This window comes from Bos taurus, chromosome 22 (genome assembly GCF_002263795.3).
Source record: "Bos taurus isolate L1 Dominette 01449 registration number 42190680 breed Hereford chromosome 22, ARS-UCD2.0, whole genome shotgun sequence".
NCBI lineage: Eukaryota > Metazoa > Chordata > Mammalia > Artiodactyla > Bovidae > Bos > Bos taurus.
In genome coordinates, this window is record NC_037349.1 from 45,879,903 (window position 1) to 47,024,075 (window position 1,144,173).

Sequence of the window (1,144,173 nt, forward strand, 5' to 3'; positions counted from 1 at the left end):
CCAGTTTCATCCACCTCATTAGAACTGATTCAAATGTATTCTTTTTAATGGCTGAGTAATACTCCATTATGTATATGTACCACAGCTTTCTTATCCATTCATCTGCTGATGGACATCTAGGTTGCTTCCATGTCCTGGCTATTATAAACAGTGCTGCGACGAACATTGGGGTACACGTGTCTCTTTCAATTCTGGTTTCCTCAGTGTGTATGCCCAGCAGTGGGATTGCTGGGTCATAAGGCAGTTCTATTTCCAGTTTTTTAAGGAATCTCCACACTGTTCTCCATAGTGACTGTACTAGTTTGCATTCCCACCAACAGTGTAAGAGGGTTCCCTTTTCTCCACACCCTCTCCAGCATTTATTGCTTGTAGACTTTTGGATCGCAGCCATTCTGACTGGCGTGAAATGGTACCTCATAGTCCAGTTTTAACTGCTACTTCTTGACTCACAAACACAATCATTAGGGAAATGCAGATCAAAACCACATTGAGATACTACTTCAGACATGTCAGAATGACTTTATCACAAAGGCAAGAAATAACAAGTGCTGGCATGGATGTGGAGAAAAGGGAAGACTTATGCACTGCTGGTGGGAATGAAAATTGGTGCAGCCACTAAGGATAACAGTATCAAGTTTCATCAAGAAATTAGAAATAGAACTACCGTACAATCCAGCAATTCCACTTCTGGATGTTTATCCAAAGGAAAGGAAATTACTAACTTGAAAAGATATCCGTAACCCTATGTTCACTGTAGCATTATTTACAATAGCCAAGACATGGAAACAACCTGATTGTCTACTAATGGATGGATGGGTAAAGGAAACATGAAATACACACACACACACAGATACACACATACATATAGAGAATGACATATTATTCAGCCACAAAAAGAAGGAAATTGTGTTATCTGTAACAACAGGGATGGAATTTGAAGGCATTACACTGAGTGAAATAAGTCAGAGAAAGACAAATACTGTATGATATTACTTATATGTGGAATCTAAAAGAAACAAACAAACAAAAAATGAAGATCATAGATACAGAGAATAGATTGATTCCCAGAGGCAGGGGGTTGGGAGTAGGGGAAAATGTGTGAAAGTGGACAAAAGTTACAAACTTCAAACCATAAGATAAATAAATCTTGGGGATATAATACATACAGCATAGTATAACAATACTGTATTGTATATTTAATAAAGTTACTAAGAGGGTAGATCTTAACAGGTTTCATCACAAGGAAAAATGTAACTACGTGTAGTGATGGACATCAATTGAATTTATTTTGATAATAATTTTTCAAGATATACATATACCAAATTATCATGTTGTACACTTCAAACTAATACAATAACATATCAGTAGTAATTCAATTTAAAAAAAAAGTCACCAAAAAAAAAAAAAAAGTCACTCTCTCCAAACACATATTACTCTATTAGTTGAGTCCATTATCTTGATATATTTCCATTCCAGATCTGAGCCATAATTCACTCTTCTGTGCCACACTCTGAGGGCATTTCAGGAAGTAAGTAGGATTCACAGAGCAATTGCAATCAACACAGCATGGGTTGTTGAACAGGTAAAGGACTTCGAAATTTGGTTTTCTGCTTCCCCTCTTCTAGAGTTCTGTGCTACTTAGGAACACCTCCATAGAGTAGGTACAACTCTACTACAGAAAAGTGGCCCCTGGCACCATTTTTCACCCTGAGAAATTAGAGTTAGCTTCTGTAACATTCTCACTTGAGCTAATTCCAAAGGGGACAACTGGGAGACCAGGAGGTTTGCTCGTGCTTGCCTGGTCCTCCTAGAGGCAAGCAATGCTTGAATCCTTGCAGGGAATTCCAGTGCTTGCAATTCCAGCTGTGCAACGGATGTCATTCTCACTTTGTCTTCCATCAGTGTAGGATAGCTGAGGAAATGCTACACTCGTCATCCTTACTTTCAAGGGAAAAAATATGTCTCCGTTACAAGACCATCTATGGTTTTCCAATGTTTTCTCAAAGAAGGTAAAGGGGATGTGCTGAAAGACATGGCTGCCTGTGGACACTGCTGAGTAAATTTTGGCCAGTTTAGCATAGTCACGAGGCTCCAACAATAGTTTTTTTTTTCCTGGTTCAAGAAGAGAAGGAAATAGTTCTCCCACTCTACTAAAGATGTGCTTGACTTGACAAAGGGGAAATCTATTCTTGCCCTTTGCTCTAAAGTGTTTCCATAAGCACAGTTCTGGGTGATTTTTAAGTATTATGCTTCAACTTAATTCCTTACATTCAAATTTACATAAAAAATGCCTGATCTCGGCAATGGAAAATAATTAATGCATCAAACCACTGTTGAATATTCAATAGCAAAGATCCATTAGCTTGAACGTTAATGCTTAATTACAGTATTGTTAGGTCTGCAATAATTTTTTTTTTTTTTAAATTTGGAAGGTCACAAAAGAATGACCGAAATTCTAGGGATGGGATGACCAAATAAGCTCCTGTCCTATTTCACTCTTTAAGCTCCGTGCCTTTATATCCTGCCCTTCATCTTCCCTAGTACTCTTCTATCTTGTGAATGAATTGATTTTGCCAACTTTGAGGATCCTCATTAGTAATCTATTCAATATGTGCATTCCCTTTGAAAGAAAACCAGTAGTCCTGTGTGCATTTCCTATCTGCTCTTAATTTACTATACTGTGAATTATGTCATCTAGTTTTCGTGCTGTTACCTGTGGGAAAAGGCTGTCTACATCAATTTGGTCAGACTGCCTCATACCCCTAGAAACACCAGTTTGATCACCACAACGTTGACTCACACCCAAGAAGACCAACCCCAATTTCCTCTACCGTTTCTCATTGTTTAAACACTTAGCCTTCAGAAGGCTCTTGGATGAGTCATTTGACTCACAATGCTTCATCCAAGATCTAATACCACGGCGAGTCAGATCTGTACATACCTTGCAAAAGCAATGGAAACTGCTGAGATACTAAATCTAGGAGATCTATTGTGGTTATGGAGAGTGGATCTTGACCTAGGTGATATTTTGATCCTCACCCTTCTGAATTTCCTCAGGGCACCTTCAGATGAAGTAGGAAACTTGTGATGTACAGGTTGAAATAATTAGGTAAGAGGTAATATAATGCTCACATTTACAAAGCAGGGAGGAGTAAAAATACTTTCACATTAGATTACCAGGATAATTGCTTCTATTATTTAGTTTGATATCCATGGGCAAAGCACACACTATGAAGATTTTAAGAAGTATTTTAACCAAAATCTTGTACTTTTGGTAGTCTCTAGCTGAGGGGACAAAAGACTGATTTACAAAGCTTCCTCTGAATCGAATTTCCTAAGCAGGCACATTCACAAGCAGTCACACCATCCATGAGAGAAACTCTGACTGCAGGGGTATGAAGAGAGAATGTTCAGACACACTTTGGAGATGAAAAGTATTTCCTTTTCTATGTCTGTCCTACTCTGCATTAGTCATTCAATTGTGGATAGAGGTCCATTAAACACTAGACTCATATTTTTAAGTTTTTGAAGGAGGAGGGGGAGAAACATATTTGGTTGTCCAACAGGAATTCTGGAAGCTGGTAACTGCCACTCCAGTCTGGGGAGGAGAGGCACAGATATGGCCTCTTCGTGTGCAACATGAACAGCCAGCATTCCTTACACCTCTGGTTCCCAGAGATCCAGGGATGAGAATCCTGCAATTCCTGTGCCCAGACACTCATTACAGAAGCTCCTATCAATGTTCTGGTCTCAGAAACCAAATCTAACGCAACGAACAACTATGGTCCCATTAATTTAAGGCTAAAATCTGCTTTCATCTGGAATTACTGGACAATCTTAAGTTGCACCTGTGACAAGAAAAAATAATTTGTTCCTGGACTGTTGCTGAGCTGTGATAAATGAGACCCAATGATTGAGTTATTTTACTTAATTATCCCTAACACCTAGTTCTATATACCTTCTGTTCTTGTTCTCAGAGTCTCTTGGTTACCATCAGGAATAAAGATATTCAGTGGCTAACACAGAGTTAATTCTAGAACCATCAAAGATAACTATCTGCATACACCAGATGCCCCAGTGCACATAAAAGATGTGAGGTGCCCCCATTCAGAACCATCATTGTCATTTTTTCCCCCATTTGCAGGATCATAATGAGTAGTGTAGAATAATAATAATATCAAAACCATTCAATATTAGGAATGAGAAAATCTTGGTCCCTGCCTGTGGTAGGCAGAATAATGCTCCCCTAAAGATGGCCACACCCTCATCCCCAGAACCTGTTAATTTGTTACTTTCACAGCATAAAGGGATTTGAGGATGTGATTAGAGCTTTGGACCTTGAGTTTTGGAAATTATGCTGGATTCTGCAGGTGGGCTTAGTCTAACCACATGAGTCCATAACAGTGCAGAGCCTTTTCCAGCTTCAGACAGAAATGAAACATGAGAAGGACTGGCATTTAGATGGAGGAAGGAGACTACTAGTCAAGAAATTTGGAAGTCTCCAGAAGCTGAGAAGACCACCAATCGAGTGATAGCCACTAGCTGTATGACCTCAGGAAACGGAATTCTGCCAACAACCCACATAAACAAGGAACAGGTTCTTCCCTGGAGCCTCTACAGTAAGGCAGACCTAGCTTAACAGCGTTAGACCAGTGAGACTCTACCAGACATCTGACCTACGAGATGCAAGGTAATGAGATCTGTGCTGTTTTCAGTCACTACGTTTGTGATAATTTGTTACAACAGCAATAGAAAACGAATGCACTGCCCTCCTGCAGTCTAAAGGGGGTGAAGAAAGAAAATTATCAGTGACAGTAGAGCAGGGTATAGCTTATGGGGTACAAATGTTTTGACCCTGGCTCAGCCTCAACTCTAAACTTGGTTTTGTTGCCCAAATGATGATATATGGCCATTGCATTACCAGTATAATTGTGTATATTAAATAAACCAATTTAAGTTTCAATAAATGATTATGTTAACATTTTGAAGCAATCTTTTTTTTTTTTTTCCTTTTTTGACACACTGTAGATCTCAGACAGCATGGTCTGAGACACTCTCTTGATTTCTTGGCATCCATCACGAAGGTGTGGCTCTGAGGCATGGGAAAGGATGCAGGTTTGAAAGGAGCTGTGTGGAGGCATGTTGACAGTATCTTCCACAAGAAAGGAACGCCACATGCTAAGGTCAGTGGTAAAGACAGAAGTTATGGGCACAGAGGGTCTGAGCAGAGACCACAGCGTCTGGGGCAGTAATAGGGCAAGGAGGCCTCAAGGTGCCTGGGGAAGCAGGGAGAGCTTGTTGGTGTGGTCCTTGGGGGCTGTGCTGCGAGTTTGAATTTCACGTTATGAGCATGTTATGGGAAGTTGTGACAGGTTCAAGGAGTGAGGGGAGAGGGAGCTTATGTAACGGACACATTTAACTGTGGCCCTTTTGGCATTACTCCCCAGCTCTAAGATGTGTGTTCCCATTATCTGTCACTTTCCTCTCTGCATCTCAATCCTCTTCTGGAAAATGCTCTTATTTTTTCCAACTGTTTTGACTTTTTAAGACTCAGACAAACAGAAAAGTAGAGCATGAAATAATGAACATCCACAAACCCATTTTCTATATTTAGTAATGTTAACATTTTGTAATTTTAAGTCGTTTTTTTTCCCCTGATGCTAAAGTAAATTATAGACATCAAGATGTTTTATCCTAAAATAGCTCAGTATGAATCCCAAAGAAGACCATTATTTTACACAACCGCAAGTCAGCATCACAACCAACAAGATTAATAATTGCCTGATATCATCCAAACCCAGTCTTTGTTTCCACTTGTCTCATCGTCCCCGAGTATCTTTTAAAATTTTTGGTTCAGTCAAAAATGAAAAACTCATACATTTTATTAGATTATTATTTCTTTTGAGTCTCTTTTCACAGATCAGGCCTTTATCACCATCCTTACTTTATTTCCCTAAGGCAAAGAGGCCAAGTCACTTGTCTTTTGGAATGCCCCACTTCTGGATTTAATTGGCTCCGTAGGCTGTTGATGAACTTGCTCCTCTGTCTCCTCTCCCCGTTTCCTAACCTTTGTGTTAGAATCCCAGTAGGTTTTTTTTTTTTTTTTTGGCATGAATACTTGGTAGTCGAGGCTAGGTACTTCCCACTGCCTTCCATGAGGGACATGTCATGCCTGGTGCCACATATGTCACCACCACATATGTCAAGATCAATGTCTACTTAAGGTCATGACAGTGATAGGTTTTTATTTTATGAGCAATACATATCTGTAGGATCATATATTAGCCTCATTTGTGTATCTAGTACTTCATCAGTAGTCTGCCTAAAGATTTTTGTATTTATTCTTAATTTTTACCCAAATAGGGTTACATAGGCATTGCAAACTGGTCATTTGCTTTTTGATGCATAGAATGGCTAAACCATGAGGGTGATCAAATTATTTCATTTGGATCAACCAACATGGAAAAACTCTAGTGTCCCCTACTTCCCTTTCTGCCTCTCTGGGTGTCATCCGGAAGGGGCATGTTCAAGGCTGTCAGACCCTGTCCCTCCCTGCACCCAATGATCCCACACATATCACATACATACCAAGCCAACAAGTGAGGCTGTCTTTCAATTATTGACAGAATTGCTGTCAGACAGCCAACTTTCAAGAGCAGAAAGCGTCCGAGGTGGCAGGAAGCATGGGGCCCCCAGAGGGCCTCCTTTTGCATGCATGGCCTGCCACGAGGGTAGCCAATTGCCCATCTCCTGTTTGTTTTATGGGAATCAGCCAGCCAAGGAAGAACAGCAGTAAGACATCCATTCAGCCTCAAGGTTACAGCAAGGAAGGAGGTCCTAATTTGAGACTGGGGAGATTTCTCATGACAACTAGAAATATTTCCACTGAAAGGCAAAGAAAACTGAACTGACACTTCTTCTCTTACTGGACTCCTCACCTAGTCAATGTCCTTGCTTCTCCTCCATGACACAGGCTCTTGGCAGAGCTGCTCAGCACTTGTCTTGTGAATGGAAACTGTTAATTAAACACCGCTGTGCTTCTGGGAGACAATTTCTAGGCAATTACTGACCCCCCATTCAACCCGGTGGAAATGTCCCCACGTTCCTGGGAGACCTCCCTGAGATGCCAGCCTTTCCCCCAATCTTTTTTCGCTTTTTTTTTTAACCTTCCTTGTACATTTGGATATTATACAATCCTCTAATAAAACTGAAATGAAAATAATTATGTTCCTTGGTGGTTTCAAGTATTTGTTCATTTCCAAAAGTGGAGACACTTTATAGTATTGGCTGCTTTTATCCTCTCTGTAAATTTAGATGTTGTACCTATTGGCTATTATTTTCTCTAGTCCCCAACCACTAAACAGTTAAAAATACAGGGATGCAGCTCATGGGGCTTTCATGTGGCTCTTTTCTCTGGAAAACCACTGGCTTGGCATCCACTGGCTCAGCATGTTGGTCTAATATTCTGTCTGCTAAGGTAACATTGTGGTTTAGCAAAGGGAAGGAAAAAAAAAAATATGGGCGGAAGTGGAATGCCACACTATGGTGTAAAGACTTGTTTTGAAAATCATTAAAGATACATCAAGGTTCAGGAGGTCTTTGATTTCAGAGCCATGAACGGGGGTCAGATGTCTCACAAACCCCTAGACATCATATACACTGTTTTGTGGGTCTTTGCATTTGTACAATTTCCTGAGAAGAACAGTCATGACTTTCACTGGATCCTTGGAGGGGTTCAGTAGTCAACAAATTAATATGATTTTCAGTGCTCAAAAAGACACAGAGAGTGGGAAGGAATTAAAGAACAAAGTGAGCCCCACCACGTGGCCTTGTCAGACACACTCTACATTTAGCCAGTTGCCCAGGCATCGTGAGTAACACATCCTTTCACTCTCTGCAGAATCCTCCTTGGGGACCTCCCTGGTCCCCATGCTGTTGGCCTAACATTCTCATTCCCCTCTGCAAACCACTGACACCCCCCTTTTCCAAGTACATCTGCTTAATGGGAGTTTTAACTAAACACAGGTCATGTCTTTTTGGCTAAAATTGCCTGTGAAATAGTGATAATGCTACAGATTATCAGATTACGAAACCTGCAGGGTGAGTTGGGCTCAGGACCTGGAGCACAGACAGGATTCTGGGAAGACTGTTGTATAATGCTGTCCTGCCCAGAAACCCTCTAGTGCTGGTGCAGGTCAGGCCTGTCTTGGAGCAAGTGAGAAGCAGGGATAGGTCAGAGGGAAATGAGGACTCTGGACAGGTCTGCTATTGTGCCACATTTAGACCTTTACCACCATTTCCAGGGATAACCTTGGAGGCTAAAAGGGAAATGCAAGGGACTCTATGATTTCCTTTGCTGTGCAAAAGCTTTTAAGTTTAACTAGGTCTCATTTGTCTATTTTTGTTTTCATTACTCTAGGAGGTGGATCAAAAAAGTCTTGCTGAGAATTCCCTGATGGTCCAGTGGTTAGGACTCTCTGCTCTCAATGCTGAGGGCCTGGGTTTGATCCCTGTTCAGGGAACTAAAATTTGACAAGCTGTGTAGTGCAGTCAAAAGAAATAATAATAATAATAATAATTTATGTCAGAGGGTAGTGTGCTCCCTATGTTTTCCTCTAAGAGTTTCATAGTATCTGGTTTTACATTTAGATCTTCAATGAATTTTGAGTTTATTTTTGTGTATGTTGTTTGAAACTGCTATACTTTCATTCTTTAAATGAAAAGACAACCCACAGAATGGGAGAAAATATTTTTAAACAAAGCCACTGATAAGGGATTAATCTCCAAAATATACAAACAGCTCATGCAGCTCAATATCAAAACGACAAACGATCCAATCAAAAAATGAGCAGGAGATCTAAATAGACATTTCTCCAAAGAATATGTACAGATGGGTAAAAAGCACATGAAAAGATGCTCAACATCTTTTGCAACAAAAATGCAAATCAAAGCTACAATGAAGTATCACCTCACACTGGTCAGAATGGCCGTCATCAAAAAACCTACAAGCATAACGGGAAGCTGCTGTATAACACAGGAGCCCAGTCCAGTGCTCTCTCAATGACCTAGAGGGGTGGGATGGGGGTGCGGTGGGAGGGAGGGTCAAGAGGAAGGGGATGCATACGGCAGAAACACAACACTGTGCAGCAGTTATCCTCCAAATAAAAAATAAAGAAATAAACTTGTAAAGAAAAGGGGAAAAAAAACTACAGACAATAAATGCTGAAGAGGGTGTGAAGAAAAGAGAACCCTCCTACCGTGCTGATGGGAGTGTAAACTGGTACAGCCACTATGGAGAACAGTATGGAGTTTCCTTTAAAAACTAAAAATAGAGCTACCATATGATCCAGCAATCCTACTTCTGGGCTAAATCTGGAGAAAAATCATCATTCAAAAAGATACATGCACCCCAAATTTCATCATAGCACTATCTACAATAGCCAGGACATGGAAACAACCAAAATGTCCATCAACAGAGGAATGGATAAGGAAAATATTGCATATATACAATGGAATATTACTCAGCCATAAAAAAGAATGAAACAATGCCATTTGTAGTCACATAGATGGGCCTAGCGTGAAGTATACTGAGTGAAGTAAGTCAGACAGAGAAAGACAAATATCACATCACTTACACGTGGAATCTTAAAAAGTGGTACAAATGACACTTATTTTACAAAACAGAAATAAACTCAGAGATGAAGAAAATGAGCTTCTGGTTACCAAGAGGGATGGAGGGGGAGGGACAAATCGGGAGACTGGGATTGCCACACTACTATATATAAAACAGATAACCAATAATGACTTACTGTATAGCACAGTATCTGTTCAATACTCTATAGTGACCTATATGGGAAAAGAATCTAAAAGAGTAGGTATATGTATAACAGATTCACTTTGCTATACAATAGAAACTAACACAACATAAATCACCTGTTCTCCAATAAAAATAAACTAAAAAAAAAAAGAGAGAGACTATGAAAAGTTCTCAGGTGCCATGACAATCTTTTTACATTTCCAATATAAATGGAATCTGAAAAAAATGAAAACATCCCAGGTAACGCTCAACCTCTGCAAAGCCCAAGACCCAAGGTATTTATTCACTTAGCCACTCAACAAATATTATTAAGCATCTATGATGTGCCAGACACTGGGATTATATTATGAGCAAAACAGATTCTGAGTCCTCAGCCTCCCAGAATTCATGGTTTGTACTAGTATTCTTGCCTGGAAAATCCCATGGGCAGAGGAGCCTGGTAGGCTGCGGTCCATGGGGTCGCTAAGAGTCGGACACAACTGAGCGACTTCACTTTCACTTTCACACACTAGAGAAGGAATGGCAACCCACTCCACTGTTCTTGCCTGGAGAATCCCAGGGATGGGGGGAGCCTGATTGGCTGCTGTCTAAGGGGTCGCACAGAGTCGGACACGACTGAAGTGACTTAGCAGCAGCAGCAGCAGCAGGGTGTAAAGAGGGGCTTTAGAGGTGCCTCCTGAAGCCAAGGTCCCAGAGCATTGTAGGCATTCACTAGATGGTCATTATTGACAATATGTGTTCATGAAGTTAGCACAGACTGACTCATTACTTTGAATAAACAGGCTAGTATTGTTTCTTTTATTTTTATGATCAATAATAACTGATACTTAATTACTGATGTCATACCTTTTAAATGAGAATTAGCATAGAATTACAAAGGATTGTTTTTGCAATTGCTATAATGATATATTTAACAGGCTAATTTCCATCCTTTGACTATTCGAACAAATTAGGCATTAAGAAATTTCCTTTAACATATATAAAAAGTCAACCTCAAACACACACGTACACATGCAAAACAAGAGAAAAGAAGGAAAGTCAGACACCCACAAAACATTGTTGTAATTCTCTTAAAGAACGTTACAGTTACTTAAAAGAACTGACAGCCACTATCATCAAATACAATAATTCAAGGATTTCACCCGATTTTGTTAGAAGTAACTGAGGCTGCTTAATTTACCTTCACCTTTTTAAACCAGAAGTGTCATTTTGAAAAATGGATGGACAAGGTTTTTGAGAGCATTATTCCCTGCAATTTATCTTTCTCTTTGGAAAGAGTCACTTCAATAACAAACCCAATCTGAAACGCGTTGTCTGCACTTGGTGAAAGCACTTTGGGGGGGCCACAGATTTCACAACTCTCTAATCTCCTGGAACTGCAAGATCTTTCCCAGCCCAGTGTGATAAATCAAATTAATGTCTCCAATTACAGCCCAGGAAAACAAGAGACAATTGCTTCAGAATGAGCTGGCCCCTTTGCAAATCACGACCTTTTTATTTATTGTGTATATCATGCTTGCCTTTCAGGCGTTTTTATTTGAGGTGACTGTAATTAATGATATGGTTCATTAGTTGGAGAACAGCTCGGGCAGCTTCACAGCACAGTAGTTCACAGCATTGTGGGATTTAACTGATTCCACATGGCCCCAAATAGCTCCCTAATAGGGCCGTGGTGGGAATAGCTTGATGTGTGCATGGCAAATGACGTATTTCCAACCAGGAGTACACAGCGGAGGCATGGTGTGCTGAACGGTGTTATTTTTGGCTGATACATAATTAATATCACAGGCTCCTTCTGTTCCATAGGCTTCTCCCTGCCTTTGACTTGTATCAAACTCAGTTGATACAGCATTTTAGGTTCTTGATTAGAATGGCTTTGTGCTTGAGTTTCTGAGAGTAAATCTAATACCTGCACCAGTATGAGAGGTTTCAGTTAACTGTTTTCCTTTCTACTAAAATGTCCCCTGACCAGCAGGAGGAAAAAAAGCCCACCCAGGTGTCATGCTGTGAAAGATCCATTTTTCTCAATGAATCCCAGCTCTGCTACACATGAGAATCACCTACAAAGTGCCCCCAAATACACCTCATCACAGAGATCCTGCTTTAACTAGTCTAGGATAGGGCCCAGGCATCGGCATGAACCATCTTTTTAAAACATTAGTTGGATTAAGCCTTGATGGCTTATCACATGCTCCTGAGACTCTGAATAACCCAGTCCCTGACATGTCTTCTAACTTGGCTATATCTTCCATGAAAGAAAACAATTTATTACCCTAGAGCTTTGAAGAAATTCTCGCCCCCATCTCCAGGTACCCCTGCAGTCCTGAGTCTACCTGAACATTATAGTAAAAATAAGAATTATCCTTCCTAAGAATCCATGGTTCTATCAGAAAGGTAATCCATACGCTTGTCAAGGTTTTCAGACGTGTTTGCTGACTTGCATTACCCTCCCTCAGAGCTGGTACAAGCTTCCTAGAGCCCAGTACAAGGCTGACCCTACACTAGAAGTTCACTGTTTCACAGCCTCAACTTAAACAAGTGGTGAGTAGGCTTCGGTCTTCTCCAGCTGGGAAGAAGTAAGCAACCCTAACTCTGGTCAAGTCTCCTACTCAGCTGGCACAACCATTAGCACTCACGTAGTATTTATTTTTTTCAGATTTGAAATCTAGACTGCCTCTGACTCTCGTCCTTAGCACAGTAAATAAGGTTGCTTTATCACATCCTCGAGTTTCTGTGATGTCCCCACACTGGACGTGAATAGTGGTCCTCTGTTTCAAGTTTCCCCCTGGCTTGAGTATTGATAATTGTAGGGCTGCTTCTTTAGGCATTATTAATGGCGATTCGCTGTCATGGTCCCCGGTGTCATTTATGACCCGCTGGCCCTCGATGAGTCTCTCATTAATCCTGGGGCCTTTCTTTTCAGGGAACAGGGTTGCTTCCATTGCCCCTGTAGGCATGGCTTTACACCCTTGTGGGAAAGCTGGTCTTCTCTTTCCCTTTATTTTGGGGTCTTTCTCTTTCGGCGATGGTAATCCTATGATGAATATCTTCCTTTTGCTGAAGAAAACTAGCTTCTGGGCATGTAGCATTTGTCTCTGTTTCAAGGTTCCCCACCCCTTTGCAGTAATCTTTTCCAACTGAATTGGCAATATTCTTATCGTCAATGAAAACAACAAAGATTAATCATTGGTCCCTTCGTGGTCTCTGGTCGATCATTAATCATCTGAGCTTCTGCATTGTGTAGCATCGTTGGATCCAACCTACGTATTTCCATGGGACAGATCAATCACTGCTGCTCAGTGAGAGCGTACTCGATCTTCCACAACAATGTAACTCACATGTAGCCATCTGCTCTAGGTCTGACTCTAATCTGAACAATCTCTTTCATATAAACATTCACTTGCTACCTGATATATCCAATAGAAAGAGCATGCTTTCGGAATGAATGAATGAGACACCTTTAGTAGTGTCTGGCACATGCTGATTTAATTTGGAGTTATGTGTCATCTACGTTAGGCTTTAAGTCTTCTTAACTTTTAGACCAATTCTATTATTTTCAACAACAAGAATAAAAAGAGGTCCTAAGGCAGGGCTTGCAACCTGCCCTTCCTCTACATACACATGTTACATTTGTTTCTGTTTTTCATAGCAGTCCTATGAAATGTGCACCACTGTTGTGTCCAATCCGCCTAGGGGAAGTGAAAGTTATGAAGAGGCAACGTGATTTTCTCCAGATCATGGAATGAGTAGTGTTGTATTTAGTTGTTATTCAAACAACAGTGATTCACAAAGCATTACCACTGAAGTTGGATGTTCCGTGGATTAATCCACATGATTAAGGCAATGCAACCCACTCCAGTACTCTTGCCTGGAGAATCCCATGGATGGAGGAGCCTAGTAGGCTGCAGTCCATGGGGTCGCTAAGAGTCGGACAGGACTGAGTGACTTCACTTTTCACTTTCATGCGTTGGAGAAGGAAATGGCAACCCACTCCAATGTTCTTGCCTGGAGAATCCCAGGGACAGGGGAGCCTGGTGGGCTGCCGTCTATGGGGTCGCACAGGGTCGGGCACGACTGAAGCAACTTAGCAGCAGCAGCAGCAGCAGTGCTCTCATGTATTCCTCACCACTCCTCCCTGCTTCCTTCCTGAAGCTCATAGAAATAGCTCTTGACACTCTCCTTAGTCTTGATGGATATCACTCTTCTCAGCTAAAGATACTGACCTAGCTGATTCTGGGCCATATACTCATGAAATTTTGTCTACTGCATTGGGCAGGGAACTTACACAAAACTGTTTCTCAAGACTTTAAACTTCATAGAATGTAATGAACTTCAAGGCTCATTTAGAGCAGCTTTGATCCAACTGTTCATATACAATTAATGCTGGAAACGGGCACCAGTCCATGAGTGCTGAAAAGCTGAGAAGATGCTTATGTGGCTTTCTTTAACCCTTTTCCACTAATAAAATTTTTCATCTGTGATCAGTTTAATACTGCCATTTTTCCTTCCTTTTTTGCAAAGTAAAGCTGGTAATAAAAAGCTGAAATGTCATCCAGACAATAAACTCTTTGACCAGTCTTCAAAATCACCCAGTAAGTTAAGGAAACAGTTAATGTATTAAACAGAGTGTAGGAAGTGGACATAAATTAACTAAGCTTCTGTACTTTAACTTTAAATGATATTATGAAGGCTGTAAGCACCCAGGAAAGAAAACAGCCTGGTGAGGTCCCTTCCCCTCTATCAGCTCTGAGACCTGGTCCTGGGAGAACTTAATTAAACCCTTTTGTGTGACTCTCGCAGATGCTGCTTCCACCCTGACTCTGTTGAAAGAAGTTCTGCCCCAATGGTGGGTCAAGGCATGAGCAGGCATAAATTAAAGGGTAAGCCAGCCCTGGGCTCCGGAGCCTGCATTCTTATCTCCTCCTCTGAGATCTCTACTGCTTCCCATGAAAGGCCATGGCATTCCAGGTAAAGTCAGCACCTGGAGGGGAAGTATAGAGCTGGGGGACACAAAGTGTGTTTGGAAACTGGGCCTGCAAATCTAGAAAAGAATGGCAAACACCTGATATTAGGCTGCCACACTCCTTCCAGGCCACATGGCACTCTTGCTTCTGAAAAATGCATCAGTCCTAGACACCATCTCAAAACTTCCCTCCAAATAGTGCAAATCAGAAGTTATGTTATCCTAGGACTGACAGAAGTTCTTCACCTGAGTTTCAAAGATTTCCTGGGTCCATGTTTAGAGTTGATGATAAGAATATGCACTTGTACAAATGTGTCATTCTGGGGAGACATTTCATGGCTTTCATCAGACTCTCAGTAAGATCCCTGGTCTAAGGAAGATCAAAACCACTAGTTAGAAACGCTGGAGAAGGTATGGTGGAGAAAAGGGACACTTCCTATACGGTTGGTGGGAATGCAAATTGGTGCAGCCACTATGGAAACCAGTATAGAGGTTCCTCAGAAAACTAAAAATAGAACTACTGTATGATCCAACAATCCTACTCCTGGGCACATATCCAAACAAAGCTATAACTCAAAAAGATACATGCACCCCTATGTTCATAGCATCACTCTTCACAACAGCCAAGACATGGAAACAACCTAAATGCCCACCAATGAATGAATAGACAAAGAAATGGTTTTGTTGCATGGGGTTGTCATGTTGTATGTCATCGTTAGGTGGTATGGTCTGTATCTGTTTTCGTCCCATAGGATGGTGTCAGCAATTGCCCGTTCCCAGAAAGATATCACATAAAATTGCAAGGTGTATGTTTTGGGTTATATCTGGGACAGGGCAATGGTTTCTTCAAATGAAATGGTGGTACCATCCAGCTGGTGAGATAAGGAACCATCTCAGGCTGAACCAAAGTCAGAATTATGGAGGCAGAAAACTCTGTTCCTTCTGAGCCAGAATGATCGCTCATGCCTATCTGCACTGAAGCATGTGAACAGAGGTTCATGCAGGCTTATGAAAGAGACGAGAGGCAATGCTTTCTGAAAATAAGTCAGCTGTTTATAGCACTAATATGAATACATAAGATGGTGGTATACTTATAAAACAGAGGAAAACATAGGAAAAACACTCTGATATAAATCACAGCAAGATCTTTTTGACACACTTCCTAAAATAATGAAAATAAAACAAAAATAAACAATTGGATCTAACTAAACTTAAAAGCTTTTGCACATCAAAAGAAACCATAAACAAGATGAAAAGACAACCCTCAGAACGGGAGAAAGTATTTTCAAATGAAATAACAGACAAAGGATTAATCTCCAAAATATACAAACAGTTCATGGAGCTTAATATCAAAAAATAAACAATCAAATAAAAAAAATCGGCAGAAGACTGAAATAAGACATTTCTCCAAAGAAGACATACAGATGGCCAAGAGGCACATGAAAAGATGCTCAACATAACTAATCATTAGAGAAATGTAAATCAAAACTGTACATTTTAAATCAAAACTGTATATTTTATCAAAGGCTTTATATCCTCACCCTGCTTATTTAACTTAAATGCAGAGTACATCATGCAAAAAGGTGGGCTGGATGAAGCACAAGCTGGAATCAAGATTGACGGGAGAAATATCAATTACCTCAGATATGAAGATGGCACTACCCTTATGGCAGAAAGTGAGGAAGAACTAAAGAGCCTCTTGATGAAAGTGAAAGGGGACAGTGAAAAGTTGGCTTAAAACTAAGATCATGGCACCTGGCCCCATCATTTCATGAAAAATAGATGGGGAAATGATGGAAACAGTGATAGACTTTATTTTCTTGGGCCCCAAAATCACTGCAAATGGTGACTGCAGCCATGAAATTAAAAGACGCTTGCTCCTGGGAAGAAAAGCTATGACAGCATATTAAAAACCAGAAACATTACTTTACTGGCAAAGATCCATAAAGTTAAAACTATGTTTTTTTCAGTAGTCATGCATGGATATGAGAGTTGGACCATAAAGAAAGTTGAGTGCCAAAGAATTGATGCTTTTGAATTGTGGTATTGGAGAAGACTCTTGAGAGTCCCTTGGACAGCAAGGAGATTCAACCAGTCCATCCTAAAGGAGATCAGTCCTGGGTGTTCTTTGGAAGGAATGATGCTGAAGCTGAAACTCCAATACTTTGGCCACCTGAGATGAAGAACTGACTCACTGGAAAAGACCCTGATGCTGGGAAATATTGAAGGTGGGAGGAGAAGGGGATGACAGAGGATGAGATGGTTGGATGGCATCACTGATCAATGGACATGAACTCCCAGCAAGCTCTGGGAGTTGGTGATGGACAGGGAAGCCTGATGTGCTGCAGTCCATGGGGCAGCAAAGAGTCGGACATGAGTGAGCGACTGGACTGATCGAAATAAAAACTACAATGAGGTATCACCTTACACCAGCCAGAACAGCCACCATTAAAAAGTCTATAAACAATAAATGCTGGAGAGGTTGTGGAGAAAAGGAACCCTCTTACACTTTTGGTGGGACTGAAAATTGGTACAGTCACTATGGAAAACAGTATGGAGGTTCCTTAAAAAACTAAACAGAGAGCTACCATATGACCCAGCAATCTCACTACTGGGCATATACTCTGAGAAGACCATAACTCAAAAAGATACTCGTACCCCAATGTTCACTGCAGTAGCACTATTTACAACAGCTGGGGCATGGAAGCAACCCAGATGTCCATTGACATATGAATGGATAAAGAGCATGTGCTACATATACAGAATGAAATATTACTCGGCCAGGAAAAGTGGAAGTCAGTTGAAGTAATGAGTAATGAGTAAATTGAGTCAGTTGAAGTAATGTGGATGAGCTGGTCATATAGACTGAAATAAGTTAGAAAGAGAAAAGCATGTGTATTAACACACACTCACACACACACACACACACACACACACACATATATATATATATACATGGAATCTAGAAGAATAGTACTGATGAACCTATAGGCAAGACAGGAATAGAGGAGCAGATGTAGAGAACAGACTTGTGGACATGGGAGTGGGGGAAATGGGGCTGCAAATTGAGAGAGCGGCACTGCCATATACACACCACCAAGTGTAACACGGGCGGCTAGCAGGCAGCCGCTGTGTAGCACAAGGAGCTCAGCTCAGCGTTCTGGATCCACATGAGTGGAACGGGGGAGTGGGAGGGAGGTTCAAGAGGGAGGTGATGTATGTGTACCTATGGCTGATTCACGATGTCATATAGCAGAAATTAATAACACTGTAAAGCAATTACATTCCAACTAAAAAAAAAACACTTGGCTTAGAGCAATAGTAACGATTTTTGATCAGGGTTGCATCCATTATATAGATCTTTAATATTAACCTCTGTAAATATTGAGCCATCTGATCTATAAAATGTGTATTACTCAAGTTATTTAGACCTCCTTTAACTTACATAACATTTTATGATTTTCCACGTGGATATCTTGCCCGTTGTTTACTTCCCCTGGCGTTGGATGTTTCTTAATGCTACTATAAATGTAAAGTATTAAAAATTCCTGTAAAGATTGTTTTTGTTTGTCTGTTTTGTGGGGGGTTTTTGGCCTCTCCATGAAGCACGCAAGTTCTTAGTTCCCTGACCAGGAACTAAATCCCTGCCCCTGCAATGGAAGCGCAGTCTTAACCACTGGACTGCCAGAGAAGTCGCTATAAAAGTTTTAAATGTTTTTTTGGTAATTTTAAAAATTACTTTGCAAAGTTTTATTTTTTTCAGTATTTCAATAATTTTAGATAGAAAACAATGCATTTCTTTCCTATTTTCCTTGTATCCTGTAATCCTGATAAATTTTTCTAACAGTGTGAACAATAGGTTCTACTGGATTCTATATAAGTACACATATTTCATCCAGAAATAATAAGATTTGTTTCTCCTTTCACTCATTATACATTTTAGTTTTTAACACTGCCATTTTCCACTGACCAGGACACTGTAAAGAACAAGGATACAGATAAAGTACAGTCCATTTACAGTTTGATAGATTAATTCCCAATTACTAAAATGAGTGGGAATTAATCCTGTCTGGCTAAATCCCACTCATATTAGGACTGGTTCATGCTTCTCTACTCTCATCTTGCCAGTTATTCCTCTTTTGTAGCACTTAGCACTATTATAAATTTTAGATATATATGGGGGTTTCATTGATTAATATGCATTTTCAGTGCCACCTTTATGCATTAATACCATTTTAAAATAGGCCACAAGGATCAAGAAGGCAGCAGCTGGACTGTGGAGCCCATACTGTATCCTCTTCTAAATTAGCACATGACTTGCAAAATGTATACTAAATACCAAAGGAGTGAAAAATAAAAATGGACATATGGCCAACCATGTGAGGAAGGTACCATCATGTATTCCCATTTTTCAGATGACAAAACTGAGGCTCAGGGAGTTTATAGAGCTGGTCAATGATAGCTCTGCTATCTGTTGTATTGTAAAACCATTGCTCTTGGCCACAGACTCCTGCTGCCATGAGGGCATTGCAGGGGTTATGTATTTGGTAAGAAGGTCTCACTGTTCAGGGTGGGCACTTTCATATTAGGCTCATTTGTGGATTGAAATTGGATCTTTATGAGAGATAAGATATTTCAACCACTGCTGACCTAACAACCACTACACAAGCCCTTTGAATGCTTCATTTTGTTTTGTGTAGGCAATACCAGCTAACAGATAAACTAGATTTATTACCTTTGTGTCACAGGGGGCAGAAAGTGGCCAATTTGTCATCTCTTTCTTCTTTTTGACTCACGAACGATTGCATGTGGCAGAGGCAGTTTACATTCAGAAATTTCCCTTTCACACCTGTCAGGTCAGTTTCTCAGGGTCATTAATCCCTACCAACCCACGGCAGGCACAGCACTGACTGCTCACTGGCTCTATTCGCAGGATAAAGTTAGTGGGGGACGAGGTGAGGATGGCCACAGTGTGGCCTGGCTGGCCAGTCAAAAGTTGATAGAGCAGCTCCCTGGCCAGGCCTGATCCGAAAGCCGCCCTGACTGAAATATTCTTTCAATGAGGTTTGGCTTTGGAGTCAAAAGACCAAGCATGAGCTGTGGCCGTGCCTTTTACCAGCCAGGAAACCTTGAGGAAAGTTACTTAATCTCTCTGAACCTCCATGTTGTCAACTGTAACACTGGGATGGATGATACCTAATCCATCAACTTCTGAGGGCTAATATACAGAATCATAAAACATTAAAGTTCTGGGTCTGAAGGACTGCTATTTTAGCCTAACAAGCATCAATTCTCTCTTCTTCAGGGAACAGTGTCCCCTATTTCCTTGGGGAGAAACACTATTCCCTGACACTCAGGCTATGGGTTTCAGGTTGGCCTCCTTCCATGGCTCCAAGGTAGAATATGTTTTGGGCCTGGCCAATCAGAAAATCCCATCAGCCTGACCACATGCTAAGGTGATTGCTTCCCAGACAGGCTTGTGACCAAGTATAATCAGAGTGAATCCCGGACTTAAAACTCAAAAGGATGGAAGTGGGGAGCTGCTGTCTGCCATCTTGTGATCATATGGACTCTGGTCATGAAACCAGGGGAGATGACAGAGAACTTGAAAATGGATGGCATCAGGTCCTACTGAACCAATTTAAATCCCCGAATTAACTAACACCTGAAGGCAGTACCTGGACTTTGATTTAAGCCAAAAAATGCTCCTTCTCAACTAAGTAGTGCTAGTTGAAAATTTTCAAGGAAATGAACTGTTTGGTTGGATGTAAAATATCCATTTTAGAAATGACAAAATGAGGTTCAGAGATGAGACATGTATCTAAGCGTGCGGGGAAATGTAAAGTTCCATATAACAGCCGACTGCATAATAAAATTGCCTGCATGTCCAAGTACCTCTGTTCTCTCTGGCACCCTGTCTTGCTTTCCTTTTCTCTTTGTTCCTCCAGTTAAATCCACCCAGTTGTCTAAGTTCAATTCAAGTTCTATTCTCTCAGGATGTCCTCACTGACTTGACTTCATGATGTGTCTCATGCAGATCAGCCTTTTCCACAAATGCACAGCTTTCTCCCTGACCTGTCCCTCTTTTGAAGTCTTGGTGTCTCAAGGGGATGGCCAGTCTTGCTCAGATATATGAAGGAGATATGGACACTATAATTCCTGACTTTTCACGTTCACATCAGGTGCCGTTTCTTGCTGATGGATCAAAATAAATCAGTCACTAATGTTAAAGTGATTCTTCATACGTCCCTGGTGGTCCAGTGGCTAAGATTTTGTGCTCATAATGCAGGCGCCCTGGGTTTGATCTCTGGTCAGGGAAATAAATCCATATGCTGCAACTAAGACCCAACACAGCCAAATAAATAAATACATAGTTTTTAAATACATAGTTTTCTTTTTCTGCTAGAAAAAGAAATGATTGGACACTGTCTTGCCTTTTGGACTTTGAAATTCCACAGAAATTTAAGAATCTTGCCATTTTTGCACTTAAAAAAATATTAATGGCAAAAAAAAAAGACTCAGGTTAATTGAACTATAAAAAGAAAGTTTTTTCAAAGATGGAAGAGATAATGATGAACCTCTGGCCTCAGGACAAAGGAAGTTTTCCTCAGAACAGGGACATATATAGAAACTACAGAGAAATGTTGAATTACAAAGAGGTGTATATGACCTCAGATTTTTAAAAAATGCTATAAGCAGAAGTAAATGACAATTGCAAACATATGTGAAAAGTGAAGAGTATAACTTTCCAACCAATAAGTTCTCTAACAAATAGGTGAGGAAAATAAAAATGAAAACAAAATTTACAATAAAGGGAGGCTATCGATAGCCAACACACAGTCAAAACATGTTCATTTTCATGCGGATGCTGGTGAGGCAATCAGAAAGACAACGTGTAGTCTTTTTTTTTAACCTCTAAAATTGAGAAAAATATACTAAAATGACATCTTATATGAATACCAAGGAATGAACCCACAGATAAGTTCCTGGTACAAACTGTGAAGCGTAAACGTCATGATCAAAAATGTGCATTCCCTTTGATCCTATAATCCTACAGCAATTTATCCTGATAATATAACCAGAAAAGATTACTGCACAGGAATTTTACTTTCCTTACCTCAACCCTCCATAATACCAACACCTGAAAGTAACTTAGAAGTCCACCAGTTGCACAATGCTTAATTAAATCAGGATAAATGGCACGTTCAAATGACAGACACAGTTATCAGAAGTGATGAAACGGACCTATATTAATTGACTTAGAAAGATGTTCACAATACCTTAGTGAATGAAAAAAAAAAATCCCCCAGTAAAACAGATAATGAATGAGAATCTACTGTATAGCACAGGGAACCCTACTCAACACTCTGTGGTGACCTAATGGGAAAGAAATTGAAAAAAAGAGTCTGCATATAGACTGATTCACTTTGCTATACAGTCAGAAACTAACACAGCGTTGTAAAGGAACTATATTCCAAAAAAATCAATTTTAAAAAAAGCCCCCAAATCTGTAGGATCTCAGAGTAAATAAAGAACAAAAAAGCCTTGTGTTAAATATTTGGAGAACAGTGGAAACAGATAACAAGATGATAATAGCATTGATCTCTGGATTGCAAGATCAAGTGGTGATTTTTTTTTTTTTTTGCTTCTGTATTTTCCAAACTTCTGTAATAAATATGTAACACAAAAAATGAGAAATATTTTAAAATTACAAACAGCATGCCTTTATACTTATCTTCACCAATGCATCTGATGCCTGTATCTGATCGACAGCATCCCCAAGAGGATTTATGTGCCATTGGGTTTGAATCATATGCCAGTATATGGACCACTTGGACCTCCTCTTTTTTACCAGGACTGGTATGTTTCGGCACAAAGAGAGATTTGTTTACTACCTACTCCATCCATTCACCAACAGGGTGCAGGCACCATAAACATTGTCATTTCCCAAATGGAAGAAGGTATGGCTTTGAAGAGCGGAGCCTTTAATCAGACAAAACATCTCACTTTGCCCCAGTCATTAAACTGACTTCAGAGACAAAGGCTCAGGGCCTTCCATCTGTTTAGTTTGTATAAAGACAGTCAAGTGATGCTGAGCACTGGGGATACCGTGTGTTTATATTAGGAGTAATGAACTGAAAGCAGGGCATCTAATCCTTTCCCTAGCCAGGAGGTACTTCCAACATTTTAAAAGTCTTTTTTAAAGAGTAATAGAACTTTATAAGCATATTGGTCCTTTCATCTCCAAGAAAGTATACTCAAGGCATAATTCAGACCTTTACATTAGATCATATTAAGCCTAATTTGGTTCTTCAGCTCAACAAAGAGCCTGGGGGTCTTTAGGAAGTCGTAAGAGTCATAGATGTTAAAGAACCTGCCATTTTAAACAAACATACATCTTGCCCATATGATAACGAATGTGTTGAATGTGCTGCCTGGGCGGTCTTGCCAACATACAGAAGGGTGAGTAGTTCCAGCAACAAAGGGGTGGAAGGGGAAGAGCACACCCAACCGATGTCTCCCACTGAATTTCCATTCTTCTAGAAGAGCTCATCTTCCTCCTTTTAAGTTTAGTTTCTAGGCAGTGGTCATGCTGAGGCTGCTTTTGGTGAGCCAGTATAGGGAAACTGATGGCCCCCAAATCCTCAGTTGGCTTGCTCCAGGGACCTGACACTTGACTCTTAAACCAGGATGCTTCCTTTCATAATTTTGGTTTTCAGCCACATCTGGGATCACAGATGATAGTCGGGATTCCATTCTTTAAAATACAAATTTGATGGCACAGACCTCACCAATCGATACATCATGTGTGGTACAGTGGGCTTGTACTCTGTTCACAGGCCTTTGTAAACCCCAGTACTACCATTACTTAGTCTGGGACAAGTTGCTAAGCCTCTCTGAGTCTCAATTTCCTAATCTCTGAGGGGAGATGGGAATACTCACTCAATGAGTCTCACAGAGTGGAGATAAACGAGATTATGAATATGGAAATACCATGTGAACTGTTAAAAGCTATGAATCATGATGAGAGTGCCTGAAAGTGTTAGTTGCTCAGTCGTGTCTGACTTTTTGTGATCCCATGGACTGTAGTCCACCAGGCTCCTCTGTCCATGGAATTCTCCAGGCAAGAATATTAGAGTGGGTTGCCATTTCCTTCTCCAGGGTATCTTCCCGACCCTGGGATCGAACCCAGATCTCCCACATTGCAGGTAGACTCTTTACTGACTGAGCCACCAGGGAAGCCCAGGTTTGTTGTTTTACCAGCTCTTATGCAGTCAGGTAGCTTCAAGTCTCAGAGGCTGGAAAGTAGCCATGAATTTGCCAGAATGATGCTCAGATCTTAAGGCTGGGAGCCCTCAAGAAGTGTCTCAAAGTATACAGTAAACCTAAATCCCACCTGCTGTTTGAAGTTATCAGTCAATTTCCAAAGCAGCAAATTCCTAGGAAAACATGCCCTGTTGCATGACCTAGAGTTTTGCTGCAGTAACTACTGGTCAAGTCCACAAAAGCCAGCTGCTCCTCTAGGACAGGGAAACCTCAGAGATATTCTGCTGGCTAGTGGGACCTTCTCAAGGGGTTTTACCAGCAGTCACCCTCCTCTGCATCCCCTCCCCAGCCTGACATGGCCTCTACCAGCATGAAGAGTGGAGAACTGACTGGGCTCATATCATCCATAAGGTAGCTTAGCTGCCTTGGATCATCTCTCTAGTGCACATATTCACAAACCCAAGGGAGGGAGGGTGGGAGGGTTGCCATTCTCTTTTCCAAGGAGGTCATCTGCCCTGTCTGCAGCTTGGACATCTGGCTGACCAGGTCTCTCACCACAGGCTGCATGGTAGCAGAGAAGATAGCTTTTCATCTAGAAGTGACAGGTCAACTTTGGGCCTTCCTTCCCAACTCTGTGTTCTGTTCTCTTGGGCTATGATCTCTGTTTAAGCTGAACCCTTAACCCCCAAAAGGAGGCACCTTTCTTGGCTCTGAGATGGTCTTCCCCTGTATGGGCCAGCAAATGTGTTTTCCTTTATAGCTCATTTTGAAGCTTTGTTTCACATGCGGTGTGGCTCACAGAAAGCTTTTCTTTCACTGATGGGGCCACCTGTGACTCTCAAATGAAAATGTAGATCTAAATGAATGGGATGGTCAGCTATGGAACCTCTGATGGTGCTACTCAAAAACAATGGGTAGAGCCTCACAGCCCCTACCCTGCATGGCTCACAGACATTGCTGGAATTTTTATTTATTCACTTAACTCACACCCACTGAACACTCTATACCGGCACACTTCCACATCCTGGGATATACAAAGCATTGAACAAAAGACTAAGTTTCAGCAGAAATGAACATGCAATCACACACACACAGAAAATTTCAGGTGCTAATTGGGGCTGTTTGATAGGAAAGAAGGGCAGGGTGGCACAACTCCTTCAGCTAGGGATCAAAGCTGCCTCTGAGAGGGAACAGAGATCCTAGCCCAAAGGTGAGAAGTTAACCATGCCACTGTCTACAGAAAAGCCCAGCAAACACAGAGGCTCCAGGGACTGACAGGAACAGAAAGGAGGTGTGTGGGTATGCGTGGAAGCAGGGCCCAGTGGGGAGAGCTATACTTGGAAAGGTGAGCAGAGGCCCCACCATGTTCCTGCAATCTACAGTCAGGTGCTTGCGTCCACTTCTGAGTGGGAGGGGACAGCATCTCGGGGTTTAGAGTGGACTTATCTCTTGTTCTAAAGAGATCACTCCGACCTCTGCAGGGATCATAGCTTTAGGCAGGCATAAGGGGAACAGGAACTCCAGGAAGGGATTTGGCAAACACTATGACTGAGGATTTTACACCTAATTTATACTAATTTAATTAACTTCATATTGTGAAATGCTTTTCCTTTTCCAGGACTATGTGAGTAGGAGAGATTGATAGTTTAAACCAATCTAGGCTTGCTCCTGGATTTTAGAGTTGAGTCAACTTCCCATAAGCTACTAGGCTGACAATGGGAGAGAAGTGGTTTCTCAAGGAGAAACTGGGATATTGTTTTAACAGTAAAAGGTGAATGAACTTTAGACAAAAAAGATAAAGTAGGGGTATGTTGCTGCTGCTGCTAAGTCGCTTCAGTCGTGTCCAACTCTGTGCGACCCCATGGACTGCAGCCCACCAGGCTTCTCTGTACATGGGATTCTCCAGGCAAGAACACTGGAGTGGGTTGCCATTTCCTTCTCCAATGCATGAAAGTGGAAAGTGAAAGTGAAGTCGCTCAGTCGTGTCTGACTCTTAGTGACCCCATGCACTGCAGCCTACCAGGCTCCTCCATCCATGGGATTTTCCGGGTATGTTACATTAGGATGGATACAGATACTACTTTCAAGGAATTTACTGTATTTTTTTTAAAAAGTGTTGACGCCAGATCATGGACTGTGTCTAGCTTGTTAATGGCTGTACCTCTAGTACCTAGGAGGTATTTAGAAAACATGATGGAAAAACTAAAAGACTAGGAAAATACAAAAAATTAATATCAAAAAGTGTTAACAATCCCACGGTCCAAAGACAATCTTATTACTCTTAAAATGTTGGGATCTTACCTTCTCTTTTCTCTTCCTGTGTAAATATGCCTTCAGTTATCTATACTTGCCAGTACGTTTACTCACACGTTTTACCTTGCTTTCACTTTTCCACTGAACATTGTATCATATGGATATCTCAAGTCATCAATATCATTTGAAAACACAATTTTCAACAACCGTTTAATGTTCAATCCTAAGAATTTCATGTAATTCCTTTAAATAATCCTTGATTAAGAGGCATTTAGTTTGCTCCTAAAGTTTCACTATGATAAATAATGCTGCAAAGAACACTTACTGACTAAATCTAATGTGTGTGTGTGTGTGTGTGTGTGCATGAGTGTTTAAGAAATGATGAGTGATAGGTGTACTTTTTTGTAAGCATTCATAGCCTTGCCTTCACCTTGCATTCTAAGGTGTTCACGGCTTGATTTATTGTTCTTATGAGGATAATAGAGAAAATATTTAGAAGGAGAGAAAACAAATAAACTAATTTTTAAAAAAATTTAACTTCTGTAAAAAATAACTAAAAAAAAGAAAAGTGGCCACTCAAGAGGGAAAGTTGGGAGGAGTTGGCTGAATGGAGACATTGGTTTTTACAGAAGATTTGGGTGTGAGCTGCTAAGATGGATGCCCAAAGGGGATTCATAAGTTTTGATGTGTATTGCATAGTACAATCTCCCCTTTTCCATCTGTCCAAAAGGCTTGAAAATAGCAACACGTTACAATTCAGTGTTTTTAGAGATGAGCTTATTTTTCTTTTGGAAGTCTAAATTTGGCCAGAAATGAGTAAAAGATGAGAAATCACCCTCTCTGGCCCCACCTTTTCTAGTCTGATTTCAGTTTGGTACTGTAGGAAGGGTGTAAAGGGTGTCTCATTAGAAGAAAATAAAAGTGTGTTGTGTGCTCTTTTGATAAAAGCTCTTAACATTTTGGGAAAGCAAATACCCATGTGAATTTCTTTCCAGGCATTCTGGTGTATAGGATGGATTTTACTGATGGATGGTAAACACTACAGTAGGGCAATCACATATTTCTTCTAAGTCTCACTCATCTTGGTTTGGGCCAAGATCAAGAAGGAATGTCGAGAACATATTATGGCTTCCATAGCTGATCTGAACCTGGACTGCACTGCCTTACACACTTGGGTTCAACTACTTTTATTTCTTGGGGACATTCTGGATGCTTTCTCTAAGAAGAACCACGTGAAAGCAGCTTTGGGGAGGTTTTTCCAAGAATACAATATGGATACATTCTACCAGCTGTTCTCACAGTGAGGATGCAGGAGGAGGGCTACGGGGAAAGTCTCTCCACCTGCTCAGGGACATTGTATCATGAGTGTGCTGGAGCTTAAGAGCAAAGTGCATTCTCTGAAACAAAGGCAACCACAGAAACATCCTGAAAGTTTACCTTGACTTATTTTTCTGTCATTTCCATCACCTGCTCTTAAACCCAGCACACTCAAATGGCCTGATGACACCTACATATCCTCCCGTTTTTGGAAAAGGCCGAGCAAAACGATATGTTCCATTTTGCTGCCTAGAACATCTGCATCATTAAATGTTTTTCTAAAGTAAAACCCAACTAGCAATGTATATGGCTTCTAATCTAAAACAGCTTCAACTCAAGGCTTCCATCTTGAAACAAAACACTTTGGTGCTCCTGGAGCTCTTAATCAAGGCTCTTCTTCCTGAGTCTGCTTCTGAGCCTTGCTTACCACTAAACGCTTCTTGTAAAATATGGTAAATGTAGGGCCTCAGAAATGTGTTCCTTGGGGAGGGGAAAAAAAAAGTGTTGTGCAAGATAGACAGCTGAGCACACATAATGATTGCCATATGTCAAAGGATTTCAAACCTTTAAAATGGACTTGGGCAGTACTTTGCTAAGTGTTCCCATAAAACAACTGCTTTTATAGGTTTCTGAGGTCTTAGCAATGGAAAACGGATTCCCGGTCTTTCTGTATCTCGTTTAGTTTTACCATTCTTTTGTTTCAAGGGCTTGGGGACTATCTCCCTTTGGCACCAAGCAGAATCTGATCTGCATCTTCTAGTAATGGCTCCTGAGTTACAAGGAAGCATTTTTCTCATGATATTCTCAATTTTAGTTAGCCTTTAAAATGTAGGGAAAATAGCCCTTTAAGTGAACCTCAGAGCCCTGGGACAAAGTTTGATTAAAGTCATGAGCAAATGAACCATTTATCTGGCTTCCCATGTCTCTCTTCTCCTTTTAGTGGGAAAATGAAGGGATTAATTTGATAATAAGGCAAAAATCCTTAGGTAGGGGGAATGTACATAAATTAGTAACTTCCTCTGTATCTAATTCTTAATCCTAGAAAATTTCCCATGAAGGCCTACCCACAATCTAACTCAGGTGGCTTCTGTATCTTAGAAAGGAGCAAAGATTCTTTCAAAGGCCCCAAGGAAGAGGTTTAAGTTCTTCAAATCAAGGAAACTGGGCACTCGGAGTACCTCCAAGCTCTCTCCACATACCTCTTTGCCCGTGTAAAGTGCAGCTTTCCACGTAACAAAGACTAAGCCAGGTTTTGTGTGTGTAAGAGAATCGACAAAGTCCTTGTTATCCTTATGTCCTGGACTCAGAGATAGAAATCAGAAAGTAGACCAATCAGATTCTTATCTCCTTTACTAAGTGCTATTAAGGAGAAAAACTGGAGGTTGTGTAAAGGGTGATTACAGGATGATGTGGAATGGTCATTGGCAGTCCCTTTCAGAAGCTCATATTAAACTGACATCTGAAACATGAGTTAGCCACAGGAAGAACATTCAAGGCAGAAGGAACACAAGGACTGAAGTTCATAAAGGGCTTGGTGGGTATTAAAGAATGCCAGCTTGGCTATAGCAGAGTGAGCAAGGAGGAAAAGCATAAGATGAGGACAAAGATGCACAACTGTGGGGCTGCTGGTGAGACCCTGATGGACTTGCTGGCCGTAGAAACAAATCTGCATTTCACCAAACTCTAGCTAACATTAAAGGCTTCAAGGCAAACTGAATCCAGTATGGATCTCTGTGTCTGGGATTTAGAAAACCAGATGACAATAATGTAAATTTGCATCACAAGAGGTGTCAAAATTTTGAGTTTGCATAAAGAAGCAAAGGCATAACACAAAAATACCATTTAAAATTCTCCCCTCTTACACAGTCCTCTCTGTTTAACATCAGCTCCTGCCCCAACCCAACCAGTCAACATCTTTGTCGGTCTGTCTCATGTTGATTGTGCAATATAAACATTGGACAACACGAAACATATACAAGGCAAATTGATTAGAAAATGAAATTGCAAATTTGACAAAGGATGCAAAATTTCCTGGAGTCCTGGAAAGTTGAATCAAGTTAGCTCTACTCAAAGCCATGGACAAAGGAGGATTGGGCAGAGTTAAACCAAAAGAGAAAATCACTGAGTATATAATTGGAGCTTTAAGTGAGAATGATTTGAATATCAAAGAGTGAGAGAAACCTTCAGAAAATTTGTAAAATCCTTGAATAATTTTGAGAGAGATAGATACTTTATGACAATATTACAGAAGTTCAAGGAAAGCTGAATTTTGCTATTAAACAATTTTGTCAGAACTGAAAAAACATTCGATTCATATTTATATTTTCTGAGAGAGTAGAGTTTTAATCAAGCCCTCTCTTTTGATCTATTTTGTTAAATATTAAATAAAATAAGCTTGTTTTCATAACTGCTATCTTTGTTTTTAAAGCCTCAATGTTTTTTACAGTTTATTTTGAAAATCTAGTCCCTATTTTTGATGGATTTATGTTAAGTAGTAGTTTTCCAGCACAGCAACAATTATCTTTGGATAATGAAGACCTCCTGTGCACAGTTAGGAATGTGCTGTCTCTGCATATTAAGATGACAGCCCTGAGTCACTCACCAGTGCTTGAGTACCTTGAGTTACTTCTTAAAGAAGGAGATGACTTTCCTAAGTATTCATATTCTCCTCTGATCTTTCACCTTGTGTGAGGAGTTGTCTAGGAAAGGAAGAAGGCTGGGTCTAAGATCCTTTGGCTTCAGCCAAGTGAGTTAATCGACCATAGTCCAACCAGCAAATGAAAGCACTTACCCCCAACGGAGGGATATTTCCGCTAAGCAAGAGCTTTCAGAAGCTACATTAAAAATGTCCTTGTCCTAGGAATTTTCAGATGTCTGGATAACACTGTAAAGACTTCCAGATGGAAGATGTACCCCATTCAAGAATGACAAGTATGATACAAGTACTCAAAATTCTTTCCAACACTGCCTTTGAGAATGTCTGTCTGTGGATACCTCTTCAGAAACTTCCTCAGGCAGAGCCAAGAGCTTGCAACATCATGTCCAAGAGACTTGGAACCATATTCAGGTTTCTCTCCTTCCTATTTGTGTGATCTTGGACAAACAGATTTACCATCTTATTTATCTCAGCTATGAAGCTGGGCATAGCAATACTAACCCCCTGATAAGGCAGATGTAAGAATTAAGGTGGACAGTGCATAGAAAGTACTTAGCATTCTGCCTGGTCAAGAGTAAGCCCACAGCACATGTTCTCCAGTGGTTGCAAAGCAACAATACCTTGAAAGAAGTTAGACCTGACAATTCTAAACTCAGTGTCACATTTTGAAAAGTGAAGGTATAAAACCACATCTAGGATCTTGTGCTCACAGTAGCTTTTTCTCAGCTTATATTGCACATCATAAAGTGCCTTATGTACCAAAGAAATGCATTTCAATTTTATCCAATAGGTGAGAAAAGCCTTGGTAAAGTTTTAATTAATGGTTTCAAAAAAGACTTCAATTGCAATAATAATAGTAGCTGCCACAAATGCTTATTACATTCCAGCAACTGTTTATACCATTTTACAGATAATAATTCATTTAATTCTCACACAACCCTGTGAGGCAGGGACTATTATCATTCCCTATTTTATATATGAGAAATCAAGGAACAGAGGTCAAATGAAGGATCTAGGATTTGAATTAGAAAAGCATGATTTCAGAGACAGTAGTTGTAATCATTAGTGTCTCATTAATCATTGATTTTGGACTTAGAAGGGCCAACCTAGAAGGCCAGGATATGGATCTAGCCATTAGAGGGTCCAGAATAGACTCAATGAAAACAGGATCTAGACTTTGACAGCAGATGACCAGGATTTCAAACACCTGGCTGCAAGCAGAAATGAGACATTACTTAGTTCACAAGAGGACCTGAGGTGGGTAATAGGAAAGAAGATTTAACAGCTTAGTGTCTGCCTTGGTTGACCAATTGGATGAATAGGAAAGATGTTCAAAGAAGTAGATCTGGGATAAGGGAAAAGAAGATATGAAGTTCAGTTATGGACAGGACACAAGAGGTCTGAAATTCTTGGAAACATCCACAGAGAAACAAGGAATCATTTTGTTAGCTGGACAGATGCCAGAAATTTAAGAGAGGAAACAACATAATTTACCATTTAAAAAAATTTAATACAACCCACAGATTGTGAGAAAATATTTGCAAATTATTTCTCTGAGAAAGGATTTGTATCCAGGACATATAAAGTATTACTGCAATTCAACAATGAAAAGACAAATAGTCCAATTTCAAAACTGAGCAAAGGATCTGAATAGACATTGTTTTAAAGAAAATATACAAATGGCCCATAAGCACATGAAAATATGTTCACCGTCATTAGCCATCAGGGAACTGCAAATCAAAACCACTATGAGATACCATTTCACATCTACTAGAATGGCTACAATACTATTTAAAAAAAAGATAATAATAAGCATTGGCAAGGACATGGAAAAACTGGATTACTCATCCACTGGTGAGAAAGTAACATAGTACAACCAATTTGGAAAACAGTACGGCAGTTCCTCACAATGTTAAATGTGGTGTTACTATATGATCTACCAATTTCACTCCTAAGCATCCATCCAAGAAAAACGAAAATATATGTCCACATGAAAACTTGTACACAAATGTTCACAACAGCACTGTTCATAATAGATGAAATGAAGGAAAAAACCAAATGGCCATTAATGGATGAATGAATAAATATGGCCAAGTCACACTGGAATATTATTCACCAAAAAAAAAAAAAAAAAGAAGAAGTACTGCTACATGCTATGACGTTACTGAACCTTAGAAACAATATGCTAAGTGAAAGAAGTCAGACACAAAAGATCATATATGATTCCATTTATATGAGATGATTGGAAGAGACAAATCTAGAGACAGAAAGTAGATTAGTGGGTGCCTAGAAATGGGAGCAGAAACAGGAGAAAAGAGAAGTGACTGCTAATGAATATGGGATTTCCTCTGGGGTGATTAGATGGTAGTGATAATTGTACAATTCTGTGAATATACGAAAATGTACTGAATTGTACACTTTAAATGTGTGAATTGCATAGTATGTGAATTAATATTTCAATGAAGTGTTTAAAAAATATTCATCGGGTCCAAGAGTAGAACTAAAACAGCATCTACATGTCTAACTGAATTACGGTGCTTAGACTTAAGTTTAATCAACACACCAAGGGCTAATTTTATTTCATCTTTTTTCCCTTCTATTATCACCTACAGTCAACTTTTGTTTTCAGCAACGGGTATGTTGAGTTCTACCCTATAGTTTTTCCAAATAAATCCTTTAAAAGATTCATGAATGATATGTATGATTACAGAGAAAGCTCCAACTCTCGTAAGTTGCTGGCAACTAGCAAGCAAATAAGTCAAATTAATTTTTAAACTAGCAACTTCAAATATTTACAAAGTTGGTCTAATTCCCGTCGTGTTTGGAAGTCATGTTACGAAGGACTTACTGAGTCATGATTGCATAATGGACCCAAGTTTTAGGTTACTGGTAACTGGAAAGGATTCAGTTTGAATTAATTCTAAACCCATAATCTTATAAGTTTACAAACAAAAGGTTGCATTTTAATTCTGGCAGGTTTAGGCATTTTCTTCCAAAGGCCTTGTCCTTTCAAGAATAGCAACACCTTTCACCTTCCCCACGCCAGCTGATTTTCTATCATCAGCTCTTACAATAATTTTGTCCTTTCTAAAACCAAAAGCAGTTCTAGTTCCGAACTGCAATTCATCAGGGGAGGGTCCATGGTGCTGGTCAAAGCCTGTTGCACTAGCTTTCACCCAAATGGGTTTCGTACGCTTCCACAGGGCAATGTCTGCATTCACTGAAGATGCCTACCACACGGCTGGGAATTTTTATTTGAGATTTGTGAAGGGAGCAATGTGAGACTCAGACAATCGCTCTCTGCTTGCACTTGTGTCTGCAGGAAGCACGGATGGGTAGCACAAGAGCTGCTTCTAGGGTGAATCCTGGCAGGTTAAGGTGAATGCAAACATAATTACATGCTAAGATTTTTGAGTTTTATTTGGTGAATCCAAGGAAGTCCCTTGATGTTTTCAAACTGAAAAAAAATGGAATGCTCCAAGATAGTTGTTAGTAAAATTCATTTTGATTAAATCAAGTCTACACCATGACTTCGAGTAACTGATGATATTAGTGTATGCTTCCTGTGTGCCAGGAACCACCTTTACACTTGACCTACACAAAGACCTTTACTGCCAACAATCACCCTTTTATTATCCCTGTTTACAGGCGAGAAGATTACATTTCAGACAGGTTAAGAAACTGACCCTTAGCTACTCAGTTGACTCTCTTTCTCTTCACCCATCAAGCCATCTTCTACTTTTATGCATTTTGAAATATGTTAGAGCTATCAGTGCACTTCCAGTGAAAAAAATAAGCTAAGTGACAAAACTTGAAATGGATCCACGGTAGGAGGCGGTGGTGAAGAGCAGCACAGAGACCTCCGAGTAGGCTACTTCAGTTGTTCTGTAAAGAGAGTCTCAAGGTTTGTACTAAGGTTAGTGATAGAGATAAAACACTGTAGGAAGATTTCAAATCTGTTTTGCAGAGCTAGTCTTCCTGGGGGACTGGATGTGGAGTGAGGAAGAGAGGAGTCAAAGTGTCCATATTATTTGGATTACACCACTGGATCATGGTGGTGGGGCTGCTGAAGCTCTTGACCGAGATGAGAAAAGAGGGAGTACAGGTTGGAGGGGAAAATACAGAGATATATTTGGAGTATATCAAGATTGAGATGCATCTAATACATCCAACTGGGATGTGAAATTAAAGTAGAACACTGTAGGTTAAGCTATATAAATACCTTTTTTTGGTTACATTTACAGCAAGCACAAAATGATTCAATCACAGATTATCTGTTATAAGTAGTAATGTCTAAGAATTACCATCATTAAAGGTAACTTAGGATAGAATGGTATAAAGTCATGAGCAAAAGAAAGAGTTAAAATAACCATGTCATTATCGTGTTAGTCACTCAGTCATGTCCGATTCTGAGACCCCATGGACTGTATAGCCCACCAGGCTCCTCTGTCCATGGAATTCTTCAGGCAAGAATATTGGAGTGGGATGCCATTCCCTTCTCCAGGGGATCTTCCCAATTCAAGGTTTGAACCCTGGTCTCTTGCATTGCAGGGAGATTCTTTACCATCTGAGCCACCAGGGAAGCCCCAAGTTACCATAAACAATATTAAAGCAGAAGAAACCAGAAGATATCAATGCAGCATAGGATAAGATGACAACTTGCTTTTATAAAACTGGTTCAAATAGTTGATAGCATATTATATAGTAATATTATTTCTAAGTAGCTTACTAGTAGTAGTATTATCAGAATTAGTATGCAGTATTAACATAATAGTACAAATAATTAAAATAGTAGTAACTAATAATTATCCAAATCACTACATCATGTTTGATTCAAAGTATTCCTCATTTAGATACTGTCTCATTTAAACCTAAAGGCAATACTGTGAGTTGGGTTCTGTGATTAGTTCCTTCATACAGGTGAAAAACTTGAGGCTTACAACTACCAGGTATTTTGAGCAAAATCACATAAGGATTAAGTTGTGAAGCTGTAACTCAACTTTATGTGTGATTCTGACTTCAAACATTGTGCCTTATATAATAGCCACATATTCCTCTTGGTAGTGTCAGACAAATATGCTAAATGTGACCTACTGTAGTTATAGCAACACTAAAACTAATACACTGAAAACTAAAGTAATACTGAATTTTCAGTACTTTAGGGTTATTGTTACAAGTTAAGAAACAGTACAGGTTATATTTTACCAGTAGCAAACTGATGCTACATAATTGCAAAACAGCTGTGACTGTTTCTTTAACTGTTTGTTGATACACATTTTGGAGATAAGAGATTTATTATGGTATCAATGTTGGTTCTAGATCTATGGGAATAAAAGAAAACTTAGTATAGATTATTATTTACCCTGGTATTAGAAAATTATAGAACATTATAACGTACCTGATAATAATGTGAAACAATGTAGTGCTCTTAGCACGGCACAGCATTTATGCATTATTGAGCTGTGGTTACATGCACTATATCTTACATGCACTGCATCTACAATAACAAAGAATAATAATATGGATAGTGTTAAATATTGGCAGCAAAGTATATGATACTTATTTAAAACTACAAATTACAAATATTAGGACTCACACTGTGGTGTTGGAGAAGACTCTTTGAGAGTCCCTTGGACTGCAAGGAGATCCAACCAGTCCATCCTAAAGGAAATCAGTCCTGAATATTCATTGGAAGGACGGATGCTGAAGCTGAAGCTCCAAAACTTTGGCCACCTGATGTGAAGAACTGACTCAGTGGAAAAGACCCTAATACTGGGAAAGATTGAAGGCAGGAGGAGAAGGGGCGGACAGAGGATGAGATGGTTGGATGGCATCACCGACTCAATGGACACAAGTTTGAGCAAACTCTGGGAGTTGGTGATAGACAGGGAAGCCTGGCATGCTGCAGTCCATGGGGTCTCAAAGAGTCAGACACAACTGAGCAACTGAACTGAACTGAACTGAAAATGTATGGTCTTTCAGGATATTGTTTTATTACTGTGCTAAACCAAAAGACATTATGGTACCTCAATTCTATAAATATTTGTGCAGTGTATCTCTTCAGTGAATACTTACTATTTAAGTGCTAGATTGATTGTGTACTTTTGCTAAAATTATAGACATTACACACTAGTTATTGTAGTGGCAGAATTGCTTCCGAGTTGGAAACAAGTGTGACATGGCTTAGCAATAATATCATAACAATGCTAAAATTATAGTTCTACCATGTAGAGTGATGCAGCAAAGAGACTGTTCTCAATATCAGAGCTGGCACAGAACCCAAGTGGTCGCCGAGTGGGTTGGGGAAATCACAAGCTTTTAGTGATGTGAAATGAGGAACTGTGATTTCCCGAGAAGCAGGACGCTTCCTTGACTACTTCTCTGAAACCCTGGCAGTCGCAATGGCGGTTTTCCGGATGTGGGTTATAGTCCTGTATAGACCGGTTTTCCGGATGTGGGTTATAGCCCTGTATAGACCACTGGGCTCCCTATTAGCACTCGTGTTGTTGTTGCAACTACAACTGCAGGCTGCAGCAGCATAGGAGCTGCACCGTCGTCATAACTAGCAGCAAGGCAGGACCATGGACAGGAGAACAGCCTTACTGTTAGAAACATACGTAGCACATAATTGTGTTACTGTGACTGAAATGACAGAAGAGTGTCACTGCTGCACCATATTGTGAAATAGCTATACTGTCAAATTTCCTGTAAAGACAGTATATGGGATGATGCAGGAGTGATGCTGGAGCCAGCATTACCAACAGCATAATGCAATATGGCTGGTGAAACTGTTCTTTTCTGGGTCTCAAGAATAAGCATGTGGCAGGAAAAGAAAGTGACAAGGGGAACGTCAACAAGGTGGCAAAGTGCACGGGGCCTTCCTTCTCCATCACCACCTGTGTGACTTAGCCAAGTCATCTCTGAACCTCACATCTGTTATATACACTGTGCCCCCTCTCACAGCATATTCTGCTTTACTACATATAATTATGGGAACAGAACTGATCATATGCTGTGCTGAACTGCATTATGTCAGCCAATACTCTCCCCTTACAATCTGAGAAGCACTAATGCTCGCACACTATCATGAGTTATGTTCTTTTATGTCTTTAGTTATATACATATAAAGGCATTAGATTATACTCAGGTACTTCCAATGTGTTAAACGGTGCTAGGCTGTGTGACGTGAACAGTCAAAATCACGGGGGCATGTTTGTACTATAGAAGCTCCCATATTGATAGTGCTGACACCTTCTAGCATGCATGCCTGGAAGCTGCAAGGAGATTCCTGATTTATCACATTGTGAGAACCTTAAAAATTGGCAGCAGCAATCTTCTCAATCAAGGGATTGACCAACTATGGTCCATGTGTCAAATCTGGCCCACTGCCTGTTTTGTACAGCTTTCACGCTAAGAGCGATCTTTACATTTTTAGATGCTTGAAACTTCTAAAGAATAATAACATTTTGCGACATGTGACAATATAAGAAATTCAGATTGCAGTGTCCTTTAAAGAAAGTTTTAATGGGACACAAGAGGCTTTTGTGCTATGCTGGCAGAGTTCAATAGTTGCAACAGACACAGACGACATGGCCCACAAAGTCTAAAATATTCACTCTGGTCCTTTACAGAAAAAACTTCCTGACCCCTGGTTTAAATCATCCTGCATCACCTAAAATGTGTGTATGAGTAGGAAGTACTGTATTTTCAATATACTACAGATGTAGCCATAGTGCCATATTACTCTGCTGTTTCTAACCATAGTTAACAAAAAATATCACTATAATCTACTATCATATATTGCCTTTAGTGTGTCCAAATGCTGCTGAATTATAGTATCCCAAACTAGAAAGTACTGCCATCCTGACTTCGTACCTGTCTGAGGGGACCGGGTTCTGCCGCCATGTGGGACTATAATACATTGTACTGATGCATATGGTACATAGTATTGTAATGGTGAAGGCAGAAGGCCCTGCCTCTTAGTGGCTCTAGCAATCTGGGTAACTTGCTTGTTAAGTCCAGTTTCCTCATCAGTGAAATGGGAATAATAACAGGTGTAGGAAATGATGATGGAAATTCTCTGCACAGTAACTTGTAAATAGAAGCTCTCATAAACAGAATCATGGAAATGGTTTATTCATTCTGCAAACACTTGCTGGGTGTCACTGAAATTGAGAAGCAATTAAAAGCATGGGGAATTCAGACAGTTGAGCTCCCTCCTACAAGGTATAGGAGGGGAGACTTGAGAGTGAACAGGGAAAATGCCAGCGCCCTGTGAATACCTTGCTCTGAAAGAAACCGGCAGGTGGAGAGCGAGGATTCCCTGGTGTTCAGTGGAAGACTGCTGAGGCCTGAAGGACAAGAAGGACCCCATCATCTGAGTATTTTAAGATATGATATACAGGGATTGCTACTGAATTGAATCTGTACATTAGTAGCTTACACTATGTAAGGGATTCCTAGCATGGTGGAGCAAAGGTACACAATTTAGATGTCACGTGGGGATCCGGAATGTCTGTGGCATCTATTATTTTGTTTTAAACTTCCTCTTGCCTCAAACTGTGACAACCTAAAAATGTTTCCAGATATTTCCGAACGTTCTCTAGTGGGCAAAGCTGCCCAGGATTTGTAATTACTGGATTAGGAAACATATCCTAATGGAAATGATGCCTGCAAAGTCCCTAGTAGGAATTGCAGCTGCTAAGAGCTAGATATATAAAACAAAGTCACATGAGTAGAAATGCCCCTGACAGGCTCCCCAGCATATGTGTGCTAATTAGAGGCATCTTCACAAAGCTCCCGAATCACACACACTGCAAATGGCCCTCAAGGGTCTTCTAAATTATTATGACCTCTAATATTGAGAGTAATAAAACTGTGCTCTTCTGCCTATTATTTTAATATTTTATTAAACTATACAGACTCTTAAAACAAGAGAAATATTACCCTCTGCAGTGCTATACTTAGAGAATGTGGTCCACTGGAGAAGGGAATGGCAAACCACTTCAGTATTCTTGCCTTGAGAACCCCATGAACAGTATGAAAAGGCAAAATGATAGGATACTGAAAGAGGAACTCCCCAGGTCAGTAGGTGCCTAATATGCTACTGGAGATCAGTGGAGAAATAACTCCAGAAAGAATGAAGGGATGGAGCCAAAGCAAAAAGAATACCCAGCTGTGGATGTGACTGGTGATAGAAGCAAGGTCCGATGCTGTGAAGAGCAATATTGCATAGGGACCTGGAATGTCAGGTCTATGAATCAAGACAAATTGGAAGTGGTCAAACAGGAGATGGCAAGAGTGAATGTCGACATTCTAGGGATCAGCGAACTGAAATGGACTGGAATGGGTGAATTTAACTCAGATGACCATTATATCTACTACTGCGGGCAGGAATCTCTCAGAAGAAATGGAGTAGCCATCATGGTCAACAAAAGAGTCCGAAATGCAGTACTTGGATGCAATCTCAAGAACGACAGAATGATCTCTGTTCGTTTCCAAGGCAAACCATTCAATATCACAGTAATTCCCAACCAGTAACGATGAAGAAGCTGAAGTTGAATGGTTCTATGAAGACCTACAAGACCTTTTAGAACTAACACCCAAAAAAGAAGTCCTTTTCATTATACGGGACTGGAATGCAAAAGTAGGAAGTCAAGAAACACCTGGAGTAACAGGCAAATTTGGCCTTGGAATACGGAATGAAGCAGGGCAAAGACTAATAGAGTTTTGCCAAGAAAACGCACTGGTCATAACAAACACCCTCTTCCAACAACACAAGAGAAGACTACACATGGACATCACCAGATGGTCAACACCAAAATCAGACTGATTATATTCTTTGCAGCCAAAGATGGAGAAGCTCTATACAGTCAGCAAGAACAAGACAGGAGCTGACTGTGGCTCAGACCATGAACTCCTTATTGCCAAATTCAGACTTAAACTGAAGAAAGTAGGGAAAACCACTACACCATTTAGGTATGACCTAAATCAAATCCCTTATGATTATACAGTGGAAGTGAGAAATAGATTTAAGGGCCTAAATCTGATAGACAGAGTGCCTGATGAACTATGGAATGAGGCTCATGACATTGTACAGGAGACAGGGATCAAGACCATCCCCATGGAAAAGAAATGCAAAAAAGCAAAATGGCTGTCTGGGGAGGCCTTACAAATAGCTGTGAAAAGAAGAGAAGTGAAAAGCAAAGGAGAAAAGGAAAGATATAAACATGTGAATGCAGAGTTCCAAAGAATAGCAAGAAGAGATAAGAAAGACTTCTTCAGCGATCAGTGCAAAGAAATAGAGGAAAACAACAGAATGGGAAAGACTAGGGATGTCTTCAAGAAAATCAGAGATACCAAAGGAACATTTCATGCAAAGATGGGCTGGATAAAGGACAGAAATGGTATGGACCTAACAGAAGCAGAAGATATTAAGAAGAGGTGGCAAGAATACACAGAAGAACTGAACAAAAAAGATCTTCATGACCCAGATAATCACGATGGTGTGATCACTGACCTAGAGCCAGACATCCTGGAATGTGAAGTCAAGTGGGCCTTAGAAAGCATCACTACGAACAAAGCTAGTGGAGGTGATGGAATTCCAGTTGAACTATTCCAAATCCTGAAAGATGATGCTGTGAAAGTGCTGCACTCAATATGCCAGCAAATGTGGAAAACTCAGCAGTGACCACAGGACTGGAAAAGGTCAGTTTTCATTCCAATCCCAAAGAAAGCCAATGCCAAAGAATGCTCAAACTACAGCACAATTGCACTCATCTCACACGCTAGTAAAGTCATGCTCAACATTCTCCAGGCCAGGCTTCAGCAATATGTGAACCGTGAACTTCCTGATGTTCACGCTGATTTTAGAAAAGGCAGAGGAACCAGAGATCAAATTGCCAACATCTGCTGGATCATGGAAAAAGCAAGAGAAAACAGAAAAACATCTATTTCTGCTTTATTGACTATGCCAATGCCTTTGACTGTGTGGATCACAATTAAGTGTGGAAAATTCTGAAAGAGATGGGAATACCAGACCACCTGATCTGCCTCTTGAGAAATTTGTATGCAGGTCAGGAAGCAACAGTTAGAACTGGACATGGAACAACAGACTGGTTCCAAATAGGAAAAGGAGTATGTCAAGGCTGTATATTGTCACCCTGTTTATTTAACTTCTATGCAGAGTACATCATGAGTAATGCTGGGCTGGAAGAAACACAAGCTGGAATCAAGATTGCCGGGAGAAATATCAATAACCTCAGATATGCAGATGACACCACTCTTATGGCAGAAAGTGAAGAGGAACTCAAAAGCCTCTTGATGAAGGTGAAAGTGGAGAGTGAAAAAGTTGGCTTAAAGCTGAACATTCAGAAAATGAAGATCATGGCATCCGGCCCCACCACTTCATGGGAAATAGATGGGGAAACAGTGGAAACAGTGTCAGACTTTATTTTTCTGGGCTCCAAAATCACTACAGATGGTGACTGCAGCCATGAAATTAAAAGACGCTTACTCCTTGGAAGGAAAGTTATGACCAACCTAGATAGCATATTCAAAAGCAGAGACATTACTTTGCCAACAAAGGTTCGTCTAGTCAAGGCTATGGTTTTTCCTTGGTCATGCATGGATGTGAGATTTGGACTGTGAAGAAGGGTGAGTGCTGAAGAATTGATGCTTTTGAACTGTGGTGTTGGAGAAGACTCTTGAGAGTCCCTTGGACTGCAAGGAGATCCAACCAGTCCATTCTGAAGGAGATCAGCCCTGGGATTTCTTTGGAAGGAATGATGCTAAAGCTGAAACTGCAGTACTTTGGCCACTTGATGCGAAGAGTTGACTCATTGGAAAAGACTCTGATGCTGGGAGGGATTGGGGGCAAGAGGAGAAGGGGACAACAGAGGATGAGATGGCTGGATGGCATCACTGACTCGATGGACGTGAGTCTGTGTGAACTCTGGGAGTTGGTGATGGACAGGGAAGCCTGGCATGCTGCGATTCATGGGGTCGCAAAAAGTCGGACACGACTGAGCGACTGATCTGATCTGATCTGATCTGCTGCTAAGTCATGTCTGACTCTGTGCGACCCCATATACGGCAGCCCACCAGGTCCCCCGTCCCTGGGATTCTCCAGGGAAGAACACTGGAGTGGGTTGCCATTTCCTTCTCCAATGCATGAAAGTGAAAAGTGAAAGTGAAGTTGCTCAGTCATGTTTGACTCTTAGCGACCCCATGGACTGCAGCCCACCAGGCTCCCCTGTCCCTTGGATTCTCCAGGCAAGAACACTGGAGTGGGTTGCCATTTCCTTCTCCAATGCATGAAAGTGAAAAGTGAAAGTGAAGTCGCTCAGTCGTTTCCGACCCTCAGCGACCCCATGGACTGCAGCCTACCAGGCTCCTCCGTCCATGGGATTTTCCAGGCAAGAGTACTGGAGTGGGGTGCCATTGCCTTCTCCAGAATAATAATGCTACAGTTCCTTATTTTGCAACTGCTTCATATATTGAATAGTACTTTTTACCACTGCCATTACTATCTTATTTTAGTGTCCTATGTCATCTTAGTCTAATGAAGGTATAGCATATGGAGTGGCTCTTTTGTTATTTTAGGACAGATAAAGGCATCACACAAATATTCTCATCTATACTGTGATTTATTAGTCTAACTTCAATAACTACTGCACTTGTTCTACTATATTTTTGTGAATGTTCACGTATATGAAAGCTTTCTACAGTTTAGGAAGAATACTGCTACAGTTTAGGAAGAATACTGCTAGCTCCAGGTGACTTCTGAATCCATTAACTTATTATATGGAATGTCAAAGCTTATAATTTTAGTAACTGTACCATACAGTTAGATTTAACTGTATCACTTTAAAGTTTATCTTAATTATAAGTAGCAAACCAAACATTTTAATAAAACTTTCTGTGATAAGATCCCTTTGGAGACAATTGGCATCAATCATTAGTACTGTCAGTAGAAGTTTTCAAAAACTGGCAATGGCAGGATAACAGAGGATATTCTATTACTCCATGCTCTCTCCGTAACGCTGACCCTCCCACACAGCGCTATAGCATGGGGACAGGTAGACACAACCGCCCTCTATGCTGGAACTGCAACTCTTGCTACTACCGTCACTTGCTTACTTGCTTAAATGTTTACTGAGGGTCTGCTCTGAGCTGGATACTCTACTCTTCTCTCCTTGGAGACGAGAATACAGCAGTGACAAAATAAAAAACAACAAATAAAATCCTTGCCTTCTTGGTGTTTATATTCACCTGGGGAGAGACAAACGCTAAACAAATCCAGTGGTGATAACTGCTATGGCAGAATATCAAGCAGGGAAGAGAGAAGGGGTGAAGGCATGTGCAAGTTACAACTATAAACAAGGAGGTCAGCGTGGACTGCCACAAAAGAAGGACCTGAAGAAGGTAAGGGAGGAAAGCATGTGGGTATCTGGGAGAAAGAGCATCTCATGATGAGGGAATAGCAAGTGCAAAGACCCTGAGGCAGGTGTCCACTTAGCATGCTTGAGGAGTAGGAAGACTTTGTGGGTTGGAGAAATAGTAATTGAAAGAAGCAAAACAATGCAGTACTATTATTCTTATAAATACTAGAATCATTATAGTATAAAGTAGTATGATAACATCAGTTTTTCTAAAATATCAATAGGATAATGCAGCCTTTTTTTTAAGAGTTTGATTTCTCCACGTGACTTTTAGATGTTTGTCCTCTAAAGAAAGGCATTCTCATTTCTACCTAGGCACAGAAATTATTCCACTTGGAATGGTTATTTTGGAATCACAATCCAGTGGAATCTATTTTCTTTGGTTCACGATCCAGTGTTTTAATGCTTACAGGTCTGAGTAGTTTCACATTCTGTAACATATAAGACCGAATTTCATCTCTTGTTTATGAGGAAAGCTAGAAGCCAAATTCTCAAGCAATAAAGTTGAGTCATTTGTAGTCACCATTCTTTCCTCCTTCAAGTCTTCTCAGAACAAATTCCTAGGGTTTATGACTTCTTTATTTCTATTCCCAAATACTTCAACACTTAAATATTATGGAAGCTTGTGTTCTCATCCAAATTATGATTTCTATTGAAGTTTTGTTCAACAAAATTCAGGGTTCTGTGCAATAAATTCTTCTGATGTAGATGATATTTTGATTTACTTCTGTAAATATTTTTAAAACAGAGTAGAGCATCTAAACAATTGTTAAATGTTTGTCTAGAATCTGCTTTAGAGTAAAGTCTCTGCCAACAACCATTATTTTCTTGCCGTCTGGAATGGGTGACTTTTTCATGCACTTTTCAGTCTGTTTTCTCAGCAATAAAATGATAACAAAACCCAAACCAGGAGATTATGATTTTAACATACTTTATTTAAAAAGTACACAGTTTTAAATTGGTTTCAATGGGTTTCAAGCAGAAGGGATGCTGCCCACTTGCAGTCCCGTTTCTGATGAAGGATGATAATAATGTAGCAAACTCACATTTGCATGACTGGCAAAGTAAAAAGATAACTTTTCTGTCAACATATTTTTAAGAGTTTGTATCACGCACAGTTTAAAATCATGAGATGCTGATGGTTGGACTATATTTCATGTCTCCTATGTCGCACCATAGTTTGGTTCACAGTTTATCCATAATTTAGCATGCCAAGAGAACATCTCCATCAGTGTCACCTTGAGAAGAGCATCAAAAGCAGAGGGAACAGGATCAGGACCATCTTGGCCTTGAGATTCGGTGCACCCCCACACTCCCTTGCATTCTCCTACAGGGAAAGGCAGGGTTGGTTAGAGCAGAGACAGATTCCAAGATGCCTTAAACTTCCCAAGGTATGTGGCGTCCCCAGATCTCTCCCTGCTCTTCAGCATATGAACAAAATCATTTGGAATCTAGATAATGTCCAGGAAATGGACTTGTGTACATTTCATCACATTAGTAAAGACAATCTCTGACTTCACTTGTCAATGCATAAAATATGCAAAATGACTTTTTGCATACTACAATGCAGAACACTCAAGAGGTAAAGGACTGTTGGTAGAGATGTCTGTTGTGATTATTTTATAAAAGCAAAATATTGACCTTCTAAGTAAATGATCACATCTCAGATCATTTCAGAGACTTGGCTATGGAAGGTTTTATTAACACGTGTGACTTCTTTTTAATTTCAGGGAAGGGAGGTTCTGTTTTACAAAAATTAAATCATATTATTTACTCCTTTCTGTACCATGATTTTCATCTACTAATTGACAGAAATTTCTCCATGTTCATTATTGTAAATTTCTTTTATTCATTCTTTTTTTTTTTTCCTTACTGATGGTTGTTCATCTTCTCAGGTGTTCTCTACTGTTACAAAGAGTGTTGAATGCAAGTCCTTCGCCAAAATTGGTATTTGTTCCTGCTCTGGCCTAAGGTAAAGATGTCCAGGAATAAGAGTGAAGAGCTAAAGGATATTTTTGCCTTCAATGGCTATTGCCAGATACTTCATTGGTACCTGTATTTTCTGATCATCCAATGACTTGTATCTTTCATGTCCTTGGTTAATTGTTTCTTTTTTTTTTAAGATCTTTTTTTAATATATTATAGTTCATTTTTAAAGTCTTTACTGAACTTGGTACAACATTGCTTCTGTTTCTTAAATTTTGGTTTCTTGGCCATGAGGCATGCAGGACCCCAGTTCCCCAGCCAGGGATTGAACTTGCACCCCCTGCAGTAGAAGGCAAAGTCCCAACCACTGGACCTCTAGGAAAGTCTCAGAGCTTGGTCTATTTTTAAATGCAGTTTTTCTTCATTAATTTAAAGAGCTTTTTATGCTTTCATTTATAAATGTTCTCAGGTTCTATAAATTGGATACTGACTCTCAGTTATCCTTTTTATCAAAGGTTATAATTTTTATATAGTTAAATAAATCTGTTTTTCTTCCATTTTTTCTGGTCTTAGATAGGAAGGTCTCTCCAATACCTAGAATTTTTTTTTTTCTTTTAGAAATGTCATTGGCATATAATTGATCTACAATGTTGTATTAATTTCTGTTGTACAACAAAGTGTACTATATATATATGCATATATATGGTATGCATATTTATGCACATATATGCATAAAATACCCATTTTATTTTCCATTATGGTTTATCACAGAATGAGTAAAGTTCCTTGTGCTATACAGTAGGACCTTGTTGTTTATCCACCCCATTTATAATAGCTTTCACTTGTTAACCCCAAATTTCCAATCCTTTCCCCCCACCTCTATATCTGTCATTTTGTTTCTGTTTTGTAGATATGCTCATTTGTGACATATTTTAGATTCCACATATAAGGGATATCATATGGTATTTGTCTTTCTCTTTCTGATTTAGTTCAGCTAGTATAATAATCTCTAGGTTCCTCCATGTTGCTTGAAATGGCATTATTTCATTCTTTTGTATGGCTGAGTAATATTCCATTATATATATATACACACACTACACATCTTTATAGATTCATCTGTTGGTGGACACTTAGATTGTTTCTATGTTTTGCCTACTGTAAACAGTGCTGTTGTGAAGACAGGGGCGCATATATCTTTTCAAATGATATTTTGGTCTGGATACATGCCCAGCAGTGAGATTGCTGGATCATACGGCAACCCTACTTTTACCTTTATGAGGAACATCCATATTGTTTCCCGTAGCGGCTGCACTAATTTACATTCTGATCACAGTGTAGGAGGGTTCCCTTTTCTCCACATTCCCTTCAGCATTGTTATTTGTACACCTTTTAGTGATGGTCATTCTGACTGGTATAAGGTGGTGTCTCATTGTAGTGGTGATTTGCATTTCTCTAATAATTAGTGAGGAGAAGGCAATGGCACCCCACTCCAGTACTCTTGCCTGGAAAATCCCATGGACGGAGGAGCCTGGTAGGCTGCAGTCCATGGGGTCGCTAGGAGTCTAAGTGATGATGAGTATCTTTTCATGTGCCTGTTGGTCATCTGTATGTCTTCTCTGCAGAAATGTCTATTTAGGTCATCTGCTCATTTTTCAACTGGGCTCCCTGGCTTTGTTTTGTTTTTGAGTTGTATGAGCTGTTGTATATTTTGGAAATTAAGCCCTTTCAGTTGCATCATTTGCAAATATTTTCTTCTACCCCTTAGGTATTCCTTTTGTTTTGTTTATAGTTTTCTTTGCTGTATAAAAGCTTATAAGTTTGACTAGGTCTCATTTGTTTATTTTTACTTTATTTCTATTGCCTTAGGAGAATGACCTAAGAAAACACTGGTACAATTTATACCAGAGAATGTCTTGCCTATGTTTTCTTCTAGGAGTTTTATGGTGCTATGTCTTGTATTTAAACCTCTAAGGCATTGTGAATTTATTTTCGTGTATGGTGTGAGGATGTGTTCTAACTTCACTGATTTACATCTGACTGTCCAGCTTTCCCAACACCACTTGTTGAAGAGGTTATCTTTTTCCCATTGTATATTCTTGCCTCCTTTGTTGAAGATTAATTGACATAGGCGTGTGGGTTTATTTCTCGGCTTTCTATCCTGCTCCATTATCCGTATGTCTGTTTTTGTGGCAACGCTATGCTGTTTTGATTACTATAGCTTTGTAGCACTGTCTTAAGCCTGGGATGGTGATGCCTCCTGCTTTGTTCTTTTTTCTCAGATCAGCTTTGGTGATTCTGGGTCTTTCATGGTAACATATAAACTTTAAGATTATTTGCTCTAGTTCTGTGAAATGTTGTGGGTGTTTTGATAGAGAATCTGTAGACTGCTTTGTGTACTATGTCCATTTTAATAATGCTAATTCTTCCAATCCAGAAGTATGGGTCCAATCCCTAGAATTTCTTATGAGACCATCATTTACCATTCAGGTCCATTCTATGTTCTCCCCTTTGAACTGAACTTCTGTCATATGTAGGAGTATCTATTCTTTTCCACTGACTTCATCCTACTGGGTCTAGAACCTTAAAGAAAAAAACAGTGGTTTTTTTTTTTTTGGTCATTGTTGTTGCTCTCTTGTTTTTTAGTGTTTATCATGTATCTAGTTTCCAAAGCAAGTTGTCTTATTAATTTTAAAAGATTTTTACTCTTGTGAATTTAATGCTAAGTATGCAGTTCCACCAGGGACGGCTGCCGGGAGGAGCAACCCAACGTCCAAGGTGCGGTGGCTGCCCGTGCGCAGGAGGGCCTAGAGGAGCTATCCAACACTGAAGGTCAGGAAGGGCGGAGGTGAGGAGATACCCCTGGCCTGAGGTAAGAAGTGGTGGCTGCGCTTTGCTGCAGCAGCCGTGAAGAGATACCCAACGCCCAAGGTAAGAGAAACCCAAGTAAGATGGTAGGTGTTGCAAGAGGGCATCAGAGGGCAGACACACTGAAACCATACTCACAGGAAACTAGTCAATCTAATCACACTAGGACCACAGCCTTGTCTAACTCAATGAAACTAAGCCATGCCCGTGGGGCAACCCAAGATGGGCAGGTCATGGTGGAGAGATCTGACAGAATGTGGTTCACTGGAGAAGGGAATGGCAAACCCTTCAGTATTCTTGCCTTGAGAACCCCATGAACAGTATGAAAAGGCAAAATTATAGGATACTGAAAGAGAAACTCCCCAGATCAGTAGGTGCCCAATACGCTACTGGAGATCAGTGGAGAAATAACTCCAGAAAGAATGAAGGGATGGAGCCAAAGCAAAAAGAATACCCAGCTGTGGATGTGACTGGTGATAGAAGCAAGGTCCGTTGCTGTAAAGAGCAATATTGCATAGGAACCTGGAATGTCAGGACCATGAATCAAGGGAAATTGGAAGTGGTCAAACAAGAGATGGCAAGAGTGAATGTCGACATTCTAGGGATCAGCGAACTGAAATGGACTGGAATGGGTGAATTTAACTCAGATGACCATTATATCTACTACTGTGGACAGGAATCCCTCAGAAGAAATGAAGTAGCCATCATGGTCAATAAAAGAGTCCGAAATGCAGTACTTGGATGCGATCTCAAAAACAACAGAATGATCTCTGTTTGTTTCCAAGGCAAAACATTCACTATCACAGTAATCTAAGTCTATGCCCCAACCAGTAACGCTGAAGAAGCTGAAGTTGAATGGTTCTATGAAGACTTACAAGACCTTTTAGAACTAACACCCCAAAAAGATGTCCTTTTCATTATAGGGGACTAGAATGCAAAATTAGGAACTCAAGAAACACCTGGAGTAACAGGTAAATTTGGCCTTGGAACACGGAATGAAGCAGGGCAAAGACTAATAGAATTTTGCCAAGAAAATGCACTGGTCATAGCAAACACCCTCTTCCAACAACACAAGAGAAGACTCTATACATGGACATCACCAGATGGTCAACACCGATATCAGATTGATTATATTCTTTGCAGCCAAAGATGGAGAAGCTCTATACAGTCAACAAAACAAGACTAGGAGCTGACTGTGGCTCAGATCATGAACTTCTTATTACAAAATTCAGACTTAAATTTAAGAAAGTAGGGAAAACCACTACACCATTCAAGTATGACCTAAATCAAATCCCTTATGTTATACAGCAGAAGTGAGAAATAGATTTAAGGGCCTAGATTTGATAGATAGAGTGCCTGATGAACCATGGAATGAGGTTTGTGACATTGTACAGGAGACAGGGATCAAGACCATCCTCATGGAAAAGAAATGCAAAAAAGCAAAATGGCTGTCTGGTGAGGCCTTACAAATAGCTGTGAAAGAAGAGAAGTGAAAAGCAAAGGAGAAAAGAAAGATATAAGCATCTGAATGCAGAGTTCCAAAGAATAGCAAGAAGAGATAAGAAAGCCTTCCTCAGCAATCAATGCAAAGAAATAGAGGAAAACAACAGAATGGGAAAGACTAGGGATCTCTTCAAGAAAATTAGAGATACCAAGGCAACATTTCATGCAAAGATGGGCTCGATAAAGGACAGAAATGGTATGGACCTAACAGAAGCAGAAGATATTAAGAAGAGGTAGCAAGAATAAACAGAAGAACTGAACAAAAAAGATCTTCATGACCCAGATAATCACGATGGTGTGATCACTGACCTAGAGCCAGACATCCTGGAATGTGAAGTCAAGTGGGCCTTAGAAAGCATCACTACGAACAAAGCTAGTGGAGGTGATGGAATTCCAGTTGAGCTATTTCAAACCCTGAAAGTTGATGCTGTGAAAATGCTGCACTCAATATGCCAGCAAATGTGGAAAACTCAGCAGTGGCCACAGGACTGGAAAAGGTCAGTTTTAATTCCAGTCCCAAAGAAAGACAATGCCAAAGAATGCTCAAACTACCACACAATTGCACTCATGTCACATGCTAGTAAAGTCACGCTCAAAATTCTCCAGGCCAGGCTTCAGCAATACGTGCACCGTGAACTTCCTGATGTTCAAGCTGGTTTTAGAAAAGGCATAGGAACCAGCAATCAAATTGCCAACATCTGCTGGATCATGGAAAAAGCAAGAGAGTTCCAGAAAAACATCTATTTCTGCTTTATTGACTATGCCAATGCCTTTGACTGTGTGGATCACAATTAAGTGTGGAAAATTCTGAAAGAGATGGGAATACCAGACCACCTGATCTGCCTCTTGAGAAATTTGTATGCAGGTCAGGAAGCAACAGTTAGAACTGGACATGGAACAACAGACTGGTTCCAAATAGGAAAAGGAGTATGTCAAGGCTGTATATTGTCACCCTGTTTATTTAACTTCTATGCAGAGTACATCATGAGAAATGCTGGGCTGGAAGAAACACAAGCTGGAATCAAGATTGCCGGGAGAAATATCAATAACCTCAGATATGCAGATGACACCACCCTTATGGCAGAAGTGAAGAGGAACTAAAAAGCTTCTTGATGTAGTGAAAGTGGAGAGTGAAAAAGTTGGCTTAAAGCTCAACATTCAGAAAACGAAGATCATGGCATCTGATCCCATCACTTCATGGGAAATAGATGGGGAAACAGTGGAAACAGTGTCAGACTTTATTTTTCTGGGCTCCAAAATCACTACAGATGGTGACTGCAGCAATGAAATTAAAAGATGCTTACTCCTTGGAAGGAAAGTTATGACCAACCTAGATAGCATATTCAAAAGCAGAGACATTACTTTGCCAACAAAGGTCCGTCTAGTCAAGCCTATGGGTTTTCCAGTGGTCATATATGGATGTGAGAGTTGGACTATGAAGAAAGCTGAGCACCGAAGAATTGATGCTTTTGAACTGTGGTGTTGGAGAAGACTCTTGAGAGTCCCTTGGACTGCAGGGAGATCCAACCAGTCCATTCTAAAGGAGATCAGCCCTGGGTGTTCTTTGGAAGGAATGATGCTAAAGCTGAAACTCTAGTACTTTGGCCACCTCATGCGAAGAGTTGACTCATTGGAAAAGGCTCTGATGCTGGGAGGGATTGGGGGCAAGAGGAGAAGGGGACGACAGAGGATGAGATGGCTGGATGGCGTCACTGACTCGATGGACGTGAGTTTGAGTGAACTCCGGGAGTGGGTGATGGACAGGGAGGCCTCTCGTGCTGCGATTCATGGGGTCACAAAGAGTCTGACACGACTGAGCTACTGAAGTGAACTGAACTGATGCAGTTCTGGGAAGAAGGAAACAGCAACCCACTCCAGTATTCTTGCCCAGGGAATCCTGTGCACAGAGGAGCCTGGTGGGCTGTGTCTGTGGGGTCGCACAGAGTCGGACATGACTGAAGGGACTTAGAATGCATGCATGCACTGGAGAAGGAAATAGCAACCCACTCCAGTATTCTTGCCTGGAGAATCCTGGGGATGGAGGAGCCTGGTGGGCTGCCGTCTATGGGGTCGCAGAGTCAGACACAACTGAAGCAACTTAGCAGCAGCAGCACCATGCAGTTCTGGTTTCAAATGAAGTGGCTTTATTGTTTTGGGGCAATCGTTCATATTTCTATTTTACATAGACCTTTTACTAGAGGTGATCATTGGATTTTATCAAAAGCCTTTACAGCATATGTTATCGAACTATCCCTTGAACATAGAAACAAACATTCTCAATAAATTCCAAATTCTTCTTAGCAGTACACTGACTTTAAAATATTTTGTAGTATTTGGATAGTTTAAATAACATTAAAATTATTTGGTATTTACAGGTGACATTAACACTCAGTGGGCTACGGTGGCATTTTACAAAAAATAAATATCCTCTCAGTATCCCTATAATAATTGGTCTAGGCCAGTTTTCTATTTTTCAAGATGGAGGTGGAGTGTTTTTAAATTGTAATTTTGTTACTATATTTAAATTTTTTTGCCTACAACTTTGAAGGACATAATTCACCTACGTCTATAAGTTTACTTTTTTACCACAAGCTTAATTTTTTCTCTGATCACCACTTTTGGTATAAATGTAGCGCCTTTATAGTTGTGACCTCATGTGTTACAGGGAGTTTAAAGGCTTATCATCCCACATTTAGATACTGCGACTCTTGATCTGACATTAGTATTGTGACTTTTGCTTTACATGATTTTTTTATAAGTAAAAGGCTGTCTAAAAGTAAGCAAGGGAAAATAACTTTAACTACAATTTGAAATAAGTAAAACAAGATGGTCAGAGCCACTTTATGTGTAATAGTGGAAAGTGGTAAAACTATAGCACATTTGTAAAAGGGAAGATAGTAAAGAGGCTTTTAAAAATATATGTGAATATAATAAGAAAAGACTATTAAGTAAAGACTAAATAAGAAGGCATTGAGAGGCTGAATGTAGAATAGCATTAGCCTTCCAATATATTATTTCTTGGTTTGCCTGAAAGGGATGATTTTCTCAAGAGTAAACTTTTGAGCTATAGTTCTCTGATGGCTGTGAGATCCTCATGGAGAATCTGATGGTAAAAGAGTAGGAGGGGGTATCAGATTACCTCAGGATGGAAGCCATGACAAGATTCCGGACGCCTTCTGATCTTCTGGGCCTTTAAACGTTCACACTTAAGCGATTCATTATGTTGACTGTAGTTAAGGCATATTTCCAAGACGCTCCTTTTCCTTATTCTGCATTTCAGATGTCAAAACTTGGCACTTAGTTCCCTTAACACCTGCTCTCTAACAGTGGAAAGAATATCATCTCTCCCTCTCTGAGATTCCTCCCCTGGGTTTCCTACTGTTGCTCCCCCTTACCAGCTTCATCAGTCATGGCTGGACTGACACACAAAAGGATATACCTGATTTCAATGGGTGCCATGGTGATGGGGGCCACAGACTCACAGAGGCAGCTGCTGTCCACCACCACCATGAACAAATTGCTGCTCGGGATCTGCTGGATGACAAAGGACCTGTTGGAACAAGAGGCAGAGAGAGAGTGAGTGGTCATTTACCATCCCCCAAGTTAATAGCCATGAGGAAAACTTCCTCCAGAGTGGGACAACTGCTATAGTATTTTGGAAAACAAATTTCAGAGACTGGTTTACTACTCAAGTTGCCTCTTTCCATGAAGCTCTTCATTTCAAATCCAAAGCTTCACTAAGAAGACAATAGCTATGTCCATACGTAGCTCACACAACTCATCTTGGAAAGACTAGACTTTATGTGCATGAAACAGGAGAGTCAGAGTTGGCTAAATTACCTCAGTTTCTAAGCTCTAAGAGGTTATGCTTTTCCAAGACTCATTTTCTTCTCTTAGGGCTTAAAAACCATTGCAAGTTGCATCTGATGTTCTTCTGAGTGTATGTTTCTCTCCTCCTCACCTCAAGGATAGACTGAAGCCATGCCATAGTAATTATAAAAGAACATGAACTTCCTAGACCTTTCCCTCAATCACTTTGCACAATGTCTGCCCATAATAGAGGTATATTGCTTAGGATGAAATCAAGGCTAGTTGGTTAAGGAGCTCCAGTCGTCTCAGAGACCAGGTCATGCTGGCACAAAGGCCATGCTACTCATGATTTTGGTGTTCTCGCAGGGGAAGATGAGCACACACATTTCGACTCCGCCATCTTGGGCATTCCGTCCTCACTTTTTTTTTTTTTAATCTTCTGGGCCCATATGTACACTTAGTCCAACATAAGTAAGTTTAATGATACCTCTTTCTCATCTGGCCCACTACATGAAATGACAATCATCATAATAATACTCCTTGAATCAGAAATACCAGCTCTTTGGAGGAACAAGTTGGAGAACAAATCCCATATTCTTCTAGAGCAAATAGATTAACTGAATATTTACCCCCAAGTCCAGAATCCTGTCACATAAACTTTTCATGATATTTTCACCAAATTCAGTTTACTCAGTTGAACTAGACTATAATCTTAAAAAAATGGCCAATTTCTCTATAAGTTATCTTTATTCATCTTCCTCTCAATAAATGTATTCTATTCTTTAGAGTATATGTAGTATAATAAGATATGAGATGAATTTTTATGATCATGATGTACAAGCTGATAGAAATACCAAAAGTATTTGATGGACACATGACTTATTTATTAATAAAATTGACAGCAAAAACTTTACAGACCTAAGTAATCCAGAATATGCTATTTTCAAATGCAGGGAACTGCAACACGTTCCAAAGAGCAGAAAGCATCAATTACATATTCTTTTAAAGTTGGATAAAATTAGAAATTAATAGCAAAAAATATAAACAACGGAAATTAATAGTTAAAAATACATCCAGTTAATCCTTGTGAATTTGAGAACAGCCCAATCTGTGCAGTGTGACCTTAAATATTTTTTATTGGGAAAAAAATCTGCAAATAAATGAACTGTGTTTTTGAAACAAGAAGCTGGAAAAGTGAGAACATAAACCTGTACCTGCATCCTACCCTCAGTCTCCCTTGTGGTATACTGGGACTGAGGACTGATGCCCCTCTCCAGAGTCCAGCCCCCAGGCTCCTGCAAGGATGTGACTGATGGACGAGGAGAGAGGTGATCATTCGTATATAAGTGGTTCCTCCTGTCTTTCTAGCCATTCTCTTCACTTTACACAAACTCCCTTAGCTTACCTTTAGCTACTACCCTGTTTCCCTGTCCTCATTTACGGTACAACTCCTAAGAAGAGGTACTGACAATCGCTCTCTCTCTCTTTCATTTTTTTCTCTTTCCCTCTCTTTCAGGTTCGCTACTTCCTCACTTCTTTCCTTTCACAAATCTACTCCAATAAGGTTGTTGTCCTTACCACACTCTTGAATCGGTTCTTATCAAGGACACCAAATAAACAACCACACTGCCTTTCTTCTCAAATCTCTTTGCCTCCACTTTCTCCTTACCTGCTCACTGTCTGCCCCCTGACAGCAAAGTGTGGTTTCCATGGGAAAAAAGCTGCTTGTGTCTGCCCATGGTGATCTTTTATCCCCAGCACCTAGAGTTATGCCTGGGACAGAGCAGATGCTCAGTAAATATTCACTGAGCCAATGACAGAATGAATTTATAAAGATAAAAGAAGAAGAAAATGCAAGTAAAAATGTGAAGATAACTAGAAGAATCAAACTCAGGCTTAAAAGAACAAGGACATAAGTCTACTTCTGACACTCCTGATCAAGAAAAAGAAGTTACAAAGTTACAGTAAAACCCAAAAGAGACAGAGGCATTGTAAACCTTTGAGTATTATGTATATCATTACAAATAATTTGAAAACTTAGAGCAAACACACGTTGGAGGATAATGTATAAATTATCAACATTTGGTCAGGCTATAAAAACACAAGCAAACCAACTGCATGAAAAAAATCTGAAATGCTCATTGAGAATCTACCCACAAATCAAAACTACCAAATCACCCAAAGAACAGATATCACTGTGTTTGTAGAAAATCCATATGAACCCACTGACCAACTATTAGAACACAGAAAAGAACCAAGCAAGTTAACCAGTTACATAATCAGCATATAAAACCACAGTCTTTCCTTGACACTGGCAATAACCAATGAAAAAATACTTAAGAAATAAAGAACCATTGATAGTATCAATAATTACTGTGAAATGCCCAAGAGTAAATCTAGTAAAAGATGTTTCTCTATGAAGAAAATGATCAAACTTTACTAAACATTAAAAAAACCCTAATTGCACAGCGGTGGTGAAAGAGAACAGTTATATATTAAAGGTGTCATTCTCCTTCAAGTAATCTTTTAATTCAAAGTAATCCCAATAAAATCCCAACAGGAATTTTGATGGAATTTGAGGTGATGATCCTAAGATTTCATATAAATATAGTCTGGACAACTGTATAAAATTGAGTTTATAAGAAAAAAAGAGAGAAGAAGGAAATTGTTTGCCCCTAATTAGTATTAAAACCCATGAGATAATTTACAGAAGAGGAAACACAGATGGACAGCTGATATGTAAAAGGGGTCCAATCTCACTAAAATTAAGTATGTGTAAATTAAAATGAAATTGAAATAATCAAACTCATTTTTTACCATCAGAATGGCAAAACTTTATGGTAATATCAAATGACTGAGAGTTTGAAGAAGTGACTATTATTTTACACTGTTGGTGGGAAAGTAAAATTTTATAGGCAATATATGAATAATTTGTTACTGTTTCAGTGAAAATGATTTAGATCCTACTTTTCCAGTAGTTTTACTTCTCAGTAAGAGAAATTATTGTTCAAGAACCCAAGAGGACATATAAAGATGCTCTTGGTAACCTTGTTCATGGAGAGGAGGAAAAAACAAAAGCCATCTGCAAGTCCATCAGTAGAGGAATGATTAAATAAGCAACAGTGTATCTCTTCCATGGTTTACTTGGCAACACTTGAAAGGGTAAAAGATGTCTATGTAGTGTTATAAAAGATATCCAAAACATAGTAAGTGGGAAAATGATGTTGCAAAACTATACACAAATATTTTTAGGAACATTTCAAAATACTCATCTCTCAGTATTTGATTCTGCTACAGAGAACAGGAAAAATAAATGGGATGGATAAGACTTATCATTTGCGTTAGGAATAACATGAGATAACACAGAAGGAATAAATGTTCAAAGCAAGTGGAACACGTGGGTAGAACACAAAAAAGATCAGAACATATGATGTGTCTTTCTAGTGATAAAAGAAATGTAAGGACCAAGTGAAATTAAATATTTTTTAAGGCACAAATCATGTCATCTCCAAACTGACAGCCATCATCTACGTTCTCCTTCAAGTCAACCCATTGGCAACTCCCTTTCTCTACCTGAGACACATAGATAGAAGTCATGGCTGCTCAACAGATTAGAGGTAGTTTACAAACTTGACCTTTCATCTCTCCAAAAAGCAAGCATGTATCGGGTCCATGCACGTTCTGTCTACTGAACCCCCATCCCTATCCTCAAGTTTGATCCTCCTATCATATCATCAGTGGTAGAGAGAGCAAGGGAGGAGGAGATGGTGGGGAGAGAACAGGATGGCAGTGGTGGAAAAGAGGAGAAGACTGGGAATAATTATCCATGGAAACGAACGTAATCTATAACACTGGAGTTCTCTATAAGGAGAATGTATACAGGTATTCTTCAAACATTTATAAAATGGAATATTGTGCTGGGAGCAAAGAACATTGATTTTCTTATTTCACAAAAGAGAAAACTGGGACTCAGAGAGCATAAGTAAACTTCTATAGAAGCTGTATGAAAAAAGACGTGATTGTGGCCATTTCAAAGATGGGGAAACAATAGATTAAGTGACTTCCCAGAGAAACACAGGCAGAGCTGCACACCTCTGGAGCCCAGGCCTGTTGTGGGACTGCAATCACAGGCAACCAGCTTTCTGTCTTGTACTGGAATTATTAGTGCTCAAGACCCTTGAGGGCAGACCCAGACTCAATATGGATGCTTAATGACGACCAGTATAGGACATTATTCCTTTTAACACATTACCCCGTAAGGTGAAGACTTCCCAAGTGTGCTCATGAAGCTCCACAGTAAGCCCCACTTATACCTCGAGTCCTAGGAGATGAAAATCTTTGCAGGCAGCTATTACTGCAGTGGAGGAAAACAACCCCCTATGAAGGATTTGCCAGCGGAAAGATTAACTGCTTTTCCATATTTTAAAGACTTACTGTCTGCTTATTAACATGGTTCTTTGGCGGGGTCTGGCCAATGTTAGCTGTACATTTATGTGCACAATGTGTATTTATGGCCCAGGGTGCAGGGTTGAACTTCATAAAACACACCTCCATCCAGCTGGGCCCAGCAGCCAGACTGACATCACTGTGGAGAGGACTGTGGCCTGGGGGGTTGGCCTGCGGGCCAGAAAAGGCGGAAGGGAAAGGCCTCAACAGAGAACCACAGCGGTCGTTTCAGCAGAGATAGGTCAAAATGCGTGAAATAAATTAGGTCCTCAAGGGACACAGAGTAGGGAAAAGGGAAGCAGTTTTGATGTGTCCATTGCCGGAACTGAAATAACCCAGTCCTCCCTCTTCCATCCACAGCAGACAGAGAAAGAACTACAGGAAAAACGATGATGCAATTTTAAGACAGCCTTCTTTGACAAGAGGGAGTAACTATCTGCCAAGGGGGCTTTGCTACCCCGATGAGGAAAGTGGTTGCACTGCTCCCCCCCAATGCTGCCTGGACAAGTTCCCAGAGGACCCCAGGATGCACGCTTTGGGAACTTTTAATTGGGTACAAAATAATGGCTTAAAAAATAATTGGGCAGGACAGAATCTTGAAACCTTTTAAACTTTTTTTAGCCTTTATTAATTTTTATCATTTACAAATTTTCCATATTTTATCCAAAGATAAAGGACAATGAGTAAGTCACAGGGAACTGATTTGAATCTGACAATGATCATGTTCTGGGTTGTAGTATTCTCAGAGTGGATCGGGTAGGGATCTCAGAGTGGCTCTCCAAAGGACCCTACTCTCTTTGGAGGTGGGGAGATGCTTGTTTCTCCCAATGTGCCCCTAAATGTCCTACACTGACCCAGGCCCATAAATTGTGGAGAGCAAGCACTGCATGACAAATGGCTTAAATTTAAACTAGAAATTAAATATGGAGGCTGTCTTCCAAATCATAGCCATGGTATCCTGTGGCATGGGAGAAGTAAAAGGGGACACCAGCGCTTACTCATGGTTCAGTTCAAACAAGGTGAAAGAATGAACAGCAGGGCCTCCCCTGCTCACACTCGGAAGTGTCGGGGAAATTTCACAGGTGAATCACATTAGCGTGTCAAGGCACATGTAGTTCTAAAACAGTTAAGCCGCTTCAGAGCACAGAGAAAGAAGAAAATACTTTGAATGCCTTTTATCAAGGGCCTTGATATAAAATCTGACCAGAAAAGAAAGGAAAGCTATAGAATAATCTCTTTTTATGAATACTGATGCAAAGATCTTACATGAAATGCAGCAAACACACTTCGGTAGGATACTCAAATATAGCACAGGGCATGAGGATTAACCCAGGAACGCAAATAAACAAGCTTATTGAGCTGTCTCAGAGTAATAGAGATAGCAACACGAAACAAATTTTTGGGGAGGGGGGGCACATGGCACATCTTGTGAGATCCTAGTTCCCTGATCATGGATCGAAGCTGGCCCTCAATGGCAAAAATGCAGAGTTCTAGCCACTAAACCACCAGGGAATTTCTGAAACAATTTTTTGTCTCTATTTTCAACCCCACTGTATTGAATTCTTATTTTCTCAACTCGAAATGATACTGTGTATAGATTCTCTAACTTTCTGACCACTTGAGGTTAATAAAATTAGTCCAATCTAGTTTACTGCTTTAATGTCGTATCTAGTTTGAAGCTCTACACTTGTCATTCCTTCAAGGTTCTATTTTCTAGCTCCTTCAGTCATTTGTGATGGGGAAATGGAGCAGCAGAGAAGCAAGCTTTTCCTACCCACCAGGCCTTGGTGCAATCTCTCACCACAGCTTTTGTAACAGTTTGGCCTTTGGTGTCCTCCATGTGGCTCAGCACCCCAGTGCTGGCTTTTTTGTGAGGTTGTCGTGGATTCCCCTGAGAACCTAGAGCTCCTCAACACAGCTCCAATACGACCATCCATGCAGTTCTTGCCTTCAGCATTCGCCCCACAGCCTCTTGCCTTTAGTGCGTACCTCACCTGGAGAGCAACCCTTTGTTGAGTTTAAGCAAAATGCCGACAATCTTCCATACTGTCCACCTGGCTCCTGGGAAACAGGTATCTTTGCTGGCCCAGCCGTAGGCCACTTGCTCTTCCCCCAAGCCTAGGGCTCTCTCTCCAGATCTCTTTCTCCTGCTTAGATAGGACACATCATCACACCTGACCCAGCAGACATTTGGCCAGTGCTGGACTTGCTCTCTTTCAGATGCTCCCAAAACACAGAAGACTCTTACAGAATTTCCCACCACCCACCTGGACCCTAGCAGGAAAAAGTATTCCCTGGAGGAAAACACCTCTTTCTATGAACCCCGATCTTGCTAGGCCCCTCACTCGCTTCTTGTGGTAGACTAAAGATGGACCAGTTGTTAACCTTCAAATAAACTTGAGAGTGGGGGTTAGGGGAGGGTTTCCAATTCTAAATTCAGTTCAGTTCAGTCGCTCAGTCGTGTCCGACTCTTTGTGACCCCATGAATCGCAGCACGCCAGGCCTCCCTGTCCATCACCATCTCCTGGAGTTCACTCAAACTCACATCCATCGAGTCGGTGATGCCATCCAGCCATCTCATCCTCTGTCGTCCCCTTTTCCTCCTGCCCCCAATCCCTCCCAGCATCAGAGTCTTTTCCAATGAGTCAACTCTTCGCATGAGGTGGCCAAAGTACTGGAGTTTCAGCTTTAGCATCATTCCTTCCAAAGAACACCTAGGGCTGATCTCCTTTAGAATGGACTGGTTGGATCTCCTAGAGCCAGCTAAATGGTTTTTCCCTTTAGAAACTGTGGTGCTCACATCACTTTGTCCTCAGTCTGGGGCTACAAGAAGGCCCCACTTTACCTTTTCACATCCTTCCAGGAAATGTACTCATGCAAGACATCCTATCCAGAGTTGGAAAAGAGCCAGCACTGTGGGATCTGTCTAATAGATGCCTACAAGACATTTGACAAAAATTCCACCCCTGAAAACAGTCCTCAAGGGAACAGAAATAGGCACTTGATTGTGAACCAAATTTAGCATTGTACTGCAGGATAGAATACTCAGAGCTGTCTAGAATCAGAAGAAGTCATGGAGGTTCATTTCCCCCTTTATTATTTGCCATTGTTTGAAAAACATCAACCTCTGCAATTAAACCAGAGAAATGAGCGATGATTAAATGTTGGAACAAAGGAAGTATTCATAGGTACCTAAAACATGCCCTTATCCCCATTTTCAATAATTATTCCTCCTGGTTTCCTTTATCTCCTACTGGTGCCACCATCTAATGAGTCACACAAATTAGAGATCTTGAAGTTATTCACAGGGCTTTCCTCTTTAACGTCCCATGCCCTGATTTGACCATTTCCTCAATACCTCTCAAACCCACCCTTTCACGTCCCATCCCCAGGGCCAGCTTTATGGGCAAGTGATCAGTACAGTTACACAGGGAGACAGTGACAGAGCAGTTACACTTAGAAGGCCTGCCCACTTCGGGTTTACTGCTCTGCAGGCAGGGCTATCTTGAATTGTTTAATCTTATCTTTGAATTTGTGTTTTATAAGTGAAGTCCAAGGGAGAATGGGGCATGCGTGAGGGGTATGAAAGGTGAGAGGTCCTAGTTGCCTGGCTCCTGCCCTGGACCACCAACCCTATCACCCTCCAGCCCTGGTGAAGTGTTGGGTGCAGGAATGGGGAGCATCAAGGCCTGGAGGGTGTGGAGGGGAGGGGGCTGTACCATAGCATTCATACATAGCACCACTGCATTTTCAACCAGAGGCCTAACAGGAGTAAACCTCTCACTTACCCCCTTCTCCAGGTACTAAGTGTGTCTTGATGCTAAAATGCAAAGCCACTGGGGATTGACCATCCAGTATGAGATGCAGTGGTAGAGCCATGGAGGGGAGACTGAGTCCTCTTCTCTAAGCAGGACATGACAGCTCAGTCCTGTGCTTGTGGAAAGGACTCCCAGCACAAGCTGCACATCCCACTGAGCAAGAGACAGAGTCCAGGATGTCTGTGAGGACCTGCACCTACACAGTGAATGTCCCTGTGCCTGAAGGAGCAGGATATTAAATAGGTGATTAAAAGTGTCATGACAGGTCAAGAAAGACCACAGAAAAAAGGAAATGCTTTTACCTTTCAGAACTTTAGTAACACCATTTTTTTTTTGAACAAGCAGCCCATATTTTCACTTTGTTCTGTGCCCCATAAATTATGCAGCTGGCCCTGCCACCCCGCTTGATTTGTAGCACACCTTCCAAGCAGTTTCCCTGACATAGCCTCTTCTCCACTCTTGAGGTGGTGGAATCCTTCCCCCTCTTCCCACCTACCATGGCCCCTCGCACTGAGTCCATGGTCTACAGTGGAGTGAAACAAAGCCCTGCTTGATCCAGTGCACTCTCTCTCCATCCCCACGTGTTCAACTGCCCTGACATGTAAGCTAGCATGCTCCTTCCCAACGACCAGGCTTGCTGACCTACCATGGGTCCTCGAATGCACTATGCTTCCTTTCCTTCAGTACTGAGACTGAAGCAAAGCTCTGTTAGGCTGGGTGGCTTGCTGGAATTTCCTGGGGGAGCTTTTCACTTCACTTTAAACGCATGCCTAGACTGCACCTAAACCAAATTACATTAGAATCCCTCAATGTAGTACCAAAGCTTCTGTATTTTTTAAGCTACTTGACTGACTCATACTGGCCTAGATAAGCATTCCTCAAACTCACCATGCTACAAATGACTTAAGGGTCTGGTTGAAATGCAGATTCTGTTCAGTAGGACTAGTATGACACCCATGATTCTGCCTTTCTCATCTGCTCCCAGATAATGCTGATGCTGCTTGCTCAGGAATCAAAAGGCTGAGTCTTCCAGTCACTTCTTTCCAAACCCCTGGAGAACCCAGATTTATTTCTAAATGACTGACTTATTTTTCCCATGAAGTGCTCCTTCACACGAAGAAGAAGGTCCTCCTTCGTTCTCCCATGACCTGTTGCAGGTACCTGAATAACCCATACACACACACTTCTATATGTATGTGGAGTGGAATCCCCTTTTCCCCCTCTGGTACTACCACACCCAAAAAGGCTGGAACATCAACATCAACACTCTAGGCTACATTTAGAACCATATGAACACTGTAAGTTATGGAAAATTCTCTTTTGGTAATTCTGGCAAATACATGGAATTGTTATGCTATAGAGTAAGTAAAGATGAGGTTCAACAAGAGGCCCCTCTGGGTGTTGGATAGGAGGCATTCTGGTTAAAAATGCATAACCTGGACCTAAGCATGGATAACATCAGACAAACCCAAACCCAAAAACATTCTACAAAATGCCCAGCCTGCAGATGTTAAGGAAAAGTGAGGCATCTACTCTCGATGGAAGGAGTCTGGAGAGGTGTGACAACTCAACGCAATATGTGGTCCTGAATTGGACCCTCTAGTATGAAAGGCATTCCTGAGACCATTAATGAAACTTGAATGGAGTTTTCACAGAAAGGGTATACTGGAGTTCTTTGTACTGTCCTTAAGATTTTCTGCCTTTTGAAACCATTTCGGAATAACAGTATCTGGGGTTGGCCAAAACTTAACATCTTATAGAAAAATCCAAATGAACATTTTGGCCAACACAAGAGAAAGGAAAAACAATGAAATGTTTAAAAAAAAAAAAAGCCATGAACAAAACAAAGAAGAAAACAAACAATGAATCCCTATTATAAGCTCAAATCAAAAGTCATGACGACAGATGCTTCAAATTAGTTGGCCAACAAGCTGCTGCTCCCCTATGGGCCCCATGATATAGTTTATTCTTTTCTAAGGTTCTCCTGGAGTAGGAAATGGAAACCCATTCCAGTATGCTTGCCTGGGAAATCCCATGGACAGAGGAGCCTTGCGGGCTACAGTCCATGGGGTCTCAGAGCTTCAGACATGATCTGAGCGACAGAGCACACACACAAACACACACAAGGTCGGTGACAGGAGGGGCTGATTTACTTAGCCATACAGTAGGTGAACAAGCCAGCCAGAGTCTTCTCTCCTTCCCTCCCTCCCTCTCCTTCCTTTTTCTCTTCCTTTCTTTCTCCCTCCCTTCCTCATTCCTCCATCTCTGTTCATAACCAAAGGTACCTATTTTTTTTTAATTTAGATAATTTGGTGTCCTAGAGTTCTGAGAGTGAGGCATAGATGTTCATTTTTGTTTTCTATGCATCAGCTCAGTACTAAAGCCTACTGACTAATGATGGAAAAAGAATGAAAGACAAAAATATAATCCAAAATAGTACAGGCTCCGAGACAAGTGAGTTCTGCAGAATAAACTACAAGGTTTAGCAGACCAGAACTGTTGATTTGAACAATTGTTCAAGATCCAAAACCCCTTTACTTCTAGCTGATTTCAGAAAAAAAAAGAGGTCCCCGCCCTACCCGCTAGAGCAGTTTTCTTTGATATTCAATCTCCCTTCTTTGGTACCAATACCCTACTCTTTGTGCAGGAATCCACCCTTCCTCCAGGCAGCCCAGGTGCTTCTGAGGAGCTAACCCTGCCCAGACATGTTACCTGGGCCTGAACTGACTGGGACAACTTCTTCCCCTGAAAAAAGTAACTGGTTCAGAGGTGGGCACTGGACCGAAGGGACTCCAATCAGACTGAAACCCTAAACGCTTTTATTTCTACTCTCAACACATAAGAACAAGGAAACTTTCAGCCTTTGGAGAAATGGGCAGCCTTCTTACGCTCATGGTTGGAAAAAAGGCAAGGAGACAACCTGGGTCTTGGTCCTAACCTGTGGGAAGCTGCAATAAGCCTATATCTTACTTTTCTGTTGAAGCTTGCTTGAGATTAATCTTCTGTTATTTGTAAATGAAAGGATAATAGATAGTACACTCTTAAATTCCTTACGATGGTCATTATGTTGCCTGATCAAATTATAATTGGAAAACTTAGGCGTTAGGGAACCGAGCCTCAGCACACTTGATGGCTTCTGCCAGGTGTTCCTCAGATGGCCTGCCAGGAGCCAGACTGGCTCAGGCCTTTCCTGCATCATTCACTAGAGTGGGAAATGTGCTGTATTTTCATAGTTAAGAGCTGAGATTAAATGGGACAAGCATATTGTCTTTGTTATACTTATTTATTCAAAAATGTATATACAATGGACATATTACGGCATTCCATTTATGAGTCGCTGATGGGAAGTGCACACAAAGAACTCAAATGATGCTTTGTCTGCAAGGCAGTGTCCCACGGTGGTATTTATTATACTGTAGACAGAATGAGTCCAAAAGACCCATAATAATGACTTTAACTCATCCTCAGCCCCACCAAGGATTTGTTGAGATTTATGGTGCCAACTCAGAGCCTGAAAATCACTTGGGCAGGAAGTGATTCTTTGGCATTATCAGCCCAAGGCAGGTGGCAAGGAAAGCTATTTTGTGTTTGAAATATGGGGGAAAGAGCCCCATAGAAAGAAAAGCAAAAAGGACTCAATTTTCTTTTCTCATCTCAGAAGAGGAAAATCTCAAAAGAGCTGACAACAAAAGATATTTTAAAAACTTGGCTATTATTTTAGCTTTTTGGTCTTTTATTTATTTATTTATTTTTTTGGTACTAGCGTCTTCAGTAAATCCTCTTAATTATGACATGAGCCATTCTCTTCTAATCCCTTAAGAAGAGTAAGGAATTTGTTAAATATTTTCACTGGAACTATTAGTGTCTTTTCTTATAAATAATGAGAATAAGGGCTAACATTTATGGAGTATTTATCTAGTGCCAAGCACTTATCTGAGCAGTTCCCTTTTAATCTTCACACTAACTCAAAGAATTATCATCTTAAAGATGAAAATATATATGCTTTGATAAGTTAGACGATTTCTCCAAATCCTAAAACCCATCACATATCCAAGTATCAAAACTCTATACAACCAAACCTATTTGACTCTAAGCCTTGATTTTAATGATTACACTTTAATCACCATCATCATCATCCCTACTGTCGCAGTCATCACCATTTACCATTTGTTGAGCCCTTACCGTAGCAGTCATTGTGTGAGCTTTTTTTTTTTTTTTTTTTTTACCTAAAACTGGTTTATTTCACAACAGCTCTAGGAGGCAGGTCACACCTAAGATTTAGAGAACATGAGTAATCTGGCCCCATCTTGCTTTAAGATAGCATAAATAACAGGTATCAGAGCCCAGTTCTGGATTTAAGCTATCAGACTTTATTCCCACCATGCTGCTAAGTCACTTCAGTCGTGTCCGACTCTCTGCGACCCCATAGACGGCAGCCCAACAGGCTCTCCAGTCCCTGGGGTTCTCCAGGCAAGAACACTGGAGTGGGTTGCCATTTCCTTCTCCAATGCATGAAAGTGAAAAGTGGAAGTGAAGTCACTCAGTTGTGTCCGACTCTTAGTGACTCCATGGACTGCAGCCTACCAGGCTCCTCCATCCATGGGATTTTCCAGGCAAGAGTACTGGAGTGGGGTGCCATTGTCTTCTCCGACTCCCACCATCTTACCCTATAAAAATCAAACATTACATGGAAAAGTATATTGGGCAAATTTCACTGATAAACTGAGAACAGAGAACCTGTCTCTTGATTGAAGGATTCAAATCGACATTACCTTGGATTCATAGTTACAGTCTTCCACTTTCTAGCTTTACACACTATCTTCTACAATCTTCAGGTGAATGGCTGGTTTCATTCAGCAAAATAGAGCAACATCATAATGAACTATGAGGAGGTCTAAATAGACTCAGAAATAAAAAGAATTCATGAGGGAGTTAAACATCTAATTTTAACTGGAAAAGTCATATTTTACCATTAATAATTGCTTTCTAAAATGTTTGACATCTCACATTACATGGATAAAAAGCATCTTGTCTGCCACATTATGTTAAGAGAAAATAAAACAATGAGGCTAAGTATAAGTCTTGCATAGAAAAAAAAAGCCTGGAAGCAAATACCGTCATTGTTATTTAGTTGCTAACTTGTGTCCATCTCTTTTGTAACCCTATGGACTGTAGCCTGCCTGGCTGCTCTGTCCATGGGATTTCCCAGGGAAGAATACTAGAGTGAGTTGCCATTTCCTTCTCCAGGGGATATCCCCAACCCAGGGATCAAACCTGCATCTCCTACTTGGCAGGTAAATTCTTTACCACTGAGTCACCTAGATACTTTTACTTATCAGAGGTTTGCAGATGAAGGAACTAGGTAACTTGTCTGAAGTTACTAAACTGATAGACATGGAGCTGAGATTCAGATCCAGACTCTTTGGCTTTAAAGTGTAAGCACCAACTTCTCTGCCTCAGTTCTCAGTGGTGAAATTGCAAGTGATTTTTACTTCATTCTTTCTGAATTTCTCTACTGTTCAGTTTTCTGCAATGAGTAGAAGTTACATTTAATGGGAACCAGAACCATGGAATAATAGCTTTCTATTTTTTAGACTGCAGACATACATATTTAGAAAACTAAATCTCAGTAATCAGCATCTGCTTTACAATCTCAGTTGCTAACAGAAAAACTAAAATCAGGTGAAATTCCTCCAAAATGATTAACTGAAAGAACACAGAAGTACCTCCTTAGTGGTCTTGCCACTCTCTTCTGTGTGACCAATTTGACTATATATCCTCAAGGTAAGCTCCCATCAAAGAACCCTCTCTGAGCGACACTATAATATCATCTTTAACACTGCCTGATTTACAACTGAAACTCAATATATTTTCACGGACTGAAATAAAGGCTGAACCCATGCTTTCCTCCTCTGATGCTTTCTGAATAATATATTTTGTAGCATTGAATCAGTTTCCCAGGGAGTCAGACAAATCATGTAGTTTGGTATACTTTGAGACCTGACTTCTGGAACCAGTGTTGCCCATCAGTCCCATCACTATTAAATAGTTCCTTATCACAAAACAGCACACTTATTCATTTTGAAGAATGTAAGCACTGAAGGTAGAGCCATCGGAAAATTCCAAGAGAGAAACATGTAATTCAGAAACGTTGTAGCAAATGCAATGGTGTAGGTTTGAAAGATTAGTGTTCACATAGATTTTTGTGACTACTGGTGAGATACTCCAACACAGAAGAAGAAAAAGGTGTCCCAGAATAAAAATGAGAACTATTCTCCCATATCCACATAAAAAATATCAATGTGGAATAGATATGAAGAATAAAATGAAGGAGAAGAGAAGAGCAGAGGGTACTAGAAAGCTGACTGGTTCAAAAATCAGTGGAGTTGAATCAAGCTCCCAGAATGAAATTAATAAGAAAACCACCTTGGGAATTATTCCTTTTCCTCTCTCAGCCTAGTTTTTCTATCTTAAAAGTTATTTCTAAGGTACATTCCCAATCTAACATCTGCTAAAGTATTTGGCTTTCACATCATTGATTCCTCCTTGCAGAGAAACTCTGACATTTCTCTAAGCTGATACAACAGACTTTGATTATTTGTCACTATCATCTTTTCTTTTGTTTAGTTCCCTCCACTGTAAAAACCAAAATGAATTACATCTACATTTCTTTTTTATTAAAAAGATGTTTAGTTAAAATCCAAAAATTCTAAATGCTATATTAACCTAGGGTGACACTTATGATTCTAACTAGTGCAGAGAAATTCTATACATGTTAAAGGTAAAAAATTTTAATGAATAAATACTACATTCCAGGACTAGGGGTAAAGATGAAATAGACTAACCTACTAAAACCTTAAAACCAAACCTCCCAAAGAGCAAAGTGATCCAATGGTAATAATTTACATTATAATGTACAATCAAGTTTTATTCTCCAAAGGAAGATAAGCAAACTCCAGGGCATGTACAATGTACCATCCACAATGCTGTGTGAAAAAATAACTCTCTCTGTGTGTGTGCATGTGTGTGTGTGTGTGTGTGTGTGTTTTAATTGCTCAGTCTGACTCTGCAACTGTAGCCTGACAGGCTCCTCTGTCTATGGAATTTTTCAGGCAAGAATACTGGAGTAGGTAGCCACATGAAGAAATAATAAAACATGACAAAACATTCAGGAGAAAAATCAGTTAATAAAAAGACCAAGATATGACTCAAATGTTAGAATTTATAAATGTGTAGATGCAAAAATATATTTATTTTAATGAACCTAAAACCATAGGTATATTGGGCAAAGGAATGAAGGAATTCCAATGAAATAGGAAAACTGCATAAAATCACCAAATATAAATCCTAAAGCAGAAAGAATACAATACCTGAAATCTAAAATACAGTGAATTTTAGCTGATAAAGATGTGGTTGATATATACACATATATAAAAGAACATTAATCAGCCATAAAAATAATGGAATTTTGCCATTTGCACAACATGGATGGATGATGGACCTGGAGAGTATTACACATAGTTAAAAAAGTCAGACAAAGGCAAATACTATAGGTCATCACTTACATATGGGATCTAAAAATAAAACAAATGAAATGAATAAATATAACCAAACAAAAACAGACTCAGATATAAAGAACAAACTAGTGGTGGTTATCTGTGGCGAGACAGAAGGCAGGAGGGGCAAGATAGGGGTAGGAGACTAAAAAAGTACAAATTACTATACATAAAATAAATAAATAACAAGGTTATATTGTGCAGCACAAGGAATATAGTTGATATTTTGTAACAACTACTGAATCACTGTGTTGCATACCTGAAACTAATATTGTAAATTAATTATAGGTCACCACCTCCCCTTCACTACCATGGTGGTGGTTTAGTCACTAAGTCATGTCTGACTCTTGTGACCCCATGGACTGTAGCCCGCCAGGCTTCTCTGTCCATGGGATTCTGTCTGTCCAGTGGGCTGCCATTTCCTTCTCCAGGGGATCTTCCCAATTCAGGAATCAAATCTGGGTCCCCTGCATTGCAGGCAGACTCTTTACTGGCTGAGCTATGAGGGAAGCCAACTATACTTGAATACAAAAATAACAAAATAAATTAAAAACTGATTAGGCACAATAGAAGAAAAGATAAATAAATGTCAAGCCAAGTTAACAGCAACCACCAAACTAGAAAACAAAAAGGGGGGAAAAAGATGCAGGCAAAAATGAATAGCACCTCAATAAGCAATGACACAATACCAAGCAGTGTAACAGACCAGGATTTGGAATCTCAGCAGAGTAAAGAGAGACTGGGCCAAAAAAATATAGATAAAAATACCAGGTTGCTTAAAATGAGAGAGAAGAATTGGGAGTTCATTTTCATAAGGTATGTACATCACACACGAAACAATATTATTTGAAGATAAACCATGACAAATTAAAGATGTATTAATGTTATAAACCTTACTATATTCATTTAAAAAATCTACTTGAAAACCATGTAATAAACCTGTAGCAGGAAAAAATGGAATCATAAAACATTAAATATAAAACAAGGTAGGAGAAAAAGAGGAGAAAAGAAACAAAGAACAATAAACAGAATACAACTAGAAGGATGGTAGCTTTTAAGCCAAACATACCAACAGCTAAATTAAAAATTAAAGACCTCAACGTTACCAATTAAAAGAAATTGACATACTGGAGAAAAAAGTGAGATACCTCTATACACTGTCTACAAGAAACCTTGTAACTATGAACACATAGATAAGCTCAAAGTAAAAATATTAAAACAGGTATACCATGAAAATACTAATTGAAAAAAGGTACAAAGACTATATTAATATAAAGAAGGATATCACAGAGAAAGTAGAAAGTTAATTCATTAAAATGTGTAATAACATATATACTAAATGCTGTTAGGTATATACACATTTAGGATTATTATGCATGAAGCAAAAACTAATACATCCTGAAAGGAAAAATAGACAAATCCACAATTATGCTTGGAGACGGAAACAGTCCTCTTTTGGTAATCATACAGATAGCAGAATAAGTGGGCAGAAAATTGTTCAGGATATAGAAACAATTTTACCTAACTGACATGTATAGAACACTGCAATTAACAAGAACAAAATATACATTTTGAAAGAATGGAAACCCTCACCAAGTTCAATCATGTTATATAGGTCATAAAGCAAATCTTTGCAAATTTAAAAGAACTGAAATTATACAAAGAATGTTCAAACCATAATGAAATTATACCCAAAATAAATTATAGAAAGATTTCTGGAAGACCCCCCAAATATTCTGAAATTGAACAACATATTTCTAAATAACCTGAGGTCAAAGAGAAAGTTCCAGAGAAAATAAAATCATTATGCTATACACCCAAAACTAATGTAATGTCATATGTCAATTATATCTCCAGTTTTAAAAATTGGCACAACAACTAAATAGACATTTCATTGAATAAAATATATGGAGGGCAAACAGGCATAAGAAAAGAAGTCTAAAATCATTATCCAGTAGAGAAATGCTAAACTATAATGACATGCCAGTGTGCTGTTCTCAGAATGGCTAAAATAAAAATAAATAAATATAAATGACAATATCAAAAGCTGGCAAGGATGAAGGGCAACTGAAACTGTCATACACTGTTGGCAAAAAGGCAAGATCGTACAGCCATTTTAAAATTTAATTTGGCAATTTCTTATACATTTAAACATACAGTCCTGAAATTCAACTCCTAGGTATGCATTCAAGTGAAATGACAACTTAAGTTCATATAAACGACGTGAATGTTTACACTGGTTTTATTCATAATCATTAAAAATCCAAACAACCCAACTGTCTGTCAACTGGAGAATGGATAAACAAACTGTGATACATATGCTGGCCTACTATTCAATAATAAAAAGGAATTAACTGCTGTTGTAAGATGTAACAGGCTTCCCAGGTGGCTCAGTGGTAAAGAACCCACCTGCCAATGCAGAAGACACAAGAAATGTGGGATTGATCCCTGGGTTCAGGAAAATGCACCGGAGGAGGAAAGGGCAACCAACTCCAGTGTTCTTCCTGGGAACACCCCATGGATAGAGGAGCCTGGGGGCTACAGTCCATGGGGTCACAAATAGCTGGACACAACTGAATGACTGAGCACACACATAAGATATAACACGACAAAATCTCAATTGTATTACATCAAGTAAAAGAAGTCAGACTTGAAAGGCTACATTCTACATGATTTAACTTATGTGATACTCTGGAAATGACCAAATCATGGGGACAGAAAACATCACTGTTTGCTAGGAACTGTGCTTTGGGGATGGTGTTGACCACAGTTGGGTATCTCAGGAAGACTTTCTAGGGTAATGGCCGCTACTGCTGCTAAGTCACTTCAGTCGTGTCCGACTCTGTGTGACCCCATAGATAGCAGCCCACCAGGCTCCCCCATCTCTGGGATTCTCCAGGCAAGAACACTGGAGTGGGTTGCCATTTCCTTCTCCAATGCATGAAAGTGAAAAGTGAAAGTGAAGTTGCTCAGTCGTGTCCGACCCTCAGCGACCCCATGGACTGCAGCCTACCAGGCTCCTCCGTCCATGGGATTTTCCAGGCAGGAGTACCAGAGTGGCCTGCCATTGCCTTCTCCGCTAGGGTAATGGAACTGCTATTAATATATCTTAACTGTGATGCTACATATACAACTATAAGTATTAGTCAAAATTGATAAGATTCTATGCCAAAAATAACAAATTTTATCATCAGTTGCAGTCTGTCAGCTTAGTCGCTCAGTCGTATTCAACTCTTTGTGACCCCATGGACTGTAGCACACCAGGCTTCCCTGTCCAATTTTATCATATATAAATTAAAAATATGAACAAATACAATGAATTATATCATAAACTTTTATGCAGAGCACATCATGTGAAATGCCAGGCTAAATGAAGCCCAAGTTGGAATCAAGATTGCTGGGAGAAATATCAATAACCTCAGATATGCAGATGACACCCCCTTACGGCAGAAAGTGAAGAGGAACTAAGAGCCTGTTGATGAAAGTGATAGAGGACAGTGAAAAAGCAGGTTTGAAATCCAACATTGAAAAAACTAAGATCATGACATCCGGTCCCATCACTTCAGGGCAAATAGATGGGGAAACAATGGAAACAGTGACGGATTTTATTTTCTTATTTTCCAAAATCACTGCAGATGGTGACTGCAGTCATGAAATTAAGACACTTGCTCCTTGGAAGAAAAGCTATGACCAACTTAGACAGCATATTAACAAGCAGAGACAATAACTTTGCCAATAAAAGTCCATCTAGTCAAAGCTATGGTTTTTCCAGTAGTCATGTATGGATGTGAGAGTTGGACCATAAAGAAAGTTGAGCACCAAAGAATTAATGCTTTTGAACTGTGGTGTTGGAGGAGACTCTTGAGAGTCCCTCGGACTGCAAGGACATCAAACCAGTCCATCCCAAAGGAAATCAGTCCTGAATATTCATTGGAAGGACTGATGCTGAAGCTGAAGCTCCAATACTTTGGCCACCTGATGTGAAGAACTGACTCACTGCAAAAGACCCTGATGCTGGGAAAGAATGAAGAAACAAGGAGAAGGGAATGACAGAGGATGCAATGGTTGGATGGCATTATCAACTTGATGGACATGAGTTTGAGCAAGCTCTGGGAGGTGGTGATGGACAGGGAAGCCTGGCATCCTGCAGTCCATGGGTCATGAAGAGTCAGACATGACTGAGTGACTGAACTGACTGATACCATAAACAACATCAAGAACAAAAAGAACTAAAAAGACCAAAAATGTATGCTGCTTCCACAAGGTGCACTTAAAAATAAACACACAGATGAGTTGAAAGTAAAAGAATGGTACAAGATACAACATGCAGAAGAAATCTGGTTTGGTACATTAATATCAGTTAAAGACTGGTAATATCACCAGGGATTAAGATAGCCATTTCCTAATAGTAAAAATAAGATAATTAATCAATAGGGCATAAAAATCCTAACTGTGTGCACCTAAAAACAGATCTCAAAATAATGAAACAAATATTTATGGAATAAAGGATTTTTATGGAATATAAACATATAAATCCACAATCATAGTTGGGAGATTTTAGCAACTCTTTCTTAGCACTTGATAAAACAATTAGACCATAAATCAGGTAGGACATAGAAGATTTCAACAACGTTATCAACATCTTGACCTGACTGACATTTATGAAGTACTCCAACCAACAAGTGCCAAATACAAACTCTTTTCAAGTGCATGTGGAATATTCACCAAGATGGCAATATATTGGGATATAAAATGTTTCAGTGCATTTAAAAGGACTTAACTCATACAGAATATGATCTCAAGCTGCAGTAGAATTGAGGTAGAAATAAAATATATTAAGTAAACCATAAGCTTTCCAAATATTTGGAAAATTAAGCCACACGCCTTCAATAACACATAAGTCAAAAAATAAATCACAATTTATATTATAAAATATTTTTAAACCAGAAAACAGTAAAAAGGCAGCATATCAAAGTTTGTGAAATATATACTATTATCATTCTTAGAAGAAAATTTATAGATTTAAATGTTTATAGAGAAGAAAAATTATTCAAAAATAATGATTGAGGCTTTTACCTTAATTAGAAAAAATATAAAACCCAAAATAAACAGAAGAAAATATAAAGTTAAAACAAAAATCTAAGAAATAGAAAATGAACAGTAAAGGAAATCTGTAACAAAAATCAAAGAATAATTCCTTGAAAAGTTAAAAGGCAAACTCCAGAAAATTATTTGCAACATGTTTTATTTAAAAAGACAGTATTTCTAAATACAGGGTTCCCCTGGTGATTCAGTGATAAAGAATGCACCTGCTAATACAGGAGATGCAGGTTAGATCTCTGAGCAATCAAAACACCTATCAGAAGTAGAAAGTCCTGGGGATAAACTCTCATACATCCATGCAGTAGCACACCATGAAGCTGTGATAAAGAACAAAGACAATCTCAGTCCCCACTCTCCGCTGCTTACCACGGTGTCTGCCACCACATGTGTGCAGAGAACAAATAATCTCATAAATAAATGCATTGAATAAACTATACTTACTTTCATTTAAAAATAGCACTGTCATACTCCATAGTTTTTGCTTTAAAATGTATTTAATGCTAGAAGAGGAAAAAAAAGACTGCTTCAAAAGGAAAAAAGTCACATCACAGAAGACAAATTATAAAAAGAAATAGGATATATAATAAAATGAGAAGAAAAATGTATGTCATGACACACGCAACAGTTAGTTTGCCTCATTCTTTAAAAATCACTATGGTAGTAAACTGGAGAACTTCATTTCTGTTTATTTTCTCCCCTTTCTAAACTGATGGCAGTAACTTACTGCATGCATCTTAGCTTCTGTTCATAGTCTGGCACACCTTCTTACAGGGAGGTATTTATTACCTGCTTTCTCCAAAATTCTGTAACACAGGCTCTGAAATCTCTCCTCCCAAGGTACTAGTGATGCCTGGGTGGATTCTGTTCAGGTTTTCCCGAAGCCTGATTCACAGGTCATGATCACTCATCCCTTTTTAACTGTCAGTCATTTTCCATAAACTCAACTTGCAATACTGGGATAGCCATTTTTCTCTGAACCTGGTTGAATTAGAGCCACACCTCCCTGTTACAGCCCTGAATATGCAGTAGGGACACACCGCCGCGAATAACCTCTGAATCTTTGGGAAGGAGAGATGCTCAAGTAACTTCTGGCATTGCCTTAACCTCAGTTTTCTTCTCCTTTTCTTTTCTTCTTAATTATTTCTGATTTCTCCCCCAAGTTTATGCCAGTAAACTTGATGCCGAGTTTATGCTTCTGGCAATGAAGTCCAGGAAAGTCTCTCTCATCTGGAGAATCTGGCCAAAATAAAGATTCCCAGACCCTGTTCCTGGAGCCTGGGAATCAGTAGGTGCAGTGTGAGGCCCAGGAACATACATTTTCACAAGTACCACCAGCTGATTCTGATGAGCCTTGTCCTGTGTTTAAAAACAACTGCTAAATATTCTGACAGAGAAAACAAAGTAGAAAAATGACATCTTTAAAAAAAATCAAATTCCTTTGTTCTCGTTGATTATCTTAAAAATAAATCACAGGATCTTCCTATTGGTCCAGTGGCTAAGACTATATGCTCCCAGTGCAGGGGGCGTGGGTTCAATTCGTGGTCACGGAACTGGATCCCCACATGTTGCAACTAAGAGCTCACATGCCACAACTATATTCCACATGCCACAACTAAGACCTGGCACAGCCAAAAGTAAATAAATAAATCACAAGGGATATTCTAATAATCTAAGATGGGAGGCAACACAATATGGCTAGCTGACTACATGGTTAATAGTCTAAGTCATGGAGAAGGCGATGGCACCCCACTCCAGTACTCTTGCCTGGAAAATCCCATGGATGGAGGAGCCTGATAGGCTGCAGTCCATGGGGTCGCTAAGAGTCAGCCACGACTGAGCGACTTCCCTTTCACTTTTCACTTTCATGCATTGGAGAAGGAAATGGCAACCCACTCCAGTGTTCTTGCCTGGAGAATCCCAGGGACGGGGGAGCCTGGTGGGCTGCCGTCTCTGGGGTCGCACAGAGTCGGACACGACTGAAGTGACTTAGCAGTAGCAGTCTAAGTCAAATGGTTTAATGAAGCTGCCCACAGCACAGGTGGCAAAAGAATAGCCATTAACTTGACCCTAATTAACTTTTTAAACCAACTTGAGATCACAGTTCAGGAAACACCTGATGTGACCGATGCTGTATCTACAGAGCAAGGTTAGGTGCAGAATTTAAGCTGATATGTATTTGAGACCTTTCTTTTGAGTCAGCTCTATCACTGGCACTAACATATTTTAACCTCTACCTAACCCATCTTTAGTAGACAGTTATCTGAATTCACCACTTTACATAACATGTAGAGATCTAGCTTGAAAGTACTGTTAGAATTATCCAAAGTAACTTAACTGTACAACAATTCCTTTTCTAGCCTGCACAGTTTGAAAATATAGAAAACAAGTCTCTGGTTTTTTTCTCCTCTTTCTTAAAAAACAATTCCATTTTCAGAGCTTCAGAGGCATGCATCTGAATGGAGAAGTGGACATAAGAATAGATGAATAGGCCAGTCAGGAAATGTTTGGAATCAATAGTATTAACATAATTAACTTGAGAGATTTACTCTGGACTGAGATCAGCATTCTGGAACACACAGACCTGCTAGAGAACTGTGTGACTTTATACATCCTGAGACTTTATCCTGTTTTAATCAGCAGTCATTAATCTCAACAATTTTTCATATTGTTTTAATTTTCCTGAACAGTTATATCCAAGCTCACACATTCAAAATGTGTTTCTGAAGCTCATTTTTCTGTGACTCTCAACAAGCCCATATGATGTCATTTCAAATGTTGCTTATTATTAAGTTGAAATAATTAACTGAACTTAGGACCCTGCTAGAAACTAGCAATATCTTTTGTTAAAACTGAACTTTCAAAAATAATGTGAGGAGATTTATAAATAACTACTAACAAAAGCACTAAATGTATAAACCTATCACTAATGTATTTTCTATTTTTCTTATGTCTTAGGTTAAATTACAAACAGGCTTATCCTATCACCTGAATATGAGAAATAAAAACTCGTACCACTTAGGTTTCTACCCTCAGTTGGTGTCATATCTTCCTGAAGGAAGATTTTCTTGAAAATAATTTCTACCTATTATCTGTTCTTCATAAAAGTTATAGCTTTTGTCCAAAAATAGTCAAGAGAAAAAGGAATCAAAAGAAAAATAAACATTTTTTACTTACACTATGAAACTGATTCTTATCAAGTTTTATTTTAACAAAGAATGGTTCTGAACTATTTTATTGTACTTGTAGGAATTGATATTAGAATAAATTGTTACATAAATACATAGAGTTTTAGGAATAAAGATATTCATGTATGGTGGCATTTCTTATAAAGCAAATATTACAAACAGCCTAAGTGAGGTTGGTTTAAAAAAATAGTAAATTTATATACTGTGTGGCTATTATAAAAATTGTGTTGCAGAAATATGTAAGGGCAAGGAAATATGTCTATGATATTTCAGGTAAAAAAAAAGCTATGTCATCAGTGTTTAAAGCATAATTATGATTCCAAAAGTGTTTAAAACATAATTATGACTTTTTAATGCAATACATAGGATAAATAGTTACTCTTCTTACTATATAAGCTCAATACAAAAGAAGAGACCAACAACATAGGACTAAAACCTTAAGAGAAAAATAGAAGGGGGTGGAATTGATACATATATATATATATTGGCTGTGCTGCATGGCTTGTGGGGTCTTAGTTCCCCAACTAGGGATTGAACCTGGGTCCTCCACAGTGAGAGCATGAAGTCCAAATCTCTGGACTGGCAGGGAATTTTAAACAGAGGTAAGAATATACTTAGAGTGTATACAGAAAGGGAAATATAAATGGCTTTAAGACATATGGAATGTATTCAACATACATCATTAAAAGAAAACCCACAATGATATTCCATTTTTTGGGTATCAGAATGGCAAGGGGTGAAACATTTTGATAAGACACTATGTTGCTAAGAGTATAATAAACATATATTCTCCTAAACTAGTAGAAATACAAATTGGTTTAACATATCCAGAGTGCATTTTTGCAGGATCTATCAAAATTACATAAACTTTGACCCATTGATTCTTCTAATAATGTACCATACATACAAATAAATTACTTATTACCCAAGAATATTCGTTTCTACACTGTCTCAAGTAGCCAACATTTTGGAACAACCTGAAAGTTCAATGAAAGTTATATGAAAACATCCTCCAAATTGGAATCTTGGGTAACCACTAAAAAAAAAAAAAAAAGGCAAACCTATAAAATGACATGATGATAATTTCCAATCTAGCAAGTGAAAAAGGTGAGGTATTGTATGTGTAGTCAACACTGTCATTCCTGTAAGAAATGAATGGCGAAACATCTAAAGTACCTGTGTTTCTCTATTAGGTTGCTGCAAACGTCATTGCGGTTTTGGACTGTGAATTTTAAATCATTACAAGTAGGCGCAAACACTTCTTTATTACGCAAAACAGGAACCATTACAATCCACACATTTTTACCAACAAGAAATACGTTTGTTTATTTCTTTAGTGTAAAAATTCATCCCTCAGGATTTGAAGAACTCTTGGAAAGCATTTCCTGCCTCCTGTGATTGTGGAAGCATTTTCCCTGCAAAAAGTTGTCAAGATGCTTGAATAAGTGGTAGCTGGTTGGCGAGAGGTCAGGTGAATATGGAGGATGAGGCGAAACTTTGTAGACCAGTTCATTCAACTTTTGAAGTGTTGGCTGTGTGACATGTGGTCGGGTGTTGTCATGGAGAAGAATCGGGCCCTTCCTGTTGACCAATGCTCGCTATCGGCACTGCAGTTTTTGGTGTATCTCATTGATTCGCTGAGCATACTTCTCTGATGTAATGGTTTCACCAGGATTCAGAAAGCTATACTGGATCAGACCAGCAGCAGACCACCAAACAGTGACTATGACCATTTTTTGGTGCAAGTTTGGCTATGGTAAGTGCTTTGAAACTTCTTAGTCCAACCACTGAGCTGGTTGTCACAGGTTGTCTTATAAAAACCCACTTTTCATTGCACGTCACAGTCTGACGTGCGTGTGACATTGCACGTCACAATTCTATGCTTCATTGCTGTTGCATTGTTGCTGTTTTTTGAGGCAGGGCTTCCCTCCTGGCTCAGTGGTAAAGAATCCACCTGCCATGCAGTAGCCACAGGAGACGCAGGTTCTATCTCTGGGTGGGGAAGATCCCTTGGAGGAGAGCATGGCAACCCACTCCAGTATTCTTGACTGGAGGCTCTCTTGGACAGAGGAGCCTGGTGGGGCTACAGTCCATAGGATCATAAAGAGTCAGACACAACTGAAGCAATTTAGCACATGCAGCTCACAAGGCACCCACTTAGTCAAGCTTTTTCACCTTTCCAATTAGCTTCAGATGTCAAATGATGCTGAGTTCATCAGCAACTTCTCCTGTAGTTGTAAGAGGGTCAGCTTCGATGATGGCTCTCAATGGGTCATTGTCAACTTCCGACAGACAGCCACTATGTTCCTCATCTTCAGGGCTCTAGTCTCCTTTGCAAAACTTTCTTGAACCACCACTGCACTGTATTAGCAGTTTCTGGGCCAAATCGTTGTTGATGCTGTGAGTTATCTCTGCTGCTTTATGACCCATTTTGAACTTAAATAAGAAAATCACTCGAATTTGCTTTTTGTCTAACATCATTTCCCTGGTTTAAAATAAATATAAACAGCAAGTAGTAAGTCACTAGCCAAAAATAAATAAATAAAGCAAGAAATGTGCATTAAAATGATGTTCAACATAACCACATTTACTTATGAATATACCACAGTATCAAACAGCAAATTCAACAATGCAAAAATCGCAATTACTTTTGCACCAATCTAATATTTGCATATGATAACCCTGGAGGAATACATTAATCTCTGGAAATGACTGTCCCCTAGAAAGACTGCAAAGGGTCACTGGTGGGAGAAGATTTAATTTTCATTGCATGTCCATATGCACTATTTGATTTATTTACCAAGTTTGTGGGGACTTCCCTAGTGGATCTGTGGTAAAGAATCTGCATGTCAATGCAGGAGACATGGGTTAAATCCCTGGGTTGGGAAGATACACTGGAGAAAGAAACGGCAACCCACTCCAGTGTTCTTGCTGGAAAAATCTCATGGACAGAGGAGCCTGGCGGGCCATAGTTCTAGGGGGCTGCAAAAGAGTTAGACACTACTTAGCGACTAAACAACAACCAAGTTTGTGTATGATACTTTGTATCATTATTTATTTCACTTATGTATGTACTTAGTTAATAGTTATTTTTAAATTATCAGATATGGAGAAGAAACACTGATGGAGAGAAAGATTCCTAAAAGGATCATAGGGCTTTGAATCTGGCATCAGCAGCTCCTTCTCCGTGGGACCTTGGCAAAGGACTCTCCTTACTCTGGACCACCTTCTCTTTCCCTAAAGAGAATCACAGAGTTCACTCTTCACTTGTGGGAATCTGAGTTTCTAGTTGTTTTCAAAACACATACTTGTTTTCAAATATCACACAAAATAACAGGTGTCTCAGCTACCAGAATTACACACATCCTCTCCCCTGTCACTCACACTTTACAAGGCTATTCGCTTGGGAAACTGTCTCAAGCAACAATTTTCTGAGCACTGGTTTAAACACAAGGCTAGGTTAAGTACTAGAAATATAAGAGTATAAGACATCCCAGTTATTGAATGCCAACTAAATGCCAGGTGCTGGATGAGGTGTTTTTTATAATTGTATCTTGCGATGTTCACATCAACCCAGTACCCTGTAGGCATTATCAGTATCTTCATTTTTACAAATGAGCAGGTGACAACTAAGAGGGATAACTTACTTGCTGGCAAAGGTCACCCAATTAAGAAGCGATCCCATTGAGAGCTAAAACCCAGTCTGCGTGACACCAGGCCTGAGCTATTTTTCACCATAATTCCAGCCCATGGCACCTGATTTGCTGGGAGAGGAAGACAAACAGATGCTTGATCAGTAATGGGGTAAGTACTGTGAGAGAACCTCCAAGTAGGTTTAATAGAGATTTGCATGAAGGTGGCACTCAGGAAGCATATTGCTCTTTTCCAGTGGGATGTTTGTAGACTTCTTCCCATAGGTCAAGTGAATGGTGAAACTGCCAGTTTTCAAAGCAAACCTTGACCATGAGATGAACTCAGTCTGAAACGCGGCTACACAAGTGACTTGGTACCATGACAGACAGCCACTCAACTGGATGCCACAGGAATCTTCTCTGAGGTTTCAGAGTCAGGGAGACCTTGACTCAACTCACATTTGGTACTCAGTAGCTTTGTAATACCAGTCTGGAGACTTAACTCCTCTGAGCCTCACGTTCCTACTTGGTGAAATGCATATGAAATGAAAAAATGTAAAGAAAAATAATGTGGAAAAATGAACATGAAGCTCCTGTCATAAAGTAGGCATTCAATAAACAGTCATCATATTCTCATATAGGCTTGGATCTATCAAAATAATCCAAGATTGCACAGGTGAGTACTTCAGTAGAAATGGAATCATTGCGAAATGCATAATTTGTTTCCTGAAAGTCAGTGTATCCGTGTTTTGAGAAACATCTGATATAATGCTTATAGCCTGAGAATTTCTCCCACTTCCTTCAGACTTTGATCATTTACACCTCCAATAATTACGGATCATGAGTGATTCTTAGCCTCATCTTGTACCCTCTCCACCCATTTTTCTTTCAAATGCACAAAGATGCCAGGGGATGCTGTGTTTGCTAAGGTTCTTGGGTGACCTCTTCTTAGGCATGAAAACTATATCGAGGTGAATGCCTTTCATCTTATGTCGCCAAGGGGTCTTGTCAAAATCATAAGCAATCCTAAAATGAGGGGAGTGGAGGTCACCTGAGGAAAAAGAGAAAATCCAAGTCCCAAAGAAAAGCTGATAATTAAAAAATGAATTTCCTTCTTGAGTGTACAATATGTCTCTTGAAAAAGTGATTTGTGTCTAGAAGTTTTATGTCTACATTCAATAAGCTGCATTTCAAGCAGCATTTCTTCTTCGATCCTTTGAGCTCCTTTAATACATCAGATGGGTTTTTAATACCCACAGGAATATATAAACTCTTTCCAAGCTAAACAAATGGAGGGCAAGCTGGAGAGTTAATAAACACACATCTATAGGGGTTTGGCAACTTGCTAAACCACTTCAGGTGCAGCACTGGGAAGCCCAAGGGAGGAACACAGACAGCCCTTTGAGGTAGGGGAGGTGGGCGTCACAGCAGAGACAGCCATCAGGATGGAGACAATGCACCGCAGAAAGGCCGCTTGCAAACGTCAAGTGTGGATACAGCTCTGCACTCCTCCATTCCGCATGCAAATAAACATTCTAAAAATATTCTTTGGCTCTGATGGTCTCCTACCCTCCAGCATGGAAGAGGAAAGCCTCACTGTGCTCTGAGCCCAGACAAACTTACATGTGCTCCCACCCAGCTTTCCCACACATTAAGAAACATACAAATGGGAAATTGTTGTGAGACTAATTCACGTCAGGTAGAGACCTGCCTAGTCATTACAGACATGTGCCCCTCTCATTTTGCATCATGGACTCTTGAGGGAAAACAGTAATTTACAACATTTCCTGTACTAAAACCTCTCCAAACATGGCTTATCAAAGGGCAAGTAAAGATAGTAACATCTACACAACAATGACCGTTCTATCTGGAACCTCAAAAGTTGTAATCATTGTTGCTTTTGGAAATAGGGCACTTTTCCCTCTTTAAGTATTTAAGAAAGAGAATCAGAAGTCCTGTCTCCAGTAAAGTGATTTACTGAACTGAGACTCAGAAGAATTGGTACAAAAATCAATCAGAGGTTTTAATCCCAATTATTCTAATGTTTTGGGACCACATTTTCATCTTCTGGCAATATTTCAGAAATTCAAAATAAAGCTATCAAGATAAGCATTTATTTCTCCCTCCTCCCTTTAAAATTTTAAAGCCAAGATGTTTTTAGCAACCAAAAACATACAGCACTAACTAAGTTGTTCACTCTAAGAGCTAATATTAAATGATTCAAGCCTAGGTCCATACCGTAATATGAAAAGAAGGTAGCGCTTTATTAAAGGATGAGTGGCAGGTCATCAACATTACATGACACACTGGTGAAAACTTAGACATGATAGAGTCCTATTTTAAGTATTTGGTGATGGAAAGAATCACATCCTTTTAGAATCCAGGAGTTATTCCAATATACCACCTTCTGAGATGCATGGACTTGACACTGTAAAACTCAAAGACAGAGGAACGATTTTGATTTTGCTGATATATGTTCTGCACATTGCCAGCCAACATGGTGAGATCTAAGCGAGTAAATGACACCAAGAGAAAACCTGGAGAAAAATAAAGGGCATTACCCTCAGTCTTCAAAGGAAAGAACTTGACCCTTGGTGTTAATTTCACTGTAGAGTAGGAAAGTTGTCTTGTTTGGAACTGAATTAAAGCCTGCTTAAAAGGGTCGATGATTATTTCATGGGAAATTGAATCACATTTATTTACACATTTAAAACAAGATTGAGTACAGTAGTTTGGCAAGAATCTATAGAGCAGGAGATACAAAAATATTTCAACAAATTAGTGTATGCTTACAAATTAAGTGGTTAAAAACTGTTACATTTTAACGCCTACAAATTATATTATTCATGACACTAATGTACTCCCACTGGCAAAATCTGTATCTAATTTGTGTAATGAAGTATCTGATCACTATTGAATATGTGTAGTCCCTAATTCAGAATTCCAAATTTTTTATGAGCCGAGAGCTCAAGTAGATCCAAGAAGTGGCAAAATTCCAAGATCTACTTTATCTAGGACTGTCTCGTTGGAGCAAAAAAAAACCTCACCAACGACTTTTCCTGATTGAAACTATTAGTTTTACCTTCCAGGCTAAGAAATCTGGAAGAGGGGGCTGACTGGAGTTCTGTGGTTTTCCTACAATGCTGTCAACACAGATGGGTGTGCTATAAAAATATCTCCCATTTATGAAGCATTTACTCTGGGCTGGGCACTGTGATAAATATGGGGGCTACAATTTTTTCTTTTTTTATCCCACATACAGGTCCTGTGAGGCAGGTATCATAGCCCTTTCAGAGATGAGTGGACTGAAACCTACAATACTTATTGGTTAAAATCTTTGCATGCTTAAGTGCTGCAGCCCAGATGATATCCCAGTCCCAGAATCTATTCTCTCAGTCTTTACTCCAGGAAGACACCATGCCCCCCTTGTGCAGTGGGTGCATTTTACAGGTTGTTTCCAGAAGACCCACTTGGTAACAACACCTGCAGGGCATTGGCCGAGAACAGTCTGAAGAATTTGCGGTAAATCGCCCACCCAGCCTAAGACCTCAACAGGAAATTGGATTCGTTTGTAGGAAAATGGAATCCCTGAACTATGGTTCTCTGAACTGTAGCCCACGAAACATGTCAACACAGCTTCGAGACCAATTACTTTCTTTCAGTTTAGCGGACAAATGAAAGGCGCATGGGGAGATGTGATGAGAGAAGAAAAGTGTAGCCACAGCTTTTGGGGCTTCCAGGAAGATGAGCAAAACTTGTGTGCAGATCCGAAAGTGAAACTGATGGCAACATAATTCTTATGAAAAGCAGTGAGTAATATTACCGCATAAAAAGGACAGACACACACAGAGACACACAAAACAACAATATAAAAATCTAATTTGCCTTAGAAAGTAATATCTTGCCAGCACTGAAATGTGACAAGGGTTTTAAAGCTCTGGCATTAAATATGTGACACATATTTAATTTCATCCTGATTAATTATTTTTTAAATTGTTAAAATATTTAACTCAGCAATTGATTCCCATTCCAAGGGAACCTTTGTGGATCCCTTTCTCATCAAAGGATGAGGGGGTATCAAGAAAAACAGCAATGTACTGGAAAATAGTTAAAACATCACATTCTTTTCGATATTCAATTTTGTTAAGCTTGTTGACAGTCACAAATGCCCAGAAAATATGGGTTGAGTTGTTTTAGATTGCTGTTTGAATAACAGATTAATTTAATAATCAGTGGGATATTGAATGACGAAAATTATTGGTTAAAGTAGCCAAACCACCAACCCTAATGACATTCTTATGTAAATTCTTATTTTCTTTTAGGCTCCTGCATTCTTAATAAACCCTATATTTTTGAAAATCCTTTTTTAAACATCACATACTGCCCCTCTGTTAAAATATATCTGTCTATGCTATAGACAGATAAATGTCCACTTTTGGAGTTGCCAATGTGATGGTTTCTATTTAGAGCAACTGAGTCACCTCTTGATGGTTTTTCCATATAAAACCAACAAGGGCTTCTGGAAACAGGACACAGAGACTGAGCTGGGAGCAGCCAGTCTTCAAAGACTGTTGGAGACCAAAAAGACTTTTATAATATGGCTAGAAGCACCTGACATGGTTTCCTGAGTTTTATCAAGATGTGTAGACACCAGGGTTATCTGATGCCTATAGTTAACGACAGCCACCAGCAGACTGCCGCATGAAGCACGATCCCGTGGGAAGCGCGCAGTGCTCTGGTTGCTCTATGGTTTGCCATTGCTTGTGGAGGAAAGTAATCGCTGCCTTGAAAATGGTTTGTAATGGACACAGTTTTGTATGTTCCATTGCGGGAGGCGAGATGTTTTTCTTTGAAAAAGATCTTAGTGCGTAATTTTTGAAATACTGTAATTTTCACCAAACTCAGTTTCCAACTCACTCGTCGCCAAATGCTGTAGAATTGTGTTATTTTTGAATGTCACTGGCGCTGACCTGAAGTTACCTACAAAGCTAGTCAAAAATTAGTAACTATTTTAGAGAACTCGTCCTGCAAAAGCTCATTCTTTCCAAGGCAAAAGTTGAGAAATTTCTACACGCATAGAATGTAAAGCAGATGGGCAAATTCAGCTGCCTGTTTGCCACCAAACCTATTGGCCATTGTACTGAAAAGTCTACCTGCTGTCACAAGGGACCGTCACCAAAAGCCAGATAACAGTGTTTCTGTCATTGACATACTGCATTTCAAGAATACAAAGCTCATACAAAATGCAAAATGCTATCTTCATTCTTTAATAAATACATACATCTTCTAATAAATTCCACTTCATAAAATGGAACAAGGAAAGACAGAGAGAATGAGACATGCAAAAACAAGAAAAAAAGAGTTTAATCCTTCAAAAGCTGTCAGTGAGACTATTCTTTATGAGTCTATTTTGATGTGATAAGAGCATTGTATCAAAAATTTGTAACAAAGCCTCACAAAAATTTTTGGATTAGGAAAAAAAAAAAAACAGTCATGAATTGACTTTTCATTCAACTAGTCACCCCAGCCAACTTGTTAATTTCTAATCCCTAAAAAGAGGAAGAGGAGAATGAAGAGGCGGAAACAGCTGAGGCGGCTCGATGAGAACCAGGCTGTGTGTGTATGTGCTGGGGGGCTACATTCAGAGGTGCAGCACACGGCCTGTCTGAATCAGAAGTTTCTGCTTCAAAGGTTGGTCTAGCGTCACCGTTACTGTCATTTCTCCCATCATCTGAAATCTGACCATTTTTCCTCCCTTCCTTAAAGCTTCTGTGTTAGTCCACACTGGTGTCAGGGTAGCAGCTTAAGTCCTTAAAGGACTAGTGCTCTGTGACAGGGTCAAAGGGGCCACGTGACTTGGGCCTTATTTGCCTCCTCTCGTCTCACCTCTACCTCTGTGTCCCAGCTTCCCTTGTAAACATTTGTTGAACAAACCACAGTTTTTCTTGTCTCCATGAGTCTCTTCCATCTGTCTGGATACTCCTACTTGCTAACTTCTCCACACTTGGCGTTCTTACATTAGATGCTACTTTTATCCAGGAAGCCTCTCTCTCTCTTTTTAATTCTATACTTTCTTCAGGTAGCTCTCTTTTAAAAGAAATATGTATGTCTTTGGCTCCGCTGGGGCCTTGGTCGTGGCACATGGGGTCTCTCTGTTGCAGCGCATGGACCCTTTAGTTGTGGCACGTGGGTTTAGTTGTTCTGTGGCATATGGGATCTTACTTCTTTTACCAGGGATCAAACCTGCACCCAATGCACTGCAAGGCAGATTTCTAACCACTGGACCATGGGGGAAGCCCCAGGGAAGCCGCTATTGACCACTCCAAGCCTCCCTTCCATGCTGCTGTGTGAAATTTACTCTCTAATCCTGGCATGAAGCATGGGGGGCTGACACTGCCTAGTTACTTCTTTGTAAACTCCATGAGGAAGGAATCATGTGTGCCTCATTCATTGCTAACTCCCCACAGTGTAGCCCAGTGTCTAGGATATAACACAGAATCAAGAAATGTTCACTGAAGTTCTAAGCTAGTTTTAATTTTTTTCCTAAAGTCCTATTTTTTTCCCCCAGGCAAATTTCTTAGAAACCTCCTTTAAGGTAATTTATGTATCAGCTCTCATATTTTCAAAACTAAATTGTCATTTCACAAATTAAGAGTTTCTTGACAGCAAGATCAAACCAGTCAATCCTACATGAAATCAACCCTGAATATTCACTGGAAGGACTGCTGCTGAAGCTGAAGCTTCAATCCTTTCACCATCTGATGTAAAGAGCTGACTCATTGGAATAGACCCTGATGGTGGGGAAGATTGAAAGCAGGAGGAGAAGGGGAAGACAGAGGATGAGATGGTTGGACGGCATCACCGACTCAATGGACATGAGTTTGACCAAGCTCCAGGAGATGGTGAAGGACAGGGAAGCCTGTGTGCTGCACTCCATGGGGTTACAAAGAGTTGGACATGACTGAGCAACTGAATAATAACAACAAACTAGATATTAGAAACAGGCAAAACCAGTCTATGATGTTAGAAATCTAGAGAGGGGTTATCATATGGTAAGTGGAGGTTGTGCACAGAAAGGGAGAGGTTTAGGACCTCCTGTGAGGCTGGTAATGTTCTTTCACTTCTTAGCCTGAGTGCTGGTTACATACATGTGTCCCCTTTGTGAGAAAACTAATCAGCTGGCAAACTTATGGTTTGTACACTTCTCTGTATTTGTTCTAGTTAATAAAATTTTTAGTTAAAAAGAAAGAAAAGGGACTTCCTTGGTTAGCCAGTGGCTAAGACACCCAATACAGGGTGCCTAGGTTCCATCCCTGGCCGGGAAACTAGATCCCACATGCTGCAACTAAGTCCACATGCCCCAACTATTAATAAAAGATCCCCATGCCACAGTGAATATTGAAGCTCCCGAGTGCTGCAACTAAGAATCCTGCTGCAGTCAAATACATAAAAAAATAATTAATTTAAAAAAGAAAAAGGAAAAGCACAAGTCCCTGTTTCTCTCCTCACTCAGACCCCAGAACCTTTACTGTGTTTTGCCTCCATAGTTTTTGACAGAGCTGCTGGGCAGTAGCCTTGAAATAAAGCTTTGAAAGCAAAATCTTATCTTTTCATTGCTACCAGCAAATTGTACATGACCTTCTCAACTTCCCAACCTCCTGTGAGTTTTCAACCCACACTCCTGCAAGTGTGGAATTTACACTGTGAAACAGACTAGTCATGGGAGGTGTCAATACCTCAGCATCTACTTCATTATCTTATCCGTCCTTGACTTTCCTAAAGCACCCTACACAGATTCCAGGATGTAGCAAGAACACATTTACCTCCCAGTGAACGAAAGGTGGTCTTCTGTTTAGTTTGAAATCTTGATTTTCATCAAGCAGCATTCATCTCCTTGGTTTCTAACTGCAAGTCAACAAGGAAAAATACTGATTGCCCTAGCAGTTGTCCATCTTGGTTCTGTTTGTTTTCTCACTTAGAATGGAAATGAGAAAGTTAACTTACTCCACTGAGTATGATCATCTATCATCTGCTAAGAGATATTGGCCACCTCATGACTGGAGAGAGGATACCGCTCTGCTCAAAAGGTTTCATGAGTATTATAAAACCAAGAGGGTCTCTTGACAGAGCCACAGAGCCATGAATAGTCAACAGTACTTAAGTTATACATGAACTGGTCATCTGAGAGACCTCTTTCTCCAGGGAATTCTATAGAAGTGAACTGATGGTAGACTATGAAAAGGCACATTCACATTTCAACAGAATGGTTTCTGGAGGTTAAACATTGTTTATACTAAGTTGGTATGGTATTATACTTGTGTTAAGTGTGGCCATGGGCTTCTCTGGTAGCTCAGCTGGTAAAGAATCCGCCTGCAATGCAGGAGACTGATTCGATTCCTGGGTTGGGAAGATCTGCTGGAGAAGGGATAGGCTACCCATTTCAGTGTTCTGACCTGGAGAATTCCATGGACTCTATAGACCATGGGGTTGCAAAGGGTCGGACACCACTGAGTGACTTTTACTTTCAGTTAAGTGTGGCCGTATATTGAGTACTTACTCTCTTCCAAGCATTATGTCAATTCACAGCATAAAATTTCCCACTTACATCTTACAAAAAGCCAATGCTATGCTCACTATTATTATCCCCCAAATTACCCAGGAAGAAGCTGAGTGTCAGAGAGTTTCGGTTTTTACTCAAGGTCACACAATTTGCATTTCATGACACTAGGGCTCACACTCTGAACCCTGTGACTCCACAGGCCCTGCACTAACCACTGTGCTTCAGGGCTTTCCTGTGATGGTTCTAAAGTCCTCGGCGGCTACAGTAGACTATAAGATGGTGCACTGGGCAAAGACAGACGCTGTTCTGTTCTAAACACTCAGAGATGCTGGATGAAGTAATAAAACAAAACAAGTGTGTTTAAATGCAAAAGAACTTACAAGAAAAGACACTAAAAGCCCACTTGCACATTTATAGGCTAAGTGTAAAATCCTGGTAATCTGCTGCTGTCCAGGACTCTGAATGGGATAAAGAATATTAGTGTGAGAAAACTTTAAGCCTAAACTACATGCTGCTTAGGAAAAATATTCATTCTAGTTATACAATGCAGGGCCTCCTAAATACAAAAACTTACATAACAATTATTCCCAGGCAGTCAATACCAATAGGACACACAATCGAAGCCCAAGTGTAAGTCTATTATGAGAAGAAACCCAGGTTCTAATCTCTCCCCACAAAAATAATAATTAGCAAAGATCAGTTCACAGTCAAAAATGACAAAACACATGAGAAATGATCAACCAGGAAAGAAAGCAGACACAAGAAACAACAGGATTGGTACCCTCAGAAAGTTAACTATTAAAATAATCTTAAAAGGCCTTTACTATTGTGTGTAGAAACTTGAGATTAAGGCTCTATGTAAAAAAACACAGATTTTAGTAAAAGCAAATAAAACTTCTAGAAACAAACAAAAAACAACCTTATTAAGATTGCAATGGATTCTCTGCACACCTGAAAATAATATAAAATTGTAAATCAACTATACTTGATTTTTTTCAAAAATGCAATACTTAAAAAAAAATCTCAATGGACACTTTAAGCAGCAGACTAGACACAATCAAAAGGAAATTAGTGAACTGTAATATGCTTAAGGAAATTATATAGAATAAAGTACACAAACAGAAATACATTTAAATCTAAATACACTTCAGTGATACATCAGAACATTAAAGAGACACACTTTAAAAACCATCAGAGAGGAATGAAAAGCCAGACTACTTACAAAGATGCAAAACTAAAAGTCATAAGACAATGGAATAGGATTTTTAAAGTATCAATTTAGATAGTATGAAGTTAAACTATCACTGTAGAGTACATATTAAATAAGAATTTAAATAAAGAATGAGATAATTTGTCACTCCCAGATCATTCTTGAAATCAATTTCTAATATACCGTAGAACCAAAAACAATGGTTTTAAAAAAGGCAATGGTAAGTAAACAAAGCAGTAAGCATCTCATTTACTATAGGCAGCAATAATAATAATAATATAGTTGGTAGGTTAAGAACACAGTAGAACTAAAATGTTAGAAAATACTACATGAAAGAGATGAGATATAATCCAAGTCAAAGGTCCTAAGGCCTTGTTTGCTCTGGAGGAACAGATCTTCCTGGAAGGAAGAGATCCTGACCAACTGAAACAGAATGTATACTTTACTGGAATACACTAGTATACTAATAAGGGAAACAAGGGAATGGAGAAAACAGAATGAATATAATAGGCGGCAAAAAAGAAAGAAAAAAGAAAAGAAAAAAACATGGGGAAGAAAAAACATAAAATGATAATAGAAATGCATCCAAACTTGCTGGTAAGCACAATAAATTTTAAGATTAAATCTGTCAATAATAGAGATAATAAGATTTTAAATCCAGCTACATTCTATTTATAATTGTAATGCATAATGACAGAAAAGTCGAAAATGTATGTGTGTGGGGTAAATGTACCTAGGAAATATTATCTAAAGAAGAAGTCCTAATCCTATGCTATTAGCAAACAAAAGAGGCATTAAAGCATAAAGCACTTCCATATAAAGAGAGTTATTACACAAAAGATAAAAGGAATGGTTCATTAGGAAGCTATACCACTCTTGAACAGAAATGTCCATGGTAACATAGCTTCACAATATAGAAAGCAAAACAAAGTGAATGACATGAAAAAATGGAAAAATACATAAGCCTGGTGAGAGCTTGACATCTAAAATAGACCAAGAAAAGAAGTTTGAAACACAATAAACACACCTGATCCAATGGATACATATTAATCTCTACACTCAGCTTTTAGAGAATAAAACTTGCTTTTAAAACCACAGAGACAAATACTAGAATACAAAGCAAATCTCCACACATATTAAAACACATTTGTTATATAGACAACACTGTCATTTAGTTAGATATCAATAATAAAATAAAAGATAGCCTCAAAACCCATAGATTAGGAAATCTTAAAACACTATTTAAAAATTTACAGATCAAAAAAAAAAAAGTGAAGGTTAGAAAACTTAGAGCTGAATAACAATGAAACTATATTAAATTTACAAAGATAAGCTGGAATGTAGAGAGAAATCATATATATATATATATGTATGTTTACATACAAATGAAGCTGAAAAAGTTAAGTATCAAACTCAAAATGGTAGAAGAATTAAAAAAAAAAAAGAGTAAGTCCCCAAAACATAGAAGATAATGATACACTGAAGAAGCAAAATAAATGAAACAGAAAGTCAGAGAAACAGAGAGAATGAAGCGAACTCAATGATGATTCTTTGGAAAGAAAAACAAAATAGACATATCTGTGCCAGTGTGGAGAGGGAGAGAGAGAGGAGAGGAGGAAACACAGGAGGGACCGAGGGAAGGAGACAGGGGAATGAGAGTGATTTAAAAGGGGAAAATCACAAATAAGGTAACATGTGTAATAAAAAGATACTATTTATAAATGCATGCAATAAACTTTAAGAGTAAGATGCAATAGGTGATTTTCTGAGAAATATAATCACCAAAATCATCTAAAAAACAAATGGAAATTCCAGAGAGATATCATGCAACCATTAAAGAAACTAATGAGTGAAAATGTACTCACACAAAAACAAACAAATAAGCAAAAACCCATCAATCACTGATAGTTTTATAGGTTTTACTAAATCTACAACAGGCAGATAATTTAATCTTACACAAAATGTTACAGATATTAGAGGAAGAGGATAGACTCTTCAAGTAAATTTGTGACAATAAAATGACCCTGATAGCAAAGTCAAATGAAAGGAAGGAAAAGTACAGGCCACGCTCCTTTATGAACACAGACGCAAAGGTTCACAGCACAGTATGAGCAAATGAATCTAGTGATATGAATTTTGTCCTCTGTTTTTTGTAATCAAACAATGAAAGTCAATCCTGCAAAAGCAAGTATGTTTCATATTACATAACCCACTACTATTAAAGACATTTATAACATATATGATATAGCTCATGATTTAAATTTTTAAAAAATTATATTGGTGAAACACATATTAAAAATTAAAATTATTTTAGTGATGATGCAAAAAATTTATTTTCATACATTTTATCATCCACTCAAGTTTCATACAGTAACAACCAGAGCAACAAGTACACTCGAAGAGGTTTTCTTTAACCTAATAAACGGTTACCAAAAACTCATAGCAATTTAGAAGATGGATAATAATTAAGGTTGCACAACACTGGGAATGTGCTTGATGCCCTTGAATTATATACTCAAAATAGTTACAATGGTAAATTTTATATTATTTATATTTTCCTACAATTTAAAAGCCCTATAGCAAACATCATACTTAACATGGAATTATCAGAAGTGATTCTTTTAATTAGAAACAATACACAGTTTCCTACTCTCATGGCTTCTATTCAACAAATGAATCGGAAGTCCAGCACAATAAAACAATAATTAAGTGTGGAGATTAGAAAGGAAAAATTTTACAAATGATATTAATATGTATGAGAAAAAGTCCAAAAGAACCCATACACAAACTATTAGATCTAAAAGAGCAGTTAGCAGCTGGGTACAGGATATATAATGTTCAGAAATCAGTGAGATTCTCATATGTTAGCAATTACCAATCAGATAATATCGTATTAAATATATGCCATTTCTGAAAGCAAAATCTCATAAGCTGTTTAGGTATAATTCTAACATAACATTACAAAACTGTATTGAGAAGCATGTAAATAAATAGAGATATTTAGCTTATAAGTGGGAAGGTCTAATATCATAAAAATAGCAGTTATCTACAAATTAATTTATAACTTATAGTAATTGTAATCAAAACCCTAGCATAATTCATCAAAATTAATTAGCTGGCTCTAAAATTAATATAGAAGAGTAAAGAGGCAAAAACAGTTAGGCTGACTTAAAAGAAGAGTAAGAGAAACAGATTTTTTTCCTCCTGGCTATCAAATCACATTACAAAGCTATAATAATTAAACAGATATGGTGTTGACACAAAAACCATAAAACCTAAAAGCAGAGCTGCACATAGATGGGAACCCAGCCTATAACACAGGTGTCATAATAAAGCTATTGGAAAATAAAAAAATACCAAGTAAAAAGTGCTGGTTAACAGGCCAACTATATGGAAAAGGATGAAATTAGACCTCTAAATCATGAAACTCACACAAATAAATTCCAGAGGCATTAAAGTTCTAAGTGTGAAAGGCAACTTTTTAATGTGTTCAGAATAAAAATATATGAGAATATATGTATTACATTAGGGTAGAGACTAGTTTCTGAAACAAGGCACAAAATGCACAAATCAAAGAAAAAAATAATAAATTTGACCACATGAAAATAAAAGCAAGAGAAAACTTACATGCATCTAAAGATGCCTATAAAAAGTGAAAAGACAGACCAAGGAATAAGAAGACACATACAAAGCACAGAACTGCAAAGAAATCATATCTGGAACACAAAAAGAATGTCCAAGTCAGTAAGAATAGACCCACCGCCCAAGAGAGAACTGCTAACAGGAAAGAAGAAGCCAGAGACTCCAAATGATCAATAAAACCAGTGAAAGAGGTCTAACTTCATTAATAATCAGGGACACTCATATTAAGCCACCAAGAAATAATTCCAAATATGTCAGATTTGGGTGAATCCTGAAGGCTTGGAGCCTTCAACAAAAACATCTGAGAAATTTCCCCCAATTGGTGAAATAAATTGCCAACTGTTAATTGGGATAAAAAACCAATTAGGACTTCTTCCAACCATCTACAAACTGGGCTAAAAATCTCTTATATTCTAGGACATATTTTCATACATTTGAATGCATCCCAAACTCTAAACGATCCCTCTAACAAAGCCAAGTGGTGCTCCTTCCAAGCTGATGAAAACAGTTCCTCACACAAGAGGGCAGCCATGTTTCCAGCTCTCATCGTAATCCTGGGCATGGCAGCCGCACTGGCCCATCTGGGAAAGGTCTCTACCAGACAGAAAGAGGCGGGGGGATAGGGGGAGGGGTGCTTACTTGGAGCAGTCTTCACAAGCAATGTTCCCTGAGGTTTCCTTGATGGTGCGCTCAGAGACGAACGCTGGATATTCAGTGTCACAAGGCTCCAGGGTCTGTTTCAATTTCTGGGCTGTAGGGATAAGGGGAAAAAAAAAAAAAAAGATAAAGAATACAAGGCACTGGCTTTGTTGTGACTGGCAGCCCACAGTAACTCAGAACACAGTTCCGCTCCTGCTGCTCTGTGATTTTTCTAGGCACAGCATAATGCATTATTTTCTAATTAGTCAAGTGATTTCATCTGCCAAGCAACTCTATAAGCTATAATTCCTCAAGCAGTTCTGTTGGCGTGATCAACTATCATTTATGCATCTCAAGAATTCTACTTTCTGGTACAACATCACTCACTGGGTCTCTGGCCTCAGACTTACGTGACCTTAGCAACAAAAACACACACACACGTATACATCCGAATAAATGTATAAAATATAAGCTACACTGTATTATTTAGGGTGAGATAAAGGTCATAATACAGTTATACGGTTTTATTACAGAAACAAAATTGAAATACGGAATAGTAAAATACGTAATGTCTATGAAACACAGCCATGAACCTAATCCTACTATTGTGAAGTTCCTTGTGTGTAAAGATAGTACTAAATAACCCTGGTACATGGGTAAATACATAGTAGGTACTTGGTAAGGACTTGGTGGTCTACTAAATAATTTAAACAAGTTATGTCCAGTAGGCAAATTTCAAAACCTGATATTTTAAATTTTTAAATTGGGCATGATATAGTTCTTCTATTAGAGGTTGATTTGAGAACTCATTTAAACAATATATGCTGAGTACTTAGTGCAATACTTTTGTTTAAAAGACAAAAATAAAGCCAGTATTCTCATGAAGCCATTAGTGATGATGACAATGATGATAGATATCATTAGCATAGTAGTTAAAGGTAAAGTCAGAGGAGTTCGGAGTGCAAATTCCTGCTTCACTACTTTTAGCTAATCCTCAGTATTCTCACCTGTAAAATGGAGACACTAGCAGTACAGGTACTCTTCACAAGAGGTTTACTCATGAACATTTTTCCAGTAGAACATTTACTTATAGATTCCCAAAACTCAAACTTCCTATGAAGTTAACGTGGATTCCCAGAACGCAAACTTCCTATGATGTTAATGTGGATATAAACGTATATTTGTAACAATCTCTCCAGGTATATTCCAAATGCAACTGGTTTGGATGTCAGAACCAGCATTAGATGTTTCATAGAATGTCCATCTGGGAGGCTGCCAGCACTAACAGGCATCACAGAGTTACTGAGTGCAAAACAACTGTTTGGTAACAACCAGGTAATTGTTGGGTGATCAGAAAGCTGTGTTTTAAGTGTTTATATCCTTACGTGATTCTTTTATATACAGGCCTTTTTAGTGAGCTTTAATTATTCTGAGGAAATTGATTGGGGGTTTGGAGTTGAAGCATAATACATTGTAGTTTTTCTTATTTAAAACAAAAGGAAGTAGACTCAATCAGCTTTTTGTGCCAATCGTGATTTTAGGAACTGGTCACTGACATTAAGTGGTGATTCACATACTAACTCCCAGGGCTGTTCTGAGGAATGAATAGACTGATGCATGCATAACTCTGAACAGAGTGAACACAAGCGTCTTTTCACATACATTTTTGCCCCTCTCTCCCCGCCTTCATGTTACTACCTACATACCGTCTTCCTGTTACTCTACATGCTAACTGCAGAGTAGCTAACAGCACGAATTCTGGGTGTTGTGAATTCTGCTGCTGCCGTGTGACACTAAGTGGGTTTTTAACTTCTCCACACTGTAATGTTTTCTGCAAAATGGGAAGAACAGAACCAAGTCCAAAGGGTCGTTTGGGGATCAAACAACTTCATCTATTGAAAGTGGCTGGTACACTGCCAGCGCTACTTAAGCGTACGCGCTTACAGCCACCACCACTTCTTCTGGGAATGCTATTTCACTGAATCCTGACTGTCAGCCTTACTGGGCCACCACTGTCTGGCTGGATGCCTCCCTGACCCTGACAGCAGGGAGGGTACCATGCCGGTAGCCATTGCACCTGCAAAGGGCCAAGTTCCAGACACCGCCCATCCCCTGAGCCTGCAGTACTAGCTCTCAGGAAGTGTCCTCACATGCTTGCTGAGCAAATAAGCAATTCTTTTGAATGGTGTTTTTCAGGCAAATAAAACAGACAAAGGAAATGGCAGATTCTCTGCCCCTAACGGCAAATGGCCTGCCTTGAGTGGAAGGCAAGGGGATTTCAGGTGGCGCACATGCATCAGTAACAACACAGAGGTGGTTGGTTGGAACATCATTCTCTTCCCATTTCTTTATCAATGTCCTTGATTCTTGTCAGGAAGATGACTTTGTTTGATGCTAGGCAGTTTTTACCTTTTTTTTTTTCTTTCTTTCATTTGTTCTTTTTCTCCTTTATTCTAGGGAGGCCAAACATGAAGCTCAGAGGAGCTAACTATAATACAGTTTATTTTCAGGGTTATTATTTTTACAATTGATTATACAGCAAACCGGAGAAGGCAATGGCACCCCACTCCAGTACTGTTGCCTGGAAAATCCCATGGACGGAGGAGCCTGGAAGGCTGCAGTCCATGGGGTCACTGAGGGTCGGACATGACTGAGAGACTTCCCTTTCACTTTTCATTTTCATGCATTGGAGAAGGAAATGGCAACCCACTCCAGTGTTCTTGCCTGGAGAATCCCAGGGACAGGGGAGCCTGGTGGGCTGCCGTCTATGGGGTCGCACAGAGTCGGACACGACTGAAGTGACTTAGCAGCAGCATACAGCAAACAGGACTAACTTTTAATTTGGGAAGCTGCATTTTAATATTTAATTTTCAAAAAGTCAGCTTACTGAAATAAAGATTAAATAAAAGCACAGATTATAAATTAATACAGTGCAAGCATGCAGATGGCATATAACGATGGTAACAGCTAAATTTATTAAGAAATTACTATATGCCAGATGTCATTCCACTTTATACATTTTTATCTAGTACTACATTACAAAATTTAAACAAATCAGACTATGAGATAGGAGAAAGTGTTCATTCTGTTTTGTAAATTAGTGAATGGAGGAGAGGATGAAGTGAACTGCCTAAATTCATCCAGTGAGTATGTGGCAGGGCCAAAATTTGAACTTGGACTATCTGGTTCCCACACATATATATTTAACTACTGTATGAAGTTTGGCCAGTGAGAGAAAGGAAGAAAGATCTCTGGGGGGCAGGCTGAGATAGGCAGCACACGTGATTTAAATAACCCTAATAACTGCACCATCTCTAATTGTCTGGGCCCAGTTACAATGGAAAGAGTCCAAATGTCTCAGTGGAGAGACTCATTTGGCTTTGATCCTTTCTGGAGATAAATTCTTATTCCTTTCATAACTCTAGGTCACCCATACTGATGTGGTAATAAGCCCTTGAGTTTATTTGAAGTAAGACTATAGATTGGCTGGAAGTTGCTTGGTGCTTTTGGGAAATACATGAATTATCATATAAAACCATGGCCACATTTAATCTAAATAGTATGGTTTATTATGAAGATGTTTGTTTGTCTGGAGTGCTACAGGAAAACATCACATATATTTGCCAGTTTTTAATGTTTATTTATGGAATTTCAAACCAATAACTAAGGCTGCCAGTCATCTGATGGGTACTGTTTTAACTCTCAGGCATTCAAAACTCATCATCTTACAAAGGTGTTGGAGCTCAGCTAGACTGATTCTTTTTTTTTTTTTCCCAGAAGAGAAAATTGAAGTTCAGGAAGTAGACACAGCCTGCCTTGAGCCCCATAGAAAGTGACTGATCATGATCGTCATTTACCTAAACAGCAAAACCACCTTTGCAGCCAATACTCACTAAACGCCTGCATGCGTGCGTGCGTGGCTGTGTGCTAAGTGGCTTCAGTTGTGTTCAACAACTTTTTGTGACCCCATAGATAGTAGCCCGCCAGGCTCCCCTGTCCAAGGGATTCTCTAGGAAAGAATACTAGAATGGGTTGCCATTTCCTCCTCCAGGGGATCTTCCCAACCCAGGGATCGAACCCATGTCTCTTACATCTCCTGCATCAGCAGGCAGGTTCTTTACCACTAGCGCCACCTGGGAAGTCCCACTAAGTGCCTAGTACAAGCCAAACACCACACTAGATCCTTTGACAGATTGCATTCTCACCCTCTCATGGTGAGCACGGCCCTGCTGCTACCCTGTTTTACAAATGAAGAGACTAAAACTCAGAGAAATGAAGTGAAATGCTTGCCTGTCACACCATTGTATGCTCTGAAGCCCAAATGCATATGCACGTCCTCGTCACATCCTGGAGCCTTCACTCTTGGCCATCACCCTGTCTGCTTCTCACCCCAATTACACTGGACGTCTCAGGCCGAAGCCGCCAGGACCTATCACTCACTTACAACGAGGCACCCAGTGGAGCATCCACACAATTGGATTTCTTTAATTTTCCCTTAGCAACAAATGTCCCTGATGAGAATAACTGACTTGGGTTCACAGTAATTATGTGCAGACAATCAGGAATGAATAGAGTTGCCATTTGAAAAGCTTTCCTCTTCTTTTGTCTCTGCGAATGCACCCTCATTCATAACCGGGTGCCAGCAAGCTCCATTCTCTTTGTGCAACTTCGCCAAAATGATACCTTTGTGATAATCAAGCAGAAATGGCCTTCCACAGTCCCCTTCATTAAGGAAATGAAGCAGATAAACAGTGTAATTATGGATTCCATTTTTAGCTAAACAAAGATGTATGTCTCAGCTCAGGGTCTTTATCCAGTGAGAGAAGGGTAAATTTAGAATGCAGAAACCTCGCAAGGCAATATTGTTATGGTGCTTGGAACTTTTCCCGGCTTATACTGGGTCTGAGATTCACATCCACATCTAACAAAGATTCAGATGATAGCAGCTCTGTGGGTGAAAGCATTCACCATCGGAATCAGTTTCTTTATCTATAAAATGGAAAAAGTCATAGCCATGCCCAGCAGAGGGCTGCAGGTCTGAATGAGACAATCAATCCACGTGAGGCAGCCTGCTCCACACAGGACTCACAGAGGGCCAGCTGCGTCTCCCGCTGCCCTCCAGCGGAGGTGGCCGGTTTTGGTTTACGGTTGAGCTTATTTTCTCCTAGCTGCCTTACTTAGGTACCTGGGAGAGGCTCAACGACACATTCCAGCAGTCCCCACCTCTCAGGTGTGTAAAAGGGATCTGAAGAGAACCCAGTGCTGGCACTCTGGAAGGGAAAAAGTGCTACATACAGGCACAGCACTTGCAGATGACTTAACCATCTGACAAGGCCTTTGTGCAGTCTGTCAGTGGAGTGAGACAGTTTGGAATTACCTATTAAGAGTTGTTTAAAAAGTTTCTAAGACAGAAAACACAGACCTGAAGCATTACATCATTTCTCTTAGCTAAAATTTTAGCTAAGCTGGAGGAGACAGAAGGGAGAAGAAAGGTGAAATTTCACAATGAGAACCTCCACGAGTTTCTGAGTGCAAAGATTGTGCCCCCCTTCATAATTCATCTCTCCTACCCTACACCCCTCAGTCTACATCAGGATTGCTCAATAGTGGCACTATGGACATTCTGAGTCAGATGATTCTTTGTTGTGAGGGGCTGTCCCATGTGTAATAGAGTGTTTTGTGGGCATCTCTGACTTCTATTCACTGGATGCCAGTAGCTCTCTCCCATCCCCAGTTGTGACCAAAAATGTCTTGACATTGCAATGACCCCTGGGAGGCAAAATCACCCCTACGCTGAAAGTTACTGGTCTAAGCAGATATCCTAGTTCACAGAGACTGGCACTCAGAAGTAACTCAACAACGAACTGTCCCTGTCAAGGACCAGCACAGGAGTGAGGGCAGATGCCTGTAGCAGCAGGGAAGGGAAGCCAACCAAGGTAAGACTGCGGTTAGTGGCAAGGAAGGTTGGCACTCACCACAAAAGCCTGGTGGGCAGGGTGGGCAGGCCATGTGGATATGAATAGGAAAGAGAGGAACGCCAGAAAGTGAAGCACTGAAGACCACCAGCCTGCTGCCCCAGCACTGAGCACACTCCTCAGAAGGAGCCAGACATTTAAGCCAAAAGGGACACCAGCTCCCAAAACAGGAGCCCCACCGCCCACGCATGGTGACTTGCCCTGTGCCACACCTTGCGTGTGGGCTTTGCATCATGCATGGTTGAATCCATTGCTCACAGCCGTATCACATCTTATCTCTGTTGACAAGCAAGGAAACCAAAGCTCATAATGACCAAGCAACTTGTCCAGAACTGCACAGCCCGCAAGTGGCAGAGGAAGGCTGCCTGACTCAGAAGTCAGGTGCTTCGTCTCTAGGTGAAACAGGGCTCCAAGCATGACTGGGAAAGACTGAGATCTGTCCCAAGGCACTGGTGCCGCAGGAACAGCAGCCGTCTGACCAACTACCATCCACTCGCTTGGCCTCCACTGATCATTTTCCTTCCTTTTCTCTCATTTAATTTCAGGGACCTTTTTTTCACCCCTAATAGTAAAAATCTGGACATGCTAGCCAAGTAAGAAAAGTGACTAGAAAAGAGATAACAAGTACCCATTAGGTAAGTTCCTTCCCATCTTCCTTTTTCAAACCATCTACAATTTTAAAAAAAGCAGGTTCATGTTATAGGTAAAATTTTCTTTGGGGTATCTGAGGGTCTTCTCTTCCTAATTCATATTCTGGTCCCTGTTTATTGACTCCCCAGTGCCCTGACTGCTGATCCGAGTTAATTCTACATCCTCCTTCTCCCCAGTCATTGGGGGTTTGGGGAGCATATACAATTTTGCATATTGTTTTTCTTGCTAAATATTACTAAGTTTTATAATTATTTCCTATGGCTTTCTGTGAATGGACTGTCATTTTTTGGTAACTGTAACTTTGTTTCCTATTTTCTGTTTCTGTTTTGTATATAGATTCATTTGTATTAATTTTAGATTCCACATATAAGTGATGTCATACAGTATTTGTCTTTCTCTGTCTTACTTTACTAAATATATTCTCTAGTTCCATCCATACTGCTGTAAATGGCAATATTTCATTCTTTATACAAGTCAACATCATCACCATTATCATAAATTAATTACAGCTACCTTTTTGAAGGCTTACTATATTCTAGTCCTACATTCAGTATACACCATGATTTAGCTTACCATTAAATACACACATACACACAAACAATAAAGAAGAGATAAATATTATTTATTTATTATTTTCTTTATTTAGCTTACTGTGGGGAAACTGAGCCTTGAAGAGATCAGCTAACTTGACAAAGGCCAATCTCAGAGCCAGAACTTATATCCATATTAAACTAGCTCTAAACTCAGGCCTCTAATAGTTTCTACTAGTTACTGATCGAATCATTGATGGCTTTTTCAGCAATGAAAATACTATGATCAGATTTATATTTTATGAAAGGTAATAGTAAAAAAGGTAATGATTGTTCATTCATTCAGCCTGAGAAAGGTGATGCGTCTATGACCTTTAGATTTCAGCACTGCCCACTAGCTTCTGAAGAATTCACTTGTGCGGTGTATGACCTCAAAGCCTTAGTTAAGAAAACAGGTCAAAGTGTATATTCAACATGAGCTGTGGACTTTCTGTCAGCCTGAACGGCACTGCCCTCAGCACAAAAGATGCCTTCCGCTAACAGAAAGGAGAAATCACCACTTTGTCCTGGGTAGTCGTATGCGAGCACATTCCCTGGTAAAAAGTAGCTGGTGGATCCCGGGCTCATCACTCTGAGCAAGGAAAACGAAGACAGCTGCTCCTTACCTTTAGCTGTCATATCTGAGTGCCACCAACTGCAAAGGTTAAATTCCACCAGAAACCTAAGCAGGGAATGGAAAAGCCAGGGTTACTTGGTTACCCACACCCTGAATGGAAGAGTGACATTCTGTGTTATTCAACATCACTCACCTCATTTGAAAGAATAACATCATCTGATATCTGGATATATCAACATGGTTCATTCAGTTAACCACTGAATTTTCACTAGGTTTTGTCTTACTTGTAAAAGACTGTTTTATCACCATTGCCAGCCAAACCCTGAAATCAGGTTCACTTAAGACTCAGGGATTCATTTGAGAAATATCATGCTTTATAGGGAAAACTTTTTTTCTTATTATAGTCTGAGTCCACAGTAAAAAGTCCACATTCAAAGGGCTTCTCCTACCTTGGTTCAGAAATACAAACGGAATAGTCTCTACTTAGACTATGATCTGCAGTATAAAGGATACTTTCAAAATTTACACTGTCACACATGTATTTGAGTGTGTGTGTGTGTGTGTAGGGCAAGGTGGTGAGGACAATTGGAATAAACTCCTTTTTAGGAAATTATGTCCCAATGCAACTTCACAAAAATCATAATTTCTCAATTGCTAGTAAAGAATGCCAATGAAAGTGAAAGTTGCTCAGTCGTGTCTGACTCTTTACAATACCATTGTCTACACAGTCCATTGAATTCTTCATGGCAGAATACTGGAGTGGGTTGCCATTTCCTTCTCCAGGGGATCTTCCCAACCCAGGGATCAAACCCAGGTCTCCCACATTGTAGACAGATTCTTTACCAGCTGAGCTACCAGGTAAAACCAAATGGAAGGAAATAGATCAAAATCTAGTCATTTCCTTCTCAGGCTCATGGCTGCTATCACTCGCAGCTCACAATGAAAATCCCACTATTACCTGTATCTTCTGTCTCTTATATACACAAAGAACTTACTCTCCACGTGAAGTTATACTTAATATAGGTTACATTAAAGCAATAAATAAGACATTGTCCGTTCGTGAAATAACAAGAAATCTGCCTTAAACACACAGAACTAGAAATTTAATGGGAAAATAAGAATGAGAGTCTGGTGCAGCTTGAATGAGCTGGTTTCCATGCTGGTCCATGGAATTCCTTCCTTCTGTGTGACACAGGGTTTCTGTAATGTGTCCAATATCTCATCTGGAAGTCAAGCCTTTCATCTTTGTGCCATTTCAAGTTTGACCTAAGTCACAGATGCATCCAGCAGGACTGTAATTTGACAAGGTAAACAATTAAATCACACCTGAGAAAGCCCCTGACCCATGACTGCACAGGCCCCCACGCCTGCACATGCCAAGACATCCAAAGCAGCACGGTGGACAGCCCTGGCAATTTGTTCTTCTGACCACAGCCCACCCAGGCTGCATTAAAAACAGCCAGACGTCGATGTTAAATTTAACAGTAACCACAATAAATAAATTTGGTTTGTGTACTGCAAGCTGTTAGTCTGCTAAACAGTGACATAAGGGCATAAGCAGTGGCCACGATTCACCTATTAAAAGATGATCTTTTGGACTCTACATTCAATATTTCGAGATGTTCAGTGAGTTTATCACAGAGTGTGAGGAATCATCTAATGGTTATTGGAAGCATGAAGCACAATCTCTCAATTCACTTTAGAACACAGAAAAGTAATGCTTTTTTAAAAACGCAGCAAATTGTACTTACAAGACAAGTTCTGTCATTATCCATTTCACTGCAGCAAGGAAGGCATTATAAGGCTGCAGAGAAGAATTCGGTTCATTAAAAACAATGTATCACACACAAAATTTGTAGTTTAACCTAAGGCTTTACATAAAGACAATGTTATTCTTCTAGAGAGATTCATATCATGTCAAAAAACAGTGAAGCTCTCCCTTAAAGACGAAAATGGTTGGATACTATATCCCAAAACTAACATTTTAAAACTTTGAACTCCCCTGTGGTAAGATGTGATTTACAAGTCAAATAAACATGATCTAATACAGGGGTTATCTCTGGGAGGAAAAAGGAAGTTCAGCAAACGATGCTTAAACCTTTACCCTCTGGGGGCTAATATTTCGCAGCCTAATGCTGAGCGGCAGGAATCATATAACTAATTTCAAATGGTAATTCTCAGGGCTGCCTTTTGGAAAGGTGATTCCCTGTTCTCCATCACTGTATGTCATTCATTGAAATAAGCAAAAATTGCACATACTTGATTTTAATGCTGCCCATGAATTATGTAGGATTTAAGCTGCCTTTTCTCACACTCACATATTCGGACTTGAAAAAAAATGATAACCATATAAACATGTGATTTTATCCTTGCAGAAAATCCCCTTCACTCTATAAAAGAAGGCATTGACAGGCTAATCTTTATTTCAGAATATTTTAATTAAAAAAAGCAGTGGGATTATTTACCCTGTGATATTTCCTATGTGGATAATTCAATTTCCTGAATTCTGGAAAATACCAGGTCTCCCCCTCAGTCAGTTCTTTGTACCTAGGTATGCCAGATATGTGAGCGGTGGGTGGACTTGAGAGACAGGCAATGACACTGGCAAAGCCCGGGCCCCAAGCTGCAGGTCCAGAAAAGCCTCAGAACCTTTTGTGGTTCCCTTTAGGTAGCAGGGAAATGAAATACCTAATCCTGGTTTCTGATGTGATGGCTGCTTAATCCTACCTTCAAAGCATTTTGCTGATAAGGACTAGAACTAGGAATGGGAGGATTATCCAGTTTCAAATAAAACAAGAACAAATTTATATACCCCTGAACATTTTTAAAAACATCCCTATTCAAGCCAATAAGCAAATGCACAGAACAACAGTCCGTGGGGGTTACTCCCAGCCCACCCAGATGGCAGACTGAATCTCTGACTCTGACTGAGTGTGTCTTCATCACTCCCTGAACCACAGGGCTTTCAGAATTAGGGTCATCTAAGGATGTGAATTATTAACTATTTCCTAAAACCAAATGCAGCCATGCAGTCCTGTGGTTCTGCCATTACACTTCTTATGGCTTGAAAAATAACCATCTCTCTTTCAGACCATAGGACAGTTCTGGATCTTTGTACCCACTGGGATGGGTAGTGACATTTCAGTGTGGGAGGAGAGAATTAATAGAGGGATTAAGGATGTTTTGGAAGTGAGGAAGGGGAGGCACAGGGGCAGGATACTCAAGGATTCTCTGTCAGATGCTGGCTCAATGCAGGGTAAACAAAGGGATTATATAAATATGGGATTAAAATTTTAAATGCACATTAACATTCAGAAGGGCAAAGCCATTGAGCTTTTAAGCCTAATGATAAAAACATATCTTGGGAACATTTTAAGTCTGGAAATACTTATGCTAAGGTTAGGGAAACTGGGTTAGGAAATATGTGTTGATTCTCATTCTAAAAAGTGGTATTTTTCAAATCGTCCCATTTTTAGTTCCAAGTTGCCTCTCAGAAATGTCCCAGCTCAGAATCATTTCTTGCTCCTTTAGTCTAGGAGAACCGTGTTAAATATTTGGTTTTTAAATAATCCCCTTGCAAGATCTTACATCTGCAAATGAGAAGGTGTGTATTTATATTTTAAAACCAAAATGGTTCTTAAATTTTGTGTTTCAAACCAAATTTTAGGTTGACTTTTGGAATTTACAAAATGATAACATGTAAGGGTTATACTTACACCTATATGCCAGACTATGTAGAAGTATCTATGTCTGCTTTTTCTGTGTTTTCAAGTTATTGGTGGCCAAACTTACATTGCTTGCACATTGCAAATTATATTTTTAAACCAAGGGTAAATTTTAAGTTAATTTCTGGTGATCCGAAAGCCAGTTCCTAATGATACAAAGTTATGTTGATGGATGCTCAACTGTGACACCATGGATGGATCAGCTCCAGGGAAAATAATGTTAAAAGCAGCAACACAATTAGAGTGGAGAATCTGATCAAAATGTGAATTTGTTCACAGGCTAGCAGCTCTATTATAACCAAAAAGAAGGTTTCTATTGAACCAAACCAAAGTCTCTTTTATTTGAGAATAAGGAATAGACAAAACTTCTCCCCTTTTCTACCCATCAAAAGGGGGGTTGCCGCATTAATCCATCAAAGGCTTCAGGTCTGTTTGTCATTCCGGAAATCACCAGATTTGGATTTAACAGAAATAACTTTTTTTAACCGATGAAATCAGGAAGCACATTTAAATATTCATTATTTTGAAACATAAACTTGATGGGTCCAAGGAAAACTATATGCACACACAGAGACAGGAAAAAACACACAGCTGTCTTCTGAGTGACTGTACTGTACTTACATCCAGAAGACCGTGGGCGCCGTCACTGCTCTCCTTGTTGGCCCTGCACATGGCTTGATAGTCATAAAGGGTAATTCTATAGAAGAGAAGGGAAAGGAGCTTCACTAAATGGGAAGACGTGAGAACCACATGGTGCTGCGGACCAACCAGCAGGTGAAGAGTCACTAACCACCAGCCAGGGCAACAGTGAGAAACGCAAATCAAGGCAGGCCTAACAAGGGTGTTGTTTCCCAGACGGCTCAGTGGTAAAGAATCCATCTGCCGATACAGGAGACGTGGGTTTGATCCCTGGGTTGGGAAGATCCCTTGGAGAAGGAAATGACAACCCACTCCAGTATTCTTGCCTGGAGAATCCCACGGAAAGAGGAGCCTGGTGGGCTACAGTCTACGGGGTCACAAAAGAGTTGGACACGACTTAGTGACTACACAACAAGAGTGACAAGCACGGGACACAGCAAAGTCCAGGGCTACAGACACAGTCATGTCACACTTGGAACTTAAAGAACAAGAGAACAAAGGTGATTAGCGGGATGGAAAAGGGGAACAGAACCCTCCTCCCCAAAAAGCATGATAAAACAGTTATTTTGGCTTGAACAAGGATGACTTGCATGGACAAGGATACGCCAAAGGAATACGCTGTTTTAAACTGAATCCTGGGCCTCTGCTGGAACCCACATGGACTGTCTCCAAGGTTGAGAAGAGCTGGGAAGGGTCACTTTGGGTTAAGAAATGGCAGGATCCACTGTCTCGTTTAGGCACTAAGAAATAGGCTCAGACCAAGAGAAGGCCAGCTCCTTGACTGTTTGTTGAAAACCAGCTGACTTCTTGGTTGGAACCCCGCCCCTCCCTTTCATTCCCATAGTAGTGAATATACCCTTACTTTTGAAAACAGTACAGTTTATGAAACAAGAAAATGGATGTTTGTTCCTGCCTTGGTGATAAAAATATAGCTCTTATTCCAGTTATGACCTTTATTGAGTTGCAATGATATTTTACTTTCAATTTTTTTCCAGACATTTTATTTTCTTATTAACACTTTTACAAAGTAAAAAGAATGGCAATTTCCAGTAGCCATTTACGAGCTTTAAGATGGAGCAAATACTTTATCCCACACATGCATTTCATCCCTCCCCCCAGTTCCTCTTCCCACTATTCCTGGCATCCCAAAGGAGACACACTTAAAGTCCAACCTGAGTTATGTAACAGGTGCCAGATGACACGTTAACACTGTAATACATGAACTTCTAAATAACTGGAAGGAATTCTCCCTCCAGGAATCCCTTTCTGAAATCAGGCAGTGCTTAATGTGAAGCATACTTAATGTTGGGCTGGGAATGTATGCTAGAATAAAAGTTCCATACTACAGGACTGGAGTTGGATCTGTTTCACACCTAGCACAGCACCCAGCATGGAGAAGGTATTAATATTCTGACTTAAAAGGTAGAATGCATGAATGATCATCTGATTGCCTGAATCTTGAATAGTTGATGACGCAACTGAAATTGAAGAGATCAACTGCAAAATGTGATGTGAAGGCTTCCTGCTTTAGAAATAAATTAGAGAGATTACACACCCAGATTAACCAAAGAGCACCTATGCGCACCCAGAAAAAAATTGGCCACTCTGACCACAGTGAGATGGAAACCAGTTCCTGACAAGCACCACACAGGCATCCATAGGCGGCAGAGCCAAAGTGGGTACCTGTGCTGCACAATCTCCTGGCAAGTCCTCCAAAGCCCCTTCCTCTTCAGGACATTTTTAGTCTTGCTGACTGTCCCCTGACTTTTTCCCTCTCAGCAGATGCAAGCAGAATCAGTGTATATTGAGAAAGAAATGAAGCCCATGAACCATCCAAGCATCTGGCTTGGGGAACTCCCTGAATAAACTTCTCACAGAAACACTCATCAGCCACAGAATAAACCATAGGCCACAATGCTGCTGCTGCTGCTGTTGCTAAGTCACTTCAGTTGTGTCCAACTCTGTGCGACCGCATAGATGGCAGCCCATAAGGCTCCCCCGACCCTGGGATTCTCCAGGCAAGAACACTGGAGTGGGTTGCCATTTCCTTCTCCAATGCATGAAAATGAAAAGTGAAAGTGAAGTCACTCAGTCGTATCCGACTCTTGGTGACCCCATGGACTGCAGCCTACCGGGCTCCTCCGTCCATGGGATTTTCCAGGCAAGAGTACTGGAGTGGGGTGCCACTGCCTTCTCTGATAGGCCACAATGGACAATGCTAATTGGCCCCTGACTGGCCCACCACACCAGTCTGCATCCTCAACAGGGGATTTCTGCCGGTGACCCTGGAAGGGTTTTCTAGGATTTGACCAGAACTATTATTAGCTTTATCCTTTTCCTACTACCCAACTCTGTCTCTGCAGCTGGAATCTGGATCCGAGCTGGTGAAAGGCAGCATGGGTTGAGTGGAACATGGCTGTGCTTGGTGTCTTACAGACATGGATGAAGTATGGCCTTGGCTTAAAAGGTCGGTTCTGCCGTTTATCCAGGGTGCAGTCATAGCAGGTTGCTCACCTTCTTCTGAGGCTTTATTTTCTCACTTATAAATAAACTTCCAGAGATGCTCTGAGTTTAAATAATCAGGCATGTGGAAGGATACTGAAATACACCATGCATCAATGCTAGTCTCATTATGAGTCTTACAACAGAAGGCCTGATTATGTTTTGCTGGATTTTAGACTCTTCAGTTCAGTTCAGTTCAGTCACTCAGTCGTGTCTGGCTCTTTGCAACCCCATGAATTGCAGCACGCCAGGCCTCCCTGTCCATCACCAACTCCCGGAGTTCACTCAGACTCACGTCCATCGAGTCAGTGATGCCATCCAGCCATCTCATCCTCTATCGTCCCCTTCTTCTCCTGCCCCCAATCCCTCCCAGCATCAGAGTCTTTCCAATGAGTCAACTCTTCGCATGAGGTGGCCAAAGTACTGGAGTTTCAGCTTTAGCATCATTCCTTCCAAAGAAATCCCAGGGCTGATCTCCTTTAAAATGGACTGGTTGGATCTCCTTGCAGTCCAAGGGACTCTCAAGAGTCTTCTCCAACACTACAGTTCAAAAGCATCAATTCTTCGGTGCTCAGTTTTCTTCACAGTCCAACTCTCACATCCATACATGACCACTGGAAAAACCATAGCCTTGACTAGACAGACCTTTGTTGGCAAAGTAATGTCTCTGCTTTTGAATATCCTATCTAGGTTGGTCATAACTTTTCTTCCAAGGAGTAAGCGTCTTTTAATTTCATGGCTGCAGTCACCATCTGCAGTGATTTTGGAGCCCCAAAAAACTTAATGATTAACAATCTACCTTTGAAGACAGTGACCTAAGCTCAAATCATAACTCATCTACATATTACAATGATGTTTTAATTTAACCCTCATTGTGCTTCAGTTTTCTCATCTGTAAAATAGTGAGAGCAATGGCTTCCTTATAGGGCGGTCATGAGGATTAAATGAGGTTATACACACGCACTGCCTTTAGCATAGTGCCTAGTACAGAGGAGGCATTCAGCAGAAGGCAGGGCTGCAGCTGCTGTTGTAATTTATTAGTCTGGTTTTCATTGCCATTATTAATTAATGGGGGTGGTGTTAAACGCATTGGGAATTGACTCAGGCTTTATCCAGCTGGCTGGATAGGCCTCCTGGTTTTCTTAGCTCATTGGCATGTATGATGCAGTGTAAAATTCACACTTGTTACTGCAGTAACAGACACCTTCAGAAGCCATGCAAGGGTTATCAAGGGATCATGTGGCAGCTTCTGTCCATGAGCTTTATAGCTGGAGACCAGGGTAACAATAGCTGATGTTTACTGAAGTCTGTTTAGCAACTATCAGCAAGGTACTCTTCTAAGGATGTCCCTGCGAGAGTCTAATCATCCCCATTTCACAGAGGGGCAAACCAAGTCTCAGCCAGCCTAAAAATGTGTCCAAGGTCACATACCTAACAGGTACAGAGCCAGAATTATATGGGGGCCACACTGAATCCACTTCTCTCTGCCTTCTGCTCAGCAGCAGGTTCTGACAGGTCCTAGGAAATGTTTAGAATTCAGCCCTGTGCCCCACCCCAGAGTCTTACTGGAATGTCACAGGAAAAGCTACCCAAGATAAAGTCTCATAATCAATATCCAGAATCAACTTTCATCCCAAGTTGAGGGGCTGTTATGGGGTCACCAGGCTAGGCTGGACCAACTGCCCGGGCTAGTGAGACCCCTTTTCCCTGGTAACTGCCCTGACAGGCAGATGGTTGGAAACCCAGGACTCTACTGGAATCATTTTCAAAGCCTCCAGTTTACAAGTTGGGGTCAAACTCAACTGCTCTGGGGGCAGCCTCTGGGTCAGGGTCCCTGCCTTTCATTTCATAAGGAAGCTTTCCTCATCTGATTACCATGGAGGAGGTTACAAAATAAACCTGCTCTGTCTTCTCCACACTTAAGACAGCTTTAACTAGATGTTGCAGAGAGACTTCCAGATTGTGTGATTTTGTTACTGTTTTAAATAACTCCATTTTGTGGCTACCTGTATCCTGTTCGGCTGATTATAGTTAAAGAACGTGATAACGGCCTGCTTTCATTTGGCTCTAAAATAAGCCCTGAGCGTCCTGCCCAGCCCAAGATTGGCGCTGCACTGCTGCACTCAGCAGCAGGGGTTTATTCTCATTACAGATAACATGCCTTAATCTCCATGACATCACCACCAGGCCACAGCAACCGCGGGCTGCTGGGGAGACCTTATCATTAACATCTCTGTGCTCCCCAGATGGGTCTCTTTGAAACTTTGCCGGAAGGCAGATACAGTCTCTGAGGAAGAAACTCAAAGCAACGCAAACCAAGCATGGGCAACCCTATGTGTCCTATACTGGGTGCCTGGCTTGCAACATTAGGATTTACTTAAAGCCATTTTCCTGATTCTGCTCTTTTCCAACAAGACAAAAATTATGACCAAGAACACGATTTCTTCTAAAAAAACAAGGCTGAATTTCAAAGACATGAGTGCAGCTAATTTAAGGTCATTACTAATGGTGGACACCAGCATTTATTAAACACATACTATGTGACCGTGAGGCCAGGCACTTTACCTGCAATGACTCTAACTCACTTTGGCTAAAAATCTGCCCCCAACCCAGTCTTGAAACAGCTTAATGTTTGCAAATATGGCCCTAAAACCATAAGGACCCACTGAGGGTCATATTTAAACAATTTTCAATCAAAAAGCAGGAAAAGCCAAGTGACTCACTAGGGCAGCATGTAAAAAATATGTATTCTTTGTTGGGCTATAAAATGTGTTCTCTGGAGCAATTTTCAACTTCCAAGTGTCAGGGGAATAGAGCAGGAACATAGGAAATTCTAAACAAAGGGATTGTCACCAGGAAGCCTTACTCTTTCTTAGACCTGAACAGCCAGGAGAGGGAAAGCCCCATCTGTTGATCTGAATGCTAATATAAGATCCAAAAGGAGCTTTTCCTTCTTTCTTTTCTGCCTAGGTGGCCAACTCATCCCATAGCCTCTTCTTATAGAGACTGTACTATTCTTTAAGATCAACAGAGCACATCTAACACAGCAGAGGTGGTGAGTTGAAGCTGCCTTTGAACCCTCTGATGGAAAATCACTAAAACCTACCTAGTTAATGAGCACGCATCATCAGAAGAGAATAAGTGCCCCAAGGCTGCACCAGCCAGAAGCCCAGTGCACCAGGTATCCGGGCCCCTCGGGGTCGACTACAGAGCCCTGAGGGTGAGCCTCACTCTTTTATAGATTAAGCAGAGGGTTGATCAGCCTCAAGTGATTTTCATCAACTGGTGCTGAGACTACAAAAAGAAACAAAGTCACAGACACTGGTCACATCAGCATCTCACCCAGGTAATAAAAGCAGTAACAATAAGAAATAATAAATTACTTTGTGCCATCCAAGTGTTATCTCGGATGTTGGGGCATGGAGAGGAAACTAACGCTCGAGAGTGAAGTCCCTGTGGCTCTGGGAAGCAGCCACAGCTGCTTCAATCCTGGGCACAGTATTGCCCTGTGCCTAGTAGGTCCACCTAGCCAGTTGCTTGTCTGCTCATTCAACTGGCCCATGAAAATTAGCCTTCCCTGAAACTGAAGGGGGAAAATGCAATCGTGATTAATCCCGTGTAGAAAAGGTAAAATTTCTTTTGTTTCTTTGAGTAAGAAATAGAAGGAAATAGTTGAATTCTGCTTGTGGAATGAGTAAACGCCAAGCCCGTTTGAGGCAGGAAACCTGGATTCTAGAGGAGCACCCTTGGGCCCAGCCAGGTTCCTGGAGCCGTGTGCACATCTCCCAGCAAGGGCACCACGGTACCGCCTGGGCCGTTCTTGGCACGCCACGGGGCACATGACCGAGGCTCAGGATGTCAGAACCTAAGGATACTGGTGTTGCCAGTGTCCTTGATATTAGTCAAACCCAACATGTGTTATTGAATGCTCCTGCTTTCATTGCCTGGGGTCAGACATCATGGACAGATGTGCTACATGGTGGCTATGACCAAGTGTGTTTAGGACTGCACTGGGCATGTGGGATATGGAGAAAACTAGGAGTCAGGAATACAGCTTCATCTCTGGAAGGGCTTCAGAGTGAATATCACAGGAAGTAGGATTCAATATTTAGAGGACTTCCATACTCTTTAACCCTTTGATATTCTGGAACTTACTATTATTTCTAGTACAACCAAATAACTGATATTCTATTCCAACTCTGAAAGACTTCTTTTACTTTCTCTTGAAACAAAACAAGCAGGAAGATGAACAAATATCTTTCCAGAAAATACTTTAGTTTTCTCCAACTATGGGAAAAGATGAGTGATGAATAGGAAAACATGGCCTGGAATTTCAGAGACAAGAGTTCAAATTCCATCTCCCAACTCACAACTTTGAGCTGACTGTGGCTCAGATCATGAACTCCTTATTGCAAAATTCAGACTTAAATTGAGGAAAATATGGAAAATCACTAGACCATTCAGTTATGAATTAAATCAAATCCCTTACAATTATACAGTAGAAGTGACAAATAGATTCAAATGATTAGATCTAACAGACAGAGTGCATGAAGAACTATGGACAAAGATTCACAACACTATAAAGGAGGCAGTGATCAAAACCATCTCCAAGAAGAAGAAATACAAAAAGGCAAAATGGTTGTCTGATGAGGCCTTACAAACAGCTGAGAAGAGAAGTGAAAGGCAAAGGAGAAAAGGAAAGATATATCCATCTGAATTCAGAGTTTCAAAGAATAGCAAGGGGAGATAAGAAAGTCTTCCAGAGTGAATAAAGTGAAGAAATAGAGGAAAACAATAGAATGGGAAAGACTAGCGATATCTTCAAGAAAAGTAGAGATACCAATGGAACATTTCATGCAAAGATGGGCACAGATCAGATCAGATCAGATCAGTCTCTAAGTCATGTCCGACTCTTTGCGACCCCATGAATTGCAGCACGCCAGGCCTCCCTGTCCATCACCAACTCCCAGAGTTCACTCAGAGTCATGTGCATCAAGTCAGTGATGCCATCCAGCCATCTTATCCTCTGTCGTCCCCTTCTCCTCTTGCCCCCAATCCCTCCCAGCGTCAGAGACTTTTCCAATGAGTCAACTCTTCGCACAAGGTGGCCAAAGTACTGGAGTTTCAGCTTTAGCATCATTCCTTCCAAAGAAATCCCAGGGCTGATCTCCTTCAGAATGGACTGGTTGGATCTCCTTGCAGTCCAAGGGACTCTCAAGAGTCTTCTCCAACACCACAGTTCAAAAGCATCAATTCTTCAGTGCTCAGCCTTCTTCACAGTCCAACTCTCACACCCATACATGACCACTGGAAAAACCATAGCCTTGACTAGACGAACCTTTGTTGGCAAAGTAATGTCTCTGCTTTTGAATATGCTATCTAGGTTGGTCATAACTTTCCTTCCAAGGAGTAAGCATCTTTTAATTTCATGGCTGCAGTCACCATCTGCAGTGATTTTGGAGCCCAAAAAATAAAGTCTGACACTGTTTCCCCATCTATTTCCCATGAAGTGATGGGACCGGATGCCATGATCTTCGTTTTCTGAATGTTGAGCTTTAAGCCAACTTTTTCACTCTCCACTTTCACCTTCATCAAGAGGCTTTTGAGTTCCTCTTCACTTTCTGCCATAAGGGTGGTGTCATCTGCATATCTGAGGTTATTGATATTTCTCCCAGCAATCTTGATTCCAGCTTGATTGAAAGATGGGCACAATAAAGGACAAAAATGGCATGGACATAACAGAAGCAGAAGATATTAAGAAGAGGTGGCAAGAATACACAGAAGGACTATACAAAAAAGATCTTCATGACCCAGATAACCACAATGGTGTGATCACTCGCCTAGAGTCAGACATTTTGGAGTGTTGAAGTCAAGTGGGTCTTAGGAAGCATCACTATGAACAAAGCTAGTGGAGGTGATGGAATCCCAGCTGAGCTACTTCAAATGATAAAATATGATGTTGTGAAAGTGCTGCACTCAATATGTCAGCAAACTTGGAAAACTCAGCAGTGGCCACTGGACTGGAAAAGGTCAGTTTTCACCCCAATCCCAAAGAAAAGCAATGCCAAAGAATGTTCAAACTATGGCACAATTGCACTCATCTCACATGCTAGCAAAGTAATACTCAAATTTCTCCAAGTGAGGCTTCAATAGTACATGAACTGAGAACTTTCAGATGTTCAAGCTGGATTTAGGAAAGGCAGAGGAAACAGTGACCGAATTGCTAACATCCACTGGATCATAGAAAAGCAAGAGAATTCCAGGAAAGCATCTACTTCTGCTTCATTAACTACGCTGAAGCCTTTGACTGTGTGGATCACAACAAACTGTGGAAAATTCTTCAAGAGATAGGAATACCAGACCACCTGACCTGCCTCCTGAGAAATCTGCAGACAGGTCAAGAAGCAACAGTTAGAACTGGACATGGAACAACAGACTGGTTCCAAATTGGGAAAGGAGTATGTCAATGCTGTATATTGTCACCCTGCTTATTTATAATTTATATGCAGAGTACATCATGTGAAATGCTGGGCTAGATGAAGTACAGGCTGGAATCAAGATTGCTGGGAGAAATATTAATAACATCAGATACGCAGATGACACCACCCTTATGACAGAAGACGAAGAGGAACTAAAGAGTCTCTTGATGAAGGTGAAAGAGAAGAGTGAAAAAGCTGGCTTAAAACCCAACATTCAAAAAACAAAGATCATGGCATCCAGTCCCTTCACTTCATAGCAAATAGATGGGGAAACGAAACAGTGACAGACTTTATTTTCTTGGGCTCCAAAATTACTGCAGATGGTGACTGCAGCCATGAAATTAAGACCCTTGTCCTTTGGAAGAAAAGCTATGGCCAACCTAGACAGTGTATTAAAAAGCAGAGACATTACTTTGCCAACAAAGGCCCGTACAGTCAAAGCTGTGGTTTTTCCAGCAGTTACATTGGATGTGAGAGTTGGACCGTAAAGAAGGCTGAATACTGAAGAACTGATGCTTTTGAACTGTGGTGTTCGAGAAGACTCTTGAGAGTCTCTTGGATTGCAAGGAAATCAGTCCTGAATATTCATTGGAAGGACTGATACTGAAGTTGAAGCTCCAATCCTTTGGCCACCTGATGCAAAGAGCTGACTCATTAGAAAAGACCCTGATATTAGCTGGGAAAGATTCAAGGCAGGAGGAGAAGGGGATGAAAGAGGACAAGATTGTTGGATGGCATCACTGACTCAATGGACACGAGTCTGAGCAAGCTCCGAGAGATGGTGAAGGCCGGGAAAGCCTGGCATGCTACGGTCCATGGGACCGCCAAGAGTGGGACATGACTGAGTGACTAAACAACGACAACAACTCACTACTGTGGGTGAACTTGAACAAATTACTAAAACACTTAAAGCCTCCACATCCAGTTCGTCTTTTGTCAAATGACAATAGCTATTTCATGAATCTGTCACAAGGCTTAATTAAGGTAATGCATGTAAACTATCTGGAATGCCTTGCCTGTATAGTTGACCCTTGAACCATATAAGGGCTGGAAAGCTGATCCTCTCTGCAGTTGAAAATCTTAGTACAGCTTGCCCTGTGTATACAGTTTCTCCATAACTGCAGTTCCATGTCCATGGATTCAACCAACCACAGACTGTGTAATACTTAATATACTGACTATTAAAAAAAAAAATCCATGTATAAGCAGACCTGCACAGTTCAAACCCGTGTTGTTCAAGGGCCAAATGCAGTTAGTACTCAATAAACAAGACATGCTGCTGTTAGGATGAAGATGAGTGGCTATTGTAATTGTTGTAATTGGGGATCCTCAAGCAGCAGCTTTGGGATTTTCAAGAGCAGTTCATTGGAATCTCCGTGTCTCTGCATTCCAGAAAATTTGGCCCAGAAACACACTTGTCCAAGCCAATGTGACTTCTTGTTCCCTTCAACGCCACCTCTGACAAACCACTTCTGTGGACATGGTCAGGTCAACAGGAAGCCAAGAAGCCATTACATTCCTAACATGAGCTGCTGAGTATCAAGACGTCGGTGGGGCAGTCGGCGCTAGGGAGCAGGCATGCAAACGTAACAGACTTCTCTTCTAACACTCTCTGGATTCTGGGGCCAGGGCATTCGCTGAAATGTAACGCAGTCACCAAAGCCAGGGAAAGTGCCAGTCGCCCACCATGGAGCCGAGAGCAGTTTCATCATATAGAGATGGGGGTAGAAACCGTATAAGTCTTCAATCTACCTGGTGGATCACCTTTTTAGAAAGGCAATTTAGAAAAAGCCACCAGAGTGAATTCTATACAAGTCAACTATGTTAATGAATGTGTGTATGTGGTGGCAGGGGCCGGGGCGAGGGGAGGAGAACATGCACCGGGCTCTACGGGGAAAGTTAAACATGGTCTTGGAGGGGTGAAATCTCGGGCGTGCTGCACTACGCACAGAAAACAAACAAAGAAACAAAACCAGAACAAAACAGAAAAGACACAACCAAGAGACTCTCCGTAGACTCAGTAGCTCCAAGGCAAAAACAAACTACTAGTGCTGTGTGCTAAGTTGCTTCAGTCATGTCCGACTCTTTGCAACCCTATGGACTGTAGCTCACCAGGCTCCTCTGTCCATGGGATTCTCCAGGCAGGAATATTGCAGTGCGTTGCCATGCCCTCCTGCAGGGGATCTTCCCAACCCAGGGAACCTGTGTCTCTTCTGTCTCCTGCATTGGTAGGCAGGTTCTTTACCACTAGAGCCACCTTCATTTCTCTGCAAGCCAAGGGCCAGGAGTGCCTACTGGTCTTCCCTTTCTTGAGCTTCCTCTATACACAGAGAACAAAGGAAGACCCTTAAGGAAGACCCTTTGGCAGAAACCACAGGATCTTTGGTACAAGCATGCATTTATTCCATTTAACTCTCACTGCAGGAATAAAAATCATTCTTTTGATTTCATTTTGCTGTAAAAAAAAAAATAAATAAAGCCAAAATTATGGAGCTAAATTTGCCAAGAGTCAGACAGCTTCAAAGTAGGTAGCACCTAGACTCGAACCCTGGTGCACTAAACTTAGTATTTCTTGATCCTGACAGTACCTGCAAATCACATGGATGCTCCATCCCCAGACTAGTTTAATACGAACCTCGAATCTCGCGGGGGCACAGCTGGAGCAGAGGTGTGTTCTCAAAGCTCTCCAGGGATGGTGGTGGAGTTCATGCCCACAGACCCACCCCAGTGCTGTACTGTGAGGCCACTGATGTGCAGTGACTACTTTGGGGGTAGGGGGTTATTAGTGATTTTAAAATGGAGAGGAGAATATTAGAAGAAAAAAAAATGTCAGACATCTGGAGATCTTATCCAACAGCTGATCTTTTACCTCCTACGTGTAGTAGCTTTGCAGTTTGCAAAGCATTTTTATTTCTCTTATTTTAATTGAGTCTCACAAAAGTCCCATCTCACTGAAATTCTTATTTTGCTGACGAATAAACTGAGGCTCAGAAAGTCTGAGGAATCTGTCCAAGTCCACACAGTGACCATTCTGAGGCTCAAACTGAAGTCTTCATGGTTCAAGCCCCATGTATCAAAGAAACCCTATCAGAAATCTGGACTCTCCTATGATCGGCTATATATATATTTTTCTCACTTTCCCCTAGATATTTGACACTGAGTTTGCATCACTGGGGGCAAGAAGGGGTGGAAATAAATGAATTCTAATAAAAATATTTTGAAAGCAGATATTCTTTTAGTAGTTTTGAAAAGGGCAATGTCACTGCCATGGAGTGTGGCTTCTGAGAAATAGGAATACAAGCTCTTACTGGATACGAACTTGGGTTAAAAGAAAACAGCTAAAACGAAAAGCCCTAAATGAGTCAGGGCTACTTAGGGAGTTCATTTACTCTCCATGATAAGAATAAAGAAATAAACACAAAAAGCTGACCAGGAATATGGTATCTTATGAGAAAATATGTGAAGCCTGGGAACATGACTTGGTTTAATGATTTATCAACTTCAGTTAAAAGAAATCTGGGTGATCTTATCATTCGGCTGGCCTCCCTTCCTGAAAGTTCTGCTCACCCAGATAAGTTACTGCTGAGCCAACATCCTCCTTGGCTATGCTTCACTTTGTCTCAGACAAAACTGAAGGAAGCTCCATGCACTACACAATGCTACTGTATACAGAACCAGGTAAAAAGCAGAGGCTAGAAAATTCTCCTGGTGCTTGCTTAGACTGCAGGATGTTTGAATCCAGTTCTGTTATCACTCTGTTATATGGAGACAAGTTCTTAACCTTTCCAAGCTCCACTTTATATGAAGGGAATGGCAACCCACTCCAGTATTCTTGTCTGGAGAATTCTATGGACAGAGAAGCCTGGTAGACCACAGTCCATGGGGTTGAAAAGAGTGAGACATGACTGAGCAACTCACACACACACACGTATACACATGTAGATCCAGCTTCATGGGCATGTGGCCTGTGTAACTGCACAGAACCCTACCATTTTGAAGGGCTGCATGCTTTGTTTACTGCTCTGCTCTTGCTGTCATGAAATTCTCAGTAATTTTTGAGCAAAGTCCCCCATTTTCATTTTGCACTGGACACGGCAGATTAGGCACTGGTCCTATTTACACCTGTCTCTCGAGTTGCAGGAAAGGACTGCAAGAGTTAAGATCTGTTTGCAGCCTAGGCCTGGTATGTGGTAGGTGCTCCTGGAAGATAGCTACTGCTACCTGCATCATTCTCATATTGCTGAGGCCACGTATGTTATCTGGCCCTGAGCACTATGCTTTCTATAAGCTGAGTGGATAGAGTTGAATCAAAGACTCAGCCTAAGCAACCAAGAGAGACCACCATACCTCTTAGACTGCTTGCACGTGAAACTGAAGAACCTTCTCAAAGCTCCCTCAAGTTGGTAATTTGTTTGCACAGATCAGTGTCTTCTCTTCCTCCCACATGGCACTGCAGACCACAAGCGGATGCTCTTTCCCTCTGATGGCACCACTAAGTAGACTAGCCATCAAGACACCTGGTAAGTGGCCAAGCAACCAAAGAAAGAGTCCGTGCCAAGTAGGCAAGCATCGTTTTGCTTTAGAGAGAGAGGCAGTGACTATGGATCAGTGGGGAGAGATAAAAGGAGGTTGATAAAGGGAGATGGCATTCATTCTTCACTTTGAGCTCTGCTGTTCTGAAGAAGATGGTTTGCAGGCTCTTGGGTATGAAAGGAGTTTCTTTAGGACTGGGTATGAGTAGACCAAACGAAGAAACTTTGTGCCAGGGTGCACTGTCCAAGATGCTGAGATGGCAGGTCAACTAGGTGAATGGACCTTGACCTTTACCATGTCACCAAAGCAACTCAGCCTCCATACACCCTGTATTTGGGAGTGGGGTGCAGTTAAATACGGTGCCTGACATCACACCATTATTTTCAGCTACATCCTTTCAGGGCTTCTGAAATACAGACTTTTTCTGATAAAAAGGACTGTCAACCTTATTCTCTGAGTAAGCATGCTGGAAAAGGCAAGGGCATGAATGTTTGAGTTCCAAAAGGACGGCAGTACCCCAATACTGGATGGAGACCCCATTGCCAGCTGTCATGGGAAGCCTGTTGTGAAATATGTGAATTAAAAAAAAATCATCTGGTGCAAGGTAAAAAGGAAAATCAAAGATCCATAGCAACAAAAATCATAGCAGCAGCTAGCAATTACGGAGCCTTTAATATATGCCAGGCACTGCGTCAGAACTTTATGCTTATTGTTATCTCCTTAACTCTGACAGAAACCTTTGCAAGTAATTATTATTAGCATCTTCATTTTTCATGTAAGGAAACCAAAGCTTGGGGTGGTAACATGACTGACTAACTCTGAGCCATGCAGCTAGAAAATGTCAAGAACCTGGATTTGAACCCAATCCATCTGACTTGAAATCTCACACTCTAATTTCTGTCCTGGCCTCATGAGGGGCCTTTCAAAGAGGGCTAGGAGGTTTGTCAGGTAATTCCTGGATGACAGCACTTGCTGTTAAAATTGAAGAGAGAGTCCCAACTTTCCCCTTTTCTCAGATGTTAGCCACTTTTGTAGAAGAAAGCTCTAAATTCAAGTTGTTCATACTTCACCCACAGTAATGAGAAATCTAGGAACTTAAAATACTGCTTCAACCTTCCCTCTCTCCCACCAAACTGTTTGAAAGGAATATCCAAGAGGGAAGAGGGGGGAAAAAAGTAATTTTGTTAAAAAAAAAAAAAAGTTGAAAAATATGCTTTCAAATGAGAAACACGTGTGTGATTATTCTCCCTCTTTTGTCTCTCCCTACCCCCACCAAGTTGAAAACAAGCTAACACAACACAAATGTACACATCCATGTAAAGACACAAGAAGCCGGGGTGCCTCGGACGGCAGACAACCCAGCACGGCAACCCCAGGGCAGCTCCATGCCCAATTTTCAAGCTTATGCACAATGACTCCTGGCAAAAAATGTACTTGAATTTTAAAGAGGGAATTGAGCAGGGGTGAACACTCAGGCAGGCTGGAAAGCAAGTGTGTCAGAGGTTGCAGAAGTGCTGGAGTTATGCCATTTTAACATATCATTTCTTGTTTCCCTCTTTCTGGCACAAACAAGCTACAGAATCTCAAAAATTGGGTCATCATTTTTGAATTCCCTGCTTTCAGCACAGCGCTCAGTTGGTCTTATTGACTAGCTTAAAAGTCTGATTTCCTGAGCTAAAACTTCCTGTCCATTCAGCTGCAGGGGAGTAATAAACTCGGGGACTGTCTTTCCCACTGGCAACCACTGTGCAATAGCTCTCACAGGCGAGCTGGGTTCCATCCTTGTATTTCCTGATATTATATATTTAACAGCATCAAATATGTCCGCGAAAGTACCACTTCAGAGGCCACCACTCTCCCTGGGAGGCTGAGGCGAGGAAGAATTGACTTCTGGGGGGCATCACTGGCATCCTGGTCGCGCAGGGCAACGTCCCTTCCCATCAGTTCTGGTGTTCCCACAGGTATGGCTGGCCTGCCCAAGAGGGACACGGGGCTGTGCGCTTCACTCAAGAGTCAAAAGGAGCCCTTGCAACTCAACTGAGCAGTCCCTACCATGAATTCTGAAACCTCTCGGCTGTGTTCTAGCAGCAGATTTAAACTTACCTCTATCTGGGAGCATGTTTTGTGAATTTTTACTTGCTTTTCTAAAATTGTATCGAGTCTCTAAACATCACTTTCCATCCCTGAGTTCCAGATTTCTAGCAAGTTTCACCAGTTTGTCAGTGTGAGACAAGACACTCTCTTCCTTTTTTGACCAGATGAAAATGTTTCCTACTTCTCTGCAATCACTTGCTTCAGACCAATATAATCTCCTTCCAGTGCAGGCCCTGACTTCAGGACCGGCCTCTAGTAAATGCTATGTTAGGGGAACAGGGAACGCATTGTGAGCTGAGTTTCTGAGACTCTTAACACTCATGCAAAAGGCATCAAATTTCAGGAGATCTTCTGGAGCATGAACACAGCCATGGGGTCAAGTCTGGGCTTGCTTTATTTGACCTTGGTTTGTTTTATTTTATTTAGGCAACCTTTCTCGGGAGGGAGGGGGCAAGGAACCATAAAATCCTTACCTTTTAAAGGAGCCCATTGTTAACAATTTGTTCATCACAGCTCCCTCCACCTCACCAAAAAAGTCTCCAGTCTGTGGGGAAGAAAAGACGACCCAAGAGGAAGTGTAGATAAATAATGTGCCCAAACACCAGAGAAGAAATAAAAATGGACACAGTTTGTGTCCTGGAGCTGACAAGGGCAAAAGGAGATTTTCAGGACTACTGTTACATAAACATGGAAAAGGTCTTAATAGTCATGAGAAGTTATGGGATTACAGAGTGAACAAATAAGCAGATGCGGATGTTTCAAATACATGGCAGGGGTGGGGGGTGGGGTAAGAGTGGCATTCAATAACACGTGCTAAGTGCTGGAAATAACACACACATGCACACGTGTGCACATATGTGCACATACACGCGCATGTAGGAGCACATGCACACACACTCTTGGAAGGAGGCAGTAGGCATTAATCTGCTCTCAATTCCTTGGGAATAAAACACTACTTCATACAGACAGAAACAGACTGTGAAAGGGCTTCCTAAGCAGTAAGAAAAAGAATTGTTTGTAATTCCTAAATGACCTGTTTAGGGATATACAGAAGGGATATACATCCCTTCTTCATCGGCTCTATAAATTTGCTACAGTGGAGAAAACATCCTTTCTCTAAGTCACTTTCTGAGGAACATCTTCATTTTGTCCATAGGCAGCTAATATGTTGACCAAGAATAAAGCTGTCCAGATCTGGGAAGAGAAGGCTCGGCCAATCAGACCTCCAATGGCTGACTCCAGCTCTGGGACTATCTTCAGGGCACTCCCCCAGTGCTAAACTTCTGCTTCTGCAAGTCTAGTTCTTGGTGTTGGCCAAGATTTGCAAACTCTGAATGGTGGAATGAAGGATTAACATCCTCGGGCATCCCTCCAGACTCCTGGAGCCAAGGGGGAAGATGTATCCAGTATGGCAGAACAGAGCTTGGACCAACAACCTTCCTCTGCCAACAGACTGGAAGGGGCCAGTGCAGACCAGTAGAGAATCCCCATGTCTACTGTGGGTGCTCTCAGAATTTGTATCTTATGTGGCGGAGAGTAGAGAGCATTACACTCAGAGCCCAAATCACATAAATTCCACATGTGTGTATGTGCTCATTCATCTCCAACTCTTTGCAACCTCACAGACTGTCACCTTTCAGGCTCTCTGTCCATGGAATTTTCCCAGCAAGGATACTGGAGTGAGTTGCCATTTCCTTCTCCAGGAGATCTTCCCGACCTAAAGATTGAACCTGTGTCTCCTGCACTGGCAGGCATATTCTTCACTGCTGAGCCACTGGGGAAGCTTCTACATAAAGTCCATAGACTTTGTATTAACTAAATCCTAATTTCCTTGTAATGGTGTGACCTCAAGTAGGCTCTTAGGAGTTTTCAGGCAGAAAAGCACATACAGGCTTTGCCAAAAAGTCAGAAAAGAGGAGGAAAGAAGGAAATGACATTTCACTGATTGAAGATTGAGCATGGCCTTTTTCACTCCAGGGAAACTTGAACTTTTGGCCAACTCTGTGGGTATGTGCTGCTGTTGGGAGCAACAAGGACATGAGCATTTCCTGTGTGTAAATATGCCAGTGTCAGTGGAACTGGTTGTTAGATGAAGAAGAATTAACCTAATTGGGGTACAGAAACCAGACATTAAAGAAGCTGGGGCAGGGCAGGCTCCGTGGGCTATTCCACCCATGAGTAAAGGAGGGAGCAGAGGCCACATGTAGTGGCTATGGCTTAGGAGAGGCCACTATTCCAGTGGCTCATTGTGTTGGCTGGTCCAAGACTCACCACTTAAAGACATCTGCCATGTCGTTCCCCGCCAGGATCAGGTTCTCATCTCAGCCCTCCATGATTATGGCAGGACGACAGAGCTCGTCTTCACAGGGGATTAATTTGGGTTCTCACTCCTCCCAGACACAGGGGCACATTACCATAGGCCTATGGCCATTCCTGCTCCCATGAAACTGACCACATCTCATGTGCTTATCCTTCCTATCTAATGTCCATCAACTGTCCAACATCTAGTGACGTCCAGCATCTGAGGAGACCATTTGTGAGCAGTTTGAGTCTCAACTATGTAATTACCATCGACCAAAGGTACATTTAAAATCCCACAACATTCTCATAGATAAGAGGGAAAACTGAAGCACAATTCCACATGTTACCTGGAGCCCGAGTTCACAGATTAACAAGCCACTGAGCTCAGACCCTAAGGAGCCATACTTAAGGACAATTAACTAATTTATTAGGCATTAATGGGTCTATCACACTGCTGACTATTGAAACATTTTAAATGATGTAAATGAAATCTCATTATAAAATGCTAGCATCCTCAAGTATTAGAGTAGAAGAAGACTTCTGCAGTCAACCATCCTCCGTTCATAGACCCCACCAGGAGTCCCGGCAAGTTAAGGGATGTACCCAATATTCCAAATCGAGTTAAGGAAGAGAGCTCACATCAGAAACCATCTGCCTCCACCTCTGGTGTTTCTTTCCTATACCATATGGCTAAACTGATTTGGATTTGACTTTAACATGCTAATTTCATTAACTGCAGAGAAAGCTTTCAGGCACCAAGTTTTAAAGGAGAAACTCATGTTTCTCTATTACAATGCTATTGATTTTAACTCTTACTTTGATTTCCAAATAAAAGTGGAGCTTTCTTTGCTGAGCACCCTAGCTTGGTTTCTTTCCATCTCTCCCTCCTGCCCCGACACTGCACACGGCTAAATCAAATGAAAAACATTCTTCAACTATATGTGGATTCTTGGCCCTCAGTGTTGAGAACCCAACTTAATCCTTGGACTCAGATAACTGACTTTTAAAAAGGAAAAACCAGAAAGAAAGCCATAAAGAATAATTATGTTGACATACATATATACATATATTTGTGTGGATGTATAAATTATATATAAAGATAAAATATCAAAATATTAAAAGGAGGAAACCTCCTTAAAATTAGCCGAACTCTTTCAGGCACCTCCACACTTGAGGTAAAGAGTTCTATAAATGGAACATTTTATGTGTAAGAGAGCAGAGCCTGGGCTCGGCACCCCTCCTCTCCTCCCTGGAGGTAAAATCTCTTTAGGGCCTGCTGAGAAGTAGGCTGTGACATTCTTAAAGGGGTGGAAATAAGGTTTTATAATCTCCTGCTATTACCTCTCAAATACAGATCATTGTCTCAAAGTTTCAACACCATATTTCACTTCCCTTGACCCAAGCACAGTCTGGGATCCTTACTGTAAGTAGGTAGAAATTCCTCACTCACCTGAGTGTAGTCTTCAGATACCAGAATAAATCCATTATTGTCTATGAGGTAACAATTTACAGTCTAGAAAACAAAAACACCACAGTTTCAACCTTGGGTCCTCAGACTGCTTTTACATGCAATGATGTACTTCCAACCTGAGAGACACCTATTGTAGGCTGTTTTGGGGGAACTGGAAATGCCAGCTGGCTCTTGGAGTTAAGCACAAAGTTAGGCTGACCCCAGCACTTGTTTTGCAAAACTAACAAATAAACTTTAAACACTAAGCAAGCCTTGAACATCCCAGATTGGGATAAAAAGAAAATGCATTTAAAAATTATTTATTACAGTTTGTCTTCCTTTTTAAAAGTTTATATGACCTGAATAATATTTCCCAGGAACAGAGTGTCCAGAGGCCTCTGAACCTGTATTAACAGTGGCTGAAGTGCAGGCTGTTTTGAAAGCAAAACGACAGCACAATGCCATGACTCTAATGATGTATTAATGAAAACACCGTGTCAGCTCAGAAGACCATCAGGGGACCAGGTAATATTTTTTAATTTGTTCATAGACTTAGGCAGGGGGGAAGGGGCAGACTTCTGTTAAAGGGGCCCCTCAGGCCTCCTAAAGGTTTTCAAACTGTGTTTTTAATTGGGAGCTGGATTTGGGGGCAGGGCTGTTAGCTTTTGGTAGCTCAGACTTATAAATTGTAGCAAGGTAAGCCCAAACCTCTGCTTCCCCCACACTACTTTAATCTCAAGTGAATGATTTGCTACAGGCTAAGTTTTAATTACAGTGCTGTGGAGTTTAAATTTAAGGTTTAATTCCGTCCTTGATGTAACTCAGTTTCTATTTATTGCAGCTTTACATACCGACTGCAACATTTAATTTGTAACATATCTTTACCGTGAGCTAAAGTCCCCTAACTCCAGGCCACTGCAGGGCTGCTTTTTTTCTGGGACATTTACTTATCCACAGAGTTGATTCTAGCGAGACACAGAAGTACAGCAGTAAGCTAGTTAGAAAGATGCATCCTTTATTAGTAGGCAATGGTGGAGATTCAGCAGGAAATTAAAAGCCTTGCTAGCACCTTTCAGAAAAGAACTGGCTGCTTTGGTGAGCAAGTTTCTCTCGGTTATTCAAAGGGGCCAGGTGAAGGTCACACTCTTGTTCTTCAGAGAAGCTCTTGGCTGCATGGACGCTATATTGGCCCAGCTGGGAGTCCTGACAGACGTTCCCCTTTTGTAGGAAACAGCACTGTGAAAGCACTCACAGAGCCCGGCTGTCCAATATGGCAGCCACGAGGTATGTGCAGATTTCAATTTAATTTTAAGTTAATTGGATCATATGAGACAAATTGGAGATATAGACCTTGATGCAAAGGGGGCTTAACCTCCATTCAATCAATAAAACTACCTGCTGAGCATAGGAGTGGCCTCCATATACTGACTCTCCAAATCCTTACAATTGTGTAGAGAATCCAAAGTCATCCTAACTTACCCTCCATCCCTAACTATAAAATAAATTCCTACCCAAACATCCCTAGTCAATCGGTATTACTGCTATTAGACCTATAACTTTGTGGTCAGTCTTTCTCTGCAAATATTAGACAATACAAGACAAACACAAGGCAACTGAAAATCTTGGGAAAGAAGCAATATTTCCTGAAGTCCATGAGGGTGATACTGGAGATCAGCTCCAATCACACATGAAACCACTGGCACATCAGTACCCACAAGAGATAAAACACTCAGGAAAAACAAAACATCACCACCAATAACATGAAAGATGCTTCCAGAGAGAATGATTTCAAAAGGAAGAGAATAAGAGAAGCTCCCGGGGAAACTGATTAAAGTCCACTATATGTCACCTCCCTTGTGATCACTTTGAGAAAATCAAATATAAAGTGAAGGATTAAATATTTTGATTTTTATAATTTTATCTGAAATATTATACTCCCCACTCCCAAACCAAACATGTTCTTTGTTAATAGAATCAGGATATGACTACAGTTACAAATTTATTAAGTTTAAATTTGTTAAGTAAAATAAAATATATTTCACCATTTCCACTCTATTTAAAGATGAAGCTTCAATAAAATGTTTCATAATTTGACATAAATATTTGGTTCTTTCCCCACCCTCATTTCTTGGAAATGATGACCTCAGCCCCTTATAACAGACAGCACTGCATGGAATCAACGTTGGCCTGGGCATTAGGAGATTCACTTCACAGTTATCAGCCTCTGTTTCCACTCTCATCTGGTGTGGAAGAAACAGAAGTGACAGTATGCAACAAAGATTGTCAACCTTGCAAGGATGTTGTGTCACTGAGGTAGAACTGGGTCCCTTAATCTGAAAGGTGTCATTTAGTTTTCATTACAGGCAATATTGTTACATTAGGGATATTCAGTCACTGTGATGACTTCATAAACATCTCCCTGGCAACAAGCACTTGGATTAAATTATTGGGAAGTACGGTGGAATGGAGTAAGGCCCCTGAAGTTAAGTGAGCAGAGTGCTGCGTTATGAAAGAATCAGAGTAGAATTAGCCAGATTCTAGTCTGGATAAATTGTTTTCTCTATGTCTCTTTACAGTAGTTAATTGCCTTCTCCATTCTCCCTCCTCCAGTAAAAGGAAATAGAAGAGATATTTTGTCGGCTTTCCCTCACTATGCTACTTCTGCCCCAAATTAAGCTGAACTTCTCAGGAGTCTGTCCATCCCTTTGTGACAAGGGCAGAATGACAGGCTGAAGGGCTTGGGCAAAGCAGGAACTCTAAGTTTGACAGACATGGCAAGCACCCATTCCACAGCCACCTGTGACAAAACATTCAAAGATGAAGTTGTCTGGAAAAGGCAGAAATAAAGAGCTGGTGACGGTTGCCTTAAAAGGCAACTTTCTTCAACTCTTTGTTGCCTCAATATTGTTCAGAAAGTCTGATTTCTGGTCTCAAAAGCAGGTTAGGTAAGATACCTGAGGTTAGAGCCCCAAACCAGGCCATGGTAGTTGGGCTGTCACAGATAGTAAGGAAAACTGGGGAGGAAGAATATGGAAGTGAGAAACATTAGCACTAAGCTGTGTTACCTGGAAGGTGGTATTATCTCTGAGGCTAAGATACTAGCTTGAGAATCAGAGACTTGGACACTTGGAACCAGCATGACTTTGAGAAAAGCCTTTTAACACCCCCAGTCTCAGTTTCCTTATCTGCATGATGGAGACAGCAACAACTATTTCAAAGAGAAGATTAAGTAGGCCAGTGAGTGCAAATTGCTGAGCATGGTGCAAGGTGCGTTATGAGTCCCCAGAGAACCATGTTTGTGTCTCTTCAGCACCTGCTGTGTGCCCTCTTTATGAGTATCTTTTGGAGACAGAAGTTGTCACACAGTTTGTAGCAAGAGGTTGTGGAGGCAAGTCAGCTGATAAGCACATGTGCTCATCTCCCCTTCTAACCAGTTAGCTCCTGGAGGACAGGGTCTACCTCTGACTCTGCATCCCATTGACTCCTGGGGGCTGGAGGTACCAGGGATGTCAGGAGGGCTCAATAAATAGGTCCTGAAGGAAGAAGTCAGTGTGAGACAGGTTGCCTCTCAGGTTCTGAAGTTAACAGTCCCTTGGGTGGAATGAAGCTCCTTAAAGTCCTCAGTTAGGCCCATGGCCAGGCCCTCCATGAAGAGGTATCTATAAGCTTGGAAGACATCTGGCCAGACTGACTCCACCCAGCAGCCCAGGACACTCAAGTCAAGGGCCCAGGGAGGCCACTGCAGGGGGAGACAGAGGGACTGGATCAGATCCGAGGCAAAGTGTGTCTGATAAGTGTGTGGGAGTTGCGCCAGGTCTTCAGTAGAGAAGAGAAGCCAGAAGCACGTGAACTTAATGATCCCCCACAGCTGTTTTTAATGGGGACCTGATCACTTGAGGGCAGTTGGAGGAGTGGAGGGACATGGTCTCAAAGACTTAATTAAAAGCTATGAAAGGGAATGACACATGGAAAGAGTCTGCTGAAAGGATGGAAAGGGGCCTGGCTTTTCTTTTTAAAACTATGTCAACTAGGTGCCTGAAGCCAAAACTTTAGAATCAAAATGGGAAATGGATGATAGCTTTAAAGTGCAAAATGGGGATATCTGAGCATCAGATCAAGTTCAGCGATCCAGCCTATGCCACACTTAATTTTCAAGGTATGAAGCTTCAAAATGATATCTTAATAAGGCTCCATCCCCAAGGCTATTAAAGCAGATATTAGTACTGAGGAAGATATCCTACCTTGTGCTTACTATGCCCAAGGGACTAAAGTTTGTATGTGACTTCCACCTGAGGTTTTAGATTCAGGCGAACCACTACATGTGTCTGCAGACATTTTCATTTGATAGCTAATGTTTATTGAGGGCTTACCACAGGACAGGAGCTGTGCTATAAAGTTTCCATATATTATCTCATTCATCCTCACCATGACTCTGGGGGTGTTTCTATCCCCAGTGTATAGCTGAGGAAACTAAGGCAAGGCTTATTACTTTCAGAGCCACAGTTGGAAGCTACTCTGCCTGCACAGCCTGTACGTTTAACCGCTGTGCTAGACCACCTGTGAAATGAGTCACTGGATAACTAACATACATTGCACTTTTCTAGCTCTAAGTGGGAATCCATTTCTACTTATTTTTATGTATGAGAATGCACAGAGGCAGTATTAGGCTGTGGGAAGATGACCACCTCTGACTTTATTCATTAAATTGTTCAACCAACTGTTTGTCCATCCAATCAATCAACCAGAAACCAGTCAGTCAACCAACCAACTATCCAAAGCACCATCAGTCCCACCAGCCAACCAACCATCCAGCCAGTCACGCAACCAATCAACCAACTGTCCTCCGTGCTTCTAACACAAGTTGGAGTTAGTAGCTTAACACAGGGCCTCGTAACACTGATTAATCAATGCTACTGTTGAGCTGTGCGGTCTTGAACTGAGCATTACAGTAAGACAAGTAATGCCTCAAAAACAGAGGAGAGGTTTGAAGCCACTTGACTAGCCTATGAACGGCATTCCCAAACTTACTGAAAGGGTACTGGTCATAAAACATCACAGGGTACTCTTTCCTTTGGGAAAATTATCTTTGATCTAATGGTCAGGAGAAGTCAGGCTTTTGCTTTTACTCTTTGAATAGTAGTAACTCATACAGCTATTATGATTTTGTTTTAACTGCTGGATATTTAAGGACTGAGCATTTTGTACTTTACCTTCAGCCCATACTCCCTCTTTTATATTTCTTTACTTGCCTTTTGTTTGCCTATTTTTTTTTTTTTGAAATATACTTCTAATCCATATTTTCTGTGTTGGAATTATGTTTGGTTAGGACAGCAGCAGGATTTATTTAATCCCTGTGGTAACTAGAAGGAATGTAAATGAGTGATCATTTATAAGCTCCACTTTATGTATTGACTAATGGTTTGGCTGACTCAGAGAGAGAAGGCTGCCTGAGCCAAGGTGAAATGCTACTTCACATGTGGTTGATCTAAGATGTGGGGCAGAAGGTACATGGGACTGGATGCTATAAAAACTTAAATCTGATGGTCAAACTTGGGACAGTGGTATATCTTTTTTATTCTACTGCTCATGTGTGGAATTCAAATTTGTCCTCCCAAGACTGAGGGAGTGAGATAAGGAAAAAGAAAGAAGGGAGGGAAAGGGAGTTGTAGAAGGGAAGCAGTATGCTAGAATGCAACATGCTGAGTTTTCAACGCTTAGATTTTTAAGCTTCTTTATTACATGAAATTAAGCAAGACATTTAATTTACCTGATGCTCAGTTTCCCCCTTTGCAAAGTGGGACATATATTCCAATCCATTTTACTAGGTGGTTAAGAAGATGAAAAGAGGTACCACATTGGTAGAAAACTCTGAGAATTGTAGTGAGAGTTTCAAATGTCAGTAATTTGTATTGTGTTCTATAAAACGCCAAAATCCCAACAGTGCTGTTCATGGGACATTTAAATTATACTTTCCCAGCTCTCCAAAACTATCTGATTGGGAGAAGAAAGGGAAAGAAACAAAGCAAATGTCCTTGGGTTTTTGGAGACTGGTTCACAGCAACCTCTTAGATCTGGCTCTGTGAGACATTCCCCCTGTGAGAAAGCACCCTCAGTCATTCCGCCACCACCCCACCCCCCGCCCCAACTTGATCAGAGCAGAGACAGGCCCAGGAGACCATCATACCTCGTCGTCACAGCTGATTGAGCATTTGCCATCCAGAGAGGCGCACTGTGAGGTGAGGCGGAAACAAAAGGAAACATGTCATTTGGACACACCAGCATCTGCTAAGGCTGCCATCAGGTTACTGAAGGGCAGCCCATCAGAGTCCTCGCCTGTTTCATCCGAAGGGAATGCTCCAGGATGAATCTGCCCATCCTCTCTAGGATGAGTACCAGCCCCAGACAGTAATATAAAAGCTAATCTGGGGGACTTCCTTGGCAGTCCAGTGGTTAAGACTTTGCCTTCCAATGCAGGGGTTGCGAGTTCAATCCCTAGGTGGGGAGGTAAAACCTCATATGCCTTGCAGCCAAAACACCAAAAACATAAAGCAGAGGAATACTGTAACAAATTCAATAAAGAATTTTTTTTAATTTTTAAATTTTATTTTATTTTTAAACTTTACAATAGTGTATTAGTTTTGCCAAATATCGAAATGAATCCGCCACAGGTATACCTGTGTTCCCCAAAAAGACAACTTAGGAGTAACCTGGTTCTTTTTCATTTTAATTTATGTTGTCCATGTTAATTTATGCTTTATTCAATAGTGATATCTTTTTAAGACCTCAAATCTTTCTGTAACAAGAAATATAATTAAGTATTTATTTAATTTTAAATTATTTCCCACTGACTTTTTAAAAACTTCTGTGTTCTTGATGCATAAATTCCTAAAGTATTTTCATTTGAAAAACTATATACCATCTCAACATATAGACTTGGACAGATGGAAACATCTTATGTGTTGCCATTCCCGCTGAGTTACTGAACAAACACCACTGATATTACTTCGTACAGAATACACAGTGCAAGTAAAGAATGTTCCCAGATTATCCAAGGCAGAGAAGCCCTCGGCCAAAGAAAGCAGATGCATGCTTAGTATAACCCAGCTATGCAGAATCCTTCAAAAACGAAATAAAGAGACTCACAAATAATTGGGCATCATAAGATTTTTAAAAAGTCACTATGCAAATTCGCAAAAGTCCCTGATATTTAGAAGAAAAAGTTCTCTTTACAGTGGTCACTATTTTGATCTCACAATTACAGCTGTTTTCAGGAGCAAACTCTCTGCTTTCTCAGCATGTGGTGTCTCACATGCTGTCAGTCCTTTACTTTGCACTGAAATGAAAGGTAACCTGAGCAGCCCAGCAGTTCATTTTACAAACATTCATCGGAAATCTGGCACTTTTAGGCTCTGGGTACTCAAATGTGAACACCTGTATAATAACAGTGTTGCTAATGCTTCAACATGCTGATTATAACTTACCTGTCTGCTGGCAGTCCAGAACTTCCTTTGGAAAAATTCAAGTTTCATCTGAATGCCTACAGCTGGGACAAATTATAAATGAAACAAGGCATTAGAGATCTCTTTACACAATTATTTAAGATTATCATAGAAAATTATCTGTCAAGGCAAGATGCTGATGTAAGCATATCAGATAAGAACACTTAAAAACTAAATTTACAGTGAAGCATACAACTAAGACATTTTATTGTTCAGGTAAGGAATGCTCAAGGTTACCTACACTCATATAACTTTTGACAGGACAGACTGAGCACAGTGCACATGGCTCTTTGGAGAGATGTTACTTGAGTGTTTCTAAAATTCATACACTTGTGGTCAACACTCTGCCCAGCACAGCTGAAAACAGGAATAGAAGTAAAAAGGATATTCAGAGGATCGTGGTTTTTTCAGAGTTTCTGTTTCTGTCATTAATGCATAAACTTGTGTACCTAAAGGTATATTCTGCAAGTGTTTTGAGATATGAAATTTGAAAAGTTACTTGTCATGGGTTGATGTTTGCAAGTGAGTCCCTTGGTCATGATGTGACTTAGTTTAACTGGTCCCCAGTATCCACACTCAATGATCTTCTCTCCCCAGGAACTCTGTGGAATTATATAGTTCTTTGCTTGTCTGTTAAAAGTTCCCTAAAGCAAGAGTGAAAGCTACTTCCAGTGAGAGAAAGGTACAGAAATGGAGGAGGTTAAGAAAGTGCTTTGAGATTTTGGGAAGAATTCGAGGGAACCTTAGAACTATGCCATGAACAAGCTCACAATATTTCTCTCTATGAAGTCAAGACAAAGCAACTCTTACAACCATTAGGAAAAGTACTCAAGTCAGAGAAAAAAGTTCATCAGATGGCGAGAAAACTCTAGAGGAGATGGAAAGAAAAAATGAGATTGTCCTAGAAACACTATACTCCCCACAAGGGGCACCATTTAGCCCTGGGCAGTTATGCAAACTTCAATCCATGCACATAACCTTCCCAATTTTTGCCATATCTGCACACCACCATGGCTTCCCTGGTGGTTCAGTCAGTAAAGAATCTGCTTGCAACACAGGACACCTGGGTTTGATTCCTGGGTCAGGAAAAACCCCTGGAGAAGGAAATGGCAACCCACTCCAGTACTCTTGCCTGAAAAATCCCCTGGACAGAAAAGCCTAACGGGTCACAGTCCATTGGGTCTCAAGAGTTGGACATGACTTAGCCACTAAACCATCACCATCACAGTATTGTTATTTATCTTTCCACACTTTTTTCTTTTGCTGAAATACCTACAGTAACTTCAATCCACATAATGATATCTAGTAAAAGAAATACATGATTACCAACCCCCCCAAAATTCACTCATATACTTTTACCTTGCCACCGTGTTAGATGCCCCCTGACACCTCCCACCTTGGGAAAACATTGCTGTGCTGGCTTCAGGAACTTGAAGATTCATGAAGACCTTGGGTTGTTACCCTTGTTATTACCAACTGCATTTCTACTTCCTAAACAAATCTTTGAAGCAAGACCTGAGAGTCATATTTAACTATGACATGTACACTTAGACTTATCTATCTTTGCACTCAGAATTTCAAGTTAAGCATAGCTGCAACACACAGAATGGAATTCTCTGAAAGGTACCATGTCAGTACTCTGGGTTCATCCTGCTTTGCCTTAAGTGACTACCTTCTGGACCATAAGCTCCCTAGGGACAGGAACACGTTCTTATTCCCCACTGGATCCCTGCCTCCAGCATGGGGCCAAGCACATAGATGGCCTATTGGTAAATGCTTGCTTTTTTAGAAAAACCATTCAGGTGATAGCATAGTCAGTACCTAGCTAGCTAGCTAGATAGAAGAGTAACATCAGTGTGAATTATAATCATACCCAAATAAAGGTTTTTCCGTGGCAGTTCCCAACACATTAGAACCATATGGGGAACTTAAAGAAAATGTTCTGATGCCTGGTGCCTTCCCCCTCCACAGTGGGGAAAAAAAAAAAAGTGAAAGTGTTAGTCACTCAGTTGTGTCTGACTCTTTGCAACCCTATGGACTGTAGCCCACTAGACTCCTCTGTCCATGGAATCCTCCAGGCAAGAATACAGGAGTGGGTTGCCATTCTCTTCTCTAGGAGATCGCCCCGACCCAGGAATCAAACTCGGTTCTCTTGCATTGCAGGTGGATTCTCTAACATCTGAGCCACCAGGGAAGCAACCCCTGCCCTCTACCCCGCACCGCCCACAGTAAGACCGTTTAAATCAGAATTCCTGGAAGTGGAGTCTAGGCACAGCTATTTTAAAAAAGCACCCCAAGTGATTTGAATGTGCAATCAAATTGAGCACGGTTACTCTACAGGTCTTACTAAAGAGAGTAAGCTGTCCATGGAGGAACTACCACAATATGGGCCATTTGGTCAGACTACAGCAGAAGCTGCTCTTCCTAACTCTGGAGAAAATCTCAGAGAATACCTGTAGGAAGCTGATATTGAAGCCTGAAGATAGTCACTGCAGTTTCAAATGAATCTTGTCTTCCAAAATGCCTGACAAGCCATATCACTACTGGAGACGAGCCAACTGAGGAAGCTGTAAATCAAGGTGCTGGCTGGGTTTCTGGTCAGATCCACCAGCAGGCAGGGGTGAGAGTGTGCCCTGGATTTAAGAAGGGGCTTGGACCAAGTATCTCTGGTTCTACTAAAGATAGGGAGGGATGGCAGAAGGCTGACTTCCATGCAGAAGGCCTCAGGACTGTTGAAACATTCAATGACTGGTACTTAATATTTTCACAGGCCCAGGTCAGCAGTCACAGCAGGCTTCGAGACTCCACAGGATAAAAGCAGAGGCTTCCCTGAAAGAGTCACCCCACGGTGACCTTTCCATGATGTTTCTAGTCCGAGCAACCCAGAGCTGCCCCTGGCCCACCCATCGTCTACTGAGTTCCCCTGTCAGTCACCCGTGCCCTTTCTGAGCACCCTTCCCATTCTCTGAGGGAGGCCCCATTTTCACCTCTCTAATGAAGCGAGCTGCTCCCTCCTGGGTGTTTATCCATCTAACATACTTGCAGCCTGCTATCATCTGCCCCTTTCGGTCTGTACCCCAGCTCCTCAGAGTGCTTTAATCTTGCCTCATGAGTCAGTCCCTCCATCCCATTAATCATGCCTGCTGCTTCTCTCTGATCTCCCTCCAGCAGGCTGCATCCTCTCCCTGGTCCTGATGCCCTAAACTAGACATTGCTTCCCTCACTCCTCATTCACTCCCTGTCTGGGCCATGAGGTCGATGCCAAAGGACTCCCAGACAGTCCTGACTACAATGGATCTGCACTGTTTTGCCCTGGCTGTGTTTTTGTTGCCCCTTCCAGCAACTGTGGCCCATGGTTTCCCCCTTCTGAGTCTGTAGTTTGTTCACCTACAAGTTAATATACTCCAGTACTCTTGCCTGGAAAATCCCATGGATGGAGGAGCCTGGTGGGCTGCAGTCCATGGGGTCGCTACGAGTCTGACTGAGCGACTTCACTTTCACTTTTCACTTTCATGCATTGGAGAAGGAAATGGCAACCCACTCCAGTGTTCTTGCCTGGAGAATCCCAGGGATGGCGGAGCCTCGTGGGCTGCCGTATATGGGGCCGCACGGAGTCGGACACGACTGAAGAGACTTAGCAGCAGCTTGGATTAAGAGATTCACAAGCCCATGGGTGGGCCAACTTCATGACCAATTGTTCAGTGGCCTTTACACCAAGATCTAAGCTGAGTAATAAGGGGAATGAGACCACACACTCCCTCAGAGTCTACCTGGGGAGTAGTCACATGGTAAAAGCAACATCAGAGGCTTACACAGAGGACTGTGGAGCATAAAGAATGGGGCAGACTTGGCCTGGAGGAGCTGACAAGAACTTTGTATCAGATAAAGCATGGAGATCTGACTCATAGGAAAAAAACAGAGGAAAGATGGGACTCAAGTGCAGAAACAGCACAAGCAAAAGGGTAGAGCCTTTTAAAAAACCATACTGTCTTCCGAGGCTTCAAAGAATGGGAGTGGGGAACTTGGTTGTGCAGGCTGAGGTCAAATGGAAAATGTCCTTGAATGTCAGGCCAACAAACCTGAAGAGTACCCTGTAGGTCAGGAGTTGGTCCAAGGGCCAAATTCACCTCTTTTTGTCAATAAAGCTTTATTGGAACACAGACAGCCTTATTTGTTTATACACTGTCTAGTACAATGGCAGCATTGAGTGGTTGCAACAGGGGCTGAATAGCCAACATAGCCTAAAGTGCTTACTATTTGGTTGTTTACAGAAAAAGTTTGCTGGCACCTGCTTTAGGGCTGGAAGAGCCATTAAAGATATTTCAGTAGACAAGTGAAAGGATCTCAGATCCATATTTTAGAAAGTCCACAATGAACGCCTAGAACAAGAAGTACTGGGGAAATGATCTGGACAGTGGGAGATGAGAGCGAGATGAGTTGAGTTATGCAGCCACAGCCACTGGCTGCATCTGGCTAGTTATTTAAGTACAAACTGATTTAAAGCAAAAAACAACAAGCAAACAAACACCAAAAACCCTTTAAAAACCAGAATAAAAATTCCCCATCACAAACAAAAGTGCTTAAGGGCATCCCATGCCAATTGTATTCAGAAAAACAAATATAAGCTTTCACAAACATAAATTTAGCTTCTCACTATTTTCATTTCTTGTTCTTTTTTTTCCTTTTTTCAACTTTTAACTTTTTCAACTTTTACCATGTGACTACTCCCCAGGTTAACTTTTTAAAAAAGAATCATAATTATTTTAGCAAGTCCCCCCCTTCCTCCACCCCCACACATCCTAAATGGAACCTGAGATATTTGTCATGCCCATCTATCCTGTTCTTTCAACATTTCAAACCATAATGGTATATTCTGATTCAAGTCAGTCTTGCTAATTTAATAAGAAAAACAAGGACTGAAACGGTTTTAGCGAAACCCAAGTCCCAAAGAGAATGCAGAAAATTAAAACCCCATTCCTGGAGTTTGAAATCTTTTAGACAGTCCAGAAAACCATCAACATATTTTTCCTGGAATTCATGGTGCTCCTAACTTCCATCTGATTGCAAAGGCTCCATGGTTCCCTATCAGGAACTTTCAACACAAGGATGGAGACAGAGTTCCCTTTCCATAAAAGCATCTGGTGGTTCCTTATTCACCTCCCAGGGGCAGAACACACCTAGAAAAAAAGTGTTCCTTAAGATCCTTCCCAGCACCCTAATATTGTGTAAGTGTCCTAGGTCAATGACCCTAAGATACTGGGATGGTCTTTGGAAATAACAACATAGCAAAGTCATTTTTACGAGAAATGCCACCCCAAAGAGCCCCAGAGCCTTTCACGTGAAATATTCATGCATTGACAGCACTGACATTTCATAATTTGGCTTCAATTAGTCGGTTACTATTCCTTAACACACCTCAATCCTCTAAAGAACACCTGGGTACTCATTTTCAGCTTAGCGATACAGACTACAGAGCTTCCATGTAACCTTTCCATTCAGTCTTCTTTTTTCCTCAACTTTCTAACATCCTTTCTATCTATTTTTCCCCTCCTTCTCTTCCTCCCATGTTTTTCAGAAATCAGGTACAAGCTAGGTGGTCAATGGATTGAAATGAAGACATGAGGGATGCAACAGCCAGGGATGGAGGCCTGGGGAGGGTGGTCAAATCACTGAAGAAAGGTTCACCCTTCAGGATGCTCAGAGCTGACAGACAAGAGCACAGAGCATCACTCAAACACCCGCACATACAGGCACTTCATTTGCAGAATGTCAGTGATTGTTGCTCACTCACTAAGTCACGTGTCTGGCTCTTTGCAACCCCACGGACTGCAGCATGCCAGGCTTCCCTGTCCTTCACGGTCTCTCGAAGTTTGATTAAATTCATGTCCATTGAGTCGGTGAAGCCATCCAACCATCTCATCCTCTGTTGCCTCCTTCTCCTCCTGCCTTCTGTTTCCCAGCATCAGAGTCTTTTCCAATGAGTTGGCTCTTCACATCAGGTGGCCAAGTACTGGAGTTTCAGCTTCAGCATCAGTCCTTCCAATAAATATTCAGGGTTTATTTCCTTTAGGATTGACTGGTTTGATCTCCTTGCAGTCCCAGGGGCTCTCAAGAGTCTTCTCCAACAGCACAGTTCAAAAGCATCAATTCTTCAACGCTCAGCTTTCTTTATGGTCCAACTCTCACATCTGTACATGACTACTGGAAAAACTACAGCTTTGAATATACAGACCTGTGTCAGCAAAAAGATGTCTCTACTTTTTAATATGTTGTCTAGGTTTGTCATAGCTTTCTTTCCAAGGAAAAAGTGTCATTTAAATTCATGGTTGTGGTCACCATCCAGTGGTTTTGGAGCCCAAGAAAATAAAGACTGTTAATGTTTCCACTTATTCCCCATCTACTTGCCATGAAGTGATGGGACTGGATGCCATGATCTTAATTTTTTGAATATTGAGTTTGAAGCCAGCTTTTTCACTCTCCTCTTTTACTCTCATCAAGAGGCTTTTTAGTCAGTGGTTTAGTACACTGGAATTGGGACCAATTGCTGACCTCAAAGGCTCTAGTCCTACATTGTCCAAATTGGTGGCCACTAGCTACATATAGCTATTTAAATAAAAATTAAATAAAATTAATTATTTAGTTCCTAAATTGCATTAGTCACATTTTAAGTGCTAAATAGCCACAGGAGGCTAGTGGCTACTGAGTGTACTGGATCCAACAGACCCAGAACATATTCATCACCTCAGAGAGTTTAACTGGAGAGTCATCACTGATAACAGGAACACAGCAGAGGAACTGAAGACTGGTTTCCCTTGAGAATTAAACATACATTCCCCACAGATCTGTCCAAGCTACCCACTCCCTGGAGGTGGAAGAAATGAGGATGACTTATGTATGAAGGATCTAGAGCAGACAGACCTGCCCATGTGAGAAGACCTGGATTTGCAAGGGGAAGCTGGTAATTAGTTTGAGAGAAGCCCAAAGAAATCAACGCAATACGCTCAGTGTGGCTACCACCCCCAAGATTTATTTATTTTGCTTTATAAAATTTGAGAATACAAATTACATTTCCAGTGCTATTATATTCAAATGCATTCAAGATGAAATCATGCATGCATCTCATATCAGGTTAACAGACATGCATTCAAGTGTAATCCGAGACTCACCAAAGAACAATGTTACATGTAAAATTAGAAATAAAATAACTTTTTCATATTGTATTCATTTAGAAATAATTTTCTGTGGGCTTGGCCTCAACTTGCAACATACTCCTAAGAGCACAAATCTGGTTTGTAAAACAGTGCTCACCATGCTTGGCACGCAAGCTCACATAAACACCCCTACCTCCATTTGCCCAGTTCCCCAGCCATGTGATATATTCACATACAAATCCAGGAGACAGAAAAATAATCCTACTGCCATCAACAAATTATAAACAGGAAAATATTTACCAAGAGCTCTTGTTGTGAACCCTGCTTCTAAGACAGCTAAGTACCCTTGGATACATCACTTCACTTCTGTCTCTACAAAGAAAGTCACATGAACAGGACTTCTGTGGGATGGGGATAAATAATACAAAATAAAATTACCTGTATCAAAACTCTAAAGGTTTGACAGTGTTGTCAACATTCATATGATGATTTAGTCCTAGTTTTAACCCTTTATGTATTTCATCATCAAGTACACTTTTCACCCCAATATATTGATACTCAACAGAAAATCCAACTACAATAAATTCATATTACCCACTACTACCAAGGTCCTTGAGGATGTAATGTTAGGGGGTAAACAGTTTTTCCAGTGGTCATGTATGGATGTGAGAGTTGGACTGTGAAGAAAGCTGAGCGCCAAAGAATTGATGCTTTTGAACTGTGGTGTTGGAGAAGACTCTTGAGAGTTCCTTGCACTGCAAGGAGATCTAACCAGTCTATTCTAAAGAAGATTAGCCCTGGGTATTCTTTGGAAGGAATGATGCTAAAGCTGAAACTCCAGTACTTGGGCCACCTCATGCGAAGAGTTGACTCATTGGAAAAGACTCTGATGCTGGGAGGGATTGGGGGCAGGAGGAGAAGGGGATGACAGAGGATGCGATGGCTGGATGGCATCACCGACTTGATGGATGTGAGTCTGAGTGAACTCCGGGAGTTGGTGATGGACAGGGAGGCCTGGCGTGCTGCGATTCATGGGGTCGCAAAGAGTTGGACACGACTGAGCAACTGAACTGAACTGAAACAGTCTACAAAATTATAATACATTTGTAGGGGGTGAAGGGGAGGGCCATGTGAGCACTGGCAAAAAGAAGCAAAAAACAGAAGGCAAGGATTCTTTTTCAGCTGAGTAAGCCTGAAATGGACTTTCTCCCTTCAGGATTAATGAAAGATGTGGTCCACTCTTCAAATACTATCACTCACCCTTTTTAGAATTGCAATTACTCGTGCATTCTCAGGACAAGGTTAGCTAGATTAGCATACAGAATCCAAAAGAGTTACTGTCCCAACACTGCCACTGTCCGCTCCATGTGCTCCTCAGCCAGGTTACCTGGTCACAAAGTTTCCCAAGCGACTTGCTACTGCTGGCAGCATGCGGCCAGTCATTTCATCCCGGTGCTCAGGCAGAACATCAGGTTCCAGAGCTTTTCTGGGCTGGCTTGGCCCACACACAGGAGTGTTTTCTCCTAACTGATTCCAATCCATGGGTAGGGATATGGTAGAGAACTATATTCTTATTAGAGAAAATAAAACTCGAATAAGTTAATAAATATGTGCTAAGGATTTCCTCTGTATTTCATCACTTGGGAGTGAAACAAGTTTTCTTAAAACCCAAATTCTATAAGTAAATACTGGCCATACATTCTCTCAACCAGAAAAAGAGCTCCTGACTGGTCGTATTCCTCAAGCAGGGTAGTGGCTCTTCTTACACGTTGTCCTCAGCCCTCCTCTGACAAAGTCCCTGATCGCCCCTTCCTTTGTGCCCCACAGCAATGATGACTAGCAGCGACAGTAACAAGGCATGGCACATTTGGATTAAAACTCGCCTTAATTAACGGTCAACTGTCATAGATGTTAGCCAAGCCACATTTGTTTAAATGTTTTCTTCTGTTTGTTTTCAAAATAGTTAATTGCAAGTAGAACTAACAATGAATCTGAATGTCATTTTTTTGGAATATTTCATGATTAAGTGGGGGTTTGGAAAAAGGCCACTGTCCTGCAGTGTTGAGGAAAAGAAGCCTAACCTTGCTTACATCAAATACAAGCCCATTCCAGGGGTCTGCTAATGTCCAGGATAAATGACTTACCACATGAATAACCATTTAAAACTGTAATGTGAATTATGACATAACTCATCTGTTAAATATTTCATGTGAAGATTTTAATGAATTGCATGATGGAATGTTGGACAAAAAAGACAACTGAAATCCTGGGACTAATTTGGGCGAAACTGAGAACAGAGTATTCTCGTGGAAATGAGGGGGAAGAAAAGGCAGCTGCATTTATGTCCCCCTGGGTGTCAGACTGGCAAGCCCAAAGGCTTTCTTATAAGATTATAGGGAACCAAGAACGATCAGCAACAACCTTTTGAAAAATATTTAGATCAAAGCCGTATTTGTTTATTATAATCTTGATAAAGCCCAAACATTAATCTCCAAGGTATGGTATTATTTCAGAAATTAGGGGGGAAAAAAACATTCTCACAGCAGCAGACACACCTCACATTTTAGCCTATGCCAAGTGAAGAAATACAATGATAAAAGGGGAGGAGGTATTTTAAATATAACCCCTAACCGATTGCATATTTCACTTCTGAAGTACACGCTGTGGTGCTGGGGTGGACGGGGGCAATCTTTCTTTTACATGCTTTTAAGTAACAAAGAGCTACATGATGTATGTCTGTGGTGAGAGAGAGGGAGGGGAAACAGGACTCATTATCACTCGATTGACAACGTGATAGCAGAGGACTGTCTTTGAAGACTCATAGCTGCAGAGGCCTATTTTAATCTGGAACCGTCCCCACCCACTGTCCGTGACTGACTTCTGGGAATGTGTGTAGGAAGGCCTGATCCTTTCGCCTACACATTTCTTTCGTAATCACTTTGTTTTTGTCCTGTCAGAGCTTCTTGGGAGCAGTCACCTTCAGTAAAGTATAATAAATGACAATTATGAATGTTTCCTCCATTTAGATTCTAATTACTTGACAGAATCAATGTTGAAAAGAATTAGCAGGGCCGTGGAATGGAATAATAATTTTCTTTTCACCCCTGAGGTAATCTGGAAGCATTTTTCCAGACCTCATCTAAAGAAACTTATATTCCCTCAGCTTTCTAAGGCCACTGGAGCTGGCATCGAATAGTTTTTGTCAGATCATTTTATGCTCACAAAACTCTTTGAATAATATTATTTCAATAAGGTTTTCAAGCCAATACATTTTTAAAGTCAATTCCCATCCTTTCAAACTTTCAGAATAAAACATTTAAGCCTCAGGCTTCATTGTATTTTAATCAGGGTTACACAAATCAATGTCCATTAAGAAAATTATAAGTTTCCAAATTATAGCTCCCTAGTTAATAATTTCTTATTAGGTCACCACCTAATAACAGTTACCAAAGAGATTATAACAAAATCAGGGGTCAGATTTCCAAACATTTCAAAACCCATAATAGAATGGTCACAGATATTTGCCAAACACCTCTGACCTGGATGTTGATGACTGTATTTAATGCAAAGCAGCACTAAAACATCCATATGGGAATGTAAATTGGTGCAGCCACCATGGAGGCTCCTTAAAAAACTAAAAATAGAGCTACCATATAATCCAGAAATTCTACTCCTGGGTACACATATGGACAAAAAAGAAAACACTAATTTGAAAAGATACATGCATGCTAATGTTCATAACAGCACTATTCACAATAGTTAAGATATAGAAACAATCCAGTCCCATCAACAGATGACTGGTTTAAGATGTGGTGTGTGTGTGTATATACACACACACATACATACATGCAATGGACTACTAGTCATAAACAGAATGAAACATTACCATTTGCAGCAACATTGGATGGACCGAGAGAATATCATACTAACTGAAGTATGTCAAACGCAAAAGACAAACATTAAATGATATCACTAATACTAGTTTTCTAGTAGAATCTAAAAGGTAATACAAATCTACATACAAAACAGAAACAGACTCACAGATATAGGAAATAAACTTATGATGACCAAAGAGGACAGGGGAGACAGGGAGGGATAAAATAGGAGCATGAGATTAACAGATACAAACTACTAAACATAGATTAAATAAGCAACAAGGATTTACTGTATACCACAGGAATTACATTCAATATCTTGTAATAAACTACAATGGAAAATAATCTGAAAAGAAATATATATAACTGAATCACTTTGCTATTCACCTGAAATTAACACAATATTATAAATTAGTTAGATGGCAATAAAAAAAAACCCACACGGATGGTTCATGGAGCTGGGTGGGGGGAGGTTTCCAGTTACTCAGATTCTCCAGCTCATGTTTTAGGGCACAGAGAAGGAAAGAGATACGTCCTGGCACACCAAGCTCATCTTAGGAAGTTCAAGTCCATTCCAGACTCCCTAAAACTCAGATCCCTTCAGGAGTGGGTGGAAACTGTGGTGAATGAGAGCCCACACGGTGCTGGTGTCAAGGAAGCAGCTCAATTCAGTTCAGCTGATGCCCTGTGGGAATATCTTCTGGATACTGCTAGTTATTCTAATGCTGCCTGAGAAGCTGAGAATCTAAATATAATACACAGACAATTCACTGAAAAATTCACAGCACTCTGATAGGGTTACCAGATAAAATATTTCTGGTTTGCTAAGTCTGGCAACCCTACACTGAGGATCACATGGCACATCCCAGGCGATGACCTGGGGTGGCCTCTGTTGCATGTTTAGACCTGAGAGCACTGAGATAGCTTGCATTCTGCACAGAAATATCAGGACCGGAAACCAAGGTTGCCTCCATCAATGAGACTTTCATGATTTTACTATTTACTTCAGAAAATTCTTGACCAGAAAGATAAGGCTGGTGCTACTGCTGTTGCTAAGTCGCTTCAGTTGTGTCCGACTCTGTGCAACCCCACAGACGGCAGCCCACCAGGATCCCCCGTCCCTGGGTTTCTCCAGGCAAGAATACTGGAGTGGGTTGCCATTTCCTTCTCCAATGCATGAAAGTGAAAAGTGAAAATGAAGTCGCTCAGTCGTGTCTGACTCTTAGTGACCCTGTGGACTGCAGCCTACCAGGCTCCTCCGTCCATCGGATTCTCCAGGCAAAAGTACTGGAGTGGGGTGCCATTGCCTTCTCTGAAAGATAAGGTTATAAACCAGTAAATGTACTTCATGATTTACTTGAGAACTTCCCCTAAATCAGCGCATCTCAACAACAGACTGATTAAGAACAAGAGAGGGCTCAACTAGGGAAACTGCTCACTTATCAAACAACTTTTTTGATTTATCAAGACTTGAGAGGTACACCATTCTTAAATTAACCCAGTCCCAATCAGATCCCCACACTGAGAGACCCACCCAGACTCCAGAACCCTATCACTTGCCCGACTTCCCTTTCTGGGATACCAGTAAGACCCTGTCAGGAAGGTGATCTTCCTGAGATAGGGAATATGGCTGATGTAGCTTGGTCCATGGACTCTTCTGATGGTCTTCTTGTCAACAGTCAAACTGACTTTATGTTGGTCAAAGCATTAATGTATATTTGGCATTAAATTATACTATGTATTATTTATTGTGTTTTATTCCTAATTGGCTAGTGTTAAGCTACTGGAGGGTAGAGACTGTTTGTTTACATCTTTATTCTTTGTAACTAGAGAAGTACCCAGCCCAGGTAGGCACTTATGATACAAGTCAAAGGTATGAACAGGCAGTTGGGTTGATGCTGTGCTGATGGTGACATCAACTATTTTCAGACACTTTTCTCTCCTAGGAGACCTACCTCTGCCATCCAGGTATCTTTGGCTCTGTTCCGAGGGAAATGAAGACCCATGAACAGCTTCTCATAAAAGCATGGACATGAGATGTGAACAGATCTGTGTGTAGGACATATCTGCAGGTGAGGGAGGTGGGCTCTATAGTTTGTGTAAGGGACTGGTTAGGAGCTGGTAGCATTCATCCAACCAGGTGAGAGATGATGGACTTCCACCCAGAAAGCAGCACCTGGGATCAGATGGTGTGGTGTATTCTTGTTTCTAATCTCTCCCGACTGAGTGAAGCCTGGAACCTTGAGTTTTTGCACTGTCACATAAACTTCATCTGTGTCTTGCCAGATACCATCCAGCTTTTCAATCTCAAGGGTCTATCATTTCAGTATGGTAAATTTCAGCATGTTTTGATTTTGCCTGTAAATGAATCATTTCATGAAACACGTTTCTCTGCTCACTAATTATGTCTTGGAATTACGGAAGACAGTATTAGGTAAGTATTCAATTAAGAGGGAGAACCTATAGGGTGAAAATCTAGTGACCTGGTGAGGGTGGGAAAAGCATTTTAGGCCACATGCAAAGTTCCAAGCTGAGAATAAGCTTGAAGTGTCTGAGATCTGCATGTCCAGTGCAAGTGAAAACAGCACATTTCCTCTATCTTTATCAGATAGCAACCAGGACCAAACAAGGAGGGTCAAACAAAATTCAGTGATCATTCTGGGGACAGCTCCTCAGAAGCAGAATTGCCCTCTTGATGGTGGGTGGGTCAATAAGACCATTATCCCAATCACTGTTCAGTGGCTCCATTTCATTTGACATGGAAAAGACAGCAACAGAAACAGTCAAGGGAAAGACCATGTGCTTATGAGCGTGCTCATGCAGGAAGGCAGCCTGGAAAGGCAAGACCAGCACACCCCTGGGCCTGGTTCCCTCTCTCTATCCAGACACCCATTCCAAAGTCAAATACGTGGGTGGCGATGTGCTCAGCCATGGCCGACCTAGACAAGGTCCTCCCACAATAGCTGCACACAAGGTGACTATGAGCAGGGAGGGAGAAGCGAATGGGAAGTATTAATGAGCAGGTTGGACAGCATTTTGGAGTAATTAAGCATTTTTTCCCCACTTCAACCTCTTGGAATCTCAAGAGCTTGGAATATTTGGGAATTAGACATGGGGTTAAGGATACCAGTTTTGTCCCATAATTTAATCAGGCAGATGTTGAGGATGGAAAAATCATCTTCTGTCATTAAATGATTGCTCTCAAACACATACTTGGCAATACTCGAGTCTCTTCTTTGGGTTCCTGAACTGGCTTTTCAGAACAGACTGCACTGATCATGTTCTGGTGCGGGGGCAGGGTGGACCATGGGGCAGGGCGGGTGCTTCCTTCTCTGACTTGGCAGGAAGTTCAAATCTGTCTCAGCAGGGTAGATACCACTGCAGAGGTCTTAAGGGTGAGCCAAGCTGCCTGACCTCAGTGCCCCTCTACTCAGGGATTTATCCCTTCTCCAAAGGTTCCTTGGCACCCAGTAGCTCTCAGTAAAGGCTGACTGACTGACTGGATGACTGAACAAGCAAATGCACTGTATTCCAGGCACTAGGCAGTTAATCAGTTGCCTCTCGTGCTTTCTTTGAGGGATAACACTTTGAAACACAGTCGTTACCAACATTCCTCCCAGAGTTTCCTGGCACCCCCTGGCTCTTCTCCATTCCCTCAGCTAAAGCATTCCATGCTTAGGGCCTCGGGGAAGGGAGGTACAGAGGAACCCAGAGAACAAAGGAGTCAATTCTGGATTTTTGAGTCCCCAAAGCTGAGGCCTAGAGGAATCTCAGAATTGAAAGGACAATATGGCAACTGCCTGGGCCAGTTCCTCCTCACCACCTGCCTCCAGCCCCTAAACTGACTGCATGGGAAAGACGATCTGACTGGAAAGTGAAGAGACTCCAAGGGAAGCCAGAGTGCTGGGGGCCCAGGGGAAAGGGCTGTGCGGGGATGTCCTCACAGGGGTCAGCCTTTCCCACTAGTACCCCGGGACACTGGAACTCAGTCACCACCACCCCTGCTACTGCCACCAGGGGCCACAGACAGAAAGCCCAGCCCAAGGCTCCCTGATGGCTCGTCAGTAAGGCCCAGAGTGCCGCAGACTGACTCCAGGGCCGCCCCGGGCGGCCATGAGGGGGTCATGCAGGGTGCTGGCCTGCAGCTGAATCTCCAAGACTGATACATTGTTCACCCCTCACCAATCTGTCTGCTAAGGAGCTGCCATCCCTCTATCAGAGGCCCCAGATTAATTTCATTTCCTTGTCTGGACTCCTTATAGAATCCAAGTTACCCGCAAGGACCCTGGGCTTCAAACCACTATAGACTGTTTCATCTTTTTTGATAAAAGTTAAAGAAGCTGGACCTGATGTAATCTTAACTACCCAGAACACTATGAGGATTTGATAAAATCCTCACAGGGAGATATTATCACTATCACCTCTGTTTCAATTCTGAGGACATGAAGGTTTCTGAGTTGTTAACCTAGAGGACATGGTAAAAATATTCTGATTTAGAAGATGGGAGGGACCCTGGGGGAATAAGATCTGAACCCAGATCTTCGTGACTTCAGAGAAGTTAAAAAAAAAAAAAAACCTAAAACAAATGACTAAAGGGAACCCCCAAAATCACTCAAAAAGAGTATGTATTTAATGAGTGTACATGCATGCTAAGTCACTTTAGTCATGTCCGACTCTTTATGACCCTGTGGACTGTAGCCCACCAGGCTCCTCTGTCCATGGGATTCTCCAGTCAAGAACACTGGAGTGGGCTGCCACGCCCTCCTCCAGGGGATCTTCCCAAACCAGGGATCGAACCCGTATCTCTTATGTCTCCTGCACTGGCAGGTCAGTTCTTTACCACTAGCGCCACCTGGGAGACCCTTAATGAGTCTATCCCTGTAGGAAAGATTAACATCTGCTTAATATGAGATTGGTAAAACTATATACTTTCTCATACATTTTACTCTATATTTTGATTTTTCTTTCTGTTTCCTGTGAACTGATCAGTTTCCTGCAGGTCAGAAAAGAGTTTCTCAGGTGCTCCTGGCAACTGTCAACACCTCCAGGTGAAGAAAGAAGACAGCAGAAGTGGCTCCTTGACAACAACTCAGTGGCCAAAGGAAACCTGTACCCACCGCAGCGTGGAGACCACAGCCTTGTTTCTTAGAAGGCTGATGATAGGAGAAATGTCCCAGGACACGCAGGGCTGCAGGAGCTGGTCCCAGTAACAGAGGACACACACTCTGAGCCAGGCACCCGACAAACATTATCCCACTTAACTTTTCAGCAATCTCAAGGAGAAGATTTTTTTTTTTTCTTCCATTTTAAAGACAAGCTGCAGGCGGTTCAGTGACTTAACTAGGGCCACACAACTGCTCGGACTTGATGGAACTGGGATTTGAGCCCACAAGCCTGACTCAGGAGCCTGCTGCCTAGTCTCCTCCAAGGTTCTCCACAGGACTACATCACCCCCTAGGGGACTGTTTTGGAAGTTTGCAGTTTGATTGTCACAATAACTGGAAGGCCTACAATTCTGGAGACAGCCTGCAACAAAAAATGGTTCCAAGCCCCTCAGACTTCAAGTGCTCTGCCTGATAAGGATGTGCTTGGAAAGCACGATCTGCAGCTGGGCCTTGAACTGAATTCTGTTTCACATCTAAACGCAAAGTATGCCTTGCACATGAACATTTTTACAAATGCAACCTCAGTCCTGTGAAAGAGAGAAATGAACACCCTCTGTCTTGCCTGAAACTTGACTATTTCAGAGAATCCCATCACCAAGGAGGCACACTTTGTAGTTAAGAGGGTCATAGAGCAGCCACTGCATTCACAAAGATTCCATGCAAGCTTCCAGCCTCTTCCTTCCATCTCTTCTTATAGTTCTGCCCAAATATTAACACACTAAAATGTATCTTATCCTCTTAGGAACTACTTTTATTTCTTGATATTATAGTGGGAACATTATATAGATTATTTGGTGGGCAGCATGTAGGAAAACAGGTTATATTCTCTATCTATCTCATTTGGGGACAGTAAAGGAATATTCCAAACTATGATAAAGAAGAATCCTTGGGTGAGATAGAACTGATACTATCCTGGCTTCCGTTTCTCCTCTGCTACTGAGTCTGGTGATTATTTCTCCTTTTCTCTGTATACTTCCCCCGCCCCCATCCAGCCACACAAACTGCTTGCTTTTGTCTGTGGCCCCCCTCTCTTGTTTTGCCTTGAAAGCATAGATTTGGCTAGGCCAAACCTCACATATCGCCGTGGCTTCCTCTGTGTTTCCCTTCCCGTTTATTTTGGCCTCGATCAAGGTGCAAGATATTGGTATCTGAGGCTCAGCTCAACGGATGAATTTCCCATCTTGGAGGCGGGCAATAAAGGAACAGTTCCTTCTGTGGGTGAGAGAATTGAGGCCCTAGATAAGGAACTGCTTCTCTTAGGGTTGCTCTGCTTGAGCCTGGAGCTGGGCGAGTGGGCTCTGTTGCTGGTAGGCTTTCTTTTATCAAGCAGAACTGTCTCTGAATTCCAGGCAGGCTGTGCAAGGGAATGAAGCCGTGCAAACTGTTCTTTCTTGCACAAAGCATCTTAATTATAATTATTGTCAGCACTTATGTCATTGCCTTGGGAGATGAAGAGGGAAGGAGGGAATACACTGCAATTTCACAGCATACACCAGTTTTCCCTAGAATGAGGAGGAGGGTTTCAGAGAGTAAAAGAGCAAGGCACAGAGTTCCCAGTAGATTAAAAGAGGCCTTTGTAGTGGCTGCATCTGTACATTAAAATAAATCTCTCCTAGCACTAAAATAACATCTACATTCATTTGGGCCGGTGCCACGTTCAGCATTGAAGAAATTTGACAAAACACTGCTTGAGCATGTTGAAGTTTGCCAGCTCACAACAACACAAGAAAGCTACCTCAGCCTCATGGAAATACTTCTCTCGGTTCCCTACTTTCACTTATGACTCCCATTTTCCGGCTGCACTTAAAAGAGAAAGACTGCCCTTTTTTCAGGTGCCAACCACTTAACGTGGCCCTGAAATGGGCAGCAAATTGCCACTGGAGGTGGTAAACTTCAAGAGGAATCTTTTTTTCTTTTCCCCTAAAGGAAAATACTAGAGAGGCTTCATGCATGATAAAGTCTTTAATAGCTAGAGAAACATTACTTGGGGTAGCCCTCAGGTAGACGAGACATGAATAAAGCCTCGTAAAAACAATTACTTCTACCCAGAGCACAGTACGGCGGATGAGCTTGGCGGGCGCCCTGTTTCCAAGAGAACTGCAGGCAAAAGAAATCTTCTATCTACGAACCATCCAACAGGATGGATTGTCTGGGGCAGAGACCACGGTTGCTTCTGTGGAGGGTGTCCCTTCAAAATCCATTCTGAATTTCTCTGAGACCCCAAACAAAACCACTGGGCCATTTTTTTCAGACTGCTTTTTGATGCTTTACAGCATACGGAGGCCTAAAATAAGGGGCCCATCCATTTGTTGAGAATGTTGCTAACAGATCCTGATCCCAGTGCAGTGGCACAGATGGGAAGATTTGCATAAATTTATAGCTGGAATGGTGGAGTGGACCATTGAACCCAACCTACTTATTACACAAATGAGTAACTGTAAGTCCAAAGAAGCTAGCAACTTGACTGAGATGATTCAGAGATGGCCCACACTGATTCTAACTCCAGCTGGGCTGGAATAACATAAAGCTGCTGCTTTTGCCAGCTGGAGATGTGTGTCCCTTTGGGGGTGAGGGGTTGCAGAGCCCCAATCCACTTACACACACCCACTCCCCTTTCCTTCAGGGACATGTCTTGCCTCCAATTTCAGTCCATATGGTTTACATAGGGATTGCTCCCCACCCCACAGACACAGGAATGCATCCTCCCCCCGACCCCTGCCACAGCGAACAGCATCCACCCAAGCTTTGCCAGTGAGAGCTAGCCCCAAGACTTTAGACTAAAACTTTTGGGAACGAGGGGCTTTTCTCCACTGAGCTTGCCAAGCTGATCAGATGTGTGCTGGAAGCACATGAGGAGGGTCTGCTTGAGAACAATACTGACACAAGGACAAGTGAAACAAGAGACTAAGAACCCTGGTGACTTCATCTGAGCCCTGGATCCAACTCTACCTGAAGCCAAGTATGTTAGTTGCTCAGTCATGTCTGACTCTTTGTGACTCCATGGACTGATGCCCGCCAGGCTCCTCCTCTGTCCATGAGATTTCCCAGACAAGAATGCTGGAGTGGGTTGCCATTGCCTTCTCCAGGGGATGCAGCCAGACACAGCTTTCAATTTTCAGTTAAAAAAACAATGAGTTTCCACCCATCCCAACCAATCAAATAATCAACTTCTTTTAATTTACTAACGTTGCTTAATGTGATACTGAGTGTGATTTTTGCTGCTTGCAATGGATGGCAGTCTGACAAATACAGCTAGAGTCTAGCTTGTTGTGTCCTTCTGATGGGAGATGGGCAACTTATCTTCATGTACAGAGATCTAGCACATAAGCACCTCCATGTAGACAGATAAATACAATCACCAACATAGAGGGCAAATCTGTGACACCTATGCTACCGTTCCTGACTTCATGTCAAGAATAACTAATGAATCCTGCTACTCCTTCCTATGGAACCTCACCGGGCACCCAGTGAAACTCCCCAGGCAACCATGGCCACCATTTGAGTGGTTCCAGGTCAGCATGACCATGCTGGAGCTTGTAGTATAACCCTTACAGGAAAACATGGTCCCTTTTCACCGACCAGTTAAACAGTCAAAGTCCTTTAACTGCTCTCAGTAACCACACTGGATAATGAAGAAGGCAAAAACATGCATGCTCACTAAAGGCCTGGTTGCTAACTTTTCAGGAGTGCCCTTCTTCTCATGGACAAGTATCAGGAATCTTGCAGTTTTAAAACTCTGCCTCAGTTGATACAGTGAGAAAACCACTCAGGTTGTTGGGCACTGAGGAGGTCACCTGGAGTGGACCCTAGGCTCACACCATACCTAAGCTTTCCCAGGTAAAAAATTTCCTATCTTACCCCATCACCAAGACAATCAAAAGAAAAAGAAAAAAGTGGGCATGTGTGTCTGGAGCCGGGGAGGGTGGTGGTACAAACAGAATGGCACTGTAACTTGAGGTCACAGGAAGGTCCAGGGTATTGACGGATGATATTCATCCATCAAGGGATGATACTTCAGTTGGCATCACCATCTCCTGCTTAGGAGGCTTGTCCTGCATTGAAGAAGAAAAGCTAAGTCTGCCTTTCCCAGAATCTCCCCCATGTGTGACTCTGGATTAGTGTTTGTCAACCAGAAAGTGAAAGCTCGGTTTAGAAGGCAGCGGAGAGACAGAGGCCAGGTGGCTTTGGAGGCAGTTGCAGGCAGATGTGCTGGAAGATGTGCAGTTTGAAGCAGCTCCCATGTGAATTCTTAGAGCCATCTGTATGGATGCTTCTTGACCCTTATCTCTCCACCCTTCAGCAATTATAAAAGCTTCTGATTCCCTGTATTCAAGTCCCTTGGACTACCTAGAGAAGCTTCTGATCCTAGGACCAAGTCCTAACTGATAGATGGAAGACTTTGTATTTTCACAGGGTACGTACAGTCAGACCTTGCACACTGCTGGGTCTCCGCCACCTCCACACCGTGAGTAGGGTCCTTCCCCAGGGCACCAGACCATTTGGGGGATACTGAGCACTCAGGACGCTAGGATCCATGCTACTATCCCATAGACACAATATTCTCCTGCATATCTTTGGCAAAAATGTCCCAGTCCTACCCTGCACGGGCAGCCCAGGCTGACTTTGCAACTCCTTTCCTTTATCTCCATCCAGCAAGTCCCAGCTACAGCCTTCGGGGCTCCTTGTCTTCTGTCTCTTAGGTTTGTCTTAGCACTGCTTGGAAGATTAGTCCACCCCTTTCCTGTTCCTTCAGTCGACTGAAAAAATCAAGAGGCAATACAGAATAATGGTGGACTCAGGGTTAGAATTCAGTGTTTAACCTCCCTCGGCTTCATTGCAAAAGCTGGGATGATAAAGTTGGATCAAGCACAGCATCTGGTGCATAGTGAGAACTCAAGAATCGTTAGCTTTGCTGTGATAATAACCCTTAGAATGGAAGATCACTCTCCTTATGGGGCTCCAAAAAGGATTAATGGTGACCTATTTGCCAACCTTTTACTGTCCTCATCCCAGCAACAGGTTCTCAGATCCACAAAGTCCCCTTTGAACTCTCTCTCTGTATCCCTCCCTCTCTCCCTCACTCTCACAGACTGATCCTATAACAAAACACTGAAATCCTGCTTGAATTGTCACTGCTTAGCGCAGGCAACAGCAAAGAGCTGCCTATTCCCTGCCTAAGGCTCTCCAGGTAACTCTAATCATCTTAAATGCTCTACGGTCACAGGCAGATTAATTTTTCACAATGCTTAACTATTTTTATCCATAGAGTATTACAATTACAGCTGAAGATCATTCACCCTAGAGCTCTGTTTCTTAGGAATAATCTCAGCTGGGGACTAAACAGTCCCAGGGAATTTTTTATAAACTGCATCTACTTCCAAAGCTGCATATCTTACCTTTTATCTGTTCCTTTCTTTCAAGTATTTAAGAAAGGATTGGATTCCTTTCATTCATCTGAGAGGACAGCAAAGCAAAGTGTTTTTTCAATGTTGGGCAGAACTCTTGAAGGGAGCCAGTTCCCTTGCAGTCACATAGCTGTTGCCATTACTTTTTTTTTTTGGTATTCTGGAGCAAGGTATCACTGCACGTGAACCTGCTATTCTTCTCTGCTAAATTACACGTTTACTTTCTCTTATCCACTGTATGACTTATGTTCCTGCTGTCAGTTGATCCTCACATTGCTTCTATCCCTTACATTGTCTATACTTTCTTCTCTTCTGTACCCCTCTTCATTCACCAGTGAGCCTTAGAGTTATTAGAATATTCCCATTTCCCAAGTTGGCTGGGTCCCATTGATTCACCCAACAGTAAAGTCCATGGTTGGGGAAATTCTCAATCCTCATTTTAGTGCCTTGCTGCTAAATGAGAATGAAGGCCACACATAATTGTGGGGAGTCTTTAACATGAAAAAAGAAAGACAAAAATTAACAGAAAAAAATGAGTTTGAGTTAATAGCACAAATAGCAGGAAAAAAACAACTTTAGACAATATACTCCAAAAGATCAAAGAAGGCACTGTGCCCTTGGACCAACAACAAAAAAAGGCTGCTGTAAAAGAGGACTCTTGGAAGTTCAAAAGTGTCAAAATAAACATTTAAGAACAAGAAATAAAAAGATGGAAAAAGAAAAATATCTCAGAAAAATAAAGGAAACAAACAGACTTGGAAAAAGAATAAAAGAAGATTTCCTAGAACTGAAGAACATTAATTTCTAAATCTAAAGAGCTTACAAAATGCCCAGCACAATGAATGTGGTGGACCCACAGCATTGAGGTATTTCAGGATACTACAGACCCAGAGGACACTCAGAAAGTTTCTAGGATGAAGGCCGGGCAAACCTGGTCATATTAAAGGAATCAGAAAGGCATCAGGCTTTCTAACAATAACACTGGAAATCAAAAGAAAATGGAGCAATGCCTTCACAATTCTGAAGGAAAATCATCTCCAGTGCAGAATTTTATACCCAGCCACATGATAATTAGGGCTTTCCAGGTGGCTCAGTGGTAAAGAATCTGCCTGCCAACACAGTAGATGAGGGTTCAATCCCAGATGAGGAAGAGCTCCTGGAGCAGGAAATGGCAATCCACTCAGCAGTGGCCACAGGAAAAGGTCAATTTTCATTCCAATCCCAAAGAAGGGCAGTGCCAAAGAATGTTCAAACTACCACACAAATTGCATTCATTTCACATGCTAGCAAAGTAATGTTCAAAATTCTCCAAGCAAGGCTTCAGCACTACATGAACTGAGAACTCCTAGATGTCCAAGCTGGATTTAGAAAAGGCAGAGGAACCAGAGATCAAATTGCCAACATCCGTTACATCATCAGAAAAGCAAGACAATTCCACAAAAGCATCTATTTCTTCTTCACTGACTATGCTAAAGCCTTTGACTATGTGGATCAAAACAAACTGTGGAAAATTCTTTAAAAGGTAGGAATACCAGACCACCTTATCTGCCTCCTGAGAAACCTGTAGGCAGGTAAAGTAGCAACAGTTACATCTGGACATAGAACAATGGACTGGTTCAAAATTGGGAAACGAGTATGTCAAAACTGTATACTGTCACCCTGCTTAAGTAACTTATATGCAGAGTACATCATGAGAAATTCTGAGCTGGATGAAGCTCAAGCTGGAATCAAGATTGCTGGGGGAAATATCAATAATTTCAGATATGCAGATGACACCACCCTTATGGCAGAAAGAGAAGAGTAGTTGAACTAAAGAGTCTCTTGATGAAAGTGAAGAGGAGAGTGAAAAAGCTGGCTTAAAACTCAACATTCAAAAACTAAGATCATGGCATCCAGTCCCATCACTTCATGGCAAACAGATGGGGAAATAATTAAAACAGTGAAAACCTTTATATTCTTAGGCTCCAAAATCATTGCAAACCGTGACTGCAGCCATGAAATTAAAAGACACTTGCTCTTTGGAAGAATAGCTATGACAAACCCAGACAGGGTATTAAAAAGCAGAGACATTACTCTACCAACAAAGGTCTGTATATTCAAAGCTATGGTTTTTCCAGTAGTCATGTATGGATGTGAGAGCTGGACCATACAGAAGGCTGAGCATCAAAGAATTGATGCTTTTGAACTGTGGTGTTGGAGAAGACTCTTGAGAGTCCCTTGGACTGCAAGGAGATCATACCAGTCAATCCTAAAGGAAATCAACCCTGAATATGCACTGAAAGGACTGATGCTGAATCTGAAGCTCTATTATTTTGGCCACCTGATATGAAGAGCTGACTCACTGGAAAAACTCTGATGGGAAAGACAGAAGGCAGGAAGAGAAGGGGACGACAGACGATAAGATGGTTGGATGGCATCACTGACTCAATGGACATGAGTCTGAGCAAGCTCCAGGAGATGGTGAAAGACAGGGAAGTCTGGCATGCTGCAGTCCATGGGGCTGCAAGTCAGACAGGCCTGAGCAACTCAACAAGTACAACAACCAAGTCATAACAGGCATTTGAGAGATCTGATGAAGCACATGGGGGAGGAAGGAATAGGAATGGGTTGAAGGAAAACTAAGCAAATAAAAAGGCACAAGGATTTTTCAAAGCAAAGTATCACACAATAACAAATAAGAAATAGTAAAAAAGAAAATAGTAAAAAAATAGTAAAAAAAGAAAACACACAATAGTAAAAAAGTCCAGAGCAAAGTATCACACAATAGCAAATAAGAAATAGTAAAAAAAGAAAATAGGAAAAAAGAAAACACACAATAGCCTATGATTTAACCTTGTAAGCAACAAACATAGATGGGCCTAATAATATAATCACTAATTAATCTGAAACTCTGAGACAGCTTTGCAGCTGTGTTGGTGGAATAGTGAGAAGGCAAGAAGAGCTGGTGTAAGAAATACAAAGTACCTACTATTAAAGGAAGTAAATGGATCAGTTCAGTTCAGTCGCTCAGTTGTGTCCGACTCTTTGCCACCCCGTGGACTGCAGCACCCCAGGCTTCCCTGTCCATCACCAACTCCCAGAGCTGACTCAAACTCATGTCCATCGAGTCAGTGTTGCCATTCAACCATCTCATCTTCTGTCGTCCCCTTCTCCTCCCACCTTCAGTCTTTCCCAGAATAATATCTGATATTAAATAAAACTCAGTAATCTCAATTTGCCAGTGAGAGCTGCTAAGAGAGGTGGAAGCCATTGTCTCTAGGAAGTGGAACTAGAAGTTGGGACTGGAGGGGGAGTGGTGAGTCAAGGGCCAGCTCTTTCTCTTTATAAGCTTCTTTTCAGTAGTATTTAATTTTTAAAAACTGTGTTCATACATGACTTTGGTATAAAACCAAATTAATTAGAAATTGAAGTGAAATGTTAAGGGGAGTAAATAATCAGCAGATATAAGCTCCTGGCACAAGTCTCAGGTCTGACCTATTTCTATCATTATTTATTCCCCTCTGTGCCCAAATAAAAAGAGGTGTGGGACTTCCATGGTGGCCCAGTGGTTAAGAACCTGCCTGCCATTAGAGAGAACATGGGTTCAGTTCCTGGTCTGAGAAGATTCCGTATAACTTGGGTCAACTACTGAGCCCACACAAGGCAACTACTGAAACTCCAGTGCTCTAGAACCTGTGCTCCACAACAAGAGAAACCACAGCAGAGAGTCCCAAGCGTGGCAACTGGAGAGTAGTCCCAGATCACTGTACCTAGGCAAAGCCTGGGCACAGGAACAAAGACCCAGTGCAGCCAAGATAAATAAATACAAAGGTTTTACTCTTAAAAAAAATAAGAGGTGTGTACATCTGGAAGGCAGAAGTGCTCTGGGAGGTGGATGGGAGAACATAGGGAGCAGTCAGTCCCTGCACCTTAGGTCAGCGTTAGAATCTTGGAGCTCTGTCTGACTCTGCTTAGCACGTCTCTGTCCAGAAAGTAAGCCTCAGACACATTATAACCTCAGAACCCATGCCCCACACATCAGGGGACTACACTGATATTGGATATATAGACATCACATGTTCAGGGGTGCATTTGCAGGTTACTGCCTGGTCACATGAAAAGAGCCTTTCCACAGATGCGCTAGAATGCCAAGCTAAGGTACAAATGATTGCTAGGCTCTTGTTAACAATCAGATGGTAAACCCCATTTGAAGTTCATACATGACCGAGGACATATTTTTTGAGAAGAAAACAGATCCCACCAATGCCACTTGTGATTGTCTCGAGGTGGAACGACTTCCAAATAAATCAAATAGGTTTGCTGAGAGACAGCTGTCTTTGCCATGGCACCAGACTGAAGTTTATCCCATGGTGAGCAGTTTCCATTTTTACTACAGCCCAAACAGGTGCAAACTGAGCTGTGGAAGCCTGTGGTGGGGAGGCCAGGGCATGTCCTTGAAGTTTCTGCCCGGGGTCCCATGGACACTTAACCCTTAGCATGAGGTCCTTCCTTCTAGATATCAAAGCCATTCATTTGAAGCTGAATCATTAAAATTCAGTTAGAACAGATCTTCTACCAAAATGCCATTAGTGGGAAGAAATTACCTTAATAAAATCTAGTCTCCTAAAGGCTCACAAGTGGTTAAACATTATGAGTTATCTCCTTTGTCACAAAACACGATGAAAACAATATGCAGTGTTGTGTGGGGAGCAATGATACATATTAAAAACTCCAAATGTCATCAAGACTTTATTTACTGCTCCCCCACATAATCCCAGCATTAAAAGAGTGATGAACAATGAATGAAGAGGGGAAAAATCCGACAGACAAAAACAGCTCTGAACGCTCTCTATCCCTGCACCAGTAGTAGTCTGAAAATAATGGCCATCAGGATCCGTATGTTTTCTGCATGTGTAAGAACACTCCTGCACAGGGGGCTTACTTCATAACTGAGATTCTTTTTCATTTAATTCAGTCATATTAGATTATGGGGCTGATTATGATCATATCCACAAATCAGTATTTTAACAGAGTTTCCATGGAAACACTATATGCCCCTGTTTTTTAACTTTTTGGACAAGGCTTTGCCTGTTTAACAACTTGAACAAGTTTGACGAGGACAACATGTTTTGTTTAAGTTACATTAACTGGGGCCAATATTTCCTAATTGCATTACCAGGAGAAACATTCACAGCATTACTCGTACCATGGAAAACCTCCCCTAGTCTCAGCGTTCGATTTGCTTTAATCACAGGAGAACAGGAAACATACCAGGATCGCCTTGTCTTATCAAGTTTTAAATGTGTTAACTGGTTTTAAATCTATGAAATAATCTCCCTTATTAAATGACAAAGTTAGTCTTGTTAAGAGGATCGGCATTTATGGCTATATCCATCAATTTTGAAAAATGCAAACATATTAGCTCTCTGCTAGAGAGCTGATCTCATTGTGCATAAATGCATACCCTTATTTGCATATGGTTTCAGAAAAATTTCATTCTCCCAAAAATGCACACCCCCTAAAATGGTGAAAACATAATAATATCAAACAGAATATACGCAAAAGTGATGTGCAGAAAACAAGAACTTTTCACAAAAGCATCTTTTTTGGTCTTTTTAGGTATTTACACTCACACAACCAGAGACGTTTACTTCTAGCAGTCCACAATTTGTGTGTAGCCTGTAGCAAAGTTTTTGAAAATGCTGTGCTATATAAAGATATGGGGGAAGGGAGCTTTACAGACTAAAGTCAGAGTTCACCCTGACAGCATATAAAACATGTGGCCTGAAGCTCTGTGAGATGTCTGCGTCTGAAATGCTGGTGGAGCTTAATAAAATATCAGGGAGGAATAGTTTAATTTTATAGCAATAGGCACCGAAGCAGTAATTTGAGTGGGGCAAACTGTATTTTAATACATCAAAGTATACTATACTACAGGGAAGTCGAATATATTTTTAAAAGACAAATGTTCCCTATTAGAATTACTTGACTTGAAAACTTTTCTTTCTGAAGGAGGGTAAGTAGAAAATAGTCCTAGTCTCCCCCAAGAGCTACCTGTCTTACTTTTTCAACTCTGGACACATCTCAGAAGTTAGCTGATCTGTTTCCAAGTGAACACCTTTTATTCGGGGTGTGGAGTTGCAGATGGACGCTGTAAACCACAGTGCTGAGTGTGTGGTTCCTTCTTGACCCTGGAAAGCCAGCTGTCCAGTGGTACAGTGGTCAGGTCCCCTTCACCCTCTCTGTGCTCTTTCTGATCTGAGTCCCAGTATCCTCTCCTCTGCATGACGACTGAGAATCCCTCAGTGTGAAGGCAGGCTGTGCTCCTCTGTGAGTCTGGATGTTTTAAAGCCAGCATGGCCCAGGAGATTTGTTCATGTGGCTGCCTAAACCATTGCCTGGTGGAGGGGCAGGAATAAGCCCATGAAATGCCATGCTTTTCTTGCTACCGGTCTAGAGATCAAAGACAGTTCTCCCCTTCCTGCCCAGTGATGAAGAGAGGGCGGGACTGTGGGGGCGGCTGCTGAACAGTGGAGCAGCCATGACAAATACGGCTGAGATCTGTCTGATAGCACGGTCCTGGGGATGGACCAGATTAGCACTAGCTCCATGCACAAAGTGCCCTGTTTTCTTCACCTCCGGCCCCAGGATGCTTTCCCAGCCCAAAGCTAGAGCAGACAGACTGGCCTCTTCTCTTGGTGGCCCTTGGCCCCAAGAAGCAATGGGCAGTAGGGAACCACAAGGGCAGAGGTCTTGCTGGGTTGGGGTGAGCAGATTATTTCTACCAAGTCCGTTGTGTCTGAGCTATGACTCTTTTAGGACCCTTCATTTGCTGATGAAGGGTAAGGGGCTGGGAAGAATGCAATTCTTTAAAGGCTTTAAAAAAAAAAAAAAGAATTAAAAGGCTTTAAAATCAGGCAATGCAGGCTCAAGTCCCCACTCGATTACTCACATACTTATCTCTGATGAGTGATTCACCCTTGCTAAGATTTAGGTTTTCATTCAGTAAGATGCAGACGATAATAGTTTCACTCCTGGAATGGAGGAGGAATTCACGATGGTTTCCAGGTAAAGTACCCTGTGCCTGTGACTTTCTGAGTCTTCTATGAGTTTTAGATGTTTCAATTCAGCTCTGAGAATTTAGGGACTTACTGTGTCAGTCAGAGCAACCTCACTTCTAGACAGAGGAAGAACGAAACACAGAAGCAGCTGCTGATTTAAGTGTTCTGTCACCTAACGTGATAGAAAACACTGAGAAATTACAGTCACAGTTTCCTCTTGGTCCGTTTGTTGTCTGACCTTTGTTACCCTTTCAGATGGACTTCTTTAGGACCAGGTACGTCATTTTCTTGGGCACGGGACCTTCTGTGCTGGGAAAGTCTCAGCAAGATAACCCACATGAGCCCAGTCTGACCTGCCACTCCCCCAGACACTTGGCAATCACAGGGAGCTCTACCTTGGGACCACCTACATACTCAAATGGAGAAACAAAAAATGCCTGTGCCATCCCCTGGCTCAGTCATATTTCTGGTGCACACCAGAAGTTTCTGTGCAAATGCACAGAACACAGCCTAACTTTTGTTGAAGTATGCCCTAATATTTTGTCTTGAGAGATAAAATATTTTGAAGTCTCTTTTAAAAAATAAAGAACTTATTTTTATCACTGTAGAAAAATTGTTGTATTCACAAAGTCAAGAAGAAAATGTCAAATTTACAGCAAGATGTAGAAGCTGGGTAGGTGGGCCCAGTTAGTAACTTCCTACGGGGTGATTCAAATTCTCCCCTCAGCAAACTGGCCCTTGACTTTGGATTCCACACTTATCAGTCACTTCTGCACATGCAAGGCTCTGCTTCAGAAACAGTGACTAGGATTATGTTCCCAGGATGCCACTGGTTGTCTGCTGTTTGTTTCGACCACTGGGCTGGAAAGGATTCTGAGGCCACGCTGGGCTCCACGGCTTTGCTGGGTGGGACCCCACCTGGGCCCACAGATGTTAGTTGCCTCAAGTACCTATTTGCCACCCCTGGACTGCTGGCTCTCATGTCCACTTTACTCAGGAGGGAAAGTCCTGTTCCACGAGCGTGGCTTCAGCACCCTAGCAGGGCCAACTCTTCCTCGACTACTTGTGTGTGTAGCTGACGGCTCCATGCTGCAGCCCCTCAGACACGTGTGGGATGGATTCACCCACAACCACAATGTGTAAGTAAAAGATTAGGATTTGATACACATGTGCTGAGATTTCACCGCACTTGTGAAACTGCAGTCCTCTCTACCTCTTCCCAGAAGCACATGAAGGACAGCAGGAGGCATCTCTCCAGTCACAGCGAGAGGTGGATTAGACAAAGCACACAGCCTGTGAAGTGACAGCACCTCCCAACGTATGTTACAGGGCTTAGGGCTCAGTGCACAGCTCAAATCCCAACCCCAACTTCAGAAAGCACCATTCTTGCAAAGGGGTGTGTGGAGGGCAGGGAGAGAGAGCTTCTCAATATCAATACCACAGCTATAATGGGAGATGGGGGCCTGGGGGGCCACCAGCTTCTTCACCTCTTCTCCAGCACTGGCTTGCCTGAGTTTCCCCTCACCCTCTGTGCTGAGCCACACTAGGCCCCCAGTAGCTCCTAGACGGCTCCTTTGGGCTATCTGTCTGACCTGTTCGCTTTACATGTGACTTTACCTTGTCACCCCTTCTCTTTCTTTTTCAGTAAAAGTCTAGCCCACCCTTCAGATCTCAGCTGGTTAAAACATCCATAGGAACGGCTGCCCCAATCTCCAAAGTCAGGTACCCTGATGATATTCCCTTGCAATACCATGTACCTCCTCTTCCTAGCACTTTCATATATTTGAAAATATGTGTATTTCCCTGTGAGACTGTAGGGTCCATCTGGATTGTAGGACTATTTATTTTTCTGTCTTATTTTCATGTCCATAATATCCTCAAACACAGAGATTGACAGGTAATGAACACTCAATAGATGTCTCCTTAATAAATAAATAATATATAATGAAATTTACAGTGGACTTTCAGAGATGAGATACAGGGCACAGTGAGAGTCCCTCTAACATACTCTGTTTTTGTAAAAGGGTGATTTTACCTCAGGAAAATTTGAAGTGCCAAGAAGTAAAGCAAGTCCAGTCTCTAAGAAACAAGCACCTACATTGCCCATTCTCAGTAATGTCCCAGTAGATTTACCCATCTCAGCTCTTCATCACACACAGCAGCAGCATGCAGCTGTATTTCCAAATGCCTTTGTGGTAGGAGCAACTTGGGGCCATGGATAGAAACTTATAAACATCAGCTATAGCAGTGGAGAGCAGTACACTGAGTTTATTTTCTCCTTGGCCCTAATTAGAATCACAAATGAAATGCTGACAACACATGAAGGAGCCTGCTTGTTGAACACAAATGTTTCCACTCCTATCAACCTCGAAACTCTGATAGTCATGCTTCATGATGAAAGCTAAACAGCCCTGGGGAGATGACTGCATGTTTTCTCTAATTACACAAGGATGGGGAAAAGGGCCTCCTGTTGAGGACAGACTGACTAGAGGAAAGATTGGTAGGTATACCTTAAAAAAATAACAACACATAGTAGGTAACCCAATATGGGCTTCCTGGATGAAATGAAAGGATGAGACCACTACTGTGGCACCAGAATGGGAAATTACTATAAAAACTGACTATTATAAACATGGCTGGCTGCTGCATCAAAGTCAACGCAGGCCCTTTATTTTGTTAACAAAAGTCCCACATGAAGGTTGTAGTCACACGACATCAACAACCAACTTTCTTTTGTTTGTTGAACTATTTTGATGACAAGCAGAGATACGCAGAGCACAAATTCACTTAGATTGCAAATGATTCCAGGCAAATACACACACACACATAGATGCATGCTTTATAACCCTAAAAGATGGTGAATGCTGTCACAGAAGCACCTTTGCATTTAACTTGCTTATTTTTGGCCCAAACAGATTAGTGCAAGTAGATACAGCTTACGTGCCTAGTTGATCCATGTCATACAGACACAGTAATAGAAAATGTATTGCTATGTGCAAGGGCAATTTTTATTATGATTCTTGCATAAAAATAATATTTAACCCTCCCTGCAAATCTTCCAGTTGGGTTCCTTTGTACAGATGATGAAATTGAAGATCACAGAAATTAAATAACTCACTCATGGTCACAGAGCCAGTAAATGTAGAAGGTAGTATTTGAATCTAGATGGTTTCACTCCAGATTCCATGCTTTTAACAGGGATGCCAGAATGAAATGGTGGGACAGATGAAGGCTGGAATAATGAAAAAGATTCCTAAAGTTTGGAATCTTTAACTGGTGAGTTACAATCCTGCCTGAAACAACTGTGTTTTCCAGAACATTTTCAAGCCAACATAGAGCAAACTGTTTTAAAGAGAAAACAGCAAGAAACACTGATTCATTATTTCATCATAATATACATACACTAAACACTAACTTGAAAATATGAAGAACGGACTGTCATCTATTTCAGAAACTGGATTATTACGTTATAATAAAAGTACAAGAGCAAATAAAAATTTACCAAGAAGAGCTGCACAAAACACTCATTTTATGTGTAACATAAGTAAACAATCAAACAAGAACATAAATTTGATTCCAATTTATATTCTTGGGGCAGGGACAAAAGTAGCCAGTCAAAAGATTTAAGTAAAACAATGTGTCAGTGTGAGGCCTTGGCCAGGCTTCCCGAGCTGCCATATTTCTTGATCCTTTTGTTTCTTTCACTAGCTTTGTATCAACCAGCATCTGCCTATGTTTATTTCACCAGCTGCATGAGCTCGCTAATTACTTTTAATCATACTTATCTGAAATGCATCTTTATCTTCACATACATCCTGTATGCAGGCAAACCAAGTGCTGGGTGGCTGAGGTTGGGAAGACAGTGGGATGGAGAGTCTGTACTTCCTCTAACCTTGACAGAGCGGATGGACCAAAAAAAAGCAGCATCTAAGTCTGTCTCTGCTATTAGCCGAAGGACTTATAAGACCTGGTTCTAAGACGACTGGGCAGTGTCAGTGTCCAAGCAAGTCATACGCAATCTTTACAAAGGTATAACAGGTGCAAGGTGATGAGATGATCAGCACTGCTTTTGATAGAGTAAGTAAAAATTGCAAAACACCCTCCAAACTGCTAAGTCTTTTGAAGACCAAGAGTCAGACTGCTATGTCTTTTCCAGTTCCCATGGCCCTAGCTCAGACCCAGGCTCACTAGAGAAGTGGATGCGGAGAGGTAGTCTCGTGCATTTTGGCCTCTCTCTGTCTTCCTGAGCTTTAGGGAAGTTGGAGGTACACATTTCATATTCACTACTCCTCTGATTTTATCAATCATCTCAAGGCCAGAAGAAAGGAATTTAAACTCTATACATAGTCATATAAAGTAAACTGAATGCCCCTAGGTAGTCCTTGAACCTGAATTTTTAACTTATCCAAAAGGCAAGAAAGAATGAGGAGGTACACACATCTTTCCCACTTTTGTACTAGAGAAACCATATGGTAGCCTTGATTCTCCACTGAATGGCTCAAATGAAAACCGTATTTTTATCTTCTGAGTTAGTTAGAGCTTCCAGATGATAAAATTTGTAGCTTACCATAAAAAAGAATGGATTACATTTTAAAAAAAGATCTTAAGACATAAAATACATAAAACGATAGGTTCCCTGAATATTTTACTCAATATAGATGCTCACAATCCATGTGTTCACAATAAATACTCTGGAGACTTTGAGCAAGTTGTTTAACTTTTCTGTGCCTTAGTTTTGTCATTCATTCATTTATTCAGTATTAATTTAATATGCATACTACACAGTACTAGAGAAACTAAGGGAAGAAACAAAAGCCATCTTAAGCTTATAGACTAATGAGTTATTGTCACCTGTAGGTGACAGAATACAAATAAAATGTGGAGACTACTTATGCTCTTCAACATCTGTGAGTCCTCTTCTTACAAAACACACAGCTACATTATATTCCTCAACGTCCTTTGCTATTAGATATGATCATGTGATTTTATTCTGCCCATGGAATTCTCTAGGCCAGAATATCGGAGTGGGTAGCCTTTCTCTTCTCCAGGGGAGCTCCCCAAGCCAGGGATTGAACCCAGGTCTCCCACATTGCAGGCGGGTTCTTTACCAGCTGAGCCACAAGGGAAGCCCAAGAATACTGTAGTGGGTAGCTTATCCCTTCTCCAGCAGATCTTCCTCACCCAGGAATTGAACCAGGGTCTCCTGCATTGCAGGTGAATTCTTTACCAACTGAGCTATCAGGGAAGTCCCTTATTCTGCCCAGTGGAGTATAAATGCACTGATAAGTACCATTTCCAGGCCTGGCCAATGTCTGGTCCTCGTCTTCTTCTTTCATCAGTCAGCTGATGGACAGAACTCTGAGAACTAAGAGGAAGGTATAGTGGCAAGATAGAAGGAACCTGAGTCCCTGAGTGGCTGAATGGGTATCTGGCCCCTGTCAACCTGACCTAGACTGTGATAAGAACAACAAATGAGTAGTTGTGTTCAGCCACTGAGATCTGGAGGTTTACTTGTTACAGCACTTATTACATTAACAATTCATAAATTACCTATTATAAATCCTTACCAATATATGGCCCGCTGTAAGCACTAAATAAATGATATGATCATCATTTAAAATGTATATTCCTAATTCTCTTGTTGTATGTTTCATAAGACCAAAAAGAAAAAGAGAAACAAAGAAGGAAGGGTTAGGAAGGGAGGAAGGGAGGAAGCACAAAATAATACTGAGGTCTTTTTAAAAGCTCTGCAAAAATTTTATACCTAGGTGTAATTTGGTCATCCACAACCCTAGGGAAGTATTTTCCAAGTACCAAACCTCTCTTAATTATTAAATGAAATTTCTGCGTGGATCTGTGGTGCCAAGGGCCTCGTCCAGGCTATCCTGAGCTGCAGCTGTCCCTTGGCTTGGCTGCCTCGCCCGCATTGGAGCCCCACAGCACCTGCTTTGGATGGGGCTCACTGACAGGGAATGGGGGGGCACTTTGCCAAGATTTTACCAAAGCAGACATTAAAACTGGGAGAAATGCTCCTATGAGTTATAAGGTCTGGTCACATGTGGTGATCATTTGGCAGAGAAAGACAGGTGTCACTTTGGAGCTAATCTTCCTGGAGTGAGAGGAAGTAAACTCTAAGGATGCTCTGTTTACACACATAATACAGCTAGTTACTGGGGGATAAGCCATCTCAAACATGCCAGTAAACAAAGCGAACCTCTCCTTGCTATTTAACAAAAGTCAGCTTTTTTTTTTTTTTTTTTGACTGCGGTTCTGCATTGCTGGAAGGTCTTTACTTGCTGGGAGTGGGGCCTACCGTCTAGTAGAGGTGTGTGGGCCTTTCACTGTGGTGAAAGCATGGCTCTAGGGCTTTGTGGAGCATGGGCTCTAGGGCACGCGGGCTTCAGTAGCTGCAGTGCTTGGGCTTAGTTGTTGCGGCTCCCGGGCTGTAGAGCACAGGCTCAGTAGTTGTGGCACATGGGCTTAGCTGCTCTGCAGCATGTGGGATATTCCCAGACCCGGGATCGAACTCATGTATCCTGCATTGGCAGGCAGATTCTGTGCCACTGAGCTACCAGGGAAGCCAAAGTCAGCTCTTCTCCTTTGCATTTTGAAAATTACAGCTGTACTACGTGGCTGTTGTAGCAAGTTGAATATGCAGAGGTAAAAAGAGAAAAAAATTTTTCTTCTCTTTCTTCTTGAATCACCCTGTCCCCTAGATAATCAGTATTATCAATATAGTGTCTATCCATCCCCTACTTACTCAATCTTCAGACAAATCAATGCACATTTTTAATCTTCCCACCTCTCACATTTGTTGTTGTTGTTGTCATTTCAACATAAATGGGACTGTACAATGTGCATTCTTATTCAAATTGCTTTATTTAACCTAACAATTTATTATGAACATCCTCCTAGGTGGCTATATTTAGCTCTAACTTATTCTTTTAAAATAGCTGAACAATATCACCTCGGAAAAAGAGCTATTACACATTTGCTGGATTTTAAGACATCATCCATTTTGTGCTATGCTAAGTCTCTTCAACCATGCCTGACTCTTTGTTACCTCAGGGACACTGTAGCCCACCAGGCTCCCCTGTCCCTGGGATTCTCCAGGCAAGAACGCTGGAGTGGGTTTGCATTTCCTTCTCCAGGCGATGGTCCCGACCCAGGTTATCAAACTCGCATCTCTTATGTCTCCTCTTTACCACTAGCTCCATGCCACATCCATTTTAAATGTTAATTTTTTTTGGAGGAAGGTGAAATGTTAAATAGACCAATTTATATGAGGAAATTTTCTCACTTAAAACAAGCAAAAAAATATAGGGAAACATTCTGACTTAAAATGAGCAAAAAAATATAGGGAAGCACTCTCACTCAAAATGGACAAAAGTGTGTAGGAAATATATGTATATAAAAATATACAGAAACTAGGAAGTTCTTGAAATTGCAGTGTGATAGGAGCCACCATATTCCTTTGAGAGTGTGTCCGAAGCAAGTTCTGTGCAGAGAACCGGGCTCTCGACTAGATCCTGGTACCGGGAGCCCCTCAGAGTGCCTGGCCTCACCCGACCTGTGAGTCTTTTGCACACACAGTTGTCTTACCACGTTTCTGGGCTGACTTAGGGAGGGAGGGACAGAAGTCACTGCAGGCACTAGCATGCCTATCACACAGCCTCTCTGTATTCTCTGGGCTGAGGCCAGGTGGCATAAACACTCAGCCTCTGCATCCACAGCCCTTCTAGGTCCAGGAGCCCCTTCCACTCCAAGTGTGCACTGCCATTTTGAATCGCCGTTAAGAGTCAGCAGGAGTAAAACTGAACCAAAGAGCTCCTTTGGGCAATAGGCCACAGCTCCCAGGAACCCATCAGTTGTGGGGGTTTACCGTGTGTTCCCAGGGTATTCACATATATGAGCTGGGAGCAGTGAGTCAAGACCCTTTGAGGTCTGCCAAGACATACTACTTTACAGGAGACACCACTTCTGATTATCTGCTCTACCAGACCTGTGCTGTGAATGCAGCCCTTGATCCTCTCTGCATCCTGTGAGGCTGGCATTCCACAAATGAGGAAGCTGAGGCTCAGAGAAAGTGAACGATTTGCCTAAGATCATACAACCTGAGAGTACAAGCACCATGAAAGTGTGCTTCCTCATTGAGCCACACAGGCTGGCTCTAAGGTACGGTCAACTGCCTACCGTTTTCCTGGAAGTGTCCCGGTCCCTTATACCCAACTACGCCATCAATGGATACATTGTTTTCAGACCTCTGAGTCCATGAGACTTGGACCCTAGCTGGGCTCTGCAGGACACCAAATAGATCTGCTGCAACCCAAAGAGACACCCAAATTCTTTATCTGTCCAAGCTCCCCATAAGTCTGTAAGTACAAAGCCTTTCAACCCCACTCAAGCATTCTACCAGAATGACAAAGTTTTGACATAAGAGGGCGCTAAAGATCCTCCTCCTCAGCCCTCTCATTGTACAGACAAGGAAATGGTGGTGGATATGCCCAGCGGGGTGGTGGCAGTGGGAGTATGTGACAGCTAGCTGTGGTGGAGCAGTGACAGTAGTGGCTAGACAGTGGGACAGAGCAGGGTTTCACCACTATAGCCTGTGGGTCCATCCAGTCCTCCACCTGTTTTGTTTTTGTTAATAGTTTTCCTGGGGCTCGGGCACACCATTTGTTTCCAGATTGTTTGTGGTTGGTTCATGCTATAACCTCAGAGTAGTTGCAACAGACACTGCATGACGATAATGTCTTAAATATTTACCATCAGCGCTTAACAAAAAAGTTTGCTGGCCCCTGGGAAAGACAGAAGCACACAGCTTGTAAGTTATTAGAAGCTGTCCAGTTCTTAGAATGATTGTTAGGTTCACAGGTGTTTGTTGTATTATGACCCACTGGTGACTGACTGCCCCACACAGGCCACTGACAGTCCTGTATCGTACAGGAATATTATTAAATCCTGTGCGCCTGAAAGTAGACAGAGGAAAAGGAGAAAGAAAGGAACCCTTTAGTCCTTATGAAGATTTAAAGGCCTCTTTATTGCCTATGCTTGACTTGACTGCATTGCTTTTCAGATGCTCAAAGACTGTTGGAGAGAAGGACTAAAGATGACAGACTGAATGAAGCAGATTTTCAGGAAGGAGGCAAGATGAGTATCTTAGGCTCCAGGAGGCTGGAAGGAGCTTGTCCAAAGGAGCAATGGGATCCCAAACAGCAGGCCATTAAGGATAGTCTCAATCCAGTTTTTCACTTCATTCCCAAGGGTCCTCTTCCCTCGGTACCACCAGAGTGGCATGAGGGGCCAGGCCTCCGGGACTTTTGTCAGGACCCGCCTCCTGCCTCCTGAGTCAAGGGCGAGTTGAATGCTAGCAGCATAGAAACCTTGGAAAGCACTCTTGGGTAATTGTGACCGTTTATTAAGGTACAATATTAATGCATTGTTTCACGAAATCCTGAGAGCAATCTTATAAAAGAAAAACTACTGTCTTTCTTTTAGAGATGAAGACGAGGGGTTTTCAGTGGGCAAGTTACTTGCCCAGAGACATCAAGCTAGTGAATGGTGAAGCCGAATTCAAATCCAGATCCAGCTGATTTCAAACCCCAAACTCAACTGCTTTATTACACTGCTTTCGGCCAGGGACTCCACTTCATGCTGCCTCAAGAAAAGCATGGCTTTTGCCTTCTTTACATGAGTTGCTGGAGGCACGTGGGACATTTTGGCATGCTGAAGGGCAGCTTTGACACTGAAATCCCACCTCAGCAAATGGCAGGGCATTTACACATTCAAAGAAACATTCCAGTCCCTGGTGGGAAAGCTTCCAGTGGCTTCAATTACAGAACAGTCACAGTTCATTGACGCCTGATGCTCATGAGGGCAGCTTTATTGTTTTATATGTGAAAAATGAGGAAAGGGCCAGAACCTCAGCATTAGGGAAATGATGAAAGATTGAGAAGTATTTCCAAAGGCATGCAAACTGAGAGGTCAATTCAATGGGGGCGGGAGAGGGGGGACGGTGGGAGGAGAACAAGCAAAGAAGCAGCTGAGAAGTATTTGCGGCACCAGGGAGAAGAGGTTGTGATGTCCACGAAAGGAAACCATGGCTATGAATTTCAGGGCATCGAGACCCTGTCAACACAGCTAATCCCTACGGATGTTGGCTGAATAAGCCTTTGGTGACCAAACAGTGCACTGTGGAAACCGTGTCAGCCTCCAGCAGGTCAATTTGTCCTCATATTACACACTCTGCTGGCTCTGTTGCTAGAACCCCAGATCGAGGATCCACGGCGAGCATCTCCCAACTTGACATGGGTTGACACAGCATGGTTAATAAGTCAACAGAATTCAGAAAACAGGACCGGATTAAGAAGGCAGTTTTATTTTGGTGCCCTGGACTTCAAGCAGATTAAATAATCAAAAAGCCGGAGCCATCGGGGTCATGTTTGAATGCTACAGCTGTTCACTGAGGTTTGACAAACATTCTTTCTGTGGCCCCTCGTCTCAATGGGAAAGGCAGCGATGATCCTGGGAAGGGCAAGGCTTTAAGAAAGAAGGAAGGAGCACAATCAAAAGATCCTCTTACGGAAAACAATCCAGATGGAGACAGGGAAAGGGCTGCTTAAATAAGTGGTCTCCCGAAAGCGACAACTGTTCCCTGTGCTGAAGAAAAGCACTGGCAGGATTCAGAAAAAAAGTGAATGAAAACCTGGACTTGGAGTCTGCCATGGCCTCGATGTGTTGATCTGCAGATTAATAAAGGTGGGCTTCGGGTTCAGCGGGTAAGCCGGTGGAGACTCAGTCATGGAAGGTGAGCCATGATTAATCCCCTCACGCCTTAGAAAGCAGGACCCTCCCTGCCCCCCCAACTCAGGAAGGTATCTGTGGGAAGTTGTCTTTCTCAAAAGAACAAAAGATGCTAAAAATGTCTCATGTTTGTGTCATGCTGGGTCAGAGGAAGAGAGAGTGGACAAACGTACCTAGTCATGAATGGATATGCAGTTGGCCTGTTATGGGCCATTTCAGAGAAAATACAGTCCTTCAGGTTGGAGTTCATATATCATCTACTTGCGGGGGGGGGGCGGGGGCGGAGGGTGGGAGTGGCACGATTTTCTGCAGTTAATGAATGCTTGGGTGAGGCACAGCTAAAGTGAGGGGTGGCAACTCTCCTCTGATCAGAAGCTTCTTTGGCACTGAGATGTATATTATTTGCAAAATTATAGAAAAGAAAACAAGGTTTTTCTCTTTTACATGCTGCAAGAGGGAACTGGACTGTAATGCTTTGCATCTCTTGAGCGAAACTAAACTGAGCCTCCTTCAGAAGGCTTTCCAAATATCTTCCCTCTTGCCCTAAAGAACTGTTCACAGCATCAGAGAAAGGCGGATTCATTTTGATATTTGGCAAAACTAATACAATTATGTAAAGTTTAAAAATGAAATAAAATTAAAAAAAAAAAAAAGAAAGAAAGGACAAAGGGGAAAAGGCTCCATGCATTTGACAGCCACATTGTACATTTCCCTAGTTAAGGCCAAAAACAGACAGACAAACCGAAAATCTCCTCTCAAGAACTTTCTTTACAAGTAGATAATCATCTTAAGTTTTAAATATTATTGCCTGGCCCTGTGAATTCCTCTACCAATTTAACAAAATGTCCTTGATGGGTGTTTGCCATTTTGAAATTCAAGTCTCAGGAAAAAAGAAGGGAGTGATCAAGCTCCCCTGGAGATTGACCTAGCAGTGCCTGAGAGAATATCAACTCAGCATCCTCTTCAAACCTGGCAAGGAGGCACCTATTGAATCTAGAGCCCCCGTACACATTTCTACAGAGCCAAGGAGCCCTGTGTAAGGATGCCTTCTGCTGCATCATTGGTCCCGAAAGAAACTGCAACAACTCAAATGCTCGTCAGTACAAGAGTGGCTAAATAATAAATCTGGCAAGGCCTCACCATCAAATACTCCACAGAAGCTAGAAGGAATGAATGAGCTCTCTATGCATCCCTGTGGATGGATCAGTTTTGAGTGACTAAACTGCAAAATGAAACATACCAATGATTATTTAGCTTTTTAAAAAACCACTATGCAAAACATTCTATAGTATGTGTATGTGTGTGTTATGTATGTATGTGTGTTATGTGCGTGTATGTAAAAATATTTACAGGCAGTAAAGCACAGCAAGTAAGAACCCTGATAGACTCTGAAAGCAGACTGCCTGGGTTTAAATCATGATTCTACTACTTCTGTATGACCTTGGACAAGTGATTTAGCTTCTCTGTGCCTCAGTTTTATCACCTTTAATATGTGCATAATAAAAGACCCCGAATTACAAGATTAGGTGGGCTAAATGAATTAATATATATAAAGCACTTCCAGTGGTGCCTGGCTCAAAATATGAGCTATAAGGTTATTTGTGATTTTGTTGTTTTTAAAAGGCCTGGTGGGATGCAATCGTGATGGTAGGGAAGGCGGTGGTGGGGAGCAGTTCCTGCTGGAAAACATGATGTGGGTGCTAATCAAAGGGAGTTTAACTTATCAGCATTGCACTGGTTCTTTGAGTTAAGGGAATAAAAAGAGATGAAGCAAACATGGCAACCTGTGAATAACCGACAGAACTTTGTTACAGGAACATGAGTATTTATTATGTTATTTTAATGCTTTTGTTTTAAAATCTATTGAACAAAAAAGGAGCAGAGACAATCATCACTCATGGAAGTATGACACTTGAAAGACGGACATCAATTTGTAAGAATGCTTCAGACCTGTCCCATCTAATATGCACCACTAGCACCATATGGCTATCTAAATTTTAACTGATTAAAATTAAATGGAAATAAAGATTCAGTTTCTTGACTGCAGTAGTCACATCTCAAGAGCTCTGAAGTCACATGAAGACTATCATATTAGACAGTAGATACAGATCACTCCCATCACCATAGAGTTCTATTGGACAGCATGGTCTGGAGCATACTTTTGAGAAATGTGAATATCTGAACTCCTCTCATGCTCCTGAAGTTCTGGTCCTAGATAATTCTGCTGCTTCATACAAAGGGCACATGCCCCCCCAAATATTTTTTTCACATTTTTACTTGATAACCTATGTCATCTACCTTCTGGTTACCTGTGAACTTAAAGCAGAAACAAAAGCTGATACCACTTACAAACGGGTTCCTATCTCAGGTTCTTTCTGTTTGTTGTAGGTGAACTGTTCCTGCTTTCCAGTATGATTTTCCTGCTCCCGGTGGTGTGTGGCTGCCCAGAGAGATGCCGCTGTCACTCACCTTCAAATTCTGTAGACTGCAGCCGGCAAGGTCTGGCTGAAATCCCTTCCGACTTGCCTCCTCAGACTCTAACGCTGCACTTACAAGATAACCAGATCCACCAGCTTCCGACTTCTGCATTTAAATCAGTGCCACATCTCACAACCTTGAACTTGTACAACAATTCTCTTTCAAATCTGACCCCCGGAGTTTTCCATGGACTTCAGCACTTGCAGGTCTTAAACCTAACTCAGAACTCCCTGCATTCCCTGGAAAGCAGACTATTCCATTCTCTCCCACAGCTGAGGGAGCTCGATTTGTCATCAAACAATATAAGTCACCTTCCTGCATCCCTAGGTGAGTCTTGGGAGAACCTGACCGTTCTTGCGATCCAGCAAAACCGGCTTCGGCAGCTCGATCGAGCCCTCCTAGAATCCATGCCCAGAATGAAGCGGTTATTTCTCAAAGACAACCTCTGGAAATGTAACTGTCACTTGCTCAGTCTTAAACTCTGGCTGGAGACATTTGTCTATAAAGGTCAGTAACTAATGCCTATCCCCCCATCTGTGTATGATCAACTTAGAAGAAACCTCAATGGTTCTCTGCATTAGAAGGGATGCTGAAAAGTGTTTGAGGGATCTGTGTAAGCTTTTGCACACTGATGTCATTTCACGGTATGGTAAAAGAGGCAAGTGAGTCATTAAGGGTGACCTGATTTGAAAATCAGGTATTTAAATTCATCTACAGATACGATTCATGGAAACAACTTTCCACTTTTTTCCCCTCTCCACCCCAACTTTCCACTTTTTGATTAATACCACCATTAAGTTATCTGGAAACTGTAGGCCCTTAAGAAAGAAAGAAATTCAATCCACCTAAATATTGGGTTGGCCAAATTTTCACAAGAAAAGCTTGAACGAACTTTTTGACCAATCCAATAACTACTTAACTCTGAAGTGACAACAAATTCTGATTTTCAAGTGTGATCCAACTGGGGGTATGGTATTTCTCCTTAGGACTGCCCCTCCTTCTTTCTCTGCTTCTGACCATTTGACAGCTATGAAACTTCACTGAGATTACCCATTCTGCTTTAGGAGACACCACTGTTACTAAAACTGAATACAATACGGGTCCCTCTCCAAAGGGAACAAGTATTTCTTTAACCAGATGTCAAAAACAAAGCAAGAGATTCCAGAATATTAAAGATGAGGGGTTCTGGAAATCACTCATGGGTCAGCAAACTATATAGCCTAAGAGCCAGAACTGGCCCACCTATTTTTGTAAATAAAGTTTTGTTGGAACACATTCACATCCATTTATTATTTACTGTCTGGCTGTTTTTGCATTAAAAGGGCGAGGTTGAATAGTTGGGGCAGAGACTATGGCAAGGCTTAAAAAATGAACTAACTGGCTCTTTATAGGAAAGTTTGCCAACCTCTCCTAACTCAAAGCTAGTCTATTATCAATAGGAAATGGACGCCTGAAGACGTTTAGTGACTTGATGAAGATCACAGAGTAGAAGCAAAGACAAGAGTAGAAGGAGCAGCTTTAGGTCTTGGCCCTACATTCCCTCCTCTACATCACAGTGCTTTTTTCCTCCTACCTTTTAAGTGTCATTCATTCATTCATACTAAACTTGAGTGAATTTTACATGCCATGGACATCTCAAGGTGCTGAGAAAAAATCAGTGAATAAGAAAATCCCTATCATCACGGGCATTACATTCTGACAGTAGAAACATGTTAAATAAGACAAATATATGTATCTATGTTCAGAGAGCAGTTAGTGCTAGAGGCAGCATGAAGGGAGAGAGTGATGGAATAAGGGTTACATTTCAGATGTGAAGGACAGGGAAGGCCCCTGCAAGGATGTAATATGGGGGAGCAGAACTGGAATAATGAGGGGAAATGAGCCATGAGATAACTCAGGAAAAGGACAGTAGTTGCAAAGGACCTGAGGTGGAAGTAAGCTTGGCTTCACTGAGGGACAGAAAGAGGGACAAACGAGTGGCTAGAGCAGATGAAGGGAGTGAGAGAGGCTAAGACAGCACAGTAGCCAGGTCATGTTGAAATGTGCAGAGCCGGCTGAGACATTTGGGTTTTATTTTAGGCAAGATGGAAATATCTTGAAGAATTTGTCAGGCAAACAATATGATCTCATTACATTTAAAAAGGTCACTCTGGTGACTCTAGGGAGATCAAACCAAAGGCTGCAGAAGAAGAATCAGGGGGATGAGGGAGAAAGTGATTTCAGTTTTCCAGGGAAGATGACGGTGGCCCAAACTAGGATGATGAGAAATGATCAACTTTGGGAGATATTTAGAATACTGAACTGATAGAAATTACTAATGGGTCGGAACTGGATATAAGGAAAACAGAGTGTATTACAGTAAATACAATTTTGTTTTGTCCTCCAGGAGTAAGCAGATAAACGGTGATGCCAGTAGCTGACAAGGGTCAGGCTGTGGAATGGGGGAAATGGACGAGTATGTGTGGGAGGTGGTATATCAAGAGCTCAGTGTGGGGCATGTCAAGTTTGAGATGCCCATTACATAGTCAAGGAGTGCTGTCGAGTTGATGGATGTATATCTGAGCCCATAATTTTGGAAGATATCAGAGATCCAGACATGGCTTAGTGAATCAAGAGACTCTGGATAGTTGCAGCAGTTATACAGAAGGAAGTGGAGGAGAACACATGGGTTCAAATAAACACTATTGATTTAAGAATCTATTGATTTAAGAATCTCTCTCAACAATATAATAGTCAATAACTTGTCATTAACCAGTTAATTTTCAAGTTGACCTACAACAGAGGTCATATGATCTGACAAAAGTCTTTCTTAAGGAGGCTTAAAATAAAACTGTTAACATCTAGAGGTGAAGTGGCTTTACCTACTGTGTTCTGGATGAGATAGTAAGCATAAGGCAAACCATCATAGAAAGATGCTTTTCATCAAGGGAGAGTATTTCTTGACAAAAATGGTTCTCAGGTCCAGGAAACTAGAAGCAACATAGGGAGGGATATAGCTCCCCCCTACTCTGCCACAAACTCACTGGTGATCTTTGGGCAAATTAATGATCCTCACTAGCCCTCAGTGTCACCAGGTGGAAACTGGCAGTGTTAAGCCAGGGAGTTCCTAAAACTGATTCTGGTCCTCAGGCTCCATAATGCAATTCAATACTCCCTCGTGGCACAGCTGCCCCACCCAGACAACAGCCTTTCTCTGAAAGAAGGCAAAACTGATCTGGGATAACAAGACCTGGGTGTCAAAATGACTAAATAAAACCAGCAAATAAATGCAAATGTAGGAGACAATCTGACTACTGATGCATGGAATAAAGGCAAAATAAGGTAACAGCTATTGATCAAGACCTTACTTCCCTCCGAGGGGGAACAAAATACATGGAGGATGAAGCAGGGGATTTTGTAGCCTGGAAGTGTCATTCACTGGTTCCACTGGCTAGAATTCAGTCAGGTGACTCCAATCTGACCACAAAGGCTGGGGAAATTTCATCTTCCTCTGGACCCGACAATCAAAGGAAAGAAAAAGTGCTTTGATGAGTACTTAATAATGTCTCCTTCAAGAACATGCACATAGAATTTCTAATTAGCATTCCTCTCTCTCCGTTCATAAGTTAACAAATTATCTTTATGCCAATAGTTAACTGTACTAAACATTTATTCTGGGCTAGGAACTGTGCTAAACAGTTGACATACTTTATTCAGCTGAATCCTCAGAGCAATCTTGTGAAGTAAATTTCATTATTACCCTGGTCTCTCACTTTCCAGATGAGCAAGCAGACGCACAGAATGGTCAGGTAACTTGCTTAGGGTTGCAAAGCTAAGTAGTGGTCAGACGCAGGATATGAATCTCGTTTCACCTCAAGACAGGGGTTAAGAGCTGCTAGCTGCCAGATGATGGATAATGAGAGTGTTTGGAAAGCTGAAGCTTCTTGAATTGTCAGCTTCCATGAATCCAGAAGAGATTGAGGCTCTCAAGCTGTCGTTGGCAGATCTGCTTTCTGGAGGGTGGCTGAGGAGATGGTGGAGGAAGGCTGGGAAGTGAGTCCTGGCTGAGGACACAGGACACCATGGAGCTCTTGGTGGCCACAACCCTGGCCTTCAAGCCACATCCCAGGCTCTAGTCTATGTATTCTCTTGGCTCTGGGTCCTGAGGCCATGCCTCCCACCCTAACAGTTAAAACAGGAAGCTGGTAACAGGAGAAACGAACTTAACCCTGGAGTGGCTAGGTGAACCGCCCCAGTTAGGTCTAAGTCAGCTAGTGGAATTGCTGGTTCCCCGGGTTCAGTACTGAAACACTCCCTGAGATGGAGATCTTCAATCATAGCCTGTTGGCACCTTGGGGTCATCCAGAGCAGGCACCCTGCTCCTCTGGCCTGTTGTACCTCAGCTCGAGAAAGGAGAGATTTCTATTATCATTTTGCTTTAGAGTTGAGGTTCTTGCCTCAGAGGATCACTGAAGAAGCCAGATCAGGCCCAGGAGACTCAAGGCATGAGTGTTGAATTTCGTCATGGCCACCAACCCCAGAGTGACCTGGGCCACAGCAACCCTTGAACTGCAAAATGGCCCTGTCTATCAATAGGTTATAAATTCAGTTAGAATGGATGTGAGGACATTCCCCAAGTTGTGAAGTGCTGTTATAAAGGAAGGTTCTAAACACTGAAGTGACAACCTCCTACATGGGAATTTCTGGTATAGTTTCATAACCCACCATGTACAAAGAAATCTCCAGTCTAACTAAGAGTAGTGTCACAATTCATGGAGGTAAGGATCTCCTGAGGGTCACTGTGTTAATTCCATGGATTTCACAACATTCCAGAGAGAGAGAGGATGGGAGTATAGTGGGAAAAACTGGGATCATAGGAGTGGGCCAGGTTTCAGTGTTGATCCATCCACTTTTAACCTGAATGACCCTGGACAAAAATTACCCATTTTAGCAGAGTTGTGAGGACTTGTCTAACAGTACTTTGTAATCAAAACAGATACAAGTAAGGTGTTTTTGTGAAAATTACTCAGAGAAGTTTATCTGTCTGAGGTCAAATAGCAAATTGGTGGTCAAATTTGGCCAGGATAGAATCTGTTCATCCACTGCTCTTTCTAGAAAAGGATTTCTAAAGTTCCTGAAATCCCTCCTGTAGTCCACACACCTGAGGAAATCAATCCCCTTACACAGAATGGAAATTGAGTCTTAGAAAGTTTGGTACTCAAAATACTAAATGTTTCAAGGTCTAAAGGAGGCACGTTAATTGTACTTAATCCCATGAATGTAATACATATTCCTGTCAAACCTTCAGATACACAAAAGACTCGCAGGACCGCCGACTTCCCCATTTGGCATCACTGAGAGTGTTGGTAGAGACATAGGGTCTTTGAAATTAACACATAACATCACAAGAAGAGACATTTGTTTTCATTATTTATTTCTTAGGTCTCCAGTGGTGATTTGGCACAATAGATTTCTTGTGTGGCAGGGCTCATTAGGGCGTGCGACAGTGCCCTCGGCTGGCCTCCAGCGCCCCTTCCTGTCAGCTTTTGCATTGTTTCCCTTTGGCATTTATAAGGTAACGGTGACCTGGCTTCTAATGAATTCTTGCTCATACATAATTGCCCATTTAGTGTGTGGCATTTTTAGCATGTAGCCAATTTAGAAATCTTAAAATCATAAAATATGGCTGTTAAATTCTTTGACTCCAGGGGGGGAAAAAAGGTGTTTTATAAATTCCATCTGCCTAAGTTTTGCAGGCTGAGGATCTGGGAATTTGGTTACATCAGGTTCTGCTATCATTCTTTGTTTTTGTTTCTTAAAGGGGGAATAACAGACAACATCATCTGTGTGTCACCGGACGCCTGGAAGGGAAAGGACCTCCGTGAAATCCCTCACGAGCTGTACCACCCCTGCCCTTTTCCTTCTCTACACCTGCAGTCCTCACAGGTGCCGCAGCTAGGTGCTGCCCGCCGGGCTGTCCCCAGGCTCTCTGACAGCCACAGCACAGGGGAGCGAGACCACCGGGAGTGTGAGATCAAACCCAAGCCAAGGCCGGCCAATCTGCGCCACGCCGTGGCCACCATTGTCATAACAGGGGTGGTGTGTGGGATCGTGTGTCTCATGATGCTGGCGGCCGCCATCTACGGCTGCACCTACGCAGCTATCACAGCCCAGGACCACGGGGGACGCTTGGCTCAAACCAATGAGCCCACGAAGACAGAAGGAAAAGAGCTGTTTGACAGCTCACTGGCCTGAGAACTTTCATCTCAAATAGGAATAATCATTTTAAACCAGAAAACAGTTTCTGAGTAGGGCTGATGGGTCACTGTTACTGCCTCATTTTCTTTTTCCAAAAGGAAAAAAAAGATGTGTCTGTAAAAAAAAATATATATATATATATATATGCATATACATATATATTTAGACTTCCCTTGTGGCTCAGCCAGTGGGCGTCCCTTGTGGCTCAGCTGGTAAAGAATCTGCCTGCAATGCGGGAGACCTGGGTTTGATCCCTGGGTTGGGAAGATCCCCTGGAGAAGGAAATGGCAACCCACTCCAGTATTCTTGCCTGGAAAATCCTCATGGTCAGAGGGTCCTGGCAGACTACAGTTCATGGGGTCACATTTATATGTATGCATATATATATTTGTGGAAAGAAATTTATGTTGAGATTTTTAAAAAATTTATTAATACCATAGTTGAAATAGATATGATAACTTGTGCTCTGTGCCTGAGAAGTTATGACAATTATTCTACGTGGGAAAGGCTGTCCGTGGAGAAAGGGAAGGTACATCTCTTTCAAGGTACTCTTCCCCGCATTAAGTTGCTTTAACAAAGCAGCTGAAATACAAACACACACGGCAGTCAGCATGCCTGGGAGGTTTATGGTCCACTGGAAAACTGCCCAATTCTGAGTGCCTGGGAAGAAGCTGGTGATCTTACCCACGGGGCAGTGAGTGCTTCTATAATCCAAGTTCATGCTAGACCAGTGATACTTTTAGATGTTAGGTATGTTACCCATTTAGCGGGAGTGTCTGTTGGTTGGGAATTTTTGTAGCTTGCCACAAGAGTCAGATTCTATTTAATTTTCTAAATCAGAAAACCATTTGGGGCTCTCTAGGCCACAGAAGAAGAAGAGGGCTCCACGAGTGGGTAATACGACTCAGGCGCAAGGTCTGGGGAAGTTTTCTGATGCAAGGGGAAATAACACATAAACAAACACAAAGAGGACGGGGTGGCGGAATTCAGGGCACGTATCACCGTAAGGCCATATCTACCCCGCGATTGGAACCTTCCTTTTATAACTCTCACAGCAGGAACGAATTTAGGGTGGGCTGAGAGCGAGATAATGGCTTATGTGTATCTGTGTCTACGTACAGAGCGCGCAGAGTGCATAGGCTTGTTCAACCACACCCACACATAAACACAGCAATCAGTTTACCCACTAATGAAATGCAGCCGCAGCAGGGTGGAAGCCAGCAGCTGCTGACCACCACCCAGATTGTCTACTCAACACTCTGGGAGAGGAAGTCAGAGGAAGTCTGAAGAGAGTGGGAATTATCAAGAGACTTGAGATATGTGGCAGCAGCCATCCTGAACATTATTTAGGCCAGGGTTTAAAAAAAATCAGGTGTGGCTTGCTTAACTCCACAGACACGGTCCTGAAGACTTGCATGCAAAGGAAATTTTTGTAAATTGAATCATCATTTTAATGCAGTAGGGGAGCTCGCTATTTAAAGGAACCTTTCATGGAATCTTTCTGTAATGGCAATAATTGATTCCAGATTTATGTATTTTGTAAATTTGCATTTTCTCAGGCTAGGATTTCTTAAAGTAGATTCTACCTGTTCTTTCTCTTATGATGCCCCATCTCATATTTAGAGTCACCTGTTAGTATTAAAATCATTACACAGAGGAGTTAAGGACTCAGCAAAAGAAGAGAACAGGGTGAGTTGTCCCTCCAGAGGCCTTGACAGACATCACTAATCAATCCCAGCATTCCTCCCCCTGAGCCCTGATGCACCACAGATGCCTTCTTAAGACAGCACTGTAGGCAACCAGAACTAATCAACTGGAGTTGGTTCAAAGGATAAAGCATATTTGCCACTCAGGGTACTGGCTCTGCATTCACTTCTTCAGGGCATGTAACAGTGTTTTGGATCTTAAATCAGTAGTCTATTCCCTAACCTGGTACATGAATGGGAGGGCCATACAGGCTGGAATACTCTTTCCCTGTCTGATGCAGCCAAAGCCTTGCCCAGCAGTGTAAAGAGGTCAGGGGAAAGACAGATGGACCTACCCTAGCCTACCCCGTGGGACTCACACATCCCAGAGAATATCTATACCTCCTCACAGTGCTTCACAACCACTGTGCCCCCACCCCACAAGTTAAAGATGGGCCAACTCGCTGGAACAGCAATTTTGCTAAATGATTCTTCTGGGGGAAAACATTTACATTTGATGCTAAATTTTTTTCTGAATATTAAAATAAGTCTGGATATGTTAGAGTAGACTGAAAAATTACCGTGGATTTTTAAGATCAAAAGGAGATCTCAGGGAAAGCTGGCTTCTGGGATCAGCTCCATCCCAAGCCTGGTGCCCCCTTTCTGCTCTCTTCATGCACTACTTTAGTGGTGAGACTAAGCATCCCATCTAAGGATGGAGGGATTACTTTCCAGGTAGAAAAAAATCTTCCTTGCCCTGGACCATGAGTCCTTGGCCAAGAAAGCAATATGAGAAACGAAATTGAGGAGATCTTTTTATACATTGTCCTCATTTCACCAAATGTTTTGAGAGTTCGTGCTACATACCATGCATGGTGAGAGGTGTGCTCATGAACATTCATGTAATCTTGGCAACCAACCCGTGAGATACTTGAACAGATATTACATAACCTGGAAACTACTGAGACCAACATCGCGTGCTTCTTTCACTGCTGTGATTTTTTTTTAAATGTATTGATTTATTTGTTTTCACTGCTGTGATTTAAGACATCCAGTGGACTACGTTCTGCCGGAGGTCTGGTGACTGTGCAAGTCGACCCCATCCCCCTGCCCACAGCGATTACATGTCAGAGCTTCCAATCCACCGCAGAAAACCCCGAATGTGGCTAGAATCCTCACTCCTTGACACCCATGTCCTAAAAGATTTCTAGGCACAGATGATAACTTGGGCAAATAGATTCCTGCTTTACGAGATGTCTTTAAGGAAAATTATTAAAACGATACCTTCTTATATTCAGATGTCTATCTTTTGCCTACAGTTACCACAAAGAGAAGTTGGCGATGAAAATAATTACTTACCCTAAAATGTCAACAAGTCTCTCAGCACAGAAAAATATAAATCAAATTGTTTAGATTAACAAATGCAGAGTTATCATTCGTTAATAGGAGAAATGAAATGTTTTCTCTGTAAAAAACTTGCAGATGAAAGACTCAATTTGCAGGGTATCCTGTGAGAACCACAAATTATCTTTCACAACCACTACAGCTCATGAGGGGTAATTTGCAAACGCCTCATAGATTATTTTCAGCTGTTTATTGCTGCTGTCATATTTATAGATTCTCCTATAAAATGCCCTTCCATCATAGAGCCTTACTGAAGGAATACTGTGAATAAATATCACGTTTATTGTTGATTGCTCTGAGAAAATTTTGTAAAATATAGTTTTTTCATTATATTTAGTGGCACAGTATCACTATTTTTGCTTTGCCAGAGGTCACAAACTCACAATCAGTTCAGTCAGTTCAGTCGCTCAGTCATGTCTGACTCTTTGAGACCCCATAAATCGCAGCATGCCAGGCCTCCCTGTCCATCACCAACTCCCGGAGTTCACTCAGACTCACGTCCATCGAGTCCGTGATGCCATCCAGCCATCTTATCCTCTGTTGTCCCCTTCTCCTCCTGCCCGCAAACCCTCCCAGCCTCAGTCACAATAGCAGGACCCAAAAATGTGAGGCATATAATGAGGCTGTAGAAGGAATCTCTGCCACAGAGATTGTGGAGAAAGAAGACATAGTGTCAAATCTATACCTGGAAAGCTTTTAAAATTAAGGCAAATATCCCTGACCTTGCAGGAATAATCCTGTGCTTCAGATGATAAAACGTCCATGAACAATGGATGTTTCATATTTTTTCTTACAAAAATGGAAGACTTAAAAGTGAATCACAGGATTTCCTCCTGAAGGCTCTGAAATCTCATTATTCAAGTTAACCAAGTTACTCCAGAAATTAGACACTTTTATCTTAGATCTAAAATATAAAAGGAAGCAGATCAATTTCTAAAATAATCTATCTGTAGCATCGATTATCATAATTATACAACTAACTGTTAGAAATCTGTAACTTTCTATTGCAGGTCAGGAAATAACCATTTTCACTTGGGTCAAACCCACCAGTGTATCCAATGATAATGCTACTAGACAGAAACCTACCAGCAAATGATATTCCAACCCCACATGGTGTTACTGGGTGTGGCTTACACACAACTTCAGGGAAATACCCTGTTTTCCCTTATGATGAAAATTATTTATTTATTTATGTTCAAACTTTAATAAGGTCTCAAATAAACCTCCCTCCCATTGGGAGAGGCAGGACTGCAATCCCTCACTTTCCTTTCAGAGTCTTGACTGGAGTATCCACATCTAATTTTCACTCTAATGACACTGAATATTCATTTGGATGGATAGGATGTTACCCAGTTTCAAAGGCTTACCAAGAAGAGAAGATAAAGAACCAGAGGACTGGGAATTGGGAAGGTCCTTTGAGAGCAGTTAGTCTAGGTGTTGCAAATTTCAGAATAGCTGTGACCAGCTTCCCTACCTGCTTCAGACATTACTAACAGATCTCAGCAAACTTATCTATTGACCCCAGTCAAAGCCTCAGAATTCTTTTAAATCTCTTTTCTAAGTACCTACTCCTGATCAACTGGAGTTGACTTATGTTTCATATTCTTGTTTTACAAACAGGAAATAGAAGAGTGGAAAATGAAAGGAATTTTTCCAAAGTCACACAGAAAATTAATTGCAGATCTGATAAATGCAGTTACAGGAGCAAAGGGTTAGCATGTATAATACAACCCAACCTCTGCCATTATTCTCTCATTCTGGGGAACCACATTATAAGAACTACAGCATTGTTATATTAATTATTTGGATAAGAACAATAATAGCACTGCCATCAACTTTTATTAAGCACCAGGTTGTGTGCCAGTTGTTTTTAGTGTAATATTTTCATTTTTGTCTAAGTCTCAAATTAAGCAAAACATGAGAGCATTTTACTGCCATACAACAGATGAAGATAATTCATTGGGTTTGGGTAATTTGTTCAAAGTCATGTCATTAATGATTAGTGGAGAAGGAATCTGAATGAAGGATGCATGGGTTTCCTTGGGTTTCTTCTCATGCTTCTATTTACATTTGATTATATTCAGTATTATCCATAATAAACACTTTTTTTAAAAATGACTCCTAACTTTTTGGACTGAATAACCAGGTAACTACAACAAATTAAGCTTGGAGTCAATTGCATTTGATGGGCTTTTGGGAATGAGATGTTTTTGATGGGAGAGGCAGAGACACTAATCAGACAAGGAAGAGTCAAGGGAAAGAGGTCTGGCTTAGGAATCATCACCTCCTAAATGGTGTTAAAAGCCTTGCAAGTGTACAGGAGCCCTGGGGCCCTCCAACATGCATAATCAAGAGATGAACAAAATCAGCAAAGGAGACCTAGAGGGGAGGCAGTGAGGTAGGCGAAGAAGCAAATAAAGAGGTTTTCAAGGAGAGTGTGGTCAACAAGGTCAAGTGCTGCTGATAGACCAAGGAAAAAGCACATCTGAAGTTCAGTTTTGGATCTGGTAATGTGGGAGCTGCAAACAACCTTGATGAGAAATGATTCACTATGGGTGAAACCTGGCTGGAGGGGTTCCAGAAAGCATCAAAGAGAGAAAGTGAGAAGAGCGCAGAAAAATAAGAAATAACACAAAATAACGTAATAACAGAAATAAGTTTGGCTTAAAAGAATCTTACTATATCAGCAAAAACATGGAAATCGGTCGAAGGAGGCTAGTGAAGTACAAGTATATAAAATGCCATGTGCTGTGTTTTCATTCTGAGCTTTCTCTTTTATGTTTTAAGACAATTGTACACTCTAGTCTGCCTAAGCCTGGTCACATATAATTTGGTCTTGAAGTAGGAATGACATTCAGACACTGATCTTGACCTCATGCAGATCTTTTCACCCAGAATAGAATGTGGGAGTTCTTGGTGAGTGCAAACTGTGGGAGGCCATGGGAATAAAGAGCCTTTGATCAGCACTGTCCCTTTCCCACCACAGACTAGCAAAAGCATTTTCCATGCGCAAGAGTCCGCAGACTGAGCCTCCAATCATGCCCTCTCTTCCCAGAGAGGGGAAATGCATGTCAGCTCATTTATCCTCTTTAGCCCTTCACTTAGCCTGAGTCATATATATACTAGTTTTAACCAAGATCAAAATCCCATTAAGGTCACTAGGAGATTTGCCTGGATAAAGGCAGCTAAATAAATCCCCAAATCTCTCATGAGTTGTGTTGGGTGGGGGGAAATCCCAGAAAGTGTTTTCCACCAAAGCATGTGAGGGCATTTCCAATGTTCTATCAAGCATTACATTGATTACACTGTTCAGAGGTTTATAAACTAAAGTGAAGATTAAGCAAATCACTGTCTTGACTGACAGTGAGAGCATATATTTTTAGAAAGCCCAGGACCTTTGATTGCGATATCTCTATAACCACATATACAAAAATATTAGGCACAATGATGGATACCTTCTGATACAGGAACTTCTGTCTTCAACATCTACTCACACACCTTTGGTTTAAATATTTTCTTCATTTTTATAAGATAAAAATATGGCAAAATAAGTGAGTGAACAAATTAGCATTTTTGGTATTTTTTTTTAAAACAGACCACGACATATTTTTATCTAAAGCAGAAGTTGGCAAATGGTTTCTCTCAAGAGTCAGACAGTAAATATTTTTGGCTTTTTAGTCCATATGGTCTCTACCCAACTACTCAGCTCTGCCATTTGCGCAAGAAGTTGTCCACAGAAAATATGGATAGGGATGTATTTCAATAAAATATTATTTATAAACATAAGTGGTAGGTATCTGACACGGTACTTGCATCCAGTATATATAAAGAACTTATGTCTCAACAATAAAAAGACAAATAGCCTAATTTAAATACAGGCAAAAGATATGAGCAGACATTTCCCCAGTGAAGATATGCAAGGAGCTGGCATATACATGAGAAGATGCTTGGTGTAGTTAGTTATTAGGGAAATGCAAATCACTTCATTCCCACTAGGATAGCTAAATTGAAAAAGACAGAAATAGCAAGCATTCGTAAGTATGAGGAAAAACTGGAAGCCACGTACAATACTGGTGGGATTGTAAAAAGCTGCTGCTGCTTTGGAAAACAGCTTGTCAGTTCTTCAAAATATCAAATCTAGAATTACCTTATGACCCAATAATTCTATTCCACTTTCTACCCAGGAGAAACTATAACATGTACCTGAACAGAAATGTGTACTTAAATGTTCATATCAACATTGGTAATTATTACCAATGTTTTTGTTTTGTTTGATAATTATTACCAATTACCAAAATTATTACCAATGTTAATAATAGTTGAAAAGTGAGAACAACCCAGAAGTATCCACTAACTGATAAATGGATGAATGTTATACATGCACACAATGGGGTATCATTTGACAGTTTAAAATGCTAAGGTATTGATCCTTGCTACAACATGAACCTTGAAAGCATCAAGTTCAGTGAAAGAAGTGAATCACAAAAGGCCATATGTTGTATGATTCCATTTATCTGCAATGTCCAGAGTAAGCAAATCCACAGAGACAGAAAGGAGATTAGTGGGTTTCCTTGGGCTGGAGTAGCGAGTGGGATATAAAGAGTGAGAAGGGTATGTGGGTATGGGGTTTTTTTTTGGGAGAATATAAAATTGTTCTAAAGTTAGACTGTGGTGACAGTTGTACCACCTAAAAAATACCAAAACCCAATAAACTGTAGACTTGAAATGGTGAACTTTATAGTAAATGAAATATACCTCAACAAAACTCTTAGAAAAAAAAAAAGGCAGCATCCTAAATTTCGTTCTGTGGATTAGAGTTTGTCAGTCTCTGTTCTGAGGAATAGGTACAAGAAAGTGTGACTTTCAAAACTTTACTATGAAACATTTAAAGATACTCTAATGATATCCCCTATGCAAGTTTTCACAGGGAACAGCACATGACAAAAAGCACTGGCTAATGAGTGTGGCCGGTGTAGCATGTATCATTCTTAACAACAGCAGTGATAATTTACCAGCTAACCATTATTGAGCACTCAGCTCTAAGTATTCACCAAGCACTTTCTTTATATAAATTATTTTTCTCAAAAGGAACTAGAGGGGTCCCCCAAAGCTAGGCTGAATCTGGGTACAAGAAATAGACCATTATTGGTTAATTCTTTTCCTTTTCTATGATGATGAAACAAATCTCTATATTTAAAAACTAGGCAATGGCACCCCACTCCAACCCTTGCCTAGAAAATCCCATGGACGGAGGAGCCTGGTGGGCTGTAATCCACGGGGTCGCGAAGAGTTGGACACAACTGAGTGACTTCACTTTCACTTTTCACTTTCCTGAATTGGAGAAGGAAATGGCAACCCACTCCAGTGTTCTTGCCTGGAGAATCCCAAGGACGGGGGAGCCTGGTGGGCTGCCATCTATTGGGTCGCACAGAGTCGGACAAGACTGAAGCGACTTAGCAGCAGCAGCAGGCTGCTAGAAATCCAACCAAAGCACCAATCAACCTCGTTTTACAAATGTGAAAATTCAATCCCAGAGCAAGAAGGGGGAAATGGCCCTGTGCTCACTGCTAAATCCTTGGCTTACACTGGCTTTAATGTCCAAATCCCACCATGACCTTGGAAAGCGGAGTTCTGCCAAAACAGAACTCAAAAACTGGGTATAAGGACCCATAACTCCAAAATTCTGCTGCTGATTTGGGGGTGGAGAATGTGTTGGGGCTTTTGGTAAGGTTTATAAAAGGACAGTGGCTCATGGGAGTGAGTGTCCTGGAGAGTGAGCACAGATTCAGTTTCTCAAAACTCTGGGCTATTTTTACTCCTGGAGCAATGATCCTCAGTGTGCCTGTCACTGTCTACTGTGGTATGCAGAGCAGCTGTTCTCTGTGGCCAACTCTAACTCAGATTCTCTTGCAGACTTGAAATAAAGCATAGTTGGTAGCTACATCACTAGTCCACGTCTCTGAAGTTTGTTATTGTCATTCCTACAGCTTAGAGCCCCTTCTGCCCCTGCAGTGCATTTGTAAGTCAACTTAAAAAAAATTAATGTCAAATACATAAAAAGCCCCATCTCATAGCTGACATGTAGACCACAACTTGCCTTGGGTTCCTCACTTCTCCCTGGAGCATCTGCCCATCAGTCATGCTTTTAGATCCTGAGAGACTCATTTGTGTCTCAGAGAAACCATCGAGACACAACATGTGTGAGGGATCTCACTCAAGATTCCTGGAGAAGTTTGTTCCCTCTGCTGGAACGTTCTTCCCACAGATCTTTGCATAATGGCTGTATCTCATCATTCCAATCTCTGATCAGGTCACCTCCTCAGGGAGGCCTTCTCTGAGTCCCCATCCTCCCTCAGTCTGGAGAAGCACTGCCTCTGCCACATGTAAGTATGAACATGAGCATTCTTCCCTGCCTTTGGTACTCCCAACCACACTTCATTTTTCACAGAGCATCAGCCGCGGCCGGAAATCCCCTCTCCCCCTCCTCCCTTCCGCCCTTCTTCCTTTCTTCCTCCCATTCCTGCAAAGCTTGTCTGCTGTCTGTACCTCCCCCACAAGTGCAGGCTCTCCCCCGTTGGCAGCAGTTTGGTCGGAATGATTCTTCACTGGTAGCTGCCACCCCAGCCTCAAGGCAGGAGAGCCAACAGTGCCCTCTCACCGCATCAAACATCATCCCCCAACTCGCTCCACAAGGCCCTCCGGGGTGCTTGTTCTCAGCTGTATCCCCGGCAACAGGAAAATGGTAGGTGCTAGATATATATACTCATTGAATGATTTAATGAAACAAATGAAGATACGAAATAAGTGCTTTTTGTAAATAAGCCTACACGGGAAAACACTGAATTTGAAAGCACCAAGAGTGAAGTTTGCCTGTCAGGGTAATCCATTTCTCCCCCCACCTCTGCTGAATTTCGGACCAGATGACACTGCATTGCTGTGGGCTGTCCCGTGTGATGTCGGACATTCTGGAGTATCCTTGATCTCTGCCTGCTGGATGTCAGCAGGACACCTCCTAACCAGTCACAGCAATCAAAAATATGTCCAGATGTTGTCAAATGTCTCCTGGGGGTCAAAACTGTCCCTGGTTGAGATCAACTAGCGTGATCAGTAAATATTAACTTCTGCTATAATAAAACATTCCCTTTGCTCACCTATAAACTAGAAGTTTATCCATGGAGACTTGACACATAATTTCTAAATACTAGTTAACTCATATATACCACATATATGAAATCCTACCAAAGAAATGTTGATGAGCTGAATATTTGCCTGTAACATTTTGGCACCATTATTTACCCAACTGTAAGGAAAGCTGTATATTAAATAGTACACTCAGTTTAAATAACACGTACCTGACAATAGCTAATGGTCAATGATGTTCAGCAACCTCTTTCTTAATCAACTGGTTAAAATGAGATCTTTTGTCCTAACATCAAGCATCCTCCTTCATTATAAGGCCCAAATTATGCAAATAAGACCACTTAACCTACATTTTCCAATTTTCCCCATGAATGGATCTAACATGATCTGTGTTCCTTGCAAAGGAATAGTCTAGGAGATCAGAATCTCCCAAAATTTACTAGAAATCCTTAAATTTTACACTTAATACAGGTAATTTTAGGTATATAAATCATTCACGTCTCAATAAACCTGTTAAAATATTCATTCCTGTAACCAATGCCTTTCTTTCTGTTGCTGAACACTTTAGCTACCCTAAGCATCAGGTTAGATGCTTGGACCTCGAAAAACTATCTGCTAATGCAGAGACAACTACTGTGCCAACAACAGTTGCCATCAAAATGGGACACCAGACAGTGTTCCTACTCCTTAAAATATCCATATTGGTCTGCATCACTTCACTGTGGTGTGGATTGGAAGTTTAGCTGCTGAGCGCCTCTCTCAGAGTTTTGGTCGAGTTCTGTGTTCCTACTATTTGGTCAGTAAACTTTGCAAGCATGTGTGCCTATAAGCGTTAGTCGCTTAGTTGTGTTCAACTCTTTGCAATCCCATGAACTGTAGCCTGCCAGGCTCTTCTGTCCATGGAATTTTCCAGGCAGGAACACTGGAGTGGGTAGTATAGAGAACAGGTAAAAATGAACCCCACCTTTCTCAAGTCACTTAGTCAATATTCTTGACATATTTACCATATCAATTCTTACCTCGGCACTGGGAATAAAAATATAATTGGGATGGCCCTTGCCTCTGCAGAGAAATTATTTAGGAAATGAAATTAGAATACCTTAGAAGAGATTTTAGATTTTGATATGTTAAAGTTTACATTTTAAAGCAAATAACTCGGAATTTATTATCTATTACTTTCAAAATTCAGAAATAAGAGCTTTTCAAAAATTGAGATTAAGTATTTTATATTTGTCAGAGGGACAGTCTAGAAGCATAGGGAAGTCAGAAAACACTCCATGGAGGGGAAGAAGTTCCTTGCCTCCTTATACCTTCCAATTTTTCTGAGCTCCTCCCATCTATGTATTTATTTTCTTCTCCTGGTCCTGTCCACCCCAGCATGATGGAAACAGTGCCTATGACTCTTGGTTTACTGGGCCTGGTCTCTTCATTGAGAGTGTAGTGTAGAATTAACACCACGATCTACGTAACTTACAGAACTCAAGTCATAACCACTAAGGGCAAAATGGCTTTCTGTAAGTTCAATCCAATTTATAGAATCCTTATTGAGTGTCTACTATACTCCAGGGACTACACTGGGTTATGCTGTGAAGGACAGAAGATGAAAAGTAGGAAGTCTGTGATCTCTAGGAGTTTCTAAATGACTGTTCAGCTTTTCAATTCACTTATCCTGTGCAGACATGGCTTTAAAAATAGCTGCTATTTTAAAGGTCTCGGGTGGGGGGCAGCGAGGATAGGGAGTAAGGGGAGAGACTGTCAATCACAGGGTCTGGTTATTATTCATTTCTATTTAGAGGGCTGGCAAAAGAAAGAGGTCAGGAAATATTTATTGAATAAATGAATGAATGCAGAAGTATATTGCCAATTTGAAGATAAAAATAGGCCACCTCAAATCCTGGTAATTTTTACTTCTTGATATTGATGTTTTTAAAATTTATTTCCTCATTTTATCCCCAAATCAACCCAGAGTAAGGTGAGGGAGATAGTAATCCCAACCTTATTTTAGATAGAACTTCAGGGACCCAAGACCACACATTTAGCAAGTTACAGAGTGACTGACAAGACTATGTGGACCTTACAATCCCAGGTTTACATTTCCAATAACAACAGAAAAATGGATTAGGGGCCTGACACACACAGCAGGTTCTAGCACTCTAGAGAGACTTGTTGGGCCAAAGAGAAAGTCCTACCACTTCTTCCTGTGCAGTGGGAAAGCAATTAAGAAAATTTAGCATGCTAGTGGCAGCTGGAGAGTTGGCAAGTTCCTCAAGAAAAGGACTGTAAGCAACGTCAAAGGCCAAGAAGATGGATGGGGCCCATTTATGCTCTGAGGCTGACGTATATATGGAACCCGGCCCAGTTTGACTGCCCTTTCTTCAAAGATGTCATTGACAGATGAGTATCTAAATGTTTTTGTTTGAAAAAGAAAACAAAAAAAGAGAGAAAGAAGAGAATAACACACACACACACACACATATAAAACCAAAACAAGAAACTCTTTCTATCGCAAACAGACACATGTAGCCGATGAACATGAGAACACCAGACCAGATCTGGGAGCACTGCAGGCTTTTCAAAGTAGTCCTTGATAATAAACTGCAAAGGTGCACACCTTTCTTTTCAGATAAATTTCAATTCAGCACAAGGATTTCACTGAAATCCCAAATTACTGCCAGTTGGCTGTATCCCATGTGCCGTTGGAGGCACACTGGTTGGGGGACAAGCCTGCTCACATATTCCTCTTCATCTGCCAAAACAAGGTTTCTTCCCCAATTAAAATGGGCTTTTTAATTTTAAAGCAGTAAACAATGTCTACTTAATTTGTCGAGAACACACAGAAGAAAGTGGCCGAACCTAATCATCCAGTGACATGACGGGTGAGTCAGAGCCAGTGAAATGTGGGGAAGTGCTGAGGAGGCCTCTCTGCTTTTGGAGACATACAGGTTCTTTTGAGGTCACTGCCTTCATGATGCTGCATCCATGTCAGCCTTCAGATCAAATATGAGCAATTCTGTTTTATCTTATGTCTACTCAATATACTTTAAAAAAGAAGGTTCATAATCACCAGATTTAAAAGGTAATGACTAAATACCATTCTCCGGATAACCTTGTTTTTCGTCTTGCTCTGTAACAGCCTCCTGAAAATGGGCACCGGCTGACACACATTGAATTGTAGTGACCAGGAGGATGTCTCTTCCACCCACTCAGGGTGGGCCAACCATGTCTCATGACTTGCCTGTGGTCTCTGGCCAACATATAAATAAACAGTAGACAAGTACACCATTTGGAAAAGTCACGGTCTTCTCCAGACTGGATACACAGTGCCCAGGCTGAGTCCACGTTTCATCCATACTCAGCCAAATAGACATTTATGAAATGTAAGTCATTTGGAAACATTTGAACATGGTTTGTTAACTTGGACAGATGTGGCTGGGATGGGCACAGCTATCTCAGAGCCAAAACAGAGCATCCTTCATGGTGACTTTATGAGAAATTCAAGGAAAACGTTTTAGAAAGAAATTTCAAACAGACAATTTGATTCAGACCATGTTATCAGCTGGTGCATGTGGCCTCAACTCCAGAGAGATAACATGCCTCCAGCACTAGCTGGCTGGGTCAGGCTGGAGGTGAGTAAGGCTGACCTTCAAACAAAAATAAATCTTACTGAGTTAAATGATCCTGTCTCCTACTTTCCTCAAGGAACATGAGACACTAAGAACAAAATGTGAAGACAGCAGCCCTGAATTTTCACAGTCTTTATCTCCTGGCTGATTAGTTATAGGTCTGCCTAGTTGAAGATGAGCTACCGGTCAGATATATATGACCGTCTTCCTTGTCATATCCAATAACCCAGGAATAACCAGGGCAATGGTCACCAAATATTTCAGTCCTGCTAATATTTAATACAATTATGATGTACAGGCTATGTCAGAAAATAAAGCCAAAGAACAACCACTTCAAACATGTCTGATCCATTTCAATTCCATCCCACAGTGTGTGGAGTCACAGAAGTAGATATTCAAAATCATCCTATGGCACAACTTACCAAAAACAAAATGACCCCCTTTGGTAAATCTAGCCAATTATTAGGATGATACTTAGACAGTCTCACCCACTCATTAACCAAAGGGTCCAATAATTATTTATCAGAAACAAACAATGTGCCAGACATACTCTTAGGCTCCATTTTCTCAGCATCTGTTCCCAAAGGAGGGTTTATGGCAGTTTCTGGCCCTATAGGCAAAATATCACCAATGAAAGCCTCCAGTCAGTCAAAAAAATCTACTGACACCCTTAAAAGTGAGAGGGATGGGGAAAGCCAGATACAGGGTTTCTTTGACAATTTAAAACTCGGTCCTGAAATGGCTTTTCCCCTGGTCCCAAACCCAGCACCTGCAGATACATCTAACTCTAATCCCCAGGGGGATTAGGGTGATTAAAATCCCAAGTTCTCCAGAGAAGGGCACATTTCAGCTTCTTTTTGCCAAAAATAAACCCACAATTTCCTTGCACGGCCCCTGTTATCCCAATGACAGAGAGTGGGAGATCTGAAGCTTACTTTAAATTGGCATGGCATCTACTGTCAAGAAATGATCTTCTGCACATACCAACAATTTCCTACTGGCTCAGATTCTATGGATAAAAGTCCTGGGAAATAGTTCTGCTTTCATGTCAAATTCAACCAGCTGTCAGAACCTTAGGCTGGAGGAGATGATGCCAAGCTGAAGAGTATATAGTTTTTTTTTTTTTTTTCTTTTTTTTTAACCTTTCAAAGCCAACTTTCTGATACATGGAAGTAGCTGATGAATGATGAATGGACATCATGCTCATTTTATATTCATTGATTGAAATACATCATTTACCTGCCACCACGGGAGATTTCCGTTCATCCAGAAGCTGGATGGAGGTACTTGCTGTCACCACATTGCTTTTGTTGACTGTTCCTGTAAGAAAAAAAAAAAAAAAAGATTAGTCACCAATTCTGCACCAGTTCTCACTTCCCAGAACTCAGAGTGGATCCGCCCTGTTAGGCCCAGAGTGTGGGGTAGGCAGTCCTCTCAGCTTAAGAAATCAATGCACCGAGTTATGACACCCGCACTGGGGAACATCTAACCACTTCACATCAAAATTATTAATCACCACAGAGGGACCACATTTTAAAACATTTGTGGTTACTAATATCAGTGTCCCAAAGAAAGGCAACGCCAAAGAATGCTCAAACTACCGCACAATTGCATTCATCTCACACGCTAGTAAAATAATGCTCAAAATTCTCCAAGCCAAGCTTCAGCAATATGTGAACCATGAACTTCCAGATGTTCAGGCTGGTTTTAGAAAAGGCAGAGGAACCAGAGATCAAATTGCCAACATCCGCTGGATCATAGAAAAAGCAAGAGAGTTCCAGAAAAACATCTATTTCTGCTTTATTGACTATGCCAAAGCCTTTGACTGTGTGAATCACAATCAACTGTGGAGAATTCTGAAAGAGATGGGAATACCAGACCACCTGACCTGCCTCTTGAGAAACCCTTATGCAGGTCAGGAAGCAACAGTTAGAACTGGACATGGAACAACAGTCTGGTTCCAAACAGGAAAAGGAGTACGTCAAGGCTGTATATTGTCACCCTGCTCATTTAACTTATATGCAGAGTACATCATGAGAAATGCTGGGCTGGAAGAAGCACAAGCTGGATCAAGATTGCTGGGAGAAATATCAATAACCTCAGATATGCAGATGACACCACCCTTGTGGCAGAAAGTGAAGAGGAACTAAAAAGCCTCTTGATGAAAGTAAAAGAGGAGAGGGAAAACATTGTCTTAAAGCTCAACATTCAGAAAACGAAGATCATGGCATCTGGCCCATCACTTTATGAGAAATAGATGGAGAAACAGCGGAAACAGTGTCAGACTTTATTTTTGGGGGCTCCAAAATCACTGCAGATGGTGACTGCAGCCATGAAATTAAAAGACGCTTACTCCTTGGAAGGAAAGTTATGACCAACCTAGATAGCATATTCAAAAGCAGAGACATTACTTTGCCAACAAAGGTCCGTCTAGTCAAGGCTATGGTTTTTCCAGTGGTCATGTATGGATGTGAGATTTGGACTGTGAAGAAAGCTGAGCGCCAAATAATTGATGCTTTTGAACTGTGGTGTTGGAGAAGACTCTTGAGAGTCCCTTGGACTGCAAGGAGATCCAACCAGTCCATTCTAAAGATCAGTCCTGGATGTTCATTGGAAGGACTGATGCTAAAGCTGAAACTCCAGTACTTTGGCCATCTCATGCGAAGAGTTGACTCATTGGAAAAGACTCTGATGCTGGGAGGGATTGGGGGCAGGAGGAGAAGGGGACGACAGAGGATGAGATGGCTGGATGGCATCACCGACACAATGGACGTGAGTCTGCATGAACTCCGGGAGATGGTGATGGACAGGGAGGCCTGGCGTGCTGCGGTTCATGGGGTCGCAAAGAGTCGGACACGACTGAGCGACTGAATGGAACTGAACTGAATATCAGTGTTCACTGTGTCAGTTATCATACTTACATTGCCTTTCTAAACACAGCCATAGACAGCTGCTTGAGATAAAGTACTGAAACTATTTTACAGTGAGTTGAGAACTTTAGCTGTGATTTGTTGGTTAAAACTTTACTGAGATATAAAATTTTGATTTCAAGCCAAGTTTTTCTGAGCAAAACTATTCTAAATAGGGACAGAGCTGGAATGAAATCCTTACCCCATACTCTTATTAATGTGGTAACAATATGGTATTAGTATAAAGAGATTTTTAATTACTAGTGATGGTTCTAATACTTATGCATTAAAAGACACTGAACACAAATTCCTAATGCCCATAGTTAATAATTGTTACTCCAGTGGCTGCCTTATAAAAGGTTCAGTGAATGTGAGTTGAATGCAATCCAATTGAATTTAGAAGCAGGGAGAAGGCAGATCTGAATTTAAATATACTTATGACCAAAACAATTAAGAATTTTCTGGCCTGAGTTTAAGCCGTAATAAAAACCAGCTTCTTTCCCAGTGTGTATAGGTATTCAATACACAGGAGAAAAACTGAGAGAGCTCCACCATAACACTTGTGTGTGGTGATTTTTAACATTTTCTCCAAATCTAAAGGGGCCACAAAATCTCCTAAGATATTATGTCATCCATAACTTTATCATGAATAAGGTAAATTCCTTTTTATTATGTGATTTCATTCAAAGTTCAGTGAAAACCCCACTTGCCAAAAACCAATTAGACAACAGCCTTAATTAATCAGAATTCTTTTCCAGACATAATTCTTTATAGGAAAAATGGTGAATAACAACAAAGCAAACTGAACAGAGAAGCCATTACACACACACACACACACACACATAGACGCACACACGTGCAACAACTTCTGGGAGACGTTCTCATTACCCACAACTCCTCATCCTTGCCCAGGTTTGGGAAAATCCCCTTCTGGATAACTTAATGGATCCAGTCCAGATCTTGAAAGCTAAGTTTTATTTTTTTACTTCAGAAGACTACAAAAAAGAAAGTATCATGGAACTGCATGAAAAAATAAGACAGTATTATTGATAGGTTTGCAGAATTAGAAAGTCCACTGCTTCTTAGTTGGTATTTTCAACAATAAAATGTGATACAGATAAACATAAAGAAATTCTTAGTACCTGGAAATTTATATTTGAGAACACATACATGTGCGTAGGTGTGAGTTAACACAGACTTGTCAGCAAAGGAGTATAGACAGACCCCAAGAATCTTGCTTCTTAAAGGAATCTAACTGATAATCTCCTCTAAAATCCCACCTAGGGAGGGAATTTCTACAATAACACTCGGTCTTTTTTTTTTTTTAATATCTTCATTAATGAGGGACCCTCTTCCTAATGAGTTCATTCAACTAATTATTAGACAACTCTTATCAACATGTCTACCCAAATTTTTGAAAACTTTATTTTTATAGATGTTTCATTTATGGAAACAAGCAAGTGCCAAAACTCAGGGAGGAGCTCTGCCACTAAAGCATTAGAGAATCCCCATTAGGGGTGACAGGAATGCTTGTAAGAGATTAATACAGAAGCCTCTAATATAAAACATAAGCATATACTGAACTGTCCAGAGCAATCCAAGTTTCTAGTACTACTTTTCATCCCTGAAGCTTTTACAATGCACAATATAGAGCCTTACACAGAATGAGCACTAACAATATCAGACGCATGAAACAAGAGACGGTAGGGTGGCATCACCAACTCAATGGACGAGTCTGAGCAAGCTCCAAGAGATGGCAAAGGACAGGGAAGCCTCGTGTGTTGCAGTCCATGGGGTCGCAAAGAGTCGGACATGACTGAGTGACTGAACAACAACGAGACAAGAAAAAGCCAAGGACAACTGAAAAGCCTTTCCAGTTTCTCTTGCTTCTAAAACTGGTTGAAATAAGGTACTGTTCAGTTCTCCTTTGGAGGGAGGAGACCCTAGCATTTTTTTTAATAATATCATAAAACCTAAAGACTGGAAGGATCATTGGCTACATGCCTCTCATTGGTCACTGCAGCTCCCTGTTAGGAGAGCATGAGGCTACACAAAATCTTAGTCATTACTGTGTGTTGGTTTAAATCAACTCTGATGAGGAATTGTGAGCCTCCAAAGTGATGTGACTTGCTGAAAGTTCTGGCAAAAAATGTTATGGCTGTGTGAATTTTCTCTAAGTAGGACCGTGACCACATTTTAGATTAAAAAAAAAACATCTGCTGAGAAGTTCGTATGCAAATTCTATATGGTATAAAATAACAGCCCTGCTTCCTGGCATGTGTTTTGTAGAGTATGGTCAAGTAAAAATTTCCTCGCACTTGGGGTAGCAACACTTACGGAGCTGGTCACTCACTGGTTCAGGGCTAGACCAATATTCAGTACTGGTTCTCCTGGCTGACTTTGGCTCTCTTTAGCCTCCAGGATGCTCCCTCATACCCTGCATGCAATGCTCAGGCCAGCAGGACCAAAGGGACAGAGCCAGCCTCCAACAAGGGCACCCACCTGTGCTGAATGGGATCGAATAGACGAAGCTCCCTGGAATCTGCTCTGCAGCTCTTCGGTACCAGAGAGGGAAATGGTCTGCATTAAAGATGTTCTCCTTGTCTCCTGCTTTCAGGAAGTCCCTTGAAATAGAATAGAATAAGAGCATGGCACCACTGAACAAGGAAAAGCCAGACACAAGTACATCCCAACAACTTTTGCTGGGTAAAAACAGTGTTGCTTTTAGAACCCTGACCTGATTTTTCTCAGTATAGAGAGGACCTGTGCAACATGCATCCCAGATTACTCAGAAATATTTTGTATAACCCTGCAGTTAGACTCCCAGTAGGTGAAATGATTTTCCTAGTATACCTAGTGAACTAATAGCCTTAGCTTCTGAAGCAAGCAAATAAAGTCTCCAGAAATCCTATCAGAAGACCAAAGGCTCAGAAAGCTTTGTCTTGCCTTAAAATCCAGACACATAGATACATATTTTGAGGGGATCAACATCTTAAATAGATCTCACTCTTCTTAGAAAAAGTGTAAAGAAGGTAAACTGGGTCTATGTGAGGATATTTGCTGCTTCTTTCCTTCCCTCCCTCTGTATTGCGTGTTAATTGCTTGGTCAAGTCCAACTCTTTGCGACCCCATGAACTGTAACCTGCGAGGCTCGTCTGTCCATGGGATTTCGCAGGCAAGAACACTGGAGTGGGTTGCCATTTCCTTCTCCAGGGGATCTTCCCAACCCAGGGATCAAACCCGGGTCTCCTGCATTGCAGGCAGATTCTTTACCACCTGAACCACTGGGGAAGCCCTTCCCTCCCTATTCTCCAGCAAACAGGACTGCACCTACTTCTGGATATGAGGGACTGCTGTGGTGTTGGGTGAGACTCGTCTAAGTTTTAGGCAGAGCTGAATGATCTTGAGCGAGTTACTTGGGTTAGTTACTGAGTCTCTTAGCCCCATTTATTCATCTACAAAGTGGGAATAATAATATTACACTTACTGCAGTACTATCAGGATTATATAACACCATGTGTGAAAGGACTATGTAAGCTGAAACAATATATGGCTAATATTGGGGATGATAGCAGGTTATAGGGGCCATGAACTATAATAGATACACTTCCAAAATCAGGTGGTGGGGATAGGAGATAGAACCTCAGTGTAGGAGCCTGATGACACTACAGGTTAGCTCTAGCATGGGCACTTTATATTATCCAAACTTATTCCCAATACTTTGAACTCTCTTTAACAAAAACATAGAAATTTTAAACTCTTTCTAGCTCTGGCTAATAGTGTATCCAAATAGGGGGGTATCAACAAATACCATTTGATTGGAGGGGGTAGCAGATACAAGATCCCAAGACAATGCAAGCCAAGGTGCCTCTATATGAATCAGTGATACGTGTTTCTTGAAGACAGATATTTCATCCATCCAGATATCCAATGATCATTAACCCATTTTTCAGATGCAATGAGTGAGGTGAGCCAGACCGCAGGTGAGCCAGCAGTCTTGAGTGTGGTCCTGCCATCTTTCAAATCCATCACAATCACCTGACTATGAGATTAGCAAGGTGTTAGGGTATGTCGTTGTTAGTGCTTTCTTGTTTATCTATTTGTATCTCAAAACACATAACAGGTTTTCCTTCTGAGGATTAGAAAGTCTACTTCTGTGTTGTCCTTTGCCTCTCTGGATCCTAAAATGAGAAGAGGATGTGTATCCTGACACTTTTAGTCCTTCCGAGGAACTTGCCATCTGTTAAAGTATTTGTCTCAGGATACAGGGGCTTTCCTGGTGGCTCAGTGGTAAAGAATCTGCCTGCAATGCAGGAGATGTGGTTTCAATCCCTGGCTTGGGAAGATCCCCTGGAGTAGGAAATGGCAACCCACTCCACTATTCTTGCATGGGAAACTCCAGGGACAGAGGAGTCTGGTGGGGTGCAGTCCATGGGATCGCAGAGTGAGACACAACTCAGCGACTGAGCACGCAAGCACGCATGCATGCGTAGGTGTAGAGAGGACTTCAAAAGAGTCAAGTCATGACTATAGTCAACTTCATAAATGACAAACTGAGGAGTTGAGAAAGAAAGAGCCTTCACGTGGGAATTAAAAGCCAGTCCACAAAACAACCAAAAATCTATGGATCTGCCACTTACAGATGTGGTTTTATAAGATGACGTGGTTGGTGTCCAGGACTCATCTAAGAGACACATGAGCACAGCTCAACTGGACTTAATGGTACATAGTGCTCCTGACAGGCCAGCCCCTCTCAAATCACTGGATACCCAGTGCCTCCATTATTCCCACTGTCCCTGAAGGTCAGGATTTGTGAGGCTCCATGGTAACCTCTGGAATCACAAACACACACTTGGCAAACTGTCCCTCAGACTCCACTCATCCCTGGCTTAATAATGTCTCTTACTTCAGAGAAAAGAAATTGAGAAAATTTATTAATAGGCTCAGGAAGGACTTCCCAGGCTCATACCAGCTCTGGTCAAACACCAGTTTAAAGAGTTAAGACCCTGGGGCTCTCTGAAGATACAGGGGTTGAACAGTGTTGGTTTAAATGGCATCTGGGTACTGAAGTTGGTGACACTCAGCCCACTGTCCATCTGGTCTCTTTAGAACATGGCAACAGCATCAAAGCAAGGGCCACCAGAATGCCCAGTCCTGGCTGTGGGGCTCTACAGGCCCTCAGACTCTGAGCTGAGGCACAGAGGTTCACTAAAATGTACACAAACACGCTCAGAATTGAAACACTGCTTCTTGGACAAGCAGAAATTCCTCAGCAGAGGTGCAAGACGGCTGAAAGCCCTCTGGTCATCTGTCAGGAGTTGAGTGAGTCCTCCCTCTGGCTGCTCCCCCAGTAGCCACACTATCTCTAGCGTCCTTAAGCGACCCAGAAGGGTGGGAGAGGGCTCCAGGACAGAGGACAGATGCCAACAAGTGTGAAGAACAGAGTTGTGGAAAGGTCAACAATGAGCAGGTGAACACACACACATTTTATATTTTGCATTTAAAGTCGCACAGTTGTGTCTGGCTCTTTGCAACCTCATGGACTGTACAGTCCATGGAATTCTCCAGGCCAGAATACTGGAGTGGGTAGCTTTTCACTTCTCCAGGGGATCTTCCCAACCCAGGGATCAAACCTAGGTCTCCTGCATTGCAGGTGGATTCTTTACCAGCTGAGCCATAAGGGAAGCCCAAGAATACTGGAGTGGGTAGTCTATTCCTTCTCCAGGAGATCTTCCCAACCCAGGAATCAAACCTGGGTCTCCTGCATTGCAGGGGAATTCTTTACCAACTGAGCTATGAGGGAAGCCAAAAACACACACACTGTGGTCCCCAAAGGAGAATAGAGAGGAAAAATGTCAACAGGTCTGAGTTTTGTTTCCACCGCTGCTGGAATCAATGAATGATATAAACGCCCCTTTCATTATCCTGCTTCAGGAGCTCCCTACTTACTGATTGGTGAGCTGCTCTGCCCCAACAAACAGGTTGATTCTCGAGAGGCCTGTGCGAGTGCCAAGGAAGGCTACCTCCACGCCCTTGTCCGAATTCCTAAAACAGAGCAGCACAAGTCAGGGGGATTCTGCCAGTCAGCCAGCAGATAACAGCTTCTGCATTTTAAAACTCATGGAATGTTGTATGAAATAACAGCATTGAAGCCTGAAATTTTGGTAAAAATTATAGAAACATACACACACACAAGTACATACAGGATGCTGACTCTGATCCCTTACAAAGGTTTTCATGGTAATTTTTGCCAGAAAAACTACGAAGTCCATGACCTAGTTTGGTGGGCATAAGAAAGTGCACCCTGCAAGATAAACACACCTTTATCTCAAGCTTCTGGGTGCAAGCTCAGAAAGACCAGGCCAACTTTGAGGAGAGGAAGGAAAGCCTTAGAGCTAGCTTTCTGCACTGATGCTACCAAGTCCATTCTCGGTCCTGAGATCGTTAGTGAAATCTGCCGTTAGCAAAACCCAGCAACTTAGCCACTGATTCAAGTCTGTAGTATCCCACAGCCTGAAAATGTTTAGGACTTGAATTCTTCACCATTTAGGAGGCACCAACATGGAAGGTTTACCCTCACCATCAACCCCAGACAGATGAGTAATGAAATGACTTCTGTAAATAGTCCGACAGGAGGCCATGCACAGGAACTCTAAGGAAGGCCTTAGCAAAGAAAACTCATTTGAAGATTCACCGAAGGTTTTTTTCAACAGTCAAGGTAAATTTTATGTTTGAACATGTTCTTCAGGGTATTCTCAGGGCTTACTTCTTCAAAACAAAGCAAATAATCTTTTGCCAAATATACAGTTTTATGCTACCAAAAAAGTATGAAGAGGATACTGATTCTTGAGTTTGCTTCCCTGCCCTAGATGCCAGTAGCAATCTGATTCAAAGCTTTATCCATGTCATCTTCAATATAAGATCATTTAGTTACTTGATCTCTGATGGTTGTCAAAGTGGTCAATACTACTTCCAAGTACTTAAGGGATGAATAAAAACCAACACTATGTATTAGTTTCTGTTCATAGCCTACACCAAGTAGGAAAGCCAGGCTGCCCAATCAGTAACAGATGTGGACTACAAAGCAAGCTACCATTTCGGAAATCTCTAGCATCTGTTAGGGGTGAATCAGCAATCTTTGCACCGGATTTTAAGTTTCCCGAGAACCTAAAAGAAACATTCCCACTAGAGAATGCAATCACAGAAAAGGTTGACTCTTTCCAGATCTCCCAGGGAATAAGATGCATGCAGGTAAGCAGTCCAAGTATACCCCTCAAATATAATGAGAGTAGTTAGTCATAACTTTTGGACTCCAGATTCACATATTAAACTACCTACCTTACATTTTTTCTTAGGAGTCATTTTAACCTTAAAATGTCTAGAAAAGAATTCTGTCCATGTCTAGTCCCAAGGTTGTTCTTGCTTCCTTGTCTCCGGACCGAGGAAATAGCATGACTATCTACATAGGTATTCATGCCATAAACCTGAGAATGATTCTTGAAAGCTCAGCCTCCCTCCCCTCACACCGTGAACTCAGCACCAAGTCCTGGGGGTCTTACTTTCAAAGCATGTCTCTAGTGCATCTCTTCTCTCTGTGCCCACAGCCACTGCCTTGGTCCCAGTGACAAATCCCTTGAACTGCTACCATAGATATATATAGATAGATAGATAGATATTTACCCTCATTACACTCTACTATTTACATATCAGCAGAAGGATTTTTGTAATGCAAATTTGATCATCTACTTCTTAAAATCTTAAAATGTCCTTAAAATTCTTCAGGGATTTTCCAATATTCTGACTATAATGTCCGAAATCTTTAACCTGATTCCCAATGTTCTAAACCATCAGGGCCCAATGAACCCTTGTCTCCTGACATCTTCCAGCCTACCCTCCACAATTCAGCTCTGCTGGCCTTCTTTAAATTCCTCAACTGTCCAAATAGCCTCTTACCTCAGGGTCTTGCACATGCTGTTCCATTTCTCTGGAATTCTCCTACAGAATACTTGAACTAGTTCCTTGTCTCAAAAGCCTTTCCTTTCTTCTATCTCCACTCTAGGTCTCATTACAGTCTACATGTCTAATTTTCCCTTCATAATTATCACAATTCTCAATCACACTATATATCACAGGCACCACGATGATAAGGACTATGTTTGATTGAGTTATTTCCATTTCACCAATGTCTGGCCCAGTGCTTGTCACATAACAGACATGCAATCAATATTTGATGAATGAATGAATGAAAATGAGAGCAGAGTGAATGACAGACCCAATAGAGGAGAAGAGACAAAAGGGAAAATAAAAGAAGGAAAGGAGCGAATAAAGAATAAAAAAGGAGGGAGAACTGAATAATATATGACATGAAGGTAAAGGACAAAAGGAACTTTTTAAAAATTTTTAATCATTAACACGCTACTTAAAGTAGTAAAATAATAATAATAATAATAAGCTACTGAAGCACTTCTCACCCTAGTCTTTGACAACTTTCATTGGTTGCCCCCCTCCCCCTACATACTCCACTTCAGAAATGAAACCGCAGGGTTATATTTGACACCTTAATGAAATAGAGCTCTCACTTTCCTGTCCTCCTCACAACCTAGCCTGGCCCAGATCCCAAGTTCCCCCCAGACTGTGAAGGAGAGGGAGCCATGGCAGGGCAGGAAGCAAAATGCTCCTTCCGCCTCCCTCTCTCTCTCTCGGAAGTGTCACCCTACTTCAACAGACCAAATTTCATGTAATGTTAAAATTCAAACAAATTGTATGTCAAACCCAGGAGCTTGCCATCCAAGTCAGAGCCGCTAATCTGCTCTAGCTCTTGTGGTTTGGAGCTTTGGGGAAAATTAAAGAACTTTAACACCAGCCTCCTAAAGCAACTTTAGTTCTTTAAACCATAACTATATTTCGGACGGCTTGTGGGGAAATGGCCATGAAAAGGGGACATGTGCAACCACTTACTCAGATTTGTTGAGGGCAAGGCTGGTCCAATAGGCTTCAATGGGAGCACTCACCACGGCATCAAAAAGGACTTCCTGTATCAATTCTTTATCACCTGTTGGGAAGGACAGACTTGAAAAGATGGCTTTGGCTGGACCCCAAACTACAGCACGAGAGGTGCTCACCAGGCTCATTTTGCAGTATCTGCAGGCTACTATCTCCTATGGTGTGTTGCTGTGCTAACTGCCTACCAGGTGAGAATATGAAACAGCTCTGACACCTGATACACCATAAGACAAGGGCCCCCAAAGCATCTGGATAAGACGATAGTAAATTGAGAATGCTGGGTGTCTCACACTACAAGTTTTCACTTTCCCTCCCCATCGAGTAAGTTGATGCCATAGACCAGCAAGCCAACTCTGGGACTTGGAGACTAGAAGGCAGCACTCCTCAGAAAGTTTTCTCTTTTCATCCCCATTTCTGCCCTCTATCAAAATTTGCAATTCTTCAGGGCCCTGATCTTGATTGTAAGGGAGAAGGATATGATAGCTAATTATTTCTGGGACTCTTATTTTGTGACTTCTTCCATCTAAGCTTTTATTTATTTATTTATTTCCATCCTAAAGTGGGACATCCATCCTTATCCAGATGAGTTCTTGATAGAGCTCTGTGGAAGAGGATGAGAAATCGGGAGGGTATCATGAGTCTAGCAGAGGCATCCTAAAACACTCCTGCTTTATCACCTACAGCAGCCCAGTCCTCACCGTGGCTGGTGGCCAAGAAGATGGTGCAGCTTTGCTGTAAAAGCAAAACCTGGAAACAACTCATCATGAAATAGACAATGAATAAATTGAGACATAGTTACATAGTAGAATACCACATAGTAATTCAAGTAAATGCATCAGAGCTAAATTATCAACACAAATCTCAAAAATATAATGTATGATGAGTGAAACGTAGGTTGCAGGATAACATATACAATATATATAAATTTTATTATACAAAGTAATGAACATAATGGCGTATAATGGATATGGATACATAGGTATATATGTATATATTTGGTGTATATATATATATATATATATATATATATATATATACACACACACACACAATGCATGGGAATGATGAATAAATACAGGGTGGTAATTCTCTCTGAGAGGTAAATGGGATCACATAGGGGGCACTCAGGGTCTTCAACATTATCTTTGATATTTCATTCCTTAAAAAGTACCTGCAGCAAATATGGCAAAAAGTTTAAAATTTGACAAAGCTGGATGGTAAATGTAAGTGCTTCTTTGTATCAGTGTTCCACTTTTGTTTCTTAAATATATCACTCAAATAGGCAAATAAAATGAAAAATTGAGTCCACATGATGTCCATCTGATGCTTTCTCTACTAGAGCATATCCCAAAAAGTAAATCCATTTCATGAAGATGTGGTTTGGATGTGAATAATCTTACACCTCTCATAGGGCTGTTAGGGTTTTCTGTAAGATAAGACGTGCAAAGAACTTCTCATGTCACTAATAAGTAGTATCTGCTAGGGGTAGGGCTGAGTGCCATGCTCATTTCTGGTGAGTCCCTTGTGCCCAAACTTTCACTACTGGAATTAATCAACATAAACCTGTGTTTGTCCAGGGGACTCGTCTTACGCTTGGTGAGCATCAGGCCTGCTGCTGCTCTCTCCTTGCCCCACTCCTTCTCCCCCTGCACCAGCTACTGGCCATTTGATTCACCGAGCTCCCTGAGAGGGCACTTGGTGGGAGGAGGGGCAGCAGAATGTACACTGCAAGAGGCAACATGTCACAGTGGCAGTCCCACTCTGGACAGAAACCAGGAGACCTAGAGTATGGCCTTGGATGAGACAAGTCTTATTTTCAGCCCTTGTGCCTCATTTGCAAAATAAGGGAGTAGCTGTTGGTAGTCTCCTTCCAACTGTAACATTTTCATTCTACTCGGGTGCTTGACTAAATGGTTTGGTAATAGGACACATCCAATGTGAAGGGTTAAAATGGGATTGGGGATCTGCATGACTCTTGGCAACCCACATTCTTTCTCCTGTTCCCATAGGAAGCAGCCACTTGGCTGGATTTCTTGTGACTGATCACCTTTGCCAAAGCAAAGCTTCCCTTGAAAACTAGAGAAAGTATAGTTTTGAGTTCATCCACACCCCCCTCCACTACCCAACCGCCACGTGCACAAACATGTGCATTTGAAAGCACACTCACATTGGAGCAGAGGTTCTTTGCCTTTGAGGTAGAGTTTAATAGCTTCTAGCTGAGACAGATGACGGTGCTCTGGGTGTAGGTCAGTGTTGCAGTAGGACCTAGGAATGTGACATGGCCCAAAACAAGAATGTGTACATATTTACAGCATCACTTTCTTTTGCCTTTGAATCAGGAGAACTGGGCAAGGGAGTACAGGCAACTTGAAATCAAAGAGGACAATAAAGACCAATGCTGAGAAGGACTGTTTCATTCTTACCATTCGTCTGCCAAGGACACATCAGGGTGTTCTAAGTCATGCAGGCCTGGAGGTCAAGAAGAAGGGCGTCATGAGTATGTATCATCTGTGTGGGGCACTGACTCCCCGCATTCTCTTCTATGCTTCAAATGTTCTGGGGTTAAGGCCATGGGGATAGGGGGTTAAGAGTAGGCATCAATCCCAAAGACATCTGCCTGGGAAAAGGGACTCTGCACACAGGAAATATTTTTATCTCAGGCAGAACCTTCCCCCAACTTCCACTTCATTCAGCCACTACTGCAACTTCCCCAGAGTCTCCCAGAAACTTAACTCCTTGAAGATAAATGATGCACCAGTGAGTCCTGGGAAAGAAGCTTAGCACAACAGTGGAGACACCAACTTTGGAGGCCCATACAGTACAGCCTGAGTCAGGAATTTGAGTGAGCCCCTAAACTCCTGTGTCATGTCAGCAGGTTGCTTTACTTTTCTAAATGTCAGTTTCTTTTTGTGAAAAACATAATAATAATCGTCCCTAAGGGACAGGTGATTTTGCAGGTGAAACTATAGGTTGAATGGTATGAGACTGCAAAAACTCAACTGTTTTTAACCAGCAAAACCTGCTAGGTGATACAGGATCCTAAGTAGAAATGAGTTGTCAGTCTCTGAGAGGTAGTTAGGAGAACAGAGGCTTGCAGGGAATTGGAGAGTGTTTATAGAATGCTCGAGATGCCCTAAGTGTACGAAATCACTCTTTCTCCTTGTGTCTTTACGTGACTTCACTTTCATGGGTCATCAGCAGACACACACTTCTAAGTGACCACCTCAGCAACTCCACTAACTGAGAATGGCAGTTTCCCTCATGACCAATGATATCTTACTGCGCTCAGGATTCCAGTATCCTCCTCAAACACAAATGTACAAAATAAATAGCAAACTACTAGAACTAGCATCACATACTCCTGTTTGATTTCATAGTTAGTTGGGAATAAATTATATAGAATATCATCCTATATGACACAAGTGGCCACATCCTGGCTCCAACACCTACTGGCGGAATGAGATTGGGAATGTCACTGATAGTGCCAAAGGTCATAAACTACACCAGAGGGTTGAATGGGATAGTGATTAGTCCCTAGGGCAATCCATGCATCAATCCATGCTTTCTTCCCTTTCTTGCTTCTTCCACTCCTCCCTCCCTCCCTTCCATTCTTCCTTCAGTTTATTTATGGAGCATCAACTATGAGCCAGGTACTATTGTAAGTCTGCTGCTGCTGCTGCTAAGTCACTTCAGTCATGTCCAACTCTGTGCGACCCCATAGACAGCAGCCCACCAGGCTCCCCTGTCCCTGGGATTCTCCAGGCAAGAACACTGGAGTGGGTTGCCATTTCCTTCTCCAATGGATGAAAGTGAAAAGTTAAAGTGAAGTCACTCAGTCATGTCCAACCCTCAGCGACCCCACAGACTGCAGGATTTTCCAGGCAAGAGTACTGGAGTGGGGTGCCATTGCCTTCTTCGATTGTATGTCTACGGCCTTGAAAACATAACAGAGACCAAAAGAAAAAGCACTAATTGTCTCATGATATTTACTTTCTAGTGGCAGAAAAGAGATAAGAATATAAAGTTAAAATACATAGCTTATCACTAGTGAGGACTATGAAGTTAAGGGAGAGAATGAAGCAAGGAGAGAGGGTACCAAGATATGGGGAGGGATGAGGGGGTGTCAGTGTTAACTGTTGGAGTCCAGGATGCTTCACTGAGACAGTGACTTTAAGCAAAGACCTGCAAGAGGTGAGGGGAGAGCCAGGGAGTAACTGAGGTGCTCGCGGCAGAAGGAATCACAGGTGCAGAGGCCCTGAACTGGATCTCGCCTTCCTGGAATATTGGGTTAATGATATCAATTCTATATATATTTCTAGTTTCTGTTCTCATCAGTCTTCATCTACAAATCTCTCTGCCTAGACCCTAAAGGGAAGATCTTTTTGATTGCTTCCTCTCTGAGCTCCTAGACCACCAAGGAAATATGGCTGTTTTCTAACTCTCTCACCTCCAATTTAGAGACTCCTGACAAAATCACATCTCTCTTGATTGATAATGCTGACAATAATAACATTAGCTCTAACTGACTGAACAAGTACTGTGTACAACATATCTGTATCAAGATTGTGTGTGTGTGTGTGTGTGTGTGTGTGTGCGTGCATGCACAAGTGCTCAGTCATATGCTCTTGGAGACTCCATGGACTGTAGCCTGCCAGGCTCCTCTGTCCACGGAATTCTCCAGGCAAGAATATTGCAGTGGGTAGTCATTCCCCTCTCCAAGGGATTTCCTGACTAAGGGATTGAACCTACATTTCCAGCATTGCAGGCAGATTCTTTACCATCTGAGCCACCAGGGACTGTTCTGACCATAAGCTATTTCCTCACCTTGACCTCAGATGGCTTAGATGTGAATTTTCTGTCTTCATGTGCTGGACATCTACAGAGTCACACGTAGCTCATGGAGCCAGAAAATTAAAGAAATTTTTAAAAAAGACCCCTGAGAATACATCCTGTTGAGTATTTTGCTCAAATCACAAAGTTGCCTGTTTTTTTCTTGCCTGTCTTTAGGAAGAGGGAGGACATACTTGATTGCCTCTGCAGTGGGGACACTCTGAGCTTTGTCCGGGTCAAAATGACCCACATTCACTCTCCTTCCCATTCCTTAAGATCTCACCATCAGTTGAGAGATAAAACCCAAAGTCCATGAAACATCGTGGGGACACTGGGCAGTAGACAGAAGGCCATATATGGAACCTGCCATTTCAGGGATTTCCAGTCTCCTATTCCTTCTCTGCTACATCACTGGAATGAATCACAAAGTAGTCCAGCTTCTGGAAGTTCATGACACTCATTTGTAACCAGTTCTAACCCATAAAAGCTGGATTGTAACTGACCTTCCCACTCTTGGCATGCTCCCTGAGGATACCCAGGATACCCACACTCCCTGAGGATACCCAAAAAGAACACCGGTCTGGTCCAGCCCCTTCTCTGTCAAGATGCAAAATTTAACACCTGGGTAGGGCCACTCTGGGAGTGAAGCCTTTCACAGGCTAGCCCCAGCGTTCCTTATGAGCTGGTGATACTGGTAAAGATAACTTCTCTGAGCTACTGGGTTGTTGGAAGATGTAAAGGACAGTATGGGGGAGACAGCAGTTTTAAAGATTAAAGGGCTGTAACAACTGCTACCATTTCCTGGGAGTTCCCAGTGCACTGGTGCTTTATGAAGACAAGAAGAGCTAAGAACCTCAAGATGCTCCTTATTCCTTTTGACTTAGATAAATCATTTGAATGATCACATTTCCCTTGGACCTAGGCTGCCTCAAAACACAAGGGAAATTTGTAGCTCAATGTGGAGAAGACTAAGGCTTGCCTACCTTTGTTTTCCTTTTCCTGGGCTTGAGTTTTTATGCTAATTCATATTTTTCTTGGTACTGATTTTTATGTATGAGAAGAATACAGCCGGTAGATGGATGGTTCCTATGAGTTGCCTCGACAACTTTGTGGATAAAAGCATCACATAAATAAATGAAACCATAAGGAAAGCCCCCACTATCTGGGAGTCCCAGGCATCTGAAACAGTCTAAGAGAGCAAGGTAAAATCAGGGCGGGTAAATGGTTGAGTCAAACGTCCATGAGAAAAAGGGCTGGATAGCTGAGCAAATTCTTCAGCTAACCCAATGGCTTCAGGGCTTTCTTCCCACATGAAAGGATTAAGATGGATAAAGACAGCATCTTACCTTCTTCAATAGTTACATTCCCTCGGAAGAAATATTTCCCATGGCCTCTGGAGAGCGCCACACCTAAACTGTGCAGAGAAACAAAGCAGACCTTGAAATCCATAACATTGACTGGAACAGCCTTGTTGGCTAACTTTCTATTTTCCATTTTCACATTTCCATTTCATGTTCTGTAAGCAATTTTTTTTTTTTCAGAAGTTTACTTTCAAAACCCCACTGATTAGAGTTGGTGCTGGTCTTTCTTAGATTTGATCAGCTGCTTCAGTGTAATTTCTGATCGGAAGTGCAGCAGCAATGGGTGGCTCTCGAGTATGTTTAAAAGAAGTGTGGCGGCTGCTACAAGCCCTTGAGCAAGCCTTTCTCTTAGATGCTTTTGTAAGAGCTACATACCCTAATAATCTTCATTACCGCTTTATGCATCCCTACATTTAGCCACACCAGGGTCTTTCCAGACTGTAGAGTTTGAGATGAGGGAAAATTAACCCCTTTCTAATGGCAAAAATGAACACTTTTGCTGTCACTTGAATGTAGCCACATGACTGTATGGTGGGTTTCTTTGCCCAACCCTCTTCCTTGTCTGATAGATTTTTCACATTCTCACACTCAAAAGTCTTGATTTAAGCTCCTTCCTTTTTCATCTAAAGTCAGAGAATATGTTTTGATAACACAATCTCATCGTTTGGCAAACCCACTTAGCAGTCACGTGTTTCCTCAAGTGCTCTGGTTCCAAATGGAATTCACCCAAGATCCCTGGCCATATACGACACCACCACCACAGATTTTATTAAGATGGATCCAGAGTCAGTAAACTCTTTTTTCCCCTGAGCTTTGTGAGGCATCAGTTGAAGAACACAAAGAAGTCCTACCAAAATAACTTTTTACAAAAAGCATTATCACACTAAGTTAATAGCGGGAAACTTTAGAATGCTACATAAGAAAGCAGGCAAGCGGGCAAGTGCATTTTTCAAGACTTTTACAAAGAGAAATAACAGGATTGAAAGGCAGACAAGCACAGAGGAACAGTACGGAGAAATTAAAACCGAAGCACAACACGTAGGGATGAATATGCTGCCTCGAAGTGTGAAGGATTGCTTTTTGATCATGGAAATAAAGGGCAGCAAGTTAGATGGTTAAGGACCCTGGTAACCCGCTGAATTTATCTCTCCACCCTTAGTTGGAACCCCAAAGCTTATTTGCTTGATAATGAGATGCAAAGCCATGGCAAATTGAATGAGTTCTCCTAGGTGAGCCTGAACCATTTTTCCCCTTATGGAAAACAAAAACAAAAGCAGCCTGGGAAAAGCCCCTTCCTCACTCTTTCCAGCCTTTAGGCAGGATGTTTGGTTATCTTCAGATGATGAGCTCTGAGAGTGTCAGCAGGTTTTGTACAAACACAACTGATGGGTCTGATGGAATGTCCATGTATTATGGTCAGCTCTACCTGAAAGGAGTACCCTTGATGTCTGTATAATAGTAGTCATTTGTCATCACCAAAACCCGTTTCTAGATTGAAAAAACAAAAAAAGGTCGTAGAGAAAAGAAAACATGGTTAGTCTGCTAGGTGAAGTTTTCAGAAATAAATAAAAATAAATGGACACACTATGATCAGGTTAACAGTACTACATGAATCTTGTTTGAGATAAGTAAAGACAAGAGAAAAATGAGCTCAGTGAACGATATTTACTCCAGATAGAGCTTTCAAAGCTAATTTTTCACAGTGGTTTGTTTTAAATTAAGCGGCAAGAATGTTTGAGAAAAATGTACCCCTTTGTCCACTGTCTTCTTCACCTCCATGGAAAACTTCCCGGTCTTTCTATTCACCATGGCATTTCTTAACTAAAATGATAAAAAAAATTGGGGTTAGTGCTTCCCAGGGTTACCATATTGTCTTGGACACCTTTTACCATCTAGCTTGAATGCATCTTTGGTGGCTTGGGTATGCAGGGCTGGGTGTATACACAGCTTGGTGTACTTTTGCAGTAAGTCTAAATACTATTCTCAGATCTCTGAAATGGGGCTTTGGAAGAATAAACATCCAACTGCTCTTGTCTAGGGGGAGAGAGGCTAATAAAAATAAATAAAGGACCATCAACCTCAATTTGGGGTGTTCATGTAAACCTCAGGGCAACAGTGGCCAAAAAAACCTTTTCAATGTTAAATCCTGAGAGTCAGGGAACGAACCCCCAGCAAACACTAAAATACTCATGAAGCTAGGAAGTCTCAGGGCACAAGTTACATTTTCACAAAGGGTATTGGTTTGTTATGGAGAAAATCATTTTTCAAAACACAATCAAGTTAAAGATATTTTCCTATATAGTAGTTTTTTGTTTGGTTGGTTGTTTTCAAAAGCCAACCATCTGGAAGATAGGGATTAGCTTTTCACAGCATGAACCATCTTCAAATACTCTCTGAGAAATCTAGGCCACTGAAAAGCCTGGCTGAGACTGATGGGCAGTGAACGGGGCAACCCTGCATCTGATTTTTGAAGGTCTCATCTGGGAACCGTGAGCCTCCGTCCCTTCCCCCACCCCTGGCTGATCTCTGCTAATTACTTGTGGCCCTTCTGTGAGTTCAGAGAAGGACAGCAGACACAGTGATGAAAGATGTGCCATCATGGGCACCAATAGGAGACGACGGGAAGGCCATTTAATGAAATAGGAGCAAATGCTGACATGCCACAGCCTGTCAGGAAAGGCTTTTTCCCAGCCCCGTGCTTGTTTTTTTTTCTTTTAATTCTTTCCCCTCTTTCCTCCTTTGAGGAGCTTGAATAAGATCTGGCCGATAGAGAACTGCAGTGCTTGCAAGCAACCTAAATTTGATGCGGGGCCTGTCTAGATTTGGGTTCACATTCCCATCTTCTGTGCAAGAGAGTAAAAGCATAATTTTTAGCTGGAGGCATGTATAAAATAAAACATATATTTTACTCTAGATATTTTTTAACAACACATAATGGGCATTTCTGGAAATATTTTCCCATTTTAACTTTTGTGGTTTTGGATGGGGAGAGCTGGTCCTAATTAAGTCTACTTTCTAACTCTTAAGAACAGCTCGATTTATCTTTGACATGGTTTTCATTTTTCCTCTTTCTGGTGCCTGCCTAAAGCCATTTGGGACCTGCCCCTCTCACATTCCCCAGGCGAGTCAGAGATTAGGTAAGCTTCTCCATGCCTCAGCGCCGCCCCACCCCCAACTCCCAGTAGCTAAGGATGATCCGAGCCAGGACCTGGGAGGGTCCAAGGCCAGGGTCACTAATACTTTCTGAAGGCAGATGCTTAGATGATTAGTCTAGTCTTTCCCTTTCCTTTGGGCTTCCCTGCTGGGTCAGATGGTAAAGAGTCTGCCTGCAGTGCAGGAGACCTGGGTTCAATCCCTGGGTAGGGAAGATGCCCTGGAGAAGGAAATGGCAACACACTTCAGTATCCCTTGCCTGGACAATTCCAAGGAGGAGGAGTCTGGTGGGCTATCCTCCATGGAGTCACAGAGAGTCAGACATTGAGTGACTTCACTTTCTTTCTTTCCCTTTCCTTCAGTTATAATAGGGCTTCCCTGGTGGCGCAGAGGTTAAAGCGTCTGCCTGTAATGTGGGAGACCTGGGTTCAATCCCTGGGTCGGGAAGATCCCCTGGAGAAGGAAATGGTAACCTACTCCAGTATTCTTGCCTGGAGAATCCCATGGACAGAGGAGCTTGGTGGGCTACAGTCCACGGGTCTCAAAGAGTTGGACACGACTGAGTGGCTTCACTTTCACTTTCAGTTATAATGGAAACAGATTACACTTACTGAACACTGAGGCAGGACAGCACTGTAATTCAGAAATGGACTCTGGAGCCAGAAGTTTGAACAGATCACTTACCCCCACTGTGCCTCAATATCTCTGCGAAATGGTATTAATGATAGCACATGTCTCATAAAGCTGCAGTGCGAATCTGACGAGCTAGTATGTAGAAGAGTGCCTCGTACACCCTAAGCATTCATAGGTGCAAGCTGTCCTCCACGGTCATCCTCAGCAGCAGCAGCATCTTCATTATTATCCCCCTCTCTTTTCTTTCATGTCAGACTCCTCTCAATAGCTTAAAATGTTAGGATTCAAACTCAAGTTTGCTTGACACAGATATGACCTCACATCATTTTTGGAAGCACATAGGGTCTATGTTATAAATGTGGTCATGAAATTAAACAACAAGCCTAGCTGCCAAAAGAAGTAGGATGCTCCTTCCAAGAATTTCTCCACAGCTGGGCAGACACATGCTGCTTCTTCCTCGACTCTGCCTGTCTGGTGCTTTCAAGATCTTGACTTAAACTGCCCTCTGCTACATATGTGCAAACCCCATTGGCAGACACATGGGCACGTGGGATCTTGTGTAGCCTTCACAAAGATGCTTCGCATAGATTCCAGAAAAATCTAATCAAGGATGTGCAAATTTCTAGGAGAGAAATGGTAACTTGGGTTTTCACAATCAAGCACATTGAGAGTGAAGGAATTCATGTCTCAAATGTACCTTCTTTTCAAGCAGACGAGAGACCCAAATTAAACACGCACAACCAGAGACTTACTGGTGAAGAATAAGAGCACTGACTTGCTAGAGCTGTGGGAACTCTGAAGGCAGACACAGAATCCAGTTCTGGCAATCATATTAAGGTGAGGAACATGGCCAGGAAGCCAATGACAAAGGACAAAAAGGGCAAGGCAACAGAAAGCATCTGTCAAATCATTGTTAAAGGTGATATCAGCTCACGGAAAATTAACCTGGGCACAGGTGATGATGACTCGACAACTGGGGTACAGATGAGCCAAGTAATAAATCCCTTCAGGAAACCTGCAAAGGATAAGTGCAGGTGTCAGCCTAGTGTTTAACGAGCAGAAGGCCAGCTTCCTGGATGTGGGGACTCCCCAGTAAGAATGAGCGTCAAGTTTGCCTCCCGTGTCAATTAAAATGTAAAAAAAACGAAGGAAGGGATGGAGAAGCATGCTGATGACAGGGTTCAAAACTTCTTGGAAAGAAAACAAAAAGATGCAGTGAAGTCAAAATAAAACAACTGATGGAAAGGGAAGAGAAAGCAAACTAATGGAAAGCACCCTTTAAAATTACATGATACAGTTTAGCAACAGACATACATTAATAAGAAGGTTATCTGAGGGTTGATAATGCCAAGAATAATACTAGTAACAGCTACCACTCAGAATGCTCATAGTGTCTGAGCAACAATGTTGACACTTCTGTATCTTTCAATATAGTAACACACTAGCATTCACAATGGTTCTGTGAGGTACTACTGCTATCTTACTCATTTGACTGAGAAAATAGAACCTATACCAAAATTGAGATGTAGAGAAAATAATGGTTTGCCCGAGACCAACAGCCAGCAAATAGCAGAGGTGGGGCTTGAAACCAGGCAGGCAAATGCCTGAACTGCATTCCTCAGGACTGCGTAGCCTGCTTCTTGATAGGAGCAGGTTGAAAGGATAGGACATGTACGTTAGGTGCGGTATAATCAAAAGACCCAGACGTGAATTCTGATGATGATGTCTAAAGAACAAGAAGATATAAAACTATACCAGGTCACTGAGCTGACATGACGTCAGGTCACCAGCACTTGGGAAAAGAGAATGGATGAAGAAATAGACTTTTTTTTTTAATCAAACAGCAAAGATTTTGTCTGAATTGGGGTTTAAAAGAGATAGCCCAGATGAAGAAGGAAATAGGGTAAATGTCTAAAACAGATATGATTCTTGCATTTTACAAGCAAGGAAAAATCTCAGAGATTTATGCTAGCTAAGTAATGTCCAGGTTGCAGAGGATATGAAGAGAGGAAAAGCAAGCAGCAAGGGGACCATGATCCTGGCTGCATTTCTGAAAGCACAGGAACCCAGCCTGTGCGTTTCAAATGGCTCCCCTCAACATCCCTTCGGAAAGCAAAACAGAGGGAGGGGTAGAAACAATGCTAACTCAGTGATGAAGCTCAGAAAAGGACCTCAGACAAACCAGGGAGGTACAAGCAGAGAAACCCTGCCTGGGCATGAAGGCTCCATATAGAAAGGGAAGAGCAAGTGTCCAGATGTGGACACCCGGGAAGTTAGGATTTAATTAAGGACAGTCTGCCTGGATTCACAAAAGATCGTGTGTCTAACAAATCTGATTTACTGAGGAAGGAACAAGAAGACTGCTGGGGCTAAATCGTGGGCATGAGGAAAACTTTTGATACAGTCCTGAAGGCTGAAGCTGTCTGGGAAACAAGCATGTGTTACTAAAGTGTGGCCTGGAAAGGGGAAAGGCTGGGATGGCCCTGGAAACAGGGTGGTCAACCAAAGAGGAGGAAAGTGGGTCTGCCAAGCCCTGGGTGACATCCTGATAGGTAAACTCTGGCCCTGGCTGTGCAGCTGCCCCGTTAGGCTCTGGCCAGGCTCCCCTTAGGGTCACAGGTCCCATCAATGGCACTCAGAAAGAGTTCAGATTGATCGGCTGCAGAAGGAACCAGAGCCCAAATGCAGATGGTTTTAGACTACACAAAGCAGGCAGGGTGGCTGGAAACCCATTTGCAAGTGGACCTACCAGAGGAGAGTTATAAAACCCCAAATGCATACAAGGGCGCATGGTCTCTGCATCCCTCTGATGGCCAGGTGTTTCTCTGGTGGGCCTCTCTTGACCAGCTCCCAGGCAGAGGAGGGTAAAATGGAGCGTCCATCTCACCAGGCTTGAAATCAAATTGCTTACCACATCATCGCGGTCCTCCCACTCCACCTCAGACAGGTCCACACTACTGTAGTTGGGTTTCCTCCGCTTTTTTCCTTCTTCGTACTGGCAGAAGAGGAAGAGAAAGAAAGCATATGACAAACGAAGAAAATATTTCCGTGAGACCACTGGCCAGGGCAACCTTCACCATCCGAATTCCTGATTCATGCCTGAGGACTGTGAATGGAGGGTACCAGAGAGAAGCAGAGGGGCACTCCTGGGTTTTCAAGATCAGGAAAGCTGAACTGAGTCACTAGCAAACATATGACCTTCCCAGGTGGCACAGTGGTAAAGAATCTGCCTGCCAATGCAGGAGACGCAAGAGATGCCGGTTCAATCCCTGAGTCAGGAATATTCACAGAGAAGGAAATGCCAACCCACTCCAGTGTTCTTGCCTGGAAAATTCCATGGACAGAGGAGCCTGGCAGGCTACAGTCCATGAGCTTGCAGAGTTGGACACCGCTGAGCCGATAGTGAACTGTGGTGTTGGAGAAGACTCTTGAGAGTCCCTTGGACTGCAAACAGATCCAACCAGTCCATTCTGAAGGAGATCAGCCCTGGGATTTCTTTGGAAGGAATGATGCTAAAGCTGAAACTCCAGTACTTTGGCCACCTCATGTGAAGAGTTGACTCATTGGAAAAGACTCTGATGTTGGGAGGGATTGGGGGCAGGAGGAGAAGGGGACGGCAGAGGATGAGATGGCTGGATGGCATCACTGACTCGATGGATGTGAGTCTGAGTGAACTCCGGGAGTTGGTGATGGACAGGGAGGCCTGGTGTGCTGCAATTCATGGGGTCGTGAAGAGTCAGACACGACTGAGCAACTGAACTGAACTGAACTGAACTGAGCTGATAGAGGGGGACTAAGTATACAAGCCAATTCTTTTTTTCACATGAATTTAGCTGGTAGACTCCTTACCTCTAAACATGCCAGGTGCAAAGCAAAGTTTCCCCTCTCCTTGGACATTCTATGTGTGGAATGGAGCCTTTCTCGTCTAATCTAAAGCTTTTATAGCACATACCTTCATGATACAGGATAGGGAATCTTACATAGTCTGTATTCTGATCTCCATATTTGGCCTCAGCATCCTGGTAACATTTCTCAAACACATGGAACCTTCCACTTGCTATCACACTGGCCATAGCAGTGCTGAGATAAGCAGGGCTACTTAACCCGAAGAGCATGGAGACCGGGAATCACTGCCAGATTTAATGGCCATTAGCACATCTCTCTGGAAAAGCTGATGAGTGCATTAATATCACAGGAAGTTTTTTGAGTTTTTTTTCCCCCCTAAAGCACTGGTGTTACAGTCACCTGGCAAGCCTACTATTTTATCAGACAATCCTGTGTCTGGATATTTCTGTGTCTCGGGACTTTAATGCTGTATTTATAATGTAGGAAAGTCTGCCCTCTGCTGCAGGCTCAGGATAAGCAACCCCTTTGCCAGTTCAAAAGACATGGCTGATGGCATACTGGAAAAAATACATATGTATGTATAGCTTTTATTTTTCTTCTTTCCTTTTGTTTCTAAATTAGCCAGCTTTGGATTTAATGGGCAGGATTCTAATACAGCATCACTCTAGGTGTTTTAAGACTACCATTTTGGATGCTGCTCAGTTACTATGGAGACAGGTGCTGAAGGCACTTGGTGTGGAGGAGAAAATCACCGCTGGTGTATGGGACCAAAGAGGTCCACACTGGCCCCGCAGTGGAATCTAGGAGAGAGAGGCCAGGCAGGGCAGATCTCCCATCACTGCGGGGCCAGATGGGCTCAGCAGTTTTCCTGCTAAGTTGTTTTCCCTCTGCGCTGCATTTCAGGGACGCTGGGGTGTCCTGGGGTGTCCGCCCGTACCACCCAGGAAGGCTGCCCCAACTCTAAGGGGGAGTGGGCTCTGACCATATTGGGCCACCGGCCTTCTACTCCCTTCTCTCAGGTTTTCAATTAACAGACAGTCACGGTCAGTTTTATGACATCAGCTCCACTCCAGATGAAGAGGAAGGGAAGTGGTTCCCTCAGAAGCCGCTGTAAACGATAGCAGATTCACAGTTGGATCCTGTTATGGAAAGTTCACTATGTTTGGCCCTCGAGAGAGTCGGGCTGGGGCTGAGCGGGTGGAACAGGAAAGAAGGCTGTAGGGTGGTCGCCTCTTCTCAGGGTGAGGAGGTGGGATGCAGGAGGGGCACACGATGCTAAGAAGCCCTACAGTCAGACATTCTCGGACCTCTGTTACCTGTACTGATGGTCCCCAGGTTCCATATTGGTAAGGATAATTCCTGGGAGCCACTAGGCAGCCCAGAAGTTTCTGCAGCTCAGCTTCTGACCAATAAAGGTAAAACTTTAATGGTTTCTTGGGGAGTCTAATGCTAGGTATATTCTGTCTTTTGGAGGAAGTTCTTCCATTGATCACTTCAAAATCCTCCTTTAATCACTTTGTCAACATACAATTATTGGACACCTAGCAAGCACAAGGTCCTAAGAATATAAGTAAAGACAATTAAATGGTGCTTCATTCTTTCCCAAGGACTTGTTTGTGGTTTATCACTCTTAATTCTGCCTACCTATAGTCAATTTACTCCCCATGGTGCCTACAGCAAGTTAAATAAGATCACATAGCCAGTATATCACATACCCCCAGCCCCTGACCAAATTTTCACAGCTAAGCCTCATGCTATTTCAACTGCTACTAAAGAAATTTTAGAAAGTGAAAGTCCCTCAGTCGTGTCTGACTCTTTGCAACCCCATGGACTATACATGTCCATGTATAAAGTCCATGGAATTCTCCAGGCCAGAATACTGGAGTGGGTAGCCTTTCCCTTCTCCAGTGGCTCTTCCCAACCCAGGGATCGAACCCAGGTTTCCTGCAATGCAGGTGGATTCTTTACCAGCTGAGACATGAGGGAAGCGATTTTAAAAGACCACCAAGGTCCTTCATCCTCAGAGAAAGCGTGTCCCTGTCTTTGTTAGAAGAGGTGAGCACAGTGGTTCTGCTGCTCACTGAGCATGTGACATGAAGTAAGGCACTCAGCTGCTCCAAGCCTCCTTCCTTCCTTGCTCAACTGCAAAATTATGAAAAACAGTAATACCTCCGTAGCCAAGGTACGCTGAAACAATTAACTAGGTACTGTATGTAAGGTGGCAAGCACACCCCAAGTTCAGTATGGAATAAACCTTTAATATGCATGTGGCTAGCAGAAGTCCTGGAAAAGTAATAACCTTGGGAAGACACTAGCTCATGGCAAACACATGTCTAATACGTCATTTCCTTGACATGAAGGAGACCCACTGAATAATTTGTTGGGTCACTGTTGTGCAGACATTAGGCAGGAAGAAGATGTTTGTTGAAGATGATGGTGTCATATAGTCACCCTCATATGCCTCCTCTTCATGTGTAAGATACTTACATACTAAATAGCAGGCTGGGACTGGAGACTCTCCTGGCAGAAAAGTTCATACCTGTGCTAAAGAACCCAAGTCCTTTTAGATGATACCTGGCAAAAGTGGAATCCACAGAGATGGATCCCATGACTTTTGACCATTCCTAGATATCTTCTTTCATTGTTTTAATCAAACCACTCAAGAAATTCAGTACACTGCACTGTTAGTATTCAAGAAACTAGCAGAGACTAGAGAGTGAGGGGAGGAAAGGTTTCCCAGTGTGCTGGCCTGAAAGTCATCATATTCCAGCAAGTCTCTAATTTAACTGCATTGAAAGAAACAGACGGGACCAGGGATATACCCTTTGGAATGCTCCTCTACAATGTCTGCTAAACCAGTGAAGTAGGTATGAAACAGTCAATACTTTCTACTTGAGTCTTCATTAATGGCCGAGTCTCTTAAAATACAAACAGAAATCCATACAGTAGTGTAGCAGAGTGACTACTTTGAGTAACAAACGAAAAAGTCAACGGGCTGTTGCATAGATAAAACAGGTCAAGGACAATGAGTAAACTTCAGAATGATGACCCTAAATCCACTTTATCTTTTCTCTTGGTAAAAGAATGCTGGATTCCCTGGTGTTCCAGTGGTTAAGAATCCACCTTGCAATGCTGGAAACACGAGTTTGATCCCTGGTCCAGGAAGATCCCACATGCTGCGAGGCAACCAAGCCCGTGCAGCACAACTACTGAGCTCATGCGCTACAGCCCAAGAGTCACAACTACTGAGCCCAACACCTGCTGAAGCCCACGCACCTGGCGCTCATGCTCAGCAACAAGAGAAGCCACCGCAACGAGAAGCCCAGGCGCTGCAGCTAGAGAACAGCCCCTAACTGCCACAACTAGCGGAGAAGGCGTTGGCACCCCACCCCAGTACTCTTGCCTGGAAAATCCCATGGACGGAGGAGCCTGGTAGGCTGCAGTCCATGGGGTCGCACAGAGTCGGATATGACTGAAGCGACTTAGCAGCAGCAGCAGCTACTACTAGAGAAAGTCCTCACAATAACAAAGGCCCAGTGTAGCCAAAAACATAAATACATAAATACTTTTAAAAGTTAAAAAAAAGAAAAAACTTATTACTCAGCTAGAGAATAGACCTCCATTAGGAAGATACCTGGGCTGTGGACCACCGCCACTCATCCCCCACATATTTCAGGGAAATCTCTTTGGTTTTCCTATAGGGAATCTCCATGGACCTCACACTCAGTAAATGCAGTTCCAGTGATGGCAAGACCATCCTGGTTCGGAAGGAAGCCAGTGAAGGACCCCAGTATGTGAAGGAGACCCACAACTCTCCAGGACATGGTGAGTAGCTCAGGATTGGGGACACAACTCATACCAACCCAAATGAGACTCAATCTGGATGCTTTCTTGGATTTATCTGGAAAAAGTAGCTCTCTGTCTACTAGGATCACTAAGGCAGGAGGGGAACTTGAGTTCCTCATAGCCAACTCTGCCACTGCTTGGAGACAGCCTTCCTGAGAATGAAGCCAGTGCAGGGAAGGCAGAGAAAAGACATGAAGAGAGTCCTGAAAGCATGGTGTACGTGCCTGGATCAAGCTTCACCTGCAATCTTTATACTCTTGGGTGTTTCATGTACCAACACATTCTCTCCACATTACCCTCCTTCTCTTTTTAAAGATTTTTTTTTAAAGCTGTCTTAGGTTTCAAGCATAAGTAGTCATCAGTTTCAACCTGGATATATTTAGTGTCTTTAGTTTTTTTTTTTAATGAACCATTTTTTTAAAGTACATTTTAAATGAAGTGTTCACAAACTCTGGTACTTTAATGACTATTTAGAAACTTGTGATTTGTAGAACACCTCACTGCTAATGAAGACAGTCCACTGTGATTGAGCATTGCTGACCCTCTGTACCTGCTTTTCCCGAGAGGACATGTGCGTGGCCATGGAGTCTGAGAGTGACTAAAAAAGCACTAAACCCTCGAACCTCTGACCCCCAGGTCCGATCTCCCCTCTCCCATGGGATCTGGCCTGGGGTGGATCCCAGGTCCCCCAGCTGCACTCCTCCTTCCCCTTCGTGAGGATCTCGTTACTGGGGCTGAGGCATCGGATATGGCATTTGTTAGTGTATCTATAAACTGTAACTTCCTTTGAAAATGTGATTAACGAATTGCAAACGGTTTCCAAAGGTTTATAAACAGATACTTTGAGAGCCACGGGTAGGTTTGTAGTTTTTGGTGCCTGTTTTATGAAAAAAATATGTGGGGGAGAATTTAATAAGGAAAGATATTCTGTGCTATGAAATACTTTGAGGTGGAGTTTCAAATAAAGGCCAGATGTGGTGAACACACCAAACCAGCCTGTGGCCTAGAAGGACGGGGGAAGAAGGGCACCCATCTGAGGAGCCAGCCGGAACCACTGGGGGTCTGCCGTAAGTGCCAGAACCTTCCTGGCAGCGTTGAGCCGTCTGGACGTGAGTGCCCCTTTGTGTTACCTGCAGATAGATTGTGGAAGCAGAAAGGGACTGGCTAAGGTGATGGCCATGTTCGCGTGGGTTTGAACGAAACAAGAATGCCTTTGCTTTTCTGTGTTCTTTTGGGAAAGACTAAAGGAAGTCAGCTACACACATCCATGCAGCCTTTGTGAAACAAATATTATGTGTGCTAATAACTGATAAACAGTTCGTGCTACTCCACGCTGCCAACAGGAAGGAAGGAGATGGGGGTGAGAGGCCCACAACTGGAGCGGAAGAGGCCTTGCCCAAACCCTGCGCCATCTGGAGAAGGAGTGTGGCCAGGGCCTGGGAGCCAGCCTTGTCTGGGAAAACGTTTCTCTCCGGAGGCAGTCACGGTCCTCAGCCGGTGGATACCTTCACCACCTCCTTTGAGGCCCTGGGTTTCCTCTTGTCTTAGAGGCTAAGTGGCTGTTTGAGAAGGAAGGGCAACACGTCTTTCTCTCCTCCACGCACAAGAGAGGATGACCTAGTGGCCACTGGGCACTTCTTTCCTTTACTCCTTCCTTCATTCATTCATTTGTCCATTCACATATCCAAAACCACTGTTCAGTTCAGTTCAGTTCCGTCGCTCAGTCGTGTCCGACTCTTTGTGACCCCGTGAACCGCAGCACGCCAGGCCTCCCTGTCCATCACCAACTCCCAGAGTCCACACAAACCCATGTCCATTGAGTCGGTGATGCCATCCAACCATCTCATCCTCTGTCGTCCCCTTCTCCTCCTGTCCTCAATCTTTCCCAGAATCAGGGTCTTTTCAAAATCCTGTTGGACGCTGATTATTCATCAGGCCTCGAGCCAGGCCCAGGTGAGCCTTCGGAAAGCACTCAGTCAGAAGCTGTGTGTGAAGGATCACCTTCTGCCCTCCAATTGCAGGTCACAATTCACCAGGCCAGTTAGGAGAACAGGGAAAAGTCAGGGCCCCAGAGGGAGACTGTGGTTTGACCCAGGTCTGCACCCATAGGCTGTGTGCCCAGGGCTGGCCTGCATTTCTCCCAGCACACCATGCTCCTTTGCAGGACGGAGGTAAGATCATTCAACACACAGGGCTGCCATGAGGAACAAATGGGCATAGATTCGGTTGAGCACGGCAAACATTCTGACAAGCAGAGCTGGGACAATAAGCTACTGGGTCAGCAGTGGGAACTGCTCATGAGACACTGCAGCCCACCTCATCACACCTGTCCCTAGAGACGACCTTCATGGGGTAAAACGGTTCTTCACAGTATAGTGAAAGTCGCTCAGTTGTGTCCAACTCTTTGCAACCCCATGGACTGTATAGTCCATAGAATCCTCCAGTCCAGAATACTGGAGCGGGCAGTAGTATTCTCCATGCAATCTTCCCAACCCAGTGATCAAACCCAGGTCTCTCTCATTGCAGGTGGATTCTTTACCATCTGAGCCACCAGGGAAGCCCCTTCACAGTATGGCTGTTTACTAATTTTTCTAGTCCTTTAAAGAGGCAGTTCAACCTGGCTTCAGGGCCCAGTCTTCTCAAGGTCAAAAGGAAGGGTCTCAAACAAGGACATGGTCCCAAGGGCAGGTGGCCAGAGGGGCCTGTGACACAGTAATGGTCTCTTCCCCCTAGAATTTACAAATCAAGGTCTCTTACTGTCATAGCATGTCCTGCCCCAGAGGAGGTGCCCCTAGGGAAAGGGAATCCCAGGGGTCTGTATCAGTCCCTGCTGTACACGCTACAGTCTAAACAGAACATTTTTTTAAGCCCCCCCAACCCCCACCCCTTGCTGACTCGCCCTGGCTATACATGTAACAACTGTTCATTGTAGAAATTTGAAAATAATGAAAAGTGTAAGAAATGAAAAAAGATTGTCCTCGCTACTACAACCCAGGAATCACCAGGGGACACTCTATTATCTTTCCCAAAGGACAAGTATTTTGAAGCGGTTACTGTTTTCAGTTTTCTAAGTTCATTGTTTCTCCAACAAGAATTTATAAAATGTAGCAACCAATCTGTTATGCTTTCCAAGTGACTGCTTTCAGGAAAAACAAAAACAAATTTATTTCTTTTCTGCTGGCTAGCTTCCCCCTCAAACCCCTATCCTTCTTCCTGAAGAGGGTATGTTTCCGGTGCTAGGTATGGTGCTGAGTGCTGTACCCATCTCCTGTTAATTCTCACAACTCCACGAGAGGAGTAACACAGAGACCAGGGGTGCTGGTCACACAGTGGCGTGGCTAACAGGCAGGGAAACGGGGACTCCTTCCCGACTCTTCACCACCCTCTGCACTGCCTTCCTTACGTGGTCCCTTCTCACCAACTCCAGGCAACCACGGACAGGATTCATGTAGCTGGCACGTGAATGGTTGCAGAACCGCCTCGGGAGTCCAATCCCATGGGCCATTCATGTCTCTGTTAACAGCCAACTCACAGGGGCTGCCTTGAAACTAACATTGATGGCCAGGGGTGCGAGAATCAGTTTTAGGTTAAGAACAAGTACAGTATCATGCCACATGTCCAATGTATGATATCCTATTCACATGATGCCTGACAACCAAATCCGACTCGAGGCCTCAGAGAAGCCTGGCAGTACCTGATGGTATTGATAAAGGGTTTCCATCAGAAGTGGGACCCTTTGGTCGTACAATTACACAACAGCTCAGAGAAGACACATGGCTGGATGTCATAGGCCCTGTGGCAGAAGAGAAATTCCAGTGAGCACATTCAGAGCTGAACTCCTTCCTGTTCATGGGAAGATGAGACAACTAGATATACCAAGGGAAACAGGGCCTTGGGGGTGAGTAAAGGCAGTCGGAGAGTGGGAGAGAGGCAACAAGGGCATGTCGAGACAACAAGCTTTTCCCTCTTCCTAAAAGGTACCCTGCTCTTATTAATTAATGTTTTTAAGTGTCTCAAAGATGAAAAGTTCTACATGTTCTTCTAGTGTGATTACAAAATCCTTTTGATCACTCTAAAACTGTAACAGCACTGGTATTTTTTTTTAAAAAAAAACAACAATTAGCCGGCCGCTTTGAAAACCCAGCTGACCTTTATCTTTAGTGTCCTCTGAATCACTGGGAATGAGTCACACGCTGTGTGTGGGGAGGAAGTGGCCAGCCCCACCATCATCTCTTCTGCGGGTCAAATGTGGCTTACTACCTGGTGACTGGATTTAAATTCTCCTTCTCAAAAAGCCAGTCTGTCTTGTAATAGTAAGTTAGTCATAAAAATGAACATCGTACTGAGTGGTTGGAGCGGGAAGAACATTTGTGCCAGCAAAGGAACAGGGACTAGGGGACTCTGATGGAAAACAGAGAGGTATCTTCAGGTCCGCTGACTCAGGTGAGAGGGTGATGCTGAGGAAAGACCACCTCTCCAGAGAAGAAAGAAGGGTGTACATGAAGGCTACATACAAAATAAAGATGCATGTGGGCGCCTAGAAGATGGCTAATCTGATAGGTTAGAACATTTTTGAGACAGAATGCTCTCTAAAGCTTCCTGGGCAAAGGTTAGATGCAAGACAGGCTTAACAATGAATTTCAAAATTCAAAGACTTGCACTGAATTCTTGAGCATGGAAATGTGCCATATCCCAAACCTGATTTTACATAAAGACTTCAGAGACCACTGAGTAATTAGGAGATAACATCTTGGGTAAAAAGAGGACCTCTATAATTTGAGAATATGTCTGTGGCTTTTGACAAGCAACTTTTTTTTGGGGGTGGGGCATTTACAGAACTTTATTTGGCATTATTCCTTTGAGAAGTTAATTATATATCAAAAGACTCTTGGGTTTGTGGAACCTGTCAGACCATTTTGAACATGGGGTACAATTAGGCACCGCGAATTGATTCCAGTTTCAAAACAGCAAAGACAATGAATTTCCTTATTCACTCAAGTAATATCACAAATTAGTATCAAGCAGCACTGCCATGCAGTAATGGGTCAGTCTTCAAATGACGCTACAGCTAACTGTTCACCACGGGGTGGGTTCTCCATGGTGCTGGCTTTTCTGCTGTCCTCTGTAACATTCCTAGTATCTGTAACTAGCTCAGTCACTGTGAAAAAAAGCCCCAGTCTCATCCCTTGGTGGGGCGATGTATTCAGAACAGATATCTCTCATTTTCAAGGTCTTTGTGTTTATTGACATGAAGGAAAATATTCTGCAAGTGAAGTAAAAAGGAGGCACAAGAGAGGGAAAGGAATTGTTCCTTCCAAGCCAGCTGCCATTGCTGTTGCCTCGGGTTCCTACGTCACACTGCTGAGCCTTCACTGTATGTGCATGTGTGAATGTTTGTGTGTAATCTGGGGAGCTGCTTGGCAGGGGAGCTTTATTTTGTTTTTGCTTTTTTTCTGCTAAAGATTTTTAAGGACACTTGTAAAGAAGGAAAAGACATGTAGAAATCCATTTTTGTGGCCACATCTTCCATGGAAGTTTCTCTGATCCTTCCAGCTAGAGTCTCTCTCTCTTCTCACTCAGGAGGGATCCTGTTCTGCACCTCCCTGAGGACACAGCGCTTTGCACCATTAAATGCACATGACCATCTTTTCCACTCACCTCCTCTCTATCTTTGCCATGTCCTAACACCAAATTCCAGAGAAGGCAATGGCACCCCACTCCAATACTCTTGCCTGGAGAATCCCAGGGACGGGGGAGCCTGGTGGGCTGCCGTCTATGGGGTTGCACAGAGTCGGACACAACTGAAGCGACTTAGCAGCAGCAGCACCAAATTCAATAGTCTTATCCACCACTGGTCCACCCAGCCCACTGGACTGGTGACTGAGCAAAATGTTTAGTTTTAATTTTTTTGTATGTGATTCTCAATTATACTAATATATATTTTTAAAAGTGTTTCTGGATGTATGCTGGTCTGAATAAGCCCAACAGTCCTCTAATGTTGTTCATAACTTATAGGAAAACCAAAGGTCCCCTGCAAGGCTGACTGAGTCCTCTAATATTCGCCTGTGATCATGGAGACATGGGTAAAGGCTGGAATAGATGATTATCATAGAGGAAGAGGCCAGCGGGCCAGGCAAAGTAGCCAGATTCATCAAACGACTGTATCCATTGCTTCTACCAAGTGTCTCCTAGAACTGATGGCATCTTTCTATCCCACTTGTGCTCAGCTTGGTGTCGGTCGCAGTGATACCTCTCCCTTAATGACACTGCATGTCTCCTAAGCACCCCTGCCTGGATGGACTCCATTGTTCAATACATTTTCCCAAGTCCAGCCAGGGAGGTTCGTCTGTAACCCTACATATTACCATTCAGCCTTCAATCCTTGTTACATCTCATGCCCAGCAGGATGATGTCCAACATTCCAGAATGCCGTACGTCCCCATCACACCACCTCTGCTTGCTCCTCTGGCCTCTGGCTCCGTACTCTCCAGCTAGACTGTGCTGACTCCAAAAAGTGTCATTATCATTCCTGCCATCAGGCCTCTGCACATGCCACTCCACCCGCTCCCAATACGCTCCAACCCAACTCAGAGTCGCCATTCAGCACTCAGTCAAGACATCAGCTCCTCTGGGAAGTCCACACTGGCCTGGCCCCAGTCGGTTCAGGTCCTTCTTGAGTCCTCTTCAGTTTCCCGTGGTATCTCTATCTCTGTGACTACCACACTGTACTGCTATAGTGCAAAGTTGTTCCTTCCTTGCCTGTCTCCTTCCCTCTGTCCCATGCACCTTTGGGAAAAAAGGTATTTCTTATTCAGCTAGCAAAGTAATGCTCAATTCTCCAACCCAGGCTTCAGCAGTACATGAACCGAGAACTTTCAGATGTTCAAGCTGGATTTAGAAAAGGCAGAGGAACCAGAGATCAAATTGCTAACATCCATTGGATCACAGATAAAGCAAAAGAATTCCAGAAAAACATCTACTTCTGCTTCATTTACTATGCCAAAGCCTTTGACTGTGTGGATCACAACAAACTGTGGAAAATTCTTAAAGAGATGGGAATACCAGACCACCTGACCTGCCTCTTGAGAGACCTGTAGGCAGGTCAAGAAGTAACCATCAGAACCAGACATGGAATAATGGACTGGTTCCAAATTGGGAAAGGAGAATGTCTAAGATGTATATTGTCACCCTGCTTATTTAACTTATATACAGAGTACATCATGTGAAATGCTGGGCTGGATGAAACACAAGCTGGAATCAAAATTGCCGGGAGAAATACCAATAACCCCAGATATGCAGATGACACCACCCTTATGGCAGAAAGGGAAGAGGAACTAAAAAGTCTCTCGATGAAGAGGACTGGATGGAGGATGAAGAGGATGAAAGAGGAGAGTGAAAAAGTTGGCTTAAAACTCAGCATTCAAAAAAGGAAGATCATGGTATCTGGTCCTATCCCTTCATGGCAAATAGATGGGGAAACAGTGGAAATAGTGTCACTGCAGATGGTGACTGCTGCAACAAAATTAAAGGACGCTTGCTCCTTGGAAGAAAAGCTATGACCAACCTAGACAGCATATTAAAAAGCAGAGACATCACTTTGCCAACAGAGATGCACCTAGTCAAAGCTATGGTCTTTCCAGTAGTCACATATGGACGTTAGAGTTGGACTATAAAGAAAGCTGAGCACTGCAGAATTGATGCTTTTGAACTGTGGTGTTGGAGAAGACTCTTGAGGGTCCCCTGGACTGCAAAGAGATCAAACCAGTCCATGAAAGGAAATCTGTCCCGAATATTCACTGGAAGGACTGATGTTGAAGCTGAAACTCCAATGCTTTCGCCACCTGTTCCAAAGAGCTGAATCAATAGAAAAGACCCTAATTCTGGGAAACAGTGAAGGCAAGAAGAGAAGGGGATGACAGAGGATGAGACCGTTGGATGGCTCACTGACTCAATGAACATGAGTTTGAGCAAGCTCTGGGAGATGGACAAGGAAGACTAGCATGCTGCAGCCTGTGGTGTCGCAAAAGAGTCAGACATGACTGAGCAACCAGACAACTTATTCAGCATCAAACCTGCAGTGCCTAAGAGAGTACTCGTCAAAGAGTAGATTCTTCATGAATATTTGAGGAATGAGTAAACAGAGTGAATGAGCAAATTATAATGGGTCTTTACTTAATAAGCATGTACAACACCTACCATATGTCTGGCCTATTCTAGGTATTTTGTGAACATGAAGTCAGTTAATCCTCATAGTAATTCCATGCAGTAGACACTATTTTTGTCCTCATTTTTCAGTGGAGGAAACTGAATGGAAGGAGGTTGAGTAACTTGTCCACAGTCACACAGCTGACAGCAGCAGAGCTGAAGTTGACCCTGGACACAAAGCCTCAGGCACTATTCTGCTCCACTGAGAAGTGTGTACCGGTGAACCTCCCATATACAAACCTGAGGTTGCTGCTGGGTGCCTGCCTGAGATGTGCCCTTCTAGGGTACAGTAAGTTGATGATGGCAAAGTGACCTGTGGCTGTCCTCAACGAGCTCCCTGGAACTCCACTTGAGTAGAGCTGAGTTTCAAATTATTACCTCTCAAAGGAAATTTTCCATGAAATATATATGAAAGTACAATTTATACTTGTGTTTGAACTTGGATGAAATAGGTATTAGTTAAAGGCATCCAATCCACAGTATTCTCAAACCTGCTGCAGTACTGGGAGTGAAATAAGCACTTTACCTGTCACAGTCACACCCAGATTCTCTTCCTGGAGTGTAGCAAGAAACTTAGAAACTCCAGAGGAAGCTTTTCTGGGGCAAGGAGCAGGCATCTGAGAGAAATAGAATATTTCAACTGATTGTAATACCCAGGATATACTTCTGAAATCTCTCTGGTTCTATGTTGGGGAGAGGGGACAGTACTCCGTGTGTGATGCCTGTCAGCTTCTGAATGTCCCAGATAAAGGATTTTTCTCCTCTTTCCTCTGTTTATCCTTCCCAATCCCAGGAAATTAAGCTTATCTCACTGAGCATTTCTTTCTTTTGGGGTACATTTCTGCCAAGTGGGGTCCTTGTTTATTTAAATCTGCCTTGAGCACTCCTAGCAGAAGGTTTTTCGGGCTTTTGATTTAATTTGGAGTGTGTGTGAGTGTGTGTATGTGTGTGTGTGTGTTCCTTTCAGATGTGTTCTAAATTTGTCTCCTGCAGAGTCTGGCCTCCACTGTGCCTGTGGTAAGATGTGTGCCTCTATCTGTGGGATGTTGGTTTTGTAGTCACTGGGTCCAAAAAGAAGCCACTGTGACAATGATGAATGTCCCCTGACTTGCTCCTCAGGTGGTCTCTGTCCTTCCAGGGACAGACAGGCACACAAAGCATCACATTTCAGACTTGAACCCAGAGCTCCCTGGGCTGTGGCTGGCAGGCTAGCCTGTCATTTGGGATCTCTGGCCCTGGCCAGCTGAGGCACAAAAGCACTCGATCTTATGAAATCCCCAGCCACAAGCCAAAGAAATGCCAGCTATTGGTATGCTTGTGGGAGTGGGGGTGGGGTCACCCAGGTCCTGTCCCAAAGAGAAAGGGGTAAGTGAGAATAATGATCAGCAAAAGCCCTGTCTGGTTTAGCCAAACTGAATATCTCAAATGCATTCGTGTTTCCCTTTGCCCTGAAAACATCCGCAGAGTATGTGGAAATGGCAGCTGGGAAGTGTTCAGAAACACACGTGACCTGTCACATGATTATAAAAGTTGAGTGAAGTGCATAATGGTCTGGGCACCTCCTCAAAGAAGGGCAATGGTCAGTTTAGGGGTGTGGTGGGGAGTAAATGATTGTGCCCCAAAGCCCATGCTCTCAACCTTTTTATTTGCATTCTTTGCGTCTTATCATTTAGGATTATGTAAAAATGACAGCTGCTTATAATTATTTGGAGGTTTGAGTTGCAATAATTAAAAACATCTGCCTTTATCTTACCGCTACCAGACTTAACCCCTCAAGGTTGGGTCTACTGAACTTCAAAGAGGGAAGCAAAAAATAAAAGAAAACTCCACACATTACTAACAAATTTCTAGTGATTCATTTAAATGTATAACCAGCTATTCCAACAGCCTTCAAACCTTTAATTATCTTTTAAATATATATAATTTGGGACTGCTAATTAGATAGCAATTTAATGCTCTCATGGGGATTCAGATGCACTGTCTTTCTAAAATGTAAACTCGCGGAGGCATCATCACTGGCATTCAAATGACTGAATTCTTCAGTTATTCAAATGAGTGTGGGCCCTTATACTGTTGAATCATTTGAATATTCTGCTGTCAGCTCAAGCTGCAGGTTTTACAGGGCTCCTCAGTACATTGGGGGTAAGGCTAGGTTTCTCCCAGTCCAACTATCTGGAGAGAAACCAGTCTGAGTCCTCCCCAGGGAGGCCTAACCTCACTCACCAGCCCAGTTTGGCCTTCTCTTGGATGCAGATGGCTCTGTTTGCCTGTTTGAAGGAGGAACAAACTTTCCTGGAATTTACAGTTATAAAAGCTTTAATGCTCACTTCCCAGCATTCTTCATGCTGGCCTGCCTGCTATTGTCTGGACAGTTAACATTTTAATTAATAACTCGCTCCCCACAACAGGCTGCTGCAGATGGAGGAGGTGAGGGTTTCACTCTGCCTTGAGCTTCCACTTCCTGTGTATTCCTACCCCCATGGAGATGGCCCTTTAAATTATATAAAGATGTGCATCACATGGAGAGAAGCAATTGATCAATTAGATGACACTGGACGATGATGGAAGCCAGCTCTTCCATCTCAGCCTCACAATGTGGCTAGGCTTTGCATTCCTGACTCCAGGCTAGTAGCTAGCAGCTGACACTCATTTCCCCCATGAGGGGAAGGAGGTGCAGACAAATCTATAGGAATTTTTAAGAGATCATTATTCAACACATTGCCTGTAATTACATTTTGATGAGCCTTTTATTGCTAATTCATCATCCAAGATGGGGCACTCTAGATATGAAATTAATCTAGTAAAACAAAGGTCAGAGTGTGTCCAGTGTAAAGAAAAGCTCTGTCCTCATCAAATCCTTTTGCAAAACAATAAAGTAGCAGAGAATCCTATCTCTAAACCAAATTCCCTTAAAGTGCCTTCTCCATTATTAACAGCATAAAGCTAACACTCCCTGGTGCTTCTCAGTGCAAGCAGGCTGATGTGAGGTGAACACATGCACAGCCCCCAGAAACAGAATGGGAAACGTGCCTGATCCCAACACTTTAAAGCAAAGGTCTATACGCACACAAAACTGTATTTGAAGCAAATCTATTTTTGCAGAGATGTATCAGTCCACTGGGATCGTGGCGCAACTCTCCTCTGAAGCAGATCCTAAGGCCAGGATTTTAGGGCAAAGTTTTTACTTTGCCAAGAAATGCCTGTAGGAACATGGCAAACTGACTCAGAGACAGAGACAACAGGCAGGCAGCCAACACAAGTTGCATCATGGAGCATGTGGGCACTGTGGGCACCTCAAGCTGAATCCCACTGCAGGGGTCCGGAAGCCAGTGTGCAGCAGGTGCCTCCAGGGAGCCCACCGGGAGGTGGGAGTGCTCATCAGTTTTTGGTGGAAGGATGCTAATTCCCCGGCACCCCTTGCCCGCTGTGTGCTTGAAAGGAGTGAACTCCAGAAGTCACAGAAAGTCTTCACTAGGGTTTTGGCAGCTGCAAGCCAGGCTGGAACCCATGGAGGTGAGGGCTGAGGGGGCCTGGGCGGGCCATCCACAGAACTATTGCACTAAGCATGTTTCCAAATAGGAATTTACCAAAAAAACCTCAAGGCACTTTCCCTTGGTCTTTGGAATTCTGTTCTGAATCTACTCACAGATTCCAGACACATCTTAGGTCTCCCCGCACCTCAGGGTCTTTGCATACATGGTTCCCTCAGCCTAAACTAGTCTCCATTATCTTGCCACAGAAAGTTCTTTTCCCCCTCAGGGCTATAGGGTTCAGCGTAAAATGTCATCCCCAAGAAGGGTTCCCCTTGACCATTCAACTAAAAGTAGGGCATGACCCTAGTGTATTGTTGTCTCAAATCCTTCCTCCCTTTGGAGAGGTTATCCAAAATGGGTTAATACTTTTTATTTGCTTACTTATGAGCCTAAAACAACATATCTTATCCATGACCACATGAAGGGGGAGTTGTGTCAGTCTTGTTTTTATCCCTTGATCTCCAGCATATAAAAGAGCGCCTGGCACAGAGAGGTGTTCGATAATACATGCCAGATGAGAGAAGGAGAGGTGAGAGGGAAGGTGGGCTCCGGCAATGCACATCTAGTGTCTGAAGGGCCCTTTGTTGTTTCCAAATGTGCTGGATTGGATCACAACCTGTGAACTGAAGCTTACAGGCTGCAAACTAGCTCCCTGCAGAGTTCTCGAGCCACCCCTGTCACAGCTGGACACCACGTCCTTTTATAAATTCTTTCTTGACAGTATTCCCACTCTGGTGCTTAATAATATACTGTGTCATTGTGTAATCAATTACCTATATGTGGGTCTTCTCTCCTGTTTATTATTCCACTTCCTCTCCTAGGTATTTTACCAGGCCCTGGATATGCAAGGGTGAACAAGACACTGATTGGTATATTCAGGCTGCCTGCAGTGCAGTGAGGGGACAGATGTGTCGAGGGATTTCTGTAATGTAGTATGGAGCCCAAACTCAAAGACCTGTGCAAGAAGTCCGGTGGGCTGAGGGCACAGAGTGGTGTGGAGAGGAAGGTTTGGGGGTGGGAGTGGGAGGCAGCGGGGGACGACAGGCTGTGTGCTCCCTGAGAGCAGGGGTTAGAGCCACACCCAGCAATGGTTCCCAGACTCGGGGATTCCACAGCTGCATCAGCCAGGCTGCTCTGGTTGTAAGCAACAGATACCAATTCTTAATCACTTGAGCAAAGAGGAATTTAATAAAAGTGTATTTGGAAGCTCTGTGTTCCCACCACAATGTGAGATTAATGAATATGAGTGAATGAATAAATAAATGAAGGACAGGATGGAGGGCCTTTTCCTCTTGCTTTTTGTTTTTCTTCCTTCCTTCCTCCATCTTTTTCCTTTTAATTCTTCCTCTTTTCTTCCATTCTTCCTTCTTCCCTTTCTTCTTTTTCCTTTATTTATCCCCCCCCCCTTTTTTTTTCTAGTAAGCACTTAAGAGAAACAAACCTTCCATCTAACTCTTACCTTTGTATCAGTCAGGACCCCAGCAGGAAGCATATGGCATCGTCAAGCTGGCTAATTAAGGAAGTTTTAATAAAGGGCCTATTGTAAGAGTGGGGCAGGTGTAGGGAACTATAAGAAATGGTGTAGTGCCCTGAAGTCACAAGCAGTGGGGCCCTTCTCTTCCACTCTGCATGAAGGGACAGAGGAAGGAACAATCACAGCAGCCCACAGAGAACAAAAGGCTAATGTGGCTTTAGACTGGGTGCAGCCAGTGCCAGGGGACACAGGGCTGAATATACAATCCACTGCACTCTCCTCTCGTTTCTTCTGGGTGTGAGTTCCCCACCAGCTAAACTCCATCCAAGGCCAAGATCAAAGATGCCACCCTGAGTGCCATGCAGGTGGTGTGCAGGAGCAGACAGCAGAAGCAAAGAGGAAAATTGTCTGCAGAAGCCAAGAGAGGCCCACCGCCCAACTCTCATTTTATAAAAGAGCCTTATAACACTGCTTCAGAATTAAGGAAGTCTGTTCAATTGAAGAGGTTTAACTTGATGGAAAACCACACTGTCCATAGTTGTCTTTTTTTTTCCCTCTGAAGACTGAGTCAAAAAATAAATAAATAAAAAAGACTGAGTCAAATTTGCTTTCTGATTGACACAGTCCTTGGCCTAGGCATCAGTTAATCTCTCTAAAACAAGAACTAACACACAGGATGCTACGAAGACTTAATGAGGCAAAACACACAAAGATGATAAGCACACAGCATGGTTCTTAAAACTCTACGTAACAGCTGCACTGTCACTGCTAACCCACTCTCTGCTAAATCCTATCTATGCCCTAGGTGCCCCTGTACACACCCGGCCACAGAACTTGGGGACCAAGCAGCTATAGAGTTCCTGAGGTTTGCAGGACAGAAAGGCAGGCACCCCTCTAACCTGCTTCATCCTGAAGCTCACGAGGTGTAAGCATTCCTTGCTCAGGGCTGCCAGTCTTCCACTCAAGTGTCCAGACTGGGGAGGCTCCAACCGTTGCTCTCAGCATTTCATCAAGAGAAAAGCACGCGAGGCTCTGTTTTCTCTTTCACCAAAGGATGTATTTCAAAATTACCAGGCTCGCTCCATGGGGGTCACACAGTCTTGTTTATTTTTTCTCCAAGAACACACTCCTCTGAGCAGATACATATACTAAGCATCCGATGATTCTTTCTTTTAAAATAAAACGGGATGGATTCAGACCCGACATAAAAGGATTGTGTTTTGACAATGTGCTCAGGGAGCGGGCACACGGCGGTGCCCGTGCGCCACCTACTGGCCAGTCTCGTTCAGTTCCCAGCAGTCTGAGCAGAGAACAGAGCTGAAGACTGGAGATGGGATTCCAGTCTTAGAAGCCACAGAGTTATATAAACGATGACAGGTTCCCACCCGCTACACCCCAGCAGGTTGGGGCCAGCAGAATGCATGGTTCTGAGACCAGAGACAGAAATCAAAAGCAGTGCTTGGTCCAGCATGAGGACAGAGATCTCAGGAAGTGTGTGGGACCCCTGCTGAGTCTGGAAAGAAATGTCCCTCACAGTAGGCTGTGGATGAAATTGGTGTGCATGCCACCTCTTCTGGGAAGCCCTCCAGCATCTCAGGGTGCCTTCCTCAAGAAAAGCAGATGCCTCCCCCGCGAGCACATAACTCCTCTTGGCCTGTAGCAATGAGCTCCTTGTGGGCAGAGATGCTGTTGTACCTGCTTCTCTGTCTCCATCAGCTAGCACAGTGCCTGACGTGAGGAACATCTCATGAATGTTTGCAGTCCAGCAGAGGCAGGGGCGGAAAGAAAGGAGAACTTAACCAATTACATGAGATTCAAATTTTGCATGTGATGAAGCAAAGACTCAGTAAGTGTTTGATGGGTAAACATGTGGCACCTGCACTTCTCACTTATTGTAGAAAATTGGTACCCAGATATTTAGTCATCAGCATCCTTCAAACGCCATCAAAATCTACCGAGAAGTATCTATCAACCACTCCCTCGGTGCAGCAGCAAAGTCACAGGAATTCACAAGGGATCGTGTGGGAGAGGCTGAACACACAGACCTTTCTCAAGAGTGATAAGTGATCAGAGGAAACTGAAATACGGGGTGTGATGGGAAGTGAGGGAGGTGTGTGGCTCCTTTGGTCAGAGAGCAGGGAAGCTTCTCTGTGGAGGTGACATTGAGATGAGACATGGAAGGTGGGACAAAGGCAGTCACAGGTGTATCGGGAACAAGATTACAGGAAGAGGGAAGAGTAGGCACAAGAATCTGGACCGGAGAGGAACTTGGGGCTTTTGAGGGATGGACAAAAGGGCTGGAGTAGACTGAAGGAGGGGTGAGCACAGCAGGCAGCCACACCACTCTGGCTGGCCAGAGAGGTCAAGTCAGATATGGTAGGGAGCTGGGGCCATGGCCCAGAGTTTGGGTTTTACTCTAGATGCCAAGAAAAGCCAGATCAACTGAGTGATGCCTGTGAAAGCCCACGTTGACTGCTAAGAGCATAATGCTGGGGTGAAGGGGGTACAAAAACAGGTGTCCAGAGCAGGGCTGAAAGGGAACGGAAGTTATCTAGGAAAGCCAAGACAGAGGGCCTGTCAAGAGTGACAGAGAGAGGGGAGTAGACTTGGGGTGGGGAGTGGGGCAGAAAAGGGCAGTGGTGAAGGCCACACCCACACTTGTTGAACTCAGAAGAACCCTTAGCATTTGCATTGAGCAGGAAGGAGAAATGAAGGAAGACTGAGGCATTCCTCAGTCTGCTTAGCATTTAGCATATTTACATAAGTCCATAGGATGTCCATTTCATTCCATATGAGAGGACAATGGTGTAAGAATATTTAATTTGTCAGAATGTCCATGTGTCAATCTGTGTTTTCAATGACCTTCTGCCAAAGCCAATCTATAACCCATGTTCAATAGCAAAAAGGCATGGAAAAATGAAGTGGCTGGGCATCCGTAAGAACAAAGAAATGGAATCAACATTTGGAGTGGGATGGGGACAGTCAAGGAGTCCATAAGGACTGACTGGTGACATCAAGCAGAACTCAGCCTGTGGGAACAGCAAGAACACTGACTTCCAGAGGGAGTGGAGAGATTCTGGAACAGGAAGATGTCATTGTCATCTGCAGAATCTGGACTCGTTGGAGAGTTCACCTGAGTTTGACAGAACAACAGAAATGGCCGGGGTCTGATGGAGATAGCCTGACGGCTCAGGCTTCCCCTCCCCACACTGGCCTGGGCTGTACAGCTTGGTTACCTACTTCCTTTTTAGATGTAGCTACTAGAAAATGTTAACTCACATAGGCACCTCATGATTGTGGCTCATATGACATTCTTCCTGGACAGTACTAGTCTAAGCAGAAGCTCACTGTAATTGCCTGGTGATGACCCTGTTATTCATCCACATGGCTGCAAAGATCAGGTTCCCACTCTGCTTCCTATTTCCTGAGAATCAGCCAATATAGAAGAGTGAATTTAGCGCATCCAAACTGATGTGGGGGCTCCTGGTTCCGACTCTTTCTAGTCATTTAACCACTCGATTGCTTGGTGCCTCAGATTCCTGTACGTAACATGAGGATATGCACTGCCTCACGGAGATGCTCCTGGTGCCCGTGGTTGTCCACAATCTGACTCCAGATTGCCTTCCAGACCCACCTTCCACACAGCCTGGCGTCCGCACACCCTTTCTCTGAGCCTCTGAGCCTTTCCATTGTTTCTGCATCCTAAGCTTGCTAGTGAATTAGTTCATGATCAAAAGCTTTAACCACTTAAAACACTTTGAGCAGTGTCTGTCACACAAAAAGGGATCAACAAATGTGAAACAAAGTTTACTAAGACCTACAACAATAACAGATACAAAAATGCATTTTCCCTAGTTGGATCTATGGCTACTTCTCCACCCTACATATCAAGTCTTATCTTCCCTATTTGATTCTGAGCTCTCTGTGTTGGAGCACTTCTCCGCAGCCACTCTGGACAGCTTGCTTAGCCCTAGAACATAGTAGCCATCTAGCCAATATTGAGGGAAGGGACTGAGGGTTTTCCCCATCTCATCTACCATTAGCCCAGCGGCCCATGGGACTGGCTAATTTTTCTCCAGAATAGAAACTCTTCAGCATCCTTCCCCATCTTCTGGGCTTGCAGACACAGAGCAAACAGCTTTTGGCAAATGTCAACGTGGTTTCATGGAAACAAGTCCTAGATTTTGTCTGCCCCAGGCTCCTCTGTGGAGCCTTGCCTGTGCTGTGGCTGCTGGAAAGGAGCCTTTTTTGTGTTCTCTTGGTGGTTTGACAAGGTCCACATTCCAGGCCTCCATGGGGAAGGCAATCAACTTAGATGTCCCTTTTTTCTAAAACGGAGGGGCACATGGATTACCAAAATCTCAAAAGAAAATCAGATCATGTGAAAGGAGGTCCCTTCCTAGTTTTATTTCCCTTGATGCTTTGTCGGGCAAAAGAAAAAAGATATATTAGGGGTTCCACATTTTAAGAAAAATTCGTAAAGCTCTCAAAGAACTTTATGAGAAGAATAAAGTGCAAGAAAAATCGATCTAGACAGTAATTCTAAGTAACCACGCTTTGAAATAGTTTTAACCTGAATGTTAAAGAGGGGCAGAGACCAAGGAAAAAACTTCCAGATGTGTAATAACAACTCAAAAATCATTCCTCAAGGTCTGACTTGAATCCTTCTTGCTTCGCTATTGTCCGAGTCCCCACCCATGAGATGGCCCCAGCCCACGTGTTCCTTCAGCCCCCATTCTAACACATGGATCCCAGCATGCTGGGAACCACATAAATGTTGAATCAGCATCAGTTAGTCTACCAGAAGTCACAAGCGGGTGGCAAGGACAGAGTGACTGAGAAACACTTGGAGAAAGACTACAGACAGCCCAGCTATCAACAGAAAAGTCCTGCTTGAGCAGCTTTGCCAATTAAACCAAAGCCAGTCTGCTGAGTAAGGCTCCTACATCTGAGATGTTTTTGGAGACACTTCATGATTCACACCCAAATCATACAAGATGAAAGAAAATACTGGATAAATCAAGCCAAATATTAAGTTTGGGGGGAAAATTTTATTGGACAAATTAGAAAAATATTGGTATTGTGCTTCAGGAAACCCACTTCTTTCCTCTGGCTGCAGGGGCAGAAACAACCTCAGTGGCAGATGGAGAGGGAATAGGAGTTATTTTAAGTGAGTCGGCTCCGTCCCCCATGCTGGCCACAATCTCCCACTCACACCCACTGTGCTAATCTGGCAGCCTCGGCCAGAACCGAGGGCAACATCCATTTGTAACAAGGATTTAACTGTATGACTGGGCTTGGAGAAGGCCTGTCAGGTTGGAGTGAGGATTCCCTGCTAGAGCTGGCCAAGCACACTGCTGCTGCTGGTTGTCCCCAGCTGTGGGTGAGGCTCTGACTGGGTCCACAGACGTCTGGTGCAGACACCAGGTTTCTGGGGGAAGTGCCCTAATTACATAACATTATCCTGAAGGATCCAAAGTAACTGGAAATGAAACAACGACTTTGGAGGATTCTTTCATTCCTTCTCCTTCGAAGTCCCTCCTCTGTGCTGAGTGACTTGTGGTGAGGGAGAAGGAGGGAGTCAGTTTTCTGCTTTTGTTGTTCAGGTGAACAAGACAGAGACAAATAAACTACCTGTACGCGCCGAGCTGGGCTGTTCCCCCATGCGGACTGATTCTCAACTGGCATACTTTAGCTACCGCAGCTGCTAGCATATCCTCAGTGCTACTTTAAAAACAGACAGACAACAGTAACAAAACACTTAGGTTCCCTGGGCTCACACAGAACCTCCCAGTACAGCTACGGTTTGCTTTTCTTCTAGCTCAGAGCTGACCAAGAAAAATAAGGGTGTGAATGTGTGAGAGACAGACAGACAGAGAGACAGACAGAGCGAGGGGGAGAGACAGACAGGCACAGACAGGCGTAGCTGAGGTTGCACAGACTAAGTTGATGTCAGGTTGAAAGTAGAACTGCATGCAGACTGCATGATCCCAAGGACTCTGTCTGTTTACTCATGTGTGTGTGGATACAATCCCTCACTGATGTTTATCATGATAACCTGAACAAGGTGAATAATTTAAAATGTTCTTTAAATCCAGCCCCCACCCCCGCAAGCATCCACCATCACCGAGTCCTCACAATCTTTATAGCAGTCAATAAAACACAAACAGAATGCCCACAGAACTGCCACGGTCCCCACAATATCCTGGGGCTTGATTTGTCACACAAGGCTCTTTACTTGTATTATCCCATTTACACTGACAACCCATAATATTATACTTTTTAGTTATGACAAGATTACAAGAGAAAATGATGCTCAGAAAGGCTGTGTGACTTGCCCAAAGTCACACAGCTGGTTTATGATGGGACTAGGAATCAAGGATAACCTATGTACTGCTGAAGTTGAATTCCTTCCACTTCACTGCTGTCTTTTTCCCAGCAGGAAAATACAAAACTCAGGGAGGGTTAACATCCACTATTGATTACACAGATGGGTTAGTTCACAGAATCCTCAACAGTGGGCATCACACCAAACCTCTTCTAAATATGTCATGGCCTCAGTGTCACAGATGGAAAAAATGAGATAGATGGTCCATTGACCTGGCCACTCCTGATGTTCTTATTGTGGGTCAACTTCAAAAAGCTTCATCTGGTTTGGGTCCTCAAAAGTGAGATGTGCAGCATTTGCTTGGGCCACCGCATTTATGGGAATCTGACCCTAGCTGCCATTTCCAGTGAAATCATTCATTGCAGTGTTTCAACAGAGAGAACAGAAATGACTTGGATCTGTGGGTATTTGCACTGTCAGGAGATGATCAGTGTTGACTGGTTGGCCTATTCTTCTAAGAGCCTTTCAGCTGCCCTCTCAGCGGCTACAGTTCTGAAGTCCATGAGATGGATTATTTGCAAACAGGCCATTTGCTGCATGACCAGGAGATGTGAAAGACCAGAAAGTCTCTGAAATGACTGCACAGATGGGAGCTGCTCACTTCCACATTATAGAGAAAGGGAAGGTACCCTGGTGACCCTTCTGACATCTGGTTCCATTTTATTCCTTCTTTAAAAGCTGATAAATAGGAAAGTTAATTCATTCACTGGCAGAAGATCCAGGTTTGATTGCTTCATTTACTCTGATTCACTCCAACTTGGAATAAATAAGCACTAGGAGCCTACTGTCAGCCACATCAAACATATATCTCCTACCACCCTCAACAAACAACCCCAACTGCAAGACTTAGAAATGGGTACTGTGCTAAGCTTTTTAAATTCAAATACACTTTTAGACTTAAATATCCTTAAAAAGTTAGGTAGGTTTTTCAGTCAGACTTTTCAGCAATTCTGAATTAAGTTTGGAATCAGCTAACCAGTTAATTCAATCCTTTTTTGATAAAAAGCTTGTTGAAGTCAAGTATTACCTTAAGTTGCATCCTGAAGCATGCATATGGGATCCATATGATGTGGCCATGACTCCATTAATACCAGGGCGATTAGAGCAAAGTTGGATGGTGATGGAGCTAAAACACGAACTTCTTCTAAACAATGATTCAAGGGAGAAGCAAACTGGTCCACAAGATGTTTCACAAATAAACGTTTGCATAGCAGGCACTGCTGATATTTTCTAATTTTGATGAAAGGAAAAAAGACATGTGGAGTGGATGGGTCTGTGTGAGTGTGTGTGTGTGTGTGTGTGTGTGTGTGCATGTGTGCACAGCTATAGGAAATGAACTATACTTTCTTGACATTCAAAAGCAGAGTTTACTATATTACTCTTTATACTTTTATATCTTCTTTAAAATTGGCTAACCACAGACCAAAAGGGATGTCTTTTTGTCAACACATTGCAACTAGATCAGGGGTGCAAACATGTGGTGCCCTCTCTGCCATGCCCCTCCAGAATCCACAGTGCACCAAATCTGGCTGCCCTTCAGAATCCTCCTAAACACAGTGCTCCAGGCAGCCTCTCCCCAGGGATCAGAATGGACCATGCTATTCTGGGCTGTCTTGGACTAGGCCTAACTCCACTCACTTCAAAGAGAGCTAAAACGATGCTGAAAGAAAATGGTTACATGTCAGCTCACTAAACAGTGCTACTGGATACAGCATAGGCAGGACAAGGGGGGAAATCTCAACGGTTTCAATGAAACACAAAAGATATTGTTGAGTATCTTCAAACCAGCAGGCACCGGGCTTGGGTAATGTTCCAACTCCATCATGATGAATTTCCAGGGATCTTGACTCTTATTTGTTGTATCAAATGTAATTTTCAAGAAGTTGGTCTCAGGACTTCCCTGGTGGTCCAAGGGTTAAGAATCCGCCTGCCCATGCGGGGCACACAGGTTTGACCCCTGGTCTGGGAAGACGCCACATGTCACGGGGCAACTAAGCCCGTGGGCAGCCACCACTGAAGCCTATGCACTCTACAGCCGGTGCTCCACAGCCAGAGCAGCCACTGCAACGAGAAGCCTGCGCACTGCAGCCAGAGAAAGCCTGTCCACGGCAGTGAAGGCCTAGCAAGTTCCAAAATGAATAAATAAGTAGATCGTTTTTTCTTTAAGTTGGTTTCAGGCTGGAGGGTGAGAGATCATTTGTTTCATAAAGCTACCTATTATGATGTATATTTCAAACTGAACAGAGTTTAAAAATTTTACATATATTGGCAAACATGAAATAAATAAGTTGCAAGACATATATGGATTTATATGTAAAAACATGATAGCAAATATATTTACCCTATATTATTTGCATATGATATGTCAAAATGCTAGTTATAAACTATTAAAACAGCTTTTCACAGACAGTATTATGAATTGAGCATTTCAAGTGAAACCTGCAAAGTGTCACCACTGTAGAACTGAAGAAAACCTTTTAAAATCATAAAAGGAGAAACACAGAAATAAGTATTTCTCTTACCAGTGGTCTGAGTTCTGGATGCGTCAGGATATATCCATTATTTGTGATTGCAAAGGCATAGCCATGAATCCCTAACTGTAAGAAGAAGTGAGAAAGAAACCTTCATTAGCTTGCTCCCTGGTGAATTCACAAAGCAGAAAGCAGCCCGACATTTAGTAATTTACAGCTTAAACTTGGCATTCATAACCCTTATCAGCACAATATTTCATTAAAATGAATGCAAGGCACTGATCCTTGACATTTGGTGGAAATGAAGACCTGTCACAGGATAAGCTCAGCAAATAGCACAATTTAAAATGTCACAGACCCATGTTGGCATCCAAAGACCCCACTTTGATTTATTTAAAATGAAAACAATTATAATTTTTAAAAAGCAAGTGGCTAATGTTTCTGGAGACTCTATGTCCAAGTGAACAGAATTTTGTCAACCTGGGTGTCTTTTCTCTACCTGAGATAAGTAAGGCAAGAGGGGCCTCCCTCTGATGCACCCTAGGCTCCCGACAATTCCATACCCCCAAGGCCATCTCAAGCATGCATTCTCCTAGGCAGTCATTTTCCGTAATTCTTCAAGGAGAAAAGTGTCCCCACAAGCCTATATAGGAGCCTGCCAACCCCTTTTACATCCTTTCGTCTTTAAACTGTGAGGCCGCCAAGCTTTTCCATGCATGCTTCCATCGACACAAAGCCTGGGTAATTTTCTATGCAGAGCCTCACTTAATTTATGTTTTCTGACTAAATAGGACTATGGGAAATAGTTTGAGAGCAATGAAATGTTTTATTAGCTTTAAAAAGTATGTAATCAAATTTAACACTGCACTTATTTAAATAATAATCCCAGCTTTTTGACAATATTTCTATTACACAGTTGAATGCATCCATTGGCTACAATAAATTTACCTACAAATCATTCATGTATTAAAATGGCCTCTGGCATAAAACCCATACTGATCTCTCTCTCTGAAGAAAGAAAATGTAACCCACTTTTGCCGGAGCAGTGAAAGGGGAGAAGAAAAAAAAAATCATTTTTCCCAATGAGTTATTTCATAGTCCTGAGCCCTCACTGTTATTTTCTTTAAAATTCTCTGCTGCTCGCATTCTTGAATATGATACTATTAAATGATCCAGACAACAGAGTTTACAAACCAAGAATGACCCTGTCTGCTTGTTAGCTTAACGTCAAGGTGATGTGAAATTAACTTCAGAGAATTTAACACCGGCAATTAAAAGTATTCCTTGCATTACAAAAAGCAAATACGCACGTGGTAGTCAAGGGCAACAGACATTTTCTTCTGGAGTTACCTTACACAGCAAGTCTTAATAAGATTCTACTTGATTCTAATGATAAAAGTATATTTCATTATGCTGTGAAAGATAAACCAGAGATTTCCTATCCTTTGAGATGTATATCGTCTCTTTTCATCTTGTCTCTTGGAAAAATGTCAGACACAGTCAGCACTGCATTAATTACCTTTATTATGTCCCTGTTTAATACAGACTGAGGAGTCAAAATGGACTCAGAGAGTTTGACTTTTTCCATTAAAGGCAAAAGTGGTCTTTGGTTGGAAATTCAAACTCACGATGAGACCAAACAAATGATATTTTATAGTCAACTAATATATTCAGTGGCTTCTAATGTACATTCCTTCACTTCTTGGTTTGCCTGTAGGAAGCAATACTCCAAAGAAAGTAAAACTCCATGCATATGCCCCCTCCAAGCTCTCTACTTTTCTTGTGTATCACTTATCTAAGTGATAATCAATTATTTGTGAGGTTGACTATAAATAGTCAAGATATCAGTCAAGGCCTTTGATTATTTAAAGCCTATCTCCCTGCCAGAATATAAGTTCTGTGACAGCCAAGGTCATACCATGCAGTTATAGAGGGATGGCTAGGATGAAGGGAAGAGGGGTCAAGAAAGGAGGAAGCAGGAAAGGAGGAAGAAGGGAAGTAACAGAAGCTGAATTGAGTGCAGATCCTACAAAAGTATCCTGAACTCTCTGCTTCTTTCCTGGGATGCAGAGACTGAGGTGACCTTCCCACCCAATGTCCTCCACTCATTGTTTAGCTGCCATCTTGCTTCCTTGTTGCTCACTCACATTTCACTCTCCCAGAACCTGCCTCTGTCATGCCCCCTCGCCCACCAAAATGCCACCAGAACTCCTTTCTCTACAGTTGCCAAACCATATAGAATGTACCCTCTTTTCCTGGTTGTCTTAGCCTACTGCCCCCTCTTCCTTGACACTCTAATCCCTCAGTTTCCAGGCCCCACACTCCCGGATTCCCTCCCTTTCGTAGGATCCTCGTCCTCTACTCACCCTGGAGGCAGTTAAGCTTCTGTCCCCAGTGCTCCTTGTCTGCTTTAGCTCCTTCTCCTCCAGCATGATTCATCAACCACCTGAATGCTGTTGACCTCCAGATCTGTGCTCCAGCTTTGGCCTCTCGCCTCAGTGGTAGACCCCAGGGTTCAAGTGTGTGTCTCTACCTGGACATCACACAGGTGCCCAGACTCGCCCAGTCCAACGTGGGCCCCTTCCCTTAGTGCTGCTCTCCCTGCACTTCTCTCTCAGTTGGTGGCACCACCAACCACCCACCCAACTCTCAAGTTAGAAACTAAAGAACCATCCCTAGATCCCTTTCTCTCTTTCATCCCCAACTTGTTGACCTAAGTAATCACTAAGTTTTTCTCCAGAAATCATTTAGATTCATCTCTGCTTCCCCACCTTACCATCCATGTAGATTTAATATAGCAGATTTCCACCATGGTCCTACCTGTTCTTTCTGCCTCAAAGCTTGGCCCCAACAAAGTTATCCTTCAGATTAATCAAAGTCAAAGGTAACTCTGACTCTGTTGTTTCCCTTTGTAAAACCCACTAAAGACCTCTTTTATGTGTAGAAAGTTAAAGTGAAAGTCTCTCAGTCATCTCTGACTCTTTGTGACCCCATGGACTACACAGTCCATGGAATTCTCCAGGCCGTAATATTGGAGTGGGTAGCCTTTCCCTTCTCCAAGTGATCTTCCCAACTCAGGGAGTGAACCCAGGTCTCCTGCATTGCAGGTGGATTCTTTAACAGCTGAGCCACAAGTGAAGCCCCAAGAAAACTGGAGTGGGTAGCCTGTCCTTTCTCTAGTGGATCTTCCTGATCCAGGAGTCAAACTGGGGTCTCCTGCATTGCAGGCAGATTCTTCACCAACTGAGCTAAGCCATCAGGGAAGCTCTCTTTCACTTTCATGTGTGAGATAGAATCTACGGGTCTATCCATCAGGTCTCCCTGGGGTCTGGCCCCTACCTACTTACCCAGCATTTCCTTCCTCCACTCATTGCCTCTCAAGAGCTCATGACAGCAACAATAAACCCCCCGCAGCTTTTTTCTCCCACTGAGACCTTTACTCAATGAATGCAAGCTGTTCAGAGCACTACTCCTTCCCACTTCTCCCCAGCTATGAGCTCAGCCTCATGATCTTCTCCTATAAACATGTCTCTCCTGTTGCGCCCTCCTTTCCGTATCATGTCTCCATAAAACTCTGAGAATTTTTCCATTACTACCTTCACCTTAATGCATGAAAATGCCACACTTCCTTTTCTGCCCGCTTCTCAACCCTAGCTGGATGTCTTTCCTTCATCTGCCTTATTCTAGACACTCCCCCATCAGAATGGGCTCTCTGTGGGAAAGGAAGCCTCTCATTCATCTTTTGACTGTTCCAGCCTCTAGCATAATGTCTAGCACATGGCAGGTGCTCCAGTTAAGGTCTGCATGTATTTAAGATAGTCATCACTTTACCCAAATATTACCTCATTCATCTTTAAAATTTGAGCTAGAGTAAATATCGAACGTAAGCTGAAAAGGAGAAGCTGATTTGCTATGGGTGGTACATAGTCAGTCCTCCTCAAGCCTGTACCTGAGAAAGTCTTCTTGACATTCAGAAACTATCTGGTTAAAATCCTTCCCAGGAGAACAGTGAGAAAATAACATCAGAATGTTTTGTTGGTTCGTTGACTGCAAATGGATATAACCTAATGTAGATGGAAGAAGAGAAACTTAGCAAATCTCAAAACACATTCCCCATTCTGTGGATGAGTCTCTCAAAAAACCTAAAACTTGTAGATGGCAATGTCCAACATTTGCTTAGGGCCTCAAATCAATATACAGATGAAATCTCTAATTTTTGTTTCATCTGAAATACAACTAGCCATTCTGTCCATCCTAACATGCAGTCCCATGCCGCAGTCAGAGAGCAGATGGGACACAAGGCCTCCCGGCACTTGGGGCTGCCAAAGGGGCCCCCATCCTGAAGCACGCTCTCCTGGTGGCCAGAGGCCTTGTGGTGCAAAAGCCTGGGGAAGGAGGTGCTTCCCTTCCAAGTGCAGAGAATCGGGACTAATGAAGTGAACCCAATTATAAAATGGCTCTTTACATTAACAGAGGCTGTGGTGTCTGGAAATTATTGCTGGGGTGTCTGGAATTCTTAATAAAAATTACAGGAAGTCTGATTGCTTGTGGGAAAATCTATGAAGCTAATGGAAAAGAAAGAATTCTATCAATATCTTCTGGGAAAACCACACGAGCCAAGAGCTGACTCATCTTTACAAGGTGTTAATCAAGAGAAAAAGGTGTGATCTGCACTCTGATCCCTGGAGCTCTCCTCTCCTAGATGAGAGAGCCCCATTCACCCACGGTTCACTCCAGCTGCCACGGACACCTCTTCCCACAGCTCTGGTGGGGACCAGAGGAAGGGCAACTTAGATTAAGGTATGCCACACCTGGGTCTCTGGTTCCCAGACCCTTTGGGGAAAGCAGCTAATTTTCTGTAGCTGATCTTCTTCTTATCCCCTTATTACACTTTGTTTCCTTCATCATTTACTTGCTGAGTTATAACGAGAAATAATAAGAGTTATTTCACATATCTTCATCTAAAAATGGGACCAAGTGGTACTTATTTCATGGGAGTGTAACGAGGATTCAGTGGGAACAGTGAATATAAAGCACTTTTACCATACTAAACACACAGTGAAAAGTTCAGTGAATGTCTTATTGTATTATTTTAGCTACTAATTTTTTTAATATATTTTAACTATTACTATTATTGTCCTTTATTGTTTCTTATGGCTCTAGGCTTCAGTTCAGTTCACTCAGTTGTGTCCAACTCTTTGCAAGCCCATGGACTGCAGCATGCCAGGCTTCCCCCATCACCAACTCCCAGAGCTTGCTCAGACTCATGTCCATCAAGTCAGTGATGCCATCCAACCATCTCATCCTCTGTCATCCCCTTCTCCCACCTTCAATCTTTTCCAGCATCAGGGTCTTTTCCAATGGGTCAGTTCTTCACATCAGGTGGCTAAAGTATTGGAGTTTCAGCTTCAGCATCAGTCCTCCCAATGAATATTCAGGACTGATTTCCTTTAGGATGGACTGGTTGGATCTCCTTGCAGTCCAAGGGACTCTCAAGAGTCTTCTCCAACACTACAGTTCAAAAGCATCAATTCTGCAGCACTCAACTTCCTTTATGGTCCAACTCTCACATCCATACATGACTACTGGAAAAAACACAGCCTTGACCGGATGGACCTATGTTTTCAAAGTAATGTCTCTACTTTTTAATATGCTGTCTAGGTTGGTAATAGCTAAAGCATGCACTGCTAGTTTGAGACTTGGCAAGATATTTAAATTTTCTGAGTCTCTTGTTTCTTTAGCCAAGGATAGCAGTGTCTACTGCATTAAGTGAGATAATGCTATAAAGATCTTAGTACATTGCCTAGTAGAAGAAGCTTTGAAAAACAAATTCACAGGGTAATTGTTACCATTTCCTATATGTTCTGGGCTCCCAAGGTGGCTCAGTGGTAAAGAATCCACCTGCCAGTGCAGGAGACATGCATCCCAGGGTCAGGAAGATCCCCCGGAGGAGGAAATAGCAACCCACTCCAGTATTCTTGCCTGAAGAATCCCATGGACAGAGAAGCCTGGTGAGCTATACAGTCCATGGGGTTGCAGAGTTAGACACAACGGAGTGACCAAGCACACACACACCTATATGTTCATCCTTTCTGGATTTACTGGGCATATATTAAATAGTGGCCCTGTATCTGGGCTTCTACATCTTATTTGATGCTAGAGGCTTAAGAGTGGTAAAGGTTGGATGCTCTTTCTTAAACAGTGAGCCAGCAATTCTGGGCCTCTAAGTCTAAGGATTTCAATAAGAGTAAAGTCCACTATCTTTATGGGCCTCAAATAGCTCCCTAACCCCCTGACTTTCCACCTCTAGGGAGCTAAACAGTTTTCAACATGTGCTTTTGTGAGTTTGGGTCAACCAGATGTCGTATTACACTCTGGAAACTGAACTCCAAATGGAAAAGCCCTTTTGGTGAAAGAACCCGGCTGTCAGAGCTCCAGGGTGATAGCAGGAAGAAAGACCTTTGTCATCTCAGTAAACCCAATCAGAAAATTTATTTTGTTAATGAGGCCACCTTTTGTAGCCTGGATACCTGATTTTAGCTTAGAGTTGATTTCCTTTGATTATGAAGGTAGCTTTCTAATTTGATCACCTAAATGGAATCAGCACATGGGAACAGACACACCTTGCTTATTCAAAGAAGTTTCCTCTTCTAGGAGTGGATCAGGTTCTAAGGACCATCTAGGAAGCACTGGGAAGAACCTGACCTTATGGGTTCTCTGAGAAGCCTGGGCCAAGAGGTAGAGGTGCAGCATGGGCTTCTGGAAAGTGGTGATGTGCTGATGTCCACAGCTAAGGGGAGCCTGAGAAGGCGGGGGTTCACACCTTGAGTCCGAACAATCCCCTATGGATCTCACTCCTCAGCTCTCTATCCAATCTTCGCATGACCTATTTTGCCTTCTTAGGAAAAACACCATACAGTGAAATGATTTCAGGTGGCATGTAGACCCTGTATTTAAGCTTTCCTACTCCACCCTCTCAACTGTCCCCAGAATTCAAAACAAACTTACACTTCTCTTACTGCCATAGGTTTAATGTAGCACTACAAAAGGAATATTAATTCGTACCCCATTACCTTTCAGGATAAACGGAATATTTATTCAGTAGAAGCAGGGACCACTTTTATTTGTGCCTCACTGGGTTTCTGTTAAGAAGCAACAGATTTTAGGGGGTCCTCAGATTGGGGTAAGTCAAGACTGGCTTAGAAAATCATCAGAGGTGTAAGACCTGTATAGTCCTGCAGACTTGTGTAGACTTTCAAAGGCCCATACAAACCTGGGTGGGCGCATGTAGACCTAATCAGATCTTCCTGGACTGTTATTATTCTACCAAAACAAAACAACACAGAATCCGCTAGAAAGAGTGGGTTTCCTTCAAGCTTTTCTTGTCACTATGGCAAGCTGTGAGATTATCTCGTGCATCTGGCTCTCGACTCTTAATTAAGCGATGCATTACCTTATATTTGGGGATGGTCTTCAGAAGTTCTTTCACTGGGACATCTGTGCCGACCACACCGAGAAGAATGCCTTTTGATCTCTATTGAAAAGAAACATTAAACAATAAAAACAACAGAATGTTAATTTGGCAGAATAAATATAATGTCCTGAAAAGTCACACACCATAGGCACTGTCTGGAACCTTCTTCAAACTGAGAGAAATTGAAGCTTAATCCAGATTTGCAAGAGGTAATTTCTATTCCCCACCCAAAACATTCCTAGGAAAGAATGGCAGCTTCTCAGGCCAAACATTGCCTATTATAACCCTCAACACACACCCTAAGAACCATTTCCTTTTCTCTCCTGAAAATTAAGAATCTGAAGAGGCCAAGGAGTTTCAATCATTAATCAGCTTCTCTTACAGAAACTTTTTACAGGAAACACTTAGCATGTTAACTATGTTCTCAATTTATACTGCCATCTGGTGCCCAGGAGAAAGAGACTAAATAGCCAGAGAAAGATGCAAAAACCCTAACATTTTTCCAGACAGTTGGAACCAAGGACTGGGGTAAAGGCATAGGCCTCTAGGGTTCCAGGTCCCAAGGTCAACGTGATGTGCTATACTTTCTGATGTCAGAAAGGGCCTTCTAAAATAAGATACACATTGCTACTATCCTGTCTGCTGTTTCACCCCAATGCAACTGCCCCCAGAACCTCAGGCCATGTTCCTATTTGGAAATAGGGTCTTTGTAGATGTATTTAATCAAGGATCTCAAAGTGAAATTATCCTGGACACAGGATGGGGCCTGTATCCAACAATTTGTGTCTTTATAAGAGGAAAGGATACAGAGATAAGCAGAGAAGAGGGCCGTGTGAAGACAGAGGTGGAGACTGGAGTGGGCAAGGAAGGAGTCTCCCCTACAATCGACTTCTTAATTTTAGACTTCTGGCCCCTAGAATTGTTAAAATACACGTCTATTGTAAGCCATCCCATCTATAACACTTCACTGTCACAGCCCTGGGGATCTAATTCAAGGTTGGGACCTATAAATGAGAGTGAGATCATCCCATCACAATCAAGGATTCTTTCTGGAGATTTCCTTCCTCTGGTCATTTAAACACTTCAATTTTGGAAAAGTGATGCATACTGTAAAAAGATGCCTGCTTAAATTCCTCTCATCTATTCTTGATTTCATGATTCTAACAGCAGGATTAAAAGTGAGGAAAAATTATACATCCTCCATCCTTAAGTTAAATAAGTAAATAAAGGTCACCAGAACTTGAGTCAGAGAGGGTCTGAGTTAACGACCCCCTTAGCATCAAGAAGGAAATCCAGTCACTGTACTCACAGTCTCATTCTGCTTACTAAACACAGGCATGGCGACCGTGGTCATCAGGACGGGGCCCTGATCATCAGCAAGCTGGATGGAGAAAGAAAAGCCAGTTACCTGAGAATAGTCTGGAAAAAACAGTACCAGGGGCCATACCTTTTCACTATCTCATCCCTTCCTGACCAGGGGCTGTTGGAAATGGACCAGTGTCCACTCAAGTCTTTATAGCTTAGGTGGGAGGACAATATTCCTCTACCTGGATGTGCTAATGAGGATCCTAGCCTCTCCTCACGGGTGGGGGAAACAATGATAGCTACCATCAGTCACTCCAGCTGATCTGTTTACTGCATTCAGCCATTTGAGTTCAAATAAAGCCCTGTTTGGATCCTAGTGATTCATTTTATTTTATTACTACAGATTGATTTTATCGTTTTACTTTACAGACTTTATGTTCAATATGTGCAATATTAATGCTTCTCCTTAATGTGGAAATTGAGGATCAGAAAGCATGAGCATAAGGGGTTTTACGAGTTGCCCCTGCTGCAAACAATGGAATCTGGAAGCATTTATTCTCCCCAAGGTAGCTGAGTCATGGCCCTTTTGAATCTCTACATATATCTACATGCCAGTCCCAGATGGAAAACAAACAAAATGAAAAAATAACTTATCCATTTCATCCCTGAATCACTGGTAACTGAAGCTGAACATTCCTCCTGGAAGAACAACCCTTGAATTTGGCCCATAGTATACTTCTGTAACTCATTGAATTGCATACAAGTGCACTGAGACCCACCATCATATCTGTCTTTCACAACAGTGTCAGGAGAAAGGTATAAACCCCTACCTTGCTCTGTGAGCAAATGGGGAAACTGAGTCTTAGATAACAGTAGGCTTTGGTCCAAGACAAACCTGGTTCTAGTTCTCAGCTTTGAATCTTTATCTAACCCTTCATGTTCTCATATAAAATAACACCAACTATTCCTCAGCATTGTTGCCATGAAGATAAAATGTGAAACTGTCCATCAAAGTACTTGGCATCTGCAAGTGCTCAAAGGATGTTAGTTTCCTTTCCCTGCCTTCAAGATCACATGGCTAGCAAGTAGCAGAGTCTCCAGGAAGATTAAGGCATGTGGCACTGACGACAGGGACCAAAATTGGCCAAAATTGGCCAATCAGTAGGAGAGGTTTACTTCCTGGTTTCATAGTCTATTCAAGCTTCAAATAAAGCAACCTGTGAATGAGAATCCACTATCTTCAGGCTGGAGTGTTTTCTGATGTTTGGGCACTTTTGCATCACTTTTAATTTCACACAAAAGAAGGTGTTGTTCCCTCAGTCTTTTTTGAAAAGACTATTATAAGCAGACGATCCTGAAATCTAGAGGGTCCTATGGACTGAGGTCCCCATGGACTGGCAGGCCTCCTGAGAACAGGTCATTAAATTTGGTGAATATTTTACCAGTCTTCTTCTTCCAATAGGTTATTTGAGCAATAGGACAGCATTTCTTGTGATGTAGTATGAAGAAGCGGCAGCATCTTCAGCATCTGAGTGCCCTGCTGCTGCTGCTGCTGCTAAGTCGCTTCAGTCGTGTCCGACTCTGTGTGACCCCATAGACGGCAGCCCACCAGGCTCCCCCATCCCTGGGATTCTCCAGGCAAGAATACTGGAGTGGGTTGCCATTTTCTTCTCCAATGCATGAAAGTGAAAAGTCAAAGTGAATTCGCTCAGTCGTGTCCGACTCTTAGCGACCCCATGGACTGCAGCCTACCAGGCTCCTCTGTCCATGGGATTTTCCAGGAAGAGTATTGGAGTGGGGTGCCATTGCCTTCTCCAATCTGAGTGCCCTAAAAATGCATAATTTCAAACCTTCTCCAGATTCTCTGAATCTGAATCTTTATTCTAATAATTAGTATGCATATTAAAATTCAAGAAGCACTGTTAAAAGGAAATCCTTTCCACCATCAATAATGATGACAGTTGAAGAGAAACTTATATGAGTTGGGAAAACCCTTAACAGAGACAGAGAAAACCATGTTTTTATCCATTTTACCTGTATGTCAAGATGGGCCTATTCCTCCATGACAAGCAAAACAATGCAAGAATCTCATGATCCCTCAAGGACTGGAAATTCATGATGTGACAGTAAATTTTATGTAGCAACCTGATTAGGCAATGGTCATTAGCTCAAACAACAGTGTAGATGCTGTAAATGTATTTTTTAAATGTAATTAACACTTAAACTAGTTGACTTTAGAGATGGCCAAAATGATGGAGTAGGAAGACTCTGAAATCACCTCCTCCCGAGGACAAACCAAAATTACAACTACTTACAGGGCAATTATCTATGAGAACAACCTGAAGACTAGCAGAAAAGATTTTCTACAACTGAAGACATAAAGAAGGAACCACAGTGTGATGCATAGGAGGGGCGGAGTCGTGATAAAGTCGAGACCCACACATCCACGCCAGCATTTACAAATGGAGGAACACCATAACTGTCGAGGCACTCCCCAAGGAGCAAGTGGTCTGAGCTCCAGGCTCCTCAGCCCAGGGGCCCTACACTGGGAAGTCAAGACCCCTGAACATGTGGCTTTGAAAATCAGCAGGACTTATCTTTAGAGGAGGCATGGAGTTATAGGACGTGGAGATTCTGCTCTTAAAGAGCACTCGCAAAATCTCACACTTTTCAATTCCCAGCACAGAGGCAGTAATTTAAAAGAAACCTAAGTCAGACGTCTTACTTATCCTCGGAATCTAAAACACAAAACAAACAAGCTAAAATAAAAACAAATTCACAGATGAACAGACAGATGACTGCCGGAGGGGAGGGGTGGAGGGTGGGAGTAAAATAGGTGAAGGGGCTTAAGAGATACAAACCTCCAGCAATAAAACAAGTAAGCCATGGGGATGTAATACACAACATAAGGAATGTGGTCAGTAATATAATAATTTTGTACAGGGACAGATGGTTACTAGACATAGTGATGATCATTTCATAATGTTTGCAAATGTCAAATCACTATGTAGTACATCTGAAACTAAGATAATATTATAGGTCAACTATATTTCAATAAAAACTCAGTAGACTTTGATAAAGCAGATTACTCTCCATAATCTGTGTGTGTTTTAGCCAATCAGTCAAGGACTTAAGACAAAAACAGTTTTCCCAAGGAAAACGGAAGGAATTTTTCCCAAGGAAGAAGGAACTCTTCTTCCAGACTGTCTTCAGACCCAACACTGTAAAACCCCATTCTGCTGGAATTTCCAGCCTGCCGACCTGCCCTACAGCGTTCAGATGCGTCAGTCCCCAGCACGTACGTAAGTGGCAGTTGCTTAAAATCTCTCTCCCCCTCTCTCCTTGTGTGTGTACTTATCTTACATTTAAGGAAAAAACATACACACGCATCTCTTATGGTTTTCTTTCTCTGGAGAATCGGGAGTAATACACATTTAATCATGTAATCTATTATTTGTGGCGGCCTAATTTTGGTACTAGTATAAATAAACAAACTATATATAATATTAATAACCAAATAATATTAACTATGAGATAATGCTGACAATCACTGTTGCAGGAACCAAGGCAACCAGTATATAACAGTTTCTGGAACCATGGTTCCAATACCTTGCTAAATATACTTAAAGTATACTATGGCCAACAAGGGGGGCATGCAATGCCATTTTCAAAGGCAGAACCAAGCCACGATGAATAATTCCCCCAGAATCAGAAACCTTCCCACATTCTGACTCCTTGAGTAAACCTTAATGCTACACAGAAAACTGATTTGAACTGATCCATAACCCTGGGTAACTTCCACTCTGGAGCTCAAATCAAAATTTCAAGCAATGCCAATATGTACCATGGATGAAGTAAAAACATAGCCACTGACAATAATGAGAAATGAAACTTTTTCCTGCAAACAGTAAAAATCAGTTATAAGTCACTGGTAATTGTCCTGGCCCAAATACAAGATCAGGGGAAACTAACTTCTAAATATTAAGCCAGGATATAGTATCAACTTCATTCAGGGGCTAATTCCAAATATAATTAATGTACCATTACTTAAATTAAAAAAAAAAAAAAAACATAATATTGCATTTGCACAGAAACCATTCATTTTTAAACAGCCACAGGTAAACAAAGGAGATGCAGTGGGCTCAGTCTAGCCACTGCTATGGGCTCACATGCTCCTCTTTCAGGGACCGTTCTGGCTCAGATGTGCATTGGTTTGGCCAGAACCCTAACCTGTAGTCCTTCCGATCATACACCAACTCATCAGTATGGCCATGAGGGCTGGCAGCACTCCGGAAATAACACTTGCACAGCGTGAAGATGCTCTTCTGCACCCACCAGTTCCACCTTTCCTACTCTCCAGTGGGTCTGGGTTCTGCGAACCTTAAACATTTCGTGGAGAAGGAACATCAAATTGAAAGTTAATATGCACAGTAAGCACCTTTCGATTGAGAAGCATTCTGTACTCCTGCCACAGGAAAAAGCAGCTTGTGGCAAAAGGTTTTTTTCTTAAGACCACCCATCAAGAGTTACGCAGCCAACCACAGCCAGACACCCTCTGTCCCCAACACCACACTAGAGGGTCCCTGCTTTTCTGTGGCTCCCTAACCTGTAAAGGCCACTGAGGCAAGAACACTGCCTATGATTCATAGACACGTCTTCCAAGAAAAATGCAGACATAAAGTCAACATTCATTTTCCAAGGTTAGGAATGGGAGAGGGGGGTCGCAATGGTCCATCTGGGCAAAATCCCATTAACTTAAGTCCAAGTGTGAATCCCAAAATGAACTGCCATTCAATTACACTTGCCCAGGCTTTGAACAGGCCTCTGAAATGCTTGGTTGTGGTATTCAGCTGTATAAAAAGTGTATATTATTCCATATCCTTCATTTCCTATGCTACATAATGGAGACCATTCTGGTATCAAAGGAAATGATGAATAATAATACCGAACATCTGGTTTATAAAACACAAACTTGCTCAACAGATTGACTGCTTCCTGTCAGCTTCCCAAGTTAATCATGCATGTGGGCTCATATGAATATGCATTTAGATTCATGTGCGAGGTACATGCAGTGATGCCAGGCTTCTCCTCCTAAGGCCTGATTAGTTTCCCACTAACGGCTGTAGGGTGCGGCCCAGATAGGATAACAGCAGCGGGTTTGTGGTCTACCGATTTTGCTGCAGGTCTAGTCATTATTATTCATCGATTCCCTTGATAAACATTCCCTGAGCATCAGCTATGTGCCAAGTTTCATGCCACGTGCTGGGAAGACAACCAGGAATAAGACACAGGTCTTACCCCTGAGGAACCACAAGTCCACCAGCAGGGACAGGAAAGAATGAGGCAGAAAGGGAAGAGCTGGCTGGGCCAGGCACACTGGCTCCCATTACATGAGCAGAAGGCTATCTTCTTCATGACCAGCCTGAACAAAAATAAAAATACTCTTCCGGCCTTCTTGGACCAACTCAGAAGCTTTCTGAAAACCAGGTTAACAACACTAGCAACAAGTTATCTGCTGCACAGCAATTTCATCAATTACTTTACTTAAGAATATTTGCAAATGGAACAATGCAGGGTAGACCTTTTGAAAAAATTGCCTAGCACTTCTTTTTTTCTTCTGTTTGCAAATACCAACCCCGTCCTTTAGGGAAATATTCTTCAGCCTTTCCATACACAGTGTTTTATTGACAGTTAACTTCTCCCACCCTGCACATGTGGCTGGGCATCCAACTCAGGCTGTGCCAACCACAGCCCTTCACACACACACACACACACACACACACACTCACTCAACTCTCTCTCTCTGCCCAGGTCACACTGATTGCTTTATTAATTAGACACATGGACTCAAAGTAGGCTATTTGGGGACTTTTCCTTTTTTCCATCTGGAGTGAATAAGAAAAACTCTCTACACTGCTTTGTGTGTGGTTTTAGGAATGTAAGCCTGATAGCCATATCCCCTCTTCACAGAGAAGCAATTGAGAAAATAAAGTCAACCCAGAAAGATGAGGAGAGATGAGCGTGTGTGTGTGTGTGCGTGTGTAATGAGGGAAAAGCAGAAGGAGAGGGAGGGAGGGAGGAAGGGGGAAAGGATGGGAAGCTACCAGTCCTAAAAGCCTTCAACCCTAAGATCAACTCCATCCATGCTTTCTTCTATTGGGATAAATTGAGGCAGTTTTTTCTCTTTGCCCAAAAGGACATGCACTGGACTTGTGACTTTTCAAGGACATCTGCTATGTTGCCTTCTTTCACGTCTCCATTCAGAGGATGCTTGCTAGGGCCAGTGGCAGAATTCTCTGTTCATCCTGTAGCTGGAGGGCCCTGGTGATGAGTGCCAAGCCCCAGAGAAAGGAGGTAAGCGGGACTCCTGGCTCTGAGAAGGCATCTGAGTGAGTCAAGGGCGTCAGGCTCGGCAGCTCATTTGAGGGTTGCCAGGTGGTTTTCAGCAGAGCCTCCTGCCATCTGCTCAGCCCTGGAGGTTTGGGCCGAAAGAGAAGGTTGTGCACAAGTGGGGAACTCAGTTTGGGAAGAGAATGGCCCTAAGCCAAGAACAAAGGCCTTCTCTCCACAAATATCATATTTCTTCTATCCTTTCTCCTATGTTTATACGTTTTACTTTCTTATTAAAGTTGATCAGCATATTGACTGTTAATAAAATACATCATACAAATGTATAACATAATACAGAAATACTTTATATATGTGTGTACATAATTTGTGAGTACACAGCTGCATCTCTTGTCTTCCTTCCAACACCTAGCATGACATGAACTTGCACTCCAGAAAAAGACACTGCCACCATCTAGAGGCACTCAGGGTGAATTGCAGGCACAAGGTCCTGGGCAATAAACCATTTACAGGCCTTACCAATAAAAACGCATTTAAATTGTAACCAGTGTCACTTAGTTTCCCATCAAACTGAAACGCAGGTGATATCAACTATTACTTCTGCCAATAACCTTTGGGGGAAATATGCAGCTGTGTACATCTTTAAATATCAGATGAAACATTTTGAAAGGAGAACCACTGATTCTTAAAAAAAAAAAAAAAATAGTGTTCATGATCTGAGAACATGATGGGAATATGCAGGAAAAGGGAGGGTTCTTTCCCACCCACTTTCTCAAACACATATTTAAAGATGGCAGATGTCATCCATGTTCTCCAGTTTCCACACCCCATGGTGAACAGAAAGCTGGATAGTAGAAAGTTAACAGAATAACACTCTGTACAAATTAGTTGGTGAGATAGCACTAAGGAGAAGGTCATGGAAACATAGATCTAGTAAAGAGGACACGTGTAGAGTATGGAGATATATAGAGTCCCTCCCAACCTCCCCTCTGCCCCCACCGCACACACAGAGAAGATCCCTGGACCTTTCCACCTTTCCCAGACCAAAAAGGTGCTCTGCTTATTTCCCCTCCCCAGAATGTCCCTCTCTTTCTACCATCACAACATCCCTTATCGTCAATGTGAATAGAAGTAGCAGGGTAAGAACCTGGTAAGAACCATACTCAGTGATCTGTCTTAAATTTCTGTACTGGGTATACACAGAAGGACCTTTTCTTAGGAGAAACATATAGGCCCTCGTCAGAGGTAGAACATACGTGAAAAGCCACTGAAACACGGAAACTAAATCCTATTGGTGTATTTTTAAGCCTGAAAAGGAATCTCAGTATCAATCCACACTGTCTCCTTGGCTAATATTAACATTATCTGACTCTGGTTGTGAATTTTAGACTGCCACAGCTATTAGTGATGATCATGAAATTTGCTGGCTGTTTCAACACTGGCTGATTTTAAACAAGAGGATTTACATACATAGGCACAGTTAAAAATTAATTTACTCAATAATCTAAGAAGTCATTTTGAAATGAGAAGGGAAAGCAAGAATAGCTTGCTTCAGCAATAAAACCAAAAGATTCTTAAATCACTACTCTGTGTGTGTATCTTTAAGTGCTTTCTAAAGAATCTATCTCTTTTCTGTATGACTGAAAATTTTAATAAAAAGAACATTCCATAAATTCTCACTTACAGAAAACATTTTATAAATAAAACCATTGAGTAGAATATGCTTGAAATGAATATTAATGTCTTAAACTAAGTAAAACAAATAAATAATAATAATCCTACTTAAATCCCTTTTTCCATAAAGATCAAAATAGTCCTTTATACAAACCATGGTAATACTCTGATATGGAAATGCTATCAGAATAACTTTTTATAGTCTAGGTTAAACATATTTGATTATCAGTATTTTCGATATTTTTTATAACAAGCTATTTAGAAAAAGCAAGGATTGTTATTTTTAATTGAGTTGATTCTTTCAGTGTAAGCAATATGAATTGTCTTTTATAATACTACTCAGATGATTTGTTTTCCTTTTAAAATCTAGACAAATTAAGAACACCAACCACTGTCTAGACTCCCATTTTGTACTGGCATTTTTTCAATATTCTTGTAAAATGCCTGAACCCTAAATAACTTAAGGCATTAAGAAAGTAGCAGTGAAAAATAATAAAGAAGCAGCAAACCTTCTAAGTAATATTTCCACCTTGCTTTGCATTTGATTGTCTTAATTGTCATAACTCAATCCTTGAAATGCTACATAAATGACACAATGCTTTTAAGCCAAGACTTTTCCTCTTTTTACAGAATCATTATTACCTTCATCTGAGATCTGGAGATTCTGAATTTCTATGGGATTCACTGTATTTTAAGTTGCCTAAATATAAAAGTAAACAGATTTCCCTCTTTGAACTTTAACTGCATCTTGTATGAACTAAAATGTTGAATTTGTTTGTTCTCTTTTTCTCTTTTTAACAACCTGAGGACAACTTTGTGAATGATAATGCTAGATACTGTTAGAACATCTGAATGAGAATCTCAAAATAACTTTTTTCTAATAAAGTTGTCTCTACTCAGGAAAATTTTTTTGCTCTTTCTCCCCCCACCCCACCCCGCCCCAGTGTTTCAAAGATCTAACTCATTAAGCAGGGACTACATTTTATGGGTAAACATCTAGACAGGAAGGATGCAGTCTTTGACCAGGGACATATATATAAGCAAACTCACGCACAAGAGAATATTACAGAGTAACATATCTGAAAGCTGTCTTAGGGCACTGCTTTACAGTATACAACAGGCTTATTTCAGGAATCCTCAAAATAAGGAAACAGGAATTATTAGGGGCATTGGATTTTGGCTAATATTCATGATCAGCTATGCCACATAACTGAACACCACCGCCCTCTCCCACCCCCCAACTGTGGCCAAAGATTTGTATTTTTACAAACATGGCTTAGACGTCTCCCTAATGCCTGAAAACACAGCCAACAGTCAGGGCTTCAAGGCCCTGGGACAAACTCTTTCCCCTGTTTAAAGACCCCCTGAAATGCTGCTTCCTCCATAAAACCTTCCCTAACAAAGTGGAAATGGGAAACATATGTTCTCAAACTTCACTTGTTGTTCAGTCGCTTAGTCGTGTCCAACTCTTTGCGACCCCATGGACTGCAGCACACAAGACCTCCCTGTCCTTCACTATCTCCCAGAGTTTGCTCAAGCTTATTGCCATTGAGTTGGTTATGCCATACAACCATCTTGTTCTCTGTCACCTCCTTCTTCTCCTGCTCTCAATCTTTCCCACCATCAGGGTCTTTTCCAGTGAGTCAGCTCTTTGTATCAAGTGACCAAACTATGGGAGATTCAGTTTCAGCATCACTCCTTCCAATGAATATTTCTGATTTAGGATTAACTGCTTAGATCTCCTAACCAGTTAATTAACTGGTTAGGACTCTCAAGAGTCTTCTCCGGCACAATTTGAAAGCATCGATTCTTCGGCACTCAGCCTTCTTTATGGTCCAACTCTCACATCAGTACATAACTACTGGAAAAACCATAGCTTTGACTATACAGACCTTCGTTGGCAAAGTGATGTCTCTGCTTTTTAAAATGCTGTCTAGGTTTGTCATAGCGTTCCTTCCAAGGAGCAAGCATCTTTTAATTTCATGGCTGCAGTCACAGTCCACAGTGATTTTAGAGCCCAAGAAAATAAAATCTGACACTGCTTCCACTTTCTCTCCAACTATTTGCCATGAAGTGATGGGAATGGATGCCAGGATCTTAAGTTTTTGAATGTTGAATTTTAAGACAGTTTTTTCACTCTCCTCTTTCACTCTCATCAAAAGGCTCTTTAGTTCCTCTTTGCTTTCTGCCATTCAGTTCAGTTCAGTTCAGTCGCTCAGTCATGTCTGACTCTTTGTGACCCCATGAACCGCAGCAAGCCAGGCCTCCCTGTCCATCACTAACTCCTGGAGTCCACACAAACCCATGTCCATCAAGTTGGTGATGCCATCCAACTATCTCATCCTCTGTCTTCCCCTTCTCCTCCTGCCCTCAATCTTTCCCAGCATCAGGGTCTTTTCAAATGAGTCAGCTCTTCGCATCAGGTGGCCAAAGTATTGGAGTTTCAGCTTCAACATCAGTCCTTCCAATGAACACCCAAGACTGATCTCCTTTAGAATGGACTGGTTGGATCTCCTTACAGTCCAAGGGACTCTCAAGAGTCTTCTCCAATACCACAGTTCAAAAGCATCAATTCTTCAGCACTCAGCTTTCTTCACAGTCCAACTCTCACATCCATACATGACCACTGGAAAAACCATAGCCTTGACTAGACGGACCTTTGTTGGCAAAGTAATGTCTCTGCTTTTGAATATGCCATCTAGGTTGGTCATAACTTTCCTTCCAAGGAGTAAGCGTCTTTTAATTTCATGGCTGAAATCACCATCTGCAGTGATTTTGGACCCCCCAAAAATAAAGTCTGACACGGTTTCCACTGTTTCCCCATCTATTTCCCATGAAGTGATGGGACCAGATGCCATGATCTTCGTTTTCTGAATGTTGAGCTTTAAGGCAACTTTTTCACTCTTCTCTTTTACCTTCCTCAAGAGGCTCTTTAGCTCCTCTTCACTTTCTGCCATAAGGGTGGTGTCATCTGCATATCTGAGGTTATTGATATTTCTCCCGGTAATCTTGATTCTAGCTTGTGCTTCTTCCAGCCCAGCGTTTCTCATGATGTACTCTGCATAGAAGTTAAATAAGCAGGGTGACAATATACAGCCTTGACATACTCCTTTTCCTATTTGGAACCAGTCTGTTGTTCCATGTCCAGTTCTAACTGTTGCTTCCTGACCTGCATACAGGTTTCTCAAGAGGCAGGTCAGGTGGTCTGGTATTCCCATCTCTTTCAGAATTTTCCACAGTTTATTGTGATCCACACAGTCAAAGGCTTTGGCATAGTCAATAAAGCAGAAATAGATGTTTTTCTGGAACTCTCTTGCTTTTTCTATGATCCAGCGGATGTTGGCAATTTGATCTCTGGTTCCTCTGCCTTTTCTAAAACCAGCTTGAACATCAGGAAGTTCACAGTTCACGTGTTGCTGAAGCCTGGCTTGGAGAATTTTGAGCATTACTTTACTAGCGTGTGAGATGAGTGCAATTGTGCGGTAGTTTGAGCATTCTTTGGCATTGCCTTTCTTTGGGATTGGAATGAAAACTGACCTTTTCCAGTCCTGTGGCCACTGCTGAACTTTCCAAATTTGCTGGCATATTGAGTGCAGCACTTTCACAGCATCATCTTTCAGGATTTGGAATAGCTCAACTGGAATTCCATCACCTCCACTAGCTTTGTTTGTAGTGAGGTAAGGGGAAAGGACTTTTAAAAAATAGTTTAGCTGAAGCCTATGATTTCCTTGGAAAGAAACACAGAGAGGAGAAATGAGCTACAGAAGCAAATAGGCCTGAATTATCTCTGAACAAATAACTCAAAATTGTTGAGTCATTTTGTATTTATTCATCCTTCCATCTATCCATCCACCTATTCACCCAGTGATGTTTTACTTCCAAACTTGTCTTGCTATTACTGAACACTGCTTTAAACATTTAACATCTGTATAGCACTAAATTTAACCCTGGTGAAGTGTCTACAAGCCATCTTACAGTTGAGTCAATTAAAGATAAAGGGGAAGGTACCTTGCTCTAGGTCACAAAAGGCAGGAGGGTGCAGGTTTGTGCCTTGGCCTACCTGAAACTACAGTCCCTGAGCAAATCATTCTACCCTCAGCCTCCTGTTTTCAGGGTACAAAGACAAATGATATGTTTTGCCTTAAGGATCTTGGAGTGTGGTAAAAGAGGCAACCAAGCAACTCATCTCTAAAAGGAGTAACTCCAAGAGTTTGGGGGAGGATTAAATAGAATTATGGATGTAAAGCACCTAATACAGTGCCTGACACATCCAATAAGTGCAACTGATCTCATAACAACCATGCTAGGTTAGGGAGAGAAGTCCTTAAGCTTCTCTGAAATCCATCCACTGCTCTCCCAAACTTGAACGTCATCTATCTCTGCATTCAAATTACATATACAAAATTAAAAAAAAAAAATTTCTCCTTTATCCCATGACTTAGATAACATGCTTTAGAAAGTAGTTCAAGGTGGTGGTAGTTGGCACTGCAAATATTAAAGAAGGTAGGGAATGATGCACAATGGGAAGGAAATTGTTAGAGAGGAAGGAGGTCAGGAACGAAAGGAGAGATGCTTCAGAAGCACCCAGCCAAATCATCTAATGTGTCCCAGCCCTGGGCAAACAAGGATGGGTCCAATCCAAGCACACAGGGCTCATGATTCAGCGAGTGGTTCAGTTCCATTAGTCATTTCTGGAAAAAGAAAGTCCATACCATGGCATTAGTCCTTTGCCTGACATTTTTCTACCTCATGAAACTAGGATGGGTTTTCCAAAGTCCTTCCAGCTAATTTGAAGGGATAAACATCTAACTTTCTGCTTTTGGACTTCTCAGTAGTTTTGCTGTACATGATTGCACAATTGCTCCAGTTTACCCCAGAGGGTCATTTCAGTTGAATCCTTTGGCACGAGATGTGTGGAAGCTTGTACAGAGCCATCCCTCCAGTTCTCACGGAACTGGGCTGTATTGGATATATACCCATTAATTGGGGGTGTGACCTGGGACTAATGTGACAGGAAAAAGGATCAGGGGGCTGAACTATGATCAGATCAACAGATATGTGATTTTAATACAAAAAACTGAAAAGGCAAACCAGTTTTCCAACTTTAATATGCAGAAACAATACAAGTAGACAAATTTTGTTGGTGCAAATTAGAATTGTTTCTATCAAAAAATTATGCCAAAAAAGTGATGAAGATAAAGGCTATGCCTGTGAATACACAGTGCAAGTATAGGTTTTCTCTAGAGTAAGTCATGAGAATGACCTACTACACCTGCCACTCAGGAAATCCCCTAAAGTGAAGAACTATAGTGTCAGATTAAAATCACTCGTGGTGATTCGCCACTGATTTAATATAGATTTGACTTGGATTTATATGTTGACATAGATTTATTTAGCTTTCAAATCAATCACTGAATTATATTGATTTTGCTTAGTCCTGTGTTGAAATGCTGTTCATTGAGTGTTCTCTCTCTCTTCCTAGCCTCTCTGAGATAATGGAAACATAGTAACACAATCAGGAAAAAAAAAAAAAAAAGTGTTCTGGCTCAAGTTCACACATTCTAGTTTGCTTAATTCTTTACTTCATTAAACTACTCCATACAGCTGTCCTTTAAATGATACACTTTTCCAGGGTCTTGATCAATAAAGTGTAGATTTATTTACTGATGTTTCAGGAAATACATCTCCTATATAGTGATAGACACTGGTGTTCTAAGTCTATCAATAAATACAGGGGTAACCTCAAAATGTCAGTCCAATTTTGAGTTCAATATCAATTGAGGATCAGTAAGAATGACCTACAGAATTGCATCTAGAAGCAAGGAAATCAGAATATCCAGTGTCCAGGAATATCCTCTCTAAGATTAATATGGATTATGCTGACATTAATGGCACAATATTGCCATTCACTGGGCTTTGTAAAATAAATTTTCTCAATCCTCTGCCTTCCTTTCTGTATGGAAAGAAAGGTATATAAATTTCTTTGCGGGGGATGTAGGAACAATTTAAAATAAGCTTTAAAATCCCACTATTTTTATTCAGATGTTTTTTGACTTTCAAAAGAAAAGGCAGTTTCATTTTAGCAATGTTGTGAGTAGAGTTTGCATTGTTTCAACACCTCAAGAGAATCATATTTTATAGTTGTGCTTGATTTAAATAAATGATAGAAGACATTCACATCTTAACTAAAGGAGGATTTTTTGAAAGAAGACTTTAAATTTCTAAGACACTAAAAAGTAAGTCTGGGACTAGAAAGCGCTGATATACATATGGGATTTTAAAATCAATTCTCAGGTTTTTTACTTTATAATATCTAGTCTTTTTTTAACACAAAGTATACCAGTGTTTTAAAACCATTTCTGCTTTATTTGTATCGAATATGTCTCTATTGAACAAGGCATGGACTAGCATTAGCAGCAGTATTTCACTGAATTAAGCACTCATCACGGGTGGGCCCTGGAAAGTGCTGCTCATGTACTTCTCTGTTGTCACTTTGTTCTCTTCCTTATTATAAAACAGTACATAAATGCTATAAAAGTTCAAATATATCTGAAAATGGGTACAACTTGAACACTTTTTCCCAGATACACAAAAAAGATATATTATAAAGTTGTTTAAATTTAACAAATCATTTCCTCTAAATAAGAAATGCAAATAGCATCCTGCTCCCAAAATAGAGCTCTCTGGTCCCCCCTTAGCCCATATGGGGCTTCAGCCAGAGCCCCAGTGCACTCTTCTGAGGGTCATCCCGCCATCAGGAAGCCATGCACTTTTAATCTGAGGGTTTTGCATTCATTTCTTTATGGTCTGAAACACACAGTTTAACAGGGCCAATGGGAAAGGGACTGGCCGTGATTCACATAAGGCTTCCCAGGTGGCTCAGTTAAAGAATCCACCTTCAAAGCAGGAGACACAGGAGACTTGTGTTTGATCCCTGGGTGGGTAAGAGCCCCTGGAGGAGGAAATAGCAACCCACTCCAGTATTCGTGCCCTGAAAAAGACTCACGTGGCTGTGAACCTTGCAAAGTTTACCTCCTGTCATAGCAACAGGGCAGCTTCTCTGGAATGCCATAGATACACTCGTACAGAACTACCACAAAGAAGAAAATGCTCAGTTCTGTGATCATCATTGTGGTGGAACAATATGTTGTAACTGAGGTCTCCACAGACTCCATCACTCTGACCACGGGGGGAGCTGAAGTGATTGAGCTTGCTCCCGTTTCTCCTTCCCTTGCCTTATCCACAAAATAAATCTACTAGTTTAAGTCATAGCTCATTGTACTGCTACCGTTTTTCCGACTCTTGGGTTTAGTCAGTTTTAACAGCCCCAGCTCGATAATGCATATAAAAGATGCCTGCATGTGTTCTTATAAGAGTAAATGATGAGGGAGAAAACAGAATCATCAAAACAAAATATAATAGCTTACACAGAAAGCCAGTCAAGGTAAAAGCAAATGAGTCATAAACCAGACCCAAACGTAAATAGCTATCACCTCTCCATTTTGCACTTCATTTGCATCCATTTAGCCGCTTATATAACTGTAATGAAACACTAAAATCACTAGACCTACAGTTCTCTGAAAACAGCAGCTTTGCAAACTTTCAATTTTCTATTTTCAACAAGTCAACATTTCAAAGTGCAGAAGTTAAATGAGACAAGGAATGATAAATGATGCTCCACAATTGCTGAAATCTGATTACACTGAGATAAGAGCTGGCCAAATTCTACTCGCGTGAGTTTATACCTGAAGAACAAGAAGAAAGAAAGGAAGGAAGGAAAGAAGTCTTTAGATAAATGATTGCTTCCATTTATTCCTCCTAAATATAATATAAACAAGGATATAAAGAAAATGCAAATGGATTCAGGATCCCATTTATACTTAGGGGGAGAGATTAATAAAACAGTCCCATCCTGAAAGAAAAACCAAAAATCGATCTCCATTTAAGAAGCTAATTTATGCACTCCTGAGTCCTCATACAAGTTAAGCAGCACAGAATATCACAGCAGGCATAGAACAACAGATCTCAAACCCTGCTGTGTTTGTTCAAGAAGGCAAGTGAAGCTATTCCTAACAGGAAACAAAACACATGGTCTGGCTATTAAACAGGGATCGTTTTGCCATACTGTAGAGCTCTGACTCCATCAATTGCTGTTCCAAACAGGATTAGAGATGTGGTTTTCTTTAACTATGGTTTTGAGAAAAATGCTTATGCCTGCTCTGAATTTTCAAGCCTATATTAACTAATATGATGCCAGGCAAGACACAGAGTACCTTCAAGACCTTCAAGACACTGTCTTTGAGAAACTCCAAATTTGTGTAAAGACAACATAAAATGAAGGGAACGGTGCACCTGTATTGAAAAGTTAAGCACATAAACAGCCAAATTTGAAATGCCCCAAAAGTGTTTATTTTCTTTTAAGTATTCAAGGCTCCATGTTACAGAGATTAAGTTAATCACACAGTGAACAACTGATGTCTAGTTCCTATAGACAGAACCTACTTAGATGAATATGCAGTTTGAAAACTGGACTGTTTTTGTGACTACTGAATATACATTTGCAAACAACTCTGGGCAATTCTGTTATTATTATAAAATGGAATCTCCCAGACATTTTCGTAGACGTCAAGAATCATATAAGAGAAAAAATGCAAACTGTTGTACTGTTCTACAAAATAGGGACCTTTCTCCATGATTGAACTCAAGAACAATGTATCCAAAGGAGAAAGTGGTTCAATTTTCACTAAAAAGAACAGATTTGTATTGGCCTGAAGGCTTCAGGTCTGTATTGCTACAAGTTTTTTAACCAAGACTTCAGAACACTGCCTATGTATTTGGTGAAAATATTTATTGATCAAGTGTATAACCAGTTAGTATACTATCACTCCTACTTTGTATTAAGGGTTAAAATTTATAGAATCTAGAAATTATCTCAGAGGTGTTTAAGAATCAAAGGAAAAATAAAACCTTTTTTTTTTTTTTTTTTGGTGCAAACCATTGTTCTAGAAAACAGCCAAAAGGGCTAGAATATTTGGAAAACTCTCAAATTATTAGAATCACAAAAATGATAATTTATAGACAACAATCATTAATTACTGCTACACATAAGAGGGATATCCAAATGGGACACTTTTAGTTGTAGATCAGCCAAGAGATTAAAATAAGCATGTTTACAGAGACATAACTATTTAAAATATTTATAGAGAAAACAGTTGCAGATGATTCAAAGAGAGATTCCAACAAAAACACAGCACAAATGTAGACACCATATGGTTCAACGTATGCACTCATGACCTCATGTGAAAAGCCGGCCAAAGACACAGCAGCTGGAGATACCTCCCTTTTACCCGCAGAACAACAAACTCTTGGGTTTGGAAGGGACTAATTATAATCATGTACATGGATGAGTGAAATCTATGGGTAATGTCAAAGTCTTCGGGAAGAAATCTCTCAAAACAATTGTTTCTGAAAGCCTTTGCTTTGTTGGGGTTTCAAATTCAGTCTCCCTTTCTTTCTAACTCCATCTAGGCAATTCAGGCAGGTGATACACAGTTTTAATGAAACAAGAGAAGCATCACATTCTTTCTGGGCTCTTTTGTCATATCTTGATAATTCATTAGCAAGATAATTATTTGAGGGGAACTGATGCTTGTAAGAACTTTCTATCAAAAGCCTTTGGTAACACTGTGGAGGGGAAGGGAAGGAACGTGAGGGGCAGGGATGCTCATACATCATCTACTGAGACCAGTGGTCCTGAGGGGAATGCTTTCAGTCTGCAATGTGCCTCTCCTCAAACCACCTCAGCTTCCAGCCTAGATCCCCAAGGTTTACAGTCAAACTCCTCCAAAAAGCTGAACTGCCCAGAAACTATCCAAAGAGTTCTGAAATCATTTCACACAAGACCCCTCTAATTTTTTGTTTAAAATAAACACCTTTCTCTATCTTAATTGAAAGAAGACAATTTGTAGCCACAGTGAGGAAGGGAAGGCAGGGTTATTTTTTGTCATCCAGGGCTGCAGAACAAGTCTGTTGGGCAGTATAACATCTTTGGGACAGAGGAAAAGCCACTGGAGCATCTTCCTCACTTTTGAACTTTCTATGACCATAAATAATAATGTGCTTCACTTTGCAGGGCATGTAATGTGAGTCAAGATATGACGATAGAAGAAAAGAGTGATGAGCTAAGTGCTATTGAGAACTCATATGGCCCAGCAACATTTGTTATTACCATATTCTGTGCTGGTTTGTTTTGAACTTTGTTTTAAAATTCCATGGCTGATGACACTTCAAATTCATGAGGAATCTTCTATAACAGAATGCTTTTGTCTATGGATTAGTGGAAATTTGATGAACACGTACCAGTAAGTTGAGGCCAGTCCATTTTTAGATACTCAGTTTAAGTCTTTGCAAAGAAATTCCTAATGTGGGCAATTAAGCAAGCATAACCTATCAAAGATGCCAAGCCTTCCAGATAATGTGGAATTCTGACCATATATTTACCCTGGAAGCTCTTGCTCTACTCAAATACTTTAACTTTTAATGAAGTGTTCAGTCCTTTTGTGATGGCACTGAAGTGTAATCAAACATCACCACAAGCCAAGTCACACACTAGCATGTCTTGCCTTGTTTAAATATCTCAAACGTATTTGAGTAACTGGTAATGATGTCTAGGCCTCTGGTTGTCCATATGGTCTGAACAGACTGTCTTTTGTAGAGCAGTTGTGCTATCTTAGTGAGACAAAACCAAATCATCTCTGCTCCAAAGTGGAGAGCTTAGGAGGGTCAGATTAAGTTGGTGCCTTACCTCAACTCTTGAAACCAACTCACATTATAGCCCCAGAAATTGCTCTGTTGTCTGAAAATCTTGCTTGCATTTGTGAAATACACAGGAACCACACACCAAGCATCATGTGATATGTACTCTGCCACAACTGTCCTTAGGATGCAGTGACAAGCCATGGATGATACAACAAAGCCAGCACTGAAACCACACGTAATCGTTCTGGACAGCAAACACTCTACATGGTGGCACCACTTCATCTCAGACAGATAATAAGGATCAGTGAAAGGGTCTGACTGTTGGCAAGAACTCTGCTCTAATGCTCTCTGGGTGGTATGGGTATTGAGACAAGCAAGGTAGCTGCTGATTTTTCAATTAATGAAACTTAAGGGGAGTTTTAGGGATTTGGCTTAAGAGCTCAGAAACTAAAATAATTACTGGGCCTTAATAATTATTCGCATTATCTCCCGAGGAAAGTATCCCAGGGACGATCTGAAATGTTATGTTGGAAGGAATGTGACAAACTTATTCTTCAGCTATTATTTGCGAATTCTTAGCAAAATGGTTGAGCACAGATTCATCCCCAAACCAATGGCCACCAAAGGGCTTTCTGGTGGGATTCATTTGGCAAAGGGCTAGTGGACAGTCAAGTCTGTGGGTCTTTCTGCTCCTGTCCAACTTCAGGCTCCTGAAGTCCTAAGAGGAAAACCATTTCACTGGTCATGAACAACACCGAACGCACAAGACCATGGAGGCATGCATGATTCGTGAGTTCTGGGGATGACTGGAATGTGATGGAAAAGAGTTTTACCTTTTGTGCCTGAGGGAGCTGAAAAATAAGGAGAAAAAAGAAGAAAAAAATCATTATATAAGAAGTGAAGATTAACTGTAAAACTTCATTGGCAAATGGAAGGACCAAAATGGGGAGGAAAATAACAACCAAAGCCAAGTCATTTCCCCACATAAAGTTATGGTGTTGATTATTTCACCTGCTACCTTAAGTCTTAGTGTCAAGAGATAATCTGTGACTTTGACAGTGCATGTATTGGGTAGTTTTTGGTAGCCTTCTGCAAAGCTGGACCTGAGGTTCTTCTGTCCGGTGACCAAAAGCACTATGAAAGTGCTTCCATAGGAACAGAGAGCAGTTCCTTCTTCCTGTATGCCAACAGTTCCCCATTGCTGAGGACTGTCCAGAGACATGTGGGGCTGTCAAAACCTGGGGCCAGGGAGGGAATAAGAGCTACTGGCCTCTGGTGGGTAGAAACCAGGCATTCTGCTAAACTTCCTAGAATGCACAGAACAGCCCCCACTACCATATGTAGTGGTAGAATTACACGGCCCATACGCCCACCGTGCCAAAGCTGAGACGCTCTGCTGTACACAGAGGCAAGACCATTTGAAGAACGTCACTTAATTTAAAGCCAGTTTTTCTTGCTTTGCAGCACAGTAACTGTTCCCTTTATTGCTGGTTAAGGAAGCATGCACAAGAATCCACGCATATAAAGTAAGGCTGATACTCTAAGAACAATGAAAAGGCAGTCAGTCAATAAATAAAATAAGACATAATAGCTATGCCAACAGCACAGGGAAGGGACTGAGATTATAGGCATGCGGAAAAAGATTGAATACTTAGGAGACATATTTATCTATTTTTCTACAGTGAGACTTTTAAGCTGTGGTTTAGTGTCATGGTGTTTGTAATTGCCATTACAGCGTGCAGTGTTTTGAAAAGCAATTTTCTAATCTGGAATGGAATTAACATTATCCATATATTAAATACCAAATGTAAGAATTACATCATTTTCAAGTCTTTTCATAGAGACTAACAAGTGTGAACTTTATCAAGTGTGAACTTGTCAGCCGGCACAGTGTTAAGACCTTTATTTGCATCACCCCCCTAAGTCACAATAACCCAATACTAGGTTCTCTTTATTATCCTCATTTTACAGGTGAGAAATACAATGACATTGAGACATTATGTAATTATATGATGTTCCATAGAAAGTAAATTTGAGGAGGGGCAGGTATCTGACTTTCAGTCAGTTCAGTTGCTCAGTCGTGTCCGACTCTGCGACCCCAAATACTGCAGCACACCAGGCTTCTCTGTCCATTTGACTATAGAATGTACAAATTCAATTCAACTCACATGTTAAAAATGGCCACAAACACTTGGGAATTATGACAACAACCTCTCTATGTCTCTAGAGTTTGTAACACTGGAACTGCCAGAATATGAAAGATAACGAAACCAGGCATCCTATGGTCTGAACCTCCTTCCTGCCTTTCCCATTCTTTTGTCCCTGTGAAGAATACTCTGTCTTCACAGACACTAAGACTGGGGCTTTCTTGAACCTATCATATGGCCCTGCCCCGTGGATGGAGCCCAATAAAAGATCGAAGGGATAAACTCAAACCAACAAGGTGTCTTGTATGTCATAGATGCTCCAGAATGGTCCAGAGAATGTCCTCAAAAGGCAGACCCCACCCACCCAACAATCAATTTCCAAGCACTTTCATGCTGAAAGGTCTCTCAGTTTAGGAAGACAGAAATACGAGCATGATTTCTTGATTCCTTCCTCCTACTTATAGCTGCCACTATTAAAAAGGAAGCTCACATGTTTCCCCAGCACTTCTCAAGAGTGCAGAAATGTATCAAGAGGTGAGAAATTGAGCCTAAAATGAAGAGTCACTTAAATAAGAGTCTTAAATATTAAATATCTTTTCACAACATAAAAGAAACTTTGGAAATGCAAACATTAATAGCATGACAGATGTATGCTTCCTTGGGAAAGAATCTGTGTTGAATCACAGATGATATGAAATGCATTGGACAGTGATGAGAATTATAACTGTTTGATGAATTAAATACCAAAGTCAAGGCCTGCACAAATCGTGGGACTTGACAGGCCTCTTAAAAATGAGAGCTGCCCTTTCTCTCCCTCTCTCAGGTTTATCTTGGTGGAGCAGGAAACTCTTCATTTTGAGTCACCCATTTAAGCACAAGAGAAGAAATCCTGGGCAGGAAAATGAGAGACCAAGTTTTTGTGGTGATGTCCTCAGTTTGAGGCTGCCCTCAAGTTCTCCACAAAACATATATTTTCCTTAAGAAATAATTCATGAGAACAAAGAACAACTTTCCTACCAGAGCTTTTAAATAACATAAATTATAGCCTGCAATGCCACACACAGGTTGGACCTTGGAAAAGAAGCCTCAGAATAGAACACAGCAAATTGAGATGGGCTCCCTGGCAGCTGCAGATGCTACTGACTGGGAGTCCACGCTCTTGATGACACACGGTTCCTGCAACATTCACACTGTGCAGTGCTCTGACCCAGGAGCCAGACCAGTGGGACACTAGACTCCCCCGGCCTCTAGCTGGAGTCCTGAGGCACATGCATTTTAGCCTTTGGTCAGAGTGCTTATCTGTATAAATGGATGATCCAGGGAGGGCTGGGGAATGGGCCAGTTCTTAGATGGCAAAAAAGATTAGCTTCAAGAGTCACGTCTGACAGATTGGTAATGTATTTCCATAGGGCCATGTTGAGAGAGATTTTGAAGTTACATTTTATGGAAAGAATGTTATAACCAATTAGCAATGTCTGTAGTGGGCTCAAAAAACAAGGAACAGCAAAGGATACTCGGGGACACAATGGTCTCTAAAGGTCTCATTGTACTTTTTCTTTGTAGTTCAGAGAATATCTGCAATATCTATGTAGTTAGTTTAATGTCTCTCCTCTGCTAGTTCACAAGCTCCTTGAGGACATGAGGGAACCTGCTCTGTGTGGCAGTCTCTACGCATTTCTCTGTGACTGTGACTGGTGCCCACCTGGTTAAAGAAAGTACCTTATTACTCGGGTATGTCCAGGGTGGATGCCAGGAAAAGACAACTGGGTTAACTGACTGCAGTCTACACCTTCACAAACACATACACCACGTTGATAATCCAAGACAATGGCTTACAAGAGAAAAAGGAATATTTCTGCCAGAGGATAATCCCCATACCCTTGGTACAGACATCTGCAGATATGCACATTGTCTCACTGACCCATGGATGTGCAAAAAACTAGCCCAGGAATTTCCCATCACCACTCAGCCTGAGGCAAGGCAACTTCTCTTTCTCAAGACCTCTTCTTCTCCAAAGTCACTTTGTCAGGCACTGTCAACCAGGCTCCACCTCCCTATGTCTGTTTCTTCACTTACTATTAATACATCAGGATCTGCACAAGCAGCTTCAGATTCCTTCAGACCAAATGCCCCTTAACTGTATGACTTTATAACCAACTATTCACATCCGCTAGTCACGTTTTTAAAGGAAGCATAAAGAAAGAAAGAAGTTATAGTATATGGTAGGCTCGCACATTCCCAGGGAAAATTCTTGGGATGTGGAATGCATTTGTAGAACACTTCACATTCAAATCCGGAAAGACTGAGAATGTGTCATTCAAGAGAGTGACAGAGATAAAGGGAGAGTAACAGAAACAGCCTCTCTTGAGTGACCACTCTCAATGCAGCAGTACTTGGCTAAGCACTTTACATCTTGAGCAGCTTTGGTCCCCAAAGCTTTGGGTTATATGTTAGTTATATGTTATATGTTATATATATGTTATATATATATGGGTTATATGTTAGTATCAGTCTCATAGATGAGGAAATAGAGAATACTTAGTATGGCTAAGAACTTTGCCAGTGTCACCCAGTCAGGAAATGCCGGAGCTGAAAGTCAACTCAAAGTCATATCTCTCTGCAGGCCTCACTTCTGCTTTAACTGTCAGGCTCAAAGTTTTGCTTCTCATGCAGACCAAAGGTGTTAGCACCAACCCAAGATCTGGGGGGGCCTCTCAGGCCACTCCATCTGGGAGTCCCCCATATAAGGAAGGGGGAATGAGAAATTCTGGCACCACTCCTTACAGAAAAGTCTGGATGGAGAATGTAGCCTACCATGCTTCGCAGCATGTGGTGTATGATGTATGTGTGCTGGCTAAGTCACTTCAGTCATGTCCAACTCTTTGAGACCCTATGGACTGTAGCCTGCCAGGATCCTCTGTCCATGGGATTCTCCAGGCAGGAATCCTGGCGTGGGTTGCCATGCCCTCCTCCAGGGAAACTTCCTGATCCAGGGATTGAACCTGCATCTCGCGCCTCCTGCATTGGCAGGCAGGTTCTTTACCACTACTGTCACCTCAGAAGCCCATGATGTACGGTGCAGCACAAGTATTTACCTTGCCTTCTCCTATCACAGACATACTTGCCCTTCCCTCATTTCAGAATGCTCCCTCCTACCCTCCCTCCTTGTCCAGCGAACACCTGGTTGTCACTGTCACCTGGCTGTCACTGTCTCAAAGAAGACCCCGTCTGACCTCTCATATCAAATGTCATCAGCACACCACATACTGCCTATTCATAGCATAGTTAACTGCTAGTTGCAGTAACTGCCACACTGCCCTTTTTGGGTAATGGAAACCCAACTGTTAGCCAGGCTTAGCTAAATGACGCTATTAGAACTTGGTGGGATTCAATTGTGGTCAGTGAGATAGCCATGCGTGTGGCTTTTCCAGATAGTACCCTTAAAAGGACTCCTATCCTGCTGCCAGGAAGGTAGATGTCATTGCTGGCGCTTTACCCGTCATTCTGGGCCATCAGGTTGTCTTGGATGGAAACCACATGCTGCAGTGTAGACAACAGCAGCAATGGCAGTTGTAACAGCCATGACTTACTATCCCTCATTCTAAGTGCTTTGTGTTTGCTTGTGTGCATGCTCAGTTGTGTCTGACTCTTTACTGAAAACTCACGGAAACTTTATTAGGTAAGTTCTATTTTCACCCCAGTTTTCCATGAAACTACAAGGTCACATAACCAGAGAGCAGCAAAGATAGTGTTTGAGTAGGGAGGCCAGTGAGAAGACTGCTGAATAATCTGAATGAGAGATGAAAGAGTTAGTGCTGGTAGTGGAGGCAGCAGGCAGTGGTCTGATTCTAGATCTGTCTGAGACGTGGGATGATGGACTGGCTGATAATATGAGAGAAGGAGAGACATCAAGGTTGCATCTAAGACCTTTGGGCCAGGTAAATTAAAAAATAGAGCCTTAATGAGAAGATGAAAACTGTTTGAGAAGCATATTTGAGGGGGGAAAAAAAAGGTTCCGTTTTGTCTAAAACTGACAACTTGAGGATGTCTCCTGGACTTGCAAGCAGAGGTGTAGGATAGACAGCTTGAAAACGAGATTACCCAGGAAGTGAGTGCAGGGACCGAACTGTGGGGCAATTTTAGAGACCTGCATGCTAAGGTGAGCCAGGGAAAACAATTGTAAGGAGCCCTACTAGAAGTGGAAGAGATCCTAGTGGGCTTTGAGTCCCTAATGGTAAGTAAATGTATTTCAAAACCAAGTTCCTGCACTGAGGGGAAGGGGATGTTTTTGTTTTAACTTTTCTCATTTACTTCACTTACATCTCAGAATCCCACTTAAGAGCCACAGCGGCAAGTGAGGGGACATTCATCACTCCAGCTGAACGGACTTCTGGAGTTGAGTGGACTCTTTTTTCAAAAATAAAACTCAATTAAAGATCAATTGATCAAAACAACACATTTACTATGAAATATGTAAAGACCAAATGGGACATAAAGTATTTTTCTGCCAACTGTATAAAAGAAAATGAAAAAAGCCTGCATATGTTTATTTCATTTGTGAAATTGGCCCCTTGCCTGGGCTGTTATGAATGAGTGACAAATCCTTGTTTGCTGCAAAGGTTCCCTGTGTTTGCTCGCTTCCCCCTCCCCCACTCTGTGCATGATGTTTACATTTATAATCCTCCATTCTTCCTCATTAAGCAATGTTGGTAAAGATTCCTACTCTTCTACATATCCGAGGAAGTTCTGTTCACTGGTTCAAACTCCAAGACCTACATGAGAAGCAGGTCTCTGATGAGCTAGGATACAGTGGTGGAGGTTCTGTCCACTTTCGCCCATGTCTGCCACCCCACGCTAAGCCACGTTTGTTGCTCATCCATCTCAGTTATACTCCTTCCCCTGATCTTTCCTCTACACTGCGCCTAGAACAATCTAAAAGTATTATCCCGGTGCTTTGCTGGCCCTGCTGTCTAAGCCTCACTCACCTCAAAGCCTTCAACTGGTTTTCTTCTGATTGGCTGAGGCTCTCCCACCATTCAATTTCCTGACGCCCGCTATTTTTTACCCATCTGTTAGATTCCAGCTCTGAAGGCACCTCCTCTGACAGCAGTTCCTATCTCAACCCCAAGTCTTTCTATAAATGAAAAAGTGAAAGTGAAGTCGCTCAGTCGTGGCTGAGCGACCCTATGGACTGTAGCCCACCAGGCTCCTCCATTCATGAGATTTTCCAGGCAGGAATACTGGAGTGGGTTGCCATTTCCTTTTCCAGTGGATCTTCCTGGCCCAGGGATTGAACCTGGGTCTCCCACATTGCAGGCAGACTCTTTACCGTCTGAGCCACAGGGAAGTCCTGTAGTCTTTCTATGAAATCATCTTATTTATTCCAGTCTTAAGATTTATTGCATTCTATAATCTTCTTTATTATTATTTTACTTCTCTACATAAGAACCCAAGATCCATCTAGGGACCACATAAATTAAAAATTTATTCATCATCGTATCACCAGGAACTAGACCTGTACCATACCTGGCCCTTAGTAAGAATTCAGGAAGAAGTACTTTTTGGAGGAAGATAGGGAAGGAACCGGAGAAGGCAATGGCACCCCACTCCAGTACTCTTGCCTGGAAAATCCCATGGACGGAGGAGCCTGTTAAGCTGCAATCCATGGGGTCGCTAAGAGTCGGACACGACTGAGCGACTTCACTTTCACTTTTCACTTTCATGCACTGGAGAAGGAAATGGCAATCCACTCCAGTGTTCTTGCCTGGAGAATCCCAGGGACGGGGGAGCCTGGTGGGCTGCTGTCTATGGGGTCGCACAGGATTGGACATGACTGAAGTGACTTAGCAGTAGCAGCAGGGAAGGAACAAGGAAAGAGAAAGGAAGGAAGGAGGGCCTTAGAGTTTAGGAGATGCGGTTTCCAATCCTACTTTTATGTCTTATGAGCCATAAGAATTTAGGCAACAATGTATCATCTCTGAGCTCTGAATTTCTCAACAGAGAAATCATAGTATGTACACGTGTACTAAGACACTATGTCCATGTGTACTAAGACATTTTACTCGTGTCTGATTCTTTGCGACTCTAGGGACTATAGCCCTCAGTGGCTCCTCTGTCCATGGAATTCCCCAGGCAAGAATACTAGAGTTGGTTGCCATCCCTCCTCCAGGGGATCTTCCCGACCCAGGGATCAAACACACGTCTGTTACATCTTACATCTCCTGCAGTGACAGAGGGGTTCTTAACCACTAGCATCACCTGGGAAGGCCCCATGACCTTGTGAGCCCTAGAATTCTCAGGAGTGCCCCGACCTGATGGTGTGTGAGAGGTATACTAATAAACAAGGGCCTCATGGCCCACAGATAAACCCACAGACTGGAGATCACAAATCTTCTCAACTGGCCATCACCTCTTCATACTGGGTTACATGAAGAAGTGGTAAGGCCTGAATAAATGTCCTTAGGTAGTGTGTGACTCTTATGGTGGACGTGTGTCCCTTTGCTCTCACCGTTAACCTCCTTCTTTCCTAGTAGTTCCCCTAGTAGGAGGGTAAGGTTCTACTCCAAGTCCCATGATGTGGGCAGTGCCCAGATCTCAGTCAAATAATTCATCACTGGCCCCCAAAACTAGCTCAGGGTGGACATGTGACCTCGCCTAGTCTAATTAGGACTTTTCTAGAAGTAACCAAATATTACACCACCTCCATCTTTCTCTCCTCCTCCCTTTCCCCTCTCCACTAAAGTCTGAGAGGATGTGCTGCTGGGGACAGACCATCAGATGGAGCCTGAGAGTGCAGCCAGCACGGTGGAAGGCAGTGCAGTGAGACCGACAGAACTCGCCACCAGTCATGCCATGGGAGCCCATGTCCATCCATGAGATTTGGCTTCTAGAGGCTTCCAGCTCAGTATGAGCCATGGGGGCATCCTTAGTGAACTGAGTTGTTCTCATTATTCCCATAGATACTTGCAGTTAGCCATCTCTAGACATAAACCATGGCTACTCACAACTACATTTCACTCATACAAATCAAGAGATTTGTCAAAATAATTCCCTACCATTTGCTCAGCTTAAAAAATACTCAGCAATAATTTCCTCAAAAGATTTCCAAGGGTATGTATATGACAAGACTTCCCTGGTGGCTCAGATGGTAAAGTGTCTGTCTCCGATGCGGGAGACCCGGCTTTGATCCCTGGGTTGGGAAGATGCCTTGGAGAAGGAAATGGCAATCCACTCCAGTACTATTGCCTGGAAAATCACACAGGGCATCATATTTTTCCAAAGACCAAAAGCTATCTTGGCCTTTCTGAGCATATTGCATAAGTCAGAAGACAAAGGGTGTCTCTCAGAGTCTCCTTCTTAAAATCTCCCCCTCCCCAGGCTTTCTCCTGAGTGTTAATTTGTTCCTACTGCTCCATATTCTTTCTCTAGCTCCTTAAATGTGTACACTTGGTTGCTCCCTCTATAATCCCTAGTCCCACGGCTTTATCTAGTAAAACCTTGTCATAACAGTGGTGAAGGAGGATGAGGAGGAAAGAATAGGAACAGAGGTAGAGATAGGTAACCCTGCAGGGTGGAAGACAAGAAGAAAAACAGGATCAATGAAAGAAGATAAACATAAGTGACTTTTCTACTTCAAAATAATTTTTAAGTACCCAATCCAATTTTCCTATCATATCCTGTAAGTTTTTCAAACCTTGTTGGAAAGATCATGAAGAGAATGGTATGTATGTATTCCAAATTATCTTACTTTTATTAGTTTAGGTAATATCTTGCCTGACTATATATAATTTAATAGTGATTTCTCAACATCTAGTTTGGGATACAGATGGAACATTAATTTTTCTGTCCAACAGCATATTTAAAGTCAAGAAAAATAAAGACTGAAAGACCCTTCTTTGCAATAAATGTGTTGTTTAAAATGTCTCTTAAAAAAATCACACAAGAAATGCATGTTTCTTATTGTTTAGTTGCTACATCACGTCCAACTCTTTGTGACCCCATGGACTGCAGCTCTCCAGGCATCCCTGCCCTTCCATATCTCCAGGAGGTTGGTCAAATTTATGCCCACTGAATAGGTGATGCTATCTAACCATCTCATCCTTTGTCAACCCCTCTTCTTTTGCCAGCATCAGGGTCTTTTCCAACGAGTCAGCTTTTCAGATCAGCTGGCCAAAGTTTTGGAACTTCAGCTTCAGCATCAGTCCTTCCAAGGAATAGTTGGGGTTAATTTCCTTTAGGATTGACTGGTTTGATCTCCATGCAGTCCGAGAGATTCTCAAGAGTCTTCTCCAGCACCATAGTTCGAAAGCATCAATTCTCCAAGCATTCAGCCTTCTTTATGGTCCAACTCTCACATTCATACATGACTACTGGAAAAAACACCTCTGTCAGCAAAGTGATGTTTCTGATTTTAATGTGCTGTCTAGGTTTGTCATAGTTTTCCTTCCAAGGAGTGAGGGTCTTTTAATTCCATGGCTGCAGTCACTGTCCTCAGTGATTTTGGAGACCAAGAAATTAGATATCAAAGACAAGCAAAAGAAAACATCTAAAACCAATGATGGTACTAACATCCACTGTTGATTTCAGTTAATGTTAATTATTCAATTATTTGAATATAAAAATATTACTTATCAAATTCCTTATCATTAGCTATCTATCACCTTGTCACTAAATGGATGACTCTGTAATAAACATCCTACATACACTATCTACTTTTCAAGAAGTTTAATTATTGATCACAGGGCACTGCATATTCCTGATTTATACTCTGACCAGGATTCTCTCTTTCCAATGTCAGTTTCAACACTCCATACCAACATTCTAAGTATTATCATCTTTAAAAATCTCCCAGCAATTTAAAAATACAGATTATAAGGATGAGTCTTTTCCATGTTCCAAAAGAGTTTAAGGCAGATAAAATATTAAACTGTAAAATGCCTAGAGGGTCAAGAGCTTGCTGTGTTTCAGGTTTCCAGAGAACACTGTCTTGACCACTGTATACCAGCATACTCAGGTTATTTAGTAGAAAAGATGAAGACTAATAACTGAGGGTCAGGTTTTTCAAACCTAATTTTGAATGAAAAAATCCAGTGTCTTTTTTTGCAGCAGTAGAGCTCTGATTAGATGAAAAGCAAGCCTGCATAAATTATTCACTTGATGGCAGATATTTCTGGGGACATGGAAAATGTGGATTATTAATGGGCAGACCAGAACAATTCTCACATTACATATAGCTGAGGACTATCGGCTGGGGGAAAGCCCCAGACATTTTTGCTTGTTACCAAGTTCTGAAAATTCTCACAATAAAAAGTCATTTCTCATCAGGCTTGAACCTGCATTGTACTGGAAAAATACATTCCTAATTAAAATTGTCATTCTTCAGCATTATTATGGGTGGCCATTTTGCTGAAAAATTATCTGGTGTTCTGGCAATGTGGGGAAGTCCAAGGCCCTGCTGGTTCCCTATGAGAATACGGGGTTGGTAGAATCAAAAGGAAATCTGGCAAAGTCCAGATAAAAAGCCACCACCATGATATGGATATATTTCCTGCTTGGAAACCACATTGTTCCACATGGCAGGCCAGGGATCAGTGTAGATTAAGGAGGATCTGATAGGGAAGGAAGCTCTTTTCTGCAGGATTCATTTTGGAAATATCTGAACAGGATGCAAACCCACTCAGACCTTCTCCTGAACTCCCACCCTACCAGTGTCACTTTTCAACATTGTGACTGCTTCCAGTTGGATATTCTAGGCTGCTGGTTTTAATTAAAACTTAATTTGCGAAAATGTTTCATAATTTATGCATGTCATGTAATTCCTCTGAGACTATGAACTTGTAGCCAACTCAGAGCCATATAAGGAGACACTGTACTGAGAAGGACGGGGGAGGAAAGGGATGTAGAAAGAGAAGTACCAACAGGCTCAACAGAGGAAAGTCCTAATAGTTTGCTTCAACCTCCCACCACCTAGATCTGCAGCCGCCTGGGAGAGACATGGGCCGTGATGTCTAAAAGTAGAGAGCCGTTTGGCAGGTCATAGACTCAGAGAACCAGAACAGTCATCAATGACCAGAATGGCCCTCCAAGACAGGCCTTACCAGTGGAGATGGTGAGCCAAAAAACTTGAAATCCTCCAAAATAGATGTCTCCACAGAAGGAGACAAACAAAACAAAACCCTCAGAGGAAAATTAATGAAACTCATGAGTCTGCAATGAAACCATTACTTCACTCAACAGATGTCTTCAAGAGAGCTTGCAAGGATCTGCCAAACTGCTGGACCACAAATCTGTGTAGCAACTAAACTAGAAATATCGGGCCCCCAAGAAAGACAACCTCCCCTCAACACACATCCTTTATTAATTGCAAAATGAATTATCTCAAGTTACCCTCCATGTCTGCAGTGGAGAGAGTATATAGACAGTATTTAACATTAAAAAAAAAAGAGAGGAAACAAATGTTCTGCCAGAAATAAAGGTAAACAAGTGTTCTGCATACTCACAAAGGAGAGACCATGTCAATGGTATACTTTTTAGTGGCCAATCTGTTAAATCATACATTTCATGGATAGATTTATTTCTATCTTTATTTCTCTCTCTATCTCCATCTCAGGGGCTTCCCTCATAGCTCAGTCAGTAAAGAATCTGCCTGCAGTGCAGGAAACCCGGGTTCAATTCCTGGGCCAGGAAGATCCCTTGGAGAAGGAAATGGTAACCCACTCCAGTGTTCTTGCCTGGAGAATCCCATGGACAGAGCAGCCTGGTGGGCTACAGTCCATTGGGTCACAAAAGTCAGACACGACTTAGTAACTAAACCACCACCACCACCATCCATATCTCAAAGGTTCAGCTTGGTCCTTTCCATTTCCTGTCACCTATGAAAAACTTAATAAGCTCTTAAGTAAAAGCAAGAGATAATACAGTTCTTTCATCCATCAAGCCTGTATCTTATAGAAGTGGATACAGTAAAGGGTAATGGTATGAGCTGTGGGTGACAGTTGAACCTGTGATGATACTGTTAGGGGATTCTTCAGGAAACCCCCAGCTCTGTGATTCTAGTCTATGAGAAGTTTATTTCTATGCAAATTTTCTTTTTCTTATATATTGCTCTCACCTTAGCCCATCAGTACATATTTTTATGTTTACCTGCACAAAGAATGGCCAAAGCCACCTGTTGAATAATATTGGCTCTCTTTTTGCATATAAGCACTTCTCAAGTCAAGATTGGATCCTCTTCACTAACAATGAGAGCAGGTACATGCTGAGCATTTATGCTAAACCAGGGCTAAGTGCTCTGAATGTGTCCTCAGAAAAATCCTCAAGACCACTGTAGAGGCCAAATACAATCACCTACATTTTAAAGACAGGAAAACAGACTGACTCTAAACTCCATTTTGTTTGTTTGTTTTTGAAATGAGTTAATAAGTCAAATAATCCAATTAGTCTTTTTCTAAAAACTAAGAATAATCTATTAGTGCATAATTAAGAGAATATAAAGTAAACATAAAAATGAAGTGGCCTGCTTGCTAATAGGGTAGAAAAGAGCTTTGTCGACTAATCAAGCCTGCTGATATACTGATCACCATACTACTTCAGGCTTCTTTTTTGCATGTTTAGAAAAGAAGATCTATTAATATACTGGGACTGCTAATCTCTCAAAATACACTTGCTCCCCATCCCCCCAAATCTGGCGTTTGGCAATCTTTAAGTACTTTTTTCCAAACACATCTTCCTATAATGCTGAAGTCTGTGTGTATTTCCAGTAAAGCTTTTCTCATGGTCTTGACTGACTTACAATTAAATCATAAAACAGAGTAACTCATTGAATATCTTCATTTCCTAGCACCTTTATTGTTCCTTTTATTTTACAAAACAATTTTTGTCTTACTTAAGAAAGTCAGGTTCTATCACTGCCACTTTGGTTCAAATCTCAAAGAGCCTAATATACTTCTGAAGTTCATCTTTAAGAACTGCTGCTGCTAAGTTACTTCAGTCGTGTCCAATTCTGTGTGACCCCAAAGTTGGCAGCCCACCAGGCTCCACCATCCCTGGGATTCTCCGGCAAGAACACTGGAGTGGGTTGCCATTTCCTTCTCCAATGCATGAAAGTGAAAAGCAAAAGTGAAGTTGCTCAGTCGTGTCCGACCCTCAGCGACCCCATGGACTGCAGCCCACCAGGCTCCTGCGCCCATGGGATTTTCCAGGCAAGAGTACTGGAGTGGGGTGCCATTGCCTCTCCACTTAAGAACTAGAGGAATACAAATGCCAAAAACTGACCTATAAAATTTTGCCATTCACACCCAATACACGTTAGGCAACATAATAAAGAAATCAAGAGAAGCATAAGAAAGGCTATTTCACAATTACACTGACTTAGTATAGTATCATATTTAAATAAAAATTACCTCAATGCCATATCCAATAAACTGTCATTGTCTTTAAATGTTTATAAGATAAGCATTATTATTTGGTAAAATTAATCTAAAAGCAATATGCTTTTAGTCTTGAATATGAATAAATAAATAGAACAATTTAATTAAATAGTCTTAAAGGTAAAACAAACTAATATTCATGTCATCTCTTATTTCTATTTTTCTACTGCGGTTGAAATGGGATAACTTATACTGCATTAACCCTCCTGTCACAAACAACAAGATAACTGGATATAGTACAAAAAAGAAACAAATGTCCTTTGATATTAGTCAATAATCAGCACTGACTTTGTTTCTTCAAAGAAGGCAAAACAATAAGGTGAGACTCATGATCACTCTAATACATTACCTGGAGTCATTTGCAAGACCCCAGAACAGGGAAGATAATGACGATTAGAAATTAGAAGTTACACCTAATTGAGGGGGAAAGAATCAAAGCTTATAGAGGCTGAGGTGGCTGGCATTTGCAAGGTAGAGCACTGGAGAGAGAAAGCATTGAGTCACTTTACAATTAGGACACCAGATGTCCTGAAGTAAAGGGTAAGTAAGCCATTTTTGATACTCCCTGTCCAGACTCCTGATGCAGCATTCAGAGCATATGAAAATTATTGTTCCACACCACTATATTTGGGGATGTTCAGTAAGCAACAATAGTAACAGATGGTAAATATCATGATCCTTGTTTTAAAAGGAGAAAACTACCTCATGAGAGTGACTTGAACAGATTAGCGCGGGTGGCAGTGGCAGAGGTATAAACCTACTTTATCTGCAAGTCACTGCACACCCTGATCTAGACAGAAGTCCCTATTATGATACCACTTCATTCACCAGGGTTCTAGCTCAGGGCTGTAAGAGGCTTTGGCCCCTTCATCACCAAAATGATGATCTGCTCCCATAACTCTCTTCTCTCAGGAAGATACTTGAGGTCAGGGTTGATATGCATGGGTTACAGAGCCAAAACTATCTCATTACTTAAACCTTTAGCAAAGATATATACCCAACGTCTACACTTACAAAGCTCAAGCAGCTCAATCAGCCATGAATTCTGGGCATTTATACAAGAGTTGGTTGAAACGTGAGCTTAAAAAAATTCTAGCCAAACAGCTGCAAAGAACACAGGAAGTAAAGGACTAAAACCTATTAAGAGTCTTGGCTCCCCCTTTGGTGCAGTCGAGGGATTTCAGGGGGTGAACCAACAAGTATTTATGATAACAGAGCAAAAAATAATTGAATCATTTCCTTCCTAGAAAGATGACTAACTCAGGACAGTTGAGATGGATTGGCATTTTCTACTTTCTGTTATCTTTTTTTCCCTTTATACAATACCAGTTTATTCTCTGCATAGCTATATGTCTTATCATCAGAACTGAACACTGTCTTTGCAGACGCAGAAGTGTAGCTGGATTTGCTTAGATTCGTAGGCTATAAGATCTGGAAGGAAGATGGACAGAACAGCGTTTTGTCTGAACAAAATTTGTCCCTTCTTCTGGTAATAGCACCACATTTTCTTCTGAGACAAAACCTGTCCCCTACACTCAGGTCTTGTGGCAAGACTGGGGCTGACTCCTCTTATCCTCTAAATCCAAGGGAGACATGTGACTCATGCCTGGTAAATCAGAATGCTCCATCCTGTTGACTACTGTGATTGGCTCAGAAAGAGATAACACACGACTGAAGTCATGAGAATCGGCACTAGGGTCTCAGCTAGAATCATAGACTAAAAAGAGATTATTTTTTTCTTCTGAGGGAAAGGGGTTCCACTGGCAAAATATAAACCTGGAGCCTGTTGGTGACAGTCATCAAACCACAGGAAAGGAGAATTTCACTGGAGAATAAAGCTGCACAGAGGAAAGTGAAGCCAAGAGATGGCAAGAGGCAGACTCCTGACTGCACTTGGGCACTTGGGTCCAGCCATGCCTGAGGAGATCTACACTATGACATTTCGGTTTTATGGTTCAATAGATCCTCCTTAATCACACAAGTCTGACTGAGCTGGATTTCTGTCACAGTCAAAGAGACCTGATTCACTAAGGCAGTGTATTATCAACTGTCTACATACCAGTGGTTCATGAACTCTGCTTTGTGGAACCTCCAAATTCTGTGAACCAGAGGCCCTGACCTCAAATTAATCAAGGCCACTCTTACTTTCATATGATGGCTGCTACGATTTTATTTGAATAAATTAGTTGTGCTAATTAAGAGAAAGAAGAATAAAAGAAGCTATTCAATTCAACTACCTAATTTTAGAGGTCTAGAAAAGCCATGTGGCTTTTACAAAGCAAGTCTGTGACGGGAGTATGCCTGGTCTCTACCAATCCATCCAGAACACAACCCATTATCCCCAAATGCTGCCAGTACTTCTCACATCAGTTTGGGTCTTGCTTCTGGAATGGAAGTGGATCTATGGCTTCCAGTCACTACACCCAAACACATGGGAGGATCCAGCATGGACTTCCAGCATTGGGTACCTGTATACCTTCAGGACAGAGCTGCATACCTGCCGTGCTCTGATCAAACAGCCCAGGTGTCACTCTTGCAGAGTGTATGAAGGGACCGTAATCATTTAGGGAGCCAGCTGCTGCTGCTGCTGCTGCTAAGTCGCTTCAGTCGTGTCCGACTCTGTGCGACCCCATAGATGGCAGCCCAGCAGGCTCCCCTGTTTCTGGGATTCTCCAGGCAAGAACACTGGAGTGGGTTGCCATTCCCTTCTGCAATGCATGAAAGTGAAAAGTGAAAGTGAAGTCGCTCAGTCGTGTCCGACTCTGTGCGACCCCGTGGACTGCAGCCTACCAGGCTCCTCCGTCCATGGGATTTTCCAGGCAAGATTTAGGGAGCTAACTAGTGAGTAAAAGACAATAACAACCTGAAGTCATGGTAGGCTTCATTGAAAGAGTCTCTTTAACTACAGTGATGGTGTCCCCCAGAAAAGCACCAAGCAGGCACATGTTTTTGTATTTTTAAAGATCACAGCACTGGAGAGCTTTGTTTAGAACTATCTTCTTTGACTCATTCTGGGCTGGTGAGGAAGTCCCACTTGTTTGCCAGGGAACAAATTTATTTCTGTACCCACTGCCTGTCAGAGTAAAGGGTAGAACTTCTTTTCAGTATTCTGAAATAGTGGTTTGGTTTTTGAAAAGACTTGTGGAATCTATCATCTTTAAAACTTAAAAGAAAGCAAAATCTTGTCACTTTTAAGACAAGTCAATTAAGTCCCATCTGTCTCAATGTGGCTGCCCTCTATTTTGAAGTGGAAAAAAAGAAGAGAGAGAGAGAAAATCCAAACTGGCAGTAATGTCCTTTTTTAATTGAATAAACCAACAGTTTTCTCATTCTAATGAGCATAAACTGTTTACAGAAAAGATTTTATTTAAATTACCCAGAGTGATTACTTTAAATGCACAGTTTGGTTAAAACCTACAGTCATAAATAATTAATTTCTCTTTTTAAAAGAATTATGCAAATTTAAGCCAGAAGGCTAAAAATGGAAAATGTCTAATTACATGTGAACTGAGCTTGCATTTCTCTTCCTTGTTTCTTCGGCCTCCATGTTTCTGTCTTTGTACTTGCTCTGAACACAAATAATACCTACCCTCACACTGCCCTGCTCATGGTCCTGAGTGTTCCTACACCCTCTAATTCTTTATATAATGAGACCAAGAAATGGGTGTGAACAGCTTTGGGTCATGCCCCAAATAATGCCATGTGCATGTGAACAGTAGCAGATTCTTGATAATGGAGAGAAGACAGAATCAATCGATCAGAACATGTTTCCTAAGCATCTATCCTATGCAGCCATTCTACTGAGTGAGCAGAGCTCGGAGGAATTAATTTCATATACGACCTATAATAATAATAAAAAAAAGTTAAATAAAACTACAAGGATAAAGATTAGATAGCAAAATCTTCAAGTGCCCAGAGGCAACGGCTGGTTAACAGTGCACAGTGAGAGACACCAAAGAAGCCAGGATTCTGAGCACTGAGTGGGAGCTTTCAAGTCAAACAACCTGAGAATCCTTTTCACCTTTCCTGCCACTGTCTAGCAACGGAGACACCTCTGAACAAGCCAAGTAAGAGAAGTTCTTTCTAGACAATAGGCTGCTGTCTCAGGACCACAGGACACACAGAGCAGCGCCAGCTCAGCACAGCAGTGGGAGCACAGTGGCAGGCAACGCCAGGCTCCAGAGGTGTGAGCACTGAGGGACACGAAGGGTGGGCTGTAAGTGCAAAGCTGGAGCTGTGCTGCGCCCACTCTCACTGCCAGTCATCGTGTACAGGAAGGAGGTGCCCTCAATAATTATCTTCAATAATTTGAGGAGGATAGCAGAAAGGCAGGAGGTGAGGGGCAAAGCAAATGTTGTGAATGACATCTGTTGTTGTTCAGTTGCTCAATCATGTCCAACTCTTTGTGACTCCATGGACTGCAGCACACCAGGCTTCCCAGACCTTCACTATCTCCTGGAGTTTGTTCATACTCATGTCCATTGAGTCGGTGATGCTATCCAACCATCTCATCCTCTGTCGCCCCCTTCTCCTCCTGCCTTCAATCTTTCCCAGCATTTGGGTCTTTTCCAGTGAATGACATAGGTATAAAGAATTGCCAGCCCCTACCAGTTTATGCCCGTAGGGTATCATCTGCCCATTGGCTGTCTGTAAAGTTTTGAAATGAATACCTTCAGGTTGTACGTGCATGTTCTAGGTCACCACACTCCCCCAAACACAACCATAATTTTCTTCTACTCGGAGTTCTCTATGCACTTACTTCACCAACCCAGCTCCTGAGATCACTTATAGTTGGCATGGATGATCAACAGCACATGGATGTTAAAAGCATTGGCTTGCAGTAGCAGTGGAGAACCCTTTTTCAGCTGCCACAAAACTACCCATGAGAACGGATTAGGCAGGTGCCTGGAGAGGACACTACAGCAGTGATCCCTACGACATCCCGCTGCGGCAGAGTCTATCATTGTCCTCCTGTTATATATGGTCGAACTAGAGGCACTGGAGGGTTAAGCAAATGGTCCCAGTGACACGGCTGCTAAGTGGCAGAGCCGATCTGAACCAGCCCCTCACTCCATCCCTGTGTCTTCAACCAGCATGGCACACCCCTGCTGCTTTTGTAAGTGACACACACACTTTACAAGGAAAGAAAAAGAAGACATTGCTCATTACAGTCATCCTTCAGTATCTGCAGACAACTAGTTCCAGCCTCCAACCCCTCCTCCCACCACACTACCAAACTCCTAGGATGCTCAAGACCCACATGTAAAACGGCATAGCAATTGTGTATAACCTGCACACAACCCTACACTTTGAAACATCTCTAGATTGCTGATAATACTTCATACAAATGCAAATGCTAAGGAAAGAGCTGCTGGCATAGCAAATTCAAGTTCCGCTTTTTGAAATTTTCTAGAAAAAATAATTCCATTATTTTCAATTTGAGGTTGGTTGAATACATAGATGCAGAACTCATAGATAAGAAGGGCCAACTGTATACAAAAAAGTTTGAATCTTTCTCCAAAAGCTCCATTTTTGCAATTCTTTGGGAGAATGCATTGGGTGGATCTCAAAATGCAGAGCAACAGGCTGGGCCTGACACAGCCTCTGTGCCTTCTCCTGCTGGCCTCACTGAATGTGGGCATCACCCACTTTGGTTAGAGGAGCTTTAGAGAAAGAGCTAATAGCTCATACAGCTAGAGCTAAATAGCAATTTAATGAGCAATGAGTAAGTGAATCAGATGCACAGATGAAATTTCCATCCAAATAACCACAGGTTTCTCAATTAAGAGGAGAGAAAGCATGCTTGGCAAAACAGTTTGGCCATGGCCACGTGGATTTTCCCAGCCTACTTTCTGAATATGGCAGTGCACACGGATCCAGGGGTGATGATAATAATTTTACAGGACTCTCCACTTGCTTATCATAAAGGAATTCCAACACACCGCTAGATGTTTACATAGAAAGAAATTCAAATGAACTAGTCTCTTTATGAGAAAATAAACACAAATCTAATTTTAAAAGTAAATGTGTAATTATCTTATATTTTATAATGATAATAATGAAGGAAAAGACATAAGAAAAAAAAAAGAAAGCAATCCAGGGGGGGTTCAGGCACAAGGTGAGTGTCTTAAACAGACAATAAATTCATTGGTTTTATTTTAATGCATTGCATTCTATTGAAGAATGAACAGGTGTTGTTTCTTAAAACAAATATCTCGTGTGATGTGATGGGGGTAAGGTGGCAGGACACTCCTGACTCAGGCTGCCAACCTGGAAGCTTTCCAGTAAAGCGGATTCTGGTGCCTTCTCCTCAGACCTCGTGGAGGCCAGCTTTGTTTTGGGAATGGTGCCAGTAGGGTTTTTACCCCCTAGTGCCTACTGTGTGCTGAGCACTCACGCTTCTTACCTCCAGGCCTCCCTGCACCCAGGAAGGTCCTCATACTTTTTCCATTGGAAGACACGGGCCGGGAGTCACCCAGGCATGCCAGCCCGAAGGCAAAATAGACAGGAAGGACCAGTGTCTTCCTCTTCCTTGGTTTACTTCCTTGTTTGGATGAAGAACATCCTCCAGGAGCTTCTTGAGAAAGAGTGCCTAATTCTGATTTTGCAGTTGAGCTATTTTGATTCCTAAGACTTTGAATTCATTCCTACTTTTAGGACTTTCTCTGTTATCTGTGATATAGTTAAAAAAAAAATCGCAATATATCATCATGGGTCATTTTTTATGGCACTTGAGAGGTTTTTTTAAGCTAACAGTATTTTTCAAAATTGGTCCCCAAACCAGCACCACCAGCATCACCTGTGAGAAGTGTTAGGTGTGTTAGGAATACAAATTCTAAGCCCCACTTCACATCTACTGAATCACAGACTCTGGTGATAAATCCCAGCAACCTGTACATTGTTGTTGTTTTTGCTGAGGAATAACTGACATGTAATGACTTGATATTTATATATCAAATGCACTGTGAAATGATCACCACAATAAGACTGTTAACATCAGTCACCATACATGGTAACAAAATTATTTTTCTCGTGATAAGAACTTTAAAGATCGACTATCTCAGCAACTTTCAAATATGTAATACAGAATTCTTAACTACAGTCACCATGCTGTAAGCTATATCCCCCTCACTGTTTTGTAACTGGAAGTCTGTATTTTTGACCCCTTTAACCCATTTCTCCCAACCCCCAACCCACGTCCCAGCCCCTGGCAACCACCAATCACCTCTGCATATGACCTTAGGTTTTTTCACTTTGTTTTTTAGATTCCACATGTAAGTGCAATCATACGGCAAAACCAAAACCTCCCCCTCAAAAAAAAACCCTCCAAATATCTCTATGGGTATTTTCAAAAGTTATACAACCTTTCTGCCTGGAGAATCCCAAGGACGGGGAGCCTGGTGGGCTGCCGTCTGTGGGGTCGTACAGAGTCCGACACGACTGAAGTGACTTAGTAGTAGTAGTAGTATACAACTTTTCAATGCCTCGGTTTCATCATCTACAAATTGACATATCAATAGCACCTATCTTGTAGGACTGCTATATATTTATACTTAATAATATATTTAATTTTACATTTAAATATGACAATGAACAGAGATTCCCTGGTGGCTCAGTGGTAAAGAATCTGCCTGCAATGCAGGAGACGAGAGTTTGATCCTGGGCTGGGAAGATCTTCTGGAGAAGGGAATGGCAACCCACTCTGGTATTCTTGCCTGGAGAATTCCATGGACAGAGGAGTCTGGCAGGCTATATTCCATGGGGTTGCAAAGAATTGGACACAGCTGAACTACTAACTCTTTCACTTTCACAATATCAATGATACATTATTTTCAGATAATTTGACATATGTCAAATTCTCTGTGTCAAGTTCTCTGATGTGTCAAGTTCAAGTTCTCTGATACACTGAGCCCATGGTATGTATGTAATAAATGTGGGTGCAATTATTATCATTATTTTGGCTGCTCAAACAGTACTGCACAGACCCAGCGAATGGTATTTTTTTTTTTCACTCAACAGTACTTATTAAGTGTCCCTTTCATACCTGATACTTAGAAGTGATCAAGGAAACTTTTAAATAACTGGGCACTCTTTCCAGAGGCAAATTCAGGCTATGGAGTCATTAATGGAATGGCTATCATAATGTGACTATTTTTAATATCCACTGTAACACTTTACAGAGAAGGCAATGGTACTCCACTCCAGTACTCTTGCCTGGAAAATCCCATGGATGGAGGAGCCTGGTGGGTTACAGTCCGTGGGGTCGCTGAGAGTTGGACACACTGAGAGACTTCACTTTCACTTTTCACTCTTATGCATTGGAGAGGGAAATGGCAACCCACTCCAGTGTTCTTGCCTGGAGAATCCCAGGGACGGGGGAGCCTGGTGGGCTGCCGTCTATGGGGTCGCACAGAGTCGGACACGACTGAAGCGACTTAGCAGCAGCAGTAGTAGCAGTAGCACTTTAACTTCATGTTACACATTATAGTTTATGTAGCATATAGTCTAAACAGCAGCCAACACTTATGAGGTTGGAAAACTGAAACTCAGGAAAGGGAAGTGATTTACATAAGGTACATGGCCAATGAGGAGTAGAGCGACGACCTAACCCTCAGTCTTCAAATTCAAAGTTCAGTGATCTTTCCTCAATGTCCGTTCAGTTGTTAGGGGCCTCAGAAAGTTTTCAGAGTGGACTCTGGGAGCACAGTGCTGAGAAAGGCAAAGGTCAGTTCTTCAGTAACTCCAGGTTTCCCACCCCTACTCATTTGGAGAATTTCAAGTGACTTTTTTGAGGCACACCTGATTCTCCAATGGATATTAACAGTAAGGCAGTCACTACAGAGCCACTGGAGTCTTGAGGGCAATAAAATATCTTGGCACCCCAACAAATGTGCCCCCACACTTAGACAGAGTACTTGGGTGAAGGTGGGACCTTCCTGAATCATCAGGCAGGAATAAAACTCACATCGTTCTTTCAAACAACAACGGTTTCCACAGCTCCACATTAGAAAATTTGAAAATCTAATATCATAAAAGCAAGCTGAAGTCATATATTTATGAACTAATTTACTCAGTCACACAGTGAACACTGATATGAGTACTGGGTACACAGCACACATACAAAGATAAAGAATCTACATGCTCTTTGAGATATCACTACCTTGTCCCCAGTTTTAATATTCCATACGTAAACTCAATCGGTTGCACTTTTTTTTCAAACCATGAATGGATCAGATGGATGCAAAATGGGAAACTGTTTATCCACTGGATTATAATTAAGTGATAAACTCATTACATTGATTTTTTTTTTTTTTTTGGTACTTTTAAACCTATCAGAATAAACAATGCCATTCTCTGTTTTTTATTTACCTACTAAATATCTATTAAGCATCAGCCCCTGGGCCAGGGAACATAAAAGATTTAATTATTACTCTGTGCTGGGATGCTACAAATGGGAGAGATATAGGAATTAAATAAAGATAACCACACTATATAACTGGGCTATGAAGTGAGAGCAGGAAGGAATCCCTAGAGGAGGCAGTACTTAAAAAGAGACTTTAAGAATGGAATTAAGTGTTAGGCAAACAGATTCAACCATAATCAGAATCAACTCACGTTCCTTCAAGTGGAGACTATTTTACCTGAATCAGAGTATACCACCCCGGAATATGACACCTTGGCATATGGATTATTTTGAACTTGAAGGCAATTGACAAATAGCAGATGCAGGAAAAGCTCTATACCCTCCTTCTTTGTGCTTAAAGGTGGGGTATAAATTTCCTTTTGTGAAGGTATCTCTCTTTCCTCTTCCACATCAGGAATAGGAAAACAACTCTTAATCATGGGAAATGTTCTTATCACCACAGAGACTGCATGAGATTGAATCTGCAAAGCAGACCTTACTAAAGTAGTCCTTGTCTTCCATTAGTTTTCCTCCATAAACCTACCTTCCCACAATTTACCAGCTCTAGAAGCCCAAACTTCTGGGATCAGCCTAGCCTTTTGGCTAGGCTGCCGTGCCCTCTCTTCTCTCAGGAAGCAAGCCTGCTTTTTCACTTGTCCTATTTTCTTGTACAGAGCAATTCTGTTCTGCCCCTCTTTCATCTTAGGCTCTGCCCCTGGGCCTCTCTTTCACTTCCTAATGGTTCCAAATCTTCCCTGAGGAATTCTGATGTGAAGGGGAACATTTGGCAGTGATTGGGCCTAGAGGGAAGAGGTTAAATGTGGTTGCCTTCCCTTAAAAAAGAAAAACAGAAGTTGATTTTGGGAGGTTAGAAAAAACAGAGTTCAGTAAAGAAATGCCTGACAATGTCAACTGCTTTCCCTCCTGGCCTTGTGTAAAGCAGTCTGTGAGCAAAGGTTCAGACAAGGTTTTTGAGAGAGACAAACTCTTAGCCCCAAGGCTAATTGGAGAGGCTCTTAAAAGACCTCCAGTGCAATGTAGGGTCTCCTAGATTGCTCAGTTTCCTAAATTCCAAGGTTCAAATGCCCTGTCATTGCATGCTTTCAGGACACTTTGTTTAGTTCAGTTTTCTATTTGAAGTTTTGATCTACTTAATACATCACTTAATACTCACTGCTTGGCTTGCATGACTACCCATCAAGGTGGCCAGACCTTCCATTCAAAGCCATGAATAATGCCTCTGAGGAGTTTGATTCATGTCGCTTAATTTCCTTCAGAAGAGAAGCTGTATAGATCAGGAATAGCGTATCATGATTTTTGACACAGTGACAGCAGTTGGTGTTATATAAATTATAGGATATGATTACAGCATTTGCTGTGATAACACCATCAAAATCCTTTTGTGATGTATAACACATTCAAAATGCAAATTCCAGGATATTTAAAAGCCCATCAAATAGAATTGTTATGACTCCAGATTTAAACCCAGGAATGCTGTGGTTTCTTGTACAAGTGTGATGAGCTGAGTTTTCCTTCTGTCATTTAATACAGCACAGAAAACTCTCCATGTGAGAGATACAAGTTACAAAATTTAAAGTTTCCTATCTTGGGTTGCCAAACTACGAGAACCTAATTCAGGATAAATCAGGCTCCCTGTCTTCATATTCCAAAGCGGTTCTGTGAGATTTTTAAAATTCAGTAGAAGCAATGTAACTCAAGCTTGTGGGAATGGGAAAGACATTTCTAATCTCACATCAGGCATTTTAAAGACTTTGGCATTGCCAATGTAGCCATTTGGGCTAGCTCTTCATCAGAGCACATACATACCTGTGAGATACCCCCCACCATGTCCCATCAGAGAGAAAAGGCCTTGCCAACAAGGAGGCAACCGAGTCCTGAATCCACTTGTTCCACTAATTGTCCCATCTCCTTGGGCACATTCCTCAATCTCTCTAAACCTAGGCTTCCTCACGGGGAGGATGGAGATAATAAGGTCCATCTAACCAGAATGCAAAAGCACTCAGTACAGGGTCTGGGTGCATTTTAAGTGCCCCACACCGAGGGCTCTAGAATTCCAGTTATTCTAACTGTGCTGCTCAAATAAGGCCTAGCTAACTGCACTGTTGGGGAGGATGCTCCTGGAGGTCACCATCAGTTTTCACAGCTCAGCTTTTCCTCCTGAGTTTCTTGATCCATACCTGCCAGCCATAGCATGAGATTCTAGCATAGTAATTACGTCTTATTCTAGTTGTTTCTAAATGACACCATCATAAAGATGTCTGAGACAGAGAGGGGCACTTTTTTTCTCTCATTCTTAAGCACAGAATGGAGCTTCCAGGCAAGACAAGCTGGACACACCACTTAAGAGTAGGGATGTCGCTGCGAAGAGTGAAGGTGACTCCCTTCTGCTGGGAAGGGAAATAAATGCATGACCAATTCTCTCCCCTTTCTTTTGGAGAATGCCAAAATTTGGCAGTTCTCAAATAAAATGAAGGAAGAGTTCATTCCATAAGACTCTATGTATGGAACAGTAAATAATCCTATTTGGAATTTCCAGATAATAATGATGACCATTTATGGAATTCCTGCTATGTATCTGACATGGTACTAAGCAGTCTTACAATTTTAATCTTCACTCTATGAGATCAGCACTATTATTATTCCTATTTCACAGAGAAGAAACCCTGATTGTATATAATATATCACTGCTATGTGGTGTGCAATTTATTTAAATTTTATTTATTTATTTTTGGCTGTGTTGGGTCTTCATTGCTGCATGGGCTTTCCTTTAGTTGCAGTGAGCAGGGGCTACTCTTGAGTTGCGGTGCTCAGGCTTCTCATTCCGGTGGATTCTCTCGTATGCAGAGCACTGGTTCCAGGACACCTGGGCTTCAGTAGCTGCAGCATGCGCTTGGTAACTGCAGCTCCTGAGCTCTAGAGCACTGGCTCAGTAGTTGTGGTACATGGGCTTAGCTGGTCTACTGCATGTGAAGTCTTCCCTGACTAGGAATCAAACTTTTTTCTCCTGCATTGACAGGTGTTTTTTTTTTGTTGTTTTTTGTTTTTTTAATTATCACTGAGCCACCAGGGAAGCCCTGTGGTATATAACTTACTATAGAATACTTCAGCATAGATGGTGTGATATAAATGTGTATCTCACTGCAATCTATATCTCAGAGATAGTCAACTGCCCTAATCAGGACTATACAGTCCAGCTAGTATATAAGTAAAAAGCAATGTATCTTAGTTATTGATTTCTAATACCAGAGGTTTCGTCAATTACCATAACAGGCATTAGAAATTATTTTATTGCTAAATTAGAGGTATCCATTCTTTGTGGATTGGTTTCATAGACTGCCAAGGCTCAGCCTTTCTCTGCTTGAACCCACATAAAGGCTTTGAGAGCTCGACAGGCTCTATCTTTAGGAATAGTGCCCCATGCCTGATTATTAAACAGTCTTGCCTCCAGTTGCTGACTCCAGCTTTTCAGTCACCTGACTCCAAACAGAAGATTAAACTGACTTATGCAAATAATGTATTTGTTCTGATGCAAGATGTCTTCAGAACATCTAAAAGGACACAGAGCTGGGACTTGAACTTTCAGAAGTTAGCTGGCTTTTGTGCATGCTTCCAATAAATGTTTCCATGGGCGGAAGAATTTGTCTGAGATCTGTTCTCACCATAACCTAGAAGATTGTGAGAGGACAAATATCCCTTGCCCTTAAATACTGAAGGTGGCTTCCCAAGTGGTATGGTAAAGAACCCGCCTGCCGATGCAGGAGACACAAGAGACGCAGGTTAAATCCCTGGGTTAGGAAGATTCCTTGGAGTAGGAAATGACAACCTGCTCCAGTATTCTTGCCTGGAAGAACTCCATGGACAGAGGAGCCCGACAGGCTACAGTCTATGGGGTTGTAAAGAGTCAGACATGACTGAGCATACCAATCACTATGAAAAATAATCTAATAAATTTTAAATTACCTAATAGACTGGGATTGTTCACTGAAGGGACTTAAGCCATATTTCCTAAAAATGAAAGCTGTGACACAGTAGTGCCCAGTATAGGGACTGGCCCTCAACTTAATAGGTGTTTAGTCAGTGAACTAGGTAACCAAACATCTGGTTCCATAAGTGTCCCTAGAATATATGGCCAGAGTAGATGCTCTTATTTGCTAACAACTACAGAGAAGGAGCAATATAACTGATAAGAGGGTGTAGGGGAGCAAAACTTGCCGTGCTAAAATGTCTCATTGGCATGAGGATTATTTTGAGCTGAAAATAATAATAATAATAATATTCATGTTAAGTCGCTTCAGTCATGTCCGACTCTGTGTGAGCCCATAGACGGCAGCCCACCAGGCTCCGTTGTCCACAGGATTCTCCAGGCAAGAACTGGAGTGGGGTGCCATTTCCTCTCTAATAATCAAGCCCCAAATGACTCAGAAAGAAACTTTGACTTTCCCCCTAACTGCCAGAAAGAATTTAGATAGACAGCCTGTTTCCAGAAGAGAGCTTCATGAGAGATACAAAGAATATGGACTAGGTGTGGTGAGGAAAACTCTTCAGAGGACCGAGCTACTCTATGTCCCTTGTCTCTATGTGGCGCAGCTAACATTTATTTACCAAACGTTTCCTTTTCCATCTCCATGCTCCTTGTTTTCCTCCCCTCTGAAATCGCAAACTACTGCTCACCATCTTTTTTGTCTTTAGCTGAAGATGATATTTAAGGCGAGAATTTCAGCCATTGTGGCAAGATACTCAGTTTTCCTAGGATCTCTCCTATGCATCCCTATTTTTAAACTTTTGTTTGATTTTCTTCTATTAATCTGTCTCATGTCTGTTTAATTCTTACACCCGCCAAAAGAACCTAAAGAAGAGAAACTTCTTCCTCCCAGCAAGGGCCATAAAGTCCACACATTCTGAGTGCTCCTAATTCAGCCCTAGGTTGGCTTATCATCGCAAGAAAAATGGGAAATTGACACACTTCGTTTAGATTCCATGAAGTCTGGGGAAATCAACAGACCTTCAAAAATGTATGGTTCTGCCAATATAGCAAAGGGCCGCTGTGAACCTATGTATTATGGCCAAAGATACAGCCCTCAACACATTTTTGCATTTCTAGCCACCAATTTTCTTTTCCAAGTTTGTTCTTGTTTGCATTTAGTTGTACTTGGTTGAAAAATCTGTTCTTAATAATATTAATAGTTAAAATTAAGATTATTTTAACCTTTAAATAACTTCAGTTTAACAAAACCACTTTATTTTCGAAGTAAAATGACCCACATATTTTAATAACAAAATAGAGTCAGTAATCTCACTTTAAAAGGAGAGCTTTTTTAACGCAATACAGTTTTGTTACATATGTATTGTCATGCAGTGATCAATATTTCTTAACTTGAGAATTCCATGCTTTCACATAACAGAAAACTAAATAAGAAGCAGATTGTCAAGTGCTATGATGGCAAACAGCTGCCAAAAAGCTATGATTTTTTTCCCCCTCTCGTTCCCTTAGTATTCTGTTGCAAAAGTTAAATTGAAATACTAATTCATTAAGCATTTCTCAATGTCTTCAGAAAACATACTACCATTCTATCATATCAGACTTTCTGGGAATTTTCCTTTCCAGTCTGGCCCAGAGTAATTAACTTGGCCTGAATCAGGACAGTAATTTAAAGCAGACAGCATTTATATTTTGAAGGAGAATTGACTGTTAATGCTAAAGGAGTTCCACGGACCTGAATATTTTTGCCGGCCTCTCCCAATATCAAGTTTCTTTGGAGTCCACCTAAATTATGATGATGCCTGACCAAAAAAATCACATTCCATTCTTCATCCATAAACCATATCTTTAGCAAGAAAACCACCGTTAGGAACTTTTCCATCAGACCTAAGTAATATAGTATAAACAATATGCCTCAAGCAATCAAGCCTTTCCCCAACATATTGCTTTTAACAACACACATAGAAAGGGAGCACTGCAGAAATCTGGTTTACTCCCAGAAGCTCTCCGTTGTTCCATCTAAAGTCAGTGACTGCCACTGAGTACCTTAAGCTGGCATTCAGAAAAACCAGCTGCTTTAGACCTAAACTTGATCATTCAGCTAGGTATTCAAAAGGAAAGACAAGTATGACCACTGTATTTCACGAATAATACTTGAAACTCTGTTTTGGTACCACCATCTACTTTGTAGTCAATATTCTTTATTATTTTTCCCTAGTTCTTAGTGTCTCGTTGTACTTTAGCGTAGAATGGAAGAAACAAACTCTAGCAAGTAGTAAAAAAGAGACTGGTGGTGTGACTAAAAATAAATCTCGTATTGGTTTCCCTGAGCTAAATACTGAGTGTGTGGTCCTGTGTGCCAGGCAGAGAGCTAGGCTGCAGGGATACAAGACAGACTTTGCCCCAGTTCTTACATTATCATTGGGAATGCCAACCAAAAACAATTTTTAAAGAGGGAAAAAATGTCTAGGTGCTTACTTAAAATAATTATAATTATAAATGATCACACTTTCTATGAAGAAAATAGATAGGAATCTGAGATGGAAGGTCAATAGGCATATGATGGGGACATTTTAGCTGAGACATAGAAAACGGGAATAATTTTCCCCGCGGTAAAGGAGCAGAATGGGAAGGCAGTCTTTCCAGTTCAGAAGAAGATTGTTCAAAAGCCAAGAAAAAGGAGACAGTCTTGGGGGATTCAAACAAACAAACAAAGGCAACCAGTATGGCTGATGTTTTGAGAGTGAGGGAGAGAAGTCGGTGATGGTGGGGTTCTGTTGATAATGATCTTCATGATCAAGTGTCTTCACTTGGAGGTAATGTACAGGAAACTAAACTGAAAATCAGGAAATGCAAAACTCATGTAAGACATTATTTGTAAGGACTTCCTGAATACTCACTATATACCCAACAACCAAATATAATTCTGGCAGTGCCAAAACCTTATTTTAAAATTATTTTGCATTTTAACAGTGGGTAATGTGTAAGGACACCTCTACTCACTAAATTCTTCCATTGGAACATCACGGGAGGTCAACTGATGAATAAGCAGGGCACCTGAATCCTGTCCTTCTCAAAGGAAGGATCCTTCCCATGGAAACATGTGCTCCTTAACAGTGGGAGAGAAACAGACTGTGGGGTGAGAGTACTCAGCTTTGCTTCATCTCAGGCCACCTCTAATTTGATCACTCAGAAGAGAAATCAATTAAAAGAGTGATTAATAGTTGTTTCCACCCACCAGCAAACATGTTGATGTTCCAGATTTTTTTATTAGACATAATGGAAATTGATCTGAAAACATGTTCCTTTTGCCTGAATAAACTATTGTCTTTGCTTCACCCCCCCCCCCCTCTTTCTTTGTTCAAAAGAAGAGAGAATTTCCCCTGAGGAACTAGCACAGAGCCTCATGCTTGGTCTGGACATGTAATAGGAGGGCATATCATCAGCAGGTTAAGACCGAAGGAGCTCCCAGGTGCCACATTGCTCACAAGCAGGTGTGATAGGCCAGGAAGGAATAATTTTTAATGGTAAGAGGAAACAAAATAGTGGTTTTCTGACACTATTTAACAGAAGCAGTTTAAGAGCCAAAGTCAGTTGAAATATTCTTATCTACAGTATCTCTGAGGCATGGCCTCATAGAAAATACATTTATATTTGGCACAGCAAACCTGATGTTTTAAGAGTAAAAGAATTAAATATTTTACATGGGGGAAAATCCTGTGTATAGCAAGAGAAGAGAAACTGGCAGTTAATATCAAGCCACAGGCTGACTCTCTGGGATTATTTTAATTGTTCTTCATGCTGGTAATAAGAGGAATGTGTTCATTTTAGCTTAAAGCATGAGAATCAGCTCTGAGAATCTAAGCTGCCCAAATATCTGGGCTGTGAAGGGGAAAAAAGCAGTGCAAATTTGGTTGTGGTGGCCAAAATACCCTCCTCAGCTCTCCCAAAGCACAAAGGAGAGAGGTTCCTACCACCCACATAGCAGGATGGTGGATGGAGAGAGGGCAGGGTCAAAGATGTGGGAGGCAAGAGAGGACTGGGGATATCTGTCTGGGCAACATGGGCTAAAATGAAGCCATGAGTCTAGGAATAAAAGAGGAAAGGAGACATGCTCCCAAGAGTTAGTATTAGAGCCCAGTTGGAGATGCAACTTATAGAAGACTTAGATAGAAAGACAGAAACTTAGAAATGCCAACTTTTTGACACTCCAGTAAGAAAGAGATTTCTTTTAGAATCTGCTATTCACAGCCTTGTCTGACTTGTTTCTATCACGTGACCTTTTCTCATCCCTGGTTGACTGGATGGCAGACATCTGACCTCAGTGGAACCATGGGCTAGAGTAAGTTACACCCTTTGCTCTAAAATGAACTTGGATACACAAACACAGAGCTCCTCTCTGTTGGGTTTGACCTAGGGCACCGTGTAAAGTACTACAGCTTGGAGAAGACTATGTTTCACCCATGAATGATGGTTTCCCGAAAATATGAAAATAGTATTTGGTTTTATAATAGAACCGTATTTACAACCTTCTAATCTTTCCTAACTGGACCCATCCCAGTACCCTGTTGTAAAGGCACAGTACATTTTCTACCAAAGTACTCTGTGTCTATATGCCTGACTTATCAAGGATCCATGGAAACCTTTGATTAACGTAGATAAAGGGCTTCAGTGCCTAGAAGCATGTAACCATGATGAATACCATACCACCATACCTACCAATGGGGTCGCAGAGTCGGACATGACTGAAGCGACTTAGCAGCAGCAGCAGCAGCAGCATACCAATGGGAAATGTGATCTGGTCACAGATTAGTTTTAGACTCTACAAACAAGCCACATGCAGGACTCTATTATTTCTCAGTCCTTCCAGTATCAATTCCCTTTGGGACTGTTTTCTCCCCCACTCTGTGATATTCAGACCATCAGTGAGTAGCTCCATCTCTCCTCTCAGTATGGGGTTGTGAGTCAAACAATCTCTTACAGGCTTGACACAGAAGCTGGAAGGAAAGGGACTATAAAGATGATGAAAGTTAGTGGATGGTACAGACCATCTTTGTTACCCAGTAAAGAGAGCCTGCTGGGAATAAACGAATCAGAGTCAAGGAACAAGTCAAAATAAACAGAATTGATCCCTAAATCTAGTCATGCCTCAAGAGAGAACTACATAGATATCTTGACTCTAGATCAACAAATCCCTTTATGACCTTTACTGCTTTGAGTTGGTACTGTCACTTGTAAACAAAGACTGCTGAATAATCTATCATGCTAAATTGTTATTCAGACTTAGTGATTTTGTTTAAGGGTTTATTTCCAGAAGCTATCCTTTCATTACAGATAGTTGAAAATTATTATACCATAATAGCAGAAACAACAGCAAATCTAAAAATCTAAAAAAAAAAAAAAAGAAAACTTGAAATCTACACAATTTTGTTTTCATTTTCAGCCCCAAACTTTTCTGCTTGTTGACAGTCATCCATACAGGGTGTTAGAACATCTTTCCTAAATAAAGAAAATAATTTTATACCTTTGGTTCATAGTTTTGTAACACCAATTCAAAGTAGAAAAAAAAAAGTTGACCTAACAACATTCTATTTAATATAAAAATTTAGAAATATATGGAAGAGAATATTTGGATGAATATAAATAGCACCAGAAATCAAGAATGCACTCATTTTTAACATCACCATCCCTAGCAAAAAAAAAAAAATTATAATAGTAATCTGTTTCAATGGAAATAAAGTACTGTAATATTTATAGTCGATGCCAGAATTATAATGACTGTAGGGCCAGAAGTGAAGTGTCACAGCATGCTCTGCATGTTTTTAACACGGTTTCTAAAGGCTCTGGAGGCTATTAAATTTAATGAACCCATCTGCTATGAAATAGAGGTCCCAACGTAATCAGTTTCCTCCATGCCATGTAACGCAGATGGCATTCTCTGTTCCACAGCCCAGCAGGACGGTTTATGTTTCTCTTGACGTGTGTCTTTTTGCTTTGACGATTTGAACTTCTTTGATATGCAGTGGTGTCTTGGGAAAAACACCGTATATTCAGCTTCTAAGCCCCAATAACTTCCTTATGATGGCTTCGACCCTCCGAGTAATTGCTTCTAGGCAGTAAGATATTGTCGCCTAAAGCAATCACCCAAACGACTCCTAAATGGCCTAGGTGCCATTCTGAGATGGGAAACCAAACTAAATGTGCAATTTATCAAATGCAAAGCATTTTCTCCAAGTTGGACTTAGTAGGGGGTGAGGAGGAGGGATACATGTCCAATTTGCAAACGTAACTAAATTGGTTTGAAAGTTCCTACAAATTTCATACAGAATTGTATTACCAGCAGAGGGGAGGGACAGGGGGACTTGGTAATGAATTCTCATTATTTTAAATGGTCACTTTCCCACTGTTTTCTGAAAGATTTCTTTGCTTCCCTTCTGAGTGTCACTGTGGTCTGTGCAAACTCCCCTGGAGGGGTTCATCAGGAATGCTGATGCTTCCTCAGTCTGATGCACAGCAAGTTGGGCAGCATCCCCAAGGTGATTAGGACCCAACTGGAAAATACAAGTCATCTGCTTACAAATGGAACAAATCCCACTGTTAATGCTTTTTTGCTCTGCACCTAAGAGATAATGACTATGCCGCACAACTTGTATTCCAATGAGAAGCCCATGAATTTCAGAATTCTAGTGTTTGCTGTTTTGTCAATTAATACATGAGATCTTATTAGATTAAACATAATTAATGTTGCTAACATTAATTCATTTATTTGGGCTTTACCACGAGAGCAAATTGAACAGAACAGCCAGGCAGGAAACAGAATATTTAATCAGACCAGTGCTAACAGTCAGGGAGAATGGATCCTGAAAGGAAAATTTTGTCCATCTTGATTTTAGATCAGGCTGGATTAATTGCAACCCTGGATTCTCATGCATAAAAATCCAAACTCAGCTTCTCTTCACAAACTTTTATCTTGATCTTGTCCAGACCCAGAACTGTATAAATTCATGTATAATTAATAAGGAGGGAAAGCACTATCCTCACAGGTCATTTCAAGCTATTCACTTAAGTATTAAATCAATTATATTATTATATTTGTTGCTGCAGGGTTTTCAACCATAACCGATGAGTCAAGCAAAGAAGGAATTATTTTTGCCTTCACCATAAGATGACCAAACAGAAAGAAGATTTTTAAGACCATATTAATTAAGCAAACTTGTGGGATCGAGTGTTCAAATTTACTTGATAATCAACGAGTACCTACTTTCTTAGTATTTGGTAAAATGATAAATAAATCAGTAGGTTCACAAGTCCTAATGGAATCAAAACCACCTTCAGACTACAATGTCACAAGGAGAACCAGGCTCTTGGAGACACTGCTGTTTAGCAGAAATGTTATGATAAAGAACAGATGTAATTTTACCATAATTATATAAATTAATTCAACCTTATTGAAATTCTTATATTATGAATATAAAAAGAAAATTGTTATTCTGTGACTATGTAAATAAATGTCTTGGAAAGACTCTAAAGAAAGTTGCTAAGGTAGATAATAAATATGTTCAAATATCAAAAATAATTCCAAAGCACTTTATTAAAATGGGGTCACCAGGCCCAGCACCAAGTGCTCCTGAGTTTGGTCTCTTTTATTACCACAAGCTGGGACATTAGGGTAATCCTGGATTGAGACTGTCTTGGATGGCTCAGATGGTAATAAACTTGGAATTACTGATTCCCATACCCTCTTCATCTTCTGGTTGGTTCCAAAGTTGGTGGCCTCATCTTAGAATTGACATTCTGCAGGTGAGTTTAGCATATGATTCCAATGTTGACTCCATGCAAATAACAAAGGGAATCTCCCCTTGCCCTGGTTGTTATAGGCCCAGAGGACTAGTCTGAAGAGGTATTGCTTCCTTGGCCAGAGAGGCACCTGTTGGAGCAGTAGCTGCTTTCTCCTCAACCAAACAGGCCAAGAGGAAGATGGCATTCTCAATGTCCTTCCTAGCTCAACAGGTTTCTCAAAACCACCAAGATGATAAAGAACCTTCAGAATATTCTACTAGGGGATTAATTTATCAGGGTTATTTGCAAAGAGGAAACACAGAGGCAGTGCTGAGCTATCACTTCAGGGATAAGCGTATTCTGGGGGTTTAGTTTTATGTCCATCAAAATGTTCTTGAAGAGACAGAAAAAATGAGCTCGGTCATCTTGACCTAGCATTTTAATTAATAATGAGCCACTTAAAGCATTATTTTATTTTAAAGTAAGTAAAGATGATCATGGCACAGAATGCAAGTTTCATGTAAATGTTTAACATGAAGCACAAGACTTCAAAGACAATGTCTCTGCACTGTTTGCCCAGAGCTGCTTCCAGACCTTTTTCTCTGCCTCTTCTGCCAGTTCTTTAGTGGAAAAGCAGCAGTAGCAGGGGTTTTCCCTCTCTCGTAACTGCTCCCAATATATAAACATATCAGTTCAGTTCAGTTCAGTCGCTCAGTCGTGTCCGACTCTTTGCGACCCCATGAATCACAGCACGCCAGGCCTCCCTGTCCATCACCAACTCCCGGAGTTCACTCAAACTCATGTCCATCGCGTCGGGGATGCCATCCAGCCATCTCACCCTCTGTCGTCCCCTTCTCCTCCTGCCCCCAATCCCTCCCAGCATCAGAGTCTTTTCCAATGAGTCAACTCTTTGCATGAGGTGGCCAAAGTACTGGAGTTTCAGCTTTTGCATCATTCCTTCCAAAGAACACCCAGGGCTGATCTCCTTTAGAATGGACTGGTTGGATCTCCTTGCAGTCCAAGGGACTCTCAAGAGTCTTCTCCAACACCACAGTTCAAAAGCATCAATTCTTTGGCGCTCAGCTTTCTTCACAGTCCAACTCTCACATCCATACATGACCACTGGAAAAACCATAGCCTTGACTAGATGGACCTTTGTTGGCAAAGTAATGTCTCTGCTTTTGAATACACTCTCTAGGTTGGTTGTAACTTTCCTTCCAAGGAGTAAATGTCTTTTAATTTCATGGCTGCAATCACCATCTGCAGTGATTTTGAAGCCCCCCAAAATAAAGTCTGACACTGTTTCCACTGTTTCTCCATCTATTTCCCATGAAGTGATGGGACCAGATGCCATGATCTTCGTTTTCTGAATGTTGAGCTTTAAGCCAACTTTTTCCCTCTCCTCTTTCACTTTCATCAAGAGGCTTTTGAGTTCCTCTTCACTTTCTACCATAAGGGTAGTGTCATCTGCATATCTGAGGTTATTGATATTTCTCCCGGCAATCTTGATTCCAGCTTGTGCTTCTTCCAGCCCAGCGTTTCTCATGATGTACTCTGCATAGAAGTTAAATAAGCAGGGTGACAATATACAGCCTTGACATACTCCTTTTCCTATTTGGAACCAGTCTGCTGTTCCATGTCCAGTTCTAACTGTTGCTTCCTGACCTGCATACAGGTTTCTCAAGAGGCAGATCAGGTGGTCTGGTATTCCCATCTCTTGAAGAATTTTCCACAGTTTATTGTGATCCACACAGTCAAAGGCTTTGGCATAGTCAATAAAGCAGAAATAGATGTTTTTCTGGAATTCTCTGGCTTTTTCCATGATCCAGCAGATGTTGGCAGTTTGATTTCTGGTTCCTCTTCCTTTTCTAAAACCAGCTTGAACATCATGGTTCACGTATTGCTGAAGCCTGGCTTGGAGAATTTTGAGCGTTACTTTACTAGCATGTGAGATGAGTGCAATTGTGCGGTAGTTTGAGCATTCTTTGGCATTGCCTTTCTTTGGGATTGGAATGAAAACTGACCTTTTCCAGTCCTGTGGCCACGGCCGAGTTTTCCACATTTGCTGGCATATTGAGTGCAGCACTTTCACAGCATCATCTTTCAGGATTTGGAATAGCTCAACTGGAATTCCATCACCTCCACTAGCTTTGTTCATAGTGATACTTCCTAAGGCCCACTTGACTTCCCATTCCAGGATGTCTGGCTCTAGGTGAGTGATCACACCACCGTGATTATCTTGGTCGTGAAGATCTTTTTTGTACAGTTCTTCTATGTATTCTTTCCACCTCTTCTTAATATCTTCTGCTTCTGTTAGGTCCATACCATTTCTGTCCTTTATCTACCCCAACTTTGCATGAAATGTTCCCTTGGTATCTCTAATTTTCTTGAAGAGATCTCTAGTCTTTCCCATTCTGTTGTTTTCCTCTATTTCTTTGCATTGATCTATATATGTGTGTAACTATGTATGTAGGTATGTGATTAGTAAATCTAGAGGAATTTATTTAAATAATTAACATTATCTAAAGCTAGGTGTTACATTAAGACAAAGCTCTATCCTCTTCCTCCCCAGGATCTTCAGGTTATGTAACCCCAGCCTGGATACTCTATATGTGTGATGCGTCCTTCACCAAAGGCACGATGTCCATCAGCCTCTCATTGGTGACACTAATTTGATGACCCAACTCAAGATTTTGCTGGATTCTCTCTCACTGTTTTCCTCCCCTCCCAACAAGTCAAAAATCTCTAGGGAAGCACTTTGAAACCATGAAAATATCCCACCCATCATCAAACTTTCCCCTAGGCTTAGCATCCTTGGATGACTACTGCCCTAATCATTCTTTACTAAAATGGCTGTCCACTGGTGATTTTCAGTCTAATGACTCCCTCCCTCCACACCCACCAGGCAGCATTCCATTGCCCACTGGACACTCCACTCCTTCACACACACTTCCATCATCTATGTAATTCATCTGTCTGAAATGTGTTTATTTATCTAGAACACATGGATTTCTGTTTTATTCAGGTTATAGTCCATTATTCTACTTTTTTTTTTAATTTTGAGGTTTAAATTGTCCCGGAGCTGACTACTGAGAGCCCATTCACGCTGATTCCTGGGCCTTTTGACATGACTTTAGTGTCTGGTAGGCTTTTTTTCTGTTTTATTTTTAACAGTAAGACTCCATTACATCCATGTACCAGAGTTTATGCAATTGATCTCTTATGGTTGGGGATTTAAGTAACTTTCAATATTCTGAAAGTGAAAATCAGTCAGTCGTGTCCAACTCTTTACGACCCCATGGACTATATAAAGCCCACAGGCTCTTCTGTCCATGGAATTCCCTAGGCAAGAATACTAGAGTGGGCAGCCAATCCCTTCTCCAGGTTCAATATTTTGAAATTACAAGCAATTCTGCAGTGAACAAACTTGTGCATATGTATTTTTGGATTGTTGGAGGTTTACTTTCAGGGTTAATTCCTAGAAGTAGGATTCCTGGGTCAAAGGGTGAATGTACATCTTCCTTCCTAGAAACGCCCCATTCTATCATCCCACAAGCAACATATGAGTGTCTCTTTCCCACAGCTGCACCAACAAAGTTAAGCTTTTCATTTTTGGTACTCTGATAGGTGAAAGACATGGTATCTCACCATGCTTTTATTTGCCTTTTTCTTACTATGTATAAAGTTGCACATACTTCATATTTTAAAAAACTATTTTTATTATTTTTGTGGGAATTGTCTGCTCATGTCTTTTGTTCATTTTTTTTTCTATAGGAATTTGGGGTTTTCCCTTTAATTTTTGAAAGTTCTTTACATATTAGAATTATTCTTTATATGTGCTATACATTGCATATATTTTCTCCTATTTTACCATTTGCTTTTTGACTTTGCTTCCAGTGATTTTTTTACTTAACAAAAGTTGGGTTTTGTTTATATTAGTAGTCAAACCTATTTTTCTTTATGTTGCATCTGGATCTTGGAGTCATTGTTAAAAGCCTTTCTCTGGACTCATATTATAGAATAACTCACTAAATTTTTGTTCTACTGCTTATATTGTTTCATTTTTGACAGTTTAGGCCTCTGATCCCCTTGGACTTCTTTCCTGGGCATGATGTGAAGAAAATAACTAATTTTATCTTTTTCTCAATAGCCATCTAGTTTCCCCAAAAGCAGTTATTAAGCCCATCCTAGCCCCACTGGTTAGATATGGTGCCTTTATGACATAAAAAATTTCCATATGTAGGTAGGTCTTTTTTTTGGAACTTTGACTGACCTTTCTATGTATCCAAGTGATGGTCCCATAGAGACTCTGTTCTATATTTTTTAGATGGATGAAACAAGATGACAGACCCAACTGGCTGTTCAGAGTTTGTACAAAGAACCACTGAGTGTCTGGATCACTCTGATCCTGGCTGGCCACCCTCCTCCTCTCCTCTTCCCCGGCCTTACTCAACCACATGTACAAGGAAGAGATGAAACCATCACCATTGTTATTCTGTTATTACTGCTAGTATGATGCTGACGCAAATGGGGTGGCTTAGTTATTTCACTCTATGATTCTAAACCAAACTAGGGTCAGACTCCGGACATGATAAAATCCCACAGTCTCCCTGGTCTCTCCTACACAAGAACTATTAAATTTTTCAGCTTAAGACCCATCTCTGCTCAGGGTGATTTCTCCTTGGAGAGGGCTACCCTTTCCTGACCAGTTCATATTTCCAAGGTCCCTTTGTATGCTTTAAAGCTTTGCGGGGGGTGGGTACAGACTGCTGTGCTGTCCCCAAGGATGGGTTCTCACATGCTGCTCCTGCCCTGCATTTGCCTGCAGCTGTCAGAAAAGCAGCAGGAATGAGAGAATTCATGGAGAGAAAAACCCAGCCCACAGCAGCCGTTGAGATCACTCTTGAGGATGGCTGTGTCTGGGTTATAGTGATTGATGTGATGTTAATCCTGACACAAATGATGGGAGAGGGGCCCTCTGAGAACATTTACAATCAATAAATGAAAAAATGCTACTCCATCAGACTCATTATCACTATGAAAAATCACGCAGCAATTATACAAGAAACTCAGCCATTGAGGCATTACTTGATGATTGGCAATGCTACTTCCTTTAAACTAATTCAACATTAGAACCTTTTTTGCTTGGAATTTAGCTTTAGAATGAGCCCATGGCCACAGCTGCAATAACAATTGCTACTTATACAGTCACCAAGGAAGCATCTTCTCACTTGTCCATGGAAAGAAAAGGCAACTGTGGTCTCTACAGTGGCTCCAATTCACTATCAGAACTGAGCTTTGGTTCCACGTTCCCAAGTTGAGACCCAAGATTCATTCCTAGGACTGAGCTTCTCCGATGACGGTGAGGAACTGAATCTAACATGTTTGTTATCATTGCCACAATGACAGAATTTGTACACTTGTGAGATAGGAAACAAAGTAGAGAAGACAGAAGCCAAAAGTGAGTTTTCTGTGCTGACCAGACACCTTCCAGAAGAGCCTCCTGCATTCTCAGATATTAAGATTTGTTACCAACCTCACTTACCAAGAGACCAATGCACACTGTACAAAAAGAAAGATGTCATTAAACCTGTTATTAAGGAGAAACAATACAACCGCCAACTTTCAGAATAAACCCAAGGAAACTCTCCTATGCCAGGAGGCACCCTCCGGCTGTCCCCTGCGGCCCCCAGGTACTCACAGTGCTGTCAATGTACGCTTCAGTCCACACCACATCGTGCTCCTGGTCGATGACTTTGGGCCGGCTGAGTACATGGAGGTATTCCATGACATTTTCCTGCACGTCAGCCAAGGTGGAGATCTGGGTGAAAAATCCTGCCAATGGAGAAGCACCTTCAGTAAAGACAGGCAGATCTACAACTGAGGAGCAGGCCCACACTGTGTCTCCACAGCAGTATCATGTCTCCTCTCTACCATCGCCCACTTCAAGCACTGTGTTCATGTTAGAGAACAGTCAAGCAAAAAGAATAAAATAAAGAGCAACCACAGACTCATCTCCCAGAGTGAAAGTCACTCTTTGCCCGACTCTTGGCGATCCCATGGACTATACAGTCCATGGAATTCTCCAGGCCAGAATACTGGAGTGGGCAGCCTAACCCTTCTCCAGGGGAGCTTCCCAACCCAGGAATCGAACTGCGGTCTCCTGCACTGCAGGCAGATTCTTTACCAGCCCAGCTACCAGGGAAGCCTCTATCCCTCAGAAGAATCCCCCATTAATCCACGGAAGAATTTCTTTCTGATCTTTTCTTTTTGTTGTTGTTTAGTCAAACCACGCTCAACAGTCGCTCAGGCTGTTAGTCGCTCAGTCTATACATACATGTATACACCTTCTCTGGTAGAAACCGGAGTGAGTCCTCTTTACATAAAATTTTGTAAACCCCTTCCTAATTTCATTTTAGTGTATTTATTTCCAAATAAATTACTTACAAATTCAGGAAAAACTACAAAGCACAACACTTAAAGGCTGTTATAGTTACATGTTGTTATAAATAGTTATAAATAATAATTATAAATAATTTTTTCTTTTTTGAAAATTTTTATTGGAGTATAGTTGGTTTAAAATGTTGTGTTAGTTTCAGGTGTACAACAAAGTGAGTCAGTTATACATACACATATTTCCACTCTTTTTTAGATTCTTTTTCCATACAGATCATAACAGAGTACAGAGTAGAATTCCCTGTGCTATATAGTAGGTCTTTATTGGTTATCTATTTCATATATAGAAGTATACATATGTCAATCCCAATCTCCCAATTTATCCCTCTCCCCTATATTAATTTTCTAAGGTGCACAAAATTTGCTAAACACTTGATAAGCTTAGCCTCACTTACTCTTGACCACATGATGAAGTGTATCCACTTTAAAGATAAGAGGACTGAGGCAGACCAAGCATAGTTTTTCACCCATATTCTCACAGGTGTCAAGTGGCAAATACTGAAGGTGAATCAAGCTTAAGTCTCTTAATCTATGCCTTCTGCTTCTACAGAATTGTTCCCTTTGTGAGTTTGAGGTTGAAACTCCAGCTCAACTCTCATGTGGTACAAGACCTACCTTTTGAATAAGCTGGGTGGACATGATTTCTCAGTAACATAAAAAGTTCTAAACATGCTCTCATCCTGAGGGTGAAGAGGCCATTCTACTCAGCCACTGCTATGTCCCTGTTCAGCTAGGGATCCTGCTGGCTTTGCTAAGGGTTAGGAAATGTTAGAAGAAAAGGGCTGAACAGAGCACAGGTCTGGATCCCAGGATGGGGCCCTTCGTTCAAACGTCTTATGCAAGGCTGTCTTGGTGCCTAGCACTGGTGGAGCAGAGGTCACCTAGACGAGCCTGACCCCTGCTTCCTGGGGCCTGTGAGGTCTGTGGAAGCTGACAACTACAAAGTAGCAAAATCAACATTATAGAAAAGCACACAGAAGAGACAGAGTCAATCACTTGGCTATCCTAAGGAAGGCTTAGTGCAGCTGAACCCTGAAGGATGAGGACCAGTTAGCTAGAGAAAGGGGGGTTAAAGACTGTGTCCGGCAAAGCAAGGAATGTAAGTAAAGGCTCAAAGTCAGAGTTAGATCCATTCCAGGAAGTGAAAATAGTTCAGAAGGGCTGGAGTAAAAAGCTGGGGGAGAGTGATGAGAGGTAAGGTGGTATAAGATCAGAAGAATGGGCAGAGGGATGGTCACATAAGATCTTGGGAAGAAGTTGAGATTTTATCCGACAGGCAAGTGGTCACAGAGGCCTTTTAAGCTGGGGGACACTGGATGGACACAGAGTCATGCTTCCTCCCCATGCCTCTAAATAAAGACCCTTGTAATTAAGTTTATGCCAGCTTCTACTTGCCAACAAACAAGAGAGAATATGTGTGCCTCTGAAGCCAGATCTGTCACAGCACTGCCTATACTGTTTACAGAACCTCTTAGTGTTTAATACAGGGCTCAGGGTAAGGAAATGCCAGCCCTTTTGTTATCCAGAAAGGACCAGGACCCTCCCAGGGCATTTCCAAACAAAAACCAGCTGGTTTAAATTTGGTGTACCAACCTCAAACCAGGTTGGGACCATGTGGCTTCTGGCTTCCTGGTGACCGTTCTGAACAGTGCTAATTAACATGCATCGTCACTCCTGTCCACTCCGCCCTCCTGGCCAAGGCCAGAGACTCACCCATCCCAGTGGAAACTGAGCCCCAGTGACCGATGAGACTGTACTTTAGCTCAGGATTCTGAAGCGGGGCCCATGTGCACCGTGGCACTCCCTCAGAGTTCAGGCACTACCTACAGGGAGATCCATCCAGATCACTGTTTATGCAAGGCTTCCAGGTGGCTCCTCTTGGAGGCACAGTGGGAAAAACATGCTTTAAAGAAGATTGCTGGATGACAGCAAGCATCCACAGTTACCATCCCTCCATAAACCATGACTGTAAACAGTGTCTGAATAGGAAAGAAAACATTTCATCTCTTCTCTAGTAGATAAACCTTTGGCTCTGCATGAAGGGACTTACAGAGACAAACTCCACAGAGGACAAACCAAGAGATGTGTCGCCATGTTGAAAGGAAGAGGAGAGAACTCCATGGTTCTAGATCAAGGGGATACCCGCATGAGCAATTCACAGTATAGTACTATTCCTATTTTGGGTTCCTGTACTAAATGTGCAGTAAAGACAGCCTCTCTTGGGAGGAGTTTTTCTCGGTTGTCTGTGTTTTCATTCTGATCCTCAAAGCCAACAGTAAAAATCCCTGATTTGGGCTTTCCAAAATAGGGCCAAGAGAAGAGAGGGAATAAATAGAAAGAGGCGGATGGGAGAGACAGATTCTCAGTATAGAGGGGGAGTGAGAAGGAAAAACAGTCACACATTTGGAAGGAGATGGAGCTGAGGGATCATCCTCACTTGGCCTTGCTTATCATAATCAAAGTTCTGAAAAGTTACAAAAAGCTGGCTTCTCCCCAGAGCTACAGACTCATAGCCAACTGTATACCTGACACCTCCACAGGGATGACTAGCAGGATTCTCAGACTGAACTCATCCAAAGCCAACTCCTGATTTCCTTGGCCAAACCCATTCCTCCCCCATGGGGTCCTTTCCATTTCAGCCGATGACGCCACTGTCCAACTGGGCCAAAAACTTAAGAATTATCCTTGACAGCCATCATTTCCTCAACCCACCCCATCGCTAATCCACCAGCATGTTCTTCTGGCCCTATCTCTAAAATATGCCTCAAGTCTAATTCCCCATCTCCACTGCTCTGGCCCTATTCCAGACTCCACTCTCTCTCCCTCAGGGTACAGCAACAGGCCCTGGCTCCACAAATCCCCTTCCTTGTTATCTAGACTCCTGACAGCAGCCATAGGAGTCTCATAAAGTATAAAGCAGATCATCTCCGTGCCTAAAATTTTAAAACAGCTTCTATTTAGAGTTAGCATAAAATCCAGATTTCTTACCTGACCTCTAAGACTCTTCCTCAGCAGGCCCCCGCCTACCTGGGTGACCTCATCCCCATCTACTATCCCACACGAAGCTCATCCACTTAACCCTCCCCAGGCACTTGCACTTGCTGTACCCTCTGCCTGGCACACCATTTATCCAGTTTTCTAAGGATGGCTCCTTTGACCATTCAGGGGTCAGCTGTCTGAACTCATTTCCTCTCATATCACCTGGTCTTTACTTTCTTCTTAAGATTCATCCATATAGAATTCTGATTTATTTGTTTATTTTGTTCTCTATCACTGAAATATCGGCTCCACGAAATGTTACAAAAAGCTGGTGCCCATGTTATCCAGAGCAGTATTCCCAGAACCAGCAGACAGGTCTGTGACAGCCATCACTGAAGCGAGGACATCCACCAATGTCTTACTGAGATTCCCTTGCCTCTACACTTGGGTAAGACAACAGCTCAACGTGGGTGCACACTCACTGTATAAGGAGGAAACAGAAACAAAAGAATTCAGCTATTTGTCCTGGATCAATCTGAATCCAGATTCATTTGCTTCCGAAGTCTTTGCTCTTAGCAACTGAACACAACGCCTTTTCCTGTAAAGGGAAGGGACTTCATAGCTGCTCAGAGGCCCTCCTCTGGAAAGATACCTCTAATGGGTTGTTTGTATCTCTGTGGCTGGGACAGGTTGAGGATGGGGTAGGGAAGTATATGATTGCCCTATGAGGTTCCTGGCAAATGCACAGAAGTTAGCACCAGCAGTCTACCCAAAACAATGCCAAAGTTCTAACTTATATTTCAGTATACAGACCAGGGATGCAGATGTAGAAAAAGTAAGAAAAGCTAGAACTATACAAATAATATGAATAATGTATACTGCAAAGCTTAACGCAAATCTAATCGCCTAACCTCAACCCATTAAACTGCAAAACTTTTGTGAAAGAGTCTCTTTTGTTTTCAAATGTTTTTCATAGAAGTTTTAGTTAACAAATGTACATTTTGATGAATAACAGGAAGTCACTAAGGACTGGACTCAGGCTGTAACCAGAGATGCTTCCCTCGTTCTCCTTCTGCATTCAACTGGCCACTTTTCCTCCCCTTCCTCCACCCCTTTTTATTTCTTTTAAATCCTAGCTCTTGAATGTTTATTCTCTTCTTTAGTGCCTTTTTGGACTTCATATATCATGTAAGAAAACAGAATCAGCAATCATTTGGTAATTACCAAGGAGTAATTAATGCTGAAATTAGCCACCTATTACAAATGGTCTGCTCATTTTTCTCCATAACATCAATTTATTTACCTTATTCTCTTACAGAGCCTCCTGTGAACTCTGGGTTACAACTACTCAGTGTGATAAACCACATGCAGCCTGGTGCTTTATATTTTACTACCCTTACCTAGAGATTTCTTAAGAGTTCCACGTCTAAGAGGTGCCTCTGCATGAGATGCTACAAAAGCACATCACTGAACACTCCACTTTGCAATGACATCAGATCTGAGGGACCCCAGAGTCTGGTCCTTGGTGGGAAACCATGGCTGTCTACTTCGCCAGGTAAGGTCCTAGTTCTACCTTTGGTGTGAAGGAGTACTGCTCCCTTCGAGTCTTTTCAAAGACTCGTTTCCCCTCTGACATAAGACAGGATGAAAACAGTGACCAAGTTCCAGCCTTCTCAGGGCAGTAAGGTAGGCAGTGATGTTGTTGGTGTTACCTGGTGTGCATCCCCTTAGGGAGCAATGGTGTTCTGGGAAGATCCTCACAATAGTCTGTCCCATCTTCATCCTCCTTATCACTACACACTACTGAAAAATCACTTTTTTTCTATAGAAAAAATGCAGTTTATAACAATTTTCTACCTCCGTATCACCTTGGAATCTTACAAAGAACAGTCCAAGGGCCCTGAGAGGTGAAGGGCACATGTCTGATGAACTGGAAAGGACAAATGAAGGAAGAATGACCACTATGGCGGGGAACCAGGGTCCTCAGTGGGCCTGCGGCATATGAAGAAGAGGGCTCCTAAGTGTGAAACTACCAGTATCAGCCAGAACCTCTGATTTGGGAGCAAGCCTTTTTGTGTATGAATAATATGAATTCCAACCCAGGCTTCAGCAATACATGAACCGTGAACTTCCAGATGTTCAAGCTGGTTTTAGAAAAGGAAGAGGAACCAGAGATCAAATTGCCAACATCTGCTGGATCATGGAAAAAGCAAGAGAATTCCAGAAAAACATCTATTTCTGTTTTATTGACTATGCCAAAGCCTTTGACTGTGTGGATCACAATAAACTGTGGAAAATTCTGAAAGAGATGGGAATCCCAGACCACCTGACCTGCCTCTTGAGAAACATGTATGCAGGTCAGGAAGCAAGTTAGAACTGGACATGGAACAACAGACTGGTTCCAAATAGGAAAAGGAGTATGTCAAGGCTGTATATTGTCACCCTGCTTATTTAACTTCTATGCAGAGTACATCATGAGAAACACTGAGCTGGAAGAAGCACAAGCTGGAATCAAGATTGCCGGAGAAATATCAATAACCTCAGATATGCAGATGATACCACCCTTATGGCAGAAAGTGAAGAGGAACTCAAAAGTCTCTTGATGAAAATGAAAGAGGAGAGGGAAAAAGTTGGCTTAAAGCTCAACATTCAGAAAACTAAGATCATGGCATCTGGTCCCATCACTTCATGGGAAATAGATGGGGAAACAGTGGAAACAGTGTCAGACTTTATTTTGGGGGGCTTCAAAATCACTGCAGATGGTGATTGCAGCCATGAAATTAAAAGACGCTTACTCCTTGGAAGGAAAGTTATGACCAACCTAAAAAGCATATTGAAAAGCAGACATATTACTTTGCCAACAAAGGTCCGTATAGTCAAGGCTATAGTCTTTCCAATGGTCATGTATGGATGTGAGAGTTGGACTGTGAAGAAGGCTGAGCGCTGAAGAATTGATGCTTTTGAACTGTGGTGTAGGAGAAGACTCTTGAGAGTCCCTTGGACTGCAAGGAGATCCAACCAGTCCATCCTAAAGGAGATCAGTCCTGGGTGTTCATTGGAATGACTGATGCTGAAGCTGAAACTCCAATACTTTGGCCACCTCATGTGAAGAGTTGACTCATTGGAAAAGACCCTGATGCTGGGAGGGATTGGGGGCAGGAGAAGAAGGGGACGACAGAGGATGAGATGGCTGGATGGCATCACCGACTCAATGGACATGAGTTTGAGTGAATTCTGGGAGTTGGTGATGGACAGGGAGGCCTGGCATGCTGTGATTCATGGGGTCGCAAAGAATCGGACACAAGTGAGCAACTGAACTGAACTGAATATGAAAATTTAATCTCAAATTTCATGTTTGAAAACAATTTAAAGGATCACACTGTGGAGCTAGGAATGCTGGTTTGCGTGCAGCCCCTCTTGATCTCCTCAGACAGCCTTAATGTCTCCATTTGTAAAATGTCAGAAAATGGACCACGTGCCTACACAAGCTGAAGCAGGACTATTTCTGGAAGGCTGGGTATAAGTCCCAGCTCCAGTCTTTATTAGCTATGGACCATTAAATTCCTTTCTCAACAGCTACATTTCTTTTTCTAGAGTCTCTCAAATCATGGGAAGCATTCTTCTATGAACCACAACTTTCATTTCCCTACAGGGAAACAACCTCACACCCTGGTGAAGAGTTAGGCTCAGACATCAGACCAATTGGACCTGAATCCGGCTCTGCCACCTGCTAGCTGGCAACCTGGGGTAAGCTGGTAGTCTCTCTCAGTCTCAGTTTCCTTTCTTTTCATGCACTCTATACAGCTTTCAGTTCAGTTCAGTCACTCAGTCATGTCCGACTCTTTGTGACCCCATGAATCGCAGCATGCCAGGCCTCCCTGCCCATCACCAACTCCCGGAGTTCACTCAAACTCACTTCCATCGAGTTGGTGATTCCATCCAGCCATCTCATCCTCTGTCATCCCCCTTTCCTCCTGCCCCCAAACCCTCCCAGCATCAGAGTCTTTTCCAATGAGTTTACTCTTCACATGAGGTGGCCAAAGTACTGGCGTTTCAGCTTCAGCATCAGTCCTTCCAATGAACACCCAGGACTGAGCTCCTTTAGGATGGACTGGTTGGATCTTCTTGCAGTCCAAGGGACTCTCAAGAGTCTTCTCCAATACCACAGTTCAAAAGCATCAATTCTTTGGCGCTCAGCTTTCTTCACAGTCCGACTCTCACATCCATACAAGACCACAGCTTTAATAAGAGTCGAAAGAGATAATATACAAAAAAGTACTCCACACTTTTCCTGGCACTTACTAAGCAGTTGTCATCCTTAGTTGTTATTAATGATAGTAGCACCACCTAAATCTTCACAACTCTTACTCTTTCCACTGTAATTCTCAAGTTCTATGGATGTACACAAAAATGTCTCTGCTAATGGATAAATGAATAAAAAAGGTACTGTGAGTACATGCACACACACACAAGAATATTATTCAGAATGAGAGAGAGAGAAATCCTGCTATTTGCAACAACATCTATGGACCCTGAGTCTATCTTGCTAAATGAGACAAGTGAGACAGAGAAAGACAAATACTGTATCCTATCACTTAAATGTGGAATTTTTAAAAAGTGAAAATCATAGCAACAGAGTCAAAAGAGCGTTAAGCATGGGCTGGGAACTGGGGAGCTGGAGAGCTATTAGTCAAACAGTACAAAAAAAATGAATTACACAAAGGTATCAGAATAAATGCCAATTGCCTTCTTCTACCTTTTCTGAAATAGCAAAACAAATTTAATTGCCATTTTTCCCTACTCTAAACTATCATTCTGGTTTCATAAATTTAACACTTGGAAATGTAAGTGAGGTTAAGAGATTTCTAGTGGAAAAATGCTATGGGTCTGAACTTCCAAGGAGGGCTCGGCCACCAGTTCTCTTTCAAACAAGGAGAGAATGACCATGAGCTTATTAAAAAGGGACAGGTTAAGCAGACAACCAAGAGAGACTCATGTGGAGTTTCCATTTGACCTAATGATGACGGATAGGTTGAGAACCAAACACAGAGACCCCTCTTTATTTGCACAGCTGGAAAACACTCCATTTACCATGAGTTTTGAAGGAGAATCAGGCAGTGCTTATTTAAAATCTTGGCACACTGAACATTACGGAAGGTCATCGAGGCTTTATGGAGTATCTGGGCTAGTTGGCCCCTCTTTTCAGTTTTCTCAGTTCACTTGTTTATCCAATAGTGTGAACGCAGAATTTTAAATCACAATAAGCCATTCTACAGTGGCAATGATTGTTTTAATGTATTTAAAATGGTTTGCTGCTTTGCCTCATTAGGGCTGGTTCCCTCAAGATAGGACATACTTATGCTTAAAATGAGACAAACCAATGAGTTCCAGGCCTCTCTGGATTTTGCTATTGCATTGGAGGAGGCAGAGAACTCCTCTAAGGGCTATGAATATGCCCAGACGCTTATTTCCAGAGGTCCGCTGACTTGAGAACTGTCTCGTGGCTTCCAGACTTCCAAAAAGGAAGCTTTGCGCCATAGCCGGTCCTTGACCTGGCCCGGGGACACTGTGCTGGCCGTGACAACTCCCGCTCCTCCCTAGGGCCACTCTGGCCAGTCAGCCAACAGACTTCTCTCTGGGCTGCCCTGTATCTGCTCTGGTCCCCAAATGCTAATGTTTCATTTCACTGAAGAACTTGGCTGAGTCAGGGCAAAAATATGTGGTGGGTGGGGAAGAAGCCTCCCTGGACCTCATGTCACTTGAGATGAAAAATGTTATGCTGCCTCCATACTATAACAATCTGAGAGTATAAACAATGATTTAATTAATGACCATAGAAGAATACTTGCTCACCGACGTTACGTGGTCTAAACCTCATAACTGACGCAACACAAAGCCGATGTTTATATGGGCACAGATGACTGGAACCTGACATTTTGATGGCAACTGCTACTTTGAAAAGTGGCAAACAATGGCATTTTATTCCCAAGGACCTTTAGAAGAGAAGCAAAGTAGGGAGGTGGGACTATTGTGAAGGACTGACTCTGGCAGGGAAGGAAACAACTGGATTTGGACAGGAAGAGAAGGAGAATCACAGCAGAATCAAGCGGCTGGGCCAGATAAGCAGCTACTATTACCTCCTTGGATTTTCCAAGTGCTGCACTCAGAACTTACAAATCTATATGCTATGGCTGGGCCCTGAAATACTCTGAGCTGACTAAAATGTCTTCAAAAGGATGCTTCAAGGATTCTTATAAACAATGACTAAAACTAAATTATGGTGTAATATTAGCTGATTAAGACAAGACTTCAACTTCAGTAATTTTCATCAGCTGGACACAGACAGTGGTAAAAACAATATCCCATGACTAAATGCATACTCGCTGATGGGAAGAATTGCAGTCTGATGTGGCAGAAGTAACAGGAAAACTTTTAAAAATTAAAAAAATAATGGAAAGGAGTTTTTTTTTCAAGACCACAAAATCAAGGAAAAAATGGGGAAAGTGTAGCTCATTCAAATGCCAACAAAGTTCCAAAAATTATTCAGTGGTCTCTTTACTCAGAGGCAATCTAGGATCCATGCAACCTTCATCTCCCTGTGCCTACTTTCTTTCTATATTCCCCCCTCAAATGAAGTCAACTCTGAGACAATCAGAATTACTAATACCTTTGAGTGAGGTGGGCCGGCCAAATTAGCTAAAATAATTTAACATGTTATTCTAGAGATTCAAGGAAATGTTCAAATCTTTCAAGCAGAGTTCCACTTTTTAGTTAAGGAAGTTGAGACTTGCTTCAGGTAGAAGCAGATAATTAAAGACAATGTGAAGCAAAGAAAAGTGAGGCAGAGGTTTACTTGCTGGGCTATACACATATATTCTGAGAAGTTTCCAGATCCATTTACCCTCAATGCTGAGTCCTGCAGAGCATGTTTGTTAGTATTTTTCTTTGCAAGCTTATCTCTGCCTATGCAATTCAGGATGGGGAAGACCTTGCCCAATCTGGGTATCATAATTTTGTGGGGGGTGGGGGGCGGAGAAAGAAGGAGGACTGAAATCAGAATTTAGAGTTGCTAATCAGTTAGGATCAGAGAAGGCAATGGCACCCCACTCCAGTACTCTTGCTTGGAAAATCCCATGGACGCAGGAGCCTGTTAAGCTGCAATCCATGGGGTCGCTAAGAGTCGGACACGACTGAGCGACTTCACTTTCACTTTTCACTTTCATGCATTGGAGAAGGAAATGGCAGCCCACTCCAGTGCTCTTGCCTGGAGAATCCCAGGGACGGGGGAGCCTGGTGGGCTGCCGTCTATGGGGTAGCACAGAGTTGGAAACGACTGAAGTGACTTAGCAATCAGTTAGGATATTAAGAAGAGGTGGCAAGAATACATAGCAGAACTATGCAAAAAATATTTCATGACCCAGATAACCAAGATGGTGTGATCATTCACCTAGAGCCAGACATCCTGGAATCTAAAGTCAACTGGGCCTTAGGAAGCATCACTATGAACAAAGCTAGTGGAAGTGATAGAATTCCAGCTTTACTTTTTTAAATCCTAAAAGATGATGTTGTTAAAGTGCTGCACTCAATATGCCAGCAAATTTGGAAAACTCAGCAGTGGCCACAGGATTGGAAAAAGTCAGTTTTCATTCCAATCTGAAAGAAAGGCAATGCCAAAGAATGTTCAAACTACTGCATGATTGCACTCATCTCACATGCTAGCAAAGTAATGCTCAAAATTCTCCAAGCCAGGCTTTAACAGTACATGAACCGTGAACTTCCAGATGTTCAAGCTGGATTTAGAAAAGGCAGAGGAACCAGAGATCAAATTGCCAACATACGTTGCGTCATAGAAAAAGCAAGAGAGTTCCAGGAAAAACACTTACTTCTGCTTTATTGACTATGCCAAAGCCTTTGACTGTGTGGATCACAACAAACTGTGGAAAATTCGGAAAGAGATGGGAATACCAAACCACTTGACCTGCCTCCTGAGAAATCTGTAAGCAGGTCCAGAAGCAAGTTTGAACCAGACATGGAACAACAGACTGGTTCCAAATCAGGAAAGGGGTATGTCAAGCTGTATATTGTCACCCTGCTTATTTAACTTATATGCCAAGTACATCATGCAAAATGCCGGGCTGGATGAAGCACAAGCTGGAATCAAGATTGCCGGTAGAAATACCAATAACATCAGATATGCAGATGATACCACCCTTATGGCAGGAAACTAAGAAGAACTAAAGAGACATTTGATAAAAGTGAAATAGGAGAGTCAAAAAGTTGGCTCAAAACTCAACATTCAGAAACAAAGATCATGGCATCTGGTCCCATCACTTCATGGCAAATAGATGGGGAAACAATGGAAAAAGTTAGAGACTTTATTTTTTTTTGAGCTTCAAAATCACTCCAGATGGTGACTGCAACCATGAAATTAAAAGACGCTTACTCCTTGGAAGAGAAGTTATGACCAACCTAGACAGCTTATTAAAAACCAGAGACTTACTTTGTCAACAAAGATCCGTCTAGTCGAGGCTATGGTTTTTCCAGTGGTCATGTATGGATGTGAGAGTATCAAGAAAGCTGAGAGCTGAAGAATTGATTCTTTTGAACTGTGGTGTAGAAGACTCTTAAGAGTCCCTTGGACTGCAAGGAGATCCAACCAGTCCATCCTAAAGGAAATCAGTCCTAGGTGTTCATTGGAAGGACTGATGCTGAAGCTGAAACTGCAATACTTTGGCCACCTGATGTGAAGAACTGACTCACTGGAAAAGACCCTGATGCTGGGAAAGATTGAATGCAGGAGGAGAAGGGGATGACAGAGGATGAGATGGTGGGGTGGCATCAGCAACTCGATGGACATGAGTTTGAGCAAACTCTGGGTATCGGTAATGGACAAGGAAGCCTGGCTAGCTGCAGTCCATGGGGTCACAAAGAGTCTGACACTACTGAGTGAATGAAGTGAACTGAATCAATCTCAAATGGAGATGATATAAACTCATTTTTTCACACAGGTGTTATATGAATAGATGAGTATGATAGGCATGGAATAGCTATTTTTGATAGGCACATGCCCTAGCAGAGAAGGTCTATCTACAGACAAGAAAAATGCCTTAGAATATAAAAAGAAACCAAGAAGAAAAAGAAAAACAAAAGCACAGCCCCCTTGTCAATCATAAGATACACGAGAGTTCCTTCCTGCTCTAGGTTCTGACTCACTCTCTTTTCTCCAGAAGACTCTTTAATTTCAGGGAGCAACTTTGCTGGCTTGCAACTAAAAGAACTTTGTCTTAAGTTCACCAAAACTAAAGCTGAGACCTGCCAGCCCTCCCTTGAGTCCCCTCTCTTCCACTAACATACACTGGAACTTTTATAAAGGATGCCTTAGCAGGCAATGTACAACTAGACTACCCATATCTACCAAAACCAATTTACTGTACAGCAGGACACAGCTTAGTACAGTTCAGTCGCTCAGCTGGGTCTGACTCTTTGCGACCCCATGGACACATCTTCCTTTATTAGTATTGATAGTCTATGTACTCATTTTTAAAACCTTAAAGAAGCAGCCACTCTATGTACAGCAGCAGACCAGGGTCTGTCAGAGTGCTCAAGAGGAAATCAGATTGACAGGCTGTTCTCAGGGACTGTGTAGCATCACAGATCAATACATCACCAGGAAATCATATGCAGCATTTTTGTGCCAGACACTGAGCTACCAGCTTTACCTGCATGGCCTCATGTCAGGCTCACAGCATGTGTCTGGGGCAGGTATCATCATTACTCCTGTTCTTTAGGTGCTATAACTCAGACTCAGGTAGGTCTGGTAACATCCACTACCATAATTAGTGTTTGGTAGAAGCTGGATCTGAACTCAAGGAGTCTGGGTTAGTACTCAAGGAGTCTAGATTCCCCCACCTATCTACCTCCTATGTTTTGCCTTCTATGGTTGTATGTAGAATGAAAAGAAGCCCTTTGTAGATTGGAGGCCCTATTCCTTCCCTCCCCGTGTCTTTCCCAAAGCTCTGCTTCCAACACACATCAGGGGATCATTCATCAACTAACTTATGAGTGTAGAAAAGTCAACCATTATTGAGCACTTTCTATGCCCCAGCACTTAACTAGGCACCTCATCTATACCATTTCATTTTTTTAGCCCTTATATTCAATAAGAATCAAAGGAAAAGCTATTACTACCCTCTCCACTTGGAAAATCAGACCACTGAAGCAGGCTACATAACTAAGTTAGTTATGTAGGCTAAGTTATGCTATGAGAACATATCAATCTGGAAATCTCAGTGGCTTAACACAAAGGTTCATCAAACAGACTTTATATCCATCACAGGTTGGCAGATGGCAGAGGACAGGGTGAGTGGAAAGGCATCTGCCCCATGTGGCCACTCAGGAACCCAGGCTATCTCATCTAGCCCATCATGTCACTTCAGAGCTCACAAGAGCAGAAGAGAGTGTAGACACCACCACATCAGCCCATATGTGTTTTAGCTCATAAATGACCCAGGTTGGATTTGCTTATAGCCTACTGGCCTACTGAACTAGTGCAAGGTGGCTGGGAACGGTGAGCACATGGATATTTCAGTTCAGTTCAGTCACTCAGTTGTGTCCGACTCTTTGCGACCCCATGAATTGCAGCACGCCAGGCCTCCCTGTCCATCGCCAACTCCCGGAGTTCACTCAAACTCATATCCATCAAGTCGGTGAGGCCATCCAGCCATCTCATCCTCTGTGCACAGTAAATCGTTCTGCCATAGTAATTCTCCCAAGGTCACTCAGCTACTAAGGAATAGAGTGGAAAAGCTTAACCATTCCACTTTACTATAACCTCAACATTATAAATACATTTTTGGAGAAATCTGTTCCAAATCGATCATAATCATTTAGAAACATCCAGACCTTATCTAAGAATTCACAGCCTTCTGGTAGAATTCTCCACTTCCTCATGACTATCTCTATTTCTGCACATCCACAAAGAAGTTATTCAGAACTGAACTCATCAGGGGACCTACCTTTGTTGGCACAGGCCATCCACTTGAGATTGTCTGCAAAAGCAGCCTCTCGTCCAATGAGGTACGTGAAGATGCGAACCTAAGAGGAAGAGGAATGCACGGATCAGTGGCTTTCACTTTTCACCCTCCAGCCCAGACCACAAGCATGGCTCACACACATGTGGTTTACCTCTTTAATGCTCCATGCCCCCATCTGTAGAAACATATTTAAGACATTTGAAGTACAGTCAGCTAGAAATATATTCAAAACTGGGGTCTTTGATCTTTTAAACCATGTGGCACTGGTGGTGGTTGTTTCTCGGTGTGCAACTTGCAACAGAGGAAAATAACTTGAAACAGGAGACTGGCAGCATTGTGGGCCTGGGTTTGCTATACACATATGGACAGAGACCATTCAGGTCTGGACCAAATCGGCAACCATTTTCCTCATCTGTACAGGAAGTATAAAGTGTGCTCTTCTTGGGAATAGAAACATCACTGAAAGACCCTCAGCATGCCCCCCTCCCTCAGTGGTGAGGACAGGCTGCAGACACTTTCTTACCATCTGTTGTGGTAATTAATTGGAATGAGAGGCACAGCCTGTAGCCAGGAGACCAAAGCAAAACCCTCCCTAGCCTTCCTAAAGTTTGGCTCCTAAAGAGCCAAGAACACATGTAAAACCTTGAATCTCTCATTTTCTACTGCCTTCTCAAATCTCTCTCATAAGGCCAGAATTCTTTGAAACAAAGCGCAACCCACTTCCCAAAGTTGCACATGAGGGTTAGATGGAAGAAAAACAAGAAATAAAAAGGGTTACAATCCTCTAGTTTAAACTTTGGGCTTCCCAGGTGGCTCAGTGAGTAAAGAACCAGCCTTCAATGCAGGAGCATGCCAAAGATAGCGATTCAATCCCTGGGTTGGGAAGACCCACTGGAGGAGGGCACGGCAACCCACTCCACTTGCCTGGAGAATCCCATGGACAGAAGAGCCTGGCGGGCTATATTCCATAGGTCGCAAAGAGTCAGACACAAGTGAAGTGACCGAGCACAGCACAGAGTTTACACTTCAAATGGTACGTGGATCAGCACCACACAGTCCAAACAAAACTCTCCCGGCAGGTCAAGTCAGTCCTTTGAACAACAGTTTGTGACTGAGTAAAATTCAGACATGGTATTAAATGAATTATGTTCCATGTGTGGCCCCAAAATCTTTCCAGGTGATGCCCCTTCCACTCAGTCAGTCTGGGTCAGGAATCCCTACGGTTCCTTCAGAACCTTCACTGCGACTATAGTGAACCAGTATCTCACGCGCTTACATCTGTGAGGTTGAGCTCCACTAGACCGTCCAGCTGACAAGGAAAAGGGTGGTTCTGCTTTGATGGGGCACAGAGCTTGGAACATTACAACTCAGTACATGAGTGGATAAAAATGTAAATACTCATAGCTGACTGTGAAAATGTAGACTGTTTTAGTTACGAGTACCCTCTTATCTGAGACATAACTTAAAGACTAGTTCTTATGGGATGGTTTATTTCCAGCTTAAAGAGATGCTTATATACACATTATCACTGTGCTGCCTTAGTCTTTTCTCGTCTATGTTCAGTGAGGCAGTCATTTCATCCATCACAGAACCTGCAAGGGGGCTTCCAGGGCATGAGCAGACACACAGGCCTTTGCCTCTTCCGTTTTCTTAGCTCTTTTGGACACTATTTCCAATGGAATCACACAGGGAGGAGGGATAGTGTTTTTTTTTGTTTGTTTTTTTAAATTGGGAGATTCTCACCCTTTGGGGGAAAAACAAAAATAGAAGATGCAACCTCATAGGCCTCACCTAGCCCTAAGTGGTTACCACTGACCTTTCTATACAGAGCTGTCCCCTGCTCACTTTTCCTGCCTGACTACTGTTATGTTTTAGCTGAAGATGACTGATTTGGGGGAAAATTGAGACTCAATTAAGTAAAGTGACTTGCTCAGTTTCATCAAGTCCTGATATAATGAGAGGTCTTCCAAGACCTCAGGATAACACTGAGGTCTCCTCTTAATTTCCTGGAGATGCTGGTTCTGTCAACCCAACCAGCTGCAAGACCTAGAACTAGCACCCACAGGAGCTGAACCAGCCCCAGGCTTTTCTTTTTTTTAAAATAAATCTTCAGCTTTCAATTCTAATTCAAGTTATTTAAAAGGAAAGCTTCAGACTGGGAAAAAAAAAAAAAACTGCAAAAGCAAGTTTTTAACAAAGCAGAAAGCACAAGAGATAGCTCCAGAGAACGAAGCTATGAGTCTGTCTCTGCAGGCAAAAGGCAAAGACCTGACACAAAACAGCCTATTTGCTGTGAGCGAAGGCCCTTGAAGGTGCCAAACCTCCTCTGCCATCCAGGTGAAGAATCAGAGAATAAACTGAGTTCTCTCCTGGGGGCATAGTTAAAACCCTGAACAACGCTGTGAACCATTAGAAAAACGCCTATAGTTTCTGATTTTAAAAGATCGCAGCACATCTGGAAAACCAGTAGGACTGCATCAAACTTCAGATCAGACATGACTGTGCAACAGTAATTGAGCTAAAACCACAACCATGAAAACCAGCACCATGAACCCCTCACCAGCACTGTCGGCCCTACTCCGACACTACCGTGGCTTCTCTAGTCAGCACCATCCCTTGGCTCAGGTGTGTGCAGAGATTTATAGCATTATACTTGTTTGGTTGGTTTGCATTTGATTGCTTAAGAAAGAAAAATCAGGATCATGTTAAATATTTCCATTTACATGCAGTCTTTGGCTTTCAGTGTACTGGCCCCCTTATTTGAGTTAGAAATGGCATGGAAATGACTCGTCTCTCTGCCTATAAAATAAACATAATCAAACAATACTGGGTTCATGCCCTGGATTTCTCACAATAATGCCTTTCAACTGGCAACAACATAAAGGGACTTTACTCCAAAATAAATATTTTGGAGAGCAATGTAACAACAGCATTTTATATTTGTAGTTTTTTCAGACTGAGTAATTCTACTTTTAGGAATTTATCTTATAGTCAGGATAACATATAAAATGCCTGTGGGGGCCACGCAGGTAACAGGGATGACACGAAGTCATAGGAGTATGAAGAGTTGTACAGTGCATGTCTTCTTAAAGCCCCATAATTTGGTTTTAGACATTTTCACAAATACACAAAATTGTACAAGGATAAAGATATTCACCTTTATTATGGGCTGTAGCCTACCACGCTCCTGCATCCATGGGATTTTCCAGGCAAGAGTACTAGAGATTTGTGATGATTAAAGCCTGCTAAATCCCTAGTTTCTTTTGATAGCCAGTTGGCTAAAAAGTCTTGGGACATTCACGTAGTGGAATATCACATAGCTATGTTCTCATGAGAAACACATCCATTATAAATTAGCAAGGGGGAAAGCAAGTTGTGGAATATTGTGTAGCACAGAATCCTGTTTTTTCTAAAAGGGGACTTTCACGTTTTACTCTGTAAACTTCTATATCCTCTGAATGTTTTTACAAATGAATAAACATAGCTTTAATGATTGCAGATCATTTTAAATGAAAATAAAGTAATGACTCTGCTACTTCCTGAACCATTCTTCAAGGATATAGGAAGAGTAAATGTACCAGTGAAAATCAAAAAGGAGAAGAGATGATATATGGAAATTAAGTTCTGTCCTTGCATCTTGCAGAGTGGGCTGCCTTATTTCCACTGCTCAATGAAATGAATGCAAAACCTCTGTGAGTAACAGTCAAATTGCTCATTTCTGTCTCTAGCAGATTCTGTAACCTGATGGATTTTATTTCCAATAATTGGAGATTTATTTCTTAAGAAGCTCCATCTTTAAACTTTAACAAGTCTGCCTTGAGTCCAACTACTTTTACAATATATGGTAAGGCTCCTTAGCAGAGGCGAGAGGGGTAGTTCTGAAAGCCAGGTTCACAGCACTGATGCCAATGGGTAGGGTCCATGGCACAGACCAGACCAGACCAGGGAAGTTATCAGGACACACCAAAACACACCAGAAAGCCAGGTCTTTGTGTTCATCATCCACAGCCATGAAGGCATCACTTTCAGCACTGCTGCAAAAAGGCAGGAGGGGAGAGGTCTGCATCAACCTATTAGTTCATTCTGATCTCCCATTTGAGTTTGGATGGTCTTTAAATGTTCTACAAATCCAATTAAGCTCAATAAACTGTTAGGATGTGGCTATTTCAAAGTTCAAAGTCACTTAATCTACTTAGTATAAAGTTTCCCAGATCATATAAAGAACTCAGTCCAGTTTTTCCAAAACAGACTGTTGCTTCTTGCTCATATAGATGCAATTCTCTCCAAAAACACAGAGGGGTGCCATTCCTCTCTACCTTTGGTGAACATAGGGTAGCTTGACGTTGTGAAGATGTTGTTGTTGAAAGTGAAAGTGAAAATCCCTCAGTTGTGTTCAACTCTTTGTGACCCCATGGACTATACAGGACATGGAATTCTTCAGGCCAGAACACTGGAGTAGGTAGCCTTTTCCTTCTCCAGGGGATCTTTCCAACCCAGGGATCGTACCCAGGTCTCCCGCATTGTAGGCAGATTCTTTACCAACTGAGCCACCAGGGAAGAATGGTGTGGGTATTCCACCAAGAATACTGGAGTGGGTAGCCTATCCCTTCTCCACTGGATCTTCCCAACCCAGGAATCGAACAGGGGTCTTCTTCATTGCAGGTGGACTTTTACCAACTGAGCTATCAGGGAAGCCCCCTTGTGAAGGTAATGAATCAAATTATTTCCTTTCTACAGCCATTAAAAGAGGGGAAGGAAAGTGGCTGCCAGTATAATGGGGCAATTGCACAGCCAGGAAACAGGCTGCTGCTGCCCTCACAACTCACTTCAGTGTTGAAGCCCAGGCTTATGAGACAGTCTAAGAATCCATCATCCATCTGTCACAAGTAACTTCTGAGCACCAACTATGTGCCAGGGCCCATTCTTGGTGTTGGGGATATAATGGGGGAAGGGGAAAAAATCTCTCTGTCCTCAGAGAGCATACATTCTCATGAGAGTAAAACAGATGATAAATGACAGATTCATATGTAACATTCAGGTAATTGTTGAATTAAAAAATAATGAAGAAATAAAAGAAGAAATAATTAGGCAATGGACAGTGATGATGGCTGCTATTTCAGAAAGGGAGGAAGGGAAGGCCTCCCTGATAAGGTGATACTTGAGCAAAGATCTGGACAAAATGTGGGTGGAGGTAGGGGAGCAAGACATATGGCTATTGGGGAAGATTATTCCCGGTGAAGGTAGTTGAAGGTACAAAGTCTTGAGATAGGGCTACTCAAGGAATATTGACAAGACAGTGTGGATGAAGTGAAGTCCGGTAGGAGAGAGTGTACGGAACGAACTTGGACAGACAACAGGTACCTAATCATGTGGGCCTTGCAGCCCAGTTAAGAAGCTGGGCTTTTTCTGTAGCAAGAACAGAAGCCAGAGGAGGAACTGAGTAGAAGCCTGACAAGAACTGACACAAAATCCTGTGAAAGGGTCATTCTGCAGTGTGGAGAACAGGCCTTGGAGAGTTGTACTCAGTCTGGCTGTCCATTCCCATTTCCCGTGATGTTCTTACAATTTTGAGTGCACAGGGCCCATTCAAGACAATCAAATCAGAACCTCTGGAGGCAAGGCCCAACTTTTAATCTCCCTGTGGACATTATAATGTGCATCCAAGCCTGAGAACCATGGCCACAGGGAGATAAGAGAAGCAGAGCCACTAAGTAGGAGGCCACCAAAACACTGAAAGTGAGAAACGGCAGTGGCTCTGGCCACCGGGGTGAAAGTTTTCAGACTTCACTGGGCATTGGAATCACCAACCCCAGCACCTACTTTTCAAAAACTCAGATTAAGTTGGCCAAGGGAACTATGTTTCTTAGAAGCACCCATGGTGGGTCTGAAACAAGTAACCGGAGCCCAGCACTTCACAAAGATACCAAAAAGATAAGCCCTGAACAAAAAGAAGTGGGAATGCGAATTGAGAAATCTTTGAAGTTGTTTCCAATAAAGGTGTTTCTACATACTGCCAAGGATTGAGGCTAAACTTCAAGGAGTTTACAATCCACTGGATGGTTTAAAAACAAAAAAACAGAGAAGCTGGATCAAGATGGTATTTTTAAAGAAGTCTGTGTCACTCCTACAAACAAGAATATCAGACACCAATCAGATTGGATAAGAGATTACAATTTCTTCTTTTCTCAAGAAAAAGCAGATCTGTACTAAGATGTCTATAGCTGCTGAGCTTGGTGTGCACACACAAAACATTGCTTCTTGAAATTACAATAGCCCCACTACGCATCCAAATACAGAGGGAAGGGCTGGACAGGGCACTGAGGAGCCTTCAAATATACAGTCTTTATTCTTATTTTTAGAAAGGAAGGCAATCTTTTACTTTAAAATAGCATTTAACTACAAATCCAGTATCCTAACTATAAAGACATGCAACTTATATGGATTATAAGTATAAATAAGATTTGCTAAAAGAATCATCAGTACATATGGTTGCCCACACCTATGTGTTCCATATTTCCATTCAGCTAAGCAGCAGCCTCTGTAAAACAAGCATGTGAACTCACCTTCACATCTTCTCACCTACTCTTATCCCTTTTGACTCACTGCCCAACTCAACTATCCCCTAAAATATCCCCAGGATTTCAGAAAAGTAGTACACAACTTTGGCTTCAGAAAGAAGTCATCTGACATCTTTGTGTTTTAAAGTCAATTTGATATTACTATATACTTAGTCTGTATCTTCATAAAAAATAATCCCAACCAACTTCTATTGCAATTTGCTCATTTCTATGATTTCTGATGCAGGGAAGCATTTCTGAATAAAATCTTTAATCTCTAAGCAGAAAATGAGAGCTGGAACTTGATTAACCACAAAAATGCTTCATAAATCACTGCCAATATTTGTTTGCACGAAAATTCTGCAAAAGTAGAGGTGGGCTCAGAGATGGTTGATGCCAATGAAAACAGTTTTATTGAGCAGGCTGCTTTAATCTAGAAGCCATCATGCTTATAATAAAATAAGAAACATCCTTATCCAGAAGGACAAGAGAGGCAAATAAGGTAACAGTGCCCTGAGCAGCAATAAAATGGGATAAACTGAATTAAATTACAAAAGTAATAAAATTTCAACAAATGAATATCATAGATCATTTTGAAAAATGGACTGTCATTTTGGGGATGCTCTAAGAGTCTGTAAAATCGCCTTCCTCTCAAGCACAGTGCCTCATATCTCATGTGAGGTATTGAAAATATCCTAATTTAGAAAAAACTGCCATTTGTAATCTTCTGGCCAGGGATGGAAATCCAGTTTTATAGCCATGTATTTTGCCAAGTGAAAGAGACGGCTGTCTCAGGGTAACCTAGAGACTGTAACCTAGTTTAGCATACTAGAAAAGAGATTACACACCACTTCACTGAGCAGTAGGAAGTCAAGCTACAAACATCCTCAAAGGTGGGTGATACAATTCATTAGATTATTCAGCTTCATTAACTTCATTCACAGGGTATTTTTGTAGCTCTGATATCTGGGGCCTTATAGTTCTGGAGAAACTGTCCATGCTAGGGTTAGCCAATTTTGGAAACAGTAAACAACTTGCCTTCAAGTATACCTTTGATATGCAAACCAACCAACCCAAACCCCGTTGCCCTCAGTTATCTCTTTTTATCAGGTGTGCATACCCTGGGCCAGTATCCACCTGCCCTAATCACTCCAGGGCCAGGCAGGTAACAGACAACTAAGGGTAGCCACTACATTTCCAGAGCCAACTGAAATTATTCAACTTTAAGTTTGTTTATCTTGTTTTGCCTCTTTCTTCCCAAGAAAACCACAGTAAAGGCTTTAGTCCACCAGTCCTGCCCCCACTCTGGTCACTCATTTTATATTGGTGCTTCCCCATGAAGCTCTGTATAGTATGATATGCCTCTTGCTTCCAGGAGTCAATGAGTCTTTCTTCATGACATTCATTTCCATGTCTATATGGCTTAGTATATTTGATTAAAACAAATACTGAGTACCCTTAAAATGGGTTGGGAATCAGGAGAATTGGGTTACAGGTGAGTCCCAAATCCATACTTACTATCTTGGCAACCTTGACTAAGTTAGTGAAACCCTCTGAACTATGCTTTTTCCACCTACACATGAATCATCCATTAATTCATTTATTGTGATCAATGGTAAATGAGTTAATAAACGAAAAGACAAGTCAGAAGCAATGAGTTCCAGTCAGCTAGGGTTGCATTCCACTTATGTTTCAGATGATTGTTACATTAAACCAAGTAAGGTGAACCCAGGACAGCCAAATCCCCTATTCATGGATGTCTCCCTAACCGTACCCAGGGGTTTGGCTGAAGAGCAAACTGACTTTCATGAGTGAAGATTTTTTCCTACAAAAGGGTTTTGACAAGCTAAGGATAATTAGATTGGCAATTCCTAACACAATCAGAATAACACTAGAGGTATAACAATTAAATCTTCTATTAACTTTTGCAAAGTCATAAGATCCACCAAGAATCTGGCAAGAGCTATGGACTTTCTCTCCACAAAAAATGCCCCAAAGATGAACATTCACATTTCAGATAAGGTTTATGATGTTTGGGGCATCTCCTCCATCGAAGTCTAAACTCAGGTTCTCTGGGAACCTCTGGATTCCAGTTTAAAAAGTGTTGTTTTTATATACTTCTCATATTCTGCACTATAAATTTCTCAAGAACAGATTATGTTATGTGGACAACCAAGATGGGTACTTTCAACTTAAGTGTTTGCCAAATTAAGAGGGAGGTTCATTCATTTATATGCTCATTCTTTGCTGATTTAGTGAGTACTAGATACTGGATATCCATTATCAGATCCAGAAAAGTCACATGAGGAATAAATCCTCAACATGGAGAAACAAGACATCAAGAGCCCTGAGAAAAATGGGCATCACTGTAAACCCTGAGTTCCTATGGCGACATCAAATCGTGGAGCCTTTGAAGGAATGAATTTAAAGATGCAGGAATGGAATGGACAGACAGACATGACTCCTGTCTCATTTGTTTCTGAATCCATAGAATCCAGCACAATGGTTGGCAAAGAGTCAGCACGCAACCACTTGTTGACTGGCAATGACATAAAAGTCACCTTCGGCCGACTCCTGAAACAAACTCATCATGGATTTGTGTGGCTGGGAGGTCCCTCTCTGCCTCTCTTGCCCTCAGACTCAGAGAGAGAAGGTGGTGACAGTTATGTGCTCACAAGTGTGCCCATTCTTCCAAGAAGACTTACAGATTCAATACCATAAACAAAAATAAACTCATGTGTATAAGGCTGATAAATTATGCAAAATATCAGAAAATTTGCTTATGGAAAAGAGAAGCTAATTGTTCCACAAATTGGGGTGGCAATACTTATGAGACATCATGGGATTGTGTGACTCCCTGAGTTAGAACCCCCCAATGTCTTTCTACTGCACTTAGGATATATTGCAAACTCCTATCACAGCTGGATATCCTGGAAGATATGGAAACACGACAAACTCCTTTCAGCTTTAGAGTCTTTGCCTTCAGCTTTTCCACTGCCTAGAATATTCTTCTCCTCCACTTTCATGGCTAACTCCCTCTAACCCCAGTTCCCCTCCTTTGGATCTCTCCATTTGTCTCCTCCATGGTGCTTGGTACATTTTGCAGCTATCATTATGATTTGTTTGTTTACTTGATTTACACCTATTTCTCGCTCCATCAGAAATGTAGATGTTGCGAGAGCAGAATGAAGCAACTGTGCCCAACTCAGCATCCAGCATATAGTAGACTTCTAACCAATCCACCCCTCTCCATTTCTTTTCACAAATTGTGGAAGTCGAAAGAAGTCAGCATGGGATATAATAGAATTTGTCAGAGTTAGAGCCCTTTCCTTCATTACTAACTCCATTTCAAATACTTGCCTATTTTTCCAAACTTGCCTGCTATCAATCAGCTGAAGTTTCACCTTCCCTCTGCCTCGTTTCCTTGTTTCTTTTACATTGAAGCTCAATGATAAAACAGGAAGAAATGGAGAAATGAAAAAGCTTCTGGTCTTTGTTATTACAGTCTCAACTTCTGGGGCCATAAAATGGTGTTATATCTAAGGCCTTCCATGGGTGGATGATCAGGTTTATAATATATTTTTCCTAGGTTCTGCCGCTTGATTCTAGATGAAAACCATGCAAAGATCGAAGCCAACTGTATTTTAAATAACTGTCTGCTTCAGAGATTACCTAGCATGGAAAAGACCACATCTTAAAATAGTGATGTGACACTTGCTGTTCCTAGCAACTCTGAGTGGAATTCTCTCCTTTTCCCCCATACTTTGTGACAGTTTGGACAGATGGCATCACTTCATGAAAAATAGAGATGACTGGGTAGGCAGGTTAGCAGAATGCAGTGGATACAAGAAAAGGTTAAGAACTGGGAACTTGGCACATCTCATTTTAGAATCTGTCTGCTCTGAAGGAGCTGAAAATCTTCGAAACCTCCTTTTCCTTACTTGTAAAGTATGATGGTGTTAACAGGACCCACTTGGCAGGACTGCTGCTAAGTGAAACAAAGTAAAATAGTAGGGGCTGGATGGGGAGGTAATCCTGCAGAAGTGTGTGTGTGACAAGAGATTCTTTCTAAGAGAAGACTTCCAGTGGTGCTCCTTGCCTGGACCCTAAAGAGAGTTAGACCGGGGAAAAGCTCAGGAGGGCAAAGCTTGAAGACCTGACCTAGGACTGCCTCTCTGGGCCTTAGAGAAAAGCTCCGTTTCCCTTATTGTCCCTCCCCGCAAGTTTGTCTTCCTTTGCCTTCCTCTACCTCTGGACTGGGGAGGTTCCAAGAGCCCAAATCAGGGTATGGGACCAAGGCCCATTTGGCCTTGATCACAAGTGTTGCACTTGTGTGTTCTCACTGGGATTTGTGACCCAAAGCCCACAAAAGCAGCAGCATGATGCAGAGAGAGCGCCCCCTCTACAAAGCATCCTGGTCGCTCAGTGCAGTGGCAGGGTACAGGTCAAGGATTTAGGAGTCTGGAATTCTGCCCAAATCATTCTCAAACTCATTACAACCAACAGCTGCTGTGAATGCTAAGCTAGCACAGTTGTTTTCTCCCAAGATTCTTGTCACTTCTATTTTCCCAACCAATCCTTCCTGTCACTAATAATTAGTCTAAAATAGCAGCTTCCGCTGTCATCTCACCTACTGCCTTCTGGGGCTTAAATGTCAGTAAGAAAAGTCAAGGGCTTCTCAGACATCTGCAAGGATATTGTTGAAGACAGTGTTCATTCCATTTTACCTGTGATTCTCCAAGAGGCAGACATGTAGGAACCTGGCTCTTGGGGACAGCTAAGGAATGTGTGTATGTAAGAATAACCTGTAGGGTTCTGGCAGTATATATGTGTTCATTATCTATACACCAACCTCGGCCCTCTCCAGAGGTTTCAGTGCACCCCAAACCTAGAACTTCCACTGAGAGAGCAAGTCCCCAGGTGCTGAAGATCCTACCCTAGAGAGCCACTAATTTGACATAAATATGAGTATAGGCCTCATGTGGATGGGAGAGAAAAGTAAATTAAAGTTCCAGAGGGATTTGGAGGGCCATTGTCTTCTTCTCTGGAAGGCCACTGTCTTCTGAGAAACTCCACAGGAAATTTATTGTCTTCAATCAGTAAGTTCTATTTTATTCTAAGCAACTGTTAGGTTTTAAGTCTTACAGCTGTCCTGGGTTCCCTCAAGAAGAGGGTTCCATTCTCAGAGATTAGGTGTTTTGGGCTCTACTTTTATAACCCTCACTTTGACCTTCCTCAGATCAGATCAGATCAGTCGCTCAGTCGTGTCCGACTCTGTGACCCCATGAATTGCAGCACGCCAGGCCTCCCTGTCCATCATCAACTCCCGGAGTTCACTCAGACTCACATCCATCGAGGCAGTGATGCCATCCAGCCATCTCATCCTCTGTCGTCCCCTTCTCCTCCTGCCCCCAATCCCTCCCAGCATCAGAGTCTTTTCCAATGAGTCAACTCTTCGCATGAGGTGGCCAAAGTACTGGAGTTTCAGCTGTAGCATCATTCCTTCCTACTGACCTCTAATTTGTATTACCATTTTTGCTTTATATTTCCCATCCACTCACCCTCCTACCTACTCTTCCTATCGAGTATTAACAGTGCCCGTGGGTTAAGTCGCTTCAGTCATGTCTGACTCTTTGTGACCCTATGGACTGTAGCCCACCAGGCTCCTCTGTCCATGGGATTCTCCAGGCAAGAATACTGGAGTAGGTTGTCATGCCCTTCTCCGGGGGATCTTTCTGACCCAAGGATCGAACCCAAGTCTCTTATGTCTTCTGCAGGGAGGAAAAACCCATATGGTCTCCACTCTCACTGAAGTTGTAAGTTTTGAAAATACTTTTTATAGAACAAGGAAGGCAAAGAAATATAAAGGGAAAAAGAGGGGGAGGAGATGGGACTGCTTTTCTGTTACTATTTCCGACTTCACAGAAGTTACTAGTTGAAGATCCTCCTCATTATTTTACACTATTTCTGTCCTAACTTTGTGACCAAGATGGGACACAGATTTGTTTTTCTCTCTGGTTAAGGGGACCACAGTAGAGCCCCAAAGAGTATCATCTTCTTTTAAAACTGCATCATTTCTGCACTTTCTCCCCCAAACATCTTGGTTCCCTGAACAGGATGCAGGCCATCTTGAGCTCTGTAGCCCAAATGCTAGTTGATAAAGAGGAACTTGTGTGTGTGTGTGTGTGTGTGTGTGTGTATTTAATTGGAGTGTGATTACGTTACAGTGTTGTGTTAGTTCCCGCCGTACAGCAATATGAACCAGCTATGAGTATACATATATCCCCGAGCCTCCCTCCCACCCCTTCTATCCAACCACTCTAGATCATTACAGACCACCAAGCTGAGCTCCCTGTGTTATACAACAGCTTCCCACCAGCTATCTGTTTTATACATGGTAGTGGATACATGTCAATGCTTAAAGAAAGGTACATTTATTTATTAATAAATGGATAAAATAAGCATTTTAAAAACATTAAATTATTTCCTCCTGATTTCTTGAGATATAATTAGTGCATGGTCCTGTATATGATGATTTAATATGTGGATATATTGCAAAATGATATCCACAGTAAGGTTAGTTAACACATTCATCACCTCACACAATTACTACTTTCTTTTCCTAGTGAGACATTTATTATTTACTCTGTGCAACTTTCAAGTATTTGACACCAGAGCTATTAACTATAGTCACCACGCTCTAAATAAAATTCCCAGAACTCATTTATATTGTAACTAACTCCGCAGTCTTTGACAAGCTCTTCCCCATTCCCACATGCCTCTCTCCACAGCCCCTGGCGACACCATTCATGTTTATATAAGCTTTGTTTTTGTTTTGTTGTTTTCAGATTCCAGATATAAGTAAGATCATGTAGTACTTGTCTTACTCTCTCCAAATTGTTTTACTTATCATTATACTCTCAAGGTCCATCCACGTCACAAACGGCAGAATTCCCTTTCTTATGACTGTGTTACATATATTAATATATATATATCTCATGTATATATATCATGTAAGGATACTACTCATGTAAGTATACTTACTCATGTAAGGATACTACTCATGTAAGTATACTTGCTTATGTAAGTATACTACTCATATATATCATGTAAGTATAGTACTTACATGATATATATATACATGATATTTCCATTCATATATAGATGGACACGGGTTGTTACTATGTCTTGGCTATTGTGAATGATGCTGCAATGAACACGGTGATGCAGCTGTCTCTTCAAGATAATGATTTCATTTCCTTCAGAAAAATTCATTCCTTCAGAAGTGGGTGTCTATTGCCAGATTACTGAATTACATGGTAGTGTACTTTTGATTTTTTGAAGAACCTCCATGCTGTTTTCCATTAGTGTAACTGTACTAATTTACATTCCAACCAACAATGCACCAGGGTTCCTTTTATCCACACCTCTACCTCTGCCAACACTTGTTATCTATCTTTCTAATAATAACAATTCTAATAGATGTCTTACCATAAAACTTTTACCCCTGAAAGTCTCTCCCTCTTAAAGTTATCTAAAATAAGCCCCCCTTTTATTATATGTCAGTCCCTACTGATTTTCTGCATAGTATTTGGTGCAATTACAGTTATATTATTTTTCTGTTACTTAGCTATGTTCTGTTCCCTACACACATACACAGAAGTATAAGTTTCATGATGAAAATAACAACGTGTTTTGTTCACTATTGCTGAACTTCTAATCTAGCACCTGACCCATAGCAGATCCCCCTAAATATTTGTCAGATAAATGAATTAATGTGGTTACTGCAAGCAATTAAAAGATATAAACATAGGTTAAATGGGGATAATTCATCATGGCATATGGAGTAGGAATATGCCAAGAGAAATAGAGGGATTAAATGAGTACTGATGAACTAAAACTTGAGGATGCTGAGCACTGGCCCTTTGCCAGATACCACACATAGCAGGACTGCAACGGGAGGGCACCAGCATTATTCTCATTCAACAGATAAGCAAACTGAGGCCTAGAGAGGGTAGGAACATGTTCCAGGTCACATAGCAGTTAAGTGAAAGCTATTGGACCCTTTTAAGGTATGTGGGACTCCAAAGCTCATTTTCTTAATTGCAACACTATGATATGAGAACACTAGCAAAGGACATGAACTGCCAGATCACAGAAGAGGAAATACTCATGGCAACACAACAAAAAACAGATCACAATGTCCAACCCTACTTTTATGCATAAATACAAATATAAATTAAAATAAAAATAAGAGTTTTGAGGTGTTATTTTGGGGGGTTTTGCTATTAAATTGGAAATGATTTGTTAATGACAATAAAAATATTAGGAAATAGTCTTTCCACTGGTGGGAATATAAATTGTTATAGCTTCCTGAAAATAACTTGGCCATATGTTTCAAATATGTGAAATGCACATGACCTTTGACATGGCAATTCCATTTCTCGGAAATCACTTCTAGGAATTATTTTTTTACCACCAAGTTGAATTTTTTTTTTTTATTTTGCTAAAATGTTCAGATAGAACCAATGTAACAATCCAAATTCCATGGCATCTAAACATTTAGCCACTGATGATTTCAGGAAGATAATGTTGTCCTTTCAATCTTAGAAAAAATGTAGATGCCTTATATTCTGTGAAAGCATGAGTTGCCTTCCTTTCTACCCACCAAATTAATTTGTCTTTTCAGAAGCTTTAATATGTTGGATATCATCTTTGTTTATCTCTCCATGTTGCCCAAGGACACCATCAGAGAGTGAAGCAAAGATTTTCCATAAAGGACATATGTTCATTAGAGAACACATTATTGGAAAACACTGTTCATACTAGAGAAAAATTACAATCTAGACGTGCCCACAGAAGGGGGTTGTAGTATGTTCACTCAGTGACTTTAGTGAAGCCATTACAAATAATGGTGAAGTTGACCACTTAATGACTTGAAAAGACATCACTAAACAGACAAAATAGGTTCCAAAATACCATGGACATAGCTTCTCGGCTTTATGGTTAAGATCCAGTGTAGTATCTGTTCTTATCAAAATGCCATGGACAGTCTTATCCAATCTATAAAAAATTAAAAGTATACATACATAGAAAAAAATAATGGAAAGATGCATGCAAAAAGTATCTAATACCAGTGATACTTCTTTCCTATTAACTGCTTTTTTTTTTTTTTACAAATTTTCTACAGTAAATATATAATACTTTTGTTAAAAAGAAAATATTTTTCAGTAAAAGATAAACAGAAATGTCCATTCATTTTCATTCAGCAGATATTTACATAGCATATACTATACATCAGGCTTTATATGAGGCACTAGGGGTTCAATGTTGACACAAGACCGGACTTCATACAGATGACACTCAGGTAGGAAAATGCACAGTTGAGGGCTTACATGTTAGAGATGAAATGTTATGAAATAGGTCTCATAAGTATGTTCCACTGAATATTGGAAGCAGCATCATTCCACAAGTCATCAGAAACAGTTTGGGCCAATGGCTACTTGAAGGATCATCCAGAGCTGTTGAGAACAGGCAAGCCCTGATTTGTGTGAATATTTGCAGCCGAAAGCTTATTTCCATGGATATTCAAACATCATTTCAGTCTATGGTTCTCCCTTTTGGAAACTGTAAGTGCCTGAGTCACTGTAGCAGAGCCTCCCAGACATCATGCCCACCATCTACATTTCTTGTTCTAAGGGAACTAGAGAACAAAACCTAGAATCCCAAGAGGTGTTGGGAGGGTCCACCAAATTCTATGACTACTGAAGACTGCCCAGTAGGTATACCTGCCATTAAGAAATCAGACAAATGAATAAATAAGTCAATACAGCTTTGAAGCTGACCATGGTTAAAGCAGTATACTTCAATTTTCTTTAGACGTGGAAAACAGAGAAGAAATGCTGGTGGGCTATTTGTCCATCTCCGTACTAGGGCAGAGAAGGAATGGACCCAGTGGCTTATAATAGTTACAACCCAAGCCTTGTATGCCCAGGCCTGAGGCCAGACTCCTGCCTCAGCAGATAATGAGTTTGGCAATGTCTGACGGTCTTTTCTGGATGCTAATCCCCATCACAGAACTTCTATAATGCATGATATAATTTAATACACCTGGCAGACTCACCACCAGTTCATTCTTTTGTTATGTAATAGCCCAAAGAGAAGTCGAGAGTGGTTAATGCTCTGACAACCAGCTATTATCCCCAATAACAGGTGATTTTCAAAGGATTATTGCCATCAGAAACCATTTTATAATAACTGGCAACTGGAAGCCAATGTAGCAAAGTAAGATGGTCGCTGAGAGTTGCCATTTATTTTACACAAATCTGCAAAGATGTTTCAAGCATCACCCAGATGAAATAACCGCAGTTGTGATGGGATTCACCGGCCATGATAAATCACCTCCCTAGACAAGTTAGAGAATTGCTGCCATAGAGTTACTCTTTGGAATCTTTCTATTTTTCAAAGACTTCTCATCATTTCCCCTCACGGTCACCCTTTCACAGTATTCTGGCATCCTACCAGCCTGCTTCTGGGTAAGTTACAAGAATCCTGGGAGCTATCCTATGAACGGAGTGCACTCTGAAGATGCTTTGCCCTTGTGTCAGGCCCTGGAGAAAAGATCAATCATGGGATTGGATCTGAGGGATTTCTTTTAGATATGCACGTCCTGACTTAATTGAATTTAACCTTAGGAAGATAATTTGGATCAGGTTATGACAAGAGAAGAATGACCTATTGTCTTCAGCATGTAGGAGTATCAGTATCAGTTTATGGCAAAGTCAGACTTTATTCCACATAATGCAGTCCCATTTCCATAGGGGTCCTGCCTCATAGATTCCTCTCAGGGAGCAATTTTATTAGACAAGCATCCTTTCTTAAAAGAAACGCCTATGAATGATATATCTCCTTAGGATGGTTACCAAACACACACTCACTCAAACTCAAAATCCAAATTCTGAAAATCCAAAAGGTGGCTTTGTTATGTCACTGATATGATAGAAATCATGGAATTCTTTGTACTTTACGCAGATGGCATAAATCCCAGTTGTTTGAACTTGAGAAACATGTTGAGTGATGAAATTAAATCGACATCATCTTCCTTTATCTTGACAGTTCAGACAGCTAGAAGCAATTGCCACTCTGGCTGTCGGGTTAGGATCATCAGTGTTAAAATTATTATACTGCCTTTAAGTTTATCTTTGATTAAAAATTAAATTTCACTTCTCTTTATCATTTTCCATACCTCAAAATCATGCATGTGTTCTCCAAGTTAAATCAAGATGGACTAAATATTTAATTCCCTGTTCTAATTAGCTACAACTGTTACCTGATTTCTCTCTGTAAATGAATGTGAAAGGACCCGGGAGGCCTAACGTTAACCTTCATCCACTCTCGTTTTAAGAGAGAAATTACGGGCTCTAATTAGATGCTTCAAATTTGCAAAGAAATAGAATTTTCATAACCAGCTTATTAAAATCCTAGGGCCCCTTTGGGATAGGGCAAATTGCTTCTACTCTGATCTGCTTATCCTGGTACAACACCATACAGAAGACTCATGTTGTCTGCAGTACACAGCTCATATTTCTCCCACATTAATGAGTACTCAAATTATTCCAGCTGCCCTCTTGGCACAAGGAAAAATTGAAAATCTATAGCTGCCAAGTGACGTGGATAACTCAGCTGCTAAATAAAATATGCTTAAGGGGACACAGCTGCTGGGGTGCCTATTTACATTAAAATTACTAAATCCATGAACAGAGAACAAATGTCCCAAGACAGCTAAACAGGGTTTAGCACTTGGATTAAGTCTTTTACTGGACCAGGACCCTCAAGGTGCAAGGGTGCCACACAGTATGACGGAAACAGGAAGTTTTCACCAGATGCTGCTTTCCCACCAGGATGAGTCCCTAAGCATCCCAGTGGGAGAACCAGTGAGTCCCCACTTCCGGAAGTTCTAAAAAGTTTTACTTCCCTTGATGTTTTCATACCAGTCAGTTCAAGCTTTTATTCTTACTGAAATTGAACAGATCATACATTTGTTCAACTTTGACATTTCATAAATCTTCAGTAAGATTCTCTCTTCTATGCTCTGACCTCTTGATTATTTAATGAGTCAAACAAAACTCAGATGACCAAGACATGGAGGTCATAGGAAATGATGCCCCAACTGCCGCTATGAAAAGTATTTCAAACTGAAGTACTCAGTCATTTGGGCAGTTTTAAGTAGGCCCCTGAATAACCAATTTAGAAAAAAAATGCGACATCATGGGAGAGCAATAAAAAATAAGAACAAAGAATGAGGGGAAGTGACCCGTGTATATATTCATCACTTGTTAACATGAAATTAATATGACCATCTATCACTGTCTCAAAATTCCAAACACTAAGAGATTTTATTCAAATGTCTCCAAAACCCCTGATCGTTGATATTATCAATGACCTAGTCCAGATCAAAACTGTTAACACAGTGTTCAAAGACTGAACCTCCATCCAGATCCATGTTTGAACCATACACAGCATACAGTGTAATGAAACACCCCACAGAAAAATGTATCAGTTATGACCATGTTCTCTGGTTGGATTTAGACATCACCTGCCTTTGTAAGTGTATTTTTCGAAAAAGAATTACAAGCTATAGCCTGGGTTCTCTGGCTAATGACAAAAACACGTTCTGTTTACTGTCCTGAACATTCTACCTATGCACTTTGCATTGTCCAAATCATGTAAAATTACAGAATGATGTCATCAAATAGATCAGGCTCAGAGGAAACAGATGAAGATTCTATAAACACTTTTCACCCTTAAACATGTAGCCTAAACATAATACTTCCTCCCTATGTAAGAGAAAATGGCAACAAATGAGATTTGAAAAACAGAATGGGGACATTTGAACATTAACTGAAAAACACTTGAAGATGATTAAGGAAATATAGACCTAAATGAAGATAAGACAGAAAATGCTGCTTTCAGAAGGAAAAAGAAAGAGCCTTGACACTGAAAGAACCCAATACAAAGTCAGCTGCAATTACACAGCAATGTTTTGATCCGTGCCATTGCCACATAGACTTTTGCTTATACCAAAATGTTTGCCTATATACATGAGTGTCTCCATAGAAGACATCACCTGCCTTTATAGTTCTGCCTCATCTATAATCTAAGGACTTGGCCATTTTTACAGTCACAGAGTTCTGGATCTTGCACCAAAAAATTTGGAGATGTGGGTTTTGCAGTTATTTCCTTAGGATACAAGTCACATTCCCCATCAAAAGACAGGATTTTCTAAAATCCTTCATTGTTACTCTCAGCGTGACACTTCTGATTCTTCTAGGGCCACTATGAGCCCTGGACAAGTTCTAGATGAAATGCAAAGTCAGCACGCACAGTGTGACCCTGAAGAAAGAGCAGAGGAGTCATGTCTGTGACATAAAAAAGCATATTTACATTTCTATCTTGCCTTTGACAACTTACAGCATAAACACAAAAGCAGTCCTCAATAACTTTGGGGGTTACATAGAATCTTAATAAATGGATCTGATATATGCGGTCAGGCAAACTTAGTAAATTAGAAAGACAAAATCAAGTGTCATTTATCCACACTGATAACAGGAAGAAAACAATGGATAGTATTAATGTCAGAAATTCTATGTGTCCATTTCAAAAAGCAGTATGACTTGCCAAAAGGTGTATCTTTCCTAATTATCTAAGAGCCAGTCTAGGAATGTGAAAACAAGGTATGTATACACAGGTGTATGTATGTCTATATATGCAGTCATTTGGATGTATAGCTACATAAAACCACAGGACAGATTTACATGCACTCACTAATTTGACTCTTCAGATTCTTTATTTTTTTGCTTATTTGACTCAGGATAATTGCCAACTTAATTCTGTATGATATATCAAATGCACTGATAGTGTTTAAAGCAGAGTTCCCTATCTTTTGATATAATGACACTGTTATTTGATCTCTTGACAGTTTCAATTTAGAAAATCAAACCAAAAGATGTGTTTAAATAGAACTTATATTAACTTTATTTCAGTAATGCAGCAATGCTTGTTAAAAAGTATGACAGTGCATAGCTAAGAGTCAGACTCACTGTGCTAAGTTATATATACTGTTTCAATCTGATATATTCCTTGGAGGAAACAAAACACTCCAAAATAACCATAGCTATTATATACTCTTTCATATCTACATGTTCCTGCTAGCCTTTGAAAATAGTCAGTAACCATGGGAAGCAGAAATAAGGTCAACAAGATGTCCACAGAAACTAGTCTAACACAGTGTTCTACAAACGTGTTCCATGATGGTGCTCCTACTGTGGATTTCACAGGACATTTCAAATTTCAATCCCCCCAAAGGATGTTGTTCATTACTTACTCTCAACATCTAGAATAGCAAACCTGAATTCATAAGTGTGAAAGATGCTGGTCTACACATTTTTTTAACATTTGTTTTTTGTTAATTTGGCTGTGCCAATCTTTAGCTGCAGCATGTGAACTGAGTTGTGGCATGTGGGATCTAGTTCCCTGATCAGGGATCGAACCCAGGCCCACTACATTGACAGCAGGGAGTCTTAGCCACCGGACCATCAGGGGAGTCCTGGTCTATGCGTTTAATATGCTAAGACTATGAAGCAAATTTGTTTTCAAGTGAAAAATGGGGCTTTTAAAGCTTTCCTAAGCTGCCTACACACAGTTAAAAAAAAAAATAAAGCTTCTATGAAGCTTCTATTAATTTTAAAGACGTAGAGCACCTTTAAGATTAGCATTCATAGAACTTCATATTTTAGGAAGAAGTAATTCAGGACTGAATTGAGATAAAGGTAATATTCCTACCAATAAAATATGAATTGAAGGAGCAGGTGTCTCTGTGCTGATCATTTCATCAAGAAAGCTGCATCTGTATGCTCACCACTACTTTGTAACTCTGTACATAATCAAATACCAATAGTAGATTGAGTACAGCTTCGTGAATGAAAGAACTTTTACAACTTTTAAATTAAAAAGAAAGTGTTAACTGGGGAAATTCTATTTCTAGCTATGATAAACTAGCTACTGTAAGATGAATCCTAACCCTGAGAACATCTACTAAGACAGGCTGAATTACAAACAAACATTTGGAGACATCAGAGAAAAACAGGTGGAAACAAGGGCTTGAATGTACTAGATCCTAGAGTGAAGAGAACTATAGGGAGCAAAGTTCTATATTCACTGCCATTTCTCTCATCATGGTATTTCCCAATTCAGGAAGCAGGGCATGTAAGCCAAACAGAAAAGAGAAATCCAGAGTTAGGGACAGCCTTACCAAGCAAAACTGTGTTCCGGTCTAGTGGCTAGGATTCAGCACTTTCACCACCGTGTCCCAGATTCATTTCCAGATCAGAGAAGTCTCTCTTTTCGAGCTTCCCTGGTGGCTCAGATGGTAAAGAATGTGCCTGTAATGCAGGAGACCCAGGTTTGATCACTGGGTCTAGAAGATACCCTGAAGGAGGGCATGACAACCCACTCAAGTATTCTTGCCTGGAGAATCCCATGGACAGAGAAGCCTGGCAGACTACAGTCCATGGAGTCACAAAGAGTTGGACATGACTGAGTGACTAACACTTCGAGCTGCCCTGGCAGCTCAGTGGTAAAGACTCCGCCTGCAATGCAGGAGACCCCAGTTCAATTCCTGAGTCAGGAAGATCCCCTGGAGAAGGGATAAGCTACCCATTCCAATATTCTTGGGCTTCCCTAGTGGCTCAGACGGAGAAGGCAATGGCAACTCACTGCAGTACTCTTGCCTGGAAAATCCTATGGATGGAGAAAACTGGTAGGCTGCAGGGGAGCCTGGTAGGCTGCATTCCAAGGGGTCGCTAAGAGTCAGACAGGACTGAGCAACTTCACTTTCACTTTTCACTTTCATGCATTGGAGAAGGAAACGGCAACCCACTCCAATGTTCTTGCCTGGAGAATCCCAAGGATGGGGAGCCTGGTGGGCTGCTGTCTATGGGGTCGCACAGAGTCAGAGACGACTGAAGCGACTTAGCAGCAGCAGCTGCAGCAGTGGCTCAGATAGTAAAAAATCTGCCTGCGATGCAGAAAACCCAGGTTCAATCCCTAGGTTGGGAAGATTCCCTGGAGAGGAAAATGGCTACCCACTTCAGGATTCTTGCCTGGAGAATTCCATGGACACAGGAGTCTGAAGGGCTACAGTCCATGGGGTCGCAAAGAGTCGGACATGACTGAGCGATTAACACTACAAAGAAAGTCATAACATAAGGGAAAAAACCCCAAAGAAAAGGAGACCCTAGAGAAGTAATTACATATTCAGCAGGAAATTTCTCCTGAATTAAAGCACTTGATGGAGCAGGAAATGGCAACTCACTATAATATTCTTGGTCTGGAAATCCCATGGACAGAGGAGCTTGGTGGGCTACAGTCCATGGGATTGCAAAGAGTAGGACACTATGGAACGACTGAGCATAACAAAGCATTTGCTAATTCCTAAACTGTGCATGTGTTAGATAAGACTCCACGAAACTAAGCAAAAAAGAGCTGAAAAGAGATTGAAACATTTAGTAGAGAATTTTGAAGCTGCAAAATGCTAGGAAATAAAAAATAGACGTTACGAGTTCAGCGGGAGGTAGAAAGCACAGACTTGCAGGTAAAACCTCTGAAAAAGCTATTTCTCCAAAGTAAAGACAAATCATAAATAAACAAGTTGTAATTGGTTGAAGGTACTCAGTCTGCATTCTATCTGCCTGCCAAAGATTTTATTCCACTCAAAAGGAAGAGTCTTCAAAGCCTCAAAAATTTTTCGTATACACTATCAGGCAAACAATCAAAAATTGCTAGGCAAGTCAAGAAACAGAATCAAATAACTAAAAATGGAGGGAAAAATAGACTTATGGGTGATCTAGATACTATAGTTATCAGGCATGGACTCGAAAATACCAATGACTAATAGCAAACATCGGGCTTCCCAGGTGGCTCAGTGGTAAAGAATCTGCCTGTAATGCCACAGACATGGGTTTGATCCTCGGGTTGGGAAGATTTTCTGGAGAAGAAAATGGCAACCCATCCCAGTATTCTTGCCTGGGAAATTCCTGGGACACAGGAGCCTGGCAGGCTACAATCCATGGGGTCATAAAGAGTCAGACACAACTTAGTGACTAAAAAACAAAAATATTAAATAAATGAAAAGATGAAGCATTAAAAAGAATCAAATGGAATCCCTAAAACTGAAAACAGTGACTGAAATTAAGAATGCAACATATGGGATTAATAGAAGACAGACACTGTACAAGAAAAGATTAAAGTACTGGAAAATAAATAAATAGAAAATACCCAGACTGAACTGCAGAGAAGAAGATGATGAAAAATAAAGAAAAAGTAAAAAATAGATATATGATGTGGACAAAAGGTCTGATATAATTGGAATGTCAAATAAATTAAGAGAAGGAATGGGGCACTGACGATATTTGAAAAGAAAATAAGACAAACATTTTATAAAACTGATGATACACATCCAGCCATAGATTCAAGAATATATGTGCACAGCAAGTGGAATGATTACAAAATAAAAATATGCTTAAGGACATATCATAATGAAAACTGTAAAAACTAAAGATAAATATCTTTAAGTCAGATAAAGGGAAAAAAAAAGACACTACTCTCTAAGGAACAATAATTTAACTGACTACTGTCTTTTCAATAGAAATAAAAGGCAGAGACAACAGAACACATCTTTAAAGGGCTGAAAGAACCTAAGTATCAAACTAGAATTTCATGTTGAGGAGAAGTATCCTTTAAAATGACAATAAAATCAAAACACGTTCAGAAAATTTGTTATTAGCAGAATTCAAAGAAATACTTTAGGCAAAAGGAAAATTATCCCAATAGAAAGCATGATAATGCAGGAAGGACTTATATTATTAACAGAAGAAGAAAAGCTGTATGAGTAAATCAAAGTAAATATTATCTGATTAACATTACAATAATCATGGTTTGGGGGTTAAAATAACATGAAAGACATGAGAGGTTAAATGGAGCTAAACTGTTTGAAGGCATGTGAGTTATAGGAAAGAAGTAATAATTTAAGGTAGATTATAATAAGTTAAGGAAAAGTATCTTAATCTCTAGGGTAACAACTCCAATATATAATACAATAATTTACTACTAGCAAGCTAATACAGAAGAAAATTGGGTAATGAAACATTTTTGCCTTTTTTTTTTTCAGATTAATCAACTAAAGAAAAAAACAAAAACAAAGAATAGGTGGGGCAAAGAGCATCATGATAGGTGAGCTCAAATATATTAATAATTACATTGAATACTGACTATATTTTAGTACCTTTTGCCTTATCAAAGGTCTTTACTTTCAAATCTTGTAAGCACAAGATTTGTAATCTTATAATTATAAATAATACTATATGTCTTTAATAGATATAATAATAAAAAGGTTAATTCAGCAGGAAAAATGCCAACCTGAAATATGTATACCAAAAATAGGAAAGACCTAACAATATATAAAGTAAAAACTGACTAAATTAAAAGGAGAAAAAGAGAAATACAACATCACAGTGGGGCATTTTGACACAACTCCCTGTAACTGATAGAATAAGGAAACAAAATAAGAAGTAGAGACCAAGAATATCTGAAAATTACTATTAGTCAATTTGATCTAATTGACATGTAGAACACTGTATTCACCAAATGCAGAATGCCATTTTGTTTACAAGTACTCAAGGGTTACTGACAAAAACACGTCATATGCTTGCCTACAAAATAATTCTAGATGAACTTGAAAGAATAGAAATCATAGAGAAGTAATTCAATATCTCAGTGGGATAGGCTAAAAATCATAAAATTTGGATTTAAAATATTAACTAGAAAATTTGGAATCCAAATTACCTCCAGATTAAATATACTTTAAATATTCCCTGGGACAAAGAAGAGCTACAATAAAAAACTAGAAAATATTTTTTAATTAATAATAATTAAAATATGATATTTAAAAGCATGCAGGACATTACTAAAGCAACTAAAAGGAAATTGATAATCCTAAATGAATTTAACAAAAAAATAGGAAAGTTAAAAAATCAGTGATCTAAGGTTGCACTTTAACAACCTATAAAAATGTCAAATATAACCCAAAGAAAGGAAGGAAATATAAAATAATAGAAATCAAAGACACAGAAAATGGATGCACCATGCCAAAAATTACTTCCTGAAAATTCAATAAAACTAAATCCTTAGTAAGATAGATTAGGGAAAAAATTAGTGAAAATTACCAGTTCATTATATTAGGAATAGAAATTGGAAAGGTCTGTAGATCTATTATATATTTTTAAAATAAAGGGACTTTATAAACAATTTTAAGCTAACAATAGAATCTTAGAGATATGGACACATCCCTTGAAAAGCACAACTTACTAAAGCTGATCTACAAAGAAATTTTAAAATATAAATAAGACTCACATACATTAAAGTCACTGAATATATTACAACTACAACAACAGAAAGCTATCTTCAAATTCAACTACAATTCCTTGTGGCCTCAATGGTGAATTCTTACATACAATTAAGGAAGAGATAACAATCTTAGATAAATCCTTCCAGAGAATAGAATAAGAAAAAAATACTGCCCAACTCAATTTGAGGCCAGCATACTCTTATCATAAAGCTAAAAAAGGCATTACAAAAAAAGAAACGGCATTACAAAAAAAAAGAAGTAACTTTCCTGAACAAAGACTCAAAGATCCTAAAATCATAGCAAATCAAATTCAGTGAAATGTAAACACTTAGCATATTATGACAAAGTTGTCTTTATGCAATGAAAGCAAGTTTAGTTTAACAGCTGAAAACTGAACAATGTAATTCACAGCATCAAAAAAACTAAAGAAAAAATATGATCATTTCAATAGATGCAAAATAAGCACTTGATAAAATTCAACAACCATTCAGCCAAGTTCTTACCAAGCTACAAACAGAATATCACTTCCTTAACCTAAATCATTAAAAGTGTTTATCCTAAGATCATAGAAAACTACATCAACTAATCCTTATCCTTCAATTATACTGGTGGTCCTAGCTTGGTAATAAAAGAAAAGTATACAGATTATAAGGGAAGAAATAAAACAAGTCATTATTTAAACAAAAGTGATTTTGCACACAGAAAATAAAAAAGGATATAAAGATTATTAACAATTAGAGTTTATTAATAGGTGAACTTAGTTAAGTCACTGGACACAAGGTCGATGTAAAAACTATTTTGCTTTCATATATTAGCAAACAAAAATTTAAGACTATATTCTAAACGATTATCAATTTATAATTGCAGCAAATCCCTCAAATACCTGTTGGTAAATTTTAAAAAGATATGTGTAGGACTCTCAACAAAAAAGACACATCTATTAAGGAAAGAAAATTGAGAGAAAGGAAGGAGCCAGTACATGGATTGGAAGACTTAATAGTTAAAGATGTGTCAATTCTCCTTTGGTTGATTTTTATACTCAACTCAAGTCCAAAGTTCAAGCAAATTAGTTTTAGAAATCAACAGACTGATTCCAAAAGCTTTACAGAAATCTAAACAACTAACAAGAGAAAAGACAATTTTGAAGAATCAAAATAATATTAGAGGACTCACGTTATCAAATAACAATACTTATAAAGCTCAAGTAATTAAAACAGAGTAGAACTGATGTAAGCTTAACTACAAGAAGATCCAACCAGTCCATTCTAAAGGAGATCAGCCTTGGGTGTTCTTTGGAAGGAATGATGCTAAAAGCTGAAACTTCAATACCTTGGCCACCTCATGCGAAGAGTTGACTCATTGGAAAAGACTCTGATGCTGGGAGGGATTGGGAGCAGGAGAAGGGGACGACAGAGGATGAGATGGCTGGATGGCATCACCGACTCAATGCACATGAGTTTGAGTGAACTCCGAGAGTTGGTGATGGACAGGGAGGCCTGGCGTGCTGCGATTCATGGGGTCGCAAAGAGTCGGACATGACTGAGCGGCTGAACTGAGCTGAAGTTTAGACAAACAGATCAAGAGCATAAAATCAAAATATCTTTCTTTTTAAAAAGAACTACTACAACACAATGAGGAAAACTGTGATTTTATAAATGTTGCTGGATCAACTGACTATACATATGGGGAAAGAGTAAATTTAATCAAATGCTAGATGAACCTTAACAAAGTGTAATAATGAAACATAATAATAAGGCTTCTAGAAGAGAACATGGAGAATATCATCCATCTTTGTCACAGGAAAATGTCTTAAATTGTACATTAAAAACAATCATTCATAGAAGAAAAGACTGATATAGTAAACATTACCAAAATATCTCATCATAAGAGAGAAAAAGGAAGACATGGAGTGGGAGAAGACACTTGCAGTATATACATCCAATAAATGATTATCATCTAGAATATATAAGGAACTATTATAACAATCAATAAAAAATGACTAATTTTTAAATGGGCAAAAAAATCTTCTTCACATGAGGATATCCAAATAGACAATAAACATATGAAGAGCTCATTAATACTAGTCATCATGTAAATACAAGTTAAAATCACATACACACACACACATCAGAATGGTTAAAAATAAAAACATTGAGAATATCAAGTGTTGACAGAGAGGAAACAGAAATCCCATTGCTGCAAACACTGTGAAAGTCTTCTTGGCAGTATCTACTAATGCCTGCTGCTGCTAAGTCCCTTCAGTCGTGTCCGACTCTGTGCGACCCCATAGACGGCAGCCCACCAGGCTCCCCCGTCCCTGGGATTCCCCAGGCAAGAACACTGGAGTGGGTTGCCATTTTCTTCTCCAATGCATCAAAGTGAAAAGTGAAAGTGAAGTCGCTCAGTCGTGTCCAACTCTTAGCGACCCCATGGACTGCAGCCTACCAGGCTCCTCCGTCCATAGGATTTTCCAGGCAAGAGTACTGGAGTGGGGTGCCATTGCCTTCTCCGCTACTAATGCCTCGTAACACTCAAAATTCTCCAGGCCAGGCTTCAGCAATATGTGAACCATGAACTTCCAGATGTTCAACCTGGTTTTAGAAAAGGCAGAGGAACCAGAGATCAAATTGCCAACATCCGCTGGATCATGGAAAAAGCCAGAGAGTTCCAGAAAAACATCTATTTCTGCTTTATTGACTATGCCAAAGCCTTTGACTGTGTGGATCACAGTAAACTGTGGAAAATTCTGAAAGAGATGGGAATACCAGACCACCTGATCTGCCTCTTGATAAACCTATATGCAGGTCAGGAAGCAACAGTTAGAACTGGACATGGAACAACAGACTGGTTCCAAATAGGAAAAGGAGCACATCAAGGCTGTATATTGTCACCCTGCTTATTTAACTTCTATGCAGAGTACATCATGAGAAATGCTGGGCTGGAAGAAGCACCAGCTGGAATCAAGATTGCCAGGAGAAATATCAATAAATTCAGATATGCAAATGACACCAGCCTTATGGCAGAAAGTGAAGAAGAACTAAAGAGCCTCTTGATGAAAATGAAAGAGGAGAGGGAAAAAGTTGGCTTAAAGCTCAACATTCAGAAAACTAAGATCATGGCATCTGGTCCCATTGCTTCATGGGAAATAGATGGGGAAACAGTAGAAACAGTGGCAGACTTTACTTTTGGGGGCTCCAAAATCACTGCAGGTGGTGATTGCAGCCATGAAATTAAAAGACGCTTACTCCTTGGAAGGAAAGTTATGACCAACCTAGATAGCATATGGAAAAGCAGAGACATTACTTTGCCAACAAAGGTCCATCTAGTCAAGGCTATGGTTTTTCCAGTGGTCATGTATGGATGTGAGATTTGGACTGTGAAGAAAGCTGAGTGCTGAAGAATTGATGCTTTTGAACTGTGGTGTTGGAGAAGACTCTTGAGAGTCCCTTGGACTGCAAGGAGATCCAACCAGTCCATTCTAAAGGAGATCAGCCCTGGGATTTCTTTGGAAGGAATGACGCTAAAGCTGAAACTCCAGTACTTTGGCTACCTCATGCGAAGAGTTGACTCACTGGAAAAAACTCTGATGCTGGGAAGGATTGGGGGCAGGAGGAAAAGGGGACGACAGAGGATGAGATGGCTGGATGGCATCACCAACTCGATGGACATGATTTTGGGTAAACCTCAGGAGTTAGTGTTGGACAGTGAGGCCTGGCGTGCTGCAATTCATGGGGTCACAAAGAGTCGGACACAATTGAGTGACTGAACTGAACTGAACATACATATATCTTATAAGGCAGCAATTCTACTCCTAAGTATATCTTCAACAAAAATGCATACACAGGTATGCCATAAAAGACATGTGGAATAATTTCTATAGCTACATAATTTGTAACACCCCAAAGACAAAATAATCTATGATATAGCCAAAAACAGAGTACAACACATCAATGATAAAAACAAAGTACTTATTGGCACACAGCAACCTGGATGAATATTAGACATAACCTCAATCAAAAGAAGCCAAACATAAAAGGGTATATACCAGACGATTCCATTAATATAAAGTTCAATAATTAGTAAAACTCATCCATGGTGATAGAAATCAGAAAAGCAATTATATTGGGGTGACCAAGTAACTGGACAAAGGCATGACCAGGGAAGCTTGCAAAGTGCTGGTGGGTTCTACTTGAACTCGACAGTATTCACATAGGAGGGGTCACTTGGTAAAAAAAAAAAAAAAAAAAATCACAGAACTGAACACATTTCTTTTTTTACCATATCATAGATACTTTGAAACATTCCATAGACAAGGTCTTAAAAGTTAGCTGACTTTTGTTGTTGCTGTTCAGTCGCTAAGCAGTGTCCAACTCTGAGACCCCATGGACTGTAGCATGCCCAGCTCCTGTGTCCTTCACTATTGCTTGGAGTTTGCTCAAATTCATGTCCATTCAGTTAGTGATGTTATCTAACCATCTCATTCTCTGCTGCCCTCTTCTCCATTTGCCTTCAGTCTTTCCCAGCATCAAAGTCTTTTCCAATGAGTTGGCTCTTTTTATCAGTAGGCCGAAGTTTTGGAGCTTCAGCATCAGTCCCTTCAATGAAAATTCAGGGTTGATTCTTTTTAGCATTGACTGGTTGGATCTCCTTGCAATCTAAGGGACTTTCAAGAGTCTTCTCCTGCACCACAATTTGAAAGCCATCAATTCTTCAGCACTCAGTCTTCTTTATGGTCCAACTCTCACATCTGTACATGACCAGTAGAAAAAACACAGCTTTGACCTTTGTCAGCAAAGTAATGTCTCTGCTTTTTTAATACACTAGTCTAGGTTTGACATAGCTTTTCTTCCAAAGAACAAGAGTCTTTCAATTTCATGGCTGCAGTCACCATCTGCAGTGATTTGGGAGCCAGAGAAAATAAAATCTGACGTTGTTTCCACTTTTTCGCCTTCTATTTGCCATGAAGTGATGGGGCAGGATGCCATGATGTCAGGTTTTTGAATGCTGAGCTTTAAGTCAGCTTTTTCACTCTCTTCTTTCACCCTTAGCAAGAGGCTCTTTAGTCCCTCTTCACTTTCTGCCAGTAGACTGGTATAGTCTCCACATTGGAGGTTGTTGTTATTTCTCCTGGCAGTCTTGATTCCAGCTTGTGATTCACTCAGCCTGGCATTTTGCATGATGTAGTCTGCACAGGAGTTACATAAACAGGATGACAATTTACAGCCTTGTTGTACTGCTTTCCCCGTTTTGAACCAGTAAGTTGTTCCATGTCTGCTTCTAACTGTTGCTTCTTGACTCACATACAGGTTTCTCAGGAGGCAGATAAGATGGTCTGGTTATTCCCATAATCTCTTCAAGTTTGTTGTGATTCACATAGTCAAAGAATTTAGCATAGTCAATGAAACAGAAGTAGATGTTTTTCTGGAATTCCCTTGCTTTCTTATGATCCAACAGATATTGGCAATTTGATCTCTGGTTCCTCTGCCTCTTCTAAACCCAGCTTGTACACCTGGAAGCTCTCATTTCACGTACTGTTGAAGCCTAGCTTGGAGATTTTGAGCATTACCTCGCTAGCATGCAAAATGAGTGCAACTGTATGATAGTTTAAAATTCTTTGGCATTGCACTTCTTTGGGACTGGAATGAAAACTGATGTCTTCCAGTCCTGTGGCCACTGCTGAGTTTTCCAAATTTGCTGGCATATTGAGTGTAGCACTTTCACAGCATCATCTTTCAGGATCTGAAATAACTCAGCTGGATTTCCATCACCAGCACTAGCTTTGTTCATACTGATGCTTCTTAAGGCCCAGTTGACTTCACAATCCAGGATGTCTGGCTCTAGGTGAGTTATCACACTGTTAAGGTTATCCAGGTCAGTAAGACACTTTTTGCATAGCTCTCCAGGGTATTCTTGCTACCTCTTCTTAGTCTCTTCTGCTTCTGTTAGGTCCTTGCTGTTTCTGTCGTTTATCATGCCAATCCTTGCGTGAAATGTTCCCTTGATCTCTCCAGTCTTCTTGAAGAGATCTCTAGTTTTCCCTATAGTATCATTTTCCTTTTCTTTGCATTGATTATTTAAGAAGGCCTTCTCATCTCTCTTTGCTATTCTCTGGAATTCTGCATTCAGTTGGGTATGTCTTTCCCTTTTCCCCTGCCTTTCACATCTCATCTTTCCTCAGCTATTTGTAAAACCTCTCAGTCAACCACTTTGCCTTCTTGCATTTGTTATTCTTAGGGATGGTTTTGGTCCCTGCCTCCTGTACAATGTTATGAACCTCTGTCAGTAGTTCTTCAGGTACTCTGTCTACCAGATCTAATCCTATGCATCTCTTTGTCACCTGAATAGCCTAGTGGTTTTCCCTAGTTTCTTAAATTGAAGGCTGAATTGTGCAATAAGGAGCTCATGATCTGAGTCACAGTCATATATGCCTATGTAAGATTATATCACTAGAGGAAGTTGGAAAAACATACATGGGAATACTCAACACTATTTATGCATTTTTTTGTGAGTCCAAAATTATTTTAAAGAGTTTTGGTTTTTTAAGTTAACAGTCTTTGTGATAACCCAATGCTTACCATCATCCTCATGACAATAAGTACAAATTATTGAGAGGTAAGAAGCTGGCCTAGTGAGGAAAGAAGGTATGGTTACAATATTTTTGCCAAACCTTGTGAACATATCTGGGCATCTGTAAAAATGGGACTAAATCACAGCAGCTCAAGGTCAAACCTGCCAACCTGTTCAATTTCTACTTTTCAAGCATGGCCACTGTTCTTACCATTATAAATCTAAAGAAGCCTGGGGTGCCCCAAGCCTATGAAGGAATCCTGAGTGTGGCTAAGAAGCAGAGAAAGGTGAATTCTAAGGCTTGTTCTCTAAAAGTCAGCTCCTCAGAGAGATGCCTTGGCCACTGAGCACAGCACCACTTCTCCTTCATCTCAGAGTCAGTACAACAAGCTCATCAATGAAAGAGCTTCAGCTTTGAAGACTTTCCCTCTGAACTGTAATCTTGAATAAATTAATGCCACTGTTAATCTCACATGGATGAACAAAGGCTGTCTGCAAAGAATAGCACTCCTGTATCTAGGCCTAGAAGCATTAAAATATCATCTTGTCTTTTATCATGTTTATCTTTAGTTATTCCCACTGTAGGATGAAAACACCCAAGACGAGAGATTGCTGCATTCAGAACCTGCAACATATCTCTTTCCAACCAAGAAATCATGGCTCTCTACTGCCTGTCTCTCAACCCAATTGTCATAATATACCTCAACCAATAAATCCAGCCTTCAGCCCACAAGGAAGATTCAAAAACCATCAAAGCACATATAAAAATTGAACAATGGCCACATTCATTCTCTAGACAATATTTTCATCTCCTAATTACATATCATGCAATCTGGGGAGGGACGTTTAATGGAATAAACATTACTCTAACATTTAACTACATGATAATAGGCTTTTTAAGACAACATTCTGAATCCTGCTAGTTTGGTCCCAGATTATCAAGAGAATGGCTGTCCCAACTCCAATTATTTTCAATGAGGTCCTTAGTGCATATAAAACATGCCAGAGCTATTCATATCTAGCATTTACCGCCAGACCCTCCCTGTGGCAAGCATTACAGCTGTGTTAGCTCATCCTGTGTAAGGTAGGCATTACTTTCTCCACATCTGTCACATGGGGAATCAAAGGCTTGAGAACTCCCGGCTAGTGAGAATAGAAGAGAAAAACTCCAACTCTAGTGTCCATTATCTTAACTACGCCCTGGACTCAAGCTCCATCACAAACTAATAAACTGTGATTCCAGGCAGGGCAGTTCACCTTCCTACTGTTCACTTTTCTGTGAGTATAACACTATCTATTTGGATCTTGTCCAGTTTATTTCATTCTTATGACTCATAAAATTGGCCGTGCACACACCATATGCTTTCTGAAGAGAGGCACATAATTCCGAGGGCGTTTCAGACCTTGAGCTTTGGCTTTGGAAAGCAAAGTGCAGGACTCAAGGAGCAATTGGCTCTTATTCTTATATACATCCTTTTATCATCCCTTCCAGCAGCGAACAAGGTAGCAGATTCTTCCTCAAGACAGAACCTCCAGCACTCTGCCCCTCTGCAACACAAATCCAGTAAGCAGTCTGACATAACGGGGTCATGTCTGACATTTGCTGAGCATTTGCTTATGTGACTGGCACTGTTCTACGCCACTATGAGAGTCATCTCATGTAATCATCAAAACATTCCTATGGAATAGTGTAAGGAGGCAGAATAACACTGCCAGCCCATCCCCACATCATGTCTACATTCTAATCTCTGGAATTTTTTATTATGTTGTTACAAGACAAAGGGGACTTAAAGTTGCAGACAGAATTAAGATTGCTAACATGCTGATTTGAAAACATACCATCTTGTATTATCCCCTATCCCCCTGGGCCAATGTAATGACAAGGTTCTTTAAAGTGGAAGAGGGTAGCAAGAGTCAAGAGTACTGTGATCTGAAAGCAACTCATTTGGCCATTGCTGGCTTTCCAGATGAAAAGGGGAAGTGAGCCAAGAAATGGAGTAGTCTTTAGAAACTGGAAAAGACAAGAAAACAAAGTATCTCTGAGAGTCATCAGAAATGATTACAGCCCTGCTGACATTTGGCCCAGTGAGGGCCATGTCAGATTTTTGAACTTAAGCTGTAAATTAATAAATTTGAGGTATTTTAAGTCAATCTATTTGGGTAGTAATGGTACTTTGTTACAACAGAAAAAAAAAAAAAAAAAAAAACTACTAAAGGCAGGTTTTATTATGATGATGATCTTTATTTTACAGATGAAGAAACAAGCACCGAGAGTTTTAGAATCTTGTCCATGGTCATCTAACTAGCAAGTACAAGAGTCAGAATTTGAGCCAAACTGTCCAGAGCTCTTGCTCTGATTATACTATGCCTTCTCTCCAAGACAGCTCCTCCTATCAAAATTTTCCCTATTATTCCTTTCATTAAAACAGAGGCTCTGTTTAACAAGTTTAATACTTCTTGTCTACCATTTGAAAGGGAACAGAGAAGACAGAAATATTCCAAGTATTTAATCTCCTTAAATTCATTTCTAAATATTTTATTCTTTTTTAAAAAAAAATTAATTCCTTTTTTGGCTGAGCCAGGTCTTAGTTGCAGTACACAGGATCTTCGATTTTAGCTGCAGCATGTGGGATCTTCAGTTGTAACATGCAGATTCTTAGTTGTGGCATGTGGGATCTAATTGCCTGACCTGGGTCTCCTATATTAGAAGCATGGAGTTTAAGTCACTTATTAGGGAAGCCCCTAAATATTTTACTCTATTTGATGCTATGATAAATGGATTATTTTCCTAATTTTTTTATCATATTGTTACTGCATTGTTAGTGTATAGAAATGCAACTGATTTTGCATATTGATTTACCAACTGATTTTGATATTGATATATCCTGCAACATTACTGAATTTATTACTTCTAACAGTTTTTTTTTAAGTCTTTAGAGTTTTATACATATAATATCATGTCATCTGAAAACAGAGATAATTATATTTCTTCCTTTTGGATTTGAATGCCTTTTATTTCTTTTCCTTGGCTAGTTAGTCTGGCTAGAACATCTAGTTCCTTGATTAAAGGCAAACTTTTCATTTACTCACTATTGAGCGTGATACCACACAATTGCACTCATCTCACATGCTAGCAAAGAAATGCTCAAAATTCTCCAAGCCAGGTTTCAACAGTACATGAACCGTGAACTTCCAGATGTTCAAGCTGGATTTGGAAAAGGCAGAGGAACCAGAGATCAAATTTCCAACATCTGCTGGATCATCGAAAAAGCAAGAAAATTCCAGGAGAAACAACTACTTCTGCAAACTCTTGGACTGTGTGGATCACAACAAACTGTGGAAAACTCTTAAAGAGATGGGAATACCAGACCACCTTACCTGCCTCCTGAGAAGTCTGTATGCAGGTCAGGAAGCAACAGTTAGAACCAGACATGGAACAACAGACTGGTTCTAATCAGGAAAGGAGTACGTCAAGGCTATATATTGTCACCGTGCTTATTTAACTTATATGCAGAGTACATCATGAGAAATGCTAGGCTGGATGAAACACAAGCTGGAATCAAGATTGCTGGGAGAAATATCAATAAACTCAGATATGCAGATGACACCACCCTTATGGCAGAAAGCAAAGAACTAAAGAGCCACTTGACAAAAGTAAAAGTGGAGTGAAAAAGTTGGCTTAAAACTCAACATTCAGAAAACTAGATCATGGCATCTGGTCCCATCACTTCATGGCAAATAGATGGGGAAACAATGGAAACAGTGACAGACTTTATTTTTTTCAGCTCCAAATTGACTGCAGCTGATGACTGTAGCCATGAAATTAAAAGACACTTGCTCCTTGGAAGAAAAACTATGACCAACCTAGACAGCATATTAAAAAGCAGAGACATTACTTTGCCAACAAAGGTCCATCTAGTCAAGGCTATGGTTTTTCAGTAGTCATGTATGGATGTGAGAGTTGGACCATAAGGAAAGCTGAGCACCAAAGAACTGATGCTTTTGAACTGTGGCATTGGAAAAGACTCTTGAGAGTCCCTTGGACTGCAAGGAGATCCAACCAGTCCATCCTAAAGAAAATCAGTCCTGAATATTCATTGGAAGGACTGATGCTGAAGCTGAAACTCCAATACTTTGGCCACCTGATGCGAAGAACCAACTCATTGGAAAAGACCCTGGTGTTGGGAAAGATTGAAGGCAGGAGGAGAAGGGGACAACAGAGGATGAGATAGTTGGACGGCCTCACCAACTCGATGGACATGAGTTTGAGCAAGCTCAGGGAGTTGGTGATGGACAGGGAGGTCTGGCATGCTGCAGTGCATGGGGTCACAAAGAGTCAGACACAACTGAGCGACTGAACTGAACTGAACTGAACTGAGTATATTAGCTTTGAGGTTTTCATATAATGACTTTATTATCTTGAAGTATGTTCTATACCCAATTTGTTGACAATTTTTTTTTTAATCACTACATGGTGTTAAATTTTGACAAATGCCTTTTCTTTATCTACTGAGATGATCATATGATTTTCATTCTTCATTCTGCTAATGTGGCATGTCATATTAATTCATCAAGTTAATAACTTATCCTTGCATTCCAGGGATAAATTTCACTTGACCATGATATATAATTATCTTATTGTGCTGCTGAATTTGGTTTGCTAGTATTTTGTTCAGGATTTTTCACCAATGTTCATTAGGAATACTGTCCTATTGTTGTTTCCTTTTTTCCTTCTGTAACCTCTGGTTTTGGAATCAGCATAATGCTAGCCACATAAAATCAATGTGGAGGTGTACATTCCTCTTCATTTGGGGGGAACAGTTTGAGAAGAACTGATGTTAATTTCTCTTTAAATACTGGTAGAATTCACTAGTGAACCTACTTGATCCTGGTCTTCCTTTGCTGGGAAGTCTTGGTTACTGATTCAGTCACCTTACTATTTATAGTTATTGGTCTGTTCAGATTTTTGATCCATGATTCATTCTCAGTAGGTTGTATGATACTGGAAAAGGATCTGTTATGATCTTTTTTATTTCTGAGGCATCAGTTGTAAAGTGATCTCTTTCATTTCTTTTACTTAAATCCCTCTTTTTTTCCTATCTAGCTAAAAGTCAATTTTGTTTATCTTTTCCAAAAACATAGCTCTTAAAAAGTTTCCAAAAACCAGTTGCATTGATTTTTTTCTTCAGATTCTCTAGTTCTTCTATTTCTGCTCTTTCTTTTGGTAACTTTCAACTTAGTTTCTTTTCATCCCTCTAGTGAGCGACTTCCCTTTCACTTTTCACTTTTATGCATTGGAGAAGGAAATGGCAACCCACTCCAGTGTTCTTGCCTGGAGAATCCCAGGGGCGGGGAAGCCTGGTGGGCTGCCATTTATGGGGTCACACAGAGTCGGACACGACTGAAGTGACTTAGCAGCAGCAGCTCCTTGAGGTGTAAAGTTAGATTATTTATTTCAGATCTTTCTCCTTTTTTAATATGGGCATTTAGCATCATCAACTTCCTTCCTGGAACTGCTTGTATTGTGTCCCACAAGTTTTGGCATGTTGTATTTTCATTTTTGTCTCTAGATATTTTCTAATTTCTAATTTCTCTTTTCGTTTTCTTCTTGGAACCCACTGGTCATTCAAAAGTACGTTGTTCAATTTTCATATATTTGTAAATGTTTTCAGTTTTCCTTCTGCTATTTATTTCTAGTTCCATTGCACTGTGGTTGGAAAAGATACTTGGTATGATTTCAACCTTCAATCAAAGACAACACAAACAGATGGAAAGATCTACTATATTCTTGGGTTGGAAGAATCAATGTTGTCAAAATGACTATACTATCCAAGGCAATCTACAGATTCAGTGCAGTCTATACCAAATTAACGATGGAATTTTTCACAAAACTAGAACAAAAACTCTTAAAATTTATATGGAGACATTAAAGACTCTGAATAGCCAAAGCAATCTTGAGAAAGAAAAACTGAAGGTAAGCAGGCCCCTTTACTTCAGACATACTATAAAACTATGGTAATCAACCAGTATGGTACTGGCACAAAAACAGAAATACAGATTGATGCAACAGGATAGAAAGCACAAAAATAAACCCATGCACCTATGATCAATTAATTTATGACAAAGAAGGCAAGTCTACATAATGGAGGAAACACAGTCTCTTCAATAAATGATGCTGGGAAAAGTGAACAGCAACACATTAAAGAATGAAATTAGAACACTCTTTAACACCATACACAGAATAAGGTCACACTGAATTAAAGACCTAAATGTGAAACCAGACACTATAAAACTCTTAGAGGGAAACATAGGCAACACACTCTCTGACATGCTGCTGCTGCTAAGTCACTTCAGTCGTGTCTGACTCTGTGTCACCCCATAGACAGCAGCCCACCAGGCTCCCCTCTTCCTGGGATTCTCCAGGCAAGAACACTGGAGTGGTTTGCCATTTCCTTCTCCAATGCATGAAAATGAAAACTAAAAGTGAAGTCACTCAGTCGTGTCCAACTCTTAGTGACCTCATGGACTGCAGCCCCCCAGGCTTCTCCATCCATGGGATTTTCCAGGCAAGAGTACTAGAGTGGGGTGCCATTGCCTTCTCTGAATCTAGAGATTAGTCCCTTACCTTTACAAATAGCCCATGTGGCTTAATAGCATTGAAACAAACAAGAAAATCAAGAAATGACCAGAAGATCTAAACAGAAATTTCTCCAAAGAAGACATACAGATGGCCAAGAGGCAATGAAAAAATGTTCAACACCATTACTTATTAGAAAAGTGCAATCTAAACGACATTAAGATATCACTTCATATCAGTCTGAATGGCTACTGTCAAAAAACCCACAAACTATAAATGCGGGGGAGGGATTGAGAGAAGGGAACCCTCCTACACTGCTGGTGGGAATGTAAATTGGTATAACCACTGTGGAGGACAGTATGGCGGTTCCTTAAAAAACTAAAAATAGAGCTATTATATGATGCTACAATCCCACTCCTGAGCATATATCCAGAAAAAAAAAAAAATGGTCTGAAAGGATATATTCACCATAATGTTCATTACAGCATTACATAATATTCATAACAATAGCCAAGACAAGCAAGCAACCTAAATCTCCACTGACAGAGGACTGGTAAAGAAGATGCAGTACATGTACACAACGGAGTATTATTCAGCCATTAAAAAGAATGAAATAATGTGATTTGTAGCAGCATGGATAGAAGAAGAGAGTCATACTGAAGTAAATCAGATAGAAAAAGTGAAATATCATATGATATCACTTATATGCATAATCTTTAAAAAATAACGCAAATTTACAAAACAGACTCACAGACTTAGAGAACAAACTTAAGGTTGCCACGGGGAAGGGATCGTTAGGGAGTTTGGGACTGACGTGTACCCGCTACTATATTTTAAATGGATAACCCACAAGGTCCTACTGTATAGCACAGAGAACTCTTCTTGATATTATGAAACAAATGGGGAAAATAATTTTAAAAAGAATAGATACATTATATGTAAAAAATATTTTTAATAAAAAAATTTAAAAAGGACTGTTTCCCAGTCTTACTTAGGTTGGGTTCATGCGGTTCGGTTCTGGCAAATGGAATATGAGCAAAAATGATATACCCACTTCCTAGCCGCTCAAAAGCATGACTGTGTAATACTCCTCAATCTATCTCTCCCTCCTCCCAGGAATATGGAGACAATATTTTAAAACTGCAAGTACCAACGATGGAAAGAAATTGTACAGTCACCTTCCAAAGAATAGTCAATCTGCATCATATAGGAATGTGAAAAGAAAGAAACGTTTGTTTTTGTTAAGCCATTTATTAATACATTTATTATTATTATAGGAACAAAGTCTAGCCTAACCTTATTAATACAGACTCTATCATCAAAACATTTACTTCTCCTGCATCCACTATCACAGTTTGTGATGAAATGTATTTGGAGTTTCCTTGTTTATTTCCTGCCTCCTCAGTAACCACTGTTCACCTATGTTATCCACTGGCTGGGTGCTAGTTCAGTTCTTGGTACAAAACAGATGCTCATTAAACAAATACTTGTTTAATGTATGACTAAAACGGATGTGAGAGCTGGACCATAAAGAAGGCAGAGCGACAAAGAATCTATGCTTCTGAACTATAGTGCCAGAGAAGACTCCTGAGAGTCCGTCGGATAGCAAGGAGATCAAACCAGTCAATCTTAAAGAAAATCAATGCTGAACACTCATTTGAAGGACTGATGCTGAAGCTCCAATACTTTGGCCACCTGATTCGAACAACCAACTCACTGGAAAGGACCCTGATGCGGGGCAAGGTTGAAAGCAGAAGGAGAAGGGGACGACAGAGGATGAGGCGGCTGGATGGCATCACCGACTCAATGGACGTGAACGTGGGCAGCGTCCAGAGATGGCGAGGGACACAGAGCCTGGTGTGCTGCAGATCATGGGGTCACAAAGACGCAAACACGACTGGGCAACTGAACAACAAAATGGATGTGTAGTAAGTGGATGAATCTACTTCATGAGTTCTGCTCCCATATCTCTGCCCATTTTGTGTGTGTGAAAACCAATGGTATATTTTCTTTTTGAAAGAAAGCACCTCTCCCATGTGCTAGGCACTGGCCTTTCATTTTTAAGATAAGATCCAAAAAGCAGTCTGCAATTGGAGTTTAAAAACTGAGGAAAGGTATACAGAGTCATATTTTAGTGCTGACAAATAGATGTAAATAATACTTAAAATTAGTCTTATCTTATTATTGCAAGATTAGTGGAAAATTAAGAGAAAACATGTCTTTTCAATTACCAAAAAAAAAAAGGAACTTACGACCCAAGATTTAAGTCAAAACCAACCAGGGCTGGTAGAAAGTAAATGAGTAACTAGAAGTCTATGTAAACTTGTTGGGACGTCACTCATCCTACATGAACTCAGGTACTGGAGGAAATTCTAGGGTCTCCTGGGATTTGAACATTTAAATTATGGCCTAACTTATAAATGTGCATTTGAAAGCTATTTTCTCTTTAAAAAATTTTAAGAAAAACTTAGTTATCTTTTTTTCCAAATAGGTCCAGGCTTTTACCTCCCACATACTTGGACCAAGACTGGGGGTAGTCAGCTTTCATGTGCCTCTGCTCAATCAACAGGTACCTATTAGAAACAAGCCAAAGTTCACTTCGGGAGTAATCCCAAGGTTTCCAATCAAAAGGATCTTATTCAAGTCTATCCTTTCGATAAAGTGCTTACTTGGGTTATTTTTCTGTCACTTTGTCTTTGGTAGCTCTATGGACTGTTAGTAATATTAATAATCTAAACCTTAAAATTTATCCCACTGAATCGAAACTTTGATTTTTTAATAGAACACATGGGGAAAATAGTGTTGGCCTGCCATCAAATTAGACAGTACCTTTGCATATATAATGTGATATTGTACAATTCTCACTCTCAGAGATTATAGATCAGTGAATACATTATTTACTTGCAAACCCAGAAATGTTTCACTTGATGGTTTTATATGTTCTTTGACTCAACTGAGGCAAGGAATATAAGGCCCCTGAGCTCCTTAAATTATGTCTCCTACATCTCTGACTTTTGGCTTCAAATAAACAATTAGTTTTTCAGGCCATAAGTCTTGTTCATTGTTCAACATGAACAGTACTTCAAAGCTTTAAACAATGCGTATCTATAGCCTCTCTATGGATACAAGATGGACTTAAAGTCACACACCCAAGGCTTGATAATTATAACTGGGATCGGACTCCAACAGAAAAGAGGAAATGAAAACAGGATTTGGAAGAGCCTTTCCATCAAATGAATGGTTCCTCTGATAGACAAATAGAACATGCTACTCACTGTTTTTCACTTCTCTGCTGAAGTTAGACAAACAAATTAAAATTCAACCAGCAGCATGCCCCAGAATTCCCCATTCCCTCCGCTATCCCACACAGTGAAATTCTGAGATGAGCAGACCATGGAAATTCAATAGGTCAGCAAGAATACTACAGAGGGATGCTTTTACTCAGAAGACTTTTTTTATAATACAGCTTCCATGTAAACTTTGGAGACATGAGCCACACCCTAATACTATAACTGCAAAGTAAATTTCCCAACTGAATCAGGATTCTTTTCTGGCCAAATAATGAGCATCAATCTTAAGCAGGTCTCTTTCCCATTCAAACTCTAGATTGCTCTGTGAACTGTTTCCATATACTGGGACAACTGTGTAGATGTCTTTTGCACCAGGGCACTGGATTGATAGTATAATGAACCTGAGTTGTCCAGTTGATCTGACCTCTGTCCAGAAATTAAAAGGCAATGGGTACATCCAGTGAATGTAATAAACGAACTTAAATAGAACATATGGGAAACACACATGACAAGCTTCAAATAAAATCTCTCCTCTGACCTCCAAAATGCCAAGAATGCCCTCCTTAGAACTGGGCTGGACCATGGCCAATGAGGTCTGAATTCATTACATATGTTTTGGGAATAGGGTTTTTGCCTGGACTCACCCTAATGAATCACTGGGCCTTCATGGAAATGCTCTAATGATAACAATTTTCAGGAAGTTGCTGGCTTTTGCCTCTTTTCACTTGTTACCGCGTAATACACCTTCTATGCATTATTTAGATTAAGAACTTTGTAAAGGAGGCCTTTGTGAGAGAAATAACATGGGCAATAGTGCAGCAGAGCATGAAATCCCAATCTGGATGGTTGGCTGCTTCATAAAATGTGCCCAAGGATGGAGAAGCCAAAAACAGAGGTAGAGAACAGAGCGATAGAGCTCACAGTAGCTGACGGAGAGCTTCCCAACCATATCATGACAGTTGGCTTGTGCAGGGCTCTGAATGAAATCCATTATGCTGCACACAGAGCATGGGATTCTGGCATAGTTAGTGCAAAAATGTTTCCCTCTGTGAGCTTTAAAACTTATCAAAGCCTCCCACTGCCCCTCACCCTGAGAGTAAGGGTCTAAAACTGAAGATCGTCAGTTCCCACAGTGCCCCTGAAAAGCAGTCACAAGAACATATTCTAAGGGAACCAAACACACAGCATTTCAGGAAAATGTTCACTCTCGAGACACATTGTCACTCAAGGGCAGCTGGTCTCAATGGCAACCTGCCAAGGGTCATGGGAGATTCGGAACTAACAAAAGTCCAACCACCAAAGTTTAGGAAAATATAATATGTTAAATATAGACAGATTTTAATCATACTAGTAATAATGCCAGCCCACTCACCTGCATTTGAAAGGATGTTCCTGAATGGAAAGACAAGAGATGACTGGTTTACAAACTTAGGCAAGCACTGGCATGTTTCAAATATGGCAATGGCTTGCATTACTATGGACAGAGGTTTGTAACACTGTACAAGAGGCAGTGACCAAAAGCATCCCCCAAAAAAGAAATGCAAGAAGGCAAAGTGGTTGTCTGAGGAGGCCTTACAAATAGCTTGAGAAAAGTAGAGAAGTGGAAGGCAAAGAAGAAAGGGAAAGATATATGAACTGAGTGCAGAGTTCCAGAGAATAGCAAGGAGAAATAAGAAACCCTTAAGTGAACAATGCAAAGAAATAGAGGGAATCAATAGAATGGGAAAGACTAGAGATCTCTTCAAGAAAACTGGAGATACCAAGGGAACATCTCAGGCAAAGATGGATTCAATAAAGGACAGAAACGGAAAGGATTTAACAGAAGCAGAAGAGATTAAGAAGAGATGGCAAGAATACACAGAAGAACTGTACAAAAACGGTCTTAATGACCCAGATAACCATGACAGTATGGTCACTCACCTAGAGCTAGACATCCTGGATTTTGAAGTCAAGTGGTCCTTAGGAAGCACTGCTATGAACAAAGCTAGTGGTGGTGATGAAATTGCAGTTGAGTTATTTCAAATCCTAAAAGATGAAGCTGTTAAAGTGCTACACTCAGTATGCCAGCAAATTTGGAAAACTCAGCAGTGGCTACAGGACTGGAAAACATCAATTTTCATTCCAATCCCAAAGAAGGGCAATGCCAAATAATGTTCTAAGTGTGAAAATGAAAGTGTTAGTTGCTCAGTTGTTTCTGACTCTTTGCAACCCCATGGACTGTAGCCCACCAGGCTCCTCTTTCCATGGGATTCTCCAGGCAAGAACACTGGAGTGGGTTGCATTCCATTCTCCAGGGGATCTTCCTAACCTAGGGATCAAACCCAGGTCTCCCACATTATAGGCAGATTCTTTACTGTTTGAGCTATCACACAATTGTGCTCATTTTGCATGCTAGCAAGGTAATGCTCAAAACCCTTCCAGCTAGGCTTCAATAGTATGTGAACCAAAAACTTCCAGAGGTACAACCTGGATTTAGAAAAGGCAGAGGAACCAGAGATCAAATTGCCAACATCCACTGGATCACAGAAAAAGCAAGGGAATTCCAGAAAAACATCTACTTCTGTTTCACTGACTATGCTAAAGCCTTTGACTGTGTGGATCACAACAAACCGTGTAAAATTATTAAAGAGATGGAAATACCAGACTACCTTACCAGTCTCCTGAGAAACCTGTATGCAGGTCAAGAAGCAACAGTTAGAACTGGACATGGAACAATGGACTGGTTCAAAATGGGAAAAGAAGTATGTGAAGGCTACATATTGTCACCCTGCTTATTTAATTTATATGCAGAGTACCTCATGCAAAATGCCAGGCTGGATGAATCACAAACTGGAATCAAGACTGCCAGAAGTAATATCAGCAACCTCAGATATGCAGATGATACCATTCAATAGCAGAAAGTGGCAAGGAACTAAAGAGCTTCTTGATGAGGGTGAAAGAGAAGAGTGAAAAACTTGGCTTAAAAACTAGCATTCAAAATACTAAGATCATAGTATCTGGTCCCATCTCTTCTTTGCAAATAGAAGGGGGAAAAGTGGAAACAGTGGTAGATGTTATTTCCTTGGGCTCCAAAATCAATGTGGATGGTGACTGCAACCATAAAATTAAAAGACCACTGCTCCTTGGAAGAAAGGCTATTATAAACCTAGACAGCATATTAAAAAACAGAGACAACACTTTGCTGATAAAAGTATGCATAGTAAAGTTATGGTTTTTTCGGTAGTCATGTACAGATGTGAGAGTTGGACCATAAAGAAGGCTGAGTGCCAAAGAATTCATGCTTTCAAATTGTGGTGTTGGAGAAAGCTCTTGAGAGTCTTGTGGACAGCAAGGAAATCAAAGCAGTCAATCCTAAAGTAAATCAACCCTGAATAGTCACTGGAAGGACTGATGCTGAAGCTTCAATACTTTGGCCACCTGATGCAGGAGCAGACTCATTGGGAAACACCCTGATGCAGGGAAAGATTGAGGGCAGGAGGAGAAGGAGGTGACAGAGGATGAGATAGTTAGATGGCATCACCGACTCAATGGACATGAGTTTGAGCAAACTCTAGGAGCTAGTGAAGGACAGGGAAGGCTGGTGTGCTGCAGACCATGGGATCACAAAGAGTTGGACATGACTTAGTGGCTGAACAACAACAGAATGCATTACTTATTTCATTGTTGAAGGTGTGTTAAGAACTGCCACTTCTTTAAGAAGAAATATCTTCTTGGGGGTGAAGTACCCTATGCTAACCTTCTGCTGACATATCAATCCCAGAAACAAAACAAGGGCATGGTTTCACTCAACTTCCATGATAGCTAAAGAAAAGCTTCAACTATTAAAAAATCTTCAATGTATTAAATCTCTGTGTATTAAAAGATTAACTTGGATTGAATGAAATGATGCACTCCTGGGTCTTGCTAAGTCACTTCAGTTGTGTCCAACTCTGTGCGACCCCACAGACAGCAGCCCAACAGGTTCCTCTGTCCCTGGGATTCTCCAGGCAAGAACACTGGAGTGGGTTGCCATTTCCTTCTCCAATGCAGGAAAGTGAAAAGTGAAAGTGAAGTCGCTCAGTCATGCCCAACTTAGCGACCCCATGGAATGCAGCCTACCAGGCTCCTCCATCCATGGGATTTTCCAGGCAAGAGTACTGGAGTGGGGTGCCATTGTGGAGCATGCTAATAGTCAAAGAACCACTGGATCCCTGGAAGAACTAGACCTAAAAGTGCAAATGAGGATCTAGTTGATATGGCTTTACAGTGTGTAATTAGCATGGTGCTGAAAACATACAAATGAGCTGGTGATGCTTTCATGAAAGAAGCAGAGAAACCAGAACAGGTCAGTCTACTCTTTCCTTAGAACTAGGTGATGAGAAAAGAGGCTGTCGTCATCATCTCATCATCACTTTATCAAGGGTGAACTTCATTATTACTGAAGTACTTGTTAAGGACAATGTCCATTTTCAGGTTCAAGCAAGACAATAGTTTCCAGACACAAATCCTTATACCAAATAACAAATTCATTAAATTAGGATTAGCATATTACTTGAAACAACTTACATATTGTATCCAGGAAGATGTCTGATTATTTTATAATTATATTAGATAATCCAAACAGGATTAATTTGAAGGTTTTAGCTATAGAAACATTATTTGGGAGGCTCAGACTGTGGAACTCAATCAATCTATGATTCTATGCTAAAGCTCTCATTAAAAGTATTGGTCGTCAATGAGAAGAGAGACTGCCTATGTGTCCTCTGAAATTCATATGTTTACTGATTTTTCAAAATCCAAGTCATCTACTCGCTCAAAACAAACAAGAAGCAACAAAAAGAAAAACTCACAAGGGCCAACTGCAGGGCTAACTATGTCACTAAGGGGAAGGGATACAAGCTGGAAAAGGCCAAATTTGTTTTCAAGGAGTGTGGAATCTGGAGAGGGCTAAGGAGAAGTTATCTTATAACACTAGCTCAACAATATAACTCCTAAGACATTGATACAATAAAATTTGGCAGCACTAAGAGCTAACTTTGCCTGGGAAAGGAAATAACATGACCTCCACCCCATCCCAAAGGAGAAAGGAAGTGAGGACTTAAAATAAGGCCAAAGAGCTGAAACAAATATGGCAAAATGTGAATATTCACTAATTTCAGGTAGTGGGTATTCAGTACCTTTGAAATATTCCACAGGTTAAAAACAATGAATTTATCATTTGGAGAATGATCCATATTTATTCCTTATAAATAGAAATAAACAGGTAGGAAGACCTGTACACTGTACAGGAGACAGTGAAGTTGTTGTGCCAGAGTCCATGATAGCCTTGTGCCCAGAAGAGCACAAACAGCCCTTGACGCCCACAGGAAATGCATGTTGCCTTGACTTCAATTCACTTTCCACTCTCTCAGGGATGTTTTCCCTTGAAAAATATCTTCCACTTGGCTCAAGAAAATAAATGCCCAGAGGTGGGGTTTGGAGGGGACTACCATCCACATCACCAACAACCAGACTTGGGTCATTTCTTTGTCAAGTTGGTGAAATAAGAGATTTTAAACAAAGCAAAGGGAGTCCTATGGTTGAGTCACGGCCTTACATTGGGTGAGTTCTGTTTGTGTCTTCTGGCCTAAACATCTCTTGTAAAAGGGATTCCACTGGAATACAACTGTATGCTATTTCTGTTCACCAACAGTAGGGTGATCAGAAGACTGTTCTCTACCAAGTCAAAAAAATAAATAAATAAAAGACTAGTTTAACCAATTTTTATCAAGACACACAGTTCATGGACATCACTGAGCCTGCAGCAAGCAATAGAGGGGAATGGCAAAAACCCACTTACCAGGTATTGAAAAGTAAGAAAAAATAAAGAAATAGAAACTATTTATGGACTGGGGATCCAGCATCCTCCTCAACAGAAGATTTTAGCTGTCCTTACAAGTCAGTTAGAAATGTTTAAGGAACATACTTAGACTGCAGCATTTCTAATGTGGCTGTCACACTACATTTAATGCAGAAAAGATGTATTTTTAAATGATCCGGTTACTCTGAGGGCCTTGGCTTATAAAAGCCTTTTTTTATTGAGATTCTAAATTCCAGTCTGAATAACCTTTCAATTTGTTCCAGTAATTTTTTCCCCTCCTGCATTTGCATTGGCAATACAGCTGGAGTAGTTTCAAAGCCCAGGCCCTGAGCACTGAGCCTTTTGTATCAAGTCTCCCCCCTCAGCAGAGACGGTGGGTGCCAGATTTGACATTGCTATGAAGCTGTTTGCACAAGAAAACCACTTGCTTTTCAAAGATCAAGATTAAAGTGAGCTTAGGGAAAAAAAGGGAACATGTCGCATTTTTCATCACTCTTGTGATTACCTGGGGGTTGAGGCAGGGGTTTGAACCAGGAATTAAGTCACTTCAAGATTCCTTAAGTAGTTAAAAGTGCTGCAAACAAATGTGACTCTTGGCTAATATCTCCATCTACATCCCAATGCCTGTATTTCCTTATCAAACCAGTGCTTTCCTTTGGGGTCTTTCCTGAGCTCTCTGAACTGAACGTTTCCTGATTTGCAGTGTGAGTGACACTCAGGACAAAACTTCAGAGATGTGAATAAAGTGTGACCTCTACTGCTTTTCATGTGGTGAAATGTGAAACTTGCTCAGTCATGTCTGACTCTTTGTGACCCCATGGACTATGTCCATGGAATTCTCTAGGCCAGAATACTAGAGTGGGTAGCCTTTCCCTTCTCCAAGGTATCTTCCCAACCCAGGGATTGAACCCAGGTCTCCCGCATTGCAGGCAGATTCTTTACCACCTGAGCTACCAGGGAAGCCTTAAGCCCTTTCATATGGTACCTTCTTCCTAAACACCAGCAAGAAAAATAGATCCTTGCAGTGATGGGAAATTTGCATAGAAATTCTAGGTAATTTCAATCAAAACCTGGTCAGAGGATAACAAATATTTATTAAATCCCTGCTATATGCCCAGGCAATGCCAAAGAATGCTCAAACTACCGCACAATTGCACTCATCTCACACACTAGTAAAGTAATGCTCAAAATTCTCCAAGCCAGGCTTCAGCAATATGTGAACCGTGAACTTCCTGATGTTCAAGCTGGTTTTAGAAAAGGCAGAGGAACCAGAGATCAAATTGCCAACATCCGCTGGATCATGGAAAAAGCAAGAGAGTTCCAGAAAAACATCTATTTCTGCTTTATTGACTATGCCAAAGCCTTTGACTGTGTGGATCACAGTAAACTGTGGAAAATTCTGAAAGAGATGGGAACACCAGACCACCTGATCTGCCTCTTGAGAAATTTGTATGCAGGTCAGGAAGCAACAGTTAGAACTGGACATGGAACAACAGACTGGTTCCAAATAGGAAAAGGAGTTCGTCAAGGCTGTATATTGTCACCCTGTTTATTTAACTTATATGCAGAGTACATCATGAGAAACACTGAGCTGGAAGAAGCACAAGCTGGAATCAAGATTGCCAGAAGAAATATCAATAACCTCAGATATGCAGATGACACCATCCTTATGGCAGAAAGTGAAGAGGAACTCAAAAGCCTCTTGATGAAAGTGAAAGTGGAGAGTGAAAAAGTTGGCTTAAAGCTCAACATTCAGTAAACGAAGATCATGGCATCTGGTCCCATCACTTCATGGGAAATAGACGGGGAAACAGTGGAAACAGTGGCAGCCTTTATTTTTCTGAGCTCCAAAATCACTACAGATGGTGACTGCAGCCATGAAATCAAAAGACGTTTACTCCTTGGAAGGAAAGTTATGACCAACCTAGATAGCATATTCAAAAGCAGAGACATTACTTTGCCAACAAAGTTTCGTCTAGTCAAGGCTATGGTTTTTCCTGTGGTCATGTATAGATGTGAGAGTTGGACTGTAAAGAAGGCTGAGCGCCGAAGAATTGATGCGTTTGAACTGTGGTGTTGGAGAAGACTCTTGAGAGTCCCTTGGACTGCAAGGAGATCCAAACAGTCCATTCTGAAGGAGATCAGCCCTGGGATTTCTTTGGAAGGAATGATGCTAAAGCTGAAACTCCAGTACTTTGGCCACCTCATGTGAAGAGTTGACTCATTGCAAAAGACTCTAATGCTGGGAGGGATTGGGGGCAAGAGGAGAAGGGAACAACAGAGGATGAGATGGCTGGATGGCATCACTGACTCGATGGACGTGAGTCTGGATGAACTCCGGGAGTTGGTGATGGACAGGGAGGCCTGGCGTGCTGCGATTCATGGGGTCGCAAAGAGTCGGACACGACTGAGCGACTGATCTGATCTCATATGCCCAGACTGAGCTTCACACTTACGGGAATATTTCTGTCTAAAATTAAACACCTGAGTAACAGGTAATGATTACAACTGTGGGGACACTATAGTTAGTTGGAAGAAAATTTAATACCACTATCACCCAAGAATCTAGGAACTATTTTAATATTTAGTTTGTTGGAGTAGGATTAAGCCTATAAAATTCTTAAAGATAAATTGTAGCCCCAAATGGCTGACATGAATCTTGGCATGTTAGTAAGAATAATGCAAATTCCATGGTACCATGTCCAACCAAAAACTCTTAAGTGACTTTCATGAGGAATAAATGTTTATTTTTTACAACATACAACCCAATCCTTTAAGGCCATCCTCAAGCTAGGTACACTGGGTATGGAGAGAATGGGAGAGGAAATCCAGCAGAATTCCTATAGTATTTTTGCAAACAGTTTTTAGGCTTCTTGCACAAAGTTGGGCTCATTTTATTTTCATTAAAATCTGTGGTTTTAGAAACCTTAATGATACAATCAGATTTTCCTATAATTTGTCTCTGATCCATTTTTGAACATCAGATGATCTTTGTTGGTGGACTGTCCACATTTCACTGGTACTGATAAAGACCAGTGATGATTTTTAAAGCCTAGAAGAAATTTCAGCTCAGTTGCCAAGTTGGTTTCTTTCAGGAACCAGAGGCACTTCAGCATTATAAAAAGAACCTGACTTCTTTCATCCGCTTTAGCCCGATTCCATTTAAATTTAGAATAGAGAATTCTGTAGCCTTGGCCTTTAGAATAATTACTGACAATCCACACTGTTTGAAAACTTGCTATGACTTCTGGGGGAGGCAGGGCAAAGGACAAGTGTGGGTAGGCCCATGTTTCTCCATTAAGAGCAGGTGATGTTTCCACCTCGTAAAAAGGGGCTGGTGATAACTTCTATCGCAATGGACTACCACGAGAGTTACATAAGTCAACTCCTAAAAAACACTTTTAATGAAGCCTAACACACAGTATACAGTCAACTAAATAAAAATGTATAGTGTAACTACTATTCTTCTAACAACGGCTTATTCAATATCTCATAAACGATAAAAACTAAAACTATGTACGTTAGATAAAAATTCAGCATCATAGCCATTATTTATTGAAAGTAGACCATGGAGCAGCATTGTCTGATAGGATTTTTCTACCATGATGAAAATATTATACATTTGAGCCAATATGGTTGCCATAAGCTAGATGTAACTATAAAACCTTGAAATGAGGCCAGTACAATCCAGAAACTATATTTTGAATTTTGTTTAATATTAGTTAATTTAAATGTGAATGTAAGCAGTCATATGTGGCCTGTGCCACCGTATTAGACAGCACACTCATCCCTGGAGTGAGAGAAAATAGGCTGAAGAACATAAATTGACAAACAAATACCAGTGGGAAAAGTGACATTTGAATGACAATGATTACTTAGCACCTACCCAGCACATCCGGGGGATCACAGGGGTTTGAGCAGATGAGGGTGAACTGGGAGTTACAATTCTGGATCTGTCACTCACGGGTTGTGTAAGACTGGTCAGATCTGTGAGATCCTCTGACCCTTGGCTGCCCACAGCTATGCTGAGGTGTTGGGGATAGAAAATAAAGGCCAGAAATGGGTTCTGCTACAATCGGGAAACCCATCAGTGACAATCTTGTATGTGTCTGTGTTACACACAGGTTATAAACACACAGGCACCCATGTAAATACACAATGTAACATCATGGTTCATAGGACGGTTTGCTTATTTTTGGTCATTCATTTACCAAGAGTCTAAACTGTCTAATAACCACCCTTGCTGGCTGGTGGGATCTACTGGGACAGAGTGAAAGTTCAACTAACATTACTCAGCATACACTAAACACATGCACAGCTTGAGGTCGATGTTGTAACCTTCATTTCATGGAGACAATAAACTGAGGGATGAAACAAAGGCACAGAGGAGAGCAGGAACTTAAATCCAGCTTGATATAGTCTCAGTTCAAAAGAACCACTGCCAAAACCTACAACAGTAAATGGAGTATGCCTATATAATAAAACGTTGCTGGTCTAATGAGGGTAAGACAGACACAGTGCACAGGAGAGGAAAAGAGGCCACAAGGCTAGCTTCTAGGTAACGTGGGTGTGGAATAAACGGCCAAGAGAATAAGCAGGTTGTTTTCCAAGGAATGGAATGCTTGTGGTTCTTAACAGCAGAAACGGGACTTTCTGCCCTGTTAAGCCCGTGTCCGCCCCCTTCTGCCTTGCTCCTCCAGCACCCCGCCCAGTGTTCTCTCCTGGTCCTCTCCCGCCTTATTTCTCAAGCATCCTATCACTGTCTTGTTCTATCAAAGACTGGCTGTCATGGGCTCAAAAGGGAAAAGTCAAACTGTAAAACTGGCAACCAGATACCATCAACTACCTATGACTTGAGCTACTTTTTTACACCCTTCGATTTTGTCATTTCCCAATGCCTTATTTATCTTAGAAAAGAGAGAAGTGACATAAAGCAATATAAATATAAAATACCTTATATTTATCTTAAGTCTTTTGAGCAAGTTCAGCATCTTTTATGTTTCTAATAGAACACACTGTCAAATTCATTTAGTAATCATTAAATGATAACAGTAATTGCACCCTAAATACCTTTCAACGGTCTCAATAACCTTTCACATCCCAGTCTTGCTGAACTGCCTGCACTTACATGGTTTTGGTGATTTGTATAAGCTTTCACTCACTCTCCCAAACATTCTTGTATTTGTATAAACAGTTATATTTTTTGGAAAACACAAAGGGTAGGAGAAGAATATATGTGGGCCATTGCCCATGTATCAATTTATAAAATGCATCATAAGAGATGAAAAGTGTTAGGCAAATGTTTTTCTTATTTCTATGCTGTTAACATTTTCCCCAGTCATAGTACATCTCCTTCCCCAAATGTTCTAATCATGTTTTATTCTGACTGTAAGAATTCTGCTTACTTGAACATTTTCATCTCTTCAAAGATGATGGCAAGCAAGAGGCAGAGGTTTTGTTTTAATCTTTTGCTTGCCCTCTTGAATGTCAAGTATTTGTGTTCAGCATTTTAAAAATCAATAGGGACTGAAAACATATCAAAATTAATATCAGATAGTTCAGAGTAGAATATTAAACATGTCTTATGTTTTTCTAAGACAACTTTTAAAAACAGGACTGTCAACAAAGCAAGTAGAAAGTTTATGAAAATGGACAACTCTCACTGTATTCTATTTCTCTTTGTCTGGCAGCCAGTTCTTTTTAAAGAGTTCAAAGGAAAATAGGATTGTGACTCATCTTCTAAACAAACACCACCATTCTGGTATGTCAATAAGTTAAACTTCCCCATAGCTCCTGATGTCCAAACTTATCCCCCAATTTGCTATTCACATTCCTGAGACTGCTCCTTGGTTACAACCTCCTATTGTTGCTATTTAATTCTGCATCCACAAGGCAGTTTCTTGGGAAGCACCGTGAGTAATCAATTGTCACTGTGATCTGACAACAGCTTGAAAATATTGTTATGTAGATTGTTTGCAGTTGACTGTTTTAAATGACTGTGAGGAGACAACAGCAACCATGACAGCAGAGGGTCAAAAGGGATAAACAACATAATTTTCTGTTTGCAGAAAGCGTTGCTAAGATAACATATTGATTGTGCGTAATTAAAAAAAATAAGAATGAATGACGTGCCAACAACGCAGATCACCACGCCTACAAGCAAAATGAGACTCTGGAAGGAAAAAAAATAAGTTTGGCAAAGGGAAAAAGGCTAAATGAATGACCTGTTGCAGTGTAAAGATATTTAGCAAATATCCCACTTTCTTTCCTCCCTTACCCTCTTCTCAGCAGTATCTTTACTGTTCATTAAAAAGAGTGATTTGAATTCATGGAAGGTAGTTAGAAAAGGCCTAGAAGTATCTTGCCTACAGCACTCTTGCTGCAATGTCCTCTCTCTGGAATGCATGAAAAATCGGTGTGCGAACTGCTCCATTCCCTTCCCAGACAAGGGGGAGTGGGGCATCATGTAGCCAGGGGGAGGGAAGAAAAGGAAAGAGGAGTCCAAGAAAGGGTAATGGACATGTATAACTGAGAGCAAGATCTCTATACAAATGGTTGGAGAGGGACTGTTCCCCATAAACTCAGAATCTTTACTTGTCCCTTGAAACTGGTGGGATTAGGGAGAACTGATGCTATTGTTACCAAGAGTCCACCTTGGAAGAGAAGGTTGTTATTCCCAATCATACTTCGAGGAAATACAACTGAGGCTGTCAAGACCCTCCCTGGAAACACGAAGACTCTTTGAGTCTCACAGAGGGATGTACGGAAGATGCAAGGGGTCAGGCTCCCAGAGAAGGTGCTTCCATCACTTGTTAAAATTGGAGCCCTTACTCCTGTGAGCCTCAAGTCCAATGTTCTAAGGCAGTCCAGGTGGGCTATGTGAGAAAGAAACTGTACTGACCAATTAAGCTTATCCATGTAGGCACCATGCCCATGAATTGGTCCCTTGACTTCTTTTATGGTTCTGTGCATGCGTGCATGCTAAGTTGCTTCAGTCGTGTCCAACTCTTTGCCACCCTATGGACTACAGCCTGCCAGCCTCCTCTAGTCATGGGATTCTCCAGGCAAGAATACTGGAGTGGGTTGCTATGTCCTCCTCTGGGAGATCGTCCCATCCCAGAGACTGAAGTGGTGTCTCTTCCTTCTTCTGAATAGGCAGGTGGGTGCTTTACCACTAGAGCCACCTTGTGTAAATGCTGAAAAGGAGGCATGAAGAGCCACATGACCCCAAAGTGCCCCAACCCCTAATTGCCCATACATCTTTCCCCTATGTAAGGGAAAAGCAGGACGGTTACACACCAGCTTCAGGCTGGGATGGACGTGAGTCTGAAGAAGGGGCCAGTGAAGTTACTCCAGAGGCTGGAGAGGTCCTGCTCTTACCCACATAATCTTCATGAAGACATGAAGGTGAGGAAAACCCTGGAGTTGATATAGCTGACCCTGCAGTGGTAGGCTGGGGAAGGAAGGGCTGGCTGGCTCTCTATGCAAATGAAACGGCTTCCCTAAAGCAGTGGGTCTCCCCTTTACTGTGGATAATTATCACCTTGGGTGCCTGTTACAATGCAGATACCTGGGACTGACTCCAGATACAGAGTTAGAAACTCTGAGCCTAGGGCTCTGATTCTGATTTTCAAGAGAGCTCCAGGAGACTTCCAAGCCAAGAGGTTTCAAAACAGGTTCAGAAACACAGCTTCTTACCAGTGGGTTTCGCAAGCAGAAGAACTCTGTGGACACCCCTGAATTTGTGGAAACCAGTCCAAGAGATAATGAAAAGTAAGAAAGGATGATTTTCATCACAATCTTACTGGCTAATTTAGAAGACTACACTTATTTTAGCATCCTTTAAAAATGCTGTCTGGAGAGTTTAGTCCTGGGGCAGAGAATCAGAGATTTTCATGAAGTGGAACCACAGAAAGACTGGGTGTGCAAATAATGTGGTGAGGATAGGTACATGAATTCAACCCGTGAAACAAAAGCATCTCTGAAGGAAACATCCTATGACAAGGAAAAGCAAACAATGTGAATTATAAAACCAGCTGATGAAGGACAGCAAATCAAGCCTCATAGGCATCTAGAAATAGTTTCTGGATGTCAGTGTAGCAGGAAGTAACCTCCTCCCCTGCCAGGCAAAATGCCACTGTGCTCAGAATGGGGACCTTCTCACCAACCACCTCCAGATGAAACGTGAAGCCTGCAGCAGTGCCCTGCTGACTCAGGGAGGCACTGGCTCAAAGCACAGGTAACACTAGTAATTATTTGTAAAGTTACAGCTGTCAGCAGCTATAATTGAAGTTTTGAAGATTTTTATGTTTATAATGATGGAGTCACTACAAGCTAGAAGCACGGAGATTTGAAAAGGAGCAAATCTCAAAGCAGTGGAGGAGTCAAACCAGGGAGAAAAATGGCAAGCAGGAAACACACCTGCTCCTGGACTTGGCCCTGCCGTCCACCTCTCAAGCCAAAAGTGAGGAGAGAAAAGAGAATGAGAGGCAGAAAGAAGAGGAAACATGAGAGCAAAGTCCTTTTCAGAAACTGTAGCCAAAGCAGAAGCCATAAAGGAAATAATTGATTTTCTGACATCACAAAACTTTTAAATTTTGACATGGCAAAAGCCACCATAAAAATCGAAGGCAAACAAAAAAAAAGTGAGAAAAATCCCTGTGGATGATGACAAAGGTTAATATTGTTACATAAAATGGCCTCTTACAAACTGGTAAGGAAAAAGATGACTTTCTGGATTTAATCCCTTGATTTCAAACAAAAGGAGGCAAAAAGTTTGATAAGTCATTCACAGAGAAGGGAAAACTTATGACTGTACAAAAACATATTAGTAATAAAAGAGCTGCAAATTAAGAGGAGGTTTCACTTATTCTGCAATTGGATTGGCTAAGAGATTGTAGTTTAACAGCTTTATTGAAATATTGATATACAAAAAACTGTGCATATTTCATATGTAAAATTTGATGAGTTTGGACGTATCCAAACACCCATAACGCTATCCCCAAAATCAAGAATAGACAAATTCAACAGCTAAGGTTTTTTTTAAAGCTGAGGTTTCATCTCTAGGAACAGCTGGTGGGCAATAGAAGGTGCCCATAGAAAGAAGGCTAGGAAACTACATCAGGATTTTGGCTAATTAATAAGGGAGCAAGCATAAGAGGGAGCTGGAAGAATGGATCCTCTTAGACAGAAGGTACCAAAACCCAGCAAGAATAACCTTGGATTCTTTCTTAAAGTAACTCCTTGAGTCTGTGAATTATGGTATTTTGAGTATAAAGCATCCCCCAGCCACTCTGTCATAGGATCTGAGCAGTGGGCCGACAGAATCCTCTAACTCATTCTGCAGCCACTGAACAGTACCAGGCAGGGCAGCCAGTCTGCAAGAAGACATCTACAGCAGTCCAAGGGATGCAAGGAAAATAGCAAGAGCATACAGAGTTTTCCAAAAAGTTGAAATATATTTCATTCAAAGAACTGTCTTGTATTATGATATAATGTCCTGCCTACATTTTAGTGCTAAAATGTCCATTCTTCTATGAGATGATAGATAGACAATGGTTATTCTGTTTTGTTTTTCTTAACATTCTGACTAAGTCAAATAAAACACTGCCAATTTTTCTTTTCTAATCTACGAAATCCAGATATCTAGTACACAGCTGTCCAATCTATAAGTCTTGATTAAGAAGTGTCGGCAATTTCATTTGTGGGAGCAAAACCTTAACAGCTTTTTCCTTCAGGCCCTTGCTGGGTAAATTCTCAGCAGAGGATGATAAAAAAAACTGCCTTAACATTGAACCAAGAAAAGACATCTGTGAAACAAGAGCAACTCTTTCCAAAAAGGGCGTCACAACACAAAAATCTACCTGCAGAATGAGAGAAACAGGTAACTGGGCTATAGCGCGTCCTGCTTGTTGGTGATTTGAAACAGGTAACCGAGCTGAAGTCCATCTTGCTTGTTGATGGGTTGTATCAAGAGCTGAGACCTAGGAGTTTCAAAGAAATGCGGATAGGATGCACATCTGAAATAAAAGCCCAGTTCTAACTACACTCTGGAGCGGCATCTGACCCTGACCGAGGAAGAAAGCAAGCAGGGAGCTTCTGAGCCTGCAGCCCTGCACGCAGGCTTGCATCTGTTCATGTCTGCTGCTCCCCCTGCAGGCCGTGCTGGTAGTGCAGGTGGAGCAGGACCAGGGAGGTGGCGCTCTCCTGAAACACTCTCCTCGACAGAAGGACTTGGTTTAAAAGAAATTCTTAGAAGGGCAGAAGGAAAACACATCTGACCAGGGGATCAACAGAAATGAATCTTACTAATTTAACTAATTATCAGCTGCTGTGATGACTGGTGGCAGCTTATTAAAAGATACAGAAAGATTGATGGAGACCTCTATTGCAGTCTCACCCAAGGACCAGCTCTTGAGGCCTAAAAAAACTCCTGCTCATATGAACATCTTACTAAGCACACAGTAAATAAATGTAAAAGTGTAAATGTAAAAGTGCTTCCTACACACAAAGGAAGCAACACCACTTGCTCACACACACCCTAGAACTGCCCCCTCTCCTTACCACCTGGGTCTGAAGGAACTCAGAATTTGCTCATTTTCATGTTAATAAACTAAGGACTTTAAGCTAGAGATTAGTATAATTACTTTTCTTTCTAAGCTGTCTGCTGGGAATGTACTTTTGGCCCCCTCCTTTGGAGTTCTGATAACCTCTTCCTAGCCAGGCAGGCTGAAGGCAGCCAGGCCTCCATCACACACCCCTCTTTCTTCCCCTTGTTAAACTGAACAATCCTACCATTTGTGACTGGAAGCTAATCAGCTAATGTGCTCTTTTGCTGACTGTATAGTCACGCTACTTGTGTGGCATCTTGGAGCTCTCACAACATCACCTGCCAGCAGAGTGCCCAGCTGCTGCTGAAATCTGGACAGAACACCCCGTGGAGGGGAGCAGAAGAGTCAGCCCAAGATGGGACCACACTTTAGCCAAGAAGGAGGCTATTTCCGTGGCCTGACATTTATTCACGAGTATTTCAAAGCCCTGTGATGCAGCTCCATTTTCTTTTCTTCAGAGGAAGCTATTACAAGGCTACAGAGGGCTTTGCATGGTTAGAACCCAGTCCCTCTTCCTAAGAACTGGCACAGCCCAAGCCATTAGGATAGAAGGTTACAATATTTGTAAGTTCAGTTCAGTTGCTCAGTCATGTCTGACTCTTTGTGACTCCATGGACTGCAGCACGCCAGGCCTCCCTGTCCATCACCAACTCCTAGAGTTTACCCAAACTCATGTCCATTGAGTCAGTGATGCCATCTAACCATCTCATCCTCTGGCATCCCCTTCTCCTGCCTTCAATCTTTCCCAACATCAGGGTCTTTTCAAATGAGTCAGCTCTTCGCATCAGGTGGCCAAAGTATTGGAGTTTCAGTGTCAACATCAGTCCTACCAATGAACACCCAGGACTGATTTCCTTTAGGATGGACTGGTTGGATCTCACAAGAATCTTCTCCAACACCACAGTTCAAAGCATCAATTCTTTGGTGCTCAACCTTCTTTATAGTCCAACTCTCACATCCATACATGACCACTAGAAAAACCATAGCCTTGACTGGACAGACCTTTGTTGACAAAGTAACGTCTCTGCTTTTTAATATGCTGTCTAGGTTGGTCATAATTTTCCTTTCAAGGAGTAAGCGTCTTTTAATTTCATGGCTGCAATCACCATTGGCAGTGATTTTGTGGCCCCCCCAAAATAAAGTCAGCCACTGTTTCCACTGTTTCCCCATCTAATTGCCATGAAGTGATAGAACTGGATGCCATGATCTTAGCTGTAAAGTCATCTTTTATTTTTTAATAAAACACATCAAAAAGCAAAGAAAAGCTTAATGGAGAAACTTTATACTTTCTTGTCATTTGTAGGCCATGCAATATCATGAAATAGAATCAATCACAGAGTAGGAAGGACAGGTCCTCAAATGAGTTGGGTTTTGCTGTATTACTCCTAAAAGGTAGCCTTCTCCAGAAGACAAGCCAAAATCCTTCCAGAGATTCTATCTTAGACGCTGTGTAAATGAAAAAGCAACAAACAACAGAGAAGTGTTTTGCCATACACTGATCAATAATGCATGAGAAAAAGGAACGGAGGAAAGGCTGCACAGAGCAGAAAAATTTAGAGGCCTGAGCGCCCTGGCAGCCAAGTAAAGAAAATAGCTCAAGGAGGGGAGAGAGCAACTCTGTCAAGTGCTTCTGCGAACAGAAGGAAGAGAAAGTCACCAAACTGCATGGTTTAGCAACTATCACTACGATTATTAGCATGAGGAAGAGCAGCTATGACTTCTGAGCGACTTCTCTGTGTCAGGGGCCCTGTCACAGGCCATACATCTGTGACCTCATTCAGCCTCTACAACAATCCTTAGAACCCATTCTACTGTCACCATAATGCAGGCTGAAAGCTGAGGTCTGAAGTGCAGTGTGTGTGCAGCCAAGTAGGAGAAAACAGAGATACAAACCTCACTGATTCCAAACGTGGCTCTCTTCACAGCCATGCAAACTGCCTTCCTCTTTCTTTTCTTCGATCCTTCCCCCTCCCTCCTTCTTGTTTTTCCTGGACATCCCCAGGAAAGAAGACAAAGGGAAGAAGGAAAGGAGAAAGTAAAAAAACGTAACCAAAAAATGAGTATGGAAAAGAGGGAGGAAAGAAAGAAATAAGAACGGGCTCTTTATTGATACAAATGGCTTCTATTTGGGCTAACCACAGCAGGTAATTTGGAAGATGCAGGATATTTATAATGAATATCTGACCAATTAATAAAAAGTAAGGAATAAGAGCTCTGTGCTCTTAGGGACAAACAGCCATGTAAGGCATTAATTAAGGATTTACCACTAGCCCTTGTCTTCTATTTTTAAAGGCCATGGTTATTCTTATAAACAATAAGAAAATATGTAACATCAGAAGTTGCTTACATAACATGAAAGATAATAAAACTAGGAGGGAAATCAAAGTATATCATTAAGTTAGAGCAATCTAGCTAATGGCAACGCAAAGACAAAAAATTTCACTGAGTTATTCTTATGGGTTAAAAAAAAAGCTGTCAGACAAGGTATAGAGACAAAGGGTGCCTATAGGCAGAAGAATCATTCTCAGTAGAGGTTTTCTAGTGATTACATGTATCTAACACCAGTATGGGAGAAGGCAATGGCACCCCACTCCAGTACTCTTGCCTGGAAAATCCCATGGGCGGAGAAGCCTGGTAGGCTGCAGTCCATGGGGTCGTGAAGAGTCGGACACGACTGAGCAACTTCACTTTCACTTTTCACTTTCATGCATTGAGGAAGAAAATGGCAACCCACTCCAGTGTTCTTGCCTGGAGAATCCCAGGGATGGCAGAGCCTGGTGGGCTGCCGTCTATGGGGTCACACAGAGTCGGACACGACTGAAGTGACTTAGCAGTAGCAGCAGCAACACCAGTATGACTTCAAACGCCTTCTAGGTGCTCCGCCAGTGTGGAGGAGCAGCTTGTGAAGCACTGCTCCAAGTATCTCCTTGAAAATCAAATTCAGCTGAGTATGGGGTGTAGGGGCTTCGCTGGTGGCTCAGAAGGTAAAGAATCTGCCTGCAAAGTGTGATACATGGGTTTGATCTCTGGGTCAAGAAGATTCTCTGGAGAAGAGAATGGCAACCCACTCCAGTATTCCTGCCTGGAGAATTCCATGGACAGAGGAGCTTGGTGGGCTGTAGTCCATGGGGTCACAAAGAATCGGACACAACTGAGCAACTCACACACACACACACACACACACACACACACACACACAGAGGGTATAGGGCTTCCCAGGAAGCGCTAGTGGTAAAGAATCCACCTACAACATGGGAGAGAAGTGGGTTTCATCCCTGCATCAGGAAGATCCCCTGAAGAAGGAAATGGCAACCCACAGAACAGTCTGGTGGGCTACAGTTCATGGGGTCACAAAGAGTCAGGCACAACTAAAGCAACTTAGCACAGCACAACAGATGGGGTATAGGAGACTCATGGCACCTAGAAAGTCAAGTTGCTTTCTGAAAATGATTCCCACAGTGACTCCTGCAAACACACGCTTTTCTGCTCAGTGTCATGGCTCCACATACAACAAGCATTAAGTTATTATTTATTGATGAATCCAAGTGATTCCTTTTGGTTTAGTTAATTCTTTCCAAAATTTTTAGACATATTAACCAGCTAATTTTAAGTTGATCCATTTCCTGTTTTCCCTTCTATCTACCACAGTTCTGATTTCCTTAAAAGAAAAATTTTTGAAGTTGTTTTCCCCCAGAAAAGTCCCACTTGAATATCAGAATATATTGAATGTTTCTTCCTAGCATTTATAAAGACTATCGATCAGAGATGCCAAAATCTTCTCTATTCACGATGAGCTTAGGTCAAAAGAAAAAAAAAATTCTACTATTTTCATTTATTAAGTAGTTATATCCCAACAACTTAATAGACATTGGAAAAATAATATTTTATATCACTCTTCAACAACTGTATATTTACTTCTGAAGAATCAGGCACAAGTTTGCAAGTCTTGAAATCACACTAGGTAGTAACACTTTCATTTCCTTGATTTTCACATGTGAAAATACCATGTATTTGCTTTTTCAGGCACAATAGCTGCCAAAAACCCACCCTCACAAAGGTATGACATCAATGAAAGGAAAGTAGCATGACCCACTGAAGCTGACCACTCCAGAAGTGTCAGAGTTGACTGTCACTGTGTGTCCTTTGGAAATTTAAAATATCCAGCAGAGCTCCTGAGATCACGCTGCCACGCCTTGAGATGCCATGGCACACAGTTTGGGAACTGCAGCCAAATACTAAGCTTAACTTTCAGTGTGTCTGAAAACCAATACAATGTAAACTAGGAAGACATTTAAACCTAAACCCAGTAATGGAAACTTTCTTTTATCCCCTGCTGGTCTGTAGATTCAATCTATTACCTTAACACTTGACTATGAATTTTGTTATTGGCAGACAACTTTATATCTCTCTGTATATAATTCTCAAGTACTAAGTCTGAACCACCTGCAGTTTAATGGCAGTAAGTGTTAGGGTACTAAGGAAGTGTTAGCCTGAAGTCAACAAACTTTCTCTGTAAATATCGTGGGCCTAGAGGGCCGTATAGTCTCTATCCCAACTACTTAACTAAGCCGCTTTGTGAAAACGCAATCAAGGACAATGTATAAATGAACGAGCATGGTGGTGTTCCAATAAAATTTTATTGACAAGAACAGGTGGCAGTCCACATTTGGCTCATAGGTTGTATTTTGGCAAACCCTGGTCTAGCTAGATAGGGAGACAGCTCTATTTCCTGATTTGAAGTAATACAGCCCTGCTATGAGAAACAGAACACTTCATACCTTAGTAAGAAGTGTTTCTGTAACAAACAGGTAATTAAGCAAGTACCTGCTGATTACTACTTGGGGCAGAGGGACAGGAGGGCTCACCTTGTCCTCTAGCATCCCAAGACTATAAGGATACCCACCAAGTAAGATGACAATTGTAGCATGAAATCAGAGAAGAGAATGTAGTGATTTCACCTGAAGAGGTAGAGGAAGCAACTGAAAAACCCCCACAAGACAGAAAATGATCCAAAGGGTGGTGATGACAAACAAGAAGTCATTCTGAAATTGTCTATAGTCACAGCTAACTGCCAACAATTATTGGGTAGTTATAATGAGTCAGCCACCATGCTAAGCATTTCATATGCATTATATTATCTTCCCAGAGGAGAAAACAGAGCTTACAACTACTTTTCTAGTCAACAGCAATGGCAGGATTTGAACCCTGGTGTTCTTTCTCTAGAATTCATCTCCTAATTACTGTACTGTATAGTTTCTAGAAAGCAGTCCATGGAATTCTCCAGACCAGAATACTGGAGAGGGTGGCCATTTCCTTCTCCAGGGGATCTTCCCAACCCAGGGATCAAACCCAGGTATCCTACCTCCCAGGAGGATTCTTTACCAGCTGAGCCACCACGGAAGTCCAGGTGGTCCTAGTGGTGAAGAACCTGTCTGACGACGCAGGAGACATGAGACATGTGGGCTCAATCCCTGGGTCAGGAACATCCCATGGAGGAGGGCATGGCAACCCACTCCAGTATTGTTGCCTGGAGAATCCCATGGACAGAGGAGCTTGGCAGGCTATGGTCCATGGGGTCGCAAAGAGTTGGACATGACTGAGCGACTTAGTACATGCACATAGTTTCTAGAAAAAGGAAGGAAATAAGATTCTAGGTGGCAGAAGAAAACAATAGGAAGTAGCTTCTAGAAATCAAAAGGAAAATAATCAAGTTGACTGATTCATCCTAAGGGTTGGCAAACTGTGGCCCATGAGCCAAATCAGGCCCACCACCTATTTTTGCAAATAAAGTTTCCTTGGAATACTGCCATAACCGTTTCTTTACATATTACGTATGGCTGCTTTCGTGCCACAACATAGAGATGAGTAATTGTAGCAGAGACTATAATGGTTCAGAAAGCATAAAACATTTACTATCTGGCATTTTGCAGAAAAACTTTGAGGATCTCTGATGAACTCATTCAATTCAAGGATTTTGTTTGTTTGCTCGCTTACTTGTTCACTTCAGCTGTTTCAGTTCTTTCTCATTTTTGGAACCAGTGCATGACCTCTCAGTCTCCCAGAGTCCATCCCTATTTACTTCCAGCTCCTGAGTGGTCCACAGGTCTTTGTGCTCCAGGACATCATCATTTTCCACATTTGGCCCAGCTACCAAGACACACATGCAAGAACTGATAAATCATAAGGTGACATTTATTCAAAATCAGGGCTTTCCCATCTTATTGACTTTGAAGGTGAAAAGAGATCTCTTCAGATCCCTGCACTCCAAGCAGGTGGAAAGCATTCATCACAGCCAGCAAAAATAATGGACTGAAGGGCAAGTGACTTTTCAGACCTCCTCTTATCTGGCTGAGACTCAGGCCATGCAGCTAATGCTCCCTCTTATCAGACTGAGCCCACTGGACTGCTCTCACCATTTCTATGATCAGTTGAGAGCTGTTCAACAGAGAGGAACATTTTTGAACATGACAAACATTTAATAATGGTTTTGAATTTCACACGATGTCTCCCGGGCCTCACAGGAAATGAGGAAGGTAAGAGTATCTCCTGCTGTTTCATCAGGTATCTACAATAGCTACTGAAACCACAAAATGCATCCAAGGAAAACAAGACAGAACAAGTCTCATGAAGCAACTGCTAAGGAAATGTTAACACCATTGGCAAGGTCCACTCATGTGCAAAGAGAACAAGGTACAGCAGAGGGCAAAGCAGGTGACTTTTGAGGATGTGACAGATGAAGTCAAGGCTCTCTTGGGTCTAAAATTAAGATATGGTTTGTTGCTTGCTAAGGTATGTATTTAGCATACCTTTTTGGTGTGCTAAAGTCCCAAACCCTGGTACCTGTGGTCTTGGCCTTTGTTGAGATTGGGGTCTTTGCAGACATAATCAAGTTAAGATTAGCTCACATTGGAGTAAGGTGGACCCTAATTCAATGAGTGGTGGACAAAGAGGGAAACTTTGGCACAGACACACTCCAGAAAGACAGCCACATAAAGGCAGAGGTGGAGACTGGAGTTATCCTGTCACAAGCCAAAGAATACCAAGGATAGCTGGCAATTTCCAGATGACAGGAGGGAGGCATGGAACAGAGTCTTCTCTAGACCCTTCAGAGAGAGCATGGTCTTGCAAACACCTTTATTTTGGACTTCTAGCCACCAGAACTGAGAGAATAAATTCCTATTGTCTCAGGCCGCTTTGTTCGTGGTATTTTGTTATAGATCCTAGGAAACTAATAAATGTTGATGACGGCTGTGGCAGTCATAAAACTGGGAAAGGAGGAAGAATGTCAGTAATCATTGAGGGAGAGCTTTCCATGTCCCAAACACCATGCTAGGTACACTGTGTGCGTTATTTTAATCCTCACCACTTTTGAGATAAGTTCAGGTTATTTCCACATTCTAGTTGAAGAAATTCCTCCTGGAGTGCTTGTCCCTGGTCTCTGGGTTAGCGAGTAGCAAGGTCTAGATTCAAATGCTAGTCACTGGACTCTGAATCCAAGCTTGTAACCCATACATCCACGTTCACATGGAAGGTTTGGTTTGTGTGTTTGTTTCTATGATTTTTATTTGGGACCTAGCAAGCTAACTGACACAGAGAAGCTCTTTCCAAGAGCCCTTCCCCAGGGGAACAGAGGGCTTAGAACTCCTCTTTGTAAGGAGTCCACATTTCATGCAAGTTATTGTCCAGCAACTTTAGGCAGGAGTAGGTGAGTGGTATCTAGGAAACGCATGGAGAAATCTGATGCTGAGTGTTTCATTTCAGAAATGAAATTCTAGTTCTTCTTCCTTTTTATTCATGTCAGAGAAAAACTTTCTAGAGAGAGTGCAAAGGAAGGGGATACAATCTATATTGGTTTGTTTATAAGAACCTTTATCTAGTTGCCTTTGCAAGATAACTAGCATTCAATTTTCACTTTTTATATTTTCACAGCACTGCCTTGACATAAACTTAATCAGCTCAGATGCTAAACTTAATAGCCAGCTTCAAAGATGTCACCAGGGCTGACCCAGCTGTGCAGAAGGCAGTGGGCCTGGAGGCAGTAAGTATGCGTTTAGTGTCAACTTGGTCTCCCCAAGCAGAGACCAGTCAGCTGGTCACCTCTGGCTCCTCCCTAATCCTGCTGCTTTGGAATAACTACTGACAGTCTTGAGAGAAGAAGACACATCTACCTTCTCAGGTTTCCAGGCACAGTTATAAAAAATGGCATATTAATAGAACGGCCTTCAGTTCAGTTCAGTTGCTCAGTCGTGTCCGACTCTTTGCGACCCCATGAATCACAGCACGCCAGGCCTCCCGGTCCATCACCAACTCCTGGAGTTTGCTCAGACTCACGTCCATCGAGTCGGTGATGCCATCTAGCCATCTCATCCTCTGTCGTTCCCTTCTCCTCCTGCCCCCAATCCCTCCCAGCATCAGGGTCTTTTTCATGAGTCAACTCTTCGCATGAGGTGGCCAAAGTACTGGAGTTTCAGCTTTAGCATCATACCTTCCAAAGAAATCCCAGGGCTGATCTCCTTCAGAAAGGACTGGTTGGATCTCCTTGTAGTCCAAGGGACTCTCAAGAGTCTTCTCCAAGAACTGCCTTAGGACCCAGCAATCCCACGGCTGGGCATACACACCGAGGAAACCAGAATTGAAAGAGACACGTGTACCCCAATGTTCACCACAGCACTGTTTTAGTAGCCAGGACATGGAAATAACCTAGATGTCCATCAGCAGATGAATGGATAAGAAAGCTGTGGTACATATACACAATGGAGTATTACTCAGCCATTAAAAAGAATACATTTGAATCAGTTCTAATGAGGTGGATGAAACTGGAGCCTGTTATACAGAGTGAAGTAAGCCAGAAAGAAAAACACCAGTACAGTATACTAATGTATATATATGGAATTTAGAAAGATGGTAACGATAACCCTGTAAGTGAGATAGCAAAAGAGACATAGATGTATAGAACAGTCTTTTGGACTCTGTGGGAGAGGGAGATGGTGGGATGATGTGGGAGAATGGCATTGAAACATGTATAATATCATATAAGAAACGAATCGGCAGTGCAGGTTCGATACAGGATACAGGATGCTTGGGGCTGGTGCACTGGGATGACCCAGAGGGATGGTATGGGGAGGGAGGTGGGAGGGGGGTTCAGGATGGGGAACATGTGTACACCCATGGCAGATTCATGTTGATGTATGGCAAAACCAATACAATATTATAAAGTAATTAGCCTCCAATTTAAATAAATTTAAATTAAAAAAAAAAAAACAAAGACGATCTCACATGATGTATGTAAGTCAAATCATTATGCTATACACTATAAACTTATCCAATGCTGTATGTAAATTATATCTCAATAAAACTGGAACAAAAAATTTCAAAAAAAAAAAGAAACTTAAAATCCATTAGCAAAGGCAATTCAACATCTCAAGAAAACTTGTACTAGGCACAAAACTCTTTTCTGGGGGTCCACTTTCCATAAAACCTCCTTATCCCATTCTGTACCCATTCCTTTGCTTCTCCCATCCTGAAATTGCCACCTGTCAGTCAGAACTACTTCGTTTTCCTTCATGAAATGCGATTTCATTCCTCGCACATTCTTGAATAACAAGTCATACATTTTCCTTAAGCAACCAAGAACTGACTTTTATATTGGCATTCTATAGATTGGTGAACATATGTATCAGTGATAACACCAAAAAAAAAAAAAAAAGGCATATTTAAAGTCCATTCTGAGTGCATTAACAGCATTTGTTTTTTGAACTTCAAATGGTTTAATCCTATTCCTTATCGATTGCATTCTCTATGTTCTAACAATATAAAACATAGAAGAGCTTTTGGTCCACACACATAATTATGCTTCTCCATTATCTTATATCTTATATTGCATGAAACAAGCTTCTTTTCCATTAATATATGATTAGGGTTTGGAGGGTGTGTGTGCTGTTTTTGTTCTGTTTTGTACAAACAAGACCTAAAAAGGAGGCAGTACAACACAGTAGAATGTCACACTCTGCAGTCACGCCAACGTGGATTCAAATTCAGAGTCCCCATATATTAGTGCTATAACCTTGGACAAGTCACTTAATTTCTAGGTCCCTAGAATTTTATGAACTAGAACACAAGGGGTAAATTTCACAAATAAGAACTTCACATAGCTGTAAGGTCTGTGGCAGGGGGAGCCATTAGATAATAAACAAACAGACAGAACAGACACGTTCTCTCTCTTGACAGCAAAGCTCTCCCCCTTGGAGGACCGAGGCACCCACACTTCCTCTGGGCTGTTGCCCTATGCCCCTCGTGGCCAGCACAGCTTTTGGACAGGCAGGGAGTGCTCACTACACTTTGGAAGAGTAACTAACCCAGAGGAAGGGCTCCCTCATCTCTACATCCTGTAGATTATAATTCCATTTTTAAGATTTAATAAAATGGTTATAACTTCCCTAAAATTCCCAAGCATTCAAAGGTCCTGACTGTAATTTGTAAATGAATGTTTTTTTCTGTAGAAGATGGCATAATGAGATGCACACTGAGGATCACTTCTGCTGTGTCAATTTTTGCCAACCAACAGGAAAACCATCAAGAATAAATCCAGTGTCTTGTGGTCCTGCCACTAAATTCCTAAATGTCATTTTTCCCTTTTCAAATATTTTAATTATAGTAGCATATAGAGGCACAGATTAGGGAAATGTGAAGGATACTAAGACAGTAGAATAAATTTCCTCAGATAAGACCCAGATTGGGGGTAGGGGGCAAGATGAAGAAGCTTAAGCACATTTTTACTATCTGAAAGCTACATATAAATTCAATAAAAACTCCATTCATCAGCACAGCCTCAGAAACTTGCAAACATATAAACACACCCCAAAAATTAAAAACATCTGTCCAGCCAACAGAACAAAACCTTAAAATGAAAAGAATCGTTGTTGACCTATGTAAGATTATCAGCTTCTCCTTTTCCACAATTATGTGAAGGCATATCTTTGTGAAAGATATCTATACATTTGATCCAGTGATATAACTGAGTTTTTTTTTTTTTTCTGGTAAACAATTTTGTAGTCTCTAAATGAATTTTAGAGGAGGATATTTTAAAATTCCAGCCTCCCCCATTCAGGCCTTACAACCTACTCTTACAAAAGCAATTTGCATAATAAAAGTATCTTTTGTTCCCACATGAAAGATGGACTAAAATATCTCTTTACACTGGTATCAGTGTTCATAAAGTATAGGTTTTAGAATTTAAATTAACATCAATAAAATTTTTCACTCATATCTATCACACTGATTCAGGGTAAGAGAGGCAATAAAAGATTTGATTCTGCAGTTTAAAAGTTTCAAAATTTATATTAAGACTATCCCTATGTAAAGAGGCCAGAATTTAATTGGGTCAGACTGACAAGCAATTATTTCCCCAGGGCATTGGAAAAACTAATAATTTTCAAATTTGGCAATTGCCCAATAGGTCATTTTACTCACTACAGGAAGTATTTAGATTAGAGTTGCCAAATTATTTAAAAATGAGTAATGGTTTCTCCTTTGAGTCCAACTGATCTTCTCAATGCTGAGCAAGTTTGTTATTTTGCTGACCTTGAACCCACTATGAAACACACTTTCAAGGAATGGTCTACGTGGACTTCTAAATCTAGTTCTTAAATAGCAATTGCCAGCACCAAGAGTTTTCTAGGCGAGAACTTGTAGGATGAATAGGAATTTGAGAGAGAGAGATTAGGGATCATCCTAGGCAGAGAATATGGCATTAAACAAATATTTGGAGGTACATCACATTTTAAGAAACCAAAGGGATTTGATCATGGCTAAAACGCTTTGCTACTCCAACTCCCTTGGGACTGATTCATGTAAAGTGGCTCCTCATCCCATATTTGGAGTCCTCAGTCTCTGACTCAACAGTAGTTGAACTTCCTATTTCCTTGGCCTCTCTCCTTGGCTATCTATCTAAGGTAGGATAAGAAGAGTGCACTTTAAGAAGACAGAGGAAGAGATAAGCCTCTTTGAGTGTAACAATACCCAGAAACATGCTGAGAGCCAGCCAGTTCTGGCAGTCTTATGGGTCTGATTATTTATACCCACAGGAGTCAAAGGGTCCCAAAGCCCCTCTGCTTTCACTGTGGAGTTTAAGAGAACATTAGGGAGGCTAAATGGAGAAGGAAATGGCAGCTCACTCCAGTATTCTTGGCTGGGAAATCTCATGGATAGAAGAGTGTGGCTGGCTATAGTCTGCTGCTACTGCTGCTAAGTCGCTTCAGTCGTGTTTGACTCTGTGTGACCCCACAGACGGCAGCCCACCAGGCTCCCCCATCCCTGGGATTCTCCAGGCAAGAACACTGGAGTGGGCTGCCATTTCCTTCTCCAATGCATGAAAGTGAAAAGTGAAAGTTAAGTCGCTCATTCGTGTCCAACTCTTCGAGACCGCATGGACTGCAGCCTACCAGGCTCCTTCACCCATGGGATTTTCCAGGCAAGAGTACCGGAGTGGGTTGCCATTGCCCTCTCTCTGCTATAGTCTAAGGGGTCACAAATGAGCTGGATGACCAAATGTTTTAGCAACTAAAACAACAACAGGGATGCTAAGAAAAGGACCTAAGGGGCTCAAGTGGAGGGCATCCCAGAGACAGGAGAGACTTGGTCCCTACTGGAGCTTGGGTATATTCTCTACAGAGCATAACTGGCAGGTAAGTCTTGGGCACTTTAACCCATCTTCTCAGCTCTTAGATTCAATAAAGCGTCCTTCATCCTGACTCATGCAACTGTCCACTACGAAGAGACTTATACTTGAACTCTCAATACTTATATTTAAGAGCCAGTTTGCTCAGGATTCCAGCACAGTCCCTTACTTAAGCCACCACTATATGTTTTCCCCATCTGATCGTAATGTCAGTGTCTTTGTCTTCAATTCCCTGGAACATTATTATTAATACTTTTAAATGTGAAGAAAAAGCAAATTTTCCCAAATGGGGAAATCTCTATGCAGTTAATTAACTTGTTCATTTACTCTTAATTTTGTTCTTTTCCCTCATGTATTATTGGAGTTCTGGGATTTCCTCTTTGTCCCTCCTCTCTTATTAAACGCTCTCCCTCTTGAATTCTTCAATGGTAGTCTCCCTTCTCGGAGAAGGCAATGGCACCCCACTCCAGTACTCTTGCTTGGAAACTCCCATGGACATGGGGTCGCTAAGAGTCAGACACGACTGAGCGACTTCACTTTTACTTTTCACTTTCATGCACTGGAGAAGGAAATGGCAACCCACTCCAGTATTCTTGCCTGGAGAATCCCAGGGACGGGGGAGCCTGGTGGGCTGCCGTCTATGAGGTCGCACAGAGTCGTACACGACTGAAGCGACTTAGCAGCAGCAGCAGCAGTCTACCTTCTTGCTGCCTTATTTTTTTTCACAAACAGCAACTTGAAATCACACAGTCACTGAATCTTACAGGAGAAGGCACTTTAACTTCTGCTATGGTCAGACCACTTTACTCTTAGAAGTGAAGTGATAGTTGCTCAATTGTGTCCAACTCTTTGCAACTCTGTGGACTGTATCCCACCAGGCTCCTCTGTCCATGGAATTCTCCAGGCAAGAACACTGGAGTAGGTAGCCCTTCTCTTCTCCAGGGGATCATCCTGACCCAGGGATCGAACCTAGATCTCCTGTATAGGCAGGCAGATTCTCTGTGGTCTGAGTCACCAGGGAAGGTTTCACTCTTGGAAATCTCTAGCCAAATCAGAAGGGCCCATCTAAAATAGGAGGCAAACCTACTGTCCTAGGGCCCCCTTGGACCCCTCCCCACAATGATCTAAGCCATGAGACATTTTCTCAGATCCCTCAGATTCAGATAATCATATTAAATAAACATCTTCAAAAAACAGGCCCATCTAGATCTACCTACACCTACTCCTTCCTTTTTAAAAATCATTTTTTTTTTCTGAAAACCGGAAATTTTTACATCTTGCTTCATTTCTTTCTCTCATCACAAATTTATCACTGAAGAGTCTAAAGGTAACTGAACTTTCACTTCTAAATACTGTGGCCCATCATTCTTACTCTATCTCTGATAAACATCTATTTTTATTAATAAGACTAAAATTCCTCTCTCTTCTCCCCTTGTTCCAAGGCTTAATCAACTCAACTCTCCCACTGTAGTGTTGGACACTGTAACACAATTCCAATATTCACTTTGGTTCAGAGACTTGACTTTTTCCCCTCCCAAATAATGAATTGACTAGGATAAAAGCTACAGTATTTCATAATAATAAAACGTGATTTTTAACATATTCCTGGGACAGAAGTGTAAAAAGAAAAACCTCTGGATACAAAAGACAATTCTTCAAATATCATTACTATAATTGTTTCAGCCATTAATTGAATTTTCATCTAGTCACACTATATAATCCATAATTAATAACACATCGCTTTTGAATTTATGTTAAACCTTGACGCTTATTTGAAGTAAATTTACATCCATTTGTCTTGAAATAGAGGCCAATTCTTTTTATTGACGATCATGGTTTGTAAGCTCAGGTGATGAGAGCTAAATTTTTCTTAGTTCAAATGTCAAATTAATCTTGCCATTTATAGCTCTTGGCCTTGAAAAAAGAGGAAAACTTGGACGATATCATATATGCTCAGGTCTGCCTTTCCTTTTTACTTTCTCCTTTTGTAGAACCACCAAAAGTAAGTTTCCTTGTATAAAATAAGCCAGCTGAATTTACTTTTTGGCAAGTGGCTATAAGGCTCATGATAACCAAGTACTTTTACTATTTTCCATTCAAGAACATCCAACATTTCAACAGTTTTAAGTTTAGCATGTAAAGTTATATATTTAGGGGTACAAAAAAGAAAAACCAAGTTTTATATTTGTCCATATTCACCCAAAGTAGATCAGAAAAGTTTTGTTCTTGGGAAAACATATATTTATTTAACCAGGGGGCTGTGTTCAAGGGCATGCATATGTATGTGTCAACTCCTTTCTACCTCAAAGATCACACATCATTTGAATTTAAAAAGCAAAAACAATTCCATAACTCCCTAAATGTACTGAACCAGAACTAATGCAGTATGGACATTACCTACCTAATGCCAAAAGCCATTTCTCATTTTCAGGGTCATTTTAAGGGTCACAGTTAAATGCAAGGGAGATGGCCTCAAAATTCTTAGCTCTGGCCAATCTATCTTCCCTCCACCTACAAGAGCAATTCCAGTCAAAGTTTATTTTTAGTTTTAATTAATTCACTCTGCCCTCTCTTTGGCAGACAGCTGGCAGTGCTCCTCTGACCTTCTTTGGTTAACAGAATGTCAGGAGTACTCCTTGGAGAAAATGAGTTGGGTCTCTGCTCATTGGAATTCCTGCCAGCCCATGGATCCCAGTGACCTAGACATTGAGATGAAGCAAAAGGTCATTTTCCCAGATTTCCACTTCCACCTGGCTCATTTATTTGAGCTCCTCTGTTCTGCAAACAGTCCAGCATGTAGGTCCCAGCACACACCCCTGTTCACCAGCCTACAACATACATCCTGTTGCAAGAGGTTCAGAGCAACCCTACAATGCCTAGGTATAGAGTCAGCATCTATCAAGGTCACACCAAGACTTAGGCACAAGTTGGCAATGAAACCAATGCATCCATTCCAACCTCCAATTTACTTTTCCTTCAATCAGCTCTATAATGTGTAAAGAGCACAATTCCTTTAAACTGGTTCTATGGAAGAAAGAAAAAATGAATCAAAGTCTAGGATGTACGCATGGGAGTAGGTGTTGGAAGTGGAGAGAGGAGACCATCTTTGGGAGGGATGGTGTTAAGGAATTCAGAAACCAGATGATACAGCTATGTGGATGTCAATGTCACCAAGAATGACAACAAAATGGCCAGAAGGAGGCAGTGAGCCCAGTGCCAAAGTATTCATGAGTGATGAGGAGGTCAGGAGATGGCATCAACAAGAGGGCACATGAATGATCCAGGCTGATGAAAAATCGTTGCCACTGTCCATACTTGATCACTGCCAATACCAAGTTACCTCCAAAATCTCAATTTTGTGTATTCAACCCTCAGACCACCAGCTCATCTCCCTCCACTGGGCCCCAAACAGCTGATCCTCCATTGTCTATCACCTGTCTCTTACCCTCACTTCCTTCTTACCCACCTGAGATTCCAAAGCTCATTTCCTTTGAATCCGCTCTCAATTACATTAACTCTCTTTCCATCCAACTGGCACCTCAACCCTGATTACATCCAAGTTTCTACCTCCTCTGTGTTGCTAAGCAAGCAGCTAAATACACTTGCAGAAAAATACACAACTGTGTTGACCAGTCTCACTTTAATTCAGTCACTAAATATCTCGCATGGAATCCTATCCTTTGATGGCATCCTTCCACTTTACTCTTGGTCAATTATTCGTCCAACTTTCCAGAGGCAACAGTTGCCCCCGTTTCTTTCCTCAAACCTCCATCCCTCTAACCTTTTCACTCTTCACCTCTAACATTCCCTTCTCTTCTTATTCACTCTGGGGAAATAACTCAGCAGAATAAAGGAACACCAGTGGCCATATCTATGTCCCAAGCACATTCGAAGGTTTTGCTTACTAAAAGAGACCAATGACCCACAGTCACTGCATGGGATTATTGCTACCAAAATATTGTTTTCAACAACGTTCAGGGATAACATGAAAGTGAAAGTTATTTATTAATGAGAAATCAACACAAACCTTTAGATTTCCAGTGTCATCATGGCCACTTCTCTTGCTATTCCTCACCTACCATGGAAGACACGGTTGCTGGCCTGGCAAGTGTAAAGACAGACTGGGGCTTTTCTTTGCCTCTTGGGCAGCCTAGACAGGTTGAGTAGGCACAGAGAGTATGAAGTGGAGAGAAGAAAGTGCAATGTCAATCTGTAGACAGGTCGTCAGAGCAGACCACTCCAGATAGGAATGTCAAATATTGAGAAAGAAGTGACTGAGCTGAAGAGTGAGCCAAACCCATCAGAATGATTTCCAAATAAAGTTGAGATTCTGAATGAAGAGTTTATAAATGTTAAGGATTAAGGCTTTCCCAAATATTACCTTTGGTATTTTCCAAAGTTGTTTCAAGCCATGAAGAGTCATCATTTAAATGTGGTTCTTCAGAAGGAGTTGCATTTCAGTGAAGGTGAAAAGTTCATGGTGGGGAAAAGTAATCATTAAATTATCTGAACACTTTCAAGAAAACTGATCTGGCCTAACCTTCTCATGTTACAGGTTAAAAAAAATAGGTCCAAAAGAGGTGAACTTATTCCTATATTACACAGCTATTTAAGGCAGCAGTGAAACATCAGTGATAACACCATCAGCCTTGATTCTCTCTCTCATTAAGCATATACCCCTGACTTCAGTGTTCTCTCACTGAACCCATACACAGTGTTAGAATATTGCTCAACACAACAGAAGATGGCATCTGAAGGTAAAATTATCTGTCACCTGTAAACTAGCTTCCAGGGCTTTGGACTCCGGTTTTCCAAAGTAGCAGTGTTGTCACTGTCCTTGGCAACACAGGTATCATCTATTGAGTAGTCACTCTGTGCAAGCCACCATGCCATGGCGTTACATGCATCATCTGCTTTAACCCTCACCGTAACTCTGGGAGAGTTAACACAGCCATCCTTATTCACACACAGGAGACCAAGGCACAGATGCCTTATGCATTTGCACAAAATCACCCAGTTTGAAAGTGGCTTAGCTGGCATATTGGCTATGCAAAGCTGTCATCTCCAGGACACATCCACAGTCCTGTCCAAGCCATAAATGTGATGTTGAGTTACAAAACCAACATGCTCAGGTCTAGGATAGCATAGACTATTCCCAACAAACCCTTTGTACCCTTCATTTGTATTCTAAGGTGAGGCCAGAGTCCATAGCAGCGCATTTTAGAGACTAGAAATGTGATATATGAGCAAGTTTTGGTATCTGTTCAGGATCTCAGGGGAAGAAAAAGCCCTTTGTGGGGTCAGAAGTTGCATGGTAGGGTTAGAAGATGGCAGTGGGGGTGGGGCACTGAACCGAGTGTTTTCTGGGTGTTTTCTCAGCTTGGCCTCATCCCCAGGGACACACAGCATTGGCTCTTCTCTCTGTAGGCTTCTTACTAAGAGCTACCAAGTGGTCAAGAAACCAATCAATAAAAGTGCCACTTGTTCCAAGGGCAAAGGTGCTAATTACCTGCTACGGCTCAGTCGTTTCAAATGGAAACCATAAAAAAGAAAAAAAGCAGCCACGTGTGTTCAAAATCCTGTACCAAACGGGGTCTCCTGATATGGACTCAGCAGTCCCAGAGCCAAGTCACAGGCAGAGCAGGTGCCTCATTTGCTTCTGGGATCTTTATAAAGCAGGACGAGATAACTTTCCACTTACCTGGAGACTCCCTCTGAAGGGTAGGCTCTTTTTGCCCTCAGCAGAGCCCAATCGCCTCAGTCAATGCATTCATGTCCTTCTGTGACCCCATCAAGTCTCACTAACTTTCCCATTACAGCAGAGCAGATGGGCAGACTCATTTGTAGTCAGTTACTGACTCCTCAAGGATTTGACTCTCTCCCCGAGTCTTGGGGAACTGGGCATTGGCAACCTCCGGAATTGCAAGCCGCCCTTGGCACTGAGTCCACATTTTCAGGGCCTCTTTAGCTAGGGAGTGACTTTGCCTCCTTGCATCTTCCTCCCTCCCTCCATGCACCGTTGTGTAATTCTGCTGGGAGATAGCCCAAAATATTCCCTGTGCCTGTCCCTTGCAGCTGTATTTCCATGCAGAGTCGGTGAACCCCACCTGACCATCTGCTGGGGAAAACTCTGGAAGGAAGGTGTTACGTAAATATGAGGGGAGCTCAGCTGATGGAGGAGCTCTGTTCTCCTTGTCACTTCTGATAAATCGCGCACTCCCTTTCCTGCTTCTCCTCTGCCTTCCCAGCAGCAAAGTGATTACTTAAGAGGCACCAAGCAAGTCTTTGTGGAATAGAAATAGCCGGATATATTCCCTTCCCCAAGGGCTTCCAGAAACCTCTCAGTAAACACAAACAAAAAGCTCAGGCACACCCAAAACTCCTCCACATCCCTGCAAAGGGTAGGAGCTCAGACCAGCTAGGGTGGAAAAAACAAGGTAAATTTTCCTCCAAATAAAAAGAAATTCCAGTTACTAGAAACAAAGGAAATGATAGATAGATGAATGAATGATAGATATTTTCTTCCAAAATGGAGGATTGGGTTCTCTTGTGAAAATGCATAAATGATCAAAAACAAATCCCTCACTTATTTCTAGGCACTGTTTTTAATGTATAAAACGGGGATGCCTGCCATCATATCTCCCTCTCTGTTTTTTCGTAATACACCTAGTAAACCTCCACTAGAAACAAGCTGATTTCCTAATCACATAATTAATAATAATTTTCATATTTACTTGGCTTTCATCACACATCTTCTTGCACTGGCGAGGGAAGGCAGAGAGAGACAGTCATCTCCCCTTACTCTGCTTGGCAACCATTTCCAGTTACCTTAAAGGCCACCCTATTAAGATAACAGGATGTACGTCAAAGTGAATGGGCCCACACACCATGCTGGCTGGCGGTGTGTGTCTACTTGTATGGCTTCAAAACATCCAACAGGTCTGGAAATTCAGTGTGAAAAATCAGTGAAGACCCAGAGCCCATCACAAGAAGGGAGAACAGGACCCTGACAGTCCAGTTAATGCCTATAATCACAGTGATAAAGGTTCATAAATGGCTTCATTCCACCTCGTCACTCACAGTCACCCCTTGCTCTTGCTACCTGCAGTGACCTTTGTCATGCTTGAGCAAATGGCTCCCGCTGTGAGTTCTCTCTTACTGAGTGGCCAGATGGGGCGGTTTTGCTCCATTATTTGCTTCTGTAAAGGGAAAATGCTAACAGAAAGATTCATTATGGTCCAGCCCATCTCTGCAAAGCTTCTCTGATTTATTAGGGCATAAACTGCTGTACCGGCTGTAATGAGACATAAATGTTCTGGAAGGCCTATGAACTCCAGGAGGAAACGCCTTGCCATCACACTTCTGTGCACCTAATTTATTAACAGCTTGTGCCCGCACAGCCTGGAAAATCCTGCCAAATCTGCAATCTGCGGCAGTCACCTATGGGGTGGGCAAGGGAGAATGGAAAAAACGTGTCCAACTCAGACAAGTGACAGAAAACTTATGGGCACACTGTATAAAACAGGGATGCCTGCCATTTCTCCATGAACTCCTCAGCAGACATTTGGCCAAGTTTGCTATATGGGAGAGCAAGATCTCCCCAATTATGTGATGCAAAGATCAAACTGGACTTTTTAAAAATTATTATTTCAGGGATTTCCTTGACCTTGCATAGGGGAAAGCATTATATTTACCACACAATAACCCCAGTCACTGTTTAAACAAACTTCCTCCATCATTGAGGGATATTTTCTTCAATGCAGGGTTTGTCCCAGCTTATTACAGCACTCATTGCAAGACAATTAGCATTTTGGCTCTCTAAACATCACCCTTTAAATTCAAATATAGAACAAAAAATTAACAACAGACCAGCACATTTTTATACTTCCTTTTATATAATCAATTTTTTCTTAGATCATAATATGCATGTCTTTTAAATTCAATTTTGGTTGCATTTGCCAAACTTTATGAAAATAATAAGATTAAGTAGTGAGCTGCCAAGGAAATATATAGCATCCTGACTTGATATTAGGTATTAGGCATTTTATACTGCACACACTAATGAGAGGAGACCATCTTTTGTCACTGAAACATTCCTTTACAAAATATGTGTTGAGCATATACCACATGCTGGAAATCTGCTAGAAACACATGGCTCCAACCCAGGACCTTCCATATGATTTGCAGGGCCCAGTACAAAATTAAATTGTGAGCAGCCTTGTTCAGAAAAGCATAAAGGATTTCAAGATGGTATAGTAGAGCATTACAGCCATTCTGAACGAGAAGCCCTGAGCAACTGCCAGTCCAGTAGCATGCCCATGAAGAGGGTCCTGCTGTTCCGTGTGGAACATATAGTTTAATGAAGGAGTCAAACAGTAAGACAGTTTCACTGATAAGAATCTAAGAAACAGACATTAATGCTCAGAAGGAAAGAAACACTGCCCTACATAAAAGCAAGACAAAAGAATACAAACTAGGACACATGTTAAAACCTCTTTATCTCCTGAGATGGAGTAGTATCTGCAAATGCCCTCTTAGGAAGAATGAGAGGTGTCTTGGCACAAAAAAGGCCAGGTTTGCAGTGAAGTCTGGGAGAGAAAGATGCCAGACCCCTTCAGGGTCTTGCAGCCCACGGCAGTCTTAAAAGAACGTTAACAGCAAGCACACAACGGAGTGGTTCCTTATCAATGGTATAAGTTCCCTTCCGGGGTCCTCCTCACTGCGTCAAGTGGCTCAAATGACCACTGCAGCAATCTGGGCAGGTTTTCAGAAGATACTTATGTTTGTAATATCAGAAGAAACAGGATGATTTTGTTTGCAATCTAAAAGACAAAGAACTTCCTTTTAATGCAAAGCAAACGCCAAGAGTGAGCTCAGAGTACAACTCTATACCTGAGAAATAAATTTCGGTAAACAGTGACTGAGATTTTGCCACTGTAATTCAAAACAGCAAAAGGCTGAGGATGCCTCCTTGAGAAACGGTGGAGCCATATCCACATCCTGACTTTATGGTTCTCCATCCCCAGAATGTAGGACCAAACACCCTAGAAGCACTCCTGCTTGTAGATCCTGGCCTCCTGAACTCTTCAGGCTGTTCGCACTTGATTAGATATTACTTTTAGCATTTGTGTGTGAAGAAAGAATGAAGACTAGGGTATTTCCCCTCTTAGTCACATGCTGATGACTCACCATGAAAAAAAAAAAGGAATTCAAGGTATTCTATGTTTAATTGACCCACTCTATTTTTTAATTATACCTAATTTATTGCTATAAATTCCCTCTTTTTCCTCATAATTTTCTCTAACAATCAAATCCACGATAATATATCCAAAAGTAGACTTTTCTGAGTTAGTTCTTTTCTATCTATATCCCTTCCTGATTAAAAATGCATCCATCTGCTCAAATACACATTTGCCATCTCATCCAACCATCCACTCACACACCCATCTATCTATCCATCCATCTCTCCAACTCTTTTACTAAGTATTAATGTTACAGATAATGAAATTCAGAGTCAAATAACTTATTCCCTTTGGCCTTTTCCCTCTGTCTCTGGCAGTTTTTGTGGGATTATGAACCATAGTAAGGCACTGGGGAAGAGGGTGAATCAATGTTTTGGGATTACTACAGCTACTTTACACATGGCTATTTATGCAGTATATAAAGCTAAGGAAAACTGATTTTCTTACAGGGAATAAAAAAGAAGTACATGATAAAATAAGTTTGTATTTCACTTCCAAGTTCTGTGGCTGTAAATAAAGCTTCGTTGGTCGAGCTAGGAAAACCCCAGAGGACTGATTCAAGAGCTCAGTACTGAGCGACAGACGGCTTGCCAGAGAGATGAATGCATTTCATTATCTTGTGCTTATTCCATAGGCATAATTAGAACTCCTTTGAGAAGTCAACTAATTATGTAACAGCCAACAAAATATGTGAGGATTTCACTTTGGCATTAAGCTGAGTCTATCAAGCTCTGTTTTAATTTATGATTTCCCATTAGAAAGGGACCAAACTGGACAAGCTGTTTCCACAGCAATGGTTTCTGATTAGTATCACTGGATAACATAAAGGTAGAGTATATATCTTCCCCTTGGGGCCTCACTGGAGAAAAGGCAGCTTAGATTATCCTGATATATTATTAGATGTCCCCATTGTCCCACAGAAACACAGCTGCAGGTATATTATTTCTGGCCGGGGCAACAGTAATATGAGGTATCAGCAGAGACATCAAATGAACAACCTGTACTAGCTGGCTTACTTTTTTCCCCTTTCTATACATTGTCTGTATGAGGCAGGGAGATCTGGTCCCAGCACCAGGGACTCCAGCTGAAGCCTCACACTTCCCAGCGTACAGCCAGCACCTCCATCTCTAGCCAGCCCTCCATGCTGCGCTTTCACTCTGATAAGGAATATCAGCGATCTTGCTGTCTCCAGGAGAAAGCGTCAGTTTCTGGACCCTCTTATCTGCCTTTTCCCATCTAAAGGGGATTGCATCTCCCAGTCCAGGCCCAGGAAATGACTTTGGCACTTTTTTCCAAAAAGCAAGGTAAGGAAAATAATGTTGCATAACTCTTCAAATGGCAACCCAGAGTGTTTCTCAAGAAAGGGAAAAATGGAGTAACAAAGACATTTTTCAACAAGAGGAAAATGAAAGGCACAACCTCTCATTTCATTTGCAGGTAACTTATAAAATGAATGTGACATTTTCCCCCAAAGCCCAAGTTACTCCTGGATAAATTAGCTTCAGATGATGCTTTAAAAAAAAAAAGAAGGTGGGGAAGTAAGTCATCCAGCTGCTATGTGACTGCCAAGCAGCCAAAAATGGTTCAATAGACTTTTGAAATTTCTAATGACAGTCTATTTTGGAACATGTAGATACAACTTTCCAAGTCCAGAAAGGAAAGGTAGGGCCTTTGGGATACAAAGAAAGCGCAAAGGAAAAGGATGGGGGACACGGCATGGGGGCCACCACTGGCCTCTTGTGCACAGCAGCCTGCCCCCTGGTCATGGCCCTGCCCCTTTTCTGGCCAGATGGGCCCATGCCACCCTTCTCTGCTAGCAGGCCACAGAGCTGCCTCCAAAGGCCTACAGCTGGCCCTTGACACAGAACCTCCTTGCCATCTGGGATTCAGCACAGGCAGCTGGAGTGAGTGAAAGAGTTAATGTGATTTTCCACTCTCCCCACTTGCTTTGAGGGACTCTAGTGAGAACTGGCCTGATCAAATCACCTTTAGGAAATGGAAAAATCTAACTCACTACAGAGAAAGGCAAGCATAGCAAGGAATGCTGGAGATGAACCAAGGACTGGCTGAACAAAGCTGCACCATTAGGGCCACAAGAAGGGGAAACACAGACCCAGAGAGAAAAAAAGGTGGCAGCGAAGCAGCATCCTCCTGTGTGTAGACAACCCCCTCTCTCACATGTCCACCTTCCCATCCTCGGGGTACGGAGTTCGAGGCCTGGCATGCACATGGCAAGGAGGGGGCTCAGCCGCTATTACCTTATGCATCTCACAGATGTGTCAGCTGGTATGAGTTAGCCAGGCAGTGACCACATTTTAGGGAGAAATCATCCATTGATTTATCACAGGGGGCATAAATCATAAATGCATTTAGTTGTCTTCATCGCCTTTCTTGTCATCCTGCCCCTCTGAAGTGAAATTAAGAGGCAGATGTATTATCTGGGATCAATTCCAGATCCCACTAGTGTTTGTAAAAAAAGGAAACCAGGACAGGTTTCACACAAACCCTCTGCCACAGGTTGATCAAAGTCCCAGCAGCTCGAAGGCCAAGTCACTGCACAGAGAATGTGGAGAAGCTGGGTGACAAGAGGGGTGGCTAAACCAGTTCACTCTCACTCCTCAGTCTCAGCTAGGCTGAGGACGACAGCAGACCCTGCACTGTTCCTGCAACAAGCCAACCCCTTCATGAGCTCGGGACTCGGGCTCACAGAGCTCTCCTGCCCTCCATGAACTGGCAGATCTCAGAGGCAATGGGAGAACAGACAGTGGTTGGCTGCAACTACAAGTTTTTTAATTAAGTCAATGAAGACAACGGCCACAACAAAGCAGACAGACACTCTTCAAGAAAGGTCAGGAAGACTCATCTCAAACACTTTTGCATTCTGATGTCTCAGGTCCTATTTAGATCTTTTCAGGGATCCTGTCTCATTCGTACTGCCTTCCTGGAGAAGTGTGTCCCATTCTATTCCACGGACCATAAGGAATTGTCACATGCCTGTTCTAATGGTTCTTCAAAAAACGGGAAAAGAGCTACCACAATCTACAACAGCTACAAAGCTATTTTATAAACTAGAAGCTTCGAGAGTCCCATCTCTTGCTCCTGATGTCAGAGGGCCAAACGTTCATTCCTAGATCAAGATTACTTTCACTGGATTGTTTTTTGAAGGGCTAGTTCCCCTTGAAAGTATATTTTTTTGTTGTTGTTTTTAATGAGAAGAGTGCATAACAGGCCATTTCCAAGTCAGAGGAAGGGAAAAGATCAGTACTTTCAGGAAAGTTGAGACAATTATTCTGTGGGAGGAAAAACACATTTCAGTATCTCTTTGGCTCATATAGACATCCTTCCGTTTGAAGTATAAACCGGAAAACTCTCCTTCAAAATTCTAAAACCATCACTTCTTGTCTCTGTCCCATTGAGGTACAGAAACAAATCACCTGAAAGCAGAATTAAAATGATCCAAATCTTAAAAGCCATGAGTTCTGAGGATCAGATTCACAGAACCAAGGATTGAGAGTGCCAAAAATTCAGGCTCTGACCCAAACAGCTCCAGATCCCTGCCCCTTACCAGGTTCAGTTCAGTCTCTAAGTCGTGTCCGACTCTTTGCGACCCCATGAATTGCAGCACGCCAGGCCTCCCTGTCCATCACCAACTCCCGGAGTCCAGACTCATGTCCATCGAGTCAGTGATGCCATCCAGCCATCTCATACTCTGTCGTCCCCTTCTCCTCCTGCCCCCAATCCCTCCCAGCATCAGAGTCTTTTCTAATGAGTCAACTCTTCACATGAGGTAGCCAAAGTGCTGGAGTTTCAGCTTTAGCATCATTCCTTCCAAAGAACACCCAGGACTGATCTCCTTTAGGATGGACTGGTTGGATCTCCTTGCAGTCCAAGGGACTCTCAACCCTCTTCATATCAGAAGGCACCATTCCAGGGCTTGATGTGGTCCCAGAAGGCTGTGAAGTCACGTAGCTATTCTTCCCTGTACATCTCCAGTCCTGTTGGCATTCCAGTGCGATTTCCACTTAGGCCTCTTGGCTTTCTAATAAGGCACATCAGGCAGCAGACTTCCTGCTAGACAGGTAGCATGCAGTTTATATAAGTCTGCCTTATCAGTCACCATCATCAGCTGTTCTGTTTTGTAGATGAGACTCTCCAAGGAGTGAAGAAGATAGGACCAAATCTTTCAATGTGAAGACCTTGGGAAGGAGCAGAAAGGCTCCTACAGAGGCTCTGAGCCAAGAGAAGGTTCTAAAGAGCAGGGTTGTAGTGATGGGACATATTCACTAAATCCTATAAATCTCCTCCCATTGTACTTTTTATAGAAATGATTAAGGTAGTCAGACAGATGGGCTTGCCTGGTGGCTCAGTGGTAAACAATCTGCTTGCCAATGCAGGAGACACGGGTTCAATTCCTGTGTTGGAAAGATGCCCTGGAGAAGGAAATAGCAACCCAATGCAGTATTCTTCCCTGGGAAATCTCATGGACAGAGGAATCTGGTGGGCTACGGTCCACATGGTCGCAAAGAGTTGGACACGACTTAGTGACTAAAACAATAGTCAGAAGGATAACAGGTCAATGGCCAAAATCATTTGGCATTGGGAATCTCAGGTTTTATCCCCAGATGTTTGAAGGGGTAATGCAAGGGTCAGCCAATGGAGAATATTGGATTTCAAAGAATCTACTGGAAGAAGGAGTTTCATTTCTGAGTCATAAAGGTGATTTCTCTGTATCAATAGCTAAAAATGCAAAGGGCTCCTCTGGGATAACGACCTATCAACATAAAACAAGCAAAAAGTACCAGGAGGTACACGGCTCAGGCTCAGGTTTGGGATTGAGAATTCTTCCTGGTGAGTTTTGGGATCAAGTTCTGCTTCTGATGGATGGAACAATTCCCACAGTTACTTCATTTCCTTGTGATGTTTACCTAATATAATACAAGATGAAAAACCTATCACTGAAAGGAAAGCAGTAACTAAGACTGCTGGAGTTCACGGCCATGGGTAACTTTAAATCAAGTAGTCAGGGTGGCTCTCATTGAAAAGGTATGTCTAGGCAAGGACATCATGAAAGTGAGGAGTGAGACAATGTGGAAATCTGGGGGCAGACTGCCCCAGGCTGAGGGCACAGGAATTGCAGACATCCAAAGGCTGTGAGCAGGGGGCTGTGTGAAGAAACAGAGTAGAGCCGAGGTCACAATGAATGGGCATCCACCAAACCAGGCCTTGAGGGACTCTACTGGCACTCTGGCTTAAACTTGGCAAAGAGTGGGGAGCAAGCAGACATTTGAAGCTTCACTGGCACAATCGGCCTCCAGTTTCCATAGTGTCTGGCTGCTGCGTAGACAATAGGCTCTGGAATGCCTACTTCCAGTGAAACCAATCTACCTGAGGATTAAGAAGAAATGTCGTTTGACTGTAATTTATATGCATGTATGAGAACAACAGGGGTGGATAAGCATGCTGGCCACCATGCCGCGTCACCCCTAATCCCAGCACACCAGAGCATCTCTTTTTGATGTTGCTAAGTGCCCTTCCTGGCTCAGCCTATAAAGGAAATGAAGGAAAGTGGGTAACAGCTCACGGGTGAGCTGATGAACAGGCAAGATGGGCTCAACCTGGCCAAAGCTTCCCCAGGACCCAAGTATCTCCAAGCCAGTGTGTCCTCCTCAGAGGCCTGGTCCCAGCCTTCTGAGTCCTTTCTTCCAAGTTTCTAAGTTTTAATAATGACCTTCTCTTCCCCTTCCCACTCCTCTCCTCTCCCACCAGCCAAAGGGCAGTAGTGATTTCCATGATACCCTAAACTGTTTGCCTTTTCTGCTTACTAATTCTTAACGTTAAATGCTCTCTGCTAAAATAACTGGGGATTTCTATTCCTGATTGGACCCTGCCTGATCCACTGGGCACACAAACCAGGTAAGTGGCATTTCTCAGTGGGCCCAGCTTCTCAGAGCAGAGGCGGGTCTATGAGCCACCTATCAAAATGCCAGTTCAAGAGCTGGGCCTACAGAGAACGGAACCAAGGAAACATTTTTAAAGTTCCCCCAACCACTCAACCCTCAGTTTTCAAGTACAGGTGTGAACAATTTGATGTAGATGATGATCAAGATCCCCAGCTTCAGAGTGGTAGGCTCTGGGGCCAGTGACTTAACCCCTCTGAGCCTGCGATCCCTCACCTATGACATGAGGATGGTAATAAAGTGTGTCTACACATAGGGCAGAGCTAAAAATTAAATGACAAAACCAACTGAAGTGTTTGAGTCTGCATTCAGCATGGGGAGCAGAGATGGACTACCTGAAGAGTAGCTACAGGACAGCCATTTTCAGGAGGGTGTGGGGGTCACTCGGGAATGTGCACTGACTGCCCACCTGCCTTCTGAAGACAGTAGTGTCTGGGCGGAGGCCAAGGTCCCCACCGGAGCCCACACAGAAAAACAGCACTGGTAGCAGCAGGGGAGGTGCCCACACAGCTGTTCTGAGTCCCTGACAAAAAACGCTTTTGCGATGGCTGGCAGCAGGCACGCATCACTAGACTTGGTTCCTAACTTGTCTCATCGTGTTCTTGCAGGAATCACAGGATGTCTAGTACCAGCAGAAGTAATTAAAAATAAACTGGGAGACAGTGAACCGTTTTGACTCTCCCTTCAGCAGTGAGGAGGGCCTGCATGAGCTCTCACCATGGTGACTAGGAATGTCTTTCCCTGTCATACCACTGACTGACCACGAGAAATGAATGGTCCTGCTATTTTCCCAAGACAGCTGTAGGATTGATCACCCTTGAGAAAATACAGCAACGACACAAACTCACCCAAAACGTTCAGACCAAATGTGACTTTAGTCAGGGAGGGAGGGAACAGAGAAATGTAACCACCCGACTAAGCCCTGAAGTGAACAAGCAGTAAGAAACAGGAGCAGCTGGGGACTTCCATAGGAATTTTAAAAAGTCGACTACCTTCATGGACATCCACTCACATTATTTATGGTGAAGAGAGCTGGTACCCAAGCTGCATGCCCAGCCCATGTCCACGCCTCATAGACTGACTCCCATACAGTAGCCAGAGGAAGCTTCTGAGGACAACCAGAGCATGTCTCTCCTCTGCTCAGGAGCCTGCAATGACTCCCCACTGGCCTTGCAGCACAATCCCAACTCCTACTGTGCCAACCACAGGCCAGAGGAGCTGGCCCTGACTTGTCCTACCAGTACCCCACCAGCTCTGACACAGCCCCAGCCCACCAGGCTCTAGCCAGCTGCTCTTTACCCAGCTTCTCACACACACACACACACACACACACACACACACACACACACACACAACTTCTCCTCATCAGGGCCTTTGAAACTACTGTTCCTCTACCCTTCCTACCCAGCTCCTTTCCCTATATGCACTCTGCTTAAAGAGGGCTCCCTTGGCCACCCCATTACTCTTGTCTCTGGCCTTTGTTTGTCTCTTCAGAATATGTCTAATTACTGGTCTTCTCACTTTTTATCTGTAATCTGTTATTTGCTCTCTGAGATCTCCTTGGAGCTATCATGTCAGCTCCATACTTCTGGGCTCTGGTCCACTGGCCTGGAACACAGAAGGTCTTCAATAAAAATGAACTGCTGCACCACTCCCCCGCCCTCCCCAGTATGGCTACTCCCTGTCACTTCCCCTTCGAACAGCCCCTTGCCACCCTAAGCCCCCACCTTAAGTGGTTCTATGGGATAAAGAATGACAGAGCCAGAGTGCCGGTGGGGTGGGAAGAGACTGTCGAGACCCCTCCTCTAAGAGCAGTGGGATTTAACTCCTTTCCCAGTTGCCTGTGGTTTCAGGAAAACCCCTGCTCCTCTTAAAGGCTCAAAGGAAGGCAAAAACAGATGGGAGGGGCTTTGTAAAATCATTTGAAAGTCAAAGGGAACAAAGCAGTTTAGGAAAAAGAAAGAACAAAACCTTCCTTCCAAATCACTTAAGATTATTTCAGGGCTGGCATTCTTAAAGGGATAAGCCCTCACTCTTCACACAGCTCAGGAATTCTGCTCTCCAGACTGGCATCTGCCCCCCACCCCCACACCCCAAAGAGGAGAGAGGGATTCCTGAGCTTTCCAAAACCACCCCAGAGGTACTGAGGCAGCTAAATCCTTCAGCTCCTCCAAGGCCACTAGGACCCATCTGGTTGATGCCTTAGCTCCCAAATTATGCCAAGGGAGGGAGGTCTGGGGCAAAACTCCCAAGAGTTCCAGGTGATAGACACGAACTCAAAGAATATGGATTTCCAACAGTTTTCAAAAGTTTTCCAAAGCCAGGTCCCTCCCCAAATCATTTTATGATCAAGGGCCTCCCTTCACCAAAAGCTCAAACCAAAAGCTCCTTGTGCCTATACCTCCTTGTAGCCCCATCAGGCATCCTCGAAGGACCTGGAGTCCTGGCTGTCTCTCAAGGGGCCTCATAGCTACCACCCCCACTTTTGTTCTGGTAAAAAATAAAACACATGACACTCATAACTGAAGTAGCATCCACATTTGAGGTTGCCCTGTGCTTTCAGAGGAAGAAAATCATTTAGGTCGTACACCCAGACAGCCTCTTCTGAGGCTGCACAACTGGCCCTGCACTTACTTTCTGCCTGAGGCCCCAGTGGGCTCGGAGGTCCCCAAAGCTCTGACACTCTGCAGATTCTCCCACACTTGGGGATGGGAAGGCCAAGGAGACAAACTCATTGCCCTGATGACAGAGTCCTCAGTGTGGACAACTCTTTCTCTGACATGAGGACATTTTGTTGTACTTTTGCCTTCAAGTTGTGTGCATCCTGGTTAAGGGCTCAGCCTGAGTGTTCAACTGCTGGGTTGTCATTTCAGCTCCATCAGATTGGTTATGGAATCCTGAGTTAATTATGGAGCCTCTTGCTGTCTCGGTTTCCCCCAGTTTTGAAAACAGGATAGGAACAGAACCTACCTTACGGGGTTTCTGTGAGAATTAAGTGCACAAAAAGTATTCAGAGTGGTACCTGAGAGCATTCAATAAGAATTCATTTTGTTTTATATATTTAAGCACAGGAAATTGGTTTAAAACATTCTCTTATTGATGGAGACCTGGGAAGGGGAAGTAAACTGAGCAACCTGTGTTTCTCATCACAGACTCACATGACAGATGGCATGGTGACACCTAACACGTACAGAAGGGTCTGCACTGCACACCCAGGCAGGGTTTCACAGTTTACCTACAGCAGAAGGGAGTTAAGACATGGTTGTTAGGTGACAGTTGCAGCCAAATCTTTCTCCCTGAAGAATAACACAGAGCAAAATAAGAGGTGTGAAACCAGAGTGGGTGCATTCTGACCCCACAGTGTCAGGGATTCCATGAATTCCATTTCATTTGGATTCAGGGAGTCTCTAGTTTCCTGGGTCTCGGTAAAAGGGGAATCTGATCCTCTCTAGGGTGTCTCCTTTGTTGCTTCAGTGACCAAGATGTGACACTCTGCCATGTGCCATGTCACAACCAAAAGGGGGTTTGAGGGGCAGTTACATGTCACGTTTATGAAGATCTGACATTCTGGGCACTGGGTGCAGCCCCAGGCTGTGTACCCGCCACTGCCTCTCCTTCTGAACCACCAGATCACGGTGTACTGTGCCCCAGCCCTGGGCAGCACTGAAGGAGAAGTCAGGAGCAAGGAAGGACAGAAACAGCCTCATGACAGAAAAGAAAGGGGCACATCACATTTGGGGGAGAGACACCTACAGCACAGAGAGAAGTATATGCCATCAACTCTCCTATCAAGTGGCTCATCTATTTATTTGAGTAGAACAAAAGCAATGGAAAGGCAGGAAGAACTCGCCATTATCATCTTCTGTTGAATTCAGCCAACGTATATACTTCTAAAGGCATCGCAATGACTCTCAACCATATACTTGCTGGTCTAAATTTCCTCAAAGATTCCTTCAGATCAAGGGTTGGAAAACATATTCTTAAAAGGCCAGATAATGACTATTTCAGACTTTGCAGGTCAGATGGTCTCTGCCACAGCTATTCAACTTTTCAGCAACAGATGATTGTGTAATCAAATGGGCATAACTCTTACAACAATATTTTTTTACAGATAATAAAGAGTTAATGTCATATAATTTTCAAAAATCATGAAATATTCTTCTCCTTTAGTTATTTTTTTCCCATTTAAAAATGTGAAAATCATTGCTAACTCAAGAACCTCCCAAAGCAGGCAGCTGGCCACAGTTTGCCAACCTCTTTTTCAAATCACTAACTCACCATTTTCTTACCTGTCCACTCTGTCTTATACATCATGGGAGGGAATGACTAATAATTCCATGACTTTTTTCTTTTTTTTAAAGTTCATTTGGAAGAGCAACTACATAGATGGCAGGCATAGCCATTCTTCTAATTTAAATGTAGAAATGTAGGCAGCTTTATTTCTTGAGCAGATCCTGGAATGAGTCCCTTTCATACTGAAGAGTTCATATTTTATTCCAAGCGTGTAAAGCTGCCATTCAGCCACTAACCAATGGATATTAGCTAAAAGTAAATGGCATCCAATAAGTGGATAAATAATTCCTCATTTCTGCTTCCAGAAATAACACACTGGCAAGGGACACATTACGTAGGCGATCATGATGTTGCCTTCATAGACTTAAAGCTAAATCACCATTAATGCCTTCCTTCTTCCAATTCATCCTATAATGTTTTACTAAGCAGTTGCCTTGCACAAGGCCCAGGTTAGGAAGCATTCAGTTCAGTTCAGTCACTCAGTAGTGTCTGATTCTTTGTGACCCCATGAATTGCAGCACACCAGGCCTCCCTGTCCATCACCAACTCCCGAAGTTCACCCAAATTCATATGCATAGAGTCAGTGATGCCATCCAGCCATCCCATCCTCTGTGGTCCCCTTCTATTCCTGCCCCCAATCCCTCCCAGCATCAGGGTCTTTTCCAATGAGTCAACTCTTCGCATGAGGTGGCCAAAGTATTGGAGTTTCAGCCTCAGCATCAGTCCTTCCAATGAATACCCAGGACTGGTCTCCTTTAGGATGGACTGGTTGGATCTCCTTGCAGTCCAAGGGACTCTCAGAATCTTCTCCAGAACCACAGTTCAAAAGCATCAATTCTTCAGTGCTCAGCTTTCTTCACAGTCCAATTCTCACATCCATATATGACCACTGGAAAAACCATAGCCTTGACTAGACGGACCTTTGTTGGCAGAGTAATGTCTCTGCTTTTCAATATGATGCCTAGGTTGAGCATTAAAACATGACAAACACAAGTGCATCCCACTTCTTTTTGCTTTTCTTTCTTGGAATCTGACTGCCATATGGTAAGCAAGTCCAGGATACTGTACCGAAGAGAGAAGACTCACAGGGTCTCCTGGAGGGTCAGACATAGCATGGAGAGAAAGCCTTTGGAGAGGAGAACCAAGGCAGCCCTACCACGCTCACAAATTAACACAACTTCCTCACTGACCCCACCTGACACCATGGGGAGCAGAATCACCACCTAGTTAACCCACAAAATTGAAAGGAATGATAGATTGCTATTTTAGACCATTAAGTTTGGGGATGTTTCATAGCACTGCTACCATGAGATGATTCTCTTTCCTTTCTCCCTTCACCTTGCTTCTTCAAATAGCTTTCTATTACTGCATAATAAGTGACACACATGCTGTGGCTTAAAACAGCAAACATTGGTAATGTTACAGTTTCTGTGGGTCTGAAGTCTGGGGATGGCTTTGCTGAATCTTCTGTTCATCATTTCATAAGGCTGCAATCCAGGAATTCATCTGGAGGCTCCAATGGGAGAGAATCTGCCTCCAAACTCAGCCAGACTGTCGACAGGATTTAATTCCTTGTGACTAACACTGAGGGCCCAGACTTTTGCCGGCTGTTGGCTAGAGGCAGACTGCCCCCAGTTCTTTGACACACAGAATTCTCCTAACAGCTGTTTATTTCATCAAATCAGCAAGGAGTCTCCTGTCCTTAGGGAGTGTCCAGTCTCTCTCTTAGGGGTTTTCAATAAAGTTAGGCCTACTCCTGACAATATTCCTCTTAATTAGCTAAAAATCAACTGGCTTGAGACCTTGATTATATCTGCAAGATTCTCTAACCTTTACCATATTCTCTTGTTTAGAAACAAGTCACAGGTCCCACCCACACTCCAGGTGAGGCGCTCAGACAGGGCATAAACACCAATGGGCAGGAATCATGAGACTACTCTAGGGACTCAATGCCACACTTCAGCAGGGACAGAATGGAGCACAGTGATGGGACTGGTCAGAGATCCAGAACCTCTCCTCAAGGACTTACCAAACCAACGAAGATGAAAAACCAGGCCCAGAGGTGATTGCAGTGTTGGATTTGAAGCTATACACACCCCTTTTTGGTTCTGAGGGAGGGTGACGTGTAAAACTCAGGTAAAGACAAGATGGCATCTGGCTAGAGAAGAGAAGGGAAAGTTTATGGCAGGCCTAAGAGAAAGAAACAAACAGCTAGAGGCTGGGTAATCTAGACCATGCCTGTGCTAATCCAGAGCAGTGGTCCAGAATTCTGTACCTATGGGTATGTAAAGCAGTCAAGTGAAGTGGGCTGAGAGGAAATAATGGAGCATGATGAAGACCACGGCCAAAAGAACCAGACATTTGCCATTTGATGGGGCAGCCATTCTTCAATTCCAGTCATTTTTTGCCATATGAGAATGTTGACTCCAAAGTGCCATGTGTACATCTTTGTGAAACTAAAACTTTAATAGTATTAATATTACTATTCTGTCTCCAATTTTAAAATGATAATCAGTAACTGACAATTTTTTAAACAAAGTATGAGCCAAGAAACACATACCTGTGCACTGGATTTGACTGAGGGAATAGACGCTTGTGGCTGGATGAATCACAAGCTTTAATAAAGATTGCCAGGAGAAATAGCAACAAATTCAGATATACAGATGATACCACGATAATGGCAAAAAGTGAAGAGGAACTTAAGAGCCTCTTGATGAGGGTGAAAGAGGAGAGTGAAAAGGCTGGCTTAAAACTTAACATTCAAAAAACTAAGATCATGGCATCCAGTCTCATAACTTCATGGCAAATAAAAGGGGAAAAAGTGAAAGCATTAAATAGATTTTCTTTTCTTGGACTCTAAAATTACTGAAGTGGTGACTGCAGCCATGAAATTAAAAGACACCTCCTCCTTGGAAGGAGAGCTATGATAAATCTAGACAGTATATTAAAAAGCAGAGACATCACTTTGCCAACAAAGGTCTGGATAGCCAATTTCCAGTAGTCATATATGGATGTGAGAGTTGGACCATAAAGAAAGCTGAGCGCTGGAGAAATGGTGCTTCCGAATTATGGTGCTGGCTGGAGAAGACTCTCTGAGAGCCCCGTGGACTGCAAGGAGACTGAACCAGTCAATCTTCAAGGGAATCAGCCCTTAGTATTCATTGGAAGGACTGAGGCTGAAACTCCAATACTTCGGTCACCTTTGCAAAGAGCCGACTCATTGGAAAAGACTGTGATGCTGGGAAAGATTGAAGGCAGGAGGAGAAGGTGGCGACAGGGGATGAGATGGCTGGATAACGTCACTGACTCAGTGGACATGAATTTGAGCAAACTCTGGGAAAAAGCAAGAGAGGACTGAGGACTCTGGCATGCTGCAATCCATGGGGCCACAAAGAGTTGGACACAACTTACTAACTAAACAACAACAAAAGGTAAACACAGGGAAGCAAAAGTGGCAGAGCCCACCAAGTAACCAAACCCTATCCCTTGGGCTATTTCTACAGCACTAGTTCCCCAGTGCGGTTTGCCCACCAGTACCATTCACATCACCTGCAAACTTGTTTGAAATGGATGTTCTCAGGCCCCACCAGCCCAACTGAATCAGAATCTCTGGAGCTGGGGGTGAGCAATCTATGTTGGAACAAGCCCTCCAGATGATTCGTATTCTCACCAAAGTTTAAGAATCACTATGTTATAGGAATCAGGTTCCAGCCTTAAGATCATTTTACTCTCTCCTGAACCATTTCCTGTTTCTATAATTTTGAAGATAGCAAACAACAGCACAACACAACCCTCTACTAAATACCTAACATTCAAAATAATAGAGAAGGATGACCGCTTAGACATGATGCAGCATCTCACTTTAACATAGTAACAAATCACATTGCCATTTTATACAAATGTATTACCTGCACCTTCACAGAGAAGTCATCAAGAAGATGAATGTATATGCATATGAATGTCATGGAATGCTCCAGAATGGAGCAGGAGGAGAGGGATCCTGCTATTAATTTCTAATCATAGATTAGAAAGGCCCTCTTGCTACAGAAAGTCTGCCTCTGCTTGATAATGCTTCATAAGTAGATCAAACTGCTTCATGGAAGGCTGAAATTTGCAGGACCCTGGTTCTAATTAATCCAAGAAAGTACCTGGCCTGAAGTCAACACTGTTTCTTTGGAAAGATGTTGAAATTCCTTTTTTGTCTGAAGAGTTACAATTTTGCAGCCTTCATCCTATGCCTCTTCCAGCAAGTAAGGATAGGATGTTTAAATTTCAATATTCCTGCTACAGCTATCCATCACTTGTCACCAAGCAAGAGGGATTCATGTGATTTAGCATATAAATCTCACATGTTAATACATTTGCTGTTAATGGAGCTGGTTATTAAAAGGCCCATTTACTTCATTCTTTTATTTAAGATGGTCCCAAATAATGTAAACTACCCTTCAGCATGGCGTGAGATGTCATGGCACCTGTGGACAACTTATTTGAGGACGACGCATCCGCAGCCCCACCACGTTTACTGGCGCTGTGCCCCCAGGCTCCTCAGTCACGTGGCCACGCCTTAGGGCTGTGCATTACTAGGTAGTGGCCACGTGCTCAGCAACGTCATGCGCTGTGGGTGTGCAAGTGTAAACAGCATGCCCCCTCCTCGGCATCATGTACATTTATCAGGAATTAACTCTGTCCTCTACCTTTCCCTGGAAATCATCACCTGAAATATCTCTTAAATCACTTTCCAACAGTGAACGTCCGTCTTATTCAACTACTGAACTCTAAAGTCAGTGTTTATTATGAGAGCTGCATTCAGCCATACTTATTCCTGGATATCCCTCAGGCAGGTGCCAGGCCAGAGGCCCCCCTACTCTCAGCAAGCCCCGAACAGCTAGTTTTCTCTCCAGCTTCAGAAATAACAGCTGTCTCTAAGGCTGAGCAACAAGGGAAGGAGATGTTACCCATTTGGGGAGCACATTCTACAAAACATATGCATCTTAAAGCACCAGAGCCGTGCTTGGTGAGGTGAGACGACTGTGTTACCAAAGACGACCGAGAACAACTAAAGGAACAAGGAGTGCCAACTCACAGTGCCTCAAGCGTGCATGCTTTCCCGATACAGTTGAGTGCACAGTTGTCATTCGTCTTCTGTTTCTTTCTGCTGTGCGTGTGGTTAGCTCAATTCCCAGAAATTAAACATACAAAGTTGAAGAAGCAAAACAGACTTGGTCTAAACAGTCTCATGCCCCTACAGAGACAGTCAGAGTCATGCCACTGACACGAAGGATAGGAAAGGGCCTTTGTGATACTTACAGGCTAGCGCCCTCTCTGATGAACCTCTATTTCTTGCTCAGACTTCACCATTTAGTTGAGATAGTGATCACCAGCTACCAATCTGCTGACTGGTGTCTACCTGAGGTGCTTAATAAAAACATGGAATCCTGGGCCACATCCTCAGAAATTCTGACTCTGTAAGTGTACAACAGGATCCATAATTTAAAAGCTCTCCATAGGGAATTCAAACTGGCTAACAGCTTGAAGAACCTCTGGGTTAAGGCACTCAAAAGACACCAAAAACATTGATATCTGTCACGGACATCCTAACATATGGGTTTATCAAATAAATAAATCTTAACTTGAAAATAAAAAAGAATTTGAGTAGAGAAGAGACAAGCTTTGACAAGAGTAAGCAACGGCACTGGGGGATGAAGAGGAGATTCTGGATGGCAATGAGGGTACAGGAAGGAACTACAGGAACATGGAAACAGAGGAAGTGGCTACAGGGCCACACGGTTGCCTTCCCCATTCTATAGGTGCTGGGTTCAGCACGCAGCTCTGGCTCCATGGAAAACACCAACAAAGAGAAGCACTGTCCATCATGGACACAGCACACCTCACAGTGACTCTTTTCACTGAACACATTGAACACTTCTACATGGGTTTCTTCTCGCTACCAAAAAAAGTTTCATTTTGAAAACAAGGAAAGCCATAGTATTCTGTGTTGGTCAACCAGAAAGCACAAGGCTGAGAAACCATAGGCCATTATGAGATGAAGTCCACACGGGGTACTTATCCATGGACAAGCTGGAGGTAATAATGCAACAGAGATCCTCCACAGATGATGGTACCATGATGTCATCAACATCGACTTACCTTTCGATCTGGCCAGTTGTACTTGGCAAAGATCGTGTCATAGGTGTCCACTGCCCCGTCAGTGATGAGCATAATGGCCTGGCTGCAGATGCTTCCTTGTCCAGTGTGGTTGAACTGCGGAAAGAAACAAGTACAAACTGAAAAACACCTCAGAGGGCTATGTGTACCCACGAGACTTCAGAAGCATGAGATCTTAGGTTCAGGAAGCCTCTTAAAATGAGAGTTTATTCTGCACCACCAGAAAGAACCTATAGGATAAGCTTCTGCCCACTTATGGATCTCCATATTTACTCTGAGAAATTGAAACTAAATACAGACCACAGAAGAGATTTCCTAAAAACACACACAAGGTAGGCATGAGATTCTAGGATGGTCAACCTCTCTTACCTTCAAACATGGATAGTGCTTCCGAATATAAGCCCAAAGGAGTTGGCAGAGCAACCTTTTACAAACACAGTTATGGGCAACAGAATATGTGATGAGTAACATCTCTTTCAAAATCTAGATGAATTTAGTTTGAATGAGTCTAATGGATACAGATTGTGCTATGTAATAAAATCAAGGAGGTTTTGTACACATGGAGAATAAAGTCAGGAGCATGCCAATTCAGAATATACTGTAAGCACTCTTTTTAGGGTTTGTTTTAAACATCTATTTGTTAGCATGTAACATTATATACTATGTATGTTAGTATGTACAGCTTGCTGAAATCCCAAGATTGTGCCCACTGTGATACCAATTCTGTACTTCAACTTTCAGTTTTACAGAGCATTTCAAAAGTTCCCAGCCTTTGTGAGTGGTAGCTTGGCTGACTAGATGACAGCTATCAGAGATTTGTGTCCTTCCCTTGAATCATGGGTGAAGAATCTCCTTAATGAATGCTATTAATGCTACAAATTCAAAGCAGTGTCCTTTAAAAACCCTACAGTTACATACCAATGAGGAACACACAAAAAGATTTTAACTTTCAGTAGTGAAAACTCCCACCACTACAAACTGTGAAGTTGCTTTTTTTTTTTTCATTTATTTTAAAATTATTGCTAAGTGCCCACACAGTGCTGAGGATGAAACACAGAATAATCTCTTCCCTCATGTAGTTTATATTCTGTTTGATGAGATACCAAGGTAAAGGAGTAAATTATGTTTTATGTTTGATAATGTCGATGCAAAGTTAAAAAAAAAAGTAGGGGGATAGAAAATGCAGAGGGGTAACTTTAGAAAATATAGTCTGGGAAGCCATTAATGAGGTGGTGACATTTGAATAATACCAGAAGGAGGTGAGCATCCGGGGCAAGGGCCTTTCAGAGAGGGCAGAGAGCATGCACACAGGCCTAAGTGACAATGCATAGGAGGTTCTATCTACTGACCATGACATGGGGGAAGGACAATGGCCACCCTTGGATTTGCTGCTGACTGATGAACCAGAGCTACCAGAGCACTCACACTGAAGTGTAATGCCCAGTCTCCATGAACTTAGATTTCTAATGTGGAGTTTGAAGTTGCAGTGACTTTAGAGAAGAATGGATGAATGGATGAATGGATGGAATGGATGGCCTCGTGGTCATATTAGGACAAAGTAAAACCAACTCAAAACACGGATAGAATACCATAGTATAGTGGAAAATATTCGATCTTATTTCAGCACCACAAACTGGTACCTAGTATAAATTCTCTTTTGAGAATATTTTTTCTAGGGACTAGCTCGGTGGTCCAGTGGCTAAGACTCCACACACTCAGTGCATGGGGCCTGGGTTTGACCCCTGGTCAGGGAACTAGATCCCACATGCCATACCTAAACTATCCCGGATGCTGCAACTAGAACCAGGTGCACTCAAACAAAATTTAACAATAAGTAATAAATAAATATTTTAAAAGAATACCCTTTTCTTCATTTATAAGATGGGAACAACATGCTCATAAGGTTGTTACAGCACAGATTGTATGCCCATTATAGGCTGGGCTACAAGTATGAACTTACTGAATCTCTACTAGTCTCTGAGGTACGTACTATCATTACCCCCATTTGACCAGTGAGGAACACAGGCACAGAGATTAGCTAACTTGCCCAAAGTCACACAGCAACTATCTGCCATAGCTGAGATGTGAATCCAGGCAGTCCAGCTCCAGAATCTATTCTCAGATTCAGTACACTCAGCCGAAGGCCTCGCAATCATGAGATGACGCTCCTCAATCTGATAGCTCCACAAGTGTTCATTTCCTTCTCCTGTTCTTCCCTGTTCTATTCTTTCTAGTGTTCCAGGGTCACAAGGCAGACACCAAGGTCACTACCCCGAGAGCGACTGCTCCTTAAATTCCGGGCCTTGAGACTGTGGCTCACTGTAGTCCTGACCCTGGGTCACTCCTGCAATTCTGACTGGGCAGAGTGTCTTTAAATTAATAAACACACAAGGCACGTGATACAGTATCAGTAGGTGGAAATACCTGAGAACTACCTAAGACCATTGGACCACAAAACTTTTCACATAACTTCTCTTCTACTATCTTCATTGACATAACTTACTATTCTAGAAAACTCCTGCTAAAGAAGGTGAAAACTGCAAATAACTTTAGTGCTTATTCCAGGAACTTCCTAAAAGACCCATCAACTCTTGAACAGAAAGCATCAAAGGACAATTTATACCCTGAGACTCTTTGAACCTCTGACCTCAAAATCTTCCCTTGCTGCATCCACCAATCGTAAACTATAATTTAGGATTTATATGGTCTTAACGAAGCATTTTCCTTCTCTTCCACCCTGAGGACCCACTTAATAGTCTCAATAAATGACTTTGCCCTTTCCACTCTGAGATGCTACTAAGATTCTATCATCATAGCGCAACAAGAAAAAACAGTCTTGCAGCCTTGTCTTATCAACAGGTTGCTCTGGAGATTTTCTGGAGAGCCTGTGATTCAACACAGCCTTCATGTCACTGGATAAACCCAGTAATGTGCCACCGAATACAAGTGATCTGTTCATTTGACCACAGAGGCTGCAGAAGGGAAAAAATCAGGACACCTCGAAACCGTTGTTCATGTAACTCATTTGAAAACACCCAGGAAAAACTCTCCCTAACAAAAGGCAAGAAAGAGAGGGAAATGAAGATATCTGAATACTGCACACTGGAAGAAGGGGCTGCCCCGAGCTGTTTGTTTAAATCCATTACTTTCTTCCATGGCTGAGTCCCTGGTTTTCTCTGCAGCAATCTGCAGTTGGGAGAATTTTGAAGAATGCAATTAAATTCAAATGCTTTGATGAGTAATATCTCTTCTCTTCATATTTGTCTAGAACTTTTTTTTTTTTATTGAATAGCGGGAGTGATGAAAGTGTTTTCCATAATAATAACAATGACAAGGGCCTGATGATGAACTACAATTAGCTCAGTGATTCATCAGTTAGCAGCAAAAATTTCAATGCATCCTGACATTTAGAGCATTTGGTTGTGATTAACAGTCTTTGAAATGTCACCGAATTTTATTTAATTGGCTAAGAAAAATTTTTAAAAGGTAATCACTGCAAAGATTGTATTCATCGCCAAAAAAGATAATTGCAGTTGTCACATGACAAGGTAGATGCTAACTACTGTAGCAAACCGGCTCTGTGTTCTTAAGAGAATCTAATGAATGCAGCAGAGATCAATAGCTAGAAGGGTCTTAGAAGTTTATTTGAATGCTCCTTTCAAAACCATTTGTACAACAACTGCAAGCCTTTAAATCATCTGAGCAAACGCTGAAACTGAAATGCAGGTAAATGCAAAACAGAATTAACTTCATTTAGTTATAGGAACTTCTGAACCATTCTAAGCTATAACCACAATTGGCATTTCAATTGTGTGTGTCTAAGAGAGAAAGAGTGTATGTATATGTGTTTGTGTGTTCAAGAAATAGCTTTTTATTTCATACTGGCTTGCAAAAGCAGACATAATACACAGGAAGAGAATTATATCACTAAAGGTCATATTGATGAAGTGGAAAATAGCTAAAGCTTCATTTTCATGGGAGATTAACCATCTCTGCGTTTTTCAAAGTGTTTGGCTATTTAAAAGCCCCATGGCAAGAAATGGGATGGAAATGTTTCTCTCTCTGGGATAAATGTGCACTCAATATGGTGCCAACTGTCAACAAATCTCAGGCAGGGACATTTTGAAACACTGTTGTTCCTTCCATTTCTTACTTTCTGGAATTTACACTCGACCCCTCAGATTTTCTGACTGGCCAGACCTCAAAGGGCTTTTACGGATAAAGGTAGATCAAGCAGGTATGTGGATGGTTTCCCTGGTTCAAAAATGCTTCTCTCACTAGAATTCAAGGGAAAAAATCCACCATGTATTGGTGATTTTCTGGTTCTTGGAGGTGTTGGAAATACTACACCCTCTTAAAGGATAAAAAAATATTATGCCTGAAGGTGTGCCTGGGGACCTGTGGGTTCTACAAATTCTATCCTGATGTTATAACATGATGCAGAGTTCCTGGGTCGATAATTTGAGTGCTGGTATAGACATATTTTAAAAGGTCTGTTCACTGCAGGACTGCTAAGGCCTCTAGTAGCAAATGAACTGTGAGTCTCCAAAAGGAGGAGGGCATCCCATACCTTGACCACAACACCTATCTTGGAGCCTTGAAGCAGACAGCATTCCACTGGGCATTCCAAGGGACCACTGGCTTAGGAGAGTTTTAAAACAAATTTGGTAAGTGAAAGGCATGGGGAGAGGAAAAAGTACCAGGGCAAGGAAAAGAAGAGAGGGGGATGAAGGGAAGCAGAGATTCCTGAGGATTTGGGCAGGGAGTAGGACCAAAGCATTAAGGGTAGGAGCTGCTTCTAGAAACCTCAGGCAGCCTGGGAAAAGTTGAGGCTGCCTAATGTCTCTGTGGTCATGGTGATGGCACTTCCCACCCAGCCCAGCATGACTGAGAGGGAGCTGGCGCCACTGCCTCATGCTGAATCCTCAACCCCCACCCAGCATGGCCGGCTTCATGACATGTGACGTACATAGCTATACAGGGCCCCACACTTGGTTGAACACTCTGGTATCACTCTCCTAAAATTCTTATTAACTTTTGAACAAACACCTGCATTGTCAATTTGCACTGGGCTTCACAAATTAAGTGACCAGTGTTGGGTCTATTCCTAGCCTCATTTTAAAGATGAGGAAAATAAAGGTAAAACCAAGCAGAATTTTTTCAAGGTCACACAGCAAGCTCTGAGTGGGTCAGGCTTCTCAACCCAACCTGCCTGACTCCAGAAGCCACAAACTTTAACACAAGAAGCATCTCCTAACTCTTTACTCCTTCATCACCTCTGTCAAAGAGCAGGAAAACAGAAATCTGCAAGGTACATTTCCAAGCAAGGGACTCCCTCCCCCCATCTCAGAGTAGCCTCCCCCTGCACTAGATACCAGGTTTTTGAAATGAAGAAAGCCAGTTTCCCAAATGTGGCAAGTCCTTTCAATATCACCCTCTAGAAAAAGCCTGCTAAACTGTGGAGATCAGCATCTCCAAGCCCTACGAAGGTGCCTATTCAGGGTTCAAAGTGTTAGTCACTCAGCTGTGTCTGACTCTGCAATCCCATGGACTGTAGCCTGCCAGGCTCCTCTCTCCACGGAATTCTCCAGGAAAGAATATTGAAGTCAGCAGCCATTCCTTTCTCTAAGGGATCTTCCCTAGCCAGGGAATGAACTCAGGTCTCCTGCATTGCAGGCAGATTCTTTACTATCTGAGCTATGTCAAAAGCTACCCAAGGTTCAAAGTAGAATTTAAAGATGTAGCTTGGTCTTTGGCTCTGATCAGTCATGTTTATTAATTATTAATAGGTATGTGCTGTCCCAAACACTGAGTTGTCCATAAATGCTAATTATCTGTAGCCAGGTGAGTAGGAAACGCCTCTGGTTTGTACAACGGAAGCTGAAATGACACCCTCCCTCCTTATTTTCCTCTCCTCTGCACTGATACACGATACTGACTCAGGACTGAGATGTAAATAGCCTTCTATGTGCCAGCAGATATTATTGGTAAAAAAAAAAAAGAGTCCCAAATTAGGACCTATCCTTGGCTTGAGAGCCACTGTAGCTTAGTGGTAGAAGCTCAAGCTATGGAGTCAGACATAACTGATCACCAAAACAAGCCACACAGGGCTAGGTGAATGCTCACCTGGAAGCCGATGGCTGGCGGCCTGCAGAGCTACCTGGAGGAGAAGCCTTTGAACATCCAGTTGCTCCAGCTCTTTCGGAACTTAGACATAGCTGTCACCCCATTCAGGGCTTGCTTGCTCTCAGCTCCACCCCATACTTTTTTTTCCTGAAAATCACATTTCCCAGACTGGGCAATAGTTTTGACAAGTTTTGTCTTCAGGTGAATACTGAAGGACTCAAGGGAGAGGCCAAGGTATTTCTAAGCCATTTCTCCTTTTCTCTCTGCTTTGGGGGCCTGGGCATTTTCCAGCATTGGCAGCATCGCCTCCAAGGCACTAGCTTCCACAGGACAGGCCCTTCCCTAGCACTGCAGCTCCTGCTGGGCAGCCTCCTCAGTGGTTTTGTTCTGCTCTGGTCGGCCATAGTGATGAGGCTCTGATGGCCGCCCTCCCTCCTGTGGTCCTTCCTGACCCAGAGAGGAGCTGCCTCCTGCCGGTGTTAATCCATGGATTGGTTCATTCTCTGTTTGATTTCTCAGCTTTTCCATCCCCTGTGCAACCAACTTCCTGAGTTCAACTCCTGCTGTTTGAAATACCTAGAGTAGCTTCTATTTTTCTGCTTCTTAACATCTAAATCACTACCTCCTTGGTCCAAAGCCACCACTGTATGTCACTCAGATAATGGCCTTCCTGCTATTGTCTTTGTTTATCAATGAGCAGCCAGCGGATGCTGTTGAAATCCAAGTTGGACTCTGTCATTCACTGCTCAGACTCCATGACTTTCCACCCCACACAGAGGAAGAGCCAAAGTCCTCACTGGGTCTATTAGGCTCCACAAGATGCTGCTGCCTCTGCGACCTCATTTCCTAGTACACTCTTTCTTTCCTACTTGCTCTTGTCATGCTGGTCTCCTTGCTGTACCATAAATATGCCCTCCCTCAAGGCCTCTGCATTTCCTGTTCCTCTTGTTGAAAACTTGTTCCTCAAGGTACCATATAACCGCTCCTTCACTTCCTTCAGGTCTGCACTCCAACATCACCTAATCAGAAAGCTCTTCCCACAGCCAGAGAACTCTTGACCTCGTTGTATAAAAGGAACAAGCCCTTATCATTTTGGAACAGTAGAATTATCGTTCTCCATAAGACTACTCATTTCATATGTCTCCCATCATTAGAATTTGGGTCAGCAAACTTCTTCTGTAAAGGGCCATGTAGTAACTGTTTCAGTGTTTACAGGCCATATGGTATCTATTGAAAATAATTCTGCCACCGTAGTACAAGAACAGCCATAGACTATATGTAGTCAGGTGGGCATGGTTGTGCTCCAATAAGACATTATTTACAAAAACAAGATGGAGGCTGATTTTTCTCTCAGGACATAATTTGCAGACTTTTTCACTAGGATGTTAGGGCCATTAAGGCAAATACCTAGTCTATTCTGTTCACTGGTGTACTATTCCCAGTGCCTGACATTTAAAAAGCATGCAACCTATAGTAGTTAAATAATACAGAATCTGCATTAATAAAGACAGTCATTTATTATCCTACTGCCCTCCCAGAGTAAAAAGAACACTGAAGTCGCATGATGCTTTAGCTTAACACAATTGCATTCAAGGGGCAGAATCACCAGCCCAAAATTCCACAACATATTTCACAGGATGTTAACAGGTGCTATTAATATTTGAAATTCTCTGTTCTGCAAAGCAGGAGAAATAGTAGGTACAGTGGGGTTTGCTTTTGCAGGACTTCCCGAAGCCTCCAGTGCACACTGCATATTGCGCATCTCCAGGGGGCAAGAGGAAGGTTGGGATAGGGAGCGCCTGTAACACTCCCTGAACATAGCACACAGAGAAGCCCTTCTTCCTCTGAACATTCCACAGGCAGGGATTCAGTGTGACTCACAATAAGGAATCCACTCCATGAAGAAACTGAGAGTTTCTCAGAGGGAGAGAAATCTGTGGTCGATGGTGCTCTAGTATTAAGACACTGGTGGCCCCAGAGTCAATGATGGTGGCAGGTGAGTCCGCTGACCAGACTGTACCATGGACTCTGCCCAGCAGGGGGCTGGGTTGGCCTCCCAAACTAGACCTGGTTCCCCAGCCTTACCCTCTTATCCCCTGCCTGACTAACAATAATGCTGGCCCACGAAAATCCCATCTATTCTCTTAGAGGCGAGAAAGGCAAATCAAAGAGGAGCTTACATCACTGAGAATGTTGAAGGCTTCATTCAGAGCTATATCCAGCATTCCGATTCCTTTGGCAAAAAGTTTGTCCAGATGCTCCCTGAAGTGCTGAAACAACAAAGCAAAAAAATACATTAGCATCTGTCCTGTTATATGAAATACCAACCCTGAACAAACAAGCACATGCCAAGGCAAAACCCATTATTCTCAGGCCCCAATGGCCATAATTCAGTTTTTGCCTTCCAAATTCAAAACATAAGAACTTAATATAAAATTTACTTTCCATATGTATTTTTTTTAGCTTTGATTGCATGTTAGGAGAAAGGAAGTTAAGATTTTGGTGAAAAGTTTATAATTTGTTGAAAATGTCTGCCTCCCTCTCCAGTTTCATCTCCTGTGACTCTCCACTCTTCCAGGGAGTGCTATGAGCTCCACCTGCCTCTCCCTTCCCCTATTTTTCCACTCAATCAGTTTTTAAGACTCCACACATGCTCCCCCTCCACACTCTCCATGCATCTTCTGTCTTCCCCTTATCTGCTTCTCTCTTATCTTCTCAGGGCATGTCCGTTTAGATGGACTCACCCCTGCTTGCCCTAGGAAGCCTTCCCAGAACACCCACCCCTGAGAGCGTGGAGTGCTTCCTTGCAAGCCCAGGCTGCCATACCAGGCTCGATCCACCGTGCACTTAGCACTCCAGGTGTGTAATCACCTGATTAGATTCTGTCCCCACTCAAGACTGTGATGTTCTGACACATATACTTGGTGCTCAAAAGCCACCTCCAAAGAGCCAAAAGTGAAAGTGAAAGTTGCTCAGTTGTGTCGGACTCTTTGCAACCCCATGGAATTCTCCAGGCCAGAATACTAGAGTGGGTAGCCGTTCCCTTCTCCAGGGGATCTTCCCAACCCAGGGATCAAACCCAGGTCTCCCGCATTGTAGGCAGATTCTTTACCAGCTGAGCCACAATGGAAGCCCCCAAAGAGCCAAAGAGTGAGGCTAAAGACTGGATCACAACATGAGACCCATGACTATGGGAGGTAGATCCAGGCAACAAATAAGGAGGGCTTCGAGGAACAGACAGATGGGAAGGAGGCTCTTCAGGAGTAGCCCCAAGCCTTTCCACCATGTCAGTTCCACAGAAGCCCAGCATCAGCTGGAAAATAAAGGGGACAAAGAAACTCACTGTGAAACCCAAACATCTCTGCTTTCCAAAAAGAGACAGGAGTGGGTCCAGGCCCATGCCCAGGTACACGGGAATGTACATGATGGTCACTGGCCCAAAGCCCATGTTCACAGCAACACAGCACTTGGCAACACTTTCCAACTGACCCAATCCAAAACCATTTGTTTTCTACTGAAATGAATTGTTCTGTTCCCAAAGGCATCCAACCCTTGTCTGCTGGGGAAATAGCTGGATAAGTCACTAAAGACACTAGGAGGGAGAGGGACAAGAGGGGTGGGTTAGGGGAAAAGGCATGCTAGTGACTTCCTGGCCTAGGAGTGGTTTCATTTCTCCTACTATGCCTGCGACCCAACAGTACTCCAAGTATGCCAGACACTGATCACAGACACTGCATCACAGACACTGATCCTAGGATAGGACTTATAGTTCTAAGATGCTGTTCTGCCTGGAGCTTCTGGTCATCAAGATGGGCTGCAGATTTGCTGGCAAACTGGACTGGAAAGCTTGAGTGGGATCCTTACGGCAATCAGCTTTAATGACATCCAAGCCGAACATGAATCAAGGCTGGATGTGAAGCTGGTAAATCACCCTGAAGATATGCGTACCAACCACAAGACCTTTTCCCTGGGCCACCGCTCCCTTACAGCAACCACACTCTGACTCTCACCAGAGCAGCCTCGGTTCTAGAAGCCTGCTCGATGTTAGGTTCTGAACAAAAACTAGTCAACTGTGTCCACATAACAACCCTGTGAAGTTCCATCATTCCACTCTGCAGAGAGTAAGACTGACGTCCAGTATTGCACCTGAATTCACATACCTCCAAGCTGCCCAGCCCAGGTTCTATCCAGGCCAGTTTCAGCAGCTCTAATTCTCTCCTTTCCACTACACACCCACTGCTGTTTATTTTGTGTGTGTGTGTGTGTGTGTGTGTGTGTGTGTGGTGGGAGAGGGGGAAACCTGAATGCCAGGCACTGGCTATGAACTTGACTTAGACCTGGCCAGTGTGTCTCCAGTATGCCGGCTCTTAGTTTCTGCACTCAACTGAGTCTACAAGTGATTATCAAGTGGCATGCTGAGGGTCAGGGAACTAGGCAAACTACACAGCCAGGAACCAAGTCTCCTGCTTCTCTATTGTTGCTGCTCTTGACTTGGCAGCAGGATGCCAAACTCATGGCATAGCCTCTATGAGCACTCAGTGGATAAACCCAGAAAGTTGACTGAATCTAGGAAACTCATGGGTCCCACTGTGGGTAGGCAAGTAGTCAGAGCAAATCAGTCTGTCTTCTCCAAGAAACTCCACCCTTGGAAACTGGACTGGTGAATGAGTGGTGACCACCAAGAAGACTTGGGCTTGGTAAGTGTCACCCCAAGGTGGACCCAGCCCATCTTACAGGACACAAAGCAGGATGGCAGGCCGATCACAGACTGTGGAGAGTGTGTTCCTTAACCAGACCCAGGTTCACATCACAGTGGCTGGGCTCTGCCTCAGCAAGTTCGTTCTATTCATCTGATGTCGTTTCTGTCAACTGCATTTAGTTGTGCTCAGTCACACAAGTTTACACGGGACGTTTTTTATAACATAGCAATTCTTCTTTTAATCCATGTATAGCTGCATGTCACGTGCAGAATGATGTTTTAGGCAACGTCTGCTTTTATTGTTGGACACTTAAGAGCAAAATGCAATAATATGTCATGGAATTCCCCTCAATTTGCTATTATAACAAGGTCAACTGGGATTTTGTTTCTTCCTGATAGAAACTGAGTTCATACATGAAATAGAAAAAATATTTCTTCATGTTAAAGGTTTCTAAATGATGTCACAGATGAAGGATTCTCTCTTTGTTTTTTCTTCCCGGTCCTCTCTCTCACATTCAAACCCCCTTTCCTCCTACTCAACTTGATCATCCAGGTCAACCAGCCTCTGCATTTAACTCTCAGTCCAACTCTCCTCCAAAGTGGGGACAGGGGATCCTGCCTTCCAGGGAACTAGTGATGTGACCTCCACTAAGAGCTGCTCTGCCCTTTATAGTAGTCATGAGCTACATGTAGCTATTAATATTAAATTTAATTAAAATTACCTAAAATTAAAAACTCAGTTCCTTGATCACACAAGCCACATTTAAAGTTCTCGACAGCCCAATGTGACTAGTGGTCATTGGACTGGACTGTGAAGATTAAATAATATCTCCATCATTGCCTAAAGTTGTGTTGGATAATACTAACCTGGAGACGCAAGAGCTAGACTAGTCATTCCTCCTTACCAAGCCATCGCCTGATGGTGAGTCAGAGGAAACTCCAAGGCCAGTGGGTATGTATGATTTCAATGAAACTAAGCCATGCCCGTGGGGCAACCCAAGACGGGCGGGTCATGGTGGAGAGATCTGACAGAATGTGGTCCACTGGAGAAGGGAATGGCAAACCACTTCAGTATTCTTGCCTTGAGAACCTCATGAACAGTGTGAAAAAGCAAAATGATAGGATAGTGAAAGAGAAACTCCCCAGGTCAGTAGGTGCCCAATATGCTACTGGAGATCAGTGGAGAAATAACTCCAGAAAGAATGAAGGGATGGAGCCAAAGCAAAAACAATACCCAGCTGTGGATGTGACTGGTGATAGAAGCAAGGTCCGATGCTGTAAAGAGCAATATTGCATAGGAACCTGGAATGTCAGGTCCATGAATCAAGGCAAATTGGAAGTGGTCAAATAGGAGATGGCAAGAGTGAATGTCGACATTCTAGGAATCAGCGAACTCAAATGGACTGGAATGGGTGAATTTAACTCACATGACCATTACATCTACTACTGCGGGCAGGAATCCCTCAGAAGAAATGGAGTGGCCATCATGGTCAACAAAAGAGTCTGAAATGCAGTACTTGGATGCAATCTCAAAAACAACAGAATGATCTCTGTTCGTTTCCAAGGCAAACCATTCAATACCACAGTAATCCAAGTCTATGCCCCAACCAGTAACACTGAAGAAGCTGAAGTGGAATGGTTCTATGAAGACCTTTTAGAACTAACACCCAAAAAAGATGTCCTTTTCATTATAGGGGACTGGAATGCAAAAGTAGGAAGTCAAGAAACACCTGGAGTAACAGGCAAATTTGGCCTTGGAATACAGAATGAAGCAGGGCAAAGACTAATAGAGTTTTGCCAAGAAAATGCACTGGTCATAACAAACACCCTCTTCCAACAACACAAGAGAAGACTCTACACATGGACATCACCAGATGGTCAACACCGAAATCAGATTAATTATATTCTTTGCAGCCAAAGATGGAGAAGCTCTATACAGTCAGCAAAAACAAGACCAGGAGCTGACTGTGGCTCAGACCATGAACTCCTTATTGCCAAATTCAGACTGAAATTGAAGAAAGTAGGGAAAACCACTAGACCATTCAGGTATGACCTAAATCAAATCCCTTATGATTATACAGTGGAAGTGAGAAATAGATTTAAGGGCCTAGATCTGATAGATAGAGTGCCTGATGAACTATGGAATGAGGTTCGTGACATTGTACAGGAGATAGGGATCAAGACCATCCCCATGGAAAAGAAATGCAAAAAAGCAAAATGGCTGCCTGGGGAGGCCTTACAAATAGCTTTGAAAAGAAGAGAAGCAAAAAGCAAAGGAGAAAAGGAAAGATATAAACATCTGAATGCAGAGTTCCAAAGAATAGCAAAAAGAGATAAGAAAGCCTTCTTCAGCGATCAATGCAAAGAAATAGAGGAAAACAACAGAATGGGAAAGACTAGGGATCTCTTCAAGAAAATCAGAGACACCAAAGGAACATTTCATGCAAAGATGGGCTCGATAAAGGACAGAAATGGTATGGACCTAACAGAAGCAGAAGATATTAAGAAGAGATGGCAAGAATACACAGAAGAACTGTACAAAATAGATCTTCACGACCCAGATAATCACGATGGTGTGATCCCTGACCTAGAGCCAGACATCCTGGAATGTGAAGTCAAGTGGGCCTTAGAAAGCATCACTATGAACAAAGCTAGTGGAGGTGATGGAATTCCAGTTGAATTATTCCAAATCCTGAAAGATGATGCTGTGAAAGTGCTGCACTCAATATGCCAGCAAATTTGGAAAACTCAGCAGTGACCACAGGACTGGAAAAGGTCAGTTTTCATTCCAATCCCAAAGAAAGCCAATGCCAAAGAATGCTCAAACTACCGCACAATTGCACTCATCTCACACACTAGTAAAGTAATGCTCAAAATTCTCCAAGCCAGGCTTCAGCAATATGTGAACCGTGAACTTCCTGATGTTCAAGCTGGTTTTAGAAAAGGCAGAGGAACCAAAGATCAAATTGCCAACATCCGCTGGATCATGGAAAAAGCAAGAGAGTTCCAGAAAAACATCTATTTCTGCTTTATTGACTATGCCAAAGCCTTTGACTGTGTGGATCACAATAAACTGTGGAAAATTCTGAAAGAGATGGGAATACCAGACCACCTGATCTGCCTCTTGAGAAATTTGTATGCAGGTCAGGAAGCAACAGTTAGAACTGGACATGGAACAACAGACTGGTTCCAAATAGGAAAAGGAGTTCATCAAGGCTGTATATTGTCACCCTGTTTATTTAACTTCTATGCAGAGTACATCATGAGAAACGCTGGACTGTAAGAAACACAAACTGGAATCAAGATTACCGGGAGAAATATCAATCACCTCAGATATGCAGATGACACCACCCTTATGGCAGAAAGTGAAGAGGAACTAAAAAGCCTCTTGATGAAAGTGAAAGAGGGGAGGGAAAAAGTTGGCTTAAAGCTCAACATTCAGAAAACGAAGATCATGGCATCTGGTCCTATCATTTCATGGGAAATAGATGGGGAAACAGTGGAAACAGTGTCAGCCTTTATTTTTCTGGGCTCCAAGATCACTACAGATGGTGACTGCAGCCATGAAATTAAAAGACGCTTACTCCTTGGAAGGAAAGTTATGACCAACCTAGATAGCATATTCAAAAGCAGAGACATTACTTTGCAAACAAAGGTCCGTCTAGTCAAGGCTATGGTTTTTCCTGTGGTCATGTATGGATGTGAGAGTTGGACTGTGAAGAAGGCTGAGTGCCGAAGAATTGATGCGTTTGAACTGTGGTGTTGGAGAAGACTCTTGAGAGTCCCTTGGACTGCAAGGAGATCCAACCAGTCCATTCTGAAGGAGATCAGCCCTGGGATTTCTTTGGAGGGAATGATGCTAAAGCTGAAACTCTAATACTTTGGCCACCTCATGCGAAGAGTTGACTTATTGGAAAAGACTCTGATGCTGGGAGGGATTGGGGGCAGGAGGAGAAGGGGACGACAGAGGATTAGATGGCTGGATGACATCACTGACTCGATGGACGTGAGTCTGAGTGAACTCCGGGAGTTGGTGATGGACAGGGAGGCCTGGCGTGCTGCGATTCATGGGGTCGCAAAGAGTTGGACACGACTGAGCGACTGATCTGATCTGATCTGATCTGATGTATGATTTCTCCTATCCAGCATCCTTTTCCCTTCTGCTGATTTTCCCTCTTCCCCAACACCTCATAATTTATATGAATCGAACAGTGCTAATCTCTCTCTCCTTTCCCAGTCAAGGGTTGGGCCCCCTGATCAGCCCTGTTCAGTCTGTGAATTTTATCCCATCAGCCATAGTTGGGCTTCTACTGAAACATGATGAAGAAGATTCTCTCTCCACTGAGATTACTGAAAAGTCAGGGAGGCAGGCTGGTGCTGCCAGCGGCCATGAAGCCACTGCACAGGAAGAACTCATCTGAATAAATGTAACAGCCAAGGAAAACAGAGCCCACAATGCAAGGGGGCAAGACAGAGTCATGACAGCGTGGCTTGAGCCCCTAGATCCAGCCATGCTTACTTTTCTAGGATAAGTGAGCCAACAAATTTGATTCTTTGCCTGACTAGATTTAGCTGTATTTGGGCCACTCAATTTAAAGGACGTTGATGACCATGCCCATCACATAAACCTGACTGAGGCAATATAACCCTAAAGACCTCCCTGCATTACAATGACCTTTCTCATCTCATCTATGCCCACTCTTCCTCTTCTTAATCACTGTCATTTCACTACCTGATTTACACATTTTCTGAGTGCCCATGCCGGACAGAGCCAGGCATTTCATACACAGCACACTCCTAGTGCACATGGGTGGAACATCCACTGCTTTCCCTCCCCATGGCCTGTACTAATTTGTTGAAGATGAACTCTAGTTGTGTGCATTCCAAGGGTAGTGTCCGAAAGGGAATGAAGGAGCCTGGCTGATTGCCCTGCAGCCTCCTGAACAGATTTTTTAAAACCTATTCTCAGGTATGGCTGCTTACTGTAAGATCAAAAATGTTTATATTTAATGCAATCATATTATATTAATACTTGTATGTTAGCAACCAGTATACAGACCCCATGGACTCTGCAAGAATAAAACTGAACTAGGATCCAAGAGACTGAGCCCTAGTTTTGGTTAGACTGCTTACCAGCTCTGATATCCCAAGACAAGTAGCTTTGGTTTCCAGGCCTGTTTTGCTACCTATGAAACGGGGGTGAGAAAGCTTCTGTTTATTTGGTAAAAAAAGTGAGAGCATCCATGCCTTAGAGCAGCAGGCAGGAGCCAGGTGACTTGAAGTCCAAATTCCACGCTGCCACTCACCCTCCCTCTATAAGCCTTAGTAAGATACTTCCTTCATCGATGCCTTCTTTTCTGACTTAATTCAAAAGGCATCAAGCTGACTTCTCACTATTATTACAGGAAAAAACAAGACATCTGAAAGAACCATGATGACAGAAACATGTGAGCATATTTTAATTTCATATTTGCTAAAAGAAATACTTGAAAACACTCCTACAAAACTTCATGCCTCAAACACCTATGCCAACTTCCTGGTTTGCAACTTTACAATCTGATCCATCTTGAAAAATGACTCGTTTCACCTTAAAGGGCTAGGTTTTATTAAGTGGAGAGACATGTGGTTGATTTTACTGACACCAAGGCCTGAGTGTCTCCTAGAGAAAGCTACTGAAGGACAGTATTTGGCTCAGAATTAGCTGGGCCAGGAAATCGGTCCTCAACAACTGCGTGCCAGGAAGTGGCCAGTTTCCATTATTTTTCTAAATTAAAATAAACAATTTATTGGGAATGGTGACAGTTCCATTTTATTATTAAACTTCAATAAAGGAGGAGGAGGGTGGCTTTTTATCTTTGCTTCAGGCGCTCATGCAGCATATGTTGCTGTCCGGGAGAAGGCCTCCCTTCCAAAGCAATTAGTGCAGCTTAATGCCTGGGGAGATGAACCAGCACGAGCGCCGCGGCTGCCTACGCCCGGATGCCAGCAGGCACAGCGAGGTCGCTTATCTCTGTGAAACAGTCACAACATCCAGGCCAGTGGAAGGTCCTGGCGACACAACCCTCTCTCTCCACCAGCATTTGATTTAGTTGAATCAATTCTGATAACTCTGGGATAATAGCAATCATGTTTTTTCCTATGTAATTATAATGAATGTCTGAGTCCTCCCAATTAAAAGCAAGGGATTAATATAAAAAGTGGACATCAGGAGACAAAACAATCCCCCATCCACGGAGTTGATGAGAGTTGGTGGTTCTGGCTGGGGTTACTTGGGGGAAAGGCTAACAGCTACCTGTCAGTGATGCCCATTCAGGTCACTAGAGTTCAGCAGACCTGTATTTTGTGCCCACTACATCTGGACAAGGGATTGCTGCAGCCACAGGAAGGCTTTCAGAAACTGCCTCACCCAATTCCTCCAAAGGCAGCCAACGCTGGCTGGATGATAACTGTATGCTGGGCACTGGGTACTTTCATCCATAACTTCACTCTATCTTCCTAAACACCCCTAAAAGGTACTATTAGGTTCCTACTTAACACACAGGCAAATGGAGTCTTCGAATGGTGAAATATTTGTCCAGGATGGCAGAGCAAAGTATGAGGAAGGTGGGTTTCAAAGTGCAGAGCCCCATATTTAAATCCATATTCAAACAGCCCTTCTAATGCACAGGGTGCAGCTCTTGACATCCCTGATTATGCAGCATACAGAGCCCCGAGGGATCTCACACAGGCCTGGTTTCAGGGGCACAAGACGAATGCAGCCACACAGGGCCCTGTGTTCAAAGGGCCTGTGTTTGGTTTAATACTATGTTGTCACTGCCTGGAAATTCTTAATAATCTTACTGTGGAATCTTTTTTTTTTTTCTTTTTCAAATGAGATCCAATGGAACAAGATTTCACATGTGAGCAAAGAAGATAGGGGAAGTGTGCAGACCCCTGTTCCTTGCTGCCTGGGTCACACCTAGCATCTGGCAATGCCCATGAAGTGCAAAATTATGATATACAGCTACAGAGCAGGTGTTCATCAAACATGCCTGGCTGTGTTAGGCTGTTTTGTACTGTGGTCATCAGGTAACAGACTAAAATTAAGGAGCTAAAGGTAAGAGCGCCCTGTAGAAGTTCTCCAATCATCAGCACTACAAGTAATAAGACATGGTACCACTCACCTTCTCCTAAAATAGTGACACTGCTCACATCAACATAAAATCAGCCTGAATCAAGAAGCAGTGTCCCAGTGATCTTGACTGCCTCATTCTGATGTCTAACTCCTCATAGGAATTTCCAAACATGCCTTTACACATCTCAATGGTTCCATTACTATTGAGCTATAAACCCAAACTGCAGAAGCCCATTTGCCAGAGACCCAGATGGCCTCCACACCTGATACTAGGCCACAATATGATTTCATATAAATATGGCCTCTTCATCATGATATAGTTTCTCCTGGAAACAAACCCTCCTTCACCCTCATCTCTGGGATAATTCTCTCATGCTCCAGCAAAGTCTGAGAAATCCCTTGGCTGAATTTTACACCATCTTTTGGGCATATATGTCATGGATCTATGGCATGAGTGCTCAAGCCAAGGCTGGTATACAGAAAGCATCTAATAAACACTGTGGCCGTCAGTATCACCTTGCCTTGTCTTGGGAATGCTCTCTCTGCTAGGCCTCAAGTGACCCCCATGGACTACCTATTTTCTAGAAACCTTTTTCTATCATGTTAGGGGCACATTGTGATTTTTTTTCCCCTGGGGAAAGCTCCCCTGTGTCTTCTATCTCTTCACTACATGCGTTTCCCTTCTACATGCTGCAGAGAGAAGCACTTTGTACACTTCTTATGACACCACTATCTCAAAGTGAATCAGACTGTGATTAGATTTTGTGGGGAAGGCAGACTGTGAGATGGTGTTTCTCAAATGTGAAAACACAATGACCCAAGAAAGCTGGTATTAAAGAGGCAGGTCCAGATGTTTGCAACTTTTGGGGAAAAGTACAGATCTGACAGAACTGTGTCTGAGTCAGTCCCCGTTTGTCCTTAATGTTGTATATTACAAACTGAAGTGTCTGAAGGTAGCAGATGTTTAATGCTAGTGCCAAATTAGAGACCAGATAGATCTCCTGGATGTGAACAATGAGTACTAAGTCATACTAGGAAGTCGGCTGCACTATAACCTAATTTCAATGGCAGAAGCACTTATTGTCCCATGTTAAGATGAGTCCAAAACTGATGATTCTCTCTGATGTGGAAATATCTGAAGTGGAACTGGTGCCTCCACAGAAGCTTTGCACAGTGGGACAGGGCAGGGTTCAGGAGGACTCTCTGATGATCTAATCAGTTCATCATCCTCCTGTGAGGCTCCTGAGGGAGCCAGGTCTGAGAACCTTCTAGCAACTGAGGAAAGTCACAGTCCAAATGCTACTTATACAGATGTGCCTGTTTTGTGTCTCTCCTGGCAAGATGCCGTGTGTGTAAACAGGCAGGTCTCACCCTTCACATTTTTCTGGTATTTCTGAAGGTCCAAGTCCATTCTTCCTAAACTTTATAAAAACCTTGATTTGACTCAGGTTAGCTTCTTTGGAGGAAGGAGGCTTTCATCAGCTCCACTACATGAGAACAGATACAAGTCACAACTTTAGTTCATTCCAAACACAGTGCCAAGCTCTGGAAACTTCGGCTACAAAGAGATGTATATTTATAGTTGGCATCTCCACGAGAGAAAGGAGATGTCTCATTTCATCTGTCTCGCTCACATTATGGCCCCAACACCCTTATGGGACCTAGCCAACCCAAGGCAAACACTCAAATACTTGTTGAATCAATAGATAAACTAAAATATATAAAAGGCCTTACATTGATGCAACACTTAAATATGATTTGACCCATTTCAATTGTATGAACTTTTTATAGGGAATTAATCAAGCAAATACTCAAATATTTACACAGATGCTCATCACTGTACTGTTTATAAAAACAGAGGAAAAAAAGGAAACCAAACTGAATTTTCAACAATAAGAGGTTGAAATGTTTTGTAGTCATCTGAAATATTTTAGAAGAATATTTCAGGGACTAGAAGGGTTATCACAACTTGTAATAATTTTAAAGGACATTTAAAGAAGTAACAATCTATTTTTTTTTTAAGCACAATTATCTGATATAAAGGCCTTCCAGATAAATACAGCAGTACGGTTGGTTCTTTTTGTTAAGATTACATGCAACTTTAAAAATTTTCTTCCTTTTGTTTATCCATATTCTTTATTACTTGGTATAAAAAGAAATGTTAAAAATGAAAGCATCATTAGACAGACAAAGACTTACTGCTGTAAATGAATTGTCTCTTCCTAACATGTCCATATTTGTAGAAGAATTTCAAATTTGGGGATCTTAGCCTCAAAACCACCTTTCAACTTGCAGAAATACCAGGTTGCTCCACATGACAGACGAGACATGCTATCAAGTGGCCACTGGATGCCTGACTCTGGGCCTGGAGCACTGGGGACAATGGAAGAAGAGAGAACCCGTGCCTTGAAGGGAACCAGAAAGACCCACACAATGACACCTCAGAGGGGCAGGCCCTTGGAAGAAGAGAGTGGAGAGATGAGGCAGAGAAAGCCTGGAGGGCAGTAGGAATTCCTGGAAAATAAAAGAACTGAAAACAGTTGGTTGGGTCAACTAAGCAGTCATGGAGCCTCGTTTATGATAAGGCCAGCGATAGCACCTATTCCTCTTGGTGGAGCCAACAACCCACACTCTCCGCCAGCGGGGATGGCAGGGCCAGCGCTGTCTCCCAGCCCAGCTCCCTAATTGATTCTGCCTGTGCTACAAATGCAACCGACTCGCCAATTACGGCAGAGCTGATTGAAGCTTGGCTGCATCTGTGGTTATTTCTTCTTTCCACACGTTTGTTGAGAGTGACACCGAACAGAGAGGGACCACCCACAAAAACCTTCAACTTCAGATAATGGAAATGTCTAAACAACAGCTGACACTGCACTGCTTCAACTCCAGTTTGCAATCTCAGATTATGGGGCTGGTGTTTTTTAAAAGGTCCCAGTGGAAGCTCCTTCTGAGGTGGTAGTAAAGAAGAGATACCTTCTGTAGAAACAAATTTAACACTGGTTCAAAAAAAAAAAAGAAACACTAAAACTCAGCTACCTATCTCAAAAATCTCTACAATAATTCAGAACTCTTTTCTCCTTATTATTGTCTGAATGTTCTTTTGACGTCATCTTATAAAGAGATAAAAAAGAGGAAATATTCATTTTCAGAACGAAATAATTTGAGACCAATTCCAGGGACTGGCTTTGCATAAGAATACATGTTTGGAAGGGCTCAGATTTAATGATCTGATGACACCATCTGAAATTCTTACATTTTGGACAAGTGGCCCCTCATTTTCATTTTGCACTAGGCCCTGTAGATGATTTAGCCAAACCTGATGGCAGCTGTGGCTTGGGGCAGACACAGAGACAGGAACTTGGCACTGTATTGGAAGACTGTCTCTACTCACAGACTTTTGTCTCTACATAAATGTCTACTCATGTTCATCAATGCCTGGTTTTATTTCCCAGTGTCCTAAAAGGATAAAATAAGAACACAACATTTTATCCTTAACTTAGAACTGTACATGGAGTCCTTCACAACTATTAGTTTGATACGCTAGGTATTAAAATCATCTGGTGTCAAATACCAGGAAAAAATGAAGAGATTCAGAAGGCATCTCATAACCACAAAAATATTTAATATATGAACTCTAAAAATAACTCAAATATTTAAGTCAGGGTCCCAAGGTTTAGAATGGAAACAGTAATGAGAGATCAGAAGATCCATGCTTAAGAAGCTTCCGCATTCAAACGAATCCAAGAATAGCTAATTTCTGTGGGGTGACTCAAGCAAAAGTTTTGGGGTTGTACTAGACCCCAGTGATGTCTAAATAATATGCTCATGAACAGACTGCAACAGAAGTACCAGCAACTTGTTAAAAACATCCTGTGGCTCCAGGCTGACAAATTCTAATCCAGTAGATCTCCAGTGGGCTCAGGAATCTACACATTGTTTAATACCGTTCTTGGGATTCTTATGCCTAGCTGCCAAGTTTTAATCATTCACCACCCCGATGACAAGAATGGGAATTTCGAAATTATTTAAGTTGAAATGCTTTTAGCCAAACGTGACCAGTCTCATCCAACATGATGTGTCCATGATAAAAATTTGAGTGATTGATTCTGGTCAGCTACTCTGGATCACACAAAACCAAGTGTAAGACCTCAGGCATACAATCTGGGCATCATCAAAAAACAATAGATAGATAAACATTTGATTATCAAGGAAAATGAGTCCCAAGTGAAGAAACACATCAACACATCAGTTGTGACTCCTTAATTTCCAAAGCCTCATCTTCTCTCTCCTTCCACTTGATCATCGCTGATTCTGAGACAGGAAGTCTTACCCTGCAATCTCATATTTTATTTTGGACAAAATGAATCCAGAGCAACTTGATCAGAATAAAAAGCTATTATGAGCAACCTTATTAAATTGCTATTTTTGTAGGCAAAAAGTGGTCTGATAGTTCAGCATTTCACTGATTTATTATGGACAGTGGCAAGGAGGTCCAGAGCAGCATCCAGGGAGCAGAATGACAGGGAGGGCTCCAGACTTTGTGTCAGAGCTGCACTCAGTGAACTGCCCCTTCTAAGACCTGCAGCTTCCACACATGGCTCATTAGATGTACACACAGTGAAGTCAGGGTATGGAAGGCTTATGCAGCTGGCAAGGAAGGAAAGCCAAAAACAAGTACAGCAGGAGGCTCCGTTTATGAGTTAGCTCCCTCGGTGCCTCACAGCACATCCCATTATGTTGGGTACTCGGCAGTCTGTAGTCCCTAAAACCAAACCAGTCCTTGAGAAAAAGCCAGGCATGCAGCTTTCTGACTTCCCTAGTGGAATTATCATGAGATAGCAGTTTCAACCAAGGCACACTGATTTGTGCTAGATACTCCCCTCCAAGATCCAGCGAGCTGCTAAATGAGGTCAATCCAGCTCAATCCAGTAAGAGTTTACAGCAAATACTCTAGAAATCTGCTAGACTTAAAGCAAATCTTTTTAAGTATTACAGATGGAAGAACATCTCTCTCTAAAGATAAGAGGCAGCTACAGAAGCAAAAACACCTTCCGCTTTGTGCACTGAATGCCTTTAATGGAGAGGAGTGCTCTCGAATTAGCAACAGGGCACACACAATGTGTGAAGCCAGCTCAGGGGGCTTAGGCTGGAGGGAGTAAGGCTGCAGAAGCTTCCTACTGTTAGTTGTTGAGTCCTCTAACCAAGTGTGCCATTGTACCTCCCCCCACACACACCCCGGGAAGGGACAGGCTGCATCAGACAATGACTGACGATGCAGAACTGAAGTCAGATAACAGCTCCTTCCTGAAAAATGCCTTCAGTGCCGATCCGATTCCAAAGCATTTCAGGCAACTAACTGGCTGCAAACTCGAGGGTTGCACACAGCCTGTGCCAGCTGGCTTTCACCGCCAGGGCCTTGGCAGGCAGTGTGGAGGCTCTGGGCCTGGCATCTGGATGGTCCTCCCCAGGCTCAGTGGTGGCAGCTGAGGCAGAGACCCTGGCAGCTCCCTACTGTCCGCGGGCTCTGCCCATGTGGCCAGAGTGCTAGTTAATGCTTGGATGGCCTGACATCCACACACAGACTTAAGGAACATGACAAAGTGAAGTCACACGGCTTTAAGACTTTCAGGAGTTTCTCATAGGTCATTTTAACCAAAGCTGGCGAAAGTAAGAGGTTTAATCCCTCAGAAATAATCTTAATTAGAAAGCAGACTGAAGGGCCATGTTTCACACTGCTGGGGTAATCTGCATATGAAAGTCCATTGTTCTGACTGCCAGATTGTTTTTGTTTTTTTCTTATTAGTTACTTTATTTGCATCTAGGTTCCTGTACAGTTAATTTATACAATTAATAGTGATTAAATGAATCAGCGGCATGACCTATTGGGAGCAGACATGCTAATGGGGTACACCTAGTGCTGCAGCCCAACTAACAGGCACTGTCCATAATAAATCAGTGAAATGCTGAACTATCAGACCACTTTTTGCCTACAAAAATAGCAATTTAATAAGGTTGCTCATAATAGCTTTTTATTCTGATCAAGTTGCTCTGGATTCATTTTGTCCAAAATAAAATATGAGATTGCAGGGTAAGACTTCCTGTCCCAGAATCAGCGATGATCAAGTGGAAGGAGAGAGAAGATGAGGCTTTGGAAATTAAGGAGTCACAACTGATGTGTTGATGTGTGAGGGAGGCATGGCTGGGTTCCCATCACCCTGACATTCACAATGTTCTAGTAGGTTACAGCAGAATAGCTAAGGTGGCTGCACTTGCCACTCAACCAGGCAGGGTTTTACAGTGTGCCGTAGGACCTCGTGCCATTTGTACTTTCTTTTCTATTTTCACATCAGCGACACTTAACATAAAAATAACTTCAGTTCAGTTCAGTTCAGTCGCTCAGTCGTGTCCGACTCTTTGCGACCCCATGAATCACAGCACGCCAGGCCTCTCTGTCCATCACCAACTCCCGGAGTTCACTCAGACTCACGTCCATCGAGTCAGTGATGCCATCCAGCCATCTCATCCTCTGTCGTCCCCTTCTCCTCCTGCCCTCAATCCCTCCCAGCATCAAAGTCTTTTCCAATGAGTCAACTCTATGCATGAGGTAGCCAAAGTGCTGGAGTTTCAGCTTTAGCATCATTCCCTCCAAAGAAATCCCAGGGCTGATCTCCTTCAGAATGGACTGGTTGGATCTCCTTGCAGTTCAAGGGACTCTCAAGAGTCTTCTCCAACACCACAGTTCAAAAGCATCAATTCTTTGGTGCTCAGCCTTCTTCACAGTCCAACTCTCACATCCATACATGACCACTGGAAAAATCATAGCCTTGACTAGACGGATCTTTGTTGGCAAAGTAACGTCTCTGCTTTTGAATATGCTATCTAGGTTGGTCATAACTTTCCTTCCAAGGAGTAAGCGTCTTTTAATTTCATGGCTGCAGTCACCATCTGTAGTGATCTTGGAGCCCCCAAAAATAAAGTCTGACACTGTTTCCACTGTTTCCCCATCTATTTCCCACGAAGTGATGGGACCGGATGCCATGATCTTCGTTTTCTGAATGTTGAGCTTTAAGCCAACTTTTTCACTCTCCACTTTCACTTTCATCAAGAGGCTTTTTAGTTCCTCTTCGCTTTCTGCCATAAGGGTGGTGTCATCTGCGTATCCGAGGTTATTTATATTTCTCCCAGCAATCTTGATTCCAGCTTGGGTTGCTCTATTTACGATGACGCCCCAGGCCATATGTCTGCCTCCAAATGCTGACCTGTTTCTGTGCCACTTGGCAAGGTACAATTCCCATGATTGTTGACTAAATATTTGTGAAATCCTGGACAGCACATTCTAGCTTAACCGTTTGAGTGTTCCCATTAAAAATGTCAAAAGGTGGATAAGCTTGGTGGTATGTATGAACATGAGAATTTCATGCAGAATGGCCAGTTGCTCTGGGGGAGATGCTCTGGGAAGTCACTTGTTCTGAGAACCGCAGTTTACTCCTTATATACTCTATCTTTCTGTATGTTAAAATGTGGGGTAGAAAAACTTAACAAATCATTAATAATCATTATTACTTACGTAAATTATCAATTACTCCAATTTGTTAAGATGCTGGCCCTGCAAAACACCATAATGCCGTTCTCCCATTAAACCTTCCCAGAATTCTATGTGATAGTACAATAAGGAAGGGGACAGAGGATGCTCACCTGTGTGACACAGGTGAGGTGACGCACACACTGCCTGACAGCTGCTCACTGTGGCCAGACTCACAGCCACATTAATTTGGTTTTTAACAATTAGGCATTTTTACCTCTAATACTACTTCTCTCTCCAAAATAGAGACTATGGATCTGAACTTTAATTCACCCCAACAACTCAACACTGTCATGCTAAATAGTAAGTCTGGTAGATGTAAGTATACTGCTCTAGCTTTTATCAAAATCCTAGACACTCCAAGCTGTTGCTTATATACTCTCAGCTGTTTTCATCTAAACCAGCTTTGGCCTTTTTTCCTTGCAAAATCAAGCTATCAGTTTCCATTTTCCAGCTGTCAGTTTGTTTTCATCTGGAGAAGGCAATGGCACCCCACTCCAGTGCTCTTGCCTGGAAAATCCTATGGACGGAGGAGCCTGGTAGGCTGCAGTCCATGGGGTCTCGAAGAGTCAGACACGACTGAGCGACTTCACTTTCACTTTTCACTTTCATGCATTGGAGAAGGCAATGGCACCCCACTCCAGTGTTCTTGCCTGGAGAATCCCAGGAACGGGGGAGCCTGGTGGGCTGCCGTCTATGGGGTCGCACAGAGTCGGACACGATTGAAGTGACTTAGCAGCAGCAGCAGCAGCTTTTTCTTTTACTCTCAAGACCTAAGACTTCATTTTAAACTATAGCAGGATGAGAAAATGAATACTTCTTTCTCCATTCATTCACCTGTTTAGTCAGTAATATCTGGGCACTTGGCCAAGAGCTCCTTATAAGAGATTCACCAGTGACCAAACACAGAGTGTGAGTGTCCACAGAGTGGTCTTTCAGGCAGTGAGTGACAGACGAATGAACAAGTAAATAAAAAGAAAGGAACATCTGTCACAAGGGCACACATGAGTCAGAGTAAGGTTACATGGAGGAGGGGTCAGAGAAGGTGACCTCTGGACTAAGATCTAACCAAAAATGAATGCTTCTTCTAGGAGGAGGAGTTGGTGCTGAGGCCCTACTGAGGTGGTAATGGGCATGGTGTAAAGTGTGATGACAAAGAAATCTACTCCATGCCCTGAGTGGATGAAGAAAGAGCACATGATGGTCAGGAGGCACTGCACTCACTATAAAGGAGGTTAGGTTTCATTTTAGATGGAATAGGAAGTCCTGGAAGGGCTTTGATCAGGAGACTGACTTGATCTGATGAATCAAGTGCTACCTCCATTCAGTGCTCTTTATGGATGGCCTGGCCCTACGCTGGATGCAATAGAAACAGTGGCGAATACAACATCATCAAGAAGACTCTGGCCACTGGGAAGGGAAGAGAGAAGCCAGATCACCACATGGCCTCATGGGGAAACCACAGAGGGCACTGTTATTTTATCTGACGTCAGACGGGAAAAAGTTAACTGGGCACAAGAGATGTGGGAGAATAGGAAGGGGAAAAAATCTGTATGTTCCAGATGGAAAACAGAACATATGTAAGGTTTTAGAGGGTTCACACTGACTTCTAGGCTATAGAGATTTTAATATGACTAGAACAGGAAAGAAAGAGGGAAGGAAGGAGGGAGGGAGAGAAAGAGATGATGGAGAACAGGGGTGGGGGTAAATGTCATAATAGCAAGAGAAGAAAATGGATAGATAAATGAGAGGCATGGGATGGAAGACAATAAGGAGGGGATCAATAGTTCAGCATTTCAAGACAGGTTCTAGAGATCTGCTATTCAACATCATGCTTGTAGTTCGCCTAACTATAGATTAGACCACGGCCAGTCTTTCGTGGTAAAATACATAACCTACCTTATTCTTGTTCAGAGCTGCACGTGTTAAGTTACACTAGATCTAAAAATGTTTGCTTCCATTTAAATTATTTTGAAATTTTCTCTGGATTTTTAATGTACTATGACATTTATAAAAGCAATGCAATTCTTACTACCTTTTATTAACTCTGAATTGAATAAAACTGGCTTAGTGTGTGTTTACTCTTCAATTTTCTCTCCCTTGGTGTTTGGGCAGCAGGGTTACTTTGTACTTACTGTTCATAACATACCCCTCACTCCCATAACATTGGCAAATTTTTACAATGGACACCCACTTGTTCACTGGATGCCCACAAAGCCATGAGAAGTGGGAAGTTTCAGAATCCAGGATACCTCTTTTGACAAAGTTCAGGCTGACAGAAACAATATTAGGGAAAATTCAGCAACTCTGATGTGTGTTTTTGTTAATTCACATAAGTTCGGTGTCTCCTGATCCCATGGGAAAAGATCAAAACTTTGGAGAAAGATGAGAGTGACATGGGTTTCTAAGATCAGTTGATTTAGAAATAAATAGAAATGCATCTTAAACAGAGCCATGAAATTCAGTGGATTTCAGAACATCTTCATTATAAAACCAGAGAAAAACCATATCACTAATCTTCCTTCCCATTCCGGAGAGAGACCATAGGAGGTTCATTTTAAGGTCTGATGAATGGTTCAGAAGGCCTGAAGTAGATCAGGACAAGAATTTACTCATTTGAATGTTATATTTAAACTCCAGGCTCACCCAATTTGTCATGGTTTCTCTTTCTTTAAAGAAAAAATATTTTAGTTATTTCGTACATAATGAAGCAAAAGAAAATTCTCTCTAGACAGTAAACAATGCCTTTAAAAGACAAAAGCTTAATAGAACCTCAAGATCACTTGTTCAGGGATGATGTGTCATGGGCCGTGTCAAGCAAAATCACAGGAGATCTGTGAAACAGGACTATTCAGTCTGTCAAAGGCCAGTGTTTTTGCTATAACATTTTCTTTTATTTCAAGACATCCAGATGCTCTCATTCCTCTTTTAAATTTCTGAAGTGAATTTTATCAAATACTGCTTTAATTAAAATTATCCAGTTTTGATTTTTTAGGAGGTCATCTAAATATTTGGAAACCAGAGTTAGCTGTCAATGGACTAAAAGTACATAACGTAAAAATCCCAGGTGTCACCTTGTAGAAGCCCTTTCATTACCTGCAAGTAGCATTTCAGTGGCCATCAGGGAAACAGTCCACAGATGACAAGGTAAGAAAGAATCTGTTATTTCACTGTCATGAGAACTTCTCAGGAGGTAAATGGAGTTTTGGAGTGAAGAATGAAATATTCCAAAGGATTTGACACATTTTATTCAGAATTACTGAACTAACAGGATGGAAGGCTAGCATCAATGTGTATGCACAATGCCAGTTATACACAGTTTATACGGGCCATAATCCCAATCCCTATTTCAAAAAGAACAAGAGAAAATGGCATCAAAGTTGCCATTCAGGGGATTGGACTGAACTAGACAGAGTAGTAAGGAATGTCAACCCTGGAATCAGATCATTTCATTCACAATCAAGTTCAGAATGTTCTGATTATATTCAAATGTAATTCATTTCATGCTTTTGTTCTGAACATTTTGTGGATCTTCTATTGAAATGAAAGAAAAATTATTCAACGAGAATCCTCTCCCAGGTAGCTTATCTATTCATTCATTCATTTATCCATCCATCCATTCATTCATTCATACTTCTACTGAGCATCAACCTCATAGGTACTGGCCTAGTTGCCCAGTCTTTTCATTCTGGAAAACCAAGCAGATCTGTCCAACACAGGCCCGATTCCTTCCCACAGCTGTAGACACCCAGACTAGGCTGCTGGTTGGGCTGTTCCACCCACTGGAGATGCAATTATGGATCCAGAATGGGCACCTGACCTTGCAGAATCAAAGTCTACAGAAGACACACAGGGGAGGCACTGGGGACAGTGAGGATGACTCTTTCTTCCTTCCTTTTCAAGACTGTTTATTATGTTAGGGCCTTTCTGTGCAAACTTTAGAATCTCCTTGTCTATGTTTACAAAAACCTCGCTGAATCTGCACTAAACCACAAAACATTTGGGCTTCCCTGGTGGCTCAGCTGGTAAAGAATCCGCCTGCAATGAGGGAGACCTTGGTTTGATCCCTGGGTTGGCAAGATCCCCTGGAGAAGGGAAAGGATATGCACTCCAGTATTCTGGCCTGGAGAATTTCGTGGACTCTACAGTCCATGGGGTCGCAAAGAGTCAGACACAACTGAATGACTTTCACAAAACATTTACTGACCAATGTTTTGTTCAGTAAACTTAACTGACAATGTTAAGTTCACCATCTTAAGTGGGTCCAGTTTGTAGCATCACAGAACAATTAGATTACTAATATCAAAGATCACTGATCACAGATCACCATAACTTGGTAAAAACAGTACCAACACTTACTTGATGCAGGGTTGCTAAAACTGCAATATTATGACAAAGTGCAACCAATTGAAGCAAAATAAAATGAGGTATACCTGTAATTGATTTCTGTTGTTGTTGTTTCGACACTCAGTTGTGTCCGACTCTTGCAGCCCACTGGGCTCCTCTGTCCATGGGACTTCCCAGGTAAGAATATTGGAGTGGATTGCCATTTCCTTCTCCAGGGGATTATCCTGTCCCAGAGATCAAACCTGGGTCTCCTGGCAGAATATTTTTGCTCTTTATTATTTCTTTCCTTCTGTTTGCTTTGGGTTTATTTTGCGCTCCTTTTTCTAGTTTCTTTCAGTAAAAGTTAAATTGTTATTGTGAGGCATTCCTCTTTAATGTAAGAATTCAATGCTATAAATTTCCCTCTGGATGCTCTTATAGCTTTGTCCCACACATTTTGATATTGTCTTTTCATTTTCATTCAGCTTTATATTTTAAAAATCACCTCCAAGATGTTCTCTGTGACCCATGAATTATTTAGCAGTATATTGTTTAATTTAGAAATGTTTATAGAGATTTTTCTGATGTCTTTATGCTAATGATTTCTAATTTGATTCCATTATAATCATAAAAAATACTCTGCATCATTTTAACTCTTTTACAGTTCCTGAGGTTTGTATTATGACCCAAGGTCTATCATTTCTCTTACTTTTTTGGCTGTTTGGCATGTGGGATCCTAGTTCCCCAACCAGGGATTGAACCCAGGCCCCCAGCAGTGGAAGCGCAGAGTCTTTTACCTTTTGAGTTTTGGCCATGGCCTATGGCATGTAAGATCTTAGTTCCCTGACAGGGGTTGAACCCGTACTCCCTGCACTGGAAGCATGGAGTCTTAACCCCTGAATTGTCAGGAAAGTCCCAGAAGCCCAGAGTCTTAACTGTGGCAGTGTGTTCTAAGTCATTTCAGTTGTGTCCGACTCTTTGCTACCCTCTGGGCTCTAGCCCACCAAGGTCCTCTGTCCACAGGATTCTCCAAGCAAGAATACTGGAGTAGGTTGTCATTTCCTTCTACAAAGGACAAAAGGACCATGAGGGAATTCTCAGGATCTCTTTTATCTTGGCTAATGTTCAATGCTTATTTGAAAGAATACACATTGGACTGTTGTTGGGTAAAGGATGCAATGAATGGTAGCTAGATCTTATAGATTGATAGTGTTGCTCAGTTCCTCCATATCCCTGATGATTTTCAGTTTAATAGTCTAGTAATTCACAAATGTGAAGTGTACAAGTCCCCAATTATAACTGTAAGTTTTTCTATTTCTACTCTCAACACTTAATTTTTGCTTCATGTGTTTTGAAACTCCATAGTTTGGTCCAAACATACATAAGATTATTCTTTCTTCCTGGTGGATTGACACTTATCATTATATACTGCCCTTCTTTGTCTCTAGTATTTTTCTTTGCTTTGAAGATGACTTTACTTGATATTAATATAACCACTTATATTTCTTTTAAAGCTTGCATACTGTATCTTTTCCCATCATTTTACTTATAACAAGTAAAATGTATTAGAAACAAATTTCTTGTAGTAAGCATATGGTTGGCTCGTATTTTTTCAGATCTACTTGGCCAATCTCTATCTTTTAATTGGTGTGCCTAGACCACTCACATTGGAGAAAGAAATGGCAACCCACTCCAGTGTTCTTGCCTGGAGAATCCCAGGGACGGGGGAGCCTGATGGGCTGCCATCTATGGGGTCGCACAGAGTCGGACACGACTGAAGTGACTTAGCAGCTTAGCAACAGACCATTCATGTTTAAAATAACCAGTGATATGTTAGAGATTGAGTCTTCCTTTTTATCTTTTTTACCTGCCCATTTTTTCTTAATTTCTCATCTCTAATTTTCTTTTCTTACATTTTTCTGAGCTACTTTTTTTAAGAAAAATAACTAGCATTTTGAGATATAAATATAAACCTTTTGATTTTCCTAAAAGAAGCAGCTCACTTTTGCAATACAAAATACAACATAACAATATTTGTGCAAGGGATATGTTAAGATTAGAATACCATCTTCTGAATTGCACCAAAGCATGAGAAATTTGACAGGTCAATATTCACATCCAGTTTCTTGCCCCCTGAAAATGCAATTTATTTATTTATTCACATCCAGTTTCTTGCCCCCTGAAAATGCAATTTATTTATTTATTTATTTATCAATTTTTAATTACTTTTTAAGTATTCCTCATTTTATTGTTTTCACAATGGTTGCTCTAGGTACTATAATATAAAAATGCAATTTATCACATTTTATTGATATCAGCATTTACTACTTCCAGTGAAATGTAGAAATCTTATTTCTAATTAGGTTCCTTTACCTTCCACACTTGCAAAAATAACTGTCTTAAGAATTTCCTCAACAGATTTTGGGCACCACATCAGATGAAGCTATAATTCTTGTTTCAACTATCAAATATGATTTGAGAATCTTGGAAGGTGTGGAGAAAGGCAACCCTCTCACACTGTTCGTGGGAATGTAAACTGGAACAGCCACTATAAATAACAGTACGGAGGTTTCTCAAAAACTAACAACTGAGTTGCCATACGATCCAGCAATCCTACCCCTGGACACATATCCAGATCAAAGTATAATTTGAAAAGATACATGCACCCTTTGTTCGTAGCAAGACTGTTTACAATAGCCAAGACAGGGAAACAACCTAAATGTCCATTGACAGATGAATGGATGAAGAAGATGTGATACACACACACAAAACAGCTATTCGCCGTTAAAAATAATGAAATAATGGCATTTACAGCAACATGGATGGCCCTAGAGATTATTATACTAAGCAAAGCAAGTCAGAAAGAGAAGGACAGGGACTTTCCTGGTGGTCCAGTGGTTAAGAATCTGCCTGCTGAGGCAGGGGACATAGGTTTTGATCCCTGGTCCAGGAAGATCTCACATGCCACAGGGCAACTTCTGAGCCTGTGTGCCTGGAGCCTGTGCTCTGCAACAAGAGAACCCACCGCAATGAGAAGCTCACACACCACAACGAAGAGTAGCCCCCCCTCGCTGCAACCAGAGAAAGCAACAAAGACCCAGTGCAGCCTAAATAAATAAATAAAATTTAAAAAACAAAGACAAAGACAAATGCCATGCGATATCATTTGTGAAATCTATAATACAATACAAATGAACTTATCTGCAAAAGAAAAACAGGCTTACAGACTTAGAGAACAGATTTGTAGTTATCAAAGGAGAGGGGGATGGGGGAGGGAAGGATTGGGAGTGTGGGATTAGTAGATGCAAACTATTATATATAGGATGGATAAATAGCAAAGTCCTACTGTATAGCACAGGGAACTATAATTCAAAAATCCTGTGAGTAAACTATAATGGAAAAGTTTTCATATATATATATATATATATATATATATGTATAACTAAGTCACTTTGCTGTACAGCAGAAATTAAAACAACATTGTAAATCAACTATTGTTATTGTTGTTTACTTGCTAAGTCATATCTAACTCTTTTGTGACCACATAGCGTGTAGCCCACCTGAATCCTCTCTCCATGGGATTTCCCAGACAAGAATACTGGCCATTTCCTTCAACAGGGGATCTTCCCAACTCAGGGATCCTGAACCCACATCTCCTACTTGACAGGTGGATTCTTTACTACAGAGCCACCAGGGAACTTCAATAAAAAAATTTTTTTAAATCTCCTGAGAATTAAGATACTATATTATACTTACTCCTATATTTAACCAATTCTTTCCTTTCTGAAGTTTCAAGCTTTTTTTCTGTTATTTCCTTTCTGCTTGGAGAAATTCTCTAATCTCTAATGGCAGGTTTGCTGGCAAGAAAATTCTCATAGTTTTCCTTCATCTGAACATGTCTTTATTCCTCCATTCATGAACAATTTTTTCACTGAATACAGAATACTGGTGGACAGTGCACTTCTTTCAATATTTGAAAAATGCTATGGCAATTCCCTCCGGTCTCCATGATTTCATGTGAAAAATCTGCTGTTATTCAAATTGGTAATTTAAATAATATGTCCTTTCTTTCTGGCGGATTTCGCTTTTTTCCCCTTATGTAGGATCCCTGGATGGGGAAGATCTTCTGGAGAAGGAAATGGTAATACACTTCAGTATTCTTGCCTGAAAAATTCCATGGACAGCAGAGCCTGGTGGGTTACAGTCCATGGGGTCACAAAGAGACACGACTGAGGTGACTTGAGAGAAAAACATCTATTTCTGCTTTATAGACTATGCCAAAGCCTTTGACTGTGTGGATCACAACAAACTGTGGCAAATGCTTCAAGACATGGGAATACCAGACCACCTAACCTGCCTCCTGAGAAATCTGTATACAGGTCAAGAAGCAACAGTTAGAACTGGACATGGAACAACAGACTAGTTCCAAATAGGGAAAGGAGCACATCAAGGCTGTATATTGTCACCCTGCTTATTTAACTTCTATGCAGAGTACATCATGAGAAATGCTGGGCTGGATGAAGCACAAGCTGGAATCAAGATTGCCGGGAGAAATATCAATAACCTCAGAGATGTAGATGACACCACCCTTATGGCAGAAAGCGAAGAAGATTTAAACAGCCTCTTGATGAAAGTGAAAGAGGAGAGTAAAAAGTTGGCTTAAAGCTTAAGATCATGGCATCTGGTCTCATCATTTCATGGCAAATAGATGGGGAAACAGTAGAAACAGTGACAGACTTTATTTTCTTGGGCTCCAAAATCACTGCAGATGGTGACTGCAGCCATGAAATTAAAAGACACTTGCTCCTTGGAAGTAAAGTTATGACCAACCTAGACAGCTTATTAAAAAACAGAGACATTACTTTGCCAACAGAAGTCTATCTAGTCAAAGCTATGGTTTTTCCAGTAGTCATGTATGGATGTGAGAGCTGGACCATAAAGAAAGCTGAGCACGGAAGAATTGATGCTTTTGAACTGTGGTGTTGGCGAAGACTCTTGAGAGTCGCTTGGACTGCAAGGATATCCAACCAGTTCAACCTAAAGGAAATCAGTTCTGAATATTCATTGGAAGGACTGATGCTGAAGCTGAAACTCCAATACTTTGGCCACTTGATGCGAAGAACTGGTATTGTAAGTAGTTAGCAGGCAAAATGGCAACAATTGAGTTAGTAGATCTATCTCTTTATTTTCTCCCAATACCCGTCTGTGAAGTTTATACTGTTACATAATCATTTCCAAGTGTCATGAATCTCTTTAGCTTGAAGAGCTACTTATCAAAATGTAAATAACTCTTGTGAAGGAATGGATCTTAACTATATGTTTGATATACTTTAATTAACAATTAATTAAATACATGGAAATCAGTCCTGAATATTCATTGGAAGGACTGCTGCTGAAGCTGAAACTCCAATACTTTGGCCACCTGATGTGAAGAACAGACTCATTGGAAAAGATCCTGATGCTGGAAAAGATTGAAGGTGGGAGGAGAAGGAGATGGTTGGATGGCATCACCGATGCGATGGACATGAGTTTGAATAAGCCCCAGGAGTTGGTGATGGACAGGGAGGTCTGGTGTGCTGCAGTCCATGGGGTCGCAAAGAGTCAGACAAGACTGAGCGACCAAACTGCACTGAACTGAGGTGACTTCACACACACACACACACACACACACGATTATATTTAATTATACTGTCTTCCCATGCATTTAGTTGGATTCATCCAATTTGTAATTTGCTCAGCCTCTTGAACATGCACTAATTTGGGGAAGTTTTCAGCCGATATATTTTTAAATATCTATCCAGTCTCACTCTCTCATCTCCTGAGATGTTTATGACATGAATGCTAGCCCTCTGCTGTCTCATGTGTCCCTTAGACTCTTGTCATTTCATTCCAATCTATTTTCTCTCTGTTGCACAGGCTGGATAATTTCTATTGATCTATCCTGAAGTTTACTGATTCTATCTTCTGTCATCTCCAATTGAGCTGATCCAGTGAGCTTTTTATTTTGGTGACTGTATTTTTCAGTTCTATAATTTCCATTTGGCTCTTTTTTATAATTTATATTTCTTTTTGAGACTTTATATTGTTTACATTTATTTCAAGAGAATTCCTAACTGCTTTAAAGCATTATTTTTTAAATTTAAATTTCAACATCTGATTCTTATTAATACTGGCTTCTGTTTGTGTGATTTTTGTCGGTACCTGTTTTGGGCAAAGGCAGGAAACTCCTACAGTTCTCTATTTGGGGTACATGGGAATCAATAAGAAACCCAGGGAACTTGTCTTCATGTCTTTAAGACTGGGAGTTCACCTTTTTTCTACCTTGCGTGTCTTCCTATATTCATTGGTGGTGTTATTGCCATGGTTTTTCAGTTGCAAGGGGAGGGATCTGATTAAAATATGGCTACTCTATACCGGCAGAATCAAAAGTCTGGGTTAATTTTAATAAAAACTACTTCAAATGTCAACATTCAAAAGTTCAAAGGCAATTTTAAGTGAAGTTCTTTTCTCACATTCTCTAATAATTTTTTCATTCATAAGACTTCATATCTCCAAACATCACACTGCCTGTGTACATCTAGGAATCCACCTGAAGGAAGCATTTTAAGCATCTTTTCTATTTATTGTTGCAAGCACCATCACTGGACACCTTCTTAAGACTCTGGAAGAAATTCCAATGCTACAAAATTGGTAAGCGGGTGAACTCTAGACCCAGGCAATGGCCAACAAAAGAGAAAGTCCCTAGAGAAATTTGGCTGTAAGTTTATTTTTTCCTACCTTACCCTAAAAAATTACCATAAACAAACAGTCCCTGGATACACTTGTTCTTTGAACTACAAGGTACTTCCTTCTCTTTCCTAAAAGCAAAGCTTATTATAGTGTGCTTCTCCCTCAGACTGAAGGTCGTATATTAACTCTGGTATAACTTCTCCTCTCACTCTGTGCTTCAGTTGTACTGAATTTCTCCCAATCCTCTAGGCTCACTCCCTCAGCGATGCCCACACTTCTACTCCCTGCATCTAGCATAGTACCAATAGCACTCCCTCCCCATCTGGGCCAGCGGTTCTTCCTAGCACATGCATAGAACGTCACAGAGTGCTACCTTGCCCACTGCCTAAGCCATACTTACTCTCTAGGGGAGGAGCATTATTTTATTGTACCCACATAGCATGTACAACCAAATAAAGTGAGTGATGGCAGTGTTGAGTCCCAGGAGGTATGATATTTTTGCAGCCACAGCTACACTTTCAACCTAAATTGTCACCTGGCCCTGTGGAGGTAACTGGAGATGGCTGTGATGGTGGCACTGACATATTTAAAGGTGGCCAAAGGAAAACAGATTTTCAGAGAAATGTATCTTGGAAATTTTCCAAGAATGCTCCAATTGTAAAGGAAACTTTTATTCAATTAACATACCTTTATTTTGTTTCAGACAATATATTTATGGAGCAGGCAATTCTCAGAGCATTAAGGATACAATCAAGAGTAACATAGTCCCTATCCTTGTAAAGCTTACCTTCTAGTCCAGGAAGTTACCCCAATATTTCCCAACAGTTACTTAATCATTTTTACTAAGTGCAAGAAGAGATGTAGCAAGTGGGTTCAATTTTCTTTGAAATCTCATCAAGAGCTATATGCTTTCATTGGTGTCAATATGGGTGAAAATCACAACACAGGTTGTGCTTAGAGCAAAAGAAAGAGAAAATCAATGTGAATGCTTCATAACCAGTGAGCATAACTCAATATGTTTCACTGCTATGATTTTACTTAGGTCTCTTCGTAAATGTTCTACACACTTGGGTTCCAAGGCCCTCAGTGAAAGGGCAGTACATTTGATGAGTTTCTAAAATCTAGGACAGAACTATTGCAAGTGATCACTGTGAGGGAGGTGGGTGTGCCAGGCACCTGCCCAGCAGCAGGCCTTACCTCTTTGTTTGTCCTGTCAGCTTGCACCAATGTCCCATTCAGGCAAGGTTCCACGTAGTGAAGCTCCTCATTATACTGCGAAGGGAAGAAACAGTCAAAAGTAAACAATTAAGCATATGAAGGGTACTCAATAATTTAAAGATAACACATACAAACAAAAAAGCAGCATGATCACAGGCTGAATTCCTTTCTGTAAGGTGACTTTATCAGTTGGTGGTCCTATTTAAAAAATTGTGTTTAAGCGCAAAGACAGACTTTATTCATTTCTTGTTTGAGTGGGGAACTTGTAGAGCACATGTTGGTGGGTGACAGTGACCAGAGTGTACACAGTTAACTGATAATCCTTCAGGGGTGACTCCAAACACAGGGGTTCCCGGGGTATGGCTGACAGCACGTGGTCCAGCTGAGATCTAAATAGTGTTCCAGACTTGGGTGGATATGACTCTAGCTCCTGCCTTTGGTTTCATGGAGCCAAGGAACCCATATGCAGGTCAAGTATGAGTGACGACAGAAGGTTGGAAAGCAGAGATCTTGATGTTCCCCTACAGGAGGCTTTGCGGTATTAGTCAGCGCAGTATACACGTGTAGTGACACCACTGTCCACATGAACCAATTCCAGGAATCATTTTTGATTCCAGAATACCCAGATAATAAAGCTTTGTTTTTGTCCAAAGCTCGAAACTAGGAAGAAAACATTTGAGTGTTCTTATTTTAATTTTTCTCATCAAGCATGGTACTCTGCACTGTAGCTAGACTGGAACACTTCAAAACACAAATCTAATCATACCCTCTCTTGTCAATGCAATTCAGAGCCCCCCTTGGCTCTGCAGAGGAACATTCCTAGGGCTCGGCAGGGCCCTGGACACTTGGCCCCATTAACCTTTCTATCGTCTTCACCATTAGCCCTCCCCATAAACTCAGCACTGCTGTCACTTCAGTCGTGTCCGACTCTGTGCGACCCCATAGACGGCAGCCCACCAGGCTCCCCCATCCCTGGGATTCTCCAGGCAAGAACACTGGAGTGGGTTGCCATTTCCTTCGCCAGTGCGTGAAAGTGAAGTTTCTCAGTCGTGTCTGACTCTTAGTGACCCCATGGACTACAGCCCACCAGCCTCCTCTGTCCATGGGATTTTCCAGGCAAGAGTACCGGAGTGGGGTGCCATTGCCTTCTCCACATAAACTCAGCACTGGTCAGCCCTAATTCCCTTCCTGTCCTCTGAGATGACCCATCTTTACCTTCAGGCCTTCCACCACTGGGCCTCCTGCCTGAAGTTCTCCTTTGGCATCTCCCAAATGGTGCCTATTCATCCTCTGGGCCACCTCATTCTTACTTCCTCTGGGAAGTAGCCTCTGTTGACTGATTTGGTCTAAGGTGATGATATGCCCATTCCTAAAGTTTAATTTCTTTTATTTTTGAAGCATAATTTTTCTTAGTCAATCACAGGTATTTGGTCCCCCTCTGTTGGATACAGAACTTCATAACATGTCTTGCAACTGGGAGTGATCAATTAATCAAATCCTAGCCAATAAAACACAAGAGGTAAGTTTTCTGGGCAGTTTCCATAAACTTTTTTTTCTTTCCACTAAAGGAAAACTCAGAATTCTATATCCACTGCCTTCTTTCCCTCTTGGGATGCTACTGTGGAGCTGCAGCAGCTATTTTGTAACCATGAGGTTGCAAAGGTTGACAAGGTTAAAAATGGACAGCAAGGCCCAAGGAAGACAGAGCAGGAAGACAGATCCAGTGTGGGTCCTTGTTACACTGTTGAACCACTGTACCAAACTGCAGTTGCTCTCCTTGAGGCCTCTCCATGAGATTCTGAGATATCTATATAATGAAGCAACTTTCATTCAGTTCTGTAACTTACAGCCCAAAACTTTTCAACTATGTTTTCCAGGTAAAACTTTATATTTCCAGGTAAAACTTTTCTAGGTAAAACTTTATATTTTGCCTGAAACACATTCACATATTGATTCTTGAGTTCAGTTCAGTCACTTAGTCGTGTCCGACTCTTTGCGACCCCATGAATTGCAGCACACCAGGCCTCCCTGTTTATCACCAACTCCCGGAGTTCACTCAAACTCATGTGCATCGTGTCGGTGATGCCATCCAGCCATCTCATCCTCTGTCGTCCCCTTCTCCTCCTGCCCTCAATCCCTCCCAGCATCAAAGTCTTTTCCAATGAGTCAACTCTATGCATGAGGTAGCCAAAGTGCTGGAGTTTCAGCTTTAGCATCATTCCTTCCAAAGAAATCCCAGGGATGATCTCCTTTAGAATGGACTGGTTGAATCTCCTTGCAGTCCAAGGGACTCTCAAGAGTCTTCTCCAACACCACAGTTCAAAAGCATCAATTCTTCAGGGCTCAGCCTTCTTCACAGTCCAACTCTCACATCCATACATGACCACTGGAAAAATCATAGCCTTGGCTAGACAGACCTTTGTTGGCAAAGTAATGTCTCTGCTTTTGAATATGCTATCTAGGTTGGTCATAACTTTCCTTCCAAGGAATAAGCGTCTTTTAATTCCATGGCTGCAATCACCATCTTCAGTGATTTTGAAGCCCAAAAAAATAAAGTCTGACACTGTTTCCACTGTTTCCCCATCTACTTCCCATGAAGTGATGGGACCAGATGCCATGATCTTCATTTTCTGAATGTTGAGCTTTAAGCCAACTTTTTCCCTCTCCTGTTTCACTTTCATCAAGAGGCTTTTGAGTTCCTCTTCACTATCTGCCATAAGGGTGATGTCATCTACATCTCTGAGGTTATTGATATTTCTCCCAGCAATCTTGATTCCAGCTTGTGCTTCTTCCAGTCCAGCATTTTTCATGATGTACTCTGCATATAAGTTAAATAAGCAGGGTGACAATATACAGCCTTGACGTACTCCTTTTCCTATTTGGAAACATTCTGTTGTTCCATGTCCAGTTCTAACTGTTGCTTTCTGACCTGCATATATGTTTCTCCAGAGGCAGGTCAGGTGGTCTGGTATTTCCATCTTTTGAAGAATTTTCCACAGTTTATTGTGATCCACATAGTCAAAGGATTTGGCATAGTCAATAAAGCAGAAATAGATGTTTTTCTGGAATTCTCTTGCTTTTTCCATGATCCAGCAGATGTTGTCAATTTGATCTCTGGTTCCTCTGCCTTTTCTAAAACCAGCTTGAACATCTGGAAGTTCATGGTTCACATATTGCTGAAGACTGGCTTGGAGAATTTTGAGCATTACTTTACTAGCATGTGAGATGAGGCATGAGTCAGAACTCTTGGGTCCAAGTCCTGACTCAGTCATACACTAATTGTGTAGCCTTGGGGAAGTCACTAAACATCTCTGATCCCAGATTCTTATGTATAAGGTGCTAATTCACCTTCTGTTAACCCTCCACAGGCCCCTGTGAAGATCCAACAATGCAAAATACCTGAAATTGCTTTGGTATGTAAAGGCCTGAATATGTGGGGGGCCGCAGTGGGGGCTTACAAGTAAAGAAGACCAAGAAGTTCTTGCCCTCATCAAGGAGGAACATGTGCAGTAATCAAAACCATGCTCACTGTCACTGTACAAGTCGTGGCCACAATGGAGGAATCTGCTCTTCTGAACCCCTGCCAGCTTGTTAGTGGCATCATCCAAGCTTGCAGTTAACTAATTTCCCTTGACTGCATCAGGACAAAACTATGCTGAGCAATCTGGACTGTATCACCAAAGGGAGCTGGGCTCAGCTGTCCGTGTGAAGGGACAGCACACACCAGGCGGCTGTGCCAAAGAGGCCCATGGGCTGTGCATGATCATCATGCTACCCAGCACTCCTCCAGAGGGGGACACCAAGAGCACCCTGTGTATAGAGCTGCTCCCAGGCTCCCAGCAGCTCTCCATTTGGAAAACTTTCCATTTCTACATTTTAATGGATGTCCCCTATATTTCTACTTTGTGAAACAGTGATGTGAGATGGCCGAGTCGATTTACGATAAAGATCTGGTCACCTCCACTCCTAAGGTACAACGGCTTCCTTCAGTTCTCCATCATCTCTACTTAAACAATTAGATATCAGTGGTCTTATAGAAAAGGATGCAATGCACATAATCATTGCCTGCATGCATACTAAGTGGTTTCGCTTGTGCCTGACTCTATGTGACCCCATGGACTGTAGACCTCCAGGCTCCTCTGCTCATGGGATTTTCCAGGTAAGAATACTGGAGTGGGTTGCTATGCCCTCCTCCAGAGGATCTTCCCACCCAGAGATTGAACCTGCGTTTTCTGCGACTCCTGCATTGCAGGCAGATCCTTTACCACTGAGCCACTGAATAAGCCCATATAATCATTAGCCAGATGCAATAATGTTCAGCCATTTGCTCTGGCTCCCTCCCATGACTAGGAGTGAACTCTAGGGAGGCACTCAGCCACCTCCCTTTCTCCTCAAACTTTTTAGTCTTTCCTCCAAGTTTCTGGAAAATGGAAGGAGTCTCTTAGCAGGATAGGATAGAGTCAAGGCAGCCCAGAGATGGTCCAGCCAGCCCACTAATCACATGGTGAGAAGATGGACAAAGAATGTTCACTCTTTAAAGAGCTTAGAATCTGCCACACAGATGCAAGGTATCAGTCGCTGTCAGTTTCCTTCTTCCTTTTGCCTGCCGGGTTGGCTCTTCTCTGATTGACACAAGGGTAGAGCGTAGAGCTAAGCAACTGGGGCAAACAGGGTGGGTTCAAATCCAGGCTCAGACACACACCAGCTAGGTGATCTTCACTAAAGCATCTCTGCTCTTTTAGTCAGTGTTCATATCAGGGGAATGGGGATTGTTACCAACTTCTCTCATGAACTTACTGTGAGGATGAAATGAGATGGTTCAGTGAAGAGTCAACACAGAACTCTCATGGAAGAAAGAGAAAGAAAGTGTGTGGGTGCATGAGATGAAGAAAGACAGAAAATATATATGTGACTGTGCTGTGTGCTTCATAGAAGACTGACAGATAGACTATATAGGAGGTGGCAAGTAGGAAAGAGGTGGGGCAATGACCATGACCTACTCTTGGAAACAGGGCTCACATGCCCCTGCCCTCTCCAGAGAGCACAGACACTGTATTTGGTGGAAAGAAGTACTGCTCCACACCCACAGGTGACTCAAAACACTTGAGACAGAAACCACCACATTGTGCAGCTGCACGCTGCCCCACTCCTTGCCAAACTCTGAACCCTCCCTGAACCTGGGTCTTTGGCAGACAGGGAGCCAAGACAGTGCTGGGGGCCTACTGCCAAATCCCCTCGTAGGAAGGTATCTGCCATGAAATCCTTCATTCGTTTCCCTCCTGAATAAGCATTTGCCATGTGTCACAGATATCAAACACTGGCTAAATTTGCCCATGATCATTACTGTGGGGTAATCATGGAAACACTTCCTCTTACTTTTATTAGTAAAAGAACATGCTCAATAATATATACTTTTCCTTTTCACCATAAAAGGTACTTATCTGTGATGTCATAACTAAGTAAGTGTTAGTTGCTCAGTCGTGTCCGACTCTTTGCGACCCCATGGACCTGTCAGGCTTCTTTGTCCATGGGATTCTCCAGGCAAGAATACTGGAATGGGTTGCCATTCCCTTATCCAGGGGATCTTCCTGACCCAGGAATAGAACCCAGATCTCCTGCACCACAGGCAGATTCTTTACCATCTGAGCTACCAGGAAAGTGCCCATGGTCCACTCAAAAAAAAAGGCAGGGGGCGGGGAGGGTTGCTCAAAAGAAACCCATGTTATTCTTCATATGTCAGGCTACAACCCACTACTTTCTCTTCAGGCCAACCACCAAACTCTATACTCTGGCAGCAAGGTATACATCACTATCTGCCTTTTCTTTCCTTTTTACCAATCTCTGGAAGTACTCCCAAATCTCTCATTTTAAGGACACAGCAAAATCCTCAATGGGAATTTTAATGATGATGTAAAAGTGGAAAGCCAAGTTTCATTCAATGAATGGCCAGAACTCTGGGGAGAAGAATCTAAAAACAAAGAATAAATGGGTTGGGTTCACCAGCTAAGATTCATGGAAGCTTTAGCATTGGTGCAGAATCGTGTCACATGCTGGCTTGTGTAAATTTCAGCCCAGAGACTGGAGAGCAAAGGGCAGGTTACTGTGGGCTCTGCATGATACCGGGGATTCAAAATCCTGCTTAACGTTGGAAGCTGGAGATGATCAGTGAAAGCAATGCATCTCTCAGGCCTAACAGAACAAGATGATCAGCTGCCTATAAAAGAGACTGAGGAAAGGCCTCATGAAGAAGAGAGAGACTTTAGGGAACATGTGGACACGTCACCCTGCAGCTCAGACTTCTTTCCTCTCTTCAGCAGATGTACTAGTTCCTTTACCTGGCTGAACACATAGATTGATCTGGACCGGCCCTCTCAACCCAGTACCATTCTTTTCCGCATCACCCCCACTCACCAGTTCTCTCTGCTTCCCACATTCACCCCTAGTCCACTACATCCAGTCACTGAACTCCTTGCAGCCAAGCCAGCCAGGTCTATACTTCCTGCGGGTGGGAGAGGATTTATTACAATTTCAAAACAGCACTTTCCTCCTCAATTGTTTGCTATTTTTCCTGCCCTATCTCACTGCATACTCCTGGTTAATGCCCATCTGTCTTTACGTGTTCACTTCATCATCGCTTATTCCAAGAAGCCACCACTGAGTCCTAGCTGGCTGCATGGCCCAGCTCTGTGCGCTCTCAGCCTCCACACTATCCTGCCCTTTTCTGAGACTGCTCTGTCTACACTCGACTGCGAGCACCTTCTTTCTTCCTGGTTGCGTCCATAGCCAACACATACAAACCCCAAACCTTTAAAGCTCATGTGGGAAGAAAACCTGTCTTCCTTACCTACAAAAGCAGTCCCAGTACTTAACTCATAGCACTCAATAGCATTTGCTGAATAAATAAATAACCAGAACAAAGAAATGAAAGGCAAAATTAAAGATTCCCGATGGAAAAGATTAGAAACAAAGCCTAAAGAAGAAAAAAAGTTGACACAAAGACAAAAAAATAAATAAAATAATACGATGAGAATCTCTAGCCTCTTCAAAAAACAGATGATAAAATGCAAAGGAAGTAAATCGGTACATTTTAGAGAATCCTAAGTGGCAGAAAACAAAAACCAAAAAAGGATAGAGTTAAAATACTGGTATGATTATACAATGCAAGAAAGTGATGCAGAACTGCTGGAACTCTATTAAATACTTTATGGCTTTATTGATGCACTTTTGATTAAATAACCTTTAGAATGAAAATGTGTAGAGATTATGTAATGAAGCAGATGAACCCACAATATTTTCACCAACACAAGGCATCCCAGGGATCTTTTGCATTACAAAAGCTTCTTGTGTAATTTGAAACACAACTGGACATAATTAGCAATACAGAACAAATGAGCACCGAAAGAAAATACCATCCTTATACTTTTAATACGGAATCGATTACTTTAAAAAGCAAATCCACAGCAGGCAAAGCACTGGAGAAACAGCTCTGAAGAAAATCTGCAAATTAAAACCAGGGCACCAGAAAGTTCTGAGTTGAACTAACAAATGACGCTCTTCCCTATTCAACTCTGCACAAACACAGCCTACAGGAGGCATTTAAATTGATTTAACAATATCAGCCCAGTTAATACTGTGTTCATTTAATGCATGGCTTAGGCTTCTGTAAAATCATTTTTCAAATTTCAGCATGGAACAGAATTAGCACTCTTATTTTTATGATAATATTGTTAATTTAATGCATGGCTTGGAGTTAGACTTCAAAGTGAATCAGAAAAATACGGCTTTTCTCTTGTCAGAAACATCTCTCTTCATGCATCAGTGGTTTGACCTTAAATTTTAACTTCAACTGCACAAAATCACTCTCATATTTCAACAATTTTTTCATAATTTAATCATTTAGTTCATTGATCTTAGATTTTGCAATATCCTGCTCAGGAAAACTAAAACAAGTTTTAGCATTATCTTTTCATTTTTATTCTCTGGAAAGATCTGGAAAGAAATTTTCAGTATAACATATAAGATGCACTTAGCAATGAAGGTAATATAAACATGCAAATATGTAAAATGGCTGGAATGGGCAAGGAAAATCTTTTCCACTATTTAAATTCCCTTCCTTCCTTCCCCATTATGGCACTGAAAATCAAATGGCAAGGATGAATTAGAATTGTACAACCAAAATGCCTACAAAGTACAAAAGCTTCCAACATTATTAAGATTGTATTTTTTACTTTCTCCCCAGAGGTTAGTGACACTGTACAGGAGACAGTGATCAAGACCATCCCTAAGGAAAAGAAATACAAAAAGGCAAAACGGCTGTCTGAGGAGGCCTTACAAATAGCTATAAATAGAAGAGAAGTGAAAAGCAAAGGCGAAAGCAAAGATATACCCATTTGAATGCAGAGTTCCAAAGAATACCAAGGAGAGATAAGGAAGCCTTCCTCAGTGATCAATGCAAAGAAATAGAGGAAAACAGTAGAATGGGAAAGACTAGAGACCTCTTCAAGAAAATTAGAGATACCAAGGAACATTTCATGCAAAGATGGGCTCGACAAAGGACAGAAATGGTATGGACCTAACAGAAGCAGAAGATATTAAGAAGAGGTGGCAAGAATACACAGAAGAACTGTACAAAATAGATCTTCATGACCCAGATCATCACGATGGTGTGATCACCAACCTAGAGCCAGACATCCTGGAATGTGAAGTCAAGTGGGCCTTAGGAAGCATCACTATGAACAAAGCTAGTGGAGGTGATGGAATTCCAGTTGAGCTATTTCAAATCCTAAAAGATGATGCCATGAAAGTGTTGCCCTCAATATGCCAGCAAATTTGGAAAACTCGGCCGTGGCCACAGGACTGGAAAAGGTCAGTTTTCATTCCAATCCCAAAGAAAGGCAATGCCAAAGAATGCTCAAACTACTGCACAATTGCCCTCATCTCACATGTTAGTAAAGTAATGCTCAAAATTCTCCAAGCCAGGCTTCAACAGTACATGAACTGTGAACTTCCAGATGTTCAAGCTGGATTTAGAAAAGGCAGAGGAACCAGAGATAAAATTGCCAACATCCATTGGATCCTTGCAAAAGCAAGAAAGTTCCAGAAAAATATCTTCTACTGCTTTATTGACTATGTCTAAGCCTTTGACTGTGTGGATCACAACAAACTGTGGAAAATTCTTCAAGAGATGGGAATATCAAACCACCTGATCTGCCTCTTGAGAAATCTGTATGCAGGTCAGGAAGCAACAGTTGGAACTGGACATGGAATAACAGACTGGTTTCAAATAGGGAAAAGAGCACATCAAGGCTGTATATTGTCACCCTGTTTATTTAACTTATATGCAGAGTACATCATGAGAAACGCTGGACTGGAAGAAGCACAAGCTGGAATCAAGATTTCTGGGAGAAACATCAATAACCTCAGATATGCAGATGACACCACCCTTATGGCAGAAATTGAAGAGGAACTAAAAAGCCTCTTGATGAATTGAAAGAGGAGAGTGAAAAAGTTGGCTTAAAGCTCAACATTGAAACATGTAAAATATCATGTATGAAACGAGATGCCAGTCCAGGTTCAATGCACGATACTGGATGCTTGGGGCTAGTGCACTGGGACGACCCAGAGGGATGGTATGGGGAGGGAGGAGGGAGGAGGGTTCAGGATGGGGAACACATGTATACCTGTGGTGGATTCATTTTGATATTTGGCAAAACTAATACAATTATGTAAAGTTTAAAAATAAAATAAAATTAATTAAAAAAAAAAAAAAAGCTAAACATTCAGAAAACAAAGATCATGGCATCTGGTCCCATCACTTCATGGCAAATAGATGGGGAAATAGTGGAAACAGTGACAGACTTTATCTTCTTGGGCTCCAAAATCACTGCAGATGGTGACTGCAGCCATGAAATTAAAAGACACTTGCTCCATGGATGAAAAGTTATGACCAACCTAGACAGCATATTAAAAAACAGAGACATTACCTTGCGAACAAAGGTCCGTCTAGTCAAGGCTATGGTTTTTCCAATAGTCATGTATGGATGTGAAAGATGGACTGTAAGGAAAGCTGAGCACCAAAGAACTGATGCTTTTGAACTGTGGTGTTGGAGAAGACTCTTGAGAGTCTCTTGGACTGCAAGGAGATCCAACCAGTCCATCCTAAAGGAGATCAGTCCTGGGTGTTCATTGGAAGGACTGATGCTGAAGCTGAAACTTCAATACTTTGGCCACTTGATGCAAAGAGCTGACTTACTGGAAAAGACCCTGATGTTGGGAAAGATTGAGGGCAGGAGGAGAAGGGCACGACAGAGGATGAGACGGTTGGATGGCATCACCAACTCAATGAACATGAGTTTGAGTAAATTCCGGGAGTTGGCGATAGACAGGGAGGCCTGGCATGCTGCAGTCCATGGGGTCTCAAAGAGTGGGACATGACTGATCAATTGAACTGAACTGAACTGAACTGAAAACACTGAAATGTCTTCTCAAACATCTACCCAGCAAGCAAGAGAAAACTGACAGTGTAATGAAGGGTGAAATGATAATGTCCCCTCCCGTAAATGGAATCCAGTCAACAAGAACAATGCAGTCAAACAGATTTGCAGGGCATCCTGGTGGATTTTCAAATATCACAGCCCCCTATACTCATAAGAGCCTGCAATGCGTCTTCCTCTAGACAGCCAAAGACCACTTTAGACAGACAAAGGAAAAACATACCACATATTCCTAGAGCAATTCTGCCACTGTAAAAACTGGAAAAGGAGATAGAGGAATAAACCACCACACAATTTGTCAAGGTAAAACTGGTGAAACACATTTAGGGTTGGAAGAGGTGATTTAAGGACATGCAAATGAAGACTTGCCAATTACAAATCTAGTGATTAGGACCCTCAAAATACTGTTGTTATGGACTGAATGTTTGTGTCCTCCACTTAATTCATATTTTGAAGCCCTTAATCCACAGTGTGATGGTATTTGAAGATGGGACTGGTGGGAGATATTATTATGGCCATATATAATATATAATTACAGTTAGATGAGGTCAGGAAGGTAGGACTCTTGTGGTGGTACTATGCCCTGATAACAGAAGACATGAGAGAGCTTGCCCTCTTTCTCTTTCTGCATAAGCATAGGGAGAAAAGGCCATAATGTGCAGACCAGAAAGTGGCTATGTGCAAGCAAGGAAGAGAATTTTCATCAGAAACTAAGTCCTGCCAGACCTTGATTTTAAACTTTCCAGCCTCTGTAACTAGGAGAAAATAAATTAATGTTGTTTAAGCCACTCAATATTTGGTATTTAGTTATATCAGATGGAGCTGACAATACAATTTCTAAGTATGTAAATATTATACCCTACTTAGTGGATATTCTGATAATTCCTAATTCTGTGCAGACTGTCCTTCAGTGTAGCAATTTAACTTACAGAGTTTATTCAACAGAAGCATAGCCAGTCTTACAAAAATATATTCACGAGTCCATGGATTGTAGCACTCTAATGTAGAAAAGAGATTACAAAGGTGGACTGGTTAAAAAATTAAGGCAAACTATAGAGGATGGGACTCTGTTCTGCAGATACACTTGATATAATATGAGTATAGAAGCAAGTTGCTGAATATTCTGTAAAAAAGGATTCGATTTTTGTGGGGAAAATATGTGTTCATATAGATAGAAAAATTTGAAAGAATATGTGCCAAAGGAAAGGGAATGGGAACATTACAGAGTTGTTTAAAATTTTTATATATGTTGCCTACATTAAAAGCAATCAGTATGTTAAGAGTTACTACTAATTAGTGGTTCTTTTTATGACCTCAGGCTTTTAAAATTAATTTGAACATATTTGATCCATCCCCTTATCCATTAAGGGAGCAGAGTTCATGATTTTACTATAGAGTCTTCAAATAAAAAAGGTCAGAGAATCCTTATAGATGTCAAAATAATTATGTAAATAGTCTTGAAGCTGATCATTTATGTTGAAAACTAATAAACAGATGTACAGTGAGGGTTAATGGGCCCTCTAATGGGTTTCTTTATATAAGCGACCAATTTGGGGTAAAAAAAAATAATTTTTTTCCTTAACTGTTCTATAATAACTGGCATGTCTACTTTTAACTGTCTTAATCATCCTCTCTTCATTATTGAGCTGACACTGTTTGTATATCTTAATGAACTTACAGAGATTATTTCAATCGATTGGTTTTGTTAACAGAACAATAAATCCTGACTGATAAAGGATTCACAATGTAATTAGTTAGCTCTTCTTATTATGCAAATTTCTGATACTTCTGTAATGAGTAATTAAAGATTAATAAGAAAGATAGTCTCAAATTAGCTGCTTCTTATCTGTAAATGCTTCAGGATGTGTGAGGATCAGGCCAAGTTTGCATATTCATAATGAGACTGGTAACCAAAGTAACTTTTCTTGATTTGGAACCCCAACTGCTGCTGCTAAGTCACTTCAGTCGTGTCCAACTCTCTGTGACCCCATAGACGTCAACCCACCAGGCTCTCCTGCCCCTGGGATTCTCCAGGCAAGAACACTGGAGTGGGTTGCCATTTCCTTCTCCAATGCATGAAAGTGAAAAAGTGAAAGTGAAGTTGCTCAGTTGTGTCCGACTCTTAGCGACCCCATGGACTGCAGCCTACCGGGCTCCTCCATCCATGGGATTTTCCAGGCAAGAGTACTGGAGTGGGGTGCCATTGCCTTCTCCGTGGAACCCCAAAGTTCCATCTAAAAAATCTTCAAAGAGCTATGCCTGAGGCCATACAGTTTCACAGTAAGATGGCTGAGTGGTTCAACAACATTGGCTTCATTTCTGCTCAGGAAAGAGGATGTGGGGTACCTGGACAGTTTTTGAGTCCTCACTGTGTCATTTTCTGGTACCTCTGTCTCCACATCAAGCAATACAGAATTGGGGTGAAGATCCAATAACATCATCTACATGGGGACACTTAGCAGTGGTACTCCATGGAAAGAAAATGCTGATATAACTCACTCAACAAGGATTTAAACTACTATTTGCCAGGTACTGTTCTAGGCACTAGGGACAGTTCAGTGAATAAATGAGACTAACCTCTGGTCCCATGGAATTTATTGTTCTCTTTGTTTTCCTTTCGCTTTTCAGGGTTTTTTAAAAGCTGAAGCTATTAAATCATGGTGCCCTGTTGTTGTGCCTTTCTGCTCCAAGCCTCGTCAGAAGCAGGCAGGACACTAATCAGGCAATCCCTTCTGCAAGCTCAGAGTCACTTCAACACCTGTGCCCTCTGGCCAGCAAATAAAAGTGGATGTCATGCCCATGCAGAAGACTGCCCAGAAACAGGGTTCCATGATGACACACTCTGCTCAGGGGCCCAGAGAAGCCACACAGACACAGCATTAGTACTCTTGGGAGCGTGTCCTCGTGGCTCACTCTTCAGATAGCAGCCCTTCTTTAGTACCCCACCACTGGCTTCCTGCACCAGTGCAGGTTATGTTGGCAGGGACCCTGTGGGCAATGAGACTGCACCTGCCACAGCTACAGGCTGAGGTGCAGACTCACGAGGTTCATCCCAAGACATGCCATGTGTGTGCCACAATTAGGGTTCAAAACTAAGTCCCAACTCTGAAGCCAAGCTCTGTGCCCCTCACCACACTGCCCCCAAGCCTGCTGCATCCACTCCGTGTCCCAGAGAGAGATGATTCAGCAAAGCACAGGTGCCCACCACACAGGAGCTCCTAGCTAAGTATTCAAGTAAAAGAATCAGGCGCATGTGGCTGTCATCTTTGGAAAAGAGTTGGAGGGAAATAAGGGGTGCATTTATATGGCCCTTAAAAAGACTCATACCAGAGAACTGAGAAGAGGAAAAAGAACTGGAGATGGACTCCTGAATCAGTGCTCCTGCCCAGCCAGCATGTTCCTAACTGGGCTTGCTTCCCAGATCTCTCACTTTTCAGCTCTGTGACCTCTACCAAGATACAGACACACTCTCAATCCCTGCAATTTCACCTGAGAAAATGTCAAAACCACCCCCTACTCCTAGAGCCCCTGTGAGGAATGAGGATAATGCAAATATGAAACGTAAGCAAATGGCACACAGTAGGCACTTAATAAGTACCGTTTTTGTTTCTGAAGCTAGGATGGAGTACTCTCTGAGCCTTACCCTGCTCTCTACATTTTCAATATCTTATCATCATGATTGCTATCACTGTCATCACACAAACCTAGCTTAAAATTAATTTCCACATAAGAAAATCTAGTAGTTTAAAGAAAATCTCACTAAGTCTAATTCCCTAAGGTTCTAAACGGTTTGGTTCCCAAATCCAGTGCTGCTCTTCCAGATGACAAAGCCTGAGTGCCAGGTGAGAAAAAATGTGCCCAACTGCTTTCCCAGACCCCGAAACCCCTCCAATATCCTGATTCAGGGAACTCACACGGGACTATCGGGCTCTCGTCCTAGGGCATCTAATGTTGTGTATACAAAAGCAAGGAGAATGTTAACTGCTTGCTGCTAAAAGATCAAGTGAACTTAAAGTGCAAAGAAAGCACAAAACAGCTGCACTCACAGCAATTATGTTGAAGAAGTCGTCATCCCCCAGCGTATCCAAAATAGACGAGACTGTTTGCTTTGCGATCGTCATGCGGAGCCCTTTCATGCTGCCACTGACATCCACTAAAATGACCACGTCTTTTGGAGAAGTCGCTGCCTGGATGTACCTGTGTCCGAGGAAAATTAAGCAAAGATCAATTCTGAATCTCTCTGCAAATTTTCTCTTTTAAAAAATAACTAAGAGGTTTGACCATTTCCTACCACTTTCGGTTCCTGCAGTCAAAGGCAATGACTCCATTCTCATCTGGTTCCCATTTAATCCCTAGAAGAAAAATGGAGTTATGAGAAACCCAGAAACTTCAAATATTTATTCATAGCATTTCAAGGCTGTTCTGCTCTGCTGATTGAATGAACAGGGTGAAAAATCACATGCAAAGACCAACCCTGGGGCTCATCACATGCTCCATCACCAGCTCTGGGAAGGTGCTTTAGGGTTGGAACACGGCCTCAGCCCAACTGCTCCAGGATCTGCTAGAGAGTGGTGACATCTTTAGTAACCCGCTGCCCATCAAGAAAGGACATGGCTGCAGTTCCTTCCTAAGGCTAGTTAAAGTTTGCCAAGGCCACATCTCACTGTCCTACAAGTTGCTGGACCTGGCTGCATCATTTGTAGATCTCTGGGCAGAGTCATGCCCTGTTCCTGGACCCAGACAGGTAATGCCTAGAGCATGGTGGGGGCGGAGGCATTAGAAAGTACTCGGTATGTTTCCATCTCAGACTATACACAGTCTGTTCTCTTGTGAGCCCTGTTTTGGCTTGGCTTCCTACACTGAAATGAAATAAAATGGCCCTAATTATGCTGCATAATAGAAGTTGAATTTCAGTCTTTGAAGCCTGGAGGGTTTTCCCCTTACATAAAATGGAATCCAACATCCTTAGCCCTGTGGCTTGCAGACTGGTCGGGATACATCCAAACTTCACATTCTCTATTTAAAACTTAGTTTTTAAGAATAAACTTTCATTTAAAAAGAAAAGTGTTTGCTGCCTAAAAGTAAGATAGAAAATCCTTGTTTTCAACCATCGGTGTTACTCAGGGATGGAGGATTTTGCAGTTGAGAAAATAAACACATAAAAATAATTTTCACAGGAGAAAGGCCTGAGACTGTAGTATTGAGATTCTCCTTTCCAATTAATAAGTGCCAGTTCTCTGGACTACATTGGGCTGATAATAGGTAGGTGCGTAAGATAACACTGCTAAATCATTTCAGAAATAACTATGAGATAGAAGTTTGTAAACTGAAGAGTCATTTTATTCTATTCTCCTTGTATCTACATCTCCCTCCCACAAATGGACCTAATTTAAAGATTCTCTGTAACAAATCAGAAAACAGAAGAGAAGCCACTGCCAAAGGAAGGTTATTAGGTAATGAAGATAAAATAAAAGTGACATGATATTGTACACTAAAGGAGAAGAATATAGTTTATTTTAAAAACATCTGACATACTGCATTTGTATAAAGCCAAGTATAGCTAGGTTGACAGTCTTGACACTTAAAATGAAATTATATCCATAGTGAGGCTAAGTATTACTCCAATGTATAACTCCACCAAGAACTGGCTTGAGTCCAAATAAAAAGAATTATTTTTAATGTGTTGACCCATAGTCGACATTCAGTGGACATTCCTGGACTTGAACTGTGGCCAGTGTTCTGAGGCCATAACCCTACCTGCTCATCCTCCACCTCACCCTCCTCTGCCACCCTTCCTTCATCACAGCCTCATCACTATGTGCTCCGCTGGAGAAGAAACAGGCAATTCTGTTTTACTGTCCCAGCATTCAGGCCAGGGCCTAGGGGAAGTAATTAGTGATACTCTATATTCTCCTTTTGGATTGAGATCCTGTCTCAGAAAATGGGCTTGTAACTCCACACAGGCAATGCTGAAATTGGTGCTTTTCAAAAAGGCTCTAGGGAAGAATCTTTCCTTGCCTCTTCTTAGCTTCTGGCAGATCCCAGTAACACTTGGTGTTCTCTGACTTGTAGCTGCATAATTCCAATTTCTTCTTCTGTCTTCACATGGCCGTCTTCTCTCTGTGTCTGTGTGCCCTCCTCTCTCATAGGGACACTTGCCACATGGGATTTAATGCTTATCCAATAGGATCACTTCCCAACTATATTAGATCTGCAAAGATCCTATTTCCATGAAAGGTAACAAGTGAGGCTCCAGGGGCACATGAATTTAGAGGGACACTATTTAACCCACTACATGTAAAACATGTAGGACTTGTAAAATAAACGTGAAGAGTGGCCACAGGGCAAAGAAGATTATCCAAGGCAAAGAGAACCCTGTCTGCCAAAGTCTGAGAAGAGCACGTAGAGTCCAGGGAACCAAAGGCAGGCCAGAGTGGCCGTGCAGAGAGGTGTCTACACTGAGGAAAGAGCTGGGTGACAGTGGGGACCCAGAGACACAGACTTTTGCTGGTTAGGAAAGGAGATACACACAGAGGGGATGAAGACAGTACCTCAACACAATTCTACACACAGCTGCCCTGATGTCACAACAAAGATAATACCTTGTCTCAAAATCAGGGCTAGATGGGCTCTGGAGGATGATCTTACTCACACTTGACCTTTGAGCCCAAATCATCATTTCAAGGCAGGGACTCCAAGGCTCTCAAAGTTTAACAGGTTTTCCTGAGATTTCCAGTCAGGACTATGACTTGATCTCCCAAATTCCATGCTACCATTCTCTACCTTATACAGGCAGTGTAAGGCAGTTCCATGAGAATTTACTGGATGTTAGAAAGAGTTAAGTGAATAAAAGTAAAACTGGTTTCTACACCATGGGAGGAACATCTGAGGGTCTTTAATCTGCTTAAAATTAATTTTTAACCTCTGCTGCTGGGAAAGCAAGAGGCAGCAGTTACCAAATTAATTTGAACATTGAGCCCTTCTGTTCCCAAGAATCTCACAACAAAATGTTTTAGGAGACAAACTTCAGGAAACCCTGTCCCAGATGGGTACTACCTCTCCTAGGATATTTCAACATTTTAGTATATTTTTTGTACACAGCAATATTTTGAAAATGTTCAAGTAATCAAGTAATCTCTTCAGAGGAATAATAGGTGGTTCATCTTACATCTTTGAGATCCAGGGAATTGTCACTTAACCAAGAAGCACCTGTAGGAACCATATAATTTCTAGAAGTGTCAATATGCCAACGAGATCCCACCCAGGCTGGCTGGGGCATGCACCTCAAGATAGAAAGAATGGTGCTGTTCAGCAGCAGATTTCACTGCCATGCAGCCTTCTCTCTGTGGCACTCTAGACTTCACGGCCAGCATCAGCGATGCCTAGCCTACCTTCCTCAGCTTTTATAGGACTATGTCCCTAGAACATACAGTATATCCATAGGAGAAACTGAAAAAAATGCTGAAACCTCTTCGGCAGATTCAATCCTCAAATCCGATTAAATGTTAAAATATTGTCAATATTCCGATATCCTATTGTTTCTCTCCCAAAGGTATTATAAAGTAATATTGGAGGGAAATTAATTTCATCTAACACAACACAGTCTTCTTGCCACATGAAAATGAAGAGGAGGGCAAACAGGGCAGAGCCTAAATCGGGCATCCTCCGAAGGTCAGAAGGTTCAATGAATGTGTTCCCTGCTGGAGCAGGTTGGAGCTGAGTTTCTCTCACTGGTAACTAAAATCTCTGATGAATGCATTTCCCCACAAGAGGGAGCTTCATGGGGGAGTGACTTTTCCCCTTTAGCTCACCATTTTATCCTAAGGGCCTCACACGGGGCTTAGAACAAAGCAAGAACTCAGGACACACTTTGGTAAGAATGAAGAAACATCCTTTCTGCCTAAGGGCAAGTACATTTACCACTGGTTCATTCTATTGTACCACTCTAAACATGAAAAGAAGCATCCTAAAAAGAAAAAAGGATCCTAGGGAAAAAAAAAACAACAACACGGATCCCTCATCTAACATCATTTTACGTTCAGGAGACAAGAGGAGTACTCTGTTCAACACCAGGCACAGAGTGAGCCCTGACGTGTATCAGGGCAGTGAAGCCCTTTGGAGGACTGTGACACACGTCTTTATTCACACAGAAAATATGCAGAATTTTACAAAGTCAGAATTCTGCCACAAATGTCATAAAAGAACTGTAAGCGTTTCTGCGTCAACTATTCAGATTGTGACTGATAAAAATCTTGTACACAAATTAATCTCTCCTAAGAACATGAATTTGAGCAAACTCTGGGAGACAGTGGAGAACAGAGGAGCCTGGCATGCTGCAGTCCATGGGGTCACAAAGAATCGGACGCGACTTAGCGACTGAACAACGTTAGATAAACCCTTTATGAGGATTTTCTTTTGTTATGGACTGAATGTTTGTGTCCAGCAACATTCATAGGTTGAAGAACCCCTATGTTCTGATATTAAGAGGTAACTGTCTTTGCGAATAGGTTTGGATGAAGTCATGAGACTGGAGCCCCCATGATGGGATTAGTGTCCTACCAGAAAGAGTAAGAAAAACTAGAGCTTCTTCTCTCTCCCATGTTAGGACACAGGGAGAAGCAGCCATCTGTAAGCCAAAAAGAGGGGTCTCATCAAGAGCCAAATCTTCATCTTGGTCTTCCCAGCCTCAAAAACAATGAGAAATAAATGTCTATTGTTTAAATCGCAAACACCTCGTCTGTGGTATTTTGTTATGGCAGCCCAAGATGACTAATACATCTCTATTATCAAATTTCAAATTAGAAACTTTTGAATTCAGTTTGAAGACTTCCTGCTGGTGGAGACAATAGATAATCTGTGTTTTTTTCTTATTTACTCCACCTTCATTCAAATGCTGCGTATGCCGCGTTAAGTTGTTCCTGTGGCTTCCTGATGGATCAGCCCCCCACCATGCTCTATTTTCACATCTGCATTAAATTTACTCGCTGTTGAGTGTATCAGAGCAGATTGCAATTTGGTGACACTGGAACTTTAATAGACCACTGTTTATTATAATGTTATCTTTAATAGGATGCTTATTGTTTAAATTTCTGTGAGCTCCAGGAGGAACCATGCATGCCCTGCTGAACACAGCTCTTGGGAAATGTTGACTAATCTGGCAAAGCAGGCACTCGGCAGGCAAGTCCCAGGGGACAGATGCTGTGCGCAGGGCAAACAGCTCCTGCAGGCGGAGGCTGGCAGTCTCAGAGCCTCAAAGTGAGAAGACATCAGGTGCCTAGTCTTACTTAATGAAAACATAAAAGACTCTACTTAATTGCTCCAAGATTATGCAGGGCATTTTTTTTTTTCCTTCTTTTAGGTTGAGCTTGTTAATTTCTACAGCTGTGATGCTGGCACAATTGCAGCCTCCAGTCCTGTTTCACAACTTGTAAGCAAAATTAAAACTTCCTTTTTTTTTTTCTTCCTTTTTTAATTACAATTTAAACCTAGCCAGTATTACATTCCTATTGCAAAGCAGAGGCCTGTGAAGGCCACAGAAGGAACACTTGTTCCCAAGTCATGGTGGATTGTCTGCGGGTGCTCTGGAGGCACTGACATCAGTAGTGCTCTGGCCATTTCAACCTCTTCCTCTTAGCCGTGGAGTGGGGAAACCTAAGCTCAAATGTTTCCATTTCTTACATTTTTCAGTTGGAATTCAACTCAGCTGATCACGGCTTTCTCCTGTCCCTGGTAATAACAACGATAACAGTAATAGCAATAAAAGCAATCTCTTGTGCAGAAAGATCAAGTATGGTATGTTTCACACCCCAGTTCCTCACTTTTGGTGGTGAATCTATGAACTGCTCTATTGAGAAAGACGCTGAAATGACATGTAGGTCCTTATGGGGGTGTGCACACATATGCAGATGCCACACGGCATTCCTGTCCTGTACTCTGTCAACAGATGTAAAATATTTGAATTTAATCTTTCATTTTCTCCTAAGGGAAGAGAAAAAAACTTTTAACCCTGAACCCTAAAGGAAAATAACACAGAATCAGTAACTTGAATTGTAATTCTCAATGCAGGGACACTCACCTGGATACTGCCTAAAAAAGCCCTTTGCACTTCCAAAGTACTGCCATATGAGACTTGGGTCACGATCAAAGTTATCCACAAAAACTTTGTTTAGGGATTCGGACCAGTAAACTCCATTGACAATTGCTGGATCTGGAGAAAAACAGAGGTGGAAGAGAGAAAGAAGAGAAATGTTACGTAACCAAGGTGAAACTGAACCCAGATGGCATTTCATACAGCTGACAGATATCACCACGGGGGCTATCCGGCAGGAAGATGTGAAGAAAGTTAAGACCTCCCAAAATGGTTAGCTCCTAGGAATTGCATACATTAGGGCTTCCCCATCCTGCTTGAACCCGCCAAGCCACCCAGGAGCCTCTGTTTATAACTCCTTGAAAGGCACATCCCTTTTTGGGTAACTTTGAATCTGGCTGAGCAAATAGTTCCTTAGAAAGAAAGACAGACCTTAGCACTCTGCTCTGCGTTTTGGCTCCTGAGTCCGAACTCAGCATTAAAAACAGGAAAAATGTGTTTTCTGTCACTGCTATCACCTAAGTCAACACAGTCCTGTTTCAGTTCTCTCCACCTCTAACATAAAAGTTTGTTTCAAAAATAAATAAATTGGAATTACACAACTAAATCTCTCTACTTCTTCTGTTCAGCAGATTATGAGCTCCGTAAGGGCAGGAATCATCTTGCTTTGGTAGCCTGCTGTACACCTTTGACCAGCACATGGCAGAAACGCCAGAAATGTTGGATGGATAAAGAAATGAATGGATGGATGAATAAAACAAAGGTTGTTCTCCAATTCCATACAGCTGTCTACTCTTCTGCCCTGTGAATCCATGAGAAAATCTCTTTTCCTCATCCTTAGCAGTCCAAAGATAACCCCTTGCCTTTTGTCCACAGATGAGAATTCAGAGTGAAGACAAAGACAGAAAATAAGCAAATATTTCTTGTATTTCTGATCCAACTGAGGATGCTCTTTAAGTGGACACTTTTCTTTAACCTTAGAAGATTCTATTTCAAAATGATGAAACACTTGGCAGAATTTTGTTATAAGAGAATAGATAATTGTCCACTCCCAGTATAATACGGGTTGCTGCTAAGTCGCTTCAGTCATGTCCGACTCTGTGTGACCCCAGAGATGACAGCCCACCATGCTCCCCCGTCCCTGGGATTCTCCAGGCAAGAACACTGGAGTGGGTTGCCGTTTCCTTCTCCAATGCATGAAAGTGAAAAGTGAAAGTGAAGTCACTCAGTCGTGTCCAACTCCTAGCGACGCCATGGACTGCAGCCCACCAGGCTCCTCTATCCATGGGATTTTCCAGGCAAGAATACTGGAGTGGGGTGCCATTGCCTTCTCCATAATGCAGGTTAGGATTAGGAATTAAGCCAGTGCACCACAACTACTGAGCCCATGCTCTAGAGCCTGTGAACCGCAACTACTGAAGCATACCTAGAGCTGTGCTTCACAGCAAGGGAAGCCCACGCACAGCAATGAAGAGTAGCTTCAGCTCATCACAACTAGAGAAAGCCTGTGTGCAGTGAAAAAGACCCATAACAGCCAAAAAATAAAATAAATAAAATCTTAAAAAAACCACAAACATTGACAAAAATGGATTAATGGCGACAGACATTCATAAAGCCATCAGTGGAGCCAGTCCATTGCCCTGGAGTCCAGCACCCTCACCAGAATCCCTGTGGGACTGTGAATCACAGCAATCCCACTGTGGCATCCTCATTTCAAAATCCTTCCATACTTCGCAGACAATGGGAAAGGGGACAAATTCTATCAGTCCAGTCAAGTCACACAGCAAGCCAACAAGCAAAGCAACTCTAGAAATGCTTATATAAATTACCCACACTGCAAGACAGCTCACTGTTGGTATTGGTACTCACCACTCCTCTGCCCCGGCTGCCTGCCTTTGCCAGTTGATTCCCTCTAAGAGGTTGAGGGCAAGACACAGCTCAAGATATGAGTCTAACTCAGTGGACAGACATGGCACCTTGTCTTACTGTCTCACCTCCAGCCTGTCTCATTCTTTCAGACCACTTACCCAGATTAAACAGGCCATTGGGATTCTAACTTTCATCTCAAGGGGTAAATACTCTAACTCTTGTAAACTATAACAAACCACATCCTAGACTGAGAGTGAAAACAATCAACTTTTTCCTGCAAGGTAATTTTGAGTAAGACTTTATCCTCACCATTTTGGAAAATGTGGTGCATTATTGTTCTTGTCCAAGCTTGACAATAATTACTGTAACTCACTCCTTGCTGTGAAAGCCACTTAAATTAATCCACAAAGGTGCAAATACAATAATGACATTGAAAAATCCACAGTTCTTTGTCTCATCCATCAATGACCTCAATTATAAAACCTTCCCACAAATTAGAAGCAAAAATTCCACTTCAGTAGCTCTCTGTGTTTCAACATGTTAAGGAGTTCACCATCTTCCAGTTAGACCATTTTTTCTTGAGCATGGTTTCTCTGGTGGTAGTAAAAGGCTTCCCGTGTCTCCAGGGGGCCCTAGTAACCTATTAAGATTGCTCCTCCCTCTGGGAACTGTGAGCACCTTCAGAAATGCAAAAAGAATTGTAGTATCTGAGGATCATTTCACCCACTTCATCTGACCACCACAACTTGCACCGAACTTATGCCTCTTTAAGAAAAGGGGGCTTTGGTTTTCCAAGGGTATGGTGAACAATGGGAGTAGAATCAGTAAAAAAAATATAGCCTCGTTAAAATAGAGGCTGTGTTACACATACTGTATGATCAAATATTTGAAAGAAGACTTCCTCGGGCTTGTGAAATAATCAGTGTATTGATTTTGCAAGCCTGTTTAGCAAGTAATTTTAATAGAAGGGAAAATCTAGAACTGCTGTCCATTGCTACAGTCATCTAAGAGATGAAAAAAAAAAAAAGGAAAACTGTGACATTATTAAATGGAGCCTTCATCTAAATATTTAGTTTTTTAAAAAAGACAAGTTAAAAATGATTTTCTCAATAGCACTGACTGACAGAAAGTGAAAGTGAAGTAGCTCAAAGGGTCAGTGCTACACATTGTACCCTGAGTACCCAGGTCCCCAGATCCTTCCACTGTCTACAGAGGAGGAGGGGAACACTACACTGGGGTGCGGACCGGCAGCCTTTCAGATGTTCCCTCTCTGGGTGCTGATCAATTTGCTTTCTCATGGCCGCCTGTAAAAGTGACGGCATCCTCCTAAGCAAGCAGCTTTACCTTTTCCCTTGTTTGTGCTTTGTTTCAAAATTTGTTAAAAGTTCCCTCTGCTTCAGTTAGGATTCTTCAGGAGTCTTAGATTAATCTGAGTTTGAGGCTTTACCCTCACCCCTAATTTATAGGGTTTAATGGACTGTATTAATTTCCTATAGCTGCTGAAAGAAATTACCAGAAATTTGGGTGGGGGTATGGCAGGGGCTTAAAATAACAGAAATCTACTCCAGAGGTCAAGACTCCAAAATCAAGGTGTCTGCAGGGTTGGTTCCTTCTGGAGGCTTGGCGGAGAATCTGTTCCCTGCCTCCCTCCCAGCTCCTGGTAGTAGCCAGCAACCCTTGACACTTCTTGCCTGATAAACACATAACTCCAATTTCTGCCTCCATCTTCACTTGGCCTCTGCAGGTCTATTTCTGGGTCAAATCTCTTTTATCTTTAAGAAAACCAGTCACTAGATTTGGGGTCCACCCTAAAATTCAAGATGATCTCATCTCAAAAGCTTTAGTTTAATTATATCTGCAAAGACCCTATTTCCAAATATGGTCATATTTGCAAGATGTACCAGAGGTTAGGACTTGAACATAGAGGCCACCTTTAGAGACCACTATCAATACACTGCATGTCCTCACACTCTCTTAATTCTCCTATACAACATACCCATATGCCATGGTTGTTAATGTACAGTTTTTAACATCTGAGTTTGATACGTGCAGTCTTTTTTCCTAGTGAAGGATGTTTAAGGGCTTTCTCCCTTTTCCTCTTTATGGGAACGATTCAGATTTTCATGTCTGCATTATCATTTTACGGGCTTACAATTCTTCCTGACCTCTTTCAATGGATCCTACCTGTAGTGTACCAAATTGGATTCAAATCATTTCCCTTAATGTTTAGTGTTGCGTCAATGCCCAGGCTCTTTACTCAATACAGTGAATTCCACATAACATGTTCATTTTCTCCAATGTCCCTGTCCATTCCGTATTGATTTAAGACGCATAGTGGTCAATATCAACTCCAGCAACAGCAGTTCCTCCTCCTGTTTCCTCTACTTTCTGAGAGATTAAAATACTTCTGATGCCAGTCAAAAATTTATCAGCTGCTCAGCTTTTAGTAAAACAGACTACTAGCAGATGTTTAGAGAGTAACAGTCCCACACCACACTGATCAATTTGAAATTTGTATCTGAAAAGCATTCACACATCCCTGGTCTGTCTTTATAATGTATCATACAACCTATCAAAAATCATATTAGTAGCTTCCTTTTTTATTTCCCCTAAATAACTGCTCTCATAGGCGCTTTCCTCTCAAGCTTGCACATTGCTACATAGAGGTCACCTCATGTTGCAGATGGCTTTCTTTCTGCACACTCCCCTTACACACATACACACACACATACACACACACACACATTTCCTTTTAGTTCCAGGTCTGTAAATGAGTAGCCATCGCATTTCAGTCCCAAGTTCCATCTTCCTGTGCCCTGAGACGATCAGCCTCAAGCAAATTCACGTATGTACAGCACTTAGCACAGCAATTGGCACATATAGAATACTCCATAAATAGTGACCAGTATTTCCTCCATGTTTTAGCAAACAAATAAGGTTCTGAGATGACTCCCAACTTTCCTCCCTGTTCTCTGCAGTGTGCCTGTGAGCAGTACTGGTGCAGTCACCAGCCTGGAACTCAGACTCTGGAGCTGGAATCTCAGGTTTAAGACCTCACTCAATACTTGTTAGCTAATGGCCTGTATCTGGGACTTAACTTCCCTGAGTCTCAGTGTCTTCATCTGTAGAAAGCAAATGAGAGCAGGCCTCCCTCAAGAATTGGTGATACAAAGTGCTCAGCAGCAGGAGGGCTCCAAAACTGTCAGTGGGTACATCATCAGCTGCAGCTCGGTGGTGAGCCCCTGACACCCCACCCAGGGTAGTCCAGCTGTCCTAGGACCACCCAGGTAAGGTTCTACCTATGTATCTTCCTCCCTTCCTCAAATTTTCAGGGCCAGGCACTCTTGATGACTCTTCCATTTGTTCAGTCAATGAATATTTATTGAGCATCTACTATCTCAGGTATTCGGCACTGAAGCAGACAGATGATATAGCTAACATTTCAATCTGAGGAGGGGAGACAAGGAAAAGGATATAAGAATTCAAAATAGAAATTGGTGTGATGAAGAAAATTAAAAGGGATGGTAGAGTTGAGAGTTACCTTATGTGATTAGTCAGGGGAAGAGGAGTTACTCAAATTGGGTGGTCAAAAATGACCTCTTCAAGGAGACACCTGAATGCTAAAAAGGAATCAGATCAAAACCTCCTTGGGAGCAAAAGCTCTCCAGGCAAAGGGAATAGCAAGTTCTAATGTTCAGAGCAGAGAAGAAGCCTGTGTCTTGGGGAGCAAAACAGTAAAGCTAGGAGTGTTGCTGGAGACTTGTGAGCAAAAACGAGAGTACAGGATGGGATGGGAGAGGTGGGCAGGCTGTGGTGAGGATTTCAGCAGCTCGGTAAGTTTTCTGCCAATTGTACATTTTCTAACAGACATAATCTGTGCGCCACCAGTGCCAAGGCCCATCATGCTTTTATTTGTGGTTCCAAAATCAAATTTCTTTTCTTCTAAAATCTATAGCCAGCATAGCCTTCGTCCTTTTTTCCAGGACACACTCTTCCAGCAATCAGGATCTTTATGGATGCCTTACTATTTGAGTTTCCTCTCCAGACTTCAAAGTTACCTGATACTCCCTCCATCCTTTTTTTCAGTATCATTTATTCTACAGTGAATCAGCAGTACTGTGTGAAACTTGCCATTTTCTACCACAAAATATGGGTCCATTTCTAGAGAATCTGAGCATACATGAACAGTTAGAATTACAAACTACTTTTACCCAAAAACCATTGTTAAAAAGAAAGGGACTGAATTCATGTTCAACTGTGTTTCTAAAGTATGGCCCTTCTAAAGACGGTATTTATTTCCTTCCTTGAACAAGCTGGAAGAAGGATTTGGGGCTTTCCTAAATGTCTTTAAAGGTGTGTGACTCCTGGATATGAAATTATACCAGCAAAGGAACTGCCAGGGGCACTAAGTCCACACAGCTTTCCTTAGCACTGCATGTTAGACCAGATTCAAGAGGAGAATGGCTGGAGAGGTTTCATGTCTCCCATTTCAGCAAGCAAATGACATCTTTGGTTCATTCTAAACAGGTAAGAGATTAAATAATGAATACTTTTGATGCTAATTATCAAGCACTTAATGTGTACTGGAAAATAGCCCTTAATGTGTGTTGAATTATAAAATAGATTTATTAGCCAAACATTTATCCTTCCTCTAAAACTTAGATGTGTTACAATATTAAATGCAGCCTGCTTTTCACAAATCTGGAGGCATTTCCTGGCAGTCCTGGGATGAGATGGATAAGAAAGATTCACGGTCCAGGGCTGAACCATCTGGATGGAGTTGGGGAGCAAAAAGAGTTGGGGAACCAGTTTGGCAAAACCTAAACTCTAGACTTGCAGTCTGTTGTCCTGCTAGACTTCAGGGCTCATTCCCCAGTGGGATTTCACATTAGTGACTGAAATTGTTTGTTAAATATAGCAACTTTAAGTAGTCCTCCTTCAACATATTTAAATTTTGTGGAGAAATTTGTGTTTCTTCCTCCTTGTCACTTGTTATCCCCTTGGAATAAACCATTCCCAAGTCTTTGTCAGAGATACTAAGAAAAAGCAAATTATGAAATAGAAATATTATGAGATAGAAATCAAAGTAACAATGATAAGGATGGCAGCAGAGACTGCCAGGTCTGGCACATTTACAGCATGCCATGCACTGTGCTGAACAGTTACAAACTCTTTCTAGTTCCATTTTAAAGATAAGGAAACTGATTCTGAGAGTCCTGAAGTCCACTGTCCCAGTACATCACCTGCTCAAGGTAGAGATCAGCTAAATTCCGTGTTGTATCCAAGCTATTAAATGGAAGAAGAGCAGAAAGAGGCCTTGAACTCTATTTACTACCCACCAGACAGTATGAGGTGGAAAGGAAGGCATGAGAGGTGCGTCTAGACACCAGGCAACACTGAAGCACGGAGCAGGCTGTCTGCCCCCAGCTCTCACCTAATAGATGACGTGGGCGGTTCCTGGAGGAGGGGGCTGGGATCAGGCTTTCTTGGGGGCCCTGACAAAATATCGTCATACCTAGTGCTCCAGGCATGTGAGGGAGTTGAAGAGGACATGGTGGATGAAGATAAGGTAGAGTTCATCTGCAAGGGTCCTCCAACGTGTCCCCCTTGGGGCCTCTGCTGCAGAGCCACAGTGAAGCTCTTTCAACACCATCAGCATTTGGATTTGGGGGCTGCTTGCAGAGGGGATGTTTACAAGGCATAAAATCTTAGATAAGACACTCCAGAGTGAAGCTAAGCATATCTTGTGGGACTTTGGATTCTAAAGTCGCATCTGATAAACTGTAGTTAAGCTGGTATTATCAATGTAAAACACCTCATTTGACATGTGATCTTGTCCCATTAACTAAGTCTCCCTCGAGGCCTCTAACAAAAAGCTGAAGATTTGCTCTGATTGGAAAGGGAATAAAACTCACCTCAGGTTCAGAGACAGGGTGAACACTGTCACCCCTTTCCCACCAACAAGTACTAGCATAATACCAGCTTTGCAAGAGCCTTGCTGCGGCTCCCTGGGACTTGGCATCCTGATTGCAAATCTGTGCTGAAATCCAAGGCCAGATCGTACAGCCTGACCCAGAAGTTTCCGTAGTTTCTGCTAATCCATCACTCAGAGCCTACATCTCACTGCCCAGTGCTCTAAGATGCTCTAGCCTGGCCCAGGAGCCCTTTCCAAATCCAGTTCCCCTTCAGCTCCCAACATATACCCACACCCTCATCCTGAACAATCTTACTGATGTTTTTCTCTTGTGACATTTATAGAAGCTGTTCCTACTGCCATTGGACAACCCATTTAAAGGGTATAAATCATGTCATGTTTTCTAACATTCTCCAAAGCATTTAGCTCCTGTACTGGATGCAGTATGCACTTATTCATTCATTAATTCATTCATTCAGAAAAAGGTGGTTGAATGACTACTATGTGCCAGGCATTGTGCTAGGATTTGGGGACAAAGCAATGGGGGAAACTAGGCAAAGCCTTAACTCAGTAGCAAGTATAGTCCAGTGGGGAAAACAGAGAATCCAATAATTATCTAATTAAATATAAGATTATAGTCATGATTAGTATCAGAAGGGGCAAAACATGATGCTAGGGAACACATTCTTAGGCAAGGTCTCCATAGTATATCATTGATCAAGCTGGAATTTGAGAAATAAATAGGCACTAAAAGGGGGAAGGGGCAGAGTGGCCCTGCCATTGCCAACTGAAATTTCAATACCTGGAATTCAGAGGACAAAAAGCTAGTGAGGGGTTGGGGCAGTTCGGGATGAGAACCTAGCAGGACCTTGAAGACCCTAGGCTGCAGTCTGTTGGTCATCTCAGGAGCAATGGAGGCCCCTAGAAGGTCTGAAGAGAAGGCAGGCACAAACTACTGCCATTTAGAAAGCAACCAAGCAGAGGCAGGAAGGTGGGGGTGGAAAGGCTGTGTAGAGGCTTCTGCTGCCCTTCCAGGGGCACAAGATGATGCCTGCACTAGGGTGGCAGAATGGCAGAGTGAGAGAAGCCACTGATACAGAAGGACGAGCTCACCAAACATGTTTTGTGCTCTGAAGCCAGGTACTTATCCCAGAGGTAGAAGCTTTCTTCTGCATTGTCCCAGCATCCAAGCAGGGAGTCCTCAACAGCAGGAAGGCTGGAGGACAGTGCTCCAGAGCACTGCATCCTGGGGGCATTTGCCCCAAAGGGAGCCAGCATGTTCTTTAGTGCACAAGTGGGAAAAATCTACTGATGGAAACAGGGAAGAGTTTGTCCTCCAGCAGATGTATTGTCACAGATATGCTAACACTGATTTCTTTGCTGCAACAGTCCTCAGACTGCACATTCCTGCTAGCCATTCTTGCAGCATGTCTCTAATTGATAGAACTTATTCATAAGAAGCATGGAAAAGAAAAGGAAGAAGCCCTGGGCCACGCATTTGGGTTTGGAAACCTTCAGCAAGACTCTTTCTGGGCACTGCTACAGGCTGCTCTACGTGCCTGTGCCTTATGATCACAGCTCCTGGAAAGGCATATACTATTGCTGAAGGATGGGAGAACCGAGGTTCTGTGAGGGGAGAGCTACACCGTCTGAGATGGGCTAGATGGTCCTTTTCACCTAAAGTGTCCCTCAGCGGAGGCGGTGCAGGGGATGCGGGTAGAGGGTAGAGTGGGGCTCACAGACACTTAGTCCTGGGCCTCTGTCCCAAATACACATTCTCCGCCCCCTCCCCGGCAAAGTAAAGCCAAATAAACTTATCCACTCAGTCAACAAGCATTTAAAAATACCTAGGGTACTTGAATTCTTATTCTATGTTCCATGGTGGGGGGTGAGAGTACAGCAACACAAACAATGCTGGAGAAAACTGATGTTAAAATAAATCACACACGATAAAAAACAACTCCCAACTAGAGAACAGAATATACAGCTTTCATCATCTGGTACGAACCCATTCCTGATTTTCAGTCAGAAAGTCTCCTCTCATCCCAACCTTTCAGAAGAGAGAAAGGAATTTAAAACATACTTCCTTCCTTCCATCTTGTGGCTCCCAGCAAAATATGATTTTGTGAGCCTGCCATTTGCACCGATGCTATCAGGTTTTTATTGATATTTAATATAAACACAGCCCTGAGGCTAGCAGGTACCCTGACAGGGTCTGAAATATAATTGCCAGGGAACTGTACAAATGTGTGTAGCAATTAAGGAGCTGTCAGGGATATTGCTGGTGTGAAGACATAGAGCTGCGGGATGGACAAAGGAACGCGCTGAATCAGAGGCTGAGGGAGCAGAGGCTGCAGAGGAAACACGGCCGCATATCACCAGGCAGTGGGTCCAGAAGCCACAGGCAGGCAGGCAAGTGGATTGCGGACACTCAGAAAGGCAGACAGAGCCAAGCCTAACTGTGCTGTTTGTTTGTAACCTCCAAAGGCAGAGAGCTGACTCTCCTGCATTTGCTTAGATTTATATGGAGAGATGACAAGCAGTCTTGAGTTCGGCTTCTGAGAGAGGCCCAGGTTGGGGCACAGTAAGGAATTAATAATCTGCACTGCTTTTAAGACCTGTCACAAGGTACAAGCCTGAAAAGCTAGCTTGTGGGTAGGAAAGATGGAGGTGAATATGGATGAAAGATGGAGGTGAATATGGATGAAAGATGAGTTTGAGTGAGGAAGAAGGAAATATGAACCTTCTGGGAGACAAGGTACAGCAGAAGGAAGATTTGAGCTGAGCCCTGAGGAGGACCATAGAACTTCTCTGAGCTGCATTTCAGTGCAAGTCCTGCCCACATCTAGTCTGTCATTGATTTAAGATGCCACTCAGTGGTAGTGGGGACGGGAACAGTCAAGATAATGGAGGTGCACACACACTCTCCTCCCTTTACCAGGATCACATCATCCTTTGAGATGCTGGAAACCGGGGTCTTTATAACTGGATGAGGCAGGGTGAGGAAAGAGGAGGCGGGGGGTGGGGTTTAGTTAATGCAGGGGTTTGAAAATCAGAATGACCAGCTCTAGTAATACAATCTTTTGTTCCTTCATTTACCTTTAAATTCCCAGGACAGAGCACCCTGTCTCAAATTTGAAATGCTACTGCTACATATCAGAGCTACATATAGCCACTGAAATAGCAAAATAAAGAAATTTTAATCTCCTTTTTTTGAGCCATGGATGGGAAGGGGCTTATGCCTTGCCCTCAGCTCCTTCTCAAAACAACACACACCATATGCCATCCCAGGTAAGTGCTTTCAGGTAGAAGACAAAGAAATCTTTAAAGACTTTGGCCTTTGTGTATTTTGTTACATCAGAGTAATTTTAAGCAAAACATCAAACCCATGGATACACAGATTATTACTCGGAACAAGGCTAAATGTATTTAGATAAAATAAAGAGAGTCGGTTTAAAGATAAGCACTAAGAATCAGACAGGCACTAGGCAGAAACAGATGAAGATGTGAGTACGGCCCATGAACGTAGCTCGGGTGGCTCAATGCGGCCATGCTCATCACCTCCCAGCTTCCTGCCTAGACAACTCTCAGCCCAACCTTAACAGCACCTACACCAGAAGGGTGACAGGTGACCTGTGAACACATTTCTTGTATAAAGAAAACTGTGGGTTTTCTTTAAATATATATATATAAATGATATATCCTCTATGTCTTCTAGCTCTGAAACTGACAAAATCCTGAAGGCATTCAGCCCCAAGAATAAGAAAATATAGTTGTGGTCACATAACCAAGGGCATTTCTAGCTTAACACTGCTAGAAGTATATAAAAAGAAGTCAGAAGTAGGCCTGAGAAAGGGCAGAAAGATGCTCTAAGACGCAGACAATGTTCTCTGCAAATAAGCTGCAGGGACGATCCACCCCCTCAAGAGTTCCGTGGAAGAAGCCAATTTCATGCCAAGGTGGTTTTGATGGATATGGCACCAGGGAACTGGGTTCATATGGCTAAAACATTATAGGAATTTGCTTTTGATGCTCAATTTCATGTGAAGATACTCAGGTCATAAGCTCCCTTCACTCCCACCCCAACCCCTAACATTGGAAGTTCAAACTTGTCCCAAAGAGCATGATGTCCCCTAGGAATAAAGCCAGCTTCTAACAAAGCTGGCCAAGAATTAATAACAAGGATGTACCAGCCATCTTTCCACCAGACCTCATTCACCCCACAAATGCTGGTATCAACTTTATTTGTTTATTTATTTTTTTGGCTTGTTGAACAACAGCAGTGGGCCCAATTAACTAATACCAAATGACTGAGTTTATGGATCTTCAGAGGCTAATACACACTGCATCCTGAGTGGCAGGGATGGGTGCTTGATGCTGTCCTTCTCTTGTCACATAAGATTGTAAAAAATCAAAGGCTGTAGGTTTAACTCTATTTCATGATTTGTAACTAGCATGAGCATATAATTATCCAAACTGGATCATTTTTGAGAGGAACTATTTTTATTAATGTATAGAGATGTGTAAGTATATTGTCAGCAGGACATAATGGACAGACACTCCATTTATAACCCATCCCATTCCACAGGGAATGGAACTCAGTGACTCCGTATGTGTGTGTGTGTGTGTGTGCGCACGCGCAAGTGTGTGTGTGTGATCTCTGATGTGATCATGATGTGCACAATCAAAAAGGATTGGATCAGGAATCATTTTATAACAATACATCAAACATCTTCTTTTAACACTTAGCCAATCATTGTATATAAAACCATGGCCTTTTGAGTATCAGGAGCAGATGGCTAGCTGTGAATGTTCAGCCAAAGTGATTTATTGATGGGAGGAGAAATGGAGAACATTAATTAATCCACTAAATTGCTTAACTGGATGCTACTTAAGACTGTTTCTACTGTAATTATGTCAATATATCCTCTACTTCTTCAAGCTGGGAATCTCTCCAATTTAAGGAACCAAATAGCCAAATTAAAATATGTTTAAAAATTCTGGCCCATATAACTGCTTAGGGGTACAAACTGCTTCAAGGGTAGGTTGGTCATCCAGAGATTCTCAATGGTTTCATAAAGGTTCTGGTTTCTGTCTTTCTATTCTGTATCTCACTGGGCTGGCTCTATCCTCAGACCCTATTTATCACACATCCTAGCCTTGTACCCTGCAGCCCTTGTCCCAGCATCTCCAAGCTTTCCTCTGATGGGGCCAGAGAATTGGTGGGGCACTTAAATCATCAACATTTTCCCACCCTACTCACAGGTGGAATGTGAGATTTTCAAATGACTTACTTTAATTGACTTTGACCACTGTACGCCCATCCCTGAGCTAATCAAAAACAGGAAGGGAAAGGGGGAGTGGGATGAACTGGGATGGACATACATACATTATTGATACTATATATAAAATAGGTAAGTAATGAGAACCCACTGTATAGCTCATGGAACCCTACTCAGTGCTCTGTGGTGACCTAAATGGGAATGAAATACAAAAGAGAGGGATATATGTATACATACAGTTGATTCTCTCCACTGTACAGTAGAAACTAATACAACATTGTAGAGCAACTATACTCTAAAAAGTTAATTTTAAAAAATAATAAAGTGCACTAGACATTAAAGGGTTAAAAAATGAAAAAGAAAACTTGGAGAAGAATGAGGCATACTGATCAAATCTGCTTCAACACACTAAGTCTTGGGTCTGATTTAAAGCCCAGCAGCCATGAAAGATGGTCAGGGTGGCACTGCCAGGAAGAGGAAAGACAGGGTGCCAAACCAGAAATAGCTCCTCCAAGTTTTCAATATGGTCACAAACACCCAAAGAGTCATCACAGAGGCCACAAAATCATGTGACTTGGGATTTCACCAAGCACTAATTCTGTTAAATAATTTAAATCTGGCAGGATCATTCCCCAAGTGAAGCATTTTCATACCACACCAGGGTACAAAAAGTTTGTTCACTGTTCTAAAGGTTCATGGCGGACAGAAGAAAGATAATCAGGAAAGTTTAATGCAAATGATAGATCTCTTGAGATACAAGGGAAAAAAAAAATCAAAGACGGGAGAAAGAAATGCTTTGTGGGAAATAATGCATCAAGTTCAGAAGATCACATGCTACAAATAACAATGAAAAAGAAAAAAATGCTATTGCTACTAAAATAAAACCGACCAGACCATACATATTTAACAGCAACTTCACCAAGGAAAAAGCCAGCTGCTACGAAAATGATGTATGACAAGGACAGTCTTCAGAAATGGAAGCTGATCGCCAAAGCTTTCAAGGACAGACCTACTTACAGATTTTAGTTGGAATTGTTTTAATAAGAGCATGCTTTCAAGTCAAAGCATGAAAAATCTTTTCTTAAAAATTTTAGTTGTCCAAACTTTATTATTTTCTTATTTGTGGAAATATTTATTCAGGAAGGTCTTCTAGCAATAAAGATGCTAAAACTTTTATATAGCGATGGTGGTTTATTTAATCAGTTTGATTAAACAGTTTCAAAATATTTTAAATTGCTAGAAGTAGAGTAAATTAAAACTCCAGTGACTTTTTGGAGTCCTAATACATTTGATTATAATTTTAGTATAGAAGGTAAAAAGAGAAGCCATCTATGCAAATACAATAGAATTCAGCTTTCTTATTTAATCTACCATGATTTCACCCTTTGGTCTGTTTGATCATTGTTAAATAGCTTGGTTCTATTTTGTATGTAAATTAAAGGGGATGCAAATATAAAGCTGATGTTATTTCAACAGCATTTACATGATTAGAATATAACAAAGTATGTGTTAGAACTGAAAGTCATGTTATTCATGGAATGTCCCAAAGCAAGGACCATCCATGATGCCAGGTCAGAATTTACAAGATCAAAACAAAAAAAGGCTACTTTGAGACTTCTCTGGTGGTACAATGGATAAGAGTCCATCTGCCAGTGTAGGCGATATGGATTTGGTAACTGGTCTGGAAAGCTTCCACAAACCACGGGGCAACTAAGCCCTTGTGCCACAAATACTGAGCCCACGCCCTAGAACCCTCGAGCTGCCACTGCTGAGACCATATTGCTAAAACCACCGGAGCCCGTGCGCCTAGAGCCTGTGCTCAGCAACAAGAGAAGTCAGCACGATAAGAAGCCCGAGCACAGCAACTAGAGAGCAGCCCCTGTTTCCCGCAACTAGAGAAATCCTGTGTGCAGCAACAAAGATGAAGCACAGTTAAAAAAATAAATAAACTATGTTTTTAAAAAAGGCAAGCCAGTCACTGTGAGGTCATGAGATGAGTGGACTCCACAACAAGAATAAGAAAAGATGTGAAGAGAGAATAATAAAGTTTGTTTCAGAACAATAGTTTATCATCAAATATAGAATTATTTAAGAGAAGACATGTTATTCAAAGCAAATATTTAATTTAATTTCAAGTTGTTCAATATTTGTTCTCTAAAACATATTATGTATTTACCATGTATATATGGAGATCTTATCTCTCATAATTGAATAAAGAATAAGACATAGTTAGTTAGCATATGGAATCAATACAAATTCCTACCAGAGGGTCAATCCAATCCTTCTGAATAATACAATACAGTCTATATAAGAAGAAAAGGAAAGAAAAGAAATACAAGAAAAAATGGGCTCTTGTGTTTTGAAAGTAGTGGACTACAGGGCACTTAGGAGTACAAAAAAATTAATAACTTTCTGAGTCCTTAACTTTCTCCAGACACTGTCTTTAAAACAAAGGAGAAAAAAAAAAGGTTCAAATGTTTAAAATCTCTCCAAAACTATTAGCAAAAACAATATGGAAATACATAACAGATGCACAAAGGCATCTTGGGATGAATATATTACAGACCCACAGCTACAAATTCTAAAATCTACTTAATTGTGCCAAAGAGAAACATACGAAAGACCTTTTGATAAACAAAATACAGACAGAGTTTCAAAAAAAAAATTCTTGAGGTCTTGAGCCAAGGACTATTCCTCAGTTGGATATTTCAGACTCTGACTAGACCACCAAAACAGGCTCTGCTGTCACTCTGGCCACCTCTGAGAACAGTGAAACAGCCCAAGCCTTGGTTCTAGTTGGTGAGAGAGTGTAATAATAAATGAATTCTATAAGAAGATTCCACTTGGGGCTTTTAATCTTAGACCAAATATAGAGTTATTTTCTTGGGGAAGAGAATGGAAATCATCAGTTTTATTCTTTCTCTTAAAAAATAACTTCTCATAATTAACAAAAATATACTCAATATTTGAAACAATCTTATGATCAGAGAGAAAACTGAAACCACTCTAATTCTGTTCATAACCACTGCTGACATCCTGATGTTAAAGCCATCTACTCCCTTCTCTGTACATTTTGCTTGTATAAACTCTAATTGTGCTGTATGTACTCCTTCACAACTTAAACCCTTCCTTTTTGTTTCATTTATCAGTTTACCAAGACATATACACCACCCTCATCTGTAATAAAGGACAGCATTCCACTGAAAATGGGGAGAAGTAAAGAAGTCTGTTTTCCTGAGTGGTATTTTCCATACCTAGAGTCTTTGGAGGGATTTGCTTTAAGATAAATAACTTCCTCACAAGTGTAAAAAGAAAAGTGTCAGTGTACAAAAAAACAAAGCCTATGTTTTCACTACAGAAATGTACACGCATAAGCAAGTTCAACAGCTCGCTGTTCTTGACATGTCCAAAATGATTCCCCCAAACCTTTCTCTCTCATCTTTCTCCTATAAACAAACAGGATCACTGTTTCAACTTTTCATTATTTTCAATATTTTTCAATACTTTTCAATACTTTCAGACTTCAAAACATTTGCAAAAATTGTGGGAAAAAAAGAATCCCATATACCCTTTATGTACTTTACCAAACTTCCCCAAAGGTTAACCTCTTACTAAACCACAGTCCAATAATCAAAACCACACCTCATATGATACTAGCACCTCATCTACAGATCTTATTTAAATTCCATCCACAGTCCCAGGTCTAATCCAGGACCACACATTACAACAGCTGTCCTGTCTCTTTGTGTGCTCAGTTCAGTTCAGTCACTCAGTCGTGTCCTACTCTTTGCGACCCCATGAACCACAGCACGCCAGGCCTCCCTGTCCATCACCAACTCCTGGAGTCCACCCAAACCCATGTCCATTGAGTCGGTGATGCCATCCAGCCATCTCATCCTCTGTCGTCCCCTTCTCCTCCTGCCCTCAATCTTTCCCAGCATCAGGGTCTTTTCAAATGAGTAAGACTTTCGCATAAGGTGCTCAGTCGCATCCAACTCTTGGTGACCCCATGGACCTTAGCCCACCAGTCTCCTCTGTCCATGGGATTTTCCAAGCAAGAATACTGGAGTGGGTTTCCATGCCCTCCTCCAGGGGATCTTCTCAACCCAGGAATCAAACCCAAGTCTCTTGTGTATCCTGCATTGCAGGCGGATTCTTTACCGCTTGAGCCAACAGGGAAGTACATTCAGTCTCTTTGGTTCAGTTCAGTTCAGTCACTCAGTCGTGTCCAACCCTTTGCAACCCCATGAATTGCAGCACTCCAGGCCTCCCTGTCCATCACCATCAGAGTCTTTTCCAAAGAGTCAACTCTTCAAATGAGGTGGCCAAAGTACTGGAGTTTCAGCTTCAGGATCAGTCCTTCCAATGAACACCCAGGACTGATCTCCTTTAGAATGGACTAGATGGATCTCCTTGAAGTCCAAGGGACTCTCAAGAGTCTTCTCCAACACCACACTTCAAAAGCATCAATCCTTTGGCACTCAGCTTTCTTCACAGTCCAACTCTTATATCCATACATGAACACTGGAAAAACCATAGCCTTGACTAGATGGACCTTTGTTGGCAAAGCAATGTCTCTGCTTTTTAATATGCTGTCTAGGTTGGTCATAACTTTCCTTCCAAGGAGTAAGCGTCTTTTAATTTCATGGCTGCAGTCACCATCTGCAGTGATTTTGGAGCCCAAAAAAATAAAGTCTAACACTGCTTCCACTGTTTCCCCATCTACTTTCCATGAAGTGATGGGACCAGATGCGATGATCTTAGTTTTCTGAATGTTGAGCTTTAAGCCAACATTTTCAGTCTCCTTTTTCACTTGCATCAAGAGGCTCTTTAGTTCCTCTTCATTTTCTGCCATAAGGGTGATGTCATCTGCATGTCTGAGGTTATTGATATTTCTCCCGGCAATCTTGATTCCAGCTTGTGTTTCTTACAGTCCAGCGTTTCTCATGATGTACTCTGCATAGAAGTTAAATAAGCAGGGTGACAATATACAGCCTTGACGTACTCCTTTTCCTATTTGGAACCAGTCTGTTGTTCCATGTCCAGTTCTAACTGTTGCTCCCTGACCTGCATATAGGTTTCTCAAGAGGCAGGTAAGGTGGTCTGGTATTCCCATCTCTTTCAGAATTTTCCACAGTTTATTGTGATCCACACAGTCAAAGGCTTTGGCATAGTCAATAAAGCAGAAATAGATGTTTTTCTGGAACTCTCTGGCTTTTTCCATGATCCAGCGGATGTTGGCAATTTGATCTCTGGTTCCTCTGCCTTTTCTAAAACCAGCTTGAACATCTGGAAGTTCACAGTTCACGTATTGCTGAAGCCTGGCTTGGAGAATTTTGAGCATTACTTTACTCAGTCTCTTTAGTATCCTCTAAAGCACATAGCTCCTCAAGCTTTCTCTGTTTTTCATGATGTGGATAACTTCTACCTCCCCCTGCAGTCCTGCAGGAAACTATCAGGACTCAGAGAAGCCCTGACTAGTCTGTTGTTTAATACAGCTCCCATAACAAAATCCTCCAACTGAGCAGCTTAACACAACTCTTCTGGGGACCAGAAGTACAAAATCAAGGTGTCAGCAAGGCTGTTTTCTTCTGGAGGCTCCAAGTGAGAAACGGCCCCATGTCCTTCCTCTATTAACATCATCTAGTGATTACTGGCAATGGCACCCCACTCCAGTACTCTTGCCTGGAAAATCCTATGGACGGAGGAGCCTGGTAGGCTGCAGTCCATGGGGTCGCTGAGGGTCGGACATGACTGAGCAACTTCACTTTCACTTTTCACTTTCATGCATTGGAGAAGGAAATGACAACCCACTCCAGTGTTCTTGCCTGGAGAATCCCAGGGACGGGGGAGCCTGGTGGGCTGCCGTCTATGGGGTCACACAGAGTCGGACACGACTGAAGTGACTTAGCAGCAGAAGCAGTGATTACTGGCAATCCCTGGCATTCCATGGCCTGTCTAAGCATAACTCCAATATCTATTTTGGTATTTATATAAATACCCTCCTCTATGTTTGTCTCTGTGTACCTCTTCTCTTCTTAAGATACTGGTCACTGGATTTAGGACCCATCCTAAAATCCAATACAATCTCATCTCCAGATCCTGCAAAGACCCTCTTTCCAACTGAAGCCACACAGTCTGAAGTGGACATGAATTCTTGAGGGAACATTATTCAATCCACTAAAATGTTCTTCAACTCAGTTGTTTAAAATGTATTTTTTGGACAATGACTAGGTTAGGAGTCCTGTTAGATAATTTTTCACATTATCTTTTTATGAGACAGCATGAGTAGGTGAAAAGGATCATTTAATCTCTTTTTCTTTCTCTTTTTTTTGGCCACAGCATGCAGTTTACAGGATCTCAATTCCCTGACCATGTATTGAACCCCAGTCACAGCAGTCAAAGTCCTCAATTCTAACCACTAGACAATCATGGAACTTCCAGGATCATTTAATTTCTTAAAATAGTATCAAACAAACTCAAAACACCCTTGGTATCTTGGGAGTGATAACTTCAAATTATATTGTCTTACCTTTGGTATTTGAATTATAGATAAAACTCAGCAGCAGCTTCACAGTTCACTAATGTTTGTTACCCTAGGTGAAAATGTACTCATAAACAATCTGTTGACTACAGGAGAAATGCAAACACTTCTGCCCATGAAGGCAACAGGAGCTTGAAGCTGCTACTAAATTGGATGTTCTTATATGAGGTCATTATTTCCAAGAACTGCCAAGACTAGCTCTGCCTCACAAGCCAAGTGAAAAGGACAACTGGGACCATCGCCATGCTCAATAGCCCAGCTGCCACTTGATTACAGACAGAGATGAGGTTCACTTGCAGGATTTGTGCTCGGCAGAAATTCACCAGGGGAGAGACAGCAGCCTGTCCTTTCCAAGATGACTGCAAACTGAGTCAGTGGTAATTTCACTGCTACCCATAGGGTTTCCAGGCGCCACTCTTTTACTCCTTCTGAGTAAAACTGATAGGTGTTCATCTCTTTCAGTCTAGCAGTGGAGCTGGCTTCTTGCAGGTTGTTTTGTGCTGAGATGCCTGGCCACCAACTGGTGAACTCTGAGTATAGTCCCTAACAATCCTCATCTCACTGGGCTCACAGTTTAATGTATTTCTTTCTTCACAATTACCTTAATCAAAACGAGGAGACCCCCTCATGAGCTGCCTTCCCCATCATCAAGTTTACCAATTTCAAAGAGATAAAGCTTTGGAAATATCCAAAGCATGCACACACACTTAACCCATGTAAGCACTGTCCTACCTGTGTGACTGCATGGAAGCTATCTTGGATTGAGAAGTCTTTGGTTAGGGAAGGCAAAGAGATGCCCAGTCTTCATATGGAAACAGGGTACAAACCACACAAATTCCCAAATAGCAAAAGAAACCATTTCACACACCCACACACATCACACACACACACACTCCCTCACTCTCTCTCTCTCAAAATACAATATAAGCAATACTGATGGTCCTGGAAAAGCAACCATAAACTGTTCATCAGAAAGGCTTCTCAGATGGCTCAGTGGTAGAGAATCCACCTGCAAATGCAGGAGACGCAGGACTCATGGGTCTTTTTCTAGTCTAGAGTAATTCAGTGGAAAGCCCACATTTTTAGATGGAATACATAAAGCACAACCATAAATACTCATGTGTAAATAGCTCTTAGCAATGAAATCTCTAAGAGAGTCTCTGTAAGTTGAAACTTCTAATTTTCCAACAAATAGCCTTTGCTTTGGCCATTCTGCCTGGGAGCCACTTCATCTGCTCTCCAGACAAGAATGAGTACAGAGCTGACAAAGACAAATTGATCAGTAGAAGTCCTGTTCACAGCAGACATTAGTCAACAATCCTGGCAGGTGACCTGTCCACCTGCCTCTACTGTTAGCTGGGCAGTGAGGCCTGACATAAATGTTGACTTGGGTCAGTTAACCAGCTCAGAATGTAGTCTGCCATCGTATATTCATTCAACAAACTTATAGCAGCACAAAGTGATACCTCTGTAATTATTCATAATTTGGAGCTACCAATATTTTGTTTCCCTACTAACAACCTTACCAGAAAGGCAAATCAAGGTGGGATATACCTTTTAGCTTCTGCATAAAACAAAGTTGGCAACTATGTCAGAGAGAATAAAACCATGTATTTTAACCCTGAATCCTCACAAAGTCCAAAATTAAAACAATGACATTGTTATAATGAAAATGTTTTATAGAATAAAATTTTAAGGTTCTAAACCAAGAAGATAACAGAAAGTAGACATTATAACACAGATTGGCACTGATATTTGTTAATTTATTTTAATATTTCTTAGCACTTACCTTATGTGAGGCACAATTTGAAAGCAGTGATTTTCAAACTTTAAAATGCATCAGAGTCAATTGGAGAACTTGTAAAATATAGATTTCTGCTCCTTCTCCCTGACCTCCATATAACTGATTTAATAGATCTGGGAAGGACCCAAGAATCTGCATTTCTAACAAGTTCCCACAATATTGATGTTCCTATTCTGGGACCACAATATAAGAACCACTATTCAGGTTATGAAAACACAGCAGAGAATAAATAAAACCCCATCTTTCCTGGAGCTTACATTCCTTTGGAGTGATGACAGTTCAGTGTAAAAAAATTTCATTATCATTCTCCCATGAAAAATAAAGTCAGAAGAGAACTGAGAATAATGGAGGAAGTAGGGATCATTTTCTAAAAGAATATGGTCAGAGAAGGCATCTCAGAGGAGGAAACATTCAAACAAATGAAATGGATGAAGAGAGGAGAGTCCATGAACAGAGAAGAGAACAGAATCCAAACAAAGGGAGGATCTCATGGAAGAATCCCAGGTGGTAGTGAGTTTTCACTGCTTCAGAACAGCAACCAGTGAAAAAAGAGAAGAGAAAACATGGAAGAAGATGAATTCTCAGTAGGCAGAAGGGCAGATTAGATTGATAAGATTTTATTTTTTTATTGGAAGGTGATAAATGGAGAAGTGTTTTAAAAAGAACCCCTTGGCTATTTTGAGACATGGATAAATACTGTCCAATAAAAAGATGGAAGCATGAAGACAAGTTAGATAGGAGGCAATCAGAGAAGATGGCAGCTTGGACCAGGCTGGTGGTGCCAGATCTGGCAAGGAAGTGAGAACGGAGGACAGGATGATCTCCTAAGGGAGCAGACAGACTTCCTGTGTGATGGGTTGTGTTGTGACAGGGAAAAAAGGCTCAAGAATGACTACAGTGTTTTGTCTTATTTTTATGGGGGGTGGAGGGAGTGGTGGCAGGTAGAAATAAAACATTTGTTTAGAAACATTTTCAAGCCTACAGAAAAGTTGAAGGGATAAAAAGAACATGAAGAATACCTGTATTCACTTCTAGATTCTCCCATGGCTAACAATTTATCCCACTGCTTTAACAACTTCACACTTTCCCTACAGAGATACACACAAACACAATACACACACATTTTTCTTTCCAAACCACTTGTAGACAAGCAACACACAACACAGTCCTTCCTTCCTTAATATCTTAGAACTACAATGTCCTGAGCTTGATATGTCTGTTCATTCTTATGCAGCATCTCCTTTGTGTGGTCGTAACACTGAGCTCTACAGAACACGCAGCAGCAGCCCATGACATGATCTAGATAGGAACCAGTACCACGAGAATGTGGAGGTGATGGAATCCCAGCTGAGCTATTTCAAATCCTGAAAGACGATGCTGTGAAAGTGCTGCACTCAATATGCCAGCAAATGTGGAAAACTCAGCAGTGGCCACAGGACTGGAAAAGGTCAGTTTTCATTCCAATCCCAAAGAAAGGCAATGCCAAAGAATACTCAAACTACCGCACAATTGCACTCATCTCACACACTAGTAAAGTAATGCTAAAAATTCTCCAAGCCAGGCTTCAGCAATACGTGAACTGTGAACTTCCAGATGTTCAAGCTGGTTTTAGAAAAGGCAGAGGAACCAGAGATCAAATTGCCAACATCCGCTGGATCATGGAAAAAGCAAGAGAGTTCCAGAAAAACATCTATTTCTTCTTTATTGACTATGCCAAAGCCTTTGACTGTATGGATCACCATAAACTGTGGAAAATTCTGAAAGAGATGGGAATACCAGACCACCTGACCTGCCTCTTGAGAAATCTGTATGCCCGTCAGGAAGCAACAGTTAGAACTGGACATGGAACAACAGACTGGTTCCAAATAGGAAAAGGAGTACGTCAAGGCTGTATATTGTCACCCTGCTTATTTAACTTCTATGCAGAGTATATCATGAGAAACGCTGGACTGGAAGAAACACAAGCTGGAATCAAGATTGCCGGGAGAAATATCAGTAACCTCAGATATGCAGATGAAATCACCCTTATGGCAGAAAGTGAAGAGGAACTAAAGAGCCTCTTGATGCAAGTGAAAGAGGAGAGGGAAAAAGTTGGCTTAAAGCTCAACATTCAGAAAACTAAGATCATCGCATCTGGTTCCATCACTTCATGGAAAGTAGATGGGGAAACAGTGGAAGCAGTGTCAGACTTTAATTTTTTGGGCTCCAAAATAATTGCAGATGGTGACTGCAGCCATGAAATTAAAAGACGCTTACTCCTTGGAAGGAAAGTTATGACCAACCTAGACAGCATATTAAAAAGCAGAGACATTACTTTGCCAACAAAGGTCCATCTAGTCAAGGCTATGGTTTTTCCAGTGGTCATGTATGGATATGAGAGTTGGACTGTGAAGAAAGCTGAGCGCCGAAGAATTGATGCTTTTAAACTGTGGTGTTGGAGAAGACTCTTGAGAGTCCCTTGGACTGCAAAGAGATCCAACCAGTCCATTCTGAAGGAGATCAGTCCTGGGATTTCTTTGGAAGGAATGATGCTAAAGCTGAAACTCCAGTACTTTGGCCACCTCATGCGAAGAGTTGACTCACTGGAAAAGACTCTGATGCTGAGAGAGATTGGGGGCAGGAGGAGAAGGGGACGACAGAGGATGAGATGGCTGGATTGGCATCACTGACTCGATGGACGTGAGTCTGAGTGAACTCTGGGAGTTGGTGATGGACAGGGAGGCCTGGCGTGCTGCGATTCATGGGGTCGCAAAGAGTCGGACAGGACTGAGCGACTGAACTGAACTGAACTGAACTGAGCCACCAGAATGACACAAATGTGGTCTATACATACTAATAACATTCAGTCAGTCAGTTCAGTTGCTCAGTCATGTCCAACTCTTTACTACCCTGTGGACTGCAGCACGCCAGATCTGCCTGTCCATCACCAACTCCCGGAGTTTACTGAAACTCATGTCCATTGAGTCAGTGATGCCATCCAACCATCTCATCCTCTGTCATTCCCTTCTCCTCCTGCCCTCAATCTTTCCCAGCATCAGGGTCTTTTCCAATGAGTCAGTTCTTCATATCAGGTGGCCAAAGTATTGGAGCTTCAGCTTCAGCATCAGCCCTTCCAGTGAATATTCAGGACTGATCTCCTTTAGGATGGACTGGTTGGATCTCCTTGCAGTCCAAGGGACTCTCAAGAGTCTTCAACACCACAGTTCAAAAGCATCAATTCTTCAGTGCTCAGCTTTCTTCACAGTCCAACTCTCACATCCATACATGACTACTGGAAAAACCATAGCTTTGACTAGATGGACCTTTGTTGGCAAAGTAATGTCTCTGCTTTTTAATATGCTATGTAGGTTGGTCATAACTTTTCTTCCAAGGAGCAATGTAACAATAGTCAGCCTTAAAAAAGGAAGGGAATTTTGAATTATGCTACAATGTGGATGAACCCTCAGGACATTTTGCTAAATGAAATAGTCTACCACTAAAAGAGAAAAACTGTACAATTTCATCTACATGAGGTAACTGAGTGTATTCAAAACCTTAGAAAGTTTTTTAAAAGGTGATTGCCAGGCTTGGAGGAGAGGACATGGGGAGTTATTGTTTCACAGGTAAAGAGTTGCAGTTTTGCAAAATGAAAAGTGTTTCTGAAGGTGCATAGAGGTGACACCAGTGATGGGGGTTAAAAAAAATATGAATATTCTTAAACATTAAATTGTACTCTTAAAAGAGTTCAGATAATGTATTTCGTGTTATGTTTACATTTATCACAATAAATAAAAATTAGGAAAGAAGTCTTTAAGCCCTGGATTGCATGAATCCACCAACAAGCCATATAAGTTCTCTGAGGAGAGGTCATCAGGATAAGGGAGGCTTTCAGGATCATGGCTGAGCCCAACAGGAGGTGAAGTGGCTTTGCAAGTAGACAGGATGTAGACAGACAGGACAAAGCATAGAGGAGATGCCAGGCGGGGGAGACTACTCTGCATAGACCATAAGGAGAAAATGGGTATCTTCACAGAATTGACAGAACACGCCACCCTGTACTGGGAGGAACACGACGGCTGGGGTAGAAAATGAGGTCAGAGAGGCAGGATGGGTATATCTGAGAGAAGGGGCTCCGGCAGCCCGAGAACAGACTGACAAGGGAGGCAGCTCAGGGTCCACTATTTCCATGCATTCTGATCACCTGTGGAAGGATCTTAAGTTTTGAACAGGAAAAATTGACAGAGACAACATATCAAACAAGTGGACCAAAATTCCCTTTTGTACATTTGGCAATGTTGCAAATTTCTAATATCATCTCCTCTGCCTCAAAGCCTTCCTTGACAGGGATCCACCTCAGCAATTTAAGTTTTTTTCTCAGTGACTAGCCAACCCTTCTGCATGCATTTGAATGATGACATCTGATATTCCCACCTTTGACTTCCCAGAAATGCACTCAACTTTGCTTCCCTTGAATTTTGCAGCACAGCAAGTGATGCTGTCTTCCTCTGAATGACATTTCCAGAGCCTGACTCTCACTGCCAGGCTCAGAGACAAGCTTATTTCAGTTAAAGTTGACAAAGGCTGGCAATAATCCAAAGTTTTGCTTGCCGGGGTTGGGTGGTGGCGGTGGGTTGCGGGCGGGCCGATTCTTCTGAGGCTACAGAAGCAGCTCCAAATGAGATTGAAGAGTGATGAACCACTGCCATTTTTTTTTATTAAGTAGGGTTTTTCACTTTGCCACTTACAGGGAGCTATGAATATCCTTCTATCATATACCCCTATCACCTTTGTCCAAGAGGCAGTTGGGCCAAGTGTACCTTTAATTCTGAAGCACTGGAAGTCCCAGCCCAAGTTTATCCCAGTGGGTATGCAGAGATGATAATCTACCACAAGCAGGTATGTAAAAATCTTCTGGAAGATACAAAGCACAAAAATCAGAATCAGACAAATAACTAGAGCATGTCATCTGTTTCCACAGCTTCTGATAATCCATCCTTGACAAGAACACAAAGCAGAACAAACAACATCTTGAAACCACTGCAGCTGCCAGCCTCTCTCTTCTGTACACTTTCAAGGGTTTTAATTCTGATATCTTGAACGCTATGTTATATAAACAAAAGGGGCTCTATCCCCTCAGGATTATACACAGGAAGAAAGGATACACTGGCTGGTTAAGCCTACCTGGGCCCATCGAGGCAGTGCTAGCATCTGTGTCTGAGAGATGGACCATAAAAGGACACATCTATCCTGTTCTCAGCTCAGTCAACCCAGAACAATTTTCCAGGTGTCCATTTTCCACAAAGAATTGCACATACAGGCAATAATACATAGGGTGAGTACATCATGGGGTTGTGCAACCCTGGAAATTTGCTCTATGTTTCTGAGCTTCATTCTTTATTTTGTGATTCAGTTTTTATTTTCAGATTACACTCCATTATAGGTTATTACAAGATACTGAATACAATTTCCTGTGCTTTACAGTAAATCCTTGTTGCTTATCAATTTTATGTATAGTAGTTTGTATCTGTTAATCCCATTTCCTATTTTTTTCCTACCTTTCTACCTCTCCCATTTGGTAACCATAAGTTTATTTTCTAGGTTTGTGAGTCTGTTTCTTTTTGCATATAGATTTATTTGCATAATTTTTAGATTCCACATGTAAGTGATATCATGTAACATTTGTCTTTCTCTGACTTACTTAACTAAATATAATATTTTCTGGGACCATCCACATTGTTGCAAATGGCAAAATTTTCATTCTTTTTCATGGGTTAGTAATATCCCGTTGTGTACATACATATATATCTTAAGGCAATAATCTGTTGATGTGTATTTGGGTTGTTTTCATGTCTTGGATATTGTGAAGTGTTACCAGGAACACTGGGGTGCACATATCTTTTCAAATTAGACTGTTCATTTTTTCAGAAGTGGGATTGTTGGATTATATGGTAGCTCTATTTTTAGTTTTTTATGGAACCTCCAAAACTGTTTTCCATAACAGCTGCACCAATTTATTAATACATTCCCACCACAGTGCACGAAGATTCCCTCTTCTCCATACCATCTCCAGAATCTTCATCTATAAAATGGGGATTAAAACCAGAGCTGATCTTCATAGGGTTGCTGTGAAAACTAAAGGAGATGTATATTCACCTGGCACATAGTAAGTGCTTCTAAAATGTTAATATCAACTGTTGGACATGTAAACCATCTTAGTCCTCCTAGATATCTATGGGAGGGTTACTGGAACCATGAAGAATGTCACCTAGTCTTCTACTCCTCTCTCTCCACTGAAACAACATTTGATAAAGACCCCAAATAATATTTTACCATGACACACAATGAGTCTTTTTTACCCCATTTTACTTGGCCTTTCTCTTTTTCTAAAAAAGTGCCTGCCTTTTAGCATAAAAGTCACAACAATTATTTTTGATTTCTAGGTAGTAAGTTGGAGAATGTAGAAAAAGAAGACAACATCCAGATCTTCTAATGTGCTTTATGAATATATCATACATCTTTATTTAGAGCTCCTTGGCTAGAACTAAGTCATGAAGACCTATCTAGCTTCAAGGAATTCTGAGATATAAAGTCTTATAGCTGGTGACAAAATGCTTATGGAAAGAATGGAGTTCTGTTATTAAAAAAAATGTTAAATGACTATTTTGAGGTTCCTTTCAGTTTCTGCCAAGAGATTATGTTTGATGTCTTCAACTGTCTTATAAAATAGTAAGTAGATCATAACTACTGAACACAATGGACCTGAGTATGTGGACAAAGGATGTGATAACATATCTTAGATTGCTAGCTTTACGAATAAATTCACTATTCTTTGTGCCCCCTTCCCAGCCAAAAAAAAAAAAAAAATACTAGAAATGCATGCACTAAGGAAACATAAAAAAAAAGAAGAATTTCACCTATATTTTTAAGAACCCAGCCCCAGCCTCCTCACAACTTCATCATTTCAACTTCCACAATACTGTAGTCCCCCATCTTGGTGTTTTAATTTTCAACTCTGACACGCCAAAACATTATAGATGTGTTCAAAATCTTTGCTTTACTTTTTGGCTGGCACTTCCCTGGCCCCAGGTGTCTCTGCACCCCCATCTGAGGCTGGACAAGCCCACAGTGGCCTTGATTTAAGCCATTCAATGCCAGCACATGGTTACACTTCTCACCAATGAAGTTAATTATCATTCCCCCTTTAAAATAAGATCATGGTCTTTATCCTTTGTCAACAGAGCATTTGACTTCAATTTCTGTCAGCTAAGCTAGTATAAACCACATGCCTGCAGAGATAGAGTATCTTTGAAACAATTCCTCCTAGCTTGGCCATCCATTATACAGAAACATATGCCACAGGCCTGGAAATGGAAGATAAAGCTCTTTCTGGCACAACCTGAAAGTGTATTGTGTGCCTCCTATGACTAAGCTGTTTATTAAGAAACAGGGACACTTAAAATGGGGAAAGCATATTATCTCTGCTGCTGAGTTGTCTGAAAAGGGGCCAGAGCTCAGAGCAGACTCCGTTCAAAGGTCTGACTTCTTCACCCGCAAGTCGCTCTGGTGTGGTTTTGCTGGTCTTTAGATTTTGATTCCATGAAAATTTTGATTCCGTGGTCATGCCTGCCTTCCAAATGCCGGTATGTATGAACAAGAGCACAGTGAGATCCTGGCGGATGCAGGGAAGTATCCGTCTGATTGTATCTGGGCTGAATGTAGGCCAGGTCCAGTCCCATCTCTGTGAAGAATGCTTCTTACTTGGCAAGAGTCACTGCTGTTAGCACCTGGAGATGGACCTCTAATTTATTACCTGGTCCCTGAGGACCACTTTTCTTTAGTGCTGAACTTGGTGAGTGTGCAACGACTCACCATCACAATAGACACACCGCAGATTGTGTTGGTATCTCTTTCTCACTACTGATCCTGCAATGAAAGCTAGCATGCAGAGGTCCCCATGCAAACACTCGGGGAGCCACTCGCCACCCTGTCTTCTGTGAAGGCAGCACTAGGGCCCCCACATCTGTGAAGGTTCATTAGTTTTCCACTCTCATCCCCCAAGTCATTTTCTTTGCTCAAGTGACAACATACTTGTTAATTCCTAACATCAGCTAATACATGTCATTTTCAAATATTTTATGTGACTCTGAATGTGAAAGATGAAGATGGCTTTTCCTATGTAAGTAAAAAATAAAAATGAAAGAAGAAGAACCACCACCAAACCCCCAGTCCTGCTTCCTTTTTTATTAACTCAAGTGAGACCTGGGAGGGAGGGGAAAAAAGGTGAAGAGGTGTCAAAAGATATTTCCTAATTTGACAGCTGAAACAGCTTCTAGTCAAATCTTTTTCAGTGAACTCCTGAGAATGAGGTACAGGGGGAAAGAAATCCAAACTCTACAATGAAATGTGTCAGGATAAGTAGAGAGTGTTTCTGGAGTCAGGTTATCAGTATTAGCAGCCACAGAAGGAACTGGCCAGTGGCTGAGGCCCAGAGGAGTCCCTCCCTGCCCTCCACCCCTCTTCCCTCCTTGCCCTCCCTCCTCTGTCCCCATCCACTCTCTCTCTCACCTTCCCTGTATCAGTCTTCTCCTGGCTCCACCCTACCATTCTTCTCTGTTCCTCCCCATTTTCCCAGGTAGCTTCTCCCATCCTGCCACTGGGATTCCACAGACCTGACAGATGACTAACTCTCACAGAGGTGAATGAACTGGATCAGTCTGACAGTCAGCAGATGTAGGGGTGGGGACTAGACCCCAAGCCTTCACTCAAAATCCCCACGGATACCCCTCAGCCTTAGTCCTGGCTCTACACTGGGCAGTGAGAGTCTACACCACTCCCAACCTCACCCACCTCGGTTTAAAACAAGTCTCCACAGAGCCAGTTACTTCCTAAAAAGATTCTACCCAGGACCATCATGGAAGCCTATTGCGTTTTGTTAGAAGGATGTCAGGAATTTCTACCCTCCCTCCCCCAAAATGAGAACCCCAAGGATTCTGAGGGATACAAGGCTGGGGTGTACACAGCCATCTTCATTGCTCTCTGCTAGGATGTCTGGGGCAACCCTATGCTCATTCCTGGGCCAAGTGGGGTCCTGGCCCACTGGCCATAAGAAAGCCCCAGAAGGTCTCCTCAGCCAGCTCCCAAAGTGTGCAGACCTGGAGTGGCAGAGCTGGAGAAATATAGAGCTGAGGCCATGGAGTGAATCAGGAGTGAGAAGACAGAAAGCCTGTGCCCACTGTGAGGTTCTCAGGATGCAGCTCAGAGGAGAATCAGACCATCAGGGGGCAGACACATTTACCCACTCTGAGGTCACTGCCTTGTTACATTATAGCCAACAGGATGCAGCACTAGGCAGTTCTTAGGGTCTACAGCCTATATGGCACATGCTGAGCAGCTATTATGCACACCAAACTCAGCCCCCGAGTAGGACCCACCTACAACGCCAAACTCTTAGTTGTGAGGAGATACTGGGGTGGACAAGGGGCACTGGGGAGGGGGCCTTGGAGCACTGGCTAGTCATCAAGGAAACTCGTTGTTTCAATATTTCAGCCCCTGATTTAGCCACACCAATGCTTCCTAGCTGGAGGGTGGTCTGGGCAGCAGGAACTGCCATTAAGAACTAGCCATGGAGACTTTCTAATCAGGTTATAATCAGGCTGACCCTCATCGTAAATGAGGAACAATCTGCGTGCTTGGCTTCTCCCAGGACCCGTCTTCTGGGAGGCTCTCGTTGCTCATTAATAAGGCAACTGTCATGGGAATCAGGCAGACCTGGGTCTGAATTCAGACTTGGATGAGTAACTTAACCTCCCTGAGCCTCAGTTTCCTCATCAACAAAATGGGTGAGCAATGGAAATAATGGTGACTAAGACTTTATGAGCCTTCTCTATGCCTAAGTATCTTTCTCTCTCTAATCAAGCACCCTCCTCTAAACTCCACCTGTTGAGTTGGGTACAGTTATTCTCCCCTGAGACATGGAGTGGCTAAGCATTTTGACTGAAATCACACACAGCTGAGTGGTGGCACTCTGATTCTAACTCAGGCTGTCTGGTTTCAGAGCCCATCCACTGACCCCCCAGATTTGACCCTTTCCTGCTCATGGGGGTGCTGAGGGCATACAGGGAGACCGTGAGGATGAAGCACTCACCACTACACCTCCCCAACCTTTTTAAGCGCAAACACAACGGCTGCTGTTCTAATTAATTACTGTTATCCTTTCAGAGACATGAATGTCTCAGTGGATTTTATGTTAATATCTGCTGGGTTTTTCCCTCAAAAAAAGTGAACACAACAATCTCTGTGAGTTTAGTGTTTCTTACTCATAAAACTGACAGTTCTGTTATTTAGTATCCTTCTTTTCATTCAACACAGTAGCCCCACACTATACTAAAAAAACAGTGCCTTTAGGATGAAAGAATATGATTATCACTCAGCTGTTTGCTGGACTCAGTACACAAGAGGGCAGAGCAAGAAGGACAAAAGAAGAAAAGACTATCTGGCCTGGTGTGGGGGCAGGAACAATGTTGATCTGGCTACCTTCAGTATACCCATTCCAAATCTCCTTTGAAAGGAGAATAAACTGGAAAACAGGAAAAGAATAAAATCCTTATAAATTAACATATAGGGATATTATGTCTCAAAAGAGAGATATTCCACTGATGAGTGACTAATGGGGAAGGATCTTGAGACAGGTGCTAACAACAAAACCGAGGAAACTACAGAGACAAGCTTTTTAAAAAGAGACAACAAAACAACAACACTACTCTGACAGCCTTCACAAGCAGGCACACAGAGGAAGCGGTAAGCCCTGGCGAGTGAGTGCCCCATCCTCGCAGACCCCTGCCCTGCCAGCCACTCTTAGGTGCTGGAGACAAGCCAGGCATAAGGAGGGGGCCTGAAACAGGGGGCAGAGCAGAAGGGACCAGACGCCTGAGCCTCGGGCCTCCGGGAGACGACCCCTCACCTCCAGAGGGTCCAGTGAGGCTCAGGAACAGCTGCTTCATTGAAACCCCCTTGCAAGGTACCAGAGACTGCCAATGAGAGCACAGCAAAAGTACCTGGCCGCCTGCCTTTGGCTGGAGACTAGAAAACCTAACTTCTAGTCATGCTTTTCCGTGTAACTCCAGGAAGCAGTGACATACTCTTTTCCAAGTGCAGAATATTCTCCATAGTTGAGGTAGGGCGCCCCCATGTCTTGATACCCAACAGCAGGTGATTGGAGCATCATGGAATCCCTTTACAAGGAAACGGATTCTCTTTTTCCTGGCAAACACCATTTGTATGAAAATAACTGCTGTCACCATAAGGACAGATGACACTAAATACCATCTCCAGTGAAGACAGAGTCCACTTTCTCATGGTCCTCCCACCTTCAGCAAAACCACTGTCAGCCACATCCACAACACGCTGAAAGGACTGACAACTGGAAGGCCATCAGCAGTGAACACACGGATGTGCTTCCTTTCATTGAATAGATGTGTGCCTGGAAAGCATTTTAGATAAGTGGCTTTTGTGAATCAAGTTCGTTTGTTCTTTTAATTCCTAAAAAATCAACACATTCATGACACTACATTCAAACTGAACAGAAGGGTAGCAAGTGGAAAGTAGGCACTTCAGCTTCCTGTGTATCGCTCCAGAAGTGATCAGTATACTCAGCATTCACATGTGCCCTTCACACACACACACTCATGCAGTCACTATGTATCTTCTTTTTCATCCTCACCTTTTCCTCTGTCACGTACTGGCATATCTTGGAGGCCGATCACCGGAACACACGGAACTACAGTTCTGAGTTTTTGGGTCCCAGAAACAACAACGCCTTCTGAAAGGTTAGTGGCTCTTCTAAGATAAAAGGACACCCTAATCAAATAAGTTTGGGCAAAGCTGTCTCATACTATGAAACAGCTTTCTCTCTGATAGAAACTCCAGTTTCTTGAATATCTCATGGACACCATGGACTGTCAAGAGTGACAGATTTTACATAGCACCTCCTTCCTGTATTTCATTCTAAAACATTTTTTCCAGGACTGCTTACCTACATCCCGTGCAATGTGATCTCTTTGTGTGATATTCCCAGCTCGCCCCAGCTCTAGGCTTAAGTATTTCCTACCCTTCCTCAGGCATCAGACAAGCTCATGCTCCTCAGGAAAACATCCTCTGACCGTGGCTGCCCCTCACACCTGGTTCACCCCTGGCACAGGCTGAGATGCTCTGGAACATACTCTCACTGGACCACAGCCCTCTCCACTTCATTTCTTCTGGTTGCATTAAATGCTCAGTGGTGTGATTGGTCCCTGTCTGTCCATAATCATGAGAGCACGGGCAGTGTCTGAACATTCATCACCACCCATAATGCCTATCTCTGCAACACCAGAGGCACTCTATGAACATCTATTAAATAAATGCATGATAGTGGTGTCCCTAGAATCCAGCTCTGTGAATGCCAGTCCGGTCCCTACAGGGGAAGAATTCACTTCTCCTAAACCTACTGCAGTGACCATCCTGCTGAGACAAAGAGCCTTTTTTGCATGTTGAACCACTATCTCCTTACTCACTGCTCTCTTATGTATTTTGGTACTGCAGGTTTGCAGGATTAAATGTGGAACTGCCTCATATCTGACAGAAATATCCTCCACATGAGCCACTGGGATGCATTGATATTCTGATGCAGAATATGCTTTATATTTTTAAAAAGACTTCCTGCTGCAACATTTATTCTGATCATGGAAAGAGACTGAGAATTTATGCAAAATAAGGTAAGTTTTCATTTATGATAGATTTTCATGCCGTGGGGAGAAAATAGCACCGTTTGGCAAAAACAGGGCTTTCCATTTGCCTCACATAAGAAGTGTGTATATAAGCAGGTCTGACACAGCTATCCGAACATTTCGGCATAGCCACAGGGCAGTGGATACAGCAGTGGCATGAAGGACAGTCTAAACAAGCAAGGTATCCAGGCAGGGCTAAAGTCAGTGTTAGGGGTGCAGTGCTGACTTTCCTGTTTTGTGAGATGAGTCACGATAAGCAAGTCTCTACGCCTCAGTTTTCTCATCTGTAAAATTGGAATAATAATTGTTTCTACTTCACTGAGTTGTAGGTAGAATTGTATTGTATTAGATCATACTGTGCTTACAAGTCATAACCACCACAAAGAAAGGAAACTGAGAGAAAGGGATATAGGTGGACTAATACACAAGTGAGTGTCTCCAAGGTCAATGTCTGGTGTGTTCTGGATAGAAGAATCCATAAGCTTGGAGCTAGGAAGAGAGGAAAGAAAATGAGAAGTGAAAAGGAAGATTTCCTTTACTCCCCCCTCCCCTACAAGAGGAGGCTTACCAAACAGCTGAGGCCCTCCAACACTTCTGAGAGCCCTGGGCCCCATACATAAGGAAAGCAAAGAGTGCTATTTTAAACACTACAGCATTTAACTGACAACACCACCAAGGCTCTCAGCAGCCCAGCAGCAGGGCATGAACACAAAGAGCTGTCCCCATCTCAATCCAATCATGACGAACACGGTGAAGATATCAGGGATTGGCTGCCTGCAGAAGACATTCATGGGCTTCCCATGCCCAAGCAACCCTGGCTCCACTCAACTTTCTGTTCATGGAGTTTCTTGGTGTAAAACTCCAATGATAAAAGAGTTTCCAATGTGCAAGAGGAAAAAGAATGTTAACTTTGTTCATTCTCATAGCTACTCCCAGCCATAGTCTATGCCATTGTGGGCTTTTCACTTATAACAGGACTAACAAAGGTGGCTCTTAGGAAGCTCTTACCACACATTACCCACAGGGCTAAAGATTTAATACACATCATTTCATTTCATTCTCATAAACCCTATAGATAGTTGCTACCATAATGACACCGTAATGGCTGCTTGACAGATGAGCAACAGCAAAGCCTAAGCCCTTGTGGCTGTACGGGTCAGCATCAAGGCAACAAGCACATACCACACTCACACTCAGACTCCAGGCCCTTGAACAAGCCCCCCCACCAACCCAGCACACCCTGCCAAGAGCTGCTGAGGAGGCCTGGGGTCAAATGCAGGACTGTCTGCAAGTCTCCCCTGTTTGCCCAAAATTGTGAAGCCCTATCTGCATTCCCTCAGCAAAGCAATCCCTTTCTTATTTTGAGGGACCTATGGTATAACAGTTCTTAACTATTTTCCTCACTGGAACACATCTGACTGTCAGCCCAGGCTGCAACATTCACTGCTGTCATTTCCAGAGTGCTGAAGATGGTCCCTCCCTCCCAATCAAAATACAGATCAGAAAGGAAGTGCCTACATGTGATGTTAGCATGGGAATGACCTTCAATTTCCTCTAAATTATCAAACAGGAAAAGAATAATACATCACTTACAAACTCTGACTCTCTGCTATTTACTGTGACATTTCACAGATGTTAACAAGACACCAGGTTGGAAAACAAAACAAAACACTGTTACTTATCATTTCTACATTATCTTTTACTGCTCTGGTCCCTCGTTTTAGAACTCTTCTAGCCTAGACTCAGCAAGGAGATCAAAACAGTGAATCCTAAAGTAAATCAACCCTGAATATTCATTAGAAGGATGGATGCAGAAGCTGAAGCTCCAATACCTTGGGCCATCTGATGCGAAGAGCCAACATATTGGAAAAAACCTTAATGCTCAGAAAGATTAAGGCAGGAAGAGAAGGGGTCAATAGAGGATGAGATGGTTGGATGGCGTCACCAACTCAATGGACATGAGTTTGAGCAAACTTCAGGAGAGAGTGAAAGATAGGGAAGCCTGGCTTGCTGCCATTCATGGGGTCGCAAACAGTTGGACACAACTGAGAGATCAAACAACAACAAAGCCTAGAATCAACTTCTAACAATTGCGAGCCTCCAGCCTCATTTATGGGCTTCCCTGGTAGCTCAGCTGGTAAAGAATCTGCCTGCAATGCAGGAGACTCTGGTACCATTCATGGGTTGGGAAAATCCCCACAAGAAGGTATAGGCTACCCACTACAGTATTCTTACACTTCCTTGGTGGCTCAGCTGGTAAAGAATCTGCCTGCTCTGCAGGAAACCTGGGTTTGATCCCTGGGTTGGAAGATCCCAAGGAGAAGGAAACGACTACCCACTCCAGTATTCTGACCTGGAGAATTCAATGGACTGTATAGTCCATGAGGTCACAGAGAGTTGGACACAAGTGAGTGACTTCACTTTATCCTGATTTCTATTATTCTGAAAGAAAAGACACTAAAAAATAAAAACATACTCAAAGATCCTATGATCTCTGGTTCCTCTGCCTTTTCTAAATCCAGCTTAAACGTCTGGAAGTTCTTGGTTCATGTACTGCTGAATCCTTGCTTGGAGAGTTTTCTTTTTTTTTTTCCCCATCCTGAACCCCCCTTCCTCCTCCCTCCCCATACCATCCCTCTGGGTCGTCCCAGTGCACTAGCCCCAAACATCCAGCATCCTGCATTGAACCTGGACTGGCGACTCGTTTCATACATGATAGTATACGTGTTTCAATGCCATTCTCCCAAATCTTCCCACCCTCTCCCTCTCCCACAGAGTCCATAAGACTGTTCTATACATCAGTGTCTCTTTTGCTGTCTCGTATACAGGGTTATTGTTACCATCTTTCTAAATTCCATATATATGTGTTAGTATACTGTATTGGTGTTTTTCTTTCTGGCTTACTTCACTCTGTATAATAGGCTCCAGTTTCATCCACCTCTTTAGAACTGATTCAAATGTATTCTTTTTAATGGCTGAGTAATACTCCATTGTGTATATGTACCATAGCTTTCTTATCCATTCATCTGCTATGGACATCTAGGTTGCTTCCATGTCCTGGCTATTATGAACAGTGCTGTGATGAACATTGGGGTACACGTGTCTCTTTCCCTTCTGGTTTCCTCAGTGTGTATGCCCAGCAGTGGGATTGCTGGATCATAAGGCAGTTCTGTTTCCAGTTTTTTAAGGAATCTCCACACTGTTCTCCATAGTGGCTGTACTAGTTTGCATTCCCACCATCAGTGTAAGAGGGTTCCCTTTTCTCCACACCTTCTCCAGCATTTATTGCTTGTAGACTTTTGGATAGCAGCCATTCTGACTGGTGTGAAATGGTACCTCATAGTGGTTTTGATTTGCATTTCTCTGATAATGAGTGATGTTCAGCATCTTTTCATGTGTTTGTTAGCCATCTGTATGTCTTCTTTGGAGAAATGTCTATTTAGTTCTTTGGCCCATTTTTTGATTGGGTCATTTATTTTTCTGGAATTGAGCTGTAGGAGTTGCTTGTATATTTTTGAGATTAGTTGTTTGTCAGTTGCTTCATTTGCTATTATTTTCTCCCATTCTGAAGGCTGTCTTTTCACCTTGCTAATAGTTTCCTTTGTTGTACAGAAGCTTTTAAGTTTAATTAGGTCCCATTTGTTTATTTTTGCTTTTATTTCCAATATTCTGGGAGGTGGGTCATAGAGGATCCTGCTGTGATGTATGTCAGAGAGTGTTTTGCCTATGTTTTCCTCCAGGAGTTTCATAGTTTCTGGTCTTACGTTTAGATCTTTAATCCATTTTGAGTTTATTTTTGTGTATGGTATTAGAAAGTGTTCTAGTTTCATTCTTTTGCAAGTGGTTGACCAGTTTTCCCAGCACCACTTGTTAAAGAGATTGTCTTTAATCCATTGTATATTCTTGCCTCCTTTGTCAAAGATAAGGTGTCCATAGGTGCGTGGATTTATCTCTGGGCTTTCTATTTTGTTCCACTGATCTCTATTTCTGTCTTTGTGCCAGTATCATACTGTCTTGATGACTGTGGCTTTGTAGTAGAGCCTGAAGTCAGATAGGTTGATTCCTCCAGTTCCATTCTTCTTTCTCAAGATAGCTTTGGTTGTTCGAGGTTTTTTTGTATTTCCATACAAATTATGAAATTATTTGTTCTAGCTCTATGAAGAATACTGTTGGTAGCTTGATAGGGATTGCATTGAATCTATAAATTGCTTTGGGAGAATTTTCAGCATTACTTCGCTAGCGTGTGAGATGCGTGCAATTGTGCGGTAGTTTGAACACGCTTTGGCATTGTTTTTCTTTGGGATTGGAATGAAAACTGACCTTTTCCAGTCCTGTGGCCACTGTGAGTTTTCCAAATTTGCTGGCATATTAAGTGTAGCACTTTCACAGCATCAACTTTTAGCATTAGAAGTAGCTCAGCTGGAATGTCATCACCTCCACTAGCTTTGTTCATAGTGATGCTTCCTAATGCCCACTTAACTTCAAACTCCAGGATGTCTGGTTCTAGGTAAGTGATCATACCATCCATGATGGCATGGCCCAGGGGTAGGCATTCAAGAAGTCAAGTCCTGGTCTCATGAACTAGAGGAGGAAGAAAAGGAAGGCCAGTGAAAGAGGGCAGGAACCAGCATCTGTTTGTGAATGTTTGCATTTCTTCCTACAAACACTGCTGAAGGGAAGGGCATGTGTGTGCCCGGCTTGGGCAGAGCCTCATGGAAATTCCAGTCCTCTCCCTCCGGGAGCAGGGAGTTGGAGATAGTTTGGAGTAAGAAGTCAGTGTGTGCCAATCAAGTGTCCCAAGGTCCAGGCGCTGTGCTGTGCCTATACCATTATCTCCTCTAATGCCCAAGAAGACTGTTCACACCTTACAGATGGGGAGACACTCAGAGCATGAAATGCTTTTTTCCCAATCCACTGAACAGGCACTCACAGAAGTTCGAAGCAAGTCCAAGCCTGCCACACTCCAGCGCCTCCTTGAGGGTTCTGGAAAAAGCCTGGAGACAAACCAGGGAAGGGATGATGGGGACTATACAGGTCAGTACCAGGGTGAAAGGGAACCAAAGGGACAGGAAAGTGTTTCAGAGAGTCTTAGTTGGGAGGTATAAACTCCTTCTCATTTGCTTTGCAGGAAACCATCCACCAGCACCAATAGTCATACATTTGAGTTTCACCCCATTTAACATGCTAGACCTGACTCTAGAACGGAGTGTGGGAGATTGGTTTTGGAATTGTCTCACAGGAGGTTCTGAAGGATGGCAATCCTTACTTGCTGACTGCAACACATTGAGTAGTGGTGAGATACTATAGCTAAAACGCTCAGTGCAGAACATGCCTCTCAATAAGTAATCAGCTCATTCACTCCATTCGTTCATTTATTCATTCAACAAGTGCAACATCTGTGTGGAACATAAGCCTAAAGAGAGGGCACAGTGAGCTAAAGGACATCCTTCTTTCACTAACACCACCTCTGAGATGATAGGGATTAGAGAGACCCCACCTACGTGTACACATGTACACATCTTCACAGACCTGTTTGTGCTATGCACACACACACATAGTCAGAACTGTGAAGAAACTGCCAAAAGAACCTGAACTCAACCACCACCCAAATGGTGAATTTTAATACAGAGATAGTTACTCTGTGACATAAAAATATAATTTCCAAACCAGAAGAGAAAAACAATGAATACTTTTGAATGACAACTGTGGGGTTACTTCAGTAGCATTATCTTCTGTGTATCTGGCCAAACACTCTTGTCATGCTTGCACTGATGACACAGGGTTGGGGACATTCATTTGGCCTGCAGGGGACTGCAGATACCAAAAGGCCACGTGATGTCCTTCTTGCGAATGAAGCAGTGTGTGTAGTGTATGTCTGATCTTTTCATCATGACTCTTATGGCCACAGGACCATCGCATACAGTTAGTGCTGGAAACAGATGTAAAAGCAGGAGTCTAGCCTACTCCCAATGTTCAGCTCTGAATTCCAAGGAGAAAACAAACAATTTAGGAGTCCATATTTGTTTCTGATAGCCTGGAGTCACTTTCCCTCTTTCTCTCTCCCTCCCTCTCCCTCCCTCTCTCTCACACACACACACAAGCAAAGGGAAAAGAAACAAAAAAGAAAGAAATTTTAAACATAGGCTTTAAAAAGGTTCATAGGCCTTCTTGCACATCAAATTTCTCCTAGAAAACATCTTAATGATTTCCGTGTAAACGAATCAGAAACATATGGATTAAATTTCCCTTAAAATATACACATGTAATTAAGGGGGAAAGTGCTTGGCAAAATGCATTTTGCATTTTATCAAATCCAACATCTGAAAAATAGGTTGAGACATCTGACAAACGCAAACCCAGGAATCCTGCTCATCCCTATGGCAGCCCTGGACTCATGTCCACTGGGCGAGACCTTCCCCTTCCCTGGGCTTTTCAGAAGAACCTGCTGGATTGTAACAGACTAGCTGGTTTCTCAAGCTCTGCAGTGACAGTTATAAGTCTCCCTTTTCCTGGACCTGTGTTCATTTTCAGGGGCCAGGCCCCCCATACAGGGGAGCTTACAGTCCATGATGCCCTCACTGGGCAATCGCTTAGGATGTCTAGACAAGGAAAGCCCCGTCCTGCCATTCATACCTCACCCCACCTCTGCCAGCCAACGACTCTCTCCCAGGCTCTCCATCACCAGTGGAGGAAAGGGAATCGAGACTGAGAGCTATTTCCAGCATCTTTTCTTCATCTGTGCAAGAACTAAGTGAGAAGTTTTTCTAAATTGCTCCCTTCATTCATTTGCTCACCTGGAAATAAGTATTTATTGAGAACCTACTAGGTGAAAGGTACCATGCTGGGGCTGGAAAGTCACCAGAGAATACTGAGAAGGTCTCTGCCCTGGTGGAGCTGATGGTCTTGCTGGAGGCTCATTCTCTGGGGCCTCAGACCCGAGGGCTTGCATCTTCACCATCCATTCTGGGCTGCACACCATTCCTCTCCCTTAGGTCTTCTCCAAACCAGGCCCTGAACTCCTCCTCCTCGCCTTTATTCCCTCTCCCTCAGTGTCTGAGCCTAGTATTCCTCCACAGACCTCTTCCCAGAAAAGCTCTCAACCATAGTTTACCTGTCCCAGTTTCCACAAGCTTCTGATGACTTTCACCGCCTCTCACCACCTAGCCAGCCCTTTCAGACCCCATAGCCTAATGTTTCTGACTATTCCCCACAACAAACCCAAAAGACACCACACTTTCTCACTGTTAGTGTCCAGTCCCCCAACTCGCTGCCCCCCTTGCCCCTGCCAACACCTGCTCACTGTTTACTTCTTATGCTGGACACGCTTCCCTCCCAACCATGCCCTGCCTGCCTAATTCCTTCCTCTCTACCTCTTCTCAGGGAGGCCCTTCTTGAAGCTGCAGGCCCAGGCCCAGCCCCTGCTACAAGTCACTGAGTATCATATCCTGCCTTGAATTTACCTGATCATGACTTGTTCAGCATCCATTTCTCCCCTTTGCTCAAGGAGCAGGGCCCAAGTTTGTCAAGATATGTTGTGGACATATCTCTAGAGCTCAGCACAGTCGACATTTGATCAATGAATGAAATAAGAAAAGAATGAAGGAGTAGATGAGCAAATACTTACAGGCAATATTCTGCCTCTCCTCCCTGCTATGTCCCACTTTCTGACCCAAGAAGATGACCAGAACCTTTGTATTTCTCGCATCAAGGATATGCAGGGCTGATATGCAAATACTAGGTGAGTCAGCACCTCTCCCCAGCTCACGTGGGGACCTTAGCTCACTGGAACATGATACTGGGTATTATGGAGAGAAGAGGAAGCCTGGCCAGGGAAGGGTCTGGGTTCTCATTACAGGGAGCAGGGCCCAGGAAGAATCCGAGCTTCAGAAGGAAGGCTGGTGATGGGTCCAGGATTGGAGCCTCTCAGCCTGGGCAAAAGTTCCCAGATCCCAAGGTGACTCAGAAGTAACTGAGTCCCAGAAACCTGTGAGAATAAGTTCCCATCCTCTTAGAGCTCATACTCAGAGAGGAAGCCAAGTAAGGTGAACTCCTCATCAGAAAATCCAGGTCCACCTTGGCATGGATCTTCCTATCTATGGGGCTTGGCCTCCCTGACCTTTAGTTTCTTCATCTGAAAAAGGGAGATGAGAAAATCATCTAACCTCCCTCATTGGGATGCAGAGGGAAGAAAATGAGGCCAAGGTGGTAAAATGATACCAAAGTTTAAAGGAGATCAGCCCTGGGTGTTCTTTGGAAGGAATGATGCTAAAGCTGAAGCTCCAGTACTTTGGCCACCTCATGCGAAGAGCTGACTCATTGGAAAAAGACTCTGATGCTGGGAGGGATTGGGGGCAGGAGGAGAAGGGGACGACAGAGGATGAGATGGCTGGATGGCATCATCGACTCAATGGACGTGAGTCTGAGTGAACTCCGGGAGATGGTGATGGACAGGGAGGCCTGGCGTGCTGCGATTCATGGGGTCACAGAGTCGGATACGACTGAGCGACTGAACTGAACTGAACTGAACTTCTAAAATTTGCATTTTTCCTATATTAAACCTAAAATTGCTGGGAAAAAAATGTTACCATCTTTGCCTCTTTTCTGCTTGAGTGTAAAACACTGACATGCTAGAGGATTCTTTCCCTCCCCTCTCACCCCCAGCCACATTATACAATCTTTGGTGTATGATGTTATCTATGGGCGCATTTCTAAGCCATCACCTCTTTCTTCCACTTTTATCATGTCTTTCCTCTGTCTTGATAGCATCATGATTACACCACAGTATGGGGAGGAGGGGGCCAGAAAGCAAAATGGAATAAGAAAATGCAAGAATAAAATGAAAGTGTAAGTCGCTCAGTTGTGGCCGACTCTTTGCAATCCCACGGACTGTAGCCCTCAGGCTCCTCTGTCCATGGACTTCTCCAGGCAAGAATACTGGAGTGGGTAGCCATTCCCTTCTCAAGGGGATCTTCTTGACCCAGGGATCGAACCCATGTCTACTGCATTGCAGACAGATTCTTTACTATCTGAGTCATCAGAGAAATCCAATAAAAAAGGAGAAAACCCTTTAAAAAACACAGAATCATGGTAACTGCCCAATCATGTTCTTTAGCAAACACATGAAAAGATACAAGCAGACATTTACAATCAAAATTTGGCCTATTTCCAGTTTTTGGATCTCAATCACTTTAAAATAAAAATATTTGGAAGCCAAAGTATTGCCTTTTTCTTGGAGTACAAAATGAATCAGGGCAAAGGCTAACAAAGTTTTGCCAAGAGAACACACTGGTCATAGCAAACACCCCATTCCAACAACACAAGATATGACTCTACACTGGACATCACCAGATAGTCAATACTGAAATTAGATTGATTATATTCTTTGCAGCCAAGATGGAGAAGCACTATACAATCAGCAAAAACAAAACTGGGAGCTGAGTGTGGCTCAGATCATGAACTCCTTATAGCTAAATTCAGGCTTAAATTGAAGAAATCAGGGAAAATCCTGATTTTAGACCATTCAGGTCTAAATCAAATCCTAAATCAAATCTCTTATGATCGTACAGTAGAAGTGAGAAATGGATTCCATGGATTAGATTTGACAGACAGAGTGCCTGAAGAACCATGGACGGAGGTTTGTGACATGGCATGGGAGGCAGAGATCAAGACCATCCCCAAGAAAAAGAAATGCAGAAAGGCAGAATGGCTGTCTGAGGAGGCCTCACAAATACCTGAGAAAAGAGGAGAAATTAAAGGCAAAGGAGAAAAGCAAAGATCTGAATCTGAGTTCCAAAGAATAGCAAGGAGAGATAAGAAAGCCTTCCTCAGTGATCAATGCAAAGAAATAGAGGAAAACAACAGAATGTGAAAGACTAGAGATCTCTTCAAGAAAATTAGAGCTACCAGGGCATATTTCACACAGAGATGGGCACAGTAAAGGACAGAAACGCTATGGACCTAACAGAAGCCGATGTTAAGAAAAGGTGACAAGACACAGAAGAACTATACAAAAAAGATCTTAATGACCACATAACCACGATGGTGTAATCACTTACCTAGAGTCACACATACTGGAGTCTGAAGTCAAGTGGGCCTTAGGAAGCATCACTATGAAAAAATCCTAATGAAGGTGATGGAATTTCAGTTGAGCTATTTCAAATCCTAAAGATGCTGCTGCTAAAGTGCTACACTCAGTATATCAGGAAATTTGGAAAACTCAGCAGTGGCCATAGGACTGGAAAAAGTCAGTTTTCATTCCAATGCCAAAGAATGTTCAAACTACTGCACAATTGCACTCAACTCTCACGCTAGCAAAGTAATGCTGAAAATTCTCCAAGCGAGGATTCAACAGTACATGAACCGCGAACTTCCAGATGTTCAAGTTGGATTTAGAAAAGGCAGAGGAACCAGAGATCAAATTGCCAACGTCTGTTGGATCATAGAAAAAGCAAGAGAATTCCAGGAGAACATCTACTTCTGATTTATTAACTATGCCAAAGCCTTTGACTGTGTGGATCACAACAAACTGTGGCAAATGCTTCAAGAGATGGGAATGCCAGACCACCTTACCTGCCGCCTGAGAAATCTGTATGCAGGTCAAGAAGCAACAGTTAGAGCCAAACATGGAACAATGGACTGGTTCCAAATTGGGAAAGGAGTATGTCAAGGTTGTATACTGTCACCCTGCTTATTCAACTTATATACAGAGTACAATATGAGAAATCCAGGGCTGGATGAACCACAAGCCAGAATCAAGATTGCTGGGAGAAATATCAATAACCTCAGGTAGGCAGATGACACCATCCTTATGGCAGAAAGTGAAGAACTAAAGAGCCTCTTGATGAAAGTGAAAGAGGAGAGTGAAAAAGTTGGCTTAAAGCTCAATATTCAAAAAACAAAGACCATGGCATCTGGTCCCATCACTTCATGGGAAATAGATGGGAAAAAAATGGAAAGAGTGAGAGACTTTATTTTCTTGGGCTCCAAAATCACTGCAGATGGTGACTGCAGCCATAGAATTAAAAGATGTTTGCTCCTTAGAAGAAAAGTTATGACCAACCTAGAGAGTATATTAAGAAGCAGAGACATTACTTTACCAAACAAGGTCTGTCTAATCAAAGCTATGGTTTTTCCAGTAGTCATGTATGGATGTGAGAGTTGTACCATAAAGAAAGCTGAGCACCGAAGAATTGATGCTTTTAAATTGTGGTGTTGGAGAAGACTCTTGAGAGTCCCTTGGATGACAAGGAGATCAAACCGGTCAATGCTAAAGAAAATCAATCCTGAATATTCATTGGAAGGACTGATGCTGAAGCTGAAGCTCCAATGCTTTGGCCACCTGATAGGAAAAACTGACTCACTGGAAAAGACCCTGATGCTGGGAAAGATTGAAGGCAGGAGGAGACGGGGATGACAGATGATGAGATGGTTGATGGCATCGCTGACTCAATGGATATGAGTTTGAGCAAGCTCCTGGAGTTGGTGATGGACAGGAAAGCCTGGTGTGCTGTAGTCCATGGGGCTGAAAACAGTTGGACACAACTGAGTGACTGAACTGAACTGAACTTTGACCTATTTCTAGTTTTTGGATTTCAACCACTATTTCAACCAATATTAAAATAAAAATATTAGGGTGGGATGATTTGGGAGAATGGCATTGAAACATGTATAATATCATATATGAAATGAATCGCCAGTCCAGGTTCAATGCAGGATACAGGATGCTTGGGGCTGGTGCACTGGGATGACCCAGAGGGATGGTACAGGGAGGGAGGTGGGAGGGGGGTTCAGGATGGGGAACACGTGTACACCCGTGGCAGATTCAGGTTGATGTATGGCAAAACCAATGCAATATTGTAAAGTAATTAGCATCCAATTAAAATAAATAAATTTATATTTAAAAAATAAATAAATAAAATAAAAATATTTGGGAGCTAGAGTATTGCCTTTTCCCTTTATAGACAACCTTGAGAAAAATGGCTCACAGACCTTCAGCCTAGACACTGGGGTGGCGTGTAGTCCAGAAAGGACAGTTAATGAAAATGCTGGGTTCTGATCCTGCCTCTACCAGCTGGGGAACATGTAACCTTTTGTTACTCCCTCTTAGTTCAAATCCTTCCTTTGTTAATCATCACTGCTTACAAGAATCAAACAAGCTAATGTAGTGATAATCACAGTAGAAAGCACTGGCCTTCATCAGATACAGACTCTCTTCCTGTGCTATTTGACTGTGACACCATGACATGGGTCTTATTTCCCCTCCAGCAGGTGACAAGAGACAAGGTCAGTGAGCTAGCCACTGCACCCCAACCTACACAAGCATTATTCTTACCTCATACATGATAATTCTATCAGCTCAGTACTGTTATGCCTAAGGATGCTGAGGACTGGAGGAAAAAAAGAAACTTGCCTAAGCTCAGGTACTGGGTGGCCTTCTAAATGTTAAATCATCACCACAACCCCCTAAGAAGGTCACTGAGATTATCACCACTGGTTTCTGAATGTGGAAAATGAGACACAGCCATTTTATGCAGTCACAGACACATGGGGTCAGCCATGGTGGCAGGTGGTCCTCACCAGGCTGCCTCTGGGTGTGGCTCTGGCCCCTGGCTGTCCTCTCACACAACCACTGTCTAAAACTGTATTCTGTAGCCTTCTGGGAGAGTCTGGGAGACACCCAATGTCCTTTCAAATAGTATCTTTTCCATGTAAGTTAGCCAGGGTATGTCTCTGCTGCTGGCAGATGCCATGAGAACATGGCAGCCTCGGGGGCATTCCCTCCCTCGCCCATTGAGGAAACTCCACCATGTAGAGAGCACAGTGCTCAGGGCAAGGGAGGGCACCAGGCAGGCCAAATCAGTAAGGCCCCTGCCCTCAGAGAAGTCCACATGCGGAAGGAAAACAACGTGTGGAACTTACTTCTGGAACAAAGGACCAAAGTCACCTACAAAAGAGTGAAGGAATTAAAGAGTTTGTACTGAGCTGATTCTGAAGAACAAGCATTTGGAAAAGCAATAAAGGAGGAGGCGGGGATAATAGAAATGGAGTGAATTATAAGATATAATGGAGGAAAGAGAAAGGCACACTCAATGAATGAATGGGGTTCTCAAGTGGGTAGACAGAGGTGAGAGGTGGGGATGTGTCAGGAAGCATTTAACAGGAGGCTCTTGTGTGCTGTTTGGATCTGTCAGGAATTCTCTGTTCCTTATTAATTCCTGAATATTCAGGAATTAAGAGAGAGGCAAGCCTCTCCAGGGGGCTGAGGAATCCAGGCATTTCCTTCATTGGTGTTTCTATATGGTGATAAGTACCCTCTTCCTTCTTGTGAACCATATGGTATAAGTGATTGTTTACAACTCTCTCTCTCTTTAATATGGATTGCCTATGTTTTGTAAGTCTGGAATTTTAATCTTTATCTTTGCTGAGAATAACTACCTTGTAAGACAGTATATATGCCCACATCATGTTCATTAAAATACCTTTGCTCCATCAGAGCTCTGGTCCCCTTGTCTTTCTCTCTCTCTCTCTCTCTCTCTCTCTTTCAGGCTGATCCCCTGGAGTGCAGAGGCTCTCTGAGTTCACTTTCCTGCCCAGGCTTCTAAGACCCTCTAGAGAAGGTGCTCTGCGTCTTCACCCCATCGAGAGGGCGCCTGAGGCCTCCGTGAACAGAGCAAGTCCCATGTCAAGGGGCTTTATTGGCTTTCTGTGTAAACCAAGGAATATCAGCCTCTTTCTCTCTCCTTTACTTTCTTATTGGTCCACTCCAGACCATCAGGGTCTGGTCCATCAAAGGACCTCAACAGGGATGAAGGGGTAGTTTACCAGCAGAGCATATTTCTTTCAAATACACATATACAAACACACATACCCAGATACACACACACGTATATATTATGTAATAGGTACGTATGTGTACACGTACCTACATATGTGCTTGTGTAAATTTTATACCACTTCAGCCCAGAAATTACTTACAAGAGTTCAGCTTTATCTGAATCCACTGTCAAATTATCCTCAGTTCTCACAGAAGCATCCTTCACCCTGCTTTACTCATAGAGGATATGGAGTTCTTCAGGGCTTTGAAAGGCAAGGGCAGCTAGTCTCCAAAGATGTCTTGACAGGTATAGCCAGACTAGTAGGCTGGAGATGCCAGAGGAGCCATTCAGCAAACATCGGCTGAAGAAGTTTCAGGAAGAAGCTGTTGCACATTTCTAAATACTTCAGGAATATGGCTCTTTGAATTCTCGTGGCTTGTAGGTCAGTTTACTGTCATGTCAGCAGCTTTGAACCTGCACTTTCTATCAGTGCCTTCGAGAAAGGCACCTCCAGCACAGAGGTGAACAATGGCCTGGCTGAACAGCCTGGTCGCAAAAGGCCCAGCCCCAGAGGCAAAAAGAAGGCCGACCACAGAAAAGAGGTGGATTTCACCAGCAAGTTTCATCTATGCCTAGAAGTTATGCCCAGGAACACAGCATACAGCAGTGCATACGCAAGTATTGAACCACTCTGCTCCATGCACATGGGGGTTCAGGCTGCCAGGAGAGCATGGCCCCCTGTACTGGTTTCCTTCAGTGGGGCAAGATTTCTAACCCAAGAACTTCTCAGCTAGTGACCAAGCTTTGAGCATGTGTTTTTTGTACATGTCATCAATAACTAGATCTGAGCTGGAGGGCACTCTAAACATGAAATACATCTCTGCAACATGAAAAGAAAAATGACTATTTGGGGCTGGTTTGAATTAGGTACAATGAGACAGGAATTTTCCCGAAGTCTCCTCTTCTGTTTCTTGGGCAGCTTACTCACTGCCTGGTGGAAACAAGACACAGGGAACTTTAGTCTATGACCCACAGCCTAGCTGGGGGACCACTGAATCTGAATGCTGGTGGTAGGCAGACACCATAAGGGCTGCTGAGGATGATTTTAAACAAAATTATATACCTCCATGACTCAAGAATCTGACTGTCTATTTGGATTCTGCCTAGCAAGCCCTGCGGTCTGTGTGATCAATGACAGCGCTAGTCCCTGATGTGCTGTCACCATGGAAAGGTACAGTAATACCTTTAAGGCTCAAGGTGCAATTAAATATCTATAATGGTGCTAATAGTTCAAGCAACCTTCAAGCAGCTGCCGTATTTTAAAAGATCATTCTGAGCTGTTCTACGTCTGGAATTGCTCTGCAAAATCTGAACTTTTCCTCTTCCATTGAGAATGCATTTAATGCTGACAGGATGGTTCCCTTACAGCCTCATTGTACAAAAGGTAGTTTCCTTCTCAGCTGGCAGGATGCCTCTGAAGGATTAAACTCCACCTAACAAAGCTAAGCTCAATTCTCTAAGGCTTGCATTCTTAGGAATTTGCTCTCTGAGGAAGAGTCCAAAGTGAAGATTAGGTCACAGGATATAGTTCAATCCACAGCCCACTGAAGGCTACTTGGACTGACATCATTTTCTATAAGAGATAATGAAGACAAATTTGTGGCTGCTCACAGGAGCAAATGGTCAGGCCCCCTCTTCAGAGCTCCCACTGTCTTGGGCTTTTAGTAACTGTGGCCAGCAGATGACACACAGTATCCTATGATCTCTTTACCCGTCTGGTCCCTAAGTTCACTGTGAACTTCTCAAGGAAGGGGCTGCACCTGGTTCACCACAGAGGCTCCATTAACCATCAGAATAATTAATGGGACTTCCCTGGTGTCACAGTGGATAAGAATTTGCCTGCCAGTGCAAGGGATAGGGTTAGATCCCTGGTCTGGGAGGATTCCACATGCCATGGAGAAACTAAACCCATGAACCACACCTACTGAGCCCCTGTGCCACAACTACTGAAGCCCATGCACCCTAGAGCCTATGTTCCTCAACAAGAGAAGCCACCACAATGAGAAGCCCATGCACTGCAACAAAGAGTAAGCCCTGCTCTCTGCAACTACAGAAAGCCCATGCATAGCAACAAAGACTCAGAGCAACCAAAAATAATAATAAGTAAACAAATAAATAATTTAAAAAATTAATGGATAGGTTATTGCCTCACAGAACATCAAGGATGGATAACAGGTCAACTAGGAAAGGGAGATATTAGATATCGAACCTCAAACGACAGGCATGAGAAGAATGCTTCAGAGATGCTGAGTGGGAAGTTCTTTAATCACTGACCACATTCTTTAAACAATAACCTAAAACAATTTAGAAATGTATATTCATGTTATTTCCCAATAATAATGATGACAACTAAGATGCAATAGGCACTTTCTATGAGCAACAGCTGAGCTGAGACTGCTTAGGCATCATTTCATATTCTCACAATAACCCCCCAAAGGAGGCAGTACCCTTATCCCTATTTTACAAAGAGGGAAACTGAGCCTCAGGGAGGCAAAGTTGCTTGCTGAGGATTATAGAGCCAGCAAGAGAAAGAGCAGGATCCAAGCCTTCTCTTCACACTGCATTCCTGAGATACTGAAACCAGATCCCAATATTTCTGAAATATCAATGGGACATAACACAGTCGATTTTTACTTTAAAAATGCCATGGCTTCCTGATTTATTTTGGGGGGAAGACAGTTCTTTGCTTAGGCTCCTCCTTGGTATGACAAAGCAGAGCAAACTCCTGCTCAGTAATGGTGAAGATGAGGAGGGTGATATCCTCAGTTAACCCCTTTGGACACATCATGCGTTTCATCCCTACAACACCCCATGATGTATACACAGTTATTATCCATATCCTAGATACAAGGAAACTAAGGTCTAAAGAAAGGAAGTGGTCTCAGCCTTTCAAGGTCACAGCCAGTAAGAAGTGGAACTCAAAGTCTAACCAGCGGTCATCTGTTGCCAAAGCCCAATCCTTGGCTACTATTATCCCAATTCAAAGGGGCATATGGGAATTTGGGGAAAAGAACTCTAGAATCTATGAAAAAACTGGATTTGAGGAACACAGGCCTGGAAACATGGAGGTTCATTAGGATTCATTCTGCTTTGTACTCTAAGTGAAAGTCACTCAGTCATGTCCAATTCTTTGTGTATCCATAGACTATGCAGTCCACGGAACTCTCCAGGCCAGAATACCGGAGTGGGTAGCCATTCCCTTCTCCAGGGGATCTTCCCAACCCAGGGATCGAACCCAGGTCTCCTGCATTGCGGGTGGATTCTTTACCAACTGAGTCACCAGGGATGCCTAAGAATACTGGAGTGGGTAGCCTATCCCTTCTCCAGGGGATCTTCCCGACACAGGAATGGAACCGGGGTGTCCAGCATTGCAGGCAAACCACAACTAACTCCATGGCAATACCAGGAGCTCCAGACCCTCAAAATCATCATAAGGAAGGGAGGAAGAAGAGAAAAGGTCTGTACACTAGAAACCGCAGGTCCAATGTAGCTAACTGGTTTTGTAGCTTAAATGTTTTCTGAGAACACAGTCAATTTATATATTATCTACTGATTTACATATTACCTATGGTTGCTTTTGTGCCAAAACAGCAGAGCTGAGTAGTTGCAACAAAGGCTTTATGGCCTGCAAAGTCTAAGTAATTATTAATTATCTGGCCCTTTAAAGAAAAGTTTGCCAATCTATGGACTACAAGTTAAGAGGGCCTAATGCAACACGAACCAGAAAGCAAGCCTAGAGTCTTCAAGCAGAAGAGGCACACACTTCACCTATACTGCCAATGCTTGAAACACTGGGCTTATAACCGCATTTTTCAAAAAAGCACACTATCCCAAACCAGCCACCCCTGTCCCTCACACCCTCCCCTCATCACCCTCTTAAAAGACCAGCAGCAGTAAGTCTTACCTTTGTTGTACATGTTCGTTGGCACTTGGACGTCACTCAGACTGATGTTCACAGGCAGATTATTAAAATGGTCATTTGGGGCTAAGATGAATTCCTTCCCCAGCTCCAAAAAGTTCCCATCTTTGTCCCTTTCATTTATTAGCACGGCATTGAAATATTCATACTGAAAGAGAAAGTAAAAAAACAAAACAAAACACACAACATGTGGCTTAGAGGAGAAGGCTGTGAACTCAGACCTGAGTATGGCTGACCTGGGTGGGCCATCCCCTACACTTGTGAATCTTAACTCTGGTCACAGAATCTCTTTAAGCCTTTCACACCATCTATGGCTCTTTCTGCACTAGTGTAATATGGTAGCACTAGATAAATATTTCCCAGTGTCATTAAGTACTTTTGAAAAACAAATTTAAGAAGCTTCTCAGTATTTCCTTATATAAATATAGAGAAAACTGCACAAAAACATTTCAATTCTTTAAAGTTTGAAGACTGACTCTGCCCTTAATAACCTGAACTTTAAGTAGAAGGAGACTGGAAAACAACAAAAATTAAGTAAATATATAATATGCTAGATAGTCATATTTGCTTGGAGAAGGCAATGGCATCCCACTCCGGTACTCTTGCCTGGAAAATCCCATGGAAGGAGGAGCCTGGTAGGCTGCAGTCCGTGGGGTCACTGAGTCGGACACCACTGAGCGATTTCACTTTCACTTTTCACTTTCATGCATTGGAGAAGGAAATGGCAACCCACTCCAGTGTTCTTGCCTGGAGAATCCCAGGGACAGAGGAGCCTGGTGGGCTGCCGTCTATGGGGTCGCACAGAGTCGGACACGACTGAAGCGACTTAGCAGCAGCAGCAGCAGCATATTTGCTATTCTAAGTGCTTCTCATTTGTTAACTTATTCACTTCTAACAACTCTAAGAACTAGGTTTTAAGAGTATTTTCAATTCACAAGTGAAGAAATTGAGGTAGAGAGAATTTCTGTATGTTGTCAAAAATTACACCACTGAGAAGCAGAAAGAGAATTAAAATACAGATAGTCTATTTCCAAAAACTGGGCACTTATCTGCTGCACAGTGTTGCAAGATGGTGGATGGCAGGTGTGGTCATAACTATCAGATCAGCAATTTAAAACAAATGTAATTAATATGCTAAGGGAATTACTGGAAAAAGTAGAAAACAGGTAAGAAGAGATAGATAAGTAGAGAGACAAATATTCTAACGAACTATCAGAATGAAATGCTAGAAATCAAAAATACATAACAGAAATGAAGAACACAGATGGCTCACTTCCAGCTGAGACACAGCTGAGGAAATAATTCAGTGAGCCTGAAGCTATATCAGTAGAAACTTCTCAAACTGAAAAGCAAAGAAAAAAAAAAAGGAAAAAAATAACAGAATCTTCAAAAACCATGGAACAATTACAAAAAGTATAACAGATGTGTAATGGGAATACCAGAGGAGGAGAAAGAGAAAAAAAGAACAGAAGAACTATTTGAAGTAATATTTCTAAAATTAATGACAAACAAGAAACCCAATCCAAGAAGTCCAGGAAACATCAAGCATATGAATATTAAAAACAAACAACAACAACAACAACAAAAATACTATACCTGGACATGTCATATCCAAACTACAAAAACCAAGAAAAGAAACTACTAAAGAAAGCCAGAAAGGGGGGAAAGCCGTACCTACGGAGGAACAAAGACAAGGATTACATCAACACTTCTGTTCAGAAAAGCAAGAAGAGAGTGACATGAAATAGCGTTTGAAGAAAGACCTACCAACCTAGAATTTTGTGTCCAGCAAAATTATTCTTCAAAACTGAAAAATAAATAAAGACCTCTTCAGACAAATAAAAATTCAAGAAATTTTCTGCAAACAGACCTGCCTTGCAAAAAATGTTAAAAGCCCTTTAAAGGGAGGGAAACTATATACATCAGAAACCCTGATCTACATAAAGAAAAGACTGTTTTACAGAAGAAATAAATAAAAGAAAAATATTTAATTTTCTTATTCTTAACTGACCTCTCAGATAATAGTTTGATCAAAATAATAATGGCAACAAATTACTGGATTATACAAATTCATGGATAAGTGAAATGAATATCACAATGCTGAAGCTGAAACTCCAGTACTTTGGCCAGCTCATGTGAAGAGTTGACTCATTGGAAAAGACTCTGATGCTGGGAGGGATTGAGGGCAGGAGGAGAAGGGGATGACAGAGGATGAGATGGCTGGATGGCATCACTGACTCGATGGACGTGAGTCTGAGTGAACTCTGGGAGTTGGTGATGGACAGGGAGGCCTGGCGTGCTGTGATTCATGGGGTCGCAAAGAGTCGGACACGACTGAGCAACTGATCTGATCTGATGAAGAATAGGAGTGAGATATTGGGACTATTCTATCATAATGTCCCATACCATAATGTTCCATCCATGAAATGGTACGAGGTTATTTGACAGTGGACTTTTATTAGTTATAAATGTAAAATGCAAGCTATAAAACAACCTCTAACCCAATTTTTAAAAAGAAGTATAAATACTTAGGAAGAAAAAAAATACTAATATTATACTAAAAATATGATATGCTCAATTAAAACCAGACAAGGCATAAAAAGAGTAGAAGACAAAGAAAAGGGCAATGAATACAAAACAGTTACAAACATGGTACATATTAATCCAATCATATCAATAATCACTTTAAATGTGAATGGTCTAAACAGATTAGTTAAAAGACTGTCAAAGTGGATAAAAAAATAAAAGCTGTCTACAAGAAACTCACCTTAAATATAAAGGACAAGTTGATTAAAAGTCAGGGGATAGACAAAAATTTACCATGCTAACATTAATCAAAAGAAAGCCAGAGTGACCATATTAACTTCAGACAAAGCAGACTTCAAAGCAAGGAAAATTATCAGGAAAGAAACACTGGCATTACATAATGACAAAGGGGTCGATTCTCCAAGAAGGCATAACAGTCTTTAACATGGATGCACCTAACAGAATATTAAAATATGTGAGGGAAAAATGGAAGAACTACAAGGAGAAACAGCTAATACTAAGCACTATGAAACAAGCACTACTAAAGTTGAAGACTTCAGTACCCCCTCTATCAGTAACTGACAAATATATCAGGCAGAATATTGTTAACAATTTGAACTGAACAGCACAACAACTGGACGTAACTAACTATAGGCTACTTCATCCAACAACAGCAGAATAAACATTTTTGTCAAGCTCACATAGAACATTCACTATGAAAGACCACATTCTGAGCCATTAAACACACTTTAACAAATTTAAAAGAATAGAAATCAGACAAAGTATGCTCTCAGATCACACTGAAATTAAACTATAAATCAACAACAGAAAGATAGCTGGGCAAATCCCCAAATATTTGGAGATTAAACAACATATTTCTAAATAACACATGGGTCAAAGAATAAGTCTCAAGAAAAATTTTAAACCAAATTAAAATCAAAATACAACTTCTCAAAATTTGCAAGATGCAGCAAAAGCAGTGTTTACAGGAAAATTTCCAATATATTTATTAGAAAAGAAAACAGATCTAAAATCAATCATCTAAGCTTCTTCTTTAAGAAAGTAGAAAATTAAATCCAAAGCAGAAGGAAAAAAATATTTGTTTTAATTTTCCTAAATAGAAATCAATGAAATTGAAAATAGGAAATCAATTAAGAAAATCAATGACTCTGAGAACAAGATGGCAGAGAAGTAGGTGAATGTGGAGTAAATATCTCTCCGTGGATACATCAGGAATACACCTTCAGACATAGAAGTGCATGCAGAACACCAGCTGAGAGTGGACAGGAGTACCTGACCAGCAGAAAAGAATACACAGACCCATGCAAAAGTTTGTAGGACGAAGGAACTAGGGGAAAAAACAAGGGTGTTTGTAGGACTGGACCAGCCCTTGGCCGGTGGGGGAACTGAAGCAGGGTTCCGATCCCCACACTGGGGCAACTGTCTGAGTCAAAGGAGACACATTTAAGGCTGAAAATGAAACAACTGATCTGCGGCAGCCTAAATGGAATGAGAATCAGACAGTCCTTGCTGCAGCCGTACACACCCCAGACAGGGACGCAGATCCCCTGGAAAGTGCAGTGCCTGGGAGCTGGAGTTTAGGAATTATGGAGCAATTCCCAGGCAAGGGCTGCTGTTGACTGTGGAGAGACGGATCGAGGGAATGTGAGGGAGGAGACTGGTGGGAAATGCCTGTGGAGGAAAGCTGGGCAGCTATGGAAGCAAGGTGATCAGAATCACGCATAGCGGGTGGAGCCATCACCATAGCCTCTCTCCCACAACACACCAGCATTGAGCACTGAACAATAGAGAGGCTGGCCCATCAAATGCCTGACGCACTGAACTACAGAGTAGGACCCCAACCAAGGTGCTCCTTTAAGTGACCGATGCAACGAACTGCAGAGTAGGATCCCAACCAGGTGGGCCCCGCTATGTTGCCTGATGCACTGAACAGCAGAGAAGGATCCCAGGCAAGGAAGCCCCCTAAGTGCCTGAATAGGCAGAGATACGGAGAAAGACTGGCCAAAGAGGCCTTCTGATCGCCAACTACAAGAGGCTTGAAAAAAGACTCTGATAGGGCCATAACTCCTGCGGTGGAGGCAGTCCATGCCCTTGCACACTTGGCATTGCCAGGGTCCCCACAAGCCCAGCAGCTGCACCACCTTCACGTTCAACTCACTGGGGCAGAGCTGCCACAGGCTAAAACAGTCTTGCATGGGGTTGCTTGGGTAGTAGCCGACTCTGCGACCCTGTAGACTGTGGCCTGCCAGGCTTCTCTGTCAGGGAGGTGGGGGTTTTCCAGGCAAGAATACTGGAGCATACTGGCCAATTCTGGTTGCCATACCCTTCGAGAGCACAATATTTCCTGCTGTCCTAGCCGCCAACTCCCCTGAGTGCCTGGTGCTGCCAGAACCCCTGCGACCCAAGCAGCTGCACCACCTCCACACCTGGCTCTCACAGGGGCAAACCCAAGTCCTCCAGGGCAGCCTCAGGAGCAAACCCCAGTGCATGACTCACATGCAGAAGTGGGAATAAAACCACAATTGAAACCCAGGGGCAGACTAAGGAAGAAGACCCCAAACCCTCCCACCACTGCACAAGCTGCAGATTAAATCCACAAGATCAACTAGTCAGACTCTGTGTCTATGGAATATATAAAAGGTCATTGAGAGCTCCCACAAAAGAAAACGCACTAGTTCTGATAGCTGTGGACATTGGAGGCAAGAACACAGAGGAGTAGAACCAGATTAGAATCTGAGCTACCCCCACAGCAGGTCCAGAGATCAGCACAGTGTCAGAGGGTACCCCAGGCAAGTGAGGCAGACTCTGACTTCCAGCGACGTACAGGACTCTGAAAGCAGTGACTTAATAATATGTGACTTAATAATGAAATAATAAGCATTTATTATTCTTATGTTTTGACTTGTTCTGTAGATTCTTTTGGAGTCTTTTTTCCTTTTCCCCCCACCTCTGTTGTAGTTGTCAATTTTATTGGCACTATGAAGTCTAATTAAGCTTTTGAGCTTTTTTTCTTTCTTTTTTTTTTCTCAGTCACATTTTTAATTGTTGTTACAAACCTCTGCATCTATGTTGGGTTTTTGAAGTTCTGGGGAGATTTCCTCTTTTTTTTTTTCTTCTCTGTTTAATTTTAATTTTTAATTTCTTTTTTTTGATTTTAATTTTTATAACCTATCATTATTTTTTCTACATTTATTACTTTGCTTGCTTTTCCTACTGTTCTTTTCCCTATGCAGTTAATCTTTAATATATATAAATCTTCTTTATCTACTTCTACTTAACTTTGTATATCTATTCTTTTTTCCTTCCCTCTCAACATATTTGTTAGTTTTATTTTCATTGCTTTATTCCACAACTGGCATCTTGCTTTACTTTTGTTTTCCAGTTTGTGCTTTAGTTAGTTTTGTTAAGGTAGACATAACTTTTGGTTCCTTTAGTTTTGTTCTTAACTGATAAATATAATTTTTTGATTTCCTTTGTTCACTGGGTCATTCTACTGTACTTTACTTTTGTAGGACTGTATTGACTTTGCCGATGGGTGTGTATGTATATGTGAATATTCTATTATTTTAATTATTATTTGCCTGATTTTGTAACTGCCAATAGTCTGGGGTTCATCTTTGGTTTCTCATTCTTGGATATTTGTTTTAATCTCACTTAATGCCATAACAAACCATTTGTGGAACCTTCATTCCTGACCAGAGATCAAGCCCTAAGCCTTTGCAGTGGGAGCACTGACTCAAAGACCCTAGACTACCAGAGAACTAACCCTAGGGGGTATCAAAAAGTGAGAACTCACAGAAACAAAACTACTGGAATACAAGACCCAGCATCACCCAACCACCAGTAGCACCCTATACAGGATGCCTCATCTAAACAACAAACAAAACAAAATACAAACACAATTATCAGCAGACTGGATTACCACCTCACTGAGCCTTGCCCATCAGAGGAAAAACAAACAAACAAAAACTCAGCACAAATCTCCCCCTATAGGAAGTTTATACAAACAACTGGACCAAGCTTCAGTTCAGTTCAGTTCAGTTCAGTCGCTCAGTCATGTCTGACTCTTTGCGACCCCATGAATTGCAGCACGCCAGGCCTCCCTATCCATCACCAACTCCCGGAGTTCACTCAGACTCATGTCCATTGAGTCGGTGATGCCATCCAGCCATCTCATCCTCTGTCACCACCTTCTCTTCCTGCCCCCAATCTGTCCCAGCATTAGGGTCTTTTCGAATAAGTCAACTCTTCGCATGAGGTGGCCAAAGTACTGGAGTTTCAGCTTTAGCATCAGTCCTTCCAATGAACACCCGGGACTGATCTCCTTTAGGATGGACTGATTGGATCTCCTTGCAGTCCAAGGGACTCTCAAGAGTCTTCTCCAACACCACACTTCATAAACACCAATTCTTCCGTGCTCAGCCTTCTTCACAGTCCAACTCTCACATCCATACATGACCACTGGAAAAACCACAGCCTGGACTAGATGGACCTTTGTTGGCAAAGTAATGTCTCTGCTTTTGAATATGCTATCTAGGTTGGTCAGAACTTTCCTTCCAAGGAGTAAGCGTCTTTTAATTTCATGGCTGCAATCACCATCTGCAATGATTTTGGAGCCCAAAAAAAATAAAGTCTGAAATTTCTTCCACTGTTTCCCCATCTACTTCCCATGAAGTGATGGGACCAGATGCCATGATCTTAGTTTTCTGGATGTTGAGCTTTAAGCCAACTTTTTCTCTGTCCTCTTTCACTTTCATCAAGAGGCTCTTTAGGTCCTTTTCACTCTCTGCCATAAGGGTGGTAACATCTGCATATCTGAGGTTATTGATATTTCTCCCAGCAATCTTGATTCCATCTTGTGCTTCTTCCAGCCCAGCATTTCTCATGATGTACTCTCCATATAAGTTAAATAAGCAGGGTGACAATATATAGCCTTGACGTACTCCTTTTCCTATTTGGAACCAGTCTGTTGTTCCATGTCCAGTTCTAACTGTTGCTTCCTGACCTGCATATAGGTTTCTCAAGAGGCAGGTCAGGTGGTCTGGTATTCCCATCTCTTTCAGAATTTTCTACAGTTTATTGTGATCCACACAGTCAAAGGCTTTGGCATAGTCAATAAAGAAGAAATAGATGTTTTTCTGGAACTCTCTTGCTTTTTCCATGATCCAGCGGATGTTGGCAATTTGATCTCTGGTTCCTCTGCCTTTTCTAAAACCAGCTTGAACATCTGGAGGTTCACAGTTCACGTATTGCTGAAGCCTGGCTTGGAGAATTTTGAGCATTAATTTACTAGTGTGTGAGATGAGTGCAATTGTGCGGTAGTTTGAGCATTCTTTGGCATTGCCTTTCTTTGGGACCAAGCTTAGGAGGGCAGAAACCAAAAGGAAGAAAGAATTCAACCTTGAAGCCTGGGAAAAGGAGACGTTAAACACAATAAGCTAAAAAAAATAATAATGAAAAGGAAGAGAAATATTACACAAATAAAGGAACAAACTAAAAAACACAGAAGTCCCAATAAATGAAGAGGAAATAGGGAAACCACCTGAAAAAGAATTCAGAATAATGATAGTAAGATGATCAAAAACCTTGAAAAAAAAAAATAGAGAAAATGCAAGAATCAATTAACAAAGACCTAGAAGAATTAAAGTGGAGAAGGCAATGGCACCCCACTCCAGTACTCTTGCCTGGAAAATCCCACGGACGGAGGAACCTGGTGGGCTGCAGCCCATGGGGTCACTAAGAGTCGGACACTACTGAGCGACTTCACTTTCACTTTTCACTTTCATACATTGGAGAAGGAGATCAACTCTGGGATTTCTTTGGAAGGAATGATGCTAAAGCTGAAACTCCAGTACTTTGGCCACCTCATGCAAAGAGTTGACTCATTGGAAAAGACTCTGATGCTGGGAGGGATTGGGGGCCGGGGGAGAAGGGGATGACAGAGGATGAGATGGCTGGATGGCATCACTGACTCGATGGACGTTGAGTCTGAGTGAACTCCGGGAGTTGGTGATGGACAGGGAGGCCTGGCGTGCTGCGATTCATGGGGTCACAAAGAGTCAGACACGACTGAGCAACTGAACTGAACTGAATTGACATTGGAGAAGGAAATGGCAACCCACTCCAGTGTTCTTGCCTGGAGAATCCCAGGGACGGGGGAGCCTGGTGGGCTGCCATCTATGGAGTCGCACAGAGTCGGACACTACTGAAGCAACTTAGCAGCAGTAGCAGCAGAATTAAAGAATAAACACGCAGAGACAACACTATTACTGAAATTAAAAATACTCTAGAAGGAATTACTAACAAAATATCTAAAGCAGAAGAACAAATCAGTGAGCTTGAAGATATATTGGTGGAAATAACTTCTGAAGAGCAAAATAAAGCAAAAATAATGAAAAGAACTGAGGATAGTCTCAGAGACCTTTGGGACAATATCAAACTCACCAACATTTGAATTATAGGGGTCCCAGAAGAAGAACAGAAAAAGAAAGGGTATGAGAAAAATCTTGAAGAGATTATAGTTGAAAATAGTCAATCTAGTCCAAGAGGCACAAAGAGTCCCATACAGGATAAACCCAAGGAGAAACAAGCCACAACACATATTAATCAAACTAACCAAGACTAAACACAAAGAAAGAATATTAAAAGCAGCAAGAGAGAAGCAACAGGTAACATACAAGGGAAACCCCACATGCTTAACAGCTGATCTTTCAGCAGAAACTACAGGCCAGCAGGATATATTTAAACTACTGAAAGGGAAAAATTCTACAACCAAGTTTACTCTACCTGGCAAGGATCTCATTCAGAAGTGATGGAGAAATCAAAGTTTTTCAGATAAACAAAAGTTAAAAGAATTCAGTACCACCAAACCATCTTTACAACAAATGTTAAAGGAGCTTATATAGTCAAGAAATACAGAGAAGAAAAATATCTACAAAATCAACCGCAAACAATTGAGAAAATGGCAATAGGAACATATATATCAATAATTACTTCAAATGTAAATGGATTAAATGCTCCAACCAAAACACACAGACTGGCTGAATGGATAGAATAACAAGACCCATATATATGCTGTCTATAAGAAACAGACTTCCGACCTAAAGACACATTAGATGGAAAGTAAGAGGATGGAAAAATATATTTCATGCCAATGGAAAGCAAAAGAAAGCTGGAGTAGCAATACTCATATCAGACAAAATAGACCTTAAAATAAAGAAGATTAAATGCGATAAGGTAGTACACTACATAATGGTCAAGGGATCAACCCAAGAGGAAAACATAACAATTGTAAATATCTAAGCATCCAACACAGGAGCACATCAATACATGAGACAAATACTAACAGACATAAAAGGAGAAATTGACAGTAACACAATAATAGTAGGAGACTTTAACACCCCAGTCACACCAATGGACAGATCATCAAAACAGAAAACAAATAAGGAAATACAAATCTTAAATGAAACTTTAGATGAGATGGATCTCAATGATATCTTCAGGACATTTCATCCAAATGCAGAAGAATACACCTTCTTCTAAAGTGCACAAGGAATATTCTCCAGCATAGACCACAAATCTCTTGGGTCACAAATCAAACCTCAATAAATTTAAGAAAACTGAAATCATATCAACATCTTCTCCAACCACAATGCCATGAGACTAGATATCAGTTACAAGAAAAAAACTGTAAGAAACACAAACACATGGAGATTAAACAACACGTTTCTAAATAACCAACAGGTTCCTGAAGAAATCAAAAGGGAAATCAAAAAATTTCTAGAAACAAATGACAATGAAAACAGGACTACTCAAAACCTATGGGATGCAGCAAAGGCAGTCCTAAGAGGGAAGTTTACAGCCATACAATTCTACCTCAAGAAACAAGAAAAACACTGAATAGACAACTTAACTTTACACCTAAAACAATTTGGAAAAGAAGAAGAACAACAACAACAAAAATTAGTAGAAGGAAAGAAATCATAAAGATCCAAGTAGAAATAAATGAAAAAGAAATGAAAGAAACAACAGTAAGGATTAATAAAACTAAAAGCTGGTTCTTTGAGAAGATAAACAAAATTGACAACCTTTAGCCAGACACATCAAGAAAAAAAGAGAGAGGAATCAAATCAATAAAATCAGAAATGAAAAAGAAGAGATTACAACAGACAATGCAGAAATGCAAAGGATTTTAAGAGACTATTATGAACAACTATATGGCAACAAAATGGATAACCTGGAAGAAATGGACAGATTCTTAGAAAAGTACAGTCTTTCAAGACTGAACCAGGAAGAAATATAAATTATAAACAACCCAATTACAAGCACTGAAATTGAAGCTGTGATCAAAAATCTCCCAAAAAACTAAAGCCCAGGACCAGATGGCTTCACAGGAGAATTCTGTCAAACATTTAGAGAAGAGCTAATGCCTATCCTTCTAAACTTTTTCAAAAAATTGCAGAGGAAGGAACACTTCCAAACTCATTCTACAAAGCCACCATCACCCTGATACCAAAACCAGACAAAGACAACACAAAAAAAGAAAACTACAGACCAATTTCACTGATCAACATAGATGAAAAAATCCTTAACAAAATTTTAGCAAACAGAATTCAGCAACAAATCATAAAGCTCATACACCATGATCAAGTTGAGTTTATTCCAAGAATAATATACACAAATCAGTCAATGTGATACACCATATTAACACACTGAAAGAGAAAAACCATATGATAATCTCAATAGATGCAGAAAAAGCCTTTGACAAAATTCAGCATCCACTTATGATTAAAACTCTTCAAAAAATGGGCATAGAAGGGATTTTCCCCAACATAGTAAAGGCCATATATGATAAGCCTACAGCAAACATTATTCTCAATGGTGAAAAACTGAAAACATTCCCCCTAAGATAAGGAACAAGACAAGAGTGTCCATTTTCACCACTATTATTCAACATAATTCTGGAAGTCCTAGCTACAGCAATTAGAGAAGAAAAAGAAAAAAAAAGGAACCCAGATCAGAAAAGAAGAAGTAAAGCTCTCACTGTTTGCAGATGACATGATACTGTACATAGAAAAGCCTAAAGATACGATCAGAAAATTACTAAAGCTAATCAATGAATTTAGCAAAGTTGCAGGATACAAAGTAAATACACAGAAGTCACTTGGATTTCTATATACTAACAATGAAAAATAAGAAAGAGAAATTAAGGAATCAATCCAATTCACCATTGCAACAAAAAGAATAAAATATCTAGGAATAAACATACCTAAGGAGACAAAAGAACTGTACACAGAAAATTATAAGACACTGATGAAAGAAATCAAAGATGACTTTAACAGATGGAGAGATACTCCATATTCCTGGGTAGGAAGAATCAATATTGTGAAAATTACTATACTACCAAATGCAATCTACAGATTCAATGTGATCCCTATCAAATTACCAATGGCATTTTTCACAGAACTAGAACAAAAAAATTCAAAATTCATATGGAAACACAAAAGACCCCGAATAGCCAAAGCTGTCTTGAGAAAGAAGAATGTAGCTGGAGGAACCAGCCTTCCTGACTTCAAATTATACTACAAAGCTACAGTCATCAAGACAGTATAATACTGGCACAAAAACAGAAATATAGACCAATAGAATAAGATAGAAAGCCCAGAAATAAGCCCATGCACCTATAGGTGCATTATTTTTTTAAAAGGAGGCAAGCATATACAATGGGGCAAAGACAGCCTCTTCAATAAATGGTGCTGGGAAAAGTGGACAGCTACATGTAAAAGAATGAAATTAGAACACTTCCTAACACCATATGCAAAGATAAACTCAAAATAGATCAAAGACCTAAATGTAAGACCAGAAACTATAAAACTCCTAGAGAAAAACAAGCAGAAAACTCAAAGACATAAATCAAAGCAAGATCCTCTATGACCCACCTTCTAAAGTAATGGAAATAAAAAAAAGTAAACAAGTGGGACCTGATTAAATGTAAAAGCTTTTGAACAGCAAAGGAATTATAAGCAAGGTGAAAAGACAACCCTCAGAATGGGAGAAAACAATAGCAAATGAAACAATTGACAAAGGATTAATTTCCAAAATATACAAGCAGCTCATACAACTGAACACAAGAAAAACAAACAAACCAATCAAAAAGTGGGGAAAAGTCCTAAACAGACATTTCTCCAAAGAAGACATACAGATGGCTAAAAAAACATGAAAAGATGCTCAACATCACTCATTATTAGAGAAACACAAATCAAAACCACAATGAGATATTACCTCATACCAGTCAGAATGGCCATCATCAAAAAGTCTACAAACAATAAATGCTGGAAAGGGTGTGGAGAAAAGGAAATGCACTTGCACTGTTGGTGGAAATGTAAAGTGATACAGCCTCTATGGAACACGGTAGGGAGATATCTTTAAAAAGTAGGAATAAAACCACCTTGTGACTGAGCAATCCCACTCCAAGGCATATACCCCGAGGAAACCAAAATTGAAAAAGCCACATGTATCCCATTGTTCACTGCAGGACTATTTACAATAGCTAGAACATGGAAGCCGCCTAGATGTTCATCGACAGATGAATGGATTGAAACATGTATAATATCATATAAGAAACGAATCGCCAGTCCAGGTTTGATGCAGGATACAGGATGCTTGGGGCTGGTGCACTGGGATGACCCGGAGGGATGGTACGAGGAGGGAGGTGGGAGGGGGGTTCAGGATGGGGAACATGTGTACACCCGTGGTGGATTCATGTTGATTTATGGCAAAACCAATACAATATTGTAAAGTAATTAGCCTCCAATTAAAATAAATACATTTAAATTAAAAAAAAAAGTTGTGGTACATATACACAATTGAATATTACTCAGCCATAATGTGTTCCCAAAAGGAACACATTTGAGTCCGTTCTGATGAGGTACATGAATCTAGAACCTATTATACAGAGTGAAGTGAGCCAGAAAGAGAAAGTAAATATCGTATTCTAATGCACACATATAGAATCTAGAAATATGGTACTGAAGAACTTATTTACATGGCAGCAATGGAGAAATGAACATAGAGAATAGATTTATGGGAGGCGATCCTAAGATGGTGGAGGAATAGGATGGGGAGACCACCTTCTCCCTCACAAATTCATCAAAAGATCATTTGAATGCTGAGCATATACCACAAAACAACTTCTGAACACTGGCAGAGGATACCAGGCATGCAGAAGGGTCTTCGATTAGAGGTTCAGGACAAAATATAAAAGATAAAAGCAGAGACAAAAGAGTTAGGCATGGAGACCTGTTCCGGGGAGGGAGTCATAAAAGAGGAGAAGTTTCCAAACACCAGGAAGCCCTCTTACCGGCGGGTGTGTGGGGAGTTCTGGAATCTCAGAGAGCAACATAACCGGGAGGAAAAAAAATAAAATAAAACCCACAGATTATGCGCCTAACTGCAACTTCCAGCAGAGAAGTAGCCCAGACGCTCTCTCTCATTCGCCACCAGCCAGAGGGGCCTGAACAGGGAGGTGCGGGCTGCATTGCTTAGGGTAAGGATGGGGCCTGAATGCCCTGAGGACAATCAGAGAGAGAACTTTCCTGCAAAAAGCTCTAACCTGAGGCACTGCTGGGCCACTCACAGAACAAAGGACTGAGCCAATACCAGAGGACAGCTAGCCTACAGTGCACCGGCCCATCCCCTGCAGGAGGCGGGCAACAGCCAGATCCAGAAGGTGAGGGGCAAACTCAGCCCCAGAGATGGCATCCTCTACCAAACTGTGAGGAGGCTTCCAGATGCTAACCAAGTCTTCCTGGGATCCTGGATGGTTGACATCCGCCAGGAGGGTCGCAGCCAGAGATCAGCTCCCCAGAGGAGACACACGGCACACCTGAGATAGTGCTCCCACTGTACACCCAGGAAACCGAGTGGCTGGGACAAGGGAGGTGGTAAGATGCACCACCCACCTGGGGAGTGTGCACTTGTCAAGCACCTGGTCGCCTGAGGTGCTCGGACCTGGGAAGTGCATGCAACCCAGGGCCTGCTTTAGATAGTTCCCCTGCAGAGCAACCTGGAGCCTGAGCAGTGTAGACCAGGAAAGCACACACACCATGAACAGAGGCAAACCCAGTGTGGCCCAGACACTGTGAGCACTCCTCACACACGCCAATGATATTTGTTGCAGTGTTCCTCCCTCCCGCAGCACAATTGAACAAGTGAGCCTAAATAAATGACCACCTTTGCCCCCCTTGCGTCAGGGCGGAAATTAGACACTGAAGAGACTTGCAAACTACTGCTGCTAAGTCGCTTCAGTCGTGTCTGACTCTGTGCGACCCCATAGACGGCAGCCCACCAGGCTCCCCCGTCCCTGGGATTCTCCAGGCAAGAACACTGGAGTGGGTTTCCATTTCCTTCTCCAATGCGTGAAAGTGAAAATTGAAAGTGAAGTTGCTCAGTTGAGTCCGATTCTTAGTGATCCCATGGACTGCAGCCTACCAGGCTTCTCCACCCATGGGATTTTCCAGGCAGGAGTACTGGAGTGAATTGCCCTTGCCTTCTCCCAAAATAAACAAAGAAGAGGGAATTGCTTTGGAAGTAACAGGTGCAACAGATTAAAACCCTGTACATAGCATTGACTACATTGGAAGGGGCCTATAGACCTTGAGAAGAAGTATAAGCTGGAACAAGGAACTATCTGAAACTGAACTGATGCAATACTGCCCTCAACAGCTCCAGAGATATTCCTAGATATATTTTACTACTATCATTTAAAAAATTTTTTTTATTTTTAAGTTCTTTATTACTCCTTTAATTTTCATTTTTAAAACCTACTATTGCCTTGCAAAAAAAGACCCTATTTTTAAAGCAAATTTCATATATATATTTTTTATAATTTTTGTGATTTTTTTTTAATATTGTATTTTTGAAAGTTTAACGCCTACTCTAGATTTTTAATCTTTGCTTTTTGGTATTTGTTATCAATTTTGTACCTTTAAGAATCCAGTCTTCAGTACCCATTTTTACTTAGGAGTGTGATTACTGGCTTGATTTCTCTCACCCCTTTTGACTCTCCTTTTTCTCCCCTAGATCACCTCTATCTCCTCCCTCCCCCTTCTCTTCTCTACTTAACTCTGTGAATCTCTTTGGGTGTTCCATGCTGTGGAGAACACTTAAGGAACTGATTACTGGCTAGATTGGTCTCTCTCCTTTTGACTCCCTCTCCTCTCCGCCTGGTCACCTCTATCTCCTTCCTCCTTCTTCTTTTCTCTATGTAACTCTGTGAACCTCTGTGAGTGTTCCAGACTGTGGAGAGCAAACAGGGAATTGACTACTGGCTAGACTGCACTCTCACCTTTTGATTCCCCCTCTTCTCCTCCTGGTTACGTCTATCTCTCTCCCACCTCTTCTCTTCTCCATGTAACTCTGTGAACCTCTCTGGGTGTCCCTCACTGTGGAGAATCTTTTCACTGTTAACCTAGATGTTTTATCATCAGTGCTGTATGGATGGAGAAGACTTAAGGCTACTGTAAGAATAAGACTGAAAGCCAGAGGAAGGAGGCTTAAATCCAAAACTTGAGAACACCAGAAAACTCCTGACTCCAGGAAACATTAATCGACAAGGACTCATTCAGAAGCCTCCACACCTACACTGAAATCAAGCTCCACCCAAGAGCCAGCAAGTTTCACAGCAAGACATACCAAGCTAATTCTCCAACAATGTAGGAACATAACCCTGAGCATTAAAATACAGGTGGCCAAAAGTCACACCAAACCCATAGACACCTCAAAACTCACTAATGGAACTTTGTTGCACTCCAGAGAGAAGAGATCCAGCTCCACCCACAAGAACACAGACACAAGCTTCCCTAACCAGGAAACCACGACAAGCTACTTGTCCAACCCCACCCACAGGGAGGAAACTCCACAATAAAGAGGAACCACAAACTTCCAGCATACAGAAAGGCCACCCAAAACACAGCAGTCTAAACAAGATGAAAAGGCAGAGAAATATTCAGCAGGTAAAGGAAAATGATAAAAGCCTACCAAATCAAACAAAAGAGGAGGTGATAGGGAATCTATCTGAAAATGAATTCAGAATGATGATAGTAAAAATCATCCAAAATCTTGAAAACAAAATGGAGTTACAGATAAACAGTCTGGAGACAAGGATTGAGAAGATGCAAGAAAAGGTTAACAAAGACCTAGAAGAAACAAAAACGAGTAGAATAACAGAGGCAGAAGATAGGATAAGTGAGGTGGAAGATAGAATGGTGGGAATAAATGAAGCAGAGAGGAGAAAAGAATTAAAAGAAATGAGGACAACCTCAGGGACCTCTGGGACAATGTTAAACGCCCCAAAATTCAAATCATAGGAGTCCCAGAAGAAGAAGACAAAAAGAAAGACCATGAGAAAATATGTGAGGAGATAATAGTTGAAAACTTCCCTAAAATGGGGAAGGAAATAGCCACCCAGTTCCAAGAAACCCAGAGTCCCAAACAGCACATGGTGAAACACCCCAAGACACATATTAATCAAATTAACGAAGATCAAACACAAAGAACAAATATTACAAGCAGCAAGGGAAAAACAACAAATAACACACAAGGGGATCCCCATAAGGATAACAGCTGATCTTTCCATAGAAACTCTTCAAGACAGAAGGGAATGGCAGGACATACTTAAAGTGATGAAAAAGAAAAACCTACAACACAGATCACTACACTCAGCAAGGATCTTATTCAAATATGAAGGAGAAATCAAAAGCTTTACAGACAAACAAAAGCTGAGAGAATTCAGTACTACCAAACCAGCTCTTCAACAAATCCTAAAGGATCTTCTCTAGACGGGAAACACAGACAAGATTTATAAACTCGAACCCAAAACAATAAAGTAAATGGTAACGGGATCATACTTATCAATAATTACCTTAAATGTAAATGGGCTGAATGCCCCAACCAAAAGACAAAGACTGGCTCAATGGATACAAAAATAAGACCCCTATATATGCTGTCTACAAGAGATCCACCTCAAAACAAGAGACACATACAGACTGAAAGTGAAGGGCTGGAAAAAGACATTTCACACAAATGGAGACCAAAAGAAAGCAGGAGTAGCAATACTCATATCAGATAAAATAGACTTTGAAATAAAGGCTGTGAAAAGAGACAAAGAAGCACACTACATAATGACCAAAGGATCAATCCAAGAAGAAGATATAACAATTATAAATACATATGCACCCAACATAGGAGGACCACAATATGTAAGGCAAATGCTAACAAGTATGGAAGGGGAAATTAACAGTAGCACAATAATAGTGGGAGACTTTAATACCCCATTCCCACCTATGGATAGATCAACTAAACAGAAAATTAGCAAGGAAACACAAACTTTAAATGATACAATGGACCAGTTAGACCTAATTGATATCTATAGGACATTTCACCCCAAAACAATGAATTTCACCTTTTTCTCAAGTGCCCACGGAACCTTCTCCAGGATAAATCACATCCTGGGCCATAAATCTAGCCTTGGTAAATTCAAAAAACTGAAATCATCTCAAGTATCTTTTCTGATCACAATGTGTTAAGATTAGATATCAACTACAGGGAAAAAAAAAACTATTAAAAATACAAATATATGGAGGCTAAACAACACACTTCTGAATAACCAACAAATCACAGAAGAAATCAAAATATACATAGAAATGAATGAAAACGAAAACACAACAACCCAAAACCTATGGGATTCAGTAAAAGCAGTGCTAAGGGGAGGGTTCATAACAATACAAGCCTACCTCAAAAAACAGGAGAAAAATCAAATAAGTAACCTAACTCTACACCTAAAGCAACTAGAAAAAAGAAGAAATGAAAAACCCCAGAGTTAGTAGAAAGAAATAAATCATAAAAATTAGGGCAGAAATAAATGCAAAAAAAAAAAAAAAAAGAGACCATAGCAAAAATCAACAAAGCTAAAAGCTTGTTCTTTGAGAAGATATATAAAATAGACAAATCATTAAACAGACTCATCAAGAAAAAAAGGGAGAAGAATCAAATCAATAAAATTAGAAATGAAAATGTAGAAATCACAACAGACAACATAGAAATACAAAGGATCATAAGAGACTACCATCAGCAACTATATGCCAATAAAACGGACAACTTGGAAGAAATGGACAAATTCTTAGAAAAGTATAACTTTTCAAAACTGAATCAGGAAGAAATAGAAAATCTTAACAGACCCATCACAAGCACAGAAATCAAAACTGTAATCAGAAATATTCCATCAAACAAAAGCCCAGGACCAGATGGCTTCACAGCTGAATTCTACAAAAAATTTAGAGAAGAGCTAACACCTATCCTACTCAAACTCTTCCAGAAAATTGTAGAGGAAGGTAAACTTCTAAACTCATTCTATGAGGCCACCATCACCCTAATACCAAAACCAGACAAAGATGCCACACAAAAAAAGAAAACTACAGGCCAATATCACTGATGAACATAGATGCAAAAATCCTTAATGAAATTCTAGCAAACAGATTCCAACAACATATTAAAAAGATCATACATCATGACCAAGTGGGTTTTATCACAGGGATGCAAGGATTCTTCAATATTCACTAATCAATCAACATGATACACCACATTAACAAATTGAAAGATAAAACCCATATGATTATCTCAATAGATGCAGAGAAAGCCTTTGACAAAATTCAACATCCATTTATAATAAAAACCCTCCAGAAAGCAGGCATAGAAGGAACATACCTCAACATAATAGAAGCCATATATGATAAACCCACAGCAAACATTATCCTCAATGTTCCCTAAAGTCAGGAACAAGACAAGGGTGCCCATTCTCACCACTATTATTCAACATAGTTTTGGAAGTTTTAGCCACAGCAATCAGAGAAGAAAAAGAAATAAAAGGAATCCAGATTGGAAAAGAAGAAGTAAAACTCTCACTGTTTGCAGATGACATGATCCTCTACATAGAAAACCCTAAAGACTCCACTAGAAAATCACTAGAGCTAATCAATGAATATAGTAAAGTTTCAGCATATAAAGTTAACACAGAGAAATCCCTTGCATTCCTATACACTAACAATGAGAAAACAGAAAGAGAAATTAAAGAAACAATTCCATTCACCATTGCAACGAAAAGAATAAAATACTTAGGAATAAAGTAAAATAATAAACCTCAAATAGTCAAAGCAATCTTGAGAAAGAAGAATGGGACTGGAGGAATCAACCTGCCTGACTTCAGGCTATACTACAAAGCTACAGTCATCAACAAAGGATGGTACAACAGAAATATAGATAAATGGAACAAGATAGAAAGCGCAGAGATAAATCCACGCACCTATGGACACCTTATCTTTGACAACGGAGGCAAGAATATACAATGGAGAAAAGGCAATCTCTTTAACAAGTGGTCTGGGAAAACTGGTCAACCACTTGTAAAAGAATGAAACTAGAACACTTTCTAAGACCATACACAAAAATAAACTCAAAATGGATTAAAAATCTAAATGTAAGACCAGAAACTATAAAACTCCTAGAGGAAAACACAGGCAAAACACTCTCTGACGTAAATCACAGCAGGATCCTCTATGACACACCTCCCAGAGTAATGGAAATAAAAGCAAAAATAAACAAATGGGACCTAATTAAACTTAAAAGCTTCTGCACAATGAAGGAAACTATACACTAGGTTAAAAGACAGCCTTCAGAAAGGGAGAAAATAATAGTAAATGAAGCAACTAACAAAGAATTAATCTCCAAAATATACAAGCAGCTCCTGCAGCTCAATTCCAGAAAAATAAACGACCCAATCAAAAAATGGGCCAAAGAACTAAACAGACATTTCTCCAAAGAAGACATACAGAGGGCTAACAAACACATGAAAAGATGCTCAACATCACTCATTATCAGAGAAATGCAAATCAAAACCACAATTAGGTCCATCTCACGCTGCTCAGAATGGCTACTATCAAAAAGTCTACAAACAGTAAATGCTGCAGAGGGTGTGGAGAAAAAGGAACCCTCTTACACTGTTGGTGGGAATGCAAACTAGTACAGCCACTATGGAGAACAGTGTGGAGACTCCTTAAAAAACTGGAAATAGAACTTCCACACGACTCAGAAATCCCATTGCTGGGCATACACACCAAGGAAGCCAGAATCAAAAGAGACATGTGTACCCCAATGATCATGCAGCACTGTTTACAACAGCTAGGACATGGAAGCAACCTAGATGTCCATTGGCAGACGAATGGATAAGAAAGCTGTGGTATTTACACACAATGGAATATTACTCAGCTATTGAAAAGAATGCCTTTGAATCAATTTTAATGAGGTGGATGAAACTGGAGCCTATTATACAGAGTGAAGTAAGTCAGAAAGAAAAACACCAATACAGTATATTAACACATATATATGGAGTTTAGAAAGATGGTACTGAAGACCCTACATGTGAGACAGCAAAAGAGACACAGATGTAAAGAACAGACTTTTGGACTCTGGGAGAAGGCAAGGGTGGGATGATTTGAGAGAATAGCACTGAAACATATGTATTATCATATGTGAAACAGATCGCCAGTCCAGGTTCAATGCATGAGACATGGTACTCAGGGCTGGTGCACTGGGATGACCCTGAGGGATAGGATGGGGAAGGAGGTGGGAGGGAGGTTCAGGATGGGGAAAACATGTACACCCATGGCTGATTCATGTGAATGTATGGCAAAAATCACCATAATATTGTAAAGTAATTAGCCTCCAATTAAAATAAAGAAGAAGAAAAAAAGGATATTTTCCTCCCAGGGGAAAAAAAGAGAGAGCGAGAACAGACTTACGGACATGGGGAGAGGGGAGGAGAGTGTGAGATATATGGAAAGAGTAACATGGAAACTTACATTACCATATGTAAAATAGATAGCCAACGGGAATTTGATGTGTGGCTCAGGAAACTCAAACAGGGGCTCTGTATCAACCTTGACGGGTGGGATGGGGAGGGAGACTCAAAAGGGAGAGGATATATGTATACCTATGGCTGATATATGTATACCTATGGCTGACTATGCCAAAGCCTTTGACTGTGTGGATCACAATAAACTGTGGGAAATTCTGAAAGAGATGGGAATACCAGACCACCTGATCTGCCTCTAGAGAAATTTGTATGCAGGTCAGGAAGCAACAGTTAGAACTGGACATGGAACAACAGACTGGTTCCAAATAGGAAAAGGAGTCCATCAAGGCTGTATATTGTCACCCTGTTTATTTAACTTATATGCAGAGTACATCATGAGAAACGCTGGACTGGAAGAAAGACAAGCTGGAATCAAGATTGCTGGGAGAAATATCAGTAACCTCAGATATGTAGATGACACCACCCTTATGGCAGAAAGTGAAGAGGAACTCAAAAGCCTCTTGATGAAAGTGAAAGTGGAGAGGGAAAAAGTTGGCTTAAAGCTCAACATTCAGAAAATGAAGATCATGGCATCCGGTCCCATCACTTCGTGGGAAATAGATGGGGAAACAGGGAAATAGTGTCAGACTTTATTTTTCTGGTCTCCAAAATCATTGCAGATGGTGACTGCAGCCATGAAATTAAAAGACGCTTACTCCTTGGAAGGAAAGTTCTGACCAACCTAGATAGCATATTCAAAAGCAGAGACATTACTTTGCCAACAAAGGTTCGTCTAGTCAAGGCTATGGTTTTTCCTGTGGTCATGTATGGATGTGAGAGTTGGACTGTAAAGAAGGCTGAGCACTGAAGAATTGATGCTTTTGAAGTGTGGTGTTGGAGAAGACTCTTGAGAGTCCCTTGGACTGCAAGGAGATCCAACCAGTCCATTCTGAAGGAGATCAGCCCTGGGATTTCTTTGGAAGGAATGATGCTAAAGCTGAAATTCCAATACTTTGGCTACCTCATGCGAAGAGTTGACTCATTGGAAAAGACTCTGATGCTGGGAGGGATTGGGGGCAGGAGGAGAAGGGGACGACAGAGGATGAGATGGTTGGATGGCATCACTGACTCGATGGACGTGAGTCTCAGTGAACTCTGGAAGTTGGTGATGGACAGGGAGGCCTGGCGTGCTGCGATTCATGGGGTCGCAAAGAGTCGGACACGACTGAGCGACTGATCTGATATGATTTGATGGCTGATTCATGTTGAGATTTGACAGAAAACAACAAAATTCTGTAAAGCAATTATCCTTCAATAAAAAACAAATTAAAAAGAAAAAAGAAAGGAAAAATGAAATTAAAAGTTGGTTCTTTGAAAAGACACATTACAATGAAAAGATATGAAGAAACAAAACCATTAAAGGAAAAGAGACACATGTGACAAAGTCCAAAAAAATCCAGATGCAAGCCTTCAAGATTTCTCTCCCAATACAATTACATAAGATATAAAAATTCTTCCAGCAATGAACTGTAACAACCCATTTGAAATGTTGCCTACCAGGGAGGCTCAATAAATACTGAGTGTTAAGGACTTTTACTGGGTGTTCGTCATGTAGCAACACTATTTACCAACTTAATACTAACTGAATTTCAGGAGTTCCACACGTAACAACTACAGAGCACACCTTCTTTTACAGATGATAAAAATGGGAATTCAGTATCTGATAAAGATACAAAAAATATCAAGAACATCTAAGAAAAGATAATGTTTAGAAAAATCTTAAAAGATTTTGAAAGTATCTTAATACATGTGTAATGGAAGAAAATGACAGAAAAAAATTGTAAAATATTTTGAAATAAATAATAATAAAAAATAAATATTTGTAAGATGCAACTAAGAAATGAGAGAAAATTTTATAGATTTTAAAGTTTATAATAGAAAAGGAGAAATTTTTAAGATGCACAAAGATACTACCTTAAGGAAGAAAATAGAAAAAAAAACGTTAAAAAGAAGAAATAAAACAATAGAGATAAAAGCAGAAACCAATTATACAAAACAAGTAACAGGGAAAAAATCAACAATCTCAAAAGTTGGTTCTATAAAAAGATTAATGAAATCATAAAACCCTACCTAGACTGATGAATAAAAAATAAGAAAACACAAGAGACTAGAATCAGAAATAAAAGAGAAAACATTATTAAAGAGCTGATGGATAATGAAAAGAGAATGTTATAAACAGCTTTATATTAAAATTTTATGTAAAGTTAAAATTTTATGTAAAGTTACAGTTAAATTGCTTGAAAAACTGAAATTACCAACAATGACACAGAAAGAAATATAAAATATGACTGGCTCTAAAAGAGAAATTGAATTCACAATTTATAGTCATGATAAAACAAACAATTCCTTGTTCAGATGCCTTAAATAATGAATATTATCAAATACATAAGGAAAAAATACAAACTATCTTACATGAAGTGAAAGTGAAAGTTGTATCTGACTCTTTGCCACCCCATGGACCACACAGTCCATGAAATTCTCCAGGCCAGAATACTGGAGTGGGTAGCCTTTCCCTTCTCTAGGGGATCTTCCCAACCCAGGGATTGAACCCAATAAACTCTTACAAAAAATTAGAGTAAGGAATATGTCCCAACTTATTTTATGAGGGCAGCATAACACTGACAGCAGAACCAAAAAAGAACATATTTTGGAAACATTACATGCTAATTTCATTCACTAACCTAAATGAAAAATCTTAACTTTAATACTGCATCAAATCCCCATAGCATGACCAAGTTGTATTTAACCAGGAATTCAAGGTTGGTTTAACATTTCAAAAATCAATCAACACAGTTCATCATATTAACAGAATTTTCCCTTAAAAATCTTATGACCAAATAAATGCAGAAAAACATTTGAAAGAGTACAGTTTTGTTCATCATAAAAACTATCAGAAAATGTAAAATAAGATAAAAAGTGCTCAATGACAAAAAGTATCTATATAAAACCCGCAGCTAACATTAAACTCGTAACAAAACAGTCAATATTTCTAAGATCAGTAAAAGGCAAGTATGTCTTCTCACTTCAATTCAACATTGCACAGGTGGTTCTGGCAAATACAGTACTGCTGCTGCTGCTAAGTCGCTTCAGTCGTGTCCGACTCTGTGTGACCCCATAGACGGCAGCCCACCAGGCTCCCCTGTCCCTGGGATTCTCCAGGCAAGAACACTGGAGTGGGTTGCCATTTCCTTCTCCAATGCATGAAAGTGAAAAGTGAAAGTGAAGTCGCTCAGTCATGTTCGACTCCTAGCAACCCCATGGACTGCCGCCCACCAGGCTCCTCTGTCCATGGGATTTTCCAGGCAAGAGTGCTAGAGTGGGGTGCCATTGCCTTCTCCAAAATACAGTACAATGAATGAATAAATAAATGAGTGGAAGAATGCCACAGGTATTGGACAGAAAAAAAAAAAAAAAAAACTATCTTTTTTGCAAACAACATGACTTCCTATATAGAAAACCCTAAGGAATATACATAATCTGCTATAACCACTGAGTTTGGCAAGGTCACAGGATATAAGATCAATGTACCATAATCAATTATATTTCACTATACTATGAATTTTTCTTGCCTGAAAAATTCCACGGACGGAGGAGCCTGGTAGGCCACAGTCCATGGGGTCGCAAAGAGTTGGACATGACTGAGCAACTTCATTTTCTTTTCCTTTCTTTTTATACTAAGAACAACTGGAAGAACAGAGTATTTACAATAGCATAAAAAGTTGGAAATACATACTTTGGTATAAAATTTAAAAACATGTGCAATATCTGTATGGTGTTGATGGCTTAGTCACTAAGTCATGTCCTACTCGTTGAGACTCCATGGACTATAGCCTGCCTGGCTCCTCTGTCCATGCGATTTCACAGGCAAGAGTCCTGGAGTGGGTTGCCATTTCCTTTTACAGGGGATCTTCCTGACTCAGAGATCGAATTTGCATCTCCAGCATTTGCAGGTAGATTCTTCACCAACGCATTTGCAGGTAGATTCTTCACCAACTGAGCTACCAGGGAAACCCTACAGTATCTGTATGCTGGCAACTATAAGACATTGCTGGCAGAAATTAAGGAAGCCTTAAATGAACTGAAAGAAATGCCTTGTGCTTAAGGATTGGAAAACAGTATCAAAACGTTATTTCTTCCCAAATTGAATCAAACCAAAGAAATCTCAATCAAAATATCAATAGGCTGGCTGTAGGAATTATTAACTTTAAATTTTATAAAGATGAAAAGAATTGAAAATATCAAAAATAATTTTTAAAAAGAAGAAAAAGATCCAATGATTCACATTTCCTAAATTTAAGTCTTACTCTAAACTTAATTATTCAAAATGGTGTGGTATTGGCATTAGAGCAGAAAAACAGATTAATGGAACTGAAGAGAGTCCAGAAATAAAGCCATGTATATACAGTCAATGAATTTTCAACAAAGGTGCTTAGATAATTCAATGGGGAAATGATTTTCAACAAACTGTGGTGGAACATGTGTTCAACCAGAGCTTCCCTGGTGACTCAAGATGGTAAAGAACCCTCCTGCAATGTAGGAGACCCAGGTTCAATCCGTGGGTCAGGAAGAGCCCCTGGAGAAGGGAATGGCCACCCACTCCAGTATTCTTACCTGAAGAATTCCATGGACAGAGGAGCCTGAAGGGCTACAGTCCACGGGTCACAAAGAGGCATGACTGAGCGACTAACACGTATGATCAACCATTTGAAAAGGACATCCTCAACATCTTTTACACAATAAACACATATTCATTCAAGATAGATGAAAGACTTGAATGAAAAGGATATACCTCTGCAAACATTTTTTAAATGATGAATACCTTTTGCTGCCTTCAAGTAGGCAGTGATTTCTTAGGTTATAGAAAGCACTTGCAATTTTTGTACTTTATGATAAGTGAAAACTTCTGATCATCAAATTCACTATTATTAATAGTAAACACACAGTAAAGACATCATTGAGGAAAAAGTATTCAAAGTACACATATCTGACAAGTGACTTGTACCCAGAATATGTAAAGAACTCCTATAACACAATTTAAAACACAATTAAACTACAAGCAAAAATGTTAAACAGACACCATAAAAAGGAAAGTATACAAATGTCCAGTATGCAAACCAAAATTTTTTCAATATTATTAGTCATCAAGGAAGTGCAAAATAAAACTCCATCATTGCTATCAAATGCAATTTTATACCCACTAGAACAGCAAGTATTAAATTTTCAGACAATATTAAATGTTGGTAAAAATGTGAAGTAAGCAGATATACCATATTTTTCAAACACTTTGGAAAACCATTTGCAGCTTTTTGTAAATTTAAACATACTCTCTGATGCAGCAAATTTCACTTCTATGTATTTATTTAAAAGAAACGAAAACATATAAATTAACAAAGTCCAAACTGCTTGGCTAAAGCCAGTGCCATCAATGTTCACACACAGGCTCTCCAAAGGCAGCTTCAAAACTGCCATTTAATTGAATGACTTGCACGACCTAAAATGCAACCAAAGGAAGGATGAAAACATACGCAGGATTTTGCTCAATGCTGCCCCATTCTTTACCACAAATGACTATGTTCTGTTTCTCCTCCCTATATCCATTTATCCTCTTTGTATTGATTTTGAAAAGGCTGACTCTTTTTGAGTATATCTGATCACCTACCAAGTGTGATGCGGCACAAATGAAACTAATCCAGAGGATGAAATGTGGCAAAGAAAACACCAGGGACAAAATGGTAGGTGTGCTATTCCCCCAAATTTGGCTTGACACCAACTTAGGATGCAGCAGCCCAATGTTGTTGTTGTTGTTATGTTGTTGTTGTTCACTTGCTAAGTTGTGACCGACTCTTTGCAAACCCATGAACTGCAGCAGGCCTGGCTTCTCTGTCCTGCACCGCCTCCTTGTCCACTGAGTCAGTGATGCCATCCTACCATCTCATCCTCCGTCACCCCCTTCTCCTCTTGCCCTCAGTCTTTCCCAGCATCAGGGATTTTTCCAGTGAGTCAGCTCTTTGCATCACGTGGCCAAAGTACTGGAGCTTCAGTTTCAGCATCAGTCCTTCCAGTGAATATTCAGGACTGATTTCCTTGAGGATTGACTGGTTTGATGTCCCTGTTATCCAAGTAACTCTCCAGAGTCTTCTCCAGAAACACAGTTTGAAAGCATCAGTTCTTCAGTGCTCAGCCTTCTTAATGGTCCAACTCTCTCAGCCATACATGACCACTGGAAAAATTATAGCTTTGACTATATGGACCTTTGTTGGCAAAGTGAAGTCAATGCTTTTTAATACACTGTCTAGGTTTGTTAAAACTACTCTTCCAAGGAGCAAATGTCTTTTAATTTCGTGGCTGCAGTCACCATCCTCATTGATTTTGGATCCCAAGAAAATGAAATCTGACAGTTTTTTCCACATTTTCCCCATCTATTTGCCATGAAGTGATAGGACTGGATGCCTTGATCTTAATTTTTGAATGCTGAGTTTTAAGCCACCTTCTTCATTGTCTTTTTTCATGCTTATCAACAGGCTCTTTAGTCCCTCTTCACTTTCTGCTATTAAAGTGGTATCATCTGCCTATCTGCAGTTGTTGATATTTCTCCTGGCAATCTTGATTCCAACTTGTGATTCATCCAGCCTGGCATTTTGCATGATGTACTCTGCATAGAATTTAAGTAAGCAGGATGACAATATATAGCCTTGACATAATCCTTTCCCAATTCTGAACCAGTCAGCTCTTTCATGTCCAATTCTAACTGTTGCTTCATGTGGCTCAGATCATCAGCTCCTTATTGCAAAATTCAGGCTCAAGTTGAAGAAAGTAGGAAAACCACTAGGCCATTTAAGAATGACCTAAATCAAATCCCTTATGATTATACAGTGGAGGTGACGAACAGATTCAAGGGACTAGAACTGGCAGACAGAGTGCCTGAAGAACTACGGATGGAGGTTTGTAACATTATAGAGGAGGTGATGATCAAATGAGTAAGTATCTAAAACTGATTCGGTGGGCAGGAGTAGGCACACTTTTTCTGTAAAGCGTCAGACAGTACATATTTTAGGCTTTATATGCTATACAGTCTTCGTTACATCTCTTCTACACTACTGTTGTAGTATGACAGTGGCTAGACAATATGTAAAATAATGGACCTGGCCGTGCTCCAGGCAAACTTTATTTACCAAAGATTTACAAAATTGCAAAAAGGATTTGGCATGTGGGCTGGAATTTGTCAACCCTTGTAGGAGGGTGTTATGAGATTTTCAATAGACAGAAATAAAAACCCTCTGGCTAGAAAGAATCAAGCATTATTTTCACTAAAAAGTATTTGAACATAATATTAAATAAGAACAAAAAAATTGAAGGAGTGATGCTACCCCACTTCAAGACTTCCTGATATCAAGACAGTGCTGTACTGGTTAAAGAATAAACAATAGAGAGCCATAAATGGATTCCCCCATAAATACAGTCAACTTATCTTAAAAAAAATAGATACTCTCTTACCAAATGGTGGTGGAACAACTAGACATCCATATGCAAAAAGAAATAAATCTAAACACAAATCTTTCATGCATGCCTGCTAAGTCACTTCAGTCATGTCTCACTCTATGTGACCCTATGAACTGCAGCCCGCTAGGCTCCTCTGTCCAAGAATACTGGAGTGGGATGCCATGCCCTCCTTCAGAGGATCTTCCTGACCCACAGAGTGAATCTGCATCTCTTACATCTACCTGAACTAATAGGTGGGTTCTTTACCACTAACACCACTGGAAAGCCAAACACAAACCTCACACCCTTCAAATTTAACTCAGAGTGGATCATAGACCGAAATATAAAATGTAAAACTATAAAACTTGTAGAAGACACCAGAAGCAGAAGAGATTAAGAATAGGCAGCAAGAGTACACAGAAGGACAATATTAAAAAGGTCTTTATGACCCAGAAAATCATGATGGTATGGTCACTCACCAAGAGCTGGATATCCTGGAGTGTGAAGTCAGGTGGGCCTTAGGAAAGCATCACTATGAACAAAGCTAGTGGAGGTGATGGAATTCCTACTGAGCTATTTAAAATTCTAAAAGATGATACTGTTAAAGTGTTGTACTCAATAAGTCAGCAAATTTTCAAAACTCAGCAGTGGCCACTGGACTGGAAAAGGTAAGTTTTCATGCCAATCCGAAAGAAAGGCAATGCCAAAGAATGCTCAGACTACCATGTAGTTGCACTCATTTCACATGCTAGTGAGGTTATGCTCAAAATCCTTCAAGCGAGGCTTCAGCAGTATGTGAACCAAGAACTTCCAGATGTATAAGCTGGATTTATAAAACGCAGATGAACCAGAGATCAAATTGCCAACATCAGCTGGATCACAGAAAAAAAAAAGAGAATTCCAGAAAAACTTCTACTTCATTGATTATGCAAAGGTCTTTGACCGTATAGATCACAACAAACCATGGAAAATTCAAGAGATGGGAATACCAACCACCTTACCTGTCTCCTGAGAAGAGTCAAGAAGCAACAGTTAGAAGCAGACATGGAACAACTAACTCGTTCAAAATTGGGAAAGGAGTCTGACAAGGCTGTATACTGTCACCCTGACTATTTAAGGTATATGCAGAGTCCATTAAGAAAAATGCTGTTCTGGATGAATCACAAGCTGGGATCAAGATTCCTGGGAGAAATATCAACAACAACCTCAGATAGGAAGATAATACTAATCTAATCACAGAAAGAGAAGAGGAACTAAAGAGCCTATTGATGAGACTGAAAAAACTAATTTAAAACTCAACATTCAAAAAACTAAGATCACGGCATCTGGTCCCATCACTTCATGGCATGTAGAAGGGGAAAAAGTGGAAGCACTAACAAATCAGTGTTTGACAGGGATAGGTGGGGTGAAGAATAAATTGCCAGAACAGAGAGGTTTTATTTTGGTAGGACCATGAAAATAGTCTGGTGATATTATAATGATGAATACATGTCATAATACATTTGTCCAAACTCAGAATATAAAACACCAACAGTAAACCCTAGAGCAAGTGGGTAAATCATGGACTTTGGCTGATTATGTGTCAATGCAGGTTCATTCTTGGTGTGTGTGTGTGTGTGTGTGTGTGTGTGTGTGTGTGTGTGTGTATGTGTGTGTGATGTAAAAGGAAAAAAAAGCACCATTCTGGTGAGTGATACTGGTAAGGTGAGAGGCTATGCATACACAGAAGCATATGAGAAATCTCCGTATCTTCCTCTGAATTTAGTTGTAAACCTAAAACTGCTCTAAATAAAGTATTTTTTTAAAGTTTTTGAGTAGCATCTCATTCACTGATGTCATGTGTACTACCTATCAACTATATACTAACATGTACATACTATAAGGGGCTTCCCAGGTGGCTCAATGGTAGAGAATTTGCCTGTAATGCAGGACACAAGAGTTTGACTCCTGAGTGGGGAAGAACTCCTGGAGAAGGAAATGGTACCACACTACAGTATTCTTGCCTGGAAAATTCCATGGACTGAGGAGCCTGGCGGTCTACAGACCATGGGGTCACAAAAGAGTTGGGCATGACTTAGCAACTAAGCAACAGCACAGTATAAAATAATGTCTAAAAATTAGAATAGAAATAAAATGTATTCCTCTTGAGCACCCCAGTGGCTCATTTTGTGTACCCCTGGGTGCAGCACTTCTCCAGTGTCCCAAAGTGGCATTTCCGAAGTATGATCTGTTCAAGAGAAAGCCATTCCATGGAATACTAACAAGGGGTAATTTTTTTTAATGTGTGCCATTGTAAAGTTTTGGGGAAAAGCTGGGGTTTAAGAAAAGGCAAGGAGATTTTTCATTTCAGGAATACTCGGGGCTTTTAATTCATTTCGAGAGTACCCTATGTGCACTCTGAGTATCTCAGGGGAAGGGTGTTATACACAACCTTCCTCAAATATTGCTGCTCATGTAGCTGTCCTTCTCGGCATCTACTGTGGGAGCTACTTGACAGGTACTCACAATGCAACTTCCCTATGAGATTAGCTCTGCAACTGCAGGAATTGTGTCTCTCTCTACTCACTTTGTACCCTCAGCCCCTGGTACTTGTTGGTTAACTAACTGATCAAAGGACCAATATCCAAATCCTTGTGGTTAGCTGTATTCCACAAACCTATATTCAAAGTTAACTCTTCAAAGTCTTGTGGCAGCAGGAAAAGTTCCCAACAGGTTAGAAAGATCATATTGTTAGCAGTGTCTCCTATGGCTTGGAGAAGGGAAGCTGTAGGAGATCAAGATCTTATTATTACTGCGTGATCTCTGTCACAAATCCAGACAAATGACTGCATCCAGAGAAATGGGTAAATGGGCCTCCAGAAGTGGCTGGCATTGCTGGTCTGTGCTAATCACCTTAAGATGAAGAATACACGGCAGGAACTCTGTGATACCTCCTGGGCATCCCCTTGCCATGAACTCCCTCTTCTTCAACACCACTGTCACAGAATGTGTCAGTCTTCAGTTCTGATAGGAATGCTACCAGGGAGAAGAATTCACTGCTCTGCCCCTCCACCAACTCTAGAATCCAACAGCTCAGGTCTTCTCTATGACTCAGCCACTCTACTGTCACCACACAGGTTAAGCTTCAGATTCAAAAGGAAATATCAAGGGATGGCAAAAAGTTTCAGTCTGTACCATCCTTAATTGATTGGTGGTGACTGCCTATATGTGTTAAGACTTCTGAGGTAATATCTCAACCTAAAGAACAAATGAATGCTCTCCTTTGAATGGTGGCCAAGCCTCTCCCACATCACCCACATTCTTGAAAACTCATCACTTTCTGGTTAGTGGTTGGCAAACTGTTTCTGTAAAAAGCTACGTTAGGTTTTGCAGGTGAGACACTTTTTTTCACAACTTTCAACTCTGTTGTTTTAGCCAAAGTAGCCAATACAGATATGGGTGTGCCTGTGTTCTAATAAAGCTTTATTTACAAAAACAGGCAGCTGACAGGAAATGTCTGCAGACCTTGTTTTCTGAACCCTACCCTAGTTTCCTCTTTAACTCTTTTCAGGTTAGTGAGTGAGTGAGTGAAAGTTGCTCAGTCATGTCCGACTCTTTGCAACCCCATGGACTGTCCATGGAATTCTCCAGGCCAGAATACTGGAGTGGGTAGCCTTTCCCTTCTCCAGGGGATCTTCTCAACCCAGGGATCGAATCCAGGTCTCCCGCACTGCAGGCAGATTCTTAGGTGAGAAGCACCTAATTTCACAAATCACGATGTCTTCCGGCAGTGCTTTCCGACTCAGGCTGCAGAGCTTCCCAACAACCAGATGCCCACATCAAACCTTGGAACAATTAAATCTGAATCCCGCAGTGGTATTTTTTCAGCCTCCTCCCAGTGATTCCAATGAGCAACCCAGGCCAAAGACACTATTTTCATAGACAACTTCTGCTTCCCCTTCCTGTTGGGTAAGCTGCATAAGAGAACTGCATGGCTCCACCACAGAGGTCTTGCTTCATGGGTGGGAAGGATCTGCTCCACACATTTTGGCTTTAATGAAATCCTGCCTGTGAAGTTATCTAATTGGGGTGTGTGTATATGTGGGTGTGTGTGTGTGTGTGTGTGACAACCAACCTCTGTGGCTTTAATGAAATCCTGCCTGTGAAGTTATCTAATTGGGGTGTGTGTGTGTGTGTGTGTGAATTGGGGTGTGTGTGTGTGTGTGACAACCAACCTTTGTGGCTTTAATAAAATCCTGCCTGTGAAGTTATCTAATTGGGTAGTGTGTGTGTGTGTGTGTGTGTGTGTGTGAGAGACAACCAGCCAACTGTGAACTTCCCAGGAGGTGGGCCTGTGCTCTGCTCGCCTAACTCCCCAAAGGACCCAAAGACACCTCTGACTTGGCAAATATAGCCCCAAGTGTTAGATCCAGAACATACGAACATTTACTGAGTAAATTGATTATTTACTCAGTATATAATCAAACTGGTCAGAGTTCTCCAGAAAAACAGATGAGGGAGGAAGGGAAAGAGAGATGTATTCTTGACTATTGATTAGAGGAACTAGCTCATTTGATTTGGGGGACTGTCAAGTCCAAACCTATAGGGTAAGATGGCAGACTGAAAATTAGGTAAAAGATAACATGGCAGTCTTGAGTCCAGTTCAACAAGGCTTGCCAGGCAAGCTAGAAACTAAGGCAGGTTTTTCATGCTGCAATTTCAAGACAGAATTGCTTCTTCCTCAGGGAATGCTTTTGCTCTTAAGGCCTTCAGCTGACTGCTAGATACCCCCTCATTATGGAGAAAGAGCTCCTTTACTGAAAGTGTACTGCTTGCGTATGTTAATCACATCTAAAAAATACCTTCACACGGCAACATCAAAATTGGTGCTTAAACTCAAAAAAGGGCACCTGGGGTTAAGGGCTCAATCCCAGATGCAAGGCCCAGGGCTCTCCCATTTCCTGGAAGCTCTTCTCTCCTTTTCTGTTACCCTGCCTCCTCTGATCTCCCCTCTGCTCAGAGAATCAGTGGGTTCTTTGACCTTTTCCATCACGGTATTCCCTCTCCTGGATCCCTTAGAGGGCTTGTTTTGGATGGTGAGCCACTCTAAAACAAGCAGACACCGACGCATTCCTAGATTTCAGGAGTATGGGTCCTTCCCAGAGACACTATGCCTTTCTTACTCCCACATCCCTGGCACCACGCACAGTGCCTGGAGGTCTTCAGTCAGGTGATAGGATAAACGAATGTATACATAAATCCTTGTCTGTACCACTTAGGGAGAAGTTTCATGTTTCACCACCAGCTGGGAAAAGTCTTCCCACTTCTTGCCCAGAAGTTAGTTCTAAGCCAGGGGAGGAATCTGGGTGGGCCTCCTGATTTCCAACATGGTACCTCCCTCTGCCTGGATTTCACCCTGTAGAGAGCTCCATTCATGAAGCAAGAAACCATCTGGTATGGCAATGAAAAGAGGGGCTTTGGAGCCCAATGCCCAGAGGGGCTCTGTGCTTGCTTCCTAATGGCACCCTCATGTCTCTGTAACTTCTTTCTCTATGAAAAGGGGATGGAGATGCCTATCTTTCTAGGTCTTTTGGAAAACTGAATGGGATAAATGTACAAAACAATGGGCACAGTGCCCAGAGCAAGCTCTTAATGTGTTCTGGTTCTTTCCTCTTGTCCTTATTTTTCCTCCTTCCCTGCTCTGGGATGATAGCCAGCTTTTTATAACTTAGATTAAAAAATAAAAATTAATAGGAGTATTAGTTTCAAATGAGCCAAGGAAATACCAAACTCCCCATGCATGTGTATCCTGTGGGGAAGTGACAGAGATTGCTACTCATCTATGCCCCCTTCCAAAGGTCTGGTGCTGTCTGGCTACTACTTAGTAATCTCATTTTCTCCTAATATGTGAAAATTGATTTTTTAATGATCTGTTTCAGAATGTTTCTAGGTATTAATGTTATATTAACTCATTTATAATTCCCCAAGTGTCACAGTTCCTTTAAAAACCCAGATAATGAATATCCCTCTCCCTGCCATCTGGAATCTCTGGCCTCTGAGAATTCTCAAGTCTGAGTATTAAAGGCCTACTTAATAAGCTACTTATGCAGGCCTCAGACTGCAGGTCCCTATAGGGCTAGCTGGCCACTGGCATTCCTTTTTAAGAGCCGTGGAGAAGAGTGCTTAACTTAGCATGCTGGGTTCAAATCCATAAAATGGGATCACAACCACCCCATAATGGTGTAGTCATCATGAGGAATAAATAGATAAGGACAAAAAGAAAGAAAAAAGGACTCAGTTTATTCCCTGACTCATAGTATTAGGTGGATGCATATAAGGTTGTCCATTTTGTAGGTCAAAATGGTTGTATATTGGTAATTTCCTATGGTTCTACCTAACAGGGTTTTGACAAATGGTAATGGCCACTACTGAGGAGGAACTGATGCATACAGATGGCAGAGAGAAACATTTCAAAAGACAAGGCAAGATGATCATCTTCCACCCACCAGTGGGGGTTTCCTCAGCACCCACCTTCCCCACACCCCACCAACCACAACATCACCTCCATCCCCTCCACCCAGCCCTTCCTGATCTCTTGTTAGTTCCTCCACTGCTCCTGATGCCCGGTCCATGTGGCCTCCAGCCACACTGTTCTCTCTGATCGAACACTTTTTCCACCTGCCACCTACGGAATCCTCATTCCTCCTTAAATCCAGCCCAATTACCACATCTTCAGGGCAGCGACCTCTGACCTTCCAGACTGAGGACATCCCTAACAGGTACTCCTGAAGTATCATGGGACCCTGGTGCAGAGCACTTACCACAGGGGTCATCACACACTTATCTGATTATTTGGTTGACACTGCCTCCACTCACAGTGTGGCATACATGTCTTCAAGGATCAGAGATGTTTCTTTTTGTGCCACTGTAATCCCAGCACCTAATACAATTCCTAGCATACAACAGTATTCAGTAAAGATAAATGAAGGATTATGAACAGATGAATATGCCACTGCAGCAGTGCCTGGCACTGTTTCCCAAGACATGATAGGAACTCAGAGAGGCTAAAGGCAGCCAATAGTGAGCCAAGCTGTGGCCTAGAGAGGAGGGTATGATGAGTGTCTTGGCTTTTCTGTGGCTTATCTAGTTGATTGTTCAGTCAACCACTAGAATAAAGGACCTCTCAAGGCAGCTGGGTACCCCCTGTAGGTTCCCAGACGCACGGACACACCAGCCTGGCTGGGCCTTCCATCAGTCTTTTCATGAATCAAATGATTTCTGAAGGCATACTAAGTGCTACCTCTAATCTTGCCACCCAACCTCTTTATCAGCAGTCAAAACTATTCTTTAGAAATTAAATAAAGCTGTCAATATTCTGCTTATTAGGCTATGCCTTCCCATTAGCATAAATAAACTCCAAGGTCATACTTAATTTGGTTCTTTTCTGCCCCTCCAACTCATACACATGGGCCATATTTGGATCTTCACACAGGTCAAGCTCATTCCCATCTCAGAGTCTTTATATTTACTGTTCACTCTGAGTGGAATGGTATTCCTCAAAAATTCTGCATGGATGGTTTTAGGTCTGAGCATAAACATCAGCTTTGCCCTAAATCCCTCCAGCTATAACTTTCCCAGTCTCTAAAGCACAGTGCAACAGTACTTTGTGTAATAATAGTCATCTTCTATATCTGTACTATCTAAATGCAGTAGCCATCAGTGACTTGTGGTTATTGAGCACATGAAATGTCACTAATGTGACTGAAGAACTGTTTTTTTAAATTATATTTCATTTCAGTAAATTTTAATTTAAATAGCCACACATGGCTAGTGGCTACCATACTGGACACCACACCCAATGCCCTGTGGTACCTTCTTTATTGTACTCAATATATGAATTCCTTTTATTTGTTCATAAATTTGTGCCAATCATCCCCCATTAGAAATTTGAGCTTCATATACGACAGAGGCTTTTCCTGTCTTCATAGCTGGAACCCTAGTGTTTACAACAGTGCCTGGCTGTTAGGAAGCACACAAATGTGCTTGAATAAGTAGGCTTGTATCAAAAGATGTGTTGATGCAATTATCTTCATAACATCCATTCAAGACCAAGCATTTGTGCCCCAAGCAATTATGAGATGTGTCATACTTGTTACTGCCAATAGTGGAAGTACCCACATTTGCAAAGGACTATCTTTTCTAAGTCATTAGAGTATATTTAAGGTTGTCTGAATAATAAGCTCATACCCAATCATTTGCATCCAGATTGATTCTCTTAAGTGGGAGAGAGAATAGGTGATTAACAGCTGCTGCTGCTGCTAAGTCACTTCAGTCGTGTCCGACTCTGTGCGACCCCGTAGACAGCAGCCTGCCAGGCTCCCCCATCCCTGGGACTCTCCAGGAAAGAACACTGGAGTAGGTTGCCATTTCCTGCTCCAATGCATGAAGGTGAAAAGTGAAAGTGAAGTCACTCAGTCGTGTCCAACCCTCAGCGACCCCATGGACTGCAGCCTTCCAGGCTCCTCCATCCATGGGATTTTCCAGGCAAAAGTACTGAAGTGGGGTGCCATTGCCTTCTCTGGATTAATAGCTGGAAGAGCAAAATTACAATGAAAACATCAAAATTGGTGCTTAAACTCAGAAAAGGGCAACTGGGGTTAAGGGCTCAATCCCAGACGCAAGGCCCAGGGCTCTCCCATTTCATATGAGCATCACCTGTCATTTCCACTCTAGAAAAAAAACAGCAAATATTGGTGAATAAGATTGCTTTGGCCTGGTCAGCATCTCTTCTCCTTTGGTAATGGAACTCCAACTCTCCCATACAGGGGAAGATGTCAATCAAGGAGGGGAGGAACTGTCAATCTAGGCAGTCCTGTTAGTCACATTCCAGCCTGTGACCCAGGTTGGCCAATCAGTCCTTTTTCAGGCAATGCTGTGAGTTCTAGGAGATAGAGGTTCTTGTGCTTTTGGTCAAGGATCACAAGTTACAATGTTCCTGCTCTGGGCTGCCAAGGGTCATCTTGCCCCCAACATAGAGATCCCTCTTCTGAAATCAAAACTTCATAGAAACAGACATAGCTGATAAGTAAGGATGAAGTTTGATCAAATGACTCTGGGCAAATTCTTGACTCTAGTAAAGCTTAAAGGCAGAGTCACACCTTGGAATGCCCAGATTGAGTCAAAAAAAAAATCCCTTTTGTTTTTTATTCTAATTTGCCTTGGGTTGCTGAAGTCCTGACCAAGAGATCAGACACTGCCAACAACATTTGCCATAAGACTGGCTTTCTGGAACTTCAGTGTTTTTCAAATGTGAAAGAGGAACAAAAACTTCTACTTCTGTTACTTATTAGTCTAGAAATGATGAAATTTATCCCAAGATACAGAAGTGTTTGATGGAATTCAAAGGACTGAAGGAAGCCAGGCCTCAGGAAAGGCCTGGTACCACAATCAAGAAGCCATCAGGATCCTGGGCCAAGTTTCCTCACTTCTTTCCATTTCTTTCTCAGTATTTGTACCAGTGTCTTCTCTACAGGCTGGCTCTCTTGGCTCACTGGTTCACAGAACAAAGAGAAATACCAGAGGTTCTCCATAAACTCAACAGTGGCCACAGGACTGGAAAAGGTCAGTTTCCATTTCAATCCCAAAGAATGTTCAAACTACTGAACAATTGCACTCATTTCACATGCTAGCAAAGTAATGCTCAAAATTCTCCAAGCTAGGCTTCAAAAGTAAGTGAGCCGAGAACTCCCAGATGTTTGAGCTAGATTTAGAAAAGGCAGAAGAATCAAAGATTGAATTGCCAACATCCACTGGATCATAGAAAAAGCAAGAGAATTCTAGAAAAACATCTACTTCTGCTTCATTGACTATGCTAAAGCCTTTGACTGTGTAGATCACAGCAAACCGTGGAAAACTCTTAAAGAGATAGGAATACCATACCACCTTACCTGCCTCCTGAAAAACCTGTATGCAGGTCAAGAAGCAACAGTTAGAACCAGACATGAAACAATGGACTGGTTCCAAATTGGGAAAGGAGTACATCAAGGCTGTATATTATCACCCTGCTTATTTAATTTGTATGCAGAGTACGTCATTAGAAATGCTGAGCTGGATGAAGCACAAGCTGGAATGAAGATTGTCAGGAGAAATATCATTAACCTCAGATATGCAGATGACACCACCCTTATGGCAGAAAGCAAGGAGGAACTAAAGAGCCTCTTGATGGAAGGTGAAAGAGGACAGTGAAAAAGCTGGATTAAAACTCAATATTCAAAAAACTAAGATCATGGAATCTGGTCCCATCACTTCATAGCAAATAGATGGGGAAATAATGGGAACAGTGAGAGACCTTATTTTCTTGGGCTCCAGAATTACCGCAGATGGCAACTGAAGCCATGAAATTAAAAGACCCTTGCTCCTTTTTTTTTTTTTTTTGTTCCAGTAGTCATGTATGGATGTGAGAGTTGAACCATAAAGAAGGCTGAGCACCAAAAAACTGATGCTTTTGAACTGTGGTGTTGCAGAAGACTCTTGAGAGTCCCCTGGGCAGAAAGGAGATCAAACCAGTTTATTCTAAAGGAAATCAACCTTGAATATTCATTGGAAGGACTGATGCTGAAGCTCCAATACTTTGGCCACCAGAGGGGAAGAGCCAACTCATTAGAAAAGACCCTGATGCTAGGAAAGATGGAAGACAGGAGAAAGGGATGACAGAGGATGAATGGTTGGATGACATCACCGACTCAATGAACATGAGTTTGAACAAACTCTTAGAGATGGTGAAGGACAGAGAAGACCAGTGTGCTGCAGTCCATGGGGTCAAAAAGAGTTGGACACAACTGAGGGACTGAAAACAACAACAATTCAGAGATCACGCCAAAATACACTGAAATTTTTGATCCAATTCCCACATGCTAAGAGAGGGAATCTAACTGGTTCACCCTTTGTGAGAAGACCACTGATGATCCAAACAATAAGAATGGGGAAAGTGGAAGGGTATTGGGGTTAAGTTGTACAGATACTGTTCTTGGGCCCACTCTTATGAATGAAGGAGCTACAGAGCATTTTTATATGTGCTTTACTGAGCTAACATACTGGATATGAAGTCATCAGTAAGAAATAATGGATGGTTACATGGTTCACACTCAAGAACTATAAGTTGGATCTGAACACATGGCCTCTGGGTACAAACGAGAAAGCCAACTTATAAGACTAACCATTCCTAATGTGCTCCTTTTGCATCTAATAATGAGACTCACTTGGTTCAAGTAAACAAACCCACCTATGAATTTGAATCCATAAATAAGTGGCAAAATGTGAAAGGACAAGTCTCAATTAGGGCTTTAAAGCATACTGCTTTATACATGACAATATCCCTGACCCTAAGGCAAATCCAGATTTTGGACGCTACATATTAGTAGTATTAAATTATATTGAAAATAATCTACCCAAGTTGTTCTTCAAAGGGAACTCACACAATAGACTAAAGGCTAAATAGAATAAATAAGCTTCTTCACAAAGCCCGATTTAAGAAATAAATCACCCCCTAGTTTCTACATCTTAATAACTTTGCCATTCCCACTTAGAAGAGTTAAGAAGCAATTAAAAGATAGAAACAGACTACTTGGACTTATTATCATGATTATTACTGCAATTTAGAATGTTCCAGCACTTAATACTGCAGTGGTCCAGTTGCTCTAGTGATTTACTTCTGCATTTCTCACAGGATGTTAATTAGGGGAAGAGACATAAAGGCCACAGCATACACCACACAAAAGGAAGTGACATCTATCTCCAGTTACCATGGTAACAAATTACACTAATATCTTTTCTATCATTACCTAGCATCTTAAGACACAGAACTGCTTCTCTGACAAAACAAAAAAGAGCGATAACTAAACAAGTGTTATTACCAGTATTGTGTCTACTGTGCAATGCTAGATTTCCCAAAGGCTAACTTATTACATGCTTGAAGTGGGGGTTACATGTACAAGGTAGAAAATGGAACAGAGAAGAAATATAAGCTTTTCTAGATATATCAAGAATATCTAGAATTTTTCAAAATCTAGGAAAATGGTATTTAATTTTCAAAATACAGTTAAGTTCTATATCATTTCATAAAATACCAGTGTTATTTGAAGGTACATTGAGGGTGATGTGCTCAGGACCTGTACTATTCTCTTGCTTAGTTCTTACTCCAGCTCTCTTTCCCATCTTCCTCTACGAGGACGCTGCAGCTCAGCATGATTAAGGAACTGTCTGAAGGTCCCAGCGAGGAGGTGGTAGAATCTACACTGGAAACCTGATGTGAGCAACTCCAACACCTACTCCACGTTTGGTTGTTCTCGGCTGCTTTCCAGAACTGTAGCTTCACCAGATATAATGGAACAGCAGTCATCTATTACAGCATACCTATATAATACATTTTCTTGCATTTAGTGACTGTTCTGAATATGTCTGAGTGAACTGACCTATTATCTAAATCATACAAAGGTATAGAAATGAGATGTCATGAATTAGGAAAACAAAAACTAGAGATTAAATGCAATGATATTCCGCAAGGATTCTGCACCAACTACTCAGGAATGGATGGGAGACTGTGAGACTGTGATCTTTTTCTCATTCAGCATTCCCTATTTATTTTTGTGTCCTTGTTTTGACTTCGTATGACAATAAGTGGGATAAAAAAAATTAAACATCAAGAGAAAAAAGTAATACAAGATGGTAAATTCATTTAGTGCCCTGACACCTTATTTGAGATAATGCTCTGGAGAAAATGGATAAACTCCTCTGTGCTGACAATACAGATTTGGAACTACTCTGTGGCAAGAGGAAACGACTTCAATTTTGTCTTGTCAATGGAGGTTAACCTCCTCTGTAACCTTAACAAGGTCCATTCCCACTATGCACACCGTGAAGGCTCGGCAACACTTCATTTAATCAACTGCAAGATGCTATTTGCTTTAGAGGCCTTTAAGATCAGAAAATGGAAATTTTTAGGTTCCATGTGTCAGGACTTTGAAAAAAAATCACTGTGTGGCATAGTACAGACATCTAGACTTAAACCAGTAACAAGCTCTTACAGCTGTCAATGATGTAAATATACATAAAATCCCTCTAAGTTTACTTTTTTCTTATAATTTGGCTGTGTGGGATCTTAATTGCAGCATACGGGATCTTTGTAGCAGCATGTAGAGTCTAGTTCCCTGACCAGGGATGAACCTGCGACCCCTGCATTGGGATGGTAGAATCTTAACCACTGGATCACCAGGGAAGTCCTGAAGGTTAATATTTTAAAGTCATTTTCAATCCCTCTTCTATTAATTTAAAACAGTAATAGCATTCTCTGAGTGCTAGGCTGTTTAACATGATTTATCGTTCATTCATTCTTCAATATTTGCTAGGCTCCTGCCATGTGCTGGATAGTCAAAGTAGTAGTGTGAAGTATCCCATGTAACCCCCAAATTTTTAGCATCCCTTATAGCTGGAGAGAGATGGGTAACTAATTTGTCATGGGATATGAGCAGAAGTGGTATGTGTCACCTTCTATCCAAAGTCTTTGAGAAGGGGCTTTGAATACCCTACACTGTCTTCCCTCCTTGTAGCAATTCCAGAAGCCTTGCAGCAATTACAGAAGCAATTCCAATCTCCTCCCTGTCATATTCCACATGACAGAATGGAAGATGCCTGGGTCGCTGAGTCACCCACTGAAAGAGAAATGCCCAGGAAAACTCCTGGTTCCAAAAAGGCATTTACACAAGCAAGAAATAAAGTATGTGCTAATTCCCTGAGGTTTCAGGTTTGTTCCTTATACTGACTAAAGCAATTGGGCACTGGGCTAGGCATGTGAAAAGGAGAGAAATAATACAAAGCCCTGCTTTAATTTATTGAAATCAAAGAAAACTGAAGATAAACATATAAATTATGGGTAATAGTCTTTTATAAAAATGTTTTCTTAGATTAGTTTAAACTACCTCAATTCACATTCAGATCTCCCTGCTCACTAGTAATGAAGGCATTCTATTTGGTTGAAAGCCTTCCATTAGTTTAAAAGCTCCAATTGTTGAACCATCAACGTCTATAAGAATGTAATAAAGGACAGAATAACTAAGTGTTATGTAAGCGGAAACTATAGCCATATTAACATTCATGAGTTTACCCACCACAGTACCATTCAGTCAATTTAGAAATACAAATACAATAATAAAAATTTCAACTTACAAAGAAACCAAATGCTTCCCCTCCTTCCCCTCCCCACTGGCCCCCAAACAACAACTAAGTCTGGAATATCAGTTTCTTTTATGACATCTCAATTTGGCTCTAATTATTACAGGAAGAAATACTATTAGAGGGTTACCAAACACAGCAAATGCAATTTGTTGGGAACTGGAATTGTAACTTACATGCTATTGATATAAATTTCTCCCAAGGGTTACCCTTAAAAGAGAAAATATATTTATCTGCCAACACAACCCAAAGAAACATAAGTATCTTACTGTTCAAAAGGAAAAATTCCTTTTAGAAATCCCCATGTGTTTATTTTAGCATCACTTAATGAAAATTTTGTAAACTAATAGAGGCAATATGGTAAGGTGCTGCGAGTATGTTTTCACCCATAAAGATCCATTTATATAAGCTAACACTGCTTAACCCCTCAAAGCATAACTTCTCTCTCCTTAGAAAGCTACACATTAATTCAAATTTATTCACTTCAGAAGGTCTAGGCAAATAGAATTCAGATAAACTCATCTAGTGATAGAGCTGCCTGTAGTTTGGAGTGGAATAAAATGAGAATGTCTATTAGCTTTTCAACTGCTCCAGAGAATGAATGCCATGTACAATTTTCGGAAAAAGATGTAAGGCTGGGCTTGCAAGAACATATCACTGTGGAAGAACCAAGTACAATTACCAATCATTTAACATGCTCAGACTGTTTTGAAGTCTTTGATCTCCCCCAGAGAAGCCACTGGAGAAGGCAATGGCACCCCACTCCAGTACTCTTGCTTGGAAAATCCCATAGACGGAGGAGCCTGGTAGGCTGCAGTCCATGTGGTCACGAAGAGTTGTACACGACTGCGTGACTTCACTTCCACTTTTCACTTTCATGCATTGGAGAAGGAAATGGCAACCCACTCCAGTGTTCTTGCCTGGAGAATCCCAGGGATGGGGGAGCCTGGTGGGCTGCCGTCTATGGGGTCTCACAGAGTCAGACATGACTGAAGCGACTTAGCAGCAGCAGCAGCAGAGAAGCCACGGAAGCCAGGTCACCAAGAAGTCACCCTAAATTCCAGGGACATTGTGAAATATTAGCCCAGGTTTTCCAGAGGGTGATTGTGGAGATCACACCACTTACCCATCTGCTTCAGGTTTCCGAGAAATCTTGCAGGAAACCTAGGAACACACTGAAAACACAACTCCACTTTGACTGTGCATCCAAAACATCAAAAGGGAGTGAAAATTTGGGGGAAGTTGAGGATTATCCCAAGGTTTTGGAAGAAAAAATGCATATGTGGCTTCTCACCAAACATCCTTCCTTTCTGTTTCATTACCCAAGGGCTGTGTGGCTCAAGGCCACCCTTTCATGTTTGACCTCTACATTCTCTTCCTAGAAGCAATGGCAGAAGCGCTGTCCATCTCCAGGGATCCTGCATTCCAGGAGGCCATCAGGACATGAGCATCTTAGGACTTTGCTAGTTCTCCACAACAAAGCAACACACAGGGTCAGACAGGGTCCCAGGTGCCAGGGACTCCTGTAGTCATCAGAGCAAGGAATGATCTCAGATCTATGAGTCAGAAGGCCTGGATTCTCTCCTATTGATTGTTTTTCCACCCAGACAATTCTCCAACTTTCAGAGAATGGCCTCTGTCTCACCATCTGTCAGCAAGGCATTTCCACCAGATGACCCAAGAGGTTCCCAACCAGCTTCCATAAGCTTCAGAATCTGGAGGTTGTTCCCAGGTTTTTCAGGCATTTAACACCATCCATCACACTAGATATGGAAGCACAAGTCCACAGTTTCCACTTAAGTGTCCCAAGTGGAGAAGAAATTAAAATATCCCTAGAAATCAGGAGCAGCCCAAGCTGTCCAGCCATAATCATTAAATTACTGAAAGCTCCATGTTTCAGCTTACCTTTTTCAGGCACATTTTATATTCTATAACTTATCTCTCTGTGGCCCTGAATTCATTTTTTCTTACTATAAGACCCCACATTGTCACAATAGGAACAAGGATTTACTACCATCCAGGAACTGGTGAATAGTAAACACTGATGGTGGGCCAAAGCAGTAAAATAGGAGGAGAAAGCATAATGAAGTGACCCAAGGAGTAGAAAAATGATTTTGACTGTGGGATGCAGGCTTCATGACTGCAAATCCACATGGCTCTGTATCGAGCGACAATTTCAGAAAAAAAAAAATTTTTTATCTTCAAAACTCCAATAAGAGGAAGGATGAGAAAAAAAAAATTAACGCATGTTTACAGTAAGAAATTCTTAGCGCAACTGTTTCAGGAGGAGCACCTGTATATAACTTTAGGATTTAGCAGGAAGGTCTAAGCCCTATTATAGACTCTACTTGTATGAATCTGTACAGGTATGCAAAGTTTGGGAATGAAGTTTCCTGTGATTCTCAGAATCTGGTGAACAATTGAAAGCAGAAAAAAATTCTCCTGGATTTTTATAGAATTAACTCCAAAAGGATACAGCCTGCTAAGCAGTGGTGGGTTTCCCAGATTCTAAGGATAGTATGATGTTCAAATGAATAAATAACTATAAAAAGCTTAACAGCTTGCCCACTGAGCATGTATTACTATAAGATCTTAAAATACATCATCTAATCATTTGCTTTTAAGTGTCTAACCACATGTTTTATAACACTGCTCAACTTCTTTTAATGAAATTCTTTAGTAAAATAATGCCTCTCAATGACAGTTCTGTGGCTTCATGACATGTGGAGTAATAGTTCTGCTATTGAATTATGACATTCTCCAAGGATGGCAGGAGAGAGAGGTAGGAGCCATCTCACAGCTCAGGACTCTGTCAATTTCAAGAAACAAATTCAAAATGTAGGAAATATGGGAGAACCAAAGCTAGCAACATAGGTAGGGAGTGGGTTCCAAAAAAATTCTATAATTAAGGTTTCCCAAGTTCCAGTCTTTTTTGTGCCATGAATTTTTACTTGCCTATATCATCTGTTATGTTCACTAATTAATAAATTGTACAATGCTGTTATTTTAAATTTTAAATATACTCCTTTTAAAATGTAACTCTGTATTGCTACTATAACTGAGAAAACCTATCACAAGCCATAGAGTAGAAAGAAACCAAAAAATACAATAAAAACAAGAAGGGGTATTAAATTCTAGTTAACCATAACCGCTTGCTCTCTCTTGGTTAAAAATTGAGATAGTCAAAAATTAGAAAGATGTTGAACATATATTAATTCTAAATTGAGACTTTCTTCCTGAGGTTGTCAGGGGAATTAACTGAAAAACAATAACAATATGATTGTTGGGCCAATGTCCTTCCCTATGAAAGTCTATTCAAACTTCTGTTGGGTCCCACCTATTCAGTGATCACACATAAAAGGGGACACTATAGGAAAGACCACTCTGTGTCATTGGATGGAGAATCCACTGAGGAGTTTTAACCTCAGAAAGGGTCAGATCTGAAGTCCAAAACTCTCAAGGGACCATGTGAAGATCAGACTGGAAGAAAGACAACTACATGACCATCTAGAAGACAAACAAAAATCCAGGCAAAAGACAATGAGACTTAAACGAAGATAGTGGCCATAGGGATGGAGAGAAACAGACAGATGAGGATGATCCTGGGGGTGTGAAATGTGACAAAATTTGATGACTGGTTGATGTGGGGAGCATGGGAGGAGGCAAGTCAAGGATGAGCCTCATATTTATGGTTTACGTAAATGAGCTTTCCTTGGAGAGAGGAAGCACAAGAAGAGAGCGGGCTGGGGTGGAGGAAAGGACCTATGCTTGGCACCAGGGTATAATGGGAGACAGTCTGCCATGGTGGATAACCATGCACGTTCAAGAGTCCAGATGTCTGGCCTCAAAACGCAGTTTTGCCACTTCTAGATTTTTTTTTTTTTTTTTAATGGCATTGGTCAAGCTACTAATCAGTTTGTGCCTTTGTTTCCCCATCTCAAAATACTGAGGATAGCTCTTCCCTCATAGGATACAGGTACAGGTACTGTATTCCAGGTACCTATCTAAACACATTACAAAGGAACCAATCAACACCCTTTGAGTATCAGCTGCCTGTCTCATTCCTAGAAGACAAATTTACCCTGATAATGCTGATCAACAACCATCCCTAGAGCAATCAACGTGAGCTAGGCCCTTGGCTAGTACCTGCTGAACGTGTTCAACAGGTCCAGCTGACCTGTACTCTCTAACGAACTTATCCAGGCACTAAATCGTCATTCTATCTACTGCAGACTTGAGAGGTGGTCATGTTCCTATTTACTACCCATTTATATCTGGAAGAGAGAAAGGAAGAGTTGTTGAGTCTTAAAAATTATGAAACTGCCCTAGATTAAATTCAGATACTGATGATCATGGAAATGTGTTCTTTCCTTTGTAAATGACAAAGAGGACAGTCACTCCTGAATATCAGGGGCAAAGTTCAGCACTGAGCAAGGCTGTTGCTCTTTAGTCACTAAGCCATGTCTGATTCATTTTCAACCCCATGAACTATACAGCCAGGCTCCCTTGTCCATGGGATTTACCAGGCAAGAATTCTGGAGTGAGTTGCCATTTCCTTCTCCAAGGGATCTTCCTGACCCAGGGATCAAACCTGCTTCCTGCTTGGCAAGTGGATTTTTTACCATTGACCAGGAGTAAGGCAATAAGGAGTTCATGGTCTGAGCCACAGTCAGCTCCTGGTCTTGTTTTTGCTGACAGTATAGAGCTTCTCCATCTTTGGCTGCAAAGAATATAATCAATCTGATTTCGGTGTTGACCATCTGGTGATGTCCATGTATAGAGTCTTCTCTTGTGTTGTTGGAAGAGGATGTTTGCTATGACCAGTGCATTTTCTTGGCAAAACTCTATTAGTCTTTGCCCTGCTTCATTCCATATTCCAAGGCCAAATTTGCCTGTTACTCCAGGTGTTTCTTGACTTTCTACTTTTGCATTCCAGTCCCCTATAATGAAAAGGACATCTTTTTTGGGTGTTAGTTCTAAAAGGTCTTGTAGGTCTTCATAGAACCATTCCACTTCAGCTTCTTCAGTGTTACTGGTTGGGGCATAGACTTGGATTACTGTGATATTGAATGGTTTGCCTTGGAAATGAACAGAGATCATTCTGTCGTTTTTGAGATTGCATCCAAGTACTGCATTTAGGACTCTTTTCTTGACCATGATGGCCACTCCATTTCTTCTGAGGGATTCCTGCCTGCAGTAGTAGATATAATGGTCATCTGAGTTAAATTCACCCATTCCAGTCCATTTTAGTTCGCTGATTCCTAGAATGTCGACATTCACTCTTGCCATCTCCTGTTTGACCACTTCCAATTTGCCTTGATTCAGGGACCTGACATTCCAGGTCCCTATGCAATATTGCTCTTTACAGCATCAGACCTTGCTTCTATCACCAGTCACATCCACAGCTGGGTATTGTTTTTGCTTTGGCTCCATCCCTTCATTCTTTCTGGAGTTATTTCTCCACTGATCTCCAGTAGCATATTGGGCACCTACTGACCTGGGGAGTTCCTCTTTCAGTATCCTATCATTTTGCCTTTTCATACTGTTTATGGGCTTCTCAAGGCAAGAATACTGAAGTGGTTTGCTATTCTCTTCTCCAGTGGACCACATTCAGGTATGACCTAAATCAAATCCCTTATGATTATACAGTGGAAGTGAGATATAGATTTAAGGGCCTAGATCTGATAGATAGAGTGCCTGATGAGCTATGAAATGAGGTTCATGACATTGTACAGGAGACAGGGATCAAGATCATCCCCATGGAAAAGAAATGCAAAAAAGCAAAATGGCTGTCTGGGGAGGTCTTACAAATAGCTGTGAAAAGAAGAGAAGCGAAAAGCAAAGGAGAAAAGGAAAGATATAAACATCTGAATGCAGAGTTCCAAAGAATAGCAAGAAGAGATAAGAAAGCCTTCTTCAGTGATCAATGCAAAGAAATAGAGGAAAACAACAGAATGGCAAAGACTAGGGATCTCTTCAAGAAAATCAGAGATACCAAAGGAACATTTCATGCAAAGATGGGCTTGATAAAGGACAGAAATGGTATGGACCTAACAGAAGCAGAAGATATTAAGAAGATATGGCAAAAATACACAGAAGAACTGTACAAAAAAGATCTTCATGACCCAGATAATCATGATGGTGTGATCACTGACCTAGAGCCAGACATCCTGGAATGTGAAGTCACGTGGGCCTTAGAAAGCATCACTACGAACAAAGCTAGTGGAGGTGATCGAATTCCAGTGGAGCTATTCCAAATCCTGAAAGATGATGCTGTGAAAGTGCTACACTCAATATGCCAGCAAATGTGGAAAACTCAGCAGTGGCCACAGGACTGGAAAAGGTCAGTTTTCATTCCAATCCCAAAGAAAGGCAATGCCAAAGAATGCTCAAACTACCACACAATTGCACTCATCTCACACGCTAGTAAAGTAATGCTCAAAATTCTCCAAGCCAGGCTTCAGCAATATTTGAACCGTGAAATTCCTGATGTTCAAGCTGGTTTTAGAAAAGGCAGAGGAACCAGAGATCAAATTGTCAACATCTGCTGGATCATGGAAAAAGCAAGAGAGTTCCAGAAAAGCATTTATTTCTGCTTTATTGACTATGCCAAAGCCTTTGACTGTGTGGATCATAAGAAACTGTGGGAAATTCTGAAAGAGATGGGAATACCAGACCACCTGATCTGCCTCTTGAGAAATTTGTATGCCCGTCAGGAAGCAACAGTTAGAACTGAACATGGAACAACAGACTGGTTCCAAATAGGAAAAGGAGTTCATCAAGGCTGTATATTGTCACCCTGTTTATTTAACTTATATGCAGTGTACATCATGAGAAACGCTGGGCTGGAAGAAACACAAGCTGGAATCAAGATTGCCGGGAGAAATATCAATAACCTCAGATATGCAGATGACACCACCCTTATGGCAGAAAGTAAAGAGGAACTAAAAAGCCTCTTGATGAAAGTGAAAGTGGAGAGTGAAAAAGTTGGCTTAAAGCTCAACATTCAGAAAACGAAGATCATGGCATCCCGTCTCATCACTTCATGGGAAATAGATGGGGAAACAGTGGAAACCAGTGTCAGACTTTATTTTTCTGGGCTCCAAAATCACTACAGATGGTGACTGCAGCCATGAAATTAAAAGACACTTGCTCCCTTGAAGGAAAGTTATGACCAACCTAGATAGCATATTCAAAAGCAGAGACATTACTTTGCCAACAAAGGTCCATCTAGACAAGGCTATGGTTTTTCCAGTGGTCATGTATGGATGTGAGAGTTGGACTGTGAAGAAGGTTGAGTGCCGAAGATTGATGCTTTTGAACTGTGGTGTTGGAGAAGACTCTTGAGAGTCCCTTGGACTGCAAGGAGATCCAACCAGTCCATTCTGAAGGAGATAAGCCCTGAGATTTCTTTGGAAGGAATGATGCTAAAGCTGAAACTCCAGTACTTTGGCCACCTCATGCGAAGAGTTGACTCATTGGAAAAGACTCTGATGCTGGGAGGGATTGGGGGCAGGAGGAGAAGGGGACAACAAAGGATGAGATGGCTGGATGGCATCACTGACTCGATGGACGTGAGCCTGAGTGAACTCCGGGATTGGTGATAGACAGGGAGGCCTGGCATGCTGCGATTCATGGGGTCGCAAAGAGTTGGACACGACTGAGCGACTGATCTGGTCTCTCTGAGGAGTAAGGCGATGGCACCCCACTCCAGTACTCTTGCCTGGAAAATCCCATGGACAGAGGAGCCTGGTGGGCTGCAGTCCATGGGGTCGCTAAGAGTCAGACACGACTGAACGACTTCACTTTCACTTTTCACTTTCATGCATTGGAGGAGGAAATGGCAACCCACTCCAGTTTTCTTGCCTGGAGAATCCCAGGGACGGGGGAGCCTGCTGGGCTGCCGTCTATGGGTTCGCACAGAGTCGGACACAACTGAAGCGACTACTCAGCAGCAGCATACACCGCTCTTGGCTCTCAGGCTCCAGTGGGACACTCTCTATCTCCTGAGTTTATTCATTCATTCTCAACTTGCATGCTACTTAAGGGGATATTTTACTTAGATTTCAGTTCCCCCAAAGTCTGAAGAGCTGGCTTTGCTCAGAACTGGAGAGAAAAGTTTGATGCCAACATCTTTGCAAACAAAAAGCCTTGTGGTTACAAAATATTTCCTAGGCTCTCTTAGTATTAACACTGATTACAGAGACATCCTGTGGGCAACCTTAACCAGTTTCTTTCTTTCTTTTTTTTTTTTTTTTTTTTGATGCTTTTATTTTTTTATTTTATTTTTTTAAATTTTATTTTATTTTTAAACTTTACATAATTGTATTAGTTTTGCCAAATATTAACCAGTTTCTTAAAGCTTCAAGAAAAGGACAGAGAAACCTAGCATCTCAAATGGATGTAAGCAACAGTGTTCATCATGGAACTCAACTTTACTAGGACAATGAAATATTTCAATTTGAACTTAAATTATTCTTCTAAGTAAATTGTATCCTGGTGATCTAGAACACTCACTCTCCTGCTTCTGTCCACATCTAGTAGTCTCCTTCCCTCTCTTCCCTTTCATCCTTCTTTTATTTCTTTCTCTGCTCTTTCTTCCTTTTTCTCTCCCTCTCTTTCCTGATTCATTCAATTACAGGCAACTTTTGCTAAGTAGTTGTATGCTGGGTGCTCTGCTAAATGCTTTTTTTTGCATCATTTAATACAATCATCCAACGATAAGCAGTACTGTCTTGGTCCATTTAGACTGCTGTAACAAAATATGTTTTATAACATCAGGTGGCTTATAAACAAAAGAAATTTATTTCTCACAGTTCTGAAGGCTGGGAAGTGCAAGGTTAAGGTGCCAGTAGATTCAATGCCTGATGAGAACTCACTTCCTAGATGACTCTCTTCCCACTCTCATATGGTGGAAGGGGTAAGGGAGCTCTCTGGGGTCTCTTTGTGTGTGTGTGTGTGTGTGTGTGTGTGTGTGTGTGTGTGTGTGAAAGTCACTCCGTCATGTCCAACTCTTTGTTCTTAGCTTGAACAAGACATGAGCAAGTTGTTGTGAGACTTTGGGCAAGTTGTCTTATCTCTTAAATTCTCGTGTCCTCATCTTCAAAATAGAGATAACAACAATTATAGTAATCTCTGATGTGGACTGATATTTGTGATCAGCCAGGATTCATCTATTGGAATCTAATTCCCACATATTTGGAGGTGAGGTCTTTGGGAGGTTATTAGATCATGATGGTAGAGCTCTCATGAATGGGATTAGTGCCCTTTTATAAAAGAGACCCCGGGCTTCCCTGATGGCTCATTTGATAAAGAATCCACCTGCAGTGCAGGTGACCTGGGTTCAATCCCTGGGTTGGGAAGATCCCCTGGAGAAGGGAAATGTTACCCATTCCAGTATTCTGGCCTGGAGAATTCCATGAACTGTACAGTCCATGGGGTCTCTGACTGATCAAAAATATTCAGTCCACATCAGAGATTACTATTATTGTTGTTGCTGTTATTGTTATCTGTTTTGCAGATGAGGACACTCGAGTTTAAGAAATAAGGCAACTTGCCCAAAGTCTCACAACAATTTGCTCATGTCTTGTTCAAGCTAAGACCTGAAGCCTAGGATGGCTGACCTTTTAACTCTTACTTCTCAACCACTGGCCTCTCCTTTCCTTACCTCCTCATTCTTCCCTGCCACAAGCCTATGTGGGTTCAGGCAGCACTGAGGTATTTCCAAGCCTCCTCCCAGATTTACAGTTAATGGCACAGAAGGGAGCCCACACGGGTTGTCAGCCCACAGAGTTGGTGCCTCCTGCCAGATCCAATTGGTTAGACCCTCATTCAGATGCCATTTGGCGCTTTGTTTTGAACATATTTTCCTGGAGATGGATCAACTGAGGCAGTGGTCTATGTCCTTTTGCCAGTCGGGACTCCTATTGTTATTTATTTGATATGGGGAAAATCCCATCCTGGACCACTCAATCTAAAACAACACACGCAAAAATATTTGCTTTTCAATTTAAAAGCTAATTAAGGTTGATTTTTTACCACGGAGAACTTTATGGTGCTTCCAGCAAATAGACTACAAGCCACAGTGTGGCAAAATCCACCACAATTCTCTGAACTTTTCTTCTTGGATGATCCTGGTTTTTAACCCAAAGATAACACCACAAAATGATGAAGCAAACCTTTCAACACTGGATTGCCTACAAAATCCCAAGCAACTGTCCTAAACTTTTCAAGAGCACCCACTTTCCTAGTTATAATTATAGTATTGGGCAACTAATGAAACTCAACACGGTTGAGAATCACAACATTATAATGAAGTGGGTCACTTTTTACAACTGTTTTATATTGATTATACTTCCCTTCTTCTTTTAAACTTTTCCACATGTTTAAATCTGTTTTTTTAAAAGTAACTTTGTTGCCCAGGACCCCAAAAGAAATAAACACTATATATGAATAACACTTGCAATGTTACTGAGCAGTGCCAGCAATTGAGGGGAAAGAGTTGGCCAGATCAGCAAATTTCTCTTTCTTCCAAAAATAAAAAAAGCAACAACATCAGCATAATTACTGGTTGTTGTTTTTCTCCTATGTTAGATTCTGATTTTCTTATTTACAACGATGGGCAGTCTAACCAGAGTAACACTGATAGAATATTGAAGGAATTCTGCAATTAGCAGAGTAAAACTCAATTAATATTTTATTTAAAAACTTACTATTTTTTTCTTGATTCAATACCAAAGTAACAGTAATAATAATGATAATAATAATATGTACACAATACCTACTATGGTAATCAGAATTTTAAAGATAGTCTAGTCCCATCCAAAATTCCTGTCCCTGATTATTCAATTAAACATTAATCTGGGGGTATTTTGTAGATGGAATTGAAGTCTTGAGTCAGATGACCTTAAAATATGAGATGGGGCCTAATCCAGACAGGCAAGCTCTTAAAAAAGCAGAGTTTTTCCAGTTTGGCAGAAGGGGAAGTCAGACAGATTCAAAGCACGAGAAGGATGCAGACCCCGATGGCTTTGAAAAAAGAGGGGCCATGTATAAGGGCCAGAGAGCAGCCTCTAGAAGCTGAGAGCAGTCCCCAGGGACAGCCAGCTAGGCAGAAGGGACCACAGTCCTACAACCATATGGAAATGAACTCTGCCAACAACTTGAATGAGCTGCAGAGTGGATTCTTTCCAAAGCCTCTAGATAAGAACCCAGCTCAGCTAGCCCCTTGGTTTTAGCCTTGTGAGACCGAGAAAATCAGCCAAGCCTACTGAGGTTTCTGACATACACATCTGTGAGATAATAAATTGATGTTATTTTAAGCTGCTAATTTGTGACAATTAATTATGTAGCAATAGACAAGTAAGCGCCTACCATGTGCATGGCTCTGTGCTAGAGGATTCCAAGATGAACTGTACACGCTTTGACTGGTTAATCTAAGCAGTTTTCCTCCCAGAACATATACTAAGAGCATCTCTTCCTTCTACAGTCCAAAGAGCCATTTGGCATAAAGTTCTTTAGTAAAGTTATGATAAGATAGACACAAGCATTATGTCTTGAAGTTAATGAGAGAGGCCAAAAGCAAATGGACAACATGAAAAGGGCCATTTAGTTGATAACAAGCACACTGAAAACCCTCCAGGACTCTTGCAGATTGGAGGATGAAAGACTATTCTGGAAGAGTGACTGTTAATTGAACAACCAGTGTTAGTCAGGCACAAGAATAAAAATTAATTTAATAGATCTATTTTAAGGATTAAATGAAAATAAAGTTGTATCAGTAATTAATAAGAATCAGAACTTATGGGTCTAACTGGCTTAAACGATAGAAAAATGTATATTAGGTGACATGACAGGAAGTCCCAACCTAGGGCAGGAAAATCTGGTTCATTAAGTAATGACTCTAAGGACCCAGATTCTGTGGGTCAGATTCTGTCCATCTCTCTGCTCTGCCAATATGTGTTGATTTTGTTCTCCAGTTGGTAGTAAGATGGCTACAACTGCTTTGGTCTTTGGATTCAGAAATGTTGCTTTGCAGGGAAAGAAGATTATAATCAAAGGAATATTTTCCCAGATACTTCCTAGATTTCCTCAAATTTTATTGGCCAGAGTCTAGTCTCATACCCAAGCCTGGACCACATGTGCAAGGAGGGAGAGAAAGGATAAGCTTCTCCCAAAGAGAAGAGACTCTTGGGAGTGCATACAGGGCTTCTTGGAGAAGGAATAGATTCCTGAACCAAATCAGAGTTCCATTAGGATGAAAGAGATGGGTAAGAATGCTGGGTGGGCAGCCAAGTATCTTCTGTAGAAGCTCTGGGTCTGACACAAAATACACACTCGAATGTTGGCCATAACATTCATTATTTATGCCATATTCCATTTAATGTTCACAATGATTTTAAAGAAATATTATTATTTACTATTATTGAAAATATTAAAGATAAAAAAAACCAAGGTTCAAAGAGACAAAGCTATTCATCCAAGGAAACACTCCTAGTATGTAGCAGAATCAGGATTCAGATCTGGGATGAAGGGATAGTAATTCAGAAAAAGTGCTTGCTCTGCTGAAAAACTAAGAGCCTAGTGCAAATTTTCCCAGCCTCTTTCAAAGAAGTTGAGTGACTGTGACATAAATCCGAAAGAGGATTAGGACTACTAAGTGGGGACAGGATTTTCCTAGAACCCCTCACATAAGCCCAGCTTCAGCAGGAGAAAGTGCTAAAATGACTGAAAAGGGAAGAAGTCAACCTTTGTGGGCACAAACCACTCCCAAGTGGAACCCTAGGGCTTCCTCAGACTACTCCCTTGACCCTTCCTTGTTGTGTTGTTCAGTCCCTCAGTCAGGTCTGACTCTTGGCGAAAACACGGACTGCAGCACACCAGGCCTCCCTGTCCTTTACCCTCTCCTGGAGCTTGCTCAAACACATGTCCATTGAGTCGGTGATGCCATCCAACCATCTCATCCTGTTGTCCACTTCTCCTGCCTTCTATCTTTCCCAGAATCTGGGTCTTTTCCAATGAGTCCGCTCTTCACATCAGGTGGCCAAAGTATTGGAGCTTCAGCTTCAGCATCTGTCCTTCCAATGAATATTCAGGGTTGATCTCCTTTAGGATTGACTAGTTTGATTTCCTTCTTGCCCTTATATTAATAAATACGAGATGCAAAGTTCATAGTACCAGATGTTTTTCTTTCCCCACCGATGTTTCAATGTTTCTTAAAAGCAATTTTATAGCTTAAACTACAGACTGAAGCAAAAGAAATTTTTTTCTTTAAAAGGCTTGTGTCTTATCTTAGAAAGTGGTTAATTTTCTCTTCATTAACAGGATGAACCAAGATAGAAGATTTTCTATTGTTTCGATTAAAAAGAATGCATTCTCACAATATTTTTGGTTTTGATGTCTGTTGAGTCATATTTTAAATAACTAATTTCCGGAGGCAGGATCATACACATATCTCCTTGGGATGGCACTCTATAGCAGACAGGAATGCTGCCCTTGTGACAGGAAAAAAAAAGTTCAACTGGTATAAGCAAAGAACAAGAATGTACTGGCTCATGTAACTGAGGAGTACAGAAATAGGTCTGACTAGAGCTGGATATAACAAAGACTCATACAATGTCATCTGGATTCTGCCTCACTCTCTCTCAGCTCTACTTCCTTCCTGTGAGGCTTTGTCAGGCTTTCCCCACAGAGCAGAAGATGGGATGTCACAGCCCTGGGCTGACATCTTTGCTATAGAAGACAACGTCCTTCCTGACAGATCCAGTAAAGGCCCAGGGTTGGGCTCTGACTGGCTCTGACAGGGTTGTGTAAATCACATTTTGATTGACCAAACAGATCAAAGCATGCAAACCCGGTGGGCTGAGCTGGGGTCAGTGGGTTCCCAATGAAGATCATGAGTAAATTTATAAAAGAGGAAGAAATGCAAGCTGGCCAAAGAAACCATCCTCAATATGAGATTTCTGTCCTACAGTGAAAACCCACTCCTCCAGATCACCACCAGCATGGATGACAACCCAAAGTGCCATCACCAAGCGTGAGGCCACATGAATTAAATGAATAAAAATCACAAGGGACAAAGAAGTTCCATACCAAATTCCTTATGCACTAACCATTGGAATAGTCTTACTGTTATCAGATTGAACATTGAAAAGGTATCATTTTTCATAGGTTAAAAACTACTGACATCAGAAATTGCACATGATTCATCCTAAAACGAGGAAAGGCTTCTGCCTAATTTCACCAAGCCCATCCACATTAATAAAAGATAATGCTTACTTCCACTTGTAAGTAAGACCTTTAACTCCAGTGCTATAAATACTTTAATAAATTATAATTTTAAAAAACCCCTATGCAGACCTGCAACATTAGAAAACAGATCAGTGGTTAACAGGGTGAGCGACTACAGTGACGAAACTATCAAGGGGCTCAAGTGAACCTTGGGGGTGAAGGAAATGCTCTCTACAGTGATTACGATGGTCATTACACAATGGAATGCATTTGTCAAAACTCATCGAACTGTGCACTTAAAAATCAGTGAATTTTATTGTACAGAAACTTCACCAAAAGTTGGTCATCCAAAAAATTAAATTATGAATTTAAAATTAATTATTTAAATATAAAATTTTAAATTATGAACTTAATTTAAATTATGAAGTTATGTTTTACTGACAAAGAAACTAATGCCATCCTAGGCATCTGGCCAAGAATTAGCAGAGGGTGTATAGTGAGATTCATTGCAAAGTCAGAGCTGAAGGGCCCTTAGAAACCTGCTAGGCCCCTTAGTGTGCTGACTGAGATGGACACCTATCTGTGTTTGCCTGGGAAGCACTCACCATCCCCTCTCCCCACTTTTTGGTAATGACAGGTGTATTTCTGTGATCTCAGCCCAAGTATAATGATAAAAGATGTACTTTTATCTGAGACATCAGCAGTTGGGAACCTAGTGGGGACATATACAGCATAATCTATGTGAAAGTGAAGACAACACAACAAAATAAGGAATTGAGAAGGAGTTAAGAGGGTACAGGTCCTGATAACATTGTTTGAATCCCTGGATGCGGCCATACCTGAAATCTGAAGTAGCCAGAACTATACATCAGTTATGAGAGACAAATAAGCTCATTTTGCCTAAGCCAGTTTGTGTTTTCCATCATTTGCAATTAAAAAGATCCTATTTGTATAAAGGTGGAAACCAAAAAGTCTCAGAAGGATAGCACCATGGTTGTACCATGTCCCTCAAAAAGGCATGCTGAAGGGGGGGAAGAAAACAAAAAAAAAGGCATGTTGAAGTACTAATCTCAGGTAACTGTAAATATGGCCTTATTTGAAAATAGGGTCTTTGCAGATATAATAAGATGAGGTCATGCTGGATGAGGGTGAGCCCTAAACGGAACATAACTTGTGTCCTTAGAAAAAGAAAAGACACAGAAATGTGGACCAATACAGAGAGAAAATGGTCATGTGAAAACAGAGTCCAAATTTGTGGAGTAACGCAGCTGCGAGCCAAGGAACGCCAAGGACTAACTACAAGAAGCAAGAAGAGGCAAGGAAGAAGTCTTCCCTAGAGCCTTCAGAGGGAGTAAAGCTGTGCCAACATCTTGATTTCAGACATCGAGCCCCAAGAGTTAAGACAAAATAAGTCCCTATTGTTTTAAGTGATCAGTTTGAGATATTTTGTTATGGCAGACCTAGAGAACTAAGAGCTTCTGCTTCCAGGAAGAGGAGTACAGCTTAATAGATTCATAAAACAGTGGAAATGGTTTGTTATTGGGTAATGGGTTATGGGTGGAAGAATTCAAGGCACATGATACAAAAAACCTAAGACTGCCCTGAGGTGACTGCTCGTGGAAACATGAAAAGCAATTCCTGCGAGTGGACTCAGAAAGAAGAGAGAATTATAGGAAAGATTCCTATCATCTTAGAGAATGCATATATCATCATCAACAGAATGTTGCTATAAATAGGAATGTCAAAGGGGACTCCCAGTAGGACTTTAAATGGAAACCATGAACGTATTATAGATACTGGAGGAAAGGTGATCATTGTTATAAAGTGGCAAATACTTGGCTGAACGATGTTCTACTCTTGGGTGGAAAGTAGAATTTGCAAATGATGGACTTGGATATTTACCTGAGGAGACTTAAAAGCAAAGTGTACAGGATGTGATCTGGTTTCTCCTTGCTACTAACAGAAAAATTCAGGAGGAAATAGATAAAATGAGAACAGAATTGTTAAACAAAAAGCAACCAGCACTTGGTGATTTGGGAAAATTTTAAGCTATCCAGATAACAAAATCTGAGAAAGCAGGCTTTAGAGGGAAAAGCAATAGTGCAGGCTGGACAAATAATAGCTGGAGAGATAATGTGTGTAACCCATGGACCTAATCAACCATCTAAACAGAAACAGGAATAAAGAAGAGATTATTGAGGAATCTGTGAAGAACCATCCTGTCTATTGTTGTGCACCCTCTTGACATTCTTGTAAGACTGACAAGGTTTTGAAGATTGCTATACCAGTAGACATACCAGCTGTTCTCAAATGAAAAGAGACAGACCTGGGATGAAATGAAGGAAAAATGACTGAGCCACATCTGCAGAGGCCACAGAAGGTGGAACCAATACAGTGGGGTTGTTACCTGGGGGCCAGACGGTGGAGTCTCAAGCCACAGAGTATTATTCTCAGGCCTTGAAATCTACGGAACTTGCACTGTTGGGCTGTAAACTTGCTTGGGACTCATGACCCCTTTATTCCTTCCTATTTCTCCCATACAAAATGAGAATATCTTATCTTATTCCTTGCCCACCTTATACTGCTGGAAGCCAAGAATCTGTTTCACAGGTCCACAGAAGGGAGGGGATTTTGCCCAAGGATGGAATATACCTGGAGTCTCATCTATACCTGATTTAGATAGATTAGAATATGAGATGTGGGAACTTTTGAACTGATTTAGGTGAGATTTTTTATATAGAGTTGATGCTGGAATGAGTTAAGATTGGCAGATGCTGATATTAAAAAGAGGTGGCAAGAATACACAGAACTTTACAAAAAAGATCTTCACAACCAAGATAATCACGATGGTGTGATCACTCACTTAGAGCCAGACAACCTAGAATGTGAAGTCAAGTGGGCCTTAGGGAGCAGCACTATGAACAAAGCTGGTGGAGGTGATGGAATTCCAGTTGAGCTATTTCAAATACTGAAAGATGATGCTGTGAAAGTGATGCACTCAATATGCCAGCAAATGTGGAAAACTCAGCAGTGGCCACAGGACTGGAAAAGGTCAGTTTTCATTCTAATCCCAAAGAAAGCCAATGCCAAAGAACACTCAAACTACTGCACAATTCCACTCATCTCACACGCTACTAAAGTAATGCTCAAAATTCTCCAAGCCAGGCTTCAGCAATATGTGAACTGTGAACTTCCTGATGTTCAAGCTGATTTTAGAAAAGGCAAAGGAACCAGAGATCAAATTGCTAACATCCACTGGATCATCAAAAAAGCAAGAGAGTTCCAGAAAAATATCTATTTCTGCTTTATTGACTATGCCAAAGCCTTTGACTGTGTGGATCAAAATAAACTGTGGAAAATTCTGAGAGATGGGAATACCAGACCATCTAACATGCCTCTTGAGAACCCTATATGCAGGTCAGGAAGCAACAGTTAGAACTGGACATGGAACAACAGATTGGTTCCAAATAGGAAAAGGAGTACATCAAGGCTGTATATTGTCACCCTGCTTAGTTAACTTATATACAGAGTACATCATGAGCAACGCTGGACTGATAGAGGCACAAGCTGGAATCAAGATTGCTGGGAGAAATATCAATAACCTTAGATATGCAGATGACACCACCCTTATGGCAGAAAGTGAAGAGGAACTAAAAAGCCTCTTGATGAAAGTAAAAGAGGAGAGGGAAAAAGTTGGCTTAAATTAAAGCTCAACATTCAGAAAACTAAGATCATGGCATCTGGTCCCATCACTTCATGGGAAATAGATGGGAAAACATTGGAAACAGTGTCAGATTTTATTTTTTTGGGCTCCAAAATCACTGCAGATGGTGACTGCAGCCATGAAATTAAAAGATGCTTACTCCTTGGAAGGAAAGTTATGACCAACATAGATAGCATATTCAAAAGCAGAGACATTACTTTGCCAACAAAGGTCCATCTAGTCAAGGCTGTGGTTTTTCCAGTGGTCATGTATGGATGTGAGAGTTGGACTGTGAAGAAAGCTGAGTGCCGAAAAATTGTTGCTTTTGAACTGTAGCGTTGGAGAAGACTCTTTAGAGTTCCTTGGACTGTAAGGAGGTCCAACCAGTCCATCTAAAGGAGATCAGTCCTGGGTTTTCATTGGAAGGACTGATGCTAAAGCTGAAACTCCAATACTTTGGCCACCTCACGCGAAGAGTTGACTCATTGAAAAAGACCCTGATGCTGGGAGGGATTGGGGGCAGGAGGAGAAGGGGACGACAGAGGGTGAGATGGCTGGATGGCATCACCGACTCGATGGACATGAGTTTGGGTAAACTCCGGGAGCTGGTGATGGACAGGGAAGCCTGGTGTCCTGAGGTTCATGGGGTCGCAAAGAGTCGGACACGACTGAGCAACTGAACTGAACTGAACTGAACTGATATGGAGTTGAAAACATTTTGTACATGAGAAGGATATGAATTTGGGGAAGGGGTTAGGGCAGACTTTTGTGGGGTGAAATGTGTCCCTTCAAAATGTGTTGAAGTCTTAATGCCAGGTATCTGTGAATGTGACTTCCGTCCTACAGTACCATGAGATAATAAATTCTGGTTGTTTTAAGTCAGTTTGTGGTACTTTGTTAAAGCAGTTCTCAGAAATTAATACAGGTAAAGGCTCATCCAGTTGCCTTGAGTCACAACGGCAAAACTGTGAACAGTGAATCTGATATATAGATTCATTTAGCTAACAAATGGGAACGAACAGAAATTAAATAAATAAATAATAGCTATTTTTCCACAAATAGTTGTTCCAATTACTGCATTTATAGATAGTATGCCCAAGAGAAAGAACAAATATTAGAGCTTGTGGGTGTATATTTATTTAGAACCAGAGAGACATAAAATTGGCACTGAGGTTATTACTTTTCCTTAATATAAAGAAAAGCAAATTTGAAACAAAACTTAAAATGCAAAATTTGCAAAACTTTTTACTGAAAATATGAACATATTATATTTATTAAATAAAGTGAATCTGACTTGTCCTATATATTCAACTACACAGAGAGATGAATTCCTATATTTAGCCAATTCTTCAATATTAGCTAAGAAGAGCAATTCTTTCCTTTTATACTGTTTATATCAAACAAAGCAAGAACTCTCTCTCCTGTGTTTTGCACGATCCACTATATAAGAAATATTCACTGACTATGATTAATAACAGAACATGTACTGATTCTTGGATCCAGCTCTTCTGCTCCACGTTATTCCAATGTAGCAGGCAGAACTTAAGGATTCAAAAACACAATTTAATTATGACATTAAAAAGTAGGGTTTTTTTTTCTTGTTTTTCATTGAAGGATTGATTGAGTGATATTGACCACTTTAAAATAAATAAATACAAGATGGTGCCTCACGTTTCCAAAGAGCCCATTACTAAATTCATTTTCAGTCAACTGAGACATAAAGAGACAAAGACGAGTCAATCTCTGCAGACAAAATGGAAGGACATAGGTCATCTTGCAGTTACCAAACTAAGACACTGTACTGATGATGTACCTAATACAAAGACCAGAGTTCTGGGCAAGATAAACAACTGAGTCCATCTAGTTCACAAACAAACTAAAGGTCTAGGGTGGTTTGATACAGGGTTCAGTGGTGACCACAGAGGTGAAGAGCATGAGGACTTGTTAGTGCACTGGTACTAATGCTAATCCGTTACACTAACTGGTGTAACGGATGTCATGAGATATGGGTCTTTCAAGCAGCCCTAGTTCTACTTCTCGTGTTACCCTCCAGGACCCTCCAGGTGTGTGGTGGAACCAGACTTCTCCTACTTTTTTGGGGGGACCTGGCAGGGACATAACTTATCTGAGAGTAAAAGACAACATACAGGAAGAAGAAATCAAAATATAGGAAAAGTTTCCAAGTCTTGATGACACTGTTTGAACTCCCGGATGGAACAAGGTCTAGACTATGGATCTGGAGGAGATGGTTTCTCCTGTTTCCAGTGAGAGGCTCCCAATCCAGGCCTCAGCAACTGGTGCTCAGTGATCAGCTTAGATTGGGCATGTGACTTAGGCTGAATTTGTTCAGCGGATTTAGGATCAAAGAATCTCAGTTTTGAGACCCTGGTGTTGAGCTTCCAGGGAAGGAGATACTTCCCTTTCCATTTCGCTTTCACCCTGGTAAGTAGAGTTGGTGCTGTGGTGCCTCAGCCCACTTGAGACTGGCTTAGGAATATGGGGACTGAATAATGAATACATGGATGCAGGATTCACGTGTTCTTATAACATCATCTGAGTCCGTGTATTCATCCTTGCTTGAAGCCAGATCTTCCCTTGAACCTTTTTGTAAATGTCCTTGTTGCTATGTTACTTTGAGTTTGGTTTTCTGTTATAACTAAAATAGACATAATAAAGTCTTTTTTATATTGTTAAATTTGGTATGAGCTGATTCTTTCTAGAACTCTCTTCCAGAGGTATTATTGAAGGACTGAATCAATTTACTAAGGACTCAAAAAGATTAGAATGATCTATCCTCACATGACCAGAAACATCACCTAAAATAGCTCAAAGGTAGGTTCATAGGACTATGTGTCATTGTAAAAAAGACTAATCCTTATAGCTATCTTCCACTATTGCCAAAGCACCATTCGTAAAAGAATAGGGAACTTGGGCTCCCTGGCTCAAAATTGCCCTGGTATCTAACTATGACTTAGTAAGAAGACACTTACCAAGCAGTGTCTTGCCTGAATGTCAGTAGAAGAACAGATGAGCACCCTCGTGTCATTGTTCAAGGCCAAGAAGAATCTAAATAAACAAAAGCTCTATACTACTTGCCAGCCACAAAGGCCCCAGCACACCACATGAGATGGAGAGCCTTCACTTCTGTGGTCTGGCTTACAAACCCTGTGTATTCTACAATTGACTGACATGAAAACAAAACACTCAAAATAGCTCATTTTCTGGAAACTTCTTCTTACAGCCATTTGAGGCTCTTAGATTTGAACCAGTCAGGACCCCTCCTGAAATAGCCTTTGAAGTTACTGATGTGCTCCTCAGACAAGTTGCTTTTAAAGGATTTCTCTTTTGTTTTCATACTTTCCCGATTTTAATCATCTTGGCAAGGAATCCATTGTTAATACTTTCACCCAGCATAATACAATTTCTCAGATTTTTCCCCCCTCAGATAATTTTTAAGAAAAACAAAAACCTACAGCTGCCATTCATGTGGCGGTTTTAATCTATTTAGAATTGGAACAGATTAGCACTCAGAAAAGTTGTGCAATACTGATCAAAGGAAAATGAGCTCAGAATGTCTGGTTCACAATACTGGAAAACAAGGACAGTCTTGTTGGCTGAAAAGTGTCTATTGTGTAATTAAGCAAGATGTCAGCACTAGGCTTGAAAAATGTTTCTCCTGGGGTGCCCTCCTCCCAGATCCCACCTTGAAGAATCTGGAATGTGGAAGAAGCCTCATATGTGGAGCAGACAGTTCAGAGACACCCCATTCCAGGAGAGTTGAAGGTGCAGAGAGCCCTCGTTCTCTGTTGAGGGGGCTGAGGATGGAATGCCAGGGCAGACGTGTCAGACTGCTCATACTGCAGGCGCCCCAGTGCTGCAGGAAAGAGAGAAAAGTCATCCACAGCCTAAATTCTGAGATGGCTTGGACATCAATGTCATGATGCTTCATTTTTTAAAAAAAACCTATTTTTACTGTATTTATTTAGTTGTGGCACACAGGATCTTTAGTTGCTGCATGTGAACTCTTACTTGTGGTATGTGGTATCTAGTTCCCTGACCAGGGATCAAACCCAGGCCCCCTGCATTGGTGGTGCAGAGTCTTAGCTGCTGGACCACCAGGGAAGTCCCCATGATACTTTCTTACCTATCATCATTTAGGAATTCCATCATTAGGACTATATACAAATATGATTTGATCAAAAAGATGTAGTACTCTGTAAGGACATGAAACAAAAGAACACCCCAGAATGTGAAAATTGACAGAAAGTGAGCATTCATTCATTCTGAGAGATAATCTTGGTGTTTGTCGTATTACTTACTGTTCTTTTCTCAAAGTTTTTTTTTTTTTTTTCTCAAAGTTTTTAAAGACAAAGTATTAGCACAGTATGGAAGAGGCCTGTCTGGGCCCAGACGCCTGACCTCTCACCTCTTCCCTCCCCCTCACCACCTGTGGGGCCTTACTTAAAGCAGCTACCTTTGACACCTCACTGTTTCATCTGTGCAGAGACAGCTCTTTCTTCTCTATGCTCTATGGATTTGTCCCTCGTGAAACTTTTTAATCAAATTGGCCAAAGTTTAGAAACTGAGAATCTGAATAATTAAGGCATTGATTCTGAATGTGTGTGGATGTCAAAAGAAGATGGCAGATTAATCAAAAGAGATGAAGGGTGTCAAATTTGAAGCATCCTGTAAAACTGTACACTGGCAAAGCAAGACATAAAAATGTCCCTCTCTCATGAACACAGGTAACAGGTACCACAGTTGCCATGAACACATGAGACACCAGCACAACCCAGCACTGAGGCAATTATACAATTAACACAGGAGGTCCAATCCTGTTCTGAGGGTTGTTACCGGAGCTGCTTCTATCAACCTACTTCACCACTCACTCAGTCCACTCAGTGCAAATATACTGACAGTCACCTACAGGCTGGGCAGCTTCTAGGGCAGGCACTGGAGATGAAACCAAAATGAGATTGTTCTTGCCTTCAGGGAGCTCTGAAATAAGGATGAGCAGATTTACAAGGCAGTTGCGGGCGGCTCTGACCAGTGCACTTAAGCGCGGTGGAGAGGAGCTACCCCAAGTCCGAGGTCAGGGGCAGAAGCCAGGAGGAGCCCATGCCCAAAGGGTGGTGGCCAAGGGGCCACGGCCGAGAGGAGCTACCCCACGCCCCCACGCCCCAGGCCAGGGGCGTCAGTCGGGAGGACCAACCCCACGTCCAAGGAGTGGTGGCTGCTCGGGCGGAGGAGGGCCTAGAGGAGCTTTCCCACGTTGAAGGTCAGGAAGGGCGGCGGTGAGGAGATACCCCTTGTCCAAGGTAAAGGAGCAGTGGCTGCACTTCGCTAGAGCAGCCGTGAAGAGATATCCCACGCCCAAGGTAAGAGAAACCAAAGTAAGACAGTAGGTGTTGCAAGAGGGCATCAGATGGCAGGCACACTGAAACCATACTCACAGGAAACTAGTCAATATAATCACACTAGGACCACAGCCTTGTCTAACTCAATGAAACTAAGCCATGCCCATGGGGCAACCCAAGATGGGCAGGTCATGGTGGAGAGATCTGACAGAATGTGGTCCACTGAAGAAGGGAATGGCAAACTACTTCAGTGTTCTTGCCTTGAGAACCCCATGAACAGTATGAAAAGGCAAAATGATAGGATACTGAAAGAGGAACTCCCCAGGTCAGTAGGTGCCCAATACACTACTGGAGATCAGTAGAGAAATAACTCCAGAAAGAGTGAAGGGATGGAGCCAAAGCAAAAACAATACCCAGCTGTGGATGTGACTGGTGATAGAAGCAAGGTCTGATGCTATAAAGAGCAATATTGCATAGGAACCTGGAATGTCAGGTCCATGAATCAAGGCAAATTGGAAGTGGTCAAACAAGAGATGGCAAGAGTGAATGTCTACATTCTAGGAATCAGCAAACTCAAATGGACTGGAATGGGTGAATTTAACTCAGATGACGATTACATCTACTACTATGGGCAGGAATCCCTCAGAAGAAATGGAGTGGCCATCATGGTCAACAAAAGTCTGAAATGCAGTACTTGGATGCAATCTCAAAAATGACAGAATGATCTCTGTTCATTTCTAAGGCAAACCATTCAATATCACCGTAATCCAAGTCTATGCCCCAACCAGTAACGCTGAAGAAGCTGAAGTGGAATGGTTCTATGAAGACCTACAAGACCTTTTAGAACTAACACCCAAAAAAGATGTCCTTTTCATTATAGGGGACTGGAATGCAAAAGTAAGAAGTCAAGAAACACCTGGAGTAGCAGGCAAATTTGGCCTTGGAATATGGAATGAAGCAGGGCAAAGACTAATAGAGTTTTGCCAAGAAAATGCACTGGTCATAGCAAACATCCTCTTCCAACAACACAAGAGAAGACTCTATACATGGACATCACCAGATGGTCAATACCGAAATCAGACTGATTATATTCTTTGCAGCCAAAGATGGAGAAGTTCTATACAGTCAACAAAAACAAGACCAGGAGCTGACTGTAGCTCAGATCATGAAATCCTTATTGCCAAATTCAGACTAAAATTGAAGAAAGTAGGGAAAACCACTAGACCATTCAGGTATGACCTAAATCAAATCCCTTATGATTATACAGTGGAAGTGAGAAATAGATTTAAGGGCCTAGACCTGATAGATAGAGTGCCTGATGAGCTATGGAATGAAGTTTGTGACATTGTACAGGAGACAGGGATCAAGACCATCCCCATGGAAAAGAATTGCAAAAAAGCAAAATGGCTGTCTGGGGAGGCATTACAAATAGCTGTGAAAAGAAGAGAAGCAAAAAGCAAAGGAGAAAAGGAAAGATATAAGCATGTGAATGCAGAGTTCCAAAGAATAGCAAGAAGAGATAAGAAAGCCTTCTTCAGCGATCAATGCAAAGAAATAGAGGAAAACAACAGAATGGGAAAGACTAGAGATCTCGTCAAGAAAATTAGAGATAAAAAGGGAACATTTCATGCAAAGATGGGCTCGATAAAGGACAGAAATGGTATGGACCTAACAGAAGCAGAAGATATTAAGAAGAGATGGCAAGAATACAAAGAAGAATTGTACAAAAAAGATCTTCATGACCGAGATAATCACGATGATGTGATCACTGACCTAGAGCCAGACATCCTGGAATGTGAAGTCATGTGGGCCTTAGAAAGCATCACCACGAATAAAGCTACTGGAGGTGATGGAATTCCAGTGGAGCTATTTCAAATCCTGAAAGATGATGCTGTGAAAGTGCTGCACTCAATATGCCAGCAAATGTGGAAAACTCAGCAATGGCCACAGGACTGGAAAAGGTCAGTTTTCATTCCAATCCCAAAGAAAGGCAATGCCAAAGAATGCTCAAACTACCACACAATTGCACTCATCTCACATGCTAGTAAAGCAATGCTCAAAATTCTCCAAGTCAGGCTTCAGCAATACGTGAACTGTGAACTTCCAGATGTTCAAGCTGGTTTTAGAAAAGGCAGAGCAACCAGAGGTCAAATTGCCAACATCCACTGGATCATGGAAAAAGCAAGAGAGTTCCAGAAAAACGTCTATTTCTGCTTTATTGACTATGCCAAAGCCTTTGACTGTGTGGATCACAAGAAACTGTGGGAAATTCTGAAAGAGATGGGAATACCAGACCACCTGATCTGCCTCTTGAGAAATTTGTATGCAGGTCAGGAAGCAACAGTTAGAACTGGACAAGGAACAACAGACTGGTTCCAAATAGGAAAAGGAGTACGTCAAGGCTGTATATTGTCACCCTGCTTATTTAACTTATATACAGAGTACATCATGAGAAACGCTGGACTGATAGAGGCACAGGCTGGAATCAAGATGCCGGGAGAAATATCAATAACCTCAGATATGCAGATGACACCACCCTTATGGCAGAAAGTGAAGAGGAACTCAAAAGCCTCTTGATGAAGTGAAAGTGGAGAGTGAAAAAGTTGGCTTAAAGCTCAACATTCAGAAAACGAAGATCATGGCATCTGGTCCCATCACTTCATGGGAACTAGATGGGGAAACAGTGGAAACAGTGTCAGACTTTATTTTTGGGGGCTCCAAAATCACTGCAGATGGTGACTGCAGCCATGAAATTAAAAGATGCTTGCTCCTTGGAAGGAAAGTTATGACCAACCTAGATAGCATATTCAAAAGCAGAGACATTACTTTGCCAACAAAGGTCCGTCTGGTCAAGGCTATGGTTTTTCCTGTGGTCATGTATGGATGTGAGAGTTGGACTGTGAAGAAGGCTGAGCACTGAAGAATTGATGCTTTTGAACTGTGGTGTTGGAGAAGACTCGAGAGTTCCTTGGACTGCAAGGAGATCCAACCAGTCCATTCTAAAGGATATCAGCCCTGGGATTTCTTTGGAAGGAATGATGCTACAGCTGAAACTCCAGTACTTTGGCCACCTCATGCGAAGAGTTGACTCATTGGAAAAGACTGTGATGCTGGGAGGGATTGGGGGCAAGAGGAGAAGGGGACGACAGAGGATGAGATGGCTGGATGGCATCACTGACTCCATGGACGTGAGTCTCAGTGAACTCCGGGAGTTGGTGATGGACAGGGAGACCTGGTGTGCTGCGATTCATGGGGTCTCAAAGAGTCAGACACGACTGAGCGACTGAACTGAACTGAACTGCTGGTGTAATAGAAGAAACACAGCAGTATCAACCCCGAAGTCTTCTCCTCCCATTTTAGTTGTATTCCTTTTTTTTCTGACTACCAAAGCAAGATGTTTGTCACCAAACAGTATTTATACATGAATAGTGTGTATGCATGTATACATTGTATGTATATATACACATACATATATAGATAGCTAGGACTTCCCTGGTGGCTCAGACGGGAAAGCGTCTGCTTACAGTGTGGGAGACCTGGGTTCAATCCCTGGGTCAGGAAGATCTTCTGGAGCAGGCAATGGTAACCCATTCCAGTACTCTTGCTGGAAAATCCCATGGAAGGAGGAGCGTAGTAGGCTACAGTCCATGGGGTTGCAAGGAGTCGGACACGACTGAGCAACTTCACTTTCACTTTCATATAGATAGCTACAGCTGTATCTGTGTCTATATCTATATACAGATAGATGTAGATACATTCTATGCATGATCTTTTGCCAATTGTTTTTCTCTATAAATTACTATTGCTCAAGTTTGGTTCCTTAAAAGTACAGAGGTCAAGAATTCTTGATACCCCAGGCTAATATTAGTCTGCAGGCATATTTTGTTTGGCCCAAGTAGTGAGGTATGCACAATGTTTTGAATTTTAATTCATCACCAACATTTCTTTTTAATGGGATGTTTACGGCAAAACACCAATTTCCAGCTCTGACAACAGTGGGCCTACCTTTCCACATGGCAGTAGCAACTGGATAAGAGCAGTGGAGACCTAATGAGGGGCTATGTGTTGTACTTCTCCCACTCTCTCCCACTCCGATACAAGACTTGGAATCACTACTGTTTATCATTTGACACCTGGCTTATTAGACTTCTGCTCCCTGCCTGGCTCAGATGGGTTCTGGAGTTTGCAGTCTCTGGAACATTTAGTTCTAACTCATTCACAGACAGCAGAGGTTCACTCTGTTCAAAGTAGGGGGAGAGGGATGAGGAGAGAATGATTTCATGGACAAATAAGAAACTGTGAAAGTCCTTTTCCTTCCCAATCTCTTCTATGTTGCTTAAGACAAGAGGGGGCAAAAAACAAACATGAAGGCTGAACACAGTGTTACTGACTCCACAAGGAAAGGATGCTGTATATGGAGAGCAGAGCCCTGTACCAGGCTGCCTGTGCAAGATGTGTCTGCTTCTCATGGTAAATACTGGGTGGACATGCCAGGTGAGGAGAAGAAAGCACCTCCTATGCTGGTCCTTCCCCTTCTCATCTGCCTACTTCTTCCTAGCCAAGAAGTCTCAAAGAATTAAATGCAATAGACTGGGATTCCCTATATGACAACCCAGTATATGGAAACTGGAACCTACCAGTCATGAGTCTTGCAACAAATTAACCATAACGTAAGACACTGCCTAAAGGGAACTGTGCCTGATTATCATGCCCATTCCCTGGCCTCCCCACCACACAGACACACATTCACTGAGACAACAAAGCTAAATAACAAGAGAAAAGGCAGACAGCTGGTGATAGAGAAGAATTCCTGGTCTAGTCTGATTTCCCCAGATTCGGAGATGGTTCTGGTGTACAAAGATGCCCCTTCTCCCCCTCATTGTATGTTGTCTCTTTCACCAATAAAATAAGAGGAGTTCATTCAAGGTGCTTTTCTTCAACAGTTTTTCTTTGCTTTCTTCCCCATGCACCTTCATTCATCACTTCTGTGTACCAGGACAAATATTCCATCTTTAAATGTTTCAAGCAGCCCTTCTCTATCACATCAGATCAGATCAGATCAGTCACTCAGTCATGTCCGACTCTTTGCGACCCCATGAATTGCTGCACGCCAGGCCTCCGTGTCCATCACCAACTCCCGGAGTTCACTCAGACTCACGTCCATCGAGTCAGGGATGCCATCCAGCCATCTCATCCTCTGTCGTCCCCTTCTCCTCCTGCCCCCAATCCCTCCCAGCATCACAGTCTTTTCCAATGAGTCAACTCTTCGCATGAGGTGGCCAAAGTACTGGAGTTTCAGCTGTAGCATCATTCCTTCCAAAGAAATCCCAGGGCTGATCTCCTTTAGAATGGACTGGTTGGATCTCCTTGCAGTCCAAGGGACTCTCGAGTCTTCTCCAACACCACAGTTCAAAAGCATCAATTCTTCGGCGCTCAGCCTTCTTCACAGTCCAACTCTCACATCCATACATGACCACAGGAAAAACCATAGCCTTGACCAGACGGACCTTTGTTGGCAAAGTAATGTCTCTGCTTTTGAATATGCTATCTAGGTTGGTCATAACTTTCCTTCCAAGGAGCAAGCATCTTTTAATTTCATGGCTGCAGTCACCATCTGCAGTGAATCTGGAGCCCCCCAAAATAAAGTCTGACACTGTTTCCCCATCTAGTTCCCATGAAGTGATGGGACCAGATGCCATGATCTTCGTTTTCTGAATGTTGAGCTTTAAGCCAACTTTTTCACTCTCCACTTTCACTTCATCAAGAGGCTTTTGAGTTCCTCTTCACTTTCTGCCATAAGGGTGGTGTCATCTGCATATCTGAGGTTATTGATATTTCTCCCGGCATCTTGATTCCAGCCTGTGCCTCTATCAGTCCAGCGTTTCTCATGATGTACTCTGTATATAAGTTAAATAAGCAGGGTGACAATATACAGCCTTGACGTACTCCTTTTCCTATTTGGAACCAGTCTGTTGTTCCTTGTCCAGTTCTAACTGTTGCTTCCTGACCTGCATACAAATTTCTCAAGAGGCAGATCAGGTGGTCTGGTATTCCCATCTCTTTCAGAATTTCCCACAGTTTCTTGTGATCCACACAGTCAAAGGCTTTGGCATAGTCAATAAAGCAGAAATAGACGTTTTTCTGGAACTCTCTTGCTTTTTCCATGATCCAGCAGATGTTGGCAATAGGCAGGTATTAACAGCCATTTCTACAGACAAGGCAGGGTCAGAGAAAAACGGATCACATTCAAGTTCCCAAGCAGTCAGCAAATATAGGGATGGTTTCACATCCACCAAAAACCCAAGCCCTTTCCTTGTTCTGTCTGTGACCTTCATCTCAGCAACTCGTAAAGTGCCTGACCACAAGTAAGATGGGCACTCTGTTTCTCAGAGGACTGGCCCAGTTCTGCACACAGAGTATGCCCTTGCCCTGTTCATATATATCAGATGGGCATTTAAATGTCTGATCAGACTAATGAAGGATGGGTTCATGGGTGCATAAATGCTGATTCAGGGAGCAACTGAATTAAGCTATTTTAACCAAGGGGCATGATTCTTAATACTCTTCAGCTAAAGAATTGGCACTGCTGTGTGAATGTCAGTTCATGACAGTGCATTCAACTCAAGGAAAAAAAGAGCCACTCAACAACAGCTTAAAAAAAAAAAAAAAAAGGTTTATGTCTAGAAGTAGGCAGGTACATCTATTCAAAAACATTCTTTGAGGTTCAGCTTCTCCCATCTTGCTACTCTACCATCCTCAGCTGAAGGCTTTCATCTTCATGGTAGCAGTATGCCTGTTTCAACTCCAGGTATAGCATCAGTGTTCCAAACAGGAAGAAGGCACAAGGGGAGAAATTCTTTCTTCACCCATTTGTTTAAGTGATGGAAGAAATCGTCTCTAGGAATGTCTGCCAATATCCAATTGGGCAGAGTTAGGTGACATGGGCATTCAAAGATGAAAGGGAGTCTGGGAAATCAAGGAGAGGAAAACAAGGGCAAAAAGGGTTGAAATAGGCTCTGTGAATTATCCTCTAGTGTCTACCATAATGGGTTCATTATATAAACCATCAATGATAATTTAAGCAGATTCAAGCAAAAAGAATAGTTCTTTGTGATTTTCTTTGTTCAAGAGCCAGTATAAAACAGAGAGAGGCAGCTTGAAGACAGGAAGGAGGAGTATGAATAGGGTGAACTTCCTGAGGAGGATGAGGATTGATCTGGACCTTAAAGAAAAACATCTCCTGTACTCACATCACTTCTACCACCACTATCAGCCCCAGGAACAGAGTTCAGATAAGACTGCTCTTCACATCTATTCCTCAAGGCTCACTGAAGGTATAACCCTTAAACCCAGGTCCACTTGAGCTGAGCTGAATCTCTGGAACTGGAGAGAAGAGAGGTGGGGGCACCCCAGACAAGGAGAACAACAGAAGCACATGTCCAGGGTATGGTTAAGAAAAGGGAAGGTCACAAGCCAACCCTGCTGGGTTTTGGGGAGGTCAAAAGCCCACAGAGGAGTGAAGACAAGGCTGGCCAGGGAAGATCTGAGGGCCCTCTGAATACCAGGAGGTCTGGATTTGCCAGTATCAGGGTATCAGAAAGACCCTCATTATTAAGTGTTAACAGTGATGTGATGCAAATATTACACTGAAGAAACACATCAGACAGTTGTGTGGCAGGAAAGAGGAAAGGGGCAGATGGGAGGGGAGGAAAACAATGAGGGAGCTGGTTCCCTTTTTCCTGATTTCAGAGGAGTATTTGGTCTCCCTTGGAGAGGAGAGCATATATCCCAGAGGTAAAGGCACACTGACTTAGGGAGTTTGCCAGGCACCAGTCTTCTCTAACTGCCTTGCTTGATACATGTTTTATGACACAAACTTGTCCCATGATCATGGCTTATTGAACCAGAAGTGGGTACATGATGAAAACACAGTTTCTCCCTCCTAAGAAATTGGGATCAGGACTCAAACTCTCTAGTCCATTAAATGCCAGCACTGGCCTCAAAAATGCACATCAATTCCGGTGTGGGGCTCATGTCCCTACAAAGCAGAAAAACCAGATCTGCAAAGAGGGTGAAAAGTAAGCAGGAGATACCAGTGGGTGGGAGAGAGAGACTGCCTTGTTTGCTAAGAACTCTCCTCTTCCCTGCCCCAGGCATCCTTGAGTCCTGGCTATCTTGATGCCCTTGGGTTCCAAAAGCTAATTCTCTATCCTGATTTACATAAAAATCAAACAAACAAAAACTCCTTCACACAAGCTAACTTGAGTGGGTTTCTTTCACTTCAAGCATAGTAGTCCCAATGGAGACAGATATTTAAAAATAAGACATGAAATGAGCTGAACAAAGGTGACCCAGGCTGCAGGCTGTTATATCCAGAAGGTAGAAGGTGAGCAACTCCAAAGGCCATAAGATCAATACGATGGGAGGCACCAGGGAGAGTGATGAAGCTGCTTCAAAGCTACTGATCTTGACACAACGGCAAGGTTTCTCTACCATGCCAGGTGGAAATAGGGCCCCAGCCAGTCAATGTGACCACCTCATACCTGGTCAAAGATTGGGTACCGGCATCCCCAAGTTTCTAGTGCAAAGTTATACAACAGGCACAAGCTGTATGCTTGCTCATTCATTCCAATATTCAGTTCTTAACAGAAGCTACCAGAAAACTGAAACAGGAGAGCATGGCAGCTCCCAGCCTTTTCCCCACATCTTGCCCTACACATCTCTCCCATCTGCCTGCTCCAGAGTTATATATCCTTTCATAATAAATCATTTACAACTCTGTATTATACCAGCTTCAAATCTCCTCAGTGAAAAACTTAAAATAATGGGCATGGAAGGAAGCAGCTTTTAGCAGGAGCAGGTCTCACCTTCCACAAAGGGTTCAGTCAATCAGAAGTAAACTCGGACTGGAGATGTAACTCGGACCCTGAACAGAGTCCCCGATATCCGGCTCAGAGACGGCACTGACAGGTCCAGGGCCGCGCCCCACCACCGGGTGCCTCAGACTCAAGATCCGTGCCTCTGGCGACTCTGCGACCCCTACGAGCCCGGGACAGGAAGGTCGCTCCTCAAGTGACTCTGAGGAGCCTGGGACACGACGCCGGCCCTCAGGCAACTTCCAGACCCTGAGGAGCTCAGGCACGACGGGTGCCCTCAGGTGACTCCGCAACCTCGAAAAGCCAGGAACAGGATAGCCGACCCTCAGGTGACTTCCTGACCCCAAGGAGCCCGGGGCAGGGCGGCCACCCTCTGTCGACTCCAAGGAACCCTCTACAGGACAGTAGCCAGAGGAGGGATTGGAGACAAAATGGTGGAGAAGGACCTTACGCTCATCGCAAGATTATCTCGCGAGAACACCAGAAAACAAAACAAAATGTATTTTACCAAAGTAAAAATGGCACATTAATCTTTTCGATATTATATAAAGCTTAAATCAAGTACATCATTTTTAAAGATGATCACCAATCTACTAGTGCCTCTCTTAATGACTGTTAAATTACCCCTTTAATGGATAATTAATGCATTTAATATCTCTCACTATTATGATTTCTTTTATGCAAATTTAGAATGATAATAGCTAACAAACACAATACTCCCTTTATCATAATTTAGCCATCTAAATGCCCTTGCTAGGAAAGACAGGTCACCTTAAATGCTTTAGTAATAATTCAATTCAATCTTTCTTTTTAAACAAATAAATATGCATTAATTATACATTGATTTTTCAAAGACTTGTCCCATCTCCGAGGGAGTTTCACTGAAAATCAACAAGAGGTCATCCTGATTTCCTAAAGCAAAATTTACTTAGGATGATTTTCATAACTGAAAATTGTAAGTCTTCATGTTCCTTATTTGGAGGCTGATAAAGACAAATCACTTATCCTAAGGAGTATCATAAAACACAAATTAGTAATTAAAATCCCCTACATGTCAGCTTCCAAATTATTTTTCCACCATATTTTGGAAGTAACCCACAAGAAAGTTAAGGGGGTAAAAAGATTTACTTAGAAACCAACAGATTTTCCATACTCAAAGAGCATTAGAAGCAGTAAAGGAATGATTCTTCCCCTCTTCGTACTACCCTTCCCATGGACTTAACAAAGCCTTTCTTGTCCTCAGAGAAATTTTGGTTAGCCATTTGATCATCAGTAATTTATCATAATTCCATTTATCTCTAATATTTTCCTTAATACAACCCCTACGAAACTCATATTTACAGTGTGTGTACATCTATATCTCTTTCCCACACCCCACCAATATGCTATCAAGCATACACAATGTCTGTCTACTTCTGGCCAGTGAGTGACAGTATACCAACCTGCAAACACCCTCGGGCAGAGATCATCTGTCTCCCTTGTCACCTGAACACAGTGTTAGCACCTCTGTTATTCACTGGGCTTCCAGACTACCTGAGTTTAACCATCTTAAATGACCAAAGAGATGCAAGGATTCATGTCCATCCACTCTGTAAAAATCAAGGAAGAAAAGAATGGAGCAAGTTTTGTACTGGCACCAGGAATCCTCAAGGAAACTGATCTGTAGGCAATCAGCGATCCTTGAATACAACGAAAAGATTTCTTAAACATCCGTGTGGGCTGGGAGGAGTGATCAGTAATGTCTGAATTCATAATGTCGTGATGCAGGAGCACATATTCTGATTCTCTAGAGCTTGCATTTCCAGGAAAGCTATCTCCTGCAAAGTGGGGTCTCCAAGAATCTGATTTAGTCTGTGGGCGACTATGAGCCAAGGAAACAATACAGGGGCAAATACTCAAGGGGTTTCATTTCAATTAGCAAAATTCAAAAACAGACACAAATGTACTCAAGGAACCTCCAACAAGCATGACCATTATGCACTGTTTATAGTGGCTAAAGCCAGGAAAAAAGTCTCTCAATAAAGGAATAGAAAACTAAAGTGGTGCATTCATATCTAACACAGTGAATACAAGCAATTATTGTAAAAAAAAATGAATATAAAAAAGCAAATTACAGAGAAGGGGGCAACAGAGGATGAGATGGTTGGATGGCATCATCAACTCAATGGACATGAGTTTCATCAAATTCTGAGAGATAGTGAAGGACAGGGAAGCCTGGCATGCTACAGTCCATAGGGTCACAAAGAGTCAGACATGATTGAGCGGCCAAGCAAAAACAACATGCAAAATCCTAATAACACTCTGAATTTTGTAAAGTATGTGTATGGGCATGTAATCATGTTTTGAAAAATGCCATTAAGGAGAACCACCAATTTAAAGAACTGGTTGTTCTAGGTATTACAATATAGATGCATAATTTATTACAGTCTGCTGATAGAGATGTTTATAGTGACATGTAGAAAGTTTACATGCATTTCAGATCAGATCAGTCACTCAGTCGTGTCCGACTCTTTGCGACCCCATGAATCGCAGCATGCCAGGCCTCCCTGTCCATCACCAACTCCCGGAGTTCACTCAGACTCATGTCCATCGAGTCAGTGATGCCATTCAGCCATCTCACCCTCTGTCGTCCCCTTCTCCTCTTGCCCCCAATCCCTCCCAACATCAGAGTCTTTTCCAACGAGTCAACTCTTCACATGAGGTGGCCAAAGTACTGGAGTTTCAGCTTTAGCATCATTCCTTCCAAAGAAATCCCAGAGCTGATCTCTTTCAGAGACTGGTTGGATCTCCTTGCAGTCCAAGGGACTCTCAAGAGTCTTCTCCAACACCCCAGTTCAAAAGCATCAATTCTTCGGCGCTCAGCCTTCTTCACAGTCCAACTCTCACATCCACACATGACCACAGGAAAAACCATAGCCTTGACTAGACGGACCTTTGTTGGCAAAGTAATGTCTCTGCTTTTGAATATGCTATCTAGGTTGGTCATAACTTTCCTTCCAAGGAGTAAGCGTCTTTTAATTTCATGGCTGCAGTCACCATCTGCAGTGATTTTGGAGCCCAGAAAAATAAAATCTGACACTGTTTCCACTGTTTCCCCATCTATTTCCCATGAAGTGATGGGACCAGATGCCATGATCTTCGTTTTCTGAATGTTGAGCTTTAAGCCAACTTTTTCTCTGTCCTCTTTCACTTTCATCAAGAGGCTTTTGAGTTCCTCTTCACTTTCTGCCATAAGGGTGGTGTCATCTGCATATCTGAGGTTATTGATATTTCTCCTGGCAATCTTGATTCAGCTTGTGTTTCTTACATGCATTTAGGCCCCTTTATACTCCCCAATTTGTAGCTATAATTGTCTTGTTTTTTGCTATATAAACGGAGCACCACATTAGGTTTTATAATTTTTGCTTCAATGATAACACATGATTTAAGAAACTTATAAAAAGAATAGTCTATTATAGTCACCTCTATTGTCATCCATTCCAATGTTCTTCTTTCCTTTCTGAACCTCTAAGTCTTCTGTTATCATTTCCCTACTATTTAGAGAACTTCCTTTAGCCATTCTTTACAGGGAGTAAAAGATTCTCTTATCATTACTTACCTGAGAATGTCTTTATTTCTCTTTTTTTGCTGAGGGATATTCTTTTTACAGTTTGAGTACCGAAAAAATATTATACTACTTCCTCTGGCCTCCATGGATTAAGATAAGAAATCTGTCATATTTCAAGTAGGTGTTTCCATATAAGTAACAAGTTCATTTTTTTCCTTTAGTTTTCAGAAGTTTCATTCTGATATATCTTCATGTAAATTTCTTTGGGTTTATCCTATTTGGAGTTTACTCAGCTTCAGCTTCTTGGATCTGCAGTTTGTCTTGCATCAAATTTAGGAAGTTTTCAGCTATCATTTCTTAAATACTTTTTTAATCTCACTTTCTCTTCTTCTCGATCTTTGATGATATGAATGTTAGGCCCTTTTTTATTATCCCACAGATTCTATACTCTGTTTATCTCCACTCTACTACTAAGCTCATCCAGTGAGGTGAGTTTTTCTTTTATTTTGGTGATTGCGTCTTTCAATTCCATAATTTCCATTTTTTTATAACTTATTTTTCTTAGTTGAGATTATCCAATTTTCATTTGCCTAAAGAAAATAAGTAATTGTTTGTTGAAGTATTTTTATGATGGCTTCTTTAAAATCTTCATCAGATAGTTTAGATAAAATCCAACATCTGATTCATTCTTGATTCGTGTTGGTTGTTCTCTTATTCAACTTGGGATTTTTCTTGATTCTTGGTATGATGACCTATAAGACCTTTTAGATCTAATACCAAAAAAAAAAATAATTTCTTTTCATCATAGGGGAATGGAATGCAAAAGAAGGAAGTCAAGAGACACCTGGAGTAATAGGCAAGTTTGGCCTTGCAGTACAAAATGAAACGGGGCAAAGACTAACTGAGTTTTCTCTAGAGAATACACCGATCATAGCAAACACTCTCTTTCAACAACACAAGAGATGACTCTACACAAGGACATCATCAAATAGTCAATACCAAAATCAGGCTGATTGTATTATTTACAGCCAAAGATGGAGATGCTCTTTACAGTTAGCAAAAACAAGAACTGGAGCTGACTGTAGCTCAGATCATCAACACCTTATTGCAAAACTCAAGCTTCAATTGAAGAAAGTAGGGAAAATCACTAGGCCATTAGGGTATCATCTAAATCAAAACCCTTATGATTATACAGTGCAGGTGACAAATAGATTCAAGGCATTAGATCTGGAAGACAAGAGTGCCTGAAGAACTATGGACAGAGGTTCATAAGATTGTACAGTGATCAAAATCATCCCCAAGAAAAAGTAATGCAAGAAGGTAAAATGGTTGTCTGAGGAGGCTTTACAAATAGCAGAGGAAAGAAGAAAAGTAAGAGGAGAAGGAGAAAGGGAAAGATATTCCACACTGAATGCAGATTTCTAGAGAATAATAAAAAGAAAGACAGAGTTCTTAATGCAAAGAAGTAGAGGAAAACAAAGACTAGAGATCTCTTTCAGAAAATCAGAGATTAATATGTCTCACTATGATTATATATATTTTTATTTTTATTTTCCCTTATATTTCTTCTGACCTTTGCTTTATGTATTTTTCTTTGTTGTTAGGTCTCTAATGATTTATAATGTCTATCTTCTTTGTGAATAGTACTTTTAGCATTAAAAATATTCATCTTTGTTTCATTTAAAAATTAACTAATTAATTTTAAAAAGAGATAATTAGAGATACCAAGGGAATATTTCATGCAAAGATGGGAACAATAAAGGACAGAAACTGTTAGGACCTAAAAGAAGCTAGAGATTAAGAAGAAGTGGCAAGATACACAGAAAAATATACAAAAAATGTTTTAATGACCCATATAATCATGATGGTGTGGTTAGCTACATAGAGCCAGATATTCTCCAGTGTGAAATCAAGTGGGTCTTAGAAAGCATTACTAAGAACAAAACTACTGGAGGTGATGGAATTCCAGCTGACCTATTTAAAATCTTAAAAGATGATGCTGTTAAAGTGCTGCACTCAACATGTCAGCAAATTTGGAAAACTCAGCAGTGGCCACAGGACTGGAAAAGGTCGGTTTTCATTCCAATCCCAAAGAAAGGTTATGCCAAAGAATGTTCAAACTACCACACAATTGCACTCATCTCACACACTAGCAAAGTAATGCTCAAAATTCTCCAAGAGAGGCTTCAGCAGTACATGAACCAAGAATTTCCACATGTACAAGGTGGGTTTAGAAAAGGCACAGAAACCAGACATTAAATTGCCAACATTCGTTGGATCGTAGAGAAAAGCAAGGTAATTCCAGAAAAAAAATCTACTTCTGCTCCATTGACTACACTAAAGCCTTTGACTGTGTGGATCACAACAAACTGTGGAAAATTCTTGAGATAGGAGTACCACACCACCTTACCTATCTCCTGAGAAACCTGTATACGGGTTAAGAAGCAACAGTTAGAACTGGACATGGAACAATGGACTTGTTCAAAACCGGGAAAAAAGTACAACAAAGCTGTATATTGTCACCCTGATTATTTTATTTATATGCAGAGTATATCATGTGAAAAGCCAGGCTGGATGAATCACAAACTGGAATCAAGATTGCCAGAAGAAATACCACCAACCTCAGATAGGCAGATGGCACCACTCTAATGGCAGAAAGTGAAGAGGAACTAAAGAGCCTTTTGATAAGCATGAAAGAGGAGAGTGAAAAGGCTGGCTTGAAAATCAACATTCAAAAAACTAAGATCATGGCACCCAGTCCCATCACTTCATGGCAAACAGAAGGGGAAAAATGGAAACTGACAGATTTTACTTTCCTGGGCTCCAAAATCACTGAGGACAGTGACTGCAGCTATGAAATTAAAAGATGATTCTTCCTTGGAAGGAAAGCTATGACAAAGCTAGGCAGCATATTAAAAAGCAGAGACATCACCTTGCTGACAAAAGTCTGCAAATTCAAAGCTATGGTTTTTCCAGTAGTCATGTATAGAGGTGAGAGTTGGGCCATAAAGAAAGCTGAGTGCCGAAGAATTGGTGCTTTCGAATTGTGGTGCTAGAGAAGACTCTTGAGAGTCCCCTGGACTGCAAGGAGATCAAACCAGTCAATCCTAAAGGAAATCAACCCTGCTTGGAAGGACTGATGCTGAAGCTGAAGTTTCAATACTTCGGCCACCCTATGGAAAGAGCTGACTCACTGGAAAAGACCTTGATGCTGATAAAGATTGAAGGCAAAAGAAGAAGGGGGCAGAAGAGGATGAAATTGTTAGATAGCATCACTGACTCAATGGACATGAATTTGAACAAACTCCAGGAGATAGTGAAAGACAGGAGAGCCTGGCATGCTGCAGTCCATAGAGCTGTGAAGAGTCGGACATGATTTAGTGACTGAACAACAACAACAATGATGGGTAATTTTCAATTTTATCACTGGACATTTGTATATTATGAGACTCCAAATCCTATTCATTTCCTCTCCTTTAGCAGTCTCTCTCTCTGTTGAGTTGAGCAGGAGAGCTGGGGTGAGTGTGTATGTAGCTTTCCACTAGGCCCTGCCAACAGCCAAAGTGGCACACCGAGTCACATCATCTTATTGCATTCAGGTGGGATGGCAGTTCAGCTCTGTTCTCAGCCCTGCTGATATCTTCCCAGTGAAAGTGGGGCTCCAATCCAATTCACTTCATCTTTTAAGCTCTGTGTAGATGTGTAAGTTTAGCTTCCTGTTGAGCTCCACTGCCACCAGAGGAGTGGGCAATGAGAGATGTGACATAGTGTTTTATTACTGCAGACTGGACAAGGAAGCCCAGCTCCCCACTGGGTCCTACTAACCCCAAGGGAGAGGAGAGGAGAGTGCTAACTGGTCCAACTCCCACACCTTCCTTCCACTTTGTTGTTGTCAGTGAAGGTGAAGGCTCAGCTGCCCTCTGAGTACACTCACAGGGACTGGGGAGACTGGAGTGCCAACCACCACACACCAGCTTCACCAGTCTCCCTGATGCCACAGAGGACCCCGTCAGCACTAGTGGTGTACCAGGGTGGGCCAAAAGCCAGAGGGCCAACTAGCTCTGCTTTATACCATCTCATTCAGCATCATCGCTGCTGTGTGGGTGGGGAAGTACAAGGTCAGCTTCCCGCTGGGAAGGGAGAAAGGAGAACACTGATGAGCCCCAACTTGCACTGCCTCATTTAGTCATTTGTTTGTTTCTTTCCCCTCCCCTCCACACCATGAGGCATCAGGGGTTCCCTGACCAGGGATCCAACCCATACCCCCTGCAGTAGAAGTGCAGAATTGTTGGGGGCCAGCGTGAGGCACTCCGCCCATGGCAAAGGTCATGAGGAAGGAGGCTCGACATATGCAAAGGTGGGATCGAGCCTCAGGAGTCCCCCTGGAAATCCTCAAGCATCTACCCCCATAACCAGAGCCTGCCTACTTTACTACTTTGTGCTCTCACCTACACCTCTGACTTTACGGGGGGCTGTCCCCCACCACCTCTTTCGGAGAAGGAGTTAACTTAGAGCTCCAGTTAATAAAAACTCCTGGGCGTGACAAGAATGTTTTAACCTACAAACTCCTCTGAAGGTTCTCTAGCCTGCCTGACAGGCTTGTCCAGCCACATGTGATTGCTCACAGCCTCCCAACCGTGAGAGGCACGAGATGCTTTAAACCTTCTAAAATCAGGTTCCTTAGAAAAATTAGAAAACCATTAGTATAAGTATAGTGGGCTGATTAGAAATTGTATTGGTGAAGGGTTTTTCATTTGTTGAGCCAATGTTTGTTGCTAAGTCTCCACATCCCCTGCCCTTACACACATTAATGAATATATAGAAGAAATAAGTATTAACCTTTGATATTAATCACATTAGACCTTAGGCTAAGTAAATTCTTTCCTTAATTAAAACCCACTACACCCTCACCCTATAGGAATGTAACTTTATCTGGTACCTTCGGAAGGTGGAGTCTTTTTTAAGAATAATCACCCCTGGAGAAATAAGTGTCCTGGTAGACTGATCGCTGTCACAAGGAGAGGGTCATAAATTGTCAGCAGGACCCCTGGCCAGAAGATGATGTAACACCCCTAAGACCTCTGTATACATTTGTATGAAGCACCTGACTTTGATAAAAGTCAGGACTGCTGATCCCGCATGACTTTTGCATAACATCTCAGTGTATAAAAGTAGACCATGGAAAATAAAGAATTGGGATCAGTTTCTCGAAATACTGGTCTCCCCATGTTGCGCTCTCTCTCAAACTCTGGCTGTGTCTGCATCTGGAGCGCGGAGCCCACCAAGCTTACTAATTATGCCTGGGCTTCTAAGATCCGACCAGGGATGCCTCAGTGTCTCCTCTCCTTCGGGAGGACGGAAGGACGCCTGCGGCCTACGTAAGTGGTGCAAGCTTCTTGTCTTGAAGTTTTATTGGTTTCCCACGTAAACCAAGCTACTCAGCCTCTTTTCTCCACTGAATTTTCCTGCTGAGCTATCCTCATTCTATTACTCTTTACATCTCTAATTAATATCTAATTGAAGCTATTGTATCCTGATCCTCGCTGATGCAGTCCCCGCTTCGAACTCCCTGGATCAGCCGGGGCTGGACCTCGGCACTTAACCACTTGACTTAACCACTTGACTGCCAGGGAAGCTCCTTCATTTAGTCTTGTTGACACAGGGCAGTGGTGGGGGCTCAGCTCACTCTGGAATAGGAGCACTGCCTGTGTCCCCCAGCAGGGCCGGGAAGCTCAGCTTCCCATTCAATCACACAAATACCACACAATGGGTGCAGCTATCACTGCCTGCTTCAGTCACACAGTGAATGAGAGACCAGCTTCTTTCTTAGTTCTGTTCACACCACCAGGTGGGGGAATTGAAGTTCTGCTGCTTGATTATACTGGCTTGGAGCATGGGGTGGAAGATCAGCTCTCTGCTTGCCCCTGCTAACTCCATGGGGGGCAGGACAGGGCAGGGTGGGGTTGAGGGACTGTTTTTTTCATAGGTATTTGTCTGGTATAGAGTGAATAAAAGGATTTTTTGCTCTTAGGCCATTCTTTTTCCAGTCCTCTGTCTAGGGGAAGAAGATTTTCTTGTAGTCTGTGCTTGTTGGCAGTCCAGGTGGGAGGCTTCTGGTATGCTCTGTTCACGATGTATGAGAAGTAATGAAGAAACCCAGGGGACTCACAGCCATGTGGTTCCTCAAGTCTGAAGGTCCTCAGGCCATCTGTCTTCTTCCTTCTACCTTTCAAAGTCTTCCTAAGCTCATTCTTTATGTGATGTCTAGAGGGTTTTAGTTGTAAGTGGGAGGATCTGGATATAATGAGACTACTCCATCTTTCCTAGAACTGGATGGATCAGTAATGTTCCAACGTTTTTTTTTTTTTTTTTAGGAAGAATGGTTTCAGTATTACTTTGTACAATTCAAATATTACTTTTATAGAAGCCTGAAGAATATCTGGGCAAAGGAAAACTAGCTCCAAAACAAAGTATCTGAAGACAACTCTACCATGTCCAGAACACATTCATTCATTTGATATTTATCTATTGAGCATATACTAAGTTACAGGCACTGGCAAGTTGCTGGAGTTACAAAAACCAAGAAGATAATAGACACTGTCTCCATTCTCACATAGTTTACTATTTGAAAGAGAGATAGACATTGAACAAGTAAATAAATACCTGGCTACTCACAACTGTGGTAACTGTCCCATAGAGCTGTATTCACTCCTTCCCTTTCCAACCTCCAATGCTCAACACAAAGTCATTTTATTATCCATTTCACAAGAGGATGTGTTCATTTTTTGCTTTGAATCAAAACAACAGTTCTATAATATTTTGATAAAAATGTGCAGCCTACCTAAATTAAAACATCTTTATTATTTTTAAAAAGAATTCCACTACTTAATCAATTCTGCCCAAGCAAAAGGCATGGTTAAAAAAAAAAAAAAAAAAAATACAGTGTGAAGCAATACCCAGTAATTCCTGGTCATTATTTGCAACTGGAACTCAGAAGATACAATGCAGATAGCATGAATGGGGAATTTCCACACTGTCAACTTCTACTATAGCCTCATTTTATATTTTAATTAAAATAAATTAAATCCAGACAAGCTTCCTTCAAATTAATGCCTGGAGCCATTTAGAAAAAAAAAATCCCATAGTAAACAGCAACAGCAATATGCATATGCTGAAAGCCTCACAATCCTAATATATTTGTAATTTTCCAATAAAACCTTTACAGAATCCTAACCAAACCTCATGAGAAGAAAGACATGAAAAAGTGATTTCAATGCTTTTGTTTTCAGAGCCAAATTCAGAGATAAAGAGCATGTTTTTACTTTCTCCTTTAAAATGAAGTTCAGTATTTTGAAGAATGGTATTGTATTCTAGGATCCACTTTGCTACAGAAATGCATCTGCATTTTTTGCTCTAGCCACATTTTCATATCAGCATCTGAAAACACACAATAAATGGAGAGATCCAAAACAAACACCTTTGTTTGCCTCCAATAAGAAAAGGGTTTCCTTATTTATTTTCTGATAATAAAAATAATAAAATTTCATCATAAAAATTAGAGGGCACAGAACTATCAAAATTTTTAAATAGCTATACTTCTACTATTCTAGTGATAAATAGTCTTTTACATGATATCTATGAACACCCACATTTGTAAAGATGGGACCACAACAGTATGAGAGCATTCTGCAGTTTCTCTTTTATTTTGTTTGCCTGAGAATGTAGCATGGCCGTCTTTTCACAGTAATGAATATAGACCTTCTTCATAGTTTTGAAGACTATAACTTATCTCAATCCCCTACAGGTAGACATTAGAGCTGAACAACCAACTTTACCAATACACTTTATATATACATATGTTCATGAAGCTACAAGACTGTTTAGTTGAAGGACATAAATTTATAGTATATGCATGTAATATATTATATATTAATATATTTAATACATATATTATATGTATATTAACATATATAATATATATTATGTTGTACTATGTGTAGTACTACACATATAATTACATATAATATTGTACTCCCTATTGTAACATTATTGTTGTTGTTCAGTTACTCATTAGTGTCCAACTCTTTGTGATCCCGTGGACTGCAGCACACCAGGCTTTCCTGTCCTTCACCATCTCCCAGAGCTTGCTCAAACTCATGTCCATCGAGTCAGTGATGCCATCCAACCATCTCATCCTCTGTCGTCCCCTTCTCCTCCTGCCTTCAATCTTTCCCAGCATCAGGATCTTTTCCAATGAGTCAGTTCTTCGGATCAGGTGGCTAAAGTATTGAAGTTTCAGCTTCAGCATCAGTCCTTCCAATGAATATTCAGGACTGATTTCCTTGAGGATTGTCTGGTTTGATCTCCTTGCAGTCCAAGGGACTCTCAGAGTCTTCTCCAACACCACAGTTCAAAAGCATCAATTCTTTAGTGCTCAGCTTTCTTTATAGTCCAACTCTCACATACATATGTGACTATTGGAAAAACTATAGCTTTGACTAGATGGACCTTTGTCGGCCAAGTAATGTCTCTGCTTTTTAATATGCTGTCTAGGTTGGACATAGCTTTTCTTCCAAGGAGCAAGCATCTTTTAGTTTCATGGCTGCAGTCACCATCTGCAGTGATTCTGGAGCCGAAAAAAATAAGTGTCTCATTGTTTCCATTGTTTCTCCATCTGTTTGTTGTTGTTCAGTTGCTATCACGTCTGACTCTTTGAGACCCCATGGACTACAGCACGCCAGGCTTCCCTGTCCTTCACTATCTTTGGGAATTTGCTCAAACGCATGTTCATTACTGCATCAAAGAATTAATTTTCAAGCAAATTTCCACAATAATCAAATAAATGTAAAGAAACCCTCCACTGATGGTATCTTTATAGATTTAAGATTATTCACTCTAGTCTGCAAGTGCTGATTGTTGAAGTCATTACAGTCTGGTCTGGAGGAAATTCAAGAGGAAAGTTGGTTTCAGACTTTACTGCAGGGTAGACCCTGAACAAATGTGAGAGATCCACAATTTATCAGTAGACCCTGAACACACCCCAAGACCTATCAGGAAATCAAACCATGTTCAGGACTAGGCGTACTTCTGAGAATGTTGAGTTGGAAAAGGAGCTTTAATCAAAGATATAAAAAATGGTTATTTGGTAGTTTAAATTCTAAATGTTGGCTCTGGGACAAAGAGTTATAAATTACAAAAGTCAAACAATTCACTGGGGATCTTAAAAATATACACACAAATAATTCTAAATGAGCCCAACAACTCGATCAAAATTATATTACTGATCCAACCTCCAATACTTTTAACACTTTGATTGAAGGGGAGGGGAAATATTTGTAATTTTCCAAAAGTGAAAAATAGCAATACTGCATCTTGGTAAATCTGCAGAAGCTATCTAGCAAATAACAAATCACATATATAAGCTCATTGTAAAACTTGCTTGGGGCTTAGAAATGTTTTCACATTTTCCCACAATTTACACAGGAAGTTGTTGTGTAGCAAGGACACAATTAGTATCAAATATGATTAATTCATACTGTGAGGAAACTCAGGAAGTATTTTATGTTTTGATACAGCATTGTGGCTTTTTTCTCCCGAGCCTCCATCCACAGTACAGTAAAGTAGACATTTAAAGGGTTTTCATTCCTTGAAATTCTAAACAGAATGTCAGATTATAATCAGGAAACTTGGGCCTTTTTCTTCCAAAGGCTGGGAAATCTAACTTTCTTATGATTACATTATTCTTACTTCATGGATGTTACATTTTCTGCAATATAATGAAACCCAAAGAAGATTATTTTAAAAAATTAACTCAAGCAAGTGCTTCAGTCCAAGAAAAGTCCATGGCGAAAAAACCAACCACTTCATATTTTAAGGAGCTTCAGTTTGCTGGGTTTGAAGGTAGGCATGGAAAATGAGCAGGAAAGCCTGGCAAAGGGCCATTCACTCTGCAGTTGACAATAAAGCACCACCACAGTGTAACCCACAGGATATCTACTAGATCCTTTCAACTCTTGCTGAAATCCCAACTACAGTTGAGAAGTGTAAGACCACTCTTGCAGAAGATGCTATACCACCAGAGCTCCTCTGTGTTGAAAACAGGATCTAGAACAAATTCCCACTCTAGTATTGGGCTCTAACAACTCTCCCAATATACACATCCACACCAGGTGGTTTGTTGTTTAAAAAATAGGAGATTTTCTTTCCTCTTTAATGAAAAAAAGAAAGAGAGAAAGAACCTTTGCCATTGTAATACTTACAAATTAACTTTCCATGAGTCTCAAGCTTCTCTGAAAACCAGTTTGATGATTTTGTTGTTGTTTGATTAAAGCTATCCTAACTCCCTTTTAACATTGCTTTTTAAAATTTGACGATCTCATCCCCTATTAGCCATGCTCTGGGGGAAGAAATGTAGCTCATTAGGAGTGGAAATCTACAGCAGCTGCCAGTCTTTCTGCTTTTGTTGTTATTGTCCAGCTTAGAATTTACTCTGTATACCAGAGGGCTTGGCTTCATTACCTCCACATCCAACTACCCTATCTTTCTCTAGGAGCATCCTTCCAGCTTGAATCCTTAAGTCAGAATGACTGACCAAAGACTCAACCTCCTTGGACTACAACAATCATCTAATCCCTCCTATTGTCAGGGGCAAACAGCCAGTGGTTAAGAAATATTTTTTTTTCCATTTTCAAAGTAAACCAAGCATAGATCTGTAAAAGGCACATCAACTTCACTGTCTTGAGGAAATCTACAGAAACTAGATAAGTTGTGTTAATACACACTAACCAAATTCATCAAGGAGATGAAGTCTGAGGAGTCTCGCAAAAATTAAACAAAAGCAACCTACACAAAGAGTGAGATGGTTTAAACGAAAGAGCCTTCCTTAACCTCTTCACTGTCTTTTGCTAAAGGGAGAGAGAGATCACTGAAAGGAGAAAGAAGATCCATTTGGATGACCACAAAGAAAATATTAAAAAGTAAAAGCTAAAAAAAAAAAAAAGAAATACTTGGAAGCTGCAGATTTTTAGCTCCGGCTTGACATTTTTAGGGACTTTTTTTAACATCCAGAAATGGGCTCACATTTGCACTGGTGTGAATCATCAGCGACATCTAGTGGATAGCAATATTGAGGTGTCTGACTATAGCTTCAATTCAAATCAGATCTCAGCCCTCAGGACCTCACCCTATCTTAACATTTTTCGTTGGTGAGGGTTGGGGGTGGGGTAGGGGGACACACACACACACACACACACACACACACACACGTATTATATATAGGTGACCTCCACTTACTTTAATTCAATAAGTCTGTCTGAGTTTAGTCTGAAGATAGGAACATGGAAGAAACTGTTAAGTTGCTTAGTCAGCCTGGCAAGGATCATGCATAGGAAGAACCGGAGAAAATCTGACTGTTGTACAGGCTGAGACCTGGGTTTTAAAAGGCTGCATAGCTGCTCAGATTGATTTAATTCGAGTGGAAGAAAAGAGGGCTGCACGGTAAACAAACACCGAGGTAGTAATTACGTGACTATGGCCAATGCTATTTCACCCCTGTCAAGCACATTATGCTTCAGACATTTTTCAAAATGACTTGACATTTTTTCTGCGTGACATGTTTCGGGTTTGATACAGTGAAAACAGCTGGTTGCCTCCTGCTGCCTGTCCGATCCAGCAGTGGAGAAGTAGCCTTGAAAACTCTTCACTTTCCTGCAGGATCTTTTAAAACCTGAAAAAGGAGCTCACTGATATCACATGCTAGTTGGAAGGCAGAAGGGTGTGGGGCAGACAAGGTACAGACTTTGCAAGGTCGAAGGATCTAAGGAGCTGGTCCCGACTCCCTGTTTCCTAGTGCACCCTGCAGGTCCTAGCTGTCTGACCTTGGGGATGTTATTAACCTGTTAATCTTCCCCTGTAGACTGGGAAAGTACTACCCACCTCCCAGAGTTGTGGTGTGTGATAAGTAATCAACTGGGTGCCCGAGCTTGATAACCTGGTTGTGATTATTGGATGAGAAGCATCGTGCAGGCAGGAAGCATGTTCCACGTGTTTATGAATACAAGCAGGGTTTTCAGAATAACAAAAACACAGCACTTCTAGTTACATTTAAATTTCAAACTCAACAGGGTGTTCTATATTTTATCTGGCAATCTTAACTACCCCTTTGCCTGGAGTAATCTTGGTTTACAACTCTTGTCCAAGAGTATTTTAACAAGCTTCTCTTTCACTTTTAAAAGTATCCTGATTTGAGCAAAACTACTTTTGGATTCCTAATTCAAGCCCACCAAGCACAATGCCATGGATGTAACAGGTCCTGACGCACATCTTAAACAACCAAAGGAACAGTTATTTTCTGGAAAGGAAATCCAAGAGAAGCACATGTGCCCAAGATGTTTGCTAATTTAAAATCCTCTCTCTGTTACACACTTTGAAAAATACGCTTTATGAAAAAATCTTATTAGTCTATAGATATGTATTGATAACCCAAAAGTATCAGGACTCTCCGACGCTCTATAAAGCCAAGTGACCAGGAAGAAAGCATTTCCAGTTCATCCTACTACACACATCCTACACACATCCTATGTGTGTACTCAGCACACACATAAGCCAACACTTTGAGTCCTGACTTCTGGTAACACATTTCAAAACAAAGAAAGGGAAAAGATAATAAAAAGGACGGAAGGAAAGGAGAGAGGGAGGCAGGGTGGGAAGGAAGGAAGGAAAAAAGGAGTTAAGAGAGGGGAGGAGGGAAACATAAAGCTGGGGGCTTGGAGAGACAGAGAAGAAAAGGAAAAAAGTCAAGAGTAAAGAAAGATACAAAAGTAGTAGACAGTACAGACAGACATTAATAAGGAGATATACAGCATAACATCTTTGAATCTAAAAAAGGATCCTCTGATTTAACAGAATGGAAAGGAATCAAAGGACAAGATTTTGCAAACAGACATCACCACCAACTGTGGTTACAAATTATTTTGTAAAATGGCGGGGGGGGGGGAGGATCAAAGAATGTATTTTTATACAAAAACAACTATTGAGCATGCAGATTTGACAGTTGAGAAAATTCAGTTGTTCCACACAGCATCGACTCTTTATCAGCTGCACATACATTTCACTCCTGAACTGATTTCACTTCTGCACACTAATTGGGGCTGGTATTTATGACGGGTTCATAACAAAGACAGTCAGGAAAGCTGAAACACTATCATTAATATCACTAGGGAAGAGTAGCTCAGCAGAGGTGTGCATCATAATTAATGTCACCTAAGAAATTATTTTCAATATTCAAAATATTTAAGTAAAGAACTGATGCTACATTTAATATGAGAAACAAAAGCACTGTGTAATTGATTCCAAAATATCCTGACCCACTAAAAGGAGTGGAAAGGAAAATATTATGACAGACATGTAAAGTGCTGCTGCTGCTAAGTCACTTTAGTCGTGTCTGACTCTTAGAGACCCCATAGACGGCAGCCCACCAGGCTCCCCGTCCCTGAGATTCTCCAGGCAAGAACACTGGAGTGGGTTGCCATTTCCTTTTCCAATGCATGAAAGTGAAAAGTGAAAGTTAAGTTGCTCAGTCCTGTCCGACCCTCAGCGACCCCATGGACTGCAGCCTTCCAGGCTCCTCCGTCCATGGGATTTTCCAGGCAGGAGTACTGGAGTGGGGTGCCATTGCCTTCTCCATGTAAAGTGCAGTTGGTAACAAAGATGGAAGGCTTGAAAAGATCACAACAATTTGGAACTATACAAACTATTGATATTTTATGGCATTTTTGAAACATAAATATATTTATATAAGAGTTTGATGCCTGAACTAAACTTTGTACACATCCTGTATCTTTAAAATATAAATAAAAATGTGTCTACCAACTCTCTCCAACTAGAAAATCCATGATACATACATGTTCCTGGTTTCTTCTCTTGCCCACTATAAGCCAGAGACCAACATCTATCTTAAAAGTTATCCAGGATACACACTTAATAATCATTAAATTCAGTAATCATTAGACTGAATTGTCTGAGTAGAAGAAACTAGACTTTCACTTAAACCAACCAACTTCCTTGTGTCCTAAGGTGGTTGAAGCCTTCAAGGCAAAGAATACTCTGGTTTGAACTGCTCAGATGACAGCTGGACTTCAAAGATCTCATGTATCCATCTCCAATCTACATTCATGGAAGAGCATCAAGATCATTCAATGAACCAGGTCTCCCAAAGGTTTTGAAGTAAAATGTCCAACTTTTTGCAACCCTATGGACTGTAGCATGCCAGGCTCCTCTATCCATGGAACTCTACAGGCAAGAATACTGGAGTGGGTAGCCATTCCCTTCTCCAGGGGATCTTCCCAACCCAGAAATGGAACCTGGGTCTCCCACAATGCAGGCAGATTGTTTATCATCTGAGCCACCAGGGAAGCCCTCCAAAGGCTTTACTCGATGCTAGTTAACAAGGCAGAGCTATGAGATGCTCACGGACTGGAACTGGCCCTTCTTTGCATCCTCAGTGCCTGAAACGGGCCTGGTACCTCAGAGGGACTTGCAGCTCAGTACTCATTCCCTGAAACCACAGAGAATGCGGAGGCTCCCCAAATGATAACGGAACATGTGTAAGTATATTAACTTTATCTGCATTTCAGAGGAAAATCCAAGCCCATTCTTCTTTGGCCATTTCTGGTATCCCCAGAGCTGTTCAGATGGGATAGAACTGAGGGTGGGAGAGGAGACAACAGGGAAGCCAGTGGAAAATCCCAGAAAGAAGAACAGCAGCAGAGTGTGAAAGCGCTTAAACAACCCTGAGTCTAGTGCCTTAGATCCCGTTTCCATATAATCCTCCACTTGTGGCTCAAAGCAGCTAAGCAACTTGCCTAAAAACTTACCCAGCTATTAAATGGCCATGGTGGGCTTTGAAATTAGACCTTACTCCTAAATCTAAATTCCTTTATTAGCTAAACTGCTTTAAGGAGGAGAAGAAACAGCTGAGGGTACTTCTCATCTCCTCCTCCTGTATGGCCAGGGCCATCTCTGAACAAGACAAAAGGGATGCAGAAGTACAGGGGTGTGGGGATGCAGAGATACAGGGATGTGGGAGATGCAGAGATGCCAGAATGAAGAGATGTAGGGATACAGAGATGTAGAAATTCAAGGATGTGTGAGGTATGGAGGATGATACGAGGATGTGGAGAGAGAATGGAAATGATGAGGAGAGTAGTGTGGAGAAATCCAAGTGCTATGGACCACAGCAGACCAAAAGCTGCTGGACATGTAATAAAAGCTGCCTCCTGGCTACTTGCTCCATTACCCAGAAAGCGGAGCCCACCAGAGATCCTGGCTCCATACTCAGGATCTGACTAACTGAAATGCAAAACAGTCGTCTACCAGTAGGATAAAAACTTCCTCACCTTCAGCAGTCAGTGATAACCTCCCTTCACAGAATGCAGGCCCATCAGGAACTGTGGTCTAAAGTGCATTCAAGCACAAAAGGAGGAAGTTTTTGTTGCCCTCTGGGCAAAAACATAAACAGAATCCAGTGGTCTCCTTTAAGGAACTTGAAAGTCCACACTGTTGTAAAGAGCTGCTTTTGTAGCTGGAACATCAGAACCATGTGCTTTTTGTGGAGCCACATGCCAGAATCTTCTCCTCCCATCAGTCTCCAGGGTTCTCACTAGCTCTGAAGCTGGTCCTGGATCTACTGCTCTAAGCAAGTCAGACTAAAGCCTCAGGCGGGAAGGGCTGAGGCCTCTCTCTCACACAGGCTGAGGGCCATTCTGCTCAAGGAGACAAGTGGAAGCTTAAGGAAAGCCAGAGCCTGTGTACAAGGTCCAATTGGAAGCTAGGGCACCTCTGAATGTAAGGCAGATAATAATCTATCACCAGCTGCATGCCTGTAGGCAGTCAAGAAAGCACTCCACACCAGATCTCCAAGTTTAATACCAACTCAAAGCACATTTATTCAGTGCCAGCTTCATACTAGGCAATATGCTTGGGGCTGAGGATGGAGGAGAGACCAAAACACATGGCCTCACTTAATCTTCACCAGAACCGCTCTGGGCTTGATAAGAAAATGGAAGTGAGTGGCTGCAAGCACCCTGCTGTGGGTGGCTCTGATCTCTGCTTCCCTCTATGGAAGTCAAGTAGCAGACCTAATGGGTACTTACCCACTAATTCTTCTCTTCTTTTATATATATAAAAAAAAAACTTTTATAAATTCAATTTTAATCATCCCAAATAATTTCCATGTAAAATCAGAGAAGCATCCCAGAGAAGAGTCAGGTCCCCTTTGACCACACTGCTAATGCCAGGGCCTGCCCCAGGTGCTACCAACAGACTTTTTCCTCTGTAGTAACAGATATACATAGACATTCACTCAATATCTTAAGATCATTTTCTTTCTAACCTAAACAAGATCACACTGTACAATTAATTCTAAATTCTGCCTTTGCTTTTTAAAGTTAAAAATATGCTTTGGGCATCATCCTTGCCATTACCTGTCGATGGGTATCATCCCTTTCGGCTACTACCTAGAATCCCACTCCATGGACACCACTGTTTCATGAGCCTTTGCTACACAGGCAGACACTTAGGCAGTTTGTGGGCTTTTGCTAAATGATACAACACTGTATGCTGGGGCACAGGTGCTAATGTTTCTGTAACCAGGTACAACATGTGGAGTTGATAGTTCCCAGGGTCTGTGCATTTTCAGCTTCACAGGCTTCTGCAAAGCTGACCTGCAGTAGGGCTGGACCAGTGGAAACCCATTTCCCCAGGTCTTACCAATAGTTGATATTTTTATCATCACCATCATCGTTATGATTTTGCCACTTGATAGGTAAAAACAGTATTTCACTGCTTCAACTTACTTTTCCTTGATTGCTAGTGAGACTGAGTATCTTCTCTTCATCCACATAATTCTACTCCTCCTATCAACTAACTGTTCATATCCACTGCCCATTTTTCCACTGCTTTTCACAGTAGATTGAAATGGAGGACATTTTACTGTGATATTTTGGTGACTGCTATGGAGGAGTTCTGTCTCTAGCCTAGACACTAGTCCTTTGTCTGTCGCCTGTATTGCAAATGTTTTATCAAACATTTCAAAATTGAAAACATTCTCTTCAAAAGTCCCTAGCACCAGAAACCAGACTCAGAAAGGATCACTAAAAGGACTGCAGTTGGGCTCTGCAGTACACAAATTTCAATCTACTGTTTCCCTGGGGAAACCCTAGGTGTACTAGCATGCGAGATGCTGGAAAGCCCTATGAAGGACGATGCCTGGGGACCAGGACCGCCCCCAGAGATTTCTGACAGTAATCGTTACCAGGTCCAATTAACTGCTTTACAAAAGCAGGCTCATTCCCTCTCTAACCAATGAACCCTGACATGCTGACACTACAATTAGAAGCAAAGAATAAATTAAAACCATGTCCTTACTGCCACGTGGGATAATGCACACAAGGACAGCCCTAATCGCATTTTTAAAGCTGTAAGTGAATTGTAAAAACAAAGACAATGGACAAACCTAAGAGGTGATTTATGAGGCTCCCGGCAAGGTGGACCCCCTCCTTGCTGTGGGAAACATTAGTCAAGACACATCTCATCTCAATGCCCCTCGAACATTTTTCCTTCTATGATCCCCTAAAATCTACTCCCATAAATATCTTACCATTCTGAAATGGGAAGTGGCCTAGAGCAATACTCTGCTCAGTGGCTTGAATCTCCTCTTCTCATATGTATTCATTAAATCCTTATTGTCAATACGCCCTGTGTTCCCAACCCCCCAACATGATAATCATGCAGCAGGAAATGGTTACCTCTCTCAGAAAAGCAAATCCACCAACAACAGCTCTCCCTCCTGTGGAGTCCAGGTGAACTTCTCAAACCCAGAGCTAATTTCTGCCACATTGAAAGAATAGACATCAATAACTTAAATCCCATCTGCAGACACTCCCAAGGGATCCCTAAGGCCCTCCATGCTCAAGACCAGGTGTCACCTGCTCTGCCTTTCCCCATCTTTTGTCTACTAAACTTAAAGAGAATAGAAAAAGGCAGAGGAAGCAAATAAAGAGAGCACAGCATGTCTGACTCACTGTACCAGGCACCTTCAATTGTTGCTGATTTCTTGGCCTCTGTCCCAAGTCTCAGGGGAAATATTCTAGAATCTTTACTTTGCAGGTAGATCCAAGAAAATAGTGAATAATGAATGAATGAATGAATGAGTACTCAGGACCATTAGTACAGAAGTGCTGCAGATGACAGATGATCCCACACCACCGCTAAGCTCATTGTAGGATCGTCTTGCCAGAGGTGCTTCTTTCTTCATCTGGAAACACAGGCTCTGACCTAGAAGAGCATTATGTGGCTTGTAAAGGGTGACTTCAGAAAATATAGGAATAATAGCATCAAATATTGAAGGAGACAATGCTGTAGCCCAATGAGACAAGAAAATAAAAACAACAGCTACCTGACAACCGGATTCAACCTGCACCTTTGGTAATCTGCTTTCCAAATTCCTTATAATTTCCAACCCCTCATCAACACCAGGTCAAAGAAAGACCTGTAAAACAAATATTCATAAACAAATTTCTCTGTAAGGCATAAGCTGTTCATGGAACCAAAGCCAGTTAATTTCTGATCCTAGGGTTCATCTTGCCCCCGCTGTGTGGAGGTAATTTATTTAATTTATTACAGTAATTTATTTAACTTCTCTGAATGCCAGTTTTATCATTCTTGAAGTGAGGGTTTCACAGTACCTACCCTTACAAGACTGGTATGAGGATTAAATCTGATGGTCTAGATTTTAAGGCACTCCTTTTAATTTTGAGTCAACATCTTATAACTCCTCTCAAATAATAACCTGAGACTGGATGTGGATCCAGCAGAGATGTGACTGAGATTCAGAATCAGAACCCATGTTAGGGTTGGGATGTATGAGACCTATAAAGTGTAATGTAAGTGGCTCCAAACCAAAGAGAATTTTGCTGATTTTTAATCTGATAGTTATGCTGTCTTTGAAAGTGAAATGAATAAGAAGCCCAGACTCCAGACACCTGCCTCTGCTAAGACTTTCTAAGAGCATGGTTGTGCTCCTGGAAATTTAAATGGGAGGGCACGCTCCCAGGACCCTGCTTTACAGTTCAATGTTATAAATTCAGAAAGTCCCAGAAAAAATGGCACACAGAGTCAAAAAGAAGTGTAGAATATAGTAAATAGCTGGTATTTAATAGTGAAGACAGAATGCTTAAGGCACTCACAAGACAGATTTCCTTTAAAACCATTAACGAAATTGGGAGAGGAATACAATATATCCTAACAGCAGTCTTTTATTTATGTTTGTCTTCTGACAGATAAAGGAACCTAAAAAAAAAAAAAAAGTGAAAGCAAAACTGAACAATTAGCTAGACCAGTGCTCCAAAATCGGCTGATGATTATGAAGGTCTTTCATTCTGTCTACTTAGATAGGGGCCTCTCACCATCTGCCACAGACACTCAGAGAATGAAGGCACAGGTGCGACCAAAGAGGGTTTGAGTTCAGCCCCTCCATAAATACAGAACACCCAAGCCTGTCACCCACCAGAGTCCCAAAAAGGCTAGAAACGGTTCAGGCTCTGGGCGTGCACAGCCCTCCTGCTACAAAATTACTACCAATTCTGCCAGCACCACCACATTTATTTTTCTCTTAGGCAATTCTTTTAACCTCCTTCCTATTGGGGATCTAACTCTTGAGATGATGCTTCACTTTTTTCCCTTTAGTGATTTAGGCCTTCTTCAAATATTTATTGAGTGCCAGCTGTGTGCCTAAGCTCAGATCAAAATGCTGACAACAGATGTGGCCCCTGCCCTACAGAACTCACAATTCTCAAAAGAGGCAGAGACTAAATATGCAATAACAAACATAATCAACTTCGTTGTATTTCAAGAGTATTGGTCAAAATAATGATCACAGTAATGATAATGTTTCCCCTGAACTGGGATCGTGACCTGTACCAGATAGTGTGCTCAATACTTCATGCAGATCAATAAGCCCATGGAAACTGGACATCCTTACAAGAAGAGTATCATCACCCAAAATATAGAGAATAAGAAACTGAGGCTCCAAAGGGCTAGGATATTTGCCATGAGTCTCACCACCAGTAAGAAAAAAGAAGCCAGGATTCAAACCTGTGTCTTTCTGTCTTCGGAAAACATTCTCTCATAGCTACCTCATCTACCTCATCCAGAATATTAATCAGCAAATATAAGCAGACATAATTGAATCCTTTTGTATTTCCTTGCAATCAAAACAGCATTTTGACCAGACAAAAGCTGTTTGTGGTCCACTGTTCTGACCTGTGCTTTAGAAAATATTACTAAGAAGCTCTAATTCCACCTCCTCCTATCCAATCTCACTCCTTTTAGTCAGAACAGCCTCTGCATTGCAGCCACTCTCATGTAGAATGAAAGGACAAAGGACTTTAAAACCTAAAGAAAAAAAAATTTCATGGTGTCTGTATGTTCTCAGCCACTTGAAATCTTTCAGGAAGAAGGATCAATTATTATTATTACTACATGCACACACACAACATAATCACTGCCAAATAAAGGGAAAGCAAAGCTTTAACTTAGTCCTGAATTTCTTTAATGGCACAGAAACTAAGATTTGGAGCCATTCCCATTTCAGAGTTAAGTTCTTATAATCACACACACACACACACAAAGTTCTTTATATTATTTGAAAGAGCCCCGTTAAATCTAAAATGATAAAATTATTTATAGGCAACTGTGAATGATCCAATCAAGCAATCTTTCCTTGAAATTACCCTCTTTCAGCTTTAAAGTAGAAAGTTCATATCTATTTGTGAAGAGGAAAGAATAGAGAGAGGATTTTCTTCCCAGAGATATTTCCCTTAGGACAATGCTATGTCTGTAGAAGTTGCTGGATTTCCTAAAATAATACCCTCATACTCTATGGAACAATAACTGCTATACTTTGCCTGCAAAAAATCACAACCTTGGGGATTGCCTGGTGGTTCAGGGGTGGAGAGTCCACCTGCCAATGCAAGAGACATGGGTTTGATCCCTGATCTGGGAAGATCCCAATATTGCAACTAGGACCATGCACCACCACTACTGAGCCCACGTGCCCTACAACCCATGCTCTGCAACAAGAGAAGCCACCACAATGAGAAGCCCGAGCACCCCAGAGAAAAGTAGGCACTGCTCGCCACAACTAGAGACAGCCTGTGGCAGCAATGAAAATCCAGAGCAGCCAAAAATAAAAAATAAATTAAAAAAAATTTTTAAACATCACAACCTCACAGACTTAGGCAGTTCTAAACTAGGCAGGAAAGCAAATCAGTCCCATGCCTCATTTACCCAAGGTAGCCTTCAGTACGAAAGGAAACTTGACTTTCTCAAGGTCACACAGTTGATTAGTTAAACTTCAAGGCCCCTAGTTATTTACCACACTCCAAGGAGAAAGTTACTTTTTTCCCCCTCTATTAATGCCTGGTGGCTTGGACGGTAAAGAATCCACCTGCAATGGGAGAGACCAGAGTTCGACCCCTGGGTTGGGAAGATCCCCTGGAAAAGGGCATGGCAACCCACTCCAGTATCCTTGCCTGAAGAATGCCCATGGACAGAGGGGCCTGGCAGGCTGCAGTCCATTGGGTCGCAAAGAGTCGGACATGACTGAGTGACCAAGCACGGCACCATGAGAAAAACTGTCTTATTTTGAAGACTGTCTATTTATTTTGTTGTTGTTTTATTTTGCAATAAACAAGTGAAATGTAAGATTGAGGATTTTCAGTAAGGGACTGACCTTATGGCTTTAAAGGTATTCTAAGATGATAATGTTAGAAGTTCGAGTTTTGGTAAACACAAAGACTCAGATATGACCTCAAGTCACAACCATTTTTGCTGTCAAATACTCATTCCTAGAGGATGATTATGTCTCTTCCAAATTCCTACTTGTATTATAAGAGGCTACTCCTGCCACAGACATAAGGTGTCTTTGCTCTGATAATGGGAGCTGGGAAGGTGGATGGGGACCTGCCCAAGAGAAACAACTGAGTTGGAAGAGCCTGTTTCCCTTCTAAGTTCTCTCTTTCCAATTTCAAATATGTTTTCTCTATAAGAACATACCTGTTTAATAAAATAACAATAAATACTATAATATTCATTAAATATGACTAATCAATTATCTTGTTTATAATCAGTATACTAATAAATTTGTAACTGCACATTAAACAGCAGAAACATCTCATTTGGATGAAGAAAGTTAGCCAAGTCATGAATTTATTGCAAGTAACAGCAAAAGCCAACTGTTTCAATAAAAACTGCTATTAACATACAAAAACGTCTGAATATTATAGCAAAAATTGAATCATTTCTGGTCATATCATAAATATTTATTTTAAGAAAGAATTAACTTTTCTAATTGAAATAAACAGATGAAAACTTCATGAATTACTAATGACTCTGGTCAGCTGTCATTGTATCTAATAGAGTTTTGCCAAGAAAATGCACTGGTCATAGCAAACACCTTCTTCCAACAAAACAAGAGAAGACACTATACATGGACATCACCAGATGGTCAACACCGAAATCAGATTGATTATATTCTTTGCAGCCAAAGATCAAGAAGCTCTATACAGTCAGCAAAAACAAGACCCGGAGCTGACTGTGGCTCAGACCATGAACTCCTTATTGCCAAATTCAGACTTAAATTGAAGAAAGTAGGGAAAACCACTAGACCATTCAGGTATGACCTAAATCAAATCCCTTATGATTATACACTGGAAGTGAGAAATAGATTTAAGGGCCTAGATCTGATAGATAGAGTGCCTGATGAGCTATAGAATGAGGTTTGTGACATTGTACAGGAGACAGGGATCAAGATCATCCCCATGGAAAAGAAATGCAAAAAAGCAAAATGGCTGCCTGGGGAGGCCTTACAAATAGCTGTGAAAAGAAGAGAAGCAAAAAGCAAAGGAGAAAAGGAAAGATATAAGCATGTGAATGCAGAGTTCCAAAGAATAGCAAGAAGAGATAAGAAAGCCTTCCTTAGCGATCAATGCAAAGAAATAGAGGAAAACAACAGAATGGGAAAGACTAGAGATCTCGTCAAGAAAATTAGAGATAAAAAGGGAACATTTCATGCAAAGATGGGCTCGATAAAGGACAGAAATGGTATGGACCTAACAGAAGCAGAAGATATTAAGAAGAGATGGCAAGAATACACAGAAGAACTGTACAAAAAGGATCTTCACGGCCCAGATAATCATGATGGTGTGATCACTGACCTAGAGCCAGACATCCTGAAATGTGAAGTCAAGTGGGCCTTAGAAAGCATCAATATGAACAAAGCTGGTGGAGGTGATGGAATTCCAGTGGAGCTATTTCAAATCCTGAAAGACGATGTTGTGAAAGTGCTGCACTCAATATGCCAGCAAATTTGGAAAACTCAGCAGTGGCCACAGGACTGGAAAAGGTCAGTTTTCATTCCAATCCCAAAGAAAGGCAATGCCAAAGAATGCTCAAACTACCACACAATTGCACTCATATCACATGCTAGTAAAGTAATGCTCAAAATTCTCCAAGCCAGGCTTCAGCAATATGTGAACTGTGAACTTCCTGATGTTCAAGCTGGTTTTAGAAAAGGCAGAGGAACAAGAAATCAAATTGCCAACATCCACTGGATCATGGAAAAAGCAGGAGAGTTCCAGAAAAACATCTATTTCTGCTTTATTGACTATGCCAAAGCCTTTGACTATGTGGATCACAAGAAACTGTGGGAAATTCTGAAAGAGATGGGAATACCAGACCACCTGATCTGCCTCTTGAGAAATTTCTATGCAGGTCAGGAAGCAACAGTTAGAACTGGACATGGAACAACAGATTGGTTCCAAATAGGAAAAGGAGTACGTCAAGGCTGTATATTGTCACCATGCTTATTTAACTTATATGCAGAGTACATCATGAGAAACGCTGGACTGGAAGAAGCACAAGCTGGAATCAAGATTGCCGGGAGAAATATCAATAACCTCAGATATGCAGAGGACACCACCCTTATGGCAGAAAGTGAAGAGGAACTAAAGAGCCTCTTGATGAAAGTGAAAGTGGAGAGTGAAAAAGTTGGCTTAAAGCTCAACATTCAGAAAATGAAGATCATGGCATCAGGTCCCATCACTTCATGGGAAATAGATGGGGAAACAGTGGAAACAGTGTCAGACTTTCCTTTTTTGGGCTCCAAAATCACTGCAGATGGTGACTGCAGCCATGAAATTAAAAGACGCTTACTCCTTGGAAGGAAAGTTATGACCAACCTAGATAGCATATTCAAAAGCAGAGACATTACTTTGCCAACAAAGGTCCGTCTAGTCAAGGCTATGGTTTTTCCAGTGGTCATGTATGGATGTGAGAGTTGGACTGTGAAGAAGGCTGAGCACCGAAGAATTGATGCTTTTGAACTGTGGTGTTGGAGAAGACTCTTGAGAGTCCCTTGGACTGCAAGGAGATCCAACCAGTCCATTCTGAAGATCATCCCTGGGATTTCTTTGGAAGGACTGATGCTAAAGCTGAAACTCCAGTACTTTGGCCACCTCATGTGAAGAGTTGACTCATTGGAAAAGACTCTGATGCTGGGAGGGATTGGGCACAGGAGGAGAAGGGTGCAACAGAGGATGAGATGGCTGGATGGCATCACTGACTTGATGGACGTGAGTCTGGGTGAACTCCAGTATTTGGTGATGGACAGGGAGGCCTGGCGTGCTGCAATTCATGGGATCGCAAAGATTCGGACACGACTCAGCGACTGAACTGAACTGAACTGAACTGGTCAGCTGTGAATTTTAGTGATTATACCACCATATGAATTTCAATTAGTTCTAACAAATATTTGTGGACATATGACTAGATGTCAGATGCCTGCTCTTATGAGGCTTATGTTTTGCTGGAGAAGGCAGAAAGTAAACAAATCCTACTGGGGAGCTTTAAAAACAGAAGGATTAAGCCAGGAACCTGCAGACACGAAGGAAAGGAAAGTAGCTGCTAATTCACCTGTAATCTTGAGAAAACTGTGTGGCACTCTGTAAGGTATGTGGGGTCATCCAGACTTTGTTCTTAGTATAAGCAAAGTGTAAGTGTAAGCAATAAATAACTTGTGTTTTAAAAAGCTACAATGATTACCATGTAGAGAATAGACCCAATTGCCAAATGAGGGATGTCTCCCTTATGTTCATTACTAATAATGTCAGTAAAGTGGTGCTTAGTTATTTTTACTAAATCATTATATCATATTAAGAGGTTTTTTTTTTTATTACTTAGGCTTATGGGTCAAAACTTACCATTCTAGAATTTGTTTTTGTTATATTTGATAGACCTTTTTTTTTCATATTAACCCATGATAACTTGCATCTTAAATTTCTTTTTAAGATTCTGTCCAGTGCAATTGAAAGTCAGTGTTAAAATTTGTGATTCCACAAGGCAACATTAACCGATTGGTCATTGGAGCCAAACAGTCTTGGGTGTGAATTCTGGCTTGTTCTCGCACCCACTGTCGAATAACCTTGGCCCCTCATTTGGCCTCTCAATCTTAGTTTGTCCTTAGGGATAAATGGAGATAGTAAAGTTATCTATCTCATAGGATTTTGGGGAGAAGAATTAAATGAAATAATGCCAGGGAAGCATTTTAAGTCAGTGCCTATACACCTAATACATTTTTAATAATTGCACCTACTACTCTCATCATTGAACCTATATTCTATTAGTATTAATTAACCAACAAAGAGAACTATCCTAAAAATATTGGTCACAATTTTTTTTTTAATTTGAAGAATTAGGTTTACTACACCAAAGGCATGAATTTGCAGTTATTTATGTTGTGAAGATTTACATCATAAACTAAACTGAAAGTGGGAAAGGTGAGAATTAATTCATCTCTACTTTAAGCTTTCAGTTCAGTTGCTCTGCTGCTGCTGCTGCTAAGTTGCTTCAGTCGTGTCCAACTCTGCACCACCCCATAGACAGCAGCCACTGGGCTCCCCCGTCCCTGAGATTCTCCAGGCAAGAACATGGGAGTGGGTTGCCATTTCCTTCTCCAATGCATGAAAGTGAAAAGTGAAAGTGAAGTCACTCAGTCGTGTCCAACTCTTAGTGACCCCATGGACTGCAGCCTACCAGGCTCCTTCATCCATGAGATTTGCCAGGCAAGAGTCCTGGAGTGGGGTGCCATTGCCTTCTCTGTTCAGTCGCTCAGTCATATCCAACCAACTCTTTGTGACCCCATGAACTGCAGCACGCCAGGCCTCTCTGTCCATCACCAACTCCCAGAGTTCACCCAAACCCATGTCCATCAAGTCGGTGATGCCATCCAACCATCTTATCCTCTGTCGTCCCCTTCTCCTCCTGCCCTCAATCTTTCCCAGCTTAAATGAGATTAAATGAAATTTTCTGCTGAGTTTCTGCATTGTCACCAGATTCAAGTTTTACCTTAAAAATTCAATAGCAACGGGCAAATTCCTAGACCATAGACCCCTGGTGAAAAATCAGCAACATAAGAGCATTCCTAAGGTTTTCCAAAGAATTAGCTGGACAAAGATCCCAAGGTAACTTCTGAGATCTGCCAATGACCTCCACAGTCAGCCGTCTTAATGAAACACACTAAATTTTCTGGAAATGTACTGTGGGAACTCTAATATTATGATTAACAGAACCACAAAGTGTTTATCTAATGTAACCGCAGATATGCCAAGAGGGCCCTGATATCCCATAATGTCCCCTTTCCAAATTGGCAGATACCTGAAAGATGACAATCACACTATGTGTGTGGAAACAACAAAACTAAACTTTAAAAGTATTTGTTTAATTGGAATGTTTAACAAGTTTGAATTGGTAGTGCTCTTGCTGTTGCTGAGTTGCTAAGTTCTACCTGAGTCTCTTGCAACCCCATAGACTGTAGCCCAGCAGGCTTCTCTGTCCATGGGATTATTCCAGGCAAGAATACTGGAGTGGGTTGCCATTTCTTTCTCTAGGGGATCTTCCCCACCCAGAGATGGAAACAGCATCTCTTGCGTTGGTAGGCAGATTCTTTACCACTGAGCCACAAGGGAAACCTTAGTGTTTTACTACGTTTAAAATACATTTAAAACAAATGCTTCTTAAAAATATTTATTTTAAATAAATATTTCTAGTTTTGAGAAAACCAATTATGAAATTTCAAGATTAAAAAGAATCATAAAAGAATTTGAAAGGAAAAAAACAGCTTTCTAAAGCAAAATGTCAGATTTGTCTAGCCACTATTACCTAAAAATTAAGCCGTACATAATCATGATAGACAAAAGACTGGTGTAGCAAGAAAGATTAGACAGAGAAGAAAACACATAGGAGTTTTACAAGATTATTCATTATTGATAAAAGTTAAAGACCCAGGGCTCCTAAACACGTAAGTAGTAAAGGAAAAAAAAAGGGTCACTAATGTGAAAATGTTGCACAAACAGATAAATGGCAACTCTGGGAAGAGAAAATAATGTCATTTTCCCCCCCTGAACTATGAAGTACAGTGACTATTCAAACAAAGCTAAATCAATTACCACTGCCATAAAATGGCACTTTTTGTCTTTATATTTGTTAATATTAAAATCTTTTTCTGGATTGAGAACAGGGAATTAAGCTGCAGAAATTATAACCTTTTGTAAAATAATGTTTGTAGTCTGAGATTCTATAACAAAAAAATGCATTTTTCTGTTTCTTTTAGCTAGAAGATGGCCTTGTGGTATTTTTGGAACAAAGAAGTCTATGTTGTACTCGCTATTTATGTTGTTAGAATGCAAAAGATCAAGCCACTGGAGGATTCTGTATTATGTATAGTTTATCATTCTCTTCTCTTCATCTCTTTAATAACGGTTTCCTAGTTACAACTTAACGGGATTCAATAAACTTGGTATTTTTAGCACATCTACTATACAGAAGGAACTATACTAAGCTACACTGAGGAATTCATAAAAATCATTCAAAGACATAATAACAATGCCCAAACTACCAGAAAAATTGTGTGTGTGTGCTCAGTCATGTCAGACTCTTTTGGACCCCATGGACTACAGTCCACCAGGCTCCTCTGTCCATGGAATTCTCCAGGCAAGAATACTGGAGTGGATAGCCATTTCCTACTCCAGGGTATCTTGCCAATCCAGGGATCAAAAGCGTGTCTCTTACATTTCCTGCACTGACAGGCAGATTCTAAATCAGACGTGTGAAGAAGCAAAAAAAATTAAGAGTTCAAAAGGAAAATAGTACTCAACAGAAACAGAAAGGACCTAGATGTTGGAATTAGCAGAGAAAGAATCTGAAACAGCTACTGCAGGCAATATTTGAGAAATCATGAACATAATGGATGTGCATAGATAGGGAGTTCAGCAGGAAATGAAAACTATTTTAAAAGATTTAATAAACAATAAGGTCCTACTGTATACTATAGGAAACTTAAAACCTATAATGGAAACGAATATGAAAAAGAATTTATATGTATATAAAAATATATATATCACTTTGCTCTACACCAGAAACTAATACAACATTGTAAATTACCTATAATTCAATTAAAAAAAAAAAAAAAACAACTTCAGTGAAACTTTTAGAGCTAGAAGTACAATATATGAAATGAAACATTCCCTGGGTGAGTTTAACAGTAGATTGGAAACTACAGAAAAAAAGGAACTAATAAACTTGGAGACCAATTAATAGAAAATACATTGGAAACAAACCAAAACAAGAGCCACAGTAAAATGTAGGATGATATTAAGGAATAAAATATAGATGTGACTTAAAAACTGTAAAAGAAATTTTCCAGAAAAATGTAAAGAGAATGCTGCTGTTCTTGTTCAGTTGCTAACTTGTGTCTGACCCTTTGAAAGCCCATGGACTGCAGCAAGCCAGACTTCCCTGTCTTTCACTACGTCTCAGAGTTTGCTCCGATTCCTGTTCATTATGTTGGTGATGTTATCTAACCACCTCATACTCTGTCGCCTCTTTTCCTTTTGCCTTCAGTCTTTCCCAGCATTAGGGTCTTTTCCAACAGGTTGGCTCATCACATCAGATGGCCAAAGTACTGGAGCTTCAGCATTAGGATCAGTCCTTCCAATGAATATTCAGGGTTGATTTCCTTTAGGACTGACTGGTTTGATCTCCTTGCTCTCCAAGAAACTCTCAAGAGTCTTTTGCAGCACCGCAATTTGAAGGCATCAATTCTTCAGTGCTCAGCCTTCTTTATGGTTCATCTCTCACATCCATTGGGCTTCCTTGGTGGCTCAGACAGTAAAGAATCTGCCTGCAATGCAGGAGACCTGGGTTTGATCCCTGGGTTGGGAAGATTCCCTGGACGAGGGCATGGCAATCCACTTCAGTATTCTTGCCTGGAGAATCCCCGTGAACAGAGGAGCCTGGCAGGCTACAGTCCATGGGGTCACAAACAGTCAAACACTACTGAGCGACTAAGCACAGCACAGCTCACATCCATCATGACTACTGGAAAAACCATAGTTTTGACTATACAGACCTTTGTAAGCGTAGTGATGCCTCTGCTTTTTAACATGCTGTCTAGATTTATCATAGCTTTATCATAGCTATCCTTCCAAGGAGCAAGTGTCTTTTAATTTCATGGATGCAGTCACTGTCCGCAGTGATTTTGGAGCCCAAGAAAATAGTTTGCCACTGCTTCCACTGTTTCTCTTCTATTTGCCATGAAGTGATGGGACTGGATGCCATGATCTTAGTTTTCTAAATGCTGAGCTTTGAAGCCAGCTTTTTTTCACTCTCCTCTGTCACTGTTAAGAGGCTCTTTAGTTCCTCTTTACTTCCTGCCATTAGAGTGGTATCATCTGCGTATCTGAGTCATTGATATTTCTCTCAGCAATCTTGATTCCACCTTGTGATTCATCCAGCCTGGCATTTTGCATGATGGACTCTGCATGTAAGTTAAATAAGCAGGGTGACAATAAACAGCCTTGATGTACTCCTTTCCCAACTCTGAACCAGTCAGTTGTCCCATGTAAGGTTCTAACTGTTGCCTCTTGACCTGCATACAGGTTTCTCAGGAGACAGGTAAGATGATCTGGCATTCCCATCTCTTTAAGAATTTTCCACAGTTTGTTGTGATCCATGTAGTCAATGGCTTTAGCATAGTCAATTAAGCAGTAGCAGATTTTTTAAAAATTCCCTTGCTTTCTCTATGATCCAACAAATGTTGGCAATTTGATCTCTGGTTCCTCTGCCTTTTCTAAATCCAGATCTCTGGATCCTCTGCTTTTTCTAAAGAGAACTGGGCAGGTAAAATTTTGAAGAACTGATTGTTAAAAAAAATCTCAGCAAGCTCCAAGCAGAATTAATATAGATAAAATCACATCTAGTTACATCCTGAACCTATCATACTATATAATATACTGAAAATCAAAGATAAGGAGAAAAAATATTCAAAGCAGCAGAGAAAAATGACTCCCTGTATCCAGAGGAAGAAAGATAAAAATGATGGCTGACATTTCATCAGAAACATTAAAGATCAGAAGAGAATAGGATTATATCTTCAAAGTGGTAAAAGAAAAATAAACTGTCAAGTAAAAGTTCTGTATCCAGCAAAATTATCCTTCAAGAATGAGAATGAAATACAGATATTTTTAAATAAACAAAAGCTGAGAGAAGTCGCTGCTACCAGACATTCAATGCAAAAAAAGAAAAGAAAAACAGAATGAATTTCTTTAGGCTGAAAGGAAATGGTAACAGAAATCTTTATGAAAGAATAAAAAGTGCTAGAAATGGTAAATGTGTGGGCATATACTACCTTATTTCTTATTTAATTTTTTAGAAGACAGCTGTTTAAAGGAAAACTAAAACAAAATTTAAAACATCTTATGGCGTTTATAACACATGTAACAGTAAAATATATGATTACACAAAGAATAGTGGTTGGTAGACATATGGTATTCTTATTTCAGTAAGAGTGATACTTTGGATAGTAAAGTAACTCAAGATAAACTGTGCACTTAAGTTAAAGATACCTATTGTAATCCTTAAAAGTCACAATTAACAAAGCATTTTAAAAGGGAGATTAGAACTTTCTTGAAGGATGAGGGTAACATCTCAGTTTATGGAAGTCCCACAACCTAGAACAGGGCCTAACAGGTGCTGAATTCTGAATAAATTTAAATTAAGCAACAAATATAAGTTCAGTTTTGTTCAGTCAGTCAGTCATGCCTGACTCTTTGTGACCCCATGGACTGCAGCATGCCAGGCTTCCCTGTCCATCACCATCTCCCAGAGCTTGCTCAAACTCGTGTCCATCGAGTCAGTGATGCCATCCAACCATCTCATCCTCTGTAATCCCCTTCTCCTCCTGCCTTCAATCTTTCCCAGGATCAAGGTCTTTTCCAATGAGTCAGTTCTTTGAAGCAGGTGGCCAAAGTATTGGAGTTTCAGCTTCAGCATCAGCCCTTCCAATGAATATTCAGGACTGATTTCCTTTAGGATGGACTGGTTGGATCTCCTTGCAATTCAAGGGACTCTCAAGAGTTATCTCCAACACCACAGTTCAGAAGCATCAATTCTTCAGTGTTCAGCTTTCTTTAACTCTCACATCCATACATGATTACTAGAAAAACCATAGCTTTGACTAGATGGAACAGACCTTTGTCAGCAAAGTAATGTCTTTGTGTTTTAGTATGCTGTCTAGGTTGGTCATAGCTTTTCTTCCAAGGAGTAAGCGTCTTTTTAATATCATGGCTGCAGTCACCATCTGGAGTGATTTTGGAGCCCCCCTCTCCCCCGCCAAAAAATAAAGTCTCTCACTGTTTCCATTGTTTCTCCATCTATTTGCCACGAAGTGATGGGACCGGATGCCATGATCTTAGTTTTCTGAATGTTGAGTTTTAAGCCAGCTTTTCCACTCTCCTCTTCCACTTTCAACAAGAAGCTCTTTCAGTTCAGTTCAGTTCAGTTCAGTTGCTTAGTCGTGTCTGACTCTTTGCGATCCCATGAATCGCAGCATGCCAGGTCCCCCTGTCCATCACCAACTCCCGGAGTTCACTCAGACTCACGTCCATTGAGTCAGTGATGCCATCCAGCCCTCTCATCCTCTGTCGTCCCCTTCTCCTCCTGCCCCCAATCCCTCCCAGCATCAGAGTCTTTTCCAATTCTTCACTTTTTGCCATAAGGGTAATGTCATCTGCATATCTCAGGTTATTGATATTTCTCCTGGCCATCTTGATTCCATCTTGTGATTCATCCAGCCCGGCAGTTTGCATGATGGACTCTGCATATAAGTTAAATAAGCAGAGTGACAATATACAGCCTTGACGTACTCCTTTTCCTATTTGGAACCAGTATGTTGTTCCACATCCAGTTCTAACTATTGCTTCTTGACCTACATACACATTTCTCAGGTGGCAGGTAAGGTAGTCTGATTTTCCCATCTCTTTAAGAATTTTCCACAGTTTGTTTTGATCCACACAATCAAAGGCTTTGGCAGAGTCAATAAAGCAGTAGATGTTTTTCTAGAACTCTCTTGCTTTTTTAAGAGTAAGAGTATATATAAACATATGAATAAAAAAAGTAACAGGATAGGCAGTGATAAGCACCATAAAAGAGGGAACAATAAAGTATCATCAGAGTTCAGAGGTGACAAAGACTGTATTATATAGAAAGCAGAAAAAATAATTGTAATTTTACACTTAAGGAAAAACACAGGTATTATAGTTTCTCTGTTGTTACACACACACACATAGATACACTGTGCTATCCTTTTTGTTCCCCAAGCTAGAACATTGTTACTCTGTGGAGAGGTTTCTTCTAGCTGTGGAGGAGGTGAATCTAGAATCGCCACTCCATCAACACTTCCTCTATCCCCATTAGCAGTCACTCCCCATTTCGTTATTTTCCTGTCCTGGTAACTACTATTCTTCTTTCTGTCTCTACAGCTGTGAATATTCTGAATGTTTCATATAAATGGAATCAAACAGTACGTGGCCTTGGATTTGAAAGGAAGTGGGTGTGGCTACAAAGGACCCATGAAGGGATCTGGTTGTGATAAGGATGTATTGTGTCTTGATGGTGTCAGTGTCAGTATACTGGTTGTGACTATGTATTACAGTTTTGCAAAGTGCTATCTTTAGAGGTAACTTGGTAAAGGGTACATGGCATATTATTATCATCCTATTTCTATGTTACTTCTTAGAACTGAATGTGATTCTACAGTTGTAAAACTTGTGCTAAAAAAGACTTAATCTTCAGGGATTTGTAGCAAGGTTCCTTGAGCTCGCAGACTAAGCAAAGTCTCCTTGTCCTGAGCTGTGGTAATATCTTGTACTTCTGTTTCATGTCATTCATCGTGATCAAAATTTGAAAATTATTTCTGTTGTCATGGCTTTAACATCTGTCACTCTTATTAGATAATCTCAAGTTCCTTGAGAACAAAGACAACATCTGTCTAGCTTGCGGCCATAAGCCTAACCTAGTACCTGACCCATAGGGCATCACTAATAACTATTTGTTGAATGAATCCTGGCACATCTTAGAAATCATCTAGATATTACAATTTGTCTTTTTTGGATAGGCAATCAGTTATTTGAACGTGTAAATAGTCCAGTTGGACCAGAACTATCGGAACTTACTTTTTCAGACCTCTAGACCGAAGTACTCTCTGTAAAAGTTATAATGTTCTAGCCAAATACACAAAAAAAGACAGTATGTGTAACAACAGAGAAATGACTTTGACTTTTAAATGCTCACACTTAACAATTCCTCAGAAACTATTTACACATCAGTCTTGTGAATAAATGACATGTGGCAAGTCCTAATTAAGAAACATCTAATGTAAGACCTTAAAAGGCAGAAGACCGTGACCCTTAGCCAAGCTAATAAAAAGAAAAAAGAAAAGCATGCTCTGATAAATTAAATCAGAAAAAAAGGTGATTATAAATTTCCTTCTCTTTTCATCTATTTCTCCTCTAGATGTGAAATGAACCTTATCTCTCTTATTTAGTGCACCAAAGTTGATGAGTTATCTTTATAAAAACTTCTAATTCCAATCCTATTTCCAATTCTGGGGTCTGGGTCTTCTGTGTTCCACCCTGTTCCTCAGAAAGGAGCTCAATACCTCATTCTGTCCAAGAGCACAAAGATAGATTGGGTCTTGACAGAAACACGTGAGAAACCCCGCAAGGACAGTCATTTCCTGCACTCAGGAAGTACTTCTGCTAAGCCTGTCCTTTGCTCTCCTTCACAGCATACGGGTTTCCCCAGGGCAAAGCCTTACTTGCCAGCAGGGAAACGCTGCTCTGGTCTGCTGTTTGCTGGATGCCTGTCCTAACCCTTCCGAGAAAGGCTTCCTTCTCCCAGTGGCTAAAGTTAGAAGTTCTAAAGGGGACTCTGGGCCTCTGGAGCCACCCTCTCTATTCCCCGGGGTCTCCTTCAACACAACCTCCCAATGCAACAGGCAGTGGTAATGAGGTGGAAGAAGATGCTTTAGCAAATATCACAAGCCATCCCCAGCCCAAGATATCCCATTAGTGGTCTGTACAACATTTCCAATCCACACCCCTCACCCTTCTCTGAAATCAGGACACTGTGTGTGCAAAACAGGCAACAGCAGCTTGGCAGTGACCAGGAAGGCATCTCCCCAGTTCTTTCCACTTACAGTTTGTTATCCTTTTGAATGGCAACAGGTTTTTTTTTCTTCCCTGTACTACTTACAAAACAATAAAGAAAAATTATTATAGAAAACTTTGTAATCAAAAGTTTTCCACAGGATACACAATTCAAAACCACAATTTTTTTTCCCCACTGTGCAACAGCTCTGTGCAATTGGCAGTTACTTAAGACAGCTTTCAAAGAAAATATGTTTGCAGTTCAAAGATAAGTAAGTTTTTAGTAAACTGTCAAAAGGACTTTTTTCTTCTTTGCTGCTGGTGGAAAAATCCAAAAGAAAGAGTAAGTAAGAGGAGAAGGCTTCTCTCTGAATTATACTACACCTGAAGACCTAGATTGCCAGAAATTCATTAATAACGAGAATAATCAGGGCAAGCGGCCATTCCTCACCATCCCACCCTTGTCCTGAGTTAGGTTTTGCCATCAAAATAATGAGAATAAAATGATAAAATTATCATATGTGATTATTAAACGGCTTTCTTATAATTTTCAATCTCATACAAGCTTTACATTAAAAATCCATGTTAATTCAAAGTATGCAATTAAAAATAGGGAAGATGCCATTTCAACAAGGCCTCCTTTTGCATCAATTCTAACTGAAAAGTGCCCTAATAGCAATATCAGGCAACAAAGAACAAAACCAAGAAGCCAGTCTGGAACCCATAGGACACCCGATAGCGGAGCAAGCTCAAGGGCTAAAGCAGCACTAGCGTCCATGAGAAAGCTTTCCAGCTGGTGCACCCATGCAGCTCTGGTTTGTGTGAAGGACACTGCACTGTGGGTTGCTCACATATGCCATCCTTTCAAGGCTGTATTTTGCCTGTTGCCCAACATAATTTTTGTGAAGAACTAACAATTCAGTGCCACATTTAAGGACCTACAGAAGGGATTACCAATGTCAAAGCTGTAAGTCCATAAGGAAAGGGTCAAACCTTTGCAGAAACTGTAAAGAGGAAATTTAAATGACAAATAAAATTACAAAATGATAATTCTACAAATGAAAAACAAATTATTCACCTTTAAAGCACAAGATGGTGCAAAGACATGAAGACTCCAACCTAAAGTGAAAGAAGAGGCAGATCCAGCATTTCTTTTTCATTTTGGAAATGGGGTGGGGGAATAGGGGCTAACATTACAGAACCTGAAGCTGCACCATTTAGGAAATTTCACAAAAACACTTTTTTTTTTTTCTCTGTAGGAAAACAGACTCCCAGCTCCTTCTACTCCCCCTTAGTTAGCTAACAGCACGGGAACCTCCTCAGCATTATTTCATGGTGAGCAGATGGTAGTCTGAAATTTCTTTGATAAAAACAATCTACTGGCAGGGGTTGGAGAGAGGTCAGCAGAACCCAGATTAACAATTGATCAGCTCTAATGAACCGTCATAGCAATAAACTCAGAGCCCGTACACAGACAGACCTGCTATTCCAGGAAAAGCAATGGGGCCGACATCCAAGCTGTTAACAGACTTGCATGTAACAGCATCAATGTTTCAGAGCTTCAAAACCTTCATCTAAGCAGACATACATTCTTGGGTGCACATCTATTTTCTCAAAGTCTTCTCTCTTCCACTTTTCCACAAAAGCGCATGTGATTTACTCTGACCTGGAGAACATTCCGTCATGGTCCAGATACTGAATGACACTCTGTAATATTGACAGATTATTTCAACATCTACTCTGTGCTCAAACCACAGCTGTAGCCTCTGATATTCGTCTTGTACTTATACGGAACAGATGACAATGGGAGAGGAAAAGCTGAGCCCATCATCTTTGTTCCCAAGAGAACAAAAACTAAAAGAACCCAGAGACCTATTCTCTCAGTCTCTATACTTTCGGAGAGAGACGCTCATGTTGCATCCATGTTTCCATCGCCACGTTTGACAAGAGATTCAGTATGCTGCCCAGAATTCTATTGTAAGGGTTCAATCATAGGAAGGAAGTCAGAGCACTCTTAGAAAATCACAACTGCTTCAAAAGCACAAAAAAAAAGAGAGAGAGAGAGAGCTCTTGTTAAACTAAACCACAGAACATTTTCCTCTCCTGAAGGAAAAACAATTCTATAAATCAATTAAATCATTCCTTCACTCACCCAATTACTTTTTGAAGACAACTGATCTCAAAATAAAATTGACTAAATCAGTCATAAACACCTGATTTTCCAAGAGTCCTGAGTTCCAATAATCTTTTTCAATCTCTTACAAACTTACTTCTTCCTCTGGGACCAATGAATTCAAATGCTCAACCTAGAAAAACTCAAGAGTAAGGACATTCTCTTGCATAAGCACCATACAGGGGTCAAAAATGAAGAAATTCAAAATTGAGACAACATTAATGTCTAAAGCACAGTCCATATTCAAATCTTTGTTTCTGGTTCCAGATCTTATTTAGGATCATGTGTGTTTGCATTCAGTTGTCACGTATCTTTATTGTCCTTTAATGTTCCTCAAGCAAAATTTTGATGATATTTTATCATAGTTAGATTCAGGTTATCAATTTGAGACAAGAAGTCTACACAAGCAATATTTTATTTTTCCTGGCTATCACATCTGAAGGCATTCTGTCTCTTTGTGCTGTTACTGATATTAACTTTGATTACCTGTTTAAGATGGTGTCTGCCAGGATTATCCATAATAAAGCTATTTTCCCTTTTTAATTATTAATAATAAGCAATTTGTGGACAAATACTTTGAGATTATCAATGTCCTGTTCTTCATCAAACTTTTACCTGCCAATTTTAGCATCCATTGAAGATTCTTGCCTGAAGCAACTACTAACATAATTTTATAATGCCATCATTTTTTCTGTATTCAGTAGTTGACAATGTACTTACTATAAGGGGCTTCCCAGGTGGCTCAGTGGTAAAAAAATCCACCTGCCAATGCAGGAGTTGCAGGTTCAATCCCTGGGTTGGGAAGATCCCCTGGAGGAGGAAATGGCAACCAAATCCAGTATTTTTGCCCGGTTAATGTTCTGAACAGAAGAGCCTGGCAGGCTATAGTTTATGGGGTCCCAAAGAGTCAGACTGGAGAAGGCAATGGCACCCCATTCCAGTACTCTTGCCTGGAAAATCCCATGGACGGAGGAGCCTGGTGGGCTGCAGTCCATGGGGTCGCTGAGGGTCGGACACGACTGAGCGACTTCACTTTCACTTTTCACTTTTATGCACTGGAGAAGGCAATGGCAACCCACTCCAGTGTTCTTGCCTGGAGAATCCCAGGGACGGGGGAGCCTGGTGGGCTGCCGTCTATGGGGTCGCACAGAGTCGGACACGACTGAAGTGACTCAGCAGCAGCAAAGAGTCAGACATGATTTAAGTGACGGTGCATGAGCACAACTGTATTCTAAGACAGGGGTCTCCAACCCCCAGGCCATGCATCAGTACTGGTCCATGGCCTGTTAGGAACCAGGCTGCACAGCAAGAGGTGAGCAACAGACAAGCAAGTGAAGCTTCATCAGTATTGATAATGATCCCCATTGCTCACACTGTCTCCTGAACTCTGCCTCCTGTCAGATCAGCAGCAGCATTAGCTTCTCACAGAAGCATGAACTCTAAATGCAATGCACTTAAATCACACCGAAACCATCCTTCCACCTCCCATCCGTGGAAAAATGATCTTCTATTAAACCAGTCCCTAGTGCCAAAAAGGTTGGGGACCACAGCTAAAAGAGCTTTCCCTTTTCTGTTATTTATGTATTTGTCTATTTACCCATCTGTTTGTTTATTTGCGCTTCCCAGGTGGCGCTAGTGGTAAAGAATCCGCCTGCCAAAGCAGGAGACACAAGAGATGTAGGTTTGATCCCTGTGTAGGGAAGATCCCCTGGAGAAGGAAATGGCAACCCACTCCAGTATTCCTGCCTGGTAAATCCCACGGACAGAGGAGCGTGGTGGGCTACCATCCATGGGGCTGCAGAAAGTCAGACACTACTGAGCAACTGAGCATGTGGATTGTTTTTTATTTATTATCAGCTTGAACTCACAGATTCTCATCAAATTAAGTTGATTTGAGTTGACTTTCTGTCAATTACAACCAGAATATTGCTGAAAAATCTTCTGGAACTCCCAAGGAGAGATAGAGAGTTTCCTTGGCAAGGCACTGAAAAGGTCCATACAATTGTCACACTTGCAAAGGTGCTTCCTAATGCTTTCATTAAATCCCTTCCAGTCCACTCTAGGAAGTTCAAATCCTTGAAGAAGAGGCACACTTCAGACAAATGTAGCCAACAAATGCCCCCTGGTTCTTCCTGGAGCCACCAAGCAGGTAAGGCTATAGGAAGACAAGGTGCTTCTTGCTATTTTCAGCTGACTCTGCCCTGTGTAACTTTGCTCAAAGAGCAGGGCTGTCTGCCCCATTCCTCTCCAGGTGTTACCGACAATCCCCAAGGCTTTTCCCACCTCTTCCTGGAGCCTCTGATGCTTAACTGCATTCTTGGTTCTATTTGCTTCATACATTCACTGTTATGACTCAAAATGACTGTTTCCTCTCCAGACCCATTCTTCAAGCTTTTCCACCAAAAGCCTCAGAAACTCTGAACCAAATCAACTACAGCAACAGTTAGGTTCAGTCAACGGTGGGTTACAGCGAGAAATCAGAAGACTAGAGACAGTTATTGGAGGTATTCTTTCCCCCAAATTCCACCCTTATCACCTCACCATTTCTCTACCAAGTACCCTTTCCATACAGCTACCATCCCTGGGTTCTAGAAACCACTCCCTCCCCTTGCTCCTTCAGGCCAGGTGTGTGGCTTGCCCCAAGAATATAACACCATTGCTTGTTGGTTTCTTTTTACCATGCATTTGCAAATATTCTCATTATTAAACTTGCCTCTATTACTCCATTTGAGTGGGCATTCTTTATCCACAAGGCAAAAATTATAGATGGAAGTGATGACAAGAAGGACACCCCAGGGACAGAGACACAGTCAAAAGTTATCTTTGGTATCAACATCTTTTTCTGTGCTTGAAGATTTATCTTTTCCATATGAATGAAAACATGGCAAAATAAACACTATTTCCTAATTGTGAGCACATGGCACTAAAAGAAGTATGTATGTTCTAGCAAAGCACAGCCTTAAGGAGTTAAGATTCACTCCTGTTTTGCCAGCAGTGAGGAAAAGTCACAAACTCAAAATGACAATACAGATAAAATTTCCTTCTGGAATGACCCAAAGGAACCTCAAAGTATTATTCAATTCACTCCTTGCCTTTTACTATGTTTTCTATATACATGGCAGCATCGAAATCCTTCCCAACCAGATACATGTGTGCAATGATTAGATATGAGATTCAGTATAAGAAACTTATTAAGCAGATGTTCAAATCCAGGTCTGTGAATGATGTAATTTTAAAATATAATTAACAGTAAATTCAAGGTTAGATCCATATGTTCTTTCAGTCATTTAAAATGAAGTCATGGAAGAGGGATTTGGATATATTCTGCCATCTATCTTACCAATTTATCACTGAAAGCTCTGGCGATTACTGTCAGTTGACTGACTAACTCCCCCAGAATTAGGAGTTCACTGAAACCTGGTTACATGCGTGTAGTATGCATTATCACCTGTAATTTACACAGTGGAAAACGGTTGAGGATCATTGTCCTGTCTTGTTAAGAAATAGGTACATTTATTTCAACTCTGTACCATACTCTAAAAATCCTCCTCCCCAAACATCTGAACCCTGGTATTTCCAGTATACCTAGTGTTTCTCCGTTAGCAGCAAGCACAAAAAGCAGTTTAACTCAAACTCTAATCAGTTACCTGTAAGTCGGCATCAAATTCATGTTTCAGGTGCGCCTCTTCTGCAGCCTCCACAAGACGCTGGAAAGACAGAAAGCAACCCAGAGTCAAAAGTGTGACCTGGACCCCACCTCAACATTGTGAAAACACTGACGTTTCTCCACTGCCCCAAATGCCAGGTCATATCATGGCATGGAAACTGTGACCTGCTGCCCATGCTCCCACGAAGCTGAAAATAACATCAATGTCGAAGTCCAGTTTCTGCTTTCATCACCCAATCATATATGTACATAAATGCACACATGTTCTGTATCCCTTTCATAAAAATTCAAAGACACTGGCTCTTCAGGCCAGATAAGGACTCTGAAACCTACCTAGAAAAGTATATTCCTTAAGCATAGAAAGCCCACGGTCAAGATTTATTGAATTGAACAGAGTCCAACTCTAAGTGGGCTTTCTTCCCCAGTGGTATGGAAATGGTATTTATTTTAATTCCCTCAATCATTTAAGGTCAACTCTTTCTGCACCCAGCTCTGGTGCATAATTATCAGGTAACATTTATTTGAAGTTAATGGTACATCAATGCCATCTTGACAATCTGCATCCCAATAAGAAAATCACTAAAATTAAATCAATAACTAACAACTATAAATGCACAACTGTTGTTACTCTTCTTTGCCAATGAAATTAAGCCAATACATATTGTTATGAAACAATTTTTATAAAATTCCATTTAATGCCAATCATTTACTCTTTAATTTAAAGTTACCAACAATAAGTTATTTCTACCCATGAAAATGTAAGCTACAGGATATTGCAGAAAACTCCTTTAGTGAAATAATATTTCATTGAAATTTTATTGAATTTAAAGAAAAACTTCAGATCCAGGTAAAAATTAAACCATTTATATTTTTCCCACAGTTATTCTTGTAGCCTATGCTGTCTTTAGCTTGCTTTTTGGACATATTATAGAACTGAGTTTAACAGGCCATGTTTCAAAAATTATGACATTAGATTAATCTCTAAATGATCACAAATCGACAGAAAAATGTTCCATGAATAATTATTAAATTGGACATGGGAATACGAGGCTGAAATATATTTGGGTAAGTTGGGCACCAGTAGAAGCCCTAAAGCCCTCTCTCTCCAGAGGACATTTAAATAAAGTGACAGGTCAGCCAGAGATAATGCTGCACACAGAATGGAAATTGGGAAGCATGGCCAATCTGGTTTCCCACACTCTCTTCAGATAGTTGGGAAGAAGCTTCTCCTTCTCTGCTCAGTCAAAGAACAGATCCCAGGAAAATATTACAGGGCCAGAGCCAGAAGATCCAGTGCCAATTCTAGGGAAGGTACCTACCCTACCATTGGGAAATCTGGGCAAGCCCTTCCCCACTCTAATTCTTGGGATGGTTTCCTCATCCCAAACATCTGAAAAGACAATCCCAGATCAGTGGTTCTCAAAGCGGAGCCCCTCACCAGCAGCATCTAACCAGAGAACCTGTTAGAAACTCACATTTTCAAGTCCCATCCCAGTCCTACAGAATCAGAAGCTCTGGAGCTGAGCCCAGCAAACTTTTTTTTTTTTTTTAACATCTATTATTTTTATTTATTTGGCTGCACCAGTAAGTGGGCATGTGGAATTTAGTTCCCCAACCAGGGATAGAACCTGGTCCCCATGTGTTGGGAAGCATAGAGTCTTAGCCACCGGACCAACAGGGAAATTATCCTAGCAATTTGTTTTAACAAGCTCTCTGGATGGTTAAGAAGCTGTTAAAGTTTGAGAGCCACTGACTACAAATAGCACTCATCCCAGATCCCCTTGTAATGAGCGTCACCAACCTTCTAAGGTTTCCCCAACCTCATTTATATTTTTAAAAATCTGTGTGTGTCTATATACATATACATATAGATGTCTTTTCACTATAAGACATAAAATACTTTATAGGAGAGAGGCATAAAGTAAAGATGATGAGAAATGGAGGAAAAGAAAGAGACACAATCTACATAGACTGGACACACTGGCCCAACTTTCAATGGGCCTTGGTCTTTTGGGAAACATCCTGGTCAATGAAGCTTATTAACATCCTGTGATGATTTGACACAATTTGCAAATGTATCAATGTAGACTCTGAAAGATAAATGACTGACAGTGATTTAAGAAATCTGTGTTTGTGTGAGCTTATTTTTTTAATCATCGTAACAGATTTAGAATGTATATGCATGTACCATGAAATCATTTACAAACTGTTATAAGGTATGTGTAATAAATATTATACATTTTTAAACACTTACACATCAAAAAAGCCATTCATTTTGACTGTGTATTTACAGTCATAGAAGTTGTTTTCTCATGGTGTCTAAGTACTTTGAGAACCCAGAAAAGAAACTGCAATGAAATGGACAAATGATCAAAAAATAAAAACAAAATAAAATTTCTTAATGAACGAGACAGATAATATTGAAAAAAGCAAAGAATTGGAAACCCAAAAAACAATAAAGCAGTATAGGACCAACAAATAAGAAACAGGCAACTTGAGGTTATCATGAAACAACATAGCATAAAACGCATTTCATATAATGTTTTGTTTACATTTATATTTATGTATATCTCATACATGCCATCAGAGAAGGCAATGGCACCCCACTCCAGTATTCTTGCCTGGAAAATCCCATGGGTGGAGGAGCCTGGTAGGCTGCAGTCCATGGGGTCGCTAGGAGTTAGACACGACTGAGCGACTTCACTTTCACTTTTCACTTTATGCACTGGAGAAGGAAACGGCAACCCACTCCACTGTTCTTGCCTGGAGAACCCCAGGGACAGAGGAGCCTGGTGGGCTGCCGTCTATGGAGTCGCACAGAGTTGGACACGACTGAAGCGACTTAGCAGCAGCATACATGCCATAAACAAATTTGTGTATAGAGCTTCCCTGGTGGCTCAGTGCTAAACAGTCCGCCTGCCAATGGAAGAGATATGGGTTTGATACCTGATCTGGGAAGATCTCACATGCCACAATGTAGCAACTAAGCCTATGTGCCACCACTATTGAGCCTGAGCTTTAGAGCCCAGGATCCGCGACCACTGAGCCCACATGCCACAGCTACTGAAGCCTGCAAGCCCTGGAGCCCGTGCTCTGCAACAGAAGAAGCCACTGCAATGAGAAGCCTGAACAATGCAACTAGAGAGTAGCCTCTGCTCGCTGCAACCAGAGAAAAACCCACAGAGGAACAAAAACCCATTACAACCAAAAATAAAGTAATTAATTAAAATATCTTTTAAAAAATCTGTGTATGGCATAACATGAGATGTATTTCAACTACAAATACTGCAATACAAGCCACAGGGCACAAGAAAATAACACACTAGAAACAATTGTATAATACTGTACAAACCACTGACACCAGCCTGAACACTGTTCTTTGTGTGCAGCAGTTGAGTCCATGAGAATTTGAATCCTGCTGGCTGGTTTTTACATTCATTTTCAAGTTAAATCTGCGGCATGCCTTTTTTAAACTCAATTTATCTCACACATTTCTTGTTTCCATAAAGATATTTTCCCATCATGCTCACTACAGAGCTTTAGGAGAAATGATTCAGAAAAAGTTAGTTAACTGGCCACCACACATAATACTGTCTCATGTGAAGCATGAAAGTACTTTGGAATAGGGCTCTTGGAAAGGACATATCCTTCTTGTGATGGAGTTATCTCAGTCTGCACTCTGATGCCAACAGGAGACAAGCCTACATTACATGAGAGAATTCAGGGGAACCCCCGGCCTCTCCTGCACCAACAAGAATAGACTCAGTTGCTACACACAGTGATAATGACAAAAAGCACATCAAGAACCATGATCACCTTTTGGAAAGAACAAAACATTGTCAATCTTTCTCAAAACACTAGTATAAAGATAAATGAATTATAAGAAATGTTATTTAAGAAAGAAATCATGTGCCATAAATTTACCTAAAACAGAGCAGTCCTGGAGACAGTGTTCCCATTGTTAATAAAATAAAAATAAACTGAATCATCATTAACAAAATCAAAACCACTCAACTTCCAACTCTTGCTTACCAGCAGAAAATAATAGCCCAGAGTGTCCTTTTCTGAGCAAATATCCTTATCATCTAAGTCAAATTAAGTATGTTTTTAAAATAATTTTGATTATTACTTGCAGGCAAGGAAAATCAATTTAAATGTGCTAATATTTCAGTTATTATATAAGGAACTGCCACTGAGCCTGAGGAGAACTGTTACTCTATCATATCTATTAGAAAGGCAGTGTTCTTTTAATAATAAGTTAATTTTCTCTTGTATGAATTCCTCTTTTGGCTTTGCAGATGGGACTACAGAATTGTGTTTTTTTAATTAAAACTACACACTGGAAATAAAAATGGTTTTGAACACTGGTATTCAAAATTGAGATCTGAGAAAGCAGCAGTTTTGTCCATAGGGTACACCTTCCCCCTTAATAACCAAGCATTTCCTTACTAAATAAAAATGATAACAATATAGCAGAATATACATCCTGGCCTTGAAACAAAGCACCTACAAGCTAAAAACTTGCAATTCATCAACTGATACATACTACACTGACTTTTAAGATCTCTAAATAATTCTTCCTTTTTAGTGGAATAAACACAGAAGTTAACTTTATATATATAAAATGCTAGAAGCCATGGACCATAGATAGTATTTATAGCTCTGGTGAAGGCAAAACTGCCAAGGGGAACAGCAGGGGTATTAAGGCATTTCATTTAAAACCACATCTTATTTCTTGTTACAATGACTCCACATATATCATGCAACAATACAGAATGCACAGTCTCCCCTCTCCTCCCCTGAAAACACTGAAATCAAGGCTAGCGTTAAAGACATTGGAGATGTCACACTCTCTGTCATGGTCCAGAAGGGGGAAAATAGGACACCAAGTCAAAGTAAAAATTGGATCAGAAGAAGAAAATGATTTTTTGTTCTACTTGTATTTCATTTTTTGGTTCCAGATCTTTTTGGCTTAAAAGGAGAAAAGATGGAAAGAAATACGCAGTGAAGAGTGGGGAAAGTAATGGAAAATACAATTCCACAACCAAAGTAACTTATTACTGGAACCCTACTGATTCTATCAGGTGAACAAATTGTGCACAAGTGAAAAAAGTTTTTAATAAATATCCCTAAAATTGGAGCAGGGACAATTATGGCCAAAAAGCCTTTAAACAGAAACATAAAAACCATATGTAGGACTTCCCTGGTGGTACAGTGAATAAGAATCTGCCTGCCAATACAGAGGACACAGACTTGATTCCTGGTCCAGGAAGGTTCCACATCCCGAGGAGCAACTAAGCCCATGAACCACAGCTATTGAGCCTGTCCTCTAGCGCCCCTGAGCTGCAGCTACTGAGCCCATGTGCCACACTACTGACAACCATGCACCTAGAGCCTGTGCTCCGCAACAAGAGAAGCCGCCGCAACAGGAAGCCCACATACCAACTGGAGAAGGTCTGAGGGCAGCAACGAGGATCTAGTGCAACCAAAAATAAATAAGTCAATAGGTTTTTTTAAAAAACACATGAAAAGCAAAGAAAAATGATACTTTTATTTCTCATATTAAAGACAAAAAGCTTTGGCTTGTAAATTCTATGATCATGGGATACAGGAATTTTAACAAAAATTTCAAACTATTTAATATGTCTAGTGATTTCACTTTGTGTTTTACAAAGACATTTAATGCTCATATTGGGTTTTTATTGCCCCTTTTCTCTGAAATGAGTACAAAATTCTTGCTCAAATAATGCTTAAATTCAACTGAAGGGATGCTAAGGGAGATCTGTGGTCATTTAACATAGCGCTAGTTATTAAATTGTCTTTAATACCAGAAAAAAGATCACGTGACTCTTCCTTCAAATCAACAAGAGCTAAACTTGCAGAAAAGCAGCTAAATGGGGCAATCAAAGAGAAGCAACAATCGCTGTCACAACCACACCCAGCGTGATATGGTCTATCTTTTCCCGACACAAACGATCATCAGCTTTTGTTTTAGGGACTGCCAATGAGTGTGATGGAGTAAAAGTTACATGCTGTGCCAATCAGTATGTACAGAAGGTGATCATTATCCTAGTACCATGTTACGATCATGTCTTAAACTTAACATACTGACCACCTGAAGAGATAAGGACAGAGGAAACCCAGGTTCTCTCTACAGTCACAGATTTCAAACTCAACTGGTCCTAGAAATAAAAATGAAAAATCTCTATTCTCATTAAATGCCATCAGTTCATCAAAAGATCTGTCCAGAAATCTGGACAAAATGAGACTGATTTGTCCCAGGATTAATTCTAAACACTCCATCCTTATATGAAGAGTCAGAAACCAACAATTTAAGAACTGTCATGTTGGGGGGAAGAGTAAGATATTTAAATTTACATTTTCACTCCATCTGTTGTTAATCTCTTCTCTTCTCCAATCTGGATATAGTTTTTGTCACTCTGTAACAGTATAGATTAGGGCTCCCCAAGAGACTTAGTGGTTAAAGACTTCACCTGCCAATGCAGAAGACTCAGGAGATGTGGGTTCAATCCCTGGGTTGAGAAGATACATGGGAGAAGGAAACAGCAACCCAATCCAGTATTCTTGCCTGGAGAATCACAGGGACAGAGGAGCCTGGCAGGCTATAGTCCGTAAGGTCACAGAGTTGGACACGACTAAGCGCACAGGCAACAGTGTAGATTAATCTTTGATGCTTTTGTAGCTAGAGTAATTGAAGGACTTGTATCACCAGTGAGCCATGGAACATCATGAGGTGGCCTACAGAGGGTGGAAGACATGCATAAAGAAAACAGCTATTTCCCTATAAAGAACTAAATGAAAAATCATAGTAACAATAAGCCACAAAGCTTCCCCCAAAAAATTACATTTAAGTTGAGCTCTAAAGGAAAGTGGGACGTTGCTAAAAGAGCGTTCAGCCCAAAGAAACATGGCAAACAAAGTTTTGGAGGCAAGAATAATTTTGGGACTTTGTTCTAGAAACAGCTGGATATCAGAGACCTATGCAGAGACCACATTAATGGCTGGATTACCATCAGGTAGTGAATCAGGGCAAAAGGAATAACCTGGAGAGATGGACACCAACTAGACAAGAAATCCAAGACGTCTTTCCCTCCTACTCTGAAACACTGAAGCTGAAGTTAGAGTCACATCTGAGTCTAATAATATTCAGTAATCCTTATTGATACGAATGTTTTTGCTTTTCAACTCAATAGAAAAAGCACATATAAATCACCAGCTATCAAGATGATCGTTCCTTTAGAGAAAAACAACTTTTAAGGAGCCTTCATTATTTCTTTGTTCCTGTACAAGAAATAAGCTTTGTTGCACACGAATGAACATTTTGTATAAAATGACCTTCTGCTTGAAAGCTGCAAAGCTTGCTTCTGCTTTAAAAACAGCAAACATTTCAAAGTAGATTATAAAAGCTAATCTATAAAGTTTCCAGAGAAAGCAGGTAACAGAACAATAGAGTAAACACATCGTGTGTATGTGGGGAGAGTTTTCTTTCCTTCCTCCACCCCATCTCTTCCTGTCTCCTTCAGATTGCATAAGGCTACACCAACCTTTTACAAGACAAAATAAGCCTAGAGTTTACATCAGAAGACTGGATCACAATCAATAACAAATTATCTTTGTTTCCACAGGAGATACCTGTTATCAATTTGAGGCTGATTCGATTAATAACTGTTATCAACATGAGTGGCCAATTTCCAAACCAAAGCTATCTCATTTTACACCTAAGGCTGCATTTGCCAAAATGTAACATTTGCAAAACTATTGAACATGGAAACAGCCAAACTGCTCAAAAGGCTACCCAAGGGCCAAAGCAGCTGGGAGGAGACAGAAAAAAAAGACAGTCTTACATTTCAGCCCCAGCAAGTTTTTCCAAATGATCCAGCATTTTAGAATGTGGTCTTCTATGTAGGTATCCTCCTGGCAGTGGTTTATAGAGTTGGATTATCAAAATCAAGGCTATTTAACCATGAACCTTGCAAAGTTCCCTGTGAATCCTTCAGTTTTAAGATAACTGAACTCTTCCCTTCATGGGCAATGGAACTGTCATTAACTTCCTGAGAGGGTATAAGTCCAGTGTGAAAAGAGCTATGATATTAAGTCGGTTTAAGGATAAACATATCCCACAATGGAAATTACCTATCACTGAGGCCTCTGACCATGTTGAACAAAATTTTGTTCCAGCCCTTAATTACATCTTTCCAGGGCTGACTCAGAGGTTTTGACCAGAATCCACAATGGCAGAGCATAGAGGATACTGTCCAACTAGGTAAGGAAGATGGGAGCATCTGCCTAAGAAAAGAAAGATAAGGTGCAGCCAAGTTAAGAAGGTGATAGTCCTGGAGAGAATGTCTACGGTACAGAGAGTTTCCAATTCTGGCTGTAACAACAAGTTCCCATAACTTCTGTTCAGTTTAGTTTAACAAGTATTTGTTGAGAACCTATTAATCAGAACAGCAAAAAGAACTGAGTGGGACACTAAGAAGGAGATGACTTAATCATGGCTCTAAGCTTTTGGCCTTTTAAACATTACAGCTCAATAGAATTAAAACAGTCTCAGAGCCCAAGGACAAAGGTTTGAATACAGATCTTTCCACTCAGTAGCTACTTGACTCTGAGAAAACCTTAACTTCTTTGAGTCTTGGTTTTCTTACCCTGTGAACTGAAATAATACCATTTTTAGTCTGTATTTCCATGTGTGAATTTGATGAGCATGTACATGCAAAACATTTCCTGAAGAATTCCACACAAATGTAATTAAGCTATCATGGTAATGGGGCAGGGGAGGAGACAAAATTTTCAAGCATAACACAGTTTGACTGAACAAGAAAAGACCAGAGTCTATGATTCCCATGGTTGGCTCCCATGTGGGGAGAACTTGGAACAGCAACACAAGTTCACAGTTACATGGAGGTTATGTGAAAGTTAATTCTGCTGCCAAGAAAAGGACTCCAAAATCTGTGTTCTCAAACACAAGGCTGTACGCCTGCTCCTTAAGGACTGGCTTTCAGAATCCACCAGGCTTTTTTTAGCTTCAACAGCAAAATCTGTGATCAGTCGGGTGAAAATGGAATGAGGCAAGGGCCTTTATAAAGTTTTGACTGATGTCCTCAAAATGGCACAAACACAGAAATTAAGCTGTTTGCCAAAGCAAGCTCCTTTGATGGATGGTACCAGTGTGACACAGAACAGGACAGCGACTATGGCAGGCAGCTCCCCGCCCCTGGGCCCTAACTATAATCAGAGAAGGAAAATTCCCTTTACCCTTGAAAACAGAGAAATACTGAACAATTTCTGTGTCTAATAGATTTTACCTACTCAGATGGATTTTTATGTAAATATGATGCAGGGGAAACGCTATTTCAATTCTGTTTCTATTCTCTCCTTGTATCCACCCATCCAGATGTTTACCAGGCAACTTCAGTTTGAAAGGGAACATATTATGTTGGTCCAAGAGTAGGCTCCGGGGTCAGACAACCTGACTTGAATCCTAGCTTGAGCTACTTCATTAGAGTACTCTGGGCAAAAGCTCTTGGTACCTAATGAACATCCATTAATGTCAGCTCTTATTATTGTTGATGACGATAACAAGACAATGCTGATGATAATTAAGTAAATGAGAAGAATTACACTAAAAGCTGGGCCATGAGGATGACCAACACATTCACAGTTCAGCTCTGAGGAGAAGCAAGTATTTATAATTAGACAGTGTAGTGTGGGCTCTTACAGGAGGTCCCACAAGGAGATAACAGCAAATTATTTAGTTCCACATTTCCTATCCCAGGGCCAAACTGTTCTAACTACTTTAATCAATTAATCCAGTTAATCCTCACAGCCATCCTATAAAGGAAAGCACATAGCTTTATCCCAACTTGACACACGGTAGAACCACAGAGCAAAGAGGTTTAAGGTGTTATGACAACTCAAAGTAAGGAACTCAAAGTAAGATATCTCTGCCAGGGAATGGGGTACCAGTCTGGGGAAGGTTTCCTAAATGATGTGACAGTGAGTTTGAGTTAAAGGCTGAGTGGAAGTCAGCCAACTGGTTAAGAGAAGTGATGGGAGACTGAGCAGTAAAGGCTCCAAGGAAGAAGCCTCACGAGTCTGCAGTCTGTTGGTGGTTTGGGATGGGGAAGGCCAGTGGTATGGGGAGAAGGGTACAAAGAGGCAGGCAAGTGGGGGTCAAATGAGCAAGGGCAAGAAGCAAGGCCAAGGAACACTATGTTCTGTGCACTATAGTCAGGGTGAGGAGCAAAGAGGTCTGATTGGGCATAAAAGCAGCATGATCAGTTCTGAAACTGAAGTCATCTTTAAACTAATCTGGTAGCAATGATTTAAAAAATAGATTAGACTCCTATATCTAGATGGATTTGAGGCAAACCAAGAGAGGAATGCAGGATGAAGGAAGGTTTTAAGATGAAAACACGCTCACACTCTGTGAGCAGTAATAAGCAAGAAACAGTAATAAGAACCATCATGAAAAGCTCCCTGCAGGCCCAGGTCAGGGCAGTATTCAGATACTTCCTGAGGACCAGAAAGCCATCAGCAGGCCTCCAATTCAAAGAGCCTTAAACTTAGACTTCCTGCATTAATCTCCTAAAGAGAGCACAGGTATAGTCACAGAGAAACCATAGCACTGGAAGAAGATGCATCTCTTTCCTGGACCACACAGCCTATGGTGCATACAATTTTTCTTACTGTATCCTTTACTTCTTAAGAAAAATTCAATCACATTGTATAAGCACTCTCTGCTTTAAAAAAAAAAAAAAACAGTAATGTGTTAAATGCAAATATTTAAAATATATCCCAGTTCTCAACTCTGTTTTGTCATTAGGTCCGTATAGTCAAAGCTATGGTTTTTCCAGTAGTCATGTATGGATGTGAGAGTTGGACCATAAAGAAGCTGAGCGTCAACGAATTGATGCCTTCAAATTGTGGTGCTGGAGAAAACTCTTGAGAGGTCCTTGGACTGCAAGGAGATCAAACGAGTCAATCTTAAAAGGAAATCAACCCTCAACATTCATTTGAAGGACTGATGCTGAAGCTTGAGCTCCATTACTTTGGCCACCTGATGAGAAGAGCTGACTCAGTGGAAAACACTCTGATGCTGGGAAAGATTGAGGGCAGGAGGAGAAAGGGGTGACAGAGGATGAGATGGTTGGATGGCATCACTGACTCAATGGACATGAGTTTGAGCAAACTCTGGGAGACAGTGAAGGACAGGGAAGCCTGGAGTGCTGCAGTCCATGGGGTGGCAAAGAGTCAGACGTGACTGATCAACAACAACATTTCTTAACAGACTGGGAACCTTGAAAAATGAAAACGGCCTGGATCCCTCTTGACTTTTGAAGGACCCTGAATTAGCAGACCGAGTTGGCTTTTACTTTTCTAAGGTAAAGTCAACCACACATACATATGTGTGAAGCTGACTTAAAATGAAATCAAGAATAAACAGTGAAAAATAAGACCATTCCCATGATCTTGGTCCCCAAACATTTTATGTAAGTCCCTTGCTTCAGTGTGCTCAGAAAAGGCCCTCCTCCAGCAAAAGAAATAAGATCCTGAAGCCAGCATTCTACTGGCTCTATTCAGGATCTAAATAAGATCCTGAACCCTGCCTGATACTTTCCCCAAAAATGACTGATTCAGCTTAAGATACTGGGCAGCAAGGGGAGCAATCCTGGAGGCAGGATCCTGTCTGTATATGAGCCATACAAAAGCTAAATATGAGCTTTTCAGTCCACTGGAAGCTGAGTAAACCATGGGGCTGGTGCTGAATGAAGCGTGTGTGCCTTCAACTCATCTTCTGTTCTCTTTCCCTTCTAATTCTTATATGCCCCTTTTGTATTCAAGGAATGACATTTTCACTGTTTGGAATCAGGCTTGCCATTTTAAAATTCCAAGGATGAGGAGCCAGCTTAAAGGATAAGCTGGCTTTCGCTTTTTTAATGCCCAGGTAATGAACTGAAATTACATAGAAGATTTGAATTTTATAGAAAGGTATTCATATACTTTATTCTCTCTGCTTCAACTCTCTTTCTCCTCTGTCAACTTTTAATTATAACTTTATTTCAAAATGACAATCAAGTAAGCAGATATATGAACACATGCTAGTGGTAAAAGATTGGAGGATTTTTTTTTTAATGAAGAAAAGACAGAACTAACAAAGGGCTGATTCCATAGTACCAAAAAGTAAACTAAGACCAAAAACTTAAATTCTTTCAAATGTTTATGAAATTCATTTGTACACCAGGCTTGCTTTTTTTTTTTTTTTTTATGGAACATTTTTTAGTCTTTATTGAGATTGTTACAATATTGCTTCTGTTTTGTCTTTTGGTTTCTTTGGCCATGAGGCATACAGGATCTTAGATATCTGACCAAGGATTGAATCCGCACTGGCTGCATTGGAAGGTGAAGTCTTAAACTTTGGACTGCTAGGAAAGTACCATGGACCTGCTTTTGACATTCATCATGCTTTGCTCACACATACTCCCTCCTGATTGGTCAGGCCTTCAGTTTGGAGTCTTGTAACTTTCCGATGCTCTTACAGGACTCAAACAAAACAGACAACACACTGACAGTCTATGTTTGCCTTTCTCCAAACACCCAGACCCTAGACACACACAGCTGTAGTAAATTCAACCACATGAAATGTCCACTCTGTGAATACAAAGCAGTTAAATCTCAGCAAGTCTATGCAGTTTCAGCAAATACATCTGGACTTTAGTAGGCTTTAAATTCCCTTAAATAGTCTAAAGGAGCAAAATTATTTTGAGCAAATTAGAGTTTGACGAAGACACAGAAGATGGGAATGAATACAACAGAGGCCCTTCTTCGTGCCGAGCACTTTACACTGTTTGCGCACTTAGCCCTTGGGGAACTATCCTTATCACACAGGTGAGAAACAGTTTTAGAAGATGAAGGGACTACCCCAAAGTGATCCAGAAAATGAGTTATAGTGGTTAGAATGACACTCATTTTCCAGTGACTGTGAAGATGGGGAGATCCCAGCTGGGAAAAGGATGTTGGATTTCATTATCTTCCCAGTCTTTTGACCCTTCCCCAAAGCCCTTCAATAAAATGGCTTGATTCCCTCCCCCAGCAAAGAAACTCAGGACACTCCCACTTGGCTAAACTGCTATAAACACTTGGATCATCAGTGCCAATGTGGACACCCTCTATCGTGACATGGATCCTTGGAACCATGGCCACTAGCAGCTGCCTCAACTGGTCCTTAAGCAAAGACTTAAGTCTAACAAACAAACAAACTGATGACATGATGTCTTGATTGGATCCTGACTGTCATGACTATTAAGCTTCAAAACCAGGTAGAAAGAGGCATAAGAGCTAGACTAGAGGAAATGATACACCCTCATATCTTTTGCACTGTATCAGAAACAGTGCCTGCCATCTAATTATCTGACGAAAGAAAAACAGACTTATGTCCTGGTCACAACTTTTATCATGCCCCAAAACAGGGATGCAAATCTATCACTGAGGGGAAAAAAACACAATCCGATGGGTGACCATTACCTATTATCTCTCACAGCTCAGTGATCCTCCCTTTCAGGTGTGCAGACCTTTTAGAGAACTCATCTCCATGGTGACAAGGATTTTGCACAAGAGTCAAGACCAAACATCTAGTTTTTGATGTGATGGGAGAGGCAGTAATCTTATGCGGTCTGATAGCAGCTGCTCACATGTGTCCTTTAGGCCAAGTTCCACTTGATCCCCATGGGGAGCCGAGCAGAATCAGCTCAGTAGGAGCAAGACACTGAGCAGGAACAGGCTGCTGCACCTGGAAAACCCAGTCCTTCCACTGCACTGTCGGTGCCTCCTGAGCACGAACCAACAGACAGGACCCCAGCCTTCACGGGCTTATGTTGGAGGAGACAAAGAGAATGGAGGCAAACAAGGGAACAGATGCCGTAGGTCACATCAGGTAAGAATGAGGGTCATAAAGATTATAAAACAAGGTGGCACGGTAGAAAGTGACAGGGGCAGGAACGTTTGCGGTGCTCAGAAAAGAGATTCCCACAAAATCAACATGTACCTGAATTACAAGAAGGAGCCCAAAGGCCATCTGGGGAGGAAAACCAGCAAGTGCACAGGCTCTGAGGTGCTGGCTACTTCATTCAAACACAGACCCACAATCTGAAAGCTGTGGTGCCAGCTGTGCCTAGCTCAGGATTATTTGAATTTTAGAAAGGTAAAATGATACACATATCACACATTTGTTACAAATCACCCCCAGTGAGGGCTGAGGAAGTACCCCATAATCAAATATTAATACGTCTATAATAAGACATATGATTATTCACATTAAGGAGAACAAATAAATATTATACATAACCACCTGTTAATTCCGTTCATTTCCACCAAATGAGTTATGAAAAAAGTTTCAACTTTCAGAGCTATCTGTATTACAAACTTGGAGTATGAGTTTCTGAACCTACTCAAACTTGAAAAAATTTAAGTTCATAGACATTTCTCAACTCTATGTTGCTGCTGCTGCTGCTAAGTTGCTTCAGTCATGTCTGACTCTGTGCAACCCCATAGACGGCAGCCCACCAGGCTCCCCCGTCCCTGGGATTCTCCAGGCAAGAACACTGGAGTGGGTTGCCACTTCCTTCTCCAATGCATGAAAGTGAAAAGTGAAAGTGAAGTCGCTTAGTTAGCGACCCCATGGACTGTAGCCCACCAGGTTCCTCCGTCCATGGGATTTTCCAGGCAAGAGTACTGGAGTGGGGTGCCATTGCCTTCTCTGCAACTTTATGTTAGCCACAAAGTATTCTCAGCCCTTTAGCTTGGCTACCACATGAGCCAACAAATCACCAAATTAAATGAGGAAGGACAGATCAAATAAATGCAAATGGAGGAGAGATCTTATTGGAGTGATGCAAATGCATACACAATGTGATGTGAGTTATACCTCAATAAGGTTGTTAGTAAACACCCTCTTCCAACAACACAAGAAACAATATAGCAAACATCCTCTTCCAAAAATACAAGAGACTACTTTACACATGGACATCACCAGATGATCAATCTCAAAATCACATTATATTCTTTGCAGCCAAGGATGGAGAAGCTCTATACAGTCAGCAAAAACAAGACCGGGAGCTGACTATAGCTCAGACCATGAACTCCTTATTGCCAAATTCAGACTTAAACTGAAGAAAGTAGGAGGAACCACTAGACCATTCAGGTATGACCTAAATCAAATCTCTTACAAGTATACACTGGAAGTGACAAATAGATTCAAGGGATTAGATCTGATAGAGTGCCTGAAGAACTATGGAGTAAGGTTCATAACATTGTACAGGAGGTGGTGATCAAAACCATCCCCAAGAAAAGGAACTGTAAAAAGGCAAAATGGTTGTCTGAGGAGGTCTTACAAACAGCCAAGAAAAGAAGAGAAGCAAAAGGCAAAAGAGAAAAGGAAAGATATAGCCATCCGAATGCAGAGTTCCAAAGAATAGCAAGGAGAGATCAGAAAGCCTTCCTAAGTGACCAATGCAAAAAAATAGAGGAAAATAGTGGAATGGGAAAGACTAGAGATCTCTTCAAGAAAATTAGAGATATGAAGGGAACACTTCATGCAAAGATGGGCTCAATAAAGGACAGAAATGGTATGGACCTAACAGAAGCAGAAGATACTAAGAAGAGGTGGCAAGAATACACAGAATTATATAAAAAGATCTTAATGACCCAGATAACCACGACAGTGTGATCACTCACCTAGAGCCAGACATCCTGGAATGCAAAGTCAACTGGGCCTTAGGAAGCATCACTACAAACAAAGTCACTGGAGGTGATGAAATTCCAGCTGAGCAACTTGAAATGATAAAAGATGATGCTGTGTAAGTGCTGCACTCAATACGCCAGCAAATTTGGAAAACAGCAGTGGCCACAGGACTGGAAATGATCAGTTTTCATTCCAATCTCAAAGAAAGGCAATGCCAGAGAACGTTCAAACTACCACACAATTGTACTCATCTCACATGCTAACAAAGTAATGCTCAAAATTCTCCAAGTGAGGCTTCAACAGTATGTGAATCGAAAACTTCCAGATGTTCAAGCTGGATTTAGAAAAGGCAGAGGAATCAGAGATCAAATTGTCAACATCTGTTGGATCATAGAAAATGCAAGAGAGTTCCAGAAAAATACCTACTTTTGCTTTACTGACTATGCCAAAGTCTTTTATTGTGTGGATCACAACAAACTGTGGCAAATTCTTCAAGAGATAGAAATACCAGATCACCTTACCTGCCTCCTGAGAAATCTTTATGCAGGTCAGGAAAGGAAAAAGGAAAGTGAAGTCATTCAGTTGTGTCTGACTCTTTGGCGACCCCATGGACTGTTGCCTACCAGGCTCCTCTATCCATGGGATTTTCCAGGCAAGGGTATTGGAGTGGGTTGCCATTTCCTTCTCCAAGGGATCTTCCCAATCCAGGGATCGAACCTGGGTCTTCCACATTGCAGGCAGACACTTTACCGTCTGAGCCACAGGGAAGTCCTAATGCAGGTCAAGAAGCAACATTAGAACCGGACATGGAACAATGGACTGGTTCCAAATCAGGAAAGGAGTATGTCAAGGCTATATATTGTCACCCTACTTATTTAACTTATACGTGGAGTACATCATGAGAAATGACTGGCTGGATGAAGCAAAGCTGGAATCAAGATTGCCAGGAGAAATATCATTAACCTCAGATATGCAGATGATACCACCCTTATGGCAGAAAGTGAAAAAGAACTAAAGAGCCTCTTGATCAAAGTGAAAAAGGAGAGTGAAAAAGCTGGCTTAAAACTCAACATTCAGAAAACTAAGATCATGGCATCCAGTCCCATCACTTCATGGCGAATAGATGGGGAAACAATGGAAACAATGAGGGACTTTATTTTCTTGGGCTCCAAAATCACTGCAGATGGTGACTGCAGCCATGAAATTAAAAGGTGCTTGATCCTTGGAAGAAAAACTATGACAAACCTAGACAGCATATTACAAAGCAGAGACATTACTTTGTCAACAAAGATCCATATAGTCAAAGTTATGATTTTTTTACAGTAGTCATTTATTCATGTGAGAGTTGGACCATAAACAAAGCTGAGCACTAAAGAACTGATGCTTTTGAACTGTGCTGTTGGAGAAGACTCAAGAGTCCCTTAGATTGCAAGGAAATACAATCAGTCAATCCTAAAGGAAATCAGTCCTGAATATTCATTGGAAGGACTGATGCTGAAGCTGAAGTTCCAATGCTTTGGCCACCTGATGAGAAAAACTGACTCTTTAGAAAAGACCCTGATGCTGGGAAAGATTGAAGACAGGAGAAGAAGGGGACCACAGAGAATGAGATGGTTGGATGGCATCACCGACTCAATGGACATGAGTTTGAGGAAGCTCAGGGAGTTGGTGATGGACAGGGAAGCCTGGCGTGCTGCAGTCCATTGTGTTGCAAAGAGTCAGACATGACTGAGCGACTGAACTGAGGTGAAGATTGTTATAACATCAACGAGAGAAACTCAGAAATGTTAATTAATATACTCACAAGTCTGTAAATGTAGAAACCCTTTTATCTATAATGTGATCCATTTTCTCACAGTAAAAGTGTTCCCAGTAATGTAAAATGATACACCTATTTTGGAAAACAATCTGGCAGTTACTAAAAGGTTAAACACAGACTTACCATACAATCCAGAATTCCACTCTTTCATTTTTCAAGAAAAATGAAAAATCAAGTTTACACAAAAACTTACACACAGATGTTCACAACTGTGCTTTTAATAATGGCCCCAAACTGGAAATAACCCTAAAGCCCAAGAGCCAATGAATGGATAAACAAATGCAGTATATCCATACAATGGAATATTAGTCTGCAATAAAGAGAAATGAAGTACATCAGTACATAACACGGATGGAACTTGAAAACAGTAGGCTATGTGAAAGGAGTCAGTCACACCAAATCACATATTATATGATCCCATGTATATGAAATGTCCAAAAAAATGGAAATTCACAGAAACAGAAAGCAAATTACCAGATGCAGAGCTGGGGAGGATGCTAAAATTGAAGGACAGGAGCTTAAGTTATCGGATTTCTTTCCAGGATAATGAAATTGTTCTAAACTTACTTGTGGTGATAGTTTTACAACTGCAAATATTTAAGATTTAATATATTTATTAAATATATATAAATACATATGCTTATGTAATTTAATAAAAATGTTGAATATCTTTAGTATATATTAAATTTAATTTATATAACATTTAATATATATACTATATATTAAATATACATATTTAGTACATATATTTAATTTAACATATATATTAATATATAAATACATATATGCTAAAATTCAGAGTGAATTTACACTTCATATGGATAAACTGCATGGTATATAAATTATATTTCAATAAAACTATCACCAAAAAACACTGTCTTTGTACATTAGGGTGGAATTAAATATGCATTACTGTCTGATGTTCCTCAAAGCACAAATGACTCCATGACATCTGCCAGATTAGTGAGTATAACCCGTCTTCATAAAACGTGACCTGTGACTGCCAATCACCATTAACAGTGGGAAAGTTCTTGCTTTCCAACTATGACATTGGACAAGTCTGTGAAGAGATTTAAATCTCCTTTAAAGACTTACTTATTTACTTGGCTCTCAATTAGGATCTCTTATGCACCTTTAGCACAACAGCGCATTTCAGAATAACTAAAGTATTATCATTTGCAATAACTGTGACAAGAAACAATAAATATTATTGAGATAAAAATAAGTTAAGTATATGAAGTGATCCTTAGAAGTGTGTTCTAGTGTGAACATTCAACCACAGCAATCTAGAAATTAAAACTGATGGTACCTAGGAGGGGCTTCCCCAGTGGCTCAGTGATAAAGAATCTGCCTGCAATGCAGGAGCTGCAGGAGACATGGGTATGATCCTTGAGTCAGGAAGATCCCCTGGAGGAGGGCACAGCAACCCACTCACTCCAGTATTCTTATCTGGAGAATCCCATGGACAGAGAACCCTGGCAGGCTACAGTCACAGCGAGTCAGAAATGACTGAAGTATCTTAGCATGCACATACACCTAGCAGGATTCTAGGTCAATACAGAGTTATCAAACACATAATGCTAACTGAAGTTTTTCTTGCTTCTTGAAAAAGTAAACACCAAATGGAGGAAAAGCTCATAGACTGGCAACAATATTTTGGAAGGCTTATAATAATGTATTACTATTTATTTATATCTCATTGCACTCCAAATAGATTTTCTCCTTTTTAGTATGACACATCAAGAAGAAAAAGTGAAATAAAATCTCTATTATTAAATTAATTTAGAACATTTGCTCTTAAGGAACATTAAACCAGTTAGTCAACAAATATTTATTAAGTATCGACTATATACAGAAAACAGGGCCAGATACTGAAAGGACCTACAAAATATTTATGGTAGTTTCTGCCCTCTAGGAATTTGTGGTATTCTTGCAATAATAAATAACAATCCCTAATGCTATTTGCCAGATTTCAAATAATGTCTCCAGTTAATAAGAGGTGTAAGAGATGAATGGAGTGATGACACCCAACTTCTGAGACCACCAAGAGACTGGAGATGAATTCTGAACTAACTTTAAGAGGTGTAAAATGTAGGCAGGTTCCAAGTAAAGAAGGCAGATATCTTAAATGGGTAAAGCTGTGAAAGGCCAAGGTGCAGTTTTGGGAATGGAGGGCACATCAGTCTGGGCAGTCAGGCAAGGACACTGTGCACAGCTGGAACCAGGGTGGGACAGAAGCCTGGACTAATCTGTGTGACCACTGCACTTCATCCTAAATCAGTTCAAAGAGATGCTAGAGGAAAAGTGACCCAAGATATTAGGGGCCAGGGTCCACTGGGGATGGCAACGGAGCAAAGGGGAAGAGATATGAGAAAGCAGAGGGCTTTGGTTCGTGCATGCCAACCAACTGAAGCAGTGTGTACAGCACTGAGCACCACGCAGATGGTCCCCAGGACATACATGGCCCCATCACTGTCAAGCTTAATCACACCTAACAACAGAACTTAGTCTTATTCTCTATCAGTATTTTTAAAAAAGATTTGTGTCTGTAAATTATTTAATAGGTTTCTTTAAAAAGAGAAATGTTCCTTTGTAAAGTCTTAGGTCAGGAGGAAATAATAAGACAAGCCTTTCAGTGACCTTCTATAACCGTGGAGTATTGATATATCATATGTACACATATCTAAAAAGATGTATCAAAAAAGATTTTTTCTTTTATGTTCACTAAGCTTTCACAGGGGGCGAGATGAAGTAAGAGTGATTAGCATATCAAGTAAAACAAAAATGGAACTACACTTGAATATTAACTTCAGGACACATATGCTGATTATTAAACTGGATATATCAGATATGCTGGTTATATGCTGAAAACAAAGCTTATATGAACCAGAAGCAATCAGGGACTCATCTTGGTTTTCTCTCCCTCTCTGTCTGTCTCTCTTTCAAAAGAAGTTAAGTTCAAATATTATTTAGTAAGTAAAGATTAATGAGACACAGTCCTCCTCAAAGACTGCACAAAATAGTAAAGGAGATAAATATGTTATGAAATCACTGCTATTTAATATGATGAATGTTATATGTAATTCAGATTTGATATCTTTAAAAGAAGCACTAAAATAATACCTGTTAATATAAAATCAAAAAAAGAATACCAACTCGTGTCCAGGTATTCTAATAAAATCTTGCACCTTATATAATTTCCTTCATTTACCAATATTCCACTAAGACAAACCACTTACTTAATGCTATCTAATAGACTTGTTAATATGCAGGTACTCAATGAAAATCATCAACAATGCTTTTCACTTGGATGATAACTAATATTGTAAGCAATAGGCAGACAGGGGGTGGGGAGTCACAGGACACACCACCAGCAGAGGTAAGGTGGGAGGCATGTAAACTCTGCAGATGGTAGGTAATGTTTCACAATCAGGGACACGGAAGGGGCAAAAGAGCGTCACAAAGGCCAGAGCGGCCAGTGGGCACGTAATCCAGGATACTCTGGGAAAACATGACAAAGATCCTGAATCAATTAAGATAAGTTTATTGGGAAGGCAAGTTGCAAGGCTTAAAAAGAGACTACTACAGGCTTCCCTGGTGGCTCTGGGGTAAAGAATCTGCCTGCCAAAACAGGAGACACAGGGTCGATCCCTGATCCAGAAAGCCCCCACATGCCATGGAGTAGCTAAGCCCCTGCGCCGCAACTACTGAAGCCCGCGTGCCCTAGAGCGCATGCTCTGCAGCAAGAGACGCCATCGCAACCAGAAGTCAGAGCACCACAACTAGAGAGCAGCCCCTGTTCCACCCAACTAGAGAAAAGCCCGCACAGCAACAAAGACCCAGCACAGCCAAAAATAAACATTTTAACAGAAACACTGGTTAGTCCTATGAGTTTCAAAAACTCTAAGCAATATGACTGGACAGCTATTAGAGAGGAAACATTGGAAAACATAAGTTAGTACTTTTCATACTGTTCACAGGGTTCTCAAAGCAAGAATACTACAGTGGGTTGCCATTTCCTCTTCCATTGGACCACATTTTGTCAGAACTCTTCACTATGACCTGACCATCTTGGGTGGCCCTGCAAGGCATGGCTCCTAGCTTCATTGAGTTATGCAATCCCCTTTGCCACAATAAGACCGTGATCCATGAAGGGAGAAAAAGTCAGTTTTCATTCCAATCTGAAATAAGGGCAACACCAACAATGTCCAAACTACCATACAATTGCACTCATTGAACAGGCTAACAAGGTAATGCTCACAATCCTTCAAGCTAGACTTCAGCAGTGCCTGACCAGAGGATGTCCAGATGTGCAAGCTGGGTTTCAAAGAGGCAGAGGGACTGGAGATCAAATTGCCAACATCTGTTGTACCATGGAGAAAGCAAGGGAATTTCAGAAAACCTCTACGTCTGCTTCATTGACTATGCTAAAATCTTTGACTGTGTGGATTACAGCAAACTGTGGAAAAAATTTTAAAGAGATGGGAGTACCAGACCATTTTACCTGTCTCCTGAGAAACCTATATGCAGGTCAAGAAGCAACAGTTAGAACCAGACATGGAACAGTGGACTGATTCAAAACTGGGAAAGGAGTACAACAAGGATGTATACTGTCACCTTATTTATTTAACTTACATACAGAGTCCATCATTCGAAATGCTGGGCTGGATGGATCACAAGCTGGAATCAAGGTTGCTGGGAGAAAACAAAACCTCAGATATGCAGATGATATCACTCTAATGGTAGATATATCACTTCTGATAAGGGTGAAAGAGGAGAGTGAAAAAGCTGATTTGAAGTTCAACATTCAAAAAACGAAGATCATGCCATTTGGTCCCATCACTTTATGGCAAATAGAAGGGGAAAAAGTGGAAGCAGTGACAGATTTTATTTTCTTGGGCTCCAAAATCACTGCAGATAGTAACTGCAGCCATGAAATTAAAAGATGCTTGCTCCTTGGAAGGAAAGCTATGAAAAACCTAGACAGCATATTAAAAAACAGAGACATCACTTTGCTGACAAAGGTCCATCTGGTCAAAGCTGTGGTTTTTCCAGTAGTCATGTAAGGATGTGAGTGCTGGACCATAAAGAAGGCTGACTACTGAAGAACTGATGCTTTCTAATTGTGGTGCAGGAGAAGACAATTGACTGCAAGGAATCAAACCAATCAATCCTAAAGGAGCTCAGTCCTGGGTGTTCATTGGAAGGACTGATGCTGAAGCTGAAACTCCAATACCTTGGCCACCTGATGAAAAGAGCTGTTTCACTGGGGAAAAAAAAAAAAAACTTTATGCTGATTGAAGGCAAAAGGAGAAGGGGGCAGTAGAAGATGAGATGGTTAGATGGTATCACTGATTCAACAGACATGGAGTTGAGAAAGCTCCAGGATATGGTAAAGTACAGAGGGGCCTGGCAAGCTACAGTCCATAGGGTCCAAAGAGTCAGATGTGTCTTCACAACTGAACAACTACAGCAAGTTGGTACTAAGAGAATTAGACCTCACAATTTATCAAATATGAACAGGAGAGGATGGATGAATTCTCAAAAACCATTTTATCACTCCTAACAACTTCCGCCTGGATTCCTGCCACAATATTTACTTGCAAAATATGTTTGTTTTGTTAGCCCTGTTTTGTTTGCTCTCTGCCTTGAATCTGTAGCACGCTTCTGTTTTGAGACTGTTTTTTTTTTTCTTTTTAATTCTTAGCCCCTTCTAAGAATATTAACCATAATTATAAGATCATGTAAAATAATGCAAATATGTATGGAGTTAAACAGCTGCCTTTTTCATATCAAGTAATCTGGGAAAAGAAAGAAAAGGAAGGAAAGTTAAGAAAAGCTCAGTCTAAAATACAGACAAAGAACACAATTACTAAAATTAAAAATACTCTAGAAGAAGCCAATAGCAGAATATCTGAAGCAGAAGAATGAATCCATCAGCTGGAAGGTAAAATGATGGAAATAACTTCTGAAGAGCACAATAAAATAAAAAGAATGAAAAGAACTAAGGATAGTCTCAGAGATGTCTGGGACAACATCAAACGCATTAACATTTGAATTATAAGTGTCTCAACAGAAGAAGAGAAAAAGAAAGGGTATGAGAAGATTTTGAAGAGATTATAGTTGAAAATTTCCCCAACATGGAAAAGGAAATAGTCCATCAAGGCCAAGAGGCACAAAGAGTCCCATACAGGGCAAACCTATAGAGAAACACACTAAGACACATACTAATCAAACTAACAAAGATTAAACACAAAGAAAGAATATTAAAAGCAGCAAGGGAAAAGCAACAAGTGACATAAAAGGGAAATCCCATATGTTTAACAGCATATCTTTCAGCAGAAACTCTGCAGGCCAGTAGGAAAGGCAGGATATATTTAAACTACTGAAAGGGAAAAGTCTACAATCTACGGAATGATACTACATAATATCAAGGCATCAATCCAAGAGGAAGACATAACAATTCTAAATATCTAAGCAAACATAGAAGCACCTCAATACATAAGACAAATACTAACAGACATAAAAGGAGAAATCGACAGTAACACAATAATTGTAGGAGCCTTTAACACCCCACTCACACCAATGGACAGATCATCAAAACAGAAAACGAATAAGGAAACACAAGTCTTAAATGATATATTAGATGAGATGGATCTCATTGATAATGTTCAGGACATTCCACCCAAATGCAGAAGGATACACCTTCTTCTCAAGTGCATGTGGAACATTCTCCAGGATAGACCACATCTTTGATCACAAATCAAACCTCAGAAAACTTAAGAAAATTGGTATCACATTAAGCATCTTTTTCCAACCACAATGCTATGAGATCAGATACCAATTACAAGGAAAAAATTGTAAGAAACAAAAACACATGGAGATTAAACAATATGTTTTTAAATAACCAACAGGTTACTAAAGAAATCAAAAGGGAAATAAAAAATTTCTAGAAAGAATAACAATAAAAATGTGACAACTCAAAACCTATGGGATGCAGCAAAAACAGTTCTAAGAGGAAAGTTTATAGCAATACAATCCTACCTCAAGAAACAAGAAAAAAATTGAATAAACAACCTAACTTTACACATAAAACAATTGGAAAAAGAAGAAAACACCCCAAAATTAATGAAAGGAAAGAAATCTTAAAATGAGAGCAGAAATAAATGAAAAAGAAATGAAACAATAGTAAAGATTAATAAAACTAAAAGCTGGTTCTTTGAGAAGATAAACAAAATTGACAAACCTTTAGGTAGACTCATCAAGGAAAAAGGACAGAAGAATCAAATCAAAAAATTAGAAATGAAAAAGGAGAGGTTACAACAGACAATGCAGAAATGCAAAGGATTATAAGAGACTATTATGAACAACTATATGGCAAGAAACTGGATAGCCTGGAAGAAATGGACAGATTCTTAGAAAAGTTCAATCTTCCAAGACTAAACCAGGAAGAAATATAAATTATGAACAACTCAATTACAAGCACTGAAATTGAAGCTGTGATCAAAAATCTCCCAAAAAACTAAAACCCAGGACCAGATGGCTTCACTGGAGAGCTAATGCCTATCCTTCTGCTGCTACTGCTGCCGCTAAGTCGCTGCAGTTGTGTTCAATTCTGTGCAACCCCATAGATGGCAGCTCACCAGGATCCCCCATTCCTGGGATTCTCCAGGCAAGAACACTGGAGTGGGTTGCCATTCCCTTCTCCAATGGGTGAAAGTGAAGTCACTCAGTCGTGTCCAACTCTTAGCAACCCCATGGACTACAGCCTACCAGGCTCCTCCATCCATGGGATTTTCCAGGCAACAGTACTGGAGTGTGGTGTCATTGCCTTTTCCAGCCTATCCTTCTAAACTATTTCAAAAAATTGCAGAGGAAGGAACACTTCCAAACTCATTCTGTGAGGCCACCATCACCCTGATACCAAAACCAGACAAAGACAACACAAAAGAAGAAACTACAGGCCAGTATCACTGATGAACATAGATGCAAAAATCCTCAACAAAATTTTAGCAAACAGGATTTAGCAACACTTAAAAAGCTCATACACCATGGTCAAGTTGGGTTTATTCCAGAGATGCAAGGATTCTTCAATATATGCAAATCAATCAGTGTGATACACCATATTAACAAATTGAAAGATAAAAACCATATGATAATCTAAACAGATGCAGAAAAAGCCTTTGACAAAATTCAGCACCAATTTATGATTAAAACTCTTCACAAAATGGGCATAGAAGGAACCTACCTCAACATGTTGTTTAGTCATTGAGTCATGTCCAAATCTTTTGTGACAGGCTCCTCTGTCCATGGAATTTTTCCAGCGAGAATACTGGAATGGGTTGCCATTTCCTTCTCCAACCTCAACATAGTAAAGGCAATATATGATAAGCCTACAGCAAACATCATTCTCAATGGTGAAAAATTGAAAGCATTCCCTGTAAGATCAGGAACAAGACAAGGGTATCCACTTTCACCACTATTATTCAACATAGTTTTGGAAGTCCTAGCTATAGCAATAAGAGAACAAAAAGAAATAAAAGGAATCCAGATCAGAAAAGAAGAAGTAAAGCTCTCACTGTTTGTAGATGACATGATACTATACACAGAAAACCCTAGCAATACTATCAGAAAATTACTAGAGCTAATCAGTGAATTTAGCAAAGTCACAGGATATAAAATCAATACACAGAAATCACTTGCATTTCTATATATTAGCAAAGAAAAATCAGAAATAACTGCAACAAAAAGAATAAAATATCTAGGAATAAACTTACCTAATGGGACAAAAGAACTGTACACAGAAAATTATAAGATAGCGATGAAAGAAATCAAAGACACATTAACAAATGTTTATGTCCTACCAAAACCATAAACCATTTTCCTGGGTAAGAAGAATCAATATTGTGAAGATGACTATACTACCAAATGCAATCTACAGATTCAATGTGATCCCTATCAAATTACCAATGGCATTTCCCAAAGAACTAGAACAAAAAGTTTCACAATTCATATGGAAACACAAAAGACCCCAAATAGCAAAAACAGTATTGAGAAAGAAGAACGAAGCTGGAGGAATCAACCTTCCTGACTTCAGATTATACTACAAAGCTACAGTCATCAAGATAGTATGATACTGGCACAAAAACAGAAATATAGACCAATGGAACTAGATAGAAAGCCCAGATAAACCCATGCACCTATGGGTACCTTATTGTTGACAAAGGAGGCAAGCAGACACAATAAGGCAAAGACAGCCTCTTCAATAAATGGTACTGGGAAAACGGGATAGCTATGTGTAAAAGAATGAAATTAGAATACTTTCTAACACCATACACAAAGATAAACTCAAAATGGATTAAAGACCTAAATGTAAGACCAGAAACTATAAAACTCTTAGAGGAAAACATACACAGAACACTCAATGACATAAATCAAAGCAAGATCCTCTATGACCCACCTCCTAGAGTAATAGAAATAAAAACAACAGTAAACAAGTAGGACCTGATTAAACTTAAAAATTTATGCACAGCAAAGGAAACTATAAGCAAGGTGGAAAGACAACCCTCAGAATGTGAGAAAATAATAGCAAATGAAACAACTGACAAAGGATTAATTTCCAAAATATACAAACAGCTCATACAACTCAATACCAGAAAAACAAACAACCCAATCAAAACATGGGAAAAAGACCTAAACAGACATTTCTCCAAAGAAGACATACAGATGGCTAACAAACACATGAAAAGATGCTCAACATCGCTCATTATTAGAGAAATGCAAATCAACAGTACATGAGATACCACCTCACACTGCTCAGAATGGCCCTCATCAAAAAGTCTACAAACAATAAATGCTGGAGAGGATGTGGAGAAAAGGGAATGCTCTTGCACTGTTGGTGGGAATGTAAATTGATACAGCCACTATGGAAGACAATGTGGAGATTCCTTTAAAAATTAGGAATAAAACCACCTTATGACCCAGCAATCCCACTCCTAGGCATATACCCTGAGGAAACCAAAATTGAAAAAGACATATGTATCCCATTGTTCATTGCAGCACTATTTACAATAGCTAGAACAGGGAAGCAACCTAGATGTCCATTGACAGATGAATGGATAAAGAAGTTGTGGTACATATATACAGTGCAATATTGCTCAGCCATAAAAAGGAACACATTTGAGTCAGTTCTAATGAGGTGGTTGAACCTAGAGCCTATTATACAGAGTGAAGTAAGTCAGAAAGAGAAAGACAAATATCAGATACTACAGAGTCGGACACGACTGAAGCAACTTAGCAGCAGCAGGAGCAACGCATATATACAGAATCTAGAAAAATGGTACTGAAGAATTTATTTGCAGGGCAGCAATGGAGAAACAGATATAGAGACTAGAAGTATGGACATGGGGAGAGGGGAGGAGAGGGTGAGATATATGGAGAGAGTAACATGGAATCTTACATTACCATATGTAAAAGAGATAGCCAATGGGAATTTGCTATGTGGCTCAGGAACCTCAAACAGGGGCTCTGTATCAACCTAGAGGGGTGGGATGGGGAGGAGATGGGGAGAGCTTCAAAAGGGAGGGTATGTATGTATACCTATGGCTGATTCATGTTGAGGTTTGACAGAAAACAACAAAATTCTGTAAGGCAATTATTCTTCAATTAATAAATAAATAAAATAAAATTCAGGAACTACGTCTATTCAAAGTTAAGCTAATGGTTTCTGAGGTGAAATGCATAGACACTTCTATAAGAATTCTTAGTTTTTCAGTTGTATTGAGAAACCTTACTCTACTTTATGGGCAAAATGCCTGTATCATTTCCAAAAAAATAATCCAGTACATATTGGGAGTTGGCATATCTTCTATGAATCCAATTTAAATCCCTAATCTTTGCATCCTAATGGATTTAAACATTTTCTGACCTGGGAGGGGAAATGTATTCAACATTTTCCTTCCAAGATTCAGAGTAAACTATTTTCTAGCCCAAGGGTTATTGTCAAAAGCAAAGCCTAACTCCTCTTTCATTTCCAGAAACTTTCTAGATAAAGTGCAGCATAGTAGAGAAAGTAATTCCCATGCCAAAATCATTGAATATTACACATTATCTAAACCAATAGCAGGCAGGTACATCTTTTCCATATATGGTGTCTCTGGCTAAACTCATTTCAACCCTGCCCAGCAAGCTCCTATTCTTCCGTCAGCACTGTAATCAAATATCCCCTGTACTGTGAAACCTTTGTTAAACACTCCAAAGCAAGGATTCCTTACTCTGTGGGGGTGGGGGGTGGGGGCAGACCCTTTTCACCGCAATATTTGACAAACTTGAATTAAGCAGAGAGCTCTCCTTCATCTACACTGTGTTGTAAACATCACCCACAGGGCAAATACTTCCCTGGATACTCTGGGCTTGTCCACAACTGTATGCATAGGGCTTAGCCGAGTACCCCTTCCATGACGGTGCTCCCCCAGCATCTGTTAAACAAGTAGTGATACTTCTCATATTTCCTGGCTCATCCCTCTCCCATTAGGCTGAACTTGAGGATGGTGCACTGTCTTATCTACCTGTCTTTTTACAACCTCTAGCACAGTCACTGCCCAGTAAATATGTGCTAAATGTATCAGTGAATGAATGAATGAACAAAAGAAAAGCAAACAGTGCCCAGTCCCCTTCAAACATTCAGCACAGTTGTTTAATTAATGGTTCCTTTCCTAGAAATTCCTTATCTGTGTATCCTTCCTGTCATGCCACGTTTTCTACCTTGTATTTTGTAGGTTCATAGACACACTTCTTATAGGTTCACACACACTTCTCCTGGAATGAAAGCTCCCTGAGGTCCAGAACTTGCTCAATTTCTCAGTGAACACAGTGGAGCCTATTGAGCCCAGAAGTTACTCACATGTCTGTTGCACAGTCAGTCAGCAGAGACTACATGGGATTATAGAACATCTGAGGTGACTCTAGTTCACTCGGTGAAGGTCCTTCTTCTGAGGCACATCAGTCTTATCAACATAAGTTGCTGAGTTGAGCTCAGTTTTCAGAAACACAAGCTTTACTAATTCCAGACCACAAACCTCTGTGATTCCTATCAGCCATTTCATTGACCCATTCCTCCCATATCAGACTGAAATGACATAAAATGTCTTCAACTTCCTATAGAAAATAAAAGGGAATGAGATGGTGCATATGAAGAAATTTGAGTTTCTCTGACAAGAGAAGTTCAATAAGTTATTAGTCAAATACAGTGCTTAGAAAAGCTAAATATAATTACTTATTCAATGCTTATTCACTGATGTCAAAAAATGCTACTTTTCATTCACTTCCATCCTCACTCTGTTCCCTTGCACTTACTTTTAGTTTAGAACAAATGCAGTCTGTGAATTATGATCTATATTGTAATAAACAGCTGAAGAGACTAACTGTAATCAAGCGAAAAATAATCAATATTGGGAAGTGCAATGGTCTTACTTCAAAAGTTTGAAAATTGTTGTATAATTGACTTTCCTCCATTTGCTATCCGTTTTATTCACATTTTTTTCAACTGAAGGAGTAACTTGACCTACATGTGTTAAGAGGAAAAGAAATCACTTAAGTAGCAGCAAATGAGATACTATTATCACAGTTCAATATAAAATTGCCATCCATCATTTAAACAATTTGATCTGTGGCAGGGACAGGAAATTTCCAAATACATTCTTAAACACTACAAACATTTTTCAAGCTATCAAATTAAGAGACAGGAATAATTAGACATTGCCCAAGGTCTTTCTATTCTGAAGGGAGAGATTTTTCAGGAAGATAAAATTGTTTGTCTCTCTTGTTTTGATATTTGGTCTCAATGAAAACAGGGTCATGTTTTAGACAATGATTGAGCTACAAAGTGTCAAGAAGGCCTTCACTAATTATTTTTTTAGAAAGCTAATCAACATACGGTACATGTAAAGAATGTTAATGTTTCCCCAAGGTCTACAGCTTGAAAAGCAGAGACATCACTTTGCCAGTAAAGGTCCATCTAGTCAAGGCTATGGTTTTTCCTGTGGTCATGTATGGATGTGAGAGTTGGGCTGTGAAGAAAGCTGAGCGCCAAAGAATTGATGCTTTTGAACTGTGGTGTTGGAGAAGACTCTTGAGAGTCCCTTGGACTGCAAGGAGATCCAACCAGTCCATCCTAAAGGAGATCAGTCCTGGGTGTTCTTTGGAAGGAATGATGCTAAAGCTGAAACTCCAATACTTTGGCCACCTCATGCGAAGAGCTGACTCATTGGAAAAGACTCTGATGCTGGGAGGGATTGGGGGCAGGAGGAAGAGGGGACAACAGAGGATGAGATGGCTGGATGGCATCACCGACTCGATGGACATGAGTTTGAGTAAACTCCAGGACATGGTGATCGACAGGGAGGCCTGGCGTGCTGCGATTCATGGGGTCACAAAGAGTCGGACACGACTGAGCGACTGAACTGAACTGAACTGAAGGTCTACACATGGGTCCGTTTAAAAGGCGCCCAGCAGCATCTGCCCAGCCCACAACCCCTTTCTCTGAGAACTGCAGAAAATCCAGCTGAGGGGCCCAGATGCCACTTTGTACTCATCTCAAGAGCGGACATCCGAAGAAACTGGGATCCTCAGACACTCTTCCCTGAGAATTTGGAACTGGAGGTTGAATAAGTTCATCAGCATCTATTGGACCTTAGAACTAAAGCATGTGAGCCTGGGAAAGATGTGGTAGCCGCCATCAACAACAGTGCGTGGAGGCCCCGAGAAAGCCCGGTGCTGACAGGAGAATGCAGCAGGAGGGAGGCAGCAGGGGTGACAGGCAGGGCAGTGGCCTGGGCTCCTCCTCACTGCCAGGCCCCAACCTCTCTGCCATGCTCCGCCACACACCTCCGCAGTTTCTCCAGCAAATCCTCACTTTCACTATCAAATCCTCATTCTTCTGTGGGTTTTGGTGACTTGTCACCAAAAGAACCTTGGGACAACCTTGTTAACTCACCTTGACTGCTTGGCAGGCCAGCCAGACAACTTCTCTTCAAACTCTAAAAACGATGACACATTACTGACCATCAGGGGCTTCTGAACATTCTGATTCGCAAGTCACTGCAAAAATCCTTGGAAATTCAGTGGGAGTATTTTTAGGCTTGGCTTCGTAAGAAACAATGTGCTAAAGCAACTGACCAGAAAAAGTTGTCATAGATCTCAGCTACTATTTTAGCACAAGAGGCCAATGTAGTCATATTTCCCAGGTGGATTCTACTCTTTGCTCTAGAACAAGAGGTACTGGGCCCTATTCAATGACAGTAAGATTGATAAACTATGTTCTACACCAGGGCTTTTCATACTATAAATGGTGAAGGTTTTATTGGTTTTGTTTTTATTTTGTTCTGTATATGTTTTCCAATTTATTGGAGTGCAATACTTTTATAAAACACAGAAGTAGTGTGTTTGATGTCACACCAATGTCATATTGTTATATATAATTCTTAACACTTGCTCTCAATTTCTGTTCATATTTCACTGCAACAATAAACAGTTCCTAAACCACACCAGCCCTTGGCCCACACTTTTAGAAGCTCTGGTCTACACTACAGCTGTCTCAGCACTCAATATACATGGCTACTCAGTTGTCTCCACCCAGGACTTCTCTTGAAGACACTGTGATAGCCTGCTGCTGCTGCTGCTGCTAAGTCGTGTCTGACTCCGTACGACCCCACAGACAGCAGCCCACCAGGCTCCCCCGTTCCTGGATTCTCCAGGCAAGAACACTGCAGTGGGTTGCCATTTCCTTCTCCAATGCATGAAAGTGAAAAGTGAAAGTGAAGTTGCTCAGTCGTGTCCGACTCTTCATGACCCCATGGACTGCAGCCCACAAGGCTCCTCCGCCCATGGGATTTTCCAGGCAAGAGTACTGGAGTGGGATGCCATTGCCTTCTCCGTTGGTACAAAATAGAGGTACATCCTACCTGGAAGGCTGGTAATAATCAAGTCCCTGCTTGTAATACTGGCACTGTGATTCTGAGCTAGGAATGTAACCTCTCTGAGAATGCCTCTGCAGTTGCAAAATGTGAGTATATGGTAGGCAAAATTCTAAGACTGCTCCCCAAGTGTCTCCATTCTCAGGCAGTACACCTTGCAGAATTCCTTTCCTTTGAGTGTGGACAGGGTTTGTGAATATGATGGGATAGCCACTTCCTCGATGAAATTACATTGTATAAGATGTTTTATAAGTAGAAATGGGAGAGACTGATTCACTGTTGGGTTGGGGTTTTTTTGTTTGTTTGTAATACTTGTTTATTTATTTTGCTGTGCCAGGTCTTAGTTGCAGGAGTTGAGATCTTCAGCTGCAGCATGCAGGACCTAGTTCCCTGATCAGGGATGGAACTCAGGCCCCCTCCCAGCCACTGGATTACTGGGGAAATCTCCACTGTTGGTTTTGAAGAAGTAAGCTGTCACACTGTGAGGAGGCCACATGCCTAAGACCTGCAGGTGGTGAACAGAAGCGGAAAACAACCCCTGGCCAATGGCCAGCAAGAAACAGGGTCCTTAGTTCACTTCCCCTCAAGGGACTGAGTTCTGTCAACAACCTGAATGAGCCTGGAATAGAGCCCTGAGCCTCAGACGAGCACACAGCCCCTGAAAACACTTCTGTTTCAGCCTAGTGAGTCCTGAGCAGAGAACTCGGCTCTGCTCTGTCCAGACCTCTGGCCTATAGATAATCATACTAAATGGCTGTTCCTTTGTTATGCAAGAACAGAAACTATCACAGAGTGCCATACCTACCAACGCTGGGGTTGCTGCAAGGATAAGAAATAATTTATGGGAAGCGCTGAATATGCCAAAATCATTCAGTGCACAGTAGCTATTAAGCCCATGTTGGTGATTAGTTTTCATAATCCATTTAGGCCTGGTTTTAAAAAAGGCAGAGGAACCAGAGATCAAATTGCCAACATCCGCTGGATCATAGAAAAAGCAAGAGAGTTCCAGAAAAACATCTATTTCTGCTTTATTGACTATGCCAAAGCCTTTGACTGTGTGGATCACAATAAACTGTGGAAAATTCTGAAAGAGATGGGAATACCAGACCACCTGATCTGCCTCTTGAGAAACCTGTATGCAGGTCAGGAAGCAACAGTTAGAACTGGACATGGAACAACAGACTGGTTCCAAATAGGAAAAGGAGTTCGTCAAGGCTGTATATTGTCACCCTGTTTATTTAACTTATATGCAGAGTACATCATGAGAAACGCTGGATTGGAAGAAGCACAAGCTGGAATCAAGATTGCCGGGAGAAATATCAATAACCTCAGATATGCAGATGACACCACCCTTATGGCAGAAAGTGAAGAGGAACTCAAAAGCCTCTTGATGAAAGTGAGAGTGGAGAGTGAAAAAGTTGGCTTAAACTCAACATTCAGAAAATGAAGATCATGGCATCCGGTCCCACCACTTCATGGGAAATAGATGGGGAAACAGTGGAAACAGTGTCAGACTTTATTTTTCTGGTCTCCAAAATCACTGCAGATGGTGACTGCAGCCATGAAATTAAAAGACGCTTACTCCTTGGAAGGAAAGTTATGACCAACCTAGACAGCATATTCAAAAGCAGAGACATTACTTTGCCAACAAATGTCCGTCTAGTCAAGGCTATGGTTTTTCCAGTGGTCATGTATGGATGTGAGAGTTGGGCTGTGAAGAAGGCTGAGCACCGAAGAATTGATGCTTTTGAAGTGTGGTGTTGGAGAAGACTCTTGAGAGTCCCTTGGACTGCAAGGAGATCCAACCAGTCCATTCTGAAGGAGATCAGCCCTGGGATTTCTTTGGAAGGAATGATGCTAAAGCTGAAACTCCAGTACTTTGGCCACCTCATGTGAAGAGTTGACTCATTGGAAAAGACTCTGATGCTGGGAGGGATTGGGGGCAGGAGGAAGGGGACGACAGAGGATGAGATGGCTGGATGGCATCACTGACTCGATGGACGTGAGTCTGAGTGAACTCCGGGAGTTGGTGATGGACAGGGAGGCCTGGTGTGCTGCAATTCATGGGGTCGCGAAGAGTTGGACACGACTGAGCAACTGATCTGATCTGATATAGGGACTAAAGTATATGCATATACAAACACACACATTGACACACAGAAAATTCTAACAGACTTCATGAGTCCCCCTACAGAGAACAATCTGCCTATAGTTTTTAAAAACTGGCTGATATCTGTTGGGTCCCTCTCATATCTCTCTTTTGATAATTGTCATAAGCCCGGGAAGTCAATAAGGTAACACCACCATTTTCATTACACCAGAGAAAAATCTAATGCTCAGACTCCACCCAAAGTCACATAGCCAGTTGGCTCACAGCAGAATCAGATCATAAGCCTATCTTTTCAAAATAATCCACAGAAGTCTCATTTTTAAATGTAAAGATTTCTTTCACTTCAATAAGTCACCTCCTATGGTTTCAAAAAGAGTTTTTGCAAACATCACAGATGTTATTGATTACAACAAGGTCTCTGTCCATCTTAAATCACACTGCAAACTGTATTTTCTGGTTCTGAAATTTAAAAAAAAAAAAGTAGATATTCCCATAAGCAAAATCTGGAAATTGAATTGGACCTAAAATTCCTAATTTTTAGATATAGCTTTTTGCCATGAGAATTAAAAAGCAGACCAACTGTGTTGGGGATATGAAGACACAGTGCACTGGTCAGATCTGTTCTCTTTGACCTGCACATGACTTCAGAGCTGCTAGCTAGGGACACAATGTTTTCAGCCCACTTTACAGGGTCCGTATCAACTTTTGCACTTCATTTACGACCCCCTATTTTATAAGCTGTGGAATTCTTTTCTGGTACTTAACTTTCCATAAAAGCAAATATTCAAATTATGATTGGGGTGAACATTTTCACTAGCAGGTTTCACAGCTAAGAAAGATTATATTTTTTATGTTTTGTGTGCAGCTCTCTGAAAATATAGGATTCTGTTAAACACTCACTACCACAAATAAAGTGGCATATATTAGCAATGCTTATATATCTTCCCATTTCCCCGCTTAACTTCAGTAGATTCTCAAAGGCATCCACACCACTGAAAAATACATTTTCAGATTCTTGGACAGTTGTATGGATGATACAAAAATAAAATAAAACATACTGGGTGTTGGATAGTCCAGGCCTAGCCTGGACCACATAAGTCTGTCCTGTGGGAGGAATGGAGTTAAATGGCTCCACTCAACCTTTTGGGGCAACCACATACTTTATCATCACAAGACTTCACATTATAAATGATGTACAAATATATGTGCCCCAAGAAATATGTGTAGAAAGTTGCTCTCCATGGGAGAGAGGAGACAATGTCTGCCAGTATCAACAGTGTGTGCAGGAAACTGGGCTCAGAGGAACCAGAAACTGCAGCTGGATTCCAAGGGAGGTGTGACACAGACTGAGGCAGTGCCAAAGCTAATGATGGAGAGCTTACAGCGCTCAAAATCCGAGGACTCAAGTAGCCTCTTGATGAAAGCCCCTGCAGTCTGGGTCCCACCATGGAAGGGGTAACAGCACCAGATATGAAGGCAGGTCTTCGGTTCCTTCAGAGATGAAAAGGCAGGTGACAGTCACAGTCTCTGCCACTTGTATTCAACATTTGAGTTAGGGCTAATTCCTAGAATTTAGTATTTGAGATTTTGAGTTTGTATACCTTTTTTCATTCATCTGTTTGAAGAAACTAGAACTAAAAAACCCAGATAGTCCTCTTATGCTGGAAAGACTGAAACCAATCCAACCAACCACCCAGATCAGCAGTCAACAAACATTTCTAGAAAGGGCCAGATGATAAATATTTTTGGCTTTGCAGGCCACATGGTCTCTACTCAACTCCCCAAAGTGCAAAGACAACAACATGTCAGGGAGCAGGTACGGCTATTTTTCAACATCAGCTCAGTTTAGTCACTCAGTCGTGTCTGACTCTTTATGACCCCAGGGACTGCAGCACACCAGGCTTCCCTGTCCATCACCAACTCCCGGAGCTTACTCAAACTCATGTCCATCGAGTCAGTGATGCCATCCAACCATCTCATCCTGTGTCGTCCCCTTCTCCTCCTGCCTTCAATCTTTCCCAGCATCAGGGTCTTTTCCAATGAGTCAGTTCTTCACATCAGGTGGCCAAGGTATTGGAGTTTCAGCTTTAGCATCAGTCTTTCCAATGAATATTCAGGACTGATCTCCTTTAGAATGGACTGGTTGGATCTCCTTGCTATCTAAGGGACTCTCAAGAGTCTTCTCCAACATCACATTCAAAAGCATCAATCCTTTGGTGCTCAGCTTTCTTTATAGTACAATATATGTTCCAACATACACTTACTTATAAAAAACAGTTGGTGGACCAATCAGACTGGGCCCATGGGCTGTCATTTGCAGACTCCTGACTTAGGTCTCAGAAAACACAGCCACCAGGTCCCTCATAATTTCTGCACTGGCACAGCCTTCGGTTTCCTGGACAGTGTTCCAACACATGTCCCTCCTCCCACTCCATCCTCCAGCTGCCTCCAGATCCCTATCCCAGAAGTCTGAGCATGCCCTTCTCCTGTTAAACATTATGTGCCTCCCACTGGCTAGAGAAGCACCCCAAATCTACACCCAAAATATTCTGGTGTTAGTCCAGATACTCGTGAGTGAGTTATGCACAAAAGGGTACTACTATCTTCAATACCATTTGTACGAGAAATGCCCACTTCAGCTTTGACAAAGTTAAGCAGTCCTTTATTGAAGGACTTCTGAGGACTGTACACTAAGTGTATCAGGCAGTCATCAGGGAACAAGAATAATTTCCCAAACACTTTTGACCACAGAACCTTTCATTCCCACAGAGGATCACTTGGAACTTGCATCCCAGGGGATGTGCCATGGGAAATACGCCCACGTGATACGTTCCTTAGCATGACATAAATAATCCTTTATAATCTAGCCCACATCTATGCAGAGTTCCCATTTGGCACTTGCCAGGACCCTTTTAGTGTGTCCTCCCCCCGTTTCACTGAGCTGCATATTAAGGTTTTTTTTTTTTTTTTTTTTCACATTAAGGTTTTTTATCTCTCTTTAGCACAACACATGCTGAAACACACCCATGCTTGACAAATTCTATACTGCCGGGACCAGCTCAGTTTTTAAACATTCTCCCCCATAAAGTTTATTCCCCAGGCCTTTGTGCCCACAGAATATTTGAAATAATAACTCAATTATTCCATGCAGCTTGGTTTATTCTAAACCTGGTGCTAAACAAAAGAATCCTAGAGGAAGCTAGACTTCCCATTTGAACTTGTGACCTTGGATGACTAATTTGAGGATAGACCCTGAATCCTTTCCTATTAGCTTCTCAAAGCTGGTACAATACATTTAGTTTAATAGAAGGTTATTTCTCCCATAAAGCATATGTCATGAATATACTAAATATATTCCCCTATCTCTCTCTACCCCATATTATTTAATGGGGATTCTTCAGAGAGCATAAAGGGATGACTGAGTGGAAGGATACAGGGAATGTTTATGAGAGGACAGGAAAAGAGGGCAGGAGGCAAGGAAATTTTCCTAAAACATATCCCACAAAGACCAAGTATAAACCATTAAAATTAATCATCTTATTAGCTTCCCAGAGTTTTCCTTCTATCTTTTTGACTTTTAATAATTGAACATTGGTCTTCTTACTTGCTTCTGGTTGATACCCAATTTGCCGTGTTGGTGACTCGACTCATATGCAATTTCACACACTAAATATCAACACAGGAATTACTGAACACCAGGGCTGGAGGGAACAACACGATCATTTTTCAGATAAGAAAACCAAAGGACAGCAGGGAGGTGCCTCGCCCCAGCAGCCTCACATTTCAGGAGACTGTTGAAGGGCCACGAGGCACCCCTCTCATGTTTCCAAGGGCCTCTGATTTTACGTATCCTCAGGCATTATTGTCCCAATTTTACAGATGATGAAACCAGGGCAAGGAGAAATTGAGTGGCCTGCCCAAGCGACTCACTTGAACACTGAATGTTTTTTTTTTTTTCTGAACACTGAATGTTAATGCCACAATGTCACAATCTGTCCTTCTTGCAGCTGTGGCCTCAGAGGAAGAACATTTTCCTTAGTTAAACAAAACCACATATTCTTCTTCACAAAGAAATAATTTAATGAATTCTGGCTTAGACATAAACAATACTTTAAAAAAAAAGAAAAAAGGCATGATCAATTCTCTCCTTGCAACTTCTTATGTTTCTAGAGCATTTTATGTTTTTAAAGGTAGATTTTATTCTTTAGAGAAGTTTTAGATTCACAGAAAAAAGGAGAGGCAAGTACAGGGAACTCCCACATATCACCTCAACCCCACTCCCAATTTCCTATATTATTAACCGCTTGCATTAGTGTGACACGTGTTATGACTAATAGGGTAATACATTATAATTAACTGAAGTTCATAGTTTACATTAGGGCTCATTCTTTGTGTTGTACCTTTTATGAGTTTGGACAAATGTGTGATGACATGCATCTACCATACTGTATCTTACAGAATGGTTTCACAGATCCAAAAACTCCCTGCACTCCATCTATTCATCCCTCCCTCTCTGCAAAGTCCTAGTAATAACAAGATCATTTTACTGTTTCTATAGTTTGGTTTTTTCCAGAATGTCAGAGCTGGAATCGTGTGATATGCAGCCTTTCCACATTGAATTCCTTCACTCAGCATATTATACATTTAGAGTTCCTCCATGCCTTTACATAGCTTGACAGCTCATTTTTAATCACTAAATAATATTCCACTATATGTATGTATCACAGTTTATCCATTCTCTTACTGAAGAATCATCATTGCTTTCAAGTTTTGGCAGTTACAAATAAAGATGTTGTAAATAATTATGTGCAAGTTTTAGTGTAGATACAAGTTTTAAGCCATCTGACTAAATACCAAGCAGCATAATTTCTGGATTGTCCAGTGAGAGTATGATTAGGTAAAGGAGGAAGCAACTGTGATCATCTTTCATGGTGAGCCCTCAGTCATGCAGCCCTGAGGACAGGGCCCTACATACATCGCTAGGATGACAGAACAAAGGGCTTACACTCCTCACAACTGTGTTTTTGAAAAGTTGCCAGGAAGAATTTGCTCTGCCAGAAAATCAAGGGAGAAAAGTGACAGAAAAACTTTAAATAAGGAAGTGCTGGCTGAGGTTTCTGAATCAAGAGTGTATATCATCCCTGAAAGTGTTCTGACTAACACAAATGCTGCAGGAATGCGATTTTTTAACATTAATACCACTGTTTTAGACTTTTTAGATTCGTATAGTCCACTTTAAATAAACTGCACCAACAATCATTTCTCAATATTTGAGGGAGGATATTCACTGACATTTAGTACTGAATCCTCCTTCTATTTTAAGGCTACCATCCCATCCACCCCCTATTCTTTAACAATACTCACAGACTATTGTGGTGGCACCATCTCTGAACCAGTTCACATTATTACTTACAAAGGGTTTCACTCAACACATTGTGTCAAGGTTAGATCTCAGTGCCAATAAAGATTTATTAGGTTCAAAACTGAATCAGCAGTGTCTTTGCAGTGACCTGAGCACTCATGTTGGCACAGGGTTCTGGCAGTTCTCAGTAAAGAGAAAACGTGAGACTAAAAGACAGCTTTTCATTCTTATACAATGCAACAAAGGTAGAGAATAGCAGCCTAAACACAGATGACCAAAAAAGAAAATGAAAATTATTTTAGGAAACACCATTACCTCAGCTCAGTTCTCTTCTATGAGCTCTCTCTCTAGGGACAACTAACATACATTGTATTTATCCTAACTTTGGAACAAGCTGACCAGATTTCATTCTGGGACCTGCCCTCCAGATCTGGACACTGAGGGACTGTCATCACACAGCACATCAGAAGGGACCACTGCAGTCTGTCAGGAAATCATACAGGGATAACCCAGCCAGCCCTTGTGGACCTCCAAATATTCTACTGACCAACAACAAAGCAATTCCACAGGCACTGGCCTTAGCCTTCAGAGCAGTCAATGGAAGGAGAGCAGTGAAGAGTCTGGGTACATGTATACTTGTAAAATGGAGTTTCCAGTCTAACCAGGGTTAATGAGGTAAAAAGGATATGTAGACTAACTGGGTCCTTTTCCTTTTTTCTCCAACCATACACTCTTCCCAGTCACATGACTTAATATACACCTATATGCCAATCAGCCCAAGCCTCTATCATCAGCCCAGACTCCTGCCCTGGGCTTAAGCCTCATAGAGCCGATGGCATCTTTTACATCTCCACTTGCATGTCTGACAGATATCTCAAACTTGTGTGGCCAGAACAGAACAGGGGATGTAAAACAAATTCTAGGGGTTCTCATTTGTTTCTCTCCTTCTCTCAGCATTCCCACACAAACTCCCCCAGGGCCAATCTATGAGCAATTTCCAAAGGTACCAACTTCAAATGTACTCTGACCGTATCTCTCTCCATCTCTACTGATATAACCCCATTCCCACACTGCTTTGCTAATGAATGTGGGCATAGGTTCTCAACACACTGAAAGCTGGGGACCATAGGAGCCCTCTAGCTAACCTAGTTTCCACTCTCACTCCCTCCAGACTAGTCTCCCCACAGCAGCTGGCATAATCAAAATATAAATCAGATCACATATCTTACTCCTTGAAATCTCTCAATGGTCTCCACTTGTACTCAGTAAAATCTACCTCCGTCTGCAGAGCTGTTTATAGCCCAACCCTTGTTTAGCTCCTCAACCTTATTCTTCATAAAGATCCTGCTGTCACACTATCACATCTGCAGAGACCATCCCTGGTCCCCCTTGAGAGACTACCACCCAATCACTTTCTCATAGCCTGTTATTTTCATTCTCCTTATCATAAATGCTGGTACACATGTGCATGCACATATGCATAAACACCTATAAAGTTTGTTTACAACAATATCTCCACTGCCCAGATGTATATCCAGGACAGAGAATGTCCTCAATAAATACTCTGTTGAAGAAATGGAAACTGATAAGCCATATCTCAGTAAGCACAAGAGAGTCATTCTCCTCTCTGCTTTGGCAAATGATTTTTGTTTGAGTTTTTGCTGTAGAGTAAAAGATTAAGTAATTGACTTAATTTGTGGACCATGCTGTACAAAAGATATGTATCATTAAACACCAGAATCCCACTCAAACTCAGGGAGAGGCATGTGAGAACCATGTAGCCCGAGGACACAGGTCTTAGATCTCACATTCTAGCCACTGAGGAGAATGACAAGTGGAATTAAATGTAATATTTAAATCTGTTTGCCCTTTTTTCTCCTTTCGGCTGATTTTTCATGAGCTAAATTTGCTCTGTTGAAAAGCAAAAGCCTTGACAGAAACCCTGAATGCATAATAATGAGACTCAAAGATACTTAGGAGGGGCTCATGGATAGAAAACACTGGAACCCCACTAAACTTGCAGCTCACCACAGCACTGTTTTTCATGTTTTATTATACTTGGTTTTAGGCCTTAAAAAATATCCTTCGTAGTTTATAAGCTTTAAAGAAATGGAAACACTAGTCATTGTTGACTTTTGCCCATGCCTCAAATTCAATTTAAAGAGATATCATCAGGGGGGCTAGAAGGCCCTGTGCTGTACTTAAAACAATAGTAAACTGGATCATGTCTCCTTAATTCCCTGTGTGAATATGTTTGTGGCAGACTTATAAAGTGCACACAATGCCAATAATTCTAAAGAGAAAAATTCCTCTATTTCCATGATCCAATCCAAAGCAAACACTGCACAGCACGTTTGGGTAGGTGTTGAAGGGCTGGAAGGCTGAGATTTATGTGCAGAGATGAAAAGACCTTGAACATGTATAGCTTGGCTAAAGAGACACGATAAGTGTCTTTAAACAACTGACAGAGTAAACACCGAAGAGCAAAGAAAATAATGGCCCAAGCTAGACAAAGGAGGCAATCAGGGGTAGTGGGAATCTTGGGCCAGGGTGATAAAAAGCATCCTGGCAGGAAGATTTCTAGATGAAAGAACAGTTCTTCTTATTCCAGGATGGAGCACTACCTGGAGAGGCCTTTTCTGGGGTCCCCACCACCTCACCTGGAGCAAGACGAGTTGGCCTAACTTTTCTACCAGGACAAGATGGCAAAAAGCCCAAGTCTGGGGGAAAGTGTCTTGGCCAATGGCTCCAGCATCTCATCACCCCACTCCACAGCCCTCCCTGAAGCTTTCCAGGGAGAAGGGAATATTTCCAAAGGGTCATTTCAGGTTTTGGAGCTGAGGTGTCGTCTTCAGACACCACTCGGGGTCTAATGCATTGCTGGGGGAGAGACAGTGCTAGGTTACTCACCGAAACGCCCTGCCACTGAGATCGCCTCTGTTTGGAGGTATCCCCAAACTCAGCTGATAATCAAAACCACCTGGGAAGTAGGGGCAGGATGGCAACTTTATAAAAACACCATTCCTGGACCCTCCCCATGCCCATACCTGCTCTACCAGGACCACACCACTGGTAGGGGCAGAAGTGAAGTGAAGTAAAAGTCACTTAGTCATGTCCGACTCTTTGAGACCCCATAGACTATACAGTCCATGGAATTCTCCAGACCAGAATACTGAAGTGGGTAGCCTTTCCCTTCTCCAGGGGATCTTCCCAACACAGGGATTGAACCCAAGTCTCCTGCATTGCAGGCAGATTCTTTACCAGGTGAGCCACAAGGGTAGGGACAGAGGTGCAAGTCAAACCTACATCAGGCCTGGCTCCAAGACTGCACTCAGCTACTGGTCACCGTCTGGGGGGGATGCTGGGACCTTAACCAGCAACTTCACGTATCCATTTCTGTGTTTCTTTCAAAGCTACAAAGAAATGCTGCTGCTCTCACTGTCCAACTGTTTCTGACTCTGAGGAAGCAGCTATATCAGTAAGTTAACCATATGACTTAAATGAGGTGACTAGAAAACCACCAGATTTATTGGCCAGAACTTATTATGATTTACTACCGCAGCTGTATTCCAAAGCTTCTGGAACTTGCTGTTTCTAACATTTATGGATACCTTTGAGCAGAGTACCACTGCCTTCATACCCGCTCACATTTGAAAGTGACATATTCGGGAGATATACAGTAATTTCTGGAATAACACCACATTGCTGGAGCTGTGTGCTAGTCTATCCAGGGTGGGCTCCACTGTTGCCCCAGGGACACGGATATGCCTCATTTGGTTGGGAGGAACCTATAAAATCTTTAGTAGTCACTAATTTTGTTTGTGGTCTTTCCTCATGTTGGCTTATGTGTTAGTGACCCCATAAGTTACAGCAAACGTTTCCCAGATTTTTTTCTGTGATTGGCACAGACCAATTTGTTCAGATTCAAATCACCTTAACAAGTATTGATTGAATATCTTGTAGAAGTACAGTAATATTAATGCTAGGAGTAGTAATAATCATACGATCACCAGTACCACATCCTATCTTTAATTGTACTGACCTTGGACTCTATCCTTACAACTATCCTAGTAGGGAGGTGATACTATCTGGCAAATGGCTCAATAGTGGCTCATGAAAATGAAATAGCTTACATAGGGAGGGGCAAAGAGGCAGAGGCAGAACTAGAAACCAGGTGCCCCTGCTGTGCTCTGACCCCTGTGCTGTATGACCTTCCATTACACCAAGTGCGAGGGCGTTACAAGAATAAAGGAGACTGCCCTGGGCTCATACAGGGCCTGTCCTCAACTGGAGAAATAATAACAGCCTATGTACCCATGTATCGATGCAGTACAGGTCATCAAAAGCAAAGTGCCAAGAGCCATGAGGACCAGGGGGAAAAAGACTAAGCTCCAGACTCTGAGAGAAGTGCAGCAAATAGGAAATTAGACTTTGAAGAGGACAGAACCCCCATGAGTTAGGGTGTATAGGATGAGTACCTGGAGACCACACTGTAGGAAGCTGAGAGGGGGCTGAGCAAGGAGGGTGTAATCAGGATGTGCTGTAGAAAGTCACCTGGCAGCAGCTATGGCTTTGAATGCAGGGTGCTGGACAGGAAGCCAGTGCTCAGTTTCCAAGGACTGTCTTCACAGAAATGAATGTGCTCTTGCTGATGAGAGTGAGTCCAAAAAGGAGGCTACAAATTGGCTTATTGAAGGAGTTTCTTACCTTGTAACACAAGGTAGAACCACACAAACTGCTGAGATTAATTACTTTTTAATGTCATTATATCCCAGCTACCACTGGTTACCTAGAATGTTCAAACATGGAGACAAAGCTGAGAGCTAAAGGGTTGTACACAGCAGGGAACATAAATGTGTGAAGATCTTTTAACTTTTTGTTTGAACATCATTCTAAAAAAAACAAAATGGCAGAAAGAGCAGCAAGAAGCCACCAATGACTCTGACAAGAAAAGAGAACAGAAAAATGTTTAAAAATCAAACTCATGAACTCAAAATTCATACCGGTCCAGAAACTTTTGACCCAGAAGCAAACAACCTTGGTCTGCCTTACAGAATGATTACGTCACAACCAAGGGGTATTAAAAGTTATTGGTGAGACCACAAAGGAAATATTAAATTATAATACCGTGCAGGTAGGCAGATAGGTAGAGAATACATTCAAGACAGAGGTCCCACAAAATTCACAACATTTTACAAGGCTTGATGCTTCAAGGAAGTGGAAAGCTCTTTCCTGCAGATCATTTACCTGGGATGTGAACAAGAAGATACAAAAGGCTAGGCTGAAAACAGGAAGTTCAGGCTTCATTGGTAGCTCAGCTGGTAAAGAATCTGCCTGCAATGCAGGAGATCCTGGTTCAATTCGTGGGTCAGGAAGATCCACTGGAGAATGGATAGGCTACCCACTCTGGTACTCTGGCCTGAAGAATTCCATGGACTATCCATGGAGTCACAAAGAGTCGGACACGACTGAATGACTTTCACTTTCAGGCTGAAAACAAGTGTTGAGTCAGTTATTCTGAAGCTTTTAGATGTTTCTGACTGTGCTCCAAGAAAGCAGGCACAAAATGTGAATTATTTTTCAGCTTTGCTTGAAAGTGAAAGTGGCTAAGTCATGTTCAACTCTGTGACCCCATGGACTGTAGCCCACCAGCCTCCTCTGTCCATGGAATTCTCCAGGCAAGAATACTGGAGTGGGTTGCCATTCCCTTCTCCAGAGGATCTTTCCAACCCAGGGATCTAACCTGGGTCTCCTATATTGCTGGCAGACTCTACTATCTGTGCCACCAGGGAAGCTCAGCTTAGTTTAGAAGAACCTAAAACGCTCTACCCCTCTGCGGCACAGCCTCTGTAGACTTATCCTAATGTCATAAATAACACTGAGTCCCCAAATACCCAGACCTTAAGCTCAGTGAGGGAAAGATCATAGCTATCTTGTTTATTTCTCTATCTCAGGGCCTAGCATGGCATCTGAAGGATAATGGATGCTTAATAAAGGTTGGATTAATTTTTTAAATGAACAGAAAAGTGATAAGCTTCAATCAGGAAAATACGACACTTACTGGAACCACCTACTGAAACAAATAAGATAAGAACTAAAGTTAAATTGTGCAACCAGAAGCCCACTTGGAGCTTCTAGCAAGAGTGCAGTTATTTGAACACCATTTTTAAAAGATTGGAGGGGGTTGGGGGGAGAGGGCAGTCCACTTTCCTTTCAAAGGCCTTTCTCTTCACTCTCTCACTGAAAAGTTGTAAAGACTGAACAAGTGTGGGGAAGGGAACCTGGCCTGGGCAGATCTGTTAACTCTACCCGGATGGGTAGTCAGAGCTGAAAGTACAACTGAAGTCAACTACTTTGGTCATAAGATATTAAAAGCTGCATTAAGAGCCAAAACATAAGACAAGTGCACAGGCAATTTCCTAACCCAAGGGCTCTCTGTCCGGGGACTGTGTTAAAGGGAATGTACATAACGGTGGCCGGCAGTCACAGACACTTCTCCGAAGGCAAGCGCCTGAACAACGGGTAAATAACAGAGGTTCCTGACGCTGAGATGCAGGAAGAAGTACTGAGGTTGGAAGTGGAGGTTAGGATTTAAGGAAGACATGATTAAACAGAAAGGGACGTCCGTCCTAACAAAGAAGAGACTCTGGGACAGGGCAGAACATCCCTTAATAAAGCCAGGCTACCGGCTGCCACGATGGACGCCTGGGTGGTATGATTTTCCAGGAAGCTTTGTGGACAAAAGAGGCTTAAATCTAATTAAAAAGAAAAAAGAAGCTCATTGATGATTTTAGAGATAAGGAAGCGAATAATGAGAAGTTAGACAGACAAAAATTAAGGGAGTATAGTGAAATAAAGATAAACACAGCAATGCTCTGGGAAGATAAGAAGCAAACAGCTTGGTGCAGAGTCAGGGGAGCCATTAAGGGTAGTGGGGAGGAGGAGTGACAGATGGGCTGGTACTGCTGATGGGCTCCAGGACGTCTTTGCTTCAGAATTCCTAAAAGGAGTTGCCTCTGAGGAACGTCTCTTAATGAGAGATTCCTAATGAGAAAGCGCAACGTTCAGAACGAATGGTTGTGGGAGGCCAGTCCTGGACAGATTCAATCCACAGGCTCAGTGGGCTCAGGGTGTGGGCGCTTCTTGCTCTGCTTCATACCATCCTCCTAAGTCCCTCTTCTTTAGTTCTGCAGTGTGACTGTGGAAATGAGAGTGCCAACTGTGAAACAGCTCAGAAACTCAGTCCCCTGCTCCCTGAACTGCCTTTCTTTCTGCCCCGCCCCATCACCCCATCCTCATCACCACCCCAGATCCATTTTTTCTCCCCCTCCCTGGGACAGAGCCACAAGCCTCTTACTTCCTACTGCGGGATGCTAATCGAAAAAGCCACAGTGGCAATTAGGTGTGTTTCTAACACAAAAATCTCTCTTTTTTAATAGAAAGAGGATGAGCAAATAACTTTCATGCCATCTGCAATATCCACAGAATGAGAAAAACTTGAGTATGGGTAAAGAAGTAGAAGCGTTTCTTCTGTGAACAAGAGAATCCTGATAATGTGCCTTGAATTTCCATTTAAAAGGAAATAAATGTCTATGAGTTCAGAGGATCAAGCATTTTTGAACTTAAGCATAATATTGTAGACATCAGAGCACTGGCAATAAAATTACCAGAAAATTATCCACTTTGACTTGTATATGGCTGCTGCTGCTGCTAAGTCGCTTCAGTCGTGTCCAACTCTGTTCGACCCCATAGACCGCAGCCCACCAGGCTCCCCCGTCCATGGGATTCTCCAGACAAGAATACTAGAGTGGGTTGCCATTTCCTTCTCCAATGCATGAAAGTGAAAAGTGAAAGTGAAGTCACCCAGTCATGTGAGACTCTTCGTGACCCCATGGACTGCAGCCTACGAGGCTCCTCCATCCATGGGATTTTCCAGGCAAGAGTACTAGAATGGGGTGCCATTGCCTTCTCCGGACTTGTATATAGAGATTCTGTCAATTAAAAAATATTTTATCTTGCAGTTAAAATGTTTCAATGAATCACGATCACAGTTCTTTTGGCCACAACGCCGGCTAGTAAAATAAAAAAGAACTCCACCAAAACGTATCACTACTTACTATGGGAAGGCCAAATTCCAAAACAAACAGCTGGCTATGTTGAACCCATTCACAGGCAGCAAAGGGATCTATAGTTATAGGCCTGAGCTACAGTCAAGATGCAGATACTGGTTGACACCTTGGGTGCTCCTGATCAATCAAATTTTGTGCTGCAATCAGCTCATCACTCCAATGAACCCAAGAGGAAAACAACCCCAGAATTTTCTTTCAAGAAGCATTAACTTCTTGGCACTGACATATGAGAGTTGAATAAATGTAAGATGTGACTTTGTACACACAGGCCTGCTTTGACAAGCATATAGCCCTTTATTTAATTACATTTATTGACTATACCTTTCCTAAGTGCCCACAGTATACCATGCCCTGAGAGAGGTTCCTGCTTTCTAAGAGCTGAAAGTCTGGGAGGGAAGGTGGGCCCACAGACTGGTCAGTGCATGGAATGGCCCTGAGGCCATCTGTGTATGCACAGTGGTCCCCAGGCAAGGAAGTAGTGGCTCCACCTTGGACAGGGCAGAGGGAAGCCTTGGGGGATCTTACCAGATCCATGGGGCCACCTGGTAAACAGACCGCAAAAGAGCCTTCTACAAAGAAGTTGGTGATTTTAAAAACTCAACCAAAAAATTTAAAAAAATAAAAATGAAAACCCAATCAAAACAAGTTATTTCTGATTTTTTATCTGTGCCCACCAAACTTCTGATGTTTAACATAGAAATGAGCAGGTTCTGTGTTAAGGGTGTTTATTACAAGGCATATATGAAATCTGATAGAAACATAAGCAGCAGAAAAACTGAAGCATCTTAAGTTATCCTCTAAAAAACTTATTAATAAGGCAGAATAAAGATCTCTATTTCAGCTGATCTCCAAAATGAAAGAGAGTGAGTATTACAGCTCTCAGAAGAGCATTTAAATCACTTCTTCATCTAGAGCCCATGCCAGCAGGAAAGTGCACTGATGAAGAAAGGGATCTTTGGGCTTCAGCAGAAGGGGATTTAATCCGATCTTTGCCATATGCAGGCTCAGCTACTAGCCTCCCTGCCTCTCCTTCCCTATGTGTGTTTTGGTGGGGAGAGGGATTGAAGGTGATCCCACACGGAAAATACACAGCAAGGCTCTCCGTCGGTGGTCAAGGCTCCACCAACACTCCACATAAGAGCAGAAGGCACAGGGCTTCAGAGTCACAAAATCAAGTAGATTTAACCTCAGTTCAAAAAAAAAAATTATAGGAAAAGACAAAACTATAGGGATAGTAAAAAGATTGCTGGTTGCCAGGAACCCAGCAGATTTTTAGAGGAGTGAAACTATATAAAATGGTAGATACATTGGTTAAAGCCTGCAGAACTGTATGGTAGGAACAGAATGCTTGTATCTACAAAATTTAGATGTTGATATCTAATCCCCAATGTGATGGTGTTTAGAGGTGGGGCTTGATGAATGATTAGATCAAGAGGGTGGAGCCGTCATGAATGGGATGAGTGCCTTTATAAGAAGAGGACTGAGAGCCAGCTTTCTCTTTCCGTCATGTGAGGATACAAGACATCAGACTTCTGGAGCCAGGAAGAGGACACTCATCAGAACCTGACCATGCCAGCACTCTGATCTTGGATATCCGACCTCCAGAACTTGGAGAAATAAACTCCTACTGTTTACATACCTGGTAGTTGATAGCACCTTGTTATAGCATCCCAAACTGAGACCCTGTACAACACGAAGAATGGACCCCAGTGTAACTATGGACTTCAGTTAAAAATAACGTATCAATATTCATTAATTGGTTTTAACAAATATACCACACTAATGCAAAATGTTAATAAAAGGAAATACTGAATGGAGTTAGGGGGAAGGAAGAGGCATATGGGAATACTCTATTTTATGTTCAATATTCCTACAAATATAAAACTATTCTAAAAAATACAGTTTCCTTTCTTAAATTTTTATTTATTTATTTATTTTTGGCTGCATTGGGTGGTCACTGTTGCTGCTTGAGGGCATTCTCTAGTTGTGGTGTGGGGACTTCTCACTGTGATGACTTCTCCTGTTGCAGCGCACAGGCTCCCGGGCACACAGGATTCCATAGTTGTGGCAGCTGGAATCTAGTGTGGCTCCACAGTTGTGGCACACGGGCGTAGCTGCCCTGAGGCAGGCTGAATCCTCCCAGACCAGGGATCAAACCCGTGTCCATGCATTGGTAGGCAGATTCTTAATCACTGGACCACCAGGAAGGGCCAAAAACAAAGTTTCTTATTTAAAAAGATACATGAGGAGAAGCCTTGAGAAAGTGTTCAGGAAGATAAGTCCTTAGGAGGGGGAAGAGAGTATGTTCAAGGCAGAGTGTGTGTGTTAGTCGCTCAGTCATGTCCAACTCTTTACAACCCCATGGACTGTAGCCCACCAGGCTCCTCTGTCCATAGGATTCTCCAGGCAAGAATACTGGAGTGGGTTGCCATTTCCTTCTCCAGGGGACATGCCCAACCCAGGGATGGAAACTTGGTTTCCCACATTGCAGAGGAGAATAATAGGTACCAATTATTCAATGGCGAACCAGTTCACAGAGATCCCAAGTACAATTAATATCTAAATATTATGAACAGGAAACAAAACTGTGGCAAAGGTCATTTAGTATTCTAAAGGAGAAATCAGTTCCACGCTGTACTCTTTTATGCAGCTATTCTGACAGCCCCAAAGGATCTTCGGATGCTGTCGTCCCAGGCGTCTGGCCGGACCAGATGCTGGAGAGACGTGTGATGCCTGTTACTCAGCCCTCTGTGTCCTGTCCTCTCTCCCCACTGCCATGCATTTTATCATCATCTGAAAAAGTGACACAAAGGGGTCACTATAAATCTGGCCTAAACTAACAGCAGCCCAACTTCAAGGCAGAGTCCTCAAACCTCTTGAGCCAGGATACAGCTTCCCCCTCCTCCAAAATGGGAACATTTATTTTAACCCTCCTTAGCTGGAGAAGGCAATGGCAAGCCACTCCAGTACTCTTGCCTAGAAAATCTCATGGACAGAGGAGCCTTGTAGGCTGCAGTCCATGGGGTTGCTAAGAGTCAGGAACGACTGAGTGACTTCACTTTCACTTTTCACTTTCACACAATGGAGAAGGCAATGGCAACCCACTCCAGTGTTCTTGCCTGGAGAATCCCAGGTACGGGAGAGCCTGGTGGGCTGCCATCTATGGGATCGCACAGAGTCGGACACGACTGAAGCGACTTAGCAGCAGCAGCAGCAGCCCCCAGCAAGGGTCTAAGGAACGAGGTCTGCTCAGTCCACAGATACAGGGAAGCATCCTATAAATCCTGCCATAGGAGGACAGATGTCATGATACGAGTGGGATCTTTCCAAACCCCTGTACTTATTTAAACTGAAAACAGCTGGAAGAAACACCTGGTTTCCTGGGAAGCTATGATTCAAACACTAAACACGCAATTTTGGGGGGGAAAAAAAGGCAACATGAGAGACTCAGTAACTAATCAGTTCCTAACTAAGGTAAGAAAGGCCTGGAATCCTGGACTCCTCCAGGGTCAGAGGCAGAGGCCAGTGGGGGTCGCGTAGGAATTCAGGTACTTTGGGAAGTAACAGTAGGTAGTCACTAGACACCGTATTAAATAACACTGAACCTCAGAGAGAGAAAAGTATTTCTTTTCCAACTTTCCTTCCAGTCTCATGACTGAGACAAGGAAAAGGGAAGAATCAGCCCAGCATTCTGAATCTCTAATGCCTTTCCAATGTAGACTCATCTCCCTCTCCCCACAGGGTCCTGGCTCCAAGCCCTGCAGATCAAAGCAGTGAACTAGAACTGAGCAACGCTGTTCCAGGGTCACTCTACTGCCTTACGGAGAAGGCAATGGCAACCCACTCCAGTACTCTTGCTGGAAAATCCATGGACAGAGGAGCCTGGTAGGCTGCACTCCATGGGGTCACTAAGAGTCCAGAACGACTGAGTGATTTCACTTTCACTTTTCACTTTCATGCATTGGAGAAGGCAATGGCAACCCACTCCAGTGTTCTTGCCTGGAGAATCCCAGGGACAGGGGAGCCTGGTGGGCTGCCATCTATGGGGTCGCACAGAGTTGGACTCGACTGAAGCAACTTAGCAGCAGCAGCAGCTACTCCCTTACATGTCTTCTTTTATGGCCAGTTGGTTTTATTCCAATGCTAGTGATTTGAAGGCAGCTTTTTAAATAAATTTAAGGAATTCAATATAAAGGAAAAATACAGTTCAACATTTTTATAGGTGATACTCAGATGCAAAAATGATGAAGGCAAAAAAAAAAGAATCCCTGGAATTTGGGTCACTCCAACTCCCTTATCTCACTGATGGCAACACAGAGACACCCCTCACTCACTAGAGGAGAAATAATTTATATGAAGGTTACAGCCCAGTCAGAACCCAAACCAGGTCCTGTGAGTCTATGCCTCCATCCAAAGAGAAGCTCCCTAGGAAATAGAGACGTTCTGGTCAGATGGCATACTAGACTGAAAAGAACTGTATGGGGGGAAATCGTTTCTCTCTGCCAAAACAGAATTCGCTCTTGTTAGCGGTTCCCACTGGGCTTCCCAGGTGGCACAATGGTAAAGAATCTGCCTGCCAATGCAGGAGATGCAACAGACTCAGGTTCGATCCCTGGGTTGGGAAAATCCCCTGGAGGAGGAAATGGCAACGGACAGAGGAGCCTGGCGGGCTACAGTCTATGGGGTTGCAAAGAGTCAGACATGACTGAGCACACACACGGTTCCCATCATGTCAAGGACAGTGACAGAAAGCAGGGAATAGAGTCCTTCCCTTCCTCTCATCTTCATATAGTTACCAAACACTGGAGGACCCAGATACTGTGGTAGACCCAGAGAAACAAAGCTGAATAAGGACACACTGGCTCTGCCTTGGAGGAACTCATAGTCTAATCAGAGGGCCAGCCACCAGGTAATAAGCACTCCCTGGTAAAACCACAGGGAAATGGGCTCCTGGAAACAGAGAGATGAGTGAGAGAGAGAGAGAGGCAGGGCACCTTAATAATAATGCTTATTATTCACTTATTATAAGTGAAATGTAATACTCTGCTACTACTTCCTCTAATTACCTGTGACACACTAGGCCTGGTCTATTTCAGCAATATAAATCCCCCAGATTTCCTTTAAACTGTCCGAATTTTTTCACATTCATATTCTTAGCAGCAAAAAAGTTATCACAAATCTGCAAATAGGTACATTTATAAACAAATTACATAAATATTACTACTGTGTACATTATCTTAGTGTACTATTTCTCTACTATGCACATTATAAGACATACACAAAAATAGATAAAAGACAGACTCTAATATTTCCTTCCTGAACGGTAGAGGTATATCTGATATACCCTCCTTCAGAAATTTCTGCTCTGGCTAAAGGCTTTTCAAAATAAGATTCCACAAGCTCTCTGGCAGGTGGAGTTGGGAAGGAAAGGTAGGGATAGTTTTAAAATTTCAGCTCCCCAGTCCTCCTCCAAGTTTACCAAATCAGCCCTCCAAGGAGGGCCCACGAATCTGCATTTTAAAAGCTTCTCAAGTGAGCCTTAAATTCACTGAAGATATGGAAGTACTTCTCTAGATTAAACACATTTTCCCAAGAGGAAAAAACAATTTAAGAACGCCTTTAATGCAATAAATCTGTTTCAAGTGCTCACTATCCAAGAACACTCACTCCAAACAGCATGGACAGTAAATTGTTCTGAGGTGTGCAGGCGCCTGTGAACACACAGCCACACGGGGCGGAGGGCTCCCCAGACCCACTCCCACCCAGGCCCCAAGGCTTCCTGCTCAGAGCCCCAGACAGAGAGCCAAGGCCTGGTGCCTCCTCTTCCAAGCAGTTTCAGCCCAGATTAGGCTTCAGAGGCACCAGGTCTGCCCAGAGCCAGGTACCCACCTTGTCAGCCTAAAACCAGTGCTGGTCGGCCATCTCAGACACTCTCTTTACTGACGTCAGTTTCACCTCCTGGGATCCAGGCGGGTTTTAGAAGTTTAAACTTCTCAGTAATTTCTTCAACTCTGTTCTTACCAATGTTTTGTCATCTAACCTACAAGTTAGGAAGGAACACAAGGCTAGGGAGATGCCCCCTCCAAAGCCATTGATCACATGGTTCTCCCTTTAATTCATCTGCCTTTTCCACCTCTTCTCAGAGCCCTCTCCTGGCAGAGACCAACATCAATCACCATCTCCTATACATTTCTACAGAATTGTATGTCTCTATTATAACACTCAGTCCACTTCACCTCATAGAACATCTTTGTGCATAGATTTCTATTGCAACTGTCTCAGATTCTGAAGATATCTGCCCATCTTTAATTCTAATACCTATCATTTACACTTAAGCATGGTTCAGTAAATATACAGTGCATAAGCAGCCTATGACACTCTTGTTATAAACATTCTAACATATCATTAGGGGACAGAGAAAAAATGTACAACTACTGTATTATTTTTGCATATTATTAAAGTAAATATTACACAAATATGGATAAGCCCAAGTCCGGCTCTTCCACTTACTAAGTGTGTGATTTCTGGCAAGTCACTCAACAGCTCTGTGACCTAGTTTCTTCATCTACAAGTCAAATAAATATTACTAACTAGTAACAGGCAAATTTGGCCTTGGAGTACAGAATGAAGCAGGGCAAAGGCTAATAGAGTTTTGCCAAGAGAATGCACTGGCCATAGCAAACACCCTCTTCCAACAACACAAGAGATAACTCTACACATGGACATCACCAGATGGCTAAAACCAAAATCAAACTGATTATATTATTTGCAGCCAAAGATGGAGAAGCTCTGTACAGTCAGCAAAAACAAGACCAGGAGCTGACTGTGGCTCAGATCATGAACTCCTTATTGCCAAATTCAGATTTAAATTGAAGAAAGTGGCGGAAACCACTAGACCATTCAGGTATGACCTAAATCAAATCCCTTATGATTATACAGTGGAAGTGAGAAATAGATTTAAGGGCCTAGATCTGACAGATAGAGTGCCTAATGAACTATGGATGGAGGTTCGTGACATTGGACAGGAGACAGGGATCAAGACCATCCCCAAGAAAAGGAAAGATATAAACATCTGAATGCAGAGTTCCAAAGAATAGCAAGGAGAGATAAGAAAGCCTTTCTCAGCGATCAATGCAAAGAAATAGAGGAAAACAACAGAATGGGAAAGACTAGAGATCTCTTCAAGAAAATTAGAGATAAAAAGGGAACATTTCATGCAAAGATGGGCTCGATAAAGGACAGAAATGGTATGGACCTAACAGAAGCAGAAGATATTAAGAAGAGGTGGCAAGAATATACAGAAGGATTGTACAAAAAAGATCTTTACGACCCAGATAATCATGATGGAGTGATCACTCACCTAGAGCCAGACATCCTGGAGTGTGAAGTCAAGTGGGCCTTAGGAAGCATCAACGCAAACAAAGCTAGTGGAGGTGATGGAATTTCAGTTGAGCTATTTCAAATCCTAAAAGATGATGCTGTGAAAGTGCTGCACTCAATATGCCAGCAAATTTGGAAAACTCAGCAGTGGCCACAGGACTGGAACAGATCAGTTTTCTTTCCAATCCCAAAGAAAGGCAATGCCAAAGAATGCTCAAACTACCTCACAATTGAACTCATCTCACATGCTAGTTAAGGAATTCTCAAAATTCTCGAAGCCAGGCTTCAGCAATACGTGAACTGTGAACTATGTTCAAGCTGGTTTTAGAAAAGGCAGAGGAACCAGAGATCAAACTGCCAACATCTGCTGGATCATTGAAAAAAGCAAGAGAAGTATAGAAAAACATATATTTCTGCTTTATTAACTACGCCAAAGCCTTTGACTGTGTGGATCACAATAAACTGTGGAAAATTCTGAAAGAGATGGGAATACCAGACCACCTGACCTGCCTCTTGAGAAACCTATATGCAGGTCAGGAAGCAACAGTTAGAACTGGACATGGAACAACAGACTGGTTCCAAACAGGAAAAGGAGTACGTCAAGGCTGTATATTGTCACCCTGCTTATTTAACTTCTATGCAGAGTACATCATGAGAAACGCTGGGCTGGAGGAAGCACAAGCTGGAATCAAGATTTCTGGGAGAAATATCAGTAACCTCAGAAATGCAGATGACACCACTCTTAGGGAAGAAAGTGAGGAAGAATTTGAGAGCCTCTTGATGAAAGTGAAAGAGGAGAGTGAAAAAGTTGGCTTAACGCTCAACATTCAGAAAACAAAGATCATGGCATCCAGACCCACCACTTCATGGCAAATAGATGGGGATACAGTGGAAACAGTGGCTGACTTTATTGTGGGGGGCTCCAAAATCACTGCAGATGGTGACTGCAGCCATGAAATTAAAAGATGCTTACTCCTTGGAAGGAAAGTTATGACCAACCTAGACAGCATATTTAAAAAGCAGAGACTTTACTTTGTTAATAAAGGTCTGTCTAGTCAAAGCTATGGTTTTTCTGTAGTCATGTATGGATGTGAGAGTTGCTCCATAAAGAAAGCTGAGCGCCGAAGAATTGATGCTTTTGAACTGTGGTGTTGGAGAAGACTCTTGAGAGTCCCTTGGACTGCAAGGAGATCCAACCAGTCCATCCTAAAGGAGATCAGTCCTGGGTGTTCATTGGAAGGACTGATGTTGAAGCTGAGACTCCAGTACTTTGGCCATCTGATGCAAAGAGCTGACTCATGTGAAAAGACCCTGATGCTGGGAAAGATTGAGGGCAGGAGGAGAAGGGGACAACAGGATGAGATGGTTGGATGGCATCACCAACTCAATGGACATGAGTTTGGGTGAACTCTGGGAGTTGGTGATGGACAGGGAGGCCTGGCGTGCTGAGGTTCATGGGACTGAGCAACTGAACTGACTGACTGACCCCCTTAATATTGTTATGAATATCAAATAAATTTACATGTGTAATGGGATTAGAACCAAGTCTGGTCACTGTAAACAGTCAATAATTGTTACTTATTATTCTATTAATTGAAAATTATCAACTGTTATAACTGACAGTTAGAACTGGACATGGAACAACAGACTGGTTCCAAATTGGGAAAGGAGAACATCAAGGCTGTATATTGTCAGCTTGCTTATTTAACTTATATACAGATTACATCATGGGAAATGCCGGGTTGGATGAAGCACAAGCTGGAATCAAGATTGCCAGAAGAAATATCAATAACCTCAGATACACAGATGACATGACCCTTATGACAGAAAGTGAAGAACTAAAGAGCCTCTTGAGGAGAGTGAAAAAGGTGGCTTAAAACTCAACATTCAAAAAACTAAGATTACAGCATCCGGCCCCATTACTTCATGGCAAATAGATGGGGAAACAATGGAAACAGTGACAGACTTTATTTTGGGGGGCTCCAAAATCACTGCAGATGGTGATTGTAGGCAGGAAATTAAAAGACGCTTGATCTTTGGAAGAAAAGCTAGGACCAACCTAGACAGCATATTAAAAAGCATAGACATTACTTTGCCAACTAAGGTCTGTCTAGTCAAAGCTATGGTTTTCCCGTAGTCATGTATGGACGTGAGAGTTCTACCATAAAGAAAGCTGAGCCCTGAAGAATTGATGCTTTTGAACTGTGGTGTTGGAGTAGACTCTTGAGAGTCCCTTGGACTACAAGGAGATGCAACCAGTCAATCTTAAAGGAAATCAGTCCTGAATATTCATTGAAAGTGAATATTCATTCACTGATACTGAAGCTGAAACTCCAGTACTTTGGCCACCTGATGCAAAGAACTGACTCATTGGCAAAGACTCCAATGTAGGAAAAGATTGAAGGCAGAAGGAGAAGGGGATGACAGGGTGAGATGGTTGGACGGTATCACCAACTTGATGGACATGAGTTTAAGCAAGCTCCAGGAGTTGGTGATGGACAGGGAAGCCTGACCTGCTGCAGTCCATGGGATCGCGGGAGTCGGACATGACTGAGTGACTGAAGTGATGATTGACTAAGGCCCTATGCTACATAGTTAAACTATAAAAACAGAAAAACAAAAGAAAACAAAAAGGCCTCACTGTAGCTTGGAAAGCAGAGATAGTACAGATAAATACCCTATACAAGTGTCATTTCAAGAGCTAAAACAATGTAAAGACATGCATCTATCTGAAGGATCCGCAGATGGATGAATGGAGAAAGTGCTCCGGACCTACTGGCTATCAATTGCTGAAGAGGCTCTTAACATTCCCAGATTCTCAGCACTTTGAGCTCTTACAGAGGGGGATGCCAGTGGCAATAACACCAGGTCCCTTCCCCAGACTTTATATTCCTGCCATGTCGTCCCGTGTGTGTGTGTGTGTGTGTGTGTGTGTGTGTACACCAAATGACAGGGTGAACCAACCTTAGGGGTCCCTTCAGGTCAGAAGGAAGGTTGTGCATTCTAGCTCTGAATTTATCTCTACATTATACTTCTAGGCACACCATCTCTCTGCACAGCCTCCCACCAAATCTCCATTTAGTTACCTGGCTGGGAGCAGACAGGCACTGTAGCTCCAACTTAGGCCTATGTCAAGGATCCACCCCAGGGCTCTACTGCAGGGACCAGCCCCTGGTGAGTCTGGAGTGCTAGGACCTAGAAGCAGAGTGAGAAGAAACACTGAAGGAGCTTGAACAAAAACAGCATTCCCATCTGTACTTCTTTACCAGCGAGGAACAGAAATCTAACTCAAAGGTGCTTACACAAGGTAGGGTGTATTAGCTCTATTAGCTCATGTAAAAGAGCCAGAGATGCTATCTTAGAGAGGATGACAGGGAATGCTTCTTTCAGAACTGACATCTGAACTGGGACCAGAATGAAGTACAGGGCAAACCAGGTGGCTGTCTGAGGAAAGAACAGGTCAGGTGAAGGAGACAACAGATACAAAGGCTCAGAGGTGAGAAGTGGAATTCAGTGAGTGAAGGAGAAAATGGCAAGACGTGAGGTCAGGGAGATCATGAGGCCAGAGCACCTTGGATTTTATATCCTGTGGTAAGGACTGTGCTACCTACTGAATAGACAAACCAAGGCCTCATACTCAGGCCTAGAATCTCCTCCATCCAAACCTTATGGACTGAGAGTAAGGAAGGGGCAGATTTCATGGAAAATCAGAGAGTACTGGGAAGTAGATTAAAGGATGTTGCATAGAAAGAAAGGTGGGGGAGAGAGGGAAGCACAACATCTATTATCAGAAAATCACAGACTGCTGATAATAAACCAACTTCATCTGGAACAAGTCCCACTTTCCCAATCACATCACATTTTACAAGTGAACAGCCGGGTGATGATTCGAGGGTCTTGGAATCATAACGCTAACACAGCTTTCCCTCTATGGAATGCAAATCTGAATGAACCAACTCCAATGCCCAAAATGGAAAACACATACACACACAGTCTGACAAAAATGACTTGATGAAAGAGACATTAACAAGACCACACAGTGATTCGCTCACCGCTTTGTTCTTGCATGCTTTTAATTACTTTGCAACCCCCTTATAAAGGACTAGGAAGCAACACATATTTATGTCTATTTCAATTTAGGCACTGTTATGAAATGATCTGATCATGGCCAAGCTTCACACTAGAGACTGGAAATTAACAAGTGATTTTGTTTGTGATCTGAGCCTGAGGCATCAAAGAGGAGTAGGTTGGTTGGTCAACAGTCACATTAGCTCAGTGTTTACAATGTAGCCAGGACGTATAGGAACCTTAAGCAAGTTCTGAGGCCAAGGTGGCCTGTGCCGAGGACATCGTGCAGGTGAGGGTCAGGAGACCTCTAACTTTTATGGAGCTTCAATCAGCCAAAGCCCAGAAGTAAACTCTGAAAGTAGAGGGAGGAGCTATTTATTCATTCAAAGTAGACTTAATTCCCGCTATGGAGAGCTGACAGTTCTATAAGGTACTGAAGCAAAGGGTGCCAAGTCTGCTTTCAGGGGGTTACAGCCCAGATGGATACCAAAAGGGAAGGTGGGGTGGCAGTGCCTCAATGCAGAAACATCTAAGTCCAAAAGAGGTGCCCTGTGGTAAAACTATAGAATGGGCTTGGGTTCTTGGTTTTTTAAATGAGTTGTGTGTAAGACACACTTGGGACAGATAGAGCAAACTGGTTTAACTTAAAAAAAAGTGGGAGGAGAGAAAACTAATTGGCACATAAATGTAAAACGCACAGCCTAATGCCAGCTGTAGCACAGCAGGATTCAGAGTATCAACCTTGTCACCATATACCTCCATGTCTCTATGTGTGAGCCTGAACGCATGGCCTGCATCACTGATGGGCTTTGTTCTCAGGAAGCACTCCCGTTATGGAGCTAAGGGAACATAGCTGTGGCATCTCCACAGTATATCCCAGCAGCTGAGCTACACTAGCTGAGCTACACTTATTTTTCTGACAAAAGTCCCTAGTGGGGTTTCTTTGGGCTGACCCAAGTCAAGCACTCATCCTGAGATAAACGACTGTCAGGGAGAGAAACTCACAGACTGTCCAGACCTGGGTCATGTGTCACCCATCACCCCACCCCACTGTGGCCCGGAATGAAGAAAGAAAGGCAAAATGCAGCTGCCTGAGCTGGGGAGGTGGATACTTGGAAGGCAGAACACAGCGGACATCCATGCCAGAAGGGGCAGGTGTCCTTTGAGCTCAAATCTGTCCAAACATGCATTAACCTGATTATGCAAGTCTCACATGGAATCCTGGAGAGCCCTGGGGGGTGGGAGCAGGGCTATGAATGATTCCACAGGGCTCCAGGCCAGGCAGTCCTTCCCAGTAAACACAACTCCATGCTACATCAGTCCATCATTTCCATTTTATTCTTCTGCACTTTGGAAAGATTCCCATCCTTGGCCCCTTAAGAGACCACTGGAAACATACACTTTGCTGATGCATCATTAGATAAGCTCATTTTCCCCAGTCATTCATCCATCCACCCAAACATACTTGTTTGGTCAGTGCAAATCTATTCAAGTTCAATATGACAGGATACAAGTCATGGATTTTAATTCTAAACATTTCTAATAGCAAAAGACTACCATTTGTATCACCAAATGACACTAGAATACTGTACACATTCCATGAAAAACTACTGAAGTGGCTAACTACTTCTCTCAACAGGCCAGGTATAGAATTATATGTATAAAATTTCCTACTAGTAAATACACTTGTGCTTATTGTTGGTATCCCTGTATAGCAGAGGCTTGTAGCCCAGGTACTTCATTTCCCAGTATCCTCCAGGTAGGGTACAGGTTGGATTCAGAAAGTGAGAGGCCTTCTGGGAGACATGCAAGAACAGGAGAAGCAGAGCAGTCATACTGACCCTAAAGCAATGAGCCACAGGTATTTGAGCTTCAACTGGAGGCTTTTTCAGCTGGAGGGCAGAAGGAGACTTTGCCAGAAGCTTCCAGGATGTTCTAGCAAATCATCTACCTCAGTACTGAAGGCAGCTGAAGTTATAGGTGGTATATCACCTGGTATCCCCAAACTTCCTGGTTTCCTAAAAATAAGAGTTGGCTTTCTCTGATATTGCTTCCCTCAGCCTTGAATTCTCTGTGTTCAGGCTCTTCCTGTTTGAAACACCTGAAGAGATTTCTGTGTCTTTCCTTACACTTTCAAAAGTTTAAAATCTGTCAGCAGTCTATCTTTCTAACATAGTGCACATGATAAGAGCATATCATTTCAAACCTAAGGAAAGAGCCCAGAGAGACTTTGGGTTCTGCTTAATTAGGTTGAAAACCTCACTAAACTTCACTTGGAACTTTTGCATGCAAAATGTTAGACTTAAATATCAACCCAACCTCCATAAAACATCTTTCTTTTCCAATGAAAAAATGGATTGTTAGCAATATGACCAAAAGCCTACAATTTGTTTTGAAATGCACCAAAAATAAGATGTATTAACAGATGGGATGGGTGGAAGAACAGATATGGGTGATAAGTATACAGATAAGTATAGTTTTGGGGGTAAAACTTTCAATTTTTCTGTATGTTTGAACTTTTTCAAAACAAAATGTTGTTGGGGGAACACTATGAGCTCAAATTAAAGAATAACATTGGTGGAAGTAATATTTCTAAGTATTTTTTAAAGTGAATAGGATTTTGCACGCCTATAACCTAAATGTTCTAACATCGTTTCTCTTGCAATATTGTCACTTTGCTTTGTCCTTTGTCACAATCAAAAACGAGTTGAGCACTGTTACTCATCACCCTTGGGGAAATCTTTCCTCCAAAAAATAACCCTACAGTATCATTAAAAACATGCATGTAAAATTCATAATTAATTATTCAGTAAATATTTACAGGTCATCACAAATTATACTCTTTAAAGCCATGAGAAGATTAAGGTTTGACGATTATAGTGCATATTATTTTCCACCCTGTAATTCCCAGGAACCAGTGGTGTCACCAGTAGTTTTAATTCTACCACTAGAGTGCCTCTTACAACTCACTCTCCAAAAAAAAAAGTTGTTTCTACTAGTTTAAAAGGCTATTAATGAGGATTTAAATTGAGTTTCCAATATTTTCATAGGTAAACTATTCCAATCTGGTCTCCTGCACATCAGCAAACATTCGTTCCTCATTCAAGGGATGCTGCTGCCGTTGCTGCTAAGTCGCTTCAGTCGTGTCCAACTCTGTGCGACCCCATAGATGGCAGCCCACCAGGCTCCCCCGTCCCTGGGATTCTCCAGGCAAGAACACTGGAGTGGGTTGCCATTTCCTTCTCCAATGCATGAAAGTGGAAAGTGAAAGTGAAGTCGCTCAGTCATGTCCGACTCTAGCGACCCCATGGACTGCAGCCCACCAGGCCTCTCCATCCATGGGATTTTCCAGGCAAGAGTACTGGAGTGGGTGCCATTGCCTTCTCGGATACCTTTGATTTATCTGCACTATAGACAGCACTATCCTAGGTGAACGAGTTATACGTTCTTCCTCTTGGGGCTTAAAATCTGGTGAGGAAGAAAACAAATACCAGATACATTAAAAGATAATTTCAGATACTGATGAATTCCATAAGAAGAGGCATAAACCAGCAATGAGAGGACAATCGTTAGGCTGAAGAGTGAGGGTGGTGTTTTGCACAGGATAGGAGCAGATTCTATCTTACGCAAGCTCACCAAGGAAGGCTGCCATAAGAAAGAGAATCTGAGCTAAATCCTAAATAAAAAAGGGGAACCAGATCTGCCAAGGAAGATTCCACTCAGAGAGAACACCACAAGAAGGGGCACTGCAGAAAGAATGGGGCTTGGTGAGTTCATAAAACAAGCAGAAGGCCTGTGTGGTAACTTGGCAGGAGTGAGGCTGGGAAAGGTGGGCAGGACCAGGATCTTGCAATAGCCTTGCCAATGAATGGGTTTTGGTTTCATTGTAAATAAAATGAGAAATAATGGAGGGTGATAAGCTCTCTGCAATAACAAAATGAACTTCCAGAGTTAACACAGTTGCTTTTATGTATAAATTCTAAAGACAGCAACATAAGGCCAGCACAGCCACTACAAAGGGATGCCTGAAGATGTGTGGTGATGCTGCTAATCCTTGCTGCTGCTGCTGCTGCTGCTGCTAGACAATAATAATGAGAAGAAACAATTACTAAGCACTTCCTGTGTGTGCAGAATTGGAACACATGCTTTACAGGTCCCCAAGTATGACGTTAACTCCCTTCTCTCATTTTGCAGTTGACGATCCTGAGGCTCAGAGAGAGAAATGAACTTCCCTAAATCACCCGGCTTCCGGATTCAGGGAGTTCCAAAGTCCCTCTTCTTCACCACTGAATCAAGTGATGCACCATATACAAGCCCTTTTGATGGCATGCTTGGAAAACTTGAGAAAGACAGCATCTGTAAGCTGGTCATCACTGAGATGATATTGCTCTCTGGTTTGTTTTGTCCTAGCTCATCCTAGCCTAAATAGATATAAACACATACACACACACACACACAGGTTGGGGGAGGAAGGGAGAAGGAGAGAAGATACGGAAAGAAGAAAAACATAGCTGGAATTTGTCTTCCAGTCAAGTTTACCATCTCTCCCTGTGGCAACAGCAACACACTCATAGCCTGTTTAGTACATAAAAGAAAAAGAGAGTGTTTCCTTGCAGTGGGCAATAGTTCATATTTTCCTTTCTGGCCCACGGTAAACAGGTTATGGTGTTTTATTCCTGCACACCCATCACTCAAGCCTTAGAAGAAAAACATTGTTCCCAAATGTTTTCTTACTGCAGCGCCTTTGTGCGCTGGTGATTGCTGTAATTTAACCTCCGTAATAAAAGAGTCATCAGTGGATAACAATTTATAGCACAGTTTCAGAACGGTTTACTTCTTTGCTTGTGCTGCATTGTGAGTACGATTTACCAATGTTGCCTGCCCTAGGGGTGGGCTCCCAGAGCCCTGCCAAAAGCCACTAGGTCTGACAAGGCTCTCACTTAAGGCACCAAACCCTTTGGAGGCAAAAGCCAGACTACATCTTAATGACCAGGATGGGCTTCATGTGAGCAGTAAAACAAATTATAAATCATTCCGGGTGATACGGCTGCCCACTGTATAGCACATCTTCCTGGTAAATTACTTTGAAGACACACATACAGATGTCCAATGTTATATAACTATTTACCTGGCTGACTCATGGGACGGTGGGAGGGGGTGGGGTGCAGGGGATGACATTGGGACAATACTGCAAATGACAAAAAGATAGGAAAAGATAAAACAATAAGACTTGGGACTTCAGAGGCACAAAATCAAGTTACCAGAAACAGCAAAAGGGCTGTGGCAACAAATCTTCCTCCACCCAAAAGATCTAACCTAGTCCTCCCCACAGGGCCTTCAACTTCAAACAGTGGGGAATTAGCTCTGTTTTCTGCTAATGCAGAGACCGCACAAGTCAAGCAAGCAGGCACTAATCAGTCAGGCTGTTAAAGGTACACCCACTTAAAAGGAATTCTTAAACTAAAGAGAGTTGTACAGCTACAGAAATGACAGACAGGGGCTTTGTCAGTTGTTCAACTCTTTGTGATCCCATGGACTGTAGCCCTCCAGGCCTCTGTCCATGGGATTTTCCAGGCAAGAATACTGGAGTGGGTTGAAATTTCCTCCTCCAGGGCATCTTCCTGACCCAGTGATTGAACTGGTGTCTCCTATGTCTCCTGCATTGGCAGGTGGATTCTTAACCACTAAGCCACCTGAGAAATCCTATATGTTAGCATACCATCATACTATGCAATTTCTCTATCATCCTGTGGACAGATAGCTCACTGTGTGTGTGTGTGTGTGTGTATGTGTGTGTGTGTGTACCTACAATTCAGACTGAAGGTTGAGTTACTCATACTCCTATCATATGATCATCATGCAAGGCCCCCTCTTGATTTATACTTCCCCCTTCAGCTCTGACCCACATTCTTATCCCCTGCCCCCACAGACACCCACTCTAATGAATATGACAGACATCCTTAACTGTGTGTGTTTATGTAAAATGCATGTTGTTTTATATGCATTTAATTTATACAAATACTATTGTATTATGCTATAAGTCTTGTTCTATTTCTTACGCATTGTTTCACACCAGGTCAGCATGGGTTGCTCTGTTTACATCCAGTACATCTGACCTGTTCCCTTCCCTAATGACAGGGTCCTAGAAAATCTAACAACCACCACCCCCAAATTATGCCACATCCCATCTCCTCATCTCACCTTTCCTGACCGTATTTCTTTAAATCAATGCACATAGCTTAGATAAATTAGTTTTAAAGGGCAGTTACATCTGTTCTATGAAGGATTAAAATATACATGTAACTATTAAAATTGTCAGGCATCTATGTGTGTGTGATTCCTGGACTCCCCTCACTTCATGACAGGCTAGCCTAGGATTGCCCACACTGGACACCAGCCTATAGTCTGCTAAAAGTCTGGAGCTGACAAGCTCAGGTTACCAACAGTTTTCCTCCCCAAATGTTCTCTCTACTCTGCATCCTTGACTTCCCTCAGACAAACCAGGGCTGCAGGAGGACCAAGTGAAACCTTGGAGCACTGCTCACTGTCTCCTGGGAGAACACTGAAATGCCAGGCATGATCCACATCACCTTTCTTCTGCAAGGAGATGCCAAAGGGGCGGGTCGGACACCCCAAAGTCAGACAATCCAGAACCAATTCATCTGCTAAATGTAGCTGAAAATAAAGCAATGCTCTTGGCTTCGTTCTCTCCAGCCACCACAGCACAGTCAGCTGCAGGAGAGGGACAGAGGACAAAGGAGCCAAGCCTCCCACTGAGATCTGGAGGAGCCCTCTCACAGAAATGCTTCTGATTACTGAAAGGGCTGTATACTTTTCTGAGGTAAGGGAGGGTGAACATAAATGAAAAACAGAGAAAAGTGGGTAAGGCGGCAGAGTTGCCCTCCCCACAAAGGGAAAGGTAGACAGCAAGTGAAAGTGATGCAGAGACAAAAGTGCAAACCCTCCCGCAGCTTCCCGCATCCTCATGAGGACACTCCAACCTTTCAAAGAACACCTACTGGATCCTCAAGCCAGGTAGTGAGCTGCTGCGGGAAGGCGGGGAGCAAGATGGACCCAGGCATGGCCCCAGAAGGTGTGTATCAAGAGAAGCATTTCAAATAACCACACAAATAGATCACATTTATCCCACTTCAACAGGCCTGTGCTGCCCCATCAGCCCCCAGATCTCCCAATGTTCCCTCGACTTGTTCCCTGAAACCCTATCCACTATTTCATCTTTCTTTCAATGTCTTCAACTTGCCATGTGCTCTGCTCACTCTCCACCCTCACACATGCTGTTGCTCCTGCCTGGAGCCCCTTCCCTTTGCCAATTCATGGGGCACAGCTCACAGTCCACAACGGGAGTACGATGTTAAAGGATCCGGGGCTGAGGACAGACACGGCAGGCAAGATGAGTACTCATACTCACACACAGGCCACACAGGTGGCTCAGGCAGAAGAGAAGACAAGTAAATTGAGCCCCTACTCCCAAACCTTTATTTTCTTCTCCTTGAAATCATAGGAATTCTCTTAAGAAATGAGTGTTTCATCCTACTCTCAACAGACATTAGCTGAAAGCATAGCTCACCCTGCCCTTCCCAGTTTCCTCATAAAGTAACCTGATAAATGAGAGAACATGAACAAACTTGATTTAGAGGGACTGGGACCCCACATCCCAATTCTGCCAAAGCAGCAATAAGTGAATCCCTGTGCCCAGGCCCCATAGGCACACCACAAGAGAACAGAGTCCTTGCGTGGGGAGGGCTTGGGAGGGGTTCAGCAGACCAGGGGCACAGGCATTGAATGACCCTCTCCAAGGGCTCCTTGAGGAGAGGGGACGTCACCCACTTCACTGAGGGTCCCTTACAAACTGCCTTCAGAAGGGAAGCCGCTGCGAGGTGTGGACGCAAGAGTTAGAAGCTGGACTTAAACCTGAACTAAAATTCCAGCTCTTCTACTTCGCAGCCACGTGACCTTGAGCAAGTCAGTCAGACTCTGGAAGCCACCTCTAAAAGACTCAAGTGACTACCCCTGGAGCTCACTGCAGGATGAGATTACCCTACTCAGGCTGCACATTAGAATCTCCTGGAGAGTCTATGAAAACTCTCCCTGCCAAGGCTACACCCTAAACCAAGTCAATGAGAACCCTGACAGAGCAGTCAGCCATATAAGTATTTTGTAAGCCTCCAAGTGATTTCAATGTACAGTCAAGTTTGAGAAGCAATGGGTGAATCCCTTTCTGCCCGAAATGTGGCCCTTTAACCACCAGCAGCAGCAACAACTGTGAGCTCATAAGAACTGCAAACTCAGATGACTGAAACGCCATCTTCTCCTGGGTTATTCTGATGAACTTTATGCTATGAAAAGTGCTGAGATCATTCACTTTAAGTGCTTAGCATAGTTACTTGCCCCTGGAAGCCACTGTTTATGGGATCTTATTAACCTGAGGACAGGCAATATAGGACAGAGGTTGCAAAAAGCCTGTCTAGGTCGAAATCTCAACTACCTACAGCCGATAGTATAATCGGTTTCTTATAATAATAAACTGAGCCTCAGTTGCTTTACCTAACACATGGGTTAATAACTGGTAATAACACTGCCCAACTCAGAGAAGATTTTGAGTATCAAATCAGATGACGTGGAAACATAGCTTGTCAGATAACATCGCTTATCAGAGTCAGCAGCCCTGTTGTGATTACAGGTGTAAGGATACAACTCTTTAGGTGATAGCGGTGGGCCGATTAAATGTCACAGCTGAAAGGAGCTCACCTTAAATCGCAAGGATACTTTTAAACAAATGATGGTGGGACAACTGATATTCACATGAAGAAATGAAGCTGGATCATCACTTCACATAAATCCAAAAGTTAACTTAGAATGGATCAAAGACCTAAATGTAAGAACCAAAACTATTAAACTCTTAGAAGAGAACACACACAGATCATGGATTAGGCAATGGTTTCTTAGATATGATACCAAAAGTACAAGCAACAAAAAAGGAAAAATAAATAAATTATACTTTGTCAAATTTATAAAGGACTATCAAAGGAAAGTGAAGTGAAAAGACAACCCACAGGATGGGAAAAAATATGCTCAAACCATAAATCCTGTAAGGTACTAGTATCTAGAATACATAAATAACTCATTAAAAGACAACACCATTTTTTAATTGGCAAAGGATTTGAATATAAATTTCTCCAAGGAAGAAACACAACTAAGATATACAATAAGCACATGAAAAGATGCTCAACATTATTAGTCATTAGGAAAGCGCAAGTCAAAAGCACAATGAGATACCACTTTACACTTACCAGGATGGCTATAATCAAAATGTCAAATAACAAACAAGTGTTGTCAAGGATATGGGGAAGTCAAACTCTCATACACTAGTGGAAGCAATGTAAAATTACACAGCCACTGCCGAAAAGTCTGACAGCTCCTCGAAAGGTTAAACATAGAGTTATCATGTGAGCCAGCAGTCCCTTATATACACACTAAAGAAATCAAAACATATGTCTGTATAAAAATGTGTACACAAATGTTCACAGCAGTATTACTCATTATAGCTGAAAAGTGGAAGCAACTCAACTGATTATCAACTGATGAGTGAATAAACAATGAACGGATGTGATGTATCCATATGGTGGGCTAATACTTCACCATAACAAAGAAGGAAGTACTGATACTTGTTACACATACTATGAGTAAACCTTGAAAACATCATGCTCAGTGACAGGAACCAGACACAAAAGACCACACATTATTTTATTCCATTTACATGAACTGTCCAGAATAGGTAAATCTATAGAAATAGAAAGGAGAATAGTGTTTTGAGGAAGAAAGAATACTGATAATGGGTACAGGGTTTTCTCTTCGGGCTGATGAAAATCTTGGGGTGATGGGTGTGCAAATTATATGAACATACCAAAAAAATTTGAACTGTATACTTGAGGTGTGTGAATTGTATCATATGTGAATTATATCTCAGTAAATCTGTTAAAAAAACTGCAAAAGCAACTGGACACTGTGTTTTGGCGGGGTTGAACCAATGGTTAGATAACTGTTTTTGAAATGCTAACAACTCATTTATTAAAACAAGTTATACACATGACAAACATCAGAGAGGAAATGTGAGAATCTAATTTAAAATCATTGACTATGCAAATGTGAAATTTCAAAATATGCAAATGAACCACACCGTAATAAAATGGAAGGATACATGGGGCTAATTTCTTCCTGTTAATTCTGCTAAAATAACTTCTTTATTGTTCCATTCCTGCCATGGTGAGCTCTTGTTGTTGTTGTTGATGAGGCTTAGTACTCTTTTTTCTTGAACAAAGTCTGATGAATTATTTTTTCTATAAGATGCCTGCACAGAGAGATAAGTGCTCCATATTCAAATGTAAGCACTTTGAACATTTTTCACCCCCTTCTTCATGTGAGATATTATCCCAGTCATCATTCTAGTAGCAGGGTGTGTGCTAGGGGGAGGGGATTTAGGGAGAGAGGGTATCATTTTGATTTCTGTTTCCTGATTCTGTGAATGATACCAGATCAGGAATTTACATTGCTTTGAGATGAGAGAAAAGGCACGATGAAACAAACCCGATTCATGGCTAAGAGCCCAAAACAAAAGCTAAAATTAATGTTAAAGGTGAAGAAAATCTCAGAAGCAGTCCCATCCAGTCGATCACAAACTTGAAAAAGAAAATCTTTGTCTCCTTATAGGGCTTTCTTATCCTCTTTCCTCTGAACAATCTTTCTTTTGCCTCCAGCCAAGAATTTTTTTATTAATCCAAAACAAAACTGTAATATTTAAATGAAATAATAGGTATAGAGCGTAACAGACATAGAGAATAGATAGCGGCTTAGCAGAAGAGAAGCCCTTCAAACTGTGTCAAATGACAGTGACTCCTGCTTACTTCTTGCACATTAAATTGTAAATGCTGCAAATATCCCACCTATAAGTTTTCAGACCTCATACATTCAAACACTCTGCCATGTTCCCTAAAAGAGGCTGTGGCCCTGATCTGACTGATCCAAGGGTTGCAAACTCAACTCTTTGCAGGGGGCGGGGAGGGCGGGGAGGGAGAGTGGCGGCATAAATGACAGGGAAGCAGCACGGAGGTCAACCAAATGGACGTTCACGTGCACTGTGACTATGTGGGAATGGGGCCTCGGGAGGCTGCACCTCTCAATTTTTCAAGCTTTAAATCTGGAAAATTTTTTTATCACTTCATATCTCTATATGTGATTTCATTTTTTTCTCAAAGCCCACAAAGATCAAGTAAAACCTATCTATGACCTTCCCTGTTACCACAGAAGCAATTCCTATGACTGTGAACAGCCACCCACTCCACTCTATGTTCATTTTGCCAAAAGAAAAAGGCTAAGCACGCTTTTCGGAGAAGGTGATGGCACCCCACTCCAGTACTCTTGCCTGGAAAATCCCATGGACGGAAGAGCCTGGTGGGCTGCAGTCCATGGGGTCGCTGAGGGTCGGACACGACTGAGCAACTTCACTTTCACTTTTCACTTTCATGCATTGGAGAAGGAAATGGCAACCCACTCCAGTGTTCTTGCCTGGAGAACCCCAGGGACAGGGGGGCCTGGTGGGCTGCCGTCCATGGGGTCGCACAGAGTCGGACACGACTGAAGCAATTTAGCAGCAGCAGCAGTAAGCACACTTTTCTACAGTCAGTTCATCTCTACCATGTCTGATTTCCCCATGCGATGTAGTCTATGGCCACCAAGATTTCAGTGACAGACTCTCAGCACAGCAAGAGAAAAGGTTCACTGAGCCCTTTGTTGGGGGATGTGGGGAAGTTCTCAAGAAGACACGCTGTTCGACTCCAAAAGCCCCATACCAGAGGCCACCATGTAGCCAGCCAAACAGCTGCCTACTGGCATCGCCCCCTGCAAATCTGCCTGCGCTGCTGCCTGGGTGCTTCCACCTATCTGCTCACCTCGATCTGCTTGCTGACGCCACCATGTCTTCTGGGGTCCCTGGAGAAGTCCCTCTCTACAAAACCATCAAACACCCTGATGAGGTGATGCTTGGGAATCACCAGGTGTACAGCGAGGGAGGCCTCATAAGTATATTCCCAAGAATATGATTTGACTTCCCAACTGACATGCAAAAACATCAGTTAAAAACCACACACACAAAAATCCCCGTTCGTCCTTGATTGTACTAAGCTCTATTTGTCTCTTCAAGCAGCCTGTACAGCTTGGGATGGGCAATCAAGGATATCCCAGCTGATTTTTAACAAAGACTCTGATTATTTGAAAGGGCTGTCAACCCTCCCCTGAATGCATTGTAAATGAAACGCCATTGAATTCCTAACTACCTTTTCATCTTCCCTTCATAACCTAATTTAGAAAACGTAAATAACTTCACTGTGTTTACGGGACCAGCTGCTCCTTACCTCCATATGGAAAACTGAGCAAAAAACGAAAAAAGACAATGGATGCTGGCAACATATCCCCAGTTAAACATCCTAAATACACATTCAAAACATTCCTGAAAACCTTTCATTCACTGCCAGTAATTTATACAATTATAGCTAGTGGTCTTTTATTATTGTTATTACTATTATTGCTTTGTTCTGTCATTCGGATATATTGATGGTGACACTTCAGTGATTCAACATAATTTCATCCCACCCACAAACCTTTTAAGATTTCTTTCACCTTGCCTGGGTATAAATTAAGTGGCATTATTTTCTACCTGGTCTGTTTTGTTAGAACAACCATGTAATATTCCAGAAAAAAACAGAAGACTTTTGATGCAGTACTGTTGTGTTCAGCTCTCCCTGACACATCCACTTAGCTTCAAAGGGTCAAGCATGTCATCCACCTGCATACGACACCGTGTTCTTCTAGCTGCAGTGAGCAAGGCAGTCAGAGCACTGCAGGGTGAGCCCAGCATCTCCACATGGGCTCCCTGATGGGGTGTAATTGCTACTTGGTTAACAGAAGCAGCCAGCACTGTAATTTCACACAGGGTCTTCGTAGCCATGAGCCCCTCTTCTCGAGGCTGCTTGACCCACTGGGTCTTGACCATAGTGACAGGAAATCTTCCAAAACCGATTTTGCAAGCAGAGAATAAAAACAGGCAATGAAAACAGGAAACATGATTTTGAATGACATTTTACTTTGGATGCGAAAGGAAAAATTTTTTTTTCTTTGTCGTTATTAAACATAATATAAATCATGCACAACATAAACCAAATTCAAATGTCATATGTGAGGCAGAGGAGAAATGGATCACTTGGTGGGGAAGAGAGGGCAGGGAGGGCACAAACACACAGCAAAGGCTTGAGACCTTAGCCAGCCCTGTGTCCTGGTGACCAGATACTCATCCCAAGCTGGAGGCGCTGACCCCAGTGGCAGCATTATTATCAGTGTGACCAAGTCATTCATTCATAGACACCCAGGTCCGCTGCTTGGGTCCTGAAGATATAACAGGAAGCATGAGCACGAAGGTCCTTGTCTGCATGACGATGGGGTTCTACAGTGCAGGCTGACAATACGCAAGCCAAAATCGAGATACACAAAGCACAACTTTCAAAACATCGTATAAAAGAATAAGCAGGACGCTGTGACAGCTAGCTGACAGGGGTGGGGCAGGGCTCTAGATGGGTGCCCTGACCCAGACAGGCTACATACAGCTGGGACAACAAGTCCAGATACAGGAAAAGAATTTGGCAACTGCTTTTAGCGTCGCTCCAAATTTTCCTTCATGACATCATTCTCTGATTTATGAAAACCCTCTTGAACTTGCTCACATCAGTTTGTTCTGTTTCTTGGAGGTAGTGAGCTGCTCATGTTTACCATCTGCTACATGAAGAGAAACATGTGCTGGGCCTGGAGGCACACACCCTAGTTCTAGCATCGAGCCTGTGCATTACAGCCAAAAGCTCCTTCAGCCAGGCACAGAGAACACCAGGGAAAGCCATGGTTTTCCTGTTAAGTCATGGCCTCACAAGATTCACTTTCTTCTTGTCTTATCCAGAAACCAAGTCTTCCTTCATCAGATCCAACCAAAAAGGAAGGAAAGAAAGAAAGAAGAAAGGGAGGGAGGGAGGGAGGTGTGGCCAAGATGGCTGAGCTCACCTTCTCCTACAGGCACACTAAAATTACCACAACTTACAGAGAAACTATCTACAGTGACCTGAAGACTAGCAAAAAAGATTTCCCACAACTAAAGTCATAAAGAAGGCACCACGATAAGATGGGGAGGAGAGGCACAGAAGAGTACAAATCAGTATCACACCCCCAGATAGGTTACCCACAAACAGGAAGATAATCATAGCTGCAGAGGTTCTTCCAAAGGACTGAGGAGGCTTGAACCCCAGATGGGCTCCCAGGCTGAAAGTCCTGCACCAGGAAGGTGGTCCCTCGGAACAACTGGCTTTGAAGCCCAGTGGGACTCGTGTACAGGAGAGTCAGAAGGCTACAGGAAACAGAGACTTTGCTCTTAAGGGGCATGTACAGAATCTCACATGCTCTCAGTCTTAGCATGGAGGCAGTAGTTTGAAAGGAGCCTGAGTCAGAACCACTTGACTTGGTTCAAGAAATCAATCCTGAATATTCATTTGAAGGACTGATGATGAACGTGAAGCTCCAACACTTTGGCCACCTGATGCAAAGAGCTGACTCATTAGAATAGACAGTGATGCTGGGAAAGATTGAAGGCAGAAGAAAGAAGGGGACGACAGAGGGTGAGGTGGCTGGATGGCATCACTGACTCAATTTGGACATGAGTTCGAGCAGGTTCTGGGAGATGGTGAAGGACTGGGAGGCCTAGCGTGCTGCAGTCCATGGGGCTGCAAAGAGTTGGACATGACTGAGTGACTGAACAACAACAACAAACCAATCAATGTGATACATACCACATTAGCAAATTAAAGAAGAAAATCATATGATCATCTCAATAGATGCAGAAAGCAAATATGACAACACTCAACATCCATTTATGATAAAAAACAAAGTGGGTATAGAGGAAACACTTCAGCATAATAAAAGCCATATATAACAAACATAAAGGCAACATCATATTCAGTGGTGAAAAGTTGAAAGTATTTCCTCTATAGTCTGAAAAACGTAAGACATTGATGGAAGATACCAGTCGAGTGCCTAGCACACTTCTCTGTGAGATGATGAGGGACTGGCATGCGGGCCTTCTCTGTGTTGTGGCTCTGCACCCATTCTCTGTGACTCTGTCTCAAACCTTGATGCAGCGCAGGAAGGGAGCCAGAAAGGACGCACCATGCCAAATGTTAGTTGTCAAAGAAAATAAAGTAAAATGAGATACTGCTTTTTGGTTGTGAGACTGACCAAGACCAAAAGACTAACTTCCGATAAAAACCCATATATGATCGATCTTTCCAGCAGTCATGTATGGATGTGAGAGTTGGACCATAGGAAGGCAGAGCACTAAAGAATTGATGCTTTCAAACTGTGTTGCTGGAGAAGACTCTTGAGAGTCCCTTGGACTGCAAGGAGATCAAATCAGTCAATCCTAAAGGAAATAAACCCTGAATACTCATTGGAAAGACTGAGGCTGAAGCTGAAGTTCCAGTACTTTGGGCACCTGATACAAAGAACCAACTCATTGGAAAAGATCCTGATTCTGGGAAAGACAGAAGGCAGGAGGAGAAAGGGATGACAAAGGATGAGATGGTTGGATGGCATCACAGGTTCAATGGACATGAACTTGGGTAGACTCTGGAACATGGTACAGAACAAGGAAGCCTGGCGTCCTGCAGTCTACTGGGTCGAAAAGAGTTGCACACGACCTGGTGACTGAACGACAACAAAAACAGAGAGGAAAGTGGATAAATAGTACCTTTCCGACCACACAGGTGGGAACACAAGCATGAGGGCAGTATCTGGAGGACAAGCTGGCAAGACATACCAAAAACCTTGATTTATGCATCCTAATAAATGCATCAAATAAATGGAAGAAAAGTTTCTCTGCAAAAGTTTATCATATTATTGCTTGTAATCCTGAAATGTTACATGACATCAATGTTTGCTGAGAAAACTCCTTGATTGATATCCACAAAGCAGATGATGATACAATCATCTGCTATAAAAATATATATTCATTAATATGGAAAAATGTCTAAAACATGTAAAATTTTTTGAAAATCTGGTTCTAAGAAAGAATAAGCCAGTGTTTTGGAAGTTTATACACACACACATATTCATATACACATACAGGAAGAAAACATCTAGAACCACAGAAATTAAGATATTTAAAAACAAAAGATACTGAAAGATGTCAAATGCCTTTCGATACCCCCTGAGGCTGTGACATCTAATTTCTCCTTTATATTTTCTGCACATTTTTTTTTTCCAGTGAACACATACAGTTTAATCAGTAAAATACAAAGCAAAAAAAAAAAAAAAAAAAAAAAACCTAAGAAAACCAACATGGTGACATGAGCTACATAGAAAACCTAAATCTAAGTCTTTCATAAAGCTTTGAAAAAAGAGGCCTTAAGTTAAATATTTGGGAACAAATAACCATGAAGCTGGGGAGGGTTTGGCACAGTTCTTCTACCCACAAAGAAATCTTTCTGCAGGCCAACAGCCCCAGAATACACAGGAAAGCTAGGATGCAGTTCACCAAGCCACCCAACTCCCCATACAGGCCTGAGAAAAAATGAAAGGCTTGAGGAGTCTGGAGGGCAAACGACACAAAATGCCCGGCCATTCTCCTTCCATCTCTTTACAGGAAGTGCATCTCCCTCAGGAGACTGGCTGGTGGCTTACTCTCAATGTGGGCAGGAAAGCAGACTCCTGGGCCTCTCTGTGAGGCTCAGGTTGATACAGTCTGAAGTATGTTAGAGGAAACCCCAACCCAATTTGGGGTGAAACCCATGAAGACCACGCAGATCCATGTGGTTTTGCCCTCAATCATTAAACAAGGATGGTTCGCTGACCTCATCAAAACTGGTGAATCCAGACTGTTGCTATTTTTTAAGTTTCTTCTGGTTTGAGGTTTCTGCTCTAAATTTCCTTATACATGTGCATGGAATTTTGCAACCCAGTTTGCCAAAAACAAAAGAAAGAATGAAGGAAGGAAGGGAAGGAAGGAAGAAAGGAAGGAGGGCAAATAGGTCACAAAATCAAAGTGAAAGTGTTAGTCACTCAGTCGTGTCCAACTCTCTGCAACCTCATGGACTGTACCCCACCAGGTTCCTTTGTCCCTGGAATTCTCTAGGCAAGAATACTGGAGCGGGTAACTATTCCCTTCTCCAGGGAATCCCCTGACTCAGGGATCGAACCCAGGTCTCCCTCATTGCAGGTAGATTCTTTATCATCTAAGCCACCAGGGAAGCCCAGATCACAAGATTCAACAACAGCAACAATAAAATAATAGTCTTCTCCATTTCCATTGGTGACTCAAAACATTTTTTTTTCCTGAAACAAATTCACTCCTTTTTCAAGGAACAAGTTTTAAAATTCTGAGATGAGATCAGAAATGAACACAAGACAGAAAAATATTTTTAGATAGGTACAGCTACCTCCATCGGTTGATAACTAAAGTCCATCTTGGCAATGTTTGGCATATTCAACTCCTAAGACCTCAGCCAATTTTGGACTTAGCATCTAAAGAGTCTTTATGACCTAACAGTCATTTTATACAGGGAGAATCAGTTCTGTCTTAATAATCTTTCCTTAATTTAGAAATCTGTAAACAAAATGGTTGATTTCATTTCCAGTTTAATGGGTATGCTTTTGAAAGCACTCCTCACCAACAATTTTCACAATACCTACCAATATAGGTGAGTTTTTACACTAAAAGTGTTCGCGTAGCCCCTGTAGATATGAAATGCTTCTGCAGCATATATTTTTGATACATAGCATGTCTCCCTTGGGTGTATCCTGCTTTTCATACCTCAGTGTATGTATTTGCATAAAAACATACATGTGTTTTATGGTCATACACATGTAGACATGCACCAGTCAAAAAAACAGCTAGAGGAAGTCACTTTAATAGTACCCTCTGGCTTTTTGGAAAACTGGCATAAATCTCTTCTGCAAGAGAGAAAAAAAAAAATCCATTTTTTCTGAGAAGGTAAATGTTTATTAAATGCAAATACTGATATTCGTTACCTAAGAAAAATGTCTTGCTGCATGTGGAATTTCCCGATAAAAAGCTTTCAAGTCCCAGGTTTCTCCAGATAAGCCCCTATCGGTGAACTGATGCGTGAATGCACTGAAATTGAATTACTGTACAACAGCAATTACTTTCCACAGCACAGCTATAATGGGAATCAGTTCCGCAATGAACAGCAGGTAGCTATAGGAAGGGGAAAAACCTTAATATATAGTCTAGTCTCTTTTAGCTTTTCCCAAGAAGCACAGATGCTTATTTTTAAGCAAAACACTCTTTTTCAAGGGCCCCAGTTTATCATTTTATCAATATAAAACAGAAAATAAGAGTGAAACAGGATTAAATTTATTTGCAGGTATGAGCATCAGAGTATAAATGTAATATTTATACTTCACAGTATAACATAAATTTTAAAGTTTATGAAATAGTTACCCAAAGTTTGGAAACAACAGACTCCTCACTTGGTAAGTTTAGCTGCAATTCGCTTGCTATGTCTTTTCACAGTTCCCAATGAAGTTTTTTCATTTAATTCTAATTAATTGTGTGGGGGAGAAAATAACTTTAAACAGCAAATAAAATACTTAATGCCTTGCCTAATGTGCTACCAAAATAGATACCATCCTAGAATCCTTTCTGTCTCTTTGAAGTGTTTGAGTTTGTGGAGTCCTGAACTCAGTACATCCCGGCAGAGAAAGCCATGTGGATCAGAACCCAGAAACACTAGGGAAGTCAGAAGAATGTTATAATTTTGATACAAACCAGTGTGATAACCCCAAAGTTGTGCCACACAATGAAAGAAAAAAAAAAAAAACCATGCTGGGGAATTCACCCTTAGAAAATTGTTCTGGAGAACAATAGTATAAACTCACAAATTCTCTGAGGAGTCATTCTTTTTGTCATTGCTTTGCTTTACCTACATTTTTCAGGGTGTGCTGCTCATCCAGCCTATATGGACCGTATGGAAATCAGAGGATCGTTACCTCTCCCTAGCTGTGTTGGAATCTGTCCTAAAAGTCTGTCTCTATGAACAGAGATGCCCACAGTTACTCAGATCTTCTTTCTACAGATTCTCCTCCAACCGCGTGTTTTGCTGTGCCTGCTTCAGATGATCCTTCCAGCCGTGTGATGGTTTGTGCTACTCCTACAGGAGGCTCAGATTTAAAGATAAAGGTGGGGCAGCTGTCTGCATCACCAGTGCCACGGAAGGCATATCCTTTGCCTTCTCCCTTTCCTCAACAGAGAACAGAGTTTGCCACCATCAGCAGGAGAAAGGGAAGCTGTGTCCAATTTGCCTCCCATCAGATGAGCTCTGACTTGTGACACAGCCAAGCATTTCCAGGTGTCACTCAGGAACAGACCAACAGGAGTACACAGCTAGCAGAGGACATATCACTTCTTCCATGTCCAGCATATGAAATATCTCTCTCGAAATGCTAATGAACTGAGAACAAATTGATTCAATTTCTGGTCCATTCATAGGGACTTAAAACTTGATAAAGTGCTCAGCAACATTAACCGAGGGCTTGGTAGCACAAATATGTTTGAACAAAGAAGCTGGGAAATGATTCTTTGGGTGTAATCTTTATACACAAAAGCAAAGAGCAGCATCGCTGCATCAAACCTATGTGGCTTTATATTAAAACAACCTACATCAAGTCTCTGAGTGGAAACGAAAAAATTATTTAAACTACCAATGGCATTAAACAGTGCTAGAAAATATTAGTTACAAAATGCTACCATAATGATGGCCCCATTATGTTAATGGCAATTATTAAAGCTAAGGTTATTTGTAATTTGCTAGCCTGGAAAAAAAAAATCACATATAATCCATTACCCACCAGATGACAGAGGTTATGTAATGGGCAGGCCACTTTGGGTTTCACATTTACTTCAGACATCTGACGGGGAGAAAAATGGGTTTTCTGTGATAGGATAATTGCATAGTGGAGAGTAATTCAAATAGGGGATGAGTATGATAAAATCACTCTGATTCAACTAATCATTGGGAAAAGTGATGGGGGGAAATGATGAAATCAAGTCTGGAGAGAAAGAGAAAAAGATCAACACTGTTTAACAGCTAAGAGGTGACAGACATGTTAAAGGACTGGGTTACTGTAGTACTTTTTTTTCCTCCCAGCACTAATTGAACCTCTCTCCATCAGACTAAAGGTATTATTGCAGTCTTCTAAATTGCTACTGCCAGTCTCATAAATATTTTATACACATCAATGGAAATTTTAATAATCAACACTGCTTGGGAGCCAGTTTTATTCCTCTGTGTTCTTGAGTCCTCCTAGCCATCCACCATCGATGAGCACTTGGTGGTCAGTTTTGGGCGGGAAGGCACTAGAGGAGGCTCTAGAATCCCTGACCTGACTTGGCTTGATGGGGATCAGGGCTCAAATGGGAGGCTGCTAGGCATGGCGCATCACAGGGATGGAGCAAATTCTAAGATCCAGTGTTTCCCTGGGACATTTGAGAAGGGACATTTGCTCATTGGGTGGCATGGACTGGAAAGGCAGATCCCTGGTGCGCAGTGGTGCATTCTACTGCAATGTGGCAAAAGACGATTCCACAGCAAATGCACTGGCAAATTAGAATCTGAAGTCTTTGCACTTCAAATGATCACAAGTCTCGTGGGAAATAACAACCTTTCCTTTTCGAGAAGAGAGGTGTCAGTGTAGTGTAAAAAACAGTCATACCCAGTGCTTCCCTGGCCTTAACATAAACCAACATCTAAGAGGCCTGTCAGTGGCCACCTCATCTCATTTCAAATGTCACATGGTCCATGACTTGTTAATAGAGAGGCAGAGTTCACAACAGGGACTAAGCTGATCTCAACAAAGAAACTGTCTCCAAACCAAACCCAATTTGACATACAAGCCCTCTTTCCCGTTTAACAATTGGGAGCAAGGGAGAACCACATATTGCTGGGCCAGTTACCCTAAATTTTATGGCATCAAGTATGCTTACAAAGGCCCTTGTCCTCTATTTTAAACTACATAAAACACACAGTTCTGGATAGCTTTACTCTGGGAGCATTTCAATTCAAATAGAGCAAAATAGTTTTTTCCTTCTCCAAGGAACCATATCAATCATATCAGTATTTTTTTTTTCACCGCACTAATTTACAGCAAAAAAAATTCAAACTTAGGTTCCCCTCCTGTCAACATCCAGTGACTTCCTGAAGCTACAAGACTGATTATTAAATGTTCACAAACTGATAGGTCCTGTAATCAGCAGTAACAGCAAACATCTACTGAACCTTTACTGTTTACCAGGCCTGTGCTAAACACTTGACACAGATACAAACAGTCCTACGGCCTGGGCGCCAGTGAAACTCTACTGAGCCTGCCCAAGTGACCAGGGCCAAGCCTGTTGGCTCATCTCTAAAAATATGATAGTAACGTGTCTCATTCTCAAAGTTGATTTAAGAATGAAATGCGATGCCATGTGCAAAGTGCTTAGCACAGGACCAGGTGCATTGTTTTTGTTGGCTAGTCACTAAGCTGTGTCCAACTCTTTTGTGACCCCATGGACTGTAGCCGTCAGGCTCCTCTGTCTACGGGATTTCACAGCCAAGAATACTGAAGTGGGTTTCTGTTTCCTTCTCCAGGGGATCTTCCCAATTCAGGGATCTCGCATCCCTGCATTGGCAGGCAGATTCCTTACCACTGAGCCACCAGGGGAGTCCAGACCTGGTGCACAGTGAACTCAACAAACATAAGCAAGCTATTAGTAAGTCACCGGATCCTAAAATCTCCAGAGCAGTGAACAAGAAGACCTCAACTGCACTTACTCTGCTTTTCTCACCAGTTGCACACCTTGGGACAGAACTGAGATTCAGAACAGTTCTCTCTACTCCAGAGCCCATGCCTCACCCAGCACGTGGGCTCCTGCCTCTGAGGGCCTAGGTCCAGGGTCTGGTGCTGGCTGGAACTCTATATCATGGTAGCATCACCCACAAGTCTCCCCGCCGCCCCCATATCCCTGAATGCCAGACACCAGGCCTTCCTTGTCTGTCAATTGCAGAGACAGAACCTAAGGATACTTATTTTCCTCTTTCACTCCAAAATTCTGTGATTCATGAAGAAATCCAATTTGGGACAATAATAGCATTTCCCTCTCTCAAGAGACAATGTTGTTACTAGTATTTAAAACAAAATAAAACATTAATATTCATTTGTCGAGGATTAGGAGAATGTGCATTTACACACTATTCCCGCTGGAAGGACTGTGGATTGGCATGACCTTATTTGGACAGAAATATTTCATAGGCATACAGAGCGTTAAAGACCAGTTCAGAGCCTCGGAACTGTCTCTGCGTTTGGGAATATATCTTAAGGAAATCAGCATACACTGAAGGCTCCTGAGAGCATGGTAGTGATGAAGCAAGTGGACTCTGGGGTCCCTGTGCCTGGGGCCCATCCCTCAGTCCCCATGTGACTGTAGGGAAGTGACAACTTCTGTTCTGAGTCTCTTTTTTTGTAAAATGAGGATACTAATAATACTTCTACTGTCGTTTTTGTTATTGCTAATTTGTGTCCAACTCTTTGTGACCCCAAGGACTGCAGCATGCCAGGTTCCTCTGTCCTCCACTATCTCCCAGGGTTTGCTCAAATGCATGTCCACTGAGTCAGTGATACTATCTAACCATCTTATCCTCTGCCACCCTCTTCTCCTCCTCTGCCTTCCACCTTTCCCAATATCAGGGTCTTTTCCAATGAGTCAGCTCTCCTCATCAGGTGGCCAAAATATTGGAGCTTCAGCATCAGTCCTTCCAATGAAAATTCAGGACAGATTTCCTTTAGGATTGACTGGTTTGATCTCCTTGCAGTCCAAGGGGCTCTGAAGAATCTTCCCCAGCACACAATTTGAAAGCATCAATTCTCTGGCAATCAGCCTTCTTTAGGCTCCAACTCTAACATCTGTACATGACTACTGGAAAAACCACAGCTTTGACTATACAGGGGCATTACCAGTATAAGTGAGTGTATGTAAAGTCCTTACAAAAGCACCCAACACACAGTGAGTGCTATGTCCATGGATCTATTGTTAACATCTAAGAAGATTTACTGCAGCATTAATTATTTATATCAAAGCTTACAAACAACTTAAAACACCCAGATAGAGAGGAACACTCAAATCAGTTGTGACACACACACCCACAGATTGGAATATTATGTAGCCATTAAAGAAAATCACGAAGGCAGTCCCAAGATGGTGGAGGAATAGGATGGGGAGACCACTTTCTCCCCCATAAATTCATCAAAAGATCATTTGAATGTTGAGCAACTTCCACAAAACAACTTCTGAATGCTGGTGGAGGATACCGGGCACCCAGAAAAGCAGCCCAATCTCTTCTAAAGGAGGTAATCCAAAATATAAAAGACAAAGACAAACGATTTAGGGATGGAGACCTGTCCTGGGGAGGAAGTCGTGAAGGAGGAGAAGTTCCCACATAGTAGGAAACCCTCTCACAGACATGTTTGTGGGGAGTTTTGGAATTTCAGTGAAAGTGAAAGTCGTTCGGTCGTGTCTGACTCTTTGTGACTCCATGGACTATATAATCCATGGAATTCTCCTGGCCAGAATACTGGAGTGGGTAGCCTTTCCCTTCTCCAGGGGATCTTCCCAACCCAGGAATCTAGTCCAGGTCTCCCACATTGCAGCCAGATTCTTTACCAACTGAGCCACAAGGGGAAGCCCAAGAATTCTGGAGTGGGCAGCTGAGAATCTCAGAGAGCAACATAACAGGGAGAAAAAAAAACTCACAGTGAGACAGTCAATTCCTAGGCAGGCTGATAAGAAACCCAGGGTCTCTTGAGAAGGAGAAATGGGTATGGGGCTCTTAAGGAGAAGATAGGGGTCAGAAATTTTAAGTAGGAGGAAAGGACAAACTTTTTTTTTACATTCCTTAATCTTAATCACAAAAAATGTTTTTTTCTTTAAGCTGATGATTACACAACAACACAATTCAGTTTAAACTCTGTACTAAGGAATATATTCTCCAAGCCACGCTTCAGCAGTATGTGAACTGTGAACTTCCAGATGTTCAAGCTGGTTTTAGAAAAGGCAGAGGAACCAGAGATCAAATTGCCAACATTCACTGGATCATGGAAAAAACAAGAGAGTTCCAGAAGAATATATATTTCTGCTTTATTGACTATGCCAAAGCCTTTGACTGTGTGGATCACAATACACTGTGGAAAATTCTTCAAGAGATGGGAATACCAGACCACCTGACCTGCCTCTTGAGAAACCCTTATGCAGGTCAGGAAGCAACAGTTAGAACTGGACATGGAACAACAGACTGGTTCCAAATAGAAAAAGGAGTACGTCAAGGCTGTATATTGTCATACTGCTTATTTAATTTATATATAGAGTACACTATGAGAAACGCTGGGCTGGAAGAAGCACAAGCTAGAATCAAGATTGCCGGGAGAAATATCAATAACCTCAGATATGCAGATGATACCACCATTATAGAAAAAAGTGAAGAGGAGCTAAAGAGCCTCTTGATGAAAGTGAAAGAGGAGAGTAAAAAAGTTGGCTTAAAGTTCAACATTCAGAAAACTAAGATCATGGCATCCGGTCCCATCATTTCATGGGAAATAGATGGGGCAACAGTGGAAACAGTGTCAGACTTTTATTTTTTTGGGTTCCAAAATCACTGCAGATGGTGACTGCAGCCATGAAATTAAAAGACGCTTACTCCTTGGAAGGAAAGTCATGATCAACCTAGATAGCATATTAAAAAGCAGAGACATTACTTTGCCAACAAAGGTCCGTCTAGTCAAAGCTATGGTTTTTCCAGTGGTCATATATGGATGTGAGAGTTGGACTGTGAAGAAAGCTGGGCACTAGAGAATTGATGCTTTTGAACTGTGGTGTTGGAGAAGACTCTTGCGAGTCCCTTGGACTGCAAGGAGATCCAACCAGTCCATTCTAAAGGAAATCAGTCCTGGGTGTTCATTGGAAGGACTGATGCTGAGGCTGAAACTCCAATACTTTGGCCACCTGATGTGAAGAACTGACTCATTGGAAAAGACTCTGATGCTAGGAGGGATTGGGGGCAGGAGGAGAAGGGGACGACAGAGGATGAGATGGCTGGATGGCATCACTGACTCGATGGACGTGAGTTTGGGTGAACTCCAGGAGCTGGTGACAGACAGGGAGGCCTGGTGTGCTGCGATTCATGGGGTCGCAAAGAGTCGGACACGACTGAGCGACTGAACTGAACTGAAGGATTATATAACAACAATGTATCCTGCTTGAGGACGGTTTCTCCTTCTTGAAAAACCTTCTGACTAATCCTATTATCTTAAAATGTATATTATGGGAGTGGGTCTGGTAAAATCTTTCTATTGTTAGTTCTAATCCTATTATCTTAAAATGTAAACTGTGGAAGTGGGTCTGGTACAATCTTTACAACACTGAGACATTCTTTTGATTTATTGTTATAACTAATTAAAAAAGTACATAGCTCCCTTGCCAAGACTCAAGAGGGGGCATGTTCCATCCCCCTCCTGATGTCTACGTCGTCAAAAGCTTGCTCTGTCCCGTTTCACACTTTCATAAAACTCTGCTACACAAAAGCTCTTGAGTAATCAAGCCTGGTCCCTGGTCCTGAAGCTAAATCTTCTTCAGAGATCAGGAATCTGACATCCTTCACCTATCATGGTAAGCTATCAACAGAACGCCTGCCTAAAACACAACTGCAAGCTGAGACAGCAAAGTGATGCAGACGCTCAGGTCCGCCACCAGCAAGTGGGGGTTGGGCAGGGACGTGTTTATGCTGCATTTAAAGTACATTTAAAGTTCTTATGCTCTGGTTGTTAGTAATAATTTAAGAGTTAATATATTTATTTTTATACATCCCACATCTTTCCAAAATAGGTATGAAGCAGTTTACAAAAAAATATTTAAATAAAATAACATATTTTGTGTTGTGTTGCCTTGTCAATTTCTTGATTTCTTGTGACAGCACAGTAAGAATTGTTTACTAATAAATGTTATATTAATAACAGTTTTGAAAAACATGCCCTATATCATTTATAATTCTGTACAATGTATTTCTAAAATGTAAAATATAATGCTAATTTAATAATAAATGATAAATGAAGTAGTTGCTTCTTTAATGCTAATTTTCTTCTTAATGCTAGTTTTCATTTTATTATCTTTATAAGTGGGATTTTATTTTAGGTACTGTCTCTTAATATTCACTGCATCATCTGTCCTTAGGGTAAGGACCAGGGCTGAATGCCCTGAGGACTATCTGAGGGAGCTAATATGAGATAGCAACCCAAACCATGGGACTGCCAGAGAGACAAAAAAAAAAGAACTTTGCCGCAAAAGGCTCTAATGCAGTGAGCCTTGGCATGCTCACAGAACAGAGGATTGAGCAAATACCAAAGGAGAGCAAGCCGGCTGCCATACGGGGCCAGCCCTCCCTGGAGGCAGAGAGGCAGGCTTGTGACAGCCAGAGGTGGAAGGCAAGGGCCTGCTGCAGTCTAGGCCCCAGACACCACATCTTCCACCAAACTTTGAACAGGCTCCCATTTGCTAACCGTGTCTTCCTGGAATCCTGGACAGTTGACATCTGCCAGGAGTGGCACAGCCTGAGATCAGCTCCCCAGAGGAAACATGCAGCACACGCGGGACTGTGCTCTTGAGGCACACCCAGGAAACTGAGCGGCCGAGACCGGGGAGGTGAATAAGATGCATGGACCACCTGGAACAGTGCGCTCACCAAGCACCTGGTCACCTGAGCTGCTAGATTTGGGAAGGGCACAAAACACACAGCCCTTCTGGGCCTGTGCCCCTGTGGAGCACCCAAGAACCCGAGCGGCTTAGGCCTGAGAAGGGCATGAAATGCAGGTCCACTTGGGACAGTGCCCTTGCAGAGCACCCTGAAGCCTGAGCACTGTGGACCCAGGAAGTACATGCTGCCTTGGGCTGGGGCAAACCCAGTGTGGTCCATCCATTGTGAGCACTCCCCACACATGCCAGTAGTATTTCTTTGCAATGTCCCTCCTTCCCCACAACACAACTGAACAAGTGAGCCTAAATAAGTGGCTACCTTCGCCCCCTTGTGTCAGGGTGCAGATTAGACGCTGAAGAGACTTGGAAACAAAGGAAGCCAAAAGAAACAAAGAAGGGGGAACCACTCTGGAAGTGACAGGTGCAACAGATTAAAACCCTGCAGTGAATGCTGAGAATGTGCATTTGAGTGGCACCTCTAGACCTTGAGAACAAGTACAAGCCAGAACAAGGGACTATCTGACATTGAACTGACCCCACACTGCCCGTAACAGCACTAGAGGAATTCCTACAGCTTCAGTATTTTTAGTATTATCACTTTTCAATTTAAAAAAAATTGTAGTTCTTTATTACTCCTTTAACTTTCATTTTTATAGCCTACTATTACCTTTCCCAAAAAAACCCATTTTTTAAAAACAAATTCCATATATACTTTTGTAATTTTTCTAATTAATTTTGTTCTGTATTTTTATACAGTATTTTTGGGAGTCTAACCTCTATTCTTCGTTTTTAATCTTTGCTTTTTGATATTTATTATCGATTTTGTACCTTTAAGATTTCATTTAGGGACTTGATCACTGGCTTGACTGCTCTCTTGCCTTTTGACTCTCCCTTTTTTCCTCCAGATCACCGCTATCTCCTTCCTCCCTCTTCTCTTCTCTACACATCTCTGTGAACCTCTCTGGGTGTTCTGGGCTGTGGAGAGCACTTAGGGATTTGATTACTGGCTAGACTGCTCTCTCCCCTTTTGACTCCCCCTCTTCTCCTCCTGGTCACCTCTATCTCCCTCCTCCTTCTTCTCTTCTCTCTGTAATTCTGTGAACCTCTCTGGGTGTTCCTGCCTGCTGAGAATTGTCTTACCACTAACCTAGGGGTTTTATCTTCTGTGCTGTATGGATAGAGAAGTCCTGAGGCTACTGTCAGAGAAGGACAAGAAATCCAAGAGGCTTAGCTCCAAAACTTTAGAACATAACAGAACTCCTGACTCCAGGGAACATTAATAGACAAGAGCTGACCCAAAAGTCTCCACACCTACAATGAAACCAAGCTCCACCAAAGAGCCTACAAGTGCCAGTGTAAGACACACCATGCTAATTCTCCAGCAAAACAGAAACACAACCCTAACCATTAAAAGACAGGCTGTCCAAGGCCATGTCAAACCCATAGACACCCCAAAACTCACTACTGGACACTTCACTGTACTTCTGAGAGAAGAGATTCAGCACCACACACTAGAACACAGACACAAGCTCCCCCAACCAGGAAACCTTGATAAGCCACTAGTCCAGCCCCACCCACAGGGAGCAGACTCCACAATTAAGAGGAACCACGAACTTCCAGCCAGCAGAAAGGGCACCCCAAACACAGCAATCTAAACAAAATGAAAAGGCAGAGAAATATTCAGCAGGTGAAAGAATATGATAAAAACCCACCAAACCAAACAAAAGAGGAGGAGACAGAGAGTCTACCTGAAAAAGAATACAGAATAATGATAGGAAAGATGATCCAAAATCTTGAAAACAAAATGGAGTCACAGATAAATAGACTAGAGACAAGGATTGAGAAGATGAAAGAAATGTTTAACAAGGACCTAGAAGAAATAAAGAAGCGTCAGTCAATAATAAACAATGTAATAACTAAGATTAAAAGCACTCTGGAGGAAATCAACAGTAGAATAACTGAGTAAGAAGAGAGGATAAGTGAGATGGAAGATAGAATGGTGGAAATAAATAAAGCAGGGAGGAGTAAAGAAAAAAGAATTAAAATAAATGAGGACGACCTCAGAGACCTCTGGGACAATGTTAAATGCCCCAACATTCGAATCATAGGTGTCCCAGAAGAAGAAGACAAAAAGAAAGGGCATGAGAAAATACTTGAGAAGATAATAGTCGAAAACTTCTCTAAAATGGGGAAGGAAATAGCCACTCAATTCCAAGAAACCCAGACAGTACCAAACAGGACAAACCCAAGGTCAAACACCCCAAGACACATATTAATCAAACTAACAAAAATCAAACCCAAAGAGCAAGTATTAAAAGCAGCGAGGGAAAAGCTACAAATAAACAAAAAGGGATCCCCATAAGGGTAACAGTTGATCTTTCAATAGAAACTCTTCAAGCCAAAAGGGAATGGCAGGACATACTTAAAGTGATGAAAGAGAAAAACCTACAACCAAGATTACTTTACCCAGGAAAGATCTCATTCAGATATGAAGGAGAAATCAAAAACTTTACAGAGAAGCAGGAGCTAAGAGAATTCAGCACCACCAAACCAGCTTTTCAATAAATGCTAAAGGATCTTCTCTAGACAGGAAACACAGAAAAGGTTTATAAAAATGAACCCAAAATAACAAAGTAAATGGTAATGGGATCATACTTATCAATAATTACCTTAAATGTAAATGGGTTAAATGCTCCAACCAAAAGACAAAGACTGGATGAATAGATACAAAAACAAGACCTCTATATATGCTATCTCTAAGAGACCCATCTCAAACACAGGGATGCATACAGACGGAAAGTGAAGGGCTGGAAAAAGATATTTCATGCAAATGGAGAGCAAGAGAAAGCAAAAGTAGCAATACTCAGAACAGATAAATTAGACTTTGAAATAAAGACTGTGATATGAGACAAAGAAGGACACTACATAATGATCAAAGGGCCAATCCAAGAAGGAGATGTAACAATTATAAATACATATGCACCCAATATAGGAGCACCTCATTATGTAAGGCAAATGCTAACAAGTATGAAAGGGGAAATTAACAGTAACACAATTATAGTGGGGGACTTTACTAGCCCACTCACAGTTATGGATAGATCAACTAAACAGAAAGTTAGCAAGGAAACAGAAGCTTTAAATGATACAATAGACTAGTTAGATGTAATTGATATCTATAAGGCATTTCATCCCAAAACAATGGATTTCACCTTTTACTCAAGTGCACACGGAACATTCTCCAGGACAGATCACATCCTGGGCCATAAATCTAGCCTTGGTAAATTTTAAAAAACTGAAATCATTTCAAACATCTTTTCTGATCACAATGCGGTAAGATGAAAGTGAAAGAGGAGAGTGAAATAGTTGGCTTAAAGCTCAACATTCAGAAAACTAAGATCACGGCATCCTGTCCCATCACTTCATGGGAAATAGATGGGGAAACAGTGGAAACAGTTGTCAGACTTTATTTTTGGGGGCTCCAAAATCACTGCAGATGGTGATTGCAGCCATGAAATTAAAAGACGCTTACTCTTTGGAAGCAAAGTTATGACCAACCTAGATAGCATATTCAAAAGCAGAGACATTACTCTGCCAACAAAGGTCCGTCTAGTCAAGGCTATGGTTTTTTCTGTGCTCATGTATGGATGTGAGAGTTCGACTGTGAAGAAGGCTGAGCACCGAAGAATTGATGCTTTTGAACTGTGGTGTTGGAGAAGACTCTTGTGAGTCCCTTGGACTGCAAGGAGATCCAACCAGTCTCTGAAAGAGATCAGCCCTGGGATTTCTTTGGAAGGAATGATGCTAAAGCTGAAACTCCAGTACTTTGGCCACCTCATGTGAAGAGTTGACTCATTGGAAAAGACTCTGCTGTTGGGAGGGATTGGGGGCAGGAGGAGAAGGGGACGACAGAGGATGAGATGGCTGGATGGCATCACTGACTCGATGGATGTGAGTCTGAGTGAACTCCGGGAGTTGGTGATGGACAGGGAGGCCTGGCATGCTGTGATTCATGGGGTCGCAAAGAGTTGGACACGACTGAGTGACTGAACTGAACTGAACAGGAAAAAAAACTATTAAAAATACAAACATGGAGGCTAAAACAACACACTTCTGAATAACCAACAGATCATGGAAGAAATCAAGAAGGAAATCAAACTATGCATAGAAACAAATGAAAATGAAAACACAACAATCCAAAACTTATCGGATTCAGTAAAAGCATAGCAACATAAGGCTACCTCAAGAAACAAGAATAACACCAAATGAACAACCTAACTTTATACCAAAAGCAACTAGAAAAAGAAGAAAAGAAGAACCCCAAAGTTAGCAGAAGGAAAGAAATTATAAAAATCAAACAGAAACAAATGAAAAAGAAATGAAGGAGACTATAACAAAAATCAGCAAACTAGAAGCTGGTTCTTGGAGAAGATAAATAAAATAGACAAACCATTACCCAGTCTCATCAAGAAAAAACAGAGAAGAATCAAATCAGTAAAGTTAGAAATGAAAATGGAGATATCACAACAGACAACACAGAAATACAAAAGATCATAAGAGACTACTATGAGCAATTATATGCCAATAAAATGGACAACTTGGAAGAAATGGACAAATTCTTAGTATAACCTTCCAAAACTGAACCAGGCAGATATAGAAAATCTTAACAGACCCATCAAAAGTACAGAAATCAAAACTATAATCAAAAATCTTCCAACAAACAAAAGCCCAGGACCAGATGGCTTCACAGCTGAATTCGACCGAAAATTTAGAGAAGAGCTAACACCTATCCTACTCAAACTCTTTCAGAAAATTGCAGAGGAAGGTAAACTCCCAAGCTCATTCTATGAGGCCACCATCACCCTAATACCAAAACTAGACAAAGATGCGACACAAAAAGAAAACTACAGGCCCGTATCACTGATCAACATAGGTGCAAAAATCCTCAACAAAATTCTAGCAAACAGAATTCAACAACATATTAAAAAGATCATATATCATGACCAAGTCGGCTTTATTCCAGGGATGCAAAGATTCTTCAATATTCACAAATCAATCAATGTGATACACCATATTAACAAATTGAAGATTAAAAACCATATGATTATCTCAATAGATGCAGAGAAACCCTTTGACAAAATCCAACACTCATTTATGATAAAAACTCTCCAGAATGCAGGCATAGAAGGAATATGCCTCAACATAAGAAAAGCTATATACAACAAACCCAAAGCAAACATTATCCTCAATGGAGAAAAATTGAAAGCATTTCCTCTAAAATCAGGAACAAGACAAAACTGACCACTCTCACCACTACTATTCAACATAGTTTTGGAAATCCTAGCTATAGCAATCAGAGAAGAAAAAGAAATAAAAGGAATCCAGATTGGAAAAGAAGAAACAAAACTCTCACTGTTTGCAGATAACATGATCTTCTACATAGAAAACCCTAAAGACACCACCAGAAAATTACTAGAGCTCATCAATGAATATAGTACAGTTGCAGGATACAAAATCATTACACTGAAATCCCTTGCATTCCTATACACTAACAATGAGAAAACAGAAAAAGAAATTAAGGAAACAATCCCATTCACCATTGCAATGAAAAGAATAAAATATTCAGGAATAAATTTACCTAGAGAAACAAAATATCTATATATAGAAAATGATAAAACACTGATGAAAGAAATGAAAGATGACACAAATGGAGAAATATACCATGTTTGTGGATTGGAAGAGTCAATATAGTGAAAATGAGTATCCTCCCAAAACAATCTATACATTCAATGCAATCCCTATCAAGCTACCAATGGTATTTTTCACAGAACTAGAATAAATAATTTTACAATTTGTATGGAAACAAAAAAAAACCTTGAATAGCCAGAGCAATCTTGAGAAAGAAGAATCGAACTGGTGGAATCAAGCTGCCTGACTTCAGATTACTACAAAGCTACACTCATCAAGACAGTACAGTACTGGCACAAAGACAGAAATATAGATCAATAGAACAAAACAGAAAACCCAGAGACAAATCCATGCACCTATGGACACCTTATCTTTGACAAAGGAGGCAAACATATACAATGGAGAAAAGGCAATCAATCTCTTTAATCAGTTCTTCTAGGAAAACTGGTTAACCACCTGTAAAACAATGAAACTAGAACACTTTATAACATCATACACAAAAATAAACTCAAAATGGATTAAAGATCTAAATATAAGACCAGAAACTATAAAACTCTTAGAGGAAAACACAGGCATAACACTCTCTGGTGGCTCAGACGGTAAAGTGTCTGTCTACAATGCAGGAGACCCAGGTTCGATCCCTGGGTTGGGAAGATCCCCTGGAGAAGGAAATAGCAATCCACTCCAGTACTATTGCCTGGAAAACCCCATGGACAGAGGAGCCTGGTAGGCTACAGTCCATGAGGTCGCAAAGAGTCAGACACGACTGAGCGACTTCACTTCACTTCAAGATCCTCTATGACCCATCTTCCAGAGTAATGGAAATAAAAACAAAAATAAACAAATGGGACCTAATTAAACCTAAAAGCTTTTGTACAACGAAGGAAACTATAAGCAAGGTGAAAAGACAGCCTTCAGAATGGGAGAAAATAATAGCAAATGAAACAACTGACAAATAATTAATCTCCAAAATATACAAGCAGCTCTGCAGCTCAATACCAGAAAAATAAACCATCCAATCAAAAAGTGGGCCAAAGCTAAACAGACATTTCTCCAAACAAGACATATATACAGCTAACAAACACAAGAAAAGATGCTCAACATCACTCATTATCAGAGAAATGCAAATCAAAACCACAGTGAGGTACCATCTCATGCCGGTCAGAATGGCTGCCATTTTAGTGTAGAAGCAATAAATGCTGGAGAGGATCTGGAGAAACTCCCTTACACTGTTGATGGGAATGCAATCTAGTACAGCCACTTTGGAGAACAGTGTGGAGATTTCTTAAAATACTGGAAATAGAACTGCCATACGACCCAGCAATTGCACTGCTGGGCATACACACTGAGGAAACCAGAATTGAGCGAGACACTGTCTGCAACAGCTAGGACGTGGAAGCAACCTAGATGTCCATTGGCAGACGAACGGATAAGGAAGATGCGGTATACATACACAATGAAATATGACTCAGCTATAAAAAAAGAACACATTTGAGTCAGTTCTAATGAGGTGTATGAAACTGGAGCCTCTTATACAGAGTGAAGTCAGAAACACCAATACAGTACATTAACACATATATATGGAATTTAGCAAGATGGAGGAACACATGTACACCTGTGGCTGATTCATGTTGATGTATGACAAAAAACATCACATATTGTAAAGTAACGAGCCTCCAATTTAAAAAATTAATTAGTTTTTTAAAAAAAGAAAATCACAAAACACAGGGACACAAGATAATGCTCACGCTATTTTGGTATAAAGAAGTAAAAAAAAGTGGGATACAAAAGCAAACAGGCAATATAGTTACTAATTTGATAAAAACACACACAAGGATATGCATATAAATGTAAAGAAAAAAGACTAGAAGGAAGAAAATCTAAGAAAATAAGTGTTGTTTTCCTGCTAGGTAGTAGGAGTTTTAGGTGACTTTTTTTCTCTTTTTGATACTTCTCAATACATTCTAAAAGTTCCAACAAAGAGGGTGTTCATTTAATAAACATAAAATGGTAATTGTGTTTTTTAAATGTTTACCTCAGGGTTCTCTGACTGAGAGGTGCCAATGCCTGCCATGCTGCAATGTCTGCGAAAAATAGAATACAACTTGCTCTAAGGTACTGACATAGACACCCCAGAGGCCACCATGCAGCTCCCAGGAATGGCAGTCAGTGCAGTATGTCTATGGCACATAAAAGCACTCTTTTTCCTTCTAAGGCACTTGAGTTTCCACCAAGAAAGCTCACCTTATTTAAATTAATAACCATAGTAGCAGCAGAAGTTAACTATTCACTAAGCACTCCTCATGTGCCAGGGTCTGTGCTTAATGGCTCAAAACCACAACTGTGATCTTTACACTCCCTGTGTGAGTTTTTCCCATTTTACAGATGAGGAAATGGAAGCTCATGAAGGTTGTTCTGCTTGACACTGAACCCAGGTCAAGCTCATGCTTCTACCTAAACTACAGTCCCTTCTTCCCTAAATCAAAATAATACAAAATATTTTAGAAACAAGGAAATGTATGGGATTATAAGGTCTAAGGTAGAAATATCTTGTGGCAATTTGGTTTGGCCAATTAAGGATGAGAAAAACTAAACTAGGAAATGAACTTTTATAACAAAGTCATTCTGAAGATAATAAAACTAAAAGGTAAGTAAACTACACTGCAAGATCCAACCAGTCCATCCTAAAGGAGATCAGTCCTGAGTGTTCATTGGAAGGACTGATATTGAAGCTGAAACTCCAATACTTTGGCCAACTGATACAAAGAGCTGACTCATTTGAAAAGACCCTGATGCTGGGAAAGACTGAAGGCAGGAGGAGAAGGGGATGAGATGGTTGGATGGCATTACCAACTCAATGGACATAAGTTTGGGTAAACTCCAGCAGTTGGTGATGGACAGGGAAGTCTGGTGTGCTGCGATGGGGCTGCAAAGAGCTGGACATGAGTGAGCGACTGAACTGAACTGATCTGAAAGTAAACTACAAGTTAGAAATAAAGAACTCTTTAGATCAAAATTCTTTCCCATAATCCTGTGCCAATGTAGTATTAAAAAAGGGTACTGTAACATTTACATGTCCTAAATCAAGAATTCAGATGCCCCATTTTGTTGGCAACAAAGTATAAAGTCAGAGGCAATCTTGGAAATCCAAAATAACACCACATGCGCACTGCAGTTCCATTCTTCCTGCTAATACAACATTTCAGGGATAATGGCCTAGATGGGAAAAAAATCTTAAAATGAGTGGATATATGTATGTGTTTAACTGCTTCACTTTGCAGTACACCTAAAACTAAAACAACATTGTAAATCAACTATACTCCCAAAAAACTTTAAAAAAAAGATTTCAGGGAGCTCTTGCCAGTCAAGATAAACATTATAATTATAGTAATATTCCAAAAATAGTAAAAAGAACTTCAGACTTCATCTAGACTCATTTACTCCATGGAGATTTTCAATTCCATATTTTGGTAAACACTGATTAACTTTTTTTTACAACTGCTTAGTTCAACCACAACACCCCCTTGAATGTACTTTGGCAATTAATTAGGCAAACAATTAGGCACTTTGTTTGTCTGGCAAACAATTAGGGACACCTCCACTGAAAGTAGACTTCCCTGGCGGCTCAGACGGTAAAGCATCTGCCTACAATGTGGGAGACCAGGGTTCGATCCTTGGGTCGGGAAGATCCCCTGGAGAAGGAAATGGCACCCCACTCCAGTTCTCTTGCCTGGAAAATCCCATAGATGGAGGAGCCTGGTAGGCTACAGTCCATGGGATCGCAAAGAGTCGGGCACGACTGAGCGACTTCACTTTCCACTGAAAGTACACTATCGTAAGACAAAAACTAGCACCTAAACCCTAGTTTACCCCAGAAAAGGGGTGACTGTGCCCCTAGCACCTGCTTATCTTCATTAACCAGACTTAAGAAATTATGTATATATGGGTGAGTCAACTTTTGATTTCTGAGAGTTGGGTTCATCAACACCAGTTGCCTTTGTGTCTTTGGGCAACACAGAGCAGAAACCAGAGACACTTACCCGCACTGCTTCAGACTTCTTGTGAAACATCTCTTCCATGTTCTTTGCCAGCTTTTTCACCAGCTGGAGCCCATCAATTTCTTCTATGGCAACATCCTTCTCATACTCTTTGTATTTCTGTAAGGAGGATGGACAACATTAAAGACCCAAGATATCATAAAACACAATGCCCATGATGTCAGAGCACATTTATTTAAAAGGAATAAGTAAAAATAAAAATTTCTGTTGGATTTGGGGAGATTGGACTGTATTTCAAAATTATTAAACTAACTAAAGAGAAATGTGAAAATTGGCTCTGGCTCTCTTGAAGCTTAACTAGTATCCAGGAAAAAAAAAAAAATAACCTTAACACAATCAAAGTAGAGCACCTTATACACATTTTATAGTGTGAGAGTACTTGCTGTCAATTTTTAGTATTTTGATTCAATTCAGTTACTGAGGACTTCCTAAATATCCTTAAGGAACTCGCAAAAAGAAGCATGTACACAAACAACAGTAAAACAGCAACATGTATTAGGATAACCTTAATTTCATGGTTTGTGAGTGTTCATAAGCAACTAATTTGTCCCACAGTATACTCAAATTCTCAAGGACAACTTGTCATTTCAAGTGAAGGCAAAGTGTTAGCTGCTCAGTTATGTCTGACTCTTTGCAACCCCATGAACTGTATGTAGCCCACCAGGTTCCTAAGTCAATGGAATTCTCCAGGCAAGAATATTGCAGTGGGTTGCCATTTTCTCCTCTAGGGAATTTTCCTGACCCAGGAATAGAACTCAGGTCTCCTGCATTGTAGGCAGATTCTTTACCGTCTGAGCCAAAACCCACCGAATAACTCAGAAATTTATCTGTCTAAACCAGCAATTCTCAAAGTGACCCTAGAACACCTGTATGGTCCCTGAGACCCTTTTTCCAACAGATTATTTATATGAAGTCGTATCTTCTTACTTGATTTTAACAAATCACAGTAGATTGAACACAAAAGCAAATAAGAAAATCTACCTGTCTTCTCTAAAACCAAATCTTGAAAAGATATGCAAAAATGAAAAAAATGCCACTCTTCTAATTTGTTTTTTTTTAAGTTATTTTTAATAATATATGTTATGTATGTTAACATGCAATGAGTCTTTTTATTTTGAACTTGTTAATTTTTAAATTAATGAATTATTGGTTTTAATTTCTAATGTGGCAAATATTCATACATACAACTTGCATAAGCAGAAGCTCTTAAGGGTCCTCAGTACTTTTTAAGTGTGTAAAGGGGTCCTGAGGCCACAAAGTTTGATATAACTAAACATTTAATTTTGTTCCCACGGAAAAGAAATATTGCTTATTAATTTAAAAAACTTCCAAATGGAGCTCAAAATACTGTTAATGTCAAGAAGAATCCTTCACATTTATGTAGCTATCAAAAGTCTAGAGAACTAAAAATACTGGGGGCCTTACATTTTCCCTCTTTTGGATGAAAAACCTGAATCAGTTACTCACCCTACCAAGTTTCTACTTAAGGAAAACATAAGGATCCACATGTAATCTGGACTATAGAGACTTTAAGAGTAATTTCTGAAATGGAAAATAAACCAACTTTTTAATGCAGGATAATTTCAAGATACAAATTTCTATTTTCTCTCTAGTCCTCTCCATCTCCTTCAAAAATGTAAACCAGGAGGAGGTTCTGTCTTTCCTTGCCCCAAGGAAGGGAGTGTGTGTGTGATCTACTACTACAAACGATCTACTACAGCATTCAAAACATGCTCTGAGAGCTCTGCATGGTCCTACAATACAGGGGTCCCCAACATCCAGGATCTAACGCCTGATGATGTGAGATGGAGCTGATGTAATAATAATAGAAATAAAGTGCACAATAAATGTAAGGCCCTTGAATCACCCTGAAACCATCCCCCCACACTGGTCCATGGGAAAATGGTCTCCTACCAACCAGTCCCTGGTGCCCAAAATGGTTGGGGACCACTGCTATAATGGACCGTGAGTTGTAAGTGACTTTCTTCTCCCTGCTCCCTGAAAATGTCCATAAAAATCTTAGATATTTGTGTTGAGTCCTTCACTTCCTTGGAAAACCATCATTTCTTCTTCTAGCCTTCCCTCGCTCTTTGACAAGGCTCTCCTCATTTCCCAAACAAGAAGGCTACACCTTCCCTCCAGGTTCCCAGAGAATTCTGTGCTCACCTCTCCCTCACCTCTCCTGGCATCAGAGCTTGTGTGGTCCAGGAGTTAAGGACAATCCCCGGGCCCACAGCAGACACTCACATAGCTTCTCTGGATGAAGCCTGTTGCAGCACAACTGCAATGCTACAATACAAGAAAGATGCAATAAGGATGCAGCTGACTGATGCTCCTGGAAGGGTGACCTCCCCACTCCTTGGGAGGTTGGCTGGCTTGGCCCCTGCTGTGGGACTCCAGCCAGCCCACGCCTGGCTCAGGCTAACAGTGTCTTCTGGTGTATGAACAAAACTTCAATGACAATCACTAGAAACTTTCCCTAAGTTCAAATGCAAGCCAGTGACATCTTTGGAGCCAAAAATTCTGGGGGTTCTCTGCTGCCTGCCAGATGTGCTCCAAAAGCCAAAAGCCAAGCCAGCTTAGACACAAGGTTGATTCACTACCCAAAATACAAAGTTCAAGAAGCGAGTCAAACAAAACAAAACTAAAGTCAGTCTAATATTTACAGTCAGGGAAATAAATCTCCATTGTAATTCTGAGCCTAAAGGTGATCTAGAGGCTTAAGATAAAAAGAAAATGAATTTCATAATTAGCCTTTACCTAAATCTTTAGTTTTTTACATCGAGTCCCATTATTTTGATCATATCTGTCACTTTCATGTTTTTTCCTCCAAAAGACTTCTAGAAGGGAACCAGTTTATACAACTCTGACTATCCACCAAGTTCTCAATGAGACCTTCCTGCATGCTCTCTTCTTCTGAATCTGCTCCGTAGAAAGGAAGCACTGATTTTATGAAGGTCTGCTGGTGTCCCAGGATTCCTTGGGCCTTGTGACCTAGCTAACTAAGCTCAACATGAAGCTCTGTGCCAGCCAAGGATTTCAGATCTGGGATGAACTCAGCAGGTCACTGATTCTATTCCTCTTCCAGCGTAAGCTCTCTCCCCTCGGGACATGTGGCAATGGGTCCTCTCTGCCAATGAGCCAAGTCTCATACTACTTTCTCACTACCCCAGGGAAGTAATCCCATAAGCAAAAGCATTCTGCTTTTCAAGATGTGCTCATGCCTGTTGGAATCAGGTCAGAACAATGTACTGTCTTCCTCTCTCTAGGAAACGTTACTCTTTGCTGGAATCCAAAGATTTTGAATAACAGAGAGAGTAACCAAGTGATAGTCATTAATCAGCTTCAAACCCTTAGCAGCTCAGAATGGTGATATACACCAAAAGCATCAAAAACGTACCTACGGTATAAAACCAAGCAATATGACCTCTGGCAACTGAACCGAGTAAGCTACAACAGTACAGCAAATTCCAAATTGTGCAAAAGAATGTAGGAAACTAGTATACAGAATGTTACAATTGGTTACAGATAGTAATTGGTGACTTTTTGCTTTAAATTACTAAACTGCCTATACATACACACACATACAAACACTGTGAGGACAGATGCCAAATGCTCACAGCTGGCTGCACTATTACAAATAATTATTTTTCTTTCTGCTCACCTGTATTTTCTAATTTCTGTCATGAGCATACTATTTTGGAAACTAGAGAATGTATACGAGCCATACTTATATGCAGAACAGAAGATGGGCACTTACTAACAAATTTCTGTAGGGGAATGCAGCCCCAATTAGAATCTGTGTAGTTAAGCAGCATGTCTTCATTAGCTGAGCCTAAGGAAGTTAGCAAAATTAGTCTTCCATGTGTCACAAGCCCAGCACGGCTCCAGGAGCTTTTCATGTATCAATTTGTCTAATCCTCACAGCTACCATCTGGGGCAGGTGTCATCCCCATGTTGCAGATGGGGAACTGAGGCAAAGAAAGACAGTCATTGTTGAAAGTCAAATGGTTAGAGAATGAGTTTTAAGCTAAGCGAGGTCTGACTTCAAACTGCTTGGTCTTTTGAAATTAGCAGGTAGAGGGTGAAGGGCTGATAATCTAAATACTTGTGATCTTGTTTCAGAGGGCCCATCTTACTGCCATCACAGTGCCTGTTTCATTGATTGGTAGCTTTTAGTGGCCTAAGCTAACCAAGAGACTCAAATACCTAAAGCCAGAGACATCATCAGTTAACAAGGGTGGCAGCTGTTTACAAGTCTCTTCCAGGTGAGCAAAAGCCACATGGCCAGGGCTGGCTGGATGTCACAGGAAAAGATGCTATCCCTCAACTTGGGGGATGAGCTTAGAGCCTGTCCCCAGAGAAGCAGACACAGCTCTTGACTCTTGAAAGAGGCCCAGAAGCCTTAATTGTATTGTGTCTGTGTGTGGTCAGTCACATCAGTCATGTTCGACTCTGTGAGACTTCACGGACTATAGCCCACCAGGCTCCTCTGTTCATGGGATTTTCTGGAATGAGTTGCCATGCCCTCCTCCAGGGAATCTTCACAACCCAGGGATTGAACCCGCATCTCCTGGGTCTCCTACACTGCAGGTAGATTCTTCACCACTGAGCCACCAGGGAAGCCATCTTAATTATACTGGGTTGGCCAAAAACCTCATTGGTAAGATACTATGGAAAAACCCCAACGAACTTATTGGCTAATCCAATATATTACTCCTTGGCTGTGTTTTGGCTACACATTGTCCTATTCTCCAAAGTATCAAGAATAACCTGAAGCCACACAGCTGTGATGGCAGTAACACTTTTATTTTCTATAGCCTCAAGGGTTGCTCTGGCAATTACTTTGTTTTGTGTAAAAAACAGCTATTTTTCAACTGGGTAAAGGAATCTGGAAAGTACCAGCACATCTCTGTCAACACACAATGAAGGCAGAGGGGAAGACCAAAGTGGAAGAGACACTATGCCACCTGATCAAAGATTCAGGCCAGTTTGGATTGGACCTCTGACTCCAAAACTCCATTTATTTTTCCACAAACATCTATTTTGTGTCTCTGGTATGCCAGGCAGGGGTGGGGTACCAAGCACAATATGATGAATAAAGCAAAGCTGAAGAAAGCTCATGGTCTAATGGTCAGGAATGTTCTGATGACTAAACCAGAAAAGAAGACACAACATCATCATAACCACCCTGATGGGGTGGTCAAGGCAGTCACTCCAACTTTCTGGACCCATAAAGGATGACTAGGCTAAGAAGAGGGGAGATGAAACAGGGGATGAGCAGAACAGTAGGTATGGATATCCAAGACAAGAGGCTGCCTGGAACACAGGGAACTACCCCTGTTCCACTTCCCTGGTGCATGGATGGCCAGGACAGGGGAATCTGGTGAGAGACGAGGTCAAAGAAGTGAGCAGGGCCAGGCCATCAAAGGTAGTATGCTAGAATGAAGAGTTTGGACATTGTCTTGACATGGGTAGGAGGCTGAGGGTATGGATTCAAACAACAATCAGAACCACTGAAGGATTTAAGGGTAGGAGGGACCCAAGACCAGATTTATGGTTTTGAAAAATCTCAGTGTGCAGAATGGGAATGAGGAACATAAAACTGGCAAGGAATTGGGAAACTGAGATAACCAGGACTTGGGAAACAACTGGAGAAAAGAAGAGTCAGGGAATGAGAGGTGGGCTCCTTGGGAGACATCAAGAGGTCTGATGGCCAGACACAGCGGCACAGTGCCCACATAGAACAGGCCACTCTAAATCTCCGTGTTCTCCTGTTTTGCCCTCTTTGAATTTCTGCTATAGAAGATTCTGGTACATGTAGTATTTTCATACGAACGCCTTTCTGAACTTCTAATGCAGGAGACAAATTCCAATGAGGTGGTTGATGACGCTGATGTTCTTCACTCTGCCACCTCTGACCATCCTCTGGGGCTCCCTCTGGCTTAGGGAAGAAGTTGCAGACACCTGAGCAACACAGCCTGTGTGCCTTTAGCCAAGGCCAGGGTCGAGGCAGAACACAGCCCTTCACAAGAGCACCTTTGAGCACTCATGACACAGAAGGAAGGCAGTCCAGGAAACTTTTTATTCCCTCTGTCACAGGAGAACATCTGAAGTTTCCATTCCTTCTGTTAGCAGAATCAGCATTTGGCAAAAAATCTTGTGATGAGCCAAGAACATTTATCATTTGAGAAGGGAGACACAGAAATGCATTATTTCTGTAGCATCTATTTTGCCAGATCATTTCACACAAACATCAGGAAGAGAAAAGCACTACTTCACTGTCAGAACACTTAATGTTGTTCATACCTTTGGGTCATTTTTTTTTTCCTACGTGATAACTGCATATCTAGGAGTAAGCCACCTGGAACAGCCCCCGGAGAGAGGGCTTCAGGAAGGAGGCTTCTGACCAATCACAATCACTTAGTATAGCAGCCAAACACTGAAGAGGAGCTCTGTGTGTGCTTCACATCAGAAAAAAAGACCCTCTTGCAGAGGACGGATGCAGGAGTACCATTAGCCAAGAGCTGGAACATCTGAACATGGTCTCTTGGCCAAATTTTCTCATCACAAACCGAAATTACATTTCTAGAGTCAGAATAATTAAATCACTAGATGAGGGTTGACAGACAGTCCAGGGGAGAAGACGGTAAAGCAAAGACCTGCTTGTCCCCAAGTGAGAATCTGGAGACGTTGCCTAAAAGACTATAACTTGAGAGAAACTGGCCTCTTCTTCATCCCACCCCTAAGCCTCCAGCACTTCCCCTAAAAACTCCTGTCACAGTTTCCCAGTAAACTCTGTTACTGGGAAAGCAACCCACACAGGTTAAGCCCAGAACCCTTCAAAGGGGCTTGTTATGTAAAAGCAGAAGATGCCTCATGTTCCTACCTTAAGATTCCATTTTTGGTCTAATTCTCACTCCTTCAAGCTCTGAAGTAGACACAGAACAGCAGATAAAGTCATTAAACTATTTACATAAAGATCACACCAATATTAGAAAGGAACCTAGACTGAAATTACTGCTATTTTCATTCATTCAACAAATATTTACAAACTGCCTGCAACCCAGGGATTGAATCCAGGTCTCCCACATAGTAAAGAATCTGCCTGCAATACGGGAGATCTAGGTTCGATCCCTGGGTTGGGAAGATCCCCTGGAGAAGGGATAAGGCTATCCACTCCAGTACTCTGGCCTGGAGAATTCCATGGACTGTATAGTCCATGGGGTCACAAACAGTCAGACACGACTGAGTGACTTTCAAAAAACCACGTTCAGGCAGGTGGTGGGGAGGGGATGGGGAGCCACTGACAAATATACATATTCCCTTGGATATGAGAAGGCTAATTTTTTGTTCTGTTTATTAACAATAAATAATAAATAAGCTGGAGCAGAGTCACACGAGTTCCTTCAATCAAAGTCTGAGCTGTGATGTTATATGTGTGTCTCCTCCCAGGGTCACACCTGTCTGCCGTGCAGGTATGTCACTTCCACCAGATGTGGGGAGAGCATTGTGTATCCTCTAGTAAGTGCAGAACAGTCTGTAAAGCACAGACATGTATTCCTCCCTGAGTAGGGAAGGGTGAGTAGCAGGAAATGTGGGCAATCCAAACTGATTTGTAAACACTGAAAAACTGGCCAGGAACAAGAGTGACATGACAGTCAACAGGTAGGAAGAGGGTCTCGGGAAAGAATGTAAAATAATGAATTGTCCAGGGGTTGAAGAAAAGATGACTGTGCCACATATGTAATTCCCTGGCTGCGGGGAGATGAAGTTTACAAAGTATCCTATTAGTATAATGAGATGGCCATGAGCCATCACAAGGATCACCAGGTAGCTGGCCAATAGAGGCAAGATGTCTGTGACCAGCGCTTGATGAATGCTGGGAACGGGGGTGGGGGACAGGGGAGGGTGGGAAGGGAGAGTCTCTTTAGACTGCACGTGAGCTTCTCACTCGTCCCTCTGTGCTTATGCTCTGTTACGCAATCATGTTCGGCTCTGCAACCCCGTGGACTGAAGCCCGCCAGGCTCCTCTGTCTATGGGATTTCCCAGGCAAGAATACTGGAGTGGGTTGTCATGTCCTTCTCCAGGGGATTTCCCAACTCAGGGACTAAACCTGTGTTTCCTGCACCAGCAGGCAGATTCTTTCCCACCACTGCACCACCTAGGAAACCAAGGTCATCACCACCCATCCATAATCTCTTCTAATAAAATGCATGTAAGTGGGAAGATATAATATTAAATACTACTCTGTCATTCCGCAATTTTAAAATGACACATGCACACATGTTAAAAAGGTACACATGTTAAGTAGATACTGTTTAAATATACATATTAAATAGATACACATATTAAATATTTTTTAGAAACTGTAATTTTAAAAAGCGTTTTAAAAATCAACATCATTAAAATTTTTGGTTTATAAATATAACCTTAAATGCAGGGCGTCAAGAAGCTTAAATAACTATGTATTATGATGGTCAGCGACATATAAGGTACATATTCTTTCAAGTTTAAAGTACCTCTCCTAAGAATTGGGCTAAGGTTGATTCTTTATTTTAGTTCAACTGGAATAAAATGATAACAGGAGTATTTTCCTGTATAGTACAAAAAATTATAGGCTAAAGGCCAAGCAACCCAGAATTTAATAAATATTGAGAAGAATCCAACAGTTAATAATACCAAATCCTACCCAGCATCTAGTTTTGTGCAAGTTTAAGATTATCATATAGAAACTTATTCTACTAAAAGAATCCTACTAGAAAGAGAAGAAACTATAAAGAAACAGACTGTTAGAGATCCAGGTAAGTGCCCACCTTTTACAAATTAGAGACTGAGACTCAATAAGTAACTTGTCAAGGACACATCTCAATGGCAGCACCAGGTAGAATCACCTCCAGTGAGGAGAAAGTAATGCAGTTCCTGTTCTGTCTCCTCTGTCTTATGGGATGGGTGGGAAAGAATCTGCATGGATTTTGCTGGCATGTTATTGATTTGGAGCCTGATAAGCAGTATTTACTTGGCTTAGAATCAGTGGCCAGGGTTCAAGTCAGAGGAAAATCAACAATGTGCATCCCACTTGTGAGGCCATTTGGCGTTGGGCTAAGACCAAGGGTTCTCCATTCTGATATACTAAGTGCAAGTCCTAGCAATGTGACAAGTTGCTTAGCCCCCATCGGCCTCCTTTCCTTGAATAGTAGAGTGAGGGATACCAGACCTCCTGCTGTTCTTGGGATGGTCAAATGAGGCCGAGTGTGAAGACCCCAACAGGACGCTAGGGACACAGAGTAAAGCACGCAAATAGTGTCAGTGGTCACTGCAGAAGTGGTAATGAATGCCAACATTTTTTCTTTCAGGCTTCCCTGGTGGTTCAGACAGTAAAGAATCTGCCTGCAATGCAGGAGATGCAGGTTTGATCCCTTGGTCAGTAAGATCCCCTGGAGGAGGGTATGGTTCCCTGCTCCAGTGTTTTTGTCTGGAGAATACCAATGACAGAGGAGCCTGGTGGGTTACAGTCCATGGGGTTGCCGAGTCGGACATGAATGAGTGACTTTCACTCACTTCACTTTGTCCTTTAAGTTCTGAAAAATGAATTCTCTTACCTCAAGACAAAAACTTCCAACCAAGGTGCAAAACCTAACAGATGAATTACCTTTGAATGCTGCTGTGGGCAAAGGTATTTTTCAAATACATTCCCAAGGCCTAGGGGTTCTTCAACAGTAACTCTTTGGAGATGGTTCCCTTCTGGCAGAAACTGAATGCTAGAAGTCTTTATTTGTGTAAAGCGTGAATGACAGTTTTCAGATATGTTACTAAAGATGTTGCAATAAAAACTAATCATCTACAATTTCTGGATTCTCTCCTTATAGGCAGTGTCATTTTCTTATTATGACATAAATGTACTTAGTATTCCTCTCAATTCAATTATTGCATGTGGAAGTGTCACTTCAAATACAACACTCCAAAGCAATTATGTTTCCAAGTAAATATATTTCTAAATCCTTTAAGCTGATGTTAGAAACACTTCTTAACTATAACAACAAACCTAGTTGAATTCATGAAACTCAAGGTCACAGGAGAGTATTTTTCTACTGGAAAATGGAAAAAAGCATTTTGTACAAATCATTCTGTTTCACAGAGGTATTCCAATCAAGTGTCTCCAAGGTCAAAAAAAATTTTTTTAATGCAGTGCTCTTCCAGATCTAGTTAAGTCTGAGGAACATTCTTGAAGAATGAAGTTTTTCTCTGTCAAAATCATCAGAGTAAGAGATAATTTGCACGAGAATTAGAGGCCCTGTTTAGGGATGACAGAAAAGAAAGGAGGACAGAGCACCAAATTACAACCAAAAAATAAGCAGAGAGGAGGCAGAGAGTGGCTGGACTCTGACTTCTTTGGGGCTGCAGGAAATGGGGACCACTTGAGGAGTGTGGAACATCACCTGGAGGCAGTTGTTTCATGGGGTGAGAAGCACGGAAATGGACCACCACTCAAGGCAGTGGTTTTCCTCAACCACTAGAGGGTCTAACTTCCAGCTAGAGGGGCAGGGGAGGCGGGTGGATCAGGGGAAAGAGTGGTATGATCTAAATTACTCCTCAAGGTACTCTCTGATATTCACCTCAAGAAAGCACTGTCACAAGAATTATCAGGGTCCCCAGCCCCAGTGGCCCCGGAGCACTTGTTCCCAGTTAGCTGTCTGGAATGTCCTTCTAAATCAGAGTTCCAGAGAGACTGCTCTTCAGAGCAGCTGGCTCTGCTGTGGGTGGTCTCTGACAGATTTCTACTACTTTCAGATTGTGAGGTCCTGAATTAAAGATGGATATCTCTTCTCTCCCTGTTTTACTATCTATACTCTTTTTGAAAAAAATCCTGATAAGTCTCATAAGCTTTTACTGTTCCACACAGTCAACTGGACAAATGCCACTAATAAATTTTAGTTCTATAGTGATAAAACTGAGTGTTAATGCTGCATTAGATTTTTTATACAAGGGATGCTGTTCTATACAAGGGAAATTAAGTCAGAGGCAAGCTATTAAACCTGCTGTTGATACAACTATCTCTGTCCTAGCATGGGAGTGTAACATACTGCTTTAAAATTGGGAAATTCATCTGTCTACTGAGCAAACAAACAAAAATATGGTTATATTGCATATCTAAAAAAAATTAAAACTCCAATTTCTGGGTGTTTTCTGGATTACGTCATGGGGATCTGAGGCTACGAAATATGAATATTTATGCTGTACATAAATCTACACAACATGAAAAGCCAAAATAATGATTATAGATCCATGTGTGTTAGAGAAGAAAAATCCCAATGTATGCATTTATGAGTGTGTTTTATGTATGCCAACAAATTTAACTACAGCCAAACTGCAAATAATAAGCTATTACTTTACAAAGCCTGGACCACTTGTATAGATTATTTCCTGCAGCTTACATTTTCAAACACATTTTTCTGATGTTCCAATTTAAAATAATTCATCCTTCCTACTCCCTAAAGATCAGTGGGAACAATAACAACAACAATAATAATTTATTATTAATCATAGCAACAGCATTTATCGAGTACTTACTTTGGGTCAGGTAGATATTATCTCCTCCCCAACCCCTTTTTACAGGTTAGGGAATTGAGGCACAGATAAATAAGGTAACTTAGCCATGGTTGGACCATGAGCAAGTGGTTTTATTAATTCAGGAAATACTAGCTACTATAATAAAAATATCCCAAAACCTCAGAGGCTTAACACAATAGAAGTTTACTTCCTGTTCATGTAACCCTCCCAGGAGCAGGTTCTTTGTCACCAGTCTTTTTCACATAGTGATTCAGGAACCCAGGATCCTCCCATCAGCTCCTCAGGCTTTGGAGTCTTTCGCATTCAGCCATGAAACACAGGGGAAGGGATGGAGAAGATGCACCTGCTTCTTGAACTCCTTAGCCTGGAAGTGACATGCATTAGCTCTGCTCAGGTTCCGCTGGCGGTAACCAGCTCCCAGCCCAACCCAAAGTAAGAGGGCTCTGGAAATTGAACTGGTGGCTGGGGAGCCATCTCTAGGCTTGAAGTCAACACGGTAGAAATGGGAGCTTAAATCATCAGGGGAGTATTAGCTGTCTGGATTTGAACCCAGGCAGCATTGTCCCAGATTCCATGTGTATAACCACCACACTTTAAATGCCTGATATAAACCGCTGCTAGATGAAACTTCAGATTAAAACTTGGCTGGGAACCATCTGCAAGATGGACACTTTAGAGTTGGTGCAATCAAGTCATAATCTCCAGGAAGAATAATATGACCTGACAACTTGTATGTGTAATTATGGTCAGGCGCCGATGGTAAAGGCCAAAATCGTACACACAGAAAGGAACACATTATAAACAATTCTTAGACCTCTTGTCCAATTTCTTTAATCACAGCTCAAATAAAACTGCTATTTGAATAACATCAATGACCTTCTCCAGTACAGGATATTCGTTGCCCAGGCGCCACGGAAGTTAATTGGCTTACCTAAAGTCTTTTTAATTCTATATCCGAGATGTCCTGGAAATCGAAGGCAATCAATGGATAAGTCTGCAAGACCTGTAACAAGCTTAGAGCTAATACTATTTGCAGCTGCTCAAGTGGTTTCTGTACTTACAAAGTCAAAAGCTGGAAATGAGTGTTAGGACTCTGCATCTGAATGAACCTTTAACTCCGTCAACTCCAGACTAACTACAAACTGAATATGGAGATGATGACTTATGCCACAGGTGAATCCTAGCCTTTCTTTGGTGAGCGTAGAGAACCATGGTGAGGTGGCACTTAATAGTTAGAAAACCACCCTCCCTCCTGTTGAAAGGAAGAGATGAAGACTTGGTCTCCCTTTTCATGTTTAAACCTTCTTTTGTAAAAAGATTCTGGTGTAGAATTCCCTGCCACTAATATCAGAGACTAAGAAAAAGGACCCATCGCATGAGCATCCTTCACTGAAACATCACCTTCCTCCACCTGCCCAAAGGTGCTTCAGGAGTTTGCAGTAGGTGACTCCCTCCAATTTTGCCCACCATCAACAAAAGTGAAGACATTATACAGGGCCTTCCCTATGGTGAGTTGCAAAAACATAAAATGAGCCCTCTAAAAATTTAGATGTCACCAACTTCAGATTCAAATGATTTTCTGACATCTTTCATCAAGTCCAACACAAAGGACTTTCCTCAACAGCCTTAAAGACACAGTGTTAGAATCCAAAAGGACCTTAGGAATAATCCATTTCAGAAGCTATAATCTGAATGCCTCCAGAGGCCAGATGGGTCATATCAAGTGAAAGACTTGGGCCAGTCTGGAGCCTGCAGTGAACAGCAGAGCCTCTGTCTCATCCTAAATGGTGGCCACTTTTCGGCTCCTGCTCATCTCTGTGAGGTAAGGGGCACACTGTGGTTATCCAGTCTTCCATTTGTTAAAAGAAGCCAGAAATCTATGTTTTCTGTGAAATCTCCCACTGAGTTCATTTCCTTGAACACTGTGGGGCCCAGATACAAAATGTCTCTAAACATCTTCCTCCTCATTCATCTTCACATGAGGAGACCGAGACAGAATAACACAGTCTCATATCTCCCACAGGGCAGTGATGGGCTGGACACTGTGTGGAAGGTTTCCAGGCATCTACTGCTAATCCTTGAAGCAGGCACTGCTATAAGCATCACCACCATGTGAGTCTAAGGCATGGAGAGGGCAGTAGCCAGCCCAGGTCAATAAAGAGACAGATGCTCAACAGGGTCTCAGTCAGTGGAGAAAGAGCCTAGGCCCTCTTTACCATTTGGGGTTCCCTGGCTATGCAGGGGCTGAGGACTTGAGGATACCCTCCCCTAGAAACCCCAATGTATAACCAAAAGCACTTTGACTCCTCACGCATTCAGAGTTGCTAGGCATGGGATAAGACTCTCAAGTTGAAGAATCTATAGGCATGTTGAGAGAAGCCCACACATTACTGTTGAAATGGGGACTGATCTACATCAGTTTGAAGAATTCTAGAGTCCTAAGATGGAGAAGGCAATGGCACCCCACTCCGGTACTCTTGCCTGGAAAATCCCATGGACGGAGGAGCCTGAAAGGCTGCAGTCCATGGAGTCGCTGAGGGTTGGATAGGACTGAGCGACTTCACTTTCACTTTTCACTTTCATGCATTGGAGAAGGAAATGGCAACCCACTCCAGTGCTCTTGCCTGGAGAATCCCAGGGACGGGGGAGCCTGGTGGGCTGCCATCTATGGGGTCGCACAGAGTCGGACACGACTGAAGTGACTTAGCAGCAGCAGCAGAGTCCTAAGAAATCTTAAATAATGTTTCTCTCTCTGCCTTTGTCCCTGTCTCTGTCCCCGCCCCCCTCTCTCTACATACACACACACACACACACACACACACACACACACGGTCATAGGCTACCAATATTTTTCTCCTAAAGTGTATTTAGGAAAATAGAAGGAAATTAATCAACACATTCACCTCACTCTTACTATTCTTACAGACATGCTATGTTATGACTATAAGATGAGAATTTGTGGGTAGGGGGTTTGGGTAGTGGTACAGTCCATGGACCCCCACTTCTCAAAATATTTTCAAATGCCAAAAAGAAAACACATAGGAAAGAAACCAATAATATTGAAATTCAGTCTTCAAAATGTTTTTAATATCAATTTGTGACAGGGTAATGCAGATGTTTCTTCATTAGCACATTAAATAATAAGAACCATTGCTGACACTATAGCTCTCACAGCCATCCGTGTCGAGGAGAAGCATCAACAGCAAAGAGATGGCTGTGTTGGCTACGACATGACACGAGAATATCTGTGATTTCTGTTGGTGACAAAGTCACAGGAACTGTTGTGGTTTGTTAACTACATTTGTAAGCTAAAATGATAAATTTCAGTTAGAGGTTAGTGAAAATAAAAGGTGCTATTTTTTTCCCCACCTAAGTTCACAGCCCCCTGAATTCTCTCCATGGTGTGGATACAGGTGATGATGGACAGGGAGGCCTGGCTTGCTGCAGTCCATAGGGTCGCAAAGAGTCAGACATGACTGAGCAACTCTCAGTCTCACCCTATCTACTCCCCAAGAGTTCTCAGGAAAGATCACGCAATGTGTGAACAGTGATAGGGCCTCTGTCCCGGATGCACCCTCACTGAAGGGACGGACAGTGCTCATTTTTGACTGCTGGTGAACATCTCAAGAACTGTCTGATCATTAGCTTATATTTACAATCCAATGTAAGATGTATGTACATTAAACATACACACCAAATGATAGAAATTTCCTGTAATAATTAATTCTGGAAGATGGTTCTGCTGTCCATGTAAGCATGGATTAGAACTTATGAATTTCCCTGGGTGCTCTATCAATAAATGATGATTTCTCAAATGGGTTAGGGAAGGGTAAACATCAAACTGGAAACAGTATTTATCTCAGTCCCTGGTACTCAAGCAGAGCTGAAAAGAACTACACTGTTTTCCTTATGTAACCACTGGGTTATTAGAATTCTTCACAAAGACCATATATTCATGTATTATCTGTATGATGAAAAATACATAAAGTGTCAAGTTCAAAGAAATTTAGTAATCATTGGTATAAAAAAATAATAAATGCCCCATAATGTGAAAAGAGGAATTGACTGGCTCAGAAGCCTTATACTTGATAAATGAATTAAACAACCCATTGAGCAAGCCTGATCTTTGTCCACAGCCACTAGATGACTGTGTCAAAAAATATTTCGCTGCATACTATTAGAGAACTCTGCTCATGAAATATTGCTAAGTGAAGTACATTATGTCTATAATTAAAACCATGTAAAAACATAGAGCAAAGGACACTGTGAGGGACCACAACAAAATTCAAACCATGGCTGGGTAAGTCAGGGTGGCAGAATTTTGGATGAATTTTCAACTTTTCTAAGTGTGTTTTGCAAAGTTCCTTTTCAAATCGCAAATGTGAAGTCTAAGATGTAGAAAAACAGAACAGTAAGGCTGGAATTCAAGTCCAGGCAGGCTGGCTCCAGAGCCCATGCTTTGACTTCCCCTAAAACTCTCCTAAAATTCAGTTCAGTTCAGTTCAGTAGCTCAGTCATGTCCGACTATTTGCAACCCTATGGACTGCAGCAAGCCAGGCCTCCCTGTCCATCATCAATCACAAAACTCATGTCCATTGAGTTGGTGATGCCATCCAACCATCTCATCCTCTGTTGTCCCCTTCTCCCGCCTTCAATCTTTCCCAGCATCAGGGTCTTTTCAAATGAGTCAGTTCTTCACATCAGGTGGCCAAAGTATTGGAGTTTCAGCTTCAGCATCAGTCCTTCCAATGAACACCCAGTACTGATCTCCTTTAGGATGGACTGGTTGGATCTCTTTGCAGTCCAAGGGACTCTCAAGAATCTTCTCCAACACCACAGTTCAAAAGCATTAATTCCTCAGTGCTCAGCTTTCTTTATAGTCCAACGTGCACATCCATACATGACCACTGGAAAAACAATAGCCTGGACCAGATGGACCTTAGTTGACAAAGTAATGTCTCTGCTTTTTAATATGCTATCTAGCTTGGTCATAAATTTCCTGCCAAGGAGTAAGTGTCTTTTATTTCATGGCTGCAGTCACCATCTGCAGTGATTTTGGAAAAAATAAAGTCTGCCACTGTTTCCACTGTGTCCCCATCTATTTGTCATAAAGTGATGGGACCAGATGCCATGATCTTAGTTTTCTGAATGTTGAGCTTTAAGCCAACTTTTTCCCTCTCCTCTTTCACTTTCATCAAGAGACACTTTAGTTCTTCTTCACTTTCTGCACAAGGGTGATGTCATCTGCATATCTGAGGTTATTGATATTTCTCCCGGCAATCTTGATTCCAGCTTGTGCTTCCTCCAGCCCAGCGTTTCTCATGATGTACTCTGCATATAAGTTAAATAAGCAGAGTGACAATATACAGCCTTGATGTACTCCTTTTCCTATTTGGAACCAGTCTGTTGTTCCATGTCCAGTTCTAACTGTTGCTTTCTGACCTGCATACAGATTTCTCAATAGGCAGGTCAGGTGGTCTGGTATTCCTATCTCTTTCAGAATTTTCCACATTTAATTCTGATCCACACAGTCAAAGGCTTTGGCATAGTCAATAAAGCAGAAATAGATGTTTTTCTGGAACTCTCTTGCTTTTTCAATGATCCAACGGATGTTGACAATTTGATCTCTGGCTCTTCTGCCTTTTCTAAACCCAGCTTGAACATTGGGAAGTTAACAGTTCACATATTGTTAACATTGAGCTTGGAGAATTTTGAGAATTCCTTTACTAGTGTATGAGATGAGTGCAATTGTGTGGTACTTTGAGCATTCTTTGGCATTACCTTTGTTTGGGACTGGAATGAAAACTGACCTTTCCCAGTCCTGTGGCCACTGCTGAGCTTTCCCTATTTGCTGGCATACTGAGTGCAGCACTTTCACAGCATCATCTTTCAGGATTTGAAATAGCTCAACTGGAACTCCATCACCTCCACTAGCTTTGTTCGCAGTAATGCTTCGTAAGACCCACTTGACTTCACATTCCAGGATGTCTGGCTCTAGGTCAGTGATTACACCATCATGATTATCTTAGTGGTGAAGATCTTTTTTGTACAGTTCTTCTATGTATTCTTGCCACCTCTTCTTAATATCTTCTGCTTCTGTTAGGTCCATATCATTTCTGCCCTTTATTGAGCCCATCTTTGCATGAAATATTCCCTTGGTACCTCTAATTTTCTTGAAGAGATCTCTAGTCTTTCCCATTGTGTTGCTTTCCTCTATTTCTTTGCATTGATCACTGAGAAAGGCTTTCTTATCTCTCCTTGCTATTCTTTGGAACTCTGCATTCAGATGTTTATATCTTTCCTTTTCTCCTTTACTTTTCGTTTCTCTTCTTTTCACAGCTATTTGTAAGGCCTCCTCAGACAGCCATTTTGCTTTTTTGCATTTCTTTTTCTTAGGGCTGGTCTTGCTCCCTGTCTCCTATACAATGTCACGAACCTCCGTCCATAGCTCATCAGGCACTCTATCTATCAGATCTAGTCCCTTAAATCTATTTCTCACTTCCACTATACAGTTATAAGGGATTTGATTTAGGTCATATCTGAATGGTCTAGTAGTTTTCCCCACTTTCTTCAATTTAAGTCTGAATCTGGCAATAAGGAGTTCATGATCTGAGCCACAGTCAGCTCCTGGTCTTGTTTTTGCTGACTGTATAGAGCTTCTCCATCTTTGGCTGCAAAGAATATAATCAGTCTGATTTTAGTGTGGGCCATCTGGTGATGTCCATGTGTAGAGTCTTCTCTTGTGTTGTTGGAAGAGGGTGTTTGCTATGACCAGTGCGTTGTATTGGCAAAACTCTATTAGCCTTTACCCTGCTTCATTCCATATTCCAAGGCCAAATTTGCCTGTTACTTCAGGTATCGCTTGACTTCCTACTTTTGCTTTCCAGTCCCCTATAATGAAAAAGACATTTTTGGGGGGTGTTAGTTCTAGAAGGTCTTGCACATCTTCGGAGAACCATTCAACTCCAGCTTCTTCAGTGTTACTGATTGGGGCATAGACTTGGATTACCATGATATTGCATAGTTTGCCTTGGAAATGAACATAGATCATTCTGTCGTTTTTGCAATTGCATCCAAGTACTGCATTTCAGACTCCTTTGTTGACTATGATGGTTACTACATTTCTTCCAAGGGATTTTTGCCCACAGTAGTAGATATAATGGTCATCTGAGATTCACCTATTCCAGTCCATTTTAGTTTGCTGATTCCTAAAATGTTGATGTTCACTCTTGCCATCTCCTGTTTGACCACTTCCAATTTGCCTTGATTCACGGACCTGACATTCCAGGTTCCTATGCAATACTGCTCTTACAGCATCAGACTTTGTTTCCATCACCAGTCACATCCACAACCAGGTATTGCTTTTCCTTTGGCTCTGTCTCTTCATTCCTTCTGGAGTTATTTCTCCACTAATCTCCAGTAGCATACTGGGCACCTACCGACCTGGGGAGTTCCTATTTCAGTATCCTATCTTTTTGCCTTTTCATACTGTTCATGGGGTTCTCAAGGCAAGAATACCGAAGTCGTTTGCCATTCTCTTCTTCTAAAACGGTTGAAGGTAAAATGAAACTATTCGATATTCTGTTCTAAAAGCTAAATGTTCTCACTGTAGGAAGTGCAAACAAAAGGTGGATATAAGCAAATAGAAGAAAAAAAAAAACCCCAGTCCCACTATCAAAATACCAGGGGCTATCCTGTGATTAAGATCCTTACAGATGTGTGGCATAATCTAAGAAAGCATTCTAACAGAATAAACGTTCTCAGGTTCTAAAACTGCAAAAAAAAAAAAAAAAAAAAAAATCCTTACAGCTATTTTCCATTTTTGAAATGTAAGATCATAAGTGGAATTGTTTCTTCACACACACAGTGAGACCATCCTATACATGCCAAGGGACCACATTTTCAAATTGTGTCCCCAGGAAGCTTAGGTACAAAACGGTTCATCCCTTAGGCCACCAAAATAAATACTGAGAGAAGAAAGAGGTCTGGCAGCCTTTTTATAGGATATACACCATTCCACGTTCATCAGCGTTTCACTGCAGGCATAGCTTCACGGGGTAAAAACCAGCAACAAAACACTTTCAGGTTTCAATTACCAAATATTTATCTTCCAAATAAATCTCATGTCTTCTAACCCTTACAGAAAATCAATTTGTTAATTCACTTCTATTTCATTCTATAATGTCTCCTTTTGTTAATCCTCTTTCCCTAGGGGACTCTTTTCAAATCTTGTCACTTATCCTTTACTGAAAAAGTTCCCTTTTTTGAATTCAAGGTGAATTGTACTTAATAAACAAGCCTTGAATTCACGTGCCTTTCCTTGCCTTCACTTTGTGTTCTGTGGTCTCTCTCATTAATTGAAATGCTTTTTCAGCTGTTCCATTTCCTCATTATCAACACACTGCCTTTAATTCATTCATCTTTCATTAAATACTGTGGTGGGCTACAAAAGGTTAACAAGAAAAAGGAAAGGAAAAGGAAATAATTGGGACAGCAACCAAAAATGGAAAGAGAGAATTATTTAATAACTTTAAAAACATGATGTACATATTAGTTGAAGAAGCACCCAATGAAGGCACTTACTTAGGCCAACACTCTTCTTGAAACAGAATGTGGTGGGGGGCGGGGGCAGTGATTCCATAGCCCTGTACTAGGAGTGTGGTGCATGTCTCTTTAGCCTCATTCTCACTGCTACGATGTTTCAGTTAGGCTATAAAGCATTGACTTAAAAAAAATATATGAAACCATATATTTTAAGATAAAGAAGCATGAACTTCACAGTGAAACATCCAAAGGTACCTGCCACAAATGAAGACTCTGAGAATCACAGAGGCTACCAACTAGCCCAAGCTCAAAATTCTGCAGCCAAGAAATTAAAAGACGCTTGCTCTTTGGAAGAAAAGCTATGATAAACCTGGACAATGTGTTAAGAAACAGACATCACTTTGCCAAGAAATGTTCATATAGTCAAAGCTATGGTTTTTCCAGTAGTCATGTATGGAGATGTGAGAGTTGGACCTTAAAGAAGACTGAGCGCTGAAGAATTGATGCTTTTGAACTGTGGTGTTGGAGAAGATTCTTGAGAGTCCCTAGGATTACAGAGATCAAACCAGTCAATCCTAAAGGAAATCAACCCTGAGTATTTACTGGAAGGACAGATGCTAAAGCTGAAGGTCAAATACTTTGGCCACCTGATGCACAGAGCCGACTCACTGATAGAGCCCCTGATGCTGGGAAAGACTGATGCCAGGAGGAGAAGGGGATAAGAGAAGATGAAATGTTTGGATGGCATCACCAACTCAATGGACATGAGTTTGAGCAAGTTCTGGAGAATGGTGAAGGACAGGGAAGCCTGGCATGCTGCAGTCCATGAGGTCACAAAGAGCTGGACATGACTGAGCGATTGAACAATACCACCACCACCAACTGGCCCAAGTTTCTTCCCACGAGTAGCAAAGTCTGGATCCAGTCCCAGATGGAGGACTTCAAAGCCCACTCATACACTTTCCTTCTTAGCCCCAAGGAATCAATCTGAGAGTTTAGTCATCTCTTTGCAAAGTGGTAATACCTCTGCATCTGTTTTATGAATCCCCATTTTATATATCAGAGTTTGGGAAGCAAAGTGCTCCTATGCTATTCAAAAATTATTTCACATGACCCAAGCACATGTCCTGCATGAACGCTAAAAATGACCCAGCGAATAAAAAGTAATAGCAGCAGCTCATACGATCTTGCCATCATGGGCTTTGTACATCCAAAGCCCATGGATGTACAAAGCCTTTTCTTTTAGAAGCTCGTCCCTCCCCATATTTGCTCCCACCCATCCTTCTCCCCAGCCAACTCCTGATCCGAAGTCAACACCTGATCAAGAGTCACCACCTATAGGAAGTCCCCTCATTCCCCCAGGTAAGCCTGGTCCAACTGGCTTATCGATCCCTCTTCCAAACAAGTGTGAGATACCACAGCACTAGACATGGTTTAGTACACACGTGAATCTCCCAAGGGGAGTTATTACAATGCAGATCTAGAGTTTTGACAAGATTCCTCATGCTAATGATGCTATTTGTCCCTGAACCACAGAGGGAGGTCTAAAGGAAAGAGGCTCTGGGTTTCATCTCCACATTCTCCATGTATAGAGGTGCAGGAGAGGACGGGAGGAGGGAGGCTCACTGAGGGAATAAAGAATCCCTACACGGGTAGGTCGGGAAAGCTGTGATGCTGCCATTTGTCCAGCCTTTTTTTCTTTTTTTTTGAAACATTCAGCATAAATACACAAAGTACCCTGATTTGAGAAGATAAAACTTATGAACGAAGGCCCCAATTTAACTTCGAAGTTGTTTCCTATCATATTCAGTAGATTCAAAATATGACACCATCTTCAGCATCTCAGGGAGTTCAGAAGTTAAAAACAATAGGTGACAAAACACAACATTCTGAGAGAAAATAAATGAGGTTGTCAATGTTCTTTATAATTTATGGCTCCAACATGCTGGCTCCCTTCCCCTCACTACAGACTGGGTTATAAAATAACAATCCTACGTCCGTCCTAACCCCTCTGCTAGGACTCTCCCTCAGAGGCTAATAGTAATAACCACAGAGGTTGCAGCAACCCCACGCTTAACTGGGCACTCACCCATGCACTAAGTACCTCAGATAAAAAGTGAGTATTTTAGCCCCACAAAAGGAAGGTACCATTATCACCTTCATTTTACCAAAGAACAACCTTGGTTTATGAGGAATAACTTGGTTTGCCCAAGGCCACAGAGCCAGTTCACAGTGGGTAGGATGGAAACTTGGACTGTCTGCCTCATAAGCATGGTGTCTGAGAGACATGCTGCCAAGGTCATTTCAAGGTACGGTGAAGGAAAGTGTGACCCTAAGACAAATTCTGAGATCTGGATCACAAACTCTGGATGGGAAGCAGCAGAGGGATTCCCCTTGGGATGTGCAGAAAGGGTCCCCCTGACCTCAGAAGATGCTGAATTCAGCCCAGATACAAGCTTGGCTCTGTCAAGTTGGCCTGATCACTGGGCATCCACTGATCTCCCATTCTACGCATTTGCCCTTTATTCTGCATGGAACACATTCCTCTCCCTTTTCCTCACAATACAATTTGTCTCTCTCTCGCTTGGCTTTTTAGTTAAAAACAAGAGAGATGAAGCCTGAAACCTAATTAAGGAAATGGCCCATGTACAAAGAAAACAGCCAGGGATCATTATTCAAACGGCAGCCTCTCTCTTTGTTTCTGAGGGAAACCTAATGACTGCTCTGCAGCCCAGTGGCCTCTGTATCATATCGTGTACACATCCCGTTATTAGAGGGTAATGCCAGTGATTGGAAAGCACGCCAAGTAAAAGCATGCACAGATCCTTCTTCTCGCTTAAATGCTGTTTTGATGATTTAAAATAAAGACAAATGTTATCCTGGGAAATGCGCAACTCCCTGTCCAGCAGACCTGGGTCCATGCAGTGGGGGCCAAGGGCAAGAAATGAGAACAGCAGTAGAAAGCAGACCTTCCTGTGAAACTGCTGTAGCAGGAAATGCGAAAGGAATAGGAGGGGGAAGGGAAAAGTCAAAGAAATTCTCTGAGAAAATCTGGTTGGATCGTTCCCTTGGATTTTTTAAAACTGGGGTACAGTTACTTTACTGTGTTGTGTTAGTTTCTGCTGAACAACAAAGTGAATCAGCTATAAGTACACATATATCCCCTCCTTCTTGGACCTTCCTCCTGCCTCCCTCTCCCCCATCCCGTCCACCCAGTTCACCACAGAGCACCAAGCTGAGCTCCCTGAGCTATACAGTGGGTTCCCATTAGCCATGTGTTTTACACATGAATTTTGCTGAAATCTGTTCACTTCCAACCATCCCAACCACTGTCCAATTCACACCCACTCTGCTACCTTGATATTCCGGATACCTTTCCAATAACATCATGCACTCAATGGATATGAATCTGAGCAAACTCCAGGGGATAGTCAAGGTCAGGGAAGCGTGGCATGCCGCAATCCATGGGGTCACAAAGAGTCAGATATGACTTAGCAACTGAATAACAACAACCTTCCCAATATGCTAACTAAAAACAATAATTTGTATTTGGCACACGCCTGCCAGAATGTTTTATACCCTCCTGTGTGTGTGGGTACATCTTTTATCTACATACTCCTTTATGATCTCTTTTTCCACATAGCAAGAACACTATTAAAGTCAAATATATTCAACTCTATCATTGTTACTGCTGCAAAGCATTCCAGGATATTGAAGGGTCTTTATTTATTCAAGCAATCTCTTAATTTGGAACATCTTTTACTTGTATAAATAATGCTGCAATGAACATGCTCCTCTGATTCTGACTTTAGCAAAACTGCTGAGGCAGGCAATCTGATGACCGTTTTTATTAATAAGCTCAGATATTGAAGGAGCTTTCTTTCAACCAAATTGACATTTTATACTCTATATTCTCACACTGAAGTTGGTTATCAGCACTGAGATGTTTACTGTTGAGTACATTAGATATCATCATTACAGTTAATATATTTTAATAAAAAAATTTCCTAATTAGGTTTATTTTGAAATAGTTCTAGATTTACAGTAAGTTACAAAGGAAGTTGCATTCCTATAGACCCTTCACCCAACATCCCCAAAGGGAACATTATACCTGACCTGGCACATTTATCATAACTAAAAATTAATATTCATACAATGGACTTTAAGGGTCTCTTTCTTTTTTTTAATATAAATTTATTTATTTTAATTGGAGGTTAATTACTTTACAATATTGTATTGGTTTTGCCATACATCAACATGAATCCGCCACAGGTGTACACGTGTTCCCCATCCTGAACCCCCCTCCCACCTACCTCCCCGTACCATCCCTCTGGGTCATCCCAGTGCACCAGCCCCAAGCATCCTGTATCCTGCATCAAATCTGGACTGGCGATTCGTTTCATATATGATATTATACATGTTTCAAGGCCATTCTCCCAAATCATCCCACCCTCTCCCTCTCCCACAGAGTCCAACAAACTGTTCTATACATCTGTGTCTCTTTTGCTGTCTCGCTTACAGGGTTATCATTACCATCTTTCTAAATTCCATATATATGCATTAGTATACTGTATTGGTGTTTTTCTTTCTGGCTTACTTCACTCTGTATAATCGGCTCCAGTTTCATCCACCTCATTAGAACTGATTCAAATGTATTCTTTTTAATGGCTGAGTAATAACTCCATTGTGTATATGTACCACAGCTTTCTTATCCATTCATCTGCTCATGGACATCTAGGTTGCTTCCATGTCCTGGCTATTATAAACAGTGCTGTGATGAACATTGGGGTACACATGTCTCTTTCAATTCTGGTTTCCTCAGTGTGTATGCCCAGTAGTGGGATTGCTGGGTCATAAGGCAGTTCTATTTCCAGTTTTTTAAGGAATCTCCACACTGTTCTCCATAGTGGCTGTACTAGTTTGCATTCCCACCAACAGTGTAAGAGGGTTCCCTTTTCTCCACACTCTCTCCAGCATTTATTGCTTGTAGACTTTTGGATAGCAGCCATCCTGACTGGCATGAAATGGTACCTCATTGTGGTTTTGATTTGCATTTCTCTATCTCTTTCTATTCCGAAGAAGAATTATAACTCCAGAAAGGGAGAGATTTGTTCCAGGGAGGTCAAAATAGAATTATACCTGCCAGAATCAGAACTTGGGACAGCTGGACTATTTTTTCAGCTACATGGCTATGCCTTCCCTATTAATTCTCTTCGGACAAAATTTCTTCTCACGAAAACCATGCAATTTGTATCCTATAATTATAATCACATTTCTAAGTCCTGATAGCTCAAAGTCCAAATCACTCTCTCCTTTTTTTTAAGGTAAAAAGTAACCTTAGTGTCACATAAAGCTACACCTTCCAGCACAAAACTAATCACAAGGTAAATTTGCCTTCAGAAATAAAAACCTATTTCTCATGTACATTGTTCTCTGTTTGAAAATAGACTTTAATTTATAAGCACAAACAATGATATCATGACAGGATTTGTGATCCTTCTAATAATAACTGTATTTGATTGAAAAAGTCAAAAGTGACAATTTATACTCATCTTAGAGGCTAATTCCTAGAGAAAGTGATGTATTTTATTCTATCACCTTGCAATCTGTTTTTCATAACACATCACAATTTTTAATGCTTCCATATGTATTCATTTAATGTCTTTAAATCACAACAGTACACGTATGAAGGTATAAATGAGCACTGCATCCTCAGAGTCCAGGGCATAGATTGATGACTTCAGATCCCTGAGAGCAGTACATCCTGCACACAGTCACTCGTTTCCTAGGTCACTTTAGACATCTAGAAATGTACGTGATGTTAACACAAAGATGCTGAAGCTTCTATTCCTCATCTCCACAAGCAGGTATGTCCACTTATCATGAGGGAACTGGAGCCCCAGAATGCCCCACACAGAACCTCTGTGACCCTATACTGATATTTCTATTCTTCACATCTAAAGGTTTGTTACTTAAACCAATGACTACTATCCAGGAAGGTGATTACTATGGAAACCTAGTCTTAGAGGTGATCTAAAGAGCTCATTGCTGTTGCTAAGTTGCTAGGTCACGTCCAACTCTTTGTGACTCATGGACTGCAGCATGCCAGGATTTCCTGTCCTTCACTATCTCTAGGAGTTTGCTCTAATTCATGTCTGTTGAGTCAGTGGTTCTATCCAACCCCATCTCATCCTCTGCCACCCTCTTCTCCTTTTGCCTTCAATCTTTCCCAGCATCAGGGTCTCTACCAATGAGTCAGTTCTTAGTATCAGGTAGCAAAGTATTGGAGCTTCAGCTTCAGTGTCAGTCCTTTCAATGAATATTCACAGTTGATTTTCTTTAGGATTGACTGGTTTGATCTCCTTGCAGTCCAAGGGATTCTCAAGAGTCGTCTCCAGCACCATAATTTGAAGCCATCGATCCTTCAGTGTCCAGCCTTCTTTATGATCCAACTCTCATATCCGTACATGACTACTAGGAAAAAAACATAGCTTTGACTACACGGAACTTTATCGGCAAAGTGATGTCTCTGCTTTTTAATATGCTGTCTGGGTTTGTCATAGCATGAAGTAATGGGACCAGACACCATGAGCTTAGTTTTTTGAATGGTAAATTTTAAGCCAGCTTTTTCAGCCTTATCTTTCACCTTCATCAAAAGGCTCTTTAGTTCCCCTCACATTCTACCATTAGAATGGTATCATCTGCATATCTGAGGTTATTGATATTTCTCCAGTAATCTTGATTACAGCTTGTGATTTATCCACTCCAGCATTTCTAAGTAGGGTGACAACACACAGCCTTGTTGTAGTCCTTTCCCAATTTTAAACAGCCTGTTGTTCAATGTTGCTTCTTGACCTGCATACAGATTTCTCATGGGATAGGTTAGGTGGTCTGGTATTCCCATCTCTTTAAGAATTTTCCATAATTTGTTGTGATTCACACCGTGAAGATCCTCTGGAGAAGGGAAAGGCTACCCACTCCAGTATTCTGGCCTGGAGAATTGTATAGCCCATGGGGTTGCAAAAAGTAGGACACAGCTGAGTGACTTTGACTTCACACAGTGAAAAGCTTTAGTGTAGTCAATGAAGCAGAAGTAGATGTTTTTCTGGCTTTCTCTTTCTTTCTCTATGATCCACTGAATGCTGGCAATTTGATCCCTGGTTTCTCTGCCTTCTCTAAACCCAGATTGTACATGTGGAAATTCTTGGTTCACATACTGCTGAAGCCTACCTTGAAGGATTTTGAGCATAACCTTAATAATAGGTGAGATGAGCATAACTGTATGGTAGTGAACATTCTTTGGCATTGTCCTTCTTTGGGATTGGAATGCAAACTGATCTTTATCAGTCCTGTGGTCACTGATGATTTTTCCAATTCTGCTGATATATTAGTGCAGCACTTTAACAGCATCATCTTTTAGGATTTGAAATAGTCTCAGCTGGAATCCCATCACCTCCACTACCTTTGTTTGTAGTAATGCTTCCTAAAACATACTTGATTAAACATTCCAGGATGTCTGGCTCTAGGTGAATGACCACACCATCGTGGTTATCTGGGTCATAAAGGCCTTTTTTGTGTATTTCTTCTGTGTATTTTTGCCATCTATTCTTAATTTCTTCTGCTTATGTTAGGTCCTTGCCATTTCTGTTCTTTATTGTGCCCATCTTTGCATGAAATGTCCCCTTGGTATCTCCAATTTTCATGAGGAAATCTCTAGCATTTCCCATTGTATTTTTTCCTCCATTTCTTTGCATTGTTCACTTAAAAAGGCTGTTTTCTCTCCTTGTTATTCTCTGGAAGTCTGCATTCAATTGGACATATCTTTCCCGTTCTCCTTTCCCTTTTGCTTCTCTTCTCTGCTATTTATAAGGCCTCCTCAGACAATTATTTTGAATTCTTGCATTTCTTTTTCTGGGAATAGTCTCAGTCACCACCTCTTACAGTGTTATGAACATCCATCCATAGTTCTTCATTCAGGAACTCTCTCTATCAGATCTAATCCTTTGAATTTATTCATCATCTCTACTGTATAATCATAAGGGACTTTATTTTATTTACGTCATACCTGAATGTCCTAAGGGTTTGCCTACTTTCTTCAATTTGGGCCTGAATTTTGCAGTAAGGAGCTCATGATCTGAGCCACAGTCAGTTCCAGGTCTTGTTTTTGCTGACTGTATAGAGCTTCTCCATCTTCAGCTGCAAAGAATATAATCAACTTGATTTCAGTATTAACCTGGTGATGGCAATGTCCATGTGTAGAGTCATCTCCTGTGTTGTTAGAAGAGAGTATTTGCTATGACCAGTGTGTTCTCTTGGAAAAACTGTTAGCCTTTGCTCTGCTTCATTTTATACTTCAAGGCCAAACTTGCCTGTTAGCTCTAAGTACATCTTGACTCTCTACTTTTGCATTCCAATCCCCTATGATGATAAGAACATCTTTTTTGGTGATAGTTCTAGAAGGTCTTGTAGGTCTTCATAGAATCAATCACTTTTGGCTTGTTCAGCATCAGTGGTTGGGGCATAGACTTGGATTACTATGATGTTGAATGGTTTGCCCTGGAAACGAACTGAGATCATTCTGTTGTTTTTGAGATTGCACCCAAGTACTGCATCTCAAACTCTTTTATTGACTATGAGGGTTACTCCATTTCTTCTATGGAATTCTTGCCAACAGTAGTAGATATAATGGTAATCTGAATTAAATTCACCCATTTCTGTCCATTTTAATTGACTGCTTCCTAAGATGTTGACATTCACTCTTACCATCTCCTGCTTGACCATGTCCAACTTACCTTGATTCACTGACCTAATATTCCAGGTTCCTATGTGATATTGTTCTTTACAGCACTGGATTTCACTTTCACCACCAGAATCATCCACAAGTGAGCTTCATTTCCACTTTGGCCCAGTTGCTTTATTCTTTCTATAGCTATTCATAATTGCCCACCACTCTTCCCCAGTAGCATGCTGGACACCTTCTGATCTTGGGGGCTCATCTTCTGGTGTCATATCTTTTTGCCTTTTCATACTGCTCACACTTAATTCCAAAGTCTCCTTCTCTATATCTCTATCAGTTACTAAACTAATAAATGTCTATTTAAAAAATTACAAGTAATAAAAACAGAAAATTCAGTGATTATTTCCTCAACCCACTGCTGCTGCTAAGTCACTTCAGTCGTGTCTGACTCTGTATGACCCCATAGACGGCAGCCCACCAGGCTCCCCCTTCCCTGGGATTCTCCAGGCAAGAACACTGGAGTGGGTTGCCATTTCCTTCTCCAATGCATGAAAGTGAAAAGTGAAAATGAAGTCGCTCAGTCGTGTCTAACTCCTAGCGACCCCATGGACTGCAGCCTACCAGGCTCCTCCATCCATGGGATTTTCCAGGCAAGAGTACTAGAGTGGGTTGCCATTGCCTTCTCCGATCAACCCACTAGCCCCACCAAAATATTTTTAAAAACTTAATATCTTGGTGTGTGACCTTAATTTTTCTCTATGCTGAAACATATTTTAACAAATTCAAATTGTACCATATATGCCATTTTATGGAAGTGTTTTTATGCATTACGTGATGAAAAGCTTTCTATATCAATACGCACTTTTGTTGTAAATATTATTATTGTTAATCATACTCTGATTTGCTGAGACCACCTAAGGAATCAACCCTTTTTAATATTATAAATGTTGAGAGAGTGATTAGTTGACATTAAGACGTGTAAACAAGCCTCCATCCAGTGATGTTTGGTGAGCAATGTTAACTCAGGTCAGGATGACGTGGTAAAATCCTCCTGTCAAACAGTCACATCAGACACACTGGGACTGTATGCCCTCCAGAGGCAAATACCCATTCCTAAGTGACAGGAGTAGTGCCATCCATTGATTGAGACCCACTTCACCTCCTAAAAACTGCTATAATACAGAGCTGAAGCACTTCACTTGGAGCTTTACTTTACACAACAAAATAGAATTCATTTATTCCCAGAAAGAATCTGCAGAGGAGGGGAGACATCAATAAAACACAGCCTCACCAACTGGATGTTTCATGGGTTCTCTGAGTGTGTGAGGTGCCACGTGACCACCATGGGCACACACCTGTGCTCTTCATGCTCAGCAGTCTAAGGGATGAAGAATCACCTCATTACACAGCTGCTATGTTTGAGGGAGCTCTGGGGTCTGGGGCCTGCATTCCTCCTCAGTGCTTGGCCATTCCCTCCCCTCAGAGTCCGCCATAACACGGGATGGGAAGAGGGGCAAGCTGGCCAGGTCTGCCTGCATGTCCCCTGCCTGGTCACACACAGTTAGGTCACCATTCACCTTTTGGCTACCCACATGCACAGTGGAAAAGATGAGGAGTTACAAAATGTGTGAGAATCTACACAACAAAGATGATGACTTCCTTTTTCAGAAATTGTGCAACATTCCTACCAGTTCCAAGCCAGTGGGAAGGGCACTGTTCTTGATGCTGTCTTATTCTGCAGGGCCTTCCCATCCTAATTGAGATGGGGAGCTATGAGCATGCACTGTTATACTTCCTGCTGCCCCCTGGGAAGTCATCTTTCTCCTCTCAGCTCCACGTGTTTCAAGAGCCACACAGCCTAAGCATGCCAGACACTCAGGGTGGCCACCAGAAATAGAGGAATGAATGAGATACCCACAGTCCTTACCCTCCTTGAGCTCACAGTCTCACAAGGGGGAAAACAAGAAAGCAGTGTGCTCAGCTTTCTTGATACGGGATGTAGAGGATGTACAATCTCTGAGAGAGGCGCCCACTGCAGACTAGAGGATCACAAAGTGCTGTCCTAGGAAGGGGACCTAAGGTGAGACCCAGAGGATGAACAGCAGTTGGCTAAGAAAGATGAGTGTGAGAGGGAATGAGATAAAAATGCACAGGGAACAGCAGTGCAAAGTCTAAAAGACTAGAGACTGGAGGCCACAAAAGAGAAAGTCATCTGGGAGGACAGTTATCTGGGAGATCAAGGGGGAAGTGGGCAGTGTGAAGTTGTAAGGTAGGCATAGCCCAGAAGGGAACTCATAAACTTCTATGTCACCTCCTCTCTGAGGCCTACCCTGACTACCCCCACCTTCTCTTAGTGCAGGGTTCATGGACTTCATAGCACCCCACAGTTGGTATTTACCCATTCACCGGTGTGCCCCACCACTAGATTAGAACTTTCATGAACACTAAAATTTCTGTGTATGTCCTCACTGCACACCAGCACCAAGCCTGGGTCCCAAGAGGCCCAGGTGTTCAACAAACATGTCAAATGAACATGCAAGTCATATCTGTTGGTTTCATTTATGCCTCATTGTTCTACTATTGAAATTGTTGAAATACTCTGCGGGTGGAGGCAACACTGCATTGCATCTACTACTGAAAACTCAGAATATAAACTGGAATGTCAGGAACCTTTGCTTCTTGTAAAAATGACAGTGCAGGCCACACCAAATCCAAAAATTAAACAAATAACTAAGTCATATGCTGATCACAGCCCCCTGATCTCTGTGAGCAGTCAAGGAAGCTACTCAAAGCACCAGCTCCCCCAGCCAAGGTCCTCAGTCCTTGATTTGAAGGACAGACAGTTCTGTATACAAGACACTAGGGCTCAAAAGAGTTTCAATCATTAGCACTAACCCAGAATTTCACACCTCTACGTGCAGTGTTGCTTGCAAATGCATAGTGCTCTCCAGTAGCTAAGACAGCAAGATGGAGAAGGAAAGTTCTAGAAAACCAAACATCTTCATGCCACATGTAGACAAGGCCTCTTGCCAGGTGTGAACTGAGTGCAATCTTGGCACAGTCCAGGTCATCTCTGGGTAGGCACACTATCAGAGACAGGCGGGGACAGGGCTTGTCAGGATTCCAGTATTTCATAAATCCACTGCTCCTCAGCTCAGTTCAGTCACTCAGTCGTGTCCGACTCTTAGTGACCCCATGCACTACAGCACACCAGGCTTCCCTGTTCATCACCCACTCCGGGAGCTTACTCAAATTCATGTTCATCAAGTCAGTGATGCCATCCAACCATCTCATCCTCTGTCATCCCCTTTTCCTCCTGTTTTCAATCTTTCCCATCATCAGGGTCTTTTCAAATGAGTCAGTTCTTCATATCAGGTGGCCAAAGTATTGGAGTTTCAGCTTCAGCATCAGTCCTTCCAATGAATATTCAGGACTGATTTCCTTGAGGATTGACTGGTTTGGTCTCCTTGCAGTCCAATGGACTCTCAAGAATCTTCTCCAATACCACAGTTCAAAAGCATCAGTCCTTCAGTGCTCAGCTTTCTTTATGGTCAAACTCTCACATCCACACATGACTACTGGAAAAACCATAGCTTTGACTAGATGGACCACTGCCCCCGGCGTTCCTGTAATAGATGGCCATCCCGTTTGGTCCACCCTCATGCACACACGGGAAAGCTCATCACTACCTGCCTGCAGTCTTGGTTGGGAGGAGCTGAGAAAAGGGCCTGTGATGTTTCAATTCCTTAGTCAGAATTCATGCCTCACCCTTGCCTTGGACTTGTACATTCCACTCATGTCTCTGGAAATTAAGTGAGTCATCAAGGTGACATAGCCAATCTCTTCATCACTGGAGCCTCTCCGGGGAGTGAACGAAGCTTTGGGGAATGAGGAAACAAGTTCATTTATGGTGGTGAATTAGATATCTTTCCAGTATCCATGTACATTAAAGAATGCTAATTTGATTCTGTCAGCTCTGTAGCTGGGCTGTCAATACCAGCATGTTTGAAAGAGGTAAGGAAAGTGCCGACGTCTGTTAAAACGGCAGTGGCACAGCCCTGCAGGGTGGATTTGTGCCAGGGCATGAGGACCTGAAAGAGCAGGTACAGGAAGCTCCCCGGGGACACCCACATGGTGTGTGTCTCTAAGCACCACCTCCAAGTCGTGGAGCTGGCCACGATACCCCAGGGTTGGTCCACAGAAATAACCACAGTACAGACCCTGTTTTATTGCACGGCAAAGCTGGTCTCTGTGTGCCTACCTCGAGTGCAAGATGTGTTATCTGACTAAACTGTGGAGATCAGATATGAAAGTGATTGAGTGAAACTCTGCACAGGATGCCACTCAGTGCAGTGTGCAGGAGACCACAGTCTACTACATAAGCCTGTCTGTGGTAGGGGGCTTCCCCCAGTAGTCCCATCCTGCCTCCTGGTATGTGTGCCTTTGTGTAACATTCTTCCCATGAATGTGACTGAAGCAGGTGACATCTTTCTGTGGATAGAATATGGCAAAAGTAAAATGACGCCACTTCCACAAGATCATAAGAAGTTTGGCTTCTCTTTTGCTTGCCATGTGGTAAGCTGCTCTACAGAGAGGCTCACATGGCAAAGACCCAAAGGAAGCCAACAGCCAGCAAGGAGCTGAAGCCCTCACTCCAACACCACAGGAGTAAACTCAGAAGTGGACCCTCCCCCTGTCAAGCCTTCAGTTGAGGCTACAGTCAGGCTGATATTTGGCTGAAGCCTGTAGGAGATCCAGAGGCAGAGGACTCAGTTAAGCTGGGCTCCAGTTCCTGACCCATGGTGAGATAACCAATGCTTGCTGTTTTAAGCCACCATGCCTTGAGGCAATCTGTTATACGATGACCCAGACCACACCCAGTAATGAGCAGGAACACTTAACATTCTATGGATGCTGAGGAAGACTTTGTATCTTTTAGCTGGGAGTGATTGTACAAAAAGGTATCTGAAGATACTTATACTTGAAGTGGCTTCAGGAATGAGGATATCACACAGACACTCAAATTCATCAGTTTAAAAAAAGTCAAAAGAAAATGACACAAAATAATTATAGCCAGGTGATAAAACTTAAAGGGTTTTTCCTTTCTACCTTATGCTTTTCTGTATTTCCTAGATGCTCCTATTAGATGGAAATAATTCAACAAATACAGGAATATATCTTTCTATATTTTCCAGACTGTCTAGAATTTATACATCCTGCTTTATATGAGATTTTTTTAAAGAATGGGGAAGGTTTTAGATTTGGATGTTTCAAGAGAAGGCCTTTTCCAGTAGACTAAATATCACAAACAGAGGAAGAAAGAAGGAACAGAAAGAGATGTAATTTATGTGGACAACAGGAAGCTTGAAAAAAACAATGGGAAATAAATCAAGGAGGCCAGAGTGGGATCGGAGGATAGAGGGGTGTGTGTGTGTGTCTGTATGTCTATGTGTCTGTGTGTGTGTGTGTGTGTGTGTGTCTGTGTGTGTGTGAGAGAGAGAGAGAGAAATCTATTTTTTAACTTATGAACAGTTGAGAAAAAAAAGGGGGCCCAGCAGCCATGAGTAATGAGACGAATCCAAACCCTTCTCTCCAGCCAATAAGCACAGCTGGATGAGAGGAAAGAACAAACCTGAGACCTTCACAAATTCCACAAGTTTCCTCATCAAAAGATATTCTCATGTTGGGCATGTGCAACCACAAAAATCTGCTCTCCTTTCTCCATAGTGACATGTTTACAATGAACAAGACAGGATGAGAACTGAACTCATGATGAAGAGAGTCATATGCTAATGTATTAACCAGGAAGAGAGGCTGGCTCTGCTCACAGCCATAGAAGGACTCAGAGCAAAGGAGTCCGGGGCCTGGCTTTAACTTCTCAAGCACAGAGCTCAGATTAAACAAGCCTGGGAACACCGAGGTCAGAGGCACTGGAGCCACTTCTTCCCCATCATCCTGCTTATCCATGCTCACCACTGCCCATTGGTGAGGGTCGGTCCACTGGCATTTGGCTGACTTTCCAGCATGGTGGGGATTCCTGAGAATGTCATGTTCCTCAAAACCAGCTTGGTGTAAAGTACTGAACACCTCTGTTGTCAAAAAAAAGTGGGCAAAAGGCATAGGTGTGGGGAATAGGTGGGTAGAAGAATAGACACAGCCCCAAGCCCTGGGAGGAACAAGGAAAACAGAAAGTCTCCCCATTGGCTGACAGCAGCTTGAGCAGAACATGGAGAGCTGGCAACCTGCTCAGGACTTGCAGATAGGATGATTAAATGCAGAAACTACTCAAAAGGAATCAACAACTGCGGTAGCTCCTGGTAATGCTCGCCTGACAGCCACGTGTCAGTCCGTACACATTCACATTATTCAGCTCCCTGTGGTTGGCTGGGTTCATGTGTCCATCCCTGGCCAATGGAAATGAAAAAGTATGGGTCATATCCTGACCAATGACTTTAAGACCCACTCAATGACCTTCCAGCTCTCTCTTCCCTGCCTGGGTGACTAAAAGTTTCATACTGAAACAAGACAGAAACCACTAGTTCCTTGACCACTGTACAGGTGAAAGATGCCCTGGAAAACTGCCCAAGTCACGGAGGACTTTGCAGACCGAGAAAATAACTCATGCATCGCTCAACTCTGGAGGTTTATTTGTTAACCCAACCTTTCTTGAACAAAATCAGACAAACGTTAACAAGGATGCTGCCACAGATGCCATCACAGGCAGGTGAGAGTGAAGTACCAGCAGCCCTCCACCTCCATGCCTGGGCTCTACATGGGTCCATGGAACTTAGACACAATGCCTCGGAGAGTCAGAGGGTGTACCCGGACTTGACTGAGATTTCATTTCAACAACTTGACAGAATAGGGGCTCAACCTAGAAACGAAGTTCAACTAGAGGGAAAGAAAGTGCCTTTTCCTGCACACCTCAATTTGTGGTTTGAAAACTGAAACCACTCCCCAGATGTCTGTATAACAAGTAAAGCCAAGGCCAACTGGCTCTTCTCTGGCTGTCTGCAATTTGGCCAAGGGAATTGATAATTTCTCATTTCAGAGAATCGCGGCATTTAGGGATGAAACAGGAACTCCAAGTGCTGAGATGACACACACGTTTCACCTCCAGTGCCAGCTCCACTGGACTGCTGGTGACTTCCTGGAGGGCCATGTCAAAAGGATTCTAGGACTGTTTCCAGGCTCAGTGGGGAAGATGGATGGATGATTAATGAGAGCTGCCAGGGGAAGGCAGAATGAGAGCATGTGAGCAGGGAAAAAAAATAGGAAAAAAGAAAACTGAGCTGACCCTAAGAGCCCAGCTATCTCATTTTACAGATGAGAAGTCAAGGCCCAGAAAAATGAGCCCAAAGCTCTCCGGATACATGGTCTCAGAACCAAGACTTGAATCTTCATCTCTGAATTCCTATTTATTGTAGTTCTATTATCACCAGCTGTGGCTTAGAAAGAATTGCTTCTAAAAATGCAAATGAGATGCAGCCCTCCTGCGCCTTTCTCCAGTGTCTCTTGGTAGCTCATTGTTTCTGATCTTACATAAAAACAATACATAAAACTAAGTAACTTCTTAAAGGCAGGAAACTTTTTCCAACTGATGACAAAGGGAAAGTCAGAGACTGGAAGCTTGAGAGGGCCTCAAGGGACCACCGCTGTCTTGGAAGATGAGCAGCCTTATCACGCTGGAAAATGTCTACGCCTCAGAGACAGCCAACAGATAGAGACTTCAGTCCTACCACTGTGAGGAACGGAGTCCAGTGGACAACCCGACTGATGACGGAATATTCTTCCCGGAGCCTCCAGATCGCAGCCCAACCAAGACGGCATCTTGATTTCGGTCAGTGACATACTTGAATGTAGAACTCACAGACAGACTGGACCGCTGACCAATGAACTGTCAGATCATCAATGGGAGTGGTTTCAGTTGCCAGATTGTAGGTAAACGGTCATGCAGGAATGGAAAGCCAGCCGAGATGGCAGCTGAAACATGTCTCCTGTGGGTGACTGGCAAAGCTGCATTTGAAGAATGAGGACTATCAACATGTTGTGGAGGAGTGGCAATGGTAGAAAGAGACTGACACGGTAACTCAAGAAAAGCACCAAGGTAACGGCTGGACCAGGTCAATGAACTCCTGCAACAGTCACTATACAATATTTCTATATTTTACATTTAAATAAAACAAGATTTGTGTCATAACAACAGCGACAATAAAATCATCTCCAAGTAGAGGCTAAACAAGCCAGAGAAAAGAAATTCTTTTTTTCATTCATATTTGCAAATTCAGCACAGGAAAGTTTGCTGAATGTTGCTTTAAAAATTAAATCTGCAGTATACTTGAGGAGAATGCTAAATACAGGGAGAAAAAGGTGCTTCCAAGCTCAGGATACAAGGTCTGAATTAAATTGTGTCCACCTATGGCTCTGCCCACCTTCGAACTCAGACCAGTGGCTTCCAGTTCTGGTACAATACTTCAAAGAAAGTTTTTACTTGTCTGTTTGCTGGGGCTAAAATCTAATCAATACTAATATTTTTTACATTTTTGATTGAGGTATAATTGATTTACAATGTTGTGTTAGTTTCAGGTATACAGCAAAGTGAATCAGTTATATATATACACACATCCACTCTTTTTTAGATTCTTTTCCCATAAGGCCATTACAGAGTATTGAGTAGAGTTCCCCGTGCTATACAGTAGGTCCTTATTAGTTATTAATTATCTGTTTTATATATAGTAGAGTGTATGTGTCATCTATCTCTCCCTCCCCTTACCTTCTAGATGTAGAAGATACTAATATTACTATTACTAAACAAAGACAACATAATAGATACCATGTATTAAGGTCTTTCCTCACGTCCCAGGCACTTTCCTAAATATTTGACATATTTAGGAAAGTATCCATTTATTTCATCAAGCAAATTCAAGAAACCTAAAATGATTTCAGAACCAGTGCCTCCAAGGTTACCATTCCCAAGCACTTTGCTTCTTCTATCTTTTTATCAGCAGTTAGAATACAAAGAGAAGCCTAGGTTCGAGTCCCAGCTCTGACATTCACCAGCTGAGTGACCTTACATGAGTTCTTTTCCCCTTCTCCAAACCTTGGTTTCCTCATCTCTAAAATGCTGACAGTAAACTGTCCCTCCTGCATAGAGCCATTGTGAGGGCAGAGTGAGATCAGACACACATCTCAGGGCAGTGACCAGCAGGCTCTCCATACTGGCAGCTATCAGCCATGACACCAAAGTGACGTGACCCCTTGAGTGGTCACTATGTGAAGGCTCTACCACTCAGGATAGACTAGCAGTACTTCTTACACATGGGCAGCAGCTTATTTCCCACTAAAATTTTGTCCTATGAGCTCTTTCTATAAACTTTACCAAATTCTCATGCTACAACTCAGAATATCAGAATATTAATACTTCCTGATTGCCAAAGCCAGCATCCTGTTCTGATTCTGAATATAAATAAATACCAACCACAGGTTTCAGACCATCAACTTCCTTCCTTTTCCTTCTTTTAATGTTATCGTTTCTAACTTGGAGCAACCAAGGAGATTTGTATTTTAAACATTGTAAAAACATCCCCAAAACATCCTTGCTCCCAGGGTGAAACCTTTTTGTGCCATCAGCTTAAGCCCAAAAATCATTATATGAATGACATGCAAACCTCTGAAAATCATACCTGCTTGGGATGGAAAAAATAACTCAGAGCCCTGGGCTCTGGAATAATCACTTAGAATACCTTGCCCCACTGACACCAAAACATTACATGTTACCTCATCTTCTGTATTTCAGTAGGATATACATTCTCAGGTTTGAGAAAAGCTTGAACCAGCTAGGGATTGGGTGTTCTTTGCCCTGAACATCAGCCTTCAATGTAAGAAGCATCATATGATTTTACACTCATATCCACCTCTGACCTTCTGAAAACAGTGACTAAATTCTGTCTGGTTCAGAAAGGATTCTTTCAATTCTCTTTTTTAAAAAAGTACTGAGTATCTGCTATATGCTAACCATGTTGCTGAAACTTGACAAGCTCTCATCCCAATAACTATGGGAGAGAGTCTACCCTGCACCTCCCATGGAGACTTATAAATGTCTTAAAACCACATTTTTTTGGTGGGGAGGGGGTTCTTTTTTTAGTTGTGTGGCACGTGGGATCTTAGTTCCCTGACCAGGGATTGAACTCATGCCTCCTGCAGTGGAAGGTCAAAGTCTTAACTACTGGGCCACCACGGAAGTCCTAATACCATATATTTAAATAGGCATGAATAACACAGCACTCGAGGTCCTCGCTTGTCATTGCCTCCACTGCAACTCCTATAAGTCACTGTCTTTAAAGAGTATTCATGGCGGGTTATTTAAGGAGGCTGAGTACACATTCCACACCAATAATATCACTTCGCAAGACCTAAGCTGTGAGAAGTAAAGATACACAATTGATTATCAGTGAGTATGCAAAGACAGTGCTTCCTAACTTCCACTATTTGAGTTGCACTGCCACAACTGACAAGTCTGAACACCGTCTGCAACACCTGTTTTTTAATAAACGCATATTTTCTTCTTACTGGCTACTTTAGCCTTACCCTTAAGCCCAATGACAGTGACATCATGGTTGTGCTAGTTATTGTTTTCACATTAAGATAAACACCAACCCATCCTTGGTCCATGCTCAGAGCAAGGCTGAGATGAAGTGTATAAAGGATCAGGCAGAGCCATTGAAAATAAAGCTGTGGACTCTCTCCACACTCTTCTTCTAAGGGCTGTTCTGTCTGTTCTCGTGAACCACTGAAACCAAGTATCTGCTGATTGGGTGACTTGGTGCCAACAGCCCCTGACATGGCAGTGGAACAAGCCAGGCACAGATTCATGGTAGGGAGAGCTAGCAGGCAGTCTGGTCAGCTGCAGGTCACCCATGTAACCACCCTGCCCTTTGCCAGTGGTGGTTCTTCCCAAACTGGAATCTAAAATAAGGGCTTACACTGACTCAGCCAACATTCCTCGCTCCAGCCTTGAATTCTGTTCCTTATCGGTGCCATCACTTAGTCAGTCACCTACTCAGTCATTCAGCCAGTACCATTATTACACGAAAGACCTTTGTGTGAGAATGGAGACCCTGATGGCAACGAACTGGCCATAATGCCCTGTGAGATGCATGTGTAAGATGTTTCACTGGGCCCTTGTGTTTGGGTTCCTAAAGAGACAGCCAACTGTGAGCTGGCGATGCAACAACAGGGTCCTCTATTCTTCATAACTATAATCCAAAACCTTTAGCCAGGAGGCAGAGTAACTTCAGGTAACATTAAACCCCAAATCCAAAACCTATGAATTCAGGAAACTGGCGTTCTTAGGAAAGGTTAAAACCCTCCTTGATGTCTCTCAACCTTAACTCCATCTTCAGTTATCTGGAATAACAGCCAGAAAAATATCATTAAATACATTATTGACAGCAGCTAGAGGGCTATCCAATTCCAATTATAAGAAGTATTACTGAGATCTCATGTTCCAACATCTCTCAGATTCATTTCATGTATCATAGCGGTGGCTAAATAACTTTCCGTTTCTGTAAGGCTCAGACCAAACCGAACCATTTTCTGGATTTGGCAACAACTGAAATTTTCCAGGAGTCACTGATTTAAGCCCCAATTCTCTTAGACCTAAAAACTTTTTCCACTGTTTTCAACATGATTATATGTAAGAAAAAATGGCTCATATTTTTCTAATTCCAATGTCCTTCATTCATCAAATGCTTTCACTGAGAACTTTTTGATATCTAAGAAGGTACTTTAGTTTTTTATAAGCCTTTAAATTCCACTCCCCCTCCTTTGAACTAGGAAGCTGCCTTTTTTGCTAAGAACAAACCAAACTTGAACCTTATAAGGTTTTAGGTCGGTCTGAAATTTAAACCTCCTCAAAGTACAAGAGGGTTCTAACCCAAGAGAAAAATTATGCTTTCTTCTCTTAAGTATGTTTTTTCCATTTGTCCCTCTTCTGCATATCAAAATGAGAAAGATGCTGTTGAGAAAGATGATGCAGCTCTTAAAAATGTGCTCTTTAAGCAATGAAATCTTCAACAGACTAAGAAGTAGAAGGCCGTAATTTAATTTGCCCAAGTGTTCCCAAATAAAGATTTAAATAACAGTCATGTATCTCTCATAGCAGCTGGTATAAATCTACCAGCACATTGAGCCCATTACAAACTAAAACACTGGATAGAAACTCTGCTCAACATCACCTATAGGCTTCTCTTCCATTTCATTGTTAATAGGAAAAAATCTGAAAAAAAAAAAAAAAAAAGACAAGGACGAGACATTAAACCTTTTCCACTCCTAAACTGAAAGATTATTCTAGGTCCAAAGAAAAAGATGAGTATGCCCCCTTCATATCTCAGCCTGTGGGACAATTAATGTGTCTTAGAGTTCAAAGCCAAGTGACTTATACTTCATTCTGTCCTAAGCGGTTCTGATTCTCAAAGAAAAAAAAAAAATCACAGGCATCATGATTATTCTTCATCATTACACATGACACACTAAATAGAATCTTTCCCTTGCTTCCTTTTCCAACACAAGGGCAAAAAGAAAAAAAAGCTCAAAAGTGATAGGAGGACAGGAAGTAAGAGCAGTTTCCCAAAAAGCTGGAACTACAATCTTTGTAATCAGCTGAGGACAGCACCCACCACATCTGGGTAGGCACCAGAGCCGATGACGCTAATTATGATTGAGCTGGATGAATAGCAAATCTGTTACATTGTGGCTGGGCAGCAAGTGGGTGAGAAACACCAGCATCCAGGACATGCTGCTGGGTCCTTTCCTTCTGTCTGTACAGATGTAACATAGAAGGAAGGCAGTGACGTCACTACAGAAAGGCCAGTCTCCTACAAATACGCCAACGGATTCACGTTAATAGCATGATTTAACAAATGTCAGGTAACATGCAAGACAATTACAAAACAAAAGCAGGGCAAACACCATGTAATGCGACAGGGGACAAGATTCCTGCTCTACCAGGCACATGTATCATACATGCCTTGCACACATGGTCACTCAGTGTCATCCTGATCTCCGCAAGCTTCATACGGCAGGGCTGTGTCCTCTCTGTGCAGTTTCTGGGGACTCGCATAGAAGGAATCAACAGGTGTTTGCTCAATCTATGAACTGGTGAGTGTGAAAACCACCCTCTCAGCCCGAGTGAGTCGTGTACCATCCTGTCACATCCTGCTTCATTGACTGGATTCAGCACCTAAAGTCCTAGAAACCACAGGTGCTCAAGAGAGCCAAGAAATCTCAGTTGCACTACCTGGCTTCTAGTCTTGGCATCGGTTCCTAGTTGTGTGGCCTGAGACAAATTACATTCCCTCTCCATGCCTCAACTTCCCTCTCCTGTGAAATGATGATAAAAACAGCACTTAGCCCACTTAGATGCTCTCATAAATAACTGAGATAATCTATGTGAGACTTAGAACAGTCTGGCAAACATGAAGCACTCAATACATGCAAACTATTTCTATTTCTTTTACTACTCTGGGTCAGCAGACAGTCACCAACCTACAAGCTTCCAAGAAGAGGCACAACTCTCAGTAACTAAAATTAACCAACCACATTCTCAGGGATCAATATGAACTCAGGTAAAAATAGTCTATGGAATAAAAGAAGCAAGCAGCATGAAGATATATGCATAGCATGTGCCGCATTTGTGTCAGAACAATAGTAGTAGCTCACACACAGGGTGTGCACACATGTGGAAATACAAGAAAAAGTCTGTGCAAAGTCAAATTTAACACAATGGGACTGGAGCCAGGGAGGTCTAAAGGAACTTTAGTGTTATCTGTAATATTCTAAGTATAAAGCAAGTGAATTCCTGAATTGTTTTCCTAAATTACCATTAAAAAGTTAAAACAAACCTTTAACATATATACCAAAAATAAAAATGAAACAAAAAAGAAAAATTGCTTCCTCTGGCAATACGACTGCAAGGGAGCTCTCCACGTGGTTGCTGGAGTAGGGAGTTGTAATTACATGGATAATGACTTCTTCTTGGCTGTATCACAGGCTCAGCCTGGCAAGGAATCTTCCTGCCTTGTCATTAGTCTTGTGTCCCCAGCACTGATCAGAACTATGCGCAGAGTAGGTGCTCAGCATGTGTCTATAGACTGAAAGACTGCGTTTAAGAAAGATTCCAAAATCCTTTCAGCAATTTGATAAGGTCTTTCGGTTTTCAGTATCTTTTTTGAAAGCTCAAGTGCATTTAGTTATTTAACTTTCAAAGTATGAGTTCTGATTAGTCAAGAGTTTAACCACTGCATTTAAATCATAGATATTTGGGAACTCTCCCTGCCAAAACAGTGTTCCTTTTATTATGCACCTCCCCCCATCTCACATCGTGACCTTGAAGGCACAATAAATAGCCTTCTTTCCCTATCCCATCAAGGCCTGAGATTGTGATATGATATGCAGACATGGTCGACCGAGTCTTGCGGGCTGAAGCAAACACGTCAGCAAAATCTACCCATCGTTGCTATAGATTTATGTCAGTCCAGCAATTATACAGGCTGTCATGGGTTCTGGGAACACGCTAAAGTGAAATATAGAAGAATTCCTTAGAGAGCAGCAGCAAAAAATTGAAACTTCTGCTTCCTTACACCAACCCTCTCTCCTGGTCTAAGGTCACAAGTCCCAAGTAGACCCCTATGGGCTACAAAGAGCCACCCATCTTAACTGCTTATTGCTGCTGCTGCTGCTAAGTCGCTTCAGTCATGTCCGACTCTACGCGACCCCATAGACGGCAGCCCACCAGGCTCCCCTGTCCCTGAGATTCTCCAGGCAAGAACAAGGGAGTGGGTTGCCATTTCCTTCTCCAATGTATGAAAGTGAAAAGTGAGGGTGAGTCATATTCAAGCACCATGAGGGATCTGTGCAATTTCTATGGGGGAAGAACAGGACATGTCATACATTACAGCATGTTGTCCCTTAAAGCATTTTGGCCCATAGACCTGATTCTCCCCCTCCTTAAACCGAGGGTAGAATGGTGCTAACTCTAAGAACCAGTCTCACTAAACGCACAAGACAAGGGAGCCTTCTGAACTCACGCTGCCTATGCTGGTGAGAAAGACTTTACGTTTTCCTCAACTCTTGCAAAACAGGTGAGTGAGGAGTTTTTAAATACTCTTCCAGCCACAGAAGGACTTTTGTGGTTGAAAAGTCCTGTGCCCAGACCAGGCGGAGTAAGGGTTCCTATCAGGAACCTTTCTCCACCCTTATCATTAGGCCCCACGACGTGCCTCGAGTACCCACTGTGTGCCAAGACTTTTGCAAGACTCAGAGGCTTCAGCAGGACAGGCTAAAGGGTCCAACAGAGGAGAAAGACAGCATACGTGAAATTAAAAATTCAGCTAATTCCCATGGTAGCAAGTGCCCAGAAGAAATCTAGGTGCCAAAAAACGAAACCAGACTCGAGCAGTAAGTAAGAAGATAAGCTTGAGTTGTGTTGGTTCCTAAGCCTTTTATAAGAATTAAATGAACTCATTAAAGCATCCAGCTTAATGTGAAGCCTCAAACTTGAATATCTCATTCCAATTCCCCCTCTAGACCAGAGAGCTGGAGAGAGATGCTGAAATAAACTGCTTAACTTACTTGAATGAGCTCACTGCTCAGGGGAATGGGTAAATTACTAAGCCATTTATTCTTCCTAGAAATAAAACTGAACATCTACTATGTGCCAGGACACAGGTGCCAATATTATGCCCTCCCTCATGCCGCTTATATTCTAGTGGGGAGACAGACAGAACGGGAAATGAGTTCGGGTTTCAGATAAAGTTACTATGAAGAAAAAGATGGAGAGTTTCATGATATGGACTTAGTCACTAGGCAAAAGATACAAGATTGCCTGGTCAGTGCAAGCTCCTTTACAGCAATGACATATGAGCTGAGAGCTGGGTATGAGCCAGGTCGGGGAGAAGAGTGGTCAAGACAGAGGGAATATGAGAGTGAAGGTCCTGAGCAGAAAAAGGTTGACGCATTTAAGGAAGGAAGAAGAGTGTGGCCAAAACCTTGCCGAGCAAGAGGGAGAATGAGCAAGAGACATATTCTAGGAGCTTTATAAGCCAATGGAGGAATTTAAGGCACTCAATTCTAGGTAACTGGTCCCCAGAGGAAAAAAGAGATCAACGTGAAAGGTTCCAAAGAGTGACATCTCGGCACACATATGGTAAATACAGTTTCTGTTAGAAGACAGACAAGTTTGTCACAGGCTGGTTCCATATAAGAAATGGCTCAAGCAAGTCAGTAAATGCTATTGGATTCAGTTCTTTTAAGAAGTTAGGGCAAAGACCCAGGATACTCAAAGAGAACAAGGAGAGAACATATTCATTCAAGACCTCTTTGCCCATATATTACTGAATCTAAGTAGAGCAGCTGGTCCTGAAAATTTCTGAGCACTGCAAAAGCTGAGTGGCTAGAAAGCAGCTCTTTGCTTAAGCAGCTGCAAATTTTGTCTTTTCTCAGAAGACCCTGTTTTGTAGCTACATCAACGTATCGGCAGGCTTCTGTTTTACTAAATGGACTTATAATTTTGTATGTTTCCTCCACAGAAAGTCTTTATGATATATATTCATGATGCTGACATTATAAAAGTTACTTGAGAGGACTCTCGCAGTCACTGCAAGTGCTTCCAAAGGCGATGGCTCAGGCCTCATAAGGCCTGAAAACAAGCGGCTGAGTTTAAGCTTAGCTATTCCCTCTGGGAGGACATTCTGCAATCACACCGCATAGTAAAAGCACTTCTGGAGCCAGCTCTCCGCACAGCAGAGATGAAATCTCACTGATGTGGCTCAAGTGAAAGCATATTTCAATTTTTTTGTTTTGGATGATTTTTTTCCCTAATAAATCCATATACTGCTCTAAACAAGATAACCGAAAGAACCAAGGACTCATAATTATGGATTGTGTCTCCATCTGCTGTGATTGTTTCTCTTTCCATTACAGCTTTCAGCTCTGCCTGATCTCCCTCCATATAAGTGGGCCATTCTGGTGGCCTATTAGGTCCACATTACCATGCCAGACTCTATCCCATCAGCTTATCTACAGGGCAGAAAGGATATCTTTGTCACCATTTTCAGCACAGAAGTCCAGGGTAGGCTCTGATTGGCCTAGTTTGAGTCACAAGCCCTTTTCCGAGGCAATTTCTGTCTCTGGGGAGATCTAGAACCTTGGTAGACCAAGCCTGGGCATTCTTCCCATCTTTGGCTGGAGCTTAAAGGGCTCCAGCATCAAAAGGAAGAAGGAGATAATCCTCCAAGAAATGCAAAGCTAGGAGGCAGGAAAGCACAACAATCAGGTTAATACTTGAGTCACTTCAGTTCACTGCGGTGGACTGGTTGACAAGTTTATGTGCTGCATCCAGCGGAGAAGGCAGTGGCAGCCCACTCCAGTGTTCTTGCCTGGAGACTCCCAGGGACGGAGGAGCCTGGTGGGCTGCAGTCCATGGGGTCGCTAGGAGTCGGACACGACTGAGCGACTTCACTTTCACTTTCATCCGTTGGAGAAGGAAATGGCAACTCACTCCAGTGTTCTTGCCTGGAGAATCCCAGGGACGGGGGAGCCTGGTGGGCTGCCGTCTATGGGGTCGCACAGTCGGACACGACTGAAGCGACGCAGCAGCAGCAGCAGCAGCTGCATCTAAACACGTGCAGCTGAGTCCTGTGGACTCCTCCTCCCTAGCCAGCTTCGCCTGGAGCTTTGCGATTCTCTGAGTTTTGCTTTCGTAGGTTATTTATTATTAATCTCTCCTCTCTCAGGTGTTAGAAAAGTGTTCAATCAATACTTTTAAACCCTTACACGACCGAGCAGAAATAGAATCACTTACCTCTAAAGCCATCCAAAACATTCTCAATCAGGTATTTTATATTGGCTCTTTCTCCTGCACTGAATGCTGATAGCATAAAATCTCCTCCTTCCAAGTGTAAAAGGAAAGCCCTGCTACTCGACTGTCTCAAAGGCAAAGCAAGTTTAATGGTGAAGGTGAATTCAAGCCATGAGCTGGGTTAGAGTCTAACCTACCTTACTTACTCTTTCTTGACCTTGCAATTCAACATCATTTGTTCCTCTGTCACCTGCCATCCCAAACACTGTCTGACATATTTGAGTGTATACTCCTGCCTGTCTTCCCAAGCTTTCCATGAAAGTATAAGCTTCAGAGGTCCAGGAGCTCATGTACTTGGGCAATCCCAGTCCCAAATAATGCTTATACAACACAAGCACTCAATATATATGGTTTGGGTATAAGATTAGTTGTCTATAGAATCCCTGTTTCTGTAATCAATTCCTGTAAGATCCATATTGGAATGCTATAATAAACAACTATTAAATTTAAAAGCATTACCATGCCTAGAAGTACTAGCTTCTGATTTATCCCTGGAATCTAAGAGATTTCCACCTCCAATGAGGATATCTAACTAACCAGGGTTTCAGAAAGTCCTTGGGGCCATGAAGGTTACTATGCTTGGATGCTCCTATTTCTAAGCACTTTCAAAGTCCTGCACCCATTATAAACTTATGCACTTGATTTTCTCATAAAAATATTTTATAACACTTCCCTCAGGTTGTACTAAGAACACTCCTTCATCCAGCTACTGGTCAGCTGGTTGGTGAGGACTGAGCGACAAGCCACTGTTGGGACAGGCCTCATCTTCTAATTTCCTCAAGTTGTCCTTGACTTCCTTTCTGAAGTGCTCTAGTCCCTTCTCCTGTTACACCCTTTTGAAGTCAAGCTTTTGTATTCAGAAAAATCTCCGGAAAATCTTCTCTCTTCTTAAATTAGCCTATTGCAACCAGAGAGGGACAGGAGATCCACTTTCATTTACCTAATTATGTTTACACAGTCATTGAGATGCTTTGAGGTCTTTTTGTTTTCATGTTGGCCAACAAACCCCTCTTTTTGTAAGCAAGCTTTTCATGTAAGAAATTTACTCTAGAAGCAGTCAACCTTTCTAGAAGGAAACTATTCTCTCTGACGTGACAAGACCCACTAAAAAAACAACAGCAGCAGGAACAGCAGCTATGCAACATTGCTGCTATCTAACAGAGTAGGGGGAAAAGATAGCTGGTAGGGAAAAAACTAAGTCCATAAACATTGCAGAGAGGCAAGGCTCCCCCAGCTCTCACACTACACGCGGCAACCAATTACTCTCTCAAAAGAAGAATGCGGGTCTTACATGAAGTGGAACAATTAATTTCACGCTTGTCATCCTGGCCTCAATAGTAAGTTGATTTGAATCAGATATTTGCGGTACATTACAGCTTGCAGGGGACAGTTCTGGTGCCTCCTGAGCTGATGGACTGCCTTGATGGCTACCATTGTAAAACAATCCATCAATAAGAGTAATTATGGTATTGATCAAAGTGGTTGGCTGCTTCAGATGGGAATCAATTCTCAGGAGTTGCTGGGAACTGAAATGTCTAATGGACTATTCCATCACTAGTCACTGCAGCAACTGAAACAGCTAATATTCTGGAAAGTTCTTAATAATTACTCATTGAAACTGCATTTCTGCTTCGGTGGTCATAACTAGACCCTGTTTAGTGTAGCCTGAAAGTCACTCCAAGTGGAAGAAGGAAGGGCCAAACACAGATTCATAAAGTGCCAGCATGGGCCAAAAGGGGTTAGAATAAATAATGTGGAAAGCTACCTTTTTTTTTCTCTTTCCTTTTCTGGCCATGCCGTGCAGAATAGCATGTGGGATATTAGTTCCCCGACCAGGGACTGAACACATGCTTCCTGCTTCGAGATCACAGTGTCTTAACCACTGGACTTCCAGAGAAGTCTCCAAATACTTTTAATAATTTTACTGTCCTGTTAATCAGAGAAGCTCATTATTGCTGCTATTTTTTATAGAATTTCTGGGTGAGAGGTGCACTGAGAAGAAAACAGCTTATTTAACAGATGCTGCTCTTACAGGAATGCCTGACAAGAGAAGAAAATGCTGCATTTCAATGTTGACGCCATCAGTAACAAAGAGTACAATGTCACTGATTTGAAATTCTCATGTATGTGTTATTCACTATATTCTAGTTTATGTGGAGAAATTTTGACTCTCTGGGAAGCAGAAACTTGGGAAGACCAAAAATAGCACATAAGCCTAATAAATCTACTCTCTTTTCCCTCATTCAAATGCCCACTGATTCACAATCAGGCTCTATACTTAGGGCAGCCTCTTCATGGAAACCCTTATCTCCTTGCTTGGACTGCAAGGAGATCAAACCAGTCAATTGTAAAAGAAATCAGTTCTGAATATTCATTGGAAGGACTGATGCTGAAGCTGAAGCTCCAATACTTTGGCCACCTGATACAAAGAACTGATTCATTAGAAAAGACCCTGACACTGGGAAAGACTGAAGGCAGGAGGAGAAGGGGACGACAGAGGATGAGATGGTTGGATGGCACCATCCATTGAATAGACGAGTTTGAGCAAGCTCCGGGAGATTGTGATGGACAGGGAAGCCTGGTGTGCTGCAGTCCGTGGGGTCGCAAAGAGTCAGACACAACTGAGAAACTGAACTGAACTGAACTGAACTTCATGGACTAGGGACTCAGAAGCTGCCACATGTCACATCTACCCTTGATTAGAGAAAGTGTAGCTATTCAGTCCTAGGACTCAGCAGAAGGCTTCCTACTACACACAATAGGGGATCCACACTCCCCGTGACACCAAACCTCAAGCTTAGGGGTTTCCCTTTCCAGGATACAGGAAAGAGTATATAGTCCCTGAGGAGGCCTCACAGACCCTGTACTTGACAATGACCTTCTCTTCCCAACTCTGCTTCTGCATTTCATTTCTTTTTCAGGAAGTAGTTTGTTTCGCTCTCCAGCTCGGACACTAAAGACATGTGTAATCTGGCCTAAGTTACTGAACTTCTCTGTGCCCCTATACATCCCTTTCCACTTCAGTAAAGGAGGAGGAAATGATTAATTTTGATGGTAGAGTGTCTGGAAAAGGCTCCTAAAAGACATTTGAGGGGACTTGAGGGATTCCCCAAGTGCCAGAGTGCTTGGCAATGGAGGTGGGGAAGTGGTCCTCAGGCACAATAAACAACTTTAGCAAAGGCTTCGAGGATGAACAGAGAGTATACAATGTTAACCACAACACAGGAGTGCTGGGGGAGAGACGGCCAAGTACTGTGGAAAGCAGATAGGGAAGGACGTGGAACACAGAGCTCCAAGGTCTATGCTTCATCTGTCGACAGTGGGAGCTACCCTGGGTTTCTCAGCAGGGAGTGAGCTGAAGGAAACACTTTTAGAAAAGGTATCCCAAGAATCATTTTATAAGATGAATTGAAGGAAAAAGGAGCATGGAGCCCCATTAGGAGGTTGCCACAATCATTCAGAGGACAGACGATGATAAAACACCAAATTCTTCCTAAATAAGTCTTCTGTAATTCAGACGTTATTTCAAACAGCAGGTTGATAAATACTTGTGTGGACATTTGCTGATGTACATCTTTATGCCAAGTTTCATTTTGTTATATGCAAGCTGCAAGAGTGGCCACAATGTTATTAGGAATTTACAGGGTCATTAGCTGTCCTTCTCTTATATATCAAAACTCTATAATGCCTGAGCAAATTCCAAGCTCAGTTTGGAGAGTTTGAAGATAACAAAAATTTACTGAAAGGCTTAGAAGGTTTTAACATCAGGATGACTCAACTCTCCTTAGTGCTTGAAGCACAACCATTAAGTCAAACATGATTCCATTTTTAAAAGGAAAAACTGAGTTTAGATAGTCTTTAATCTGAGAGAAAAATACAGGCAATAGAAACCAAAGAAATATTCCAGAAGGCAAAAATGTATGGATGTTTGTCTTCCTTCAGCAACCAAATATTAATTTCACTGATGATGAGATTAAGGAGGCAGACAAGAGTCAACTGAGACTACTCCAGTGCTTTTATCTGCAACTGACAGCACCTTTGAGCTGAGCCTGGAGCACAGGCAAATGTCCTGGCAATGCTCTACACAGCAGATGCATTGATAAAGCCTCCACATTACAGATAAGGACCACGATTATTCCAGATATTGCACCGACGCCCTTAGAGCACCCCAGCCTGCATGCAAAGGGTTCTCCCAAATCTTTCCTATTGACACCTATGAGTTACTGACAAAGAAGATTTTTCACTTTAATTCCAATAAAATAGCAACAAAAACAATAATACTAACAGCAACTAACTCTTATGTAACATTTATTACATATGCTAGGCTCCACTGCTAGCATTTAACCTTCCTAACAACCTGTGCACTGGGTACCATTATCATCTCCATTTTCAAACAGGGAAACTGAGGGTCAAAGGGGTCAGGTAATTTGCCTGAGTCTTATCTTCTCCTCTTAACACTAAGACACATGCACCTATCACAGCCAAGAAGCTACCAGAAGACTATATCATTACACTCCTCTAAATACACTGTATTGTTCCAAAAGGCAACAGTAGTTTATTAGTAGCTAACTGACAATTCTCAGTGGTCACTAAGTGAGCCCCTAGAAGGGGAAAAGTACAGGTTGGAAGAAGCAGTGAACTGTGAGATAAAGATGCCATTAATACCAATTTCCTCTCTGAAAGTGGAAAATGACTTTTGAGAGACTTGACACATCCCTGAAAACCAAAAACTATCATTTTATGAGTGAGCATCCCTCCTCAGGGGGATGCTCACCTTTCAAGTGACTCTACCAGCATCATCTAAGAATATGGAAAAATTCATATTCTTGAGCCCAGCACAGACATAGCCCAGTGCCTCACTGTGAAGAAACAGGAGAAAACACATTTAAACAAGATCCCTGTAATTTTAAGGGCTTCCCTGATGGAAGAATCTGTGGTAAAGAATCTGCCTGCCAATGCAGGAGATGCAGGTTCAATCCCTGGGTTAGGAAGATCCCCTGGAGAAGGAAATGGCAACCCACTCCAGTATTCTTGCCTGGGAAATCCCATGGAGAAAGGAGCCTGGTGGGCCACAGTCCATGGAGTTGCAAGAGTCACTCATGACTTAGTGACTAAACAACAACAACCCTGTGATTTTGTAAAGAATCCCTGGATTAGAGACTGAAGTTATCCCCATCCTGCCATCCACGGAATCCTCCCAAAGGCCACATACAGATATACAAACTCAAAAACGCTTCTTCCAAACCAAAACATGGGATAACAGGAATAAAGAAACCCAGCCATAACCTTTAACTTTCAAAAAAATGAACACACAAGGCTTGCTGAGCTGAGCAAAGAAACACCATAAGAGCACAGTGTTGTTATTGTATTTCAAAATGTCACACCAACACGAAGATGCTCTGAGCAAGAGTGCCTGAGAGAGCTGGTCAAATCCAGGGCAGCTTGAATCTTTCATATTAAAAGTCCAATACCAGAGCTGTGTGTAAATCAGAAAGGCACAAAACTATTCAGGGAGAGTTTTAAGTCAAATCTGACCTTAAAAGACCAGCCGAAACCACAGGGTCATAGAAAAGGGGAAATTTGTGTGCCAACCGAGTCTCTGGAAATGTGGACCCAATCCTGAGGCCAGGAAAGGATTTAACATAAGAACCAGGACTGATGCCTGGAAGTTAATCCACTTTGTTTTCTTAGGTCCAAGTCCTCTTACTGGCTCTGCTTTCCCCGATACCCCAGATTTCTCCAATTCAACAGCCCTCTCATGGAACCTTCGGATGACAGCAGACTCTAGGATGAAAGATACAGGAAGCATCATTCTCACATCCTGGCACAAATGAGCTGGGGGGTCACTGACATCTGGTAGGGGTCAGCTGGCAAATGCCTGGTCCCATGAGAACAGAGTAGAGAGCAAAGAAAGGCGGTTCTGGGTCCCAGGCTAGGCAGCCTGCACAGAAAACACCAGAAGGAGCAGAGGGACAATAAAACCCGGTGCAGAGTGTGCAGGACTCCCAGACGGAAGAATGTGTAAGGAACTGTAGCCAAGTCCTAATGACAGTCTCTCTCCAGTTACGTCTTTACAGAAGCCCCTAAAACACCTCTGAGATAAAAGAAAGAAAGTAAAAATTAAACCTAGTGAATATGACACAACCAAGATTCAAGCCTACCGCCCTGACCACACAACTGATCCATAAATTCCATCGCATTTCTGTAACAGGCAGGGTTGACATTATCTACTAGTAAGTCTATGTACAACAATACCATGATTAAGTTTTTCTCAAATAATTTTTAGTGTGATATCCAATACAGAGGCTCAGCCTAAATCCAGAGCTAGTTTTCCAACAATTTCATCACCAGACCATCCTCTAAAAAGGCAGAGAATTATCCTGCAAGGATGTGCTTGTCCTTTAGCAAAAGGGAATTTTTGTTTAAGAAATGAAATAATCATGCCCAAAAGGCAGCTTTGCAAAAAGAGAAACTGAAATACTGGGATCCAGACATTTTACACAGAGGTATCTTAGGACCTCAGTTAAGGAGAATATCTGGAGAGATCACTGCATGAATAAAAAATTTCAAAAGCTGCTAATAGTAAGCAAATACTGGAACCAAGCAGAGTTTAACAGGAGAGCTCAAACAGTAAAACACCAGGGTCTCGCTCTAACTCTGTGGGTCCTCAAACTTCACAGTATTGTTCTGCCTTATAAATTAAATTCTTTTATGAAATATCATTTTGATATTTATCTAACTAGTCCCTTGGAGCCAGGACATTCAATACTAATTCTGCTCCATATCAGTGTCATACCTATGTTCCAAAGAAACGGTACTCATTTGGATTTAAGAGGTCCCAAGTGTTGGAACAGATGAAAGGCAAACGTGGTTCAGGGAGGCAATACCGCTCCTCTGTTTCCAAAATTGCTTGAAGAGATGGACAAGATGGGATCAGGGTAAAGGAGACCAAAACAGGTGAACATTTGAAATATATACTTACTCTCACTCACTACAATGTGAGTCTACAGATTCTAAATAAACAGTGGCAGGGGGCAGCAATAATCTTCCACAAGAAATCCTGGGACGGTCACCTTATTCCATTCTAAATAATCTATGGTTTGAAATTAAGTTGGTTATGCAGATATACTCAGTATCTGTTAACTCCATAATGCAAGGATATTGACTTGCATTGAAGAGTTGTACCATGAGGTACGGCTAGCGATACTAAAATATTATCACATAAATGTTAATACATATTATGCAACATGACAAGGGGATAACAGAGGGTAGAAAACAAAGATATTTGCTATACACGTATATTCATAATAGAATAAGCAGGAAATTCTCAGGACGATTATGGTCCTCATTTCTGTAACCAGTCTCAGGGTCATACCTGGTATTTGTAACTACCTTCCTCTACCTCGTCTGTATTCCTTTCGCCTTCAGCAAACACCTTAGCTGGTGGTGGTTCTTTATTTGATGGGGTGACCCAAACTTTAAAATCTGTATTAGTCACCTAGAGTTGTCCTCAAAAAAATACCACAGGCTGGGTGGCTTAAACAACAGGAATTTATTTTCCAATAGTTCTGGAGGCTGGAAGTACAAGGTCAAAGTGCCAGCACAGTAGATTTCTAGCGAGGCTCTCTCTTTGGCTTACTTATGGCCACTTCCTTCTGTGTCCTCACACGGCCTTTTCTCTGTGCCTGAGGATCCCTGGTGTCCTTTCCTCTCCTTAGAAGGATATCCGTACTATGAGATTAGGGTTGATGCCCTCATTTAATCTGAATTACCTCTTTAAAGATCCTATCTCCAAATACAGCCACATTCAGGGTTAGGGGTTCAATTCATGAACTGGGGTGTGGAGGGGGGACACAATTCAGTGTATAACAGCTTGTGATAATATTCTCAGTCTCAGCCAGGATAATATACAGCAAGTAATAATTAAGGAAAATAAGATTATCACATTTTCTAGGCATTTTAGAGCATCTTTATTTTATTCACCAAACATGAATGCATTTGGCCAACTGTCTGAGCACCATCTATGCACCAGCACCGTTCTGAGCATGATGGCAGATATAAGCAATGATCATATAAGACACCAAAGTATATCTTGGGTGTTGGTCATTGTAGGCCACTCTTTGCATGTAAGAAGTCCCAGCATGGAACTTCAAATCTTTTTCATTTGAGGTGATTTTTCTTGAAATATAGTTTTAGTGTTAGTTCTGTCCTTTGATCTAGTTTTCTTTTTCAGGGGCTCCGATTAGTTATATGTTAGATCTCCTTTGCTTCTTTTCAATGTTTGTCCCTTTCTATTGAATTCTTTTTTCTATTTTTCCTGTTTTAAATGTTCCTAATTTTCACCTTTTATTTGTTTTAAGGCATTATCTGTGTGTGTTCCTTCTAATTTAATCTTTCTTTTTTTTTTTTTAATTTCCAATGCTTTCCTCACTTCTGTCACCTCATTTGGTAGATTCTTCTATTTTGGTTTATGCTGTTCTCTCATATCTTTGATCTCTTTCTTAGTGAATTTGGTTCATTTTAACAATAATAAGACAGTTCTGTTCGATGAGCATGTCTACTTGGTGAGCTGTGTGTAGAGATATTACTCTGCTCCTTACTCTTTTCATACTTTTTTTTTTCTGTACAGGATTTGAGAGGGTAACAGGCAGGAAGGCCAGGGGTCTCCAAATAGAGGAAATAGCCTGCAAGTGTCAGACATGTTTATCTCTCTTCAGCGGCAGGAGGAAACAAACTAGCAATATTTTTTCCTTCTCTATACAAATTTAAAGGGAGGTTTCTCTTAAAATACTGTGTTGCCACAAGGACACCCGGTTTCGCCTGAAGTTAGCTATTCTCGAGCCTAGAGATAACCAATGCCTTTTTCTTATGGAAATGTTTGTCTTAAGCTATGCTAATGTACTATGCCTTTACCCCAAACTCTGTCTCCAAGTCGGTTCCGCCTCTTGGCCCAGAAACTACTTGACAAACCAGTATGGATATTGTTCCCCTAATCTATGTAAATGAAACTATTTGTATGGTGGTCTGCCCTTCTTCAAGATTCAAGTTAATCATTTTATGGCCCAGGATAAACCATTTGGTGCCAAGATTATCCCAAAATGCATCTTATGGGTGAGGGGCCTGGTGCCATTCTGAATTTTAAGACATTCCTTTCTTTCATTAACAGACTGCTAGTGACTATATAACATCCAGCTAAAGACTAGCAGGGGGGTACTCTTTCTGCCCCCTCCTGATGCCTATGTCAGAAGCTTTCTCTATCTCCTTTATACTTCAATAAAACTTTATTACACAAAAGCTCTGAGCGATCAAGCCTCGTCTCTGGCCCCGGATTGAATTCTTCTCCTCCAGGGGCCAAGAATCCTGGTGTATTCGCGTGATTCAACAACAACCTTTCAGATTTTATCTCCATTCTTTTCTATGGCTTATATTTGTATGAAATTAATTTTCCTAAACATTCAGGGAAAAGTACAATTCACAATAGTTTTTCTAACTTCAGGGCTCCCTCTTCTGTTGTTTTCATGTAGTGTTTAAAAACACATTGGTTGCTTTCTAAGATTGTTGTTATCTAGTCACTACGTCATGTTCAACTCTTTGTGAACCCATGAACTGCAGCCCCCCAGGCTCCTCGGTCTGAGATTTCCCAGGCAAGAACACCAGAGTGGGTTGCCACTTCCTGCTCTAAGGGATCTTCCCCACTCAAGGACTGAACCCACATCTCCTGCACTGGAAGGCAGATCCTTTACTACTAAGCCAAAGGGGAAGCTTGCTTTCTGAGATTTTCTGGCTCCACTTCTACCTCAGCAACCACTTTCATTACTAAACCTTAAGGAGAAAAAAAAATTTTTCGAGCATATGAGAAAAAAAAAAAAAGTAACTTGTAAGGGAAAAGAGTATTATAACTAGACTTTGAAAATAACAATTTTTGCAAAAGAAAATAGAGTAACATATTAAACTACTCAAATGAAATATGAGCCAAGGATTTTGTACTCAGCAAAATCATTTTGAAATATAAAGGACACAAGTAATATGTAGGAACCTAGGGAATATTGTTCCCTTGAGGCATTTCTGAGAAAAATATAAGAGAATAAATATCAGGCATCAAAATGGCTATTGAGCAGAGATTAGGACTGGTGGTAAAGATTAAATACACAGATTTGGGGGAAATTAAGACTAAATGAAGGTTAAAGTGAGAGTATAGTGTGTAATGGCTATATGCTTCAAAATGTAAATATGGTAAAACTATTTTTAATAGGGATAATTGGAAAAATTTGCAAAAGAAGTATTTTAAGTATTTCTAATAATCATATTCATAGTGTTAATATTAGTCTGAAATGTTTTATACATAATGTGAGACCAAGCAAATGATTTATTATGAGTTCTGAGATACTCAAATTCTGAAAGACAGAGACACAGATACAATACACAAAGGAGTAAAAACTATATGGTCTCATATTTAAATTGAAAATATCAAGATGAAATCATAAAGTGCCATATATGTGTGTATACATATATGCCTCCAGATTCATGCCTGTTTCAGGCTTGAACTGAATTTATTAATCCAGTCAGGAAAGCTGGGCAGGCATCATGATCCATACTGAGAGCTAAGGAAAACTGGCTCAGATGGATCAGTGACTTGTTCATAGTCACATTGCTAAAAAAAAAAGTAGGAAAGCTGGAGAACTTTCTGGTAGGCTTAGTTTAAAGCCTAGAGTGTGGACTCAGGTAATTTACAACTTCTGAGGCCCTGCCTCCCCAAGGGGTGCTTTATGTGTATGGGAGGGGATGTTTTGCTTTGATTTTGCTTCTCCCCTTTCGATTTTAATTTACCAATCATTTTAAGGGAAAACTATCAACTGCTTCTTTGACCTGAAGCATGAGGTTATTTGCACAACATAAAAGACACACACAGCTCTCTGTGCAATAGAAATAATTCCCAAGCCTTCTATTTTTGTCCTAACCCAAACACAGCTTTCAGACAGTGGAGATGGGTCAACACCTTGACTTTAGGAACAAGAAAGCAGTGAAAAATATCAAGGACTTCCCTCAAAAAAAAAAAAAAAAAAGAGTGCTGAAAATAAAGTGGAACTAGGTAAACTTACAATAGAAGACTAAACACTGAATATAATTAAAAGAACCCATTTAATTTCTTAACAGATTCTTCTGGCATCATCTGGCATTTGCCAAGCATCTCATGGCCCCCTAGGTCTCAAGTCTCCCCACACCCCCGCCCCTTGTCTTCCCAGGTAATAAACCCTCCCTCTCAGCAGCCTTGGGTTTCCAGGTGTCCACAAGGTCACAGGATGAAGGGGAAAGCATTGCTGAGCTATAGAGCAGAGAACTGGAGGCAGAGGGCACAATCCTGGAGATGTGGAACCAGAGGACACTTACTTTATGATCTAAAATTGGGGTTCGGGCTAACTTTGACTGCAGTTCACCTAGAGCCCAATCTCCTCCAGTATCTCTGATGTCAGGAAAAATGTTTTCCAAAGAGCATTTCTATATTTTGACAGTGGGTGGAAGGTGCTTTATTACTGTCAGTTATCTTCAGAACCCCTCCCCCTTGCCCTAGGACCAAGAACCAAACAAAAGCAATCACATCCACCACCGACTGCAAACTTACTCGTTCCATGCCCTATCGTGACATACAGCTTTTACTCATTTCTCTCTCACTAACCTCAAGGCAGCCTTAGTTCATAGGTTTTTTTGTTTTGTTGTTTTCTTGCCTCACTGAACAGCTTGTGTGACTTCGGTTCCCCAACCAGGGAATGAACCTGGGTCCTCTGCAGTGCGAGTGTGGAGTCCTAACCACTGGTCCGCCAGGGAATGCCCATTCATAAGTATTCTTATTATCATAGTTTAGATGGAGAAACCGAGACTTAAGAAGTTGATATAACTTCCCCAAAGTCACACTGGAAGCAAGTGTTAGAATTATTGACCAACTACCACCACCAACACTCAGCATTAGAAGCTGGCTGTGTGGTCCCCACAGGCCAACCTCTTAATTACTGACCCACATAGAACCTTCCGAGATATTGCCACCTGCCATCCACTCCATCCACCTCCCACCTCCAAAATAGCCACCAGAGCAGCACACAGGTCTTCTACCAGCTTAATCCAGCCTATATCAGCCTAATTGCTTGTAATCTCATAAGCAATTAAGAGCTGGGCATGCCCAACTGTGTCTCCATAATGACAAGTCGGCTCAGACCTTATCCTGCAGGCTATTTCTTCTTCTAAAAGCTGCCTGTAAAGCCTCTTTGTGATTAATATGCTTTCTTTCTTAGACTTTAAACTCTGGAGCCTGGTGGCCGGGGGCTGAAACCTAGCTCCATCACTTAGGAATTGCGTGACCTCGGACCACATGTACAGCCGCACCGTGCTACTTTTTCTCACTTCTTACGTAGGTACTCACGAGAGTAATGAGACCGACCTCTCAGTATGCTATGAGAATTATATGAAGTTCTGCTTGTGAAGAGTTTATATTAGTGCTTTAGACAGGCAGGAAGCCCTCTGTCATGTTCCCCTAGACAACAACCACGTGAGATTTTCTGATTAAATGTTTAGATTTCTCTTTCAAATTGAATGTTTGGAAGGAAATAAAAGCAGAAATACCAGAGTTATTCCAAGGGGGCTAGATCTTAGTCGTTGGGTCCATTTGTCACTGGATTCAAGTTCCATCTGAGGTCACCCAAAAGACAGCAGAAGTGGGCAAAAAATATATATATAAACTCCAAACTTTATTTTTTGATAGCTTTCTTTCCAGGGGGTTGGATGATAACAACTGGCACTGGGTTTTAAGGTCATTTTTTTCTCTGCACAAAGTTATTTCCAATGAAAGGACCTCCAATGTTTCAGAGAGAAAAACCCAGCTTTCTCTTTGCTGTGGTTTTTCCCAGCACCTCTTTAAAAAATCAGCAGATGAGAATTAAAAGCCTGAAATCAACGTTGAGAATCACATCATGAACCATAACACAGGTAAATCACATTCTTCCTCCTCCTATTTCCTTTCTTGTGTTCACTCACTAGAGAGAAATGCATCTCTCAGCTGCTGATCCATTTTCCTTTTACTTCACCTAATTAGCATTCTGCTTGGACGCCTCTCACAAGGAAAACCATCCTGCAACTTCTGTCGTTCTGATTATGCTGAAGCAGCAGAGGGTTTTCAGTAACCGCTTTTGACAAGCATGATTATATCTAGTAATGACTGTTCTCTTGGGTAGGTTGGAACAAAACAGACTTGCTTATCATCACTGATCTTTCAACACAAGCTGCTGGGCTTCTGACCTGCAACAACCGACCAACAGGATCTGCCAGTACCCTTGGTGGCCCCTGTCTAGAGCCACTTAATAAAACCATCTCTAGTTAATTCCTCTCGCACATTTTGATGTGTTGAAAATTCCAAATTCACTCTTACTTGGAGAGTTCCTCCAGCATCTTGGAATGCTCAAGGTAGTTGTGGACAGTTAGCATAAATGCCAACAGAATATCTCATATTAAAAATTAGAAATTAAGTCATTTAACAATATGTTTCTATTTCCTATTTTGTATTTCTATTTTCTATTTCTGGCGCCAAATAAGATTCCACAGGTGTTGTTACAGCAATTCTCATAGCAGGTGATGTTTCGTGAGACTTTACCAAGTACCTGACATGGTATAAAGGGGTTTTATTTTTGAAGTATTTTCTGACTTTATTCTTAGAGAAACTCTGTTGGTAGTTATTATAGTTGTATTATATTTTCACTATACCTATTTTAATGATGAATAAAGTGAGGATCAAAGACTGTGACCCCATGGACTATATAGTCCAGGGAATTCTCCTGGCCAGAATACTGGAGTGGGTAGCCTTTCCCTTCTCCAGGGGATTTTCCCAACCCAGGGATGGAACCCAGGTCTCCCACATTGCAGGTGGATTCTTTACCAGCTGAGCCACAAGGGAAGCCCAAGAGTACTGGAGTGGGTAGCCTATCCCTTCTCCAGGGAATCTTCCCAACCCGGCATAGAACCCAGGTCTCCCACACTGCAGGGAGATTCTTTACCAACTGAGCTATAAGGGAAGCCCAAAGACTCAAATAAACTGCCCCAAATGCCACCTAAGTTAGACCTGAAGCCCTGACATTTACCCACTATACTTTATCACCCCCTATGCCAATATTTTGAGCAGGACTCAAATTTTCTGCTTTTTCAGGAAGTAACATTATAATTCTAAACCATGGCAGCTAGTAGAATCACATTTGTCCTCCCAAACCTCTTCCATACATGATGATCTTTCTTCTGACCCAACTCTTTAGTCTGGACTACTCATTTGGCAACTGAGATCACAACAGACACAGTAATGCTTTTCAAACGCAGTTACGGAAAAAAATCTCTGGGTGCCTCAGCATTCTTTGATCCTAGCACTGGCAATGAACTCTGCCACTGAGTTTATGTCTTATCTCTCTAAAGGAATTGCAAAATCACTAAAGACTAAAAGGGTTGGGTTTACTGCTCTGCACCCTTCCCTTGGCGTAGTGGTTACCCTATAAATACCTACTGATTTATTTCCACATTTAACTAGTACAATAACTGCCTTCTGGCTTACAGGGTTGAAACCAAAGCATCTCAAAAATTCCCTACATAAATTCCCACTCAAAAAAAATCCCTACATTTTCCTGTTCTTCAAGAGCCTTTCAAAGGTCTTGATCCCACTCCAATCAAGTCCTTCCCCCAGAGCCAAAGTGTATGGTGATTTTACACTTTATTTACTTCACTGACTTAATAATTATTGTCCAATACTTCCTTGAGTCCTTTACTTTAGCCACAGGGCCAGATGCCCACTCCTTTTTGCATAACAAATAATAACATTTTAACAAACATTCGAAAGAATGACTGATAATGGATGTATAAGCCTCACATCCTCAATATGTTTACACTTAACAACAATAAACACATATGTTGGTTTATATGTTGCTAATAAATAAAATACTCATAACAATCTAAAGACTTCAAATGGGTTTATTAGTGCTGTGATTTACATTCTGGTAAGCATTTAGAAGGCCTAAGAAAATTAGTATCCTTGAACCACAGGAAGAAAGAGTTGATTTGTGCCATGTCCCAGCTGACCCTACAGGGCAGCTCAGACCACAGCAGAAAGGCAACTGCCAAGTGTTTTTGGGTCTTCGTCTCAACAGCTCTTGTAAAACCCTTTTTACATTATTTAGACTTAAATCAGAAATGATCGTTAGTGTTTTTCCTTCTTACGAAAAGCAAGATATATTTGCTCAATTGTATCTACTTCCCTACCAGGAACTGTCACATATAAAAATTGACATCATAAAAACTTCATGACTTGAAATTTACTCTTTTGTCCTTAACGGAAGATGCTTGATGAAGATGGAAAGAAAATATCTAAGCAAGTGGGACTGCCACAAGAAAACAATTAAAAGACTCAAATTGGATTTTTTCATGATCATTTGAGGTGATCTGCTCTTCCTCTGGGTTCAGCAGCAATTTGATTATGCCTCCTTAATATGCATAGGTGAGTGACAATTCACTAATGCCAGTACAGGAGCTTATGTGACTTAAATAAAACCTTAAGTTCTATAGAGGTTCAACTATCCTATTTTTTAAATTAAATACATATATATGGAGGAAAAATTTAATAGTGTATAAATCATGCTACAGATGACCTGTGGACATAAACGAAGACTGACGAAGGCAAAGAAATTGAAAAAAAAAAAAAAATAGCATAAAACAGTGTTTTTCAAATATGCACCTCCAAGCACTGTTCCCTCAGCATCAGGCCCCAGAGACACTGAGAGGAGGTGGGTTTCACAGGGGCTTGGAGGTGAGACCATTCACAGTCTTAGAGACTCTCAGCGCACATCACGGAAAAGTCCTGCAGTAAAGAAACTTGCTTAACTTGGATTAACTCTGTACAGCTGTCCCTCAGCACCCCCAGCTTCAGAACCCACAGGCTTCAGGACATGTGCAGATTCCCAAAATCCACAATCCAAGGGACTTGTGCTCAAGTCCCTCACACAAAACAGCGTTAATATTTGCATACAACCTACAGCAGAGTCTCCCATACGCTACAAATCACCTCTAGGTTACTTATAATATATAATATCTAATGCAATGTAACTATCATGTAATTAGTTGCCAGTGTGCAGCAAATTCAAGTTCTGCTTTTTGAAACTTTCCGGAATTTTTTTCAAATATTTTTCAATCCATGGTTGGTTGAATCCGAAGCTATGGAGCTCACAAATACCGAAGGCTTATTTCCTAAATCCATCTATGCGTGAAGCCACTTTTTTCCCCACTTAACATCTATTAAACTAGCTAAACTCATGTAGCTTTGGGGAAATTCAGCACTGGAAAGGGAAAAACACTGGGAAATGCAGCGGAGGGGGACTGAGCCAAAGCCCTCATGCTATGCTGTGGCACATGTCAACGGCAGAAATACCGGCGTGTTCAGTGGGCATAGAAGATGTTGACATAATAATTCCTGAGAGGCAGGAAAAAAGGGAATTACAAAGTTGAATCCATTAAATGAAGTCTTGGTAGGTCAGCTAGCGTTCCTCTTCATAAAAGTCAAGTTCCAGAGATCAAGTTGCTTGGGTAAAGATTAATCTGTACCATGAAAATGTGTAAAAATGCTGTTGACCTACATTTCATTTGTACAACTTAGATAAATCAAAACTCCATGGATACTTAGATTAGCTAGGGATATAAAATACTAACTTCCTCGATAAACAGCAGCAGGGCCATTGCTGGCAGATGTAGGTGGATTTGGGAAACAAGCAATGGGGCTTCAGCCTCATTCATTTCCCCCTCCAAGCCCCTGCCCCGAAAGTTCTAAGGCTCTGGTGCATCTGTCTCCCCTGCAAAGCAAATCTTGTAAGCCCTTTCACACCAGATGTGTTATTCCTCCTAGGGCCATGAGCAGCTTGAAAGAGATATGGTAATGTTTAACACAAATTATTTAACACAGTTAATTCTCCCAAGGGGAAATAGAGGTGTTGACGACAGATACTTTCTCATGATTAAAGTGGGGTTTATGGGTTTGGGGGAAGAAGTGCCACTCTCATCACATTACATGACTTAATCACTGTTGATGTTAACCCTGATCATATGACTGAGGTGGTAATTGTCAAGGTTCCCACTGTAAAGTTACTCTTTTTCCTTCTCCCTTTCCATATTGTATTCTTTGGAAGGAAGTCACACAGCGCACAGCTAAAGAGTGGGAGTTGTGCTCCACCTCCTTCAGGCCACAGTAGCTATACACATGATTTGGAATTCTTCTGCTTGGGAGATTTTTTTTTTACTTTATACTTGGGGTTGTAATACAATACCACTTTATTTTGTTATTCAAATTATTCCAGTTTGGCCACTGGGAGCCAACAGCCAGTTGATTCCTGTGTCTCTTTGGCATATACTCACCATTCTATTTTTATTGCTTTTTTTTTTCTTTGAGAAATCACTTATTACTTTCTGACACTACAAATGTTCTAGGCTCATCTTATAAACTCCCTGCCCCAGTCCTAAAATCTACCATTTCTCCGAGAAGCCTTGGTTCTTTCCACCGGGAAATTAGAAACCAAGATTCAGGAGAGTAGGTTTTTTCTTTCTTTAATGTTCATAAAAAGCTGCTTGGTTCTATTTTTACCAACAGTCAACCCATCCTTAGTCTTTTAAACAGAATCCACTCCTGTCTAACGTGACCATACAAGACAACTGAAAACAAACTGTATGATGAGCAAATAGAGAATTTAAGTCCTCCACGCCTAACGATTCTCAACTTCCCTTTGAGTTGAGAAAGGATCCAGACCTCTTGCCGGCAGACAAACCTTCCTTGGGATACGCTGTCGAGTAGCTCACTGTGTCCAGGTTGCTCATTCCCCCAGTGTTGTAAGAGTCTTGCCCCCAGAATGAATGTTCCCTCACTCTTTCTGAAAATGGAGCACAAAGAGCCACTGTCCTGCTTTTTCAGTGCTGTGTCACTGGATGTGTTTCCAAAGGTACAGAAGGCCACACAAGTCAAGGAGGCAGGGTAGTCTCTTTAAAAATACACACTCAGGTACATTCATCTGTGGTATCCTGAGACACTGTGCCTTCGCATAAGCTGCTCCTGTGGCCTGACAATCTCTCTCCCCATCTCTGTGTGAGACTCACACTTGTCTAACCAGCAACTTCTTATGTACTGTCCACAGCCTATGGATGACTGCTCTGTGGCTCCATCTATCATTCACTCATTCCACACTGTACCAGTGTAGTCCAGGCCCTAGACCTGGGATACAAGAGTAAGCGCTATAAGACTAAGGCTCTGTTCTCACAGAATGGATATTCCAGGGGAGTGCAAGGGGGACAGAAAAATATCAGATGGTGGTTATGTGCTGAGAAGAAAAGTGGAGTGAAGGGGACAGCTAGTTTTTGTATGAGTGCCTCCTCATCAGAGGGATCTTCCTGAGCATGCCCCCACCACTCACCCTCAGCCACTGTATACATCTTTCTAGCACTATCGGGTCATTAACTATGTGAATATAACTATTTGTCTGTGTGTCTGTCTCCCCTAGTAGACAACTCCTTGGGAGCACAGATAGATTCGGTTTATCTCATCCATACAGCATTACAGAGAGCCAGCATCCACAGAGGATCCATCAAACCCCAAAGCAACTGACTGGCATGAGATCCTGCAAACAAAAGGGGCATAGATTGTGACATGGTTTTGTACCCTAATTCCATAATTTGAAGTCTGCTTCTTGCGCTATCATCAATCAAAGTGTCCATGTGTTCTACATCTGCATTTCGAGGAATGAGCTATTCAGTATTAGGAAGAGCCACGCAGGGAAAAATTCAAACAATGGGTGTAAAAGAAACAGGTCTCGAAAGCATGGTGGGGAAGGGGAATATATACAATTTGGGAGTGGTGGTCAGAGACTGTCTGAAGATGAGATTTCTCTTTTTTTTAACTAATTAATTTCTTTTAATTGGAGGCTAATTACTTTACAATATTGTAATGGTTTTTGCCACACATTGACATGAATCAGCCATGTTTCTTAAAAGGAAGCTCTTGGGGTCAAAACAAAGAAACACAAATCATTGCCTGTGACACATTTCCCTTTGGACTTCAAAACCCACATCAGTATCGTTATGAACATTTAGAAAGATTATATGCATAAGAGTAATAGGCCAGGACCCAGCTCCCAGTAATCCCAGTCAGTACCACTGGTATGAAAGCAGCAACAAACAACACTCACTCACACATCCAAGCACCCAGCGCGCTAAAAGCTTGCGGACACTGACTCGTTTACTTGCTCCCAGTAACCCTACGAACCGGGTGCTCGCACTCCCCTCCCTGCAGCTGAGAACCCAACGGATGACCCAGGATTGCACCCACGGAACTGTCTGACTCTGTAGCTAAGGTCTTCATGTCAGACGGACACACACTCGTATGTGAGTCTACGCAGCGGAGGCCACGCTACCCCAGCACAGAGGGGATCATTCCAGAGAATATGCCTGTGCTTGGATAACAAAGTCATGGACCCGAAAGTAAGGGGCAAGGGGTCACATCCGGTGCCCAGCCTTGGCACTACCACCTGAGTTCTTGTGAAGCCCCTCCCACCTGCCCTAGGACCACCCCTGCCATTCTTCATGCAGCGGCTTCACTTTAGGCAGCTGCCTGAGTCTGTGGAATACAATACAGCAAATAAGCCTCTACAATCATGAAACCTATAACCCTGACCTTGACAAAACCACATACTAATAACTACAATGCCTGTGCAAACTATCCATTCATTCAGTTAATCATTCAACCAATTTTATGGAACCATGAGCGCATGCCGGTACTTCTTTATACACTAGAAATATACACAGTGACCAAAACGGACAAAATTCCCTTTCAGCTCCAAGATGGCATTCTAGTGGTTTCTAAAAGCACTCTTACAACTCAACTACATGTTAGTTACATGAACGTGTGGGCCTCCTGCTCACAAGGCTGGTCCAGACAGGACAGGGTCTACATCTCCAGAGATGCACACAGAGTATTTGAAGAATCAACTAACACAGTAAATCAATTAACATATTAACTAGCACACTGCTTTTGATTTTTCAAGAAACCTTGACAATCATCACTTCCAAGGGCTCTGTACATTTATCCTTTAAAGTAATACTTTAAGAAAAAAGTAATATTGCCCCTACCTTACAGATGATGGACAGTTCCATGTGGTTAGCTCTCAGAGTAAGGACCAGAAAATGGGCTTTCTAATTCTTGCTTAAGAACTTCATCTACTGAACCAAGGTACAACATCAGATTTCAACAGAAACCCAGATATTAGACAGCTATGACATTTCTGTCACCCATTCCCAAAAAAGCCAAAACCCCAACCACTAAGCATTCCCCTTTATCATCTCAACGTGGTGGCACCCCAAAGATATCAGGCAAAAACCACTGACCGCTTAGCCCTGGGTGACATGTTGGCAGAACAGATATTTTTTCTAAGCCACAGCCTGTGGCCAACATACTCAGGCAGAAGCCAGGGATGGAATCTATCCAAGTCACCATGTGTCCCTATCACCATCTATTGTGTTTACCAGAGCTGGATATCTTTTGGCAACAAATTCAACATACACAATTAAAAAGAAGCTTGGAAATTTTGGATCATTTAATTAATCTTTATGTATTTTGTTCTATTAAGCAGCAAAGAAAATGTTTACAGCTCAATTGAACGAATTAGCATTTAAGATTCTTCTTTTTTGCAGAGAGATTTATTTATCTATATCTATCTATATAAAATATTGTAGAAATTAAAATGTCAAATCTAGATTCTTTGGCAAGAATTTTATACGACTGTGGAGGTGACATGTGGCCTGAATAATCTCTCATACAAATGTACTGAATTTCTTGAGCAGTAAGTATAACATGTTTAATGAAGCTCAGCGTTTGCAACCTGTCTCCCACAGAGTCCAGCAGAGTTTGCCTTTAGAATCTCCTGTGTCTAACTGTGGCTCAGAGATGAGTTGCTAAGATGAGTTTATTCACAGATGACAGGACATACTCCAGAATTATCTAGAAAAATCATTATGCCTTTTCAGATATTAATGACCCTCACAATATACTAATTTAAACATGTACTGGCTTAGATAATTCTTACGAGATTTGAGAAACATTTTCTTGAATGTGAGTATGGTTAAGTCTCAGTCAGTTTGGGCTGCTGTAACAAAATCCACCATAACTTGGGCAGCTTAAGCAACACATATTTATTTCTTACGGTTCCAGAGATTGGGGAGTCCAAGATCCAAGAGCCAGCACAGTCAGTGAGGGGTAAGGGCTCTCTTCCTAGTTTGCAGGCAGCACCTTCTTGCCATATCCTCACACAGCAGACAGAGAGACCAGCTCTCTTGGCCCCTTTTATAAGGGCACAAATCCCATCATGAAGACTCCACCCCCATGACCCCATCTAAACCTAATTACCTCCCAAAGATCTATCATACTGGGGGCTAGGGTTCTGACATACAAATTTCCAGGGAATGCACAATTCAGGTCATAGCAGTCAGAAAAAAAGAATTTCATAAACTCTTGGATCTTCATTTTTTGTGGTGTCCAAATAGGCTAGAAAATACTCCACTGAGAAGAATGGAGGAAAAAAATGAAATCTGGAAATTTTCCCTACAATAAAACTACTGTGGTTGTTGTTAAGTTGCCAAGTTGTGTCTGACTGTGACCTCATGGACTGCAGCACACCAGATTCCTCTGTCCTCGAATCTCTCTCAGAGTTTGCTCAAATTCATGTCCGTTGAGTCAGTGATGCTCCTAACCATCTCATCCTCTGCTCCCCCCTTCTCCTTTTGCCTTCAATCTTTACCAGCATCAGGCTCTTTTCCAATGATGCTCTTTGCATCAGGTGGCCAAAGTACTGGAGCTTCAGCTTCAACATCAGTCCTTCCAATGAAGATTCAGGGATGATTTCCTTTAGGATTGACTGATTTGATCTCCCCACAGTCCAAGGGAGTTGGACTCCCCACAGTTCAAGAGACCTCTGAAGCACCACAATTCGAAAGCATCACTTCTTCGGCACTCAGCCTTATTTATGGTCCAACTCTCACATCCCTACATGACTAGTGGAAAAACCAAAGCGCTGACTATATAAGCCTTTGTTGGCAAAGTGAAGTCTCTGCTTTCTAATACACTGCCTAGGTTTGTCATAGCTTTCCTTCCAAGGAGCAGGCATCTTTTAATTTCGTGGCTGCAGTCACCATCAGCAGTGATTTTTCAGCCCAAAAAAATAAAATCTGTCACTGATTTCACTTTTTCTCCTTCTATTTGCCATGAAATGATGGGAACCGGATGTCATGATCATTGATTTTTTTTTTTTTAATGTTGAGTTTAAACACAGCATTTTCATTTTCCTCTTTCATCCTCATCAAGAAGCTCTTCAGTTCCTCTTCACTTTCTGCCATTAGGGTGGTATCATCTGCATATTGTAGGTTGTTGATATTTCTCCTGGCAATCTTGATTCCAAATTGTGATTCATTCAGCCAGACATTTCACATGATGGACATTGCATATAAGTTAATTAAGCAAGGTGATAATATACAGCCATGTCGTACTCCCTTTCCCAATTTTGAACCAGTCCATTATTCTATGTTCAGTTCTAACTGCTGCTTCTTGACCCATATACACGTTTCTCTGTAGACAGGTAAGGTGGTACACCCATCTCTTTAAAAAGAGTTTCCATAGTTTGTTGTGATTCACACAGTCAAAGGCTTTAGTGTAGTCAATGAAATAGATGTTTTTCTGGAATTCCCTTGCTTTCTCCATGATCTAACAAATGTTGGCAATTTGCTCTCTGGTTCCTACACTAAACAATGCTACCTCTTAAATTCATGTCTGTTTTTAAGACCAGAAAATACAAACAGTAATAAATTGAAAATACTTTAAACTACAAGGCAAAACAGACAAAAATTTTTATAGTCAACACTGTGACTGGGTCTGATTTTACTTACTTATTTTTAACTATTTTGTTAAAATTAAACCCACCTTTGGCAAAATTTCCAACTTGCATAATACTTTGTCAAGATTGATGCTTCTTCTATCCAGGTTATTTAGAAGCATCTTAAGTTGAAGTGGCAAAGAATACATGACAGTCTTATCAAGATGACAATGGAAGCAAGATCTCTGTAATCTGCAGCCATCCAAAAGATTAAAATTCCCTCTCTCTTGAAATGAGTGCTCTGAATAAGATATAACAAAATGGATCCAAGAACAGTAAATTTGGTGCATTATATGAAAAGCCTGCCAAGGCAATTGATACTCAGGGGGAAAATAGGAGTTTTTATAACTGGGTAAATGCCATGTGAGCAAAACAGAGCATAAAAAGGAAAAAGGCAGAAATGAATCCAGCAAACTTAGGGAAGGATTCAAACTTCCTTAACTTACACAAACTTTCAAATCCTGAATAGAAACCACTAGCCCTTCAGGCCTTACAAACATCAGATAAACTAGAATCATCTGTTCCATCCAGTTCAGTCACTCAGTAATGTCCGATTCTTCCACATCATGGACTGCATGGGGTCAGCCCCATGGATGCCAGGCTTCCCTGTCCATCACCAACTCCCAGAGCTTACTCAAACTCATGTATATCGAGTCAGTGATGTCATCCAACCATCTCATCTTCTGTCGTCCCCTTCTCCTCCGGCCTTCAATCCTTCCCAGCATCAGGGTCTTTTCCAGTGAGTCAGTTCTTTGCACTAGGTGGACAAAGTATTGGAGTTTCAGCTTCAGCATCAGTCCTTCCAATGAATATTCGGGACTGATTTCCTTTACGATGGACTGGCTGAATCTCCATGCAGTGCAAAGGGACTCTCAAGAGTATTCTCCAACACCACAGTTCAAAAGCATCAATTCTTTGGCCCTCAGCTTTATTTATAATCCAAATCTCACATCCATACATGACTACTGGAAAAACCATTCCTTTGACTAGATGGACCTCTGTCAGCAAAGTAATGTCTCTGCTTTTTATTTTTTAGTTGTTGTTATTTTTTTTAATATAAATTTATTTATTTTAATTGGAGGTTAATTACTTTACAATATTGTATTGGTTTTGCCATACATCAACATGAATCCGCCACAGGTATATACGTGTTCCCCATCCTGAACCCCCATTCCTCCACCCTCCCCGTACCATCCCTCTGGGTCGTCCCAGTGCACCAGCCCCAAGCATCCAGTATCCTGCATTGAACCTGGACTGGCGATTCGTTTCATATATGATATTATACATGTTTCAATGCCATTCTCCCAAATCATCCCACCCTCTTCCTCTCCCACAGAGTCCAAAAGACTGTTCTATACATCTGTGTCTCTTTTGCTGTCTCACTTACAGGGTTATCATTACCATCTTTCTAAATTCCATATATATGTGTTAGTATACTGTATCGGTATTTTTCTTTCTGGCTTACTTTACTCTGTATAATAGGCTCCAGTTTCATCCACCTCATTAGAACTGATTCAAATGTATTCTTTTTAATGGCTGAGTAATACTCCATTGTGTATATGTACCACAGCTTTCTTATCCATTCATCTGCTGATGGACATCTAGGTTGCTTCCAAAAATATGGAACACTTCAGGAATTTGCATGTCATCCTTGCGCAGGGGCCATGCTAATCTTCTCTATATCGTTCCAATTTTAGTATATGTGCTGCCAAAGCAAGCACTGTCTCTGCTTTTTAATACGTTGTCTAGTTTGGTCATAGATTTTCTTCCCAGGAGTAAGTGTCTTTTAATTTTATGTCTGCAGTCACCATATGCAGTGATTCTGGAGCCCAAGAAAATAAAGTCACTGTTTCCACTGTTTCCCCATCTATTTGCCATGAAGTGATGGGACCAGATGCCATGATCTTCATTTTTTGAATGTTGAGTTTTAAGCCAGCTTTTTCACTCTCATCAAGAGGCTCTTTAGTTCCTCATCACTTTCTGCCATAAGGGTGGTATCACCTGCATATCTGAGGTTATTGATATTTTTCACAGCAATCTTCATTCCAGCTTGTGCTTCATCCACTCCAGCATTTCTCATGATGTACTCTGCATATAAGTTAAATAAGCCAGGTGACAATATACAGCCTTGACGTACTCCTTTTCCAATTTGGAACCAGTCTGTTGTTCCATGTCCAGTTCTAACTGTTGCTTGTTGACCTGCATACCGGTTTCTCAAGAGGCAGGTCAGGTGGTCTGGTATTCCCATCTCTTTCAGAATTTTCCACAGTTTGTTGTGATCCACACAGTCAAAGGCTTTGGTATAGTCAATAAAGCAGAAATAGATGTTTTTCTGGAACTCTATTGCTTTTTCGATGATCCAGCAGATGTTGGCAATTTGATCTCTGGTTTCTCTGCATTTTCTAAATCCAGCATGAACATCTGAAGTTCAAGGTTCATGTACTGTTGAAGACTGGCTTGGAAAATGTTGAGCATCACCTTGCTAGCTTGTGAGATGAGTGCAATTGTGCAGGAGTTTGAGCATTCTTTGGCATTGCCTTTCTTTGGGATTGGAATGAAAACTGACCTTTTCCAGTCCTGTGGCTGAGTTTTCCAAATTTGCTGGTATATGTAGTGCAGCACTTACACAACATCATCTTTTAGGATTTGAAATAGCTCAACTGGAATTCCATCGCCTCCACTAGCTTTGTTTGCAGTGATGCTTCCCAAAGCCCATTTGACTTCACACTCCAGGATGTCTGGCTCTAGGTGAGTGATCATACCCTCATGATTATCTGGGTCGTGAAGATCTTTTTCGTATAGTTCTTCTGTGCGTTCCTGCTACCTCTTCTTAATATCTTCTGCTTCTGTTAGGTCCATACCATTTCTTTCCTTTATTGTGCTCATCTTTGCATGAAATGTTTCCTTGGTATCTCTAATTTCTAATTTTGAAGAGATCTCTAGTCTTTCCCATTCTATTGTTCTCCTCTATTTCTTTGCACTAATCACCGAGGAAGGCTTTCTTATCTCTCCTTGCTATTCTTTGGAACTCTGCAGTCAAATGGATATACCTTTCCTTTTCTCCTTTGCCTTTCACTTATCTTCTTTTCTCAGCTGTTTGTAAGGCCTCATCAGACAACCATATTGCCTTTTTACACCTTTTTCATGAGGATGGTCTTGATCACTGCCTCTTGTACAATGCCACAAACCTCCAACCACAGTTATTCAGGCACTCTGTCTATCAGATCTAATTCCTTGGATCTATTTTTCACTTCCACTGGATAATCGTAAGGGATTTGATTTAGGTCATACCTGAATGGTCTAGTGGTTTTCCCTACTTTCTCCAATTTAAGTCTGAATTTGGCAATAAGGAGTTCATAATCTGAGCCACAGTCAGCTCCCAGTCTTGTTTTTGCTAACTGTATAGAGCTTCTTCATCTTTGGCTGCAAAGAATATAATCAATCTGACTTCACTATTGATCATCTGCTGATGTCCATGTATAGAGTTTCCTCTTGTGTTGTTTCAAGAGAGTGTTTGCTACGATCAGTGCGTTCTCTTGGCAAAACTGTATTACCCTTTACCCTGCTTCATTCTGTCCTCCATGGCCAAATTTGCCTGTTACTCCAAGTATTTCTTGGCTTCCTACTTTTGCATTCCAGGCCCCTATAATGAAAAGGACATCTTTTGGGGGTGTTAGTTCTAGAAGGTCTTGTAGGTCTTCATAGAACTGTTCAACTTCAGCTTCTTCAGCATTACTGGTCGGGGCATAGACTTAGATTACCATGATATTGAATGGTTTGCCTTGGAAATGAACAGAGATCATTCTGTCGTTTTTGAGATTGCATCCAAGTACTGCATTTCAGACTCTTTTGTTGACTATGAGAGCTACTTCATTTCTTCTAAGGGATTCTTGCCCACAGTAGTAGATATAATCGTCATCTGAGTTAAATTCACCCATTCCAGTCTATTTTGGTTCGCTGATTCCTAAACTGGTGATAGAAGCAAGGTCCGATGCTATAAAGACCAATATTGCATAGGAATCTGGAATGTTAGGTCCATAAATCAAGGCAAATTGGAAGCAGTCAAACAGGAGATAGCAGGAGTGAACATCGACATTCTAGAAATCCACGAACTAAGAAGGACTGGAATGGGTGAATTTAACTCAGCTGGCCATTATATCTACTACTGTGGGCAGGAATCCCTTAGAAGAAATGGAGTAGCCATCATAGTCAACAAAAGAGTCCAAAATGCAGTACTTGGATGCAATCTCAAAAACAACAGAATGATCTCTGTTTGTTTCCAAGGCAAACCATTTAATATCACAGTAATCCAATTCTATGCCCCAACCAGTAATGCTGAAGAAGCTGAAATTGAACGGTTCTATGAAGACCTACAAGACCTACTAGAACTAACACCCAAAAAAGATGTCCTTTTCATTATAGGGGACTGGAACACAAAAGTAGGAAGTCAAGAGATACCTGAAGTAACAGGCAAATTTGACCTTGAAGTACAAAATGAAGCAGGGTAAAGACTAAGAGTTTTGCCAAGAGAACGCACTGATCATAGCAAACACCCTCTTCCAACAACACAAGAGAAGACTCTACACATGGACATCACCAGATGCTCAATATCGAAATCAGAATCATCTGTAGTGGAACAAAAGTCCCAAACAAGACAGAATCATGTCTCCCCAGACTGGATGCCAGCAGTGTTGCTAGCTTAAGAAATGTCTGATTCATTCCTGATTCTTCAGTACTACACAAAGGAAGCTCTGACTCCGTGGGAGCAACAGCTTGGAGGATTCCCAGACTTATAAGTCTACAGAAGCACCTCGCCTCCAGAAAGATCTCCAGGTCTTTCATGAAAATGAATATGATCTCCCAGGGGAGAGAATAGAATCACGAGCACATGTATCTAAATCAACACACTCCTGGTACATCTGAAACCCATACATGAAAACCCAAACTCCACTCATGAAAATATAGGCAATACTGTGGCACCTCTACCCTTATCTGTGAAACAGCAATTCTTCTATCTCTCAGTTCAGATTATGAGGATATTATCTGGTCACCACAGTGAGCATCTTCATAAAGACTGGTAAGGACCTAATGAGAGCAATAATTGGGGCAGAATAAAGCTGCAGGCAAAACAGGTCACAGGTCCCTGTTCTCAAGGTTCTGACTTCAAGGTCTGAACTCAATGTGTGAAATAAAAGGACTTCTAATAAAAGATCAGAATCTCTAGGAACCTGCTAGAGAGATCACTGCCAGACTGTGGCCACCTCCTCAAAGACAGGGACCATGCTCCCACCAAGGTGTCTGGCCAGTGTCAACAAATATTAGATCAGTCATTTTAACAACACTCAGTAGTATTGAGGGGTGGGTGATTTATATACACTGAGTCTAAATCTCACTAAGAGGCAAGTGTTATTCCCAAGGTACAGATGATGAAATCAAAACTCAAAGAGATCAGATCTCTGCATAAGACTCCACCCAGTTAAGGGCCAGAGCTAGGTTGTGAATCCACGTTTCTGCCACCCCAATCTGCTAAGGAAACCAAACTGAAGACCAGTTAAGACTTGAGATATAGACTTCCAAACAGGTCTCAGTTTTCTAATTGGTAATGTTAAGAGAATGAATCAAGTCTCTTCTGAAAGTCCACTATTTGACTGTCCCTGGTGTCTGAACTACAAAGGAGAAACTAGGTCATGATCACATCCCTCCTCTGATCACAGAAATCTTAAATTTAAATAAAGGAGCCCCTACAAAAAGTTCCTGGAACAAAGTGGACCCAAGAGCATGGAAGTCACTTCCATTGTATCCAAGATTCACTGGTTCAAAAAAAACAACTTCTCTCAAGATTGGTAAAAGGAACCAGAGGAGATGACCAAAACAGGCCTGGGCAACAAGTGATTTGTTTGACTTGGCTTTGCCCCCATGCAAAACTCCAGCCTGAATAGTGTGTGTATAGCACTGACTCAAGCCAATGAAAAGCCCTTTTGGAACCAGATGTCGCATCTGAGAATGGCTTGATTTTCTAAGCTAATCATTAACCATTCTTTTTTGGCTACAAGAGTATCACAGCTTTTGTAAATTTAGCAACATTTTGGTAAATCTTCATTATTTTAAAAAATCTATTTAAAAAGTCCTCTATAAAGGAAATGTTAGACAATAATTGTGTGCCTAATTAATGAGGCTTTACCGAAAACCTAACTGATAAGAGCAATTATGTACCAAATATGCTTGCAATCTGTGTGATGAAAATACTATTCCTATCAGAGGACACTGACTGAAAACTAGGTTGGAAGAAACATTCGCAGCAGTCACCAGGAAACAATTAACTAAATGTGGACCTCAGAGGGGAACACCGTAATTTTTTAATATTTTAGATAGCTCACTGCATGAAAGGTCTTGATCAAAAAGCTGCTTGAAATTCCATTAGAAAAGAGAATAGCAAAGAATTTCAGAGATTCGAAAGACAGCATGATAAAACGACAAGTGCAAAAACAGGCTTCGGGATTTGTTAGAATATTTACTCAACGGAGAATCTTTCAATTATTAAGGAATGACATTTCATTAAGCAAATTCTTTAATTAACTGCCACCGCCTTGCCAGGATGCTTCAAGATGCGCCATATTCTATGGATCTGGGGATCACCAAGGAGCATAATCACCAAGCTTTCAGTGGGACTGCACACATCCATCAAAAGTCAAAATGCTACGAGGGATACATATGGTCCCCTAACAGTGGAATTCAGAAGAAATAAGGCCAAAGTGCTTATGGAGGGAGAAGGTCATCTGTTTTAACCTGGCAATTATTTATTATTTCCCTTGCTCAAGAAAAGGAGAATTGTAATGCCAGCTAGAAATGAGAAAAAAAAAAAGATTCCTCTGAAAGAAGGAAAATACAAAAGGAACATGTTTATTATCCAAACCTATAAAGTTCAAACAAGTGTTAATGATGGCCCCATACCAAGATCGCCATAATTTTTGCTATTCATCCATATCCATCTTCCCAAATGTACAATGACAATCCATAGAAAAATAAAGAGGGTGTCCCCAAAAACAGGAATCTCAGCCCAAATGGACAGGTTAGGGGAGGAAGATAGGAAACCATGAACTGCAGCAGTTGATTTCCATGGTGTAATCATGTAAACTCTACCCTGGCTGATTCCAAGTTACCTACATAAAGTCACTAAACACGAAACCAAGAAAAGATACTGCCTCTTGAGATCTGGTATCAGCCAGCTCCAGCACAAGCTAGAACGGATGAGAGAGACAAGGTAGCTTGGGATTTCTGATATGCAGGGCGTGCAAATGGAAGGCACTGCAATGGCTTCTCAAGAATGTCCATATCCTAAAACCCAGGACTTGTGAATGCCTTTGCTATTGTTGTTCAGTCGCTAAGTCATGTCCAGCTCTTTGCGATCCTGTGGACTGCAGCATGCCAGGCTTCCCCGTCCTTCAATAGTTCCTGGAGTTTGCTCAGATTCATGTCCGTTGAGTTGGTGATGCTATGTAACCATCTCATTCTCTGATGCCCCGTTCTTCTTTTGCCTTCAATCTTTCCCAGCCTCAGGGTCTTTTCCAGTGAATTGACTCTTCTCATCAGGTAGCCAAAGTATTGGAGCTTCAGCTTCAGCATCAGTCCTTCCAATGAATATTCACGGTTGATTTCCTTTAGGATTGACTGATTTGATCTCCGTGCTGCCCAAGAAATTCTTGTCTTCTCCAGCACCGTGATCTGAAAGTATCAATTCTGTGCTGCTCAGCCTTCTTTGTGGTCCAACTCTCACATGCCTACATGACCACTGGAGAAACCTTAGCTTTGACTAAGCTGGACAGGGCAGGGAACAGATTTTCCCCTATAGCCTAGAGCAGGAACACAGCTTTGAAAACTCCTTGATTTTAGCCCTATAAAGTCTATTTTGGACCTTTGACCTCTAGAAATAGAAAATAATCAATATGCATTGTTTTAAGCAGCTAGGTTTGTAGTCATTTGTCATAACAGCAATAAGAAATTAACACACTGACTAAAACCCAGTCAGACCCTTACAAATGAGGGTGGAAGTTAAAATGGTAACTTCTGGGACAAATAAACGCTGTAGGACAGAAGTTACAAAGCAGACCCCTTCACCTCACCCTGTAGTCAAATCAGACCTGCAAGCTAATATGCTTGAGCCAGATTTCAAGGCCAGGAAATTCTGTGTTTAAAAAAAAAATTTAGGTGTTTTTCAGGTTTGTCCAGGAAACTAGGATGTCTGACCCCACTGGCCCACATCCCATGAGGCAACATCAGCTGAGGAGCAGTGCAGCAGTCCCAGCCTGCGCCAGTCCAGGTTGCCAAACTCCCATCCCAACCGCCCTCATCCATAGGGTATGGCCAGGCTGGCTGCTGGACATATGAGAGTGGACAATCCCTGCTCCAAACTGAGCTCGGCTGTAGTGTAAAAGAGTGGGGATGTGAGCAGGCAGTCTCACAAAGTTGGAGGGTGGTTTTTCCCCACCCTCCTTCCCCCTCCATCACCACCCACCGTGCTGGAGTTTTGGGAGGTCCAAAGAAGAGAGGTGCTAACACCCCTCCATCCCTCTCTCCTGTACTAGGACCTGCACTAGCTTTCTGCGGCTGCCACAGCAAATTACCACAAACGAGTGGCTTTAAACAATAGAATTCATTCTGCCACAGTTTAAGAGGCCATAAGTCTGAAATCAAGATGGTCCTCAGGAGAATCCATTCTTTTTCTCTTCCAGTTTCTGGTGGCCATTGGCATTCCTTTGTGTTCCTCAGCTCTGTTTTCACCCTCTCCTCTCCTCCAGGTGTCTGTACCTGCCTTGGCCTCTCTCTAATAAGGAGACTTGAGAAGGCACTTAGGGTCCACTCCAGTAATTCAGAATAAACACTTTATCTCAAAATCCTTCCCTATGCTTGCAAAGACTGTTTTTCTCAACAAAGTGATGTTTACAAATTCAAGGGATTAGCACTTGGTCTCTTGGGGTGGCCAACATTCAATCCACTTCCATTTCCATCACCAATTTCCCTAGCCCAGGGCACTGTCTGGGGCAGAAAAGACACAACAAGAAGGGACCCCAACACTGACCGGGGCTGTAGTGGGTGCGGGACACTCAGAGGCCATACTTTCTGCGCCCTGCAACCCCACCTGCCCTCTGCATCACTGCCCTACTGAACAACCCTCTGGTCTCTTCCCCAGTGCATCAGAAAAGAAACCCACCTGTCTCTCAGACTCCAGGGTCACCATCCCCCTGTGCCCCAACCCCTCCTCCCAGGCAGCCCCCTCTGACTCCCCAGCAGGGCGGGCTCCTCCCACTCCCAGCCCAGGTGAGACCTCCTTCAAAAGGCCTTCTCCATCACCTGACCCAACAGCATCACTGGCTCACCTTCCCTTTTTCCAGGATTTGTCACTTCCTGAATTACTCATTTCATGCCATTTCATTCTCCTTCATCTCCCTCCACCAAACAGAAGCTCCAGGAAACCAGGGAGTTTTGCTGGACTTATTTCCACAGCATCTTCAAAGCCCACAGGGCAGGTACTCAGAAAAACCATAGCTAACTGAAAGCTTGCCCCATTTCACAGCGAGGATGATTTTAAGTCCTGGCTGGACACTGCTTTCTTCTACCTGGGCTTATTTTTGACAAACATGAATCAGGTAATGCATTTCTCTCCTGGGTTACCTTCAAATGTACTCTGTTAAATCACTGATGTTAAAGAAATTTTCTAAACAGACAACTATACTGTGCTGCCTTCCAGCTGGAATTCAAGGAGCCATTATATTTTCTTTAAAATGCTTTTTCCTCACCTAATTAGTTTAAAATGTTGATAGTAATCCAGAAGTTTAATTGCAGACTGAGCACTTTGGTGCTCCAAGCCGACCCCCACACACTTGAGAGAAAACCTAGATAACAACCTGTTCATGCAAACTTAGGGTATCCCAATAATTATATGGATACCTTCTGGTTTTTATTATATAAAGTACATATATATGGAATATTTAAACATTTTCAAAACATAAATTTTTCAAAATCACTGAATTGCAAAGAACTGTATTTTTGAGAGAAGATTTCTATTAAAAAGCCTATTAGTTCGGAATACAGAGATTTAATCTTTCAAAGCCTCTGCTTCATCAGTTGTAAAATATCTTCTGCAAATGGTGCGTGCTGGCTTCTTAAATCGTGCCACCTCCCTGAAACTCAAAGTGGGAGCCTAGGAACAGAGGCCACAGATCCCCAAAGACTCTATAACCCAAAAAAGGAGAGGACCGCCTAATCTGAGGGAGCAGCACAAGACTGTTGGGTTTTTAACAAAGTAAGAAAATTAAAGAGGGAACAGCCACATATGTGTGTGTGCACACACGCGCAAACACACACACACACACACACTCCACCATCTATTACCACAGTAAAGGATATTTTAAATCAAAAAAGAAAAGCAAGCTCAGAACAAAAAAGCATGGCCCTTGAATGGAATATATTTATGTATATGAACACCTCCCTGCACTGTTCTTCTTTCTCTTTGGTCAACTGAGATCAGAGTAAATAAATTTAACACCCACAGACACTGCAGTATGGACCCAAGTTTGGAAATCATATGGGAAAGATGAAGTGACATATGAAAAGCAAAAGAATATGTTGGCTCACCTCTTACCCTCACCAGATTTACTCACTTGGAAAAGAGAAAGTTCCCCCAGGCAAGGCATGGCAAATCTAGCACACAAAGACAAGATAAATCTTAGCTTCTAAAATCAAAAGGTCAAGTTCACATACACAGAAGAAAATCTGAAGGGAGATGAAGTGGGCCAGAACCTTTCACTACCCCATCAGTCCAAGGCCTCTGCACTCCATGGCTGCTCTGAGGAGCTAACCTCAGCTGAGAGAGAGGAGGAGCATGCTTGGGCAGGATCCCACTTGAGGGGATGGGATGAGGTCACAGCCGTGTCTCAGCTGACAGACACTTGGCAAGAGGTCACATATGAGGACACCTTCTCCAGGGCACTGTGTTTAATGCAGGACAATATGCTCCCATCAGACTTGTAGGAAAGACTTCAGCCAAAAGACAGAGGATCTGGGTCCTGCACCACAGCCATTGATGGTGTCAAGATCTGAGTGTCGCAAGATGAGAACCACGGTAACTACTTCTCACGCGGTCTCTGATATGATGTTCAGGTATCATGAGACCCTGAAGTACTAGTGCCAGGATCTTCATCTGGTCCTGTCACCTTTAGAATGGGACATGAATCCATTAGAGCTGCTTCTTCCTGACTAAGCTGGCTCAGCCTCTCCACACCCTAGGTTGCTTCATGGCCACAGAACCGTGAACTGTTTAGAACAAGAACATTAACCATACCTTTCAGCTCTCATGCAGACATCTTGAGTAGCTCCATATAAGCCCTGCAGTGGAAGCACTCCATCATCCTCAACAAAGCCACAGCACATACATCATTCACATGCCCAATTCCCCTTTGGTGGCAGCACACTGGACACTGACCAGTACTGCCTCTCAGCTCCAGATCTGGGCCCTTAGAGACCAGGGAAAAAGAGCTCCCCACTTGTCTCTCTCAGTAGCTGTGATGTAAAGGTGAATTTTAGATCTCCTCTGTGTTTAGTCATCAAAATAAAGGCCTGCAAGATGTTAACAAATACTTGGAAATACTTGCTAGACAAGATGTTAATAGTGGATGCTTGAGGCGTGGTAAGTGAAGGGTCTAACAAATTAACTTGGAGTCTTCTGGAATATGAGAATTTCCCCAGGAGACTTTTTGAATGCCAGTTTTGTTTCTGCCAGAGGCATCTTGAGTCTTCATGAGTCGTCAAGAGGGCCCCATTCCCACAAGGCTTGAGCTCCAGGGTCCAAGAGATCTCAGTAAATGCCTTCATCCCAGTATTTCCATGCGAAATGCCAAGGCTCTGAGCATCCCCAGCGTGGCAGGGCCGCCCCTGTGGTAGACCAGTTACTCATCTGACTCTTGTACTGAAAGAGCTCTATCAACAGCAGGTGCTGGAGAGGAACTCAAGGCCAGAGGCATCAAACCTTTAAGCTTCCTTTGGTCCCCTGGCTGTGTGTGTGCTCATTGCTCAGTCACGTCTAACTCTTTCCTACCCCGTGGACTGTAACCCAGTAGGCTCCTCTGTCCATGAAACTTCTCAGGCCAGAATACTGCAGTGGTTGGCCAATCCTACTCCAGGGGATCTTTCGGACCCAGGGAGTGAACCCAGGTCTCCCGTGTTTCCTGTATCGGCAGGCAGATTCTTTATTACTGACTCACCTGGGAAGCCCTCTTTTGCCCCCCATTCCTATCCAAATCCCTCAACCCAAGTAGACAGCAAGATAAATCCCACTTGACATCATTTTTACTTCTATCCTAATGTCATCTGCCATTATCACATGTCCTTAATTATTAGAGGAAAGCATGCTATTTGACTCTAGCTACTATTGACTCTGTGGTGTAAAACAAGCCTGGGGGTTCTATATCCAATCCCTGCATTTGGCAGCCTGAAGGCAGCAGGCCACCCCTTAAAGTGAGCAGTAGGTCACAAGGAATTCCTTAATTCAGTCTCCATCCTCTGAGCTGTGAAAGGAAACAAACTATCCTCGGGGTGAGGACCACAGAAGAGAGAGAGTGCTGTTATCTTGCACAAGCAGACACTGATGGAGGCATCCTGTGAAGAATGAACTACAACCCAGGACAAAGACTGAGGTAGCAATTGTTCTCATATTATCTTGGGGCAGGGGCAAGGGTCTTGGGGCAGGAGGGGGCCATTATTGACTCAAACCCTCGCTAGTAAATAGCTACTTTAACATAATAGTAATGTACTAATTAATACAGCCAGAGAGGACCAGAAGAAAAGAGGTTTTATTATTTCTATTAGTATTTACAACTATCCCTTAACCTTTCAAAAGGGTGAAAAATAAGGTTTTCAGGAAGCAAACACCTGAACGGCTTCCTAAAGGAAGGAAATGTGACCCAGTTTCAGGGACCAGGAGCAGTTTATGGAAGCACTGTTAGCTCTGCACCTTCGTCCTGGCCACCGAAGCAGGTTATCTGGAGGCTCCACAAGGAACAACTGACAGTGGATATCCAGACCTTCGATCCTCACAGGTTAAAGGCTGTTTGGAGGAAACATGAAAATATTTACAAGAGTCAGTGTGTAAGGAGGGGTAAGAAGGAGCCGTGGAGGGCCTCCAGAGCCCAGGTGCTACAGGTACTACGTCACATAGCATCTCATTATTCCGAGTAGAATATCCTAGGAGGACGGTATCATGCCCGTTTCACAGGTGAAGAAACTGAAGCCTCGAGCCAGAGGCTGAGCACTCCATTCCCTCCACACCTAAGTACAGAAAGACACTCAACTTCAAGCTCACCTATCTCATGAGTACTGCTGAGGCTTTCCTTCATTCCCTGAGCCTTAAAAAGTAAGGCCTCAAAGTGTCTGAGGGATGCCTTGGCAAGACAGAGGTGCATGGAATCAAGATTTTCATAACATCCCTTGCAGTCTTCCTAGCTAAATAAATTCAATTCAGTTTCAGTGGTGCCTTTGCTTCACAGCACAGCTCAGCCTCTCTTTTTAAAAAACAAATCTAATATCAGAAAACCAAAAATGTAAAAGAATAGAAAAAATGAAATCATTTACATCCTCTGAATTTAGTTTTCAGAAAACAATTTGTAAGTATCTCTAAATAACAGAATCTCTTTCATTAATTAGGCATTAATTCATAGATGACCATCTACTGTGGTAAGGAAGCTAATGACAGAGAAAATTAAAAGTAAATAATTGAGTTGCTGCCAACCAAGACAGCAGTAAGTACACCTACACAGGGGGAGGGAAGTATTTGGTTTGTAAACAATAAAATGGGTCTGAGTTTTACATACAAAGACAAGGAAGACATGCAGTACACACAGCAGATCATGGTTTCATCCAGGGATGTGGTTCCCAGGTGCTAGTAACCTGCTCTCCTGGGAGATGCAGAACACTGAGAAGCTGGCAATCCAGGAGGTACAAGGCAACTCAGGAAAACTGTCCTTCTCAAAACTGCATCTTCCCTGGTGGTCCAATGGCTAAGATTCTCTCTGGGCTCCCAATGCAGAGGGCCAGGATTTGACCCCTGGTCAGGGAACCAGTAATAGATCCCACATGTCACAACTAACAGTTGGCAGGCCTCAACCAAAAAGATCCCGCATGTCAACAAAGATCAAAGATCCTGCATTCTGTGATTAAAACCAGGCGCAGCCAAATAAATTAATTAAAATAACTATATCCTTGACTTCCCTGGTGGCTCAGACAATAAAGCGTCTGTCTACAATGCAGGAGACCCGGGTTCGATCCCTGTGTTGGGAAGATCCCCTGGAGAAGGAAATGGCAATCCACTCCAGGACTATTGCCTGGAAAATCCCATGGACAGAGGAGCCTGGTAGGCTACAGTCCATGGAGTCGCAAAGAGTTGGACATGACTGAGTGACTTCACTTTCACTCTTTCACTTTTTATCTATCAGGTGAGCAGAATTTCACTAGCACCTCATCCTGGCAAGACTGTGGGGGAAACATGGTGTTACAGGGAAGAACTGACTCCATGTTGGATCTGTTGCTTTTAATTTAACTTTTGCTTCCCACTGTTTTTGTTCACTACAAGGATACTGTCCATACATAATGCCCTGTCTCAGGGAACCTGCCCCTCTGCCTAAATGTTAAACCAAGTGCCTTTGTTCAGGACCATGTCCACCTGTGGATGGCTAAGGGAAGAAAGAAATTACTACATCTTGCCCTCACGCTTGCCATTCCAGGAGATATCTGTAAGATTAATGGCCTTTTTACTTTACTTCTTCACCTCCCCAATCTCTGTCCTATAAAAGAACCTAGCATCCAGATCCCATCAGTTCAGTTCAGTGGCTCAGACTATCTGACTCTTTGCAACCCCATGGACTGCAGCATGCCAGGCTTCCCTGTCCATCACCAATTCCCAGAGCTTGCTCAAACTCATGTCCATCAAGTCAGTGATGCCATCCAACCATCTCATCCTCTGTCATTCCCTTCTTCTCCTGCCTTCAATCTTTCCCAGCATCAGAGTCTTTTCAAATGAGTCAGTTCTTCACATCAGGTGGCCAAATTATTGGGAAGTTTCAGCTTCATCATCAGTCCTTCCAATGAATATTCAGGACTGATCTCCTTTAGGATTGACTGGTTTGATCTCCTTGCAGTCCAAAGGACTCTCAAGAGTCTTCTCCAATACCACAGTTCAAAAGCATCAATTCTTTAGTGCTCAGCTTTCTTTATGGTCCAACTCTCACATTCATACATGACTACTGGAAAAACCATAGCTTTGACTAGAACAGGCCTTTGTCAGCAAAGTAACATCTCTGCTTTTTAACATGTCTTGGTTGGTCATAGCTTTTGTTCCAAGGAGCAAGCATCTTTTAATTTCATGGCTGCAGTCACCATCTGCATTGATTTTGGAGCCCCCAAAATAAATACTCTCACTGTTTCCATTGTTTCTCCATCTATTTGCCATGAAGTGATGGGAACAGATGCCATGATCTTAGTTTTTTGAATGTTGAGTTTTAAGCCAAAAAAGTTTTTTATTTTTTTAATTTAAAAAAGTGAGTTTTTCACTCTCTTCTTTCACTTTCATCAAGAATCCATAAGATGGTTATTTTGAGACATTAGCCTGCTATCTTGTTGGTCAGCCAGCTTTCTGAATAAAGTCGTATTCCTTGCCTCAACACCTTTTCTCTCAATTAACTGGCCTGTCATGAGGCAAGTAGAGCGAGCAAAAACTGGGTAACAGATGGATTATCATTCATGGCTGATGGGGGTGTACAGTCATGTACGCCACTGGTACAACCACTCTAAAATTAATTTAGCAACATCTATCAATATTATCTGGAGAAGGAAATGGCAACCCACTCCAGCATTCTTGCCTGGAAAATTCCATGGACAGAGGAGCCTGGCAGGCTATAGTCCATGGGGTGGCAAAGAGTCAGTCAGCCACGACTGAGTGACTGAGTACACATGAACATTACCAACGCGTACAGACGTTATCCCTACATTTCTGTTTCTAGAGATTTATCCTCAAAGAAGGTGCCCACATGTAAAATGATGTCTGTGCAAGGTTTTATGATAGCAGGTGGGAAGAACAGCAAAAAGAATGGTCTCTGAAAAGGACCTGGCTAAAATTATAATGATCCAGTCATAAAATTCCCTACTGTGCAGCTGTAAAGGGAAGTGTCTGTAGTCTAATATGGGAAGATTTCTGAAATATATTCATAAATTAAAAAAAGTAGGGCTTGCAGCAGCATATATAACATGCTGGTACAAATGAACGTATTTACAAAACAGAAGTTGAGTCACAGATGTAGAAAACAAACTTATGGTTACCAAGGGGGAACAGGTCGGGGAGGGATAAACTGGGAGGTTGGGACTGACACAATGGCACCCTACTCCAGTACTCTTGCCTGGAGAATCCCATGGACGGAGGAGCCTCGTAGGCTGTAGTCCATGGGGTCGCCGAGGGTCGGACACGACTGAGCAACTTCACTTTCACTTTTCACTTTCATGCATTGGAGAAGGAAATGGCAACCCACTCCAGTGTTCTTGCCTGGAGAATCCCAGGGACGGGGGAGCCTGGTGGGCTGCCGTCTATGGGGTCGCACAGAGTCGGACACGACTGAAGTCACTCAGCAGCAGCAGCATACACACTACTCTATATAAAACAGACCACTAATAAGAACCTACTGGATAGCAGAGGGACCTTTATTCAATACTCTGTAATGACCTATGGAAAGAGAATCTAAAAAAGAGTGGAAATGTGTATATGTATAACTGATTCACTCTGCTGTGCAGCAGAAATGAACACAACATTGTAAATCAACTATACTCCAATCTAAATATAATATATATATATATATATAAAACATGCTATCACTTATATAAAAATGAGGGAAACAAGAATATACATTTGGAGTGACCTGTATCACATAAACATCTATCTAGTTCTATTAACACATTACTGACCAGACGATTTTCGCAGAAACTAATGCCTGTGACTGGCAATTTGCTATGGAAGTGAAAATTGAAATGTCTCTAGTCAATAACGTCCAGGTATCAAAAGACATATTAATTAACACATCTTTGGTCAATAAGTTGTTAACATATCCCTTGATTAAATCATTAGTACACAGCCCCCTTTCTCAGGATGCATTCAATCATCATTTACACCCTATCGAGAATGAGTGGAATTCACTGCCTCCCGTCTCTGCCTGACCCATAGCCTTGGCACAGAGTAGAGACAAGATGGCAAATCTGATGGAGCTGTGTCAGGGGGGTAGGCAGGCCTGGGAAGAGGGCACATGAAGGGAACAACGGGCAGTAGATAGCCCTGGAGACAGGAGCCTGATGGGTTTACTAACTCTTCCCCCAGCAGCTGATGTGAATTACTGTGAATCCCACGTGGATTCACTCCAGATGGAACCAATGACAATTCGCAGAGGCTTTTCATGTCCATTTATTCCTCCAACACGCAATCCATGTCTGACAGAGGAGGAAACTGAGTCTATAGTCTAATGCCCTTATCAAACTGACATATAACATGATATAAAAAACCACAGATCTTTTTTAAGCCAATATGAGCTTTCTTACACAGTGAGACATGTATTTTTACATAGTATGCAAAATTTTAAACCTTATTTGTTAATTTTCCTACAAAGAAATACTCTAAACAGTCTTATTACCTAAGAAACAACAGCTGTTTAGGAAGCTTACAAGACAGTTTTTTAAAAGTCTGCGTCTTGCTCAAAAACCATTTCTCAACATTCCAGTTTTACATAATAGAACATGAAGGGGTGATGAACTGGGCTGTAGGTGACACCTCTTCATAGTACGCTTCAACGTTCACCACCCCCACATCCCAGATACTCCTAATCTTCCTAACCTCTCTACTTTTTTCCATATCATATGCTAACAAACTTTATGCTTTTCTTATTTACTATGTTTATCTTCAATGTCTGTCTTTCGCTTTCTAGACTATAATCCCCAGCAGAGGATGGATCCTCTTCTGTTGGCTGATGAATCCTAAGGGCCTAGGAAGCGCATGGTGCATAGTAGATGCTTAATAAATTCTTGCTGAATACATCTCCGATTCAGTAATTAAAAATCCCGATAGAGTAAAAGAGATATACGTGCAACATTCATCTCCAAGGGACTTTTGATTTTTTTTAAATAAACTGCTTAGATATCCAGTGAAGTGATGGAGGCAAGAGCACAGAAAACACAGCAAAATAAAAAGTTTAAGATCAAAGATACTTAGAGAGAACTAACATACACTTTATTTTATCCTCTGGAGAGGTCTATTAAGGTTACATTCCATTAATATAATCCAAGAGACTGCTGGAGTCCCAGTTTTTAAAAAAAATCTTTGTTCTTAGAACAGACGATGAGATGAGAGATTCTACTATTACTGACTAAGGCTCCTGTCTTTCTTCCATCAGAGTTAAAAGCCTTTCACATTATGCTTTCTTTAAATAAAGTTGTAAAGGAGCATACATTGGAACAGAGTACTGAAAATGTAATTTAATGGGTGAACTCCTTTCAGCCTCTCTCGGTATATAATGGATACAGGAATAATTATTTTTGACCTCTATTTTCATTAGCTAAAAGTTCTGCAGAAAGTCCTTTCATATCCCTTGAGTCACAACCCCAGTCAGAGTTTTAGTACACAGGAGGACCATCAGGTGCAAACAGAGGGACCGGAGGGCGAAGCATAATGGGCAACCGGCCTTATTAAAGGGCTTTTCCAAGGGCCAAAATCATGTCCTAATATTATTCTGCTACATCCTCAGGGCTCTCCAATTATTTCAATGCATATCTTGAATTCTCTAACATTTCTATGAATCCTTGGTTCAAATATCTTGGGTTAATTAGAAAAAAAAATTTTTTTCAGTATCACCCACACAGTGATGCTCTAAATCAAGGAAAGGAAGCCTAGAGAGGGCAGAACTGATATCCCTCTCTGAAAATGAGGCAGCAGCACTGGAGGCACCGAAGCTGCTGAGAACAGAGATGCTGGTGACTGAAAGGGGCCTGGCACTCTGAGACTAGGACCAGATACTCCCAACCCAGAGGCGAGGGGAGGTGGAGGTGGCACTGGGTCCCTGGACAGGACTGCAGGCTACCCAGGACCTAAGGAGAGGCCACTCAGAGCCCAAAACCCCATACACAGCAAGAGCCTAACCAAGCCACTACTTGGGCCTGCTGGGTACCCAGCTCCCCTCTAGAGGCCCCTGGAGCAGACCAACATATTGAAGGGCAGTTGGCAAACAAAATGAACCAATTAAAAAGTTCCAGAGTACACTAACTTCTCTAATTTTTAGGAAAAAAGTAGAGAAAAGGCATCACCAAATCGAGTCAGTAACGCTACAAGTAACCCCAACTTAGTGGGCCTGTGAGTCACTGGACTGGACTGCCAGGATATGTGCTAGACAGGCACTCGGACACTGGGCTGCAGATCGCTTTCCCGAATAATGGTAAGTGTCGTGAGAACAGATGCACCCAGGGAAGCGAACCCAAAGTAGTCTTGTGGAATGCTTTCTGTCGAGCAGCTCCATCCAAGGCTCCCATGATGAAGTCACAGACAGAAGAGATATCCCTTTCCCTCACGCCATCAGCACTGTCCTCACCATCTAGTGGCCACGGTCCGTGGCCTACTCCACATATGGCACAGTGTGCAGAGGGTGGGCCCTCACATTCCAGAGGTAAGGCAAACAGATACGAGTCCCCCCTCTCTGCTGGGCTGGAAGACTGCCACCAGGAATCTTACGCCAATTTCCACTCATTCCGAAAGGTTAGCAGCAGGTTTGTGCAAGGGAGAGAAGTACCTAGCTCTAAGCCTTAGACACAAGACACGGAAAGAACATCAGGATGGATCCAAGAGAGATTTTAAACATGATATTCAAATTGCTCATGATGTCCCTTCTTTTTAAATAAATGATTAAAATGCAAACAGAGGACCACTCAGGATACAGTGGTACCAGACAATGGGCAAGTCCAACTCTCCCACTTGCCAGCTGTGTGACCTTAGTAAACACAGTGTCTCTGAATTTCACTTTCTTGGTGAAGAAGATGGGAATCTTAGAACACATTTCCCAGGATTTGTGAGACAGTGTATGTATATGAATGGCTAAATATGTTGACACAATTACAGTGAGTTCAGCACACAATAGCTCTTGTGGCAGACACTGCCTTCAGACTCACCTAGAACCCATTCTTTTCCCTGGGAACTCAAGAAGATTACATCTTCCAGCCTCCCTTGCCATGACAGAGTCACAAGACAGAATTCTGGCCAGTGAATGGGAGCAGAAGTGATGTACATCACATCTGACATGGCCCCTAAAACAGGCTCTCCTACCCTGCGTCCCTGTTTGCTCGTGGCTGGCTGGCAGAGTGAGTCCTGTCTGCTCTACAAGTTCTGCGGGACAGAGGAGCCTCCGTATGAGAGGAGCCCAGGTCCCCCAGTCACTCCGGGGAAGAGAACTGCACTAGATACTAAGAAAAAGAAATAACTTTGTTATATATTAAGGCCCTGGAATTTCTGGGTTACTTCTTTCAGCTGCTGCTGCTGCTGCTAAGTCACTTCAGTCGTGTCCGACTCTGTGCAACCCCATAGACAGCAGCCCACCAGGCTCCCCCATCCCTGGGATTCTCCAGGCAAGAACACTGGAGTGGGTTGTCATTTCCTTCTCCAATGCATGAAAGTGAAAATTGAAAGTGAAGTTGCTCAGTTGTGTCCGATTCTTAGTGACCCCATGGACTGCAGCCTACCAGGCTCCAGCTATTACATGGATCTTTTCTTTTCAGAATCAACTGAAAATCCATACCTAACCAGTATAGCTCCACCCAAAGTGGTGCTGCAAAGCCCAGCATTACTTTTATACTCTCTCTTTGCTGGGTAATGGCTGAGTTTCACTGTTTTGTTTTCAAGGCCAATCAATGTACCTCAGAAGAATAAGAAATAGGGAGAGGAGAGCCATCACAATTTGGAAACATTAACAGGAATGAGACCTTCCTCACAGGACAAAAAGTCTCTAATGCTCTTCTAATGCTAACACAGTCTCAACACAGGTAGTTTTCATCTTCCTCAAGGTGACCTTGTAAGAACCTTGAGCTGAGCTGAAACTTTGCCCACGGTTAAGCCTCCTTGACCTCACTTCCCAGTACACAGACAGCCACCCGTTCTCATGCCCCGCAGCTCTCAGAACATGCCTCAAGGCATGTACATGCCCCAGTCAGCACCGTTCCTGTGCTGAGTTTCTCTGACTCCTTCTTTACTCCTCAAATGAATATATTGTTGTTGTTTAGTCACTCAGTCGTGTCCGACTCTTTGTGACCTCGTGGACTGTAGCCCACCAGGCTCCTCTGTCCTTGAGATTTCCCAGGCGAGAATATTGGAGTGGGTTGCCATTTCCTCCTCCAGGAGATCTTCCTGACCCAGGAGTCGAACTCAGATCTCCTGCATTGCAGGTAGATTCTGTACCGCAGAGCCACATATATACTTGCAGTAAAACAATTCAAATATGAAAATGAAAAAGAAGAAATCAAGGTCATTCCTCTTTCCCAGTGACACACCCTAGAATCAGCTACAACTGAGTTAGACGCATCATCTTCAAACCTTTTGTTATCTGTATATAATTATATATTCTATGTATTGGGTTGGCCAAAAAGTTAAATTTGGGGTTTTTCAACCCAATATTTTTATCAAGCTAATACATACACATAACCTAGGGTTGTCTGATTAAGCAACAAAGAATACAGCTTGTCTAGATACACTTGAATTTTTAAATTTTATTTTATTATTTGTTTGTTTGGCTGCCCCGGGTCTTAGTTGCACCACTTGGGATCTTTAGCTGCAGCAGGAGAACTTTTACACACAACCTAAGAACTCTAAGTTGTGGCATGTGGGATCTAGTTCCCCAACCAGGAATTGAAGCTGGGCTCCATGCATTGGGAGCATGGAGTCTTAGCCACTGGACTACCAGGGAAGTCCCTATACTGGAATTTTAGATAAACAATGAATAAATTTTTAGAATAAGCCCATAGCAAATATTACATGGGCATACTTATGCTTTAAAAACATTCAGTGTTTATCTGAAATTCAAAGTCAATTGAACAGTCTCTATTTTATGTGATAACCCCAACATAGCAATGTTGCTTATTTAATAAAAAAGATATCCTCCATCACAAACCTCCATACCTCCCTTCCTGTCTCCTGCCCCATTCCAGCCCCAAAAGCAACTACTGTCAACTCTTTGAGCTTTTTTACTCTGGCATTTTCTTCCATGTTGCTAAACACCAAGAAGTAGCAATATAGACACATTATCAATTACAGACATTATCAGTTGATGACCCGTTGTGACAAAGATTTAGCTCTCATCACAATCCTCTGCTTTTTTTCCCTCCCTCCATCCTCCCAATAGAGTCATCATAATTTTGAAAACAGTCAATGATGTAAACACTGACCCTAAGCATACAAAGCTAAGGATGTGCCATCATCACATGTCCTCTCTTGTGGAACATCGTTTTTCCTAATGTATTAGGAAAATACAAGCTGCCTTGTATTTTCATTTGCTGACTGTATATACTCCCATCACCTCAGATGATCTACTGGCCCTGTTTCCTTTTTTCTTGGAGTCCTCACTCTGGTTCCCCCCTTTTGCTGCTCCAGCAAAAACAGAGCTTCCTGACCAGTTGTCATGCTGGGACTTTCCTGGGGTGCACACTGGATTATCTGTGTCCTACACTGGATATCTCCCACTTGGTGAAGAAGAAAAAGGAGGAGCCCATGCTCTAGTTAGTTCTGAGCATCATTTCTCTACTCTTACTCACAACTGAGAGTTTGTCAGGGCACCAAAGTCTAGGCCGGAAGTTACAGTTGCATCTGAACTGTCTGCTAGCTGCCACCATTACTGTTGAGAACTTTGATGCCAATTGGATTCCTCATTCTTCTTCTGGATGCTTTAGGAATGTCTTGGGCCTGGTGTTCCCAATCTCACTATGTGCCTAAGTACGGGCTCCCCATCTATGCCATCCCCTACTCTGCTAGGTGAGACTTTTTCATCTTAAGACTCCAGTCTGCAGTTCAGGAAAGCTGTCTTATATTTATGACAATTTCCTCCCTTCTATTCATTTCACTGTGGAGCTGTGGTTAGTCAGATGTCAGACCACTGAGGTTAATCTCCTGGCTTTCTCTTCTTCTTTTACCTGATCCTATATCATTGCTATTTTCGCCTACTGATGGGGATTGTTTTTAATTTTATCCTTCAAACCATCTATTGAACTTATTTTGGCTATCACTTTTCATTTCCAAGTACTTTTCCCTTCTCTTCCATATTCTTTTACAGCTTCCTACTCTTACTTCTATCTTCAATATATTCTTTTCTCTTTGAAGGTACTGTAGGTTTCTTAAATGTTTTCTGGTCTTCCATTTCTGCATTTCCCTGGGATTCCTTCTTTCTGATTGGTTGGCCTCTCTCTTGCATACTAGCGCCTGGTTATCCTTGGATGCCTGTTCCTATAGGACTGGGTGTGTTACTGCCAGGTTTCCCTAGAGCCAGTCATTTTCTCCAAAGAACAACTCTTCCATCTCATATCTATTAATATGTGTTTCCTCCCTGCACTTAATATCCACACTCCCCTAGGCCTAGCTTGACCATGTAATTTCCTATAAGAACAAAGACTCTTTGGAGAATAAAGTTTGGGAGAAGAGGGACATTATTAATAACTACAATTAATAACTATTAATAATTACTGAGACATCAGGCACAAATTGGGATTGTCCTAGGACATACAGTCTTCTTAACTACATCCTTTTCCCTCATCTTCCTGACTGCTCGCCAGGAACTGAAGAATCAGAACTCTCACTGTGTACATATTATTCTCTCAACAAAAATGAACCTGTGTATTAATTGGATAATTAAAATATGTGTTCTGATTAAGGCTGCTTTTCTATTAATGACAGAAACAAGATTCATGAATTTTAAAAGATGGTACAAAGAAGGTGTTGTAACTGGGACCTGGGGCTGGACTCCTCCCCTCTGATAACTGCCTGCACCATGAGGGAGCCTTGGGACACACAGGTGCCCCACAGTCCAGGAGGCAAGGATGAGATGCAGGGTTCATGGGGGACAACTAGTTGAAATCCTTTTTGCAGGGCAGTCGGACGCCAGGATCCTCTCCACCAAGACCAGCCACGTAACTACTTAACTCCTAGCCTTCCTTCTCCTTCTGCATAATGGGGGTTGGGATTCCTGAGGCTGGGTTTGCCAAATAAAACACAGGATGCCCAATTAAACTAGAATTTCAGATAAACAACAAATTTGTTTTAGTAAAAGTATGTTCCAAATATTGTTTGGGATGCAATTATACTAAAAATTATCTGTTGTTTATCTGAAATTCAAATTTAACTGGATGTTCCATATTTGTATTTGTTAAATCTGACAATCCTATTAATGAACAGAAAACTGGCAGGGATAAGGCCAGCTAAATTCACAGAAGTCTTGTGTCCATAATTGTGGTCTTCTGAACATTGTATCTCAGCAAATCAGAAGTTTAGAAGAATTTCCTGCTTTACAACTGGCTTGCTCCAACTTTTTAATTCTATTAGATTTCTTTTAAGGAATAAAACTAGATTTCTCTGTGATCAATCTCTTCCTTTACAATTTCTTCTACTGCTTTTAATCTGAATCAAATAAACATTTGACTAGATGATGCTTTAGTTCTTTTTATAGTTTCATTTCCTACATTTATTTTCTCAATCTACCTGGAATTTACTTGGGGGTATAACTTGCGACCCCATGGACTGTAGCCCATCAGGATCTTCAGTCCATGAAATTTTCCAGGCAAGAGTACTGGAGTGGGCTGCCATTTCCTTCTCCAGGGGATCTTCGCAACCCGGGGATTGAACCCGGATCTCCCGCACTGCAGGCAAACGCTTTACTGTCTGAGCCACCAGGGAAGCCCATAACATAACATTAGGTTCAAACTCAAGTTTTTATTAACAAATAGTGAACGAATTGCAGACTGCTTATGAAATAATCTTACATGGCTCTAAGCGATCAGAGACCACCTTTACATTTACTCAATACAAACCCTAGAGTTCGTTTCTAAGCTAGATGGTTTGTTCCATCAACTGATGACTGCTGAGCCAATGCCCATTCCTTCCAGTACCGCAACTTCAAACATTATAGCAAGTCTCCAGCATCAAATAAATCAAGCTTCCTTGTTATTGCTCTAATTGTTCAAATTTTTCCTTAATTATTTTCACCCTAACATACAGCTCTTTCCAAAATAAATATATAATTACACATATAAGTTTAAATTTTCTAGTAGCGACATTAAAACATAAAAAACAAGTGAATTAACTTCAATACTAAAGTTGGCTTAATCCAAAATACTATATATCCAAAATACTATCAACATATTATCAATATTTCTAAATGATGAGATATAGTACATACTCTTTCACTGTATTTTCAAAATCCCATGTTTATTTCACAGTAACATAGCATCTCCATTGATACCAGCCACATTTCAAGCACTCAATGGCCAGATGAGACAATAGCTATCAAATTGGACAGTGAAGTTCTAAGTAAACCACAGAATCATTTTAGTAAGTTACCTATACCACAAGAAAATAATAATAATAATTTTGAATTATAAGTAAAGAACAATATTTTCACCTCAAAATCTTAAAACCTCAACCAAAAAAAACTTCCTATTTTCTTAAGCACTTGTCTAAAATGCAGGAAAATGGGAAACATCAGAAAAGTCTACGGGTTGATACAACCTCATGGCTATTTGACCCTAAGTAAATGAACGGTACAAACCATAATAACATCTGTGCCTGTAGCATTGCCCCTACTCTGACCATTATAACAGAAATGGATACTGAAATGAGAAAAGCATAAGTATCTGCTAGAGAACTCTTTCACATTTTACCTTGATGCTTTCCTCCCAGCTAGATATTTGCCACTAAAGCTAAAGATTAAATTGCTATCCTGAGTAAAGTCAGCCTTGTAGTCTATGTTAAGAGATCTTCAATCTATTTTATTTGGTAGTAAATTACTCAACTTTAAAAATATTCTTTTCACGTCTTTGAAATTGTCTCCCAGTCATTAATAATTTGAGGGGCTACACAACAGCAACCTTATACAAAGCATTTTGTGCTACATTACTAAAAATTAGAAATTACTGAGCTCTGGAAAGAACACTGGTCCAGTGTGAGACCTGGAACCAACGTGAAACGCTTAGAGATGTGAGCGCAAGTTCTGGAGCAGCATGTTTTAGGGGGAAACCCCAAGGATGGAAGGCGGGCAGAAGCAGCTACAGGCTGGACTTACCACTTCCCAGCGTGTGGCCCAAGGCAAACCTCTCCTCCCTGGGTATTTGTAGCTCCATCAGCTACTAAGCAAGAAATTGGGTCTGACTGACATTTCTCAAACTTTAGCCATGCATGTGCCAACATACGCTCCATCCACAAACTTCCTATTCCATGGATCAGCAAACATTTTCCCCTGAAGAGCCATATAGTAAATGTCTTCTACTTTGTAGGCCAGACAGTCTCTGTCACAACTACTCTACTCAGCCATTGTCACACGAAAGCCGCCATAAATAATATGCAAGCAAATGAGAAAGGATGTGGTCCAATATGACTTTATTTACAAAAAATAGGCAGTGGGCCAAATCTGGCCTCCAGTCTTAGTTTTCTGACGAGTGCCCTATACTAATACTTTTATTTTAAAATTGATTCACTTTACTAACGTTAGTTCTATCACAGTCTATACTGTATTTTGAGAAATACTGCTTCAATGACCATTAACAGCCTCTGAATAATCAAATTTCTATGATGTTCTCCTTTAAGAGTCTTTTGTCTAAAGGAAAAGTCCTTCTCTTAAAGACACACACTGAAATACTGAGAGAAAAGATGATATGATGCATGAGAACTGCTTCAGAATAATCCAGGGGGCCGTGGAACAAATTCGTAGATACAGATGAAACCAGATTTAGTCAATATTTGGTAACTGTAGAATTTGGATAACCTTATTATTTTGAATACATTTAAGGATGTCCATTTTTTAAAGTTTTCAAAAAAGAGAGAAAAAGACAGTATCAAAATAGAGAATATTGGGGTTTTCCTGGTGTTCCAGTGGTTAAGAATTTGCCATGCAATGCAAGGGATATTGGTTGAATCCCTGGTTCCAGAAGTTCTCACACAACACGGAGCAAGTAAGCCCATGCCCACAACTACTGAGCCAGCGCTCTAGAGCCCGTGAGCCACGACTACTGAGCCCATGCACTGCAACCAGTGAAGCCCAGTGCCTACAGCCTGGCTCTGCAACAAGAAACTCCAGCACGAGAAGTCCACACACAGCAACCAAGAGGAGCCCCCTCACTGCAACTAGAGAAAGCCTATGTGCAGCAACAAAGACCCTCCACAGCTAAAAAATAGTACTAACTAACTAAATAAATCTTAAAATAAAATAAAATAAAATAAAAGATAGAGAATATAATCCTTAGCCCTAGAAGAAAGGAGTTGAGGACAGGTTGAGGAAGGAAAATAAGAACAGCAGAAATAAGGGCTTAAAAGGGAAGAAGGCGGGGGAGGGGGGAAAGAAAGCATAGGAATCCAGGAATAAGAGAAATTAATAAATTTTATGAAGCCCATAGCTTTCTAGTCCATAGCAAAAGTAAGGAACCAGGCACAAAGAAGCAAATGGCAGTAGCCATCATTCAGCACAGCCAAGTCAACTGAAGAACAAAAGCCTTGGTGAATGACCCGCGCCACCCAGATCTGTGCACTCAGGGTCCAGATGCAGGAGGCCTCACCGCGCCTGGGGCTGCAGATGATGCCACCAGGTAAACGCACAAGCCCATCACCACTCAGGGCCTGATGAGCAAATCTACGACCTTGAACTGACAGCTGGCTATGAAACCCTGAATTCCACTGGGCTCCCAAGCTAAGAGTCTTCCCTTTACACAATTCCACATGAGGCTCAGTGCCAAAGCAGAAGAACAAAGCCATTTAATGTGCTACAAATGGGCCAGTTTAATTTTATTATCCAGACGTACTGGAACTAAAGCATTAAAAGTGGGCAAATAGTATAAATTAGCAAATAGAGCCCCACAGAGCATCTGGCCCGTCAATGCTCTATGGAGGAAGCCTGGCCAGCAACTTCCAGCTGGTTTATAGAAATACTCTGTGCCATGGGAAGCCAGAGGCTCTGGCCTAACATCAGGCTGCTATCCCTAGATCATCCATGTGAAGAGGGTTCAAGACACATTAAAATCCCCTTGGAAAGGCTGAGTTGACACACAAAAGTCAGGCCTTTCTGGCAATGGCGGGTTCGCTGTGTCAGACCTCTGGGGGTCAGACTGGCGGAGCCACAAGGAGCCTATTAGGCTGGGGGCTCTTTTAGATATTTCAAAGACAAAGACACACAAAGAAATACAAAGACAGTAGCTTGCCCTCGTCTTTGTTATGCACAGGTAAAGAACAGAGCTAGTCTTTTAGCTCTTTTAGGTCAAAAAAAGAAAAGCCTGATAAGGAGGTATCAGTTTAGCTTCTGACATCTTCCTTTCCTTGGAACTTCACACCTGCTGTTCTGACTTTCATCGTGAGTATGTCCAAAGATACCGCATCACTTCACTAATCAAAGCCCAAGCCCAAGATTTCTCTCTCCACACAGAGAAAGCGGTTCCCAAGGGTATCTCCAACACCCAAAGGCTAGAAACTTTTAACATCAGGTTGGAGATAATGAGGAAATGGAGAAGGAGGAAATGCAGACAGCGTTCATCAAAGAATATGCCAAGAAATGGAGGAATGAATATGGAAAGGATGGCTAGTGACCTTCTCCCGTTCAGCCCTGTTCCCTCCAGGGCCTGCACCCACCCACAAGTCAGCTCCTCCCAGCAGCCAGAGGATCAGAAACGCTCACATATAGAAGCAGTTCCGACACTCTAAGATCTCAAACATTATGAGATCACACAATGCCTAAGACATTATGTGAATGGCACCCCACTCCAGTACTCTTGCCTGGAAAATCCCATGGACGGAGGAGCCTGGTGGGCTGCAGTCCATGGGGTTGCTAGGAGTCGAACACAACTGAGTGACTTCACTTTCACTTTTCACTTTCATGCGTTGGAGAAGGAAATGACAACCCACTCCAGTGTTCTTGCCTGGAGAATCCCAGGGATGGGGGAGCCTGGTGGGCTGCCATCTATGGGGTCACACAGAGTCGGACACGACTGAAGCGACTTAGCAACAGAAGCAGCCATGAAAAAGCAATACACACAACTCAAGAAAGGAATTTTATCTGTGGGCTCATTCTCCTTGCTTCCCTCAAGAGATCAGTGTAAGGCCAAAGGGAGGGAAAAAATGGCAACAGAAAAAAAAAAAAAAAACCCACTTCTGAAAAGTTTTGATCAGGAGAAAATGCTGAAGGTGGATCCATACTGGAGTTAGGCATTACATACTGTCCTGAGAATCGAGAAGGGATAAAGACATGCTGTAGATAGCAACTCCTTCCCACAGATGCTCAAATAACCATGTCCAGGATGAGAAGATGTGGGCCACAGAAGAGGCATTTCCTGCCAGCCCCAAGTTCAGCTTCTCCTTGACTTTGCTCAGGCCCATACAACATAGGCGCATAACATTTTGAACAGAACAGCTCATAGATAAAGAGGAGGAAACCTGGGCTAGAAATGCCTTTCAAACTTGGCCAGTTATATAATAAATTTTAACACTGTTTACTAACAAGTCCTACAATGGCTTTTATGTAAACATGAGTGGGGGAAAAGTGAAACGCAGTTTACACTGGATCTTATAAATAATGCAAAAGGTCTAATTTACCATAATCACGTCTGGCATTTTATCTCCAGTCAATAACGTATCGGGCACATGCACTATTTTATATGGAAGCAATTGCAGGGTAGTAAGCCTGCCTGTGTGTTTGGAATCGGGTAAAATCCAATGCCCCCCGAGTCCAAGTGTGAAAACTGCTGTCTCTGAAGACATTCACCTAGGCAAAGGCTGGAAATGTCATTATTTTCTGTGGGAAATTAAGTGAGAAATTACTGAAAATGCAATTTAAATGAGGAATTTTTTTCCCTCAGACATAAATATTCATAACTTGGAAACCGACAAAGCCCTGCAGATACCATAGGAACCACTTTATAAGAAGAGCTGATTCTTCCAGATTTCGTTTGTCAGTGACAAGATAATTTTCCTAGCAACAAATTAACATCTCAAAGAAAACCGGGAGGGCTGTGATATGTGGGCAGGAGGCAAGTAGAGGTCTAGCAAAGGTATTCCAGACTCAAGCTTCCTTTCGACAACTTTCCTGTGAGGATCCATCCATTAGGTTTCCCTCCTGAGAACTCGTTGCCCTCCCACCCCTTAACAGGTTTGATTTTGTAGAGCAGTGGTTCTTCACCTGATGAGACTAAAGACTCTTTTTAAAGCAATCATTTTGCAAAGTCGCCTTTATTATCTTAAAACGAAACTCAGATAATATCAACTTATAACATTAAAAAAAAAAAATCAGCATACCTGACCTATAATAGAAAATCAAAGGCAAGTGGTTTGGAATAAAGTAATAGGTACTTCAGCAGATAAAAACTTAGGCACACCTGCACTAAAACATAAACAGTCAGATGTCCATACCTTGACACAGAATCACTGAAAATGCCACAGCTACAAGCACAAGCACACACAGGTGTGTTAAAGTCTATTAACACTGCCCCTGGTGATGTGGCTTTTTCAAAATACTGAATAACTCTGATGACTTACAAAGGTCATGCTCCAGGAAAATTCAGTGTTTATTAAAACCATGAAAACTTTAAAACCATGTGTTTAGATTAGATTCTAGGCTCAAATCACAACGGTCAGGTTTGTCACCGGTAGGAAAGGCCAGCGAACTGCCTGCTGCTGAGCTGCACCGTAAAGCACGCCGGACTCCCCGAGCCCTGCACTCTGCGCCAGCAGCCTCCTCCAGCCACTGCGGTCTGGGGCAACCCGAACAAGGGCCACGAAAGCCCAGGGGAAGGGCCCCACACACATCCTGCCAGGACCTGGCCTTCTCCCCTGCTCACTGGCCACCAGCCCCGCAGCAAAGTACCCAGCTTTCCCACACCTCACTTTCCACATCAACCAAAGTGGGGACAACATCTGTACTGACCTCACAGGGCTATGAGGAGTAAATGCTCAATATATGTAAAAGCTTCCCCAGCATATGATGAATCTTCAGTGAGCGAATACTAGATATTATGATGATTATCTCTGCCACTATTTCTTCATGTTGGTCCCTCTCAAAGCTAAATCTTAAAACACAGAAGCCAGGTCAAAAGGGAAGCAGGGGCAGGGGACAGAGTGGGCGGCCTAGTAGAGACTGAGAAGCAGAAATCAGCCGGGCTGAGAAGGCAGGTAAAAGAACCTGGACTGATTCTCACAGATCACTGTTTCAGTCCAGATCTCTCGGGCCAGAACCACCTGCGACAACAGCCCGACAGCAGATTCCTGGGCCTAACTTAGACCCACTAGGGTGTGGGACCCCAGAGTATGCATACTAATTGCTTCCTCAGGTGAGTCTAACGCCTGTGAGACTCAGGAACAGCTGACTGTAACTGACTGGGAACACTCGGGACTCTTTAGCACAGAAGTGACCAGGTCAGGCGTGCTCTAAGCAACCTGGGGACTATGTGGGAAATGGAACACCAGACACAGAAGGCAGCCGTCTCAGAGGAAGGCATGGGGCAATCCCAGGGAGAGGAAGGAAGCCAGGAGAAACACTGCTTAGAAAGACAGGGAAGTGGAAGAGAGGCAGGAGCAAGAACTGGTTTCAGTGTCTGGGTTCAGTGACTGGGGGATGGTCCCACCTCACATCCTTGCTTCTCAATTGTGAAATTAATGCTAGCTCCCAAATTCTATAAGTTGACTATGGGCCAGACCCTGGGCTCTCAACGTCCCAGGGAGGTAGATACTCTTCTCCTGTCTTACTTTTATAAAAGCAACAGGCACAGGAAAACAATGACTTGCCCATAGCCACATGGTCTGTAAGTGAGGGAGCCCAAATTTGAACCCAGGTCTCTCAGGATATGGAGCTGATGCTCCCAGCAACACCCTAAATCAGCCCTGATGAACATTCTTCCTGCAACAAAATCTCCCAGGTTGGGAGTCCCTCTCAAGAGCACACAGCCCAGTGGTTATGGGTTGGAGCTCTAGACCCAGGCAGAAGGTTAGATGGTCACCCACTGGTCCCAAGATGGCAAGCAAGTTACTCAGTTTCCCCAACAGGAAAATGGGTCTAATCACAGTATCTATTTTTTTGTTTGTTTTTTTGTTTTTGTTTTCTTTTTTTTTAATTTTTTAATTTAAATTTATTTATTTTAATTAGAGGCTAATTACTTTACAATATTGTATTGATTTTGCCATACATCAACATGAATCTGCCACGGGTGTACACGTGTTCCCCATCCTGAACCCCCCTCCCACCTCCCTCCCCATACCATCCCTCTGGGTCATCCCAGTGCACCAGCCCCAAGCATCCTGTATCCTGCATCGAACCTGCACTGGCGATTCGTTTCTTATATGATATTATACATGTTTCAATGCCATTCTTCCAATGCCACTCTCTCCCACAGAGTCCAAAAGACTGTTCTATACATCTGTCTCGCATATAGGGTTATCATTACCATCTTTCTAAATTCCATATATATGCGTTAGTATAGTATATTGGTGTTTTTCTTTCTGGCTTTCTTCACTCTGCATAATCGGCTCCAGTTTCATCCACCTCATTAGAAGTGATTCAAATGTATCCTTTTTAATGGCTGAGTAATGCTCCATTGTGTATATGTACCACAGCTTTCTTATCACAGTATCTATTTCATAAATCAAATGAGATAATGTTTGAAAATTCTTACAACAGTGCCTAGAAACTAGGGTTCATATATTTATGTCTAGAAACTAGGGTTCATATATTTATTATCATTATGTCATCTGATGCCATCATTGGAGACAGAGGAGAAGCCTTAGCTAATATCAGGAAAAAACTGGACCTTGGAAAAGGCATGGGCTACAACACACCATTTGCAAGAAGATATACAAAGGCCCCACTGGCTGCTTTTTCACATGTTTGACTGTGGACAGCGCAACACTCATTCAGAGCAGGCTTACATGCCATGGCTTCAGTTCCAGCATTGAGGCCAAAGACAAGGATCGCAAAATCCTACCACCTGGGCTGGAACCAGTCTCCCCAACTGACCTCGTGACAGGGAATGTCACTTCACCCCTCCAAGTCCCATGCCCTCACCTGAGAAATGGATTCCATGAGAAGAGCCCCTCCCTCAGAGGGTTGCTGTGAGAATTAAACATGAATCATTTAGCACAGTGCCTGCCAAGGTCATGTGCAGAATAAAGGTTAACCAGGATCACAAGCAGTCTCACAAGCAGTCTCCTCAGCGCAGTAACAAGAGAAAGAATGTCTGAAGGACAACCTACCCAGCCCTAACAGCGCTGCAACTAACACTGTTTCATTGCCCCTAATTCTCAGATTGCTCCTCCCTATCATGGTTCTTCTACAATGACAGACTCTGAGTCTCTCTGAGGCTCCATAATACTCGCTCAATTAAAAGTCGCTCTCCTTTGCACCAGCTGGAGAGCCATTAGTATGCATCTGCCGTCACAGCTTCACTCCCACTGAATTACCTGGAGATCCGCATCAACGGTCCCCAGAGGACAACCCATAACCAACACAGTGTGTGCACACATGAACACGCACGCACACACACACGCACACAGAGCCCTTGAACGTGGTGGGAACAAGCAGGTGGGGAGCTGAGGCTGCTTCGTGTCTCCTGTGCGACTTTACTGAGAAAGAAACACACTCAGAGGAGAACCATTTGCCCTGGACGCCAGAGCAGCGGCAGCACTGGGACCTGGTGTTCAGACAAATAAAAGCGTGCACTCCCTGCGGGCTGCTGGACCCCTCCTTCAGGGGTTTTTAAATGGTTTTTAAATGTCCCAAGAGCCTGCTGGAGCACTGCTGTAGTTTTGACGTTTTTAGCAAGGATGAATGGGCCTGTCACACCAGTCCTGCCTCAGTCAGGAGCTATCTTCACAGGTGGCATGGGGGACTTGGTGTCAATGCCCTCTTTGCAGAAGGAAAAATAAGCCCAGTTTGTAAGAGCAAGCATGTCCCCTTTAGCATAAACTTACCACGGTGATATATTTTTGTCAAAACACATCATTTGTGGTAAAAAGAAAAGTCTTCCCCTCCACCTTCAAGCAATCTTTAAAAGAACTTTCTGGAAGTGGGAGGATGAGGGGCCACCCACTCTTGAGTCACTTGGCACTGCTGACTGACAGGGAATTAAAAAAAACACTGCATCCCAGGTTCTGTCATTTTAGATGGCAAGACATTCTGAAGAAAACTCACAGGGAGAGCATGAATGCACGAGAAGGCAGCTGGCAGATCCCAAATATCCAAACCTCCTCCAGACAAATCCAATGTCAATATATCTTAGGATCCTCCACTTCCAAGTTCAGGACAGAAACAGAGAACTAGCTATTCCGGCAGCAGCAGCAGCAGCAGCAGCAGCTAAAACCCACAGAGCCCTCCCTCACCTGCCGGCTCTGTGTTCTTCATACATTCTCAGTCTTCAGCACTGTGGAACTGGGTACCACGATCCATCATTTTCCTCAAGTATCAGAAAATGGAAGCCCAGAGAAGTTACACAGCTTACCCCAAATAAACAGCCCTGACACCCAAACTCCACTCTGCCTGACGCCAAAGCTGAGCTTTTCCAAGGCAACCATCCACAGAGGGGCTGAACACGCCACCCACTCAGCTGCCGCAGGGACAGAGCGCACACTGAGAAACTGCACATGCTTAGTCAGCTCAGTGTGGACACAAGACAAAAAACTGCCTGTCTCCTTCTGAGGAGCTCCCAGGCCACCAGACTATGAAGTCCATTCAGCAGTTTAGACTGCTCGGCAAGGCTATAAACCAAAAATACTAAGCTGAGTAGTCTGATAATGATGATGATGATGATGTTGGTGATTAAAAAAAAAAAAGGCATTAGAACATTAAGTACAGCCGGAAGGCAGAAAAATGCTCATTTTAAAATCGTTAATCTGATGAGATCTCCCATTACAAAAAGACATTGAAGATTTCGTTTGTCCCCAAACACTGCCCCTGCTCCTTCAGGCTGCCCAAGTTCTGCTTCCTTTTTAGAGGATGGAAAATGCTGTTCCATCTAAGCCTCAAGGTGGTCCTCCATTTCTTCAGGGCAGGATGCCTTCTGGCTCCATGTGAGTCCTTCACAACTGTCTTAGAGTGAGTTCATCATGACTAATTAAGATAAATCCAACTCAGCAAAGGGAAGGGTTTCTTCAGCTTCCACCAACACTGGTCAAAGCAGCAACCACACCAAACACCATGTCAGGCTCTGATATGTACCCCCTTGGGGGGTCCCAGTGACAATCCTTGGAGAGTTTTTCCCTTCTTCTTGTTTCAGACAGAGATTCACAAGTTACAGATGGGAAAACTGAGGCACAAAAAGGTTAACTGTTTTGCCCAAGATCATATGAACACTGAGTGGCAGGGTCAGGATTCAGCCAGCTCTACAGATCCCAAACCTATATTCTATCCACAACACCTTAACAGCTCTGCAGGTGCAACAGGATGGTTGGAAAATATCTCTAGAATGTTGTATTTATAATCCTATATAATCTTACAAGGAGCATTAGAAGAAAGAGATTCACTTTCCCTGGAAGAAAAATGGTTTACTGCCAGTGCCGTCATTGTGAAAGAGAAGATGAGAAAGCACACCAGAGGGATCGCTTTGAGCTTCACATTCAAAGGTTTCTATAGACAGAAACTCTGATAGTGACATGCTTAGAGATTTAAGCTGAAGCTAAAAATCAAAGGTTACAGGGATGTGAGGTTTTAAATCTCTAGATTTCAGGAAGGGGGAAAGTAGCAGTGTGCACTGATGGCAGGGCAGGGAGAGGTGTCACTTGTCTGGAACATAATCTTTTAACTGTCAGCAGTTGGTCCTAAATCCTATATTCCCCCATTATCTCTTTGCCTTCTACTCAGGGAAGAGGTTTTAAGAAACATACCTCCCTTTCCCTGCTGCTAACACTTGGTCATAACCCTGTCTTCAATGCGGAATAATGGGGAAAGCATTTATGAGAATGGATTGTTACACATGAAGACTAAAAAGGAGAAAATTGTGTGTTTTCATTAACCTTAATGACATAAGAATTAAAACTTAACTTTAAAAGAATCTAAGTTGAAGGCACAAAGGGCCTAGAATCAGCTGACAGGGCAGAGAGGCCTGGATGATGCCTCTGGCTAACCCTGCCTCTCCTTCATGCCCATGGGGCTGAGAAAGGCCTTTCAAGAAATCTCTTCAAACTCTCACCGCTCCAGACAACTTCCTCCTGAAGCTGGGCGAGAAACATCCTGCATCCCAGTAACTCATCAATCCTACACCCAGAGGTGTCCAGCCTGCCAGCTGCTCCAGCTCACTGAGGACTTCAATCCAGCCCCACCCAGCAGGGCTCTGACCCCTCCTCACTGCCTCCTCACTCTCCATCTCAGAGGACAGGTTGGGGGCTGGGACAGAAAGGGATCAGTCTGCTTGGACAGACACAAGGCCACTGACTGTCTTTGTCTTTGACTTTGGTTCTGTCCCTCACTGGCCTTATGCTAAAAACTATCTACCACAGAGGATGGTTATGCAACCTTTATTAAGGAACAGAACATTTATTAAAATCCCTGCCACCTTCTGTAGACTCAGAACTCCTCAGGTCTCTTAAAGGTCCACATACTTTAATTGCTACACTCTTCGCATACTACAGTATGCCCAGGACCAGCTATGTAATTTATGGAACTGAGTCCAGAATACTAATGTGGGGCCCTCTGTTAAAAAATTATAAAGAATTTCAAGAAAGTGGCAACAGGTCACTAAACCAAATGCAGAGCCTTCTAAGCTGTGTGACTGAACGGAACACACACACACACACAACGCTGGTCCCGGTTACGCCAGGACCAAAGTTCCATGAGCACAGCTAACTCTAGTAAGTATGTTTTGAAATAGTCATATGAACATTTTTAAAAAGAAACCATCTCTTTCAGACCAGAAACATCACACACATGATCAGTGAGCCAGTTCCATGCAAAGGCCCTTCTTAATCCTTCTAGCTATGACTATACATCTTCAGGGGGCCAAGCCCACACACCAATGTTTCCCAGTCAATAACTTGGCTAAGAGGAAGTTAAAAAATCAGGACTCAACACCACAAAACCCAAGAACTCCTTCAACAAAGCTGAACCATCATTTCAAAAGTAAATGTAAAGGGGTTATTTTAATGCTTCCAATACAATATGCATAGTCATGCTGGGGGCTTAGACACCTCAGCTTCACTTCTGGTTGAGGCTGGAGTATTGGGGGGAGCTGGAGAAAATTCTATTGACTTGTTAAAAGTCAAAGGCCAAATTCATTATCCTGAGTTGCTGAGGGACAAATACCACAAATGATACTGGGGTGGCCTGCCAAGTCCTAAATGAGTGACTTTCTATGCCACATAATTTGGCAGCTTATATCATCACTAATGCCACTCTACTGATAAACAGAAAAACAAGCTATTCTGGAAATGTGAGATCTAGGGGTCTATTAGAGAAGGGGCCCTGTGTTCATAACCTATGACCTGGAAGACGTGGAAATTTCACATACAGAAGGAATTGAAAACAAAATTATAACCTTGAGCCAACTGTCTGGCAGAAAACAGCAAGCATGTCCTTCCACTTGTTTCAGGAGCAGAACCCTTGCGATCTGATCCCAACTCCAAGGGGTCTGTCTATACAAGGGAATGTGGATTTAGATACCAACAGAGGAATATCATAACCTAACCTATGACAGGCAATCAAGCTTGACTTGGGTGAAGCCCTGAGGGCACAGTGAATACAAACTCTGCAACGAATGCCATTCCTTATCACATCCAACACCAGTGAATCAACAACAGAGGAGTTAACAGGTCCCGGAGCTGGACAGGCTGCATGTCACTGTCCTTGGTGCTGAACCATGACTGCTTGTCTCAGCAGTGTCATCTGTTCAGGGCGATTCCTGCAGTTTCTCCTAGATACTCAGTTTTTCTTGGTTCATCTTTTATACTTGATAAATGCAAGTGTAACAATAGAAAAGATTAAATAATCACAACCATGACCTATGTTTAGCAATCTATACCATGACTTCCATGTACATATATTCTGCAGCTAGACAGTCTACAGTTCAGAGCCTCTAGCTGGAAAAAAACACAAGTTCATGTTATTCTGCTGATGCTGTGTCTATGGACCTGATACTTATTGGAGAGTTCTTCTTTCTTTATGAGGAATGCTCAGCACCCTGGCCCTCTATATGGTGAATACCAGGTCATCCTTAAACAGCTAAATCCACCATGACTCCACTTGGGAAGCCCTTCCTGACTGCATGGTGCCCACTTCAGACAACCAGTGATGCCTTTCTCCACACTCCCACAGTGCCTTACAAATGCTATTATGCCCGAATCCTGAAGTTCAGGGTATGTGTGTTCACTTCTTTCACTTAGATATGAGCTCCTAGGAGAAAGGACCTGTGTTTTAATGAAATAAGGAACAATCAGGAACACTTTAGTGTATCCAATTATTTCAGTTGTCAAGACTTTGAAATCTCTGGTGTTTCCTTCTTATAGCAAGGAATCTCCTATAAGATTAAAATAACAAACAAGTATGGTGGTATTTAATATTCAACTGAGTACATGGAGGTTTATTTGTTAACACTGAAGACAACCCAGGAAGCCAATCGATCACTCTAGACACAAATGCAGTCATCTGGAGAAGACCAAGACATCAAGTGACTGTCCCAAGGTCACCCCATTCATCAGCAGTGGCACTGAGTTAGGAGTACTCTGCCTGCCAACACTCTGAAAGTCACCACAGCCTGCAGCAACCTCCGAGACAAACTGCTGAGAGAGTCTCCAATGCCCAACAGTAGACTCCGGGACAGCCACAACGCCTTTTCTAGATGAAAGGTGCCTCTTCCAGGGTCTTCTTCAGTCCCTAGGAAACATCAGTCCAGCCTTTCTTTTCGTCCTCTTCAGGCCATCTCAGAATCGTGGCCACCCCTGGAGCTTAGTGGGGCTTCCCATCAGTAAAGGCAGGTGAGAGCAGGGCTCTCCTGGTTTCAGAGATAAGGAGCCCAGCTGTTCAATGAGCGCTTGGGTTGGATCTGAGATTTTAAAGGCTCATTTCCTTTTAATTCACCTATTTTATTTTAGTATTAACTCAGTTACATTTTTTTTCAGGAGTAAGGAAGGAGAGATATCATAAATCCAGACAGAGCAGAGAGCACATTAAAAATGCAGTTCTATTATCTTAAAACTAGAGATGTAATTAGAGCAGTCATGTAATATGAAGAGAAATTACCAGAAAAAAATATTTTAAAGGCCTGGGTGAAAAGAGAAAAAGGTCTATATCATTTAATCTCTAATACATGGAGAAAGAAGGAGAAAAATACGCCTTCAGATCTTTCAAATACTTCCCCATTGCCCCCTAAATTATCATTTTCACTTGGCTTTTCTGTTCCACATGCATAATTTACCACAGTTCACAGTAGCCTCATTTCTTCCTTTACCCGAGAAGCATATATCCTGGGAAGATGCAGAATTCATCTTCAGAGTCATCCAAATGAGCCCTATCTTTGGGAACGTCTGAAATTTTTATTTGGAAAGAGCATTTCCTCTTGCTGTATCTACTATTAACTCTAAGAATTCATGCAAACAAAGCAAGATGAAACACTGTATCAGTCGCCCTATTCATCCAACAAGCTCTCAGTGAGAGCCTGCTGAGTGTCTGCTACATCCTCCATGCTCATGATCAGAGCTGGAGACACACTAGAAATAAGGTCTCTGTTACAGAGCTTGCTGTGGGGGCAGGGTAGGGGAGGAAACGAGTGATGGCAGCACACTGCTTAGGGGCAGGAGGAGGGGAGCTATGGGAGGACAGAGGAGCAGGTGCTCGAGCTGTCCCAGGAGTCCAGGACTAGGAGCTGCTGAATCAAAACATGCGTTACAGCCAGAGGCGAAGGCACAGAACCTGCAGCAGACTGATCTGCGGACCAGGGACCTAACACAGGATGGGCAAACTATGACCCACAGATCAGCAGCCTACCATCCATTTCACTAAAGCTTTATTGCAACACTACTGTGTCCATTCATTTATGTATTGTCTCTGCTTTCACAATACAGTAGCAGAGTACAGTAACTGCAACAGAAACCCCACGGTCTGCAAAACCCAAAATATCTACTATCTGACCCTTTAAGGAAAAGTTTACTGATTCCTGGTATAAAGGATTTGGCCTTGAATCTGCAGACTATCTGTCCATGAATAGATGTAATGTAACCTTTAGATGTCATACTGTAATCTTTAGATGTGAGATTGGCCTCTAAGAACCTAGAACTCCATTTCTAGAAGTGTGCTATGGGCAAGTTAAAATTCAGGGTGCTTTAGGTAGAACTGGACACGGAACAACAGACTGGTTCCAAATCGGAAAAGGAGTAAGTCAAGGCTGTATATTGTCACCCTGCTTATTTAACTTATATGCAGATGACACCACCCTTATGGCAGAAAGTGAAGAGGAACTACAAAGCCTCTTGATGAAAGTGAAAGTGGAGAGTGAAAAAGTTGGCGTAAAGCTCAACATTCAGAAAACGAAGATCATGGCATCCGGTCCCATCACTTCATGGGAAATAGATGGGGAAACAGTGGAAACAGTGTCAGACTTTATTTTTGGGGGCTCCAAAATCACTGCAGATGGTGACTGCAGCCATGAAATTAAAAGACGCTTACTCCTTGGAAGGAAAGTTATGACCAACCTAGATAGCGTATTCAAAAGCAGAGACATTACTTTGCCAACAAAGGTTCATCTAGTCAAGGCTATGGTTTTTCCTGTGGTCATGGTATGGATGTGAGAGTTGGACTGGGAAGAAGGCTGAGCACCGAAGAATTGATGCTTTTGAACTGTGGTGTTGGAGAAGACTCTTGAGAGTCCCTTGGACTGCAAGGAGATCCAACCAGTCCATTCTGAAGGAGATCAGCCCTGGGATTTCTTTGGAAGGACTGATGCTAAAGCTGAAACTCCAGTACTTTGGCCACCTCGTGCGAAGAGTTGACTCATTGGAAAAGACTCTGATGCTGGGAGGGATTGGAGACAGGAGGAGAAGGGGACAACAGAGGATGAGATGGCTGGATGGCATCACCAACTCGATGGACATGAGTTTGAGTGAACTCCGGGAGTTGGTGATGGACAGGGAGGCCTGGCGTGCTGCGATTCATGGGGTCACAAAGAGTCGGACACAACTGAGCGACTGAACTGAACTGAACTGAAGGTTGCAAAATGCCATTAAGGTTGCTAAAATCAAACAGGCTTCTTTCTCAGGCCTGCTCAGAACCTTTAGTATGCAAATACACAAGTGCCAAAGGAAAAAATGTTGAATTTTTTAAGACAACCATTCTGCATCCAAAAGTGCAGAATTTCACAAAGTTATTTGTTCAAATGACTTTGTGAGGAGACTCTCTTCTGTAAGAAAGTCATTTAATTCTAAGGTAAGTATTTCCTTTTGTATCCTCAAAAGGTCAGGATAAAGCAGAGCTTGAAAGCCTCTAGACTCTGTGAGCCCTTTAGAAGAGCTATAGTCTGAAAAGTACAAGAATCCTAACTTTGTGGTGCTAAAATAGGTTTTTCCATGATTTCACCTTCTACACCAATGGGCTCATCACTGCTCTGTCATCAGAACAATTCCAACATTTATGAATAGAATCTACAGGAAGTGCAGACAAACCCCTCCTGCTGCCACTCAGGCCCTCTGGGTAATAACACAATGTGACTGAGTTCTCTCTTAGGGCTACTGCCTTAGTCACTGGTAACTTAGAAGTCACTCTCCTCCCAGGAACCCGGCTGTGGTTGGGATTCTCACCTCAGAATGTTGCTGACAGAGACAAACTCTGCAGCCTTCTGCTATTAACTCTGGAAAACTTCAGAATCCAAGTTCCAGAGAAAACCTTCATTTCGCCCACATTCACTACTCTGAATCAAAGGAAAAACAGAAATGTGAGCCAAGAATGCAGCATGGTTAGGAAAGGAGGCCACCTCCCAAAATGTGTTCAAATTGCTCAGGTTTAATAAGAACCTGTGTAAGCCATAAAGGGCTTCCCTGTGTGATGGCTTGTCGGCCAAGAGGGCAAACAAAAGATGAGGTGGGGAGGGGGGACGAGGGGTGGTACACTGTACTGGGGGGCTCTAAAGTCCTGTGCTCTTATTGCCAGTGCTAAGCGCAACCTGGAATGGGACTCTGGGCTGGTGACCTTGGGCAAATGACACACACTCTTAGACCTCATTTTTATGCCTCTAAAATCAGAGAAGGGAGGTCATAAGGCCTTAGCACAGTCAACAATCACAGAAGTGGATGGTATTCACTCAAATAGGTCATGAATACCAACCATATCCTGGGGAATACAGCAAAGACCAAGGCAGTGACAAGGATTTGACAAGTCAAGGATTTGCCAAGTGTGCAGCAAATGTTCAGACAGAAACTTTTAGGGCCCAGGCTTTTCCCTACTAGCCTGAACCTCTGATCGTTCTATTTCCCCAGCTCCATAAAAGCACTTGTTTTCTGCACTCAAAGAGACTGACAACTACATCCTCTTGTTCTCATGACAACTATACTGCCTTTGAACTTGACCTCTGACAGTTGAGTCTCATCTAAAAAGTTGGTCAGAAACACATGGGGACAGGTGCCCTGAAAAGGCAGGTGACAGTCGAGGCAATTCCACGTTCCTTAAATGGAAAGGAAGTGAGTCCAAGAGGACAGAAGGGCGCCCCACCGGTCACTCACTGCTCAAATCTCTGTTGAAGAGACATGTATTTTATGGCTCCTCTTAAATGCAAGCAAATATGAATCGACAAACCAAGAAGCCTTCCAGAAAGAAAAGTTCCAGAGAGGCAAAGGGCACGTTGGCAAACAGTTCCCTGAGTACAGGGTCCAGGACGCAGATTCCACCTGAACCAGCCCTGTGACTGTCAACAGCTTGCCTCTCTTCCTAGGCTCCAGGCTCCTCTCAGCCACACCAGGGCAGGCCCGCCACAAACTCCACTCTCAAAACAACCCATGCTATGAAACAGAAATGCGTGCAAACTAATATGAAATTATGCGGTACCCCAGCATACCCTTCAGTATATTCATTTTTTGAATAGCAAAAAAAAAAAAAAAAAAACCTCATTTTTATCCCTGATTCTCCCAATTCTCCCAAACCCAAATTCACTTTCTTGCTCACTGCTAACTGTAGTAAGTTTTATTCCAATTTTGTTGGGGTCAAGTGAATCACATTTCACAGTGTGAAAAATGTTTTTTGAGGAGACAAGGTCAACTTCAAGGGGGAAAAAAAAATAGTCAAGCTTTATCTCTGATTATTTCCCAGGAGAACATGTAGATTATATCTTTTAAGTGGAGATGAATTGTAATTTAAAGAAATGTCGTCATAATATGCTGTGAAATAAACTCAGAAACGGGCTTTCCATCCAGTGCCTGACAGATGAGTTCTTCTGTTTGTTAACTGAATTTGTGCCTGAGCTTTTAGTCCCTGCTTTGATTGCTATTTTCAGATTGTCATCTGAGCTGTATGGTGCTTCCAGGATTTATTCTCTGTCCTGGGCCACGATAAGCAGATTCTGCCATCCCAAAGGAAGCCCACAGTGCGGAAGTGATTGCGTAGGGCCCTTTCTCAGTGATTATCCACTGCGTGACTAAAGCACTCAGCCACAGCACAGTGAAACCCAACCAAAATCAACCGTCCAAGTTATCTAATCGTAGCCACTCTAAATCAAATAAGGCAGGAACAGTCATTTCAGTTTCTGGATTTTCAAAGGCAGCATCAAATTTCTCCAAAGTTACCATCAGTACCCTCTGCCTCTCTGTCCAGTAAGAAGGGACGTATTTATTTATGCCAAATGACAAGCCGACTTCGAGCATCTGATTTCATTTATTACACCATCTCATTGCAGAAAGCTGTTTGTTACCTCTCCTTTACACTTTTAATAAAGGGTGACAATATTTATCAGAAAACTCATTATTATGTGAGACAAAAAGCTAAAATTGGATTTTCAAAATAAAAATAGCAGTCCAGCAAAAATCTCATTTAAACAAAACAGACTTTTCCACCCGGACAGGGCTGCTGAATGCTGATGAGTTCCCCTCCGTGAGTGCTGGAAAAGGTAGCACTGCTAAGTGGCTTACCCAAAACACCCTTCATTTGTCATCAGTCCTGGCATAGAAAACACAAGAAATTTCATTAAAATTACTTTATAATTTCAGCTTTGGGGCAAGATAAAACTTAACCTTGATAAATATTATTGCCTGTAAACACATTTCCAGAGGGTGTATTTGTCGATCTTTAAGCCCACCAGATTATTTAAGGCATTAAAACCAGCTTCCAAAGTTAGATATTGGCTTCAAACCACTGAAGATATCATTTTAAAAACAGCCCATGTATTAGCACAGTATGTGCCGGACTCTGCAGCCAGGACATGCACAGTTTCACTTCCCCCACAACCGTGCCAGGAGGGACACCTGCCACAGGAACACTGGGGCAGAAGAGAATCCACTCCACAGCCTGCGTCCAGACAACCCCTTTCCTCTTCAATAAAGTCACGTGGGACTTGGTCCAGCCCACAAGAACTGTCTAAAAAGCAAGTGACACTGTTCATGACAAAGCACTTGAAAAGGCATTTTGAAGTATAGGTGACAGGTTCAAATTTTAATCCTGCTGAAGCAGCTGTGACCCTGGAGCGAGTGACATGAAAGAAGCATTCTTTATTTAGGAGAGGTCTAGATTATGACCTATTTTAATAAGAGCATACATTTTAAACCCAATAATTTATTTAGAATTAATTGAAAGTAATTAGCAGTGTCTCCTTCTGTTGGTATGCCTAACCGTAACTATTGTTTAAATGCAGGGTTATGACTAAGTTTTAAAAAGTCTAATTGTAAACAGCCAGTGTTCTTACTCAGGAGTTAATCTTCAAATGGTATAATTCATCCCTGGGTAAGTTTATAGACTTTTACAACCCCTCATGGTAGCTGTTACTGCTGCAAATGAATATCTTGATTAATAGCAGCAACGTAACTAGTGTCCAATATGTATTCATCACCACAGCTCAATTTCTTCCTAAAGTACCTCCTTATATAATAAATAAGACCTTCATGTTTTACCTGACAGCTAGATTAACAACCCTACAATCAAACCCTTTCACACAGTGAGTAAAGAGTGAATACTGTAAGTGTCAGCTGTTCTGCTGTTTCCACTCAGGTTTGAACCATCATCCACTGTTCTCAGAAAAGAGAGCAATTCCAGGTCTACAGCCTATAGGATCCTAGGAGTGCTAGGAAGCCTTCATTATTCATCACTACGGGGTCAACCAGATGATCTGCTAGCTCACAGAATCCATTCAGCTAACATCTAGAGGGTACCCTCCTTCCACAAACATCTGCTGAGCACCTGCTGGATGCTAGGGCAGAGGATGCAGCCCTGGCCCTCAAGGATCTGCTAGGCTGGGAGGTCAGACACACAGTACAGGCCCAGTGCATGCAACACACCCAGCACTGACCAAGCACATCCCAGGACACCAGCAGCGGAGCAGTCAGGCCTGCTGAAAGTCAAAGGGTTAGCCGCTCAGCCATGTCTGACTCTTTGCCATCGCCTGGACTGTAGCCCGCCAGGCTCCTCTGTCCATGGCATTCTCCAGGCAAGAATACAGGAGTGGGTATCCATTCCCTTCTCCAGGGAACTCAGGGATTGAACTCGGGACTCCTGCATTGCAAGCAGATTCCTTACTGTCTGATCCACCAGGAAAGCCCTGCTGAAGCAAGAGGCAGACATGGTTCTTGCAAGACTCTACAGATGAAGCAACATATACACTAGGCCTCCAAGGATAAGACAGTTACTACACTGAGAGCTACTAACAAAAAGAGCAGCAGCTGGTGGTCAGCAGGCCTGGCTCCCAGTCCCCTTGAACTGAGGTAAGAGTTGGGTGAGACTCCAGCCCAGCAGCGTATTCAAGTACTTCAGTGGCCGTGGGGCTCTGAGGTTCATAGTGCTGGGCTGTCACCAGTCGTGAGCCTCAGATTCGCTGTCCGTGAAATGCAGATAGTAACTGCACTACTCACTCACTGGACAGATCTTTGCCGCAAGCCCACTCAGCATCATGGCAACTAAGCAAGGTCACTTGGTGTCCCACCAGGCACAAAGCCAGCATGCACACATGGGTTGTGCATGACTCCACCTGGTAAACTAAGGGCCTCATGCATTCCCATCCACCTCTTCACATGGTTGGACTAGCGTCTCTGAAATGCAGTCGCTCCGTCAAGCTAAGGCTGTTCTTCGTGTTACACTCATTTCTGGAAGATTTTCCTTTTTTTCCCAATTATGGCTTCACAAAAAAAAAATTAGTGAAAACACAGAATTGGGAAAAAGGCGGGGTGGGGAACATCTTTCAGAAACTAAAGCTAGGAACATCCAAGGCACAGAATGAGATAGTCCCAGCCATAAAGAAGTCAATTCTGGAGGATCTCAGCAAAATCCCACCAAGTGAGGTACCTCCACCATCAGGCAGGAGGGGTGGAGGTGCAGGTAGCTCAGCCAGACACCCTCAAGAGTCAAGATCAAGCCGGGTGAGAGTTGAAGAACAGAGGACAGATACCCCAAGGGCAGCAGCAGGATGTCCCTTAAAGGGGCTTCCCCAGGGAGTGAGGCTGCCTGAAGGCTTGGCTTTCACATCTTTCTCCTCATTGGTAATCTACATCCAACTACTGAGATGCCAGCAGAAGACACAAGTGGTCACATTCCCACTGTGGGCTAATGAGCAGAATCTTCAGTAAATCCTGGGTTATTTCTCATTCCCTTTTTATTCTTTTGAAATAAAAACAGTGTGAATCTCTGAGGAGGGTCCTGACCTTCCCAGGATGAGCTATAGCCTCTCAGGGAGAGTGTCAAACCTCTACAGGTACCATCGGCCACCAATTCAAAGCAATCTGGTGCTGAAGTTTAAGAGACATGCTGGCTGTGCCAGTGAAGCTTCAAGACCAGCACCTGAAGTACCTCCCAAACAGAAACCTGGAGATTCTGGAAACCAACTCCTCCCCAGGCAGCCTCAACCTTTCCGGTCCCACACTCAACCCAGCACCAGAAGCTCTAGGTCCAGAGGGGAGAAATCCACTCAAACATCCTGTTTTATTTTCATTTATTTTTAAACTATTTTTTTCAAGAGACATCTTCTTTTATAAACAGATTATTTATGTCAATAGTATCAGTCATCTTCTGACCAACTTTTCTGGTAAAAGTGCAGACTGACTAGATTTAGGTAAAAGCAGGCCAAGAGGAGATACCCCACATCCAAGGTCAGGAGCGGTGGCCGTGAAGACATACCGCATGTCCAAGGTCAGGCGCGGCGGCCAAGAGGAGATAGCCCACATCCAAAGTAAGGAGCAGCAGCTGCACTCTGCTGGAGCAGCCGTGAGGAGATACAGCACGTCCAAGGTAAGAGAAACCCCAATAACATAGTAGGCGCCGAGAGAGGGCATCAGAGGCAGACAGAATGAAAACCACAGTCACAGAAAACTAGCCAGTCTGATCACATGGACCACAGCCTTGTCTAACTCAATGAAACTAGGAGCCATAACGTGTAGGGCCATCCAAGACAGACGGGTCATGGTGGAGAGTTCTGACAAAACGTGGTCCACTGGAGAAGGGAATGGCAAACCACTTCAGTATTCTTGCCTTGAAAACCCCATGAACAGTATGAAAAGGCAAAAATATAGGACACTGAAAGATGAACTCCCCAGGTCGGTAGGTGCCCAATACGCTATTGGAAATCAGTGGAAAAATAACTCCAGAAAGAATGAAGAGTCCGAGCCAAAGCAAAAACAACACCCAGCTACAGATGTGACTGGTGATAGAAGCAAGTTCCAATGCTATAAAGAGCAATATTGCATAGGAACCTGGAATGTTAGGTCCATGAATCAAGGCAAATTGGAAGTGGTCAAACAGGAGACGACAAGAGTGAATGTCAACGTTTTAGGAATCAGGAAACTAAAATGGACTGGAATGGGTGAATTTAACTCAGATGACCATTATATCTACTACTGTGGGCAGGAATCTCTTAGAAGAAATGGAGTAGCCATCATGGTCAACAAAAGAGTCCGAAATGCAGTACTTGGTTGCAATCTCAAAAACAACAGAATGATCTCTGTTCGTTTCCAAGGCAAACCATTCAATATCATGGTAATAAGTCTATGCCCCAACCAGTAACACTGAAGAAGCTGAAGTTGAACGGTTCTATGAAGACCTACAAGACCTTTTGGAACTAACTCCCCAAAAAAGATGTCCTTTTCATTATAGGGGACTGGAATGCAAAAGTAGGAAGTAAAGAAACACCTGGAGTAACAGGCAAATTTGGCATTGGAGTACAGAATGAAGCAGGGCAAAGACTAACAGAGTTTTGCCAAGAGAACGCACTGGTCATAGCAAACACCCTCTTCCAACAACAAGAGAAGACTCTACACATGGACATCACCAGAAGGTCAACACTGAAATCACATTGATTATATTCTTTGCAGCAAAAGATAGAGAAGCTCTATACAGCCAGCAAAAACAAGACTGGGAGCTGACTGTGGCTCAGATCATGAACTCCTTATTGCCAAATTCAGATTTAAATTGAAGAAAGTAGGGAAAACCACTAGACCATTCTGCTGCTGCTGCTGCTAAGTCACTTCAGTCGTGTCCGACTCTGTGCAACCCCATAGACAGAAGCCCACCAGGCTCCCCCATCCCTGGGATTCTCCAGGCAAGAATACTGGAGTGGCTTGCCATTTCCTTCTCCAAGGCATGAAAGTGAAAAGTGAAAGTGAAGTCACTCAGTTGTGCCCAACTCTTAGCGACCCTATGGACTGCAGCCTACCAGGCTCCTGCGTCCATGGGATTTTTCAGGCAAGAGTACTGCAGTGGGGTGCTATTGCCTTCTCCAAGACCATTCCAGTATGACCTAAGTCAAATTCCCCACAGTGGAAGTGAGAAATAGATTTAAGGGACTAGATCTGATAGACAGAGTGCCTGATGAACTATGGATGGAGATTCATGACACTGTACAGGAGACAGGGAGCAAGACCATTCCCAAGAAAAAGAAATAGGAAAAAGCAAAATGGCTGTCTGAGGTGGCCTTACCAAGAGCCGTGAAAAGAAGAGAAGCGAAAAACTAAAGAGAAAAGGAAACATATATCCATTTGAAAGCAGAGTTCCAAAATATATCAAGGAGAGATAAAGAAAGCTTTCCTCAGTGATCACTGCAAAGAAATAGAGGAAAACAACAGAATGGGAAAGACTAGAGATCTCTTCAAGAAAATGAGAGATACCAAGGGAACACTTCATGCAAAGGTGGGCGCAATAAAGGACAGAAATGGTATGGACCTAACAGAAGCAGAAGATATTAAGAAGAGGTGGCAAGAATACACAGAAGAACTGTATAAAAAAGATCTTCATGACCCAGATAATCACGATACTGTGATCACTCACCTAGAGCCAGACATCCTGGAATGTGAACTCAAGTGGGCCTTAGGAAGGATCACTACCAAGAAAGCTAGTGGAGGTGATGGAATTCCAGTTGAGCTATTTCAAATCCTAAAAGATGATGCGTGTTAATGCTGCACTGAATATACCAGCAAATTTGGAAAACTCAGCAGTAGCCACAGGACTGGAAAAGGTCAGTTTTCATTCCAATCCCAAAGAAAGGCAATGCCAAAGAATGTTCAAACTACCATACAATTGCACTCACCTCACATGCTAGTAAAGTAATTCTCAAAATTATCCAAGCCAGGCTTCAACAGTACATGAACTGTGTACTTCCAGATGTTCAAGCTGGACTTAGAAAAGGCAGAGAAACCAGAGATCAAATTGCCAACATCTTCTGGATCATTGAAAAAGCAAGAGAATTCCAGAAAAACATCTATTTCTGCTTTCTTGACTATCACAATAAACTGTGGAAAATCCTGAAAGAGATGGGAATACCAGACTACCTGACCTGCCTCTTAAGAAATCTGTATGCGGGTCAGGAAGCAACAGTTAGAACTGGACATGGAACAGATTGGTTCCAAATTGGGAAAGGAGTACATAAAGGCTGTATATTGTCACCCTGCTTATTTAACTTATATGCAGAGTACATCATGAGAAACGCTGGACTGGAAAAAGCGCAAGCTGGAATCAAGGTTGTGGGAGAAATATCAATAACCTCAGATATGCCACCCTTATGGCAGAAAGTGAAGAGGAACTAAAAAGCCTCTTGATGAAAGTGAAAGAGGAGAGTGAAAAAGTTAGCTTAAAGCTCAACATTCAAAAAACTAAGATCATGGCATCTGATCCTAGCACTTCATGGCAAACAGCTGGGGAAACAGTGGCTGACTTTATTTTTGGGGGGCTCCAAAACCACTGCTGATGGTGACTGCAGCCATGGAATTAAAAAATGCTTACTCCTTGGAAGGAAAGTGATGAACAACCTAGACAGCATATTAAAAAGCAGAGATGTTACTTTGCCAACAAAGGTCCGTCTAGTTAAGGTTATGGTTTTTCCAGTGGTCATGTATGGATTTGAGAGTTGGACTATAAAGAAAGCCAAGCGCTGAAGAATGGATGCTTTTGAACTGTGGTGTTGAGAAGACTCTTGAGAGTCCCTTGGACAGCAAGGAGATTCAACCAGTCCATCCTAAAGATCAGTCCTGGGTGTTCATTGGAAGGACTGATGCTGAAGCTGAAACTCCATTACTTTGGCCACCTGATGCAAAGAGCTGACTCACTTGGAAAGACCCTGATGCTGGGAAAGATTGAGGGCAGGAGAAGGGGATGACAGAGGATGAGGTGGTTGGATGGCATCACCGACTCAACGGACATGAGTTTGGGTAAACTCCAGGAGTTGGTGATGGACAGGGAGGCCTGACGTGCTGTGGTCCATGGGGTCGCAAAGAGTCGAACATGACTGAGCGACTGAACAGAACTGAACTGAACTGGGAAAACCAATTTCATAATTTCCAGGCAAATAACCAAGACCACCCTCAGAAATAGCAAAGCAGGGTTCGTGACAAAGCCACTCAACCTTGCTTTTTTGTTCCTGTGTCTGCTTACTAAAAGCAGATAGAAGATCTGAAAGCTCCTGCCAGTGTATGGACTCAGGGAGACTGAACTGGCAGACAAAAACCAGCTTCTGCCCACTTGGGAGATCGGAGCTACCGAAATCACCAGGCGATCAATACCTGATTGTCTCAACTGCTTTAGAGGCAATGCCGAGGAGGAGGCAGGGGTGAGTGTCCAGGAAGGCTGAATCTGTCTGTGAAGATGATTCTAGAAGGCAAAGTGTGGAAAACAAGAGAGCCTCCCATCTTAGGGCCAAGGTCCTTTTCTGAGTATTAACCTCTGACCTTCCAGAAAGCACTAGCATCACAGAGGGTTCCTAAGCAACCTGACCACACTGTAATCTGCAGGGCAGAGTCTGGACCACAGTCTACACGGCACCTCACCACTTTCTGGAATCCTTTGTACCCTGTCTTCACCAGCGTGCTTCCATCTCTATGGAAACCGGAGTGGGAATCAGGAGCCAGCCCTGAAAACGCTTGTCAGAAACTAACTCCTAATTCTATTTCCATGGAAACAGATGACAGATCAGTGGAAATAAGGTAATGTTTTTAAATAAGGTAATCCTTTCTTTAAAAAATTCTTCCTTACCTAAATTTTCTACCAATTTCACAGAGCTAAAATTTGAGCATACATTGCTCATGAGCTACAACAGCAACAATATTCTCTTGAGGTTACAGATAAATGCTGGGGACAAAGAAGCAAGAATACAACCACGGGAAACCAGGGAAATTAAGATGAGTTCGTCTCAGCAGCAATCACAAGAGCCTGAAGTAGAAGGTTCCATGCTCAGCGCACAGGCTTTAGCTTAAGCCCTTCATCAACTCCTATAATAGCACTACCACCATGTGATGATGGTTTTCACTGAGGGAAGATGCTTCCTGAAAACTAAACTCTCATGGAAGGCTTCAAACAAGAAAGATTAAGTGTAGGGACAGGATTAGAGTCTGAAACCAAGAATTCTCCAAAGCTAATTGTCCCATTAAAAAAAAAAAAAATGCACAAGGAGCCTCCACTGTCCAGGAGGATTGAAAAAACACCTCCAAGGTGACCAGAGCAGCAAGCTGGTTGTGAAATATACCTGTTCCACCTACCATTCTGTTACAAGGCATGAAACTGAGGAAACTTAAGACATGCCGCCAAATCCTTCTTGTGAAATAACTGTGGATCCAATATCCAAAATAGACAGCCACAGATAAAGCACCTGAATTTGCAGGATTAAAATATAAAGAATCACAGCATTTCAGGTTGGAAACAGGGCTTGTGGGAACTGGCATACTCAGATAGATGGTATTTCTTCTTAAGCAGAGGGGCAGGGATTTACGCTGTGGAGTAAAGAGAACAGATTCGTCCATCTTCCCCTTGTTATCATGGTAACAGCTCCTGAGTTTGGGGACTGGCTCTCCCACAGGCATATGCAAGATGTTTTACATTCATGGGATACAACCCCGTCTCAGGGAGGCACTATCATTCCCAGGTAGCAGAAAGGGGCCTGAGGTTCGAGAGTCTGGCCTGTACTGGATATCCAGGCCCCCTGACTCCTGCCTCCAAGCCTCCTAAGCCTTCACGAGGCTGCCCGAAATGGTCCCTGCAAACACCTCCAACCAAAGGAGAAAGCACAATCTCCATGGAGCTGGTTAATAAGCAAAGTCCATGTAAATGAATGGAGGGAGACTTCTCTCATGGTCCAGTGGTTAAGAATCCTCCTGCCAATGGACTCAAGTTCAATCCCTGGTCTGGGAAGATCCCACCTTCCTCAGGTTTACGTACAGAACTACTGAGCCCACACTCTAGAGCCCAGTAGCCACAACTAATGACGCCTGAGCACCATAGAACCTGTGCTCTGCAACAAGAGAAGCCGCCTCAGCGAGAAGCCCCTGCACCGCAACTACAGAGTAGCCCCCAGCCTCCGCAAGTACGGAAAGCCCATGCGCAGCAACAAAGACCCAACACAGCCAGAAATAAATGTATTTTTAAAAATGAGTGGAGGAATATTTGTTGCCCATAGAAAGCACAGGTTAAATGTTTTCTGGATGAAAGATAAAAATACATTGGAAAGAAGAAATTAAACAACAAAAATCAAAATTGAAAATGACAAAAAAGACAAGCAAAACATAAATTTCCATACTTAAAAAATATGTAAAAGCCAAGGTTTAAAAAAAACAATAAACAATAATGAACAAGAGAAGGCTTTAAACCACCTTTTGATAAATGACTACAAAGTAGTTTTCAAAGTGGATATAAATGTATCCAAAAAACTGTTCCTCTAGTTGATAACAGCGAGATGACGATGACATTACAAAGCTACAGAAGCTAATGGTGCCACAATATACAGACACAAACCATGTGGGAAACAGATTTTAAGCCTGAATCAAAGAGAACCGTTCAGGTGTGTGCGCCGTTATGTTTGCAACGTAAGCTAGAGTATGAGCATAACTGAATTAAAACATAAAATGCACAAATTGGCCACCATCATTATCCCTTCAAAAGAAACCAGAAAATAAGATAATAACAAGGAATTGCTGTGACACAAAGAAGAAAGCCTTCAAGGATGTGAACAGAAATACGCTCTGAAAGCAGTATTAGTTGGTGCATTCATGGCTGTGGTCCAGAGGAACTATTTCTTCCTTAAACACGTAAAAAAATTTCAAACTGAGCAAACCATTTGGAAAAACAGAATACTGGAACCAGAGAAGCAGAAAAACTCATAATCTGGCTGGATGTCCGCAGTTAGGACGATCGCACCCCACACCAAGTGTAACGCAACAAAGCATGGGAGCATACGTTCTCTAACGCTTAGTTTTCCAACCCCTGGAGAACCGGGCTCCTTTTCACTTCAAAACCCTTTTAAAAGCAATGAAAAATTAGCTACAAAGAATGTAATACAGAATGTGGCATTTGAAGACTGCAAGAAAAACTCAAGTCACTGAACTTATCTGGACTCCCAAAGACGAGTTCAATGTTCTCCAAAGTCAGGGCATAGAGGCACAGCCCGCTCTGAGGATGGGGGCCTTTGGGCAACTCCAAAGGCCAGGCCAAAGAGACAGAGTAGGAATTCAGCAAAAAGGGCCTAAACAACAAGTAGAGCAGGAAAAAAGAGGGGGAAAACAGCACCTCTCAAGCCAACCCCCCATCACCACTAAACTTCCACCCCTTCCTTCAAGAAAAACCTGAGGCTTTCCCTCAAAACAGGTTCAAGTCCATCAACTCACTTCTCTTCTAGCTACCAGATCAGGATGGAGATTCCAACCCATTTTAAAACTCATCTCAGCAACTATGGTTGTCAGGAGAACCACTTACCACTAAATCATTCAAAACTCACTCTCTCCCCACCCCCAGCAAAACTGTCACCTCCTTTTGCCTTTATTCAAGCTGGACTGAAGGAGATACCTGGAAACTTGGGTGGTTTTTTAGCACACATGCATTTGAAAGCTGGAATCTCATTAAATAGGCAGGACTATGCAGATCCTACAGCAAGGGTCAGCAAAGTACAACCCAAGGGGCAAATTCGACCACTGCCTGTCTGTAAAGAGTCTAGAACACAGCCATGGCCATTATTTTACGTATTGCTTATGGCTGCTCTCACACTGTGTGTGTGTGTGTGCTTAGTCGCTCAGTGGTGTCCGACTCTTTGCAATCCTGTAGACTGTAGCCAGCCAGGAACCTCTATCCATGGGAATTCCCCAGGCAAGAATAATGGATAAAGTTCAAAAGCCTAAACTACTAATGACCTAGCTCTTTAAAAAAGTTTGTCCTGTCCTAGAGCAAAGTTAACACCAGTAAGCAAACATCAGACTTAGCTGGAGTGCTTGTTACAGAATCAAATTCCAAGACCAGCCCAAAACATTCTGTTTCAGAGGATCCGTAGAGAGGCTGAAATCTGCATCTTAACAAGCTCAAAGAGGGTCACCAACCACTCAGAAACTCTATAGGCTTAAGAGATGTCTTTAAACATTTAAATTTAAAAAGCCAATTACCATAATATTAAAAGATGACTTTCCCTTTTGAAGTAAAAACTCCAAGCCTCAGCCAGCTCAGCTCTATCCAAAATAAAATTTTCTAGGGCTGTGAAGTGCAAAGGCCAAGAAACACCTGTTCAATCTTTTAGGCTTACCTGTGCTTTGCAAAGATTAATCGTTGCCACTGAAGTTTACTCAGCCATGCTCTCTAATTATTAGCAAAGTGCTGTTCTCAGGCAGGGGAGACGGTTTCCGTTTCCATAACAACTTGGTTAAGCCTTCAGCGCAAAAAAAAAAAAAAAAAGCACTTGCAGAAAGAGGTGCGCAAGTAGCCAGCCTAGCTCCATGTGCATCAGCCAGAAAGTATAGCCCTTTGGTACTTGCAACCCCCCAGAGCACATTAGCAACCCTTCTGAAAAACCTTTTCATCTCAAGGTTGCATTATTATTAAATTTTCTTGTGATGGGCTATTTTGATACTAATTGCCGCCCAAATCATGGATAAGACTAATAATATATGGTAATAATATGCATTTTAGCACAGAGAACAGTGCAATTTTCCCCAAAGGACAAAGAGGGGAGCACCCTAAGATGCTTACAGGATGTTAAGTGCACAGAGTTCCCAGATCAAGTAAGTTAGTAAAATCCTGGTTGCACAAATTAAACAGCTTTCTCTGCTGAAACTTCCCAGAGCCTTTATTTTTCTAATGTGTTTCTTGCCTCTCCCAGGATAAATGGGTGGGCTTTCTTTCCAGTCCTAAACTTCTTTAGCTCTTTCTTCTTTTTTTCCCCCACAGAGCCATAACTACCACTCCCCATCCCCCTACCTCTGTGCCTTACCATAATCTAGTCCTAGTTTGCTCAGGACTTCCAGTGTTAAAGTGAAAGTGAAAGTGTCACTCAGTCGTGTCCGACTTGTCGGAATCCCATGGACTGTTGCCCAACCAGGCTCCTCTGTCCGTGGAATTCTCCAGGCAAGAATCATGGAATGGGAATCTTCCCAACCCAGGGATCAAACCTGGGTCTCCCACATTGTAGGGCAGACTCTTTACCAAGTGAGCCACCAAGGAACCTTATTCCAGTGTTAAAACTGGGGCAAACCAAAACAACTGGTCACTCCACCATGCCCTCAGCACACGGGCTTTCCTTAGTTCACCAGACATTTGTGTTAGAGTTGGTTGAGTTTATCTTCCTGGATAGAGGACAGAGAACAGACTCAATGTCGCTTTGGAACCCCAGCACCTACCAAAATCCTCCATAGGTATGTCTTGAATAAATGAATTAAATAGAAAGTAGAGAGTCCTTCCAAACAGACCCACTCCTTTTCTTCACTCAAAACTACTATGAAATTGCCATTTTTATAGGTCAAAAATGGTCAGATATGGGAAATTTCATGTTTTAACCTAACATGTCCCATCATGTCATGGGAAATAGATGGGGAAACAATGGAAACAGTGTCAGACTTTATTTTTCTGGGCTTCAAAATCACTACAGATGATGACTGCAGACAGGAAATGAAAAGACGCTTACTCCTTGGAAGGAAAGTTATGACCAACCTAGATAGCATATTCAAAAGCAGAGACATTACTTTGCCAACAAAGGTTCATCTAGTCAAGGCTATGGTTTTTCCTGTGGTCATGGTATGGATGTGAGAGTTGGACTGGGAAGAAGGCTGAGCACCGAAGAATTGATGCTTTTGAGCTGTGGTGTTGGAGAAGACTCTTGAGAGTCCCTTGGACTGCAAGGAGATCCAAGCAGTCCATTCTGAAGGAGATCAGCCCTGAGATTTCTTTGGAAGGACTGATGCTAAAGCTGAAACTCCAGTACTTTGGCCACCTCATGCGAAGAGTTGACTCATTGGAAAAGACTCTGATGCTGGGAGGGATTGGGGGCAAGAGGAGAAGGGGACGACAGAGAATGAGATGGCTGGATGGCATCACTGACTCGATGGACGTGAGTCTGGGTGAACTCCGGGAGTTGGTGATGGACAGGGAGGCCTGGCGTGCTGTGATTCATGGGGTCGCAGAGTCGGACACAACTGAGCAACTGATCTGATCTGATCTGATACTTTTATTCTAGAAGCAGGGTTTGCATATGCAAAAATAGAGAGTTGGTAGCCACCTTCTCCATTTGGTCAGGAGTAGATACCCAAAACCTTGCTTAACTATGTGTGAAGTCTAAGAAAGTGAAAGTGTTAGCCGCTCAGTCCTACCCACTCTTTGCCACCCTGTGGACTGCAGTCTGCCAGGTGGTCCTGTCCCTGGAAGTCTGGATTGCCATTCCCTTCTCCAGGGGATCTTCCCAACACAGGAATGAAACCCAGGTCTCCTGCATTGCAGGCAGATTCTGTACCATCTGAGCCACCAGGAAATCCCCACCCAACCGTGTGTACATCGTACATCACCTTAACCTATATTTAAAGGGCCGTTCAGACAGCGAGACCCACCTTCCTACACAGGAGAGAAGGGGCAAGGGCACAACCTTGAAAAAAATGACACAGCCCCTGAGGATACCACATAAACTGCTTAGAGTCAACTAGGCCCCAGATATGGCAGGAGAGTCACTTCCAGTAGACCTCAAGCCTCATTATACCCTCACAGCAAAACATGAGCTCCATGTCACACCCACAGGCACTGAGCCAGGTTTCCGGCAAACCCTAAAACACCAAAAAGTGGACAGTGACCCAGTTTCAGGAAATCCCAGACCCTTCCCCAAAACAGTTGGAAAAACCCTCCCACTCCTTAGCCCATGAAATTACCCAGCCCATAAAAAATAACCACCACCCACAACTCGAGGGCCTTCTCACCTTCAGAGATGGTGCGCCGTCTGTCTGCAAAGCGAATTTCTCTCAGGGCCGCTCTCTTGCCCTCCGAGGCTTTCACACTCCACAGAACAGGTTTCTCTCAGGGTCCCTGCTGCCACTGAGACGTGCACACTCTGTTGAGGGAGTTTCTCTCAGGGCCCCTCGCGTCCCCTGAAATGTCCATTCCATGGTGCAAATGCGCCTCTCAGCGCTGTTCGGGACATCTGAGACGTCCACACTCTATGGAACGCAATTCTCTCAGGGCTGCTCTGGACGTCTGTCACTCTATGGAATGCTTTTATTTCAGGGCTGCTCTAGACATCTGAGATGTCCACTCTATGGAACGCGTCTCTCTCAGGGCCTCTCTGGACATCTGAGACATCCACTCTATGAAACGCATCTCTCTCAGGGCTGTGCTCACCTTCTGAGATGGACTGTGTAGCTCTCTAAATAAGCTGGCTTCCACTTTACTGTGGGCTTCCCTGGTGACTCAGCTAGTGAAGAATCTGCCTGCAATGTGGGAGACCTGGGTTCAATGCCTGGGTTGGGAAGATCCCCTGGAGAAGGGAACAGATAGCTACCTACACTAATATTCTGGAGAATTCCACGGGCAGAAGAGCCTGGTGGGCTATAGTCCATGGGGTCGCAAAGAGTTGGACAGGACTGAGTGACTTTTACTTTCAGTTTACCGTGGCTCACTCTCAAATTCTTTCCTGAGTGAAGCAAAGGACCCTCACTTGGAGGCTCATCAGAGGGACTCACCTGAGACCTGGGACATGACCATCCTCCCTGGCTCCATTTTCTTGCAACACTTTCACATACAAGATATGGAGAGGAGCTCTACGTTTAGAATCCAAAAGGGAAAGTCCCACAATCCTCCCATATCCAAGCTGTGCAGAGCACTGCTGTGTGTAGGACCAGGGCTTGCCAAAGATTGCATGTCAAAGACTCAGCAGAAAACACACGCGTCCACTCAATATGAATAACATGTTTTCTGCCAGCTGAAATGAACACCTTTCCATGTGGGCTTATGCTGGCAGCCCAGGGAGAAGAGACAGCATTTCTGTGTTTGGAAGGGAACAGTGGAGGTGGCAGATGCCTGGAAAGAGACACAGGGAGGGCCGAATTTCAGGATCACTCAGCTGTGCAAAGGCATGTGGGCAGTAGGGATGTTAGACAAGGCCCTTTCTTGAAAAAGAGGCCATTCATGAAAGAGAGCTTTCTGACTACCCATGAGAGGATACAGGACAGAAGGGATGACAGAAGATGATCTGCTTGGACTCCTGGTGAAGGAGGAAGGACACTAAGACAGAAATGGATGTCACAGGAAAAAGCAGGCAAGAAAAGCAGAAAAGAGGGAGATGGAAAGAAATTTTTGAAAAGGAGGAGCAGACAATAGATGGAGAGGAAGAGAGAGAACCAAGGATTTCAGCCTAGAATACTTCAAAGTTCAATGGAAAGGAACTTGTACTTTCCATTGAGCGTGGGAGTAACGTCCCATTTCTCCAACAGCCAACCATGCGTGGTCGTGCCAGCCAAACACTGAACTGGAGCCAAAGGGCACTGGCTGGCAGCTTGAATAGGTTAAGCTTTCAAGTGACTGGAGTCCCACCTTTCCTAATCATTTGTTCTTCTAATTATCAAGAGATCTGAATTTCTTTGATCAACCTTTATTTTAGATGATCATATCTCAACAGTTTAGGACATAAAACATTTCCTGTCTGGAATGTGAAAATTTGTTAACAGTCTGTGCTTTCTCTCAGATAGCAATGTGTGCATATGTCAGAGAGGCTCCTGAGGGCTTGGAAGGCGTCTTGGTGTGAACCATCCCAACGCCAGGGGGCAGCCCTGTCCCCAAGAAGTTGCAACCATGCAGATTTCAGGACCGGCCAGATTGTAAACCAAGAGCCTACAGTTTAAGAATCACCAGATATCTTCCTTGGCACCTCTCACTGTAACTCATATAGATCACTTCAGCACAGCAGACAAGTTGGTATCTCAGGACAAATATCAAAGTGATTGTTATAATACAGTTACAGAATTCAGAAAAGCCCTCAGCTAGCAACTTCATCACTTAGCTATTCCTAAGAAATGTTTATAATCTCTAAATTAGAGTTTGTTTGTTTAAAAAAAAAAAAAGGCTCATTAAACAGTTCTATGAAGATGCCTAAAATAGAGAAGCCTCAACGTTCCAGACTGTACCATTCTTTAGTAACATTCAGTCCACACACCACCCTCTCTCAGCCCAGCCACACTGTCAGATCACTTTTATAAGAGTCTTTCCAATAACACACAGTCTCTGATTATTCAGTCTAAGGACTTTTTTACTGTATAAAAATTATTCCATCTATATTTTTCATTTAAAATATCTGACAAAGCCTATAGAAAGGCTGAAATCTCTTGACATGGCAAACATAATAAAATTTACTCATCTTTCCAGCTGAGTTCAAGTTTCACAAAAATTAGGTTTCTTAAATAGAAGCTTTAAAATGTAGATGTGCCAGATCTCATATAGAAAGGTTCTACTGAAGAAAATTGATTCTGGTAGAAGACAGATTCACTCACTGATCTGCCTGTGGTTAATACTGCTGAACTGCAAGGACGGAGGGAGGGTGGAAGGGAAGTTTCTTGACTCTCTGGGGAACAAGTATCAATACAGAAGTGAAGTGTTATTTGCTTACCCTTGTCCGACTCTTTGTGACCCCGTGGACTGTAGCCCACCAGCCACCTCTGGTGGAATTCCACCTCCATGGAATTCTCCAGGCAAGAATACTGGAGTGGGTAGACATTTCCTTCTCCAGGGGCTCTTTCTCACCCAGGACCAAACCTGGGTCTCCCACATTGCAGGCAGATTCTTTACTGTCTGAGCCACCAGGGAACCCCCATCAATACAAAAAGATCCACAACTGTGATATTCTGAAATTTCAAACTGTGCCCCGGAGTGTCCTAAAATCTGACCATTAACAATTATCTGAATAAGGAATGTTTTTTCACATACATTGTTTAACTGCTAATTGTGCTGTGAATTTTACTGGCTAATCTGTTTTGTACTAGAAAGCAGCAAGCTTCTGCTTCTAATGGACCTGATGTGGAATCCTCTACCTGAAGGGCAAATTGTCCTGGTTCCCTCCTCACAGGGTCTGTTGGCAAAGCCTGTTGCTGAGCTGGCTTATTCCCAGGCCATTTTTCCCTGGACTTTTTATCTGGAGAGCTCATTCTCCTCACTCACTTCTTGGCTGAAATGTCACATCCTCAGACAGAAGTCTTCTTTCATTGCCTTATATAAGAAATATTTCCATGCTCAACACCACTAATTATTAATATTAGAAAAATGCAAATCAAAATCACAATGAGGTACCACTTCACACTGGTTACAATGGCCATCATTAGAAAGTCTACAAATAATAAATGCTGGAGAAGGTATAGAGAAAAGGGAGCCCCCACCCACAGTGTTGGTGGGAATGTAAATTGGTGTAATTAATAAAGAAAACAGATAAGGGTTTCCTTAAAAAACTAAAAACAGAGTTGCCATATGATCCAGTAATCCCACTCCTAGGCATATATCTGGAGAAAAGTCTAATTTAAAAAGGTACATCCACCCAGTGTTCATAGCAGCACTGTTTACAATAGCCAAGACATGGAAACAACTTAAATGTTCATTAACAGATGACTGGATAAAAAAGATATGGTATATATACTGGTATATATACTAATATATGCACAATGGAATACTACTCAGCCATAAGAAGAATGAGATAATGCCATTTGTAGCAAAACGGATGGATCTAGATTATCAAACTAAGTGACGTAAGTCAAAGAAAGACAAATATATGATATTGCTTATATATGGAATTTTTAAAAATGTTACAAAAGAACTTATTAACAAAACAAAAATAGACTCACAGACATAGAGTTTGGTCCAAACCAAATTTATGGTTACCAAAGGGGAAAGGTGGGGAGGAATAAATTAGGAGCTTGGATTTAATAGATACACACCACTGGCACCCCACTCCAGTACTCTCGCCTGAAAAATCCCATGGACGGAAGATCCTGGTAGGCTATGGTCCATGGGGTCGCAAAGAGCTGGACACGACTGAGTGACTTCACTTTCATACTACTATATATAAAATAGATAAAAAGGATCTAATGTATAGCACAGGGAACTATGTTCAACATCTTGTAACAACCTATAATGGAAAAGAACCTGAAAAAATATATATATATAAATATACATATATAACTGAATCACTCTGCTGTACACCTAAAACTAACACAACATTGTAAATGAACTATATACCTCAGTAACAATTGCTTAATTAAAAAAGAAAAAAAACTAAGAAATATTTCCCCCATCTACCACACACACACACACACACACACTCCCTCACACACACACACACCAGCCCACACGCACACTATTTTTTATCACTGTTTCCTGTTTGCATTATTGCATTTCTCACCATTTCATTATTTATTTATTTAATTATTCTTCCTTTTCTGTTTCTCCCAGTAGACTGGAAGCTCCTTGAGGGCAAGTGTCTGGCACAAAAAAGTACAAGTGCAATAATAAACTGAAAAATAAACGGAGGAAAGGCCGTCAGAGATGAGAAGCTATGGCCCTCCCACAAAATGTAACCTGGGTCCCCATCCCATTCCAGGGACCATGAGGCATTACTTTCAGTCTTACAAATGGACCTGACTTGGTAACATTTGGAGTCTAGGAAAAAGTTCCTCCTGCTAAAAACAAACGGCCCTTTCCTTGAGCTGGGTGTGTCTGGCCTCACCACCCAGAAGGCACCACTATTTTCTTTATAGGTTCAGGGTCAGAGCTTGATGATTTTTCCACCTGGATATATTGAAAGAAATTTGAATAAATGTATTTCTGTTTGCTTTGCAGCTTTTCAGCTTTATGTTCTTGAGACCACCCCCCATCCCTACTCTGGGCGTCTCTTTCAACCACACCCTAACAGCTCACCGCCAGTCTCCTACAGTAAGCAACACCCCTGTCTGCCGGTTTTGAAGTTTATTCCTGATCATATTCCTGGTCATCCTCAAATGTCCATTTCAATCTCACAGTCTTGGGCACGACTCAGTGCAGACCCAAACTGGCAGGGAACTTCAAGCCAGCGGACAGAAGAACGTTCTGGCAGGATGGTGAGCGTTCAGAATGGAAGCTCTAGGCTGCAATACTTACAACAACAGATTTCCTGGCACTCAGTAAAGTTAGGGAAAGCCCCAGAGGGTGCTCTCCTGAGCCTCCAGGCTTCATGGAGCTCGGGCCCAGGCCATCCGAAGGGGACTTCCTTTTGCCTCTCATATGCATCGATTTATGCATTTATTTGCATAAGCAAACTCCAGAAAGTCAACAATAACACTCTGGAGTAAGGCCTGAGCAAGGTGCCCCAGGGGCAACAACAGTAATAGAGACAGGAGTACAGAAAAGACTGCAAATCCTCGGCAAAGATGCCTGGAATCACATCCAGATGGTAAACAGAACTCAGCCAGGCTTCCCAGAGGAGCACCTTGGCAGCTCCCACCGCGACCTGGGAAGACAGCATCCTCAAATTCCAAACCAGCCTCTCCGTGTACACCTGCACACAACTCCCAGCCCAGCTCCTCCTGACTCCTTCAACCTCACCCCATAGGTTGTTCACTCATCCTCATATTTTAAGACACGAGTACCTCAATCTGGGAGAAATCTCAGTGGATATTTTTGGATGATTTAACAAAACAAAACCTACTCACCATTATGCAAATGCACAATGAGGCTAGCAGAAGTGGATGAAAGTTACTCCCTCATTCATTCCACCAGCCTTTCTGGAGAAGCCCCAGTGTCCCAGATTGTGTGGGGAGGCTCCCACTGACCTCATTTTCCCCACTCGTTCTAGCTCTTCCTCTTCTCAAAACCTATTCCTTCAATCAGAAGGACTCAAAAATAGCCGTCCTGCATTTGTACTATTAGAGGGCTCACTAAGAAGCAAATATAGGAAAGGAGAGAAAGTAAGAGTAATAGAGGTAAAAAATAATGTAGAAAGGCGTGAAAGAGAGAGCTTAGGACAAAAATGAGGAGAGAGAGAGAGGACTGAAGAAGAGGGTCCTAGGAAAAAAGGAAGACAACAGGGAGACTATTTAGCGAGGGGAGGAGCAATGAAGCATGTGAAGCATGCAAAGCAATGAAGAAAGTGTCAACTACAAATGGGCACTTGCCATCTCCCTCTCCAAGGGTTATCATGAGCTGCTGCAACTGCTGACCTTCAACACCCCCCTGAAAGGACTCCAGGGTGGAGAGCAGAAATGAGACACTCTGTGTTCAGGGAAAAACTGGCAGGACAGGTCTTCAGAGAGTTAGATATTCTCAGGAGCTGATTTTATGAGCTTAATTCTTGTATCTCCATATCTAGAAAAACACTAAAATCCTTCATGGTGATGACTGTTCCCTGTGACTAGCAGAAACCTTCTGGAAAAAAATAAATGCTGGATTGCATGTATTCCCCCTTCACCAAAATCACATATTTGGTGACCCACCCCCTGCCTCTTAGGAGCGTCTCTCAGAGTCATCTGAGGTGCTGTCTACCAGGCTGCAGGCCTCATTTTGCCCCAGATAAAACTTAACTCACAACTCTCACGCTGTGCATCTTTTTTAAGTATTTCAACAAATGTATAAACCCGGCACTCATCCCTTAATCAGGCAAGACTGGAGAAAATTGTTTAGAATCTAAAGAGCCATTTAAGTTCCTCTCCTCTAAACTCTGCCCCCCACACGGAGTGCCCCCCACTTCCAGGATACAAAGGCTCCCAGAACAGTCCTTACCAAAGGAGCTTCTCTTCCTGTGCCTCTCCAGTGGAGGCAGTTCCACCTCCCACAAGGCGGCCCTGTCCACCTGAACTACAGGGGGCATTCACTCCCCTCACAAAAGGCCCAGCCCTGCCCCCAATACCCTTTAGTTCTGAAAGTTGAGTCTGCACTTAATCAACTCCCCCCGCCCCCGCCTGCCCTGCAGATTTGGAGAGAATGGATCCATGTATCTGTATGGCTGAGTCCCTTTGCTCTCCACCTGAAATTTTTTATAATTTAAAAAAAATTAAAAATTATACTTCAGTCCCCCCTAAAAAAAAAAAAACCTGATTTGAACATGGTCCTCCTCAACCTCACCAAGGCTACTGCAGCCCATCACCTTGAACTTACTTTCTCCCACGGTTGAGCTGTCACTGACCATCTTCACAGACACTGCTGTGTACGCCAACAATTCATGGTCCAGGGGTGTATGGAACCCACTGGAAGATGCTGTGTCTTAAAGAGAGAAAAGCAGAAAGCTTGGGGGTGAATAATCAGAGTACGAGGGTATCAGGTCCATTCTGATGGCCGGTGCACAGCAGTGTCTCTGCAGGACTAAAGAAATCATATTCTTCCCTTTGACAAACCTTTACTGAAAACATTCTATAGCCAGTCATCTATACGCCCCATTAGGAGACTTCTAAACACCCAATACTTTGGCCACCTGATGCGAAGAGCTGACTTATTTGAAAAGATCCTGAGGCTGGGAAAGATTGAGGGCAGGAGGAGAAGGAGACCACAGAGGATGAGATGGCTGGATGGCATCACCGACTCAATGGACATGAGTTTGGGTAAACTCCGGGAGTTGGTGATGGACAGGGAGGCCTGGCATGTTGTTCATGGGGTTGCAAGGAGTCTGACACGACTGAGTGACGAACTGACTAACTGACTGACTGACTGGCTGAAACACCCAATGGACAGCTTATGCCCTAGTGGGGAACACTGTGCTCAGTCGCTAAGTCATGTCCAACTCTTCAACAACCCATGGACTGTAGTCCACCAGACTCCTCTGTCCATGGGATTTTCCAGGCAAGAATACTGGAATGGGTTGCCATTTCCTCCTCCAGGGGATCTTCCCCACCCAGGGATCAAACCCAGGTCTCCTGCATTGCAGGCGGATGCATTACTATTGAGTCACTGAGGAACACAGTTGTCTCAATAACTCAGACAATGGAATAACTCAATAAGTACACAAGGCAGAAGGAATTGACTGAAAAACACACACAAAAACTGGCACATGCTGTGTCAGTAGAAATTCCTCTATATATATATAGAAGAATTTCTGTATATATATTATATATATATAGGTAATGAGAGAAATTTCCCCTAACACCCAAAGACTGGATCACAGTCCTTTTCCCCAAAACAATCTCAGAAGCCTTTTTTTTTTAATTTACGAAAACTGTTATCCAGGTAATATTAGAACTCTTAAAATCTTCCACAGAGTGTTAACTTTCAGCAGGATATCTTTGATAAGAGAAATGATGTAAAATCTCTCATCAGTCAAATGTAAATAAAGACATCAGAATTTTTCAGACCATTAAATCAGCAATCTTCATCTCTCTGCGCTAAAGAGATACACAAAATATTGTCACAGAAAGTCTCATAAAAACTCATTACAAATGTTCCCAAAGGTTCATAAAATTACCTGATGAAGGCAACAAACTCTTCAAAATTCATCTTCTATAAACTGAGCACCAAAGAGTCAGAAGCATCACTAACATCTTTTTAACTAAGACACTTACAATGAAAGGTACAGGCAAAGAAAGACAAGCCTTCCCCCAAATCAGCAGGTTTAAATAATTTAATTAGATGAACATCCAGGGATAAAATAGAAATAAAAGGGGGACAACAAACTCCCATATCTGTAAAATTAATGGCACTCTCTGTGTTCTTCTGCCACATATTCAATTAATAAGGGGCTCTAGGACAGTAGGGCAATTTTCTTCTCTATTCACAGGATTTCAAGGTGAGCAGCTAATAACTTGCAGTAAGTTGCTTGCTTAAGATTAATGGTATTCAGCAAGAAGCTTTATAATTTAGGACTGTCAACCTCTGGAGAATAAATGGGCAAAGGGACATGATGGACTCGGGCTGCCAATGGCCCTGGGGACCACAAAGCACCAGCTGGAAAACAGAGGTCCACCAGGGTCAAATTCCCAGCCTTGGACTTTCTCTCTGAAATGTGGAGACAGTCTGAAAGGAAATGCAGCCAGCTCCACAGGGATCCATGCTGCAAATCTTCAGGCTTTAAACAAAGCCCCTGTCCATCTGGATGGCTCTTGGCAAACAGGGAGACAAGAATTCAGGAGCTCAGCAGTAGTCACCATGCACTGGGATCCTCTCTTAGGGCACTCAAGGCACAGTTCTTTTTCTGGGGGACAGACTTCAACCCTCCACACCCCTGGAGGTCAAAGGTATTTCTGGTGGCCACCATCCCAGGAAGGCACCATAGATCAACTGCCAAGAATGTGAGTAGGAACCACAGAGGAATCCTTAGAACAAAATCAGGTTTGGTTTTCACTTGTTAGAAACCCTTTCCTTCCTCCATGCCTGTGGGAGTCAAGAAGCTTCTACATCGGAGGAAATTAAGCGATCTCAGAATCACAAGGGCAGAGGGACCCAGTGAACAGGTCCTCGTCCAACCACCCCGCAGGATTCTCAGTCCATCACCCACCCCAGGTCAGACAGGATTAAAATTCAGGAGGAGTTGCTGGTTTAGTGGTTTTCAAGTGGTGGCAGTACCATCACCAGCTCTCAAGGACATTTAGAAATATTTGAGTCTTCACCATGCAAGGGAACATTGAGTGTGGACATACACCAGAATCTGTGTCAGCAGATACGGAACGATCCTTCCCCAAATGCCATTCAAGTTTCTATTTAAAAAAACTGATTTCCTTCATTCATCTGGGACAGAAAAGAATCATAATATTCAGAGAAGCGGTGCATCCTGCCCTTGCTCACCTCTCTAGTTAAGAGGCAGAAATCCGAGGTTCCTGGCTTCTTCTCTCCACTCTACCATCAGGAAGGTGGAAGCAACAGGAACAGAGGTGATGGGTTATTTACTATTTACTGACTATTTACTGAGCCTTCGCCATAGCCCGGGCCTGGGTTAAGGGCTTTGCATACTTTCATTGAATCTGCACAAGGAGCCTGATAGGAATCTAGGTCTCAGAGAGGGTAACTAACTTGCCAGAAGCCACACAGCCTGAAAGTGGCAGGCTATGGCTCTCACTGACAGGCCTGCTCTGCCCAGAGCTGGGCACCACAGTGTTCACCACACAAAGGAACGATGGACAGAGGCAAAGGATAACACCAGACCACGCCTCCCTCAGCACAAAGTGCCCACCTCCTAAGGCCCTTCGGGAGACGCGTGAAGGACCAGAAGGTCACCATGCCTTCCCTTCCAGAACTTTCAAGCGACCGGAAAACTGACCCAGAGGAGCATCACTGTCTGTGACTAGAACCCCTCCAGGATTTCTAGGGGTCAGTCTGCCTCAGAAATGGCCATGACCATGAAGGTGAACCCAGATTATGAGCCCACGAACCTCTGTGTCCTTGGCTGGGAAGCTATGACAACACAGTGGCTCCTCCCTGAGGAGCAATCATCGCTGTCTTAATGTCGGGGGTGGTGACAACACCGGGAACCCCTCCCCGGCCGGCCGTGGTTCAGCCTTTGCTGTATTTCCTAAAGGAGCCTCTGGTCAAGGCGCACAGTGGAAACAGGACAGCAGCAGAAGAACGATGTTTTTCACATCATGATATCCTTCAGGCTGTAAGCCTGCTGCCTCAGTCATTTCTCACATCATGAAAACAAAGGGAAAGGCACAGACATTTGAACCACTTCTTAAGGTCCCGGGGCTGAAACTTTGTCATCAGTAGCTCTTTTATTCCCTCTTAAGCTGCAATTTGACCAGCACATATGACATTCAGTTCCTAATTCCTGCACTGAAGCAGAGGTTGATTAACTGTGAAGCAAAAGAGACCCAAGGGACGCCCCTGGTGGTCCAGTGGTTAAACACGCTGTGCTTCCACTGGAGGGAGCACAGGTTCAATCCCTAGTCTGGGAACTAAGATCCTGCATGCTGTGTGGAACAGACAAAAAGAAATTTGATTTAATTAAAAAAAAGAGGGAGACCCAAGCTTCAGGACCCGTCCCATGGATCCCTCCCAGGGACCCAGCATTGTGTTCACATGCAAATGTTTTTGTCAAAATAACAAAAGTGAAATATTTTAACTTCAGTTGGTTAAGACCACTGTCTCCTTCACTTCAACTTGCCCTCTGTCACACTTATCTCTCTGTCGGGGGACACTGGTGGGTTGGAGGCTTGTTAGGGATGTTGTAAAGGGGAAGCTAGTTGGGGGGTCCATTCAGATGGGGTGTAAAGGGGTGTGCTGTGCTGTGTTTAGTCGTTCAGTTGTGTCTGACTCTTTGCCATCCCATGGGCTGTAGCTCACCAGGCTCCTCTGTCCATGGGGATACTCCAGGCAAGAATACTGGAGTGGATTGCCATGCCTTCTTCCAGGGGATCTTCCCAACTCAGGGATCCAACCCACGTTGCTTGTATTGCAGGCAGATTCTTTACCATTTGAGCCACCAGGGAAGCCCGTAGAGGGGTGTATATATCTTATTTTCCTATATTGTCAATGTTAGTTCATAATTAGCAATGTTTGGGATTCACACAAAGCTTCACGCGCCTCTGAAAGGAGTTACCCCAACGCTCCTGATCCCTACTGTAATGGCAGGCGTGCACCCTCCAGCACTTGCCAGGAGAAGGCACTCTCTCCCCTGCCCCCAGGATCCCTTTCCAGTCACCTCGCCCATGGCCACCCCACCCCCCACTGCCCTCCTCCCACACTGGCCTTGCTGGCTCCACCTCACCTCTGCTCACTTGCCTCCTTTGGCTAAAATGGTCTCAATCACATTTCCTGAGGTCATTTAACTTCCTACTCCTTTGACACAAACTACTGATCTCAATGAAAACCAGCATAAATCTCATTAAAATGCCTGAAAAAACGAGGACACCAATGACAAACTGGTTAACGAGTGTCTTCAATTCAAAGGACATTTAAGATTAGTCACTGCACAGAAAATGTGAAATGCCCCGAAGTCTCACAGCTCCAGTATGAAAGCAGTCTGATGGGAGTTTTCCCAGATTTGACACACCTAAAAATATACATGACAATACCAGTCACAAGGAGTGAAAGTTTTCTACACTAGCAATAATAAAAGTCAAGTTTCCATTCTATTCCAGGGCGGTGGTTCTCCCCCAGTGCTTTTATAAAAGGCAAATGGCTGGGTCCCACTGATACTGATTTAATTAGCCTGGGAGCATCCTCAGCTTTAGGACTGTAATAGTTCCCAGATTATTCTACTGGGCACCCCATGGGCAGGACCACTGCCAAAAAAGAATGAGTCATCTTTCTATTTTTTCCATAGAAAATGATATTACAAAACCATCATCATGTGAAAAGCAGATCAATGAGCTTTCAGCCAAAAACTGTAGGAAAAAAAAAAAAGAGATTTGGGAACATGGAACATGTTAGGCAATGAATTAAAATAATAATAACAGTAATAATAACTTTATGTTATTTTCTGGATTTTGTAATGTTTATGGTATGTTATGTAAATGATACAACTTTTAAATCATGTGCTGTGATTTCTTTTCTATTAATAATTTTGTGTTCATAAAGTGAACACAAAAGTTCATTAAAAAACCATAATTTTGTGTTCATAAATTTTGTATTCATAAAGAAGACTCCCCAAATGTAGAAGCTTGAGTTCTCCCCTGGGAAAAGAGCAAATTCTGTGTGTGTTTTTCAAAATAGGTAGATTCCATTAGCCAAGGAAGGCAAAGAACTTGGTGGGTAACAAATCCAAGGAGATTAAAGATAGCATCAGCGTTCATCAGCACCAGCCCCACGGAACTTGATAATTCTGTCATATTCGCCTCCATGTTCAGCACAAGCCTGGTACATGGGAGGTATTAGTGAGAAATTTGTCAATTTTTTTTACTTATTCCCTCCTTGACTACAGCTATGAAAAATATAGGGTTTTTTTTTTACGATTTTGATGTTTAAAAGTTTTTCATTTAAACTTTTATTTAATCCTATTACACAATCATTAAAAGGAACTATTAGGAAGAGTGTGTATTAATAGCAAGAAGGACAAAGGACATAAAACTGTACATCCCAAATCACTGAACTCAAGTTAAAAAAAATCTGCACTGAGCAAGCAAAAAGTCTAGAAGAAAAAAAATGACATGTTAATAGCAGCAATACTACAAATAAAATTATGGATTTTTTTTCACCTCTTACTATCAGTTCAGTCGCTCAGTCGAGTCCAACTTTTTGTGACCCCATGGACTGGAGCACACCAGGCCTCCCTGTCCATCGCCAACTCCTGGAGCTTACTCAAACTCATGTCCATTGAGTCGGTGATGCCATCCAACCATCTCATCCTCTGTCGTCCCCTTCTTCTCCTGCCTTCAATCCTTCCCAGCTTCAGGGTCTTTTACCATGAGTCAGTTCTTCCTATCAAGTGCTCAAAGTATTGGAGTTTCACCTTCAGCATCAGTCCTTCCAATGAATATTCAGGACTGATTTCCTTGAGGATTCACTGATTGAATCTCCTTGCAGTCCAAGGGACTCTCAAGAGTCTTCTCTAACACCATAGTTCAAAAGCATCGATTCTTTGGTGCTCAGCTTTCTTTATAATCCAACTCTCACATTCATACATGACTACTGGAAAAACCATAGCTTTGACTATTTGGACCTTTGTCAGCAAAGTAATGTCTCTGCTTCTTAATATGTCATCTAGATTGGTCATAGCTTTTCTTCCAAGGAGCCAGCGTCTTTTAATTTCATGGCTGCAGTCACCATCTGCAGTGATTTTGGAGCCCCAAAATTATAACATCAGCCACTGTTTCCATTGTTTCCCCATCTATTTGCCATGAAATGATGGGACCAGATGCCATGATCTTAGCTTTCTGCATGTTGAGTTTTAAGCTAACTTTTTCACTCTCCTCTTTCACTTTCATCAAGAGGCTCTTTAGATCTTCTTTGCTTTCTGCCATAAGGGTGGTGTCATCTGCATATCTGAGGTTATTGATATTTCTCCTGGCAATTTTGATTCCAGCTTGTGCTTCATCCAGCCCGGCATTTCACATGATGTACTCTGCATGTAAGTTAAATAAGCAGGGTGACAATATATAGCCTGAACATACTCCTTTTCCTATTTGGAACCAGTCTGTTGTTCCACCTCCAGTTCTAACTGTTGCTTCCTGACCTGCATACAGATTTCTCAGGAGGCAGGTCAGGTGGTCTGGTATTCCCATCTCTCTCAGAATTTTCCACAGTTTATTGTGATAGTCAGGAAAGCAGAAATAGATGTTTTTCTGGAATTCTCTTGCTTTTTTGATGATCCAGAAGATGTTGGCAATTTGATCTCTGGTTCCTCTGACTTTTCTAAAACCAGCTTGAACATCTGGATGTTCACAGTTCACATACTGTTGAAGCCTGGCTTGGATAATTTTGAGAATTACTTTGCTAGTGTGTGAGATGAGTGCAATTGTGCAGTAGTTTAAACATTCTTTGGCATTGCCTTTCTTTGGGATTAGAATGAAAACTGACCTTTTCCAGTCCTGTGGCCACTGCTGAGTTTTCCAAATTTGCTGGTATATTTAGTGCAGCACTTACACAACATCATCTTTGAGGATTTGAAATAGCTCAACTAGAATTCCATCACCTCCACTAGCTTTCTTCGTGGTGATGCTTCCTAAGGCCCACTTGACTTCACATTCCAGGATGTCTGGCTCTCGGTGAGTGATCACACCATCATGATTATCTGGGTCATGAAGATCTTTTTTATATAGTTCTTCTGTATATTGCTACCACCTCTTCTTAACATCTTCTGCTTCTGTTAGGTCCGTACCATTTCTGCCCTTTATTGTGCCCACCTTTGCATGAAATGTTCCCTTGGTACCTCTAATTTTCTTGAAGAGATCTCTAGTCTTTCCCATTCTATTGTTTTCCTCTATTTATTTGCACTGATCACTGAGGAAGGCTTTCTTATCTCTCCTTGCTATTCTTTGGAACTCTGCATTCAAATGGGTATATCTTTCCTTTTTTCCTTTGCCTTTTGCTTCTCTTCTTTTCTCAACTATTTGTAAGGCCTCCTCAGACAACCATTCTGCCTTTTTGCATTTCTCTTCTTGAGCATGGTCTTGATCCCTGCTTCCTGTACAATGTCACGAACCTCCATCCATCGTTCTTCAGGCACTCTTTCTAACAGATCTAATCCCTTGTATCTATTTGTCACTTCCATTGTATAATTGTAAGGGATTTGATTTAGGTCATACCTGAATGGTCTAGTGGTTTTCCCTACTTTCTTCAATTTAAATCTGCATTTGGCAATAAGGAGTTCATGATCTGAGCCACAGTCAGGTCCTGGTCTTGTTTTTGCTGACTGTATAGGGCTTCTCCATCTTTGGCTGCAAAGAATATAATCAATCTGATTTCAGTATTGACCTTCTGGTGATGTCCATGTGTAGAGTCTTCTCGTGTTGTTGGAAGAGGGTGTTTGCTATGACCAGTGCGTTCTCTTGGCAAAACTCTATTAGCCTTTGCCCTGTTTCATTCCGTATTCCAAGGCCAAATTTGCCTGTTACCCCAGTCGCACAGAGTCGGACATGACTGAAGCGACTTAGCAGCAGCAGCAGCAGCCAGGTGTTTCTTGACTTCCTACTTTTGCATTCCAGTCCCCTATAATGAAAAGGACATCTTTTTTGGGTGTCAGTTCTAAAAGGTCTTGGAGGTCTTCATAGAACTGTTCAACTTCAGCTTCCTCAGCATTACTGGTTGGGGCATAGACTTGGATTACCATGATATTGAATGGTTTGCCTTGGAAACGAACAGAGATCATTCTGTCGTTTTTGAGATTGCATCCAAGTACCGCATTTCTGACTTTTTTGTTGACTATGAGGGCTACTCCATTTCTTCTAAATGATTTTTGACCACAGTAGTAGATATAATGGTCATCTGAGTTAAATTCACTCATTCCAGTCCATTTTAGTTCACTGATACCTAAAACGTTGATATTCACTCTTGCCATCTTCTGTTTGACCACTTCCAATTTAGTCCCCATTTTCCAAAATGTCACGAATGATCATGTACTAGTTTAATGATGACTGAATCAACCAGGACCGCAATATAAAATAAATGACAAAAGCAAACTGCAATAATCTGAAGAGTGTTTGGTTACGAGGGATGATTTAAAATGGAGGGGTTGACAGCTTTACCCTCTGAAACACTGCAGACGCAGGGTGAGCAGAAACACGACTCTCACAGGATTCTTGTGCCAGAAATGACACATCTCACCTCCACTCATATTCCATCAGCCAAAAGCAAGCTACATGACCACACTTCAACAGGATGGGAAGTGTGATTCAACATGCACCCAGAGGGAAGACAAAGGAAATATTCATGAACATCACTAGCGACCATCACAGGGGAAAGATCCAGACAGCCAATTTTCTTTGCATTTTTGCAAATGAGTGAGTCTGACCCAAAGCTCCAAGCAACATGAGGTCAAAAGGGCATGCTGGCTGAACAAATGAAATCATTGCCCCAAGAGGAAGTACTCTGTTTCCAACACTTCAACACAGAAACAGTACAGTGGGTGAAACCATGTGGGATCTTAATCAAATCCTCAAAAGGAAAGACAGAGGAAAAACCACCATGCCTTGAAAACTGAGTATGACCATCCAATTTCAAGAAGCCAGTTCTTCATTGACACTCTTTTTATTCAAGATTTGATGTAAGATGAATGGATAAAAATGATGTGATTGATATCTATCTATCTATATACACACACACAGAATGGAATCCTTGTTGTTTAGTCCTTAAGTTATGTCTGACTCCTCTGCAACCCCATGGACTGTAGCCTGCCAGGCTCCTCTGTCCATTGGATTTCCCAGGTGAGACTACTGGAGTGGATTGCCACTGCCTTCTCCAGGGGATATTTCCAACCCAGGAATCCAACCCTCGTCTCCTGCATTGGCAGGCAGATTCTTTACTGCTGAGCTACCATCAAAGCCCAGTGGAATACTACTCAATCATAAAAAAGAATGAAATTTTGCCATTTGCAACAACATGGGTATACTTGGAAAGCATTATGCTAAAAGTGAAATGAGTCAAACAGAGAAAGACAAAAACTATATGACATCACTTATATGTGGAATCTACAAAATACAACAAATTAGTAAATATAACAAAAAAGAAGAAGATTCACAGATATAGACAATGAACTAGTGGTTTCCAGTAGGGAGAGGGAAGGAGTGGGGCAAGACAGGTGTGGGGAAGTGGGAGGTACAAACTATTGGGTGTAAAGTGACAGTCAAAGTGTTACCCACTCAGTCATCTATGACTCTTTGTGACCCCATGGGCTGTAGCCCACCAGGCTCCTCTGTCCAGGGATTCTCCAGGCAAGAATACTGGAGTGGGCTGCCATTTCCTTCTCCAGGGGATCTTCCTGACCCAGGGATCAAACCTTGGAGTCTCCCACACTGCAGGCAGATTCTTTACCATTTGAGCCACCAGGGAAGCCCCAGTTGGGTATAAAATAGGCTCAAAGATGTGTTGTGCAGCACTAGGAATATAGCCCATATGTTGTAATAACTGTAAATGGAAAGTGACCATTTAAAATTAAGTATTTTTTTTTAAAGATTTGATGTCCAAAGGGAAAGCCTGTTTGTTCTGGAGAGAAGATACCACACAGGATTCTGCCTGGGAGGGGTTAGATGCAAGAAGCCCACCCCACAGGGCTCTGGAGGCTCAAGCTGGGCTCCTTCTTTCCTGGCAAGCAGTGAACTCCAGGATATTGCTCAAAGACAGAATCGATACTGAAAACATTTCCAAGTTGGTCTGGAACAAAATTTCCACAGAAGGTATCTGAAATAGAATAGCTCACCAAAGGATCTATATTAACGGGTAGGTGGATTTCTGTAACTGAACCCAGGATAACCTCAAAGCTGCAACTGGAAGAGACACCCTCTAGAGAGCCAAATAGAAGCCCACAGAAATAGCAAGCCAGGGGGCTCCTAATAACATCCCCAGCCCCTGCAAAGAATCACAGAGCTGTAAGCAGGCAGACTGCAGGAAGCAGAGATTACAGACAACACAAAGACAGGACAGTCTCGGCGCGGCACGGTGGAGCTTTGATGCCTCCAGCCCTGGCTGGCAATTTCTTTCTGAAATAGCGCAGAGCCTTTTAAAATTATATGTTGCTTCTCCCCAGCCTCAAAGAACTTCTGAATGTAATGATTACAAGGAAGTTGCTACATGAAAAGAGCCGCTGCACGGAGAATTTATCCTCTTTCTTCTCACTGTTCCCACTCAAGTCATCATCTTTGTGCAACACATCCGTCATTCCTCACTGGAAGAGTAAATAACTCCAGCAGAGGCAAAGCGCTCGAAGGCATCATTGACTGTGTTAGTTACATACTGCTGTGTAACAAGTCACCCCCAAAACCTAGAAACCTAAATGTTAATGGTCACTTCTTATTTCTCATGGTTTCTGTGGGGTGGGAACTGGGGAAAAGCTCAGCTGAGCAGTTCCCGTATGGGGTCTCAGAAGTGATTACTATCAAGTCTCGGCGGGGATGGTATCCTTGAGACCAGGTTCAAGGATCCATTTTTTATTCCAGTGGTGGCGGTGTGCTTTATTTATTTATTTTTAATTTTGGCTGTATCTCGAAGCATGCAAGGTCTTAGTTCCCTGACCAAGGATCAAACCCATGCCCTCTACAGGGGAAATGCAGTCTTAACCACTGGACCACCGGGAAGTCCCAGAGCATCCATTTTTAAAGTGGCTCACTCACCTAGCTAGCTGAGTCAGTGCTGGCTCTTGGCCAGGGATCTCAGCTCCTGTCCACATGGGTCCCTCAAGACATGGCAGCTAGCTCCTGCAGAGCAAGGGATCCTAGAGACCAGGACAGAAACCAAGCCTTGGAAGTCACAAATCGTCAGATCTGCCAGGAAGGACCAGCCCTGATCCAGTGAAGGAGAGGACTATACAGGAACATGAAGACCAGGAGCCATCCTGGAATGTGGTTCCCAGGGAGTCTAAGACACTGACCATTAGGTGCCATGGGGTGGAGTAGATGACCTGATGCCCCCCCGCCACCTTCCAATCTGGCCGGAATTTCTGAGGATTGAGTGCCTCCCAGGAGCAGCCCCCCTCAGTGACTGATGGACCTCAGTGTACACAGGGACCAGATCCCTCAGGCTTAGAGTGGGAACCCAAAGTGAATTACACTCCAGTTGCACCATGGCAGCTGGCTTAACAAAAACACCCTTTCTCACTTCCCCACTCCCCAGATGGTGTTTCCTGGGTTCATCTCATACATAAACCATATGCACTGAGATTACTAACTCAGGTTCTGCTTCTGGGAGCCAACCGAAGGCCAGGAGGGCACTGACAAGCTTCCTGTATTCATGGAGCTTTCATTGAGTTGGGAGGCAAAACAAGTGCCTATAAATCAGACTTCATGGCCTCAAAAACAAGCTATAAGCTAATAATTAGGTTCTTAAAGAAAATACTACGTTTGGCAAAACCTCAGTTGGCAAGATCACAAGAAAAACAGAGGAGTGGTGGGAAAACAATGAAAGTGACATTCTGTGTATTTTTAAACTACGGTAAACAGGGACTTCCCTGGTGGTCCAGTGGCTAAGACTGCACTCCCAACGCAGGTTCAATCCCTGGTCAGGGATTTCACATGCCACAATTCAGACCCACTGCAGCCAAATAAGTAAATTTTAAAGTAAATAAACTACAGTAAATAAAGCTTCCGGAAGGCATCTACAAAAACAGACAAAATGTGTTCAGGTTGACTATTTGCTCCAAGAAATGGCCCTGCTCCTAAATGATCTTCCTCACTTGCCCCACAATCATGGCTCTGGTGCTGGGACCTGCTGATAAGTTTTTTAATAGACTGGACTCAAGAGATGATCTCACATTAAATAGTGTTCATCCACACTATGAAGGAGTTCTCTCTACAACTTGCTTTTCATGGATCGTGCTTGCTTTTCCTTGGATCACATTAAGAAAAAAAGGAAAGAAACCTCAATGCTGTGTTCAAGGTTATATGTAACAAAACACGCATTGATCCTCTTTCTCTCCCAATGTCCCTTGCCCCTGGACTGAGCCATATAACTGCTTGGAGGTTGATGGCTGTCTTTGGGAGAAGATTCTAGAAGAGAAAAATTGCAGAGGTATGTTGGCTGCAGTTCGGGGAATAATAATAAGCTGGGGGAAGAAACAGTAGGAGGCATTCAGTATACTACTTGAGATGTGTTAGCAAACTAGGACGACGGTGAAAGACACAGGTTCGTAAATCCAAGAGTTCTGGATAAGAACTTACCCAGCCCTTGATCTTGGGCACATTACTTTACCTTCCTAGGCTTGGCTCCCATTTGTGAAATGGGGATAGTAAGAACAATCAGGTTATCGGGAATATTAAAAGATTTTTTACCCTAAGTGCTTAGATTAGTACCTCATATTGGATTAGCCAAAAAGTTCATTCGAATTCTTCTGTTACATCATATGAAAAAATCTGAACAAACTTTTTGGCCAGCCCAATGCATAACAAATGGTACAGAAATACAGGCTATGTCTTTTTTTTTTAAACCTGGTACAGGGTAGAACCTTAGTAAAATTGTTTGATTTAGAATGAAAGAAAATAATGATTTGTATGGGGAATAGCATTCAAATTATCTGGCTAGAGCAAAAGAGCCATTTTGCTCAACTACCCTGGAGATTTTTTGTAAAACAGGTACCATTCCAATCATATTGGAATATACATATCCTGATACAAATCCACATTGTTGTTGTTGTCTAGTCACTAAGTCGTGTCCAACTCTTTGCAACTTCATGCACTATAGCCTGCCAGGCTCCTCTGTCCATGGAATTCTCCAGGCAAGAATACTGGAGTGGCTTGCCATTTCCTTCATCAGGGGATCTTCCCTACACAGGGATCGAACCCATGTCTCCTGCATTGGCAGGCAGATTCTTTACCAATTAGGCACCAGTGAAAAAGTGAAAGTCACTCAGTCGTGTCCAGCTCTTTGCAACCCCATGGACATATAGTGGGGTTCTAAAGGCAGAATACTGGAGTAGGTAGCCTTTCCCTTCCCCAGGGGATCTTCCCAACCAAGGGATCAAACCCAAGTCTCCCGCATTGCAGGCATATTTTTTACCAGCTGAGCCACTAGGGAAGCCCCCAAATCCATACAGTTTTCAGCCAAAAAGCTGTGACTAGCTCTAGAATTCAGTGTTTGACTGTCTTCCACCACATTACTTAGCCTCTCGTTCTTCACTGGCTGAGTGCCCATGCTGCCCCAAATGGAGGTTCTGAAAGGGTGTTAGATCACATTTCGCTTTATCATGAGGACACACCAGCCAAGTCTCAAATCCCAGCAGAAAAAATCTCGTTCTACAACCTTTTTCAGGCTGCAAGTAATAACAAGGCAATTGTAAGAAGTAATATAATTAATTTAGTGGGTTGGAACTGCCATTTTTAAATAAGCAGAATGAAAAATTCAGTGCAATGCACATGTAAGAAAAAAACAATTGAAACACACACACACACACACACACCACTCTGCCATGTAAATATATTTCTTACTGTGAGTCATGTTAAAAAGTTCGAAAGATGGACTATAGCTCCTTTATGGTTTCTTTCATTATATCTATTCCTTTATTCAGCATCTATCCAGCCAGAACCCCTCAACCACATTCTCTGAGACCACGTTTGTCTTATTTATTGTTCATAAACAATAACACAAGCCCAGTGCCTGGCACACAGCACATATTCAATATGTTGATGAGATTTACGTTAGTCTACAAGTCCCACAAACCCCGAGTCCACTCATTTTTCAGCAAGTGTATTTATTTTGCCTCCCAAGTATCATGTGTGCATTTCTCCTTTCCTATTTCCTTCCACTGTCTTGAACTAAGGGACTGAGGTAGGCTGCTGGCATTGACTAGTTGCCCTGCCAACTATGGTCAGTGGCCAGTGCTTACATATGTGGCCCAAACTTTCTCAAGAGAACATGTTCCTCTTCTTACAAATATGGACCCTGAGACCCAGAGTAGTGACTTAACCTGCTCAAGGTCACAGAGTTACCACATGTCACTATAACCTGACACGCCTGCCCTGCAAAGGCTGTGGATACTCAGTACAGAGGAACTTGTCTACATTCTCCTCCAGATGGAGACTGGGGTCCCAGGGGACCTCTGACGCATTTACCGGATACAGTGAGCTCACAGGGAACTGAGTGTGGTGGCCCTCTCCCACGGTTCTCAACTCCTGGCAACAACACCAGAGTCACCTATATGGGTCCAGCTGAGATAAAACTCCTTCCCAGGAGACCTCTGCTTCTCCAGCAAGTCTGTAAAACAAGAGGGGCTGTCTCGGCAATCTGGTCACAATAAATAAGACTGGAGTCACACAACCACACACTTTTTCTCACACTGAGATAAAAATTCTTCTGGTATTAAAAAGATCAATCATAGCTTGCGCTTCAAAATATCTATAAATGTCTCTTTAAAATACTTCACCCATGTGTTTTTGTTCTATAAACACTATTAAAAATTAAGGAAAGATGGAGCAATTACCTTCTGAGGTTTCATTCTGCCTTTGCCTCTCCCCTTTCTGGGGCCCTAAGTGAGTCACTTTTTTCTCAGTTTGTCCGTTTCTTGGGCCACAGTATGGACAAATAACCAACACCTAAGAAACATGCATGTATTCCTTAAAAAATATTTGAGTCCCCTACTAAGTGCTAGACTGTGTGAGACTTAAGTTCACATGCATTTAATCAGAGAAGGTTTTGAAAAGAAGCCAAACTCTCTCGGGGACTGTTTTTTAATTAAATGAATGACTGGATGAATGAGTGGTTGGAAGAATAAGCACCATTCTAAAGTCCTACCAAATAAAAGAATCTGTCAATAGAAACGCAGCTTTTAAAGAAAGACGCACAAGCTCAATGGCCAAAACATTCCAGGTGTGGCACTGGGTATGAAGTCCGCTTCAGAATAATGTCCACTCTCCTGAGATGAGAAACTTCCATTTAATATCATTTGCTTCAAGTATGGAATATTAACCACAGCCATCCTCTCGTGTACTCATTCATCCATCCATTCACCATCGATTCAACAATCCATCCATTCATCCACCCAGTTACCCATCCATTCACCCATTTCTCCATCCATCAACCTACCTACCCAATCATCCATCTACCCATCCTTCTATCTAGTCCTTCAGCCAACCATCCATCCCTTTATCCAGCCCTCCCTTCCTTCTTCCCTCCCTCCATTCACCCAACCACTGATCCAGTCCATTCACTCATCCCTCCATCCATCCATCCACTCATCCAGTCCATCCATCCATCCCTCCATGCACCCATCCCTCTTCCTCTTTCCCTTTCCATCCATGTATCCATTTACACAGCATGCATTAAGCACCAATTTCGCAATTACTTCAGGAGCTGTCTCCCCTCAGAATACTCCCTAATCCTGGCTGAATTGTAATTACCACTTTGTTTATTCCTCTATGATGGTTTTAACACATGACTCATGTCTTTCCCTGGGAAATGTGACCACAGCTCTACCATTTAAGAGAATTAAGTTTAAGTAATTATAATAGAAATAACAATGATGTTATCATTTGTTGAGAATTTACTATGTCTAGATTATTTGACAGAAACTCACGATGGCTCCCAGAGATACCAGAATCACCCCCAGCTTAAACCCCATGGACACACTGCTACAGAAACAAGGCCAGAATGGCAGGTGCAGGCCTGCCCAGACCCTGCCCCTGTTCGCAGGAGAGGGGAGGGGTCTGGGAGGGATGCCTGAGTGTCATTCAGTCCCATTCTCCTCCTGCCCCTGGAATAAGACTACCCCATCTGTCTTTCATTTTCATTTTCCCTTGAAAAGCCTCTGAACATCTCCCAAAGTTTAAATCTCTAACCTGTAAAGTAAAAACTAAATGGGGGAAACTGGAAAATGACAAAATCAGTTCCAAGTAGGTGAGCTGCATCTAGACTCATCGGAGTTTTAGGGGCTTTTTCTCCCCAGGAATAACCAAAAACTTTATTTGCCTCCACTCTGAACTCAGTGATGCCCGGCTGCCCCTCAGCCTGGGAAACAGCCTCTACTTGACAAATCTGTTCCTGCTGCCAAGTCCTGGCTGCTTCCACAGGGCTCTCCTGTTTTGAGGTCTCCTGCACCCCAGGATGTCATTTACTCATAAGTCATGTCCAACTCTTTGTGACCCGATAGACTGTAGCCCACCAGGCTCCTCTGCCCATGGGATTCTCTAGGCAAGAATACTAGAGTGGGTTGCCATTTCCTTCTCCAGGAGATCTTCCCCACCCAGGGATCCAGCCTGTGTCTCCTGCATTGCAGGCAGATTCTTTACCGCCAAGTCACTAGGTGGAAAGTGCTGACTCATTAGAAAAGACCCTGATGCTGGGAAAGACTGAAGGCAAAAGGAGAAGAGGGCAGCAGAGGATGAGGTGGTTAGAGGGCATCGTCAACTCAGTGGACATGAACTTGAGCAAACTCTGGGAGATAGTGAAGGACAGAGGAGCCTGGCAGGCTACAATCAATAGGGACGCGAAGCATTAGGTACAACTTAGCGACTGATGCAAGCACCCCCAGGAGATTGAACCAGGCAGCCACGCTCTCTCCGGGGCTGTGGTCTGTGCCAGGAGGGGTTGCTGACCATCCTGAAGTTTCGTTCTATGTCCAGCTGTCCTGCTGCACTGTGAGCCCCTAGCTTCGGCTCTGCCTCCCAGCCCTGAGTGCAGCACATGGCAGGGCCATGAGGATGGAGGACACACCTGAGGCTGAGAGTCCCTGGGCACCTCAATGACTGTATGTAGAAGAACCACCCAATCATAACTTTTCCTGTGAAACCTTTGGAAAAGCTCGCCTTGGCCCTCAGTCAAGCAGATGGTCAAGCCGGACAATGAAAGCAAACGTTAACCCAGTGCCCCCCAGGTGTCTTGACACTGTAATCCCCACCAAAATCTTAGTTATCTCCACTTCACAGATGAAGAAACACAGGCACAGAGAGTTATATAACTTGCCCAAGATCACACAGAATATGGAAGAGTCAGGACCTGACCCAGTCTGGCTCCAAAGCCTGTTGTCTCTTCTTCCATACACCACCATGGACTGCAGCAGAGAAGGATAAAGAAGAAGGGTCCGTTTTGTGCTCTCTTACCAGAAACTAGTGGGAAATTCTCCAAGCAAGGGCTTCCCTGATTCCATTTACCCCCTAACGCTCTGTACACCAAGTTCAGTTCAACCATTCAGTTGTGTCCGACCCTTTGTGACCCCATGAACTGCAGCACGCCAGGCCTCCCTGTCCATCACCAACTCCTGGAGTTTACTCAAACTCATGTTCATTAGTCGGTGATGCCAACCAACCATCTCATCCTCTGTCGTCCCGTTCTCCTCCTGCTTTCAATCTTTCCCAGCATCAGGGTCTTTTCAAATGAGTCAGTTCTTTGCATCAGGTGGCTAAAGTACTGGAGTTTCAGCTTCGGCATCAGTCCTTCCAATGAATATTCAGGACTGATTCCCTTTAGGATGGACTTGTTGGATCTCCTTGCAGTCCAAGGGACTCTCAAGAGTCTTCTCCAACAAGAATCAGAGGAGCTAACAGTTCCTTTGTCCCAGGCACTGTGGTGATTGCCTCAAATGCATGAGTTCCTTGCTCCTCACAATGGCCTCATGAAGCCAAAGCCATCATTTCCCCATTTTACAGATGGGAACACTGAAGCCCCCAAAGAGTGACACCACGTGCCCAAGCTACGGAGCAGAGTGGATTCCTAGCTACACCCTCATTCCCAGCTCTTCCCCTCACTTATTTGTCATCTTTTGGGTAGCTGTGCAGGGGTTCTCCTGGCAAAGTGTGGGGTTTTAATGCAGAAAGAACCAATTAGAAATCAAAGTATATTATTAGAATTATGCACTAAAGAGGCGAAATTTTCATTCCTCGCTGAACTGCCACGCAGGCAAGAAAAGTCCATGAGTGACGCTGAGCTTCATCCGTGGCCGGGCCAGGGATGTGGTAGAGATGGGTCACTCCTAAAGCAAGGAGGCACCCAGCCGCAGCCTCGCATCTGACTACTTGCTGCCACCTTGTGACGAACTGATGCAATCGCAGGAGGGGAACACGGCGCCCATCCGCGGGGGCGAGGACAGCTGGGGTCCCCAACAGTGATTCTCAGGGAGAATCCCTTAGGCTTGCCCTCTGAGAGATTCAGAAGCCCAGGGGGATGGGACGTGGCGCCAGCCCCCAGGGAAGTAGATCCCAGTCCTGAGTGAACAAGTTGGTGGCCAGTGGGGTGTGGGCCAGGAAGACAAGAGGGTGACAGCTCCAAGGCAGCCCTCTCCTCTTCTGCTGGGGCACCAGCAGGGGACAGGCTAAAGTGTCCCCTGAGGGGTGACGTCCCAAGGCTCCCGGGCAGGATCCTGGGTGCACAGCCAGACATTCTGCCCGAGACCTTGGAGACCGCGGGACTCCATCGCCTTCATCCCATGGGGAAGCGAGGAGCCCCCATTGCCCTCGCAGGGGAGGTGGTGAGCACAGAGCTCCTGTGTCAGTCGTGGTCCATACGTTTTTGGAAGCTGTTCTCTTACCATGCTCTTTCTTAAATATACTCTGGGCTGTGGGTTTATTTTTCTGGGAGATGAATCAGACTGTGTTTCCTTTGGAGTCAGAGTAGTAAGTCCAGAGCCCCCAGGGTCAGGGAAACATCTCGGGTGTAGACCCCGAAGAAAAGAGCAGAGGGGCTGAAGTTCCAGGCTTGGAGTTGGATGGATCTGAGTACAAATGGCTCCCATGGATCGTGCCCTGTGTGACCTGGGCCAGCCCTTCCCAAACACAGCTCCTGTCTGTACCGTGCAGATGATCACACCTGCTCCCTGGGTCCTCAAGAGAATTCCATGAGAGGAACGTGGGCCCTTCTACGAGTGCTGAGCAGTCAGGGGCTTCAAATCGTTTGCGGTTACCGTATTTACTGTGTCTCCCTCAAATCCTCACGCTCTCGTTGCCCTCTCCCCTCAGAATCACTCAGTGATGGTAGGACCTCGAATAAGTTAGTTGGCTGCTTGTACTACAACTCACCATCCAGAAGACAGGCCAAACAGGAGCACAGCTATCTCAGAAGGATGTGGTGAGGATTAAACCAAACAATGTAAGCTCAGGGTTGAGCGCACTGCCTTGCCTGGAGAAAACTCTTCATAAACGCTACCTCTGACAGAGAACGCTTGCCCTTGCTGAAATTCAGGATGCTGGAGAGGAGTCCGGGGTGGGGGGACCCCTGCCAATGGCGGAGGAAGAGTTTCCGGCCAGAATTTCTCTGCAAAGGAAATGGGGCTTCAGCTTCATGTTGGCTCCAAAGGGGCTCCCACCAAGCTGACAATGGGGTCCTCGATTTGTCCTCAGCTGGAGAAAGGAGAGTAGTCTCCCTGCCAGGCTGTAAACTGTTGCAGCCCGATTCCCTTCCAGTGGAGAAAAGGGATTTACATAACCGAGCAGCAGAACATCGGTGGGCAGAGAGACGAGTCAAAAGCGGATGCAGGCAGCAAAAGGCATCAGTCAGCTGGAGGGACCACGGGGCAGGAATCCCAAGAGAGAGGAGGGCCCAGCATGGCTTTGCCCGTACGTCTCCTGCTCTCCTGGTTTCTGATGCTTAATCCACGGCAACAGTATAAATACAAGCCACCCACCCTGAGGGTGGGTGTTGCCAGTTCCAGTTTGCAGGAAAGGCTAGGACTCTGAGCATGATCTGGGGAGCCTGGGGCCACCTCCAAGCGTCTCCTCAGGGCAAAGTGGCCACTCAGGTCCCTAGGAGACAGCATGGTTGCAGATCTGCACAACCACCATGAGGTCTGAGCCCCCCAGGGCAGTTTATAAAATACCACTGTGAGCTGTTTCATCCTGCAGTGACCCCCTTCCAGGCAGGTGCAATATCTTATTCCCTGAGATCGGGGTAAAAAGGCTGAGAGATTCAGTAACTTGTCTAAAGACAGACCCCACCCTCCAGGATCACTGATTGCTCCCTGAGGTCATGCTGGATGCTCAGAGGGCACCGTGGTGCATGGAGCTCAGCATGAAGAGGGACCATTTGAAGGGACATTATCATCACCTGAACACTCTCCCCACAGCCTCACCCCTGCTGCCTCCTAGGGAAGTCTAACCTCTCTATCGCTGTTCTCTTGCTCTGTTATGTCCATCTCTTCCCTGGAGAGTCCCTTGAGACACAGAAACATTCAGTGTCAGGATGAGAGTTTGCTGTTTCAGACCCTGACACACACACTCAGAAAGCCCCAGGAATTGTTCCTCTTCTTCCTTATATGTTCTAACAATATTAAATGGATAAGGGGACAACTCCTCAAAAGAAAACCACAATTCTTAACAGTGTCTAGAGCCCCAGTTTTTCAAGTGAGAAGTAAAGAGTCTAGTTTGGCAACCAGGATGCAGAAGTCCACGTACACAATCCCAGGTGTTGTCTTTTTCAAAATGCAACCTGGTATTATGTGCAGCACAAGTTGCATCTGCAAATATCTCCACTTACTCCGGGGTTGAAATACCGCTGCATAATTGGCAACACACCCCATTTTATAATTAGCTGTTGGTAATTCCTATTATTACTGTTACCCTTAATTTATTTGACTGCAAAAACAGTTGCACTGGGGAGACTACAGAGGCAGCTTGTGTTCCCCCAGCCAACACTCAGCTCCTCATCTGTCTTTTTCAAGCCAGGCTTCTTAAGAGCCAATCCAAAATTTCAAACTCTTTTAAATTAACATCTGACACCCTAAGACCTCCCGCTAAACTACACAGAGACCAGCTAAAACACACACAACTGCTCTATAGAATATTCTACCTATTTGTACAGACAGTAGCAGTTTAAAAATGAATCAAATTCCTATAGCCCTGAGGGATGAAAGTTGGAATAAATAGTAAAAATAATAACATTTGCTGTTACTGAGCCCTTATGATGCATTCAATTCTATGCTAAGCACTTGACATGTACTATTTGATCTAACACTCCTAATAACCCCCACAAGTAGATATCATTTTTCCCTTAGCCCACTGAAACTCAGGGAGGTCGGATAATTTGCCTCAGTCTGCACATCTAGTAAACAGCAGAGCCTTGATTGGAACCCAGGGACACCTGATCCCTGAATCTTGCTTTGAACTCCACGTCAACTGTCTTGCACATGTAAAGAAAAGTCAAGGCCGTTTAGTCCAATCAATGTTGTCTGCTCTCCCAGGCAAGACTGAGCCATGGAACAGAGCTGGACACTATGGGAGAAACAAGGAGGGCAGATGAGCATACAGGTGTGCACGCACACTCACACACACACACACACAGCAGCAGCAATAGGAAAGAGGTGTGCTTACACACTTCCCATCCTCTGGCCCGGAGATTCTCGCGGTGAGATTGGCTCTGAGGGACGTGATCAGAAATGGAACAGAAACAGAAAGGGGTGTGCATCAAAGCCTTGTCCACACCAGGGGGCAACTTGGGCTTCAATCCTCCTGTCCGACAGTGGAAGCAAGGTGACAGACGTCACACTACACCCACATAGTGAAATGTTTTGTACAAACAAACCATTTTGAAGAATACTTAATAAAAAGGGGACACGTTCATGAGATAAACTTAGGGGGAAAAACAAAATAACTTCATGCTGACAGTTTGAGTCCAATTTCAAGCAGCCCAAAGGAAATGCCACAAAATTCTGATGTGGTTATTCCTGGTGACTGACTCAGTGATAAAGAACCTGCCTGCAATGCAGGAGACGCAGGTTCTATCCTTGGGGTGGGAAGATCCTCTGGAGAAGGAAATGGCAACCCACTCTAGTATTCTTACCTGGGAAATCCCATGGGCAGAGGAGCCTGGCAGGCTACAGTCCAAAGGGTCACAAAAGAGTCGGACATGACTTAGCGACTAAGTAACAACTCCTGCATCACAGGATTAGGATTTTTTTTTCTTACTGTGTCATTCGGTACTTATCAGTTTTTCAACTGATTTTATTTTTCACAGGAAAAAATAATTATTTTAAGTGGTCCCTACCTTGCCGGAATCCACTCTGAGATGTCTTATAAAATAGTTTGTACAATATGATCTCATTTATAAAAAATAAATATACATATGTGCATATATATATACACACATATTCAAAGGAAGAAACATACCAAAATATTAACAGTAAGCAGGCCAAGATAATGCGATAGCAGTTTGTCTTCACTTTCTTTTTACTTTTCCATATTTCCAAAATTTTCTATAGTGTTATAAATAGATAACACTTGGTAATTTTAAAAACTATAGTTTGTCACAACCATTATTTCTTCCCAGGTGGTCATCGAAGCGTCTATGTTCGAACCCTGCGATGCAAGGCCATTCTTATCTCTGTGCCTTTTGAAGCCCATGTGTTCACACAGAAAACCCGTACCTGTAATAACGAACTTGGCATTTCTGTTGAGGGGAAGTCATTCACATGACAACTTGGACTGGTGTAGGGACTTCTTCAATCCTGGGAAGAAAGGAAAGTAGGGGAAAAGGATCTGCTCAGAGCCCAGCAGGGCTACTGGCAGGAACAGTGTGCACAGCAACCTCGCTCCCTGCCTCCTGTGATGGAAACAAGCTCTAAAGCGCAGAAGGCGGCTCACGACCCTGCCTCTCCTGCTATCTGAAGGACGGGCGTCAGCCCGTCATCACTCGGGGCTGCCGTACGTGTGCACGGTCTTGGAGAGGGCTGGGCTGTACCTGTCAGCATTGCACACATACAGCAGTGCACTCGACTAACGCGGTCCAAGCCAGGCAGGAAGTGTGCTGCAGTGGTTACCAATCCAGACCCGGGAGTCAAAAGGCCTGAGCTAGAGTCCTCTGACTTCCTAGCTAAGTGAGTCTTGGGAAGTCACTAACAGTCTCTGGGCCTCAGTGTCTATATTGGCTATATATGGATAATAATATAGTAACTTGCTCTTGTGGGTTGTTGTGAGGATTAAATGAGCTAATACGTGTTAGGTGTTTTGAATCTGTGTGTCTCTTGGTAAACATTGAACAAGTATCTCTGTGTTGTCATAGTCATCATCCCAGGGCTTTGCCCACCCAAGGGAGCCACTAGGAACTCGAAGATGATAAAGACAGAGGGCTTCAAACAGCTTGTGGAGTTGAGGGGAAAGGCCTAATAAGAATCCAAGGTCAATCATGGTGACCATCACTTCACTTCACTTGCTCAGTCGTGTCCGACTCTTTGAGACCCAATGAATCGCAGCTCGCCAGGCCTCCCTGTCCATCACCAACTCCCGGAGTTCACTCAAACTCATGTCCATCGAGTTGGTGATGCCATCCAGCCATCTCATCCTCTGTCGTCCCCTTCTCCTCCTGCCCCCAATCCCTCCCAGCATCAGGGTCTTTTCCAATGAGTCAACTCTTCTCATGAGGTGGCCAAAGTATTGGAGTTTCAGCTTCAGCATCACTCCTTCCAATGAACACCCAGGGCTGATCTCCTTCAGAAAGGACTGGTTGGATCTCCTTGCAGTCCAAGGGACTCTCAAGAGTCTTCTCCAACACCACACTTCAAAAGCATCAATTCTTGGGCACTCAGCTTTCTTCACAGTCCAACTCTCACATCCATACATGACCACTGGAAAAACCATAGCCTTGACTAGATGGACCTTTGTTGGCAAAGGAATGTCTCTGCTTTTGAATATGCTATCGAGGTTGGACATAACTTTCCTTCCAAGGAGTAAGCGTCTTTTAATTTCATGGCTGCAGTCACCATCTGCAGTGATTTTGGAGCCCCAAAAAATAAAGTCTGACACTGTTTCCACTGTTTCCCCATCTATTTGCCATGAAGTGATGGCACCGGATGCCATGATCTTAGTTTTCTGAATGTTGAGATTTAAGCCAACTTTTTCACTCTCCACTTTCACTTTCATCAAGAGGCTTTTTAGTTCCTCTTCACCTTCTGCCATAAGGGTGGTGTCATCTGCATATCTGAGGTTATTGATATTTCTCCCGGCAATCTTGATTCCAGCTTGTGCTTCTTCCAGCCCAGTGTTTCTCATGATGTACTCTGCATAGAAGTTGAATAAGCAGGGTGACAATATACAGCCTTGACGTACTCCTTTTCCTATTTGGAACCAATCTGTTGTTCCATGTCCAGTTCTAACTGTTGCTTCCTGACCTGCATACAGATTTCTCAAGAGGAAGGTCAGATGGCCTGGTATTCCCATCTCTTTCAGAATTTTCCACAGTTGATTGTGATCCACACAGTCAAAGGCTCTGGCATAGTCAATAAAACAGAAATAGATGTTTTTCTGGAACTTTCTTGCTTTTTCCATGATCCAGCAGATGTTGGCAATTTGATCTCTCATTCCTCTGCCTTTTCTAAAACCAGTTTGAACATCTGGAAGTTTGCAGTTCATGTATTGCTGAAGCCTGGCTTGGAGAATTTTGAGCATTGCTTTACTAGCGTGTGAGATGAGTGCAATGTGTGGCAGTTTGAGCATTCTTTAGCATTGCCTTTCTTTGGGATTGGAATGAAAACTGACCTTTTCCAGTCCTGTGGCCCCTGCTGAGTTTTCCAACTTTGCTGGCATATTGAGTGCAGCACTTTAACAGCATCATCTTTCAGGATTTGAAATAGCTCCACTGGAATTCCATCGCCTCCACTAGCTTTGTTCCAGTGTTCTTTTGTACTTAGAAAGCAGTGATACTTTCTAAGGCCCACTTGACTTCACATTCTAGGATGTCTGGCTCTAGGTGAGTGATCACACCATCGTGATTATCTTGGTCATGAAGCTCTTTTTTGTACAGTTCTTCTGTGTATTCTTGCCACCTCTTCTTAATATCTTCTGCTTCTGTTAGGTCCATACTATTTCTGTCCTTTATTGAGCCATAGGGATGTATAAAAGGGAAAAGAGGTCAAGATGGGAGAAGGCTTCCCAAAGGCAGCCACAATGGAGGACTGAGCCCCTGGTTTAGCAGAAGCTCAACAGCCACTGGCTGAATTCAAGAAGAAAGCTGTGAAGACTGAAAACTCAACAAGCCGCTCTAGGGACAAGGGTGGGAGTTTAGAGGAGTGGGAGCAAGAAGCAGTAAAGGCTGAAAAGAAAGTAGGGAATGACTTTTGGGGCCAAGAACAAGGAGCTGAAGCATGGGCCCAGGCGAGGCAGTGAGACTGGACAGGATCCATGGTCCCCTCTTCTATCTCTCTGTCATGTAAATTCCTGCCATCCCTCAGTTTTCTGCTGAAGCTCATCCCCTCAGCAAAGCCCCCTCTGGCCCCGGACCAGAGCGGCCCCCAGCCACATGCTGTGGGTGCACTTTCAGAGCACTGCAGGGACACGCGTACACATTAGTCTAGCTCTTCGTGGAATGCCTGATTCCCGCACTAGACCGTAATCTCCACGAGGGTACAGGCTGTGTCTCATTTCCCTCGTCCTCTACCCCCAGCCCACTGCAATACCCAGGACAAAGTAGCAAGAGGCAAAAATGTTTGTTGGATAAATGAATGAATGAATAAACAAAAGAAACCATCAAATTAAGATTTTTCTTGTGCTCCTGCTAAGGACCAGCCACGGTCCGAGCAGCAGTGAGCTCTCTGGAGATGCTCTCTACCTCCCTCCTACACATGAAATGGAGAAATGGAGAAAGAAAGTGTTATTGATATATTTTGACATCCTAGACTAAAAGCTGTTATACAAGAAGCAAAGAATTAATAGCCATCATCTCTCAAATTTATACTGCACTACTCAAGGGCTGAATTCAAGGACTTTTTAAAAACAGCATCAAGTACTCCTCTTCACACTTCAGCCCCTCTGCCTTTCCTTCTATTCTTCTCTTAACCTAGCAATCTTGCTCACAAAACGGATCTGAGAAAGAAGAGAAACAGTGGAGCTTCACAGCCCATTGCAATGAGAATCTTAGGGGCTTGGGGGTGAGCTGGGAGATGTAAAATCACCATTGCAACCTACAAGAGAAAGATGACAGCTACACATGGAGCTCTAAGGGACAAGCTTCCCCTTCCCAAGACCCAGAAAAAGTACCTCTAGTGTGGCCTTGATGGGTATAAACTATGTCAACAGTCCAGTGAGACTTTGCAACATGTCAGAACATAAGAGCATTTAAGGAGTTTTTCCCCAAAGAGCAAAGGGTTACCAGTCTGCTATTTTGCCCCAGAATGAAAATGACCAGTTAGTTTCTAAACAACCTGGAGGCTACATCTAATACGACCTATCTTCTTGGATGCCGTCCTGGAAAGTGAGCACGCACGCACACACACACACACACACACACACTTCACCTTTAGATCACTGGGAATGAATGGGATAGTTTCCAGGAATTTAGGTAAGCATCAAAGAGTGGAGCCATCAAATCACCAGTAGCTTATGGTCATGGCTGAGGACACAGCAGAGCTGGTGGGAATCTCTATGCTGTCCCTTATGATCCAGCCAACCTCCCTGAGCCTCAGTTCTTTCCACCTGCAAAGTTCATTCATTCCCTGCAATCATTCATTTATTCCACAAATAGTCACTGATGGAGATTATTGTGGGAACCAAAAATAGAGCCATGAACAAGCCAACAGTCTTTGTCTGGAGAGCTGATGGCCTCCAGATCAGGCAATGACAATGACCTCAGAGGGTGGGTGCGTGACTCCAAGGCAGTAAGAATAATGATGGCTGCCATTCATTGGATTCCTACGCCTGCCAGACCCCGAGCTCAATTTGAGATTCATGATCTAATGGAATCTTCACAACAGTTCAGTGAGATAGAGATCACTTAAAGAGGGAGAAAATGTAAAATAAGAAGCTAAGCAGCTCTCAAGGCCATATACTAGTCACAGGTGGAGCCAGGATTCAAAGCCAGAGCCAGCTTCCAGTGCCATGAACTTAACCCTCAGCCCCACTCTATGTCTGGCCCAACCAGCCAGCGTTCCCAGGATGTACAAGTCCCTTTTCCTGAGCTGCTCAGGTTACATCCCAGCCTTCTCTCCCCTAAGACACTTCAGCTCTTCTTTCCTGGCTTCAGCCAGAAAAGATCACAGCACACTTGTTGAATGAATGCTGGCTTACTTTTTTTTTTTCCAGTTTGGCAATTTAAAGTAATTAACGTCATTTAGTCAGGCATGTTATTAAGTCAACATTCAAGGGAGGGTGGATCAGGGGAAATGAATATACCCGGTTATATAAATATCAATTTACTCACTGACTAAAATATCACAGAACTTCATCATATGTCAAATATTTCAGTCCTTTTTATTTTTTCTTTTTTACATTCAAAGATGACTCCATTCCTGACACAAGTAGAAGAACAAGTCTATGTACAAAGACTCCTGGGAAATAACGTTAGCAAAGACATAGGGGAGAATTAGCAAGATGGGATGTACTTTCTCCCTGCCCAGCGCGGATGCTGCTCTGTCTTCTCCTGGCCACGTGGCCAAGTCTGCCTCGTCTTCTCATGAGTTCGCCCTCGCTGCTCCTAAGAGACTCTAAGGACCTGCAGGTGGAGGCAGCAGTGTGCCCCTGCCTCCCTCTACTCCAGCAGGGGCCTGGTTCAGACAGAGGAAGGGTAACAGATGTTGGGAGGACGGACGCTCAATGGCAAAACGGTAGGAGTACCGCCCCTCTCATGGTGGAGCTGACAGGCAACGTGTAGGATGGGCCATCCTTTGGAACCATGCTGAGTCTCAGCACCAAGGGTCCTTGAGCTCTGTGGAGCACAGCAGGCTCAGGGAGAAGCAGATCCCAGAGCTCAGCAGCATCAAAGCCAGAGCTGGAACCTGGACCTCAGACTCAAGCCAGAGTCCTGCCCTCTCTAGACCTGTGACTCTCAGGCCCAGCCCCATCACACCCAAACAACCAGAAAAAAACCAGGAAACCAAGTCAGCAAACCCACATCCAGATGGTAGGAAGATAAATTCTTGGAAGGAGGTGGGGTCACCAAATTGACCTTCCCAAAAAGAAATAAATGTGAATGGAACAGTCACTTTTGCATCTGGGAGTCGGGCTGGTCCTCCACCTGACTGTCCCAGCACTAGCTTTGAGATCTTGGGCCCAGGTTCCTCACATGCAACACAGGACGGAAACTACTCAGGGCCGGATGTGAGGATTAAGTGAAAGGGTCTCTTCATGCACTTGCTCATTCAACAGATGCTCAGGCGGCATCTCCTCAGGCCAGACACTGGGCATGCCGAGAAGGACCAAGGCCTCATTCCTCCCCTCCGAATGATGACTCCTGGTCAGAGAGGAGATGAGAAAACGAATAACTGCCTGCTAGGTATAATAACAAATACCAGATGCAGCGGCTGCTCTAAGAGGAGGAGACCCAATGTAACACAAGTACAAATATTCTTTGCAAATTCTCTAAGTGCTAAGCAAGAGATCAGGTATTTTGAAGACTGCTGCTCATCTGTGCTTCCCAAACTTCCCTCTCCCGCTTGCCTCCCCTCCCTCCCCTCACATGTCCTCCCCATTGCCCCTATCATGCCACCCCTATATTGCCGCTAACTGGGTTTCCCATGCCAATGGCAACTGCTGCTGCTGCTAAGTCACTTCAGTCGTGTCCAACTCTGTGCGACCCCATAGATGGCAGCCCACCAGGCTGCCCCGTCCCTGGGATTCTCCAGGCAAGAACACTGGAGTGGGTTGCCATTTCCTTCTCCAATGCATGAAAGTGAAAAAAGTGAAGTTGCTCAGTCGTGTCCGACTCTTCACGACCCCATGGACCGCAGCCTACCAGGCTCGTCTGTCCATGGGATTTTCCAGGCAAGAGTACTGGAGTGGGTGCCATCGCCTTCTCCGGCCAACGGCAACACTTGGGACCAAGTAAGGTGGCCGCTGGCAATAGGAAGAGGCAAATGCAAACATGGGTAATTAAGAGGCAGGGGTCACAGTCAGATGGCCCTGAGATCAAGAACCAATGCCACCACTTATACTAGCTTTGTGACCTCAGAATCTAAAGGTCCTCATCAAGAAAATGGGGCTCTCAGAGCACCCATCACATGGGGTTCTTGAGAAGGTGAAATGAAATTTACACAGAGACCTTGGCATCAAACGAGGCTGATGGACATTAGCTGTCACCATCTATCATTGTTATTGTGGAAAACACAACTTTAGTCTCAAAGATTAATGCTACACATTCCAGAACAAAATTAATTCAGCCAATCATTTACCCTGGTTACCACTTTTTTTCCCTTAACACATTTATTAGGTTATGAAATCAATTTATTGCTCATAGCCAGCCCTCCAAAATGAATAGAATAGAATAGGTTAGGGTAGTCTAGATTAGAGTAGAATAGAATAGAAGGGAACAGCATAAAATACAGGAGGGCAGAGTGCAGTCAAATCAAACAGACCACACTGCACTGCCGGAAATAAAGCTTAGTGGATTCATAAAACTGGTGTTTCCCATGCGAAGTCGTGCAGAATGGGTTCATTGAACCATGTTTTTCTCACTGTGGACCATGGCCAAAAAAGTTTGAAAGCCACTGACTTAGAAAAAATGCAGTTGTGTGCCGAAGGAGCCCCCAGGGGAGCAATTCTTGTACCAGGGCGATTAGGAGTAGCCTTTATGGGAAGCAGATGGCGTCTTTCATAGTGATGTTCACCAAACAATTTTCTGTTAAAGGGTTGGTAATCACAGGTCCCAGGAACCTATTTGGTAAGAAGAAAAACCATCATTGACAGGTCAACAAATTTCTCCCCATCTTACAAATTGGAGAATGGCTGCTTCAACTCCGCTCAGTGATTTATAAATAAGCTGCTTCAACAATCAGACATGCTCCTGGGTACCTTCTGACTTAAAAGATAAAATGCCTGACAAAGCCCCCATATCTATTGCAGAGAAAATCTCCAGTCACGCCATGCACGCCAAGGAGGGCTGTGCCCCGTGCCAGCTTTAGGCTGGGTTCAGAGGCTGAGGACCACCGGCTCAGGCCCAGGATGGAACAGACTCCATGTGGACACACAGACACGGAAGCAAAACGTGGCGGAAAGATATGTGCATTTCCTCCCAGCAGGAAAGAGAGGGAATAACTGGATCTCTAGGGAAAGCCAGAGCCTTCCCGCGGTGGCATACAATAGCATTTCTCAAAGCACGGTCGCCGTACCCCATCAGAATTAACTAAGACACTTGTTAATGCAGATTCCTGGGCCCCGGACCAAGCTTACTGAGTCCAAATCTTTTGTGATGGCTCCCTCGGAATCATACATTTTAAGCAGCTCCCCGGGTGATATCTCTGCACACCGAAGTCTGACATCCTCCAGAGTCAGGGCTCAGCAACCATACAAGGACAACAGGGTCAGCCGTGTAGACGGTTCGAATGGCCTGGGCCGAGGCGCAGAGGCGTGGCCCAGCCTGATGCGTGTGGGACTGTGTGCAGTGTGCTGCCGCTGAGCTCTGGGGCAAGGATGCCAAAGGTGGCCACAGCAGCAAAAGAGACTTTGGCACCCCGCACAGCCCTGCACGCCTCAACGAGTATTCCACGAATGCTTGTCGAAGCAGGAAGGAAGGGATGAGGGAAGGAAGAAGCAAGAAAACATTCCCAACATTTGGTCAAAAGCCAACGGGTTCTTATAAGTCTGTTAACACAGCTAATGATTTTCCCAAACCATGAGACTCTCCCCCAAAAGAAGCATTTGGTCCTGTGAACCTCTCTTGTGGAAAAGGGGAAGGTTGAGACCTCAGGCTTTCAGATGGATTTATTAGTAATATATAAACACTGCCGGGCTTCCCGGGTGGCTCAGTGGTAAAGAATCTGCCTGCCAATGCAGAAGACGAAGGTTTGATCCCTGGGTCGGAAGATCCCTTGGAGAAGGAAACGGCAATCCACTCCAGTATCCTTGCCAGAAAAATGCTATGGACAGAAAAGCCTAGCAGGCTACAGTCCATGGCGGGCTAAGTCCATGGGGTCGCAGAGAGTCAGACACAATTGAGCAATTGAGTGCACAAACACAAACACTTGATTAACCATTCAGTTTCCTACTCGCTTCACCAGTGTAGATCCCGTTCCTAAGGGGGCCATTCCCCGCTGATGCGCTGGGACAAAATATTTTGGCTGTTAAAAAAGAGAGACCTTGGGGGAACAGTTTCTCTAGGTGAAAGTCAGGCTTAAATGTGATGTAATTCAAAGAACTGTTACAAAGGCCCCTCTGCCTGGAGAGTAGAAAAGACTTCCTGTGGAGGGCGGCAGGGGAGCTTTGAAAAGCTGGGGCAGGGAGGAGAGGGCATGGGGCTAGAGGCTGCCTCCCCCAGTCCTGGGAGAAGCCAGCACAGGGTCATGACGCCTTCCTGGCCTCTATGCCTCAATGCCCTGATCAACACACAAGCAAGAGGGCTGAGAGGAGAAATGTCAGCTGTCACACGTGGCCTACTCCTGACGCACTGTGACCCCTGGGGCATGCCACCAGGTTCCAAGCACATACCCCCAGGTTGGAAGGGCTGGGCTGGCTCCCACAACCTGCCCTAACTAGGAGATCCCACCCGCTTCTGGGTGAGGCTTCAGGCTCAGTAGGAAGGTAGGAAATGGGCACCGAATTCTGATGACTGTGGGGTGTTGGTGTCGTTGTTGTTCAGTTGCTCAGTCATGTCCAGCTCTTTCTGATCTCATGAACTGTAGCCCACCAGTCTCCCCCGTCCATGGGATTTCCCAGGCAAAAATACTGAAGTGGGTTGCCATTTCCTTCTCCAGTGGATCTTCCCAGCCCAAGGATCAAATCTGTGTCTCCTGCTTTGCAGGTGGATTCTTTATCACTGAGCCATCACGGACCACATAGCAAATTCCCGGTATGATATGACACGGACGGCTCCACAGAGCAAAAATCACCCAGCAAGCTTCAACAGACTCCATAGACTAACATGCCAGGGAGGAGCCAGACTCAAGACTCTTCAGGAACCTCAAAATGCCATACTGTTGGGCCTGATACTGGGAGGAGGCGGGGCTGGAGCTAAACATCCCCCCATTAAATCCATATCATTTAGTTCTCTCCTCCCAGCCAGATGCTCCAGCTCAGCTCAGAGGGGCTGTGCTGGGTGCAGATTCTCAGCATGTCCAGGGGCCAGGCAGGAGGAAGAGAAGGGACAACTGAGCTGGCACGATACCAATGCAAATCACCTAAGCTTGCTTTCTGGCTTCTCACAAGGTCTCATCCTGGTGGAGGTGCTGGAAGGAGCCTATGCAGAGAGGCCACCCAGGAGCGGGGAGCGCTGCACCGTGGATGCTGCAGCGTATGAAGACGCAGCTCCCGAACGCCTGCAATGCGCAGACTCAGAAACACTGTCCCCAGGATGTACAAAATAACCAAACAAAATACCCAAACACTCGTAAAACAAAAGGAAAGTGCGCAGGGAGGTGACATGCTCAGCAAGCACCGTGCAGCATCTTGAGGCCAGCAGGGCCCCGAAGCAGGCCAGGTAATGACCCCACGCGAAGGTGAAATTCAGGGAGGAAAATTAAAATTCACACTTCTCCCTACTGTCACCAGGAACGTGGCGTTGGAGCACTTCGTGGAATTAGCTGCAGCAGCTTCCTAATTGCCTTTGCCGAGTTGCCGCCCCCAGGTTGATGGCGGCGGCTGCGGCGGCCCCATCAGTCTCGCTTGGTGCTCCTCCGGCACTGCGGTGCTCCTGCCGCAGCTGCTCAGCTTGGCGCTGCGGAGGCGCAGCCGGGACCCCTCTGCTGGGCTGGGAGGCTTCAGAGTGGGGAGACTCGGCCATGTTTTCAGAGGGCTGATGGAGATGGGCTGGGATGCTCCCCAAGGAGAAGAGAGAGGGTCGTGGGCTGGAAGTGAGGACCAGCTGGCTGGAAGGTCTGGCAGTTCCTGCTGGCACCAAGCAGGCTGTGGGCAAGGGACCCATCCCCAGGGCTTCAGGGTTGGAGAGCTGGAGCTGGGAGGCAGCCCTGACTTTTTGCAGCATCTGCACCTGATGATAGGGGCTCAGAAAACCCAGTGTTGGAGGGTAATACAGAAAGGAATGTGAAGGACCTTGTTTTAATCTGTGCTCAAGAGCACTGTTCCCATCACTGGCGAGTGAGCACCAGGAAAAGTCTCCTTTGTTTATCTGCACATTCATGCATTCCACAAACAGCCCCTGAAGCCCACCCCAAAGGCAGCTCTGCACTAAGTGCCAAAGGAAGACCCTCTCCCATCAGAGAGAAGGAGCCTGCCCTGGGAGATTTCAGGTCCAGCTTACCTGCCTCCTTCTTCACATCCCCACCCCCACTGAAAGAGATGAGGGTCCTCAGGATATCTCACTTCCCCAGAACTGCCTGGGCTCGGACAGATCCGCCAGACTCTTTCCATGCAAAATACAACTGCCCTATGGGCCCAAGGGCTGGAGCCTTCAAGTTAGCTGTCAATCATGCAGAAAAACATGCATGATTCTCTTTTCAGGAGAGAAAAAGAAAAAGAAGCTCCAACAAATATCCAGGAAAGACAGAAAAAGAGTGGGGATGACAAAAAACGGGAAGCTAACATTTACTGGGCACCTTCCAGATGTCGAGTTCTGTGCTTAGACTGTTACCACATATTGACAATGCTCACCATGATCCCATTTTACAAATAAGGAACCGGAGGCCCAGAAGTGAAACTCACTAGAGCCAGGCTGGATCTCAAAGTCAGATCCATCACGTATTAATACCCAAGTCCCAGACAGAGCCCAACCTGGCTCTTCCACAGCATGGGATATACACAAAGGAAAATTTAGCCAAATTCAATGAGATTCTCAAAACGGCTTCTTAAGAGTCAGCCCTCAAGAGGGGAGGGCTGGCTGACCCTCAAAAGAAATCAAAAGACAAGCAATATTGTTTTAGTACAAAAAAAATGGAAAAGTATAGAAACCTAGAGGGTGGACTGGGCTCACCCCTCTTTCCAGCTCCTTTTTCATTCTGTATTATGAAAGCAGATGACAGTTCACCAAAAAGACTAAGAATTCTGTTGGGGAAAGGATTAAGAGCATAGAAGAAATTGCCACCAACCACCTTGATGAGTCACTAGAAGGCCAAGTCCAAAGCATGGGGAACATTTCGTCCTGGGAGTACCCAGATGTCCCTCCTCAGACCCCACCCCAAGCCAGACAGCTGAACAGGACTCAGAAGACACAGTTCCATGCCTGTCTTGGTCACCTGGAGCTGGGCATTCTTGGACCAAGGAATATTCTCTGTTTTGGTTTCTGCATCTCTAACCCAGAGATGATGACAGAACCAAACACAGGAGTGGTTGTGAGAAATTAAATGAAACCATACAAATAAAGCACATGGAACCACATGCAAACTACCTGCAGCATTATTATGATTACTGCCTCAGAAGACCTTGTGGGGCTCAGTGGTGGGCAGCTCTGGCAGAAGGACTGCCAAGTGGCCTGATATAGTTTCCCCCCTCCGTGCACAAACTACTGTTTTCAGCAGCCAACCTGCCCTGATACGTGGAAGCAGCTCCTGAATAAAAATAATAACAACAGCAGCAGGCGCCCACCTTTTGTAAATATTTCCTCTGAGCCACTTATTGTCAACCATCCTGTGCGCATCTTCTCACTTGCATCTGTCATCACCACCCTAGAAGGTAGTACCATTGTGCCCATTTAACAGATAAGAACACTGAGGTTCAGCAACTGACTTGTCAGGGGTCTGAGACTAGTCAGCAGTAGCACTGGACTCTACCCTGAGGAGGTGGGTCTCAGATCCAGACTTCTACCTGTACACCGTTCTGCCTTCCCTAGACCAACTGCCTCACTTTAAAATAAAATGTAAAAAATCCATAATCCTCTAATTTCTTTCTCAGTTTATATATTTTTCATATCACTCATAAAGCATTTGTTTCATGCAAAAGTAACTGAAAATCTTGTTGTTTAAATAGGAATTCCAACTATGTTTCCATAATTCTGAAATTCCTGTTCCAGGAAATGTGTCTTGCTGGTTTTTTTCAATAGATTAGTGAGCTGTGAGCCCTTTACTGAGAGGATTACATCTTACTGTGGGGTGACCAGATGATTCCTGATGTTCTGAAATACTGGAACCTGGCTACAGACCCTGGAATTTGAAAGTAGTTACTAGTCTTTAACAAAGGGAAGACAGCCTGTGTATATCAAAACATGCCAACACATACACACACACACACACACACATCTTTTACTGGTTGCCTGACGATGATTCCTTCAACGTGTGCCCCCAAAAGCACAGCTTTCTGAGAGAGGCCCAGGCCAACATCAAAAAGAAATAACATTCGAACTTGAGCTTGAGGGTCCCAGAAATCAAACAATCACCGCTGACATGACTGCATGCGTGCGTGTTCAGTCGTGTCCGACTCTTTGTGACCCCAAGCACTGTAGTCAGGCTCCTCTGCCCATGGAATTTTAGGGACAATGCTTGTCTATTCTTTAGGCAAGAATATTGGAGTGGGTTGTCGTTTCCTACTCCAGGGGATCCTTCTGACCCAGAGATTAGACCTGAGTCTCTTGCGTCTCCTCATTGGCAGGCAGCTTCTTTACCTCTCAGCCACCTGGGAAGCCCCTTCATTGATGTCAAGTGGGGCACAAACCTCTGCTCACTGAGCTGTTTGGACATGCTGCAGTATATTGAGTTAATGGAAATTTCACTGATGATGGAAACGGGTAGGAGTAAAGCCGTATGTTACGACTCGTAGCCAAAGATTACCTACCTCCAACGGGTTTACTGCCCCCCACACCTATTGTTCTTCTAACACTATTTCTCCGCCTCTGCCTTGACAAAACACAATGGAAACGGTATTTCGGATGGCGCAGGTACAAAGAGCCAAACGCCTGCCCCGTGTCTCTCTCACTTTGCTTTGCAAATTACAGTACACAGGGATTACAAGAACAAAAGTGACTTCCACAACTGCCCACCTGTTCTGTACAAGGGATGGGATGGGAAGAATTAGGAAAAGAAAGCAAAAAAAAAAAAACCAATCCACCTCCATGGAAACATAATGAATACATCTGTTTGCCTTTGTGTCCCTGTCAGATTAAATGTGCAAGACATATATGGCCTTAATCCTATGAACTCATTGTGGGATCAAAGTGACTAAAATTCCAGAAGTTTCTCTTGCTCTTCATTAATAACGAAGTAGAAACCATAAGTGAGCGTGGCCCCGAGAACTAAGGCTTCCCAGGTGCCACATACTGTTCAAAGCTACGTCATCTATGTTCTACCATCTGGCCCTCCCCCAAATCCTATGATACAGGAGCTTTTATTGTTAAGGTCTAGAGAGATAAAGTTAGTGACTGACAGAGTGGAATTCAAACCAAGGCCCAGAGAGATAAAGTTAGTGACTGACAGAGTGGAATTCAATACAAAGCGCATGCTTTGGAAAAAAAAAAAAAACTCTTCAGGGTCTTCCCTGGTGGTCCAGTGGTTAAGAGTCTGCTTGCCAATCCAGGGGACACAGGTTCAACCCCTGGTCCAGGAGGATCCTACATGTCGTGTCGCAGCTGAGCCCGTGTGCCACAACTACTGAGCCTGTGTGCCCTAGGGCTTGTGCTCCGAAACGAGATGCCACCACCGTCAGAAGCTCACGCGCCACAAGCAGAGAAAGCCAGGTGCAGCAACAAAGATCCAGTGCAGCCAAAAGTTAAAATTAACAAAATTTTAAAAATAAATAAAGGTTTTTTAAAAATCTCCTTTCAGCTGTGCATGGCTCACCACAATAGAAATCTAGACCCTGCTTATTTAACTTATATGCAGAGTACATCATATGAAATGCCAGCCTGGATGAAGCACAAACTGGAATCAAGATTTCCGGGAGATATATCAATAACCTCAGATATGCCGATGACACCACCCTTATGGCAGAAAGTGAAGAGGCACTAAACAACCTCCTGATGAAGGTGAAAGAAGAGAGTGAAAAAGCTGGTTTAAAACATTAAAAAAGACTAAGATCATGGTATCCAGTCCCATCACTTCATGGCAAATAGATGGGAAAACAATGGAAACACTGACAGACTTTATTTTATTGGGCTCCAAAATCACTGTGGATAGTGACTGCAGTCATGAAATTAAAAGACACTTGCTCCTTGCAAGAAAAGCTATGACACCGTATTAAAAAGCAGAGACATTACTTTGCCAACAAAAGTCCAGCTAGTATGGTTTTTCCAGTAGTCAGGTATAGATGTGAGAGCTGGACCATAAAGAAAGCTGAGTGCCGAAGAATCGTTGCTTTTGAACTGTGGCGTTGGAGAAGACTCTTGAGATTTCCTTGGACAGCAAAGAGGTCAAACCAGTCAATCGTAAAGGAAATCAACCCTGAATATCACTGGAAGGACTGATGCTGAAGCTCCAATACTTTTGCCACCTGTTGTGAAGAGCCGGCTCATTGGAAAAGACCCTGATGCCGGGAAAGATTGAAGGGAGGAATAGAAGGGGACAACAGAGGATGAGATGGTCGGATGGCATGAGCCTGAACAAACTCTGGGAGATGGTGAAGGACAGGGAGGCCTGGAGTGCTGCAGTCCGCGGGGTCACAAAGAGTCAGACACGACTGAGCAACTAAACAACAGATTCTTTCCTGGAAGCCCAGAATTTCGAAGAAGGAAATGCAAGGTCAAGTTTATAACATTGGGGGGCTGAGGGGGGTGCGGTTCTAAACCTTGGTGGTATTTCCAAGGGCAAATTTTACCACTGATTCCATTTTAACACACAACACTAAAGTCTCGGGAAAAGGAATCAAACCATCAGGTGTGAGAAACAGACCCTCAGGAGACAAACTCAGGGACCTGAGCAAACAGATAAAGAGCAGGTTTGACTTTTGGAGGAAAACGTGATGGGAAATGCTCCCTACTTTTTGCCGAATGGCTGAGGCCTTGTGCCTTAGCCGAGACTGAATCGTGCTCAGGAGCTCCGCAAGGTTATTCTTTTCCTTGGCAGCTCTGGTTGAGCAGGTAAGGTACTCAACAGCCCCACTTCTGCCCTGGCAGCCAGGGGCCCTCCAGTCAACCTGTCCTGTCTCCCTTAGGAACCATTCTTGGCCCTATGGCACAAGCTCCCATGGAATGAGGGAAGTCCTTCCCCAACTCGTGGGGGCCCATCGCCCACAAAGTCAGTCTTTGCTGCCAACAGAAAATCTCCTGAAATCCCACCCGAGGAAGCACATCTAGGGGAAAGAAACCAGAGAGGCCTCCAGCATCCCACCCATCCGGCCCTTCTCATCCTGCTGAGGTCCTGACGACCCCACTGAAGCAGGTGCTGAGGCCGGAGCAGCCCACATAGGTGACACACACTGCAGAGAAAAGTCAAAGGCTTGGGGGTCAGAACACTCCCATCTGAGTCCAGCCCCACCACGTGGCAAGCACTCCATCTCCCTGAGCTGCAAGCCACTGGTGACAGGTAGAAAACAGGCCACCTCCCAGTGCAACTAAAGACCCCAGCAGACACTTTGCATTATCTACTTTAATACAAAGAATGCTTGGCTCATTAAACTCTCCCCCAAAAAGTCCATTTCCTTCCTGTCCAGTCCCACTGAACAGTCTGTTCTCCTGAGCCAGTTAGAATCTTGGTAGAATTTAAGAAGCCTCCAGTGCAGTCAGACTCTGTGGTTCCATCAGTCCCGGGTACCAGTGGTTTGGGGGTGATTTTCTAAACTATATGGCCCTTCCTCAATTGATCCACCACCTTCACAGCAGGGCAAGCCAGGAAGGGGGTACCAGGAAGCCCCTGAGGTAGTTCTTCAACCCCAGTGTCTCATGTGGGCATCACCCCGACTCTAGGAGAAAGTGAGCCGGCTTTCTCGGCTGGGTCTGGGCAGAGGCTGGGTCCACTGTGGTCTCCTCCTCCCGCTCTGCAGTGCCTGGCTCCTCAGGCTTCTCCTGTCAGGCGCCAGGTGGGACCACCGTCCTCCCTGTCGGCACCTGGCACCCACTGCCCCCTTCAGGCACTTGTTCATTTGCGTCTATGGAGCTGGCCCCACAGATGCTCAATGACGGTTATCTGAAGAGCTCGTCTCTGTCTCACGCCACCAATAACGACTTCCACAGCTCAATCGCGGAAAGCTTCTACGTGCCAGGCACCGTGCTAAGTGCTTTACGCCTTTTATTTTATTTAATGTTCATCACAGCCTGTAAAGTAGAAGATCCTGGCCTCCTCTCACATTGGAGGGAGCAGGTTCAGAAGCGTCATGCTGCAAGGTGACCCAGCTAGGAAACGGCAGATCTGGGACTCAACGCCAAGTCCATCTGATGCCAAACCCTGTCCTCTCAGCTGTTTTCTTGGGTTCTAATTGTTTTCGAAGTAATTTCCCAGATGTTATCTCATTTAATCCTCCAAAACACCCACAAAGTAGGGTAACGCAGGTATTACTCACATTGTTTTCAAACAGGAAGGGGGGATGAGAAAAGGTCACACAAAGACAAGAGAACACAGCAGCACTGCGGCCAGGCAAGCAGACTCCGGAAGCCCAGCTGGGTCACCTGGGGGCAGCTGCTTCGTTTCCACAAGCCTCAACTTCCAAATCTGAAAAATGGGGTGACTGGTAGTGCCTGAGTCATCAGGTAGCTGAGAGAATCCAGTGGGATGACACGTCAGGTGTTTATCTCGTACCTGGAATGTAGGAACTCCTGAGGGAATGCTACCTGTTCTTACTATCAGATTAGACCGTTTGCTCAAGGCCACTCAGGAAATACCTACAGAAAAGACAAGAAGACAAACATCACAGCTTTTAGACTCCTAAGCCAGTGACCTTTTTCTATGCTTTAACAGCACTGCAGCTTCCAAGATGTATGTCTCTGAAAACGCTCCAAGCTCTGCACCTATTACAATGATGAAAAAAGATGGGCAAAGGACGCCTCCCCAGCTGACTGTGGCCAGAACATCAAAATAGAATGAGAGGATGAGCTACCCAGCAGGGAAAAGAAAAAGCCAAAATGAGCACGACCTGTCCTGCAGGGAGCTTCACCCGAGTTCCAATGGGCCCCCTCCTTGCTGTGATGCCCGGCTATCATCATCTTGAAATTCTTCATAACTTTTTAACAAATGGAACTACATTTTGCTTTCCCACTGGGTCCCACAAATTATGTCAGTGGTCCCCAACCTATCTGGCACCAGGGACCCTTTTCATGAAAGACCATTTTTCCATGGGAATGGGGATGGGGTGGATGGTTTGGGGATGATTCGAGTGCATTACATTTATCGTGCATTTTATTTCTAGTATTATTACATCAGCTCATCTCAGATCATCAGGCACGAGATCCCGGAGATTAGGGACCCCTGATGTAGCTGGTCCTGGTCTCAGCAGGTCCTCCACTGCAGCTGCCTATAATGTCTCAGATGCCGGACAAACCTGAGCCTGGCGGACTGGATCATTTGGCTCTGTCCTAACACCCCAGTTCACCCCCTCAAGCCGCACTTGCTAGCAGCCCAAGAGGACAAGGACAACTTTCCCCATCAGCAGGCAACATCTGGCACATTCTGTGATGAGCAGCCTCCGTTTCTACTGGCATGCGTGCACATGCATGCACAAACTTAATAAGTGGTAAGGACATGTACCAGCACCAAATATCATCTGGCAGTTGCTTCACTCAAAATGAATAACCAGAAGTCTGGTCTGCGAACCCACAGCCATACATTAACCATGTCCAACTTGCCTGTCCGGATTGTTTACGTGGTAATAGCTCCCTTAACCTTGGGAGGGTACTGTTTTCCAATACTGGATGCCAAGATAAATACACGGCAGGGCACAAAGTGAAGAAAGAGGCATCTATTTCTTGTCAAGAGATAATGCTCTCCTTTCCAATATGGCCTTGAACTGCCCATTAATAGGTGGCTACTGAGTTGTTTATTTCCATAATCTTGAAGTGGGATAACTGAGAAGCTCAGCAGCATCTAACCATGATAAACCTTATATGTAATGCCTTATTTAAACAGCCTTGGAATGAGCACCCAACAAGTGTTATACCATTTGTTAAATACACCCTGCACCCTTTGCAAAGTTATGCCTGTAAAATGACTTTCTCCTGAAAAGTAGACACGCTGGCTACACAGAGAAATCCCTTAAAATACATCAGCTGAGCAGATGCCTCACCTGCAGAGGGTGAGCTGAGGTCCAGGTCGGACTGTCAGGAAAAAGTCTCTGAGGCTGGCTTCGCATTTCAGGGACCACCAGCTAAATGTGCTGGCTACTAAATACTCAGGGAAATCAAGCATCCTCCCCTTCTTCTCCATGTTCTTCTCTTGAAGGAGAAGTTCACTTTTGCTTAATGGACCAGAGAGGGCTGATGAAGATTCTATCGATATTGCCAGGATCCTGACATGAGGAACTTTCCCTCTCGCTCCATGATACACAAAAGCCTCACTGCAGCCACTGGAGATGAAGCAAAGGCCATTATGTCTCTTGTATAAAAATCACACTAAAAGAGTAGTGGGGGAGGGGGACTCTCATACGCTAATTCATAGGCTGGCATTTTCGATATCTATTTCATTTTTTCTCAGTCTCGGCCATAGCAAATCTCTAAGTCCAATCAGAGTGTCCCAGGGAACATGCAAGCTGTGAAAAGTCTCTGTCTGGAGGACACTGTGGATCTCAGTTTGGGAGGCTGTTTTGACAAGCACTGTGACTGCAAAAGATGGGGACCCCTGAAATAAGCACCGCTCACTTCTGACAGAGGCTGTATACTTGGATAAAGAAAAAGCCATGAGTTGGTATCTGTAATGAGAGATCCGGAATAATGACAGTCCAGAAACAAAGGATCCTTGAGAGAATGTACACCTCTTTCTGGAAGCCCGACACAGCAAGTCATTCACTGCTCCAGGTGTGCAGGAGCACTAAACACCTGGCAAGGGCGGATCGATGACAGAAAAACCTGAATCCCCACAGTTGACTTCCACAAATGTGTGCTCCAAAGTGCAGGATGATGAGATAGCCGGCAAGGTCACAGGTGCCCAAGGTACTGTTTCACATTTCTTTTACTTCTGTTCATCCTGATACATGGCTAGTGTGAGTGGGTGATAGTTGCTCAGTCATGCCTGACTCTTTGCAACCCCATGGACTGCAGCCTGCCAGGCGCCTCTGTTCATGGAATTCTCCAGGCAAGATTACTGGAGTAGGTTGCCATTTCCTTCTCCGGATACATGGCTATGTCTTCTTCAAAACTGGAAACGTTATCTGTGCTTGCCCCTGCCAGACAGACTTTATGAGGTGGCTTGGTACTCGTGTGTTTGCCTAAAAGCACATTGGTGTTAGAATAAATAAGACAAGATAAAACTAGCCTGAGAGCACCAGAGAAATTGATCAAATGTAATAACTACATTGGATTAAAAACCTGAAGTTTACCTCCGATGAGAAAACCATGCCTACGTTTTCACCTCCCTTAACTTTGACTAGCAGTTGTAAATCTGAGCAATGCAGGCTGCAGCAGCTCCTAATAAGGGAAAAAGCAAAGCAGAAATATTTCTGGCAGAAAAGAAACTTTGAGAAAAAGAAGGAAAAAAAAGAAAAGAACAAAAGAGGCTCAGACTTAACAAAGTCATACAAAAAGAACTTTATCTGGTCAGCAAGTGACCAAGTATGAGTGTATAAATGCAATAAGATATATACGTGGGTAAGATGCGGGAAATGAATTCTAACTGGTTTAGCCTGCTCTGCTGATGTCCTGGTGATTAAGCTAATGAGACCAATAAACTGCCCTGAAAGACTGAAAACTGTCATTTCCAAGATTTTAAGACTTTGAAAAATAATCTGCCAGGGAGAAGTCCAGTAATTGAAGTGGTGCCATGAATTAAAACGTGGGCAGCATAGGTTGAATGCATTAATCTCGCAGGATGACAAATAACTGTGTTTATTCAACAAAAATGTTCAGCCAAGTAGCGCCTCCCCAGTAAAAGCAATCCATAGTGTCAGGCTTCCTATAGGCAGCACAGCGCTGCTACCTAATTCCTGATAAGTGAATACTCCTATTTAATTATTTAAAAGACCATCGATTTCCACATTGATGAAAAGTCATAATTATCAAAATGGCATAAAGACCCAACCTTTCACTCTGCTGACTCTGTCCTGTGGAAAGAGATATCACATTCATGTATTAAAGCCGCCCTCTCAATAAATAGTTGATAATGCAAAAAACTGGTTATGCATTCCAAGGAGAGCACATTTGATAAATGTGGCACGAGGCGTCCAAGGTAAATGTCAATTCTTTTCTAGCATTAACGGCAGAGACACACAGTACCTGTATTTCTGCTGTGTATTTATCACCATGATTCTGGAAAATGTAATTAGAACCCTTCATTCCCGTGAACATACATTCCCTGAATGCAGAACTACATAGAACGACAAATCCAGCTCCGACCAAATTCTCCCAGAGAGGGACGAAATGAGAATCACACCAGTTTAATACCTTTTATTGTGAATGTTAGGGGTGTGGAGCCCATGCATTTAACAGCCTAGGTTACTGGACCTACTAGAATGCTTCTCACTGAATCCCAAAATAGAAAGGTAATGAAACTGTGCCTCTCCAAGAGAACCCACACAAAGCGCATTCTCTGGGGAAAATGAAGCAAGATAGAGGCAGCTGAATATTGGCATGAATATGTCAAATACGAAAGTTAATTAAAAGTTGAAGTGAATGGAAACCCCTGCAGTATCTGCCAGCTAAAGAGGGCAGGACACAGGCACACAGCCGCATGAGAGCTTCGCTTTCAGGCGCCCAAGGTCCTCTAACAACCAGAAAAACCTCTCAAAATTGACTCCAACTCCAACATTCAAGTCCCACGTTCTTCCATTCTGCGTTGGAAACAGTCTACTTTGCTAAAAAGCAGATTCTTTTTTTAATACAATCAAAAATATCCTCTTTATAAAGAACTAATAGATTGCTATTCCTGCACTAGGCAAAGAAAACAAAAAGAGAAAAAATAGGAAGTCTGGCAGTGGATATCAGATACATTATTGTAAGCTAACACCATGGTAATGAACAAAGAGACAACTAATTAAATATTCTCCTTTCTAAATCCATGACAATGAGGCACATTATTAAATACCTATATTTACATTGATAAAATCAGTGATAATACTGCTATCTTGAATTATATTATCTAAAAAAAACCTGTTACCCTATTACGAAAATGGCAGTTTTCCCAGTCTCCAAACCCCTTAAAATAGGTGGCCTATTATTATTGAACTTACATTCACAATAACTATTTTGCAAAGTTTTTGCCTTGGTTCAAAAATTAATAAACTTCCATTCTAAAATGAACACCTTACATCAATTCATAACATTAAATGTCAATTAGAAAAATCACATAGAGTACATAGAATTGTTCAGTGGTATACAATATACCTTACTTAACTGAAATCAAGTTTAAATGTCTATGCCTTAAAAGTATAATTACAATCTATCATGCAACACCCTTGAGTCCTCTTACTGCAGTGTTAATGTATTGTTCAATCAAGTTTCCAAATTCGTTTCGAGAATAACTTAAGTGTCAAAGATGCAATGATGTGACAGAAGGGTACAGAAAGTTTTGACTCAGAGTAGTAATGTCTCATGCAAATGGCCAGAAACTTAAAAAGAAGAGAAAGGCAACTGTCTGCTTGCTTTTCCAAATGATGCTACACCTCCCCACACTCTGAGCACCTCGCATCTTTTCTCATTCATACTCTGAGCTCTCTAAATCAGTCTTCTTTGTTGATTATAAAGATACAATCATATTGAAGGGCAACGGGCCAAGACAGCCCAAAGATATCTCCCCAAGTTGTCTACCACACCCTGCTCCATGGAAGTCCTTGCCTAGCCAGAGAAAGCCATGAGTATTGGAGGGCGTCATGGTCGGTGATTGCAATCCAGAGCAGAAGAAATGCCCACCTCAGCACCTAATGCCCAGCAACACCTCACCTTCCCCTTGGTATCAGATTACAGAATGCCAGGCAACAGTAAGAAATGACAACAAAGACATAAACAGCTGGAAATAATTACCTAATTGTCCAGCTGTAAACATGACAAAAGCAAAGTAAGGCTTGTGAATGCAGTATCAGAAAGGATGCTGATGAGAAGGTAAGAGAAGGATTTTAGCTTTCTCCAATTTGCTGTCAGAGAGTAGCCAATAATATGCTTGGCTGAAGGGATTTTGGGTGGTGTGTGTGTGTGTGAACTTCAGAGAGAAGGAAAAAATATATTTCATGGGCTCCTACAAAATATGAGTATAAGATATGTAAGCACAATAAAAAAAAAAGTGCTCACAGGCTCTGAGGAGATACTTTCAGAGTTGCTATAACTAAACTACAACAGGCAGATGAAAAATATTTCTTTAAAGTTATACAAAATATCCTCTTTTTAAAAGCATAAGCTAAATACACAGGCAATGCAATAGGCCAGAACTCTTCACATAAAACATCTGACACACAGGCAAAATGCCAAAGCAGGGTACAGACTGGTCCAGATTAAAAGAACACAAGCAAAAGAAGCGACTCCTATAAACTGAGAGGCAGGTCACAGGTATGTGAATTATCATTGTCCATAAAGGCACATCATAACCTCAAGCTTTTATCAACTGCCTATAATTCAACGAACTCCGTCCCCAGATAACAGTTGAGAAAACAGTCTTTCCAAGGTTTCAGAGAATATGGCTACTGGCAGTTTTTAAGCCAGGCTAACCTCTGTCATTCCATTGTGGGATGATGTTTCATTACAATATTTAGATTCCATGTGACAAACTGTTTCATACAATGTCCCCAAAAACGCTACTCTCTACAGCAGAATGCCATAAATAAAATACGTACTTGGTTACCAGGCAGCATGCATGATACATATGTTACATTGGCCCAAAAAGCACAGCTTTAAATGCTTAAAAGTTAACTTAACAATTTAAGCTGTTTGTACCCATTTTCAGAGAATTACCCCTAAATGCCAATTTTATTTTCTATCTTTGAGAGAATTCTTGGATTAACCCTATTGATTTGTTAACTTGAAATTCTTTTTTATCTCCTCTAATCTCTCCTCCCCAGCCTATTTCCCCTTGCCCCCTTTTTTCCCCTTGGAGGGGAGTGCAAAGGACTATATATCTCACAGTGTAATTTTAAGCATAATGCTGCCTGTTTGAATTAAAATTGATGCAGCTTCTGATAAAAGCCTAATAATCAATTCTCCATTCTCATTACTCTCCAGAATATATGGACGCGGACCAACGTCTTAAGTTTGTGGACTACTCTCATAGGTTATTACCCAGCAGTGCAGCTGAGTGGAAAGATAACCACATTCATTCTCCTTATCTGTAATGATGTAATGCATGCTAGCCCTGGGTCTAGATGATTGGGGAATAATGGGATTGTACAACTGCAGGGATGACAAACAATAGTGCAGCGTCTTTCTCTGATACACTGAACCCCAGCCTGCAGCGTGGGCAAGGTGAAAGGCATCATAACATGGGCACTGACGCTGCCCCTTGCACGAAGTTAGCGTTTTTTGACCAGAGGAGCATCTGCTCTCACACTGAAACAGCAATCCCGACACTGAGAGGAGAGCCATGCAAAAAACACTCAGTTTCCGAGCCTCGGCCAGGACAGTGCCACTGAGTATCCTGCTTTTCTTTGTGTATCGAATCGAGTGTCATCTAAAAATAACCGGTTGGTAGGGAGAAGTCACCGGCACAATATATTGCCAAGAAACCGGGGGATCAGAGACACCTCTGATAACTGATGCTGCTCTGGGTTCACGTTTGTTTGGAAAACTAAATCTGCCTCCATTTTCTGTGCTGGAAAAAATCATCGCTTCCTGCCACCACAGAAACCTTACCTTTTGCAGAAGCTGGGAGCCGGAGTACTTCGCGGCAATAGATTTTATCTCTCCACCAAAAGCAGAGGCCCAGAGCTTCACCCTAGAGGGAGAAAGGGCACAGGAACAAATGTAACACCGTGTCACAGTCAACACGCACGCACACGCACACACGGGGACTGTGGCTGAAGGAGCCGGGAGGTATAACATCGGAGGAAAAAAAAAAAAGAAAAAGCGCCTTGGTAGAAACTGCCAGCACCAAACTGCAGAGCGCACCGCGGGAGGGGGCTCGAGGGGGGGTCACATAGTTCAAAATGCGCAAAGTGCCCCCAGTCTCTCTGGAAAGATCACTAAATTTTATTTCAATCATTGCCTGAGAACTTGACCACCCAAACGGGGCATCACCTGGCAAAGATTAGTCGGAAGAAATTCACCCGCCCTCCCCCGCCCCGCAAAGAAGTGAGACGGCAAGATAGCAAAGAGCCCGGTAAATAAACGGCCCATGGAAGTTGGATGCGGTAAACAGGCTTCAAAGTTCGTGCTGTCACTGGCGGTGAGCCTCTCCTGGTCTCACTCGCCAGCCCGGGGAGGGGGCGAGGGACTCCCACCCCAGCCTGGCCGCCCCACGCGGGTGCGGGCCGGCAGGTGCGAGAGACGAGGCCGACGACCGCGGCAGGTCCTGTCCGGCCGCACCTGCAGGAGCCCAAACTTGGGCACAGCGGGTCGCGGGCGGCCGGAATCCCCTCCCGGGGCGGTGCAGGACCCCGCACTTACACGGAGAGAGGGATCTGCTGCTCCGAGCGCACCACGTCCCCCAGCGCGGCGTAGAGAAGCGCGGCGGTCAGGAGCGCCCAGGGCCCCCGGGACGCGCGGCGCTGCCAGCCCAGTCCGGCCATGCTGGGCTCCCTCCGACGCGCCGGCAGCAGCGACAGAAGCGGCCGTGGGGAGCTGCGCCGAGCGGGCGGTGGGCGAGCGCGCTGGGCTGCCTGCTCCGCGCCGCCCCGCCTGCCTCTCGCGCGCCGGGCGCACTTGGGGAGCAGAAAAAGGAGCGGGGCGGGGGGGTGCGGGGGGGGCGGAGGGCGGAGAGGAGGAGGGAGTGGGGAGAGGTGGAGAGGGAGGTAGGCGGGGGAGGAGGCAGGGAGACGCGCCTCTCGCAGCGGCGGCCGCCCGGCCCCGCCTCGGCGGCCCCGGGAGTCCGGCGGGCCGCGGCGGGAGGGCGGGAGGCGCCGCGCGGGCGGGGACTTGCAAACTCGCGTGTCCTTGGCCGCGGCGGAGCGCGCCCTGCCCCGCCCGGCCCACTGCGGCCGCCGAGTTCTCCACAACTCCGCAGTCCGCCGCCGCGGGCGCCACTCTCGGGCTGACCCCCGGCCGGACCCAGTGACCCTGCGCCCCGAGCTGGCTGGAGATGCGGGTGGGTGCGGGGGGAGGCAGGCTGGAGGACCCTGGCTGGGTCACAGGGTGCTGAGGAGCGCAGAGGTGGCGCGACCCCCGGCCCCGCCGCGCAGTTTTCCGGCGGGCAAGGGGTGCGAGGAAGAGGCCAAAGTCTGAAGAAGAGGCCGGGGCTCGCGGCGGAGTACTGGGTCGCGCGGGGTGGAGTGCGATGGGGATGGCAGGGGTATGACAGCGGGGCTCGGCGGTCAGGCGCGGGCACTGCTGCGTGGCCGCCTGCAGCCGCTCCTCCGGTCGCGGCGCCGACCAGGGAAGGCGCGGAGGGCGGCGCTGCCGGCGCGGCGCGGGCTCACGAGCGCGGGGCTCCGGGTTTCGGGCCGCAGCTGGGCCGGCTCGGCGCGCCCGAGCCCGGGCCGGGCTCTGACCCGCGGAGGCCCGGGGTCCGCGCAACTGCAGCGGCCGGCGGGGCGGGGAGGGGCGGCACTGCGGCTCCGGGTCCATCCTGACTGGCGGACTCCCTGGATTTCGGGAATGAGGGAGTCCTCCGAGGCTCGGGGATTCACCGTCTCCCCACTCGGACCCCCACCCGCTGGGTGGAAGGCGCGGTCGCGCGGGCGGAGGCAGGAAGTCGGGGAAGCCCCGGGCGCCTGAGGAACCAGGCTTCCCCGCGGCCTCTCCCGCCGCCGCCCCCAGCCCGGCACCCGTCTCTCGGAGCCCCGGCTCCGGCTAGAGGTCTGGGTGTGTGACTGGGAACTTTGTGGAGCCCTCGCGCCAACCGGCAGTCGAGACCGACCCGAGCTGGGCTGAGTCATCCTTGACTCGCCGAGCGCAACTCGACTGACCCCAGGCAAGCCGCGCGCTCCTGATACCGCGGGGTCTCCCGGGGCGTCCGCCGCCTGGGTTCGCCTGGTTTGCGGGACTCCCCCTACAGGGCTCTGGGCTCTCTTTCCCGTCACCCGCCTTCAGCCTCACCGCCCTCAGCTCTCTGGGGAGAGAGCGAGGGTGGGCTCCAGCTTCCGCCTGGTGGTGTCGGGCGAGAAGCCAGGCGGGCTCTCCTGCTCAGCACCCCCGCCAAAAGTTACCCCTGCAGACGTGGGTCTGGATCTCACAGTTGGCTACGCTGGGAGAAGGACCGCGCAGGGGCCTTTGGTGTCTGCCGAGTGCGGAGGAGCCCCGGCTCTCGTGGGCGGGTCGTGCCCCCACCTCGGGGAGCAGCTCAGGGAACAGGCCCCACCCTGGAAGCGCCAGGTGCTTCCCGCCCACGGGCAGCGTCTACAATCTCCACGGATGACTAACGGGTTATAATGAATTCTCCGCTTCTGTGCACACCTCCGATCTATGGAAGTGTGCTAGCAGTTCCAAACCGAGATGAGCGCGGCCTGACCCCAGGGAAAGGGTCCGGATGGCTTTGCCGCTCACACTGGGGGCGGGAGAAAAATAGTTTTCCTGTCATATCCCAGGCGCCTTCTTTCTAAATGAGTAAGTGTGTAAGTGAGTGAAAGCATACTAGCCTTTATTTGTAAGCCTACAATCCACTGCCACTGTAATATCTATATGATAATGGCCTTCAGGCAGTCCCTCATTCATGCAGTGAATAACTGCCAAGCATCTGTGATAGGACCGTCGAGTGTACCAGGGACCCGACGGTGAACGAATCAGACACCTCCCCTCGAGGATTTTATGCGCTATCAAAGGAAAAAGGCTTTACTCCAAAAGCCATAATGATAAATGCATAATTATATAGTTTGACAAGAAGTCAACTATAGTATGCATGAAGAAAAAGTACCTGAAACGTCCATATTATTGCTATCCCTATTAACTTGGGAGAAAACTGAGGCACCCTAAAATAATACAGCTTAGTCAAACAACCACTAGACTGCTGGACTATATTGAGGACCACTGGGGCACCAGGGTCATGACAACAATTTATGATGAAAGCCAGCCGTATGCAGGTGAATATTGCAGCCGTTTCAGGGCAGCTAGAGATGAACCCGGAGAGGAACCCTGGCACAGGAATTCACAGCCCCCCAGAATCATAGCGTCTTAAGCATTTGTAACTTACACACGGACCATCTTAAACAGAGCATTGCATCCAATGCATTTAAAATAGATCCCACTAAACACTTCCTGCTGCTGCTGCTGCTGCTAAGTCACTTCAGTCGTGTCCAACTCTGTGCGACCCCATGGATGGCAGCCCATTGGGCTCCCCTGTCCTTGGGATTCTCCAGTCAAGAACACTGGAGTGGGTTGCCATTTCCTTCATGAAAGTGAAAAATGCATGAAAGTGAAAAATGAAAGTGAATTTTCACTTCATGAAAGTGAAAAATGAAAGTGAAGTCACTCAGTCGTGTCCGACTCTTAGCAACCCCGTGGACTGCAGCCTACCAGGCTCCTCTGTCCACGGGATTTTCCAGGCAAGAGTACTGGAGTGGGGTGCCATTGCCTTCTCCGAAACACTTCCTCAGATCAGATCAGATCAGTCGCTCAGTCATGTCCGACTCTTTGCGACCCCATGAATCGCAGCACGCCAGGCCTCCCTGTCCATCACCAACTCCGGAGTTCACTCAGACTCACGTCCATCGAGTCAGTGATGCCATCCAGCCATCTTATCCTCTGTCGTCCCCTTCTCCTCTTGCCCCCAATCCCTCCCAGCATCAGAGTTTTCCAATGAGTCAACTCTTCGCATGAGGTGGCCAAAGTACTGGAGTTTCAGCTTTAGCATCATTCCTTCCAAAGAAATCCCAGGGCTGATCTCCTTCAGAATGGACTGGTTGGATCTCCTTGCAGTCCAAGGGACTCTAAAGAGTCTTCTCCAATACCACAGTTCAAAAGCATCAATTCTTCGGCGCTCAGCCTTCTTCACAGTGCAGCTCTCACATCCATACATGACCACAGGAAAAACCATATTCAAATCCCAAAGAAAGGCAATGCCAAAGAATGCTCAAACTACCACACAATTGCACTCATCTCACACGCTAGTAAAGTAATGCTCAAAATTCTCCAAGCCAGGCTTCAGCAATATGTGAACCGTGAACTTCCTGATGTTCAAGCTGGTTTTAGAAAAGGCAGAGGAACCAGAGATCAAATTGCCAACATCTGCTGGATCATAGAAAAAGCAAGAGTTCCAGAAAAACATCTATTTCTGCTTTATTGACTGTGCCAAAGCTTTTGACTGTGTGGATCACAATAAACTGTGGAAACACTTCCTACTCTCTCTCAAAAAACAATGTTTAAACTATCTGATATTGATAAGAATTGGAGCTCAAAGTGTCATAAATTTGAAGTCCTGTTGGTTTCAACTATCATCTTCAAACTCTATCATCCTTTCCAGAAACACAAAAATTAATGCCAGCTGTCTAGTCCCATACTCTGATTTAACAGAAGAGGCCCAGAAAGGTTTAGCCAAGTATTCAAAGACACACAGCCACTTAAAGGAGGGTCTCCAGACCAAAGCAGAGGGTTTGTGCAGCTACATCAGGACAAAGGACCAAGAAAGGCTTCAGCTATGCCAAGTGCAGCCCCAGGCATCAGGTCCTACTTGTCATTTTCGCCCAAAAGCCTATATTTCCACACCCAACTCTCCTTGAAGCTTTGAATCTAGCCAATAAACATTTCATTGACAGACTTCAGACTCTGTTTAAGGAGAGTTTAAGCAGAAGTGGAACATGATGAAATATGAGAGGTGCAAGTTTTAGAAATGCTCACCCAATCCTGGTCTAAGGAATGGATTCCAGAGGAGACCCAAAAGCAGCTGTTCTCAGAGCCAGAGAGGGCCTATTGAATGGTTGGGACTTTCTCTATTTGTCACAGTGACTTGGAATCCTACTGGCACTTCTTGGATGGGAACAGGACAGTCCCATACAAGGAGGAATTATTCCGTGTCCCATTGGACTCTCAAAGGACCCACTGGACATTCAGGTAGGACAAAAATTTGCTTATAATCACCTGATTCTAGAACTTATTTATTTTATATGTAAATATAAAGGAGTTTTTACATGGTTTTAAAAAACAGTGAATTTTCCAGGAATGCAACTGTAGTATAAATAAAAAGAACATTGTCTTCTATTTTGTTCAGAATCTTAGCAAGAGGGCTTTGGTTAATTGTTTGTTTGTGTTTTACCATTTTGGAAAAGCACTTCTCCAACTGTAGCTGTGCTCAGGGTCCCAGGTCACCAGTAGAGCCCCTCTATGTCAGTCTACACTTGGGGTGTGGAATTCCTAACCAGCCTGCATATAGGGGCAAGTCCATGAGCACTCATAGTGAAATGCTTTTTATTTTATTATAAATACTTTTATTTTATTATAAATACTTTTATTTTATTTATCTCTGATATTACAAGATGAAGCATCATATAGATTTTTTAAAATAATTTTATGTATTTCTGATTCTGCTGGGTGTTCACTGCTGTGAGCTGGCTTTCTGTAGTTGCAGCTGGTGGGGGCCCCTCTCTAGTTGCAGTGCACAGGCTTCTCATTGCAGTGGCTCCTCTTGTTGCAGAGCATGAGCGCTAGGGCACGCAGGCTTCAGCTGTTGCAGCCATGGGCTCTAGAACACAGGCTCAGTAGCTGTGGTGGATGGGCTTAGTTGCCCCACAGCACATGGGATCTTCCCCAATCGGGGATCAAACCTGTGTCCCCTGCATTGGCAGGTGTGCTCAACTACTGGACCACCAGGGAAAACCAATTTTTTTGTTTTAATTCTGACCTTGAGTAGGTTATATTGTCTCAGAATTTCATATCAGAATGGTAAAAGGGGGTGAAGATCTACTACTCTATATTAGAAACACCAGTGAAAGGCTATGATGTTGCTGGTCGGGATACAAAATGGTTCACCTTGAAGAAGCAAAATGACAAATGCTTTAACCTTTGACCCAGCAGTCCCTCTTCTGGAAACTTGTCTTACAATTGCTAAATGATGTTCATATGAAGTTATTCATCACCACATTATCTCTAAAAGCAGAAGTCTGGAACCAACCCAACTGGCTATCAGTACATATTTGGTTAAAGAAACTGTGTGCACCCACACAGTGGAATATTATGCAGTTTTAAAAATGAGAAAGCTTTCTACATGTAAATGTGAAAAGATCTTGAGTATATTAAATTCTTTATAAAAAGCAAGGAAAAAAGAAAAAGCAAGGTACATAACAACATGTATGACATTGCCTTTCTGTAAGAAAGAGGGAAAATAAGAATACATATTTTTATTTGCTTAAGAAAACAATGGAAGACACACAAGAAACTACCATTAGTTACTCCCTGTTGGAAATTAGGGACAGAGTAGATGGGGACAAGATTCAGAGTGGCATTTCACATGCTTATCACTTTAAACCATTTTGATTTTTGAGTCTTGTGGATGTATTACTTATTCAAAGCAGTAAGAAGACAAATGTTAATAGCTCTTAAAACAGTTTAGACACTGGGGCCAGGGCTGGAGTGGAGCAAGTCATTGTTGGGATGGAATGTGAGAGACACTTAGAGTCCGTGATGCCCTCCAGAGGTGGTTCTCAAACCCTCAGAGATTGCGATTCAGTAGGTTCAAGTTGGGTCAGTAGGTAGAGGAGGATCTTTGTTTCTAATAAGCCCTTCAGAGGATTCTGACGCTGATGCTGGTGGCCATGGACCACCACTGGCAAGCATGCAGTTTCTTTTACAAGAAATGTGTAGAGCCTGGTGGCGTTATGGACTTCGGGTTCAAACAAACCTATGTTCAAGTCGTGACTCACCCTCACATAAGCAGTGAGAATTGGGCAAGTTACCCAACCTCTCTGAGCCACGATTTCTCAACCACAAAAGATGGATAACGATAGCACCAGAGAGCAGACCTCACACAGACATAAAGATGCAGCGGGACAATGCAGCTAAGAATTCAACAAATGTTCATTACTGCTTCCACTCTGCACATACAGCAAGGTTTCCACACCTGGGCTATTTTCCTGGCTTACCAAAAAAGTGTGCCTTACTCTTAACTCAGAGTGCCAAAGCTTCCTGCTTCACCATCACCATGCACACATATACACTCACACAGAACCCACCTCTCCATTGCCACCACACTGCCCAGCCCACCCTGCTCTGCCCATCCTCCATAAAGACATTGCTTCCCTGCACCCCTCTCAAATACACTCCTTCTTCCCATGGTAGCCAGAGCCATCTTTTCAAAAACAAAAATCAAACCATAGTCATTCCCCTGCTCAAAATCCTCCAGTGGTTTCTGTTTTTAATTAAAATGCAGGTTGCTTGCCAAGGCTCGCACGGTCCTGACAGCTGCCCTCCTCTCTCAGTCCCACTTTCATCTCTCTCCCCATTGCTCACTGGGCTCTAGCCCGTCTCCTTGGGGTGACTTTCCGTCTTGGGCCTTTGCATATGCTGTGACCTCTGCCTGGATGAGCTTCCCTTCTGGCTCAGCTGGTAAAGAATCCGCCTGCAATGTGGGAGACCTGGGTTCAGTTCCTAGGTTGGGAAGATCCCCTGGAGAAGGGAAAGGCTACCCACTCCAGTATGCTGGTCTGGAGAATTCCATGGATGGACTGTATAGTCCATGGGGTCGCAAAGAGTTGGACACGACTGAGCAACTTTCACTGCTTGGATGACAGTTTCTCACTGTATTCAGGTCTCTGCTTAAATGTCACTTTTCTGGGGAAAATTTTCCCTGATTCCCCCACCCCTATAAAGGAGAAACACACAGAGAGACACACCCATCCACACACACGTCCCCATCCACACACACTCGTACACCTCTGTGCTCTTACCTTGCTTCAGTTTTCTTCCTAGCGTTTATTACTAATGATGGAGTGATTTATTTGTTTACACAGTGTCTGCCCCATGGGATGGGACATGCCCATCTTTATCATTAATATTATAATGATGTCAGCAAGGACTTTGATGTCATGAGGGCTCAATATACATCAACTAAATGACGAGAACCTGTGTCAGCTTGAAATTCCTTTCTCCCTGTTTCCTTCTTCCTCAAGCTCTTTCATCCACCTCACCCAAGACAGAGCCTTTGAAAAAACGCAAGGTTTGCTAAGGAGAGCATCACGGAAACTGTTTCTCTGGGGAGAAGTGCTCAGTCACATCTCTGTGGGAGGATACTGGTTGGAGGAAGAAAATAGAGACAGGAAGACAACTCGAAAGTTTAAAAACACTATGAGAATGCCTTCCTGAATGGTGTTTTTTAAGCTATTAGAGGAAAGAAATGTACTTGTCATCTTCAAAATTCTATTTACTGTACACTGGTGACATTATTTCCAGCTTCACAATGGTGTTCAGGGTGTAGACATGTCCCAAGGAGAACACCATGAGCCAGAAGCATTCCACTCTTAGAAGATATATTCTGAAAATGCCTGAAATGCAGTCCTTGAAAAAGATAGCCCCGAAGACAGTGTCGGGTTCACTGTGCCAAACCTCCTTGCATAGAGCAAGCATTAAGGCAGATTCTGGTGAATCCCACCAAACTAGATGACCCTTTAAAACATTTCTAACCCCTCCCCTGAATTGAAAAGAACTCTTGGATTCCCAACATAGAAGGCAATGAGTGTGTATGTGGGTACTTTGTGATAAACGTCTCCTCTCTAAGATCTGTCCCCAACTCTGAGAAGGTTGTCCTTGGCCAATGGCAAGGACTATCCCAGAGGAAGGACCTGGAAGGACCAGCTGGCCATTGAGCAGCTTCCCCAAACCTGGCGAGGTTCTGGCCCACACACGTTAGAAGCGGCTGTTCCCCTCCTACTCGGGTGGGGACTGAGTTTCCCTCTTCAGTAAGTCTAAGTTTCTTTTCTAAGTCTGTGGGCCTGTTTTTGTTTGTACAGTAGTTCATCTGTATCAGTTTTTTGATCCCATCTATAAGTGATATCAAGGACATTTGTTTTTCTCTGTCTGACTTACTGAACATAGTGTGATCATCTCCTAGTCCATTCATGTTTGCTACAAATGGCATGATTTTATTCTGTTTTCTGGCTGAGTGATAGTGCATTGAGTATATGCAGCACATTTCTTTCTTCATTTATTTGTCGATGGAAATTTTGGTTGTTTCCATCCCTTGGCCATTGTAAAGAGTGCTGCAACAACCCTTGGAGTGTGTATGTCTCTTTGAAGGATCATTTTCTCTGGGTATATGCCCAGGAATAGGATTCTCAGCCCCTGTGGTAGCTGTATTTTTCATTTTTTAAGAAACTTCCATACTGTTCTCTATGGTGGCTATTGCCAATTTACATTCCCCCCAACAGCATAGTAGGGTTCCTCCAGCCCTCCTCTGCCCATCCTCAACCCCAAGCCCTGGCATGCTGGGAACCTCAACTTGTTGTTCAGGAAAGCAGGGCAAATGTTTATTTAAATGATTCCATGTTTTGTTTTTTTTTTTCAGTTGAAGTATAGTTGATTTGCAATGCTCTGTTATCCCACAACATTTTATTGAATAAGTGATTCTCTATGTGTATGTGTGTGTTCATGTATATATTATAAATATATACAAATTATATACTTGTATTGAGACATTCTGCACATATATACATATATATACATTATGACCATATATATACATATATATATGTATGTATATACATACTGGCACATGTATGTGTATATGTGCAGAATATCTCGATATGAATGTATGACTGTGTGAGTGGGTGGGTGTGCAAGCCTGTGTATGTGAGTCTGTGAGTGCCTGCATGTGGAAGTGATTGTGTATGCAAGTGTATAGACGTGATGCTTTGTGTGTGTGTGTGAGTGTGACTGTGCATATGTGTGCGTGTGAGTGCAGCACTCATCACATCACAGTTATCTGGTCTGCAAAAGAATCTATCCTAAGGCAAAGCAGATCTGGCGCTCAGTTAAGGGGATTCCTTAAACCAGCTCTGACTTGGTCCTTGGCGAACAGTGGCCTCACACCCACACTCACACACTCAGTGACACAGCTTCTCAGCAACTATTCTCCAGGCAGAAGAATGCTTGTGTGCAATGAAGAGCCCTTAAATGAACAGCTGCAACATATGCCAAGCCTACTATTCTGGTTTTGTTTTACATTTAAAACATCAAGCCAAGTGGAGAAAGAGCAGAAAGTGTTCACACATAGCACACCTTCTAATTATCTGAATCTAAAGTTGCCTATTTTCAGAGAGGGCAGTGCCGCCTTCTGGGGGTTAGAGACGTAGGACAAGGTCCTTCCAAGATTGAATTCATTTCTTTGTGAATATCTTAAAAACAAGGTTTCTAAGTGTCCATCAAAGAGAACTGGTTAACTTAATCACAGTTCATCACATAACGGAATTTCATAAAGCCATTAAAAAGGGTAAAATCTGACTTCCATGTACTGCCATGCCCACATGGCAAGTGGCCCATTACAAGTGGAAGTGTCAAGTGGAAAAAACCAACAGGTTGTAGAACAACATGTGCAGTATAAACCCATTTCTGGTTTTTAAAAATATGTGGCTGTAAGGTATAGGTGTAAGTATGCGTGCATGCTAAGTCACTTCAGTCGCATCCTACTCTGCAACCCCATGGACTATAGTGTGTCAGGCTCCTCTGTCTATGGGGATTCTCCAGGCAAGAATACTGGAGTGGGTTGCCATGCCCTCCTCCAGGGGATCTTCCCAACCCAGGGATGGAACCCGAGTCTCTTGGGGCTCCTGTATTGCAGGTGGAGTCTTTACTGCTAAGCCATCAGGGAAGCCCCCTAGGTGTAAGTGTAGGTGTAAGTGTACCTTCTCAGTGTGTACGCATGGAACAAACTGGAGAGTCATATGCTACACTAGCAACGCTGGTTCCCTCTAGAAGACAGGATTGGGAAGTTGAACGGAAACATTCCGCTTTCTACTTTCAGCACTTTGGTGCAGTTTGAATCCCTACAGAAAGCCTGAGAGCAGAAGTATGAGTAAGGAGAGTGTAGAAAGTGAGTGGAGTATGTCTGGAAGTATTAGCATAGGCAGCATCCGAGCAACACAGATGTTCCAAAAAGATGATATGCATGTCATCACCTTTCTTTTTTTCAGCTGGGTCTTCATGGCAGCACACAGGATCTTTTTTTAGTTGTGGCTTGAGAACTCTTAGTTGCTGCATGTGGGATCTAGTTCCCTGATTAGGGGTCAAATGCCAGCCTCTTGCATTGGCAGCATGAAGTCTTAGCCCACTGGACCACCAGGGAAGTCTCACCCCATTGTTCAAAATCATGATGTGGTAGGAAAGGAAGATCCATCAGTGCTAATGAATGAGGGTCTGGTGGGGGCAGGTGGGGAGGGAGGTCACTCCTCAGAGCTGGAACGGATATCAAATCAGGAGGAACTGATACATGTTTTCTGAATTGAGAAAATGACCACATTGGCAGGACCAGATGGCAGTGTGGCCAGAGAGTGGCCCCCAATGCTCTTACAGCGAGTTCATTTGTGGCTTTCCCCTCATTCAGTTGTTTTCGCTGATGACAATGGTTTTTTAAAATGTTGAATTGCAGTTGTGTAAATATCTCTCACATGTTAAAACATTTATTTTCATGACTGTGTTTGGGAGATAAAAGGTATATAAACTCTGAGTGCTGCTGCTGCTGCTAAGTCGCTTCAGTCGTGTCCAACTCTGTACGACCCCATAGACGGCAGCCCGCCAGGCTCCCCCGTCCCTGGGATTCTCCAGGCAAGAACACTGGAGTGGGTTGTCATTTCCTTCTCCAATGCATGAAAGTGAAAAGTGAAAGTGAAGTCACTCAGTCATGCCTGACTCTTAGGAACCCCATGGACTGCAGCCCACCAGGCTCCTCCGTCCATGGGATTTTCCAGGCAAGAGTACTAGAGTGGGTTGCCACTGCCTTCTCCCATAAACTATTAGTATCAGTAATTAAAAAGTAAACGGTTTTCTGCTATGTTACATATTAAACATATTATTTAAAATTTTGCATGAAATAATCAGGTTTCAAATACAGTAAACTCTCTGCTTGAAGCCAATTTTTGGATGATCCACCCTCAGTTTCTCATCCCAGGTCAGCTTCCCCCAGTGCCAGTCAGTAAGCTCTCACAGTATTCAATAAGGTACACTTTGGAAAATAAACTAACTTTTAAATAGGATAAAAGTCATTTAGGTTCATATTGTGTGTGGGCTCAGTCATGTCCTATTCTTTGTGACCCCGTGGACTGAAGCCCGCCAAGCTTCTCTGTCCATGGAATTCTCCTGTCAAGAGTAATGGAGTGGGTTGCCATTTCCTTCTCCAAGGTTCATATTGGGTTGACCAAGATAATCCATGGAGTCACAAACAGTCAGACACAACAGAGTGACTTTCACTTTGGGGCTACCCTTGTGGCTCGGCTGGTAAAGAATCTGCCTGCAATGCAGGAGACCTGGGTTCAATCCCTGGGTTGGGAAGATCCCCCAAAGAAGCGAAAGGCTACCCACTCCAGTATTCTGGCCTGAAGAACTCCATGGACTGTTATAGTCCATGGGGTCGCAGAGAGTCGGACATAACTGAGCGACTTTCACTCACTGGGTTGGCCAAAATGTTTATTTTATTTTTTTTTCGTAACCCAAATGAACTTTTTGGCCAAGTCAATACTCGGTCTGTTTAAACACACATACATTCCAAAGGCAAATGTAAGTGTGGATGAGAGTAGCCACTGTCTTAAGCACTCTTTGTCAATGGTTCTCTGCTCTCTCACTCTCACCATGGACTAGAGTTGGTAGGAAGCACTGAACATAACTTCCTGTTGAGAATGGAGGACTCTGCATCCTCAGCTCATTTAGGGAGTGTAGGTGGAGGTGGTTTAGTCGCTAAGTCATGTCTGACGCTTTGCAGTCCCATGGACTGTAGCCTGCCAGGCTCCTCTGTCTGTGACATTTCCCTGGCAAGAATACTGGAGTTGGTTAGTATTTCCTTCTTCAGGGGAATCTTCTCGACCCAGGGATCAAACCAGTGTCTCCTGCGTCTCCTGCTTGGCAGGCAGATTCTTTACCACTGGGCCAACTGGAAAGCCCCTAGAGAGTATAGAGGTCCCTTCGTTGGATGACTGTTTCGTTCAATCATGATTTTGCATCTACGTATTTCCAGTTGCATGGACTGGTGAGGAGTGGGTCCCTCATCAGGTAATAGCCTAAATAGTCAAATACTCTAAGTGGTCAAATAAACATGGTCAATTTTTCTGTAGTAGATTTTTACAAATCATATATTTAATGTTTGAAGTTAAGGAGCATGAGACCTAATCTCCAATGAACTTGAATAATTAACATTAATTTGACAACATCGAACATTTTCCCCCTCAACTGAAATGAAATATATGTATATGTAAAATGAATTCACTTTGCTGTACTGCTGAAACTAACATAATATTGTAAATCAACTATACTCCAATAAAAATTTAAAAAGCAGTACATTCATATACTGGAATGCTACTCAGCACTAAAAATGAATTACTAATATATGCAACAGACAACATGAATGGACCTCAAAAGCATTATGCTTGAATAATATACAAAACAGTGTACACTATAATGATTCCAAAATATGGAAAAAATAAAACTAATCTATCAGAAAATGCTTGCCCAGCCAGGAGGCATTGGGTAATTGTCTAGAAAGGGCACAAAGACACTTTCTGGGATAATGCAGATGATCCACATTTTTGTGTTGAGTGGTGTTTGCATAGGTGAATACTGTTGCTAAAACTCATAAAACCGAGTGCTTAAAACCTATGCATTTTATTGTGTGTAAAGTATGCCTCTATTTTTTTAAAAATATATATAGTTATTAGATGTTTCTGTGCAATATTGTTGCCCAGCAATGCTACTGTTATTATCAAGAGATGCTGATGGACTATGTTGCATTGTTCATAACTGCCTTTTTGTATTATAATTATTTGTAACTTTATGAAATCTTCATAAATATGATCAATTGCAATAATAAAGTTATGAAACACTTAAAAATGACAACTGGTGGAGGGAAGTATTTCCAACTCATCTCTCAGATAAAGGGCTAATCACATATATATATATGGGCTTCCCCGATAGCTCAGCAGTAAAGAATCTACCTACAGTGCAGGAGACCCAGGAGACGAGGTTTTGATCCCTGGGCTGGAGAGATACCCTGGAGAAGGAAATGGCAATCCACTCCAGTATTCTTGCCTGGAAAATCCCACGAACAGAGGAGCCTGGAAGGCTAAACAGTCCATGGGGTCACAAAGAGTTGGACATGACTGAGTGACTGAGCACTCATGTATATGAGATTCCTTAAAAACTTATTTTAAAAATACCGTAAGCTACTAAAGTAAAGATGACTTTTTTTTTTCCACAGAGTGAAGTGCTTTAGAGTAGAATCCACACTTGGATGAAGCCGCTTTTCTTGTTTCTGGTTTTCTTTCCCCGTCTAATGGTGGTTTGGGAGAAAGGGAGGGAAAGAGTGAGAAAGAGATCAGCAAGAGAGCAGGAAGGATGGGAGGGAAGAAGCAGATAGGTACATACCCATGCTCAGAAAATGAACTAGATAGAAGTATATCAACATGTTAATAACAGGCAGTGAAGCTGTGGGAGATTTTTCTCTTCTTATGGATTATCTGTGTTTTTTACAATGACTATATATTACTTTCTGTACGTTTATAGGAAATGTTATCATGCAAATGAGAACTATTTCTGCTGAACCTATTATACTTACAAGTACTTTAAATAATTTTCATGGAACTCAATTTATGAGTTGAAATTTTTTTTTCCTTCAACAGGCAAAGCTTTTATTATTCATTTATCCCCACCCACCCACAGAATATGGGTGAATTAAGAGAGCTTCATGAACTTTTACTTATAAATGCTGCATAATTTTATATTCCAACAGCAGAGAATATATTTTAAAGCTAATTTAAATCTACCTGACTTATATTTGGAGTTTTCTTCTATAGTTTCCATCAGAGATGGTGCCCATATTGGTTTCTTAAAATAGATGTAGGAAAGGAATCTGCTGACAAGTTATTTGTCCTTCAAAAAAGCCTTTGTATTATATTTCAAACATGCATTAAAAAATAGAGAATTATTTAGTGAACCTTATGTAACCATAACCTAGATTGAACAAATATCTTTGCTTCATCATTTTAAAAATAAATTAGTAATCGTGACATTTCATCCCTAAATTCTTTAGCAAGCACTTCTAAAAAATAGACATCTTAACTCAGATGGTAAAGAATCTGCCTGCAATGCAGGAGACCTGAGTTTGATCCCTGGATCAGGAAGATCCCCTGGAGAAGGGAATGGCTACCCACTCCAGTATTCTTGCCTGGAGAATTCCATAGACATAGGAGCCTGGTGGGCTCAAAGAGTTGGACACCACTGAGCAACTAATACTTTCACTTTCACAAAACCACAAAACCATTTTCACATGTAACAAAATTATCTATAATTTCTTAATATCATCTGATATTTAGACCATATTCAAATTTCCCCTATTGATTCCCAAAATGTACTTTTGCAGTTATTTGTTGAACTTAGGGATCCACCCAAGGTCCAACTAACCATTTCTTTTCTAAAATCTGGTCTTTAAATCCAGAACAGTTTCCATCATCACTATTTTTCTTTTTAATTTTTTTAAAGGTATTTTTTGATGTGGATCATTTCTTAAGTTTTTATTGAATTTGTCACAGTATCGTGTGTTTTATGTTCTGGTGCTTTGGCTGTGAGGCATGTGGGATCCCAGCTCCCTGACCAGGGACTGAACTCTCACCCCCTGCATTGGAAGGCTCAGTCTTAACCACTGGACCACCAGGGAAGTCCCTCTTTTTAATTTTTAAAATAATGTTATTGCTTAAAGAAACTTGAGCTATTCCATAAAGTGACAGTTTAAAGAATGATTTGAGAAAACCACCAAAGAACTCACTGCAAAAAGTGTCATCTCTAAACACAATGCCAGATTCATAGTTTAACATCTAAATTTTGCAAATCTTGATCTTGGACATCAAGAACATAATGCATTTGATGTGGAGGGAAGTGGGGAGAGGAAAGATTGTGTTTAAACCAGCATACAAGTTGACTGATATAGATCTTATTTTTTGTTATTAAAACCTTGATTTTAGGAAGAAAGCTACGTTGCCTTTGGAACCTCTAAAGTCGGGAGAGACATTCCAATTTCCCTTCTGGCCTGGAGGAACACAAGCTTAATGTAGCTTGCAGGAAGCCTGATTTCAGCTAGCTTTAACACCCCCAGAAGGAGTTCAAATGTGAAAGAACAGCACTTTCCCTTTTAGGAGGCCCATCTTATCACAGACAACAGGGGTAAGAGAAAACATTTTAAGCTAATGATGTTTACAGCTAACTAGATTTGGTTGAAGCAATCCAGTGGACACCAGTCTGCAATTTCTTACAAGGTTCATTTATCTTAGAGTGCTCAACCACTAAAAGTCCCCTGCTTTCACATATCTCTGAATATTAAGCTAGACAATGAATTCTTCTCCCAGCTGGTTTAACTATCTTTAACCCCTAAGGCTGCTCCAGTACTGTGTGTGTTAATTCAACCGCATTACAAATTCTCTAATATTGAAAACAACAACAAAAAGAAACAAGTATTAAGCATAATAAAATAAATATTGTTGTTAGGGAGCTTTTTACATGATGCAGCCAAGAAAGTCCTCCACATATAGAAGGCTGAATTCTTAACCCATCCAAAATATAGTAACTGAATGTCTACTGACCGGGTCGTGCACCCATCTCTGCTAGCCTGGAAGAGTGTACTGCTTTCCTTACCATGTCTGGGTCACATGCCCAGCCCTGAGGTCAGAGGTGAAGTCAACTTTGCACGTATGTGCTAAATCGCTTCAGTCTTATCTGATTCTTTGTAAGTCTATGGACTGTAGCCCACCAGGCTTCTCTGTCCATGGGGTTTCCCAGGCAAGAATACTGGAGTGGTTTGCCAGGCCCTCCTCCAGGAGATCTTTCCAACACAGGGATTGAGCATGTGTTTCTTATGTCTCCTGTATTGACAGACAGGTTCTTTACTGCAAGTGCCACCTGAGAAGGCCAAAGTCAACTTCACCCAAATCTTAATCTGAGACCAGTGAACACAACTTCCCACAGGGAAGATCACAGGGAAGATCAGAGAGCAGCGACCAGCGGAAGATGGAATGGATCCCGGGCAGACAAAGCCAACAGATGGGCGTTGATAGATCCAGGACTAAATGAAAACAGGGCTCCACAAACACGGAGAAGGAGTCCTCATTGGTGTGTGTTGTCTCTTTCCATTCAAAGGCCCAGATCACTGATACTTCTGAACTAATCAGCCTTGGCTCTTCTCCTGATGGCAACCCAGTCTCTTAGGACTCTGGGTCCTGCAAGCTTGTTGGCCCACTGGGCAAGTTTCCTAATGTCCTGTCCCAGGCAGACAAACCTTATCTCCAGCTAACTGCATGTTATAAAATCCTTGATGGAATGGCCTTGAGGGAAAGAGTGTTTTGGTCGCAATCCCTGGAAACACATCATAGTCCAGCTATCTAGGCTATTGAGTCCAGCCTTAGTGGGTAAAATCATTCATTTCTTGATTTGGTTCTTCTAGCTGTTGGGAGGCAACAAAAGAAACATTCATTCAGTTTTTCAGTGAAAGATGAAATGAAGACAGAAGGCTTGTTTTTTGTTGTTTTGCTATTGTTGTTGTTGTTAAGAGTTTGTTTTTAAGAGCAGTTTTAGTTTTACAACAAAATTGAGAGGAAAGTTCAGATATTTCCCCTATAACCCTTGTACCCACACATTCTACCCTTGTACCTCCTCCATTATCAATATCACATGCCAGAATGATAAGGGTTCCCTCTTGGTGTTCATATTCTATGCATTTGATCTAAAGTGTAGTGCTGTCTATGTGTGAATGCTCAGTCACTCAGTCATGTCCGACTCTTTGCAGCCCCATGGACTACAGACTGCTAGGCTCCTCTGTCCATGGGATTCTCCAGGCAAGAATACTGGAGTGGGTTGCCATTTCTTCCTCTAGGGGATCTTCCTGTCCCAGGAATAGAACCCACATCTCCTGGGTCTCCTGCATTGGCAGGCAGATTCTTTACCACTGAGCCACCTGGGAGACCCATAGTGATACATATCCATCATCATAATATTGTACAGAGTATTTTCACTGCTCTAAAAATCTGTGCTCTGCCTGTTCATCTCTTTTACTTCCCTTACCCCAATACCCCAACGGCAGGAAGTTTTCACATCACAACACAGACACGTCTTTCTAATAAAAAGAAACCCCCCTCAGAGCTTTCCTAGCCCAATGAGGTTACTTGATCCTGCCTTGTAGGTTTTTTTCTTTTTTCTTTTCCCCTGCTATAAGCAACCAAAAGTAGAATAAACATGGGCATAAGACAATCCCGAGAATGCTCTGGCTCTTTCCCAGAGTCGCTTATCAGAGCCTGCCAGTGAGGGCCACATGTGTGCTGAAAGATGAATGGCAAATATCAAAGGATAATAAATAAAAAATAAAAGGAAAATGAGTAACGTTTACAAGTGAATTTATGTTTACACAAAATCTTTGTGGAAACATGCCTTTCCACTTTGGAGATTCTGCTAATACATCACGGTGACACTAATGTTGCAAGAAGCAGATCCATCAGGCGGTGGCGACCATTACTTTTTAATAGACCACTCCATTTTCAGCAATCACACTAACAAAATCAGGACAGAGGCCAGTCTGCTTGCAGGAGATGCAGATTCAAGAATGCTTGACAGATGCCTCCTCCACACACAGAGGGCTTCTTCATGTGTAGTCTAGATGCTGGACAGAAGGGGAAGGTCAAGGGAACATCCGATTTAGGTGGATTCTTCCAGAGCCCGGCTAGCATCTGTGTGCTTCCTGAACAACCAGCGCCGTGTTTTTCATAAAACTGTTCTCATTTTGCCCAGAAGGTTTCTGCTCAAGGCCTGTGTATACGGCCTTTGCTTGTCAGATTACCTGAGATGCTGAAACAGATGATATGGATCATGTAGGCCAGAGTATAGGACTTTACAGCTGCTTACCAAAGGACACTAAGAGAGAGAGTGCTTTCTGTCTGTTTCTGATATATCTGTGATTACAATTCATTCATTCGTTCATTTGATGGGTACCTCCTCAAGGGTGGGAACTGTCTTAGACTTATGGAATGTGGATATTCATAAATCATGGTCCCTACTCTCAGATGAGAGGAAAAGGCACAAATGGCTATGCTAAACATCAGAACTAATTAAGTGGGACACCAGAGAATATAAGAAAGGACCTATGGGAGCATAAAGATGTAAGTGATTTATGAAGCCTCATATGAATCCAGAGAAACTTCAGGGAGGGGATATTTTGGACCTTGACGTTGAAGATTAGCTACCACTTATTATTTATTGGTTTTATTTTACTTTTTTGCCTAATTATATCAGTGGGCTCCAAGGATTAGAGCAGTGGAATCTTGGGAGCCATTTTCAGAATTCTTCTTACCACAGTCATTAAAGTGGGGACAGAAGGAAAGAGCATTCCAGGCTACATGAAGAGCATAAGCAGAGACATGAGAATTACAGGGCAACAAGTAACTGAGGATCAGCAACACGGAAACCTGCTTCAGTCTCAGCTGTGGCCACCTCCACTTCTAACATCCCAGCTAAAACCAGACAAAAGAAAGTGTGTGTGTGCGCGCTAAGTCACTTCAGTCACGTCGAGCTCTTTGCAGCCCTATGGACTATAGCCTACTAGGCTCCTCTGTCCATGGAATTTCCCAGGCAAGAATACTGGAGTGGGTTGCCATGCCCTCCTCCAGGGGATCTTCCTGACCCAGGGATCAAACCCACATCTCCTGTGGCTCCTGCACTACAGGCAGATTCTTTACCACTGAGCCGCAGGGGAGGCCCAAAAGATCATGAGGAAACATGAAAAACTAAATTATGCTGAGCTGCCTAAATATTTTTCCTTATGTTGCTTCTTTCCCCAGAGAGCAAAGACTTCCATTTATCTACAGAGAGAGAATGATACAATGATATCAAAATGCACCCACTTTTCAGCCATTCAAGAAGGAAAAGATTTGAATGAGAAGTCCCAGTGCTAACTGGTAAAACTGATGTATGGTCAAAAATTGCAGTGTAAATGATACAACTCATTAAGGATACAGATTTGGGCTATGCTAAAGATGTTGATGCTTAAAAATTTGAGGGCAAGAGGAGAAAGGGGCAACAGAGGATGAGATGGTTGGATGGTATCACTGAGTCAAAGGACATGAGTTTGAGCAAACTCAGGGAGAAAGTGATGGACAGAGAAGCCTGGCATGCTGCAGTCCATGGGGTCACAAAGAGTTAGACATGACTTAGCAACTGAACAATAACAACAAAAAGGGTAAAAATATTCATACTCTTTCACCTCACTTCGGGGACTTTATACCAAGAAAATAATTCAAAAGAATTTTTTAAATTATTCAATAAAAATATTCTTTATAGTAATATATATACACTAATATCTATATGCTTTATTTTATCTAAATGTGCAGAATTGAAAAGTGATTAGGTGAATTGGGGTCTCACTATATTCAAAGGAATATTATGCGGACATTAACATTTGAATTGTGAAGAGTAAAATAAAATGTGTATGACCCCTTAAGTTTAAAAGTAAAATGCAAAGCCTTATCTAGCCTACTACTATAATTCTGTGAAAAATTACTTCTGGAAATAACTGGGATTTGGGAGGCAACTTGGAAAATGAAAAAAGTTTGAGTAGGTCTGCTTTTTCTTTCATTTTAATTTATATTAACAGTGCTATAAGGTTGTTTGTGCAATAAAGAACGATAGTAAGCTTTAAAAAAAAATCATTTATGAACTCCTAACAACTCTGACTACCGTGAATGTCACTGCACTCTCACTGGCTTTAAAAGGACCAGAGACAGTTAATCAAACAAACAAAATATGGATTACAAGTCAGGGCCATTGCAAAATGAGCCCTCACCCCTGAGCTCAATGCCTCGAAGCAGCCTGACAACATGGAAACACAAGTACGTTTCCCTTTTATCCCTTTTTCATTTTATTTCAAGGAGAAGAAAAGAACATGTGGTATTGAAAATTGTGTCCTCTGCCTTGAGAAGCCATGGAGGATGTGAGCAGGTAAAGAGAATCAGTACAATTGTGAATTGTAGAGAGAGAGAAAAAAAAAATCTTGCTTCTTTGCAAAACTGTGTTACAAAAGACCCCTCGTCTACAGAGTTATTAATTAAGAGATGCTTTGTTTTTCATTAATCGTTTGAGTTTGGGAATTCTAGTTAAAAGCATCTCTTAAATGAATTTGCATTCCTAACCTGAACTGGGCAGGCCTTTTATTCAACTGCTGCCCAGTGATTTAAAAAGCTAATAAACCCCCAATCAAGTCCTTTAGCCAAAAGTTAAAATAACCTGCCACATCAGTTGCATGCTATGCTATGCTATGCTAAGTCACTTCGGTCGTGTCCAACTCTGTGTGACCCTAGAGATGGCAGCACACCAGGCTCCCCCGTCCCTGGGATTCTCCAGGCAAGAACACTGGAGTGGGTTGCCATTTCCTTCTCCAATGCATGAAAGTGAAAAGAGAAAGTGAAGTCGCTCAGTCGTGTCCGACTCCTAGCGACCCCATGGACTGCAGCCCACCAGGCTCCTCCATCCATGGGATTTTCCAAGCAAGTGTACTGGAGTTGCATAGACTCCTTTATTTGCAAATACCCAGTCTCACCTGCCTCTTGCCTTCTAAGATGAAATTGGTTTTCATACTGTTTTGCTGGGGATTCGCTCTTTTTCATAATGGGACTTGCACTGTGAAGCCCTGAATCTTGCATGTGGAGGTCCACTGGAGGGGATGACCTGCCAGAGTGGAGAGAAAAAGGCAGTGCCCATTAAGGTCAAAGACTGATCCTTCACCTCTGTGGACTTCTAATTCCCTCCAGTTTAACTTCCATCAAACAAGCAAACATTGTGAGGAAGTAGTCCCATTACCATATTTAAAATTCCTCTGCTAGTCAGTAGCACTCAGGAAGAATTCCTGTCTCAGTTCCAAGGGATCTATTGGAACTCCTTTAAATTGTCATATTATCCTCTCATTTGCTGCTATTTTAGCAAAGCAAATGATTAAAAATTAAACTTTCATTTAGAAGCATAATTATTTTAAAGGATGTCAAGGCTTCATGTTAAACAAATTTACCTCAGCAAATAGAATGAGGATTTGGAATTCAATTGAAGAGTTAATGAAATAACCATAATTTGGTTAGGTGAATCAACCTACATCATCTTATTTATTTAAAAATTTCTCCCCTTCTTTGCCTGTCATGTATATAGTTGTGTTTTTCCTTTAGTAAATGCCTTAGCTTCACAGAGTGAATCTGAAACATTTTTTTCATCAAAAAGAGAATTTTCTGAAATTCTCTGAAATTGCATGAAAATGAGAATTGATTAATGTGATTCCCCTCTGAGAGAATGGGGATTTATAAGTCACAAAAGTGGCGATAATACTAATCTGAATTTCTAATCCTTAAAAATTCCTCCTGTAACATAAAATTTTGTTCTAAGTAACTGAAATGAACCAGTTTAGTGTTTATGAGTTGAAGAAGGCCAATGCCCAGTGCCTAGAAAACTCTAGACTGAATGAGTGAATGGTCAGAACTAATTAACTGGGAAAGTCAGCCCCTTATTGTTTCCAGTCAGCTCTGCTTTCTGGAATTCATACTCTATATAATCTCCTCCCTTGAATAGAGACTGGACCTAGTGACTTCTTTCTAAGGCATAGAATATGGTTAAAGTGATGGCATGTCACTGCTAAGACCAATTTTGCAAGAGACTACATCTCTGGCTCACAGGCCTCTTCTCTCTGCCTCTGGTGGACTAAGACTGTTGCCTGGACTATCAGTAAACAGAGGATGCTGCAGCCATCAAACCTGCAGCTGCCCCTAGTGCTGCTCCCTGAGGGGATTCAGGGTGGAAAAAAAAAAAAAGCTGGATACTCACCCTACACAGTTAAGGTGCGTATCAAAGGAATTCAATGAACCCAGACTCTTGCATCTTCTCATAGGTAGAAAACTGCTAAATTCATTAACTTGAGATGTCTGGTTTTCTTTAATTAACAGTAATCTTTTGATGTTCTGACTACCTGGTTTCTGTTGCAAGACTCCTCTATATCCTGGCTCCTCCCTTACCTCTTCCAAGCGGTTCCTCAGAACTATGTGAGAGGTTGTCTTCAGGGCTTGCGTTCTCAGTTTTGTCTGCCAAACAAAGCATAATTCTCAACTTTTAGGTCATGCTTTCCTTTTTTTCAGTCAACCCTGATCAAACAAGCTGCCCTGGAGACAGACCCACACAGCAAGGAACTAAGGATGTCCTCTAGCCAATGGTCAGCGAGGAACTGAGACTCTGCTCAGTAGCCCACAGGAAACTGAATCCTCCCAACCACCATGTGAGAGAGCGTGGGAGGCGGGACCCTCTGAATTCCAGCCTTAAGATGACTGCAGCCCCAGCCTGTAAGAGACAGTGAGATGAGACAGTAAATGCTTTTTTGTTTGTTTTTATAACTTATTTATTTTTGACTGTGCTGGATCTTCGTTGCTGGGCGCAGGCTTTCTCTAGTTGCAGTGAACGGGGTTTGTTCTTCCTTGCCGTGCGCAGGCTTCTCTGGTTGCGGAGCGTGAGCTCTGTGGGCGTGGGCTTCGGGAGTTGCAGCATCCAGGCTCAGTAGCTGTGGTGCATGGGCTCAGTTGCTCAATAGCATGGGGAATCTTCCCAGACTAGAGGTCGAACCCGTGTCCCTAGTATTGGCAGGGGAACTCTTAACCACTGGACCACCGAAGGAGTCCCAGTAAGTGCTGTTCTTTTAAGTCACTGTGTTGTGTTAGTCGCTCAGTCGTGTCCGACTCTTTACGACCCCAGGGACTGTAGCCCACCAGACTCCTCTGTCCACGGAATTCTGCAGGCAAGAATACTAGAGTGGGTTGCCATTTCCTTTGGGGAAATTTTTTTATACAGCAATAGATAACTAATACGCTAATAAATTCATGCATGGCAGAGCATCACTCCCGTGGACATATTCATATTGAAATGTGAGGCTCAGCTTAGCAGGTGACTCAGAATTGTTTCAGATGATATGGTCTCCATGCTAAAATATATGTGCTAATCCAGTCAGCTGTCCAGGCAGTTGGTACCAGGAGCTGGAGGGGAGGAGATCACATTAAATTCACAACGGAAATGCTGTTTCTTTGTCTCTTCCACTTTAAGGTTATACCTCCTGGAAGTTTAAAAGGCCCATTAGGTTTTATTGGGGGCGGGGGATAAGGGGGTGGTGGTAGGCAGCCAGGTTCCAAATGTATGGGTGTAAACCAAGAGTATAAATGGAAGCCCATATACTAAATGTTTACGTATTTGAAAGTTACAATCAACCTACATGTACAGCAAGGCCCATGTTCTCACAGAGAACTTCTCCTCTCCCCAGCCACATAGCCTCTTCCCAGGAGCCAAGAGAGTCTGCTCTCTATTTACCCTGTGGGCATGAGTGGGAACATAGGCTGGGGCCATGCAGGGTGGGAGCCAAGCTGGACTCTTGACTCTGGCCCCTCTAGGGAAGGGGAACAACCCAGTCCAACTCCCCTGGGAGCTGGGTCTGGTAGGGCATCCAATCACAGTTCTTACGCTGAAAGACAAAGCAACCAACTGTGGGCTGAAGCTCTATCAGCCCCTGGAGAGATTTATGCAAATCTTCAGCAGTTCTTAGCCTTCCCAGGTGGCCCTAGTAGTAAAGAACCCCCCTGCAATGCAGGAGACAGAAGAGATGCGGGTTAGATCCCTGAGCTGGGAGGATCCCCTGGAGGAGGGCATGGCTTACCCACTCCAGTATTCTCGCCTGAAGAATCCCATGGACGGAGGAGCCTGGAGGGCTACAGTCCATAGCGTCACACAGAATCAGTAGTTCTTAGCTAGAGGAAAGCAGGTTCAATGAGCTTGGTTCATCCTCATAGTCACCATGCAACCATCATCCACAATTAAAAGGCCAAAACTAAGGAAAGCCTGAGAGAGTTTCACCACACAGCAACCAGTTCTTAACAATGCAGAGTACAGAACAGCAGCGTACAGTCTGTTGTGTCCTGCACCTGTCAGACAGGTGTTCTGAAGGACCTATGCTTCCAACCTCCTAAGTACCATGTGCAAAAGTCTACTTTTATTCAAGACAAAACAAGTTTTAGAAAAACAGTAGCAATAGCTAATGTCCACTGAGCACTTACTGTCCACTGTGCTGCCTGCTTCCTCAATGACCTCACCAAGCCCTGGAGACAACTCTGTTGCATAGAGACAAGTACTGTCAGAGGAAGCAGAAGTCCCCAGGGGTTAATTCCTTGTCAGGCGAGCGGCCGAGCAGAGAAGACAGCATCATTCAAGAGTCCTGTGCTCTTGGCCTGCAGACCCCTTTGGCCAACTGCACTTTAGAAGAATGAACTGTCCTTCAGTGTCCTGTCCTTGAATGAAAGAATCTAAACCCAAAGAGAAGTGACTTGTCCTAGGCCACACATCTCCCTTACCTTTGTTCTCTCCACCTATCCTTGCCCTACCTGGGTGACAGAGCAGAGCCTTTGACAATGAGACCACCCAAGCCTCGTGCACAGCCAACCAGCTGAGAAATCCTAGGAAGGTTATTCATCCCCCTTTTTCTTGCTTTCTTATTTATTCATCTGTTTATTTATTTTACGTTTGGCTACTCTGGGTCTTTGATGCTGCACACAGGCTTTCTTAGTTGCAGCGAGTCGGGGCTACTCTCTAGTTGCGGTGCATGGGCTTCTCATTGTGGTGGCTTCTCGTAGCAGAGCACAGGCTGTAAGGTGTTCAGGAGTTGTGGCAGAAGGGCTTAGTTGCCCCACAGCATGTGGAATCTTCCTGGACCAGGGATCGAACCCGTGCCCCCTGCATTGACAGGTAGATTCTTAACCACTGGACCACCAGGGAAGTCCTGTCTTGTTTTCTAAATCTACCATTTGGGTATGGTGGGATTATGGACTGATTCATCTAAAATGCAAATACAATTGGTCTTTGGTACAAATGTACATTCTCATTTTACAGAATTACTTGTTTTACTTTTGAGCACCAAAAATGCGTAAGATACAGGTTTGAATAAAGTTTCGCCGCATCGCCCAATGTTTAGCATAGGCTACTAGCTCATAATTCATAATATACAGAAGAGGGATCTATGTCAAAGAAGCTAAATCACTTTCCTAAAAAAAATTAACAAAATATATTTTTGTGGGTTTCCCTGGTGGCTCAGTGGTAAAGAACCCTCCTGCCAATGCAGTACACATGGGTTTGATCCCTGGGTCAGGAAGATCCCCTGGAGAAGGAAATGGCAACCCACTCTAGTATCATTGCCAGGGCAATCCCGTGTACAGAGGAGCCTGGTGGGCTACAGTCTATGGGATCGCAAAAGAGTTGGACACAACCTAGAAACTAAACAACAACAAATATATTTCTGTCTAGTATCTGGCAGACATTACGTAAAGACTCAATGAATGAAAAAGAACTTCAATTATATACAAGGATCTATCTAATTAGATTATCTACTATATAGTAAAATATATATTTTTTATTACTTTTACTATTTATATAATATTTGACTAATATGACTTTCTCAATAAACTCTAAGCTCCGGCAAGAACTATTTGTTTGTGCACCAGGACTTAGAACAGTGCCAGACACATTAAAAAAAAAAAAAAAACTCAGTAACTATATATTCAAATATTTATTGAATGCCCCTAAATATCAGGCCCAGTGCCAGGCACTCAATTGTTATTCCAATGAGTCTCTCCTTTTCCCAGGAGGAGAGAGTTTAATGAAAAGAGCATTAAGGGTCATGATTCTATTCCTGCTTCTTCACTAGCTCTGTGGCCTTGAGCAAGTTACTTAACCTCTCTGAGTCTTAGGGAGGAAAATTCTTATCTCCAGTAGATCCTTCATAAAGCAGTCTTTCTAGAACCCCCGAGGTTGGATGTGTTTCTTTCACCTCTACTGAGTACAGATAACATCACTACACACGTGGGAAACATACCAAGGGCAGCTGTGAGGTGATTTTAGTGAAAGGTAGGCATGTTATTAAATTGATTATCTTTCAATTCTTCATATTACTTCAGGAGAAAGCCTCATTTGACATCTAATAACTCTCTAGAATCTGATTGAAGAGAGAAGGAGCCCCAGGCTCAATGACTGTAGCAAAGCAAAACAATCAAACGAGAATTTAATAATATGGCTTTACTTTCAATATACTCATTTAAGACAATACTGTTTTGTCATTTATGATAAGGATATTGAATTTCCCTCCATTTAAAAAAGTGGGTGGCTTAAAATAAAATTATTAAGCCTTGACTGTCACTCAGGGGTGGCCTTCTCCCCACCAACCTCAGCCTCTAGTCTCAATATTTCCTTATTTTCTCCTCCAACACTGGGGCCATTACGCTGGACCTGGTCCTGATTGGCTTATGCTGGTCACACTCCCTCCTTGACCCAATACCTTTGGCCAGGGGTGGGATGTACTGATGGATTTAGATCAACTGAGCGCCCCTCCCCCTGGTCAGGATGCTGTAACGTCCATCCCAACCTGCTGGGAGTAAGGGAAGGGAATTCTCCAAGAGAAAATCTGAGGAGTGGTCCCCAGGGAAGCCGGAAGCTATTGCTGACCTCCCTGAGCCATTTCACTCTGACCCTGGGCTGTAATGCACTCCCCTGCAGGAGTGTGGGGAAGACACTAACCAGTCACACTCCCATGGCTAAAGCAGAGTGATAGCTCAGCAGTTCAGAGCCCGTCAGAGCCTGTCGCCCATTAGGTGCTCAGGAAGGACGTGTTCCCTCCATCAGAGAATAGTCCAAGGCTGGCGGAAGTCGCCTTGCTGCCCGTCTCCGCATTTTATGGGGTGTTAACAGCTCTGCCTCTCTTGTAATAAAACCAGGGATGGCGCTTCCAATTCTGGAACTGCTGGGGGACTTCACACACACACCTGCTGCGGGAGCTCCAGACCTAGGGGCGAGGGGCGGGGCCCGGGGCGCTCCCAGAAAGGCTCACTGCTGCCATCAAGGGGCTCCCTGTGCACCCCGTCTCCGGGGTCCTGCGCCCAGCCTGCACGGCAGCCGCAGCTTCACATGTCGGGACCCTAGGGACCGGGTCCCAAAAGCCAGGTCTTCGACCAAATGCGTAAGAGGTGGAGAGAGTCGGGATGTGCCCTGCGGGAGGAGATGGGACATTCCTCCTGGGGTCCCAGATGGCGTGGGGAAGAAAAGCTATTAACGAGGAAATAAAGAAAACAGCAGGTCAATTAGCGCCACTCGAGCAGCCTCAAGGGACCACCTGAGGCCGAGCCCCGCTACCCCTCGGCGTGTAGCCCCGCCATCCGTTAACCCCACACGCTCGGGCGTACTACGCTCGGGCGTACTCGGAGCGCTTCCTCTCTGAGCCCCTGGGGCGTTGAGGATCCGGCTTTTTCTTTTCTTTTTTTGTAAGTAGTAGTCAGCCTGGTATACTGCTCCCCCCACCCCTCCCCTTTTTTTCATTGTTTTTCTCGTTGCAGTCTCCTTGCCCCAACGCCCTCTTAAGTGCATTTGGTTGAAGGAAAAATTGACCCCCTAGAAGTCTCTCTGCATTGTACCCAAGACAGTATTGGAACAGCCTAATGGCCCTAGGAATACCCTTGGGGCCCTTCTTCTCATAAACCAAACCACTGAAGTGGAAGAAAACCGTTTTCCGATCCTGTCAATCGCCTTTAAAACTGAGACTCAACTAGAGGGACAGGCTTGGACCGTCTAGATCATAACTGTGCCTGCAGAGCTGAAACCTGTGACCCCCCAAACCCCGAGCTGAGGGAGGTAAGAGGCAAACCAGCTTCCTTCTGTTGAGTATCTACCAGGCCCAGGTCTGACTAGGCATCCAAATGCCTAGATGCTGTTACTGAACCCATTTTACAGAAAGGAAGTTGAGGTTTGGGCATGAGGGACTTGCCCAGGGTGCCCTCCTTTGTAAGCTGTAGATTTAGGTCAGGAATCTTGGTCTGTGGGTCTTCAAATGCTCTCGAACCTCTTCTCATGCCCCATCTGATTCTCACTGATTATTAGTGATTTTAACCACCACTCAAGTTAATACAATCAGCTACAAACGGAGTGACTGCTGTTTTCTGTTGTGGCTGTGTTAACCCTTTGTAGACCACTTGCAGCTTCTGAAACTCCACCTTAAAGAAGACTGTATTTTATTTACTTGACTAGGCCGTGCAGGCGTGGCACTTGTCAGCTCTCCTGCAGGCTGGTGAATCTAGGTGCAATCTGGCATTCACGTGCGTGCACTTTACATAGAAACGCATCTGCCCACACTGATATCAGAATCAAGAAAGCATATTTCCTTGCTTACATTTTCTGATGCAGATTTTTCTCTTTTTCAGTGTCCTTGGGCTTAAAGCCTTCATAAAACACTGTAATCTTAAGTCACAATGACAATGTGTATTTCCTTTTCAGATGTGAGAAATGAGAAAAGCCATAGTCCTAGATTAATACCGTGGAGTTTAAAATGGAGTGTCTGTCCAAGTCTGAGATTTAGAGCAACATCTTTACCAATTCTCCAGTTTTCCCCTTGAAGAAAATTTTCCATTCTCTTAAGACCTGCTTATCATGTCAGAAGAAAATTCTCCGATTTCTTTAGCTGCATTTCTCCTTTTATTTTGTCTTAATGATGTAGCAAAAACTAAATGTACTAATAAAAAATAACTGGATGTCATAGAAGCAGCACAAAACAAGAACCAACAATCTAAGTTTTAAAAATTAAATTAAGACCTATGCTTTCTAATTGTTGTTTAGTTGCCAAGTTATGTCCTGCTTTTTTATTACCTCATGGACTATAGCTACCAGGTTCCTCTCTCCTTGGGGTTTCGCAGGTAAGAATACTGGAGTGGGTTGCCATTTCCTTTTCCAGGGGATCTTCCTGACCGAGAGGACAAACCCCATCTCCTGCATTGGCAGGCAGATTCTTTACCACTGAGCCACCAGGGAAACCCCCCTAATATGGAACGCTGCACAAATTTGTGTGTCATCTTTGCACAGGGGCCATGCTAATCTTCCCATATACCTTCTAGGCTGTGAGAAATAGAGCTGTCACCTCTTCCTGTTTATGGAGTGTCTATCATGTGCCAGGCCCAGGGCTAGGCACTGAAAACAAAACAGACTCGGTCCTAGCCTTCATGGACTCACAGAGTCATGGGGCAGACAGGCTTGAGGTCACTAGTTACTAATTAAACCATTCCAGGGAATATGGAAACATAGCAGGAGAATCAAATCTAACCTGGGGCCTAGAAAATTTCCCCAAGGAAGGAAGAATCCCAGCTGAGTTGAAAAGGAGAGAACCAGGCAAGGAGCACTTGAAGCTTTGGAGAGCATGAGTGAGGACCAGAAGACAGGAGAGTCTTGTAGGATGGGAAAACTGAAAAGATTCCAGAATAACTGAAGGGGAAAGATAAGGAAGAGAATGGTGACAGGTGACGTTGGAGAGATGCTAGCATATTACTGAATACAACTTGGCCAGGGAATCTACCCTCAGTGCTATAGACCACATAGAGAATAAGAACCATGAGAACAGGGACCAAGCTATACTTTTAAATATATGTATGTTTATTATTTGGCTGCACCAAATAAATTTGTGGCACATAGGATCCTCTGTCTTCATTTAGTTATGCAGAGCTCTAGTTGTGGCATGTGGGAGCTAGTTCCTTAACCAGGAATCGAACTCAGGCCCCTCGCATTGGGAGCATTAGCCACTGGATCACCAGGAAAGTCCTTTGTTTGCTGAACTTGCTAGCCCATGGCTAGCACATAGGAATTTCTCATAAAACAGCATCGTTTTCTACATTATTGTCTCAAATCCTCATGCATAGTCATCTCCCTTTCCATTTCCTTCCCTCTCTTCAAACTAAATGTTGCTCTCGTTTCTCCCATTTTCCTCTTCCCAATTTGAAGGTCATGGATTCTACCTTCTATATTCTTCCTTCTTCTTTCTTCTCATTTTGTTGTATAACATATTTAACAATTCCCTGCAGTGCCAAAAAGAAGAGGGAAGTCATCCAGCTAGATTACAAAGGGGAAAAAATCCAGGATGCGCTTGCCTCTTAAACAAATATCCATTTACTCCTGCTGCTGCTGCTAAGCCACTTCAGTCGTGTCCGACTCTGTGCGACCCCATAGACGGCAGCCCACCAGGCTCCCCCGTCCCTGGGATTCTCCTAGGATAGCTCAAATTTGGGTAGGGTTAGTGTGCATTGGAGAAGGAAATGGCAACCCACTCCAGTGTTCTTGCCTGGAGAACCCCAGGGACGGAGGAGCCTGGTGGGCTGCCGTCTCTGGGGTCGCACAGAGTTGGACACGACTGAAGCGACTTAGCAGCAGCAGCAGCAGTGGATATTTATACAATCAACTGGCAAGATAAGGAGGACTTTCTAGTCGGGACTTTAAGAGACAGATAATTTATATCTGAAGGGAATGTTCTGATTCATCATTAAGCTCCTCCTCCTTGATTTCCATGCCACGGCTTTATCTGGCGCGTGGACATTGTTATGTGCCCCGAGTGCCAAATTGGTCCCTCTGGGACTGGAAAAGCATTTCGGAAACCATGTTCACTGCTGCCATACACACAGTTTGAGCTGTCAAAGCTCACCCCTCTACTGTGGCAGAAATCACCAATAACCCTGGCTTCTCAAACAAATTGGCACAATGTACTCTCCAGACACTCATGCGTATGTTGCATTTTGTTTTGTTTTGTTTTCAAGTACTTTGGATTCCAGGAGATCGTCCTGGAAACTTACTCAATAAGCAACTTATCCTGAAGTTGCATTTGAATTTGGTTATTTGAGTTCTTCAGCCATCTGGGATAGTCACCCTTGGTTTTAATGTCTGACTGAGATGACTTACATCGTCTTCCCACCGTTGGTGACAGGTCGAAAGCTTTCCTCAATAGCTCAAGGGCACATGTTCCTGAACCCTCTTGCTCTTTTTCTTTTAAGATTTTTTTTTTTTGATGTGGACCATTGTTAAAGTTTTTATTGAATTTGTTATAATATTGCTTCTGTTGTATGTTTTTGTTTTTTGGCCAGGCGGCACACGGGATCTTAGCTCCTCGACCAAGAATCAAACCCACACCCTCTGCATTGGAAGGTGAAGTATTAACCACTGGTCCACCATGGAAGTGCCCACTTTGGCTCTTGAATTCCTGTCCAGAGCTCATGCCTCCAGCCCCTTCTGCTTAAATGCAAGCAAAGCCATCTCCCTTTCATTTCCCCAGTGCCACCAATCAAGGCTCTGTGTGTGACTGGCTGTTTATTAATAAAATCTGGAGTCAACAGAAAGTAATTGCAGCATAGGGCAGGGGCTGAACACTGGACATGGGTATTTCCCCCAAACCCACCGACTGTCCCTGCCCAAGACTGTCTCTTCCTGGTTGTAGTCTCTTTGGGCCCTTGGGTCACTGGCCCCTTTTATCCAAGAGCTTTTTTCTCTCTCTTTTTCTCCAGATGAATTCCACTATTACCCTGTCATTCAAAAAGCAACTAGACATACTTTATCTTCTCAAATAGCAATTATTTCCTCCCTGTTGTACTTTTACTGGAGACCCTTCAAGAAGAGAAGTCTGCCTTTAAAAGTCAAAACCTACAAGTTCTGTTTCAAAATTAACAGCTCCCTTAGACTTGAGTCTTCCTGTACCTCCATTTCTCTTGTGTGCATGCTAAGTCTCTTTAGCTGTGTCTGACTTTTTGCGACCGTATGGACTGTAGCCCTTCAAGCTCCTCTGTCCAAGGGATTCTCCAGGCAACAATACTTGAGTGGATTGCCATTTCCTCCTCCAGGGGATCTTCCTGACCCAGGGATAAAACCTGTGTCTCCTGCATTGCAGGTGGGTTCTTTACCACTAGCACCACCTGGGAAGCCTCTCCATCCCTTACCCTTTGAGAATGCTATTTCTAATATAGAGAAATGGCCCTAAAACTGCTATTTTATGAGAACTTTCTAGGTACCATGTGCTTAACAAGCCTTAGTTGATTTCATCTTTATAATGGCCCTATACGATTGGCTCAGTCTCTCTATTTTACAGATGATAATCATAATAAAGCTATTTTTTTAACTTATATACAGTGCAAGTTTATCTCTCACAGTTCTGGAGACTAGAAAGTCTGAGATCAGGGCACCAGCAGATTTGGTGTTTAGTGAGGGCCCCCTCCTGGTTCATAGATGTCTTTTCACTGTTTTCATGGAACTAAGATGTATTGAGTGCCTGCTATGCCTCCAGTTCTGTGCTAAGCACTTTGCAGAGATCACCTTGCTGAGTCCTCACAGCTCTATGAAGTTTGGATCATTACCATCCCCATTTCACAGATGAGGAAACTGAGGCTCAGAGAGGAGAAATGATGGGTGTCAGCAGCATCCAAACAAGAATGTTCCCCAGGTCCCCATGACTCCAAAGCTGTGATTTTTTACTACACCATAGGTCTTCAGTTTGACTGAGCCCTAAGAGTTGGAGAAAAATTCCTTCAAAGACCATGAGCAATGAGCTTCCTGAACCAGTGCTGAGCCAGCCTAGGGTGTACCTCAGAGCAGGTCTCAATGATTAGTTGTCAAATGAATGAGGGAGACTGGTTCTGGATTCTCTCCGCGCAGACTCCTGGGAGAACACTGCCTGGTGAAGGGGGCTGGATCTTCTCTAGATTATCATTTGGCTTCCCCTGAGGTGGTTCAGTAGAGGGAGTGCCCATTGATTAAGAAGAAACCTCCATGCTGAGAGTGCAGCATTAAATTTTCATGGGAGAAGGGGGGAAAAAGAGGAATTGTGGCTAGAAGAAACTAGGTTTTTTTTCCAACAAAGCTTATGCTCTAATCATCCTTGATTTCCTTGTGACTTGGAAAGGCAGGTTGGACTCTGGTGTGATGAGAGTCCGAGCTGCCACTGAGAGACATGGGAACACTCAGTTCTCTCCAGGCTGCGAACAGGACCTGCCTTTTCCCTCCTCCATCTCCACGTGTGCCAGGAAGCTAACATCCAAAGAGGTCAGAGGAGCACTCTGGGACTGGGACTAAAGGGAGAAGGAGGTAATTCTCCTGGAACCTGAGACTGAATAAATGAGGTCTCTGGCGTCTTTAATTCTAGGAGTGAGGCTCCTAGAGGGAGCACTTGATGTTCTGGTCAGACCCATGTCCTGGAGAAAGGTGTCCTTGTCAGGGAGGTATATGCAAAGGGACAGGAGAGACTAACATGACCTATGCCCCACGCTGTTGCCAAGGCTACACCTCCTTGCCCTTCAGATGGGCAAAAGAGAAGGAACAATGATAACACCCAGTATTGGAGATACGGTAGAAGGCTGGGCTTTGGGGAGGATAAATACCAGAAGTCAGGCTAGTAATGTGTGTCACAGATCTTCAGAAGCATACATTTCTTTGGACCCAGCAGTTCCACTTCTAGGAATTTATCCAAAGGAAATAATTTTAAATGTGTAATATTTCCTCTGTAAGGATGTTCGTTTCACTCAGTGTTTTTATAACAGCCTAAAACTCTATTTGACCTAAATGTCCATCAACAGGAAATTAGTTCAATTAATTTTGGTTCATCTCTGCAACGGAATACTCAGCAGTCATTAAAACAATAATGTACAACTCTTCGTTGACAAGGAAAGATATGACACGACGTTAAAGTGGATTAAATCAGTATGGTTCTGTGTGTGTTGTGCGCGTGTCTTTTCAGTCGTGTCTGTCTCTTGGTGACCCTCCTTGGACTGTAGCGCACCAGGCTCCTCTGTCCATGGGATTTCCCAGGCAAGATTACTGGAGTGGCTTCCCCTTCCCTTCTCCCTCCCACCCAGGGAGTGAACCCTCGTCTCCTGCATTGCAGGTGGATCTTACCACTGCACCAGCTGGGAAGCCCCGGGTGTGTTAGCAGTGATTATTTCTTAGTGGTAGGATTATGAGAGTTTGCTTCTTCTTAATGTGGATGTTTATCCCATATAAGTTTTGTGAGAACAGAAAAATTATGATCAGGAAAGGAATCAATAATGATTTTTCTCTTTCTTTAAAAAGACTATTTATCAAGAAACCTAAAGACAAGAACCAATCTAGGAAGTTCCTGTACAACCTAAAGGATAGAAATCAGTTGGCTGCTGAACACGCAATTTGAACTGAGTTCACACATCTGCTCTTAAACAGGAAAGCCTCCTCTCTTCCACCAGACCACCAGCCAGCCAGCATGAATTATGGGCAGGGGTCCATGATTTCCCACCTTACTCCCTGGAGGCCTGGCTCAGGGGTACAGTTCAACTATTTCTCAGTGTTACACCCTCCACAAAGCCATCCATCCTTTGAAGATTTACTGAGCATTCATCCTGTGCCAGGCGCTGAGCTGAGCATCTGGGACTCAGAGGACAGGAAGATACAGTCCCATGATTAGAAGAGAAGCCTTTCTTCAGTGTGAGCGTTCCCGCCTGGCTCCTGCTACCATATGATCTACATCTCTTGGGGCAGCTTCCCTTCCCACCTTGTTTTACCCTTGTCTTCTGCTTTAGATCCTCTTTCAATCAGGCCATCTGTCCCTTGAGGGCTGCTTCTGGATCTCCCGCAGCACGTAGGAGAGTGAATGGCACATAGCAGAAGCTCAATAAATATTTATGGAATGAAGGACTGGATCAGAAAAGCATATTTCCTCTATTTAGATGTATGTGAGTCTGATGTCTGATACCCTGGGTCAGTTAGACTTCTTCTCAGTTTTAAGTGACAAAAAAAATACAATCCAAATTATCTTAAGCAAAACGGGGGCTTCATTGTCTATCACAGCATGAGGTTTCTAAGCATAGCTTTGGCTGGGCCCAAAGCTCACAAGTGTTGGTCTTCCACTGCTTCTCAGCCCCATCTTATCCTTGTTGGCTCCATGCTCAGACGAACTCTTTTCTTGTGAACCCACGATGGCTCCTAGCAGCTCCAGCCTCTCGCAGATTCTAGTCTAAGGGGAAAAATGAAAGAGTACATCTCTTTTGAAACCCAAGCAGAAATCTCCAGATTGGATGATGGGACTTGACTGGTTGACTTGGGTCATGTCTTCATCCTGCACCAGTCCTTGAGCTGGGGGATACTGTGTCCTCGTTGACAGGCCTGGGTCACACCTCTGTACCTGCAGCCGCTCGTGCATCTTAAAAATGGGGTGGGGTGGCTCTCTCCCCTGAACACAGTGTGCTGTTACCAGAAGAAGGGAGGGTGAATGGAGGAATAAAAAAAAATCATGTCCATTAAGCTTCCCCTCCTAGCAGAAAGCACATCTTGCCTGTTTCTTGAGCCTAAGTCAAGTCATTCCCTTTTTAGCACAAACATCTTTGTTTTCTCTCCCTGCTTAAGCAGTAGAAATACATCAAATCCACATAAGGGAGAACTGTTTCAAACTGAACCTCCTCACTTCAGCCAGGGGCTGCCCATGGATCTGGGTTGGCATCTCCCAGGGTCATTCTCCGTCAACCCCAGCAGCATATGGGGTCACCTCGGTTGAGAAGAGCTTTCTTTTTTATTATTATTATTTTTTAAAATCAAACTTGTTTTTTATTCTATACAAAATTTTAAAGCTTTTTACTTTGAAATTATTTAGGTTTCCATAAATACCACAAGAACAGCCCAGAGAGTTCCTGAATACTCTCACCCTGCTTTCCCTGTTAAAGGGAAAATGTTACTTGCTCAGTTGTGTCCAACTCTTTGCGACCCCATGGACCGTGACCACCAGGCTCCTCTGTCCACGGGATTCTCCAGGCAAGAATACTGGACTGGGTTGCCATGTCCTCCTCCTGAAGATCTTCTCGACCCAGGAAACAAACCCGTGTCTCCCACTTTGCAGGCGCATTCTTTACCATCTGAGCCACCCAGGACATATATATATGAAGTGATATAACTGCTCCTCAGCTTTTCCTTATCATTCATGACCTTCAGAGGATGCTTTTAAAAGCAGATGCCTGCGTTTGCCCCTGCCCCAGTTCTAATCAAGTGGACTGGGAGGGGGGGTCTCGATGTCATCCAAGCACCACCTCCACTGTGAACTGTAGCGCAATTGAGGAGAGACGTCCTCGGCTTTACATTCAGATGGTACTGAGAGTGCCCTGCAGCCTATGACCCAAGTCATAAGTGGACAAGTTAACTCATCTCTGAGCCTCACCTTCCTTTTCTATGAAATGTAAACTGTTAAAAAAAAAAGTTTTCAACCAAGTAAATTTTAAAGGTCTCATTGTCTATATTGAATGATTCATGACTCAGTCACCAGCTCATGTAGCAAGTAGAGAGCCTCAAAGGTGTTGTACAAAATGAAAATTCTTTATAGGCAGAAGGAGGAAAACAGTGGATTGTTTCCAGGCTTAGGAAACCTACCTTTGGAGGACAGAAGGGGGCTATGTGGCAGATTACCTTATTGGTGCTGACCAGAGAATTCTAGACTGAAGCGGGGAGGAGGTTAGGTTAGGTTAGGTTAGGATGCAGTCAGGTATTAAGTCTTAGTCTGCTGTTGTGGCGCTTAGCATAAGTGACTCCATTTTAGGCCTGTCGTTTCTTTTTTAAAGCAGAATGATAACCCCTAGTTTGCAGGGATGCAGTAAGGATTAAATAAGATAAGGCAGACAAAATTCTGGCACTAATAGGTGCTGAAAAATTCTTAGATTGTAAGCTCCAAACAAGATTGCCAAGGGGCATTTATTACTCATCAGTGCAGAAGCAAACCTCACTCTGTTCCCAAATAACGTGTTTTTCCAATGCCAGCGACTCATTCTTTGCCTCACCAAGGAAGATCAGTTTGTCAGGATGCTTAATTTAAGAAATCCCTCTTCATAGTATCATAATATGAAAGGATTTTTTTTTCTTAAAGTGAGTGTGTGTCATGCTTAGATAGTATGAAGTACAAAAGAGACATGCACAGGCAAATCACCCTTACAAAAGAGGTGCTCCAAAGACGCTTTCTGAATAATGGCGAGAATGTTGGCTACCCAAGCACCAGGATCTGTCCCGGAAACGTCCAACGTTTATTTTATATATTGTTGACATTATATGAAAGGAAAGGTCACAGGTGCGATGTAAAGTTGTTTTTTTTTTTTTCTATTTGAGACTGTGTTGGATGATCAGCCTCCCTCCAGGAGAGGAATATCTAGGAGTGTTTAAATGTCACTAACAGTCTCAAAATTATTGCAGTGGATTTGCAGCAAAAGGGATGTAAAGGGCCTTTTTCATTAAAAATGTTCTTTGATTTTCAGTTGTAGCTTTGGCAGCGTTATTGGCAAGAGAGCCGTGGTGGGGGAAGGTGTCTCAGATGATGGTGGGGGGACAATGTTGGGGAGGCATTTGCAGCAGATTATACATGAAAGAACTTTCTACTCAAAGAGAAAGTGCTGACCAGCCAGTCGAGTGCACATGTAGTCATTTCATTAATTTCTATACCGACAGGAGATTGAGAAGAATGCTTTACAGCATTCTCCCCTACAAGAAAACCAGCTTGAAGACACTGCTGGACACCACCTCAGCCTTACAGACTGCACCTGTTGACTCATCCCAGGCTGCAGGGCGTGAGGCTGGTCTAAGGCCCTGAGCATAAGCCATTCTCACAATTCCTCAGGCATGTAAAAGATGGAAGACCCCTCACGTAGGATCCTTTATGTAAAAGCATCCAGTCCAGTGCTGGGCATAACTGAGGTCCCAATACTGCAGAGAGAGGTCTGAATCTGAAGTAAATATCATGTTACTTTATTTTCCTAATCAAATTAAATCATACTCCATGTTCCCACTCACCAGGATGAATCTTTCTCCCAGCACTCTCCTCCCACCAGTGCTATTTGACGGTGCAGATCATATTGGTTCTGGAACAGTCAAGGTGGGCCTCTGGCCTTCGGTCACTGTGGTCACTGCTGCTACTCAGGGCCAGGCCAGTATGGTCCGTGGAGGCAGAGGCTGTTCTGCCCCTCCGTCCAGGCTGAGGATCCTATCACAGTGCCTGAGGCAGGGTGAGGGGTAGGGAGGAGAGCACCAGTCTTCCAGGACCACTGTGTGGCCATTCCTCTCTGCAACTCTGTCATTGCCACTACATCCCCAGGGCGCCAGGGGCAAGCTTCCCACTGACACATTCATCTGCTGTAACTTGCAATGGAAAGCTCTTCACCTGGTCAGCCTTTCGTTCCACATTTAATCCATGTCTCCTAATTTTCCCGCCAAATCTCTCATCCCTGCCAAACACAAAGATGCCAGAGTGCACTTTGTCTTCCTATGTCCTGCATCCTTGCCTGCGGGTAACCAGAGTCAGGACAAGCGAGCAACACCGCTGGAACCTGTCTGCCAACCACCTTCCAGGAACTGATGACCGTGGAATTTAGCCAGCCTGCAGAAGAGGCTCAGACTCAGCTCTCTGAGGTTCCTGCTGGGGCTAGTTAGTTGCAGGGGTTCTCCTCCCTAGAAACCACCTTAAGTATTGGCTGAGAGGATGGCAGACATGGGACCGGAAGAGCAGGCTCCATGCAGGATCTCAGGCCATAGGCTTTACGCTAATGGGGGCGGAATTCACATTTACAGAGCACAACCACATGCCAAGCACGGGGTTGAGCCCTCATTCTCACAAACACCTCGTGATGTTAGTGCTATTTTTACCCCATTTTACAGATGAGGTAAAATGATTCTTTACCTAGAGAAGAAGGAGTTTTATGAATATTTGTCATCCTTTTCCCAATCCAGTAAAACTCTGCTCATGTAGCACTATTTTTTTCACTTTAAAAAAGAAATAGGTATTATAAACACATAACCTTGAAAAATGGAATCAATAAAAAAGATCTTTGTGTAAAATGTCCCTCTCCCATCCCTGGCCCCAGGCCCAATATTAACTGAGTACTTTCAAGATGTCCAGCCTGCTGCTAAACTTGTTTCTTTTTTTAATGTTTGTTTATTTTGACTGCACTGGGTCTCGGTTTCAACACATGATATCTTCAGTTGCAGCATGCAAGCTCTTAGTTGTGGCATGTGGGACCTAGTTCCCTGCTACTGCTACTGCTGCTAAGTCGCTTCAGTTGTGTCCGACTCTGTGCCTCCCCACAGATGGCAGCCCACCAGGCTCCCCCGTTCCTGGGATTCTCCAGGCAAGAACACTGGAGTGGGTTGCCATTTCCTTCTCCAATGCATGAAAGTGAAAAGTGAAAGTAAAGTCGCTCAGTCGTGTCTGACTCTTAGCAACCCCATGGACTGCAGCCCACCAGGCTCCTCCGTCCATGGGATTTTTCCAGGCAAGAGTACTGGAGTTGGGGGGCGGGGATCAAATCCAGGCCACCTGCACTGGGAGCTCAGACCACCAGTAAAATCCCTAAGCTTTTTACATTCTCCATTTAATCTTCAAAACAACTCTAAGTGGCAAGTGGTATCATTCATATCTCCATTGAAGGTGATGACATGGAGGCTAGGATGGTAAGGACAGACCAGGACACCAAACCTAACTGTTGGTCTCCAAAGCCCACCCCCTCGACCTCGTCTGCCCGCCTGGCCCCTCCCACATGAGCCAGGACTTCTCCACTGCAGATTCTGTTTGCAAAAGTTACCCCTAAGCCTCAAAGTCACTTAGCTTCCATGGGTTTATTTCAGGTATGAAAGCAGGCTGTTTCCCAGTGCACCAAAAAGGTACCACCACTCCAGGCTCTTTACTACAAGTTATGTCTGTGCCCTTCCTCACTCAGCAGCATTCACAGGCTTTCCTGTCCACGGGTCCAGGGAACATATTGGTCTGCAGTGATAACTGGGGTCTTGTTCTAAAGCTCCCTCCCACTTTGCTATCTGTACCCACTCCGGCAGCCCAGATGTGGATTTGGGAGATCAGAAGAGGCCAGTTGATTAATATTCTGTGGGATATCACAACTAATTCCATCCCATCCCTTTGGGTAGAGGGGCCAGCAGGTGGAATGCCTTACATCCCTCCAGTTCACAGTTGGTGGGGTAGAGATGGGGTTTCAGCATTGTCTTCTTGGTAGGGGTGAGAGGAAGTGTGGAATCGTTTCCCCACAAAGCCCAGATCATCCATATGCCATCTGCCCTTAACAGCAAGCAGCCCAAGCACCGAGGACTTCTCTAGTGTGCTTAGACAGTGCCTCAGGCGAGCAAGGAGAGGGAGAGAGAGAAAGAAAAGGAGCATCTTGGCTGCTCCATATTAATTAAATTGTAAAGAGTCAAATAGGAATGCAGTAATGATAATAGGCCTGTGGGTGAATCAAGTGTATCTGCCTCTTAGGAACAGGCTAGGAAAGCTTTGCTGAGGAAATTGTATTAATAAATGGGTGACAAATACAGAATAGCTTCCAGCCTGAGGGCCATGCTGACTTGCTGGTGGAACTGAGCGTGACTCATGTGTTTGCCAATAATGCTCCTTGGGGAAGGCCGCCTTCTCCCAGTGCCTAAGGCAGTGGGGTGCTGGCAAATGTTTCACAGCCAACTCTTGGGGGGAAAAACCTTTATTTGTAACATCTGCTGATTTCTGAGTTATAAATATTCCTGCCATGCCTGATTTTAAGCTACCAACATGAAGTCACTGAACATAGAGTTGGAAAGAGCTGTGCATACCAGTGTATAGCTAAAATAGATGCAGGTAACCTCAAGAGCACGGCTATGGGTAAAATGTGTAAGGTAACTAGAAAGTGATGAGACTCAAGTTTATTATCTTTGTTTTTAATATAACATTTAATTGCAAGTAGTTATAATTTGGTGCTTAATAACTGCTTAATAAGTAAAACTTAATAAATAAATAAATGCTTAATAACTGCCTCATGTTGTTTAGTCGCTAAATCGTGTCCAACTCTTTTGTGACCCCATTGACTGTAGCCTGCCAGGCTCCTTTGTCCATGGGACTTCCCAGGCAAGAATACCAGAATGGGTTGCCATTTCCTGAGGGATCCGAACCCACATCTCCTACATTGGCAGGCAGTTTCTTTACCACTGCACCACCAGGGAAGCCCAATTGCCTTATAGAATTCCCCAAAATCTAACAAATCAGCTCTGACAAGACAATATGAGCCAGCCCAGCACCCCACTAACAGGTCAGGGAAAGCAATTGTATTTGAGCTGCAGCGATTTCAGAGAAGAGTAGACATGAATTATCCTAGAGATGGGGGTTTAGCATAAAGAAGTCCTCAATGGGGACTTCCCTTGCTGTCCAGTAGTTAAGACTCCACGTTTCCAGTACAGGGGCCATGGGTTCAATCCCTGGTGGGGGAACTGAGATCCAGCATAGCATGACCAAAAAAAAAAAAAAAAGTTCTTAACAAATGGTTTTTGGAACAGCAATGGATCAATGCAGAGCCTGAGACAAAGACTACTTCAACTTGCAAAGACCAGCAGAGTTAGTTCTGACTTTCCAGGAGTCTCTCTGCCAGAGTAGAAATGATATGATCATGTCAAACACAGATCTCATTCATTTGAACGTTTTCTCACGTGCCACCATTTCAGAGATGGAAACAGTGATGCCCAGTGGATCTAGAGATTTCCCCACAAATCACATAGTAAATGTAGAGCCAAGTAGGAGTCCAGATTCTTTAAGCCTTACTATTTTCTATCTCACCAGTTGTACGGTCAGCCATCCAAGGTGGGTATTCTTTTACTTACTGTACATCCCCTGCCTGCTTCACCTACACCCTCCTCACCTGATTGACCTTGCTACATACTGGCCCTGCCCCCCACTAACAGGTGGGCTGGTGATTGTTTTTTTTTTTAATTTTTAAATTTTTATTTATTTATTTTTGGCTGCACTGGGTTGTTTTTATTGCTGTACACCGGCTTTCTCTAGTTGCCTGAGCAGGGCTACTCTTCGTTGCAGTGTGTGGGCTTCTCATTGAGGTGGTTTCTCTTGTTGGGGCGCACAGGCTCTACAGTGTGGAGTTCAGTAGTTGCGGTTCGCCAGCTTGGTTGCCCTTCAGCATGTGGGACCTTCTTAGACCAGGGATCAAACCCATGTCCCCTGCATAGGCAGGGGGATTCTTTACCACTGGACCACCAGGGAAGTCCTGGTGATTGCTCTAACCTTTAAATCAAAACACCAGCACCAGGATAGCTTATCACAGGGGCCCTTGCGGGGCGTGTTTCCCTACTGGTTTCCTAGCAACCAATGAACCAATCAGACATCAGGTCACTTCTGCCTATAACCAGTAACCTTGGCTTGCAGGGTGTGAAGATGGCCGCCGTGTCCATGCTGCAGTGTCCAGAGGCCACCGTTCACTGCACACAGTGGGTTGTCACTCCAGGACCTTGCTTCACATAAGTAAACTCCCTCTATCCATGAAACCTTTGATGTCTCTGTCACCGACACCGGGGTGTTTCTTCGGTCTGCAAGCTGACAACTACAAGGCTTGTCGGCCTGCAAGGTGAGCCAAACGATTGGTGAAGCAGCTGGGAGACTGAGGAGACTCCCGAGAGTGCCTAGACGTTGGGAAGAAGCTTTGGGGGCTTGAAAGTTAGGGATGTAATCCTGAGGTGGCTGTCGGTTAGCATTTGGGGCGCAGAAGTTGTGGGGGTGATCCTGAGGTGGTTGTTCACTAGTGTGTGAGACTCTGGTGGCTGTCCTTGGTGAATGGCAGCCGCCACGAGAGTACAGGGAACTAAGGCTTTTGTGGTGCTGTTGGCCACAATTACAGTGAGGAAAAAAAGTTAACAATAAGGCAGCAGCCACATCTGTGGACTGGCCACTGCTTTTTGTTTGTTTGTTTTCTTTTAAAAGTAAAAAATAAAAATGTAATATAATTTTATTAATTATGTTATATTAACATATTATTAATCTTGTCTTTTTCCCTTTTTCTTAAATTTGAGAGTATTTTCAGAATTTCGCTGTTTTTTTAAATTATTATATAATTGATTTGTAAATGTTTTCAGGTATATAGCAGTAATTCAGTTATAAATATATATATGTGTATATGAAATGTATTTTTTAATATTCTTTTCCATTAGGTTATTATAAGATATTGAATATAGTTCTCTGTGTTATACATAGTAGAACCTTTTTGTTTGTTTATTTTATATATAGTAGTTTGTGTTTCTAATCCCATGACCCAGATAATCACGATGGTGTGATCACTTACCTAGAGCCAGACATCATGGAATGTGAAGTCAAATGGGCCTTAGGAAGCATCACTACAAACAAAGCTAGTGGAGGTGATGGGATTCCAGTTCAGCTATTTCAAATCCTAAAAGATGATGTTGTGAAAGTGCTGCACTCAATATGCCAGCAAATTTGGAAAACTCAGCAGTGGCCACAGGACTGGAAAAGGTCAGTTTTCATTCCAATCTCAAAGAAAGGCATGCCAAAGAATGTTCAGGCTACCACACAATTACTCTCATCTCACACACTAGCAAAGTAATGCTCAAAATTCTCCAAGCCAGGCTTCACCATGATTCATGAAGTACATGAATCATGAGCTTCCAGATGTTCAAGCTGGATTTATAAAAGGCAGGGGAACCAGAGATCAAATTGCCAACATCCATTGGATCATCGAAAAACCCAGAGACTTTCAGAAAAATATCTACTTCTGCTTTATTGACTATGCCAAAGCCTTTGACTGTGTGGATCACCACAAATTGTGAAAAATTCTTCAAGAGATGGGGATAGAAGACCACCTAACCTGCCTCCTGAGAAATCTGTAGCCAGGTCAAGAAACAACAGTTAGAACTGGACATGGAACAACAGACTGGTTCCAAATCTGGAAAGAAGAACATCAAGGCTGTGTATTGTCACCCTGCTTATTAAATTTATATGCAGAGTACATCATGAGAAGTGTTGAACTGGATGAAGCACAAGCTGGAATCAAGACTGTCGGAAGAAATATCAATAACCTCAGATATGCAGATGACACCACCCTTATGGCAGAAAGTGAAGAAGATCTAAAGAGCCTCTTGATGAAAGTGAAAGAGGAGAGTGAAAAAGTTGGCTTAAAATTTAACAGTCAGAAAACTAAGATCATGGCATCCGGTCCCATCACTTCATGGCAAATAGGTGGGGAAACAGTGGAAACAGTTACAGACTTTATCTTTTTGGGGCTTCAAAATCACTGCAGATGGTGACTATGCCATGAAATTAAAAGACACTTGCTCTTTGAAAGAAAAGCTATGATCGACCTAGACAGCTTATTAAAAAGCAGAGACATTACTTTTCAGACAAAGGTCTGTCTAGTCAAAGCAGTGGTTTTTCCAGTAGTCATGTATGGATGTGAGAGTTGGACTATATAGAAAGCTGAGCGCCGAAGAATTGATGCTTTTGAACTGTGGTGTTGGAGAAGACTCTTGAGAGTCCCTTGGACAGCAAAGAGATCCAACCAGTCCATCCTAAAGGAGATCAGTCCTGGGTGTTCTTTGAAAGGACTGATGTTGAAGCTGAAACTCCAATAATTTGGCTATCTGATGCGAAGAACTGACTCATTTGAAAAGACCCTGATGCTGGGAAAGATTGAAGGCAGGAGGATAAGGAGACGACAGAGGATGAGATGGTTGATGGTATCATTGACTCAATGAACATGAGTTTGAGTAAACTCCAGGATTTGGTGATGGACAGGGAGGCCTCGAGTGCTGCAGTCCTTGGGGTTGCAAAGAGTCGGACAAGACTGAGCAACTGAACTGAATGTATTTCTTATAAAAATGAGGTGTCTCAGCCTCCAAATGGTATTGCCAAGATCGCTTTGTGGATAAGCTCTGCTTAACTAGTATAAAATAAATTATGTGCTTAGGTGAATTCTCAGAAATATGAAAAACTGGCCAGAATGAATTTCAGGTTCACATGATCAGGAAAATATTCAGTATTGAGTCTATATCTGGTATTGAAGCTAGCTTAAGCTTGCTGGTTTGATTAATGTAGACGTGTTTTTAGAGTTATCAGGATTAAGTATAATATTGCTGTTGTACGTTGGTTTACTAGAGATCAAATAAGACCTCATTATATCTGCTGCAAATTTGTCAGCAAGGAAAATAACTTGACAGGATGGAACTTTAAGCAAATGTTAAATGAGATTAGAGCTCTTAAATAAGCTCTACTGCAGCCATGAAATTAAAAGATGCTTACTCCTTGGAAGAAAAGTCATGACCAAACTAGACAGCATATCAAAAAGCAGAGACATTACTTTGCCAACAAAGTTCCGTCCAGTCAACGCTATGGTTTTTCTAGTAGTCATGTATGGATGTGAGAGTTGGACTATACAGAAAGCAAAGCTGAGCACCAAAGAATTGATGCTTTTGAACTGTGGTGTTGGAGAAGACTCTTGAAAGTCCCTGGGACTGCAAGGAGATCCAACCAGTCCATCCTAAAGGAAATCAGTCCTGAATATTTATTGGAAGGACTGATGCTAAAGCTGAAACTCCAATACTTGGGCCACCTGATGCGAAGAACTGACTCATTTGAAAAGACCTTGGTGCTGGGAAAGATTGAAGGCAGGAGGAGAAGGGGAACGACAGAGGATGAGATGGGTGGATGGCATCACCGACTCAGTGGACATGAATTTGAGTAAATTGCAGGAGTTGGTGATGGACAGGGAGGCCTGGCGTGCTGCAGTCCATGGGGTCACAAAGAGTCAGACATGACTGAGTGACTGAACTGAACTGAACTGATAGAAATTATTATATTTTGAGAATGTCTATCTAAAAAAATTAGTCTCTCCAGATTTGGTAACTTGAAACTAAACTGTATTAAATGAGAATTCGTTGACTATTTGGGTCATTTCAAATAGGATAATATTGAAACATTAATTTCTGAGCACATGTAAGTTTACTTACCTTTGCCTTCTTAGGAGAGGAAGACTAAAACATAAGTTTTCCAGTTGAAAATGCTGGTATGACAAGCAGTGCACAATTACTTGCTTCTTGGTTTTTGCCAGAGGTTAAAGTTTTTAAGGATTAAGATTATAATCAGTCATAATTCTAGTTATTATTACCAAGTTTCTTTATTGGTTACATTGTAATAAGATGTTTAACCAGTTTAAGTCTTTTTGTCATTTATGACAGTTATGTTTGTATTCTGATGCTCTTGCAAAAGTTCTTCATCTTCAAGAAGATTCATAGGAAGGACTTTTGACAAGTACGGGTCTCTGATAAATTTCAGATCATACTGCTGAACTGAGTAAGAAATTAAAGAATCCTAATGGAAAACCTTAATGACTTCTAAAAAATTAACACAAGGATTGGTTGCTGAGTGAACTGGTGAATATGATAATACTTTTTATGGATTTCATCTGGAATATTACTGGGTTTGATCTGTTTCCAGATATAGGGAAGCCCTTCCCCTCAAATTAGTTATAACTTACAACAATTTGGTAAGCTTGACCTGTGGGTAGAATTGAAACATTTTTCTTTTCTCTCTGCCTGATCCCTCCAGAAACTGGAGACTCTTGGGTTCTGAGCATCCTTGTCAGGTGAATGGGAAAAAAAAATGGCCTATGCTGGAATCTCCATATTTGGGGGACCTCTGGAAGAGGGAAATTCATTGAGGCAGAGCCTGATGGCAAACTTTTGGCATGGTTTTCCTGGCCCTGAGATGCTTTTGGGGAGTTCAGTCTGAGATTCCTTCTGAGGAGTTCTACCACAGCCAGTTTGGAGAAGCCTTATGTGGCCAACTGACCAGGTTTCTTTTGCAAACAAATTAGTCTTGCTTTGACTGTGTTTGGTGGAAATGAGGGTACTTTTAGAGAGAGAAAGATTATGGTTCAATAGATATTAAATTCTAGTCCTGTTAATTGAGATCTAGATTTTTGAAAGTTGTGTAGGCCACACTTTTGCCCTGATGTTCTGAAGGAAAAGCAAATTCTCCAGTGAAGTTGTCACAGAGTATAACTACTTGTGATATATGACACTACTTGCTTTAAGTCTATTGCTAAAAGCACAGGTATAATGTTTTTATAAAAGTTTGATATAATTGATCAACTGTATAGCTGCTAAAATGTTTCCCCATTAATGTAATTCTGAGTTTATCTGATCAGTTGTCCCCCAAAGTGACAAATATAAATGCATATATAGGCAAATATAAAGTAGGCCCAGGGCAGGACCCTGACCTTAAGGGACAAATATTTTGGTCCATTGAAAGATTTTCAATCCAAAGGGTAAGTCATGGAAAAATCTTCACATTCTGAGGTATGGGGAAGTCATTCTGGTTTGTACATGGTTTAATGTAAGCCACGTGACAGAGTGGCCTGTGTTGTGGCCTACTGAACATGCATTGTACATCAGCTTTGGCCATTGAGGAGGAGAATGCATTGGAAAAATCAAAATGGAGTAGCTGTGGTTCAGACATCCAACATAAAACTAGGTGGCAGTTATAGACATGATTTTAGATACATTCCTATATTACAGCAAATTTGAGTTAATCAAACTGTGTTGCAGACGGAACAGAAACTTCAGGCAGAAGTGGCGTTATCTCAGAATGCAGGCCATGCTTGTGTTTGCTGAATGGTCATGGTCTCCCTGTGTCATGCCTATCCAGTGTCTTACATTTCACCTGTAGCCTGAATAAAGGATATCTATTTGAGGAGTGGGAAGCAAGTGACCTCACTGTGAAATGAGTCTAACTGCTGCATCTCCAGTGAGGTGCTGTTTGTCATCCTCCCTCTAGGCTTGCATGAAAAATAGACCCAACTGATGCAACCATGAGGGATGACCAACAATGGAGGAGTGGCACTCAGCATAACATGGGGTGGCAGACCTGTACCGTGACTGCTGATTCCTGCTAGGCCCCCAGAATGTTTGTTTTAGAGTTGGAGCCTCCCTTGTCCACATGGGGTGGCTCTGGGTTTGTGAAAACCAAGGGTGGCCTTACCTTCCTTGTAACCGGACGGGACACGGCCGCCATTGACTCCCTCTCCATTGGTCTGTTAAGTGCTTGGCTCCAAAATTTGCTGACATACTGGCAAGTGAGTGTTCTTAGCACATTTGGTGTCTTACTCCTGATACTCTTTAGCTGCTGGTGTCTTTATTACATTTGTGGTATCTGGTTGCAGTGCCCCTCTACTGACCAGACCGCAGGGACATAGCAGAAGAGGGGTGAACAAAGATTGTAAGGGTCATGCAGGGTATGTAGGGGTTGGGGTGCATGGTCAGGCCACCCAGGATGGCTGCTCTCTTGCTCTCTGTATATCGTTGGCTCCACCAGAGCCTTCTTCACCTACCCTCTGCTCACATGACTGACCTTCCAACATACTTGACCCTGTCCCAGCTCATTATTGTTCTAGCTTAATATCAGAACATCTTCACTGAGATAGCTTATCTCCTGGTTTCCCTGGTAACTGATGAGCCAACCTGACATCAATTCCCACTGTAACTGTAAACCTCCTCCTCTCTGCAGAAGCGAAGACTGCCACCATGCCCTGCCGAACATCTGCCGCAGCGGTTGGGGGTTGCTCCAGGACCTTGCTTCAGACATGTAAGATCTCCCTATCCATTAAACCATTGACGTCTCTGTCACTGACTCTGGGCTCTTTATTTGGTCTTAAAGCTGGTCAAGTAGTACAGGGCTTGCAGGCTTGCAGGGTACAGCCCAATACCTGCAACAAGTACAGAGAAAAAGGACAGGATGCTAGATAAAGAGAACAAAAGTTTCCATTAGTTCCAAGTTCCAAGAGAACTTGCTGAATGCCAAGCCCTTGGTTGGGTCTTTTGCATGTATTATCTCATTTAAGCTGTATCACAAGCATGATTATCATTTTCATTGTACTGGTGAGAACTTTGAGGTTCAGAGAGACTGGGTAACTCACCCAAGGTTGCATGGCTGGTCTAGCCTCACCTAGCCTGGGTCCAAGCCTTTGTGCTGTTAACAGCTTGAGAAATGGAAAAGCAAGAGCTGAATGATGTGGAAGTGCCACCTTCAAGGAGGGCACAGGGCCTTGGGGGTGGTGTTCAGATTAGGTTAACAACAGTCGGACCCAAGGGTGGCTGGAGAGCAGTAGCTGTGCTGCCGAACCAGATGGGTCAGAATCACGTTGCGCGCGCGCGCTCTCTCTCTCTCTCTCTCTCTCTCTCTCTCACACACACACACACACACACACAAAACTGAGAGGAGCCAATCAAACTTGACCACATGCATGTTTTTCTTCTTGATTTTTTTCTTTTCCTACCTTTTTTCCCCCATTGGCTTCTCTCCTGCCCTTTCCCCAATACTGATGGATTCTCATTTCTGAGCTAGGATGGTGGCCTCGGAGGATGGCTCTTTCCTTCTTCCATCTCTCACTTCTTTTTTCAGCCTGTGACTCCTTTGTTTTTCTGGTTGAAACTTAAATCCTGACTTGAGCATCCATCACATTGCCCCTCTGTATAGCCAGGCTCAGCACCTTTCATGGAAGCTCCCAGAACCTTCTTCCCTTTGCTACAGTGACCCTCCTTTTTCACCCCTATCGTTGGGAGCACAGGATTTCAACAACCCTTCTTGTCTCCTCGTCAAATCCTTACTATTTAGGAATCTTGGTGTGTTAGTGCTGATATGATGGTCAAAACAGAAGCTTGTCTAGCCTTGCATAAAATAAAGTTACTCCAACTTTACTAAAGTGTTTAAGAGGGCAAATGTCCCCAGAGATATTTCTTAGCACAAAAATCACTTTTCTGTATTTAAGAACTTTGCCAGGTCCTTGTGTCTGAAATAGAGCCGTCCCTACCCAACGAGGCCGTGTGGTAGGCTGACCCCTTCTAGGATCACATGTTGTTTTGGTGAAGAGGCTTTCATAACTCAATGAATTTATGAGCCATGTCATGCAGGGCCATCGAAGAGGGACGGAGCATAGTGAAGAGTTTTGACAAAACATGGTCCCCTGGAGGAGGAAATACTCCAGTATTCTTGCCTGGAGAACCCGGTGGTAGGCTGCCAGTTTAACCTGGTTCTGCCACCTCCCACCTCCCAGCAGTGTGACCATAGGAAAGAAGCAGTGTCTCTGTGCTGTAATTCTCTCATTTGCACAATGGGGTGATCATGTCTGCTCTCCAGGACTTTATGAGGATGGAGGTGACGGCCAGCACAGCATGGGTTCTTAAGATCTGCCCTGGGGACATCCCTGGAGCTCCCGTGGTTAAGACTTTGCCTCCAATGTGGCAGGCGCAGGTTCAATCCCTGCTGGGGGCGCAAGAGTCCCACATGCCTCAGGGCCAAGAAGCCAAAACAGAAAACAGTATTGTAACGAATTCAGTACACACACACACACACACACACACACACACAGAAGTCGCTCAGTCATGTCCGACTCTTTGCAACCCCATGGATTGTAGCCCACCAGGCTCCTCGGTCCATGGGATTTTCCAGGCATGAATACTGGAGTGGGTTGCCGTTTCCTTCTCCAAACGAATTCAATAAAAGACCTTAAAAATATTATCCACATTAGAAAAATCTTAAAAAAAAGAGTTGCTCTGGGTACATTCTTAATCCCTAGTGACCCAGTGGTTGTTATTGAGGGCACTATGCACTTTATGTTTTTAGGGCAACTTTACTTCTACTATGTAACTTGGGCCCATAAACCCATCAGGGTCTGCTTATAGAGCATGAAATACATTCTAGCAACTATAGGCAGAAGGCATTTAGTTCAAAGTATTATGTGTCCTACAGAATCATTAGAGATGTGAAGAAAATGACTCTAGCTTAAGTTTTCTAAACTGGCAGAATTGGACCTTCCAAAAGTCTCCTGCCTTTTCTATGACAAGAAAGCACTGACTGATCCAGAAACTTCAGGTGCCAAATCTGAAAATTAGAAAAAGAATATGCATACTCATACGCATGCAATTACTGCCATGGCCAGAGAGGCACCTAAGTCAGGAAGTCTCCGTTGGTGCCTCCAACTCCACACCCTCACTGCCTGCTACAATCTGCAGAACCAAAAATGGGTGCCCGTCCACTATTTACCACCCCCCAGCCCTCCACCCCCCACAGCCCGTCTCTGTCAGTGTCCTCAGAAGCTGTAGAAACGGCCTCTGCCTCATTTTCTATCTTCTGATTCCCGCCTGAACATTTATGCTTAGCTGAAGTTGGAGCACATCTGGAAATCTAGGTGCGAAGGAGTCTGGGAAATTCCATCTTCCCCTTTTCAGCCTTTTCAGAACAGGAAGCACTTACAAAGGAGGCCAGAATTGATGCGAAGCACTTGCCTTCCATTTTTCACAAGAGCCTGACAAATGATTTCCTGGTAGAAGTCCTGTGGTATGACTCCCTGGTCACTTTCTCTTTCCCTGGCGACTGGGCTGCCTGGTCTGGTATCTTAAGGAATCTCTGAGCACCACTTGCTTCTGAAAGCTGGCTGTTCCTGGGAGCACAGATTTCCTACAGGTCTCTTGGGTGAAAATTGATTTATGTTCCAAAGGTGAGGTTGGTGTCCTTTTTGCTTCTTCTTGCCTCATCCAGACCACTTCTTTCTCAAAAATCCCAACTTGCCTCCCTGGGGGATGCTGCCCTTTTTGCCAACCTCAGGAGTACTATTTCCTCCCAGAGACATTCCAGGTTTAACTGGATCCTCAGGGTCACCCACATAAGTACCCAGTGGGCTCCAGTCTCTTCCGGAGTTCTCTGTGGTAAAGATGGAGACGGCAGGGGAAAAAAGTTCAGTCTCTGGGAGCCTTCCTATTCAGTGCAAGCTGCCAAACCAACGTCCCTCTTTGGGCACAGCCATAAAGCTAACTACAAACAAATGGATTTTTAGAAGTGGAAATGTCAGTGGCTCAGGACTAGAAGAGGCTCTGGGGACCATCCAGTCTATTCTTCTCTTCTTTCAGAGAAGGGACATGAGGCCCCGAGAGGTAAGGGACTTACCCAAGGTCATACAGACAAGGTAATACTGCTTCCACGGCAAGGATGCCTTCAGCAAGTCAGCAGACTTACCAGGGGCCCACTTTGTATAGTGACTGTCTTTGGTCAGGCTTCGGAGAAGCAGAGCCTAAGAAGGGATTTGTATAAAACACATTTATTTAAAAGAGTGATCTGAACATGCATGGGGAGGAAGAAAGGAAGTAGGATAGGGAAGGAGCAGACGTTTTAAACAAGACTGTAGTTTCCGGTGACATCTAACGGTAGCTTGATCCTGCGGAGAGATCTAGACCACACACTGCATTACGGAACTTGAACCACCATAAGACAAGGGTGTTGTTCTTTTATATTTCTGCATCAGCTAGTTTATTAATTATGGGCTCATCCAGTGTGGGGGCCATTATTCTCTGGTACTTCCAGACAAATCGGCCTGGTCTCTGAAGAGCAGTGTTCCCAGATAGGCATCAGGAGTGAACTGTTAACAAAAGCACCTCCAGCAGTTGGGTGGGTGGGTGCACCGAATGGTGAAAAGGGCCACGGGAAATCTAGGTGGGGCACCAAGGTGGCTGCTACTGTCCTTCAGACAAAATTCTCTGGATCCCAGCATAACAACTGGGATTCAGTGGCTGCTGTGTGATCTCAAACAAGTCGCTAAACCTCTCTGAGCTTCAGGTGCCAAATCTGAAAATTAGAAAAAGAATCTTTCCTCTTAGGGTTGTTTTGAGCATTCAAAGAGCTCATGCATGTTCCAAAGTACTTAGTCCAGTGACTGCATTTAGTATTATTGTAATTATCAGTCCTTTTTATTAATTAACAGCAATATAATTATATTAAATATATAATAATTAGAGTAACATAATTATTGTAAGCAATTACAATGATGATAAAAATTGACAATTCAAACAGCAGAGCTGTATGAGGTCACCATCTACCACTTACCATCCAGGGGACATGGGAATGCATTGTCCACATCCCAACAACAAAATCAGGATCATCCAAGGAGTGGTATTATTTTTATCCACAGTATGAATGTAAATGTGTGCTTTTGGTGCTCCCATCTCACCACTGAGATAATTAACCAGAAGCAATTACAGTGCACTTGGCAAATTGCAGCTTTGCCCTCTTTGCAAGGGACATGTTTTATTTATACTTCCTCCCTTGTGGCTTGCTGATTGATCACATTCCAAGTCCAGTATTTAAAGGTGAGGTGCTGACACGGACTTCACCTGAGTTCCCTCAAGGTTCCCACACACCGGGCCCAGGCAGGAAATGTCCTTGTGTCTTGTTGGATGCAGCCATCTCTCCGACAATCAGCGCATCTGGGCAGATCCCAGTGCCCCCACCCCAGGGACAGTTGCTGAGTCCTCCTTTATTGAATGTCAAAAAAGTGAATCAGTGCAACACCCTGAGCTAGACACCTCATCTCCCCAGCTTAGTCTTCTCCAATTTCAAACCACGATGAGCCAACTCACTTTTAGAACATTGAATTCATGGAAGCCTTTCAAAGCTGGACGTGGAAAGTGGAGATCCCACTAATGCTATTTCTGATAATCAGTCTGGAGGACAAAATCTGGCATGTGGATTTATGCTGAGATGGTCACCTGAGCTCTACTTATAAAGCAAGAAGGGGAGGGGATGAAATGTCTTAATCTAAGGTTAGAAATGGCATTTTCAGACATGAGAGAGTAGGCAGACACTAAGACAGTGTAAACAAAGATTGTTTAAAATACATGGGAAAAATATTAACCAAATGGTTTTTCTGTACAAAGTGGATTTCTTCTATATATTACCTCCATGACCATTTGTGTTAGTGTTTTTATTGATGTTTGATATTAATTCTCTGAAACCTAGTGAGTTACTAGCATTATAGTAAATAATATTCTTCATGTATATTAAACATTTGAAAAAACTCTTTAATTTTTTAACACCTATATTTTTTCATTAGATGAAACAGAAAAATACTGTCCACAGGAAACTACGTATCATGACTGTATTATTTCTCATCATGATTTATATCCATGGTGATCTCTTTCCTCATGGAAAAAGGAGATCCCTCAGGTGATATTTGGAGAAGGCAATGGCACCCCACTCCTGTACTCTTGCCTGGAAAATCCCATGGACGGAGGAGCCTGGTGGGCTGCAGTCCATGAGGGCGCTAAGAGTCGGACACGACTGAGCGACTTCACTTTCACTTTTCACTTTCATGCATTGGAGAAGGAAATGGCAACCCACTCCAGTGTTCTTGCCTGGAGAATCCCAGGGAGTGGGGAGCCTGGTGGGCTGCCGTCTATGGGGTCGCACAGAGTCGGACACAACAAGCGACTTAGCAGTATCAGCAGCAGCAGGTGAAATTAACCAAGGGAAAAGGAGATATGCAATGAACTTTCCTCCTAAACAAACCCATGAGATCTGCCACAATAATGTGGGATGTTTTCATTTAACCACGTGGTATTGCCAGCAGTTGGTACCTCCTCTCCAGGCCCTGGCCTCCACATTCTAAACACCTCCTATAGGTGTCAACTATAAAGTACCATCTCTATTGCTCTATAAGAAAATACCTAAAACAGAGATGAATAAGCACTGACTCTATGTTTTGAACATTAAATTTCATCTTGATATATAGGCATCTAATCTCTAAAATTAGCTTCAGTTGCTCAGTTTTTATTTATAAATTATTTATTGAGCACTTTACACATTTCAGACTCTGTGTTAGGCCCAAGAAATGGTGAGTTAATCTCTGCCCTGAAGGAGCAGAGATTAGTGAGAAAATTAGTAATTTTCTTACTAGAGTTAGTGAGAAATTAGTGATTTCTTACTAGAGTTAGTGAGAAAAAAAAATACTAGCCAAGAAAGGGAAAAAAGACACTATTCACTAAAGGCTAAACACCAACAAGTGCTAGCAAGAAGAATAAAGGGTTTGACCTAGTCAGGGTGAGTGCTGAGAGGATGCAAGAAGGATGAGTAGGAGTTAGCTAAGAAAAAAAGAGGAGAGAAGAGCAGCCCAGGAATAGGAAATAGCATGTGCAAAGGCCCTGAGGTAGAGAATATAACCACCTCGTTTGAAACTGCAATCAAGAAAGAGGTGGGAGAACATGGTGGACAGTAAGACTAGAATATGACTAGGACAGCAGACATTGTAAGGGGCTTTTTTTTTTTTTTTGGCAGTTCCAGGTCTTAGTTATGGCCTATCGGAAAATCTAGCTCCCTGACCAGCAATCAAACCCAGGTCCCCAGAATTGGGAGCATGGAGTCTTAACAACTGGACTACCAGGCTTTATCCACCATTTTGCTGGATAATGTCAGATGCCTATCCAGCATCTATCCACCCCCCTTTCCCAGTAGAATTTAAATTTCTTTAGGTATTCTACCTTCTCCATATTAGCTTAAATGGTGCACTCTGACCTCTAAGAATGGGTTCCAGGAGAAGGCAATGGCACCCCACTCCAGCACTCTTGCCTGGAAAATCCCATGGATGGAGGAGCCTGGTAGGCTGCAGTCCATGGGGTCGCTAAGAGTCGGACACGACTTAACGACTTCACTTTCACTTTTCACTTTCACGCATTGGAGAAGGAAATGGCAGCCCACTCCAGTGTTCTTGCCTGGAGAATCCCAGGGACAGGGGAGCCTGGTGGGCTGCCGTCTATTGGGTCGCACAGAGTCGGACACGACTGAAGCGACTTAGCAGCAAGAATGGGTTCCAAGAGATCTAAGTCAATCCTTCCCAATCCTAGGTTTAATCCCTGCAAGAGACAACTGCTAATCGTGCCAGGTAATGTAAACTGGACCAACTGGACTCTGAAATGATGAGAGAGGTTTAATTCCATGACAGGGAAGAGGCCTTTCACTCTCCCACTAGGAATAAAGCAGAAAGCCTGTTGACCTATTGCTGTTGTCACTTCAGTTCAGTTCAGTCGCTCAGTCATGTCTGACTCTTTGCGACCCCATGAACCGCAGCATGCCAGGCCTCCCTGTCCATCACCAACTCCTGGAGTCCACCCAAACCCATGTCCATTGAGTCGGTGATGCCATCCAGCCATCTCATCCTCTGTCGTTCCCTTCTCCTCCTGCCCTCAATCTTTCCCAGCATCAGGGTCTTTTCAAATGAGTCAACTCTTCGCATGAGGTGGCCAAAGTATTGGAGTTTCAGCTTCAGCATCAGTCCTTCCAATGAACACCCAGGACTGATCTCCTTTAGGATGGACTGGTTGGATCTCCTTGCAGTCCAAGGAACTCTCAAGAGTCTTCTCTAGCACCACAGTACAAAGGCATCAATTGTTCAGTGCTTAGCTTTCTTCATAGTCCAACTCTCACATCCATACATGAACACTGTAAGAACCATAGCCTTGACTAGATGGACCTTTTGTTGGCAAAGTAATGTCTCTGCTTTTGAATATGCTGTCTAGGTTGGTCATAACTTTCCTTCCAAGGAGTAAGCGTCTTTTAATTTCATGGCTGCAGTCACCATCTGCAGTGATTTTGGAGCCCAGAAAAATAAAGTCAGCCACTGTTTCCACTGTTTCCCCATATATTTGCCATGAAGTGATGGGACCGGATGCCATGATCTTAGTTTTCTGAATGTTGAGCTTTAAGCCAACTTTTTCACTCTCCTCTTTCACTTTCATCAAGAGGCTCTTTAGATCTTCTTCACTTTCTGCCATAAGGGTGCTGTCATCCGCATATCTGCATATTTAAACTTTGATAATTGTGTTTAACTGCTGTTGTCAACCATGGGATAAAGCCAGGTGGGTGGATAGTGAAGAGGAGAGATGGGAAGAACTTTGGTCCTCGACTATATTGTTGTATCACTAAACCAAGCAAGCCTGAAGCCCAAATTGCCTCTAGACTTCTTACAATGCAGGATAACAAAGATTCTTCTTGTACAAGCCAATCTAAGCCAGGTTTTTAACACTTGCTCCCAAAAGCATTTTGCTGGATATATATCATGCAGAAGGATCATTGCCTTTTTCCAAGAAGAACAGTGGTCTGAAATTTGGGTGCAGAGTCCATAATTCTAAGAAAAACGTTTATGGAACGGGACCCGGTACATTCCTCATTACCGTCACCACCCAAAATAGTCTAATGTTAAATGAAAATGTTGGAAATAGAATTCCTCATACATGATCTCAATGGAGTTAAGCACCTCTGATTGCACAAACACAGAAATACACACACACACACACACACACACACACACATTAAAGGAAAGACTGGTAAGAAAAATACTCTGTTAAATGCTGGCTCCAAGGTAAGGAGATTATTACTAGGCTTTTATTTTTTTTTTGGCTTGGCTATTTATGTACTTCAGTATTTCCTGATTTTTCTACAATGAATATACTTATATAATTAAACATCAGTTTAGTTCAGTTCAGTTCCTCAGTCATGTCCAACTCTTTGACTTTAACATCAAAGTCAACATAAAGATGTTTTCCACCTAAATTGACATCACCTACCACAAAAGAGGCTACTTTCATTTTTTTTAAAAATATAATGGCCAAAATAAAACTAAAAAGTAGCATATCTAACATAGTCTATTGGAAAAGATAAAGATTTCTAGTCTTTATGTACTGTATCCAGACAGTTAAGGATTTATCATTGGTCTTATAATAGAATAAAATATCTTGAGTATGTCCAATTTTCATTTTAAATCCTCAATTTATAAAATAGTTATTCATTTCAAAGTTCCATTAAATAAAATAGAGACACTTGCAAATTTTGAGACCCTCAGGAGATATCATTTAGCATCTTTGGAAAACATAATATTTAATTATCATAGCATGAGGTACTCTTAATGGCACATTTCAACACTGCTATTGAAACTGATTTCTGAGAGGAAAATTAAATGATATTTCCACTCACATGCCTTATTTAAATACAAACTACATGCATAATTATCTTTGATCCCCACTGCCACTTAAAAATAAAATACAAAAGTGAAAATACAAAATATTCATGGAAGTTTTTTCATCTATAACTCAGTTACCAGAAAATCCATAATTACCCAATACCCCTAAATGGTCCATGTACCTCAAATGATTTGGGAGCCCTGTTTGCTGACCAATACCTATTACAAGATTCAAATTCTAAAGCTTACCTTCCTACTCTCAGAGTCATTTGAGATAAGCTCTATTCTAGGAAGGAAGATAGTATCATTTTTATTAACTCCCTTTAATTATAAAATTTGCATTTTTTAATTCAATCTTCCCTCCACTGTGTACTTCTTCCTTTTTTCCCCCAAAGTAATAAATAGACCTTGTTATTTCACAGTAACCATTTTCTTTCTAAGATGGCAGGAGTATTTTTGGATAACAAAGCCAGACAACCTAACAGATACATCAGAGGCAACACCTCCTGCCTCAGTTTCTGCCTCTGTAATGAGTGAGAGATGATAAAGGAAGAGGTAGTGGGCCCTAGAGCTGGCCACAAGCATTCCAGTTCTCCCCTTGGAGAGCTTGTGATAGGGCTACCCTTCTTTGAAATTAGGAAGCCTGTGTTACTTTCTGTGGCCGGTGGTTTAGGGATACAAGTAATTGTGTCACTTCTGGGTTGACATTGAGAGAGCTGAGTTTGAGTCGTTACACGTCATTCCCTAGCCGGGGAGATGCTGGAAGCACATATGGAGGTCATGCTTCCATCAGCCTGAGCCCTGAAGGGACCATCAAGAGCAGAGGCCCACTTCCATCCAGCACAGGAGAAGCGCATTTTAAGTCACTGCACTTTAGGGGTTGGTTGGTAGCGCAGCATGTGTGTGCTTAGTCACTCAGTCATGTCTGACTCTGCAACCCCATGGACTGTAACCCACCAGGCTCCTCTGTCCCTGGAATTCTCCAGGCAAGAATACTGGAGTGGGTAGCTATTCCCTTCTCCAAGGGATCTTCCTGACCCAGGGATTGAACCAAGGTCTCTTGCATTGCAGGTGGATTCTTTACCATCTGAGCCACCAGGGAAGCCCTAGCACAGCATAACCAAGCCTATACTGATTGGATAGAAGGAAAAAAAAAGGGAACAAGTGCTTGCATTCCTTCAAAGGCCTTTTGTGTTCCTGTTGAAAAACTTATTCCCTATTTGGTAAATGATAATAAGCTCAACAATGTTCTTATGAAAGTACAAAAACCATCCTAAAAAATGTGTTACAATCAAAACCATTTCATTCTAAGCTTGAGTTAAATAGTTTAAACCCACATATTTACTGGGTTACTGAAGAGAATTTATGAGTACCTATGAACTGTCTAAAGGGGAGTTTCCAAATTTGGGTCTTTCAGGTTGAAGATAAAAAAATGAATATGAGCATATTCTGTATCACCTAGGTGGCCAACCTATATGTAAAGACGGACCTGTATGCCTATGTTAGTGATGCTAGTGGTAAAGAATCCGCCTGTTGATGCAGGAGCGACCAGAGATGCAGGTTCCATCCCTGGGTCGGGAAGATCCCCTGGAATAGGAAATGGCAGTATTCTTGCCTGGAAAATTCCATGGACAGAGGAGCCTGGCAGGCTACAGACCATGGGGTCATAAAAAGTCAGGCATGACTATGCACACAGCCACAGAGCCATACACCTATATATAAGGCAATGCCAGCGACCAAATTGCTTTGTGGTTACATTTATCTTGGCACCCAATAGTATTATTAATACTTTGTCAAAGGCTAGGCAATAAAGAACCAAATTGGACATAACACTGAAGGGCTGCCTTTGTGCCCAGAAAATTTCCCCAAAAGCGAACATGGTCAGCATCTTGTTTTGAGCAATGATTTAGTTCCAGAAAAACTATATCATCTTTCACATTAATGTTGTGAATTTGAGTTTTATTGGTGTGACTGTTTGGTTTTAACCTGTAAATTGGTTTTTCCTTTTATAGTTTATAAGAATTACAGACATAAATTTATATCTGTTTTTCTGCAATATACATTTAAGTAATATTGTAATACAAATAGTGAAACTCCACACTTTGGGGGTGGTAAGAGTGTGGTTCTCAGATCATTTTTCCTTTAAAAGGCCCAATAAATAAAAACGATAAAAACTTAAAAATTAACTGTAAAAAATTTTTTTTAATATTTAAAAGAAAAAGGCAGTGAACATTGCTTATTTTAGAACAGGCTCAAAGCAGCTCTCTCCCTTGGAATAAACTGTTGAGTTATATGAATTTACTCACCCAAGTTTATCCAGAAGAGTTATCTGAAAACACAAGAGCTAGCTTCGGGACTCCATAAATCTCTTCTTTATGCTTTTGATGGAAGAAGACAGAGTTGTTTTTGTTGTTGTTCAGTCTCTCAGTCGTGTCTGAGTCTGCAGCTCCATGGACTGCGGCATACCAGGCTTCCCTGTCCTTCATTATCTCCCCGAGTTTGCTCAAACTCATGTCCTTTGAGTCGATAATGCCATCCAACCATCTCGTCGTCTGTCGCCCTGAAAGAGCTCCAAAAACTAGAGAAGCATCAGAAATGATGAAATAAAGGCATTTGTGGCTCTTTTCAAAGGCAAAACCCGTTGCAGCAAAATGTACCTTTCTTTGTGCTGATGGGACGTTTGCGCTCACCATCAGTTTTTTGTGACCATGTCTTGCCCTGACCACTCTCTTACTTGTTCATGAAGCAAAGATCTCACAGTCCCCACATTACCCAGTCTTTCTTTGGTGCTGGTTTCCTGTTAAATTGTACCTTTTACCTCATTGCAGTAAGCAGTGGCTGTGCACTCAGCTTCCTATTCCATCTCTTCAGTGTCTCTGGTTGGGAATTTCCTCATTGCAGGACACATTTTTTAAAGTCGGTTTTGTTGGTGTATAGTTGCTTTGCAGCGTTGTGTTAGTTCCTAAATCATGCAGCAAAGTGAATCAGCTGTATACACATATGCAGGACAAATTAATGTCACACATTCGTCAAAACTTGACAGTTTACCCGGAAGGAACCGAGGCCATGCACACCAGTTGAGAAATTCTGTCCTACAAGTACTGCAAGAAATTCTGTCCTACAGGAGGGGCAGATTTGGTCCGTATTGTTTGCTGCTCCGTACTCTGGATTTGAAGAGCACTTTTACAGCACACTTCCCCCACCACCTTAAATCTGTTCAACTCTGAATTTTAAAGGGAAAATGTAATTCATCTGATCCTGATTTGTTTGCACTTAACTCATCACAATGTTGTTTTGAAGAAGCTGATGTGCAAAAAGGCTCTTCATCAGCTCTTTGAAGAGCTTTTCTCTTCAAGGGGAACAAAGAATCAGACAGTGTTTACCAAAGGTAAACAAAACAAAGTCATGAAAAAAATTGAAAAAACCCAAGTTTGTTTCTAAAGCTTGAACTCAGTAGAGGTCAAGGAGGTTTGAGACCTGCTGCCTCACTTGAAAAAAAGTGTGACCCAGAGTGAATGGCCGGGCCGTCCAGGCAGAAGCTGGCGAGGCCTCACTGAACGCTCCAGAGCCGTGCTGTGTGTTTGTTGCAGCCAATAAACACTCCTAATGATGCTCGCAACAAAAGCCCGTATTTTGAGCCTTATTTTCTCTTTTCTTTTCATGTTGTTTCTCTCAGTGAAGGGATCAAAGCAGCGAGGCTACTTTTGCTTCCCTCAATCAGACAGGAGTTCTTTGAAGTAAATGTGTGTTGTTTCTCTTTTGCTTTTCTTTTCTTTTTTCTTTTCTCCTTAAGGAAGAATCTTTATAATCAGAGGCCTGACTTTGTAAACTTCCCTAACACTAGTCCCTTAGGTGCCTGTGCGTCTCTTTCTTGGGTTTCCCCTTCTTGTGCTCCATTTGATGAAAGCCATAGAGTGGATTTTAATGTGCCCAGGATGGCTGAGAACATCCAAAGACAACATCATCCATTCATCAAAAACAGATGAAGACAAAGATGCAAGAGCGCAGCCGAGCAGGAAAATAAATCAGGGAATTTTGAAAAAGCATTTGTGGTTACAGCTTAAGGCTGTCTTATTTAAAAAAAAAAGTATCAAAATAACTCCATTAATGATCATCTCAGAAGCAAAATGAAGCTGAAATCTTGTTACTATGGTTCTTGCTTCCACAGGGAATTCAGAATATCGTATAGAAAATAATGGGATTTTTTTGTGAATAAAAAAGGGCTGCAGAAGTCAAGCTGAGCATGATTTCCTCAGGAGCCTTTCAGGGGCATACAGTATAAAAATTGGTGATTCTCCAAGAATGAGTATGTTTCTAATGGAAGATGAATAACTAATGATAGCAGCTAGCAGGAATTAAGCACTTACCAGGTGTCAGTCATTGTACTACATGCGTTCATGCATCATCTCTTTTCATCTTCATTCTAACCCTATCAAGTAGGTCTGTTAATTGTCCCATTTTGCAGAAGAGAAAATGGAGGTTCAGAATACTCAAGGTCAACATAGGTCAGCCCCAGACCTGTCTGATGCCAAAGCCCGTGCTCTTAGCCACAGTGTATGCGGTTTATCTGGAGTGTAGTACTTATGTTCAAACTGGAGCCTAGAAGGACTCTTGCTGCTCAGAGGCTAAAGTCACATCTGTTCTGGCCCAGCAAACTGAAATGTTAATCTAGCTGTTTTGGCCAAATTAATTCTTCACTATTAATTAACTCAAAGAAAGACAAATTGCTTTACAGAAGTTTCTAGACATTCCCTCAACACTCTTCTTTTTATAGTGGTAATACAGACCTACTTCCCTGGACATTTTCCTCATCAAAAAATATGTAATAAGGTTGTTAAAACCCATCAGGCTATACACCTTAAATGCCAACATTTTATTGTAAGTAAATTTTACCTCAGAAAAGTTGTTTCAAAAGTGAACATCCACGAACACTCAAAGGGAGTTATTCCAGTATATTTTCGACTTCATCATTTCCTAGATTTCATATTGAATTGTTATTAAGTCGAACTATGTGAAACTGCAATTTATGCATGTCAGCTCCATACAAATCAACTTTTAAAAGATTTTAAATAGTGTCAGCATGCTTGTCCCATGTAACCTGGAGCTATTCTCTCCTGTTGTCTTACTGATATATTTTAATTTAGATAAAGATTTTCTTCATCAGCATATGTACTAGGTGAATGAAATTTCTTTCATTGTCCTTCCTTTCCTTTTTTATGACTTTTTTTTTCCTGATACTTGGCTGGACTACATTTCCCAGCCTCCTTTGCAGTGAAAGCATAGCCTTGAGACTGAGTTCTGCCCAATGGAATGTGAGCAGAAGTGATGTGCATAAAAACTTCCTTCTCCACTCTTTTTCCCATCTATCATCTGGAAGTGAAGAATTTTGAGATCTTTGAGGCAAAAGACAGAAGAAACCAGGATTTCTGAATCACAGTGTGATAAACCACCTGCCAATCCATCTCTTTCAGAGGAGCAAGAACTCACTTCTGTTGTGTTCAGCCACTGAAATATGAGAACATTACAACAAGTATTACTTTTCCTGATGGACTTTCTTTCATTAATGTCTATTGTGTAATTTCTGTGTGCCTTGGAGACCAGTTCAGTGGACCAAAATTAAATGGCTCTTCAGAGAAATGCTGTAGAATTTTGAGAAATGGGGATATTCAGGTTCAGGGAGGAAAATAAACTTCCCATTTATTGAGAACATCTTTATCTCCTACTCATCACTCATTCACCCTCTTCCTGGGAAACCATCCTCCTTCCCACCCAGCCATGTGATTTAGGTGAAGCTGAAACTCCAGGTTGGCTTAGGTCAGCCAGTGTCCCTCACTGTCTGGCTACAGTGAAACACGAGGGCATGAGGTGATATTGCTGAGTCTGTCCAGCAATAAAGTGTTTCTTTTCCTCTACAAAACTAGTCCAAAAGATCTTCTCTCTCACCCTTGAGAGTACATTGCAATGATGTCAAAGTATGAAACTCTGTAGCTGTCTTGTTTTTGAAGAGTATTTTTGTACAACAGTTTTCAGTTCATGGCAAAAGAAGAAACCAAGATTTCTCACATACACTTTGCCCTCACATACACATGTACAGCTGCCCCTCACTATCAGTATCTCACTCACACCAGAGAGAAACCCAGATTTCTCATATACACTTTGCCCCCCACTATCAACATCTCACACCAGAGTAGTACATTTATCACAACCAGTAAACCCACACTGATACATCTTTATCACACAACATCCATAGTTTACATGAGGGTTCACTCTTGGTGTTGTACATTCTGTGGGTTCAGAGAAATGTAGAATGGCATGGATCAGTGACATGACAGTTACAGTGTCATACAAGTAGTTTTACTGCATCTTAGCCAGCATTTGGTGTCATCACTGTTGCAGATTTTGACCATTCTAATAGATGTACAGTGGTTTATTTATCGTTGTTATTTTAATTTGCATTTCTCTGATGACATATGATAGGGAACATATTTTAAATTATTTATTTATTTATCTTTGGCTGTGCTGGGTCTTCACTGCTGCATGGACTTTTCTCTAGTTGCAGAGTTGGGGCCACTCTTCATTGCGGCGTGAAGTCTTCTCATTGTGGTTGCTTCTGTTGCGAAGCAGAGGCTCCGGGGTGCAGGGGCTTCAGAAGTTGTGGCATGTGGGTTCATTAGCTGTGGTGCTCCATGGCATGTGGGATCTTCCCAGACCAGGGATCAAACCCATGTCTCCTCCATTGGCAGGTAGATTCTTTTCCATGGAGCCACGAGGGAAGCCCTGGAGTATCTTTCTTTTTGTTTACTGTCCATCTATGTATCTTTTTTGGTGAAGTGTTCTCTAGCCATCTTTCTGCTGCCCAGGAGAAAGCTGGCCCGTCAGGATTCTGCTGTGTGAAGTCTGCCAATGCAAAACTGCTCCATGAGGAAAATTGGAGGCATTATTTGGGAGAAATAGGTCTTAGAGGATTGCAGTCACTTATTATCTGGATCAATACTGACCTCACATCTGGTCTTCAGGACTTCTCAGTTTCGTGGGCTATCTTCTGGTAAGCAATCTGATTTGAGTTTTCAGTCCTAAATTATGCAACTTTGCCACTCATTCATTTATTCTGAATTTGGCTGAGTAAGGAAGTACCACAATCCATATGAATTTGAAAATGGACCAAGGAAAACTCAATGCAGAAAATACTTACTGAAATGTGTATATTATTTTCTGCCTCATAAAGACCATTTTTTTCTCTCCACAATTACTAGAGCTTCCACACCAAGCCTAACTATAATTGGACAATCACTCCTGCAATGATAATTGAGCCTCAGCATTCAGAAAGAGTTTAAGGCAGACCACTGTGAATTGTCAAAGAAATCCATCAAATAATTTATTATTTGCATTTATTTGTTTTGCATTTATTTGTATATCCCGTATTATAATGCATACTCATTAGGTAACTTACAGTTATAATCATTTGTTCTAATACATCATGTTTTCAAACATTATATAGAAAACAAGTGATGTAACTTTAAGACCTTTCACCAAATGCCCTAGTGTTTTGGCTGAATCGTAGTTCACTCTCCCCATGACTCCAGCCTCTGTGGCCATTCATTCACTCACTCATTCTGAAATTGAGTGGGTGAAAACGGATTATTTACAAAATGTAGAAAATTGACATTCCTCATCTTTACTGCCTATATAAGTGAATATTCTTTTGGTCACAAGTGACAAAAAAAAACCAATCCAAGATAACAAAAGGAGACTTTATTGGCTTAGGCAACTGAAATACCCTTGGGCAGATCAAGTGTGACTAAACCCAGGGACTTAGGCAGTGCGTGCAGGTCATCCCAACCTCACTGTCCTTGTCTTTCGGCTCTGTTCTCTTCTAAAGCCATTCTCTTCTCATGTGGAAGCCCTCAGCAGTACAAGCAGTACATTAGCTTGTACTCTAATCATAGCTTCACATCTAGCAGAAAGGCTCTGCTTGGCTTAAACGTCCATTTTGAAACCTGTCACTATGGCTGGGACGATGACCAATCATGCAATGCTATGATTGGTCAGGCCTGTATTACTTATATATCCTTTGGAGTATATGGACAGGGAATGATGCTCTGTCCCTCAGAAAGAGAAATGGATACTAGATGGCCGTATTAGTCAAGTGTGGAGAAAATGTCAGTTGCTTAGTCATGTTCTACTTTTTGCAAGCCTATGCACGATAGTCCACCAGATTCCTCTGTCCATGGGGTTTCCCAGGCAAGAATGCTGGAGTGTGTTGCCATTACCTTCTCTAGGGGATCTTCCTGACCCACAGATTGAACCTGGGTCTCCTGCATTACAGGCAGATTCTTTACCATCCGAACTACCACAGGATGGATTGGAAGATGTGCCCTGGGATTATCATTTGACAATCACGTTAGTCAAAATGATTAACAATAGCTACTATGATAAGCAGCCCCAAATATCTTAACATTAAGATATTTAAAGTTGCATTTGGTTTAACATTAAGTTGTATTTTTCACTCATACGAAATCTAATGCAGAGTGTTCTGGTTGGGCAATTCCCTTGGCAGCTCTCAGCCAAGCCCTGACTCAGGAATCCAGATTTCTTCCATTTTGGGAATGCTGCTATCCGCGTCACCTCCAAGGTTGTGTGGAAGGGGAAGGGTGAGCTGGACGAGGCATGACTGCATTCAGCTGCCTTGGCCTCAGGATGATACATCAATCTGTCCTTGCATTCGCTGATGAGAACTTAGTCATGCGACCCCATACAGATGCAAAGGGGGCTGGGAAATACAGTTCAGTTGTGTGCCTAAGAAGAGAAAACAGGCTTTCTGGCCACCTGGCCAATCTGTGAAACTAAGGCAAACCCAACCCATACCTGACACACAGCCAGAATGACCCACTGGTTCTCCTCTGGTCAGGCAGACATTAAGTCAGTGCCAGCAGGGTCCTGAGAGGTGATCTGGCTCTACTGTCTACTTGGACAGATGGGCATAGCGAGAGAGAAAGGGCATTTCCCAGGTCACTCAAAACTAAAGTAGTGAAGCAGAGATTTTTGAGCCCCAACCCCCTCCCAAAGAAATAATGAAAAGGAGTTCCTCCCTCCCCAGATGCCAGAGACATCTTCCTGTCCTGCCCCCCACCATAGCTACAATTTGCCAAAATTTGTTTTTATCAAACATGGGACAGTAGAAATGTGGCTAGTTTTACAGCAAGATGGACCTGAGTTCAAACTTGAACTCTATTTGTTTCTAGTTTGGGCAAGCAGTTAAGCTCTCTGAGCAGTAGGTTACTCATCTGTTCAGCCTAAACTAGTACTCAACAAGCATTACCTGGGGGTTTCAAGAGTCATTTTCCTGACGTTTTGTGGCTAGGGCACTAAAACTAAATATACATCCAGGAAAACTGTACAAGCTCTGAGAGTGAGGGAAACTAACCCTTTTTAGAGGTGAATTCACTTTCACATAGGAAACATGTTACTCCCAGAATGTGCTTTGCTGATTTCGTCATCGTGATTCTACAACTTGGCTAGCTAAGCAAGAAATGGAGACAGACTAGCGCCTCTCCAAGACTCAAGTGAGGACAGCATCACCTCCCCTTCCTGGGAGGGAGTAGCTCCTTTTTCAGAGGTGATTGAATTCCAGGTGCTTTGCAAGCCCTTGTCAGATAGAATGCCACCTAGCTGGAGACCCAGATTTTGTCACTTGAACAGTAAGAGCCAGACCCAGATTTTGTCATTTGAACAGTAAGAGCCTAACTCACACTCTCTGGGTCATAAACATCTTGCATGACGCTTAAAGCAAACTGTCTAATGTCAAGTTTCTATGTACTTTCAAGGAAAACTAAGCCATTTGCAAAGAAAGCTTTGACAAGTCCCAATAGGGCCAGACCAGGAGATTAGCTTGGTTTTCAATACTCCAAATAGCCACTCCAGTGTTGCTCACTGCGGAGCTTCCCCTCACCAGGCAACCCCCCCAGCCGCAGGATTTTTGTTCCCTTCCTTAACATGTCAAAACTTATTTGTGGTATATCTCATTCCCCCAGATCTTTGCCAAAAACCACTCAGCAACCAGTCAACTTGATCATGTAATTCATGGTTAACCATGATAGCATTTTCCAAATAACATATATTCCTTTAAGCAGATTCAGCAGCTTTAAGCCTCTTTGAGACAAACTACCTTGAGACAAAACACAAAAAGTAAATCTACAGATTCTAGTGGAATAAGACTAGTGGTTGAGAAGACATTTCTCCGTCCTGGAAATTCTTACCAGTTCCAGTGTGGTTAAAAGTGGACCAACCTGCAGAACCTGGCTGCCAGGCTTGAGGCAGTTACAGTGCCACAAGGAACATGGCTGCAGACTCTTGAGTTCTCACCGCACCGCATTAAGCTTCTGGGTAAGGAGCGTTATAATTGTAATACTTTCATTAATTTGTGCATTGGCTGTCCAGGCTACAAAAAAGATCATTATAAAGATTTTTAAAGTTTCATTTGAAAATTTCCTGGAGGAAATCTCAATTTTATCAATCCACCCTTTAAAAACATCATGGTTTTGTCTTCCTATTACAAGCCTTTTTTTTTTTTAAAGAACTTTTTTTCTCCTGTTTCCTTTAGCTCACCTTCAGAGATTGACCCATAAAGTGTGTCTGAATTTCAGAAAGTTGAAACTGAAAAGAAGCATGCATTCATGTCACCTTGGATTATTCTAACTCCTGCTTTTAAAAAGTATATAGTGGCATTATTACGACTTGAGACTTCTGTTCAAGATCCTGTCTGATAGACTATAATTCAGGACTTACTGGAGAAATATTTAGGAAACACTTCCTGCCGGAGCTTACCACCCTCCCACAGGCCCAAAACCTTAGTGATTTGCACCCAAAATAGATAGACACACATACCTCACTGCTGCCTAATTTATGTTCCGGTGACACCTGGATCTTGTATTTCATACACACTTGAATATGGGGGATGTTTCTTAGCAACAGACCTCTTTAAATTTCTGTTAGTCTGGCCAGAGGGAAGGTGCTGGCATGGCTGGAGCTGAGGCAGCCAGTTCTGAGCACTGACCTCTAAACAGCGAGGACCTTTTGTCAGTCCAGGATAGGAGGGCTGGAATCACTGCTGGTTCAAACCTCAGCCCCTCTGTGCCTTGAGTCAGCTCATATAGTGGAGTAAACCCTGGCTGAGGCATCAGGAGACCTCAGACTCTGCCGAGGACCAGATGGGGTGTGACTTTGTGCAAACAGCTCTGAGCATCAGATTCCCTGCTTGTGAAACGATGTGAGATGGGGGGAGTTAGGCCTGGGTCAGACTCAGCCTTTTCATTGCTGGCAGTTGAGGAAGGTGGGATTTCCCTTCCAAGAAACAGATGAGAGATGTGGATCTTCTCCCTAGAAAATATAGAGATCCACAGGGGCACCTGAAATTGATGGCTCAGGAGTACCAGCTGAAAACTCCCAAGCAGGGTACCCTCAAAATGTCCTTCTCTGAGTGAAATTACAACAAAAGAAATAGTTGGTTTCTCTTCGCCAAAATCCGACGGTCATGCCTGAGTCTTCTCTCCCTCTTACCTCTGCCCCCTCCCTTCCTCTCATCCACCATGATCTCCTATCAGTAAAAACACTGCAAGATGGATCCAAAAGATCCACTTCTCTCCACATTCACCCTAGTCCAAGCTGCCCATCGTTCACTTTGACCTCCTAAAATCCATTCTCTCTCTCTGTCAGGAGGAGCTCCTTCACACTTGACTGCTTTGCTCACCTGCTTCCTAGAACCCCGATTGTTGAGGCTCCAACATGACCTTGCAGTGGATGGCCAACCATTCTCCACCACCAGCCTTATCCCCCCTCCATTCTGTTCCCTGAGCTTCAGGTGGCTTTGGGGTCTCAGCTCAAAAGTCCTCTCCTCAGAGAAGCCCATTTGCAGACACTGGCTTCCCCACCCTCCTGTCCCAGTGTCTTCATGGTTTTTATCATTGACTAGAATGATTCTATTCCTGTGTGGTTTCCTTGTTCACAGCTGGTTTCCTCTTCCCTCCATCCTCATCGCCACCACCAAAATGTGAGTCCTACTAGACAAATAGGTCCTTACTGGTCCTATTTAATCTGTATCTGGGCCTTTGCAGCTGCTTACTATGTATTTGTTGAGTTCATTACAAAAAATGATATTTAAATCCTTCCTTTGACATTGTATAATAAAACTAGCAGACTGGTTCCTGCTTTTAAAATATTTTAATTGATTCTCATGAAGACATCAGTGGTATGCCATTAATTTCGCCCCTAGAATTTATTTCTCCAGATTAAATTACTCTTATTCCTCTGAGCCCTCTCACCAGTCTTGCTCTCATCCTCTTAATCACTTTCCAGGACCCTGGAGGCTCTCCAGGTTCTCCTTGTCCTCCTGAGAGGCTGAATAACCTTCTTCTTAGCGGGCCCCATTGTGAACCTTCAGAGGACTTAGGGCGATAGTTCTGCATGAGTTTTGGGTTTCTAAACAAGGGTGGCTTCAAATCCAGGCCCTTTGATCTTGAGTGAGGCCCTCTCTCAGCCTCGATTTCCTCCTCTGTAAAACAGGGATGGCTAAAACATCTTCTAGAGCTTATATATGCTGAAGCTTCCAGGCACTTTATCCTACAAAGCTTTGAGCAAAGGGCCTGGTGCACACTATGCATGCATGCTATGCATGCTGAGTCGCTTCAGTTGTATCCAACTCTTTGCAACCCTATGGACTGTAGCCCTCCAGGCTCCTCTGAACATGGGATTCTCCAAGTCAGAATACTGCAGTGGGTTGCCATGCCCTCCTCCAGGGGATCTTCCCACCCAGGGGTCAAATCCTCCTCTCTTATATCTCCTGCATTGGTAGACAGGTTCTTTACCACTGGAACCACCTGGGAAGCCCGCTGCATGCTAAAATCTCAGTAAATAAAGACTGTTATTTTAAATCATTAAGCTAAAACCCTAACCTCCGGAAACACAAACAGGACAGCCATGAAAGGAAACTGAGCTGTACACAGAAGTCACATCATATGATTTTGGATGTTGTAGGGGGAAAAAAGATGAGAGAAAAGGTTATTTATTAAAACTCTAAATAAAGCAAAGGGGAAACGAAAGAATATCTGCAGCCTGTTGTTGGGGTGGCGCGCATGAAACAGACGCCAGTAATTGTAGTGTGCTCAGTGAGAGAGCCAGCTGAACATGAAATAGAAGCAAGTGTGGGGCAAAAGGTGAGGCTGCTTGAAAGGAAATAGCACCTCCTTTCATCTGGTGGGAGATGAGCTAATACCGGGAGGTCAGCCAGGGCGTCACACACCTGCCTCTCCTAATGCACAGAGTCCTTCCTCCCTCCCAGGAGTGGCAGGGGCTTGGCTGTGTTCCCTTCAGTGGCCCCAGGACCTCCTCAAAGACAGCTGGGAGTCATCCTCGTTAATGGAACGTCTCAGAGGCCCATTTTGGGCCCTTGGGGAATACGCATACACCAAACTTGGAAAGAAGTATTTTGAGGCTCACAGACTTCCACAATGACACAGCCCAAGGGGCCCACCTCAAGGGCAGTCCACAAACGTGCACTTCAAACAAAGGCAGGATGGCCTCCAAAGACCTACAGCTCCGGTTCTATTAGGCCATCCATGCTGTAGAGAACTAAGTGGCCAGAAAAAAAAAAAAAAAAAACGATAAATCAGATGTCTGTGTTCTAACAGAAAAAGATGTCCAAATGCATGTCTAGTGACAAAAGCGAGGTGCAGAACTTTGCGTGATTAAGACCTCTTTTATATAGTTCCTCTGTGTATTCTTACAACTCTTCTTAATCTCTTCTGCCTCTGTAGGTCCTTACTATTTCTGTCCTTTATACATGTTTGGTAAGAACCAGTTAAGGTTAATACTTGCTGGCTTGTACCTGCTCATGGCCTTGCCTCTAAACTATAGAGAGCAGTTATCTCTAAAGAGCAGTATTAGAATTTTCACATTTGGAGCAATATATATATATATATATATATATATATATATATATAACAGTGAACATTTATAATTTTGTATTTCAAACAAATTCTTTTAAAAATTCATCCTCGCTTTCTGTTAGGCCTTTCTAAAGATCAGATTTCCCTCAGGTTCCTATAAATGACAAAAATCCACGCAAACCAGCTTAAATGGAGAAGTGCTCTTCTCCAGGGGATCTTCCCAACCCAGGGATCGAACTCAGGTCTCCCACGTTGCAGAGGATCTTTTCCCAGCTGAGCCACAAGGAAAGCCCAAGAATACTGGAGTGGGTAGCCTATCCTTTCTCCAGCGAATCTTCCTCACCCAGGAATTGAACTGGGGCCTCCTGCATTGCAGGCGGGTTCTTTACCATCTGAGCTACCAGGGAATCCATATATATCTAGATATTACAATGAACATTTATAATTTTGTATTTCAAAAAAGTTCTTTTTAAAATTCATACTTGCTTTCTGTGAGGCTTTTCTAAAGATCAGATTTCCCTCAGATTCCTAAAATAACAAAATCCATGCAAACCAGCTTAAATGGAGAAGGAGGATGGACTCTGAATTGTGACACAACAGAGGAGGTTAATAAGCACCCAGCGGCCTTGGAGGAAGCGGGGCCGGGGCCGGGTCCGGAGCGCGTGGCCAGTCGCAGCAGACAGTGCCTCAGCATTCTGTCTTTGGCCCGTGTGGTCTCTCTTCATGGTTGGAAGTGGTGACCCACACTGTTTATATGACCAGCATCTCTCTATACAAAAGATAGTGTTTGCCTCAAATACTGGAAACCACTAGAAATCTCTCATTTGAAGAGAAACTTAGCAAGTTCTTTTAGTTGGACTTCACCCTTTTCTCCTTGATACCCTGATCCATATGAGCTTGCTGCTTCTCTCTCAGGCATAAAATGTCTGAGGTGTAAGAGGGTGGCTCTACCTGGTTGATCCTCTGCCTCAGTGTGGGAACTCCAACAGTATTTGTGGGACCACAGGAGCTGGTACTTACGATGCCAGTTAGTGCACACCAAGGTGTAAGTTGAGGGCTTCCCTGGTCGCTCAGACGGTAAAGAATCTTCCTGCAATGCCGGAGAACAGTTTCGATCCCTGAGTCAGGAAGACCGCCGGGAGAAGGGACTAGCCGCCCACTCCAGTTTTCTTGCCTGGAGAATCCTATGAACAGAGGAGCCTGGCCAGCACAGTCCAGGTAGTCACAAACAGTTGGGCACGACTGAGCAACTAAAACACACACACACACACAGGGTGCAAGTTACCTATTAGTACAATCTAACTCAAAGGAACTGCGTCCTTCCTTGGTCTGTCCTTGTATAAGTAGCAGTTACAAAGTACAGATGTAAGTCCAAGGCAAACTCTTGTGTCTCACTGCTGCTGCTGCTGCAGTTAAGTCACTTCAGTCGTGTCTGACTCTGTGCGACCCCATAGATGGCAGCCCACCAGGCTCCCCCGTCCCTGGGATTCTCCAGACAAGAACACTGGAGTGGGTTGCCATTTCCTTCTCCAATGCAGGAAAGTGAAAAGTGAGAGTGAAGTTGCTCAGTCGTGTCCGACTCTTCGCAACCCCGTGGACTGCAGCCCACCAGGCTCACGAAGTGATGCTAAAGATTTAAAAAATACCATTCAACTTCATATTATACCTCACTTAGTAGAAACAATATCTCCAATTAGCACAATTATCTAATGAGCATTCAAAAGGGAAAATCTAATTACTAGAATCACAGACTCCTTAGGTTGGATGGAAACTCACAGGCCAGTGTGAATGCCCACCCTCCCTCTCCACCTTCTGCAGCCCTCAACTGATACAAGTATCCCCCTTATGATGTCCCTACCAGGTAGAAGATAATCCTGCTTCTTGTCTCCATAGAAGCAGCACCTTCTATTTCTAAATATAGTTTTCAGAATATCTTGACCCCGGTAGGACTAAAAACTGGCTTTCTTATAACTTCTACCTGTTGACACACATTTGCCCAGATTTTGTGTCTGGAGCCTCAGAAACCCTTTTCTGCATCCCAAAAGGAGATCTCTTCTCTGATTTGAAAAAGAAGCTCTGCCCAGTGGCAGATACACTTGGTTGCCCACCCAGCAGCCATCCTTCATACCTCCTTCTTCCTAGCTAAAAGAACACCAATACTGTTTGGTTATTAGATGGACAGAAATATGTTCAAAGAAAGATATCTCTTCCCCAGCCCCAGATCTAGTTAGTCTTTGAAACTGAAGAGCTGAAGGGACAGTAACATGACACAGTCTGGCCAATGAGGTATAAGGGAAGCATGCTAAGGAACTTCTGGGAAAGTGTTTGCTTCCAGATAGAAGGTTAAGATGTTTGAGACGAGCTCCTCGGCTCTGCCTTTCCCCACTTCTCCTTGCCTCGAATGTGGTCATGTGAAGCCTGGTGCTTGGAACCATGGCAATCATCTTTGTACCATAAAGTGACAAACCTAAGAAGCCAACATGCCAGGGATACAAAACATAAATGTAGAAGGAGCCTGGGCTGTGGGTGGCATCATTAAGCCCCTGCTGCTCACCCTGGAGTGGCCTCCCTCCAGTCATCTTGCTCTCTAAGATAATCACATTTTATCATCTAACACTGCTAGCTGAGCTTTCCCTAAATTGTAAAGGAATATGTTTCCACCTCTGATGGCTCACAAGAGCCTCAGGTGTCCAGGCTTCTCTACTAAGATTCATATGACATTTCACGTGCTGACCTCAGCCCTACCATCCTAACCTGTCTCCTCAGTACCATCCCTGTGGTGTGGTGAGGAAAACACAATACAAGCCCCTGGTGACGGCCACTTAGGACAGAGCCGTTCCCTCTCTGTCTTAATATCCTCCAATTTCACTTTCTCGGCAACCACCTCACACCTTCAGGTTGCCATTTACTACATCACATGACCGTTTCACAGATGCTTTGGCGGATTCCATCACCTGCAGTCCTCCTGCAAGTTGTCATTTGTACCCAAGTGCTGGGCTTTGCTTTGGTCCGGCCTCTCTGGTGGTCCAGGATGTTTCCCAGGCTGTTACCATTGCTTTGGCTCATCATTCTTTCATCCAGTTTATTAGCTCTCCTCACAGAGCCATGGCAGCCTGGAAAGCTGATCAGCATGCCATCAATGTGCTCACCCACAAAGCTCTAAAAAAAAAAAATCTACTGAATAAGACAGCAACCGGAGACAAATGTAACACAATACTAGCAGTTGGTCTGACAATAACAGACATACCAGTGTCTCCAAAAATACACCAACTTGATACCCATTTGGAGTGAACCTCTTCTGGTGTACTAATATAGCAGAAGGAGGAGAAGGCTTGATTCATCGCACAGGAACTGAAAGTGCTGAGGAAGGGACAGTGATGGGAGGTCAACGTATTCCATGGTCGTTATTAAGGCAATTATCAGTCTCCCCTACAGAGGCAGCTTGTTAGGTCATGCGCAACAAAACACAAGTTGAAAAAAGTATGGGAAATTGAAGAGCTTTGCTCTACAAAGCCTGCATTTTATAGAACACGGGCATTTGCTCCATAACAATAGAACACAGCCGTGATTTATAAAGCAAAGCAAAGATATATGGTCTGCCATCCAATTTTTTTTGTTCTAGACATAATCAGCAGATCTGAAATAAGACAAGCTCCTAGATGAAAGCAGTTATCTGTAATACCAAGAATGTGAGAGGTAAGAGAAGAAGAAAAAAAAAAAGAAAAATACATTCTGGGGAGGTAACCAAAATAACTGCTTTTGCACTTCCTGAACTATGACTTTTGCTTTTTGGAATTTTCTGGAATTAAAATACATATATATTTTCCATCTGGATTTGGTTGAATCTGCAAACGTAGAATCTGTGGACATGGCGGGCCTACTGTCTACAATAATGACTGGATGAATGCAAATCCTCTTCTCTGCATATCTGCTTCAGATACAGTCTGAGGGGCAGGATTTCTGGTTCCAATTCCCAAAAAAATTGCCCTCAAAAACAGAAAGTTATCCAAAACAAACATCCCGGTTACTAACTGTTCAGATTATCCCCACAAAGATTGTATCTTTGCAAATTTCTGCCAGCACCACTGCCAGCTCCAGCATATTAATCATTACTATACATCTTTGACAATTTGGTGGGAGGAAAATGGCATCTTGCTGTTGCTTTCCTTTGCATTTCTATCTTCATTAATAGACTTTTCCCCCCCTTAATCCTCATTTTAAGTAATGTTTCTCTGACTTCCAATGAGAAATTATAAACTTGGCGAGTTGAACATTTATAAAAGGGATAAATGCCACGTATTTCTAACTTAATTACCGCACCATTAAAATGAGCTCTGCACAACATATCTGGAAGTGGCTTTTGTTTGAGAGACAAGGAAGACGTGTGTGGTTTCTTTTCCAAATCAAACAGCTGAGAGCTTTGCCTGCAGAGCTGTGTCCTAGAAGCACAGACGACCTCTATGCCTCGATCCATCCAGGGTAAAGATCTTGCTAAGTGGCTCTTCCCCAGCTTGTGGCAGTTTCCATCCTAATGCTTCAAAGGACTGTCATCGTTAAGATAAAGAAACAAGAAATAGTTCTCCAGTTTTTTTCCTATGGCTAATCCAAGTTATAGTAACACAATAATAGTTTTCACTTGGATAGCCTTTAAGATTCATTTTGAAAACAGCAGTAGCTACCTTGAAACATATTTATTGTGCGTTTTCATACCAGTGCACCAGTGGGGGTGCAAAGAAAAATTCTAAAATAGCCACTTATAAAGTTTAAAAGAATTTAATTAGACTGCTCAAAATGGAAAAAAAATGCTAAACTATAAACCATCGTAGACATGATTAATTACATTTGCATTATGCACAAAGTACAGGAATCAGACCCCCTCCACCCTATGCCTGGCTCCTCCCAGATTCAGAGGTATATGTATTGTTGCCAGCAAGACGCCTCCTGGTGGAGGAGGCACACCTAGAGCGTGTCTGCAACCAGAGCGGGGACAGTCTGATCAAAAGGGGCCCTGCGGCCGCTGCAGACTCAGACCAACCTTACTGATGAGCCAGCCACCCCTCCTTCCTGGGGTCGGTCCCTGAATCCTTCCTGCGCATTCCCCAGTTAGGTCCCAGCTGTCCCCTACACTAGGCCTGGCCTTTCATCATTCCTCCCCAGCCTCTCTGCACCCAGACACACTATTGTCTTTGTTCTGTGCTGCCTGACTCTTGCTACAGTGAAAGTGAAAGTCACTCAGTTGTGTCCGACTCTTGCGACCTCGTGGACTATACAGTCCATGGAATTCTCCAGGCCAGGATATTGGAGTGGGTAGCCATTCGCTTCACCAGGGGATCTTCTGAACCCAGGGGTGGAACCTAGGTCTCCTGCATTGCAGGCAGATTCTTTACCATCTGAGCCACCAGGGAATGTGAGCACTTACCATCACAAAGTAAGTGCAAAATGAGTGAGTGAATAAACAGAGGCAGAGTGAGCTCTCCTCTGGGGGACAGAATGACAGACAAGTCAGGAGGGCCATGACATAGTCAGTGGGAAAAAGCAGATTTTCAAATGTGTCTAGAGAGGATAATCCAATGTTAAACTGTATAAAAAGTATGGAAATGAAAAAATTCTGAAAAGATGCCCTACATGTCAGCATTTAAAGGTGAGAAGCTAAGGGTAGATGCAGAAAAGACACTTACTTCTTCTCCTAAGAGGCCTCTTTCTTTTTTACTGAGGAATTAACATTTTACTTAGAAACTGCCTGGCAGCCTGGTCCTATGGGTGCCCACGACTGAAGGGAAACTGGGGAAGTAAGAACCTGGGTCCTCAGCTCCCTCGTAGGAGGTGGACATGGAAGAAGGGAATTGGGAATGATCAGCAGTGTTTGCCCCAGTCATTCATTGGACAAATATTTATATCTTTTTCAGTTTTTTACTTTATATTGGAGTATAGCTGATGAACAGTGTTGTGATAGTTTCAGGTGGACAGCAAAAGGACTCAGCCATACACACACATGTATCCTTTCTCCCCTAAACTCTCCTCCCATCCAGGCTGCCACCTAACATCGATCAGAGTTCCCTGTGCTATACAGTAGGTCCTTGTGGGTTATCCATTTTAAATATAACAATGTGTACATGACATTGGACAGTTATTTATTGAGTACTTGCTATGTGCCAGGCATTATTCTTGGTAATGGGCCACAGCAGTGATAAGATAGACAAAATCCTGGATCTCCTAGGGCTTACATCCTAGTGGAGAAAGCCAGACAGTATGATAAAATAATAAATTATGTAGTGTAGTATGTTGGGTAAAGAAATAAGACAGAAATGTAAGGAGTGCCAGGTGGGGTGGGATTGTAATTCCAAACAGAGTGGCTAAGGAACACCTCCAGGACAGGAGATTTGACAGATGAATAGGAGCTTATTGGGAGGCCTCATGGGGATGGGGCTTCTCCAGGTGAGGGAACAGCCTGGGCAAAGGGCCTGCAGCAGGTGTGATCCTGGCACATCTTGGGCAGAGTGAGTATACAGTCAGGAAACTGAAGGCCAGGGTACCAGGGGACTTTCAGGGTGACATGGGTATGTGAGTCTTAAATTAAGGAAATCAGGGGCCCTCCTGGAGGGTCAGAGCAAAGAAATAACAGAATTTAATTTACATTTTTAGACAGCTTTATTAAGATATAATTTACATATAGCTTAATTCATCCATTTAAATTATGTAATTTGGTAATTTTTGGTATATTAACAGGATCATTCAACCATCACCATTATCCAGTTTCTAAAGATTTTCATGTCTTTCTCTCCCCCAAAAAGTGCATACCTATTAGCAGTCACCCTCTAGTCCCCCTTCCTCCAACCACAGGCAATCATAATTCTTCTGTCTCTATGGATTAGCCTATTCTGGACACTTTATACAACTGGAATCTTATAATATGTGGCTAGCCTCTTTCATTTAGCAGTGTCTGCAAGGTTAATACACGTTGCAGCCAGTATGAGTACTTCATTCCTTTTTATTGTCAAATAATGTTCCATTGTAAGGGTATACCACATTTTGTTTATCTGTTCACCAGTTGGTGGATATTTGGATTGTTTCCTCTTTTGGCTATTATGAATAATGCTACTATGAACATTTATAAGACTTTATGTAGACATACGTTTTCAGTTCATTCTGAGGAACTGCCAAACTCTTCTTCAAGGTGGCTGGCTGCACCATTTTGCATTCCCATCAGCAGTGGATGAGGGTTCCAATTTCTTTATATTCTCACCAGTGCTTGTTATTTCCTGTTTTTTTTATTATAGCCATCCTAGTAGGTATAAAGTGAAGGTGAAAGTCACTTAGTTGTGTCCGACTCTTTGCTACCCCATGGACTCTACAGTCCATGGCATTCTCCAGGCCAGAATACTGGAGTTGGTACCTTACCCAAGGGATCTTCCCAACCCAGGGATCGAACCCAGGTCTCCCGCATTACAGATGGATTCTTTACCAACTGACCCACAAGAGAAGCCCAAGAATACTGGAGTGTGTAACCTATCCCTTCTCCAGTGGATCTTCCTGACCCAGGAATTGAACTGGGGTCTCCTGCATTGCAGGCGGATTCTTTACCAACTGAGCTATCAGAGCAGCCCAGCAGATATAAAGTGGGTTTTATTTGCATTTCTCTAATTACTAATGTTGTTGTTGTTCAGTCACTACGCTGTGTCTGACTCTTTGCCACCCCATGGACTGCAGCACATCAGGCTTCCCTGCCCTTCACTATCTCCCTGAGTTTGCTCAGACTCATGTCCATTGAGTTGATGATACTATCCAACCATCTCATCCTCTGTCACCCTCTTCTCCTCCTAAGCATCTTTTCTAGTGCTTACTAGCCATTTTTTATCTTTGAAGAAATGTTTACTCAAATCCCTGCCCATTTAAAAAATGGGGTTATTTGTCATTTTATGACTTAGGATATAAAAGGCTTATTCTGACTGCTGTTGAGATAGTGTGTACAAAGAACACAAATTACTTTTGAAAACACAAGAAAAATTTTTTGTATTTTTTAAAAGTTTCCAGTTTTGAAATCAAAAGAGATGAGTACATCCTCTGGCACTCAAAGTCCATCCTTGACCAGGGCTGGAGCCCAGAAAACCAGATCCTCTGTGAACCATAGTGTCTTAATGTATAAAGTAGACCTGCTGGGTCCTAATTAGAACATAGTGCTCACCAAAGGCTCAAGATGAGGAAACTAGGGTGCTGGGGCTTTGGCTGTCACAGCACAAGATGCAAGGGTAAGGCTTCATGCTTACCTGAAGTAGAGAGGTGACTGTATTACCCTACAGTCGGAAAAACTGTGGACGTATTGACAATGCTGTGGGAACTGGATTTTGCCCCACTGAGTGCCTGAGACAGGTTTTCTCAAATCAGAAGAGGTAGGGAATGGATGGCTTATATTTGGACCATCCTTTTTAATAAACGGGCTTCCCAGGTGGCTCAGCTGGTAAAGAATCTGCCTGCAATGAGGGAGACCTGGGTTCAATACCTGAGTTGGGAAGATCCCCTGGAGAAGGGAAAGGCTACCCAGAACTCCAGCGTTTTGGCTTGGAGAATTCCATGGACTATATAGTCCTTGGGGTCACAAAGAGTCGGACACGACTGAGCGACTTTCACTTCACTTTTAATAAATACTGTTGTGGAATTAGATAGTGAACCTGGACTCACTGATCTGAGAGAGGACCATGGAACGTGAGGAGAAGAACACCTCAGAGGAGGACAGTTAGAAGGAAGCATACCATAATAGTCAGAGAAAACTGCTGTAACAAAGCGATGCAGCAACACAGTGGCCAGAAGAACAAAGGGTTGTATTTCTGTCTTACACCACAGTGTCAACGTGGGTGGTGCAAGAGGTGGGCGCCTCTCCTTGGACTGTGTGCCCTGCCTCGGTAGCATCATCACAGTCGCTGGTAGATACTGGGTGGCTGTGAGTGCAGGTCCCAGCCATCAGGAAGGAGAAAGTACGGAGGACTCGCCCCCACGTCACCCCAAGCCTGTGGATGCTCCACGTCAGCTCTGCTCACGTTCCATGATGACAGCCACATCACTTGCTCACATCTGACTTCCGGGGAGGTGGGGAGAGGCTGTCCAGATGGGCAGCAGAGGCCTGGCTATAATTCCTTCCCTATGGAAAACAGAAGAATGGCGTTGGTGAACAGCCCACAGTGCGTGCCACAGACACCGAAACTCTCATGTCGCTATGACTATGAAGTCGGCTTAGGCATATTTTTATTTCCTTTTTTTGTGTAGGTATCTGGATTTCTCTGAAGGTTTCATATTGCTCTCACAACAAACCAAAAGTGATAGTTGTAATCTCCGTTCTGGAGTCAAACTGGATGCAAATTAGCCTTACTAACTGGGTGAACTTTGACCCATGACTTCTCTGTGATCCTCTGCTTTCCTCAATAGTAGAACCTACTTCCCTGGTGGCTAAGATGGTAAAGAATCCACCTGCAATGCAGGAGACCCAGGTTCAATCGCTGGGTCGGGAAGGGCATGGCAACCCACTCGAGTATTCTTGCCTGGAGAATCCCATGGACAGAGGAGCCCAGCAGCCTACAGTCCATGGGGTCCCAGAGTCGGACACGACTGAAGCAACTTAGCATGCACGCACTTCCCTAGTAGTTGTGAGAACTGAGAGTGAAGACCTACAGCATGCTTTGCCTTGAGCCTGGAACACAGATACCGCATGTGAATAGTATTGGGCATCACTAGCATTACAATAATTACGACGGCTATTATTAGCATCAGACCACCTAATACACAGGGCCTGATTATGTTTGGAGCATCACTACCCATGAGCTGCTGCCTTGTCTTTCGTCTGTCTCTCCTTTCTCCTCCTTAGCCCCTTCACATATTCATTAAACACTTGAGGCTTGTCTCTCTCATCTCTCCCTCTGCCTTTATGATCACTCTCTAACTCTTTTTCCTCCTCCACATCCCTGCAGACTCCAAGGGTTAGAGGGCAGTCATGGATCCTGCTTGGAGATAGAAGTGGCTGCCTTTCAGGTCCCTTCATTATTTAGATCTGATCCCAAGGGTGCAACAGCAGTCCCATTTGCATCCCTGGGACATCCTGTAGAGGCGCTAACTTGAGCTGGTCCCCTTCCTGTCCCCAGTTAGCAGGACTAACCACCCCCCCTTTCCCATCTACTGCTCATTCCCCTTCCTCCTGCCTTTCCTCTCTACTCCCAAATATGTGCAAGCTTGGATGAGCACAAGTTGAGGAGCCTTTTAAACAGCTCATTAAAACTATTAAAAGCTGAAAATTGACCTTGGGAAATGACTGTGCAATAGCTTTATTAGATTTCTTGGGTGAAAAAAAAAAAAAAGAAAAGTTAGCCTGGCTGTCTTACTACTGATTTCTCGGGGCTCTCCATACAAGCTTCTAAATTTGGATCTTGAGAATTATTGAGCTTCTATTGGAGAAAAAAAAGAATCTGAAGTCCTGCCAGAGCCCAGAGTAATTGTCCAGTTCTTCTTCCCAGAGCCCTTGGAGGGGAAAGAGACCAGCTCTTTAGATTTGGGGGAAAGAGGGAGTTGTTACTGAGTTGTTGAGTTTTTGCTGGGGAAGAGGTGCATGGAGTCCTACTAAACTGACTCCCCTCTTTATCACCTTGAAATGAATCTTTGCAAGCACTCATGATTAGTAGGAAGTGGGGGAGGGGTGGATAAAATACCAAAACCCACTTAGTAAAGAAAAGCAAATCATTCAAAGCATATTTTAAAGACAAACGTGCCGATGCAGCTCTTTGTTCTATTTTCTGAAAGATGTGTGTGGTGTGTGGTGGGGCTGGGCTTAAGCACTAGTGGAAAGGAAATGGGAGTGAACTGTGAGCACATGCATGTGTTTGAATGGTCCTGAGCCAGCCTGTGTGGCAGTGAGGGCCTAAACCACATGTCAGAAGACTGGTACCTGGGCAAGCCTTGCCCCTCATCAGAGCAAAGCAAGCACGGTGCTCCTTACCCACGGCTACCAAGGATAATGAGAATGGATGCTAGCCCTCCTAGGTCCTCTCACTTCTAGCAGTCCTGAGGCTTACAGGATCAGATTCCATCAGGGTTTCCTGAACATCTGCTCTGCCCCAGGCACTGCCCAAACCGTGTCATCTGGCCCTGCTGTATTCATTTCATTTTGTCTTCACAGCATCTCCATGACAAAAGCATTATCAACCCCATTTTTCAGAGGGGGAGACTGAAGCTTAAGGAGGGAAAGTGACTTGCCCCAAACCACCCAGCCATGAAGTGGCAGCACCAGAACTCAAACCCACCTCTTCCAAGGCTCAGTCAAGCTTTTGAACCGTAGTGGGTGAATGTGCATGTGTTCACGCACGTGGATTAAGGGGACAGAGACTGGCTTGTGATTTTCTTTTTTAGTTACCTAACTGTATGCCTTTTCCAGTCCTGTGGCCATTGCTGAGTTTTCCAAATTTGCTGGCATATTGAGTCAGCACTTTCACAGCATCATCTTTTAGGATTTGAAAGAGCTCAACTGGAATTCCATCACCTCCACTAGCTTTGTTCGTACTGATGCTTTCTAAGGCCCACTTGACTTCACATTCCAGGATGTCTGGCTCTAGGTCAGTGATCACACCATCATGATTATCTTAGTGGTGAAGATCTTTTTTGTACAGTTCTTCTGTGTATTCTTGCTACCTCTTCTTAATATCTTCTGCTTCTGTTAGGTCCATACCATTTCTGTCCTTTATCGAGCCCATCTTTGCATGAAATGTTCCCTTGGTATCTCTAATTTTCTTGAAGAGATCCCTAGTCTTTCCCATTCTGTTGTTTTCCTCTATTTCTTTGCATTGATTGCTGAGGAAGGCTTTCTTATGTCTTCTTGCTATTCTTTGGAACTCTGCATTCAGATGCTTATATCTTTCCTTTGCTCCTTTGCTTTTCGTTTCTCTTCTTTTCACAGCTATTTGTAAGGCCTCCCCAGACAGCCATTTTGCTTTTTTGCATTTCTTTTCCATGGGCATGGTCCAAGATGAGGCTGTGAAAGTGCTGCACTCAATATGCCAGCAAATTTGGAAAACTCAGCAGTGGCCACAGGACTGGAAAAGGTCAGTTTTCATTCCAATCCCAAAGAAAAGCAATGCCAAAGAATGCTCAAACTACTGCACAATTGCACTCATCTCACATGCTAGTAAAGTATTGCTCAAAATTCTCCAAGCCAGGCTTCAGCAATATGTGAACCGTGAACTTCCTGATGTTCAAGCTGGTTTTAGAAAAGGCAGAGGAACCAGAGATCAAATTGCCAACATCTACTGGATCATCGAAAAAGCAAGAGAGTTCCAGAAAAACATCTATTTCTGCTTTATTGACTATGCCAAAGCCTTTAACTGTGTGGATCACAATAAACTGTGGAAATTTCTGAGAGAGATGGGAATACCAGACCACCTGACCTGCCTCTTGAGAAATCTGTATGCAGGTCAGGAAGCAACAGTTAGAACTGGACATGGAACAACAGACTAGTTCCAAGTAGGAAAAGGAGTACATCAAGGCTGTATATTGTCACCCTGCTTATTTAACTTATATGCAGAGTACATCATGAGAAATGCTGGACTGGAAGAAACACAAGCTGGAATCAAGATTGCCGGGAGAAATATCAATAACCTGAGATATGCAGATGACACCACCCTTATGGCAGAAAGTGAAGAGGAACTAAAAAGCCTCTTGATGAAAGTGAAAGAGGAGAGTGAAAAAGTTGGCTTAAAGCTCAACATTCAGAAAATGAAGATCATGGCATCTGGTCCCATCACTTCATGGGAAATAGATGGGGAAACAGTGGAAACAGTGTCAGACTTTATTTTTTTGGGCTCCAAAATCACTGCAGATGGTGATTGCAGCCATGAAATTAAAAGATGCTTACTCCTTGGAAGGAAAGTTATGTCCAACCTAGATAGCATATTGAAAAGCAGAGACATTACTTTGTCAACAAAGGTCCGTCTAGTCAAGGCTATGGTTTTTCCAGTGGTCATGTATGGATGTGAGAGTTGGACTGTGAAGAAGGCTGAGCGCCGAAGAATTGATGCTTTTAAAGTGTGGTGTTGGAGAAGACTCTTGAGAGTCCCTTGGACTGCAAGGAGATCCAACCAGTCCATTCTGAAGGAGATCAGCCCTGGGATTTCTTTGGAAGGAATGATGCTAAAGCTGAAACTCCAGTACTTTGGCCACCTCATGCAAAGATTTGACTCATTGGAAAAGACTCTGATGCTGGGAGGGATTGGGGACAGGAGGAGAAGGGGACGACAGAGGATGAGATGGCTGGATGGCATCACTGACTCGATGGACGTGAGTCTCAGTGAAGTCCAGGAGTTGGTGATGGACAGGGAGGCCTAGCGTGCTGCGATTCCTGGGGTTGCAAAGAGTCGGACACGACTGAGTGACTGAAATGAACTGAATTGTATGCTTCCCTCTCCTCTTCTCTCAGCTCCTTGAGGGCCCTGCACATTGATCCCCAGTGTAACTCCCAAACCCAGCCTGGTGCTGGGAAGGAGTGAAGAAGACAGAAGATGGAAAAGTTGGGTTCTCAGCCCTCAGGGTACTAAGGGAAGCAGATGAGGACCTTTCTTCCTGAAGTTCAAACTTTGCCGAAAATCCGTTTTGTAGAGGATCCTGGCTAACATTCCCTAAAGGAACTGTGGTCTTTTTTTTTTTTTTTTTTTTTTTTTAAGCTTAGGGCCACACCACGTAGCATGTGGGATCTTAGTTCCCCAGCCAGGGATTGAACCTGTGCCCGCTGCAATGGAAGGGTGGAGTCTTAACCACTGGACCACTAGGGAAGACCCAGGAACTGCAGTCTTGGTCCTTGCTTCTTCCGCAGCCTTGTAGAGTCCCGGAGATAACCTGTCGCTCCATCTCCTCCTCTGGAGAGGGGCTAGAATGCAAGTGGCCATCCTCACTTGTTGGAGTAATGTTGAAAGGCTAAAAACAGATTTTCTGTGCTTGTAGTGAATTGTGCAAAGCAGTATTTCAGTAATCAAAAGGTGGTTTGACAGAACAACGCTCACTTAGAAGTCTGAATCTAGTAGGTGCCTGTTTCTGGACTCCACCTTCTTTATAGAGTTGGGAGGATTAAGTACAATAAAATAATAGATGTGCTGAATGGTAGTTGGCAATAGTATTATTTCTATGCACCTTGCTCCTTTCCTTTACAAACTCAGAATTCTCCCTGAGCTCATTTTCTTTTGAAACCTAATTTAAAGAAATGAAGAATACAATGAGATACCACTCCTCATCTATCAGATTGGCAAAAATCCAAAAGTTTGATAGAATAGTCTGTTAGTAAGTCTCCAGGGGAAACGGCCACCCTCACCCATTGCCAGTGGGAATGTAAATGTCTACAACTCTAACAAAATTACACATGCCCTTGATCTTTGACCCAATATAGTCACTTCTATCCTGGAGACATGCTGTCAAAACACATAAAAAAGATATGAGACATATAAACCAGTTGCAATGTATAGGGCTCATTTGCATCCAGATTTGAACAACCAATTGTAATAACAAGAAAAGGAACTGTGAACATTAGTTGAGTATTTAATAAATTCTAAGAAATTATCATTATTACTTTTAGGTGTGACCATGGTATTATGGTTATGTTTTGTTTAAATAGTTCTTATCTGTTAGAAAAATTATGAATGGAATACAACGAGTGGAATGTGCTTTAAAGTAATTCTGGAGGAAGGAATATGTGGGTTGAAAGGTACTTGGGAGCTTACAATAAAATTATGACATTACAGATAAAGCTGAAATTCCCCTTGACCTCACCTAGTGGTCCTAACCCTAATCCTAGGACTCTCCTTATGTAACCACTGTTTCCAGTTTGCTTTGAATCCTTTCATACATTTTTTCTGGGCATTTAGAACTATACATACGGTGAATCAGTGGTAAAGCAACGCGGGAGACTCGGGTTCAGTGCCTGGGTTGGGAAGATTCCCTGGAGAAAGAAATGCAACCCATTCCAGTATTCTTGCCTGGGAAATCCCATGGACAGAGGAGCCTGGCAGGCTATAGTCCATGGTATTACAAGAGTTGGACATGACTTATCGACTAAACCATCACCTCCATATACTCATAAGGGGTGAAGGGACAGTATTTTTTTCCATTTACCCAAATGACCAACTGTCCTGCCTTGTGCTATCTCGCAGTCATGTATTTGGAGTCTCCACATTAGCGTGAGATCTGTTCTGTTCTTCCTCGCTGCACAGCATAGCATGACAAGGGTGTACCGTAGGTCATTCACTCATTCCCACCATGATGGGCACTTACCTTTTGTGATTACAATCACTGCTGCAATGAACATCCTTGGATGCGTCTCCTCATGTATGAGAGAGTGTTTCCATAGAATGGATAGTGAGAAATGTAGCTGTTCGGTCCTAGAATATTTTCTGTTCTATGTTAATAGATACAGACCTTGCATTCCCTGTATGATGTTTTCTACCTCCAAAATCTCAGAGCCTTGTTTCCTCCTTAGTCAGATGGGGATGTTATTTTTTGGTTATCACCAGTTTGCCTATTACTTTATAATACTGTCCCCAGCTCACCTTCTGCGTCCTTCATCTCTTTGAATTATGGCTCTAGGCTCACACTTCTACTTCTTGCTTTGTCATCCAACCAGGCTGGCTCTTTCCCAGCCCCACCCTCTCTTCCCTTCCTCTGGGAAACCCCTTGCCATGGGCCTGCACCTTTTTCCCATCCTTGTGTGTTGCCCACATTCCCCCTACTCTCTGACAGAAGAAAGACAAATATGAAAGGAATGATGGAATTAGAAAATCACCATTTGGCAAACACCATATTAAGAAATTTTGAGGAAGAACCATCAATAATGACAGTGCTACTGGGCAGGAGTTTGGGGAGTAACAGGAGATTTCCACAGTCTCCAATAGCATCAAGTAATGAGATGTGCTTTCTGATATGATGAAAAATTAAACATTTCTTCTGTGACGTTTCTGCTAAAGAACAAGAGTCTGAATCTAATCATGGGGAAATATCAGACCAATCCAAAGTAAATGCCATTCCATAAGATAACTGGCCTGCTCACCAGGAGTGGGTGGATTTTACTGTATGGAGATTATACCTTGGCACACCTGATTTTTTAAAATATAGCTGATCCACGCTCTTTAGAACTATCAATATCAGGGGGAAAAGACTAGGAACTATTCCAGATTATAGGAGACTGAATAGACAAATGAATGTACCCTGTGAAAAAGAAATTTCCATTTGTTATCAAGAACATTACTGGGATGAAGGGTAAAATCTGAATAAGATTTGTGTATAGACAATGGTGTGTAAATGTTAATTCCCTGATTTTGATAACTATATTATGGTGATGTAAGAGAACAATCTTGTTTTTAGGAGTAGACTCTTTATTATTTGGCAGCAAAAGGACATTCTATCATGTCTATAACTCAAGATCAAACAATTGATAGATTGGATGGATGGATGGATAGATGGGTGGATGGATGGTGTTAAAAGAAAACAAAATGGAGACCAGGCTTGAGGATCCCCCAAGCAGACAAAGCCAGTTAAGTAAAACTTATTCTAGCTAATTTCATGACCATAAAGAAAAACTTTACCATATTTCCTGTAAATGCCTCTGATAATCATAAACAAACTTGTCATCTTTCTAAAGTGATACCAGATAATAACTTTTAACCTTTTAATTAATCTTAGTTAATCACTCTTAACTTTTAATTAATTTTAACTCTGGAAAACTCTTAAAGAGATGGAAATACCAGACCACCTGACCTGCCTCCTGAGAAATCTTTATGCAGGTCAAGAAGCAACAGTGAGAACCAGACATGGAACAACAGACTGGTTCCAAATTGGGAAAGGAGTACATCAAGGCTGTATATTGTCACCCTGCTTATTTAACTTATATGCAGAGTACATCATGGGAAATGCCAGGCTGGATGAAGCACAAGCTGGAATATATCAGTAACCTCAGATATGCAGATGACACCACCCTTAGGCAGAAAGAGAAAAGAAACTAAAGAGGCTCTTGATGAAAGTGAAAGAGGAGAGTGAAAAAACTGGCTTAAAACTCAACATTCAAAAAACTAAGATCATGGCATCCGGTCCTATCACTTCATGGCAAACAGATGGGGAAACAATGGAAATGGTGAGAGACTTTATTTTCTTGGGCTCCAAAATCACTGCAGATGGTGACTACAGCCATGAAATTATAAGATGCTTGTTCCTTGAAAGAAAAGCTATGACCAACCTAGATAGTATATTAAAAAGCAAAGACATTACTTTGCTGATAGAGGTCCACCTAGTCAAAGCTATGGTTTTTCCATTAGTTAGGTATGGAAGTGAGAGTTGGACTACAAAGAAAGCTGATCACCAAAGAATTTTTTTAACTGTGGTGTTGGAGGAGACTCTTGAGAGTCCCTTGGACTGCAAGGAGATCAAACCAGTCAATCCTAAGGGAAATCAGTCCTGAATATTCATTAGAAGGACTGATGCTGAAGCTGAAACTCCAATACTTTGAGCACCTAATACAAAGAGCTGACTCATTTGAAAAGACCCTGATGCTGGGAAAGATTGAAGGCAGGAGGAGAAGGGGACAACAGAGGATGAGATGGATGGATGGCATCACCAACTCAATGGACATGAGTTTGAGCAAGCTTCAGGAGTTGGTGATGGACAGAGAAGCCTGGTGTGCTGCAGTCCATGGGGTCACAAAGAGTCAGACATGACTGAGCAACTGAACTGAATCACTTTTAACCAGTCCTCTGTATCTGGAAAACCCCATTGAAACAACCAATCATTGTAAGATCAAGCAATGTCCTCATTTTCACTTTGTAAACCATCCTTTAATGAGCTTCTGGATTTCTGATAGTTTATGAACATTTTGTTTCTCATTCAATAGAATATCCATATCTAGTAAAGTTCTTTGAATTTCCTTTTGACAAACGATGGGTGGATGGATGGATGGATAGATGGAATACAGATAGATAAATAGATGGTGATAGAGTGCATAGAAAATATATCCCTGAATACATTTCCAAGCTGTATAGGAAGCTGAGGTCTTTCAGCAGACAAACTTTTTATATAGATAATGGTGGGGCCGTGGAGAACCCCTGTGGCTCAGATGGTAAAGGATCTGCCTCCAATGCAGGAGACCCAGGTTCGATCCCTGGAGGAGGAAATGGCAACCCACTCCAGTATTCTTGCCTGGAGAATCCCCATGGACAGAGGAGCCCGCCGAACTACAGTACATGGGGTCACAAAGAGCTGGACACGACTGAGTGACTATACCGATTTCGTGAACCAACCTGGAAGGGGTTCTGAACTGCAGGGGGCGCCAATATACACCCGGTAGCCGGGACAACAAGCTGCTAAGGATCCACTCCCTCCTCCCTCAGGTCATCCTGAGCTCTTTCACGTTCTGAATCTCCATTCAGGGGCTCCTGCCAGCCTTCCCTCACAGTTTCCATACTGCCTGGTTCCCCCGCCCCCTCCTCCGCAGTCAGTCCTAGTAGAGAACACTCTGAACCCCCAGCTATGCCGAACTGGGCACCGAAGCGATGCCACCAAACCTCTATTCACTCGTGACCTACATTGTCATTGGTTCCGTGGACTGTGCATTCTGCAAGTAGAAGGGGGAAATGTTACTATGACAACAGCTCCTAGCGCTGCAGGGAGGCAGAACACCTACTTAAAACAAGTTCCCTTACCCATATGGCAGGTGGACTTCATCAGTTGTTTCAGAATCAAATATCCAAACCAGGTGAACTGAAAAGAGAATATTCTTAGAAGGGCTAATTCAGAGCATTGCCCAGAGCTACCCGCTGAGATATCAAGAGTGAAGAGAACAGCAGCTTTTTAAAATATTGTGTTTTTAAAGACAAATATGAGTACAGATGAGCAGCGTGCTCTCTGGCTGCTGTGATCTTGCTGGACTGAGAAGGCAACAGACATCAATAAGCAATGGCTGAGTCCTTCCTAAAATCTCAGCCTTGGTTGGTTCCTATCATTTTCCTCTCATGGCTGCCAGGGCTTCTAGCTCTTTCTACTCCTCCTTCCAGCAAATGCCGTGTGTGTGAAAGAAAGAGGATGAGGTTCTTAGGTCTGATCCCCAGCTTTGTTGTGTGTGATCTGTGTGACCTCAGGTACATTGTTTCTTTTCTGAGGCCCAGTTTCTTCATCGGAGACAGTCGTGTTTATTCCCTTATCTAACTGTTCACAAGTGCTTCTTGAACACGGACTGTGTGCCTGAAGGAATAATACAGCTCCTACCCCAAGAACTTTATGGCTTTAGACCACTCCATATTTTTTTTCAGATTTTTTTTTTTTTGATGTGGGCCATTTTTAAAGTCTTTTTTTGAATTTAATTGCTTCTGTTTTATGTTTTTGGTTTTTTTGGCCACAAGGCACATCAAATCTCAGCTCCGAGACCAGGAATCTAACTCACCCCCTGCATTGGAAGGCAGTCTCAACCACTGGACCACCAGAGAAGGCCCTTAAACAACTCTTATGGGTTATAAATCAATGTTCGCTAGTTGCCTTTGCTTCTTTTCCCAGCCCCATTCACCAACCAAAGTGAGTGATAGCCTCTTCTGACTTCCACAGCCCTGGGCCAGGGCCCCCATCACAGCCCAAGTTGATGGGGTAACATTATTGACTGCATGTCTCTGTCACCCACTTGGACAGAGAGGGCTCCTCAAGGGCACAGATTAGCTTCCAACCCAGCCCTGTCTCCCCAGGGCCTGGCACCCAGTCTTTGAAAGTCAGATCCTATATAATTAATGATGTTAAAGCCTGTGCAAGTGGATTTTCTTTTTCTGATGCTCCTTGCAGAATCAATGAATTCAAGTCACAATCACCTTTCGGTGTTGGTTCCAGGCATGCTCTGTGAGATGCTTAGGAGGGGCCCCAAGTCGGGGCTCAAGCGACATGTGATGAGCCACCCTCTTGTTTTTTTTATTTTTATTTTTTATTGAATCATCTGAACTTGGAGGCAGATAAACTCCACACTGGGGCTCTGGAAGGGCCTGCCAGAATGGGAGAGGTAACAAACTACTTCCTTAGGGGCCTTGTAAGAATGTGCGTGTGTGCTCAGTCACTCAGTTGTGTCCAAAATTTTGCGACCCCATGGACTGTAGCCTGCCATGCTCCTCTGTCTGTGGGATTTCCCAGGCAAGAATACTGTAGTGGGTTGCCATTTCATTCTTCAGGGAATCTTCCCAACCCAGGAATGGAACCCATCTCTCCTGCATTGACCAAAGGGTTCTCTACCACCAAGCCACCAGGGAAGTCTCACCCTCTTGTAAGTGGATTGCACTGGGGAGCTTGGAGCTGCATTAGCATGGTTAGCACTCGGATTTTGTCTGATTTTTTTGTACAGAGGTGGACTAGGGCAGAGTGTGCATGAGGACGGTAGCTTGACCCTCCCACCACCTTTGAGAGTCCCCAGTCCTTAACACTTTCCAGTTGCTTGTCTCTTTTCTGAGTCTGGTGGCACTAGTGGTAAAGAACTTGCTGCCAGTGCAAGAGATGCAGGTTCAATCTCTGGGTTGGGAAGATCCTCTGGAGGAGGGCATGGCAGCCCACTCCAGTATTCTTGCCTGGAGAATCCCATGGACAGAGGAGACTGGTGGGCTACAGTCCTTAGGGTAACAAAGAGTTGGACACAACGGAAACCACTTAGCAGACATGCACACACACCCTAGAAAGTACCATATGACACCCCTCACTACCTCCCTCTAGAACAACATCTTCCTGTTGTATCATTGAGCAGCTGAGACGAGATACCCCATGGCCAAGAGGAGATATCAGACTACATCTGATACACAGAGTGCCTGATGAACTATGGATGGAGGTTCATGACATTGTACAGGAGACAGGGAGCAAGACCATCCCCATGTAAAAAAAATGCAAAAAGGCAAATGGCTGTCTGAGGAGGCCTTACAAATAGCTGAGAAAAGAAGAGAAGTGAAAAGCGAAGGAAAAAAGGAAAGATGTATCCATTTGAATGCAGAGTTCCAAAGAAGAGCAAGGAGAGATAAGAAAGCCTTCCTCAGTGATCAGTGCAAAGAAACAGGAAAATAACAGAATGGGAAAGACTAGAGACCTCTTCAGGAAAATTAGAGATACCAAGGGAACACTTCTTGCAAAGATGGGCTCAATAAAGGACAGAAATGGTATGGACCTAACAGAAGCAGAAGATATTAAAAGAGGTGGCAAAAATACACGGAAGAACTGTACAAAAAAGATCTTCATGACCCAGATGATCATGATGGTGTGATCACTCACCTAGAGCCAGACATCCTGGAATGTGAAGTCAAGTGGCCTTAGAAAGCATCACTACAAACAAAGCTAGTGGAGGTGATGGAATTCCAGTGGAGCTATTCCAAATCCTGAAAGATGATGCTGTGAAAGTGCTGCACTCAATATGCCAGCAAAGTTGGAAAACTCACAGTGGCCACAGGACTGGAAAAGGTCAGTTTTCACTCCAATCCCAAAGAAAGGCAATGCCAAAGAATGCTCAAACTACTGCACAATTGCACTCATCTCACACGCTAGCAAAGTAATGCTCAAAATTCTCCAAGCCAGGCTTCAGCAATATGTGAACTGTGAACTTCCAGATGTTCAAGATGGTTTTTAGAAAAGGCAGAAGTGCCAGAGATCAAATTGCCAACATCCTCTGGATCATTAAAAAAGCTAGAGAATTCCAGAAAAACATCTACTTCTTTATTGACTATGCCAAAGCCTTTGACTGTGTGGATCACAATAAACTGTGGAAAATTCTGGAAGAGATAGGAATACCAGACCACCTGACCTGCCTCCTGAGAAATCTGTATGCAGATCAGGAAGCAACAGTTGGAACTGGACGTGGAATAACACACTGGTTCCAAATAGGAAAAGGAGTACGTCAAGGCTGTACACTGTCACCCTGCTTATTTACCTTCTATGCAGAGTACATCATGAGAAACGCTGGACTACATGAAGCACAAGCTGAAATCAAGATTGCTGGGAGAAATATCAGTAACCTGAGATATGCAGATGACACCACCCTTACGGCAGAAAGCGAAGAAGAACTAAAGAGCCTCTTGATGAAAGTGAAAAAGGAGAGTGAAAAAGTTGGGTTAAAGCTCAACATTCAGAAAACTAAGATCATGGCATCTGGTCCCATCACTTCATGGCAAATAGATGGGGAAACAGTGGAAATAGTGGCTGACTTTATTTTGGGGGGCTCCAGAATCACTGCGGATGGTGACTGCAGCCATGAAATAAAAAGACGCTTGCTCCTCGGAAGAAAAGCTATGACCAACCTAGACAACATATTAAAAAGCAGAGACATTACTTTGCCAACAAAGGTCCATCTAGTCAAGGCTATGGTTTTTCTAGTAATCATGTGTGGATGTGAGAGTTGGACTGTAAAGAAAGCTGAGTGCTGAAGAATTGATGCTTTTGAACTGTGGTGTTGGAGAAGACTCTTGAGAGTCCCTTGGACTGCAAGGAGATCCAACCAGTCCATCCTAAAGGAGATCAGTCCTGAGTGTTCATTGGAAGGACTGATGCTGAAGCTGAAACTCCAATACTTTGGCCACCTGATGTGAAGGGCTGACTCATTTGAAAAGACCCTGATGCTGGGAAAGATTGAGGGCAGAAGGAGAAGGGAATGACAGAGGATGAGATGGTTGGATGGCATCACTGACTCAATGGACATGAGTTTGGATAAATTCTGGGAGTTGGTGATGGACAGGGAGGCCTGGAGTGCTGCAGTCCATGTGGTTGCAAAGAGTCGGACATCACTGAGCGACTAAGCTGAAACTGAATTATATCATTTCCTTTCTGAGCTGAAAACAGTCTCACGGGAGCTCGTACAGAAAAGAAAAAAATCAACATAAAACAAAGCATCAAAACTCTGGGGACGGGTTTCCCAGGTGCCTCAATGGTAAAGAATTCACCTGCCAACGCAGGAGACACAGGTTCCACCCCTGGTCTGGGAGGATCCCATGTGCCTCAGAGCGACTAAGCTCATATGCTGCAACTCTAGAGCCTGTCCTCTAGAGCCTGGAAGCCACAACTCCTGAGCCCACGTACCTCGACTACTGAAGCCTGCTCACCTAGGGCCTGTGCTCTGCAACAAGAGAAGCCACAGCAGTGAGAAGCCCGTACTCTACAACTGGAGCGTAGTCCCTGATTTCTACAAGTAGAGAAAAAAGCCCACATAGCAGCAAAGACTCAACACAGCCAAAAATAAATTAAAAAAAAAAGCTCCAGGGACATGAACCTAAAACCATGTCACCCTTTCTCAATTTCAGCGTCTCTGTCCCCAAGGGGCTTAGAGAGAAATGTGGAACATCACTTCGGTAATCCCTTGTGGACACAATTATGTTGTAGTTACTGCCTATGGGGACCTACTTGGGATTTCTCATCTTACTCTGATTGCATTCAAAACTAGATTAGATTCTATTGATTCTGTCATAAAAAATAAAGGCGGCCTGCCTCTCCCCCTCCCGTAATCTTCTGTTTGCTTAATATAAAAAATCTGCCCTGTGCCTCTTAGGCTTCTACCTGCCTTTGTTTGTTCTGCTCCACTTCTAGTCCTTGCCCTCCTCAACACCCACATCTCCCCTCAGTCTTGTGCATGGACTTAAATTTTTATTGCTCTTATTTGCTGGTCTCTGTTACGGCTATTCACTCTCCCAGCTGCCAAAGGGGAAAGGAGAAATATTTCTCCAATTCCCGGGTAGTGTTGTTATTGGCCAAACGGTTTTCCAATGAATTCTTCTATATTTATTGGCCCTAAAAGTTATTTATTCCCATTATAAGCAATTTCCCTTATGATAAAGGAAAAGCTGACTGTGACCCACGAGGAGGGTCAGACCCCTTGAGAGATCTCTATGCGTGCATAAGTGGGTGTGTGCTCAGTCGTATTTGACTCTTTATGACCCCATGGACTGTAGCCAGCCAGGCTCCTCTGTCCATGGGATTCTCCAGACAAGAATACTGGAATAGGTTGTATGCCCTCCTCCAGGGGATCTTCCCAACACAGGGATCAAACCCTCACCCCCAGTCCCCTGCATCACAGGTGGATTCTTTACCAACTAGCCACCAGGGAGGCCTGAGATGTCTCTATATTCACTATTATATGGCAAATGTTCACACCTTTTAAGGCCCAGCTAGATGTCCCTACCGCGTGAAGTCTTTCTTGGGTCCTCCAGGAAAGCAGATGAGAAGGAAGAGAGAAAGCCAGACTGAGGACTCAGAATAAATCCATTAATGAAAATCATAGAGATACAGTTGTAATGATCTCACACTGACCAGGGGTCAGGAGACCTCGGTTGACTCACCTTTTCCCCTCAAATTCCAGTTACTTGTCATTCTTTCTTTCTTTCTTTTTTTTTTTTTGCCATATCTGAGCACCACTATTAACTTATAATTTTCCTTGATATACACTTGCTTATTGTGCTTTCTTTACTGACATTTATTTTTAAAGAAATGTTATCAAGATCTCTTTCCATAACTAGGAGATAGTTTTTTAAATGAATGCTGCTGCTGCTGCTAAGTCGCATTAGTCGTGTCTGACTCTGTGTGACCCCGTAGATGGAAGCCCACCAGGCTCCTCTGTCCCTGGGATTCTCTAGGGAAGAATACTGGAGTGGGTAGCCATTTTAAATGAATACAGTGAAACAAAACAATGGCACTGCCAAGGCTCTGACCTTGTCATCAGGGGAAGTCAGAGGGTATCCCGGCACCAGACTGAGACTGGCTCCTTAGCAAACATCAGGAAGGCTGAACAAGGCTTGAAAAGGGAATATCTTTCTCACGATGTGATTTGTGCCCATAGAATGCCACCTAAAAATCATCTTCTGCACCCTCTCAAATCCCTCCACACACCAGTGGGGCTTACCCCACAGTTTAAGGGTGAGGTTAAATGCTCAAAGAAAGGTTGATTTCATACTACTACAAAATGCTCCCACATTACATGAGTTTCCTAACGTTTGCCTGAGGATCTATACCCACAAACCCCAGAAAATCTAAGCTCATCAGTCTCAGTACATCCAAACTTCTCTTGCAGTGGCCAGAAGCTAGACCAGAATTCTGGCCACCAGATACACAGGTTTATTTTTTTTTTTTAATTTAAAAAAATCCAGTTTAACAGTAAAATCATCCCTTCTTTCCACCCTTCTACTCTTACTATTTATCCTTTCTTTCTTTCTTTCTTTCTTGAGTGTTCCTGGTCTTTTACTAGAGGTCAAAAAAATAATAAACACTCATGGAGAATCTGTGCAGATACAACTCTTTAGGAAAACTGACCTTCATGTAAGGGAGTGAACCTTAGTTAGCAGTAATGTTTGTTCATTATGAGAGACAAAGATGGGAAAAATCCAAACTCCTAACAATAAGATATTGACTCCAAAAGCCATGGGACCCTTAAACAATAGAATTCTTTGCAGCCATTTAAAATTATATTTAGAAATATGTAATTGACATAGAGAGACATTTATACCATAGAATCAGTTCAGGCAGTCTGTCATACAATTATATAAATTAAATATGATCTGTAATGGAATTTAAGCCCAATATTCCTCAGTTTCCTTGTCTTCCATGATAACTTGCATTATTAGGTCCTTTAGCTATAGAAATTAAGGCTTCCATGCCCAAGTGAGTTGGAAAAATCTAGATTAATCACAGTGAAATGAACTTTGCTATTAAATTTCTCAAGTCTTTTTGAATATACCAATGAGCATCATGAATTTCCAAGAGGAGGTGCTATCATGGGTCATTTTCTAAAACCTATTTAATCATGAAACTGGTGTCCTGAGGGCCATACTTTGGAAAGATGGATAAATAATTGAATATGCCTTAATGAATCAATATAGAAGTCTAAAAGTACCTACAAAATGCTAACAGGGATTCTGTCTGGCTATTAGAAGTATGGGTGGCTTTTATTTGGTGATTTTTCCCACAATAAACATTTCTGTTTTCTAAAATTTAAATATCAAGCTGTTCTGTAATTGTTTAATTTTTAAAAGATGGCTGGAGAAGGGATAGAGATGTGGGGCGAGAGCTCTTGTTCTCACAGTCAGCGTGCACACAGGCCAATGTTAATCCCTGCTCTTCTAAAGCAATGAGGCAGGTTAACTGGATGGTTTTTACCGCAGTTCCCATTGGCCATCATGGAAAACACTCTCTCTTCAGTTATAGCCTAGTCACCCCCATCACCATTATCATCATCAAAGTCATTTAGTCATTGATATGCTGTTCTTTTAATTTTTTTATTGAAGTAAAATTCACCTAACAAAATTAATCATTTTAAAGTGACATTTAGTTCTTTCACAAGGTTAGGCAACCATCACCTCTATCTAGTTCCCATTGACGCCATCCGATGAGGATATCTACAAGAACTGAGGTGGGCTGTCAAAGGCATAGATACATAGTTACATTAATAAAGCATAAAATCAGGGCCATAAAAAGGAGAAAGGGATAAATATACCAAGCAGGAGGTTAATATAATGCTGTGACTAAGTATCAAGAGTATCTCTGAATTTCCTGGCAGCCTGGGCAAAATAGGAAGCACAAGGATAAATGGCTCTCATCAGAAAAGAGAAAGTTTGGTATAACTCAAATAAACTAGAGTGTTTTTCTGGAACTTAATTCTAAAACTTTTCATGTGGATTTCATACATAGAACATTAATGCATATTAATATGCATAATAGGCAGTGCACTTGACTATAATTTCATAACAAATGTAAAAGGAATGATTTTCATATAGTTATTTTCCAATAAATATTTACTAGGTTAATAAGTAAATAAATTATGAATAAAAGATAAGTCCATTGCATTCTTATCTCACACATCCTTCATAAATTTGTCAGTATGATAGAACTAAATGCCAAACAAAGAATGCAATCATCCCAATAAAGAAATTATTTTTTAAAAAACCTAAAATGTATTGAAGCTATTAACTGTTTTAATCAAATTAAAATATTGGGAAACTCTGGTCTATCTTCTGATAGCACTAACAGTGGGCTTTCCCAGTGTCTCAGATGGTAAAAAAAAAAAAAAATCTGCCTGCAGTGCAGGAGATGTGGGTTTGATCCCTGGGTGGGGAAGATCCCCTGGAGGAGGGTATGCCCACTCCAGTATTCTTGCTGGGAAAATCCCATGGACAGAGGAGCCTGGCCAGCTACACTCCATGGGGTCACAAAGAGTCAGACATGAATAAAGTGACTGAGCACAAACATGTAGAAAAATCATAAAGCTTTTGGCACTCTCTAATTCCTTTATAGTTTTATGGTGATATTAGGATAAACTGGTCTCCATTCTTCATTCAAGATATGCGTAAGCTGTTTGTTTAAAGGTCAAAACTTAAAAGATTTTTCAGGAGTTCCTAAAATCTGTCTATTCCCTAAATAATGGCAATATGAGAGTTCGAACAGCCATTGTGCACAGCGTTGCCCTTCTGTCAATGGGATAGACTCAACCCATCCAAACTGCAATTCTTCAGTCATTCCTATCTTAGATTTCAAGAGAGGAAATTCTGCCACCCAGCAGTAGTTTTGTAAGTTTTCTAGGTGCTAGCGTTTCCCCTGGAGAAGGAGATGGCAACCCACTCCAGTATTCTTGCCTGGATAATCCCATGGACAGAGAAGCCTGGCCAGTTACAGTCCATGGTTTGCAAAGAATCATATAAGGCTGAGCATGCAACACTCACTCAATCATTCAGCCTAAAGACTAAGGCTTAAGGCATGCACCCCAATATTCATAGCAGCATTATTTGCAATTGTCAATATATGGAAGCAGCTTAAATATCCATCAACGAATGAATGGATAAAGAAGATGTGGTACATATACATATATATATATATATGATGGAATACTACTCAGCCATAAAAAGAATGAAGTTTTGCCATTTGCAACAACATGGATGGACTTGGGGGGCATTATTAAGTGAAATAAGACAAAGAGAAAGACAAATACTGTATGATACATCTCTTCTATGTGGAACCCCCCCAAAATACAACAGAATAGTGAATATAACAAAAAAGAAGCAGACTCACAGATATAAAGAATAAACTAGCGGTTACCAGTGGGGAGAGCAAAGCTGGAAGGGACAGCCTAGGGGTAAGGGATTAAGAGGTACAAATCCCTTAAAATAAGCTGCAAGGATATATTGTAAAATGTGAGGAATATAACCAATATTTTGTAATAACTATTTAAAAATTGTGAATCACTATATTGTACACCTGTAATTTATATAATATTGTATATCAACTACACTTCAATTTAAAAACAGCCATCACACACAAAAAAAAGACTTGAGATTCCCTGGCCATCCAACGGTTAGGACTCTGTGTTTCCACTGCAGGGGGCATGGGTTTGATCCCTGGTGGGGAACTAAGATCCTGCCTGCTGAGTAGCATGGCCAAAAATAAATAAAGTGTACGACTCGAGGGTTTTTAATATATTCCTAGACTTCTACGTGCATCACCATAATAATTTTTTTTTAAAAAAGGCTATGGTCCTTTTTCGCAACGGGTTTGCCGCCAGGACACAGGTGTCGTGAAAACCACCATTAAACCTAAGCCAAAATGGGAAAGGAGAAGACCCACATCAACATCGTTGTCATTGGGCACGTAGATTCAGGGAAGTCTACCACGACTGGCCATCTGATCTACAAATGTGGCAGGATCGACAAGAGAACAACTGAAAAGTTCTAGAAGGAGGCTGCCGAGATGGGAAAGGGCTCCTTCAAATATGCCTGGGTCTTGGACAAACTTAAAGCTGAACGTGAGCGTGGTATCACCATTGATATCTCCCTGTGGAAATTTGAGACCAGCAAGTACTATGTTACCATCATTGATGCCCCAGGACACAGAGACTTCATCAAAAACATGATTACAGGCACATCCCAGGCTGACTGTGCTGTCCTGATTGTTGCTGCTGGTGTTGGTGAATCTGAAGCCAGTATCTCCAAGAACGGGCAGACCCGTGAGCATGCCCTTCTGGCTTACACCCTGGGTGTGAAACAACTAATTGTTGGCGTTAACAAAATGGATTCCACTGAGCCACCATATAGCCAGAAGAGATACGAAGAAATTGTTAAGGAAGTCAGCACCTACGTTAAGAAAATTGGCTACAACCCCGACACAGTAGCATGTGTGTTGGGGGCCAGAGTGAGGTACTCCGCCCATGGCAAAGGTCATGAGGAAGGAGGCTCGACATAGGCACGTGACTTTTGTATAACATCTCAGTGTATAAAAACAGACTCTGGAAAATAAAGAATTGGGATCAGTTTCTCGAAATACTGGTCTCCCCATGTCGCTCTCTCTCTCACTCTGGCTGAGTCTCCATCTGGAGCGCGGAACCCACCATGCTTACTAATTATGCCTGGGCTTCTAAGATCCGACCGGGGAGGCCTCAGTGTCTCCTCTCCTTCGGGAGAACGGAAGGACGCCTGCGGCCTACGTAAGTGGTGCAAACTTCTTGTCTTGAAGTTTTATTGGTCTCCCGCGTAAACCAAGCTACTCAGCCTCTTTTCTCCACTGAATTTTCCTATTGAGCTATCCTCATCCTATTACTCTTTATATCTTTAATTAATATCTAATTGAAGCTATTGTATCCTGATCCTCGCCTATGCCGTCTCTCCTTCGAATACCCTGGATCAGCCGGGGCTGGTCCCCGGCACATGTGTGCCAATTTCTGGCTGGAATGGTGACAACATGCTGGAGCCAAGTGCTAACATGCCATGGTTCAAGGGATGGAAAGTCACCCGTAAGGACGGCAATGCCAGTGGAACCACCCTGCATGAAGCTCTGATTGCATTCTGCCACCAACTCGCCCAACTGACAAACCCTTGCGTTTGCCTCTCCAGGATGTCTATAAAATTGGTGGTATTGGTACTGTCCCTGTGGGTCGTGTGGAGACTGGTGTTCTCAAACCTGGCATGGTGGTCACCTTTGCTCCAGTCAGTGTAACAACTGAAGTGAAGTCTGTAGAAATGCACCATGAAGCATTGAGTGAAGCCCTTCCTGGGGACAATGTGGGCTTTAACATCAAGAACGTGTCTGTCAAAGATGTCCGTCGTGGCAATGTGGCTGGTGACAGCAAAAATGATCCACCCATGGAAGCTGCTGGCTTCACAGCTCAGGTGATTATTTTGAACCATCCAGGCCAAATCAGTGCTGGATATGCACCTGTGCTGGATTGTCACACAGCTCACATTGCTTGCAAGTTTGCTGAGCTGAAGGAGAAGATTGATCGTCGTTCTGGGAAAAAGCTGGAAGATGGCCCTAAATTCTTGAAATCTGGTGACGCTGCCATCGTTGATATGGTTCCTGGCAAGCCCATGTGTGTCGAGAGCTTCTCTGATTATCCTCCCCTGGGCCGTTTTGCTGTGCGTGACATGAGACAGACAGTCACTGTGGGTGTCATCAAAGCAGTGGACAAGAAGGCAGCTGGAGCTGGCAAGGTCACCAAGTCTGCCCAGAAAGCTCAGAAGGCTAAATGAATATTATCCCCAATACCTGCCACCCCAGTCTTAATCAGTGGTGGAAGAACGGTCTCAGAACTGTTTGTCTCAATTGGCCATTTAAGTTTAATAGTAAAAGACTGGTTAATGATAACAATGCATCGTAAAACCTTCAGAAGGAAAGGAGAATGTTTTTGTGGACCATATGTTTTGTGTGTGGCAGTTTAAGTTATTAGTTTTTAAAATCAGTACTTTTTAATGAAAACAACTTGACCAAAAATCTGTCACAGAATTTGAGACCCATTAAAAAAAGTTTAATGAGAAATCTGTGTCTTCCTTTTGGTCAACACTGTAACTCCCTATAGTACTACTTTGGTAAGAGTTGCTCATAAGCTATTTCTGGTAAAACAATTTTCAAATTATGGGTTTGTATTTCTAGGGTGGAGCTTCAGGTTTGTTAACCTTGTGTTGAGAACTCATCTGTTTTAATAACATCTTAAGCATTGGTGCAACACTTTTCTAGATTAGGACAGATGAACAAAGAGTAACTATGTTTTATATGTAAGCTAGTTTGTAAGGTCAGATTCTATAGTATAGAAGCTCCTGTTGCATATAAAATTTTGTATGGTTACATAAATGAATAAATCTATGTCATTTAGTTTGCCAGTTATGAGGATGTGCATTCACATTTATAATAAGTAGTTAATCTAAAATGTGAGACTTAATAGTATTGAGTACTGCCCTGCTAGAGTTAATTGTATACAGGTTCTAGGAAAAATAAAAGATGCTGAAGGCTAAAAAACAAATAAAATAAAAAAATAAATAAAAATAAAAAGGCTATGGTTTAAGAACAAATATTCTCCTTCTTCTCTACATCTCAGATGGGGAAAACATACCGAAGGTCCTCATGAACCATTTGCAGGAGGATCACGGTGGCTGCCATGAAAGGAAATGAACTGGAAGTCATGTCCAACTATCGACAACAGATTTCCCAGGTTTTGACACTCAGACTAAGTTTTATCTTAAAAAGTTTTTTTCTTTCCGGTATTCTCTAATTATTCTATAATAAGCTTGTATGATTGACTCACGAAGCGTTGTTGGGTTTTGTTTTGATAAGAAAGAAGCAAAGTGTAAGAAAACAGGTTGAAAGTGACAGGAGCCGTGGTGCAGGAGGCCACTTGACTGTCCCCTCAGTGGCTGTGCGGCTTGGGGAGAATCCTTCCCTTTCTCTCTGTGCGCTGGGGGTGAACACCCCCCGCCTTGTAGACATGCAGAGAAGATTCAGTGAGCCAATGCAGAGCTCAGTGTTTCAGACTGAGCATGCATTTATTTGTACATTGTGAATATAATATTAGAAATGATAGCTATTAACATTACTAATTGAGATTTTTACTTTGCATAATGGCAAAACATTTACACAATAGTAAAAAAAAAAAAAAAAGAAGAAGAAGAAAAAGTTGTCTCTAATCCTATCACCCCAACAAGCCAAGCTATGGTCATTTGCCCCAGGCCTCGTCTAGTCCTGACCCACATGATTCATATGTGGTTATAATCATATTGTAAGTGCAATTTCATATTCTGATTTTTCAGCTAACATTATATGATAAGCACTTTCTGCCACATGTGAATGATTAAATGGTGATTTTAAAAGCCATACGTATTCAGGGACAACAAGATGCAGTGACCCTCTATAGCACAAGGAACGTCCTTCATATTCTCTAAAATAAAATCCCTCAAGATGACCGATGCTGGCCCTTGAAGTAACCAAATTCAGTGCAGTAAAACCAATGTCAAAGAAGGCAAGCCCATCAGGGCACTTTGGGTGAGGAGGGAGCGTTAACCTTTTATAAGCTTGAAAGCTGATGGGCTTCAGTTGGCTACAATGTGCAAAGGTACCTCAGAATATGATCTGAGGATGTACTGCCTTTCTGAAAGTGAGGGTAGAATCTGACCTCCAGAACCAAACCAGGGGTCTTTGAAGCCTGAAGATCAAGAAAGGCCAACCCTGGTGTGAGGACTGTGGCTCTTCCTCCCCTACAGGCTGACGTCTAGGCAGGTGGAGACTGGGAAGGAAAGGGCCAGCCAGAGCAAGGAGGTGAGAGGGCAGGGAACTTGCTTAGGGACAAAGGTAGAGCACCGTTAGGCAGACAGATCAAGTGTGGATCAGGAAATAGTGTGTCAAAATTGCTGGCCTGGAAAGTTGAAGGCTTTGAGTTCTGCTAAAGAGCTTTGAATGTAATTGGGCGGGTATTGGCCAGCCCCGGAGAGTTGTTGAATAAGGAAGCAGGCCAGCCAAGGTGTTGAGAGAGAAAGAGAAGAGAATTAAGTAGTGTGCATGGACAGAAAAGAAAACCGCTCCGACAGGGGTGCAGAAGAGGAGGAAACCAGCAGCGAGACGGTGGCTGACGGGTGCTATTGCTGCGTTCCGGTCTCCGTTCTGGCTATTTGGTGTGTACTCACCAGTTCAGTCCTTAGAGCAACCTTCTGATTTAGGTACTGTTATTATAACTCCTGTTCACCAGAGGAAAATTATTAGGTGATCTGGGCAAGTTGCCAAGGTCACAAATAGTCGTGACAGCCCCAGCACAGAAATCCAAGTGGGCTGGTTCTGGAGAGAGGCCACCAGGCGAGTAGGGGAAGCACTCCGGGTGGAGCTGACAGAGCCACAGAGCTGAGAAACAACGTGCTACTTGTGGAGGAAGGCAAAGGCTCCACGATGCAGATGGTGGACAGACCAGAGGAGAAATCCTTGGAATTTCTGTGACTGGCAATGTGGAAGGGCCCCTGACAGAGTCTGTGAAGCTCTGTGCCCCTTCTTGTCCCCTGCAACCTGCACAAGAACTTGGCCTTACACACTGTTTACAAATCGGTTAGGATTATTTTGGTTGAGGCTGCCTCCATTCTGGCTGGTCTCAGTACTTATCCATCTAACAAACACGTATTATAGTCCTCTCAGTGAAGAGTGCTAGCTTGACAGAGATTAGCAAAATTGGCACAGTGCCTACACAAACCCACACCTGAGATGAACTTCCTTCCACCCAGCATGTAACTAGTTAGGACAAAGGATCTCCCCATGTGATATCTCAAACCTCTTTGTCCTTTCTTGTGAAAATCTCATCCTACAGAGCTTTGAGCTCAAAAAAGCTGCTTCCTGCTGGAGAGATCAGGTTTTACTCTTTACTGATAAACAGCTGGCATAAGTGATTTCATCTTGATTATAGCAGCCTGGGAGCCGGATGATCCAAGCTGATGTCTTTGTTGTTAGAATTCTTCTGCCCAAAGCATACCCAGGGAGCCAACCTCCCCTTCCTCCAGACCCTCAAGGGAAAGGCCACTAAAGATGGTACCCAGCATGAGCTTCAAAGATGGAGATGCTGGAACTCTGATTCCTCTAACTCTCAAGGGTGTTTCATCTGGGAGAACTTGGAGGTTTTTTCAAGGGTGAACTCAAATGGGGCAAAGATATGGAGGTGAACGGGTTTTCCCTGGAGCTGGACCATCTTTGGGGGCACAGCTTGAACTTGCTTTGTCCCATGACACTGCCCCATGTTGTGAATATCCACTTGTCCATTTTCAAAACCCACTGGAAAGGTTACAACCTGTCTCAGGGTGCTACAAGTGGGACTACAATCATCTTACACTGAGTAGGGGGTATACTGAGAATTGCTGAGCATCTGTATGAGTGGCTAATGGCCCAGGTGCAACTGGACTCCCCCATGAGCCATTATCATGGAAACAGAGGGCCATTTAGCAAAGTAGCAGCAGCAGCAGCAGCAGCAAATTTTGTCTAACACAGGTTTGCGAAAGGACCTACATCTCTACTCAAGAAAGATTGCTTCTTACGCAGTTAAAATAAATCCTCCATCTGTCTAAAAACCACTTACATAAAGCGCCCCCTTCTCCCTCGCCTCCGCTGGTTCTTCATCTGTGGGCCAGGTCAGGCTTTTGGCCAGCTACACCAGGCCCATGGCAAACGTGTGCACAGCCATGCACAGCCCAGAGCTAGCTGCTAGGGAGCGAAGCCCTTAGTGGATAGCTTGCTCTAAACATACCCAGGAGCAATCGTCACATGGGGAGCTTGCTTCTCCCACATCCATTAGCCTAGAGCTCTATTTGCACCCCTGCTGTAAGCAGTTTGGAAGTAGATAAAGTCTGAAAATATTACACGTGTATTACACTCACCCAGAGCATGACCCTGAGCAGAATAGAGGAGCAGTGGCTTCCCTGAAACGGGCTCAATCTTCCATCCTGCTACCTACACACAGACACAAGCTCGTTTGTTCCTTTAAAGCTTGAAGAGCCTGAGAGGATGGATTTGCAGGCTCCAGGATAACCCTGAGGGCTGTTGGCCGCCTACACCCCAGAGGCTCTGGAAATGACAGTGGGAAGCTGCCGACAAGAGTGAGAGGGCACGTGTGTCCCGGAGCACAGCAGAGCTCCCCCGGACACACAGGCTGACCAGGCTGACCTCAGGCTCACACTGTCCCACTCTTCCTCTGCACTCTGTGTCTGTGAGAAGTTGCAGGACGAGGACCTAAGTGGGACAGTGAAGGCATCAACGGCCTGGGCTTGGGCACCAGGCAGAGGTGAGCTCCATTTGAGCTCTGCACTTACTTTGGGACCTCCACACAGCTTGTTTAATCTCTCCAAACCTCGTTTTCCTCATCTGAACAATAGGGACAGCAATGCCTGCCTCCCGGGTTTGTTGCAGGAACTGAATGAGATGATGCATATGCAAAAACCTCCATTCAGTACGTGAGCTCACTGCACAAATGCTGACTCACAGCACTGGCGTGCTTGGTTTTCTTATCTGCTTAATTACCCATACAAGACTGTCAGTTCTTTGAAGGCAGGCTTAATAACTTATCGACTGCTGTATTCTTACGGATAAACATAGTTCCAGGCTTGCAGTAGACCTGTGTTTAATATTCATTAAATACTTGCTGAATTTGTTGAATTCATAATTAGTTATAGACCTGTAATACATGTGATGGTTAATTTTATGTGTCAATGTGGATGAGCCATGGTACCCAGATATACGCTCAAATATTATTTGGGGTATTTCTTTGAGGATGTTTTTGGATGAGATTAACATAAACTGGGAACATTCCCACTCTTGGTCTGCCATTGCCAAGAGAACATGTGCAGCCTAGCATGCTGGAGGATGGGAGATATGGGGCACAGAGTCAAGACACCCCATTACTCCAGGCTAGGCCATCCTAGGTCGGTGGTCATCTAACCCCCATATATGTAAATAAGCTCATTAAGATCAACAAAACTGCCTAACTGATCACCCCGAAGCAGGAGCAATTACTGCTTTGTAAGCCATGGAGATTTTGGAAGGGTTTGTTCCACTGAATCATTTTCACAATAATTATGTGCACATAGAGTCACCTGTCCAATTCTGTTATTTCCACAGTCTGTGCTCTGCCCCGTGCATCCCACAGTAGTGGATGTCACCTGAAGGCAGCTCTCCTGGCCCGGGCAAAACTTTTAAAAAGTAGAGAAGAGATTTTCCTTTGCAACTTAGCCATGTGAGGATGGCATGCCCACTGGGCACCAGGCTGCCCAAGAGGCAGTCTAAGCACAGGTGCCAGGCAGAGCCTAGAGAATGAGGGCAGCAACACAAAAATGAGAAACTTTTTTTTAAAGAACTTGATATTTCAAAAAATAAGCATTGAAGTAGTCATCAAAACGTTTTCAGAATTTCTTATGCTAGTTTATGGTTTAGGTTTTTTTGTTTGTTTGTTTGTTTTTGATGCAGATTACATCTTGGGAGGTGGATTTGCCTGCAGAGTCTGTGACAGGCTTAGAGCCTCTAAACTGTCCAAGGATCCCCTGCTCTACAGGGATGGGGGGACCTAGGGCTGCCTGGAGCTGGAGCAGCACTTCGGGCATGCAGGAAGCAGCTTGGGGGGGCGGGGCATGGGAGACACCCAAGTAACGGAGTTGGGCTTCTGCAATCTGTTCCCAACTGCTTGTGCCTATGAATCATCTACATCCACACTCCCTCACAACCCGCCTGTTACATAAATAATATACAAAGTGAGCAAAAATCAGCCACCACCACGGAGGAGCTTGACCTTGGGTGGTCATGGAGGAGTTGGGAGAAAGGGCTGTTTAGGAGAGTTGTGGGTGGCTCCCTCCAGAAGGGCAAGTTTTGCTTGGCTTCCTGACGTCACTAATAGCTTTGAAACAGTCAGTCACCTTTAAGGCCCAAGCCCTTGGGAAACTGTCTTCAACGCCAGTTTCTCACTCAGTAAAATCTCTGAAAAGGAAAATAAAAGTCGGCTTGCATTCCAAGAAGGAAAAGGAGTTCAGAGGGAATTCCCTGTGGTCCAGTGGTTGAGACTCCATGCTCCCACTACTGCCCAAGACAGGGAAAGGGGCAACCAAAAAAAATGCCCGTGGGGGGCGGGTGCGGGTAGCTCAGAGCAATCCCAGAGGATTTGGAATGCTTGTGAAATCCAGCTTGGGGAGAGGGTAGGAGTAGGTGGGGAATACTCACTACATAAATGAGCAAACACGAGAGAGCGGGACTCTTGCATAAAGTCTAGGTAGAGACTTCCCCTGGCGGTCCAGTGCTTAAGACTCAGTACTTCCAGTGCAGGGGTTTGATCCCTGGTTGGGGAACTAAGATCCCAAATGCCTTGTGGCCAAAAAAAAATTTTAATTAAAAAAAAAAAATCTAGGGATAGAATACTTTTTTCCTCTCTGAACATTCCAAGATGATACAAAATTGTTACTCCCAGATAGGGCTGAATAGTGGCCTTCAGAAACTATTCCTAGATACTAGCTTGCTTCCAGGGGAGATGAGCAGAGGCCATGCACAGGAGACATTGGCAGTGCCCAGGTTGGTTAGCAGGGGACAGATGAGGGGGAAGAGGAAGAGGAGGAGAATTTTTTATTGAACACTTAGCTTTGTACCAGGCATTACCTCATTCAGTCTTTCCCACAGTCCTATGAAATCCAGTGTTGATACCCCCATTGTATAGATGAGAAAATTCAGAGAGCTTAGGTAACTTAGACAAAACCAGTATGTTTTGAGCACAGTTGAGTTTAGACCCCAGGCTCTTTGATTTGAACGCTGTTGGCTAACTCAGGGACCTGGACTTCCCTGGTGGCTCAGATGACCTACCCTACTCTTAACAAAGAGCTCAGTTACCTTGACACTATTTAAATGTTTCTCATTTGGAGAGATGCCTCTACAGCTGTAAAGCACTTTATTCTGTATCAACACAGGAACTGGTTTATTCCCAAACGCAACCTTTGTTTTTGAAATAAACTTTATTTAACAGAGTCTTCTTTGCATGCCTTAAGTGGATATCTTATGAACCTGTTTTGGTAGAGGAGGCCTCCTTTTCCATTTTGGAAATGCTGTTTACTTATGTGATCCTTCATTCATTGTTCATTCATTTATTCACTCAAGAAGCATTTATTGAGCAACTACTAAGTATCAGATACCTTGCTGATTCCTAGGACTCTGCTGATGAGTTTATTGCCATTAAGGAGCTTATAGTGTATGCCTGGGGTTATTCAAAATGAGGTGTCCAGAACTCACAGACTACTAGTGGGATTTTAGGTGTCAAAAGCAGATTCACAGTGCAAGAAAAAAATAATCAGTAGATTCTCTAGATCTGGGGTCTTAATAACTGAATATAGCTGCCACTAAGTGACCAAATATTATCAGACCTCTAACCAAGTCATTCATCTTAAAGAAAAATAAAAGTTTTGTGCTCAAAAATCACTGCTTCCTCATTTGACTCCACCAGTATAGCACACTCCTTAAATAAAACAAAAAGAGTCAAACATTTCAGCTTTCCAAAACTGGACCAAAGCCAGTACCCTGGGCTTCTGCTGCAGAAGAACCAAGACCCTTTCTGTAAACCTATAAATAAATTTCAGCAGATGCTTGGACTCAAAGAGTCCAAGTGGAAAGCCAACCCTCTGGTCCTCAGAAACATGCGTGCTGCCTCCTTTCCTAACCCCTCGCCAGCTTTAGAAAGCTGTGTTTTGGGAAGCTATTAGTGCAGAAAACAGTATTTCCAGAATGATGAGTTACCCCAGAAAACTCTTCAAAAATAGGTAGCTCCCAAAAGAAGTGAGTGAGCTCTGCGTCCTAGTTCCGAGATGTCTCTTCTATCCTAAAGTTACAAGGGAAGTTAGGAGTGAAAGTCTCTAGCCAGGCCTCTTTCAGGATTTTGTGATCACATCCTTGTTAAGCTGTCTGGTCTCCATCACTGACCACCCAAAATGCCAAGTCACAGTTCAAGCCAACCTCATCCCACCGTAAGATTAGAATGGATATCAAGTCATCAGTTTCCAACTCTGATTTTTCTCCATCCCTGTGGGGACCACATATCTAAAGGATCATTTTCAAAACAAATGAATTTTAATTCCTTTCATTTGAAAAGGTAAGGAGCCAGCAACTCTTTTAGGAGGAAGAAGAATATAGAGACCCAATAATGAGAGTAGTAAATAATAGTAACAATTAGAACAAACTAGAATATAAGCTTCTTAAGAACAGACGTTTTGGGGGACTTCCCTGGAAGTCCTCAATTTTTCCCATCATCAGGGTCTTTTACAATAAGTCTGCTCTTTGAGGGCATGAGGAGAAGGGGGCAAACAGGGATGAGATGGTTGGATGGCATCACCAACTCAATGTATATGAATTTGAGCAAACTCTAGCAGATAATGAAGGACCCAGAAGCCTGGCATGCTGCAGTCCATGGGGTCGCAGAGTCAGACACAACTGAGCGACTGAACAACAACCCTGATGGTTCAGGACTTAAGACTTCAATGAAAGGGGTGCAGGTTTGATCCCTGGATGGGGAACTAAGATCCCACATGCCTCGAGACCTAAAAAACAAACCAGGAAAGAGAAGAAATACTGTAAAAAATCAGTAAAGACTTTAAAAATGGTCCACATTAAAAAATCTTAAAAGAAAAAGGAACAGAGGCTTTTTTCCCATTCTGTTCCCTGCTGAATTTGCAGTGCTTAATCACTCAGGAGCTTCATACACATCTACTGAATGAATAGATGGATGATACTCCTAAGAGTGTTTCAGTTCAGTTCAGTTCAGTTCAGTCACTCAGTCCTGTCCGACTCTTTGCAACCCCATGAATCGCAGCACGCCATGCCTCCCTGTCCATCACCAACTCCCAGAGTACACTCAGACTCATATCCATCGAGTCAGTGATGCCATCCAGCCATCTCATCCTCTGTTGTCCCCTTCTCCTCCTGCCTCCAATCCCTCCCAGCATCAGAGTCTTTTCCAATGAATCAACTCTTCCCATGAGGTGGCCAAAGTACTGGAGTTTCAGCTTTAGCATCATTCCTTCCAAAGAAATCCCAGGGCTGATCTCCTTCAGAATGGACTGCTTGGATCTCCTTGCAGTCTAAGGGACTCTCAAGAGTCTTCTCCAACACCACAGTTCAAAAGCATCAATTCTTTGGCACTCAGCTTTCTTCACAGTCCAACTCTCACATCCATACATGACCACAGGAAAAACCATAGCCTTGACTAGATGGACCTTTGTTGGCAAAGTAATGTCTCTGCTTTTGAATATGCTATCTAGGTTGGTCATAACTTTCCTTCCAAGGAGTAAGCATCTTTTAATTTCATGGCTGCAGTCACCATCTGCAGTGATTTTGGAGCCCAGAAAAATATACTCTGAGACTGTTTACACTGTTTCCCCATCTATTTCCCATGAAGTGATGGGACCAGATGCCATGATCTTCGTTTCCTGAATGTTGAGCTTTAAGCCAACTTTTTCACTCTCCTCTTTCACTTTCATCAAGAGGCTTTTTAGTTCTTCTTCACTTTCTGCCATAAGGGTGGTGTCATCTGCATATCTGAGGTTATTGATATTTCTCACGGCAGTCTTGATTCCAGCTTTCTTCCAGTCCAGTGTTTCTCATGATGTACTCTGCATAGAAGTTAAATAAGCAGGGTGAAAATATACAGCCTTGACATACTCCTTTTCCTATTTGGAACCAGTCTGTTGTTCCATGTCCAGTTCTAACTGTTGCTTCCTGACCTGCATACAGATTTCTCAAGAGGCAGGTCAGGTGGTCTGGTATTCCCATCTCTTTCAGAATTTTCCACAGTTTATTGTGATCCACACAGTCAAAGGCTTTGGCACAGTCAATAAAGCAGAAATAGATGTTTTTCTGGAACTCTCTTACTTTTTCAATGATCCAGTAGATGTTGGCAATTTGATCTCTGGTTCCTCTGCCTTTTCTAAAACCAGCTTGAACATCTGGAAGTTCACAGTTCACATATTGCTGAAGCCTGGCTTGGAGAATTTTGAGCATTACTTTACTAGCATGTGAGATGAGTGCAATTGTGTGGTAGTTTGAGCTTCTTTGGCAGTGCCTTTCTTTGGGATTGGAATGAAAACTGACCTTTTCCAGTCCTGTGCCATTGCTGAGTTTTCCAAATTTGCTGGCATATTGAGTGCAGCACTTTCACAGCATCATCTTTCAGGATTTGAAATAGCTCAACTGGAATTCCATCACCTCCACTAGCTTTGTTCATAGTGATGCTTTCTAAGGCCCACTTGACTTCACATTCCAGGATGTCTGGCTCTAGGTCAGTGATCACACCATCGTGATTATCTGGGTCATGAAGATCTTTTTTGTACAGTTCTTCTGTGTATTCTTGCTACCTCTTCTTAATATCTTCTGCTTCTGTTAGGTCCATCCCATTTCTGTCCTTTATCGAGCCCATCTTTGCATGAAATATTCCCTTGGTGTCTCTAATTTTCTTGAAGAGATCCCTAGTCTTTCCCATTCTGTTGTTTTCCTCTATTTCTTTGCATTGATCGCTGAGGAAGGCTTTCTTATCTCTTCTTGCTATTCTTTGGAACTCTGCATTCAGATGTTTATATGTTTCCTTTTCTCCTTTGCTTTTCACTTCTCTTCTTTTCACAGCTATTTGTAAGGCCTCCCCAGACAGCCATTTTGCTTTTTTGCATTTCTTTTCCATGGGGATGGTCTTGATCCCTATGCCCTGTACAATGTCACGAACCTCATTCCATAGCTCATCAGGCACTCTATCTATCAGACCTAGGCCCTTAAATCTATTTCTCACTTCCACTGTATAATCATAAGGGATGTGATTTAGGTCATACCTAATTACCTAATACCTTATTACCAAATCACAATTTGGTAATAAGGAGTTCATGATCTGAGCCATAGTCAGCTCCTGGTCTTGTTTTTGCTGACTGTGTAGAGCTTCTCCATCTTTGGGTGCAAAGAATATAATCAATCTGATTTTGGTGTTGACCATCTGGTGATGTCCATGTATAGAGTCTTCTCTTGTGTTGTTGGAAGAGGGTGTTTGCTATGACCAGTGCATTTTCTTGGCAAAACTCTATTAGTCTTTGTCCTGCTTCATTCTGTATTCCAAGGCCAAATATGCCTGTTACTCCAGGTGTTTCTTGACTTCGTACTTTTGCATTCCAGTCCCCTATAATGAAAAGGATAGGTGTTCATTCTAAAAGGTCTTGTAGGTCTTCATAGAACCTTTCAACTTCAGCTTCTTCAGTGTTACTGGTTGGGGCATAGACCTGGATTACTGTGATATTGAATGGTTTGCCTTGGAAACGAACAGAGATCATTCTGTTGTTTTTGAGATTGCATCCAAGTACTGCATTTCAGACTCTTTTGTTGACCATGATGGCTACTCCATTTCTTCTAAGGGATTCTTGCCCACAGTAGTAGATATAATGGTCATCTGAGTTAAATTCACCCATTCCAGTCCATTTCAGTTCGCTGATTCCTAGAATGTCAACATTCACTCTTGCCATCTCTTGTTTGAGCACTTCCAGTTTGCCTTGAATCATGGACCTGACATTCCAGGTTCCTATACAATATTGCTCTTTACAGCATCAGACCTTGCTTCTATCACCAGTCACATCCACAGCTGGGTATTGTTTTGCTTTGGCTCCGTCCCTTCATTCTTTCTGGAGTTATTTCTCCACTGATCTCCAGTAGCATATTGAGCACCTCTGACCTGGGGAGTTCCTCTTTCAGTATCCTATCAATTTGCCTTTTCATACTGTTCATGGGGTTCTCAAGGCAAGAATATTGAAGTGGTTTGCCTTTCCCTTCTCCAGTGGACCACATTCTGTCAGATCTTTCCACCAAGATCTGCCCATCTTGGGTGGCCCCATGGGCATGGCTTAGCTTCATTGAGTTAGACAAGGCTGTGGTCCTAGTGTGATTAGATTTACTAGTTTTCTGTGAGTATGGTTTCATTGTGTCTGCCCTCTGATGCCCTCTTGTAACACCTACCATCTTACTTGGGTTTCTCTTACCTTGGGCGTGGGGTATCTTTTCACGGCTGCTCCAGCAAAGCTCAGCCGCTGCTCCTTACCTTGGACGAGGGATATCTCCTCACCACCGCCCTTCCTGACCTTCAACGTGGGACAGCTCCTCTAGGCCCTCCTGCGCCCGCGCAGCCACCACTCCTTGGACTCCTAGGAGTGTTTACCACGTGCCAGATTCTGTGCTAACTACTTCATCATCATGATCCCATTTAAACCTCTTGATCCCATCACCAGGAACCTGTACATCCCTGTTCTGCCTTGAGGAAACTGAGATTCAGAGCATGCACTTCACCTCTTCAGGGTCCTCTATCTGTAGGGCAGATCTGCTTTTGTGGAACCTGAAACGTGTACAACTTGAAGATTCTTGCTTTAAGGAACTGAATACTGTATAAATTTAGGTATGTAAGTAATAAATTTAGGGATGTAAGTAAATATCTATTGAGAATGAGGAAACAAAATGCAACAAATTACAAATGTAAAAGTATTACAAATATCATAAAATCTGGAAAAAGAGCAGTCACTTTTATCATCTGCCTGACATACCTCTTTTATTTGTTGGCTGCATACTGTTTTCTACAAAGAGAACAAAAAAATAATTTATCTTTCCTTAGTGTGGTTGCTTAAAATGGTTAGTTAAGGAAATATCTTTCAGCTTCATGACTCAATATAGATGATAACAGGTAAGTCCTTAGGGTTGTCATCGAATGTGGGTAAAAGCTCTGTCAAGTTTCTTTCATATCTGAGCCTTAAGACTTCAGGGCACTTGAAGTTTTCTTGTCAATGATTAATCCTGAATCAACATCACATTAGACAACACTCATTAACCTGTTTGCTGTCAACAGACATCTTCACTATACTGACTTATGACTTTCATGTTATCTTTGTTCTGTGTCAAATTAGCACTTAAATTTTTTCTCAGTATGCTCGTACGACTCACTCCCCATTGTTAATTGTATTATCAAAGCTCCAAGTGCTTCTTCATTATTTCTAGTCAATATTTCCTTCCTGCTAAATGAATGAATAATTTTTTTCTATTAATTGAGTGAGTTTGATATGATCTGAAAAATTTTTGTTATAATTTGCTTCTCAGTGTTTCCTGATTTTATTGCTCATCTTTCTCAGTTCTAGTTCATCTTTTCATCTTTAAATGAATTTTCTTTCAGTTCTTTAATGAACTGAAAGATAGACACAAAAAAGTACCATTTACCTATATTCAAATCAGGGGTATGTAATTTCTCACTTATTTTATTGACACATTCCAAAATGACTCTCCAAATTGTAATTGAAATGGCATGTCCTCCACTCAGTTTCCCCTTACTCAGATTCCCTAGATGCCCTTGGCCAGTCCATTGCCACCCTATACAGAGACCAAGTGGAAATCAGAGTGGAAAGAGACAGTAGTAGTAACTGACTGACAATATTAACTAATCGAGTATGTTAGTCATGTGGCTATGGTCTATCTAAAGTGAAAGTGAAGTCGCTCAGTCGTGTCCAACTCTTTGCGAGCCTACTAGGCTTCTCCATCCATGGGATTCTCCAGGCAAGAATACTGGAGTGGGTTACCATTTCCTTCTCCAGGGATTCTTCCTGACCCAGAGATCGAACCTGGGTCTCCCGCATTGGAGGCAGACGGTTTAACCTCTGAGCCACCAGGGAAGCCTAAAAATCTCTAGGAAGGAAGCAAATCTGATGAAATTTTATCGTCACCAGCTCCACAGTAAACTGGCCTCTGCACAGTTAGTATGTGATGGATCCCAAATTCAAAGATGTTCTGGCTCAAAACAAATATCGTATACTAAAGCAAATGTATGGAATCTAGAAAAATGATACTGATGAACCTATTTGCAGGGCAGAAATAAAAGCATAGACAGCAGACTTGTGAACACGGCAGGGTGGGTGGAGGCAGAAAAGAGAGGGAGGGACGAATTGAGAGGGCAGCATTGACATATATACACTGTGGTGGTTTAGTCACTAAGTCACGTCCAACTCTTTGCAACTTCATGGACTATAGCCCACCAGGCTTCTCTGTCCGTGAGATTCTCCAAGCAAGAATACTGGAGTGGATTGCCATTTCCTTCTCTAGACATATATACTACCATGAGTAAAATAGCTAGCAGGAAGTTGCTATGTAGCTCAGAGAGCTCAAATGCTCTGTGATGACCTAGGTGAGTGAAATGGGAAGGTGGGAGGAAGGATATGTATACATATGGCTGATTCATGGTATTGTACAGCAGAAACTAACACAACATTGTAAAGCAATTATATGGCAATTAAAAACTGTTCCGGCTCTGGGCCCTGAGCACGTGACCTATACTCTCCAGGCTGTCTAAGGAGTTCACAGAATAGAGTACCCAAGTCCAATTCAGTCTTTCCCTAGCAGGTCTTCCATGAAGTCCCAAAGGAATGTTCAAGATTCTTTCTGTGCAGTTACATACACAATAAAATTTCCAAAGAATCCTTGAGTTCCAAGGGGTTAAGCTAAAAACCACATGAAGCATCCTTAGACAAATTCCGAATTATCAAACACCAAAAAATAAATCCAGAAAGGAAACAGGAACCATCTCTTCGTTCTCTACTTCTCTCCTTTGGAGCAGTGAGGTTGGGAGGGTTTGCTGGTCAGCAGGGCCACAACCAGACCTCCCTTCTCCCAGTTAGTTCCTGCCTCTAAGTGTCAGCAGGCCCCCGTCACCAACTTCATCCCTTGAGAGCTGTGATCCCCAGCCCTCTGGGAATCGCAAATTCTACTCAATGCCGATATCAGGGACACATCTGTTCCCCTCCCTCAAGGGCACCGTGGCATCTCCACTTCTTTCAAGGGTTTCTGTGTGTGTGTGTGTGTGTCTTTCAATTTCACATGTGCCCTGGGAACCATAAACAAATACAAGTAACTAAAAAAAAAGAAAGAAACTGGTTTACAGTTGAAATACCTTTCTCTCCCTACAAATTATTACAGATATAATTGTATTCTCCATCCCAGGGTCACCAAAACATACATCCCCTGTGAAAAATTCTCATTAATTATGATATATTTTATAAACTCAAATTTTTAAAACCTACTCTTAAAATAACTCCACCTACTCATGCCACCAGGGAATTCACTGTTGATAAAGCACATATAAGTATAGGTCTACTCTCAATAAATTTACAGCCAAACAAAGAAGTGAAGGCGTGGACACAAATATTAATAATATTATTAATATCGCTATATGAATACTATATGAATAATTGCTAATAACACAAATACTGTTAATACTGATAACAGCATGTAGAAAATGAGGAATGTCAGAGTGGACATGACACAGGGCTACAGGGTTTCCGAAGAAAGATCTCCAAAGAGGGAATACCAGAGACACTTAAAGCAGTATCAGTCATCTAAGTCAGAATTGTATTTTTTTTAAAAAAAGATTCATACAGTTCAGAGAACTTGAAAATATCTTGAAAAATAGAAATGAAAAGGAAAGATGACAAAGGACCCTCCTTTTTTCCCCTTCTGTGGGTGATTTTTACACAAAAGTCGATATTGTATTTTTTCCGTGTAATTGTGCTTCACTAATCAGAGATCCTGTTCTATCATTCTCTCCATTATCTTGTTTTCCTGCCTCATTTGCTTCCTGCTTCCAAACTCTGGCAAATATTATCCTACAACATTATCACAAAGTAAATTTTAACTGAATTTGCAATTTGAAATCATCGATTTTTCTAAGTTTAAACAAACAGAAGCAACTGCCAGATATTTCATACAGAAAATCTTCTGAAACAGAGTATTAGTTTGTTTCAAAGCATTCTATTCCGGAAGAAGAAATGCTAAAGAATAAGCAATGTGCAATTTTTAAATGTGTGAAAAATGATCAATGAGCAGATGGATGTGGAGAAGAGAATTCTCCTAGAGCAGAAGAAATTTGAGGTGACCCTCTTTGGTGGTGGTGTTTTTTAAATTATAGGCTGGCAACTTTGTATTAGTTTCTGGTGTACAGCAAAGTGATTCAGTTATCTGTGTATCTGTATCTCTCTCTATATTAATATATTCTTTTTCATATTTTCTATTATGGTTTATTATAAGATAATGAATATAGTTAGTATGGTTCCCTGTGCTACACAGTAGGACCTTGTTGTTTATCTATTTTTACATATAATATTATCAGCTAATCCCAAATTCCTAATTTATCCCTTCCCCACCCCCTTTCCTCTCACATAACTGTGTTTGTTCTCTATGTCTGTGATGTCTGTTTCTGCTTTGTAAATAAGTTCATTCATTTCATTTTTCCACACATAAGTGATGCCATGTGATATTTGCCTTTCTCTTTCTAACTTACATCACTTAAGTATGATAATCCAAGTTCCATCTATGTTGCTGCGAGTGATATTAAGTCATCCTTTTTTATGTCTGAGTAATATTCCATTGGGTATATGTGTTGTTGCTGTTTAGTTGCTGAGTCCCATCTGACTCTTGCCACCCCATGGACTATAGCCTGCCAGGCTTCTCTGTCCATGGGATTTCCCAGGTAAGAGTACTGGAGTGGATTGCCGTTTCTTTCTCCAGGGTATCTTTCTGACCCAGGGATCAAACCCACGTCTCCTGCATTGGCAGGCGAATTCTTTACCACTCAGCCATCAGGGAAGCCTGTGTATATGAGTGTGTGTGTGTGTGTGTGTGTGTATTCACACGTCTTTCTCCATTCATCTGTTGATGGTCATTTAGGTTGCTTCTGTGTCCTGGCTATTGTAAAGAGTGCTGCTATGAACATTAGGGGCATGTATTTTTTCAAACTGGGCTTCCCAGGGGGTGCTAGTGGTAGAGAACCTGCCTACCAGTGCAGGAGACCTAAGAGATGAGGGTTTGATCGCTGGGTCAGGAAGATCCCCTGGAGCAGAAAATGGCAACCCACTCCAGTATGTTTTCTTGGAGAATCCCATGGACAGAGGAGCCTGGCAGGCTACAGTCCATAGGGTTGCAAAGAGTCTTAGCACATGGCATGCATTTTTTTTAATTAGAGTTTTGTTTGGATATGTGCCCAGGAGTGAGATTGCAGCATCATCCAGCAACTCTGTATTTTAATTTTTTAAGGAAACTCCACACTGCTTTCCATAGTTGTTGTTGTTGTTCAGTCACTCAGTCGTGTCTGACTCTTTTCGACCCCATGGACTACAGCATGCCAGGCTCCCCTGTCCTTCACCATCTCCCAGAGTTAATTCAAACTCATGTCCATTGAGTCGGTGATGCCATCCAACCATCATGTCCTCTGTCATCCCCTTCTCCTCCTGCCTTCAGTCTTTCCCAGTCTTTTCCAGTCAGTCAGCTCTTCTCATCAGGTGGCCGAAGTATTGGAGCTTCAGCTTTAGCAACAGTACTTCCAATGAATATTCAGGGTTGATTTCCTTTAGCATTGATTGGTTGATCTCCTTATAGTCCAAGGGACTCTCAAGAGTCTCCTTCAACACCACAGTTCAAAGGCAGCAGTTCTTCGGTGCTCAGCCTTCTTTATGGTACAACTCTCACATCCATACATGACTACAGGGAAAACCATAGCTTTGACTATACAGACCTTTGTCGGCAGAGTAATGTCTCTACTTTTTAATATGCTGTTTAGGTTTGTCATAGCTTTTCTTCCAAGGAGCAGGCGTCTTTTAATTTCATGGCTGCAGTCACATCCGCAGTGATTTTGGAGCCCAAGAAAATAAAGCCTGTCACTGTGTCCATTGTTTCCCCATCTATTTGCCATGAAGTGATAGGATCAGATGCCATGATCTTAGTTTTTTGAATGTTGATATTTAAGCCAGCTTTCCACAGTGGCTACACCAATTTACATTCCCACCGACAGTGTAGGAGGGTTCCCTTTTCCCCACAGTCTCTCCAGCATTTATTATTAGACTTTTTGATGATGGCTGTTCTGACTGGTGTAAGGTGGTACCTCATTGTACTTTTGATTTTCATTTCTCTAATAATTAGTGATGTTGAGCATCTTTTCATGTGCCTATTGGCCATCTGTATGTCTTCTCTGGAGAAGTATCTCTAAGATCTTCTGCCCATTTTTTTATTGGGTTGTTGGTTTTATTGTTATTGAGTTGTATGAGCTGTTTGTATATTTTGGAAATTAAGCCCTTGTCAGCTGCATTATTTGAAGATATTTTCTCCCAGTTTATAGGCTGTCTCTTCATTTTGTTTATGGTTTCCTTTGCTGTGCAATAGTTTATAAGTTTGATTAGGTCTCATTTGTTTATTTTTGCTTTTATTTCTATTGCCTTGGGAGAGTGACCAAAGGAAACATTGCTATGGTTTATGTCAGAGAATGTTTTGCCTGTGCTCTTTTGGTTATGGTTTTATGGTTTTATGACACCATGAAACTCTTCTAGGAGTTTCATGGTGTCATGTGAGGTGACCGTCTTTGACTATGAGTAAACAGAGAGCTTTCTCATGAGACACTTTGCAAAACTGTTCACATGTCTTGCAACCATGCTTGGCATTAACTTCTTCTTAAGTTCATTGAATGGGAAGGCAATAAGTACATTAGAGAGCAAAAGATACTATTTCAAAGAGCAAAAGAGCCAAATAAAAGTTTTACTCTGATGGAGAGAAGGCACCCTACTTTGGCAGGGATGGGTTTGGCCTCAGGGTCTGTGATGGTAGAAGCACCAGCTTGGATGGGAGAAACTGGAGTCAGTACAAGGGGAAAGAACAATTAGGCAAAACAGCCAGTATGTAAGGAAAAAGGAAGAACAGTGAGGAGGAGGTAGCAGCCCTGAAGGGAAAGGTGGAACAATTGAATGACAACTGGAAGAGAATTCCAGAGCGGGTGTTGGATTCCAAAAAGAACAGTGGATGGGGACTCAAAACCAAAGACTGTTACCATTGCTGTGTACTCCATACTCCTTAGTTCCTCTTCTTTTTGATGAAGGAAGAGAATTCAAAACAACCTGAACTTCCCAAGGCTCTCTGACCATCACTAGTAGACCAAATTCACTAGATCTTGTCCCATGCAAAGTCTCATCTAGTTATTTCTGAGAGAACCTGAGATTCACGGACATCCCTTGGGTGTTCTTCTTGAGCCCTGTGTGTGTGTGCGTGTGCGCGTGCATGCGTGCACATCCTCAGTTGTGTCCAACTCTTTGCAACCCCATGGACTGTCATCCGCCAGGCTCCTCTGTCCATGGAATTTCCCAGGCAAGAATATTGGAGTGAGTTGCCATTTCCTCTTCCAGGGGATCTTCCCAACCTAGGGATGGAACCCACATCTCTTGCACCTCCTGCATTAGCAGGGATTCTTTACAGTTGTGCCCTGGGAAGCCCCCATTTGAGCCCTTAGTTGATGTCAGCTCCTTACAAAGCCAAGCGACGGCTGGATTCATCCATGCCATTGATGCTGGCCACCCTCCATGAGAACACTCATGCCCAAAGGCAGTACCAAAGTGATACCCCTCTCAGTGCCAAGGCCAAGCCAGTTTGCTGGAGTTCCCCTACATCAAAGCAACTCTCTGAGACACTCCTCTGTCCCACTCTGTGCTGTCCTGAGTCTCCTGGACCCTGAAATGCCTCTGCTGGGCTGCCACAAGCCACTGTCCCAAGGAAAACCCCTGCTCAGCTTGTGCCTGCAAAGGTCTCCAAAGATCTCAGATGAAGTTCAGGGTACCAGTAGAAGAACTCATGCCTGAAACATGTAGCATGCTCTTCTGTCTGCCACATTCCCATCTCTTCCTGGGTACACAGCTTCTTCTCTGAACAAGTCTCTCTTATCCATATAAATTCATTCCTGCAGAGGCTGGCCACCTGCTCCTCTAACTTCAGCAAATACAGCCTGAACCATCAGAATTCCAACCAGAGACCCAGTCTGGGACTCCTGCTCTTCAGTTAGCACCATCACTGTGAGGCCAGGCACTTTGATAAAATGTAGGAGACAGGGATGCAAGGAGAGAGTGGTTCCGAAGGTCCCTTTCTACCGCACAGAGAGGGAACATGAACCTCAGACCGTTACCGAGAGCTTTTGACCCTATGCATCCCCAAGGAGGGTGTAGAGATGGTGGAGGGGAGCGGGTACTATTAGAGTCAGGATGAACTGAATCAATTAAGCTTCTTTAGCATTCCAAAAGTATAAAGGAGCCAGAGCATATTTTGCTAGTGCCAGAGTAATTTTCTTCAATTCTAAATTTATTAATAAATGTGTGAGTCAAACTATTTTCCCAGCATGCACCACAACCCACCCACTTATCACACAAACCTGTGTTATGTGAACTTCCCGGAGAGTAAACAAAAGCTCCGGAGCAGTGAATTTCAGAGATGAAATTATTAAGGGTATTTTTGCTTGTAAGTTCATGGAACCTGCCAGACCCAGATGGATAATTGGTAATTAATGTTTATGAACAATATCCCCCACAGCTGGGGGAATCTGGCTGACACATGGTGGGTTACCCACTCCCAACAAACCTCACTTTCACACTCCCTCCACACCCATCTCAGCAGAAAGAGCCCCATGAATGGTTTTCCTGAATCCTCAGGCTGGCAATCAGTTCATTTACCAGAAGCCCATGGGGACTTTGGGGCCTGAGCAGCTCACCATGCATCCCCATTTCATCCAGAGCACCCAGATTCTGTTGATGCTTCAAAATCTGAATTCACAGGAACACCCTGCACCGGATTCTTTGGAGTTCTCGGAGATCTGGGATGGAGCGTCAGCTGTGCTGCCAAGACCTCAGAAATAGCACAAACTGAAATCTGCCAGCAGTGGCTTTAAAAAGTCTGCTCACCTTTCTCAAGAGAAATTAACACATAGCAAATGAAAATCACTAATGTTCCCATTAATCTGGCATATGATTCCCCTTGGATACAAAATGGCTCTTCTCCAGGCTACAACTAATGATGTCTTGACCTCAGCCGCTCAAACTTGTGAGCAACTCACTGTGTCCAGTCATCAGCATCAAAGGACTGGGAGAAAGAACAGGGGCCCTGGCGCTGAAGTCCTGGCTGACTACGAATTTTACATAAGTCTGTTCTTCCTCTGGACTTCAGTTTCTCCAGGTCTGGCCAGAGCATAAACAAAAAACCCCTGGCCCTCCACTCCTCGAGGATATTAATGTCCCACTCAGTCTCTGAGATCTGAACAACTGGATGTTCCGACTACCTGCCCTTTGTTGCAAAATTCCTGTATATCCTAGCTCCTCCCCTCGCCTCCTCGGAGCAGTTCTGTCAGGGTTACTTGAGATGATGCCTCCTGAGCTTGAAGTCCTAAACATCCCTGCCAAGTAAAACATAACTCTCCAAGAAAAGAAATCTGAACAATTTGAAATCTTAGAAGTCAAAAGAAGGAACCACATGTGGGGCTGATACCTGGCTCACTGCCTGCTAACCCTTCATTGTTAGAGTTAGTTGTTAGGGGCCTTTGTTATTGATCAGTCGCTCTGTCATGTCTGATTCTTCGTGACCCCATAGACTGCAGCATGCCAGGCTTTCCTGCCCTTTATTATCTCCTGGAGTTTGCTCACACTCATGTCCATTTAGTCGGTGATGCCACCCAACCATCTCACCCACTGTTGCCCCGTTTTCTTGCCCTCAATCTTTCCCACCGCCTTGGGTACCACCTATTCACCAACTTCTCCCACTCTTCCCTCACCTCCCTGACTCTGGCTTCATTGTAGAAAAGTAGGAGCAGGGAAGGTAAGTGAGGTCCTGTTACATTTTGGCTACCCAAATGTAGCCTGTTACATTTGGCTAATATTTGAAAATTGGAACCACCAAACCAAAAAAGAGGAAGTTATTATTTGCTTTGTAAAGGAATTCTTAACACCAAGGTGTCTATCAAACACTTGTTCATTTGCTCAGTCATGTCTGACTCTTTTCGACTCCCTGGACTACATACAGTATGTCAGGCTCCTCTGTCCTCCACTATCTCCTGAAGTTTTCTCAAATTTGTGTCAATGACACTATCAAACCATCACATCCCTTCTCTTTTTGCCTTCAATCTTTTCTAGCATCATCATCTTTTCCAGTTGAGTCAGCTCTTCTAATCAAATGGCCAAAGTATTAGACCTTCAGCTTCAGCACCAATCCTTCCAATGAATAATCAGGATTGACTTCCTTTAGGATTGACTGTTTTGATCTCTTTGCAGTCCAAGGGACTCTCAAGAGTCTTCTCCAGCACCACAATTCAAAGGCAGCAGTTCTTCGACACACAGCCTTCTTTATGGTCCAACTCTCACATCCATACATGACTACTGGAAAAACCATAGCTTTGACTATACAGACCTTTGTCAGCAAAGTGATGTCTTTGCTTTTTAATATGCTATCTAGGTTGGTTATAGCTTTTTTTCCAAGGAGCAAGCATCTTTTAATTTCATGGCTGATACACTCAAAGTCTTCAGTTTCTTGGCAGGTTGGGGAAATACCTGTTGATGGTCTCCAGCACCATGAACTAGTTACGGTGCTAGATGCTTTCACATTAATTATCTCCTCTGATCCTTTTAGTGTCCCAACACAATGAGACCCATCCAGGTCATGTAACCTGACTAAAATTCTGTAAGTAATAAATGTAGGATTTCAACTCGGGTTGTTTCACTTCGAGGCTTATGTTCTTCCTACAATTCCATACTGTTTCTCAAACACAAGAAGGCTCCATTTGAATTAAGAGTGAAGTGTTTGGTTTGTAATATAGTTGCCTAAGATTGTTGTTGTTTAGTCACTAAGTCATGCTAACTCTTTTGGGATTTCATGGACTCTAGCCCCGCAGGCTCCTCTGACCATAGGAATTTTCCAGGCAAGAATACTAGAGTGAGTTGCCATTTCCTTCTCCAGGGGATCTTTTCGACCCAGGGATCGAACCTGGATCTCCTGCCTTGGCAGGCAGGTTCTTTACCACTGAGCCACTAGGGAAGCCATCCCTAAGATTAGGCATAATCTAAGTAAAAGGAAAATACGATTGTAGTGAAGCAAATATGTCATTTACATTTCAGTCTTGAAATGTAACCCCTGAAATGAAACCCAACCGCTGCAGGTGAGAGTCACTTTCATTGCTTTATTGTTGGAAAAAACTCAAAATTTCCCCCTCAGTTATCAGTACAAAGCTCTCTGCCAGGAGAAAAGAAAGGTTACTTTTTCACCGACTGCCTATTTTAATGGCTCGCACTTGGCACTGTAATTCCAAATACAATTTGAGAAAATAAAACATAGTTTCTTTCTTTAAGTGTTAGCACTTACACCAAAGGGACAGCCTTAAAGAAAAAGATTAATAGATTTGAGTGCATAAAGTTTAAAAATTTTACAGTACAAAAACACTGTAAAATCAACGTAAAAGAAAGTGACAATTTGAAAAAGTATTAGAACACATAGTAATTATCAAGTAACTATTAAATATATGAGCCCTTTTAAGTTATTTTTAATGAGTACCCTTTTAGAAAGGTAAGCAAAGGATCTCAAAAGGTAAATAATCAAAGTATAAATTAATATACTTCTTATTAGATTAGTTGATGTGACAACAGGGCAAGAGGGAACCAGTAAAAATACAGGGAAATTGACCCCTTTGTTCACTCTAGTTAACATTTCAGAGTAGTACCATGTATGAAAACAGCTTATATTTCTACTATTTTGGATATTTTTCAAGAAACATATATTGCTTTGCAATAAGAAAAAAAATAGTATTTTAAAAGGTGTTCACCTGACACAGTTATTTCCTCAGCATAAATCCTAAATGGAAACAACCATGGGTGTGCAAAAGTATTTAGCTAGAAGCCATACATGACAGCATGGATTATAAGGGCAAAAAATGGTGTGGCAGAAACCACTAGTTGCTACACAATGCCCATTCTTCTCCTTTTTGTTAACAATAGAACGCTTTTGAATTCCCTTCAAAGCCTCCCTTACAGCTGAATATCAGTTCAGTTCAGTCACTCAGTTGTGCCCGACTCTTTGTGACCCCATGAATCACAGCACGCCAGGCCTCCCATCACCAACTCCCAGAGTTCACTCAAACTCACTTCCATTGAATCAATGATGCCATCCAGCCATCTCATCCTCTGTCATCCCCTTCTCCTCCTGCCCCCAATCCCTCCCAGCATCAGGGTCTTTTCAAATGAGTCAACTCTTGGCATGAGGTGGCCAAAGTATTGGAGTTTCAGCTTCTGCATCAGTCCTTCCAATGAACACCCAAGACTGATCTCCTTTAGGATGGACTGGTTGGATCGCCTTGCAGTCCAAGGGACTCTCAAGAGTCTTCTCCAACACCACAATTCAAAAGCATTGATTCTTTGGCACTCAGCTTTCTTCACAGTCCAACTCACATCCATACATGACCACTGAAAAAAACCATAGCCTTGACTAGACGGACGTTTGTTGGCAAACTAATGTCTCTGCTTTTCAGTATGCTATCTAGGTTGGTCATAACTTTCCTTCCAAGGAGTAAGCGTCTTTTAATTTCATGGCTGCAATCAGCATCTGCAGTGATTTGGAGCCCAGAAAAATAAAGTCTGACACTGTTTCCACTGTTTCCCCATCTATTTCCCATGAAGTGATGGGACCAGATGCCATGATCTTTGTTTTATGAATGCTGAACTTAAAGCCAACTTTTTCACTCTCTTCTTTCATTTTCATCAAGAGGCTTTTTAGTTCCTGTTTGCTTTCTGCCATAAGGGTGCTGTCATCTGCATATCTCAGGTTATTGGTATTTCTCCCGGCAATCTTGATTCTAGCTTGTGCTTATTCCAGCCCAACGTTTCCCATGATGTACTCTGCATATAAGTTAAATAAGCAGGGTAACAATATACAGCCTTGACATACTACTTTTCCTATTTGGAGCCCGTCTGTTGTTCCATGTCCAGTTCTAACTCTTTCTTCCTGACCTGCATACAGGTTTCTCAAGAGGCAGGTCAGGTGGTCTGGTATTCCTATCTCTTTCAGAATTTTCCACAGTTTATTGTGATCCACACATAATATGGCCAACTACAAAAAAGCAGAGGTGTTTCATAGGATTTCCAGGGAGGCGACTTCAGTTCAGTTCAGTCGCTCAGGTCGTGTCCGACTCTTTGCGACCCCATGAATCGCAGCACGCCATGCCTCCCTGTCCATCACCAACTCCCAGAGTTCACTCAGACTCATGTCCATTGAGTCAGTGATGCCATCCAGCCATCTCATCTCTGTCGTCCCCTTCTCCTCCTGCCCCCAATCCCTCCCAGCATCAGAGTTTTCCAATGAGTCAACTCGTCGCATGAGGTGGCCAAAGTACTGGAGTTTCAGCTTTAGCATCATTCCTTCCAAAGAAATCCCAGGGCTGATCTCCTTCAGAATGGACTGCTTGGATCACCCTGCAGTCCAAGGGACTCTCAAGAGTCTTCTCCAACACCACAGTTCAAAAGCATCAATTCTTCGGCGCTCAGCCTTCTTCACAGTCCAACTCTCACATCCATACATGACCACTGGAAAAACCATAGCCTTGACTAGACGGACCTTTGTTGGCAAAGTAATGTCTCTGCTTTTGAATATGCTATCTAGGTTGGTCATAACTTTCCTTCCAAGGAGTAAGCGTCTTTTAATTTCATGGCTGCAGTCACCATCTGCAGTGATTTTGGAGCCCCCCAAAATAAACTCTGACACTGTTTCCACTGTTTCCCCATCTATTTCCCATGAAGTGATGATACCTGATACCATGATCTTCATTTTCTGAATGTTGAGCTTTAAGCCAACTTTTTCATTCTCCTCTTTCACTTTCAGCAAGAGGCTTTTTTGTTCCTCTTCACTTTCTGCCATAAGGGTGGTGTCATCTACATATCTGAGGTTATTGATATTTCTCCTGGCAATCTTGATTCCAGCTTGTGTTTCTTCCAGCCCAGCGTTTCTCATGATGTACTCTGCATATAAGTTAAATAAGAGTGCCTGATGAACTATGGACTGAGGTTCGTGACATTGTACAGGAGATAGGGATCAAGACCATCCCCATGGAAAAGAAATGCAAACAAGCAAAATGGCTGTCTGGGGAGGCCTTACAAATAGCTGTGAAAAGAAGAGAAGTGAAAAGCAAAGGAGAAAAGGAAAGATATAAGCATCTGAATGCAGAGTTCCAAAGAATAGCAAGAAGAGATAAGAAAGCCTTCTTCAGCGATCAGTGCAAAGAAATAGAGGAAAACAACAGAATGGGAAAGACTAGAGATCTCTTCAAGAAAATTAGAGATACCAAGGGAACACTTCATTCAAAGATGGGCTCAATAAAGGACAGAAATGGTATGGACCTAACAGAAGCAGAAGATATTAAGAAGAGGTGGCAAGAATACACAGAAAAACTGTACAAAAAAGATCTTCACAACCAAGATAATCACGATGGTGTGATCACTCACCTAGAGCCAGATATGCTGGAATGTGAAGTCAAGTGGGCCTTAGAAAGCATCACTAAGAACAAAGCTAGTGGAGGTGATGGAATTCCAGTGGAGCTATTTCAAATCCTGAAAGATGATGCTGTGAAAGTGCTGCACTCAATATGCCAGCAAATTTGGAAAACTTAGCAGTGGCCACAGGACTGGAAAAGTTCAGTTTTCATTTCAATCCCAAAGAAAGGCAATGCCAAAGAATGCTCAAACTATGGCACAATTGCACTCATCTCACATGCCAATAAAGTAATGCTCAAAATTCTCCAAGCCAGGCTTCAGCAATACATGAACTGTGAACTTCCAGATGTTCAAGCTGGTTTTAGAAAAGGCAGAGGAACCAGAGATCAAATTTCCAACATCTGCTGGATCATGGAAAAAGCAAGAGAGTTCCAGAAAAACATCTATTTCTGCTTTATTGACTGTGCCAAAGCCTTTGACTGTGTGGATCACAATAAACTGTCGAAAATTCTGAAAGAGATAGGAATACCAGACCACCTGACCTGCCTCTTGAGAAATTTGTATGCAGGTCAGGAAGCAACAGTTAGAACTGGACATGGAACAACAGACTGGTTCCAAATAGGAAAAGGAGTTCGTCAAGGCTGTACATTGTCACCCTGCTTATTTAAGTACGTAGATTGCTGCTGCTGCTGCTAAGTCAGTAACCTAAAAATCCAACAGTTTAAGGTTAGATAAATAAAATATATGGAATCCATATGATAAAAACTAAGTAGCCATTTACAATAATATTGCATGAAAAGATGTTCACAATATATTGGTATTTGACAAAGGCAGAGTTTTTCAAAGTATATACAGTATAATCTCATATTTGTAAAAGATAAAAATTCTTGTTCAAATATTGAAAAGTTTGGTGAGTTATACACCTAAATGTAACTAGTTATTTATGAGTACTTGGACTGTGGTGAACAGTCTGAGTTTCTATACAAAGTCTCTAGTTAATTTCATAAAAGGGACAGGTATTAGGCATCCAACTCTGGATGAGACACTAAGTAACACAAGAAAATCTATTTACTTCCAGACAAACAGAGAGCATTCATGGGGGGACATGGAAGGAGCAAAGCTTGACTTTTAGGAGGTGTATTCACTCTTGGAGATGACTAGGGAGCCACCAAATACATTCTGCTCTGCAAAAGAATTCCTTTAAAGACTCCAAGGGTTAAATACGAAGGCACATTATTTTTCAGTAGCCATATGTGTCTCAAGCAAAGAAAGGAGCCTGCAGAGATGCTTCCAAATGTTCAAAGGACACATTTCCAGGTTCCATGGCTGTGTTTTATTAATAAGGGCGCTACAGTCAATATTCATAAGAATTTGGCATAAACTTATTCTAGAAAACGTTCACATGCGTTAAAAGCAGATTTCATGTATATGAGGAACGGAACTTGGTCGTCCACTTTATGGAAGACAGAAATCAGTCTAGCAGATGTGTTTAAATGCTTTCTGTGGGTCTTTTTCACCTTGGTAGGTTTCTTCCCCTGCTTTCACCATGGAACTCAATTTCCCCATTCATGACACAACAGACAAGGACATTCAGCAGAGGGGGGTTGTCCGAGAGACCTGTAACAAGCATGTCACCTCGGCAATGCCGTTATTAAAGGCTTCCTCAGAGGCTGCCAACACAACTGTCCTATTTTTAGGGGTTATGCATTTTTGCTCTAAAATATCTCCTCTTTTCCTTAAACTGCAGCCGAGGAGCTGGCAGCAAGAACACTTGGGCAGCTCCTCTGTCCTGTGGTCAGATCTTTTCCCAGTCATGTGAAAATCAACCAGAAAAGACCGTTGGGGTTTCAAACAGCTTTATGTTCCCATCTGGCATCCAAAAAAGGCTCATTTAACTTAACACAGACACATTTTTCAAACACCTGGTTCTTCATTGGCATTCTGTTGAAAAAAAGTTCTTCCAGAACAAGAACAAAATCTCAGTTATGATTTAACCATCCTTCAGTGTGTGTGGTGAGAAATACTCTTCCTGTGTTTAAGTTTCTGGTGTGGAACTTGAGAGCTAACGAGAGGAATAACTTCCTGCCGTGGCTGTCACCTCCACATCTTCTGAGTGCTCACACTTGGTGCTAAGTTCAGGCTTGGTGATTTACATCCTACCTACCTACTGAGTTAGGCATCATCACCTTCACTTTTAAAGTGAGAAAATGGAGGCTCAGAGACCTTAAGTCATTTGCCCAGTTCACACAGGTGGGAGGCAGGTCAGGGATTCACACTAAAACTGCTTGACTCTTTTCATCATGCCAAGCTTTTTTTTTAAATTATGTACATAACATAAAGCTTACCATTTTGATGATTTCTGTGTCATTAGGTATATTCGCAATGTTGTACAAGATCATTGTATAATGTTGTTCACCACATCTTGTTCCAAAATGTTTTCACTACTCAGAACAGAAACTCTATACCCAGTAACTCCACATTCCCCTTTCCCCAGAACTTGGTAAGCCCTTCCTCTACTTTGTGTCTCTATAAATTTGCTTATCCAGGTAATATAAGTAGAATAACACAGTATTTGTCATCTTGTGACTGGCTTCTTTCACTTAGCATGATGTCTTCAAGGTTCATCCATGTTGTAGCATGTGTCAGAATGTTATTCCTTTTTGTGGCTGAATGATACCTGTGATCATGAGATATATAGATACCTGTGTTGAAGGAGATCAGCCCTGGGATTTCTTTGGAAGGAATGATGCTAAAGCTGAAACTCCAGTACTGTGGCCACCTCATGCGAAGAGTTGACTCATTGGAAAAGACTCTGATGCTTGGAGGGATTGGGGGCAGGAGGAGAAGGGGACGACAGAGGATGAGATGGCTGGATGGCATCACCGACTCGATGGGCGTGAGTCTCAGTGAACTCTGGAAGTTGGTGATGGACAGGGAGGCCTGGCGTGCTGTGATTCATGGGGTCGCAAAGAGTCGAACACGACTGAGTGACTGAACTGAACTGAACTGATGTGTATATATATCTCACATTTTGTTTATCCATTCACCTGTCAGTGTACACTTGGGTTGTTTTCACCTTTTGGCCACTGTGAATAGTGCCACCATGAACATTGGTATACCAGTATCTGAGTTCTTATTTTCAATTATTTGAGTATATACATAGGACTGGAATTTCTAGGGTAATTTCATGCTTAATTTTTTTTTTTTTAGAAATTCAGGCTTTCTCCACATATAGATTATAGTAGCAATTTTATGTAGATATAAATATAGATATTCCACTCTTATATAATCTCTTGTTGATTCAGAGTGGAAAGAAGATGCCGTTCGAATCGGAGAGACCTGGGAATAAATTGTGGCTGTACAACTTCTAAATCTTGGGCAAGTCACTTCACCTCTCAGAGCTTCAGGTTCCTCTTCTGTAAAAATGGGAATAATAAAATGTATCTTGAAGTGAAGATTTGATTTCAAATGGGGAAAATGACTAGCAGAATGGGCAGTGGATAAATAGTTTTCCTTAGTTTTATGAAACAGAAGAAGAAGCTCATATTTTTTTATGTGTAAAATTAATGCCTCTGTAAGTCCAATTTATGGGTGATGAGTAAAAGCAGAGCCATGTTAGATAAGTCTTGGGACTTTAGATGCCTCGAGGAGGTCCATAGTCCACAAATTCCTACCCGGAGAGACCATGATTGGATGGATACATTTGGCTGGCCCTTAATAGCTCTCCCTTGTGACTTTCTTATAGCCAAGAGATTGTGAATCAATCAATGTAATTATTCAATAAAGTTCCCTGACTACATGTGTCTCAAAGCACTAAACAACAAATTCAATTTACCTAGAATACAAGACACGTTACATCTCCCCAGATGAGATGAAAGTCCTTTAAATACAAAGGTTATTTTATAATGTATCTGTGAATCCAAATTGGTTGGAGTCAGTGGAACCACTGATCTCTTGAGCAACATAAATGGAATCGGTGTGGTCAAGGATTCTCCTCTCTCCTCTCTCTTAGCCCCAAGCTAAAACAGGGCTGCTCCCAGCACTGGGTCTATTTCCCTTGAAGGGATAAACAGCTAGTGTCCAAGATTAGTGATAACTTGTACCCAGAGGTACAGAAACGTGACTTAATGAGGATGATGAACTCTTGCCATCAATTTTGCTTTGAGTTCATAGGCATTTAATGACTTTTTATTCCATTTAATAATAATAAGGCTATTAATGCCATCTCTGTCCCTCAATGTCAGTTTTGCAACTTTGATCTTACTTTGTCCTGACTTTCCTAGAAGATTGCTGTGGATGAGTCTTCCCTGTCTTTTGGTAAAACATGAAGGCATATTGAGAGATGGAAAATATACTTAGGATGTAAAGCTAACCACAAATCAGGATTGTCCAGTTCACTCATTACAGCCACGGAGAGAAACCATCTTTGAAAAATCTAGTTCTCACCTGAAATCTCAAGGGCTATTTATTTACATTTGAAATGATAGTGCTCATCAGACAGATTGGTGAATTGCTTCAGTAACTTCCTCTGTATACAGAACCCCCACCTGGCCTACTCCTCCATCAATAAGGCCAAGAGAGGAATCAAAGTATCCTTTAGAAGCTGGGTGCCCAAATGTGGTATTACAAGATTTTGTCTTTTCTTCCCTTCTCTAAGTCTAAAGATGCAGGCTGACATTTAAAGCATGTGAGTACAACTTCAACCTCCATCTGTAAGCAGAAAATAGTTCATTAAATAAATTGCCTGTTGGTGGTGCAGCCTGAACATAAAGTCTGGTGTTTTGTTCGACCCTGAAGTTTTGTAAAATGATACGAGCTGGTTCTCAAGCACCCTCCTTATGTTAATCCAGGTTCTTTCAGGAGTAACCAGGAGAAAAGCTGGGGCAGACAGAACCTGTTAGTGGATGAACAGGAGTCCTTGCCCTCACATGTCTGCAGTGCATGTTGATGTGACCAAAATCCTTTTTTCCTAAGCTTTTGAGCTGTTCCTTCATTAGACATGTAAAGCTTGCCCTGTCTTTGTTTGGCTGGAAACAGCATGAAAATAGTTTGTATTTTAAGAAGAGCAATGAGCACCCAGAAATGTGACTGAAATATTATTGCTAGGCTGATTAGAGGAGTTACAAAGCTGCCTATGCGTGCCTTGGACAATTGTAATACAGTAATTGCTCTTGTGTCGGTGCATTGAGTGGCTGGCAAGCATGAAGAGAAGGAGCAGAGCATTTCCAACCCTCAATTGTAGTTTCCCTCCCCAAACTGGTAGGGAAATGCCAAGTAAATATTGTTATTTGGGGGAAGATTTTGATCTCTGAAGATTTGCAAAGAGAATTACATTTATCATTTCCTTGACTCAAGGATTTAATTCTTTTAGTATACAAAACCAAACTATTATTTAAGATCTTTTTGTTCATTCATTAACTCAAAAATATTACTTTATTTCAAAAATTGCACACACTAGAGATACACCAGGTGCCATGTTGGATGCTAAGAATAAGATAAGAAGGTCACATATTCTATTCCCAGAGCCATTACAGTTTTGCAGTTGAGAAAGATAAGTAACCAGGCAGAGAAGAATCAGAAGTGCTGTGACAGAGGCATATGTGCATGTGTGCTCAGTCACTTCAGTTGTGTCTGACTCTTTGGAACACTATGGACTGTAGCTTGCCAGGCTCATCTGTCCATGGGATTCTCTAGGCAAGAATACTGGAGTGTGTTCCCATGTCCTCCTCCAGGGGGTCTTCCCAACTCAGGGATCAAACCTACATCTCCTGTGCCTTCTGTATCACAGGCAGATTCTCTACAACTGAGCCACGGGGAAGCCCGTGACAGAGGTGTACACCTACAGAACGTGATGAGGCATGTGAGACACACTAACCCAGAATGGGGTCTGAGAAACAGGGGTCAGGGTGGGGGAGGTCAGGAAAAGCTTTCCAAAAAGAGTGAAGCTGACCTAATTCTGCAGGAAAAGCAGGTTTGACTCTGGGATCTGCAGAGCTGGGAAACCAGAACTAGAAGGGCAGGGATGAAGGCAACAGCATGGGGTCTGGGAGCCACAAGTGAGGGTGGTCTGGGGCTGGACATGCAGGAGGACACGTGGACATAGTACAAAACTGCCTGTTTCATGAAGGCTCAGGAGACTCAGTAAGAAGGTCTGCACATGGGCGAGAGGATCCTGGCTGATGCTAGAAGAGCTAAAACCAATAGATGAGTCTCGGGGCAGCCAAACTAGATGCTGCCAAGTCCCTGAAATGATGTTTCCCCTTACAGCTTAGGAGAGCCCTCTAGGGAGTCTTACTTCAGTCTAAGCATGCAAAGCAATTCAACTTTCTAGTTCACAGACTGTGAGAGGGAGGAGGAAGCGGGCAGGGTTAAGCCTGAGCAATAGCCGCAATGCTAAGTGCCATTTCTAGAACAGCAACCTTGGGTCCTGAGTGCTACCTCCTATCCACAATCATTGGGGTATTATGATTCCTTCCATCAGACAGATGAAGAAACTAAATTTCTGAGAGGTGAAGTGATTTGTCCAAGGCCATATGGTTAGGAAATGATGTCAATGGGGCTGGCCCTAAGGAAACCAACAACTGCATCTTCACCTTATATGTTACTCAATGGAAGGAAAAAGACAGCTGGAAGCTAGAACACAATGGAAAACAGACAGCAGTATTTAGAAGGCAGACACCAGATACTGGATAAAGATGGTAGACTGAACACACCTAATTTTTCTCTCTCCTAAGACCCTACTAATATTACTATTAAAAAATTACTACCAGGATCTGGAGAAGGAGAGAGGAAGCAGGTAACTTAGCCTAGAGAATGCTGATTCCTAAGTCAGCAGAGAGGAAAGGAGAGAGCCAAGTCCATTTACATGGAGAATCCTCACCAGAGAGACCTGTCTAGCACATCCTATGTCCAAATAATGTTTCCAGAGAGAAAATACAGAAGGGAAAAAAAGGAGGGAGAATAAAAGAAATCATTCAGGAACATTTTCAAGGAATGAAAAAGCTCACAAGTGTCCAGTCCAATGAATGTAAGCCAATCTATAACGTGTAAAACATTTTACAAGCTTTCAGGAATAAAAACAGAGGATGAGATGGTTGGATGGCATCACTGACTCAATGGACATGAGTTTGAGTAAGCTCCAGGAGTTGGTGATGGACAGGGAGGCCTGGCCTGCTGCAGTTCATGGGGTCGCAAAGAGTCGGACACGACTGAGTGACTAAACTGAACTAAGGAGTAAAAACAGGCCCCATAAAAAGGGTCTGGAGTCCAAATGGTCTTCAACTTCTTAACAACAACTATGGAAGCTGGAAGACAAGTTTTCTGAAGAAAAATCAGTTCCAATCGAAAATTCTATACTCAGCCAAACAAGAAGTCAGCATTTTCATTTTTTGACATTGTGGTCTCAAAAAATTTCTTTTCCACACACCCTTCTCCAGGAAGCTGTTGCAGGATGCGTGCATGCGTGCTAAGTCATTTCAGTCGTATCCAGTTCTTTGCAACGCTATGGACCGTAGCCTACCAGTCTCTTCTGTCCATGGGATTCCCCTGGCAAGAATACTGGAGTGGTTTGCCATACTCTCCTCCAGGGGACCTTCCTGACCCAGGGATTAAACCTTCATCTCTTAAGTGTCCTGCATTGCAAGATATGCTCTGTAAAAACAAAGGAGTAAATCAAGAATGAGGCAGGCATGGGAACCAGAAAAAAAGGAAGACAAAGAGAAGCTTGATACTTAAGGAGGAGAAACCAGACCCATTAAAAGCTGTATACCTTGTATATAGGCTTCCCAGGTGGCAGTAGTGGTAAAGAACCCACCTGCCAATGCAGGAGACGCAAGAGACGGGGGTTCAATACCTGAGTCAGGAAGATCCCCTGGAGGAAAGCATGGAAACCCACTCCAGTATTCTTGCCTGAAGAATCCCATGGACAGAAGAGTCTGGTGGCCAACAGTCCACAGGGTCTCAAAGAGTCAGACACAACTGAAGCAAATTACCACACATACACACATACCTCATATACAGAAGGTAATCAATTTATAGGGGCAAGTAAGAAAGTACCAAAAAGACTTATTTAAGAGGATGAAACTGACAGAATACTCAATATGTTTCGATGTATTAACAGGTGATCTGACAATGCCACATAAAGTATGCTGGTTGCCTGGGGCTATCCGTGAACTGTTCTAGAAATATATTTTTATTATATTTTATAAAAGCATCTGTAACCAGTTAGAATTTTTTGTTTTAAAAAAGCTGGTCCTTCATCCTAGATTTGCTTTAGAAGCACTAAATAAGCTGAAGCAGAAATAAAGACACAGAAAATGGAAGCAATTTTTTTTAAAGGATAAGTATTAACTTGAGAGAACACAAAGTTATCCAGGAAAAGAAAAGTAATTCTTGTTTGCTACATGGTGAGCTCTGAATAGTGTATTGGATCACAATATGTAAACCCTGAATACTGGTGTAATTAAAACTATGATAAATCATCTTCAGAGTATGGAAAGTGAGCATGTGTGATAGGAGAGGGAAAATGCAAGAGTTAAATCCTCATCTTCCATAGTGGGAAGTCAACAGTCAAAGCCACAAAGACAAAAATAAACAAGGAGAAACATGACCATGTTATTCATAGATATGGAAAGAAATTTTAAAAAATCAGTTTAAAAATGTAAAGGGGAAGAGAAAAAAGATGCAAGGCAGACTGTGAACTACTCTTTTTCTTAATCAGACCTAAAGAACTTATCTCTTTGAACTACTTGTGAGAGAGTCAATTCCTAGGCAGGTTGATAAGAAGTCTGGGGGTCCCCAAGGAGAGAGGGATCTGAAATTCTCAAGGAGGAGGAAAGGACAAATGCTTTTTTTCCTCTACATTCCTTAGGATTGTATAACAATAATGTATCCTGCTTGAGGACAGTTTCTGGAAAAAACCTTCTGGCTAATCCTGTTATCCTAAAATATAAATTATGGGAGTGGGTCTAGTAAGGTCTTTATAACCTCCAGATATTCTTTGGATTCACTGGAATAACTAAAAGTATATAACTCCATTGCTAACACCAGTGAGGCTGCACTCTTTCTGCCTCCTTCTGATGTCTATGTCAGAAGCTTTCTCTATCTCTTTTATGCTTTAATAAAACTTTATTACACAAAAGCTCTGAGCAATCAAGCCTCGTCTCTGGCCCCGGATTGAATTCTTCTCCTCTGGAGGCCAAGAATGCCGGTGTCTTTCATGGTTCAGCAACAACTTTTCACTTGTGCCTCTATAACTCTAATGAAACCAAAGATCTGTAGTCCAGGGACAAACAATTCTGCATATACTTCATCTGGCAATAAGATTACCTGGGCCTCAAGATTATTATTGGAGCTTCCCTGATGACTCTGGTGAAGAATCCACCTGCCAATGCAGGAGACCGAGGTTTGATCTCTGGGTCAGGAAGATCCCCTGGAGGAGGTAATGGCAGCCCACTCCACTCTTCTTGCCTGGGAAATCCCCTGGACAGACGAGCCTGGGGGGCTACAGTCCACAGGGTCACAAAGGAGTCAGAAATGACTTAGTGACTAAGCAGCAACCACAAAGATTTTGTTCTTGTTCAGTCGTTCAGTCACGTCCCATTCATTGCAACCCAATGGACCGCAGCACACGAGGCTTCCCTGTCCTTCACTATCTCCCCGAGTTCACTCAAACTCATGTCCATAGAGCTGATGATGCCATCTAACCATCTCATCCTCTGTCGTCCCTTTCTGCTCACGTCCTAAATCTTTCCCAGCATCAGGGTCTTTTCCAGCGAGTCGGCTCTACGTATCAGGTGGTCAAATTATGGGAGCTTCAGCTTCAGCATCAGTCCTTCCAATGAATATTTGGGGTTAATTTCCTTTAGGATTGACTGATTTGATCTCCTTGCAGTCAAAGGACTCTCAAGAGTCTTCTCCAGCACCACAGTTTGAAAGCAGCTCTTTATGGTCCAGCTCTCACATCCGTACATGACTATGGGAAAAAAACCATAGCTTTGACTTATACAGACCTTTGTTGGCAAAGTGATGTCTCTGCTTTTTAATACACTGTCTATGTTCATTATAGCTTTTCTTCAGAGGAGCAAGCATCTTTTAATTTCATGGCTGAAGTCACCATCCACAGTGATTTTGGAGCCCAAGAAAATAAAGTCTGTACTGGGACAGGACCAGATGCCATAATCTTCATTTTTTGAATGTTGAGTTTTAAGCAAAGATTATTACTATCATTATGAGTTCAAATAACTCTTGAATATACATATATATTAAATATATATTACATATAACCTATAGTTACCTGTATTTAAGACTGTTATAGTCTACATAATATATATGTATTGAATATACATATTTTATATATACATACAATGGCACCCCACTCCAGTACTCTTGCCTGGAAAATCCCATGGATGGAGGAGCCTGGTGGGCTGCAGTCCATGGGATCGCTGAGAGTCAGACACGACTGAGTGACTTCCCTTTCACTTTTCACTTTCATGCATTGGAGCAGGAAATGGCAACCCACTCCAGTGTTCTTGCCTGGAGAATCCCAGGGACAGGGGAGCCTGGTGGGCTGCCGTCTCTGGGGTTGCACAGAGTCGGACACAACTGAAGTGACTTAGCAGCAGCAGCAGCATTGTGTGAGACATGGACTCTTGGAAACTAATTCCCTAGTAATCAAGTGGTTAAGACTCCCAGCTTCCACTGCAGGGGGTGCAGGTTTGATCCCTGTTTGGGGAATTAAGATCCCACATGCTACTGGCGGCTCAGAGGTTAAAGCGTCTGCCTGCAATGTGGGAGACCTGGGTTCAGTCCCTGGGTTGGGAAGATCCCCAGGTGAAGGAAATGGCAACCCACTCCAGTATTCTTGCCTGGAGAATCCCATGGACAGAGGAGCCTGGCAGGCTCCAGTCCACAGGGTCGCAAAGAGTCAGACACAACTGAGCAACTTCACTTTCACTTTCATACTACACAGCACTCTTTAAAAAAAAAAAAAAATGGCCTTGATAATCCAGAGGGAAAAGAAAGAACACAGCAACTAAGGAAGGCAGCATCATTTTTATCCTTGTTTCTTTATAAGAGATAAGGTGATTTAAAATGCCAATGAGGGCATGTCTTTGATCAGAGAATCATAAAATCAGAGGTGTTTCTGGGTCAGGAAGATCCCCTGGAGAAGGGATTCTTGCCTGGAGAATTCCAGGGTCAGAGGAGCCTGGCAGCTACAGTCCATGGGGTCTCAAAGAGTTGGACACAACTGGGCGAGTAAGACTGTCACAGTCACTGTAAGAGCATAACGAACTTCAGAGGGTCCCCTCCACCTCTGACCAGGACAGCCTCTTAACCTGGGTCCCTGGAGAGGTTGTCAAGCAAAGTATATAAGGAATCCAATGGGATGGATGGGAAAGAGATTAATCCAATCAAGTGGTGACAAGAGTTGAAGTTAAGGGAAAACATCAGTAATACTGAAAGACTCCCAAGAGAAATTGAATGTACTGAGTTGCAATAAATCCCAGTGCAAGGAATGGCCGGGAGGCATCAGCCAACAATAAAAGACAGAAAATGATGCTAACCGAGGGCCCGGCATGTTTTCTGGTGATAGGGGTAGAATTACCTGGGAAGATGTAGTATCAGGCCCCAGGTCACCGTCTCAGGTATGACTGATGAGTAAGAATATTGCGATCATAATCTTCTTTTTTTTTAACCTAGTACCCTTAACCTGCCTGAGGTAGTAAAACTGATCTTCTTATTTGGGGATGTGACTTCACAAACTGAGACGGTTTACAGTTCAGTACTGTGCTAAGTCTCCCAGTCGTGTCTGACTCTTTGCGAGTCCATGGACTATACCTGCCAGGCTCCTCTGTACCTGGGATTCTCCAGGCGAGAATACTGGAGTGGGTTGCCATGCCCTCCTCCAGGGGATCTTCCCGATCCAGGGATAGAACCCATGTCTCATGTCTCCTGCGTTGGCAGGCAGGTTCTTTACCACTAGCGCTACCTGGGGAGCCCTTATAGATCTGTTCCTTAGCTTCAGTGTAGTACTGTTCATTACCGAACTAAGCTTTGTAATCTTTAGGACAATCTGTGTACATTTGTTATTTAAAAATGGAACGTGTTGGTGAATCTATTATGTTTTTCAGATTTGGGATTTTTAAAAAGTTTTTAAAGGTGTAAGTCCTCCCAGGCAGGGATGTGGAGTACTTTGAAAAAGTCAGATATATTAAATAAATCTATAAATGTAGTAAAATGTAGCTTAGATCCTTATCATTAATTGACTAATAATATACTTAGGAACAAATATTTAGGGGAATTTAATACATGTTAATGAAAGTGCTCTTATTTGCAACTCTTATTTAAATACTGTAATTCTCCCTGCTAATAATAAGACTCAAGCTTTCCCCTTTATCTGTTTTTTAAATATTTATTTATTTAGCTGCCCCAGGCCTTAGTTATGGCCCTCGGGACCTTCCGTTTTCACTGCGGCATGCTAGATCTCTTAATGGTGACGTGCGAACTCTTAGTTTCAGCATGTGAGATACAGTTTCCTGACCAGGGATCAAACCAGAGCCCTCTGCATTTCGAGCACGGAATCTTAGCCACTGGACTACTAGGGAAGTCCCAAGCTTTCCCTTTCTTCAACCCTTAAAGCCTTCCCCCTTCTCTACCTGCCTTCGGATCTCTGACAAAAAGCAGGTGATGGTGGCTAACTCCCTGGTACAGCGAGCTCAGAGCCTTTGCTCATTCTCGTTTGGTTGGTCTTCATTTATTTCCACAATAAATGCTCCCTTGGACATTAAAATTCCAAGCCAACCTAGGGATTGGTGTCTCCAATTCACCGTCTGTCCTGCAGCCAGTCACCTTCCCTGTTTCCCTTCCCCCTCCTCACTCCTCCATGCAGATAACACAGCCTCTGCCAACCTGCCCTGGCCAACCTCCCCACCATCTCTTCCCCCTCTGTGACTTCCTCTCTAGTCTCTGGCCCTCCGGAATTCTAGATCCTTGTACCTAGAACCCCTTTCCTATCTGTACTGCCTGACTACCTCCTCCCTGTCCTTCAGGTTTTAGCTCAAACATCACTTCTGCTCCTGCCCTGTGCTCTTACCAGAATTTACCACGCTGTTGTTATTTCTTATTCCTCTGCCTTGTCCCCTTGACCGTAAACTCCACAGGGGCAGAAACCCCACCTGCCTCGCTCACTATACCCCCACCTACTCACTCAGTGCCGGGTATGTGATAGACTCCATAAATGAATTCATCAGTGGGAAACCAGACTTCCTATGGATAGCCTATGGCCAGGAACATTAAATAATTGTTTTAATGGGCTATACTAATGAGAGGAATTTTACAAGTACAAAAGTCCATACTACTGTCGAAGAGGAAAACTTGTGTAGTTAGCTTTTTCAACTAATAAACATTTTCTGAGTGCCCCCTGAATGCCAGTTTCAAAATTAGGTGCTAAGGATAGAAGGAATTAATAAGACATGAACCCAATTGTCAACAACCTCACCAGATATTGGAGATGCCCAGGTGACTAAGGTGTGCTGCCTGCCAGCGGAGGACTCACACACGAATGGCAATAACAGACAGGAAGACAGGTTAATCACCACATACAGAAAAAGATAGAGCAGATCACAGGATGCGTTCAAGGTTTGGAAGCAGCACACGCCTTGTGCCCTGCAAACCACACGTGTCTACCTTCCTCTCTACATACTATATTTTCCTTGAAAAGTTGTGGGCAGATTAAGCGTTTATAAATCAAATAATTTGAAATGCCTCCAAGGTGCCTCTCTGTTTAAAGAAAACTTTTGGTGAAGTCTTTTAAAAATCAATTCCTGATTTCTTTTGTACATTTGACACTTAAATACAATCTTTTCCCACAAAGCAGATAATCGTTATATTACAGTCTAAGGAAAGATTGAAGGCAGGAGGAGAAGGGGACAACAGAGGATGAGATGGTTGGATGGCATCACCAACTTGACAGACATGAGTTTGAGCGAGCTCTGGGAGTTGGTGATGAACAGGGAAGCCTGGCATGCTGCAGTCCACAGGGTCACAAAGAGTTGGACACGACTGAGCAACTGAACTGAACTAGAGAAACCAGAATGACCATTAACTGGGGAGGGGTGGTGTACAATCAACTTTGTTCGAGCTCAGTCGCTTCAGTCATGTCTGACTCTTTGCAACCCCATGAACTGTAGCCTGCCAGGCTCCTGTCCATCAGGTTCGCCAGGCAAGATTACTAGAGTGGATTGCCATGCCCTCCTCCAGGGGATCTTCCCAATTTATGGATCAAATCCACATCTCCTGTATTGCAGATGGACGGATTCTTTACCACTGAGCCACTAGGGAAGCCCACAATCAACTTTAAGAGGAGGACTTTTCCCTTTGGGGGCTTCCTTATCTGTTTTTAAAAGTACCATCTTGAAGAGGCTGTTGAATGGATGTGACAAGGGAGTTGGCAGTACAGGGTCTAAAGGCTCTTAGTGCCAGCTCTGGCCCCGACTCATTCAGTCACCTTCAGCAAAGCGGGTGCCCTCCCTCTCTTCCGGGGGCTGTTTTGAATACCTGGATGCCTGCCAAAGAACTCTGTCAACCACTTTGTGCTCCGAAAGCACAAGAGAGCTCTTACAGTACACCTTCCAGGGAAAACTGAAATCCCAAAAGCTGTTTACTAAAGCTGCAGTAACCCTTGCTAGGGTCTTAAAGTCCAGTGACCAGGAAGCAGATGGTCTTAGTCTGCAGACTTAAGCATTTTAGGTCTGGCTGGAGCATCTCACAGGAGAAAGAGCATGACTGCCATATGCAAGTGAGGAGACGCTGCCTGACTTCAAATGAAATGACTGGACAAAGCGAGGAGCATGGCTCAGGTATGATGCAGTGCCTTACAGAGCACGTTGACACCTGGGTTCATGTCTTATTAATTCCTTCTATCCTTTCATTCCACTGGCACGCAGAGCACAAGACATGAAGCAAAGCACATCCCTTCTGCAGTATGCAGTAAACTCAGGGGCTCCTGGGGGATCTCGTTCTGCATATGTGCAGTGCCTGGTTCTGTATTGTTGAGGCTGCTATCACAGAAGTCTAGAGACTGGGTGACTTATAGAACAAACAGTTATTCCTCACAGTTCTGGAGGTTGGGAAGTCTAAGACCAGTGTACTAGCAGATTCATTTTCTAATCAGAATCTGTTTCCTGGTTCATACATCTCCTCACTGGAACCTCTGATGGTGGAGGGGCCACACTGAGGTCTCTTTTAGGGCAGTAATCCCATTCATGGTGCTCCACCCTAATACCTGGTGACCTCATTGCCTCCCAAAAGCTTCAACTCCTAATACTATCACCCTGGGGATTAGGTTTCTACGTGTGAATTTGGGAAGGACACAAGCATTCAGTCTGTGTGCTACTTTTGTAAAAGTGGTTGGGAAGATCTCTCTGACTTATGAGCAGAGCAAAGTGTCCAGAGATAGAACTTTTTTGCAAAATGCTTTTCTGCAGAAGATACCACCAGCTATTCCCCTCTCTGTTTTGTAGAAACCCATGGGCATGTTCTCAAAGGCTGGGAGAAGGCTTAGAAGAACATACACCCGGCTGCTCTCAGTGTTCATTTCTTATAAAGGATAATTAAGTAGGGGATGAGGAATTTACTCTGAATTTTTTAAACTTCTTCATGGTGTACATTTTTAATAATGACAGTGTTAACTTTCATTCGAGTTGGAGTCCTGAGAAGGATCTTTCTGCCTGGTACTGCTTGCATCAATGGAGTGAGACCAAGTTCAGTTTAGAAGCAAAGGCAAGTTTTAGCCTTTGATTCAAGAATGGAGAGGTTGAGCTCCCACTAGAGCGCACAGGGCTCTGCCCAACAAGCAGAGCTGCTCTATAGGGTGTGGTGGCTGGGGAAGGGGGCGGGGTCTCACACAGGGCGCAGTGCCAGGGACAGCGTCTCTGCTGGAGCTCTGCCATCTTGAATGGAGGTACCCCGTGCAGCACTTCTGCACACAGAAAGCCAACCTGGGGTTGTGGGGAGCAGGGGTTCTATGCTGCAAACTCTAATCCAACATGTGAGGGGCAAGATCTCTGCACACAGCCCCCTGTAGTCATGTGAAGCTACACTAAGCTCAAAAGGTTAGGCCTTACCACCTCGATTCCATCGGATTTTTCCTGGAGACCCCAGTGGGTTTTGCGGGTGACAGTAGCAAGGAAGTGCAGTGGCCTCGGCCCAGCTCTGTTCTGAGAAGAATTGGCTCTTGTTGTGTAAATGAGGGAGCAGGGAGTAGGTGAAGAACCCAGCCTGAGGAGTGTGGGTTCAAACCAGACACTGCCTAGTTTGGGGCAGTTATTTCCTCTGTGCCCTAATTTCATCCTCATATTATGTAGGACGAATATATAATATATATAATTTCATCCTACATAATATGAGGATGAAACTAAGGCCTACTTAATCGGTGTGTGTGTGTGTGTGTGTGAATATTAAAATGAGCAAATCAATGTAAGAGAATTAAAACAATGCTTGCACATAGCAAGTACTTGTAAATATTAGTGATTTTTATTTGTCGTAGGAGATGTAGGAATCCACTCTTTGGAGAACGATGGTCTCTGGAAGGGGTCAGATATCCTGAGCTTTCCTGGGGGAAAAGAACCAAGAATATCTCCGAGGTTCAAAGTCACTGGCACCTGTTTAGGCCCGAAATGGCTGTAGCCAAAACTGAGCGCTGGGGAGGGGCAGTGAGATTAATGTCAGATGGACCCGAAGGGTCCGTAGAACCGGGTCCGGGAGGCAGGCTCTTAGGCCATGAGCGGAGAGGCATCACATGAGGCCATCACACGAGGCCCTGGCTCTCCTGGAGATGGAAGCATCACTGTCCGGAACAGGACCGTCTCCCTGGAGAGCTGTGACCTGGCTCCCTACTGCCCCTCAGCCTGCAATGCACACAGCTGAGAGGACCCCTGGCAGGGGAGAACACAGGCTTCCTTCTTCCCCCAAACCCTGAGAAAACTGGCAAGACCAGAGACAGCCAGGTGCTGCTGGGCCTCCACGATGCCCCCTGCACTGGATGGCAGCTGCCCAGTGTGGTAGGAAGAGAAAGTTTCCTTCTACCCTCTTAGGATCCCTGTCTGGGCCTGAAAAGTCAACTGACAAGGACAGATTAACAGGAGCAAAGCATACAGATTTATCTAGTGTAAGTTTTACAAGACACAGGAGCTAAATTTACTTCACAGTGAAATGAAAACCCAACAACAACAACAAAAAGCCAACTTGACCTGTGTATTTTTATGCTAGGTTTGATGATAAATGGACAGTCATGGAGGAATAGGATAGCTTAAGGCATGTAAATGCAGTAAACTGGGGGGGAGCTTAGCAAGGCTTGTTTGTTCAGATTCTTCTTGTTATCTGTTTGTCTTCAGAGATAATGATGCTCCTTTCCTACAAGTCTAGGGAGGGCACCTCTCACAGGACGGTTTTAGGATTTATTTCAGGGAAGAAGGGCAAGGGGGCAGGAGGTCAGAATGACCCTTCTGCTTGAAATATTCAATATGCCAAGGTGTCAGATTTGGGATAGCATGTCCTAAACTATGGGCTTCCCTGGTGGCTCAGTCGGTAAAGGATCCGCCTGCAATGTGGGAGACCTAGGTTCAATCCCTGGGTTGGGAGGATCCCCTGGAGGAGGACAGGGCAACCCACGCCAGCATTCTTGCCTGGAGAATCCCCATAGACCGAGGAGCCTGGCAAGCTGCAGTCCTGAACTATATCATCAAGACCGCTGGACTTTGGGCAGTGACACCAAGAAAGTGAATACTGAGCTTTTTGGACTGAGTCAGTCCTGGGGTTCTTGACTTAGAAGAAGGGAGCCTTGCAGAGTGGAGTACCAGATTTCCTCCCCACATGGGACTGTGGGGATCGGGCCCTCCAGTGTTTTCATTTGTGACACAACCTCAAGTCAGTATTCGAACCTCAAATTGTAAAGTGCAAGGTCCCAGTTTCACAAATCAAGCCACTGCAATCCCATCTGAGGGTTTTCAGTAATAGAAAAAAATCTCACCACTTGAGATAGTGAATTCTATCTTTCCCATTTCATAAGTCAATTAGACATCACGTCTTTTGATTCCTTCTTTTCAACCTGGACAATATGATAGGTGATTGCCTTCTTACTATTATATGCTCATAGCAACACACACACACACACACACACACACACAAAGGCTTGCGAAGAGACACTTTAAAGATGTAGCTGGCGTATAAAGAGGAGGAGAGAAAAAAGCATTCACCATCCATCTCCTTGGACTCAGAGGCAGGTGCCAGATGTGCTGCGTTGTGAAGCTTCGATGCCAGCGCCAACAGCAGCACGTTTTATCTCTGCCCCATAAAGTACCAACAACAAGTCTTTAATCAGAAGGCCCCATCATCCAAGAGGAGGCTCACGCCTTGACAGGCACCTGTGATTACAGAGCCTCTCCATTCACGATGAATGCCTTTCTGTGAAGGGAATTGGCACTTTTTTCAAGGGGCTGGGCTGGCAACAGCAGCAGAGAACACCTGTCTGCTCGCTGGCTGTCCCCACCCCCTCCGCCGGCGCTCACGGCGTGGGGGAGGGTGCTCAAGAGGAGGACTTGTCCGTGTGACCCTCTCCCTCCTTCGGCCGAGCACTCCTCAGTCACTGTTTGCCCCAATGTGTCGGTGATGGTGCTGGCAAAGGGACCTGTCGCCTTTTTTCCCCTCACTGACTTCAGAGTCTAGTCGACCCATGGGCAGTTAAAATAAGGCTCTAGAGGAGCCTGTGTGCCCACCAAGCTTTGTGCTCTTCCTTCTATGTAACACTGTAACCCTTCCTTCCATGTAACACTGTCACTGGGACTGCAGCCACCCCAGGGAGCAACATGACATTATGTTTGTGCCAATGGAATCGGTTGGAGGGACAAGAGAGGCCCTCAAGTTAAAGCAGTAAGGGGCACTCGGGCCTTCCAGCCCCTGTCTCTCCTGCCCCAGATGCACATTAAGGTTTTCGAGGCCCTGGAAGAGTTTATTTTCTTGGGCTCTAAAATCACTGAGGACGGTGACTGCAGCCATGAAATTAAAAGATGCTTGTTCCTTGGAAGAAAAACTATGATAAACCTAGACAGCTTTTAAAAAACAGAGACATCACTTTGCTGACAAAGGTCCATCTAGTCAAAGCTATGGTTTTTCCAGTAGTCATATGTGGATGTGAGAGTTGGACCATAAAGAAGGCTGAACGCCAAAGAAATGATACTTTCAAATTGTGGTGCTGGAGAAGACTCTTGAGAGTTCCTTGGACAGCAAGAAGATCAAACCAGTCAATCCTAAATGAAATCAATCCCGGATATTCATTGGAAGAACTGATGCTGAAGCTGAAGCTCCAATACTTTGGCCACCTGATGTGAAGATCCAACTCATTGGAAAAGACCCTGATACTGGGAAAGATTAAAGGCAAGAGGAGAAGGGGACAACAGAGGACCAGATGGTTGGATGGCATGAACGACTCAATGGACATGCATTTGAGCAACCTCAGGGAGATAATGAAGGACAGGGGAGGCTGGTGTGCTGCAGTCTATGGAATCACAAAGAATCAGACACGACTTAGTGATTGAACAACAACAGAAGATGGCAAGGCAGCAATATGGAAAGAACTTGGAGCCTTGAGTCAGCCTGGAGAGAATCACCGAACAGCCAGGATCACATTGCTTGGATGGTTAGATGATGGAGAAATATAATTCTGTTGCAAACAAGCCACTGTAATGTTGGGGTTTATCTCTGCAGTTGGCATTCTCCTAACACAGTGTTATGTTGGAGAAAGCAAAGATTTCCCCGGAGCACCCAGCAGAGGTACCTCCAGGACCACTCCCCACAGGGATTAATTTCTGGCTGTCACCTGAAATAGAAGTAGGCATGGGTCAGCTAAAAAAGCGAAAATGTGGACAACTGTAGAGAAAAGTGGTGATAAGCACAGAGGAAGAGAAATGGAGATAGTTGAGCATGAGGATCTGCTTAACCGTACTCAAACCTGCAGCTTTATCCTGAGGGGCATGGAAAGAATGGGCAGGTTTTTATCGGGGAAGTGACATGATGAGATTTATGTTTTAGAAAGATCACGGTGACTGTAGTGTTGAGAATGAATTGGAGTATTTTTGGAAGAACACATGTTCATTATTTCCTCTTCCTGCCAAAAATGTACAAGGACAATGCCGCTAGAAAAAATGTGAGTGGCCCACTGCTGGAACCTGGAGGGGTTCCCAAATCCTGCTGAGGCCTCAGGAGTTTTTGAGAGGCAGGTGCTGGGCTGCCGGGGGACAGCATCAGCAGTCTTTGTTTACAACATGTCAGGGAGCCAGATGAACACCCAGAGTCCCGGAGGAGGTCTGCTTGTGGGAGGGAGCCCCAGATGGAGACAGATCCCCCCTGATGGCTGAGGGGTCCTAGCCAGCAAGCTTGAGCTCTCAGGGCACCATCAGGGGATGGTGCTTGCTCTGTCCAATAACTCCTGGACCCAGGCGCTCTTGAAGGCAACAGCATAAAGAGTTGAACTGCTGCTGCTTCTTCTTTTTTTTTTTTTTGGCTGTGCAGCACGTGGAATCTTAGTTCCCCAACCACGGACGGAAATTATGTTGTCCCCTGTAGTGGAAGTGAGGAGTCTTAACCACTGGACAACCAGGGAAGTCCTAAAGCTGAACTGCTTCTGCTGCTGGGAGAGGACCCTCCCCACCCTGAAGAAGCCTGAGACTAACACCACCATCACTCCACCTCCCATCCTTTGTAACACATCTATATCCCCACACCCTTCCTTCCTTCCTCCTGACATCTCTGCTGGCCCTTTGGAGTTCCACTCTAGACCTTCCAAACACAAAAAAAGGGAGACAGGAACTCTTTCCCAGACCTTGTTCTCTGCAAGCGCCTTGACTGTCCACCCTGTCACTGAAGCAGAGAGAACAGCACACACTTTTAACTCCTGCAGGGCCCAGTTGAGAAGAAACAGTGTTTCTGGAGGATGCTCGTCCTGTTCCTCTAAACATTCTTAACCCCTACTTTGGTTAAACCAGCATCACATAGAGTACCTGGAAAAGTCCCTGTGGTCCCTGGAGAAGGTTTTCACTGAAGTCTGCTGGGGGATGACATCACAGTCCAATACTAAAGGATGTAACAAGACACAATCCTGAGGAATTTGCCATTTCTTCCCGGTGGAGAATTCTACAAAGGTCCTCTTTTCGGGGCCCTATGAGAGAAATTGTTCTCTCATCTAAATTCCAGAGATTATTGTGCTGCTTCTGATCAACTGACTCATGTTACTGATCACTTTCCTCCACTTAACCTGGTTGCAGGGCCAAAATTGGAGTCTACCCCTGGCAAAGGTCAGAGCCTCAAGGAGCACATTTTGTACTCCTAGTTTCTTATTTTCCCACCTTTGTCCTCCATTTGCCTGAATTTCCTCACTATACTGGTCTTCGTTTCATCTTGTTATTTTCCCACCTTTGTCCTCCGTTTGCCTGAATTTCCTCACTATACTGATCTTCGTTTCACCTTGCTGTGTTGCATGGATTTTTGCAACCCACCTTAAATCCTTTTTGGAACAGGGTGGCAGTGAAATAAATAAATAATAGAACTATTAGCTATCTTTTGCCATCGTTATTGTAAAGCAGCTACTAATGACTGAAATATCACACTCTAGAGTAGAACAGGGTTCCTGGTAATTAGGAGAGGAAGCGGGGAGGGGAATAATGGCAAGTGGCATGGGTTAGTATAGACAGAAAGGAGCTTAGGAGCACTTCTTACTCTGATCAATGTAGAATTTTAGCAAACAGGATAGAAAAGGGAGCTTTTCTATTGGGATTTGGTAAAAGATAATGATTGTTAACTACCTGTCTAGTTGGGTGTCTACCATTGCTGATTTTGGGGGCCATTCATTGAACAGTCTTCAACAGTTTTTTATGCTGAGCCAAGTTCTTGTCTGTTTGTATGTACTCCAACTGCTGGTTATTCTAAATAGCAACTTTGTTGTATTTTACATTCTTTGGGAATCTTTTCAAGGGAATGAAATATGTGCTATACATATATTCGTATATATAGAGCCTGGAGAGTCATTGTTTTGTTGTTTAGTCATAATGTTCTCTCCAACTCTTTTGTGACCCCACGCACTGTAGCCTACCAGGCACCGCTATCCTTGGGTTTTCCCAGGAAAATATTGGAGTGGGTTTCCATTTCCTTCTCCAGGGGATCTTCCTGGCCCAGGGATTGAACCCAAGTCTCCTTTATTGGCAGCGGAGACTTTACTGCTGAGCCACCAGGGAAGCCCCTGTAGAGTCATGCACTGAACAGTTTTTGTAATGGCACAGACAGTAGTCCTTGGAAACAGGGAACTTTGCTATTCACCTCGACTATACCCTAGATTCCAGGTAAACTAGTTGTGCACATTATCCATAATCCTAATCTTTCATCTAACCAAAATAAAGCATCATTCAGAGTCATCTCCTAGTGTATCAACCCCTTCTGTCACCTCTTCCATCCATCAGTCACTCCTCTGAATACTTGCTCTGCCCTGGCCTTTCTTCTAGAGGAGGCATGGAACATGTTTTAGTTTTCTACTGCTGCTATAATACATTACCATGAACTTAGTGGCTTAAAACAGCACCAATTTATGATCTTATCCTCTAGAGGGGAGAAGTCTGACTCATTAGGACAAATCAAGGTGTCAGCAGGGCTGGGCTCCTCTGGAGGCTCTGTGGGAGAATCCATTCCCTTGCCTTCTCTAACTTCTAGAGCCTACCTAACCTGGGCTTAGGTCCCCTTCCTCCATCTTCAGAGCTAGCAATATCGGCTCAAGTCTTCTAGGACTGCCATCTCTCAGTTCTGACCTCCTCTTCCTCTTTAAAGGACCCTCATGATTATTTTGGGCCCAGCCAAGTAATCTTAGATGATCTCTTTATGTTAGTCAACCTGATTAGATTCTATCTTCAGTCCTGACTCCTCCTTGCCCTGTAACACACTTATTCACAGGTTTCATGGACTAGGACATGGATATTTTTAGGGCACCATCCTTCTGAGTCCTCTAAGAAGTCCAAATATGCTCTCCCTTAAGGGATTTAACAAGTCATATTTCTGAAGATATCAACATATATAGATTACTAATACTAGTTACTTATAATTTTTGTGATACAGTCAATAATCTGCAAGCATTTCCCACATTTATTTCATCACACTCACAGTAAAGAAAATCTCATTCAGGGACCTTTATTTGTTTTTCGAGTTCACTAATCAAACAAAAGATAAAAGTTCTTCTGGATTTTCTAATGGTCTGAAGTGAGCCAACAGGCAAGCACCCTGTTCGTCATTGCTCCAACACGTCTACTTCCAGGCTTACGGAAGGATGAGCTTACTATCTTCAAGATGAACACGGCCAATCGACTTGCAGTCCTTCCGTGAGCCTGGAAGTAGCATGCATCTCCTCTGCTACATTTTATTGGTGGAAGCATTTAATGGTCATTGCTCCACCCTTCAGTCTTCTGTTTCCCTAATGCAATAACCACAGAAGAGCATGTTAGCATGGATGTGGCTTAAGACTGACACATCCTGAAACATTTCTCTGATATCTCCTTATCTGCCTAAGCGCATATTCTCCAAAAGAAACTAAATTGTCATAAGTCCCCTGCCAGGGAAAACCAACTCTTATCACAGGAGAGAAGACTAGAAGTCAACAGTATGCCCAAGCTTTGTGACAAAGTATCATAGCTCCCATCTAGTTTTCTAATGTACCATTCATCCCCCAAATTATTTACTCTTCCCTAATAGGCCTATATTTATCCTCACATTTCCCTAGTAAGATGGCATTTTATGCTGAATTCTAAGCCACCTGAGTTGCTCATTTTCCCTGAGTATCTCCTGTATATACATGTGGTGTACATATTTATAAACTGCTGTTAGTTTTTCTCTTGTTTGTCTTTTATTACAGGCATCTCAGCCAAGAACTTAGAATAATGGAAAGAAAATTATTTCTTCTCCCCTACAGAACATAATATTGCCTATCTTGACTGGTACATGGCCCATCTATGAAATAGAAGTATCCTTCTCTATGCTACCACCAAAAGAAGGAAAAAGCATATAAGGACACCACTGGCAGAACCCCCAAGCTGGAGTTTATCCAACACACTGCCTAAGCCATCAGATTCTACTCTTCATATATTTATGAAAGTCCATTACAGTATGGTAAGGAACAAATAGTAATCTTTATGTTCTTTCATTGATAAAAATGAGCTTGAAACTCCCGTTATATTAGAAGATATTCATGGGCTTCCCTGGTGGCTCAGCAGTAAAGAATCTGCCTGCCAATGCAGGAGATGCAGGTTTGATCCTTGGGTCAGGAAGATCCCCTGGAGAAGGAAATGGCAACCCATGCCAGTATTCTTGCCTGGAGAATTCCATGGACAGAGGAGCCTGGGAGACTACAGTCCATGGGGTCACTAAGGGCTGGACACAGCTTAAAAAAATATTCTTTGCTTATTAATAGAATATTGATGATGAACTTAATCTTAATTGATAACCATTGTTGATGATGAACCAAAGGTTCAAAGACCCCTTGGTTAGACGACTCATTATCAAACACTGACAAATATCAAGTAACCACGGGGTTTCAAAACATTGACAATAGTCTGTGCTTAGAGTCTGGAAACCAATTTCATATTAAAGTGGAGGTAAATTTTTAGTTTTCTTTCCTGCATTCCTAACAACCGTTAGAAGTATCTAACACAGGTGCTCTGGACACGGTGGTAGGTGCACTGTAGGAATGTAACAAATATTTGTGGCATGATAGAATGATCTTCATGGCACTTGGGATTCAGAACAAGTCTGTTATTGCAAAGGCATCACAGAATATGAAAAATATGCCCTTGTAGCTGGCCTCCAGCCCTGGCCATGAGAGCACCAAAGTATTGATAACAACCCAATTTTTTATTCCATGGCAACCCAAATTTCTGCTCACGTCAGCATTCTGCCTCCTGTCAACTTAGGCTTACCTTACATGATCTGAACAACCATATGGAATATTAATTTCACATGCAAATGAGGCATTAGTAATTATTGACTAGTGTGAGCAATGAGCCATTAGTTATTTATCAAACACAACATTAGCAGCAGTTTAGATCAAAAGTCCTGTTGTAAGGAATTTACTTTAATAAAAACCTCTCTAATTGTCAAAATGAAAGACAGTGAATTAGCCAGTCATTACCTACCTTAATTGCCTCAGGAATTGAGCTGTCCTGAAAAGTGCAGGTTGGGCTGCCAGGTCACCTTAAGGGCAGCAAGAGAGAAGGAGCTGGCAGCTCTTGCAGAATACAGACAGCATGCTGAGTGCATGAGTGCACACCTCTGGGCCACACCTGCAGCTTATCCGAAGTTCATGAGTGGGCAAGGCAGGAACATGCACACAGAGAGGCCAGTCTGAGGCCTGGGGCTTGGGCCTCAGACTGGCAGGGGCTAAGATTAATGTGACTGAGCCCAGGGGCGGTCCTACAGGGACAGGGACAGGGCCCTGGTGGTTGGTAAGGCAGGAAGCATCTAAAAATGAAATGACTTTTTTTCTCCATTTCATGTGTTAATTTCACACTGTCTTTCTCATGCCTTTTCCCCACAGTCTAACCTCTGAAGAGGCTGTCCTTGGGGGACAGAGTCTCACCCCTGCTTCTCCTCAGCTCAGTTCCTGTGGGTGTCAAAGGAGACTGAGGATGTCTCCCTGGCAATCCAGTGGTTAAGATTTCGTGCTTGCAATGCAGGGGGCACAGGTTTGATTCCTGGTCAGGGAACTAAGATCCCACATGAACGCAAAAAAAGAGAGAGAGGTTGAGAAGGGCACAGCTAAGGAGAGACAGAGGGGGTCCGATATCCCTAGGTGTTCAGTCTAGGGGATTGCCAGCTGTTGCAAATCCCATCTAATGTCAACAGGGTATGGGGGAAAAGGAGAAAGCGTACCCCACAGCTCCCAAGTGTGGGAGTCCTGCCTTGACTGTGCTATTTGAGAGGGATCTAAGGTCTTTCTATGCCTCTGATTGGTATATATGGCATGAGGGTCAGATTTATTTGCCCTTCCATACTAAATGAACCCAAGTCATCAAACTACTCAGCAGAAGTGAATAGACAGGGAAGATCTCCAGAAAAGATGCCAGGCCACTCATCTTTCCATCTGCCACGGTGCGGGGATATGGTGATGAATTTTCATGGGGCAGAAAACATCATCTACACTATATGCTGGGAGACAGCAAAGAAGGGTCAGTGAGAAATCTGTTTCAAAGCAGAAATGTGGGGCACATTCACACTGAGCTGACAAGATCCTGCCTAAGTGTCAGCTGTTTCACAATCAACTTTTCTTCATGTAATGTCCCTTATATATTGCAGTTAATTATATAGTTGGTTGTTCAAACTTTATCAGTGTTGTATTGAAACAGCAGTTTGAAAAGTAAAAATCTCTGCCATAAATTGACTATTTTTATTTACATTATGTCCAAAAATAATGTGGCTGGCTTTTTAAAAATTGAGCTAACTGCTTTGAGAGCTGACTTGCCTCCACTGGCTGGGTATGCTGTCAATGTTTAGTAAACCTTGGAATTTTGATAGGTGTCCTTCTTTGTAGCAGCTGATGGTGTAAACGGTTACCTGGGGCTTTGGATTTCAAGGGGTTCTGAGGTCACTGCTGCTGCTGCTAAGTCACTTCAGTTGTGTCCGACTCTGTGCAACCCCAGGAATGGCAGCCCACCAGGCTCCCCCGTCCCTGGGATTCTCCAGGCAAGAACACTGGAGTGGGTTGCCATGTCCTTCTCCAATGCAGGAAAGTGAAAAGTGAAAGTGAAGTCGCTCAGTCGTGTCCCGACTCCTAGCGACCCCATGGACTACAGCCCACCAGGCTCCTCCGTCCATGGCATTCTCCAGGCAAGAGTAGTGGAGTGGGGTGCCATTGCCCTCTCCAATCTTGGGCTAACTGAATACTAATCAACCAGAGTCAGATGACTGTGTGTGAAGTTGCTCAGTTGTGTCCGACTCTTTGCGATCTCGTGGACTGTAGCCTACCAGGCTCCTCCATCCATGGAATTTTCCAGGCAAGAGTACTGGAGTGTCTTGCCAAGGAAATCCACTTGCTAAATGATTGGTGATGGCCATGACAGTTGTGTGCAGGGGTGGGGCTGATGGAGAAGGACTGGGGGGCGGGACAGCCAGTGGGGGGGAGTTGGAGTGGAGGGGTGAGGAGCAGCTCTTGTGCCGTATGTGTCATATTGCCCTGTTCTGGGCATCGAACCGTGATAATGCATACTGGACAGGGGGTACTGGATTATTATTGCATATTATTACACAAGGGAAGCTTCGGCCCTTTGATTTAAAAAAAAAAAATCTGTTTCAAAAATACAAACGTTTGGGGACTTCCCTGGCAGTCCAGTGGTTAAGACTCCACACTTCCACTATAGAAGGCACAGGTTCAACCTCTGGTCAGGGAACTAAGATCCCACATGCCATACAGCATGGCCAAAATATAAAATTAAATAAAAAATAAAACAAAAAATAAATAAAAATTTAAAAATTCCAATGTCCTATTTACATGTCTCCACTGAAGGGCAGATTTTTCTTTCTAAGTAGATAATTTTCTCAATTATCAAATTATTAAATAAATGTGACCAGGAACACAACCACCTCATTCCCGCCATGCATGATAATCATGAGTAGTCCTGACATCTACAGCTGAACCGGCTCTTTGTGCAACTTGACCTCTTTCTTCCTACGAGCGGGTAAAGTTGAAACATTAAGGAAATAGCAAAATTCATAAAAACTACAAGTCAGAGTCACTCTTTTTTTGAGATGACAACACATTTAAAAAGCATTACTTGTAATTATGAAGCTATTATAAAAACATTTTAGGGATGTGGAAGTACATTAAATCTACTCAAGAAAGCAGACAAGATACACAGCCTAATGTCATCTCTCAGAAAAAATTTAATGTGTTGAAAGTCACTTCATTTAAAAATAATAAAAATGTCCAAAATTATATAAGTTATTATGTAAATTATTAAAGTTTGAAAGTCTATGCTCAGGAAATAAACAGTTTTTGGAGACTGCCTTAATGACCAATACAAATTATCAGATAATTGGGTCATGATGAGTTAGGAGTCAAAATGAACAAAAGATTCTTCCTCATACAGACATAGAACAGAAGCTGTGATGACCTAAAATAAAATGTTGGGTGCTTTTGTCCACCTCCAATTCCATATTTTAAATTGCTTTTGATTCTACAAGGAATCATAAAGAAAGAAAAGGAAGGCCTAGAAAAATGGGAATTTAATCCTGAACCCCTCCAAAATATTAATAACAAAAGTGGAGTGGCATTTGTAAGTCCTGACCGTGTGCCAAGCGCTGAGCTAGGCATTTAATATATATTACTACATTTAACTCTCAAAATAATCCTTTAAGGCAAGGATTATTATTATCCTCAAATTACAGATGAGACAAATCCCCTTTCCTTCAATGGCTTTCCCAAAATTCCCACAAGTGTAATGAATATTGTCTACTAATGTCCAAGTGCAGAATCGCACAGGTCTGGGCTCCATGGTGTACACTAGACATGGGACAGCCCCGCAGGCTGGGTCCAGCCCTCATCGGAATTTGTTTGGGCTCCAGCTGGAACTCAGAGAACACCTCAGTGCCAGTTGTGCGATTTCTTCTCAATGCATTTGGACACATGAGTTATTCTCTTCTGTTTATCCTTTCAAAGACTAACAAAATACCATTGTAACAATTTAAACTTTCCCAACCAAAACCATCAATCTTTAAGTTTATCCACTTAGACTACTTTTCAAGGTATTCACATATAATACATACATACTTTTTTGCTTTTACAAAATTGGAATCATAGTATGCATAATATATGGTAGCGTTGTTTTTTTTACTTGCTTGCAGGTGTGTCTATCTTTCCATCATTATACACACTTCTACCTTGTTAGTTTCAGTGACTGCTTAGAATTGCACTGAATGAATGTTTGTTGTTGTTGTTCAGTCACTAAGTTGTAACCAACTCTTTGCGACCCCATGGATGGCAGCGTGCCAGGCTTCCCTGTCCTTCAGTATCTCCTGAAGTTTGCTCAAACTCATGTCCATCGAGTCAGTGATGCTATCTAACCATCTCATCCTCTGCCGCGCCCTTATCCTCTTGCCCTCAATCTTTCCCAGCATCAGGGTCTTTTCCAGTGAGTCAGCTCTTCTCATCAGGTGGCCGAAGTATTGGAGCTGTGGCAACAGTACTTCCAATGAATATTCAAGGTTGTTTTCCTTTAGAATTGACTGGTTTGATCTCCTTGCTGTCCAAGTGACTCGCAAGAGTCTTCTTTAGCACCACAATTCAAAAACATCAATTGTTCAGCACTCAGCCTTCTTTATGGTCCAACTCTCACATCCATACATGACTACTGGAAAAACCATAGCTTTGACTAGACGGACCTTTGTCAGCAAAGTGATGTCTCTGCTTTTTAAAACACTGTCTAGGTTTGTCATAGCTTTCCCTCCAAGGAGCAGGCATCTTTTAATTTCATGGCTACAGTCACCATCACCATCTACAGTGCTTTTGGAGCCCCAGAAAATAAAATCTATCACTGCTTCCACTTTTTCCCCATCTATTTGCCATAAAGTGATGGGACCAGATGCCATGATCTTAGTTTTTTGAATGTTGAGTTTTAAGCCAGCTTTTTCACTCTCCTCTTTCACCTTCATCAAAAGGCTCTGTAGTTCCTCTTCACTTTCCGCCATTAGAGTGGTACCGTCTGCATATCTGAGGTTGTTGGTATTTCCCCCTGCGGTCTTGATCCAGCTTGTGCTTCATGCAGCCCGGCATTTCACACGATATACTCTGCATATAAGTTAAATAAACAGCCTTATTGGACTCCTTTCCCAATTTTGAACGAATGTACTCTAACCTATATAACTGTTTTCTTACTGTTCAACATTTAATTTGTATGTAGTTTTTTGCTGTTATAAACATGCTTCACTAAGCGGCCCTGCATACCTACGTGAGTATTTCTATAGTATAGATACTCAGAAATATTAATAATACTGCTGGGTTAAGGATTTAGGCACTTAAATACTAGATGGATACTGTAAAATTTCTCTCTAAATGACTTTCTTGCCAACTTCATTTTCAGCATGTGTTCCTCTCCTGCTCTGAGGGATGGTATTTAGTCTACACCAACCCTTCTCCCCTCATATCTGTCCTCCTCACCTTTGCTGGTCTACTTTCCGCTTCTGTCTACTTAAACCTCACCATTGTTTTTACCACCCAGCTTAACTGACTATCAGTTCAGTTCAGTTCAGTCGCTCAGTCGTGTCCAACTCTTTGCAACCCCATGAATCATAGCATGCCAGGCCTCCCTGTCCATCACCAACTATATAAAATGACATTAAAAACATATTTTAATTTCCCACTTGTTAAATAAATGATCAGGTAGTTTTATCTTTCATATAGATCTCTTTGTTAAGAAAAGGTAATAAAACACAAGAATTAAAATAGTTTCACATAGCCCCTGATTTTAGTGACCCATGGCAAAAGAAAGTACCCCACTTCTGCCCTAGGTACAACTCTACTGTGCAAAATGTCAAAATCCATCCATGTCAAAAAATTTAAACTTTAGTTCATTATCAGGAATTATTTTTGGTGAATAAACCTTCTCAGGTTTTAATTGAATATTCAATTTTAGTGGTTAGAACAAGATATAGGCAATCATGACTGCAGAAAGCACTTGCAGGAATTATTCTTTTCCAATGAATCTTTGAATAGCAGAATAAAGATCACGTCCAATCTGCTTGACTTGACTTTCTGCATAACCAGTCTCTTTAAGAGCAGATCTCTGCTGGGTCTGTTATACTTATTTCCTTTTAGGAATCAGTAAATGGCCCTAGTACAAACACAGAGGGCAGTTTAAAGACTTAGAATACCACGAGAAAGAAATATTGGGGGCTTTCAACTTATTTATCCTGGATAAAGAAAACTTGATTTTCTATTTCTAAGCTAAACACTGTAGAGAGAAATACAAAGAGCTGACTATGAGGGGGAAACAGAAAAGAAAATGAAGCTATGGTGTGCAAAGCAAACAGCAAAGTTAAAGGGAAAAAACCTAATGAATAGAAAAGATGAAATTTCCCTTAAACTACATATAGGACAAGACATAAAAAATTACATACGCACGCGTGCTGCGGTGGAGAAGCTGTTTATGTTCATTGAAAAAGTCTTAGAAAGACAAAGGTTAATATTGGTTATCTCTGAGAGTTGGGTTTATAGGTAGGGTTTTTTTGTTTGTTCTTCTTGTCTGAACTTCCTAGTATTTGTCCAGCGAATACAGATGAGTTGTGTTAAAAAATCAATAAAAGTTAAAAATAGAAATGTTCATAAAGACTCAAGACATTTAAAAGTCTTTGCAAAGTATATCTAGGGCTCTATCAGACTCCAGATACCTGACATTTGACTTGATGCATTTTTTTAGACCCCAACTTTTCCCACTTTAACAAGAACCAATACAAAGAAGTAAAAAGTCCCGTAAATACTGAAGATAGTTAAACAATTTGGTTGTAGGCATTAAGCAATCCAGTATTTATATAAGATGATCAATAAGAAATGGCATCTGTATCAAGGATTTGTTTTAAAAGCACTTTAGCTTAGAAAGATAATTTCAAAGTGATTCAAAGCAACAGGTAGTCCAAAGGGAATTTCATCACAAACAGTATTAGATCAGTTATATAAGCCATGGTTAGTTTGGTTTGCCAAAGGACAAACTCATTCAGGTGCCAAGGAATGTTCATAGTTTGCACCTTTAATTTACTACAACTTCAAGGCTATGTGTTGCAGCATTATGTATAATAGTGAAAAACTGAAAACAACCCAAATATTCATCACCAACAAGAAACTGGCTGAAACCCATGGTGCATTACACAGTGGAGGACCATGCCAGTGAAGCACAGGGGTCTCTGTCTGTCACCTGGCATAATCACAAGGATGTATTATGAAGTCCAAATAAGAAGCAGGGAGACAAGCTGTATCTTTGGTATCTTGTGGTAAGAAAGGGGATTTCCTTCTAAGTTTAAAAAAAGAAAAAAACAGAGAGTTAATTGCAATCCGCCCCCCCCAAAAAAAGATTACCTATAGAGTGAAGAAGGAACTAGGTAGAGGGAATGAACATAGAAGCTAGACTTGATGTACTTTATTGTGTAATTTTGAGTTTGGAACTATAAAAACGTTTCACATACTTAAACATCTCGAATAAAAAAGAAAAACATTTACTGGGCCTTGATTGGTGTTTACATTGGCTAACGAAATCTTTCACTTCTACCAAGCTGGAATTTCGTAAAAAGAAATGACAAAATATTTCTACTTTTATTATCCCTTAAAATGAATTCTTTTTGCCTGTTTGACCTGTTAAGCCAAATTTTCTGTTTCCTGCAAGTTTTTTTTTTCTTTCTTTCTTTCTTTCCAGGTTTTCAATGCTACAGATGGAGAATTTAGGGTTGGAAAAGAGGTAAGTGGGTTTTTAAAGTTATTATTAAGACTTTGCTGTTTTAGAATAATTGAAGTTCACAGAGAAATTGCGAGGAAGGTATGGAGAGTTCGCATATACACACCTTGCCCTCACACATGCATGGCCTCCTCCATTGTCAACATCCCCATCAAAGTGGTACCTTTGGTATGAAGAAAGACCCTGCACTGACACATCATTAACCAAAATCTGCAGTTTACATTACAGTTCACACTTGGTGTTTTACATTTTTATAGGTTTGGATAAATGCATAATGACATGTCCATCATTATGGTACATAGAGTATTTTTACTACCCTAAAAATCCTGTGTGCCCCACCTGTTCGCCCCACACCTCACACCCAGCCCCTGACAACCACTGATCTTTTTGTCTCCACAGTCTTGACTTTTCCAGAATGTCATATACTTGGACTCATATCATATGTAGCCTTTTCAGATTGGCTTTTTGCACATAGTAATATACATTTAATAAACATTCATGTCTTTTCAAGTGGTTTTTAATATATCAGTATATTTTATAAACAAAACAAACATCTCTTATTTCTTCAGATCTTTTTTTCTGATATTTCAAAATAATTATAGAAACCCAATATTTTACTGAATGATTTGTATCTTTCCAGGACTTTTTGCATTTCATCTTGAATTATCAAATTTGTTTACATAAAATTGGTCACCAGAGTCACATGGTTTTAAGGAGTGGATGGGATTGAAACAAAAGGATGTCTTATTCAGGTCCCCAAAATTGTATTCAGAAGCAGTAGCAATGACCCGAGCCATCAATGAAGGTCATGATTTTAAAATAAACTGGAACATATACTTTGCAAATGAATCCTTCTAGTTTTAAAACTCTTCCTAGATGTTCCCAGATGTGACTTCTTGACTGCTTGTGCTCTGACATCAAAAGCCTAAAGATAAAAATCATTAGGGTCCTTGCCACCACGCGGGTGACCCTGAGTAGGAGCAGGCTGCAAACATGTGCAGTGATGGGCAGTCTCTGATGGTAGCTTTCCATGAGCAGCACATGCTCTGATTTAGTAATTTTTTCCATTCTTATTAGCCTAAATAGAAAACCATACTTGTGAATAAACATAAAAATTTGAATTCCAGGGACTTCCCTGTTCAGTGGTTATGACTCCAAGCTCCCAATGCAGGGAGTCCAGGTTGGATCCCTGGGCAGGGAACGAAATCTTATATGCTGCAACTAGGACCCAGTGCAGCCAAATAAATAAATATGTTTTTAAGAAGATATAAATTCCAGAACTGTATGGTTAAGGCCCTAGAGATCATCTAACCCAACCCCATCTATTTTCTTACGGGTAGAGAAACAGAAACCCCACGAGGGCAGTAGATTGGATCTCCAGGAATGAAGGCCTCATTGACACGCAGCCAGGCTGGTTGGGGAACAAATATATAGAAGAGAAGAATGAAAGAAAAGGAAGGGTATTTAGGATGACATAGTTATTTTTTTGGTGCCTCAGTATCCTTTAGCTCCAGGATGATTTAATGTAAATCTAGAAGTATTTAAGGATCTCACATGTGTAGTATTAATATTTTCAGGTTAAGGAGTTTGTGCATTTTTGGCGTTTATATACTTTAAATTCTCTTATGTTTGAGAGAATTGGCCTTATGAAGCAAGAAGTAATTGTTGTGATTCTAATTTTAAATATATACTTGATTTAGACTTGTGATTTTTAAGTTCAAATCTTAATAAATATACTACAAACTGAGTAATTTAATACAGCTAAAGGTTTATCAGAAGTTTAATGTATTGGGTTTATAAGAGTTAATGAAATATGCAGGAAGCTTTTGTTAAATCAAGACTATTATAATACTTATATGGAAACTGAATATATTAAATTTATAAAAGTTTAAAAGGAGTTCAATCAAGTTTGTAAATGGGATCCAATATTAATCAAAGTCCCCTTAAAAGTGACTATTAGAACTTGCTGGGCTTATAAACAAAATAAATAGCAATAAATGCAAGGCTTTGTAATGTTTTTAACTTTAGTAAATCAAGGACTAATTTAAAAATCAAAAAAAGTCACACTTATGAATAATCTCTGTTTTGCACAAAAACTACCATTGAGGACCTTAAAAATCACATTTAACAAGTTGGAGCATGATAAGCTATCCAGGCTATCTCTTGGCTAGGGTAGGATATCATTAAAGAGGCATGTATGAAGCTCCTGCTGGGTCGCAGATGGACCCCATGCCAGGTGCCAAAGACTGAAGCGCTCGTGGGCTCCTTGTACTGCTGCTCACATGAGGACCCTGAAACAGCCACCCATGCAGGTGGCAGCCAGGCAACCCGAGGGGCTGAGCTGCTTCACTTTCTCCATCAAATAAAGCCATGTCACTATGGCAGGATGCTGTTTTGAAATAGGGAAACATAACACATATCAGAATCAATGCTTGGCTTTTGAATTTTAAAAGTCTCTCCTTAAATTAGTTAAAATATTTGCCAATAAAAAACAAAAACAGTGTTGTTGTTTTTGTTGTTTAGTCGCTAAGTCGTGTCCGACTCTTTGTAACCCCATGGACTGTAGACTGCCAGGCTGCTGTGTCCATGGGATTTTCCAGGCAAGAATACTGGAGTGGGCTGCCAATTCCTTCTCCAGGGGAACTTCCCAACCCAGGGATGAAGAAAAAGTACATCAGCCCACCAGGCTCCCCCGTCCCTGGGATTCTCCTGGCAAGAATGCTGGAGTGGGTTGCCATTTCCTTCTCCAATGCATGAAAGTGAAAAGTCAAAGTGAAGTCGCTCAGTTGTGTTCCACCCTCAGCGACCCCATGGACTGCAGCCCACCAGGCTCCTCCGTCCATGGGATTTTCCAGGCAAGAGTACTGGAGTGGGGTGCCATTGCCTTCTCCAAAAAGTATGGTAGGAGACAGCTTTCCTGTCCAATCACTCCCTCCCCCGCCCCAGGATAGATCAAAATCCCTTGGCTTGGTAGGAAGGAGCTAGTGGGAAAGAGGGGAAGTGAAAAGAAAAGGAGAAAAAAAAGAAAACCATAAATCTAATGCATCCCTGAGAAGGTTCCTGCGTCCTTTCTCTTGGCCAGATTCCTGGTGAAGAGGAGGACAGACTTGGACATTTGAGAAAAGGAGAGCTATGCCCTTGTCCCCTGCAAACCTGGTAGGTAGCAAGACCCAGAGTTCCCAGACCCAGGGTGGGGATTTCTGTCTAGTCAGAGAAGTCCCAGGTAGCCTCACCAAGTGTCTTGGGAATAGAAACGTGGTCCCAGTGGCCGTGAGGAGCACAGAGTGGAATTGCCCCAGTAGCATCGGCTCTGTGCCGAGTACTCTCATGCCTGTCGGAGTCCAGCTGACAGCAGTCCTAGGAGGGAGGCAGTCTCAGCATCTGTGCTTTCCAGATGAAGAAACCAAGGCTCTGAGTTAAATCGCATGCTCAAGGACACACAGCTCCACAGACTTGGAGCCAGGACTTAAAGGCCTCCTCCTAATGCACACTGTATTGCTCCCTATTAAAATATGCGTACTATCTACCACCTCTCTTGCGAGATGGATGAGGTAGAGACCTGTCTTCATGCTTCGTAGCATGCAGAGAATGGCAGCAAGCCAAGACAAGAACCCAAGCAGAGAAGATCTTTCAGGTCCTGACTCAGCATTGTTCTTGATGACAGTTAAGCTAATGGAAGCTACGAAACACAGCCAAGAAAATTCTTTTTTTCTGCCTTTGCTGAATAGGATCTGACTGTTTGGGGGTCATTTAAAGGCCCTGGCTTGTTCCTTTAACAGTGAGTTCCTTCCACATTGCTTGTGTGCTCTTCTTAGCATCCATCCTCCCATCTCTGCAGGGATTATCTTAAAAATGAAGATAAACTTTCAAGGATATTGCTAAGAGAAAAATAAATGACCAAACAGTAACACAGTAGGATCCAGTTTTGACCTCCAGATGCACATGGATACATTTGCACAGAGAACGAGTTCTTTCTGGGCAGCAGTGTGTGCGTGCTAAGTTGCTTCAGTCATGGCCTACTCTTTGCAACCCCATGGACTATAGCCCACCAGGCTCCTCTGTCCATGGGATTCTCCAGGCAAGAATACTGGAGTGGGTTGCCATTTCCTCCTCCAGGGGATCTTCTAGACCCAGGGATTGAACTTGCCTCTCTTGCACCTAACCTGCATTGGCAGGTGGGTTCTTTATTACTACTGCTACCTGGGAGACCTTCTTGAGCCCCAGAATGAGAGGTAATTCTATTAACTTCAGGGTTGGAGAACTAAGTGCCTAGGGAGTAGGTTCCTGAGCCTGGTGGCCTGGGTTTGAATCCCTACTCTGCCACTTGCTGCCTGTGGGACCTTGGGTAAAATGAGTGACACTCTCAGAGTCTCAATTGCTCATCTGTGAAACAAGGGGACAAGCAGAACCTCCCACAGGGCTGTTGTGAGGGATGATCAAATCACCCCTCAAGTATGCTCAGCATCTTGTTTGGCACATGGTAAGTACTCAGGTCTCATATGTGGAAAACGCCTCCACCTTCTGCCAGAGGTCAATATCCCAGCTTTGGGCTTCACACCTGCTCGAGAGACCACCTGATCCGACCTCCTTGTACAGATACAGAATCCCAGAGCCTGCAATGGCAAAGCACCCACCCACCTTCCCAGCCTCTCTCCCTGCCGTAGGAACTTCTCCTGGGAGCATTCTCTGCATGAAGGTCTCCCCATCCTCCCTTGTCAGTCCCTCAGGTCTGGGCTCTCATACCAGGAAACTCTGGCTGTAAACAGTTGCTTTAAGGGAATCGAAACAAACCCTGTCAGAGACTCATAGTCTGAAAGGAATTCTGTTCCACCTAATTTAAGGCACTGACAACTCAGACTATAAAGAATTGTTGCATTGTTACAAAACTCATGTCAGCAATGTATGCTGTAATGAGAAATATATTAGATAGAGAGTGGACGGAATCTAAATACAGAGACAGACTTATCTTAATGTGAAAGTATGTTTGTTTTTTACTTTGGGTTGCATAGGTGTCTAACCAGGAGAAACAACTCCTTGAGACAGATTTTGAGGGCCTTTTGTGGAAATGCCTTTGAACCTGTGTGCCAGTAGAGGATTTTAGGATAAACAAGACAAGACTGAAGATGATTAGAAGCTCTTCAAAACTGTAAGTCTTAGTACTCCAGAAGTAGACATACCTTGGTTTAAATGCTTTCCCCTCCACTTGCTGTGCAATCTTGGACTAGTTACCTAACATCCCTGAGTCTTGGTTTCCTAGCCTGAAAGACAAAGGCAATCCCTAATTCACAATAAATGTGAAAACATGAAAGACCCAGCACACAAGAACCCAAGAATGCATTGAAATCAAACAGACAATGGTCCCTTTGTTCCTTAGAAAACGACCTCTTAAAATCAATTAGAAGTTTCTGTTTAAGGCTTATAAATTAAGTTTTGTGATGCTTTGCCTCAGAAGAAAAGATATTTACACAAAATTTGGAAATTGAAATTATCCAGACTTGAGTTTAAATCCTATCTCTACCATTTACTGGGTTTCTCTGGTGGCTCAAAGGTAAAGAATCCACCTGTCAATGCAGGAGATGCGGGTTCGATCCCTGGGTGGGAAGATCCCATGGTGAAGGAAATAGCAACCTGCTCCAGTATTCCTGCCTGGGAAATCCCATGGACAGAGGAGCCTGGTGGGCTACAGTCCACTGGGTCACAAAGAGTCGGACATGACTTAGTGACTAGAAAACAAAAAGAACAAACCAGTTATTTACCTTGTAACCTTGAGTAAGTTGCCTCAGTTTAATCTCAAGTATAAACTGGAACTGATCATAACTAACTCAAAGGGGTTAATGATAAACCTTGTAAAGTGTCGGGCACAGCCCCTAATGTTCTAAAAATATTGGCTATTTATTTTTGTTTTTATTTTGGCTTCTCTAAAAATTATTCCAGTAATTGCCTCGCACCTTTCTTCAATGCATGCTTGAAGTCAGAACCTCAGATTTTGCATTTTACAGCAAGACACGTTTCCACTGAAACAATTTAATCCATATAAAACTTAGACAAAAAAATACGGAAATGTTTGCTTAGATAAACCTAAGAAACTGACATGGAAACAATACAGCCAAATAGTTGTTTTCATTTTCAAAAGGCACCATGACCCAGTCTAAGACAGCTCAAAGGGTCCATCTGCAGACTAAAATGGAGACATCACAAATATGTCCAGTAGGAAATGACTGCCTAGCCTGCTCAGAGTCTGTAAATCCCCTGGCAGCCCAATTCCCACGCAGAGGGAATGAATGTTTTATTAAGTATCTACTGTGTGTCAAGGGTGGCACTTTTGTGCTGTTATCAGTTACACAACTGCAGCCTCCACACCCCCCGATAATGAAACCGGGCACAGTGGGGTTCTTTGTTCTGTTGTGTTCTTTCTAAACGTTTCATTGAACGCTTCAGTTCAGTTCAGTTCAGTCGCTCAGTTGTGTCCAACTCTTTGTGACCCCATGAATCACAGCACGCCAGGCCTCCCTGTCCATCATCATCTCCTGGAGTTCACTCAAATTCACGTCCATCGAGTCGGTGATGCCATCCAGCCATCTCATCCTCTGTCATCCCCTTCTTCTCCTGCCCCCAATCCCTCCCAGCATCCAAGTCTTTTCCAATAAGTCAACTCTTCGCATGAGGTGGCCAAAGTACTGGAGTTTCAGCTTTAGCATCATTCCTTCCAAAGAACACCCAGGGCTGATCTCCTTCAGAATGGACTGGTTGGATCTCCTTGCAGTCCAAGGGACTCTCAAGAGTCTTCTCCAACACCACAGCTCAAAAGCATCAATTCTTTGGCACTCAGCCTTCTTCACAGTCCAACTCTCACATCCATACATGACCACTGGAAAAACCATAGCCTTGACTAGATGGACCTTTGTTGGCAAAGTAATGTCTCTGCTTTTCAATAAGCTATCTAGGTTGGTCATAACTTTCCTTCCAAGGGGTAAGCCTCTTTAATTTCATCCTGCAATCACCATCTGCGGTGATTTTGGAGCCCCATACATAAAGTCTGACACTGTTTCCACTGTTTCCCCATCTATTTCCCATGAAGTGATGGGACCAGATGCCATGATCTTCATTTTCTGAATGTTGAGCTTTATGCCAACTTTTTCACTCTCCTCTTTCACTTTCATCAAGAGGCTTTTGAGTTCCTCTTCACTTTCTGCCATAAGGGTAATGTCATCTGCATATCTGAGGTTATTGATACTTCTCCCAGCAATCTTGATTCCAGCTTGTGCTTCATCCAGCCCAGCATTTCTCATGATGTACTCTGCATATAAGTTAAATAAGCAGGGTGAAAATATACAGCCTTGACATACTCCTTTTCCTATTTGGAACCAGTCTGTTGTTCCATGTCCAGTTCTAACTGCTGCTGCCTGACCTGCATACAGATTTCTCAAGAGGCAGATCAGGTGGTCTGGTATTCCCATCTTTTTCAGAATTTTCCACAGTGTATTGATCCACACAGTCAAAGGCTTTGGCATAGTCAATAAAGTAGAAATAGATGTTTTTCTGGAACTCTCTTGCTTTTTCGATGATCCAGTAGATGTTGGCAATTTGATCTCTGGTTCCTCTGCCTTTTCTAAAACCAGCTTGAACATCTGGAAGTTCACGGTTCACATATTGCTGAAGCCTGGCTTGGAGAATTTTGAGCATTACTTTACTAGCTTGTGAGATGAGTGCAATTATGCGGTAGTTTGAGCAGTCTTTGACATTGCCTTTCTTTGGGATTGGAATGAAAACTGACCTTTTCCAGTCCTGTGGCCACTGCTGAGTTTTCCAAATTTGCTGGCATATTGAGTGCAGCACTTTCACAGCATCATCTTTCAGGATTTGGAATAGCTCAACTGGAATTCCATCACCTCCACTAGCTTTGTTCGTAGTGATGTTTTCTAAGGCCTACTTGACTTCACATTCCAGGATGTCTGGCTCAAGGTGAGTGATCACACCATCGTGATTGTCTTGGTCGTGAAGATCTTTTTTGTACAGTTCTTCTGTGTATTCTTGCCACCTCTTCTTAATATCTTCTGCTTTATTAGGTCCATACCATTTCTGTCCTTTATTGAGCCCATCTTTGCATGAAATGTTCCCTTGGGATCTCTAATTTTCTTGAAGAGATCTCTAGTCTTTCCTATTCTATTGTTTTCCTCTATTTCTTTGCATTGATCGCTGAGGAAGGCTTTCTTATCTCTTCTTGCTATTCTTTGGAACTCTGCATTCAGATGCTTATATCTTTCCTTTTCTCCTTTGCTTTTCACTTCTCTTCTTTTCACAGCTATTTGTAAGGCCTCCCCACACAGCCGTTTTGCTTTTTTGCATTTTTTTCCCATGGGTATGGTCTTGATCCCTGTCTCCTGTACAATGCCACGAACCTCCGTCCATAGTTCATCAGGCACTCTATCTATCAGATCTAGTCCCTTAAATCTATTTCTCACTTCCACTGTATGATCATAAGTGAATCATTGAACGCTTAACAGATACCAAATGGTCCAGTCCTTTTAATAATCCTTCAAGGCAGGATTTACCATCACTTATTAAAAAAGGTACTGAGGCACAGGGAAGCTAAGCAGATCTGCCATAGGTCACACAACTTACAAGTTAATGGAAGCAGGATTAAACTTCAGTGCTAACTTAACAGGATCTTGTCAATAGTGGAGCTGATCTTGGTGCGAAGCTGCACCAAAGTGAATCAACAGTGGGATCAGCTGTGCTGTGAGAACATTGTATTTTAGAAAGCTACTGTGATTCTCATGTGTTTTGGGTGGGGGGACTTTTTTGGGGGAGGGCGAGTGGGAATCTTACTATTATTAATAAGGCTATTTTTGTTGCTATTAGATTAGGTAATACATTCATATAGTTCCCTGATAGCTCAGTTGGTAAAGAATTCGCCTGCAATGCAGGATACCCCAGTTTGATTCCTGGGTCAGGAAGATCCGCTGGAGAAGGGATAGGCTACCCACTTCAGTATTCTTTGGCTTTCCTTGTGACTCAGGTGGTAAAGAATCCACCTGCAATGCAGGAGACCTGAGTTTGATCCCTGGGTTGGGAAGATCCCCTGGAGAAGGGAAAGGCTACCCACTCCACTATTCTGGCCTGGAGAATTCCATGGACTGTACATTCCAAGAGGTCCCAAAGAGTTGGACATGACTTTCACTTTCATGTAGTTTACAATTGAGAAGGTACAAAAAGTATCCAGTAGGTGCCCTCTATCCCTGCCCGTGTAGTCAGTACCTTGGCCTGGAGGCAAACAGTGTTACTGGCTTCTTAGGTATCTTTCCAGGAATTTCTTATGCATATACAAGCAGATGAATAAACACATACACTCACTCAAGATACCCTTTTATTCACACTTCTCTGCACCTTGCTCCTTGCCTGGGGCCCTGTATCTGCCTACCATTCGGTCTATGCACAGAGAGCTTCCTCATTCCTGGTGAGAGCTCCCAGGCATTCCATTGTGTGATTTGTCCTCTATCAGACATTTAGGTTGTTTCCAGCTTTCTGCTGTTACCAACAATGCAGCAATGAATAACTCTTGTCTACAGATCATTTTTCATATTTGAAAGTATATCAGATAACATCCTAGATGTGGAATTGCTGGGTTAAACAGTACCTTCATTTTATAGATATTCCCTTCTCCTCTTGCACAGAAATTACCCAAATTTCAAAGTCTGTGATTCCTGCCACTCTTGTCTGTGAGTGTCTGGATCTGTCTGACTTGAAATGTTTCTGAGATTTCAGTTGCCTATCTGCATGATCTGAGATGCAACCGAGGGCAACTTTCAACCACAACTCACAGTTTCATAGTTTAATTTTAATCAAAGGGATATTTCTCACTGATTGGCTTTTAAATAAAGGTTCAAAATTAGAATATACAATTTTTATATCAATAAAATACTGATTTTATTTGCTTTATGTTTGGGGGTGCTGCCCAGGTACCACCTATGGTTGCACAGAAACATCGCAAAGGCACCCCCTAGGGTTGTGCATGACTATATGTGGCAGCTCTAGTTTTGCCTATTTCATATAGCAGAAGTGGGGAGGGGAAGCTGTTCTCTTCCAAGTAAACACATTTGAGATCCCCCCACAGCCATGCTGAGTTTAATAGTTTATAAATGTTGTTGTTTAGTTGCTAAGTCATGTCCAACTCTTTTGAGACCCCACAGACTGAAGCCCACCAGGCTCCTCTGTCCATGGGGATTCTCCAGGCAAGAATACTGGAATGGGTTGCCATTTGGAGCTTTGCCATTCACCAGGGAATCTTCCTGACCCAGGGATCAAACCCACATCTCCTGAATTGGCAGGTGGATTCTTTACTGCTGAGCCACCTGGGAAAACTGCTTGATGTTAATGATGGCAGCTGAATCTCATTCTTCTTTCTGAGCGCCTGCTACCTCCCAGGATGTTTTAACAGCAATCTCAGATGACCTCGCTGAAATGAAACTAAATCTTGTATCAAAAGGAAAGCCAGATGTCAGTGGCATCTTGTCTTCCTCAAAGAACAGAACACAGAGCAATCACTGACCCGCCAGCTTGAACCCTGGATGTTGAATTATTATCCATAGGAAGTTAGATGGTGGTACCCAGGGAGACCTGTCTGGGAGATGAAAGGGGTCAGCCTCTTGGAACTAAGCTTCATTAGATTTAGATACATTCACAAGCGTTTATCACCCATCCTGTGAGATACATAAAATTTGCTGGGCTTTACTTTCCACCAAGCATCCTGATATCCTAAATTAGGTCTGAGATCAAGCTGATAATCATAGACCTGGCTTTCAGAGGCTGTTTGATGTTGGGGACCAGGAAGAGTGTTTATAGTACCAGTGGGACAGCTCAGCAGCTAGGATATTGGAAATGAAATGCTACAGAGGCTGCCACGTTCACTTGCCCCTTATCTCTGGCATCTTATCTTCGCCGTCACAGAAGAGTGACCACAAAGGAGGCACTAGGAAGAGGAAGGATGTGAGAGCACCGTGAACAGAGAAGGATCATGTCTAATCCCCAGCAGCCGCAGGAGCTCAGCTCCAGTGATAAAGGGATCTAGCAGTAATCCAAGCTCTCAACAAAGAGATTTAATATCCTGCGGGGTGAGATCCACTCAGCCTTTGCAGGGTCATCGGCTGATTTAATCCAGCCAGGTTTTTACAGACAGAGTGACGGGTAAACTCCTCTCTGCTTGGGTTTCCAGGACTGATAGCATTTTAAGAGAGTGAATGAGGTAACTTACTTTCTGGCCTGATTATGTATGATTTTCATTCCTTAAAGATACAGTTTATTAAATAAACTAATTAGGCTCGATTTGCCGATAGCCATTTCTCTACAGTCCAGAAGCCCATCACTTATGACTTTTCCCTTTATTACTGTGTAGTGTGGTGACATCTAGTGGGAGCAAGAAAGGGAGCAGCCAAGCAGGAGCCTGGAAAAAAAATTGCATTTTTGGTGATCCTGTTTCTGTGAAGTTCATAGAACTTGGGGTGGGCAGAGGCACCAATAACAAACGTAGCCTTATATCCTCTTAAAACATTTGTGACCAGATCAGGCAGAGAGGTGAGACATTAATAAACACTGTGCTGTCCAAAAACACTTCTCCCACAGAAATGTCTCTTGTTTTAGGTCTGAAGGTAGACATTCAAAGACAGAAATGACTATGTCACTTAAAGCAAGTAGCCCCACAGCTGATCAGGGAACTTTAAGGATGGACAGACTAGGAAACAGCCTAATCAGTCTGATACTAGGGAAGCTGGAAAGACTTCTCTGCCTTGCACATGCTTTCTTCTTCACCGGTATCAGTGTCTGGATTTCCATCACTTTGCAGCCCATTACTTTGGCCCCGGAGAACTTTCTGCAGACCTTAGTAACACATTGTTGTTGCTATTTAGTCATTAAGTCGCATCTGACTCTTTTGCAACCCCATGGACTATAGCGCCCCAGGCTCATCTGTCCATGGGATTTCCCAGGCAAGAATACTGGAGTGGGTTGCCATTTCCTTCACCATGGGATCTTCCCACCCAGGGATCAAACCTGTGTCTCTCATTGGCAGGCAGATCCTTTACCACTGAGTCACCTTTAGGAAGGCCCCCTAAAAACACATTCTAAGACGGTAAAGTGTCTGCCTACAATGTGGGAGACCCGGGTTCAATCCCTGGGTCAGGAAGATCTCCTCGAGAAGGAAATGGCAACCCACTCCAGTATTCTTGCCTGGAAAATCTCACGGACAGAGGAACCTGGTAGGCTACAGTCCATGGAGTCACAAATAATCGGACACGACTGAGCGACTTCACTGTCACTTTCTTTTTCAAGAGTTAATAACTCTGACATGGATCGTAGTTTAAGCTTTGCTAACATTACATTCTGAGGAAGGAAGGTAAGTTAAAGATGGGACCACCTGATTATTAAAAGAGTGAAACTGGGTAGTCACCAATTAGATCTATTATACCTGAAACCTTCCTTGACTGATCAAACTGACTTTCATTGTTGCTACAAAAAAAACCTTGCATGTCCTCCAAGCAGCCTGGAGCCTAAACTGTGAGCCGTTTGCCCAAGTTGTTTTCGAAGAATTTGGAGTCATCCCTCTGTAGTGGCTCAGACAGTAAAGAATCTGTCTACAGTGCAGGAGACCCAGATTCGATCCCTGGGTTGGGGAAGATCCCCTGCAGAAAGGAATGGCTACCCATTCCACTATTCTTGCCTGGAAAATCCCATGGACATAGGAGCCTGGCAGGCTACAATCCATGGGGTTGCAAAGAGTTGGACACAACTGAGTGACTAACACTTTTCACTTTCAAGCTCGAGCTGGATAACGCTGGTTAAGACTGCCGACCTTACGGTTGGGCATGTGCAAATATCCGCTTGGTGACCTTTAAACATAAGAGGGCGCAAAATGCCACCCTCAAAACATGTGAGCCCACCATTTTCTGAACATGTGTCCCATGTAGAAGCTTACAGCTTACTACAATGATTACCTCACCTTTCTCTTACCTCCAGTCATGCTTCCCCACACCTCTTTGTCTCAGACTGCCACACTTCTTTTTCAAAAAATATTTTAATTTATTTTATTATGTATTTGTCTGTCTTGGGTCTTAGTTGCAGCATATGGGATCTAGTTTCCTGACCAGGGATTGAACCCGAGCCCCCTGAATTGGGCACACTGAGTCTTAGCCCCTGTACCACCAGGGAAGCCCCTGTGCTGTGCTTAGTGGCTCAGTCGTGTCTGACTCTTTGTGACTCCATGGACTGTAGCCCACCAGGCTCCTATGTCCATGGGGATTCTCCAGGCAAGAATACTGGAATGGGTTGCCATGCCCTCCTCCAGGGTATCTTCCCAATCCAGAGATCAAATCTGCATCTTTTACATCTCTTGCATTGGCAGGCAGGTTCTTTACCATCTGACCCATCAGGGAAGCTCAAGAATACTGGAATGGGTAGCCTATCCCTTCTCCAGGGGAACTTCCCAACTCAGGAATCGAACCATGGTCTCCCGCACTGCTGATGGATTCTTTACCAGCTGAGCTACTCGGGAAGCCCAGAGAAGCCCCTGCCTCACCTCTTTATCCATAAGTATGCAAGCCCTTTGTCTTCATGGTGGTGGATCTAAGGCTTTCTCTCCCATCTCCTTATTTGGCTGCAAATCTCGGTATCTCAGCGTTTTGGATGGCTGCTCACTGGGCAAAGGCACCTGGTTTATTAAGATGTATTAGAAGGGGAATGTACATATTGGATCAAATTAAATGACGTTGAGAGTTCCTTGGGGGGTATGAAAACCAGCTGGGATCTAGTGTGTGAAAGTCACTCAGTTGTGTCTGACTCTTTGAGACCCCATGAACTATAGCCTGCCAGTCTCCTCTATCAATGGAATTCTCCAGGCCAGAATACTGGAATGGGTAGCCATTCCCTTCTCCAGGGTATTGTCCCAAGCCAGGGATTGAACCCAGGTCTCCCGCATTGGCAGACAGGTTCTTTACCATCTGAACCACCCAGAGAAGCCCAAGAATACTGGAGTTGGTAGCCCATCCCTTCTCCAGGGGCTCTTCTCGACCCAGGAATTGAACTGGGATCTCCTTCAATACAGGCAGATTGTTTACCAACTGAGCCACCAGGGAAGAACTGGGATCTAGACCTTGATGAAATGGAATAGGTGCAGCTGCAGGGAGAGAATGGATCCTGGAAAGGGAGAGACGGGAAGGAGAGGAAAGGAAGGAGGAACCCATGACGGTTTTGTCACCTCCAAACCATCTGAACTCCTGATGCTGCTGACCCCTGATATAGAGTAAAACCACGGGCCTACACTGGGGTCACTCTGCTAAAGGGCTTAATTCCAAACTTAGGTTTAACGCCTAAGTGCAGTTTTAACCTTCCTTGGGAATGTAATCTTAACGGGGACTTTCTGGTCAGCACCAGTGAGGTCATCTGCATGATCCCCGCTAAGCCTTCCCCCAAGGAGGTGACCAGGCCTGAAACAATCCTTCCTTTTCTTAGCTAATACCTTCCTTGCCACACCCTCCTGCTGCCTCCGCTAACTGTCCATTTTGGACAGCCTGCTCAGACCACTCTTGTGTTTCCTGGACCGGATGCTGCTTGATAAAGGGATTTCTGAATCAAACCAATGAGATCTTCAAATTTACTTGGTTGAATCTTTGATGTGTGTTTTTTTTTTTTAACCCACCAAATGTATGATTACTTTTCCAGTGTTTCTCCAATTCTTCAAAACCAGCTGAGCATCCTACTGTTCACTTTATTTATTTACTTTTTCCATAATTCACTTTAATTCTAACCTTCTACCTGGGGTTAGTCTCAGATCCCACCAGTTTAGGGCTCAGTCCTCAAGACTGCCCCCTTCTTCACAGGTCAGAGTTCCAAGACCTGGATTGTCACTTCTGACCAACCAGCTGTGCATTTAGGAGGTTCTCACACCCGCACCTGAATGATTCACCAGACTGACTCATAGAACTCAGGAAAGCACTGTACTTACTATATCACCAGTTTATTATAAAGGATGTTATAAAGGAAACAAATCAACAGCCAGACAAAGAGGCACATAGCATGAAGTCTGGAACGTAGGAGCTTCTGTCTCACGGGATTGGGGTGGGCACCCTCCTACCACACAGATGTGTTCACCTATCCAGAGGCTTGCTGAGCTGTGCCAGTTCAGGAGTTTTATGAAGGTTGTGTGACAGAGGTGTGATCAATGGAATCACTGGCCGTTGTTGACTGACCTCTACCTCTAGCCCATCTCACCTGCCTAGAGGCCAGGAGGAAGGGTCATGGATTTTTCTCCTTTAGTATCTTAATATTGTGAATCACACTGATTAGTTTTTGTGTGGTAAGACAATCTTGCACCTTAAAAGAAGCCACCCTTGATCATAATATATTATTCTTTTCTATATTTTCTTACTCAAAGGTGACATACAATTCACAAATCTAACCTTCAGATAGTAAGGGCAGGTTTTCCTCCTCTTATAAAAAATTAAATGACTCAGTTTGGGAGAGTGGACAATTCTTGCCTGGCCCCTCTACTGTGGTTCTGCCCCCATCCTAGGCGCCCCCAGCCACCAACCATCTCATTAGCATACAAAAGGCACGCTTCACTCCTAAGATTCCCAGAGCTGTAGCACTAGTGGTAAAGAACCTGCCTGCCAACGCAGGAGATGTAAGAGATGTGGATTCATTCTCCGGATTGGGAAGATCACCTGGAGAAGGAAATGGCAACCCACTCCAGTATTTTTGCCTGGAGAACCCCATAGACAGAGCAGCCTGGCAGGCTACAGTCCACGGGGTCACGAAGAGTCAGACATGACTGAAGTGGCTTAGCACATGCACATGTCAGGAATTGGGAAATAAGATCAAATAGTTAGTTTTATTATAGCACCCATCTTCTCATCTTGCTAAGCTCTGACTTTAGCCTCCCCAGGATAGTTTTTATTTCATTTTGTTTTGTTTTTTTTAAAGAAAACCTTCCTCAGTAAACTTTGCCAGGCCCAAATGACTCAACTGAGTCATTTAATTTTTTATAAAAAGAGAAAAACCTGTCCTCACTATCTGAAGGATGGACTTGTGAATTGTATGTCACATTTGAGTAATAAAATATAGAAAAGGATAATATATTATGATCAAGGGTGGTTTCTTTTAAGGTGCAAGGTTGTCTTACCATACAAAAACTACTGAGTGTAATTCACAATATTAAGATATTAAGGGAGAAAAATCCATACAACTATTTGAAAATATGTAGAAAAAAGCACTTGGCAAAATCCAATTTAGGAAACTAGGTGTAAAAGGTAACCTTCTCAATCTAATAAGAGCATGAAAAACCTACAGCTGACATTTTTCTTAATGGTGAAATATTTTCCCATCTTTTTATTGAAATATAGTTGACTCACAACATTGTGTAAGTGGCAGTTCTGCAAGCTAAGCTCCTTTGTCCTTGGATTCTCCGGCAGGAATCTTGGAGTGGGTTGCCATGCCCTCCTCCAGGGGATCTTCGTGACCCAGGGAATAAACCCAGGTCTCTTATGTCTCTACCATTGCCAGGTGGGTTCTTTACCACTAGCTGCTGCTGCTGCTGCTAAGTCACTTCAGTCGTGTCCGACTCTGTGCAACCCCATAGACGGCAGCCCACCAGGCTCCCCAGTCCCTGGGATTCTCCAGGCAAGAACACTGGAGTGGGTTGGCATGTCCTTCTCCAATGCAGGAAAGTGAAAAGTGAAAGTGAAGCCGCTCAGTCGTGTCCGACTCCTAGCGACCCCATGGACTGCAGCCTACCAGGCTCCTCCGTCCATGGGATTTTCCAGGCAAGAGTACTGAGTCGGGTGCCATTGCCTTCTCCATCTATGTTGCTGCAAATGGCAATATTTCATTTTTTATGAGTAATAATCCATTGTGTGTGTATATGTACACACATGCTCTCACACACATACACACACACACACATATATAGCAAATCTTCTTTATCTTAATAGTGATATATTCAATGCTAAAATTGTGAACAAAGTACAGATGTCCCATTTCACCACAAGTATTCGCCAATGCAGCAGAGGTCCTAGCCAGTGTAATGAGGAAAGGAAAAAGAAATTAAAAGGCATAAATTAAGAAAGAAAAAGTAAAATTATCTCTATTTACAAATGACGTGCTTGTTTATGAAGGAGTTCAGAACATCCCACCCCAAAATATGCTGCTTGATTATTTTGGGCTGAAGGCACGAAATTGCAGATACACAAAGAGCTCTCTGACCACCCCTTTTTCCACTTCAAAGCAGGTCATAAAATTTCCCTGAAGAGTGCCCTGTCTGCACCAGGAAGAGAACATTCTTATCAACAGAACTGGGATTTGACACCAGAGAGGACATGTACAGAAAAACTATTAACAAAGGCCTTATCTTCCATCAGTTTTCAGCACATATTCCCTAGACACTGTCCCACCATGTCCTGCGTCTTGATCAAGCCTCTCTATCTTGTTACATCCCCACAGCTTATTGATTTTGTTTAAAAATATATATAAGCTTTGAGGCCTAATGGCCTCTTCGTGTCTTTATTTTCCTCCTGAAGACTACTATGTACATGTAAGAACAGTGGGTAAAATGTATATATTTTTCTCCTGTTAATTTGTCTTAAGACAGCTTAATTCTTAGGTCTAACACAGAACCTAAAAGAGTGGAATAAAGTTTCTTCCTTCTATATTTACATAGGAAATCCAAAGGGATCTACAAAACAACTACTAGAATGAATAAGTGAATTTACCAAGATGGCAGGATACAAGGTTAATATATAAAATTTAATTATATTTTATATGTAAGAGCAAACCATTGGAAGATAGGTGTTTAATTCCATTAGCAGTACTATGAAGAAGAAGAAGATATTTAGGGATAAATTTAACAAAAGAAATGTAAGACCTCTGTACTGAAAACCATGAAACATTCTGAGAGAATTTAAGTTAACCTAATTAAATGGAGACCATGTTCATGGAATGGGTGACTCAATATTATTAGCATGTGAATTCTCTGTTGATCTGTAGATTCAACACAATTTCTGTCATAATTCCAGGAGCTTTTTTGTAAAAACCGATAAGGTGGTTCTGAAATATTTATAGAAATGGAAAGGATCTAGAATATCCAAAAAGTATATTTTTTAAAAACTTATAAATTTGAAATTAATCCAAAAAATGAATATTGATAGATAAGAAGATAAAGCGAGTACAATAAACTGTCAACATGTGAAACGAGGAGGTAGATACGTGGCTGTCACCATGAAAGTCTCCAACTTTTCTGTACATTTAAAGAAATTTATCATAAAATGTTCGGGAACACTTGTATAAGTCTGTCTGGAAGACCTTTTGAAAAGGACAGCTTATGTCACACAGCACATAGCAAAACCTAAAAATTACCTACTCATTTCCTCAAAGTCTCATATCTCGCTTATCATTATAAATATGCATTATTCCTCTGTTCTAGAATGTCATGAAATGTGTCTTCCCTTTTCAATAAAAAGGAGATCTCAAATGCAGAGAGCAAGGCAGAGGCAAGTGAAAATAGCCAAGGCAAGTGACAAATTGCATTCTTCCGTGATAATGGCAGCTTGTTTCTGACCCCAGATGGTAATTTAGGTTTGGTTCCAAGTGACTACAAGGTATTTCCAAAAATCAAATTTACCTTCAAAAGATGGGGTCTTTCCCCACTGAAGAAATCTCAACTAATATTGCTAAGGCTAAGTGCAACATTCATTCATAAGGAAGCGTTTCAGACATGTTGTACCAGTAACAGCACTGTCAGAATAGTATAATAATCCCATGAGCTAACTATTTGGAAAAGGACTATATCCTAGTGGAGGTATACTTTAAAAGAGCCTTCTAAATAAACTGCGTTTTTTTCATGCTCTAGCGCAGAACAATACTGGATGTTCATAATGATAAGCTTATGTTATCGAGATTAAATTACAAGTAATATACTGTTTACCACAGGCATGATACAGTTCTATTTGAAAGACTTCCAATAGAAAGAATAAGTCATATATAGCGTATATGTAGAATCTTAAAAAAAAAAAAAAAGGTACTAATGAAGTAATTTACAAAACAGAATCACAGATGTAAAAAACAAACTTATGGGTGGGGGTGAGGGGAAGCTGGGGAATGGAATGGGGTGGGGAGAGAAGGGATAAATTGAAAGATTGATATGTACACATTACTATATATAAAATAGATAACTATTAAGGACCCACAGCGAACTAAAATGGACTGGAATGGGTGAATTTAACTCAGATGACCATTATATCTACTACTGCGGGCAGGAATCCCTCAGAAGAAATGGAGTGGCCATCATGGTCAACAAAAGAGTCCGAAATGCAGTACTTGGATGCAATCTCAAAAACGACAGAATGATCTCTGTTCGTTTCCAAGGCAAACCATTCAGTATCACAGTAATCCAAGTCTATGCCCCAACCAGTAATGCTGAAGAAGCTGAAGTTGAAAGGTTCTATGAAGACCTACAAGACCTTTTAGAACTAACACCCAAAAAAGAAGTCTTTTTCATTATAGGGGACTGGAATGCAAAAGTAGGAAGTCAAGAAACACCTGGATTAACTGGCAAATTTGGCCTAGGAATACAGAATGAAGCAGGGCAAAGGCTAATAGAGCTTTGCCAAGAGAACTCACTGGTCATAGCAAACACCCTCTTCCAACAACACAAGAGAAGACTCTACACATGGACATCACCAGATGGTCAACACCAAAATCAGATTGGTTATATTCTTTGCAGCCAAGGATGGAGAAGCTCTATACAGTCAGCAAAAACAAGACCAGGAGCTGACTGTGGCTCAGATCATGAATTCCTTATTGCCAAATTCAGACTTAAATTGAAGAAAGTAGGGAAAACCACTAGACCATTCAGGTATGACCTAAATAAAATTCCTTATGTTTAAACAGTTGGAGTGAGAAATAGATTTAAGGGCCTAGATCTGATAGATAGAGTGCCTGATGAACTATGGACTGAAGTTCGTAACATTGTACAGGAGACAGGGATCAAGACCATCCCCATGGAAAAGAAATGCAAAAAAGCAAAATGGCTGTCTGGGGAGGCCTTACAAATAGCTGTGAAAAGAAGAGAAGCGAAAAGCAAAGGAGAAAAGGAAAGATATAAGCATCTGAATGCAGAGTTCCAAAGAATAACAAGGAGAGATAAAAAAGCCTTCTTCAGCGATCAATGCAAAGAAATAGAGGAAAACAACAGAATGGGAAAGACTAGAGATCTCTTCAAGAAAATTAGAGATACCAAGGGAACATTTCATGCAAACATAGGCTCGATAAAGGACAGAAATGGTATAGACCTAACAGAAGCAGAAGATATTAAGAAGAGGTGGCAAGAATACAAAGAAGAACTGTAGATCTTCACGACCCAGATAACCACAATGGTGTGATCACTGACCTAGAGCCAGACATCCTGGAATGTGAAGTCAAGTGGGCCTTAGGAAGCATTACTGCAAACAAAGCTAGTGGAGGTGATGGAATTCCAGTTAAGCTATTTCAAATCCTGAAAGATGATGCTGTGAAAGTGCTACACTCAATATGCCAGCAAAGTTTGAAAACTCAGCAGTGGCCACAGGACTGGAAAAGGTCAGTTTTCATTCCAATCCCAAGGAAAGGCAATGCCAAAGAATGCTCAAACTACCGCACAATTGCACTCATCTCACACGCTAGTAAAGTAATGCTCAAAATTCTCCAAGCCAGGCTTCAGCAATACATCAACCGTAAACTTCCAGATGTTTAAGCTGGTTTTAAAAAAGGCAGAGGAACCAGAGATCAAATTGCCAGCATCCGCTGGATCATGGAAAAAGCAAGAGAGTTCCAGAAAAACATCTATTTCTGCTTTATTGACTATGCCAAAACCTTTAACTGTGTGGATCACAATACACTGTGGAAAATTCTGAAAGAGATGGGAATACCAGAACACCTGATCTGCCTCTTGAGAAACCTATATTCAGGTCAGGAAGCAACAGTTAGAACTGGACATGGAACAACAGACTGGTTCCAAATAGGAAAAGGAGTTCGTCAAGGCTGTATATTGTCACCCTGCTTATTTAACTTATATGCAGAGTACATCATGAGAAACGCTGGGCTGGATGAAGCACAAGCTGGAATCAAGATTGCCGGGAGAAGTATCAATAACCTCAGATATGCAGATGACATTACCCTTATGGCAGAAAGTGAAGAGGAACTCAAAAGCCTCTTGATGAAAGTGAAAGAGGAGAGTGAAAAAGTTGGCTTAAAGCTCAACATTCAGAAAACAAAGATCATGGCATCTGGTCCCATTACTTCATGGGAAATAGATGGGGAAACAGTGGAAACAGTGTCAGACTTTATGTATGGGGCTCCAAAATCACCGCAGATCGTGACTGCAGCCATGAAGTAAAAGACGCTTGTTCCTTGGAAGAAAAGTTATGACCAACCTAGACAGCATATTAAAAAGCTGACATATTAAAAATAGACATTACTTTGCCAACAAAGGTCCATCTAGTCAAAGCTATGGTTTTTTCATAGTCATGTATGGATGTGAGAGTTGGACTATAAAGAAAGGTGAGCACTGAAGAATTGATGCTTTTGAACTGTGGTGTTGGAGAAGACTCTTGAGAGTCCCTTGGACTGCAAGGGGATCCAACCAGTCCATTCTGAAGGAGATCAGTCCTAGGATTTCTTTGGAAGGACTGTTGGTAAAGCTGAACCTCCAATACTTTGGCTACCTCATGCGAAGAGTTGACTCATTTGAAAAGACCCTGATGCTGGGAGGGATTGGGGGCAGGAGGAGAAGGGGATGACAGAGGATGAGATGGCTGGATGGCATCACCAACTTGATGGACAAGAGTTTGGGTGAACTCCTGGAGTTGGTGATGGACAGGGAGGCCTGGCGTGCTGTGATTCATGGGGTCACAAAGAGTCGGACAGCACTCAGTGACTGAACTGAACTGAACTGAAGGCCCCGCTATATAGCACAGGGAACTCTACTCAATACTCTGTGGTGACCTATATGGGAAAAGAAGCTGCTGCTGTTGCTGCTGCTAAGTCGCTGCAGCCGTGTCCGACTCTGTGCGACCCTATGAACAGCAGCCCACCAGGCTCCTCTGTTCATAGGATTCTCTAGGCAAGAATACTGGAGTGGGTTGCCATTTCCTTCTCCGGGAAAAGAAGCTAGAAAGGAGTGAATAAATGTATGTGTGTAACTGATTCTCTTTGCTGTGCAACAGAAGCTAACCCAACACTGTCAATCAACTATACTCCAATAAAAATTTTTAAAAATAATACACCAGCTATGAAACAAACAAAGAGCAAAGAATAAGTCATTAAAATCTCTGATGCTTGAGTATCAGTTATCTGAAAAATTTACTTCTGTGGGATGGCTCAGACTCTTTCAGAATATCATATTTCTAAATTCGCTTATGGATATATCTTGACACTTTGTTTCTTCTTGTCTGGGATGTGACCTTCAAGCCAAAACTCTGAAACGTTAGTTATCTGTACAGATGTACTGAGAGACATCGTGCTGTGACCATCAGAGATCTATTCTCTAGCAGCAACAGGATGACTTAAAGGGAAAAAGACAGTTATATTTATTTCTGCTTGAACAACTCATCAAGTTGATTGTAAATCCAATGAAAAGGCAGTATCTCCAAATGATGTTCTGTGGAGTTTCGTACTTGCAACGTACTCCTGAGAATAAAACAGTTGATGCAGTAGCTGTAAATAATATCAGTTCTCTAAAGGTCACCCTTTTTCATCCCAAGGATTCTGGCAAGGATTGAAGGGGAGGACATTTGTGATACACTTAACACAGTGCCCAACACATTAGGTCAATGCTTAGGAAGTGCAGGCTACTGTTACTTTTTATGGATTATGGAGATAGCATTTTAGAAAGTGTAACATAAGAGTCAGGAAGGAGAAAAGAAAATTAGGTTTCCATTAATCAGTCCACAACCACTTACCATTTTCCCCAAAAAAGCATCAAAACATTTGATGTTAATTACCCAAGTATTTTGGGTTTTGTTTTCAGTTTAGTTCAAAATTTATATTTTTACCTTCATTGATAAAACGAATACGTAAGGGACTCCCCTGGCAGTCCAGTGGTTAGGACTCTGTGATTCCACGGTAGGGAGCAAGTTGATCCCTGGTTGGGGAACTAAGATCTCACAAGCTTCGTGGCATGGCCAAAAAGAAATAATAATAATGTGTAATACAATTATTCTCATTTTCAAAGAAAAACCAAATTGAAACATGTAATATAAACTGTGACTGTTCCCCTACTGCCTCCTCCTCTTGTTCCATGTCCTCCGGAAAGATGTCAACCTGTATCGATTTGACTCCCTGTGACACTCTGTTTACACTTATGACGTCATCACGGGCATTTCAACATTAGCTTTAGTTGTCTTAGTCATTGCATAACCACTTCAAGTCCTCCCACAAGTAAAGTTCCCTCCGTAGCTTTGATAATCATCTCAAAACGTTTGAAGGGATTTGACAAGCCCATGCACCTCCATCCTCACAAATGCACATCAGTTCAGTTCAGTTCAGTTCATTCGCTCAGTTGTGTCCGACTCTTTGCGACCCCATGAATCACAGCACGCCAGGCCTCCCTGTCCATCACCAACTCCAGGAGTTCACTCAGACTCACGTCCATCGAGTCAGTGATGCCATCCAGCCATCTCATCCTCTGTCATCCCCTTCTCCTCTCGCCCCCAATCCCTCCCAGCATCAGGGTCTTTTCCAATGAGTCAACTCTTCACATGAGGTGGCCAAAGTATTGGAGTTTCAGCTTTAGCATCATTCCTTCCAAAGAAATCCCAGGGCTGATCTCCTTCAGAATGGACTGGTTGGATCTCCTTGCAGTCCAAGGGACTCTCAAGAGTCTTCTCCAACACCACAGTTCAAAAGCATCAATTCTTCAGCGCTCAGCTTTCTTCACAGTCCAACTCTCTCATCCATACATGACCACTAGAAAAACCATAGCCTTGACTAGACAGACCTTTGTTGGCAAAGTAATGTCTCTGCTTTTCAATATGTTATCTAGGTTGGTGATAACAAATACACATATCTCTGGGTTAATCTAGGGATTCAGGAGATACAGATATACCAAAAGGTTTTGGAGACCCAATTCCATCAAAGAGCCTGAGGAGAAGGAAACTTGAAAGCTCACTGCCATAGCCAACCTGGTGAGTCATATAGTCAGTGGGAATCAGTTAATTTCTTCAAGGCCTGCTGTCTGTCTGTCTGCTCTGCTCTGAGGACTCTACTAAAAGGTGGGCTACAATTTAATAAAAATATCCCAGAAAGATTCTGCAAGACTGGGAGGCCTCCCTTTCTCTGTCAATGCAAGTCACTCTACATTTCAATGTAGAGTGAATCTTTCAAAATTCAATGATAGCATAGTCAATATGCCACGTAGATGATTAAAATGCAGCAGGTTACATTTGCTGCCATTCTCCAGGTGGTTTTCTAGGCAGTAATTGTATTTTGTGGGCTGTCTGTCCTGTAGCTTTTGATATTCCAGAAGGATTGACGACATCCATTTGTTTCAAATAGGGCAGTTTTCAATTTAGCTACGTTCAGCAACCTACAAATCAGTCTGCAAGGCACTCTGAGGAAGACAGCTTTCAGACCTCAGCTATATTGCAGGTGATTCTGCCAAGAACCATGAAGTACAGATGCTCTGAAACCTTTGATGAGAACAACATCAAAAGTGAGTTTCCCTTTGAGCAAGATACATGAAAGCAAAAACTTAGCTGATGGCATCATGTCACAGGGTTCTTTTTAAATAATAAAAAGAAATGAGGCCAGGGCAATATTTATTTCCTCATTGCATGAAATTAGATCTCAACTAAGAATATATGCATGACAGAGAAATAATCTGTACATTCTTGCAAACTTGAAAAATTGCAAAATAAAACAGCCACAAAATACTCTCATTTCTATAGCTTTTTGTTGTTGTTGTTATTGTTGTTGAGGTGCTAAGTCATGTCCTTCTCTTTTTGATCCCATGAACGGCAGCACACCAGGCTTCCCTGTCTGTCACTATCTCCTCGAGTTTGCTCAAACTCATATCCATTGAGTCAATGATGCCATCCAACCATCTCATCCTCTGTAGCTCCTTTCTCCTCTTGCCCTCAATCTTTCCCAGCATCAGGACCTTTTTTATTTATTTTAAAATATTTCTTTATTTGTTTGGCTACACTGGGTCTTGGTTGCTGCAAATAAGATTTTTAGTTACAGCACGTGGGATCTAGTTCCCTGACCAGGGATGGAACCTGGGCCCTCTGCATTGGGAGCACAGAGTCTTAGCCATTGGATCACCAGGGAAGTCCCTGTAGCTTTCTTAAAGAGTTGGCTTTCTTAAAAAAAAAAAAAAAGTATACAAGTAATGTATTCATTTTCTAGGGTCACTATAACAAAGGATCACAAAATGAGTGGTTTAAACCATAGAAATATATTGTCTCACAGTCCTGAAAGCTAAAAGTCCAAAATCAAGGTGTCCTTAGAGTTCGTTCCTTCTGAGAGCTGTGAGAGAAGGATCTGTTCCAGGCCTTCCTTCTAGCTTGTAGATGGCTGTCTTCTTCCTGTCTGTTCATGTTATCTTCCTTTTCTTCGTATCCCTCTGCCCAGCTTTGTCTTTTTATAAAGACACCAGTCATATATGATTCATATCAGATCAGATTAGTCGCTTAGTCATGTCCGAATCTTTGTGACCCCATGAATCGCAGCATGCCAGGCCTCCCTGTCCATCACCAACTCCCAGAGATCACTCAGACTAACGTCCATCGAGTCAGTGATGCCATCCAGCCATCTCATCCTCTGTCATCCCCTTCTCCTGCCCCCAATCCCTCCTAGCATCAGAGTCTTTTCCAATGAGTCAACTCTTCACATGAGGTGGCCAAAGTACTGGAGTTTCAGCTTTAGCATCATTCCTTCCAAAGAAATCCCAGGGCTGATCTCCTTCAGAATGGACTGGTTGGATCTCCTTGCAGTCCAAGGGACTCTCAAGAGTCTTCTCCAACACCACAGTTCAAAAGCATCAATTCTTCAGCGCTCAGCCTTCTTCACAGTCCAACTCTCACATCCATACATGACCACAGGAAAAACCATAGCTTTGACTAGACAGATTTGTTGGCAAAGTAATGTCTCTGCTTTTCAATATGCTATCTAGGTTGGTCATAACTTTCCTTCCAAGGAGTAAGCGTCTTTTAATTTCATGGCTGCAGTCACCATCTGTAGTGATTTTGGAGCCCAGAAAAATAAAGTCTGACACTGTTTCAACTTGTTTCCCATCTATTTCCCATGAAGTGATGGGACCTGGTGCCATGATCTTCGTTTACTGAATGTTGAGCTTTAAGTCAACTTTTTCACTCTCCACTTTCACTTTCATCAAGAGGCTTTTGAGTTCCTCTTCACTTTCTACCATAAGGGTGGTGTCATCTGCATATATGAGGTTATTGATACTTCTCCCGGCAATCTTGATTTCAGTTTGTGTTTCTTCCAGTCCAGCGTTTCTCATGATGTACTCTGCATATAAGTTAAATAATCAGGGTGACAATATACAGCCTTGACGAACTCCTTTTCCTATTTGGAACCCGTCTGTTGTTCCGTGTCCAGTTCTAACTGTTGCTGCCTGACCTGCATACAAATTTCTCAAGAGGCAGATCAGGTGTTCTGGTATTCCCATCTCTTTCAGAATTTTCCACAGTGTATTGTGATCCACACAGTCAAAGGCTTTGGCATAGTCAATAGAGCAGAAATAGGTGTTTTTCTGGAACTCTCTTGCTTTTTCCATGATCCAGCGGATGTTGGCAATTTGATCTCTGGTTCCTCTGCCTTTTCTAAAACCAGCTTGAACATCTGGAAGTTCACGGTTCACATATTGCTGAAGCCTGGCTTGGAGAATTTTAAGCATTACTTTACTAGCGTGTGAGATGAGTGCAATTGTGCGGTAGTTTGAGCATTCTTTGGCATTGCCTTTCTTTGGGATTGGAATGAAAACTGACCTTTTCCAGTCCTGTGGCCACTGCTGAGTTTTCCAAATTTGCTGGCATATTGAGTGTAGCACTTTCACAGCATCATCTTTCAGGATTTGGAATAGCTCCACTGGAATTCCATCACCTCCACTAGCTTTGTTCTTAGTGATGCTTTCTAAGGCCCACTTGACTTCACATTCCAGGATGTCTGGCTCTAGGTGAGTGATCACATCATCGTGATTATATGGGTCATGAAGATCTTTTTTGTACAGTTCTTCTGTGTATTCTTGCCATCTCTTCTTAATATCTTCTGCTTCTGTTAGGTCCATACCATTTCTGTCCTTTATCGAGCTCATCTTTACATGAAATGTTCCTTTGGTATCTCTGATTTTCTTGAAGAGATCCCTAGTCTTTCCCATTCTGTTGTTTTCCTCTATTTCTTTGCATTGATCGCTGAAGAAGGCTTTCTTATCTCTTCTTGCTATTCTTTGGAACTCTGCATTCAGATGTTTATATCTTTCCTTTTCTCCTTTGCTTTTCACTTCTCTTCTTTTCACAGCTATTTGTAAGGCCTCCCCAGACAGCCATTTTGCTTGTTTGCATTTCTTTTCCATGGGGATGATCTTGATCCCTGTCTCCTGTACAATGTCACAGACCTCATTCCATAGTTCATGAGGCACTCTATCTATCAGATCTAGGCCCTTAAATCTATTTCTCACTTCCACTGTATAATCATAAGGGATTTTATTTAGGTCATACCTGAATGGTCTAGTGGTTTTCCCTACTTTCTTCAATTTAAGTCTGAATTTGGCAATAAAGAGTTCATGATCTGAGCCACAGTCAGCTCCTGGTCTTGTTTTTGCTGACTGTATAGAGCTTCTCGATCTTTGGCTGCAAAGAATATAATCAATCTGACTTCTGTGTTGACCATCTGGTGATATCCATGTGTAGAGTCTTCTCTTGTGTTGTTGGAAGAGGGTGTTTGTTATGACCAGTGCATTTTCTTGGCAAAACTCTATTAGTCTTTGCCCTGCTTCATTCTGTATTCCAAGGCCAAATTTGCCTGTTAATCCAGGTGTTTGTTGACTTCCTACTTTTGCATTCCAGTCCCCTATAATGAAAAGGACATCTTTTGTGGGTGTTAGTTCTAAAAGGTCTTGTAGGTCTTCATAGAACCGTTCAACTTCAGCATTACTGGTTGGGGCATAGACTTGGATTACTGTGATATTGAATGGTTTGCCTTGGAAAGGAACAGAGATCATTCTGTCGTTTTTGAGATTGCATCCAAGTACTACATTTCGGACTCTTTTGTTGACCATGATGGCCACTCCATTTCTTCTGAGGGATTCCTGCCCAAAGTAGTAGATATAATGGTCATCTGAGTTAAATTCACCCATTCCAGTCCATTTCAGTTCGCTGATCCCTAGAATGTCGACATTCACTCTTACCATCTCTTGTGTGACCAAGATTTGCCTTGATTCATGGATCTGACATTCCAGGTTCCTATGCAATATTGCTCTTTACAGCATTGGACCTTACTTCTATCACCAGTCACATCCACAGCTGGATATTGTTTTTGCTTTGGCTCCATCCCTTCATTCTTTCTGGAGTTATTTCTCCACTGATCTCCAGTAGCATATTGGGCACCTACTGACCTGGGGAGTTTCTCTTTCAGTATCCTATCATTTTGCCTTTTCATACTGTTCATATACGATTAAGGTGTGGTAATGACTCTCTTCAACTTGAGAACCTCTGTAAAGACTTTATCTCCAAATAAGGTTTTGCTTGTGCCCTCCAAGAGTCTCTATTTCCCCAGACCTGTGGAAGTTCTGTAATCAAATCCTGCTGACCATCAAAGTCAGATTCCCTGGGGAATCTCAGCCCCTCTGCTGGATCCCTAGGTTGGGAAGTCCATTGTGGGACCTAGAACTTTTGCAACAGTGTGAGAACTTCTTGGGTATAATTGTTCTCCAGTTTGTGTATCGCCCATTTTGAGGCTTGTGGCGGGGCTAACGGCAACCTCCTCCAAGAGGCCTTATGCCACATGCTGCGCCTCCCAGGACTGCTGCTGTCAGAGCCGCTGTCCCTGGGGCAGGCCACTCCTGACTCATGCCTCCACAGGAGGCCCTCAAACAGTCACAGGCAAGTCTGCTTCAGTCTACTGTGGAGGTCACTTCTTTCCCTGGGTCCTGATGAGCACAAGGTTTTGTTTGTGCCCTCCAAGTGTCTCGGGAGGGTATGAGGTTTGACTTTAAAAGCGATTGCACCCCTGCTACCATCTTGCTATGGCTTCTCCTTTGCCCTTGAACATGGGGTATCTCTTTTTGGTGGGTTCCAACATTCTCCTGTTAAAATGAAAAGATGCTTGCTCCTTGGAAGAAGAGCTATGACAAACCTAGACAGTGTATTAAAAAGCAAAGACATCATTTTGCTGACAAAGGTCCATACAGTCAAAGCCATGCTTTTTCCAGTAGTCATGTATGGATGTCAGAGTTGGACCGTAAAGAAGACTGATCACCGAAGAATTGATGCTTTCGAACTGTGGTGCTGGAGAAGACTCTTGAGAGTCCCTTCGACAGCAAGGAGATTAAACCGGTCAATCCTAAAGGAAATCAACCCTGAATATTCATTGGAAGGATTGATGCTGAAGCTCCAATACTTTGGCCAGCTGATGCAAAGAGCCAACTCATTGAATAAAGCCCTGATGCTGGGAGAGATTGAGGGAAGGAGGAGTAGGGGATGGCAGAGAATGAGATGGTTGGATGGCATCACAGATTCAATAGAAATCAGTTTAAGCAAACTCCGGGACATAGTGAAAGACAGGGAAGCCTGGTGTGCTGCAGTACATGAGGTCGCAAAGAGTCAGACGTGACTGAACAACTGAACAACAGCATATCAGATGTAAAATAGTGATTGGATCCCGTGGAATCAAGCAGGTTCCAGCTGACTACAAACACTTCATATCTCCCAGCTGTTTGGACTAATAAATTATTTGGATGCATTGGCCTGTGAACATTTTTTTTTTTCTGTAGAGTTTGAGGGTTAAATATGGCCATAAATCACCAATTTTTTTCTGCCACGAAAATTGCATGAGACCAGATGAGAGGTAAATTTTGTTCTGTTAATTGTAGTTGAAAATGCATGGTGCCACTTAAATCATAAAACTTAAGATGAGTATACCAAAGCGAAAAAAAAAAATACCTGTTAACAAGTCCAAACTTGGTCTGCTCGCCACACAGCAGACCAATTAACTGAGAGACAAGGTTTTGAGGCAAAGACTACAACTTTATTTGGAAAGCCAACTGACCAAGAAGATGGCACGCTAAAAAATAGTGATACATTTTTTAAAAGGAAAAAAATTTTAAAAGAAGGAAAAAATAGCAACAAACAAATAAAAATCTGCGATAAAATTGATCACAAAGGAGTTTCTGATCATCAGGAAGGAAGAGGGTGAGGGGAGAAGAAGAAGAGGGTACTAATTAACTGAGCCATGAAAGTTTTTATAGTGGCCAAAAGCCTCCCAAACTTTATAAAAGACACAAATATAAGCATCTAAGAAACTCAAAGAATTCCTAGTTGCTAAAGAATACAACATCAGAAAAGCTTCCCAGGTGGCACAGTTGTAAAGAATCAGGCTGCCAGTGCAAGAGATGCAGGAGACACAAGAGACATAAGTTCGATCTCTGGATTGGAAAGATTCCCTGGAGTACAAGATGGCAACCCACTCCAGTATTCTTGCCTGGAAAATTCCATGGACAGAGGAGCCTGACAGGCTATAGTCCATGGGGTTGCAAAGAGTCAGACAAGACTGAACGTGCATGCATACATATACCACACCAGGAAACATTATAATCCAATTGATGAAAGGCAAAGACAAAGATCGCCACCCCATGGACTGCAGCCTACCAGGCTCCTCCATCCATGGGATTTTCCAGGCAAGAGTACTGGAGTGGGGTGCCATTGCCTTCTCCGAAAGACAAAAATAATTTTAGAAGTAGTAAAACAGAAGTTACTTGTCATACACAATGAATCCTCAAAAAAGATAATCAGATTTCTCCTAGGAAATTTGGAAGCCAGAGGTAGTGGGCTAACATTAGGCATGCTAAAAGAAAAAAGGAAAAAGAAAAAAACTGTTAAGATTCTTCAGATGAGGATTATCTGGCAAAACTGCCCTTCAAGAGTGAGAGAGGAAACTAAGACATTTTCAGGTAAACAAAATCAGAGGGTATTCATATACTACATTTTGTTTATCCGTTCATTAGTTGAGGCACATTTGAGTTGTTTTGCCTTTTCGGTTATTATAAATAATGCTGCCATACACATTTTTGTATGGACATATGTTTTCAAGTCTTTGGGGTATTTTCCTAGGAGTGAAATTGCTGGGTCATTCTGGGAAATCTGTGTTTAACTGTTCGTCAAACAGTGTTTTACAGAGTGGCTATATCATTGTACATTCTCATCCTCCAACTTTTGTTATTTTTCTAGACTAAAGGCTATTTTGAGTCCCTTGAATTTCCATATGAATTTTTGGATTACATTGCCAATTTCTATAAAGAAAAATTGTCTGGGATTTTGATAGAAGTTTTGTTGAAAGTATAGATCAATTTGGGAAGTATCATCACCTTTATATTTAGTCTTACTGTCCATGAACATGATATCTTTACACTTATTTAGGTTTCCCTTAATTTCTCCCAACAGTGTTTTAGAGGCTTCAGTTTACAAGTTATGCCCTTTTCTTGTGAAATTTATTCCTATTTTATTATTTTTAGTGCTATGATAAATACAATAGTTTTCATGACTTCACTTTTGGATCATTCACTGCTAGCATATAGAAATACAGGGGATTTTGGTACATTAATCTTGAATCTTGCAGTCTGGCTGAATTCATTTGTTATCTCTAATCCTGTATGTGTATGTGTGTGTGTATGTATACACGCATGTGCATGAGTGTGTATTCCTTAGGATTTTCTACATATAAGAACAGGTCATTTGCAAATTAAGATAGTTTTATTTCTTATTTTTCAATCAGAACTCCTTTTATTTCTTTTTCTTGCCTCATTGTCTTGGCTGGATACTACAGTATAATGTTAATAGAAATGGTGAAAGTGAACATCTTTGTCTTGTTCCTGATCTTATAAGGAAAACACTTATTCTTTAACCCATTAAATATGATCTTGGCTGTTCTGTTTGGTTTTGTTTTGTAGAGCCCTTTATTAGGTTGAGGGAGTTCACATCTATTCCTCATTTATTGACTTTTTTATATTTAAAGGTTTTGGATTTTGTCAAATGCATATTCTGCAACTATTAAGATGACATGTCTTTTATGCCTCCATTCTGTTAATATGGTATATTACATTGATTAATTTCAGATGTTAACCAAACTTGAATTCCTAGGATAAATTGATTAGTCATAGTGTATAATCCTTTAATAAGTGGCTGTTCATTTTGTTAATATATTTTCTAAGGATATTTTAATCCCTATCTGTTAGAGATTAGAGAAGGAAATGGAAACCCAGTCTAGTATTCTTGCCTGGAGAATTCCATGGACATAGGAGCCTTCTGGGCTACACAGTCCATGGGGTTGCAAAGAGTTGGACATGACTGAGTGACTAAAGCATTTGTCAGAGATATTGGTCTGTACTTTTTTTTTGATCTTGTTTTGGAATCAAGATGGTACTGATTTCATAGAATGAAGTGAGAAGTGTTTCTGCCTCTTCTATTATATTCAAGTCTGTGAAGAATTGGTATTAATTCTTTAAATGTTTGGCAGAACTCACCAGAAAAGCCACCTGCCTCTGGACTTTTATTTGTAGAAATATTTTTTATTCCTAATTCAAGAAGACTGTCCAATTTTTTTTGCCAGTATTGAAAGTGGGATATTAAAGTCTTCTACTATTATTATTGAACTGTCTATTTCTTCCTTTGATTTTACAAGTTTTTGCTTAACATATTTTGGGACTCTATTAGGTGCGTATATATTTATAATTGTTCTATATTCTTGCTATAGTGACACTGTTATCGTTATAAAATGTCCATCTTTTTCTCTAGTGACAAATTTTCTCTTAAAGTCTATCATGTCTGATGTTAGTATAGTCATGACAGCTGTCTTTTGCTTATGGTTTGCATGGTTTATCTCTTTTCATTCTTCTATTTTCAACTTATTTGTATATTTAAATCTAAATATGTCTTTTATAGATAGCATATATCATGAGTTTTTAAAAAACCCATTCTGCTAAACCATTCTGGTTTTGAGTGTTTAATCCGCTTATACTTAATACGATTACTGATAAGGCAGGATCTATGTCTATCATTCTATTTGTTTTCTGTGTCTTATGCCTTTTTTCCTACTCCTCCATGAATAACTTCTCTTGTGTTAAATAGATATTTTAATTCCATTGTTTTTTTTTAACAACATATTTTGAGTTAATTTCTAATTGGTTGACATGGGGGTCATCAACATTGGGTAGGCTTCAGTAGTTGCTGGGCTTCCCTGGTTGGACCCGAATGAGCGACTAACACTTTTGCTTTCTTTCAGTAGTTGTGGCACGTGGGCTCAATATGTGGCTCCTGGGTTCTAGAGCATAGGCTCAATAGTTGTGGAGCATGGGCTTAGGTGCTTTGCATGGTATCTTCCCGGATCAGGGATCAAACCCAGGTCTCCTGTGCTCTTCACCAAGGAGGTGGATTCTTCCCCACAGAGCCACCAGCACACAAACCTTGTGCATACCAGGACCCAGAGAGCCCACGGAGACTGAGTCAGAACTGTGTTTGAGTGTTTCCTCTGGAGGTACGGGTCAGCAGTGGACTGCTGCAGGGGCAGGGGCTCTGGGTGCAGTAGACCTGGGTCTGGCATAAGTCCTCCTGGAGGAAGTCACCATTAACCCCAGCATAGAGCCACCAGAGCTTACACAGGACTGGGGAGACAGACTTGGAGCGTACAAACAAAACCTTCTGTGCACCAGGACCCAAGAGAAACGTGCAGTGACCCCACAGGAGACTGACCCAGCCTCGCCCATGAGTGTCCAGGAGTCTCCAGTGAAGGCGTGGGTTGGCAGGGGCCTGCTGCAGGCTGGGGGCCCTGAGCGCAGGGGCCTGGGACCTTTTGAAGGAGGTCGCCATTATCTTCATTACCTCCACCATAGTTTGGACTCAGGTCAAATAACAGGGAGGGAACACAGCCCCGCCCATCAACAGAAAACTGGATTAAAGATTTACTGAGCATGGCCCGCCCCATGAGAAAAAGACACAGTTTCCCCCTCAGTCTCTCTCATCAGGAAACTTCCATAAGCCTCTTATCCTTTTCCTTCAGAGAGCAGACAGAATAAAAACCACAGCCATAGAAAACTAACCAATCTATTCACATGGACCACAGCCTTGTCTAACTCAATGAAACCATGAGCCATGCCATGTAGGGCCACCCAAGATGGACAGGTTATAGTGGAGAGTTCTGACAAAACATGGTCCACTGGAGAAGGGAATGGCAAACCATTCAGTATTCTTGCCTCGAGAACCCCATGAACAGTATGAAAAGGCAAAAAGATAGGAAGATAGGACACTGAAAGATGAACTCCCCAGGTGGGTAGATGCCCAATATGCTACTGGAGATCAGTGGAGAAATAACTCCAGAAAGAATGGAGACGGAGCCAAAGCAAAAACAACATCCAGTTGTGGATGTGACTGGTGATGGAAGTAAAGCCCGATGCTGTAAAGAGCAATATTGCATAGGAACCTGGAATGTTAGGACCATGAATCAAGGCAAACTGGAAGTGGTCAAACAGGAGATGGCAAGAGTGAACACTGACATTTTAGGCATCAGTGAACTAAAATGGACTGGAATGGGTGAATTTAACTCAGATGACCATTATATCCACCTCTGTGGGCAGGAATCCCTTAGAAGAAATGGAGTAGCCATCATAGTCAACAAAAGAGTCCGAAATGCAGTACTTGGATGCAATCTCAAAAACGACAGAATGATCTCTGTTCGTTTCCAAGACAAACCATTCAATATCACAGTAATCCAAGTCTATGCCCCAACCAGTAATGCTGAAGAAGCTGAAGTTGAACAATTCTATGAAGACCTACAAGACTTTTTAGAACTAACACCCAAAAAAGATGTCCTTTTCATTATAGGGGCCTGGAATGCAAAAGTAGGAAGTCAAAAAGCACCTGGATTAACAGGCAAATTTGGCCTTGGAATACAGAATGAAGCAGGGCAAAGACTAATAGAGTTTTGCCAAGAGAATACACTGGTCATAGCAAACACCCTCTTCCAACAACACAAGAGAAGACTCTACACATGGACATCACCAGATGGTCAATATCAAAGTCAGACTGATTATATTCTTTGCAGCCAAATATGGAGAAGCTTATACAGTCAGCAAAAACAAGATGGAGCTGACTGTGGCTCAGATCATGAACTCCTTATTGCCAAATTCAGACTGAAATTGAAGAAAGTAGGGAAAACCACTAGACCATTCAGGTATGACCTAAATCAAATCCCTTACAATCATACATTGGAAGTGAGACATAGATTCAAGGGATTTGAAGAGAAACTAAAGGCAAAGGAGAAAAGGAAAGATATACCCATTTGAATGCAGAGTTCCAAAGAATAGCAAGGAGAGATAAGAAAGCCTTCCTCAGTGATCAGTGCAAAGAAATAGAGGAAAACAACAGAATGGGAAAGACTAGAGATCTCTTCAAGAAAATTAGAGATACCAAGGGAACATTTCATGCAAAGATGGGCTCAATAAAGGACAGAAATGGTATAGACCTAACAGAAGAAGCAGAAGATATTAAGAAGAGGTGGCAAGAATACACGGAAGGACTGTACAGAAAAGATCTTCATGACCCAGATAACCACAATAGTCTGATCACTCACCTAGAGCCAGACATCCTGGAATGTGAAGTCAAGTGGGCCTTAGGAAGCATTACTATAAACAAAGCTAGTGGAGGTGATGGAATTCCAGTTGAGCTATTTCAAATCCTAAAAGATGATGCTGTGGAAGTGCTGCACTCAGTTTGCCAGCAAGTTTAGAAAACTCAGCAGTGGCCACAGGACTGGAAAAGGTCAGTTTTCATTCCAATCCCAAAGAAAGGCAATGCCAAAGAATGCTCAGGTACTACACAACTGCACTCAAACACTAGCAAAGTAATGCTCAAAATTCTCCAAGCCAGGCTTCAGTAGTACTTGAACTGTGAACTTCCAGATGTTCAAGTTGGATTTAGAAAAAGCAGAGGAACCAGATATCATTGCCAACATCCGCTGGATCATCAAAAATGCAGGAGAATACCAGAAAACATCTACTTCTGCTTTATTGACTATGCCAAAGCCTTTTACTGTGTGGATCACAATAAACTGTGGAAAATTCTTCAAGAGATGGGAATACCAGACCACCTGACCTGCCTCTTGAGAAATCTGTATGCAGGTCAGGAAGCAACAGTTAGAACTGGACATGGAACAACAGACTAGTTCCAAGTAGGAAAAGGAGTACATCAAGGCTGTATATTGTCACCCTGCTTATTTAACTTATATGCAGAGTACATCATGAGAAATGCTGGGCTGGAAGAAGCACAAGCTGGAATCAAGATTGCCGGGAGAAACCCGGCAACCTCAGATATGCAGATGACACCACCCTTATGGCAGAAAGTGAAGAACCAAAGAGCCTCTTGATGAAAGTGAAAGAGGAGAGTGAAAAAGTTGGCTTAAAGCTCAACATTCAGAAACCTAAGATCATGGCATCTGGTCCCATCACTTCATGGGAAATAGATGGGCAAACAGTAGAAACAGTGATAGACTTTATTTTTGGGGGCTCCAAAATCACTGCAGATGGTGACTGCAGCCATGAAGTAAAAGATGCTTGTTCCTTAGAAAAGTTATGACCAACCTAGACAGCATATTAAAAAGCAGAGGCATTACCTTGCCAACAAAGGTCCATCTAGTCAAAGCTATGGTTTTTCCATAGTAATGTATGGATGTGAGAGTTGGACTATAAAGAAAGCTGAGCGCTGAAGAATTGATGTTTTTGAACTATGGTGTTGGAGAAGACTCTTGAAAGTCCCTTGGACTGCAAGGAGATCCAACCAGTACATCCTAAAGGAAATCAGTCCTGAATATTCATTGGGAGGACTTATTTTGAAGCTGCAACTCCAATACTTTGGCTACTTGATGCGAAGAACTGACTCATTGGAAAAGACCCTGATGCTGGGAAAGATTGAAGGAGGGAGGAGAAGGGGACGACAGAGGATGAAATCGTTGGATGGCATCAACGACTCAATGGACATGAGTTTGAGTAAACTCCAGGAGTTGGTGATGGACAGGGAAGCCTGGCATGCTGCAGTTCATGGGGTCGCAAAGAGTTGGACACAACTGAGCAACTGAACTCAATTGAACTGAACATTAAAATAGTGGGAAATTCAGTTCAGTTCAATTCAGTCACAAAGGAGTAAGCATCTTTTAATTTAAGCATCTTTTTAATTTCATAGCTGCAATATTTTAATGTACCCTATACTATATATTCAAAATTTAGCCAATCCCTCATTGTTGCAATTATATGACTTTCATTTTTTCTTTTCATTTCAAATAACACTGGGGTAAATATTCTTGTACCTATGTCTACATCTCTCATTGTTTCTTTAGACTGAAATCTGGAATGGTAGTGTTGGATTAAGGATCTGAACATTTTCAAGGCTTATGACAGACAATGTTCTTTAGTGGGATTTTTAAAAAATTTCTATTTCTAAAAACAGTGACTCAATTGAAATGGCTAGAATCATATTCTGCGTGGCATCCCCAGCCCCTGGTTACCTTATAAAATGCCGGTGTGAACTGTTTATGCTGTCAGCACCATTGCAGCAGTCAGCCTGAGCCAGGCTCATGTGGCTGCCCTTTTGGCAGCCTCTGAACCTGCTCTCCTCCCTTGCCAGCCAGCTGATTATGGCACAGGAACTATAGAGACCAAACAGGTCAGCAACCCAAGGTGACTCTAGCCATTTCCAATCGCTTCTCCGCTTTTCTGCACATATGGTCTTCAACACACTTGTGAAATATCTCAGTCTCAATGTGAAAGACTGGGTGCCACTAAGGAGTAGCTAAATCCATTCCAAATGAAAAGAAAATAACAGCAAGCAACACTTTGGCTGCTGCCAGATTCCATTTTCAGAGTCTCCACTTCATACTTATCAAAACCAAGTTAGAGTGTGACAGCAAAAGAGATGGATTCCTGATAATTGTGAAAGATGATTTTTTTGAAATTAAGAACCTTATTTGATCTTGGGTGATATTCACCAAGGTCACTAACTGTATGCTTATGTTATACAGCTGGTAAGAAAAAATAAGGTGATGTTGAGGCAACAGCAGCAGCACATCTTACTACCTAGTTGAGGCAATGGCAGTCCCGTTTAGAGCCTTGGAACAATCTTTCCAAGGACCAGTGATCACTGGACCATAAAGAACTTTCCTGAGGACACCACAAAATGAATCTGTTTTCATTGAGCCTTTAATTAAAAGGACCAAGAATATCAAACCAAAGTAAGGTTTTATTCATCTCCTTGGCTGTGGAAAGATTAAAAGCAGAATGTTTATTTGTAAAATATATTTTAAATTCACTCACAGTTTTTACTATTTTTTGCATCAATATCATACTATTTTTAGTAAATTACTTACAATTTACTATTTATAATATTTATTTACAATACTATTATTACATATTACAATACTATTATTTATAGTACTAATACTGACAATAATCTTTCTGTTCATAAGTGATAATGTGTTTTGACTACATTTGAAACACTAGGAGTTGTTCTGGAAATTTTGTTCACAAATAACATAATTGTTCAAGTGAAAGGCAAAACAGTACTTAATCTAAGACAGAATCTAAATGGCCATGTCGATTGGGTTAAATAGATACATCAACTTCCACTTCATTACAAAGAGGAAGTAATTTGCACTAACTCTTCCTCTGAGCACAACTTTAAAAACCTGGATAAAGTAGGGGAGAAAACATTTTAAGTACATTAAAGATGACAGTAAGTGAGGAATTGCTTGGCCATGATCCCAGAGATGGGACTTCAGGGAGGTGAGTCTGTCATTGAGGTTACTGTTGCCCAAGAGGAACTGGCAAAGCAGGGCTGGTAACGGCCTCACTAAGTGAGGGGTGGACATTTAGAATCCTGGCTTAAGGGGAAACTGAGAAGACAGGAGACTTGTTCTTCATGGGATATTATTTGTATCTTTTGACTTTTATATTCTATACAGGCACCACATTAACACAAAACAAAAAGACCTAAAGGACTATGAAATTCTCTGCTCCAAACCATTTAGAGAGTAAGACTAATAAATCACATGTTTCTTAAAGTTAACAGGCACATATCTATATTCTAGATTTTCAAAATGTAAAAATCAATGTTACTTGAGACTTCACACAGCGATAGAATGTACACTTCTGTTATATTTCGTTACCGCATTTTTTAGGAATATAGACATAAGGCTTTAAAGCAATACTTTTTTGGTACTACAGAATATAATTCTAAAAATAATAAGTGTGTTTTTAATAATCAGTTAATGCCCCCCGGATACAACACAACCAACACCCAAGTCTCTGATGATCGGTTTTACTTTACAAATCTGTACAAGTATTTCCTTCCATTTACCAATTTACCATTATAGTACCACATTACTAAGATCTGATCATGAGTTTAAAAGGTTAGAAATTATAATTGAAATAGTATTTCTCTTCCTGTAACAGAATCACAGGTAGACTCTAGATATTCCTTATTCGTTTAAAGAGATGTGTTTAAATTAGGATCACTAATGAAACTGATAATATAATTAACTTTGTGATAAGGCAAAAGGAGAAGGGGGAAACAGAGGATGAAGTGGTTGGAGAGCATCACCGACTCAATAAACATGAATTTGAGCAAACTCCAGGAGATAGAGGAGGACTGGGAAGCCTGGTGTGCTGCAGTGGATGGGGCCACAAAGAGTCGGACTTGACTTAGCAACTCAACAGTAACAATACATACTTTAGAGACTAAAGATGAAATCCCCAACTTTTTAATCCACCAAATTCTCCCAAGAAGTTAGTATTGTGAATTTCTAGTGTTTTTTTCCATTTTTGATGCAGAAAATGAGTTCAAATAGTTTAAGAAAGTGACTGGTAGAGCAGTAAAACCATGAGTTCAACTGAAAGGATGAAGTGCTTATACTGGTTCAAAAAAGTAAGCTCCTGATTTGCACAGCATGTCCAGTCTGAGACTACATGACTTAAAAGGAATAAAAAAAATTTACTGTTAAAACATCAGTAAAGAATATAAGGTAGAAAAAAAAAAGACAAAGAGCTGAGACATCTGAGCCCTGGTGAAATAAAGAATACAAAGGCAGTAATTAGAACAAACTCATAAAAAAGTTAATGAAGAACATAAATGCCATCTGTTTCCCGTGTTCCTTAAAGGCAGTACTGAAGGCATCTTATTGTTTTGACGTTACGCAGCATTCCTTCACTGCTGCTGTTGAGGTGCTGAGTTGTGTCTCTTTTGTGACCCCAAGGACTGTAGCCCCCCAGCAACTCTGTCCATAGGATTTTCCAGGCGAGAATACTGGAGTGAGTTGCCATTTCCTTCTCCAGGGGATCTCCCCAATCCAGGGATTGAACCTGCATTGATAGGTGGGTTCTTTACCACTGAGCCACCAGGGAAACCCATTCCTTCACTGCTGCTGCTGCTGCTAAGTCGCTTCAGTCGTGTCCGACTCTGTGCGACGCCATAGATGGCAGCCCACTAGGCTCCTCTGTCCCTGGGATTCTCCAGGCAAGAATACTGGAGTGGGTTGCCATTTCCTTCTCCAATGCATTAAAGTGAAAAGGGAAAGTGAAGTCGCTCAGTTGTGCCCGACTCTTAGCGACCCCATGGACTGCAGCCTACCAGGCTCCTCCATCCACGGGATTTTCCAGGGAAGAGTACTGGAGTGGGTTGCCATTGCCTTCTCCATTCCTTCACTATATTGTAGTAAATATCACCTCTCTTTACCCATGTGGTTTAAGTGGGATTGACTCCAGTCCCAGCTCCAGAGGTATTTGTCATTTAGAATAGCCCTTCCCTCTGGCCAAGGGATTGGAACAGAGAAGCCTAGGTCATCAATTTAGAGATGCTTAGGTTTCCCCGGTGGCTCAGCTGGTAAAGAATCTACCTGCAAGGGAGGAGATCTGGGCTCGATCCCTGGGGTGGGAAGATCTCCTGGAGAAAGGCATGGCAACCCACTCCAGTGTATTTGCCTGGAGAATACCCACAGACAGAGGAGCCTGGCAGGCTGCAGTCCATGGGGGTCTCAAAGAGTTGGACACAACTGAGCCACTAAGCACAGCACAGCACAGGGGGATTTTATGCTTAGGGTGTCTAGAAAAGAAAAAGTATGTGAAGCTATTTTGTAAATTTGAGAAAACTGAGATGCGTTTAGGCTTCAGAGACCACCTCCCATTCCGTGAGTACCACATTGGATTATAGCCCCCTTTTCTCAATACAGTGCCTCTACCTGTGTGTGCAGAGGCAGTAGAGCCCAGGAGTTTGCTTTATTTGGGGGCGGGGGGTGGTGCTGGCTGTACCATGCAGCTTGTGGGACGTTAGTTCCCTGACCAGGGGTTGAACCCAGCCCTCAGTAGTGAGAGCAGAGAACTGCCAGGGAATTCCCTAGCATAGGAGTTAAGCGCATAAACTATAGAGCCAAACTCTTAGTCTTAATCTCAGCTGTTTCTTGCTAGCTGTGTGACCCTGGGCAAGTCATTTGGGCTCTTTACGACTCAGTTTCCTTATCTGTAAAATGAGAAAAACTGTAGAGCTCAATAATGTTGAGGTCTAAATGAATTAATACATCAAAGCACTTAGAACATTGCTTAATACAGGGTAGTGAAAGTCGCTCAGTCCTGTCCAACGCTTTGCAACCCCATGGACTGAATTCTCCTGGCCAGAATACTGGAATGGGTAGCCTTTCCCTTCTCCAGGGGATCTTCCCAACCCAGGGATCAAACCCAGGTCTCCCACATTGCAGGCAGATTCTTTACCAGCTGAGCCACAAGGAAAGATCAAGTATAGACTGGAGTGGGTAGCCTATCCCTTCTCCAGCAGATCTTCCCGACCCAGGAATCAAACCAGGGTGTCCTGCATTGCAGGCAGATTCTTTACCAACTGAGCTATGAGGGAAGCCCCAGTAAGTACTATATAAATGTTAGCTATTATTGTTGTTGTCATAAGGATTAAACTAATGAGTAAAACGCTTAGAACAGTGCCTGACACATAGTAAATTGTGCATAAATATTATTCATTATTGACCATTCAGTCATTCAGCTCTTCAACAGATATTTACTGAGTACATTTTCTGTGCCAGGCTAATAACATCTTCATTCTAGCCCAGTGTACTAGACAAATACCTGACTGAGAATATACACGTGTCTATATAAATAGACACCACCAAGGGACTTTCACTACCCTGTACTAATATTAGTTCCCTTCCACCTTTTGGGACTGGGGAGATTTTTAGGGGCCTTTTGGATCCCTCTCTCTTTCTCTCCCTCCCTCTCTACCAACAAATACCTGAATACCTACTACCTGCCAAGGACTATGACAGACCTTAAAGATGTAAGAGGGAACAAGGCAGGTAAGATTCTGGACCTCTTACATCTTTTGTTTTCTGGAAAGAAACAAGCCAGTTATGACATAAAATATTTTCACATTGTGAAAAGTACTATGAAGAAAATAATCATGGAGATGACAGCCCCGGAGAAGGAATTCAGAAGTGGTGACACTTAAGCCCTAACACCTAAAAGATGAAAGGAGCTGGCTGTGCAAGAAGTCAGGGTAAAGAGTGCCCCAGGAGGAAGGAAAAGCACATGCAGTCTTGCAGGCAGCAAAGAACTTGGGTGTTTGAGACTAAATGAACAATGCTGCTAGAGCAAAATTTCCCTGGGATTGTGGCAGGAGGTGTAGTGAAGGGGGAATCAAATGGATATAGTGAGTCATGAAGGGCCCGTAGATGCTGACAAGGAACTGGATCTTAGGACCAATAGGAAATCACTAAATTTTAGTGTCTAATAGGTTGCAGGAAATTACTTCCTCTTTAAGACCACTCTTGCTGCAATGTGAAAAACTGCTTAAGGCTGGTAAGGGTGGAAGCTGGGATTTCAGGTGGAAGACAACTAGACAACAGCAGGTAAGACATGATGATGGCATGGCTTGTGTTAAGAAAGGTCCTTGCGAAAATTAATGACCCCATGTCAATATTTGTGCAGAAAGAAACCTCTATGATTGCGATGCAAAAATTTCAGATGAAGGATATTGTCTTGTCCTAGAATGCACTTTGGGGGCAGGGGGAATTGCTGTTGAAGAAGTCAACATGAAAATAAATATTTGTTTATTCTAGATATAGGAACTTACAATCTTAGCACACATCGTTAAATGCAAAATATTATTTCCAAAATGTAATTTTCAATTTCATTTTAGTTTAGATGATTAGGAACTTTCTGAGGATACAACACACATGGCTTGACAACTGGAGGAAAAAAAAAAGGGGGGGTGTCCACGCAGAAAGAACAGCCAAGGACAAAAGCAACGGGACAAGAATGAGACTGCCATAGTAAAGGACCAGAAAGTAGCCCAGTGGCTGGAGGAGTAAGTAGCCATCAGCACAAGGTATGTGGTCCATTTTTAATCAATGACCAGGAGATGGCTTCTCATTCATCTGTCACCTCCACACTGCCCGTATATCACACAACGACGGTGTGCTCAGTCTCAGTCGCTTCTATCCATGGGATTTCCCAGGCAAGAATACTGGAGTGGGATGCCATTTCCTTCTTCAGGGGATCTTCCGCACCCACGGATGGAACCCGCATTTTCTGAGTTGGGAGGCGTGAGCCACCACCAGGGAAGCCCTATATCACGCAGTAGCCAGGAAATTAAAAAAAAAAACAAAACCAGCAGAGTAAGGTATAGCTACCTCGCGCTACAGTATTTTTCAGCTATCTCACAAGAGCTGATAAAAACTCCATCCACTTCCAGCGAACCAGGAATAGAAACACTAGTTCTAAAGAGAATTAGCCCATCGTCTAGAGAGTGCCTGTGTATTCCCGACGGCTTCACGATAAGGCT

At 42.1% G+C, this 1,144,173-nt stretch overlaps 2 protein-coding genes, 1 long non-coding RNA gene, 1 other non-coding gene and 3 pseudogenes across 10 annotated transcripts; 5 read left to right on the forward strand and 2 right to left on the reverse strand.

The window, feature by feature from the left end:
- Window positions 1-38,386: 38,386 nt before the first annotated feature.
- Window positions 38,387-938,622, reverse strand: CACNA2D3 (calcium voltage-gated channel auxiliary subunit alpha2delta 3). Of its 6 annotated transcripts, none has more exons than XM_059879667.1 (38): window positions 938,388-938,622; window positions 937,635-937,716; window positions 755,171-755,287; window positions 658,927-658,986; window positions 539,590-539,752; window positions 487,644-487,775; window positions 481,860-481,920; window positions 481,615-481,765; window positions 467,055-467,129; window positions 437,588-437,677; window positions 429,264-429,377; window positions 332,029-332,107; window positions 317,280-317,413; window positions 276,655-276,672; window positions 257,046-257,117; window positions 255,716-255,796; window positions 248,314-248,388; window positions 221,411-221,494; window positions 216,463-216,534; window positions 216,140-216,201; window positions 214,699-214,766; window positions 210,946-210,991; window positions 210,690-210,787; window positions 208,478-208,571; window positions 205,469-205,564; window positions 202,022-202,143; window positions 197,850-197,930; window positions 134,587-134,648; window positions 133,290-133,334; window positions 127,106-127,168; window positions 123,828-123,898; window positions 107,729-107,804; window positions 105,134-105,186; window positions 103,432-103,487; window positions 95,611-95,722; window positions 53,444-53,559; window positions 53,149-53,228; window positions 38,387-38,624 (listed from the first exon to the last, which is right to left on the reverse strand). In XM_059879667.1, the coding sequence occupies exons 1-38, from the start codon at window positions 938,507-938,509 to the stop codon at window positions 38,604-38,606; spliced, it is 3,204 nt and encodes a 1,067-aa protein (XP_059735650.1). In that variant the 5' UTR covers window positions 938,510-938,622; the 3' UTR covers window positions 38,387-38,603. The 6 variants fall into 6 exon arrangements, with proteins under 6 accessions (XP_059735650.1, XP_059735648.1, XP_059735649.1 ...); XM_059879665.1 differs by lacking the exon at window positions 38,387-38,624 and adding an exon at window positions 44,630-45,042; NM_001206751.2 differs by lacking the exon at window positions 38,387-38,624 and adding an exon at window positions 44,633-45,042 and having other exon boundaries at window positions 53,149-53,231; window positions 53,447-53,559; window positions 938,388-938,509.
- LRTM1 (leucine rich repeats and transmembrane domains 1) lies at window positions 176,392-182,938 on the forward strand (the record flags this gene model as incomplete). The annotated part of the gene is made up of 2 exons (XM_024983240.2): window positions 176,392-177,028; window positions 182,322-182,938. Coding segments are annotated over 2 exons (1,071 nt in total), but the record flags the coding sequence as incomplete, so codon positions are not given.
- Window positions 347,590-347,693, forward strand: LOC112443531 (uncharacterized; annotated as a pseudogene).
- Window positions 826,540-826,646, reverse strand: LOC112443534 (U6 spliceosomal RNA). Its single transcript, XR_003031946.1, has one exon. It is a non-coding gene; the product is annotated as a U6 spliceosomal RNA (small nuclear RNA).
- A 42,450-nt stretch (window positions 938,623-981,072) lies between the features above and the next one.
- LOC132343469 (uncharacterized) lies at window positions 981,073-1,042,077 on the forward strand. Its single transcript, XR_009492312.1, has 3 exons — window positions 981,073-981,298; window positions 987,244-987,321; window positions 1,041,785-1,042,077. It is a non-coding gene; the product is annotated as an uncharacterized lncRNA (long non-coding RNA).
- On the forward strand, window positions 1,038,958-1,039,674 carry LOC782954 (elongation factor 1-alpha 1-like; annotated as a pseudogene).
- LOC132343512 (elongation factor 1-alpha 1-like) lies at window positions 1,040,044-1,041,561 on the forward strand (annotated as a pseudogene). The gene has a single exon (XR_009492394.1). The product of XR_009492394.1 is annotated as an elongation factor 1-alpha 1-like (transcript).
- Window positions 1,042,078-1,144,173: the final 102,096 nt, after the last annotated feature.

What these genes read in the sequence shown, in the direction of transcription:
- CACNA2D3 (XM_059879665.1), bottom strand. Translation starts at nt 938,509, where the DNA reads ATGGCCGGACTGGGCTGGCAGCGCCGCGCGTCCCGGGGGCCCTGGGCG. An exon ending in TTAGTAAGCAGAATGAGACT is followed by an intron (nt 255,797 to 257,045) that starts GTGAGTACAGTG and finishes TCTTTTCAATAG; the next exon opens with AGATCAAAAGGCATTCTTCT. An exon ending in ATAATGACAGAACTTGTCTT is followed by an intron (nt 103,488 to 105,133) that starts GTAAGTACAATT and finishes TTCCCTGCTTAG; the next exon opens with GTTTCTGGTGGAATTTAACC.